Below are 1,153,433 nucleotides of genomic sequence, written 5' to 3' on the forward strand. Positions count from 1 at the left end.
CTTTCCCCGACCGTTACTCAAGCCGGTCGGTGCGTAGTTTGCTCTTGGCGCGCAGAAGTCCGCTCTCCTGAGGTAAAAGGAGGCAGCGCGGAGCGGCTCCGGGGCGGCCGTGGTCTCCCGCGGCGGCAGCCGTTGGCCGCACTCGCGCCTCAGGCGGGAGCCGTTGGCCGCGGCCCCTCTCGGCCAGCGCTGAGTCAGCGACCTACCGGGCGGCAGCCTGAGGGGAACCCTTGCGACCGCCCCTGGGACAGGAAAATAGCATGGTGTTTTGGGGCTGTCTGGAAACACCTGAGAGGACTTAGGCATGAAATAAAGCCTGAGGCTGCCCCCCCCCCCCCCCCCCCCCGCGCCCAGTGCTCAGGCGGGGCCGCGGGCGCTGAGGCAGCGCCGCTACGCTGGACACAACAAACGGAAAAGTAATTTTGCTCCACGTATTCCAGGCACGCAGAAGCGATGGGCTGAATGGGAGACGCCAGAGCCGCGGCTGCTGCTGGCGGGTAAATCCACCAGGCACCTGAGGGAGAGAGCCGGGGGCGCTGGGCAAGCCTGACGCCGCGCTCGCTCGCCCGCCCGCCCTCCCTCCCCGCGCTTCGACCAGCTGAGCAGCATTTCGGAGGGTAAAACGGCCAGGAAAGAGAGTTTTGCGGGCGGCTGGCGAAGGAAGGAGCGCTCCGCGCCGGCAGCGCGGCAGGACGGGTCGCGCCCGGCTCTCCCGGGGCCCGACGGCGGGAGATCGCCGGCTGGACTGCGGCTGGCTGGGGACGGCGCCACCACAGCCCGGCGCGGCGCGGCGCGGCGGCCGCAGCCCCCTCCGCGCGCCGCCGGGGAGGGGCGGGGCGGGGCGGGCTGGCTCCGCCCCCTCCCCGCGCCGGCACCTGCCGCCAGGGCGCCGCGGCGGCACCTGGGGCGGGACGCGCCTCCCCTCCCCTCCGCTCCGTCCCGCAGGAGCCCGGCGCGGAGCGCGGTGCGAGGCCGGCGGGACGCCCCAACTTGTGGAGGGCACTCCGCGCTCCCCGGCCGGCGCGGGGGAGAGGAGCGGCGCGGCGCGCTGGAGCCATGAGCGGGTGCTCCAAGAGGTGCAAGCACGGGATTGTTAAATTCGCCCGGACCGTGTTTAAGCTCATCACGGGCACGCTCAGCAAAGGTAAGGGGGAGCGCCTGGGCTCGCGCGGCTGGGCAGGCTGCCTTGGCCGTGGGCTGCCAGCGGGGCCGGCCGCCCCGGTGCGTGGGGAGCCGGCGTGCGGGCTCGGCGCTCCTGCCCCGTGTCGCTTCGGTGTTGGCGCCTCTCGGAAGCGGCCTCGGAATCTGGGTCGCTGCCGCTTGCGCGCTCGCCGGCGCCTGTCACCGGCGCCTCGGGCCCCGCGCCGCGCGGGGGGAGCGGTGCCGAGCGCCTCCTCTCCGCCGCGCCTGAAGAAACAAACCCGCCGGCGACCTCGGCCCTCCCGCCCGGCTTTCCTGCGGCAGGGACACCTCTCCGCCTTCCCCGCGGCCGCTCCTGAGGAAAACGGAGGGTTTTCAGCTCGGCCGCCGGCTGCCGACACGTGGGCAACGTTTAGGTCAGGCTTCTCCAAGTTCTTGCTTTGTTTCCTTGGGTTTTTTTAGACGTGGTAATAAAATCTAGACCAAGTTATTGGAGGAGGGATTCTCATGAAGCTGAAGAGTCTCTGTTATGATGCATTTATTACGCGTAAATGTCTGAAGCTTTTTTGATGTTTTCGTGGTGGATCAACAAAAGGGAAGTGTGTGTTTTCCAGATAATTTTAGATCCCTCAGAGGTGTTGTATGGTTGCGTCGGCTGTCAGGAGCACATGTGCTCCTGTGTGAATTTTAATGTTTAAGTTGTTCTTAGGGTAAACTCAGTGCCCCCCGAGATGACTTTTGAAATGCCAACTGTGGAAGTGCCAAGAACTGAAACGCTGGTGTGGCTTCTCTGTGCAGAAACTGGGGGACTTCCTCGGTCTGTCCTGTCTATCTGGGAAACACATGCGCTTCTAAGGTGACTTCTTCATGTTAGTCTTACTGACTTTCAGAAGAAACCTGCACAGCAAAATGCTCTGTTCGAAACACAAATACTAGACATGTTTTAAAAGTCACAATTAGTTCAAATTTACATCTTGTTTTTAATTATTCTTTTGCCACTTACATTTGTTCTGTCATCTGTCAAAGACCAGCAGAAGAGAGAGACTAAGAACTTGCCTGACATTGGTTATAACTTGCAATTAATGCTGAGATCTCCCCTTTAAAACAAAGGAGAAATCCACCAAAGAAAGCATAGTGAAAGAAATTGCATACTTGCATGGCTAGAGCAGAGAAAGCAGTGGTATGATGCATCTGCAGGGGCTTGCCCTCTCCAGTGAATCCACATGTCAGCGCCTATGGTGTTTTTTCTAATTTGTGCTTTTTTGGGAGCTAATCGAACTTATGGTTTATACTTCTGTGAGGTGCTGGTAGTAGCTAGCCACAGCTGATGAACTTTGTGCTATTCGCATGTGCTCTCCCTAGGGCAGTGAGAAACCTGCGTCCTGGTCGTGTTTCCTTCTGTGGTCAGCTAGCGCAAGTCAGCTAATGGGGAATTCACAAGCAGCCCTTGCATCTCTGCTGCCAGGCTTGCTTTGGCAAAGCAATACATCAACGGTTCGGTTTGAAAATAGAACAGCACTGTGTGGGGGGCTAGAAATGACAGCCAAGTGTCCAAAATCTACCCCTCCCCTGAGGATGCCTGCCTTGTGCTTTCGTTGTCTTTCTACGTGGTAACCAGTGCCATGGTACCGTTCCGCTCTGCCATGGCAATGGCTCGTTTCGAGTTGCTTGGAGTAGATAAGAATGGCCTCCTAGGATGCAAAGAGCTTACACTTTTTTTCTTTCTCCCTGCTCAGCTGCTTGTTTTTGAACTGCAAGAACTAGATTCAGGAAGGGATAAAGCACGTGAATGAGCTTCTTGCATGGATATCAAAGACCTGTTTTAACTAAAATAAACGCTTTCATATCACTAGTTGTGAAACTCCAACTAGAAAGAAAATGATTAGAAATCTTACTCAAAAATGTTGATTTCTATTAAAAAAAAAAAAAAAAGCTGAAGTTTACTTATACATTTATTCCAGAATTTATTGTTTAGAATTTCTTCCAGTCAAATTTTTTGCATATAAAGCCAAGATGTGGGAACTATTTTATATTGCTATTATGTACATTTTAACTTACACCATCTACATGCTCTTGAATATTCAAGAACTATCTCGTGTTCTTCGCGTCACTCCTGCTGTTTCGTTACCTTCATACTACTTAATACTGTTTATTTTTACTTTAAACACGTCTTACAAGAAAATCCTTTGTGAGGCACAAGATTCACTATGTTCTTGTGCCTCCATCTCTTTGTGGTTTATTGGGGTGTGAGCTACTCCAGAGTTCAATGAGATGCAATTCCTAGCTGAATTGTATGGCTTCTGCTTTTCTTAATAGTAGGGTGTTTCCCCCCCCCCCCCTTAACTATTTGCAATAATAGAAGGAAACTGTTGGGGCTGCACTTGAAGTCGTTCCTTTTGCAGTGGGATGTGACGAGATGGCAGCATCGCTCTGTAGTGGGCAGTATGGGAGCAGGCACAGCTGGTGCTGCCGTGTGGTAGTCGGTTGGTACGGTCTGTGCGGATGTACATCGGCAGCAAGCCTTCAAGGCTGTAAGCCAAGAAATTCATAGCTAATATCTCTGCAGAGCTGGACTAGCGAATCTCACCTATTCGCCTATTAGTGCATTCTTATCTGGAAAACCTTGGTGATGGATCAGAGGTCCCTGCTGCCGTGTGAGAGAAGGTCTCTTCCACAGAGCTGGATGCGTTAAAGACTACATGTATAAAGAAGCACATCCCTCTTTAGCTGCTCAGAGCAGAACAGCTGTGTTCTCCTGACTGGTTTGGATAGAGGTCCAAAACTTGAAGGGGAGAGCTCAGACGAGACTCCTGGAAGCGAGTTGGTGTGTTTACAGCCCGAATGCGAGCAGCAGCACCTTAGCCACAGTTCCCTTGTTAAAACAGGTTTTTGCATGAGGATGTGGTGTTCTTTCACCTTATCCCTACTGCGGTATGGGAAATGGTAGCTGATCCTACGTGCCCTGGGAGCAAACAGGGTAACTGGTAAGACTGAGTTTGGGATTTCCCATAGGTCCAGATGACTAAAGAACAAACTTCCTGCTCAGTGTTGGGACCTCAGGCTGTGTGCGGAGATATTGCTGATATCATTAAAACGCTAATACAGGAAGGCCTTGCTGAGCAACCAGAAATCGAGCTGAATTGGGGCCTCTTGGATTTCTATTAATATGTTATCAGTGCAAGAAAAGCAAAATTATTTTAGGGAGCAAATCCTTCAAAATATTCCTTATGAAAAGTAGATAAGCTCCTGCAAGCCAACTGCCCTTTGTTCCTGGGTTGCCCCTCTTTTAGTTGTGCTGTTAAAACGCTTGCCAAAGGCTCTCATTTCTGTTTTCTTGCTTCTTCTGTCTCTGTTCTGCAATGCAATTCATCTGGAACTCGTAATTTGTCCATTTTTCATAGTTTTAATTGCCTAATTATCTGCTCCAGTGCAGTGATAAAGTCTTCAAACATCTTGCTCTCCCCACAGCCTCCCCAGCATGAAAGAAGAGTATTTTGAGTATATGACTGCAATGTGATTTGTTTTGCAGCTTCTTTGTGCCTCTAAATTGCAGCTAGTCTTCTGAGACCTTACGTGAGATGGTAAGGAAAGCGCATGGTTTCTTACAGTCATACATGGGCTCTGCCTTCTCTCAGTAGAGATTAATCTTGTTCTTTTGGTGCATGCTGGCACTGTATTAGATTTGGCTTTGTGGTCGCAGGCTCTGCAGTTGCGAGGGCAGGGTAAATGCTGCTAGATGCCCTAAAGACGCAGGGAGGTTCACTGCAGTTATTCAGGAGATGCCGGGGATCCTGCACCTGTGTGTCATACTGAAAGACGTTTTGATTCTCCTGTTGCTGTCTGGCTCACCTTCACCCCTTCGATTCTGGCTAACGCCCCCGGATCTAGGGAATCTGGGATTCACAGGGCTCTTAGAAGGAACTGATACAGCTTTTCCTTCTGAAACTTCCTGCATTTTGTAAATATTCTTTAAGTAAAGCAGTTACAGGAGCTGGATGAATGATACACTTTTACCGAGTTTAATACTGAGCAGTTATTAGGGTTTGTCTATGTGTTCCCATGGTCCTGAGAAACAGGAGAAGGTTTCTGTGCCTAAAGTGCTGGTATGAACCCTTGGTCGGAGAGGGGCTGCCAGGGCGAGGGGCAGAATACTTGTCTGCAGTGCGTGTCTTGTGGGGAAGAGTCTACGGCTAGTGACGCTTCACTGCTCAGCACCTGATCCTCGCTCCGCTCAGCGAGGCCCTCCAATTTCATTGTCTGCATGCTAGAAACGCTGATGTGTGTGTGTGTGTGTGTGTTTAGCCAGCAAACCTAGTGATGTTCTCTCCATGCTGATGAACCCTTGCGTCTGTATGAGTCACTAAGGAAAATGCACTTCCGATTGGCGTGTTACACGTTTGTAGGTGTATGAAAAATGAACTGCAAAGAAACGTATCAGTTCCACAAAGGCTGCACTAGTTAATCTGTATATATGTCTATGTGTACCATTTCCTTCTCCCCTCTGAAGCAAGGTGAGTTTTAAGAACTGAGAATGAGAGGAAGTGGAAATAGTCTGTTACTCCTTTTCAAACCGCTTATAAACCTGTGCTTGTGGAGACTAATACCTCTGGAAGTGGCCAAGTAGTTGCATATGTGCTAGAAATACGTTAAGAATGTCATTGTTTGCAATGATGTAGCCCCAAAAGTGAGTATGTAATGTCAGTTATGCAGAAAACAAGAAAACATGATCTTGTTGTCTGAGAAACAATACAGGATGCTTTTTTGTAATGCTGTTCCAGTAAGCATGTGTGGATGTGGTGTCTGATAGCTAGGACTGCTGTTAAACCCTGGGACTAGTCAGCTATCATGTCAGTGAGAAAATGAGGTTATCTTTCAGCATATGAACTAATGACAGTAGTCACAATAACCATGATGTTTCTAAACTGAACATACTTGGAAAGATGTTAAGAATATCAGTTTAAATGTCTTTTTTTTTTTCTCTTGTTATGTGAGTTCCCAGGACTATATTCATAAAGAGAAGATTGTTTTAAGTTAACTGATGGGTTATTCTGCAAATTCTGTAATAGAAAACAATGTAAAGGATAAAACAATAAGGTAATCCTACTGTTAGATTCTGTTGCATTGCCACAATCCATGAAAACTGAGTATCCTGGAGTGTGTGTGGGGGGGGGGGGGCAAGGGGGGTTCTGTGGCTTTTAACCTGTGAGCTACACTCGAAACGAGCTACTGGAGAATGGCTTAAGGAATTTATATCCATGCTGCTGCAGCTAAATGGATATACTAATTTACCTCATATGTATGGTCATTTAAAATGGAGCAAAATGAACATGCCACAACACATTTTGACCTAATTGACCATGTTAGGACCTACCTAATGAATAAGTGCAAGTAGATAGCTCTGGAACGTAATGTAAGTGGATAGCTGCATGACTGAATTTTGTTAGGAAAATGTATTACATCAAAATAAAATTAGCTTGAATCAGCATGTGAAGTATAATTTTGTGTGTATAGGTTTTTTTAATAACATTTACCTTTTCAATAGCATGATCATCCTCTAGGAAGCTTCAAGAAAAGACCACCTTAAAAACATTTGGCAGCAAGTAGCTGCGAAGTTATCTCCAGTGCTAAAGTTCTGTGGGTGACAATATGGCAAAGCTTGTCAATCTTTCCTATATTCACAAACTAATCTTGAAGCGCAAGTCAACTCTACTTGTTTTGGGGTAATATATTTTTATGCCTTTTTAGGAATTTCTCTTCTGTAGCGTTTTCAAATATTGACAACTTTGCAGCAGAATATGCGGTGTTTTTTCTGATCCAGGCTGTGTCCCTGGGAAAACTAACTAGTGCAAACTCAGCAGGAAACCTACTGTTAGGGATGCAGCTGAAATTCTGTTTTGGCTCTTCTTTATGGTGGTATTTGTGGGGTTCCTGTTCTTGGGTATTAGTTTTTGTTGTTCCAGTGTGATTACTGTTTATGACCCTGACTAGCGGAAAGCAGGCATGGAGAAGTTTTAACTATGGCTGCATTTAAACTCTTGATGTAATTGGAATGAATGTTCATGGCCAACTTCTTCCACACTTGTGTAGCTTTACTAAAAAACACTAGCATGCATACGTAATTTGACTTTCACTTCTCAGCTGGCTTTAAACTTTTAATTTTGTTATTTGTAATGACTGTTTCACAGCATTTGGCTTGCAGGGCAAATGGGTGGAGGACATCTAATGCTGATAACTAGGAGTTAAGTAGTCTGGGGTTTAAAATAAGAGTGATTAAGGCTTTCTTTTATAAATGGGAGACCTGGTGCAAGAGCCTTACAGCAGAGAGTGAAAGGGAGAAATTGCTTCTACAGGCTTGATGAGGTGCTAATCTTGTAAAGCCAAAATAGAGTTTTGAGAGTGTAAAAATAAAACCTTGTTATGTGATTTGCCTAACTGCATTTAGCAAAAGTTAATACTTTTTTAATCTACTGCAATCTGAAAATTGTCACTAGCATTAAAAATCTAGTAAAGAGCGAGTGTCTAGCTTGCCTGTCTGAGATTCTGAATGGCAGCTTCAGCTGCTGGGTAAACTCGTCCTTCAGACGTGCAATAATGGCCTGATATTTTCTAATGCTTTCTTTTTGTTATCTGGTATGATGTTTTTTTCTTTTGGTATTTGTAAATTCTTGGAGCTACAAGTTTGGACATTATTTCAGTAAGATTCGTGTTTAGATAGAGTAACAGAACAAGTAATGAACAACTGTATTCTTTGTGAGCAAGTTCAGTGTGTTGGACTCTGAGAAATAGCAGCCATCTCATGCGGGAAACTGCTTTCCTAACTGAGGCTATGAAGCATTCAGAAAGCTGAACGGGTATGGAAAATTGGGAGTTTGAGAGCTTCGGTGCCACCTAATCTGTCTGCTTCCTTCACCTTCTAGGTAGGCATAGATGTTCAGTGCCAAAGCTGCTGGTAAGCGTGAGGAAAACCACGTACGCTCTGAACAGAGATCCTTGGTGCCCTAGTTCGAATGTCAGTCCTTGGAAAGTTTTACCCCGGTGGGACTGCCTAAGTCACATCTGTAATTACACCAGATAAGGGTATCAAGGTTTGGGTGGCGCCACCTTGCTGAAGGTGTTCTAGTCTGTAGACCTTATTAGGTAGCTGTGGCGCAAATCAGGAGTGCGTGTGTCAGACCAGCGCGCTGCCTACTGGGACTTGCCTGCCTTTCTCTGACCTGGGTGGAGATTCCCTCTAATGAGGCCAGGCCATTCCCTCCTCAGGTTGTTGGCTTCTGCTAGTCACGCTTTGAAAGTACCAGCTGGATCACTTGGGACAGGGTGCCCAGCTCGAGTCCCAAGTGGACGTCAAGGTAAGGATTCTAGGAAGTGCAGAGCCTGTTTGTCTCTGTTCTAGCTGAACTTGCGTAGAGCCTAACCTAAATGCAGTGTAATTAATACAATACTTTGCCTGGCTGAAGTTGTTCTGTGACTTAGGTGTTAGTCTTTACCAAACAAATAAGGTTTTTTTTTCTTGTTTTCTTTTAATTGGCTCTATTTCCATATGATCTGCATTTGATATCATTGATGGTCGGCTTTTCTACTGTGTTCTGCCTGCCCCCTCCCTGTTTTGGTATAAATGCCATTTGTATGTTGTCTTATTTGTGAATTTTAGTACCATAAAGTTGTGTGCCTCAGATACTTGAAAGTGCTCCCTAGCGTTTTGCAATTAAAGCAACAATTCAAAGTAGTGTCACATACAGTACCCAAACTAAATTAGAAATGTAGGTTTGGTACAAATGAAATTATTAATAGGCATATGAGAAGCCATGTGACTGGGAATATCACTTTCTTTTCTGAGTATTTTTGTATATTCAATTGGAAAGGTAATAATGGAAGATGGTGCTGGGGTATCAGGGTTAAATAAGTGCTCCTAATATGTTTTCTCACTGTTTCCACTAGTTCAAACATAGACAGCAGTTTTCGTGATTTGTATGCATCAAAGCTGGGGGGCCTCAGAAAAGAGGATTGTGGGGGCTGCGGGATCTTGCATCAGAAGCCGCCTTGGGAAGTGTGGTGGAACCTTGTAAGCTTTACGTGTAGTTAGATAACAAATTCCTACTCTTTAATCACAAACATTACCGTGTGGTGTGGAGAACAAAATGAGAACTAATGGCGGTCTTGAGATTTGAATGGGTTATCTGTTGAAATATGCACATTTTAACAAAACTATTCATAAGCGTGAGTTGCCTTCATTTAGCAGTTTAAGATGGTAAGTCTCGCTTTAGTGTTAATAAACTCAGAGTAAATGATAAATGATCATCTAGTCTTCAAGTTTGCTGAAATCATTCATAGCAATGCAATGCTTAGGGAGGTGCAATCCAAGCTTTTAGCTTTTTACATCCACAGGTGGTGCTTACCCCTGAAAAAGCAGCGTACTATCGCGGAGTAATGCTGGTGACAATCTTCGTTGTCTGCCTTTGATGTTCTGTGAATATGCAAAGAGTTGCATGGAACCCCTGGAATAACTTGGGAATAAAAATCACTTGCACTGTTCCATTTACTTTTTTGTGGAAGGCATATTTGTTACTTTAGAGGAAGACGCCTGAGATGTTCTACATGCTTAGCCTAACGTTGTAAAATATGGCTGATGTCAATCCTCCCTTAAAAAGTAAAACTGCAGCAGGCAGTTGATAGAAATTGAATAAGAGTCATGGGGACTGAGCCTAAGAGTAGGCCAATGCAAATGAAAAACCCTAATCGTAAAACCAGGGAGAGTAAACAATTAGCTAACGAAGGTGTAAAAACTGAAATAGGCTTCTTGGATCCCTACTTAGTCTGTGGCTTGCTGTGATATATTGGTTGATTATCCCATAACTGTCACATCCTGGAGGAGTGGCGCTTCCTTAGGCTATGTGTTTTGAGGAGACACGCAATTGTCTGGGAGTTTTTGGCTTGGCTCCGAAAGTGTTTGCGAGCTCTTCGTTTGTTGAATTGTGTTTGCATTGATATTGTGAAAGGGAATTTATCTCTTATGTTTCATGAGAAGCAATTTGAGAATCGGTGAACAAAAGCATTTATAAAGGTAATCTGTACGGCAGCTGTGGTACCGGAGGGTGCTGCGGTGATTGCTGCTGGTGGTATGGTGAGCTGTGATAACTGAGGCCCTTTCAGTTTTCAGAAGGGCTGCTCGGGCTGTCCTGGTGATGCTAATTGTCCCTTCAGAAACGCGAGAAGCGCAGCTTGCGTGAAGGGCTGGCGTTGGACTTGATGGGTTAAAAGGATACCTCGAGCTGTGCCCTATATTCATCTTCTGTGGCAAACTTAAATTTAACAACCTATTGTATGCACATAAACTTTATAGAAGTAGGCAAAAGATTACTTTTAACTGCCTCTTCCTTATCGGAAGGTGGTGAATTAAGTGTGAACGTTTGTTGAATGTTATGCCTAAACTGTCATGCAGCTAATAGCACAAGCGAGGAAACAGCACTTAAATTTTTCTCCTTGGTACAGGAGCCATTTGAGATGGTGCAGCAAATCAGGCTGCAGGGGTGATGTGGGCCTGAGAGCCGAGATCCAAAGGGAGTCGCTCTGTATAGTGAGGACAGGGGATGGAGAGCAGGAGCCTGCTCTGAGTTTGTCCATCTGAAATATATGTGTATATATATATATTTCTTTCCTCAGAAGTGTGATGCCAGTCTTATACTATAATTCAGCCTGTTTTTTTTAATGCTTTTATTGGAACGTAATTGTTTTAATCCTTTTTCAGATTTACCGTGCTTTGCTATGCACTCCGAATGTGCCAAAGGTAAGCGTCTACGGTGTAGGCCTAAAAACTGAGCAGGGATGTGTGGAATGAGGGGGGACAGAACGATCTTGATGTCTTTTTGACATGATTTGGTTTTGTTTTTCTGTAGCGTGTTACCTGCATGTTTGATAACCTCATGTAAATGTAAAAATACCCAATTTTGTAGTAATCCTCCCTTTTAAGGGTGAGGCTCTAGGCTTGGCTTCTGTAGAGCAAAATCTTACGCAGAAGTTCTTCCTGTTTTCCTTTTGGTCTATAGTTTATGCACTAACTTTGAAAAGTGCCTCGTCGTGCACAGAACATGGAATGGTAAAGGTTATTTGAGAACATTCATGTCGAGAGTTGTTTTGACAGTGGCTTTATTAAATCCTATTGAATTTTACATATTGGGGGATAAATCTCTTTACAAGGAATTGAAAACAGAGGAAAGGAGACGTTATGAAAGACCATCTTTTTGTCAAAAAGACAGAAAGAAGTATTTGTCGTACTTGCTGCTTCAGTGTACTGGGGCATAAGCTTGATCTATATGAAGAAGTGAGCTGTGCACACACGTGTCCGTCTCCCCCCCGAATGATGACGAAATTTCAAGATAATTTTTTTTAGCCAAGCAGTTGTCCTAGACTCTGAAGGGAGTTTGACTGCTCAGAGTTTCCATGTGATAATGTTTCACTCTTATATTTCTGTGCAAATCTGCAAGCTTAATTCAGAATGTCAGTGTTTCAGCCAGTCAGGTTGGGTTTTTTGGTTTTTGTGTGTGATGATTTTTTTTTTTTTTTTTGAACAACTAATCCCTCAAGTGAGCTTGTTATCTTCAGAGGAGTTAGTCCAACAATGAATTTGATACGCAGTGTTTCTTTCCTGTGCTTTTCATCTGCTTTCCAAGAAAAATGCTCTGTGCACTTGCAATGTTTTACATCAATAATAAATAGCATTAAGAAATCTTGTAGTGTGACTGGTCGGTAACTATAGCTGCGAACCAGCCTAGTGACTGAGGCTGGCATTTCCAGCGTTCTCACAGTACGTCCTTGAACACAGTTAAAATTGGCCTCTGTCTAGTTGAAGCATAGCTATGTTCTAATAAGAGTAATTTTTGAGAGTCACCTGATGAGGAAACCTTTCTGTGTACAGCAGTATAATTTGAATGTAGGCTGTTAACAGCTTCTCTGAGAGCTACTGTAAGCGGGGTGTTTGGCAATTATGAACTTGGGCTATGTTTTTTGGTGTTGCCCCTCAAGACAACTTCACTTCAAGTTGGGTGCTGTACTGTGTTTTACTGAGGCTGTTCCAGCAAGAAATACTTGATACCATGGATCCACAGACACTGAGGTGCTTATTGGAGGCTCATGTTTCTTTTGTGTGGGAAGGACGTGAACACTGAAGCATTGATCTGTCATGCAGAGGGTTCTAAACTAAAGCTTCTGTGGCCGGATCTCCAGCACGTGGGAGGTGGCGCAGCTCTGTGGATCATTTGAAGATCTGACCCTATCATCGGTATGGTACTTGATATGCCTGATGGAAAAGAAGCACTACCGCTGGCAGAGTTAATTTACCGTTGCCAGTTGGTGAGGTTTCACAAATGCTAGCCCAGAAAGAGCATAATATGCTTGGCACTTGTGTGTGTGCATATGTATACTTTTTTCCAAGTATGAGAACTTTTCAAAACGGACACAATAATTTCTTTCAGTCTCTGTTCTTCAAAGGTGTTTCAGCACCCTTTGTTCACTGTGACGTGCCCTAAGGGATAGATGTCAGCTAATGTTTGAAAAACTGATCTCTCCTTAGTTACTTAATTCAACATATCTAAATTGCGGGTTATTTCTTAAATATCTCCATTTAGGAAGAGATGGAATAAGATATTTTAGAGGAGTTTCTAGATTATTGTGAATATGATGCTGATTCTTTCACACTTTTTAAACTGCAAAACTTCTGACCCTCTGCATGCACAAAGAAGCATATCAATCTCTAAAGTAGATAAACGTTTGCATGGTAATGTGAAAGTAATTCATGCATATAACGGCATGTCAAGAATCTGGTGAGTGCTATTACTGAAGAAAGTAAAATAAGACTTATCATTGTTTCAAAAATCTAATATTCTCTAGGCTTGTGTTCCATGCTACCATCCGAAGTACAGTGTTTCCTCAGATTAAATACACTGGTGAGCTAAAACTTAATTCAGTTTTCTTTGTAAATTCATGACAATTTGGATTGGTTCAGATGTTTCAAGTTAAAAGTAGCTGAAAAGTCCCCCAAGCCCTGTAAGGACGCAATGAGCGGTATTAATGTCGGGCAGGTTTGTTTGGTTGGGTGTGTGTGTGTGTGTGGGGGGGGGGTGTTAATTTTTATTTTTTAGCATTTCTTCTCAAGTTTAAAGGGTGGGGGGGAAAGGAGAAAACTCTGATACGCTTCAGGGAACATCATATTTCCTGCCATCTGGCTACAAGGCCTATAAGCGCTTACTTATTAAAGAATGACTTGACTATGTCCTGTAAGTGTCCTTTATCTTTTAAGAAATGAGTGGCATAGAGCTTGGCATGTGGTTCTCCTAGCTGTAGTATAAAATGAGTTTTAGAATTATGGTGCTTATTCTTGCTTGCCTGATAAAAACGGGAGGTAATCTAGTTAACAGATGTAGAGCGAATCTGCAAAGTAACACATGGAAGATGCTCACATTGAGCAGGACATACTTAGGTATCTGACTCCTTTGTCCTTGCTCTTGAACTTCAGCAATGTGACTTTCAAGGGCCACAGCTGGCAGAGCTTAAGAGCTTAGTCGCATCTTTATCCTTTGCCTTCTGGGCTGCAGGAAGTGGTGAACTGGCTGAAAGTCTTGACTGCCTGCCATTTATCACCACTTTCTGCTGTATGCAATAAATCCGATTTTCCTGTAAACGGGAATGCTTCCCTCAGCGATGCTGATGTACTGAAGTGTACCTCTTTTGTCTTTTACCCCTTTTTAACCTCTTTCTCCTCCTGTTGTTGAGCTATTGTTTAGCCCCATTTTATCACTTAACTGACAAAAAAATCAGATTAAAACCTGAGGAATGTCCCATGAAAAAGATGCGTTAATTTCCTTCCTTGTGTTACACAAAAGTGGCCTCATCTCTGCAGCTGAATTGCATGGGTTTTTCTGAGCTGAGCCCTTTCTGAGACTGAGATGAAAGCTGTTAGTCCTGAAAGTGAATGGAGTAGATCAGTCTATAAGTCACCAGACTGAAGTTTAGCTTTGATATCAGTCCTGTGGTTTCTGACAGGGCTACCTCTGGCTATGCTTCCATTTTTGTGGAGCATCTTTTTAGTTTCAGAGGTTCTCAGTATGCATGTCAGATTGGCATAGTAAGGAAAAACCACTAACATCCGTTTATGAACAGTTGTATGCCCTCTAAACATGATTCCTTTCAAGGAAGAGTATACTTCCGGCATCCTCATTAAGGTAGAACATCCCTTGTTTTCAAATAGTCTAGTTCTTTATGTCCTTATCGCATTCAACGCTTCTCAACTGCTCTAAGTCGTTCCCAACAACCTTGTGATACTGAACTGCTGGCGTGGTCCAGTTGTCTTTTTGTACTAAACAACTACTGACTCCTTGAAGTTTGGTCTGTGGATGGGAGTGAAATATCAATCAAAAGCTAATTTCTAAAGGAGACTGTGTAATGCTTAATGGTTGGGTCGTAAATGATTTATTTTTATAAATATTTACATTTTAAGTTTAATTCTGAAATGTTTCTTTATCAAATCAGACCATAACTTGAATTTTAACTCCCGAAACTTTAAGATACTTTTACTGGTGTTGTGTAGATTAAGTTCTCCACAGGTTTTCTTGCTTTTAGCTGTTGTCATGTTGTCTGTTCTCACTGATATTTCTCCATGAGGCTGCAGTAGTGCTGTAATGTCATCCACGTTTTCATCTTCTGTCAAAATAAGATGTACAAATGACTGAAATATTTCCTATTTTTAAAAAAGACTACTTCTAAAAGCGTTTTAATATGTATGCTCTATAGGGCAAATGTTGATAATAGCCTCTTGGCAGCGAATACCTGGCTATGGCGTTAGTGCCTATATGAAGCACTAATGTAGTTGACACTCACATAAACTGAAAGCAGACTAGTAGTTCTGTACATGCAAATAGCGCCTGCAAGCTGATCTGTTCCTTCAGGAATTAGCTCTCTAGGTAGAATTCAACTTGGTCACGGTGCTGTAGAAATGCCTGGTGGTGTGCAAACCGAGCCCCGAGCTGAGCTTGCTTGCAGCTCCTTTTTTGTTGCAAAAGGACACAAGGAAGTGACTGAAGGCACTTCTGAATGCTGCCGAAGACCTTCCGTCCTGGGACCTTATTTCTGAGCTCTGTGTCTTAAGTATAACGAACTAAAGAAGAGGTATGGACTTTTGGGTCCTTTGGCTGTTGAAACTCTTAAAAGTTGAAAAACATGACAATAAAGCGATTTACTCGTAATTCAGCTTACGTTAAAAACTTTCTACTTTCAAAGTGATCGGTGTTAATACAGAGCTCTAATTTTGAGGAATTAAATAGAATTCCACTGCTGTAATAATATAGCAGAATATAAAAATAGCTCTTGCTATGTAAACACTGGCTTTGTTAGCAGCCTTAAGCCTCTTGGGTAAGTCAGTGGGACTTGTTCTAAGTTCCAAAATAAGTTTTGAAGTTGTGTTTAAACATTTAAAAAAGCATGTTTTAGGCATGTTTTAAAGCTGTAGCTTCAACAAGACAGATACCGGCGTGTAGTCATGTCTACACAGTCTGTGGTTGCAAGGAGAGATAATGGTACAAGCATTGCTTGTACCAATGTCCTTTATGTGAAACTAGTTTTTACAAGATTACGTGCAGATCCCATTTCTCTGAACTTAGCAGGAAAAGTAATACTGGAGATTGAGGCTGGCATTTTCCAAGCCTTGTTTTCCCCTATGACTTCTAGATTTTCTACTTTTTCCAAAGCAGCTTCTAATAATTCTTTTGCTTCTAATGTAGATAAATACAGCCATCAACAGACTACTATTATATTTTGTGTGGTGTTTTTTTTGTTTTGTTTTGCTGTATCACGTCACACATGTCCAAATTGCTCTTTGTTTCAAACCATACAATACTTAGGATGCAGATTACCCACAGTGAGAAATGCGCTTGCTGGCAGTCTTTCTGTTTTCCACTGTACTTTCTAGCAGAACAGTATGCAGCTGGTGTATGGTTATACTGGTCAACCAAAGCGGAAGTTATAGGGCCCCTAAAAGATTAGGGGATGCTGTGATGATGTTACAAGAGCAGAAGTTAAAGAATGAAGCTGCACAAGGGACTCGGGCACAGGAATGGGTGCGAGCTTGAAAAGGGAAAGCAATGCTGGGCAAAGAAGTTTTCTGTGCAAGCAGAAGTTATGATGCAGCATTACTAACAAATCTTTGCTACAGTGGGAGCATCATTAATATTAAACGTTTGATTATAGAGATCAGTGGGACTCCTTGTAAAAAAGAGTCTGCCCAAGCCAAATAAAATTCTGTGCAGCAGCTCTTAAGTAGGATTTTTATCCCCTTGAAACTAGAAGCAATCTCTTTTGTTCCATGCTTAGGATGTGAATGCAGTTTCTATAGGGCAACAATCGTAAAAATTGTTTCTGCTGACTTAGCCCTAGTGAACTATACGGTGTTTCAGGTAAGCTACCTTTGCTCTTTCTTACTCTTTCTTCTGGAGTCCTTTGGGTAAAATTATTTTTCAGTGCCTTGAGTGACTAAATCGACTTGCCTTTATGCATGGAAGCACAATACAGCAGAGTTCTCAATTCTGTTTTCTGTGCAGGAGTTAAAGTTGGCATTTTTCTAATGAGAACGGCAATAGCCCTTTGGAAAGCATGGGATGGATGCTTTTTTGCTTACACAAGGAACTGCTGGTTCCAGGAAATCATCAGAAATGATTACGTTTTATTTGCTGTCCTGTTTGCTGCAGTGTGTTGTCACACTGAAAATACTAAATCATATCCTCATGGTTTTTCAGCCTGTGCAGTATTTAAGTTTTTCATTTTCATTATAAATGTTATAGTTGCTTGGAATATGTTCATGCTGTTAGAAACCAAAAAACAGATAGGTCAGTTTGAAGATATTGAAGAAAGGCCAGGGAAATTAAATAATTTGTGTCTCAATGCCTTTGTTTCAATGGAGAAGACCTTGTCATAACTGAAGAATGGCTTCAACTTATGGCTCCGTTTCATGTCTTCTGTGTACAAAATTGTCTCTGTTGCTATCTCCCTTCCAGGTAAAGCACATGCGGTAATTAACTTCCTCATTATTCTCTGTCCTTGGTTTTGAAATGGCAAAACCTCATCTTTCATCTGTAACTTAAAGTTCTTATCAACCTATGTGAGCGTTTTCTTCCTTCCTAAATTCATTAGTTCATTAATTTTTGTCTTGTTGAATTTCCTGTAATATAGTGTGAGGAAAGCCAAGAAAACTGTCTGCTGGAAATATTTGTTTCAGTGATTTTTGTGTTAGTACTACTGTGCCCTGCCTAGAATTAATTTCATGAGAAGGCTTTATAGGAAAACCTATGTCATGCCACTTGGCAGGGAGGACACAAGGCTTAATTGTAATGAATATCAATCACTTTTAGTTTGTATGCTGTACATGAAGAACCAACTTTGTAAAATTTTTTGAACTTGCCCATCTGTTCCACAGCAGATGTAAAAGACCAGCTCTATACTGGTCTACTCAGTAAGAAGTAGAGCTCGTGGGAAGGTCTGTCCTGTGATGCGTCTTTCCTCTGAGCTAAACACAGTTGTTGAGTGACCTCTGTTTCCTTTCTACCCCGGGCTCCTCTCACTGGAGCCACGCAGAGTATAAGACTACGGGATGACTCTTGGGCTGGGAGGTTAGTTAAAGGATCTGTTTGTTCATAACACCAAACTACAGCAGACTTGCTCAGACCACTTAGTGGGAACCTGCTCCCCACAAGCAGTAGTCTGAGAGGCAGAGAGAAGTTGAACTGGTGTTGGAGGAAAACATGGTACTGTCTGCCACCTCGCAGGGTCGCAGTGCTCTGAGCTCTGGCTCTGTGGTTAAATAACCCCTTTACAGTGATTGAGACCTAGCTGTGAGCAGACTGAGGGTTCAAGCAGTCAAAGCGCTTTCAACACTCATGCAAAATACAAAAAGTCACTTACTTAGCACAGTAATACAAAATTGCATATTATTTCCAGCTTTGTTTTGGAGCAGGCTTGGAAAGCTCTCTTGACAGCGTCTAATATAACGGGGGACATCTTGGTCTCTGCGTGGTGTTCCTAGGCTCTCTTCCAACAGGAAGAATTGAACAGCTAATGACATCAAGGCACAAAAAGTTAATGACTGCTTTAATCAAATTCATTAAACTTGGAGATAAACTTCTAGAGCGTGCCATCCTCGCTCATCCGAAATGAAGTGTCATGTGAATGCAAGTCTCTTAGTAACGTCCCGGTATCCTAAGCATTTTTTAATGAAAACCTATCTACTCATTCTGTGCTCAGGCCTGCTGGGAGGTGTTGGGTAGACAGCGTTACTGGCCGCGTTACTCTCAGCGTTGTATGTTGTTAAAAGACCCTACTTTTCTTCTCAACAGCTAGCTGCAGTGCTTGGGAAGTATTGTATGAGCGTGCCTATGGTCTGGCTTTCCTCTGGCATACTAATGGGAAATGGAAGAGAGGAGAAGCATACTTCTTCCCTGATACTCTAAGCCCTGGCCAGGACCCTCTGTTGTAGCTTAAGGTTTTGGGGATCTGCCTTTCACAGGAAATAAATTCCTTACTAGAAGAAGCAGATAGTATTTGATGCTTCTCTGACTGAATCCCTGAACATTCAAGATACGAGAACTTTTCATTCTGGACTTGACTTTGGGGTAGGCTGGAGCTGTGCCTATTGATGGATACTCATTGCTATTCCTGCCCTGTCCAGCAAGTGCAAAAGGGAGGCTGCAGTGTTTGATAGAGAAATACTGTTGTTTTCGTGTTATGCAAATGGCAAGCACTGCAAATTATACAGGTCAATGAAATTATTCTGATCTGCCTCTTAACACACTTTGTTCTTTATTTGGTGCTTTTGTGCTGTTATTTATATTCATAGTGCTTAAAGTCCTACTTCCATATGGTTCTGTTTTCAAAAAGCTTAAAATATTGTGAGAATACTTGTCTTCCACTCTAGTTCACAGCAGTTGTTTCTACTGTGCACCTTATGTCACAGTGAGACGAGATTGCAGTGTACGCTTCTAATGTACGCTGCAGAGACTCAGAGTTTTCAGAGCTGAAGACTTGCAAGTTTGTGCAGTCTGAACCTTGAAGACACTGATGGTGAGAAGTCTGATGTGTAGGTAGCAATTTAACAGCGCTTGTGCTGTGAAGAGCACCCCATAAATACATATTAGGATAGCTTATTACATGCTGCTTTTCAAAATAAATTAAGTAGTAGATCGTGTAAGATACCAGCCAGCAAGAGCTGGCTTGAGAAATAAAGGCTGATACCTACCTTCTTATTATTTAGCTTTGTGAAAAATCAATGTATTTATCTAACAGGTAACGTTCTGCTTGGGTGCAGCCATTGGTGAAGGGAGCTGACTAATGTCTGAATGAAATCTTTGTTCCAGTCATAAGAAGGGCTTAATTGATTACCTTTTCCTGGTCATCTATTTGATTAATAATAAATAAAGCATTCTGCTAATTTAAACTAATTGTGTTTTTGGCAATGCGTGCATATTGGGATGGAGCGATCTGGAGATCTTTACTTCCATAATCAACCTACCTTGGGATGAGAGCTGATGTTCTATCCGAATGCAGAAGAATCCAGACTTCTGTGAAAATATTAACCTCGTTTATAATGGCAGTAGATATTTAAAATTCACATAGAAATCTAGACTTTCATTTGTAGTAAGTTTGAGTGCTATGACACCCTTCTGTTAAATTCAGTGTAGACCCAGACTGAAATGGGAACACAGAATACTGAGACCTGATCATTGATTGAGTTCTTGGGACCTGCAGAGACCTTACACTACTTAGGGGTTAGACAGGGATTTCAGTTAGAGCAAGGCAACAACAACATCAAAGAACTCAGCAGATACTGTAGTGTGAAACTGCCTTTTTAGTGGCTGTACATAATCATGCCCCTGGATTCAATATTTCAAAAAGTCTGGCCAACCTTTTTGATGTTTTGAGTATGAGATGTTTGTCCTCTTTTCTGGAAATTTGAGTGCTATCATCGAGGGTTAGCTTTACCTGGTTACGGGAGGAGAAAGTAGATCTCTTAATTTGGGTGTCATGGCACTAGTTCAGAATTTTTGGAGAGGTAGATTCCATTTCTTCCTCTCCGTGCAAGATTTGAAGGTACCTCTCATGATGTGCCTTCCATCATGGGATCCCACTGTTCCTTGTCTGTATCTCTGGTAGTTTTCTGATCCTGCAGTGACGTGGCCTAAAACTAACTCAGTAAAGAAAAAAGCTGCTTTTCTGTGAGCCAGGTCCCCATGCTGAGGTGAGAGGATCAAACGGGAACATTGGGTATGGAGAAGGAAGGAGAAATGGGTCTGCCCCCTCAGCAAAGCTAACTGTTGGAGCAGATTAATTGTAGTATTGACTCTGCCATCAATGTACTCCAGCGATAAGCTGGAGTAGGATAAGGTTTTTTGGGTAGAGAGCTTTCAATCTGAGATGCTCCAGCGCTGTAAGGACTGTTTTAGATTTGGGAGTGATTGAGCAGCCCACCTGTTAGGGCACTCATTGGCTCTGTTCTTTGCACTGCTCAGGTGATTTTGAGGCCAAGGCATCATGATACCCAAAAGTACCCCTACGATCAAATGATAGTTGTTTTGGCAGCGTATAAGAAAACACAAATGAGAAAATTTTAAGGCAGCTGATTGTTCTTGGAGTAGCGATTTCTTGAGTAGTGGTCAGCAGGGTGTAGAATATCTGAGAGTTTTGTGATGTAAAAATAGCTGAAACATTATGGCTTGTGTTATGGAGGAAGACATTTATAAGACTTAATATATTTTAAGTCTTTGTTTAGAAATATATACTTCACAAAGGGTGGTGGGGCTTTTTTTATTCTTGCATGTTCCATACTGCCCCTCTGCCCTAAAGGGACTGCATAGGGTTTTCTTTGTTTCAATGATTTTTGCCTATAAAAGAAGGTTGGAAGATGTATTACGCTAAAATTTTTAACCCGAGCAAGCAATATTGTATTCCAAATGACACCGCAGCACTAATGCGAAAGAGTTTAGAAATGGAAGTTGAAATTAAACATGGAAATAGTTCTGATTAATGATAAGCATCAAGAGTTATTTAAGTGAAAAGTGGATTTTAATTGGATGAGTTGATTAATCTGATTATACACGGAGCTGGTGCAGTAGTTCTGTGTCTCCCTTTCTGGGGGAGAAGGAGCAAGGGAACTGATGGGGCTGCCAAAAGAGTAACAACGGTAATCGTAGGGCAGGAGGTTGCGTTGGTTGTCTGATGCGTATGGGTGACATGCAGGAATTCAGTAGTGCTGAACTGAAAAGTGAATTGAAGCAAGGTGGCTTCAGTGGTTAAAATGGTTAAATAGGTGGCTAATATCTGTAAAATTATGAACTATTATTTCTCAGTCTCCAAATTCAATGCGTAAGGATTCTTTTCTTGAGTTTGGGCTGGCTAATGCTTTTTCGTGACAGACTACTTGTTGACTGCTATCTCTTAAAACAGTCAGTTTTCTTGATCTTTTATTCCTCATTTAAAAAAAAAAAAAAAGAAGAGGCAAAATTGGAATGGATTTCATAGAAGTGGTAGTTTAAGTGTTAAATGAAAAGTCTTCATGAAGGACATCTGAAATTCAAGTTTCTCTTTTGGCAATTGCTTTTTGCATACACCCTCTTCTTAATTACCTTCTTTGCATACGGTTTAATGGTGCTGTGGATATCTTCCTTTGGCAGTCCTAGCCTGAATTTCCTTATGAAAGGATCTGCGCAGGAGGGAACTCACTGAAGTGTAAAAATAAGTCTCCGGTAAGTGGAGAGCAGGACAAAAAATCGATGGAAAGCAAACGAGCCTGCAAAAGAGAAAGGAAGACAAATTGGAGCAGAAAGAAGAAAATAAATGCAGAAAAACCATATACCCCAGTGCTGTGCTCCTGCATAGGAGAGACTCCCATTTGTTTCTGCCAAAGCTGCATGTAAACAGACAAAAATTCCAGCGCTTCCGTGATTAAAAAGAAATATTGATATACAGGCTAGACTCTCCGATCTCTAATGAAACTCAGCCTTAGTTCTCTTTATCTTTTCAACTATGTTCATAGTTTTAATGTCACTGGAGGGCAAATTAATACTATTTAGATCAAATGTGTGTTACATTGCACTTGTATCTCCTGCTGGAAATGCTCTCTCCCCCACTAGTTTGTAGGTGCATGATGAAAGGTGCAGAGAGCCTCGGGAGGGGTATGTGTGTGTGCGCTGCAGCTAATCGGTGCAACTATGCTGCAAAGGAATGCTACTGGCCACATTCAGCTGCTATCATACCAGTTCAAACACCAAATATTACATTTATTATTTCAGGTACAGATAAGGAAGTTAAATGTTGCAGTCTTAGCTGCACGCTGGAAAGATCTTCAGGATCTTGGATCGGTCAGCAGAGTAGTGCTGTGTCATTGGTTGAGCAGCCTATTGTTAAACTCTTCTGCTTGCGGAAGTAAAAATTGCTAAACACTGGTTTGTGGTGTTTATTCATCGAACTTTATTTTGCTACATTGCAAAATCTAGAGTTTTTCATCTTAGGAATATGTTTTTTGTTTTGACCTTATCAAATGTTGGTATATCAAATGTCAATATGTGTATTGGCCATAAACAAATTAAGGGCAACAATAACTCTTTATAGATAATATCAATCAGTTATGCAGTGCATTAAATATAATGGTATGCTGGATGATGCTAGATACAGGTCAAGTAAAGTTAAGGCATTTATTAATGCAACTGAGTTTTATTGTTTTGATCTTGGTTTAGAAGTGCATGATTTCAGGGTGGACTGAAGGCTCTGCTGGTAATCGGGTAAAGAATTTCATACACATGCCCATGAAGAAAAGGATACGACCTCGGGGGTCGAACATAGGGATTATCTTCTTGGCTAGCCTGTGGACTAGACGGGTTGTGACAGGCAGGGCCTGCTGGATGCCCGTGGGACGCGTGGGCTCGGAGGGCTCTGCCCTGCCGCGGGAGGGGGCGCTCCTGGCCCACACGAAACAGCAGAGTCCACGGTCCTAAATGAAAAAAGGAGAGCAGGGCGCAAATAATGGCCTTCAAAGCCAACTGATTTCAGCAGGCTTGGGAAGCTGACTTGGAGAGTCTCTTGGGAAGCTTTCTGTAAGAAAGCGGGTCACTGCTGCAGAGTCCCCTGTTAATGGGTGCCAGCAGCAACGATCCTGGTTGTAAAGCAAGATAAGTGCTTTCAGATGAACGCTGATGAAGTAGTGGCAGCATGTTGGGATAAAATGAAGGCCAAGGTGCAAAATGTGTTACTACAGCTGGTAATGGACTTAGAAGGTGGCAATAAGAGTCTAAAAATATGCTGGAAATGAGATGGACAACAGATAAGGATGGTAAATGCTGAGTGGCTCAGGGCTGGGGGTTTTGCTGATTCTCCCTTTAGTCTTCATAAACCAGTTAATTGTGACTAGTTGCTTCACAGAATTGCCACAAAGAAAGAGAAGCACAGATGGGAACAAGGAAATAATAGGCAAAAAAAACTTAAGCAAGTAAGACATGACTGAATCCGTATGGCCTGATGAAAAATTAGTGAGCGCTAACTCTGTGCGTTCTTGTTGCTGTTGCAGAATTTATTTCTGGGAACCAGTGGAGAGTGAAGGAAATTCAGGAAGAGCAAATATTATCTCTGTAACATGGAGCAGGGTAAAGAACTTTGAAAGCTGTAGACCAGCCAGCCTAACTTGCTTGTGTAGAAAGATTGTAGGATAAATTATTAAAAAAAAAAAAGACTGTTCATGAGAAGATCCAATTTTGAAATAACTTCCTTTTTGCCTCTTACTGCCCATCTAAAAAGGAAAAAGCTCAAAAGTTTGTCATCTTTATTTTGTCTAGAATCAAGCATTCAACAATGTTTTCTCTAGCAAACTGTTTTTCCTAGTGGAGAAGTTGGAAATGGTAAGTGCAATGCTGCTTTGATAGTGTGGTGTGTGCACCCCCCCCCCCCCTTGCTACCGTGTACTGTATCTGGCATTTCGTAAGCAAGGTAAAGAAATATTGGTGAAACTGCTATTAAAAGTCACTGTTTTTCTTCCCTCTAAATACCTTTTTTTGAATGAATACCTTAAAGGGGGAGAAGTCACTAGAAAAAAGTCACTAGCTAGCAGTGAAACTTGATCAGATTGCTCGATACACACAGTGAAGGCCTATTGGGATCGATTCGGTGTCCACTTCCTTAGTAACATGTATGACAGAAAGATCGCCTGTGGGTGATCCTAGCGAGGAGGAGCATAGGCATGCTGAAGGATAGGAGTAGAGTGCACTACATCGCCTAGATAACACCAAATATACGAGGTGCAGTTTGAACCAAGATAGCTGCAAGTAAGTTTGCTTAGGAAGCAGAAGTCAAATGGCCACACAGAAGATACAAGTAAATGGCAAAGAGCAGATCTGTGGTGGGATAGTGAATTTTAGTCACTTTGAGACCACAGGCGGTGCAACTCTATGACAAAGTTATATTTATGGAAACTTAACTTGGTCATATCTGAGACTTAGAACTTCTAAACTTTGGGTTCCCAGCAGAAATGCTATGTCTGCTTTGGGGCACTGCAGTTTTAAAACAGTAGATAGATAAAAGAGGGCTAAAAGAAAGGATGGCAGGCAGTCTAGAAAATGTGATCATGAAGAATGGTTGAAAGAACGGGGTATTTGTGGTCTCTGTGTCAATTTTTTTTTCTAGCATGTGATAAATGTTTCTGTGCTTAAAACTTTGTTATAAAGACAGCAGTCTGTAGTGATGGTAGGTCCAAAAGTAGTGAATTTGCAAGAAGTGTAGGCAGGTGGAAAAACGATGACAATTTGGAAGTTCAGGTTTATTTACAGTAGTATCAGATCCTACTGCACAGGAAGGAGGTTGTAGCAAATACTAAGAGCGTGGCTATGAGGAGCGAGTGGGGTTTGCTGAGCCTCGCTCAGGAGCAGCAGGGGAAGGTGAGCTGGGGAGCCCCGGGGAAGTTAGGTGACGTTTGCAGCCTGCGTGTGCGCTCTCCTATTACTGCAGGTGTGTCCCCGATTTTCTTCTGCGCCTTCACTTTGCACACAGAAAATGTGAACTATTGGTACGTGGGTTTGCTTGCCCTTTTTAAAATAACAGGTCCTCCAGCTCTCATGTTTGCTGGAGCTGGTGGTATTTTGCTGTGGTTGTGTATATGCAGCTGGAAACTCTTTTTATTGCTGGCAAGGTAAATTGACAGAAATTGTGGCTCTGGAGAACCTCATAGCACAAATGTCAGTGTTGTGCAGTATCGTACAAAATAATTGGCATGCCAGTAGAGGATTTAGGCTTTTTTGTGCTTCTTTTTTGGTGCTGTCTAGGCCCTTAAAAACACTCTGAAAAGTTAGTTGTATCCAGTTTGACTTGTGATAAATTTACAGTTTTCATCCCTTTCCTACAACCACTAGGTTGTCAGTGGTTGTATAAAACACCTGGTGAGTTTTTTTTGTTTGTGTGCGGCTCCCAGCAAAGTCAATCTCCCTTTTCTACTTATGAGCTGTTATTGTTCTGTTGCAAACTTACTTCTAAATGGTGTGAACGAGTATAGTCTCCCATGGGCAGGATTTGAAAGGAAAGTGCAATTGCTTTGTAATAGCAACTTGGATGGGTGTCAATTTTCGCTGCTATCTCTAGCTGCTTGGAGATATGAGCCACTGAAGGTAGCTGGCTCTTGGGCACTGGGATGTCTGGAGAAAGGTGAAAAAAATATTTTTTTTCATGCAAGTGTGGTGGGGTTGCAATGCACATGTTTTGTGGCTATTAAAGGTTTTTAGCTATTTTTCAATTTGGACTTATTTAGTCCTTTTTAAATAGATTTGAGCAAATTGAGTAACTGTTGTTCTGAAACCCAAATTCGTAATGTTTAGGCTCTTTCCAAGCAATATACGACTGAAGCGTATGACTAACTTTCTCTTTAGATTCAGTCATAGTTTACTACAGTCATATCAACTGGCAAAGCATCAGGTTTTTTGGTTTGATCTTGTCCTCCTTTTCTTCCCCTCTTACCGTAAACTTTACTTCTGAGGCTAATGCTGTGGTATTATCCCAACAGCGTCTTGACTGCCGTGCCGTCCTGTCGGCAGCTTTGCTCTGCCGCACCGGTTCCGTGTACCCTGCGAGAGCCCCCGTGCGTTTGCAGGCTTCCGTTTTGCTAGTTACATAGTGTGCGTTCAAATGCTTTGGAAAAGCACCTGGTGCTTCAGCTATTGAAAAGACCAGGTAGTTTCATGGTTTTGATAGCAAGTACGTGACTACTGGGAGGCAGATGTGACACTGACTGCAACCTGAGTCTGGATTTAGTGCTTCCTTGACCTAGGAGATGTCATTCGGCAGCCCTGTCCTGAAGCGGCCGCTGCGTGCAGCAGCTATGAGTCAATTAAATCCTTGATGCTTCTGCTGAAACAAGCACTAATGGCGTAGTTGACGCTTACTTCTCATTATTGCCTTGGAAAAAGGATGGCTTTTCCTGAGCTGGTGCTGCCGAGCACGGCAGACTGAGCCATAGCATCGAGCAACTTACGCATGTGTTTCACCTCTGAGCCAAAAATTCACTTAACGTCCTCACCTCCAGTGGCAGAACCAGGACTTCCTGTTAGAGTGAACCTTGTCCTGTTCTTGGTCGGTTAGCACCACCGCCACAGTCTTAATTCATTTGGCATGTAATTAACAAATTAAAAATAAATACATGGGTACTGTTTAGACTCGGCTTGAGACAGTGTTAAGTATCTGAGTTTGTTGTGTTGTGATCCAGTGAGGCTTTCCTACCTAGGGACTGTTTTACCTGCGTCTGCTGGATGTGTGGCATTTAATCATCTTCAGAAACCAAATGGATAAATATAAAATTTTCATAGGATATTTACAGTCCATAGACCTTTTTTAAAGGTCTCGCACCGAACTATGGTTCGTGAAGCTGATGCCTCCCTTTGCTCTGTGAGGAAATTGGAGACCCTGGTTTATTTTCTACTGTTCAGCTCCATTTATGCTTCTTACTGGTGGAAGTTTACGGTTGTATTGTAGCAAACTAAGTGGGGGTGAAGACAGCTGGAAAGTTTGAACTGAAGAGTTACTTGTGGGTAGGGAGTCAGGTATGGTGAGCCGTGAGCCAAGGTTTGAAAGAGGAGAGGAATTCATGGGGGAAGGATGGAGGCAGGGAGAGGGGACCGTGCAAGAGCAGTCAGGTATGTTGCAGCCCAGCACCCAGGGCTGCCGTTCACGTTGTGGCATCATGTACACAAGCTCCCGGAGATTTATAACAGCTTCGGAGCTTCTGTGCTGCAGCATTGAACAGGTTCCCCGTATAGAAGCACGTTCATTTATGTTCCCTTGGAAATAAGATCAAAATCCGTGTGGCTGATTAGCCTTTCGTAGCCTTTAAAATAAATCCTTTTTTCTTCAGATAGTGTTCTGGGTTTCTCTCCAAACGTGTTTTAGTCAACAAAATTACTCTTGAGCGACCAGCAGTTGCTGCTACAGTCAGTCAGTGTGCTTGGTCCTTCCACCCCCCTCTCACCCTGCTACATGGCAAGAAAATAAGCCGCTTTTGTAATACAGCTGTTTTAAAGCCTATTTTAATGCGCATCTTTAAGCGGCTGCCTCAGCAGTGTATTTTGAATGAGCTCCTTGATACAGATTTTTCCCATCCAAGTTTCAAAGCAATTATTCTAGTCCGTTTGTGGCTGATAAATGTACAGATGGGAAGGCTTAAACAACAAATCGCAGAACTACTCCTTTAAAGGTCTACTATCTCTTTAGTGTCAATTCCAAGAAAAGAAGTTTGGTGCAAAAGGTAGAAATAGCTTGAAGGCAGGAGAAGGAGGAATCCTTATCAGCTGCTGCTGTGATTTGGGTGTAGGTAGTGATTCGCCCTGACTCGAGCTCCCTCGGGGCCCAGTGAGGGAGGCTTGAGCTCGAGGTTTTGTAACTCCCTGTTTTTTTCCACACATCTACAGATACTGATAAAAGTGTGTTTCCCCTCCTGTTACTGGCTTCAGGATCACGGAAAAGAAATCAGATAGTTTAAAGGCAATGTAAACGCCCTGGTCACAAAACAGTGGAAGGGCACCTCTGCTTAACAAGTTCACTGCATTCTTTTTTTTAAAAAAAAAAAAAAAAAGAGAGAAAGTGCACTAAGGATGAAAATTGCAGTGCCACAACTCTAGAGCAGCTGGGTAATTTATTTGCTTGCATGTTTTCTATTATCTTTTTTGTCCTAGTTGTGTATTTCATAGGCTGCGCTAATCATGTGCTTAACATTATTCTGGTTTGTAAGGTCCAATTTTTTTTTAAGCAGCACTTTGTACAATTCAGAGGGTAATTCAGTCTCTAGGCCTGCCAAATCACTGTTTGTTCTATCAGCATAGCCCAGGAATAATTAAGTGGAGGCATCTGTCCAGTGCAACTATTTCGTGAGCCAAGACGGGTAATTACTTTCCATAGACTAGGCTTAAAGTTTGATCTTACGGTTTCAGGCTTCTGAGGCAGGTAGCCTTGTTGATTTAGGGGCCTATATGATTATCAGGATTAGCTTCCAAAAAAGGTCAAGTTTTTTTATTATTATGATTTTACAGATAGGCATATCCAATACTTTAGGAAAACATAAACCAGCAGATGCATCAGAAGTCTTGTCTTTTCTCTCAGCATTTATCTTTGAGCTTTTTCCTGAGACATCCCTTTAGTGCACTGTATAGTCTGATAAGGCTTCTAAAGCACATGAATGAAATTATTAGTTCAAGACTAACCATTCAAAGAGACTATATAAGAATGGCCTTGAGTTTGACTGGACTAAGCAGTCTATTTGATATGATTAATGTATTGAATAGATGGAGGTTTACAAGCAACTCTTATTTGCGAGAATCTGTAATATTTATCTTGTGTTTTCTTTTTGCCAAAGCTGAAGTATGTTCAGGTGCTCTGCTTCAGCTTGCTGTTAGTGCTGAACGCGGAATAAAGCCTTGTTCGGCATGGTGAGCCTTTCTGAAAACGTCTGGAACGGTAAGAAGGGGAAAGCGTCCTTAGTGTTCAGGTTTCTGCAAAAGGCAACGAGAGCAATACCTCTCTGGAAAAGTACTTATTTCTTTACTTTTGTGGAGGAGAGATTCTAATGTAATGCCAGATCTTTGGATTTATTGGAGATATGTGATAAAAGAGGGAAAAGAATACACCTGTTTCTGATTTGGGTATGGTGCTTTGTGAGTGATTTTGCCCATAAGGCAGCTTAATTTCTGCCCAATTGTTGTATGACACTTCTCGTGAAGGAAGTGCAGGCTATCATGTTGCTACTGGTATTTACTCAAGAGTAATTTTTTAGGAAACTGAGGAAGAACAGCTTGTCAGTCCTTGAACTGTGTTAGACTTTTTTTTTTTCCCATCTTCAACTGAATGTAACTTTTTTTATTATTCAAATAGAGCATAATATTAAACTGCTTTCTTTAATCTGTATTGCATTGACTATTTTACCCGGAAGTTGAGTACAGTCACCTCTTTACCTGCTATCATTTTTCTCTGTTAATGCTCCTGAGGGTGTGGGGAACTAGGATCAGCAAAGGGAAAAAACATGTAATATTGCAACTCCCCAATATAACATTCATCAAAACTGACTCTTAAGATTTACAGCAGCACAATAAAGTAAATTCCTCATTCCAGGACAACTAAACAGAAGAAAAAAAACCACCACCAACAAAAAACTCTGAATGCATTCTTCGTATTTGTATTGTTTACAGATACTGCAGGGGAAGCTATGTGTGTGGCTACTGTTGGCCACTTTCTTGTGAAGAAAGAGGATAACCACTCCAGAACCATGCTTCTAACTTTTTCTTTCCCTGTTATTAAAATCTTCTCCAACTTGAAGCCAGCTTGTAAATGTGGAGTCATCCACTTGACCCTAAATACCACTTTTCTGTTCCGGAAATTGTCAGAAGTAAAGCATTCTCTGAACTGTTTTGTATGCCTTCTGAGTGCTGAGGACTCCAGAGACCACAGCCTGGCTCCAGTAATGTTTTCCTTATCCTTATTTAAAAAAAAAAAAAAAAAAAAAAGGAAATCTTACTAAGAACAGAGTAGCAGGTACACCGTTGGAAGACACTTTGTTGCAATGTGCAGTGGGTTTATGCAATAAGTAATCTTTGGGGATGAGTGAGACTCCTCTGTGGTAGTTGCTCTGTCACTGCCTTGGGGCTGAGGTAGTTAAAGTAGCAGCAGTTGGCAGGATACTTAAAGTTAGCCAGACCTTATCTGCTATTATTTAACAGCTTTACCTAGACTAAAAGCAGACAGAGGGGCTTGCAGATGACTTCTTGGTGGACCAGTGTCCCTTCTGTAGGTTCCCTAAAGCTGCCATGGTTGCTGCCTCTTCCAAGCTGCAGAAAGGTAATCATATTAAAAGCAAATGAATGTTGCATTTACTTCATCAAAAAAAAATACCTGTCCAGTTATGGGATGAGCTTCATTTTAAAACCCTTGGCAATCCCCCCCTCTTCCCCCCCCCCCCCGATAGATGCCAGTTCCCTCAAGAACAGTACTGGGGCTTTTGCTTGTTTCTCCTTTTGCCAATAGCAGAATTGCCATGTACTGCCTTATTTGACAGCTGCAAGACAAATTATTCCCAAGACTATGCCTAGCACTTGAAAAGTAGGAGAATAGTTTCAGTTTTAATAGCTTCAGCAAAACAATGTTGTTCATGTAGATGTATAAAGAGTGAGAAAAGGATCTGCACTGCCAAGTATTCGTGGAGGTCGAAATACTATTCAGTTCTTTGGGAGCTTTCGTGCATGTTCCAGTCAGCCCCAGCACCGTTGTTGTGGTCTAAGCCTCTCTTCTGGTGAAGTCATTTTTGTGCCTTCTGTGTAATCAGACAGACTTTAAGTATGAATTTCATCTCCAGCTGCTTGCACTGTCACTACTTCTCCTGGTAGGAGTTTTAATGGTGTAATATATACCTTGATCATCCACTCTGCCTTGAGACAGTGAGTCGTGTGCGTTTAACTGGAACCAGTTCAGTAGTCACTTCTTGATCAGTCGTCCTCACGTGTTTCTCTGGACGCATCTTCTGTCTGCTGTTATTTTTTCCTTGTTTGTTCTCCTTACAGCTTTTTTTTAATCTTACTTCCCTACAGTTGGACGGAACAGCATCAAGCAGGCGAAGACACATGCGATGCACAGAGATCAAGCATCATTTTATTTCTGGTAGCTCTAATATAGTTTACTGGCTATTTTATTTTTACCTAGGTGACTGCTTTGTGATTATAAACAAGTAATTGCTCAACAAAGCTGTTTATAAGCAATTTTATGTTGAAGCCTTTTCAGGTTACTTTAAATCGGAAAGTTATGATCTATACTGGAAACTATAAATGTCTTTGCTCAGTATTGTTACTGTGGGTAAAATCCCATTCTTTGTTGTTCTTTAGTCTTTTGTTTGTGCTGTGGACTAGTTATTTGACTCTGTTGTAGATCATCAAGGCTGGGAGCAGTGAAGATTCAGGGGTCATGTAAACGGGTAGTAGAACAGACTAAAAGACGTTGAGCTGTGAAGTCTCAGCCTGAATCCATATGGGCCAGGTGTTTGCACTGTCTCTCTCCGTGTTTTCTTCTTCACTTCTATTTGTGGAGAATTTTAAATAGCAATGTTCTATTATCAAGTAGCAACATATTCTTGCACAGAACTGAGAAATGCAATTTTCTGAGGCCACAAACCTAGGTGAATGGAGGAAGAACCAGAACGGGCCATGCTAGTGCATGTCCAGCCTGGAAGGACTTTAGTGCTGAGATGTAGGAGACCGTGAAGTAGAGTACCTACGTGAATCCTCCTTCAGGCATGGCTTTCCATGAACCTCTTCTGGTTGTTGATGCCACTGATGCACATGAATGAGGGTGTGCTGCTGACGGGTCTCTACTTGCTCTGCCTGAACACCAGATCTGATCTGATACCTGAGTACTCTTGCTAGCTGCCCTCTCACTAGGATTTAACTGAAGTGAAGCCTTTGGAGCTCACTTTGGCCTAATGTGCAGGTGGAGCAAGCTTAGATCTGCCTGTTAATAGGATGGACAGGGGGATAGAGAAAATTTTTTTGAGCCTAGTCTGTTAAGGTATAGCTGGAAAAATTGGACAAGCCTTTCAAGCACATTAGTTGTTCTGCAGAATGTGGGCAGGTCTACAGGTTTGTAATGCCAAGCTATAAATTAGTTCAGATGGCGTATTTACAGGCATATTTTAAAATATGGGGAATAAGTAGATAGGCACCCTATATTTCTGTGCTTGACAGTATGTGGTAGCTCATAGAAACAGCGTGAACTTTCCATCTGGAAGGGCTGCAAATCCATGTGCAGAGCTGTAGGTTACTATTCTGTTTAGGTAGGTCTTGGTAAAGAGTGGATTTTACTATCCAAGATCAATCTGTATTAGTAGTAATGTGTATTAGTAATTCTAAAATCCTTACTAAATTTTTGTTTCCATCTTTGTGTTGGGGCTCTGTTAGTGAACAGGAGTCACTTGCTAGACAGCTGTTGGTGGCGGCTCTGAGACAGCAAGGTGATCTGTTTGGTAATGGCTCGGGGTAATGTTTGGAGAGGGGTGCTCCCATTCTGCAAACCAACTGTTTATAGCAAAAAGCTTTGGACCTTGAACCACAAAGGCAAATGCAGATAGTCCATATAGATAGTCTGTTAATAGTCAACAGGCACTTCTTCGAAACTGCTTATATTTCAGTATTAAAAATAGAATCTTTTCCTGACAGCAGTCCCCAAAACAGCAGTGCAAAGTAGTACCCATTGAGCTGAGGCTGAAAAGTCAAAGCTCATCCTCTGTGCGCAGGTTAGAACTGAGTGGGGACTGAGTCCTCCTAAACAGCTTCCCTAAAAATTTGTGCACAGGCTGTCAGGGTGTCAAATGAAGAATTTTTGTGCAACTGAGGCAGGAATTATTAACAGAAACTGCAACTTGATTAAAAACACACATTCTCTTACAAAAGATATTTTTTCATTCTTTTATAAGAAGCATTTTACACTGTTTACAAGCAGGATCAGTAAGCTATCTATAGCATTTTTACCCAAAAGATATGGATTAGAGAGAAAAGGAATAGACTTTTGAATGGGCTCTAATAATAAGGCAAGCTTTTGAGTTATTTTCTTTTCCTATTTGATTTGTTTTTGTGGATTTAAATGTTCTAAGTTTATCATGAAATGTTTTCCTCAAAGAGGGCGTTGCGTGGGGGGCCACATAGAATATGAGGAAAAAATCTGTTAATTTGGCTAATGAGGCTGGATTCTGGTAAAATTAGTCCAGGAAAATATTTCTGCAGTGAATACACTGACAGATGCTCTTGTTTTGCCCTAATATTTAGGGTAGCTTAAATGATTGAGGCTTCTTATAGTTTTAGTAACAACGCATAAAATGAAACAACAAAGTTTAGTTGTCCACATGGTAAAAATGCACTTGGTGTCACTTTGTTCTCCCTTAAGTTTATTTGGTCTATCATTGATGGTCTATCATTTAACAAAAAAAAAAAGACAACTGTGGCGGTTCACATATACTGTAAGTGTCCATTGTAAGCTAAATTATCCGTACGGAGGAGGTTAGCTAGTGTGCATCAAGGTTGCGGGAACGAAGCCGGAGGTGTTGACTTACAGACCAGGCAATGGTCACTGCTTGTTCTGAAGCACTTCTCGTAGGAATCATTTTGCTAAATCTCAGAAAAATAGCGTTTTATTTATCAGATTTATATTGGACTTGACAGTATAATCCACTAATAATGTTTTAAAAAGGCCGTAGCTTCTCTCTGCGTGCTGTTGTGGGAAGCATAGGGAGAACTATTAGAAGTTCACTCTCTAGCGAATTACAAATCTTGCAGATGGACGAAGACTAGAAGAGACGCTTGCAAAAGTTCAAGACTAATTCAGTAACCTACCACGCTGATGAAACACTTAGCTTCTGCTTTGGTAGACAGCAAGAGAGTCATTGAGCAAAGGGGAAAGAACGTCTGTGACTCTTCCTCGTTTAGCAGAACCGTCGGAAAATGCCCACCGCTGTATACGTGGGCAAAGCGTTATTTAAAAGTAGCAACAGATTTCTGCAGTGCCTACATGTAAACACATGTACACATGTGTCACACAAATATAGAAGATCAGAATCACACCCACCTACCACACTTCAGAAGGCATTTCACCAAAATATTGTACAAAGATAGAAATACTCCCCCCCCCCCCCCCCCGGGGAAATAACTCTCCCCCTATGTTCTGCTGCTTACAGCCCCCGTGCGCTGCCTGAATTTGAAGTAGACAGCAGGCTGCTTTCCCCCTTGGAGATACCGGATTGGTGACCGTCTGTATTCTCACATGTTGAATGAGAGTTGCTGATATTAATTACTGTTCTGTAGTATCCTGGTCTAATTGTGAATGGCTGATCATGGTGAAAAGCACGTGTGCCATTTCTGCCAGGAAACTCTGACGGTTCCATGAACAATGTTGGAAAATACTTGTAAGGGGCTAATGTTTGTGTGTGCCTCTTTGTGGTAAGCACTAGGGAACTGTACCACATTGGTTAGTCACCCCCCCCCCCCCCAAGCTACAGTTTGGATTTAAGTTTGTATCTGAGGTCTGAAATTTTCCTGTGAACAATAGCAACTGACTGGTTCACCAGCTGTGTGATGAAAAGGCTTGTATTAGTTGTGTCCCAGGTTCCTGTCAAATGCAGGATACAGGAAAAATCGTATGTTCTTCCTTTGTCAGGTGGCAGTCTGGAAGTTGACTGAGAGAAGAAAAGTCATTTTTAGAACAGCAAGCCTATCTATACATGCAGCATGTATTCCTGGGAGTCTTGGTGCTACAAACGCTTTCATAACATGAAAAATCTGTGTTGGGCATGCCAACTTCTGCAGTTACGTGATATTGCTGCATTTAGGATGTATTGTGTTTTTACTCTTTAATCATACTCTCTATATCTTATTTCCTTTGCTTAGCCATTTTAAAATATATGAAGATTGCAGGCAAATAGCATTCCTTGAATGGTACACCTTTCCTTGTTTCAAAGCAAAGCTGAGATTTGAGCTCAGTGTAAAAGCTTAATGCCTGTAAAAGCTTCTTTACCATATTCTGTACTTTTTGCACATATTTATCGTATACAATACAATTCACTTTAAATGTTTTGCATATAAACTTTCTAAGGCTTGACTTTTATTGATATATATATATATATCAATTTTTTTTTCCCCTAGAAAGCGGAGATCCATGATACCGAGTATTTGTTTGGACTTTTTTTTATCCCTGCAGCCAAGAGCAGTATGCCATGAACGCATATTGTAGCAATAATGATGCGCACAAATGGTGTGTAACACCAGTAGTTGGATTGGGTACCAACTGGTCTCAGCTGGATGGAAAACTAGCTCCCTGTCTAAAATACGGAGTGAGAATTTGGTAGTAAAAATTAACTATATCTCTGGGTCCTGTAAAGTAGCTGTACCCCAGTAGCCCAAGGAAATAACAGATGCTACCACAGTCTGCGTTCTTCTGAACGCAGGTATTTTGTGCAAACTTTGGGACTTCAGTTTTGTATTTTGTCCTCATCTAATTCGTTGCCAGCCACAGTAGATAAACTGGGAGATGTAATTCAGTTTTTCTAGAATGCTTACCCTTGGGTTGCCATCCAGTATAATTAAAAGTCAAAAATACAAATGATGACATATAGAAGAAAGGCACTTTAATATCTTGCAGCTGTCTATACTAGATATTTATTTTATATTGCCAAGCAGAAAGAACAGAAACATACTGACTGATTTTTACCAGGAGAATAATCAGACATCCACCGGTAAACAAGAGGGTAGGCCAGAGGAAAGCGAAGAGGAGGCCTTTGGGGGGATAAAGTCTGCTTAAAATGACATTTGTCTGGGTGCCTCCTGGGTCATAGTAGCATGGGAAGGTCTGATACCTTTTGAAATTGCTTGCAATTGTTTCTATTCGCGTTTTAACTTCTTTAGGGTTCTCCGAGTTGCCTGGGACGTAGGAGCACTGGAATACAAAAATGAAGGTGATTCATTAGAACAGATACTCTAATGCAGGATTTGTAGTGGACTGAGATTGTCAGTACCAGCATGTTAGTTTTACTCAGACTTTTGTATTTTGGATAGCATCTCTGGATGCACTTTTTTTTTTTTAATCTTGCATCTGTAACCCATTTACCACGTTCCCCTGTTGTCTGTCAAGGCATCTGTGCCCCAGTTCTGCAGACTAGCATGTTGGAATAATGTTGTTGGAAACCAGTAAAACATTACGTGCTCAAAACGTAACTATAGTCTATGGGACTGCGCCTTTATTGTTAGAGTGCCCAGTGACGATTCCTGACTGGGCTTCTAGGCGACTACCACGGCGGAAACGCATTGCTCAGGCAGAAACTCGCAGCTCGGCTATCCAGAAGATGACCGCTGGCAGCAGAGGAAGGGCTGCCTCTGTTGATCGTGCTTTCAAAGTTGATGCTTAGCCAGGCCGTTCACTGTAAATATCGAAACATGCTGAAGGTTGCTGAAGTAAGCTGACTTGGGAATAGTAGGTGTGTCAGATAACTAAGTCACTTCAGCGTGTGCCTCTAGTCGTAATAGGTGGAAAAACATGAGGAAGGCACGATAGTTGTGAGCTTCTTCCCTGTCCTCTTAACAAAGCAGTTCTTTTGGTGGCCTTTAGTAGTAATGCAAAATTAATTAGTCTTCAGTGGAAATACTAACTACTAGTAAGATTTTTGAAGCAACTCATTTTTCTTTTGTTTGTATCAGTTTTCTTCTACAATATTTCACATATGTAATAATGCCTCAATGTTTTAATGAAGCTAGAAACTGGCCAAGGCAAAAAGGGGGCAGTTCCTGACTTGAAGACTTGCAGTTGAGGTAATGCAAACAGTAGGTGGGAAGTGAAATCATTTTTCATCCCCTGTATTCCACTTCCCCTTTCCATGAACAGGGCTCTTGTTTGCATCTACAGTGGGTAATTTCTGTTATTTTATGCTATCAGAACTGTAGTGTGTGAAGTCCTGATGGTATATATACATATTTTTGAAAGGATGAGCACTGCTAATGCAAGCGTGTGCGCTGGTTTGGATTCTAAAGTGCTTCAGTCTTGGGCATCTGAGCTCTAAATATCACTTTATGCCCCCTTTAGAGTGCTTGGCTGAAATAAGGCCTCTGAAGTTTTGGCGTTTTAGGAACGGAGCTGGACCTGGACTTTGTTTAGACAATGTTCCTGTAGGAACTCTCTCTCCCTTAGAGATACAAGGGAACAGGCTTATACAAGGTTTAACTCTCTGTGCCCGTTCCCAAGCAGAAACACTGATAGCAATAAAAGAGTAACGTTGCAACCTCCTCCTCCCCAATTCTCTCATGTGTCCCAGTGAGCGCAGGGCATGCCACTGGACCAGCAAACCCTCTGCCCTTGGAGGTACTTGCCCACTCCTGGGAAGGGATTCCCAAAATAACAGACCAAGGGACCAGCGTTGTGATACTGAGTGCTTCCGCCTTCAGCACCCGTGCCTTCCTCTCCATGAATCCACTGCCATGCTGGCTAGAAACGACTGCAGACCAAACTAAGGACGAACCAGTTTTCTGAGTGATCATCTTCCAAAATCACTGGTTCATTTCTCCTTTTCTGTTCCAAACGTGTGTCATGTTTCGAAAGGTACCCTCATCTCTTCTTTCTCCCTGTTTTATCTCCTGCTTCACATCAAACACTTCTGAAAATGGAAGTGAATTTGGGATTTGTGGTGTTGCTTAGGACAGTTTTTAACTTCAGGCCTCTCCTCTAGTAATTCAGCAAGCTACTGAGCAAACCACAGATTATAAATGATTTCTCAGTATCATTTTTCAACTTGTAGAGACTTATGTCTATTTAAATGTTGGTAAATGTTTAATACTCATTTTCAGTTTGTAGAACTGCTTCACAAACATCACCTTAATGTTTGAGGTAATGTTTAAAATAAGTTCCAAAATGGCTTTATTTTTTTGAAATATTTTAGAACTACCTTGCTTTAAGCACAGTCATTAACACGTAGAAGATTAGTAGCTCCTTCTATTCTTACTCTACTACTTGGTTTAAAAACAGACATGCCTCCCCCCCTTTTCCCCTCCTTTTGAATCAAAGATGTTAGATACTAGCAGAGTACCTTAGGATCTCTTTCCAATGTATCTTCAGTCTGATACAGCATAACCTCTTGCCCTGAGGCTGTCAGGTTAACCCACACCTGTAGACAAGGATAATGAGAGACGTTCTCATCCTCCGAGTCTTCGCTTTGTGAGCAATGGACTTTGTCCTTGATGTTGGCTTTCAGCACCTTGCACACAGTTTCTGTTGTCCAAACACTGCAAAACAAAACGAAATGTATTGCTTTTGAGTGCTTTGGCAGCATTCGTGAGGGTTCACGTGCTGGAGATTCATTTATGCGCACCGGTTGTCGGTGGGAGCATGGAAAGGGTTCACGGCCACGCGGTGCTGGTGTGGGGAAATCTGCCCGCTCCAGATAGGCAGCTGTGCCTGGCGAAGGGCTGTCCTAAGCCATGAGTGCAGGAGAGGATTTATGGGTTGTGTGTGTTGTGCGTTCTGTGGTTTGAAAACTAGATTCTAACCTCACAGGTACTGTTTCAAGTGTTATTCAAGGAAGAAAAGTTGCTGTGGATTTTAATGTTTGGTAGTAAGTACTTGGAAGTGCAGTACACAAGTAAAACTTGACCTCTTGCATCAAAAGCTCAGCCAGGTTTCAGAAAATCTCAAACATTTTGGATAATTCTATTCAGTAAACTTCAAATTCTATAGTTACCACGTTTTTTCTTTTTTTTTTTCCTTTATTAAAAGGATTGCACAAATAAAAGCAAGATTTTGGCTGGCAAAAGTTGGTTTGTTGCTTCTTTGAAGACTTACTCTTTGGTTACTAATATCGTAGCACGCTTTTGCTTGCAGCTGTACATTTTGATGGCATAAAAAGCAGAGAAAGTCAGAGCACTCCCATTTTTAAGAAATAAATCTCTTTGCATGCAGATGTCATTTTGTAATGTAATCAGGAAGAGGGAAAATATCCTCTATCTTAAAAATAATGGTTTTCAGATCTTAGAGCAAGGCTTTCAACAGCTTTTTTAAAATGCATTAGTGAACTTTGTAAACGATGATACTGTCAGGAACTTTGTGGCTATCATGAGGCTGGAGACTGGCTGCTCAGATTTTCATGACATAAAAGATAACATTTATACATGTCAAAGTGTAAGCCTTCGGTGTTTGAGCTTAAAGATGTTCTTAGTCAGAAGAGTGAAGTGTGCGTACTTGCTTTCTCTATTGAGAGGAAAATTTCCAAGCCTGAAAAGAATGAGCCGCTGGAGTTGGAACTGAACTGCCACGGCCCGCTCGGTTTCATGACACTTTGCAAAAAGTTTTTGGTTCCTCGGAAACTGATTTTTGTGTATGGAGGGGGAACTTGCAAAATGAATTAAAATGTGGGTAATAATAGCTCTTCTTGCATTTAATGTATTCTGCCAGGTTTGCTGCGGTGGATTGGGCTGCTGAAGGCCCCAGTATCTCCTGAGGGTTGATTGGAGGCTTACCGTGAATTCTGTTGCTGAAGTCTTTCATACTTGATTTAAAAAAAAAAAAAAGCTGGAAAACTATTTTTTGCCTTTATGCTTTCATAAAAGCTTTAACTTTTTATTATTGGTCTTTAAGCTCCCCGCCCCGTAAATGCTTTGTTTCAGGCTGCTCTGGTCCAAGCCCTGGGAACGATGAGTGCCTTTCTTGTGCTTGCCTGTAAACACCTGACCTCTTCTTAGTTCGCCCTCTTCTGTCTCAAATTCTTGTGAGCTCTTCAAGAACGTCCTGTTTAGTTATTGTACAGTGTACATAACATCTTTTGGTGCCATTTCATAATCGTATTTTATGCTGACAGCAAAAAGAAACAGCTTTATATTTATGAAGAAATGACTGCCATTACCTTTTAGTGTAGGATGGCACAATCGTGATCCCAATAAAGAAGTACATCATCATCGAGCACGCAACCATTCCTAGTCCCAAGCACAGGGCTCTGGTCTCCCCTCGCTTCTGCGCAGTCACCAGCTTTTTCCCCAACATGATTTAGAGTTGTGAAAACTGAAATCTCTGATTCTGGGTTAAAATAGGAGGGGGGAAAAAAAAAAACAGGGGAGATATGACAAGTTTTTGAAATATAATATACCCCATTGAGGAACAATCCCGTTTCGGAACAAACCACAACTTAAATACCATTGTTTTTTTCTTTTCTTTATTTTCCTCCTAGAAACCTGTGTGTTTATTTCATGTTACTTATCATACACTATGGTTTAGTCTATTTTTCTCTATTTTTGTTTAGTTTATTTTGTATTACTGGTTGGCTGAAGTAAGAAATGTTGTGTTGGGTATTGGTAGAGGCTGCATGAGGGAAAAACCCTCCTATGGTGGAGTCCATATTATACAGTATATTCTCTTCGGGATTAGCTTAAAATGTAGTTTTTTTCTACAGAAGAGCTGCGATCGTTTAAAAATTTAACATCTAACAAGCTGCCCGTTTCTGAATTCTCCGCGATTGCTGTTTGGCCTTGGCCATTCTGGGATGTTTAAAACTTGTTGCACAACCAAGCAGTGGAGAAAAGCTGCGTTTTCTTGACACGATGTGTGTGATGCCACTGAGCATGGGTCATGGCCAAAGTGAGCAGGGTCAGAAAATGTGGCAGTTAAAACTGCTACTTTTTCCACCGCTAGTGTTTGATCCTGGCTGGCCCTAGCAGGAGGGAATAAGGCGCTGGGGAAGCTGCCGCCGCAACGGCGGGGAGCTCACGGGCGGCGCTGGCCGAACCGAGCTCCAGAGCTCCTGCCGCATCCCTCTGCTGCAGGGGATTTTAAATGATGATCTTGCTGACGCTGAAGTTAATAGCTTTATAGCTGTGACAAAGAGGATCTGAAAATAATTACCAGGGATCCATATGCCATTAAATCAGCATGATTGATGTGCAAGATTTCTAGAGAAAGGAAATGCAGACCAGTCACTGGAAGTTCAACCTGTCAGTGGTGCCTGTGCTCCACTGATAGCTGCACCTAAATGTCTTTTTAATGAAAATGTGGTGCCAGCCACATTTAGAGAAAGCACTGTCATCTGACTAGTGAGATTTGTCTGTTTGTTTGGGGATGGGGAGGGGGAGAAGAGAGGAAAGCACAGTGGAAGGAGAAGGGGAAGCTCCATTGCATATGCCCCATGGCGGGTTGCAGGCCTGTTTTCGCGCACAAGGCGATCAGGCAGAGCTTCACGCAGTAAATGAGGTGCGTGGTCGGGATTTTCGCTTCAGGCGTGTGCAACTGCTTAGTGTTTATTCTTACTACCTGGCCTTCAGTACTGCGTGCTACTTTTCCAAATCCACCTATCAGCCAAGCAACTGAGCAAATACCGAGGCTTTTAAGTTTAGATACAGTGTGAGATAAGCACATGCCTAAGTCAACAAATGTGCTCTTCCAGTAAAAACAAGCAGATCTTCTCCAGCTGTCCTAGCCTGGTAAAGCCGCAAAATATTACTTCCAGGAAAAACCAAGTAAACCCTCCAAACGCTTGTTAGAGAAGGCCTAAGCAGTCAGTTTGAAAGACTTTAAGGAAAAAAAAAATCAGTTCTGGAAAGAGAGAATGCAAGTGTAATTTGAACGTTGCTTTCCTCTCCCATTAGTTCTCAGTCTTTCAGTGGTGTAAGTGCCTTACTCTGTGTTAAACAGCCAAAAGAAAAAAACCACATTTGGGCAATGCTAATGTTCATAGACTGGTATTATCACACCAGAACGTATAAGTGTTTGTAACAGTAAAAATATATGGGCAGTAAATCAGCTTTGGCAGGTTAGCGCACCTAGGGGCTACTTACAGGCGTTCTTGTAGAAATATCTATTTAAAGTAGATAGAGCTGCAAATATAATATCAAAAAAGATGTTTTGAGGTCTCCCTAGGAATAGGAGGAGTTGCTGCTGTTGGAACAGTGAATTTCGTCCACTTCCACATTCAATTCCGGTTTAAATAAAACATCAAGATCCACTGTGAATTTTGCTTACAGCGGTTTGAAGGGAATTGCTTCTCTGATCATGTTTAATTCGCTGACGTTGCAGGAGGTATTTTCAACTGGCAGTTGCTGTATAATGAACCTTACCTGCTTATTGGCACTTGAGTTTTGTGCAAAAACTCCATGCAGCCATGTGAGCTAATGCCCTTCAGTAAGTCTATATTGTGTTTTTCCTGGTTGTGGGGCTATAAAAGGAACATCTGGCAGCAAGCACTGTCAGTGTTACCACTGTGTGCACGCATACTTGCGCACAGCTGTGCGTGGACGCGTGCACGCCCCGAGGAAACACTGCACACAAACATAAACAATTAGTGTTGCATGGGAGCGTCTATCCTTTCTTTTTCTTCTGTGTGGAAGAAGTGGAAATGCAGCATTTTTGAGAAACAAAGAATTCCAAAGTACTTAAAATACTGGACCATTGCACAACACAGCTTTTGAAGTCCAATTGGTATTGAACTGTCAGCAGTATATGACTCTTCAGCTCCTGTGCGGCTTGGTCAGGGTGGAAAATGGAATAAAGTAATAGAGAACGTCATCTGCCCTGGAGCGTGGGCCCAGGGACCATATGCTAGCTGAGTTAGTCCCTCATAACGCAGCGGGGATCTAATGATGAACACTTGAGACCCTGCTTTGTTTTCAGGAAAATCTTGCATAGAGTGATAGCAGTTCATCTGTAATCAGTTCCCTGGGAAAATGAAAGTGTCCATTGGTGCTGCCAACATGACTCAAGTTGGGAAGCTTCTCCCCGTGCTCTGGCACTGCTTATCTCTGTACTCTAGTAGAACTGCAGTGTTTCCATAGCTGCCCCGGTTACGCTGAGAAATACCTCGTTATATGGAAAACCGAGAACTGCGGGACCATGAACCAAAGAATTGTTAAGAATGGTAATTGCCCCCTCAGTCTGCTTGGAGGTCACCCACCCATGCAGCAGAGGCACCAGTAAGCTCATCCTACCTGATCATCTTAAACTGCCAGAGTACCTCTTTAAGAAAAGTAATCATTCACATGCAAAAACTGGAGTGGAAGATGGCCAGGTGGTTTTCCCAGAAGTATGTCTGACATTGTTTCCCATGCTGAGGCCAAACAGGCTGCCTGACCCTGGGTCGCTGTAGACTGCTGCGTGCTCCAGTTTCTCCCTATTCCCCCAGTTCATCAGATGTCTGCTCCGCCCCCGAGTGAATAAGGACATATGAATTATGCAGAGAATGTTAACAAGAAAGATTGGTCTAAAAATATCTCAGAGTGCTTCTATAAACACAAAAAATAACCGGCTAGGTCTGCAGGCAGGATAAATGAGAGATGCTCACGTCACTGTTATGCTGCTGCACCAGAGTAGCTGTAAATGTGGTCCCTAAAACTGAAATGCATGCGTTCTGAGGCAGTTTTGGTGCTTTTAAAATGAGTGAGAAGACTAGCAAAACCTGTAACGCTAATCGAGCTGTGAGCAGAATTGTCAGAGGAAACCCAGGGAATGTAATACAGGAAAGAAGTCAGTGAAGTAAACAGCTCTGTTTGGCTGTGTTTGTGTTGTGTGGTTTTTTATACTTCCTTTCATATGTGAATAATTCCATGTTCTTATATGCTGAAAGCCCTACGTTTTCTAGTTTGAAAGACACGTGAATGCTATGTGCATATAGAAAAATGTATTTCTATGGAACGTAATGATGACTTCCCCCCTATCTTCAAAAGGTTAATTTTTGTCAGATTATAAATTCTTCTCTTCTGTTTCCAGCCGCATGGAATGTATGTTAGGAGGAACGTTGAAAGAGCTCATTTAATGACTTGGTCAGAGGAGACGCTTGGTTTTTGATAAATGAGGCCTCACAGAGGAGTCGGTTGGCCCAGGAAGACTTAGAGTGTATCTGAATATGAAGATGTTAAAGTGAGTACTGTGGATTTTAGTCCTGCCTCAAGAGCAAATCTAAATGTATCTTTTGCACTGAAGATTGCAGGGTGCCTCCATAATTATTAGGAAAATATAAGTGCTAAATCTTTTCATAATGTCCCCTAATCTTTTTCCTCAGTCTAGTTAAATTATACAGTACATTAGCTGTGCAATTTCAATGTATAATCACTGCATTGACAGCTGCTGGTGATAATCCTAGGGCTGCCATCTGCTGTGGCTTGGAAGTGAGGACCCTGTTTTGATTAGGAGACATGTTTTATACTTGGTGGGAAGTCTCTGCCTGCCCCCCCATCTCTCGAGGAGCTTCCAGTGCTGTGACCTCTGCTAGCGCACAGAGGACCTGTCTCTGGCCACCGCCAGGATGCAGGAGCATGCAGGGGTACTGGTAGCACCCGTGAATGCTTCTCCCTCGAACAGAAGAGAGGGTGCTAAACCTAGTCTAACCCTGTCAAATCTAAGTTAGGAATAAATATCAATCGTAGGCTAGTCATTTTTTGAGCTGGTTTCTCCTATACCATACGGTGAATTGCCAGTGAGCATTTATCTATTACTCTCAGAAGAGCATCGAACACTAATATCGCACCGTGCCAAGGAGAGCTGTGCCAGTTGTCCTCAGCACTAAGGGGACGAGGAGCCTGTGAAAAGGCCCGGGCCTCTACTGCCTCTGATCACAAATACAAAACACTGAATACAAAATAGTTATTTGCTTTCTCATATCCAGTGTCAACTTATTAATCACCTCATTTTGTTCTTCCTGAAATGCCTTAGCGCAGGCACCGTAAGAAGCACCGTTTCTGCTGGGTGTGCGAGAAGGGCGTTGTGTTCGTTGCCGCTTTATTGGCCAGGTGCTTCTTGCAGGAACCGAGGGCAACTCTAAGTTTGAGATCCATAAGCGCGTGTTCTGTACGGGTTGCTCCACTGTGGCAGAGCTGCCCAGTTCAAACATTTACTAGAGTCTCTTAGTAAGTTAGTCTGACTGCTCACGTTTGCTTACTTCTTTCATGTGTCTTTTAACACCCTTTGGCTGCTTTTCCTGTTTCAGTCCTGTCTTTCCCCATTTTTCTTCTGCTGCCTATTTTTTTTAACTACATAACATGGCCCAATTTCATTTATTCTATGAAACATACTGTATCAATGTGCATTATTTAAGACCCGTTTACCTGATGTGGCACTAGCGCGTGGACTAGAGAAATTAGCTGTTATTTGATGTCTAAAGCCTATGCAGTTGTTTGAGTACTTCTAAGTTAGCTCTTAAACCTGATTACTTTTCTTTAAAAAAAAAAAAAAGAAAGAAAAAAAAAGAAAAAAAGCAGCAGCTACTTAGTATTTCTGAGGTATTTCTAGAGTGGTGCTTTTGGATTTTGTGCAGTATAAGACTGTGTGCAGTTAACCCATCAAAGAGCAGATTTCAAAGAAGCCTGAGAGCGCTGAAGCGCCTGGTTCCCACGTAACTGTGAGCGGAGACGGCCGAGCACGGTCCCCGAGACGGCTGAGCCCCCGGGGCTGCAGAACTCCACCAAGCGTAGGCACGTTTGCCGTTAACATAACAGCTCTGCTGCTCTGGGGGCTGCAAATTCCTCAGATTCTCTTGTCTGTGAAAGTATTACCCTAATGTGCGCTTAATAATTATGGGAAATTACCAGATTGCATCCCAGTTTACCAGCTACAGAGACGAGAACAATTCAACCTCTTTTCCCTAGCAAAAAAGCTCTCGGGGTTTCCAGCACAGTGCTGCACGTTTAAGAAGCCTGTGGCTTCTAGAAACGCAGTACTTCTCAAAAACCAAAGCTGTTGCCTGTTCCCGAGGAAAAACATTTGCTCAGAATGGTACTTACAGTTTCTGATGGAAAGCTGCTTTCTCAGAGACTTTGCTGATGAAAGAACTTCTGTTACTTGGCTGACTTGGGGTAAAAATCGTTCTGTCGAAGATGAAGCAGTGGAACTCGGAGCTCAAAGTGTTTCGTCTTGTTTTCCGCTTTCCGCTACTTCCCTGGATTTGCTTTGCTGGGGCTGAACTCCTAACTTAGTTCTGTTATGAAGTTTTCTGTAACCATAAATGGTAAGGTATGAAAGAGCACTGTCCTTTTTGAGATTAATTACTGAAAACCAGGAAGCCACAATACTAAGACTTCTTTTTTTTTTTTTCTAAATACACTAGAATCCCTTTACCACATTTCTCATATCCCAGTGGAGTAGCTGTAAGTTGCTGCCCTGCTCCTCTGGCACAGCTTTAGCTTAATGCTTTAGGCCTTCTGGGTAAGGTTTAAGGAAGTAACTATACCAATGACAGAAGTATGTGTGTGATGGTGTGCCCCCCCCCCCCCCCCAACCCTTTCATTCATGGAAGAAGGTGATGGGGGTGCTACAGGAAAGATGTGTTGTGGCTTGCAGGGTATCGGGTCGAAGGGATGCAGCGCTGGGCAAACTAGAGAGAGGATGTGAATAGTAGAGTGCACTGGAGAAGATGTGGCAGAATAGATTGGGAAACATCGAGCAAGAGGACAGGAAAGGAAAATAAGGGATTTAAGAATTAAAAAATATATTGTGTGAATGTGTGCATGATTATATGTGTGTATATATACATATCTGTGTATATATGTATGTCTACATATGTATTTTTTTTTCCTTTTCATAAACCTTACCTTGCAGCTTGATGTGAGGCTGCAGTGGAATGAGCACAGGTCCTTGGGGAGCTTCAGGACTTTGCTTGCTTGTTCCCACAGGGCCAAGAGAGCTCACACCGTCAGGCCGTTCCTATTCCCAAGGATCCAGTTTGCTTCCTGGAAGTGCTGGCGTTTGGCAAGCGAGGAGAGTAGGGAGCCCACGCTGGTGGAGGGATGTGGCAGGGAAGCACTGTGCGCTGTGTGTGCATCCCCCTCGCCAGGCCGCGGGCGCCTCTGCGCAGGCAGCTTGGCACCACAGGAGGGTGGTTTCCAGTGTAGTGTAGCTGCAGCAGTGTCAGCTCAACACAGCTGCAAAGCACAGCTGTGAAGTTTGACTGAATAGTAAATTTTGTGCTGCTGTGGCTAAACTAGTGTCGATACCCAAGGCAGCTCATCTAAAATGAGCTCCAGTATATCTTTGTCTTCCTTTGGCTCCTACAGTGGAGACATCATGGTTTACATATAGAAGTAAAGGAGCCTTCTCCTCCTGACTTCCTCCTCCGCTGGTAACAATGATTCTGAGCAATGTGCTACGCAAATAATAAGTGTAGGTCACCAGTAAGCTCTGTGTGACATATTGGGTATTAGTGGTCGATGCCTCGTAGCAGTACAGGATGCCCAACGCTGTTGGCTTTCTTGCAGAAGAGTAAGTTGTGTGATGCTCTTGTGCTGATGAATTGAAAACCAGATGCTTTAGTCCGAAGGGAAGCAACAAACTGAGGTAATGAAATCTGTACTACGCAAAATAAATAGTAGGGGCAACAGTGAACCTTGCTTCCTGTCTGAGCTTTTCAGATACTCCTCAGCTTTCAGCTGGGAAGACAGTCAGGGAAAGCTCTTTGATGGCAAGAATGGAAGGCATTTTTCTTTTCAGAACCTGAGCAATTGCTCATTAAACACTTGACCAATGATGTTATTTCTTAATGTTTTAAGAAATATGAGTTTCAAGCGAACAGGTAATGGGAATGTGACTGTGCATGTCAGAGCTCTATAGATGAAAGCAGAGAATTTATCATACTCGAATTCATCATACACAGTCCAGCATTTGCCTTTGGAAAAAACGAATGTGATTCTGGGACGTATGAACAGATGAAGCCTCGTGGGGAGGTTCAGAGAGGAGCTAAAATATTTTTGTTTACTTTTTGATTTTATTTTTTATTTTTTGAGAGAAAAAGGAAGACTCTCTTGTTAGGAGACTGAAGGAACTGACATGAGTTTATCCAGTAAAAGCCTCTTAAGAATGGTCTGCTTATCGAAAGCAAGGGTAGGATTCTTTCTACTGTGCTTTAGATATCTTAATAATTACCTATCTCAGCTTATGCTGATCTTCCAGGCTTTCTTTGGAGTGAAACATTAGAAGTTGGCGTATTTGGAAAGTACGTGCTGTCTGAGGATAACAGATGAATCTCCTCTGAAAGTCCCTTTTCTATTATTATTGATGCAGAAGAGAGCACATAAAGCTAACTTGGATTTAAATAACTGTCTGTTAGACACTTAACTTTAAGTAAGATGAAGCCTGCTGCTATCACCTAGATAGGAAAGATTTATGATTGTAGTCACTTTTTAATATTTGAGAAGGGATGCAGCAAAGCTGTAGGAGTGAAAGTTGAAGTTGGAAAAACTGCCTGATGGACAAAAGTTATTCCCAGCTAAAACCTGCACCAGTCTGATGAAGTTTTCCGTCATCATTTGGTATTTAGAAAATAAGACTGGATATTTCAAAGATGTATGCTCTTGTTCAAGCAGAAGTTGTGCCTTTATGGAAGAATATATTAGTTTTTTTTTTTTATTGTGCGATTCTGGAGTAAGAGTCGAAAACATGGTAACCCCTGCTGACTGTGACATTCATGAGTCTGCGACTCTAGTTGTCTCTGCTGCCTGCTCTCCTTAGTTCCAGTGATGACCGCTCTACCCCGAGAGCGGTCTGATGTGACCCTGCTGCTCTGAGAGTCTTTTGGAAATACGGGTTTCTAACTGAGATTTTGCAGGGGCCTTTCCAGGCTTTGCGTGGTGGGTTGCATTTGATCACTGGCTAGAATTGTAAAGTGCAAAGGGAGGAAAAGCAATGTCATAGGTGGGCTTTCCTGAACTGCAAATACTCATTTTTGAATCTGAGCAAGCTTCTTGCCGTTGTCTTGCTTCCCTCTTATGTTATTCCAGTGTATTAAACCCTTTGGCTCAGGCTAAAAAGCAAAAGGAAATTTGAGGGGTGATTTCCTGTGATTCTTTCTGAAAACAGGGCTTCAACTTGAAAAAACTTCTATGACTAAGTAAAGCATCTATGCTTAGAATTAACAGGCCCCAGAGCTGCAGGAAGTTATCAGTCAAGGAGAAATAAGATAAATGTTTCTGAGGAATTATTTTCTCTGCACCGATATGCTTAAATATTTTAAGTGTTAGTGGAAGAAAAAGGGTGGATACTCAATAGTATATGAGTTTAGGGCTGTGAAGGAAGGCAAATTGAGCATACTTTAGCACACGAGGATTGCAATATGTTTTGTAAATAAAGATATGAAGGGACTGTAAACATTACAGAAGTAGTAGGGAAAATCACTTCTAGTGCAAATTTTTTCTTCCTTTTTTTTTTTTTCCCTGCCTCTGAAGTGAGTATTCAGATTTTTGTCCTTTGTGCACTCTCTGTATTTGACTAAGGCATAGTGGCAAAGGAATCTGCTGGAAAAAGGCTTGCAAGACTTGATCCTTCATGTTGCTGAACATCTCCAACTACTGTTGATGTTTTCATGTCAGAACAGCATTTTTAGTACGTAGCCTAATTAGGCTGAGAGTTCGCTGGGAGGTTGGGCCCTTCACAGCCATCTCTCATAAGGCCTAAAACAGTAAAGGCTGCAGTTTAATCAGTGGCATTTGAGGAGTGAAACCTTACCATACTGTATTAATTCAGTAATTATTTGTCCTTTCCATTATACTTGATGTATAAGTTGCACCTTTCTCGTATGTAAGTAAATCATGCTCGTCAGCTCTAACCTGGCTGCAGCAGTACTGGCTAATGTGTCCTCTTGAGGGAGGAAAAGGTAAACTTTAATTGGCAGTGAAGTGCAGGAGAAATTGTGGGCCTTGTCATCACAAGGGCGCATTTTGGTTTAGAGGACTCTTAAACCCCCGGAGAAATCAGGCTGGCTTGGCTGTGATTCTGAAGCGTCGAGGAAGCTCAGGAGAGCCTGGTTCAGCCCTGCATGTTACCCAATAGTTTCTTGCTGGGACATCACATGAATGAAATTTGTGTTGTGTTTTATCAGCTAACTTGTTATATGGTAGCTGGTCATAGATAGCGGGTAGTTTTGGTTAGAAGCCCTAGCGGGGCTATAAAAATAATGTCGAGCATAGGTGATGTTCTGGAGTTTGTGGACCGTTAGAGCCACCTTTTGCTCTAACATGAAGAGCAGTTTGGGAGTTAAAATAAGTGTTTTAAATTTTGTCAGAACTGTGCATTTCATTCTTCTAAACTGATCATCCACAAGGGTCATTTTCATATTGAAACATAAGGAAAATCTAATTGCTGTGATAATAAGCATTGCGGTTTTATTTCCAGGACTTTCTGTTGCATCTGAAGAGTCAGTGAGCTGTGAAATGAGAACAGTTGTTTGGATCTTCAGAAAGCCTGACAAAGTTATTAGTTTCCCCCTTCCTAACTGAAACATGTTCATAGCATTGTACATCGTCATTTTTAACAGGCAGCCTAAAGACACGTTATGGCTCTTGAGCAAGGAACAGTCACACTTTGAAAATGATGCGAATGAGAAGGGGGGGAGATGTCTTAAGTGTTGGTACATCTAAACCAGATGCTGGCCAACTTGAGAAACTCAGATGCTTCCTGTTAAGTAACTAAATTAACAAATTGGTTGTCGGATTTGCTGATAACCCCTCATTTTTACGAGGGCTGAGGAAATACTCAGAACTTGTCACTTAGGTACCTCAGTGGGGATTTTGAATCCAACTTCACAGCCTTTTGGCTACGCGCTTGTGATGAATCACTGAGTGAAGGGTAGCTGTGCTGCGATGGGCCTCCCTGGGAAACATTATACTCAGTAAGGCATAATAGTGTGATAGCACTTCATTTCTCTCTGAAGTTCTGGAGACAGCTTTTACTACTGTGAATTGAAGCTGAAGCTGGAGAAAATGCTTAACCGTCTGCTGGATCCAGCCCATGGTGGATGCCTCCTAACCGGTGTCAGTGAAGAGGAGCATGCTTGTTTCTTTATTTGGATCTTGCACTGATGTAATCAGTCCTTACTAATGTTATTCCAAACGGAGGAGCCCTCAATATTTAAAAATAAATAAAAATAATGAAAAGGCGTCATCTTCTCTAGCAATATGTGGCATCTTCAACTGCAAAATTAAAAGTACTTTACAAAGGAGGTCATTATTACTTATGTGTGTTTCTTAGATGGGAGCAAGGAGGTAACAGCCTTTGCCTGGCGAATGAGAGATAGCTGAAGAGGATACCCAGCACCCTGGTAGGGACAGCGAGGCGCTTTGGTGTGCCGAGTTTCTGCTCGGTGCTCTGTCTGGTTTGCAGTTAGTGCAGGTGAGGCACGAAAATTGCTCTCCAAGACAACGGACTCTTCCACCTTTGTGCTTTTCACAGTCAAAGTTACGCAGTAGCTCTTGGCACCTTATATATTTTCTAATCGGAGTCTGGCAGAGGTTTCTTGTCCTTCTTGCTGTAACATGTTTATCTGTACTGACAGTAGCTTGCAAACCCAAGTAACATTTTCAGCATAAAATCAGGAATCCGTATGGTCTAGTTTAGTTTGAAAGTGCATCTCAAGCACGTAACACGTGTTTCCTGTGCTGCCCACGCAGGCGTAGACAGCAAAGTGAGCAAAGATCACGTGCCGAGCGGCTCTGGATGCTGACGGGAGCAAAGACGGAGAGCAGAGCCTGGTTTCAAGGAAACAGAAGCTCCCGGGAACGCAGCATGCACGGTCAACGTCCCACGCTCAGGTTAAATAGAAGACGAAGCAAATATAAGGCCTTTTCTGAACTTGCAGATGTAGTGAAGCGACTTGCTGATGTAATATGGTATAAAATACAGCATATAGGTACCACGCGTTCATGCCAGGAGACGTGAGGGTTGCCACCCTCCAGGAGGGTGGGCAGAGGTAGGGTCAGCACTGACAGTCTTCGCCGTTGTCTGTGGGGCAGGTTTCTGACGTAAAAGTGGATAAGTTGCTATAACTTCCCCTGTTCAGTGCTTGTACTGTATCTAATAGGAGGTCTTCATCTCCTCATCCATAAAATGGGAATGGTGTTTCCTTTCTTACTATCATAAGGCCAAATCCATTAATTAAATGTAATTCCTTAATGGAAGGCACTCAGTATATTAGCAGAGTATAACTGAGAACATAGCCTGGCCACTGAGTGGAAAATTGCTCCCTGTCCCCCACTGTATTGGATAGTTCACCAAGCTTACAAAATGCCAGCAGAAAAGAGGAGAAATGTAAAGAAGCTTTCACAAAATATGATATCTAGACATGGTAGTGTGTGTGAGGTTAAGTAACCCTATGGAAATGTTATTCTTGAGCAGCTAAGTAGAATTACATAGTCCTGTGTAGCAAAAAAGATTGGAGAGTTACAATGACACTTTTTTTAAAATCTTTTTGAAACAAACTAGAGCTCCTAAATTTCTATCCAAAAAAGAAAACGGATACAAGTACGGCTACTTGCAATCTAATGGATTCCAGTAGGAACCTTTTGTCTTCCTATGCTCCTAAAGCGGACAATGCTGACAGTATATCACAGCCTTGCTACAGCGAATTTGAACTCACCAGAAAAATAGGCAGGGATCTGCTGGTAGAAAGGATGACGTTCCTTCCTTTTCCAGAATTAAATTGCTTTGAGGAAGGATTAAAAAAAAAAAAAAATCACAAGAAATATAAGATGCTCTTCATTTCTACTCCTCACCTTTTCTATATGGAAAAGTTCACAATTTGTTTTTTCTTTCTTTCGTCGAAGGTCAGATTGATATAAAGAATTAAAAGGAAATTTCCTTTTCCTTAATATTATTCTTTTGTTGCAGAAGGTTACTGTAAAGGAGATTGTCATCTATAAATAATAGCATTGATCTGGTGTTTCCTGAAGCAGTTAAATTTTCTTTTGGAGTGCAGTCCCAATATCTAGGCGTTTTATGCCCTTTACTATGCACTTTTCATGAAAGTAGCAAAATTACTTTGAGCTCTTTACCTTTGGGGATTTAAACCGTTTCAAAGTAGCGTTGCCCCAAATAGTTAACTGCAGATATGTTTTAGACTTACGGAACAATTTCCGATGTGATTAACAACTCAAATGAGCTTGTGGTGCGAAGGGGAAATGAACGGCTTCTGCCAAGAGCGGAGGTCGGCGGGCTGCCAGCAAAGCAGCTGGGCTTTGGGCGTCTCCGTCGCAGGTGCTGGGGCTTGGTTGAAGGGTGCCTAAGATCTCTGGTAAAGCAGGGGAACGTAGTTGCAGTTTATATTTTTTCAGATTCACTGGTTCGGGCTTGCTGCACATTGAGAACTAAAGGCATTGGGTGCTTGGCAAGTGGGATATGGGAGGAGAGCGGTGGTGGGAGGAGTGTGGCAAGAGCTTGGGGAGAACCGCGAGCAAGTTGGCTTTTAAAAGGATCAGAAGCCCTAATGTGCTCTTTTGCATCCTGGTAGAATAGAAGTGACTTTCTGGCTTTGCCACCTTCTCCTCCTCATTATGCATTTGGCTAGGCTGCATTTTTATCCTGAAATTGTGGTATTTGTGCTTACGGTATTTTTTTTTTTTTTTCCCCCCCCACTTGCTTTCTTTAATAAACTAAAGATTGAAATAGCAGGTCTTAAGGCACTGGGAAGGAGCAGTTCTTTAGTCAGCTAGACAATGTTTTGTATAATGCTTGGACGCTTCAGTGTCCTTTCTGCGTCTGGTTTTACTGCTGTTTACGCGCTGTCTTCCCTCGGTGCGGTGTCTGCACAGGGAGGTCCTGGTTGCCATAACGTGTGGTCAAGCAAATAGTTCTTACGCCCCTTAGATGTGTCGGCATCACGAACAAGGGAAAAAAGACCAGGTGGAAATACCAAACTTGCCTTCTCTACCCGTAACTGAACCTACACTGCATGGACTTCTCTTTCACTAATAGCAATGTGCTTCAGCATGTAAATTATTTCTCCTCTGCATGGTTATATTTAAATGTGTACGAGGGAGGACGAAAGGTGCCTGGAGAAACCTGTATGAAATTTGAGTTAGTTTTGCCAGCCGTCTCGGGCTGAGCTTGTCAATAAGTCATCAAAGACGGGAGTAAAATCTGTGCTGTTAGCGAAACAGCATTAATTCCTTTTGGGGGCTGGGGGGAGAATCCAACAAAACAGGCTGAGTAACTGTCAGCTTTCCTGGCTTAACGGTGTGTTTCTCCAGTGGACCTTACTAGTATTATCGCTGTAGATATTTAGTTTCCTGGTTCCTGTGTCGTCGCTGCAGGTGTTGCACTGTTGAGAGAAGGACTTGGCCTAGTTAGCGATGCTAGAAACCCACGAACGTCAGGAGGAATTTGATATTTGTGCGTACCAGCCGCGGGAATCTGCCCTCGGAGAGGGAACGAGGCTCTGCAATACTGGGAGCCTTGCTAAAAGAGCAAGGGACGGGTGCTTGCTTGAGAAGGTACAGCTAGGCCTCCTGCTGATCTCCCAAAAGTGGGTGGCACGGCAGGATTACCAAACCATCGCGGCCTGAACACTTCAGCGCGTGCTTTGTTCCAGGAAGGGGTGTTGTGCTCTCCAGCGTGCTGCGTAGGTTTAACCCTCTCGGAGAGGAACGCCTGCCGCAGAACGAACTGGGCGTGAGTTGCTTTGCCCTGATGCACCTTGTTCTTAACTATGAATGTGAGTGTGGCTAAAATAAGGGTATTCTCTGTATTCCAGGAAATCCAGGTTGGGTATTCGCTTGGATCCCAAATGCACTGAGTGCTGGTGCCCATGTGGCTCGTAGCCCCATAGTACAGACTTGGTTTCTTCTGATGCGGGATTCTCCAGGGGAAGGCCTTTGTAGCCAAGCAGGACCTCCTTTAGAGTGAAATGTTGCTGTTGCACTTGAAAATGTGTGTGTGAAGAACTGGGTTCCCCTAGTCTGTACTTTGCTTTTGCTTGTAGAAGGAGCAAGCTGAACACTAAAAAGTTGCTTATCTTTCGCATCCTATTTTGTATCTTATGGTGCTGTGATTGGGGAGCAGTAAACAAGAATACAAGGAAACTGGTTTCAGATCATAGTCCTGGTTGCCTAAATAAGAAAAGATGCTGGGACCAAAAGCAAATTTTAGAGTTCCCTAACCTTTGGGCTACAGAGGATTCTGGAGTGTGTATTTTGTTTTGGTTTGGTTTTTTTAAGATGACTTACGAAAATACAAGCAACCTGAGTACCTTCCCTGGTATTCCTAGGGAAGCTTTTTTGTTGTAGGAAATAAAGATGCCTGGGAAAAGATGCTAGAAATCAGGCATCCTGTGTCCCAAGGCAGTGACCTGCTCATGGAACATGCATACTTTCCTCCCCCAGAGGAAGAAGTGTCTTGTTTTTGTTGTTTTTTGGGGTTTTTTTCCCCTTCCTCATATGTTTATTTGTCTGTGAAGCTGAAAAGCTTCAGCATGAATGAGAAACTAAGAAATGCTTACTCAATCCCATCCTCAAACTGAAGGGTATGAGCGGCAAAACTGCGAGACTGCTATTCAAAGCCTTGCTTTAAATTAAGAAAGAAAGAATTTAAACTCGGGCTTGCGAGATGAATCTAAAATAAACATGTTACTTTGGCCTCCAAAGTGAAATACCAATTGTTTTTATTCTCAGAGAGTTGCTTGTATTTTTGTAAGTCATCTTAAAAAAAAAAACAAACCAAAACAAAAAAAAACAAAAAAACCCTTCTTTTTTACTGCTTTCAACACACACTTTCTATCCAAAATGAACGTAGAAAACCCAGCCCTTCATTAGAAAGTTTCATTAATGGTGCAGTGGATGCTGTCAAGGCTTCTGAAATGGTTTATGAGATTTGGAAACCTCTTGATGAAATGCAGTGCCTCGTTACTTGAGGGCATAACGAGTGGCGATGCTTAATCTTTGTTATCTCTCTTCGTACGTGATCAGCAGTTCTGCGCTTCCCCCTGGGTTTCTTTGTTTTTAGCAAAATTATTTTATCCCCTCAGGCTCTCTCAGTCTGTTGCTTTTTTCATTCAGTTTCTAAGTGAAAGCTTAGAAAAGTCTCCCCCCCCCCCCCCCTTTTCAGGCAGAAAGAAAGATGACACTAAAGGGTGAAAACTGTTTCCTGGACTTGGGATATGTGTGACCAATTATGAAAAATGGCTGTGTTCTTGTCTTGAATGACAAGATTTTGGCTTTTTTATAATTATTTCTTTTTATGGTAATTGTAGGCATGTGTGAAGAATACTAGAGAAAAGTAGAGTGTTCTTCTCTCTTGCCTCTACTGGATGGGTTTTTCACAGCACGACTGGAGTGGCAAAGGGCTCTACGCTGACAGCCTGTGCAGACCTTCAGCGTTAATGGGACTTAGCGCAAGCAGCTAAAGCAGAATTTTGCCGAAAAAGGGGAATCTGTCAGTGCTTGGTTTGCTAAAAGTAACCAGAAGAAAAATTAAGTATTTGGGGGAAGGAGCCACAGATCACTGGGGAGGCAGATCCCCATGTGTAGTGTCTTTTCTCCAGTTGTTATGTTCGTGGATGTCTTTGACTGGCAGAGAGGCTAAAGAAACAGTGGATGGTGAAATAGGAGGGGGTAGGTCTGTGGTATATACCAGGTGAAATTCAGTATATACAAGTAGAATTTGGCCCAGAGTGCCCATTTCCTGACCCAAAGTATTCCTGTTAAACAATATGGTTACAGAGAACACGACTTTGGTTTCAACCTGGCAAAGTAAATGATGCCCGATGTCTGGGTTTCTTATGCTCTCGGTGGGTTTGCGGTGCGCTCTCAAAACGTCACGCTGTATTCCAAGCTTATTCCTTAGAACACAGATGAAAGTGCAAGTCAGCTGTGGCAGAACACGTTACTTAAACATACCCTCTCCTTGGGTGGTAATCGTGGTCTTCCCCTTAGATTCATGGTTTGCAGGTGTTAAGGTAAGAAGACAGTTGTTACCGCCAGGCAATACTCATTCGTATCACAAGCCGTGTGACTTCTTTCAGCGTTTCATGTATGAAGCGCGTACGGTCTGGCAGAACTGGGATATAATTTGAAAAACATTTAATTTAGATTTAAAGACTTTTCAAGCAGCATAGTCCACTACTTCCTTTTAGTTAGTTTTTGTATTTTGTCTAGTTAGACTAGCCTGACTTGTGGCCTCTGTCACTCTTTTGTGATACTTCTATTCTTTCTATTCTGCTTTGAGAAGAAAAGAAGAAAATTAACCTATGTAGATTCAAAAACTAAATGATTGAAATTAGTTGTTTTTAATAGATAACTATTTTTTTGAATCTAATTTATTATTAACAGGTTAGGTGCTTGTTAATATACTGAATTTCTACCGATATAACTAAATTGATTTAACCTGTTTAATGCAATTTTTCTATGGATTGCTTCAGTGTGAAGCTATGTTTCATATTTATTTAGAGCCAGGCTATGTGGTAACAGTGCCGCTAGAGTCTGGGTTAGAAAATTATTCTTTTAATATACTGGATATACTGCAAGAGATTGCAGCCTGTAGTTCATGAGCAAAGAGATGACAAGTACAAGATTTTCAACTTGAAAATAATCATCAGGTATTACAGCGTAAACTGTGTCTGAAGCCGGTCAGGCTCGTTGTGAAAACCAGAGCCAGCAATGTATTTGTGTTTCACTCCCTTCCGCCACGCTGCTTTTGATGCAAGTACTCCAAAAAGGTTACAGACTGCTGGCATTGACGTGGTGGGGGCACAAAGTGCGATAAGCCTCCGCAGATTCATTTATTTTGTGATGTATTAAATAGCTGTGTGTATAAAGTGCCCTTTATAAAAAGGGGTTTACTTCTTGCATTTAAATTTGCAGGATAAGATTCCTGCAAGGATAGTAGTCGTACATGGGAGCATCTCCATAGCTGCTTCAGCAAAGCACACTGGAAATAGCTAAGGACGTACTAGCTAAAAACTCCTCAAAATCTGCACAGATTGGCAGGCTTCTATCAGCAGGAAGAGGCAAGAGATTTTGTCAGGATTTTTGTAAGGTTTGCAAACTTGCTCTTGCAGAATTTTAGGGCAAAAATCAGAATATCAAAGTGCTCCACAACAGGTTAATATAGGAACTAAATTAAAGTGACAATTAGGACTTGGAGTCATGTTGTGTGTGCGCGATCCCCGATGTACAGCCTTGGCTTGCTGCCCTTCACCTGACAAGACCTCTTTGATGCCCAAACGAGAAGACAGCATGAATTCATCATGTGATGCTCCATAGATTTCTTTCACAGGCCAAAAAGCAAATACATCCAAACTTTTAAAAATCTGGACTTGGGCTGCGCTCATTGGATGGGTATTAGAGAGCTGCCATAGCACAGGGCTGAGAAGGCCACGCGTGCCAAGACTGTGTGATGACATGATGTCCAGCTGCTCTAACATATTGCCTCGTTTGCCTGTGTTATGCTCCCACGAGGTGGAAGCTCGCGCCTTCTGCTCTGCTTGTAGCTGGCTGCTGCGACACTCTTGTGGTCCCGCGGCAGGTGCTTTGAAAAAGGAATGTTTGCCAATTCTGCTGCTTTTTGTGGGTGTCCAGAAAGGAGGACTCCTTTGAAGTGCTGGCAGGCAGACTTGATGTCATTAACTGCTTTAGCTTCAAGTCCAATGGTATTAGGTTTGTGTGTGCAAGGAAGGGTCTCTGCCAGCCATTTTGCTGGGCAGAGCAGGTGGTGTGCTTTGCACTAACCCAGCTGGCTTCCCCTGTTCCTCCTCATTGCTTTAACATTGCAGCCTCCTGGGTAGCTCCTGATTCATGCTAAGCTTGTTGGATCGGTTCCCAGGCTGAAGTCATGCTCCTGAGACCTCCAGATAGAGCTTTCCCACTCTTCTCACCTCTCAGGAGTCCTGATTCTGCCTTTCATTATGGTGCTTCCCATCAGTGTATCAAAGTTCTGGCTTTTTTCAGTGTCTTTCGTGACCTACAGACCTTACCCGTGTGACGCTTCTAATGACTTTGGAGCGTTTTCCTTATGCTGCAGCTCTGAAGAGCAGCACGTTTTTGGAAAAGGAAGGGGGGGGAGAAAAGAGGGATGCTTTTTCTTAGTGATAGTGACCAAAGTGAAAATACACCAGATCTGATAATGCTTCTCTTTCTTGCAAGTAATTTAGACTGAGAAAAACCAAAGTTCTCAAGCATCACCTCTTTCAAAATAGCACTTATGTAGCATGCTGAAAACCCCCAAAATGGGCTTGTAAGAAAAAGCATGAATTTTTATTTTTGGTTGATCAGCAAATGTACCAAATGCCTCGTTGTTAGTAACACCTCATAGCAATAGGAAGAGAAAGTAGATACTTACGTTTTATATGCAGACAGTGATGTGTTGGTGTAGAGAGCTGCTGGTTTCTTGCTTGTCTTCGTCTTGTGTAAAATAGTTGTGGCCTAATAAGTTTTAGGGAACTCCTGGAAGTAGCTTTCTGGGTCCCTTTACTTTTGCAGACAAAAGATGCTAGCGTACGGAAGGCACTGTTGCTTTTAACACCATGATTGAACCAAAGACCGTGTGGTACAGTCCTAAAAGAGGTGAGGTCAGCCAGGCAGGACCGGGACACGTTGCCTGTCAATGGTCTTCAGTAAATGTCTTCAAGTAATTGTGCTGTGACAAGTATCACGTGTATTTAAACCTGGAGAGGATTAGTCCGCAGACCCCTAAGCCAAGTGGGGCAGGATCATTTCCCTAATGAAATGAAGCATGTCTCGGTACCTACCGTTCCATCCTCATCCGCTCTCTGACAACAGACTTCAAGTGGGAGAAGATGGTCTCTTCCCTTTTTCTACTGGCAGAAGGGTTTTTTTAGCCTTTGCTTATGGTAGAATACTGTGCCACGCTGAAGGTAATTGTTATGACTTGTTGCTAACCGGGAACTGGGGTGGCTTAAGCATGTTTTTTAATGGAAGCGTTTTCCTGGTATGCCATTAAGGCCGTTGTCTTTTCCACTGAGAAACAGAACGAAGAGCAAGGGAAAAGGGAAAGAAGAGAAATTACAAGAAAAGAGCTTACTTGAACAGGATAAGGAAGATCAGAAGAAATGGAGAACAATTTTCATCTTCCTTTTTCATGCCTGTGGTGGTTGCGGAGCTCAATAATCAAGACTCTGTGGGGCCGATACCCGACTAGGAAAAGATTAGTGACAGGAACCAAAATCTGTCATAAGACACTGTTGAGAGCTGATGTTGCCGTAAGTACGTGTTCAAATCACACCCCTCGCTGAGCTTTGCTTATCGCTAAGCCTGTGAATAGCTTTTGGAAACGGATGCTTTTTTGATTTTATTACCCAGTATACTGCAAAGAGGTAGATAAGAAGCTGAAATACTTAAAAATTTCCTTGTTTTTCGTCACTCCATCTGCTTTCAGGGCTTAGCAAACGTCACTGCTCTTTCCCTGCCTCTGTTGTGCTGTAAAACTAAACCATATGGGATGTGTTTGGTCTCTTATTTATTTAGAGTGAAGAACAGAGGAGCAGGGTGAATTCAGGAATTGTCTTGAGATCTGGTTAGCCTTTTTAATTTTGCTTCTCTCATTAACTCTTTGAAGTGTCAGGCAAATTGCCTACTACCCACCCTTGTGGAAAGTCTTTCTATTACAAATACAGGCTGCACATAGCTATTGCCAGGTACTGTCACTGAAAAAGGGAACCCAGTTCTGCCTGTGGGGATCTTAGTAAACTGGAGATAACGGCTTTGTCTGGGGTGTCTGGGAGCAGTCAGCTGTGCCGAGGTCTGTGAACAGCAAATCCTAACTAATGTTTAGATTTATACTGCTTGCTTTAAAGATCTACTTGCTTTTTGCGGAAATAATAAAGCTGCCTGTGGGGAAGAAACTTATAAAACCTATTTGGGAGAAGAATCTGAGTTTTGGGAATACTCAGAGCTGTTTGTTTTTTTTCTAACCTGCAATAGCAAAAATATTAGTCACCTTCCTTATTTATTTATTTATTTATTTTATTTTTCACACTTGCTGTTTCAAACTCTTCCCTGGAAAACTCCAGTCCTCGTTTTGACCTCCTCCCGTTCTGGAGTCATGGTCTTGATTTTGGGGCAAATTTCACCAAATGTAGCTGTTCTTTTGTGGAGATGGAGCAGGCAGAGGAAGACTCAAAATACCGAGCTCTGAGGGATGTCGACAGTATTTTAGCAATGACTAAGAAAGGCAAATCCTAAGTGGCTTAAAAACTAAAGGTAGGATGAAGAAAATACGCAGGGACTGGCAGTCAGCACGGGAAGGCAAGGACATCCGCTTACATCTGCTGTTTCGCGTCTAGAGCGGTACAGAATCTTTTGTATTTGGGGAAGCGTGGCGCCTACCTGTGAGCACTGCCAAGGCTCAACCGTGAAAAGTCACCAAGAAATAACTCTTTCTCCTTAGCTGCCTTAGTGATCAGCATGAATCCTCACCACTAGGATTATAAATTACTGTCACAGCCACTTTGGTTATGGGTTCTTAAACCTAGGTGGCTCCTATTAGCGAGCTGACAACGTTTGCCCTGATGTCTGGGATTAGCACCTCTGGCTCTTTGCTGTAAGAGTGGATTTACCTGAGGTAATGGACTCAAGCACTTGTGGAGACAACTTGCAATAGGGAAGATCAGAAAGTCCATTGTGTTTTCCTCCCTTTTTTATTGTTTTTAATCTTTAAAATTTATTACACGAAAGATATTACAGAAAAGAGCATACAAGAGGATGGATTACTCTGGCTGTAACTCTGAGACACCATGTAGTTCTGAGTGTCTCCTTGCTTGCCTTTGTTAAATACACTTCCTGGGAGGAAGGAAAGTGGTGTAAACGTGGTATAAGGATGATTTATGTGGAACAGGATCAGTCAGTGCCTGGGATGGGTTTTTCGTGCTGAGAAGGCTAAGGTTGGTCTAGCAGAGAAAATTCCCCAAAATGTTTACATAACAATATTAGCTGCTTCCCAGGCTGTCAGGATGCTTGAGGAACGTCTTGTGAGTTGGACGGCATGAGACTTCTTCATCTCATGCTGTTGTCCAGGATGGCATGGAGTTGAGAGGGCCCTTCTGCGACTCAGTGCCTTTGCAGCTGCAGCCTGCTAAAAGTCGTCTTCTGCCTCTCTTTCTACATCTCCTCACTGCTTGCTGGCCTTGAGCTCCTGTGTGGAGAGGGCTGCCTGCGCAGGTGGGCATCAGCCAGCATCTCCTTGTCCATGGGGGTAATGAAGGCAGCTGATCAGAGCTGCTGGGAGGGAGCAGGGCCTGTGAAATGGCTCCATAGCATCTGGGGAGGTTTCTCCAGCACTGTCTCTTACCCGTTTGCTGTGAATAAGTTATTCGCCTTGGTGCGAAGTAGTGGTGCTTCTAAAAGTCCTTTCTGCCAAAGTGCAGCAAGGAGGCATGTAGGTTGTTTTTACTCGCTCTTCAGGAGTCTGCCATTGCTCGCTTTGGGCATTAAGGCAAAAGGGATACTGAAAAAGTTTTTAAATCTAACCTAGCTTTGTAAAGGCTTTCAGTCCTCAAGAGCAAAATGGAGTCTGCAGAGATTTGGCCTGTAATTTGTGTTTAGCTGCTTCAAATTTCAGAAGGTCTTAAGAAATGATGTATATACCTTTTTTGGTTATTATTTCGAGAAGATGAATTTGCCTGTCATGTAAGGTCAAAAAGCTTGTTCAGGAAAGATGCCTGATTAATATTAATCTGAAGTCTTATTATTGTAGATATCTTTTCTGTAGGAAAGAAGTCTTGGCATCACTTCTGTTTATATTATCTCCACCCCCCCACCACCCGCCAACCTTCTGGCTTTTTTCCCCTACTCGTATCAGCAAACAAATCTTTGCTCTGTTGGTGGTTGTACCTTACTGTAATATCTTTCTCCAAGAGCACGATGCCTCTTCTTAATGGATACCAATGACAAAAAAAAAAAAAAAAAATCTGTCTTAGATGTGTAAACATCTGCGGCGCTCATTAGATCTCACGTTAGTTGAGTCTATCTTGTCCTTATTTTCCATATTGCACTATTCTTCCTTCCACATGAGAGAGTTTCTTTTGTCTCATTATTTTGAGACTGAGCCTTTCTAAGCAGGTTGCTCCATGTAACATTTATGTCAAATTCTCTTATCTCTTTAATCCCCAGAATCTGGACTTTTATGTGATGTTATTCTTTCAGGATAGATGAAACTGAGGAGAGAATTATACTGTGAAGACACTGGGTCAATTCAGGATAAATGAGAAGCAAAAATTGTTGCCCTATCAAGTCTTGGGAATCTTCTTATAGATTCTCTTATAAGATGTTGCAAAAGTTACAGTATAGTTCACTGATCCCCTAAACTTGCAAAGTTTACAGCTTCTGAACTTTGAAACTAGATTTGCCCCTGGATTTTGCAGCTGATACTTTATCATGTAACGTAATTGTTTGAAATATTGAGCCAGGGTGGCTTGCTTGTTTTTAAATTTTGAGGGTGACCTTTGTATGATTTGGTTCACACATTTTTTAATTGCTGTTAAGGAAGAGGGAGTGACAGGCTGCGGTGGATGCTGCCGTGCCCTGGGCTCCTGCTGCATGAGACTCCTGGGTGCGCTTTGCAGACGCTCAGTGGTGGCCCAGAAACAGCTGCTGAGCTGCGTGGTCCAGCTCTGTCTCCTTGCTTCTCCTTTTAAAGTTGAACGTTGCTTATGTGAAACAGGAACAGTAACGTTACTCCTATTCTATGCCAACATGTAGTTCGTCCTTTTTTTAAGGACAGTAGTATTTAATGTTTGTAAGCTAGAGATCCATAACTTTGCATTTTGTACAACAGGCAGTATGCAATGAGCAGCATTAGGCTTGGCCTAACCTGACCCTAAATTTTTTTTTTTTTTGAATTTCCTATGGCCATTAAAAATTTAGGAGTACATGGCAACGTACTGCCTGCAAGCTGGGAGGTGTTCCTGCTGACTCAAGATGTGCAGTGCTGCGTAGTGAAGCGGCTGCAGAAATCTCGGGCTCAGCTGTAGCCTTGCTTTGCTTTTCAGCCCGAAGCAGCCCAGCCGCATCAGCGCGGCACTGCGCCCACAGGCGTTAGCTCTGCTGAGAAGTGGTTATTAGAGCCAGGACACGCAAACGTGGCAGTGCTGCCTGCTGGTGAGCAGATCTCCCAAGGGGGCAGCACCGTTGGGTGGATACAGCAGCCTGTTCGTAGCCCTTGGCAGGACGTGGAGAGCTACGAGAAGCACAAATCCAAATTCCTTCAGTGGAGAGTGCGTGCTGGACCAAATGTTTTAAGAAAGTGCCATGTTTCATTATGGATTTGATTCTTTGAGAAACTCAGTCATCAGCTAAAAGCATTGAAGGTAATAACGCTGAATATTTATGAAAAGCAAAAATGAATGTCAGAATCAGTGAAAGAAAATGATGGATGAGTGTGTCTCTTCCTCATGCACTCAGAAAAGATAATACGGAGAGGATTACAAGCTTATTTGAGAGCTCCCCAAGACGCCTTCAAGCAAGGGCAGCCCTTCACAAAGAGATAATTAAAAAAAAGAAGTTTTATTTATTACTTTTTTCTAATATTAATATTCTGCCATGCACAAGGAAATCCAAGTATGTTTGTTTGATGTAGATTTATTTTATTATACGAGTACTTTCCCCTGAATCAAATTTAAATTCTATGTATACTGCAAAATTTAGCCACCTTAGGCAATATTAAAGTATCTACAGTTATTAGAGATGGAAGTTATGAAATAAAGACATTCAGAATCTACCTTCAAGTCACGAGTGGATGAGAGAATAATTCTGCTCTTGTCTCTTACCCTTTTTCTTATCATTTTTTGCGAAAGTTGATATAACTCACTGTGTGCTTATGGAAAACTTTTCCTGTTCTGAATCTGTGTTTAATTTCCATGCACGTCCTTCTCTGTTATGCAGGAAGAAAAGCTGAATCTTTGATCACTTGCATAAAGCAAGTTGGGCAAGAAAATCCTGGTATGCTCTTGGAATAGTTCATATGTGCCCTTTAACTAAAAGGAATTCTTTAGTGGAATTTTCTTGCGGTTTCAATGCTGTAGTGCTATTTGGGATTCAAAACACAACACACCGTAGCAAGTGATGTTACACAGAGAGTACTCCCAGATAGGATATTGTTCCTCAAAAGCTGGTGAGATCTGGGATTGCGCATTTGTTATTAAGAGCATGGACAATAACTGTCACGTTGGCTTTGACAACATGCTTGCGGGCTGCCAGGCGTGTGAGACCGTTTCTGCAGCCATGCGTGGCCTGGCTGGCATCTTCCCTCTGGGGAAGGAAATTCCCTAGAATTGCTGCTCAGGAAGCAAGTGATCTCTGCCCTGGGTGTGGAAGAGGCAAGTCATGAAAGGTCCCCCTGCCTCAGCTTTCTGGAGATGAAAGATGCTGTTAGTTGGCGGGGTGCAAGGAGGTACCACAGGACGGTAAGTTCTCCAAGCCCCAGTGCGGAGCTGGAAGACTGCACAGTTTGGCTTGAACGCTCTGCTGATGGCTCGGATGGAAAGGATGATGTAAAGGATGGCTACATCCACATTCAAGACGCATTGCACTGATCTGTCAGATATTATGCAGGCATATTTATGCTGTGCTGGGTGAGTGTTTCAGTTAGATATCAAAACTCCTCTCCTTGGCATCGCAGAATGGGTGCGTAGTATGCCTCATTCAAAGTCTAACGACATACAGCCCGTTCAGACCCCGCAGGTGCTAATCCAGTCCTTCTGCTCTGAAACCAAGCTTTCTGGCAGCATGGTTCATCTCTGTAAAAAGGAAAAGGCATATTATCCATGCTTTCACCTGCCTCTACGTGTTTGGATCAAAGAGAATCCTAAGCACAAAGCATTGCGCTGAAAATGGTCGTGCGTGTGTGTGTGTGTGGTGCGGGGGGGGATTGTGTTTTTTGTTCATTTGTTTTATGAGATTAAGGACAAACTAGCTGCATTGTCTGCAGGATTTCCTATTGATGTGGTTAGTGTATTGAATGCTCAAAGTTTGTGTGTGTGGTGGGGGGGGGGGTGTTTTTTTTGTTTCTGTGGGGTTTTTTTTTTTGGTGACGTGGGTAACAGACTGGCTAACAGGCAGAGGTGAAGAAAAAACTTGCCTGAGCTGCTGTGGATAGCGCCAGTCTGCTGCCGAACATCAGTGCTGCGTTCCCGGCACTGCGGGGAGGTGCCCTGAAAAGCTCCTTGCTTCTCCCTTGAACTCCTCTCTGGCAGCATGCTGGCATTTCATTAGCTTCTAGTTTCGTGTAACTTGGTGCCACCAACCCCCTTACACAAAGCGTTTCCTTGGAATATCATGAGTTATCCAGGTCCTTGCCCCCACCCCAGGTGGTGGACAACTGGTAGTGCTATTGGTGGGTGTAATACGAAGCCAGACATGTATCCGTGAATACCAGGAGCCTAAAGTGGCAGCCCCCTCTCTCTCCTTTCCCATCCTCTCCCTTCCCTTCTACGCTTTCTTTGCGCCCTGGGGCCCCTGCTCGTGGCCGCCACGCTCAGACGTCGTGCTTGCTGCACCCCTGACAGCTGCCCAAACTGCCCGTCTCCCCAGCAGCCTCGTGCTCTTGCTGGCTGGTTCTCCCATGTAACCTCACCATATAAAACCAGACATGCAGAAGGACCCAAACTGTAGGTGCTAAAGCACTTAGCAGTTAATTTGCTGTTAAGCATCCATAGGGATGGCTCTGGATGGATTAATTGATTTAAAAAAAAAAAAAAAAAAAAAAGTGAATGGAGAAAACCTCTTCGTATCTGAAGCACTTTGTTCCTAACTGGTCACACAGACTTTTATCAGTTTCCTCCTTAGCCCAATTAGCAAACAACCCCAGGGCTTCTGCTGTAGGAACTATCTGCTGGTGGGATGTGCTGGAAGTCCACCAGGAAGGCATACGGGAGCTAGGAGGGTAGGAACTGGAGTTGCATGTCTTCACCTGCAAGTCAGAAACCCTCTTGTAGGTTGGTACGAGCGCCTGCTGCTTGTTGAAAAGCTGGGGTCAGGCTCACTGTTTTGCACCCGTTTCAGGTGGTCTGCCTTATTCAGGGACTGGAGTTAAGCCATGGAGACGCAGGCTAATGCAACCCACACAAAATGCTTAAATAAAGCACTACTTGCAGAGGTATAAAAAATACTCATCTGCTCTAGAAAACTGAAAGCAAAGAGCCTACTTGTCCGCGGCGGACGGCGTGCACCTGAGGCTGCCCTGGCCTTGCCTGCGCTGATTTAAGACGGTGCAAAGGGTGACGCTGCAGTTAGACACCCGTGTCGATTAGGGTGTTTGCCCGCGATGGGGGTGAATCAAATGGCAGTAGGCCACGACTTCAAAAGGAAGGAATTTGATTTTAATTTCAGCGAGTTGGCTAGCCTTCCCCCGATGCTCTGGGTTCTTCGCCCGTTCAAAAGAACTGAGAAGGAGAAAAAGGCGCACTATCTCCTGTTCCCGTGCTGAGCGATGAGCAGTCTTGAATTTATGCTTTCATGCCTAATACAATTTTTATAGCGATTACTTTTTGTGTATGAATTTTTAATATTAACAAAATGCATTTTGCATTGGTGCAAGGAAATAGGAAGCCAAATGTAAAATATATAAATTGACTCTGCTCCTAAAAAATAACTGCTGAGGTAAAAATTTATTCAAGGACTGAGCTTGTTTTCTGCTGATCGTTCTTACACTGGGGAAAAAATCAGTGGTATGTGATCTTTGTGCGTGTGTGTAGATGCGCTTTCCTGAAGCACTGTCCGTTTCTGAGGACAAACACGCGTTAAGGCAGCTTTCTCTGAAGTACGTGATCGATGAGTGACGTGTCTCGTAACTGTTATCTCTTAAGGATTTACTCAATTGCAACTTACTCTTATTAGGGTGCACAGCTACATGTTTTAGTTCCTTTTACAGCAGGATGTGCTCTCTGAAAAGGAAATATTTAACAGTACGCCACTGTAGCTATACAGCATAGACTAGTTTAAGTCTCTTGGCGTTTCAGTACTTTAAAACTTTGTCTCCACTCAAATGCGCGCAGAGTAATTGCTGGTCAGATGCATAGAATAAAAACTGGAGGGGGTGAACGGCAACGTGGTCGTGGCCGGCTGACTTCAATATTTGAACTGCGCCGAACTAAATTCTCTCATTTCAAGCACTCCTGTTGAATTCTTGATATGATGGCACCAAGCTGCACGTGACAACTGGAAAGTAAAGCTAAGTATAAACAGAAGGGATAATTTAATAAACCAGTGGAATTTGCTGCTTGGATGGAAGAAAATGGGGGGGGAGGGGGCACAAGTTTTAGATTAGATGCATTTTTTTGGTGCAGTAGGTACAAATTTCCAGTCTCGGATCGTGGCAAGTTTGGCTCCCATCCTGAGAGTCCATTACTTAGACACAAAGCTTCTGTTGAGATTTCGTTTTGAATGCTTTAAATTGACTTCTTATGTGATGTTAAACTAAGTAGCTATTGAACAGCAAATGCAATTGCAAGTGCAGAGCTTGTGCGTGTTAAGAGTTATGTGCAGAAGAGCGTGCAAATCTGGAGGCTGCAGTAAACGACTTCTTTGCTTTTGCTTAATGAAAATGTATTTACCCATTGAAACGCAACCATTTTTTTTTCTCCCTCTTAGTGAAGCCATTACAAAACTTTTCATGCTCCTGCTTGCGTACTTCAGAAGCTTGGCCTTAATACGTGGCAATACATCGAGTAGTAACTCTCAATAGTAAATCTCAAACGGTATCTGAAAGAGACCCCTGCTTTTTCTTTTGTTTATTACAGAAATAAGCCACGCTAATGCTCAGTTACTTGTGTAAGTCAGTGCCATAAGACATTATTTGCAAATGTTATCACTGCTTATTTACTTTTGTATCTACTCATATTTAAGGCATGCAAATATAACGTTTGTTTTGCATTTCACATATTTTGCTTTTAAAATATCATCAAATCACATGCCTCTGCATGCAGCAGTACATGTATACTAAAAGCAAGCAGATCAGCGCCTCTGAGCTGATAAATCAAAAGGGGATCACGCAGTGTTTTTCATGTTTAAGTTTTCTAGCCTATTCTATTAAATTACCTCAGCAACCTCCACTGCAGAAGCAACCTGGTACCGGCCTGTGTAACTGTATTTGTAGTGGAAGGCGCAAACCTAGCCGGATAGGCACCCCAGCCGGGATGCCGCGCAGGGCAAGCGCTGTTATGTGGGCTTCAGTGTCCCCAGAGCCCCTGGGGCCTCGGCAGGGCCGTTCCCACGCGGCCATCTCCAGCTGTCGCCTGGCTTTCGTTACGTGGGCTACCCCGCGGCAGAGCTCACTTCCGCGAGCCTGCTCCCGCTGCCTTCGTAACCCCCGTGGAGGGGACACCTTTGGTGTCCGTCTCGGTGCTGTCCTGGGGTGCTGTTTATGTTCAGGGCACGGAAACGACTGACCCGGAACGGGTCATCACGTGGGGCCTGGAGAAGGGTTGGTGGGAAGGTAAGCTCAGGTGCAGGCTTATTTTCTCCCAGCTCTGTGAGAAGGTCCGATAAACCTAATGACCGCTCCACCGGCAGCGCTGCTGTGTTTTGTTAGCCGTGTTCGCCCGTGTTCTCCGCGCCAGCGTCCTCGGAGGTGGCGTTTCCAGTGGCAGTTGTGCCTCGCCGCGAGCCGAGCTCCGAGAAGCGCTGCCCGGCGTGAGCCGGGTCTGGCCGCTGGGGGCAGCCGCCAGCGAGGACCGCGGGGTGCCGCCGCGGCCCGGCGGGCAACCTGAGCGGGAGCTGCCTGTTGGGTGCAGTCCCCAGGAAGACAGCGTGCCCTGCTCGCCTAAGGAACGTTTGGTAAAAGAGTAACGGGGCAAAACGCTTGCTTCCGTAACAGGGGCTGTAAACGGAAGAGCTGGTTGTGGCGGGGCATCCCGTGGCAGGAGCCGCCGCGGGGGGCTGGCCGCGCTCCCCCTGCGCTCCTGCCCGCTGAGCGGGCAGGGGGAGGCCCCAGTCGCCGGAGCTGGGTGGTGGCACAGCCTGGCCTGCCGCTGTCTGCTCTTGCCTTAGTACGATGACGGCCTGGGCGCAGGGATCTCTGACCCGGCTCTAGCAGAAGCGGGGTGCGGGTGGAAGCCCGTGGAAAGCTCCGTTACCTTTGGTTACGGTGGGCTCTCTGAGTACGTTTGTAGCGCGGAGTGGCGGCGGCTGATTTGCGGCAACGACTCCTTGGCAGACCACTCAGCCAGCAGCTTCTGGGTGCTGTCAGAGGAGGTGACGGCGATGTCCCCGTTTCTGCAGCGGGGGTCAGAAGTAAGGAAGCAGCCGGCTGACTGAGGCCACAAGCAGACCAGCAGCAAGGGGGTCTGCGCGCGCGCACGTGCGTGCTGGAAGAGGACCCAAGGCTTCCAAGAGCAGGCGTTTCTGCCACCCTGATTTTTTTGCACTGAGAGACGGTGCCATACAAGATGTGTTGTGTATCTGCCGGGAAATAGAAATTTTCTTCCTTTTCTAAGTAGCTGGGCAAAGCCTGTTTATTGCAGGTCTGGGTAGATAGATGTGAGAGAAAAGAACGTCTGTTTGTGGCAGAGCAACAGCAGGGAAGCCTTTGGGTATTAAATGAGTAACTTGCACCTGGCTGAATAGCAGTTGTAAGCGAGGAAATAGGCAGCTTTATGGTGGTGTTTCGGGGTTGCAGCAGGCCTGTTAGTAAATTAGGCGCTGCTTATCCACATTCATGCTCTTTTCTGTTCTCCTTGAAAGGCTGCAGTAAAAGCAGCACGCAGCGCTACAGCCGCTAGCGTGGAGGTAGGTACGAGGCGGTGCCGCTCCTGGGGAGACGAGCGGTGCAGCGGCGTGTTTGCACTGACAGCTGCGCACGCCGAGACGCCGCCAGCGCGGTCTGGATGCAGCGCTCCCCATGTTCCCGGGCTTCAGATTTAATCAAAGAAACCAAGATTTTTCCCTCAGGGTAGATTCCTCCTAGAAATCCAAGTTCACTCTGCAGCGATACTGCTGACAGTGGCTTTGCGCTGAGGAAAGCAGCGCCTTTTCCTCACCTGCTCCCCCTCCTGGCGTACACGGTGAGCAGGCAGTTTTAATATAACTTGTTTGCAAAACTGGACTGATGCTGCTGTGGAAAGGAAGGGCCAAAAGCAACAAGGAGCCGCTCTAACAAAACCAGCAAGTCTCAGCCTGTTCCAGGGGGGATGAATGTGTTGATTTTCGTGGTGCTGTTTGCAAAGCCATTTGTAACTGCGCGTGGAAGAAATAAATTTCCGGCTTGGAGCAGCTTTCTCGGAGAGCCCCGCTGGATGCTGGCCCGCGGCGTGTAGGAAGGCGAAAGGTGTAGAACTTAGTTTTTCAGTGCACTTGTTTCTCCCAGCCCTTGGCAAGAGCGTAACCTGGTGTGAGGACCGCGATGCACCGTGTAGTATGTGCTGTATCTGGACAACCAAAGGCAGGTTCAGGAGGCACAAGGACTTTCCTTCAGTGAGCTGTATGCATGCGGAAGGTCTGTTAGGAAAAATATGCTTAGGGTCTAGTCCAGTAATGCTTCAGTCTCTCCTGGGGCCTGGCCCAGCTGTGCACTGGGGGTCGGGACATCTCCCCTACCATGGGGAAACCCCTCTGCTTTCCAACGCACTCAGCAGCACAAGCTGTCCAACAGGGAGAGGCTTGCAGATAAGGCTGGAAGTCCATGGTGATAGTGAGGGGTTACAACCGGGCGGCTCTACTTGTACTGTAGGTTAGCTATAGATGCTTTCTCACCTGCAGAAATGGGCTAGCAGCTTCTCTGAACCACCATATTGCATTGCTAATGGCTCGTTTCATTACGAATGATACATCTTGGCTGAGGGAGGAGAGAGAAGATAAATCCCACCGAGGTGTTAGATGCCTTGTCCAAGTCTGTCCTGGGCCTGAGTATGAGCTCGGACTCGCTGCTCGTTCTCCTGTGCTCTCAGCAGCCCTTTCTTTCCTTCAGACAAGGATTTCTGTGTTGTGCTGGGTCAGACGCTGAGTTTTGTGGAGAACTTTTCGTTGAAGGCTGTAGAAGTCACTCGGTGTACGTACAGCTGATGCTAGCGCTTTCCTGGGTTATACTGGTTTTGGAACATGAAACAAATATTTTGAGTTTCTAGTTTTCTCCCAGGAGAAATAGTTTGGGCTGTAACGTGTTTATGAAAAAACGCTTTTAACCTTTGAATAAATATAATGTCCTTGACTAATCAGTATTAATTTTCATTAATATTGATAAGTATAGATGACATTTATGTCGATGGTACTGTTCCACTTCAAAGTGCAATATCACGTACATTTATTAAGCATTTTCTTTCCGGCATATTCAGTCACCATGTGATCGAGCATCGTTTTACAGTTAGCGCAGAAGTCCTCAGTTCTGAACATCTACGTTATCATAGCTGTAAAGCATCTCCACGTAGAACAATTGTCTTTCAAAAGTATAAGTCATCTTAAAATGTTTTCAGAGTTAAACTAATGTGGATAAGCCTGCAAAGTTCCTGCAGTGCGGCTATGACTTTTATACGTTGCTGTAAAATACTGTAGCGCTGAAAAGGACGGGTTTGTGGTCCCAGCGTGAAACGCTCGTGTAAACACCTGCCTGCTGGAGGCAACCGCTTCAGTCGCGTGCGTAAATCAGGGCAGGGACTAAGACCCGCTTTTGGTGCGCGTTCGGCTGGGTTGGCCGCCGAACCGTTTATTGAGGCTCCTAGAGCCGTGTTACGACGCTGTGGGGAGGGCTGCCGAGGCACGCTGCCCTGTGGGGAGGCCTCAGGCAGGCTGCGACGGCCTCGGGTCTTCCGGTGTGCCCAGGACCCTTTCAGGAGCTGTGGCTCTTCTTGCATTAGTTAATTAACCTGCTTCTCAGCTGCTACGTACCGCAGACGCACCGGATACACCACTCATGCAGGGTCTCAGTTTTTCACAGTAGCCTCACTATGGCAGATGACATACTGGATGTTGTATATTTTTCAGAAAGTGAATCTCAAAAGACAAGAAATGGGAGAGTGAAAGTATTGAATTTACTACAGGGGGCTGAAATGCGGAGAGCATAAATGACTTGCCAGCAGCAGGTCTGCGTATCGAACTCGGATCTCATGTCTGGCTTTCTTCGCTTCAGATCATTCCTAACAGTTCCTGGTTTTACACAGGCAAACTTTGTTGGAAATCTTTACTATCCTTGTTAAAGGACTAGGAGAGATACTATACGCTTTTCAGTAGATACCACGTTAAAAGCTGTTGCAAAACCAAGACAAGTGGTATATTGGATTGATTTATTTGCTTCCAGAGGTTTAAAAAAATCTTCTTTTTCTCTTGCAAGATATTTGAGGTAAGCTGTTGATAGAAATTTTAAATTAAATTCACAGGTGGTTAGACTTAAGTCATAAACTTTAAAAATGGTGCGTTTTCTGTTTTTAGATTAGTGTCAATTAATTATTTAGAAAGCAGATCAGCTTTGGTTGTGCTGGTTTTTTTTTTTAATTTTTTTTCAACCCCTCCCCAAAAACAAACAAACAAAACCCAAACCTCTTGGACTTGGCAGAAATCTTGAAGCTTGAAATTTAGGACTCATTTAACATTTTGTGTTCACAATTGACATATTTTTCAATTTAGATGATAAAACTTTCTATGGTTAGGTAAGGGTTATTCCAAAAAGAGAAACCAAATACTGCGTTTTCTGGATGACAAACTTAGCTATTGCGTCTTGTAAACATCCCTTTACATGTGTGGGTCAGAAATCAGTGGAATCAACAGCTGATTATATATTTTTCACATTGCCAAGTCTCTACTTTCCCCTGAGAATAACTATAGCATGGAAAATTTTTCTTAGTTGCACTTTGCTAGATAACTTAGCCTGCAGTTTAAATGAGAGAGGCTATTAGAGAGCAAAACTCTCCTGGGGAGTCACGGCTTGTGGGCTGAAGAACTGCTCTGTGCTTGAACTGGATGCATCTCCACTGCAGATGGAGATGCCTGCCGTTTCTATGGAGCTTTTTTGTCTGAAAGTGCAATATTGTCCTTGTTTTGCATGTTCTCATGTGCTCTCCGATACCAAGAGGTATAGGCTAGAGGAGAAATTTTCCTAGGTACCATCTTTCCCTTCCTGCAGCGGTGGTTGGTTTTTCAGCGCTGGGATTCAGCATGAGCTTTTCCAACCCGCTAAGTTCCAAGGCAGCCTGTGGTGTTGTCCTCTTTAGTTGGGTGAGGAAGACAAGGAAGGATGTGAGAAAATACAGAAAGACAACAAGCGTGGGGAGAGGCTGTACGCCCGGGTGGCCGCGGTAGTATGTGAAACATGCTCACGCTCCTTCAGGGAAGCTCCAAGTGTAACGAGCGTGTGAAGCTGTAAGCGGTATTTAGGCATAAGTTAATTAAAGAAATAGGTGGATCTGAAGCCAAGTGAGAGGAATAGACTTGGGGCTTGCTTAGTATATTGCTGGTTAGCTCTGAAGCCAGCTTCGGGTGCTACTCTGTTAATAACGATAACAAAAGGAGAAATTGCCCTCGCTATCTGTCCTGGAAATACCCAGTGAAGCCGTGTACCCTGGGGTTATGTCTTCGATCTAGTGCCAGATCCATGAAAGGACTGTAACAGGCTAAAAGCGATGCCCTCACCTGCAACCCTGAAAGCCCTCCTCGCCCCCTCCCCGGCCCCGGGCGTGTGCCGTGTCCAGAGGCAGCGTGCTGTCAGGTGTCCCGGCTCCCTGGAGCATCTAGCCCGGCGTCTCTGCGTTTCCCTCAAAGCTTTGATTTCCAGAGGGCTAAGCAGCTCAGTCCCAATGTGACCAGACGGGAGGAATCTCCTCCTGGGCTGAGGTACCTGACCTTGTAGATACTTGCCTGCCTCCTGCTTTTCTCTTAGCAAGTGCCTGTCGTGATTCTTGTCAGATACATAACGCATCTGTTATGGAAGGCAGCTTTCCAAGGAGAGAAAAATAAATATGAATGATGGAAATTACAACAATAAAATAGTATTTGGAGGGGTGAGCGTAAACCTCAAATATTGTATTAGTCGATCTGGGACTAGATACCAAGCTGGTGGAATCCAGTCCTCCAACGGTCTTGGTCTCCATAAAATCTTACCTGTTGCCTATTCAGAAGAGGAATTTGTCATATTTTTAAATTGTTAAGTCAGAGTAGAAATGCAGTGGAGCCACTTAACTGTATAAATATATATTCTAGATTCACGATAGTATAGCTCATGACTAGTCAATAAAAAGTTGACTTTGAAATTTCACTGCCCATAGGGTTCAGAAAAGAAGCTTGGGCTGTGCTGGTTTAAATAGATGCAATGAAGCCACTGCAATAAACTTTGATTTATATCAGTTGAATATCAGATCCAAAATTTATAAGTGGTTAATATTTAATTAGTTCAGTTGGAAGCTGGTCGTTGAAGAAATCCCAGCTACAAATCATGTCAGAAAGCATCTGAATGCAGGATTTCAATTTGGGTGCATGGGAAATGTCAGTGATCTTAGTCAATCACTTTTCATGCCTTTTATTCCTCGGCTAGTATTTCTTCTACTGCAAATTAGAGGAAACTCTGTTATTACAAATAGAATAAAACAAGTCATGCTCAAATATTTCAAGTGGAACAATTCTATATGCAGTTTAATTTCATGCACTAATACTTTTCTTTAGAGAGTGTCTTTAGTTTTCAGAACCCTTAAACCAGTGGGAATTTCACTTCACTGATGTTATTCCATAAAGGATATATATAAAAACAACGGAAAAGCCATCCTGAAAGCAGGATTTTAAAATTAAATATCCTAATTAAATTTTCTGTTGCTGCACCTTTTGCAAGTCAGAAAGCTTTGGTAGAAAACAATGCAAATCACCCTTATTTAAATATATATATTTGAATTCAGAAAACTGGACAGCATTTTCATTAATATTTTGGTGTAGTATGAGTACAAGATTGGTCCTCTAAGATGAATATTTTATCATGAACATTGGTAACCATGTCCTGTCTTTTTATGTTTTTGTTTTTAGTCTCTCCAGGTTTTATGTTTTTCCTTTTGGATTTTTTTTAGCAGTTCTACTTCTCCGTACCAAACACCTTGAAAGAGTTGAGGATACTGTGGTATTAAACGTGGACAAACTTGGCTTTATGGAACTAGATTAAACTGAGGCTTTGAGAATTTGAACAGTGAAAAGTCTGGGATCTTAAGAGGACCTAGTGACTTGGGAAAAACATCTTTGTACCCTCTGCATTTAACCTCTTTCAAAGTTCAGTCTTCAATCAGTTCTTTAAGCGGATGCAAGCTATATAAGCAGCTAAGTCATCAGTCCCAAAGAAACTTGCCATTTGTAATATTTGAATGTGTTGCGTATTTTCTGACATGTAATGTACACGCACACTTCACTGAATAAAAGACATGCATCTGCCTACAGCTTTTTATTTTTGCTACATCCTGACTATATTTTTGTTTCATTTTGGTTTGATTTTTGGATTAAATAAGGTCACTTTGGTACAGCAGGAGCTACTTAAAATCTTTAATATTGATTGCATGTAGAAGTTAAATAGTTCCTAGTGAATTCCCCAAGCGCACAGAAAACTGCCAATAACCAAGGTTCAGCAAATGACTGTTAGAATAGCTCTTGCCTCATAAAAGCGTCTGGAAAAGAGTATCAATTTCTGTAGTGTTCAACTCAGTGTGGCTGTCATCTAGGGTCAAAAGCCTCTTTTGTGTTAGTTTGATTGAGTAACTTCTACTGGAAATGTAGGAAAACGTTTTATAGAGAAAACTAAGCATGGAAAAAAACGCACATGTGGAAATGGCTGGAACTGAATTTCTTTGGCATCTAATCTTTAGGTTTCCTGGACCACCTCGTTGCTTCAGATTATACCCATCCTGACACCTGTCAGGCTCTGTTGCTTTCTGAGAGTCTCTTCTGTTGCCTCTCCAGATGTGAACATGCCTAGCTGCGTAGAGGCCAAAGACGTGAAGTAAGATCAGTATGTGGGCATGTTTCTGAGCTATTCCAGGGGATATAGGGGCTGGGAGATAGGACTGACTTTGGCAAAAGCCTTTGGAAGGCAATCACAGTTAAAGGCATCCTAGGATGAAAAACATAGTGATTTGAACAAATGATCTTCCGCTTTCATGTTTTCCACTACTGAAGCAGGGGAAGGAAAATGGCAGTGAGGGTGCGTGAAGATAAGATGAAACTTTAAAGCAGTCTCTGAAGAACGAAATAGTCTCCTATGTGATATTGGATGACTTCAAACAGGAATAGTTTGGAGATTAGTGAGGGTAATAAAGAAATAATAGTATACCTGTGAAGTGATAAGTGACCAATTCTTTGGAAGTAAAGCAAATCCTAGAAGTATTGTCAGAACAGCACAGCCTGTCCAACACAGGAACACTGGGTAAGAGTCCCAGTTTAGCCGGTATATATGTTAAATCTATGCATATATAAGGTTTGGGAGTGACGGTGACTGAGTTTCAGGCTGTGCTTTTTTAGGGGAGAGAAGGGCCTATTCTGGGTTTTGTTGAGGCATGGCAGTTGTTCTCCAGCTGCAAGTCATCAGTGTCGTTCTGGGGCACTTAAACAGTCACATCCCAACGTGAGAAAGTCATTGCGTATGCCTTTCCCTCCCTGCTTCTCTTGCAGCCACCTTTCATCATCTGCCTTGAAAGCTTTCTGTGGCTTGTACATCTGCTTGGTGCCTGCCTCCTTCACCCAACGCACAAATCAACATCTGTCTATACTTTGCACTTAAACTAAGGTGTGCCCACTAAAGCAAACATGTAAAATGGATCTGAAGAAACACTTTTTTTGGAGGAGGGGTAGCAATGAGCAGTATGTTCACTTGTAATTTGCTGGAAAGAGATATTGTTTTGTGGGCAGGTATATGAGGACCATTTTTTAGAAAACATTTCTTCCATAACGTTATTTTTGGAACTGTGTTTGGAAACTGTCTCCAGGTCCCTTTATTTCATTGACCTATCTTCTTCCAGTACCTCTTTTTCTTTATGATCTTTCTGAAGTAGCACCTGAGCTCTTTTTATTCTGACTTCATTCTCCCTCTGTATGCGTTTGTTACCGTGCTCTTCAGCGTCTGTCGTGATTATATTGCTTCCTCCTCCTTAACCTCCCCCTTGCCCTTTAGAGCTCCTACCTCTCATCTTCCTTCCTCTGGAGCCCTCACAAGTCCCTTCCCTCTCTGTCCTCCTCCCTTCTCAGGCTGGTCTATCTTCTCTTCCACCACTAACCCTCCATGGCTGTTGGGCAGGATGGTGCTTCTAGGTATATTTGTGCTTTTGTTCTCTTCTCGCTTGTTATTTGCACACAAATGTGCACATGCACACACCAAGTTGTGTGCGATGACTGCAGATAGACAAATGCTTCAGAGAAAGCGTAGAGAGTGAAAGAGTGACGAGATGGAAGAAGAGAGGGATGTAAATCTGCGGTCTGAAGAACGTGGGTGTGTGTGTTGTGTGTGGGTTTTTTCATCTGTTTAAATGCACTGAGGTTGCAGAGAGATGGGATGTGCATTCTTTCCTAGCGTTGAGTCTCAGAAAAATGGAGCATAAGGGTGTCTGCACATTGCTTGGGGTCACCTATCTCCCACAGGCAGTTAGTGTTTTCAGATCAATGTTGCTTTCTGTAGTGGCAAGGAAAGGAAAACCCAAGTGCCTGGAAATAAGCCTGGGTGCCTGGAAAAATGAATGCCGGTTTATTGTTGTTGCTAAGACTTAATGTTCTGTGGGACCTTTTTGTGTCCTTTCCAGCCTAGCCAGCAGTATAAGCATTCCTAGTTCTTTTCTGATGGTCTTCAGCAATTTTTAGGAATTCCCATTCCTGTATGTAACAGTGGTCCATCTAGTCTGATATCCTTCCGCACACAGCCTCGACTTCAGGATTTACGAATGCTTTTGACTTCTCAGAGCATCAGCAGATGTTGAGGAGGTACCAGTCTCCTGATGTTTCTCCCTCATCTGCAGCTGCATTTGCCAGATATGTTTTGGCTCCTAACAGAAGATTACTGAGGAATAAAAACAGCTGTGGTGGCCTTTTGTTATCAGCTTTCAGTTGAGAAGTTCAAGTCTTATAGCCCACATACCATACCTCTCCCATGCTCTGCATTACAGCCAACATTTCATATGGGAGAGGGAGATTAATTTGCTATTAGCCATCAGCTGTGTAAGTTGCTCCAGGGCCAGTGGACATTCAGCTTCTAATTGCAGCTTGTTTTGTTGTTCAGCTCAATTGTTTCTGCTGTTTTCAATAAAGTAAGCCTGCTGAAAGCAAATTCTCTCCTCATTAGGACTAATTAATAGTTGCCTTTTTCCAAAGAATTTCATATGGGGCTTTGTACAGAGCAGTAAACTGAAGTATTGTCCAGCTGCAGACCAAATGTCAGACCAAACTCTGAAAAGAGAGCCAGATGTTGTGCAGAAATAGTTCTGCAGACCCTGGAGTTTTCTCTGCGTTTTGTGTTCTTCCAAATGGCAGTCATTACTGGCGTTCTTTTTTCAGATTAGCACAATTTGTTGTTAAGTCTGGAGGGTCTGATCCTGCTGCCGTGGAAGTCATGGGAAGTAGGAGCTGAAAACGGTCATGTTCCAAAACTGATTTTCGTAACATATTTCCTGGGGAAATTCTGGTCCAGGGTTGCTTTGGCCTAAGGTGATAGGGCTTCAAATAATGTTTATCCGTCTGTACTGCTAGCTGCATTACCGTCATGGGGAAAGCCATCAAAATAGTTTCTAGATAGTGGGAGACAGTGAGGGATCAATTAGCTTTGCTCTGTTCTTTCAGGTCACGCAAGTTTATGCCTTTTCACCAGTATTCTATATTATATTTGTAGTTTGGTTAATGCAAGGCAGAGCAGGCTGGTCAGATGGTTCTGCAGCAATGAATCTCCCCAGGTGAGACCGGACAGTGGCTGCAGCCCTCCTTGTCTGGGCCTTGGTTAGCCCCTTCATCGTTCCTTTGGGCATCGTTGGAGTGCTGATCCTTCGGTTGGTGCTCGTGGCTGGCGTTTTGGGCTCCAAGAGCACCAGGAGGTGTGAAGCTGTGCACAAAACTGGTCTGTTCAGCTTGTAAAATACTGGTTTATCTTAATTTAGAAACATTTTTTTTTCTTAATCCTTTTATCTGATTCCACATCAAATCAGGTTTACCCATGTCCATCAGAAGGATATGCTGTGGGGATGGGGAGCTGCTCGCGCTCCAGGTGTTTCCCCCCCCCACACACACACTTTGCGCGGGCCGAGCGTGCAGCAGTCGTCACTCCAATAGCGCTCCAGCTCTTGCGTGCTGTGCTTCTCCCAGGAGCAGAAGAGGAACGGAGAGTGACCTTGTGGCTTTTATTGCCTTTTATTTCCTGGTGCAAGTGGGCATTTAACTTTGAACTTTGCAGTCTCCAGCTCAAGAGAAGCATGGTTCATAAGAGTTTATGACTCTCAAGGAAAAAGTATCAGGAAAAATGACAGATTTAAAAAAAAAAAAAAAGGGGGCAAAGTCTAGTTTTTTCTTCTTAGTCTGATGTCTTTTCCAGCTGAAGCACCCTCCCCGAAGCATTCACCCACATGGCTGAATGGTGCTCGAGCCAAATTTCCAACCTCCTTCCATCTTTCTAGGTGTTCCTGACAAGCGCATGATCCTGAATGAGTGAAAAGGGTATTGCGCTCGAGTTTGTATGCGTTACCAGAATTGCAGAATTATCCTAGAGAAGCAGAGTTTAGGTAAACAGAATGATTGTCGTTGCTTCTTTTTGGGTTAATTCTGGGATGTGCTTCTGGTTTTGGTCCCGACTCTGCCATGCTTTTGGCGATGCTGTGATGAGGGCCGGGGAAGGGTTTTTTCAATTTCACAGCTGTACCCAGTGTTGGCAAATTAAATGTATAATTTTTGTATTTTCCTTGCCAACCATAATGTCGGAAAATGTTGTTCATTTAAAATGAAGTCTTCCTTTGTTTCAGAGTAAAGAGTTTTACTGTGGGACACGTGTACAATAAGCAATAGAAATGGAAAAATTCAGGAAAGGAGGATACTAAAGATTGCAGGGGGGTGAGAGCATTCATTAGATCCAAGCACACTGAGATGCGCTTTTGAGTGCATCCGAACCCCTCTCTCTTAAATTTAAGAAACTCCAAGAAGAGTCAAAGTTTGGTAGCGAGGGAGATGGGAGGCCCCATTCTCTGTATGTCATGTAGTTACTAAATCTGCTTTCTTATAAAGAATTTAGCGTTATTTGGAACAGGAAAATGGGGCGGGGGGTAAAGGAGCAGGGCTTACACACCACCTAGACCTAGGCTTCTAGACCATGTCTTTTTCAGGAATGTGGCTGTTGCAGTTGAAGCTTTTGATTGAATTTGCCTTGAACTTGTGGATATTGAGGGGGGAAACTGAAGTTATGTTTTTGTGGTGAAGTTAATATTTGCAGGAAGAAAAATTGCTTGGCTATGACCTAGCTAACCACGTTATTACCCTGTGTACCTAAAATTAGACAACAGCAAGTGTCATTTCAAGTATAATCTCTTTGGGAGACACATCTGTGACTCTTAACGCATGCAAATCAGCAAATTTGGAATCTCTACTTTCCTAAGGTAATTATATTACCGTTTTATGATATGGAGAAATAGGTGGCATTTATTTTCAAGATGGGATAAAAGAAGTACTGCACATCTTATTAGCCTAATCTGGTAAATATTTGAAGACTATTTCCCAGTTGAAAGCTGTGCAGAGCAATCATCCGCTCTGCTCTGCGGTTGCCTTGCAGGCTATTTTGCTTGGGTTCCGACTTTTTTTCCCCCCCTCTCCCCTCTTATTTTAAATACCCTGTTAGGACAACATGAATAGCAATGTTATGAACAGAAAAAACCTGTAACAGCTGGTGTCCGGATTCTGGCACTCTTACTGGTGCGGTGTTTAAAAGCTGCCAGGCTTGAGCAGAGCAAGCGACCTGGCAGAGAGCAGCGCAGCGGTGGCCGGCGTGACCCGGGCTGCAGCGCCCCAGCCCCTGGCTGCGGAGAGGTTTTGCAGCGACGTGTTTACTGCTCCGCTGGTGGAAAGCCTGTATTAAGCCGATAGATGTAGGCTTTTGCTGTGAAGCCCCGTGCTTTAGCAGTGATTTAATCAGTCCAATGTGTATTCATTCAGTTCCTGCTTTATAACAGCACCTTATTTATGGATAGTAGAGACTCTCTGAGCAGAAGTTACTGGGATGTTAAAATTCAGTGTTTAATTCTGGTGGCTTGGCGCAGCTGGCACTTCAGCCTGCTGAGTTCAGTACAGCCTGACCCCATGGAGACCCTGTCACGATGTGAAACCAGGCAAGTAGTTCCTTGAGTAGCAGATGTAGCCTCGTTTCCCCATCTTTATAGCTCATTTTTAGGCTTGATAGTGTCTTCCTTGAAGGTCAAGTTTTTCCCCATGATTGCAGGACACTCCTACCTTTGTTCAGCTGTGTGGATTTTCTGACTCCTAAGAAGGACTAAACCTCACCCTGTATGGAGGCATTAAGATGATGTTTCCCCTCTGTCTGGTCGTCTATTTTCTTGATTTTGGAAGATGATTGTTTTGGGGGCCACTTGTCCCCTGTCAGATTTAGTTGAAGCTGGCCAACGGGTGAAAGAGTTATGGGGTGAGGTGGTGTGATTGTGTAGTACTTGTTTCCTTAAGAAGCTGGACCAAAAGTTACTGCAAAGGTTTGCTTCTCCTTCCAAGCAACTGCAAGCATAGTTCGTTACTAGTTTACCAGGGGCTCACCCTGCCTGGCCTTGCTCTAGTACAGGTTCCTCAAGCGGTTTAGGTAAGCAGTGCCAAAAGGTCGGAGGTCCCGGGGGACCTTGAAGAAGCCCCCCCCCCGCCCCCCCATGCCTCCTGTAACTGCAATACCAGGTCTACTGTGGAAGGTCAAAGGAGCTGCTTTTTCTTACCACTTTGGCTATGTGAATTCTCTCGGTTCATCTTGAGCTCCTACCGTGATTTCCTATAATAATCTGCGTTCCTGGCCAGTTTGTTTGACCCCCTTGAGAGGAGCTTGCTTTAATAGCAAGAGCTAGCTCTAGGTTTTAATGGAGATTAGAGCAGCAGGGCTCCTTAGGGATGATTGTTAGGTTTTTTGAAACTGTGCCTTAAGAGTTCCACCCTACTCCCACATCTGACATCTGGGGTTTTTTCTTCCCTTTGCTTGTGATAAACCCAGTTCGAGAAAGTAACCTGATCATTTAAATCAACAAATAGTCTCCACAGTTGAGCAAAGAAATAAGTTTGACAAGCAAAGCTTATACTCTAATGAAAAACAAAAAGTATGAGCAGCAGAGTTGTGTATCTGTCATGAAAGGGTGTCCGTATGCATAGTATTGCTTCCACAAATCTGAGGTAATGGGATGAATATTTTGGATAAGCTCCAAACACATTTTCTTATGGAAAATATTTGCAAGGTATTCATTGCTCGATACATATTCTTCCAATGCATATGCAGACCTGGGAGCTCTGGGTTTTAGCTCTGAGGTCCCTTCCCAGAAGGAGCCCTCCAGGGCGGGCTGGAATTCTTTGGAGCCGGGGACATCGCAATGTGTCAGAGTATTATTAGCAGTAGTGTGGAAATGTTATTTTAAGAGCATGAAAAAAATTAGGACCTTGGAGTCTCTGAGTGTGGTTAACAAATTGTTAACTTCGGAATGGTGTCTTTAATGTATTCTCTGACAAAATTCGCTCTCCTTAAGAGCAGAGACTATCTTAACATGAACACAGCTGTGAGCTGTTGCCAAGCACAGTCTGTAATAAAAAGTGTTCTGTTATAACAAATGGATATTATATTTAACCCAGCCTTGGGGAAATTCCCCCCCTCTGTGTGTTTCTAAAGCTTATAATAATATAGAATCACAGAAAGAAAATGGTAATTATTAATCTGCTAAAATAATGTCCCTAGGCACACTAGGCAGTTTTAATATTCAGTTTCAATATTTGCTTTGAGGGGGGAAAAAAGCGCTGAATTTGCAACATTTGGTTCTAGCTGAGCGTGCTACCCCCAGCTAGAGGAAGAAGCTGGAGCTCCAAACTGCAATCGGAGCAACTTCACCGTGGCTGCGTTTTGTGTGCTGCTGCTTGTCTGCACCCTTCCCCCTGCAAAGGAACTTGCATGATGGTTAATCAGCAGAGAGGACTAGAACTAGTAAACAGAAAATGAATATCATTTTACTTTCCGTCCAGCTCATCTGAGCTGTTACTTGCATTTGCCATCCATGTACCTGCCCCAAGCTTGGAGAGACTCGGAGCTACAGTGGCTTGAGCTTGTGGACGAGAAGACTCTTCCTGTGTCCTGCTTCATCCCCTTCGCTGCTGCTGTTAAAGCAACTCTTATAAAATGTGCTTTATTAGCAGCTACGTGTTCTGCTTGGGCTCAGACTGGTTGGGAAAACTGCAGGATTTTCAGAGGCCGAGTTTAGTGCTTTGTGCCCTGGTAGTTGGGGGCTGACATGGCAGGCGGATAATGCTCAGGTTATGATGCCCACACTGAAAGCGTGACAGGGTGAACAGGAGAACACTCTCTGGTATGCCATCGCAGTAGACCCCCTGCCCCATTTTCGGGTGATGCTGGGCGCTCAGCTCAAGATGGAGCAAACCTCGCTGGCCTTGGCCATTTGACAGATGGTAGCAGGGATTATCCAGCCTGGCCGTGTTATTAATTGCATGAAACAGCTCTGGCGCAGGCCCTGTGCTTGATGTCTCGGAGCTCAGGAACGGGCGGTAGGCTGCCCTGGACGATGAGTCCAGCCTGGCCAGATCACGGAGCTTCAGCCTGAGGCCAGATAGCTGTGAGCCATTCCCACTCCGGAAGCGCCCATGTCCTCCCCGGGAATGGCGCGGGAGCTGTCAGAGTGGGACCACCGTGCCGTCCTCCCGTTCCCCTCAGAGAACTGCTGCTTCCGGGGCTGTGCTGATTAATAGCTCCCTTCCAAAGAGCTCCTGCGTCTGCCTGGGGAGTGCGGCACGGCAGCGGAAAGGCTTGTACTCCACCTCTTCAGAGCCTTTTGGGACCCTCGGGAGATATGCATGAGCTAGAGCAGTGCTGGGAACTAAAGCAGCCCCTAGCCATCCGTACGGGCACAAAGATGGAAATTTAGCCTTTGTTCCCATGTGTTAGGGACCTGCTCCTGACCTCATCACCCTAGGCTTTCAGAGAGGAACGTATGGGGGACATCCTGATATAATCAAGAGAAACGTTTGCCTCTGTACGCTCCAGACTCTTAAGTAGGGCCATTTAGACACTTCTGTTTGTAGTTGCGATAGCTTTTGGCACAGCACTGTACTTAATGCCTTTTTTAATGTTTTATTGGATGGCAGCATTAGTTCACAGCGCGGCACCTAGGTTGCTGTAGTGAATAGAGACATAAAAATAAGAAAGCGTTATCATTATGACAGCAATAGCAGTTGTTGCCAGCCATTATTAGCCAGCTAACTTCATCTCCGAAACAAATTGTCCCCTCCTGTGGATTAGGGCAGTAGGCTGTGTTTTCATTATGCATGCATTATATATGGTGCAGCAAAACCTGATGTTTAAGTTCAGTTTGTTTTGGAGCCACGTGGCATGTTACTGGGTAATTTTATGGAAGAAGCTAAAGTCTTGTCATCTTTATTTGAGCTTATTCAGGTAAGGCTGAACAGCTCTTCCCAGGCTGATGGCTCTGACCCTCTCACCTAGTGCTTGGGAGGAGGGTGATGGGTCTCCTCCACTGGAGCGGCTGGAGCAGCCTTGGTGGCCTCCTTCTCCGGAGCAGAAGGTCTCCTGCTCTCCTGGGCCACAGACCTGGTTGTTAGTGGCACGTCGTGTCTGTCTCTTTGCTTGGGAGGACCAGCAAAGCTGCTGCTGTTTCAAAGTGCAGGTAGGGGCTCTGACGTGGTAGCATGGCTGTGGGAGCCTTGTTCATTCTCCCACTTGGGGCTGCGAGGTGAGCGGTCTTAAAAAGTGAGCATGGAATTGTTAAAAGTAGTAGATGCATGAAAATCAGAAGATACAGTGTCTTGTTGCAGGGTTTGGGTGAATTTATGTCTTGATCTTCTTTTGGGTTGCTGCTCCCCTTTATAATTTCTCTTTCAAAAACACATCCAGTGTTTTGTCTAAAACCTTGGGCTTGGTTGGACTGCTTTTCTTGCTCTTCCCATTTCTCATTTGAAATAAGTGAAGAGGAGAGCTCCTGCCCTACTAGACAGGGTATCTTTTCATTTATCCCTTGTTATGTAGTAATTTCCAACTGGAAACCTTTTGAGGCTTCATCCTTACTTTTCTTTGACATCCTGCCTCCTGCCGGAGCTGCTGGAAGCCTGAACCTGATCGCTTTCCTCTCAAGAGTCTCTTAAGAGGATGCTCTCCAGTCACAGGAGCAAAGTTTTGTAAGTTAATGACTCTGCAGTCCCTTCACCTTCTCATGCCTGCCAGGAATATGCCGACTTTATACCAATAATGGGTAAAAGAACGAGGAAGCTTGGTGAATGCCCTTGGATTATAGGATTTCTTCTTCACTTAAATGTAAATGCGTCCTTAAGTAATAACTCTGTTACTACAGAGAGCACTTCCCATTAATGTGTATTATAAAGAGAAAATAAAAGGTTCAGGTATCTGGATTTGGAGTTTACTCCTTTCCACTGATAGACTGTCTTCTGCATGAGTAGGCTCTGTAAATGTGGGTCCTAAGGGTCAAAGTCTCAATTGCTGTAAATTTGTGCTGAATCCATTGGTTCAGGAGTAACTTACAGTGGTGGAGGTTTGACTCTCGATATTTGATGTCAAAGGCAAAGTTACTCAAGGCCTTAACTTTTGCAATGGCATTGATCCCCCTCGCCCTGAAGGGAAGCAAGCTTGAGACCTCTCTGCGATCAAAGTAAATAGTCTGCCGTTGCACTGTCTTTGCTCTCTGCTTTAATTAACTTACCGAGTGGGTAACGAATGGAACTGCTGAAAGGCGCCAGGCACTGTAGGACAGATGCGGAGCTGATCGTGACTCCGCCTGTATGCCGGCAACTGATACTTGTATCACAAACAAATAGCACACTCCAGTGGAGCAAGGGTGCACTTCACCATGTGCACAGAAATCTGCAAAAATTTTCTGCTATTTTCTTTAACTTTTCTCCAGTCTGTCTCTTGTCAGCCTCAGGCAGTCTATATGTTTCTCTTTCAAATAATGTTTAAGTCTCTGAAATAAATTTAGCTGAACGGGATTCTGAGTGAGCATTTCTTTCTGCTCATTGCCATTTGTTTTAATTTATTTCTAAACTGGTGCAATTGCAGATGCTCCTGTGCCTTTTTTGTCATCTGCTATGTAAATACGGAGAGGGAGAGACTGGGCCAGGAAGAAGAAATCTGAGCTGAGTGGAGCCGGTTGCCTTTTTATTTATTTTGTTGTTTAGCAAAGTCTGAGCTGCTATATTTGAAATCTATCTTGCAGCTCTCGTTTTTATATTTTCCTTGATACAATTCCTAGATATGAGAGTGCTATCCTGCGCATATCCTCATGCTAATGGGAGATTGAGGCCTCTTAATCTGAAATAACAATTTAATTGTGAGTATGTTGGAAAATCACGGCAGAAGTGTCGTTTTTCCTTTACTCTAAAAAGATGATCGTGTCGTATAACTGCATGTCACCAGATGGCACTGTTGCAGATGTATCTTGCGTGGCGTCTCTGGGATGGACAGAAACTTCTCACTGTTGCCTGGGATGCAGACCCTTGCGCATGCTGCACATACATCATCTGCAAAGCGTGTTTTGAGTCTCAGAATTATTCTTCCTGGGTGCAGTAGGTGACGCTTTCACAAAGAGAGCAAATAGCGTGTGCTGCGAGACTGCTTTGATAGGAGGAAAGCATTGCAGTGAAGGTATCCAGAACTTAGCGTATGCAGAAGACCTGAGCAGCACTTGCACGTTGTCTCACTGTAAAAAGGCTTGCGCTCATGTATGCCCAAAGCTTTTCCCTTTGGGATGCGAAGTCGAGCCAGGAGCTGTTTGAACTTACTGCTCAAGAGCAGAAGTGCTAGGAACTTTTGTCTCAACAAACGCGAGACGTGCTGCGCTGTACTGCTCTTTGGGTAGCTGGCGTAGCGAACCTAAGGAAGAGTTTGGTCTTCAGGTCTGTTACCTAGAGGGTTAAGTACATTTTATAAGCTTTCAAAGAAAAATAAATAAAGGAGTGAGTGGATGATGCGGGAAAATAAGCAGGAAATAGGCATTTGCAGATGTTAAACACTGGTATAGTCTTGTCCAGTTAATTTAATCCCAAGTAATCAGCGTAATTACAACAAAAGTTGTAAAAAGAGCATACACAAAATATCTGAGTGGAAAACAGTAAAATATATTTGTCCCGGTTGGGATGAAATCTGGACACGCTACGACCTTGGTTGTGAGATACTGTTTTTTTGCCCCGCTTTCTCTCTCTGTCTGTGTTTTGGCTTTTCAAAGTTTTGTATTGCCTCTGGGCACACTAGTGGCTCTTATTCGTAGACGGTCTTTTTCTCAAAAGTCATATCTAGTTGACCAGGTCGTGCCGTGCCATGCTGTATACGTGTTTAATTGCCAGGGTAAAAATAAGTGTTTTCAGTGGCTTTTAACGAGTGTTAAGCGTCCCTGAAAAGTGCTGACTCGTAAACTGCCGGTTTTCATTTCGGTGAGGAGCACAGCGAAGTCTGATTAAATCAAGCTCTGTGGTGTGCAGCCACTTAAATAAATGTTTCATGTTGTCTGCATGGCGCTTTGAAAACAGAGCGGTTGCCTCTGCAACCGTTACGCAGGAAATTAATAATTGAAGGCGTTTATGGCAATCAAACAGGAATTTCTGCTTGCATTTTGATGATGGAGAATTTCATTTAGAAACAATGTTTCCCCAAATTTGCGCTCAGAAAAGAGCTCTAGGCCCCTGTGGAGTGAGAAATTCTCCGGTGTTAAGGATTTGTCCATGATAAGTGAATTCCCCGAAAAGGTCAGGCTGCTTGCAAATACTTAATGAATAGTTGTGAAACGCGTCCTGTGGGTGAATGTTGAGTTTCGCTTGTTTGGGTCGTCGTCTGCTTCTGTTTTGCATTTGCTGCTTGGTAGTAGTTTACTCTAATGAAGCAAATCTAGCTAATAGTAAATAAGGTTTTATTTATTTATTAAGGTTTAAACTATTTAGTTGTGTTGCAGAAACTGCACTAGTGTTGTCTTTGTGGTCTTAAACGGCAGTAATGACCTTAAGCAAAGAAACTATGAAACATAAATATTTCACAGTATCCAGCGATACAGGATTGGATGCTGCAGGAGTCCTTGTGTGTCATCCAGCGTCCTTCACTCGGGCAGTGCAGCCTTGTGACCCCGCGTGGGAATCTCTGCTGGAGAGGCCAGCTTTCTGGGCCGTTGGACGTGCTGTGCGCTGGCGGGGCAGTGAGCCTGCCGCGGGGCAGGCAGTGCTCATCTGCAGGGATCGCCCTGGCTGCGGTGCCTTTTGGCTCAGTCTGCAGAGGGCCCGCGTGCTGGCCCGCCTTGGAAAGGCGCTTGGAAAGGCATGAGCACAAAGCAGCATGTAGAGTTAGAGGGTCTGCTGAGGCGCTGCAGAGGCGCTTCCTTCTCTGGTTGCCTTAGAGAAGGCTTGGAGAGAAGAACGCTTTCTTGATTCTCAGCGAAGCCATTAAAAATGTTCCTCTGCCATCTGGAAAGAAATCCACAGTTGCAAAACGTGTAACTTAATTTTCAATTTAGATCTGGCCTCGCTCTGAAGTTTCTGGTCCTTGGCCATTTGTGCATGTGCTGCGCAATGGACTTCCTGTGGCTCTGAAGTTGTGCGAATGCCTCCAGGACTAGATCCAAAAGATTTCTTGCATGTTGACTCTCGACGTTCTTCCCTGTTATGGACCTGCGAATACAGGACCGAGGAATCCCAGTACTGAGCTCTCTTCTCCTGCCCAGCCTATAAGGAGAGGAATAGTTTAGCACTTAGGCCCAACGTTGGCTTTAACAGGCTAAGCAGTTTAGTCTCTTAAAACAAGGAGGTGCCAAGTGTTACAGAAGGGAGTTGTAGGCGACTTAGCTTCAGCTTAGCATAAGTCTGATTCTTGCTTAGCATAAGTGCCTAACGTAAGTGAAGGCTGCAGGCCGCGGGGCTGAACTGTAGCCTGAAGAACGTTGCTGATGGCCGACTGCAAAATCAGCTAGAACCAGCCCTCAAGGTTACAGCACAGAGCGACCAGAAGGAACAGAGGTAACGGCTGACCTTCGCATAAGATAAGGTACTGTGGAGCAGGAACACAGCAACCGTCTAGCGACTGTCCCGGGATGTAGACCTGAACCAATCAGAGGGAGAGAGTCCACTGACTCCAGTAAATAAGACTGGAAGAGACTTTCACTGGCAGGTGGGGAAATAAGACTGTAAAAAGTATAATTACTTAAGAATTTTTTTTGTTCTGGGTCCCTCCCTGGAGGCACCCAGCTCGAGCTGTTACTCTGTCGTACCACCATTTAAATAAATAATTAATTTAACTGTTGTACGTGCATGAGACTCTGCTCCTCAGAAACCTAGGGTCAAACTATTTCTACAACCGTTTGTCACCCCAGATGGGACACTAAGCAACCACCATCGGACTCTCCCGTCTCCAAACATCCAACTGCCGACAGCAGGTGAGTTCACCTGGGAACCTCTGGAGCGGGAGGCACCGAAGGGTGAGTGTTACATTTCCTTGAGCAGATCCAGTAGGACAGGTTCGAGTCCCGACGTCAGGGTGGGTTCGAGTCCCTCCCTTGTTGCAGCCTCGCAGCAGGGTGCACAGCCTGATTTCCACAACACAAGGAAGTGAGGGAAAAGAGAGCCTGTGTGTGGTGCCAGGCAAACGTCACGCCGGGGACGGTGCCTGGTGGATTGCACGAGAAGCAGCAACTCGTCGCTGTCACGCCGTAAGCTCTGAAGTACGTCGGGGAGGCCTTGGGCTGAGCCGCTTTATGTGACAGAGCGGCAGCAAGGCACAGCTCCAGGGAAAGGGATTTGGACTACGAAGCTGTTGGGTTTTGGCGGGGGAAAAGTGTTGATCTGAGGCACTTGGGACTGTAATCGCCAAGTGACCGCCTTTCCGCTTCACAATCGGGGGCAAGAGCTCAGTCAACAACAGGCGCATCCAAAAACCTCCTCCAAAAATCTCCCACTGCTTTTATTTTACTCCAGGAGCGATATCAAGGGCAATTTCACTCATCCTAAACTGCAGGTGGATCCAGCCTCAATTCTTATTCCCTCCAGCTCTATGGATGTTGCACTTTGAAGTACGCACAGTGCTGGTATCGCTCGAGCAGCCCGCGTCTCTGGAGTGAATTCAGTAAGAAAACTTAAAGCTGGGCAGACGGGTAGGATCTGTATGTGGTAGGGATCCACCTCCTTGGCCGCAATGCGGTGTGCAAAAAGGCTGTTGACAAATTTTGTGACAACTGTTTGATAATCTGCCAAAGCCCAAATTGTTAACAGGCTGTGCTAATAGTGCTCTGGATTCATCCGTAAGTTCAAATCGTCTGCAGCCCTCTCTGAATTTTTGCAAGTATTTAATGTAAAGCTGCCTGTACAAGATAAGGTGCGGAAGCTGAGGAAAGAGCAAAGGCAACGAGCCCGAGGCCAGAAAGCACATCTTCAGCAACGCTGAGCATGCCCTGGCCCTTGCCAAATCTCTGACAAAAAGACCCAGCTGGGGGCTGCCAGGTTGAAGAGCGTTCAGCACTCTTTGGGGCTGCATGGGCAAGGGAACAGAATGCTATGCTCAGGTGTATTTATCACAATATATGTTATTTATTACAGCAATTGTTTGAATAAATTCAAGGTCTGATTTTTAAGATGTCGAGCTTTGCAATAGAAGGTATTGCTCAGAAAAGTCTGCCTGCCTCTCCTCTTGTCTAATTTGCCTTCAGCGATGGATCAAGTGAGCAGGGGTGATTATTTATCTACGTGGGTTTAGTGTATTATCTTTTCACATTAATTGCTTTTCTTTCCTTCTTCCCCCAGTAATGAAACTTGAATGAAAAATAATCGAATTAGAAAGCACTCCCGTAGTCAGACTGAGCAATCATTCAGGGGCGTTATTAGGTTATGCCTCGCTCGTAAGCCGAAGCGTAGTGGCAGTGCCCGTGGTGTGCCGCGTCTTCAGACCCAGGGCCAGGCTCTGCCGCGTCCAACTCGAACTTGTTCTTTCTGAGCAGAGCTGGTGAAATCGAAACCTGCTGTTAAGGCAATCGGGCAATGTAAAGTCTGGACTGACTTCTCGGAGTTTCCAGTCTCGTACTAAAAGAGCAGAGCAGCCAAATAAGTAGCAGTTGCTCTAAGGGACGTATGCTTACATCTGCAAGGAAAATTACTATGCCAGGACGTACACTTCTGCCTTCTGGGTCCACGAATTGCCTGTCTGAAGAAGTCGTCCTCGAGTCTGAACAGTGTTCCTCAGCATCTTTCAGATGAGGATTCGCCGGCCAGCTCCCCAGAAGCTCCAAAAACGCCCTTTGATGTGCAGTAGATCTAACTTGGCTCTTTGTGATCTTTGTTGCCGTAACATTTGAGCTTCGCATAGTCTTTACAAAACTTATCTGTGCATAAAATCATTTCTGCGTGATAGGTGGGAAATGAAAGCAGTCACATGAGGACTGCGCTCCTGTGGAAGGAAGGCTGGTGCCCGGGCCCTCGCCCTGGCCCCTGGGAAATTCCCCGTTCAGCTGGCTGTATTTCTTCCCTTGCGACTCCGGGCTCTGAAGCAGCTGCTTTCCAGATTTTTGCCTCAGTTTCCTGTCCGAGGTCAGCTGTGTTTATGGCACTGTGGCCCAAAATGTAAATTTAACCTGTATTTATTACTGTGCATTAAATTCTAGAGTGAATACCGTTTCTCAAAATCCAGGTGCTCATTGTTTCTCCTCTTTACTTTACTTTCAAGATAAACTAAATCGAATGAAGTCTGTATTAATTTTGGCTAAAAGTTGTCTGGGTTTAATGCATGGTAAATAATCCATTTTTAAAAATAACTTCAACATAATTTCCTCAATTTTCCTGTGCAGCCTTCTTGCCTACTTTCACTGAATCCTTGCTGCCTAATTTTCTTAATTCTCTTTTTACTTAATAATCCTTGAAATTATTATTATTATTATTATTATTTTGGTCATAAGTGCAGCCACATTGGGACCAAATTTCCATTAAGCTCAGTATTCTCTGTTGGGTGGGGCAGATGGCAGATGCCAAGGGATGAGTATACATACTGCCCCAAAATATACTCGCAGTCCCTAGAGATCAGCAATTCCAAAAACCGAAACGGTGACTTTGTGAAAGGAGGTGCATTTGTGCCCTTGGTTCGAGGTGTTGATGTGCTTTGGAAAAGCTCCAAAGCTCCGTGGGTGTTGAATGGATCAAGGTGTTATTGCCCCGTCTGATCTCTTCTTTATAACACAGAAGCTGAAATTCTATTGATGTAATTAGAAGCACCTATAAATATGTCTTTTGATTAAACCAGCTCAGGATTGATCCCTCTTCTGCAATCTGGTTGCTTGGGTGGCTTGTGAGAAGCACAATCGGGGCGCTGAAATGGCACCTGTGCCATCCGTCTTTGTAATACTTCCTGACGAGTAAAAGTGAAAGCCTCGTGCCCCCTCCCATAACGTTGCCCTTCGCACTTCCCGTTCTTTTTTGCTGCCTTGGAAGATGCAGCATCAGCTGCATTTTCGGAGGGTTCCTGGGCTGAAATCCAGGTCTAAACCTGCTCCGTTTCACCTAGTTTTGAGCGAAGCTTGCGTGGAGTCTCCATGGCGCGCGAGCCGCAGTGGCTGCTGGGGCTGCCCTTTTCGGTGGGTTTCTCTTCCTCTGCCCTGTTCGTGCGCAGCCGCTGCAGGCGGCGTCGGGCAGGATCAGGTTCGTGGCTAAGCGCTCCTGGCAGCCCGCCTCAGGGTTCGTAAGCCAGGTAGCGCGCTCGGCTGCCCGCGCGTCGCGGAGGTGTGCTCTCCGCCGGCGGAGAGGGCCGGGAGGGCCCTGGCGCCCGCGCGGCGGGCCGCAGGCAGGGAGGGCCGACCCCGGCCTTCTAGCAATAAATGTCGGGTCCTTTCCTGATTTGACCAGGAAACTGAATGTGATGTGCAGAAGGGCTAATAAATATATAATATTTTATTAGAAATAATAAACAATATAAAGAAGGAAAAAAAAAACCCTAAGTGACTTTATTTCGTTATAGAGGTATTTAAAATATATAATTCAGTGTGCTCTAGAAAACAACTCCCCCCCAAACTTCTGATAACTCTGTATGCAAAACAAGGAGCAATGCCGCTGTGGCTGGAGCTAGCTGGGGATGCAGCAGTGGTGGCGAGCCCCGTTGAGAGCCGCTGCGCAGCAAAGGCAAAGCCGTGGGGCCCCGAGCGGCCGCTGCCGCCGGCCCCACGCTGCTCAGCCGCGTGAGCACCGGCACCCCGGGCCAGGAGGGAGACGTCCCTGCCGCGGCCGGCCGGCGGTGCTTCCCTGCAGCAGAGGGTGGTGGTACCTGGCTCTGCGGTGCTGGCAACCGACATGGTTTCCAAACGAGCCTGGTATTTAGCTTCCTTGTTTCATGCTGATGTGGAGCTGTAAACATTTCTAGCAGACGTCTGTACGCATCTTTGCCACCTCACTTGCAATATTTTCCAGTGAAGCAGATATAAGCGGTCAGCTCTCTAGCTGTGTACCACGGTGCTGAGATGTTGCGCCTGCAAAGCTTACAGGGCTACTGAGTTTACAGGCGCTGTTCAGGTATGGCTTATAATAAAATTGCAGCTTCTCCTAGGAGCGTTTTGTCTTACTGTGTTATCCTTGGTCTCCCTTTCAGATTTCACACCTTTTTACAAAAATGCGTATCCGCTGATGACCTTGTCTTCCAGATGCATAAGATCAAATACACGAGGTCCCTGCAGCAAAAGCTAATTAGAGCTGACTGTGTAATTACCCTTGCCAGCAGCTCAGCTCCACGGGCAGGCATTGCGCCGCCCTCCGTCCCGCTGCACAGCGCTGCACCGAGTCGTGCAGGTGGGCACCGCGCTGCTGCGGGTCGTCACAGGCGTCACCTGAAGTGGTGGGGAGGCCGTGCTGGCGGTCGCTGTTCGGAGAGGTGGCGATTGCTGCCGGGTGGGAGCTGGAGTCTGCGGGCAGGAGCACGTGCCGCATCCCCGGGGCCTCCTCCGCACCTTGCACGTGAGCCCTGGCCTGATTTTGGCTGCTAGAGGAACAAAAGTGCAACAAATGGTACATTTGGCAATGATTTGGCTGGATTTGTATTTCATTTTAAACTTCTCGAGTCGTCCTTAGACGTGCTTTGTGTTTGATCTCCGTAGCTGGGGGTTTGCTTAGAAGTGATGTTGTCTCAGGGTGTTGGGGAGGGAAGAGTTGGCACAGACCGCTCGTGGTTTCTGTGGGGTATTTTAGTGCTGTAACTAGGAAATCAGACAGGAGAAGGTGGAACATGATCTGGCTGGAGAGTTTGCTCCGCTGATTCCCGTGTTGTAGAGATCACCTCGGAGATCGGGGGGCCAAGCGAAGCTCCAGGGGTGGTTTCATGTTGCTCTTCCAAGGTTATGTGCAGAAGACTGGCTTGTAATGCAGAAGCTCCTAGAGCTGTTGTGGGGTTTCCCCCTTCATCTCAGTTTGTCAGAGCTGTGTATCAGAAGTGAGGAGTGGGGAAACCAAACGTCTTAATTTTTAAAACGTTGATTATATTTTGCTTCATTTACCTGCATCATAAACTATGATTTCAGATTTAAAAGCTATTTTGATTCCTCTTCTTCCTCTTCGTGTTCTGCTGGTTTTGATACTGTGGAAAAAGCAGTATTAAGTTACAGTTTCTATTATATTTTCTTATTTATTTTCTTTGTTATATTCTTACTTTCCCTTTCTTTTGCTACTTTCTCCTTTTTTAGTTATTTTTAAACTTTTTTGTCAAAAACGACTGCTTCATGAAACTGATTTGACTCTTGCTGAAGTTAGCATAGTACCGAGAATGTCTTAATTGCAGTTGATAGAATGTATTTTTAATATATGATTATGTCTCTCTTGGATAACACCTGATGATATTTTCTGTTTGAAAACTGAATTTTACCAATATGTCGCTTAAAGAGGAACAGAAATTAGTAGAAAAGAGTGAAATCCCCTTACAAAGATGAATTTGCAAATTTCATTTAAGATATTTGTACTTTGATAGATGCTTGAACTGTACGTGTGGGGTGTGATGTCAGCCTAACACTGAGTTAAGATGCCAGCTAGGTTGGTATAATATTTGGCTATACTGCTCCTGGTGCCTGAAATAACCTGTTCTTCGTGAGCTCCTTCCATCCTTGTCCCGCGCCGCTCGCCTGCCCGGCTCGGAGGCTGCTGCTGGTCGGTGCTGCTGGCAGGAGCGGGAGTCGTTTCTGTCCCTCCGTTGAGTAACTGGGGCTGCTGGCTCGGACGTGTCTCTCTGGAGGAGCTGCGGAGGAGCCTGCTCACCCCTCTTGGGGCAAACTGCTCAGCTCCTGAGTACAGTGTAGAAATGCAGTATATTGTTCTGCACTCTCCAAAATGGCGTTTTTCATGCACCTTTGATTTCCATCTTCATCCTTTGCTCCTTCACAGATCTCTGCGGGGACTGGTTCCAACCAGTGTGAATCTCTAAGCAACTTCCAACAGCTGCTTGTTTAGGGGGGAAAAAAAAAAAAAGCTACCTACCAGCAAATTGTTTTTATCACTTCCCCTAAGGGAAGCTTTTCCACACAGAAATAGCCTAATCTGGAATCCTGGGAGAGGGAATGTTTAGCGCTGAACGAAGACCGGATTTTCGGCCTGATTGTTTCGCTTTCCCAAAGCGAGCTCTGATGTACGAAGCTGGAACAGTTGGCACCGGTATTTCTTTCGGTGAAGACAGCGCTATCTCTTCTTTTTGTGTTTAATACATGTTAGGCTTGCTTATAATGACAAGTTTTTCGGTTTGGAATTTTTTTTAATTCTTCCGTGAAGGCTTCAACACCATGCATTTATGAGTTTAGCCCTAGAGAGCTGTCGGCATGTCCTTATCTTCTGCTGAACTTTTATGTATATATCTGTGTACTTAAAAATACGAAGGCACTATGAATTTTAGAATCACAGTTCAGACAATTATTTAAAACAAATCATGAAAATTCTTGTTTCTTCAGGTGATGCATCTCATTATGATGCCTTTTAATATCTAACCGCTGTTATTTTAAAATAAGTATCTGGGGATGATTTTCCAATCAAAGGTATCCTGAACATGCTAAGGTTCAAAAGGAGAAGACCTCTTCAGTAAGAATTTTGAGTTTGGGTTAATCTGGTTTAAGCTACTGGATGTGGAAAACTAAAACCTCTGTTTAAAAATGAATAGCTGTTGTTGTTTAAATGTTGCTATATTTAGCCAGTCTGGGATAACAGAAATGTACCTAGTGCTTCAAATATAGTATAGCTGCAGAGTCTCAGATATTAAGAGAGATTTTTTTTAAACCTTTTCTTAAATATCATATGGCAAGCATTGTGAATCGTTAGCATCAAGATACAATAACCTCCATATTTTGGTCCTACCACCAACTATCAAAAGACACTTTGTAAACTGTAGCATTACACCTGTTTTCTGTAAGAAATAAAACTGCAGCTGAAATGCCTTTGATTTGTTTGATATGGTAGCATGGTGATCACAGAGGGACTTCAAGTTCTTTATAATTCTGGAGAAAAAGGTAAATTTTGTTGACTGAGCATGAATTGGGAATTGAGAGAGTTCAAAGAACCCCCATAGGGAAATGAGAGCCTTTGTTTCCTAGGTCTGATGCACAGTAATAACTATCATTATAATTGCCAGAGCAGGACAGATATTTCATGAAGAATTCCTGTAGGGCTGAAGTACAGTGAATCTGTTGCTAACAACAGGGGAGACGAAACAATAGCTTACGCTCAAGAGCTCTGAATCTGGCCTTGGAGCTCACTGGCAGACTTAAGTTCAGAAGGACTTCAACAGGGCTTTGGGGCATGCATCTGCATGAATGTGAGATCACGGCAAAAGGAACAAGTCACAGGTCAAGTTTCCTTATTTTAAGTATATAATAAGTATTTATAGGTTTTATGCAATCAGATGTATCAATTTAACTCTTTGGGGTCACACTTAAACTGGTGGTTTTTTGAGGCTTGCTTGTAGGATTTGGTGTTGAGATTCAAGACCAATTTATATCACATGTTTTCTCAAGTACATATCTCTGTGAAGTTATCAAGGAGCATCCAGCCACAGGAGAGAAAATGAGGTGCAAATATACTATCATGTTCTTCTTTGGCAAAAATTAAGATTTAACGTGATCTCATGTAAACAACACGAAGGCAGCTGGGAACACTGTTAAGTTGTGAAGTGAACGTACGAAATGTCCAATACAGTCCTACAATGTCCACATCAGATGCACGTACCACTTTTATCATATAGGTGCATAGGGACACACAGATATACTGCAGTAGTTATTAAAATAAGTTGCAAAAAATAGCAAGACCTCTTCATGCAGTATGTTTGGCGATAGCAGTTTGTTCCTAGAGAGATCCGATTTCTGTTTGTGGCTGGAGGAAGCCTCCTTGTCCATGGCCTGTTACAGTCCTCAGAGGGAGAGGAGCAACGTGCCGGGGTGGTGCCTATGGCGTTGCCTTGACCCAGCAATTTAAACCTCTGTTGCCCTTGCTCAAGCCGCAGTTTGTGATAGGAGTTTTATTTGACTGTAGCTTGCAGGACTGAGGGGTCCCCTTTACCAGACTTCTGAGGATCTGCAGCGCTCTCAAACATCAGGGTCAAGATTACTTCCTGTAAAGGTTTTAAGACAAACTCCCAGATTTGAGTTTGGATGCGCCAGGAGCCCAGAGGCATTGGATCCAGGATCAGAGAAGCAAGTTTGAATCATTGCATCCAAGGGGAGGTTGGTTTTGGATATCCTCTTGTTCTGCGTGTCTGTGTACCCCTGCGCTTCTCTTTGCTCCTGCCAGACCAGGGAGACCTTTTTTTGTCTGCTGCTGTGACTCAGGGCCTGTAAGTGCTCCTGAGTAGAGTCTTAGGTGGGAGTTTTCTCCAAGTTCTTAATTTTTTTTTGTTGTTTTCTAATCTGTTCCATTGACACGTGGCATAAAAACATGTGCTTAATAACTGGTCATCTTGTGCTTTGATGCAAAGCCTCAAAGTTTGCTAAGTCTTTCAGTAGAAGTGTTTGTTTTATGAACGACAGCGACAAAACCATGCTGATTGTGCAAGAGGTCCTAGGTGCCAGAAATGAGATGACTGATGAACATAAATGCCAGCGATGCAGCAGTATATTAGACTGATTTGCTGGGGATTTCTTGGTTTCCTCAGCGATTACCTGGAAGTTGGAAATATTCCTGACCTTACAAATAGTAGCTGTCTGTAGCTAACACATAACCGTTCCTAGGTAAGTGGTCGTTTACCTAAAGTAAATACCTCAGTGAGCTCCATGTTTGGGAAGTTGAGCTGGGGACAGCTGTGCCGGCTCTGCGCGAGCCCTGGGTCTGCAGCTTCGGAGCCGCGCTGCCGCAGCTGGCGACAGCGCGAGGGCGGGCGGCCGGCGGCCAACACCAGGCATCCGGTGGAGCCGGGCAACCCCAGCGCTTCAAAACATTTCCAGAGCATAAACGTTGAGTGAACGTTCTCTGGAAAATTGCCGATGGGAAGTCTTCGTGATTCCCTTCTGCCACAACAGCAGATTGTCCTACTTGGATGTGAAAGTAGAGTTTTAAGTTTCTGTTGATCTGCAGCTGTGCTTTGCTCCTTGGGTGATTTGCTGCTTTTGTTGAATGTTTGCTCGCTGCCGACCCACGTAGGCCTGCTGCAAAGGACAGATTGCTCCGCTGCAAAGTGAGAAGCAAGCCTCTTGCCTGCAGTGCTGCTAATTGTTTCCAGGAGTACTCTGAAAGCTCACCCGAGCGGCTAAAACTGAGGTTTCCCAGAAGGCCTAGAGATACAGCGCGGCTGCTCCCGTCCCCGGGGAGGGCTGGGTGCTGTGCCGCGCACTTCTCTGAGCCGCTCCGGTCTCTCCCTGGTCGCCTTTCTGTGGTCTGGTGCTTAGCTGCCAGGCAAGATGTTTTATTTTTCTAGTTTGTCCCTTTGCACCTCACGAATGTATAACTTCTTCCATTTGGCTCCCGCCGTTGTCCTCTCTAGCTCTGCTGCGACGGGGAGGGGTGCTGAGTGCCACGCTTGCTGCGGCCCGCACCGTGCTTTCGTGGCAAAGCCATGAGCAAATGCAATGGAGGAGGAGGAGGGTGGTGGGCAGAGTCTCATCTCGGGCAGTGAGAAGGCACAGTTATGCCCTCATCTGCGCATCGTTTCAGCAGCCCCCTCCAATCTGGCATTTGGTGAAATTCAAGATACTTCCTTTGGAAGTAAATAGGCCTCGTGGCTGTGTTTGCCCACGATGTCGGTGCAGCTCAGAACCTGTATCGATAGTGAGGTTCCTGGAAACTCGTTAACTTTTCAACCAACTCTCAGAGCAATTTCCAGCTATTTTTGCTGACTCTGCATCCGCTCGGTAGGTCTGTCTTTGGCATGCAGAACTCATTAATTTCAGCAGATTTTTGTTTTGAAGTTTGGGCTCATTCACACCTGCGATGGAAAAAAAACAGAAGGTACAAAGCCAACAGCAATTAAAACCTCTGTGGTCTGGCAGCTACAAGAAACATCACTTCTTGGTGTAGTAACAGGGACATATTTGAAAGGATTACATCAGATTTTTTTCTTTGCATAAAAATTAGATTAACTATATCAAAGTCTCTGTTTTATATTCATTTGGATCTAACGATCTGGCCTGAGATTTCTAAAACTCGTGGATATAAGCATAATCTTAAAATTGCAAATGAGACTGTACAGTGACACGCTGTTATTCCTGAGTCTAGAAAAAGTGTACAGGCCATGAACTGACATATCTTCCTGGTAAATTTGACACATGCATATTTAGGCTGAGGAAATCATGACCTGAGATGCTCAAAACCGCTTCAAGGGTTTCGAGGCCACATTCAAGGCCTATTTTAAATGAATGCTGTCAGCTCTTAGCTTTAAGAATCTCAGTAGCACGTAAGCATTAATTATTACACCGTTATCACTCCTCTATGGTGTCTGTGTATAGCACCAATTAAAGGAGCTCCAGTCCGGGTTGGTAATATGGGCTTGTTTTGTAGTGCTTTTGTAGTCCTACTGGCTTTGATGAGTGTCTGCAGTGTTTCCTCTTTTTCCATGGCTCTGTAAATGTATTTCGCTTTGTTTTGAAGTGCTTCTTTGTTCCTCTACTGTGTATACTCGATCAAGCCCAAAGCTACGCATGCTTTTAATCCCCATATTTCTGGTAAGTGTAACAAACCTAACCTTATCATTGCTTGCATTCAGTCTTTTAGTAGGAACTGTCTCCTCTTCAGCTTTTCAGTTTCACCATATTTTAAGATTTTTTTTCACTCGAATTTCCACGACATTTTCAAATCCAACCTCCACATGAACACTGATTTATGTAATTCAAAGAGTTATTCCAAACAGAGTTGCATCATCTGATGCCAGTAGATCTCTCCAGCCCTTGGCTCCAGCTGCTGTGTTCGCAGTCTGTCGATGGCAATCCTTTGGTTGCAGTCTGTGTTGCCTTTCCAAAGTTACCCATGCACATGCTTGGTGTTTTCCTTCCATCTTCTCCTGTTGTAGTTTAGGCACAGCATTTTTGAAATGCTGGAGGTTATTTGGGGCTGTGCTCTTTCTATATCTTTTGTGCTTCATTCTTTTGCAATTTCTCGCCATTTGATCTATGAAATCTCTTCTGAATTTGTTGTATTATACCCTCTGTTTTTCAGTTCCTCCTCCCATGGCGAGTGTCTAGTGTAGCTCCACCTTGCTTCCATTCTGGCCTTTTCATTCAACCCACTGTGATTTTTCTGAAGGCAGAAGCAGCCCTGCTCATGTATCTTATTTGCCAGCAGTCTCCTCTTTAAGCACAGTCACTGTCTTATAAGGAAAGCTGCCAAGCCACCGTAGTTCTGTTTGGCTTATTAATTTAAGAACAGTCAAAAGTGCTTCTGAGGGCTCTCCTTCCTTCTGCGGCCTATGCAATATTCAGATCTCCTAGCAGATGTTTTGCTGAATGCCATAGCCTTCAGACGTGCAAACTGCAGGTTAATGACTTGTCCTCTCATCCTTGCTTAGTTGAATGATATTTAGGAGATCAGTATCTTCAGGGCTGGTGCTATTCAAGAAAAATCACTGTTTTCTATGTGTCTGCTTTGTGCTGCAGTCCAGCTCCTTCCTTGTGGATGCCAAAGCCTTGTTTAAATGTTCCATGATTATGAAATTTTGTCAGCGAGTGTTACGAATTTAGGAGCTTTAACTGTTCTAGTTCTTTTTCCTTTTCTTTCCTTCCGATCCTCGCTTCTTAAAACACCCACTCCTTTCTGAAACCTGTCTCCGGCACCAGGTGTTGTACGGCTTGCTCCAAGGGGAACGGCCGATGGCGTTTGTGGTAGTATGACAAAAGCACGATGCTGACTGTATTACAGTCGGACAGCAGAGCATGACCTGCACCTCTGGGGCTTCGCAAGTGCCTTTTGCTCCACGGAGTGAAACATTTCTGTTTGGAGCCTGCGCCATTCCCATAATGAAGCTTTGAGACTTTTTAGTGTTACTCATAAAGGAAAGCAGCAGGTTCTTCCTGCTTTGCTAGCTTCCCTGCTGTTCAGATTTGGTTAGCGCATGTGACAAAGAGCAGTATTTCATGTAAGTGGCTGGTATGCAGAAGGCAGCTGTGCATGCCGCCACTGCTAACCCCGTTAGGAGGATGTCGTGCCGCGTGCGCGTGTACTTGCGTGCGATCCAAGGTCTCGGGCTTTGCATAGAGGCCTCCTCTTCTTTTCCAGTGATGAGAGTGTGCTCCACCTTTGGAGAGTAACCAAGGAGGTGATGCCTCAGTGCGTGTGGATTTCTGTCCTCTCGGGCTTTGACAGTCTTTTAACTGCATCCAGTACTCATAAGCACCTCGGTCACGGGTAATTTAGCTAGTTATATGCCAAGAGAGCGGGGTATGAATTGAACGTTACGAAAAGAAATGAACCAAAGGGCCTGTTCCAGCCCAGTTTTCTTAGAATAAGGGTCTTAACTCCTTTTAAAGGAAGGGGGATTTTCACTCTCCACAAAGCTCCTAAATTATTTCTGAGGGGCAGCTGAAAGGCTGGGAATTAAAAATGGTGCTGAAGGACTGCTGCCTGCTGGGATTTCATAGGGTGACGGTTGCCTGCGGCAGGCAATACTGACTGACGTTTGCTGTCCACGAGGGAGATCTTATTTGCTTCAGAATTCACCTGAGAAAAGAAAATCACAGGTTCCTATGTTCTGCAAAGATGAAAAGCTTTCTCCAGCTCGTGTGTGTGTATGTATGTATGCATTAGGAAAACTGGTTTCTGTAGGTACAAACCTGCTTTTCTCTATGCTAGGTAACCAGTTATTTCTGTTCTGCTCCCCCAAGGCCGAGTGCTCTGGATGTTTGTCCGTTTTTTGCTCTGCCCTTCACTAGCAACACTGCTCGGGGAGGTCCTGTCCGCGCCCGGGCCCTCTCTGGCACGGCTGAGCCTAAAGGAGCTCTGAGCCTCCACCGTACAACCAGCGAGGACTCCAAGCAAATGAGAGCCGAACGGAATAATTGCATCCTTAATAGCGCAATACAGTTTGAGCAGCACAGCAGGAGCTGTCTTCTCTGCACTTGTTCTACTGCTGTTTGGATTCCTTTAACATTAGGGCTCGTTTTGAGATTTTCTTCATTCGACAAGGATGCTACTAGAGGCATATTTTCTAAGAAATCAAGAAATTCTGTTTCTTTTTCACTCGTCTGTGGTCTGAGTTCATCAATGTTAATTGCAGAAAAATTCAGGGGGGTCTCAGGCCACTCTGTAGGCCAGTTAGGTTTTGCTTGATTTGGCTTTCAGTGATATGGCTAGGACCCTTTTGCATCCTAAAGCTTATTTCTGCCAGGGGTCTTACCTGACCCTGGGTGATGGAGGGAAGGAGCATCTTTGGCAACCCCCATTCCTGAAAAGGGGTACTAACCCCCCCCCTTTCGTGCTTTAGTTATGCCCAAGCTCTGTTGTAGCTTTAACTGATACTAGATTTGATGCTGATGTGAATTTCTCATCCCTTCCGCTCCAGAAATAGTCATGGTGTTCAAGGCAGCTTTTGTTCTATAAACTGATCTTTCTGATTGCAAATAATTTGCTTACTAGTCAGAAAACGTGAGGCTTGGGCTTTGTAAACTTACAAACTAGATCCTGGCAGACGTGTTGCAGGTAGTCACCTTGTTTGCACCCTCTTACTCATGTGAGCTGACGTAGTGGTTGGTGCAAGTTCGTAATGTTTTGGAAGTGTGCCATAATCAGCACTGGTCCGAGGTCACACAGCGGCTGGCTGCATCGTGTGGTGTGCTCTTAAGAAACTCTGTTAACGTGGGTTATATGAGAAAGTTCTCGGGAGTCTGGCATATAGAGTAGCTCCACAAGGATCCTTTTGATGATGGCAGCATGGACACTGCAAAGGTGGTACCTGCCCCTCACGCTGCTGAGGTGAGGCCCAAAAGCAGTGGAGCTGTTGCTGTGGCCCCCTTTACTTTCCCGTACCATACCTAACGGGCAGATGGGAACACTGGGAGAGCAGAAGCAGCAGCACATACCAAAGACAAGGTAGGAAGGCTGTACGAGAGGAGAGGATTTTTTTCCCCCCTTCAATTCTGACATACACTGATTTAGTCCCAAATTATTTACTTCTCAAATAACATCCCTTGGTTCTCGTACAACACTAGTCTGATTAGATATGTGATTATATCCTCCTGGATAGTGCGTTACATCCCTACGGCTTATGCACACAGCAGAGAGACTGGCTGGTAGGGCTGAAGAGACGAGCGATCTGGGAGGAGGTGCTTATTTTGGGACATTCTCTGAGAAACAAGGAGGCCAGTAACTACCAGCAGATGAGCAGGGCTCACACGGAGATGCAGCATGGACTAAAGGAACATACCCAAGGCAGGGTGTGACATGAAGCGCTCTGCATCCCTCGGAGATCATCCTCCCTTTGGAGAGGGCAGGGAGTGATGCCTCCCTCTCCTCCGGAGGAGGCAGGAGATCTCTTCTGCTGGGGCAGGTGCTGGTGGTGTCCAGGGGCCTGCAGTGGCCAAGGTGCTTGCGCAAGCCCTGCTACTTGCCATCGCTGCCTCTGAAGCCGTGTGGAGGGCTCTTACCTGGCATACAGCACGGAACGTGGCTTTTGGGGCCACCTTTGCAGAGGACATGGCTGCTTCAGGTACAGCTGGGGCCTATTTTCAGATTTTACCTTGTGTCGATGAAAGATAGAAGATATTAAAAATGAATTCTTAGCATCATGTCTCTCTAGAAACTGTAATAATTGCATTTTAAATGGCCTTTCTTTGGATGACACTGGATATTGTTTTTCTTGATTTTTTGGCATCTGCAGAAGAATATAGATGCTTTAAATTAGCTGTCCTAAATAAGAATGTAGATGTTTAAATCGGAGTGTCTGAATTTGAAAGATAGATCTGTTTTAATGCCTGAAGAAGTTTCAGTAATGATGTCAACCTCAGGACATTGTATATAATGCTATTTTACTGTTGATTAAATGAATAACTCAATCCTTATGTCTTTCGACCATATTTACTGGGATTTTATTACACATTCCACCTACCACCCAAGTGTGGGTAGGGAGGTAAAGACCCTGCAAGGGGTTTTCAGCTAAATATGTTTTTCTTTACCACGGTTCACTCTGCTCCTAGTGGATAGGCTTGAAGCAAAGAATTCATTTCTAGTTTTGAAAAATAAAGCCAGAACATTTACCCTCTAATTTGAAAAAATAAATCTTTTTGGTTTGAATATGCTTTAATAATACTGAAGAACATTTTGAAATAAAATGCTGTTCCGAATGGAAACAATGAAAGTGTTTTGTTTCAGAAAGGTAGTATAGGAAATGTACTGGCTTTCTAAAATATTGGTTTTTGGTTTTTTTTTTTTTCTTTTCCTGACTCTCATATTTTGGAAGAAACAAACAAATTATGATTTATTTTGATATAGTCCAATTCTGTACTTTTCATTAAAATATTTCAGCAATTTGTTTTTTGTATCCTTCATGACTATGTAGATATTTCCAGTTTCTCTTAAAACTGCTATTTTGAATTTTGCAGCAGCATGGACGGTCTCACTCCTCTTCCTCCTAGTGGCCTAGCTAGGACCACAGGATGTTTATTTTATTTATTTATTTTGGAGATTATAGCCATCTCCTAAAAACAGTTAATGATGTGAAATACTGGCAACAGTAAAGCTTAAAATTTTCCATCACTTGTGGGTCTTGCTTTACCTCCTGCTCCTCTTGGGATATGCCGCATGATCTCCCTAAACTGAGTTAGGGAAAGGCCCTCTCGGTGTGAAAGAAGGGAGGTTATGCCCCGAGAGGCAGAGTAATGGTTTGGGGCACCCTCTGCCTCCGGCTATGCCTTCTCCATGTGGAGCGTGTTGGTAGATACGCTGAATCACTTCTTGTGGTCACTGATGATATCGGAGGTAACTCTTAGGCGCCGTTACAGTTGATGTGCACAAAATTAGTCTAAGTATGAGCAGTAAGCCTGGATATGGGAGTTTTAGAGCTGAAGTCCCACATACGTACATGAAAACAATAAGCCCGAAACGCGTTTGTTATAATTACGATCTCTTAGGGGCTAACACGTGAGCAAGAGCTAAAATTGGCAGGCACCAAATAGGTGACCACCCCCAGCTGGAAGGCAGCTGAGCTTTTGGAGCTGCGCGCGTCCGAGGTGGGTGTTGAGGAGCCAGGGTGTTCGGCCTGCTGCGGAGAGGCTGTCCTCAAAGGACTTTCTGCCTGGAGACCTCTCTTGCGGAGGCTTGGAAAGCGCCGGGCGCAGCTGGCGTTCGGCAAGGGCTGGATCTCGCCTCCGTTGCGGTGATGGGAGATGGGCGCGCTCGCGCCGGGGGAGGTTGCACGAAGCTCTAAACCCTGCATATTTAAAAAAAACAAAAAACAAAAAACTTTTTCCCCATAAATACTCTTCTTCCTCCTTCTGATACGCCCAAGCGTGGGAAGATCCCCTGCTGGGTCCCCTGTCTGCCGAACGGGGGCGATCTGCGTAGCTGTGTCACAAGGCTGGGAGAAAGTAGCTGGTCTGAATTTAAAGGTGAAAGGCAAAGCTTCAGAGGTGGCTGCAAGCAGAGGTACGCAAGGAACCTGCAAAATGGCCTTGTTGCACCACATTCTTCTCTCTGTAATAATCCTTGGCTATTTTCAATATGTATTTTCATAAATAATCCTTTTGTTCTCTGACATAGATTGGAATTTTCCCCAGGAAAATTGTAAAACACTGACTGTCTGACAGGTCAGTCTTCTGCTCCACTTGACCTTTACGTACTATCCAAGTTTAGTTGCTATTCACTTTTATCAGGAGCGTTTTTAAGGCTTAATGTAAATCCTGGTGAATGCTGTTTCAGCTGTGAAATGTTAGCTTAATTTTCCTGTGGAATATGCAGAAGACAAATGCCAAAGTGATTTCTTGCTTTCAGGTGCAGGCAGATCTAAACACAAGTAAGAGGCATAGCTAATGGTGCCTTGCTGGAATTTTCACGTAAATTCTGTTGTAGAAAAGTTGGGTGTTTGGAGGTGATAGAAAACCATCTAGTGAAAGCCCACTTGGGTCTACATTTTGGTTACGCTCCCTGAGCTGGTTTATCTGAGCCTGTCAGCATTATTTATTTGTTGTTCAGAGTAGTATGAAGCTTTGCCAAACTGCCAGTGGTGTCCAGTCTGTATAAGGAACTTGCCAAATAGTCCTGTTTGGGCGTGCTTGATTAGCTCACCAAGCCATCTGGTGTAGAAAAATATATAAACCTATGAATTCATTAACTGGAGCTAGTCTCCATTGAGTATGTGCAAGTTGAGATTTTTTCAGAGGTTTATAACTTGGGCAAAAGCTACCTGGTAGCCAATTTCTAATTCCCTTTAACAAAGCACAGAACTGCGAGAGCCTCTCAGCTAAGCAGAAGTAAGGAATTACTTACCATTGTCAAAATGATGCAGTCTTTCCCTACCTCATTCCTCAGCAGTTGCTGATGGGCTTCTGCTAGCAGTTTCCAAAAAATGTGAGACAGATGCCTGACATGGTAATTTACACCTCAAATTTCATAACAAAATGGAATTTTATAACAGAAGTATTGAAAATCCTTCCTTATCTGCCTGTAATTGCATATTTGTAAGGCAAGATGGAATAAAACATTGCTTATTTATATCAGATGCATAATATTCTCTTATTATATTTGATACAGAGATATTTGTTAGCTAAAAATAAGGAAATACATTTGTCCATGTGTAGCAATGTATGCATCGCGCCTTCAGAGATTGTACCTTTTCGTTTGCATCTTGCTGCTGTTCAGCAGCATGGCAGCTATGAACAGAAATGTCACAGTGTGTAATTTGGTACCTCGGGGTAGTCAGCTGTCCTGCGGTAAAACCGGGAAAGGCGTCCTCGGAAGAGGAGGGCATGGCGGTGTTAAAATACGAACACTCTAAGTTGCTGCCTCTTTGCGAAGGGCCTCTTTTCTTTTAGGAGATGTGTCCGGGGAAGGAGGAGATCTGATGAGTATTTGCAGCAGTGGGAAACTGAGGTGGTAACTCTCAGCAACGTTCTGGGTGAAATGCAATGACGAGATTCCCTTTGACTTTGACGTCTGAAGAACTTAAAGGCAAAGGGGTTTTGATAATTTTATGTCTTCTGTAAGTTGCTGGCTTAGTCTTGCTTTTCCTTAAGCTTTGACACTGGAGATAAGCTATCATCTTTGACTAGAGAACAAACATCACGTTGCAAATTTTGCGCTTTAACACTGGCAGGAAAATGTTTGCTGAGGATGCTTTCTTACTGGAATTCAAACAAAGCTGTCATCAAGGAAACACCTTGGGTTTTCAGAAAGCTGAGCCTAAAATTTGCTTTGTTCTATGCCTAAGGTGTGTTAATGTTTGTGTATTGTAATTGTGTGCCCATATAACTTCTGGGGAGCTATTGCACCTTGGGACTGCGTTATGCACAGAGCGAACTGGCTAGGCTTGTCCACGAGGGCTCTGGGTTAACGGAGCTGCTGTAGTATGCTGTGGTATGCACTAGGCTCTCTCTGGACCTGGACTACAGTGAGTGTAATCATTCACTTGAAATTTGCCCTTTTCAGTTTCTATAATCCAGTTTGAAGTAGTCCGCTCTGAGGTCCCTAGTGCAGGCAGGCAATCCCTACTATGTTTGACCCAATCCTTATAAAAGCTACTTTGAGCAATGTTGTAACAAAGGGGTCTGAAAAGCCTACAGTGACTGACAAATGTCACTGCTTCTGGTGGAGCTGGATGGGAAAAGGGTACAGTTCTCGGGGCATCTCCTCAGTGGAAATGCAAAATCTTGGAAGCTCATTCTTCCTTTTTCTCATATCTGGTAGACTGTTTCACACTGAAGTGCCTGTTCCTTCTCTAGAGAAACATGGAACATCAGGAGGTCAGGTTCATCCTGCTCCAGCAGCCCCTTCAAGGATGTGCTCGCAAAGGATTACCTGCATCATTAACATGTTTTGCTGAACTGGAGCTGAAACATCGCCCTTGTCGCTCCAGCACAGGGGACGCGCCTGATGTCTGTAGCTCCTCCAGCAGCCTTGGCAGAGCTGGGCGCAGGGCTGGTCTCATGTTGAAGTTGGATATGGGAATGGCATTGAAGGAAGTGGAGTGGAATAGGTTCATGAGCTGGATCATGAGTAGGTTGCAACTGGTTTTACCTCCAGAAGGTCACTCCCTGACTTCAGTTATTGAGCAATTCCTGTCTGTTAATTTAATTCACTTTGTCTTTTGTAGCCTGTAATAGACTAATTTATTTGAAATTGAGGATAGGATGGATAGGGCAGTTTCCTGCTGGATTCTTTTCAGTGTTTTCCCCAAGAACTAAGGGACCTTGAGGGACTCAGATTTTGAGAGAGGGTATAGATATGTTTGAATAAGGTGCTTGAATGCGCAGCTTTGCTACAGCTTACCTAAAATGAAAGGAGCAATGAGCCAGACTATTTTTCAATGACTAAACTATTAATAGTAAATATTTACTGTATTGAAAAGAAAAGCTCCATCAGTGACTGATGGAGGATATATGCGTGTATTTTGTCCGTCTGATAAAAATGTGAGATCTCCATCTCTGGAAAGATCTCCTGTTGGAATGATCAATCTCAGCTTGCAGTGATTTTTCTGTCTTCCATAAAGGACAGTGTAAGGTTTCATCATGGCAAATGGCAGGTATGTTAGAGAGTATGTACTGAGACGCATTCTTGGCATGTCATAAGGACTGGGATGGGCCCGAGAACAGGCTTTCTGAGTTTTTTCGTCTGCATTGTGCAGCATGTTATACCACTGCTGAGCAGCTTCTGCAGCCACTTTTGGTCCTGTTTGATGTTTTGACATCTTGTCTTGTGTTCTGATAATTAATCTCAAAAATCCTACATTTCCTTTTAGCAACCTAGGCCTCCTCATTGCAAAGAAAAGGGAATGCAAGAGAAAAGGCTATAGTGAGCACTAAAGACAGTTCTGGAGATGCTTCTGGGTCATTTCTGTTCTTTTGTAGCTGTGATGGGACTATTCATATGCATAAGTATTCACTATGTTGGGCCTATTGGCAAACAGACCTAAAAGCCTCCAAACTTTATGATTTGAGACTAATTCTGAATAATTTTTGCCTGCAGGCTTTATTATACACATCTTTTAAAACAGATAATCCAAAGTTTCAAATTAAAATATATGTGCACGTGTATGTAAGTACAAATTGAAATCTGTTTTTATAGTTCAAGAACATTTCTTTATACCTTGTGAGAGCACATCTTTGACTGTCCCAAAGTTTCTTAGATGACAGATAATCATCCTTTTAAAATCTTTTTGTTGTACGTTACATTGCAATGCTTCACTGCATCTCTACCAGCACTAGCTACAGTGTTGTACCAATGTACGTTTTAAATGATTTTTGTGTCTGGTAAAATTGTGAGGAAAACCAATATATTTGCAAAGAAACATAAGCAACATTGTATTTTGATGTTCTAGTTAACTTTGTAAAAGCTGGCAAAGAAAGAGAGCTGCTCCTTTTGCCTCTCACTAAATTACCAGCTGAACTTCATCAATTAAAGGGAAATTAAATACTTTGTTCTAGCTTGGGGCAAACTGTAGAGGTGGCTTTTTCTGTTGAAGTGGCTTTTAGGAAATGATGGAATATCTAGTATTCGGTTAAGTAAGTAACCTTATCTTCCTTTCCAAGTCAAAAAAAAAAAAAAAAAAAGGGAAGTACTGGAGATTGAAATATATCTTCTTAACACGTAAATTAGAGTCAGGGTTCATACCGGTATCTCTGAAACCTACCTTGTGCCTCTTCTGCTACCTAGCTATGCTGTTTCAGGAAACTGAAGAGCTTGCATGTGTTGAGCCTGACTACTTCTCCAAATCTCTGCACTGGGTCTAGTATTGATGCCAGTGAGTTGTTGATTTTGTTGATGTTTGTTTGTTTGTTTGAATTAAAAACAAAAACAAGAGCAAGAGAGAGCATCAGTCCTTGAGGCCATCTTTGGAGCTGCTTTGGAGTCATATGGAGCTTCCTGACTCTGGCTTGCTTCTAGTGTCCCCCAAGGTAGCCCTCGTACAAGGATGAGGGAGTTCAGTCAAGAGGGGAAACTTTCTCCCTCCATACTGTATAGGTGTCATGTCCGTATGTTCAAGGCAGAAAAAATCCAAGGTCAGCCAGATGACTTTGGCTTTGCTCCTGTTCTCCCAGCTCAATCCTGAGTTGCTCTGGTTTAACCTGAATGATCCTTGCTTGGGCTTGGAGATGTGCTTTTGGTAACGCTGCTGTGAGTATGCCTCTTCACTCCTTGACACGACATGCTTTCCGTCAGGCACTTGCGTGGCTGCCTGGGTCGTTCAGGAGTTCAGGGCATTCGTTCGCCTGCACCCGAGTGGGTGAGGAGCGTGGGAGCACTGCCAGCACAGCCGCGGGTTCGGGCTGCATGGAGAGGAGGAGGAAAGTGCTGTGGTGGCTCAGGGACTGGCTTAAATAACTGTAGGTATTGCCTACATGTATTCCTTTTTGCATGTGGCCTAGCATATAATATATAGCGTTTTTAGAAATAGTGTTTTCTGGAGCGAGAGACAAGACTGATATGAATAATTCTTAAGGGAGTGCTTCTAGGTAGAGGGGAATAATTTATGTAATTATGTAATTTCCAGGTTCGTGCTTCTACAACCAGATTTCAATGCTAGGATCATGCCAAACACACTAGAATCATGCAAAAGTATAATCCCATTTGCTGAAGACACGTAGCTTCATAGAAGTGGATGTGGCATACTGAGAAATGCGATTTTTTTGACTATAGGAAGACAGGAAATTAAAGCAGAAGGCAATGCCGGAGGCTCCTGGCAGATGCGAAGGATGTGCTTATTTACATGTGTGCCAGGCATGGTAGCAGAAAGGGAGATATACTTCTAATGCTGTAGCTTCACAGAGTGGAAGCAACGTTGAAGGTGAAAACACAGGAATGGTCCAGAAGCAGCACAGTAGCACAGCTTCATTACTGAGGAATATACTTGCACAGTCCAGAACAGTATTTTTGGTGCTGCTTATCCAGCCCCCTGAATTTCCACACTGCCAGTGAGAAGTCAGCTGAGGAAAAAGGAACCATGCCAAATTATAAATGAAAGGGATATAGGTGAATCCTCTACCTTATTCCAATAGGATACTTCTTAAATAGACTTTTAGTCAGAGAAAATATTATGCCACATACAAATGTTTGGTTATTCTCCTCTTTGTGAGCCTAAGTTTTTCCTGCCTAGGAAATGACTGCCACCAGGGTTCCTGTTCTGTGGTGCAAGGTGTGTTGTGTGGGAGTTAGACCTGTTATAGCAATTTTAAGTATAATCCGCTGTTAGCAATATTTGGGGCCTAAATGACAAATGGGCAATTTTAAATAATAGCTCTTTGAATTCTAGGTGGAATTACGGAAACCACAGTGAATTTCTTGACTCTGCTGTCTGATTCACGTATTCATGTTCTTAAGGCAGTTGTGCTGGACCTGGAGTTCAAGAGGGTTTTAAACCTATTTGGTGGTTTACAGGCTTCATGTACGTCTAAACGTGCGCTTTTTGTGAACTAACAACTGAGCGTAAAAACTTGCACATGAACTAGTGTTGGTTCAGGCTGTTCATATGAATGCGTAGTCTTTCAGTGAAACACCTTTAATTTATATGACTGGACCAAAAATATTTTCATGAAAATAAGCCTACAAATAAGAATAGTTCCTTCTTCTATGGGTCCTCTTATAATCAATTCAGTTTTGAAAACTACCCTGTGCATTTTGAATACTTTCACTGAAATTTCAGACCAAGAAACCAACCAATGTGTTGTATTTGTATGCTTTTATCTTGTCGTTGGATACAGAAGACTTAACTTGTCTGGCAGGCTTGGATAGTCATGTGTATAAAAAGAGCTACTTCTCTGACTGGATCCTCGTTTTGATATCTTGATGTCAGATTTGGTATTGCATTTGAAACTAGTTTAATACAGTTAGTCTCTCAAAATGTGTCCTTTTATATCTGGAGGCCCGCTAGCAGGCCAAGTGAGCTGGTTATTTAAATTGTCCCTGGCATCTGAGATTTTCGGAACGCTTATCCACCTCCTGGGATTTAAATACACCCTGTAGATGAAGGTGCTCTGTTTCTGCCATAGGTGATGAAAATGCAGAATGAAAAAGATCCCTGAGAAATAAGAAAAACATGAACAGTTACCATCTGGTACCCATGAGTACTGTTTTTATCTCCTTTTGGTAAAAGATTTTTCTTCCAATCAAGTTGGACTGAGTGCCAATAGGGTGTCAGGATCTGGGTCAGCCTGGCCAGAGAGGAGAGGGATAGGAAAGGATTGGTGAGAAATTCGGTTCTAATCATACAAGTTAATCTTGGGCAAGGCACTAGCAGTGGGCAACTCCACCATCCAGGAGCAGACCTCAGGGTGTTCGTCTCTGACGCATGGATGCGTCCGTTTCCTGCTGGTTTGGGGGTATCCCCTCTGCTGCCAGCCAGTTGTCGCAGCAGTAAGCTGGTGGAATAGAGGTTGAATTCCTTATTTCTTGTCCTTCCCTATGCACGTGCTTGCTGTGGGTGGGAGCTGGTGGTCAGCAGCCATGAGCGGAACCGCAAGGATGAACGGTGTCAGAGCTGCTGCTGCTGCTGCTGCCGGTGAGAACCGCAAGGCTCCAACCCTTTGAGAGCTAGACTGGTTTGTGGAGTTGAAAATAAGATCGAAGTTGCTGAGATGTGTTTGAATAGACAGCTGATGTTTCCTCCAAAGATGCAATGGCAAAGCATTTCACTCTGCCTCCAATGGGTTGGTTAATTATTGTTCAAAAATGGCTTAGGCTGCATTTGCTCAGTAAGTTTTAACCTACTTTTGCTGTGAGTTCTAGCTCTTCATATACGTGGTGGGTCTGGCTCTTCCAAATTCTTGCTGCACCTCTTTAAACTCTGCCAACTTGAGTTATTTGAAAGTTTGTGTATCACTAGCTGTCTGTTCATCCATACCTTTTCTTACCAGGGATTTGGATATTACAAAGGCTTGGTTTTAAATTCTAGAATTTGTGCAGAAGTCTTCCAAGATTTTGTATATAGCTTCCGATTTTGGCTCTATGTAAAATCTTAGAAGGTGGGTGCGTTCATTATTTTGAAGAGTGAGAAACTGGATGATTTTTGTGGTTTCAACACAATGCAGTTTAGACTAATTTCCTTTGGTCTTTGGAATGCAGTCTGACCCTGTGTGTCTGAAGCCGTGGAAAAATTGGAGCAAATCGCAGATGATTATTCATTAGTTACTGTTATTCTAGTGCATGTATATTATCTAGATGCCTAGGCATGTATTTAAAAGAGCATTAATCTCCGAGGAGAAGAATTAAACTCTCTTGTTCTTGAGTTTAAAACTAATTGCTTCTGAGAAATTAAATCTAGGGTGGTTGCTTAGAAGTGCGACACTTCCTCACCTTTTCAGAAATGAAAGCTTTGGATTGCATTGAGTTTATAGGAGATAATTGCGTCCATGTGTGTGAAGTCCTTCCTACTCCTGACATGGAGAGAATAGCCTGAAGTTTGGGACTGGTGGGATTTTACACTATTCCTCTCACAAGGAAATGGATAATTAGATGAGAGAGATTTGACCTCTCCGAGGCATACCTTCCAACAAAACTGACACAAGTATTTGTTAAATTTACCATTCCTCTGGTGAAAATCTAGACCAAGTGGTTTGATGCCAGTGGACTTGCTTATATTTGCAAGCACATCATTAAGATCAGGGTTTGGCTTTCTATCCGTAGCCAAGTTTTGAAAATGGTCTCAATCTACGAATTGCGTTTTAGCATACAATTTCAGTACAAAAGCCCTAAAGCAGGAAGGGATTTTTTAAAAAAAATTATTAACTTGGTAAGTTCCTTTACAGTTGCATGATTAAATGTTTATTTTTGATGTCTCTTGACTTGCTAGAGAGAAATCGCTTTCCTTCTATTGTGCCGGTGTTCTGGGGATGTGAAAATGTAATTCATGTGCACAAATAGCATTTTTATGTTCTGACCACAGGAAGGACATCAATTTACCCAAGTTTTATGTGTAAATTAGTTGTGGGGGATATGGACCAGAAACCCCCAAAATTAAAATCAGCAGGTTGAAACAGGAGATCGTTATCTCGGAGGTATAACAAGTACTTGACCTGTTTGTCTCATTTTACCTTTTTCAGTTGATAGCGTGCTCTGTGGCATTTACTCGTGCTCTAGAACGAGGCTTTCCCTCTTTAAATGTTCGATTTGCTGTGCGGGTCACACCGAGTCTGTTCAGGTCCTCTCTCGATGGAGTTGCTTTGAGGCGGGGGGAACAGGGTGTGTGATCTCTGCCCACTCATGAAAGGCCCTGGGATGCTAAATACATTAGAAATGCTTAAAAAGCATCTGTTGAGGCTTGCAGCAAGCCTTTTGGAGGGTACTGCAGAAGCTGGCCTTTTATCTTGGGATCCCACGAGAGTCCTGAAGTAGACGAGGTGTGGGACACAGCCAGACTGAAAAGCCTTACAAGCAAGATCAAAGCTGCCACGACCGTGTCCTTCAGCAGGACAGGCAGTTTCTGACTTACAGCACAGTGGAATTTCACTATTGTTCTTGTCATCACGAGAAGAAAATACAGCAAAAAGAACCAAAAAAAGTCCATTGCAAATGTTTCCTTCCATGCAAATACAGAGAGGTTGCTGTCAAGGTGACCCTTCAGGTGGATAGTCAGGCCCCGAAGCTGTACCTCTCCTGGCACGCACGTTGCCGTTCCAAGTCTATGGCGTTTATTCCTCTTGCTCTGTAGTATTTTGGTAGCCATTCCCAAGTCTTAATTGGAAATTGAAATGCTTGTTTAATGTCATTCCCACCTCACGATCCTTTTGCAGTGGTGCCTTTGGTCCTGCTCCAGTTGGGAAGGTTGCTTGTGTTGCATGGGTGTCATCAGACAGCGGAAAAAAGCATGTAGCACTTCAGTGGCTGCTGTTGCTTCTTCCTCTGTGGATGCAGAAAGCTTTGATAGCTGAAGATGCGCTCCATATTTTTGCAATAACTTGTGTTTGTTTTTTTTTACTTTTATTTTTCAGAAAGTAAAGGAACCATTATGCATTCAGTTGTTTATCTGAGCAATTTTGTGAAGAAACTGCAAATATAATTGAAATTTTTTGGGAACCCATGAATTGAAATGAGGCAACAATAAAGGGAACAGGGTGATTAAGGAGTTGGGATTCATTTGCTGTACATCATTACAGCAGACGCTCTGTTGCTGGATTCCTTGCAGATGGAGTCACTGAACTATGATTATATTTCAGAAAAATGAAAGCGGACAAAAATAAAAAGGCAATAAAACAAATTAGTAGATGTCTTGAGGGACACAATTATTACTGACTATGTTTTGTATCATAAATGATCCGGAACTCTGGCAGTTTAAATTATACACCCATGAAAACAAAACTCTTCCTGGTATCAGAATCTTTGTTTCGCTGTTGTTATATTCTCTTTGAAGTTCCCGATTGGCAATAAAAAAAACTGAAATTGCCCTTTAATGATCTTTCCAACTGTAAAACTGTTGAAATTGCATCTCTTTAAAAAAACCACGACCAACAACAACAAAGAAGATATCATCTACGCATTTAAAACCTTTAAACCTCTTTATTTACCTTAATGTCACTGTTGTTTAGTATGATGAGTGATATGCTCGTATCATATCCTCAATATGATAATTGCGTTGCATTTTGTAATCAGGTTTGAATCGGAATGGATAATTAGATTAAATTAGTGTAGATCACCTGACAAACAGTGACGGACAGTTAGTGGAAGATGTTTCTAAGCAGTGTTTTTCCATGTGGGCGAACCAAGGCAGCGCTGGTAAAAGGCTGCAGAAAATGTATCAGAAAATGTTGGGCTGTGCAGTAGGTATGAGGGATCCTCACGCACTGCCAAGATCTGGAGGCATTTGGACCCGTCTGTGAAGCCAGCCGATGTGTTGCCTCACTTTGTGGGCATGATTTGCCCGTTCATCAGTGCTGGAACCAAATGTTCCTTTTCCTGTTTCCCAAGAAGTGTTAAAAACTCATTTTTCTATTACCAAAATGGTATGGGTGTGCCGTTAAAATTTTGCATTTTGCTATATTTGCGTTAGGTGCTTGTTTTGCTTGAGATGGCCATCGTTGTGCTAAAATAGTTTCTTAGGTAAACGTTTGCTGCAAGGCATCTTTGACAAGGTATTGGGTCTGCCAGAAGCCTTAAAAGTATTCACAAAAATATAAATGTCCTGACCACAGCATTCTCAGCTGAGGATTGCCTAAGGTCATAATTACTTCTGGCAGAAAAAGGCAAGTTTACCGGAAAGTGAGTTAGGGCAGAGCTCATCATATAGCAGAAGCTTTACTTCACGCTTTCTCTTCCATTTAATGTAGCTTAAACACAAAGTTAGTAAGACCCACCCATTTCTACCATAAGTTACATTGAGGAATTAAGCATTTTGAAGTTAATGCTTCTGTTAAGCAAAACAACTGAGGCAGAAATACCTGGTTAGTATTTTTGGTCCTAAAAGATACAGTCTTGACCTAAGGAGGAAGCTCCAGGAGTCGCGGTGCGCAGTGCTGCCGCGTTGCGCAGAGTGGGCGCTCCAGTTGAGGAGTACGCAGGCTGCACCGCACCGCGGGTAAATGCACACAGCTCTGTTGACTCGGAGGCTGTGAGCAGAGGGTTTTTTCTGAAGCTGGTTCAAAGCGTTATTTTGCAGATATCACCACCAGAGATTCACCAAGTCGGGGTGACTGTTGCTGCTGGAAGAAGAGCCCCTGTCTGTGCTCATTTTCATAAACTGCTTGAGTGGTGTCGTCTTCAACCACCACCACCGCTGCTGGTCAAATCAATGCCTGGCCACAACTCGTATGAGACCTCGAAGCGAGTAGAGCTGCGCTGGTTTACAGTAGCTGAGTGTACTGAAAATGCATCTTCTAGATTTGAAGCCTCAGTTGTACTGAGAATACTTTTATACAAAAAATATAATAATTAAAAGATTGCAGCGTGAGCGCAGCTGCAAACACAGCATCGTCAGGAGCAGGAAAGCCCCGAAGGGTGTCCATTAAGGAAGTTTAGAGAAAGCCTTAGGGTGATACATAGCAATCCTGAAAGGAGCTGATGGAAAAAAATGAGTTGAAGAGTTGAACATAGGTTCTGTAACTCCGTTTTTCCATAACAAAGGGACTCACTCATCCCTTGTCTTTTCTGTGTGTTGTCTCAGAGACCTAATGGGACTTCGTGGTTAGTCGAATCAAAAGGGTAATGTATAGGAGCATCAAACTCGCCTCTTTTCTCCTGCAGAAGGCTGTTGTGCCTTCTGTCTCGGAAAGAGCAAAGAGCGTAGCCAGCCCTGCAGAGCGGTGCGCTGCGAGTGTAATTCCTTCCTGACCCTGCTAACGGGTGCCTTGAAGCACCATACTTTGTTGGCCCTGTTACTTCATCTTGCAGAACTAGTTCTGCTGGCAATTAGGCAATTATCTGACCCTTCTGAAACTCTGTCTCTTCAGGATTTGTTTCAATAGCCGTTATAATGATTTTTATAATCCTTTAGTGAACGGCAAGGTTAGGAGATTAATGCAGAATTTGGTAGTGAGCTATTCTAAATAACTCAGTAAATTACCTTAATGAGGACATAGGACTGAAACCAAGCAGCACTCAGCTGTCTTGATTTCTCTTTTTTTTCCTTTTTTCTTTTTTCCTTTTTCTTTTTTTTCCCCTTTTAAGTGATGCTTATTTCCTGGCTCCGTCCTGTCCTTTTTACTCTAACTTTCTAACAGCAATAAGATTATTCTGTAACTTGCTTTTTTATCCTCTGAAAATAAAGACGGGCCCAGTGTTTTCATAGAGATGTTGCTGTGGTGGAGCTACACAACCCACTGTAAGGGTCGGCACCCTGCCCCTTACGGTCAACCTCTAGCTGACCCCGGCTAAGTAAAGCAGTCTTCACCCAGGTCTGCCCCATGTGCCACTAACACCTCGTGCAGTCAGGCAAGCTAATTTGCGTGAGGGAATTGAAAGCTGACCAATCGCTGACCATTACGTGGTCTCTTTTGACCCTGCCCACAATTCAACTGTGGCTATGTGAGACCACGTTTTCTCCCACTACTTGGGATCCTGGAGGTGAGAGAAGAAGGAAGGGGGATTGTGCTGGAGCAGGAGAAGCTGAGCGGCCTTTATCAAGGCTGGGAGAAGCTTGGTGGCCTTTTCAAGGCCAATTGCTTCAGCTCAACACGCTGAACTGCCGAAACCGTCTGTGGCTGAAGGGAACCCGGTCTGGGGCAGCTGGCCGCTGCCTTCGAAGGGGGACTCGCTCCGCCTCTTCCCCCTCGACTCGGGATGCTGATTTGAGCCTTCGTATGATCCTGACCTCGCCCGACAGCGGCGAGTGATCCCAGCTCACCGGACGTGTGAGTTGGGTGGGTGCGCCATTTCGAGGGTGCTGGTGGGCAGTTCGCCCCCTCCAGCTCTCGTAAATCCGCTGGTCCTCAGACTGCCCGGGAAGGTGTGCCCTGGCGCTGCCCCCCTCCCTAGGGAGGTGCGCCCCGAGGCACTGCCGCCCCCCTCCTCTCAGGTTCGTGTACCTTGTCCTCGCTGACTTGTTTCCCTGCGTACATTGTAAATAGTTGTACGTAGAATCATAGTTTCAACTGTTACTCTTACTCGTTAAGCTTTTCATTCATTTTGTGTTATACCCTGAGTCACTGTAATTCTGTGCGGCATTAGTGTTGTTCCTTCTTGCGCAGCGTCCTAGAACCTGTTTGGTACGGTTGAGGTGGTTTATTAATTAATAACGTTACCATGCCTTTCAATTGGTTTGGATGATCTTCCTCTGCTGCGGACCGCAGCACCCACCGCTGCCCAAGACGCAAAGCCTTCACCCGCCTGTGCACGCGGTAAAGCTCAGGTAGCACGCTAGATAGATTTAGACAAAGATACCGTGAAAATCAGTGCCCTGTTACAAAATAAAATGTCATGGATTCATGAAGGAACAAGTTTGGTGGGATAACACGTACAAGTCGAAAAGTTTTCATTTTATCATCAACTAAGTGTAAGGGGCAAGGTATTCAGGGCAATAATCCAGCTGTATTATCCAAAGCAAACTTTTTAGAAATACTTGATAACTGTGTAAATTAAAATGTAAATGATTTACTGCGCTTAACTGTGCAGAAGCAGGCTTCAGTGAGCACTGGCAAAAAAATTTCTGGTGCATAAAAAAGTCATAAATTCATGCATAAAATACAAATTCTGTTTTTCTCAAATAAATGTCCTAAGTGGCCTTACTCCATGTACCAGCGGACACGTGTTCTCCTCACTAAAATCACCTCCCAAACCACAACATCTGTGTCACTCTGGGTATCAGAGTTAGTGGTCCATGGAGGTGGTGTACGAGTAGTAAGTCCCCTGGTTTAGGGTTGAAGTAGGATTTAGGAAGCACTGGAAGTTGTGACCCCTTATCTGGTTGAGAAGTAGATTCTCAGGCTCTTTGGGAAACCATCAGGTCTGAAAGCACCGAAAGCCCAGGGGAAGAAGGCGCCATTAGCAGTGGCTGTGACTTGTTCCCGGTCAGTTGCCGACCCAAGGTGGAGACCCGGCTTAGCACGCAACCTGCCTGTCTGGCAAGGGGCATCGAGGGAGATGTGTCTGAATTCGCGTTACGGCATATTGGCGTACTCTAGCCCATTCATGCTACTATACCAAGTGAAAAATACTGCTATTTTGAGTATATTTACATGTGGAAGTGCAAAAATTAAGCAGATGGCTGAAAGTCATAATTCTCAGATCATACGGTCATATTCTTAGCTAGAAGAGACCAGCGTTGAAATTGGTGGTGTTATACCAATTTACAACAGCCAGGAGAACTGACTAATACAAAGTCACACACTGAAAACTATTTCCTTTTTTTTAATTTATTTTTTTTATTTCCCTATGCTAAATCTATAACCTCTGATGACACAGCTTTCCAACTTGCTGGATATGATATGCATGACAGCTAAAATACAAAACATTGAGGCGGTCATTTGTAGGCAGTTTATCTTTTTTCAGTCAAGCTAAATGTAACATGTTCTTATAAGCACGACTTCTTACTGCGCTTCCTTTGATTCTCCGAGGACTCCTGTGATAAACAAATGCAAGGAATAAACTCTGCGTGCCTCGTGCAAGACAGCTTTCTCGGGATCAGGGTTATGGGAATAACTGATTTTCTGATTTACTGGCCCTCTTGATAGGGGAGAAATAAGTTGAAAACAGTAAGGAAAATCTTTTTTTCCCTTTTTTTTCTTTTTTCCTTTTTTTCTTTTTTCTCTTTTTTCTTTTTTCCTTTTTTTCTTTTTTCCTTTTTTCTTTTTTCTTTTTTCCTTTTTTTCTTTTTTCCTTTTTTCTTTTTTCCTTTTTTCTTTTTTCCTTTTTTTTCTTTTTTCCTTTTTTTTCTTTTTTCCTTTTTTCCTTTTTCCTTTTTTCCTTTTTCCTTTTTTCCTTTTTTCTTTTTTCCTTTTTTTCTTTTTTCCTTTTTTTTCTTTTTTCCTTTTTTTTCTTTTTTCCTTTTTTTCTTTTTTCCTTTTTTTTCTTTTTTCCTTTTTTTCTTTTTTCCTTTTTTTTCTTTTTTCCTTTTTTTTCTTTTTTCCTTTTCCACTACTTTTGATCAAATGCATGCTTTAATTAAAATGGAAGAAAACATGAAACAGCATTTGCCGGGGGAAAGGTGTGGATATTTCTCCAAAATACATTGAATCAATCTTTAGATTTTAGAAATATTTTTCATGCAAAATATTTTGTCACACTAGGAGGAATTTGTAAAATGTCTTAGTTTTTCTGAATTTACATTTTTCGCCTGAATGTGTTTTGTCAGTTGTATCATGCCTCCTTCAGACTCTGCAGACTGATCACTCATTGCATGTATTTAAGTGCTAATGTTCTCCTGCCTCCTTTCTTGTTAAAGCAGGTATTAACTGGCTTGCGTGCTGGTTTCTTGTGCAGCTATGATGAGATATTTTCTGAGCTTCACCTCTATTTTAGTATATTGTTAGACTTCCTAGAGGAAAGTTGCACCGTTTCAGATCAGTGATATCACTGGGCAAATTGTGCATGTTGCGTCTTGTAATTTCTTCTGTTTCTGAGCCCTTTTGGAGAGATCTACCCCACTACGTATTCCTCAGAAGGAAAGAAAGAAAACAAAAGGAATGGTGATGTGCAAATAGCCAAGGGCTGCTAGCGTAGCCTGGTTATGGCTGAAGAAAAGTCAAGAACGGCACCTGAGCACGGTGCTCGTGCGCAGCCCAAGAACAGGCATGGGTCAGACTGTGCTACTGCTGGCAGGGCCAGCCAAGCCGACGCTGCCCATCCACTGGCTGGAGAAAGCCCTTAGCAATCTCTCTGCAGTTTTGTAGAGTGTAGTGTTAGGCAAAAGGCTGTAACAGTGAAATATTTCTTCGTTGTCCCTCGTTCTACTTGGGCATGAGCAAGTAGGCGAAAGAGGAGCGTGCATGGGATGGTAGGTGTGAGAAAGGTGGTGGTGCTAACTTTTTGTTGCATGCACGTGGTGGGAAAATGCAGCTCGAGGGCATGGTATACCTGAAAGAAATGTGGATTGCCTTATAGCTACTGCCAAAAAGAGTTTGAGTTGTTGTGTGTTTTTAAGTGGTCAAGACCTCTATGCGAAAAGCTACTGAATCAGAAAGACAGCTTAATAGGTGTACGTGGTGGTGCGTAGTGAGAGGCAATAGAGGGTGGCCCAAGAAGAGGACCTTCGTGAGTGGGCTGCTGAGTCTACAGAGTAGGTAAAAATTTCTCCAGTTTGCCTTTAAGGTTTAAGAACCTGCTTGTCTGGCCATAGTGCTGTAAGAACTGGTTGAAGACTTCTTGTCCAAGCGTCTGCTCTGGTCAGTCTGGGCAGCAAGGAGGCCCAGAAAAACGTGCCATCCTGTTGGATCGAGTCCAGCAAACGACACGGTTTGCTTTGCTGTCACTGCTGTGCCTAGCTCTGTGCTGTGGGGCTGGAAATGTCAGCTTAGGGTTGCCACCGTTTCTCTGTAAATATGCATGATGGCAGTAGCTCCACCTGGACAATTAACTTTGCTTCCATAAATCTTCTTGGATCTGTTTCCTTCACCTCATAGCAGAAAATGAAAATCTACGTCATGTTAAATTTTTTTCAGTTCAGAAGTGGTTGGTGGCAGGGCCAGATGAAGTCCTACCACCAAAGGAGGTGTTTTGGGGATTGCCAGCTAGTGACCAGTGTTTGTGTGGATGTTTAAAAGGCTACTGATACTGCTGAAGATATCAGTTATCTTCCGTGCATCCTCTTCCGTGCATCAGAACTTCAGTTCTTCTGGCATAATTTAAGACAGCGTAATACCTTCCCTGTGGGTACAAATGTATCAGTTTAGCCGTTCTGTGTAAAGTATGTCTGTTCCCATGCAAGAAGGGATTGAAATAAGCTGTTCTAAATCTCACGCTAGGGTAGTTGCACTCTCGTTGCAACTGTTTTCATTAAAAAAAAAAAAGAAAGGAAAAAGATGAGTTTCTTGCATAATCTTGATCAGATTTTTTTTTTAAACATAGAAAGAGCCTGAATAATCTGTCCTTTGGGATGGAAAATGGTATCAGTATAATGGCAAGCTGTTTTTAGAGGGTCATCTAGCTTGTTTCAAGCCTAATATAAAGACTGAGATACAATTTCTCAAATATACTTTTTAGATTTGTATAGCACATTGTAGCACACGTTGGTTTGTTGATTCCTGCCTTCTCATTTGCTTTTTAATCTCTCTGGTAGCCTCTTGTCTCTTTCTCCCATCTTGGTTCCATGGCTGAGCAAGGAAGCAATTCCCAGGCCACCAGGGCATTGTCTGGCAGGGACACATCTGAGAAGATGACCAGTTTCTGTGTTCAGCTTGCTCACTGCCCCGTCAGTCAGGCCCTGCAGCAATGCAGCGGGTGAAGTAGCTCATGCACATGCTCTTAGGCACGTGACAAGGAGGACAGGTGTCGGAAGTGGTGAGTATCAGAACATATCCAAAAGCTACAGTGTAGGAAGAGTTTCCTCTAGCAAGTACAGTGAGACCTTGGATCTAGTGCAAAACCGGCTGTTCTTGGTGGCAATGGGGCCTGTTGCCCCCAGAATACTTGTGGCTTCTTAAGCCACTAAGTGTTAACTTGGGAATTAATCTGAATTTCCAAAGCAAGCTTAGCTGAAACTGGTGAATTGAAACTGTTCGGTGTAAATTGCAAACTTAATGTGGTTTAGATTCAAAAACGTGCTGATCTCCCACTATTGTTGAAACTTGGGAGTTCGCTTACCTGGGGAATCGTCTCTGAAGCTTGGCTGGATAAGCTGGTAAATGCAAGCTTCTGTTAGAGAAGCTAACAGATCTTCAGTTTCATCTAGACAATGGAGAGCAGGTTCAGAAAATACATTAGTAGCTTGTTTCTTGACAAGACAGAAGCAGCACCAGCATTTTATCTTTGTCAAATGACTAAGTATGCTCCACATTTGATAAATAATAGAAATCTGTCGTTTTCCAGCATGTTGCTAAATATGCTTCATCCAGCGTGTTCAGCAGTAACTCATGAGCTAGCAATGCCTCGGCAGTGATCACGCTGGGCTCACAAGTGGAAGGCATGCTCGGGGCGGATAGCCCCAGGCTTCTGCCCAGGGAAGCAGTGTCTTGGCAGCGCCTGACATGTAATGTTCTGGTGGGTATTTGTTTTCTTTATCCTGGTAATACTGTGACAAAAGCTTTTCCAACGTTACTTCAGCATTTCTGCTCTGAGCTTTTTGGAGCTGGGCTTTCACTTAACTTTTTTCCCCCTCTGTCTTTTTTGCTTTTAGTGGAACATCGTTTGTCCTTGTAGTATCTTTTCCCTAGGAGGAACACAAAAAATAATTTCTATTATGTCATAGACCTAGAAAGATGCCTTGGCTCAGTGAATCTAGGCTCACATCGCTTGCTCGCACTTCTTGCAGTAACAGTATGGTATTCTTTTTCATTAATTCACAAATAAGTGATTGGCGAAGTGGGAAGCCCCAGGACCTGCTGGTGTAGGTCCAGAGATAAAGCTGCAGAGCTATCAGAGACTCCTGAGCAAGGAGGAGCAAATTGCTTTTTCTACAAGCAGACAGCAGTGAGGGACGTCTCAAAAACACGAGCTGACGTGACCTTACGTGGGTGCTTCTTTCCACGGAGTTCTTCCGCCTGGCAAGGAGAATACTGACCCACGGACGGGGAGGGAGTTAACGCCTTGCCTCTCCTTTGCACGTGCCTCCAGAGCGCTGAGCACACGTCCAGGCCATGGCTGCTTATTTTGGGGGAAAAGTGAAACTTTTGGGAGACTTTCAGGCAGCATCATTTCAGTGCTTCTTAGAAGAGGGTAGAGTAGGACTCTTATTCCTGTACCAGGGTCAAAACTCTTATATTGCATTTTGCCTATTTGAGTGCTTTTTGGGTACTTAGGATGGTGCGAATGGATGATGCAAGCTGACAGGTGGAAAATGGTACTGAATTGCCGGGAGAGATGGTATTACAGATGTTACGCCAGGTGATCAAACTGTAAGTGTGTGCCATTAAGTAATCTGTGACTTTGTATGGACACCCAGTTACAAATATTTATAGAGCTTTCTTCCTTCTTGTTTTGTAAATAAAGGAGAGAAAAAACACACCTCCTTTAAGAGATGGCTGCATTTCAGCAACAGACTTTTTATGTATTCTAGCATTCACCTATTAGAAACATTGTCATTAAGACCACAGATATATATGGGCATAGTAGTTCGGATTTTTGAGGACTGTGTGCATGCTAACATGTTTATTTTGCACATGAAGTTATATAAAATATTTCATTGCAACTATTTGCACGTGCAAAATGAATAAATAGCCAGCTAAGTTAGTGCTTGGGCTGAAGCATTAGTTTCAGAGATGCTTGAACTTTTACATGAACACTGGGGCATGGGATGTTCTGAAGTGTTTTTTCTTACTTTGTAAAGTCACTTTGGTTACTCAGTGGATTATATAAATCTGAACTCTTATTATTACAATCCTTTGTTCATAGCGCCGGCAAAACTTTGGAATAGTCTTTTTCAAAAGTGACTCGTGAGAAGGACGTAGTAATTGAGGTCAGATGGAGCTTACATGTGATGAATAGTATGCCGTTAAGTGGTCAACATCCATCTGGAGATGAGTTTTTAGGATGTTTTTATCTTGAGCCTTTGTTGCTGAGTACTTAGCTATGCAATTGCCTTTGGTCATTATTTCAGGGTAGTGTCTCCTGCCTTCTCAATAGACTTAAGCAATTTTTCCCTCTAAAATAAAGATTGTGATGAGCTGCTTTTATGTTTCGTGAAGACTTCCCCCCCCCCCCTTTTTGGCAGCAAGCTAGCTTGGGGGAAGGGACGTGTTTTGATAAAACCTCGGTGAGTGCACGTTGCAGAAAGAGTGTTGGCTTCCTGAGAGCCAGTGCCTCTGATAAACCAACTGGGGCAGCTGACAGAGAGGATAAGCTACCTGATTTTTCATCATATTCTTCTCTGAGAGAAACAGGTTTGTGGTTAGTAGGTAAGGCAAGACCCGTTTGTTCTTTGACTGCAGTCGGACCGTGCTGGGGGGCACAAGACGACGCCTGTTTGCCTGTGTCTTGGGGCGACCTGTCACGTGTACGTGTGTTCCGCAGCACATCCCGTGAGAAGTCTTTGTGCTCCTGCAGAAGTGTATTTTTTCCATTTGTGTGTGTGTGTGCATGCATGCAGAGACAGAAAAATTTAGAAGACTTTGCTACTTTGTTGTTGTGGGAATTGCAAGAGAAGAAACCAGGAGAAAATATGTTGTATGCATGAGATGGCAATGTTAGAAATCTTTCATCTGTGAGTAGACTTGGAAGTGTTCCTACCTAGTCTGATAAAACATGTATAGTTGCATATTGTACCTTTTTGTGCGCAAGCATAGTTTGTGTCCTGTTACCTTGGTGTTTTCTTTATCTGTTAGCTGCTTGTTCTCTTCTCAGTCTTGACTCTCCTTAATTTTCTCGGTAGTAAGATGCTGAGTTTTCAAATTGCTTAGGGGGCTTCATGTGCTAGCATTAATTTTTGCTGTGCTTTGTATTTGGTAAACAGGAAATGTGTCCGTTTTACCTGTGAGAAAGCCTTGATCTCGGAAGATTAGGGTCTCAGAAAAAACCCTCCTGAATGAAAGAGCTGGGCAACTGCTGACGTGAAGTTCAGGACAGAAACAAACCAGTTAGGTGTACGCAGTCATAACTGAGGTGAGTTATGCCTTGCGATGGTATGTCAAGGAATAATCCCTCTCCCTAATCGTAGTAGTTACGATAATAATATGAGTAAATGCAGTGAGATTCAGGATAGATCTGAGCAGTTTCTTGCAGTGACAGATTGAATTGTGCTAGAAAATCCCAAAAGGTAATTTTTACATCCGTTGTTTACTCATATGATAACCATCACAAATGAATTTAAAGCAGCAAGAGCAAATTCCTTTCCTGTTTTCTCACCCAGTCTATCTTTCCTTATGCTTGTCAGTCTTCTAGCTCTGGTAACTAATGCTTTGAGGGGGGCTCGGAATAACCAGCTCGGCTATCGTGTGGTGTTCTCTTTGCCCTTTCTTTTCTGAGGCAAGCCAGGCCTAAGTGAGGGAGATTTAATGTTGTCATAATTTGTGTTGGTCGCAGTGGCTGTTTATATCTCAAAGTAACAGAAAAACTCAAAGAATCATACCTGCCGGGGAGCAGATCATCGTATAGACTCGAGGGTGCTATGCAGCAAGGCGACGAGGAAGGGAGTTACTTGGGCTTTGCAAAGCTGCAGACCCAGAGTCTCGTGTAGCACTTCCTCTCAGCTTCACTTGTCCAAAACTGCTAGAAGCTAGAACCCTGCGGAAAGCATTTGGGTAAAGGTTATGTATTGGATTATTTCCTACCGAAGCTAAGTTAAACAGCCTTTTAGCTGTTTGTTAGATATTCATGACTCACTCGATTTACATAGGCATGGTGCTACTTCATAGTCATTTCATTTTTTTGATTTAAGTAATGCTTTTTCTTTCATTGAAAAATGCAAGGTATGTTTGGATTGTTCCGTCAGTGTCCTTTAGGCAGTTAAAATACTTAAGCCTGTGTGGAAAACCTCAGACCAGTGATAAAGCATCACCCACTGGAAATTCTCACGCCCGTTCTCTTCAGAAATACCACCAAATGGTCATCTGGTGGTGGTAATTTTAGTGTTTCCAGTGGGATCTGCAAGGAGAGAGGATGATGATAAACATGGCAAGCCCCAAACCGCAGAAACCTACCCACTTCTAAAAGATAGTAAGTGGAACCTCTCACCGTGTTTAAACATTTGTCTTTGGGGTGGCTGCTGAGCGGTAAGGAAGTGACTTTTTTTTTTTTTTTTTGTCATTGGAGCCCTGTTGCATACTGGATGTGCCACATAACGAACCATACTTTTTTTGACGTGTAATATAGTCCTAGAGTACTTGTGTTTCAGATAGAGATTCTGCTCTCTGTAGTGATACCTCTTTGAATTTTTGGCAGCTTGTGGTGTGGCAAGCCCAGAGGATACTTAACAGCTCGTGCTGTACAGAGAAAGGCATTTTGATCTCTGTGACTTGTTTGGGGCCGTACAAATGAGTCAACTTTTACTGACTTTCCTAAGGGTGAGGATTGCATTTTGTAGCTTTCACTTCCAGAAGAAAGTCTTCAGCTTGCCTGAAAGGAACAGCTTAAACCACTGGGTCTCTCTTGCAAAAGGCTGAAGTTCCTGTTGTCCTCTTGTAAACCCAGGTTTAATGCTAAGCTTTTCGGTACTGCATGGCTAACTGGGAGGGGAGGGGGGCAGCAAAGAGGAGAAAATTAGACTGCCAGTCACACTTAAGTAAAGATTATAACAAACATGTGAATGCAAAGTGCATTAATTGGAGGAGAAACCAGGCAGTCAAACTTTTAATTTGCTGAACAGAGCTAACCTAGCACAAACGCTCTCTGCGCACAGCTGTTCCCGTTGCTTTTTCATTAGTCACTACAGTGTGCTGAACAAGAAGGCAGTTTCTGTGGCCTTAGATTTTCTTTGAGAGAGAAATAATTAAAATCTCTGTTTCTGATCTCTGGAGGCCTTCATGGTAAGAACACGACCCTTTCGTGTTTTCATGCAATTTGCAAGTAGGCAAGCTCCGACTTGGAAAGCGATGCAAGCAGCGTTGTGTTTAAGACAACAGTTTTCCTTGTCAAAAACCTTTGTAGCGGAGACCAGAAGTATTTTCGTCAAGAAGAGACTAACCGATGTGCTGCGCGCTGAGAACAGATGAGACTGAGGTGCTGCCTGTATCCGAGGGTGCTGCCGTAGCAAGGAACCGCTGAGATGAGCTACGACCGAGTGACTCTCCTGGCTGAGGAGATGAGTAAACCCATGTTCCCTGCCAACATGATACAATGCAAAAACTCCCTGCTGGCAGCAAACGTGGTGATGGGCCTGAGGCTGTGCCGCTTAGATACAGGAAGGCATTCGCAAAGGCTAATTTCAGCCTGGTGAGGCTAATCTCTCGGGGGGCTTTGTGTAAAGAGAGCGGGGGCAGAGCGGCCGCTGGAGAGGGATTGAGAACGGGAGCCGAATTTAGCTGCTCTGCATCACCCGCGACTGCAGAGGGGAGTCTGCAGAGAGTTTCCTTGTTAGGCTAAAGATAACCTGCGAGAATAGCCTTCTGCCTCACAGGAATAAATCCACTGTGCCTGGATACTCGTCTCTACCCTGTGTAAAATGGAGCTATTCAAACACATTCAGCCTGCTATTATATTATCTTCATAGCAGCCGGTCCACAGAGGAGAACTACCTGCCTTTCATGTCGGCTTCTGCAGTTTGACCTGCCGCCGAAGTGGCAGAGTTTTGTGCTGCGGTGCTGAAGACCAAGCGTTCAAATCCTCCTCGGGTTAGGCAGAGCGCGTTTTCTTTTAACATTCCTCCTTTTCCTTTTTTTTTTTTTTTTTTTTTTTTTTAAGAGGAGGAAATTTTATGCAATACCTTGTGATTGGTCACATTTTTTTAACCGCTCGCGTTCTTTTAACTGTGTCAAGCACTGAAGTGAAGGACAGAGTTAATGTTTTTTGTGCAATTTTATTTCACTCCCTTGTGAGTTTGCATTAGGACACAGCCTTCAGTTACATGATTACATACTATTTTTTTTCTGCGGGGTGCCTTTGAGTGAATAGCAGCTTGAGCTTGTTCGATATTTCTTTTTGTGCTTATCTCTTAATGCGTGTGCCCCCCACCTGGTGTCTGCACATACCTGCTCTGTATGCTGCATGCAGTTATTAACCTCCTGAGAGGCCTTGCTGCGTGTGCCAGGCTCTGAGAAGTGCAGCACACGCTCAGGCTCTGCCTGTAAGGTAGTCAGAAGTCAGAAAAATAGTGGACGATGTCATAAATTGGTGAACTTGTGTTATGTAATCGATAAAAGCTGGATGCATCTTTGGGAGCAGAAAAGGAACTCTGCCAACAGTGATGTGCTTCTGCAGTAGCTTATTTTCACTGTAAAATTCATTGTACATTTAGATGTTAATTGAAAATGGTACTTAGTCTAGTATTGAGGATGTCATTGAATTTCAGGTACAGTTAACTTGTTTAGACAACTCTGGGCCTTTTAACGTTCTGCCATGTGAAATACAAAATGCCCTTGGTCCTGTGCAAAGTCAACGCTTGCCTCCTCGCCGCTTGCCCCTGCCTCGGGCTGGCTGAGCCACCTCCCCTTGCTCCGGCTCCTAGCGAACGCGAGGCCCATGCAGCAGCCGGAGCTGCTGATTGCTGCTTCCTCTCCCTTCCAGTTGTAATGTCAGGAAAATCTGACATCTGAGCTATTTTGAGTCTCAAAGTCCCAGCCAAGAATTCAGCTTGGCTGATTCTGAAGTCAAAGGCAGGATTAGAAGCTTGAATGGATTTGACAGCCTGAAGGTATGATCTTTTTTGTATACCAAAGTGAGTGTATTTTTTACTGTCCTTACTTCTACTGCCTTCACCAAACCTGATAGCCAAAAAAGAGGAATTTTGCAGGCCCATCACTTGCTACCCCTGTATACGATGCCCTTTGCTTCTGCTTATCCAAACTGCTACTCTGAATTCAAGTTCCTCCCGTCTTCCCTGGAGTTGTTAAAAAATCTCTTCCTCTAGGTTTCCATATATGTCCTATGAGCTCTACCTCTTATTCTCCAGAATGGGGAAGAATTTGGCATATTGCCTAACAACTTGAACATAGACTGCACGGAGAACGTACTCTGTTTTGCTGGGTTGCAGTCGCTGCATGTGTTTGTATGTGCTGTCCACCTACAGAGCGTAGCTGGACCGTTGGCAGGCAGGCGCCTACTTGGCTTGTTCTGGCCACTGCCCTTGGTGTCAGTGTCGTTGCTAACCCTGATTACTCGGGTTGCCCGCCTTTGTTTCTAATTGCTAACAAACCTGCAATGCCACATTTTACTTATCAGTAAAGCAGTAGTTCCTGTTTACTTATGGAAAAGAGTTAATTGAATATATTGGCAAGTAATTTTTCAGACGGAGAGGGGGGACCCCTAATCTCGTTTGTACAGTCTGGATTTGGCAGGCTAATTGGGAGAAGTGGCGCACTGGAAGCAGCTCCATGAGGATGTGCCGCTGCAAAAATCAGCAGCTCTTGGCTCAGCGTGCTCTGCTTTCTGACTCTGCCTTCATCGAATATCAGGATAATTTCAACAGGGTGTCTCCTGCAAGGGTAAAGAATAACAGTGCAAACACCGATAGAATTTTGGTACCTCTTATTTTTCTCTCATGTTATTTTCCAATTTGTATCGCAAGGAGAAAACTCAATGGGCAACTGCATAGTGATTTGTGGAATTGAGAATTCTGATGCCGTAGTCTCTGCCCTGGGGAGTATTTCTAGGGTAGAGAAGGCAGAGCAATCTCAGCGCTCAGTGTCTTCCATCCTGCATAGTAATGTAGACATTCATCCTCTATATTTTTTGACAGCAAGTGGGCTCCCCAGCGCTCAGGAGGACTAGCAGGCTTCCCATATGATACGCAGAGGGGGATGAGTAAGAGGAATCTTCAGTAGTAACTCCTTCAGCAGGAATCGCTTGGCTAGCTAGGGACGAAACCCTGGGGGGAGAGATGGAGAGTAGGCAGATGGCTTCAGAGGGCGAAGCTGAGAATTGCTCTCTTGGAGGAAGGCCTCAAGTCAAGCCCTCTAAGTTTTCCCATCCTACAAAACAGAAAGAAATACAGAACCTAGAAAATAACATTAGTGCGTGGGAGGGGGGTCTACAATGAATCGTATTGCCTCTCTGTTTGGTATGGACCCAAGTGTCTCGCTCTGGGTGCCCTAAACCTGTGGGATACATACTTGTGGCTACCCTAGCTGCTGTGGATATTGTATCTGATAGAAGCAGGCTCAGAGCCCGCTGACGTTGGGCGCCGCTGGAGACGCAGTCGGAGGAACTATGCTTTCTTGTAAGCAGAAGTTGGTATCTCTTGGACCTTTGGTCCTTTTCAGGACATCAAATGTTGCAAGGTGGCAGTGGGATGCACTAAGTGGGTCTGGGTGGCTTTGCATGCATAGAGAGCTCATGGAGACTTGGAGGCTTGCTGGGTCTGAGTGGTAGCTTGACTGATGGTTTTGAGGTTGTCAGTAGTGGCAGCAAGGAAGAGAGAGACCTCTCCCTTAGACACTGTACTGTTGCCTGTGGTGGTGAACCTGGGAGCAGAATAATCTCTCCTCCAGGACAGATGCAGGATGCAAACTGGGACATATGAAGGAGGAAAAATGCTGCCCTTGGCAGGAGCTGTGGAAGAAGTATGCAATGCTCGGCTCATCTTTCCTACCCAGAGGCAAGCAGCGCTGCCTGGCTGTGCTTGGGCGGGAAGGATGGGAAGGCGAAGGGAAGAAACCCTCAGAAGGTGCTGCAGGCGACTTGCCTCCCTTCTCCTAAGGCACCGCACAAGACTGGTCCTTCCTTGAGCGGTTCCCTTGTTAGTGAGGCATTTGTATTCTATAACCGCAGAAACTACTACTTTCTTTTTTAGTTTAAGTACCCATTAAGTATATTGAGGTTTTTGTGATCATAACATTTCACCCAAACAGTATGAATTTCACTTACAAAAAATAGGAAAAAAAAAAGTAGGTCAATCTGAGTTTTCTCCCTTAACATTAGTAAAGGCTGTAACCTCTCATTGCTCCACTCAATGAAAAACCATCAACATCTTTAAGAGAATTTAAACAGATGGGAAACTGTTAGTATCCAGTAAAACGTATCTTTTTTTTTTTTGTTTAGATATTAAATCTTCTGTTTGTTTTAAAATGAATAGTAATAATTTAGGGTCATCTATACAGTGTAGCATGATTAAACCAAGAAACACACTTTCATGCCTAACCTTCACAAAAAACGTAGTATGGAATTTAATCTTACACAGTCACATCACCTGGATTCTGCAATAGTGTAAAGGCTTGAGGGCGGCGTTCTCAAGCCGTCCTGTGCTCAGAAGCCCTTGGGGAATGTCACACTTCCATCAGGGTTGTTCTTCCTCTATTCAGTCTTGTGACTCCCAGCAACCCAACAAGCTACTGCCTAGTAGCACTGCTGCAGGATGAGCGCTCTAGGCAGGGCTCAGCAGCCTCTAACCAGCAGGAGCAGGACTCACTTTTGTGCATCTCTGGTAGCTTCCCTCGCACCATCTTGGAGTCTCCTCACCCTGGGTGGGAAGATCAGAAGCTTCTCTGAGGCCTGTCCCCATTTATCTCACTCCATCACAGCACCAAAAATCATGGAAAGGAAAGGCAGCGCCCGCAGCGAGCACTCCATGCGCTGCATGGCAGTCAGGTTAGCATTCGTGTCCCTTTTGGGCCAACTTGGTCACTGGCAGCTGTTGCATGTCCATGGTGTGAGTTATGTGCTCACAAGCAATCCCTGTGTTTCTCTGGGTTTTTAATAGAGCGAGCGCAGGTTGGAGAAAAGGAAAGACGTTTGCACTGGACAGGGTTATTGGCTAGAAGATTTATTCTGCCTGCAGAAGCAAAGCATTTCTAGGTTGGGACCAAACAGAGAAATAGTTCAGAGACAAGGATTGCGTGCTGAGATGGTTACAATGAGCAAGGCAGCAGAGTGGCAAGAAAAGAGGCAAAAGCCAACGGTAAATTCTTGAGAAACTCAGTTTAACGTACCTACTGAGACTGCAATTTCTAATTGATCCTACAGTGTTTAGCGGAGGATTAAAATCAAAGCCCCTTGTGTTGTTCCCTCCTCTTTCTTTTATACACGTGTGTGCATATGTGTACCTAAATATATGCTTTCGGTCCCCCACTGCCCCCATAAATTAGGTAAAGAAAATACATATCCACATGAAAAGGGACTTAGTTTCCATAAACAGTGATTTGATTTTTTTTTTTCCCTTCTGAGAGGGATGTTGCTTCGGTGCCATGGTTGACTGTGTTTTCTAACTCGAGAAGTGTAAATTGGTGTTGTCCTTCTCTAAACATTCAGTCTAGTAGAATTTTTACTTACGTGTCCAGATACTTAACCTCTGTGTGATGTGGTGTTAATCTGAATTAGGAAATGCTTGTTTGGCTAGTGGTACTTTTTTGCTGTCCTATATAAAATAATACATAAGAGAAAATCATGTTACTCTGATGTAGTTGGAAAGAGTCTAAATATGACTTCAAAGGGTGAAGTCTATCCATTGTTGACAAAAAGTACACCAGAAACCTAGAAGTTTTGATTTTGTTGCACCAAACTGCTATTTTTAGACCCTTAACTGGCTAAGTATTTTTCAGAGCTGTTCCTTATGTTTTGCGTACCCCTTTTTGCAGGGGATGTGATGACATTGTTTCTGAGCGCCCCTGGGATTGTAAGCACATCCCAAATTGAGAAGAATCAGTTTTGGTTTTTCACGGTTGCTCCGGAGAGAGGCTGCAGCGGGCTGCTCCTGGGTGCCGGTGTGGGGCGAGGCGGTCACGAGATCAGGACAGCCAGCCAGCGTTGGAGGAAGGTGGTGGAAGGTCTTTGGGATTCCCCCCCCCCCCCCCCCCCCCCCACTTCCTAAATAAATGTGTTCATATTAGAAACAAAATCTGAAAATACAGACAGAGGAGCAGTTTAACTGCGCTAAGTTTTAAGTCTGTCCTGCCATCTGGTGTCTTGCTCACAGAAACAGGGTGTGAGGTCAGGCCCATGGGAGCCGTTGCGCGTTCTTCCAAACCAGAGTCTTTTAACTTGAAGCTATTCCTTGTTTCTCTCTTCCTACCGTTTTCTCATAATTCCTATCTCTCCTCTCGCTTGCCTTTCCTTGCCCTTTTCAATACTTACTGGATCCGAATAATATCGACAAGCGCGAAGGTTACACGACGGCTGCGGGGGCTTGTCCATCCTGTAGCGGGCTGCAGCAAGCCTGAGCCGAGCAGGAGGCAGAGGAGGAGTTGTGTCGTCAAACCACCGATCCTGTAATCTCCCCGCTTTAAAGCAAAGTGAGAGGAGCGAGTCTGCTCTTTGAAGTAAGAACAGAAAAAAATTATATACAGATCTTAACAAACTAGAGAAAATGCTTGTGAGAAAAAAGTCTTAGCTTTTTGTTTTTATTTTTTTAGCCGCCATTGTTGTTGCAAATATAACTTCTGCAGAAAAATGGACTACAAGCCAGCCCATTTGTATAATTAGTCCAAATTTCTTAGATAAGTAATTGATAGGAAGGAGATGAGACCTAGAAATGCCTGAACCAATGACTCTCCTGCAGAGAAAGGATATACTAGGCAAGTGCATTATATGCCAACTCAGAAGCTCAGTAACGTGCATCTCATGGGTATGTGTTTCCATGGAAATTTTTTATTTCTGGGGAGACTGAAAGTCTTTATAAGAAATGGAAGAAGTCATCTGAAAACTATGATTCAAGAATGCTGCTTTGGCATAATAAGATAAATACCCTAGAGCTGCACAGAGCCTGCTTTGGCGTGGGAGCCAAGTGACATCTCCTGTGCAGATCTGAAGTGTTTAATTAGAGAAAAGGAAAACCAGCTAGAACGGTACGTGTTCAGCTGGCCCTCCATTGCCTGCCTATAAAATGAAGCAACTCTTTGTAGTTGAATCACATGCCTAGATTTTGGTTTAGGGAAAAGAATTTTCCCATGTTAATTTTTTGATTTTTCAGATGTGTGGTGGCTTTTGGGAAGAAATATTGATAATTTTCCAAACCTCTGCCTTATACACATCGTTATGGTGTTGAGGTGTGCACATCTGAAAAGCATCCATGTGCAGCGTGTTACAGCTTCCTGCTACTTTCTGAAGCTTTTGTGGTGCACTTCTTAAATGACCGTTGGATTTTATATGTGCTTTGCATTCAATGCCTTTATCCCTGGAGCAGTGCAAAAAGTGATGTCACCTGAACAACTTTAGAGTACCAGCCTCTTTCTGCTTTAGATTAGCAGTAGTTAGAACAAACCAACATGTAAGATGTACCATCTCAGCCTTTTTTATTAACATTTAAGAAACCCTTGACTGGGATAGCAGAGCAGGGAAGGACAGGGAGAGGTGGGTGCTGAATGGCTCTAGAAGTGGATAGCTGGTGGCCAGGAACTGGCTTGGTACTTTGAGGCAACTGTATGCCCTTGGTTTAGGATGACGCTAGGGCCATGAGAAGCACAGTTTAGAAGTCATCTCACCTAAAGTGGGCATGGCACATGCCTAATGTTAGGACTGAGGCACGCTTAAAAATATGAACAGGTTAAATGCCATGTAACCTTTCATATTGTTACTATATGCAGTCCATGGTTAGGTTAATAGATGGTGTGAGGCTGAGTTAGAGATGAAGTGAATTGGGTTTAATATTGATTAGTTCCGTTAAGAGGCTGTAAGAGTTGTGCTGCAAAGAGAAAGAGGTTATAATCAAGAGGCAGATGAGCTATGCTCTGTGTTAAAGAGCTGCTGTGCTGCACAGAGCTCCTGTATGAAGCCGGTGATGTGCCCACTGAGGCTCCCTGAGTCAAGCTCTGAGAAGGAAGAGCGGCCTAGGAATGCCCTGGGGGCTTTCTGCAAACTGTGTTCAGAAATCTCCTGCTCGCAGGCCCTCATCCGTGAGCAGATTTCAACCATCCAGACATCTGTGAGGAGGGCAGCTTGGCGCTGCGCCAGCAGTCCCAGCAGCTCCATTACTGTGTTGACAACAACTTCCTGATGTGAATGCCAGAGGGGCCAACCAAGGGAAGGGCTCTCCTCCACCTGCTGCTCACAAACAGGGCAGAAGTGGTGGCAAATGGCTGTAGATGACAACTTGGTCTTCAACGACCATGAGACAACTGAGTTTAGGATGCAGAGGAAGGCTGGGAAAATAAACAGCAGAATTAGGACATTGGACTTAAGGGAGCGGGTTTTGACTTCTTCGGAGAATTATGGCGGAACCGTGTGAGAAGCGGTGATGAAAGGATAGGATGCCTGGGGAGCTGGGTGGCTTTTAAATAAAACTTATTGGGAGTCAGAAAAATGAACCATCCTGGTGTGCAGGAAAACAGGTGATCTCAGCAGAAGATTCATTTGACTAATCAGAGAGCTTCTTAATGATCTAAAACATTAAAAAAAAAAAAAAAGGAGCATACAAGAAGTGGAAACAAGGACAGGCAGCAAAGGAAGACACAGGATCAGGTACTTAGGGCCAAATTCAGGCAAGCCAAATTCCACCTGCAGTTAAATCCAGTGAGAGACCGTAAAGGTAACAAGGAAGGATTATAGAGGCAGCTTCAAAAGGAAGTTCAGGACAAAAATAGGTCTGCTGACAGCTGGAGGAGACTCCCAGGAACAAATGATATTGGAAAGGCTGAAGTTCCCAGTGCCTTTTTTGCCTCAGGCTTCACAGGCAAAGGCTTCTCCCAGGCCTCTGGGTGTACCACTGCTGTTTGGGAAGGAGAAAGGTGGCAGAAGGAGCAGGAGCTGGCGGGGACTGTGTAGGTAAAGCTGGATGTATTCAGGTCCAGTGGGATTTGCTGGGTGCTGAAAAAGTTGGTCAAAGTGATTGCGAGGCTGCTGTCTCTCATCTATTAAAAAAAAACCCAAAAAACAAAAACTCAGCTTGGCAACTAGGGATGGTTGTGGATGACTGAGGAAAGGCTGACATCACATTGATCTTTCAGAAAGGCAAGAGGAGGTTGTGGGGACCGATAGGCCAAGAAGCCCCACCTCAGTCCCCAGAAGGATCGTGGAGTGTGTCCACTAGCAATCTGTTCCCAAACGTTTGAAGGACAAGAAGATAGTCAGGAACAGTCAGCCCAGACCAACTGTGGCATACAGCTTCCTATGATGAAAGACTAGCTGTATGATTAAGGAGTGAACAGTAGATGTACTGTACCTTGGCTTTATTAGTTTACTACCTACACCAATGTCAGCACCTATATTCCTGTCAGCTTGCTTATTAGTGCTGGGCTTTTTTTTCAAGCTAGGGTACAATCTGAGTTATTTGGATACTTTCTTAAAATCTTTAATTGATGCCTTTAATTTGATGGTAAATTTATATAGAATGTATATTTTAAATTTTATAGAATGTAATGCGAGTGTTGGAAAGGGTAATGTTATTACTGGCTTCCGTTACCCAATTTAGTCCAGCCAGAGACTCCTGCAAGGTTAACTGTTTAGCTATCATAGCTGACTGTGATTCCAGTACTCAGAAGAGGAAGACAGAGAACAAGGAAGACTCTAAATTCAGAAAAACAGGATACAACTATAAATAGGGAACAAGTCCATATGAGGTGTCAGCAGGAGAGGAAGTGAAGGCAACAGTAAGAGAGAGGAAGTTCGCAGTAGGTGAGGTCTAGGGGAAAGAGATTTAGATGGGGAAGTTAAGAAAGAAAGTTAACTGAAAGTGAAACAAAAATTCAAAAAGACTGTAGGAAGGACTAGGAGGTGGAAAAAACAAGTATGAAAATAGAGCAAATGTGCTGTGGTGAGATCCTGCAAGTCATTTTGCAAGGCGGTGGGTGCCAAACAGTGAGTGTGTGTCTAAAAGCACCATGTTTGATTTTTGCAATTAGGAAAAGCAATTCTGAATGAGGTGAATCTGAGAGTCTGCTTTGGGATGGAGAGAAAGGCAGGATAAAGAGGAAGGGGTATCATACTGGTTCTTTGTGCTCCTGATATACCAGTCTGCCTACTCCAGACCCATATGGAGTGGTACAGTGACACCAGCAGCAGGGACTGCTTTGTAGAAAAGTTAGTGCAGTGTAACACACCTCCGGTAACTCTGGCTAAAAGATCCTGTGTGACTTGGGCAGGGAATAGATATGAGATGTCTAGAGCCTTGACACGGGAGTTGATGCTCGCTGTACAGTAATAAATCTTAATGCATCTTATTGGGTGACATTTGTCACGCTGAAGCAGGCTCACAGAAAGACCCGTGAACCATTTGCGTTCTGCATCCAGTGCAAGCCGTGAGAAGCCCGTGCAGCCTCTCTGCATGAGGAGTGGATTGCGCCTACCTAGAATTCAGGGAAAATGGCAGTTGGCCCAGAGGGCGTTTTTCATTCTTGATTTGAAACGCCTTAAAATTTTCATCACGGATTTGAAATGACTCTCCTGGGGCATTAGTTATCCCCACTTTACTTTTGTGTCTCTATAGAAACGGTCTCTGAGCTTCTTTGTGGGCAGTTATGAGTCTAATGCAGGTCTCTGAGCTACTCCCCAGAGACCACGAGCTTCTTACTGAGGGACTTCCCAGCTGAAACCTGCTTCTGTGAAAGTGTCTTGGCTTGCTTACTTTCAGAGCAGCCATCAAAACCCATTTGTTCTTCCAGGGTGAGACTCGTAGGGAAAGGCAAATTGCAAAGGGCTGAAATACATTTGTAGCTCTTGGGTTAAGAGGAGAGCAAGTCCTTTGTGCAGCTACATGCTTTTCCGCATGTAGGTCCATGGCAGCAATGAGTGCAAAGGCGAAGGGTGTCCATCATGGCACGTGCCATACATGAACAGCAATGCAGTAACGCTTCCTGGGAGCATCATTCTAACACTCGCGTGGGGGAAACCACCCATTCCTGCTTCCCCGGCTGGCGCTGCGCAGCGCGTTCACGCGAACGTGCGTTCTCTGCGTTCACGGGAGAAAAAGGCACTGCCACCCTGGCAGCGCAACAGCAGTGCTGTCATTTTACTGGCACTTGAACACACAGCGTGTTACACGCTTTAGCCTTGTATTTTTAATACTCATCTGAGCAGGAGAACACGAAGCCTGTCTAACAGGCATTGCTCAAGCTGTCTGTACCCGAGTACTGCACTTCAAAGAGGAACCGTCTTAAGCACGGTCGTTTCCCATAATCTTTTCAGTGCTGCAAGGCAATATATGTCAAAAGATTTCCTTGTATTAATCTAAATAGAATTCTTAATTATTAAGACAACCTAGTCAAGTCAAAATAAATCTAATGGCTCATGTTTAATATTCTTGTTAGAGTCCTTATGAATCAGGCAGAAATGCTAGGAAAAATTCAACTAAGCATATGTCAGTAGTAAATAATAGAGGCCTGGGTTGCACCCAAGTCAGGTCCTAAACTGATTAACACAAGCCACTGGCTGTAAGTCTTCTCTGAAGCCTGACGGTTTTAAGACTTTTTGCTGATACCAGTGAAGGATGTGATGTATTTCCAAAACTTAACACCGGTTTCTGAGAGAGCTGATGCAAAAATCAGGATTTGTTAGCATCTCTTGACAGTCAGAACAGCCTGGGTACTCCCCAGCTTTAGGTATTGTTTGATAATTAGTATTCAGTGCTTCTAGTGTTGCCTTTAATGAGGTGGCTCTGGCTGAAAGCAGCCCAAGCTTAGAGTGAGATGTATTTTTTCACTGCTGAAGAATACGCACAGAGGTGTAAAATAACAGTGTTTATTAAGAACTTGTTGCAGAATGGAGACCACGAGGAACCTGAAGGAATTCAGGTTGGCTCTCTGAATGGGGCAAAAGTAGATTTTCCTTTGCCGTGTCGTTTAGCGGTGAGCCATGCAAAACTGCCTGTTTGTTGTTTTGAATTTGTGTTCTGGGATTTCCCACATCCTGGAAAAGTCCTGTTAAATATTTCAAGGGGTTTATGAAACGTGGATAAGCAATCATAAGAAGTCAGTATGAGTCTCTTCAGACTTGGCGTCATATTGCACTTCTCAGAAATCAATCGCAGCATTATGTGAATGTGTAGAGCGAGCTGTAACTAGAGCGTTGGAGCTAATGAGGCTTCCCAGACCTGTGCTTTCTCCTCTGATTGCCTCTGTGCTGTGTTCTTTCCGGGTTCCCGGTTCCAGGAATGCAGCTCCGATACCAGAACTGCCTCCAAATGTTCCTGGCAGAAACAGTGCTTTTGAGCAATGGTGCTGTGTGAACGCTGCTGAACTGTTTCCAGACCACTTCAGATTGGTGTATTCGCACCAGGCTCTTAAGTTGGTTTTGCACAATGCTCACGTACCTGCCTGGTTAGCTCACAGCCTAGGTACCTTGTACAGGTAAACTGCATTATTAAGTATCACAACTGGTAACATATCATTAAGCAGATGGGGTACAAACAAGCCCTGAAGAAATTAAATTAAGTGTTCTGAGTCAAACAACGATTTTCTAGACAATGACAAACGGCCCCAAATGTTTTTTTTTTAACCTACATATAATGAGTCTGGAGGATGACTTCATCTTTCTACCTAGGATTTCTACCATTAGAGCCAGTCACACAGCTTCTTTTACCTTCTAGGAAGTATTTAGCTATTATTTTCCTTGGCCAGCGAGCCTCTCTGTTCCCCTACTCCATCCTCCCTCAATCTCCTCCTCCCTGCAAACTGGATCTATTGAGCTACAATGGAAGGAAACAGTTAGAAAGTTTCTTCCTCTAGGTGACTTTTCTGTAGTTGCAAACCTGGATGTTAGCTTCTGAACTGTGAGGCAGTGCAGGGACCGTGAGGCTACCTTTGTCCTCTCCAAGTCCCGAAGCCACCATGTTGGTCCCCTGACATAGAGGAAGCATCACCAACAGGCTATTAAAGCAGCCAGTAGTAACAGGGACATAAATATGGTTTTGCTTCATACTTCTTTCCCAGTGATGTTCCTTTTGATGGATTGGAGGATCAGAATAGTGACTACAGCAGCTGTTTGGCTCTTGATTGTCACCTTGGGCTAAGGCAGTTCCACAGGGTCATTTTTATCCAATCAGATTTAGGGGGGACACTAAGGAATTTCTTCTCAGACCTTTTCAGTTGCCTAGTTTCATCTTTTATTCACTTGTATTCTTCCTGTGGCCAATTTGTATGGATGCTCTTCTGGACCTCCCTCTTCATCCCTGTTCTTCTGAGCACTCGAGCCACAGCAGGGCGAGATGCGGTTGACGTGCGCACAGTTTCAACCAGAAACCAGAGGAATGCTACCTCAAAATCCATCTTGGATGTTTATGTAGCAATCTAATGATATTTGTTCCTTGTAGGGATGTGTATTTCTAAGCTGTAATTAGTCTAGCATGTCTGAGATGTGATTGCCATTACAGTAGTTTAGTTGGATCCCACTGCACTTTTAAAAATATTTCCTCTCTTCAGATACTTTCTTTAACTGCTCCCTAGTATCCTGTTTTGAGGTTTTGTCTATAAATGATCTTGACCAATTTACTTTCGTTTACTTATTGCCATAATTGTTTCAGTGGATTAAAAGAATGCAACTAATGTGATATATTTGGATTTTAATAATGTGTATGATATTTTCTCATTCAGTTTTACATTAAAATGAAAAATCCCAGTCGGTTTGAATAGGACCACTGCCACGTGGATTGACAGCTGGCTGAAAGATTTTTAAATGGAAGGTATTACTTTGAATTGGGGAAGTTTTCTCATAGAGAGCTGCCAGAATCAATTGTAGGACTTCATTCAACTTCATAGTTGATTGGGAAGATGTGCTGAGCAGGACGCTAATGAAATTTGCAGATACTAAATTGGAAGATTTTGCAAACACCAATGAAGAGAGAGAAATTTAAAAGGGATCAATGATCATTAGAAAAGTGAGTGGAATGTGTAGTAAAAAACTGATTAATTGTAGAAAAAGATGAACTTATTTCTCAAGTAAGATTCCTACAAGTAACACTGAAGAGGGAGGAGAAAGCTTGGAAGTAGAGATTCTGTCATTAGATGTCTGAAAGCAGATCAAATGTTCTTTTTCCGTGTGTTATGGCCATAAAAAAGCCACTATAATTTCGGGATCCATGCCTGAAAACTTTCTTCTCTGGGCAGGGCATTGCTCTTTGTAAACAGCTTTGGTGCAACTCCCGCGACCTGTTACCCACGTAGAGCCACGGGAAAGAAAGGCATAAGCAATGTGGGAAAGGAAGAGCACAAAAACTGGCTGCCTCATGGGGAAGGGGTGGAAGGAAAAGGGCCGTCAGACCACAGGACAGGCGAGCTGCCCTGCACGAGTGTGGCCAGCACATCTGGGGGCTTGCTGTGCCCCTCCATCTGGCTCTAAGGGGGAGGGCCTAGTTTTGAGCTCCCCGTTATAAGAACTATCCTCACACCCGGGAGCAATAGGGCTGGAGGCCAGGTGGTGGTGCATAGAGCAGCTGAGGGAGCGGGCTTTGCTCGGCTGGGAGGAGAAGAGGCCGAAGGAGACTTCACTTGTGCTGTCTTTATTGCTCCATCTTCTCTGCATGCTCTACCTATTGGGAGCGTGTGGAGAAGATGGAACCTGACTCTTCTCAGGGGACAAGGGACAGCAGACTCAGGCTGTACCTAGGGAAATTCCAGCTAGATATTGGGACCAAATTTTCCCCCCCAAGAGTGGTCAGACTGGACCACGGCCTGGAAAGGCTGTGGGACCTGCACCTTTGGTGATATCTGGAGCTCAGCTGGGCAAGGCCCTGAGCAGCCTAATCTACTGGGACCTGCCCCAAGTGGTGTGAACCAGAGGTCCCTTCCAGCCTAAATCATGCTGTGATTCTGTTTCAGATTAATGATTACGTTTGCAATTTAGATAACGTGTTGAACAAGAACGTCCAAAGTATCAGTGATGCAGTTTCATTCTGTCCCGTTTGCTGCCTGTAAAATGGAAGTGATCCTTAACCAGGTTGAAAACTGTGGCATTTTGGCATTCGTGTTTAATGCGAGGTCACGTGCAAAGTTTGTGGCTCCTGGTTTGTCACTAGGCAACACTGGCTAAGTAGTTTATTGCAGAGAGTACTGTCAGTTATCGATGTTTCCTTCATTAGGAAATTATTTTTGAATAAATACTTTCTGGCAGCTCTGCGGAAAGATCATCCTTTACCTCCACAGCTAAAGGGCAAATTCAGATTTAATTAATATTAAGTTCTGTGTATGCATATTATATCCCTGTAACATTGAGCTAAGGCTACAGAATTGCAGGAGATAGTCTTCATAAGCAAGATCTTTTGTTAAGACTTTGTAATGCCTGTAAGTAATAAGAGCTATGCTCAGAATGGCCCTTTTTTTTGTTCTTAAAGCTATTAAGTGCATTTTTCTTATTTCCAGTCCTTTCTCCCCCTTCCTCAAGATGAGCTGGAGTCAATAGCAGAGTACGTTTTACTGCACGCTATCAATAATCACTACATAATAACTGTATTTATTAAAACATTGATTCATTTTATTAATATGAAGAACAACAGCGTTACAGCTGTCTAGAGATATCTAGCACAACTGTGGCCCTAATAAGTGTTTTCCTCTGCTGCTGGTGTCCATCAGAATCCAAATTTCTGTTTGTGATCTCTTTGAGGTTGCTTTTCATATTGGTTTGTTAGCCTATATTCACTGAAGTGCCTGCAAATGTATTCTGATCTGATGTATACTAGTATAATGAGGAAGTAGCTGTTAAAGCTTGCATGACAGCTTTAAAGCTGTTAAAGCATGATCCTAGTCTGGGACTAGGATCATGCTTTGTTGAAATGTTTTAACTAAAGATGCTACTGCTTTGAAAATAGAGGTCTCTGATTAAAAAATGCAGTGATTTTTTTTAAGTGAATATAAGCAGCAAGTTAAAAGAAGTTTGGTGGTTTTTAGAAAGAACATGCCGATTCTGAAATTACCGAATGTAAAACCTTCTGTGTGTGAACAGATGTAACTGTGTTTGAAAACTAAGGTCTTTTTGGTTTCTCATTCAGTCATCTTCAGTCATTCAAGATGTGAATCTGAAAACTCGTGTTCTCTCCTTAGTGACTCTCAGAGATTGCAAGGTAGCGCTCGCATCTGGGAGCTCATGCAAAAATTGGACAGAAAGAAATGAAGTCTCTGTTTGCATAGCGATTGGATGATAAAATCTGACACAATTTTGACTTCCGTTTCCTGCATGTGCTACGTGCACAATTTGCTTTTCACTTTATCGAGCTTGGACGTACAATAAGTAGATGACTAGATGTTTTGTGGATTTTAATTTTTTTTTTTAAGCAGGGAAAGAGCATAATGAATCTATTTAGAGAAAATATAGGATGTGAAGCTTCTATATGGTTTGAAAACATTGTTTTGAGCACAGAAACTTGAGTGACAAGAAATTCTGTAGAAATTCATGAGTAAATCTTTGAAGCTAATAATACCTCATTCCTTGAGCCCCCTATGGTGTACCTCCAGGTAGATGATGATATCTCCATACACTTACAGCAGTAAAAAGTAACCTGTAAAAATACAGACACGATTGCATCTGGAGCTTGTTATACTTGCTGGAGGCTGTTTGGTTGTTTTCCGGATGGCGTTGGTGGGGGTATTAGCTGTTTCCTTCCCTGGCTGCTGGGGATTAAACTTTTAATCAACCACAGTGTTCCTGGAAAGATTTTAATTACGTTTGCTCTTTCTAAGCTGTTTTGATATCGAGTGAACTTTTAAAAACGCCACAATCATCTTTCACTGCACCGAAAACGAATTGAAATTCTGCCGTGCGATTTTGAGCTGACGTTTTTGTAATTACAGACAAGAAGCCACATAAAAATAACGTTCACGCTGAGCTCTGCAGCCCCTGGCTGTTGCTGTGCAGTGGCCTCGTGAGCGAGGCAGCGCTACAGAAAGCCACGGTACAGAAATACCTGTGGCCAGAAATGACAGGTCTTCACCAGGGCTGCAGCCCATGTTCATGGCAGGGCCTGGGGGAATACCGTAGGGAGGGCTGCCTCCGCTGCTGCATTGTTTCCCAAGCAAGTACTGGTCAACGCGCATAAAAATAACCTTCACAAGGACAGGGGAACACAAGTAGAGAAGAATTTGCGTGCGCAATAAATAGTGGATCGTGTGACTTTCCCTGTGGAGTTTTCACACGGAGTCGTCTTGCCAGGACCAGAGGTATACGATGCTGAAGCTGATGGTGCAGCGGTTCTGGTTCTTATGGGTTCTGATTTTCTATTGAAAGATATTTAGAGGTAAATATTTATGTTTCTGTGACAGCCTATCCTTTGCCAGTATTTCTGGAGGAGAGTACAAACTGCGTGTGTGCAGCACTTCTGCACCTTGTACCAGCACAGAGTAAAGTTTGTAAATAAAAGAAGATAGCTGTGCAAGGAAATTTATTAATAAGATGTCAGTGGGAGCGTATCAAAGTAACTTGGGTCACATCTTTGTTAATTCTAAATAAACATTAATTCTAAAGCTCATTTATGCTGAATTGACAAATATTGCCAACCTGGAAAACAGTCCTAGAATTAGCTGCATGCAAGTGGTACTTTTTATGGAAGAACTCTGCTCTTCTGAGGAGGTTGGGATCTGATGAGTTCAGTGAGGAAGATACAGCCGGCGTTGGTGTGGCTTCTTGCCTGAGGCCGAGCAGTGACTTGGTGGCTGCTGGCAGCTCAGCTGCCATCTGCTCTGCACTCCAGCCCGTGGTGGTGCTGTTCAAGGTCTCTGATGGGAATAGGTGTTTGATTTGGGATTGCCAGCCAGAGACCTATGAGAACAAGTGAATGTTAGGGTTTCTTTACTTAGGCATGCACTCACCACCCTTTCCTCTGAAACGTGATCTTTTTCTTAGTGGTAAGAGGATATTTCTTTGCTAGTCCTATCTTGTTAGCTTTGGGCAGTTTGCTTCTGTCTTCTGTTTCACAGGCCCCAAAGGTGCCGGTTAGAAATGTAGTTATTAGATTAGAAGAAACTTGCTGTAGGTCTGACCGTTTATTTAAGGGATAACTTCAAAATTGTGTGGGTGTATACACAGCCACCCTTGTTTCTGAGGCTACCAAGAGGCCATAGTTGCACTGCACCAGTGTTAGGCTTGCTTAATGCTCACCTGCAGCAAAATCTCAATAAATATTTGCCAGTGTTTCATAGGATCAAAAGTCTTCAAAACTCCTTTTAAAAGAATTTTCAGCTGGTTTTCAGAACCAAGCCTCGTGGTCTTCAGACCGCTAGCTTCGTGGTCTGTCAGTTCAAAAAGCAGGTCTGGGCTGCTGTCTAATAACGCTTAATGAGATGTCAGCGTGACCCGATAAGCCCGGGGCAGCTGGTCAGTGCGATCTTAGCATGCGTGTTTGTGCTCCGTCCTTGTGCCGACGGCACGAGCGTTTCTGTCTGTATTCCCCACGCGTAGCGGGCACCTTCTCCTGTCTTGCTTTGATGTGTCTTGTCTGCAGCAAGATGCATTTACTATGCAGAAAAGGCCCTCAAGTGACAGATCCGGGGACTGTCATTAGCCCGTTATCCTCTGAAGAAACACGCCATGGGTTAAAAGTAAGCTTACGTCCAAAACCCTCTCCTAAGCATCCCATTTTAAAATGAACTTTTTGCAAAATGTTCCCACAAGACTGAACACACAGTGGAGCATGATCCGTCCCCAGCTGTTTGAGAGTTACAGAAAACAGAGGGGCAACAGGACTGATTTCTTTAGGCAGGTGTCTCGATCATATTGATTAAGTGCTCTCAGCTCCCCTTGCCTCGCTCCAGATGCAAGTGGTGCCACAGGAAACTGTCCTGAGCCATTGAGCTTTTCTACATGCATTACTATAGCAAGCTAAAAATAATGTTACTCAGCTAAAAACTGGTGCCATAAAGACAAAGGGATAGAAGAGACAGCCTGGCTAAGGTAGCAGACTTGGTGGTTTTGGAGCTGAAATCAAGTGATTTTTACTTTGTGACAGATCATCATAGAGATAAATGCTGTTTTTAAATTTCATAAACATGGTTGGCTTTGCTGTTTTTTTTTCATTTGTGCATTAAAGCAAACAAGATCAGGTCTGTTTTTTACTTACTGACGCTTTCAACCCTGGCCTGGATAGATGAGGGAAGAAGTGACCTAGCATATGTCTGCTGTATTAAAAGAGGATTTATTTCTTTCAGAAAAATTGAATAGATTTTTGCTTTGGGAAAAAGCAGGTGGCATCTTTATACTCTGAAAAACATGTGAGCATTGTTTGCAGCCCTTATACAGTAGTAATCTTGCCCTGTTTGATATGTTGATCACAGCGTTCCTGGAGCTAGAGCTGTCTAACTCAGGAAAGTCCAGAAATTTTGCAATTAGTTCCGCAGTAAGCTTTAATATTATAGAAAAGACCAGTTAAGTTTGTCAGTTTTACTGGCCTGTTCAACAGCCATGAGCGTTGGAAAAAATGCAGGCTATAGCATGAACTAGATTGTAATAAAATTAGATGAATGGCAAAAAATAAAAGGGAGGCACTAATTGCAGGGAATAATTGTGGTACATCTGAGGTTGCATTTTTAGCTACCTCGAAGTAGTGCTAAAGCCGTGCTGCTATATCTAGTTAAAAGTCTTTCCGCCTCCCAAAGGAAACAATTAGAAAAACGTTACAATAAAAATAACTCTCTGAACTCTTTGGAGTCACCATCATTAAACAGAAAATGATAGGGAGTCGCTGATGATATGTGCAATGAGGAGGAACCAGGGCCTGTTCTGGTATTTCTGGGGGTCAGAACAGTGTTCCCTGGACAGGGCAGTGCTTTTTGTGGTGGGCGGCCCTTGGGTAGAGACCTGGTGTGCCAGCTGGAGGCCGCTCTGAGGGCTTCGGCCCTTCTCTGCCAGACAAGTGGATGTTCCTTCCTTTCCTGAAAGGAAGAGCAGACACATCCCCTGAGCTTCTCGGCAGTGCTTCCAGGGCCGGGGCGTCCTTTCCCTTGGCGAAGAAGTCCTATATGTCAAGACCCGCTCACCTACCCATGAAGAAGAGTTTATTCATTTCCTTTCCTGAGGCATGTTCATGAAAAAAATTACCCTGTGGGCTATATTTTCACTACAGAGTTAACCTGAGCCATCCCCGCTTGTATTCGTTACTGTGGAATAAATATAGCTCATGCGAGAGCTGCTATGCCACGAATGAGCGTTTGAGTCGTGCAGTGAAAATATATTGGCAGCTGATAAGTTGCGTTACCTTGAGCTCCACTTTGCAATTCCCAGCATGGCGAGAAAACCGTGTTTAAGGAAACGCCACGTGGAAGTTAAGGTGGAGTTTCGGTGTGGAATTGTAATAAGCATGCAAAGCATAATGCTTCTTGATACTGAATATATTTATGTTTCTACCAAAAAATTGCTCTGTGCCTTTGAATTAGGTAACCGCACATCCAAAAGGATCGCGTTCTGATCTGTCTATTTTTTTCAAACCATCAAGAAAATTCAAAACCCAGAAACAGCCTCAGAAAGGTCTAGGTGAGTGGAGACATCAGATGTAATTGCACAAGAACGGGCAGAAGATTAAAGAAGCCTGTCAAGCACGTTGTGGGAAAAAGCTGCAAAGCACGGCTGAAGTAAGAAAAGACGACCGAGCAAGAAGTCAAAATAAATAACTAGAATTTTTTCAGGTGCAAAAGGAGCAAGAGGTCACTGAAAAATTCAGCAGGGCTTCAAGAAGCAATTTATTGACAAGAGCGAGAGACGTTCGTCAGAAGAACGTGATGAATTCTTGACCTCCACGCTCCCCTGGCGAGGTGGAGGACAGATGCCAGGAAGAAACAGAAATTTCCCATGAGGACAGAGGGAAGAGCTAGAGGAAATCGAGCTCAGCCACAATGGGCCAAAAAGGGATGAGGCTGCAAAGCTCGACAGCGATCCAGGCAGGCAGCCTGCAGAGCAGGCGGCTGGATTCGTGGTTCCTCCCTCTGCTCGTCAAGCCGTGCTTAAGCAACTTCAAGGGAGCCGAAGGATCAAATCAGTTCAAAAAAGGAAGTATTTTTAATCCTTCTCTCCCATTCTTTCTTTCATTCCCTGCTCTGTCTCGCTCTCGCATTCTCCCACAGCATCAATAGTTAATGTGCTTTTACCCTTTGTGGGCATACCTGAGCGTGAAAGACGAAAGGCAAACTTGGCTTTAACAAATCTGAGGGGTATTTGGTTTATCTAGCTCATTTTCCCAGGTGCTGCCATACAGCTCAGCCCTGCGTTCCTTCTTCTAGCTGCCTTTGGTACATTTTGAACTCCAGTTTTATTGCTGTCTCGCTGTGGACATTGGACATGGAGTACAACTGAGGCCTAGGAAACACCAGGAACGTGGACCTGAGGTGGCAGCAGGCTGGTCTTGTAGGTTGAGCACAAGATAAAGAGCCAAGTACCAGGTATTTGGATGTCGATTATGAAAAGAAGGAAAGATTTGGTATTGGTACAGGTGAAATGAGGAGGAAACGTAAGGAGAATTTATCTGTCTCAAGTGGTTCTAAGTTTGCTGTTTGTAGTGGCTTGTTCACTGACCAGAGTTTGCTCTCTAGAGCTGGGCTCCTCCTTTCCCCTGTTGCTGAGCTGTTGTCAGCATCTTGCAGGGATAACTTAACTCTTTGTGGAAAATAGCATTTCTCAGCAACAATTTAAGACTGGTTTCACTGCGCCTGAATTTCTGCAACTTTATCCAATGGAGAGATCTTTCCCCTCATCCCCAAAGCAGCCGTGAGCCCACTTTCAGATGTCTTTATGGCTTGGCATGGCACAGCACTTTTTATATCTGACAGCCCTTTCTCAATTTTATTAATGCTGGATTACTTGTACTGAGGGAATCGCATCAAATGCGTGTGCTGCTGCTGGACGTTTTTGCATCTTGCGTCTGGACCAGTCATTTCATACTTACCAGTCATTGCAGTACTTACGGTATGCAAATCCGTGTGTTGTTAATATTTTTAATACCAATTAAAATAAGCAAGGTTGTTGAACGCCATAATTTAAATGCTTGGAATAGGTATTTTGCCTGTGACAGGACGGTAGGAAAAATAATTTTCACAAATATTTGTAATCAAGAAACAGCAGAGAGATTTCTTTTGGATAGATATATAACAACCAGAATACGAGTCCTACATTTTAGGCTTACAGCATTATCACTGCTGTAACTAGCATGGAGTGGAAGCCAAAAAGGTTTGCGTATTTTCCAAAATGAAATGAAATAAAATTATGAGGAATTCTTTTCATTATGCATTTTTTTCTTCTGCCATAACATTTCTAAAGCTGCAGCTTTATAACCTCTATCACATTGAGCTGACCTACAGGCTGGAGATGAGCAGGATTTTCCTATTGACGCCCTCTGCGGACTTGGTTCTTCTCTCAGATGCAGAAGGTCAAGACTAGGTCGAGCTCAGCAGGTTCTGCACTGGGTACAAGACTGATGCCCATAAATCAGACAGAGGAGCTGAGGCTGTTAGGACAATCGCGTGGAGCTTGCAACTTCAGGGTGAATCCAGGAGAGCTTTGTTTTAGACTGCAGAGATTCAGTTTAACAGAAACCTAGGAGTATGAATTCCACGCAGGTAGGAAAGATTTGAAATCAGCTTCACAGGCAGGAGCACGTGCAGAGTAGCTGGCTCGTGCAGGAGGCACACGCCTGCGCTGAGCCGAACGAGAAGAAGGCATGGTTGAGAAAAAGGATGAAAGACCGTGTCTGAGATCTCATAGAAAAGAAGATGCAAGTAGCTCAGTGGTGAAAGAACGTTTGGAGGATCCATGTATCCTGCAGATTGCCAGTGTAGCTAGAAGGTTAAACTTTAAATTCAACTGGAAGTTACAGACTTCAGACTCCTTCAGACTTTCTGGACTAGGGACTAACTGCGTGTAGCTATGTTTGTGGCGCTCTGGATGTCTAAACCTGTAAACAAAGCTGGATGTTCAATATCTGGTGTTATGAGCAGTCATGCGGATATTCGGTAATGCCTGCAGGTGTGCACATGCATGTATTTTTCTACATGCAGTTTCTAGAACAACGTTCCTACATGTAGTAATGTACATCTGAGGTGTTTGGCAAAGTGCATCTGAATTTCGGTTTGGGATCCAAGTCCTTATTGTCATGCAAATGATAAGCTTGTGCTTGACTTTTGGTAGTACTTGCTCAAATTTCAGTGATTTATGATACTGTCTTTGGGACCTTCACCCAAATTTATTCCAGTAAAATTGGGCCAATCCTGGTGCAGCAGGGATCTCTTCAATTTATAAAGCTTTTTTTTTTTTTTTAATTGCCTATGTCACTGGAAATAATTCCTAGTTATTACAAGGCACTTCTCTGTTTAGATTGTCAGCCACATATTAGAAGGATAGGAAAGGTCGGTGTATTTTGGTGGATGTTTTATTGTAAGCGGTTATTGTTAGGTGAGTCTCAGATTTATGTTCCTGGAGTGCTCTGATACCCAGACCAGGCACAAAGAATGACTTAAATATTTGAGTATTTCTTGCAGCAGCCAAGCTGGTGACTCCACTAAGATAAAAGGTTGGGAACGCAGGTACTCAGAAGCAGTAGAGCTTTATTCCACCCCCCCACCCCCCCTTTCTTTTTTTCCTCCTAAGTGCTGTTAGGTGAATTTGGACATTTCTTGATCTTTCCGTGTGGAAGGAGAGGAGGCTATTAGACCCTGGGTATCTAGGCCTGTCAAAGAGGGAAGATAAGGTATTTCAGTTGTTAAAATAGTATTGTAGTTGGAAATTCAATGGGAGAATGGTATTGACATCATCAGTATTTTTGTGTGTTTGTCCAGTTAGGGCTTGAGTATTCAATTTAAAGCTGATATTGTCTTTCTCTCTCTCTCCATCCATACGCACATTTACTTGCAGTATGTAGTAACTGGTTGTTCCCGTTCACTGCAGTGGTCTCTTCGCTAACAGCAAAGAGCAACACAGAAGATGAGAGGAGTGGGCTGGGCTCAGGACGGGCTCCTGGGACCCTGCAGATCCAACAGCCCGTGCTGGGAACGTAGCCTCGGAGCTGGGAATCTGTCGACCTCGCTGAGATTTCTGATGGCTGCTTAGTGACAGGGCTCTTTCCCCTAGATTAATGATTCCCTAGATTAATGTCCTGATGGCAGTCTTTCACAAAAAGAGATTGCTAAAGATTTGTTTCCTATAAGTTTGAGATAGATAGAGATAGATAGAGAGAGAGATATATAAATAAAATATATTTCAAAAGTCATATTGAAGGGACCTAAAAAGAAAACCAAGAGCTGTCTGGAATTTTGTGATTGGTACCCTAGCAATAATTCATCAACTTCATCAGAAAATTGCCAGTGCCACAGTGGTCCAACATTTTAATGCCCACCTCATGTTATGACGGAGTTTTGTGGACCTTTTCCTCTGCTGAGAGGCAGTCGCAGTTACCTGTTGCTGCTCTGCAGAGATGCAGGAATTCCTGCACTTTAAGGATTTGCAGCAGGGATTTTACTGAAAAGGGAACCTATAAGAAAATTAATCATTTATCCATTGTCCAGCATCGAGCTAAAACACTGTCTTGCTTACCAGAGCGCTAAACAGCTCAGACAACAAATTACTAATGCTCTCTTTGCTGTGGGGCAGATAGCTGATTTGCCTGAAGACCATTAGCAACTACTCTTGATGTATGTGCAGTCAGTTTGTGCACGGGAATGAGCCTACCTTAACAAATAGCAGAATTTTACATACAACTTGCACTAACCCAGTGTGAACAAACCTCCCAGGCTACTCCTAAGCATGGAAGGTATGCTCTGGGCACTATGAGAGCAATAAAGCCAAAAATAACAAAGTCCTTTTGTGCGTGTGTGAAAGAGATGCATCCAACGGACAAGAGAGTAATTTCAATTTCTGTTGGAAAATTTGGTCTCCAAACAGAAAACTGTCTTTTGTCCGTATCTCCTTTAGGAGTATGTGTGAGGTGTGAACACGTAGCTCAGTGTTCTGTGTATGTGTGAAACCTCACAACTTCTTACGCCTGAACGACACATGAGTAATATTTTTCCGGCTGAGGATTTGGCCTTTGGCCCTGGTAATGCAACAAGGAAAAAGCTCAACGTTCAGCCCTTCTGTGGCTGAGGATCGTGCTTCACGTGCGAGAAATCACATTCCGCACGGTGTGGCTTGTTCAGAGTAGACTTTGGATGTATTGTGACAGTACCCACGTGTGTTGATACTTAGTTCTGAAGATGCACTCAACTGGCTAAATTAAAAAAAAAAAATCTAAAAAAACCTCAATAGCTGCATTTGAATTTTGGCCTGGTTTCATTTAGCTGGGGTCGTTGCCCACATCAGTGTACTACCAGCAGCGGAAGTAGTACAGCATTTTACCTGGGTGCTGTCTCCACCCTAGCACTGATGCATCTTGGAACGGGATATTTTTAATTAGTTAACAAGTCCAGAGAGTATCCAGATTGGTGTATTGGGCAGAATTTGAAAATAGCCATCATTGATTATGCTTATACATAAGTTGGGGAGCACTGCAGTGTTCAAGATGAAAGTTATTATACAATTTTAATAATAATAATTCAGTCCTGCAGCTAGCACTGTATGAATGGCATATATGCCTTTTATTGGAATCATTCTTCATCTGCTGTGATCTTAATGGAAATTCCCTCACATAAACTAAGTTAAGATGGAGTTACGGATGAGGACGCACATTGATACTGTAGAGAGAAATGCTCCGCAGGCACATTGCAGCGTATTATTCCCCAGGATAGGTGGCACTATGCCATCTATAGGACAACTCCAAATTTGTCAAGATTGTTCAAGTATCTTAATTCTGTGCGGTGGGTGGAGGTCAGTGGGTGCCCGAGGGTACGTGGCAGCTGTGCTCATGGCGCTCCTCTTGCTGGAGACTTCGCTTAGGGGGATCAAAGACGAATTCTGAGAATGGGGGTTAGCTTTCGTTACGATCTCGGGATTTCATCAATCTGGAAAACATGTATTGATAGGTAGCATAAAACATAAAATACCAGTGATTTTTAACTCCTTGGGAACTAATGGAAAGAATCTAAATCATTCTGAGAAAACTACTAGAGACCAGATGGTTTTGTTGCATGGCTCCCATGGTGAGGAGGTTCCAGTTTCAAGATCATACTGTTACACCACTTCACCACTCACCCAGAATCCCACTGTATTTGTGAATATAAGTTGGAATATGATCCTTCTGGTGCAATGTAGTCTTCATTTTCATTTGGTGAGTGACTCTGGTATATAAACTCCTGGTAACAATCATGATATGTGTCACCGAGCTTGAGGTTCCCATAGGGGTGATGTGATACTCCAGGATTGCTTGCACAGATCCTGGTGAACCACTGGCCTGTTTACATCTAAAATTTGTTACTAAGCTTGCTCTTATCTGGAATTGCTGTAGCAGGGTGTTGGACGTTATCTGGCTTTGCTTGGGTGTTCAAGGCAGATGCCAAATCTTAACTTCAAATCCTGTTTGGTGCACGGCAAAGTCTGCTTCATCTTGCACAAAACTGGAGAGTAGTTTAATGCACCTCATCAATGAATCAAAATATTCTGAGGCCCTGTTCTAGACTGATGCTAGTGTACTGGGAGACAGCTTTGTTTCAGAAATGAAATACTATTTTACTGCGAGCAGATTTCAAGGGCAACGCATCAGAACATGTGCATTAACAGGCTGAAAATTAACAGAGACATAAACCTGGCCATTCAGAGCACAGAATATTATGAGTATGGAAGGATCGGTGCTCACTTTTTCTTAACGAAACTTGCAAAGCTAATCTCCATTTTAATGCGTTGTTTTATCTAGCTTCAAACCGCAAACATTTTAGCAGAATAATACTATCACTTTTTCAAGTAGGAAAGATTATGACATAGAACATAAAATTACGATTCTTCACTATGGAAGTCACGCTTAGTTTGAAAGTTATGAAATGATGCAGTGGATTTTGTATGCTATGTTGTTTAAAGTGTGATGCAATTAATGGTTAGAAAATTAAAAATTCTGACTTCTCTGGAGCATCTTTTGGCAGGCCCTAGCCAAGTGAATGCTTAGGCCTGTGGTCCATTCTTAGCACAATCAGAATGAAACAGTACAAACGTCCAAACAGAACAGAGGTTTTATTTAGCATATATTTCACCTGATGTGATTTAACTTGACACAAGCTGCACCTACCTTCGGGTGTCTAATGGCTGCCCTTGTTCTCTTTTACAAGACCCTCTGGTGATGAGTGAAATGTGAAACAAAAATAGCTGGTTAACTCTCCGCGTTACTTACACTGGTATGTGCATCTGTTCAGTGACCTGAATTAGATGTGGTTAGTTTGGCACGTTTCTTTCAAGTGGACTAAAGCAAGAGTTAAAGAAAAGGAGAGCGCCAAGATCATTTGAATGTCTTCTCTACCCTCTTTCTCTTCCTAAAGCCAACCCACTGACTACGCAATTGCTTGGATTCAGTTTTATCAGTCATCCATGGAAGAAATAATGAAAAATTGCCTTTTCAACCAGGCCTCTTTGGCCATTATCATGAAATGTAAGTGAAAGTGGCTTTTAACCCTGACTGACATTTATTGTTCACATTCTTTATGTAGTTTTGACATACTCTCTTTAATGCTGCTGAGAACAAAACACTATTGAATTCTTGCCTGTCAGTCAACTTGCTTGTTTGGTAAGTTCAAATAGTGCAGGGTGTGTGTGTGTGAACGGGGAAGCGAGGAAGCGCGCACATGCCCAACTCCAGCATTGCATGTTGCGTGTCCCAGCTGCTTGGAGAAATGTCCTTGTCACAATGAACAAGACTAGGACACGTTTCCTCAGCATCTTTTCCTGTGTTTGACAAAAAGGTACATTGCTTTGAGCCTGGTAATTTAGCTCTGTGCCTCCCTCTGTGATATTCATGGAAGCTGCGGATGCTATGGAAATGCTTATAAATTAGGATAAAAAGATCATTTCAGCTCTGGTTTTGTACCATATCCCTGATACTTGGCGTTGGCTGCTTGATGTTCCTTGTAGAGTTCTTAACAGCCGAGCTTATTCTCTGAATACCGCTAACACAACTGTCAGGGTTAGCACAGACACTAGTGACTAAATGTGTCCCTGGAGGCCGGACTATCGTTTTCCTCTTACAGCGGCTGGTCTCAATCAGGTTTGGTGACACGCCATGAGGTTCAGCTCACAGAGGCTCTGCCCCTGCTCCGCTCCTGGAAAGGAAAACAAATTTTAAGATCTTTTGTTGTCTCCCAGCTCCAAAATTCCTTTAAAACCCCCTAATCTCATTCTCTATGTGACAGATGCCTTAACCCCTTACATTTATATCAATATACTACTTTTCATATGACAGTAAGGGTTTCTTGGTGCTGTTGCCACCATGTATGGTGGTCTTGGTACAGAGTCATCTGCATAGGGTTGTGGTTCCAGCTAATACTCCAGATGGTTTCCTACTTCAGATTATATTGACTGTGTGTATGTGTCTGTTTCTCATCTATCTATTTCATAATTTTGAAAGGCAAGACTCCACTTGTCTCTGCACAATTTTCAAATAGATTTCATGGGGAAACAGATGGTTTTCATTACTGAAATGTGAGTTCTTTAGTCCTCGGGCATTGCTGTAGTGGCATCTGGAGAACAAAAGGTTGCAGCTCTCACCTCAAAGTGCTCATCCACATGCAGCCTCCTCCCGATTGCCCTTGGCTTTGTCAGATCCACCTCCTCATTTGAGCACGCTGGCTCCACAACCTTGTTTCAGGACTGACCCCGCTTCTTTTTCCCCTCCCAGATGAATGCTTTTATAAAATCCTGTCAGTATTTTCTGTTTGCCTCTCATGAAAGCCCCTCTTTTACTGACCGTTCCCTGCCGAGGCCTTGTGTTGTCTGAAGTAGCACGGCTTTTTCGTATTCCTGCTTCCTGGCCTCTGCTTGACTTTGTGCCCTTCGCCAGATGCGCTCACGTTGCTATTGTGTGTCACCTTTCCGCTTGGACGTACCAATCACGCCATCCTTTTCTGATCATCTTTTGGCTCCCTCACCTTCTACCTAGTCTTCACAATTTCAGTACTGCCCATCTGTCTGCTTTTGTTCCCTCCTCCTCACTCTCCTGCTGCTAAAGATCTGCCAGTATCACCCTTCTGACTGTTCCCGGCACAGTCTCCTTCCTCTCTTCTCTTGGTTTCTTTCTCCATATTGCCCTTCAGCTCAGTGCTTTGCCTTATAGTTCATCTCCCTCCTATTCTTTTTTTTTTTTTTTCCCCTGGAAATGTAGTCCTTTGTGCAGAAGAAATGCTCCAACCAGAGAGAGAAAACCATATCTTCCTAGTGTTTTGTTGAAGTTGTCACTAGCAATCTGAAGTATTCCCTTTCTGAACTCCATCAGCTATCTAATTTAGGATGTAAGGTCCTTAGGGCAAGCATTAGGTCTGCTCTGTGTACTTCTGTTTTGTTTTATTACTAAAACAAATACAAACCAGCAGACAATAATTTGGTTTTATTTTCAGCTCTTGCTATGCTGCCTCAAATACTCAGAACAAAACATCAATCCTTTTTCTTTTGTATTGAGTACACAAATGCGTACACTCAGGCACACCTGCGTGCAAAGGCAGTGGTGGTCAGCTTCACTGTGTTGAAGAAGGAAGGCCAGAGCAGAGCGATGAGAGCTTAGCCCATTGCGGGAGACCAGCGCGCGGTTACTTGAATGAGCAGGAACACCCCTTATTGCTTCGGGCTAAGGATACCTGACTTTCGTTTGCTGCTGGTGGCATTAAGTGAACGTTGCATGTGGTTCATCTGTTTCTGACTAGCTGTGTTTGCTACAGACTGAATTAAGCAAGTGGCTTTCCAACACTTCAGTATTGGCTCTGCCTTATTTACGTGAAATTCGAGATGACCTCAAACCTTTCAGTCTCATCTATTCCGTCTTATTTCTCAGCATTATTATTCACTAACTCTCAGCATTGTTATTCACTGGCTTTGATGTCATGAAAAATGTATTTCCATCAAAATGGAAGGGAGGCCCTCTAGCTTTTGAAATTTGGCAAAGCTAACTAGTATGAGAATTTGCTTTGGGCCTGTAGAGGTGCAGTAATGAATCTTTTAATAGATACTCTTCTGCTACTGTGCCCTTACCAAGAGCAAAAAGTTTTCTTTGAAAAAATTCCCATTTATTATAATGGCTCATAAGGGGAGAAAAAGCGGATGAAATTAGGCACTTGAGTATTGTTGCTTTTTTGGAAGAAATATTTCCAAAAAGTAGGTGCTAGAAGAAAAAAAAACATACATATTAAATTCCAACTTTGTGAAAATCTAAAGTAGGAAATCTCTAGAGTTGATTGACAATTTACACTACTATAAATGAGAGCACAATCAGTAACTACGTGTTCAGTAAAGCAAACAACTCTTACCTGGCTTGAGGATCTCTTGAGAGTGATGCTGACTTCCTAGAGCAGCTGGCATGTTACTACCCACCTAGTTAGAAAGTGAAGCAATTTGCTATCACGTACGAGTACGTAAGAATGAAGGCCATAAAATGTTCCTTTTGGTATATAGCAAGCTATCAGTGGTAGTAAAGCCTGACACTGCGGTGTCTGACCTGCTTGCCTCCTAAAACAGTTGTTGCGTCTTTTCGTTCACAGGAGATGGTGAAATCTTGAGGAGCTCGGTCATGGCTTTGATCTTGCATGCGATGGCATACTGGCAGAGAGCAGTGGCACCCTGATAGGTGCCAACGAGGTGTCGCAGCCCACCTTGGCATCTTTCAGACCATCTATACACTCCGCAGCACAGTGTGGCAATGACGAAAGGTCCGTAGATGCTCTTTAAAAAAAATCTTGGGAGGGACTCAGTGCAGGTCATGGCTAGATAAAGGTGTGAAAACGCTCACTGAAGTTCTCAGGCCGGCCCTCAGGAACATTTGAAAGCTTCTGACGATTTTATGTTGGTAAAAAGACAAATGATGGAGCTACAGAAATCTCCAAACACTTTTTATGGATATAGACTATCAAAAAACAACTGCCTCATTTTGCTCTGTCATCAGGTAGGTTTCCCAGTGGCAGAGCAGGTCACCCTGTGCTACTTCAATTTATCCTTACAGGTCTTTGAGGTGGTTTTATTTATTTATTGTTTGTTTGGCAGCTGGATTTTTATTAGCTAGTATTCAAGCTGTATATCTCCATGCTTCAAATTGGGACATTTTCAAGTTAATGATCTATTTCCAGAACAAAGTAGCACACCTTACCTGTAAAGGTAAGATTTTGTCAGTGTAAATTGAAACCTTAACTTTCTAATCAAAGAATTATTTTAATCCAGCTTTAATAATTGCAGAAAAATAAAGCAAAAGAAAATAAAGAACACTATTACAGGAAAAGACTCAATACAGTTAAAATTATGATACTTGCCAGGATTTCTCTCTGGTGGTAGATGCCCCTTTCCTCTGCCCCTCTGGGTCCTCAGGCTGCTTTAGGGAGAGCTGTCAGCATCCCCCGTTCTCTGCCTGCGATGTTGATGGTGGTGATTTCTTCCTCTTCTCTACAGAATCTCCGTAGAACTATTCTTCATTTCCTAATGTGCTTTTACATCTTGGTCTTTCTTGGTCGGTCTGTGACCATGTGGAGCATTTCTGCTAGGAACCTCGGCGCGGAAGGGACCTGAGCGATGGGCTTAGGGTGCCACGGTGCGGGGGTAAAGACAGGAGCGCTGCGGCGCGGTGGGAGAGGTGTGCTCCTCGCACCTCTTCGCCAACGCAGGTGCTGAATCCAGCAGTCGTGCGGGTTACAGTGCAGAGGGGCCCCTGCGGGTCTCCTGCCGAGCCCTGGGCGGCCAGTCATCCACCGCGCTTGGCAAGGGGCTGTTCTGGCACAGAGAGCTGGGGACAGCAACTGGTTAAAAATTTGCTAAGCAACAGAAACTCTCGTTTCATTCTCTTAGAAAAAGGAACATTTTCCTTCTTGCTTTTGATTTTTCCAGAGAGCCGATTCTCTGTGCCTCACGAGCTGTTTTGAAAATCAGAAAGAGCTGGAAGAGAGGGCAGAAGCCTGTGAACAGCCCTCGTGGCTCATTGGCAGCCTCTGCAAGAGGCTCTGCCATAGCAGTGTCTGCGCAGCCGATGCAAAACTCCTGTCTCCCGGTCTTCCCCGTGGCTGCTGTCCCTCGTGAGGGAGTCCACAGCCAGCCGATAGCAGGAGCAACTGCATCTGTGCTGCTGGGGGGACCCGGATTGCTGCGGTGACTGGAGGCCGGTGTTGTGCCAGAGCACTGAGTGGTAGTTGGACTAGTGTTGACGGGTCCTAATTATGAACATCTGGCCGAGATACAGTTCAGCAGACGCAACCGAAAGCCGCGTTCCTGCCATCTCCGCAACCATGCTAACGTGACTCCCCGCTTCACCGTCTACTACTGGTGTGCTCCCAGCTGCCTGTCGGTAGGACTTCTATTCACTTCTAGGACTAAAGAAAAACGGTAGCTGTCCAGATGAACAGAGAACGTCGTCTCTGCTTTAAAGCGAAGCGCTCCTTATCGGTTAAAAGTGAAGTGTTTCCCTGAAACAATTCCTGGAATATGAAAAGTGAAAGTCCTTTAATCTAACACAAATGGAAAAAAATCTGGTCGATGCTGCTTGGCTCTTATGCCTAAAATACCCAGCAGGGAAAAAGGAGTTAGTCACTCCCATCTTTATTTAGGCTTTTCTGAAGTGTAGAGCCCACCTGGAATCCCTCCACGCTGATACAGAGTGAATGACAAGGCCTTGCCATAGCTGGGACAGCTTTCAGGTTTTATTTGTGTTCCTATTATGTAAATACTCATTTCTGTCCTTTGGGGACAGAAAATAATTTAGAATGAATTTCCCTAACGCCATTGTTCTTAAACACTGGATATTTCTGAGGCATTCCTTGGCTCTTTAGGGCTCTGAAGGTTGAAGTGGCCATCTTCGGCTTATAGGAGATGGCTGATAACGCAGAGGTTACCTCCCTAGATGTCGTGCTGAGGGAGGGCTGTTTTCTCTTGGCCAAGGTCTAAAATTCTGCAGGATGAAAAGCGCCGCCCTCCCCTTCCCTATAGATACCAGCCAAAGTACCAGGAAATTGTAGTTCATAATAGGTATGACACAAGCAGTCTTGCTCCAGATAGCACCACTTATCTTTAGCGGGAAAAGGATCTGATGCTGCAATGGGGAGCAGAGGTGTGACTTTTGACTTAATTCCTTTGACTTTGCCCGGAGCAATTTTCCACAGCGTACCACTATCAGCTAGCTGTTGATTTGACTCCCCAACTGAAAATAGTATATTTGCATTTATTAAAAGTAACAAACCGCTTATTGTAACCAAGCCTTCTGGCTACATCCAACAAACTAGCAACGACTTTGCTGCCAGTGTCCGTCTGTTGACTTTGCTCTGATGTTTGGAAGTCTCAGAGACTACATACTAAAAGCAATAAAACAGAGTTGAGGTGTACTGAAATCAGAGAAAGGATTGGTATTAAAGGATTGGAAAGAATAGTATTAAGTCATGAATTTGTTAGTCAGTAGACAGAATTTATTATTATTATAAAGTATGAGATATATATATATAGTAACGGTAAAATGGTAGCATGAGGTTTGTTTGCTGGCAGACAGTTGTGATAGATGAGTAATGACCTTTGGGAATATGCCTACCATGCAGTTTTAGCCTGGGTGATTAGCACCCAGGCTTGAGTGCGAGGTTCCATAAATACAGAGACCTTTGTTGGAGTAGGGGCAAACTTAGATCAGCTTTTGCATGCTGTTGTGTCCCCGCCGTTCCCGCCCCTGTCCATGCGTGCCTTGCGGGTATCCTCTTGCTCGGTGAAATGCTCATGGGCTCTTTCCCCACGGCGGGACTCTTCTGTTTGCAGCAGTGCCTGGCAGGAAGGGATAGGGACTATATGCATGAAAGTCACCTGGCCAGTAACTTCTGCTGGAAACGCAGGTGGCTTGCAGCATGGCTCAGGCATTAAACGATACATATTTTCAGCTGTGCAAACAAATGCTTGACAGCTTGCGTGAATCGCGCTGTGAGGGGCCAAAACACATGTAGCCTGGGCTTAACCCCATGATGAAAAGCGAGCGGCTGCGGAGATCTGGAGCCCTGCTTATGAATCAGAGCGCTGTAAATAAATTAGCATGACTGCAGTCACATTCAGTGCAATATATTGTCTTCGCTCCCCAAAGTACTTTTGATCCTATGACAGCAGCTCTTAGCCTGGATGTTAACATAGATACCCATGCAGCTAGAACTGTGAGTTTCACCATCCCAGTCAAAGCTCGATCTTCATCTTATCTCTAATGAAAATGCTGTGCAAAACATTCAACAACTGATGTAGAGGTGACTATCAGCATTTCTGGGTCCGATATCGTCCAACTTACTTACTCATCAGTGACCTTGATGAAGGGGCAGTGCACCCTCATGCAAAACTGGGAGGAGTGGCTGATACCCCAGAAGGCAGTGCTGCCATTCGGAGGCACCTCGACATCCTGGAGAGATGGGCTGAGAGGAATTGATCAAGTTCAACCAGGGCAAGTGCAGGGTCCTGCACCTGGGGAGGAATAACCCCAGGCACCAGTACAGGCTGGGGGCTGGCCTGCTGGAAAGCAGCTCTGCAGAGAGGGACCTGGGAGTGCTGGTGTGGACAAGTTGACCATGAGCAAGGAATGTGGCCTTGTGGCCAAGAAGGCCAACGGTATCCTGGGGCTGCATATGGAAGAGTATTTGCCAGTAGGTTGATGGAGGTAATCCTTCCCCTCTACCCAGCCCTGGTGAGGCCTCACCTAGAGTACCGTGTCCACTTCTGGGCTGCCCAGTACGAGAGAGACATGGAGCTCCAGGAAAGGGCTACAAAGATGATGAAGGGATGGAGCATCTCTCCTATGAAGAAAGGCTGCGAGAGCTGGGCCTGTTCAGCTTGGAGAAGAGAAGGCAGAGGGTGAATCTGATCAATGTGTACAAGTATCTGAAGGGAAGGTGTCAAGAGGATGGGGCCAGACTCTTCTCCGTGGTGCCCCGTGACAGGACAAGAGGCAATGGGCACAAACTGAAACACAGGAAGGTCTATCTAAACATGAGGAAAAGCTTTCTTACGGTGAGGGTGACAGAGCACTTGGAGCAGGTTGCCCAGAGAGGTAGTGGAGTCTCTTTCCCTGGAGATATTCAAAAGCCAGGATGTGATCCTGAGCAATGTGCTCTAGAGGACCCTGCCTGAGCAGGGGGGTTGGACTAGATGATCTCCAGAGTTCCCTTCCGACCTCAGCCATTCTGTGATTTTTTCCATCTCCAGCAAGGTATTATCTTTTAGGCTGATATATTTGGATGCTACCCTCTCGGGAAGAAATTTTCTGCCTGCTGTATCAAATATACTATTTCATTAGTATTTAAGATGCTTGTGTTCCTCAGAGATCCTGATTTTAGGCTGTTTTTGAACTAGTAAGCTGGGATTCCGTACCCGTTTGCCCAGGCACAGGTATGGTCCTTCCTCTTGTCCTCGTTCTTGCACGCTCTAGTCATGACAACAAAAAAATGCATGTAATCATTTATCCCTAAGATTTCACAGAGTTCTTTCAGTATCGGTTTCTAGCCAAGAAGAATCTTTTCTCTTCAAAGTCTCAAAGAAAACTGAATATTCACGCTTGCCCTCCGCCTGCATTTACCATGTTATTTCAAGTAGGTAACAGCGTGGCATCAGGGTTGCAACTTTATCTCCCTAACTTACTTTTATCTAGGTATCTCGCCATATGGGTAAGCTAAGCTGTCACTCCCAGTCCAAATTGTTTTGTCATGGCCAGGATCCAAGGGATGTCAGGGAACATTCTCAAGCCAGTTAATTTCTGTTTGGTTTTTTATATCTTTCTAATCAATTTAGTTCTTTGTGATCGTTGACTTTAGAGCTTCTACATGTATAACGGTTTTTTCCTAGTGCATGGCTTAGAGTCAAGTGACGTGGTTTTGTGAGTGGGTGATTTGACCGGAGCTGTTGCTCATTGACTTCTGCTAGCGACAGATTTACCCTGATGGAGAAGGCTTTCATTTGGTTTCTATGTCTTGGAGACATCGTGCCCGACAGGAGAGGGTTGAGGGGAGCAGAGCATCCCGGTGGCAACTGTTGCTCCTGGTGGTAGCAAATGAATACTTTGTTTTCCGCTGACTTGACTGCCACCAATACTTGTTTGTTTGTTTGTTTTTTAACTTTGGTCACACAATTTCCTAACAGCATCCGTTGTGCCGCTGAGTGTGTCTGTCCTGTCCGTGGGCTATGCTCCTCTACTCTTCCCAGGTGGGTTCTCTTCATGCCTGACCCTGCAGCTTCGGGGGGTGGCCGGGCTCCCCCCTTCCCTCCGCAGGGTGCTGGGGGCGATCACGGAGCGCTGGCGTGAGGCCGCGGAGCCTCCCGACGCCTTTGCTGTATGCAGAAATACTGAGAGCGGTAGCTTGTGTTTGCTTGCTGTAGCCTATGCAGTATTTTAAGGTGTAAACCCAAATCAAATAGTCATAAAACAGGTAACAGAAATATGTAAACAAAAAGACCTTAATCTCACACCACTTTTCAGTGCCTCGTAGAGATTCGCGGGGTGGAAACACAAAGGTAGATGCTGCCCATCCGGATCAGGGCAGCAGCCTGTCCAACGAGGGACGGGTCTGGCTCCGGGGCAGCGTGCCAGAGGGATGTGGGGTGCGCCCGTGCCTCCGCACACCAGCCACGCTTCCCCCACGCTAGCAGAGGCAGCAATGTGTCCCCAAGTCCTGAGCGCTCTGCACGTGCCTAGAAAGAGATACGTGTCTCTTCAGCACTTTGGCATCTAAACGTTATCCTACTGCTAACATCCCTCCCAAAAAGTCCAATTGCTCTATTTTAAGTTGTAAAACAAGAAAAAAAAAAAAGCATTTTGCTCAATGCCATATGGTTTTGCAACTAGAAACTGCTTGAAAGCTGTTTGCTGGTAGACACAAGGGTTGCGAATACATGTGTGCGCACAGAGGAAGCGTCGTTGGTGCTGCGCGGGCAGGAGCTGATGGACGGCTTTATCTTTGGGGGGAAAAGGGTGATTTGGGACTTCTGTTTTTCTGAGGCTCTGGGATGTGTAGTTGATGAAATCTTTACTCCAAAGTTCAAGAAAAGCTGAGGAAACCTGTTGAGACAAGGTGCTTTGGTCTCTGGTGTAGGAATGAATTTCTTCAAACAAATGGAGTATTTGCACAGATGCTGCCTTGATCTAAGTCACCATGTGCAAAGAGCAAATTAATTCTGCTTCTGACAGCTATCTCATTCTGTTTAACCCTTTCTGTGGCCGAGCGCTTTGTATTGCCCACGTTCTGAAAAGAGAGCACAAGGGATACGGCTGATTTTTTTGAAATATCAAAGTACTGAATAAAATACAGGGAGCTGTCCTACCTCCTCGGAGCGATCTGACACTTGCAGAATTTCATTTCAGCAATTTACTGTTTTAATATCCAAAAAGGGATGTGCACATACATACTCTGCAGAGAAATAAGTTATTATCAGGCGTCTTGCACGTGCTTCTGGTGGGCGAGAAAGCATGCAGAGAAAAGCATAATGGTGAAATTTTTCTATCTTGTTTTCCCGGCTGCACTTATTCTTTTCATCCCCGACTTTTATGCTTGCGAAGAATTTCAGCGAATGCCGTCTCCTACCTTTTTGCGAGACTCCTAATTAGCAGGCGCATGCAGTCCAGGCAGCTGTGGCTTTGACGGCTAGTTGGCTATCAGAAGGTTTTCATTCATTCAGAATTGGTGCTGAGCCCAAACCCCCCTCGCCCCTCGCCACGTCTACACAACTCCGCTTTAGTATGCGCTGGGAGAGCGGCACTGATGCTCTCCCCGTAGACCTACAGGCTGCTGGTTGGAGCCATAAGGGAACGAGAGGAAGAATTAGCCTGTGTGTTTCTGTGGCTCTGCTCCAGTAAATATTTTGATGCATCTGCTGCCAGCTCTGGTCTGAGGGAATCTACCTAGCATTTAAATTTTGATGGGGAGCTGTTTTGAATAATAACAGTGCAGCCGGCTGTGAGTCAGTGCATGTGTGTTGACTTAAAAAAAAAAAAAAAAAAACCCTCAAAGCTTAACGCTTGCTGAACGCCGAGCTGCAGTGCTTTGCTTTTTCCCTCCTCCTTTCTTCTTTTCTTTCTTCTCTTGACTTCCTCTTTTTTTGTTTTGTTCTAGTGGGCATTTCAAATAGATTTGCTCACTGGTGGTGGGGGGGTGGGGGGGTGCGAGAAGAATCAAAGACAACAACAACAAAAAAGCCAAAATAAATCCTCCCCCAAAAACTCGCAAGTAGCTTTTGCAATGGGTGCTGTAATGGGTACGTTCTCTTCTCTACAAACGAAACAAAGACGACCATCAAAAGGTAAGATCTCCTATTTTGCTTTTCCTGTCCCTTCTGTATGTTTGCTGGGAGAAAAAAAAATTGTATTAGGCAGGGAGGAGAAAATGAGCATGTGGCACTTGCAAGTACCCCATCGATGTTTATATGAGGTGTAATTTACAGAGGAGAGTGGTAGGCAAGGTGGTGGAGGAAATGTGTGGGCATGAGGCAATCGCTGTGGAGGGGCTTTGGGGGTGAAAGCCATGTGAAAGCTTGTAATCCTTCGTACAGGCATGTACGAGCAGGAGAAACTCGATGGCTCCATATGCAGAACCTGTTTATTCCCAAATCCCATGCTTTGTAAATCCATTGTGGAGGGAGTCAAATGTAGATATACAGCATATTCTTCCAAATGCCTTGTGGCTTCTTTCTCAGAAAGTATCCTAAGAGGCAACGTACATTCAGTAATCCAGCACCGAGCATGCAGCACTAGTGATGTATGTTTTATAGAGCTTATCAAGAGGAAAAAATTGTTACGGTGCTTTCATAAAGAAGGGGAGGAGGAGAAACTCTCAAAAAACCGAGAAAGCAAGCAGCAATCCCAAGGATTTTTAATCCTTAAATTCATACATTTTGGCTGCAAAATGCTGTTTTTTCAGGAAGTCTGTTTTGTGTAGTATTTGCTTGAGCTATGCTCCATTTTTTTCAGGGTTAATTCAGAAATGCCAGGGTGCTGCTGAGCAGAAAGTTGAAAGCACTGTCGGGGACATGACCACAAGATACATGATGTGTATTTTTTTTTAAAAAAAACAACAACAGAAAAGGCCCCGTAACTTTGACAAGTCTTTCTGCTACTGGAAAACATTCTTTGCCAGGAGCTCTATATTTAACAATCTCTCAGTATTTCTAGAGTAGGTCTCCCTTTCCCCTGGATCTGTAGCTCAGCTCATTTAAATGCTTTTGAATGGAAAGTTGGTATGGATTTTCTAGCAGTTTTAAAAGCAAAAAACGTCTTAGGAAAAATCAAACATCAAGTAATCATTCTAAAGAGAAACGGGGAAGGGCTATGCAAAGGATTTGATCATAGTAAGTCTTGAGCAAGTGTAAATTTTTCTGTTCCTGATATCTGTTCCTGAATCGATAACCCAGTAGGGTAAGATTTTACATTAAAAGATGTATGCATGGTTTATAGCTCACCTTTTTGCGTTATTTATACTGCAACCACGACTATATAGCTGTCTAGGCACTGAGTAAGTTGTGAAGCCTGGAGAGCCAGGCGCTTAGACGTTGCAAGGTACAGAAGCACCAAGCATGGTGTGGTAGGCATGTCGACTGCCGTGGCACCAAAGAGTGTCTTATCCACCTGCCAGAAAGCTGACAGCTGTATCTGATTTACACTAAATGTAGATAAGTTTTGGCTGGATGTATCTGTTTCCTACTACTTAGTTGTCCTGTGATTGGCTCTACTCTTGAGTGGATGGAAGAAATTGCTTATTGTTGGAGTTTACAAGCGGTAAAAATCCAGCATCTGGTCACACATTTTAACATTTACAGTGGAATTCAATTTTGCTGATGCCTGCTGGCAGTGGTTGTTCAGCTATATTTATCAGAACTTGTGTTCCCAGAGTTATCTCCTGTTGCCTGTAATGTGTTATCCATGTATTGTTGCTGATTAGTAGGGCAATCAGCTGGAGAGAGCAAGTGGGAAGAAATTCCTTTGATTTTCTTGGATGTTTTCAAAGCCAGGATAGAATTTCATTCCTTTTCGTATTATTTATCTGCCAGGAAGAACACCAGCACTGCCAGTTTTGGGCAACTTCAGCCACTTGCAGATGTTCGTCTAGACCGGTATCCAGAGGATCCCCTAGGTCACCAAATAGGAGTGGCAGAGGCATGTTTGCCACGTCTGCCTGTGGACTACTTGGTGTGTTTTACGCTGACTGTGAATTCTTCAGCTCTTCAACAGTGGAAACCTTAATATGTCCTGGTTTTGAATGCAATCTCAAATTGTTCCTTGTCTCGGGACCAGATAATTCGTAGAGGTTGATTGCCACTACCCTATTAGTTTCACTGTAGCTCTTAACAGGATGGACCCCTTAACACTGTCTTCTTTAGAAGATCCTCTTGAGGAAGAGCAAACCCTTCCCCTATCTAGATTGGCAATTCTGATTAAAACATGATCAGAGTGAACTCATATGCTGGCTTTTCCAGCAACGCTAGATCTCTGAAGACCACAAGGAATCAAAGAATCAATCAGATTGGAAGGGACCTCTGGAGGTCTCAGGCTAACCTCCTACTTAAAGCAGGTCCCACTAGATGATGTTGCTCACGGCCTTGGCCAGCCGAGCTCTGAGTAATTTCCAAAGATGCAGGTTCTACAGTCTCTCTGTGCCCTGTTCTGGTGTTTGATCACCCTCAGGGGGAAAATTTTGTCGTAATACTTACCTGGAATTTCCCTAGTAGTAGCTTGAGCTTTTGTTTCTTATTCTATCACTGTGCACCTCTGAGAAGAGTCTGGCTCTGTCTTCTCTGCAGGTAGTTGAAGACAAGACTAAGATCACCCCAAGCCTTTTCTTAAGGCTGAATAAACCCATTTCCCTGAGCACCTGCTCGCATGTCTTGTGCTGCACTCCCCCACCATCCTGGTGGCCTCAGCTGGACCATCATGCTTCAGTATGCCCATGCCTGTCTTGTACTGGGGAGCCCCAAACTGATGCGATCGCACAAGCACTAAACAGAGGGGGGAGAATCGCTTCCCTCCGTACTCGCTGCGCGTTTGCTAATGCATCCCCGGGGGATGGTTCGCCGCCTTTGCCACGGGCCACCTTGCTAATGATGCCAAGGTGCAACTGCTCTGATCAGCATCACTGCGTCTGTCTTTATGACATATGTGTCCTTACCTATGTGTTTATCTGAATAACTGGGGATTTATGTAGGAGCTAAATGCTACTGCTAAAACAAGGGCTTAATGAAATAGTCGTAACAGGACTAAATCTGCACCTATGCAAATACACTGTAATCTTGGTAAATGTATGCTCGTCCAAATGGTTTGAAGATAATTTGAACAGCCTTTGCTAGCGAAGCAGCTCACATATGTATCTTAAGTAATAATGTAGAAGCAAAAAACGTGTACGTGTATTAAGAACAGGCAGAACAAACAGGCCTTGTCAACGGTGAAAAGTCTTTTGAAAACGGTTACTATCAGCAGCTCCGTAGCATGGCGGCTCCTAACAGCGTGGGGTAAGCTGGCACGTGCTTTCCCCAGCTGGCTGCTGCACAGAGAGGCTCCGCTTGTGCGACTCCTCGCTCCCTCCCAGTTCACGGGCCCGGGCCGGGGCAGGCAGAGCGCTGCGTGGTGGCTAGTTCGGTTATTCCAGTGGCAAATGGCAGTGATAGTCATAGTGTTGCTTAAGAATAACAGATTTAGTTCCTTGCTGTAATGAAAGTGGAGGGCCTGAACCAGTAAAGGCAGTAGTAGCACAGAAATTGCCTTAAAGGCGAGGCTAGCAGTCTATCAAGTGCAAGACCTTTCCTTTGAGAGAGGACGATGTTGTGGATTCGTACAGGAGAAGGTGGTGCTTTTGGCTTGAGTGTGAAAGCCTAATGCAACAGAACTGGGCCTTTTGTCTAGGCAGGTTATCAGCCACTAGCCTGTCTCGCAGGATAAGGATTTCTACTTCTTAGATTTGCATTCCCCTCAGAAAAGCCGCAGAAGCTTTCCCTGCTCATTGGCGTGGCTCTGGATAGTTTGTGAAGCTTGTGCTGTTGCTTCAGCAGTGTCTTGGGCAGCGTTCCACGGGTTACCAGCACGTTTCCTTGGAAATTATTTCCTCTGAACTCCTGAGTTGATGGCATTTTAATTTCATTCACTATTGGGATTCTTCTTTTCTGCGTTTTCTGGCTTTGAAACTTGGTCTAATAACAGATAATACCTCTTTCTATGAAGTTTGCTTCTCTTGCATCCTTAGATCAGCAAAGCTGGACAGCATTGCTGAGGCCCTGGTTGGGGTCCTGGTGGACAACGAGTTCACTGAGAGCCAGCAATGCAAAGATGGCAAAGAAGGCCAGTGGCCTCCTGGACTGCTTTAGGAAGAGTGGAAATGGAAATGAAATTCTGTTTACACTCCCCCCCCCCCCGGTGACAGTGGTCAAACGGGTCGCCCCGACAGGTTGTGGTGTCTCCATTCCTGGAGATATTCAAAACTCAACTGGACATGGTCCTGGGCAGCCTACTCTAGCTGCCCCCTCTTGGAGTGGAGGGTGTGGAGTAGACCATCTCCGGAGGTGCCTTCCAACCTCAACCTAACCCCAAGTTGGGGGTAACTGCTGCTGTAAAAGCCCTAAAGATTTAAGAGTTTGTGTATATCACAGTGTTTGCGGGGGTATTGGGAGCAGTAATAAACATTGAGAGCTCAGTAAGCACTAAACACCAACGAGGGCAAGCATTTGGCCCTCTGTTAGTAAGTTAGCCCTTATCTCTAGATACAAGATTTAGATGGACTTGCGAGTTTCTAGTTGCTTGTATATCCTCCAGCAAACATGAGCAATAAAACAGTAAATGAGTTAGGGGGAGAAAACACGGAAAGACAGAGGGCCAGCCCTGCAGGTGACGCACCACAGAGGTACAGCTCTGTTTCGGACTGGCTGCAAAATAGAATTTTTCATGTTTTCAGAGTCTGCAGCAAATCATGACCAAATTTGTGTGGCTAGACTCAACCTTCTCCCCATTTGCCAGGGTAATATTCAGATTCGCGGACTGCTAAAGCAGAGTGGTGTTTGTGCTTTGACTCCTCTCCCTGTTCTCAGTGCACGCCGTGCAGCGAGGATGTTTCCCCTCCCAGTTGTGGGCAAGCTCAAGTCCAGTAGAAGAGGAGAATCCAGGGATAAGGGAGTAGCTGTGTTTGCTCTCGTTTTTTCTCCTCCGCCCCCTTTGTGGAAGTGAAATGCAGCTCAAGTCTTTCTCTTTTTCGATAACAGAATCTTGCTGGCCTTACTTAGAGCTATTGGCTCTGCTTGTTCTCCTGCTCATAAAGGTAGGGAGCAGCACCACTGCAGGTCGCCACCCTTGACTGGGGCTCTGAGCCTGTCGAATGTGAGTAACCGGTATTTTGGTCCAAAGTCACCGAAATCTAAATTATCAAGAAGGGTCTGGGATAGTTGTTTTATTTTGCGAGAGCAAGTAACATAAATTCGCGTTGCATAAAATGTCAATTGAATACGCATGCTTTTTTTATAGCAACTAACTTCTAGATTTTCCAGTTGTTTTGAAGGAAAACTTGCTTAGAAATGTTCTATTGTCCCAAGCCATCGCTAGCTTTTGTGCCTCAGCAGCTCTATTTTGAAGTGGTTTACTCACCAGGGAACCATTAAACATCGCTTGACTAGTCAGTCTTGATAAGAATATCTGACTCTGAAGTAGCTCCTAGGACTTCTAGCCGTGGATGGGCTTTCTCACTTCCCTGCGTAAGAACAATCTGGTTCTTCCTGCTGAAAAGGGGAAAAATTGGTTTTGTAGCACTTCAGGGAGTCAGCACCATTGAACCCGAGACCTGCAGCTGCGCAAAGAAGGGCAGCTGCCTTGATGCTTACTTTGGCTAGTACTTCCCGTTACAGAATAACTTTTTGGAAGCTGTTTGCAGCAGCTTTACTCACAGCAGCCTTTGCGATCCATCAGGGAGGTGTGCCAGGCTTGCCTTTATCCCAGGAAATTGTGGGATAATTGTGGCAGAAAGAGGAGCTTTGAACGTTGTCCTTCTCTTGCTTCACGACAACCAGCCACTGCTGGAAGTGAATGTGGGTGACCTCCAGGCTTGGACCCCACCGCCACGTGTCCCGAGTGTTTTGTTAGTAAAGGGGGAAGCTCTCGATTTCCTGCCCGTTTACCCGGCAGACCAAGCCCAGCATCCCTTCCCCGCACGTGGAGGCCCCGAAAATGCAGGCACTTAGGGCCCCGCACATGCAGGCACTTAACGAACGGGAGGAACGGCTGGTTAGGTTCATCTTGGCCGTGCCCGAGAGCCAATAAACTGCGCTACCGTCTCGTTTCCTCGCACTTGTCTTTTCTGATCCTCGTTGGCTCCGGTCCGTTCTGCAGGTCGTCTATGTGATGAGCTGGCTGCACTGAAAGCTGAGGGTTTGACAGAGGTTTCCATGGGATTTTCTTTGTAAAGGGCATATAAAATAGCATTCCATATCTAAACTGTTTAATGTAAGCGCTCAGTCAGAAACGACTTGGAAGAATTGCGACGACGGTTATTTTTTCCTCGGAACGCGGCACATTGGGTGAAACGTTTTGATTTCAGCAAGGTGCTGATGGGGGCTCGGATGCTGCTGGGGACCTTCTCAGTGGGGCAGGCAGCAGGGAGGCTCCCGACGCCCTGTTGCTTCCCCCTGCATCCTCAACGCCCAGGGCGAGAGCGGGCCTGGCAGTGTGGTTTGCTCAGTGGCCATGGATAGGGACTTCCCAACTTCTGACTGGTTTTTTTTGGATCTTTCAGCCAGAAGGTCTCCGGCTTCTGTGTCTTGCTTGCTCTTCCCTTGCCTGTTGCTTTGTTTCCTGCTTGCTTCCCGATAAATTCAGCTCGCTTTCACGAGTGGATAGTACCGATTAAATTAAAATAAGCTACGTGATTGCTTCTCGCACGTGTACACTGCCTGCCTGGGATGCCGTAGTCAGACCCGGGACGGGGGTTTGGTAGAAAGAAGATGGGTGAAGAAAAGTGCATTATATAGCGCGTTATATAGTGTATTGCATTAGCATACAACGTGCCTCTGTGCTCCCTGCCTGCGGGTACGGTTGTAACGTGCTGCCCAAGTGCAGCAGATCCACGCGAAGCCAGGAAATCCCACCACAAAAGACCTGATTAGAGACTTTGGCTTTGCATGGCAGCAGACTGCACCTCTTTGAAGTTTCTTTTTGTTCCAGAATAAGCCAAAAGGGTAAAAGAGAAAATATTCTCTGGAGTAAACTTCCAATTTTTATCAGCATCAGCTTCTTACAGTGTGACTTTCTGGATATTTGATATTGAGTACATGGAAAACTTTGATTTTTGCATCTTAAAATATTTCATATTGTAGAAGTGAAAGGGTTGAAACTAAATATTTAGCAGACGTTTTGGCTAAATCTCAGCTTTACAGCAGTTACTGTCAGCAAGTTTCTAAAAAGAAGTCTGTTAGGATTTTTTAAGGAAAACATTATCTATAAAGAAGCAGATCTAGGTCAACCCAAGAAAGTTATAAATTCCTGCTGATTTTGGTAGAATGCGAGGAGGAAAAAAAAAAATGTTTTCTTTCTCCATGTATAAGCCTAACATTCTTTTACAGACAAAATGTTGTCTATTTTGATGTGTATTTAAGCTTTATTACAAAACCTGAAGATTTACAAATTTTTCAAAACGGAAGTGAAATACTTCTGAGCTGAAATATTTAGTGAATATTTATTATGCTTACTCACCAAAACTTTCAAACCCTTTTACTGGCTTTTTATTGGCTTGTACTGGCTTTACAGATGCAAACAGAAAAGTACGAGTAACTGCTGAAGTTCGTCCTCTATCGTGGTGGCAGAAAGAGCTCAGTGTTTATGTGCAGTAACATGCTCCTCATCAAAAAGCGTGAGGCTGAGGAAACGTAACGGCACAGCGGTGCGGGAAGTTTGGGTATGTGTTCAGGGGCTCTTTTTTTTAAAGCTTTCTTGGATCTTTTCTTGGGTCAACATCAAGAGATGCTACCCCAGCCGGGAAGGTATGGTTGTAGCAGTGGGGTACCACAGCAGCCTTTTGAATAAAGATATATTTGAGATTCTAAGGAAGTTATTTAATTTTTCCCCTTTTTTCATTCTGAAAGGCCAACATTTTTTCGAGGGAAGGGGGGTAACAGCTGTGGTTAGAACCTGGATTATACTTAAATCAAAAATGATCACAAGCATAAACCGTTTTCAAAGCAGGTGAGTCAAAAACAAAGGATGCCGTGCCTAGATATTGCAAATCTCTGTTTGTGGCCGTTAACGTGGAGTGGTGTCTTTGGTCTGTATTGAAAACAAGGCGGAAATTTGTCAAACAATTAATTTCTATCTGCATTCGCGACAGCGGGAGTGTGATTCACGATGCAGCTGATCAGGATAAGGGAGGGTATGATAGAGCTATTGGGAAAAATGTAACCAAATCTCAGTAAAAAGGAGAGGACTTTTGCCCAGGGGTGCGTGTGGCCAGGCAGGTAGGTGCTGGCCGCGACACTTCCCGTGTTGCCGAGTGTGCCGGGCAAGCGGCCTTGGAGGCGGCAGGGCCCTCGAAAGGGAGCGGAGCGGGACCAGCCAGCCCTCAGGTGTGACGACGTTTTAAGGAAGACGTTCCCTGGATAACAGGCCGGTCCCTAACAGAGGTGAGTTCTGGCATAGCTCCTACATCCGTTTGGATTTCCTCAATTTCAACATTACTCTTTGGACCTGTTCGGCAACCGCGTTTCTTCACGCGCATCCGCGTTCGCGTTTTACTCGCCTCACAAAAGCTCACTTCCCCTAAAGCTTGCTCTTTTGGGAGCTCATTGAAAATTGCCCTGAATTTCTGCAGATGGACGTGTGTGTAGCCAGAGCCGGGGTTTATAACGGCCAAAATGTAGGCATAGGACATTTTATCCTGTGGTTGAAAACAGCTAATGGAGAACATGATTGTGATGATGCACGTTGTACTATTGAAGGTAGGTTTCTAGGAAACCGGAAAGATGCCTGCATAATTCTGCTGAAAGGTCCTTAGTGGGAATAGACAGAATTGCACCTCTGGAAAGAGTGAAATAAAATTACAGGAAGAGAGAGATCAGGAGTGAATGTCAGTGGCTTTTAGTGCTCTGACAAAATAAATGTTTCTGCCTGTCAATTTTATATGCAGCAAAATATGGATGAAATAAACTGCGTTCACTAAATTTAGCCAGTTAGATTTAACAGAGTTTCAGAAGCCGAACTTGAAGGTTTTGACAACAAATCCAGCGTCACCTGCCTTCAGCTTGGGGCCAAGCTCGGAGCCGCTTCCTCAGGCCACCGGTTCTTTCTTGCTCGTGGGCGACGCTGTAGATTGGCCCCGCAGACTTTTGATTATCAGCTGAAACCCCGAGCAAGCCCCCGATTTAGTGCATCACATCGAAGGTTTTGGGGCTCCTTTTTGGTCAGATAAACACGCAGCCCAGTGAAGGCGGCACCGGTCGCTACCAGTGCGGGGAGCCTGCACGGCACTGGGCGAAGGACAGGTCGGCAGCCCTTTGCCTCCTTCCTCTTTGCGGTTCAAGGACTTAAGCGTTGCTGCCTGGATCTGGGAGCGGCATGTGAAAAGAGAAAAAAATTGAAGGAAGAAAGTTTGAGGTCGATGCCGAAAGGATTGCTGTCTGCTGATCCTAATAAGCTGCTTGGCACCCTGGTTGATGTGCTTTGCTGGGAGTCTCGGCCGTGCCCCCCCGCCCGTGGGTCGAGCGCCCCAGGAATCGCGAGCGTGTCCTTGGGCGGCTCTGAATCCCTTCAACGCACAGTTTGTTTTTGTCCAATATTTTACTGCGTGACCTGACAGAGGCTCCGGTGTGCTGGACCATGCCTGCGTAATCAGCCAGACTGCGTGCAAACCGCTGCATTTGTGCACGAGGAAAATCCAGCCTGGGTATATGTTTGTATGTGTCGAAGGACGGGCAAAGTCACGCGTAGGTAGTTTTGCAAAAGGAAACCTGCTTCCGAACGCGCAGCTCCCGTTTGTGGAGCCAGCAGTCTGACCTGCACGCAGAGCGGTGCTGGGGCCCGTTTCCATGGCTTTAAGGCATCAACGGGGGCTGTTTCCAGTAGGATGTTAAACAATCTGGAGTCCTCTGCTTGGCACGAATGAGAAAATTATAGCTCAACTACTTTACCATCATTTCTAACCGCGTCCGCTGTGGAGCCCTGTGCTGCCCATGGCTCGCCGTAGCCCACCAGGAGAGCAAGCTGACAAACAAAGCCGATTTTCCCATGCAGTGTTTTCTGGGAGATGCCGTCGGCTGGAATGGGCTGCGTTATTTTTAGCTGAGGTTGCCTTTTCTCCTCCCTCTGGCCTGACTGTTGATGGAGGTAATGCACCCGCAGTTCAGGAGTCCACACGCTGCAGGCAACGGCAGAGCGAGGCTCCTTCCTCCCCTTCCTCCGCTGCTGGTTGTTGTCGCTGTTCAGCAGCGTGCAAGAGATGCAGCAATGTGAAATTTTAAATGTCACGCACACCCTTGTTCATGCCTAGTTGAATAGCCTGTAGGTTAAGAAGTGCTACGGTATCTCCTGGCAAAGATGCACTCTCATGCTCTTTGTGCTGCTGTTTTATAAAATATACAAATCAAGTTAGTTGTTAGACTAAAATTTTGCTCCAAACTTGAAACTCTCCTTTGCCATGGAGCTTGTGGGATGTTTTGGAAACGCTGGAAATGCTCGCTCTCAAACGTGAGTTTTGTCACGTGTCCCCCTGCATTGTTTGCTTTTAGCAAAGCTGTAGGGCTGCTACACAGAAACTACTGGTGTTGAGGAATTACCGTTACACCAAGGGTCTTAATCTCTGTCGGGATCAAAACCAGCCAAATGATTCTTGCTTGCCCCAGGGATATGGATTAACAACTCGACTATACGTTCCCCACGCGGACTATGATATTCAGGTTCTGGTCGCTCAAAACGGTGGTTCCCAAGCAGCTCAGAGCGCACCTCGGCGCCTGCCTGCGCCTTCCCGCTGCCGGGCTGCCCGCCCTTGCCCGCGGCGCTGCCGCTTGCGCCCCCGCTGCGCCGCCAGCAGCGCCCGCGCCGAGGCCGGGCGGCGCAGGTGCAGCTTCGCGTCTCTGCTCTTCTCTGATAGTAGCATGTGCCGTCGCTGAAGTGCGAGTTCCCGCTTGGAGACCAGTGCCGTCAAATGCTCTGCGGGGCTTATGATCAGGCGCTGTATTTTCAGTTAGTGTGCCTGAAATCTGTGTGTAAAAATAGCTAAATAAGTAAGCAAATATTAGACGCGTTTGCATATCTGGTAATATTTTCGGCAAGAATGTTTCAAACTCTCTTGAATTCGTGAAAGAAAGAATAAAAGAAAGGCTAAGAGCGAGCCTTTGGGCCTCCTCCTGTGTTTGGATGAAGAGGTGCTTCTCTGCCGAAAATGAACAAATCATCCTCCTTTACCTAACGGGTGTGTTTCTGTGCTATTAGCGGTGAATGTAAAGCAGTCCGTTTGAAGAGCGTCATTTCCGCGTGACTCAAACCTCGAGGCAGAACGGGCCGGGGCCCATGCTGCCGGGAAGTTGGCCCTGTGCTTTCCCGTGATCTGGCGCGGGTCCCCTGGTCCGCACCTCCCCGGGGCCTGGGGCGCTGAGTCTGCCACCCGCTCCGAAGTTGAGTGCAGCTGCGCTGCCGAGCCGAGGTGCTGTTGATCATCCTCACTAGGTTGCTGTCCTTTTTCTTTTGTGCCATAGTTGTAACATCCGTACAGTCTACTTGTCACTGGGCTCTTTGTTGTATTTTATTAAAATACAACATACGAGATATGAGATAGCTCCCAAACAGCATGAAATGTAGGAGAGTAGGAGGTCACAGCTAAGGCATCTATATTCCTTTTGTGGTTGCCATTTCCCAGAAGTTGTCAGGTTGTATGGAGAAAGGTGAGGATGAATGTAAGCAGCTCGTTTGACAGGGCGTTTAGCTGGAAAAGCTTTACGTCGTGGTGCAGTGTTTCTCACCTTAGTCACCTACAAGTCACCAAGGTCACGTGTTAGCGATACAGAACTAGGATGAGTCTGCAAGAGCAAAGGCCCCGTTTTAGGAGTTTGTTCCAGACATGTTGCCATTGTCTTCTGTGGTCTTCCTACTTGCTCACTTCCCGTTGGGAGCTAGCAGATTGAATGGTGCTGGTTGTTTCTGGGCTGTGCTTAGAGAGGCCAACAGTGCTGTGGGCAGGCTACGTGAAGCTGAGATAGCTACAAACATAGGTCTCTTCACAAAGTGGGCAAGAAAAAAATTTTTATCCTATCTGTTTGGGAAAGTTAATTTTCCCAACACCTCTTTGGTTTAGGAAACCTTTTTCTGGTTACGTGGGCAAGAGAGAATGAACCATTTTGACCCTGCGCGGTTGCCGAAGGTCAGGGCAGCGTCACTCTGGTAATACTGGTAGATTAAATAACATTGCAGTGAAAAAAAGATTAAACGTCTGCCATCAGTATATGACAGATGTGGTACGGGCCTGCTCTGTTTTGTATCGAGTCGGGAGGAGTAAGTGAGACATCTTGAAGGATGAATGAAAGAGACTTTCTCAGCATGCCACATAGCTGGAGAAGGTGCTTCTGCCAATCGGTACGGGATTTCATGCACTGCCACTTTGAGAGCAGGAAGTAGTTGTGGATGATGGATGTGGGGCAACAAGGAAAATGTTTCTCATCACCAAGAAGTGGGAGTATTTGTATGTGTCCTTCAACTGGGGCAGGAACAGAAAAAGAAGGCTGGGGAGCTTGAGGAGTAGAAGGAATAGAGCAAAGCCAGGCCACGTATGGATGCGGAAGTCCAGCGTTACCTTCCTGAGGCACTCTCTGTGTAGATTAACATAAGTGCTCTACAGAGTTAACACAGCTCTGCAGTTAACAGAACTCTGCAGCTCCGGCCCCTAAAATGTTTCAAAATCTCTGTGTATTTTGAAATGTCTCCTTAGTCTGATTTGGGGCCTTGGCCTTCAGTTAAGCTGAGGTTGCCTGAAGCTAAATGGCAGCCAGAACTAATGTACGTTTTCTGTTCTCCTCTTTCCTTGTGCACTGATGCTCTGAGTCTTGACCATTCTAGAAACAATGTATTTTGGATTTTACCTCTTTGCTGCTGTGGAAAGTGGTGTGAAGGAACCTGGAGCATGGGAGAGAACAGCTTAGACTGAGAGAAACGGAGGTGTTAGTGCTAGTGCTGGAAAAGATGACAGAGGATGGCTTCGATCACTGCTAACAAAGTTAACGTTAAGGTGGTTTCTGGGTCTCATTCCCGGAGTAAAATACATCTGTTAACTGAATATTTATTGTGCTAGTAAGAGAGCCTCAAATTGATTTGCATTTCATGGTCCACATAGATGTGGAGAAGCTGCCAAAATTGTCTCTTTCGCTCCCATGTTTTCATTGTAGGCTTTCCAGAAAACTGAGCAAAATGTTTTTACCCTGCTGCTTGGTTTTTAGTTTCATGCATATGCATTTCTGGGACGCACACTTGTGAAGCAGGCAGGCAGAGCGCCCATGCCTATGTTCTTCTGCAGGCTTACGTATCCAACATTGAAACCATAATGAGGATATTTGCAGAATTAAAGAGAATTTAGAGGAACAGCAGTAGAGATCGTTAAATTCCTGAAAGTAAGGTCGATCCCAAAATCAGAGATGAGTTTTCACTTGCTTTCTCCTTCCATCCTAGTTATAAAGATGCTTGTTGGACTGAAATAGGAAAGGAGATATGTACCTTGTGAAAAAGCTCCCAAAGGGGAGGAAAATCTCTGTGTTACTGATTTCCATTCATGTTCACCGTAACGCAGGTTACTATTGACGTTATCACGTTATAGGAGCAGGGATGTGTTCGTACACAGTCGTGGGTGCTAAACCTGCTGAAACGTGGCAGTGAAGAGGGACCCTGTAATAAAAGTTAGATAACTCTATTTTTGCAATGCTCTAATTTGTCACCCTTATCACCTCCAGAAAAGAGAAAGGCAGATCAGTAAAACCTGTCCCTGAAATTCTGCTTGCTTCACAGCTGGGACATAGGGAGGATTCTCAATTTGAACAGCTCAGTCTGGCATGGGTGTTGTTTTCCTTACGGCTCAGCTTCTGGGCTTGAGCAAGTATATGAAAAGCGTTAGCCTTCCTTTTAGGAAGTCTTCTAAGTCTAGAAGAAAAGTTTGAAGGCACGAACTAATTACCTGGGAAGTTCTCAAATCTTGAGGGGCTTCGCTTGCACTCTGGCAAGTCCGGGGAAGGCGGTGCTGCGAGTGCTGCTCTCTTCAGTGAGCCTCTTTGCTGTTCCCATTTCTTCTGGAGTTTTGCACTCTGCTCTTGCAGGCAAGCAGAGAGAAGATTAACGTGCAGGTTAATTTACTAATTTACAAGGCTCTCGCTCCCCTTGGTGCTAATAACCTACTTAGAGGATGGAAAGTAAGTCAGTCTGCAGCTTCCTCCAAATCTTTGTGAGGGTAGAGAAAGGATTTTCCCTTTCCCGAGAGGGCTGTGCGGTGCGGCTGCAGGGGTGACCCCAGCCCACGCCGGCCCGGCCCTGCTGTCTCCGTCGCTTTGGTGACGGAGGTGAGAAACTGCGGTGGTGAGAAAGCTGCCCTGGCGCTGCTGAGGGACATTCACCAGTAGGTACCTGGTGGCAAACCCTCTGTGGCTGGAGGGGGACGAAGGGGACGCGAAGCATTTCAGTGCCACGCCGCTATTTTTTCTGGGAGGTTGTAGCGACACTGGCTGGAAAGCGAGGAAGGGGCTTGGGTGATGTCCGGTGGTGTGGTCCTTGCTGCTGGGTAGCAGCCCGGTGCGAGAGCTTCCCTGCGGCCGCCTGCCGAGGCCTGGGGCTCTCTGAACAGCAAGCAGAGCATCCTCCTTTCTGTGCAAAGGGGAAGTGGGACAGGGTTTTGCCCTTTTGAACTATTAATGCAGATGACAAAAACGTATCAAAAGATAGGGAAACTTTCAGAAATATGGTGATACTTTGCAGAGATTTTTTTTTTTTAATTTCAACTCAGTTTGTGTTTGTGAAACACAAAGCGTGTTTTGGTGTGTTCCTTCCTTGGTAGAAAAGAGAGCAGAAAGGAGAATCTGAATTTTCTTTTGATTAAGGCTTTCTTGCATCTGTAAGATTTTTTTTTCTTGAAAGGTACTGTTCAAAAATACAATTTTCATTTCTAAAGCCTAAACAAAAAAGGCAATGTGGCCAGCCCTACTGAGCACACACTAATACTGGCTTCTAAAAGGAATTTTAGCAAGTGTGTAGGATGATAAATCGCCCAACATCAGCCTTGGCACCTGTACAGAGCTGAAGAAGAATACAGTTCCCAGCTGATATATCCATTTTCTCCCACGTGAGGCAGAAATCATCATATCAGCTATTTTAAAAGAGCTGCTGCATGTACAATGTCTATATGATTTACAGAGTGATTTAAATATCTGGAGATAACAGCTCTCGGAGGAATTTTGTCTATCATGACTCACATTTTCTATTGTAAATTTATCTATTATAATTGTCTTTTACTGAATGTTCCACTAAACTTAAAATATTTTCAGTAATTAATTGTAAATATTAGCTCTATTGTCAGCTGCAACAGTTTGGACTTTTTTTATTGTAGGGAAGTGGGAGGGAGCCGCTGTTTTGGCAAGTGACAAACAGATAATATATCATTAAAAGCCAAGTGTTGGATTGAAGTCCTTAAATCCAGTAGTAATAGATAGTGAGAAGCGAGCTCTGCGATGAGTTACTAGCTGTTAAAAATCTGCTGTCCTGCATGCATGCATGAAATGCAGGCTAATATTCCTCTGAAGAAGCCTAGAATTAGACTGCACAGATTCACCAAGATCTAGGTAAAGCCTGAGGGTTTTGCTGCTGCCTGCCTTCCCCAGCATCTTGCAGCTGTTTTTGGAGGGTGGATTTTTCAGTTGACCGCCTGCATCATCCTGTATAAGTTTAGCCATTGCCTGCACAAGTTGCGTTGAAGAAAAAAGTCATTAACCCACGAAACAGAACCTATTTCAAGCTTATTCAGCATCTGACCATCTTCTGCATGAGGGCACCGCGTGTGCTCCTGCTGGGCCGTTGTGTGCCCGCCAGCCTTTCTTCTCCCTGCTCGCAGCCCAGCTGTTTTCTCACTTGTCCTTCCCAGGAATTGTGCCACTTTATTATTTCTTATGCCCTTGGATCCTGTAATTCCTAGCTTTGGCACATTGTCTTTGCAGTTTATTATAAATAACATACTGGAAGCTGTGATGAAAGCCCAGAGACTTTTAGGCATGTGCTGGGACCTCACAACTTAACAACCATTTTGTTGCTTTCATGTACGGTTTTTACTGAATGCAGTCATTGCCTGTGCTTAGTAACTAATTTTGGTGTAAGCTGCAGGCTGTCTCTCTAAACAGATTATAACTCAGTAGTCCTAAGGACTTAGCAGCTCCGTGATCCTCGTTATATAGGGAAAGCCTCAGGAATGACAGGATGCATCGGCACAAGGTCTACCTTGCTGCTTGCCAAACTGCGAGGTGTCACCGCAGTTTCACCTTCAGCAAAGGGAGCCGCGTTGCCGTAGCTATGTAAATGCCTGGCTTTTAGCCTCCCTACAGTACTGGCATGAGGTGAGCTAACATCAAGGACCGGCACAGTTGGCAAGATTGTTGTGCATATATCTCAGAAAGCTGTTTACATGCTTATTAGAAACTGCACAAAATTTCTACCAAAAAAAAGTTTGTTAAAGTAAGGTCATAAATTTACAATTCAAAAGTAAAAATTTGTTCTTTAGAAAAACCTTCCGCCTTTATCCAAAGACCTTGTGTATTTACAGTATAGACTTTGTGGATAGTTAACCAAGGTGACATCTATGCCCTGGTTTGTAGCCTTTTTGCCTTTTCTTTTTTTTTTTTTTTCCTTTTTATCAGGTATGACAGGAGTAGGAGTACTTGGGATACTGAGAAAAATTCCTAGGTACTAAATCCTGCAACTGCACATGCCATCTCTGACTAGTCCACTTCTTTGTTTCTTCCTTTCAAATAAGCAAATTAGATTTTTCCTGAAGTCAAGCCATTAAGCCTTTGGAAGGTGAAGGCTGACTTCATTTAAGATCTTAAAACAAGTGCCAGGTCCAGTCCCACCTCAGTTAAGTTTAGTCTAATCTTACAAGAAGCAGCCTAAGTTACAGTCCGCTGTATCCTTTGGATGGGCTGGCTCCCTCTTAGACGGCATGACGAGAGACCAGGACACCAAGGATCAATAAGGGGGGGTCATCATTCGTTGAGAGAAGGAACTGCATCTCTGTGACCACACGTTGCTGTCACCAGTTTCCAAGATAATGTTAGGCCTGGGTGTTTCGGTTTTGGATGTATGAGATTGGTCTCTTGCTGGTACAGTCAGCAATGATGAACCAGTGTTTATGCGTGTTTGAAAGTTAAAATACAGTATAACAAAAAAGTGCCACACAAAGCTTGACTTGGTGTTCTTGCAAAATGGCTACAAGGAAGAAGCAAGAAGTTTTATCTATAAAAAGATGGTAAGAGTTGCTGGTACCAACCAGATCTTTTCTGCATCTTTGCTGATCTTAGTCAAGGAGAGGACTAGTTGCTCTTAATCTATAAAAGGAAAATTAAAAAGAAAAAAAAAAAAGCTGGTCTTATTGTTGTCAAGATCACAATGGAAACTGTCGGGTCCATCTGGCTCGGCCCTTTGTTCCCAGTCGTGGCCAGCAGCAGGTGGGGAAAGGCGATCACTTCTGCTGGAGCCAGGCTCTTGGTCAACAAAGCCTATAACCATGAAATCTTCCAGAGCGATCAGAGAGAGTTTTTGGATCAGGCCATAACAAACTGTGTGTTGAAAAGCCACTCTGAGGTTATGAATTTAGCTGGAGAAGGAAGTGACCCCTTGATAGGTATTTTGCGTATTCTTGCTGCTCGTTTAGTGTTATTCTTAGAGCTTTATCTCATGTACCAGAAGTGAGAAACTCTCTGGAAAAACAGTGGCTGATGTAGACTGAACTATCGTATTACCGCGTTCAAAGAGACGGGTCATGTGTCCAAGCCTTGCCGTCTATTATTGTCACAAGCCATGTGCAGTGACAGCAGGTGGGGAGAACTGCTGCTGCCAGGGAGGAGCTCGGCTTACGGAGCAGCTGTCTGGACACTGGCATGGCCTGCCCTTCTGCTGGACACTAATCCATATTCCACAGCTTGGTAATTAACTGTAGCTATTATAGACAGGGGAAAAATTAACACAGGTTATATAGCCCATCCTCAGGGCAGTGGAAAAAAATTACTCCCTGTAATCCAAATTCCTCAGCTATGGATCATTGGTAGCCTGTGGAGCGTGATTCCTGCCTCTTACTTGCAGTAGTCAAATTGCCTTAACAAACTGATGAAATATATCAATTCCTGTAATGTTGACCGGAGGAGGGGAGGAGATGATCTCTGAAAGCATGGACAGGAAGAAAAGCCGTCCGAGGGAGAGGCCTGCGCGCTCAGTGCGTTCCTGCGTGCTTTGAGCAGTCTCGCCAAGTGCTCAGGGAAGGCTGAAGAGCAGCAGCAGGTTGCACGGCGTAGCCAGGGCTGCGAGCCTTCGATGGGGAACGTCACCATCGGATGTTTTCCTGCCTCATCTGTGTGTAAACACCTGCAGATGATCAGAGTCGGAGCTCTTGCATGCTTGGCAGCGCCAAGGTGTGAACTGTAACACTCTCAGACAGGAGTAGCTCTGTGTTTCCCTTCAGGTGCATCTTTTTCTCCCCTCCATTCCTTCTCGTGCAAAGTCTCCAGTGAGACACATCAGCACGAAACTGGTGCCTTGCTGTGGGGTTGCAGTGCGGAGCTTCCCGCCCTCCCCTGCTGATTCTTACCGTTTTGGCTGGTTTCTTCCCTTCCTGCAGAAGAGCTGGTCTGTGCACCATGGTCATTGCGTGATTTATTTAAAAATGTTACCTTTTGGAGACTCTTACTAAAAAATTGTTACTTACGTAGCTTTTTGTGCCAGTGTATGCACTACTTCTTCCTTTCCCTTAATGCACTACTTCTTCCTTCCCCTTACCTTCCCTTGCCTGAACAGAGAAGAAGCAAAAACCAAGAAACTCAGTTCCTATCTTCTCAGCAGCTGAAACTGAGGCTAATATTTCAGTAACTAAAGCTTGCAATTTTTTTAAGAAATCAAAAAACTGAAGGAAGAATTCTCTCTGGATGTTTCAGAGGGTGACAGTGTTATGCTGCTCTCCAAGAAGAAAAGGGAAATAGGTCATGGCTGGTAAAAGAGCATTTCAGGTAGTGGGCTCTTCCCCTTGCTATGGTAAATGCTTAGTGTCACCGCTCAAGTAGGTTTTCCTAGCTTTTAAAAAATCCCTGCTCCCCAAGCTTGTGTCTGCATGAGACTTCTCAGGAGGCCTTTGACAGGGGCATATAAATACTTTTTACTCTTTGTTACCCAGCTTCAAAACTGCTGTATGCTGTAGTTTGACAAATGAAAAGGCCCCGGTGAAGAAGTGGTTCCTCATCCGGATCCTCCCATTGTGCTGTCCTGCTGCCAAATCTCTGGGCTGGCCTCCAGGCATTTTGGCACTGATTATTTTAATTACTTCTTGATTTCAGCATCCTGTTCTTGTCTAACCTTTGTTTTTCATTTCCCACTTTTTTCCTGCCTGGTGATTCTTCTCCATCTCTTCCCTTTTGTATTCCCAGTCCTCACTTTACCTGGCTATTTTGCCTTGTCCTTTTTGCCTCTTTCCATCTATCTGTCCCTGCTGCGGGAGCTCATCTTGTGCCATCTTGCGATTGCTTCGATTCTGTGCATTTGCTCAGGGGAGCAGGGATTTCTTTTGGGGTTGGCTGCTTGGGAGGAAAGGGGTTTGCTTCCACCTGAGAAGGCAAGCGAGAGTCCCAGCATCCCTTTCCTCAGCAACTGTTGCCTTCCTGCCTTTGGTGTTTGTTTCCCTCAAAACTGCAATCATCAAAAATGTTCCTGCAAAATCTTTCTGACCCCAGTTGCCTTTGCAGGTTCCTCCATGGGCTGGTATGGAGTGGCTCGTGGGTCAGAGGTGCTCTAAACCTGTCAGATGCATTACAAATGTCTACTATAACTACTACCGCACTTTGCTTCCACACCAGGCTTCCCCTTAGTGCTACTTACGTTTTTGTCCTTGTTTTCTTCTGCACTTCTTTGCTTTTACTGCGCTCAGAAGTCTTCTCGCTTCACCTTTATGCAGATCTGGTTTCTTCTGCGCTGCAGGAACTCTGTGTTTTTAATGGGATTTTAATCATCTAACAAAACAAAGCCAGTGATGAATTCAAATTCTAGGCTAAAATTAATTCCTTCTGCAAAAAAGCCTCTGTGCTGACCTGCTGGAAAGCAATATTTGCACTGCTTGAGTTTTAAGCACTGCGCCATCCATGAGGGAATCAGCTGGATGCCAAGAAAAAAGTATTTGTATCATTTAAACATCAGAAAGGGGCTTATATGGTCTGTGCTTGGAATAAAAGCTGGGGGTTTCTCACTGGGCTGGATTTTACCCCCAATGAGCTGTTTCTGAACGTGCCTTTCCAACTTAGTCTGAAACTTCAGTGCAGGAGCTTGTTGTTCCTGGCTGGTACAGTGCTGGGGAAATTAATTCTCCATACATAAAACATAATCACTAATACTATTGATATTTCTCATACTAATGATTAACTCCTTAATTTTACAGTTTCTTAGGTGCTTAATAAAGCCTTGCAAGCACAAGGGCACTTTTTCATTTTGACTCGTCTTATCAAATTGGCTTGCGATGTCCAAAAAACAACAGATAGCCTGAGACCTGTTCTGTTTTCGTTGTGTCTGTTTCATGCAACGTGCTGACACGGATGAGTGACAGCAGATGAGAGCTTCAAGGACGCGTGACATGACACCGCTCGTCTTACTGCTTTCCACATAAAACGTCAGCTGCTTCCGTAGGTGAACATCTTCTACAGTAGAATGAAACTGCATGTAAGCTACATGTTTGGATAGTCTTTCTCTAAATATAAAGATAGTGACTTCTAGATTAAGAAGTCCTTGAGCTGGAGCCTGGGAGGGCATAGGTTTATATATTTCCCTCGTTCTTATATTGTTCCCGAAACATTTGCTCTTGTCATTTTGGTCTGATCTAGTCCATACGTTCTTATGTCACTTTTCTTCTTCTGAACAGGGTTTCAGTGTTTCCTGCTAGTATTTTGGCTTATTCCAAATGTCAGGGAACAAAAAGTTGGACTGGTATCAGGAGCAGTTTGGAGAACACACCTGCACTTTGGAGTTCCTGAGCTTGCTTTGTAAATCATATGGGAACACTGAGACGGCTAAGGTTGAATTGACTAATGCCCAGTTGCACTGATGAATGCACTTAGCAAACTTTGAGGCACATACAGGTGGATTTAGTCTTCTGGAAGATGCCGTTTTTGAAGAGGGGCTGTTATATTGCTACCTACGCTGGAAGGAAACAAGCCTTCTGCAGCTGAGATTCTGTTGGTCATCCGGTGAAAAAGATCGGCTGCTAAAATATAGACTCAAACTATGCTCTGTGGAACAGTGCTCTGAGCTTGGAGGGAATCTTCTGATTTCTTCCTTCAGAGGAAGGCCTGTACCATGGAAGAAATAATCCTGAAATATAAGGCTAGGTGGGTGTAGGAACAGTACTGCAATGAATTTGAATTCTTCTGCTAAGAACTGAAGTCATTCATAGACTTCAGTGCTGACAGAGTTCACAGCTAATAGTGCCAGTGAAGGGTCTTTGCAATTATTCACTGCTTTGGAGATGTAAAAAAGCACCCCCTACCTTCCTTTTTTTTTTTTTTTGATTAATTATAATTTGTGTTATACAGAGACCCTGCTGCTTCTTCCTGCCTCTTGGAATCCCCTCAAGAAAAACATAGCCTCTAATAGTATACTTCCATTTATTTTTTTCATAAAGTAATTGCAATTACAGATCTCTATGTGAGAATCAAAGGTTGCTCTTGTCAGAGTTAAGATAAACTCAGACTCCTGAAACTCAGTTGCCAGAAATTCCATGAAAATTTTCAATCATAATATACATGGATATTGGAGTTTGTAGGAAGTATCATATGCAGGTTTTGTGTCAGGAGACTATCGGTTACCTAAAAACTTTTGGCATTTATAGCAATAAGTTTTTTAACAATGAAATGGAATCACTCAGAATTCCTTCCAAGTATGTTTTCAGTTGCTTGTTTCAAAATCGTGGCCTTTTAATATAGTAAAGGGTACTCTTCAGTGATAAAAGTTTCAAGGATGCATCTCAGGAGCTTTGAATCAAGCTTGTAGTGGAGAAGTCTGCTAATACAAAGTTCTTTCCTGCTTATGAGCTCCCCACGTCTGGCACCTGTGGATTGGGGCATGACTTTACAGAGAAGCTTACTGGGAAGCTTGGGACTTCTCACAACCTCTACTCACCCTGAAGGCTGGGGGCATCAGCACAGAGGAGACTCTTTGGGAATTTGGCCAGTAACAGTACAAGTTCATGAAGAGCTGCATTAAAACTAATATTTTGACCCACAGATACAAAATAGACAGATTTGGGTCTTCAGGGGTTTGTCCATCCTGACTGGAGGTCTTCACCTATGAGACTCCCATAGCCTCAGCTGCAGGATGTTGCTTGTGAAAAAGGGCATGAAGAACTTATGTGGGAAGAGAGAAGAAAGGCAAGGTAGTGACGGAGAGAGATTTAGGAAGACAGGAGCCTCGGGAGAAGGTGATGGCATCACGGATGGTCCGAGCACCTGGATGCTTTTCCCCTCGCGGAGTGTGGCTGCGACAGGCTGCTGCCGGTGTTCGAGGATCCAGACGGCGCTGAGGGGACTGACAGGGAATGCCAGTTTTATCTGTACCTGTTGTACTATTTGAGCTCATCTAATTTAATCTGCGTTGGGGTTTCAAACCTAGGGTTTGATTCAGCAGAGCCGCCTCCTTCTTAGTCCAGCAGTAGCTTTGCACTCCCGGATAGTCCAGAGACTGTGATACGCGTGCCAGCATGCTGGGCAGGAGGCAGGCTAAGTGCCGGGAGCCTCTTGGGCACTCTTGTACTCAAATTCCATCAAAAAGGGACATGAAATGTCAAAATGATTTTTTTTGATTTATTAATACATATTTCTTGCCTAGTCTGTGGGAAAGCGTGAAATCCATTTTTTCAAACACAGTAAGTAGGCTGCTCTTCTCCTGTTATGTATCAGCCTTTAATCCTGCAGCTTGAGAGCATCTGGCTTGCTATTATGTGCTCAAGTCAAGGGTTGCTTCGTTTTGGGGTGAGAGGGAGAGGATGCAGAAGTCAGTGAATAGCTCTTTGCTTTGGGTGAGCTCCCGGGCACCGTATGGCGGGCAGGGCTACATTTTATCTATGGTGGGCTGCTCTTAAGACTTTGCTTAGCCCTGTGTCACTTTTTACTGGCTTCCTTGTATCCTGTAAGTCTCCATACATGGACCATCTAATCTTCAAAAGCTGTAAACCAGAAGAGGTTGGTAGGAAGTTTGTTCAGCCACACTACAGGACTTGAGAATATTGCAGTTTTTTCTTTCGTTCCACATAAAAGTGAAACTGAGACAAACCAGGTTTTATGGGTGAGAAGGGTGAGGGTATCGGACAACCAGAGTCAGCAGTCTGGCAGTCTCTTGGGGCTAAGAGCTCAGTTGGGAGCCGTTGGGGTAGGGACCTGTACCTGCATCTTCTCTTTTCCAAGGGACAATTTCACCTTCCAGCTGTTGGCTGCTCTGGTTAGGCTCCTCCTGTTATGCCGTGGATTGAAATTGTAATTTGCACCTTAATCTCAGAAAGCTTTTCTCAAAAAAATAAAAAAAAATAAAAAAATCTATTGATTTGAGCCTAAAATTGATAAGCAACTCTCTTGCCAAAAGCATATTTCAACCAGCTCTAAAAAGAACTGCTAACTATGCTTTCATATCCAAATTGGTTTTATAACCACTGTGTCACTGAGTGGCTTGCATTGCAAAAAGGTAAGGATTATTCATAGATGGAGCATCCACTTTATACAAATCCAGCTTGCAGTGAAAAGAATCGCATCTCTTTACACAGTGGGACAGCGATGCTCTAAGGCATGCTAAACTGTTTCACCGGAGTTTCCTAAAACAATCATTGATTTACACTGCAGCAGCCTTTCTACCCTTAACATTGAAATTCCATGCAAGGTGCCATGACAACAGTGCAATCTCAGGTGGTCACTGTGACTTTGATAAAATGTATGATATTTATTGTAGCTTTATTTGAAGTAGAGGAGCAACGCAAAGAACTGGAAAAATTATGGGAAACTTTTCAGACACTGGGAAGGGTGTTGCTGCTCTCTGAATTTGGAACGAGCTCTATTTACTGTTCGTGTCTGAGAAACATGCCTGAAGGATAGAAGCGTATTCCAAAAGTCCTTAGCTGCTTCTGTATGGAAACAAAAATAGAGTTGTTGGTACAGGCTAAAAGGAACTTCATTATTCTGCAAAATCTAGTAAATGTGATGGTGAAATGCTTTGTGACACATCTTAAATGAAGGGAGCAGGGCTGCGTTGGCCTACGTTACCACCCCCAGCTGTGCCTCACGCTTCGTAGCTTCCCTCTGCAGATACTTTCTCCAAGGACCTACGGGCAGGTTTCCATCCAAGGGCACGTGGAGGAGAAAGAGAGCAACTGGTGGGGCACTGCATGTGCTCCTCCTCTTCCCAAACCTCACCGCCTAGCATAACAGCTTATTATGTATCAGAAACACGGATAACCCTCTTTGGTTCAGTTCCTCCGTTGCATAATTTCCTCTGACTCTTGTAGAAACGTATCCCAGCTACATTGTCCAGCAAGAATCTATGATTTTCTTCATTATAGGGAGCACATATTTGAGTCAGGATATGATGGCATATAGATCCCTCTGTATGTGAAAAGGTACTTTCTCATGCTTTGTTTTTTATCCGGTGAAGGTAAAACTCCTCTCTACATACCCTGTGTAAGGGAAGGCAGTATTTGAAATGAATGCTATGTATTTTGGCAGTGCATAATGCACTCTGTGTTGTGAAAGGAGGCCACAGAGATTTCTCTCTCCCAGCGTGTTACACTGTTTGCGCTGCCCAGTCCTTTTGGGGCGGTTGCAAGGCTGTAACACTGTCGTGGTTAAAAGGAGGCTGGAAGGTTGTTCTGAGTTTTATTCTAACGGGCTGTAATGTGTGTGTCAGCATACAGCTGAGACAGCTTGTCTGAGCGTGGTGTTTCTTGCTACCTGCAGCAAGCTAGCCAGCCAAGAGTTAACCTGGAACAGGCCCCAGATATCGCGTGATATTGATTCTTGTAGATCAGCAGAATTCCTGGGAAAGGTTTGTTCGCGATATACTGGGCAATGTTTGGAGGTATCTTGTGCGGAGATAAAAATCCATGGTACGTATAACGTATGTATCTGTAGCCCAGGGCATCCGTAGCACAACCTCCAATGCAGATGCTCAGTGTTGGCATGAGGACTCACAAATGCTATGGGGAAACATATAAGTAGGTAATTTATCAACGTGCTTTCCCGAGCTGTCTGTTGCAGTAGCTTTATAGACGTGAGGATGCTGACGCTGACAGTGCTCAGGTGTGACAGGGCTGCGATCCCACTCCAGCAGGCGCCGTGCACAGCGCCCCAGCTCTGGTTGTGCAGTTAGCGTCCAGGCACTCGCTATTTTGTAATGCTTTACAGGATCAAAGACAGTTCGCATCGACTTCAGCCGAAGCTGTTGAGTACGCGGCATTTTACAAATCAAGCCTTAGCCTCTCGTGCTGAGCACAAAATGACAAGCGTGCAATTAGTGACCGTTTCTGCAATTAATTATTTAACAAGAGCCGTGTAGCAGAGGTAGAGGTGTGTAGCCATGTCTCCCGAAGAGTAACCAGTTGCCCGCGTTTCAAGACCATGCGTTCCTCTCCCTGCAGTTCCTTGCCTCATTCACTCTACGACATTCAGTCTGGTCCTGGAGGAGAAGCCGGAGTCCCTGCAGGCAGCAGCCTCATTAGTTACAGCCCTGCGGTTTATTCCCAAAACTATTCCCTTCCCCGTGGGATGGAAACCGGCTCCTGTGTAAGAACAATGCCTGATTGCCCTCTGAGGCACAGGCAGAGTCCAAATTACTTTTGCATAGCCACCTTGCTTCTGACATTTCTGAAATTCTGAGGAAATGACCTTGTAATAATTACTTTTTTTTTCTTAATCATACCGTTTTGTCTAAGTTATCCTAGATTGCCAAAAATCAAGCTGAAAGGACAAATTCTGGCATTACATTGTCGTTACGTGCCACGGGGCATCAGCACACATTTAAAATCACAACCTTGGCCTCTGCAAAATGACCAGGCTATCAGGGTAACTGATATGAAGAACAGCTTTTTCGCTGGGCAGATCAAGCCAGTTGAAGAAATGAGGAACATCTCTGTCTTTGGATTTTGCGTGTTTTCTGAACCGGGGAAATGTTGGGTCACCACTGCCGGATTTGGACAGGAATATCCCCCCGGAGTCCCCCCCGGAAGTAGATACGTCTTTCTCCATTTCACCTGTATCTCCACGTTTCCTCACTTGTTGGATAGTTCTAGCTTTTCTCTGTGCGATGTTCCCAGGTTTCAGAGGGACAGGGTGATCCTGGTTCCCGGCGTTGGTGAGCGGCCTTCCCAGGCCGCGTGACATCTCTAGAGAATGAAGCTGCTGAAGGTCTATCCCAGAGCACGTGGTACTTGTGGCTCAGGAGCTGTAATGACCAAATTTGGGTGGGTTTTCCGAAGGACAGCAGAAGCACGTCCGCTGCGAGCGTGACCCCCTCTGTTAAATTTCAAGTCCCCGCTTTAAAGCATAAGGACAGTAATGTGGTAGGGTTTTTGTTTTATCAACGTAAGTAGGCAAGATATTTTTCCTTTACCTTGTAAGAGTACCAGACTACTGTTTCAACTGTGTCTACAGAGGAATAATAACCCCTTGAGGTATATGCATGGCATGGAAAGCTTCATCCCAAGCTATGGAAACTTAAACCATCTATAAACCACAGAAAAAAGTCTTGTGAAAAATTCTGATATCTTTAACTAATGGCCTTAGGCTGACATAGGACACGAGGAATCCTTTCTCTCCTGTTACTGCCTGCTAAGTTACATCATCAGTATTTTACCCAGTGGCACCCAGGCATTTGCCAAATGCCTCTTACCTAAACTCCCCCCTGCGTAGCTGGCAAGCTGCGAGAGGTGCGGAGGTGTGATCTCAAAGCAGAAACTGTTGCTGAGCTCCTAGCAGCTGATGCTTTTGTCAGAAAGATCTTCTTCCCTACCAAGGAGCTGATCCTACCTGGAAAACGCAGTGATAAGCAAAACCGTCTTCATTTAGCACTTCCTTGGTGAGGACTTCTCACTTTTGTGAAAGTGTACCTTGCAAGTGTTGCTGTTGAACTATAGGGATGTGGATGTGCGGTAAAGACTTTGTGAGCTGTATACCAGTATATTTAACTTTACATTGAAACATAGTACTTGGAAGCCATTAACCCTTTCCAAGTCCCTCTTTGGCTGAGCTGATTGTGGGAACGTCGAAGCCTTGGTCTCTGAAGGCAGGCTGAAAGAGATTTATGGCCCTATCTGGGGCAATAAAACTGTCCAGTGGCATTTAAGTTGTCAGTTTTTAGGGCTCTGATACATCTGTAAAATACTACACGGGGGAATCTATTAATGAAATCTTGATCATGTCAAGTCATGAGCAGAAAGCAAGGTAGGAGTGCAGCCTCGCGGTAACGTGCAATACAGCCTTGCTCTCACATAACTACTTGCTATCTCTGCATCTTCTGCCCCGCTCCCTTTTTTGTGGGTCACCTCTAACATTAGGGAGGACCGAGAAAATTGCCTAACAGCGGTAAGCTGTGCTAACCAGTTATTTCAGGTTCTGTTGCACCCATCTGAATTAGAGTTAATCCAATAAACGTCCATTCCTGTAGTTTTCAGTTTGCGTTTGTGTGTTGTAAGAAGAATTTGCTCCGGTTACAGTAGTGTCTAAGGTCAGATGTACGCGTTGCGGCTCTGGGACCGCAGCGATGCTGAGCCGCTCGCCCGCAGGGAGAGCCGGGCGGCCTTCCCAGCTGGCCACTGCCTGTGTCGGAGGGTCTCGGTTGGGGGCTTTCGCAGAGGTCTGGAGGGGAAGAGGCTGGGGACGTGCCCCTCATCTTCCTCGAGCGTCCCAGGAGGCTAGGAGACCCCGGGGTGAGCGGGAAAGGCGGTTGCCCTGCCCCAGCCCCACACCGGGCAAGCCTCCTCCTCCAGTTTAGCTCTGCTGAACTTTACTGGCTAAGCTGGAAATAAAAGTAGAGATAGGCTTTTCTGTACCTTCAAGTTTATCTCAGTTATGCTCAAATAAACGTAGCACCATTTGCCACAGTGCAGCGTGGCACCGGCCGCCTGCGATAGGTCAAGACTGGTCTATTGACATTGACGTCTGCTCCAGGAATTCAGATGCCGTCAAACTTTCTGTAGGCAAAGAGCAACCTGAAAGCTTTTTGAATTGTCCTTGCTCTGTGAACCACAATTGGGTCTGCCAGGAGCATAAAGATGTAATTCAGAGCAATGCAGTGGTTATAATCACACCTCTGTCCCAAGCTGGGGAACGTTTTACAGTCTGATTAGGTGGCAGAAACCTTTTGAAAAGAAATCAGAGGCTGCTGCTAATAGGTGTACAAAACAAGCAAAGAAATCCTCACGATCAAAAAAAAAAAGCAAGCATCCAGTCCCCCGCTACTCTATAAAAAGTCATCTGGTTGCTTTATTTTTTGAATGAAATTTAGTTTAATCATATTGCAGGCAGTCTGTTTCACACTCTTGTGTGTTGTTTTTTGATTCCATCATTATTAAAATGGTGCTGCTGCATGTTCATCTAGGAGCTGCAGCCCATCCCACTGAAGCCGAAGCAAGCCCTTCTCTCAGCCTCCGTGGCTTGCTCCTTCCCCACTCTGCTGAGCCAGCATCTTTTCCAAGGTGATACCAGAGTCCTAAATCAGGCTTTTGAAAGAATTCACACTTTCTATAAAAACATACCTACTTTTTATGGCTGTTTTTGATGCTAAAATGGTGTATCTCTCTCTAAAACTTCCTAGAGGCTCTAACAGGGTCAAGATCAACCATGTGGTTTGTCCTTAGCGCTGCTCCTCCAAGTGCTGCCCTGCCTGGCAGTGAAGTGGTGCTATAAAGCAGGTACGGTTGGGTAAATATCTCTCTTGTTGCGCTGCTGATGAGGTCTGAGTTCATATGGTGTCCTGGGAAATAACAAAAGTTTTTGAGATGTTTTGAGATGCACCTTACACAGCTCACATCTTGATTTGCTTTTATTTGCTCTTTGCTTTTTTTTCCCCTCCCATCTTTCTGAAGTTCAGGGCGTGTTCTAGCATGTGTCATTAAATGTCTTTGCTTGTATCCCAGGTTTTGCTCCAATGCAAGCGTACAGAGTAGAAGTTGAATTTGGGTCCAAACTGGTAAAGAATAGTTAATAGAATCAGAGTAGAGAGCAGAACCAACTCAAGAGATTTCAAGCGATTTCCAAGCGGTGAAATCCCCACGGTATTTTGTTTTCAGCCTACATGTTAGTTTGAGGAGATGCGCTTCAAATAGTTGTCTTGTCTCTGCCCTGACTTGCTGGTATCTTGAGTGGCTCTTTCGGTTCCTGTTCACTCGGTTGTAAAGTGGATTCGATTCTTTTGTAACTTGTCCAACCCCTATCGTGTGTGTAATATATGAATACGTGGAATCCAGAATTGCGATTTAAAACTAATGCCTAGTGCGTTCCAAGAACCAGTGCCGAGCAACACCCTGTGCTTCCGGTTTGTCCTACTGTAGGTTTTCTCACCCGGCATAATAGAGTGACTCTATTTGAATCATGGTTGGATTAAAAATACAGGACCACTCTTTTCAAGTTTTCCTTCAGTACTAGGGAGACAATTAACTCCTCATAGCCCAATCATTTTGCAATAGCATTTGAGATTCGATCTTTTTTTTTTCCTGGATACGTGCAGAGAGAGACCCACTGGAGGGCATGGTGTGGTGCTCCGCTTGTGCCCGTGCCGCCACCAGGAGCAGGGGATGCAGGTGGCACCATGTTCTCTTTGTCTTCAGAAACATTATCCTCCCCAAGCCCGCAGTCACCTGCAGTGACTTACTCTACGGAGAAGATAAACTCGTTAACTTATTTTGGATACTTTTGCAGAACCTCATCTCCAGAAGAGAGATGTCCCCAAATAAGGCATCTTTAAAAAAAAAAACAAAAAAAACCACTAGTGCAACTGGCCTGTTGTCCATCGCTTGATTTATAACACATTAATCCGAGAGTGACAATTGTGACTGATGGTGGCTCCAGCCTAGCAGCGCCGCGGGTTAGGAGGAGGCGACGTTGTTAGAGGTTGCCAGTGAAAGCTGCTGCTGGTCTTCTGGGGCCGCGGTCTGGAAGAGGCAGGTAGCTTCCCGCGGCAGAGGGCACTAATTAATCTTTCTGCGCCAGCATTTCCTCTGGCTTTAGCCCCAAAGTCCTACTGTGTACGGCTGTTGCCATGGCAATCATAAAAGTGTACTTCAGCTGTCTTTCTTTTTCCTCTTTGCCTTTTTCTCAAGAAAAATACAAACTGAGACGTATCTTAGAGCAATCGGCTGCTCGTGCAATCTGTGATGGTGCTTTCCGGCAGCCCCGAGGAAGGGTCCATCTGCCTGTCCCCAGCTCCCTCTGCTCCCGGAGGCGATTCCCCCGCTTCAGACAGCCCCACGCTGCGGCGTTGTGGCACGGACCTGCCTCACCTGCTCTGGCACATCTTAAAATCTGAGCAGGTGCCTATCTGCATTTCCAGGTGCCTAAACATATCTAAAAATTTGGCCCGTAGTCCACTCTGCTTTATTTCTTATCTATAAAATAGAATGAGGTGGTTCAGTAAGGACTGGAAATAAAAAAAAGGTATCATGTGTATAAATTTCCCCTAAGTGTTTTACCTGAATAAGGAGTTCAGCAATGACCGCTGTAGGCCTCTTTCTATCGCCTGTTATTCCGTTATTGAAATAGCCTGGGACTGCTGGTTAGGGAAGAATAACTGGTGTTAGAGGATGCCTTTATACCATGCAGTTCAGTAGCAATGGAAAGAAGATGATTGACATATAGAAGTAAGGAGTCAAGGCATAGTGATTTGCAGAATAAAATCCTAGAGATTCTGGTATAATCTCAGCTCTCATTTAACTCCTGCCTTTTCCTACAGTGGCATCAAAGCTTAAGCTTTGCAAAAATATCTCCTAATATTTCCTTGAAGCTGTTCAGACACTCTCTCACCCTCAGCTCCTCAAGAGAGTACACAGATTTTGTCCAAAAATGAGCATTATTACAAGCTATTTGCTAGGCTTCTTGTTTAACATCTTTCCTGCCCCTTTTGCCCTGATGAAAACAGAAGGGTTTAATGGGATTTTTCAAATTCTTTTAGCCACGAGACAGAGATAAAAGCTGTAAAGCTCTCTCTGGTTCTGCAGAACGGGTGCCTAACAAAAGCAGTGAACCAGGTCTTTCCCTACAGCTACGTTACCCATGTGTCGCCCCGCGGCTATCTCTTTCCCGAATGCGTTCCTCAAAAGCCAGCAGGCGCTCTTTTGCTTTCATAGCTGCAAATAAGGCAAAACTAAAACTATTAAGTAGGATCATTTATGACTTGGATGTTGGTATTTTGTATGTGAACATAAAGCCACAGGATTTTATAGTATCTTTGGGCTCAGTTTGAAATTATGATAAAAGCCATAGGCTCCTCGACAGTCCACAGCTTGAGGGTATAAGCACCTTCTGAATTTCTTTATCTGCCGAAAGATAGTCCTTCCATTCGTGGATCTCGAAACACTTTCCTAGTTCAGATGGAAAGCAGTCTAGTCTCTAGAGAGCTGTGTCCGTGTACTGTGCCACGTGCGCTCAGGGACGCTCGGAAAAGCTACGTCAAACCGCTCACTCAAGGGTTGCCAGAGTTGCACATCTGAGGTGGACGTGTGTTCAGGGTGAGTTTCTATAATCTGGTCCTGGCTTGGAGTGCCAGGCTGGACCGGGAGAGGGGAGAAGGTTTTTCTGTCCTACAAAGTGAAAGACACAAGCAGTTAAGGACTTGGGGTGATTTCTGTGTGGATGTGACCACATAAGTGATCCTGCCAGTAGTCTAGAGACAGTTTAAGCAAATATTTTACAGTATTCCCAAGAACGTTTTTAATCCCTGAAGGCTACTGTCTACAAAACTGAATCAAGGAAGCCATTTCCTGCATCCTATGCTGCAGATCAAAATAGCTTCAATGTTTTGTGTTAAAGAGTAGCTGCGTACTAAAATACCCAAAGATCAATTGCAACATTTCATAAAAATTGTTCAGTTCACGGGGAGGCTCTGAACATCAGAGTTTGCAGGTACTTACCACATCTAAATGGGTTAATACATGTGACAGACGGCCACCTGCAATATCTTAAAATACCATAATCCATATTAGCAAAAGCTGATGTGGAATTTTCATTATGTAAAAGTTATAAACTAGTGTGTTTAGCTGCTCATTGTCCTTATCTTAAATTCTTGATTTGTGATGTTCAGGCATTTGGGCACAGAGCTGCATAGACCACTTTGCTTCTCCATGGTCAGGCGGGATGTCTGCTTTGGGGCATATTTGTAATAACAAAGGTGGTAAAGGTGATATCATCTGGCCATGGCTTGCAAAGTTGTTTCCTTTAAATGACTGGTGGGTATGTTTTAGAAGTGAGCTACAGGTGAAACCCTGCCATACCTTGCTTCTAAAACTAGAGTGTCCTTTTTCTGAATTACATTACTCTCATTAGTGCATCAGAGTGAAAAGAAGGTGAGGTGGTAATAAAACTTAATGTCTAACAGGTATGTCAACAAGGAGAATCAGGTCAGTTCTGAATGTCCCTTATTTTGCGTGCTGTCAATCAGTAAAATACCCTGGGAATGCTGGAGTGAGCTTATCGTGCGTGCAGAACAGACAGGCGAATCTTGTTTAAGTCTATCTGACTTCTCATTTTAATGACTTGGGTTTGGGGGCGAGCTGCTGCATAGGAGTCCAAGAGATGCTGTTGCTTTTAAATTCCTGTAGCTTCATGTGCTGTGTAGTTGATAAACGAGCTGTAGTCTGCGGAGCTGGCTCACTGTGAATTCTCTAGTTAGGCACCTCCTGTGCTGGAGTTTCCAGTCATATCACTGCAGAACTCCAAAGCAACCAAAGTGGGTAAGGAATTGAAAGGACCTCATCAAAAACAGATTTAGGTTTAGTCAAGATTCTCACCCATTCGAAAGGGTTTTGCATCCAGCGTTTCTTGAGAGTCAAGTGAGTTGGGGACAAGTGAATCTTTCCTGCCAAATTTATTATTACTTAGATGCTGTTTGAACCCCTAAATTATGGATCCTCTTAGCCACCTAGATTGACGGCAATAAGATGTAGCTTTTCTCCTGTGCTTGCTATCAGTTGTCAGCTGCCTTCTGCTTTATCCTGCCAAGCTGTCATTCTCGTCATGAAGGAAGGTTTGGTTCCATAGTTGACTTTAAGGATAACCATGAGAAGTCCTTATCTTTCTGCTTTTGACAATCTGGAAAAGCAGCAGGAGAAGGACTGGATTAAAACTGGAGATTATATGGCTTTTCGTGACGCTCCCGTGATGAAAGATCCTCAGTTGTGAATACAAGCGCTAAACAAGGTTAGCTGCGAGAGCCTTTGCTCTGGACTTTATTTTGTTTTCTAGTAAAAAACAAAGCTCCATTTTTATCAGTCCTCCTAAGCGTGGAGCTAGTACAGGAGAAAGAGACTGGGGAGCAGAGAAGGAGCTGCTCTCTGCTTTCGTGGCCCTCTTTCAATGGCTGAAACTCGAGCACTTAACAGAGGAGAGCCTCTGTGGTGAAGCAGAGGTTATTGGTCTTTGGGGCAGATATTCAGAGTTGTATTTTAGCATATTAATTCTAAGAATCCTAATGGGTTTCTGTTATTCCTTTTCTATTATTTTGCCTGCTAACTGGGCCTAATTTCCCCTGCTCAAGCAGTGGTTAATTTGATTCAATGTTACTGGAGTTTGTAGTCTCTTTAGTGTGTACTAATTTTGTTTACCTCCCTTTCATACCTCTTTTTGTAAACTTGTCATTACATATTAGGATGGTACAATATGCGTAAATGACGCTTTTCTGGTGCTGAGCTCCCAGCTGTGCCTGCCCTCCTATAGCCCGACTCCCGTATGAGCCGTGGGGAGCCCTTCAGGGTGTAAGTCAGCGTACGCTGCCCAGCCCTGCTCCCTCCAACGCAGGGCTTACCCCTCACGTGTACTTCCTAAGACAGCCTATTTAAACGTTTATGTGCTAGCAAACCTGCGAATCGAGCGCCCTTAGAAAACACAAAGTGGCATTGCAGCTGACTGCACCCCATCCTATCCCCATCTTGTGTAGCGGGCGTCCTTTAAACGTTCGTCTTTTAAACGTTCGTCTTTAGATCCAGCGGGCTGCTGGATCTCCTGGCCCTGTTTGAACAGGGCTTTCGAGAAGAATTACCCTTCCGGTCCAGACTCATTCCGTCTCTAGCATCTGGTAGGTAGATGTATATTTGAATGCTAGGTACTAATTTCAGACAAGTGCTTATCGCTTGAACATAAAGTGTGCAGCTGCAGCGGCCCCAAAATGATTATTACCTTTAAGTGGCAGCCATTTGGTTCTTTTTCTTTTTTAATCTCTGCAGTATTTGTATGAGTACCCACGGTATGATTCATTTCCCCTACCTCCAGCTGTCTGGAAGGTAGATGTTTAGACTCAGCTTATCCTCTAGGGCCCGGTTATAGTCGATGGGGAGTGATGCATCTCTCCGAAGGACGATCTGTCCATCTAGGAGCAAAGGGATGAGTTGCTGATCCCTTTTCACTGACTGTTCGTTAGACTCAGTGCCTAAAGTTTTGATGGGCAAAATAGGTAAAATGAATCCCAAACAACAAATTTAAGCGATAGAGGATGTCCGTAGCCCCACTCTGTGCTACCAGTGATTACTAAATATGGAAAGCGTCTCCCTGCAGGCAAGGTAGCTGCTACACTTGTTACCAAAATGTGACCATAACTTTTATTTCCGTTTTAACGCAGTGTCTAACATTACGCTTCCTTTTGTGGCCATTACAGAAGTGATCTATTTTAGAGCTCCTGAGGAAAGAGTCATTCAAATCAAAACGGTTTCTGCTTGTCATTAGAAATATGAGATAGGATCCCTGGTTTGATAGCTGGCAGCTGCTGCTGGAAGTCCGGGGAGATGTGTTGGGCTGGCAGGCAGTTCTCCTACGTAGGCGTGGGAGACTGGAGCGTGTTTAGTCTGAATTATTTGTTCAACCGGTGGTTGCTTGCTTACCCACTCACAATTTGACATTATTCAGTTGTGTTGTATATTCAGGTTGTAACTCAAACCACGGACTTCATTTTCAGAGCAAACTGAGTTGCAAAGCAATATGACGGTATATGAGCTTTGAGATGCTTTGGGGGAAAAAAAAATCACAGCTTGACCTGGGTATCTGCTGAAGAAATGGTAATCTTTAAAAATAAAATCTGAGTTGAGCATGTAACTTTCGCGCAGGGTAGTTTTTCTTCTGTTTGTAGTGAACACTTTCCTAATGGTTTAATTAGCTTGGTCTCCTGCAGCTTTCACTGGGTGCCAGGCTGTTACTCAGCGCTGCGTTAGCCTGCAGCTGCTCGGGCTGTTGAGTCTTTTGCATGCAATTCCATGTTTATCAGCTAGTTTTCCAGGTTAGACAACATGGAGTATAAAAGTGCATGAGAAACATCCCTTTCTAAGCAGAAAAATTTCATATATCTGAAGCGTTAGGCTCCGAGAAGGGATTTTTCCTGGCGATCTGCATGTAAATTCTCAAACTGATGCCAGTTCTTAAAACTGAAAAAGGGATGTTTCATTTGGTCTAAACTTTAAGAAGCATCTCGTTTGAGACAAAAAGCTGCATTTGCCCCAAAGACCCTGTAATCCCTGATTTAGGGACGTTCCCCAGGTTTAATCTGTTTTACTAACAGCCTTGTTGTAGTTAATGCATTCCTGTAAGCGTGAGGCAAGAAAATCCCGTGACGCATATGCCCCGGTAAGGAGTATTGCTGTGAGCTGACTGGAGACCAAACTGCAGTGCTAAATAGCTTTAAAAGCAAAGACCAAAATATTTCCAGTCATAGCTTTTGAATCTTGCGTGTGCCTCAGTCTTAGAAGGAGCATACTAAAAAACACGTCATACATTGTAAAGACAACCCTTATATTTATATGAAGGCAATTTTAAAATCCCAGCTCCTAGCATAGTACCGAACTGATTTTTTTTAAACGTTACTTTGACTTGCCGCTGACGTGTTATGAGAGATCCCTCCTTTTGGCTCACCTTGCATCATCTTCCCCTGCCTTATGGCTAGACACACGTGCCAGATGCCTGTGCGCAGAAGTTAGCTTTGTAAGCAGCGGTGACAAAAGACCGAGGAAGAAGAGCTTCGTTTTCGTGGGCCGTAACTCTGCAGCACGTCCTCACGGCTCTCGGTTTTTGCTTTCAACCCAGATCTCCCATTTGTCTTCAGTGTCTGTAACCTTATTATCCTAGGTGATGATCTTCACCTTCTCTTTAAAGTACATCCCAGGCATCTTTTCCTTCTGCCTTGACTGCAGTCATTTCTTTTCGGGCCTCCAGATCTCAATTTCCTGGATGTCTGCAGACAGTGAATGCTGCTGATGCTTCTTCCAGGCTCACGTTCAGCACTTTTTTTCCGGTCGTTTAGTAGGTCTTCAGCTAGCCAAAGGGATGCCCTTACAGCCTAATTAGGAAGAGCTGACAGCTATTCTCTGTTTTGCAAAACATATCCCTAACCTTACATTACTGGTAACTAATCTTGGATTCCCTGAGATCAGGATGTATTAGAGTACAAAATACATACAAATGCGTGCAGAGAGACGTCAGGTAGCCAGCTTTTTTCCCAAGTGTGAAAGTGCAAAGTGTTTCTGTTTAGATGGGGTTTTTCCTCCAATTATTTCATTTTGTCAGAAACGTAGCGGCGCTTATTCATGTAGCTGTAATTCTAGTGAAACGAGTTGAACTGTACTAATGACTAATTTGCCCTACGATGATTTGGACAGATCTTTCAGGGAAATATATATGGAATTAGAATTTGTCTTGTATCCATACAGCATGCGAAGGATGAGGCTTTTGCGGGGAGAAAATTGACTATATTGTGCGCTTGCTTTTATTTTCGTTGAAAAATGAATGAAAAGCCTGCTCTTCTGAGCAGTGCCTTGCCTTATTCCCGTCTCGATCAATGATGCTTACATTATTCCTTCATAGCATCTGTGAGAGCAGGCCACAACGTTTTTTTCCTGCAGGGACTGGATTGATTTCGTTGTTGTTGTTACTGTTTTTGAACTATCTCATAATGTCAGTTTATCAGGGGGGAAGCCTTGGGACAAAGTGCCTCCTTCCCACGACACACACACAGCTGGGGAGAGGTGAGTATTTTTGTTCGTTGAGGGCTAACTCCTGAGCGTGATGAAGATCTGTAGGATAGTGATACGTCTTGCTCACCTCGCGCGGTACCTTCGGCTGAGGAGCTTTTGGACGTGGTGCGCTGGTGGTGATGCCCGGTGGTGCCCGATGGCACCCGGCTGCTCTCCTGCTGGGTGAAGCTGTCCCCATTCCTGCTCTGGGACCCGCTTGTGTCCTGCAAGCTGAGAGCCAAAGGAGATGGGGGAGAGCTGCCACGTTGTCCTCAAGGGGAGAAAAACTTCCTGATAATAATTGAATGTAGGTATAGGAGAACACCTAATTACACAATGTGGAGACAAAATTGCCTGCTGTCGTTGCTGACACTGACAGGCAAGCTGTAGAGGCACCGTCTGTCAGGCAGCTTAACGATGCTTTTTTCCCCATTAAATCAGATTGCCTTGAGAGTAGGCTTAATGCAGTGTGTGGGTGAAACATTTCCAGTGGTGTAACCCCACCTGGTATGAGAATGTGTCCTTCTGAGATTATGTGTTCTCCACAAATAAATCATTTTCCTATGTTTTTCTTCACACTTAAAACCTTTATTTTCTGTGCTCGCTACCTGAAGGCCTGTGGAACGGCAGCCGTGGCCCGAGAGCACATGTCAGGAAGCTCCAGAAGATGCACAGCCTTGTGCAGGGCTTCCCAAACTTTCCCAGGGTTTTCTGGATAATTTCATTGACTCTCCTTTTTTTTCCCTCAAGACACTGTAGATAGTGCTCCAAGACCCGGGCAAGGTGCGCACATCCGCCTTCAGGCCACCGCCTTGATACCCGCTAGCTCCGCGCAGAGGGGGGACTTTTGCAGTTGGCCCCCACCAGGCTAGAATGTTATTATAAAGCATTTACCACCTGCAAAAATGAGAGCAACATCCCAGGGCTGAAGCGCTGGCAAAAATCTGCCTGAGTCCAGCTGGGAAGCAGCTCTCTGAGCAGTCCTGGACTCTGAACCAAAAGCCTCTAGGCGTAATGCCCGCTTAGGGTGATTTTAATGTTTGACATTTATACAGAGGGCTTTCCACCATCACTTGAAGTGGCGTAACGTGGAGTTTGAAAGCTGATTTTGGGATTAAGACGCAGATTAGAAATTTCCTAAGATGTGGTGTGCTTGCTTGCTCGCTCGTGCTTTCTATTCCACTGCTTTCATTTTGCTGCTCTCGCGCCTTCATCTTCCTGCAGTTGTGAACGCGGCTCTTCAGTGACCACTTTCACCCTGATTATCTGTAGTTAGGGTTAGAACTGACTGTCCTACTAGTGGCTCTTCCTCTAGAAACGTGTTGCAGTTTTCTTAAGGTGTTTTGGAAACCTAGGCAGCAAAATAATTTTTTATGTGCAGAGTATTTGGAGAAAAAGGGGTGGAAAAAATGAAAAAGCAGCCCTGTTTGAAGAGTGATAATTTTTATTATGCAGTCCCAATTACAGCGCGTGTTCTTGGCAGTTAATCATATTGGAAAACGTTAGCTAGGTAGCAGCCGTTATTTGTTAACCTGCAGCAGAGTTTACGGTAACGTCACTGTGCACGTTTCATACGTGAAGTAAACGTCCGTGTATCGGTGTCCTGCTGCCAGAGGAGAGCAAGCGTAGCAGCTTTACAGAGGGCTGTTTTGGCCTGATTTGGTGTAACTCTTTTTCAACTGTTAGGCTTTTCTGTCGAGCTCCAGGCAGCCGTCTTTGTCTCCAGCGGTGCTTTCTGCCGCCGTTAGGGGCCCTTCCGGGAACTGCCGGCTTTGCCAAGCGATTACCTTTGTGAGTTTGGTGGACGGTCTGCTTTTTTGTTCCTGCGATCACTATTTTTATTCAGATGCCGTCACTCCATCATCTCCTCTGGATAATGGACTCCTGGGTGACAATTTTCCTCCAGGTTATTTGCCGCTTTCAGACAGTTCCTTTCCTTAGAATAAAATCGAAAACAGCCACCCCATGGTAGCGCTGGCTCTCCAGATAAGAAAAAAATCTCCTGCACTTTCTAAGCATGTCTTCATGGCATAGACCTGAAGGGAAGGAATGGGTTATATAGGTTTCTGTTATTCACTGCAACCCAATCAAGTCCTTTGTTTTAAGGAATTACAGAGAGAGTCAAGCCCTTCGAACTGCATCCTTGTCCTTCAGTCTAATTTTTACCTTTGTGACTAAATGACACGTCTGACCTCAAACTCTTGTTTGCTCCCTTCCTTTACCCTCCTTCCCTAACATCTGCATGCGTTTATTAATCCTTTGGTTGTCTTGCAGAAGCCAGGAATTATGCTTTTGACTAAGAGATGCACTTTCCCATTTTCATGCAGCTCTTCTAAAGATTACAAAGAGATTTTGCGGTAGCCGTTAATGCTTCTTAGCCCATCTTCCATGTTTTCAGAGTGATTTCTGAGAGATAAATGTGCTTCGGTTCAGTGCTGATGCAACCTTTTACTGTTTTCTGGGCTGAAATATAGGCTACTGTATCAGATAACGGCTTCCCCCTTCCAGCAATTTGCTCCCTAGCAATTTGGCTAGGCAGGCAATTGCTTTATGAACCTTAGTTGCTTACACTGTTTTTAAGACTAGAAAGTAAGTTATAGTAATCATTTTTTGCAAATAGTTTCAAAGTTATAAACCATTGATCAGTAAAGGTGAGAGGAAAGACTTGAGCCTTCAGGGACAAAGTAATACATTCGTTACTCTGAACAAATTCAGTACAAGGAATGAATCAACGTCCTAACTTGCTAGGAACGTGTTACAAATTGTCCCACGTAATCGAGTGCAGACCAGACCGACATTTCTTTCAAGTGGTGTCTGAAAATTGATTGTCCTTCCTCAAGCAGATCGCTGTTTGGTATTACCCGTGGAGAGCACAGGAAGCAGTAGCAAGAGGGTCAAATGCTGTCTTCCCCGGCGTGTGTCCGGCTCGCTCGAGCCCGCAGCTGCCTGCCGCCGTCTTGCTGCCTCCCCGCTCCGTGGGTTCGTGGTATGGCAGCCCGGAGCTGGGGACACCCATAGCAAGTTTGGTGCTCTGCTCGTCATAGAAAGGATAAGGTAAAAAAGAAATATCCGGCAGTTATTTAAAAAGGAAAGAAGCTGTATAGGGGGACATGTAGAAGGCCGCACGTAAACCACTGCCCATGCAATGATACAATTTCTATAAATCAGTATATGACACCCATGCTTCAGGTGGGAATAATTTTGTGTGGACCTTTTTCTTCTACTCTCCCCTCCTTAAAGCCAGCACACCGTGTTTTGGAAACACTGGCAAAGTGGGTACGTTGGGCCACGCTGTCCTCATGGCAAGCAAACAGCAAAAGCACATTAAATTACTTAAGCAGCAAAAGGCTGCGTATTCTGGAAACTCTTCCTACCGGTTTTCCGATGGCTTTTTTGGGTGCCTTCTGTCAGAACAGCACAGCAAAAACCCAACCCGCGACACTGTCTAGATTAAATTTTGAGTCTGCCATTACATTACTAAATATCTTCATCAGCCTCAGCTTCATTGTTTTTTCCATAATGATAGGAAAGTCATTTCAAGTTTGTTGGAGAAAATATCCTGGGGAGGATTCTAGAGCAAGAGCAATCTGAGCTCTGTGTAATACTGAATGCAATCGAGTTAAAAAAGAAGAAAAGAAAAATTGCTTTCAGGTTGCCTGGTATGAAAACCTGTAAAAACAGTCACCATGTATGAAATTAAGTGTTTAGTTCAGCCTGCCTTGTATTGCTGTTAGTCTCTGGATTTTTTTTCCTTCCCTTCAAAACGTTAACTAACGTTAGCTTCAAGGTGTTATTATAGAAGGAAATGCAGATATGGTGCATGTGTGGAAGGTTAAAGTGAAAATTTTGCTTTTTTCAGCTGAAAGAAACTATTCACAGACTGTCATCAAAGCAATAAAAACAATTTCCTCATCCTATCCCAGCATTTTTGGTCAGACAAGCTGTCTAACACATGCTCCCCAGCTCCACAGGGGAGAGCTTTCATGTTTCCCCTTCTCCCTGGTGAAAGTGTTCCTCCACTGGTGCTAATCTTTCACCATCTCTTACCTGTGGATGCATTCAGACTCTTAATCATGATTGATTAAAACACTTCAAAACCTAATCAATATAAATGAGAAATGTGGTTAAAGTTAGGAAGTGTGGGGCAGTGGAATACGGTAGTAAAAAAAATGCAAACCCATATTTACTATTGGTGGTAAACAGATTAATGCGTTCATTAAGCTGCAAAGCCAAACGGTGAAGCAGCAAGTGAAAACAAAAATCATTGAATGTGCGTAAGAAACGCATGAACAAGAGAGGAATAAAATCCTTCCTCAGCTAAAAGTTGAGTGTCTTCCGTACTGACTTTTCATTATTATGACTGATATACTTGCAATTAGAACGCTAATAAAAATAACCAAATGTCAAAGAGTAACGCAGGACTTTAAAGCATTTTACACAAACCCAGCTCTTACTCATGTTCTGCAAGTACCCTATGGTTGTACTTCTTCGGTTTATTTGGATTTTTCCTACTTCTTTGTTCTTGCGTATCTTGGGACCCACAGGGGGAAATGATATTGTTAAGGTTTGCTCTCTTTTCAGTCATTTTACCGGAAAAAGGCAAAGGGAATCAGCTTTTTTTTGTGAATCAGCTCGGGAAGGCCGAAGTTGCTGTGTGAGCAACTCACTGCGGGTGAGATGGCACGGCTGTGCAGCCAGCTGTTTAAAAAGGGGGCTTCTTGCAGCTTAAGGTGGTAGTTTTATTTATAAGAAGACCGATGTTCACTTTTAAGTCTTTATAGCCTATCTTGTAACTTTTTACGTGCTGTTAGCCATAATCAGCTCCGATACCAGGAACTGCATGAGCTTCGATATCCACATTTTTGCGGATAAATTCTCAGTATTTCAACATCTGTCATTAAACCAAATTGGGAAACAAATATTAAACAAAAAAATCTTACAGGTTGTCTTCAAAAATGCTTTGAAGCGCATCACGTAGCTGTTAGTCGTTATGCTGATTTCTCTTAACCTCTGGCAATGTTTTCCGTTGTTATGTGTAGATAGTGGCCGTCTGGGTGTCTTGTTGGGTAGCATAAGAAAAGCCAGGATTTGCTTTTCGTAGAACCTAATTTTAACATTTTCCTATTGCTCTAGCAGGGCCCAAGCCTCTCAATGAAATATAATAACCATTTTAAATAATAAAGCTTCCAACACTGTCCTTATCCTCACCCCTCCCAGCCGACAGAAACTATAAGAAGCATCAAGGAAATAATCAAGCCAAAATGATTTTGTAGTAAAGAAACTGTCAATAACCTTCATAACTGTGACTTGTGCAAGTTGAAGATTCCTCTAGAAATGCTAAATGCCTTTTTTCCGTTTTCCTGGAGAGGCTCTGAGCCAAGTGGGTGGCGCATGGCCCGTCCCCACACGCTCCTGCGGACCCGGCAGCTGACGGACGAGCACAGCTCTGTGGCCGGAGGTGGTGGGGCGGTGCCGCTGCCTGCAGTCCCTGGGGCGCGTATGTCCTTGTGAGCTCCAACCCTCGCTTAGGCCCAACAGGTAATTCAGGATAAAATAAATATTAGGGAAATGTCAAACACAAGCATTTGAAAGAAAAAAAAAAGTGCTGTTCTGATCCAGAGGTGTTACAGTTGAGAAGATCGGTGTTTACCCAGCGGTACCACACTGAGTGGCACAAGGCAACGTTGTGCTGCTCCATGCCTGGTCTGGGAAGGAGCAGGACTGCAAATCTCCTTGGCAGCCAGGGCTGACTGGGTCTTGCTGTAAGGAAGGGAGCCAGCTTCAGCTCTCTGAATGGCTTGGAGATGTCCAGGGGTGCTGCAGGCAAGTCCAAGGCAAGGCGGCCCTGTGGCTTTGTGGTAAGAGTGCAGGACTTTCAGCTTTGGGGTTGGCAGTGGGAGCTGAGCTGCTTCAGGAGGGGATCAGCAGGGTGAACTTCTGCCCAGGCCACCCTTGTGGCTCTTCCTCCCTTCCAGGAAGTCTTCTTTCAGCAGATTGCTTTTGTGCCACCTCACACATGACTCTAACCTCCTAAAACCATATTTGAGTGGTTTCCAGCACTGGCCAAAGGAATGAAATGCTTTTTTCTGTTTATTAGCCTGAGCGACAACAGACAAGGAAGGCAACAAATCAGTGACCATGACTAATAACAGCAAAAGGGATCAAGTGGACAGTGACCATCAAGTACGATTTGTAAATGCCGTTAGATAGCAATTAATTGTAGCTGGGATTCTGTTGAGGTTTTCTTTCCTTGTGTAATCACTGAGATAAAGATAGGATTAATGAACAGCAGTGTGGTCTCTCCATGAGATAAGCAATGGGTTATTTCTCTTGGATGATATCCAAAAGCAGCTGAATAATGTCGAGCTGGGTTTCCTATGCCTTGTGTCAGTCCTACGCTAGCTATGTTAGTACGGGAGAGTATCACATACAATCTGTCAGCGCTGTCGCCCGAGCTGGCAGGGGATGCTTCTCACTAGAAGCAGATCCAGAAAAATTTCCTGCCTCTGCCCACCTCGCAAGCAGGCGGCATACTGTCCGAGACGTCTGCAGCACGATATGCAACTCTGCTGCATATAGCATAGCTTTAGACATGTTCTTCTCGTCATCTTTAAATATTTTCCCTATGTTTCAATTCTCCGTGATATAATAGCAACATAATTTAGTTGCTATTTGCTATCCTTTGCTTTATGAGGGGCTGTCATCATATGAGGGAGTTGAATAAGGAATAGGCAGATTAAATTAGGTGAAGTGGAAACTCTGTGTTATAGGAAGGAAGATTTAAATGGGAGGAGATGTCAGAACATGCCGACAGTTTAATATTTAGAAGAGAGGTGTGGGGTAAGGCCTAAGTACCCAATCTGAAACGCTGTCAGTATGTCTGCATGGCAAATAAAGGTGCTACTGTGGCATGAGCAGGCACAGTCGTGTTAGCAATAGGGGAGAAAATGTGGTGTGGGCGAGCAGGAGTCCCTGGAAGGCTTATTCAGCATGCGCTGAAATCTCCACCACCACTATCCTTATCCTCACTGTTGCTGTTATCGTTATCTGCGCTCGCTGGACTAAAGCTAAGTCAGGAAGGCCTCCCCTGGCACGAGTTGCACCTTGGTTTGCTGTGCAGGCATGCCTGCGGCTCCCTGCAAAGGGGCACTCGTGTCCCAGCTTTCCCTTCCTGAACCAGCCGGTGATTTCTACTGCGTGTGAACGGAGACCCAGCCAGCCAAGCTGGTGTGCGACCCGGATTTGCTGAGGTTGTAGGTGGCAAGACCTCCTGTGAAGTAGCTGTTTCTGAGCTAGCATATCTTCTCTGACCCGGACCTCTCTGTTGCTTGTTCTTCCCTATGTGTGCGACCTTTAGGCCATCAAATGGCTGTAGCGGAGAATATATCCTCAGGGAAGCAGCAATTCACTACATTTTGAGAGTTTAATAACCCCTTGATCCATTTCCTCTTCTAATTCTTACCATTAATACAACCCAAGAAGGGTCAATTGAAAATCAGATGAGGAGTGGCGGTTGGCCTCTTTCTCCTTTGGGTCCACAGTGTGACTGGGGCCACAGAAGCTCCATAGCCCACATGTGGTGACAGGTGGCTGCCCCTGGAAGGACACTTGGCCTGCCACGTGTTCCTCGAGCTCTACTGACTGTTGATCATAAGCCTCTCTAGTGGTGTACTTTTGGCACTGCCGTTCAGGTGGTTATTTTTATGTTGGCTGCTGCACTGCAGTTGGGGTTTCAGTATTCAGAGCGGAGGCTGAAAAGGGAAGAAAAGTAATCACTCCTGCCGGCACACATGCTTTGAATGACCGCTCTGAAGTGATGAATTTAAGCTTTTGACATGTTCTTCACGGTAATATTTATAGTGGAGATTACAGCAGATGACAGCAAATTAGATAAGGCAGGGTCCCCCAATGCTTACTGCCTGCCACTGAATTAGTTTTGCCTTTAATATTTCACTTGATTGAAGAGTGGTACGTAAAATCTGTACAGGACCCAATATTTTTAACTTTCTCCAAGAAACAGAAGCAGTAGGCTTCCGAGACAAACAGCGTCGGCACTCTTGTCTGTGCAATGCTTGCCTTGGAAAAAATTGATAGAATTGCACCAAGGAGGCAAACTACGGAAGATTTACCACTGTAGCAAATCCTGTGCAGGCTGGAGCTCGGTAAAAGTCACAACTGATCTCTGGATTTATGAAATGAAGCCTCATTTGTAAACATTTATGCCAATGGGGCTCTGTGCGACAGCGCTCACCGAAGGGAGGAGGTAAGCTGAAAATAGAGTTCATAAACTCCTTTTCCATGAAATTCCAGATATGGGCCTTAATGTTACTGGTGGTAGGGTTTGGTGTTCTTTTTTTAATTTCTGGTTTTGTTTTCTTGGTTTGGCAGGGGGGAGCAAGGGACCTCTTTTTTGGAGTAGATTCAGTGTGAATTTTTATCCAAAAAAATACTTGTTCCAATTTTTTTGGAAGCTGGGGTAACAATAGAATTTCTTCCTTAAAAGCTAAGTTGACAAAAGGCGTATAATAAGCACTTTTAAGTGGTTAATAAGAAGGTGCAGCGGAATCAGAAACTTAAGGAATTCTCTTTTTCGTGAAGCTATTGGCTCAGTGAAGGAGGAGCTTGGTGAAATTCTTGCTATGTAGTACCGAATGCTGTTGACAGGGATGGTTGTGGCCCCTTGGCTTTCGGTCTGCCTGGGCGGATGTCCCCGCAGAAGGGCTGCCTGCCTCCCCGCCTTTCGGAAACCTCGGTTCTGCAGTAATTTCAGGACGACCTCTAAGTTTTGCAATAATCCCCAAGTGTGATTTCACGCGAAACCTACTCGCTTTCCTTACAAGCCATTAGCTATTCATTATATTACACACAGCAGTGATGGCCTAGGAAAACTGCAGTTGAATTCTTCCCTGAAAAATCTTAAGGACAACTTGCCCACCCGTCTCAGATCAAAGAGGAAGCATCTTTCAGAAGCTTTTTAAAAACAGATTAGCAATTTCGTATAGTTTCAATTAACTCGTATTTTTATTTAAACAACCAAGCTAAGCTAGAACTGAGTATTTATTTACCACTAAAAGACCATCCGTCAAACAGGAGGAGCACGGGCGCAGTTCTCGGGGGTGAGCGTGTGTTCAGCTAAAGTTAATAGCATTTCTGCCAAGTGCCTTACTTCACGCAGCCTGGCGTGAAGGTATCCAAAATTATTTTAAGCAGATGCGTAAGCTGCAGTGCTACATTGTGGGGCAATCGTGGGTTCGCATGACCCTGTATCTGAGCGACGAAGTGTCAGTTCTCAGCGCACTTAATCAACTTGGCAGTAGTTGCCATGCTCGTGTGACTGATTTGCCCCTGGGTCCCGAGCTAGTTCTGTCACGTTTGCATTTGTTCCGTGGTCTGCACACTGTGCCGTGCTGTACGTATACCTCTAACCTGCCGGTGTGAGGGTAGGTGGAATTAGAGGGTAGGTGGTTTGTGCTCATTACTTACAGAGCACAAGAGTGATACTAGAGCTGTCTTGCTAGACAGTCTCGGCTTTTTTTCTTGAATGCCGTGGATCAGATGCAGGCCAGTGCATCCCGCTATCCCAGCTGTAGCATACCCTGTAAATTTGATGGAAATTTCATCTTAAAACTTCTTCTTCTCACGGTAATTAGCTGACAACAGTATAACTACAGGAAGTACCTTATTTAGAGGTAGTCGGTCCTTGCAGCAGGGAGAGGTGAACATGGTGGGGGCAGATGGTCCTTCAGGGCTGCTGCTGTTGTAGAGACATTGGCTGAAGGCAGGAAAAAGTTTATAGTTATTAAGTGGGCATCCCCTTCTGGCTTCACCTTTCTCCCTTCCTCCTTTCCTCCTTCTCCTCTTTCTCCTTTCCACCCTTCCTCCCTTCCCCTTTCCCTTCCTGTTTTCTTTTGCTGATGCTTTGCTTTAGATGAAGGTTTTAAATAATTGATTGTTGTTTGAATGTAGAAAAGTCAGCGCTGTTAACTAGAAACAGGCAGCGTATGATCTTGGACCAAAACAAAGCACTTGGCTTTGCTGTACATTATTTATGTTGGACTGACCCACAGGCAGACACTGACCTTTCTGCTGATTCAACACTCAAAAAAAGGCAGAGAACGGCTCAGCTAAAGGACATATATTGGCTTTCTTTGTGTTTTTTTCCTGTAGAAAATACCCTCCCGTTAAGGCTCGAAAAAGCACCAAAAGTACAGATATTAGTAGGAAACGTTGCTTTGAATTATTACTGTTTTTTGAGAGATGTTATTGTTGCCCTCAGTCAACATCTGGTTGTTACAAATTGCTGTGATTCAGCATGAACCGCTGTTAGTGTCAGACAAGAAATCATCAGGAGTCGCTCTGGTGCACGGTGATTACTGTGGCATATGAAAGAGCTTCTTCTGTCTGTCATGACAAAACGCAGAAATGGGTAATCTGTACCATTTTTTTTGCATAGTCTTCACTGGGCTGATTACTTAGTGAAACTGATTAGGTCATAAAAAGAGATATCAATACCATTGTTTGATATTTCAGTGTTCTGAGAACGGGGAAGATCATATTTGTGACTTTCATTCTTCCTTTTTTTTTCCCCCTCTTAACTGTTTGAATGATTAATTTGTTCACTCGTTTCCATAAATGTGGGAAAAAAATTACAAAGGCTTTTTTGGATTCATAGAGGACTGGTAGATCCTTCTCTATTATGAACAGTATGCTTTTTTTTTTTTTTTTTTTTTTTTTTACAGCTAACGTGATATTTTTGGGTGAACAGGCTTTATGCCTCTCTCCGGGCTGCCATTAGCTGCAGGCAGCACAAGTTGTCTCTTACCAGTTCAGCCAGAACAGTAGGATACCCGGGTTCAGGTTAGTGCAGCCTCCTGAAATGTCCCCAAAGTCCCAAGCCCTGTGGCATCCAGGGACCAGCAGTGGGGGCTCAGGCAGCAGCTGGGGCTCTGCACATAGTTGTGGTTACTCATATACGACTTCAAGGTTTGGCTTGGCCGTGTGGGGGAGCATCAGGCTGCTGCTAATTTGAGGTAGGTGTATCTTTGGTAGAAAACAAGCTGCTTTGTTAAAGGTTCAGCACATGCAGCCCTCCTTGGGAAGGCTGGGGCAGGTCCGAGACCACACCGAGGCCCCCTGGAAAACTGAGTTCGACCCTGACTGTGTTCCTTAAAAAATGCGTATAACTAAGGAGCAAAAAGCAGCAGCTAATTCCTTCTTAAAATTATTTTGAGGTTGAACGGTGGCGTGCACCTGCCTGCACCGTGGGAGGCAGGAGGTGGTCGAGATGCCTGGTGGTTTGCATTGTAAGAAAAGCTACTCGCTGAGTGCAGAGATGGAGGATGTTCGGGAGGCTGACCCCGTCTCCGGCGTGGGGTGATGCTGAGGGTCCCGCTGTGAACCGGGGCATGGCTCAAAGCATCCCTGCCTTCCAAATGGCCCGTTATAACACAAGAAAAGTAGACGTCAAATAAAATTAGTAGTTACGGCGTCCATAAACCTGCCAGGAACTGCTGTTCTCTGTGGGAGTGACAGCCCAGAGAGACTCTCCGCTGATTTTTGCTAGCGTATTGTTAAGCGCAGTACAATTTTAAATCATGTATCATTTATGAGCACAGTGCCCTCCGCAAAGCTTTCTGGTATTTAGCTTCCACCGTCTATGAATAGGCTGTAGCTGAGGAGATGGGATGGTCTTTATTGAATGCTGGTTTATCGGCATTCAATAGCTCCTTTTTGATTGCAAGCCAGTTTGTCTTACTCTCACTTAGAATAAGTTTTGAAAGATCTGAAATCTGAGTTAAAAGAAATGCATATAAATGCCATTAATGTATTTTCCTCAAGGCTGCCTTTTTTTTTTCTTTTTTAACTCGGTACTTTTATGTTGCACTGTTTGTCCTGGCTTAGGGAGACTTGGCTGTTTTTCCTGCTTGATGTGGTTACAGACAAACATATGAAAATGATTTCAGAGAACCTTTGACCTCATGTTATTTTAATATTTCAGAGTCATTTTAGCTTATCCATAAATTTACACTGTAAGTTCAAGTCTCATTGATTTCTATGACAGATGCATGAGTGCACCTGGGAAGTGAATCAGAAATATAGGGATTTAGCTATTGACAGAAAGGAGTTGCCCTCATTTCCCTGATGGCTTTGATTTGCTTCTGCTTTTTCATTCTTCCAAATGGAAGAAAAAAAAAAACCCTCCTGTTTATTACATGAGTATATTCAACATTATAACTCAACATCCTATTCCGGATAGGACATCTCAGCTAAGGCTTGAGCCCTGGAAATTTGCCTTTCTGGCAAAATGAACACCTGCCTTTACCATACTTCATAAAGCGCTCCCTCCCGAAGGGGCTTTGGAGTAGCTGGGAGCAAAGGGATTTTTTTGCCTCATTTATTTCACTGTCTGCAGGTGTGCCCAAAGCTTGGTTATGTAATGTCGTGAAAATATGGCTTTTGAAACTGGCACGAGTGTGGAAAATGTTTAATTCCATCTCTCCTCTGGGAGCTGGATTTCCCCATCGGAGGCCAAGTGTTAATCTTGCTGCATCTGTCTCAGAGCCTTAGGAGTAGCATTAACACATTCACAGCAATGATTAGTGCTCCCTTTCCAGAGATACAGATCAGCATGTCTAGAGCATAACCTTCTCCTCATCCAAAAGTAGGTTTTATTTTACTGAGCAAATTGCCTTCAAAACTGAGGGAACTTCTATGACATTGCTCTTTGTTTAAATTCTTACTGTAGGAGTAATCAGATCAATATGCGTGGCTTTTAACTAACTCGTGGCTTTGCGCTAGGCTATGTTCTTCAGCAGAAAACGAGATTTTAGTGCGATAGTTCTTAAAAATGATCTGTCTTAATTGTGGTAGTTATCTCTTGCTGTCAGTGATTGCACTGTTGGATCCTTAAATTCCTTTGCCTCTGGTCTCTTGCTGGGACTTCCGGGGAAAATATAATTTTTCACTAGGCTTTCTAGAGACAACGATTTGCAGCAACTTCTTTAGGAAGATCCCTGCAGTCAGAAGATTTATGAAGCTTTTGCGATGTACCAGGTGAAGATATACTCCAAACCTGTCAAGTAAATAAATAATTATTAGGTTATATTGGAGGAGCCACAAGGACACTTTGGTGACACTGAGTGCAGTGAAGGGGTTGGTTCTTCCTGAGCCTGAGATGGACCAACGGAAAGAAGAGATGTGGCCACTACAGAGTCAGAGGTGAACAAATACTAATTTGCTTAACATTGGGTATTTACAGTCCAGGACTTGCTGTGCAAGGAGTTGAATGTGCATGAAGTGACTGTTACACCTTAAAACGAACAGGACGAACCAAGAGGGGAAAGGAGCAAAGCCGTGGAGCTGTGTCACATCGCTGGTCAATGAGAGCAGTTGCAAATGGAAAGCCAAGGTTTGAGTAAACCATCAAGCTGAACTGAGATTTGCTATTTTATTTGCTCTCACTCATTCCTTTTCTAATAGAATAGCTAAAAGAACCTTTACCTGAAATATTAAGCCCTAAAGATCTGTTGCCACAGTAAATATTACACTTGAATTGATTAGGTGCACTTCAGAAATCAAGCCCTATTCTTATTAGGGGAGCAGTACATATTTTCAATGTTTATCATACTGTATTAGGTGTTTAATTAAAAGGAGGTTCCCAGCGGATTAGCCAGCTTCGTGTTGATGGCAGAAGCAGATCTGTTAGCAATTTTTGGCAGGTAATTATAATGTGGAACTGAGTGGCTTGAACTGAATATTTTATGAAAGCAGCTCTGGTTTGAATGAATAAAAATATAATCACCCTTCTTGCTAGGGGGAAAAAAAATCAAACAAGCACATACACCTGTTTGCTCCTGCAGACTTACCAGCCTGGTAAACGAGGAAAGAATTAGCGTCGCTATTACCGAGGTTCGTGGGCTGAGCGGCACAGCGTGAAGCGTGGGAGCCGGCTGCTTGCTCCCTTGCTGTTTGCTCTCCTTTGGCAGACCCCGGCGGCTCGTAGGACACGACGCGCCACGGTTTGGTTTGCATCGTCTTGTGATATGTTGGATTAAGCGGGATCAGCGGGACGCAGCGTAACCCTGCACGCGAGAGGTGGAGAAAGCCTGGAAAAGGAAAGTGTCTTCCCCTCCTCGGGCAACATGCCGGCTTTCTAGCAGGGATTTTCAAAATCTTTCTGAGATCAGAACCGAGGTGAGGCCAGTTAAACCAAAAGCAGCCACCGTACCCTGGACACTGACATCCCTTTGGCTGAGCAAACTTGTGCCTTACAGAAGTTGGTTAATTTTAATACCACGTGGGGCAGCAGGTGGGGGGGGAGGGGGGAGGGGGGGGTGAAAGCTGCAATTTGGAGAGCGGAGCAGGCATGTGGCGGGCTCGTTTTTGAGAAAGCTTCAGCCCGGCTATCTCGCCACGAAGCTGCTCCCGTACGGGGGTGCCGGCGGCAGAGCTTGCAGGGCGGTCGAGGTGTCCGTGCCGCCTCCGTTGCCTGATGCAGCTCCTGGAGCGCAAAGGGCTGCAAACGCCTTGGCGGATCAGCTCGTTAATCCTTTTAGTCCAGCAGCGATGCCCGGCCTCTGGCTAATGCCGGAGGTCTCACAGGAGAGCAAACACGAACCTGCTCTGCTGGGCTGCTGGGGATTGTTCTTATGTTATTAGTCTTCAAAACGCAGTATTAAATCTAATGACTTCCTCCCAGGAGTAGGCTTCCGCGTGGCATTTGTGAATGGGGCGTTTAGTTAACGCGGCTTTATCGCTCGATAACTCTCACTCAGGAGTGCCTTGGAAATCAGGGGTCTTAAAGGAAAGGTGGGAGAACCGAACCCTCTCGTGACATTTATGTTGACGTTAGGGTCTGTGCTAACTGTACAGTCTCGTCTGCCTCGGCCGTTGAGGCTGCCCGCGTACTTAACGGAGCGAGGACAGGAGAGTTTAGAGAAGGCTTGAAACATTGGCCTCAGCATTTTATGGGCATTAGGTTGAATGAGATGATATAAGGAGAGGGAGAAAACAGATGGGAGAAAGCATTTATGAAGCAGCTGCCTGTTAACCAATAATTTGGTACATTTCCTTCAGTTCTTTTCATTAAGCCACAATATGTGGATGTCTCATTTTCCGAGAGATGCATTGACTGTTCAAAAGACTTGGCTATAATTACACAAATGCTGAAAGAGCAAAGACATGCACTGTGTCAGGAATAGTCCTCTGGCTCTGTGTTTTGGAGTACAGCACCCAGATACATCATCCTTCTTTTAGTTACTACCTCTCCTCTCTGAACTCTTGTCAACAGTTAAGAAGGGACTGAGGTGAACTGGTGGTTTGCTGTTTAAATACTATTTGAAACTCGGAACTCCATAGGGAAGGTTTAGTTTCAGATCTTGAACTCGCTGGTGCCAACTCGGTAGAGTAACTCTAGATTTATCGATGTTAATAGAACAAAACTTGGTTAATTGTCTGTGATCTCTATTATGAGAGGGAATTTGAGCTGTAACTCTTTGACAGTAACTGGATATGGTCAGTTTTTCTTCGCAATGATTTGAGACCGCTTGAGCCTGCAGTTTTGAAAAACAGGATGGTATTTTCAGAAGGAGAATTAAAAATGTGAACAAAAAGATGCATTTTCCTTGCTCTGCTGGCTGATACATTGTTGCACAGTTTGTTAACAGCCTTATGTTAATACCTCACATTTTTGTTGTTGCCTGCCTGTCTAGAGTTCCTCACCAAAACGCCGGCCAGCTCCGCTGTGGATCTCTGCCACTGCTTTAGTCGCTGGGACGCGTGCCGTGCGAGGACCTCCAGCCCCGGCAGCATGCCCGGGTTTGTGCAGAGGGAGCTCCCTGGAGCCAGAAGCACGAAGGGAGCACTATGAAACTCCCAATTTTCATTTCTAGTCCTCTAAAGCCATCTGTAGGATATTTGGCTTACATGTGTCCCAGGCAGCAGAAGGGCACATCAGTCCCAGTGTTTGTAGTTAACATAACCAGTTCCCTTAGTGACCATCCTTACGGATGCTCCCGGGTGCCAGGCTAAATGAGAACACGTGGTTCTGAGCACAGGGTTAAATTGGCCTGAAATTATAGTGGACTGCAGTCAGGAAAAGGTTTTGTATAAAGAAAATCAGTAAACTGTCTTTTGATACCCAGGGATGGTGGGCAAGCTTCTTTGTTACTGATGTTTTTAGGGTGGAAATTACGGACTTGGTTGCCAAGTGTACCTGCAGGAAGCTTGCATGCTTTCTCAGTTAAGGTGGAAAGGAAACCAAATCTTCGATACATAGTGTAGGTGCTGCTCAGTGCAGTGGCTCACCAGGCACCCTGCCTTTTTGGATGCCCTGAGATTGACTGTAAAGGAAGACTTCTGTTTTTTGTAATCTGTGCCCACTTGCTCCTCCAGCAAAATTTCCAGAGCCTTTGGTTCCTTTTGCACTTATTGATTTAGGAGTCAAGGGGGGAAATCCTCCACTGGTGTCACTTGTCAGAGCTGGTAAGATCAGTAGAGTCCCATGAAGCTATGACAACTTCTACCATGGAGTGAGTATCTTTTGGCTGCACGTTGAGAATCTCTTTAACCTGCTGGCACAGTGTACTTAGAGATTGATTCAGTTATTTTTGGAAGCTTTACAGGTATTAATGTCAGAGGATAGTAACTTTCTCATGAGCTTCAAGGGCCGTTCTGTGCAGACGTGGGAGTGCAGAGGCGTGCATCAAGTGTGTTAGCCTGTGTCCACCTGGCTCAGTGGACGGGCTATTTGGTCTTCGTGGTGTGAAGCTCCTTCCTTGCATTGCTGGTGACTCAGATTAATTATTAGCATCTTACTAGTCTTAGTCATTAGTCTTTGGAGATCATTGGGGAGTCTGAGACTATCTGCGTATGCTATTGCGTTTTGTGGCAGCCAACTCCCTTGTTTATACGGCACCCAGAGAGCGGAGGATGGATCCAGCCCGCGAGACCCCCCCTGCTACCCAGCAGCACAGAGGAGTGGCTCACACTGCTCGGGTTGCCCTCACCCCCAACCGCGCTCCGTTTCAGCTCCTCTGTCGCTGTCGTGTGGCCTGCGCCCTGTTTCGCGCTCCCGCGCTGAGCTGGGGAGCCAGGTCCCGCCGTGCCTTCCCCGGCCTGCGGGGGGAGCGGCGGGAGGCTCGCGTGCTGGGGAAGGCTCTGGCTGCTGGAGACCACAATTAGCATTGAGCCGGCAGGAACAGAAATGTGTGTTTTGAGTTTAGCTTTTCATGCAGGTATTGTTATTTGCTGAATACATTAACTCTGCAGTGCAACTCGGAGTGCTTTAAAAATTTTAATGGGATTTTGACAGAAAACCAAAACCTAAGTGCATATGAGTGTTATTTACCCTCTAGTACTTGCTGTAATTCTTAGTCTGGAGCTTATGCAGCAGCCATAGTTTTCCCGCCTCTTCTGGATGACTGTTGTCTGCATTAAAACTCAGTTCTGTGACTGCATTTGCAGACCCTCAAACCGGGTCTGGAACGAGAGATTGCCTCAATCTGTAGTTACGCTCCAGGTTGCTGGGTCAGTAACAGCTCTGCAGCTCCTGGTACAGCACGACACAGCGTGAGCAGGTACACAGCGAGCTCATGAAACCCGGGTCCTTCGACTTCACGTCCTGGAGACGGTGGACTGTAGGGTCTAACACTGCTGTTTAGGGAGAACTTCCGCCAGCGTTTTGGCCGCAAAAAAGCTTTTCTGCCTTCTCCTTGTCCTCGTCCCTGGGTGCCTCCCTCCTTTGGGCTGGTTTGAACTGTCATACAGCCACACGGTGAGGCAGCTGAAGCGGCCAGGGAGACTGCTTCCTGCTTAGGCAGCTACGCCAGCTTGCACCAAGGCAAAGCACTTATCAGCCTGTGTCCCTGCAAGGGGCTGGTCTGAACAGAGCTTTTCTTTTGGCTGGAACATCGTTCTCCCAGAAAGTCCCCAATGGGTTCTGAGGCTAGGGCTGCTCTTGCCGTGGCGATACTTGCAGGAAGTCTTTCCTCTGGCCGCTGCCCACATATTACCTGTTTTTGTGAGACCTCCAGGAATTTAACTGTCCTTGGGACCCTTGTGTTTTCCCCACCAGCAGATCAAGTCTGTTGGGTTGAGCTCAAAAGTGCAAAGGTTATTATGGAGGAACGATGGGGAAGCACACACAGAGAGGTTATCTCACAGAAGCCTTGTTTCTGGAGGAAATTGCCCATTTTCCTTTTTGTTGTTGGTCTTTTGCAATGTCAAAAGAGTGAAAAGGTAGACGTTTCCCAGCTGGGAATATCCAGCCAGCGAACAAGGGTTCTCACGGGTTCAAAGACGTACTTCCCCCATGCTGATGTGGCAACCCAGCCGGGAGACGTACTGCGTTCTGCTGGGTTTCGGCCGCTGCTTTGGCCTCCTGGAGGGAAACATCACAGCTGAAAAGCAGTGACTAAGAGCTGGTTGGATGGGTGAATGAGGAAATGTGAACGCACTAGTACGAAAAAGGTGTAAAAATCCATTATTCTGCTCTTTGACATCATTTATATGCCCAAAGGCGCTTAGGCAGAGCAGAGTCATGTCCAGTGTTCACAGCCCGACCCTTCCCCAAATATTCAAAGATTTCTAAGCCAGCAACCTGGTGCCCTCACACTGACAAGCCCTTCTGTTCCCCTCTGCTCACCGCGCTCGTATCGCCCGAACGGTCCTGATTGTGCAGAATCTGGAACAACAGATACATAACTGGATTAATAGAGACAACATATTGTGCAATCAATATTTTTTCTTCCCATCCCTGCAGACAGAAATAAACACAATTCAACCAGGAACAAGATACTGGTCCTCTAGCTCCAATACTGGTGCAACCAAGATGCCGCCAATGGTTTTTTGTTCGATAAAAAGCATAATATAATTGCTTGTCAGTTCCTGCATCGGGTAGCTTTACTGTATTCATCGGATAGGGTATTTAGAATTTGTTTCGGTCACCTTCTATCTTGTCAGGATAGAAGGAAAAAAAATAAGTGATATTTGAAGAGAATACAGGGTTTGAGATATTTACAGTCAGATTGTTAATAGTTCTAAAAGCTGTTGGCAGGAGTCGGGCGCTGTTGGCTTCAGCAGAGAGTAAATGCTCCCCACATACGACACTTGAGCGCCTATAATGCTAGTTAGTTCTTCTCTTTAACGGTTATATAAAACGTTATGTTATAATATTAAAATTATAGTAGAAATTCTGCGGTTGATGTAATTAAATATCACATTTGTCTAACTGAAACTGGCTCCATAAGAGTAAAAAAGTTTTATTACCAGCTTAACGTTATGCCTCTGCATCACTGTCTTACTGTCTGAATGCACAGGGTTATTACAAAATCCAGTTTTATGTAAGCTAGTTACATGCCTGTGAAATTAGGGCGTACCACGGCGTTTCTGTGCAGTATATAGCATCTGAGGAAGATGTATGCAGCCAATACAGGAATTGGCTGGCAGCTTTCTTATTTTTGATGTATGCTAATATTAAAGTAAACAGGATCTCAAAAAATTGCAAAATGAAGAGAAATAAAAGCTTGCTTATCAAGCCATGTTAATCTTGAATTAGTTAGTCCTGAATTAGTCCTGAAATAAACAAACAAAGGAAAATTGTCATTTGGCCTTTCTTAAAAGCGTTGGTCTTTTCTTTCTTCTTTTTGAACAAGAATTTCTGATGTCATTCAAAGGCATTCACTCTAAAAGGCGAGAAATTTCCATTAGCCGCCGGCGGTTCAGTGCCAGCTCCAGCAGGATCACAACAAATGAAATCGCCAACGATCAAGTGTTTCCGCGTGTCGTAGCAGGACCCTTGTTAGATGGAGAGTTATGTTCTGGACCCACAAAAAAGGCTTTATTTGCAATCTGTGTGTTACGTCGATCGCGTTGTCCCTTCCGTGACCGTCGGTTGGCGAAGGGTTTCTAAACTGCAGGGCTCCCGGCCGTCCCGTTGGAAAACCACGGGTGGGAGCGAGCGGCCCGGCGTGGCCTGCTAGGGATACCGGTCTGCGGAGGTGGCGGCGGCGCTCCGCGCGCCCCCCGCCCCGGCCTGACCCCCGGCGTCTCACCCCGTAACGGCAGCGTCCCCTCCACGGTGTCGCCTCGCGACGTCCTACCCGGCAGGGGAACGCGTGTGTATTTGTTCGCCCTCCCCCCAGCTCGTGTGCCTACCTATCTATAAACATCGGATCGTTTCTCTTTCGCACCACGTTTATTTTAGGATCGACGCTTCGAGCTCGCAATTGTAAATAAGTTAGTGCCTTGCCATTGTTGTATATCGTTATCCATGTGTTGTTGCCGTTACAGGTTGCTAACGCGTTCAACTTTGTGATTTTATCCGTCAGTCGACGTCGCTGCGAACTCGTCTGTAAGGGGCAGGGCCTCCCGCGCTGCCGCCCGGACCCTTCTAGCGAGCGGGGCCGGCCGGCTGGCCGAACCGAGCCGAAACGCCCCTCAGCCCCTGCGCGCGCGCGCTCGCCGGGTGCCTCCCGGCGCCCCGTAGCCTGCCTTTACTGTTGGGGTGCCGAGCGTAAGTAGGTTATCCCTGTGTGAGGAGTCCACGCGGCCCTGCTAGAAGGCAGTGTGGGGAAGTCCGTGTCTCAAACTGCCGTTTAAGAGCAAACGCCTCCCGGTGAAAAGAAACGAGAGTGTTAATTAGCGTTAAGAAAATTAGCGTGGAGAAAATGAGGCTGACCTAGGAGGATAAACGATGCTGTTCTTAACAGAGGCGTCTCTGAGTCTTACTGAGCTTATCTATCGGCTCCGACAAGGGCCCGCTTCCGGCGGGGTTTGTGTCGCGGGGCCGAGCGGGGCCGGCCCGCGTCCCTCGCCCGGCGGCTCGGCGCTCGCACGGGGCAGCGCGCGCGGTCCTGGCTCCTTCCTTACAGGCACGGGCCCCTTTAATCTCCTTTTCAGTACTTCTCTGCACCAAGGCGTTAGCGAGAGAAGCATGAACGATTACCCGCAAGGCGTAAGAGCATCCTGCAGCCGGGGACATCTTCAGCTCCCACCGCGCTAGCTGTTTCTGTGCTAACCTGAACGCCGCTTTGAAATGTAATGCAAGTGTGATAGAAAGCCAGCTAAGAGCGAAAAGCAGCAGTGACAGTATCGAGGGCTCACCTGCCGCATCGGCCCTAATCTGTACAAAAATAAATCCCCAGTAACGTGGTCGACGTTAAGGCCCCGCTCCTGTTATCGCAGCTCCTGCGGTTGTTGGGACTGAGCGCGATGTTTGCTGCAGAGCCGCTTTGTCCTCTGAACCCCCAGGGCAGGAAGCTGCGTGCGCGCTCCCGGGTGGGGGCAGCCCGTTCCCTCCTCCCTCCCGCCTTGGTCCTCGAAGGCCCAGGAGCGCCTGTCCCCACCGGCGCCGCCGGCGAGCGACCCTGCTCAGAGTGGGCACGCGGTGCGGGGGCCTTGATTGCCCTCAGCATCACCTGCAGCACCGCCCGAAGCAGTGCCCTCTCCTGTCGCCCTGCGAGCGTGGCAGAGCTGGCTGGCTAGCCTGCGTGGGCCCAAGGACCAGGGCAGGAAGGAGGTAGGACAGTTTCTTGTGCGGCTCAGGTTAAAAAAACCCAAGAGCACCAGGCAGGCCACCTGCAGGAGCGCTGAGTACTGCGCAGGGGGTGCTGACGGGGCGTCGTAGGTGGCCTCGTAGCAGAGACCAACGTGGCCCAGCGTAGCCTTCCTTGTAGGATGTAGCCACAGGAAAGCCGGAACGTAGAAAGCCAGTGATGTGTATGCATGGATTACCTAAGTCTTTGGGGCATTTCTGCTCAATGATATCCGCTGTAATCATTAAGATCACAGCTTAATTATCTGCTTGGGCGCAGGTACAAACTAATAATCCTGCCCCTCTTGTCAGAACTGAAACGATGGCTGACGGCAGTAGTGTGATTTTCTCTGCCCCAGCCGCAAATGTCATTAAATCTATCAACGGGACAGCTGCCAAGTCCTGCTATTGACAGAAACTCCCTCTTAAATTTGCTACGTTTCTTGGCTTGAGCCAGAGAATTTGCTTGATGTGCTGATACTCAGCTGTGTGCTACAGTGCGAGGATATTTTAACATAATGCAAAATGAATCCCAAGAGCCGTGCTTCTTGCCAAATGATCTCTACCATAAAAGCTATGCCATAACTTCGTGATCCTATATGATATGTAGCAATAAGTCATTCAGTTCTTGGAGGGACCAGAAAATGCATTGAATTCACATTACCGGTGATGCGTAGGTCAGTGTTCATCATGAAATGATCATTTATCAGTGACAATACTATAGGCAGTGTTTAAAATCAGCGCCTCTGCCGTTTCTGAGATGAGCAGAGCGTGTCGCAGAGAACTGTCAGCTACGTAATACCGAATCGTTTGCTACTTCTTTGAAGTTCTTAATATTAGTTCAACCCTTTCTCAAACAAGTCTAGCTTACTTCTTTAATCACTATGTAATCTTCACGTAGGCCCACTCATCCAATAATACATGCATATAGCTCTTGTTAATTTGAAAGGAGTTACAGTTACATAGATGTGAAGATTAGGAAGATTAGATCTCTTAATTATATTCTATATTTCCATTATTTTTTGTACTCCTAGGCTTGGGCAGGAAATCCAGCTTGCTTTCTCTGATAATAATCTAATCTCTGGCATTTGTCACCATATTTTTAATGAAAGACTGTAGACCTCCTGGTGGTGAATGCAAGCCTCAGACTGGAAACCAAGCATAACCAAGGCAGCCACGTCTGCCCAAAGAGGCAGCAAGCTCCCCAAACATACACAAATGATGGGAAATAAGGAAATCTGTTTGGTGTCACGTCGGCTGCGCGAGGGAAACTTGTGTCCGGGCTGGCTACTGATCTTTGTGTATCTTCTTGAGTTTGCTTCTCTCCTGTCGTCTCTTATTTGTCAAGCCAAAGAGACATAGAGGAAGGAGTAAGATTATTATCTGGGTGCTAACCACTGATGTGGAAGGTATCGGAAGCTAATTGCAATCATGCACATCTGCTGAATATAATTGTCCCTCTGCTTTCTTGCCTGTTACCCCTAGCCTTTCTGCAAGGGATGAGTTTGCAGGGATAAGTGCTGAGCAGACTACCCTTTCCAGAAGGGATTCCCCATCTCCCACACAAGTGACTGGAGTGCTGACTGTAGCCAGGGGATAGAGCTGCATTTCCACATGAGCTCAAGAAATTAGTATTTTCAGCCACCTGTTATGGCAGTGAAACTCTGAGTAATGAAAATGAAAATCAGTAATTTGACACACTCCGTTTACTCTCAGAAATAATGACTGTGCAATACTAACGGCTATTAACAAACATTACCAAATATAGCGTGTATGACTGAAGCTGAGAAAAAACTTCTTCACTGTGAGGGTGACAGAGCATTGGAACAGGTTGCCCAGAGAGGTGGTGGAGTCTCCTTCGCTGGAGATATTCAAAAGCCGTCTGGACGTGATCCTGGGCAATATGCTCTAGGTGACCCTGCTTGAGCAGGGAGGTTGGACTAGATGATCTCCAGAGGTCCCTTCCAACCTAAACGATTCTGTGATTCTGTGATTCTGTGACTGTTACTGTGATCCACCATCTAGCAGCCATGACAAGCTCTCTGTGGATGGGTCCCATCAAATGGGAACGTCAAATATTATTCTGAATCTATCGTTATTCACTTGGCAGCTTTGGCACTTTTACTGCTGTTATCAACTCTTAACTTTAGCCTATTTTTGCAGCTTTGAAAGACATATTGTTGGATTTGCCCAACTTGTTCCTGTTCTACTTTTTAAAGACCGTATAGGACTGCAGTGTATTTATTTAGTTCAGAGAGGTTATTGCCAAAGCCTTTGTGCATGGCTATACAAGGCTAGCGGATCATTTTAGTTAAACTGAGGTTGTAAATGGAGTAGCAACGCTGATGGTGTTCTAGGTAAATATGTGTTTATGGACAATGAGTTAATACTCTTTCTTAAGATGAAGAGAGCAGGTTCTCACCTGTTTTTAGTTAAGTCTCGGCGTTAGCATCGTGGAAAGTTCAGCTTTAACTTCCTTCAGCAGACTAAGAGTTAAGGTGATTTTGTGTGGGGTTTTAATGTAACTCTGAGAATAGGAATTTTTCTGAAAGAATTAATTCATTATCCTTGCAATAATTTTTCTCATAAACTTCATGTGATCTACTAGAGACGTGTTTGGGTTTGTGTTCATGCAAATGAATCAGGTGAGCCTTGGTTACACACTTCATTTATAGTTGCCTTTCCAGGTACCAAAAGCCATCAATGTTTAATGCGGTTGATTATTAGGAGGCTTTTGGTGTGTTCATGCTTCTCCTGGGCTAAACAATGAAATGCCCATAACATTTAGCATAGTAGTTTGACATTTAAATGTCAGTTAAAAGCATTTTCTTGAGCTGGTAGCTATCCCCAGAGGGACATGTTGTTTTATGATTTGATGGCCTCACAAATACCTAGATGTTGCCATTGGGACTTCAGGTCCTTACCACAGTTTTGTTCTACAGAGATGGAATTTAAAGTTAATTATTCCCAGGACCTAGGCAGCTTAAGGAAATGGTAGTGATTTGGGCAGCAGCCGCTGTGCAGGTAGGCTGTGGGAAGGAGGCACGTGGCAGGTTCAACAGACTACTCCAGAGAAACACGACCCTGTTATGAAATAAACCCTGGCATACTTGCGAAAGGGACATTTATTGTTCAAACACTGAAATTACTATTGAACATCCACAAACATCTGCTTGGCGCATTCTTCTTGGGAAAAAAACTACGAACTGCAGCAGCTTATCCTGTGCTCAAGCCATAAATGTCCTCCTGTACACTGGTGGCCCCACCTTATCTTTAGAAGAGAGTGCACCAAATGCAGGGCAGAAGAGAAACGGTAGAGGAGGAACCTCTGCAGGCCACAGAACAACATGGAGCGTCTTTAACCTGCCCTACATCCTCGTACTTGAGCGTAGAGGACTGCATAGCTGTGGGTCTGCCAGTACAGCCTGACAAGTCCTTTGCCCCCTGGTTTCTCTTTGGGCAGTAGCAACCTCAGTGGCTCAGAGCAACTGTCAGCCACACAGGCAGTGCAGTACAACCTGCCAGGCAAATCCTTATTCCTCTTTCTCTTATTATGCAATAAAACTATACCAGCACCACTGAGGGGGAACAGCAGTAGAGCAAAGAGCGGAGTTTGCCCTTCTAGCTTTCTGTTCAGCAGCATTTGCTTTAATTTTTGATGATTACAGATTACCCTATTCATGAGGCTTCTGAATAATCAATAATGCATGTACATTGGGGGGGTGACAAATGGTGTCATCTGTTTTTTTCTAGTCTGATATTATAATGTTAGATGTGGTACTGCCAGTTTGAAATCCCTCATAAATTAATTAAATTGCTTCGTAACATCGAAAAAGAATAGTCTGTACTTAGTCAAATCTGTTTGTTTTTGAAGTAAGAAAAAGAGTAATAGTAGGATTATCAGTTTCATTGTTTATGGTTTGGAATCAAATTTAGGAAGAAAAAATTGAACATAGGTATGAGCTAACGTTTCTAATAGCTGTTTTATCTCAGGAGGATCGTAGGCTCCCGTTCCATAGGAGAGGAGTAGTGTTGCGTTGAGAACAAGCCTGATATACTGCTGAGGGCACCTCTGAGATCTTCCTGGATACAAAATGCAAGCTAAAATAGTCGAACCAAACAAAATAATCCATCGACCTTCCTAAAACTAATCTGAAGATAAAATAGTATCAGCCCAACTGTGCGCTTGCCTAGACCCTATGCCCCTATGTCCTCTGCTGGGGTGGCTTTGCTGTCACACCACATTAGCTGCGCATTGGCTGCGGGGCAGTCGCTCGTGACAGGTTGGTGTCTGGAAGCTCTCACTGGGGCATCTCGGTAGTGGGAGTACAACGTGAGTGAATTAAGGTATTAAAAGCACATTTCTCAAGGTTGCTTCTTTTCTGCCGTTCCACTTGCTGAGAGATGCTCAAGAAATAGAGGAGAAGGTTCTTTGCAGTTTCAATCTCTCCTTTTATAAATCTGCGCTCACATGGTAACCAAGAACTCTCCAGGCATTTGTTTTTGTCTTGAAGGGCAGATATCATCTGTACTTCTTTTATAAATGTCTCTGTAAAGAAATTTGTGCCAAGTCATAGAGTAACTTATTGGCAGACGACGGAGAGTTAGAGGGGTCGACGTTAACGGTGACTGAAGAGTGTCAAATGCCCTGTTCGTGTTTGCAACGTGAATGCACTACGCTTCGGTCTTTGCATATTCAGTTCCTCAGATAAAATTCCAAACAAATTGAGGTAATTGGAAAATAAGATTGATTTACCGTTATTCACCTGCAAAAATAATGCTTCACTCTCTTTTTTAGAGATCCTCAGAAAGATTTATTTTTCCCTTCAGCTTTTCCCTGTCTAGTCTTCTCTTTTAACCTCACTCATCTCAGTGTCTGTCATCTTGAACACCTCCTTAAACGCCGAGTCTTCATTTCTCAGGCTTGCCAGGGAAGTTCTGGTGATCTTGCCTAGACGAGCCTAGCAACTGCGGTGCAGCAACGCTTCCTGACAAGTAAAGCGTTCCCTGGTGCTTTTTGACTAGCAAATGCCATTATGTTTTCCACCTCAGTCATTAACAGTGACATTATGTTTTCCACCTCAATATTATGCATTTATAGAGTTTATAATACTTATTTAATTGTCATGTAGTCCAGGCCTATATCCTAAGAGAAACTGATGAAATTCTGAACTTCACCAAAAGCGAGTCTGATGTTTGCCTGCATCTTGCCTACATTTTTGCTTGAGTTACATGACTCTTGACAGCTTACGGGCTGACTGCAGCCCACGAAGTTCTCACCATAACTCCCTCAAAGTTTTTATTCGGCCAACTAAGGGGAGACCGTTTACTTGAGAAAAAAGTTTTGCATCTTAGCTTCCACCAAATACAGTCCTTTTGTGCTACTTCTCCACCTGAGATTTCAAAATAGATACTTCGCCTTGCTCATGCTGTTATTTTGCCTTTCTTATAGCTTCCTTCACTGAGTTATCATCACAAAGAAGCGATGGCAAAGCATGGATCAGTTTGCTTCTTTTCAAGCTGTGACAGTTACTAGCTTTCCCCTGTTTATCAAACTATGTGAATTGTTATATAGCTGTTCAGATGATTCCTACTTATGATTCATCTGAGTTTTAGGAAACTAAACTGCGTTGATTTTCTCTCCTGTCTTATCTGTATCTCTGTGCAGCGATGCGTACTCCCAGACTTCCTGTACCCAGAGATTATTTCTTTAACTTCGTCTTTGTGGAAGTTCATAGGAATGTTTCAAAGGTTTTATTTTGTACAAATATAGATACCTTTTCATGCTACTGCTGCCATTCCCGTATTCCGCCGGTGAGACAAGCTCTTTGACAGCATTTTCCTACGCTTCTCTGTCTGATCCTTGTAACAAGATAACAGGTTCAATGGAATCTGAAGTTTTCTTCTTTTGAGACAGAAACTAAAGGGCACAGTTAAGAAGAAATAAACCCCATGGTTTATTAGAGTTTTGGGTTTGGGTTTTTTTTTTCTTTTGGTTTAGCTTTTTCAGTGTCTTTTCAAATAGAACCTACTGCTTTGTATTGTATCCTAGTCCTTAAGAATGATCACAGAAGGCGATGGGGATCTCTCCTTTCATCTTTCCTTACATATGACAGTATAAACTCAATGTTATACGACGATCCACCGAATAAAATTGCCTTAAAATGTAAGCGATTGGTTTACAGGGAAGAGATTGAACCCAAGCCTGGGAAAGTGAGAGCTTGAATTTCTCTTGAAGTTGTATTTATTTCCGTGTACTCCACCAGTGCATAAATTTTTAACGCTTCCCCAGCTCTGGTTGACTATGATCAGTCTGCACTCAGCGACATTACGATAAGGGCTGCACACCATTCTTTTCCCATATTGTATTTTAGGTAAACACTATTGAAATATAACTGTTCACTCTGGTGCCATCTATGCTAAACAGCAGTGCAAACCATTATCCTGAATGCAGGTCATAGGAACACTGAGTGCTGCGTACTTTTTAATTTTCTTCTTGTAACTTTTGATACCCAGGCAGCAAGTGCATGTGGTTTTAATTAGGCGATGTCTAGTGCTGTGGTTGAAAGGGTAAGGTCGCAATATTTAGAAATACGGGAAGGACTGTATGAAAAGAGAGGAATGAGGTTTTAGCAACTGAAAGAATTTTATATTGGGATGAAATGGAGACCTCTTAATATTTGTCAGAAGGGATAGATTTAATAACTACAGAGCAGGCCTGTGGGGAGAGCAAGCACCTGCGGTGTGGAAGATGAGTGCAAATTTGGTTCTGCTTGATTTGCACCAGGACTTGCACCCGGACTCCTAGATCCTGGTTAAGGGCCCAGGCCAGCTGTCACATTGGTGAGCAATGGCCTGGAGATGTAATTCAGGAGCGGATCCAGTAATGTAGAGCCAGCAATTAATCCTGCTGCCTTCCGGTATTTACCAGAGGAGAGCAAGGAACAAGAAAGGGTTTTGGTGCAAATACTCTGCTGTGTTATGGAAGTGGGGGACATGCACACGATTCTCAGCTCTGGGCCATCCCTAAATTAACCTTGGTTCTGAACCTGTTCCTCCTCATGAAATAGCTTATTTTTCATATTGAGCTCTACTGAAGCTCAAGGTTTGATCTCTTCTACCTGATTTTGCTCGGAAACAGTCAAAATAGCAAGTGCTTCAGCAACAGATGCTGTCAAAAATAAGACTTTTGACTGTCGGGCTTTCGGCTGGCACCCATGGCTTGCAGATGCAGAGTGATGTTCTGTATTAAACTTTTTCCAGTTCCCCTTTAAAGCATAGGTGGATTTTTAATTGCCTTGTTCTTTGTTAATTGGTTTATTCCTGATTCCCCGTGCTGTTCAGTAATAATTTGCAAAGGCTAGGGTTAGCTGTATTAATTCATTCTGCATAATTAATCTCGCTTAAATTTAGCCATGTAAAAGTTATGTGCGGTGATTGGGCTAGTCAGGCAGGTTCCTGTGGTACTCCTTGGAAAAGAGAGGCAGCTCCACGGAAGTCTCCATCCCACCTCTCTCGGGCACCTATTTTAATATGAGATGAATCACAATCTGAGCGTGCTTTTCCTCCTCTTTGAGTATAAAAAGAGCCAGGATGACTCATAAACACTAGCAAAGTGCCTAAATGTTAGATGTCCTGGTTAAACTCATCTCCCTGAGCTTCTTCAGAAACAACAGAGGAAAATAGGTATTTTCGGATGCCAACTCATTGGTTTATTTTAGAGGTGTTATAATGAATGTGATGAATAACCCTTTGGAGATGCCTGATCTTTCCATTGAAAGAACCATGGGGAAGTATTTTGGGTCAGGGCAGCTGGTTCTAGATGTCTGAGTTATGCTCTTCACTCGAATATGACCACCCGGCCAGACTCTCAGCATGGCGTAAAGTCTAGCTGAGGTTGCCATAAAGTTGTTGTTGATGCGTGTGCACAGTTGTAGCCCTGCTTCAGCAAACGCACTTAAAAATATTTGAACCTCCCTGATGGTGCAGCTCTAAACCATGTGTTTGAGTGCTTTGTGGAGGGGCAACAATGGGAGATCCTGCCAGGCACTGCGGTGGCCTGGCACAGGCCCTGGTCCTGGAGGTGTTGGCCCGCGTGGCTGCTTGCTGCTGTTAAGGGCTTAGCTTGGTCCTAAAGCATTTCTCAAAGCGTGGTTTGGGATTGTGTTTTCATCAGGATGTTTTTCATGGATACCTCAAACTTGGTGATACCCCAAAATCTACCAAGTCATCAGTTCTTGTTGCTTATGGCGTTTTAGGTTTAGGTATAGTCTACTAAAACTACCTGCTCTTTTGTGTGATTTCTGCTCCAGGGCTTCTCCTCATAGTCGATTCCTTTCTCTTATAAATACGGTTAAGATGCTTGCTGCTTTTTCAGCCCACAGTTACCTTAAAGTTTTTAGTTAAGAGCTCTGAAGGAGCATTTCAACACCCAAAGCAACGGGAGCATTCAACTCAGGCAGGGGGCCTGAGCCCTCCCGCAGTAGGAGCTGGGGAAGAGGGTTTGCTAATTAGCTTCCTGAGAATAGCTTTTGTTAGATTCCTGGGATTACCCTATGAAAAGCACTTCTTCCTATGCCTGAGATAAAAATTCATCATGTAAACAGCACAGGCAAAGCGTTATACTTCCAAACAGCCATGTGATTTGATAAGTAAATTGATATTTACCATGGAAGGGTACACACTCTGTGTTTTTCTGCTTCATACTCTTCATTACTTTTCCTCCATTTGTTTTTCTAATGGTTGTCATTCTGCTTGATTAGCTCTCAGCTGATGGAAAAAGCACTGAACTGTTTCTAATACAAACACAGTAGTTTGTGCCTGGAAGTGAGTTGTTGGAAGTGAGTTAAAATATAACAAATGAATTTAGGAAATGCAAGATATGATTTACATTTCAATATAAAGATGGTCCCCTTTAAGCTTTGCAGAGAACCGTACCAAGGTGTTATTGAATAATGGCATATTTGGGAGAACAGATTGAGAATTTCCCATTCAAGCAATTTTTGCAGAGAAAATGCAGTTCCCAGAAAATGAAAGGACTTCCCAGAAGCTCATTTTTATTATGAGGAATAAAAATGAAATATTTTTGCAGTCACTTGGACCTAAATCTTAACAGTAAGTTTTGCCAAAGTGGCCCAAAGCTTTTAATATTGACTTGGTACTGGATGAACTCCCTTACTGCTACGCATGGGCCCCTGGAGTGAGGTTCAGGAAAGAAAGACTCCCTGCAGTTTGCTTCTTGAAGGATGATATTTTCCTGATGCAATGCACATTGCTTTGTGACCAATGTCTGTAATTTGTGACATGGCACCTGCAGGACGATCGGAAGAGAGGGGCCCTGGTTTATGGCCCTGTCTCGTGCAGCGTTCCCGTGTGTAAGCTGCGGAAGGGTCGCCTGGAGGGTTGCACTGTTGGATGGATGGAAAATTGGCACGACCAGCGAGCTCAGAGCATGCAAAGCAGAGTACCGAGGGGTCCGCACTGGGCTGGGTATTGCTCAGTATCTTCTGCAGTCAGGAGGCAGAATGAGCCCTCAGCAAACTGGCAGAAAATACCAGCTTGGGTTGGAGGGCTGACGTGTCAAATGGACCCGGGAGTTGGGTCGAGCTAGCAAAGTGAGACAGGGCTTTTGGCTGTCACAATAGTCTTTCTTTGAACACTGTATAAAAATAGAGATTTCTGTCTTTGGTGCTTAAAACATAAAAAATGTTCCTCTTGGAAAGTTTTTAATACATAACCTAAGACAAGAAACCAGCACTGAATTTCCTGCATAGTAGAAATGTGATATACGTTTACTTCTGGACCTCCAGAGAAATTAAAACCCAGCATCATTATTACCTTTTCTTTAAGTCAGGGCAGTAGGATATATGTTGGATTGGCTGTGGTTTAATGATTTGAAAGGGAAACTGTCAGAGCACTCCATGGTAATACTGATGGCTCCTGCTTTTTAAATTTGAAACCCCACCTCTGTGTGTGCCCATATAGGTGCTTGAAAATATTAACGTTTGGCGTCTAAAATGCTGCGTGACATGTTCTTCCTCACATCTTTATGCTTAGCCAAATTGATCAGATATTTAAACTTTACCACCGTGTCACGTTACGAATATTTTCATTTGCTCCAAGCAATGCCTTTGGAGTCTGTAATCACTGCTGCACTAAATTTGTTGCCCTAGATTAGCAGGATCATTTTGAGAGCGTGCCGGCTTTCAAGAGGCCGGCCTTTCTGGGCGGGGGGAGCTGGAAAGCAAGCAATCTACAGCCCCTCGGGAAAACGCAGTTAATTCATTTCAGCTTGTAAAAAAAAATATTGAATTTCAATTCCCAAGGTGTTTGGCTTATTTTATCTTGGACTCCGCACTAGGTTTGTCTCTGTGTTCCAGCTTACGATTTGCTGTCTGCGATTTCGCTGTCCGAATGATTGCATTGATTTACACCAGCGCTGCTCAAGTCCAGTCCATCTCCCGTGTGACTAGCGAGGCAGTTTCTCTTTTGACGTTGTGACTTTTTTACGTTTGGGATTTATCTTAGGAGCGTGGCTGCGGTTCAGAGCGTGCTCACCTCCTCTCCGAAACACGAAGCGTGTTGGGTCTGTAGCTACAAACCGCTTGCGGAGAAAGCCAGCTTTCGCGCTGGCCTGGGGAGCTGACATCGCATGCAAAGCTCCTGATGCTGCAGAAATACCGACTTTGTGACTGTCTTTGAAACTCTGTTTCCACTACATTAATAGAGTTTAAGAAGGCAAACGTGAAGAAGGCGGCGTTTTTCTTATCATGATAGATCAGTTCAGGATGTTGCTTCCAACTTTGTAATGCTCTAGATGCTATTTCTAACAAAAACGTTTTAATCTCAGAGGCGAGCTCAATGCACCTGATAGACTATCTACTGTCGCCGGCTTGTGTAGATAAAATAATTCTGGTGTTATCATCAACAATGCTCTCAGTTTCCACTAAGGGCTATTCGGCATTATTCATGGGAATTGAAGCAGAGATCCAGACCTGCACAAATTACCATGAGCAGAAGCAGACGCTGCACGAGGCAGCTGAACTCCCCTCGTTTTCGGGTCCCGAGGGGAGCGCGAGCTGCCCCCAGGGACACCGCCTGCGAGACCCGCGGGCCGAGGGTCTCATCTTGCTAAAGGAGTCAGTCTGCTGCAGAGGCAGCGGAGCTGCCTGCAGGGATGGAAAAGCCGCAGCTAGGAGAAAATGTACCAGGTAAGAGCTAAAAGGCTCCTGCCACTGCAAAATGTTTCCAAGTTACTCAGGCATTACTTCTTCCTTTTTTTTGGGGGGGGGGGGGGGGTGGGGTGGGGTACTTTACCATCTTAAAAGCACAGAGCAATTGGTGAGGTTTTGAAGTGAGAAGGGTGCCCCTTACCTTTCGCAGTGAGAGGTTTAGTCAAGTCTGAAAAGGCAGCCGGTGAGCTCATGGAAGAACAGATGTAGAAGGGCAAGAGAGCACCCTACGCCGAGGCCCGGTGCCTTGCACCTCTGCTGGGGTACACAGTTACCTGGCTGCAGCTTTTGGTAGATCCAACCCTTCAAAAATCTGCCATGCAGCCTCATTTTCGGAAGGGCATTAAGGCTTTAGGAGGTTGGGTCTCATGACAGGTTGTGGGGTTAGCTCTTATATGCCTTAGGACTTGCGAAAAGGAGGTGTGAGGCCTTGCAAACGCCTTGCCTTTGCTTCGACTTTTCTCCTCCTTGTGTTTAATTAGAGAGCATCCAACGCGAGGCACAGGGCAGGGGTCTAGAGAAACTCGACTTTTAGTTTTCCAGCACCCAGATGCCCCAGGCATTACAGCCGGGCTGTGAATGTTGAGGTAGGAAGGATCTAACCGCGCTGTCGCTTCAAGGCCACCTTCTCCAAAGAGGCGAAGGCGAACAGCACGCGGGAACGCTCCGCTCCTCGGCACCCCACGGTGCCAAAAAATCAGTGTACCCTGCCCTGCAGAAATCACTGTTATTTCATTTTAAAAGTGGAATTAGAAGAAGATTCAAGATACCAAACCTGAACGCTGAAAATGTCAGCAGAGGTGGAGCTTTCTGGCAGCCTGCGCACCCCTTCCCTGGTCCTTGGTGGACGCAGGGTGCTGGGCACGCCATGGCACCGGCTGCAGCTGGCGGCTAAATGCAGTATCCTCTGGGCTGGATGCTTTTTTCCTTTTCTTTGGGAGGGAGGGTTGTCGGTACACGTTCCTGTACGAGACTTTGCTCTTAAATGGCAAGCTCTGCAAAGCGTGCGTTAGTCTCTGGGGCTGCCAAAATCAGTTACAAAGGGTAAAAAAGAACACCCAAAAGGAGAAGTCCTCGATAAAAACCAAAAAGTGATTGGGAAGGGGGAAAACTGAATAAAAAGAGAAGCATATGCTAGCTAATTATTGCAAAGTGTCTGATTTTGAAAAAGGTTAGTCTCTGATGGAAAAAAGGCGTTGTTTGATATCTTTTATTCACTGCAATTCCAAAACGATCCTTAACACGCAGGAACGGGACAGTGTACCTCATAACTTACCTACACCTTTAATTTCTGTGTTTCACCGTCAGACTGCTTTGTCTGAATTAGCTTGTTTAGCTCAAGAGCTTGCGCACCTCCTTGTAACTGTCTGCTGGGCCTTGTTAGGCCTCCTCCCCGTAGTGATCGCTTCACAACTAATAATGGCTTGTAGTTTTAGGTCTGTGGCTATTCCCTGATCTAAAGCGATGATCATTTTCTATGCAGAAAGAAATTTGCTCTCCGTTTCATTTACGCTTGCCGGTTTCGTTCTGTGGGTAATACGAGTTTGAGCATGGCCCATTTCTTTCCAAACAGCTTGACTTATTACAAAGATGTTTGGGAAGAGCCGTGAACTTTATTTTTAATCTGAAGTGAAATGTGAGCATATGGGATAATATCCTCCTCAGAAGTTCTGCTTTATTTTTCTGCCATGTGAACACACCGGCTGTCCTGGATTTCTACCTGGAGCTGGGATGTCTGAAGGCACTTGAATATGGAAGTGCTTTCCCTAAAGGCCTCCCAGTGCAAAGCCTTGCTTTGAAGTGATCGACCAAACAGTAACGTTTCTATGGAAGGAATATTTCATATACTGTAGGCTCTCAGCTCCTGTCGTTGAACTGGAACCTGCTAATGCAAGTGGCCGCAGGGCCGGGACTCGGTGGGATTCAGGGTGCAGGTGCTTGCACTGCCAGAGCCCCAGAAAGGCTTTGCTCATCCACATGAGTTGGATGGGGAGACCTTGTGGAGGACGGGACTTTGCTGAGCACTCTGGGAAGTTACTGCTGGCAAGCTCAGCAGAGGATTAGTGCAATATAAGATCGTGTTCCTTGGAGGAATATGCAAACACGGAACAGATTTTGCATGAGGAATGAACCTAAACATACCAAATCCGGCGGACGCCAAGTGAATCAGTGTGTCTTTTGGTAAGCGTACAAAAGAACAAAAAGCGAAACGTGAAGCAAACAATGCTTGCGCTGGCGCGAGGGGGCTGTGTCTGTCTCCCTGGGTTTTCTGTGCGTATCTCCGCGCTGCGGTCTGAACATCTGTTATTGAATTCAAGACTTCTGTTGCCTGGATACATTCAGTCAAAAGTTGGATCCGACAAGAGAAATCCATGTGTTTGTATGCCGCAATGGCTGTCATGGCTCCTCTCCCTTGTTTGCCTTCGTTCCAGGTTTGTCTTTCAAGGACAAAGCCTCGCCTTTCGGGGTGCCGCTTGAGCTGGCGGGCGTTTCTGGCCCTCTCGGCGGAGGGTGCTGGTGGAGCTGTCTAATGCTCACAGTCAGATGCTCAGGAGCTGGGCGCTCTGGTCTCTCGTACTCTCCTTTAGAAGTTAAAATAGGGTGACCTCCCCACTTCCCATGTTTAAGTTTCATAGGTGAAATTAAAGTTTTGGATTGAAGGCTTCCCAGTCTCCGAGGAGGGTGCTGGTGGGGCCAGTTGTGCCATCCAAGGTGCCCCCCCCCCCCATGAGCTGGACATGCGTCCACGCTTGCTGGCGTCCGGTGCCTGATGGCTTCCCCATGCGCTCTCAGCTACTGGCTGATTGTACAGTGAACATGATTCTGTTGTTCTCTTCTGATTGTACAGTACACAACATGACAGTGAAATGCATTTTAATGCCTTTGCTGCCATACGCTCCATATATCTCAAACACCTTTAGAAGTTGAAAGCAGTATTACCAAGTTGCAGAAGGACAAAGTGCTTACCATTGTTTCCTCTCAGGGATTTAATGTTTCTCTGAGGTATTTCAATTCCTGCGGAGTAAAACATCACCCTCTCTTCCTCCAGTTTGCTATTGTTCCCCTCCAAGAATGAGCCAATAATTCAGTTTTTGAACAATAAGTGCCCCATTTCCTGAGAAAATGAAACTTATTTGTGGCTTTGCCCCTCGGAGGAGGACACGAGGAGCCACTGACAACCAGACACCTAGTTGTGTCCAATTTCATGCTAGGGAAGGAGCGTCTTGACCTGCTTCAGCACGACCCAAAGTGGCGCACGCGGTGCTGGGGTCCGGGGATGGCGAGGGAGAGAGTCCGATGCCACTTGCGGGCTTGGCACTGCTGGCTTCGACTACGAGCCACGCTGCCCGCCGCGGGCTCCTGCCACGGCGTCCTGCATGAGTGCTTGTGGGAGAGGCCTTGGCCGCTTCTCGTCAGCACATGGGCTGAAGGGCGATTTGGAAATCTGAGGGGTTTTGGCTCTCTGGCTGAGCTCTCACTGGAGAGCATCTTGACGGTGGCAGCAGTGGTGGAGCCGGGGCGTCCTGCTGGAGGACGCAGGTGCTCTTGGGCTGCTGGAGCAGCCAGGGTTTGATGGGGCCAGAGCTTGGTGTCAGCGTTGTGCACCAGGGAGCAAGTACATTTTATGTCCACTCTGTGCCGAAAATCAGGGTCACAGCAAAGATCTGATCTATTTTATAGAGCATTAGAATAACTCACTAGTAGTCCGTAGATGTCTTCCTTCGGGGACACCAGAAATAAGTAGGGTAATTACTGGAAATGGTCCAAGTGGGAAGCCAGGACAAGAATGCAGCAGCATATGCTGAGCACTGCAGTGAGATTGAACTGTTCTGGAGAAAGACTGCCAGCAAGAAGAGTGGCAATTGCCAATTATTTTAGCTTGCAATGATTTCTCCTTAGCCAGTACGGACAAGTATAAAAGCAGTTCTCCACTAAAGTCCTCTCTTGCTAAGCAACGCATGGGAACAAAGAAAATACTGCTATCAGAGGGTGAATGGGTAGATGGCTTCAGTCTCTGTGTCCCTTGGGAAAAGAATTACCCATTTAATGAAGACTTTACCAGGGACTTTAGTAGAGTCAATACTTAAATATGTGGATGGGCAAGAACGTATGTGTTAGATTCTGCTTCTCTGGCATGATGTGCTGAAAGGAGACACTGACGTTAGTGGAACCCACCCCTCCTCTGTGAGAGTCCGACGGTCCGTGACTGGGGTTTCCCATTGACATGGTACAAAATACATTAACTTCTAACCCTTTACAGAAGAAATCATACTCCTAGGTTGTGTTGCTTCTACTTTCACCTACCACTCAATGAAGAGAATAAAGAATAAAGAATACCTGTTTCTTCTCTTTTAATGCTTTTAAGGCATAAATTATGAACTTGGAATGAGTAGGGTCCATTGTAAATAAGTGCTGGACATTGAGTCTGTATTTGGAGTTAATACGAACATGCTAATAGTGTCATAGTTATAGTAATAATAAGCACAGTTCATCACCTGTTGTTACAGTTTTACATCCTTGAGGTCTTTTTCTGAATTTTCACAAATTTCTGTAAATTCAAAATTGAATATAAAACAAGTTTGGTGGTTCTTGCCTTGGCTTTGTAAAAAGCCAGCTTAAAAGCAAGATGCTTTACCATGGGTTTAGTTCAAAAGCAATCAGCTAGTCGTGAGTATTCTGCAGCTGTGCCAGAACGTCCAGAGGAAGAGAAAATGCCAGGAGAGAAATCTCTCTTTAAAAATCCAGCTATCAGAGTTTAGTGTTCTGTATTTTGCTGAAAAACTTGCAATTATGAGTATTCATGTTGGCACTGTGCTTCCATATGTTCAGAGCTGTAGCAAGTCCATCATATCCCCTCTGATGGCAGGGCCACGCTCAGTTCATGGAAATCTGGTCCGAGGTCTGCGGTATACATTTGAAGTGGGAGCCGCTCTTGAGACACAGTGTAGTTTCTTCTCTGTGTTGTTCTCTCCTTGTGTAAATGGAACATGTATATGAGAAGAGAGTATCACTGGATATATCATGTCCTTTATGTAACGTCCCAGCTCTAAATAACATATTCAGAAGCTTGACCCCTTTGTACCAAGCTAAAGCTCAGCCTGTGGCTTTGGTGTCTATTGCCTGCCTGTGAGCAACGACGATGAAGTGGTGAAGAGCGTCTTGCAGCCGTGCAGAGCAGTTTCCTGTACTTGACTCTGAATGCGAAACTGTTGTGCTTATACCAACACCAAGACCTTATGGTTTTTGCAGCTGGCCCCACTGCATTTAGCGGGGGCTATCTGCTCAAAAGAGACAGATGGACAGAGCAGTGAATTTTATGTGGATCTATGCCTAGACTAGAGCATATCTGAAATAAAAAGATGCAAATAGCTAAGAAGTTTTGCAGATCCCTGCATTGCTAGGTGAGATTGCCATGTAATTACCATGCTACAGCTTGTGGGTGGTTATGAAATTAGTAGTTTCAGCATTACCTGTAGGAAACAGGTGTTCGGTTCAGAACTGATAATTTGTGTTCAAAAACAGAAAGGTTTTAAAAGGCTGAGTCATGCTTATATAGCAGATTATTTCAAGAGCCCTTAAAAAAATCAGGGGCTAGGTCCTTGTGTCTGATGTTTTCTTTTGGCTGGCTCTGGAGTTTCAAAAGTAGCTAGCCAATGGGAAGGGGAGAGTGGAATTTCGTGCTTGAATGGTGTAGGGCTTTAATACTGCTGGCCTCCTGTTGGAAAGAACAGTGAAACTGTCACTCCGTTGCATGTTTTTACTTTTTGGCATATAGAAGATTTCTTATTTCTCCTAACAAGTAGATGATGATACTCTGAGATTGTGTAGTGCATGAATGACTGCATTATCCATCTTCTTCCTGTCTGAAAGGTGCCTACAGAGAAGTAAAGGAAGAGAGGGAAAGAAAATTTGATTGAAATTGGTTCCCCCCCCAAATTAAAGGCAGGTTACTTTAACTCTGCTGGAGATACAGTCTAATTTTCTTAAAAAGATAGTTATAATCTCTTTCTCTGGCCTCATAGGATCATATGAGATTCTGAATTCTGAATTAGCCATACTAAGGGGGGTAGAAAGACATTATTTCCATTGTGCTAACTTTTGTGTATGCCAAGCGTTAGTCACCCAGCTGTCTGCCTGCCCCCTTCAGTGCGAGAGCAGCGAGGGTGGCACACCAGGCACCCTCGCACTGGGCTGCCTCTGACGCCTGCGAAATGGAGCGAGAGAGATTTTAAGAACAGGCTCCTTCAAGTTGCTTTGGCTCCTGCAAAGAGCAGCTTCATTCATGAGCGCTAGTCCTGCTTATGCAAACACAGTCATTAGCGAAGTCCTTTAGACGCTCATGGGTTTCGTTAGCATTAGGGGGAAAATTTGATGGTAGAGCATCATCCCACCTAACTCAAGTGCTTCTAAGCACAGTTTCTGGGTTAGTGTGCAATTGCATGTGGTTTCCCAAAAAAACTGGGACTAGCATCCTCCATGTCTCAGTCAGTTTCACCATGGGAATTCTTTTTCTTGTCCAAATCTAAGACGTTCTATTGCCATAACAACATTATGATTAGTATAAAATGTTTTTCATGATGTAAGAGGCACAGAAATCCCTGTGAACTGATTTGAAGTTACCTTGGTGAGACGTTATTTAACTTGATTAAGCGTTTCAGGGGATCAGGAGAGGAAGCTGGACGAGAGTGTTCAGTGTCTCTTAAGCTGGCCTCCTGATGCTCTTATAGAATAATATAAACGCAGGTGTTGAACATCTTATTAAAACAGCACCCCACAAAGCAATCTAATAACAAAGACATGCAAACAACAGCATGGTAGCAATAAATGCAATTATCAGTAAACTGAGTTACCCAGAACAGGCTGAGATCACTCCTTTGCCATTTCTTTGGACTATAAATGAAATGCCTGCTGAGCGTCGGGAGATCTGGAGAGCAAAAGCTTTGCTTGGCGCAGGAGCGTTCGGCTCCATCAGAGCCTGCTTCGGCTCCCAGAGATGCAGCGTGCGGCCGAGCAACCGTGGCAGCTTGCTGCAACTCCGAGCACCCTACTTCCAACTCCTCCTTATTTCCGCGATCATAGGCCTGTCTTAATTGTCCTCTCGTCGTAACGTCCAGTGGGGATGCGTGGATGTGGCTAGGACAGGAGGCAGCGCTGCAGTTTTCAGAGCAGGTCGTCAGCTTTTCCAGGCTGCTTCACGCAGCCTGGCCATCCAAGGTGTGCCTTGAAGGATTTGAGTTGAGCTCTCACAAATACCAGTATTGCTGCTGAGCTGGTACCTCTTGTTCCTTGGAATACCTCCCTGCGCGACCGATGCAGAGTAAACGGCACCGATACCTTGTGGCAGCGAGTCCCGCAGGGTAATTCTGCATTATAACGCTGACTGTCATGGCATAACAACTGCCTGCTTTATAAAAGGGCACCTCTGAGACAGGCTAGTGAAGGCCCGTCCCAACTCAGCTGAGGGACAGCTTGATGCCGCCGGCGCTGCGGGGCGACGCCACTGACTGCGGTGCTGCCGGAGAAGGAGAGACCTGGGCGGCCTGCTGGCCCCTGGGCGCACACGTGGGTGCCCTCGTACCAGAAGGTGCTGGAGAGATCGGCAGTCCTGGCTGAAGGAGAAGGCAGGCTGCGGTGGAGGGATGAGCTATGTTTCTCATTTCCTTCCCTGCAGCACAGTCTTTCATTGTGAGAACAGGGAAACGGGAGAAGTGGCTTTGTCTTCTCCATAAGTGAATGCGGTTAATAAATCATGCTCCTCTGCTCGCTGCCCAAAGTAGCTCTGATAGTCTAAATACTAACAGGGAAAAACACTTTTTAGACAAGAATGTGCAGACAATTATTTTCTCTTTTTAGCATCATTTTACTTTTAAATTAAAGTAATCAGAAAGGACTCAGTACAGGTAATATCAGAGAGAAGACTCTGCACGGTGACAGGCTGCAGCGGCTCTGCAAGAAGATCTTACAAATTTATAGGTGTAATATCTAAAGGAATCGCAGCTACACACAACAAAATTAGTTTCTCACCTCTGAAGACAAATGAGACATTTGTGAGCAAATGCAGAAAGGCGTCTTCCTACTGCCTCTTTCCTGGGAACCAAAAAACCTGCTTACTGGCACTAGCTGATAGACTGTATTAGACAGTGGGGCAATTGAGATGAAAGATTATCTGACATTTTAAATATCTGTAAGTTTAATGTAACAGGTAAAGCCTGTCTCGCAGGGATATTATATCTACGGAGTCACAGTTTTACGAGGTGATTATAACGCGAGCGATTGCCTGCCATGTGGAGTATGTGCTAAATGGTATCTTGAGCGATAACGGCAGTTCGCTTGGCAGCCTGACAGGTCTGCGATGCATATAGTGGCGCGGAGATGGGGATGCGCCCGCTCCTCCCAGATGGCACTGGCAATACGGTGGGATGGAGTGGCAAAACTTGGCGCCGGGTGGCGGCTCGCCTGCCATTTGGTGGCCAGCAGGTGCGTGGCATGGCCAACAGCGGCGGGAGCCTGAAGTGCTCCTCCCAAAATCCCCAGGGGATTGTCCTGAAGGCGCCAATGCCAAGCTTGCAGAAAGTCATTTGAGTCTTTGGCTGTTGACGGAAGAGGCTGCTTTCTGAAGCCGGGCACTCAGGGCTTTCCGATCATGAGAAGATGCTTTGGCTTGTGAGGAACCGACTCAGATTTGGACCCAGGTTCTACGTTTCAAGTTTGACGTTGTTCCACTGTAGCTTTTGGGTCAGATCACTCCATAAAATTTGCATGGAAACTGCAAATTGGACATGAGAAAAACCAATCTGATAGTTCTTCTTAGCAAGTTGTTGTAACCTTGTCACCTCATTCAAAATCATAATATATTTGAGAACATTAATGCTACTCAATCGCATACATCTCGTTGTTTAAAGAACGTCTACTCTTTCATCTACAGTTTTGTTACTCTCTTCTGCCATGAACTGTTGATTTTGCCATTTTTTTTTCAGTAAATACCAATTTCAACTTTGTCGCAATCTTGTTAACCATGAATAAGAAAACAAACAAGCACATGCACCTGGAGCAAATGATCTCATTTATTTCTCTCTGTTTATTGCCAAGGTTGCTGGAATTTCAAACTGTGCGTTCAGCAAACAACGCTCACCATCGCCTTGGAGATGATAATTAGGAATGTTCCTCTTGCGCAAGGCAAAGCCCTGCGTCACGGCAGTCATCAACGTTATAAAGCCAGCTAATAACGTCACCCCTTTAGCACCGCAGGCGCGTGCCCCAGGGAGCGCTGGCGCGGGGCTGCAGTTCCCTGTGCCCAGGTAGGCGGCTGCCGCGTGCACAAGGAGGGGGCTGCGTCCAGCCAAGCCGGGCAGCCAGCCTGGTGGGCAGCCTGCTCCGGCCAGCTCGGGCCCAATTATGGTGCCTTTCCTGGGAATTAGGTGGAGGGTTACAGGTGGAGGAGAGTTTCTGGCGGGCCATGGCACACGGAAGGTGAGCGCTCTGCTCTGGCAGAACGGGGAGGCTGGATGGCGCTGGGCTTGCGGGAGCAGGGAGAATAGGTGAAATTCTCACTCAAAAAAAAAATCCCTTGCAATCAAGCACTGTGGTTACTGCAGTGGCAGCAGTTTTACTAGCGAAGGAGGTGGCCTCTCTGAGCTTTGCAAACAACTACATAGCAAGCTCAATGCCTGCAATCATTCAGGTCAGGCCATGCCATGCCCTCTTCCAGATGAATAACTGCCCACAAAGGTTTGAGCAGAAAGCCCCCAGCGAAGACGGTGGTGGCGCATCGGTAGCACTCTGCTACGCTGCACTCTCAGGGATCCACAAGCTGCTGTCTGCCATTTCCATGCTCATCCCTCGGTCTGACACACTTGGTCCTGCCAGTTTGCTCGTGACTGGGAGCTCTGCTAAAAACAATGCCCCAAGACAGATAAAAGCCTGATGAATTAGAGTGCCTAAATCCTGAATACAATGATTTATTCTGCAAAGAAAAAGAGCAGGATGCCATTTCAGAGCCTTTTATGGTGATTCATCTGAGAAATTATCTGGGAGCAGCTAATTTAATGCTAATGACTTTCTTTGTCCAGCATCATTGTGCGGCGATATTCCAGCATCATCTCTTCATGCAAAATGGGCTCTATTTTTTGCCTTTTAATTCATAAGCTATGCAGCCAGTGAGATGCAGAAGTAACGAGTGAGCAAGACCAGGAAATATTTTTTCTTAGGGTTAAGGGATCTCCCAGGCCCTGGAGTTTTTGCTAAATCTGTTTGGTATGGGGAAAAATTTAGTTGAGGAACTAAATTCTCAGTGGGTCTAAGCTGGGTTAACTGCAGCGACTTTAAGGAATTGCACCTAACAGGAGTTTGAGACCACAGTAAAGGAAACTTATAGAAGAACCGAGGAAAGCACTTGAGAGTCAGGGAGGCAGAGGATGGGCAGAGCAGGGAAATTATTTTTGTCACTTAGTTTGTTGAAGTTAGTATGCTGAAATAGTTTATTTGTCGTGTAAACAATGTTACATTTTCAAATGCTTATAATAAATCCAGTGTAACAAAGAATGAGGTGCTTTGGTAGCATGCGGTGGCCATAACCTCTCTCCCCAACTCTTTGGCCAAGGGATTAGAGCACTTGCAGCACATGGGAGACTCTGACTCAGGTCTCGTCTCTGATCCACACCGCTCCAGGAGCATCTCCATGCTGCAGTATCCTGGGGGTTGTTTGCCCTTATCTACTCCTCTTGACCCTTCGCTTTTGCAAGAAGAGCCTGCATGAACCGGAAAGCCCGACTAGTCAGGCAGTCTCCTGGAGACAGGGGAGATCTGCCTTCAGGTCCCCATGAGTCCTCACTCCAAACTGGTTTGGCAATGAATGATTTTTCATACATGTGCAGGATTTCTTTCTTTCTTTTTTTTCCTGAAAGTTTCTAAAATGTTCATAGAGGAAATTTAAACAACGAAAAAAAAAACCCTTTCCACTCAGTTCTACAAAAAAGTAGTGGGAGAAGTGGATGAGTTCCCCAGTGTGCCCTCTCGCAAAGCCCCAAACAGGAGTAGCTCACTCCCAAGGGCAAATGGCTTCTCACTGAAAGCAGAAGAGATCTACTGAAGTAAACATTGAGGCTAAGGGTTTTTTTTTTTCTCTTTGAAGCCAACCCCAGTTTTTGCAGGGCCATCACCTTCAGCATGCCCTTCTTTGCCTTTATTGCCTCCTCGGGCTGCCTGAATACACGTGGCTTCAGGGAATGGGAAGCTGCTACTTGCTTTTCCCCAGTGCAGCTCAAAGCCATGATTTGGCTCAGCTGGTCTCCTACGACCTACGGCTGCTCTTCATTTTACCCATTCGCCACTGTTGCTGAAGAGCTCGTGATTTCTTATATTCACACTTTAAAAAAAATGCCTTTTGGTCTAGAGAGTTCAAACTGAACATTTTGAACTTTAGTACACCATCTCCAATACCCATTCTCACCAGCTCCAGCTCTTTTCTGGATGATAATTGAACCCAATGGTATTTAGAGACTTGGCATATAATAGCAAATAGAGTGAAACAAATTAGAAGAAAATGTATTTATGATCAAAATTACCCCAAGGCGTAACATGTACTCTTTCCTCCGTGCCCCAGGGTGAGTGGTGATACAAAGCACGCAGCTGCGATGTTGAGACCACGCTAACAAACTGTTTCCTTCCTGTCAAAAAGCAGCGCTGAATCATTGCTGTTATTTTCATGCCAGGTGGTCCAAAAAGTCTCTAGGAGGAAAACTGGATCTATATAATAGAGGAAACACTATATCCAGCTAAATACATATTCTGCAAGATCATGACTTCCTTCTGTAAGTGGGAGTTAAAGGAAAATCGTTTCATTAATTTGAATTTTACATACGTTTTAATACACGTACCGATCTTTCATTTCCTGCTTAATGCTTTCTTAGGCAAGCAGACCTCTGTACAGAGAACTTTATAATTTTGTAACTCCTGATTTTAACATAATATTTTGTGTTCTTAGAAAACCTTCGAAACTCTTTTCCGTCTTTATTCTCCTGAGATACAAAGGAAAAGTCAACATGATTGTTTCAGAGCAGAAAAGTAAATTATTTGATAATGAAATTCAGGGAAATATCTTTTTCATTCTGTTCTTTTCTTTTGGTGAATGTTACTTGTAGTGTTTAAACGTATGCTAGGGATCAAGGGCGAAATGGGAAAATGCATAGGCCCTGTCATTTAGTCAAGGCTTGACTCCACGAGCAATGTTGGAGATAGCATATGGGATCAGTTTCATGTTGACGCCTTCCTGTCTCTTTTATGGCTCCTCAATCTTAAATATAAATAAAATTTTAAATTTAAAATTACAGATGTCAGCGCTTGCAGAATAATTGTCATCAGAGTAAAAAGCTGGTAACGGATTTGGTGCTTATCCTGGGTTTTTTCTGTAGGCGGTTTTGCAAGCCTGACTGACATTTTACATCCACTTTTCCTGATTTTTGGATGGCCTCATAGACATTGGCAGAGAGAGGCAGGAGCAGGAAAGGCCTCCGTGCCGGGCTGTGTTGGTTGCTTCTCCAACATCACGTCGGGGACCAACTGCGCGCTGTGCTCTCGTCGCCCCGTCGCTGTTTGCCCTTCCCCAGCAGTTTCGCTCCTTTCCCGTTGGTGCTTTGCAATAAAAAAGAAGTTCTTTTCTTCCTTGTGGTTACAATGAAAGGGATATCTTTTGTTCCATCAAATCTTTAACGCCGTAAAGCTCAGGATCTAAAGTTCTGAAGTGTAAAAATAATAATGTTGCGGAGGTGAGCAGTAAACAGGACTGCACTGCCAAGTTGCGTACCGTTTCTGGCTGGTCCCAAAGCTAAAACAACCCAGGACCCATGACTGATTCAGGTCGCTGTCAAATTTTCCTCAATCCCTTTGCTTTGTATCTCACTTCATTACGATGCAGCTGGAGACTGCCACTGGGTTTAACAGTGTTAAGTGCCGTGCGCCTTAGGAGGCTCAGGAGTTGTGCGAAACGCGGCGTGCACGCCGCTCTCTCTGCTCCCACGTCTCCGCAAGCCCCAGGCTCCGCGCTCAGGGCAGGAGCAGTCATGGACAAATGCGTGGTGCCTCTCTGGACTTTGCGGGCCTTTCAGGACCATCACCGACCATCATCCTGTTGTCTTGCAATAGGATGTCAACCACATTTGGTGAAATTATGCAAGTAAGTAGTAAGTTCTGGCTCAGTTTGTGCAAATTCCCTGGTGGTTTTCCTTTGTTTTGCTTTGCACTATTCTCTTCTACGGTCACTTGGCAGCACCCAAGGCCACAGCAAACACTAAGAATTAATTGTATTAATAACGGTAAGTTATCAGTTATTTTATGTTAGCCTGTGTGGCAACGTTTGAGGCGAGGGAAGCATGGGCTGCGTGAGCAAGAGCTCGGCTGGGCGCTGGGCAGGAGCCGAGCCAGTGAGAAGGGATGTCCGCTTGGCCACGCTGGCATCCACCGGTTTGGCGAGAAATATGGCCAAAGACTCAGACTTTCTTGGAGCCAGGCTTTGCCGTTCGCAGTGCGGAGGACCCGTTTCTGAACTTCCCAGTGAAAAGACCTGACTAGCTTTCCATGCTCTCCTGGTTACATCATGTGCCTTTTCCGCTGCACTTCATTAAGTGAGATTTTTGTGTTAAGATTTAAAATATTTCATCTGTTTTGGCAAGCAGTTTGTTTGTCCCCTTCAATTAAAGCTTTGCTTTTGATAAATAATTCAGGCTCCCCACGAATGGCTTTTTGCAATGACTGAAATCGCGTTTGTGCCATTGAATTAACGATGCTGAGGACAGTACGGCACAGCCATAAATCTCGTGAGCGGTTCTGCAACGTGTTGTTTGGCAGCCAGCAGAACGAGGCAGGTCGCGCTTCTTCCAGTCCCCTTTACTTACCGTTTCTTTGCTAACGGGTTTGGCCACGCTGGAGAATCGCCGGGCGACGTCGGTGGGAAGGGGCGGCCGGCAGGCGCCCGCTGCAGCCCCGCGCTGGGCACCTCTCCGCTTTGCTGCGGGGCCCGGCGTGGCGCTCGGAGGGCCAGACGCGCTGCAGCTCCGGGGTTGCTCACCGGCAGGCTCGACTGCTGCTCGGCCCCGTGGGGAGGGGATGAAATTTCCGCCTTTTCCCTAGCGCTGTACTGCCGTTTATCTAGCTTACTAGGGATGGAAGTGGTGCGTATTTATTTATTCATTATACTACGAGCTTGCCTTCTGTAAAGGAAGGGGTATAAGGCTGGCTTAATGGAGAACACTTTGGGAGGGTTTGAAAACGTGGAAGACGTGACAGCTGCAGGTCAGTATTCACATCGGTTTTCCCAAAGAGGCTGGCAGTAGCTCTACAGCGATTCCAGTGCCGTTTCCACTGCCCTGATCTGCAGCGTGTAACGCTCAGGCTTGATTGACTTATTGCAGTTTATTTGGAGTAAGGAATAGTCCGTGTGTGTACTACTAGCAGCTGATTCAGCAGCCTTTCAGCCCTTGCTTATCTTTGGTTTTATTGGGAGAGTGCTCTTCCTTTAGTCTCGGGAGCAGCGCTGTGGCTGTGGGAGCTAAATAAAAAGTGTGATTTATGTTTCCTGTCTTATATGACAGTTCCTATAGCAGGGACACTAGTTTCAGGCTAGTCTTACACGCTGTGTAAAAAAACCTGCCCACCAACACAGTGACCTGAACGTTGCGAAGTGAAGCACCCAAAAGACAGTAATGCCAGGAAGAAAATTTCCTATGGAAAATTAACCTGTGGTCTTGCTGTATGTGAACGAAAAGGCAGTACGTAATTACAGAAGCTCCTTGCAGCAGGACTCGGTAGCAAGCCTTCATAGACTTGGGACGGGCTCCCTTTTAAACATGTGCCCTAGACTTCGCTTGCCGCAATGCCGTGATTTGTGAGTGAACGTATTCATGTCTCAGTGGTCCTTTCTGAGGTTAGAGAAAGATATATCACCGTAGCGGGGTACTTCAGGCCCTGGCCTCCACCGTGTGCCTGCCAGCCCGCCTGGGGCCGGAGGAGGAGGAGGAGGAGAAGGAGGAGGAGGGTGGCCCCAGGGCTGGGCTGCAGATGCTCCGAGCGCAAGCCTAGCACCGAGACGTGGCCAGGCGTCCAGGGGAAGGGGCGCCACGTGTTTTAATAGAAGAAAAAGTGTGTGATTTTTCTATAACTTCACTTGCAGAAAAGGCTGAGTTGCTATGGCTGAATTTCCCAAAGAAAAAAAATAAAATTTTAGGCTGGCACAGATTTCCAATTATATAGAGTTTTAGCTTAAAATAGTGAGCAGAGGCTCTTGTAATGGGAAGTGTCAAGCAACTGTGCTAACCGAGTGCTCCCAGCCCCGCATACGTTGTGGAAATAAGGGTATTACACAGAATTACCTAGAGTGGAGTGGAGTGTCTGTGTGATTTAGGTCCGATATTTATATTTGCATGCTATTATAGCCTCTTGTATCTACTGTTTTTATACTTACTGATCCTATACTTAATTCTACGGACCTTATTTTGATGTTTGATTGGCAAATAGACTAGCTATTACCAGGTAAAGCTATTGAGAGAGGCTTTTCAGAATTGCTTTTCCAGGAGCAAAACATTAAATAATAAAATGACAGCGCACAGCCTATTTTAAGGAAAGCCTTGCTGGTTTTCTCTGCTGTGGCATCTTCAGTTGGTTTGACAAAGTTGATCATGTTTTAAAGGATGGGACCATCAGTCATGTTCCTCCGACTGTTTTATAAGCAGGCTTGTGTTGTGACAATCTGAACGAATACAAATGCCTTGCCAAAACATCCATCCCTGGCCGCGATGTTGCAAGAGCTGAAATGAAGAATATTGTTTGTTCTACCCGGCGTTGGTTTCAGATCAGTGAAAGTGTGCTGTCTAGAAGAAAACAACAGAGAGATGAAGGCGTATCTTTTACATCTAGCCGGAAACTGTTAATTGATAGTTAATAATTATCAAATAAATCTAATAATTTATCAACCAACCACAAAAGCAAAGCAGTGACAAACTGGTAGCAAATGTCTGTTGATATCCACTGGGGGATTAAATATTGTCTTTTCCAAAACTGGAAGGAGTGCAAAGGCAGTGCTTCCTCTGGTCTTATTTTCTTTCCTTCTTTTCACTGGCATTATTTGTTTCTCTTTCCTGCAGAGAATTAATAACTGTTAGCTTTTTTTGTTTGCAGTTCTTTAAATAATTAACTGTAATTAAACTTTTGTTTCCATTTCTGTAACAAATCATTTAGAAAGGATGATAACATGATAACTCAGGTGGTTGCCTTTAGAAAAATATGAAAGGAATCTCGCAACCCAAACAGATTTGATTTTTGTCCGTCTTCTCAGTTTTGGACACATCTAGTCATCATGAGAAATAGTAATAAAAGAAAGCATTGCCCTGCAGCCTGCGGCGCTCGCTGAGCGTGGTGGTCTCCGTTCTGCTCGCTCTCGCTCCACCGCGGGGATCTCTTTTGCAGGGAGATTGTAGCTTAGAGCTTTGATTTTTGACGTCACCCTTCACATTAGCTACCACGTGAGGTTCAAGAGGAGCTAAGAGCCGAACCCGTTGCAGTAAATGCCTCTGGAAACGAGCGGTGTGCTTGACTGGTTGCTCCACCCCAGCGGCAGTGTGGTGGTCTACGCGAGCATCTTCTGGCTTCCCCAAAGCGGGAGCTTGGCTAGCGTGGGCTGGTAGCAGCCTCTGGTTTCCCCCTTGTTTTGCCTCCATCTTTTCGAGGGGGGGAAAAAAAAAGAAAGAGAAAAGCAAGCAAGCCAGAAAGCACCACTTATTTTCAACAGGACCAGTAGCAAAATCTCTTCCCCACAGTGCTAAAAAATCAGTGGCGGTGGCTTTTGCATGAAGTGGCTGCTGACAAGCTGTAGCTGGGGTGCCCGTGCAAGCTCTGGTGTTTCTCTCTTGAGCTGGGCCGACGTGGTCGCTCGGAGCTGGCAGAAGACAGCAGGTTGGTAGGAGCTCCCCGACGCTGTCGGGGCGAGATTTAGACTTGCTGCCTTGTTCTGTGTTGAACCTAATGGTTAGAGGCGTTAATCCCTCCGGGCCAGCTTGTGCCCTTTCCCTGAGACGAAAGTCCCAGTGGTTTATCTTTCCCTATAAAAGAGAGGGATGAGGTGAGCTAACAGTTGGCACGTTGTATTATAATATATAGCCGTTTAGGGATTTGCCAGCAAATAAATGCCCAGCAATTACAGCTGTACCTTGCTTAGACTGCCTCCCTTCTCTCCTGAATGCTGCCTTCCCCTTAAACCAGGTGAATTTTGTAAGGGACATGCATCCAAAGTCCCCGGCGGAGCCGGGCTTGGGATATAATTATAACCCCTGGGAATAACCAGGAGAGCTCAGAGGAGCCGAACTGCCTGCCCCGAGCACACAGCCCCCGAGCGGGGCAGCCTGCTCTGCTGCAGGTAGGGAAGAGCCGAAACCATTTGTCAGGCAGTTGCGCAGGAACCCCTGATAGGGCAGACCTACCCCATCTCTTTTGCTAGATTTACTCAAGCATTTAGAAACTACTCTAACTGAAAAATCTCTTTAGCTGAGGATTACATTTGCTGGGAGGAAATGGCGAAAAGTATTGGTAAACACAGAGGATTATTATACGGTGTACTCGCAACAGTGGATTTGTGTTTCTTTTGAGGGGGAGGGACACTAGCAATATTGTCATATTCCAGTCTGCAACCCGAAGCGCAGCGTGTGCAGGAGACGGGCGCGTGTTTCCGGTCGTAGAGACCGTCATGTCTGGCCTTTCCAATGGCTGCAGCAGTCAGTATTGTACGTGTAATGTGAGAAGTCCCTGGCCAGTTCGGACGTTGTGGTTGTCACAGTGCAGGACTCTGGAGATGCTCAGAATTCGGTACCCAGAGGGTGACAGAGTCCAATCTTTCCAGCTCATCGGCGTACCCAAACCTCCCCCAGCCTCTGGGATTGCGCACGGTCCCACTCAGTTATTCACCACTGTTTCATCTATGTCAAGGCTATGGCCGAGACAGGACTATCTCATTCGTTGTGGGTTTTATGCACATGAAGGCACTGGGAGCAGCCTACGCCTTCCATTCCCATCTTGGCAGGATTTATTCCCCCAAGCAGAATTTTATGTGAAACACAAAGATAAACATTTGCATAGAAATTTGCATAACTTCCTAAATAATTTACTTATTTCAGATGCACAGTTTTAATCCAGATCTGACTTTTCAGAATGTAAAGAAAATAAGGGCAAACATTTAGCACTAAATAAATTAGGTGCACGATGAGCTAACTGAGTTTCATCTGCCAGAATTGCTCAGCAGTAGCATTTCATTAACGTTAAATTCTCATCAATAGGTTTACAAAGTAAAGCGCTCTAACATCTTTGCAGTGACTTCAGGCAACTGCCAAATGGCAAGGAGGGCAGTCAGCATCTACTGGGTCAACATGTTGCACGTTGCAGCAGCGACGACTATGGCGTGTTTTTTGCTGACACAGTGCACTTGCTGTTGACCAGCAATCACCCCCAAGGACGGCTGGATTTTTTTCTTTTTATAAAATTAATCTATTCATCCAGCTCTGTCTCTCACCTTTTTGAAAGGGAAACCCAAATAAAACTCCAGTATTTAATTGATACAATTTCCTCATTCCTGGCACAGTGGAATAAAATCACCAAGAATACGGTTGGACAGGTGAGCAGCCACGTTGGTTTTGGTAACCTGCTGCCCAAATCTTCTTCCAAAGGGAACAAAGCGACGGTGCAGGAATTTGCCCTGATGCGGAGCGAGGACACTGCCAAGGTGCGTCTTCGGGGACTGAGCGTGGTGGGCACGAGGCTCGCCTCTGCCACACAGTGTAATTGCAGCCTCTCTTGTTTTTCCTATCTGAACATGAAGACAGCAAAGCCCAACGCTTGCCTGGTGCCACCTAACAAGGTGGCAGTAAGGACAGAAGCTAAAGTGAGAACTTCTTAATCATTACTTCTCGCTCCTGGACAAAATCATTTTTCAGGCTCATGTGATCCAGAGAATACATATATGTGTATGCATGTGTGTATACAGGAATATATGCCTATATGTAAAGAATACATAGATATTCAGTCAAGATGACTAGACTGAAGAACCCCCTTGATAAATCTGAAGGACGGTCAGGTCACTCATCCTGTGAATAGCTTCTCCAGCAATTTAACTCAGTGTATGAGGCTTTTGTTTCCATACAGAGGGTGAAATCATGCTCTCAGATATACCACTCTTAGCATCACTCTTAAAATACATTTTCCATGTTCTGATGGTATCCACATATTGGCAAAATACTTAAATGCAAAAAAATAGGGTGTGAACTAAAAAGGGTAGAACTACTTGTGTAATATTATGCCCACCCGCAGTCTCTCAGGAAGAGCCAATGTAGTGCGAGATTGAATTGTGGTTTACACCATGATCGTGTGTTCACGTACCCGTGTTATCAAACTCTCTGTTCAACACCATCTTGAGCCTAGCTACCCAAAAGCCTTTGTAGAGCAAGCCCCTTATATTTGTCATCAAATATACAGATTCAAGTATACAAATATATTCCAGATACAAATTTGGTGTATCCTCAGGCATAGAGCATCTATAAACTTTCCTTTTCAAAGATTTACCTGGAAAACATCCAGATAGCAACTCGTTTCAATATTAATGCCGTTTGTGTAGTAAGGTTCCCCAGCATTAATCTAATAGGCCAAGGGACTTAAGGGTGCCTCGGGAAGAATATGGCTTCATGAAAGCAACATTTGGAGCTAATTTGAGGACCAACAGGTTAGGAAAACACTAAGCTATCAAAAATCCCTAGATACTGAATTATTCATAGTGAAATAAAATCCAGTGATTGAGTGGGGAAGTGTGGCCATAATAGAAAATGTGCCTAGAATATTCATAGATAAATTTATCAAGCAGAGTTATGTTGAAGATACAGTATTAACATTTATGGATCTTGAATATGTCCTTTAGGACACTCTTCTGATTTCACTTTGAGCCACATCATCTTCATGTAGCAATAAGTTTTAATTCAGCAAACCATGTTCATTGGAAAAAATAGCTGCTTAAATAGAAATGTATTTAATGAAGTCTCAGGCTGGACAGGGACAACTACGCGAAGCAATATGAACCATGTGTTCAGAAGTGTGGGAATGCTTTAAAATTGTTCGTATTTATTGGTATGCGTTCAGTGGTAGTCTTTGCTGCCCTACTGTCACACCACAAGAGTTTGGTTCTTTCCTGCAATTGCAGAGTTTACAGAGGGAAACTTTGCTGCTGCGCAAAGATTTAAGCATCTTGCCTCCTCCAGCAGGACTGAGTTGTGTATCCCTTTTATAGCTTGTACGAACATGAGTTACTCTAGGAGACTATATTTATATTCTGTTTTGTTCCTGTCGTTTTTTTCTTTTTTTATAGAAGCCGTTGGCCCTGAGCCACGTTAGATAGTGCTGATGAAACTGCAGTAGTGAATGCAATGGGATTAGTTCTCTAATTTCCTCTGTATAAAGCAAAAGGAGACAGAGTATGTTTTAGAGCAATAGGTGCCAGGCATGGTGCTTTGTATTCTGCACCTGCGCAATGGTGGATTCCCAGACTTGCCGTGAAGAACTCGTTCCCAGCCAGGACAGTGAGGTCTGGTTTAGTGCTGTGGTTTCAGAGCTGGAAAAAATGATTAAATGAAATGATAATTTCTGAAAAAAATTGTTCCATGAGCAGAGGAGCCAGGCAGACTGCTGTCCTGCGGGTCACTGTCCTCTGCTCCCGGCCGTCCTCCCACACCTCACCATCGTGTGGAGCATCCCCAGGTCCCTGCCTGTCCTCGGGTCCCGCTGGTTGGTTGGAGCCGCGCATGTGCTGATCACTCATCTCGAGTGGTGGAGGATCTCAGCTGAAACTGCCCCTCCATCGGCAGGAGCGCAGCAGGGCGCCACTAGGTTGCAGACAATTTTCAGAAAACTTGGAAGGAACGTAATTAACTGAAGACCTTCATCTCTTGATAAAATAAGATTGCTAATGGCCACATCGAAAAGTTGGGAGGGAGGGAAGAAGGGATAGGACTGAAAGACACGATAAAGGGGCAACAGTGTGAATATGAATCCTGTTTGTAGTCTCATTTCCCCAAAAAAACCAGTAAATGGAAGAAATGAGCAGCTGAAAATGGTGAATATAAAGCAGCTGAAATCCTTCCCATTCTAGGGCTAACAAAGGCAGATATTCAACTCAAGATACGAAATCTGAAATTTTTGCAGCAGAAAGTCCAGATAATTAAAATTTGTACCCAAGTACTTGAAAAGAGCGGGCCAAGAAGTTTTCTGTTTGACAGGGTTTTGGCACAGCAGGAACGTGCCCGCAGATGGCAGATGCCGTCTGGGAAGGCCCCAGCCTCAGGCAGGAGCTCGCTCAGGAAAGTTTGCTGAGGTGGTGCCTGGCTGGACAAGACAGCTAGCAGCTCGCTCCGAGTCCCTGCAGCCCAAGTAGAGCAAAGTACAACAATTGTGGTGCCTTTCTGCAGGATGTTTGCAAAGACCAAAGTAGAAATGAAATGAAATAAAAGAAAACAGATTATTTATACTAGTAATGGCTAGAGGCATCGGCAGTCCTTAGCCACGGTGTTTAAGGTGAAACTTCTGCTTGGGGAGTACTTGGGAATAGTTCCCAAGCAGGGAAAGTAGAGAGGGAAAAGATCTCTCTCTCTTGGTCGCGTTTGTAAGGCACTAAGTCTTAAGTGCTCACTGCTTTTTGCTGCTGGAGACAGGAGGTCTCAGGTACGGCCCCTTGGTGTGATGACCGGAGTTCAGGCTTGCTCCCACGTGCTGTCTCCGAGGGAGCTTTATCACTGAACTGGAAATAGTTGACTTCCTAGTGCAAGCTTAGGACGAGAAATAGTTGGAAAATGTTTCTGAACGTTTTTCCCATCCGGAAAATCTCTTTCTGGTGTAGACAGCAAAGCAAAGAGAAATCCTCATCAGCTCACCTGAAAACTGGTGATCTTGTGTTTTGCTAGTGACTACAAGGAGTTATAAAAGATGGAGCCATGCCAGGAAAATTTTCACTTACTTAACAAAAACATTTTTTCCTGACACGTGAAAAACCCACCTTCAGTTCCACTGTGACGTGTTGTCCGCGGAGGTGGTGCAGCTCCCGGGCACCTCTGAGCTGAATCTGGGACAAGGCTTCAGATGTCGGCATTCCCCATCAGCATCCACGGAGCTCAGGTCCGCCGCCGCTCCCGTTACCCCGCTCCTCGTAATGGTTTCATCCTGTCCCCCAACACGTGCCGGTGCGGCCCCCAAAACCTGGCGTCGGGCATGCCGCTCTGCGGGCTGAATTGCCTCTCTCTGCTTTCACCGCTTGCCTCGCTCCCTTCTGCGCCTGCGGTCGGGTGTCCCGCGTGCAGCCGCAGGGGCTCCGCCGCCGGGATGCCTCGGGGCGCTGCTCTGGGTGCAGGAGTAAATGGGAGAGGGGCACGCTGCCCGCGGGCTCATCCAGTGCGAGCAGCCAAACGGCAGGCTGCGGGCCGAAAGGAAGGGAAACAAAGCCTGATTATCCGCGTGGCGCTCGTCAGACCCACAAACAGCGAGGGGAGCAAAAATATCATGTTTTCTACTGCCCGTATAGCTACGTGCTTCAGGCTTTATTGCTAGCACTGACGACGCACCCGGTGGCTTCTGCAAGGTAACTATATCTTGTCCAAGGTATGCCAACTTCTTCATGATTTAAGCCTCTTTTCCTGTAGCATAAGTAACGGTGGTGTTTCCTCCCTGCTCCAAGTGACCCAAGTTGCTGGCTGTTGTTTGGCTGTGGTTGCACACCTGCACTGCCAGCTCGGCACGTGGCGAAGGCGAGGGAGAAGCGAGTCTGTCCGGTAAAACATGTCCCTGTGCTCCATCTGCACCGCTTTAACTGCAGTCCAGTGAAAAGTTGAATCCGTTGAATAAATAAAGCATTGTTATTACTCCTTTTAAAATTGGGAGAGAACAGAGTTTAACATCTGGGACGATCTTGGCACTGAAGAGTAGAAGAGTGGCTGCGTTACCTAAGATGATCCAGGATGGCAGGTTACCGATGCAACTTGCAAAAGAAACCAAAAAAATCGGGGTGTTCAAGCACTTCCAGTGCCCTGTGTGCTTTATTCTGGCTGTTTCAGTTAGTGTAGTCAAAGATACAACCTTTTTTCTGCAAATCTTATTGCCTTTAGTACTGCTAACAGCTTGTTATTTTCACCTCCTGGAAAAGCTATTTAAAGCACAACTTGTTTCCGTAAAACTATTCTTCAGCTTTCTGAAGACTTCTCCTTCAACCTGCTCATCCCTGCGGCTGTTCCTGAACGTCTGTGGCCGTGTAATTCAGCATTCAGCCCTCCTGGCAGTACTGCGTCTCCTTGCTCTATAGGGAAAGCCTCTTCTTTAATGATGTAGTAATAGAGAAGTTTAATTTTAATGGTCCATGTAGGGGCTACTTTGGAGTTTTTAGTCTTCGCTTAACCCTGATAAACCTCAATTTGTGCTGCTGTTCGCTGAGCACATACTAAGAGGAAGGCTTTAAAATCAGGCTGTGATACCCATACCGGGAGTAGGGGTAGGGCTCTTGCGGGCGCTGTCCTGCCGGAGGGAGTGGGGGCAGCAGATGAGCCGCACGCGCGGCACCAGCCACCGCGGGTGCCGACGCCGTGGGCCTGGGCTTGGCGAGGCAGAGGAGGACGTCGCAGCCTGCGGCCTCCAGCCGGAGCGGCTGGATGTCTGGAGGACTCCGCTGCATCTCGCGCTGCAAAGCTGGGACCTTCTCACAGCATTGAATTGAATTTAGAAATAAGGTAAACCAAACGATAGGCAACACCCACCTGCAATCTGTGTGCAAAGCAAAGAGTTTATCATTAACATGAAGTGGAAAAAGAAGCACTTTCGAATCTAATCTGCCCCGGTCTATAGCTACGTTACCCTTTATACGGGAATTCAGAGTGAACGTGCTAATACCGGTTATGGTTTTATTTTTGCAAAAAAGCCCTCTGCCTGGGGCATGCCCCTACGAAACCTTTGCTGTTTCATTTTCCTGCTTGACAGCCGTCTGCTACTACCAGCTGCAGGCTGCAGCACGTGTGTTAGGTTCGTGGGCTCTTTCCATTAGCCGGTGCAGACTATCTCTTTTCTAGGAAACCTCTCACCCTTCGCTTCGGTACACAAGCATCGCTATCGTTTTTTGCAGGGCATAAACTGTGTTCTGTTATTATGAAAATGAAGATACATTCAACACGTAGAGTATCTCAAAGCACTTTCGTTTTGTTTTCTTTTTGCCTCTTCGAGTATTTTTTCATTTTCATCTCTGTTCCCCCCCCCCCAAAAAAAAAAAAGGAGGACTAAAGCTTCTCGCCTCACCTGCAGCTGCCATTAATGAAAATGTTTGGATTTGAAGCAAAAGAGAAAGCCAAGTATTTACTTGGCTTTTGGTTGTAATAGTGCTCTGTATCAATGATGGAGAACACTATTGCAATCTAAGTAATTGTGGTAAGGTGGAGCTGGGTCAATTTTTCCTTTCAAATCTAGCCCCTTCTTTTTGTTTTCGTGCTATTTTGTGAACTAATTCTGATTTCAATGAAATTTATTGTTAGTTATTACGTGTTTGCAGGAGAGAGATTCTTGGTCTATGAATGTTTTCTTCTGACTGTTGGCTGCTCTGGTGGGTCATCCGATTCCTTAATGGTGTCTGTGCTTGGTGCGGGGGTCTCTAAAATCTCAAAGTACAATAATGAAGGGGTAATCGTAAAGCACTGAAATTTGTGAATATTTTTCCAAATACGCCGCAGAACATGCAAGGAGTGAATAACGTTCCTGTGAATAAGAACGTTTCTGTATTATGGAGGGATTTTCAAAATCTGACATCATGAGCTTCTAACTTGGAAACCTAGTCAAAAGGTTGCACATTTTAACGAGGCCTTTTCCTCTCCGCCACAGTATTCTCCGGTACTTTTCTCCAGCTGGAAGCCCTCCTTCCAGTAGGATTTCAGCAGCTCCGCGTGCAATGCCGTGTGCCTGAGAGCTTTCAGCAGGCAACTGCTCAGTACTGTGTTCTGTTGCTTTTACTTAAAACCTCAAGCAGTGTTTCTTTACTTAAAACCTCAAGCAGGGTCCTTGATGTTCAGACCTTCACTTCTGTATTTGCTAGCAGCTAAATCTTCTGTTTGTAGAAGGCAGGATTTTTTCAAAGAGAATTACGTGCCTTTATAGCCTTAAAATTAAGGAAATGGGCATATAACTCCCTGAGGTACTGTGCACAGGAAGATTCAGGTCTTCGCACATGGGGCTTCTGGTGATAACCGCTATATTGCTGTGGGGAATGAATGAGCCACTTTATCTGCAGGTATGTCCGTGCCTCATACCAATTTTCTTATAAATTTTTTGGGCGATACTGAGAATATAAATATCCAACCTAAGCTAAAATCTTAATGACGATGACTTATATATCGAGCTGCAGTTAGACTGGAAGGGACCAAATTAGCATAGATAAGAACGTGCTGGGATGAGCCACGACAGAGGTCTCTATAAAAAGAGACATGAGAGTCTCCCTTGGCCGAACGCACCTCAGTGAGTAGGAGATGTGAGACTTCTCCTGGGGTGGTGGTGACTTATGAATTAAGAGAGCCCCTCGCAGGCTCTGCTGTGAGGGGAGGCAATGGCTAGCTGGGAACCGAAAATATGCATCACAAGAGCCTTCTGCTGCGGGGTCTCGGGAGTCTGTGGCTGCGGGTGCTTAAAGGAAATACGGAGATTTATGGAGTGAACAGGCACTGGGGAAACTCAGCAATACGTTTGTGCGTGGGGGCAACCAGCGGCGAGGGGAAGCTGTCCCTTTTAGTAACGCTGGGGTGCTGTAAGAGCTGGGCCACTGGCTTTTCAATGAGGTAATGAATATTCGATGTGAAAGCATCTTCACATTATACGACAGCTACGACTGTATGCAAAGCCAGACCAGATTAGTGGCACTTCTGCTTTCTCTGTATAGACCGGAGATAATAGGAAGCACAGATAGTTTTACAAAGGAAGACATACATTTTTGCGTCGGAAATGAAATATTGGTGCGTTTCGGTCACAAAATGTATCCTAAGATATACTAAAAGTATAGCAATTGCCTGTATTGTATTGCTTGCATGCAGTTTCTTGCGCTACGTTCTATTTTAAAACTTGGCAAACTGTTGCAGCGATAGCGCTGTGTCAACAGGCAGCTGATTCCCATTCCTCGGTAACAATGCCGGGGACAACATCTACGTCAGAGCAGATGGGGAAAAAAGATGTCCCACCATTTTGTGATAAATCATGCAGCTCTTCTGCGAGCTGCAGGAGGGCTAAATATAATCCCCTGAGTCTGTGAAGCCCAAGGAGAAATCAAAACAAAACAAGAGAGTGCTTCTTGCTGGACGCTTAGGCCATGTCGCCTATCCGGCAGCGCGGTGCTGGCGTGCAGCAGCCCTGTGCTGCTGGTCGGCACCGGCTTGGGGATTTTGCCTGCTGTTTTGGGTGTCATGCCGCGAGGCAGCTTTCTAGCCAGAGCGCTCGAATCTTTGGGTCTCTTTTAAGCGGTGAGCCCCGGTCGGAGGTCTGAGACGCGGAATGACACAGAGACCCTAACGCCCGTCACTGTGCACAAGATGGGCTTCACGCATCTTATTCAAGCCTCGATGTCTTTACCACCTGCATATGCATCGCTGCACGTAGCTCTCGCAGCGGGGAGCTGGGCGTTCCTGGCTAATACCCGTACTGCGAGCAGGGAGCACGTTTAGATGGGCACCGTTTCACGTTGGCTCCCCAAAGAGTTTGCTCTGGTTTGGATGTTATCTCCCAGAGGCTGCCTCGTTTGTTTTGTTCGTTTGCTGTCATTTTTCCGTGGCAACTTAGGTTTTTCATGGTGGCTCATTCAAGCCTTCGGCTGCTTTCCTCAGGCCACATCCTCGTCAGGGAGTTTGCAGATCTTTTGTAGGTCTCCTGAGCGGGGCCACTTTTGAAAAGCGAGTTGATATGAAATGACACCAGCAGGGAATTTTTAGCTCATGCAGAGCCTTTGGAAGCAGAATATATAATATAAAGCTACAACTGTTGACATACAACCCCTGAGACCATAAAGCTTTAGGTGGTTAGCTGCTTTTTTTGCTTTTGCTTTCTAAAGGGTACGCTTAAACAAAGACTTCTACCCAAAATACAACAGCATGAAGGAAAGAAATCTAAAAAATATATTAATGCCTTTTAAAATAATTTAGTGTCTTCTTATGGCTTTTACTTCTAATATCACAAACGTTAGTCAAGATTATTTCATGCCATTGACGTTTCCCTAAAGCTGTGGGAAGTAAACTGCGTGGGATGTTGTTACATGGAAGTGATGTAGCTTGAGCAAAAAAAAAAAAAAAAAAAAAAAGCATATCTTTTTCTATTTCAGTTCCTAAAACAGCAAATTGCGTTTTTTTTCCTGGTATGCTGGTGTTCTTTACCCTCTTCTAGTGTGTGAGTGTGTTCCCGAGAAGGTCACACGAGCAAGTTGGCAGTGGTACCTTGGAGAGGCAGGCTCCCTCAGCAGGGACGCCCAGCTAAAGATACCAATTTGTACTTTATGAGCAAATGTTTCAATTACGCAGTTTCTACCGATTTTTCAGAATGTAGCTTTCCATGGAAGCACTCCAGAAGCTATGGGTCTTCAGGAACTCCCCAAGTATTTGTCCTTCAGTGACACTGATTGTTTTAGGCTCAACCTTAGCCTAAAGGTTTTTTGGGCTTGATCCTGAGCATCTAGCTCACTAAGTCTAAGCCACGCAAGCCAGCTATCCCTTTACTTTATATTCTGTGTGCAAACTACCTTTACTGAGGCCTCTTCTTCCTGAAGGAAAACCTTTCTAGGAAAAAGTATAGCTGAGAGCACGGCACTACCTGGAGTTATGAGAGATCCTTGCTCCTGCTCCGGACCAGGACATCGACATCTCTCAGTCCCTTCCTGGAACGGTGAAACAATTCATATAGAGGAAAAATCATAATTGAAATTATCTTTGGGGTCAAATTGTTCAGCAGTACTTGCCCTCTGCCTTTTGAGGAACACATGGCCATGTTTCGTGTGCAGCAGCCCAGGGCTTTAATTTTAGCCTACTTGTTCTTTGGTGCTTTTTCTTATTCCGTACTTAGAGATAGATGTGCTGATTTGCACTAATAGGCCTTTTTGATAGAGGGGCTCTGCAGTCTGCCTCCCTGGAGCCTGCGGAGGGAAGAGGACAAAAGTAAAAAGCAACACAAATGCTCTCAAATGAGAGCTGGCTTTTCCTCTTTGTACAATTTTTTTAGGTTTTGTTTCCCTCCCACTTGTGCAGACTGGTTTTACTTCTGGCTACTTTTCACTTACATCTAGGACTCATCTCACTGTTAACAGTTTTCTTAATCCATATATAGTTTTCCGTTTCTCAGGCAGACCAATGTTCTACGATAATGCAACAGGATCATCACTGTATTTATGTTAAATAACATAGAATAACCTGGTGCCTGTCTTTCAGAAGAGTTAAAAAAAAAAGATTTGACCTAGCACTGATAGATGTATGATTACAGGAGGGTGTAATCAGGCTTGTCATTTGTCTGAATCCCATTTATGTAAATTTTGTAGGGAAACTCAGGGAAATTTGGAAGGGAAAAGCCCCCCTGAACTTGGATGCCCTGGTTACTGCAGTGGACAGGTAGCTGTCACCGTATTTGACATGTCCGAGTCGCCTCTGCAGTGCAGGGGAGGCAAGGACTGAGCAAGGCAGGGCGTGGGGCGGCTGGGGCACCCTGCCCTTGGACATTGCACGGTTGAAACCTGCCAAGAAGAGGGAACTAAAGCCAGAGCATTAAAAATATCCTTTCTTTAATATGGAGCCCTACGGGAAGTGCGAGAAGGAATTGAAATTCTGTTGGCAGATGCTGGATGTTTTAGCTCCCAGCTACATTAAAAATCCCCAGTGCCAGAATAAATCTTTCGAATGAGAGATCTGAGGTTGGTATTAAACCTTGGTCTAAGCAGTCTTAAGATTAGAACGGTCACCTCTTCTGGTCAGACGACTTATTAATTTTATTCTTGGGCTAAATTTCCTAAATTGGACCAAGTCTGTAGCTAAATTGAGCTCTTTTTGAAGCTGACAGTGGCTTAGCTGCTATCCTATGGGGCTATGACCTGTCACCACTTACCATTAAATTGGTTGACTGTCTGGCTGAGGATGTTGCAACTTTTTCTTAGAGCAAAACTATCTGCAGTCTTCAGAAAGTGAACTCAGTGAGACAAACCGAGCTCTTAGTGCCTGCTGCAATCATTTCTACCTTTCCTTTTTATTGTTCTGACCTAGAAAGACTTAAAAATCCTATTTAAACCTGTACTAGCAATCTATCCTCTTGGGTTTTCTCCCTCAAATGAGGGACCGTTGCGTCATAGAGAAATAGTCTTGATATGGGACTAGCACCTTGAATAAGGTCATTTAATATTTCTTTTAAGCTTAATATTTCTCTTAAGTGGTCAAATAGATCAACATATCTGTTGTTGAACTCATAAACTATTAAAACATATACTCCGTGGCAAGTAAAGGTAAATGTGGTTTAACCTGAAGGACAGTAGAGAGCTGTGACTCATCCCTCAGGGAAGGTTTTTCTTTTGAATCATGAATTGATGCACTGTAGGTCAAATAGAAAGGTAATTCAGAGAGGCACATGGCAGAAGGACTCTCAGCGTAGAAGAAAGTTCTTGTATTGACAGCACAAATTATATAAAAGTAATTTGTTTGAAATTAGTGCTTTCTCTTTAAAGCAATTTGTGGCTCAGAAAATCCTCTCTGGTTAGAAGTTTTCCTATTTTATGAGCAGATCTACTTCTGTTAGCCAGTGAGTCATGCTGCTCCCTCCAGCTAATGCAGAATGATGCCTGTGATTATGGGAACTATCAACTCCTTAATGATAAGGATTTTAATTTGGCTGCTTCCAAGACATGCCATGAATAGAAATCACAAGGGCCTCAATTCCTGCTGCACAAATCTTAATTGCAAGTGAAACTTCAGTAACCGGTTCAGAGGATAACTCTTTTTTGAGGGTGTTCCTGGGATGGATGCATTGGCAGCCTCAGGCCATCTGGGCCGTTCTCTGGTACCCTGGAACCCAGTTTCCTGGGCGCTCCGCCACCACTGCCATCACGGGGAGACCTGCAAGAAAATAAATAGCAGAAAGAGGCTTCCCGTGGCAGGAAGCTTGAAAATAAGCTATTCTGCCTAAAGCCGAGGGAAAGCTGCGCTTCGGAAACGGCTGGATTTGTGGCACAGCCTGCGAGAGGGAGCTGGGTGCTGCTCTGGGTACCCCCAAGGTAGACTGAGGTCTGAGCTGGGCACGCTGGGGAGCAGCGCCGGGTCCTGGCATCCCGGCGCGGGCGTTGTGCGTCCTGCCCATCGGCTTTCTGTGGCCGAGCCGCTTTCCAAAGCGCGTCGTGGCAGGCTCTGCTCGCAGAACTCCTCTCTGGCATTTAGAATCATTTGGTTGTGATGAAAAGACACAAAAAAAGAAATAAAAACCTCAATCAAAAGACGATTTAGAACTGAAATCTGCATGTCAGAAACGGTGCATTGTGGTTCTTGTCTTATTGCTTTCACATTTTCCATCCTAGTCTGATTAATCCTGTGGCTGCTTACCTAGAAATACAGGCTTTTTTAAGGACCATAGCTTTTTTCTTTCTACAGCAGGACCAAAGCTGCATCACAACACTGCTAGACTGCCGGAGACCTCTACGTTACTACACGCAATAAATATTTTTTAATATAGTTCCATCTCTTCTGCCCTCTCTGAAATGTTTATGAGCCCTATCTGGATTCCAGGTCACGCTTACGAGATGGTATTAATGCCCGTTTCTTCCTGAAAACGGTTTTCCCACCTCGGGGCGGAGGAATAAATGACATTTCCCCTTACAGGGACATTATTTTGAAAAGCTGTTGAAAGCAGCAACCTGTATCAAGAGCTTGGTTTTGCGCGTGGCTGAAGGCTTTCCCGTCCTGCCGGCACTTCCAGGAACGGCAGTGAATCACGCGGCCCTGCCGGCTGCCGCGATTCATCGGGAGAGCCTGCTGCCTTCCCCTGATTCTTGGGCACCGAACAGGAGTGTGCAACGATCCTTTGGCACAGAGGTGTCGTGCTGCCACAATCCTTTCTGCCTGTGTCCTCGAGTTTAGCGAAATGGGGACATGTTTCCATAAATAATTTAGAAGCCAAGGTTTTCTTTCTTTCTTTTTTTTTTTTATATTTTCAGTCTGTTTTTGCAACTGGTTTCAGACTGGCCGCATCAGATTTCTGATAGCTACAGCTAGTGTTGACTGAGAGGCAGGTTCTTCCAGTTCAGAGCAGATTCTTTGGGTCTTTTTTTTGTTTCTTGACTGGTATGGGTTGAGATGGACTGAACCTCACATGTTCACAAATCTGAAAGCCTCCGGACATGCTTGGCGAGAATATCGGTTTCAGGGAGAGCTGCAGAGCTCTCCCAGCGTCCCAGACGCCAGGGCTGCCATCAGCAGCAGGTCTGGGGGCTGGATAAACTGGCATTTATTGTAATCAGAGATTTCCTACCAGCCCTAATTCTAGCTGCAAGCTAATTCTCTGTGTACAGTTGCATATGGTGTTTTCCTTATCGAGAAAAAAGTAGTACCTGTGGTCACTGCCTTGAGTATTTGGCACTATGTGCTCTCGGCCTGCATTGCTAGGAGGACCTTCCCTCTGATTAGTCATTAGTGATTTATGAAAAATTAGCTGGCAGTGTAAATCCCATGTCTGTTGGAAAATACGTGTCCCCCTCATGCTTGGCATCCTTCTTGGTGGAGGCGGCGCTGACAGCAGGGGGAAGAATTCGCCTTCTCCCGGGATTGAGGTTTTTGTACACATCGGTGGGGACCTGGCAGGAGGCTGGTGCATTGGATGGCTGGGAGAAGAACATGTCTCAGAGCCATCAGCCGTCCAGATTTTAGTAGCACAGCATTGATTTCTTCATCTCCAGGTTTCAGATGCAGAATCCACAGTTCGATTTCTGAACGCGAGCGGCTCCTGCCGAAAGCTATTTATTTAGAGAAGTGCGTTAAAAAGCATTGTGCTGACTTATGTTGCTACGTGAGCTTTTCTCCTGGGAGGGGTGGTATCGGTGGCCTAAGGGCTGGAGCAGGACTCTGAAAGGAAGGGGAAGAGGAAGACCTTGGCTCCCTGGTGCGCCCCTGTGGGAACCGGGGGCTGTACGGCACGCTACGCCTGTCGGAGAGGCCCGGAGCCGGTTCTGCAGCCAGGACACTTGAATCCTCCCGGTCCTTTGTTGTCGGTGTGGCAGCAGCTTCCCATAGCTGTGACTCCAACCAGTACTTACCTACTCCAGGGGTGAACATGGAGGGGGCTCTTCTGCTGGTCTTTCGTTTCACGCAGGCACGAACTCCTGACAGAGCCATCTCTAACCACCCCTTACCTGCCTGTGGCTCATGAGAGCGTTGGATCCACATCCAAACTTTGCGAGACGAAGGGCTTGCAGCAGTCCAGGCGGGCCCAGAGACTGCAGAGCCAGCTATCATCCACACTCCAAGCTGGACTTTCAATGGCTGCGTCTTACGGAAAAGGGCACCTGCAATAAAAGCATAGCAGCCTGCCTGCTGCTGTCCTGGGCAGGGCAGAGATCGTCGCAGAGGCTTGGAGTCAGTGGTGGTCGGTGCGTGATGCACTGCACTAATCAAAGTTACTGAGCAATCAAAGTGGCTGAGCTGCTCCCTTGCTCGAGGTGGAAGCTGCCCACGTTAGGCAGACAGACCTTAGCTCAGCTCTCTCCCACATCTGGCAGACTCCGGGGGTTTTGTTGGCATGATCCAGTCCAGTTCTGCTCTTAGTGAGACGCCGGCTTTGCTTGCACCCGTGGCACTACTGACTCTGGCGTAGTTCTGCTTCTTCGCATCACCTTAGTAGAGTACCCCGGGCACAGTGACAGCCTCTCACCGCTTGTGATCTAGTATTTGCTATTAACTTGGTGTAGGGGGCAGAAATACCAGGTATCTAGACACACACACACAAAAACGCGGAAGTGGGGACCGTTGCTTCTTCTATGAAGATATTTTGTTGGTGTGCAAGTTAAATTAAGTGCTCCAAGCCAGTACGTGCTTCAGCTGTTCATCCGGGGGGGGAAAAAGCTCGATGCCGTGCTGCAAACAGGTCCCTTGTGTTACGCTAAATCAGACTTTCGCACCCCATCGAGCACCTCCCTCGAAATTCTTGTCAACTTTCCAAAAAAAACAGCCTGCCAGAAGAAAAGTCGTCCTCCAAAAGGGCAGAATTTGTTCTCTGTCTCTGTTCTACCAGGAGCCAATTGACCATAACTGTTGGTCGTGGCCGAAGATTAGCAGAAGAGAGTCTCATGCTATCATTCTTGTATGCAGGAAAGGCTGGGAGAAAAGGGCAGGTCTCAAAGCAGGAAATGCAGGGAACCAAGCTGAAACGTTAGCCCGCCCCGTCCCAGCCAGCTCCAGCTGCAGGACCGGACCCTGCTCCCCGGCCATATGGTGCAAACACATTTGTTGTTTATGACCCCCTTAAGCTTTACACAGGATGCGCTCTCAAAAATCGGGGGGTTAAATCGGCGGTGATTGCTGGGGACGCAGCCCGGGGCCGCGCTCCTCGCGCAGGCGGCCGCAGGCCCGCCGCAGTGTTGAATCCCCTGCGCCGCCCAGCGGCGTGCAAAGCCGGGGCCGGGCGCCCGCACCTCGGGCCACCGCGCTCACCCATGGCTCTTCAGGTCGGCCTTTGCTACGAGCCACAGGCACCCAAAAACACCCGGGGCTTTACCAAGAGAAAACCAAATAAAAGGCATTCTGCCCTTTCGAAATATGAGAGAAGTAATGTTTCAGCGTTCGCTCCTTTTGTCAGAAGAGTTGCACCGACTCGTTAGTCAAAGCCTCCTGAAAGCCCTTTTTCTCCGTGAGGCTCACAAGCGCTAATCTGCGTACGTCACGTCGTTACCTTTGCAGCTTACGAGGAAAGGGATTTACCTCCGGCTCCTAGACCTCCTCCTGCATGGGTGTCCCCTCCGGTTATTATTTTTGTCACTCTTAGCGTGTAAAGTAGGGGAGGCAGAGAGAGGTCGGGGTCTCTTTTGCGGCACCAGCCGCATTGTCAGCATGGTAGAGCAAATCACACAGTAGGCCAAACCCTTCCTGTTTTACTGTTGCAGCGATCCCCCACAAGCTGCACACCACTTCTTCTAGGTTTCCACTCGCTTTTCAATAGCCCAGTCCGGATTTTGCTGTTTAATCCTTCGGCTGTTGCTTGGAAAGGAGATTCTCAAGATTACACCTCCCAGCAGAAGCGGCAGTTTCTGGCATCCTGTGCTCGGTGCCCATAGTGTTGATATTTCCTGTGTTATTTGGCCTGACGAGCAGAAAACAGTACCCTTCAAAAGCAGCCACTTGCCTCTAACAAGGTTAAATCTATGGCTTTGTGCAGTGGAAAAACCTACTACAAAAAACAGTTTTTATTACCGGCAGGGACATAAGCAAAGAGTACAGCTTTAGGGAGCAATGAGGAGCTTTGGCCTAATTACTAGAAATTTGTGTTTCAGAGTGAGATAAAAGCCTCAGCAGTGTGGGGTATGGTGCAAGGTTGAGTGAAGGATGGAAGTTAATGTGATGAACGGTACATGACAGCGGAGCCGTTCTCTTTGCCCCTCTCAGATTTCCCCACACAAGCGCTGCTGATGCATTTGTCCGTGACTGACGAGCCTGTACAGCCAGGAGGGTCTTTTGCGGCTTGAGGGTAGCAAGTGCCATGTGGGGCACGTGTCGGACGGAGACTCTCCCCTCGGAGGTGATGCCCACCATGCAAGATCTTAGTCAACAATTTGGAAAGCATTCAAAGGCGTTAGGAGCCTACGTTCTCATGGTAGCTGTGACTTACTCTTCCAGGTCACTCCTGGTCTTCCTACATGTCCAGCCCTGTATAAAACCTTATTTAAGCCTATGCAGAAGCGGTCTGATTTTCAAAAGCACCGAGCAGCTCCTCTTGTATTCGGAGGTGACGCTGTGCTGGCGTGCGTTCGGAGACTTGGAAAACCAGCCGGCCATCCCACTGCTGGCTTTGGACTCAGGCGTCCAAGTGCGGACACTTGGTTTGGCTGTTTTTGGCTTACAAGTGGGTAATTACAACTGCGTTTTGAGAAGATGGACACTGGGACTCGGAGCTGTAGCGTTCTCTGTCCAAGGTGAGGCGTTATTTTATGGCAAATGGTGTTTATTCTTTTCATCGATTTCTTGTGGACTGTATAGGCAGAAAAGGCCAATGTTCATTGTCTTCTGTAATTAATTTAGACTGTTTGAAATGCTTGTGTGTGTAGGTATACGTTGGTACTTACATATATTTTATATCTATTAAAAAAAAGCTGAAAGCTCAGGAGCCGTGAAGACAGGTTAAAAACTAAATAACTCAACAGACAATTCTTGAAGCGATTGTGTTCCTTATAACGAGCTATCCTTTAATTGCAGCAGCAGGATAGGGAGCTGTAATTTGCATTTTATACCTTAATCAATATCATTTAAAAGCCATATTAATACTTTTTCATATAAACAGTGAGCTGCTCGGCTGTACTTACCATTTATCGAAATAGCTGGCCTGAGAGACAATCTGCAAATGGCTCCAGTCTGAGCACTTGCTCAGGACATCAGAGATGGAGGGTCAGACCCGCCTCGACGGCAGTGACTGAAATAGCGCTTTTGGCATGTCCCTCTCTTCCTGCAGTTTTGTGAAGCTTCAAGCCACTGTCAGGTGTCTCCGATGCTCAAAGAGCGCGTGTCTGCCTGCCCGCGTGCAAGGGGGCAGAGCTGAGGGATCCCACTACAGAAACAGTTGGGCAGCACCATCCCAGAGCTGCGCCAAACAGCGTTGCCCTGTGTCAGTGGTGGCCTTGCAGTCAGCTGTCTCGGCTCCATGCCCCAAGGAAAATCCAGCAATTTCAGTGAAAAAGGTCTATGAAAAGGGAAGACTGGAGAAGAACTGGAGCCTAGCTGGTTAGTACTCAGAAGATCAAGGTAGACAAGATTGTCCCTGTGCGTTGTGCAGGGGTGGCACAACGGTACTGGGATTTAGTAAGTCTAGTAGTTGCAGTGGCCTTAAAGGTTTTGTTTCATGGAAAATATTTGGAAAAGAGAACTGCTGTTTTAAAATTGTAGAAATAAGCATACTGAGTGAGCGCTCGCCAGGTGAAGTGACAAAAAAGCGCTAGAAGGTTTGCTGACAGGAGGAACGGTAGGTGGTAAACGGCAAAGGCTTTTAGGACTATCCCTGGTGGTGTAAACTAATCAGATTTGTAAGGCCCAAAGCAAACTGCTCTTTAAACGTGCTCGACGGTTGAAACGGGAACGCACTTGGGAATAATCACAGCAGCTCTGACCTGCTTTGCCTCTGCGACACCTGCGTGCTTCCTCTTAATGAGAGCTCTGGGCTTGTCCGGGGTGGGAAAGGAGTAAACCAACACTGTGGCAGAGTCAGAACCACTCAAAGTGATTCTGAATAAAATACAAGGTTTTCTTAAGCATGCTTAAATGTATGAAAATTGCTGCCCTTTAATGTGGTCCATGCCACAAGCTAGAGTGCAAAAACGGGCGTCCTGGCAACATTAGACTGAGCAGTCTGGCTAACATGAAGCACTACAACACTTAATGAAGAAAGGAGTGAAAAAGGAGCTTAACATTTGCGTGGATGTGATTTGTGCCGCTACGCGGGGCTGCTGGCTAGAGGCTCCGGCGTAGCTGGGTGCTGCTGACCCCGTCTGGCAAAACGCAGGCAGACGCTCTGGGCAGGCGGCCCCCGCGCTGCCCCGGCTGCCGGAGGACGGCAGGGTTTATCTCGCCGTGGGAATGAACGTCTAGAATTCATGGACCGGCCACTCTTGGGTGATAATGGGAATGTAAGGGTACTCCCGGGCCCAGGGCTTTTCCTGCTGCTGTCGAGAACGTCGGCACCAATGCTGCAAGGTGCCAGGTCTGCTCCTTCTCCAGGGAGGGCAATTTTATAAAAGGGTGAGGTTTCCCCGCACGCAAATGAGGCCAGTCTCATTTTTCACAGAGTTTTAAGTGGAACGACAGGATTTCTGGCTCTTTCTTAAGTTATTTAAGTCTATTATTTAACCTTTCCCAGGAAGGGCTATGTTTCATCAGCATTCATATATTCTTATAACAAAAAAGGTCAAGGCTGAATTATCAGAACGTCTTCATACAATAACACTTTTCCTTTGCTCAAAATATTTCTGTGCCTTTCTGCTGCAGAAAGATATTTGCACAATCAGTCCCATGCTGCTCTTTTTTTCGTGGGACCCGGGTTATTTGGGCAGGCACCCTCCGAATGCCGCAGGGGAGGTGTTGCGCTGACCCCTCTCCCATGCTGCCTGCAGAGGGGCTGCCCTCATTTCCTGTGGCTTAACTTTGCAGCGGAGACAGAGTCTTGTCCCATCGCTCAGCTTCTAAGCAAATGGTCCTTGTCCAACGTGTGTTGCCTTTACATCCACCTATAGAGTTAAAACTCATGACGGTATAGCGTCCAGGATCTCTGGAGCACAGATTTTCGATCCCATGGAGGGGTAATCTCCAGAGAAAGACAAAAGGGGTTTTCACTGTTCTTGTATGACTTTTAGAGGTTTTTTTACAAAAAAAAAATTATTTTGCTTCAGAGGGGTGTGTGAGGTCTCAGCTTGCAGCTGACAGTGAAAGTGGCCAGGTTATTTGGCTTAGGCTTTGCATTCTTTGCTACTAATGTGTGTAGGAGATTCTGCAGAGAATGCGTTTCCCATCAAATTAGATATCCCAATGTGTCAGTAATTTCTCTGAATATTTTTCGGTACCGTTACACTGCAACGTATAAGGGAAAGGGAGCCGAGAGATTAATTTCCTGGATATTTTAGTCTCCTATCTCAGACTCAAAATACAGACAAGGTAAAAGGATTGATCGTGTAGGAACCTAGTAATTCATTTGCAGGCATCTCATATCTAGAGTTAAAGCTAACAGTCATTAAAAATGAAAAAAACGTGGTAAAAGTAAATACAGAGGCCATTAACTAACCTCCTCAACAAATAAGTCTCACTGGAATTTCTGTTTCTTTAATGCAAACACGCTATAGTCCATCATCAATAACTCTGCAGTCGTTTTAATGGCTCAGATTCAGTCAGCCCTACGCGCCCTGTTTTCCATAAGTTTCTGCCATAATGCAGCTCGTAATTTCATATTTAAAAGAATGACCTTTTAGCTCATGGGTAATGACTTTAAAATAACAGCAGAGCCATAATAGGATCAAAGGGCATAAAACACCCAACTTGCTCTGATATACTGTGGGTGGTACTGTACTGGGGATAGCTAACCCTCCCGGCCTTTGGAGATGCTTTCCGGATTTTTCATGCGATGCTGAGCACCACCCGCTCTGCAAACTCAGCTGCTTTGTATCTCCCCCACACCGTGTGCACTGTGCACGTGTGACCACTTTGGGACCCCCAGCCAGGTGCCGCGGCACGGCCAGGTCGAAGGACCGCCAAGCTGTGCAGCATGGCGAGAGCGTGGAGAAGGAGGTGTTTGGGGAGGGAGCTTGGTGGCTGGGCCTCCTGCAGGACCTCCTTGGCTCTACTGTCCGCAACCCAGCAGCAGCCCGTGCCCTGTAGTGTGACCTCCTGTGTTTTTGTTAGATTAAAGAATAAGAGAAGGCTATTCAAAAATGAATCACTCCCTGCTCCCGAGAACTAACAGCCAGGTTTTTGGGTGACAGAGGAATATGGCTTACTTGGAAGTTCAGCCGTAGTAAAAAAGGAAATAAAGATGAAATACTTGCATGATTTGGGGATTAGATCATTAAAATACTTCTTATTATATGTTCCTGCGTCACCCTACCTAGAAAGCAGACTTAACTGTGAAAATCATCATTAAAATCCTTAAGATATTTACTGTGCTTGTTGCAATGAAATGGTGGAAGTTAGACTGAAAACAGATCTAAGCAACGTATGATGCCAGTAGGTTTACAGAAACTTACTTCTTCTGTTGAAAGCGTTTCACAGTAAGATTACCAGCTACTTCTTCAACACAAACTTGTGTATTCAAGACTTTTTACTATTGCCTTCTGCCGAGAGCTCCTGTGCAGCCAGAATGGTCTTTGGTACAGTTTCGGGTGGGCAAGGCTAAAATCCAGGGTGCCAAGTGCAGGTAAGTGGAGTCTCTGTTTAATAGATTCAGTGGGCACCTTAAGAGGAAAGAGTTTGCATATGAGGAATTAATGCTGATGGTTCATTTAAACCACAGTTATTGCAAAATGACGTTTCTTTTTCACTAGATTTAGATCGTAGGATAATGAGAAGAACTAATCCTTCACGACTCTCCACAAAGCTCTCCAGATCCGAGTGCAGGGATGTCACAGCAGTACTGGCTGTGTGCGATTTGCCCTTTTGCACCTATCTGTCTGCACAGATTTGGGGCAAAGCTAGTGGCCCTTCTGAACTGGAGGGCCTTTGCGCTCGCTTGGGCTACTGGGTTGAGCCGAGTCATCCCAGAGCATGCCGGTTGAATGACAGCATGTGAGAGCTTGGGTACACCTTCTGTGCTTCAGGTTGCTCTTAGCTTGTTAATTTTAGTGTGTAATTGCCACCTCTACGATAAACAGCCCAGGCTAGATGTTTGTATATGAATCCTCATTTGCACAAATGTCCTTTCTGGGCAGAAGCAAGTCAATTTGGTCCTCTTGAAATAGCGAAGCCCTCAGTCAGTATCACAAACACAATAGAGCAGTTTAAGTGCTTACTCTTAAGAAATGTTTTCCAGTGATGCCATCGGAACATCTGAGCTATTTTCTGGGTGTGATGTGTTTTAAGGCAGTTCAATGACTTCTGCAGGATAATTGGCTAAGCTTTTTTGAAATTCCCTGCAAGTTATGCAGTAGGAGGGTTGCATTTATTCATTGAACATAAAACAATGCAAAGAAAGCCTGAAATAGCAGAGAGTCGTTCCATTGCATTGTCCAAACTTACAAGGCATTCTCAGATTGCAGGAGCTCAGTATAACGTGTCGGGCTCATTAATTGGGTGTCGGACCTGGCGTTGTAAGGACGCACAATATTTTCTCGTAATCTAGACTGCTGTGGTTTCAAACACAGGACCCTGGGCCTCAGCGCTTTTATTTTTAGTCAAGTGAAGGTAAGGTATTTCTGAGCAAAGTGAGCGTCCCTATTTACACAGCTGCTTTTTTTGCATCCAGCTGCGCAAAGCTGGCTGTTTAAGTTTCACATATCTCAACTAAGGGGCAGTGGAAGAATCTCACTTCAAAGAGTAATTGTTGAAAGCGCAAAGAATGAGTCCAGCAACATATTTTGTAGTCACTAGATAACAGTTTTAAGAAGTACGGTGTTAAGCAAAGTCTTTAAAAATAGATCTTCCCAGGCCCAGAACTGTACGGTCACATTTGCAGGGGTGAACTGTTCCTTTACAGACCTCTCAGCGGACGTTTCTGTGCCCCTTATTCCTAGCAGGTCTCCGGGCGCGTTATTTCTGAACCAGCGCCGTGCATACAGCGAGTGCCTGCCAGCTGCAGCGTGGTGAGCAGCGTGGTTGGGCTCTTCAGCCTCTCTGCTCAAACTCTGCTCTTGGCTGGCCTCTGCCTCTCGCGGGCAGGGAGACCGAGGTGGGATTTTGACTGGCCAAGCCTCTGTGTGATCCCATAGGCTTTTAGTCTGGGCTCAGTTTATGTGCTGAGTTTGAGGGTGAAGTTCAGAGGGGAAATATTTGTCTTTGTGCAGGGGTGTCAGACTAGCCGATTTCCAGAGGTCCCTCCCAACCTCAGCTGATTCTATGAAGCACTGAAATTGCTCATCACAACACTCACCCCAGTCCAATACTGTCTTTTCAGCCTTACAGCCATAAGGCTCACGTTCACCTACTCACAACCTGAAGCCGATGCACATCCCTCACTCTGACCTTGAACTGCAACCTGACCCAAGATCCACATTTCCAAACTGACCAGGTGGTGATGGCAGAACGGACATGGATCTGGGAGGAATTGGCTGTGTTAGACTCCTTTGGGCTTGTCCTATCTCTTGAGCAGCAGATCTTTGCAGCCCTGGACGTTGATTCACCTTATGAAATGACAAGCTGTGTTGGGACAATTTTAAAAGAGGGACAGTGATTTTTAATTGTGAATCTGCCATGTCTGAATGATTCCAGTGCAAATTGCGTAGATTAGCTCCTTCCCCCAAGTATCAGCAAGACTTATGGCAGTATGCAATGATATTTGTCAAATGGCTTGAATCCTTATTAGAGCTGCCTCAGTTAAGGAAACGTTGGTAGCGCTGCCAAAAATATGGTGCAGGTCATAGCTGTGACTGAGATAAGCTCGTTTGTGGTTCAGCTGGCCTTTTGGAAACGTTTTGAAGGTGTCCTCCTAATCTCTGCGAGCCAGGTATCCTCCTCCTGCATCCATTAGTTTTAGTTCTTCCTGCCTGGCATCATACCAGCTGTTGTGATGGAAACCCTCTTTCCATCAAAGCAAAGGCTGTTCTTCTTGTGTTAGTGGTATAAATACAGTGCAATTGTACAGAGTCACAACAAATTGAGTTAAGAGACTATTTTCCTGTTCCTATTCATTCTTGAAAGAATTTGCTATGAGAAGGTTCATTCTTAAAAAATCCCATTTATTAGCACTGGTTAAGTACACACAGTAATGCTTATCCATGGTGGCAGCTGCTCATTTAGTACTATCAGGGAATAATGCTGTTCTACTCGAGCCTATATTATTAATCACCCTGCCTATAAAAATTCACTTCAGAAAGGAGCTATTATATGGAAAACAGATCTGCTGCCAGAAGACAGATCTATCTTCTCCTATGCAGGGAAAAGACTTGACATGCTATGACTGTTTTCTTTCTGTTAGCACTTTGCAGATTGTTTCTGGAGAGGGGTTGTCACTTGTCATCTGTATATGGCCTTAGCAGGGGTGACTCCTCGAGACTCTGCAAGAAGTGCAGGAGAGTGGCCTCTTTCCACAGAGGGAAGGCCTGGATATCTGTTCTCAGATCACCTGAGGAAACAGTCTGCTCCTCATTTAATCCTCTCTTTGTAAGGCAGAGTTTCCCTTTAATAAGCTGGGATGATCTTCTCAAGCAAACCCTTTACGTAGATAGCTGCTAATTCAGGTCTTTATTCTAGTTTCTGCTGACTTGCCTGGGGTAGACATCAGGCTTGCAGACCTGCATTTTCCCAGATCTCCCAAAACCTCTAAAAAAAAAATTGGCATGGCATTTACCCTACCTCAAATTCTCAGGTAGTTTTAAGTGAAAGACTATTGGCTATCCACAGTGATTCACGTGCTTCCTCTCTGAATTCCTTTAATCCCTTGTATTGACACCACCTGCTCCTTTCTCCCAACATCCTAAGACATCCTATGTAATCTGGCCCATGTATTTTAGCAACGTATTTGTTTTTGTGAAGAGTGCCAAGACAGTGGTATTATTCAGAGGGATGTGGGTTTGCTGTAACACTGGCCTGGCATCTTCAAGGCTAGAGTAAAATGTCTTGTAAGGTCCTATACATTGCTTAGGGAGGTGACTTACTGAAAGCGAGAAAAGGTGACAGGATGACACTGCCCAAGTGACACGTACTCTACCAAATGCCTAAGAAGCAATACTGGCTTTAGGCCATGCTGTGGGAGCATCCCATGTTTTAGGGAGCAAGGGTTCATGTTTTGGGGGCACGTACACGTAACGGGCTTAGGAAGTCACAGGGACAGTGACTGAGTCCCCGGGATGACCCAAACCACGAGCCAGTGCTGTCCTTGCTACCCAGCTGGCCGCGTGCTGGGACGCTCTCTCACCACAGTGGGACGCCTCCAGCCTGAGCCTTAGGGCTAAGACTCTGTTTGGCCTCGGCTGCTGCTCCAGGTCCCTGCGTGGGACCAGGAATCAGAGAGGGGAGCTCAGTGCCAGGATGAGGAGCACTTTCTCTGCCTCTTCCTTACTAGCAAGACCAATGTGTTACCTCTCAGGGGTTGGGGCTCCTTTCCCCAAGGCCCAGCGTTTGCTAAAATTAGCCCTGTGGTAGGTTCTACTTCTGGCTGGAGACCTGGGACCCGGGTTTTGGAAGGACTGTTGGAGTTCTCAACCAGCCCGTTCGCTGTCAGCAGCACCTGGCAGCACGACTGGAATTACATTGCTGGTACAGGACAAAGTCATTGCTTTTCTTTGGGACTGAGCACATTTCTCTGCCTGACCTTAATTGCTGTTGAGGCAATGATTCTTCTTGCTCGAACACTTGTCACATTCCTCACATTAAAATTTTAAATTATAATTAAGATGAAATAAAGAAATCACATGCTGCCTCTCACAGCCTCATTATTTCAGGCTGATGAATGTTGCTGCAAACGTCTCTCTGAAGCTGGTGAGTTGAGAGGAGCTGAGGTTACGTCTTAACCTTTAAAAGGCCTGTAGAATTGAATCAGGAACAGCAGCTTTTCAGTAGGATTTTTTAGACCAATCTGTATTGTTTGTAGCAGGATATAGCTCTGTGTTTAATTGCATAGGAAGGTTTAAAAAGCCTGCAGAGTGGAAGCAACTTACTGTCAGGTTCTTTAATTTTTAAAAAGCAGTTTGAGAACACATCTGTTGGGTTACAGGGTTGTTTTCCCACTGTATATGCTACTCATCAAATTGCCATGTATAAAACCATCAGGTTCAGGGTAATGAAAAGTATTTCATAAGCTCGGTGCAGATTCGTTTTGACGTTCAAATAATTTAGAGAATGTTGTATAAAATATTATAACCCATGAGTCATCCTTGTGGTTGCTATGCAGTTTGTCAGGTAATGCAAACATAAAGGTCATTTAATAGCCCGTGAAGGCAATATTGTTCATAGTGACCATTCCTCTGTGCCGCGAATAAATTGTTATACCCTGCTGCATTTCCGCACAAGTCCTTTCTACAAGTTATGCAGTGCTAAGCCGAAATGCCGTGGTTAAAAAAATCTTGTTTAAAAACAGATTTTAAACTCTTATGCTTCTGGGTGAGTTTAATCCTCAGAGAACGCCAAAGCTCTTCCAGCTTCCAATGCCTGCTTATTTATTGCATGCACTTTTCAGAAGTTAAACTGATGAAGTAATTTTGTAGAGTTTCCCAAAGCAGGCTTATAAAAATCCTTTATCTGTTATAGTTCATCTAATAAGAGCTTGGAACAAGAGGGAGTTAGCTGAGGTACCTGAAGACAAAACATTTCTGTTGTGTATCAGCTGTCAAAGTTTTGATGCTTAGCACCCTATACGAAGCTAAAAGAGAACATTTCTGAGGAAAAGAGAACATTTATTTCATTTTGGAAAGAGGTGACTGTACATCAGAAATCTGAGGCCAACAGCACTTATGTAGGAGACTTAGCTAAATTTCCCTGCTCTTCCTCGTTACATACAGATATTTTCGTCTTTGATCACTTTGATTCAGACAGAAAAAAGACCTGAAGGTAAATTAATATTTTCCCCCTTCTTCACTGGACTCAAACAAAATCATAGTTATTGCTCGTCTTTGAGCTATGTGACTGCAGTTGATACTGCTCACATCAATACTAGACGAGATGGCTTTAGCCAGATACACCAAACCTGCATTGGACTGCTGCAACTTGTAAAGGCAGTCATGTCCTGAAAGAAACATTTTCTTAAATTGCTCTATAGATTTGAAATTAATCTGAAGGTCATGCAGATGCTGGTGAAAGCTAAGCCATTTGTTGGTGGCTTCATGTTCTCCACAAATGAGTTTGCAGCCTAAGAGGTCACTTGATCAGTGCCCCAGTCACCCATTTTTGGAGTGAGAAGTTTACTGTGCAAATGCCCTGGATTCCTGGAGTTGTGCAGTGCTAAGCTAGAGCAAAACTCTTCAGATCAGTAGGAGTAAGAAGATGCACTCTTAAAAGCAGGCAGGGACACCTACTGGAAACCCCTCTGCTTTCCAGCTAGGAGAAGTGTTTTCTTCCTTTGTCCTTTCAACACGAACATTGTGATAAATTACGATAGGGCTGTTTCAGGTGGGTAGGTGGTACCTGAAAGTAGGCAAGTAGCTCCCATGTTAAACCTTGTGCCACAAGCACCAGCAGTTTACATTTTCAGAGCTGTAGAGACGTTCTTGCAAGTCACACACCGGTAATTCCTCAAATGGCCTGAGGGACAATTTTACAGTTGGACACCTGTGAAATACACCCCGCTTTTCTGGCTGAGAATATAGCCATCCTCTGCACTCTTGGTACTGTCCTGATAATCTTCCTCAAATGAGAAGAACTGTTTTCTGCAAGGATTTCGTCTGATTAACTCTCTGGGAATCTGTTCTCAGTATAGCTTTGGTTGCCAGTAATAAAGACAATTTGATTCTTCCCATTGCCTCATCTGCCTGTAAAATTCACTTTGTGACAGGTAACACCACCGTTTTGCAAAGACATGTTAAAAAAATGTAAATGTTATTTCCCACAAAGAGATTAAACTGCTGAACTTCTTCAGGCTTTAGATTTGAGACACCCATTAGAGGACCCTAAGAGCTGGTTTAATGCAGATGGGCGCAACAATTTTGTTTTGTTCTGATTTTGCATACAGCGTCAGAATCACTTCCAAGCAGGATGGATTTGCTAAACTCGTAATGCATGCAGTCCCCCAAGGCACCCAGCTCTGTCCTCCAACAGGGCGGCATGTTAAGCCATCCACAAAATGCTTAGACTCTCCACTATGTTATGCTGACAGCAACGGCTTTGACCTTTTATATTAATGAGTTGTTGCAGTATTTGGTAGGGCTGGAGATATTGATGTGTTCATCAAACAGATCTGTATTCCTCTTGTCTCAAGCACAATATTGAGAGATAATGCTGGGAAAGAGCTACTGCATTCCAAGGTTTGGAAGCAGAATTTAAGATTTGATATCTCGTTTGAATTACTTAGCTCCTATTGCGTATCTTGAGTTGAGTAAATGATGTGTTTACTTCGGAGCAGGCCGCTGTGGTTCCATCACTAGGCAGTGAAGGCAGTTGCAGATTAAGGGGTGAACGCAGAAACACCATGATGCAACTTCAAGTGTGGTTACTACTTTGTATTTATGTGACAAATACAAAAATTGAATTCTGTAGTGCAGTTGTGAGAGATTCCAAATCTTAACCGTTACGTATGCTCATTTGGTAGCGCTGCCTGCTGAAGGCCGACATGCCACTAAAGGAGCAGGGACTAACGGGGGTCTAACATCAGCCCAAGGAAATGCTATGATCCTGTGTATTGCGGCAGATTTAAGAGAGCGAACACAGCACGTTGGATCTGGCGATGTCTATTTTGCGCTGGTTGTGTTTTCCTCCCTATTAAATAAAGTAGCTCTGCTGTGTAGCAGAATTTAGCAGGAATTGCCTGAAACATTCTTGAAAAGTAATACGCACGCACACTCTGAAGCTTTAGTTCACAAAGTTGAGCATATGATGCGTTGAAATCATTACTGTCCTTTTTATCAGAAAAGAATTTGAGAACGTTCCCAGCTGAAAATTCAAATCAATGGCACATCAAGGACCCTAGGGGCGAAGACCATTTCGGTGGTTGCTAACGCAGTGGTGATTTCCTCCTGTCTAATGGCAAAAAGAATCAATAATTCCAGTTAGAGGAAACTCTTCAGGGGAAAAAAACGTGTTGTCAGAGGAGCTCACTGGGTTGTTTAAGTAACACTATTTTACAGATCCAACAAACAAGCTATTCCCAACCCAGTAAGCAACGTTCCTCAGCTGCAGGTCAGTTACAGCAGAAATTAATTGAGCTCAGTAACGCTTGTAGCTAGTCGCACCATCAGCAGCGCTACGGAATTAGTTTGGCAACGCTTCCCCTTTGTGCCTGGCTCTCAGTGAGATGGTTTGCGGACGGTGATCTAAAGACTTACTCCCAACTGCATGTGATGCTTTGGAAAATGAACTGTATAATTCATCCAGCGTGACCGTGTCGGTATTTCCCCTCTGCACCAACGGTAATAGGAAGATTTTATCCATCCAAATAGATCAATGCCTGCCTGAAATATAGTCACAAATGAGTACTGGCTCTGCCTGGTTAAAACAGGACAGAGAGTACCTCCTCTAACAGGTCTTCAGAATAACTCCAACGGGGAAAACGTTTACTGCTCAGGCTGTGTCTTGTGCATTCACAAATGCAAAAGGACCTGATGATGGTCCGTTCAGATCCATTCCCTTCCAGAGTGGCTGATTGCCATTGTCTGTTCTCAATCAAGAGCTAACGATGAGCTGCATCTATTAAATGCCAGCTACAGCTTCAATTTGCATGTTGATGCAAAGTATAAATTCAGAGTGTGAGAAGGGTTTCTGTGGACACTTGCATGTTGCCTTGTGCAAGGGGGAAAGCAGTGCTGTCCTTGGCTGTAAGACTTTACTCAGAGGTGGTAGCTCCTGTGCTTGAGGACTGTCTGCCAAAGGGATGGTCTTATTTCTGAAGAAGTGAGGCTAGCCCTCGTGGAGGGAGGAGCGTTGAAAATGCTTTGCGCTTCAGCGCAGGCCTGGGAAGCTTTGGGACGTTTGGATGGGAGCTCGGGCAAGCCCTGATGAGGGGTTGGGCCTGGAAGCTGGGGCAAGGTAAGTGCCTGCAGCTTCTTGGCTGATGCATGAGAGAGAAGCAGGTTTCTGAGTGTGGCTCTGTGGAGTAGCTGAAATGTTATTTTTCTGTTGTTTTTACCACCTGTGTGTCTGTGCTGTTTTTGGATGATATAAATACCTATTTTTAAGCTAAATGGCTTGAGTGAAGGGTGGTTTTGAAGTAACAGGAAAGCTCAGTTGTGAAGGCTGGATTGATCCTTTTAACTGGCATGTTTGACTGTCATGCAGAGCGCAGCACTCTGCTACGTTTCTTCCAGATACCCAAAAGGCAGTAGGATAGGTGCCTGCTTGACCACACAGACTGCTTCAGGAGCCAGTAATGTGAGAGTCTGAGAGGGGAAAAAATACCTTCTGGTGCCCAGCTAGGGCAGCTCCCTGGCGTTTGGAAAGTGAGGGGGCACCCCTTTGGTCAAGGGCAGCTCATGGCAGAGGTGTGCGGCTGGAAGACTTGGATTTGGCAGTGCTCCTACACGTGCTTCTGAGCGCTAGTCTGCCCGAAGTGGAGGTACTCAGCATTTAGCTGCATCTTAGACTGCCTCTGGGAACGATTCTCTCTAATTTGCTCTAACCTTGCAAAAATGGCTAGTCTCAGAACAGCCTTTTCTCTTTTATCATCAAATCTTTTCTTGCCTTCCAAATATTGATCTGGAGTCACAGACTCGCAGAAGGGTTGAGGTTGGCAGGGACCTCTGGAGCTCATCTACTCCAACCCTTCCTGCTCAGAGAGGGTCACTGTAGGCTTGGCTCTACTCCCGTTGACCTTGAAGAATAGCTTAGAAGGACTGGAGTTAAACTAACAAGAGTGCTTTTTTTCTTAAGATGAGGTGACAGCTCTTCTTAATGTGTGATATGAAGTCATCAGTGTTGCATGGACTATCTTAGCCCATGGAGGGACATGATTTTATGCTTAGCACCCGAAATAGGACTTCAAGTTTAAACACTGTGTCCGGATCTTTGTTTAGCTATTCTTGTTTCAGGGGTATTCAACTTCAAAATCCCCATGCTTCTATTTTATGTAAATCCTATTTCAGATATTTGCACTTAAAACTTGGCTGGGCTTACACAAAAGGCTCTGCATAGCATAAGGCAGCTTGTTTTAGAGGCAGAGAAATAGAACACATCCCAGCGAAAAGTAATGCCCAGGAGTTCAATGTATAGTCTTCAAAATGGGACGAAGATGGTCGTATCTGATAGTGCAATTATTCCCCCCCCCCCCCCCCCCCCCGGGCAATACTACCTTTCGGGCTGCAGAGCCCCTGCCTGTGCCAGTACAAAACACTAACTCATGCGTGGAGCTATACCCGCAGCTATGCATACGAAGAGCACTTAGCAGTCTATGATTCAGTTCAGCAGACTAAGAAAATGCATGTTATACATAAAAGAAAAATTTGGTTTTGGTTTACTAATAATCTTTTTTTTTTTTCCCCCTGAAAGGAATTATCTGAGCAGGGTGCTCCTCTTCTGCAAAAGCAGCAGTGCTGCAGAGAGGAAAATGACCGTCTGTGTATAGCCAGTCCTCAGGGTAAATGTACCTGAGAAAAGAGAGCTCTGGTCTTTGCACCTACACGCACCACTGTGGCCTCAGCTAAGCTATACAGTGCTCACCTATTCTCCTTCATCTCATGCACTAATTTCTTTTGCAAGCATGGGCTGTTTGCCATTTCTGATCGGATCCGACTGATGGAACGTTTCTAGCCTTGTTGGGAAGAAGGGAGACATTGGCACACTCCAGTGTAGAGGGAAGCTGAAGAGGCAGCTGCAAGAGATGAGGCTCTCAGGTGGAAGTTACTGATCACTGGTTACAAGCCATGTAATCAGCTCCTTCCCTGAAGAGAGAAATGGATTTTTCTGGAGCAAAAACCCAAAGAGAGCCTGAGGTACTTCATAGCTCTATACTTTATGGAAACCAGCACATAAAGAACAGCTTAGCAGGCTCTGGGAATGTATATTTTTGTAAAGAAGGCCTTGTGACGGGACTGAATACGCCGAGGGACTAGGAGCGAGAAAAATGTGGCATCTAATGCCAGCTGGTCCTGGAGAAGGAAGGAAACCAGCATCTGTCCTTCTGACGATTTGGAGTAAGAGGAGGCTGTTTGCTCAGTTTGCAGGGGCAGCTCTGCTGGCATTTTGAAGATACTCCAGTGCTGTCTTGAAGAGTTAGAGCAGCAGCAGCATCTAGCCTTCTCAGTCAGGGGCCATGAGACAGTCTAGTGGTAGACTTATCCCCTTCCTCCTCTTTCTAAGGGCCTTTCAGAGATGGACAAGGAGAGAGGGGTAGGAGGAGGAGAGTCCACTGGATATGCTGGGTTGGCAGCCCTGCTTTTGGGTCGTGTGACAACTTCCTGGGGGCGTCTCAGGAAAAAAGGTGGTTGAAGTGGGCTGTGGTGCTGGTGGATCACACTGGCAAAATGCAGGCTGGGCGCTAGTGGAAGAGGTCTCACTTCACTAGGCTGGAATTGTTTGATCAAGCCATGCTGTGGCTTGATGGGTGGTTTCTGAATTAGTGTGAAATCAGCAGGCTTTGATAAGGGTAACTTGTCGCCTGTGTATCCCGTGGTCTATATTGAGGGGCAAAATAATGTCCAAACAAAAAGAAGCAGAAATATGTACAAAACGTGCAAGAGTATCATTTGTGGATCACTTTTAATGTTGGAGTAACAGCTGCTCCTCTCGGGGTCTGGTCATTTTGTGCTGCTTTGGTGCATTTGAATATGTAATAAACCTTGTGCAGGAGCAACAGATGCTTCACTAACTTCTCCCATTTCAGGAAATCATACTGGTGTACAGAAAAGGGCAGGTAAGGGCAAACCAGGCAGAAAGCCAGCGCCAAGTCATGAAAGGCTGTAGCTGGAAGGAACTGTGGTTTTTGTTATTAGCCTGTCCTTAGGACCCCAGGAAGGATTGACTCTGCTTCAGCTCTTTAGCAAGTATTTGTCTGACTTACTAGGAATCTCAGGGGTGGAAATTGCGGTGATCTAGAACAGGGATTCTCCTAATGCTACAGACAGGTTTTCCTGCTGTTCAGTCCCTGAGTCTCCCTCTTTGTTCTGACTGTATTCACCGTGGCCGATACGATGAAGATCTTGCCTTCAGCCTTTCCACAAATTAGACTAATAGAGTTCTCATGCTCTGCCGGAGCTACATGAGAGGTTTCCGTCCTACTTGATATGGCCTTTCAAAGCAGCCATGAAAAATAAAGTCAAAGTATTATATATTGCAAATGCCAGCGGAATCAGGGCTGTAGGACATAAGGTTGGAGCTCTGTCTCTAAAAAACATACTGCGTGGCTCTTCCTTAAATACACCAAGGCATCACAAAATGCTGTTAGTGGACTGTAAGCTTATGCACCTTGTTGTTTGGACATATACTGAGATGTACATGGCTGTGAAAATACCAGCTTTGTGGAGCTGATATCACGGTATCTAATCACAGATGCAAACTTTACTAGCTAACAGAAACCAATAAATAAGATTTTTGGTTTGATCAAAACTTCCCTGAAGGGTTGGGGTAGGGGAATCCCTGTCTTTGGGGGAGAGCGTTAAAATACAAAGCTAAATGCCAGCAAATTTGTCTTTAAACATCATTCCTGACTAGAAGACAGAGCACTGGAACACTTTGCATTTTAATTTTCTTTGTCTTTTTAAGTTGGGATTAGTTACTGAATTTGGTACCTGTCAGGAATCATTCAGATTGACACCAAGTTATTAAACAGAAGTGTTCTTTTTATTTGTCAAAAATCTTGAATGTGTGTTTTTTTTCTTCCAGTTGCTTTGGAAATGTGGGTAATTTATATGTGCGTGTCTATATACACATATACATATATACACACATGAATACTGTCCCCCCCCCCCCCCTTCCTACACGGCAGAGAACGGCTTAAATTTTTTGTTTTTAGGCTAATGGGAGTAGCGAGTCCTTTCCCTCCAGATTTGGCTTTGTGGGTGGACTGCTGTAATGTGCTGGAAGGATATCCAAATTACTCCCCTTTTATTGTGCACTTTGTCACTCTGAAAACCGTATTTCATTCTTGTTGTGAGCTGTGATTTCCACTGCAGCAGAGAGGAAGAGACTCTTTTTGGCTTCTGATTTGTACCCAGAACTTAAAGGAAGGTGCTCCAGGCCAGCTGTTTTGCTGGTTCGGTTAGCCAGCTGCCCCTGCTCTCCATAGCTGTTGGCACTCTAGCTTTTTCCTCATTTCCTTCCTGCAGCAGTTGCTAGTGTAAATCCTCGGGATCTATTAGCTCGTTTTGTGAGATAGAGTTTTTTCCATATTTCTTCACATCCAGTTGTCTTTTACTCATTGCATTTAGCCCTCCATAGGGTTGCAATTGCCTCTTAGGTCAAAAAGGCTGTGCTAAGTTTCCAGCCCCTGACGCAGTGATATTGCGTCCGAGGCAAAGCATGGGGAAGGAGCCAGTGCACCCCCTCCTAATGCTCCTAGCTGGGGTGGTCAGCGCCGTTACACCCTGGAGACAGAGGCCTTTCTTCTGCTGGGGCAATGCAAGGTTCATGTGATTTATTGAAGCTTATCATTCTTTTGCCTGTGGAGCTGGAGGCCCACACCTGTGGGCAGATGCTGTTGTGTATCAAGTGCCATCCCCTCTCCCGTGCGGACGGCTGCTTCTTCTGTCACTCTCTAATGTGTAACCCTGCTGACGCGGCCCATTAATCAAGCCGAGCTGAATGTTCCAGTTCTATATTGCAAAATAACTTTATCTTCATTTTATTTTTTGTGTCCTTGGATTCTGCAGCAAGAGATTACATCTGTTCTCTCCCCCTGACAAGCTTATTGATCTTTCACTGGAGCAGTGGTTTCTGATAACCGCCTACCTGAACTAGCTGTGGTGGAAATCAAAGGACTATCCTTTGTGTACAGCGCCTCTGTCATCCCAGCTGCCAATATTAGCAAGTGTGACCTTAGATATTATTAATTGAGCACTTTCTGTGTGTTTGATGCTATGTGGATGTGGTCTGTGCCCCCGAGGGACTTAAGGATTTGGTTATGATCTTTTTTTAATGCAGTCAGTTCTTAAGTGAAAACTAAGCTATTTAATACACATAAAGACAGTGGCAGTAAAATTTTTGCTCTGACAAAGCTGATATCCCTAGGAGGTATACAGAACTGGTACTCTTTCCCTCTTTCATCGCTGTGAGAGCTTCATCGTACAACATAGCATAAGGATTGAAGAGCATAAGAGAACATATCAGATACACATCTAGCCAGGTTCAACATCGCAGTTCTGGGGCAAACTACAGACAACGTCATGCGATGACAAAATCGGAACAGGAGATGAGGTCTCCAGGGAATTCAGTTAGGCTGTTCCTCTGCTCAAGAGGTGGTCTATAACCATTATTATGGGCATGCAGCTAACTAGTCTGCAAGGGACGCTAGAGCATTATTTAAGTGACACAGCAGTAACATATAAGATAGCTATTAGCAGCACTTTTTATTGTATTAAGTAAATACGATCTGGGGGAAGAGAACATGTTGAAATATTAAACTGTTCACTGAGGGCATCAGTGCTTTGGAGTGCAGACTTGAAATTTAGCAAGCCTTTTGTATCAGAGAAGGTGATCTGCTTCTTTACTCTTGCGTTAGAAAATCTGCCCAGTTTTGGTTATGTGCCTTTGAAAAATCATTTTGTGTGTACTACATGAAGACTTCCTGGAGTTTCCGTCCTAACTTCTCTCTGTGCTGACCCTGCTATACTGGGATGAGCAGGAGTGTCCTAGTAGAAGGACTTCTGAATCCTGGGCAGGAGTTTGGTGCCCAAGCTGAGCAAGAAGAATGTCTCAAGTGTCCACTCAATGGACCAGGGAGTATAAATGTCTTGTTCAAGTGTATGAGGGACAATAATTGAAGCCCTGAGGGGGAGGGGAGGGGGACAGTGAGGGAAATAACTTAAATTGACTTCTCCCATGTGAGACTGCCTAGCTCCGAGTTCAAACTCGGACGTATGTCTGCATTTTCAGAAACTACTTTACTCTTCTCTACTGACTTGCCTTATTGTTAGTAAGTCCTAATATGTGTGCTTATTTATTGTTAAGTGGTTCCAGGTGAGCCAGAATAACTTTATTTTCTTATCTAGACAACCATAAACTTTCAGTTCTGAAATTGCCAACGTACAGGCTGGGAGCAGGCCCTATTTGCATCTTAGCAGTATCTGGATTCCTTTGGCACTTAGGCGGAAATTAAACGTCCATTGAATATTACAAATCTTAGGTCGTGATGCCACTATGATGGGTGAAGCTCTATCTGTAACATGAGGATGTCAGATAAAAAGTATCTTGTCACTGCTCACAATTGCTTCAGTGTTGGGACTAGGCTCAGTTCTGGTGCTAGCAAAACACCCTCCTTGGTGAGGGCCTTATTCCAGAGCTGGGTTTGTTCTATACAATATCAAGATCAGTGCAGCTTCTGCTTCTGGGGAGTGTGGCCTTCGGTCTGCACGTGTCCAAAGGTGTGATGTGCCAAATGCATGTGGTTTTTCTTTGCTGGAACTTGGGAGCTGCCTCTGCGGCTGAAGATTGTTGGTCTCTGAGAAGAGAGGGTGAGTGTACGTAAGGGGGTTGTCTGGAAGTAAAAGCAGGGTCAAAACACGTTAGCTCTTCCCTTCCATCTCCCTGCTTCTGCTGCTTCTTCCTCTTGACTGCTGCAATGCAAACATGAAGGTTAGAAAGCTTCTGTGCTTCTCACATCCATTGAGAATTTGAACTGTAATGAAGTTGCTGATGTGCTTTGCTAGTTCATGAAGAAAACTGTGTGCAATGTGCGCACGCGCAGCCGCGGGTGTGCGATGGGCCTCCTTGTCAGGAATCAAGGCTGAAGGCAGGACTCCCCTGTGCAGGGGATTAGAAGAAACTGCAGGATTCTCAGGACTGTTTTTGGCTTTTTCATTTACATTTTCATTTCTGCACTGGCCCTGCCTTCCTGAGGCTATGGGGGTATTGTGATGGCAGTGTCTTAAGGATTCGTATTTCTGAGTCTTATAATGTTTTTGTTATCTCAGTGAAAGCTGAGATACGAAAAGCTTATTTTGTATTACTAATGCTGATGGTCAGATTTTTAAGCTAAATCTATTCAAATTTCAACTTTTCTTCCCTTCGTGTCAGATTCATAAGGCATCTCCTAGCATGATTACTTGTCAGGGTCTTTTGCATTCTCTGTGCTGTCATACTGTAAATTCCTGTTCCCCAAATGTAGTGTTTATTAAGTCAATTTTAGTCTTGGATATTGCAGCTGTTTGAACTGGCCACTTCTCTGGCCCATAACCCTCAGAGTAAACAAACTTGTGCGTTATTATCAGCAATACATGGATTTAGGCTGTAAGAAGTGCTTTTTAGGCTGTAAGAGGTTCTTAAATGCATTTCCCTGATTTGGGTTCCTTTAATTTTCTTTCTTAATGTCCTATGGTGATGAATGGGAATTCTCTAAGGACTCTGGGACTTCTTCCCTCCTCTGCAAGCCTTTTCCAAAAAGTTTCTTTCTGCAACCAATCTACTTTGGTTCCTTTTCTTTTTGTGGTCCGTAACAAATATCTCTTTAACTATCTGTCTTTGTTTGATAATCCCCATATCAGTTGTCTTGCAATTTGTCCCCAGTCTGGTGGCTGTTACTTAGGGATGGCCTCTCTTCTTTCCTTGGAGCTCTTCCTGAGAAGAAGTTCCTTGCCTTTGGCAGCAGTTAACCCCTTCTCCAGGGGAGATCTGTGGTGCTCAAGGATCACCAAAGTTAACGCAAGATGCTAAACTTGTCATTTCCATGTAATGTGAAAAGGCAATAAGGAGGGCAGGGAAATCTTGGCACAGACATCAGAGTCTCGATATCCAGTAAGACTAGTGGACTGATTGCGGATTCCTTAAACTGACGTTTCCAAATGGGGAAAATTCTTGCTAGTTGGCATGAAAACCAATTTGTCTGTCAACCAGCAAGCACCAGTGTGTTCAACATCTGTAAAACTTAGTGCCAAATGCAAATTCTTTTCTCAGCTTTTCACCCCAAGGGATCAGAAGGGGCTTTGTGAGGCCTATACATATACTTTTAGGTGGTCACCTCTGGCTTGGGAAGCATCAGCCGACTGATATGCAGCGTAGAAGCCTCAAGGAGAAAACTTGGCCCAGAATGCAGCAGCAAGATCCTCCTACAAAAGGGAGCTTTTAATGTCTGAAATTAACTGAAATGGTTATGAGCAATTTTATTTTATCATCTGAAAAGCCCCCACCTAATAAACTGCATGTTATTTCATTTCTGCATTAGAAATCTGAGAAGCTGCCTTGCTCAGGATTTGCACCAATGCTGTCAGACATTGGGAGTATCTGAAAGAGCTCAGTAAACCATTCATTTAAGAAGTGTAATTACAAGTAAGCAGAGCATGGACTATAATATTCAAGAGGTGTCAGACTGCTGTTTCTCGTTTGTTATTTGTGTAAAGTACAGAAACAGTGAGTTTAATGATGCATGAAAGCAGTGCTATTCAGTATGTAAACTGTCTGCAACTCCAGCAAGTAACTGGTTCACTGCTCCAGCTAAACATGTAATTATACTTACAGGGGAAAAGATTCCTTCAGATTTGTGAAGTTACAAAGGCACTATGTAAATGATCTGAATCTGTGCTCTTAATTAAAAAAACAATGTTAACCCCAGCTGGTCCTGTTTCCTAACAAAAATAAGAGTAAAATAGCTAGTATATTTTTGTCCTTTCATTTTTTCTTTTGCATCGCTCACTCTTTCGTATTTCCAAATGCTTGAAAAACTGATGAGCCCAGAAGTTAGGCGCATCAGCTCATTCCAGACTGGCTTGCGGCAATCCAGCCTGCCGGGCTTCTGTAGAAAATGCCTCTTAAAATGCAAACAAGTTTTTTTTTGAGACTTTTTTTGTGCTGGATCAAATGTAAGGTATTGTGTTATAGGTAGAGGGTCAAATGAACAGCTGGAGAGGCCACAGCAGCCTCAAGAGGTGCGTTTTGTTGTTTTCAAAAAACTGTAGCAGAGGTATTATGAAAATGAAGACTCTTAGCTCCCCTGGTGACTGCACCCAGACACACCGTTGTCCACCCCCTTTTCAGTTGAGTTCAGTAGCTACTGCATACTGGCCTGATCTACTGCTTTTAATAAATCAATGGTTGATTCTCCGTGGGTGTTCTCCTGGTACTGTTTGCACCGTGCTTGTAAGTAAAGCTCTGGTCGTTGTGACTGATGTTTGTACGGTGGCCTTTCTCCATCCGTGTTGTGGGGAGTAAGTGGAAGTGTCTGGTGCACTTACGCTCATATCTCTTCTCAGACAGGACTAACAGACATCCAGACTTTCCAGGACGTGTTCCCTTCCTTTACCTGGACACTTGTAAGTTGATAGTTTCTGTGTTTTGTCCTGGATTTCCTGGTCCTGAGCATCCTGAGCATGGATTGAGTGTAGTACGTCTGTGTGACTACGTTGCATGAAGCAGGAATGTGCTGTGCAAGGCAACATAACAGGAAGGAAGTGTGGCCCATAAACTCCTTTAGCACCTGGATAAGTCTGTGCCTACCTGTGGCAGGCTGGTCAGAGCAGCTATGCTCCAGGTGCTCCAATGCTTGAGGCTTACCCTCACAGCATCAGAATTGCCCTCCATGTAGCACACTGCGTTTGTGCATATAGCTCTGTCCAGAAGCTCCAGGGAAGAGGGGGGAAAAAAAACCCAATCCTGTGCTCATGCCAGTGCTGAAGCGTAATAACCTTGATCTTGCCATGGTCCAACTTGCAAGGTATCTCAGGAAAGGACAGTTAATGTTCATTCCTTCACTTCTGTGAGAAGTGCAGTGCCTTTCCAGGCATACAAAGTAGCAGTGCATTCAGAAGGGAAAGAGCTGCCTGTGTTTAGATCCTGGTCTCTAAGGTCATATCTGGATCATTCTGTATAGTAGCTATCTACTTACTGTGCTATAGGCAGGTGTAGTGTGAATTCCCGGTCAACGAAGAGATGTGAAAATGCCAGGTAGTTGGAACAAAGTTAAAGGAATTGTTACCAGACTTTCCTATGGGTCTGATAAATTGTGGTCAGGATGGGGAGAAAAGGACGACTGTGTAATTTAAGTGAAAGAAAAAAATTGTTTGTATTTTAACACCAAGAGCTGTGCTTTGTGACGGTGGTGAGAATAAATACACAGGATCACAGTGTAAAGTTTGCTTTAGGGGAGTGTAGGACCTGGAAAGTATTATTTGCTCTAGCAAACCCTTCCTTGGGGGGAGGCCCAAACCCACAAGTATGTGAGTTGAAAAATGGTTTGCAAGCATAATCCTAATTATTTTTTTTTTCTAGTGATGTGAAAGGTTTGAAAAACAACAGCTATGAAAGTTAGGAGGTTTGCCCTGATGAGACCGAGAAAGTAAGCAAGCATTCACTGCTGTTGAAAACTGCCTACCCTAATAAGGTTCAGTAATTATATTATAAAACTGATGCCAGCATTTTAAACACTTGGGCAAAGAGTGAAGGAGATTCATATTCAAAGGGAAGAACCGCAATATGAGTTGCAGAGATAATTTTAAACAAATATTTCAGAAGTACTTCAATTCAGTTTTCCAAGTCAATTTAATGATGTCCCTGAGCCTACTAACACATATTCTGGTACAGTGGAGATCATTGGGTGCAAGTGGAGTCATTGCCCTGTACAGGGATGGACCGGGTGTTGCAGGAAGACATGCTCAGTCTCTGCGTGTGCTCTGGACGAAAGCTGCACAGCCAGGATTAATCAAGTAGTAAGCCTGAGCTGTGCTAAGAGGCGAGTATGTTACCCCAAGCACACTATCTTGAAAGAAGAGTCTAGTTATTGGCCATCTCCAAGTAAAACTGTGCCTGACAGCAAGCAAAAACACTGTAAGGACATACTGATAGGTACTATTTGTTATTTTTCTGCCTTGGTAGTCTTTATACTCTGTCTCTCTTCTTTTGTACTTAAACCATGTTTGATAATGGTATTTCTACATCTGTACTAGCATGGTACCATCATGCTGTATAACAGCACTGACTGGGATGGCAGCTGAACAGGTAGGTTGGAAAACCCATTACCAGCGTGGGAAGCTGAGCCAGTTTTCCCCACTCTGGTGGCGAGTGCTGACTGCCTGGTGACTGCTTTGCCAAAAGGTTGCCACATGCCAGTCTCTCCACGCTTTCTGTGCGTGCATGATCTGACGGCTGGGTCTCATACTAGCTCTCAGCTTGTATTACATCTTCACCATCTTGTTCTGATGCACTTGAGCTCTCCAAGTGCTGATACTGCAGAGCCATGCTGGAAACACGAGCTTGTGCTCTAGGAAAAAGCAATTATGCGCTAAACACCAGTTTCTCTTCTCGGGAGAGCACCTTGAATGAAAGCCAGGCTTGAAAACAGAAGTGGACCTGACTAGCAGTGGCTGCAATGAGTAACGAAGCTCAGTTTCTCTGCGAGTTGGGTCTTTTGTCCCTCTCTGCAAAGGCCCAGCCTTGCTGGCTAGGAGGTGTTTGGAGAGTGGCAACACATGTTTTCTGGAGTGATGTCCAGGAATTGGATCATGAAATACTCCTATCTGCTAGAAAAGTATGCGCACTCCAGGTTTAGAGGTAGGTCTAAATCTTTCTTGAACTCCTTCATGCTGAAGAAGAGAATGCTTTAATAACAAAATAAAAAAAAAAATGCAAAATCAGCTGCAGCTATTTTGCTACACCAGCAGTCATTCAATACAATTGAAAGCATGGTGGGTTCTGAGTATGAATAAATATTGAATTAAGTCTTATGACACTTTTATCCATCACTGAGTTCAGTTTTAAATAGCACTTATGCAATGATCTTTCAGACAGACTGCCTTGAATTGCATGCCTTCAGATGATGTATTAGTAATTTTTTTTTTAGGTTAAGCCTTCTGGAAGCTTGACCAGACAACTACTAAATGTTAAAGTTTGGGCCATCTGTGGAGACCTGGACAGGTACCCAGTTTTCTACATGACTAGACACAATGAAATAAAATACCCAGGAGGGCAGGTGGTAAAGACAACAGAAACTGATAAATTGGAAAATGTGGCCAACCCAAGCAAAATTTAAAAAAGCCTGGGCAGTGAGCCAAAACAGCCATTATTCATAGTGCTGTAGTTGAGATTAATAATGTGTCGTGTAATGTTTGTTCCTGTTTAGTTATCCCCTATGTAGCTGTTATTAGCTGTTTCCAAAGAGTGTCCAAAAGTGTGCCACCCTTTCAATATCCGGTGTTGCCGTATGCAGCTCGTGGCAGCTGCGTTGCTTTGTGCCGAAGGCAGAATGATGCAGGCTGTGAAAGGGGCAACATCTGTGTGTGCCATTTATCTGTTTCCTTCTGATAATTAATGTCAGCACGAAGAAGTCCATTGTTTCTTCTGAAATAAGAACTTCCCACTCTTTACATATAACATTTGAATTCTCTCTAACTTAAGCCACATCTTGTCTTCTACATGAGAATATATTTATTGGTGTGAACCTCTCAGATTGCCTAGGTGGAAAAGCATGTGGGTTGCTTTTCTTTGTGATTTTTTTTTTTATGATTTAATAAACCATAAATTATGCTGCCTTGGAGTAGGGTGGACAGGATGAGGTGTCTTGCGGCTTTTTCTTTCTATAGCTTCAAGGTAATTATTATCATACTCTGTTTTACAGTAGCACCTGGAAGCACCAAGCAACACTCTGCAGACGAGCTGATAAAACACAGGGAAGACACCCTGTTCCAAGTAATACTGAGCTGACCTAAGTGAAGAATGAGGAGGACGATGTTGTCTCTAGCTCATGGTTGGGCACCTGAGGCACTGTGTTAGAGTGACATTAAGGCTGTGCAGGAGGCCTTTGCAGAGCAGAGAAGCAAATTTGGATTTTCAGTGTTGGAGCTGAGTGGCTTGGAGAGGGGGCATTGCATCTCAGTTATGTCCAGGTTAAAGAAAGAGGTGATGGTTAAGAATAAAATCAGGGTCTGCGTTTGGATTCTAGTTTCTAGAGCATGTAGTTCTGGGTTTTTGCCTTGGACCCCATTTTTATTCATCAAAAACATTTATAGTGTGCCTCAGAGCTGCAAGGTTTTTGTGTTCTGGAGTTTTCTCTGCTGATTCTGCTGGTGCCAGTTTGGTTCTTAATCCTCATCCACTGTGAAATGTGGAAATATATATGCAAATATACTTCAGTAGCTTTTCACTGCTGTTGATCCATTTAAAATCCCCTGACCTTCCACAGCAGCGCTATGGCTATTCACTGTGAGCACATAGACTCTGTCAGCATAAGGGCCTGAAGAGCATCCAGCACTGCTCAGATCTCTTACTGACATTTCTCACCTCTATGCTGACAGCAAGAGGGGCAGATTTAGCCTGTCGCAGCTGGAGCCTTCACTCTGTGCAGAGCTGACGCTGGCCTGACAGCAAAGAGCTCTGCACAGATGTCACCCCCCCAGGTGCCACCACGTGGGGCTGGTGCAGGTGCACGGTGCTAATCCTCAAAGGGCTTCCCGCTTGACACCTGAAACTGCAGAAACCATTGCTTCATATTCCTCTTTGCTGAAATAACGGGCAGGCTCGCAGAAGGCATGTTTTTGTGACGCACGTTCCAGTTGTGCCCGCTGTCCTGGTGCAGCCCGGAGCGCTGCACAGCCCGGCGAGCCTTGCGCTTTGGCTTGCCGCCTGCGTGACGGTGGCACCCAGCTGTGCTCTGGTGTACTGAGAGATGCTTAACAGGAAACCAGTATTTCTTCATCCACTTTTCTGCTCAAAATGCAGCGCTCGCAGTTAGCAGTGAGATCTTTTGCTGGAAAAGGACTCCAAGGTGGCAGGCACAGTTCGGTCCCTCTTAAGGCATTCTGGCCTGCAATTAAGCGGAAAATACAGTGAACACTTTTCTAGTCATCATCAGACACCTATTTGCTCCACCTGCGAGTAGGTCCAGGCGCTTTGTCCCGAGACTCGGCGCTGCTGCTGCCCGCTTTGCCCTGCGCGTTCGGAGCGCGGACCTCTGCCCTTCTCCGCAGCGCCAGACGCGGCCTCCTAAAGCTCGCTCAGCCGGTGCGGCTGCTCTCTGTCGTCGTGTAATTCAAACTTGGATGATGATTTCCCTCCTTTTCCTCTTGTTCCCATCTCCCTAGATGGCAGCGAGCGTGCATGTCTGGCTGGCGCAGCGGCGTCCCCTCGTCTGAGCGGGAGCAGCCTCTCCTGAAGTTTCCCAGATGTTGCCCACCCGCCGTCACCCCGGCAGCTGTTTCGGGGGACGCTTTCTGACTCGTTCGCTTTCCTCTGTGCGGGCCTCTCATCTAGAAGGCCCCCGCGCTGCTTCAGGCCGTGTGGCTGCCGGCCGCCCCCGGACACGGCCGGGCCCGTGCTAAGCGCCGGCGGCAGCCGCGTCCGTTCGGCGAGGTGTTCAGCGCCGTGTCCGCCCGGAGGAGAAGCAGCCCGTGAGGAAGTTTCTGGTTGCCATCTAGTGTTCAGCCGGGTTTCAGCCCGGCCGTGTCCATAGTGGGAAGAAGGGGCCACCCCGCGCACCCGTTTCTCCCCTCGGGCATCGCCGGAGCGCAGGCTTGTCCTCCGGGCTCCGCCTAAAGAAGCTGAGAGGGAAGACTAAAAGCAGGAGGAGAAGGGGAGGAGGCAGAAAGTGAGAGAGGACTGGAAAAGGGGGCGAGAGGGCATCCCCGAGATGTCACCACTCGGCGGGGGTTGGAGCCATGCCCTGTCAGGCGTATGAAGAAACCGGTAGTTACACATGTGGTGGTAATGCTTTTACGTTTCTGGTGACGTTTTCAGTTACGGCCGGGTTTCAGTTGCTCTTAACTTCCCTGAGCTTCGGTGGAAACGAGCTGTGGCGTGCATCCGCGTCAGGCCGCTTTCCTTCCCCTTGTGGGGGAAGGGGAAAAACTGCAGCTGTTAATAGTTCAGACAAAAATGCATCGCCCTCACTGCCGAGGTACCCTCAGAGGGCTTGGGTTTTGCTTTTTTGCAACGTTTGCTGTTGAACTGTCCCGTGGGCTTTCCGAGAGGGACGTGCCCTTGGCCATGCTCCCGGGCACAGCCCGGCCAGGTGCGCGGGCGTTTGCAGTCCTGCAGCTGAAGCTACTTTCTGCTGAGCAGGTTTCTAAAGTCTCTGGGGAGCAAAGCTAGGCTTGAGCATGCTCAGGCCTTTCCCGTTTCCTGGTGCTGTCCTGGCTTTCCGTGTACCACTCTGGCAGGGAAATAAGGCTGGGGGGTTTCTAAGATAAGAACCTGAGTTCCCCCCACCCCACAACCTTGTCGGTTATGTTAAGGCTTGCAAATAAAAGCAAGCGCCGTTGCTGCTGGCTGGGGCTCTGCCTCGCTGGTGTCGGGGGTGCAGAAGCCGCAGGATTCACGGGTGACTGCAACAAGAGGGTCCCTACGCTGTCTAGGGGTGTCAGGTCGCAGAAACACCGGCACGGCCCCGGGCCGTGGTCCAGCATCGCGTCCGCCGTACATCACCGAGCACCCTGACCAAAGTGAGCTTGTAACAAACCCTGGAAAGCTGGGGAACGGTTTAGCTGCTACGCGGTAGCTTTAACCTGTGCTTCCCCCCCCCCCCCCCCCCAAACTCTTGAGCGTTAAACATCGGCGAGGAGGTTTAATACTTTTTCTCATTTTGATGCTATTGTCCCAGAACGCTTTTCCCATTGTCTGAGCCGCGCGGGAGCGTGAAGCGAGGCCGGCCTTTGAGATTATAGCAAACTGGAAGTGGAAACGAATTCACTGGAGATAAGCTAGTTCCCATGAGTCTTTTTACAGAAACGTTTCTCTCGGTCTGTTAAGATTATCAGCTGCCGCGCCAGCTGCCTGCGATAACACAGGAAATAAGGACATCGTGGTAAGAAATCTCAGGCTGCTTATGAAGCCTTTTCTGACAGCCCTACAAAAATCAAGGGAGCGATGTACTCCAAGGAAGACCGCCTAGTCTCCGCGCAGCGCGGCCATCGCTCCGTCGAGTGTGCTGCACGAAAGGGTGTTTTGTTCTCCCCTCTCCTTTCCTTCCTCCCCCCCCCCACCATGTTCCTTATCAAAAAGGCTTTTTAAAAACAACATGAAAATTGTCAGTTAAATAGTTTTCACTCCCAGTCTCTGTAACTGGAGTCCCCTCCGGGGCCTCTTGGCAAAAGTAATGCTTGAGAAGAATTAGACGAAATGAAACTTTAACTTTTTGTCACATCTCTAATAGTCATATTGCTTAGGTCCTCTGCGGAAGCAGTTTTTGCCAGATAACGTGCTGTGAAAGAAGGGCCAGAGGAACAAATAGAAAAAAGCAGAGGTTTTAGCTTTGGCCTTGCTATCTGTTCTTCGGTACAGCCAAAGCGGTGCAGGACTCCATCCCTGGAGCTCCCTAGACACGTCTGCCTGCTTTATGGAAAAGTTTCGTAATGTTATGTTAGAGATGTTGTTACAGAAATGCTGTCAGAGGCACCCCTGAAGAACAGGGATTTTTCAGAAGGCTTGTAGGGAACTTCCTTAGGTGCAGGCCCCCCTCCTTTACCCCCGTCTGCCATCTGAGTATGATGAGAAGTTTTCTTGGAGTTTAGGATGAGAAGAAAATTTTTCCAGGAATGCAACCTCCAATTATTTGTTTCTTTCCTGGTTGTAAATTATTGGCTGATAATGAAAAGACTTGGATTGTGTGTTGGATTAGTTGAAGAAAAGCAACCCTAAGGCCTTCAGTGCCACAAAACTGTGAGCTGTGTGGCTTTGTTTGAAATGTGTTAACTTGTGGGTGGTCTGCAAAACATGCCGATCTAGAAGTTGCAAGGGGTGAAACTCATCCATTTATCCACTCACTTTTCAGATTTCGCTTTCACTTGGGTTTTTCATTTGTTTGTTTACAGTATCCATCGCTGTGATATCCCCAGACCTTTATCAAATCAGTAATTAGGCACATGCCTAAGGCCTATTGGCTAGAAAACTAAGTCTATCCTTAACCCCTTGGATAGAGAGGGAATACCCATATTCCTGAATGCTTTTCTAAATGGGATTAACTGCATGGGATATAAACCATCCTGTAGTGTCTGTGCTAAGACAATTTGTCTTTGATGCAATGGACTGTTGATAATACTAAGAACTGGATGTTCGTGACCCTATCTGTGCCCTTTGAATCTAGGTTCCAGGAGTTTGGTTTTTTTCTCCATTCCTGTTGCCCGGAGAGGGCTCCTAAAATTAAAGATGTTTAACTCGTGGGTTGTGTTAGAGGTCAGCCATAAAGGACAAAATATGCCTGATTACCTTCAAATTGGGCATAGTTAATTCTAAAGGAGTCAGGGCAAGGAAAAAGCTGCTCTGCAGTGCTTGCATAAAAATTAGGCTTAGTTGGGGGTGACTCTTGGTACCTTAGTCTTAGCTTACAACAGACTGTCAGAGGGTAAATGGCAGCTCTCGATCATTAACTTGATCATGCAGCCGTGACCCTTAAAGAGGACTGCAAGGGAAACCTGTCAGAGATGGATTGTAGATCGCTAGGTCTCCATGTCCCAAAAGCATCAAGATGCTGGGTGGCTGAGACGGATCTGCTCCTCCGCATGGGATCTGCTTCCCTCTGCAAATAGCAGGCCGGCAGACACCCCTTCCCCTTGAATTCTTGTGGCTGTGCCTGAACACAGTTTACATGTAGCAGGTGCTAAAATATCACATTACCATGTGTATCTAAATCTGAGGTATCAGTTCTGTATCCTTAGGAGATGTGAAAGGAAATGATCACAGGATAACAAGTTTTCTTGGAAATGCAGAGAAATTGAAAGTGGCAATAAAAAGGCAGTGGCGAAGCATTTCGTGTGTTTACAGCCGATCAGCTATTTACTGTTTCCGTGATGTGGAGCTCTGGCACCTGTTCACACCACTGGCGAATGTTTGGTAGGTTGAGTTAATTTACTCTGAACGGTCTCTTACATTGGTACAGTTTTTCATAAAACAACCCTGAGAATGTAAAGTTGCTTTAGCTTCAGGGTTATGATATCTTTCAAGGGGCTGTTGAATTGATCATAAATGGAGAGAAGCTTTTAAGAAAGCATCTGCCAAGAGGGGGATTATGCTGTTTTTAAAAAAAAATCTTTTTAAGTTTTTTCCAAACGCTTTAGGGAAATGCATGCTATCTTTGTACATGGAAGAAAATGTCTTAACAGTCTGCACAGCAAACTTTCTAGTAATGAGGAGTTTTTGCCTTTCCTGCTTTCATGCTAAAGACCGCTGTGAAATGCAGCGTGTGTATATCCAGGTGCTACTTCCAGAATAAGCCCGTTACACGGGACCTGGTCCCTTGAAGATAGGCCTTCACTGCTCGGCTGGAGAAGTATGTACCTTAGTAAGTGCTTTGTTTTTTGAGTTACTCTTAAACAAAGACGTAAAAACAGAAGGAAGGTTGCAGTGCTAAGGGTGCAATTTTACAAATAGGCAGTATTAAGAAATGCAGGGGCTATAATTTTGGCAGTTATTAGGGAGTCCCTGCTGATTTTAAGTATATGCTTTCTGCTTCTATAAGAAGGCAAGATCAAGACATCTGCAGCAGCTGGTTTCAGCCAGAGTGCCATAATACGGTAGCATCCTTTAACTTCTAGTTCAGTGGTCTATTTCTTCTCCAGCAATTGGTCTGCAGGTAATTGTGGTGTTAAGCACCTTGTATTACCTCACATAACCTTGTATTATCCCTTAATATCGGCTTGAATGCTGTTTAGGACACTCATTAGTATGGGACCAACAAATATTAATAGCCCTGACTTGGATATCATTCCAGTGCTATTTGTGACAAAAAAGGACCAGGAGTGAAAACCTTGGAGGACTTCTGTAGACAGTGAAGCTGTTGACACACTGGTGCTCTTACTTGGTATATTCTTTGTTTTCAGTCTGGCCTTCCTATCTTTGTCGTCTTCCTATATTCTCATTTTTGAGAGCTCTTCTCTTCCCTCCTCACAGCCTGATCTAGTACACATCCAGTACTCAATGAGAGAAGAGTCAAACCAACGTTTCTTACATTTCATAGCACACTCCATCACACATCTTTTACCCTAGTCCATTTTTCTCCATTACCTTCAATACTCACTGGAAGAGGCTCTCTGACTTACACTGCTGCAAGCGTGGCCCAAGAGAGTTTCTTTGGTTGGGACAGGCTCTCTGAAGCTCTTAGCACCTGAAGGGTAGTTACTGTACAATTTAAGGGCAAGAATTCAATAATGCAAGAAAGATGGAATGCCTGTGACTGTATTTGCATGTGTTAACATGCAATTAACTTAATTTGAAAGTTGCAAACACCGTGACTTCGAGCCTGACAAGGCTGTGGTATGAAAAAAGCCTTAAAGGCTGGAGCTAGCGTGTCCCTGGGCTGCAGGCCAGAGCGTCTTGGCTACTCCAGCTCAGCTGCACCCGGAGCCACACTGGGGTTGAGCTGTCTGCCTTTTAACTGTTTTCTGCCGTTACCTGGGGTTGCTTTAGCTGGAGTTTGGGGAGGGAAAATGAAATAAAGGAGCTGGGCTCTGGCTGCTCCTGCCTGCTGCTTTCTTGCCTCTTGCTTCCAAGTTCCCATCTCTGACGTCGACCTGCTTGTGCCGCGTGGAGCCCGCTGCTGCCCAGCTCTGAGCGCTGGCAGTGTGCCCCTCTCGCGGGGCTCTGCTGGACGCTGCCAGCTGATGCCACCCTTGCGTTGGGCTGCAGCGGGCAACCTCTGCTCCTCCTGCAGGAGGTGCAGCACCCGCGCGAGCGCCAGAAACCTCTCTTGGTTTTGTTTGCTACAATGCACTGAGGTGTATTTGCTGTTGTGTGTGTATTGCCACAAGTGCAGATTACTGTAGGAAGGAGTGTCGTGTTTTCCAAAGACTTCACATGCAGACCTCAGAGTTCGTGTGTACAGAGACATGAGGTGGTTGTATGTCCACCCAAGTGGTCCCTTTGAAAATCTGAACATTAATGTGCGAAGCTAGTAAAGCGCAAAGTAGAATCGCTTATTCACCAGGAAAAGAGGAGAATTCTCCATAGGGATAAACCCGTGCTTGCATCAATATCACCATTTTTCTGTTTCCTCATGCAGAATTCATTATTCTTCTTCCTGGAAGACAGTCCCACAGGAATGTGGGTATGAAGTGGAGGGTTTCTGTTTATGTGAAATAGAGACAGCAGAGGGCAGCAGTATACTGTTATCTTCCAGGATTAAATCAAGTCCACAAACAGTACAAGGGAAGTGGTTGGGAACTTCAGCGGTATGCGAGAAGTGTAGGTTTCACAAGGAAAGCGACAACTGAATTTTTCGGTTCAAAAGACTGAGAAGTCTTTGAGCTTCTCAAACTTTAAGTTCGGTACCTGCCATTAACTATCAGTGTTTGATTAAATGCTAAATTGTGTACTTCCATTATAATAAGATTGAAATGCAATTTGGGGAAAATGGTAATGCCAGGTTAAGGCTGACTATTGAATCTTTGCTTTTGTGTCTTAGAAATTATGTCAAAGCCACCAGGTGGTGATAAGATCCCTTGCAGTCTTAAATTGGATTTTCCTACCTGGTTACCTTTTGGGGGGGGGTGCTCATAGCAGTGAGCCATCTTTTCCACTATTTGATGCATTTGTTTGCTGCTTTCATAACAGAAGAATGGGGGGTGGGGGGGAATATAGCCGGATATCAACATTGGTCAGATCGGCTCAAATTTCCATAGACTCAGAGCATAGTCTTATATTTTTTGACCAAAAATCCTTGATAAGAGATGATTTCATTGCCATGTCGTGTTAGCTGAGCTAACCTTTCTGTAGCCAGCTAGATGTGGTTTTAGGAGGCTCTCTGCAAAGTTATTAAAGTAAAAGTAGAAAATGTTTTAGCCCAGTAACTTCAGCAGCTCAGGTATACGCAAAATGAGGATGCCCATGTGTTTGGTTTGCAAATGATTCGGGCTAAGATCCTTAACTTTAAATTGTCCGCTTTAGGTGAAAAGTTTAGACCAACTTTTTGAAATGCTTTATTGGCTACAGTGCAACAAGGAAATCCCATATAATGTGAAGGTTCCCGGAGGTTTGTCTTGCCCCTCCTCTCTTTGCTTTTTGCAGTAAGTTATGTGATGGAGGAGTCTGACATAGCACTGTGATGTGAAATATATTTTTTCCCCATGTCCCTAGGGTGTACCGTGCCTCTGGGTCCTGCGAATAGAGATCCCAGAAATGCATGTTTCCATTCTGTGTGGAAAGCAGCTGTAGCAGAAGTAGATCCTCCTTTTCAGACTTTCCTTGGGGAAGCATCGTTACTGCTGCTTTCTGAATGTTGTAGATCAGGCATATAAATGTACAAGAAAGCCCGAATAAATGATTATCTTACACCAGTTTTCACGAAAACTGGAGATGTTTAGCTGTGGCAGCTGAGGAGTGTTTCTTAAACTACCTGTCACTCCTGTCTCGCTGTCCTCTGCATGGTGGCTCCTGGCAGATCGCGGCGGTAACGCACCTGTCCCCGGGCAGAGACCTGTGCTGGGCCCCGGCCTCTCCGCACTAAGCCTGAGCTGGAGAACGGTGGTCTCTTCCCGTGCAGGAGAGGAGGAGGAAGGAGCCCAGGCATGCCCATCTGCCGTGGGGAGATGGCGTGCTCTGCGCCAGCTGCAACCAGAGCATGTGTGTGTCCCTGTGCCGTGGGCACGGGAGTCACGTTTCTGGCTGCCAACTGTTGTCACCGCCCTGAGAGGGAACAGGGCCAAACGCTGCAGTAAAACAAAAGCCCCCAACTTAGGCTTTATTTTAATTATTTGTAAGTACTCCTTAATTGGCCAGCCTCCTTATTTTGCCTTGAGGTGGTTGATAAACGTTCTGTGAGCAAAGAGTTTGCACTTTGCTGCCTCCTTCCTTTGCTAAATGACAAATGATAAGAGGCAGTGCTACATGCTTCAAGGAGAAACCCAAAAAAGAGGAGGAGGCTCAGGCCAAGCTTTCCTTCTGTTCATTACTCGGGACTGACCATGCAGTGAGCATCGAGGAGGACGACAAGTATGGTCAGGTCCTGTGCACTGGTAGAAACATGGTAGGAAAATGTCCATCTGGGGTTAGCAAAATGTCTCTGCAGTCAGATTTTGCTGTGGAAAAGTTACACAGGCAACAGTGTCTCCAGGGGCATGTAGTGGCGGGTGCTGCTGGGTGGGAGTTGCCTGGTGGCCACGATGTCCCATGGCCTGGAGAACACCCACGGCGTCTCCTAGTGCTGCAGCGTCAAAGGGGGCGCAGACCTCCCGCATTGATCCCACTTTATGTAGTTATGTAGTCCTGCAATTTACAACGGAGCGTACTGTGGGTCGGGGTCTAGCTCGTGTTGACATGTTGGGCAGCCAGTTCTACTGGAGACCTGTGAACCCCCCTGGTTGGTATATGCTGCGTGGAGCACTTCTGCTTGGGAGTGGCAGCCTGCTGCCCATCAGCAGAGAATCTCTGCTCGGGGTGCTTATTAAACCACCCTTAATGAATTTACTATGCTTTGGAGCAGCAGAAAATGTTTCTCTAAAACATTTTCCACCCAAGTCTCCTCCTGTAAAGAAAACTGCTGGGAGACTGACGCAAGGATATTGCTGTAGGAGCTCAGCTGACTCCAGTCCATAGTTTTGTGATCGAAACCTTCACTTCCATCTTAGGACTGGAGGTTTGCTGAGTGGCGGGTGGCTCGTTACCTTTCTTCAGCTTGAAAGCTCAATTAGTAGTGAACAAAACATCTCTGTTAATCTGCTGGTCCTTGCACCCAGTCACCTTGTTTTAGGCAGTGCTAAAATACTCTCTTGCACTGCGAAGCAGCAGGGGGAGAGAAAACTAGGGGGAAGGAGCAAGACTACATGAACAGACAAAACAGTACTTTGTAGTAGGAGGAATCAAGAGAGGAGAAGAAAGTTAACAGATCCTTTTATAATTAAATTATCAGGATAAAAAAGGCTAACTTAATTATTTAAGGGCTGGAAAAAAGTACAGTCCAATAAATAATTCATTATACTGCAAAAAGTTATTTTAACTCTAAGCGCTGTGAAATTTCTCAGGGATACATTATTTATTTTCAGTTCTAAGTGACAGATTTTTGAATCTGTTACGTTTGAAGCGGTAACCCCAAATTTGTATTCTCTTTTCTTGCAGGTAAGTCTGGAATGGTCTGTTTGAACTCTGCAGTTTGGGAATGTAAGCGAACAAAGTAAGCCTTCTTCCAGCTGTCTCAGCCTGTTAACAAGGTCAGAGTGTTGTCCTAATTTTTGAGCTGTAATACTGTGAATAAAAGTGGAACTGGAATGGATAACAGAATTGCAGACTGATAGAGCTGTGCACACATAGTGTGATCTTTCTGTTATGTCAGACATGAATGCCACATAACAAATATTTATTATTGAGAAGTATTTATGCTACTATTTCTCCACTTCATCCTTAAATAAAAAGTGAGTGGAGATAATATGAAAAATTCATGTTACTGATATTATAAAGGGTCATACAGCTTTTTCTGCTATTTTCAATGATCATTTAAATGGGTTGTCTAATTATGATAGATTCCCAGATCTAAAAATTCCAGCGTCTCCACTCGAATAGAGCCCAGTTAACAGGTCACACGCTGAAAAGCTTACTTTGGATCATTCAGAACTGATTATCTTTGATTAATCAACTGGCAAATATTGCTGTATGTCAGTAGCATACTGCTGTTGACTGGCATGCTTTGCTTCCTACCTAACCCGTGCTGTGTGGCAACTCCTGCTAGCAGCAAGAAAGCCTCTTAACCTTGCAAGCTTCCTTGCATCGGAATGAGCAGGCTCCGTTGAGATGGATGTCATGTTTCTCGCGTCTGAGTTGAAAATGATTTTCTTTGAATTCTTCTTCCTCTCTTTTCTCCTCCCATTACCTCCAGAAACAGTTAAATTCACCTCTCGTCGAATTCTGGTGTTGGCTTTCTTTTGAAGTGTCATTTGGGTAAATCGACCTGTGGCTTCTTTAGAAGTTGATACTATGAAGGACTCCGATGTCCTAATCTCTGATTCCTATTCATGTACCAGTAACAAAAGCCTTTTTACAATAGTTCTGTGTTCCCAGGCTGTAATGTCTTCAAATCAGTTCTATTCTAATACTGGTTGACAGGACAGTTACTGATGGTCAATATACAGAAAATGGTACGCAGTGGACAGTCACTTGCAGTCAGTTGTGAGGCTTAAAACGAATTACTTTCCAAATAAGGATTTTTATGGATTTATAAGGATGCTTTTAAAAGCTACTCACTATCCTCATATTCATCGATTAGTTCTGCACCACTGTATTTTATGCATTTGCTTATCTTGTCTCACTTACTATTCAGATCAGCCAGCAAAATTATATATGAATGACGAGGAACTTTTTACGCTTGACTTTTTTCCTTTCCTTTCTGCTTCCGCTGACTGATGTTAGGGTATTTCATATCAACAAAGAAAAGGGGCCATATGTTCTTTACAGCTACATCACCCACACCATTTTGAGGATGAAATAAAAAGGGAATGTTCACCCATGCTAGTGAGTGCTTCACTTCTGGAGTGAAGCTGTGATTTGAGGTGGCAGCAAAACATGGTACTAGAGTCACACATGTTGTGTCTCTCTCTCCAGATGACCTGATCTCAATCTCTTTGTAATAGCTGCTAAATTGTATCTTTTGAAAGATTACAATTTTGGTCTTGCTCATCTATCCCCTTGGGCATGCCTCCTCAATATGCACTCAAATTCACTGTGACCTATTTCTGGGTGCCAGCTTTGTGCTTTAGCTTTCATCCTGCCCTTGGAATGGTATAACTGATTCATCGCAAGAGTTACGCTTTGAGTCTTTTCGAGCCTTTTGATTGTGACTTTCATTTTTGGACTTTTGAAATTTGTTTGGTTTCCAAAACCTGGGTTAGCAAATTATCTTCCTCTGCACCGGCTGACCAGCCTCTGATGCACGTGTGCACCACTGGCTCTGTTGTGGCATGCGGAAACTTCTGTACCTTTTCATACGCAATGTACTGGACTCATACCTTAGGTACCCGTCTGTGCTCTGGCTCCATGTTCCTCAGCTGCTCTCACCAACCGGTGCTTGGAGAGCACTGCTCAGGGAGCAGACTCCACATCCGTTAAACAACTTATCCGTTGCCTCCAAGAGCAGTAAGCATTACCTAAGACCAGGTGTGTTGCACGTTATCAATGGAAAAAATATGCTGTAGTGTAATAAGGCTGTGTAATGCTGCTTATATTTTAAGGAGCTGTCAAACTATTAATGGAAGAGGGGTTAGCTGTGAAAGCAGCATCTGTCAGGCCTCGTTGCAGTAAAAGGCAGGCTTGTACTTCAGCATTTCTGTTTGAAATGTATAAATGCCTCTTTCAAGGCTTTTTAGAAGTAAGCAGATAAAAAGTTATTAGATGTGAATAAGAATACTGACAAATAAAAAATAAAGCCTTAAAAATAAACCTCTGATGTCGTCTAGGTTATAAGTGATATTTTGGAGCAGAAGCTCAGATTTAAAGAAATATTAAAAAAAAAAACCTTCTGTAGATCTGCTGAAGTCAGAATTAATATCATATTTAAGTTGTAGGATGCAGCACGGTCCTTCCATTGACTGCAGAAACAGTGCTGAGTGTTTTAGGAGTTAATCAGCAATTGATGCTTTTGCATCAATGCCGTCTATATATAGCCATTATTTTAGCCAGTGTATCTCAGAAATCAGCACTATGGTGGATGTTATCAGATTTCAGAATTTTGTTTTCAAAAATGCACCTTTTTCAGTAAGCCTCATATGAAGAATATTATTACTTTATTATGCTCCAGTTAACTATAATTCCCACAGAAAACATTTTTCCTCAAAATAAAATGAATCGTAAAAAAACAGAATAAAAACAGAGCTGAGTTGGTTTAGAAAGGTTTTTTTCCTCCCCTTCCGAGAAAGAAATTCCAGAGGATTGGCAGTCATCTTCAGCAATAATTTGTTTGTGTGCTGTCTGCAGACAGCAGCGCTGTTGATTTAGACCTTGGTAGGTGGTGAAACAAGGAGCCTTGGCCAGCAGGTATATGCAGCACTCCTCGCTATGCCAGGGAATTGATACGGGAAGCGTCTGCCTCCTGTTCACCTGGTAGGCTGAGCTCTGAGGATCAATTGTGGTATTGCACTCTGAGGACTATTGCGGCAGCCTTTAGTTTGTGTTTTATTCCTTTATGTTGATTCATAAAGAGAATTCTGCTTGCTAGGAGTCCTTGTGCCGTTATTGGAGGAATTGAGTGCAGAGCTGTAACACATTTAAAATATGTTATTAAATGCATTTTTTAGACATATTTGCCTGGGGTCCTGGGGTTTATCAAAGGAGCCTTGCAGAGGGTATCTTCAACTGAAGTCTTGCCTGTCTGGTTAGGGGTTGTACAATGCAGGCATGTCTAGGTTTTGCAAGACATTTCATTTGACCTAAAAGGAATTATTAATATCAGTAGGTCAGTAGAGCTTGCTAGGTACTTTTTTTTTTAAAAGAAATTGTTAATGTGGTTGGGAGGCTAAGAAAAATAAAGCTTGTAAGATCAAAAGGATACAATTCTGCAGCTCTAGAACCCAAGTGGTATTCATTAGCCATAGTTTAGAGAAAGCAGCAGTGGTACTGCAATAGTCCTGTTTTCTGCAAGTGTTGACTGCTTCCCTCCCCCATGTTTTCCAAGTATCTGTGGGCTAGGGAACTAATTTGTGCCCATATTCATGTATACAAACTTCTGATTTTGAATGAAATGACACATGACTTCTGTGTTTAACTGGCAGTACTGTTGGCTCTGCTTTAGCCATAGAGCCAGAACTTCCTGCTTTACCTGTTATGGGTTCTCTGGCAGACACGGGCTTCAAAGCACCAGTATGGTTCAAAGTGCTGAAAAACAGTTCTTGAAACGTATTCTGAGCAGGCTCAGCCAGCCTGGCCTGGCCCTTAGAATGCTGGTCACCTCCTGGAGACCTGTCCTCCTGGAGGAGGTGGACAGCAATACCGATACCCGCGCTCGGTATTGCTCGGCACGGGCAAATGTTTTGCCTGTAACCTTCAGGTGGAATATAACAAAACCAACTTCAGTAAAAACCCAAGGGAAGCCTGAGCTGCTCTCTTTTTCGGCTACTGAATTGCAGCTGAAAACAGAACTTGCTCTCCCTGCTGTTTGGAACCAGCTGACTTTCCACCTGAAGGAGGTGTCTAGTGCTTTGAAGCAAAATGACTTGAATAAATTTGTTACTGAACAGACCATGGAAGTGAAAAACTGGAGGGCTGTTTGTTTTTTGGAGTTTTACTTTATTTCACTCTGTTTTAAATTATTTCTCAATGTTCCTTTTCCCGTAAGTGTCCCTTGTGTCAGAAAAAATCCTGACGTAAGAATTTTTCCTGAATTTCTTTCTTCTCTGTATTGTTTGTGTTGATGATGGAAAGTGGAAGGTACATCCGGGTGTCCGCAATAGAGACTCTCCTCGCCCTTTTCCACCATTGGAAAATGGGGACTGGCAGGGACGAGATGTCATCCGGTGGCTGGTTGGAGGCATTCGGCATCCCCATGGCTGTTACCTGCCCGTCGCCCCCAGAGAGCACCGAGTGCCCAAACCCCGGCTGGCGGGGCTGCAGGCGGCTCCAGCAGTCAGCCTCGAGCCAAAGGGTCTGCATGGTTTCACAGGTCATAAAAGAGATGGGCTCCTGAAGCAGATGGCATCTCCAGCATTGCCGTCACTGTGCGCTAGGCTTGGCAGCTCAGACGTGTGCACGCGTCTGTGCCGTATAGCTGGACTGAGGGCGTACAGATATATCGTGTGGGAGTCTTGGCAAGCGCATTCGTGCATCTGAATTTGGATGGAGTGAGTGATCTGGGAAAGATGATGAGCAGCAGGCTAAAATATGTGGCGAGAGGGTCCCGAGTCAGACTACTACAAACGGGGAAATGCTGATGAACAGGAGGGAGGAGAACAGAGGATGGGGGGATAAGAGAGAGAGCAAGGGATTTCCAGGTGTGACTTGGGAAAAAGGATAATGACGTATCTGGTGAGCGCTGAGGAGAGGAGAAGATATGGCAGTTACAGAGATATTAAGGATGAAGCCTTGGTAATGCCATGACCTCCTTTGCAGAGGAAAAAGCCAAAAGAAACCAATAGAAGAGGATTGGTGTCCCTGACTGTGCTCAGGGTTTGAGGCAAAGCTTAGGACTGATGGCTCTGACAAGCTGAGTGTGAAGGCGTAATGAGACAAGGAGAAACGGTGCTGCTGGGTACAACAAACTCATGAAGGAGAAAAATGGCCAAAAGGAAGGAAATGCCAAAACTGAGGAATGCCACATCGTGCTGGGTGTGCTGAGATTTGGAGGCGTGAATAAGGGAGCTGCTTCCTTGACTGAACGCAAAGGACTTGGCTGAGAGGGCAGCGGGGCTTCGACTCACCCAGCTCTCGGCACAGCATGGGTGCCAAGGCTGTTCTTGGGAAACAGCAGTTATTTAGGGTGAGGGATCTTAAGAGTTTATTCCTGAGATCAGTAGTCCTAGTTCCTGGTATATACGAGTAAGGCAGAAGTCTTGGGGAGGGGTCATATTTTTGATAACTGATGAAACTGGGGAAAAAATGGACAAAATTCCGGGCCCTTTAGGTCTGAACTATCATGCACCTAGGAAAAAGGAGTTGTACAAAGGCTTCAAACCAAGGTAGTTAGATTGCAGTCAGTATTATTTAATGTTAGGAAGCTCAGTGGATTAGAAATGCAGGTTGATTTATTTCTACTTTCTAACAAGCTCTTAAATATTCTGCAAAGACTCGCAAGCATATAAGTCATACTAAATAGTCTGAAAAAGTCTTTAGATTTAAGGAATCTTTTCTGAGATTTCTAGTAGCTGCATTGTCCTGTACTCTAAATTATGGATCTTTAAGCCCTAATTCCTCAGAAATCCAGGAATGTTTGGTATTCTGGACTGGGCTAACAGTAAATTGCAAGAAATGAGTGATACTGCATGTGCGCCCTGGCCAGCTTTAAGCGTTTATAAATGGCAGTTTTTAAATGTGAAACACAAGCATTTAGGTTGAGTGATGGAGCATTTTGCATTATGCGAAAGGTGAGTTTTTCTGTCTCGTAGCCCAGATTGTCCCGCTGGGTGGTAGGCTCAGACTGGTCAGGCTGTCAACAATGCCGCCTGGGGACAGCAAGCTCTGTTGCTCCACGAAGCTGATGGTAGGATGCAATTATCAGCTATGGCCACCATTAAATGACATACCAAAGCATCTGCTTAGTATTCAGCATCTACTATACGTCATACTGGCTAGGCACGTGTGTAAGCATATCTTACGTTTGAAGTTAAAGGCATGCACTAGTACCTGGTGGAATCTATTTCTATATTATCTGCTGGTGGTTAATAGAATAACCACAAATAAATGAGTGGTTTGGGGTTGAAAGAATTTGTAAAGCAGGGAGGAAACTTACTTTGCATTTTCTAGCTTCTGATGCACCTGAAGTTACCTTCTGCAGCAAACACAAAGAATAATCAGAAATGTCTGAACATTTCAATATGCCACAGGAGGAGTTTCAATATGCAAACAAAAGAGGTTATTTGGATCGTAAACTGTGCGTGGTTGGCTGAGTGGTGGAAAGGAAAGCAATGAATTAGGTACCACCGGACTGTTGTTTATCCCCAAGTCACATTTCCAGCTAGAGTATTTCTCGCAACGTTTTCATTGATCTTTCTTTGAATCAATAATTCGGTTTCAGTAAAGGAAAGAAAATAAGGTTCAGTGCATGAGTTAAGCACTAAGGACTGGGGTTTTTGGTGTAGAGAAAGTAACAAAATCCTGTTCACTTCTAAGTGAAGTCTGAAATAGTTTAGATTCAAAACAAAACCTCACGTGGGCCCATGATTCCTTGTCTAAACTTTTATAGCTTCTCAGGTTAAACTTGGAAAAGAAAAACAGAGGAGAATGAAGTATCTGCACCCTTCACAAGCATAGCTTATCTGTTAGGTAACTTTAGTCCCGTGCACAAGGAGACTAGTGTTACACCAACGTCTCTGAGGAGAGAAAGGCTTCCTGTGTCAGGATAACACGCATTTAGTTCACAACGTCAGTTCTAGTCTTTGAGGAGGAGGAAGCTGGCCTCTTACACTTCTGGTGCTGCTTTCTGTCATCCTCTCGAGACATAATAAGGATGCAGCTTGGCCAGACATCTTGTGCTAGAGCTCTTCTTTCTGACAGAGAAAGTAAATTTCCCCCTAGTAATAGAAAATCAGGTAGTCTCTGATTTTGTTGAACTTGCTCATCAGCTAGCTTGGTTTTATCTTCAGTGAGGTTCCTGTAGTTCAGATCTCCTTCTGTCACCTTCGCTGTCTGGAATTATCACTCTTGTAAGAAGAAGAAAATAGTGTGCTTCAGGAAAAAAATAGGTTTTCCTGTGTTGCTGTCTCAGGCATGCCAAGGCAATGGCAAATCCTCGCAACAAGCAGATAAGCATCTGTGCTGTTTGAAAACTATCAGATTACTGTCCATCTGCTTTACGGTTCAGTCATAATGTTATTTGCTGTAAAAATGGAAAAACATTGTCACTCCTGCCACTCGAGCTGTTCTGAGCGTTTGGATCACCACCGCTTTGCTTCCGACCGATGCTATGTTTTGCTGTTGGGAAGATGTGTAACGGTGACAAGGCACACGCTCTGCACCAAGCAGAGTGGTGTGTCTTGTGGCTGGAAAGTGTGGCTGCAAGGCAGCCTGGCTGTGAAACTTCACGCTACAGTTTAAACTCTGCTCTTCTTGTGCAGAAGGACTTTAAAAGAGGCTGCAGCTCTTCTGTTTCGTGTCTGGAGCATATTGCGTTTTGTGCGTTCACGTATCTCATCAGCAACATGTTTCTTGCCGTAACCATCTCCCTCTTACGGCAGTCTGTGGCTCTTCATACTTTTTTTCTTTACAGGTCTGTGATACTTCATCTTTTCTCATTTGTTAGAGCCATACAACCATTTAACAAGTGAATAAATTTCCACTTTGATGACACAGCAGGATTTCCTAATTCCTTGTAGTTCCTCTGGATCTTCTGGATGTCTGTCACTGTATCTCTCAAAGATGGAGCTGAGGGTCAGTTGCCTCAGAGTGATTCTTTATTGTCGTGTTTCATCTCAGCTGAGAAATGTCAATGAGCCCGATGCGTTTGTCCTGTCTACGTGCTTCAAGAAAGCCTACTTGTAACGTATATTAAATATAAGCACCCTTATAGGAAGCACTAAGCTTTACTTTGCCAAATTCAAGACTATTTTTCACTGTGAGTATTAACAGCTTGGTAACGGTTTCATCAGACCAGGAAATGGCACTTGGCCTACCAGACAAACATTAGCACCTCTAAAGAGGTGAGGCCAACTGATGCTTTCAGAAGAGAAAGTGGGATTTTTCTGCTGAATTAGCTAAAAATTAATTAAGCCATGAGGGAGCAGAGAAACTTGAAGGCAAATGTGTCACCAGGAAAAATCTAAACAATTGTGTGGCATAAGAGCAAAACTGGCGAATCCCGGTGATGGCTTCTCCTGTGTCTAGCTGAGTGTTGTTGGCTTACAAAAGGGGTTGGAAGTTAGCCAGCTCTCTGAAGCCTTTTGATTTTGATCTTGGAGATGAGAAAATTCATTTTGTCTCTCCTTCCTTCCTTCCCCTTCGCCTTTGTCCTTAAAAACCTTGCTTATGTTGTTGTATATTTTTGAATTGAATAAATACTTTTGGTTGGCTTTAGATTGACCACTTTGGGGTTATAAATGAGTTGCAGGAAGCCATAGTTTTGCTTGGTAGCGTTCCCCTGTGCAGCTGAAGCGAGCCTGGCAGCAGGGTCCTGCAGCATCCCTGGGGTCCTGATGTGCCCCCGCTTTTCTGGGCGTGCAGAGGACAGGAGTGCGCCTTGCTGCTGAACTGTGCAAGCTGGTCCAGGGAGGTAGCAGAGCAGGGGGCTGCAGGGAAGAAATACGTTTTAGTAACAGAGGAAGCTGTTCTAACCCCTCAGGATCTTGTGTGCGTGACAAGGAGCACCTCAGTGATGCCTCATGTCTCTGTGTTCATATCTGAGAGCTACTTCCAAGCAGTAAATCCAGCTTTTCATTTAGAATAACCCCTAGGTAGACTGTGAGAGTGGGGAAACCGGAAATGATTTGCCTCTCGCATGCCCTTAACTATATAGTCAATTCCCTGTCAACTTCTAAACTGTCACAATGTAACTTGCCTTCTGGCTGTTAGGAAATTTGACAGCTCTCATTTAGGAAAAATAAAAGCATTGTTATTGTAAGTGGCTATTCAGTGCAGAAAATCTTAGTTATTTCCAGTCCTTCAGGTTCCCAAAATAACGTAGCTGAGTTGCCAAGTCTGTCTGGGAAAGGGATAGTCTCTCTTCTCCCTGCTCCCCCTTATCGGAGCTGGCATGGCAAGCTATGGTCCACTCCCACTGTCTTCTGCAAAATGTACTATTTCAGCTTTCTTTTAAGATATTATCACTGGCACTTTTTTGCTGTTACTGGGAAGCTTTGAGAAAGAGACAGATCTCTCTGTGTTTCTGACTGGATGACAAGATAGAGATAACAAGAGAAAGCTCATTCTTGCAAGTTTTCAAGACTCATATCTCACTTTTGTAAACTAAAAGCATGCTCTGAAGGTATCTCCAAATAAAATGCGTTGGTCTTCTAGAGCAAGCACATGGCCAATGCCAATGATACCTATTTTGTCAATGCCTAAAAGTAATCAAGTGAGCTAGAAAGATGGGGATAGATAACTTCCACAGTAGAAAATACACGTGCTTATAGTGTTAGACCCGCTGTTCCTTGGTTGCTAAGTAGGTTGAGGACATTACATTTAAGCTTATACTTTTCCAATTGCTAGGTGTAAAATATGGTTGCTGGCAACGTGTACAAAATTTTAATTTGATGCTCGTAGCAAATAGGCATCAGTGTTCATGGGCCCCATTATTATCCACTAATCCTTATTAAAAAAGATTTAGCAACATACTCAGATTTCCCGCACACTGTAAGGATGGGTGTTGACATATATTGCATGGAATGGGGTCTTTCATTTCTTTGGTTTTCTCTTCAGGCACCTGCACGAGAGGGAACATCTCCATTGTGCAGTTTCATGTTTCAAAGTGCGCATAGCACAGACTGGAACAAGATAAGAAGAGATGAGTCACCTCTTTGAAAATGTTCTCAGATGGGAAATGATCTCAGTGAAATGTATTTTTGATGTCCTTCACCAGTGAATGGAGATTTCAAGAAATACTTCAGGAAATCTTTATTAACTCAGATACAGAACACTCCATCAGTGAATTTTCTGTGGGTCTAAGTGGAAATTTTGCCTGTATGTGAAAATTAGGATCAGACCTGCTCTTTCTTTTGGCTCTGCTTCATCCCATTATTTTTAGACGTGCCCTGTAAACCTCGGCAACAGCTGATATTTATGCCCTTTTAAATATAAATGGACAGTTACCACCTTTTCCTAAGTTATATTTTGTTAATCTATCTCCATAGCTCATCTTTAGCAGCTTTGTGGACACAATCTTGTCGTGCCCGCTAATGCACAGGATCGGCAGCTCAACTTGGTCCTTGCTCTGAGCAGTTGGAAACTGCCCAGGGCCATGGTGGTGCAATTACGGTGTAGCTTGTGGGCCCGAGATGTGAATTTCTGTGACCTGCCAAGCTGCAAAGGGCATGCTTTAATATCTTCTGCATAGCTCAATTTACAGCTCATGTTTTCTGAAAAGAGAAAGGGAGAAAGTGGAAGGTCACCACAGATTAACTTAGAAAAGGCTTTCTTAGTAACCAAGTCTAATAAGAAGTGCTGTAAGAGAAATGAGCTCCTCCATATGTAAGACAAACTAGGTAACTTTCTGCAGAGTCGACTTGCCAAGCAGCATGTTGCATCTTCGTGTCTCATATGCTCAGCTTTGAGCTGTGGTAACAAGCTACTTTCAACTGTGAGATATGTCCCTCAAACTGCTGCTTCAAAACAAATACAGTATTTTCTTCTGTTAATAGATAACTTTTCTTCAGCTCTTAATGCACTGTGTCTGCCATGAAATCAGCTTGCTATTTTAGAGAGCAGTGATTAGTTTTCCCTCTAAAAGGAAGTGGTGTTTTGGATTCCCTGATGACATTGAGTCACCAGGGACTTGTAGTAGATCTGGAAGCAAAACCAGGCTGGCAATTGTAAGGCTATTTCTGTAGTCCTGCCTCTGGTACCAGTTTAAAATTACACCAAAACCAATATATTTTTGTGAGACTTCTAATGACCTAGAAGATTTGAAATAATCTCAGTGGTTTATCCCATCACTAAGTTCCCCATCACCGGTGTGTCCAGCATGCCAGTCTCACTGGGCACATTAGTCTTCCCAGATGCTCTTGGCTAGGGTAGGACCTCCAGATACTTTGTACTGCTTCCAGCAGTCTTTGGACCTCTGCCATGAGGTGGACAAACTTGAATCAAAGCCAGAGTGCTTTGAGCCACTGATTATCACCTTTGAGGAATCTTCCATCAAGATCTACCTGTAGGCAATTTTGAATGCTTGATGTTGTTTCTTTTGCATTACAATTCAGCCTAGCTGTTTGAAGCGTGAACTTGTGCAATTTAAATAACAATATCTCCCAGGCATGGGTAAATGGAGAACTATCTTCACTTCTAGACCTGTTTGTTTTTATGCCCTAGAAAGAGAGCGCTTTTGAAACTAAAGCTATTACTTTGTACATTGCTGTGAAATGCTTTATTTCATGGGCTGGTTTCTTGCAGTGTTTTCTCAAATGGGAAAGTTGAAGTTATGTCTGTTTCCAAGCTCTAGATTGAATATATAGATACTGGTTGGGTATATATTTTTATATATGGGTTGAATATGAAGTAAAACAGCTGATTAGGTGATAGCAGAATGCTTTCACTGGCTCATAGCAGTGTTGGTGGGTCGGTTCCGTCCTGTGAATGTACAGCACCAGCACCTGCAGGTACCTAGTGAGTCAGTGTCGTGTAGAAAAGGCTTTTAAATGCACTCTTGTAGTTCCAAAGCTTTCTAAATGATGTATAGAGAGTTGGATATGACTCTAAAGTAAGCACGGTCCTCCATGCAAAAAACCCATGATACTCCAGGATATCTCTGTCTTTGAAGGTGTTTATATGCAATACTTGGGCTGCATTTTTAACCTGAGAGCCTTAGGTTCAAGCCCTCATTCCACTTCTCTTCATGGCGACATCATAAACGTAACCTTGAGTCTCATCAACCCTTTAGATGGGGTAAGTGTGAACAGAGGCCTGTATCTGGGGTAGGCATTCCTCCTGGGAATGGAGGAGAACGTGGAAAGTAACTGGAGATCTAAGTAGAAGTGGCGTCCCTCACATGACCAAGATCTGCTCAGCAGGGATGGTTTTGGAGGGAAGGAGCTCTTCCTCCCCTGCGCCAGTGCCAGTCGCTTCCGGACAGGGAGGCCAGGAGAAGTTGTCATGTAGTGGGCAGAGCTTGCAGGTACTGTTTGCTGTCACTTCCCCAGGGGCTGCAGACCTGAAAACGGCCGACAAGTAGGTTCACCAAGGTGATGCGCAGGGTTTAAAGCCATGGCTGAAAAGATAAGTAAACATGGCCGATGACCAGAATGAACTCATGTCTTTATGTGATAAGACAGCTACTCTGTTAGTTTGAAAGAAGCTTTTTGCTGGAATAAACTCTTCTGTCATATGTAAAGTACTTTGTTTTGAAGTATAGCTCTCATTTTTTTCCTTTTGAACATGACCAAGTTTTTGAGGGTTTTTTCGTGTTATGCTCTAGGATTCAGAAAGTGAAGGCAACTGGTTTACTAATGCTGCCAAGCATTTTTAAAAGCTAATGGCAATAGTTGCTGGTCAAGCATCACATCCTAGCTGTAATTCTTCCGTGGAATGAGAATGTGGCAATGTCCCAAAAGATATCAACTGGTATATTGCTTCAGTGGTCACGCAGCCGCTGCACAGCGCAGCTGAGGTCCAAGGATTGGATTTAACTGCCGGGTTGGTCATTTGCTAAAGCAAGGGCAGGCAGGTGAAAGCTTTACATGTTGAAGTTAAAGATTAAATATAGATCCTGATTCTTCGGCACATCTGTAAGTTGTGCTAAGACACTGTGTGTTTTTTTTTTTTTTTTGCTTCAACAAATCTTCTTGAAATGGGCTCCGGTATCTGTTTTTCTTTCCTCAAATAATCGCAAATTGGAACGGCAGCGTAAGAAGGGAAAACCCTCCCTTTCCTGGGTAGGGCGCGCTGCTTGTTGCAGCAGGCTTGGCTCATTGCTGTTTGGACGGAAGCTCCTGGTTCACCCCGTCTGTCCCCTAACAAGTTCCTGTTGCACGTTCAGGACGGTTATGACAGTAGTCACTTTCAGACTTTTAAAATGGCCTAAAATTTAGTGAAGCCAAGAAAACTGAGTTGCATATCTCCTCTTCTGCTTTCCTAGTCCAGTTCCTTCACTGAAGGGACTTGTTTCCTTCCCACAGATTTTGGCACGCTATTTGTGTAACAAGAGTAACAGATTTGATCTCTCCCGGGGGTCAGGGTAGCGTTGTGCAGCGTACGCAGGACAGGATTTTGACTTCTCCGATGTGTCAGGTACTGCAGGTTTTCCTGCTGGCAGAGCCTTTCACTAAGCCTTGTCCTCAGCTGGGAAGATGGCTCTGAGGACCTGTTCTTCAAACTAAAATTTCACCTAAATTCTAAAACTTCCTTTATTTTTTCCCTGCTCTGCTGTGAACCCTGTGTTTTTCCTCCTACCCTTACCGCTCCATCTCCTTTCTTTTTTTAGCAGGGAAAAGATAATGGAGGTGTTTGCGAGGCTGGGTGTTGGGAAGCGCTCTCCTTTGTCATTCAGCCAGGGGAAAGTGAGCCTTTTCTAAAGCCTCATCACTACAGATGTGTCCGATATGAATAATACCTCGAAAAGGAAATGAGAATCTAACAGCGCTTTGCAAACAGCCCGTGTGCTTGGCAGCTATGCAAACCTGTAGCAGCTGCCTTTCTTAACCCCAATTTCATGCTTCATCTGAAACCACAACAGGTTTTTATCTGAGGAAGCATTAAGTTCACCTTTACACACTAATTCATTTTAATGCAGTAGGTTCAGCTGCTTGCTTGCCAGGCCCAGTGTCACCCATCCTCCTCGCTAAATCTGCGAGTGCAGAGCAGCCTCGTACAGCTAGCAGGGCGCTGAAGGGGCTTGAGAGCCCCGTCTCCTGCTCCTGGCTCTGCCGTAGCCAGGTAGCTGCATCGCTTTGTGCAGCAGGCTCTCCCCCGTAGCCTGGGCGTGAGACGCAGTGGGGACCCTTGGAAACGTTCACGAAACCGGCATCCCTGGTGCTGTTGCGGCTGCCGCCGCTCAGCGCCTTGCCCCGCGCTGGATCCGCATGCCAGTGTGATCACAGCTGATGTTGCGCTCCCTTGCTGCCGGTGCAAGCGTTCAGCAGGCGTGCATGGGGAGCGGTGGCTTTTGCTTCTGAGTCGGCTTTAAGCAGCCTCTTTAAAAAATGGACCGTGCTGTAACTAGAAGCTTGAGTAGTGACGTTAACTATTATTTTGGAAGCAAACGTGAGCCCTGTAGTTGCTCCGCAGATCACTGGTATCACTGAACCGTAATCAAAGAGCCATTTGTTTACTGAGCCAAGCTGGAATTTCTTCTCTACCTGAGATGTCTTTATTTAATATTTTAACATTTATTTCAAGTGAGAAAGCCCTACAGAGCTTCTGCAATCCGAAGGGTAAAAATGAAGAGGAACGGTCTGAGCCGCTTTGCGGACACTGGGGGCTGTGAAGACTGCAACAGGCTTGGCAAGCGCTTAGCGCTGTCTTTTCTAGGCTGGAGTAGCAAACAGAAACGTGGCAGTTGCTTGTGTAAAAAGTATCATTCAGCATTCATTGTTCCTGGGTTAGAATAATAAACACTGCTGATAGCGTCTATTTTAAGGACATGGTTAGGAATCTTTAAAAAAAAAAAAAAATTAGAGCGGCAAAGTTTATCTGTGAAATGGCGAAGGGGGAAGATGTTGCCCTGGCTGCCTAACCGATAGTACCCTACTGTTTCATTATACAGCATATAAAGAAGAAAAATGGCAACTCTCTTCTTCCAAGGCTTAATTCACATTTGCATTAAATTCTCACTGCCTCTTTTTGTATGACTGCTTTAAAAAGGAAATTATATTATTGGATGTGGATCTTATTCACTGAATAAATTGGCCTGGAACTTAACATTATTAGCGTTTGAGAAAATAGTGGAAGCATTAAAGGAAATATTGAAAAGGCTGGAACTGGCACATTTGCCGTAAGTTTAACAGAGCTGTATTAAAAGAAGATCTGCGTGCAAAGATACTGAGGCATAATGAAGCCTCCTACACATACCACAGAATGAAATATTTATACTGTGATCATACTATTAATAAACTGATGGATCAGCCAGCACCTGCCGCAACAAGACTCTGCTGCGAGGCTGGTTACTGTCTGGAGGAGCTAAGCAATGTTAGAGCTGCAAAGCAGAGGCATATGGGGTAGCTTGGGAATCCCTGTCCTGAATTAGCCGTGTAACTGCGTAATACGAGAGACTCTCGGTTTGTAGCTGGTACCATTCGCTTCTCTATCCCCTGCTTGCAGTGAGGGGCAGGGGAAGTGAGGAAGTGGGGCAGGAGCCTGCGGTTCTGCTTCTGCTGCTACCGCCCTTGGATGGGTCCCCCATGATCGCTGCGGGGGCTTTCTGTAGTGATCTGCCTCTTTTTTGGCTGCGTGCAGACGTAAATCTGAGGCCATGAGGACAGGTAGGTCTTGGGATCAAAGCAGGGCCATCTCGGGGGCTTTGCTCTCAGTCCCAGCCACAGGGCTACTGCGAGGCTGAGCAAGTCATCCCTTCTCTTTGGCCCAGTTTTGTAGTTTTTAAAAAAGAAAAAGGGAAAAAAAGGTGTGTGCAGGAAGAGGAATGACAGATGGAAGTGAGAGGAGTGACTTAGCAGGACTGTGAACTGGCCCAGTGGGGTGCGATCTTGGATGTGCCCTTAAGGGTAGTTGCACAGGAGAAATGAACTAACCAAGCAGGTACTGCCGTGGTGCCCTCCTGGGTGCTGTGCCCATTCCTGCGGAGTGGTGCATGTGAGAGGTAGCTTACGGTCCTCTCCTTATTCGCTGGCAGCTGAAAGGTGCTGTTTCTCTGACTGCCACCCCGACAGGCCTTGCGGGACACTCGCACTAGCAGCAGCTATCCCTAGCCTCAGTCTCTTGCATCTCAGGCAGCATCCGCTCACCTGTTCTGCCCCCAGCCTTGCACCCATCGTTTTAAATGTCAAAGCTCTCTGGATCCCCGGTTCTGCATCGGTTCAGATGTTTTCCAATATCAGAGCACTGAATGCAAGACTTTCCAAGAAAGTCTGGCTAGAGAGAAGCTTTTGCAATTTGTTTTAACCATCTCTCTCTTCTCTTTCTGTCTCTCCTCCTTTTTGTCCCATCCTTCATGCACCTTTATTTGTATCTTGCGCTGTGAAAACTATCTGCAAAGTACATGCTAATTAAGCAGTTACTTAGGGCTAGCATCATACATAATGAGCTCCTAGAATATTGGATTATGCCTGCATATTTTGCTGATAAACAGAGTTCATCAGAGGCACGATAGGGAATTAGGTGCTGCAATGAGCACTGAGCAGGTACTTTCCTCCTAGGGCGCTCTCCTGTGCGCTCTCCTGTGTTTCTCAGTTGACCGGAGTGTTTTCTTTCATAGTGAATTCCTGAGACAAAAAAAAAAAAAAAAAAAAAAAGGAAAGAAAATTATATGGGGAGTTTGTTGTGCTGTGAGGTGTGTATGTATAGTATGAAAAGCACAGCTTGCTGCTTTGTTCTGTCAGCTCTTCCAAGCTAAGTAAGTTTTCATGGTAGCAAATGGGAGTAGGTTCCTCTTCTTTGCCCCCAAGAGACTATTACTGGTGGCTTGGGCTGGCCAGAAAACAACTGGGAACAACGCTGAGGTTTCAAAACTGCTCAGTATCTGGAAAAAGAAGAAACATCTCATATAGCTTCCGTTGAAATGGAGTGGGAAGGCATATTCCCCAGAATAACCAGTAATTCAGTACTGAAAGTTTCACAGTAGGAAGGAAGAGTCCGTGGAAGTCCCTTCGCTGAGCTTTTGGGGGCGGGAGAGGCTGGAGCCCTGGCGCGGAGGAAGGACGAGCCCCAGCAAGCTGTGGGCGCCCCAGCGGCGATTCCCTGCGCTGTTCTGGGGAAAGCAGAGTTTGGACTTGGACGCTTGAACCCAGACAGGGAGGGAGAGCGGTTGCCTCAAATTCGTGCGTTGAACAGCTGGGCTGCTTTGGGATTGCAGCTTTTGTCAAAAAGATCCGTTTCTGTTGGGGCTTCGTATTTTCTACAAAATGAATTTTTTGACGAGAAGCGGCAGTCGAACACTCGTTGATTGGTTATGTTGGCGGCTGAGCTGACAGCGGCAGCAAACCAGAGCGTCGGAGCAGGTGAACTGGACTGTGAGAGATCCTCCCCAAACTTAGCTAAAATTAAGCTTAAGTCGTTTTATTCTTTTTACCCTCCACCCTGGTCCATTTCCTTTGAGTAGCTTATTCTTCTTTTAGCTTTCTGTGCGAAACCACTGTTCTACACTGTCACACCTTATGTGTGGGCTGGCTCAAAGGTGGTTTCTTGTCCATGGAAATTGGATCTGATACTTCAGTAACTTCTTAACCTCCCTGCAGGGCTGTCTAGGCTCAGGGAGAAATTTGGTAAGGGGAGCTGTAAGATCCTCCAGTGAAATTTGATACTGAAGAGAAAAATATGACTTAATTTTGAATGGGGATGCCTGAGAAAAGCAGTAGTTGCTGACAATGTTAAACATATTGATAATGAAGGAATATCTGTAAAATATTAATGCATTGGAATACTCACATGGGAAGCAGAACTCTGCTCAGGCCTTTCACAAAGGAACAACTCACCATTCTTCCCTGCAGCACAGCAAAGCAGTGGGGAATGGACTAAGAGGAACGTTTATCAACTTCCTAAAGAGCCTCTGGGACTGATTCTGCCATGTATAGCAACACCGTAACTTATTACAAGAGTGCCCTGGGAGATATGCACTGAAGACATCAGTAAAAGATGGGCGCGCACAAATGACTAGCATTCAATAACTGAAAATAGTTTGTCAGATTTCAGTCATTCAGATGAATACAATACGGTAGTAATCGCTATTAATCTAAATTTAGACACTTTTTTATTTTAACTAGCTTGCTTTCATAGTCAGATTATCCGCAGATGAGTTAAAATAGCAATTGGGGCAGAAGGTAACCTTGTACACGAAAGTGGCAGCCATTGCAGGCCAAATAAGCAGAAGCCACTGGAAGAAGCAGCCAGATTTTCCAAAGGGTTTTGTGGCTGCGATTCTGTGCTTGTCTGCAACAGGCTACAGGTACGGGCTGTTGAGGGAGCATAAGTTGGAAAGACTGCATTCAAGTCTGTTATTAAGGTGCTTAGGTGAGAATAGGGTCCTCCAGAAAACTCGTTCGCAATCCGTAGGTCCAAGGACTTGGAAACAGTCCCAGTTTTTATGAAGGCTTTGAGAGGTGCTTCCTGGCGCTGAGCAGGAGGTTGCCCACAGAGCTGGCGCTGGTCACGCGGTGGCCTTGGTGACTTTGCTGGCCCGTCCTCGTCCAGAAGCGGCCCTGAGATCAGCAGCTCGGCCACGCCGAGGTCACTTGTTCACCACCTGCACCCAGGCACATCGGTGGTAGCAGCGAACGGCACGGTATTCCTCACGCATCCCTCGAGCTTTGAAACAGATTTGTCTCTGACAAGTCTCTTCTTACCATATCTACTGTTGCATTAGAGTCCTGTATTTGGTGTAAAATGTGTACATGGTGGGGGGAAAAGAAGGCACTAAAACATGTTGCTAACAATCCGTAATTGAATACAGACGGATTCCACTTGATATGGAAATACAGTAGTAAGTCCTTTTGTAAATTAATTTTGCTTTGCGTTTTCTTGAGTTCACTTCAGTATCAAGCAAAGAATGTGTTTGGACTTCTCCTGTATGTTACATTATGGGATCTCTCTAAGCCTGTAATTCAGTGCTGAAAGAACTGCCTCAGATTTAAGTAGATATCAGACAGATTTGGTGAATTTTGGCTGTGACTGAGAGGAAATGCTAAACAAAGTGGTTACTGTATATTCTGTTGCCTTAGAGACTGAAACATCTGTATCCATGCAGGCAAGTGATGCAGACATGGTAAGATTTGACTTCCTTACATTCCTCTGTTCATCTTGCTGTCAATAGAAATGTTTTATGGTGGCAATATGCTGGAGTTCTTTAGCATTGTATTTATCTGCCTGTGTTGCATGTTTTGGACTAGGAGGGCTTTTTAATTAAAGTCTAACTCTGAAGTCAGGGCGCTCCCTCAGAAAGATGCTTTTACATGAATAATTTTTCAAGATGAACTTGGAGGGACTTGAAATGATTGTTGTACTGGTGATAATTGTTGCATTTGTGAAGGCACTTGAGCATCTGGGTCTCCTAGAAGGCAATTATGAAGGTAGGATGTTAAGAAATAGAAAATATTTGATTCTGCAAGCCTTTTGCTGCAGAGCGTTATACTTTAATCTGTACGTGCATGTGCAGTGTCTCAGTAACGGAGGAGCTGAACAGTAGCTCAGATAACTTTAAGATGCTTTCTTTAGAGAAATGAAATGTGCTTTATATGTCAATACAGTATTATAGCTCTCATTGCAGCTCTGAAAGTAAATATGACATAAAGATAATCTTAAAATAACGTCTGTCTATGTTTAAGATTGTTTTAAGAACTTCAGTGCAGATCTGTATGCTTTTGTAAACTGCATCATACTGAGGCTGTGAATGAAAGAAGGGTTTACATTTCAGCAAGTTTATCGCTGTAACTTCTCGATTTGTTCTAATTGCTGGAAACGCCAGGGATTATTCTTAGGCATTGGCTATTATTAACAGAAAATCCCAAAACCTTACTGAGCTTATTCGGATGAATGTTTCTATCATAATTAATTTAGCCCGCTTTCAGAATATTCATCATTAACAAGCCTCCCTGGTCTTGCTATCTAGTCTCATGAATGTTTTAGGAAAACACTACTGATTGAAATGTAAATATACTTCATTGAAGCTAGTTTGAGAGAGCTAACTGTCAAAGATGCTTTAATTCCTGTTACTTCTCTCAGTTTTGGCAAGCAATGTAACGCATGTAGAAAGAAGGAAATATTAAACAGGGAGAGGGAGAAGGGATGAATTTAAATGGTGGTCTGTATAAGTCACAACACATCTGTGCAGATAGCCTTACTGTTTAATAGGAAGAACAGATTTACAACGTAGTCTAAATGTTCCCGAATATGATATACATTGAACAGCTGCTTTTTATGGAAACTTGAGGGTCATTTTTCATGGTGAACTAGAAGTACGCAGGTATTAAAATAACCTTCAGCTACCCACAGATACTGAACAATTACTCCTTTCTGCTTCAGAGCTCATGACAGCCTGCAAAAGGCAAGGTTACTGGTCTCATATTAATTACTTGACAAAATTTATTATCGCGTTCAAAGAACCTTGGAGACTAGCAGCGAATGTCTTAGTGGAGAAAAGTTATAAAACTTTTCGTTCATTGGTTGTTTGCTTTACTTCTTAGTTCTAGCACAGGTACGTGTTTCTCATACTTGCTGCTGCTTTGGCTATTGTTCCTTACCTCGGAGAAGTTTAGGATAATGAAGAGGTAACTGGAAATAGCGTTTGGAAGCTAGAGCAGTAATGCAGATTGCTTAGTAATTGCTTTACTTTTCAGCTCCAGCTTTGCAAGGACTATTGGAAAGATTGTGCAGGCAAGATAGAGTGCCTACAGAAAAAAAGGCATTTATTCTGGCTTTCAGGAGCCTTCAGAATCACAGAAACGCGTTACATAGTACCTGATGTATAGTTAATTTGCTGTCTCTAGCCCTGGCAAAGTCCATAATGAATTGTTCAATCCAAGAACCTGCTTTTGGAATCCTTTTGCTGTCTGCCTGAATGCATGCAAAGAGCAGATGCTATTTAGCATCTTGATTTAAAAAAAAAAAGTGCATTGTAGAAAAAAGCTTTAAAGGAGACTGCTTTGGGGGAGGTTGGGTAGCTGCATCTTCCCAGTGTCCAGTCTCTTCACATGTTTGCAAGGTGTACTCGTGGTATGAGAGACCAACTCCCCATTTGGTACTGTTAACCTTTAAGGAGAGGGAAGGGATGGGATATTTAAATAATTCAGAGGGAAACATAACCGCATATAGCTGTCTTCTGATGAAGTTTAAATTAAAATTCTGAGCAGCAGATGGGGGTTACTTTGTGGATTATGCTGAGAAGGGAATAGGGAAAATTTTATCTGGAGATGTTAGAACTTCAGGCGAAGTTGGTATATTTAGTCCCCTGTAGAGTGAACACGTCCACAATTGTGGCTTCATTCCAGTTGCTTCGGAGGGTGTTTATTCTCACATCCAGCCTTGCGTAAGAACGTACAGCATATACGTACTTTAATGCAGCATTTGTCATTGTGGAATCTGGTGCTTGCTTTGTTTTATTGTTAGGATGGGTTCAATGAGTTTGTCACGCATCATTTTCCAGCAGAGAGTATTGAATTTTTGTTAAAATAGATTAGTTCTTCAAGCTTACGTGCTGGTTGGTATTGCAAAGAAATTATACTTAATACTCTAGTGGGAAAAAGTTTTAACTTCCGTTAGTATTAGTAAACTGGCCTGACTCTGTAGGACTTGCAGAGGATGCTTAATTTGACTACGCAGGAGTCTCTCTAACAAGTTTGAGGTACAGTACAGTATAAATTCTTCAAGTCCAGGTTATCCCAGGAAAAAAAATTTCTGTGGCTACACTTCATTGCACAAAGACAAAATATATCAGATGCATACAGCAATACTGTACACAGTGGTGAGTACTAAATCTCAGGTATAGCATACAGGCTGCTAGCAAACAGCTGAGAATAGCTGGAAGGTGCCTTTGGCCTAAATAATTCATAGCTGCAGTTCCAACTTCTTGGAGTAGTCGTGGAGCTTTAATTTATACTGAATGGCTTACAGTGTTAACGTACTCTTACCTTACTGTCTGTATGCTGAAGTCATCGTAAATATTATTTAATATTCATCAGGACTGTCTATATAGGGATTTTCAAAGTGACTTCTACAGATACAGAATCTAAAACCTATAAATTTGTAGGTGGAGGAAGACGACCAGAATGACAAGGCATATAAACAGGTTGAGCTTCATGAAACTCTGCACCTTTCCAGCCAGTAATGAATATGCTTTTCTGAAGGTCAGCTTTCCTGAGAGGGGATGCTGACATTGGGGGATCATGGCTGTTCTGCTCTTAAGCTAAAACTTCTGACCGTCTATGGCTTAAGAGCATGACGGCAAAGACATCTGTGAGGACTTTGTGCCTCTTTCAAGGCATCGTGTGGAGCGCTCAGACTTATAAACTGCTTTGCGAAAGCATGAGCCCAAACAGCCTATGCCATTAGTGGAACAAAGGGGAGGACTTTAATGTTTTCCTAAACAAGCTTTTTCTCACAGCTCTTGACTTCATACATCTTGCTGAAAGAGAGCTAAAACCTGTAACTTACTTGACCTACTCAGCCCCACCCACCGTGTTGAAAACTTCCTTAGCAATCAGGAGTTGACACACTGGATTTGGACAACAGAATAATGAAAGAAGTACAACAATTTTCAAGTTTTAAAAACTCTTTTTAAAACAATATAATAAATAATTACAAAAAAAGATAAATTCAGCTGCTCCAGTTGTGTTAAAAAGTAGTGGAGAACAGTTTTTGTAGCAGGTGCTCAACAAGTAGGTGTTCCTGGGAAAATCTGTTGTCTTTCAACTTCAGCCTGTGGGTTTGGGGGTGCCAGAATTTGTTGTGGGGTAACGGGAAGGAGTGAGATTTCCCCCTGCAGACCAGAGGCAGCCTGCTAGCTTCTCTGAGAAATCTGAGGTTCTCTGTCTCTCAGTGAAGCATAGGAGCTACAGTTCCTGTTCAAAGACTTTTGTACTCCGGCCAGTCTGTGTCGATCTGGAGCAAATGTGAATAATTTGCACCCAAAACCAGCATGGTGCATGAATTGGCAGGTCTGAAATACCACGCAGTGTTCTCCCAGAATTTGTCTTGCACCCTGCATTTTTAGCATATCCTATCAGCCTTACCAACACTGGAGAAATTATTTGCCGTAATTATTTAATACATAAAGTCTTAGCCCTTGGCAAGGAGTCATCTTTGCTGACAGCCGTCCCTGCGTGCTGATTTCAAGTAGCTGCTTCAGCCTGGGCCAGGCTCGTGTTGAGCCGTGAGACTGCGCAGTCGTGAGCAGCCGCAGCAGCCTCATAACCAGCAACGAATCTCATGGGTCAACAGTACCGACATGGTGAGCTGAGAGGACTTAACGTGCTGGAGTCTGAGTATCTTGGAAACTGTTCCCCGCAGGGTGTAACAGTATGTTAAATATCTCTACCTGGTGAAAGGCAGAGGGTTTAGTTGTTCCCCTGTGTGGTGATGACTGATGTTATGGAAGTAGCATCCTTGTCAATACCGAGTACAAGTGACTATATGGGTCCTGCTGCCTGGTCAAAGGCATGAAAATGTACAATGCACAGCAGAGATGTGAGGGGAAAGGGAGGGTTTATTAAAGGTCTCTGGAGACAGGGCGACAGCAGAGATGATTCTCTTGACAAATGAAGTTCAAACCTCCATGGGGACCTGATAGTTTGAGTTGGGTTTGAATAGCTGTAAATTAATTTCCACCTTTTGGGGACCTGGTAGCACCTGAACTGTTAACTGGCTGTTCCTTAAATCTCTTAGTTCCTTTTAGTTTTTCTCCTCTAATTTCTTGAAGAAAATTCCTTTTGAAGTCTAGGCCCTCACCTTTGTGAGTGCTGCTTCGCTCGGGCCTGGTTACTGAGCAGCTGTGGGCTGGTGGACACGTGTTCTTCATACAGCAGCTGCAGGGCTCTTGACACTTGATCAGCTCTTGATCAGCTGCAGTGCAATGACACTGCTGCAGTACGTACAACTAGCAAGCCCGGGTAACGGGAGTGTATGAACATGAGCAGGACATCTCAACTTGGGCTAGCAATTTTATGCAACAAATAGCACGAGCATCGCTAGAAATACGCAGTCGCAGAATACGTTGAAAAGCTTGGTTTTGTTGTTTTGGGTGCCCGCACTCGTGTTTGACTCTCCTCTAATCACCTTTCAGGGCCACCTGTAATTGCTTCTCCTCTTAAATGAAACCTCATTGTCCCAATGCGCCTGAATGAGCTCGGAGGGCTGGCCTCAAGTGCCTGCTAGAACAGGACTGGCTGTGGTTAGACTGGGTCAAAACAGCATCTTCCCGAACAACAAACAGGAAAACTCAGTGTACGTGTTTGCCTTTGCAAATGGGGAGATACATGCTGCACTTGCAAAAGGTGATAGAGCTGACCAGCCATCTCATGCTAGCTGTTTGAAAGGAAATCATTATCGGGAGTTGTAACGGTTTCCCTGTGCTTGCCCTAAGAGTTACAGCACAGTTGTTCGCTGCCGCGCTTCTCCTGTGCTTTGGTACTTGGGAGATGCCTGCACCGAATCCTTGGCCGTCAGTACGCCACAAAAACCTGCCTTCAGGAGAGCGTCCGGCTTTTGGTCATCTGCCTCTGCTAAGGCCTACACAAAGTTATTGCAGATAATTTATTTGAAAATGAAGGGTGTGAGTGGTGTTGCTTGGTGTCATTACTGACCAGATTTCCAGGGTACACGCTTGAGTTGTGGGTTCAGTACGAGCTGTTTCTAACAAGCACTTAATTTTCTGTTCCAGTTTTGTGGTTTTTACTTCCTGCATGTTCTAGTTTCATTATAAGGAGCGGCTGGCTTTCTCACTGCCTGATCTAATTTTTAAAAAGATTATCCTTGGGGAGCGGAGCTCTGGCCTGCAAATCACTGGTGAGCACCCACAGAAGCTGAACAGAGCTGCGCCACTGTTAGTGGGCAAAGAATAACGAATGGGCAAAAACTTCCCGAACAGCAGTGAGCTTGTTTGCTACCATCTGTCGCAGTTTTCTGCTTCCTACCCCCGACAGGAGTGTGTCAGAGACTCTCCTCGCTTCTCCAAGGTGATGCCCCGGTACAGGCGGAATGTCTTTTTCTCTCCATGCTCAATTTAGCCATAGGTGAAATGGAGTTAGAAGTAATGTCCTGACTCAGGTTCCTACAAGCTTAACCTTGGCCATAGAACGCTTGGAGCTTTGAAATGAAAAGGTACCAAATTAGTAGATTTTAAACCCAAGGAAGGTGTTTACTGTTATGTTCCGCTGTGCACCCAGTAGACGTTTGCCTTTACTCTGCCACCGCTGACGGACTCTTCATGCGGATCATCTGATTCGCTTCTTAGAGCTTTCACCTCGCACCCCAATTTCCTGTAAACGTGCAGCCTTTCTTGGTCTTTCCCTGACTCCTGCCACCAGGACTTCTAAAAAGGTTACAGAAATTCCGTCTTGTGAATGCATTTTTCAGCGTTGTCTTGTGTCATAGTGACTGAAGGGAATTGATTTCCCTCATGGGCACAGTGCTGTCATTCTTGGACTTCTCTATATCAAGCAAAAAGGTAATTTTTATTCTGGCAGGCTGCCTGTTAAATTGAAATAGCAGCTGATATAAAAACAAACAGCCCAGAAACAGGATGTCAGCAAGGAAGGTGAGAGGATCTGATGGGAATGGACTTGGCTTCTTGGTGAGAGATAAGAGTCCATCGGTCACACATCACGTAGATGTATTCCTGTCAGACAGCTGAGGGCATGGATGGAGAACAGATGCAAGTGGGGTTAACCTGTTTCACGTATCAGAGGAGACCAAGTGCTGGGGACTTCATAGAGGAAGGCCAAATGTGGTAACGAGGAAGAACCTGGTGCATCTTAGCAGCACAAATGACAAGCCAGCATTAAAACCGGAACTGAACATTCTTTCCTTTTTTTCCTTCTTTTTTCTTCCAAAAAGCAACAGTGCAAGCACCTTGTGCTTCAGCTTGGAAGTGCGTGCGCGCTGTGACTCTCGTGTGTCCACGCTCCTCACATGCTCTGTCAGAAATTGCAATGTGCTGCTTAAACCCGCAGCAGGCATGGGGGCGCAGGCGCAGCGTAGGTCTTTGGGGACTAGACTGCTGGCTGCTGGCACCTGCCTTTGGCTCCTCTAGTTGGGAGTTCTGTTCAGTTCCTTAAGGGAGTCTCTGCCACTGAGGGAATTTGTAAATAGAAATGTCGGTTGTGACACAGCTGAGTCTCTTGGAAATAAAGTATATACCTACAGCATATGTCAATTAAGGATACGGGTTAATGAACAACGTGGGCTGATGTGGCTGCCTCCCACCAAATGCTCTAGCTTCTCCCTGCAAGTTAAGTAGCCCAGTGTAGCCCAAGGCATCGCCGGCATTGAGCTACGAGGCTGAGCCTGCAGACCCCCCAGCTCAAGGCCCCTTTTCTTCCTGTTCATCCAGACTCCTTTTTAGGCAGGAGTCCAAGTGCTTTGCCTCGCTTGTCAAACCTCCCTCGTGCCAAGCTCAGGGCTTCAGCTCAGAGGGGCCCCCGTGTCGGCGATGTTCTGGGTGCTCGAGTTCAATTCGTAAGAGTGATGCAGAATTCTCCCATTGTTCTTCACACAGGTTTCCCCGAGGTCTGAAAAAGCCATATTACGGCCCTCATTTTTGTGAGCAGATCAGCGCAGCTTCCTGAGACAGTGCGCACACATCCCTTTCTTCACTTTGATTTAAGGATCTCTCCTCTCATTTCAAGAGTTGTTTGATCAATTTTTTGTCAGGAAAATAATCTGTGTGCATGTGCAAGGAGGCTGCGTATAAAGTCCAGTTGTTTGGCAGGGTTTTATCAGCACAACTGTTTTCTCAAAGGCAGAGGTAGCTTTTGGGCAATGTAAGATTAACTAATTGCACCTTAAAAATAATATTTTATAAAATATTAAAAAGTTCCCACCTAATATAGGTACAATTAAACCACTCTATACTCTTATCTCATGAGTTAATGAAACAGTTTGAATAATTTATTTCAGCTTGCCTTGTTCAGTTGTAGGTAGACGGTAGTGGCGGTTGTACGTGCATAGCTGTGATGCCCATTCTGGTGGTGGTTGTTGAACAATTTCTGTGCTTGGAAACTTTGTCACTAGGTGGTGATGAGGAGTCATTTTGCTGTGGGCTACTGTAATGCATTATTTTACGAGGTTTGAAATGTGCTTGCTCAATCACAAAGTTGGTCATTATCATGATTTGAATTAAAACTCTTGTAAAGAAAAAAGTATTTCTTTTTTTTTTTTTAGTTTCTTTGTTGTTTGCATTGAGGGAAGACTTGAGATATTGATAGGTTCCTCTTAGTTATTACACTATTTCCAATATTCACTGAAATTATAAACTATGAAAATAATTACAGTTTCTGCATGGAAAATAAAAGCTCTGAAAGATTCCCTCAGCCATGCTGAAAGACGGCTTGAATGTTCATTGTGTCTGACAAGTTAGGAGCATATATAATCTATTGTTATGCTATTTCTGTTTATTGCTTTTGTTTCTCATGAATACGAGCAATTGGTATCACTGTCACTTCTAGCGGATACTGGGCAGTTTCTTTGCTTGCCCAAACACCAAAGGAGTCAAAAATATAACAATAATAATACAAAAGCCTCACAAATAGAACAAAAATTCATGTTCCAGACAGTGTACAGTTGTAGAAACTAATTCTGCCCCAGAGACCAAAAAGGTCCTTGAGCGTGGGGGGGATAAAGAGTGGATTTGTGCTGTTGACCTGCAGCTAATATGTAGTGAGAACAGCCCCGCTCAGTGCTGCAGATACTTAGGCTCACCAGTGATCCATACTTTTATGCTAATTAGATTAAGTTATTTGTATTTAACTGGTGATGGAGGAATGCACGTAGCGTAAGAGCAGGCCTCCTTGGAGACAGTGCTTTGGGAGGCTCTGGAGGAACGTTTCAAAGCTCAAGAGAAGCTGGGGAGACTTTGAAGAAGCTTACTACTGGAGTAGCATGGTTTTTATCTTCCTGATCTGTCTCCGACATATTATGAGACTATTCTTTTCTCAGGGAGGAACCGTTAATATATGTATGTCCCCAGGGGAGAGTAGATCAGCACTGGAAGTGTGATGAATCCTGAGCGTCACTGTGGAGCTGTCGCATTAGCAAAGCTGCCATTAACGTGTTGGTAAAGGTGCATGGCTCCATGTTAATGTTTTGCTTCCATTGACAAGGCTACATACGTACCACTAAAAAATCCTACCGTAGGACAAGTCAGGTGGAAGTTGTATGTGAAATATTGTAAAATATAGTGAGCCCTTCCGAAAGCCTTTCTCTATTTATAACTTCATCAGTTTAGACATTTATGAAAGATTAGGGTAGCCTCTGCAGCTGCACGCTTCCCTCAGAAAGTGCAAGGACAGAGTCCACCATCGTGGGTGTTATCTCACTGGGGCACTCTCAAGCCACTACTTACCAACTAATACAGAGTTCACATTGACAGAATGTCAACTTTATTTTTATATTTCAAAAAACTCTAGTTCTGGGCTTGTTATTTAATCCAAGTTTGCTGTTCTATGAAGTGGAAAAAAACTTTTTGCTTTAGTCTGTGCTTTTCCATTAAACAGCTGACCCACTTTTGTCCTAACTGGATATTTCTGTGCTTAAAATTGCTTCATAGTTCAGTTCTCTGGATTCAAAGGATTTTACTAGTTGTTGAAATTTTCCCTTTTTTTTTGCCTTTTGTCCTGACCTCTGAATCGTTACTATTCTGAAAGAATTTCTTCTATTGTATCATTTGGTGAGGTGGAAAAATATGAATTCAATAAACACACCAACAAAGTTGAGATGACCTAATTCTGACATCTCCAGAAAGTTTTTCTTCTCCAGGTGATTCTCGTGAAAATTTCACTGTACAGCACGTGTATTTTAAGAGGGGAAAAAGAAAGGTAGTCCATAAAACTGTGATGCATCTTAGTTTTTATTTATCATATAGTTCAAAGATGATGCTTTCTATAATAAACTTTTCAATGCTGTGAGTTTCCATGGTCTCTCATATAGTCACTAATCTGTAGTGCCTTGGATAATATGCATTGAAATAACATATTTCTTGGAAAACGTAGGTAAGTAATTTTCTTCCACCTGGGAGGTGATATACTGTAGTTGTATGAGATGTCACAGCATAATACACTGTATGAGAGTAAGAGTTATCTTTCAAGAGTGGAAAATCATTGCCTTAAATGAGCCAAAAATGTAGGGTGAAGTGGCAGCCCAGAGCTTTAGAGGAAGGCCTCTAGGATCCACTTCGGGAAATATCCTCTCACACTGGAAAAAAAAAGAGAAGACAACCCCAAGGATATGAAATAGCCTGAGGAGAAAGCACTGCTATGAAGTTTTGAGAGGTTAAATACAGCCTGGAGGGTGGACAGGTCAAAGTGGACCAAAGAGGAGAAGCTTTGGACCAAAGATGATCAGGAGGTTCCTTCAGGGCTCTGGCACGGCGAGTGGAGCTCGGCACGTTGCAACTCAGGTGGCATCAGATCTAGGAGAGCAAGTGAGCTGCTCAGCCAGTCTGATATAACTTGAAGACTTCCTAGGATGATAAAAACAGGCCATTACATAATACTGGAACTTGGGAGACCTGAATCTGTTGCCCAGACTATCGCTCATTTGCTTCCTTTAAGACACTGATGATTTTTTTTCCTTTGTAAGTAAGAATAGCTCTAGTTGCCTTCTCCGTTTTCTTTCCCAGGAACATGATCGTTTCAGCTGCTTCTCGCTCACCTCAGGTTATTTTCTAGCTGGACTAAGTACTGGCCTTACTGTTTGTCCTATCTAGCTGTGGTTCCTGTGAGCAGTACTTTCTGTTACTGTCCATTTTCTGTTCCTTACCTACTGCCATGCGCTCACCTTGCTTACTTTTTCTCTTCCTATTTCCAAAAACTAGACAAAGATCATTGGTGATTCCTGTCCTGAGATGGCCAAGCTCTGAGCGGGGACGTGCGGATGGCCCTCCCTGAGCGGGACCCCAGCGCATCGATGAGAGCATGAGGGGGCTGGTAGTGCTCTAGGGAGCTCAAAACCACAGCTTTGGTGAAGAGTGAGAACGCAGTGAGGAACAAGTCCGTACTAGAAGCTAGTCCCCCAAAAACCGGCGAGGAGTAACCCGTAGTCCGTCTGGATCAGAACAAGCTGGTCTAGATGACAGTGCAGAAGCCAGCCCCTGCCGCCAGCTTGGCCTCCTGCCTGAGTAAGCCGGGAGTCGGCAGGCGGTACAGGAGCATTTATGCTCCTTTTCCACCTTCTGAAGGTTTCAGTAGCACTGCCTGCAGCTGTTTGCACTTTTATTTCTTAATTTTAAAAGCACCTTTTTGAGCTCAGCTGCTTAAAACTCCCAGCTGAGCCTTTTATATACAAAAGGATAAGGTTGAAAGCAGCTACTATGACTACTTAGTACAAGCGACAACATGCATGTATTGAGGGGAGAAGAAGAAAGAAAACAAATGAGCTGGGACTTGTCACACACTCTTGAGGACTGTCAGTGTAAGCATCAGAGGCAGAAATTAAAAAGTGTGCCCTCTGTGTTTTCCTGAAGCCAGGTCTTTTAACCCATCATTTGCAGCTCTGCCTCTCCCACTTGTATTCAACAGGAAAGTAAACTGGTTCCCAGGTAAAGAACTGCCTAATATACTATTAAAGCTGGCAGAAGCAAAAAGCCTGCTTGCTTAGTTATGAGATGGCAGTCCCTCCGTTCCCATAATAGTCTAAGGCTTTTTCTTAGTAGATCTCAAAATGCTTGCAAAGGAGATGCCTTTACAGACAAAGAAATCGTGATGAGGTTTAGGATGTCATACAGCTCTGATCTTCTCCCAGCTTTTGTTTTATGCAATCCTAGAGCAGTTCTGTGGCTCTGCGTTCCTTGGGACGTTGGCTCTGCCCCTGCAGAAGGATATGAAGCTGTCCCCAACGCCGTATCTTCAGATTTCTCACTTTGCTTTCAGTGGGGTGGCCAGTTTGGCCTGTGAGTGCAAAAGTGATTGTATGAAGGTTTCCTTTCTTCCATCCTACTAGGCTTGAGAGCAGTTCCTGGGAGCAAAGTCACACTTCCTGGTCTTGCACAGATACCTGAGGGCTGGCCCACTATAAATCTGCTAAACTCTTGTGCATCTAACCAAAGAGCAGGTTAATACTGGTACACTGCACGCTCACAGCTACTGTTGTGCGGTCTCATTCTCGGGTATACTGAAAAGCTTTTGCATAATGTACTGTGCAAGCTGTATTAATTTGTACATTGAAACCTTATGCCAAAAGGACTTTAAATTGCCTAAAAACTAACATGCCATTGTAGATTTCAGCAAAAGCTTTAATAGTCGCCAGCTAAAAAAGCAGCATTTATCATAGGTCATAAAGTAAACACAAATGCAGCAAATCCAATTACTGTGGGAATTCAAACATCTGAGCGTGAGATGAAGGAAGTCGTACATGAATGCCTGACAAGAAATCTATTGAACATATTAAATTATACACCTCTCCCAGAATAGCTGGAGTTTTAAAAGGAATATAGTGCAGCAGTACTCAATCAAGAACAAAAATACAAGGCTGGTGCACATCAGACTTAGGACAACTTACACGCAAGGACTACTTTGAAAGTGAGAAAACAGCTTTGAACTCCGCAGCATGCCATTATGCAAATGAGCACGCATACAAATTATAAAGAAATCTCTCAGAGAAGTGAACCAATATGACAGCCACCCTCGCCATAAACCAGGACGCAGGAGAGGAGATGGGGTGGGAGGAATACACAGGCATCAAGTCAGCACCCGGGGGCTCTGCCAGCCAGCCCAGCCTTAGCTGGGGGCACAGCTAAAGGGACCCGAGAAGGGACGGTGCTGACGTCAGGTCCAGTCCGTTTACACAGGCAATCAGGCGCGTACTTCTCAAAGGTTCAGAGAGCGTTTACTTCACAGGATACTTGCAGGGCTCTGTAGCAAATACAAGTAAACTACCAAAAGCCAGGAAAGCAGGAAAAATCTCCAGCTGCCAGTGTCCTGCGTCCCTGCAGTAGCAGCGTGGTTGTTAAATAAATCAAGCTTTTGAGAGATGAAGCAGGCCACAGCCCAGGCTATATAGAAGAGGGGAGTCACCTCCAAGCATGACCTCAGAGTGTGTCCCAGGGGGCACCAGCAGAGACATAACAGCCTGACAAATAGTAGAATTCGCTGCCTTTACCCCCAGTCACCGGTCTCTAGTGCGTAGAAAGGCAGCAGAAAGAAAAATGTCTCAATTTGAATTGAAGAGCTAAGCACTTCTGGTTGTTTGCTGCGCAGCCCTGTGCTAGAGTCCCTTTCCTCGTAGCGGGGATGTATGTCTGCGCCTCAGCCACCGCGGGTCTCAGGCCAGTGTACTGCCATCTCAGTTCATTGCGGAGGGTGGTTTTGTGCTAAGAAATCTTGCAGTGAACTGGGCCCACGGAAGTGCAAACAAGTGTGTCTTTCTGTCGCCTGTGGTGGGGAGTGAGTGAGTGCTAACGCCAGCAGATTGGAGTTGCAACAGATGCGGCTCAAGCCATGGCAACTAGATGTGACAGCTCTCCTAAGTCTGTAACAGCGAGCACTAACTGTTGCCTGAACTCTGATAATTAACAATTTACTGACCAGAAAATTAAATTGATTTGAAATTTATGCATGGGAACGAGCTATCAATAATTTTTGGAGCAGCTCAGGAACGGGGACTTGAATTTCAGCTTTCTGGTCTGGCGAGAAAGGTACATTAATGAATGTTGTACTGCCATACTAAAATAGTTCAGGGGCGAGCAAGCAACTGGCTACAGCTGGGGTTCCTGAGCCAGATGAAGCAGCGTTCCTCGCTCTGCCACTGACGTTCTCTGTGACCTTGCATGGTCTTGCTGGGAATTTTATCTATCAGATTTCCCGATGTCTCTTAATACTTCTATGTATGTATAGCGAGAGTGCTTTAGAGCTTAAGGCTGTATAGAAGGGCAAAGGATTATGGTGTGGAAGGACATCAGTAGGAAAAGGGAAGATACGCTTTTTGGGGTAAAGTTTCCATGCCAGATAGAGAATATCTCTTAGCTTTGAACTACCTGGCCGCAGCTCCTGGGAAAGTGAGCTGGCAGGCTGCAACGTAGGCATAAGGCAGTAGAGGCATGGCAATGGCGTAGACTCCTACGGCCCCGATCTGCTCCATGTGACTGCCCCATGGCGGCTTCCTGGCAGCTGTTTTTCTGACTTATTCATAAAACCCTCCAAATATGGAGGCTCCACAGTCCCTCTAGGCAATTTATTTCAGTGCTTTGTTACCGTCTGCAGTGGCAAGCTTTTCCCTCGTACCAAATTGATTCTTCTTTGCTGAAGTTGAAGCTTGTTACTTGTCCTATCCACCAAGGACGTGTAGACTAGATTGACCTCTTCGTCTGCACTGGTCCTTTATGTAGCTGTCATCTCTTCTTGGTCTCTCCTTTCCTAAGCAACCTCAATTTGTTTAGGTCTTGTTTATTAGGCCATTGATCATTCTTACTGCTCTGGACTTTCTTTAATTGGCTCATATCTTTCTGGGTGTGCATGACCCAAAATTGGATATTATACTCCAGCTGAGGTCCTAACAATGTGGAAAAGAATCAGCGGGCTATTTAATTTATCTTGCAAGCTATCTATCTCCTTCTTTATACTTCTAGAATAGTGTTTGCCTGGTTTAGGAACATACGATTTACTAATCTCCTATTGCTCCCGAATTTTTATGGAGACCTAATAACAGAAAAACTCTTTCCCACCCTATATTTGTGAAGATGATTATTCCAGAATAGCTGTAGATTATTCCAACATAAATGTAGATTATTCCAGCATAGATGTAGATTTTTTGATTTATTCTTACTGAACAGAATCCTGTTTGTTTGTTTTTATAATTCATCTCCAACTTTTAAGATCATTTTTAAATCTACATTTGACTTTACCCTGTTTTCTATCGTTTCCAGTTTGGTATTATCTGCAAATTTAGTACGCACACCGTTTAATCCACCATTAAAAATGATTGATACCAGACCTAAGATGGACCCCATCTTTTTTTTTTTTTTTTTTACATCTTTTTTGAGAATGAACCCTTGACACTACTCTGAGTAGTTTTTGAAGTAGTTCTGCATCCACCCTCTGGTATTTTCATCCAAACCAGGTTTTCTTAGCTTGTGTGCAAGAAAGTGACGTGAAACACTGTGAAAAGCCTTAGTGAAATTGAGATGTGTCACACAATCTATTGTCTTACTATTGAAGGAAATGAAATTGGTTTGACACCAATTACTCTGAACAGATCCAGTCTGGCAGCCACTCATTTTCTTGTGCTATTCTCTCTGCTTACCAATTGTTTGTTTTTATTTTTTTTCTTGGAACCGAAGTTAAGCTGATAGGTATCTAATACCCCATCTCCTCATCCTCTGCTTTTTGTAAAGACAGGAAGTGTATTTATCTTCTTTCAGCCTTCTGCACTTCATCCCTAATCTTCACCGTTGGGTTGCCAGTTACTGCTAACAGCCCTGAGATTTCATCAGCGGAGGATGGATCTTATCAGGCCGAGCCAATTTCAAAACCTCTGGCTTATCTAAGTGTCTTCTAACCTGTTCCTTCCCTATTAAAACATCTAGTCTGGTGTCACTGACTTTATCAGTTCTGTATTGGTTAGACTGCAGTCTGGATGGCCCCTCTTTGTAGTTGTTTTTTCCATATCCTATGTGGGGGGAAAAAAAAAATTCCATGACCTTGCAGTCTGTGTTTTGCTTTTTCCAGAGATGTCTGCATGTTGCCACCTCTAGTTACTGCTCTCTTTGTTGCTCAAGGTGACTCTTTCAGCTGCTCACAAAAAAGCTGCATTCCCCTGATTTTCTTAATTTAGCAGGCTGTATTATTAAACCCTCTACTTTGATAGGAGCCTTATTCGCTTTTTTCCCAGGTCGCACCTCCTCCTGCAGTCTACATTTCAGGAAATGTGCATCCTGGCACATACTTCCTGTATCTTCTGTTTGTCCTTCCATAAAGATATTATGGGCAACACCTACAAGTTTGCTGGCATGCATTATCCAGAAAGTCTCTGATATAGCAGTTATATTGCAGTTTTGTGTTGGTGTTAAGATTCCAACTCTTCCTGTTGATTTCAGAAACCAAGTCATTCCCTGCCCTGTAACTCTTGTGGCAGTTGGCTGGAGTTCCTGACTCTAAGGGCTCTGGCATCCGCTAGGCAGGTTGGTTCTGTTTTTTGTGGATTTACCCATGAGAAGGAAATTTCTCATCTTAAAAATAGCCATTGGAAGTAAATGAACAGGAACAAAGAGAAGGAAAGGGAGACTTCATACATTTCTTTTTTCTGAAGTGCTAGGATTGTCCTAGAGAAGCTAACTAAAAATAAATAAATAAAACTCATTAATGAACTTAATGAACTAATACTCCGTCAGCTGGCATAGCCTCACTGTGACACACTGTCCTGCTAACACACAGGCAGCAGATGGAGCGAGCTAGACCCAAGCCTCCAAGCAATGCGTCCTGGTAGCTGGCATCCCATGGTAGGACTAGTATTGCGATGGCGTTACTGTCACCCAGAGAAACCAGGAGCAGCAGCTGCTAATCTGCTGCCTGTTGGCCTCTGCTGGAGGTGCTTGGTGGCATTTTCCATGTTGACTGCCATAGAGGCAGGAGCAGGAAATGTCAGTGGGAGAGAAGCAGTAGGGTTAGAAAGAACAGTATAAAATCCTCCTCGACAGTTGTGAATTCATATTCTCAGCTGGGAGGTACTTTTCTAACCCTGCACAGCTTACTGTTAATTAACAGCCTAAAGCAGGTTTGACTCCACGAACGTATTTGAACAAACATAATGTCATGATAGAGCTTCTCATTGGTTGCATCCTTATCCAGTACCAGGTGGGGTGACAGAGGGGGAAGGCATGCTGCGTTTATCTGGAGCGCAAGCGTGTTTGGCAGGGTTGCACGCGCCCTCTCTCCGTTGTAAATGACCTGCCTTTGCGTTTCAGTGGCTCTCCACTCGCAGCTTTCTGTTATATTGTGATGAAGAGTGAAGAGGCAGTGGCAAATTGCGTTCTGGTTGCTTATGTATCTTCTCCCATATGTTTATTCTCTTTTAACTCGCTCTCGTCCATCTGATCTCTCCTCTTGTGGAAATCTTGCCGTGCCTCAGTTGTTTCTATTGACAGCGTTTGGACCTTTCTAGTTTCCTTTTGTGACCTTGATGTTAGGACCAGGTTTCTAAGCCTTGCTAAGGGTTAAGTATTAAATACCTTTAAAAAATTGTACGTTAATTCTCTGTACAATATTTTATTCATTGATAGAACAAGGATGATGATAGAACAAGGATGATAACAGATACCTCAAGTAGTTGCTGAAGATTAATGCAATATGTTTGAAAAGCACTTTAAAAGCTTTGCATGATGTGGTACTTCTTGAAGTGCAGATTACTGAACACTGTTTAAAGAAATGACTAACAAACCGAATGCTGCCATATGCAGTATTAATTGCATATGCAAATAAAGCAGTCTTCATTATAGGATTCACTGACATTTACTCTGAACTCTATGCCACCTTCCTATAACAGCAGGCTTTTCTTTGAAGGAAAAGAAAATAAATGAATCCAAAATTACTCTTGGGATAGCCTTAGCAAATCTTTCCTTTCCTTTGAAATAGTCATTTAGCCACCATTCAAATTTTATATCTATCAGACCTATCATCCTGCCACCAGAAAATGCTAAATGCTAATAGGTGCTTCTGGCTGAAAAGATGTTTCTGGCAAAACCTCCTGCCCTGAAAGGTGGTACTAAACTGAGACAGATAGGAAACATCACTTGCATGAAACATGTGCAGCGTGAAAAGCATAAGAGAAAGAAAACCTCCGTCAAGGCCGACAGAAACCAGGAAAGAAGAGACATAAGTTAGGACAGAATTGCATATGACTGGAAATGTGAAAAGACTGAAAGGGCTTTTGAGGCGGCTGGAAGGGAAATGAGACCTAGCGGGGACTGGAAATACCATGATGTTCTGGGAAGTGCCAAGGGAAAGCGGCTAAGTGCTGCTGAAGGAGAAAATGAAGAGACCTTGAGTTAAGCTGGGAAGGTTAATTCAAAAGTGCAGCTGTGATGTTTTAGTTGGGAAAGGGATAGTCTGGGACAGTGGCTGGGATTAGTGCTGTGATGACAAATTTCTGCTGCAAAGAAAACCTTTCTATATAGAGAAGGTCACATCAAAGAGCATTGAGCAATTGCTCAACTTCCCTCCTTAGTCTCATCTCTACTGGAATCAAGCTGCAGCACTTCCAGGACTAACTTGCTGGCCGAAAGGGAAAATGAATATGGCAGGTCATATTTTAAGCTTTTTAGGAGCTTGTAGCGGTTGTAGCTTTTTCAGTTCTACAACTTTATGAGAGAGGATGAGATGCAGATTCAGTAGCAGCTGATGGCAGCTCTTTGGTTGGAATCTGTTTGCTACTAAGCAACCTCATGAAGTTAAATAGAAGGAGAAACAGCATATCTGATTTAGAGCTGTATGTTATTTACATCAACCTTTCTGGGTTTTTTTTCTTTACATTGCAACTGAAAATGTGCTTTCTGCTTTGGGACTATTGGTCCTCCCAAAGTATCAAAGTGTAATTGCTTCTGCAAACTGTAAAGCAGTATTTCAGAGCTTGCATTCTTTGTAAAACCTACCAGTCACTTCACTCACTGAGACATGACTGTAATACTTTGGGGTAGTGTATGAGAAATGAAGTTAGGTAACAAGCCCTGTTTGAAAAAAACTTGCACCATTTATGTCTTTTAAAGGTAAAGAGCCATAAAGGCACTTGCAGGTAAAGGCAGTAACTTTGAAAGTGTTTTTTGCAGGGGAAAGGGAGTATCTGACTTGAGACGCTTCAGACTTGTGTTTCAGAGGCACTGAGGGAACCCAAAGGCACTCGTTTAGCAAGCTGAAACGGGCTGAAGGCTTTTGTTAACAGCGCTGCTCCGGTCTTATGGTGAAGATGGTTAGTAGAGCTCTGAATGTGAATCACTACACCTTGCTCCTTATTATGTGAGGCTCAGCATTGCCGTGATCGCAGCCAGCTTGGGCTCCAGGCAGAACTTCAGCTTTGGCTGCAAAACGTGTAGATGTAGCCTAGCAGGGCTGGGACTGGGGAGAAGGAGAGCCAGCGTGATGGGCAAGAGAAAAGGGGAGGTTCCTGGCTTTGGGGGCTCTTAGGGTTGGGAGGGTGAGGGGAGAGCGGAGGAGGTACATTAAGGCTTTTAAATGGGTAAAATCTAGCCGGCAGTAAAGAAGCTAAACTGGAGGCAAGATCAAAGTAAAAATCTGGAAAAAGAAACCCACCGAGGGGGGAGACGTGCTAGAGGGAAGTCTGGTCTGGGAGCCAGAAGGCCGGAGGTTGTGCAGAAAAGCCCCACCGTGGGAGGGAAGGCAGGGACCGGGCAGGGGGAGGTCTCGGTCATCTGCAGGGAAAGGCTGCGTAGGAACGAGCCAGCAGTATTAAGGTCACGAAGCCCCCGTAGGAGTGCAGCAGACTACTTGACTTCTGAACCTTTGTAATGAGCGCAGGTGACATTGGTGTGAACGTGTGCTGTGCGAGACACGGTGCAAAAGTCACAAAAGCTGAAAGCAGGCTCTCAGAAAGGCAGAAAATATTGGAAGTAAAATTACCAGCACAGCTTTAATTTAGAGCCCTGAGCAAACATATCATAAGCAAACTCATCCTCTCTTCCCTGTGCAGTCCTGTTTCTTTTATTGCACAGAAAGATATTGCTTCCTTAATTTGCTGGGATTTCAAACAGAGAAACCGATGCATTGTACCCCTACCCATGATCATAGGAACAGGAGCCATCCTGATGCAGACACGTATCCTGAAACACCGCTACAAGCAATTAAGAGCTCATTCTAACAAGGGAGAGTGTCAGATAAATTGAAGGCTGTGGGGAATGCATATGTAACATGGCCCTCTTCTAAAATACTATTGATTGTCCGAGATTACTGGGAAAGAACTACGATTTTGCAGCTGCAGGTCTCTGCTTTGTATCCAATTCAAATCATAGGGATTACAAGCTACACCATTTAATAGGTGTTTGACAGTCTAAGATGAGTTTGAGCCTCATTTCCAATTCCATTGCTAAATCATTAAGTCCACGTCTTTCAATAGTGAAGAGCTTATTTAAGTAAAAAAAATTCCCCCAAATATAAGTTGCATGCAAGTATGAAAATCAATTAATGAATTTTGTTTGTCGCTCAAGCAAGAAGTTGTGCATAGCGTAATAAATTAGTCTCATGAAAGTCTTGAATTTTTTTCTTTAAATATCATTTCGAACAAATTATTACCAAAAACTGTGCTTGACATTTGGGCTTGCACATTCCCTTGATGGATAAGCCAATATAGGTCTCTTGCAGATATTGCTGAAATAAATTGTCAGCTTTTATATATATATTTTATATATATATATATGTACACACACACACGTTTTTTGAGACTCAAGTAGGATTTAGTGGAGTTTTAAACTGACCTTGAGATGCTATAAATTGGGTAATTGTATTTAGGAAAAATCCCTCAAGTTGGTTCACAACTTTTGGTGTGATTTAATCAGGCCTACACATGTAGGTCGGGATGTGAGCCTCCCATTTCCACTGTTGCTTTCAAATCGTCTAGATTAGTTCTTCTACGAGGCCTTGCTAAAGGTACTATTTAAATTAATGCTCTTTATCAAGCTAATTAGCTATTTACTTGCGGACTAATGAAATGTTTGGAGCCTTTGACATTTTCGGAGTTTAATTTTCTTGTGCATTTTACCAAACTTGTGGGTGATTAGCGTCATGTGCCAGAGGCAGGTTTTTTAGTGCGGTCTGGAGACCGGTATTAAGACCATTTCCAGTAGTTCCCCCCACCCCCCCACCCCTTTTATGAAATTTCCCAGGCAAAACATTTCTCTTGGAGTCAACTGCTTTCAGTCCTGGGAAAAAGTCAGGCTCTTGGTAGGCTGAAATCAGAGGGTGGAAGAGTGAAACCGAACCTCACTGCGCACGGAGGAGCTACCGCAACCCTGCCTGGGGCCACCCTGGGGCCAGGCGGATCGGAGGGGCCCTGAAGGACAAGATGCCCCAGCCTAGGGCAAGGCTCTGAAAATGCAGAGGAGAAATGCATTGATCTAGAAGAAGGAAACTGAAGAGGTTTGCAGTTGTTTCTGGATAGCAAAGGCTTTTTTATTTTAAAGATGGTATAAAGGCTTTGTAGGGTGACATGTCTGTGGTCGTCAGAACCTTATATGCAGAGGCAAAAGATAAAATAATGCTACTCTAGCCTAGCTAGTAGCTACACTAGGCTACTAGTGATGCCATATTGGAAAGAAATTTCATTTTCAGTTTATTCCAAAATGCATTGCTAAGATTACAGCCTGAACTGTTCACAGCAGTTTTCCTCAAGGGCAGTGGTTTTCAAAATATCTGTTTTAGCTTTTAACCAAAGGCAGTTTTGCTTGAAAAAAATTGTAAGAGAGTATCCATTGTATTGTAAAATTTATAAATGAGCAATTTATGATTGCACATAAACAAATTCCTAGAACCATGTTCCTATCTTTGAGTTGAGAAAGGCTGTAAGGATTCAGAGATTCTTAGGTGATGGGATTCAGCTTGTAGGGAAGCAGCTTAATACCCAATTTATAAAACAAATCAACATAAAGCCAGTATGGGAAAGGGATTCTCCGCAACAGCAGGCTACCAGACTTTCTCTCGTTATCATTTTTCAGTGAAAATACTTGCTCTTCTAACATAAACTAACAGAAGGTTATGCCATTCATGAACTGTGTTGTCTTTAAAATACATGGTATAGACAATATAATTCAATTCCGTTGTCCTTATCTCAGAAAATTAGTACTGATTTGAGGAAGCACATACTCCCATTATAAACCTGTAAAATCTAAGGGACCCTCTTAATATATTTCAGTGCTTGCTCATTATGGGTCTTCACCTAGATATACCAGGCTTACATTTTCTCCAATAATGTGAATAAAACATCTGTTTTCTTTTTTTCTTTAATGATGATTTGCTCCTGCAAGGTCTGGTGCCTGGCATCCATTCTAATGGTAAACTAAACTACTCATTACTCCAAAAATTAATTCAAACGAAGCAGTGGATCTTAAAATAAAATTGATTCCAACTACTCATCTTGATGTGATATGTGATACATATGGTACTGGTGACAAAATCTGATCCTATGTGGGAAAAAAAAAAGTCTAAGAACTTGGATTCCTGGATGTTTGTTGAGCAATGCGTAAAAGTTGTGTGGCACAAATATCAAAGCTGGGATTTTGAAAGCAGACAAGGAAATTCATCCGTGTCAACACCACGCGTTTTAATGAGGTAGGAACTAAACCCCAGCACATGTTGGCTTTAATCTCTGTGTGTGTGGATTACTCAGAGGATTTGGTAGGCACTGCTGTAAGCACCGTAAATTAACACTTGTTGGAAGCTTGCTCCTTAACTGGATTTAATGCAAGACCTCAGTTATTTGGCGAGATCCTTTTTTTATGTTTGTGAGTTTGGTTTTTCTTTGTTGCTCTGGCAAGTACTTCCAAAACTGCAGTTCCGCTTGTAAGACCACGGCGGGGAATAACTACTACATGCCTCTGTTACTGTTTTCGGCAAGTTGGAGATAGGGAGTATGATCCTTAAATCTGAAGTAGGAATGATCCATATTAGATATGCTAAGGCCTATGCCAGTGTGGGAACTGTGCAGAACAGCGTGCTTTCGCCTCCTGCTCTGGTTTCCCCAACTGGGGAGTCTGGTGAGGGTTTGTGGTTTGACCCAGTGATATTTGCACGGTTTAGAAGCAGAACTCATTATGTGTAATCGGCCATGCTCTTTTGTTCGATATAAGAACGTAAGAAAACCTCATTCTAAATTAATATTGCCCAGTACCCAGAGAAACAAGTAGTTTTAGGCAACGCAACATGCATATTTGTAATGCGGAGAATACACAGATGCCTCTTTTTGCATCGAAGCTTTGTAACAACCTAATTTGTAAATGAGTTTTCTATGTATTCACAACACCCCTAGTAATTTGGCTCACACACCTAAGCAAATGCAGTCGTCAAGCTGTGAATGGTTTCTAGCACTTTCATGCTTCATTTCCAGGGAGAGGATCACGTCTGAGTGACTTGAGGGAAAAGAGCGGCTGAGCCGTATAAATATGTCTGTACTAAACACTGCTTCTTAGAAGAGGACCTGTGTCTTGGGGAAATTTTGCTGTGAGGCCTGGGTGTTTCTGTGGAAGGGAAATTGGAACAAGCGGTACCAAGGAGCAAAACCTGCTGTGTAGGAGCGAAGGTTACACATGAGCAGAGCTTTGGTAAACGTGTATGCTTACCTAGTGGGATCTAAAATAATAAATCCTAATCTGAGTTTACGTCTATAGGATATGGAAACGCCATCTAAAAGTACCCGTATCTGAAACTGTGCCCTCCGTGTATTACTGGATACGCAGATTTAGGTGTTGGTTAATAATCGTACCATTGGTTAGCTGTGGAGCTGTTAATATAATGATACATCGATGTGCCATTATCTGCTGTCATGATTCATTAAGGCTAAGTTGGCCTGTCCCCCTTGCGCGCTCTGTGCAGCTAACTTTGTTTCGTGGGTGAACAGTGATGGAGAGGAAAGCGTTGCATTCACGGTGGACGGGCGGTGATGGATTCAGCTGTGGAGCTGGTGTCAGGTTTTTTTCTGTTGAAACACTTGTGCAGCAAAATGGTCAAAACCTTTCATAAGTTTGGCAGCTTTCACTAACCAGTTATATCCAGGAAGCAACAACCAAAGTTTCACATACGTGACACATTTCATTTCAGTGTATTTTAGAACAGTTAAAGTAGTTCATAGAATAGCAGGAGCTGAGTCTAGGCAGGTGTGAGGAGCCTAAAAGCTGGATTTGCCGAGGCTGAGGAGGGAGGTCCCCTCTCGGGAGGCCGGAGCACTGGCCTAGCTTCGGCTTGAGATTCCTTCTGTATGAAATGAGATTTGAGTCTATGTCTTGCCCCTGCCCAGGAGAACGCGTCTCCTCTGAGAGCTGCTCTGGTCCGGATCACTTCCAGCCTCTTTAGATAAGTGTTTTGCCCCGCGACTTGTCTGGACACTGAGCCAGAGCAACCCACCACCAGAGGATACCTTGGTTTTGAAAACCGCAGGCACGGGAAAGAGGTAGGAACTTCAATCTTGCGCAGTTTCCACGCGCACCAAACTACTGGGCCCCAAACTTGGAAACCAAATTGCAGGACAGACTTCTTGGCAGTGAATTCCCCCATTTCCCTGCGGGATGTGATCGCAGTCCCCTTGGCTTTTCCTACTGCTTCCCAGCGGAGCGCCGCTGCTCAGGACACCCCCGCGGGAGCCTGTCGCCCTGCGCAGCGGAAAGGGCGGTCCGAGCTTCGGGCTGGGAGCTCCACGAGCCAGCGGCATCCTGCTCGCTGCACTGGCTACGCTGGTATTTAAACATGCTTTGCATTGGGATTTTGCGGCCATTTCAGCTATTTCGTGTGAAAAGCTGTGATTACAGAACGGTAATGTTTTGACACAGCGATAAACGCCAGGAAATGCACCATTAGCGGTGGTGTTTCTCTCCCTTGCCTCCTCTGCGTGACAACGTTAGTGTAGGCAATAATTGACTAGACAGGACAATAGCTATTAACCTGTAACCTTCCGCTTCAGTACGCATTTTAGCATTCGTTTGAGGAAGAATGCCCATTAAGTAAGTAAATATTTATATGCGAGTGATCGGTGATAAAAATTCATACAGCTTGCAAAATCTGCTGTGAATACAACACTGCTGTATGTTAGAATAATTGCTAGTGAATTTTCAGTTTCACTTACAGGTTTGATATCAAAAGCCCCTTCCCTTTTCTCTTTTACTTTCATACCTTCCCCGTTTAGATGCTCCTCTTTGCACGATTACTGTCGATTGGTTAAATTAGCCATTTTAGCTGTGATTTTTTTTTTTTTTGCACGGAGCCATTAAATATTTTGTCCGTGGTTCATTAGTCTTTGTGATTAGCTAGGTGGGAAAATAAATGGAAAAAGGTAATTTGTGTTTCTTGAATGACAGCTTCCTGTTTCTAGTTGCTTCTTATTTGCGTGGTTTAGAGCCTTGCTTATTAATTAATAAGTAGCATTTCTCTGCATCTTTGATCATTGATACTATCGCACAGAATACTGAATATTTAAAAGTTGTTTCCACTTAATCTCTAGCACATGTGCTGTACTGCAAGGCAGACCATCACCTTGCAAGAACTATGCTCGGTGACTACATGTATGAAACGTTCCCTTTCCAATTTGGAGTGAATGATGTGCTGGTGAAAGTGCTTTAACACTGATTTGAGTTGATCAAGTGCAAAGATGGGCCGTGAAACATTTCCTAAACTAGCAGCTGAAGAAACTCAAACAAGCTTATTTTTAAAACGTATCTATGTTTACGGCTAGGCCTGCAAAGGAATAACCTGATTTTCTAAATTCTGAACGTTTCAGAAATTGTATGGGCTTCAGTACTCCTGAAAGTCAAGTTGCTTCATTACAAGGAACTGATTTTGACCTCCAATTAGGAAAAAACAAAAACAGCCTCCAATCCCAGGCAGCACCAGCTTCTTCTAGTTTATTGGTGATCTGTGAGAACCTGAGTAACATGAAAACACTTGATGTAGGCGTTGGACTCGCAAGTCTGTCACAGGTCAGCACTTTCTAGCAGTGAATTTTTTCAGAGGAACCTGCGCAGGTGTGTGATAACGTGCAGAGCTTGTTAGCTGCCCAGCGCTCTCCTCTGCTGGACCTGCGCGTGCGCCGCGGGAAGCTCTCGACGCCGAGCAACCTGCTTCGCCCTGTGATACGGCAGGAAGCCCCACGAAGAGGAAAAGGTGCTGCGTGTGCATGTTGGTGGCAGACCTGAGGTCAAGCAGTCCATTGCTTCCAGGTGGAGAGAGAGCAACCAAGAAGAGAGGCAACAAGCAGCTCTTCTGCTCTTCGCTGCCGACTGCCGTGGAGGGACGGAGCACGTGGTGCCGGCAAAACGGCCAACCTGCCGCACCTGCCTGCCTTTGCGCTCGCTTTCCCCCGCTCCTTCTCATGGGTTTGCTGCCTAAGACCAAGCCCTGTAGCGTGTGGGTCAAACCCAGTCAATAGAGATAGTCTATCCTTGCAAGGACAGTAACTGCATGAAGAACTGGGCCATTTGGGACACGCACACTGCGAGCGGGTGCCTGTTCCCTGGCTGCCCCGGCTCCCTACTGCCAACCCTGGGCTCTGGTCAGCTCCAGCCTGGCTGCTGCAAGCAGAGGGTCTTGTTGCAGTGAAGGATCATTTGCCAGCAAGCAAACCTCCCGTAACTCTGCCCACCTGCTTTTATTTGCAGCTGTTTCCATTAAACCTGTGATTGCAGGTTAATAGATGTCTGTGTCACAAGGTGTCTCAGTGTGAGTGGATCCTGGTGGTGCACGTGCTCCTCTGCTAATTGCTAGGTATATGCTTACTGATATCAGCTCTTGATATTAACTTTGTTATTGAGGTTTGTTTGGCTTGTGACATCCCCACCTAGGGGAGGGGGAGGAGAAAAAAAAAAATGTTTGTGCAGAACATGGCCTCTTGTTAGGAGCAGCTCTTTCTGCTAGGCGAGTCCCTGAGCTCAGTGCTGATGGAAGGAAGGCTGCATACCAAGCAAGAAGAGAAAAGTCTGTAGGAGGTAAGTGCAACATCTGTCTACCCTAGCACCCTTGAATGGCTTGGAGGCATGTTCAGTTGTGGCAGGACTATTTCAGGTATGTTTGTCTTATTTCTTCTCTAGTAAGACCATGGATTTAGTAGTCTATTGATTTCTCCAGATGCTTTCAAGTCAAAGCTTTTCATGTGTGAGTTTCAAAAGTTTGGTTGTTTAAGTGTCTTGAGTACTTCTGAAACCTCTTTTGTGTATTGCTTTCTCTTTACTTTGTCACTTAATTATAAGTTGGTTTTTCAGTTGTTTTGGTCTAGCAGAAACTTTGTGCTGCTTGCTAGAGAGGTTTGTAGCTGCACAGAGGGAGCAGGCTAGCAAGGAACAGGAGTGCTCTGAAGCTCAACTAGGTGTACAGCTTAGGGCTGATTCTCTGCTGAACTTCATTTCAGCCCTAAATCCTGGTGGACTGTGGACATTATTTTAGGATAGAGTTTAATTGTCTAAATCTATGGAGCTGTCTCAGACTTGTGTGCTTAAATGCTAGGCCGTTGATCCAGCCTCTTCCCAATCCCTCAAGGTAGCCAAGAGTGCTCTGAACAACAGCTTGCATACATATTGGTAAGAAGATATTTGTGATTTTATTTTATTTATTTATTAGTGGAAGCTGTTGTGGTGTGTCAAAGATCTAAGCGAAGCTTATGAGCCGAAGGCCTGGAAGCTTGCAGGGAAGAGGAGCATGGCATGGCCCCAAGGTGGGCTCAGCAGAGGTTATGGGAAGCAACGATTTCTGAGCGAGGGTACAATTTTCTGCTAGGTTTCACTACTCTTTGGCTTGCCTAGCGTGTTTATTCCCAGTGGGTGGAAAACCAGGTGGAAAGTGGGGCAATCAGGTTCAAGAAACCAGGCTTGGCCGAAAGCTACTTCTTAGTGTTGTGGGTGACGCTGAATTTTGTCAGCGTGAAAGTATCATGTTTAGTGAATTGGCTTCTGTGGGGTGAATGTAAGCTGGAAAGGAGGTGGCTTGGGGAGGGGGCAGTGGGGGTTTGGCAGGACAGAAGCGCTGTGGTGGGAGGTGATATTGGTAGGGAGGCTTTCACCTTGGTCTTGCCTGTGCTGGGTTACAGGACTTGCATGCGCCCTTGTCAGTCCCACGTAGCCCCTGATGTCCAAAGAAACATGCTCCTCTTCTTTCTCCTGCAAAATCTGTCAGCTAAAGAAATAAAGGTGCTATTTGCACCCACAGAGGAGCAAACACCTCTATGGAGCAAATGCTGATGGCCAGCTGGTCCAGAGGTGCTCTTTCACCCTGTCCTTCCCCTAGGATAGCCCTAGTCGCTCATCTTGTCTTGTGAGCGGCTGAGGAGGAGAAGAGGAGATGCTGCCGAGAGCAGGAGTGGGGTGGAAAAGGGGCAAAGCTGGCACTGGGGGGCAAGGTGCCTCTCCCTACGGCTCCCGGGAAGCAGAGAGAGGACGGTGGCTGCTGGGAAGGGAGCAGTTGTCTCTCACCCAGCATGGCTGCCCCTGTCCTTGCTGCCTGGTGGCTGGGGCCCTGCTGAGGACGGGCAGGGAAGAGCTCTGCGGCGGGGGCGAGCCCGCTGCCTCCTTTGGCGCAGCAAAGCAGCCGCAGTGCAGCTCCCGGCCGGGGATCGGGCCGGGCAGCCCGGCTGGGATGGGCACCAGCACCCAGGGCCTGCCTGGGTCGGCGAGGTGCGATGTAGCAGCTCTTTCCCCGTTAGTTTAGGGCACACAATTAAAAATGCCGTATCTTGCAGAAAAAATGTTTGGGGAATGTAAATGGGCAGAAAGCAATTATGCGTTTGGCGCGTCACCAAGGTGCCAGCTGCCTATGGGAGAAGTCAGCCGTCCTCAAGAATGAGAAGCAATTCAACGATATTCAACTTTTCTGCTCAGACAGAAAAGAAATTATTGTTTTTCTGCTCGGTTAATGAGGTGAATTGGCTCTCCCAGAGATCAGACAAGCCCCGCGGCTGGCGCGATGCGGGGGGCAGGAGAGCGGGGCAGCGCTGGAGAAAAGAAAAAAAAAAAAAGGGGACTGTCCTTTTTGGCAGCATTTGTTAGTATATCTGCGAGTGCTGCCCAAGTACTGACTGGAATTGAATGGCTTAAAAGCAGGATGTAATCAAAACCACAGCGTGAAGCGTAGCAGCGCCCGCGCTCGCGGAGAAAAGCCTTTCTGGTTCTCTAGAGCAGCGGCACAGCGAGACGTGGATATATTGCCCACCTCTGAGTCTACATCAGCAACTCACTTGTCAAAGAGCAAGGGAGAAACCGAGGAATGCAAGTTTATGGGGTGTGTTTGCTTCTCAACGTGCCATTAGCGTTAATGGGAAACGCACTCGGAGAGAAGGGACCGTGGCCCCTCGTGTGCTTAACGATCGCGTTCCCAGGTCACTGCTAAATCTCGCGCGTTTTATGTACTCCTCTGTGCAATGTTTCCACACTGTAATCGAAAAAGGGGTAAATTATATTGCTGACCTTAGTTAATTGCTGGCGGTGAAGCAATAGCATAGCCAAGAGAAGACTGCATCAAAACGACCTGGGATCGAACTCTCCGTCTCTAAAAACAGAGCCACAGGATATTCCTCGTGCTGTTAAAATTACAGTTGCCCAGGATGCTGCATTTTGAAAGTAGCTGTTAGTTGGTCAGATGACCCAGAACTAGCTTTAGTAGCACTTTCTCCTGCAGGTGTGATATTTGGCTGCTGCTCCGGGGGTTTAGCAGGAGCAGGACACCAGCTCTGCTGGGGTGGTTGGTCCCAGGCCGTGGGCGGCGCTTCTCCTTTGGTGTGTCTGTAAATGGAAGGAGGAAGGGGGAAGTGAAGACTGGGTGGGGATGCGCTGCTTGAACGTAGCTGAAATTTGGGAGAGCTATCGAATCTTAAATGTGCATTAGTCCTTTCTGGATCCTACTCGAGATTCACAGTTTGTGCTGCTGAAGTGCAGGTGGGCTGCTGTGAATTAAAGCAGCAGTGGCATCCCCCCTGCTAGCTTTCGGCATGAGCCCTCTTAATTCACGTCTAGGGTGATGACATCACTGCTGTCTAACAGGTGGGTTTGGTGACTTAGGACAGAGTCTTTGTGCTAACTTTTCTAAGCTTCTCTAGCCAAGAGAGGGTCTGGCTCACTTGCAGAGACCTGACGAGGCTGCCTGGAGCGGGTGGACATGCTAACAGAGCTTGCCAGTTGCTCGAGGGCCTGGGAGATGAGCTGGGGGTGTCTGTTGAAATGAATAAAGTGGAGAGTGATGGAAGTCAACCCAAAGTTGCAGTTCTTGGCTTGGCATGTACAAGACTCGCGGGAGCCCTTGAGGTGCCTGCCTGAGAGGGGCTGTCCAGTCCTGCCGCCTCTGCTGCAGGAAGGCCGAGTTATTCTCATCTCAGTAAGTGAGCCGTTGCCCTCTTCTGATGTTTGTGATGGAAGATACAGGAGACCTTGAAGTAGAAACCTGGGGTGCTGTGACATTCGGTGACGGGCTCTCGGGAGGCTGACCAGCCCAGCAGGCACAGTGTTGGAAGCCCCCTTGCCCTGCTGCAGCTTCGCTGCGTAACCATTGAGGGAGGTGAAATGCAGTGCAGGTCTGCAAGCGTTTCAGAGCTTTGCCCTGGTCTCTGGGGCGCTGTTTTCAGGGGGTTGCAAACACAAGCAGGGAGAGTGCAGAAGACTTTGCTGTTTTACTGTGGGGGCAGAGCCAAGCCTCTCTCTTTTTAATAGAGAGCATCAACGTTTGCATCCTTCTCCAGCAGAGCGCGAGGACCTCGCTCTGCACTCCCAACCCTCATGAATACTGGATGGGTTTCCTATTATAATGCAGTGCGTTCAGAATGAATTAGTAATGATTAGCAATAAACGTTGAGATGAATGTAGTTGAGTGTATTTTAAAGTGATAATTGCTTTTTATGCATACTGTATTTGTAGAGAGCTGGCTTCCCCCCCCCCCCCCCCCCACCAAGTACCGAGGAAGGACCTTGCTATGGTAGCTCTGGGCAGGCCAGGACTGATGTCGCGTGGGAGGGCTGCTGGGGCCCTAGAGTTCACATGATGCAGACGGCGAGTGCAAGCAGGTGCATCGCGTTGGTTAGGCCAGATGGCACGGGGCCTGCGGGCTTACGCTGGTAATAAAACTCATCTGTAACGTACAGTAGGCTCCTCTCGGTTATGCACATCCTGTGATCTTGATCAGCTATTAGATGCTCCTTTAATCGTAGGCAGGAGTAGGAGAGTCTTTCCAAACTGCCACAGGCAAACCCTTGCATACCCCTGACAGTGTGCTGTGGAGCAGGAGGCTGGTGAGGAGCTGGGTGGACGGGAGAAGTTTCACTAAGCCACTTCACAGGAGCGGCGGTAAGTGGTCTCCGCTTTCCCGAAAGTGCAGCCGGAAGAGTTCATCTTTCTGTACCGCCACCACCAGCTCCTATGGCTGCATCTTCTCGAAAGAGATGGCATCTTGTCATAGTAATAAACATTTTAAAAAGACAAAAGCAGAGGACGGCTCTCAAATTAACACCTGTTAAATCCCTGTTGAATCTTTATAATTGAAGCATTAGTGAAATTTCAGAATTTTGGGAAATGTGATTCTTCCACTCACACCAGCTGCTAAAACGGTGGGTGTCCAGATGCATGTCTGTGTTTCTCTCCTCCACTTTGAGGCAAACCTGAAGCAAGAAGAACAAAGTTTGTTGTTTTCATATAATTAAGCCTAGAATCTTGTATCCTGATGAACTTTGGGTAAACTTGATACTTTACATCATATGAATCTGCCACAATTACTGGCTTAGACAAGCTGCAACAACCTCCTTTCATACTTGCATAAATCTCTCCTTCAGACTTTCCAGATACCTTGATTTATTGCAGATGTGCTACAGGAAAACCAGCTTGTAAATGGGAAAAGGTCTGGCCTAACCTTACTGTGATTTGCAATTCCTAATCTAATCCTCCCTTTTGTTAAACCTCTGAGATGCTGTCAGGTAAGACAGACCTCTCCACCCTGAACTCCTAAATCATCTTTGTATGACCATGGTTCTGCAATGAGCCAGATAACTTACTGGGTGGAGTCAGGACTAGACGTCTCTCTCGAGGCCTCAGTGCTGCTGTTCACAGCTTGTCCTTCAGGGCCTGGTCTTGGGTCAGAGAACGAGGCTGTGGCTTTGTGGCTCTCCAAAAATCATGGCGAACTCAGAGGTGTCTGTTCTTAAATTGCCGTGAGGTTGCAGACAGGTTAAAATATTCTGTGATTATAGCAGAAGCAACACAATGCTGTAGAGCAGATGTGTTTTGAGTAAACTGGGTGACTTAGAGCATCATTTGAAACTTTTTTTTTGTGAGATTTCCCATCTGGTCTACAGGTTTAATGATTCTGTAAACCTCTGGGCCCTTTTTGTAAATCGGAAAGTAAACTCTGAACATCCAGAAAGCTGCTAATTGGAATCATTTTCAGTTACCTTGCCTCTACTGAATAACAGAAATTTTAATAAGATAGTTCCTGTGAACCGGTAATATGGAAAATAGCTTAGTAGCTGGCACTGAATACAAAAGAGATCGTGCTTGAAATCTAGAAATGGACCTTGATTGCAATTTTTTCCTTGAGCTACTGGCAGCAGAGGAGCCCTCAGCTGCCTAGGAAGATGGGACCAGAGGAGGGTGCTCACATCCCCTTTGCAGGGACGGGCAGCAAAGGGCCCACCAAAGCTGTTGGGGTCCATCCTCATGCTGGAGGGAGCGTGGAGGACTCATGTCGTATGGGCTGATGCTGCCACGCAGTCGGATACTGCCTTGCAGCAGAGCTGGTGCTAATTGTCGTAGCTGTTGGTTCAGGCCACGTGTTTACGCCAAGGCAGACCCCGAATGCAGAGCAGCCCTCGGAGGGGCAACCCAATCTGACGCTTTCCAAGTGTTGGAACCTCCAGTGCTGTTTTAACTTCCTACGAGTGATAGTAAATGAGAGGCTTCCTCATTTTGAATTTACTTGCAAGTAGGTCTCTGTTCAACCGATGAAAAGAAACGTTTCTAGGGAAACTTGAGCACGCACACAGATTTCAGAGCCCCAAACTGGGAGGTGCAAAGGATGATAAGGGAACTGCTCTGCCACAAAAAAAAAAAAAATCCACAAGGCTAAATGTTGTCTACTAGAGTCCCTCTCTGAAGCAGGAGGAGAAGAGTACCATTCTTGGAGAAACCAGGGAGAAGGGAAGACTGAAAATCCAGGAATGGTTGTTGACATGGTTCCTTACAACTTCTGTTTTCCTGGAAGACTGCCATTTTCTTGGTTAGGAAGATGTTTGTGCCTTGTGAAAGGGAATAAATGTTCTTAAAAAGTAAAGAAGCTTCACACGTGCCTGCATGTGCCTGTGCCCATGCGTGTACTCAGGATGTGTAAAAACTGCTTGTATGCAGGTAACTGGTGGAAATACTGTGTACCGGGTAGGTTAATACACAGAAAGTACAGAATAGTACAGGTTAATACAATAAGTACAGAAATAGGTTTTATAGATGAAAACAGAAAAGGCGTGTGACTTTTGGTGTCCGGTTGGTGTGCTAAACTAATCGAGAGCATAAAACAGAAGTGGACTGAAAACAGGCTGAAGCTGGCTAGTTATGGTAAGCAGGACAAGCCTTTTCAGCTGGCCCAAGGGATGAGATTAAAGGGTCAACATGCCTTTGTAGATGACTTTAATGCCTAAAGAATAGGGCATTATTCTTGGAGCCGGAAGTTTTGAGTCACACTGCAGAAATAACCTGTGTCCTGCGTGACCCCTTGCCCAGAAGTATGACTAGAGCAGAACTGTGTTTTCTTCCTTGGCGTTGCCAGGGGTCATCTTAAGTCCTTGGGCTTGAGATGGGTGTAAGTCAAGCTTGGCCTCAGCCCGTGCCACAGGCACCGTTCAGGTCGGAAGCAGCCCACAGAGAGCTTGAAGGCTGGTCAACGCTGAAACCTGCTGGGCAGGAGCTGGACTCTGTAGTGATGTCCTTGTTTCTGAATTAAATTTCCTCCCCCCAAAAATCAGCGTTCTCATCTTCAGTGCCTTTTTATAAACCTAACTTCTGTTAGCATTATCTCTTAAAACACCAAAGAAAACAGTATTTTAGCACTGTCTATTGCTAACCAGGAGCCCAATGAGAAGCAATTCTCAATAATGTGTATTTATCTCTGAATTAGCTAAGGTTCATGTAGCAGCTGATGAAAAGCAGTTTTCAATAATAATGTTTTTTATCTTTTTATAGTAGTTAAAGTTCTTGTAACAGCTTTAAAAAAGAGAAAATGTTAATCATCTTTGTGGCACTTTCCAGTAAAAATGCTCTGGATTACTCCTTCCCCCCGACCCCGTTTTTTAACTTTGTGTATGTTTTGCTGTGTTTTATTGCTTGTTTCATTATGACTTTGGTCTGGAGTTATATTTTACACGACTTATTTTAATAGAGAAGCTAGAAATTTTATTCACTCAGCAAGGTGCTTCAGTTATTAGAGCCCCTGGCAAGTTTAAACAAAACGCGCACGTAGATAAGAGTATCTGCCACTTCTTGTCTTCAAAGTGCTTTACCATCGCTAACCAATTATTCATGGTGTATTCTGTGCGAACCAGATGGATCTCAGAGTTGTTTGTTTTAAATTGCACTTCCAGGATCATGCAAATTGAGAGGCACCACATTATTTCACTCATAAGGAAATTAATGATTTCTTAATTAACTATTTAATTGAAATGGAGAATCTGGCTGTTGCAGAGGACAGCTGATTGGAAGACCTCTCCTTAATGCAAGAGCCTTTACAAAAAGCTAGATTGTACCAGGGACAGGGAACGCTGCTGCAAAAGCCCCTACGTAAGTCAGCGGGCTACCCTGAGCAAGAATATTGAAAGTCTCTCTGCTTATTCCATTCACAAAGAATATAGCAGGGATACAAAAGCATGGGAGCAAACCAATATAAACGAGTCTCATAACCTCAGTTACAAAGCCTTCTGCTGCGAAAGTAAACGCTACTTAGATTGGAAAAAATTGGAAGAGGTACCAGGTAAAAATTAAATGTTTTCTTAATTAACCAGAAATGATTACTTTTGTTGAAACTGGTGTTTTGTAAAAAAAAAAAAAAAAAAAAAATGTAACCACTGCCCTAGAGAAAGGGAGAAATAAAAATCTGATCAGCAGCCCACCACCAAAAGAACTTTTGCTCTACATCCATGTTGTTGCAACCCAGTTTAATCCTTATTTTGTGTGACCCTGGAAGAAGCGGGCTCTCAATCATATAGTGCAGCTCAGGAAATCTGGTCCGTGAGATGCCTCACTGAGTGGGGCTTGTTTCCAGCCTCCTCCTCTTTGTTATATAGCTAACTGGGTCTCTTAAAACATCACAGCTCTTTGTACGGTGCGCAGAATAAACTAATTTTCATATAGAGGGACAGGAAAAAAAAAAAGCTCATTTAGTCTCTAAGACTGAATGAGGAATTTGAGTAGAATAAAAAAGTTCTTGCTGTATTTCTGCTCTGTCTAAAATCTTCCTTTGTCTCCTGTTTAGAATATACAGGCCTTGTCTTTTGTTATATTTCCCGACAGGTAGAGAGGTGATATTCCTTATGATGTCTGCCTTTCAGGGAGCCATTTAACCCTGTTGCACCGCAGCCAAAATGGTAATGCCTCTGATAAATGCAGTACAAGAAAGAAAAGAGGCTCTTAATTAAGTGTCCAAACTGAACTGGTTAATTTAGATGGAAATAGCAGCGAAGACAGGATGAGTTGGATTTTCACTGGATTTAGCAACTTAAACATCTGTCTTGAACCTGAGTTTCTGTCCCTAGGTAATTTCCCCCCCCGACCCCGCGGTCCCTGCTGCGTGCAGGAGGCGCAGGCCTGACCCCCCCTCGCTGTCCGTGCGCGCCCCCGGAAAGCTCTGCTTTCCTCTCCTGTGCAACGCTCCGAAACGGTTAACAGCAAACCGTACACACTTCGTTCAGCCCAACAGGCTGGAGGTTCGAAAGATAAGAAGTGCTTCTCAGCATGAATGAACCGTGAAATGTATTTGAGAATGAAGCTTCTGATGAGAATTTACATCAGAAGGAGGGAGGGGGGAAAAAAAAAACCTACCAACTTTCCTTTCAAATATATTGTGCTGTCTATTCCTGCAGAGAGGTAAGACTTTTTTCAGCACGACAGGCTGAAATTCAAAAGTTTTTAAAGAAGTTTTGATGGTAAATGGTGTTTGAACCCTCCCCCGAGCTGTGGGGAGGAAAAAAATCCTCTACTTTATTCTTGGATGTTCCTTCCTGCAGGTGTTACGACTCTGGAATATTTGGGGCCAAACTCCCTTCTAGAATTATACAAGCAGAGTTTTTGACTCTTAGATGGCTGGTCTGAGCAAAATAAGCAGGGTTGTCCAGTAAATATCATTGCAAACGTTGCAGCAGAATTATCACATCCAAGCAAATATCTTTCTTGCTTACTTAAAGAATGGGAACGATTCCTCTGAACATGCAGAGATGTGTAGTATCACTTTTTTGGCTAAATATGTATACAAAATAAACACTGTATGTAGAGAGCATGCTACTGACTGTGTATTTGCGTGAGTTCCTGAAAATGGCTTAGTCTGCAAAGTATGTAGAATAACTTACATCCAGGAAATTGGGTCAAATTCTTATGTGGTATAAGCAAAGGCAGCGTCATTGAGAAGAGTTGCCGTGATGCACTTGTTTCCTGTTCTTAGATGACAATTTTAGCATTTAAGGAGTCGGAGTGACAAAATGTAGTTGAAGTCAGGCTGAAAGCATAATGTGTCAAGTCTAATACCTTTCACAAGCACTAATGCCCTTTAAATGTAATAGAAGATTAAATAATTCAACTTTCATAAACATGCAGTAGAAGTCTTCTGATTCTGCTGTAGTCCATGTGCGTTTTCAGGAATCCTTCAAAAATGAGTATTATTCCACTTTGCATCTGTCTGCATGCATGCAAGACTGTACTGGAGCTTTCCTCATGACACCTCTTGCAAGTGCACAGAGGGTAGATATAAGCACTGCTTTTTTTGTTGCACTAAAGATCTATCAAGCAAGTTACGGATTTATTCCAGCTGTTACATAGCCAGAATAGCAGAGGCAACCTTAGGAGGAAGCCACATTTCAAGCACATGCAACAAGAGATGTTTTGCAGAGTCCTGATCCCATGAGGCTACGCTCTCATCTCTCAAACCTTACTGTGGCCATAGCATACACCATCGCTCTCCTGTGATGGGTATCTTAAAGCCACGCTCCATCCTGCTTCAGTCCACTTTTGGAAAACTATCATTTCTAATTGATACAGTATATTTGTGACAAACAGCTGAAATTAGAGCTGCTTAGCTGTGTTAATGTTAAAAAGAGGGACAAAGTTTATAAGGAAAAGGGCTTTCTTTGTTAGATGACCTGGTATCGTTGGGAAAACGTGGGATAAACTTTTTGCACTTGATTGTATCCATCCCTCACCTAATCTTCGAGGAGAGGTACAGGCAGCATGGACCGGCAGCGGGCAGCAGATGCTGCTGCTGCTCAAAGCCAGCAGAGACCAGGTCTAGGTCATCTTCAGGTCCAATGCATGGAGCCTTGGAGATGTGAATAACGTACTGACTGAGGCTTACTGCCAACACTCCTCTCGAGTTGCCACATAACAGTGTTGGAGGACTTGGCACTCTGGGCATCTCCTGGCTTGCAGACCAGTCTCCCCGCATGGCAGTACCTGCGTGGCACGCAGCCCAGCCGCTGGCAGGAGAGCGACCCCCACCACAAGATGGTGACTAGTAGTGATGGGACTGTGCTAAAAATAAATTTGTGTTAAATTTGTGTAAACTTTTAAAGATGGTGATTTCTCAAGAGTTGATGGAGTTTGAGAGGTTAGGAAGGCTGTTGAGGAGTGAAATGTTGAGCAGCTCTAGAAATTCTGCTGTGCAAGGGGATTGCATTGAAAATGGCTTTATAGATTTCTGGTGGGGAGGAAGGGAAGAAGAGGAGGCAAAGGATGGGTGCTTTATTTCTACCTTTTCATGCCAAGATATGGAAAACAGAGGCTTCTTGGAAGCCCAGGCAAGCTAGTTTCCGCTGCTGGAACGTGATGGGCAGGAGCTGGGCCAGGCTAGGCCAGGTTGGTTGGGACCCTGGCGCTTGCCATGAGGGAGGGTGAACCAGACCGGGGTGAGTGGAGCTGAGGCTTGGGACCATGGCTGTTCTTTGTCTCTTCTAATAGAGTTAATGCGAACACTAGTCATCTCCAGTAACGTGCAGGCGGTAAGTTGTAATTAGTGCCATTTACAAATGATGATAATCACCTGCCTTTGTTTTAGTACAGTATCCTTAATTTTTGCATATAAAATAAAAAATCACCAGGGAAATTAAGGAACCAGCATCATTCCTCCATCTAACATATCTCCACAGCTGAGAGGCCAGGAAGTTACTTGTTTCATGTCCTTATGAAGATCAGTGGGAAAGATTGGCCTAAACATGGGTGTCCTGGCTCCTACCCGAGCTTCTTGCCAGCCTGGCTTTCCCGTTCCCATGGAGGAGGGATGGTACTGGAGGAACATGGTAGATCTTATCTCCCGTAATCATTGCCAAGATGCAGACAAAGGCCATCTATGACTAGCTAGTATGTATGTTTGCAGGAAGATAATTTGTAAAAAATGAATGTTTAGTGTGACTTAATATGTAGACAGTAAAGGTCACTTACTAATCCTTATCACTGCATAAAGCAGTAGTGCCAGTACCAAGCAGCAGCTTCAGCAGAGAGCGACTTCAGAGTTGCAGAGAAGAGCTGTATTTGGTTCCAAAGACATGATCGTAAAACAAATGGTAAGCTCAGTGCTTCTCTGTTTTGAACTGAAAAGTAAATGCTTGTCAAGCTTCGTAATGGATTAGGGAAGGGCAATCACAGACCGTTTTCTAAGGCATTAGCAGAAATTGCTTTAAGCTTGGAAGCATGGTTAGTATTCACCGAAGGATGTTAGTTATCACTGTCTACCAAATAACATTTTTGTAAAGGGCTGTGATGAACATGCGTGCGGCGTGCCGAGTTCATAAGCTGCTCAGTGTTAGCTGACCGGCAGGCAGTGGTCCGTGCGAACTGCAATTTTCCTGCTGGTAGAGCAGTTGGGAAGAACCCTGGGATGTAGCTATGGGTGGAGAAAAGCCTCCAGTTTGCCTCACAGAGGCTGTGAAGGAAACTCTCACTCTGACTTTTCAACAAATGCAGTTGGAGAGAGGGGAGAAGTGGCTTCATCTCATATACATTCTGCACAGCGGGGCGGGGGGAAGGGGGAATATTAGCTCTACCTATTAACTCTACAGATTTAGTGAACATGGATGGTTTTTGTGAATGGGCTGCACCAGGATAAAGGCAGCTAAAGCCTCTTCCCCGTGTTGTGTAACAGGCTGGGAGCAGCAGATCCATCAGTCTCTTCATGGGCCCTGCAGGGCAAGGCTACACAGGTGGATGGAGGCGCAGCACAGACAATAAATAAAAGACCTTTAGTCTCTATCGCTTTCTCTTCAGTCTTCTCTTAGCTGCTCATCTGCTTTCTCTGTGCCCTCCAAAGATGTGCGGGCAAGTTCCTTTTGCTCAGCCTATGTATTTTCTGCAAAATTTGGTAGGAAAGCAACTCAAAGCTTATTCTGTTTGTAGCAATTGATGGGAACAGCCTCTAATTCTGAAATTGCAATTCAGCTGTCACCAGAAGTACCATAAAACCCAGTCATTTAAACTCTGGCATTTTCAGTTCCATCAGATAATTCTTTATTCAGATTAATCGTAGACCTTGAGGAAAATCAATAATACAATTATGCATGAACTAAAGCATGGCTTCAGTACAGCTGTGCCTCTTGTCAGTTATTACTGCATTTCTGAGATATTCTGATGCAGCAGATCTTTAACATGCAATCAGCCTGCTGATAATAGGTATTTATTCCCATTTGGCTGGAACAATAGCTCAGCAACCTGATACTGGGGTACAGGATTTTGTCTCCAAATCCTTTAGTTCAGGTATGTCTCAGACTGTTTCTCTCCCACAGCTGTTGGATATTAGTTCCGTTCTCAAAAGATGTGAAAATAGGTGCTAACTCCTAATGCTACAGTTTGGGCTAGCTGGAACTTGGCTTTGGGTTGGCGCAGGTTATCCTCCACTTGAACAGAGCAGTTCAAGCTAAAAATGTATTCCAAGGTGGAACTCAGAATGCTTTTGAAGCATAAGGATTAAATTAAAGACCCTGTGTTTCTTTTTAAATTTTTTGCAGTGTCAATCTTTCACCTTTACAACAGGAGGCTAATTCATTGCCCAGGGATCTTCAGTTTGTTCACAGCAATGCACCAAAGGCAAAGGTCCTCACAGATGGACAGATGTCCTCTTGCTATGTCCTTGCTAGGCTTTTTGTTCTTTTGTGTGGGTGATAAAGAATTAAGGTAAAAAAGCCTTGCTCTAAGAAAAAATGCTATGAGAGATGGACAAAAGCCTCTTAATATTAACTTCCTTCCAGCAGCAGCTTAATACCTTGCAGGAGAGATGAACAGTTTAAATTTTAGAGAGAGCTGAAAGCTTCCTCATAATCCAACAGATTTAAAAAATGCAGTCATTTGTACCTGTGTTTATGACTATCCATCCAAGGATTTACGAATAGTTTCTCCAGCTCTATCCCAGATGTCTGCTTTTTTTCCCCTTCTGTTATCCAAGACTTAAAGATAATGTATTAAATGCATTTCTACAATCCAGCAAGCTTAGTTGAAGTTATTATGTACCAAAACATGGACTATAAATCAGAAATACTGCAAACAGTGAAAAAGCGAGGAGGAAAAAAAATCCAACAATAATAGAAAAAAGTCCCAGCAACAGTATTCAGAACTTAAATATATTTTACTTCTTTAAAAAAAAAAAAAAAAAAAGCAACACATGGGCTGTATTGGACAACCATACTAGTCCAGTACCTTAATGTAGGACTGAGGGTCTGGGAAGTCCTTTAAAGGACAACGTGACATATTTGGGTCACTAGGAGGGCTGGCTTGGCATTTCTGGATTGCTCCTTTGATTGTTTGGCATGGAAAAACTTCCAAGGGCAAGAAGCAATTGTTTTAAACTTAATTATGCCTCGAATTAGAGAGGAAATATCCTAACAGAACAGGCAAACCAAGCTGCAGATTCTGGTTTTACGTTGATGTAAATCAGACTTTTGCAAACCCGATTCTCGAGTTATGTCAGCGTAGCAGCAGCAGACAGCCGTGCTCGGATCTCGGAGTCTGGGAGTAAGTTGTGCCCGGCACAGTCCCAAACCAGTTCTTGAAGGGGAGGCCTTCTTTATGGAGACTGCTGCAGCAGGAATGCTTTATAACAGGCAGAACTTAAACTAGAGCAGTCTGCCAGGTTGGACCAGTAACACCGCCCTGTGCCATCCCGTATGCCTTGCAGGGCCTTGAGTCCTTCAAAATCCTGTGCTTTTCTGAAGGGGGTAACTCGGGCGCCCAGAAAACGCACGTTCCCGATGGCAACAGCAGCCTTCAGCTGCAGGCCTGCAGCTCTGAGGTGAGCGACTGAGAGCTGGCGTCTGCTGATGGGAACGACGAGTTCTGCTCCGTTAACTTTGGGCTGGAGCTGTGCGCGTTTAGCCCTGAAAGACGCGGTGGAGATCAGCCTTGTGTTGTGTTGGAGAAGGGATGTCTCTCAAAGGGATCTCCTTTGTCACAGTTTCGTTGTAGCTGCTGTAATCATAGTAGCTAGTCTTTGTTATGTTAAACCAGAAGCTGGCTTTTATGGTATCTGTGTCTTTGTGCCTGCTGGGCGGCATTATTGCATCCTGGCTCATTTGGGGTTTTGTGGCTTTTTTTTTTTTTGCGGGAAGTTGAAGCTCTGTTTTAGATAGTGAAAGTGTTGGTGAAAATTCTGTAGGGTGTGAAGATCAGTCCTGGAGTGATGTTTGGCATCGTGAAGGGTTGTCCGAATCTGGGCTTGTTTAAGCTGCTTTGGGACGTTGGGCTCAGGTGGCTTGTCCGATGGTTCTCGGGAGGCGACCAGGCAAACCGGGAGTAAAACCTACCTGCTGTTCTAATATCTAGCTGTTGAGATTAGTCTCTTCTCACTTTGTCTCCCTTCTTTTTCCCTTAGCAAAAAGAGAACTGAGCCCTTTCAGTCCAATCCAATTAAGAAATCCAATTAGCACTAGAACATGCAGGGCACCGTTATCCTGTCGACTTGTAATGATGCTACTGTGAGCGTGTGTTGCGTGTGGTGTTTTGTTTTTGTTTTTTTTTTTTGAAAAAGGCACTTAATGTTGTGTATTTGTTAGCTGCTCTTTATGTGATATATGAAGAACAAAAGACAAAATGGCTATCCATACTCCAAGGACGAGCTTGATATCGACCTCTCTGTAGTTGTCCTCCCAAAGTGAAATAGTTTGCCTTGCATAAGGAAATACATGTTGACTAATAAAATTAGCTGATGGGCTCCAAGCTCAAGAGTCTCCTGGCTATAGGGACTGACCACAACCCAGCCATCTCTGAAGGGCGCGGGGTAAATAGCACTTTCCCTTAGTCTGCAATTAGGGACTAAGAACCCATGCGATACGCTGCCATACGCTGTGTGAACCGGCTGTCAAATCTTGCCGTTGTGCCTTTGTCACCTCCCCCTTACCCCTTGTTTTTACATACAGGTTACGTCTATGTTGTAGTTTTTTTATTGGTGAGATCTGTTAACTCTGCTGTGATAGAGAAAACTTTCTGCATGTTTTTTCCGTTTTAAAAGTCTCCCTGTAAAATAGGTGTTGGAGGGAATATAATGCATTTAAAAAAAAAAAAAAACTAAAAAAAAAACAGGTCTGCAAAGTCTTTTCTTCAGCACGGCTGGGATTGCCTTGCAGACCATGGCAAGCACAAGGAAGAAAAGCACACTGTGTCCTGCTCTGCTGCCTGCTACATCCAGAATGACACTTGATGCATAGGCAGCTTTGCCAAGCCTGACAAAAAGGAATCCAGCTTGTAGTTACTGCAATAGAGATTTCTCTTTCCCGTTTTGAACATTTTGAGTAACTTTTTGCCCCACAACAGTTGTTTCCAACTAGAGGTGCTAGTGATTGTTCCCTGCTTGAAGCGCAGGGAGCTGAATGAGTATTTCAGATAAGCAGGAGCTTGAGACAGATTTGCTTTTAGGCTCGTGGTATCATTGGCCAGATTGGGGCTAACGTAAGCCCGTGCTCGTCCTGAGTTTGACGATACAGGCGAAAGGACGCAGTGTCATCTCCTCCCTTACACAATTAACTTCTGTCCCTGTCTGAGCCTCCAGGATATTTAGCAACAAAATTTTAGCTTTTATGTCTGATTCAACTGATGCATTGATCAATGTGAGCTAGGACAACTCACAAAAACAGACATCCTTTAATTAGGGCATGCCTTTTATAGACTCGGCTATCTAAACGTAGAGTGATGGGATGAGAAAACCCTGGTGTTTGGTCGAAACTTGTTTGCTCTTAATAATTAATTCTTTGCTTTTTTTCCTCTCTCTCTCTCTCTCTCTCTCTCTCTCTCTCTCTCTCTCTCTCTCTCTCTCTCTCTCTTCTGTCCTTCCCAAGGAAGCTGCGGCTTCCTAAACAGCAATACTGTCCTCTAGGCTTCAGTTCTAGATAATGAAAAGTTGGTGGGGTTTTTTAAGAGTTAGTTGAAACAGCACTGTTTCAGTTTCCTGAAAATATTTTTTCAGGATACGATTGTATAGATTGTGTAGCCTTCCTGCTAAATTTTTTTTAATTTGATTCAGTTAGTGAATTCCTGCCAATGGATGAAGTCTTTTAAGAGTAGGTCTTAAGGCGAGGTCTTTTTATTTGATGTTATTACAAGTCCTTAAAGCCAAGGAGCACTGAGCACTGGAACAAGTTGCCCAGAGAGGCTGTAGAGTCTCCTTCGCTGGAGATATTCAAAACCCGCCTGGACGTGATCTTGGGAAATAGGCTCTAGAGGACTCTGCTTGAGCAGGGGGGTTGGACAAGATGATCTCCAGAGGTCCCTTCCAACCTCAACCATTCTGTGATTCTGTGAAGGTATTGATTTAAATTTGGTACAAGACAGAAAACCCTTTTAATTGTGAATTTTGAAAGCCTATGTGAGAGATTTACATTGGTTTCGGTCTTCAGTGAGACATGGTGAATTAATAAATAAGCAAATATCAAGCTCTTTGGCTCCAGCTTGTGCTGAATGATTAACGTACTGTTCACATACCACTGAATCAAGCTGTCTTGGAAAGAAATATGTTGATGTTTATCGAGTAGGCTGCAAGAGCACTTGACTGCAGAAGGGCTTCATGGTCTTTCTAGAGTATTTATGGGCCTAAATAATGAATGATTATGCAAGTTTACTAGACACTTATTGAAGTCAGTAGAAGGTTACTTGTTGACTCTGTTAGGTTTTGGGTCACAGTGTTTGGCATACCACATGCTATGCTCTGCTAGTGATCCAGCAGGAACATTGACTAGCCTAAGTATCTATGCAAATAAATGAAAACGTGCAGAAACGCAGGTACAGCAGTACTGCAAAACCAATTCCAGAGTGAGTTTTATATGTATATTTTTTATATATAAAATATATATATTATTTGTTTTCAGACCCCTCACAGTAATCCTCTTGGGTCTCTGTGCAGATGCTCCAGCAAGGTATGCTTCTATTCTGGAAAAGTAGACTCTGAGACCTGAAGCTGTCTTTTCATGCTCTCATGAGGGTACCTTCCACTACTTCAAAATACGTTTCATGCTCTATCACCGTGCAGACTGCAGCCATACAAATCAAGGCATATGCTTTTAAGGTATTATGGAATCTTTCAAAAAAAACATTTCCTGTACTTGGTTTGTACCTGTGGGACTTCTGGATGTGTCCATGGTGTTTGGTCAGGATATATTGCTGTAAGGGCATAGTTCAGTGGTACTGAAGCGTTTAAGCTTCTTGAAGAAAAACTTAGCGTTATGAGCTCATGTAAGACTGGCTGTGCAGTGTGTGCAAACAGCAAGAATTCCCCTGTGTGCCATTTCCTTTTCTGTCTAGAAAACTCAGCCTCTAAAATATAATCTCCTATCATCTCTGAGCACCTAAATCCTATTCTTGTGTACTTGTGTAGTACACAAGTACAAATATTTATAATTAAACCTTCTAGCAATCATGAGTTAATCTCTTCACGTACCATTTTGTTTGACTATGATTGTCATGATATTATTGTCCATATGAATTTGTTTCATGTGATTTGTTTGTCTTTTATGATCTTTGGCAGTTTGAGATCCATCCAGGTGCGACAGCAAAATCAGTAGGATGACTATGTAAAACTGTGCAAGAGTTTCTTGTGTCAGTCTTCTGGTTTCCTGCTGTAGGTCCACATGCCATCATTTTTCGTCTGAAAGCATCCCAGTCCTGGCAGGTCTTTTTTTTTGTTTTTGTTTGCTTTCTTTGTTTCTGCGTGTATTTTCCAAGTACCTGGTTGCTTTAAAACCTGTTGGTTTCAAACACTGTGCCGGCATTCTGGTTTCGAGCTCTTTGCTGTGCAAAATCTCAGTAGGCTCATTGCTCTTTTGTTGTGCTTATGGCATATAGCAAATTTAAAAAGTTTTCCGAAAAGTTTCTTTTGGACCTTCTAGCAGACTCCTCCAAGTGTACTGTTCCATTTTTTTCATATTGCAGACTTCATTAGACTCCAGAATTACAAGGCTAATGCTTTAGCCTCAGAAAATCAAAAAGTTTTCTATAAATTTACTTTTCTTCCTGACTAGATGCATATTTATTCTGTGTATGTGGAAGCTGTACCCATCAAGCCTCTGTACTACAGTCAGCTAAAACATGAAATTCTTAGAATAGATTCTTTTTGGCCAAACGTATTCTCCGACGTGATTCGGGAAACAGGATGTAAAAAAGCTTGACTTACCAAAAAAACAGAAGTATTTTATTTTAAATGTGAATGAAAGCAGTTAGAAGTCCCTCACCCTCCACCCCCCAGTCAGTAGAAAGATGGTCAAAGTATATAATGGAAAACTGTTGAACCTCCTTCTCAAGGGTCCGTTCTTGTCAAGCTCTCTGTTCAACTCTTCTTATGAAGAGAACTTAGTATTTCTGCAGGAACTTTTCATCCCAAGAGAATGCTTGATGTAGCTAAACTAGATAAGTGGGCAGTGAGGTGGACTGAAAGCTGGCTCAGTTGTCAGGCTCAACAGGTTGTAATCAGTGGCACAAAGTCCAGCTGGCGGTCAGTCACTAGTGGTGTTCCCCTGGGACTGATCCTGGGGCCAGTACTGTTTAACATCTTCATCAATAACCTTGATGAAGGGAGAGAGTGTGCCCTCAGCAACCCTGCTGATGCTACAAAACTGGGAGGAGTGGCTGATACACCAGAGAGGGACCTTGACAGGCTGGAGAAACGGGCAGAGTGGGATCTCCTGAGGTTCAGCAAAGGGCAGCCCAAAGTCATACACCTGGGGAGGAATAACCCTATCCACCAAGACAGGCTGGGGGCTGATGGGCTGGAAAGCAGCTTGGCGGAGGAGGGCCTGGGGATCCTGGTGGATAAGTTCACCGTGAGCCAGCAGTGTGCCCTTCTGGCAAAGAAGGCCAAATGATATCCCGAACTGCATCAGGAAGAAGGTCGCCATCAGGTTGAGGGAGGTGATCCTTCCCCTCTGTTCAGCCCTGGTGAGACAATATGGAGTGCTGGGTCCAGTGCTGGGCTCCCCAGGACAAAGCAGACATGGAAATATTGGAGCAAATCAGCGAAGGGGCTACTAAGATGATTTAAGGGACTGCAGTATCTGTCATGTAAGGAGAGGCTGAGAGAGCTGGGACTGTTCAGTCTGAAAAAGAGAGGGCTCGGGGAGAGCGTATCATGGTGTATAAATACTTGATGGGGGAGCAAAGAAGGTGGATGCAATTTCTTCTCAGTGGTATGCAGTGACAAGAGGCAACAGGCACAAACTGAAAAACAGGAAATTGCACTTAAACATATGAAAAAAATACTATAAGGGTGGTTGAACCCTGGAACAGGTTGTCTAGGGAAGGTGTGAAGTCTCCATCCTTAGAGATGTTCAAAACCCAACTAGACAAGGTTCTGAGCAACCTGCTCTAGTTGACCCTGCTTTGAGCAGGGAGATCAGACTAGATGATCTCCGTAGGTGCCTTCCAACCTCAGCTATTCAGTGATTCTGTATAAGGAAAAGAAGGGGGGGGGGCAGTTAAGGAGGGAGGCTCTCAGAATCTTACATTAGAAGAATGAGGAGACGAATTATTGCCCAATGAAATAGCTAATAGAGGAGAGAAAAGAACTTGACTCTTTTCATATATTCACCTGCAATGAATGAGACCTACCTGTTTGTCTTATTCCAATGAAGTGAAAGGGTAGAAATGACTTAAGGATCATTTCAGCAGAGGATAAAGAAAGCTTATAAACTCCTATTATACTGTGCTGCATATAATGGGGAGTGAAATTTGCCATCTCTGCGTGTAATTATGGTTTGCATTGGACGCATGGTAGAGACACATCCTGGTTTTGATTGTCCTTTTAGGCAGTAGATCAAACGTTGGCTCTGTCATTACTAGATAATAACTGTTGGATTCACCATCTGTGAAATAAGGCAGTCCTACTCCAGTTGTCACTGGCCAGGGGAGCTCTGCTCTGTCTGCTTCCACAGCTGGATATAATCTCAGCAAAGTTATTGAGCATGGAAATATCGAGGCCCAAACTTTGCAAGGTATTTCAGCTAGGATCTTTGAAGGGGCTTACTGGTACCATGTTCAACAGCATGGAAGATTTATGTTCAGTGCCATAAACTTAGTAAAGTCAGACTGGAAGTTGAAGTGTACATGTGGTTTATGGTCTCCTCAGAGTATTTCCATGAGATATGAAAAGTTTGGAAAAAAATACTGTATCAGAGGAAAAATACTTCCTCCCTTGAAGGTGAAATTGTATGTTATAGCTGCTCTCCAGAAAGAAAAAGAATTGCTTGTGTTTCAGTAGCAGGTTGATGGCAATCTCTGAAAGAATGGGCAATTAGACTTGTAATAGTGAATTGTCAAATTGTCAAGGACAGTGGGAGAACTGTGTCATTCAGTGACCGCTCAGAGCCCAGGAGTCTTGCAGAGGTTTACTTCTCAGCATCATGTCAGAATAGCCTGCGTACACAGCAGCTGCTTCAATATGCTCTGAAGGTGCAGCTCCTCCCGATTTCCTTTCCCAGCTATTATTATAATTACAATTGCCATTGTTAACACAATCCAGAATTTCAAATGCATACAGAATTTTCTAATCTAAATCCAATCATGTTCAATTAGAGCAGGGCATGTCAAAGACTGTTACATGGGTGTGCAGAAATCAACAGCGTTGTCTTCATTTGTGGTAAGTCCCTGAATGCTCATTTGTGCCTTGTCTTATGCTTTGGTCTTCCCATCCTGATGGCGGCGGCTGTTTTCTCTGCTATAATGTGATCATGAGTAAGTCTTTATCCTCCTTTTTTGGGAACTGAGACCATGCTGTCCATTCCTTCATAAGAAGTATCTAGTTGTTGTTCCTACATGGGATGTCCTTGCTGCACCTTTGGTGCACCTCTGTGACCCCACACCTTATTCTAAAATTGCTTCGCTCTGTAGAAGCTTTGAGCGCTGCTTCACAAGTAGTGTTGGCTCTTTGGCCTCCCTGTCCAACAGGGGCGCTTGCTTTGCTTTGTGTCTTCCAAGTCTGCAGCAACTCCGGCATCGGTTTTGAACCGTTCCTGAGGCCCTGCTGTCGTCAGTCTCAGCAGAGTGTCGTCGCGCCCGCTTTGGAAACCCCGCAGGGGCTATCAGGCACGCAGGGGAAAGCGTGGCGAGTGCAGTTCGCGCGGGGGAGCGCAGCACGCTGCCAGGCAGAGTGCAGCTCTGCTAGCTAGGTACAAGGGCGCTACTAGCGCCTTTGTCGGTAGCGGAGCGTTTGCTCTAATGCCAGGCTGCGGGAGGATGCTGGGAGAGGTGTTACCTTCTCCGGCATTAGGTGGGACTTCTTGACTCTGAAGCGTGTACCTGGCTTGCTAGGACAGGTCTGTAACTGAAAGCAGTGTGGAGTGTTTCTCCTGTGCTGTGTTGTAGAGAGCAGCCCAGCTCGCTGGGAAGCGTTCACTTCTCCTGTGTTTCCTCTCCCTTCCGTTCGGGTGAGTTTGAACTCTTATCCAGCAGGAAAACCTAAGTAATGTCTTTTCTGCCACTTCTAATGCTGGCAGACAGTGTCCTAATATTCTGCAAAAATGAGATAGAAATCCAGAACTAGTAGAGAGATGCAGTTAGGACATTGTCGCATGAGTCGGTGGTAGGCCTGTTTCGGTTGGGCTGGTCAGCCTTTTCAGGGAAGGTTAAGCGAGTGCTTCTTCTGATCTTTTATTATAAAAACAGTGTGATATCAGAAGCACTTGTTTTATTGCCTTTTGAACTGCCCAGTACAGCGGTCCTGTCGAAGCGTACGAGACTGGTGTGCCTCGGCGTGTCCGTGGCCAGCCTCAGGCTCCACCGCACTAGGAAGGGTAGGTGTCCAGCCACCAAACCCTTTCTGAATCGGAGGACTTGTAACAAAGTTTAACTGAGAGGAGATCGTTGTTTGCTGTTCATAAATGTTGTTGAATCCCAGAGATGGGATCTCGAACCTAGCACACAAACTGTACTAAACTAACTTAGCAAGGAGGTTTGCTGTTCTGAAGCTTTAGTTTCTGTTAGATACTGAGGCTCCCAAATGCAAAAACTGACCACCAGCTGCAGAATTTTGCACCGAGTTGCTCAGGTGGGTCTCGGACACATGTACCGTGCAGCTCCTGCTGAGTCCAGGCATCCCACCAGCATCTTGGTCCTCGCAGAGACCTCTGGGTGCAGTGGGCTGAGTGGGCAGGTAAAAGTAACCTGCAGAGTAGCTGCCACGAAGGCCTCTTCTCCGATTTTGTGCAGCTCCGGTTGATTACTCATGAAGAAGTATATATATTTTGAATAGTTCTCCTTTGTTACTTCCTGATATCATAACAGAAGACCAAGGTGTTTTCCCAGAGTGAGCCTATGTTTCCCTCCTCCCACATGAAAGGTGATACCCATCTGTGCTTAAATTTGCGCAGGTTTAGAGAAGTTAGCTGCTCAGAGGTGAGCAGCCCGATTTCTACACCAGCCAAACTGTATTTCCTAAAGTATTGATTTTTTTTTTCTTTTTTTTGGACAGAGATTTCCCCGTTTCCCCCCCCCCCCCTTCCATCATGACATGGGCAAATTAGTCCTTCAGAGAATAATTTGGAAACGGGGGCTTATATGTGACAAGAACACGCCATGTGAAATGTACGGTACTTCTGTTTGCAGTTAATTAGAAACTTGAGATCTCTCATTACTAATAAAGCTTCAGGTTTCTGTTCTTTGAAGCAGGCAATTTTCCAATCAGACATAATTACTGAGCAAAGTTCTTTGGCTGGATCCATTAAGCCCCCACCTTCCCCCCCCCCACCCTTTTTCCTCATGTCTTGGCCTGGAGACAGTAAAAGATATGGCAAACCTCCAATAATTACCTGAATGGCAGACATTTAATAGCTTTATAATGTATCTGAGTGAAGGTTATTAGATCTGCTGTACTGGGCTTTCCAGCTGCAGCTATTTTCTTCTCTCCCTCTCCGCATAGAGGAGATTTTCAGTGCAAAAGGGAGTGTTGCTTTCCAAATGCATGTTAATTAATTGTCCATTTAAATTGATGCTGGACATAATTCATGAAATATTCTTATAAAGTGCCTGCCTCTGAAAAGCTTTCAGGATAGACCCCTAAACGTAAATGCTCTTTATCACTATAGATTGCGTGCCTCTGTGTCGATTTAAAATTATTGCTTTCTCCTGAGCAGTTAGAAATGACGTGTTTCACGTGCCTTCCTTGGAGCTTGTCGCTTCGGCAGCATCAGCACGCTTGTCGGTTTGTAAGCAGCCTCTTTCGGGTCTTGGCTATAACTCGGCGTCCAGAATGAAGTTCCTGGTTTCCTGGCTGGTGTAACGCTGCTGGAGTCAAATACAGGTGCCTGAGGATTGGGCCTGGGATGTCCTCGAGAAAGAAATGCTTCTTGGAACAAGCTGCAGGGTTTTTTCCTTCTAGTGTTTTCCTCTACCAATCTAGAGGCAAAGAAAAGAAAAATGTCTTGTGTTAAGACCCGAAATGAGAACTGCCACGTGCGCTCTTGCCACCGCAGGCAGTGATTACAAACAGCCTTAGAAACGTGGTCCAGCGTAACCTTGAGAACCAAGAGGCAAAAATCTTTGTCTGGCTTAGGCATTACTGAGTGAATCCTGATGGCATCATGTCCAGGTGTCTTTTATGTGGCTCTGCAAGGCCTTTATTCTGATCCTGGCTACAAATGTTGTTAGAAAGAGACTTAAAAATCTCTTTGTGCATCCACCGGGAACGCACAGCCAGTGGTGGGCAAGGGCCCTGCTTGTTGTACAACTGGGCTTAAAATTTCTGTGACTCAAACAGTATTTAGTTTGCGTTTTAAAATAAATTAATTGAAAATATGTAATCTCATAGCATGCTTTTAAAGCTCCTAGTTGAAATTTGATGCTGAAGAATACCGGACTGTGGAACAGATCTCTCTGAAATAGCCGGCGAGATTAGGTGCCTTGAATTTTGAGTGTTTACTGGAAGACGTCTGGGGAGCTTTGGAAAGTAGGTTGGACTCGCTTTAAGAAAATATGTGCATCCGCTATATCCTAGACTAAACACTGAAAATGATTAGTCCTTTCTAAAAATCATAACTTTGAATTTGTTTATTTGTGAGTGCCTCCAAAAAAAAGTAGTATGTTTCCAGGCAGGCTCAGCCACGAAGGCGAGGGAGTAGTCCCTTTTGCCCCGAAGGGGACTTGTCCCGTTCCGAGCGCGGTACTGAGCGGTTGCGTTGCAGGGATGTAAGCGCTGTTGGAGAGAGGGTTCAGGCCCGGGGCGTGGGGATGGTTTGGGGGGCAGCAAGTTCTGAAACGGTCCGCATGAAGTGACTGCCTGTTGGATGCTGTTATGATGCCTCTACGGTTTTCCTCCCCCCCCCCCTTCTGCTTTGCTGGAATTCAAAGCTGCCTTTTCCAACCCCGCAGAGGCCACAGGTCCAGACCGCCCGGCACAAAGCCCGGCAGCTCTTCTAAACACTGGCCGTCAACTAGAGCCCTGCTCTGCCCGGCGTCCCCACTCCTTGTCCCACACCTGGAGCGAGGGCCCCTTCTCCAGCCCCGTGCCACCTGCACTCGGGCAGGGTTTGTTCCTGTCTTTTTCCTCCTCCTTTGCCCCAGCTCGGTGTGACAGGGCCTGGACAGGCACCAGCAAATCCATTTATTGCTGTGTGCTTACTGAGTTCGGACTCTGATCACTTTTGCTACTGCTTCCTGGGGGAGAAAAAATGCGTGTATTCAGTAGAGTGCATGCAAAACGTCGTCTTCAAGACAGCCCTTTCATTCTGCCGAGTGGCCTACTGGCTGTCGCGGTCTTCCTCTGAAGTGAAGTGAGCTTGCTTTTCACGCTCTCGGTGACCTGTGTTGGGACAGTTCTTCACACAAATACAGCATGTGCTTGCCCTGAAAGCTAAGGGAGACGTTATTGCTAATCCACTTATCCTGCGCTTTTCCTGTCTGATGCCCGTGTCCTCTCCCAAGGAGTCTTTGGAAGAACGAGCAGAGTTTGCAAATTCTGTTTACTTTTTTTCATTTGGAAGCTGCTCATTGGAGTGAAGCTCAGCCCTTTTATTGTTCAGAGGGAGAATCTGTGGGGTTTGCGTTAGCTCCGCAAATAAAACGCTCAGCCGTGAGATCCAAGTGTAATACCACTTTCCCCTTTGGTGTTTATTTTCCTTTTGGTGATCTTCAGCCTTAGTGCTTCCGGGGGTTTTTTCCATGAAGCGCTAAGGGTTTTTTTTCCCATGTCTTTCTGTTGTTTGGTTTTTTGTGTTTTGTTTTTCTTTTGTCTTTCCATCTCCGAAGTCAGAATGACTTCTTTGCTATTTGGTTGAGGAAGAGCAAAGGGCTTCGAGAACTGGCCAGAAAGCTTTAGTGAGCTCCTGTGTGCCTGCCTTGCTCGCAGTTTGGAGTCTGAGAGCAGGCTCTGTTCAACAGGATGTCAAATGAGATAATGAAATCTAGACCTCGCAGTGATATCCCCCCCAGGAGTACCAGGTACTGGCCTCTGTTTTATCACTGTCTATCCATAATACCGTCTGTGGAGGTAACGGAATTGTTCTTGTCGGGTAATTATGGGTTTAAACTAGGGATAACTGACACGGGATAAGGTTCCCTCGTTCCCCGCAGAAGTATTTGCACGTAGATAAAGGCATCTGTCCTGTTCTTCTCGGCTGCTGGTTGAGGCTTTGGTAGGCCATCTCCTTGTTTTTACTTTGTGACTTTGAAATGCATTTTCTCCTCAAGAGTGATCCAGTAGAATGGCATGTTTTTCCTCCCAGAGGTAAGCATCTCTATTTAGGGTTAGAAGAATAATCAAAATTGGCTGAGATAGAAGGTGTGAATAAACTGGCTTTTATCTGACGTTTCTCCTCTTTCCTCCTTAGTCTTGGTTTATCATTCATTTTCCCTGTTTCCTCCTATCTTTTGTTTTCACTGCCTGTTGTTCTGTTTTTTTCGGTTTTGAAGCTTTCCAAAGGATAAGATAATACAACAGCAGTCAAGGAATAGTGAAGGCTTTACATCTGTGGTTTTGAAGGGATTTAGTGGGGGGAAAAAAAGAAAAATGCACTTTAGTGAATGAGTCATTCAAAACAGCATTCAAACAACCGCTCTGAGGGGCGAACCACAGGAAGGGAGGTCCGTGGGTAAATCGGAGCCTGCACAATTTCATGTAAGGGTTCAGGCAAGATGGCTTGCTGTGCAGACAGCCGGAGCGCGCCCAGGTAAACGGCTGCGGACCTCGGGGAGCCTGACTGCTCGCACTGGCTTCCCTTCAGTGATCTAGGCAACGCTTGCTTTCTTCCTCTCAATTTCCCTATTAGGATTTTCTCTGTAAAATATTCCAAAAGCTATATGTGAAAGATCTATGATAATAGGAGTAGTAATTATCTCTTGATTGACCTTTAAAGTTAAGTGTGTGTTTTCTTAACTAAAGAGTTTGCCTGCTTCTTAGGTGCATAGGCTTAACAACAACAAAAAAGTGCAAGTATTATATAGCTTGCATGGACCCTTTTTCTCCCATTTCTTAGCATGTTGATAAATTTTTATGCCCTGTAGAAATGTAAAGCCCATTTATGCAACATCTACAAACTGTATCACTTATCAGCAAGAAAAAAATGTTCACAGATTCGTCAGGAGGGGAGAGAAGGTTCTTGGGACTTATTTCCATTTCATTGTAGCTGGGAAGTGGAGACCTTGGTGTCAGCTTTACTTCTTTGAGAAACAATCCTCCACTTAAAAAAAAAAAAAAAAAAGGCAGAATTGAAGTGCCTGTTCAGGATATAGCCAGTGAATGCTTTCCTAGCTCATAGGTAGAGGTTAAGACAGATTTTGATGGCTTACATTATAAGCAAAAATGGCACCTTGCCTTTTCCTTTCCCTTTAGTGAAAGGAAAGAGAAAGGAGGCAGAGCTGATAACTCAAAAAACAAAAGAACAGTTAGCCATGAAGGGGAATTCAGCACCCCTCCTGGCCATCAGTAGTTTTAAGGAGGAGCTGGAACATTGTTCTCCGTATTTTTGAAAACCTCAGGCTTTAATGTTTGAGCCTGGATTGAGTGACACAAGGCTAAGAAGGCGTGACTAGGGTCTTCCTGTACCCGTCCCTTCCTCTGCTGATTTTTGGCAAGTAGTGACCATATGTCACACTGGCAGAGCAGGCCCCTGGAGGAGCTCCTTAAGGCACCTCGGGATATTGCATCCTGGATGTAGGGATACCCAAGTGGGTTTCCTTGTTCAGAGGCTTGTGCTGCTGGGCGACAGCTTGATCCAGGCCAGTTAATCTATACTTGAGTATTGTGTTCTGGCCACTACTTAAAATTCATCGCCGTTTTGAATGAAATGAGAACTTGCAACTTTGATTAGATTCAAGATAATTAATTGGCCAATTGCAGGGACTTGTTTATTCCCTGGTACTGGAACTACCTTTCCCCCAGTGGCATCTTTCATAGAAGATTTCTTTATTAAAGTGGAAACATTGGACTGTGCCTCCCCTAAAGTGACAGCAAATGCCTATCAGAGCATGTCCGGCAACTGATGCCTTGCTGAGCACTGCTACGTCAATGGGACCCCAGTTCGGGCAGTCTCTGAAATGGGAGAACTGAAAACGTATTTCCATCCTGGTGGTAGAACTATGGAAAGTGAGTGTGCAAGGGTGAAACTGTTTTTTCAGGCAAACTTTTTGAAACTTATGCCAAGGCGACCTCTGGATGAGATCGAGTCTTATCTCAAATGGCTTCCGGAAAGACAAGTGTCCTTGGCTGTTTGGGAAGAAATTGGCAGTAATTCACCAAGTACCGAGATGCTTAAATGTGTGCAAAGAGGTTATTAATTCCTTGTGACATACAGTTGTTTTTTTAGACTAGGGCCAGGTTGATAGCAATGTATGTTTAGTGGCTTCAGTTTATTGTATTGCATGTGTTTCTCTTTGACTTTTCTTCTGCTAGCATGTTACCTTACTAGCCCTGGTTTAAGACTAAATGCACCCATATTGTAACTTGCTGGAGTTTCACAGCCTTTAGCGTGTTTATTTTCCTAAGAGCCCTCTGAGGAAGCACCATTAGCCCACTTGCAGAACAGGATGGATGCTCAGAGGTCTGTGTGGGTGTGTACCTCCTTTCTGGGCCCCAGAACACCTTGGAGGATCTTGGTCTCTTGTGACTTGGCCATGGTTGCACAGCTTCTCCCCAAGAGAGCAAGCAGGTTTCCAAAGTCCCAGGTTAGCATCCCACCTCGGGCTATTTTTTCTGTCTTTCTGTCACTCTGTTGCCTGTCAGAAGAAAGCAAAGCAGAGCATACACCGACCAGTTAAACGTGGCTGATGGCCTGGAGCAAGGAGTGATAACCCAGCAATAACAGAGTAGAAGCCAAAACGTGAGTGGCCCAGAACAACACTTCAGCCAAGCAAGATTTCCTTATTGGGGAGGAAAAAATGTCCACGTCAGTATCAAAGAGCTGCTGACTTAGATGTGCCCAAGAAGAAAGAGGGGTTAGAAGTATGGCACTACCCCCAAAGCCAGACTACCTGTGTAGGTATTTTTGTGGCTCTTCAGGCAGAATACAGCTGTGCAGAAAAGGATGTCGGGCACCTCCCGCCTAGTTCGTATCACTGGTTCTGGTGCATCTGCCACCAGCCCCCACCAAGTCCGGCTGGGGGACCTCTGATATTCTGGGGATTCATTTGTTTCTGTCAGTAGTACTGAGCCTGAAGAGTTTATCCTGCTCCGCAGGCGCATGGGTATGCTGGTGGGGGTCAGCATCCTTTCCTTAAACTCTGCTGAACGAATGAGATATTAAAGAAACTGCTCCTGTGAGGGCTTGAGCTTAGCTTTGACAATTTGCAAAGCAAGCTGCGGTCTTTCACCTCTGTATGGCAGGGTTTTCTTTTCAAGTAAGCCCCCTGTTTAAGTTTTTGTAGGTTCAGTTTTGGTAGTACAGTTAATTCCCCTGTCTCTGTGCTTCTGTGTGCTTTGCAGCTCTAGCAGAGAGACCAAAACCAAAGCCTAGTCTTTATCTGGCCTAAAATGACATTGTGCCGTTAAAGCTGATAGTGTGTATGCAGTTAGCGTTACCGTAAACAAGCGCTAACCAGAATCCTCAGCTGACAGTTAAACTTTAAGGCTGTTATAGGGGATTTCCAAGTCTGTGCACTGTCTAATACCCCCTTTGAGCACAATAATTGCATAAACTGAACTGAATGTATTGAATAAATACGCTACCTTCACTGTCACTTTCTGGAGTAATAAGAGGGTTGTTTTTTGTTTAGTAGATTTGAGACGACGTACAGAGGAGATGCTGTTGCTCTTTTAACTGACTCCCAAGGTACTGTTCTGTTGTTCAGGAAGATATATTTTCCCCCACTGGAAAATAGTTTATGCCCAGATCTGAAGAAACCTAAATATTAATACTTACTGGTGCTTGGATGTGTGTGTGAGGTTTATACCCTAACAGCTAGAGACTACCTACTTGGTATTCAGGGAAGATGTGCAAGAAGTTAGCACAAAAGATTTTAGCTTTGCAATCTGGGCAGCAAACTAAACACTAGAAAACTCTTTCCTGTTCAGATCAATTATTTAGCAGAATCCATGCCAGTTTGCCTATGTGCTTATGTGTGAAATAAAGTGTTTTTCCACTCTTTCTTGTCTCGATGATACTGGAGCAAGCAACTGAATAGGGATTAGTGCACTTTCTGGAACAGGATGATTTGCAAATCTTGCAAACAGTTTTGGGGCTCAAAGGTAGTTTAGATTCCAGGATTTGTTCCTCCTCACCAAAGTAATCATGGCGTATGGGTTTTTTCCATGGTGTATGGGTGATTAATCTAGAAACAATCCTTCTTATAACAAGCCTATATAGCTAAAATGGCAAAGCTATGCAGGAAGATCCTAGTCTTGCCAGCTGAGCCTTTGTTCCGGTTCAGTTGTGGGCTGTGCTCAGCCTGTAAAAGCTACAGTGTTTTTTTTGTTTTTTTTTTTACAGTAGGTGAATATTTTGCAAAAGAAAGGGGATGAAGAAGAAGGGAAAAAAAACAAAGCTTTTTCAGTGTAGATCACCCCAGTTCCCTCAGGCAAACTAAACCTTTCCATAGCTGCTTTCAAGAAGAAACCTAACTTGCATCATGAATTTTTCTCCCAAATGGGAGAAGACCCTATAATGTCTCTCACGCTCTCTGTAGAATAGCAATGATACAGCAGAAAGCTCACAGTGTTTGAGGCAGGTGGTAACCTCACATAAGCATACAGACAACTTGTCACCTTCCTGTCCTTGAAGCCTTGTAGACCACTCTGAGAAGCCTGAACTGGCAGAATGATTTCATGACCTGCCAGACCTGGAAGAACTTCTATCTTCCTTTACTTCCCCAAGGTTTTCCTTGCATGCTTGTATTTTTCCGCAAACAGAGAAGCAGCCTTGAATTTGAAGGCTAACTGTAAAGGGGTTCAGTATTTGCTGAGTAAAGAGCTAAGTGCTTGGATGTTTTGCCATCTTTCTCCTCTTTGGAAATGGTGGAAGATTGGGATGCAACTCTAGAACTTAGGTGAGTGCTTTCATTTAAATTTTCTAAGCTCTAACTGGAGGATAAATCTTGTATCAAAATGAATTTATTGTAGTACATGTGTTTCTGGTGATTAGCAAAAATCATTATTAGCTCCTCCTTGTGAATGTAAAAAGCTTAAGGATAGAGAAAGCACCAGACGAGGATTTTTCAATGCACTGAGGAGTGGTTTGTGTTTTAGATAAACGAAATGATCATCTCCAATACCTCCGGACATAATTTAGCATCATTGCTAGATTTTGAGCTTGTTCCTTGCCTGAAAGAGCTCTGAACTGAATAAGCACTGACAACTGAAGTTCCTTTTCATTTCATCTAAAAATATTTCCCTCCAGGCCTGAACTATGATACAGTTGAGCAGCAGCGAAGCATCCATGGATTTATCCAAACTGATATTTAGTTTAATAATGGAAATCAGGCATTGTACTTTTTTCACAAGAACGTGCTTTGCAGTTAATAAGCTGAAGCTTAATTAAAATAGGGAATGGGACGGGATAATGTCCTCCAATGTACTATTTTGCTTTAATATGAACATGTTCCCCTCAGCAAACTGACAGGAATATTTAAGTAGAAGCAGATATTTATTAAGATTTCCAGTGAATCCTAGGGATCACCATGGAAATATCTAGTGAATTGATACAGATGTATTTCCTAAATTCCTACTTATAGGTATCTTTGGATATTTGGTAGTGATGTTCTGAAGTGTAATGAACTTCTTATGCTTCAACTGGCCAAATTTAAATCCACTCTGGTAGTGGACCAGCATAATCCAAAATGGGATCTTGCCTTTCCTCTTAATACCTTGCATGTTGTGTATTTGATGTTTCTTAAGAAATGGCATAGTACAAATGATGGATGTAAACTACAGTGTGATAAATTGGTTTTATAATGGGGGGGGGGGGGGGGGGGAAATAAGCCCAGGAGGCAAACTGGGTGGCTCGCAGTATGATGTTAGCATTGGAGCCGTCTCTAATGAATGCTGCTGGTAGGAAGTCAAAGCGGTTGTCCTTGTCCTGCAGGCAGCAGGAGATGGGTTCCTGGCCAAGGCCAGCACCTCCAAAATGCCCTCTGCTCTGCCTTCCTCTACTGGAGCCTGTGTTTCTGCTCGGCCTGGCCGATGCCAGGGGTGGCCCCAGAGACAGGATGCACGGTTGCTTCTGAGGATGGGTGCCTCTGTGATAAGACCAGGCAAACCCTTCCATGGAGTTGAACGTTTCTTTTATCAAGAGATGCTTTGCGAGTGTCGTGTACTTTCTTGGAAGCCAGTGAGCGCGCACTGAGCTGTGCTTGTGCGGGTGTAGGGTTGTTGGGGAGCGTTTGGACCACCGTGATGCCTGTGGTACGCAATGCACTCCTGCGCCTTGATGCTTAGAAAGCCGGGGTGAGCTCTGCACAAATCTTGTTCACCTGTGTTGCCCATGCCCATATGTGACTTTATAGTCGTACATCTCCTTTAGTTTGCTTTTGCCCTTGCATTTCAGCTTAACTGCTGAATGTAAATCTGCTTGCAGAAACCGCTGGGATCTTAGTTCTGCTTACTGCGCTTTCCCATGCATCTCTTGTCTTTTGATGTACTCGGAGCATTTTGCCTTTCTTTCTGATTCCCTGATTTTCTTGAGGGGGCGCTCTCTGTTATCTCTGAGCTTTTTTTTAATTAATTTAATTATCCTGACTATAGTTTCTGTCAAGGACACCTGTGTTAAAGCTCGTCTGCGAGCCCTTTGTCAGTCAGACCTTTGTGCCTTCATGAACGCCAGTCAGCCTAACAGTGCTGTGCTAGGAAGCAGAGCTTAACCAGTGGTGCCTCAGGAGGAGCAGTTAGACGGGCCATGGCTTGTAAATCAGAGGCAGTCTGGAAAGCACATAAGCCTGACCCCTATACTGATTGTAACTTTTATGAAACTGCCGTCATACTCCTAGGAGAATAGTTGGAGCCCTTCTGGAGGGTGCAAAGCTCTCCCGCTTCTTAGGGTCCTCCAAACGTTCTCCTGGTCCTCTACGTATGTAGAGATACAGCATACAATTCTGGCTGCTTTTTAAGTCTTTGTTGTCCACAATGTACTTTAGCAACTTGAGTGTTTCTTTAGAAAGCTTAACTTTTGACAGTGGCTTAATAAATTTACTTTTTTTCTTTTTTAACTGGTTTCCACTTCATCATGAAGCATTAATTGATGAGAATTTTGGTACTTGGCCCAGGCTTCCGAATATCTTGGGGAAGATATAGTTTGAGACTATGATGGATCTAAAATACAGTTAATTTTGTACTGTTTCATAATTCCTTCGTGAGTATATCACTCTGATCTCCTAGAAGTGGTCTTATTTTTGTGGCACTTTTTCAGAATAATTATGCAAATATCCAATTAAATCAAACCTTCTTTCAGGCTGGGGGGAAAAAACAGTAATACAAATTGCTGAGGATAAAATAAAAAACTTAAGTGGAACAAAATGATACATAGGCAGTACAATGAAGATGAAATGTCAGTAAAGAGCCAATGACCGAAATGTATAGGCATTTCTTCTTATGACAGATCAAAAGGTGAAAGAAATGTAGCAAGATTGAGGAAGCCATGTGCATGTGTTCATTGCTTGAGTCCATTTAAAAATAAGAAATCCAGAGCAGCTCAAAAAGTGCTGAGAAGATGTGATTTTAATATACGAGGCAAAGGAACGATATTCTGTTAATGGAGAGTTTTCCATGCTGAAGTCAGTAACACGTGTATATTGTAACTAAGAAAAACGTGTAACTGCGCAATATTTTGCATAGTTCTCATGCAAAAAAAGATAAAACTAGCCCAAAGTGTAATATTCTGCTAGAGACTGAGGAAAATAGCCTTTCATAGGAATGTACCATACAGACTTTTTTTTTTTCAGTTCACTGCTTAAAAATAAAGGGGAACAGGTAAGACATGGAGTGAGAATCCAGTGTCCCGAGAGCCTTAGATGAGGCGGTGAAGAGAAACCTCTCAACTTGGAGAGTAGTGCAGCACTGGAGCAGCTCACCTAGAGAGGTGGGGGGGCCCCCATCCTTGGAGGCCTTCAAGGCTTGGCCAGTCTGGCAAGCGTTGTGTTGGCAGCAAGGTAGCTCTTGCTGCAAGCAGGAGGCTGGAGCAGATGACATCCAGGGTTCCTTCCAGCTGCTGTTTCTATAGAGTTATGATGTGCCTAGAGATGCTAAGAGAGCAACATAATTTTAGTGAAAACCCCAAATGACTGGCTGATGTCAAGATCCTGAGGGATCTTCTGGATGGAAGAAGAGTGTGAGGGTAAAGCATATGTGGTGCTGGATTGTTTCACTAGTTTCATCCCTCAGGGATTTTTCCTTTACCTGTAAGGTAAAGGACTGGAATGAGCAAAAAGCTTACTCGGAAGGAGTATCTTACCAGTTGTCAGTAAATTGTGGCATGTGTTGGAAAGGTAAGATGCCTGCCAATGCAGAAACTGTAAATAAGAGATGCAGTTATGTTGAATAACTGGGTATAATTGATGTTAAGCAAGTCTCTCTCTTTTTTTTTTTTTTTTTTTTACTTTTCAACCTGTGATTTGTCCTGTGTCTGTTTGCCCTTGCTGTGAACTTCCAATCTTCTAAGTCTTTGGAAAAACTACCTGTTCATTTCCACACGCATACACCTAATTCAATATGAATCTGGAAAAACAATCTACTAGGGGGAAAAAAGTCTGAGAGCAGAGGTTCTATGTTGTTAATCACTTTTTTTATTAAAATATAGAATGAAGCAGTGATAGTCTGATGCCCATGGGAAATATATAATATGAGGAAAAATCCACCTGTAATGAGAAAATTGCTGCAGCCAGACTTGATGGCTCTTAGCCTCATGCCTCAGCTGTTTCGTGACCCTCAACAGTAACCACCGGAGCCACAAGCAGGAGGTCATGTCACCTCTTGCTTGTGGCAGAAATCCAGTAAGCATGAAACTGCAATTGCAAAGCCTGTCTATCTTCTGTGGAGCGTTTTTTAACAGCTTATTTTGGCTGCTGCTAACTGCATCCGGTTGTACTTACTTGATGCTGAGAAGAGTGCTCGTCACCTCGTGCAGGTTCGCCTAGGAAACGTTCAGCTGGGATATGGAGCCCGGCAGCAGGTCGGCTGGATTGGGCAGTGTGGTGGCATTTTCCCTGTGTGGCATAAGCACCTAGTCCAAACAAAATGTCAGGTTTTTCCATTTTTGTGTACAGTTTCAGACTGCACACAGCCCTTTCCCAGTCCCTCCTAGATCTGTTCTTACATCACCTTACTCATTGTTCTTTATTTCACACTTATATACCTTGTCACGCTATTTCTCCTTTTAACTTTTCTCCCTTCCTCTCCTCTGCTTGTCTTTTCCTCACGGCATGCCTCCTCCACAACTTTCACTGTCAAAAAGCAGGACAAAGAAAAGTCCTGAAGCCTTTTCCTGTCTCACCTCCTGGCCTAGCAGAGGTTATTAACCAGTTGTTAGCAGTTCACCCATCCTAAGCTAACAGCACTGAAAAGAAAGTTTGGTGCTGGAGAACTTCCTTAGGCCATTCCTGAGGGCACCAGCTGCCCTCCTGCAAGGAAGAAGCTAGCTGTGATCTTGGGGAGCCAGCTGGTTTTGGCTTTGCTGCTGTGGTTCATGCAACTATGTTTATAAATAAAAACTTAGGAAGTTTTCTTATGAACTTTATGAACTTTCTTATGAACTTTATGAACGTAGTAGGTGGAGGGGAAAAGTATAATGGAGCCTGGCTGAATTCTTGTCAGTGATGTTTTAATAATTGGAAGAGGTTCTTATTACTCTTACATTAATTATATATTACCTTTGACCCAATCTCAGACAGCCTGTGAATTGTGGTTCGAGTTAATCCTCCACGATTACATGATTTCTTCATCAATTGCTTGTCTTCTCGCAATTTGTAACTTCATAGGAGGCTTGCTATAACTTTGACATCGCTAACATCCCCTCCGACCGGCAGCTTTTGCCATTAGGTGGTGCAGAGTAAAGCCAAATCTTCTATTTGGCTGTACATGGTAACTTCAAGGTAGGACTTAGTTGTTTGTGCTTCAGGTTTTCTGTGGCCTTGAAAAAGTCAATAATAACATGCTGGGTTTCTGGAATCTTTCTTTCAAAGATATTCTGCATGTTTTCCAAAGTTGGCCAGCCCTCATTGCTAATTGTGTTAACAGAAGGCTGGAAATTGCCACCTCAAGACTAGGCTTAGGGGAAGGAAGCGTGGGCTCTTCCTGTTCCTCTGCAGAAACTGTCTGTGCTTCCTCAGACCTGTTAGCTTCGTGCCATTGCCAGGAAGCAGGGAGACATCGATAGAAGCACAGCATGGGCTCCTTCGCGTGAATTGCAAGAACTGAACTAAGGGGGAAATTTTTGATGGAATTATAGCCTTTTTTGTTTTGTTGGGGTTCTTTTGTTGTTGTGTTTTTTTTTTTTACAGCAGAACAGTTAAATAATGTCAGGACGAGGGTTCATCTGCAGGTTGCTTTCGGGTGATCACGCAGCAAGGAAATGGTAGACTGAGGAACTGAACTCCTTTGTCCCAGCTCCCTGTGCAGCACTGCTAGAAAGCATTTGAATTTCTGCATTAGCCGAACCAAACTAACGAGACCTTCGTGGTTCACCTATCATTATGCAGAATGTATCTCTAGCGACAAAAATAATAAAGGGTAATTAGCCAGGACTTGCAAAAAGACTGCAGGCTGGTGAATAAGTGCTGGAAAACACAAGCGTGATATGAAGCCAAATTAATTTGCAAGCAGAAGGGTCAGGGTGGAATTCTAGCAGTGCGAATGGGGATGGAGCTGAGCCTGTTTGCACCAAATGGCCATTAGTTTAATGGGAGATGGCCTGTACTTTAGACAGGGGCCCTAAACAGTCAATTACTTAGAAGAAACCAGATTTGCTAATTTACTCATAGTGTAATTTTTTTTCAAAATTGTAGTCAGGAGTTATTAATCAATGGCTTTCTTGGCACACCATTTGCAGATGGCACAAATTATTTAGGGCTAGTCAGAGCCAGAGAAATCTGAGAAACACAAAAGGGGTTTAACCACATGTGGTGAATGGGGCAGATGAATGACTGCTGGCCAAGGCAGGCTGATAAAAAGCTGAAATTTGAGCAGTTAGTATCATTGAGTGGGTCCAGATCAGTTAAAATCACTCATGAGAAAGGACCAGTTTCACTTTGGTTTGCTACATTTAAAATCAAAGCAACAAGAAAAACCCTAACTTGTATTTATCCAATATGATTTTTTGTGTGTACATAAACGAATGGAATAGTAATTTCATTTTTTTGATATAGCTACCTGCAATACTGTGAATGATCTCATTATGCCATTTTCAAAATGCAACAGAAATGAAAGGGCTTCAGAGATCTGTAATGAAAATGGTTAGATTTATGGACGATAGCCATGTGAAAAGACTTGTAGGATTGTTAAGTATTAAAAAAAAAAAAGTACAAACAGATGTTCTAGAGATGTAGAAAATAACAAACTGTACAAGAAGAATCAGTCAGATGGTCTTGTTTATCCTTTACCATAATACAAGAGCAAAAGAATATTCAATCAAAATGACAAAAACTTAATATTGAGGGGTTTTATACCAGGCTAATAATAGACTATCACTGGAGGTTTTCTTACAGATGAGGATAATGAGAACATGTCACGCTACATTTGCTTTAAAACAAAGTGAGGAAAGGAGTCCTCCTCCCTGAAAACACGAATGTTTTCCAAGTAGCTTGGACACTGAGGGAGACTTCTGCTACAGGACGATTGTTCTGTATTTTGCTCTAATTCTTGCACCTTTATAGGATGTATTTTTACCCAACCAATTATAAGGGGGAGATTATAGATTACATTAATCATCAGTCTGATTCTTCATAGCCATGCTTTTATTGCCACAGAATCCTCTTCACTATATGTTATTTTGGTTGATCTTTCTGAAGTTCTTCCTTATGTTCCCAAAGGGCCCGCGTTGTGCAAACCCAGCATAAACCTTTTTTGCGGTTAATTGAGGCATTCATCCCTCCTCTTGCATGCAAGAGGCATCTACGCTCGGCATCAGCAAGAGCATCTATCTTTATTATCAAGGCATCTGGTATTTTAAACATTTGTGGGTTTACATTCTTTTTTTTTTTTTTTTAGTATTTGGCAAACGTAAAGCTTTTATTATTGCCTCACTGGGGAACTGAACATTGTTTGTACATAACTAGAAAAGCCTGTGTTCTTCCAGTTGCTGTTTTACAAAAATTACTGTTCTGTGGCTACGGGAGAACACGAGGCCTTCTTCAGTTCTACTCTTTGCTATTTATTTAGTGTATAGTTCCAGATAAAACCCCCTGAGTTACCCTCTCTGAGGATAGCAGTATGTATGCTACAGCAGAATTACTGACTGACTGGGAAACAGCATTGACCCATGCTGTAGATCTGCAAAATGTTTTTTGGGCTGCCGAACATTTATTCCTAAGAACTCAGAACATTTTGAATCTGTTTATTTGGCATTGACTTAGTTCAGGGCTTCGTCTTTGGTCCAGGAGTGGTTCAGATAAAACACCTAATAACTCCTGATTAGTATTTCTGCTTTCTCAAGAGATGTGTATTTCTGTGCAGATTTATTTTCCATTTATTTTCCTTCTCTGTTCCCCCGCGTGCCTGTTCAAAAACTCTGGAGTGGCCTCACAAAAATCACGGTTAGGCTTTGACAGTGTTAGATACGCTGCCGAATGGATTCTGAGCTTGCGGCACGAGCGAGGGTCGCAGCTCCAAGGTCTTCGTGCAGCCAGGACCGTGAGAATGAAACCCAATATTCTTTCAGTTGCTTATTTCAGGAACAGGGGTTCCACCTAAAGCATCAAAATGTTGGACTTGGTACAAGTTACAGTAACAGCAAGGATGGAATTGCGAGTTTTTCATGCTCTCAGCTGTGCCTCTTTGCTGAGGATGCTGCTACAGGGCTTCAGACAATATAGAAACGGGGCGTTTTACTGGGGTCTGGAGAACTGCAAAGCACGTCTGCAGGAAACCAGGCCTTTTGAATTTCACTGCTCATCATATATCACTTTTGGGTTTTTTGAGGCAATTAGTAGATTGAGGGTTTTTGTGCATTGCTGGGAAGAAGCTTTCTCCGTCTGCAAAAGACTAATACAATGTACTCTAGATGACCCTGCTTGAGCAGGGAGGTTGGACTAGATGTCTTCTCCAGAGAAGACAGCCTCCCAGCCTTGGCCATTCTGTGATTCTATAATATGAGCCTCGTGACGTGGGTAAGTGTTTGTGCAAATAAGCCGTGTATTTGGGAATAAGAGGGTAAGTGCACAGCAGGGAACTACCCACCTCACTCTTGGGTATCAGTTAACACAGGGAATCGGAAGAAACAGTGCAAAGTCCACTAGGCAGCCGAAAAATCTGGCACATCTCCCTTCCTCCGACAGGAAGGAGCCCGGCTATCTTTGTGGTCAATGTCCCTGGCCAAATATAATGATATAATGTGCGTTTTTCATGCAAGCGGGACATGATAAAACTTAGAAATGAACTAAATCTTTTTAGGCCTCTATCACATGCGTTTCTCTTCCCAAATTCTCCTCTCTGTATTTGGGAGAGGTTTGACACTGCAGTGATTTGAGTTGCTCTGCAGTTTTGAAGTTGAGTGTGTTCACCTGGGGAATAGGAACCATAACATGACATCATGGCCAGATATGCAGGCACGACAATAAAAGCCTGGAGTGGCAGATGCTGCAGAGTACAACCCCCCCCCCCCCCCAGCAAACAGTTTGGCCTAAAGCATTCATCAATAGAGATGGCTTTGATACCATGCCATTGAGCTCTGGCTAGGCAGGTACCAGAGACACAACCCTTATGAATAACACATTTGCAGGTGTGACCTGTTCCTTGGCCACATGCATACAGCAACAAAGCTCAAATTCAATTAAAGCGGTCATTACTTGCGACTTGATCGCTCCAGTAGGTACGAATACTCTGCAATTCCAACTTGGCTTCAGTATACTGATCTCAGAGTGCTTCCAGCATGTTACTTGGTGAACGTGACATACAAAATCCCTTGGTGGTTCTGCACCTGGTGGTATTATGCAGCAGTAGTCGAAGGCATCGGCAGTGTTGGAAGTGGCGATGGGAGCCGTGTGGAGGGGCAAAAGCCAGCCCGCTCTGTGTGTCGAGGGCTGAGGAGCAAAGTGGTGGTGCTTGCCCAAGGACTGTGCAGGAACAGGACGCCCACCAAGTCCTGGGAGGTGGGAGTTCAAGTACGCCGCTCTTACTGTAAAGAGGAAGGGATTGGCCATCTCTGTTCTTCTCAACCAGCACCTTCCACTAGGAGCACACTTGAAAAGTCTGGCCTTTACTGGCGTTGCAGCCTTGCGCCCGTCGTCCTGACGAAGCACCCAGCCTGCCAGGTGTTTACTCATCCATGGTGACAGTGAAGAAATACTTAATCATGTCTCTTCACTGCATAATCTCCTTCTCACGTTAGCACATGAGACCAGCCCACGTAGTTACCCCGTGCAAGGAGCCCCGTGAAATGCTGCAACGATGAGCAGTGGGAACCGCATCTGTGCGTCTGCCTCCAGTGGAAGCTTGTTTTGGGCCAGAAGCGGTCCACCCTGAAATCCATGTACGTGTTAAATCACTGTGTGTTGTCAGGCAGCTCACCCAGAGACACAGTGTTTGGGGCTGTTGCTTGCCAGCACAATCGCTGTGTAGTTGATGGTGCTGGGCTGTATGCTGGTACGTGCATGGGGCTAGGAAGTGCCTTTCGGTGTATCCCAGCGTGTCAGGGTGGTACTAGGCATGCTTCCTCCTCGGTGGCTTGACAAGCCATGGAGAAAGGGGGGGATTAAGAGGGGAAGATCTTTCGCTCTCTCCCCTACCACATGCCATGTCCTCTGGTGCAGGGCAGAAAAGGTATTGCCAGAAAGCATCTGTGTTGGCAGGATCGCTGGAAAAAATAGCAGCTGCAAAAATTGAATGGTACCAGAGATATTTTAAAAAAAAGAAAAAAGAGGAGAGGAAAAAAAAAGTGCGATGTTGCTGAGGTTAGCAGCACAGTGTCAAGTTGTTCGGGAGCAGAGTAAACTCTTAGGAGAATTACCCTGAAGTGAAAGAAAATAAAACCGTAGATTACTCTTAAATGCATAAATTGCTTGCATGCTTTTAAAAAAAAAAAAAAAAAAAGGAAAGGAGAGAGAGCAAGAGCCTGAGAGGGGGAAGAGGAGAAGCAGAAGTAGGGGGAGAGCTTGGGAGACGGAGGGAGTGAGAGAACGAGCAAGAGGGGGAGAGGGAAGAGTGCCGTACGCTGAGCAGAGCAGCAGGAAGGAGGGCTTCAAACAGACGGTTTCTCGGCTTTCGATGCCTGCCAGTGGTTTTGCTCGCGCACCAGTAGGTATCCGTGCGGTGCCTTAAAGGATGTGGACGAAAGGCGAGTCGGAGGGACTCCAGACGCTAGGGATTGTGGTGGTGGTGTGCTCCTCTCTGAAACTTTTGCACTACCTCGGGCTAATTGACTTGTCAGATGGTAAGAAACTTCCCAGTTTTCCAGCTCCTGTTTACTTTTGTTTCTGTAAAGCCACTGTAAGATAGGCTGTGGGAAGTATTTTCCTTGTAGTGCACTGATTTCTCAGTATCGTCTTCATCTTTTAGTACGAATCATACAGGCTGCAAGGGTGCAATTGTGCTTTATGCTTTATTGAGGACTTTTGCCTTTGGTATATTACTATAGCTGGAGAGACTCTTATGCTGTGATTTTTATTTTTATTTTTTTGGCCACATGGATTTTATCTCATTTTATTAGTTGTAATTAATTTTATCTGGTTTATTAATGCTTTTGCTTTCTTGAAAATAAATTCGTCCCAACCTAGAAAAAGAGAAGTCTCTCGTGGGATAATCGCAACACAGCTGATAATTAGATCTATGGTTTCACGTGGTTACCTAAAACAGCATTGTTGTGACATTTGCAGATTAAAGACACTATGGAAATAAAGCTTTTGAATGTGAATAAAACAAAGCAAACTTTTCTGTATTTGTTATTCCAGACACTTTAGCAAAGTAACCAGAAGCAAAATAACACGGGGAGAAATGTTTCTGCTTTCAAGGACTGAGCTGGAGGATTTGATCTCTCTCTCTCTCTCTCTCTCTCTCTGTTTTCCAATATAATGAACTTTTTTTCCCCTAAAGGTTTTTCTGGGGAAGTAAGACATATATATTTTAACAGTGAAGTCAGCTTTGGCAATAGCGTTATCTATTTATAAAGGGACGCATGGATCACTGTGAATTTCAGAAGAAAAGAACTTCTGGATGAAACGAATGAGAGATTTTTTTGAAACAAAGGGACCCACAAGACGCTGAGTTTATTCTTGCTTGGGTCACTAACTGTACCACGTTTACCTAGCAAGGGAATAACAGTGATAAAATGTGAGCATAAACACCCGTGTTACTTTACTTGGAGATTATCTTTAAGATATGGTAAAGCTGACAAAAGATTGAGTAAAAGTAGAAGAAATAGATATAGAACACCAGGTTTTACTGGGTAGTGTTAAAAGCAAGGAAAGCAGATGGAGTTGTAGCCTTGCCACTGTAAAATCTGTGCTCTCACAAAATCCTAGAAATTCTTCCTTCCGGGTTAGGACCAAGTGTGAAAACTGTGGCCTGAATAAGAATGTATTTGTTTAGACTTGGAGAAGATGCGAATTTGTCGTTACGTGCATGTTGGTATTCCCTATCGTGAAATGAATCTCATGGGAGCTTTTAGTGTACTCTTACATAATTGAACTCCAGTGACAGTCTAATTACAAATAAATTAAGATATCTGACAATGACAACTAATTTCAAATCATGGCAACGGAAGCACTTGCCTTAAAAATGAGCTGCCAAATCAAATGCTGAGGCAATTACATTGCTACCTGTTTAGCTTCAGGAACTTTATTTTTAATCGTCTTTTGCAGAACAATTACTGTAATTCCAACATCTGTGCTTTTCAGAGAGAAGAGTCTCCACAGTGTTTCTCTAGCCAAGTCAAATAGTGACAGGTGAGAAGGTTGTTTATTCGCAGACAAAACGAGCAGAAGTAGCAAAGTCCTAAATTATGTTTACTGAACAACTCTGGATGCATTCATCTGCAGGCAGCGGTCCATAATCATTAAATCCATTCAAGTGTAGCGCGTAACGGTGTTATCTCTCAAATCCTTGTGGGTGAACGCCGCAGGAATTACTGATCTGCATAATTCCTGATTGCTGATGGATTGGCTGACAGTGCATAGGAGCATGGTGCTATAAACCTTCTTGGCTTTGATTAATTTTTGCTGGAATTCTTTTTTCTGCCTGCAAAATTGTTCGCTTGGAGACCAAGACATATTTCTCTGGTATTCATTAAATTATATAAGCTTGTGGTTTTTTCTCTTGTGACTCTACTTGTGCTGGATATTACTTACATGTATAAGTTGTTATATTAATATAACGCAAGTGATAGAAATCTGCTTTGCACTACGTTAACAATCACTCGGAAATCTTTAAAGGCAGCATTAAACTTTTTCTTCAACCTGGTAGGTGGCAGCGATGGGAAGGGTACATGGAGTGTTTATATTGCACCATAAATATTTTCAATATCTCTGTATGCATTAGAAATGATTGCTGCTTTTATTTATAAAGATCTAGAGATTCTTATGCTTTCTCGTGGCTCTGTGTAATGACACTAACATTAGATACTGAAATTGGCTATATGTTTACTCCTTTTTAGAATTAGTATTATTCTATCTCCTATAGACAAAACAGGCTTACTTAAAAAGTGTTTAAGTTGTAGAAGTTGTATTACTTAACAGCCTTTTTTTTTTTTTTTGAGTGTTGATTTCTCATTAGTCTAATATAAGAAGCAAGATTTATGGAGAGGGAAATCACGTAGATGGTAGTTCAGTAAACGTGGAATTGGAGAAGTTGCTCCAGCTGAAAGCATGCTTCCGAAACCCCACCTTCTTACCTGGCTGTGCTCCAGAGGGGAGGTCCTGTGCTCACAATTAATTTATTCAGGTGATTGACTGGAGAAGACTGAAACCAGAGACATTAGTAGCAGTTCTAGGATTACAGCCTGGTAATAGAAATTAATCTCGGAGCATGACCTGAAACTGTGGGCATTCTTTTTGTTTGTTTTGTGTTGTGTTTTGGGGTTCCTTGGTTCCCCCTGAAAAGCAAGCGGACCAATTCTGTGACAAACGAATGATCCTTAAAACTCCTCCGAAGAGAAGAGCTCTGGTGAGATGAGATCTTTCCCAGCTGCGCAGTTTGTATTTTCCAGAGTTCTTTATTAAAGTGTTCCCATTTGCTTAAAGCAAAGCGCTCTTAGTGAGGAAATCCAGATAGGGCAAAGAGAAACCTCGCTTAACTAGAGAGAGAGCAAGTTCTGCAAAACATGGGTCAATTTGAACTTAACAGGAAGAGAAAAGTTGAAGATTTGTTGTTTTATGCTCCTCTCTTGTTGCCTGATCTTCTGGGGGTTTGTTTTGTCTTCGTTGCGCCCGTGCTGCCCTCCTGTGCTTTAACAGGGAGCTGGTGCGGTCTCACCGTATCGGGCCCCAGCTCTGGTGGCTGTTCCTGAGGAACTGCACCCAACTGCGTCCCAAGCAGCGGGCTAAGAGTCGAGGATAATTTCAAGTGCAGCGCCGCAATCTATATATAATTGTATGTATTTAATGACGTTCAGAGAGACGTGCGATGAGATTTTGTGCTGATCTAGGGTTGAAGACGACAAAGCTTCTCCATAAGGCAACATGAAATTCTGGCTGTCCTAGAACTGGTTGAGGAGTCTGGCTTTAACTCAGCTCCTTTATTGAATATCCATCCATCCTCCAGGTACCCTTGACATATTTATAAATCATATGGGTCCACCACACTTTGTATGTAAATATGTGATAGATACAACTCACTGCCACATCAAGTAATCTTTAAGGTAGTACTGAACTCGGACCAGGAGACTCGTTTCTTGCAGTGCCTTTATTTCTCAGCTCTGAGCTGTACATCATTGCATGTGGTACTGTTGCAAGTGCTGGGACTGGGAAGAGCCCAAGACAAAACATACCTTTTTAGTGACTTGATTCATGAGGAACTGCATGGTTTTAGCTAAGAGCACATAAAGGTTAAAGCCTTTGAGGAGGAGACCAGTTCTACCAAAAGAAAAAAAAAAAAAACTGTTGAAAAATTATGTGGCAGAACCAACATGTTTTGCAGGAATAGAACTATGAATGTTAACAAATTTGGAAATTCTGGACAAAATCAGAGACTTTGAAACGGAGGGAGGGAGGGAGTTACCTGGTATGGCATAGCCATGAGTCCAGCGACAGGCGCACTCAGGGCGCTTGTGGGAGACCAGGGCTCTCACTACTGCCCTTTGGGCCCAGCTCTGCAGAGGTTTCGGTTGCCGAACTGCTGTAGGTACTAGCTGTCCTGCACGGAGATGTGTATTCTTGTTCTCATCCTTTCCTAAGGTCTTGTTTAATCCTGATGTGGAATAGGGATGGTTCTAACCTCTTGTGAGAACATATTCTTTCCGCTAGCTTCAGACGGGAACTTCAGACCCACTTTAGAGAGAGGGAAAGAGGAGAGAGTTGAGTGGATTAAAAACTGGAATGCCTTTCTTTAAGGTAGCCGCTTACGAAGGAATCGGGTAATAGATACCAAAAATGCTGTGTGCATCCCATTAATGCTGCATGGTGCGAAGGCGCTTTCACAGCTGAATCGGCACGTTTCCTAACCTCCTTCAAGCCAGAGCAAACCTCACCGGTCGGCCAGGGATGATAAATTCAGCTGCCGTGAAGCAGAGGGGCAGCCCGGCTAGGAGACTCTGCTGGGCAGCACTTTGGAAACGGGCTGGTAGTGCTTGGAGCAGGAGGCTGATAAATGACTCGCGTTCTGTTCCCCTCCCAGGCTGTTATCTCTGTTTGTTATATCCATGCAATTATTTTTAACTCATATGGAAGGTAAGAATAATTACTGTTAGTAAAACTCTGTTGTAACAGGCCATGGATGCTGGAGCCTGTGCGCGGCCTCCCCTGGGCCCCGGTCTCTTTGCTTTAGGTGCTGTTTCTGCTGGGTTCCTTGATGCTGTTCCTCTCCTCCTTCTCCTCCTCTTTCTCTTTCTGTCTTCCACTATTGACATTCATTGCTGCTTCCTGTTCAATAAGCAGTGTACCTGATGACGTCTGCTGGCTGGATCATGCTGCTTGCATTTTTTTTGCCGTTTTTTGAGTTTTTCTGCACTGTTCTAGTATTGCACTTTCCTACCTTGACATACCCCCTGCCCCTGCCTTGGTCCTGTTCACTCCTGTGAGCAGAGAAGTACAAGGCAAATTAAACACTTGAGTACAAAGCAGAGAAAATAAATGAAATTTGTGGAAATTCCTGAAAAATGGCTTATTTCATGCAGGAAGCACCTATCTTGATGATCTGCTGTTGCCCACATGCACAAAATAGCTCAGTATTTCACTATATGAGAAAGGCAGGAGCCTATAAAATTTGAGTCTAAGGCTGCTTATATTTTAAAGAATTTAAAAAAAAAAGTTGTTGTTAGACTAAGGATTGCTCCATCACACTTTTGAATACCCCAGTTAGTCATATAATAGAACATAATATATTTCAATATGTCATTTAAGTGAGAACATATATGTACCTAATCTGGTATAGTTAGCTTGGTAGTGGCCCTGCTGCTTTGAGTGGAACATTAGTATTTTAAGGACTGTTTTTTGCATGGAAAGGTGGCCGGCCATTTTATGCATGGTTTGGTACAGACTGATAGAAAATGCATGGTCTAATTGGGGATGGAGGTTCTGGTTTTGTTGTTCCATGATAAATTTTCCTCTCGCTCTTATGTGCGTGGGCATATGCATACCAGGTACATCTCTCTTGTCTCATACGCAAGGTCTTGCAGAAAAACTGTTGTGGATATCCATGTTTTTGTGATGGGCCTTTTCTTAGCAAGGCCATCTCAGATCACTTCCAATCTATAAGAGTACTGAAGGTGCACTAAGCTCCCCCCTGCCCCATACCCCTCTCCCAACTGCACTACTTCTAGGTCCTGTAGCAGTGGGAATTTGAATGCTCTAGCACCGAGAAGCTGGGCATGAGCTGCGGTGGTGTGCTTGCACAGGTCCTTGCCTTTGTGATTCAGAGCAAAATTAAATGCTTTTTTTTTTTTTTTGGTGTTGATGAGAGTCTGGGGAAATGAATCACTTTGGTAGATCAGAATTTTGGGCTTCAGCTTTTACTGCAACTATTAAATCCCAGCATCTCTGCGGTATCTCAGGTTTTTCATGGTGTGTTGGTCTGAGTGACCTAATGCAATTATTTACTCTTCAACTGGATATGGTGAGAACCTGGCTCTGAGACAGGTCTGTCAGTTATAAATTGTGGTGAATTTTCATTCTCAGAACTTCACTGTTTTTGTGGCTAGGCATATATCTCGACAGCACTGTGTTCATATGTCCAAGTTTGCTTAGGTGTACCACATTTTCAAATGCTCAGCTCATTTAGACACTTGGTAACTGGCAAGTCTACGTCCCACGTGCTGAAGGGAAGCCATCAGAAGATAAACAAATGCCTAAATTATTGCTGCCTGCGGGGTCTTCAGTCCTCCTGGGCGTGGTCTTGTTTCAGGATAGTGTCATGCATGTCCGTAACATAAAACAACATCATATAGTATATATCCATGAGGGGACAGAACTAGGGCTGTGCAACCAGCGTTGACTTGGATGGTACCTGGTTATTGATGTCTTTGGCATGCTCTCCTCTCTCAAGGTTTTGCCTGTGTAAACTGGGGAATTGCATATATGCATTTATAATCTATTTCTATTTAGCTTTCTTAAAATGATTTCAACTAATCACTGCAGGTTTCCTGTAATGAAATCTCTGCATTTATGCAGCACTTTCTGCTTTCAAGGGTTTCCTTCCTCACCTAATTAGATGGCTCCCAGACTTCATTCCACAGTCAGTGGCAGTAGATACTAAAGCCTGGTAGCTTTACAGACACCCTGAGTCGTTGGCTGGCCGTCAGGGAGGGAGTGAATTGTTTGCTGTACGTTGTCTTCTGACTTCCCAGGCCTGGTGGCCTTTGGTAGTGCTTAAGGAATCTCTCCAGATGAGCTTCTGACGGTTGCTCCAAACACCTAGTGGCTTTTCTTTTGGCTTCAGCCCTACTAAGGAGAGGGAAAGGGTTTGACATTGTGGATTAATTGCAGTCATTCCACACCCTGGGAGCTTTGAGTCGTTCGTGCCATTGCTGTCTTAATAACACTGAAGCATTTAGCGTCCAGCCCTCTTCCAGACAGACAATTTGAGCCTTTTCACCCGAGGGGGTTTGTTTTGGCAGCAGAGATCCTGCCTCTTCCCTCCAGATCTGCAGAGCTTCAGTCAGCAGCTCTGACTGCTCACCGCTCTGGGTTTACCTGAGCGGATTGCGCTACAGCCTTTGTTATGTTTTGATGTTTATCATAGTTGACCTACTGTTAACCTTTCTATTGAAATAGTAATTTCTCATTTATTTTCATGTTGTAGTAAAGTGTCCCGTGTTTCCCAGCTCCCCCGCCTCTGTGCATGTTTGTGTGGGCATGCCTGTGCCCTTGTTTTCGTTGTTTCTCGGTTTCCCTCTGCTTTTCATATGACACTTTGTCTTCTAGATGTAATCAAGGCACGTGCACTGTTCCCATTGCAGTTGCTATTGCAATTGCCATTTTGTCTTCTTTCTAGCCCTTGCATACTCTGGGTTTTGTGGCTCTGTGCTCTCGCGCTGTGACTGGAGATCTGGAGTTGCTCCTTTGCCCCGACAGCCCGATGGCAGGCCACGGCGTTGTCCGTCGCAGAGCAAAGCGGTATTGGCTGGCTCTGTGTTCCTGAAATGTGACTTTGCCTTGCAAAAGCCCATCTTTTGCACCTATTCATGCTAGTATCTCCCTGCCTTTTATCAAAAGGTTATAAACTTTACTTCTTCATGCAGTCCCGCAAGCAGGATTTTGCTGTCGTTAGTCTCTCTCCCCTAGGACAAGTCCACCCTTCTTGGCTAGTGCAAAAATCTACCTTTTTTGCTTAGCTGGATTTTTATGTTCAAGCAAGACTAGTGCAAACTAAATGCACCGAGTGGGTGACAGTGAAGTCTCACAGGAGTGGTCTTTCTTGCATTGAATGTCTTTAAGATTTCCTTCATCTTTAGCACATGGTCACATGGTCTTGTCCATTAACTGCCCTGCATGTGTTTACTGATTAGCATGTTTTTGGCTTCGGCAGTCAGGAACTTCTTTTTCTTTGTTCATTTGTTATTAAGAGGTAGAATTAATACAATATCCCTTTTATAGTTCTTTTAAGAGCCTCTCTAGAGGGGAGCGTTAAGTACTCAGAACTGGAAAATTGGAGTGTGTCGCGCCTCCTAAACTAAAAGTAGTAGACCCTGATCTTTGTCAAAAAGATTCTCAAAGCTGTTGCCAACAATTGTAATACTTCCAGAGATGAAATCATATTTTTCCAATTACTGAGTAACAGTATTGAATTTTTTTTTTACCTTTTTTTTGGGTGGAGTAGGGGGAAGCAAAGGTATGAACTGCAGTGCTGGTTCTGAGCTAGAGACTAGCGTCTTCTTTCTACTTAGTTCTTTGCATAAGTTAACACAGAAACAGCCGTAAGCGGTGCAACGATTTGGTAAAAGCATCTCTATTGAGGGTTATTTAATAGTGCTGAAACAGTGAAACTGTTATGATTGTTGTCTAATAAGTTCATGGAGTGAGACACAACAATTAATTCAGTTACTTAGAAGCATTTACTTTCCAAATTGAAGGTTAGGATCAGTAGGTACAAATATTCTGCAAGCACCCTAGAAATCGCACAGGCACCAAACTGCAACTCTGCCCGAGGTACCATGCTTACCTCGTCATAACCGGGTTTTCGCTGTTGTTCGGGGCAGGGGGTGGGAGGAAGATGTGATGAGAAAAGTACCGAAATGCTTCATAAGGGTACAGGAAAGTGAGCGTGGGAGGTGAAGAGGCCTCCTAGTCCATCCTCCTGCCTCAAGGCAAGATCTGTTGTACCTGTTGTGGCAAACCTGTGTCAGCATCACAAGCATCACTTTGTCTTTGGTCTGCTCTGGACATGGAGAACAGACAGTTTCTTGTAACTTTGTGCAAGCCTTGTTGAAGCGTGTTCTGTTCTGTCAGCTTCCTCATCCCTAAACTAAATAACCCTAATTCTTTCAGTCTTTCCTAGTATGTTATGTGGTTTAACCTCTAATTATTCTCATTGCTCTTGCCTGAACTGCTTGTTATTAAGCACATCTTTCTTGAAGCTGTGGTCAAACTGCCACTGAGCACAGCAAAGCATGTTTCATGTGCTTCACAAAGCGTAATCCTGTTTGTAGTTCTGGTGAAGTTTCAGTAATCTTTGCAGCGACATGAGCGTATTCATTTATGTTTGGCTGCTGACGCGTGGTAACCTGCAGATCTTCAGCCCGGCCAGCCTTCCCCGTCCTGCACTCGTGTGGTTTATTTTGCCTAGCTTGTAGCTCAGTGCATTTGTCTTTGAGTTCCCGTTGTGTTCAGACCTCTTCCAAATTTGTGAAGACCTTTTGAATTCTAGCCCTGTCCTGCAGTATTCCTGCCGTCCGTTCCTTGATAAAAGCTGTCAGTCCCATGCAGACGTTCTGTCCGATCATCCAGTTTGTTCATTGATGTCTTGAACAGAACTACACCCAGGAAAGACCTCAGTGGAATCGTGCTCTATCTGTCTCTTCCTTTTGGTGGTGAACCACTGAGAACTGCCCTCTGAAGAGCTATCCAGCTGGTTTGCACCTACCTGACAACAGTTTCGTAGACCAGTTTTTTTCCCCCAGCTTCCAGAGGAGGACGCATTGTGAGACAAGGTTGAATGTCTTGGATCCAGACGTAAGGCATTTACAGCTTCTCTCCTCTGCACGAGGATACAATAGAGAGAAATAAAATTGAATTGATATAATACAGTTTTGGCGGGCCAATGACATCTGCTTGTAAACGTGTCATCAGCTGTTCCACTGTTTCCTGAGAACTGATGTAAAAGAAGAAAAAAAAATGATATGTTCCTATAATTCTTCCCTCTCCTTTAGCTATTTGTCCCTTCCAGAGCAAAACAGAAATTCCTGCCCTTGGTTTCCAGCTTCCCCGAATGTAGGGAAAATGGAACGATTAATGATTCTGGGATGTTAGGAAGGGAAACCGGACGAGAATTTGACTGGAGACAATCTTACACAGCCCCATGTTTTAGACTGCCTTTTAGAGACTCTTGAAGAGATGCTGTTCTCCTCTCCCCGTCCTCTTCCCTGCGCAGTGCCTCACGGTGGTGCGCAGTCGCCTCCCCTCGGACCTCGCCAGGCAGTGGATGAACAGCTGGTCTGGATTCCCTGTTTGGTGTCGATTCCAGCAAGACTCTGCTGCTGGTTAAGAAGTCGAGAAGCAAGGTTTGCTGGCTTACTCAGTCTGTTTTATTGGTTTGTTCCCCCCCCCCCCCCCCCCAAGTCATGTTCTTACTTTAATTGCTGGTATAGCTCTCAAAGAGCTACATCACTCTGTGGTTTCTTAGTTCTACTCCATGCGTTCTTGATATGGGACTGTGTTTGGGGGTCCACATTGTCTGTCTTAAATTACTAACAGGTAATTCCAGGACAACTGTAATACCAAGAAGGTTGGAAATGCCTTTCCTCCTCTGCTATATGAGAAAACCACCCCGCTTGCGTTCCGAAGTTCCTGCCCAAGTAATCAGCTGCACCGCCAGCTGATGTTCAGTCCACCATCCATATAATTTTGTGGACCTGTCGTAGGGGTGTGATTCATCCCTTGTAACTCAAGGATGCGTTCTGTGTTTGTGTTACCTTTCTCCTCCAGGTTCAAGAGTTCTGACTGAATAGGTACGGATTTTATTCCTAGCGCGCTTACACTCTCAGTGGGATCTTGGGGCAGCTGACCCCATCTGTGACGTGGGAGGCCTTCTCTTGTAAAAGCCTCTTGGAATCAAGAGACCCTTCTTCAGCAGAAAGTGGCATTTGCTTAATACTTAGATATGGCAGCGCAGAAGCTCACTGAGGCCATTTTAATTTTTGTTTATATTCTGGTGAAGCGGACGCATCAGTGCGTAGTGGTCAAACGTACAGGGGTGAGCTAGGACTGTAGAAAAATAGAGCAACAAACTACCTCCTTTTTGAAAGCCCAAATCACGTGTTTTGACAAATGCAACGCATGGGCCATCAACAAAAAACCCAAGAACAGCAGACTGCACGTGGCAGCACGTCTAACTGAAGGTGTAGAAGCGACCTCCATGCAACCCTGTGGCAAGTGGGCAGAGAAGAAAGGCTTCCAGTTTTGGTGAGGTAGGCAAGGTGCTGGAGGGGAAGGTAAAAACTGAATTACTCCATGAAATAGAAGTGCTTACTGAGCCGTATGCATTAGTATTTGAAGAACGTAGGTGTTGAGCTAACTTAGAAGTTTGTTAGTGGTTTGAAAAACGCAGACTGTTTTGTGACTTAGTGATGAATCAGCTGACTGTCCTAATGAGTTATTTCACTAAGCATAACTTCAGATGGGACTACTTGAACCTTTTAGAAAACAACAAAAAATCCTGTGGTAGGCATGCAAACAGAACATACCAATATGCCACAGTGAAACTGTTTGGGTCTCTCGCACCGCAATTCTGTGATTTCTGTGCTTCTGTTAATTCCCTGGGTATATACAAATACAATAGCACATGAGTTTTGCAGTCTCTCTTTCCTTTCTTCATCCGCACTCCCTCCCTAAATCCATTACTCTACCTGCTGGGTAGAAGGACAGGAGAAGAGATTAATATTCTGTAGCCTGTTTAAAAAGAAATTCAATAGACTTGCACGAAACTTGATGGATATCCTCAGTTGCGTTACTAGGATTTTTGTTTGGCTTCCTTTTTTGTAGATAAAAATGTGTAGATGTTAACAAAAGCTGTTATAGCAAATTTTTGAAGAGGAGGATCTTTTGCTTTACTTGTTTTCTAGAGCCGGGAGAGAGATTTCGGACTGTAACGTGCTGTGTCAAACCCACCTTGCAAAACAGGTACCACATAACAAACCCCCCCAGCTTTGGAAACACAGCACAGCAAGATTTGATGTTGTGCAATGCACTCGTGCACGTGGACCAACATCCTGCCAAATTGCAGTGTGGGGGTAGATACTCATAGTGCAGAGGGAGATGGAGAGTGCGCTTTTGCAGCTGCAGAAATGGCAAAGGAAGTGCTTGCTTTAAAATGAAGCTAATATGAATTAATAAAAAAAAAAAATGCATAGCACTTTCTAAACAGAATGGCAACATCATTGAAAGAGAGTTTGTCCTTCTGCAAAACCTGTTTTGGAAAGGCTGCTGCAACTGATCTAATTTATCATCTGTAAGTGCTGTAAGTTAAAGATTTCCCCAGTGTTACTGAACCAGTGATCAGACCGCTTGTCAGACACGTAGTGTCTGTGAGTAATCGCTACAGATCAAATTGGGTACATCTGCTAAGCTTGGCCTTCTGTTTTCTCATTGTTTATTGTCCCCTCCCCTTTGAGACCTCTCTCTAGCGTATTTTGGGATAAGCAGCTCTAGTGGACGATGGGTGGTTCAGGCTGGGCTGTGCATCGGTCCCACGCAGGCCACTCAGTGCTGCAGGGAGTGTGCTTTCAAAGCAATGCACTTGAAAAAAGCCGGCCTCTAGGTTAAAGCAGAGATAGGAAGTGTAGCCAGGAGGGATTTTGTTTTCTCAGGAATTTTTTCTTTTCTGATTTATCAGAACAGCGACGTTGCATACTGTCAACAGACATGCGGGACTGTGCTTCCATCCAAACTCTAATTGCACTTATCTCCCAATCCTCAGAGGCATGAATACAGTCTTCTGTGAAGCACATCTTTGCTGATGAATTTAATTAAAATGAATCTGCAAATTAGAGACACAAGTTTAAGATGTTCTAACAAGAGCTAAGTCTAACTGGATGCCCGCAGGTCTCTTTTTTTTTTGCTGTAAGATAGCTTGTCCTATTGCAGGGGCCAGAAATGGATGTTTGAGGTTTGAGCTACTCCTAAATCCAGCTGTCCCTTGGCTGGTGGAGCTCAGCAGGAAGGTGGCGGGCGCTACGGGAGTGGAGCAGAGAGCACCAGGGTGAGGACAGGCTTTCTGGGAGGCATCTTGTGACACTAAATCTCTCTAAATGTCTCATCTCAAAACTTTTTAAGGCAGAACTGGTGTTGGAGAAGATTTCAGAATGTTTTCCTGAGGGATTCAGATGCTAGCTAGTGCTGTTTGGAAGGACTTTCAGATACTTTTGATCCTTCTGGCTCTCTCAGCTACTTAAGATATCTTCAGATTTTGCAATACATGAAGTCAGTTTCATCTGTGAGATCTGGGCAATGAAGATGAATGAGTTTCTAATGCAACTTCTTTACCTGCTGAAAGTGTTCATGGAGGTACTTGTCTGAAGTGAGAATGAAACTTGTCTTTATTTCTCTTTTCATCCTATTCTGGATGTACAATGTTTAGATAATATCAGTTTGATTATTTTATTTGACAGTGGTTAGTTTTTCTCTTTTCAAAATGCTATTTACACGGATGTTTCTTTGCCTTATGTCACAGCTTTACAGAAGCAATAGTAAATATAAAATAGATACCTTATCTGGGCAAGGCCTGCAGTATAGAATCCTTTGCAGACAGAAGCTCTTAAATTCTGCTGCTCTCAAGTATGTCTCCAAGTTTATACTGAATGGCAAGACACAAATCCAGGCTTTCCCCGTGGAATTGAAATCCCATAGAATTTGGGGGAGGCACGAGCGCCATGCAGATTGAGTATAAAGTACAAAAAGAGCTAGTGTTGTAGGCTAATGAAAATGTTATTTCCATAATCTGTAGTAGGATGACACTGAAATGACACTAAAATAAGCTACATGGGACCACACACACACACATCTGATCTTCTAGACTCCTCCCTAATTTTTTAGTCTACTCTTGCCGAAAACTTAATTTGTATCCATATAATTCCATAGTCATTCAAATAACTTATATATACACCAATTAACTGTCTAGAAGATGCCAAAAGCCGTTCATTTCACCATCCCTGAAATCATGGGATACAGAGGAAGCTGCAGGAAAAGCTCTGAGCTATATGGCAGATTAAATGCAAATATTTAATATTAATTAAGAATTAGGAGAGGCAATGCAGCCCGACTTGGACAACGGTAGGATCCAGGCTGGTCTTGGTGATGGGGGAATGTCACGGCAGCAATAATCAGAATACAGTGCTGCTCGCACGTAATAGCGTTGTGCTGTAGTATCGTGCCCCAGGTTTCATCACAACGTAGTAACTCTTTTTTTTCAAGCCTGCTGTACTTTGTACCACCAGCACTGGCTTTATCACGGAGGGACTGCTGAAATTCATATGCAGGATGCATACTTCATTTCTGATGTATCTGCTGTGCACCTGAGCAGTCTTCCATGGGGAAAGAGTGAAGGGGAAACAAAAAGTACTTTGGGAGCAAAAAGGCAAAAACACAGAGATTCTCTCTAGTGAGTCTTTGTTATTAATTTATAACTCAGCTGCGTGGATTTACTTCAGCATGATGCTTGGCAGCCTCTCTTTCCCTCTCGGAGGGCGCTCCTCCATACGAGTTCAATGCAGCAAAACTCCGCTTCGCCGCTCCGGAGCGGCCAAACCAGAACTTAGCCGTTTGCCCGGTCTTCCAGAGCCACGTCCTCTACTAGTAGTATATTTTGGCTTTTATAATGCCCGAGGACCGTAGGGATCCGAGTTCAGCACCTGTGTGATGATCCGCAACAGCCTCCAGGCTGGGAATAAAACTCTGCCGGTCTAGCAGGAGTCCCCCTTGGAAAGGCTGCCCGCAGACTCGCCGCCGCTTCGAGGCGCGCTGCAGCGTAGCTGGGGAGCAAAACGCCCCGTTTCGCTCTCCCGCCGTACGCCTTAAACGCACGGGTGAGAAGACAAGTTGCCTTTTGTCTTCATAGTAGAAACTAAGCGGAAAGAAGAGATGGTAACTTGTGATTTTCAAAAAATACTTTCCTTTTTCCTGCTGCCTTTGCCCCCTTCTTTTTGGTGTTTTTAAAGTGATGTTATGAGGCTCTTGAAAGCCGGTTGCATTACAGTTAATTCCTGCTCTGCTCAGGCAGCTTCAGCTTTATCTAGCAAATACTTCTTATACCCAGAAGCTTTCTGCCTGCTAATAAATAATGGTGGTAACTTTCTGTGAAATAAATGTGGTCTCTCATTGCAGCAGGAAGGAAAATAAGTCTGAGGGCTTTTTTTTCCCCCTCTCCATGCAACTTTAAAGTATTTTTTTTTTTAATCCTTTAAAGGATAAAAATTAAATATCTGTTTCAAATGAATACAGTTTTTTATGCTATGGGCCCGATTAAAAAGTTAAAAAAAATTAATTCCTTGACTTGTGTTATTAAAAAACAATTTAGATCATCATCGCACAAAAGGTGTTTGTAATCCTGTTTGTTTTGAACCTTGTAAACATTTTTTTGGTAGTTCTTAATATGGTGCTTTTTAAAATAAAAAATAAAAAAAATAAAAGGCAGCCGGTTCTGCTCCCCGTTGGGGGTCTGGCTCCGGGAGCGAGTGGCGCTCCTCACCCGGCTGCGCTCTCCTTGTTCTCGCCGTCTCGCAAGGAGCGCGCGCCAGCGCTCTTCTGAACGAACAGCCCCTGTCTTCGCAACGCGGCGTGGTTTTACTTGGCCTGAATAAATTTACAGTTGTAGGGGGAAACGTTTCTTGGAGGGTGAGGCTGCTTTTCTCGAGCAAATTGAGTTAGGGAGGCTCATAATTGGAAATGGATCGCTATTTAGATAGTCCATATAAATGGAAAATAATTAACATTTCCTTAATCCCTCTCCTATGGTTCTTAAATCCACACATGGGAACCCTGAATTGAGGATGCATGTCCAAACGTATCTTAATTAAGTCTTAATTAATTTAACCACTTGAACAGTTAATCCTTTCCTTTTCGAAATGAGATTTTTGCACTGTGCGGAAAGTTTTGCCGCGTCGGTTGGCTCCAGCAGGCTCTGCGGCAGGGTGCGCTCGCGCCCCGGGATGGCGCAGGGCGAGGAGCCCCGCGGCCAGCGCACCGTCCCCGTGGGATGCCTGCGGGGAGGGGGCTGCGGCAGCACCTGCGCGCCTTGGCCCCTCGTCCTCGCGCAGAGCGAGGGCAGCTGCCCTGGCCAGGCACCGCGGCCGCCCCCGTCGCACGGTGGCCGTCTCCCTGACGGCCCTTTGTGCGGAGGGCAAACATGCTTTGAAAGGCTCTGACTCCCGCTTTCCCTGTTATCGTGGGATCAGGCCAGAGATCCTGGGCAACCTACTCTAGGGGACCTAGCTGGAGCAAGGGGGTTGGACTAGATGCTCTCCAAAGGTCCCTGCCAACCTCAACCCGTCTGTGATATGTTAAATTTCTTGTAGGTGATTAAAAGGTGACCTGAAATTGTAAAGTCAAGTCTGGAGCATTCAGAAAGAGGAAAGGGAAAATTTCTTCTGTTTTGTTTTTGTTTTAATCCTCACTCCTGTCCTGCCTTCTATTAAAATATTTCAAGCTAGATGTTTCCTCCTTCGAAGAAGCATGAGTAAGCACTTGCATAGACAAGTCCAACCTCCCCAGCTAGGTCCTTGGCACGTGGTTGCCGGTAGCCCTCGTGTTAGGAGTTTGGGTGCCCCTTGCCTTGACCGTGGTCCCCAGCACCCCGAAGTCAGAGCTCAGAGGGAAATGCGAAGAGCTGGAGGGCACATGTGCATGAGGAGCGCCGTATCCGAGCTGCACTAGGGATCATGCTGTGATGAGCTTGGCCATGGTGGCGCATCCATTTAAAAACAGAATTGACCGTTTTGCTTCTTGATCTGTTGCACAGTTTTCCTAACACAGAGTTGATCAGAGTTGCTCAGTATATGTTGTTGACTTCTCAGACAAAATATCCCATTTTAATCGTGATCACGTGTGGGATGAGTCTCTTTTTTGGCTTTTTTTTAAACTGTTCTTAGCTTATACTCTCCTATGGCTGTTTTTCACTTCTCACTTGTGAACTGATATGTGACTTCCTTAAAACGGAATGGAAGAAATAAAATCACAAAATCTAATAAATGACAATAGTGTCACGAATTCTTTAAAACCAAGTCACTGGTAAGAGCTGATAAGTGCAAACGTGAGCTGCATTTGCTCTGCGTGAGTGGCTTCCAAATGTTGCTCATAGTGCTAGCCATTGCCCACTGCTCATGGGCACTATCTTTCCTAATCCTGGTTCCACATCTGTGTTGCTAAATGAAAGTAATCAGAACAGGCATGAAAATTTAATAAGACGCATTTTGGTATTGGTCACGTCCTCGACTGCGTATTTGTTTTCTGCCTACACAAGTCCTCAGACAACGTCAACTGGAATAGCTCTGGTGTTGACAAGCTTTGATATTTCAGCCTCAAATCATCTCTGCTGGCAACTTTCTGAACACAGACCGGATCTCTGATTTTTGCCAGTGTTTGTAGGGGGTCTTGATTGAAGGCCAGTCTCCAACTAGAGGAGCCATCCTGTTGTCTCAGCTGCTCCACAGACCCTGTGGCCTTCCCTTCCTGCCTGCAGGCTCCCATCCTGTGTTTCAGGAGCAGGTGGCTCCTCAGATAAGTTAGTGGGATGAAGAGTTCCTAACTTGCTTTAGCAGGGTGAAGTTTAAGTAATTACTCATTTTGACTTCATAGTAATTCATCAAGTTTATCAGTGGCTATAGTTACATCCTAAGCAGGGTACGTGTTGAGAAATCGTGTCGTACAACCTTGGGCCTGGTGGCAGCCCCCAGTGCTCTCCCAGGAGAAGCAGAGTGAAGAAATCAAAAGGTAGGCTGGGTTGTGTGCTGGCCCCAATAGCCTGTTGCTGGCACTGTGTGTGTGCATGCGTTTCCATTTTCTCACTTAAAAGACGCTCTTTTGGCTAAGGGCCCTTCTGGAAGGGATCCCCGAACTGTGTTGAGCGGCTCAGTGGGTAGCTATGGGGTTGTGACTCACTCCCGTAGCCTGACCAAACAACGGGAAAGATCAGAAGCACTGGCCAGTTGCTTCCTTCAGCCCTTCCATGCAGCCTCCTCTTAATCAAAAGAAATCACTTTTTAGTACTCCTAGAAAAACTTCCAGCTCAATCTTAGGGGAGAGGTCTAATGGTCTTTTAGTCATTCTCCAAACGCTTAAAACTGGATGAGAAGGTTCCAGTGAGCTTTGTTCTGGCCCCCATATAAAATTTTAAAGTGTACTTGGCTGTGGATTGAGTAGCTTTTGCCTAACAATCCGCTGTTGGGTAGCGGTTCCCTGGGGGAGGCTTTGCATTAGGGTCATTCATCTGGATCGTTTCCTTTCCTTACCTTTAGAGCGGCTCAACACTGAGTAAAAGGGGGAACGGGCTTCCCTGAGCACCGGGGGAAGGCAAAGGGCTTAGCGGCTGAGCTCAGCAGGTGAAATAACTGGTCCTGAGGATGCTGCAGCAGGCAAGAGAAAAATGATTCTGTGAAAGGAAATAAAATCTGTTAGATGTTTGGGAACAAATTATTGCTTTCAGGCTGGAATCTTACCAGCTGACCAGAACCACTGGCAACATAGCAGTGTTTTAGGTGCAGTCCGCTTAGGCTAGCGCTCTGGAAACCCACTTCTTGCTGATCTTGGCTAATCAGAAATTAGGGCACTGCCATTTTCTATGGACAAGCAGCCTATGCAGTATCGATCGCTTTCCTGCGTTACTTGACGTTACTCCTACTTTAACGCGTGTGATGGTAGGTCTTGCTCTCTAACAGCACACCTACAAAAGCGTAACCCATGCCCACTGCTGGTTCTCAGTACCTCGAACTGGAACAGCAAGCTATTGACTCTTCTGCAGTTAAGTACTGTATTTTTGTGCAAACAGCCTTTTTACATGAGCAAATGCATTCTAGGGAAATTCCTCCTGTCCTTTTGAAAAATCTGCATGTATATTGGAACAGTATTTTTGAGCAGTTTCTGCTGTGCAAATAGGCGATAATTGGTGCTTATGTTCTGCTTAATTATGCTTCACATTTTGGAGCAATCTGCTTAGCTTAAACACCAGCTTTGTGAAATGGAAAGAAGGAATCTTTTAGGTGATGCTGTCTCATTTGAACGTGATCTATTTAATGGCAGTGTTTTCACACCTAAATTCTCCCTCCTTCTGATTCGATGGAGCCATACAGAGATGCGAGTGCTTCAGCAGCACGTTTCCCTTGGGTCCTTACAGAACACCATCTGCAGGACCCCAGCCTTGTGCAGCAGCATCTAGACAGGCTCCCTTTGATCTTCTGCCCTGGATCTATGAAACGGAGCAGGAGATGATATGGTTTATGTAATACTGACCATCAAGGTATTGATCTCCTGGGAGGCTCCAGGACCAACTTCCTAAGGAGCTGAGGGCAGGAGCTGGGGTTAACAAGGTGCTCTGGAGTCGCACCTCTCCAGTCCCCCAGCACTTCTGGTTGCTTCTAGCCAGCAAAAAAGCCCCAGCCCAGATGCTTCTGGAAGCAGCCAGTGATCAGCAGGGGCTTGTGATCCAACTGATAACCAGATAGGGAGGAAAGGGTTGTTGCTTTGCAGCTTTATGTCTTCTCCTTTGGCACGCGCAGAGCTGCGGTCTCCATGTGTGCTCACAGTGCCCTTCCAGGATAGTTGCTCATTTGCTTTTAAACCAACTGCCAGGTTTGATGTAAAAAATTGGAAAAACATTTGAGGGTAACAGCCCTAATTAACATCTGTATTTTCATCAACGATTTCTTCTAATCTGGAACATAAACTCTGTGAAAAGGGACACCTTCCATTAAGTAGTCTGAAATCCAAGTAGCTTCAGTGTCACATCTGGGGAGTGGGTCCCATTCCCCACCCGCTGTCGGCAGGCATAGGCTCGTAAACCAGCTTCTCTGGGCCCTTCCTGCAATGTCTGGGCCGTGGAGGTGCTCGCCGGCAGAGCATGGGCCTGTCATAGGGCTGGTGCTAGGAGGAGCAGAGGAGGCAAGCGTACCTCAGCTTTCCTCACGTAGAGGCTGTTGCAGGGCCCTCTGCGTTTCTGGCTGCATGTAGACATTCCCGTTGGCAGACAGCAGTAAGTGAGCCTGCTGCAGAGGTGACAGAGTTGAGCTGCAAAGGCTGGACCCTGTGCAGAGGCAGGTGTTCCCACAGACAACGTGTGGAAGGTGTCGACCTGCAAAGGAGCTGGGGGCAGCTTGTGAGGTGCATGTCTGTATTTCTTGCCAGTTCTGTTCAGGAAGCTCTTTAGGTGAAAATGTGGTTCATGCTTATTGTTCTTTCTGTTCTGCCTTTGGTCACGTTTGCCGCTGTGCTTCCTGTGCCTTCTCGTTTTTCATTCAGCAAGATAAACGTTGCTGTGCTGGCCACGTTTTACAGACTAGCTGCCGAAAAAAGTCTTTGCAGAACCTGTGGATTACAATGCTTCGGCTGTCTGCGGTGAAGACTTTTGTCAGGGAATTTGATTCCCTGAAGCCAAGGATGGCTAACTGCAGCTTGCAGGCTGCTCTACATGGGGATTTTGGAAACAGTGCGGTGTGGCAGTCAGGGAGAAGATAGCAGGGGAGCAAACTCTGCAGGTGAAGGGACCTAGTCAAGAACAAAGACTCTTCCGGAGAGGCTGCAGCTTTGTGATTCCCTGAGGTAGCAACCTGGAGTGATGGTAGAGATGTGATTGAGAGCATCTGCTGTAAGGGTTTTGGATAGTTTAGCTTACGTGTTTGACCTTGCACCGCTGTCGATTCACCTTCGTCATCTTGAACGTTGGTTTAGTTCTCCTCTTGCATACCGCGTGCAAGCGATGTCCCGTGTATGCAACCTTACTGTTCAAAGCACTGAGGCCTGAGAGGGAAAATCACTTGGTCTCTAGACTGCAGTTAAAACCTGTCTGAAAGCACAAATACAACGTTATATTCTTCCCAGAATTACCCAGAGATAACAGGTCCTTGAATTAGGTACTGCACTAATTGTAACTTCTGATTGCTTGCTTCTCCCCCATTGTATGTTCATTGATTATCGTTCTTCTAAAAGCTTTTGTCTAACTGGGAGCTAAAGCAGACCAACGTTCATGGAAATCAGTGCAGCAATAAATCAGGAACTTGAAGTATCTGATTTGCTTTTCAGTGAGGAAAAACTTTTGGCAGCAATAATTCTTCTCGGAGAGAATAAGTCCATTTGTATTGCATTGTCTTGGCTCATCAAAGGTTTTTGATGAATAGCTCATTCCAAGAAAGAAGAGGAATTAAGTTCAGTTATTTCATTTATAATTCAGAGCTCTTCTATAACTATTTCATTTTTTTCAGTGCCCTGTGAAGAGTTCCTGATATTCTGTCTGAAAAGCATCACAGTTTGATGGCTTGATGTATTATTGCTATTTTTCTTCTCATCTGCTGCTTTAGAAACCAAATCTTGACTCGATCCTAATTTACCTTATATTTGCTAAGCTGAACGGCTTCTGCCAGAAGACCCTGGTTAAGGCCAGTTGCTTAGTATCGCTTTTTGAGGAGATTGCTTCCGTTATTTCTTTTCATCCCCATCGCTGCACCTTACCTGCAGGAAGAGTGCCACAGCTTAATTTTTAAAGCTGTGATTACTGACCTGAACTGTATTGCAACAGAAATACGGTAATATGTTTAAGCTACTAGACGACCACTATGACTAGCTCTGGTAGGAGTTTTCTGCCAAGCTAATTAATACATAAAAAATAGGTCTTCTGCAAAATTGGAAAAATTTGATCCTGCTGGGAAAAGACATAAAATGTTGATGGTAAAAAGTGGTGAGGCACAAGTCATGCCTCGGGAGTGATGGGCGGGGGAAGTCCACAAGAGTTTGCTAAGCAAACTTGGAAGAGACTCTCTGTCTGCGAGTATCGGCCGGTGTGGCCCATGCTACTCGAACGAGGGTGGTGCAACCAGGTAGTCCTTCCCTGCAGGCTGGGGCCGAGCCTGGGCTGATACCTGCCACATCTCCAGTCCAGTGATTGTCCGGGGAAAGCCACGTTTCATTTCAGTTATCCACGTGATAATTTTTCAGGAAATAGATTTATGCTTTTTCCATTTTCTATTTTTCGTCTTCATCCAGGACCAATTTTGGAAAAAAAAAAAAAGCCATCGCTTGTAATTTTTTTAACGGCTGACTTTCTTTTACCTCGTCGGTTGTGAGAGAGGATATCTCCGTGTCACCTCACGTCTGCTCCAGGTCCTTGGTGTGGCTATGAGCACATGTCCTGTTCAGAGGGAGCAAGTAAAGCACGTTCGTGTGAGCTAGGTGCGCCCCAGTGTGCGGCACCCACGGCATGCCAGGAGAGCGCCACTTGCCCCCACTGAACACTGCTTCTTGACAGGCAAAACAGAAAGAAAACTCTTAATGCTTTATTTCCTGCTGAGATAATAAGCTTTTGGCACAGGAACTGTCCTCGCTATATACGTGCGCAGGGGTAGGGTGCCCGTTCCAGCGTCGCTGCTGTCGTTGACGTGGAGCAGGATCGTTCCAAGCTTCAGAAGGGAATTGCTCTCTGCAAGCCCAGCTTGGTGCTGCAGAAGCCTCCTGTGACTGTTCTTCCCTGTGACAATGCCAAGAGCTATCCTGATTACTTTTGATTAAACAAAGACTAAAATCTGTGGAGAAGAATCTTGCTACAAAACACTTTCTGTGAGAATGAGAAGTGCGTAATTTTTGCTTTTTATAATCTGCTTATTTGACTTGGGCAGTAGGAACAACGAACAGAAGTGCTTTGCAGAGCAGATAAGCTTGTCGTACTACACTTGTGGAGGCTGAGGAGGCACGTGGCTCAAAAATTCCCGGAAGAGCTGTCTGTGCCTCAAGTACAAAGCTGTGGATCAGGAAGTCCAGCTGAGATTGCTGAGCACCAGGATAGGGCTCCCAGGAGCATCATTCTGTTCATCTTGCTCTTATTCTTTTCCCTGAGTTAAATGAATTTTTGATTTTGCTCAAGATAGCCGTTCTTATGTCTATCCTCTTTTCAAAGAGGAAAATGCCACTAAGCGTGGCTTGACAGAAAAGAGGAACGCTGATTAGCTGAGAATAATGCTGGAAAGCTGTTCCCAGGGCACAGTGCGGTAGATTGTGAAGTGCCCAGAACTGCAGCTTCCTGGAATACTGGGGTTTTGGGTTTTTTTCCCCCCCTCTCCTCCACTTCTGTCTGTGGACAGTGCTTGGCTTTAGTTCTGCTGTGAGTTTGCACAGGAAAGGATTTTTGCTTACTGGAGTTAAGCACCTGCAGGATATCTAGAGAAAGCTCGACTTCTGCAGCACTGAAACAACTCTTACAGAGCTATCTTTAGAGCTCCCGAGCAGATGGAAAGTCCTTGAAAAGCAGCCTAGTCACAGAATAAACGTGCCATGATCAGGAATGCTCGTCTTGCTTTTGAAAAATCTCCCTGGGTTACTCAGCTTGCCCTGTGAAGTACTTCACACAGCTCGGGACAAGTTGGTGGTGTTACGTTTGGATAGAAGATGAGTGACTACCTTACATGTTGTTTTGTAACTGTTTCTTGGGGTTTCCTATCCTTTTTTGTAGTAGATGCTGGTAAGGTCGACTGTGAAAGAGCACTACCAGCTGGTGGGTGCTGCAGGTAGCTCTACAAAGATAGCAAAAGAACCTGGTGCGCCTCCTTCAGTAGGTGGCTGTGTTCTCCTTTATTTCATCAAATTCATGCTTGCCTTCAGCTCTTCCGTGTTGGTCATCTTTTGGCCTTGTCACTGCTACTCTTGGCTGTGTTCCTTAGATTGCTCTTTGTGGTACTTTGAGTCATTTAGAAGGTACTACTGCGTACTTTAAGCACTAGGTAAATTTTAATCTAGAAAAAATTCAAGTCTTGGGAGAGTCCCTGCTGTAACTGGAGCGGAGGTTTGTCTTGTGAAACAATATGGGACCCAAGTGCAAAAGTCAGACCCATTTGTAACGAAGAGATGCATTAACTGAGAGCAAATGAAGTTCTGGGGACTTGCATGGAGTGCGGGGAGCGTGCGTCTGCATGCATAACCCTTATTATTCCCATTTTACTGATAAAGCTTTACAAATGGCCTTAGTACTGCCTGTTCTTCCAGAGTGCTGCTGAGGCGTAATTCACTTCTCCAGCAGTACTGGAGATAGATGCCTAAGCATCTGAATGCTGGGAAGTGGCACTGCCTGGTTGTAATGTATTACTGTGAGCAGTAACACTGCCGATGCTACTGATGACCATGACTACTAGGTTGAAAGAAGCAATCGGTGCTATCAAGCAAGCTGGCTTTTAGGTTGCATCGCAATTCAAGCATTAGACATTCCTCTTTTCAAATACCAAGGCTCTACAGTTCAAGTCCTGCTAAGGATGTGAACTGAAATTGTGTTTTCACATAAGACCTGATTTGCATAAACTGTTTTGTGTTTGCAGTGAAATACTGCAAGTTGTGTAAAACGTCTTGAGAGGAGCAGCATATGCTAATGTTGGTTTCTTTGACTCCCCTAAAGAGAATTGATTTGCTGTGAATTTTGCTGCTAGGCCATTAACGCACTGTGAAGATTTTCTTGCTGGGCTTAAGGTTTCTTCCTGGAGGCTGTATGAGAAACAGAGAGCAGAGTAAGATGACCTTCCCCTCCCCCCCCCCCCCCAGGGGGAAGAGGGATGTCTTTATCCTCTCTCCTTCTGCAGTTCCTTCAGTTTAATTAGAACCATGACTTATTAAGTGCCACTTACAGTCTTTGAAAGGATGTGATTGTGGGTGCTTGTCCTTGGAGTAATTCCTCAGACTGAGGTTTTCTCAGGGCCTCTATGGAAATCAGAGTAAGGGATCTCCTCTTCAGTGAAGTTCATTACTGGTGGCTGGGGAAAAATGCTACGAGTTAAAGGCTGGATAGTTTTGGGAGTGTTTAAAGAGGTTCTTGAAAACGGCAGAAAACTTTGCCAACTATACAAATGGTGTTGGTAGGGGTTTGGACAGAGCATCTTTTGGAGGTGAGCAGGGGTGTCCCCGTCCCCATGTTAGGGAGCGGGGCTCAATTAGTGCTCAAGATCAGAGGGTCTCTGAGCTGGGATAGCGCTGGAGCCTGTCCCAGTTAGTGTCACGCTTTTACCTGATCTGGGTTTATTTTATGATACACAAGCTCTGCAGCATAGGCTGCTGTTTTCCTGAACTGCTGAGCGTGTACATACCGTCTTGCACATAGTGTACATGCCCCTTTTCATATACCAATTTGGCCACCCGCAGGAGGAAGGTGTTTAAGAAAACGTTCAAAGGTTTTTGCTGGGGGAACAAGTACTTTTCTTAACAGCCACCGAGGCTGAAAACTATATACCCTTGTATTGAACTGAAATTGTACGTACTTGGGGGAAATAGCCTTCAATACCCCAACAAAACACACAAGATGCAATTATTTTCTGAACGTGACGGTCTGTCAGCCTGAGCTGTCTCTTGTGGCAAGAGATGTTCTAAGTTGTCTTAAAGAAGTGGTGTTGAATGAGTAAATCTGAAAGTGTTGCTAGGCTCCGTGGCCTGTAAAATATATGCATTGCAGGAAATGCATTTGTTTAATAAACCATACACAAATTACTCAACTCTATGAAAAATTGGTATGTAAATATTTTCCCCTTATTTCTTTTCTGTGGGGATTTGGGGTGTTATGTAGCGCGCTATGCTCTGTACAAAGCAGCAAAACAACCAAGAGCGCGCTTCTCGTTTTACACTGTTGGTAGTGTAAAACGAGGCTTTATTTGTGCTGTAAATTGCTGTGTTGTGGCAATGCAGGAAGATGTGACTTTTAATACGGAGTAATGGCGAGAAGCAGACTGTGTTGATGCTCTGCTGCTCTCCGTAGCAGACACGGAGCTGGGGTCGCGAGTGGGAGAGCCGGCGGTGAGCCGCGCGGGGCAGGTGGGCTGGGGTCGAGCGCGCTCGGGCAGGCAGCTCCTGAGGTCTTTTTTCCCCCAGCTACTCAGCGAAGCAGCAAATCATGTCATCTGAGGAAGTTTTTCACCTCCTCCTTGCCTAACCAGAGCCCACCAAGGGGAAAGCTCTGGCCATAGGACTTTACGTCCCTCCTTCGTGACGGGTGTGACACAACCGCGGGGTTTTGAGCTTCCGCTGTCAGCATCGTGTTTATGAAACAAACATGTTTCTTGCTAAAATTAATCCAGTCCCTGAGTCTCGCCTCGGACACCAGCCCTAGGGCTACTAGACTAGATGCCTGCAGAATAAGTGAACTTTCTAGCTTGTTATCACCAAGGGTGAGATTTTTATTCTTATCCTTGACCCAGTTTTTTCTGATAGGTCAAAATTGGTACACTAGGAGTAAAAGGAAAAAAAAAACCTTTACTTGAAGTATCAAAGTAGGTAGTCTGCTTGGGTCCAGGAGAGGTGAGGGAACAAGTACAAAACAGATGGGAGAAAGCCAAAACAGGAGCAACTAGCTGCTCTTAGGCTAGCCTTGAACGCGACCCGGTGAGCAGAGGCCCCCCCCTCTCCCAGGCCAACGAGGATTTGGACATAAAAGTATTTTGGGCTTTTAAGTTCAGTAGATCCACACTAGGTCAGGCATGGACTTGAACCTTCATGGTGTGAATACCAGCCGATGGGTTCAAACACCAGGCTCCTGGAGGAAACAGATCTTTTCACAAAACCACTCAGACTCCTCCTCTCCCTGTGGCTAGCTGGTCACGATGGGATGCTGTTTGCTGGGTGGGGACCTGCTGCCATGCCAGGGAGGAGGGTTTTCGGACACGGGGACTTGGAGGCAGCTGTGTAACCAGGGAGCATTGAAATCCAGGAAGGAGGTAAAGGACACGTTGGATCAGTCTCATAACTAACCACTCTGAACTTGTGCTATTTTATGCGATCCCCGAACACGGAAGCAAACGTACCTTAGCACAGCTGGTGCCTGGTTTGGGTGACAGACACCATGCTCCCTGCTAGAAGCCATTACAGCAGCCTGGTGTTGCGGGCAGCAGTAGACATGGACTTTCAGAGCTGCCCATGAGATCTGAATGCCCAGATCTGTACAATCTTTGGGGGAATTTAGCAACCTGAAGCGTCTGACAGCCTGCTGAGCCTGGGATACATCTGTGCGGTGGTGTCCAGCGAGTGCCTCAACACCGACTCCTCCGGCAGCAGCACGCCGTGGTGTCGGGGGGAGACAGGGTGTCACCAGGAATCAGTTTTGTCCCTCTATGGTTTATGTTCATTTGAGGTCATATCCTCACATGTACGGCTGCTGTCTACAAGTACAACCTGCACTATGAAACATGCCACATCTTTTCTGACAAAAATGAGTGTGCTGTTTAGATATCACTGACTCAAGAGCGGCTATCCTGGAGGAAATAACTTTTTTTTTTTTTAATCTTTTTTCAAATAAACAGGCCAAGCTAGGGTCTAGAGAGGGCTTGGCTGTAGCTTGTCGCATCTGAGGAAACAACTGAGGCAGCCCAAAAAAAAAGCCTGGAGGGATGGACCCATCCCCCGAGGTATGTTTGGCAGCGGGAGATTTGTTCAGAAACCGTTTTATGTTCTGCTGAGTTCCTTTGAGTTCTCAAAGCTGATTATTCTTGTCTACCCTGTAATAAAACTGCCCTCTGAACTTGAGAGCTCGTGATAAAGCAGAGATCTAGGCAGATCCCCTTCTGGCCAGCTCACTCTCTCATTGTATGCTATAGTGCTCTAATGCTCTACTTTCCTAAAAGCCAGACAAAAGGATAAATATCCTGTTTTTCCCATGTGTCGGAGCTCTGTTGTACAATAAGCTTGGCAGTTGCAATGAAATAAATGCTATATGCTGTGTTTGTTTGCTTAGAGAATAGGGTCAAAGTCAAGCATTGACATTTGGGTGCGTAAGACCTTCCCAGCCAGCACAACCAGAACGGCATAAAATCCCAGTGGGGTTCAGAGGATTCCTTCTGAAGTGGGGTTCCTTCTTTCAGAGGAGCAGGTATGAGCGCGAGTGGAAAATGTTGCCCGTGGGATGGTCACGGGGGAAACGTAGCCGCCGTCTTAGCGTGTTAGCTAGCTGAAATAGGATTGCATGCCTGCAAATTCAATCGTTCTCTTTTTTTCCCCCCTCTCTTTTTAATCTCTGTCTCCCTCGTCTTATTTCAGTACCTGGAAGGTTCGCGTTTGTTTTTCTCCAGCTTTCTTTAGGCTGCAAGGGCAAGAAATGTTTTCAAGACAAATTACGCCTAAAAAAAATGCAACTAGATTTAAAATAGTTAATATGTAGTCTTGCGTTGGCCCCAGTTAGCCTTGTGTAATCTCCAGGTGGACAGTCCTGCTCCACGAGCGTGGCTCTGGTAGCTCGATTATGGTACGGAGGGTATGGTATTACCTGCTGTTTGCAAGCAAACCACCAGCATGGTGTTTAATAATAATCTTCAAAAATGATAAACTGAACTTCTACCAGTGTTTAACTTTTGATCTATAATTGGCCAGAGCTGATGCCATTGCTCAGTTTTGAATGTCCAGGGATAATCCATGGTGCCACGGGTGCCGTTTTAGGAAAAAAGTCATGGTGCCGTTTTAGGGGGGGAAAAAAAAAAGAGACTCTTTTTGGAAGAAATGGCAAATACTTAAGTCCTCAGAAAGTGCTTTGGCCCCTTTTAAGAAGAGCTTTTGGAAGTGTTGATAGCAACATTCTGGTTGGTTTCTTTCATTATCCTATTTAATTCGCTAAGTAGACATAAGCGCATGAACATGAATGATTAAGATGTTTTCTGTATAGCCTACTGGAAAAGTTCAGGTTTTCAAAGAGCAGCAAATCAGTGTTAAGTAAAAACAAAAAATATAGTTTCTGAACAAAAAACTCTTTAATTCTAATTTTAATATTCAGGAAGGGAATTAATTTTCAGTTCAGTCATTGAAAGCTGACTTTTGAGTTTTTCAGCTGATGAAGAAAAATGTATTGTTAAATGAGGGTTTTTAATCTCCTGTGAGCTTTTTTCCTATCTCTGTAAATAAAGAAAGAAAATATTTGTTATATCCAGAATGTATTATCTACATTCTAAAGTTTCGATAACCCACAAAGCTTCCCAATACAGAAAGCAGATTGTCCTTTCCTTTTTTTTATAGCGCTACTATTGTCTTTCTGCTATCTGTTGATCATCTCAGATGAGTCTTCATCTTTTCCGATCCAATATTTACAGTGGGACCTTTCCATACGCACTAGCTCTTCTTTTATTCATTGATTTCACCCTTACTAAATCAAGACGCTATTATCATGCTTTCTCTAATGAATGGCTGCATTTACATTTCTTTGTTCTCAGGGAGGGAAATTAGTTTACAGCTAATGTTAGAATGCAAATTTAGAACTGTGCTTATTAGATTTTGTATGGGAGACTTCTCTCCCTTCCCTCCTCTCCTTGGACTATCATGCAAAGCACGTTTTCCCAGACAGCGGCTGATGTAATTGCTGACGCTTAACGTTGACTCCCAAAGACTTTTTCATTTAGTCCGGCAATGCCTCCGTCAAGAGCAAGCTAAATTTCCAACAGTAACAGCTCAGGGTGAGAGTAACAAAAGAGAGGAACGAAATCTTGCTGCTGCAAGGCTCACCCGGGAGAGTGAAGTCTCGGGATTCTCCATCTACCCAGAGAAAAGCAAGGATTGGTACAGCGGTGTGAGCCCAAACTCTCCTTACGCACCTCTTTTGCTTTAACCCCAACCTGCAGAGGAACGTGTGCAGCAAGGAGAATGGCACAATTTTGGAGGCCTCAGAGCCTTTTTAGCACTCGGAGGAGCAATGACGTTTCCTGCCCGTTGGGGCCATGTTAATGCAGCAGCTGCTGGCCAAACACGTGTGCTCACGTGTGGGAGTGAAGTAGGTGAGCTCACGGTACTTCGCCGCTGCTGGTGGGGAGGGGTAAGATACTGAAGGAGAGGGGGAGTGCTGAGAGAGAGGAAGGCTTTGGGGTATCTGGTGGCACTGACAACATGGAAAGTAAGGAAATAGTTGAAGCTGGACTGTCCAAAGGCAGGAGCTGCACAGGGGCAGAGGTAGGGCCAGGAGAGCTGCAGGTAGCAGTGGACCGACCAACGCTCTTATGCCTTTCACGGATGATGGCAGATCAAATTGTGCGCCGAATTCTCCGGTAAAAAGAAACCGATGCCAAGACAAACCACATACATACCTTTAAAATTCAATTAATTCAGTTATTTTTAACCTAATTTGCTAATGAAAATTTCTCCCGGGGTTGTGAGGATAGTGTGAAATCACCGTGTTGCAAGTGAAGTGCCTCCAAAGAGCAGAGGTTGCACAGGCTTCCAGACCACCTGAGACTTCTTCATCCGTACTAACTGTTTTTTTATTTCTACAGCTGCTGAAGAGCTAAGCTATGGTGAGGAAGCAGGAGGCTGCAGGCCTCTTCTGCTGTCAGAGGAAGGTCTCTGCTCAGGCTTCCAAAACTGCATGCCAAGTGCTCCTTATCCGAGCTTCTGGGGTGACTGCTGCACCGCTGTCTTGCCGTACGCATGGGCGACTGCATGGGTGCATGGCTGCGTGCACGCTCCCCTTCACACGGTGCCCCGACTTTCACAGTCGTGCAGGGGAAAGGGAGCGCTGGCTTCCTTTCCTGCTGTCTGGAGCAAGGGAAAGAGGCAGTTCAGCAAAGAAACACATGTAAAACACACCTGGAAGCAATCCTACCGTCACTGGGAAAGGAGACCCTGGGGCACTTGCAGATCCCATCCACTGTCACCTCAAAATTGAAGGGGGAAAAAAAAAGAAAAAAGAAAAAGTTGTATATGGCTGTCACTTTGTTTTTGTTAAATTTTTTTCTTACTTTTTCCTAGACCCCGCCCGATGGTTTTACGTGTATCAGAGAGGTAAAATTGAAACCAGTTTGGCTGCGTTGGTCATATAATTTCTGTAGCGAAAGTTTCTGGGGTTTTTTTTGGTTTGGGGTTTGGTTTTGTTTTGTTTTAAGGACAAAAAACGGGTCCTCCCAGCTGAGTTTATTCTCGCTTTCCATGCTGGCAGGAAACAAAATAAAAGGTGGTTGAAAACTGCCCAGGTCCCAGGGTAAGTGTTCAGCCTGGGGAAGGGCTGAGCCCTCTTGCTGGGTAAGCAGTAACGTGCTTGGGATGGAGGTCGTTCCCGCTCTCGCTCAACCTGCAAGTCGTTCTGGGTGCAGTGCTTTATCGCCTGATGGTGCTAAGTGTTTGGCGGTTCAGGTACTCAATATCAGTGGGAACTTCTTGAAAATCATCAGGAGTGGAAGCAGTTTTGTAGCCTTTTCAGTGAGATGTATTTGCGAGTGAAAGTTTCGCCTCTGGACAGCTGCTTGGAGGAAAGTGCTTGTCCCAAAAGAACATTTTCTGCAGCCTCCCGATGGCAACGCAGCCAAGCACGCAGCCAGCAATCAGCAGATTTCCGGCCGCTTTGACAGTGAACCCATCAAAATTTCTCTTACGCTCATTGCTACAGAAAGGTGGGGATATGCAAGGCAAGCAAAGAAGAAACTGCTGTCCCGAATAAGGTCTGCTGGAATGATGCCTCTTACCTTGGGAATGGCCAAAATAATGCTATTTCTGATAATCGTTAGAGTTAATACGGTGCCTGCAAAGTCATTTAAAGTCATATTTGACATTGGAGGAAAAGGACTATTCAAATTATTCTAGCTAGTGCTAGCCTTGTGCCAGAAAGAGCTTTGGGAGGTATCTGTGGCCTCAGACTACTCTGGCACTTCCTTTCTCACAGCTGAACCCTGTGCTAGCTTCCCCGTGCTCAGAAGAGTGAAATCAAGTAAAGGAGTAAAGAGGCAGAAGGAGATAGTTGTACATAACTGTTTGCACAGGTGATTGCAAGGAGTAGCTAAGAAACCTTAAAATTCTGCTCCTTTTAATCTCAGAGTTTTGTTCAGTATCAGGTTTTAATGGAGCTTTTCTGCACGGCTGGTGCCGCTCTAGGCTCGCGCAGGCATATCGCATAGCCCTGGTTACGCATGGCTGTTTGTGTAATTAATTTGGCGTGGCTGATTTAGTGGGGGAAAGCGTTGCTGAAAGAGTCAAAGGATAATCTCAAGAAAAGGGAGTGGATGTGGAGAGACATCAATTCCTTTTTGTTTGCTATCGGCTGGAGAGTCCCTTTGGTATGGAAATTGATCTCTCTCCAGCAGGCAATAGTAGCAATAATAATTTATTAATAAAGGGCTGTTCAAGTTTTAATTAAATGTGTTTAATATTTAATATTTCGCTCCTTATTTCAGTGCCCTTCTTTTATTAACGATTGCCATGAGTGGGTTTTACTTAACCCTTTTTTTAGGCTTCATAGAGGTGCAAATATATGTTTCTAAGTTATATCTGAGCTGCTATTCTGGGAGTGTTGGTGGGACCAAGCGCCCAGTTTTCTCATTGTCTGCCATGCTAGCCTTGGTGGTTTGTACGAGTTTGCAGGATTAGGCTGCATAAAGGCTAACGCTTAGCTTTTTGTCTTGGCGACAAGACAAAAGGCTGCACAGAAATTTCGTTAGTGGGTGAGCTCTCTTCATCTGAAAGGGGCTATTTGAGTTAGTGGAGTCGTACTTTCTAATCAGCCTTTTCCCCAGGGATCTCGAACCACGGGCCTCAAATGACTTTACCGAAGCGCGTGTGTCCTATTTATGCCAACGAGGGAGAAAATTGAAGACAGCGTCCAGGGTTTGCATCCGTAAGGCAGCGGGAAACGCAACTCTTCCTAACTCTCACTTCCACATCTTGCTGCTGTAATGGACGTTTATGGACTCAGGCCCTTAGTTATTTCTCTTTACGAAATTTTCAAAAATTTGCAATTTGTTTCCCACCGGCAGGATGCGTTTCCTGTGAGCTCTGGCCAAGCAAGCGTTCTGCCTGGAGATTAATTTTGAGGATGCCATGGATAAACTAGAGTTAAGTTTTTCTTCAGGCCCTTACTCCTAAAATATAGCTAATGTATTTTTAATAAAAATAAGATGCAGCCTAATAACTCTTGCCTATAATTTAATCCCCTTCTGCTGCACTTGTAAAATTACCCATTTCGTCTAATACTTGTCAGTTTCACAATTAACATTGGGCACGTTAGCCATATTTTACATCTTGATTTTTCTTCCTTTAACAAAAAGTGAATTTGTTATAAGGAAAATGTTTTTTAAACCCCTCCCCAGTTAATTGTGCGGCCTGGCCTGGCAGTGCTTCATCTCGCAGCCTTCACAAGCGGGGTCCGGAGGGGCGTTTGCGTTTCTATTAGCTCATCGCTTACGCCCTCCTGTTAAACTGCGTTTTGGGCCCGAGATCGTCCTTGGCCAGCCCTGGTCATGTAACGAAGCATCTCTGTTGCTAGCCTGTGAAGGCACGCGGGTTCAGAAGGCCGGAAACGCTGGGTGTGTTTTCAGGTGGACGCCGTGGGAAAGGGGCTTGGCGGCTCTTAGAGTTTGGCCCAGCAAGGAGAACCTGTGCTTTTGGGCAAGGCCGTGTATTTTGCAGCACGGCGTCGGCACCGTCTGTGATCGGTTTGATCCGCTGGCTTGCGAAGAAAGGATTGTTGCGTCTGTAAAACATGGATCAGGCGTTTTTGTGTGGAGTGATGGAGGTAAAGCAGATCCTAGAAGACTTACTGTCCGCAGGGGATTTGAGAAGCGCTTTGCTTGCGCGTCGCCAGCAGCCCGTTGTCTGCCCTCGGCCGATCGGGATGGGTCTGTGGTGGATGTTGCGGGTTCAGTAACTCGGCGTTAGGCTGGGCGTCCGTTTGGGTAGCTGACTTATGCTAATACACTCGTAGCTAATACACATTACCTGTGTATTTTTAAGACAAATCGACGAGGTCTTTGTGCATAGCAGGGCAGAAGAACGTGTCTGTGTCCCAAAGGAGCGGAAAGATTTGGAAAAGTGAAATATTGGAGCAGGTCGTTTGTCTTTAAAAAGCAGTCTAGTTACTGTCTGTAACGTGGGGAAGAGAAGGGGTGAATTCCTCTGCCCAGCTCCGAGGTGGACAGCAGTATTCAGCAGCAGCTGAAAAACTGTTTTCCTCCATGATGAAACAATTTTGTCTGTAGGCATGTAGCGGTACAAGCCAGCTTTTACGTGAGTAGTCCTAAATTACTCTGTTTTATCACTTGGAGAAATGTGAATTCTTTTCAGCGTTGTTTACTACGCTGAAACACGAGGCCATTTGCAGGCAGTCCAAGTATGGAAATCTTCAAGTTGTAAAGATAACAAAAGATAAAATTAGAACACATATGAAGGGATGTATAAATTGAGCCTTGTCAAGTAATTTCCAAAGTGTGTGTTCAGTTAAAATATTGATCTGCTCCAATGAAAATTTGTTCTCCGCTCTCAAGCAAGCAAGAGAGAAATGAAATACAATATCCTTCATTAGCAGCGATCCATGAAATATGCATGTGCATACAAGTGCGTTCGGCTTATTATTCTTTGTAAAGCGAAGCCACTATTTTGTTTGTTTTACAAAACGTGCACATCCTATGGGCTAAGCAAATAGAGATGATCTTTTGCACAAAAATGTAAAATTAAATAATTATTTCAACCTGGACAGACTTTGGGAAAAGATCATCGCAGCTGCTTCTGTCAGCCCCAAGGATTCATACCCTGTTGAAAAAGCAGCTATAAAAATGTGACCAGGGGCAAATTCGGAGCTGGGGAGCAGTGTTTGCTGATCCTCCGGTTTAGAGCAGATTTCAAGAACAACAGCCAAGGAAGGCACGAGCCTGTTGGGCACCTGCTGAAAGGGACATCGACAGCCTCGGACAGAACTCGCTGCCACCATCCGCTGCGGAAGAGACCAAACCACGGGTGATTTCAACAAGTGCTGGAGGGCCTCCCACCCCCCCCCCAAAAAAAAAAATCAAGTATCATTTATCAATACGTGGAAGCAGGAGAAACCTCCTACTGTAGATACTGAGTCCATGTAATCAGTAAGCACAGATAAGCCAACAGAGTCCTGCTCTGAGATTCGTAATAATAAATGTAGATGTATTTGCGAAGGTGCAGGGCTCGCTAAGCTAGCGGTGCAGCGCGCAGACCCTGAGCTTGGCATCTCTGCGCGGCAATGCAGAGCTTGGACCTAGGGCAAATTAGCTGCTGAAAGCAAAGGCTGTATGTGATCGTTGCGGCTGCTGGTCGCACCCTGTTGCCTGAGTCATGGAAGTGACTGTCCGCATCCGTTGCATCATCTCCAAGCAGACTTCCTTAAACCAGTGGCGTGCCTGTTTCCCAGATCCAAATCTCTTAGGGGAGAGGTAGGCTGTAAACTAGGCAATAACTACAGAGACCGTGACATTAGATAAAATATCTTAAGACCGTGCTTTCCTAATTAAAAAAAAAAAAAAGAATGCAGTGTTTATAAGTGCGAGGGCCAGTATTGCATGCACAGACATCCTTAAGAGCTGGGAGAGACTGAGCCAGTGTGTGATAATGAAAAAGTAGATAAGAAGAAATACAACGTGCATGAGAAAAGTCAATGTTAGACAAGGAAGCAGCGCTCTCTTCTTGTGCCATTGAGCCTAGTGTGGTTAATTCAGAGTGTGTCAGAGAATGGAAGGAAGGGTTTAAAAAAAGAGATGATTTAAGAGAAAACAGGAGGAGGAAACAAATAATGACAAAGAAATCTGTTGGCAGGAAAAGACTTATGACATTGTACATGATAGATGTGCACCAAAGACCTAATCCTTAGGTATCCCTGTACAGGTTTCGCTGGCTGCTCCTGTCGGACTGTGCTATGCCCGCTGTAGGCTTTTTCTGGAAGGGGAGAAGGGATGAAAAGAGATGTTGCTGAAGGAAAATCTTTGACTACTGGGTGGCAACTAAGAAAAGTTTAGACTGGCTCTGTAGGACGCAAGGGAGGGAATGTTTGAACAACAAGGCCTATTAACGTGAAATAGTCCTAAATAACAGTTTTCTCTTTTAAAACAGACAAAAGTGATCATGAAACACCATGGAAAATAGCTCTTTGTTGGGAAGTGATAGACAAAATGAGCTAGTAAGTCTTCCTTGCATTTATTTTGCGCAGTGAGGCTCCGAGAAGTGCGCGGGACTGCTGCGTCACGCCGGTGGCGCCAGGACTGTCCCGCTGCTCGCGCCTGGGGATGCTGCGGTTGCGATTTCCCCCGGGTATGTCCTTCTCCAGGAACGGTCACGCTCTGAAAACATGGAGAAATCCACATTTTCGGAGTGTGCTTATTTGAAAAGTTTTGGTCTGGTTTTGGTTTGAGTGCTCTGTTGGCCAGATCTAAAGCTTCAGAAGTTTTTGTAAAGTTTCAAAACATTGCTGATGGGGAAAGGAAGCGGAAGGGTTAACTTGCCGAGGACCTTCAGATCTGCTTCAGAGGCAGCAGAGAGATCAATACTGGCTCTGGAATAGTGAATAGAAGGAAAAAATAGAGAGTTCTTTTGAAAGGGATGGATTTTTCCCAATTTCCATTCTGCAGTCTGTTATAAAGGAATGGGGTACATTTCTCAGCATGGGGAATGGAAGGGAATCTACAACAATAATCTGGCTTATTTTTAACGTGAAAAAATGTTAAATCTGCCCTGTGGGACCAAAGCTCACGAACTGTCTGTTGGAAAAAACCTATTCTTGCAGGACAAGCTGAAGAAGATGAATCACACTTTTGAAATAATGATACACTGGGTGGGGCAGCGTTATCAAAGGGCAATGTATCATTACTGAATCACGTTGTTTCACTAAATAATGTTTTGTTCAAGAGTATTTAGAAAAAAATAATTCCAAGACGCTAATTTTGCATCTGTTCACGTAAAGGACATCTGGATAAACAAAAGAAACAAGACTCTTGAACTGTAGTTCTGTAGATGTTTAAAACTACCAGGGAGAGTTACGGAGCAAGTTTTCCACGAGTGAGAGCTTTACTTGTTTTTAGAATACGGACACGAAATTCCACTGAGTCTTATAGAAAACTGGTTGCATAAGAGCAGGTTGCTTGTGTTTGTGGGGATTTATATGCCGAATAAACCGTCCACAAAGAAAAATGGTTATCCCGAACTCAGCGAGCTAATGCAAGGAGTGAGACTCTCTTCAGCTCGTCTTCCCCTGCCTCTACAAGAACAAGGCGAACAGGCGCTTCGAGGTGCGTAAACGAAAGCCAGGTTCGAGGGTAACCCGACGGCCTCGCGCCGCTGGACGCGGGATTGCGTAGGTTGCAATCTCTCTCCTTGTTCAATTGTTTTATAGGATATCGAAACTAGGTAGCCAGTGTTTTGTGCTTATACGTTACATTGCCTGAAGCTGCAAATACTTTTGGAGTAGCTCAGTCAATAGGAAACATCAGACAGAAGCCGAGGACGTTAGCTGGTTGCAGACCCGAGGAAGGCTCGGAGCCTGACTTGTGTGTATGCTGCACAGCCCAAAAGGCATGACTTTCTTTAGTGAGGGGGAGAAAAACTGGCAAGATCATGTATAAACTGTTTATTGTACTGGGGGACGGCAGGGAAACATGGAAGAAGGCGTTTGGATTTGCGTGCGTTTTGTAAGAGTTTCAGGTAACTTCTGGTTAACCAAAAGTAAACAAAAAGGTGCTGCTTATACAACGTACGGGTTAGTGATGAGTCTCCCTTACCTGGCTCCCTTGAAAACTGATTTCCTCCCTACTTGTTTCCACCACTCGTTCGCCTTCTTTTCAAGGAGTTTCTTCCCCCCTTTGTTTCTCTCTTCACAGCTTTTTCCACATTCCCTCACGTGGTGACTTCTATACTCTTTCAAAGAAAGCAGCTTTTTCCCCTTCCTTCACGTTATCTGTTCTTTTTTCTCTAACAGACATCCTTTTCCATCGCCTCCCTTCTAGCAGGATCTATAATGCCTAGCCTCTCAATGCTCCCTTTGGGTGGTGAAGGAGGTCGGGCCTCTTCCAGCCATTTGCCAATTTTCAGCTGTTTTTCTACGTCGTACATGAGTTTTGATGCTCTCATTCTATCCCACGCTGTTACAAAGTCCCTCACCTTTATTCCCTTCCACTTTCCGTCACCCCCACCCACCCAAAAGGCATTTCTCCTGGCAGATAGGTATTTTCTATTTTGGTATATATATCTTAAAACTCTCAAAAGCTGATCCCCATAAATTTCCATGAGGTACCTTTGGAGTCACCCTAACATTAACCTTTCCGTTGCCGTAGGAAAGCGTGCGAAACGACAGTGATGACTAGCTTTGAAAGCATAGAGTGCTAACGGGCAGCCCCAGCGCCAAACGGGGGAGACAGCTCTACTCGTCTGGCTTTTACTTTGCTTTCAAGGGATTAAAAATGTTATGCTGATCAGTTCCATCATGGTTTTTTTTTTCCTCTATTGCTCTTGAAATCCAGTTTGTGCTATCCGTCGTATTAACAGAGCAGAGGTAACAAGCAAAATAAATGTTTTTATATCTTCTCTTCCAGATAAAATTGAAGATGAATTAGAAATGACTACAGTGTGCCATAGACCTGAAGGACTGGAACAGCTTGAAGCACAGACAAATTTTACTAAAAGAGAACTCCAAGTGCTTTACAGAGGATTTAAAAATGTAAGAACACTACCGCAGTGAAACGACTAGCGCGGACGTCCCCACCAGCCTCTCCTGCCTAGATGAGAGCTGCTCAGCTGCATTTCATCTCATTCCCCTGCTAAACACTAGGAGTGGGGGTAGTTTGTGCTAGATCTCCTCCTGCCACAACTAAATGAGCTCCAACCTCTCTCTCTCCATCTAATATTTATGACACCGTAATCTGCCCAAAATTGGGTTTGGATGAATATTCAGCACATAGTATTCTCATCAAGCTTGCTCCCTAAATGTTGTAAATACACTGCAGTTTCCTCAACTTTGCCTATAGGTCAAGATAACCTGAAAAGGTTTTTTACATGTGTGTTTTGGGGGTTTTTTTTGGTTTGTTTGTTTTTTGACTCTTGCTGTCAGTTTGCCGTATTCAAATCCGAGCTGTGTTGTTTGCTTGTTATTAGCTGCCCAGGATGTTTTTCCCCCTCCTCTTTCTGTAGCAGGAGGAGTCTTGCTCTTGTAGGAGGTTGTTAGAGCCCATTTGGAACGTGAAACCCAGCGTTAAATAGAGAGTAAAGCTGGAATGGCAGAAGCCAAAAAAAAAAAAAAATCAGAAATAAATGGGTATCAAGACTGAGGAGGCAGATGAGGGACTCCAGCTGTAGGTGAAAGCAAGGAATGGCCAGTTGGCGTGACTGCAGGCCAAGGACAGCACCGGGCTGGTCTTCATGAGTGTCTGCTGTAGCCAAGCAGGTCCCTGGCAGCATCTCTGCAGCAACCTGAGCCTCCGCTTCTAGGTCACCTGCTGCTGCCTTGTAGGGAGTCGTCATAAATAGAAACAGATAGGGAATGTTAAGGCTACGTGGAGCAGATGTTTTATGGGCACAGAAGAATGAATACTCATTACGTGGTTGCCTGAGGGTCTGGATTTAGTGACCCAGGTGGTTTGTGCCAGCTGATGCTTTTATGATGATTAATAGATCAGTACTGAGCTAGCCCAATAAACACAATGTGATTTTTAAGCTCCCTTGCAGGACAGTCCCAACGTTCAGCACTTCAGATACCGTCACAACGAAATGGTGAGATTTCTTTGAAAGAGCAAGTCAAGTGTATTGGGCAAAACATTGCCAAAAGAAAGCTGAGCTTTATGTTTTACGAGCATTAAAAATAGTCAGGGTAGAGGGAAACCTGTTGCACGTTGAAAAGGGCCTTTCTATTTAACAGGTTCTTGCATTTGACTGAATCATGGCTCCGATATATGCTCGCCTGAGGAGTCCAGTGGTCTGACCCTTTCTTTTGCTGCTTGGCTAAGCAGACCAAGGCACAGCTCAGCTTTCAGGATTTTTCTGTTCAGTGCACTTGTTGCACTTGTATGGCCTTTGGCCATAGGAGGTCATTTCATCTGTGAAGTTTTGTGACTGCTAAAGACTGATATTCCGAAATAAATTTATGCTTTGGGCAGGCAGAGCAAGAAAATGAATGGCTTTTGAGATCGAGCTTGGTAGGTTAATAAAAGGTATTACGTGATATGGCTGTCTACAACGAGAGACTGAACTTGATGAGGTTTTAACAGCTGTATTTGCCGGGATCTCTGAAATGCTCTCTGTAGCACGCTGGCACTTGGTGGAGGCGTGCACGAGAGCGCTGCTCCTTGCAGAGAGGAGGGACCGGCAATGCCAGCAGCTGGGGCGCACAACGGAGAGGCAGCGTCAGACTTCTCCTTGCACTTTGCTCGTTGGGTATGACACCTACCCCTTCCCCCTCCTAATTTTGCTATTGCTTTGCGTTACCTTGCAGGGCAAGAATAACGATAGGCAAGTTCGTTTAACTTGTGGCCTAAACCCTTCCGTAAGACCTCGCTGAAGGTCTTGGGATTAATTTACAGTGCTGAGGCAAGTTTGTTTAACTTGTGGCCTAAACCCTTCCGTAAGACCTCGCTGAAGGTCTTGGGATTAATTTACAGTGCTGTCAAGGTCTTGTCTTACGTCAGATTGTTAGGACAAAACAGTGTGTTTTTCTTCAGCTGCTACGCATGCAGTATGTGTAAGGCTTTAATATTTAAGATTTAAATTGAAATGAAAGGGCAGCTTTAGCATTTATAGCCTGCAAATGGTGGTTTCAATGGGATGAGTAATTACACGCAGCAGGCAGGCTGACTCAGCTGTTACCACGCTTGCTATTGTACCGAACCGTCTGCTTTTCGGGGCGATGTTACAGTGCCATCTGGAGATTCAAAATCCCCCTGGGAACAGAGTCATTTTCCTCACGCTGGCTCGTGCTTTCTGCTTGCTCTCAAATGATCGCGCAGGTTCTGCTTAATTACGAGGCACCGCTTAGATTACTGCAAGGGACGTTTACCAGCGCTTGATGCGACGGTAACGAGGCCCCGCTCGTCGTGGGTGCCGTACGCGGGAGCTGGGAGGTATCCAGGGCTCAGCTGCAGCATCTGCTGTGGTTGGCCAAAGGCCAGTTGAGCACAGGCCAGAGGAGCCTCCGAGGGGGCCCAGCTGGCCGGGGGGGCAAGGTGTGTTGGCGCTCGGAGGTGTTCGCACACGCAAAGCAAGCGCGTGCTCCGCTGGAGCGGTGTAAAGCAAGTGAGGGAGATTCTGGTCTGAAGCTACCAGCAAAACAGATTGAGCTGGTCACAGTGAAAATGATCAGTTGCTCAGGCAGAAGCCAGTTCTAAAGATCTGTGACTTCGGGGACAGAACAGTTAGTTGCGGATCTAGAGTTTTGGAGAAATTCAGTCTTTGATCAAGTTATCCTCGTCATTCAAAGTTACTGATAGACTTTTATGCTGTCAGTTGGGTTTCCGTAGCCAGTAAAGCTGCTCTGGCAAAGAGCTGAAAAGTTACAACCCTGTTTGTTAGCTTTTCTTTCTTTGTGTCAATGAAGACCATTCACATTGCTCTGAGAGACCAAATTTTGCGATCCAAAACAATTCCTGGGATAAATCACGGCGGTTTGGCTGGTTCACGAGGGAGTCCAGGCTGAGAGTAAGGGCTGCTGCAGGAAGGTGGCAGGAACGTGCGGATGGGGACAGAGGAGGGCAAAATCTCCTCCTTGAACGACGGCCAGCACTTCAGCTTCAAGAAGCCACGGCCTCATTCTCTTCCCAGTGTGTCACTGGTCAGGCCTCACGTTTCTGCACTGGGCCGTTAGAGGCTCCCACCGAATTCAGATCCGTTGCGCTGCGGGGAAGCAGAGCCGGCTAACCAGCCTTGCTGGCTGCCGAAACGTCCTCTCTCTGCCTTGAGCCTTTTTTCCAGTTGTGAAAGAGTGCTGTCCTCTGATGTCTTCGCCAGATGCCAGGACAAAAGGCTTCATTTATTTCCGCAGTTATCTCTGCCCCCAAGGTGCAGTCTGCACTATGCACAATAGTCTATTTTGCACCTTCAGTCAGCTGGCTGGCAGCATGGCAGCCAGATTAAACTCGAGGCGTTTGGCCTGCTTACTTTGGCTGTGGTTCCGTAAGAGCAAGATAACGGCGACTGCAAAGACCAGCAGAGCCTCTAGTAGATCTTGCCTTGGTTTAGCTTGACGAAATGAAATGTGACGCTTTCTGTCTATAAATATAGCAGAAGAGGACCGCTTGAGCTAAAAGGCAGTATTGGCACAGGAACACAGTGGCCGTGAACAAAAACGTGGACTGGAATTAGAGGTTTCTACCCCACAGAGGAGTGAAGTTTGGGGAACGGCTTTGGAATGGAAGGGAGGAGAGTGAGAAACTAGCCGTTTTTAACGTGAAATTTGGTAAACTGATGACTAATGAAATGACTAACACTGACAGAGGTTTGAGCTCAGTCATCCGATGCACTCCTTTTAGACCATGTTTCTAATGACCTGTTTTCTTTGGAGTCCATTGCATGGATTTAAAAGAATTGGGATTCATATGGGGCTTTTTGCCCATTTCCGGGGGGCCCTGTGCTGTTAGGGGAAACAGCTGTTGGCTGCAAAGGATACTCCTCCCATACTAAATAGGAGAACAACACAGCGGAAGGACTGAGAGGGGTTGGAAACACTGTGACCCTGGTTTAGTGGGGATGTTTTAGCAAATCTTGGAGTGACAGTGGGTGAACGAGTGTAGGATGTGAAGTGGTCATCTGAGCCAAAGCAGGCTTTGGGAGACTAAAACACCCTGAGCAAGGTGGGAATGTTCTGATACTTTTACAATCCCCCAAACGTACCTGTGTGTCTGGGAGAGCACAGGAAGGGCTACAGAGCGTGCGGTGTGCGTGGGTGCTTAGAGATTCGAGTCCGGATTGCAGAGCTGGGCTGAGAGAATACACTGGAGGCCATCTGTGCTCGGACGGCTAAGACAGCAGATAGAAAACGCTCCCAATTTAGCAAAATGCAAGCCCCGAGGACTCCTTTCCATGTGCTGGCCGACTGATTTGAGAGTAGTCAGATGGGAAAGTAGCTCTACATTTAGTCCCACTTCAGCTCCACGGATAATCCCTGTGTGTGCGCTTCGTGCTTCTTTAAAGTAATCAATAAAGCTGATTCCTGATTCCAGCTGAAGGAAAGCACAGCGAGGTCAATTTTTGTTTGCTTTTATGTGGATTCAGCTCCTTTGTGGTTTGGTATTTTAAAAGAAGCCTGAGAAGGCAGACTCGTGTACACAGCTCGTGTTGTCAATGCCAATGCTCGATAGGCGGTTTTTGAAAACGAGGGATTGTTTGAGTGCTTGACAACAATTCTCCCAAAAACGCTCACTTTTCTTGTTTGACGTTTAAGATGATTTCAGAGGTTAAAGAAATGAACGCTATGGGCCTAAGATCTAGCCTACTGCCTTGTAACGGATATGGAGAAGGACCGTGCTTTCACACTGGTAACACGTTTGTGTTGAATGAGTAAAGCTTTGCTGTCTTTGGTGGAATTTAACCTGACGCTAAGCTTACCTGCTCTGTTTCAAAAGAGAGATTTCTTTTGTCAGCTGTATTAAGTCATGCTGTAGCACTAATGAGGCCTCCTGAGCATTATTTGACTCTTATGAAACAAAATTGTGATCAATTAAGTGCAAATGAATTGGTACTAGCATATGTGTCTGAAAGCAGTCCAGTTATAGCAGGCTAAACAGGGTGATCAATGTCAGTACTGCCTTTCCGCAGCACTCCTGGAGGCTTGATGCAAAGTTTCATTTGGCTTCCAGATGGAGCATCAGAAGCAATAAGGATCACGTGGAAATTCAGGAAATTTAATCAGGCACGGTGGCTGGAACTGTTAGGGAAGGCGTCGCCTTGCAAGGAAAGTGCAGCAGCAGCGGTCTCTCCTCTACGCCTGCCCTTCTCAGACCTTTCCTTCAGTCTTAGCATCACAAGGGTCGCTGGTGGTGTGTTGGGGCTCTTAACAACCGTGGGTTATTAATGTGGCACGGAGAGATTAGAGGGGACATGGCAATTGTGGAAAGCATGGAGAAAATAATGATGAATCCTTACATTTATAAACCATCTTTAAGTATGGGGAATGATGGTTCTCAGTGAGTTTAATAGTTGTATATGTTAAGACAAGGAAAAGAAATGCATCTTCACGTAGCGTGGTCAGCCAGTGGAACTATACAGGAAAATATGGTTAGGAGTTGTGCTATGCTTGAATTTTCAAAAGAATGACCAACTTGCTGGGTTAAAGCTCTGCTTTCCTTAACGCAGAACAGAGCAACACGAACAGGATGGAGGCTTCCCCCAGTAATTGTGTGCTTAAGTTACTTTAAATGGCGTCTAGACTATTAGAAGTGACAAAAACTTATGAAAAAGTAATAATTTTTCTTCCAACAAAGAAGCCAGTAGGTGGCTGTTTTATTAGGAGCTTTGGAGCATTTTGAGGGTTTTGGGAATTCTTCCATAAAATATATTTTGAAAGAACTGTTAGCTTTCTGTATTTAAAAAAAAAAAAAAAAAAAAAAAAAAAAAGGTCTGGTCCTGTGGGCACAGTTATTAGATATTCTAGTTGATCTTGTCATCCCCTTGCTGTGGACCAAGTCCTGAATACTGATGCTGGAGAAGGAGTGGTCCCTGGTGAGGCTAGCACCACAGTGCCAGGTTTGGCTGTTAAATAGGACACTGAGACCAAATTAGTGGAAGGACAGTTGTCAGGACATGAAGTCACTGACTGAAGGATAATTTCAGGACTCTTCAAGTAACAAATTATCCTTTATTTCGTTCAAACTTGTCAAGTCGTTGATGGTTTTCTACCCAGCTAGTGGGTAAAAGACATAAGGATTTCTTCTGGGTTGGCGGAAGGAACTCGGATCTAATTGTGCTCATTTCAATAGAGAATGGGTATTAACTTGTAGGGGGTTAACAAGCTGGCCACTAGTGTCACCTGCAGTATCTCCTCCTTACTCTCCTTCCGTGATTTGGAGTGATTTGCTCTCGTTCATTCTGTCTACTTCCCTGGTTGGTGAGTTCACATGAGCAGCAGGTGATGCTGGCAGATCAGAGGTTTGAAGAGGAGAGGGGAAAAAAAAAAAAAGGCTTTTTTCCTTTACAGCCTTTTCATGGTGGAAGAATTTCTTGACAAAGTCCTTTTTGTTCTTAAAACATATCTGAAGAACTCATCCATAAATAAGTCATAGACTTGAGTCGTCTTCCAGCTTTTTGTGTCACCAGTTCAAAGGGATGTTTTTAGACTTCAGGTTTACTCATCCCAAATTCAGCAAGCTGTAATGCTCCTAGGCTAAGCATTTGTCTGTCTTTGGACCTATTCACAATGCTGAGCGGGGTGTGACACGCAGCCAGCGATCGTACGTATCTACGCTCACTCAGTCCGCCAACGTGTGAGTAACATTGGCAGCAGAGGCTTCTGCGCCGGCCCGCGAACCACCCCAGGACCTTGCCACACTCTCCAAAGGCTACTCTTCATTGAAGTCTGGGCCAAGCCCAGAATTATTGGGAGATTCTGGGCGTCTCCATCCTCGGGAACATCAGCTGATGTAGCAGGCGGGTCCAGGTTGCATGGAGTGGTAGTCATGCATTTAAATGCGAGGGCTGTGCAGCTCTCTGCTCTTTCCAGCCCATTTCTCTCCATCAACACTAAGTATAAAAACGTGATTTCCTTCAGAAAGGAAAGAATTGTTAACCAGGTTGGTTAGTTAAGAGTATAAAGATCTGTGTGGTTGAATTCAGGCACGCTTTAGTGAGTCACAAGACAGATGGGCCCTTACACAAATGTCTTTTAAGCAAATGGAGCTATAACGGCCTGAAACGGGCTTTGGAGCTCGAGAGTCCAATAATATGAAAGGGAAAGATGTACTTTTGCAGAGGAGGCAGGGTGATGGGGCACCAAGTGCGGCCGCAGCAGGTTCGCGCTGTGGTTCAGCAGGCCAGACACGCTGCCCCACTGGCGGACGGGGCCCCTGGCCGCAGCCGGGACGGGAGCGGGCAGCAGGGCTCGCGGCTGGAGCTGAGGTCTCATCCTTCAGCTCACTATTGGCTTCACTTCATTTTTTGAGGGTTTGGGTCACAGAAGACGCGGGGAGCTGGGTTCAAATATCACCTCCTGGGAGCCCAGCCCCTCTTTGACTGCTGCATCCCCTTTGCGTGGGTGCAACGGAGCAAGCGACCTCTGCAAACGTGCCGAGGGAGCACCTCCGGCCCCAAATTACCCTCGTGGCTTTAGCTTTTCCTCGGCTGTGGCAGAGCCAGCGCAATCTCACGGAAGCGCGCTACGTTTTAGTACCAGAGTTGAAAAATCAAATAAACCCCGCAGGTTTCGAGGCAGAACGCTTGTATGGGCACCGTCCAGCTTCGCGGACGCCTGCGGAAGGCTGCGACCAGCTGAACAAGTTGAAAACGAGCTTGCCTTTTTGAGCCGAACACTGATGCTTGTTTGTGATGACTTGCTAGTACGTCCTGTGAGCCTGCGTGGAGCTGGGATCGGTTATCTAGCTACGGTCTGCTGCTGAGGATTAATGAGTTAATATATGTGGAGGCAAGAAAAGGGGACGTGTTAGCTGGCAGTAGGATTATTAGTAATTGTTAGATAACAACTCCGTATGACAGAAGATGAGCTGCCTTTCCAGCCCAGCCTATAAAACAGGGATTAAACACTACTGAAAACACCATAATGGTGAACGAAGCCTATGAGATGCTTAATGTGAAATTCCAGTCTGAATTATTTAATTTCTTCAGTGCATCCAGCGCTCTGTGTGAACAGGAACGTGACTTGTGTAATTGCTCTCTTTGGGCTTGTAGTGTTTCGCAAATGAACCTTAACAGAGCTCTGGGTTTTTTTCTTGATTTTTTTTTTTTCCTTTCAATTTTTTCCAACAGGAATGTCCTAGTGGGGTTGTTAATGAAGAGACGTTCAAACAGATCTATGCACAGTTTTTTCCACATGGAGGTAAGCAGAGTACTTTGCGTCTGTCAGGTTTGTTGAGGCATGTCTTAACATTCGTTATTGCCAGCTGGCTGCAAAACTGCTTTGGATAATCTGTGCTAGAAATGTGAATTGCACTTAGGCTTTGCAAAATCTGAACCAAAAATGCAGAGGGCAAGGTAAGGAAATTAATTTAGGCCCTTGGAATAGTTATTTCACAAGAATACAGACAAACCCGCAGTGAAGGTTACTACTAGCTGTCAGCCCTTTTTTCCCCACAGTAAACGGTGCAAGTCTAGAATAGAAATGGGGGATTGATTCTCTTTTCTGCTACTGACTTGCTGGATGGCAGAGAATTCAATCGTTTCCCCTCCGTGCATTTTCAGTTCCCCTGCTGTTGGACTGCAGTGCTTATAGTATCTAGCACGGAAGGGTCCCAGACCTATTTTTGTCCTACAAATAAATCAAAACGTTCCAAAAATTCATGGAGTAGTTCTCAGTAGGCCTATGAACACCTAGGCAGCTGAAATAATAATTCCTGGTGTTTGAGTGACTAATTAAGACAGGGTCACTTCATGCACTGGAATATTAAAGTACTGTATTTAATCTCTCAAATAGCATACGTTGTTGCCTTCTAAAAATATCCAGAATCTATATGGTCTTGTAACTGGACATGTTCTGTAGGGATATATATACACACACACACACATATATATACATATACATGAAAGAAACAAATCATGGTTTTAAGCTTTTTTAAATAAAAGATTCAAAGTTGGAGGCTTCCCAAATATACCCTATTCTGTAATAGCTGCAGAATGCCATCATTGTGGGAAGGTGATTGAAGTTTCTGCAAGCGTGTGTATGTGCATTTAGTTTAAGGAGGTCATTAATAAGTGGTTTCTGAATTAAATATCAAGATAATCATGCTATGCTTATCTGTGTCTTACAATGTGTGTGACCTCAAAGATGTACACCTGCGAAATGTTCACGTTAAATTTCAGTACGGATGTGCTGATTTTTATTGTTGCTTCTGTTCTGTTTTTAAAAAGCAACGAGGCCATTCTTGTTTTTTAGCAGATATGCAGAATATTAAGCATTTATAATAGTAATGTAATTCTGGATGTATTTCATGGTTCCAGTAACCCCGAGGACCTCCAGGTACCCCGAGTAACTGCACTAACTGCTCTTGTTAGTGACACACACTTCGGGTGACTCTTTCCTATGTGGGGAAAAACAATTGGGCACAGAAACCTCCGCTTTTCGTGGGTAGATTCCTTTTTTCCCCCCTCTACTGAGGTTGACAAAGATTTGCTGCTATTTTGGTTTGTGTCCCATTCCCTTGAAATACAGTTCTGCTGTGGTAATGATGCTGGTAGTGCAACCGTGCCTAGCAATAAGTCAGTTTAACAGCAGAAGTATTTTCAGGTTCTCCACTGTTTTCTTTCCAAACTATTTGTATAACCTTACCGTGTCATAAATTGTGGGATTTCAGATTCCTCAGAGATTTTTCTCACTTTTATGGCTCTCCGTACAGATACACTTGTATGTCCCAGATGTAGTGACGTACCTCCGAATTACAAATCTTTGTGCAGCGTCATCGCAGGCTGTGTTGCACAAGGCTTATATCCATGACAGGTTTTCGTTTTTGCTAAATTGCCATCAAACGTTACTAGTGATCTAGTGTGTCTTTATGTATACTATCTGCTATTGAAATAAAACATTTAGTTTGATATTTTAAATAATCTTTTACTTTAGCTTAGTAAGGCTTTTTTTAGGGGTGTGTTGCTAATAATTCCATGTTTTTCTTGTGGAGAAATTTTCTTTCTGAATCTTAAAAATGTAGCAGCCAATTATTTTTTTTTTCCTGCGGTCTAGCATATTCTGGGGCTATGAAGGAAGTAACCTGAGCATTTGATTTTTCTGCACGTTGCTACTCTTCCCTGGATTTGAATAATGTGAAAATACTTCATCGTTTCATAAGGTTCAGACCAAAGAGATGCTGAGGTCATTCCATGTGAATGCCTTCGTAGCACAGGTCATTAAGTGTCACCAGATGCCCAAACACTGAGTGTGAAGACTCAAGCTAAACTAACTCTGTGTGCCAGAGGCAAAGAGCAGAGGAGAAAAAAAAGTGCATGGCTCCTTGAATAGCAAGGAAATAATTAGGTGATATTAATGCCAGTTGCTTCCATTTTCTAAAAGTTGGCTCTAGTAACCTGGAAAAAAGTGTGTATTGCCTCCAGAGCAGAGAAGAGGCCAATGAAGGACTTGAGGTCAAACATTTATTTGATTTTTTTTTTTTTCCTGTGTACTGCTGTTACTGTTTTTCCCTGATAACAACTGTCCTTTACATGGCTGAAGCTCAGGCCATTGAAATCCTCCTGTTCAAACTGCTTCCGTCTGCCCCAGCCGTTCCCCAGCATCCCGCTGCCATGGAGGTTCCCACCGAGATGTTACCGGCACGTCCAGCTTTCCTTGGTTGCTTTCCATAAACCTCATATAGCTAATGCTGAAGGACTTAGCCTGGCAAAGCTGGAGTTTGGAGGCCCTCGTCTAATTTGGCAGAGACGATCTTGGGTGCTCCCTTGCTTTTTAAGTACAGTCCCATAATCCAGATCATTACCACTGCAATAAAAGCTTTTGCATTTCCAGGCTGTTCTTCAGAGGAGGGGGAAGGATCCTACGTAATTCCACAATAATTTCTATTAGTTCCTAGAATACCTGAGGAAACTACAAAGTTGCTTTTTATAATGGAAGAAAATGTGGTCATGAATGTTGTTTAGAGCCATTAGCGTACAATGAACTGCTGTATCAATTAGTGCCTTTTGTGTCTTTCAGATGCTAGCATGTATGCACATTATCTCTTTAATGCATTTGACACTGCACAGAATGGCTCAGTGAAGTTTGAGGTAATTGTTTTGCATCTTATTTTGATGCCTTTTTCTCAGTTTTGTGTTTTGAAGCTTCTCCATCCATCATCCATTATAAACAGGTAGGATTTGCTGGATTACAGTTTAGAGGTTTTAGACTGCAAAGGGTAGATATTTTAAAATTTCATTCATTTTGGTTAAGGCTTTTTGTGCAGATGGAGTTGCACATTTTCTTTGACTAGAGAAACATATGGTTCACATTAGACAATACCACAGGCAATGTTAATCTTGGAGGGCGAAACTACGGCGAGTGTTGCAGCAGAGAGGAGAGGCTGAGGTCAGAGCTGTATGAGAAGAGACCAGCGAGTGGCACAGATGGTTTGGAGGTCAGAGGAAGGCAGTGCATCTTATGCCTTCTGCAGTCATCCCAAAATGCATAGCAGGATAACACTTGTATGTTTTTGGAATTTTTTAAAGCTTATTTATTTAATATATTGAACAAGCATCTCAGATACTTGGCTCCTAAGAGAAAGCAACCTACCTGTTAACTAAAAAGGCCTGTTGCTGTGGCCAAAAATAGCCACCCTTAAAGCTCACACACACAGTAATAGAGGTGCAGGTAACAGCAAAGGGAGATGTTAAGTAGGACACCTGAAGAGGATGAACTTAATCATTTAGAAGACAGTTTAGTGGCTGATCATAAAACCAGAAATAATACGCAGTCCGTCCTTTGCCATCACACGGCCAAGAATCCCAATAAGTCTCAGGTTGGACTGAGAAATCATATTTATCCAATGTGGAAGGGAGATGTTAGCATACGTATATGTGTCTCCCTTTAGTGGCAGCTGCAGTGGGAGCCATGCATATGGCAAGTACTCAGTAGAACGTTAGAGGTTTCCAGAAACCTAAATAGACCAAAACAAAGCAAAATGCTTAGATAAGTACTTAAGAAAAAAAAAAAAGCGCTGAGCTTTCCTTCCTGGCAAACCTGTCTCTTTAGTACTTGTCAAACATAAGCATTTTGTCCCCTTTTTTTGTATTGTTCAGCAAATGCAAATTCCTCTGAGCCCTAGAAAGAAGGAGCAACAGTTTCTAAGATGTGGTGCGCTGCCCCATGCAGTGCTGGTGGAGATAACACAGGAAGGACTAAGTAAATTAAATCAGGTACCAGGAACAGTAGAGCTGCATTAGCTTGAAGCTCTGCCTCTGCTAATAAATCCCTGTAGTGATGCTGCTCTCAGTACCTGAGCCGTTATGCAGTATAAACAATAAATCAAAGTTAGTGGAAGCAATAACTTAATTGTAAACAGAAAACGATTAAAAAGCGATATCCCAGACTGGGGAATTAGTGGCGAGGGTTATATCTGACAAATGTGTCAGAGGTCTTGCCCGAAGAGGAAGGCTGAGGCTCTCTGTGTTAGAATATACTGTGGCGTGAAGAGGCTGGGCTCTCCCTGTCCCTCTCCAAAGAGGGCGCAGAGACCTTTGTGGACACAGTTTTGGAAAGCAGGGGGGGCAGAGAGGTTGGCTCCATGCTGTATCCTAAAAAGAAAAGCTTTTTGAGTGGCTTTATGAAGGCAGTGACTCGGAAAAGCATGGTATTAAAATTCACGTCTGTCTCTCTCTCTGCCTTAAACCAGGATTTTGTGATGGCATTGTCAATTCTGTTGCGAGGAACAGTCCATGAAAAGCTAAGATGGACGTTTAACCTGTACGACATAAATAAGGATGGCTATATAAACAAGGAGGTAAGACTGTTTCTGACACGTCTGGTTATTTTTGAAGAGAGCTGACGGGTTTCTGTTGCAGAGCATAATTAATTTTGCAGGCAGCTAATTAAATGCAAATCAGACTGGACACGAGCATTTATCTGTGTCTAAATAAAGTGCGTGGTGATCTTGTATTGCATGTTTTTGTAGCCATGTTTTGCTATGTTACAGTGCCTGTAATGGATTGCTTTAGCCAGAAGCCAAATCCTAGTTATAGGTATCCACAGAAATAACCTCTGCGAAGGGGAGGGTATTGGGGACGTCAGGTATGCGGTGACTGAGGTTCAGGGATCATGCTGACATCTGTGTGCAGGATCATCCAGGTAGCTCAGGTACATCTGGCTGCATTGGGATGATGGTGTGGGCTTACCCAAGGTGCTGCAAGCCCACAGCACCACTCACAAGGCGGTGGTGTTATGTAAGGTTATTTTATTACCTACCATTTCTTGTTTTCTCAGTGGGAAGCTTTAGTTTTGAGCACGGTAACCTGATCATTTCCAGAATTTTACATGAGGGCACACATGGGAGTAGGCCTGCTCTGACCAGTCCCACATAGGACATGGTCTATCGCCTTGAAACTACTGTGGGCAGCTGGTGTGCTTGTTCCGCGTGGTCCCTGAGCCGCGCAGTAGCTTGTACAAGGCACGGAGAGGGGCCCTGTGTGGTCTCCCAGGACAGGTGTGGAGCTCCTGGCCCTGGTGGAGGTCTGGAGATGTGGGCTGCAGCAGCAGCCCTGCCCGCAGCGGTGGTCTTGACCAGGCTGGCCGTTTCGGCACTGCGGGAGCTGCAGCGCTGCACGGCCAGGTCCCGAAATGGGATTGCAGGAGCCTTGCAAGGGGCCGCTGCCAAGTCACGGCAGCGTGAGAAAGATGCACTTGGTTCTCTAGATTAACTCAAAGCTGGTAAGACACCTGTCTCTGTGCGTGTGTCTAGGCTTTCTCTGGAGTTGACAGCAGGTATGAGCCCAAGGTCTGCACTGTTCTGTAAGAGAAAGCGAGTGAAGAAAAGGGCAATAAAAGAAATAAACGTGCCATCGTTTTATTAACTTTCCTGTTGTGTTTTTGATGTCATGTCACTACTGCAGGAAATGATGGATATAGTAAAGGCAATTTATGATATGATGGGAAAGTACACATATCCAGTGCTCAAGGAAGATGCTCCGAGGCAGCACGTAGAAGTATTCTTCCAGGTACTTATTTGATTTCTGATGCGTTTTTCTTAGCGTTTGAGCTATGCATTGATATTCTTTACTGTAAGGTTAGTCCTAAGGTCATTGTTACTCTGTGCTACACGTCCCAGAAAAAACCCTAGCAGCCATCCGTCCGTGTCCAGCAAGCCTAGAGATGTCCCATCTCCCAGCTGGGGAGGTGCTTCTCCTCCCAACCGCTTGTAAAAATAGAGACAGGAATATGGGTGTCTGTTAGTGAGGTCCTGAAGAAATAAATGATGTAAGATGGGTTGAGGTTGCTGTGTACACCCGGGAGGAATAGTTGGAGATGACCTCAAAAGTGCTCCAAGCATCAGAGTAAACAAGTCCTTAGCTGCCAGCAAATTTAATCTATGGCACTCAGTCTGCAGTCTAAGCTTGTAAAGTGCCCTAGATTTATTCAGGCTGCCACAAATATGATACTGTACTACACCTGCAGAGTTACATATGAAAACCAAAATTGTTTACTTTTATTTTGCAGAAAATGGATAAAAACAAGGATGGTGTTGTAACCTTAGATGAGTTTATTGAATCATGTCAGGAGGTAAGGCCAAAATTACAACCGCGATGAAAGGACTAGCTCGTGCCGCAGTGTGTGTACTCGCTTGGAGCGAACTCTGTTTGAAACGAGCTGCAGGTTTCTTTGCGCTGTGTAAAAAGCAGCCACAGGATTCAGTTTGCGGTTGGGATCTGAGAAGCCCGCTACCGATCAGGGAGCGCAGGGTCGGGCCGAGCGCTGGGGAGAGCCTCTTCGTTCCCAGTGCTCGTGGCCAGTGCTTGTATTTGCCTGAGTGAATTGCAATACCTGATTCTGTGACAAGTACATAACTCTTGAGAAAGCTAATAAAGCCATTAACCTTCCTCAGTATTTTTCTTTAAGAGGCTGACAGCATCTCTCCGAGCTGTCCCTGACTGTCATTAACAGGTACCACATTGCTGAAACAGTCCAGAGCCAAAGGTCTCTTTATGACCTTTGTAATTACAGCACGGTCTTGTAAAACCTGCTGATGGTTTCAAGGTCACACATTAAAATAAATTGCTGTAATCACCACAATGCTGGTTTTCTCTTTTGAAAATGAACTCCCTCTCGCAAATCCCATACGTTAAATTAGTTGTAATACATATTTGCCGCTATTTTTAGCGCTGGCACAAAGGCAAGCATCTGCAGGGATATGAAATCAGCCAAATGTCTATTGTCCGAGACTGTAATTAACTGTGTGACTTTGGCCAGAGGTGTAAATAGTTGTATACCAGCCATCCTGTGCTTTTCACTTTCCCTGGGAAATCTGTCCCGTACTGCGGTCAGACAGCCTGAGCCCGTACTTGAGCGATGGCAAGACGCTCACCCTGGAGGGGCTGGGCTACCGTCCTACCCCTTGCGCATAAAGTCTGGATCTGGTAAGATGTGGGACTTTCTCGCACAGGGATTTGGGGGGAAAAGCGCCTGGTGAGCAGATACTTAATGGAAGGCTACTTTATTTCCGTTACTACGTTTTTGATATCTCCTGATTATTGGTTTATTTCTGGCCCCTTCTTTAATTTGAGTGTTTGTCTCCAGGTTGTATTTCATTTTTTGCATTCGTAATTTGTCCTCAAGCTGGATGTATGTGATAAGTGCTGTGAATAGTGGTTGCAGTGTTGAAGCAGCTTCACTTTACTTGAAAAACATTATAGTTTCTTTAATGCTCTGCCATAGTTTTGGTTTGGTTGGTTGCCCTTGACCTACTTGTGTTAGGAGCCGTGCAGGTTGATATGCTGTAATGCATGCTTCCCTTGCAGATAGGAGCCCTGCAACACCAAGATAGGTTTTTTTTTCTTTATGCAAAACAAGCAAATGTGCATTATAATGCATACCTCTGCCCTTTTGGAGGATATGGCTCATGGACAAAGAACTCCAAGCATTGCTTTGGAGAGGGTGGTTGGTTCGCCATGCAAGGTGCTGCCTGGTACTAGTACCTGCAAAGCCGTGTTAGAGGTGAGGTGGGTGGATGTTGCTTTGCTTGGCGGATGTAAGGATGACCATGTTTTCAATGCCTCTAAAAAAGAGAGGGAAAAGAGATGCCATAAATCTCTAAGTTGGCGTTACAGCCAAACAGCTATTCTGACTTTTGGAATAACTAAGCTCCTAGGGGGAAAAAAATGTATCTCCTGTTTTTTGAATATTACTCTGGTGGTTACCTACCTCAAAGTAACATTGCAAGTCACTTCATAAGAAACAGTCTTGTATTTCCCTTGTGTGTCTCCAACTTTCTCAGCTGGATCTAAGAACCTCAGAGAGGTTGGGATTTCATATATTTGAATTTTGAGCTGGTTGTGTTTCTAGAATCAAGCGTTCCTTCAGGGTAGCTTGCTTTTCAGTTCAAAGCCTGCAATTTTATTTAGACTGTTCAAGCATATTAAGTTAAGTGCACGCTTTTGTGTTTAGGATCAATGGGATTCTGTCTGGGCACTGAGGTCCAAGGGCTCAGTGCAGTCACCAGCTCAGGAAAGAGTTTAAACGCTGATGTCAGGTATTTAGTAAAGCACAGCACATGCTGAACAGGAGAAAATCCTGTGCTTGCATGCTTCAATCTGACTAAGGTGCTAAAGTACAAGGGGATGGCTTTGCAAGACGCAGGTGCTGAATCCGTTCAAGCTTGTCAGGGATCAAGTGATGCAAAAGCAAGGCCACTGCATGTTGTAGCACTGCGGAGCACCTCCTGGGCCAAACGAGGTTATGAACAGGGCTTTGTCAGTACTGGTTTTGTGACAATGTCTTCTCATTGCTTCCAGGATGACAATATCATGCGATCCTTACAGCTCTTTGAGAACGTCATGTAGCCACCTCAGGAGAGCACTGTAGGAGTCAGAGACTTTGTGTGTAACGAAGACCTCCTTTCTGGGTGAAAGCTTTTTACAATTCGGCCATGTCCAGGGTGTGAGGATTTTGTATGACATCTCCAACCAAATGGTAACCGAACGCGACCAATCTCATCTCTCCTTCTCAAGAGACACTGGTGGAACTTTATTTCTTTTTGGAAGCATGCGAATATGTTAATGAAACCTGACGAGAGAGAGCTGCTGCTTGGAGTTCAATGAGTAATATACAACGTTCTGTTTGCTAGGCACAAGTCCTGCTTTTAATCTAGCAAGCTTGATTACATATGATAGCACATGTCAATAGCTTACTCGGCCATCTATTGTGAGTGAAAAGCTCAGTCCATAGCACCACGCGGCAAAATGCTTTATGAATGCCTTGCCGTTTTTTTGCGTTGACAAAAGTCTAATCTACCGGGGCGACCTGTGAGGTTGTACAAACGAATGCTTGAATGTACCTAGTATGTTAAGCAGACAGCCCACATAGCCAGTATCCCCATTTCTGCCGAGATCCTGCTTTTCCTCTCACATGCACTGGTGCCACCACCCTGAGTTGGGTGGAGTTGTCCCTGAACACATTAACTAGAGGAGTTTCAAGCCAGTGTGAGCCAGAAAGGAGCAAAGCAAGTGTTGCACGTGCAAATTCTAAACTACAGAACAAATCCTATTGAATGCTGGTAAGGTCTCAGAAGACCCGACAGGATGATGAGGGCTGGCACATGAAGATGTGTACCGACGGTATTCCCAGCATGTGGTGGGACACCAGGTGATTCTCCAGAGAATAGGGTGCCTCTCTGCAGCACTGTGGCCATAGGCCATGGTCCTTTCGTTGTAATTGGGCACACGCTGCATGGATGCATCATTTGAATGTTTATATTTTTCCAGTGGATGTTAAAGCAAAGCATTTCCCTCTTTATGAATTTATTTAAGCTTTCTGGTTTTGCTTAGTTGCTTAGGGTCCAGGTGAGGCAGCTGTGTTTCTTCATACAGACCTTAGTGCCTCCAGAGCATCCTGTAGGCTTAACTGGGGGCTAGTTGGTTGCCCTTAGGCTCAGAGCTTCCAAGCCTAAATGTTACTTTGTATAATTCAACATGTCATACTGCAAAATCTTTCTCCCACAAGGCAGTTTCCTGGGGACATCCATGACTTCAACTAGTCCCACTTCCTTACTAATGTCAGGCAGAGCATTGGTTTGGGGGTTTGCTTTTTTAAGTAGTAAAACAGAAAGAATCGTGTAGTGAAGTTGGATTTTTGCCCAGTAATCGTCAGCTAAGGCGTATTTCCTAGCCTGCTTTGCAGAGGACACCAGGAAAGCTAACATCAGAGCACCGTTGTAATCTCCTGGCAGCTAATGGCTGAGAAACCAAGGAAAGGAGAGAAGGACCAGCTTTTCCAGCTGCTTGAACCACACACAATAATACATAGTCCCCTGCCATAGTGCAAGATCGCTGCCATCCAGTACGCATATATTTTTATTGTATCAGATAATGTATTACAAATATACTGTTGGCACTGAAAATATATTTTAAGTATTATGTAAGCGGAAGCTTTTTATAGCACAAAATATATAAATGCCTCATTTCTGTAGCCCTATATTTTATAAAAAATTGATCTATTGAAGTATTCCTGATTATAGAAATAGGTCTGATCAGTAGTAGTGTGATGCTGTGCTTATTCCTCAAGATGGCAAGTTTCCCCTTTTACTGTGCTCTTGCACACACTGCTGCACAGTCAACTTTATTCCCTTGAGTTGCCTCTTTGTCATCAAAAGCGCTATTCAAGGGAGGGAAGTTACGTGTGGGCAGGAATGATACTTTAGTCTATTCTATTTATTACCTTTCAAACAAACGCTATCAATTAATTGCTTCCTAGCAATGATATGGAGCATAACAACTCCAGTAGTCTGCTGTGATTCACGAAAGCAGTGTGATACTATGAGAGTAGCCTTGTCCTCTAGTTATCCCACCTATTGTCCGTTTAATTTTTATCTGATAGGCACTTGATAAAGGCATTGCTGCTTACTGCTGAAATGGTGCAGAATGTTTATTCTGTTCCTTCCTAATTCTTGCAACCAGTTTAGTGAACAACAGAATTTAATGTAATGCGCAAACTTGCTTTTTTGTTCTGTACTGAAAGAGCATCTGGCCGTTGTCAGTCTGAGCAATCAGCTTCAGCTGAGGGAAAAGTGGTCAAAGAAAAGTGGGGAGCAAGCATTTTCACTGAGCTAGCGTAGTGCCTTTCTCCTCGAACAGTGTTGCCCCAAACGTGCTCATGAGATGGCACCTACAGCCTGAAAAGTTCTCAAAACTTGAAGGTGCCCTTTTCAAAAAGGACAAAAACACTATCAGTTGCGTTATTCCATGGTCCCTGAGGCCAAATTAATTTCTAGACTAACTTTGGTGAATTTAGCCTCTGCTGTATTTTCTGTGTTTTGACCCCTGGATGGGGGGGACGCTGGTTGCCTGTGTTGTAGGGCCTGTAGCTGCTCTCCGTTGAGCGTGGCCCTGGCTTGGTAACACGCGTTAAACGTTTGAATGTTGCTCTCAGTATATGCTGAAGTGTAACGCTGAATTCAGGCTACCATTGGTGACTCTGCAGTTCCAGCATCTGCTTCGCAGCTCCACAGGTGCACAGCTGATCTCCGCTCTCGGTAGCATCAGGGTGCGTGTGGTGGGGACAGAGGTAGACGCTGAGAGCGTCGCTGGTCCCGGTTCTGCTCTCAAGGGAGCCAGAGGCATAACCAACCCCAGTGACAGTCTTGCAGGAGTCCAGACCCCGTCTGAGCGTAGCTGTGGTGGTCAGCCCTGGGTCGCTGCCTCTCTGCATGGACGTGTCTTTTGGGTTTGTTCTTCACGTTCTCGGTGAATGTTAGCTTGCAAACTTGTGAAGCCTCCCGTCGCTCGTAAATGGGGCAGGCAACGTTTACGGCAAATATTGCTGCAGCTTTCTAGGTAAAACATAGTAGGCTAGTCTAATCTCCTGCCCTCCTAAATCCTGCCACCCGTATGTGTGAGGTGGCTACTGTGCTGGCTTCTAAGTTACAGTTAGACTGTCAGTGCTATCAGCTGTGCAGACTTTCTCAAAAGTTGTGAATGCTTAAATATTATGTCTGAATTATTAGTCCGTTTCATTAGTTACAATCATTAATCTGCATATTCACACCAGCAATTAAAAAGAAAAAGAAAAAAAGCTTTTCTAACATGCATTCTGGGCAACAATCTGTTGAAAAATTGTGATTAACAGTAATGCAAAAAAAAAAATTGTAGCGTGTCTGTTACTGTTGCTGTTTGTTTTCCTGTTACTTGGAAAGCATTGCAATGTTGTGAGTAATCGCGAGTCAAGCTATAAACCGGGAGGGATGGATGTCATAGGGTCCCAGCACCGTAGGCAGACCTTTGACATTGCTGGGTTGTGACACATACGGAACCCAAACACCTCTGTGTCAGCGCGTGCTCTCTGAAAAGACGGTAGCAGCAGTGTAACGACTTTTTTTTTTCTTTTTTCCTCCTTCTTCATGGAAGTGCCATGAAAGACTTAAGGAAACGTGCAAATAATACAACTTGTGATAACTAAAGCCATGTTAATGGAGCAGCAGTGCATAGCTTCACTCTCACAAATGCTATTATCCAATGGCAATTTGTCTTAAATTTTGTCAAATGGTTTTAAAAATGTTGGTTTTAATACTAAAAAGCAAATATCTGTATGTGTGTGTGGGGGGGTGTCCTTTCATAAGCCCAGTATGTTTTTGTTTTTTTTTTTAAGGGACACTGTCAGGTTAAAAAATGTACAGCCAGATTTTGAAAAACAGGGTTCTGCTGTAAACACGCATTTATCCACGTAGAGGCTGTTAAACCGATAAACTGTGCTGTGAGTGTAACATTGACATACTAATGTTTTATTTGCATCGCTGATAGAGGGATGCTCTTGTATCTGGTGCGGTGACATACCCAACTGATAGCCTGGCCCTTGTGTAAACAGAGCTCAAAAATGTTCTACCCGCATCACTGATAATATCTTGGAATAGTAAAAACTCAAAGATTATGGACATCTTTTTTTCTGTTCAGCGTTTGTGCTGGTTTTGCTTAAGCACATCCAAGAGAACAGCTGACTAGGTTGTAGAAAAAGGCAAGCGCTGTTCTGTGTTAGAGCTAAGAAAAACAAAACGAAACCTATCAGTGTCCCTTCCTCTGTGGTTTGTTGCAAACATTCATTCTGACACATGAAGAAATGCAGAAGAAATTTTGCGAGACTATACCTCTCTCTACATAAATATATATATACGTGTATATATATAAAGATAAATATAATTTGCTAAGCTCCATTCGGTAGGATATATCTACCAGCACATCCCAAGAAAAAGAGCATTCTCTCGCGTACATGCAGAAACGTGAAAATAAAGGTGTCTGTGTGCAACGTGGTGTGGGTGTCACACGCTCGAGGGCTCTGGGGACGGGGCAGCGCTGCCCGAGCAGCCGCTCTCGCCGGCCGGGCCTCGGCCGCGCAGGAGGCGGCGGCGGCGGCCAACGTCACGGCCGACGGCTGTGGAGGAGCCCGTACGGTTGGTGTCGGGGAGTCGCTTTTCCTCGTCGTGAGATGCGTCCTGCAATCCTCGCTTCTCCACGCAGGCCCCGCGGAGCTGGAGGAGGAGAGGCCTGGACGTGCCGGCGCCTCAGGAGCCGCTTCTCCGCGCGAGTCGAAGCCGTCGGCCGCCCTGGGCCTGCGGCGTTTTGGGCCGGAAGACGCGTCCGAGATGGAGACGCCCAGGCGGCACGGCGCGGGGAGCGAGACTGGCCTCCCGCTTGAGCGGGGCTTGCCCGGGAGCGCCGTGGGCCGCCAGGTACCTGAAGTCTGCTTCCTAGGTCTGTTTTTTAACGAGTGCTTTCAGGACCGCGATCCCAGATGGTCGTCATCGCTGGAGCTGGGTAGTTGGGGTCAACTCTGAGAGGCGGGGAGGCGAGCGCCCCGCTCGAGCGAGGGTGGCTCGTTACCTTTCTGCCTAAGGGCCTGCACTACCTCCTCAGCCCCGCTCTGGAGGCGCGGGGGGGTCTCGGCGCTCGGGCTGCTGCGGGCCGCTCCGCCGTTGGGAAGCGAACGCAGCCTGGTGACGGGCACCGGGGTAGGGACCCGCGCGGGGAGCAGCGCCGGCGGGAGGCCTGGCACCCGGCGAGGGCTCCAGGCGCCCAGGCCGCCTTGCTGGGTGAAGGGGGGGCACCCGAAACGCTTTTAACAAGCGTTAATGGAAAAGAATAAACAGGCTTGACCGTGCACGTTGCCCGCCGCAGCTGCCTGCCGGAGCGCGGGATCTCGCCCGGCTCCGGGGGAGCCCGCCGCGAGCCGGCGGGGTGCGAGGCCGCGCTCCAGCTCGGCGCTACGCGTCAGCGAAGCCCCTCCGAGGGGCAGGCGGCGGCGGCGGGCTCGCTGCGCGCCGAGGGGGCGCCTCCCTGCCTAGGCGCGTTCGGCAGCTGGCGCAGGCAAGCAAGGAAAAAGAGGAGCGGGTCCGGGTGGTGCGCGTAAACGCATAAACGCGATCGCAAAATTTTGCGTCGCTCTGTCTCGTCAGGCGCGCGCCGTCGGGGATCCGGCACGGAGCTGCGGCAGCAGAAATCCCAGTTCGTTAACGGGGGAGGCTGGTGCTGGACCTGCCCTCCGGTTCGGCTGCCGGAGTCGGGCCCTCTGCAAGCGCAGCCTCCGGAGACCTGTCCCGCCGCGTCCGGCGTCCTCCCGCTCTCCGGAGGCAGCTCTGGCTCGCAGCGACGGCGTGCAAGCCGGGAGCGAGCCCAGAGGTTGTTCTGGCTTCGTGCCGCCGGGCCGCAGGCGGAGGGTTGTTGCGCTGCCTTTGGCAGGTGTCTTTCTCCTGGGTGCGCGCGAGCCTGGGGACAGGGAGGCGTTTGAATAGCAGCGTCAGGGAGCGAAGCAGTTTTCCTTTTTCGTTGGCTTTGGAGGAGGTCAGAGTGCGGTTCAGCCGCCCTTGTGGCCCTTTCCCAAGGTGTAACGGCCCAGGAATAAAACCAGCGGAGCAGCTGGACTCGGTGTCTCTGGGTCCCCCGAACTAGGCGTTTCTTCTCCATCCCCCTGGGAGCCCGGATGCCGTGGCACGGATGCTGCTCTGGCTCTGCATGGCGCAGACCAGCAGCTTTCCAGGTGAGAGTCTCAGCGACGGCGCGGGAGCGTCGTTCTCACTCCTCTTCCTTTGGTCTTACCTAGTGAAGCTCAAATTACGTTATGCAAAGCGACAGAAGTTTAATAGAGAGATTCAGGACTGCTTTCCTTCCCTGGGCTGACCCTGAGCTCGCGGGCAGGGCATCTCCCAGAAGGGGGAAATTGGTTGAGGAGGAACATGAGCTGAGGTTCCCCATATATTCAGAGGGTGCGCTTATTCCAGGCTTTTCTATTTAAAGGCTCATTTTTGTCTTGTAGAAGAAAAGCATATCCTATTCCCTCTGTAAGTGCGGGTATTGCTGGAGCTCTGCCTGGCAATCCTGACCGGGGAAAGCTGCCTCCTGGGTGCCGGACTGGGGCAAGTCACCTTCTGGACGGGGGTTTCCACTGTGGGTCTGGGAATGAGACATTGCCCTGATTGCAACTGCAGTCTTTGAAGGGGGACAGGAACTTTCCTTTAAACAGCTGGGGCACTTTTAATTGTGGATTTGCACGCACAGCTGGCTGCTGTGAAATGGGAGACCACGGATGGTCGCCGTAGACCAAGGGAGCGTTTCACTCCTAGGAATCGACTGCTCTGGAGTTCATCTGCGAAAGAAAATGAGCCCAGATGTTTCCTACCCTCCCCCAGGGCCAGGAATCCGGATCAGAAATGTAAGAATGAGGCTATTCTGGTCAGCCCAAACACTCCTCGCCAAACCCCGCGGCCTCCCTTGCCCGCGTCACAGGCTTTATGGTGACCGTGTCCTCCTGTCGGCTTTTGTCCTCTCCTTGGAGCAGTCTTCCTGGGGCAGCTACAGCTCGGGTACCTCTGGGGGCCATAAGAATTGATAAAACCAAATTTCTGCTTTGTTGTTTTCTTAGGGTACGTGTGTAGTCTTTATACTCGTGGAGAAAACCAAGGGCCAATGTACACTGATGTTGTGAATGAGGAAGGTGAAAGTACCCATGGTAGTAATGTACAGTTCTGTTAAAAATTTTTGTGAAAAGTCAGAGCTGACCCCAAACTTTCCAGAGGGATAGTCAGTTATTGGAAAGTGTTGATTAAAAAAAAAAAAATTGATTTTTTTTTTTACAGTCCTAGGGTTTGATCGATTTTTGTTGACATTTTCATGGAAGTTTATCCAACCTTTTTGTTCTAATTATCATATTGATTTACTTATAAACCAATATAAATTGAAACTGTATAACAGTGTGAGTAGAGAGAAAAGTCAATGTAGTGTCCTCTGTCTGGACAGTTATTCTGGATTTTAGAGAACTCAGAATGTCAAGAGCCGTACAAGAAATTCATGTTTCCTTTACAAGACGCTAGCTGTCATCGGGCATCACCATTACGTTACCAAGCAGCTGTATGTAAGAAAAGCAATGCGAATTTTAGCAGGTGGGAAACATAATTTATCATGCTGTAATTGATGATTAGGAAAGGTGATTGGAAAAAACATATGTATTTCCATGATAAACTGAAGTGCAAAAACATTGGACTGAGGTCCAATAAACTGTTCTGAATTTTTGTTTCAGAATTTTGAAATTTTATCTTTGAGTAGTTAATTTGCCTATTTTATTTGTTTTATTTTGTGTTAACTTGTGACATTATAATTATTAAAAAACTTTTAGGATACCTGCTGCAAACTAGTAATCGCATTTTTTTTCTAGATCAGTCTCATATTAACAGGAAGCAGCTGGGCACAAGCAAATAAGAGGCACTTTGTAATGAAAAGAAGGTAAGATGTTTCAATCAGAGCAATACCCTGCGGTGATTTTAGCAGTAAAATAAAATCAACAGAATACTTCACCTTTTAGTTTAGGTCTCACTCTAGCATAGCTGTAAGAGTGGATATTTTGTGCACGCTATAAAGTAGCGTTAAACCGCTAAACCAGGAAAACACGGGCTAGACTTTGAAAGCCTCAAAGTCCAAAAGCAGAACTTCAGAACTTGAAAATGATCATTTCTGAGAACAGTATTTGCCTTAATGCCTGTTTGGAACAGAAATCTCATTACAACCTGTGAAGAGGCTCTTCTAGGGCTTGAGCAGCCCACCTTAGCAGGACAAAAAAAGATCATTGCAGAAACTGGTGTGACATTGCAGAGACCTGTAGGTGCTTTTAAGTAAAAGCTGCATTTAAAAGTTCAGTAGACAAGGAGAGATGTACTGTTCCCTTACGGTAGCTTTATAATGGGTTTGGTAGGGTATTTGTAATACTTTTAGGACCTCTGTGATGACCATATCTGAACACCTTGCTGTCTCCTGTATCTTTACAGGAGCCTATGAGGCTGGGAAGCACTGCCCAGTGCCCGTGCTTGTGTGGCGGCTGAGGGAAGGCACAGATTACGGAGGACGTTTTGGCAGAGCTGTCTTTCACATGCGGAATGCGTGAGTTGTTCCTTCCCTTCAGGGACAAGTCCGTGGAGTAAGAGACGTCCAGTCCAGCTGAAAGTGTTTGGAGAAAGTTCACAGCAGTGGGACAGAGGTCACTTGGGGAAGGGGCTGGAGGCTGGGCTTGGGTATCAGACACCCCAGGGTGCGGGGGAAGTCGGGGCAGGACAGACAAAACCCTGTGTGGGTCTATGTGTCAGAGAGCAAGAGCAAGCACAAAAATGTGACAAAGCAGGTCAAACCTGTTTCCATGCTAGGGTTTTTCTCCCTTGGCTTTTTTTAGTACTTGGCAAAGAAAGGGGAGAAGTAGATCTTGTCTGGCTGATCTTCTGTAGTTTCGCTCTTGAGGTATTTTTAGTGCAATGATTGATGGGCACCTGGGCCATGGTTCTTCAAGCTCCTTCCTTGTTTTCAATGAGAGGCAACTTTGCGGCACTTCCACCTGCAGTCTTTGCGGAGCCAGGAGTTAACCTGCGAGACGCGTTGCATGCAGCCATTGGGGCATGGCTTTCTCGGGTCTGAAAGAAGCAAGTAGTGCAAGGCCCACGCAAGACCTCCATGGGAAGAGCCTGCCTCCGTCCTGTGACTGGAGGTGCCTCCAGAGGGCCTCCCGCTCCAGCCTTCAAGCCAGGATCTCCTGCCTGCTATGCTGGTCCTTCAGGCTGGGCCACAGCTGGTCTCAGAGGAGGAAATACAGTTTCTGAGGTGTCACCTGGGGTCCATGATCAGGCCTGAGGTCCATGCACCAGGCCTGCTCCAACCGCAGTGACCAGCATCATCCCAGGGCCAGCGTCTCTGTCCTCTCTGGAAGCCAGCCAGGTGCTGCAGTCCAAGCCTATGTCCCCTCGTCAGGCATGAGACCTGCTGTGAAGTGGCGACAGGAGGCAAAAGTCAGTCATTGAAAGACTTTCTCCCTTTTTTCCTCTGTCTGTTCCCTAGTTAAGCAACAGTTCTGGACAGCCAGGAGGCCCTGCCCCACCGCTGCCCTCCTGAAGGCCAGGACTGAGGCAATAAGCTTAGCACAGATGATGATGGACAATGTAGAGGTAAGCTAGGCAAGGGAAGGAGATTTACCTGTTTAAGAGGCCATTTCATCAGGGAGATAGTCTGATGTAAGCGGTGCTGTACACGTGTCGGTGCACCCAGTAACACATGGAGCAGCCAGTATTTCAGACTTAACATGGAAGGAGAGGAAGGAAGGAAACAACTGGAATTCCTAAATGGTGCTGAGTCCCATATGCCAAATTCATGCTGCCATTGAGAGAGTAGAAACCTTGGTGGGATACTGTGCAACGTCGCTGTGTAGCTGCACTGGATGATATGATGGTGTGTAAGCAAACAGTAGGCTGCGTATCTGCCTCTGGCTGGGTCTATTCAGCCCATACACGTTCAAGGTGGATTTCCACCATGGAGAAAGTGAAAAGCAATCAATGGATGTGAAAGCAGACACTGCAAAATTTAAATAAGTCTTGCTGTACGTGTTACTGTTCTGTCCTGAATCCCATATTTAGCTCACTAGGTTGTACTCAGCCTAGAAGTCACGAAACGTTATAAAGGCCAAAACAGTCGGGAAAGAGCAAGTGATCCATCTTTCCCAGCAGCTTAAGTGACTGATAAGAATCATGCAGTCCATTATAGATGACATATTAGGTTGCAGCCAACTCAGGTGAAAGGAAAAGCAGCCAACTGAAACTCTAGGGGTTATTGCAGAATGCAGTCACCCAGGGAGGCAGGAATCTGGGCAAAACACCCAGCATTGGCACTTCCTGATGGTGCTATAGATTCAGTAGTAACCACACATTGTCCAGAGAGTATTATCACACATACCTGTATAGCCTGAATTTCCCAGTACAGTTTTTCTTAACACCAAATGTCAATCATTAAATTAAAATATTCCACTAAAATATTTTATAGGAAGCTATTCTGCTCCAAGCATATTTTAAGTGTTCAATTTGCAGACTTCATGGGGGATTTTCTCACTTGTAGCCATGACTTGTTGTTCCAAAACGGCATGCAAAGGCTTCTCTGCTTGTGCCGTTCAGGTTGAATTTACAGGAGCGGGAATCTGGTATCCACAGTTGAATTATCCAACCTGTGGGGATATTTTGGAGCGTTGTTTGGTGCTCAATAGTCAGATGAAGGAACAGAGACATGGTACAATGGTGTCTTTGGCCATGATGAGGCTCTTGAGCAGTTATGAAAATGAATTTTAGCTTTCAGAGCGGTGGATAAAGGAGGATCTAGGGAACAACAACAAACCTGTGGAGAGAAGAAATGGAAGGCCTTTTGCTGTAAAGTAGTAGGGGACTAATTTTCAGAACGTGAGAATCAGACGTCGTTCTGTGTGGCCTGGTCTTTGAGGAGATCCTTCCTTTTTGCCTCTGGTGGTAAGTTCACAGGACGGGAAAAAAGTATTTTGCTGTTTGCATTTTCTGCTTCTCCTTTGTTGTAGGGCAGGAGAACAGGCCTCGCTCTGGTCTCTCTGGCCCTAGAGTCGGGGTAATTCAGCTGTTTCAATGCGCCTGTGAAACTCTAAACAGAATCATGACTGATCTTCTGAACTGTGCAATCCTTCTAGAGTTTGATATTCAGTATACTAGGAAGGAATTGGCTTGAACACAGGATTTCCTCCATCTCCTTCTCGCTGTTCCCCAGCAGCCACAAATGAAATCCCCGGCAGGTTTTCGGAAGAGCTGCTAAAGGCTCAAGGTGATTGCTGATGAAATCCTGGGTCTTGCTCAAATCTACAAACCCTGTGACACCTTAGGTGATTTTACAGAATGAATTTTATCGTTTCAGGTCGTTTTCCACATAAATTCAGGAACCTGCATAGCTGTAGCTTGGTGGTCCTGACATGGTATTCGTTAGAGTTGTGTGCCCCTTGCTAGATTTAATGTAACTGGTAAGGAAACGGGGAGGCAGGGCTCCTTTGCGAAGTCTTGGCCTCTTTGGGAATTTCCCTTCTTTCACAGCTTACAGTTTTCCCGTCCTGAGTATTTAACCTGTAAATACTGCAGCTGGGACCATCCCTGGCCCTGTGCTTGCGCATAGGCTGAGCATTCATTTTAGTAACAGCCTTGTGATGGATTATGTGCGCCAGAGGAACTCTCCTGTGCAGGTTCTCCAGCAAGATTGGGTCTAAATCACCCTAAACCTAAGCAGAGGAGCTCTGTTTACCTGTTTTTTCCTGCTACAGTGCAAGTAGTATGCATCTTACAGGGCACAAGTCCAAAACAGGTTACCGAGGGGTCTGTGCCCTGCCGAGAGGTGGCTGGACAGCCAAAGGAGAAGCTGCTGGTGGAGAAGGAGCTGCCTAAGTGGGGCACTGAGGGACAGAGCTGAGGAGCAACGCTGCCCCGTGAGGACTGCGGGAGTGGGTGCGTAGAAGGGAAAGGATTTTTTTTGTCTGGTTGATTCACTTGGGGAATGTCAAACAATGGCCAAGGCATTGTTCCACCTTTGCAAAGCAAATTTTCCCTCCAGGCAGGCCATTAGGGGACATTTCGGGATCAAAGAGCTCAGAGTATCTCAGTATATGGGTTTAGGAGCAAAACGTTTTACCGTGCACAGCAAGCACTGGCTATGCTTTTTACGGTACCTGTTTGGCAAACAGAAAAACAAAAGGCTGTGTTGTTTGCTCGCACTTGCTGAGAAAGTTAATGAAAGTCAATTAGAAAAAATGTGATGGCTAGTCCCCATGTACTAATCTTAGAGTTAATTTTTTCCTTGCAAATCTGACGTGACATTAAGTTCCTCTCAAGAGGATGCCTTGTGAAATGTCGCAGGGAAGAGTGCACAGGTTTGCAGAGCCACCCTCAACTTCCCCAGAGGGCTTTTAGCACGCAAGATTTGCACGGCCCGGCCGCAGCCAGCGGAGATGTGCCTTTTGGAGTCACCATGAGGCCATCTCGCAACAGGCACTGGAGCGGCCGTTTCTGCCGAGACCTTCTGCAAGACTCCCCTCAAGAGCAAGAAAGAAAAGGATGAACCCGTCATCCCGTAAGTGTTTTGGTCCGCTCATCTCTCTGCTGCACCAAAGTCCAAACACTGAAGCAAAACTTCAGTATTCAGGCTGTCTGCAAAAGAGCCAAGATTTGTCTTGCCCCAATTGGAAAGTACAGAGTTGAGGTTCCAAACCGAATTGCAAACAGCCTCTGACGGAGTGACTCAACAGAGAAAGGTAGCGTTTGCATGGCTTCATGCACTGAAACACCCAAGATAGGTGGCTCGAGTATCAGTGTTTCCTTGTCTTGAAGCATGTTGTGTTAGAGAAAGTGTTTCCTAGTTCCTCTTTCTTCTCTTTCAAGTATTCCAGACAGACTTTTTTTTTAATAGTTGGGCCTTTAACCTTACCCGTATTTATAGCTGAAAAAGCAGCAGTAATGACGGGGTGCCTTTGGGGCTAGCCTGCAGTTCACCCCTGCAGTGCATCCTTTTACGTGATAGCCGGGGCGTGTTACGCCGTTTTGTTTTCCCCGGGGCACGTCTCCCCTGGGGCCGCAGACACCCCAAACCGGCTCTCCCCGTGCTGCCGGGGAGAGGAAGTGAGGGCGCACGCGGCCAAGAGGCACTCGAGCGAGCTGCGTGACGCCAGCGTGGGTCTGCAGGAACGTCGCCCTACGGACAGCCACGTGTGCTTGTGCCGACGGGCCTGCCCACATCCCAGCCAGAGAGTTTGCACGGCCTCGCTGCACCCATGCGCTCGTCTTCGGGGTCTCCGGGGGCTCGCTGCAGTGAGCCCGCTGGCTGGCGGGGGGGCTCTAAAGGGGGGTCTCAGATACTTACTCTTACCAGGGACGCTAGTGCCCAGTTGCTTAAAATTTGATGCGCAAAGCAATAGGCTCAGATCGCTCTGTCATCTATAAGAGGGGTGATTCCATTCAGAGCAAATTTTTGGCCGTAAGTCTTTATTTTATTGGTTTTGTAAGGATAAAAAGATATTGCTCAAGCATGCCATAGTAATTTTTTTTTCAGCTGTACCAGCAACTGTGCTATCTGTTGTGAAACAAAGATAGAATATTGTTAATGATATTCTGACAAGCAATTTCTTTGGATAATGATGCAGGGGCTCTGTTAGGGCACCTCGGTGCTGGTGGTCCCATGGGGACATACTGGTCTGTACCTTTTCACATGTCACGTAACTTCGGGCATGTGTGATGATCTGATGTGCCTCGAGATGCAGCAGTAAATATGCTATAGCTCCTTTAAGGACCCCAGACGTTTTCTCTCTGCCTGATAGTTATCAGTGGCGTACAAACATTCCCGTTCTCCCTCAGCTGACAACTGTTTCCATGAGTTTTGTTAACAGCAGCTTGCCTTTTATTTATTGTTCAAGCAAATAATGCCAGGACTGGAGTTACCTTACTGTAGTAGCAAAAGTAAATTGGAAATAATCGTTATGAGTGACGATGTCAGCTTTCTTCCTGCTCTTAGCAGTGTCCCTGTGTGCACGTGTAGTGCCTGCATTCGCTGGCAGACAGGTCTACAGCCACGACACGTTTCAAAGATCAAGAAGTTCCCCAGTCGTGACCCTGAGGAGGAGGAGACGAAGCCTGCTTTATCCTGGAGCATCGATCCGGCGCGAACCTGCCGTCCGTCGGGAGCCGATGCCAGAGCTTTCATCCCAAAGGAGCGGTAGGAAACCTGGCATGTGGCAGAGACCGAGTTATGTAACTGGATCTTTTCTTAGCCTTTCCGAATGCAAAAGTGAAGGAAAGCCTGCAATTATTTTTGGCCCTTTAAGAAACATTTTAGTCGTCCTTTGAGAAGCCTCACTCATAGACAATTTCTCCCCTTTTCCTTATTTCCAGAGCACTCGAATTCGTCAGCTCCAGCAGTAAACGTTTCAATGTGCTTTTCAAATGAAATGGAAGGTCTGTGCCGAGGTACCACTCCAACGCAGTTTTGGAGACCTCTGAGTTTATCCCCTCTAAAGAAAGCCCTGTGATGTTTTGTTCAAGCTATTTTACATCCCATCATAATTCAAAGCTAAGTTAATGTTTTATCTCTGGCTGCGGTAAATTAGGTAAAGCAGCCTTTCTTCAGTCAGAGTTTAATAACAGTAATCCTTTGCACATTGTCCGTACTGCTATGCTGTGCGCTGATAAATGCAAGAAACATTGCTTAGTGCCTTCTAACAACAGTGGAGACTTTTTTTTAAACACGAAATGTATTTCTGCACTGTCTACTGTTGAGGTATTTCTGAGACTGCTGCACCTCACCTATTGCGGGTAATAAGACAGCTGTGCTTCTCATGACAAACTAACCACAGCTGTTTTATAAGCTAAATATAAAGCTAAACCCACATGAACCCCAAGGTGATTTTGCCACTTAATTTGGTTTCTGCAAGAAGCAGAAAATGCTTGTTCCTTGGAAATTTAATCTTGGAAATTGTTTTAAATGCTCTGTAATTAAAGTTTTGGAAGGATTTCTTCCCCGTGGCGAGGCTGAGCACGCGTGCGCTTGGGCCCGACAAGGGGGCACACAAATGAGCAGCGCTCGCGCTGGCTGCACCGGAGCTCCTCAGGCGGCAGCGTCCGCGAGACTGCGGCTCCCCGCGTAACCGAGGGAGGAGGTTCAGGTGAGACACCTTGCACGTCTGCACTGTTTTACTCGTCTGCCGATGAGTAAAATTCACCTTTACTCATCTGCACGCTCTGCTACTCGCATGTCCCACAAGGCCGATGCAGATCTAATGTCTTCTGCTGTCTTGGACTCGTCAGTTCAAAAATAACACAGCAACAAGAATGACTGATCTTGAATAGTGAAAGTAACGCTACACAGTGTCGTCTTACGGTCTGGAGTCTGTGTTCTTCGTGACTGTTGGGACAAAATGAACAACTGCAAGATTTTGAATCGGCTACAGCGCTGCAACGTTTCCTGAGAACCACAGAGGCGCGGGGGCCTGGTGCGTCGTCAGCTCCCGCTGGGCATTACGGCTCCATCAGCGGGGAGACCGCTGCGCCCCAGAAGTGGCGTAGGCCCCCCGGTAAGTGTAACCTCACTTGGAGAGAGGAAGCATAAAGCATTTATGCAGTGATTTAATGTGTTAGTCCAAATATTTTGATATTTAACTTTTTTCTTAAAAATATTCTTTCCCTTTTGGAAGAAAAGAATATACCAGTATAGGCCTAAATCCCTTTTTGGGAAAAAAAGACAGTTCTTTGTGAAAAAAATTGAGCACCTTTGCATGCTCTGATGTGTTTTGGTGTTCAAAACAGTTCCCAAAAATCTGCACTACCAGTAGAGATGACCTTCTTTCTTGTGAACACGCCGTCCAGAAACTACTGCTTGCTTGAGCTTGTCTATATGTACGTCTGGATCTGATCTACTGTCTCGGAGTGTATTTCATCTTATCAACATGAAAATATGCAATGCTTTCCAACAGTAACAAGGCAGATACACTTGCTAGTGTCAGTTAAAACATCCTCCCTCCGCCCCAGCTTCTGACGGGTGCAGGCGTTTATATGGATGAGATGCCTATTTGCTAAGTTAGGGAATAGAAGGGAAGGACATCATCATCATATCTAGAAGTTTTGGGCAAAGATTACACCACAACTGTGCACTAATCAGTTAATAACAAAATATTGTGCACCTGAAACTGAGCGTCCAGTTAATTGCCTGTTCCAAAACTCATTCGTGCGTCTGACAAGAGGTTACAGTGACCTTTCTTACTTTTCAAGTGTATTCTTTATCTATAAAGAGCAGTTAGAAAAACGTATGAGAATCTAGGCATGAACAGTGGGTGCTGATGTGTGCACAGATAAAATGATGCTTTCAGGTTGTAAAGGGCAACATCATAATGGAAATAATTAAACAGGGTTTTGGACTGGAAAAATGAAACGTGCCTGGTACCAGTCCAGAACTTTTGTTCCTGCTTCAGATGTTTGTTTGGCGCACCCATCAGAAGGATTAGCCCTTTAGACCAGCTTAGATATTGGTGCCTGTGAATTTGTTATTAGCACTGATTATTTTTTAAAAGAGCAGCTGGACCCTGAAATGTATTTTACAACAAACAGCTCAGCCATGAATAATTTACAGCGCCGGGAAAGATCTGGGAAAGGGCTTCGTGCCGGGCTGCCGCGGGTTGTGGGCGGTCGGCTTGCAGCCGCCCCGGGGCGTTTTGCCGCCCTCGCGGCCGTGCTGGCCGGGGAGCCGTCACTTCTGGGATGCATAAATCTGATTGCTGATGAGCGTGCCCTGCTGCCGGGGCAACTTCCAAGGGTCAGTCTGGATTCATTTCCAAGGCTGGATGGACGCCTGAATTTAACTGACCCTTCAGTTTGCCGGAAAAAAAAGAACAATACAACCCAGGGACTGAAAGTCAGAAGAAGAGAAAAGCAAGAGGGAAGCATGTTTCCATTTATCTTGGTCTTTAAACATCCCGGGGAGATGGGGCGAATAGCTATTATCTCCGTTTTTCGTATGGGTAACTAAGACGGGGAGAGATCAAGGAATTTTTCAAAGTGACATAGCCGCGTGATCCCCTAACCTGGGTTTTTCGTGTTTTTCCCGGGAGGGAGGGATGCCCGAGTCGCGTGGCGCCGGGGCACCAGCCTGCGCCGCCGCCGCTCCTCAGCCAGGCGCCGGGGCGCAATCCAGCGCGGGCTCGCGGCCCGTCCTGAGAAACCAGCACAGATTTGTGATATACGGGGTTTTCTTCTTCTTCTCCTCCTGTTTAGGAAGCCGCTCCGCGGAGGTTGGTCTGCCGCCTGCAGCTTTGCCGGGTGAGCCCGCCTGGCCGCTCGTAGCGGCGGCCCGAGGGGAGGGGGGTCGCGCTGGCGGCGCGGGGTGGCGAGAGGCGTCCCTCTGCTTTCCGGTTAACTGATGAAGAACGCTTTAAAGGGTGGGGAAAGCAAAAAAAAAAAAATCGCTAGGTTGGAGCAGCCTTGTAACTGACAGGGGGGAAAAAAACGTAGCCAGCACCAATTGCATCTCCCAGGCCTTTGTTTTTCTGATTTATGGTAGGTACCTGGTCTGCTGAAGCGGCTTGCCTGGGGCGGGGGGACAGCTCCAGCCCGGAGGTGCTGCAGGGACGGGGGCGGGAAGGGAAGGGAACGGGGAGAGCGCGCTGCCCGCCGTCACCCGTACCCACCGTTGCCTGCGCTCTGTGGGCGCTGGTCGCGACGCCCTGTTTCCCTCCCAGCCTGGCGGCAGGGGCGCGCGGTCGCCCAGCCGGGGAGCTAGCGGCGGGTAAGCCTTGCCGCCCGGCCCGGCTTCTCGCCGCTGGCCGCTTTTCCGCCTCCGTTGCAGCGCGTGGCGTAGCTCCGGCAAGCCAAGGGGGTACCCAGCGCCTTGATTTATCTGCCTGCTCCGGCCCGGCAATTAATCCTGCTTTTGCGAGGCGGGAGGGAAGCAGCAGGCATGCAGCGCCGCCAGATCGCCGCTGATAACGCCCGCCCGCCCGCCTGCCTTTCGCCGCCCCGCGCTAGCACGGCAGCCGGCCCGCCGGCCTATTAAGGAATAAAGAAACCTGCCGAGCGGGAGCCGGCGGCCGGAGGGCAAAAGCGCTGCTCTGGCCTCCGTTCTTCTCCGGGTTGCTCGCAAACGGGTGCGTGTCGGGCTAACGGGGGAGCGCAGGCGGTTGCGCTGGGGCGGCGAGGGTCCGGCCGCCGGCGGGTCGCGGCCCTCCGCTCGGCCTCTGGTCTGCGTTAGCCGGGCCCGCGTTCGCCCCGCGCCTCGAGGGCACCCCGAAGCAGACGGCCGCCGCGGGTGCAGGTAGGAGGTTTTTGCAAGAGGGAAGGCGGGGGGCCTGGTGTTTCCGTCCCGATCTGCGTCTTCTGCGTGCGTCTTGCAGCTAGGGAGCGGGGTTTTGCCTCGTATTTTATTACGCACCGGTTTAAAAAGCAGGAGCCGAGCGCGGCCGCGTCCAGTTTTGCGGGAGGCTCCGACCCGGAGGAGCGGCCGGGGGAGCTGCGGACGCGGCAAACGGGGCTCCCGGCGTGGCAGCGCGAAGCCTCGTCCAGGCGAGGCCGGCGCGGAGGGAGGGCAGCGCCGCCGTCACCGTCACCGCCGCCCGCTCGGAGGGCTCCCGCTGACTGTCGCCCGCTGAAGTTGCAAGCGCCCGCGCGGCCTGCGGCGGCGGCGGCCGCCCTGTGAGCTGCCGGGCGTTTTACGCGTCGGCGGGGAGGAGACGGGGGGTTGCCGCAGGCCGAGAGGCTCCGACGGGGTTCGCCGGGATGGCGTCGCGGTTTCTGTCGGCGACCCGAGGCCGGGCGGGAAAGCAGCGGCGCGCCGGTGGGAGTCGGGAACGCGTCCTTGGCGCCGAGAGTAGGCGCGCTGGGCCTGACCCACCTGAATAACGAGCTGTGTACAGCCTAAAAGCAGTTTGGCGGGTTTGGAGGACTGTTGGCGCAGGCTGCGCCCCCGCGGCCGGCCGGGGCCTCACGTGAGCCTGGGCAGCGCCGCCGGCGGGACCCCTGCGGCAGGCCGGGGACCGGGACCCCTGCGGCGGGCCGGGAGCCCTCGCAGCGGGCCGGGGGCCGGGACCCCTGCGGCGGGCCGGGAGCCCTCGTGGCAGGCCGGGGGCCAGGAGCCCTCGCGGCGGCCCCCGCAGCGTGTGTCCGCATCGCTCTGCGGAGCTGAAAGCTTGCAGCGCCGCGGCAGGAAACGTTGACGACTTGGTTTTGCGAAGGCTTCCCCCCCCCCCCCGCCCCCCTTCCAAACGGGAGGCCTTGGGTCTTTTTAAAAAAAAAAAAAGAAAAAAAGGTCCATTTAAAACAAAAGACCAATGTGCATGGTGGCCCTTTCTCTTTTGCAAGTTAAACGCCTCATCTTTCCTTAGAGAGCAGCTCTAAATCATTTTATTTGCAAGCCCTAAGCAGGAATTTGTATTCATGGTTAAGACATTTATTGAGTTAATTTATTTAAGGCTGGGGCATAATTTCTAATAATGGAAGAGTCTCTAGGCCCAGCGAAATTGTCTCCCTGATAGGGCATTAATATTTTAAGGGATTATAATACTCTGTCAATGGATCCGTGTCTTTTGGGGAGTAGGTTAGCAGTTATTGATGCTCGCTCATATGAAGGATTGTCTTAAACAAAGCCAGCGCTCCGCAGCACGATGCCCGCCATAGGGCTGCGTCTCGGCTCCGGCCGGGAGGGTGTTTTGGCCGCTGGGCAAAGAGACACGAATGAAACGAGGAGGAGATAAGAGCACGAGCCCGCAGGGTGGCTGCTGCTGCTGCTCCCCGCTCCTGGGCCCGCGATTACCTGCCGTGCCTACGAAGCTCTGGTGGCTGGGCAGACTTGCCCGAAGATCTTCAGGTGAAAGCAGGAACTGATCTGAGCAAGGAGATGCTGGCCCGTCTTCTGAAGGAGGTTTGTTCGCCCTGGCAGACGCTCCCGTCTTTATTAATTAAAATTAAAGGACAAAGAAGTCGACACCTCGATACCTTGGTTTCTCTGTGGTAGGACGTGGTGGGCTGCCTGCGGGTAGACAGCCGGATAGAAACATCCATCTCTGCTTTATAGTGTTTTATCCACTGGAGTTTATCTGCGTGAGCTCATCCTGCCGGGATGTCTCAGCTTACGTGAAAAGCAGCACGGAGGAGAGGAGGGGAGGACTCTGGGGGAGCAAAGTGCTGGCGGCAGTGTGACATCTCGGGCAATAAGGGAGTTAAAACCAGGCTACTTCTGCAACAGGTTATTTTTCCTAGGCTAAATGCAGGGCACCTTAACCCCCCTGAGCCCGGTGGTGGCTACTGGAGCAGGGGGAGGACTTCGGTTCGAATCCCGTTTTCTTGGAGCCAGCTACTGTGGGCATAAGCCATGGTCTGTTTTCAAGTACCGTGTCTGCTTCTAATTACCGTCTGGAGGGCGAGTCTTTCCCCTATGACGAGCTCTTGGCATCTGCGAGGTCGCACAGTACAGAGTGGCGTGGGGACCAGCCTGCCCCTCGTTCCCAGCCGGACAGCCCTGCCACGCGGAAGCGCCGCGGCAGCTATAGAAGTGGCGTGAAGACGGCTAAACGCACACGGAGCTGCGGTGCTCTGCTGCGGGTGTGCTCCCCGGCTTCGAGTAAAAGCTTTTATGTATTCCTGTATGAATTATTCCTCTTAACGCAATAAGTAGCGTGAAAGAATACATCTGCTAGAAGCTGAATTCTGCTGCGAGTCGAACGCTAGCGCTTGGTGGCTCTGTGCACGAGGCTTCGCTGTGGGTGTTGAATGTTTATTGAGAAGAATGAACGTGGCGTGGAAGGCCGTGCAGTCATGGCGCAGTCTGGGCTGTGCTGGCTGCACCAGCAAAACGTGGGTAAAGAGTGGTCTGTGGAGACGTTCGAGACGTTACGGGGCCCGTTTCTCCTTAACGCTTGCTGCGGAGAGCAACGTTGCACTACCCTGCAGAAATTCAGGCTAATATATATATGCGAGATGAGTGTGTCTGCACTGTGCTCCTCGGGGCACCGTCGGAGATTTTTTCCTACGTACTCATTTGTCAGTGCCTCGTCAAGCCTTTGATGGACGAGGTACTGGCGTCTCTCTTTGTCCTTATTCCCTTCTTCAGGCCGCTTTGTGTCCTTTCCCCCTTCTCGGGAAGCTGTTGCCGAGCCTGGCGGGCCAGGACAGCGTCCTGGCAGAGGAGGACGATGTTCAGTGAGAAGCAGCATTTCCCATTTACCTCTTTAGCACTTTCAAATCTTTGGAAGCTTCTAAGAAAAACTTCCACGCGTTTACCGTGGACTTTCTGGCTAGGAATATTTATTTTTGTGCATGTCTGCTGTAGAAGAGCTGCCTTTCAGTCTATCCACGGCACCCTTGGGCTGATATAGCATGAGACTAATTAGAAGCAAAACACCTCATGTTTTCTCCATATATTTATTTTTTTTTTTTTCTTCTGTGCCCCTCAAATTCCTTCCTGTATGAATGACACAATCTCATTCTTTCCAAATGCTGCTCACTTGGGAATCTTTCAATTACAATTACCTTTTTTTGCCTCCGTTTCCTCCGTTAGCTCACCCAGAACTGAGCAGAGAACTATCTGTTGTTGATGCAGCACGTTCATACGATCTCTGCCCAGTTCTTTGTGGGCAGAGTTTGGAAGGGTCTCAAGGTGCGTGTCACGTCCCAAGAGGGAGTTAAATGGTGCGTGCTCATCTCAGCTGATAGGAGCAAGAATAATCATGTCTCGCATTAAATGCCTGCGCATACCCAAGGGAGGAGACTCGGCGAAGCCATCGGGCGAGGTGGGCGGGACCGCGTGTGCAGGGTTACACGTGCAGGGCTGGCGAGTCCAGAGCGAAATCGCAGAAGGCAACGTTGCCGCGCTCGTGAGCTCGGGCCCGCGAGAGGAGGGGAGGTGAAGGTTTTGCAGCGGGGGGGCGAGGGGCAGGTTTGCGGCGCGAATGCAGCCCGTGCTCTGAAATAACTGCACATCGCACCTGAGGGTGGGCAGCCGTGCGTGCGCCAGGGCTGCAGCTGCACGGTCTGACAGTCGCAGGCAAATGAAGATTAGAGCTGGAGGCAAGATATCTAGTATTGGAGTAAAGCGGGTGGAACAGCTGCCCAGAGAAGTATGATAAATTTCTGTATAAAACTGTAATTATTTGCAAGTTTTCTATACGTGTATTTGCTCCGACAGAGTAAGTGAATTGACCAAACAGAAACCAAACTTGACGCTTTGGAAGAAGAATTCGTTTCATGTGAGTAAATTTTGAACACCTTCATTTTGATATAATTTAAGACTTTCTGCGTATATTGCAAAAACTCGCTCCTGCAAGCTGCAGGCGGGCGGGCATACCCATGCCCAGTGGGCCACTGCGAGCATGAGCTGCTGCTTCCCACGGTAGCTTGAAGGGCCAGAGCTTAACATCTTGGAAACATAAGTGCATTACTCAGGCATGGCTTTAACATTCCTCATAAGAGGACGGAATATAAATTCTACCCTTCTTGTATGTTGGAGTTTCTTCTGACTTTCTTGGGAATGAATGGGACAAGAATCAGGCGTGCAATTTTTTGAGGTGTCGTATAAGCGATAGGCCTGGTGCTCCTCTTTCCTGGGCCGATGCGAACTAATAGCGCTGCCACCTGGCTAATAGGGCCACCACTCCTGAATGCAATGCACCTTTTGCTCTTCCAGGAAAAAAAGCTGAGCCAAAAATAACCTTCTAGATTTGGGCCAAGTTATTAAGCAAGCTGGTTGAATTTGCATTTTTTCAAGCAGCAAAATCAGCAGGGCGGGGGGGGGGGAACCAGGTTCAGTTCCAAGCAAAATAGAAGCTTTCTGAGGCTCTGACAAAATAGGAAAACGTGAAAGGCTTAAGTCAGTATGAGCTGATCCTTTTAGCCCAAAATGATGTGCTTTGTTTCACTTTGTGCTATTTAACACTTATTAAGTCTTTTCTCAATGTCCTTTTTTTATTCAGCAAATACAAGAAGCAAAAAAAATTTTTTTGAAGGTAAAAATCAAAAACGTTTTCTTTCAATGGTATCACCTTGGTGGTACTTGCAAAGTAAGCATTAGATTGAGAGAGAGAGAGATCTTAATATAATTAATAGATATGTATATTAGTACTTTCAAATTTCTGCCTGTCCTATTTTTTTCTGCCAAAATAATTTGCCACAGCTGGTCCATAGTTACAAACCATTTGGGTCCCTTTCCCTCCCACTCTCTCCAGGTGTATTTTCAGCAATGTAATGAGTCACCGAAAAGCCTGTGCCCGCTCCCCTCCAGCGCTCTTCCCCGCTTCAGCACGCGGGTGCAGCCTCTACCTTCTCCCACCCCCTTTGGCCTCCACCTACCCCAACCCCCTTTTTTGTCCTGACCAGCCAAAGAGTGAACTCTTGTACCAGTTGACACACGGTAGGATCCTGCTAGCTCTTCAGTTCTGTCCTAATGCAATTAGTTATGTATAGATTGATTTTAGTGTCAGCTAGCTAAGGCTTCCAGTAAGACTGGCTTGCATCCAAGTGTTGCATACGCATAAACGTGCCTCTGCTCTAACTCCGTTCCTTTCCTTGTAGTTGCTCCAGATTTTTTCCTGGCTCCAGTTGCTCCTGGCCTGCCAAAATAGGTTTTCAGCATTAAAAAATTTAAAAGATAAAAATTAAACAGTCATTCTGGCAAGAACAAGCTTTAAAGTTAAGAAATTTTTTCGAGTTAAAGTTGAGGAAGCAGGGAGAAAACTGGTTTCGGATCAACCGTGAAAATGAAAGCTTTTCATGATCCCTTGGTTTGGCCATTAGGTTAAGATGTGAACAGCTTCCACAATAAATGGTCTCTCTTGTGTCAGCTGTGAGGAAAGTCACTCCATGAACCTCTCCTTGCAACCCCTGCCCACCCACAGCCCCATGGCAGGCTGCTTTTGAGATCATTTGAAAAAAAAAATACAGGAAGATAGATCATATCGGTGCACTGGTCCTGTTGGCCAAGGATAACTTTTGCTATCCTTGTGCAAGATGAGCATGCTTGAGGTGAAGATCGGCTTCCTCAGGTGACCCTGCCGGATCTTGTCCTGGGAACAAAAGCACCTGGGAAAACCCTGCAGTGAAACTGGTTGCCCTAAAACGCTGACATGGCCTCTTTCTTGTGTTTGGCTTGGGAAGGGGGATTTTGCTTTGGGTGCAAGTGAAAGCGGATGGATCAGATTATGCCTGGGTTCCTAGGGAAAGTCTTTGCTTTGTGTAACGGGGCAATGCTTAAATGGGCAAATTACATGTAACCTCTTTTATTTCAGCATTTATTTTGTTATCTCCATCCTTCTCTAGCTAAGTTATTTTCTCTTACATATGGGTGCCTGGGTGGAATATTGTGCAGTCGTAGGTCTTGGGCTCCAGCAAAATTTGATTTGCGAGTTATTACCTGAACATTAGTAAGCTTGCCGTATGGCTTTTAGTTTTCTAGGTGTTTTATTTTATTTTCATATTATTTTTATTTTTAGACCTCCACAAAAGCGCTCCCATTGCCAGGTGTGGGGATGCGATTAGCTGCTAGAAAATCAAAGAATATGCTAATTTTCTTCTCTGCGCAGTGAAACCCAGGCAGTGATTTTGGATGTTAAGTGGGAGGTAATGCAGGGCTGCAGTGGTTTCAGTCAGTTTCCCTCAGTGTTAATTACTGCTTGCCACTATTGGTTGCACTTCCAATAGTGTCGAGGAGCCTGGATACCATTGCAGGCCTCACAGGGTGAGTGTACGTTTTTATATCATCTCTCACCTTGTTCCCTGTAAACTATAGTATTGCAACTGCCGACTATTTTCCTCCGTTTGTGTTTTCACTTTTCCTACCCTTTCAAAGAGGAATATAGCAGGATGAAGGCAGCGTGGACTGAGCTGTAGTGGAGAAACACACTGCTGTTGCGTGCTGTTGTTGGCTGGTGTAAATAAGCATCATTTCATTAACTTCTCTGGAAGCAAACACAGGCTTAACCAGTTAGGATTCTAGCTGGATCGTTTTTTTTCTGTATTACTTGCATCTTTATAGTTTTCACAGTCAATAGGAAGAATATGGAGCTGAATGAGCGAGCTATTAGATTCTCACAGTTTTCATTCATTGTGTAGACTCAAACAATAATTTTTATATACTTTTACACTTGGAAGCTCTCTCTCCATCAGTTGCATTAGTATTGCATTTTTGACTTCTGTTGTTCTAATATTGCCTCTCCTGTGCTTTCACTGACCATAGGAAAAAAAAGTCCTGATTAAACAGTGCCTAAGTTTTTTTTCTATTAAAGTCAAAGAAAATCCTTTACTGAATAGAGAAATGTAAATATACAGTCCTACAATCGTATCTTCGCACCACACTGAACTAATGAGGTTCATAATCTCTGATGGAGGCTCCTGGGCTGTAAAAGCAGGATGGCGATCGCGTTAAGTGACGCACTGGAATTCCTGGGTTTCGACAAGCCCAGCGCCTTTGGTGCTCTTCTGTCTTGATGTAGTTCAAGAAGGAGTAAGGAAATGCAATGTTGTGTTCAGTTCTGGGCACTGATGTCACCTTTTTCGTGCCCATAAGTAAACTCGTATGCTAAGTTTCTAGCTATCTTAGGTGCTTACAGATCATCCTTTCGCTGCCTCTCGGTCCTTGATGTATTTATCTTCACAGCAGTCCTCTGAAGGAGGAAAATAAGACTTTCCTTGTTTGGAAGAGGATTAACAGAGGCACACAGAAATTGAGACTGTGTAGTTGTGCAGTTCTTTGAGGTCTGTGGCAGCAGCAGCTATAAATTTGTCCAAGTTGGTTTGTTTCCAGCTGTCTCTGCTAGATACTGTTAGCACACGTTTCAGGGCACGTTTCACTATGGTTAACTGAAGACATAACAGGGTCCCAAGAAGGCTTTTTACCTCATAAGATGTTTCCATCCATTATTCAGCTGTCAAAATAAATAGAAATTTGGCTTGCTTTCTTCAAAATAAGGCCTTTGTAACTAAGATCAGATAGCATCAAACAGTGAGAACCTTGTTTTGACACACCGGAACGCTAGCGCTTCATGCTCCCAGCCACAGCTCCTGAGCAAAATTGATGCGTGTGAATTTTCTACTTAATTTTTGACTTGTGAACAGTAAGATAAGAACCGAAGAATCCGAAAACATTGTCGTTCCTGTAGTAACCTTTGGCCTTTGTAGGCCTTTAATTATGCCACCCTGCGTTGGGCACTCTCAGCTTTTTCTCAGCTGAGACTGGCTGTTTTGGGCCGCAACTCTGACGTTGCCTGTTCGTGCCCCAGAAGATGAGGGTGCTGATTCAGTAAGTAAGGCCTCCTCTACTACCACTTACGAGCACTGTTTTATCTGAAAATAACGTGTCTCAAACCACGAGAAAAGGACATCTCAACACTAACGTGGGCTTTTAAAGGTTTTGTGAGGTGAATTTCATCAGTCCTCATACTGTAACCAAATGCTAATTTGTAGAATTATCCCACCTTTCTAGAAGTTCTTCTTTGACTTCAAAAGGACTGGTTTTTCTTCTTTCTCACCAAAATTGTAGTCTAACGTTGCTGTGAGCAGGTAAATGATTTCTCACTCTAATCCTTTATGATCTCATTTTAGCGAGGAGCACTTAGTAAAGTCTGGAAACATCTGAACACCATGTTCACGGAAAGGTGCTAGAAGTGCAAAGCTTCGTTAGGAATTCAGATTTTAGAAAGATATCAGAGTGTATTTTATTTTTGAAAAACATTGTCTTTCTCCAGTGGGATTCTCATTACATGGCTCTGCTTCTTTGGCGCTCGAACGTTTGGTTACTTTTACTGGCTCTGTATCAGCAAAGACCTTTCTCTTGCCTCGAGAACTGCTGTCCTATTGCACCCCCCCAGAGCCATGTGATTAGCTGAGAAGATAGCGTATCCTCTGGGCTGTGGTGACCTACCACAGGAGGGATCAAACCGAGCAGAAAATTTGCCATATTTAGGTTACTATGGAACAGCTAGTTTTGAAGTTGAGGCCTTAATTGCAGTGCAGAAAGTGAAACACACTGAATCAGAATATGTGATCTTGCTTTCACCAGTGACTAAAGATTTGCATAGTTATTCCCGATTTATAACAGTATAATAAAGAAAAAAGCTTGTTTCCATCCAAGAATGGTGTTGTCTTGCCAATACCTGTCTGAAGGCTCTGACACACGTGGGGGTGTACTTTAAATAGTCTAGTAGAGTAGGTAGGACAGTATCGTGCTTCCAGCTCAAGCTAACGATGGCCGAGTAATGCGGTCGCTTTGGCTTCTGCAGTGCCGTTGTTCTGATCAGCCCGTTCCTGTAGTGGCTCCCTGGCACAACATGTTAGAATTGTAGCTGTGACCATCCATACACTTAAGGAAGGGTGTTTAATTGATCCGCCATTGCACGCAGAGAACATGATTTCAGTGCTGGGGTTAGGGCACCGTTACAGTCGATCCTCATGTCACCCGCTTTCATGCAAGCCCAGACCTGTGGAAGTCTTGGGCTAAAAGCCAAGATTCAGTTCCACTCCCAGAAAAGTCAACGAAACCCATTTAAAGTGGGATGTTTTCACCCTGTACTGAATGCTGAGTGACTTGCCAATGTTGCTATTAATAGTACAGGTTTCTCCCAGGCGTGAGCTAACAGAGCGTGGAGCTACAGCAGGTCTGTGTTGTTTTTTAGCCCAGGGCTGAAAGATGCCGACCGTCTTCTGTGGGAAGAGTCTCGCATTACTTCGGGTCCGATTACCTTTAGCAACTTTCTGAACGTTTTTCTGCTTAATAAATCCTTTCCCCATGGTGTCATTCTCAGCATCAGGTAACCACCATCCCATGCTGAAAGAAGAGATGCCCTACCTAAAACAAAGTAGTAGCTAAAATCTGATGACGTAAAGGACCTCAGGAACCAAATTGTCACTAGTCTTTTGTGTGGAAAGTGTTACGTTTCGCACTGCTGAAAAACAGCATAAACTAGAAAGAAAGGGCAGCAGTTACTGTGTGTTGGGGGTGTTAAACATCATACAGTATGTGGTTCTGACTCTGCACAATTTCTTCTCCCTGTCCCCTTCCCTCAAAATATTTTCTCTTAAACCACATAATTTTACTCTTCTTTTCTGCTTTACAGAATAGTAGTGTAAATACTGCAATAATCTCCAGAGATGTTCTGCCGATCTTTTTGCCTCTTCGGTCTGTGTCTTTTCCTTCCAACTGAAAGGTAAGTGGAGAGTTTGTTTTGTTTTATGGGTGAACATCTGAGCTGTGCTTGGTACAAAGAATGGGAGCTGAAAGGAAGTTATGCCTCCAGCTTTCCAGCCCTTTGAAAGCAAGCTAGGTGCAGTAAGGGATGAGACAAGGACGAGCATCCTGCCTAGTTCCCCAGAGCACAAGGTGTGTGACGGCAGTGCAACCCCTTACCTCCTTTCGGGCCTCTGGCGAGCCTGTGGTTTTCACTGGGAAATCCAAGCCCTCGCGACTCTCAACATCCCTGAGCTTTGTTGGTGATGGAGTCCTAATGACTTGCAAGCAGCTTATGTTTCTGCTGAGCTCTAACGGGCTTAGCAGAAGTGAGGTTCTTTCTGGTGGACAACCTGCAGCGAAGCTCTGGGGGCTATTAGCCCGGCTTTAAAGAGAATAGGAGAAAGCAACTCTACCAGAGCTTTGAGTAACTGAATTGCTGAGTTTCTTACTGCACCCTCCAGCTGTCCTGAGACTCTAGGAGAGGTAAAGACACTGCCCTCCACCTCCTTCATCCCTTCGCAGAGCAATAGCAAACTCTAACGAGCCCCTTGTTTACATTTTCAGCGAGTGAGTACATGACCACATAGGGAATAGCACTATAAAACTTATCTTTTTACAGTGCCCAAACCTAACTCTCTAGCTATTTTATGTGACGGTACAGCTTCGAGAGCCTCGCAGTGCCAGGTATTAGCTTTATTGCCTATCCATAAGATACTAATTTTGACGTTGTAATAGTAGACTGGCGTCAAATCCTCTGTATGGACAGCAGGTAGGTGCAGTCCAGGTCGCAAAGCTTTGTGGCTGGCTGTGAAGCGCTCATGGCTCTCAGAGGTCTTACCCCGACGTTGGCTGTGGGGAGCCTGTCTGACACTAACAAATGAGGAAGAAAGCTTGTTTAGGGAATTAGTGCTCTGAGAGGAGGAGCTGTTAGTGAGATCTGCCCCAGGCTATCATAAGCTTGAGGGGAAAAAAATGTATTTTCCTTATACAGATTGCATGTGGGGAGTCAGAAGGGGGAGAAGACTGCAGGTTATTATTAAGACTTGTGGTATATAGACCTTGCCTGATTTGCTGGGACATTTTAAGAATATCCTTATGACATCGTGTAGCAAACCTGTGGGTGATGCTTGAGGTCCTTTGCAATTTTCCCACCTCTTCACAGCGCTGATTGTTCAGCCAAGTTAAGCAATGAGAGTTGAATGCTAGCAATTTCAACAATTTACTTATTTTTAATAAGCATTTGATGCAGTTTGTTTGCTTGTCCGGGCACCTGCTGGAAGCACTACTGCAGCTGCCCCCCAGATGTGCCCAGCGTGCCCGGCCACGGGTGACATTTCGTGCTTGCGCTCCTAGGAGGGCCTCCTTGGCTCACCTGCCCGACATGCACAGTGGTGACACGACATCCCTCCCTGGATTTGAGAACCTCACCATGGGATACAACAAATACCTCCGGCCCTACTTTGGTGGTATGTCGGCTATGTGCGTTTGGTTGTGTGACGAAAAGTCTGGGAGACTTGCATGAAAAAGAGAGTATGTTTTAAGCCTTATTTAATGTGCCCCGGTTTAAAAGGTTACGCCCCTTCTAAGTAGCCAAAGCCTGTATGCATCCGGTGTTTTCTTGCATAGTTGTGCGCGTGTGTGTGGAATATTAGAGCACATCCATCTGTGAAGCTAAGAACGGGGAGTTTATGGAAATTCAACACATCCACGAAAGATCTGGCAGAGACCGAAACTCTGCTCTACTTGCGTGCGCTTCTGTTTAGAGTCTGGTGGTTTTCTTGTTTATTTTTGTTCATGTATCTCTATTTAATAGATTGTGGCCGTTCTCCTTGTCTGGTTGAACAGTTTGATCCAAGCGTCAGGGATCTTATGGCCACTACAGGGGGCTACAGCTTTGTAGACAGCCTGTCTCTAGGTTTTACTTGATGCACTTGGTGAGGTGCAGAGGGTGAATTCATAGACAGAGTATCTCGCTGCGTCCAGAGCTCTCCCAAGACCCAGGTTGTGAGTCCATGCTGGTCTGAGGACCAAGGCTGTCTGGAAATCCTACCTGCCTGTGTGGCTGACAACAGCGACCTTCTAAGGAAGACCAAAAATGGTCATATTGCAGGGGAATCGTGAATAGTCACTTGCTCAATGCCAAGCACGGGATGCATGAATGTGGCCTGGGCCATTCACGCCCAGGTGGAGAAGCTCTGGAAGGTGCTCAAAACCTAAGGCTCTGCCTCTGCCCCAGGGTACCGTCTTGGCTGCCCCAAGCATTCTTGCAGATAAATCAGCAAATTTAGTCATGAAGATGCCCTTAAAATACAGTGTTAAGGAAGGGCAAGCTCAAAACCAGGAATTATTTCTATGAAAAATATTGACTTTTGGCACGTGCTTTCATTCAGTGCTGGGACACAAACTAAACTTGCTTTAATCTCTTGTGACCCTTCAGGGAGAGAGCACCCTGACAGACAGTCAGTTATTTAGAAACTCCCCTAGGGCTACTGTCAGGCATCTCCCACCTCCCACGTGAGTGCTGTGAGCGCTTGGAGGAATGGGTTTCTCAGAATTACATTCAGCACCTGAAAAATAGTGATGAAAGTTCAATAAAAGCAATGTTACGAAAATTTTGATAAATTTTGCTTTTCTGCCAGAATCTGTAACTGAAACAATGCTTGGTAGAAAAATTCTTCATCAGCTGTAGCTGGGACTTGCATGTTTCCTACTGTAGCTCCTGCAGACTGGCCTTGTACTTTTGTGAGTTGTTAGCTTCTTCCTCTTTTTCACTGTGATGATAAAACTTCTGGGTCAATAAGGAATTTAACAGATTGTTATATCCAGAATATCTCATCTCACGCAGGAATATAAAAGCTTCACTGAAACCTGTCACATAAATTAACAGATGCTTCTGATTTACGCAATAGAGATTTAAATGCATCTACACCAGTCTATGCCTAGCATAGCCATAAATGTTTAAAAAAAAAAAAAAAAAAAAAAACAGGACTCAGGTTTGGCCTATTCCAGAAGCCTAAGTCCTCAAAGATCTACCCACTGGTCACTGATTTCAGTGGATTTCAAGTGCCTAAATATGTGGGAGGACCTTGAAAACAAGATGGAAGGAGCTAAATGAGAATTACTTTAAAACCCCATATCTTTTGCAAATGAATATATTTTGAATTTTGGAACCGTTTAAAAAAAAAAAAAAAGCAAAAAACAGATCTAATCTAGAAGAAGCTTTAGAAATCAGGTTTCTCTGAATTTTCCTAAATGCTATTTAAAAACCTTGAAGAAGAGTTTCAGCAAGTCTCCTGAGGAGAGGCACTACTGCGCTGATCACTTAGGCAGAGAGGGCTGAGTCTTGGAAGGTGCCAAGGCCTGGCAAGTCCTACTAACAATAAAGGATTTGTGTGCATTAGTGCAACAGTCCCTGCGGTACAGAGGGCAGCCTCGGTTCTTTGAGTCCCAAATTCATACTGAAGCCATCTGGAGTTGGGTCTGTTTGCATCTTTCTGTTTTCATAATTATTACCCTGTCTTTGAAAGATAATTAGTACTATCTTGCTGGACATGGTGAGCTTTCTCTAGCTACCAGCAGTGACATTTCCTGGGGAGGAGCTGCCCTCTTGTGGTAAATTTTAAGAGTTAATGTTAGAAAAGAGCAGACCGCTAAGATTTAGGATGTTTAAAAAAAAAAAAAAGAAAAAGCTGTTGCACTTCTGTTTTGCAAGCTGTTTTCACGACTGATAATCTTGACTGCACATCTGCCTTTTTGACTTAGAGGTTCCCCATGCCTCTTGATTTAATTGGAGAAGGTCCTTTAAGACTTCCTTCAGTTACACTGGGGAGCAGTGTTACCAGTTGTGCATCGAATGCCATCGCCTAGAAGCGCAGTAAACTTGTATCAAAGAGGGCTGTATTCAGCTGAGTGTAACAGAAGTTGGAAGGGACCTGAGGAGGGGTCTCCTGCTCAAAGCAAGGTTAGCTTTGAGATCAGACTGGGCTGCTCAGGGCTTTCTCCAGTCAGGTCTTGGAAAACTCCAAAAATGGAGACTGCATAACCTCTCTGGGCAACCTGCTCCACTGCTGGACTGTCCTTATGAGGAAAAACGCTTTCCTTTTCCTTATATCCACTTGGAATATCTCGTTTCCACTTATCCCTGTTGTCTGATTCTTCTGCCATGCGCTACATGGCTCTGTTGTCTCGATGACCTCCCTGGCAGCAGAGGCAGGCTGCTGTTGGGTCCCCTGAGGGCCATCTCTGCTCCAGGCTGAACAAGCCTGGCTCTCTCAGCATCTCCTCAGGGGGAGTGCTCCAGCCCCAACCGTCCCGGTGGCCCTCAGCTGAACTCACTCTCGCTTATCTCTCTTTCCTGTATCGGATGTCCCAAAACTGGACACAGGAGCTCAACAACAAGGGCTGAGCAGAGGGGGAGAATCACTTCTCCCCGTTTCCTGGCTGTGGTCGTCTTCATCCAGCCCATGTTGCTGGCCTCCTTAGCTGCCAGGGCACGCTGCTGGCTCATCTTCAGCTTGCTGCCTGCTGTGACACCCAGGGCCTTTTTGGCAAAGCTGCTCCGCAGACTGTGTTGCTGCAATCTTCCCTTTCACTGTATAATCTCATGTGATTTACCATCAGGCCTACAGAAATGATAGTCCTCCCACACCCATCCTTGGGACTACATCTGCTGCCACTGAAGCAATGGCTGCAGATGGTACCTCCAAGCTCAAGGATAGTCGGCGCCACGTTCCCACGCATAGGGCCAAGACACAGTGACCCAGAGGTGGGCTGTCTTGCAGCCCAGGCCAGCACTGGCCAGCGAGACCATGTGATGGGGCTTCTGATGTGCCTGGGCAAAGACCAAAAGCTTGGTAACTCCTGTAAAGCTGTGGGCCACGGCAGTTTCTGCAGGTGTCCTCCCAAGGACTCTAGGTACCAAATCCCACTCTCTCAGATTCATTGACCAGCTGAAAGGTGCAGGAGAGCCTTTCTGTAGCTCCTTAGCAGCTACTGCTTCAGCCTGTACAAGAGAGAAGCCAAAGCAGCAACAAGGATGAGGGCTGTAGGTAACTAGAGAGGCCACCAGGCAGGATCCTGGGTCTGTTTCTGCCTCTATCCCAGTGCTTGGTCACAGGAATCACCAAATTTCTCTGCCTCTTAGATTTCCTCCCTGAGAAACAGGAATGCTGATTGGTACCTGCTGGTGGAGAGTGCTCTGAGAGCTACATATGAGAAATACTCTGTACAAACTTAACGTTCTTGCCATTGTATGGATGTTGTACACTGGGTGACAAGGGATAAAATGGCCCTTGTTTCCTCTGGGCAAATGCCACTGAAATGCTGCTTTTCTACCTGCTGATCTTCATAGCTAGTGGTGATGAGTATCTGCTCTCTGCTACCACCACCAAATAAAGAAGCCTAGCCCCACCAACAACATAGCAAGTGAAAACTTTATTTTGTGTTATGAAGCCATCTAGCTCCCTGACATGTAGTCTAGCGCTTTGGGCTGCTGCAGTTTTAGAAATGGCATAATCGAGTACAGGGAGGCAGAGAGCTGTGACGGTGCTACACAGGGTCCTCAGTGGTTTTAGTGTTCCTTTTCCTCTTTCCTTCTCTCCACTTAAGCATTTCTTTCCCTCCTCAGGAGAACCTGTTCAAATTGCAATGAGTCTGGACGTCGCAAGTATTTCCAGTATATCTGAGAGTGACATGGTAGGTGGCTTCATTTTCATTTTATAAGAGAGGAGAATAGGATCTGCCTGAGACACCTGTCATATGTTCTTGTGTGTCCAGCACAGAAACTACCAACTCAGCTATAGCCTTCTTGTGGGGTGACAGCCAAGCCAGCTGTGTGTGAGCAGTCCCCATCTGTTTTCTTGCCTGCAAAACGGACAGAAAAAATACCAATTACAATACTTTCTCATGTCAGTTTTAAATCTAAGTGTTAGTGGGGAAACGTCATTTACTATAGTAAATAAAGTTGTAGTGAAAATCTGTTAGCCTTACTGTGTGCATTTGAAGTCTTTCTGATGTGTTATTGAAATCCAGTGTATTAAATATATGTTTTGCCTCTCGTGGCACATGACATACCCAAGGCTAATGCCATGTGGGTCTTCTGGATATGCGTTTTCACAGGTTTTCCTCTCTCCCCCAGGATTACACAGCCACCATCTATCTGCGGCAGCGCTGGACGGACCCCCGGTTGGTCTTCCATGGCAACAAGAGCTTCACGCTGGATGCTCGCCTGGTGGAATTGCTCTGGGTGCCCGACACGTACATTGTAGAGTCCAAAAGGTCCTTCCTGCATGACGTGACAGTGGGGAATCGCCTCATCAGACTATTCTCTAATGGGACCATCCTGTACGCCTTAAGGTAACTCCACTTCTGGGCTCTGCTGATGATGACGGTTCAGAAAACTATTGATGGTTTCCAGAAATATGCTGGACTAGAGCAGATACGAAGTGTTGTGGGTAAGGAGTTTGGGGTCAACCATGCAGCTCTGACAGTGCTCTTCTGATCCATTACCCACAGTCCTGGGTGCTTAGAAACGCCAACAAGGATCAGGATTCCCCATCATGGTCTGTGCCAGACAAGCTATGTATGTAGGACAGTGCCTGCTCAGAAAGCTCTCAAGTTTCAGTGCTGCAGGGGACAAGATGGGTAGAGTCAGGTAGATTGGGGGAGGGAACAGTAACAGCTTAACAGATGGTAGGAAACCATTTGCTTAACCAGTGCCACATAGCGATGATGTCTGCTCTTTAGCAAAAGGCCTATTTTGTAAATGTCACTGCCGAAATGTGCGGTGTGATTGTGTTAGCATGCCTGGGGACAATACCTCTTTTCAGCTCAGCGTAACTATGTGTGTCCTAGTTACCTCAAGCGCAAAGTAAGGTTGCTATAAGCTATCTCATTTACCCTCCAAGTTGGAGCAGGCCACAGTTTGTGTGCGGAGAGTTACTCTGCCCCTGTGGTAACTTCTTCAGAGGTGTAAACTCTAGCAGTTGAAAATGTGAATCTGTATTAAATCACCCAGCAATTCCCAGGTTCAATTCTCAGGTTGAATTTTCATCAGTGTGGCTGCTGAGAGTATGTTCTCCCAAAGAGAGGTCTCTCTGATTATATCAGTCCATTCATTTCATAAGTCAAAATGATCTGAATGAGAGAGCAGAATCCTTGTGGGTTAGTTTGCTATGAAAAATAGAGATATTCCATTACATGGTTTTATTGCAACCTTTGGCGTTCTTTCTCCTCGTACAGAATTACTACTACCGTTGCTTGTAACATGGACCTGTCAAAATATCCCATGGACACACAAACGTGCAGACTGCAACTCGAAAGCTGTAAGTATAATATTCTAAAGAAACCTGACTTTGCTTGAAATTTGTTTATTCCTATGTAAATGTGCGTCTGGAATATTTGGACTGACCGCAAGGGCCTCCGAAATAGCCTTCTGTTCCTGCAAATACTAATTTCCAAAAGAAAAGAACTTTCCCTCATCGTTCTTGAAACACTTATGCTCTAACCCAGGGCTTAGAGGAGTCCTGTCGCTGTGCAATTTATATAGAAGTAGGGTGGTAATAAGTCATACCTTTATTGAAGAGTGGGTAGATCAGCCTTGCACATAAAGGGTTAAATAAGGCTGCTCTTTTTCCCAGTTCACTCCCTTTTGCACATACCACTTAATCAAAACCAGCCTGTGGGATCAGTGCATGGGGTGGAGTACAGTAGCGAACAACTTTTCACATTTTTACATGCATTAACACCTGTTGCAGCTACAGTACCCAGCCACTGGCTGTACGAGCATGAACAAGGTAGCGTGAAGGATTATTCTTACTAGAAGAGGAATTGAATACGCCTGTGAAACCAGTGAACTGAAACTAAGGCCAAAGTTAGCTCTGCAGTATAAGTTTTTCTATGAGGGCTCTGTTACAGTAACGCAGATGATGGGACGCTCATCAACAGAAATTCATGAGAAGCCTTAGCCTTAGAAATCTCAAGAAAAGGAATAGTCAGTGAGGTCTGCTCTCAGTTGAACTAAAAGTTCAACCATGGCAAAACTCGCTAAGAAGCGATAACAGGTAAATAAATGCAAAGACTCCAGGAAAACGTAGGAAACCAAAGCGATTTTACACAGGAGCTCAGCAAGAACACCGCTGCTGTTCTTGTGAGCTCATCTGTGAAGCTCTGAAATGAGGAAGCAACCATCTCCCATTTCATGTCACAAAAGGAAACATCTAAAATTCAATTCTGAAATGACCAGATTTTAACTTCTGCGGTTGCAGCACGAAGCACCTGTGGAAGCACATGCTATTTGCACATTAAAATTGTATTAGTTCACCATGATTAACTTTATGACAAAGAATAGCTCCTGAAACGATGATGATTGGCCTCTTCTGCCGAAGTGTAGCTTGTGTTGTTTTAAAAGTGATTGGGTCTTGCATCATGTGCAGTTGTTGTATAATTCCAATGAAATTATATGCACATTGCTCACTGCAGGTTTCATTAGGATAAGTGCCCAGAAATAATGCTATTTGAATATATGCCAGATGAATTAACAACAATCTATCATTTATTATAAAAATTTCCTGAGTAACCACAATTTATAAAACTGTCTAGAAGCTTTGAAAAGTCACTTACTTTGGATTCTAGGCAGAGATTCAGACCCTGGACACCTAACTGAAGAGTTCATCAAACTCAAGCTCTGGTAATTTGTGTCTAATAAGAAAACACCAATTAGATCAAAACAGAGCAACTGTGTCCTATGCCTTCTACCAGGATGAATAGGTTATCAGCATAAACGCGTCCCTACTCATTTTCTCAAAGAAAGGCACTTAATAAAAGAATCAAATTAGGGAGATTGATGGGCTAGCTTCCTAAATTAAGTGAATGGCTTACTGGTGTCTGAATACAAGCTTTAGGGTATCCCTCAGTCTAACCTGAGGTCATATTCTGTCATTATTTGCATTCTGGGAGGCAATTACTCAGCCACCAGAAATGGGACTTACTGATACTGCTGGAACGCTTGATCTCATCTGTCCCAATATTTGGGGCAGTTATCTAAACATGGGATGCATGTTATTTGTCCTCAGTAACTAAAGCCTTCAGGAATAGGAGGAACGATTTGTGGAGGAAGCTGCTTTTAGGCGATCCATGCGCTCTGGGCAATCCCATGTTCAGGCAGAATAGCCCAGATTGTACCTGCAGAGAGGTCTCAGTGCCAAGCTGTTCCCCAGCTGAACACAAAAATGCCTTTTCTGGTATTTTAGGACGTTTGCATAGGTGGTCCAGTGAAATGTGCTGCTTCTCTGTGGTAAGGGGCTAACAGGGATCTGGATTCTTCTTTTTAACCACTGTTCTTCCTGTTCTTCCTCTCGTGGCTGAAGAAACTATGCTCCAGGATTGTTCCTCTCAGTAGTTTTCTTTTGCTACTGCATGTAATCAAACTGAGGATGACAAGAATTTTATCTCTGAAGGTGTTAAAATATTTTTAAATTGAAATGACCAGTGTAAATAATTGGAACAGATTCTCCGCAGAGTTGCATGTTGTCCACTGTTCACAGTGGTGCATGTTTCTATTCAAGTGATTAAACAAAAAATGCAGACACAGAAGAATAGCCAACTTCCACCAGCAGCCCAAAGGAGTAAAAGGGGCTTTGTTGAGCCTACGATGACTATATCGCATTTCTGCATCCACACAGAAGGGAGGGCAGGGCAGCAGCTGGGCATTTACGGGGCCACCACAGTAATACGGTTCTTTATGTTCTCCCTAGGGGGGTACGATGAAAATGATGTAGTGTTCACGTGGCTGAGAGGAAATGACTCGGTCCATGGCATAGAAAAGTTGCGCCTCTCTCAGTACACGGTGGAGCGTTACTACACCTTCGTCTCCAAGTCCCAGCAGGAAACAGGTGAAGCAGTGACAGAGAGTCGCGAGAAAAGCGCTTTGCAGCGTCCCCCCTCCCCTTCCACAGAGCTGCACTTTTGGACTCGAGAACCCCCAAAGTCTTTAGCGAATCTTAATCTTAGCAAAAGAGATAACTAGATGGTGAAACCTAATCAGTTGTAATCAAGATATTATGGAAGATGGAAATCTATGGAAAGATTTTTAATCAGGTTTTAATACACTGCATTCACTTGATATATTTTTTAAAAATATTTTTTAATGCTTTCCTTCTCCACACATACTTTAATAAACCCTCTCTCTTCCTCCCAGGTCTGCAAACTATAAACACTGCAGGGAGCCAGCCCAGCCGAATTTACAATAAATGGGCGCAAAACTAACTTTTTTAAATGTACTCTTGTTTCTAAATGACAATTCTGCCACGTTTTGATGGAATAAGATCCCTTTGTACATCAAGAGTTCAATGTCTTTTTCATCATCAGTGTAAAAATTCTTCTGTGCTATCACGGACACTATATAAGAGGACAAAACTTTCTTAGAATGACCAGGTTTTAAAAATAACAACATCTTGTTGTTTATTGTAGTATGCACAGCACAAGAACAACATGGGTTTTGTTGTTACATTTCAAAGGGAACTATTGTTTAAACACCACAAACGTCTCCTGAAAATACTTGCAATCGAACCCCAGAACTCCTATGTCAGTATCATGACAAACCAATCTAAAATATAGATTAATCTGACTTAATGTTTTTAAGCACAGTATGAAAGATCACAAATTACTAATTGAATACATTGGGTCACAAATTGCTAATGAATACAGGATGCTTTGGGATGTGAGTCAGAGGCTGCTGAAGTCACGAGAAAATCTTTTGTTTATCTCAGCCATCACATAGGACTGTATTTGGCAATGCTCCTTCAAAGTGCTTCTTGGGAAAAATATGCTGTGCTGAATATCTGAGAACAGATGAAGGTATCAGCCCTTCGGCACTGTGAGCTAAGATCCCGGAATAATATATTTCCGCTGTGGAGTAAGTTCAGGAGCCTCTTGAAAGCCACATATTGTTATAGGTATCTTCTGCCTAATTGAATCCCCTTGCCTACCAGCACTGTGCATATTTGGCCTCTTATCTAGGCTGTGTTAGATAAGTAAGACCGCTCAGGCAAGAAGTCAAGCTTGTGTATGTAATGCATCTCCCACGATGTCAGTGAAGCTTGCTGATACACATCAGCTGGAAGGTTTGGTTTTAGGGTGTCTGAATTTCAGTTAGAAGGTCCTTGGAAATCCCATATTCACTGCGTTTCTTCCTTTCATGAATAGGCAGTTACCCACGACTGATCCTGCAGTTTGAGCTGAGAAGGAATGTCCTTTACTTCATTTTGGAGACCTACGTTCCCTCTACTCTGCTCGTCATGTTGTCCTGGGTTTCTTTTTGGATCACGCTGGATTCAGTCCCTGCGAGAACCTGCATTGGTGAGTTATCGCCTACGAAGGGAGAAGGTTTAAGAAGGCAGGGGAGCCTCTGATGGTTGCGTAAATGGTAGTTTTCTTAAGCTCTCTGCTCTGTAGCGGTACATAAAATGGTCTGCTCACGTTCTGCTTTTACTTGAGGCAAAGAGCTGGACTGGAAGTACGAAGAGTGGACGAAATGCTGTGATTGGCACATCTCCCCACCTGTAGAGCTGCATATGGTCAAGGGCCTTGGCAGATTCACAGCAGAGGACAGAGCCCCCATTCTCTATAACAAGCTTGGGGAGGATTGGGCTTCCTTACTGAAGGCAAAAAAAGGAGCCCAGTGCCTTTTGGAGCTAAGCTGCAAAAGGAGGAGAAAGCCCGTGTCAAGGCCCAGCTTCCTACAGTCCTGTGTCTCTGCGGTTGCTCTTCTCAGTAGAATCCCATTTGTGCCAACAGGGTAGCTAGTGCTACAAGAGCAGTTTAGTTGATGGACAGTGAGGATTTGATAGAAGTTGTTGCGCTCTTTTTGGTTAGCAATAGAGGGTGGCACCGTGTGCAAAAGGGTCGGCCAAGCCTTTTCCAAAGTGTCCTCAAGCGAAAGACTTTCCTTTTCTGCTTTCCAAGGAGTAACGACAGTGCTTTCCATGACAACTCTGATGATCGGCTCACGAAGTTCGCTTTCAAAAACCAACTGTTTTATTAAGGCCATTGATGTTTACCTCGGCATCTGCTTCAGCTTCATCTTTGGTGCCCTTGTGGAATATGCAGTGGCTCACTACAGCTCATCACAAAAATGTGCAGCTAAAGCACCTCAAGAGGTAAGGCCTGGTTTACCTTAATAAGCATAGCTATCTTGGATCAACAACAATTAGCCCTCCATTAGGTGAATAAGATGGCCCTCCTGTTATGGGTACTGTAAGAGCTGCTTCCCTTAATTGTCCGTAAATCTAAAGCTTTGTGTGTAACAAGCATAGGATTGTTAGTCATGAATAATGCTAGACCTCTGGGTCTCTGAGCCACCAAAGGAGTAACAGCCTTAGCTGTTAGTCATGCCAGCTTCTTAAGACCACATTGAGGAAGGGACTTTAGCTGACCAATAGAATAGGGTCTGTAGCACTGAGCTGAGCTCCTGTCTGATGTGTGAGAGCATGAAGCACCTTGGAACATGAATTCACAGTAGGCCACATGTCCTGCAGGACCAGCCTTGGCCACCCCCATCAGTGAACATGCAGGGGAGCACAAGAATGACTCTCCAAGTTCTGGGCTACAGGAAAGGAAACTGTTGCTCCGCATGGGGTTTCGAGTAGTTAGGTGGTTCTCTCTATCTTTCCCAAAACGAGGCGTGGACCGCTGTTCCTCTCAAAATGCAACCAAAGGAAGAGCCAGTATAACACACATTTCTCTTTTATGCAGTAAATCTGTGATTAGGACATATGACCAGAAAGTAATTACCTCTGCCAGAGGAGGGCTCAACCCTTATTTTTCCCTTCCCAGAAGTTGGTGCCAATGGCCAGTTCATATGGTGTTCTCAGGGGGTTGTCAAAGAGGGTGAATTGCTGAAACTACTCTCCTTCAGTGGGAGCAAGTAACTATTCAAGCATGTCTATAGCCTAGTGGTCACAGAGGGTCCAAAACCTGTCAGAGAGGAAAGAGGTTTCCACATCATCTGCGAGTTCCCTAGGCATTAGGTTGCTAGCCATTAGGTGCAGAAGGTCCCCCTGTGCTGATGTTTAGCAGTGGCAATGTGTTGCAGCTCTAAGAGCAGGCTTGTCCGACCAGTAAAAAGGGGGAATGTCTTGCAGGAGATAGATGTTGGGTTGCTCAGCAACTTCAACAGTGAGACTTGCTCAAAGAACTTGAGATCCCACTAGAAATACAGTGGAAACATAGGCCTATCTGGAACTTGTAGAAATAGGGAGCAGTTGAAAATCAGATTTAAATACTGAAGTTTTCAATGGAAGGGATGAAGCTGTGTGCTTGTATCCTTATCCTTATGGTCTCTCTGTGCACCAAGCCCTTTTCCTCTACGGTAGAAGCCAAGCCCCAAGTTAACTGCATACTACTGTTTCCTAGGGGCCTGCCAATGAACTTACTAAAGAAATGGAAGAAGTCAACATCACCAACATCCTCAACAGCTCCATCACCAGCTATAAGCGGAAAATCAGCTTCACAAGCATTGAGATTTCTAGCGATAATGTCAACTGCAGTGACCTGACCATGAAAACTCATGAGAAAATCAAATTTGTCTTGAGAAACAAAATGCACAGGATTATCAATTATTTCACTATTCAGAACCCCAGCAATGTAGACCATTACTCTAAATTGCTTTTCCCTTTGTTCTTCATGTTGGTCAATGTGTTTTACTGGGCTTATTACCTCTATTTTTAGAAGTGGGTTGTTTGGTTCTCCCGCTTCAGCAGAACAGGAATCCTGCCAGGGGGCATCTTGGTATCTAACCTCAGTGAATCCAACGTGAACAAAATGCTCTGTTGTATTTCCTGGGATGTGAAGCAGAAGAACGTGGGTATGTGAGATGCAAAACCCTGGTGTTTCAGCAGCAGTGACATTGACCCTGGGCTCTTGCCTGCTCAGCTGAGTCTCTGTGCTGGGCGCCTATGCTTGTACCTGCCTTTCATTTCAGCGTCCAGCCTCTCATCTGCACTGGAGATGGGTGTGTAGGACCACATGCGGCAGGTTACTAAGCACCAGAGTTAGCAAAATTACCCTGGTTACCTGAAACAGGTTGCAACCTTCTAGTTTAGATCTCCATGACGATGTAGGATTATCAATGTTATTCTGTGTTTGCAAGAGATAACAGTGACAGAGGGACCGTGCTGTCTTGATGGCTCCTCTGTTCAAGCAGCTGAGGCCAAAGGCGGCAGGATGCGGTGCGTAGAGAGGAACGGTTCCCCTGCCCAATGGCACTTCCCTGTCCCAGGGTAGTGTAGGGCCAGAGCAAAAATTTTGGGGGTGCTGGGATCAGCGCAGTCATATGCTTGCCTGGAGCGAGTGGCAGGCTTACTGGGGTAATCCGTGCTCACTGAAGGATCCAGCTCTGACACAGACGGAGGGCTGTTCATAGCTATTTGCAGAGCTCGGGGTTTTTTCCAGCTATTTGGGAGCAGGAAATAGGGGCAGCAGCACTGTCTCGTAACCCAGCTCTCGTACTCTGCCTGTTTTGCTGGTTACTGTTGTGCCGCAGTCAAGCAGATTCAGCCACCTTCCACGTTTTCATAGGTCACCTTTCACACTGGAGAGCATCTCCTCCTGCTCTCGCTGCTCCTGTTTCTTGCTAGCCATATGCAAGAGCAGCCAGCTTGTCCTCCCGTCTTTTCTGTGGTGGAGCATCAGCAGTACTGCTGGGTGCAGACCAACGTACGATGATCCAAATCGGCCTTTCGCTCTAGCCTCTTGGCGTAGCTGATGCGGTAAGTACCTGCCCCAGATTCCTGCTCAAAAAAATTGCACTCCTGGTATCGCCGCATGTACTAGTTTTCTGGCAAACCTGGTTCATATGTACAGGCTCCTTTTGACACGCAGGTGGGTGACAAGTAGCGCATGCCAAAAACACTTTGGGGCACAGCACGCGTTTCTCAGTAAAGTGTGAGAGACACTGAGTGGTAAGGGTGCCGTGGGAACGGAAAGGAGTGATTTTAGATTCCAGCCCTTTTGCGAATTGTATGTTTGATTCCTCCAGTGAAAAATGGGAAAGGCAAAAACCTGACATGCAAGGGATTAATTTGGCTTGAAACAGACAGTTTGTTGTCTTTACACAGTACCTTTGCAAAGCTTTTCTATAAAGGGTAATGGTCTGCTCAAGTGAAAAGTCGCGCCAACTCCATGCATACCTCAAACACCTCGACCAAGCCAAGAGGAAGAAGCTATAAACTAAACAGAGTTGTGCATTAAAATATTATACTAGAAGGTCAGTCCAACTGTTGACCACGCCTTCTTGTTGAGCAAGATTTGCCTGGTGTGCTCTGCTTGGGAAAGAAGGCCTATTGTCAAGGTAGTTCAGTCTGTAAACCAGACGCACTACTGCTTTAAATGAGACCTTTGCAGGCCTTGGCTCAAAGTGCTTTCTGTTCCTGTCTCAGGAACACCTTGAGAAAACTGTTGTGACAATGTTTTTGTGTTCCTGCTGAAAGCAAATGACGCTCTAAAAATACTGAGTATGCTTTTAAGGTATCTAAATATTTTTAATACCCTGGGTTTAAGTTTCGGTTGGAAGGGTTTTTTGGTTGTTGTATGAAAAAAGATTTAGGTTTAATGCTTATCTTACTTGTGCTAAATTGTTAATGTTTTGCCTAGGTCTGCTAACCCCATCTTCCAGCCGTGCCTAAGCAAAGGGAATTTCGGATTTAGCTGAACCACATCCTGTCAATTCACCCAGTCTTGTCTCATGCTCAGAACAGGTCTATGCCACGTGGGAAGCAAGCAGCGTCCTGTAGCAAAAGTAATAGGCGGTTCTCTGGCTTGACTGCCGCCCTGCCAGAGGTCCCTGTCCCTGCCTTGGGCTGGCAACCCCTTCTGCATCTCACCAGCGGGGCTCAGACATGCCAGTCTTGCTTGCAGCTTCTCTGACCTCTTCCTTGCTCTGCTTTTATTTTAGGCTAAAAGCGTGTTATTTCTGCAGAAATTCATTGTCTAAGTGGGTCCTGGGAACTGCCAGTCTGCTTTGCTTAGTCTGCAATCAGCAGGACTGATGGCCTCATTCTAGAAATGAGTTAAATACGTGGCGCGCGCCCTTCGAACGCTTGGGAACCCAACGCCACTTGGTACCGTGTATCTTTAGGCTACTGGAAAAGTCCTAATTGCCTGATTTAAAATGAACTTTTCATGGTAGACTCTTTTCCTTCCTCTTTTTGGTCTATGCAACTTTCATAACTTTGCTGAGGGCATAATCCTGCAGTTCTTGTGAAAGCAAAATTGCAATTGGCAGCAGTGGCTGCTGTTCAGCAGGAGTTTTGGCTGAGCAAAGCCTCTCAGCGTGTATTTTATATTATGCAGTCATGCACACGGCGTTTGCTTAGTAGAGGAGTCTCTGACTGGGGTTTGCTGTAGAAAGTGGGCAAAGCATGGGAAACTGTATAGATTTTTTTTTTTTTTAACTTTAATAACTTTTTATCGAACCACTTCACCACACTGTATTGTGAAGGATCTAAGTCACATATTCATAAATCATAGATTTTATAAAGAGCAGCACCAGAAGACAAAGGCGAACAGACTGACAATGGCAAGTGAATAAACACAAATTCCAATAATGAAATGTTGGCTTGTATATACTGGCATTTAAACTCTGTTCCATAAAATGTAATAAAGTGAATGTTTGTGATATGAACACAAGCCCCCCAGAGAGATCCTCTATTAAAAAAGAAAAATCATTGCCTCTTTCTGTGTCAGTTTTTTTCTTTAAAACCCAACTAAAATGCCCTTGCGTGTTCCAGCCCGGCCGTCAAATATTAACGATAACAAAAGGAACTGTGCTGTAGACTGTAGTGGAAGGGGTATGGGCTGCCAGGGTCAAGGCTTGCTAGTATCTTGTGCAGCTTTTGCTATAACTTCTGCCTTGAAGTTGCTCCTGACTTGGTCGAAGAAACCCTCTGTCCACTGAAATGGTCTGCACTGACCCCACTTGGTGAGCAGCACGTTGTCCTGAAAGGCTTCAGCTCCTTCTGTCCTGGTTTTTTGCTGATTTTGGTAACTGCGAGGAGGGTGGGAGGGAGAAAAAAGGGTAGGGTTTTTCAGACACCTTATGGGGGGAATATTATTAAAAAGCTGTTGGGTTGGCCAGGGAAACATCTAACTTAAATAAATAAATAAGTAAAATCGGGAGAGCGTGGAATCATGCTTCGTTTGCTCCCACATCCCATTTTTCATTTCAGTGATGGCCTTCACTGCTTCCTAAATAACACGTCTCCCAGGTGCCCGTCTGCCCAGGTGGTCCTGCTGTAACACACGACGTGGGGTCCCGAGGCGTTTCAATGCTCCTCAGCAAGCACCAGGTTCGGAGAGTAAGAGACAAAGTGCCCTGGGCTCCATCCTGCTGCAGGTACCTCAAGCATGTCAGAGGGGCTGAAACCGAGCTTTGCAGGTCCGTGGAGCAGTTTGTTGCCCTGGGCCCACTGTGAGGCTTGGCAGGCGGCAGCGAGAGGTTCACGAGCCACTGCAGCCTCCTCGACGTGGTCCCATTGACGCCGTGTGCTGTCCTGAGCCTGTCCTGTCCCACTCGGGGGTTCTCCAGCGTGATCTAGAAGCGCCACTGAGTTCAAGCGCCCTCATGTCCGGTCGGGAGTGCAGCGTGGCTTCCCTGTTGCTCGTGTGAGAAGAGGAGCTGTTGAGAGACACCAGCTGAAAAGCAGCTTTTTCCACAGAGAAATGGTGTGTATCGCGTAGGCTGCACGCGCGAGCAAAGCTCCAGGTAAGGCCTGCACAGGAAGGGCTGACGGGCCCAGCCTCGCGCGTGACACAAGGTGTTTTGAGTAGCAGCCGCTCACGGGGAGAGCCCTGGCCTCGGGGTCGAGGGGCCCCGACCTGGGAGCTGTTTCCCATCCCACTGACCGCGTCCCTCCCGTGGACCTGAGGGAGCTTAGCATCACAGATCTGGACAAACCACAGGACCGAGACAACCCAACATTGCTCCTGACTGTCCCCCGTGGGGCCGGTTTGTTTTGCAGAAGGGGAATGTATGGAGGGAGAGAATGACTTTTTTTTTAATTTTCTTTTTTTTTTTTGGAAGAGAATTCTTCTGCTTTGCAGCGATGTTCTCACCTGCTGTAACGTTTCCTTACACCGCATGACTCCTAAAGCCCCAACTTCTAGAATCTCTTTCCTTTTCCTTTCGTTTCCGTTCTGTTCCTTCGCTCGCCTCTCCTTCGCTCCTTTTTATAGTGGCAAAGCAGTAACGGGTACGTTGAGTAGCTTTCAAGGTAGTGCTGCGACCTTGTGATGCTTGCATCTCCTGCAACGCAGAGGAATATAAAGCCTCCTAGCGCGCTACACAGAGTTATCCCAGCTAGTACAGGTACCAAAAGTGGCCGAGCTAGAGCAGCAGAAAGCATTTTGGGGATTCATTCATCCATTTTAAAATATGAAGCAGCTGCACCGCAGAGGGCTGTGCTGCCACAGCAGCCTCCGGTCTGAACTTGGAGGAGTCACAGTTTTCATTTACAGGAGGACAAGGGATTCAGCTCAGGAGTCCCATTGTTTCAAGGCATGTGGTTTACATTATCATTTCCAAAAGGTATTTGTATATGCAAGCGCTACCATCTGCTGCAAGGAATACGCTGCATTTTTTAAAAGGTTAACTCCACCTCAAACCTACTTGTTGCACTGGTAGCAGAAATCACTCTCGTTTGCCTACTGAGTTTATTTTCACAGCGAACAGACAGCTAGAAAGCTGCGTCTTTATGAAGAAAGACTCTTTAGTGGTAGCAATTGGCCCAGGTTGTCTCCGAAGTTTCTCACTGAAATAACTGCTCTAGTCACTGAAGAATAAAAGCTGTTCTAAATTATGATCTGTTGCTACACTTGGGATCAGACAATGGCTTACTGTTAATCTGAGGTGAGCGTTAAGTCTGTAATGAATAATTTGATGCATTTTATTTCTTTCTCCCTCCCCTTTTGAGATCTGTGTGGTTTTCCTGAAAGTTCCTGTGGTTCGGGACTCATCTTAAGTGCGTCTTATTTGCTAGCAACTCACCGAGGGAATCGTGTACTGACTTGAAATGCTGTATCGAAACGCAAAGCTGCTTTCGCTAGGACACACAAGGCAGTGTAATGTCTTATTTTTTTGGCTGGATTAGCGCAGATACTAATGACTGCAATCCAGAAATTGATATTTTGGGAGCGTTCACACAGAGGTAATGTTTGGGTGAGCGTGTCTGCTAGTAAGCTAAATTAACAACAGAGTGATGAATTGTGACCGGAGAAGGGAAAGGAAACGCAGGCAAAGCAAATTCAATACATGGCTGCAGGAATGGATTTTTTTTTTTTTTTTTTTCAGGAAGGCTTTTGTGTAATGTCAATGTCCTTCATAGAGATCCCAGACCCTCAGCAAAGACGCGTGTACGAGGGCACAGTTGTGAAACCAAAGTGATTTTCAGAGTCAGGCAGAGCATCGGCATGGGGAGGGCCTGCATCCTGCCTTGCAGGGGACAGAGCTGTCGCTGGCTCGGCTGGGCAGCTCTGTCCGCTGAGCACCGAGCTGCGCGGGGACCCAGCCCCACAACGTGCCCCTTGGCAAGTCCAGGAATCCAAAAGTCAGCTCTGATTTTGGTTTTTTTCCAGTCTAGTGTGTGCTTTTTATTTTTCAGTCGCCCTGTAGAGTCGCTCCGTTGTTTACCCAAAGCTCTACTAGAAGAGAAATTTGGATGGAAATAGCATATCTTTGTTTGGATTTTTGTTTTTTTTCAGTTCCACTACATTACAAAACATGTTGCTTTTTAATAATCTGGCACTCTGCTTGTTTTTGTTGGACCCGGAGGCCCGCGAGACGATTCACCAAACTTTGAATGACATGGAATGAAAACCCTGAAGGTCGGGCCAGCCTGTGCAGGCGGCTCTGACCATTGCTGCAGACCCAAGTCCTCCCACCACGCCAGGATTTTAAGGCTTGTTCAGCCCTTACTTTTTCTGGTTTAAAAAAAAAAAAATGCCCACCTGCAGGGCCTTGCTTTAGAAATGGAAATTTTTTTTTTCCTGGAAAAAAGATAATACATCTTGGTTTTGTACTGTCTGTTCAGATTTTTCCAGAGATGTTTTGCTACTTTTAGTTGTCTTTTGCTACAGTCCACCAGCTCTAGCTCAAAAGCTGCAACAGGAGCGGCTCTGCCCTGGCCACGTGCCGTGGCAGGAGAGGAGTCGGTCACTGCTCGGCTGCCGCGTGCTCCAAGGCAGCAGCATCCCTTTCGCTCAGCCCAGACAGCGAAAGCAACGCGCCTCTGCAGCACGAAGGGCTGCTCTTCAGCTAGGACTTTGTATAAACCGAGGCAGTCACATAGGGGGAAAGCCTCTAATGCAAATTTAGACTCCCGTGATCTGATGAGGATTTGACCAGCTCAGCTCTTCCGGACGGAGCTTGTACTTTCAGCCATCTACGTTAGCACAAGTAGATCAGCATTTTACGCAAAAACACCGCGACCTGCAGTGTATGTGAGATGTCTGTGTTCGGCACCTCCAGCTATGCTGCAGCTGGAGCAGACCGAGACTCCTAAGTGTGTCTCCTCGGCAGAAAAGCAATCTGCAGTAGGCCCTCCTGGCCCGAGGAGCAATCTCTGGGAGAAGTGAGACCTGGACATGCATCAGTCCTCCTCATCTCTGCAGTATTTTCAAGGAAGTTGCTGTCATGCTGGCACTCCTCAGCAAAAGATGCCCCTTGAGCGGTTGCACGTGGGAGGGCTGAGCTCAGGCCCTCATCCCATCTCCTCCGCAGAAAGTAAAGCTGGCACGAGGCCGCTTTGCTTTTCGATAGGAGTAGCAAGTTTCCCTAGACAAGCCTTATCCTCGCGCAGGCACGACGTGGCATTTGTGATACCGGTGCACCACTTATTTTATTGTTTTTAAACGCTCCAAGTGTTTAGATGAATGATCTTGCCAGGATATTAGTCCTTCTGACCAAAGGCACGAGCCCGAGAGCCAAGGGGGGGCCATCCGAGGCGCTCTTGGATGCGGTCCTGTTTGTTTACAGACGACGCACAGAGCCCTGAACGCAGCATGACTCGCGCAGCAAGAGGCAACGGCTGCGCTCCAGCTCCCAGCCCCTCTTCCAGGCTGAGGGCTGTCCCCCAGCCCCGCTCAGGCTGCGCTTGCTCGCCCCAACGCTTCCTCCCGTCTTCTCGCAGCTGCTTAACTCCCAGATGCACAAACCTTCCCACATCAAAGCCAGCACAACATCCTCTCCCGCAGGCAACCTGCACGTCGCCTCCGCCTGGGTGGCACAGCGCATCTCTCATTTCAGCTCTCGGGTCGCAGGTGAACGTCAACGTTTGTTAGAAGTGTTAAATTTGGGAACAGTTCCAGCCAAACCACCAGCGGGCTCAGGAAGGGTTAACCTAACCCATGACTGTAGTGGTGGGAAGGCAGATAGCTGCTGTCTTCTCCAGCATCTCTACTGGGTCATTTTGAGCTTGTCCAAGCGATAGGCTTTTTGGAAGAATCAGCTGGAAGAATTAGTTGCTTCAAAAATATGGCCTCGGAAGTGTCAATGGAGGGGGGGGTATTAGTGCCTGCTGCTCAGGCCTTCCCTTGCATAGCTCGCAGAAAAATGCTGGCCCGGGTGCAGGATCTGGCGTTGGAGGTGAATCCTATCTGTCTCCCTCAGGAGACGAGTGTTTTATGCAAGATCCACGTGCAGTGGGGACAAGCAGGGAGCATTTTGCTTTATAACAGAAATTGGTTGCTGGTTGTTTTCCTAGAGAAGGACCTCTGCAATCTATCTGTATGCTCCCTGCAACAGAAACAGTGCTTTTTCCAGTATTGCTATGTGATAGAAACCAGGTGAAACTGGAGGAAAATCCATAAAGTTTCCTCTCTGTGCCTGATCTGCTGATTTTCTGGCTGCTTTTAGGGATAGGTAGTTTTTGCTAATAAGACTTTCCGTTATAAAGTTTCCATTGCTTTGGAAAATATTAACTTTGCTGGGTAGATCAAGCAGGCCCTGCAGTTATAGTTAGAATATCCTAAAGATTTAGTTCCCAGTAATAACAGGACTAAACCATAGCACCGCCAGAGGCTAAAACTATATTATTTGAAATGAAACTTCTCATAAATATCCAACAATAAAGTCATTTTATATCAGCTGCTCTTATATAAACTGGACAAGGCAAACTGTCCTATCCGTCAACATCAGCGCTGCCAAGAAGAACGGCTCTGTATTCACTGTCTGCAAATTTCAGAGTTGTCTCTCTCCCTTTGGCTTCCCCAGGAAACACTGCGCTTTCGTCCTTTTAAGAACTTTGCTGGCACAGGCAACTGCTAGAGGCACCAGGGTCCTTTGGACTCAAACAGTGCCTCGTCTCCTCTCACTGTCTCTCCGGGGGGGAGCCAATGGACAGATACCCACAAACATGCCTGACTTTTGGTGGCCGCTGGCCAGAACTAACATTATTTTTTTTTCAGCCATCATCAAAACATTGGCCAGAGCCAACATCATCTTTTTTCTTTCTTTCTTTCTTTCTTCCTCTCCAATCTTCAGGCCCCTCTCCAAACGCTTAGGAGGTGTTCGCTGCAGGTCAGCGATGACTAGGCCAGCCTTCAAACCTACTGCTGAAGGTGTGAGTCACACCCGGGAGTCGCATCCTAGGTACACCCGGACACCTCTAGCCACTGGCACGCCTGCCATCAGCCCATCACCCCATTTCTCTCCTGCTGCTTGTAGCTGCTGGAACATGCAAGACGTGCCTTGCTGCTTCTTTTCCCTTTTGCCTGTTTTTAGAGGGTTGGTATGTTTTCCCTGAGCTGTGATGGCTTTGAAGGTCTGTAGTACCTGCTAGCGTTAGTGTGTCACTGTCAATGGAGAAAACAACTGCATTTGACACACAAATTGTTTCACCCTGCATTAAACTGGACCTTTCTGCAATGACGCAAGGCAGCATCTTTAGCAAGGGCATCTTAGCAAGAGGCAACATTTGCTCACCTGGCCTCTGCTATGGTAAAACATGCCACCTGGAAACCTTGGCGTCTCGGCAAAACCCTGTTTCTGTTATCCCTGTCTACAATTAAGGCAAAAGGCAGGAGACCCTTCATGCCCCCCTCCCTTACAAGGAGGAGGGCTGGAGGCACCTCTCACCTCTTAAAAGAACGGCTTCAGGGAAACACTTGACTCCCTAGTGCTAACTATCCAAATGTTTTCAGTATCACTTTCCTGTTTATCCTGTTAGATAAAAGGCTAACGTGTTTCCAGTAAAACTATAAAGCTTTCAGAAATTTGGTTTTCTTAAAGTATAGCACAGAAGTGAAGCAGATGTGGAAAGAACCCTTGAGCTATCTGGCCCCTTGGAAGCCAAGGTTAGCTAGTGAAAAAGGGACTTACAGGTTCGTTAGTGTGAAATGGAATCGGTAAGCCTCCATAAATCGAACCCAACCATTCAGGGCTAGAACAGTGCTAGCAGCCCCTTCTCTTGTCTTTCCACATTAAAATTCGAACATCTACAGTCACCACTGACAATGCTGAGGTGTGAAAGAGCAAAAATCTACAGTCAGCTGCTGCTAGAAATAGGTCTCAGCTGAGTCACCAAAAGCCTAGCTGAAGCCATACAAGGTAACAGTCAGCTTTCAGGTGACAGACAGCCATTATTGCTTTTTTTCCCCTGCATGTTAGATGTAAAAGCTTAAAAAGAAAAAAAAAGCCAAATAATGATTCTTCATTTTAAGCTTATGAAGAAAACAATTTAAATACATATGTTATATGATTAAAATATGTAAAATTTATAATTTAATTATACAATTACAGAGCCTTATGATCTAATAGCCCCACTGTATTTTGCACATAAGTGAACAATTGCTTTCCTAAAGCACGCAGTAGAACTCATTTACTTGATGCTGGAGAATAAGTTAATTACGGATCTCCTGCCTTTGATTAATGGATTTAATAATCACGTTACAGTAGAATTAACTTATACTTCATGTGCTTACAGCACTAGTGATGAGAGTCATGAAAGCTATGTGTCATTATATAGGAGTGGCACCAAAAAAGGACACTTGGAGAGATCCCAGGACTGCCTGTGCCTGCGTGGCTGCGGGTCAGCAGTTCTGCTGGGAACCCGCAAATGGCATCCTAGCACTGTTGCCGCATCTGTCGTTAATCTCCACCATTTGCTGCCATCCACTCGCTTCTACAAAACAAATTATCCTTTTCAGGTGGCCACATGCTTTCTGCTTTAAGGACTAAGTTCCAGGAAAGTGGTAAAGAGACATGAGAAACCATTTCTCCAATACGATTTTGCTACCATAAGCAAAGGCTACATCCACTTTGAAGCCAGATTCTGCACTGCGTTACATCAGTAACGTCAGCGGAGAGAGAGACCCATATAAAACCAGCAGGGCACAGTCTCAGGCACTGCGCATCCCCAGCAGGACCTGCCAAACCCTTGTAAGGTGCAAGGCGGGTGACTCGCAACAGCCTTTTAACAAAAAAGCGTGTCTCATTTTCTGGGTGCTGCTCTGAGACACCTCTGTCGCGTTTGCACAAGTAGCCACTGCAGCCAGCGAAATACGGAAGGTTCTCTGAACATCTCAAATGAAGTTCAATGCCAGATGCCACGGAGAAAAAAATATCCTACGGGGTTGGCACAGTAGCACATAATGCATTATACAGCATATACCCAACAGCAACAGCCACCTGCAGTCTGCCATTACCCAGTGTAACAGACTAAACATTGATGGAAACGAGTGGAGTCAGCTGAGATGTAGTGTCTCCAAACGAACCTCAAGAACAGGTAGTAAATACAACCTAAACAACAGAGCATTACAGTTTTCAAACTCCACTTTGCCTGTTCAACCAGGGGAACCAGTGAGGGACAGAGAAGGTAGAACAGAAAGTTCAAAACTTTTTGCGCTTTGCCTTTACTCTTTGCAGGGGCTCCTGGCATGTCTGTATAAGAACTGGCCTATGAGCCTGAAACCTATCTGCTGAGCGCTTACAGAGGTCAGGAGCCAGACTCAGAGACCTTTATGTAAGTAAAACTCCCGCTGATGCAAATAAAAACAGAATAAAGATGTTAGGAATAAGCCCACAGTCTTAGTCACCTGAACAGCGTTTTGCCTGAAAGAACGGCATCTCAGGCATCACTAGCAACAGGATTTCAAATTGCATCAGCCACGTACCTCTTATTACCATGCAACGTAGAATAATGCAATACAACTCAGCAGCTTAGCATAACACCGGGCCATGAGAAGAAGGCAGGAAATGAATAGGAATACAATTTCCTAAACTATTCACTTAAAGAAATTATTTTGCAAGATTTTGCCGATGTCCTGGTGGAAGAAAGAGTCTGAGTGAACTGGAAGAGCAGGGCAGTTTTGCTGTTTTCACTCGCTGCCCGTTGCCTGACTCACATACTGCCCCTTGTACAGAAACCTGGCAGAACTCCTCGTTCTGCTCGTGCCACATGGAAACAGCCTGAAAAAGTGAGATAAAGTGAGCTCCATGTCCTGTGCTACTCCCACCTGCTGAGACCGCAGAGATACTAATGCTCTTCAGCTTGCCGGTTAAAGAAATTACTCACTGAGCTGTTCTTATTTTGTAGCTGATGGTAGAAGAATCCCCACTTGCACTGCAGCTGCCTACCTCCAGGGACATCCAGCTCATGGTGGTGCAAGCGCATATGAGTTTTGGGTCTCCTGAGGACAGCATGGCAACGCATGAGTGCACTGTCCTGCTTGCTGGGCTCCTGCTGCCCATCAGCAGCACCTGTGCAAGCTCAGGGCCTGATCCTGGCAGCATGAGCACCACTCAAGAGCGTTGTCTGAGGGGAGCAGCTTCTGGAGTTTCAGCTGAGGGGCTCATTTGACCTGGCTTTTAGTTTTCCTGGCAACGTGTTGGGGGATGATGTCTGAAAAAGAGTTGGTGTGTTTTGCTGCTCGTTTTGCTGCTCCAACAGCAACGCTAATCCACTGCTAGGGGCTATTGCTTGTGTTTCATTCCGGGGCCAGGCTACTAGGTCAGTTACAGAGAAATCTAGGTAGTTTGGGACTCGTGATGAAAATCAATGCTTTTTTTCAGCCATACCCACAAAGCAAGCTCCAGAGATTAGAGGCACACTGAAATAATGCATATTTTATTACTGAACCAGATAGGACTGTGCCTTCATACATTACGCTTCACAGACCAAATGCAACACTCATTCCTTGTGCTTGCTCCCTCCCTTTCCCAGCCCTTACTACAAACCTCTGAACGCATCTGCCCTGTGTTTGCATTGCTCCATGTTGCTCCTCACCCCCTGCCAGCTTGTCACAGGTGAGGTCGAGAACCTCTGGACAAAACAACATTCAGCTGTAGACGGTCATGGGGCACCTGGTCAAATGAGACCACAGGCTTGCCCACTTTTTAATTTACAGGTTAAGCCCGTCAAGAGCTCAGATTGTATCAGTCAGATCAATGCAAAAAATGCTTACCACAATATTTATGACAAGTTTCCTCAGTGCCAGCAATGAAGTCTTAGTTGATGTTGTTTTACCACGGACTTTTTGGTGCCGACCACTATATGACAGGGACAGGACACACGACCCTGTATATTTATGTTTTCCAGTTCTCAAATCACATGTTGCCTGGAAGGAGGCATGCAAAGTTCAGTCTTACCCTGGGCAGTGCTGGCCTTCAGTCCTTGCCTGCCTAGGCGCCACTTTGCATATGTGGGGTCACTGCTACAAACACATGCAGTTTGTATGTCGCATAAGGCTCAGCAAATCCTTGTCCTTTAAATATTCATCCCCTACAGCTGTAGGCACAAATAATAAAATAGACAGTGATGACTAGACCCTATAATGCAAAACTAAAATATCCAATTAGAATTTGATGAGGAAGTGTGAAATAAAATACATTAAGCAGAATAAGAAGGTAGGACATGAAATCAATTTCCCATTAAATTCATTGGTTACTTTTTTTCTGACTCGCAATGTTAAAAGCATCGATTACACACATAATTTACTCCTCTACATCTGATTCTGTGTTCAAAGCCGGACAATGGTACAGAAGATGAATGTGCCCAGCCATCACGTAAGCAGTAAGAAGGGCCCTGTGGGTTTCTCCTGGGAGGTTTGAAGAAGGGCTCCACCAAGGCAGGCAAGAGGGATGTTGCACCACACGCAGTGGTTGGGAGAGGGAAGCGATCTCAGAACAATCTCCTACTCCTATGGAGGCGTGAGGTAAGCTCAGGTGATGCAGAAGGTATGAAGCTGGAGCCAGGAAAAAGGCAACAGATATGTTTGAAAAGGAAAGTAAATATACGTTCCCCATAAGCTATGCCCTAACAGACAGGACCAGAGGAGGTAAGGCTGGTACAATAAAATGCCTCCTTACCTGTGCTTAAGTAAGCAGCTAAGCGAAACAGGTTTAAAAAAAAAGGTAGGAAAAAGTCACTTGTGTATGATTTTGGGACAATTACATACAAGAATGATTCCTCTTTTATTTCATTTGTCTTTTTAACAATGTCTTAGCCTTATAGTTGTAAATTAATTTTTTAAACCTTTACCTTGAAAGGTAAAAGTATTAGTCTCAGTATGCACAAAGAGCGATTTTAAGCTAACTAACACACAAAGATGTTTCATTTGTAGGGAGTGGCGATCCTTGACCCTTGATACTGAGTGATGCCTGCAGGGTAAATGAACCCAGTATGCTTCACCTCTGCCTCCAATAGACAGTGAGATGCATCTCCATTGAGCTGCAGTGGTAACACAGTAGATGAGACATCTTCCACTTTGCACTGTGAGGGAGGGAAGCTTTCTATGAGGTAGGAATAGCAAGGAGCATGCCTAATTCCTCAGCTCTACAAAGCAAAGTATAACACAGGGCCAGCAATGACTCTGCAAGCCCATCTCCCTAAATCAGTGGAAGTTCATGTACAGAAAAGGAGAGAGTAAATCACAATCACCTCCTTCATCTTTCTCACCTCCTTCATCTTTCTTCATAATTCCCAGAGTAAGTACATCTTGGGAAACAGAAGCAGAAAAGCATTCTGGAGAGATGAGTGACACATCTAACTGCAGCACAGCCTGCTTCTGGCGTGCTCTGAAGATGCTGCGGCAGCTCGCTTGGGTTGGCCCACGCTCTGAACTGCTCGCACTTTGTTTTGAGAGCCAAACATGTGGACTGCATTATTTTAGGTTGCAAACCAGGGACACCCATATACACAGAAAAGAAGCTAACTGGAGCGAGAACAATGGGTTCTTTAGTGGGTCTAAGCACCCGTCAGCTTAAATTCAAGAGTTCAAAGCCAATTCCAGCTGTCCTGGATTGTCCCTCGCTTGTAAAGAGCCTATAAGCAAACTGTTAATTTAGAAACACCTAGCTGAGATCATTAATGGATGAAATCTGGTGTTAAACCTTGCTCCACTCTCCAGAGCAGTGCTTCAGCCCTAGGGCATCTCCTGATACCTGGGGTGCTACTATCTACCCACATTTGTCTTTTTGTGACCTTCTCTTTTAATCGATGAGCAAAAAAACCCAGAGGAATACGTCACTTCACTTCTTCATTTTCTCCTGATTTACTCTGTTCCCCTTTCTGTAATAGCTACAACATGAAGTAGTTTTGATAGAGTAATGCTTTGCAAATTTGGCTCAAGGAGACACTGAGCAAACAGCTTTTCAGCAAGCTTCAGCTCAGCTGTCAGAAGGGGCAGTTTGGTCTCCGGGCAAGTAATACTCACATTCCAACTTGCATTAGAGGAAAGCTGGTGGGTCTGTATGCCTTTTTATTATCAGTTCCAGATTAGGAATCTGATGCTAATTTCTTCTTAAAGCCTGTGTTTGCAGTAGAATTGGTATTCGAAAACAAAAAAGGATTGTGACGTTTTTCTCTCTCTCACTCGCTTGCCTTTTTTTTTTCCCCCTGGCTTTACTCCAAGGACCTTTCCTGCTTGTTTGTTGCATTCTCAAGATGAAGCCCCCGGTGGTTATAGCGGTGCTGGTAGTACTGGTGCAGGTTTCTCAGAGTTTCCCTGCCTTGTACCACAGAGGTTGGTGGAGACTGCTAAGGGAAGGAGATAGTTGTGGAAAATGTGATTTGGCACTTTGCTCTGAGCCTACACACTGTCCAGCGGGGACTGTACTGGATCGCTGTGGCTGCTGTCCTGAATGTGGAAACGTGGAAGGTCAGATCTGCGACTTGGACCAGGGTAATCATTTTTACGGGCAGTGCGGAGACAACCTGGAGTGCAGGTTGGATGCTGATGAAGCAAGGTTTGGGGAGGTGCCTGAACCCCAGTGCGTGTGCAAGTCTCAAGAGAGCGTCTGCGGACCTGAAGGGAAAACCTATGAGAACATCTGTCAATTCAACAAGGCTTATGCCACCAGAGGAAATATCAGCGTGAAACATAAAGGACCATGTGAATCAGGTAACACATACTGAGATGCTTTCAAACTAAAGAAAGAGCTAAATCTGATTTTCAGGTGTGTTACTAAGTTCTTTGGTTCAACAAACTAATACTGCATTTTTGTTATAATTTCATTATTTCACTACAATATTACTTTGTGCTTAAACATGCAGTTCAGCAGTTGATGCTTAATCTTGTATGTTATAAACCTCTATATTAGCCTAGTGGATTTTACATCATGTGGCCACTAATAAGCCACAGCCCTACAGACTAGCTCTGCTCTCAATAAGCAGAGTGTGTAACTGTTTTTACAAAAATTTTATGTGTATTTGGGACTAGATGGGATAGTTAAATGATGAGGTGAGGGAGGACTGGACAAATAACTATTATTATATGAAGACTGACCTGATATTAATGGGGTGACAGCAAGACAGACCTCGCACACATATGTCTACCTGTGTGTATATAGCGTAATCGGTGAAGCAGAGGAACGAGACTAAGATAGGGCTTAATTAAACAGGTCTGTTCTTGTTACCAAAAAAAAGAAAAAAATCAGAATAATCAAATTTAGCAATCTTTACAAAATCCAAGTACCCATGGTTTGGAAATCCAAATATTAGGGCAAAATCAAACCAAAAGGTTTTCCCTAAAGACATTTACAATCATGCTGAATACATGAACAGCAGTCTGAGAAGAAGACTGTTAGTGGAAGGATTCTTAGCCAGCTCGCACACGAGAATCTGTCTCCCGCTCGTAGGCTGTACCCATTCTTTGCAATGACTATAAGTCGTTACTCCTGGACACGTTTCATGAACACCTACGTCACATGAATATAAAATGAAAAGGTAAAAGTGAACAGAGCTCTTTTCTGCATAAGACTTTTTTTTTAAGTTAATGAAGTATTTTCTCAAATTAAATTAGTAGATGATGTCTTTTGAGTCACAAATGGGTCACAGTTCTGGGAAAACTGCATCCAGAAGTGCATCTCTGGCAAAGGTCCCTCTATGAGAGTAGCTTGGGTACCTTTTACCCACTCCTTGCTGGCAGTCTATTGCCTCCAATTTAGACTGTTTGCAGTGTTTTTATATTGAATGAATGCTGGATATTGAGTACTTAAAAGGAGAAGTGATGAACAGCTAGTACCAGACTTCTTTCTGCTTTCTCTAGTTGCAAGAGACACATCCATTAAAGAATCCCTTATTTGCCATTACAGCATTAAACTGGGAAGCGAGGCTCGTCAGTAAAGAGACATTCAGAAAACTCAATGCAAATCAGCTAACAGTGTGATTGAAAGCCTGTTAGGTCCTGCGGAGATGCTCTTATTTGGGATTAAAAGAGCCTTAATTCTTGCAGCACAACCCTTCCAGGAAGATTTCAGTTTGAAGTGCCACTCAAATGACAACTGATCTTAACTTTGCAGTAGAGGCAGCTGTTGAGGCATACAGGCTCAAAGCAATGGTTAACTCTGAATAATTTAACAGACCTGGCCATGTACAAAAAGCTTTAATTTGGAAGTGCTAGCATTTTTAACCGGTGATGTTGTCAGCCACCTGGAGCTGTGCAGCCCCCTCTGAGGTGCTTAATACGACTCAGCAAGCAGTAAGGACAAGCTGAACTGCTCTGCGTGCAGCCATCATCGCCAGGACTTCCCCTGTCTCCACCGAAAGGCCAGATCGTCCTTCCAGGAACATGCAGAAATTTCCTAGAATAGCTCAGCCTGAACTGCATAGGAGCCTGGGGAAAAAGTTCATAGACTTCTCACTGCTGCACAGAGTTTAGGCAAAATGGTGACTCTTGCAGAGAAAAGTGCCCAGCTGGTGTATGGACCTGGCAGAGCAATTGCGGGTGCTCACCTTCCCAGCATGGGGGGAATGGAAGGGCTCCTCTGCTCACCTCTTCCCAGCTGGGGGTTGACCAGGCTGGTTTTGTAGATTGTTTTGGAGCCTGTCAGTCAAGGCAGCGGGCAGCAGCAGGGCATGGAGGTGCTACCACGGTGGCACCCTGCCTCCGTCCCCCTTAGGGGGGTCTAGCAGAAAGTCCCTTCTTCGCCACGGCAGGTATTTGAAGCAGCGCAGTGGGCATGTGAAAGGGCACAGTGACTCGCACTGATTTTACAGGGCTGCAGCTGATGACAAAAGGCAACAGGGAGCCAGGCTGCACGAGGAGCAACCTAGCTGTGGCACTGCCTTTGCGCTGGCTCCGATTTGCATGAGAAACAAACACTGAACACTGTGGGGTTTTGGTACCGTTCTATAAATATAACCTTCGCTCAACTCCAAGTACTTTGTTTTGTTATTTCCCCTTCAAAGCATCTGCTGTGTCCTATTGATGCCAAATGGATTAATTGTATACAGCAACCAATGCATAAATAAATAACAATAAACCCCTTTCATCAGAAGAGTATAGCCTTTTATCTTTTGTCTATCAGCAGAAAAAGAAAAAGCAAGGGGGGGGAAAAAAAAGGCCAAGCTCCCTAAAGTAACAGTGTGAAAAAAGCCCTTGTTTTCCTCAAAGACTAGTTTTGATCAGTTTCTCTAATAATTTACCAAGGTTACTAAGTACGTTGATTATATACAGATTCTCCACACTTAATCCATCCCCAGTCAAATCTCTCTTGCTGATGATTTAGCAAAGCAACAGAACAATCTAGCAGTGATTTTCTGTATAAGTAGTTGTGCCACATAATAGTTTATTGTAAATGTAAATTTTGGAGTAAAAACCAGACTAACCCACCAAATTTTCTGCCATTTTCATCAAGTCAGACCTGGAATAGAATGAATCTCAGTTAAGGAGAAAAAAATTTTTGGATATTATCTAATTCTTTACTCTGGAGAGATATTGGGTGACAGTCCATTAGAAGTGAAGTAACATTTTCATTCTGTCTAGCTTCTGGTTTACGTATGTCCTCTGTAACATAGGAGGGTAACTCATGGCTGGAACTGTAAGAAGCAAGGCGCAACTACTGCACATTCACCTTAGGACAATGAGGTATTAGGACATAGTCTATAGCTATCAAGAAAAATTTACTTACTCCTGGAATTAAAATGATTGGTTATCGTAACAGCAAAGCTCTGTTTTTCAAAGACACAGTAATATAAAAAGTGCGCACAGACACGCATGGGTGAAGTTGGCTGAACACAAAATACAAAACCCTCAAAAACAAAGTTTGGAAATTTCTCTTAAAATACTACACCGTGACTTTACCTTTCTGCTGTAACACTTACGTCATTTCTGAAGGCACTTTGAGTTTGATTAAATAATGTGAATATTTAGTGAGCGTTCAGATTCAGAAAGGCAGTTTGGTCTGATCAAAACGGTGGTCTTTCCTACGTGCTGTGAGTTTGATCTCACATGATGTCGAGCTGGTCTGCCTTTGTCCAGCAGAGCCCTAAAGTACATACTTGAATGTACTCAGCTGGGTGAGACCCGCACTGCATCTAGACATTTCCAGCTGAGCTATCATCTAGATCCTCTTCGCATTTAATGGAGAAACAGGTAAGTCTAGTGTGGAATTCACCTTAGTGTATGGTAGGCAGTGCTAAACAAATTTCTCGTACGTGAACAACTATAAAGTAGATTTGTAAATGAGAACTTTACGTCCCTCAAGCTAAGCATGTGTTTCCATGGCACAGGGAAGCCAGTGCACGCAGCCATGCACGGCTGAGCCCTGCCTGTGGACAGGCACATAAGCAGGATTCTGGACTTGGGAGTATCTTGGTGAGGCCAGTATTTCAGTAGGGTACCTGTGTTAGTACAGAAACAAAAGCTTCCCAAAATTAAGCCAGAGTACTAACCAGTCAACATTTGCCTATTTAAAAAGTTTGCTCACCCTATCTCTATATAGGAATAATTTAAATAACTAATGTGAGTCAACATACACATGTTGGCTTCTTCTTGCATATTAAGCTTAAACTACAGCGGATAGTACCATTAAAAGCAGTGCAGTTGCACCGAACTTTAATGTTTCAACGTGTGTTTTAACATCAGATCCTACATGATAAGTTCATAGGCAATGCTGATTTGAATAAGAGATTCTGGAAACGGTAGACAGGTTGTGACTATCCAGTTCTCATGAAAGAATAAGAATTTAAAGGTTTAAGAATCTTAATAAGTTTGACAATCTTATTTTTGAAGAGTACCAGGACTGTTTAATAAGGAAGTCATAAACGGGAAAATAGACACTCTTCTCGATAATTTGTTTGTGATTAATTTTGATCAGTATGCATTTGATACTTTCTGTACGGAAATCAGCTATTGAAACATGTATTAGAAACATTGTTTGGGAACCTGGAACAGGCTGCTATAATTTCAGATGCTGGCACATAAATGCTGTATCTACATATTGATTCAAACCCTGCAAGTAAAAATATTTTTACTAGTTACCAGAAGTTTCCATTTCCAAAAAATAGTCATATAAGTCTAATAAGTAATAAGTCTAATGGCCTAGAAAATGTATTCATTTTTTAAATCTGGCAAGGAAATAAAAAGAGAAGGAAAACATACTTTTGAATGAAAAACATTTCTTGCTGAGGACAAAGTTGTGATAACAGCAGATAATGTTATTTTCTTCTCTGCTGCTACGGAACATGTCTTCTACTGTTAATATTAAGTTTGTTCATACATATTTATAGAGGGTTATGTATTTAAATCATGTAAGAATACATCAGGAGATGTTTATTTTCTTAATGTCTTCAAAGCCCTGGATTGGCTCCCTCTACCGGTTTACATCAGCTTTTTCTTTGGGATAAAGTGGGAGAGGATAATTCAGAGAGGAAATAGGTAAGTGGAGAAGAACAAGGGTAAGAGGGTGATAGGAAACAAGTAAGTAGAAAGCTAATAACTGTAATAAACATACTGTATAGAAGTAACTGGATTTCAAGTACTTTTATTAGCTCATGTCTCATACTCATGCCTCAGATGAAATTGAAAGATAAGTGTAAAAACCTATTAAAAATATTGCTGTTACTCTGTTAACTTGCTGCAGTGAGTTCCACGGATTGTTGAGGAGACAAGCTTTTAGTAAGTTCAAAGCAATGATGTACACAGAAAATCAATTTTGATGACCTAGCAGTTTCAGTATTTTAGATTTTAAGCTAACCCAAATGTAACAGAATTTAAGAAGAACTGTCTTCTATAATCATGTTATTCTACGACTGACTACTACAGAATTTCTCGCGCTTTCCTCCAAAGGTCTAGCCTAGTACTCGCTGCTAGACTGGTGAGTCGAGTCTGTAATGACAGTTCTTGGGACGCAAACTAGACCTTTAATTTCAGTTTAGGTTTCATGACTGTTCGCATGGAGAAAGGACAGGCAGGCCCTTTGGAATATATAGGAATAATGTATCTTTAAATCGTCTGCTCACCCTTTAATGGGACACGTGCTCTGAGCTTTAAAAGCCACAGCTGTCTGCGTTGTTAGACTGTTTACGTTCCTACACAGCACTGGGAATCATGGGGCTCTTGATACTGTTCTTGAAGTGAGATGGCAAAAGGCAAACTGTTTTTGTCATATAAAATAGGAATTTATGTTATAAGCGCTAGTATTTTGTGTTGTTTGGGGTTTTTTTGCTCACTCTCTTCTAAAGAAGTACTCTCTGTCGGTTCTTTGCAGCTCCTGTGATTTCTATGCCACCGCAGGACGCCCAGAATTTCACCGGCAATGATATCATTTTTGGCTGTGAGGTGTCAGCCTATCCTATGCCACACCTTGAATGGAAAAAAAAGGGGAATAAAATGTTTCTGCCAGGAGATGACGCCCATATCTCAGTACAGGTAGAACATGGGTTCTCAATAGGTCTTATGTTTGGGGATAAGGAATAGGGGGATTAACAAATTAATTTATCCTGTATTTGGTACGCAGACTAGGTTATCTGAAGGTAAGTAACGGGATACGATACTGTTGCAATAAACAGATTCCCAGTCAGGGCCCTGTGATTATGTAAAGAATTCTGATTTCAGCCAGTGCAGTGAGCATTGCTTTGGCAGTCCAAGAAGAAGAAACCACAGAGAGGGTACAAACCAAAGAAAAGATGGAAGCTTCTGCTTATGTATGGCTCTGGAAGAATGAGTCAGTACAGAAATGGAAATGTTTAGCCTACTACCTAAAAGAAAGTTCATGCTGGGAAAGATGATTGTGGGCAACTTCTTTTTTTTTCTACTTTTGATGCAGGTGCATAATTCTCGCAGACGTCCCCAGAAAACCAGAGCAGTTGTTCATCATCTGCTTTGTGAGATGCTGGTTCTGGAGACCTGCCATTTGGGTTGTGTTCAGCCCCTGAGCGTTCAAAAGGAAAGCAAAGAAACTTTATAATTGTATGGAGGACACTGTTTTAATCTGAGAGAAAAGAGCAGAATAGCATTAGTAGGGACTTCAAGCAAACTGAGAAATAACCGTGAAGTCTGGGCTAAAATTAAAGTAACTCAAACCATAAATTCTTTTTAATGGAAGTAACATTCCTGGAAAAAAGAGTTAACAAAGCCAGAGGTACAGGTAAACTGCAGTAAACCTGCAGCTAGCACCAGAATGCCTTCCCCAATGGACAAAGCAGAAGATAAAGAAAGACTGTGCAGGGACATGCATGTCACTTTTAGCTTCCTGGATACACAGCCCAAAAGTGAGAAGATGCAACAGACATGGGACACAACCTGAACAGAGGTCAACAGAAAAAACTAATTAAAGAGTCTCCTGGAGTACTAAGAGTATAAGTTACTTAGAAATGTAGCATGAGGCAGCATGAACACAATTAGAATTAGCAGACTTAAAGTTGCTCAGAAACAATGGTATAAGGAGCCACTTCCATCAACTCAGAGGCTAGACTGAACATTGTTAACGTCTAATATAGCGAGCATGAGAACGCGGCTGTTAACATTTGTTAATTGTTATATGTGACTAGTTTGAAAAGAAAGCTCATCCCTTTAAGAGGCTTTAGTGTGATTCAGTTGAAGCTGGATGTCGCAAAGATTGAGAGCTTGTATTACGTCATCCCAATACATTAAAAACTGGATGCTAAGTGTTAACTTGGTCAAGCCCCTTGGCCCTGAACAACCCACCCAGATTCATATACTGTTCCCACTCTGAAGAAATTCATGAGATTGAGAAAAGTGCCTTTGAAGCAGCAGAGAAGTGGAGCCCAGGTGAGACAGGAGGAGTGCTGGGAAGCAGAAGCATCAAGAGGCTCAAGAATTAGAGCACCGGGGTAGTGAAGTTTAAAAAGCTGCACAGGGGAAGCATGAACTTAGGGCCACAGAGACAAGAGGGGCAGAATCAAATAGTTTGAGAATCAAAGCATGATAGCAGTACAGGGCAAGCAAAAGCAAACGTTGGAACGTTTAATTCAGACACAATTATTTTGAAAAATATCATAGTGTCTTACAGTTACTCAATCTCAACTCATTTCTTTGTCTTCTCAAAGGCAAGAGGTGGGCCTCAGAAGTATGGTGTGACTGGCTGGCTGCAGATTCAAGGCCTCAAAAAATCAGATGAGGGTGTCTACATCTGCCATACCAAAAATAAGTACGGTGCAACATATGCCTCTGCAAGATTGAAAGTCATTGATGGTACTTTTGTTTGTTATTTGGATGCAAAGAATATAAAAATGCATAAGTAAGGCAAGCAGCCAGCAAAGGGCATGGGTTTGTCGTAAATGGGTATGAGAGGGATATGAGAAATGACCCAGAAGATTTCCATGTTTAGACTTTCTTTGTGTGTTTTTCTTACTTTATCCCTTCAAAAAGGTACAGTTCTAGGTATTTTTAGTCAGAGGTGCATATGAATTCTGGAAAAAAAAATACTGACATGTTAATTTTATAGTATTTTGCTACAAATTATACCATCTTCCAGTACAACAGAAAGATGTAGCTTATAGCCACAGAGCTGAGACAAGTAGTACTCCCCTATTCTTGTCCTACACAAGCCCTTTGATGTTAGCAGGGGCTCTGCACCCAGAACAACAGCTGTTGGAGCCAAGGCAGTATTTGAACCATGGCGCTTCTGCTCATCTGTTTACTTTTCAAAAGTTAGAAAGGAAACAGTTGTTGCTTTTAACAATAGTGTTTGGAAAGATAAATGAAATAGCTTTGCTGTTGTTTTGCATTGGAGCCAGTCCTGCAGGATAACGTCCTTCTGTCTCCATCCTTCTGACTTTTGCTGGCAAATGCAGGATAAAGACACATTGTCTGTATCTGCCTCCTGATGTAGGGCTTTTCTACTCATCAGCAAGCTTGCTTCTGCAAGCGGTTTTCAAAGCATTATTGCCTTTGGCTGTATCTTTAGGTGCAGAGAATTTTCATAGTTTACTAGTATTTGGAATTAAATGTGTTTTCAACATGTTAACTGTGAGTGATACAGAAATTTGGGGCTCATCTGTCATGAGCTTTAGTGGTATGAGCTCGAGCCATTGGATAGATCCACTTTTTTTTTTTTTAAATATGACGTCTCTGACTAACAAGGATTGAGGAACGTTGGCTTTCCTGTACAAATCCAAAATCTTACCTTCCTCTTCGTTCCTCTTTACAGCTAATTTAATCTGGAATCAATTATGTCTTGGTGTGCAGGTTCACCTTCCACATTTGCATTTACTGCTGGCAGTAGAAGTGCAAGCTACAACACTGATTATGACGCCTATTATGACCATTCTGAAGAGGAAGATGAGGAAGAATATGAATCTGGGGACTATGAAAATTGAAATGGCTGATAATAATTTTTATATATCTGTTGTCCAGTACCTTTCACATTCAGTTATATTTACTAGTATAACCTGTGCTGTAAATGGCTGCTCTGGTAACACTGTTATTCACCTGTGAACTCCACCTTCCTCAAGGAATTCAACTTGGGCTGAAGTATATCATGCTACTTACCACAAATAAGAACAGATATAAGTTCATACATTTAGACTGTTAAATAAAATTCCTGAACATGTACCTGCCTATTAATTATCCTGAAAGGATCAACGTTTTATATTAATTTTTTTAATGGTAAATTATTGTATAATTTCTTTAAAATATTCTAATTTGTTTACCAAAAAATGTCCATAGTTAAACCAAAATTTACCTTGCATCAATTTCTTGTTTCCTGTAATGTACTAAGAAATATCAAGAGATTGTTCACATAGCAACAAGCATAAGTAAGAAGGCTGCAAACAGTCTTTAATCTCCTTAGTTCATGTTTTCTTTTACATTCCAGGAAGATTTTTCTTTTCTTGAAATTTTCCATCAAGGGTGAATTATCTGCAATTTGATGTTTTATTTAAATAGATACATGAAGCAATCACCGTCTTAAGCAAGTTAGCGTTGTTTTGCCAGCAACACTCAGAAAAACACGGGAAGCATTTCTTGTGCATCCACACTGACGAGCACATCACGAGTTCTTTCTATACCATTTTCCAAGCTGGTCCTAGCAGCGTCTACTCCTTCCCGTTAGCCTAGACAATGGTTCAAGATTTGGGATCGTTACTTATGCCTTCATCAGCATTATGTTTGGTGGGAATTACTGCAGTTTAAGGAAGATGGCTGTTCCATAGCTCTGCACATGCCCTTCAAACACATGGAGAGCTTCATAACGGATCCAGTGTTTGCCCCTTCTGGACTGTCCAACAGTATCTGTCCCACCTACACTATTTCCAACCTGCATGCATTCAGGGTTCCCACATCCAACCGTGTTTCTGGAAATGCCAGACAGAAAAGCAGGCATTATTTTCTTTCCTAAAACCACACCATAAACGTATTTTTCAAATTGTGTCAATCACTTCCAGATCAGCATGAACCAGAAAGCAAATCAAATGCAACTCAAAAACACAAGACTTTGGAATGTAAAATGACCAGCCTGGAAAACTTCTCCAATTGCTTTTTCTAACCTATTACATGAGGTCAGGCTCTGCATTAGTGGGTGCTGGAACTTTCTCCAAGCTTCAGACACCAGACTAAAAACCACTTTTGGGAGGCCTTTTCACCCATTAGTTCCTATCGGCTGAGTAGGACGAAAATCAGTAAATTACTCAAATGTTTCACTTATGACTAAGGAAGCAAAAGTTCAGCCACCTGAGTTTAAAGCCTCATTATCTGCAATCTTCTTTATCCAATGCACAAAACCATATAGTGACTACTATACACACTGAGATAACTCAAAGTTGAATGAATCATACGAGGGAAGTTTTAAGGGCAATCTTATTGTATGCATATATACACTTTGTAGGTTTTTTGAATGTATATACAGCACATCACGAACTCCTCTTTTAATGTATATACAGCACAACACAAACGTGTTGTTTTGTGCTTCTTTTGCCGTTAGACAGATATTTTTTCATTCAGCTTGAATTACATTAATAGATTGGCTATAGATTGTGTTTGCCCTGAGGTATTATTGATCTTTGTCCAGGTAGCAAACAAGCAAAGGATAATTTGTTTTGTTTTAGACTTCCTGGAATATTGTCAACTTACGAGTAGAAATCATGCCATTCTGTCATTGAAAAGATCATTTCAATTAGGAATATCAAATGATTTCAGATATAACTACTGGTTTTGTTGTTACGGGCTCTTCCTGGTCTTGTTAGTGATATGTCTTAAGAGTTTTTTTGCTTATTAACTGCATATTAATTTGAATAGAAAATTGTCCAGTAGAAATAACTAATTAAAAAAATGGGTATTTTGTAATGGAATTATTTAATCTGCAGATACCCATTGAAGATCAGTTGTGACCTACATTACAAATGAATGAATTTAGATTACTAAACCAGCCACTAAATTGTGGCATAGACTAAAATATGGCAGAGAAAATAATATTAAAAACATTAGCCATAGAAATGAGCTGTAATTCTTCATGGTCTGCTATTGTTGCTAATGTAAAATGAGAAATAGAAAAAAAAAGCAATAGTTGAAGGAGAAAACATGTAGCAGAACCATATGAAATACTGGACTGAGGCTGTTTGACCTGATGGACTATGTCGATTTAAAAAAGCAAGCCGTTCTAAAACAAAGGGCTTTAAATTAAATGCATTGTATTTGTGTATGTGTGTATTTTTAATATATTTAATCATTCATTTTGCTGTCAATTATTGTAATTCCTCTTCCTTTCAGTAAGAAAACTGCATGATTGGAAAAATCCCAAAGTAATGGAGAAAAAAAGAAGGAACATTGCTACCATAATCCTTTCCTAACTCTTCTTCGAGGGGACAGAAAAGAGTTGGTTTTGTTTATATGCTTTAATCAAGTCACTGAAAATTAAATACAAAGAGGGAGAAGATTCAATCCTCTCTAAGGAGCATTGCAATGAATGGATCTAATTGTGAATGCAATGCCTGTAGCAACAGATCTATTCACATAATCCAAAGTAACAGCAAATTCAGGAAGTTGCTGTTATTCCACCTAGCAGAAAATGAGAGACAGCCTTGAGCTGGAAACAGAATAGTAATACTGCAGGGAGGTCTCAGTACTGTTTCTTGTGAGGCAGATTTACAACCTTTCTTTAATTCAGCTTCCATGGAGCGCAGCAAGAATTCTGGTGTTATCTTCCATGCAAGCAAGTTTGAATTTTATGGCACGACCTCCTCCCTGGCAATGCCTGTCACACAAGCATCTTGTCTGTGTTATTTCCACCTCCCCACGCAAAGATGAGGGAATTATATAAAATGTTTCTGAATAAATTACACCCTTTAACACAGGTTTGTCCTTTGGGCTAGGACTCTGACATACTCGGAGCTAGTTTTACAATTTAACATTCTTATTTGCTATGTTAAATCTCAGGAGTTTGTTAGGTATTAGTCTGGGAATCCATTAATTCTTTAGCTAGACCAATTTTTTTTTTTTCCTCAGAATAATCAGGCTACAGTTGACAGAAATTGGATACAGAAATGCAATTGCCCGTGTCTGAGAAAGATTAAATTGATGAATAAAAAAAAGGAACAAACAGTTATATGGCCACACTGTGCAGCTGAGTACCCAGTGAAGTAAGTGCTCCTTGCCTACCTCCTGTTACAAGCACTGAGATCGTAACTTCTGCATGTGCTCATCTGTCAACACAGAAAGACCAAGACCAAGGCCAGAAGGGAACGGGTGTTTCTGCATAAAAAGAAACACAAGCTCGCAGTTGGCTCAGTATCGCAGAAGCCACAAACTCTCTCTCTCACACTTAGCTACCTATGCTGTCCCTACATTATGCTAAGCTTTTAACTTCTTGACCTTGTTTCTGCATGTCTTTGCACAGCTTAGCTGCATAGCCTAGGCAATGGTCCCTCACTGAGAGCAAAATTCATAAGAGTTATTGCTGAAGCTGAAACCCTGCTCACAGGGTCAAGGTCTTTAAAGGACATGCAAGACCTTTTCAACCTGCATTGGCAAGCAGGTTCTGACTCTTTGGCTAGTTTATGACTATACTGCATCGGAAATTATCCCACAGTATCTGTATTATAATATATACTTAACTTTTCTCAGCCCCGAGTCACTGTTTCGTTCCACATTTCCCTGGTCTTGGGAATTCCTGTTTTGATCTGGCCCCTCTGGTCTCCTTTTACAATGTTTTGTTCTCCTTCCTCTGTGTGTATCTCCAGCCCTTTTTTTTTTGGTACCTTTTGGCACATTTTGTGACATTGCCTTTCTTATAGGCTATGACTATACATAAATGACTCTGTTTCTACACAGAGTAAGGGATGTAAAATGGTGTTAAGGCATATGCCACATCTGAGGCACAGTAATTAGGGGACTGAGTAATCTGAGACAGCTTTTGAAGAGCGATCCACCTGATTTTCAGAAGTACTGGCCATCAGATTCAGTTGCGAGGGCAAGAGAACCAGAAACCGTTCAAAACCACTTTCCACTTTGCTGTCACTTCTCCAATACTTAACGAAGGAATTTTGTACAAAAGCATAGGATTCAGCTATGATATTTCATGTTACAAGAAATTATTCCTGCCCCATTTAGAGTGTCGTAACTGCTTCTTGACCTCATTGAGAGAAGGTGAATCCAACTAGGAATATCTCAGATTCATTTCTTCATTCTTATTATAAAGAGGCTTTCATTTCCAGAGGATTTCTATCAGGTTGGCCCTCTCATTTGCGACTATTAGGCTTTGTATGAATTTTTTTTTTTTTAATGCGGAAGATGGAGCAGCAGGGAAACACAAATAATTCTACACAACCTGTAAGGTCCCATATCAGCTGCCAACCAGAATAAAAATGTCAGGGAACATTGATCACCGTAGAGTTCAGAGAAGGGATGATCAAGGCAAAAATGCGTCTTAATATATTAGAACATCAAACAGCAAAGTGCCCAATAAGAATTTCAAGCTTTTTCTTCTAGCATTCATAAAAGCTGTCAGTCGGCGAGAGCAATAGTCCTTAGACTTCCTGTGGCTGGGCTTCGCTGTCGCTAAATTCTTGGTATCTTCTTCGCCAGTCTGTGCTGTTATCACTTCAGTCATTGTGCATTGAACATTTGCTGCTGCCTCCCTACCACCACATCATCTGTTCATGGCATCACTTCACCTGCTGTTATTCATCCTCCTCGCTCCCCATGCTACGGACTCCAGCAGCATCTGTATGAAAGCTAAACTAATACTAGCTGAATTTTACCCTGGGCTCTGTTTGGCTTCATGTTGCAAACTACCACCACTCCCCTTTATTGGGACAGGGAATGCAGAAATGCTTCTCTTGGTTTGGCCTGTCCTACGTTTCTTCGTTAGTGACAAACGCTCGTTGCTCCTCCATCGCATACGACACGGTGTCGGTACGTACATTCTGATCACGTAGGCTGTGACAGCCTGCATAACCCAGGCCACAAAAACTTCACCAGCTTCTGCTCCGAGATAGCAGCTCACGCACCTCCAGCATCACCTTTTAGGAAACTCATCTCTGTTTAGCGACTGGCAATACACCAGCTTTTGGTGCGAGTCATTCCAGTGGACAACTGCCAGAACTACTTACTTCCGTTCTGAATTTGCCTAGTTTATAATAATTAGATGCAATTATGCATTTTTCTCCTAAGTTAAGAAGGTAGCTGCATCCAAACACCTTTTTTCCCCCCTAGATCCTTGTACATGTTGTTCAAGGCACTTCCTATCCATATCTTTGGTAATCTAAATATTGATTCCTTCAACCTTTCATTACATGGAGTGTTTTCCTAATTGACTTTGAATTATTCCTTCAAAAATACAATGTCTTGGATCAGGATCTGCCTTTGCAATGCTTGAATTTAAGACGCGAAATATCTGTGTTAGTTTTACAGACTGTTTGTTGATGATGACGTACTGGAAGACTCCACCTCTTATCTGACGGGATTCATCTCATCTAATTTGAGACTGAGATAACTGTAGTCTGTAAACTTAATTGCTTCCCACCTTTTATACACCCTGGAGAAAGACAGGCAGGTGTAGAGAGAACCTCACCACTCCCCCCCCACCCCCGGCAAGATAACCCAGTAAACCGTCCCTTGAGACGTAGCTGTAACCATCCGAGTCCCTTCTCTTTTGCCTTCTGGATTTAAGGAGCTTTCCTGGGTTTTTCTGTTCTCCCCAGCGCCCTCGCTCTTTCACCTCTCCACACGCGTTCTCCCCTCCCGACCGTCCCAGTCCTTTCCAAAGCGGAGTGGACTTCCCTGCTGCCGGCACGGTCTGAAAACTGCCTGGGCACCACTCGCTCTGGGCTGCCTTTCGTTGGAAGTCCAGAAAAAGCAGTAGCGACTGGCTTGGCCCGTGTTTACAGACTTAAGTTGGCTCATAAATAGAGGAAATTAATGCTATGTCGAGTTGCATTCATGTATCTCGTGAACTGCAGGCGTTATAATGATTTTTGCCATCTCCCAAGCACGGTGAGCTGAAGCTCTGAGACATCGAGCACTGAAGCGCCCACGCTCCCTACAGAAGGCTCTTCATTTGCCATCGTTGTGTTACTAAGTGCTTACTAAATGGTCTGATAATAAATTCTTTGGAAGAGGTGTCTTATTCTTCATTTTGAAAAGCAAGGAATTGAGGTTTTTAGCAACACTTCAGTGCGACAACCCCTGAAAACTACGGCCTTCCCCGTCAGCCTGGAAAACCCGGTTCCCTGTCTTGCCGCCGGCCCTGGGAGGCGAAGGACAGGACAGACGGCGAGCAGCTAGCACCCACAGCAACGCGCCACCCCGCCGCACGGACAAAATGGCGCTTCCCCAGCCCGGCGGCGCCCCGGCCCCGGCCCCGCCCACCTAGGCCGGTCCCCACCGCCCCAGCGCGGCCCGCCCCCTCCCCCCGCCTTTGTGCTCGGCCCCTCCCAGCCGCCGCGCGCGCTCCCCAACGGCCGCCCGGCCCCGCCCCAACGGCCGCCCGGCCCCGCCCCGCCCCAGCGCGGCCCGGCTCCGCCCCGCCCCGCGCAGCCGGCCGGCTCGGCTCGGCTCGGCGCGGCTCGGCACTGCCCCCTAGCCCCGGCCAGCCCCGCGGCCCCTCCCCGCGCCCCGCTCGGGAAGATGGCGCTGCGCGTCCAGGTCAGTGCGCCCGGCGCGGCATGGCAGCGGGCGGCGCGGCGGGGGCGGGGGGAGCCGTTAGGACCTGGCCTGGCCGTGGGGGCGCGCTGGCGGGCGGGGGAGTTGGGGGGCGGGAGGGAGGCCGCGGCGGGGGCGGGTGAGGCGGAGGGCGCGCAGGTGAGGGCGATGCCGAGCAGCCCTTGGGGGCGCGGCGCGGCGGGTGGCGGAGGTCCGGCTGGCAGGGGAGCCAGCGGGGCGCGGGAGCTGCGAGGGGCGCGGCTGGGCGGGCGGACGGGGCCGCCGGGGAGCGGGGAGGGCCGAGCGGGGGGCTGCGGCGGGGCGGTGGGAGGCAGCGCCAAGGTCACGGTGCCGGCTGGGCGGCTGTCGGGAGGCAGCGCCGGGAGGAGCGGGCGGCGGGACGCGGGAGTTGGGTCACAGAACGGGTACGCAGGTGGCGTTTGGCTCGCTGTAGAAGTTGGAGCGGCAAAACGTCCGCGGGACGAAGCGCGGGTGTAGTATAGGTGCCTATGTACATGTAAGGAGCCGGACCGTATAATGGTGATGACAGGCTGGCCTGCTGTGGGCGGTTATTCGTGCTTCCCCTGGCATTAGTAGTTCAGGTGGAACCGCTTTTCAGCTTATGGCTATTCCATACCTCTGCGAGGTAGCAGCACCTGCTGTCCCCCTGCTGCCGCCTCCTCCTGTAGGCGTTGGTGGGCTGAGCCGTCGAGGACTTCTCTGGAAACCGGGCCCAGCCCCGCTCCAGGACCTGTCTGAGATGAGCATTGAAATCATGTCTCAAACTACAGAGGAAGAAAGAAAGAAAGAAAGAAAGAAAGGAAAAAAAAAAAAGGCGCTCACAAGACTCTTGTTGAGGTGTTAGGCATCCGTCCCGAACCCCGTGCAGTGCCAGGGGATTGATAGCAGCAGGCTTTGGAAGTGTCAGAGAGGCTATCTTAGGCATTTATTTAAATACCTGGGCACCTGACTTGTTATATAAAAGGAGCTCTGATATGTATCTTCTTATCACGTTGTACCTGAATGGCTGTTTTGACAATGGCATTTCAGCAGTTATGCCCATCCTGTTGCTTTTACACGGAGCTGATGGAACTTTCTTAATAGAGTGTTTTAGTCAGAAAATGCTGATTAAAATCAAAATGTCTGTGGGCATTTGTCAGCGTCAGCAAAACTTTAATCAGAAACCTACCTGGTTTCCTGCCAGTTTCTGTGGCTCTTTGGCTGCCTGCCTGGTGGGTTGCTGTGGAGCCGGGCCCCCAGCACTCGGGGCCCTTGGCTCTTTCTCAGGTTAGCGGGAGAGCTGCCAGTGCGTCCTGAGAGCTGGAGAGGTGCGACCTGAAGTATTTGGAGAATTTTGTTTAGCTTATTGTGGAATATTTTGCATTTGTGACTACTAGGAAAAAAAAAATCACATTATTTAACCTTTTTCATTAGGGTGAGGTCTGTTTCTTGGAAAATGTGATGCTTTTTTGTGAGGAGAAAATGCTACTTCTTGTACAGGAATATATATCTACTTCTGACTGACTTGAACTGGCCAGCACCTAATTGCTGGATCCTCTTCATTGACAGTATTGCCATTTTCTTGGGAGTCATCTTTCAGCTACAGATAAAGATTTGAGTAATTGAGGCATCCAGAGGCATCAGTTTCACGTGTTTTGTGTCACAGTACAAAAGGGGTTGCGTTACTGTTCTGTTTTCTTGAAGGACAGTGTGTGTAGAGCTAGCCTAGGCTATTTTTTGACCATCTCTTGTCTTTTCATCGGTTTCTCCAAGTGTTTTTTCTTAATTAATTTAAAGTGGAATAATACCTATGTTACTTGGCAGAGTTTCCATCATCCACAAGATTGTGCCTCTCATGTTGTATTTGTTGATTTCACTATTTGAGTCATGAGAATCAGCATGTTTCCTCAGTACTATGCAAAAACTGTAATCTGTAGAACATCGACAAGTTCTTCAGCAGTCTGAAATGAGCAATTTGTCACCATACCTCTGGCCTGCCAATAGGAAACTTCATGATAATGTTCTCCTAAGACAAAGCATGTCCAGACAGAGCATTTCAGAGGGCTGAAGACTTATCAATCTCAATGTCTGATGAGCCAACTTTTCTTTGAAGATCACTGTCTAAGTTTTGTTCAGGCTTACTGTAAAAATTTCATGGTGGGCTTCCCCAGTTGTCCTTTGGACAAATTGTGGCTCTTCATAGCCTAACGTGTTAGCAAGAAGTTATTGACGATTCTCAGCCTAAATTTCTTAATTTCAATGTAATCTTAACCATATTAGCATGGTTTGTTAAAGTGTATGTAATTAATTCCTCTTTATTCTCAACATTCGCTTGTCTGTTCTTTGTGTATAAACTATTGCTTAGCCAGCTTGTAAGTCTTTGCTTATTTTAATGCAAGTTAGCAAACTGATGGTTTAGTAAACCCTGATGGTTGGGCTTAAATCCTAATTTTCTTCTGGGCTTTCCTAAACTTGTTGCTAAGTTATCTTTGTCCAAACCTGCAAGTCAAACTTCAGATGAGATTTAGGAGGGTCTGTAACTTTTGGTGGTAATTACATGATAATTTGATTGATGCTTCCCAAAATTGTATTGATGTTGTTCCATCCTTGCTTGATGTCCTTTTATTCTCATTATTTACCCCAGTTGTGTATTTTTGTGTTGTAATATTTCTTCCCTAATGTGTGTGCTTGCATTTGTTGAGTCTTAATTTTCACTTTGATTGGCATGGAACTTGCTTCATTTAAAATTGAAAATGTGAAAATTGTAGTACTGGGATTGTTACCTGCTCTTCATTTTCCCTCCGCTCTCCCTCAACTTGGGGGGAAAAAAGCAAAAATGAAGGACAAATCCGTTGAGCTCAGTCTCTGAGGCATTTCTTCTGTTCATGCTAGAAACAAATGTGCTGTTTCCTCTCCTTTCACGAAAATGAATAAGTACATGGCTACTTTTTAACTGAAAATCAGAGCCTTTTAAAATGTGGTTATTACAGAATCACAGAATGGTTGAGGTCGGAAGGGACCTCTGGAGATCATCTAGTCCAATCCCCTTGCTCGAGCAGGGTCAGCTAGAGCAGGCTGCCCAGGAAGTTGTCTAGGTGGCTTCTGGATATCTCTAAGGATGGACACTCCACAACCTCTCTGTGCAAATTGTTCCAGTGCTCAGTCACCCTCAGAAGAAAAAAGTTTTTTCCTGTGTTCAGACAGAATTGCCTGTGTTGCAGTTTGTGCCTGTTGCCTCTCATCCCATCACTGGGCACCACTGAGAAGAGTCTGGCTCCGTCTTCTTCTCACCCTTCCATCAGGCATTTATACACATTGATCAGATCCCCCTGAGCCTTCTCTTCTCCAGGCTGAACAGTCTCAGCTCTCTCAACGTCTCCTTATGTGACAGATGCTCCAATCCCTTAACCATATTAGAGACCGTTCACTGGACTCACTCCAATAACTCCATAGGTAGGGGGAAGCCTGGCACTGAACCCAGCGCTCCAGGTGTGTCTCACCAGTGCTGAGTAGAGCAGGAGGATCAGTCCCCTTGACCTGCTGGCAACGCTCTTCTTAATATAGCCCAGGAGGCCGTTGGCCGCCTTTGCTGTGAGGGCACAGAGTTGGCTCATGTCCAGCTGGTTGTCCAGCAGGACCCTCAGATCCTTTTCTACAAAGCTACTTTCCAGCTGGTCAGCCCACAGCATGTACTGGTGCTATACTAGTGCTGCTACTAAAATGCCAAAAAAAGCTGCTTTGAGTAATTGCGGTTTTTAGAATGAAATTTGCCAGAGAGAGGTTTTCGAAATAGCATAACTCCAACTGTTGATTGTTTTCCGTCTTTTTTTTTTTTTTTTTCCTCCCCTCTTCGGAAAAGGTATAAACGACCACTCTGAAGACTAACAAATGGATTGAACCATACTGAAAGTACTTTGGTAGCTGAGAGAGTTAGATACTAACAGCTTAATTTTTAGAGTAATTTATGGCTTCTTGCCACAGAAAGCCTGTTTTTTGTAATTAAAATATTGTATTTGTATATACTGCTTAACTCTGTGTACTGCAGTAATGGTTCTATGCCAAAGGCTTGTTTTGTTTTCAGAAAAACGGCATCTATCTCTTGCACATACATTTTACATGAGTTTGTGAGGTACTTATAAATTCCTCACTGAATTATTGCAGTATGAAATACAGTGTGGGGAAAAATTGCTGCTGTGACTCAACTGTAAAGCTTAGCATAGGTAACATTTCATATTACTGGTATTGTAGCTAGACTTACAAACAGTTGAAAAGAATCTTCTGTAGTTGAAAGGTCCCTGTGGAAATTTCGATTGTATTTTTTCCTAACAGAGTCTGGCAGAACTAGAAGTACTATGCAACCACCTATATGAAGGAACTAATCTAGCACAGCGAATACAAGCCGAGAAGGTACTCTTGGAGCTTATTGATAGCCCGGAATGCCTTAGCCAATGCCAACTTTTATTAGAACAAGGAACGGTAAGTATCTGAAAAATGTGTTACCATAAGTGCGATCATGCCAGTGGAAGCCCACATAGCTTGGCCAATCGTGGGCCATTATTATATCAGTGCGATAATGTCAAAATGCTTTTTCCTTTTTTTATACATACTCTCTTTCATAAACGATTCTAGTAAATTTGGCATTAGGCGGTAGTCTTTGTATGATTGACAATACCTTGCGTTAGAGATGAAGTGGGCAAAAAGGGAAAGTATCGTAGCTTTTAGTTACAGTAATTTCAAAAAGTAGTAATCAGGGCTTGTGTCGTCTATACAGCAGTGTTGTAACACCGTGTGGTATAACCTTGTGTTTGAATATCATCGTGCTCTTGTTTCTAGCTATCAGCTACAATAAAAAAATTGTATTAAATAAAGCCTTTAAGTTGTTTAACTTGTCATCAACTAACTTATCATTATTCATTTTATTTTGTAGTGTTTAATTTTATGGTTGACTCTGGTACTTGCTTGATAAAGTGATAGGGCAGTTAGTTCTGATTTGCTAGTCCAAGCTGAGTCTGGTATACTTCTTACTGTGTTTTTAAATGATTCAACGAAAGCATTAAAGACACTCTGAATGTTTAAGAGATGATGATGATACCTTGGAAGAACGTGTGAAAGCTATTAGTCTAACGCTTGCTGGAGTAGTTCATTCAGCTACCATTTCTGTGACGTAATTTAATTTTTACAAAAGCTGATATTTCTACAAAATCTATTATAGGAAAGTAATTAAATATTTGAGGTCGTTAGAGTGTATTGTGCCTGATCCTGTAATTCGGGTGTCTACAAGAAAAATTATGTTTCTGAGGAATCCAGGCTGGGTCAGTAATTGACCTCGGATTTGGTCTCATGAACTGGGTAGTGGAATAAGACCATGAAAGCTGTGCCCAGGTTGTGGGAGACAGGAATGTGATCCAGCTGCCATACGCGAACGTGCTGCCATGCCATGGTCTGATTCCTTGTGAAGCAAGCACCACTGCATGGCATAGCTGTGCTACACCTGCTGGATTCCTGATCTGGATGCTGGAGACAGCATCGTGAGAAATTCTGTAGTACCCAGTGAGTACGCGGTTTAGATTCGGTCTCTGTTTTCATTTCTCCTTCTCTATGTGATGTTCAGGTGACATTTAGCAGTCACTTAAATTTTCTGTCCTTCTCTTACGTTCTGTGTAAGAGATTACAATGTTGTTCACCATTTTTCTATTTTTTAAGTTCTTTTTGATCCTAGAATAAAAGATGCTCAAGAAGCTTTTATTTTTGGAAAGAAACCTTTTTTGTCATGAATAAAGATGATTTTGGGGTATATTGACTCAAGTCAGAAGGGGTATCGTGCTGTTATTCTTATCAATTGTCTGTGCATAGTATTTGCGTTATCTTTGCTAGGTTTCACAATGCAGTACCAAGTGAAATAAACACAGTCTGTGATCACAGAAAACGTAAGCACCGAATTATCTTTAGGAAATTGTGTAGGGAATTGAATTATTACATTTGAGTTAAAAATTAAACATCTAGGAAACTTTCTTTTGGGGTATGTTTGAAATCAAGTTCTGATTGATTATCCGATCAACGAATAAGCAAATTCTATGAAATAATAGAACTTTTCTGTCTACGATAGTGCCGCTTTAAAATGTTTGCAAAACAGGTCGTTTGTTAGGGTTCAGATTCTATTTCTGTGGAAGCATATTAATGACTTAAGAACAAAATTCTGTTCAGTATGTATACAAATAATATATTTCCTTCCAAAAATTGTATGATCTGTTCTGTAGAAGTGAATTTGTGAAGATTTTAAAGTAAATGTAATGGACTTGGAACACATTTAAAGCAATACAAATAAATATTTTAAAACTAACCTATTTTATTTGCACTACTGAGCAGACTCTGAATGTTAAAAAATATTACATGGCTTTATTCAAAAGTTTATATCATTTAAAATTACTTAAGCAATAATTACCATTTTGTAGAGCGTTGTCTGACGTTTTGAACTCCTAGCCCCATGTATAGACGCAAGGCTTTTAATGAAACAAAAGTAACTTTGTACCGTGGTTTAGAAATCCTCAAATTCTGAATGTGTTGTGCTTTTTTTTCTTTAAAAAAAGAGAGAAGTAAAGGAAAAGAGGAAAAGTATTTAAAAACATCTTTAAACCTAGGCGGTACCAATGGTAATCATCGCAGTTCTGAATTATCAAGTGATTTAAAAGCAGAGGTTTCAAACCTAATGAACTGCCCTGAGTAATAAAGTGACTTTTAGATAAATGGTTTTAGTCAGAAAGAATAATTTTTTTAGGTCTTTACCTCTGCTGTTGTTGTATTAATCTTTTATAATTTATGGTTTTATATATAATGAAATAAAGATATTACTAAAATACATTTTTTTAAAATAAATTTTTGGTAAACTTAAACATAACCAGAACCTCCGTAACACCTAATCTAGCATGACTGTCTCTGCTTTTAATTAGCCTGTTTTTCAGTAACATCTTATGATATGTTTTTGCAGACATCCTATGCTCAGCTTCTAGCAGCAACATGCCTGTCTAAACTTGTAAGCAGGGCATCTCCGTTACCTATCGAACAAAGGATCGACATCCGTAAGTAATGTTTGTGGTTAAAATTTTATTATATTAAGTGGATCTAAAACTTCATATTACTGTGCGTTACCACAGTAACTGTTCAGTGGATAGCCTGTTTTTTCTCTAGTTCCATCCATTTACCATTTACCTGTTATTCACAAGGTAGTCATTGCGAGAGAGTGAACATAAAAGTAACTGTGAGATCCTTCATCAGTTCTCTGCGATTAACTTCCAAATAACATTTCATAGTTTCACAATTAAAATAAATACATAGCTGCACTTTCTAACTGAAAAAAATACTGACATCTTGCTGGGACTGTGCAATATTAAGTCCTCCTTATGTTTTGAAATTGATAGGAGAGAGAATTTTTCATATTGCTTCATATTTTTAAAAAATACTCATTTTTGAAGACTTATTTTATATTCATCCCACAAGGCCTTAATGAGATTTAGTTCATATTTGTAAAGGATGAAAGTTGCAGGTGCTGCTAGTACACTTACCAATCACTTGTATTTATCTGTAATAATGTTTTTCCTCGTGGTTAGCTCTTACCATTTTTGAAGGGCATGTCAGGGCAGCTTTTAAGGTCCTGCCAGAATTTATTTACTTGTAAGAGTCTACGCTAATGTCATTGCCATATCCCAAAAGGGTAAGCAAGCATGTGGTAGGTGTTGAACACTGAGGCTTTGCATGAGAAACACAGGATTCGATTTGGATTTTTAGATCAACCACTGTTTTATCAGTTCTATGGATCGTAGTGCTCTAAAATGCAGGGCCAAGAATTCACTTCTTCTGTTAACATATTTCAGTGTTCTTTTAAATCAACTTTAATTGTATACATTTTAACATCTATTGGAAGAGGGAAACTTCCTACTAATTTGAAAGGAATTTCCACAGTGAAATAGGTATTACTCTAGGAAAAAGTCTAGATTAAGTTGAGGACAATGAGTAGAGACTCTTGTCTGAGAAAACTTTAGTGTATCTTAAGCTGACTGTGAGGACTGCTGTTACGTAGTGAAATAATCGGTGCCCGGTACATGGGGCAGTTACAGGATACGGGACAATTATGACAATAGCTTGCCAAATATTCCATAGGTATGCTGTAACGAGGATTGTGTAGGTAACGTGCATTGTGTTACTGAAAATTCAGATGTATTTAATATTTTCACATAACTTACAGTTAATGTACTAAGCATAAGAAATTAAGCTTTTACAAATTTCGTGCCTTCGGTTTCTGTTGGGATCACTTAAGCACGTTTTTTTTTACAGAAGACTTTTGTTGCTGATTTAAAAATGCTTCGTTACAGGGAATTACATTCTGAACTACATAGCTTCTCAACCCAAACTGGCTCCTTTTGTCATCCAAGCTCTTGTTCAAGTCATTGCTAAAATTACAAAATTAGGATGGTTTGAAGTGCTAAAAGACCAGCTCATCTTCAGAGACATTATTGCTGATGTAAAAAAATTTTTGCAGGTAGGAAACAATCATTCACTTCAGCAATTTTTTTTTGTGTTCGGATCCCTTCATTTTTAGTCATTGGCATGTTTTGGGACTTAGTCATTTTACACATGAGCAGAAAAATGTGAAGAGCTTTGTCTAAAACAGAAGATTGCCCTACGATGAAGAACCAGGTTTTGACACGTATTCGTGAGTACGTGGGTATTGTTGTCACACAATTTTCATAGTGCTGTCATGCTTTATGCTTGTTTTCTTTTTCCAAAACACTCTTTTCACAGCGCGGCTGTAAAACCTCAAGTCTCTGTTGCCATGCCATTCTATTTAATATCTTCATTTTTTCAACTGATGTGGAGATATGTTTCTAATACAGTGTTAGCTCCTGTCATATGAATAGAAACACTGGTACTTGTATCATCTGAAGGTCAAGACTCTCAGATGTGTTAAAGTGTTAATCTGAATGTTAATCTGAATGTGATTCAACAGTGACTGCTGAAATTGTCCCAAACTACTCAGTTTTAGAACCACTTCAAATGTATTTTCTCAAATGCCTGTTGTGGAGGGTTGATCAAAAAGATACCTTTTTAACTATTTGTTGGAGAGTTTACTGTTATGATTTTATAATGCTGCTTTTCTGCAGTGAGACTGCATCTGCACATCCGTTTTTAGCAGAGCTCCCTGGAGATACCACTGTTTCTGAGGTTACTGACAAAAGCTTGTGTAATGATAGACCTGTGGTACACAGAACTGCAAGCCACTATATGTATTTCCCACGTTTCCTTTTCTCTCCATGAGAAATTGGTAATTCATATTTCTGTGCATATGTACTTAGATACCTGCATATGCATGTTCTCTCTCCATACAGGTGTAACAGTGTGAAGAGAAGAGGAGTGAAAGAAAAAGACATTCTCTCTCTCTCCTAGGATTACAGTATACAATATGGGGAGAGAGATAATCCATTGGGAGTGTTTTTGTAACCTTACCTATTTCAGCATATGGATTTAGATCTAACTTTTCACAGAAATTATCCAATCTACGTAGAATGGATAAGGGGAAATTTGGGACAAAAGATCAGAAATCTTCCCTCTCTAGTAATTGGATGGGGCAGGAATGTCCTCGTTTTACGTTGCCTTTGACGTTATGTCCTATTCCCCCACTGCTCTGATCGCTGGTGTAAAGAAGATGAATTGCAGGTTAGCATGCAGGTGATCTTTGCTGTTCATAGTATTCAAAAACTGGAAAAAGAATTTTTCCTAACGTCAGAGTGCAGTCGTTCACTGTGGACTGTTCACTGCACAAATTTTACAAGTCAAATCCAGAGTGAGTGCTGTCAGACACAGTAGCTAAAGAAATAGGATATACAGCATCTTCTGTGAAATAATTTCAGAGAAAGTGATTGGATGTCATGGCTTATTATCTGAAGTTAATTAAGGTTAATTAAAATAAGAACACTTATTGTACAAAAACGTTCTTAAAGAGTTTTAGGAGGGTTCACTTAGAAATCTGATTAGGAAGTTGTTTCTGGTTAATCTTTCTGAATGTCTGTTCATTCAGAACCCTAACCATTCAATGAACCCTAATACTTCTTCTGAGAAATAAGAATCAAAAATTTAAGCTATTTGGAGATTTACTTCCAAAATGATCCTGTTGATGTGTTGGAAGTCCTGGCAATTCAGTAAGAAAATACAGTGTTACTGTTTCTGTTCTGTTTCTTGCCTTTGAGTTTCACTTTTGTGTCTCATTTGTTTTTCACTCTGATTTTATTTCTAATATTGTTCAAGTTAATGTACTTTCTGAGTTACATTGGGAATGTCTAATAAAAGATAGGCTGCAATATCTTGTTTATTAAAAACAAACTCACGTATACTACTTCACCGTTTTGCAGTTACTTTTATGAATGTACTGTAATTGGATTTTGCATTTATTATTAAAATGATTGCAGTGTGACTCTTCAGTGTGTAGTTCATTAAAAATGGAGATTTAAATACAAAATTTAACTTCTTAAGAGATTTCTTTAGTTAAATTAAGAAATCCTGGAGAAAAGAAAATTAAGCCATATATCTACTAGTGAGTTAAATTTTATGCAAAAATTGAAATAATAATCCCTAAACAATACTCATATATGTTAATAATTAGCAAATGGTGGTTTCAAGTATGTATACATTAGTATTGCAGCTTGAACTTCATCCAGTTTGTATTAAGTGTGATTTAGTGGGAGAAAACGGGATTAGCAGCTAGGACTGTAATTCTGTTCCAAATTCATTTGTAAGTCGCCATCCAGCTTTCCACTTCTGTGAAGAGGGGAGGTTACATTTTCCAGTTTTGCAGGAGCTTTTGGGGGATTCAAGGAACCATCATGGACTATTTTAAATTTTTGAAATATAAGAGAACTTGAGTGTTCAAGTTGCAGTTCAAGATATTTAATCTTATGGAATGCAAAAAAAGGCGACAACACAAAATTTGCCTCGGGATACTCTGAACTTTTTACTTTAGGTGATAGTACAAAATAAATGACAGTGAAAAGTCAGGCCCCTTGAGTAAGTAGTGAAGTTCTTCAGTAGCTGAAGCTTTGAGTGATCTTTGGAGTTGCCGAAATAATGAGTGAGTTTGTGACAAATGTCAGGAAAAATTTGACAGGGGGATCAGCATTCTGGGGAGATTTGCACAGCGTTTTGGACACCAAGGGAGCTGAGATTGCAGAGTGTGGTTATGAAAGCCAGCACAGAGCTGTGCCTCTTGGCTCAGTTGCAAGGCCTAATTGCAGTTGATTTTAATTATTTTTTAACAAAGCACGTTTAATTTTTTTATAAATGCTTTGTAGTAGCTTAGGGGAGACAGCTTATTTCGTTAATATCTGAATTTCAAAAAAGTCCAAGGAACTTTACTGCTGTGGATCAGATCACACCCTCAGATGCAAACATTTGACACCTACTACTTCACTTCATAGACACAAGTTCTTATAGATGGAATGTATTGTTTAATTCAAACCAATGCAGTTTATGTTACTGTGAAGAGAAAAGAATGAGGGGCTGGATAGATAGAATTTCAAAACTATTTTTTTCTGAGTATGCCCTGTGATCTTTTTCATCCACGCATGGCTTAATTTTATAAAGGGTTTGAATTTCATTTGGCTTGTCGTATCAATGCTAGAAGATGGAACAAACCTTTGAGAAACATGTACTGTAGAATTTCTAGATTGTGGTTGTTTAAAATCTATTTTCAGATAGATTTTTGTTATCATACAATTCTTAAGATGTATTACAAGTTTTTTTTTTTAAAAGCTAGTCAGGGAATTTGAAGGTCTAGTTCTATTGACATGGATAGAAATTGGCATGGAAGTCTTCTAAACAGCTTGGGAAATCTCAACCTAAAAATCCTCTTGATTCTAGAAATGTTGAAAAATATTAAATACAAGCTGTGGTGTTTTAGCAATCATGTCTGTTTTCTTCTGTAGGGTACTGTGGACCACTATATAATAGGAGTAATGATTCTCTCAGAACTGACTCAGGAAATGAATCTAGTAAGCATGCTTGTTCGTTTGTTTGTTTTATTCCTTCTGCAAGGGATGTATGTATTGCCAATAAAGCAATGTGTTGAATGCTTCTGCCTTTCATAAAAATGGTAGAAGAAGCATTACTTAGACATAAAGTGATGATCACCCCCTAACCCACCCACCCCCAAGATATAGGAAGACCAGAAATTCCCAGTGCAGAAACTGTACGCATACTAGATATGCACCATATTTTCTAAAGGGGAAAATGTTTCTAAACACAGTCACTAGAAGTGGTGAAGACAAACAAATGATCATCTCTTTCAGTTGTATTTCTATTAATGATTTTCTTTTGCCTACATCTTAACCTGAGGAAGTTCCTCAGACCTTTTCATCCAGAGAGGTAACATTGATGGGGAAGTAGGAGGCACTTCAGCAAGCTGTCAAGATTTATATTTAGTGCTGGATCATAATTTTCATTTGTAATGTCTAATAATGAACCTGCCAGTTAATCATCCAGTTTTAGCAAAGAAGAGAGCATTGTTTATTGTGTCCTAACTTTTTTTAGGTTGATTATTCGAGACCTTCAGCAAAACATCGTAAAATAGCTACCTCATTCCGTGACACCTCTTTAAAGGACATACTGATGCTTGCATGCTCTCTTTTAAAAGAGGTGAGACTCTTTTATTATTGAACTTAAGTTGTTAACATTATAATCTTTCCTATTTTGAACCCCTGATATTTTCTGTGTCAGTGAATTCCGTACTTAAATGGATTACATGACACCTGATTAAGCTCAAGTGACCAAAAAATGTTCAAAAAATTTTTTGTCAGTCTTCTTCTCTCCATCCTTCTCTATCTTGCTCTCACTCTCTCAATCTTTTCCTCCATGTCTCCTCCCCCTCTCTTTTCATACCTTGCCTTCAGGGATGGACTATCTAAATTCTGAGCTTGTCTTCTTTTTCAGTGTGTTTTCCTGATTTAATTTTATCTCAGTTTTGCTAGGCATACCATCTCAATAATTTTTAAAGAATTATTCAGCTAAGAGAGACCAAGGAGAAAGACAAATTCTGTACCTTGTAGTATGCGCTAAATTTTGGCCAAGGTTCAAGGGTTTTTTTTTTTTCCTTTACTAGTTCTCTTATCCTCTCTGTAACACTTTGGGGTAATTCAGGCTCCATCCTCTCCAGAGCCTTGACAGGAGGTGGTGAAGAACAACATGCTGTAAGCTAAGTCTATCAGGACAGGTAGGTTGAGATGAGATCAAAACTGGAATTTGCATTTTGCATTTTGTGCTGCCTAGGGCCCATAGGAGTGAAAGTGGCACCGTGATGTATCGTTTTACTTCTCTTTTGCTTAGGCTGAAGCAACTCAGCTTTTGAGAGCAACTTATTTTTCAAAAGATTCCTGATTTTGAGTTTTTCACTCCTTTGGGAGTGCTGGTTCATTCCATCATTTTTATTCTGAAAATCAAGCCAATTGGATGCTGAAATTTGGGCACAGGAGTTTAAGCTAAGAATTTAAACACAGATGCCCTCACGGTGGGTCAGTAGATAAGGCTAGCAATTACTTTTTAGTTAACGATGTAATTCTCAAGGCTCAGACACATGACTTAAGGTAGTGCTGTAAAAACATGATAAATTGCGTTAGCTGAAATGTCCTTCATCAGTATGTTTTTAAACTAACTAGCATGTTTTACATCACATTTACAATCGGTTTAAAGGGCACACACGGTCAGCTACCAGTGCTCAGATGACAGGCAGTAATTTCTTTATATGTACCAATTAAATAATGTCTGCACCCTCACTTCTAAAGAAAGAATATTCTGCTAATTTACATGGGATATTTTAAATCGGTGTTCGAATTGCATATTAATGGAGAAATTCTGTATCATTTCAAAAAGAATTAGATATTTTTGAAAGAATGTGCTATTTTCTTAGATATAGTAAAATCTACTATGCATGAAAACAATAGGACGTGTTTGTGCGAACCTGTATACTGTGGCAGCCACTCCCTAGCTTTCCTCAAGGTCAGCTGGTCTAAAGACTTTTTTTTTTTTTTTTAGTATTTTATATGTTGATAGGTTTGTCTGAGTGACGTTATATACATTTCCAGACAGAAATATATGAAAATTCTGATTAGCGTCTTTATAATGCCAACTTGAATATAGGAAGCTGTTCTGAGAAATATTTATCAGCCTCTGTAATACACTGAGCATGTGCACTGGCCTAACAGACATTGAATCACTAAAATAATTCCTGTCTGTTACATGCAGGAGTCTAAAAGTTATGTGAAAGATTGGTAGCCAAACAGGTTATATTTATCCAAGACATAAAAATCAGATGTGAGTTTCAAAACTAAGTTTGTAATTTAATGTCCATTCTAATGTGTTACAACGGTTGCAATCAAATTAATGAGTCCTCTAATGACAGACAGTTGATTTTCATTCCCCTCACCTAACCTGAAAAAACATTTTTGTTGATGAACTTGAGATGTGACTTTGAATCTAAATAAGGAGCAAATGCACTAGATAAAAAGATTGTTTTTCTAGTCAAAATGATGTCAGTTTTCTTTTTCGTATCCAAGAGCAGCATCAGTGACTGACGAAATTGCGGTTTGTTTTGAGTGCGTTTATATTATGTTTGTAATCTTTGGGAGTTATTTAACTTGAGATAGCAGCTTTATGATAAAGTGTTATTTAAATTGTTATAATTACATAAGGGGACCTGTAAAAATGTGTTCTTACAATCTGTTGAGTGTTAGCTTTCAATACCCAACTGCTTGCTTTGCTTGCAAAGTAACTTTCTGTTCTGACTCTACAGGGGTTAGAATGCAGTAGAGACACTAACAGCTGTATTTATACAGATATTGTAAATAGCTACTTTCAGATTGCGGACTGTTCATTTCATTGTTTTCTTATGCCAGTTTTTCTAGACATACCAAAGGAACATTCTTTGAGTGTGTAAAGTGAACTCATACCATTTACAAAGCCTGGACAATCCTAGGTATCAAAGTAACAAACAACCAGTCGCTGAGATAATTCTTACCCGTACAGTGTACTCCACACTGGTCTGGAGTAAGTGAAAGAGAAAATTATGAAACGTTACAGTTTAATTTTTGCACTGTTCTTCCAACTTTAACACAATTTTAACAGACTGTATCAATGACATGCCTGGTTTTACCTGTTCTTTATGCAAAAGACTTATTTCACCAGCCTTTTACAAAATTATTTTTAAGAGTGGGAGCTTTAGCTTGATATGGAAAATATCTCATAGGTGGTAGTATTATTTTTTTTCCCTTGCCCTTAAGAAAGGCTATGCCTTTTATAGTTGAAGGGTTTATATTTCTCTTAGTATGTATTCTGTTGCTCTGAACTCTGCAGTTTTATATACAAACATTTTCCTTTTCAAAATTGTTTTAAAAACGTGTTCTGTGCAGGTGACCTAACAAAATGTTTTTTCCTTCTTAGCTCTTGGCAAAATCTTTAAACCTTCAGGACCAACGGCAACAAAGTCTAGCAATGCATCTTTTGAAGCTTGTACTAAACTGTCTTAATTTTGATTTCATTGGAAATTCAGCTGATGAATCTGCAGATGATCTATGCACTGTGCAGATTCCAACAAACTGGAGAACAAGTAAGAAAGGATCACAACTGTTAGTCTGAAGTATTCTATACCTAGTGGATTGTATAACCTGCTTTGTCACAATAATTGCAAATATAAAATTATTTTTTTTATATGGGGTAGTGCTTTTTCTGGTGAGTTATTGGGAAACCTCTTCTGGCTATTTAACCTCTCACTTTTCTTATTGTTCTTCTTGCAGACAGAAATAATTAATGTAATCTATAACATAGGCATTCGCGGTAATTCAAATTAATCTAATTAGATGCTGAACACTATTTTCGTCGCTAACATATGAACACCTTGAAGAGGACGAGCATCTGTAGCATGTCTGTTTCCTCTCCTCCTCTTCCTGATGAGTAAATTACGTGAAAGCTCTTTTAGTGCAGTTGTTTGCTCCACTATGTGAGTTTTGTTAATGAAGGCAGCAGAAGGCTTGTATCTTGGCTCTTAGACTCTAGAGAATTGATTTCCTGGACATCTACAGCGCTGATGCAGTATAGTACAAAGAAGTCCAAGCTAGCTTTAACAAAATTATCTTGGATAGCAGAAGCAGTTTTGCAGCAGTATGGAGCTCCAGTATGGAGCTGCTTTTTGGCAAAAATAAATTAGTCTGCCTAGAAGTCTGTTACTTCCGACTAAAGCAGCTAGACTGTTTCCTATACCCAAGAACGGAAGGTTTAAATTTGGCTTGCTTATACAATATGAAACTTTGCAGTATTTGATACTCCTCCTGATTTCAACAGCTCTACTCTTCATCAGCTTCCAGGCATAATTCTGTTCCTTTTGCCCTGAAGCACGGTGCCTCTAATCACAGTTTGAGGAACAAAGAGTAATAATATATGGCAAATAGGGGAATGTTTATGAAAGGCTGACTTTGGCCAGGTGACAGCAGTCTTCCAAGACAACCTAGGAAGGTGGAGGGGAGAGTTTTTCCCAAGATTTTAATTTAGATACTTTAAATTTTCCTTGGGGGAGAGTTTTTCCCAAGATTTTAATTTAGATACTTTAAATTTTCCTTGGAGGAGTCTGCCTTTTTCCTTCCACATGGAGACTGCTTAAGGAGATTAACTTTTGCTGTAGACCACCTTGCACAAGTCTTCACGTAAAATAATGCTTATTAAATTGAACACCTTGGTAATACTGTCTAATTTGTGAGGTACTTAATTATGAATTATCAGTGAATTTTCTACCCTGTTTCTACCCTTGCTACTTCCCAGCAAAAGAGGGTAGTATTGTAGTCCACTTGATGTGCTTCCACAGTGAATTGGTAACGCGGTCTTTAAAATAGTATTTTCTGTTTATCTACCTAAAGCAGTTTGTGTATCTTTAGTTAAAGACTTGCCTTTGCTAGCTAACTGATTTCTTCAGGTTATTGCAGTAATACACTAAGGCATGTCTCAGATTAAAAAAAGGAATGGTAAAGTGCATATGTACTTCTATTATAGAGCAGCATTCTCTAGTTATTGCATGATTTGCAGTTCAAAGGAAGTTTTCTGTATGAGATACCGGATAGAGTAAATGTGATAGAGAACAGCGCGTTGCTTAATATCGTGCAATGAGCTAATTAATACATCTGTCCTTAGTTTATTCTTGACTACAGTGAACTCATTCTTAATTTTTCTATTAAAAAGAAGAAAATTCTTTTCATGAAGATACTTAATTATTGCTGGTGGAGAGTGATAAAACCAACTTATCTTTTTCCCTAGTCTTCCTGGAGCCAGAGACCTTGGACCTGTTTTTTGATTTGTATCATTCCCTTCCACCAATGCTGTCTCAGTTAGTAAGTGAAGCATAGTGATTTACGCTTAAATAATTTCAGAAAATACTCCTTTTACATCTGTACTTTGTCCAAAAGACCCTGATTTATTCTGTGCGTTAGCATAGTATGAGTCCTGCGATTATTAACTGCTTGGCTCAGTGCCCAGTCATCATATCTTTTCTTTGAACTTCAGCCCCAGTTTCCATTTCTGAGCCTGAAAGCATTCAGAAACCGCCCCAAATTCAGCATCACTCAGCCGCATAGAAAGCATCCACCTAATTTAGTCTGATAAAATCGTAAGCCATTGTAAAAGGGAATTTTGAAACTGAGCCATGTTTATATTCAGTGATCCTAGAGATATTGCAGCAAAAGTAGTCTTCAGCCTTGAATGTACTACAGGCTTCAGTGGATTGGAATCCTCCAAAAGATAAGAGATGATTATTCTGACAGTTTATTATTTTTTTTTGTCTTACAATTGTTTTATTCTTTAGGCACTTTCTTGTTTAGTTCAGTTTGCTTCTACAAGGAGATCTTTATTCAGCAATCCAGAACGTGCCAAGTATCTTGGTAATCTAATCAAAGGAGTGAAACAAATACTTGAAAATCCACAGGTATCTTTTTATTTTTAATTTTATTTCTTTAAATTGCTAAGGCAGGTGTGGATTTGTTTTTCCAGTCACAGTCTTCCTTCATTTACTAAATCTGTCAAAACCACTTTCACCCAGCCATCTGGTCACTTTGATTTCCTATTCAAAACAAAGCAAAAAACCCATGCAAATAAAATTGTCGCCTGACCAGCAGTAGTACTCATAACACTTCTATTAGCCTAAGCTGTTAACTTTTAAAAATTTGCTTCTTCAAATGTAGGGTTTGTCTGATCCGGGTAATTACCACGAATTCTGTCGTTTTTTGGCTCGACTAAAGACAAACTACCAGCTAGGAGAGCTAGTAATGGTGAAGGATTACCCAGAAGTTATCCGACTTATAGCAAATTTTACTATTACTAGCCTACAGGTAAGAACATGTACGGAAATGTTATGCTTTCTTCAACTCTTGAAAGACAAATGAGGATTGGGGTTGCTTCTCTTTGTTGTTTTGGGGGTCTTTGTGTTTGAGGAGGTGGTGAGGCTTGCATTCACCTAAAAATATTTTAATTTGTCAGTGTTGTAAGGCAGACCTAGAAATTCTTTACAACTGGTTCCTGCTCTTGTAGAGTTGTGTTGTGGGCAGATATAAAGAAGAAATAGGACATAGATGGATTGGAGTCCTCCACTCTTAGTCCTCACCCTCCAAAAAAAAAAAAACCCACAAAAAACTCAAACCCTCTGTCCAACCCTGAAATACCTATACCTGTGCTCTCATGTAAGTTTTGAAGTGCTTAAACTGACTAGATGCCTGGAGTTCTGCTTTTGCACGTATGTGCAGTTGTCTGTATGCTGAGCAGCTGAATGCAAAGCTTCTGCCTGAGTCTGATTCAGAAGCTAGGGACCCAAATCTGCATCAAAATCACGCAGATCACAGGATCAAGATTCTCACAGGGTTAAAAGCTTTCTGGGTTTCTTTTTCCTCCTTCCAAGAGGAGGATGTGCACACCGTTTAAGTAATAGTGTTATTTGTCGTTTCCCCTAGTGTCTTTTTGTGGTCTTCAGAGTAACGGTTCAAGATACCAACCTTCAGGAAAGGATTTTGGCCTTTAAATTCTGGAGTGACCCTTGGCAGCTCCATAAGCTTTGGAGAGAAAAGAGAGTTGAGACGCGCTTCTGTGCTTTACTTTTCCTATTGGGTGGCTGTAGACAGCTCCTCCCTCCACATTTAGGATTTTTGAATGGCCCTTTTATAGCATTTAAATCTTGCCATGTGACACAGTGTAAGAGTCTAGGCTTAACTCTTGAGTTTCGGGCTGTGGATCCCACTTGGGGGAAGTGGGCATCCCTTCAGGTTACGTATTGCAGTGACCATGGATCAAGTCTGTAATGTGTTCCGTAGTATATCTTAATCCTGACTGGGTCCTTCTGTAATTATTGTGGATGAGTAAAACTACTTAAGAAAAAAGCATCATGTTTCACAACTAAAATTTCACACTGGGATTCTTTAACAGAAACATGTTTTTGTTTTCTTATAGCACTGGGACTTTGCTCCAAATAGTGTTCATTATTTGCTAACTCTGTGGCAAAGAATGGTAGCATCTGTACCCTTTGTGAAAACAGCAGAACCCCACCTCTTAGATACCTATGCACCTGAGATAACAAAAGCCTATATTACTTCTAGACTGGAATCTGTTCCTGTAGTTATAAGGTAAACTTCTAATTGCAACTTTAAAGCTGTAATATAGAACATTTAATTTTCTGATTTACTGGCATGTTATGTTTAAAATCAAAGTACACTGGTTCTGCTTACTCTGGCAATTTCATTAGATTATCTTAATTGGCTGATATAATTTTACTCCTTTTGCTTATTGAATTCAGCCCAAAATCTTGCCTGTTATGTTTAAAATGAGCTACTAAACAGAAATTAAATTTAAATTCTAGTTGTTTTTCCTCTCACATCCTCATATTTTGGAAAGACTTTTTTTCTGAAAAGCTATGTGGATTAACTCTGTTTTTCAATTCCGACCTGTTTATCTATGCTGCTAGATGAGTCACTTCTCAGGCCCAGGAGGACAGATTAATGGGGGAAAGCAGAAAAGAACCCCACTCCTAAGTAAGACTGAGACAGAGTAGAACAAGCTGAAGTGGCAAGATTGAAACTGGCTGACTTAGAACTTCTTAGCTCAAATCTTTTTTGATGCCTTAAGTAGACATTCCATAAGTCCACAGTGTAATCAAACAACAACAACAACAACAACAAAAGCGTTTAGAGTGCTGAGAGGATTGAATTTTCTAGGAAAGTTTTTATGAATTCCTGCTGGTGGGATCTAGTGTCAGACTGTGGGACTGAATAACAAGGTCACATGCGCTTTCCGTTGTCAGTTCTCCATTGCTGCAATGATGTCATGTGTTCTGTTTGTGTGAGGGAGTGCATCCAACCTCATCACTGTTGTCCATGTCTCTGCTTAGCTAAAATTTCCTGTGTCTGCAAATTATGTAACCTGTCATCGATCTGCTTAGTGATTAAGCTACGTTCGCAGTAGTTATTTGCCTTAAGTTGTCACCATGGGTATGTTGAAGCCTGACTGCCTAATGGTTCAAAAAAAGTGAACTTCTCTGGTAGTTGTCTCAGCAGCAAGAATTAGTAGTCCCTACAGGAGCTTTCAGTGTTCAGAGCTATGACAGGGAAGGACAAGCAGCTGATTGCCGGTGCAGTTAATTTTCTTGGGCCTTCTCTCAACCTGCCTACGCTTCTTCTGGCGTTTTAAATTATCTTCTCTGTTCTGCTTTTCTGTAATAGAATCTCAGGGTGCACCTTCCTGTCTCAGCTTTCTCCTGTACTGAATGGTATGCTCCAGATCAGCTTCTTGACGTGAAGACTCAGTAGGGTTGAGCTTCTGAGTGGCACCATCTGGCACAACCAGCTCCATCAAAATGTGCTGTCATCGTCACCAGCATCACTATCAGCATGGAAAATCCAGTTTATTTATGGTTGACATTGATGAGGGATTCTTCTGGATGTCCTTGTTACTTTGTTCTGTGGAAGAGTAAGCATTCTACTCTGAAAATAGCCTATGGGGAAAAGAAAAGGAAAGTACTGATCTTCTTTTTACCGGTCTGTATCTTTCTTAAGACTTAATCTTGATAATGCTGTCAGTGTGTATCTGTTCCCATCTGACAGCTTCAGTTTTAAGTGATTTTTATACCTCTCTGGTATTGTCATATTCTCTTCCGTGATGCAGACCCTTTGTTGTAACTTTTCTGTAGACAGCAATATTAAATGCAGACTTTAATATCAAATGTTCAGGCCATTCTTGAGAAACCTGAGATATCTGGGAACTGATTTCACAGAACTTATTCGGCTTGCTCCAAGGAGATTAATTGGTACTTTTGCAAAAAAACATCAGTTTTCTGGAGTTATAGTTTTCCTTTTAAAAAAAAAAAAAAAGTCACCCTTCAGACAAAGAAATAACAGTGGAAGAAAAGTCAATTTTGCTCCTTTGGGGTGGGGGGGGGGTTGAGTAGCTATTAGCTCTTCTGAGTATGTATGAACGAGGAACTAAGGATTCTTCTACAGAAGGGTCGACAAGAGAAGGCTTTTCTACAGGCTAAAAGAAGCTCTTTTATTTCAGGTATTTCTGAATACCTGAGGACGGGTCTGGTTCAGATCATCTTGGATGTTAGTATTCTCAGCTGATTTACGTCTTTCAAAGTCTAGGTGATAGCAAGAGGGCGCATTCATCCAACTCTACCCAAAGGGATTCTAGGACAGTCGTGATAAGCCTGATTGGCTCTAGATCAGCGAAAAGTATTTTTCATCCTTACTGTGATTCAGCCTTCTCATATCAAGGAGATTCATTTTTCTCTGGAAAAAAGTCATTTCCAGTTTTATATGAAGTATTCCAGGGTCAGTGAGTTCACTGATTTGATGGCCTTTCTACCTGTAGAGTAGTACCTAAGTACTGAGATTTCAGTCTGTTACTTGTTTAAAGGTCAGATTTAGATTTTTATTTTCACGGCCTGTTTCACTCTGATTCTCTCTTGAGCCCCGTTTTCACCCTACAAAGTCATGCTTACATACATAAGGAAAGGATGCTGTTGTCTGTACCCTGTGGAGCCTTTCTGAAAACTCTACAGATTGTTCATTGCCTAGACAATAACAGCGTAATCTTCTGACAAATAAACCATTCCTACTGGATTTATGTAATGAGAATGATTATACTTTGAGGCAAGAGCTAATGGTCTCTTTGTCGTAGGCATCCTGCAGGATCACAGCTTGTTTATAGCGGATCCTGTAATAAAGATTTATAGAGCAGCTGCACGGAATTTTACTGAAGTTTGGTTGTCAGATTTGCTATCATGGTCTTGTGCTTAATTTGATGAGTGTGCAAAGTCCGTTTCTGTTAAGTTTTCCATGCCATTCTTTCTCCCCATCCACTGAGACAGGTGCTCCTTGTTAGTCTTCTATTTGAGGTCCACTGTGCATTTACCTTAACGGAAGAAAGGAGGTACTAATAAACATGGTCCTTCAGCGTTTACCTTTCTGTGTTTTGTACTGCCTGTCTCTTCTCTCTGCCTTGGAGTTCTTTGCATTTTAAACTACATGTTAAGATGAAGGCATGGATAGAATGTTATTGTGTTTATATGGGTGTGTATAGACACGTATGTAAATAAAACAAGAGCTCAGTGATAGTCATGCTAGATTGGGGGTGGGGAGGGGAGGGGAGGGGAAGCAGAGAATCAGCTTCCAAAAATAGTGGTTAAGTGGCTACTTTTTATCTGTATTCCAGAGATGGCTTGGAAGATCCACTGGATGATACAGCTACAGTTTTTCAACAGCTGGAGCAACTGTGCACAGTTAGCAGGTGTGAATATGAAAAGACCTGTGCACTTCTTGTACAGTTGTTTGACCAAAATGCACAAAACTACCAAAAACTATTACACTCTTCTGTTAGGAATCCATTAGAAGTCACAGTCCAGGAAGGTTAGTATTTAATTTAATCTTTAGACTACGTTTTATGTGTCAGTAAACATGTACTTGCTTTTGAAGGGCTGGTCATCTTATGGCAGCTGTTGATACTTCTTTTCTGGAACTAGGAGTTTGTGTTGCGAAGTCACCCGGCACCACGTTTTCACCAGTGGTCTATATGTTAAATATGCATATTGGCAGTTGATGCATTTGTTTTAACATCTTGTTATATTTTTAGAGTATAGGCTCTGACATGTTATATGCCACTTAAGAGAGTGGGAGCTGTTAAAGCTTGTAATTTCTAAAATCAACCTTTTAATGTGTCAGGTTGGGAACCCACTGAAACTTGAATATTTTTTGAAAATGAAGACCTAAACTTCTGTTCTTTCTGCATTTATCTGTCTGCACAATGAATATAACATTAAAAACCTTCTGTTATGAGTTTTTGGAAAACTAGAGAGTTAATCTTAAGACTATTAATTGTAGTGTAAGATGTAAAAATAAGAAGTACTTTTACGTATTTTATCATATACCTGTTTCGGTCATCTCTGTCTCTGATTTAAATTGTCTTTATAACTACTGGCTTTTTCCTAATATAGTTATCTCATGGCTGTTGCAGCTTTACATGGGTAAATGGTCTTGTTTTGAAAAGGTGAGGCAGGTTACTGTACAATACAGCTGTTTCTTTGCATGCTATTCAACGTTGGTGATTTATTTTGTCGTTCTTCTGTTGACAATTTGAATTTGCCAATTTTCTTCTTGGCAGGAGCCACTTTCTCACTAATTTATATAATACCTGCTCCTGCTCATCTTTTTCACTTATTCCACTTTCTCCCATACCCCGTCAACTTTTCTTTGGGAGCACTTCCACTGAATGACCTGATTTCATTTGACCAGCTGCAGGCTGAATTGGTACTGCATTCTCTAATCTGAAGGGCCAAAAGGAAACATTCAGCTGGAATCTTTCAGACTAAGTGCTCTGGGGGTTACTCCTTTATGCATTAGAAAACATTTGATGCAGTTTAAATAGTATGTTTCTTTTCCGCAAACTAAAACATTTGTGCTCATGTTGAACAATAACTGTTATATCCCCTAGTTGTACATACTTAAATTGAGATGTTTAATGGCTTTTAATGTTACCAAATAAGTTAATATGATATTAAGATCTCATTTTATTATACTATCTTGCTCTCTGCAACAGTGGTGATGCGGTCATGGTTTACTAAAACAATAATCCCCAAGAAATGGGTCATTAACAGTAGTTAATGATTACTTGTGATCTACAGTAATGACTGATTTCTTTGGGATTATTGCTGTTATAAACAATAATTACAGATTATTACAGCAATAATTATTTGGTAAAAGAAAAGGTGTCATCTGCCTAAGTAGCTGCAAAAGCAAATGAACCGAAAATAGTGAAGGTATAAAGGAGAGGGGGGAAAGTAATACCTATTAGTTAGTATTATGCTAAAAAAAAAAGAGGAGTGTCATCAGAAAAACAGCCATGTTCTTAAATTTGAGTTACTGCGATTTGTAGAAAGGAAGACCTTTTTTTAATTTTTTTTTTAAATTATTGCTAAGATGTTGATCAAAGTGGTGGCTGTGCTGCTCAAACCAGCCAGACTACTTTGCAGCTGCTTTTTCATACCATCTTTGAATAGGAATTCTTTAGGAGCTATTAAACCTCAATTTATTTGCGCATCGACTGTTCTCTTAGACACTTCAGCTCCTCAGTGTTTTGCTAGTGATGTTACTGATCTCTCAGTGTCTTAAATTGACTGCTGTTTGTACTGTGATTGTAGTGTGCTGATGGGGTTTTGCTTGACAATTTTGCGCTTTTTGTGAAGAACCACAGGTCTAGTTACAAATAGGCAAAGATGCTAACAGTTAGTACTGTCTTTCTAGATTATTGGTATTTGGGAGTGGTACAGCAGCAGTATTTGAAGATACTGTTCTTGTCAGAGTATTTAGTTGGAAGTTCACCTTTACGGTGTGAGAGTAGAGATGTTTTAACTCTGTAGTACCAGCACCCCAATACTTCAGAAAACCTATGCAATCTCCAGGATATCCTCGTGGAACTGTGCACCGAAAATGAGGAGATCTTGTGCAGTGTCCTCTCCATGGAAAAGCATGAGAGGGACAAGGACAGTGCTTCCAACCAGACCACCATATTTTTCTGTAGACTATGAAGAAAATTACCACCTTGTTTTTCTCAGCCAAGGAAAAGAGGCACATCCCTGTTACACTCAAGAATTTCAGTAGGACAGTGAAAGAGGGAGATCTGAGGTTACTTAGAAGTAACAGAGCGGGGAGAGAATATGCAGAAATGCATTTGCGTGATTCATTTTTAGGTTGACGGCTGCCATGCATTCAAGGATATAGAACTCTGAGTCATTTGGGATTCTTTTGGACAGAAAATGATGATTTATTGAATTGAAATTTCAGAAAAAGGAATAGATTCTTTTTCCCCCAGAGAGCCATATTTTAAAATCTTCCCCATAAGTCTTGTCTCATAAGTCAACGCTTGTTACCTGTCGCTAAGTCTTTTCTGTTACTGATTTCAGATTGTATTGCATATTTCTGTGGTAGATTTCTTAAATAAGATTGAGATTTAAGATAAATCTGAATGCTTTCCTATACTTGTATTGAAATCATCTGCATGCTATTCCGTGTTTTGCATTATCTTTTAGTGTATATGTGATCATATAATTGATTCTTAAGTGATTTTTTTTTTTTTTTCCTACGGGGCTTAAATGTAGAGAATACACCATACTATACACCTCTAACTGAAGTAGGATCGCTTCTGATGTGTAGTTCTGTGTTAGATTCAGGCCATAAGGATACCGAGATACCTTAGAATAATTAATAGTTCCTAGCTGAAGCTTAAGAAGTAGAAAATTCATTGCTATCTCAATTGTGAGTTTTCAAAACCTAACAGTGCCAAGCATGAGGAAGTTTAAATGAAGTTTAGTATTATGTGAATGAAGAGTAGTTTATCAGAGAACGTGAAACAAACGTGAAGTAAAGCCTAGAAGGCAGCTACTGTGCATATAGCAGTGCCAATATATACCCAGAAATATTGTACAAAAACATTTTTTAAGTGGCCTCGTTTGTTTATCTGTAGGCTTTCCTTTGTATCACATTTGAAAATGTGTTCTGAACATATTTTATTCATTGGGGTATTGTCTTCACTTACAGAAGTTACGTTGTCATCACTTGATAAAATCATAATAATGAAGGCAAGATCTCTTCCAGCTTGTGTAAATCTCAACCTTATTGAGAACCTTATATGTAACTTGATTTAATTTACCTGGAAACTGTTCCAACATATTCATCTTCAGTGTGTTGTTATTTTCAGGTGATTCATTTGAACGTATAGCAAAACACATTTGCTAAATGAAGACACAGTCAAAGTGTAGCTTTACTCTTCTACAGTCTCAGTGCGTTTTAGCTGAGAAAAAACCTTTAGGGGCAACTGGAAGTTTTAACAGGTCTATATGTTACTTTACCATTCAGGTCTTAGTTTTGATTCCACTTTAGGGAAAAATATGCATCCTTGCCAAGAGAGGACAGCACTGGTTACTGGGTTCACAACTTTAAACAAACAAACAAGAACCATGAGGCAAGAATCTACGTGGCCTCAGTAGGTCAAAGTTTAAAGATCAAAGCGTTTAAAATAATCCATGTTTCTGCAATGTGACGCTAGGTTTCTAGCAGACGTAGACCAAAGTAATTCTCTTGAATTCTTAAGAGAGTTCCGTATTCATACTACTGGAGTCCACTGTTGCATAGTTGGTGTATTTTGTAGAGACTTTGCAAACTCAGGGAGTTACTTATGGAGTGTTAGCTGTGCAGATACTGTACTTGTTATTGTGCTTACAGAGCTTGTAAGGACCTACCTTTGCCAGCGGATCCTATAGGTGCTGTGGTAGAAACAGTTGACAACGAGATAACTGATGAGATTAGAAAAAATGGATGAAATGGATGAGCTGTGTCTTTCAAACTTTGTTACAAAACAGTCCACAGAGACTTTAAAAATATCTGGTGGTACACAAATGCTTTGCTTGAAGAAGATGCTTGTCTCCTATGACACATGACTTTTGTCTTATGTGCAAATAATGTAACTTTCACAGTTACAGTATTGAGATATTAGTTTGATATTACACATAATTTTTGTTTGAAATAAAATGAAGAAAGAAAGCAGGCTGTAAACAGTCTCTCCATTACTTCCTAATGCTATGAGGGGTAGATGTAATTGTCCCATCTTTTGAAGTAATTTTTAGCAGGCAAGTGAGGATACGAGATCAGTTGTACATCTCGATCTTTATCGGGCTGAGTTTGCTAAGTTTGTATTTGAGGTTAATTTTTGTTCTGTTTTTAAGCGTGTCTAGCTTAGTAGGCTGTTTTAGTTCATCTGTCTATTCTACTTAAAATTATTCTTTGATTGGTTTGTGTGGGTATGTTTTACATCAGTTGAAGGGAGAAACCTAACCATTCTCTTGACAGAAATCCACAGTCTGATACCTTGTAGAAGTGTATTGTGCTAGCATATTATCATCATTAACTGTTGTTTTTTCTTTCTAATACTAGGACGTCTGGCGTGGCTTGTCTATTTTGTGGGTACTGTTGTGGGGGGACGATTAACATACACTAGTACTGATGAACATGATGCCATGGATGGAGAATTATCCTGTCGGTAAGTAGTGCTTGTTTTGGATTTTTTATTGTGAGTTTAGGTTTTTTAGTGATGTTTAGTATCAGCAGATTTTTTGAGCTTGAATGTCTCAGTTTTTCTCCGGTTTTTGGATGGCAGGTGCTCAAGGGCTATACTGGCTTTCTGTGGATTAAGGTCATTTCGGTGGCCTTGATCTCTCCTATGTTATCATCTAGACAGGAGTGGCGAGGGAGTCATTAAGGCTATCATTGCAAATTGATCATTTGGGGAAGGGCAGAGGATCGAAAGCAAAGTTATCTTTATAACCAGTGTTGGGATATGCTGAGGTAGCTATCTATTTTCTTTTGTACTTTATGCTTGGATGTAAATCTTAATTTTATTAGTTATGAGTTATTGATCACTTTCTGCACTACTTTCTTGATGTTAATCAGAAGTCTTGTGAGTGAAAAGTCCAGAGGCATTGCTGGGCCAACCATTGAAAATTTGAACTCCTTTCTGCAAATCTTTGAGGCAAGGAGGAGACTGGGGATTATTGTGAATGGCACCAATTCCGTGTGGCAAACGCAAGGAATGTGTCAAACACCTCTTTGGTCTGTGTGTTTATGCCTACGAGCATGTGAAAAAGGGCATGCATCTTAGATCTTTGTGTTTACATCTGCTAGCTAGCACATTAAACAGAGCGTACGACCTGGAATCGGATAACAAGCTTTACATTTTCTCCTGTTTCTTGCCTTCCTAATCTACCCTGGGGCTGCGTGGTGTTAGCAATCTTCCGCTATGTTTTTTATTAAAAGTGAGAGGTTTTAATATACAGGCTTACAGATAAAGTAGCTACTGACTTCTGTTCCAGTTACTGCGTATTTCAGTGCTCAGGAAAGGTGAGAATAAATTTTAAAATTGTTAGGAAATTAGGAGTTCAAGAGATCGATAGCAAAAGAAGGTGGAAAATGAAACAAGGGAATATTGCTTTTTAAAAGGACTAAATACTCTTTGCTGAAATAAGCTGAAATTATTTCTTTGAAATCAGTACAGGTTAAGGAGATATGTTCCAACTAAGATTTAGACTAGAATCAAAACGTTTGCTCAGATGTCGTAGGGAGGAAGAAGTGAGACAGACAGTGTATTGTATACTGCATATACAAATTTATTTCTAATGACAGTAGTTTGAATTTTCAGGGAACCTGAACAGCTCTTGTTTTGCATTTGTAGTTTGAGTCCTGTGCTGCTTAGTTTTGTTTCTTTCATTATGGAATTGGTGGTCTAAGAAAGAAAATATTTTCAAGCTCACTGTGGTATAAAATATGTATCTGAGAGAATTTCAAGTGACAAGGAGATTGGAAAAGCATTATGTTGATGTTTATGCTTGATAGTGGTCAATTAGCATAATGAGCATCTAAACAAAAGAAAGTCATTGCAAATACTTAGGCAAACAAAAAATGGCTGATGGATTCCTAAAGAAATTAGCTGTGACAATGTCATTTAATTTGAGAATTCTTCCTGAGATTTTTTTTTTTTCTTTTTTGTCATTAAGAGTTTTTCAGCTGATATCTTTGATGGATGCTCAGTTACCACAGTCTAGTAATGAAAAAGTAGAACTGGCAATTCTGTGGTTCTTGGATCAGTTCCGTAAAACATATGTGGGGGACCAGCTTCAGCGCACCTCAAAGGTAACTGTTTGCTGTAAAGCATGAAATGAAAACAGAAAAGCCTGTCTAGAAAATGACTTAGTAGTATACCGTACGTCTGAGATGTACATCTGTACATCTGAGAAGACTAACTATGATGTTTACTTTGAGTTTTGGCATGGAAAGAGTTAATATTTTAACAGCTATGTTCATTAAACAATTTTAGGTTACTTTGCGTTTCAATTTTTTATTTCAAACATTTAGCTGGGTTCTGCTATATTGTGTTATATTTCACAGCTGGGTACACAAGATTTATTCTTTTAATAGTTCTGTTCTTTTGACAGTTACTCATTTATGTGGTTTCCACTGTATTTCTCACAGTACTTGGCTTTTCTGCATTTTAAATAGGAAAGAGGGAAAAGTAAGATGCATTTTTGAAGACACGGCAGTTAATTCACCTTAACTGTAGGGGACAGTCATAATATAGATGTTATAAAGAGAATGTCGGGAAGATGAGATCAATTGATCTTGAGAAAGACTGAAAGAATTCTGTTGGCGCCCCAAGCAAATCTTTAGCAAGGATTGTGACAGTGAGCGAGATTTTGGGTTTACTTCTGTGGTACTCCATCCACGCGTTCTGGTGAATGGTCCCAGTCTCAAGAATTCTTTTGTCCCTTCAGGTTTGAACCGTGCTTTAACTTTATTGGATGGTTCCTCACTTAGTATTAAAAAGTTTTACACTATACTGGTTTGCTTTTTCATGAAAGAAAACAATGTGTCTCTTCCGGTTGTCAAAGCTGATTTGTTGCTTTTAAATATGGTGCACTGCTCTAATGTTAAGTAACAGAAGGTAAAGAGTAAAAGTCTACTCATGCTCCTGGTATTTTCAGTAGCAAAACTCCTTGATTACAACTTTCTGGCAATTCAAAGGTGATGTGGCTGTACAGTAGTTGTTACTCTGATCTGTAATTCCCCTAATGTTCTGTCTTTCTGTCAAATTTTCACAAGTTTTGAGGAGGTGATGTCACCTTTTATACATTCTGCCCACCTAGGCTGGAACTGTGCAGAGAAGCCCTGTTAATGTATAATGTGCGGTAACGGATTGTTAGAGGAGATCATGTAGCCCAGCCTACTGCGCCCATCATTAGGGAAGCTTGGAAGAAGCACTTGTGTGTGGGTGAAGTGGTGTGCAAAAGTAGTGCGTTATTTATACTTAATCACCTAGAGCTCCCCTGTCAATAGAAAAAAAAAGCAGAACTTGAATTTCTGCTAGCCTCACTAAGAGTTCAATGCATGTAAACTTGTGTGGCTCAGTAATGTGTTTTGAATAAGCATAAGACTGCCTCCACAACTGCATTGTATGTGGAAGATTAAACAGTTAATTGTTGAGTAAAATGTTGGCAAATATTTCCATTTGATTTATTGAAGAGCACTTTGAACAGAAAGCCAAACTTTTTTACTGAACAGAAATAGGGGAAAACTGTGGGCTAAAATCAAGAAAGTTGTTTTTTTCCAGATAGGTGTACATGAATCGGACTGGTAATGTATTATATCCTGTATTCTGCCTTTTATTATGACATATGTCCTATATGTGATCAGACTGGGAAAACTGCTGAGGAAATTTTGCAAGGCTTTATTGGTACGTAACAGTACACGGGGCAGTTTCCAATTTTAGCTGCAGTCTAGCAAGAACTGATAGTCCATATTTGATTGCAAATGCATTTTAATATTGTGCCTTTTTTTATGGTTTAATTAAAATGTCTACCAAAATAATTTAGTTTGCAGTCAAATTATATTCAGTTTTTCCTTTTTCTTTGTTTTATTTTATTTTAGTAGACCTGCTACAACAGCTTTTCATTAATAGAATCCCGTGGCTTATATCACACTATATCTGTGTCAAAAGCTGGCAGAGTGAGAATTCTTTGGGTTCCTCTTAGATCTTCCCCTTGCAGAGAGTATATCTTAACGTACATAGGGACCAGCCCAAAGTATGCCTGGTGGTAATACAAATCTAGAAACTCTATGCCTTTGGCAGGTATTTTACCTGATCTTGTAACAAAACCTCGGCGTAAAGGCTTCTGGACTCCCAGCTGTATTACAGTTTTTATTTAAAAAAAAAAAAAGAGACCTAAAAACAAAAATGAGTGAGGTTTGCATACGTTTCACAGAAAGAGAAAAACAGAAGGTGGCACTTGTGTGATTTTTCTTCTGTTTAATCCTGCTGTAGCAGCAAGTGTGGCAGCAGATGGCATTCTACCCTCACGGTTGTACATCCTACGCTACTGTGTGCTGCTGGCAGGTATCTACAAATATGCAATAAAAAGACTCACGCTTGGAAGCAGAGAAAACCGATATATATCAAATGACTATATTAATATGTTTTTATATAAATAATCAGGATTGCTCAAGTTGTTTTATTTACAGAATGGATGATGGAAATTCTGTATGCTCCAGCCGTATTGAAATCATTTTCAGGAATATTTTTCTATTTGGTCATGTGTTTCCAATTAGAAAAACAGACAATGGTTAGAGAGGCTGAGTAGTCTAATGTAATTGTAGAATGCATCTCATATATAGAAATTTTGTTCCTTCCTTAACTCATATTCTTAAATACGTGTATATTTTAACAGCAAACTCATTATTGGAGGAAAATCAACTAGGTAAATGAATGCATTCCTATTAAACAATCCACTGGGGCTTGCTTTCTAAAGAAAAATAGAAAAGCCTTGGGGATCTCTTCCATGATCCCATAATATACTTTTAGTACCACAGTATTTCCAATACAAAAATCATACGTCAAGATACTGTTTTTGATTAAGACAGACCTGTGCATGAACATATGTATTATATTTCTTTTTGAAACTAAACTGGATTCTCTGATGCTGTACAGCATTATTGATAGCTGTTTGTCTGTCTGTCAGTCAATATATATTTTGTTCTAACACTGATGTAACTTAGCCTTCGTAGAGTGATCTTTTGTGACATGTTGCTGACATAGATACTAGTAGGATAGTAGAAAATAAGTTGTCTGGAAAAGCACTGTTCCATGCTTAACCGAAACTGTAGTTTCCGAGTAGATTAACAGTAGCTCTAACGTTATTGCAATGGTGTTTTTTAAGTCATGTGTGCCTCTGTTAGCCACTACTGTAAGCAGTGTAATAATGCATTGAAGTCTGGTCCCTGACATCAAACACCTGTTATTTATTAGAGAACATATGCTTTATTATTTTAAAGGGCTCCTTTCCTTTGCAATATTCTTAGCATGTGAGCAACTGTACAGTTATTTAAGTTTGCAAATGACACTGAGCTGGGAGGAAATGTAATCGCAGCAGACAGGATTGGAATTCAGAAAGATCTCAATAAGCGGGAGAAATAATCTGAAAGTTGAAAATGCTGGCAAAACACTGTGCTTAGGAAGGAAAATTCAAACTCACAAATACAAATGGGGAATCTCTAAGTTGGCAGCATTATTTCAGAGAATACTGTAGACGTTGGTGAATCACAAGCAGAGTAACTCAACAGTTTGTTGGTCTTGCACCCGAAAAAAAAGGACCGACACAACACCTTTCTGGATTCAAGAGTAGGAATGTTATTTCAGACACTGGAGGTTCTTATTCTACTCTATTTGATTCTGATGGCACTTCAGCTGGAATAATATATCCAGTTTTGGGCACCACACCTTTGAGAAAAGTGTAGACAAATGGGAGCGTGGGGCAACACAAATAAGATATTAAAGATAATACTTTGGTTTAGTCTACCATAGGGAATACTGGGGTAGGGCAAAAATCAAAGATGTGTAAAGGGTTGTTTTAGAGAAGCTAATGATCAATTTTCAGCGTTCTCCAAGGGGAAGGCAGGACATAATTAGCTTAATTTGGATCAAAGAAGACTTAGGAAAAGCTTTTAACTATACCAGAAATGGAGCGCTGGTGCAGGTGACCTAAGATCTTATGAGGTCTTTTGGTCTAGGTATAGTTAATTAATTCTTCTTTGAAGTACAGAATAAACCAGAAGTCCTGTTGCTCTACTTTCTAGTCTTACATTTCTATGATAAAGCTATTATAAATGGTCATGATTGTTTGCTATGGCTTAGCCAAAGAAAAGCATGCTTATTGTGCATTATGTTGATCAACCACTCTGATGACAATTTTTTCTGTTATTTCAGGATTTTATTTTAGCCTGACACATTTCAAGTAACTCTTTACTCCCTATATGAAAGGAAAAAGATTATGAGATAGGAAGAGTGACAGGAATTACTGTATCTTTGAACGTGGATAGGTGGCAGAGAAGACTGCCTTCTTTTCTATCTCAGAAATGAGTTCACACCTTGTTTAACCATGCTGAGGAAGGACTGTTATCCGGCCACAGGTGTTACGAGTCACCAGTGTAAATGCATTTTCTGGGCTGTTTAGATCAACAGTGGGCAAACAAATTCTTCCTGCTCATTCTTGGTTCTATACGGCTTGTGATTCTTTACACGTGTAGATGTGATCTAAGAGGTTAGGTTTGTCCTAAGTAGGCCTTTTGAGACTTTCTTCACTATAAAGCCTTCAATTTAGAGAAATTATTTGTTGACCTCTCTTCTGAATTGCATAACTTTTGCCATGGGAAGTACAAGAAATAAGTTGGAGGAGAATGTATTTTAGCTGCCTTTCTAATGTGGTTTGGAACAGAAAGTAAGTAGTCACTTGGTAACTAGCAGATGCCTCATGAGTTACATGTAAGCTCCTACCTTGCTGTGGCCAGTAGACCAGCGCTTGAGGTCTGCTTCTTGGGGATGCTTCACATTGCTACCTGTGATGTTGCCAGTGTGTGTTTAACACAGGTGTAAATATAGGTCAACCTTTTAGGTGCTTGGGGCACTGATTTGTGCTAAACAGCTATTCCAAGGCATGACCTGTTGGCCAGGATCTGTTCCTGCTTCCAAATACACGAGCTTGGTCTTCAGAGAAAAAAAGCAACAGGAGGGGCTTGTCACCTTCCAGAGAGTGGTTCAAACAGCATCTGTTCCATAATCCTTTCGCAGGAGGGACTGGACTGGTACAGTTCGTGGCACAGGTGGGCACATCTGGGTCTCTGGGTGTCTCATGGGTAGTGTAAGGTTACCATGAGTTAATCAAGCTGTATCTTCTTGGATAAGTTTTTGCCAATTAATATATGATAGAAAATATAACTTAAATTTACTAAGTTTACTTCCGATTGTAACCGTGATTGGAAACAGCTGCAATGGGTCTGCATAATTAGGAATCCTGCTAGTGGGAATCGTGACTCCTAACAGTGTGCGCTGTTCAGTTTTTTTCATATCTTCACAGCTGATTAATAAGGGTATGAAAAGATGGCTTGATTAAAGGCTTTCCTTCAGAGTTTTCTTTACAGTCAAAGTTCTAACAGTGTGCTCTCAAAAAACGGCCACGTACAGAAATGAAGTATTGCTTTGAATTGTCAGTTCCTTTGCATCTTTAGTTTTGGGGAGAATGATTTCAGTTGGTGAACAAAATATTTTGTCGTTGAAAACAGAACTTTGGAAGACTATTTCAGTGGTTTTATGTGTGAGAAAAATTACATTAGAAATGTTAAGGCGTTAATAGAGTTTACAATTAGGATATAGAACTGTCAGTCGTGTTAGTTTTACACTCCATTTTTTTCTTTGCATTCTGACAGACGTTAAAGATTTTGTCTTCCTTAATTTTGAACCTGTCATGTTTGCTTTGTACAGCGTGTGGCGCTATGTACCTACAGTTTTCCCTCCGTTTAGTTTTGCCGTTCCTGAAGCAGAGAGGTCAAAACTGGAACCTGTCACATGTCAGATGAGGACAGCACTGTGAAAACAACATTAGTAATAGCCAGTGTTTTAGGCTGAGCTGTGGTCTTTAACAGAGCCTAATTGCAGATCGCTTCTGGAGTTCTCTTTCCGGCTTTTACAAGCAGAGCAATTTTTAGAAGATTCCACCCATAATCTTAATCAGAGTAGTTATGTAGCAGTAATTTTGTTTGTTTGTTTTAGTATAATATAATTAATTTATTGGTGTTTATCTAATAGTTTAAAATTCTGAAATTAAAATGCACTTAGGTAAACTTTTTTGCTCCGCCATGGAGCAATAAATGGTTCCCTGGTTTGCAGTTTCTAATCAAACAGTAGCCCTAATTGTGTTTTGAAGAGTCTGGAGGTAATTTTAATCTGTACCAGATGGCAGTTGTTTGAGGGATGCCTCCAGAAGGGAAGATTGCTGGCCGTAGAGTATTGCAGCGAGCCATACTTTTCCGTGGCTCCACAGCCAGGGTGAAAGAGTACGAGCTGTAATTCTGACTCTTGTTTCTGGGAAACAACCCCATGTCCAGATGGGGAGACACAGGAGTTTGCTTCCTTAGGTGCACCAGTTGAGCAATCTGGGGAATGAGGTCTGTTTTTCACTCTTGGGCAGGTCAGAGTTAAGAAGGAAGTAAAAATGCAGGTGAATGCTTCATAAGGACCCTTTACAAATACCAGTTGGAGCATGATTGTAAGGTGAGGGGTGGGCAGAGGAAGCAAATGGGGATTTTTTTTTTTTTTTACTGTACTTTGTATTTAGAGGGGAAGAAAAGTTATCGTTTCCTTGCTCTGTTATTTGCTGTAGTTAAAAGCAAAAACTGAGTGTGACCAGGTGTTATCTCAACACTGAACTTCGCAGGCTTATTTTCTAATGTGTGCCATCAGTGTTCTGTTGACTTATGTTATTTTGATATTCATTTAGTATGTATACATTTCTTTGATTTCCCTGCCTGCAGGCACCGTAGCAGGAACTAGGAAAAAGAGAAAAATAACGATTTTACAGAACTTGACTACTTGCACACTTACCCTGCACATGTTAAGACCCGGAGATCTGCAGCAATCCCGTTAACTTTAGTGCAGATCTCTGCAGGTAAAGATGTTGGTGTGTGTGCATCTCATAAAGATTCTGGGTCCTAGTGTCTTCATGATTAATGGTATGTTAACACTTACGATTATCTTTTTCTGAGCTGTAAAATATATATATACTGTTTTATTTCATTACAGTGAGGTGAAGATCACAACACTGACAGGTGGTGAAAATTAGCAGGCAGTTTTGAAATTGTTCTGTGCACTAGAAATTAGATCTCATTTTAATTCAGCTTTTCCAAACTAGTAAATGAGGTTAATGCCATACATATTCAGCTGATATGGATGAAGAAATTGATATAAAGTAGATCAACATAGCTACAGGGCTACTTTAATTTATAGGTAAAGAGGCAGTGATAAATGAAAGCAATGTAGTAGTGGTCACTAAACTCCTCAGCCATCAGGGATTCAATAGTGTTAGCTGCTCATTAATGGCATTGTTGGGGTACATCAAATAGGAATTTGAAAAGAAATAGCCAACTAACCCTTAATTATCAAAACAGAGAAAATACTAATTATACCTTAATTAGCTTTTCTTTTAATGTACTGAAATTGTTACTTTTTGTGTAGCACAAATGGATAGTTATATCAACAATAAATAGGTTGTTTTAATAACTTTCTTTTACCTCTGGGAAAACCACACTCCAATTTTTAATATGCAATAATGCTTCTCTCTAGCCTGTAGGAGATGAAAATTATTAAGTAGCTTTATTTTTTGAAGATTTTTACAGCAGCTTTGGGAAGAATTATTTCACCATGCATCAATTATTTTTAATTGAACTGAATATTTTTCAGATTGCATGAAATGCCTCTCATTTAAGTTTAACATTTAGGGTTTGTTAAGGAAGCATCATAATGAGAACTGGGTACAACTTATTTCTGTGGCATATAGTAGAAAAAGTAAAGAATGGTTGTTTCAGAAGAAAAATACCATCACTGATATTTTGTTGTGCCTTTTCACGTGTATAAACCTTAAAATGGCTTTAACATCAGTGATTTACTGTACTTTACCAATACAGATACTACAGTTGATAAGGGATCAAGTCCTGCTACATTAGCACCATAGGAAATGAAGTTACAAACTAAATAATCAGAAGGTCATTTGTAAATAGTTGGGAGTAACATGGAGGAAATTATATTGAAAAGAGATATTTTTTACTTCACTGTGCCAAATCTCATTTTTACTCTGTTCCATAGCTACCACACTGTTCTCAGTGGCAACTTGATCCTCCTCTAACGTTGAATCCAATCTCCTTGGAGTTCATGTGGAAAAAGAGAGTGAGGATTGACCTCAGTGGGGCTCAGATTCATCCAGTACTGAGCCAAAGCTTCAAGAGCTGTTACAAAATCTTTTTCCTTTTTGAGAGAGGATATAGCCTTCCCTCTGTGGCTGTATGTGCAGGAAAAAGTGTCGCAAGCAGAACTGGGCTTGGTGTATGAAACGAAACAGATATGTTTTTTCCAGATGAATGATGGGAGGGAAACACTTCATGGTGCAGGTCATAAATGCTTCCAAATTCAGGTAATACCCCATGTAGAATTAAACAGAATATAATTGCTAGCACAGGAATCCAAATATGTAGATGTCATGACTGTGGGTGATCAAAGCATTGCAGGTTTTTTTCCAAATTTGTAGAAGTGATGCAGACATCCAGTCTAATAAATCTTATCTGTGACTTTTTTCTGTGAACGCTTTCTTCTAAACAGTTTTAGCTATAAAAATGAGCAAGCAAGATATTACACTTAGGTACAGAACTTAAGCGGGTTCAACGTATCAAATTACAAAGATGTTCCAGGAGTACATACGCTCCTCTTTCAGTGTGATCAATGTACTGCTGAAAGATAAGGTTGAAATGGACAAATACAATTGTATTATTTCACAAGTAATTTCCATCTGATTTTAGTGATACCTTTAAGGAAAAGTCTTATTTCCAAAGTTTTAAAGAGTAGAAGTGACATGGGAACTTTCAATGTTTCTTCACCTAAATATCTGTCTTCCTGCATGGAGACATCCTGAAATAATCAAACCTGCTCAGACTTTTAAGTGTAGGAGCTTTTTGTGCGATTGAAATTGCTAGTTTGGCTTTCAGGAGCTCAGTGTTCACAATTTATCAGTTTCTTGGGCAAAGGGATTGGCAATATGTTATTTTATTATACATATGAGGAAGAACATTCCTTCATATGAATATGAATTACCCTGGTTGTGTCCTCTTTGAAGAGACTGATTTACCATTTTTTAAAAAGTTGGAAGTTAGAGAAAATTAACTCAGGTATATTAAATGAATTCAGAGAGATCTTCTTTCATATTTTCTATCATGATGCCTATCCTGCCACAAGTAGAAAGAACTTTGAATGAGTTTTCCTGAAATAATATGAACTTACTTAAATCCCCAAAGAAGGGACGAGTTAAGTTAATTGTGTCACTGCTTATAAAACTTTATAGTTGTTTTGAATTTTGGCTTATGGCTTGCACTGACAACCATCTTGCTTCACAAGAGAAGTAATTGGATTTCCTTTGGAGAAAGTTAATACTTTGGCAGATTTCTTGAGCTTCTTAGGGCAGAATGTTCTGCTTTTCTGTTTAAAAAAAAAAAAAAAAAAAAGAGCCACAATCTGACATTTTTAATCTGCAGGACTAATCAGCCAGTCTTAGTGATAATGCCTTGACGAACTTTACTTCACAACATATTGTGCCTATTCCTTAACTGCTGTTAGAATCTTCTTTATTGAATTTCTCCATTATTTGGAAATTCTACACAGCTTTGCAGAAGAGTAAATTTTCTTCAGGAGACCCATCAGGACATAAACACAAACAGTAAGAACTTTGCATAGTCATAAATGTTGATTTCTTCATCAAGTTGAGTTGCAAACTTTTTCTTTCTTTCTTTCTTTGCTCAGTTCTGACTTTTTTTACTTGGTTGTTATGTGTGGGAATCGGTAAGTTTTTCTTATTATACTACACCGTGTTTTCTATGTTTTCTTTGGAGAGTTTTTGTTTTGTTTTTTTTCCCGTAAATTCTATATTGTGTATTCCTAGTCTTCCTCCTTGTCTTACAATCCTATTTAATTTTTAAATCATAAAAAAAAAAAAAGAAGGATTTAAAGTGCAATGTACTTGCTGTTAGTTACCTATGCCTTTATCTTGTTGACCTGTTAGCATTTGGCTCATAGCTCACAACTATAACTTGCATGAACATTTATGTAATTATTATTTAATCACATGTTTGCAATGAAAACCTTAGTTTCAGTAAAAAGCTGTGTTATTTTGTTTCAGAACTTTATGAAACAAATCAGGCAATCTTAAGAATAAATAATTAGCATAGTTCAGTTCTGCAGTTAGCTGTAACCGAGCTTTATTTTGTAGCTGCTAATAAAGGCACATTATCATGTTCAGGCATTGCAATTATCATTGAAATGTGTATGTCCATTAACAGCAACATTAGACTGAGGATATAATTACTGTCTAGAGCCAATATCTTTGGGAAGTTACATCTATGATGCTATTAAGCTATAAGCAATATTTGTAAACTAATATTTAAATGATTCAGAATTGATACCATCACTTGCAGACTTAAAAACTAATCCTACTAGCATTTAAATGATTTACTTCTTAAGCATTTGGCAAGTACATTAGCAGGTTCATTGAATGTGGTTGTAATTTGTGACTTGAGAGAGACTTCTATTTTTCTAATAGGGCCTAGAACAAATTAAACTTATGGCAGGAGGAGAAGGAGGTTGTGGTAACAGTAAAATGATGATGAAACGGTGGTACAGTTTGTCACAAAAGGCTGCAAATATGATTTGTTGTAGTAGAGTTGAATTTCAGGCAATTCAACTCTTTGAGAAAAGTGTTTCATACTAAGAAAAGAGTAAGGAAAAGAAGACTCTTCTAATAATGTTGCAAGTATGTTTTAAAGAGGGGTAGGAATGAGTCTGTTCCTTGATTTACTTTGTTTGTTAACTGACATACTTACTTGGCTTCTGGTTTGCATCCGGACAGAAAATTTCTAGTGTTTTTACTGACAAAAGGATCTGAAATTCCCTGTAAACTTAGGCGGATGGTTTATTTGCAAAACTAGGCTGAGCTGCTTGTAAGGAATTCTACGTATATGGTGGTGTTTGTATCCATGAAGTTAAGGGGGGGTGGGGGGGCGGGGAGAAGAGAAAGAAAACACAGAAAAAGCAACCAAGCAGAAACTTTCCTGATTCTCCTCCTTAAATATTTTGTTTTTTATACGCAAAATATGCATGGCAATAATTAACTCTAAAATTTGAGAATTGAGCAAAATGCATGAATTAATGTTCTATTCTGTCCCGTTGGTATATGATAGCCATTAGTTTGCTTACATACCTCTGAAGCTGAGATTTAAGGAAGATGGTGAGGGAATATGCCTTAAACAGAATCCGTCTTACAGCATTTATCTTATTCTGAATGCGTTTGAAGTATTTCTAACATACAGGAACTATTTTGGTGATTTTTACCTGATGTAGCCTAATATCATTCCTTTTTCTATTTTACAAAAGTAGTTTCAAATTTTACTTTTACAAACATCTACTTTTGTATTTCTTTTCTTTGCTGACTGGACTCGGACTTGTACACAATTGTAATGACCCTGCCTGTGTTTTCTCTCCATTTCACTGGATGCTTTTCTGTATCTGATACTTCAATAAACCCTTCACCTCAAGCAGACTCTTTTCTCTGAGTAACTTCTAACTGCTGAACCTTTTCATTTGTGTTGTATGTCCCATATGGAGCAAGAAGGCAAAAGTCAATAGAGCAGACAGGGCATCTTGAAAAAAGTAGATTATGTTGTGACCTACTCATCCAAAATCTATTTATTTTGTTGCTGTATCTTAGCTTCATATCAGTTGTATTCTTTACATAGTGTAAAGTTCAAAGTATCTCTAATGGCTAAAGCATCCTTATTGTAAAGTAGCTTAATGAATTAATTTCCCAAATCTTGCTGTAAATAAATAAACCAGTGTAGTTAAGGGTGGAATGAATCATCCTTTAATATTAGACTATAGGAATTTTTATCACCCAAGTTAAACTTAATTATGAAGTTGCGTATTGCATGTTTGTGTAATTCATAGAAGAAAGAATGCGAAATAACGTATTGGAAATACATCTGTCAAAAAACCTAAACCAAAACAGTAAAATACTAGGAGATTACTCTTGCTGATACTGGTGAATTATAGTTCATTTAGTTTAGGTGCTTTGTTTCTAATCTGCACTGGTCAGCAATGATGAAAGGTTTTTTGGTTTTGTTTTGTTTTTTAGCTAAGCAGCTGTTTAGGATCTGCTTAAGCTGAGTTAAGAATTTAATTTAGTTACCAGCGGACAATATTTTGGGGAGAACAAAGTATACTGTTAAAATGATCAGTAATTTGCATTCCTCTCCAACAGTATTGTCATTTAATTTTTACATGGTAAATATATATTTGTGTAGCAGTGTTCTTAAACAGGAGTTGTTCTAGAACACTAATTTAAATTCATTTTAAAGATTTTGGGGACGGAGGGGAATATTTTACCGAAATAACAATCTAGCTTTCTGCACTGACCTTTTGTATTCTTGAACGTGAAACAAACGTGACAAGAGAGGGGGGTAAAGTACAAAACTCCATTCTTTGACTTCAAGTTCATTAGTTTTTGACCTTACAAAAAATGCGATTTCTGACTGCATTGAACATTGCACAGGAACTGTCAGTCTCTAGAAGTATTTTCTGCTCATTTTGTTAGGCACAAGTTCTAGTATCATCCAGAATTGCTAAGAACATTCTATTTCCCCTTTACCTTATCCTCTCTCATGTCACCATTTTTTTCTTCTTAAACAGGTTTGTATTGCTTGCATTCCTACTGTCATGGTTTATTCATAGATTTTATTCATGCTTTTTAAACTTATTTACAAGTATTTGTGTTGCAAGACAAATGCTGACCTGATCCTTTAAAAAAAAAAAAAAAAAAGGAGGACAGACAAGTATTGCAGAGAAGCACTCTGTCTCTTTTCATCAAGCTGTTGTCACCTAACCATCCAGTCAAACCAGCAGTACATCCCATCTAGTGTAAAAATGGTGAAATCGGTAGAGCTAATCTGTTTCCTGCAGAGTGTCAGCAGGCGTATCTAGGATATGGTAGAAGAAATCCTTTTGGGGTGTGAGATATAGATGAGGCTTCAGCTACTTCCTCTATTTTGCAGCTCCTTTGATCTGGAAACTTTCCAGCTTGCTGAAGTCATCAGAGTTCTGAATCAAATTTTTTATTTGGTCTGCCCTTGGCTTCGCATACCTTATGTAAATATAAATGGCCTGACATGCTGTCTGATATTAATATGGTAAAGAAAAGACCTATGTCATTGCAAAGTGCTTCACAGTGTATTATGTGAAGGGCTCTCCTCTAAGACGGCTGAGATGTCATTATTTTGCTCATTCAGTGGAAGGATTTGCAGCTTTCACACCTCTTCCTGCCTTTGTGGTAATTCGTGGCTCATCCAAGCATTTTGCTAATACCTGCACTCTCCTTTCCCTATGCTTTCAGCAAATTATAGATATTCTCTAGTGAGTTGAGAAGTTCTAGGCAAAACTGGACTTAGTGAAAGTTACTTGCAAAAAAAAAAAAAAAAAAAGTTGAACCATAAGGTGTCCCATGATATGTCTCTCCTTCATTGGAGGAGTTTTTAGCTAGCTTCTGCCATGTTCTATTCATGTAAATATAGACAGTCCAATCTCTTTTTTTTTTTACGTTTATCATCTACCTAGATTGTATATACTGTTACTAAATCAAAATAAATCAAACTTCAGACATGAGGTCCAGAATTTACATTTATAGCTCGAAACGTTTTCAGCAGACGTTGCTTTCTCATGTCTATCGGGTCAGTGACGTCCTTTCAGCCTTGAGGACGTACTAGTAATCAACTGAGAAAAGGGTATTTGCTAGACATCTGAGTGTTATTTAGTACTCTTTTATTTCAGCTCTTTAAATATCTCCCAGGGTGCTGGAAATGGTTTTGTACAGCTACAATAGCTAGACAGTCTTAAGCTTATGCTAATTTTTGATTTTGTTTCAGGTTAATTGAAGGGATCTGAGGACACTGAGGAAAATAGAGTAGGCAGTAAATAAAATTGTTTGGTAGTCGGTGATCAGATGATGAGCAGTTCTGTGCAAGGGAGCTCCCCTTTCTTATTGAGGTTTAAAGAGTCAATCCATAATTAGAGAATTTCTCTGACAGAAAGGTTTAATTTAGTTTTTCTAATGTGTAATGTTTTCACTATGTAAAGTGAACTCAGCAGTCCATCTATTCCTGGATAAGATGCCAGTAACGGTATGGGCTGCCAGAATGCCATGAACATCTCATCAGGAGTTTGACAGATCATTTTCTCGCAATTGCATGTAGTTCCTCTACTGATCATGTGGTGGACACATTTTAAATCCCTGAGACACCCTTTTCCTGGAGAATGGATGTTTTTGCCTAAGAACACACAAAACCAGCAGTTCAAAATACCTGTCCAAACTTCAATTAAGTACAACTTCCTTCAATACACTAGTGAGACCTTTCATTTAAGTCAGTTGCTTTGGTCAGTTTCTTCTCAGGTACTATTGTAAGCTTTATTTTCTTTAGTAGTCCTAGGGAGTTCAGAAACTAGATTTCTTTTGTTCCTGTCATGAAAAATAATTGATGAAATGATGGTGAAAAGAAAACAAGAAAGTGCTATGGAGAAGTTGGTATATGAGTGATTTTAGTGAACATCTGGATTTTAACCGAATATTGTAAATACCTGTTTTTCATCGTTTTAGTCTTGTTTTTGCTACAGGGCTCATTAGAAATATTCATTGGCATTCCACAGCGGAGTCATTCACCAAAAAATTGATAGTTTTTTTTTTTTTTTTTGTAGAGGCCTAACCCTCATAAAAGTGGGTTTGAAAGGAAAATATTAATTCGTTCTTGAGTCAGATTTTTAAACAAAATTTTTGCTGAGATGGTTTTGAGTGTAGAAAGCTTGTATAGAATGGTTATTCATTAGGATGGGACTTTTTTTGTGGAAGATAGTTAAACTGTGTTTTCAGAAATGATTTTTCCTTCTGAAAATGTATTCCTTTGCAAATAGATTGGAAGAATTTTACCAGTTTTGAGAAATTTGGTCAACTTTCCGTGAGTTACTGTTTAAAGCCTTATTTTCTATTCAGTAGACCTAGTGAGTTCAGAAAGTAAGCTAGCCAATGTCATCTGGGGTTTCTGTACCACGGTTGTTCATGTGGAGATTTGAGAGAGGTGTTTTCAATATCCTTGAAAAGTGGGGATTAAAAATTACATGCAAAAACGTACATAACAGAGACTGTGAAAGCCCGGGGCAATAAATGGAATTGATGTGAGAATTTTTTTTTTTTTTTTTAATCCAGCAGCATTCTGAAACTATTTAGGAATAGGTTGGTGAAGGTAGGCAGGCTGATCAGGTGATAAAATCTTTTTTTTTTTTTGCCCTCCCTTTATGCTAAGTAATTGGATCATTTACCCTTCATCCCATTTTGTTGGTTATTATTGTGCAATTAGGAAAAGCAACAAAGTTTTCTCAAACTAGATCTCTTCGTTGTCTTAAAATTTAAGAAATTCCAAGTTCACCTGGGAAAATAGAACTTAAAAAGGAATGGATATGGAGACTTTTTTTTCTTTGAGGTAATTGGCTTTGGTGGCTGTGGTGATCTTCAAAAGAGAATATAGTATTAAAGGCTATCCATATATGATTTTCCTCTCCAAGAAGAGGAGGACGCACCCATGGCCAATGTATTATTTTCTTTTTCGTGTTGCACAGAAGACTGTCATTTTCCTGGGAGGTCTTCTGGCAAACCAATCTACCTTGGGTCTTTCTCCACCTTGAGGAAGATTTGATTCGTCCCCTTCTGATCCAGGGACCACTCGTAAAGTTCCAGGTGACTAGTCTGTGTCTTTAAGGGTGCTTTCCATTTCCAGCAAGGTAAGCCAGTGAGGCACAGCTTCAGTTTAGACATCTTTATTGATTAGTAGGGTAATACAAATATTTTTAAAAAGCCCATGTCCTCAAAGGTATCTCACGGCTTTTACATGACCTTATTTTTGCAAGGCCAAACTCTTCAGGTTGGAAGCCCTTTCACGTGTATTTTGTAGATTGTTTTGAATATATTTACAGTATAAACAAGTTGAAGTTTAGGAATTCTCAAAATAACAGCATCTTCCTTCAATACACAATGTTTTTGCTCTTGGGTCGAACAGCATATTGGGTTCTGTAACTTTGAATAATGAGTCTTCTGAAAGTGTTCATAGCATACTATGAAATCAATGATTTCAGCTGAGATTAGGAGGGAGAGTGATTCGGCTGCTTTTTCTGGCTATGCTGTCTGGCTAGGCAGGACACTGGATTATTTCTCAAGTAGAATCTATGACAATATATAATTCTCTTTTAGAAAGTGAGTTTATCATTAAGTTATGATGAACTAGACATTGCAGCACTTTTAATAGTTGCAATGCATAAACATTGTTCTTTTTCATGTACATTGTTGCCCATGCTCAGCTACGTCTCCAAATGAGGCTCTCCAAAGACTTCTTGAGAATCATTCCAGATCTGCTGTTCCTTTTGAGTGAGGATAAGATACACTTATTATTATTATGAAAATGCTGTCTTATTGTAGAGAACTAAGGTCTAGATGCACATTTTTTAATGACCTAATACAGACCTGAAGAGCTCATATACCTTTGTCCCATCCCTTAGATTTCCTTATTTTCTTAAAAGTTAGCATAAGAAAATTTCAAACTCATTGTATACTTAAATAAACACACACATCCTTTGATTTGTCAGAGAATACTAATTTAACGTATAATTATCTAAAATACTCATCTAACAACTCATTAAAGACAATTAGTTGTTCCTAGGTCAAGGGAGGGATTTCTGATTTTAGAATTTTGGCTAATCAGCAACTACAGAGGAGAAAATTCATTGCCAGTTGTGCTTCCTTCCACCTGTCTATCTTGTAGCTATGGGTATCTCTCTCTCTCCATGCAGGTGCCTATGCTAGTATATTCTTGTATGCAGCTTTTTGATTCTGAGAAAGATTTATAAGCTCACCGTCCTTCAAATTATTGTAAGTGGTTTTCATTGAAAATTCAAATGCAGTGAAGTGAGAATGGCTGGTTATATCTCTGGGGTTTTGCTTTTCTAATACTGAGGACTTCATTCTTTTCATGCTCATCAGGAATTTCTGAACTTTGTAAACTCATTTACGATGTTTTAATCAGTTTTGAAATTCCCTGATAGGGAAATAAGCAGCATTTATCATCTAACATCATCATCTACTTTAGAGAAGTTGCTTGCTTCTTGAGTGTTTATACCGAAAGCATAGTGTTTATACCGAAATCTTTGTCCATGTGAGAGAATTTTTCTAACTACACAGGTTTAACAACTGACTTCAATTCATAATACTCTCCTGTATGAGAGGTTTTTGTTTGAGCGTCGTATTGTTATTGTAGCTGAAATTAGTATAGGATCAGGACTGCTCCTTAAAGCTGCCAATACGCTTTGAAGCTAACTAAGAAGAGGTGTTCTGATAAACAGCCAGGATTAAAATGAAGTTCATATTTTGCAAAGTAAATATTCTGAATCAGAGAGAAACCTTGATTTGTGTTTATTAGTGCTGTAGTAACCATTTTAAAAGTTGGGAATTTTCATTGTATGTTTCAGGAAATCCACCATTTTCTTTATGAATAAATAAATAAATAAATTGCATCTATTGGGAAAGATAATAGTATGTCTTACAGCTAGAGTCAGCAGAGGGAGCACGAGTTAACAAACAGAATTCTGGTTAATGTGATAGAGTGGTGGTGTTAATGGTTCTGGTGGACAAGCAGTGAATAATCAATCCTGTTGGTATTCTGTAAAGATTTAATCACAGTGGCACTTTCATACTAGTGTCTTTCAGCTTGAATACTCTTAGATAGTATAGCATATCATGTTGTTTCTAGAGGAATATAGACCTGTCAAGTAGAACCGAGCTATGATATTTAGGTGTGTTTGCTTTCTACCATGAACGTTGGATACGGCATTGTGCATAGTCGCATTAGTCTCAGCCATTGCTTGCAAGGCAGTTTGACTTTGTAATAATTTGCCTTTTGCATTGTTCATTGCGCAATAAAGAAGTCCCTCGTGCAAATATGTATCTTCCGTTCACCTTTAGGGGGGCCACGGGGAGGGTAAGCAGTCCTGTGGAGGCCTGCTCACTCTTACATGTCATTCCCTCCAGGGGCTAGAGGTAGATTAAGTATCCTTCTTTTGTTGACACTGCTTTGGCCCCATACAAGTGAGAAAGTACTTGTGAGAAAGCGTGTTTCATTTTTAAGCATGTTTAATCTTAATAGTAACAACAGATTTTTAAAAATCTGTGCATTTGAGACAGCATTAATAATTCATGTGTGTTTCATTAAAAAAAGAACACTCTACCTGTATGGTCATTAAATTCTCACTTGGATAAGATCATTAAAGTTTAGATTACGTAAAATGTAAAATGGTACATTGTTGGGGTGGTAATATGCTACTCTTTTTAACAAAAAAAAAAAACACCTCTCTCTCTCTCTCTCTCTCTCTCTCTCTCTCTCTCTCTCTCTCTCTCTCTCTCTCTCTCTCTCTCTCTCTCTCTCTCTCTCTCTCTCTCTCTCTCTCTCTCTCTCTCTCTCTCTCACACACACACACACACACACACACACACACACACACACACACACACACACACAAAAAACAAAACAAAAAAACCTCCCATGATTTAGTTTTGATTCTGACAATACTCAAAAGGATTTGTTATGTCTTACAGACCTTTCTGCAAACTACTAATGGGATGAACACAATATATCACTTTTATAATAGTGAGCTATTAAAGGCAAACATAAAGCAGTCTGAAGCCCATAAGTGCTGCCAACAGCTCCTGCTTTAATGAATTCCCTTTTAGATGTCCATTAAATGCTCATGGCAAATGTACTCATAATGGAAATGGCAAATCTAAATGGGTAGATATGAATAATCCATGGAGTTTAAATTCTGTTTATGATCATCTTCACATTTAGTTTTCAAGACAACGCAGTTTAGTTTTCATTACAGTTTGGAATAAAGAGGACAGGGAGTAATTGATTGCTTCAAGCAGATTAAAATCAATGGGTTGCTTTTCAAAGAACCCGTTCAATGCAGTAATTTCAACTTTAAACATTGATTTAGGAAACTCAACACAAAATGTTTTGTGCGTGTGAACTTTTATGTGGAAAGACTAATATTAATTTTATTTCTATATATCTGTATATAGAAATATATAGAGGTTGTTATCAGTATGTGCATGAGTAAATAGTGATCTATATTAAGTCATTTTGATATTATTGCACTCATATAATGAATCAATGAGATTCCCGTCATCATTGTAATACTGTTTGTAACCCATTAGCACACAGAAATTACAGCCCATCATACATCATTACTGTGATTGAGGCTTTATTACCATATTCTCAAATTGCTTGCTTGCTATAAAACTAAATAGACACCAGACAACTATAGGTAGACAATAGACTGTGCATTATTATCCTGGAATAATGAAGGATTATTGTAGCATAATGGGGCACAACTTATGAGGAAAATAAACTTGGCAGCAAAGGAGAACTTGAGTGTTTTTGATGTTTGTTGTTACTATTTTAAAGGTCAAATATATTTGTTATGATCAAGTTACTGTTTCCTTACTTCATGAATCATACCCTTTTCATATTTCAGATAGGCCTTATTTCATGTTTAAGCACTTAAAACCTGAGAACTGTGCTGCAGCATTCAACTTCAGAAACAGCTTGACAGCTCCCTGAGGTGCTGGCTTCGCCGTGAAGGTGCTGGGCTTGGGGAGGTGCTGCCTCCAGAGTAACACGAGGATTTGTATTGTGTTGCAACGAAACGGAGAAGAAAAACTGAATGGGCAAAATCAGCTAATAACAGGTGATTAAGTTTTCCAAACAGACAGAATATACATTAGGAATTTTAGGAACTGTAGGGAAAGACTTCATGATATCTTGATCTTAAAAGAGGGCAAAACGCACTGAGTCTAAACTTCCAGAACTTAATAATTTCTCCTGAGGGAACTGGAGCCTTTTACTATACAGCAGGATGGCTCACGTGGTACTCTAGGTGTTACTTCTCCAACTAGAAGAAAAATTAGTTTTACTATGTTTAATCTTCTAAACTTTGGAGTGAATTTAGGCCAGTAGGTCACCCAGTGTTGATTCCAAAGAGTCAATGGCGACAGAACAGCTTCAGAAGGTGTTTTTCAGTGATCCTCCGGACGTACCTCAGTCCCACTCGTTCTCATTCCCTCATTCTCTCTCTCTCTTTCCATCTCCCCCCTTAATTGCCTGCCCCGCTGTTTCTTTCACTGTGAATTCCTTCCGTGATAAATCTCTGTTGCATTTGAAGTGATGCTTGAGCTAATTCATTCATAACTCTAGAGCTTCGTTGTCTAGAATTTAAGGTATTCCATAACTGGATTTATTCGGACTGGGCCAGAGAGGCACTGTTTGACTGAGAAGTAATGGAAACGTTCAGCGTTTCTGAAATGCTTCTGAGGTATTACAATGATCAACTTTTTTTGTGTTTTAGTAGAGCATACAAACCTGAGTTCTGTTTGGAGTACCATTCTGTTAGTGTCCATGTATCTAGGCCTTATTTGAGAAAGTATGTAGAAACATGCTTAGATATTAGAGTGGACATTGCCAGCCACAGCGAAAATGTGGTCATTGTTTCTAAGAGCTTGTAGTGAAGTACGACAGAGAGACAGCAGGTCCTTACAACAAATAGGGAAGTCAAGAACGTGTCTGTTTACAGGTTTGTCTCTGTGGGATTGTTATTTTGTTTCAAGATCTTGAATGATTGGCTAAGGAGTAATAATAAAACTTGTAGGTTAGCCAACTGTATCTCAAGGCTTCAGTTGTGTGAAACATCAGTGACTCTTGCTTTTATCCTTAAAGGTTACAGTAGCTGTGTAGATTCCAGCAATTGTCATTAAAAGCAGACATCTAACGTACTTCTTTTGGAAGAATCATCTAAAGATAGGGGTAAAATTCACTTCACTGGACAGTACTAATACTGCCATTGTTATTATTTTTTTCCACATGAGATGCACAGAACTGAACAAGTTGGGAAACAAAGAGGATCTAGCGAAGTTTATTTTTTAAAACAGTATTCCTCATATAATACCACAAATGTACAAAGTGTGTGTGAATAGATATGTGTAGTTTTTTGGGGTTGGATGTTCTATTTGAAAAATATTCTAACTTTTCACTAAGCAGGGTTAGTTATAAGCAGATGTTGGAATTTTTTTCATACAGTTATCTTTGTATGCAAAATATAGGACAGAATGAGCAAGCGTATTTAAACGTCAATGTGATCTTTCATATAAATATTTAACCAAATCAAAATATCCTCTAATTAGCTTTGCCAAGACCGTAATCAAGTAGACAGGCAAAGGCAGATTATTACGTATAAGGAGTTTGAATCAAATATTGTATCTTTACTCAAAACACTCTTACTGTGCACAGCTCAACTGTATCTTCTTCTTGGCAAACACATGTCTAATTTTAGCATTGTCACTCCAACAAGTTTTCCAACTGTCAAGCTCAGATGGGTATGTTCTGAAGGTAAATGGGATTTCTTAAGGCTTTTAGCTAAGTTTCTTTAAACAAAACAAAACTTACTATCTTCCAAACTCTCTTATTATGACTCAATCCAATTTTTATTAAAATTCAGGTTTAGCAGTGTAAGTAATGCTTCGAGCGTATAAGCAAGTATATTATGGAAGTAGAGTTTCTTTTTCCCTGTTCCCTCCCAATAATGGGGAATTTCTTCATAGTTCTCATGAATTTATTGATCTGTAAGTGACGTAGTACTTAAAACAACACTTTCATTTTGAAAGTTTGTTGTTAAAGAAGGAAAATATAAATAGGCTTTTAACTTTTTGCATTTCTACATGTGTTGCTCTCTGGCAAAAAGGACAACTATATTCCCACCAGAATGATTATGGTAATATCTCTGCTGCTACAGTCAGATAAGTAGAACACAGAATCACAGAATCGTTTAGGTTGGAAGGGACCTCTGGAGATCATCTAGTCCAACCTCCCTGCTCAAGCAGGGTCACCTAGAGCATATTGCCCAGGATCACATCCAGACGGGTTTTGAATATCTCCAGGGAAGGAGACTCCACTGCCTCTCTGGGCAACCTGTTCCAATGCTCAGTCACCCTCACAGTGAAGAAGTTTTTCCTCATGTTCAGATGGAACTTCCTGTGGTTCAGTTTGTGCCCGTTGCCTCTTGTCCCGTTGCTGGGCACCACGGAGAAGAGGCTGGCCTCATCCTCTCGACACTCCCCCTTCAGATACTTGTACACGTTGATGAGATCGCCTCTCAATCTTCTCTTCTCCAGGCTGAACAGGCCCAGCTCTTGCAGCCTTTCTTCCTAGGAGAGGTGCTCCAGCCCTCTAATCATCTTGGTAGCCCTCCGCTGGACTCTCTCCGGGAGTGCCATGTCTCTCTTGTCCTGGGGAGCCCAGAACTGGACACAGTACTCCAGGTGAGGCCTCCCCAGGGCTGAGGAGAGGGGCAGGATCACCTCCCTCCACCTGCTGGCAACACTCTTCCTAAATGCACCCCAGGAGACCATTGGCCTTCTTGGCCACAAGGGCACACTGCTGGCTCATGTTTAACTTGTTGTCCACCAGCACTCCCAGGTCCTTCTCTGCAGAGCTACTTTGCAGCAGGTCAACCCCCAGCCTGTCCTGGTGCAGGGGATTATTCCTGCCTAGGTGCAGGACCTTGCACTTACCTTTGCTGAACTTCATGAGGTTCCTCTCCGCCCAGCTCTCCAGCCTGTCCAGGTCCCTCTGAATGGCAGCACAGTCTTCTGGTGTGTCAGCCACTCCCCCCAGTTTAGTATCGTCAGCAAACTTGCTGAGGGTGCCCTCTGTCCCTTCCTCCGGGTCATTGATGAATATATTGAACAAGACTGGACCCAGGACTGACCCCTGGGGGACACCGCTAGCCACAGGCCTCCAACTTGACTCTGCGCCATTCACCACAACCCTCTGCGCTCGGCCATCCAGCCAGTTCTCAAGCCACCTCACCATCCACTCGTCTAGCCCATACTTCCTGAGCTTACCTAGGAGGATGTGATGGGAGACAGTGTCCAAAGCCTTGCTGAAGTCCAGGGAGACAACATCCACTGCTCTGCCCTCATCTACCCAGCCAGTCATTCCGTCATAGAAGGCTATCAGATTGGTCAAGCACGATTTCCCTTTGGTGAATCCATGCTGACTACTCCTGATCACCTTCTTGTCCTCCAGATGCTTAGTGAGGACCTCCAGGAGGAGCTGTTCCATCACCTTTCCAGGGATGGAGGGGAGGCTGGCAGGCCTGTAGTTTCCTGGCTCCTCCTTCTTGCCCTTTTGGAAGACTGGCGTGACATTGGCTTTCTTCCAGTCCTCAGGCACCTCTCCTGATCTCCAGGACCTTTCCAAGATGATGGAGAGTGGCCTAGCGATAACATCCGCCAGCTCCCTCAGCACTCGCGGGTGCATCCCATCGGGGCCCATGGATTTATGGATGTCAAGTTTGGCCAAAAGATCTCTAACCTGATCCTCCTCCACCAAGGGAGAGTCTTCCTTTCTCCAGCCTTCCTCTCTTGTCCCCAGGGTCTGGAATTCCTGAGGACTGGCCTTAGCAGGAAAGACTGAAGCAAAGAAGGCATTCAGCAACTCTGCCTTCTCTGTATCCTTTGTCAGCAGGTCACCCACCCCATTCAGCAGCGGGCCCACGTTTTCCCTAGTCTTCCTTTTGCTATTGATGTGTTTGAAGAACCCCTTCTTGTTGTCCTTGACATCCCTTGCCAGATGTAATTCCAACTGGGCCTTAGCCTTCCTTGTCGCATCCCTGCACGCTCTGACAACGTCCCTGTATTCCTCCCAAGTGGCCTGTCCCCTTTTCCACATTCCGTGTACTTCCTTCTTCTGCTGGAGTTTTGCCAGGAGTTGAACACCTGTATACATGTTCTCACACTCCTTTCTCTGTTATTCCCACTGTATGAGTATGAGTGTCAAGGCAAAGCATGCTTAGCTCCATTTTAGTTCTTTTTTATAGCATAACTTTTGTTCATGTATTCTTTCTGTTTCCCCTCTACCCTTCCTTATCATTAAAGTGTTCCAGCTTGGTCACATTTTCTGAACCGACAACCCAAGTGAACACAGCGGTTCTTTTTTTTGGCCATCCTATGGGAGGCAAATTCTTTGAAATGTAAGTGCATTTTCTTTACCGCTTTAAGATCTATGTGTCCTTTAAGCCATCTGCTTGCTGGGAGCAGGAAAGAATCTTTGGGTTTTTCTTCTTAGGAAAGTGTTGGTATATGTTACCACAGATACATTAAAAAATTGAAATTAGTTCTGTACTCTCTGGTAAGCTCAAATGATTGTTGGTGGTCTTACACAGCAATGACTTGATCTCATACTGTGTTGAAAGACTTACTGTTTTCTCGAGCATCCTTTCCCATCATCGCTAAAACAAGGGTATCATATTCAGCACTGTACTAACTGTAACATGGATGCAATTTTCTGCTCTCAAAAATTTCTCTGCAATGGTATATCTGCTCATTTATAACACTTGAGGCACGGACATTTGGTTCTTGGACTTGTATTCCTTTTCTGGGTCGTTTGCTCAGATGACAGACGATGGCAAAGCAATTCTCTGTTCCATCTTTAAACAGAAATGTTTGGTAGTCTGAAACCTAAAGTTTGAAGTATCCTACTCTTTTTTTTTTTTTTCTTCCCTCTCCATCCCCCAAAACTCATATCAGGGATAGTAGATACTTAAGGCCCATCAATGCCAGTTTGGGCAATACTGATTACAATTGATATCCCAGAATTGAAAAGGTTGTACAGCCTCCTCTCTGGCTTTGTGTGATGAAGTCAAAAAGCAAGATGAATTTCAATCCCCATTATTTACTGGAGACCACTACTTAGGGCTTTCAGACATATGACATTCAGAGAGGGAAGATTCTCTTCGTACTCCTTGTTTATTACCATGAGATTTCAAAGATAGGTTCTGAAGGAGATAAAGATGTAACAGTCTGTTATGGTGACAAGAAGTTTTTCTTCAGGGAGGTTGCAACATCCTTTTTACTGGCCTCCTCAGAAGAATCCAGATCTCCACACACTTCTAAACTTGTACAATGTTCTATGCCATCTTTCGTCAACATTGAGTTCTTCTCTTCTGGACCTATTTAGAATATTGCAACAAAATGTGGTAACTATTTCTCTGCTCAGGTAGGTAGAAATATGTAGCTTCTGAAAATTCTGAATAGTTGAACTTTCACATGAGCAAGGGTTGTAAGCATTTGAATGCTGAGGGGTGTGGGGGGAAGACTTGCTAGGAGTTGGTTAACTCCATGCAGAGATTGTCAAAATGGGTAATGGTCTGTGTTAAAACTTCTCTGTGGCTGTCAAAATGAAGCCTTCTCCATTTATCCCAATGCTTTCTTCCAGAGATAAACCTACGTTTGTGCCCACGCTGAAAAGTGTCTTCATGTTCACATCTGCAGAGCAGCTACCTGGAGCTTTCTGTAACACAAATATGAATCTCTATGTTATTACTTGTTTTTTCTCACTGTATGAATATCCATCTGAATCATTATTCCAAAAAAAGAAGAATGAATTACCGGTAAAAGGAATCCTTAAGGGGTGTAGCCCAAATGCACCTTTGCTTCCTGTCTGTCTTCCCATTCTAAGCTCACTTATCTCTAGCATTCAGCGAAATGGTGCCGCACGTCCTTTGCATTTCTTGTGTCACGTATGCAATGGTCAAGGCATAAGCCTAGTCTTGTAGCTGCTGTATTTTTTACCAAAGGGAAACCCCTCTATTCTTAAGTAATAGAGTGTATTTACAATTGCAGTGGGACACAGAAGTGGACCTTATGTTGCACTGAATGTTGGGTGCTGGTAAGTGGTCTCATTTGACTAAAAAGAGCTGATTTTGTGCTTGAAATGCACATATGATGGAAATGGAATTCTTTGGAAGGGGAATTGGTGTAGAATTCATAGCTCTAACAATCACACTTAATGAAGTTTGGCAGTGTGGTTGCATAGTCCGTTTAAGTTGGTATGAAACCACTCTGCTGCTGAAAAGGTAATTCTGCCCTTTTTCTGTCTCACTTGCATTGTCACTAGAGTTTGCGTGGTCATGCAGTTGTTAATGTTTCTTCTTTTTAGGACTAGTTTTTGGTCATAGTTGCATAATTGCTAGGATTCATGCAAGAAAACAAGTGGGAGTTACGGTAGGTCTTCCTGTCTTCCTAACAAAGCAGGCTTGGAGGTCTATTGTGAAAAAGCACGTTGATAAGCTAGTCTTTGTTACTATTTCTGTTGTGCTACTGCTGTCAGACATGTGTCCAAACCTCAGAAAGGAGTTTTTTAAAAAAATATATTCACGATATATAACTTTCTTTAATTTTCCCTACTGGTTTCCAAATAAAGAAACAAACTTAATTTGGGACTTAGGGGGTTGTATTGAAAGAACTTACGAAGTTCTTCCTTTTGAATGCATCACACTTGAGTAACCGTTGCCACAAAAAATTCTTAAGACGCTGGTTTTCTGTAAACTGCGTTACAGCACTGCTGCATCAGGGCTTTTGTATTTATAGTGAACTAAAAGCTTTCAAGTGTATGAAGAGTCCTGCTGAATTCTGTAAAATAGTGCTGTTTATCTGGCAGATCAAGTTTTTAGTACCTAAAATAATGGTAGCATTCCATGTTTATGCATGATAACTGCTAGACTTCTTAATAATGATGGTGGTATTATTAGTGGTCAGCCAGCTATAAATGCACATATTTAAGTTATTGTTAATTAGGATATATACAATTAGAGCAGTACAGATTGAAAATTGGTCACAATATTTTGTGAATATTGACTCTACAAACAAAAACATATTTGCTGGTTATGAAGAGAATATTTCACCTGAAAAACCTAAAGAACAACTTGTCTGAGGTTCATGTGAACACCCTTCTTTTGTTCACTGTTAAGCATTTTTAACTGTTTGATTGCTGACAGACAATAAATGTGTGCTATGTTTTCATTATGTGGATGTTTAACTCGAATTTTCAGCTGCAGTACTTTCCTTTGCAGCTGTAAACCTCCTTACAGTCCCCCTCATTATAAAAGCAACTTCCTTGTCTCAGGCAAAAATACTTTGAAGTAATAATGATGTTCTAATATATTGATAGAAGTTTGCGTAATTCCATTATCTCTTTAATGGACATTAGTTTAGATAGAGCTTTTCCATTGTCCCCTGGTCCTTTCATCATGAATTGGTTAGCTCTGTTGTAAATGAGTCAGTATCTTATTTCTTCAAAGAGAAATGTCTGTCAGGAGGTTTGAATATTCTGGGAGTAATCTTTGTTAGGCAATATTCTTTTCTTGCATATAAGACAGCTGTAATTATAAACATCTCACAAATTGTTCTTTTAATAGGTGTGATCCCTAACAGCAAATATCTTCATATTAAGCTTGGAGAATCTATTTCTATTAACCTTTGGCCAATTCTTTCACACAGTTGCAGAAGGATTCTCTAAGTTTATGCTGAGGTACTATCCTTTTTACGTTTGTCCTATAGAGCAATACATAAGCCCATATGTTTTCATATACATTAAATCTCTCTCCATGTTTTCTGATGTTCTTACATCTGTGTTTTTCATTTAGACACCTGATTGAAGTCACATAACTTGTGTGCTTGCTTGTCAAATTCTGAGGTACCTTTGTTGTTTTTTTCTTTTTAATGGATTAAAATTATTTTGATTTAAAGTATATTTTTAAAACAGCTCATTTATGAAATATTACTCAGTTTTGCTATTCAGATTAGGCACATGATTGCATTTGATTTGCTCATCAAAAGCAGAGAACATTTCATATTTATTCATAACAAAAGTATTAGAGAAGCTGTCAATAAATTTTCTGTCATAATTGAATCATACGATATCTAAATTGTTGATAATATGATCTGCTCGTTAAACAAAAGTGTCTGGAGAAAATGATGGATTAATTGACTGATGGCTAAGGTTTCTCTCAAATATAATGGTTTACCCAGTTTGATTTGATTTGTGTAAAATAACTTTCTCTAATAAACAATTTGCTCAGAGGCAATAGAAGAAATGAATGGTTATCAAACCAAACTTAATTAGTCTATCCCAGATTGATATTACTTGGGGAGTCTTCGTTTTAATTGTGGAGGGCTGGATACAAAGAGTTTGGTTCATTATATTTTTCCTGTATAAACACTATTGTGTAACTACCTATGGAATATAACATGTGAATTCATTTTAATAAATGCTTGTAAAGTGAATTAGCTAATTATGCCAGGCTAAAAATGATTCCTTTAATTATTTTAGATATTTAACTAGTACTTCAATTTTATTATTGTTAGTCTGTAAATGTGATTTGTATTAGCTCTGCCAAACTAATTAGAATATATAACTTAAACAGTTTCAACAGTTTTGTATTGCTCATAATGGACTCTTCTCTGGAAAAAAAAACAAAAACAAAAACATTTCTATTTTCAAAAGTGTTAAGTGCTGAAGAAATTCTTTGCATAGAATGGCATTTGAAATATGAGGAAAAAATGCAAAAAAAGGAATTAGAAATACAATTTCAGAAAAGTTGAAACAGTTCGAAGTTTTTGAATTTGGTCAAGTGAAGGAAGAATCAATTTATTGCCCTCAGGAATGGGGCCAAACTAGGTATAAATCATTAAGTAACATAACTCTCTGAGGTTCTGATGCAATAGGTTATGCATGTATGATGTAAAACGCAAACACAGTTAAATTCTGCTGCTTTCAAAAGTTAAGCTCATGCGTAATTGCATTAGAAGTTGAAAATCTGTACATTCAGCCCCAAGAAAAATAGATCTTAAAGCCTTTCAGTAGTTTAATCCAAATAATTTCCTCTTTACATTAAAAACAGAAATTTCAGAACATCAGTAAGTTTATAAGATTTTAATGTAAAGTGTACTTGTGAAGGCTTTAGCTAGAAGCCGAATCAGTGTAGAAAGCAAAACATTATTAGTGAAGAGTAATTTAGGTGTTCGTTTTTTTTTTTATTTTATTTTCATGCGCGTGAAATATTAATTTTGACTGCCTCTTAGCTTTCTTTAAATACTGTAGGAAATTTTGTTTGATAGATATTTGAAAATCCAGTGAGAAAATTAAGGCCATCTTTTTTGTTTTGTCTGTGTATAGTGACTGAATGTAGGTTTGTGCTCTGACTTTGCAAAGTAAAAAATTTATGTGCATAAATTTCTGGTATGAAGATGACTGTCCTGCCTAATCTATTTGAGTGACAGAAAACTGCTACAAAATGGCAAGCTAGGCATATCTGTGGAGAGGAAACAATATCAGACAAAAACTTCAGTATTATCACTTAATGTATTTTCATGAATTCTTTCTGATATATGGCTAGTTTACATTTCTTTATCTTCTGATTATGCAGTCAACTAAAGAATAGCTCTTTAGCAGGTATATGTACACTCATCATTAATGTGTCTTACTCTCAGTTTCAAAGAGGTTTTTTAGAACAAGATGCTATCAAGAATATAGAATAGTCTTTGGTGTATTGTGGATTGAGAAAAAATAAACTTAAAAAGTAAAGTCTAGCAAGTTCCTGGCCACTACGTAAGTATCAAACTTTATCAGTCAAATCTCTCTGAAGTCAGTGAGAGTGCGATGACTATCTTGAGGTTGAACTAGCATTTTCACTCCCAGGATTTTGGGCTCAGTAATATGTTATTTGGAAATGTCTGTATGTGGAAACAAGAAGCTTTTACCTTATGATACTGCTACTGTAGACATAGGTTAGGAACTGCATATTTATCCTCTAAGCATTTCTACAAATTAAGACATTTGTATCTGCACTATACTGTAGACACAAACTTCATGGTCCCTAATGTAAGACAAAACCAATTTTTGTTGTCCTTTTTCGTTGTGTCATTCTAACAAAACCACAAAACCGCAGGTGAGTTAAGCGTATCACTAGGAAAATTTTAAATCATTAACTAGAAGTGAAACTATAGTATTTTTGTTTAGATGTGCTAGCTTACTTCTATATGGTAAATAATTTATCTGCTAGCTTCGTTTGATGAATGAGGCACTTCGATTTCTCTACTTCTTTCTTGATTCACGCTATAGTAGGTATAGGGAGAATCAGATGAAGATTAGCTTCTGATCTTTGCCTGTGAGATGAAATATCTGATTTATTTGAGAGGATGAATATAAAGGATCAAGCGAGGCTCTTGCTGTGTGGCCTTTCTTGTTCCTGATGTCATGCACCAGGAATTAAAGGGGTTCAGTGCTATTTGTGGAGGTTCAGAACTAAGCCTTGCTCATCTTCTCAGTTTAACAGGATTTCTACATATGATATTAGAAAAAATGGACAATTACATTTTTGAACTTTTCATTGGGTTGGATTTCATTATAATATTAACCTCAAGTTCTGTTAGTATCTGCTCATTAAAGAAGCACTGAACTTTGTGCTTCTACTCTCTGGTGAGCCTCTTTGAGACTGAACAATGCAGTATGGAGACCGTTTGGCTGTGGAATCAAGTCCAAAGGGCAGATTCCTGAATATGTGACTTACGCTTTCCTTTCACAAGCTGTTAAACATCTTTTTGCAAAAAATATGGCTCGAGTTGAACTGGCATGCTGAGCTGTTAAGTGTTCCGATAGAAAATTGCCTAGGAGTTTGAGTCTTCTCAAAAAGACTGGCGGTCTTCACAGCCTGCAACAGCATAAGACTTGTAAAACTCAAGAACTCTGAGAACCAGAAGAACAACACAAAAGAAATGGTGTGCCTTCTGGGGCAGCAGTTTGTATTCATAACGAGCATGTAGTATAAAAATCAAAGTTGAAATCTGGACTCCTTGATCAAGCGTTATTAATTTGCTGAACCTTTTCTTTTGCACAGAAGTCCTTGTAATACTGATTTCTTCCATGACCGTGCAGGGTGTTTGTTATCCTCCTCTTTTCTATATAATAGGTGAGCAGCAGTTAGAGTACTTCCCCCAGGAAGTGAAAGGCTGGTATTTAGCTTCTGTTAAACCTGGGGGGATTCAGATCTGCATCTCCTACTTGTGTGGTGAATGCCCTAACTGCTAGAATGGAAGTTACTCTCTGTTGAAGCGTCTTCCATTCTTCTTGTTCCGTCAATGCCATCATGCAAGCGAGAATAGCAGAAGACCGATGGATTACAGGGGGACCATGAAGGAACCTCTGTACGTAGTGACCAGAGTTATTGTTGGAGTGGAGGGAGGACATTCTCTTGCTGTGGATCATTTATGCATTTATATTTGGTGTTCATTGATTTAAAAAAAAAAAAAAAAAAAGGAAAAAAAAGGATTCTGAGATAGGGATCAGAATCAACACATTAGGCAGCCATGGGAGGCAAACAGTTAGGAAAAGAGAGTAGCAAATTTTACAGCAGTGCCAACTGACATTATTTTTAAAGTTCTTAGCGGTAACTTCTTTTATCTGGTAAATGATAACTTTTTCCTACATGAATCCTTATTTCATTAGGCACTTTTCTTCATTCTACTAAAGAAAACCTGTATACAAATTTGTGTCTCACAGCCAGAGAAGAAGCCTTTCAGAAGCTTCTTTGACTTTTTGGAAGACTTACGATTCAGGAGAGCTAGTGATTTTTTTAATAAAAAGAGAATGTAAATCATAGAAGACTTTCAGAACTTGTAATAGAGCAAAGCAAAGAGATGTATTTTTACCCTTAATTATGGATATGCTCTTTTCATTAAAATGTCCAATAGTCTGGATAAGCATGTTTCGCTTTGCTGACCGACAAGTTCGTAAGGTATGAGCTATGCTAAATATGCTTGATCTAGAGGTTTATACAAAGCTATTGTGTATAGCTAGACAACGATGCATGAATTTCATGTCATTTGGCGACCTGTGGTTGTAATGCCACATGCAATGTACAGCAAAAGTAATGATGATGTTTCTTGATTCAGCTAATTTCAGCTACAGAGTTTTAACACCCACTTAGGTAAGAGTTGTGGTATTCACTCTGCTTTCTTTGGATTCTGTGGGAATATATGTAATTCCCTGTTACATATATGGCAAAACTAACATCGATCTTACAAACTCTCTTCGTTCTCTATAATAGCACTACCAGAAGCAAAGTCATAAGCATAGCTAATGAACTGTCCCTTATTTGAGTCTCTCTAATAAATGAAGCGTATGAAATGAACAACTTGAATTAATACTATATTTTTATAGTCAAAGATTGTGACCCTTCACAGACTTTTGTTTTCACATCAGTGTCTTGCGGAAGCAAGGTAGAACTCGAGGAAAAAAAGAATTGGCGCATTGCAAATCGCGATTCCCTATGTAGTTATTTTGAATTTAAAAGCTAACCAGTTGGTTATTAATTAGAAGAGTAACAACTTTGGTTTTTCTATGCTTGGAGATTTTGTAATGATCTGCAGTGAAAAGTGATTGCATTTTATTAACATTCCTAGCTTGATATTAAAGCCTGTCACAGAACCATTTTTCTTTTTCTCTGCTATGACTTCCTATCATACTTCCTGTCATCTCGCAGGATAGCAAAACTTTTAGGTAAGCTACTGTTAGGTAGCTTATCGGTATAGAGACAGAGCTCTAACAGTAGCTGATTTAAATCACTTATTCCTGCTGATGCTAAGAATGAACTGATTCTTCTCAGTTATGCAACTTTATATTGCATATGCAACTTTATATTGCATATGCAACTTTATATTGCATATGCAAGTGCACATGCAAAACTCCTTTGGGGGATTTTGTTTTCATCAATTTCTAGATAGGACAACGAAATACATAGGTCGTCACATTGGTAGGAACGGTGCATAAGTGAATTGAGCTGTTGCTACTACAAACTGGGAATGCTCTGCAAGTACTTGGTAGATCAAGTCAAGACACAAATGAGCGGTCCATTACCACTTATGCACAACATTACAAAAACTTAAATGGATTGATTGATTTTTTTTTTTTCTCGTTTAGTACCCACTGAATACACATAGATTCTGTCCTCACACTAGCCTCTGTGAATGTCACATTTATGTCATTGGTATACTCTAAACTAGAACAATTTTTTGTAGTTAATTTGGAAAGCTGGGCCAAAACTTAAGTCACCTGCTTAAATAAACTCAGAGTTAGCAATACAAAACTAGTATTTTCGCCCGTGACCATCTTTGTACCTTACTTAAGCTTTACCTTCACGGTTTGCTGTACAGTTACTTGCAGGCTTCCAATCACCCTGGAAGTTTTGCTCTACACATGTTGGCTTCATGCTTTTCCACGGGATATTGAGTAACCACTTAATAGTTTGAAGGAAGTAATTAGTTTTAGGGTTGAACTTGGAAAGTTTATGAATGAAGTAATATTGTCTGCTACCTGAAGTAGCAGGGGCCTAGATGAAAAGCTAAAAAAGCTATTGGAAGCCTCTTTCAGTGCTGTGTTCGTTATCTTTCTGTTCATATTCGTATATATTTGAGCATACAGTGGTTGTTAGTTTTAAATATTATGTGGATAATTAGCATTGAATTTGTTTTTGTTTTAGGAGGTCATTCAGATGTTGTTGTATTTGTGCCCGTATACTGGCTTTGTATTCAACAGCAGCTATCAAAATAATACTTGCTTTCTGGATAAAGTTCAGAGTAAACAATCCTTGTAATATTTCAGCCATATAGTAAATGGCATTTGGGGGTAAATCAAGGAGACGACTGCAAGCTTTAATGGAAAAAGGATTTTTGAAAGGATTGTGTCAAACATAGTACAATAACTGTAAAACAAGAAAGGGGGTTAAAGATACAAAAGGGAAAGGGAATGTGCTCTTACCTGTTGCCAAATATTTTTTCATGTATGCATTATAGCTCTTTTTGGTAATGGTCAGTATTACCCTTATTGTGTACTGTTTACATGTCTGACTTCTTGTTTGGATTTTACTTGGTGATTTGGTATTAATTTTTAATGTGAAAGCACTTAGCATTAGGAGTTTGACATTTTGTCTGACCTTAATCACCAGGAGGATCATGAGAGGTTTATTCAGTGGGAAGAGAACTGTTACAGCTCTGACAGAAATGATGGGAAATAAGTAAACAGCCTTTTAAATCTTCACCAGGAATCAATAGAGTTTAAAGATGATGGACGTTGGTGTTTTTTGCTGCTTAAGGACTTCAACCTTTTACGGGAAAATATCTTCTGAAAGTGTCAGCGTTTTTTTCCCCTAGCCCAATGAATCACTGCTGCAAACAGAACACTCTGCATAGAGCACTTCGTCATTATCATCCGGCTGACGTTGTCTGTGCCTTTCGGTGATAACGCAGATGTTTTGTGTTTCTGTACGTAGAGGTGTGATGCTGCTTCCTCACGTTGCTAATTAATGTGTGAGGTAGGCAAGCTAAACTCATGTTTTTGTTCTGTCATCCGGGTGGCTGCTGTTTATAGGGTTTTTTTTTTTTTCCAGCTTTAGCCATCTTTTTCCTAAGTCAATAGAAATAGCTTTATTTAAGTGAGAGTTCTCAACTTCTTTTAATAACTGGGGATAAAAGCTACTCGAAAATCATTGAATCATGGCTGTTGCACAGAAAATTGTATAGTTTTGCTTTTCATGAATGATTTAGTAGACATTAGGATGGTACAGTATTTAGCAATATATCCACACAGTACTGTTCAGACCCAAGCATTCATACATTTGCATCAGCATCAATCATACGTAGTGCTGTTTGGTTTTTTTATTGTACAGTATTGGATTCCATTTTAAAACAACTAAGTATATAGTAAATTATATTCAAATATAGTAAAGTTGCTGTTAAATAGTAATTCGGAACTTGACTTTCAAGCTTTCAGTTAATTTGTTTGCATCCTTATGCAGCCATTTACTCTGAATAAAGCGAAGGGGATTTAATTTTGATTTGTAGACAACCTTTTACATTGAAAATAACTGTAGCGACTATGGTTTTATGCTAATATCTAAGCATGCCACATACACTGTTAGACAAAATTGTCCCTTAAGACCTCCTGATATGAAGTGATCTTTGATTTAAGGTTGCAGTACTTTGGCTACAACTGGGTTCAATGATTATTAAACTGGAGTTATTACATACAAGCTGATGGAATATTTTCAGTAGTTTATCTCAATTGATTAACCATATTGAGTACAGAGTGGTGGAAAACATTTAAAGCAGTTCCTCCTTGTTTCTGGTGAAGCAGCCCGTCTCTGCCTGTATTTCTTTTAGCTTTGTGCTTTTCCTTGCTCTGCATAGTGGTGGAGCTATAATATAGTTGAATCAGATTAGCGTGCGGTTTCTGCAAGGTGCTGGAAAATCTGGCCTCAGTCAGCAAATTGGTTAAGCATGTGCTTATTTTTAAGCACAGTTCTAGTCCTGCTAAAGTCTGTGGGATTGCTTATCTGCTTGAAGAGTGTACATATGTGGGCAATGCGTGTTTGTTTCGGCTCATGTTAGCCAGTGAACTCAATGTAGAGTGCTCAGATTTGATTCAGTGTATAGAAGATAAAGAAAACGTTCATTATAGGACAGGTATATAGACTTACGTTATGTTCTTATATGTGGATTTCAGTGGCAGTAGGTCATCTTGCTTTCATTTAACAAAAGGTAATCTCTACACAGACGAAAATGGCAGTGATATTTCAGGATTGGAATCTTACTTTCAGATGACTTTTATGTCCTTAAATTTAAATGCTCATTTTTAATAATTAATACTACACAGAAGAGAAGCACAGAAAATGGAAATATATAATATGCCAGCTCTTCAGCTCATGTTCAGTAGTTTAGCTGATCGTGTCCTAGATTTGCAGTTGTTAAGTAGATAATTTTGCTTACTTTGTAGTAGACCTTTTATGCGCTCTGGAAATTGTCATTCTGCGATGACAGGCTGAGATTTTGCCTTTAGTTCTTTTTCATCATTTTAAAAAGAAAGGCTTGACTTTGCTTTGTTATTGTTTCATATATGTTCTTCTAAGATAAGTAGCTGTTGCTGATACTTCATCATAATATTTTTATGTCTATTTTTGAAGATAATGGGCATTGGTTTAATTCCATTTCAGTTATATCAAGTACGTGGTGAAGATCACGCCTGTTTCCATATTTAGAAGATAAGATCGGTTAACATTTGCTTTTGGAAATTCCAGTCTTGATGTTCAGCGTACTTTATAACCATTTTAATCCACACAGTGTCCCAATTAAACGGCTTTATGATCCCTTTTACTTCCAGAAAGTAAGCTTTTATTTAGTCGTATGACATGACAGAGGGAGGTTAGAGCCAAGATTAATACAGTTTTACGATAGTAGATATATTTTGACCAGGCAGATGTTCCCAGATTTAGTTTAGTTGGTTCCACTATGGCAATAGCATAGTGGACTTTGTGTCCACTATGTGCTATGCGTCCATATGTGCTGAGCCGCTCATGCGCTCTGGAGGTATAGCTAAAGTTCCCTCCGGCCTCTCAAAGGCAGGCAGCAGTTACTCTAGATTCAGTCCAGGGCCATATAGCCACAAAAAGGAAGCATTTGCTATTTGGGCAATATTTCCTGTTTCCATTGAGAAATTGCCATTAGACTGACGTTTTTGGCGTATGCTTTTTGAGAGATTTTGAGGTAATTTGCATGAGTGAATGCGTAGTGCATTTTGGGAACGTCTGCATATAATATTTGCTTACATTTTCATTAGATTTTGTAACGTGCTACTAAGGAAGAAAATATAAGAAAGTATTTCAGTAGATGATCCCAAACCATATAGAACTTAATAGCAGCAATATTGGCTTAAAATATGATAAATACTTTTTTAGCATTATTTAAGGTCTGTATATTTAGTTTGGGGCCAGAAGTTTCGGCTTCCTTGGAGGTTCTTCCTGAAGAGCAACTCTCGGCCTTTCTCTTGATTTTTTTTTTTTTTTTTTTTTTTTTGTCCTTTCAACCTCATACAGTTTTCTTTTTATCTTTTTAGTATTGACAATGTATTTATGTTGGCTACTGATTTTCTTTACTAGCCTTTTCTGATGATTTCACGTAGTTTTACTTAAGATGAATAAGCTGTCTGTGAATCGATTAACCAGCCGTCTGGACGTGATCCTGGGCAATATGCTCTAGGTGACCCTGCTTGAGCAGGGAGGTTGGACTAGATGATCTCCAGAGGTCCCTTCCAACCTAAACGATTCTGTGATTCTGTGATCAAATGTTTCAATAGCAAGTTGCAGACTTACTATTTCTTAATTTTTGTTTCCTTTTTACATCCATTTATGAAGATGGCAGTATCTTAAAGTATTCACCTCCTCTGTCCTGGAGGCCCAGAATGCTTAATTGGCTTATCTGTAGAACAGTGGTATGGTGAGATGATGACAAAAGACTGCATTACAGTGGCTTAATGCTCGTCAGCTGAAGTGTAGCAATTCATTATCTGAAAATTTCTGTCGTATTGCAACTGTGAATTAAAAAAATGCCTTGATGTTAACCACCTTCGTAAGGGATGTCAGACATATTCTGTCATACTTGGAGTTTCATGTACTTGAGAGAGATTCGGTCAAAATAGAAGGAGCAGCAAGACAGGCCCTAAGCATGAAACGGAGAGCTTGTCTTGCTGCTTTGGCTAGCCCTGTAAATGAGGGCTGCGACAGGACAGGATTGATCCCCATAAATATGTATGGAGAAGGGAAAGGATGGGACTAAAAATGCTGGGGAGGTAGAAGAGCTTTTCAAATTCAGGATGTTATTGGCACAAGAGCAAATGGATATGGCTGTCAATAAACTTTGGCTAGAAATTCAAAAATGTTTTCTACTCGTCGAAAGGTAGAGATTCCAGAACGGCCTCCAGAGGGGGAATTGCGGGGGGAAAAATAGTAACTGATTTTAAAGTGAAGTTTGAGCGATTTATAAAAAGATTAAATGATGTGGCAAGCAACTGTACTCAGCATCCACAAGGTCCCTTCTTTATACTTTAGGTCTCTTTATATGCTTTAACCTTTGTTTAACATTATTTAATCCCATAGAAGTTAATTCTAGTATTTTCTTTTTAAAAACCTTATGTTAATGCTTGTGAAACTGTGGGTATAGACTGTAACTTCTAAGATTTTTTGTGTCCTTTGTCTATCTTAAACTTAAAACGGTCTCTAATTCAAAGATGTTCAGGTGAGAGCGAGAGAGGAGGCAGGGTTTCGTCAGAAGGTGGTCACGTATCCGCAGGTGGAACGTTCTCCTTGACTGAGCTGGAAAAATGTAACTGATTGGCGTTATTTTTTTCAGTGCCTATTTTATTTACTAAGCTACTGTCAAGGATTGCATTTTGCATAAGGATGCAGCACAGTAGGTCAGAAGAGGATTTTATTAAGCTGTGCTCTGTAATGTAACTCAAGTGAAGTGCGAAAGTACCGTTACTGTTCCCGGGTGCACCCCAGCAGGTTATTGTGGTGTTAAATGTCTCCATGAGATTACTGTGTTGCCTCATCTTCAGCTTGTGAGGAAAGAGTAAAATGTACACTATGCATCTGCAACTTTTTCTTTGGTTTTGTTTTTTGTTTTGAGCGCATGGAGATGTATGCGTGGTTAAAAGTATGAGAGTTTATTAACGGTTACTGCCACGCTAAGTGATGTGTTTGGTCCGTGTTTCTTCCACTCTGTCATCTTAGATGGTTTCTTAAATTGTAAGCACCCTTCGTCTGCAGTAGAAACTGTGTGTTACGTGAGGGGTATGTAAGAGAGTCCCGTTTTCAGCTGGTCTTCTGGATGAAATCATTTACCTTTTCATTTATAATGTAATTTTTGTTATACGTATCACTGCTTGCCTTGATAAATAATTTGTTATGGTAATATTCAGATGTCTTTGAAAATGTATATTTTATGTGTGTGTGTGTGTATCATTTGAAGACATTTGGGCTACATCGATGCATGATTCAATTCAGTGTTACCCAGGAAGGTGAAGAAGTAGCAGAGGGTTGTTCCTTCCTCTTGTTAAGTTTGTTGGATATTAATAGGTAACATATTTTGGATTGACACGCTGTTATTGATCCCTGGATTTAATAGAATAAAAACTGAAGCACAGGATATCTGAAAGGACCAACAGAGTAATATATGTTCTGAATTATAGAGTGGCACGGTTGTAAACTGTGACGTTGACAGTTAAACTGACAGAGTGAATGTTAATGCTTGTTACAGTGATGTTAGAGGTCCCCGTCGTTTGTCAGTGAGCTGCTGTAATACATGCCGTACATCTTCATTAAATAGGCGTACAGCAATCAGTCTCATGTTTCCGGGTGAGCTGTGGCCAGGCCATAATTAACCTTTTGAACCGGGATTTGTAACAGAATGTAAAATCAGCTTAGGTTATCAATTACAGTCACGCTCAATTGATAGTTGCCCAAAGAGGCTTTCTTGCGAAGTGATAGAGATTATAACGTACTCATTTCCGTAGAAAGTAACAAAAGTACTTGTGAGTCATTAAATAATAAATATAAGTAATATCTAATTCGTAGCTTTAATACCACCTTCCTTTGGTGCATTGTCCGCAGAAGGTCCCAGGCAGTACTCTGTGTCAAGGCAACGTGTATGTCATTAACAAGACTCACACGTGTATTTGTTGTTAAGAAACCTGAATTAGGGAATGCTTTATGTGGAGAAATCCACAATTTTTTTACATGGGAGAATTGTATCCATGTTTTGAGATTTAATATGTAGATTTTGTTTCATATTGGAAGTGCTTAACTCTTCAGCCTGTGGAAAACTAGTTTACGCACTTTAGGGACTTCAGAGTCCGTATATTTGTTGTAGCTTTTAAACAAAATACTGAATTGAAAAACAATATTTAATATTATGATCCTTCAAGTCTATTAATTTTCCTGAGATAGGTTGAATTTATATATTCATTCTGTTAGTACTCAGTGACAAGGCTCTGTAGCTACTTACTTCATATCCAAAGGTATTTAACAAATTAAGTGCAAGCAAATGATAATACCGCTTGATTTATTTTTTATTGTTATGCAATAATGCATGAATATACGTAGTATTTTTAAATTAATTTTTTACGTTTGTTTTCCCTTAAATATACTTTATGCATCATAAAAATGAATGAGACTGTCAGTCAAAGACTGACCACTTTTTCTTAGCTTGACTGCTGCTGTCACCAGTGTTTTACAGATCCGGAAGGATTTCCCTTAAAAAATAGTTTTTCATTATTATTTCATGAATATAGACAGTAATTTCTCTGTCCACCCCTGCAATATCTTATGATAGAGAAAAAAATCGTATTACATGTCCATAATATATAGAAGATTCTTAGCATGCACTCCAGTAATTCTTATTCACTCTTTTCTCTTGTTACTACTGAAAATTTGATTTTAAAGCCCACTTAAACAAATAAACACAGAATTACCAGAATATGTCATCCTTGAAAGGCAATAAATGTTCTTTCCTTGAGAAGACTTGTAACAACTCTCGGTCTTCCACATAATAACATGTGAGCATGTCTTTACCTATGAATAATACTCATATGCCATGCATGAGCAATCTTTTTTTTTTACACTTCACTTAATCTTTTCCCCTGCTCCGTTTTCTTTTAACCAGTTACAAATACATACTTAAAGGTAATTGTTTCCTATTTTTAATTAAGGCTCTCCATCAGCAAACAAGTAAGAGGCTTTCAGGAGACAATTTCTCCTCACAAATAAGAAACCTATATGCTTTTTTTTAATAAGTCCACAGTTTGAATGCACGTTATTTAGAAATTAATATGACTCCTGTGTGACAGTAGTGCATCCACGGTATATGAATTCAAAATGTTACATTTCCTTCTGTATTTCTTTCTTTTCCTTAGATATTGAACAGAATAACTGTATATAATTCTCGCTAGAAAAATTATTAATTTCTACCTAAAACCTAAGGAAAAAAACACCTGAAAAGTAAAATTCAAGTAACATAAGTTTTGAATTAAAAGAATAGAAGATGATTTCATTTTTGTTTTCAATCGGAATTTCATTCTGTAAATTTTCATACTCTGTTATCTGCACAGAAGTTCACTGCCCTCCTTGAGGCTGGTCTTTCCAGCTTCGGTTCCTTCCTCTTTGTCTTCTACAGGCAAGGACGTGGAAACGTGCATAATAACGGGAGGGGTGTATTGGAAATAAGGAGATAGTGGAAAATTCAGGGTTTCCTTTACAGTGATCACACCGGGCCCGTAACTACATGATTTATCTTTTACAGCTGTTGTTTTTAAAGTCAGTTAAGGGAAAGCGGTACTTCTTAGTTTAGATTTTATATGTCCAGCAAAAATCCGTGAGGGCTATGTGCAAGCATTCACAGAAAGTTACCATCACCAATTGCCAGTGCACAAAATGTCACCCAAATTAAATTCTAAATCTTTGAAACCAGTTCAAAAATCTTATAACCCAGAAGCATCAAATTCCTCTCTCCATTTTATTCCCTTCTCTTCTTCTCTCTTTCTGGGATAAGCCTGGGTGAATGAGTGACTTAATATCCTTTATTAAATAGATTATTAAGAGTTGCTTGAATAATAGTTTAAGATGCAGCGTTAAAATAATTATCTCTGTCAAACACATCTGCGCTTAGTTGATATCTGCATAACAGAAATAAAACTTTCCAGTTTCTTTTTTAGCCTGGGCCGGCACTAGCTCAAAATCGTGGGTGAATGGGATTCTTTACTGTGGTGCTTATTTCTCTTGTTTCCGTATCTTCATTAGGAAAGGGGAAGGGTTTTCCCTGCGAGGATAAATTTATAAAATGCAGACCAGCCTTCCATGTCTGAACAGTATTTTCTGTAGCACAATTCTGCTACGTTTAAGGTATCGGAATTGAAAAGCCTGTCGGCCTAATTATTTTGGAGGCAGTGAGCATTATTAATGCCATAGAAATCGGTAGGAATTGAACACATCTGAAAATCGGATCGTTGTCTCTTGCGTTTGGGTACGTAAAGTTTCTTCAGGTCATTTCAAGCTCTTAAAGTTCATTTCTTCCCTCATTCGAAGGGTGATTCGTGGTTGCTGTGTTATAGATCAATAGATCAAATAGCTTCATCTTTCAAACTTGCTGCACCTTCTCTAGCATTTCTATCCCTTACGGTTCTGGTTCTCAAAGTAAAGGCGAGATAAGATGAATGTGTATCAATATAAGGACTCTCGATTGGACCCACCCACAGGTACCCCAAACTTTCCAGTTCTGGAAGTTTAATGAATGCTTATTGTGCTCAGCTTAGCAAATCTAAAAGGTCAAATGAAAAACAGAAATGTTATTTCACTCCTTTTTACTGACTTTCATCACTATGCCACAACTGGTGTAAAAGAAAACTTTGCGTACAAAAATTTGTGACTGATACTGTGGTTTTGTGTTGTGTAAGCAATCTGAAGCAAGCTTTTTTCAAAAGCAGCTTCACTGATCTTAGTCCCACAGCGGCACTGTCTGCGCTTACAAACTTTTTCAGCACTGATTAAAAGAAAAAACAAACCTTAAAGTCAAGCATCTATACCGTGAACTAGAATTTCTTCAACACTTGTAACTCAGTACTGTCAGGAGGCTTTCTCCAGGATCCTTGTGGGTTTTTGCTAGGCTGAGAACTGTACAAACAGCTCTTGAGTGATGATCCCTACCACCTAAATGTTTATGCTTTGCCAAACGTGAGGGGGGATAGTTTTGTGCAGATTCTTTTAGGAGTGCTCTGGAGCTCTGTTTTTTGCTTATTTATTTGCTCCTTCACAATGGAATCTCCAATCCTGGGTCATAATTTTGAGGCAATGTGGAGTAGTATACTTCATAGCGTGGTTAAAATAATTGTGTTCTGTCACAGAAGGCAGAGGTAGAAAAATCGCAAGAGGCAGTGCTGTGATTGTGAATTGTCCCCTTCCAGTAGTACGGCTGACTTCAGGGGCAAATTTTAATTAGAGAAGCACAAACTTAGTACAACCTAGTATAACCTTAGTATAACCTTAGTATAAAGCTAAGTAATGTTTGTGAGGGTTCAGTTAGTTCCAGAGAGACTAGATAAAATGCCATCACGGAGAAGATTTTGACTGAGTATGCAAGTTTCTCTATTCACCAGGTCTACTTTCTGTTGGTTTGTGTTACAAATATGTCCTCAAAAGCTGTGTAGGGCTTAAAAATTCTTCCACTCTGCTTCTGGTGCTATCACAGATAGCAGATATTTGGTGCAAGATGGCCATAAGTTCTCTGCTTATTATCCTCTGTTCATGTACCCCGTAACTAGTGCCAAAGGTTTCAAAGGTATGATTTAGTGCCATGCTCATCATGCTTTCCGTACCAAATGATCGCCCTGCCAGTGAGTAAAATCATCTCTCGTAATCTGCAACACAGGCTCAAAATGTGTTATATTTGCCTGTCTCACTCGGAGTAAAAGAAAGGCAAATTCTAAAGCATTTTCTAACCTGCATAGGGTCAGGTATCACTAGGCCAAGGTACTGTTTATCTTCTCTTGGTCTGTTTTAAGAGGTTCTTTGGCTGTCCCTACCCTACATGATGGCTTCAGTGGACGTTTTGGATAATGAGAATTATGCATGTTCTTAATCGTCTTGCTGAATCTTAGACGTACCTATTAGTAAGCCAGCATTAAACGTTATGAGTAGAAATATGTGTGGCAGAAATAAATGCGTGCCTTTACGTTTCGTGGTTTCATCCTTTCCTTATATTTCCAGTGTATGTAGCGGAGGAAGAAATTTTGCAGGTAAATAGGCTTGCTGATTCCTGTATTTAGATAGCTGGTACATATGGGGAGCACGTGCAGGCAGAAGTAGCATTCTTGTGTGCTTAGGTGCTCAATTTTAGCTATTGTGAATTTGTTTCCTAACTTGTATATATTTTTTTAAAGATTTCAAGGTAATAGTATTTGCAAATAATGATTTTAATTTAAAAGAAGTGACTGTATAACAAGAAGAATGTTCCTCCATTATGGCTTGATGTTTTTAATTTGTTGTAAGCCGAAGTCAAGAATCTGTACTAAGATATTTTAGTCCGTTATTGTGAAATTGAGTCTAATGGCAAAGTTTTGGGGTAGACACTGTATGCTTTAGTATGTAGGCTCCTGTGTACAAGTGTTCTTGTTCTGTTAGGAAAGATGCTGAAAGCAGACATACGTTATAGTCTTATATGAGGGTGACTGTTTCTTTCCTCTCTGTCCTGAATTGTGCTGAGAAACATGTATAAGAAAGCTGTGATAATGAGCAGTACAGTAGAGAGAGGTGATTTATGATACCTGTTCCTGACAGCTATAGTGCTGAGATTCCCAGGGTATCTGATCACTGCATTAGCATGCTGACAGCTCAGCATTTAGGACATTATGGTAATTTATCCTGCATATGCTGTCACCTGCACTGTCAGAGTTTCTTTTTAATGATGGTATAACTATTTTGTTTGTTTGTACTGCATTCTTTTCATTTGGCTAATGCCTCCTCATTAGATTGCACCTAGTAAATGAGAGTAATTAAGTGTTTCCTATAGCTCAGATGCAATGATTAAGTTGCAGAGTTGGTGCTGATTATGTTTTGTCATTTATCTCTATTAATCTGAGAATAATCCAGATGATGAACACATGTAATTTTTTTTGCTAATGTTCAATAGATGAAATTTATAGCTTCTCAATGGAGCCAACCAGTAAGTGTGTGTTTATATATAAATAGCAAGTTACTGTGCTTGTATCTCTGTTAAATAAACATAGAATTATCTGCGCAACTAAGAAAAAAACCCAAAACATTTACTGAATATAGAGGCTTTTACTGAATATAGAGGCTTTCACCTTTTAAAATGCATTTTTGTTTTGGCAACTCCTATTCATAACTTATTTAGTTAAATGAGTATTTCTTTTTATTCTGCTTTCTCAAGTATCTACAGAGAATCCTGTAGAGAGATTTTTGAGGTTTTTACCTATAGTTGTTGTCTATATTTGTTCAATTCTAGAACACAAAACTCATGTCTAATAGCAGAATGTAGTTTCAGTGTAAACGCAGTGTAGAAAGACATTGAAGAAAAAAAACTCTTGAGCTTATTTCTAGATATGGAGTTCCAAAAAAAAAAAAAAAAAAAAAGAAAAAAAAAGAAAGTTGATGCAAATAATGATGGCAGCACTAAATTTCAGGAGTGCCCCAAGTTGTGTTTCTTAGTTTCCCTGGCTCTGTAAACTTCCTAGCATATTACTCTATTTTTTCTGAATATATAATTCAATGAAAATAGATGACATAGCCCCTAATTGGTTGCTTCTTATGTATCAAAGTCTGATTGGTTTCAAAAGTAGCAAGTTTTGTGTGTCCCCAATTAGTAAACTTGTTTCTAAAAATGTCACACTTTCAGTTGTAATTCATAGTGAAGGAAAGACCTAACTAGTGTGTGTGCTAAATATAATGATATATTTCAGTAAATGTGAAAGGAACGATTTGTAACATATGCGTGCTGCTTGATATTACTGCCTAATATGAGAATGTTGTCTTTATCATCTGAAATTATGTTATGTTTTGACAACTGTCATTTAATAATCTTGAGTTGCTGACAGGGGCTCTTAGTTTCAAGCTTTGTTGAGTTTTGTAGTTTAAAGCAGGATTTTTTTTTTTTTCCCCCAAACATATTAAATTTAGATTTGACTAGTACTTCCGGTAAGGACAGCTGCATCTTCTTTGTTGTTTCTCATTGAAATAATTACTGGCCTTTTCTGTGGAAATATTTCAGTCATCTGCAGTTGAAGTGTTGTGCTCTGTTTTCTGTTTTGTTTTGTTTTTTTCCCTGTTTGGTTACTTAAGCTGACAAACCGGTCCCCAGATCGCACTCGGTCTAATTCACATCCTACACACACTCCGAGGCGCTGCCTGGCCATCGCAATCGCGTTTCAGACCTAACCGCTTTTGATGTTGTAGAGCTAAATCCAAAAGAGTTGTTTTCTGTCCAGAATGACTCTTCTGAAGAGTATGGCGACTGGTCAATAAAATCATTCAGGTCTGTCGCTTGTCCTTGTTTGGCGGTGCGGCCTCCCTCACCAGCTGAAGAGTGGGGAGCGCTGGCTTTAGGGTGGGCATTGGAGGACAGCTAGAACGAGTTGGACCTAGAAAACTATGATGGCATAGAGCGTAGTTACAAACATATCTAAAAATGGGAGCTGGGGTGTGAGAGGTAAGGGATTGGTTGCGGGGATGTGAGGACAGTCCAGGATTAGTCCATAAATTTAACTTTTTTTTTTTTTTTTTTTAAAGTCTGTGCATATTTATTAGAAAGACTGGCTCAGTTTTTCGTATATGACCTTTGGTTAAGCACACAATTTATTCAGGCATTCCAGTTGCATCGTTTTTATATATAGAAACCTGTTACGAAGCCGAATAGACTACTAGTTTGAAATATACGTTAATCAGATCAAATTGCTGTCCATTAGCAATTGTTTGTTTTCTTTCTGTGAGCAGGAGCTGAAGTGCATCTGCGTTCTTTACGGAAAGCAAATACTCTGTGCTGTTTATGCGGGTCCGTTCTAGAGTAGCTGCTTAAAAGCCCGTGTACTGAGCGCTGTTATCTTTTCTCTTGGGTGGATCAGGGAAGCGGTTGAAGCAGCCAGTGATGGCTGCTGGGCTTTCATTTCTTTGTGACTGGTAAATGAAACACATGCAGCCTCACCAAACTACATGACTAATGACAACCTCCAGTGGCTCCTGCAATCAAAGATTAATTTGCTTTATCAAGTTTAAAGAATAGTAGGTGATAAATCATGTCAAAAAGAAATAATCGGTGGCAGGCTGATGTTCTTTTGCACAGTGGAGGACAGGTGCAATAGAGGATTCGTCTGCCATAGACTGTTAATTTTGTTCTCACACTGTTGTGTTAATCTTAATTTTTGCTTAGCTGATTTTTTGAGTCAGACAGCATGCGTTGTCAAGATCAACTAATATTTTTGTCTAAAATGTATTTAGCTCTAAAATTAAATTCTTGTTTAGACTGTCTCACTTGACATCAAAATATTTTCAGCTTAATTCCTGTAATAATTGATAGATAGATTTCAGTCCCTTTTTTGGTGTCTTAGAGGACAATTTAATGTAGGCAGGTATAAAAATGTGCTGCGCATATCTGTGAACAATAATGGTGATTTTATTTTCTTCCTGTTGATTCCTGTTTAGCTAGATCGCCTCTCTTATTCAGTCTGTGGGAAAAGTATGTTAGTCTTAAAGCTGCTGTGCTACTGCAGTTGTTCTGGGTGTTAAATAAACACTAAGAGCCTCTTAATTGGAAAACTAATGATGCTGGGCAGTTAAGGCCTGATACCATGGTACTTTATACCATCTACTCTTATTACAGAGGTGGGCAGTTAATATCACAGCACAGGAAGATATCAGCAAGTTGCAGGATGGAGTTCTTGACGGTTCTCACTTAATGGAGTGGTTCAGAGTGAGCACCTCTATCTCCTTTGCGCTTAGTCAATAGAATCATTCCAATAAAAGCTAGATTTAAAAAAAAAAAAAAATTAAGGCACCTTTAAATATGTAAGGCTATCTAGAATATATCATTATAATGCTACATTGTGTAGCATGACGCTGACTTTGACCTACATTTAATTACGATTTGTGTTCCACCTAAAGAAAAGATTGAAACTCTTTATTTTGTACGGAAAATACAGATGTCCTTTGCTACCTTAGCACTTTGACTACACAGTTGATTGCTGACCATTTTCAGTTTGTATTTTTAATTTAAAGCTTGGTCCAATAATCCATTTGGCAACAATGCTTTTTCTTTGCTTAGAATTCTGGCAAGGGAATAATGCAGATTCTGTAAAATTCAGTAATGCATAGAAGTGATGGGATATACTTACAATCATATGTGAGCCCTCTAGTGGCATTTTCCATGATCTAAGTTTAGATAGCTGCTAGGTAGTGTACAACAGTGAACGTGTTTAGGTAGAAGATCTAACAGGAAAAGAGAATTACCTCCTCTTTAAAAGAGTCTAAAGAAACGACTAGCCTGCCAAGCTCAGTACAGGGATGGCAGGAAACCAGGCTTCTGTTGCAGCTCTCAGGACAGTTGCCGTAGTCACGCTGAATATTTCACTACTTGTTGGAGTTGCATTTTCCGAGTGGAAAAATTACAAAACTTTTAACCAGCTCCAGTAGCTAGGCCTTGCCTTGGCAATAAACAGGCTTATTGGGACCCATGTGTCCCCATGTGATTGCATCATGTTTAGATTAAAAGATGCAATGCTTCCCATGCAGGTATTAAGTTATATTGTTTAAAGATTAAAAAAACTTATCATATAATTAAAAGAGCATTTTTTGCACATAGGCTAAGTTTAAAAAAAAATAAGTTTTAAGTAAGCTATTAGCAAGTTAATGGAACTTCTGGGCGTACATAGGCTGCAGGCAGTACTCTTAAATGTGACTTCATTAGAGTGTCAGAGTTAACTGCCTTCCCTTGGACTGAATTTGTATGCCGTTATTCCGTTAGTTGTAAAGACTCAGTAGTATGAAGGAGACTGGCTGCGTGCGATGTTGTATTAACAAGTCTGCCTTTCATCAGTGCCGCTTGAAGACCCGCTTTCTGTCTTGGGCTTTGGCACTCGGAAGACTCGCTGCACTGAGGCAGCAGTGCTGCAAGAATTAAAGCAGGGACACCGGGAGGCCCGAAAGCACAGCTATGGAAAAACTGGCTAACTGGGCTCCTCTCCTTTCATTTGATTTCATTTTGTTCTTAGTAGCACGGATTTCTGAAACGATACAGCAACACTCCTTCAATTCCTTTGTGCCATTCTGGTGATGTTAGGAAGCTGAAAATGCAGGTCAATCTGCCAGTAAACTCTTTCTACCTATCACATCAGTGATTTAACGTTAAAATATACAGAGGATAAAGCTACTTTAAAAGCAAGTATTATAAGAAAACATAGGGGTATCACAGAATCACAGGATGGTTGAGGTTGGAAAGGCTGTCTGGAGAATGCCTGCTTCACACCGTCTGCTCAAAACAGTGTCAATTGGGGAAGGTTGTCCAGGACGATGTCCAGTCGAGGTTTGAATATCTGCAAGGATGGAGATTCCCAAGCTCTCTGGGTATCCTGTTCCAGTGTTCAGTCACCCTCACAGTGTAAAAAAAAAAAAAAAAAAAAAAAAAAAAAAAAAAAAAAGTGTTTTAATATGTTTAAATGAAGTTTCTTCTATTTTTAATTTGTGCCTATTGCACCCTGTGTCTTTTCACTGGGTAACACTGAGAACGGTCTGGCTCCGTCTTCTTTACTCCCCCCATCAGGTATTTATACGCATGGATAAGATGCCCCTGAGCCTTCTCTGCTCAAGGCTGAACAGTCCCAGCTCGCGCTCTCCTCCTGTGTTGACTGCTCCAGTCCTTTAATCCTCTTCGTTGCCCTTTGCTGGATTCAGTCCAGTACGTCCATGTCTCTCTTGTCCTGGGGAGCCCGGCACGGGACCTAGCACTCTGGCTGTGTCGCAGAGGGGCAGGATCACCTCCCTCGGCCTGTTGGCAGTGCTGTCCCTAAGGAGGCCATCGGCTGCCTTTGCCACAGGGGCACATTGCTGGCCTGTGTATGCTGTGGTTTCATTCTGATGGCATTCAAATGTTACGGTTAAGAAGTGCCTGTGAGGCCGCCTTAAGTTGCGCGGTAACGTTGAAGGAGAAAAAAAGTGCTTAGAAATAAATATTGCCTAAAAAGCATAGTTTTCCCTTAGCTGAAATCACAGATACTACTATGCATTAGTTGTAACAGTACGGCATGATACTGCTCTTCGTTTGCATAGCTTGATATTGTGTAACTTGGTATCTTTTTTTTTACACTTTGGGATTTAGAGTGCAATGCAAGCTCTGAGTTTGAGTTCATAAGGCTGGAATTGAGTTTAATTATAGTTATCCCTGTGATGTTTTTGCTCTGCTGTTACCCATACGTAAGTCAAGTCCAGACTCCTTTTTAATATAATGGTGACTCTAGGAATAGATTGGGGAGAGGGGAGGAGCAAGAGGAGCAAAGAGGCTGCGTGCGTTTGTTTTGGGCCGAGTCAGCAAGGAGCGTTCCTTGCTTTCCGAGGTTGCAGCTCCTTTAGAGCAGAGCGCTCTAGGCCAGCTGGTTTAAAAAAACAAAACAAAACTCTCTTTTATTTTTAATCTGTACTACTGTAAATAAAATGGCAGAATTAAGACATTTTATAAATGTCTTTGAACAATTCTTGTGAATACATCCCATCATAGAAGCGCTTTCACCCAGGAAAATTTTTCTGGCTATCTTCAAGTTGGTAACAGATAAGTGAAAATAAATAATAGTATGGAATCTCTTCTTGTTTCTACCAAAATTCTTCTTGTTTACCAAGAGCACTGAAAATGGATTTGGGTGAGAGAAAGAAGAGGAGAAATCTTTTCTGAACATTACTGAATTATTTTGTGGCGAGTTAGTGGAGCACCTTACAGCCAACTAGGTTTTCTTTATTCAAAAATACCTGTCAGAGCTCTCGTTCTTTCATATAACAAAGTGAAGAGCTAAATCACTGTTGAAGCATTGAATGTGCCTTCTTACAGTATCTTGAATCTCCATGTGAACCACCTGGCTTCAATAGTTTGTGTATAATGTATTTAAAAAAAAAAAAAGAAGATAGGTTCTGACAACATTAATGTTTAAAGCGGTGTGACTTGGTTTTGTACGTGGAGTGTGTGAACTAGGAAGGGGGGAGTTGTTTGTTTTTTTTTTTTTTTTCCTACTCTTATGAAGACCTCTATTTCAGTTAAGGCAGAAATACAAATAAACAGTTTCTGCAGAATATCTAGTTCAGGCTTGTGTTTGACTCAGTATCTTGTGTACAGATAAGGTAATTTTCATACATAATTGGGTTAAAAGAATGGAGAACACCTATCTCATGTTCATGTACCGGACCAGAGAAAGAGCAACGATGTCACGGTCTCACGCAGACAGTGTAATAACTGCGTCGGTGGTAAGAGCAAGGTGTCTTGTATGCAAGCATTTTCCGTAGCTTGAAATCCAATTTGCAGAACTTATCATTTTGGCTCTATACTTTGTATTTTGTGAGAGATACAGATCTTCCCAAAACTGGTTTTGTCAGACTAGTCAGACCTCTTTCTGACTTCACACTTGTGTGTTTATAGAGCAAAAGAAAATAGATGGTAATGTTGTCCTGATGTAGATCGGTTTCACATATGGGGATCTGTCTCTAAAGCATTCTTCTTGGAGTTAAATGCACATTTGTTAAACATGATAGGAAGGCAAAGAGTTGTCTGTCTTCTGCCATTTAGTCTTCCAGAGCATGGAGAGAGAACGTTATTTCAGTTATCTGTTCCACATAGGTTTTATCTGTGTCGTCTTTGTTGGAACACTCTGTAGTTGGCATCAATTTGGATCAGAAGAGCTGCAGTCGGGAAGGCCATGAGGAAGGCTCCGTATTATTTCTCCAGTGTATTCTCACTTCTGACGAGTTGTTTCTTGAGGCATGTAGCTCTATTGAGAAGGAAGTCTTCCGGGAGCAAAACTTTTATTTCTGAAACGGGATTTTTTTGTATACCAATTTAAGTATTAAATGATTTGTACTGATAGTATATTAAGTACAAAAATAACATCGTTTTCTACAAGATGTTTAGAAAATCTTATGTAAGATGATTTTAAACCAAATTTTATTTATCATTTTAGGTTTTGTCTTTAATATTAAAATAATATGCCCAAGAACTGACTTTGTAAGTAGCGTTAATATAATAGTACATCCTTGAGTGCGCTCTCAGTGGTACGAGTACATTCCGGGTTATCCATTTTCTTTAATAACTGATTTCGTTCTAATTTGCTGAGTAACATTGATAACGTTTAGAATATCATTAATTTTACTTTTTAGATAATCATCTAAAGGTGTGTGCTGTTACAGCTAAAAATTAATTTTGCAGTATGCCTTCTTCAGATAAACATGAGTCCGCACCTCATAGCGCACCTTACTGGATTGCTTTGCTTCTAAAGTGTTTCAGGTTCTTCGATTATAGAGAGTAGCCGTATTTGGCAATGTTCTGTTATGTATCATGTTTGCATAGATTTGATTATCTTATTTGCTGAAGAGGTCAGCAAGACGTACCAAAATGTTGCTCTGTATGTTATTAAAGGCCATTACTGTCAGTCATACTGTAAAATGATTACATTACGTGAAGAACTGCATGCAGAATGTAGGTCATCTGGCCACTCTTCCAAATAGTACAGGACCTGAATGAGTGCAGGTATGAAATTTGGCTTTTCTAGGTGTTGCCTATTAGGTCCTCTGGTGTTGCCTTCTTGACTTACTCTGTAATGTATTCTTAACTGTGTGCACCCTTGAGTGGCTAAGTCAAACGTTGGATACGATGGCCTTTTTCAGTTTGTTCTGTGTTTTTCCCTCTTTGCCTGAGTCTGTGTTTCTCGAGCCAGAGCCAGGAAAGTGTAGGCTGTATGCTTATCTGTGCAAGACTGGAGAGTATGACCCTTTGTTTCAGAAGCCTTTAACAGAGAGGCTGAAGTCTGAAACTTCCCACATAGTACTGAAAATAGTTATCGATCAGGACTCTTGACCAGTTTTGGCTGAGCAGTTTTAGTAGTTTCTTGTTAGTTTTGTAAACTTTTAAGTAAATACTCGTGTGACTGTATTCAGCTTCCCTGCTGGTGATCAGAGTTGGATATATTTTCACACTTACCTGTACTATGTACTTGTGTTTGGAATTCCTTAACTTACAGTACATTATGTCCTGTTTTGGCTACATTTATATTCACTTAGTTTTAACACAAGCTTGATATTTGCAACTTGCTCTTCAAAATACCCATCTCAAATACCTTCTGTGCTTATGAGCACAGACCATGTCAATCCTTTCGCCTAAGCTCTTCCTTCTTCTTCAGTGCCCTGTGTTTCAACTTAAAAATGTTGAATTCATTAGCTGGGTACTACTTTTTTTTTTTTCTTTTTAATATCTCTAACTTTTCTTGAAGCAAACTATTATTTTAATGGTCCTGTTAATTTCCCTCTCCACCCCTTGCTGTGTTTTCTGGGACTCCTGTTATGCAAAGGATATCTCCTGGTATAGATACATTGGGCTTCATTCATTCTTTATTCTGTGCCGTCTTAAAATTACACCTATATTTAATCGTCACAAGTAGATAAGCTTACCTGAGTCAGGCAACTGCAGGCTTGGCTTTGGCTGCTTGGTTGGTTAAACCTCCTTTTTGTCTACTTTCAGTAATGAATGTCTTTGCCTTGATATACTTGAGCACTATTTACATGCGCAAAATATAAGAAAATGATGTATTACTATAGTAAACCTTCAGTTAACATAGGGAAAGGTGGCCCTAAGGTTGAGGGAGTAGAAAAGCGTCTGAAAACTATTTCCCCATCTCATTTTGCATCAAGCACTGCTCAGTGAGACTGCAAGATCTGCCCCACAGCATCTCCATTCAAAATGATTGATAGTCATGGTGGTGGTGTGCTTGGTGAGGAGCTCAGAGCCACGCGGCTTTTCCACTAACGTGTCCTGTGTTGTTGTCTTTACATTGAATAGCAGTATTTTAAATGCTGTATGTTTATATTTATTAGTAGGGAGTTATGGTTTGTTTTCATGCTCAATTAAAGAACTGAGATTTTGGAACTACAGCAGTGAAAACAAGTTGTGCGAGCAAAGCAATACCAAAGCAGCCACAAATGCTACAAAAATAACAGTAAGTGGAGGAAATTAATATTAGGATTATACCTCTTAAATTTAGATGCATGATGGTATAGAGACAATTAAAAAGAACGTAGTGCTTAGTCCAGTGATTTACGAGACAATCAAATTGTAAGGAACGAATGTATGAAAATAGTTCAGCACGTAAGCCTAAAAATAATGCAGTACAGTAGGAAAAGACAATGAAATGCACCTCAGCGTTCTGTGCAGATTAGCTATAATTGCTAGGCCAGCTGCAGTAAGAAAAATATTTAAGAGCAGTGTAATGAGTTTAGTAGGTGCATATAGATATTAAGCATTTCTTGGAGACATGCATGATGAAATAAGACTGCAGGGCTTTTTATTTCCAAAATCTGTTTTAACCAAAAACCACTTCCCCAAACCTCTGATGTTTAATTAAAAATACGAATCCTGTTTTTTGGGGTAGATGATAGAAAAATTATTGTTTTGTATTGCCATGATATGTTGCAGTTATTACTGAAAACCTTATGGAATGTTTAGGCTTAAGAGTAAGATTGTTATCATGCAGAAATTGAAAAACCGGTGATCTCTTTTTTTCCTCAAGGTAGTCTGAAGGGCATGCTTTAAAATATGTTTTATTTAAAATACTTTGCATCTGAACTGCTAAGCTCCATTTTCTGTTAAATGTTATGTTTGTTTGTATAAATCTATAGGAAAGCCTTTAAAAAGTTACCTCTTGTTTAATCTTAAATGTAGCCCCTGTTACGTACTTGACTGTTTAAAAAGGGGTCAGATTTTACTTATATGGTTAAATAGAACATAAGTATAGACATTTCACATGAGGTACCATGTAAATGTAAGCCTTTGTAGTTACAAGTTTTTGTAGCTGGAGAATTGTTTTAAAAGGCATGTAATTTATTAGCTATCAGTATCTGCTTTATTGCCTTGCCGCGCTGCAGTAATAAATAAAAGAAAGTGAGCTGATTTTACAAATGGCACACAAGGTGCACATTTTGTGAAAAAAAAGTCTTTTTTTAAAGAATTGGCATTAAATCCTTTTTTTGTGATGACAAAGAGGCTAAGAGTGCAAACTGTATTTTCTGTTTATCGAAAACAGAGTCTCTTTTTCTCGAGGGCATTTTTTCCTATGATCATCAAGGGATTTCAAAAGCAATAAAGTGTGGAATCATTGTTCGACTTGAACAGTATTAAAACTTAGGTTTTAATTTCAGTGAAGTAATAAGATTTGAACCTGTCTCACATTACAGCACTGTAAGGCATTTAGCAATTGTATTTTAAAGGAGGTTTTTAAAATGCAGCTCACTTGTAAGCTAACTGTCTGTCTAGTAATTAATAGTTTCTCTTCAGCAGAAGCTGTTGTGAATCATCCTAAGAAATCTCAGTTTTGTTAATAACAAATTATGATAATTGCAAGGATGTTAATTCCTAATTAGTTTAAACCTACAATCTTTTTTGCCCCTTTCTGCGATTGATTTTCAAACGAAGCTAAAAAAAAAGTAGAAGTTGAGGCTTTCAGCAGGGTTTTCGCCTTAAAATTAGAAAGAAATGGTTGCACGGTTGTATGTAAATTTCAAGACTCTTTACTGCCTGGTTAAGAGCAGCCTTTGGCTTCCTGCTAAGAACTGATGAAGCATCTAATCTGCAAACATACTTTAAGTCATTAATGCTAATTACTTTTACGAAATTACACGTGCGAGATAATTCTGCTAATTCTTTTCTGTACTCACGTGCTGAACTCTAGCACACTGGTACTTACTTTGCACCTCTTTGCAAAGATATCTAGAGAGTGAAAATGTAAATATTTCTTGAGGTGGTGGTGGTGGTTCTTGTTGGCTGATGAGACAGTAGTGACCAATGTAAATTGCAGTCGGAAATAATCACGGATGAGTCTGGAGGAGGGCAAGTGTATTCAAAGGTGCACGTTCAAGGCAGCCACCCGTGTTTAACATTTGAGTGGTGAGCTATGACCTTTCCTGATGATTTTGAACGGTAACTGTCTCCATTAGCCATAAGGTTTGTTTCTTTATTTTAGTAGATGGCCTAGACTGTAAATATTAGAGGATCTAAAATAAATCAACATATTATCCTAAGGATACAAAACGTAAGAGCTATTTGTGGTTAGGAACCTTTGACAGATAGTTTGGATGAGGCAGATGATTGCCCGCCTCTCGTATCTGGCTCCCATTGCTATGCCTGCAGGCGGTTTAGTGTTATAGTTGTATATTGATGTCAGGGTTACTACTGAGTGGCTAGCAATGACAGATGTCTATAATTACAGGCAATGCTTCCAGTATTTCAGAAGAGCCAGCCTATGTTGAACAATTATCTTATTTCTGGCTTGCCAAAGAGGGTTGTTCAAATTGCTAGTATTAGCTGTGGTGGCTGTAACACCTCTCCTTATGCCGTGGGATAAATGTGCAAAAAGCACCCTGATATACAACTGCAGTGCAAAACCTTTTTAAAAATATGGGATGTTGCTAAATTTCATACGCTTAAGGCTCGAGGCTGAGAGACGCTGAGCACCTGCAGCTATGCTGAAGTCAGTAGAAAATACAACGGGATAGTTTTAGGAATAGAAATTTTGGCAATATAATAAATAGCTATGATTTTTGTTACTTGTTTTTAAGTGCCAAACTAATGTTGATGTTAAAGGATATTAAATGCTTGCGCATAAGCATGCTGAGTGGGCCACTTACTTAGATACAATTAAGCAGGTGAGTAGAATTAAGCTGGACACTTTCAGTAGTTGCACTGGCAAGTAGGAGCGTTGATTACTACTGCTGAAGTACTTGCAGTGCTTGCTCTTTCAGAGTTTTCTGATTGGCATAAATCTAATCTTGTAATCTGTACAGTACCGCGTTGCTTCAATCATTAGAGGATTTTATGGCAGCGTTTTGGTTTCTTGTCAAAGACTGACTGCATATATGGCTTGAATCGCTGCAGTGCAATGCTTTGCTCTGGTTATCTGATAGAAAATACGGAGCAGAACTGGGCTTTGAAAACCTAAAAATCTTCCAGATGTTGATTTAAAAGTAATAGCTGTTAATGATATTTCTCAGTTTACACTGTAATATTTGTACTTTAACACCTGGAGGAAAGGAAAAGCGACAATATAATTAAAAAGCTCTAAGAGTGCTTTACAAAAATAGTAGGCTAACCAGACATTTAAAGCTAAGCACATGTTTAACAGTTGGCTGACTGAAGGCCGAGCAGATGAACTAATGTTTTTCAGAGAATGTTTCTTATGCTGCATCAGTAGTAACTGCAGTTAGTTCACAGTAAGTCTCGCATAACAAGTTCACCAGAATTGCAAATCTTTCTCTGAAGATTATCAGAAAACAGAGGAATCAAGAGAACAGAAGTAGTAAAAGAAAGCTGGAGAGAAAGTCGTTGGAATAAAAAGATCAATTTCCATTTAAGAAAAGGTTTATTGTTGGCGTTGCACAGGCACTTGATGGAGCGAGAGGTGGGGAGTTAATCACTGCAGCACCCCAGCCGCCTGCGAGATCTCCTCCTCCGTTGAGCTAGTGCAGGAGGGGCCGGGGAAGAGAGGCCTGGCAAGCAGCCTTCGAGGGAACAGTTAATTACTCTTACTAGCTGAACTTGTGATGACAGAATATTTCAACAGACTAGCAAGGAAATAGCCTCCGTGATAATGACTGTGAGCCACACAGCATGCTTACCCTTTCCCCTACGACATCACGCTTAACTGCAGTAACAATACCCTAATTATTAGCTTTCTGTAATTTTTAAACATTATTTTATAGGTCTCTTTCCACTGAGGATGATTTTCTGCAGTATTTTGATTAAACTAGATTTGAAGATGAAGCAGCAGATAGCATGTCATTTGTATAATTGGTATACTTCCTCCAGTTGCTTACAAACACATGTAGCAAAGAATGGGAGACTAGCCTGCTTTTTTTTTTGTACTGCAAAGCCCAACCTAATCTTCTTGTCAAGGATACTGCCTGAAAATATTTGAGGCAATTCTTTATGGCCTATTTTGAATTTAATTTTTTTTTTTTAAGGAGTTAAATATATAACAACAGATTAGCATATTCCTTTGACCTAGACTGTAAGGAGATTTTAAGATCTTACCTTTTTAAGACAGCTGGTGAGGAATGGAGATTTAAGGAATGACCAAGGTTTCCTCTGTTATGAAAAGGATAGAAAAATTAAGGCTTTTTAAGCCCTTAATTTGGTCCTGAAATAGAAGGTGATTGGTCTGGCACCTTAATCCACTAATTATAGGAATCTGTTCAGATATTCAGAAGTCGCATATGGGATTTGGCAGCTAAATTTCCCCTGCATGTAATGGAACTTTACCTGCTCAACATCAAAATACCTGATTTTTATTTCAAAATCAATGGAAATTACTAAATACCTCGTGGCGCTTGATCTCCAGAAGGAGACTCTTGATTAGTACAAGAGGGCTTTAGTGGGTAATGGACAGAGGTATTGGCTAGAGAGGTGGGTGGCAGCTGCAGAAACTTGCTGCAGTAGCCCCTGCACTGAGCGGAGTTCCCAAACCGACCGTCCGAGCATCTTCCAGACCAAGTCCTCCAGGCTCTTTTGTAGCGGCTGTCCCCGCTCAGCTTCTGTCAGTTTGGGGTAAATATGATTAAGGTCTGGTTTTGCCCTCAGTGTTCATGACAAAATACTTTAATGTTGTGTTCTCTGCAGCGAGGCCTGGAGAGCTTCAAGGAAGTTATAATATCTGAAACGTTTACGCTGTGCCTACGGGTAATAACTTCACTGTAATTTTCTGAAGATTCATTATCCCAAATCTTAATTCATTATAATAGCCCTTATGATATATATAGAAATCAACATTTTCTTGTGTTTTCTTATTTGCACAGTGTGAGAGATTCATTGCTCTGTTTTAATTTGTTTCATGGGGTGTGTTTGAGTACATTCCATACAGTGCCGTTATTGAATTTCTGTGGCTGTCATTATATAGCCGTGCAGCCTTTAGGAACTCATATTCTGAGCTTCCCAGTTCTATAATCTGCTTCACATTTAAGAATAGACATAATTAGCTTCTTCAGAGTTATAAAGATAGTACCAGAAAAAGAAGACCTTAAAAAAACCCAGCAAAGTTGAACGTGTCTAGGGCTACAGAGTGCAGGAAGTCAGGGGAATAAAGTTTTAACATGATTATTGTACTATTTCTCTGTTTTCTTAAACTATGTTCACATAGGAGTGATTTGCTTTATGAAGTGTTGCTCCCACAATTTTATTTTCTCTTTCTTCTGAATTGCAGCAGGTACAGTTCAAATAGTTGGGAAGTATAGTGGTGCGTGATTTGAATGCCCGATAAATCTGTCGGATCGCAGAAGATGCACTGGCCGCTGAGCTCGTGAACCTGCTGCGTTCCTTAAATGTCTTGATTCTGTCGAGGGAGCCGTGACGGTACGAATGGGGGGGGGCCAAGAAGGAACCCTGGATCTGTTGCCCTCACACTTGCTTTAATATCTTTGAAGTGGTTATTACTACTGAAGGTGCTTTGCTGGCCTCTCCTTTCTCTTCACTATCCTGACCGCTGCCGTCACCCTTGAATATTGCAATGTCACTTGCTTATTGGCTGAAGTAATGATATCAGTCAGAGCTTGCTGTAAGCACCTTGAGGACATGCTTGTACTGCTGAAGATCATCTAGTGTTGTTGACATAATATTATCACTTCTGCAGATTTTCACCGTCGTTTGTAACTGATGTAGGAATGAGATGGTGACGATGGTGATGTCGTATTTTATTGTTATGAAGCTAACGTTTTATGGTGATGTCATACCGTGATGGCGCAGCGTTATGTGTTGTTGCAGGGTTTGTATTGGAAGTTGTAAATCCTACTGTGGTAGGGATTTGGGAGTAATTGTGTAGAGGTTTTACAAAAGTCTTAATCTGCTTGTTTCCTACTGGAAGTTAATTATTCCGCTCCTCGGGTGAAGGCTGCAGAGGGAACGAAAGCCAGCAGCGTTGTTTGTCCTGGCTGCAGGGAGGGAGGGGGGAGGCCTGAAACGCAGGTGCCCCGGAAGGTGTGTGTCTGCGCAGTTCCCAGCCCACCCAAGGATCCTGTGCTGCTTTTACAGTCACGGCGCCGGGATGTGACCCAAACGTAAGATGAGATCACTTCCACGTGCCGTTCCACATCCTTTTATGACCCCTTTCAACAGTATTTTTCTCCACCTTTTGAATACGTAGCGCAGTCTCTGTTGCTGAAGTGGTTTTCATGATTATATATCCAAAAATGCCTTAGCATTAATTTTTTATAGTGCTTAAAAGTCTAAGGGCATATCGTTGTTATGGTTTGGGGTGGCAGTTGCTTTTCTTTTTTTATATACTGAATGTGTGTTTTGGTTTTGATAGTGATTTTGAAGAAGGCGTTTACAATATCCCATTTATTTTTGCTTACCGTGTCACTTCACAAAATAGGCAGTAGTTTTTAATACAGGCGCCGTATTCATGCTGACTTAAAATGACCCTGTCACATGTGAGAACAAATCAGATTGTTGCTGTTAATGAGCTTTTCAATTTACTATTCAGTGGATCAGATAAGTGGATTTAAGAGGTAATGATCCTGCTTAGCACTCAAGCTTGGCTGTCAGATCCTAGTAGTTGTGGGAAATCCCCAGGGACAAAAGCGTTGACACACTTCTTGATGGGATAATGGGAATCAAAGCTAATGGATGATAAAAGGAGTAGTAAGAGTTACAGGGATAATTGTGGATTAAAGCACTGCTCTTTGTCAACACTGACTGCTGTTTCAGTATTTTATTTGTTAAACTCTGATGCGGCGAGAGCCTAGTTTGACAACAGAACACAGTGCTGGTACAACATGTGCTCGCTCACGTCCGCTCCCTTTCTGCCACTGCTTTGCTGTTGCAGAAAGGAAATATCTAAAAGTCAACCTGCGTTTCCTGAATTTTTTTACGCTCCTCACTGTCTCTTTTTCTACTTTCCTCATGTCCCATACGGAGATTTTAAAAATTTGCTAGAATTGCAGCCAGTACAGCATTTCTGCAGTGCACTGTTTAGAAGTAAAATACCAGAGGATGTGTTTAATGTTTTAATGTTATTGTAAGTACGTTTAATTATTATAAAGGATGACTTCTCATATACAGTGTGAATATAATATTTTGCAAAGTTTGGATGATTGTATTATTCATTATTACAAAATTTTCCATATTTTCCTTGTGCTCTCACTGTGGATTTTATCGCAATATATTGCATTCATACAGTCATAAAAGGTGATATTCTTAGCTTGAATGTTAAGTAAGTTATCCTTATTGTGGTGCAAAATCTGGTTATAGTATTGATTTACTAATGCCTTTATTATACTCTGATTTAAAACTGAAGTCGTTCAGATATGAAAATGCAATTTTTATTGACTTTGCCACAGATAGAATACTGCCGGTTTGGTTTTTTTTAAAAAGTAATGGGATTGCATCACTACCCAAAAGGAAGTTAGTACAGTCAAGTTTAGATACAGTACAGTACTGAGTTATCTGAAGTTCATGGAAATTTGTGTGGAATATGTAAAGTTTATGAACAAAATTGACAGCTAGATGGCACCAGGCTTTCACCACTGGGTAACTTAGGTTAGGAGTGCTGTGATTTGTGCTCTCATTTCAGACCTTAGTGATACGTGGCTGGGTCACATAATATGGAAGAAATACATATAACCCACAATATTTGCTTTGGTGTCACTGAAGGTTGAAATGACTGAAATGAAATGCACTGGCTGGTGGAGCTGTGTTTAGGCCAGTCTTAAGCAAAGAGCAGAGTTACTTTAGCTGAGGATAAAATGAGTTGACAGAGCATTGTGAAGAAATTTTGCAGTGTTTCTCTCCCTTCTGTTCCTGAAACAAGTTGATTTTATCCAACTGCATGTGTTTATCCAAACTAAATGTTTGGCTACTAAAGCTATCAGAAAATTTTATGAAGACTACACAGCAAGTCGTAATTATATCTGATGTGTCCTGCCTATTTGTTACTGCTTCATAAAAGCATTTTGATCTGTTAGGTAGGGTACAGGGAAAACTTAACTAGTAATATATGCCTTGGATCTGAAATAAAGGAGGAAAGTTACAACAACAAATTACTTAGCTGTCGAAGGAAGGGAAAACAGAAAACTGAATGCATGACGAGTACTTAATTCACCAGATTTTATGATGGGGAGTGCAACAACTGGCAAATTAAAGAAAAATGTTGAAACACACTCCACTGAGGACAGGGAGCAAGAAAAGAAATATGTTTTCTCCAACCTTTTGCAACTTTTTATTAAAAATGTAGTGTTTTAAATAGATACTGTTTTGCTCTCTGAACCACAAAGTGAGTTTAATATGGACTATTTACAGCTCCTTTATGGGAAGTAATGTACGCGAAGGCGAGTAAAAATCTGTCAGCCCCAAATTCACAAAATGCTATCTTAAAGAATGGAAGTCATCTTTCACAAAAGCTCTAGCTACACTGGATGGGCAAGCATTTGTGCCTTTAGTCTTCTGCAAAATCAGAATAGGGAAGGTTTTAGAATAAATGAAAATGTTGGTGCTGGTAAATGTCTATAATATGTTACTGTTGAAATGTTTATTTCCAGGTGTATGCCCGAATGTCAGAAGTCTTAGGAATAACAGATGACAACCAGGTTCTAGAAACATTTATGACAAAAATGTGAGTTTGTGCTTGGGTTCTCTTCTGTCTGTAATTTGTTTTGTCTTTAATGTTTACACAAAGTCCAAGTTTTATTTTATGTCTTTAAGTTTGCCCTTAGCTAGAAAAAATGTTTTCTGTAAATTTGAAATATTTGAAGTTAGGGATAACCATTTCAAAAGTGCCCATATCTTATGTTCAGAAGTTACTGCAGGCTCCTAAGCGCTTGCAGCTGGGCATGGACTCCACAGTGCCTGGCTCACTTCTGGAAATGGCTTACGGGAGAATAGACCTGTGCTTTCACACGCTGTTTCCAGTGGCAGTCCTGGCATAAGCAGTTCTCACCCTTCCCTGGCTTCTTGTTCCTGCACCCTCAGATGCTAGTAGAATCGGCTGTGAAGCTTCGCGGTAGTTCATGAGGGAGAACTGATCCAAGTTAAACTAACCTTTCTTTGTTTTGAAGAGAGTTTTTTTTGGGGGGTTGTTTGGGGGGGGGGGGGGTTGAGAGAGTTAATTCTAACCCCGATCAGTTCTCCTCTCTGATTCTTTACAATGTTCCCTCAAACAGATATCTCAGCACAACTGTAGGTGTAGCCGAAGTATGAAAATGAATGAGCTGAGGTCAATGGGAACTGTGTAAGCCAACTAAGCTTCTAAGAGAAATGTCCTTGGAGCTACAAGTTAAATCGCATAGAGTAGAAATGGAGAGCACTTCTTGTCTTTGGTGGCTTAGGCTGGTAGGCCACATGGCTTTCTTCTCTTTTTGCACAAAAAAAGCAGTTGGGGGAAAAATAGCAAACCGAATTAGCATAACCTGTCTTCTCCTTGGTAACAGCTCTTTCCCATTATACCCACCGAAACACGTGTTAGAGCTTTCTGTTGTGAGCCTTTAATTTGGCAAAGGTGTGGCAGAATTGACGCTCTCAGAAACGGGGATTCACAAAGAGAGGAGCTTGTAAGGACTCAGACTGAAGAAGGCAAAGGGCGCTATAGTCCTCTCTCTCCTCATCTCTGACATCTGCCCGAATAAGACTAGTATCTGGCGTTTCAATACGTGGGTCTATTTTCTATGTTTCCTAAGAATAACCCTAGAAAATTATTCCAGACAATACTGCAGACCCTTTCCATGGGTGCCTGCAAAACTGCCAGAATTCTGTCTTTTATTACTTATGTCCTTAGTGAGATGTGATAGAATTCCTACCTAGTCAAAAAGGTTTCCTCTGAATGAGTTTTACTCCTGAAGCAGAACAGGATGGTGCCTCTGAAAAATTAAAAATCCACTGAAAAAATCAGAGGTTCTTCAGGAAACAGAGTTCTGTGTGTGCCTGGAGAAAGAGTAGCAAGGGAAAGTGCATTATCTCTTTAGTCTGCATGCTGTCATTAACTTTTCTCCCTCCAAATCTGACTTATAAGACCTTGAAATACTTTCAGTAGACTTTGTCCTACTAGGGAAACATCTCTGCTGTATTGCCAGGTTAACCGTGACCTGTTCACACAATATTAAACATAACTTGTCTTTTGCTACCATGACTACCAACCTTGAGAAGTCGTTAACAAACAAGACAAGGTCATTCTCTAATGTAACTTAACTTTCCTGGAGAAAACAAGGCATAAATGCTTTGCTTCCTGTAAACCAGAAGCCTAGTGTTATATCTTGCCTTAGGAAAACAATCATACCCATCAAACCATGCTATTTACCTGGGGCATGCTCTGTAGACAGATAAATAGAGGGAGACGAATGGAAAAACATTGATGGATCCTTGCTGTGTACCGTTTCTGGAAGCAGTCTATGTCATGGAATTAGGCAGCGAGGCTTCGTTTTGTTGTTCCAAAGTATGGTGAAACCTAAACAACTGAGGAGAAAAAGGGGGAAGAGGGCTGTTGTATGGAGACCAGATGCATCAGTTTGCTTCCTTTTCTCCACCTGTTGCTACCATTGAGAGGACATTCCTGTTGCCTTTGCTGATTGAGGAAATAGCAGGATATCATTTAACAAGTTGCGTGATACCTACTGCATGTGTTTAGTTTGGATATGGCTGTATTTGCACAAGTACTGTAAATTAAGAGCAAAACAGAGTTAGCGTTTGAATGTTACCTGGAAGATTTTTAAAGAAAGCCAGGTAAATAACCAGAAAAGATCAGTGCTGGTTTTTAGATTACGCGTGCCATCTCTTCTTTCCTCATGGTTTAATATATTTTTATAAAAACATACAGCATCTTTGTTTATGAATTGCTCATTGATGAGATTGAAGATGATGTTTGTGTTACAGACTGGATGTTACAACTTGAATTGGCAAGCAATATCTTTAGGAGTTGGCTGTGAAACTTGTCTAAACGCTCATGTTTGTCTCAGTTAAAATAAACTAGCATCTCACTGGTGATAACATGCTGATTGGAAAATCTGGATGTGAAACCATAACATACTGATACGTAATCCAAGAAATAGGGTCTGATGGGGCGAGTCATTCTGAAAGTATTTTGGTTGCTTTGTTGCTGAGACTAATCTTAGCGCATTCATAACAGTAGCAGTATGCAGTCAGTACTTTTAACTGCAGTGTTATTTTAGGAAGCTACTAGTCTACTCTTCTGGCTGATCCTAACAGTTCCCTTTTTTTCTGTGTTTAAGTAGGTGATATTTGTCATACATTATTCCTTAAGATTAGGTTGAAAAGAAATGCTAGGGAATTTTTAGTGCGCACCTTTGAAATGATGATGATCTCATATACTGCGCAACAGTATTTGAGACACTATAGCTTCTGTTTTGTTAATACACAGCATTATCCAAAATATATTATGTTTGAAATTGCCTGGCTAATGGCAACTAGTGTTTCGAAGCAGAAAGCATTGGAAGAAATACCTTACTATAATCTGCCATTTACACTGTCAAATAATCAAGAGATAGTGTCAGGTAATTTCCTTTTACTTTGCTATTAACCAAGATGATAAAGGATGCAGGGAGAAAACATTTCATACTTGCTTAGAGGAGTAAACAGAGCAACTGAATTTGTGGAAGTCAGACAAGTTGTAGTCTGGCAGGACATATTAGCCAGTTTTCTGTTCCACCGTTAGAGGACTTGATCTTTTTTTTTTTTGTGATAGCTTACTGATTGACACATGAAGTTTCTAGTTTCCTGAAGTCTGATGTGAGTTCAGTAACGTTTAGAGGTAAATGACATTTTTTTAATCTTAGATTCCGAACACATTGATTGAACATGTTATTAAGCAGTCTTTCCCCAGATCTCTGTGTTTTCAGTAGCTCATTTTCATGTTAGTTTCTTTAATCTGTTCTTTTGATTTCAGTAGTAGCAGCTTTGCAGTAGAGGATTGGTCATCAGTATAACTCCGTGAGTTTTTCATTAATATGAAATATTAATAATATTTGAAATATTTGTGTCATGGCTACTGGTAGCTGCAGTAGCCACTGTTCAGTTGATGGATTAAAGGTTGTGTCAGATGGATGTTCTTCAAAGTACAGAAATACCTTGAGAATTATCAGTGTAATTGTTGTCCTTTAGACCTTTTGACTGTAGTTTAAAGTACTACTGTCACATCAGAACTTAGACCGTCTATCTCTTTTCCATTGCAAGTTAATTAATATACCCTTTACTGAACTCCTGTTAAATAATTTTTGAAGGGATGGAGTTTTATGCAGTCGGAATGGATACATTAATGGCTGTATTTTCACAATAGCCTTACCAGAGATTTTACAGTGTAGCTCTTGCAGTCTCCGCTATCCTTGCTTGCTTTGACCATTATCTTAAAAGCTGAATGTGTGGCAGGAGAAATGTTAACTGAAGAAACATCTAGTCTCAAAATTTTCTGGTATGCAAGACATCTAGATGTCTTCTTATCGTGTTCAGGAAAAGTCAGTTTTGCAGCAACAGTAGAGTAGGTTTGAGGAGGGAGATGTTGAGAGGAGTTGCATGAGGGCGAAGATAGGCAAGAGTGGGCAGTAGGATTTTGAAGGAGCTAGGAGAACTGCAGGCAGATGATGATTCTGGAGAAGGACTGTGATTTAGGATGTCTCCCGGTCTCCTTAGACTTTCTTCTCATTAGCTTGTTGCTCTGGGGTACTGGTTTTCTAAGCCACAGGATGCTCTTCTGTCTGTAGTGAGTTCTCTATCCTTGTTACCCCTTCCTCCTCCAAACGCAGCCACTCCACCTATTCTTACGCTTCTTGGGCTACCGGGAAGTTGATGGAGGCCGGGACTTGAGGCAGGGGTTGAGGCACTGCACCGAAAAAGAATAGCAATCCTTTCCTTCCGCTGGAGCTAGAAGGTGTCCTTGTGAGCAGTAGCTACCTGCCTTGACCCTTCCCTGTAGAGGTAGAGGCAGGGAAACATTTAGACTGGACTAGTTTTAACTGCTTCCTTCTATCTGTTCCTTGAACCTGTCCTGGATGTTTGGCTGTAAGTTTTTTTTGTATTTATTTTGACTGCAAGCGCCTTTGCTTTGCTTATTCTTTGCGAACCTCTTCTGATCCCTTTCAGTTATTATCAAGTACATGTGAAAATTAGTTATCATATGTTTGCACGATATTTGCTTAAATATTTAGTATTTTTAGTCTTTGATTTAAAAAAAAAAAACTTGAAACATGAGTAAATGGAGCATATCTAAACATTATTGTTGGATTTTTTTTTTTTTTAAATACGATAATTATTTCACTCAGGTGGATACACATATGCATACTTACATAGAGAGCGAGAGAGGTTCCATGTCACAATGTTTGAATACTAGATATGTATGAAGAGTCTGGATCTGTGACTATTTTCCTGACCTCTCATACCAGTATGACTCCATGAAACGTAGCAAACTGAAACTTGGCACTTTTATTCATGAAGGTGTGTGCATTTTTTAACTATTCACCTTTGTCCAGCTCTAATGAAAAGTATATATCCAATCACTGTCATTGAGCCTCAGAGAGCTTTCACTGTAAATGATGATAATCTGCAAGAAATAATTAAAACATGACTGTACAGAGCCCTGTTGCCAACAAATTCCTATCTTTGTTATTACTGAAACATAAGTACCACATAAGGAAGAGGTTTTCAAAGTCTTTTTAGGGGATTTAGATGCCCATTTTTCTTACATTTTAATGGCACTTGAGTAACAGACACCTTAGGCAACTTTAAAAGTTCAGTTTAAAATGTATGATTTTTATCTTTATGATTTTAATACTGCAAGTATGTCTGTAATATCCTTAACTTGAGACCAAGACTAATCCTAAAATGGCATGGTTCAGGCTTTTCAGTTGTTTTAGATTTAATTCCTGTCATCCAAAACTGAGATTTTAAAGTGCATAAGTAAGTTTATCTGTCATATGTTCTCCCATAAGAGTAAGTGACACAACGCACACGTATACTGTCTTGCAAGTTCGTATTTGTTTTTTTTCATGTAAGTTGTCTAAGTTTATAAAGGTTTTCACTGTCTCTGCTCTAATTATTTAACAGAAAAATGCCAAAACTTGCTGTCTTACAGCAATGATGTCATCTCTTCTGTCTAGGTAGCAGCACATATTTTGCAGCAGCTCCTTTGTCATATTACCAAATCTACCACGCGTGAGAGGTATAGTAATCTCTGCATGTGCAGTAGGTGCTGTGTTCCTGAATTTCCTGAGATTTATTGTGACAGTGTACCTGACCATTACTTCTCAGAGAAAGGGTTCGAGGCCTGCCAGAAAGGGGATGGATGAATTCTCCATTTATCACTGTATGCCAACGTGCTCAGATATTGCTTACAGGCCATTCTTTGGTAAATGTCCAAAGAATTAATCAAAGGCACCCACCGTTCACGTGACCAAGTGGGTTTTCTCTCTTCCTACAGTACATCCTGATTCTTCAGTGCTCCCTTTTTTGTATTCATTCTACACTTTGCTGTTTCTTTTCCACGTTCTCTTCTCTTCTCCTCCAAAATTTTCTCTTCTAAACCACATTGGTCATCTTTCATTTTTCTCTTCCAAGTTGTGCATTCCACTCCTCTTCTCCTGCAATATAATTTTCAATCCACAACTGTCATCAAGTCTACATCTTGTGTGGAGGATAGGCTGTTAGTGTGCGCTGTCCATATCTTTAGCAGCTATATGATACAGGCCATGTGTCTTGAGAGATTTTTTTTCTCAAAATCATAAACTCAGGACAGAAAATTAGGGACAGTAAAATGAGATTTTTTTTTTTTTTTTAAAGTCATGAAATGGATTTCAGAGGTTGGAAGGGATATCTTTGCCTTGATTCTTTCCCCAGCTAAACATCATAATAATGCCTGGGAATATGCAAGCAAGGAATTTTCTGATTCTTCTATGGATGTTATGGTAACCTTTTTTCCACAGAATTGTAAGTTGGAGTATATAATCATTCTTCTCCTTCCCTTCCGTATTTTAGATTTAAAAAAAAAAAAAAAACAAGCAAGCAAAAATCCCCAAATCCTGTTAAAACAGTGCTTTTAAGTCACTGTGTTAAGGAAAGAGATGTTTGGTCTGCTGATGGGACTGCATTACTAAGCAGCTTTGACTTTACAATGAAGTCCTGCCACTAGAGGAAGTCTCATAGCAAGCTCGATGGTTTGAAGGGTAGAAAAAGCTGGGAAGCTTCACCTTCTGGTTTGAAGCTAGAGCAGAAGCTAGAATTTTATTTTGGTTCTCTTACTGAACTAAAAGTAAATATTTGGAAGTGTACTGCCTTCATGCCATTTGGTTTTCATTTTACAAATTCTCTTTCAACTTTCCAACATGGATAAATGCTATCGCTACTCTTTCACTTGTCTGCGTGTAGCTCAGTATCTTGCTACTGGTGGTGTTACCAAAACTGGAAATATTCTGCCATTTTTATTTCCACTTTTCTTATACTTGCTTTTAAAATGTACTCACTGCGTTTGTGAATTTAGTACTGCCATCGCTTTTGATGAAGCTCTTGTTTTCTGTGACTCATTTGAAACTTTATGATTGGTTGCTTTGACTGTTTCATTTAGTTAATTCTTTAAATCAATAAGCTACCTGAGAGAGAGAGAGAGAGGAGGACACTAGCATTTGGATGAAGTGCTGTCTTGCTACAATTTCTCTGAAGGCTGTGAATTTTCTCCTCTCTCATTGCTTGGCTTCTCTTCCTCATGTAATCAAACACTGCTTTTTGTATCTTTAGTTTCCTCTCTTGATCTTTACATATTTTTTCGGACACTAACAATATTTTGTAAATTGTTGCTTAAAATGTTGCATTTTATATCTGTCTTTCGTACAGCATGATACTAATAAGGCAAAAATAGAAATGGGAATTGCTAAGATTATAATTGAAATTTGTTAGCCTCTCTTTACTCACGAGTAATTCTCTAGTCTTTTATATTATTATTCCATCTTTCACTATCCAGATACAGCTGTGAACTGAAAGAAAAGATATATTAAAAAAAAAAGTGCTCTGAAGTGCTGGATGAAGACATTTTGTTATTCAGATTTAGTTTTCCCTATTTCCTGCTGTCACTGTGACTTCTTGTTTTTCTTTTAAGTGTCTAACATTTAGCTACTGAAGGACAAGGATTTTGCTCTTTTGCAAAATAGCCTTTTTATGATTTTGATATTGATGTCAAATCTGGATAGTCCAAATTCATTTTTATTGCCTTGTATGGTATATACTTGTTAAGGATTTAGTGCAACTATAAACATCTTCAGAACTCCCCGTAGTAGGGATAAGCTGTGAATTATGGACTCGCTAGAATGGGCTATTTCTTTAAGGCAATCTGAACCTTTGTGGCGCTTCATAGAGATTTTATAAAGTCAATCAATGTTTGTTTGGAGATCTAAATTGAGGAATACTGCTTTGGTAATTGCATTGTTATTTGCCTTTTCCTGAGCAAATAATACCAACCAGTTATCTGCACTAAACTGTGTTCTTGAGCTTACAGCTTCCTAAATAAGGGGTTTACTTTATCTGGCATAGAGCATGCCTTAGCCTGCGAATATGTAAAAGCTAGCAACAATCAGTGCTGCTTCTAAAGCATGTAATATCTCTTCTTCCGTTCTTTATTCCTAAAAATTGAAATCCTAGCTGGTACTCATGATACGTTTTACATAGTGGCCTTTCAGTAATAACTCTGACAGCATAAAGTCTGTATCATTATGCATATTCTGTAGACAAGTAAACTGAGGCATCCGAATGTGAAATTACTTACTCTTCATCACCTAGCAGTTTGAGGTGTATCCTAGCAGTTTCGTGCCAGGGCTGCTGAGCTGAGAAAGTCAAGCTGGTTTTTTATTCGAAAGGGATATGTTTCAGAAGGCTGAGATGGCCTGTGTTTGTTTCTCCAGATGAATCCAATACCGGAAAATCTGCTGTGAATCTCCTTCATACAACGTTATCTCCCAGGCTGGAAAGGGAGGGGCATTCAGCTTTCTTCTGGCAACTTAAGAGAGCATTCAAGAATAAGGCTTGATCAGAGTAGGCCCTGGGGTCCTTTAGCTGTTAGCTGGAAAAGAGGACGCAGGCAGGCAGGCAAGTTAACTGTAGTGTTTTGGGGACACCATTTTGTTTCAGAAATACATGGGGAGCAGTCAAAAAAGAAAAGTTGTTTTTTAAAAAAAAAAAAAAAAGTAACAAGGGACCCGGAAAAGACTGCATGCCGTGATTTATTAGGTAAAATCTCTTGAGAAATGAGATTAAGGAAAAAGCAACTTCAGAAGAAGAGGTAGTTGCAAGGGAGAGAGGTTAGGGGCAATGGCCAGCACCTTGGGGCAGTAGAGAGATAAGCAGAGTAAGAGAAGCGCAAGGCTTGTTGTGTCTAGAGTTCTTTAAAAACCTGAAGATCGTATTCATCAGTGGATCTGACTGTAGAGGAGGTTAGCATGCCATACCTTATTCTATTGGGGAGGAAACTGAGGTTTCTGAGTGCCTGAAAATCAAAAGGGAAACGTACGGGAAAATGGACACAGACCTGTGATCAGTGAGTGTGTAGGAATGTAGCACAGTCATGTGGGAAAAAATTTAGAAATTCTCAGGTGGTTGCAGCTAGGATAAAGGAAGTTGCAACTAGGATGCAGAAAAGGTAGGATTTGTTAGTATTTGAGGAAGCTCAAGGGAAAATACAGGCTAATTTAACAGGGACAAAAAAATGAGAAGCCTGAAGTATTTAATGTCATCTTTGCTTCCATCTTCACTAAAGGAAAAGATTGATTTTGGCCAGATACCTTAATTAAATTAATGTAAAGTATGAAATAAGAGCAAAGATCAGAATAAAGAAACATGAAGCAGATGTGTTATGAGGCCTAAGGAAATTCATCCTTAAATACTAAAGGAACTAGTGAAAGCACTTTTTGAAACATTTGTAATTATTTTTGAGCACTTACAGGTGATGGCAGATGTCGCAGAAGAGTAGGGCAAACATAGTACTTGCCTTCAGAAAAGGGAAACAGGAGAAGGACAGGTTGTTATAGGCCAATCAGCCCAACTTGGATTCTCAAAGGAACACTAGGAAAAAAAAAAAACTGGTAATCAGCTTTACCGCAACCTAGTGTGTAGTTGTTAAATGCATCTCAGCTGCTTCTGGGGTTTATTTTCTTCTGTGGACTCACTGGCTGGAGTTTACAGTGGAAGCAGTGAATATCAGACATTTGGGACTTCAGTAAAGACTGTTGGCACTGACCTGCATGACGTTCCCATAAGAAAGCTAGGACGTGACAGACTACAAGAGCAGTGCCTCTTAACTTATTATTGTAACCACCCCTCACCTGAGAAGAACGCTTTTCTTACAGTTTACTGGTTCCAGTTTACCCCCTTCGCCTGAAGGCTACCGCCACCTCTTTGCTTCTTAAAAAAAAAAATTCTGGTAGCTGAACGCAACCGATCCTGCCCCAAGTCGTTTAGGTGTCTTGGCGCCGCCCTGTACAAAGTACAGAATAAGCTTGTGGAGGGTCTCAGCGCTGTGCGCGGTGCCTCGCGCCTGGCCTGCTGCAAGCCCTTCGCCTAGAGCACATCACCCGTGCGTGGCGCTAGCTGCCTGACTTCACCGTAAGGCGGCTGACTGTAGCAGTTTGCTGGCAAACCTGGGAGGATGCTTTACACGGTGTTCCCCAAGGGCTGGGACTAAGGCTAGTGTTATTCCGAATCTTAATTTCTGACCCGGTTGATTAATCGGAGAATACACTTACAAAATGCGTGTGGCTGAGAGGGGTTGCGGTTAGGGAAATGCAGTAGCCCCTGTGTACCTTGGCTTTAGCTAAGCGTTGGTGTAGTGCCATGTAAGCGAAGAGATGAAATTAGGGATTAGTATGAGGTATGTATGTAAGGTACAATTTCACTGGGAGTTGGGTGCATCGCTGTCTTGGTGAATATGGTCCTTGGTTTTTCTGTGCCCCCTTTCTCCTATGCTTAAGGGAAATAACAACTGTTTTTCATCTCATGGAGAATAGGACAGATAAATACTACAGAAGTGGCCAGATATTGTGTTGGTAAGTAAGAAAGACAGATAAATGTATATAGGGATAAGCTTCAGTTAATTTATTTTATCATGGCATATGATGGAAGAGTATTGATTTTTTTTTTTTTTTAAGGGTTATATTTGTTACAGGATTATAAAATGCTTGAATTCCTTGTTGAGGCACAGATTATTTGGCATATTTTTAGTGCGTACCTCATAAATGAAAAAGTCCTAAAATGTATCACAGAAACATGTTCATAATATAATGCTCTACTACTTTGTGTTTTTGAATGCTGCTCTCCAAAAAAAAAAAAAAAGAAAAAGTGTTACAAATCTCTCTTTCTCTTTATTTATTCTAGTGTTACAAATCTTAAATACCGGGGAAGATGTGAGCCTGTGATTTCAAGAACTCTTCAGTTTCTAAATGATCTTTCTGTAGGATATCCTTTTTATTGTATACGACATATCGTATTTGAAAACAATAATGTGAAAATTGATACAAGTTGTTTTTGGGGGGGGGGGGGGGAGTATTTCATAAGCCACATTTTAAAACCAGTACGGATGTTGATATTTATCCACTTTGATTTATCTTTTCCTGTTCATAGTTACTGGGTTTAAAAAAAAAAAAAAAAAAAAAAAGGCTTGCTTCTTTCCACCTACTTGTTATCAGCAAAAGAAATCATATAACTAGTTGCTTACAGTCATCTATCCCATTCATAATCTTCTTGACATCGGTGGCATTGGTGAGTACAACAGCACTGAGAACAGGACTGATTTTATAGGCAGTAGAGAACAGCATTAGTTCTGCTTTGAAGATGAGGTCAGCAAAGATGAGGCATGGGTTAGATTTTAAACACAAGCCTTTTCATATGCTTTATCTTTGCCTGCTTGCAAGTTCCTCGCCGGGTTGGTGTCGTTATTACTGATAAAAACGAACGTGATTTTACGTGCAGATTCTTGCTTGGGTTCTAGGATTGTTGTGGAATTTTTACCCAAAGCATGGATATTAACTTATTGTCTGTTTCAAATTTTTTGTATCTTATTCTAATGTTATGTATCATAAGTTGGAGTAGAATGATGGCTCTTTGACTTTTCAATGAATTGAGCAATAAGATGATTTTTTAAAAGTGGTAGTTGTTTTTACTGTGACAGAATATTTGAAGGTATACAACAGAAAATAAAGCATTGTTATCTGCGCTTAGGGAAAACGTTCAATACTGAAATCCTTAGCTGTTTTAAAATAAACACAGCTCTTCAGTCATTTTGTAGAGGAGATTAATTGTTAGACAAGCAGAGGGGAAAGCAGCTTGAATGTGACAATTGGTATCATTTTATTCCTCCGTAGAACTCTAATCATATAATTTTAATAAATTTCCATGTGTTGAATGATGATTGTGGTTTTCTACATTCCATAAGTGAATTGTGTTTAATGAAAATCATACGATATGCACATTTATACGTTTTCTTGAAATACTATTAAACAACTAACTTGAGATATTTTAAATATGCATATGCTTGTGTTCTCGTGGCGTCAGAAAAATAGGACATATATGAAAGCAAAACATTACTAAAGAATTTGACAAAAACAGAAGGAGAGACATATTTCATTAATAAGATTTATGAAGAGACTAATGAGCTCTTTCCTCCTGTACAGGATGTGCTTATTGTTTCAGTAGGGTTCAAGACACAAAAATAACCAAGAAATGTAACATGATGTGCCTAAGTTAAAGTGCTTGATTATTTATTCATGTATGTATATATGCTGAAATAATCAGCCTCATGTTAGTACTAAAGCCGGCGAGCATCTAGCATTGCATATTGTGTTGTGGAGGCCTTCAAAGGCTTGTCTTCACGTGCCAGCTTTCGAAAATGAGGGTCAGCATAAACTACTGATGCCACTGATACTTTTTCAAGGCTGTGATACCTCAGTAATTTTAGTTTTCAAATTACTCGGATTATATTTGCAGTAAATGGGTTTCTGCTCATAAAATAAATATAACACTATCAGGACCTAGAAAGGATGAAAAAAGCAGATATTTAATAACCCAGGCTCTCCCAAAGAATAGAATTATTATGAAAATTAGGGTTTTTTTCTTTGCAAAAACTTACAGGCTGTTGCAAGAGCGGAGTTTCAGACCCCTATGCACAGCAAGCATATAAAAGCAGCAATGCCTTCATAAATATATATCTGAAACCTCAGTGTGAGATGTTTAATGACAAGCAAAAAGAGAGATTAGCTAAAAACATAAATACCAAAAATGTGGTCAATTACTTTTCAATGGCAATACTTCAAACAGCAATTCTGAGCGCATGGTAGCTTTGCTGCTTACATGGGTGGAGTTCTACAAAAAGAGCTTTAATGCTGGTTCGCTTCCCCGTGATGTTGTATTAGTTAAGTTCAAAATTGTGTTCCCTGGCAAACCATAAAAGATTTCAAAAGTATTAGACACCCACTTTTGTGCTGGAATTTAATATGCAACTTTTTATTGGAAAATAATCGTCCTTGTCTGGCAAAATCCACCATGCAATATTTCTGTTAGTAGGCATAATGCAATAAAGACAGGGAGGGCTATTTATCACTACAAATTTTGAGGATTTCAGGATTCTTTTTATTATTTTAATATATTTCTTTGGTATTAAATCAGAAAAATGATAAATTACACCTGTCGAGGCTGTTTTTCCTTTTTTCCAGAAAATGATGTACAACCCAATTTCACTGGTCATTTTGGCTTTTAAAGATATGTATTTTTTCCTATAAAAAACTCTACCACTAGTTTTTTTTTTTTTTTAATAATAATACTGAAGTACTTTTTATTTCTAACGTATGAAGTAGTTTATAACTACTTCCTGGCATTGCAAACTTTGACCTTTTCATATTATATTAGGATTTTTTTTTTTATTTTAAAAAAGCATTAACTATATATTGCTTTGAAAGAAACAGTCGCTTTTTAAGATGCTGGATCTAGTGGATCAATTTTCAGTATTTTTTATAGATTAAACTGGGGCAAACCTGAAAGGTTAAAACAATAATTTATTTAATTTCGATACTTATGCTATATATAAAGTCAGTCAGTCTCTAGACAGCCTTAGAAATTGGCGTTTTTCTTTTTTATGTGTATAAAAATCTTTTTTTTTTTTTTTTTTTCCTGAATGATAATCTAGAATTAAAACCATAATTCCAGTCTGTGGAACTGGTCTGTATAAGAGGGAAAAAAGGAAAAAAAAATTACGTTATTAACAACAAAGGCAACAAATGATTGGAGCTGGTGTCATGGTTTACATTACTTTCACAATTATTCCAGGTTTGCATATTTCGAAATATATTAGCCCAATTTGATTTCAAAGCTCAGTTATTTGAATTATAAATCATTATGTCCCTCCTAGCTGATCAGTCGTGAAAGATCTTTGAATTCATTTACATAATGGAATATGTTAGTCGTTCCTTTATGTCTTTGAAACCATAGTGCTCCCTCATGCATGTTTAGTTCTTTCTAATAATTAACTTTTCCACCGATTATTTTTGTAGCAAAATAACTACTATTTCATTGTTATTTTGTACAGTAACTGTGCATGAAGTGTTTTGTCTCTCAGAAATTCTTCATCCAAGTGCTTGTTACGCTTGCAGTGTTATGAAAGGCTCTGTCTCGCAACAGGAAAAACTATGTAGCTTTGCAATGTAAGAAATGGTAATGAAATGTCAAATGCTATAGATTGACAAAGGAACATCTTCTTAAAAATAGATCGGAAGATTTTCCAGTAGCAGCTATAAAACCTATTCATACACTTTTTTAACTGTTTAAAAAGAATTTAATCCATTTAAAACGAAAAGGGGAAATTGTTTATGTGTATAAAAGTAATCCACCTCTTCAGTCATTTATATGCAAAGGTGTCAGAGTGAGGCACACAAGTTTTTAAAAAAAAGGATTTATGGGTATTTGTGTGTAAAATCTTTCTTATGCGTTTGAGCATGAGTGCGTACACTAATGTACAGCCTAAAGTTACCCAATCACGTACTATTTTTTCCTCAAGAACTTCCTCCAATGCCAAGGATGAAGAGTGTTCAGTACACAAGAGAAATGAATCCTATTTTTAATACTTGCAGAATGTCGGCCCGCAACCTTGTTTTATTTATTTGATGCTTTCAATGCTTAGGAATATTTACTTTTTAAAAAAATTTTTTTCCGAGGCATTCCTGAAAAAGTGACTTAGTATACTTGGATATCACAAAGCTATTGATATTCCTATTTTACGGATTCACAGCTGAGTCGGAGAGGAATTGAATTGACTTGCTGAAAGTCATAGAGCAAATTTATGTCAAGTAAAGGAGAAGCAGAAGTCAGAAAATACAGGCCATTACTTTGACCACTCTTTTGTTCCTTGTTTGCCAGCATCTCCCACGGCAGTGCTTCCCTGTTGTACAAAAGTTCAAAAAGGTGTCAACGTGGCTCTTATTGGAGTACACAGTATTATCTCCTTCCCCCAACGCCAGAAGTTTAAATCATATGAGAAAGGGAATTAGTATGTCCTCTTACTATTAAAGATGTTGTTAATCCACATAGCTAGGAAGGGACTCGAGCTGTGAAACTAGCCTTGACTATCTGGTCTTTGAAGGCTTCAGTAACTGAGTTTTGCAAACTCAACTTCTGATCTAATACCATGTGCTTTTTTTTTTTTTTTTTTTTTTTAAGAAACCCTACAAAAATAATAAATTTCATTAGACTTAACTGTTCAGTAGCCCATGCTAGAACATATGAATGGATGCAGCCAAGGAAATGGGTTACTCTGGTGTCATTTGGTGTGCATCCTACCCTAAGCCTTTGTATACAAGTGGGGGCCGCGTGAAGCTCGTCGTGCTGGGCATGGGCCAGGCAGCTTCAGGCCACAAGTTACATGGCTCTGTTAGTGCAATGCATAGCCCAGGCTAATACGCCTTTCTGAAAGCACCTACGCTGAGAAGCAGAGCATGGTAGCTCGGGCACAACTCTGCATTGGTGTAGCTAGCTGGTGTTGGGACTGTCACTAGCTTGAGAAATGGGCGAAGTAAATTTCTGCTTAGCAGTAGTCAGATTGGCTTTGTCTTTCATAAAGTTGAAGAAATCAAGATTCCTGTGAAAGCGTCTGTAGATGCTTTCATGGATAACAGTTGAAAATTCCCTGCTATTCCACCTTGTTACATACTTTGCTCTGGTTTTGAGGCTTTGTATGTTCTTAAGAGATTTTCTTTCAGTTCTGTTATAAAAGTAATATGTTTTAGTGTTTAACATAGTTTAGTATGTGTGTGTATACATATTATATCAGGTGCATTTTTAATCCACTGTAACTCAAACAAATGAAATGTGATTTTCACCAGGCCTATAAGAGCTGAGCACCTCTGTGATTTTGAGGCTGTAGCTTCAGCGCTGCATAGGGCTGCTGCCAGTCCCATTGCCAAGTGAGTTTTTTTCAGCCTAGGCCATTGCAAAAACACTATTTTTTTTCCTACCATGCTGGTAACATGGGACTATCTGGAAAGAAAACCAGCACGCTGAGTTATCAGAAACTCTGAGTTTGATTGTAAAAGTTATTTAATTCATTTGTGACTAGAATATATGCCATGAAAAATAGTTGCTTTAGTTAGTAATAGATTATGATCTTTAATGTTCTAAAGACTATCTCTATGATATATATTTTTAGGTGAAATTCAAATTTTTTTTTAGTATATGTTTGTTCTTTCGATAAGGAATTCTCTCATACTAAAAAGTTCTGAAAGTTTGTACAACGTGATAACGTAATCATAATTTTGCAAAGCTGATATTTCCTTAGCAGCTTCTACCTATATTCTCCTAAAAAAACTTGTGAAAATAGAGGCTGTGAAATTCATGCTTCAGAATCATACAGTAAGTTTTCTTACTATGTTTAAAAAAATGTTAATTTTAGTAAAAAGAAATTTTGTAGAGCACTTAATTTTTATACCCTTGTGTTTCAACAGAGCAAGCACTTCCCTTTTTTGGGCATCAATGATAATTACAGTCTCAGTGACCTTAGGTGCCGGACAACATTCTACACCGCTCTCACTCGTCTTCTCATGGTAGATCTAGGTAAGGTCCTCCACAGATATCTGTGAGACACCTCGCTGTCTTTTGCACTGTTATAAATTTTAAATGTTATTTAACGTGTAAATATTAATTTATTACATTTAAAACAGCAGTTTAATTGTACAGTAAATCTGTTACGGGTGATTTTTAAATCACTGCCTATCAACCTTTGAGGCTTTGGGGGGATTGAGCAGTTAAAGTCTGTTTGTTTGCTGCCACCTGTCGGAGGAATAAGCCGGGTCAGTCAATTTTTTTACACAGAGATGCTCTTTGTATGAAGTATGAGGTATTTACAGCATAAGTGCCTGAATAAGTGCTTTGAGTTTCCAGATGACGTTACTGATTTTGTCAGTCTTCCAGCTTCTAGTAGAAGATTGTTTTTAATTTCACTTCTCCATGCAAGTTCCCAATACACAAAGAGCCTCAGAGATCTAATAAGAACATTGGCCAGAATGCTGCAGTTCTACCAGCAGTACTTAAACATGCACTTGGGGTTGCCTTTTGAGTTGTCGTTTTGAAATTGGTGATGTTACACATACGTATAAGGCTAAGTGCATACTTTAATAGCTAGATATAATAAACAACTAAGGCACTGTGTTTGACTGTTAGAATAAAATCCAGAATTCCAGTTGCGTGCGTAGCTCCCCATTGCTGAAGTGAGGAAGGCTGCACAGAAGCAAATCACACGTTAAACAAAAAGCTGATGTTGAAGAGCGTCTGAAATTGTGCCCCCGTTTTGATCAGAAGCCCCACTCAGAGTTGTGTCTTTGCATGAGGACAGATGCTGGTAGGTGTTCTGAACAGGGACCACTGGTGAGGGCTTTCAGAAAATAAGAAGAAAAGTGTTTGGCGTGGGAGCACAAGTACTGATTTTCAACCCTCATACAAAGACTTAACTATGGAACGTATGTGCAAAAGATTGACATAGAAAGGTATAAGCGAAGAGTACTTAAAATACCTTTTGCTGATAGTGGGTACCTGTACTGTCTGCTGCTGCACAGCACTGAGAACAGTTAAGTTGGAGACAAGACCAAATCGTATTCATCAGCTCTTTCTTAACGAATGGCAATTGTGGGCTGTACCTGCTTTTGCTTGCAGTTAAACCACTTTCCGTACTGGCTCAGTGTCATGTAATATAAGTAGTGGGTATATTTTTTAAAATGAAGTAGGTTACATTGCACAGTTTCAGTAACTTTTCCCATAGGAAAAAATAGATTTGGTTTAAAAAAAAAAATCACAAGTGTTTAAAAATTACATCTCAGAAGAGAGGTTGTGTAATTACAAATGGCATACAGGCTTATGACTGGCTACAAATTAATAGAGGTGGTTGTGATTCCTGTGGCTTGACAGCTCTAGAAGATCCGAAATAAGTATCTGGAAAAAACAAGCATTAATATTTTGGTGATTGTCCTTTATGTTGGTATTGGAATAAATTTTGGGGGGTTTGAGCTGATAGAAAAACACCTCTAGAGAAACAAGCAAGTAGAGGTCACGTTTTAAGATGTAAATAAAGTAAAGTACACATGAACTGTGCTCTCTATGTGTTTGTGCAAGTATTAAATGACAGTGTTGTTACTTTACTGCTCAAAAGATATTTTCAAACTGTGCAAATCAGCATTTTTAGACCAAAGAATATTATACCAATTTCCTTCCTCATTTTTTTTAATTAAATGAAGAAAAGCTTTATATGAAATCCTTTCATGTGAATCATATATATAAATAATTTACATGGAAATAAAGTGAAGATGAATTTTATAGGTAATTTGAGAGGGGATATTTTAAGAAATTGATGTAGAAAAATTGTTGGAGATTAGTTGAGTACAGTAAGTGCAGAATGTTTGCATTTTAAACAATATGCTTTTGGAGCAGCTGGTAAAATGAAACCTATGTAGGAAAACCAACAGTACGTTAGTAGGTATTTGCTTCAAAATGCACTTTGGTTTCTGTTCTATAATTTTAATGTTGTTTGAATAAAATTAGACTTTGAATTGTTTATATGCCCCTAGTTGCATTTTTAATGAAAATGCACTTTTTTGACATTTAGAATTGCACCATCTTGCCCGACTGGTCCGTAGTCCAAGAATTGTAAAGTAAACTGAATATTCATTTGTAAAAAGTATGTAGAAACCAAAACTAATACAGGAGTAGCAGTAAGTGTTTTCCTTAAAGACAAGCTATTATAGAGTTTCATATGTTTTCATATTTTTTTCTTTCTGTTCTGTACTACCACGAGCAGCAGACCTAAGCTGTAGAAAACACCTGCAGGAGGTATTCAGCCTGACTTGTCAGTGCCCTGTACTTACAGGTGTTTGCAGTTGTGCTCAGTACCAGATCTGCCCACGAGAAGCAGGTTTAAAACATTTCTGCTGTAAGCCACACGCAGATCTACCATAATGTACAAGCAAAGCTTCTCGATTCTTTCAAAAGTCATAGAGAGGATAGGTACGTGTAGTTCGAATTATGGCAAATGAAAAATTTACCATGGTAGGTTTGTGTAGGGTTTGTGTCTTCCTTTTCCTTTTCTCATTAATATGGCACCGTTTATGCAATGTGATTGTGTGTGTACTGATTTCTGTATTACTTTTTTTAAACTTTAAAAAAAAAAAAAATTTTGATGACTAATGCAATACTGTGTAGGGACCTAGTGGTCTGTCTGTCTTGACTGCCTACGCTGAATTTTAGAACAAAAATAAACAAATAAAAATAAGGCTATCCCCTCCGCCCACCCCATTTCCAGAGCTAGCCGGTTTATTGTTAAAGTGTTGGTGCGGGACGTTCTGGTAGTTCTTTTCTTCTCCTCGCCATTTTAACTAGATATGCTTGAGATTTTACCTTCAGCAAGGGTTCAACTTGAATTTGGATGCGTACATGTATCTTTGTGGAAGTTGTCTTCTAACGAGAAGCAGTATGCCAGATGAGATGCAGTATTGTTTTTAAAGACCTAATTTACGTTTCTCCTGAGCGCTGTGTAAATGGCAAGTGAGGCGGCCTGATCCTGCGCAGAGCAGTATGCAAGTAACTTCCATCACACTGTCCCCCAGCATGGGAAAATGCCACCACGGGGCTCTTTCTAAATGATTAGTCTTTTTTTTTTTTTCCCCCGCCAAAGAAAATCTGAAAGCCATTTAATTAAAAAAAAAAGAAGAAGAAGAAGAAGAAGAGCAGCTGGATAAATAGAAAATAATATTTCCTGAACAATAACTGTTTAACTCCTAGACAGGTCAGAGGAAGCTGCTGCTGCTTGGGCAATAGCTTTGAAATCGGACAAGAAGTGTCTCACCCTCTTCAGTTCTGCTGCACACAGGTGGTGAAAACGGCGGATTTTGTCCATTACTGTTCTGGTTTAAGAAAGTTCTTGAGCACAGATTATGGTTTGAATACCATACTGATACCGTCGACCAGCGTAGCAGCAGCAAGTTCAGAAGGTGTTTCGTTTGCTTTTAAACAAAATCTGGAAAATTGGGTGCAAAAGGCCCATATTAAAAGGAAGCAATTAAGTTCACAAAGCTAAGTACTGGGAATTCAGGAAACGCTGTCATTGGGATTGTCTGTAAGACTTTAATTTCCTCTCTATTGCAAATATTTACATTGTAATGAGGGAGTCTCTAATTCTAGGACCACAGTTGTTTCTTTCAGAGGATCTTTGCCTCTTTCACTGCAGAGATATGTCATCCTAATTTAATGAGTAGCTATGGAGCATTTTATTTCCACTCTGTTGTCATCCAGATTAATGTGTTAGTCCAAACTTTTTTTTTTTTTTATTGTGAAGGCAGAACTCTTCTTCCTGGCCTTTTCTGTCATTCTTATCATTGTTCTGGGGTGACTCAAAAATATCAGTGATTAGCTCTTTGCAGTATCCCTATGAGATAAGAGGCTGGAATTATGCCCATTTTACAGATGGGTATGAGAGGTGTAGAAACTAAATTGTAAAGCTTATGCTAACTTTGCACAACCAGCCACACACAAAGCTCCTACTAACTTCAGGTGCAACTCTAGCGTGCTCAGCAATTCTGTTTATCTAGCCAGAACATACCAAACCTATTACCCAGGAGATAACCATCCAGAACTAACAGAATCTTTGGGAATCAGAACATGGGAACGGTCGTGCTGCGTTGGATCCAAGAGCAGTCTAGTCCAGCGCTGTCTCCGACGCTGACCAGCTATAGATGCTCAGGAAAGAGAGCACAGAACTATTTCTCCGGTATGCTTTCCCAGACTTCAGTTGCCAGTGAAGACGGAAGGGAGAGAAGCCCTCTAACAAAGAGCTCTTTAAAGAACATAAATTAAGTTCTTGCTCTGAATTACTCTCTAGAGGAATCTGCATGTGAGAGGCTAGCTGCCCGGGCTAAGGGCCGAAGGATGAGTAGTATGAGCACCTATCCCCACATAATTGCCATTTGGAAAAAGTTGTGCCTTTTTTATTTATAATTATTTGTTCAGCATCATGTCAGGGCAAAGAAACGTTCCAGTCTTCCTGGTTAGCTTTCAATTGTTTTACCATGAAAATCTTTCTTTTTTATTTTTTTCTCCTTCTCCCCTGCGCCCAATATCTTGCTTCATTTACTCTAAATCCACTCCTCTGAAACAAGTGAGACAGTGATGTTATACAAATAACCCTTACATAGTCCTGGCTTATCTCTAGAGCGGCTTCATCCTGTGTCCTGAATAGATAGGAGGTAGGAAAAATAGGATGTGATCATAAAAGATTATGATTTGAATGCAAAGTACACGCATGAAAGGGTTTCATTTATTGTTGCAGTCTTAATTCTGGCATTTTCTAACTGTTGAGTCTTGATTTTTCTAACAAATCTTATCAGACTAGCAGAGAAAACAGAAATATGAAAAGGAGAAAGATGTGAAATGCAGAGACATTCCAGTCTCAGATAAAAAGTTGTCGGTGATCAACAATTTGTCGTAGTTTTTTATAGCGCAGTAAAAATATTTCAAACCTCATTTTTTTATTCCTGTAGGTCTTGGTAAAAGTTCCCATGATGTCAGTGAGATTTTGCTATAGAAACCTAAGAGACTGACCGTGCGGAGCAATAGTGTGAATCTGATGTGATGTTTTTGCTGGTTTGTGCTGGTCTGTTTTCCTGTAGGTGAAGATGAGGATGAGTTTGAGAATTTCATGCTCCCCCTCACAGTTTCGTTTGAAAGCGTGACTCGGATATTCAACAGTAGTTTTGAACAAGAAGAGGCAAAGGTAAGTTTATTTCAATTACGGGGAAATAATTTATTACTGATGGAAAACACTAATAGTGGGGCAAGCATTTAGCAACAGATTGCCGTTCTTCTTCTATCTGTCTATCCCTGTTGGCATATGTAAACCTGTGTATTTATATGTGTGTATACGTGTGTCAATGTAGGACTGTAGGTAGCAGAGGTACAGAGGCTGTGAATGACTCTTCCAAAATAAACCTCGTACAATTACCTGATGAAGGCCTTGGGATTTTTGCAGATCAGGTCAGCTCATTTGAGCCCCATCTGTAATGAAAGGGGCAAATTTTTCTTCCGTGATAGTTGGTCTGTTTTATATGTGATAGTCCTCTTTTCCGGGCAAGTATCCTGTTTGTATACATTAACATATTTATTTGGGGGGTAAGGAGGCACGTTGTAACACACTTGATAAAACACTGCTGCTTTAAAGTATTTTTTTCAAACAAGAATTTATTATATAAATCAAGACTTTATTAAATGGCTGGGCATATATGTATAAATAGGAACTGGTCTTGAAGTATTGCATCCTTAAACTGAACAAAGTGATTAGGATAACTGATAGCTAAATAAGGTTTTTATGTGCCTGTGGGAGCCATATTAGGATTGATTTGACAAGTCAGTTCAGCTGTGGCAACAGTCATAATATCTAACACAACATTATGTTTTATTAGTAAAATCCTTAAGTGTAGCAAGCTGTTTGTGTCAAAACAACAGTATATTTTAGGGAAGAAAAAGACTTGCTAGATAGAAGCTGCATCATCAGGAATGATAATACATTAGAGCAGCATTGCATTAAAGAGATCCCCTTCTGCCGTTACTGAATAAACAGTTAACGGTGCACGCTGGAGGACTCACTTCAGCTACACAAGGTAATTTGGAAGAAGCCCTAACAGTAGTTTTTAATTTGCTATTTTGAAATATGATGGGAACTTAAATATACTACATCATCATTTTTTTTTTACCCATTCCTATCCCTAAGAAAATAAACAGATACACTAGAAATATTTAATAAATAATTTATTTGCAGTGCATCTCTGGCGTTACCAGAAGATGCATAGTTCACAGTAATCACTGGAATTAAGTTAATATTTGAAAAAAAAAAATAGTACGTAGGGTTATTTGGACAATTGCTTACTTGGGTTTCTACATTTGTTGTTGCTTTATGTATTTAATTTTTGAATCTACTTTTCACTTACTAAGTAGGCATAGTTCATCTAGGTAGGGTTCATCTTTTATATTTTCTAGTTATAAATTCTAAAAAGGTCATTTGATAGAATTATCCTTCCAGTGGGAAATTATGTTTATGTCATGTGAGGGATCAGTTATATTAAAATTATTTTGTTGTTGTCCTGTCTGGTTTGCTCGAAACCATCGCAGTAGAGAAATTTTAATGGAGTGCCGGTGATATATTCCTAAACTAGCAAGTTCTTAACGACCCTGGAAAGTGACTGCTTGATTACACTTTAACGGTATTTGCAAATAAAATCACAAGTAATTAAGGGGAAATCTCCAGGCTTTTGAGCAAGTTTGATGCATGATAACTGCCTGATTCAGCTTCATCTAGAGTAATGCTGTGTAGACAAGAGCTACTGAGATCAATAGCAACATAATGATAGTGGCAGAATTAAGTGAGTAACCTGAGAACTGTGTCTTCAAAATGCATGCAGCTGCCACAAGCCAGGGCCACACAGTGCACTCCGTGCTTCCGTCCTAAATGTTCATCAAAAGACGCCCTGCAGGAAAATGGAGTTAGATGCTCTTTATTGCTGATCGTGTCTCTTGCCACATTTATCAGGGAAATTGGATTAGCAGTTGGCAGCTGCAGGTAGACAAGGTTCTGCAGTGATTAAATATGCAGCTTGGCTGCATTTGTTGTGACAGACCTTTAGTAAATTCTACTGTAAGCACCATCTGTCTAATTTGTATAAGGAGAACTTGGTGCTTTAAGCTACTGATAAAGAACTAAATCTGTTGCTTTATCATAAACAAAACTTTTGCTCTAAATTCTCTTAAACGTAATTTATTAGGTTAAAGCCATTTTTCTATCATGATGAATAAATAATACGTGCAAAAGTGCTTTCCGGTACTTCATTTTGCAAGAACCGAAAACAAAAACAGTTCAGTTCTTCAATAAAATGTTTAGTATTCCTATCCACAGGGAGATGACACTGTTAAAATATCACTGTGAAAATGGTCCAGGACTGCCAAATTCATTTAATTTGTGGGTTTTACTAGGACTTTCTAACTGGCTAGTTTTTTGGGTTCTGCTTTTTGTAATATTCCTGAAATAAACCCTTGGAAAACAGTCACAGCAAGGGAGCTCTTTCTTGTTTTAAACACATCTGTAATCCTCAAATCTGCCTATAAAACATACGTTTAGGTTTCTTTTTCCAGTGAGATCAAATATAACTGAAGTTGGCTTAAGTAGTTGTTGTGCGCTTTTCTTTTTTTGCTGCTTCCTTCCTCGCATTTTTATGTTAATAAGAAAAACGTCTAATATTAAAAAAGTGGCTAATTTTTCTCCTCACAATTGCTGGGTTTGTCCTGACAGTCCCGTTAAGTAACATATCGCCCGGCTAGCTGGAGTCGTAGGAGTACTTTGCTGCTAGTTATGACGTCGCCAGTCCTGATGAAAACGCCCAGAAAAAAGTATCGGAGGAGAAAGCCGTTAAATAGCAACGTGCTATCTTTAGCCGGTTTGTAGAAACTCCGTGCTGTTAAATTATTTAAAATCCGTGATTTTCAGCTTGCACACATTAAAAGTTTTCACACTAAGTGCCAAATGTTGCAAACAGCACTTTAACAGAATGATTTTGCTTTGATCCCTGTAGCAGTTCCTGAATAATTTATCACAGGTTATTGCCTTAATTCTGGAGAGGGATAGAGCAATAAAGGCAGATGAAAACACTCCAGTTGAAACACCTTGGGGCCTGCTCATTCCTCTGACACGGCTCTTTTGTTGGAACTATTTAGAGGTTATTAAGACGTGTCTCCAGAATTAAGAGTATGCTGTAAGGATGAAGACAGCCATCTTAATTCTAAAGACAAAGCGCAATGACCCCTCACCTTTTTTTTTCCTTTGTTGTTATTATATCGGAGAATTATGAGGGTAATATTATAGCTGCACCCAGTAGTGCCGCTATAGTTAAGGGTCTGTCAGCCTCTCTGTTGCGAGCCCCGTTTTGGGGGCGGGTGGCGTGAGGAGGCTCGTCTGTCTTGGACGGCGTTCGGCAGACGCTTGGCATGCGTTGGCAAGTCCCCGTGACTATTTACGTGTTCGGCTCTTGCCCGTTGCAAAACCCTTTGGAAAGTCTTTTTTGTCCAAAATGGCCGAATTTTTCACAGTCGCTTTATTTTAATTCACCTTGAGTAGGCCCGCCTCCCTGGCGCCCGGGGAAGGGTGTTCTGACGCGCAACGGAGTCGCTTCACTTGGAAGAAAACGGCTCTGTGAAGACGCGTACCCCTGACAAGCTCCTCCTGCTGCGTTTCTTGTATATACTGCTCTTCGCTTCGGCTCGTACTCGCCGCGGAGAGTCGCTGGTGCTGTCATCAGCTGTCGCTTTGCCCCAGAAGTGGCTGGTGTTAGTTGGGAATGGAGCAGTAGCTCAGTGTATTACTCAAATTACTCTGTTAGGTTTGCAGGGCAACTTTGAATCCCTCAGGATGGCAACCTAAAAGTAGACCTGTAAGTGTATAGTATTGTTTATCATTAATGATTTTAATGCACATAGGCGCTATTTGGAAACACGTAGCGGGCTAATGAGCTAGAGCGTCGCAGGAGTTGAGTATTTTTTTCTGCTGTCTCTTAGGAAATGCAGCTTAGGTGAGCATGGTGTCTGGGGTGATTTGGCTCCTATTGGAGTTTAATGTTTTGGGTTTTTTTGTTTTTTTTGTTTTTTTAACCAGCGACTGAAACGGAGCAGGATTTATCTGAGGGTTCTGTAGCGTTATATCAGCTGTTGTAGGCTGCGTTGTTCTATGAAGTTCAGTTTCGGTGGATAGCAGCCAGAGCGCTGAGCTCACTGGGATTTTACGGGGCAAGAGTATTGTGGTGCTTTACAGAGTGAGTTCACTTCTTAAGAACAGTGTCACTAATAGTAGGGATGTTCTCATAAAAGTATCAGATATTAAAGACTAGAAACTAAGAAATGTAGTTTATTTAGTAGATATTCTTTGTTCTTTAGACTTGATACTTAAGCGGTGTCTGAAATTAGCTGGTGTTTGTGTAGGTTCACACAGGACCTGGGACCGTGGTTTAAAGAAGGTTGCACGTCTGCTTTTATTAAATAGTTTTTAAGTCTCATAGCTCAACCATTTCCTGAATACGTTTGCAGAAGAGTGTTTTCGTACCACTCGTTGCTTCTTTGAAGCGAAGATAAGCACGTTAGAGGAACATGCATGCGTTTGGTTGGTCGTTCTAGAGGCCATAGTGAGATGGTGGGTTTCTTCTCTCTGAGCACGTCCTCCCGCAACGGCAAGTTCCTAACTTCCCAGGAGCTGCAGCTCCCCGGCTCCAGCCTTGTCTCCCTGCAGTCCCGCTTGTGTCCTTCGCTGTGCCTGGAACGGGCCAGAGAACCGCGAGCTGTCTAGAAGAGTTCCACTTTGTTTCCCTTGTGTGCGTGCGTGTGTAGATATATGTATATATGTATATACACACACACACATATATATACATATGTATATAGTGTTGCGTCTCAGCATCCCTTCCCAAAGAAGTATAAAATGTCATTGCCTAGCTCGTAATTTTTTTCCTTTTGGCTACCACGTCTGCAAAACAGTTATTTTCTGTGTGGACAAAATATATAAAGTGTGAAAGTAGAGGTGAATATAAAGTTGCAGTTGTATATCCCATCTTCTCTGTATTGAACACTTCCTCTCCAGTGATTTCAAAGTCCCATTAAAGTTAATGAGAGTTGAGACCTCTGAGCATCTTGCAAGTTCAGGCCATTTCACTGCATAACAGAAAGGAAATGCAAATATTAAAATACTCCTAGCAACCTCACCAGTTCAAAGCGCATCCAGTTTATTCTCCAATAAATCTATGTGCATGCCATTCAAGTCAATCGGACTAATGTGTCTGTGTGTGGAAAGTAAAAATGAGCCGTTGTTGCAAGGTTACGTTTAGTAGTTTAACAAGGAATCAGCCACAATATGCTTTTTATGTGATCGGTTAAAGTTAGTATGTGAATCTTGCCTTTTACATTCCTCAACTTACGAATATGAAATTATCACCAAATGCTATATGATTGAAAGTTTTCTGGATATATGCTCTGTTTTTAAAGAAAGAACTCCTTGCTGATTTTTTGCCATACTTTTATGTTTTGTTTTGGTTTTTTTTAATCAGACTGTGCAGTATGGTCTTTCATAATGAAAAAACAGCAAACCCCAGCTATGCCACATGGATAAAATTTATTTATGCTACTTAATTGTCCAAAAAATAATATTTAAGTCTAATTATATTGGGAAATTTGTGTATATTTTTTGAATATTTTTCCTTCACTAGGTTTTTTTTTTTTTAACTGATTTCTATTAATTTTCTTGAGAAGAGCTCTTAAGTAAGGGCTAATTATCTACATATAAAATATTGTCTGCTTTAGAGCTTGAAGGATTCTGAACGCATTTTTCAATCATTTAAGGAAAAAAGAGTTTTAATTTCAGAATTAATATTGATAAAGAGATTGGCATGGTCTTCTGTTAATTAAAAAAAGTAAAAGTCACTTTTTGAAGAAACCTACCTTGGAAAATGACTTTTAAAAAAAAAAAAAAAAGTGTATGAAAATAACAGTACAATAGGAATCTCAGTGTAGCCTTAATTGTAGTTTCTGTTATGAGTATCAATTAGTCTTACACCTCGTTTAAAATATTACAAACTTAAATTAACATTTTATTGTTATTGTTACTTTTGATATGCTAATACAGGAAGCATTTTTAAACTTTAATATGCAGTATTCATATATTATGTTTTAATTTGCATTATTCATTAGTATAGTATATTGAATAATCAAAAGCATTTTCAGAGCATTTTGCTAGTGTTATCACTGTAAAACTCGTGGAAATCTTGTTTGTTAAAAGGATCTCTGTGTTTTTCATAGAAGAGAATTTGAGCGAGACATTTAAACTAATGAATCAAAATCAGATATGTGGTCATTATTGGCTGATTATTACTCCATCTGCTCTGTGCTAACGTGAAAATCAATTACTGTGTCTCTTTCCCACTGACAGCGTATGTTGATCGGGCTGGCAAGAGATCTTCGAGGGATTGCCTTTGCACTAAACACAAAGACCAGCTACACCATGCTGTTTGACTGGATGTATCCTTATTACGCTATGACAATACCAGCTCTGTGCACAGAGGGATGCCAGGCCCCTTGCATTAGTTTAATAGTATGGCACAGTGGGGAAGAGGAAACAAAGCTAAATGAACTAATGTGTAATCAGCTAAAATTACAGCACAATGGCAACCATGCAGTTAACTGGGAAGGACCACGGAGAGGTCACTTTTTTGTTGTGTCACGCGAATAATCTAGAAAACATAGCTAAATGGTTCCCCCCCCTCCAACCCAAGTTCATAATGTTTTGATTTAGAAAAAAAAAAAAAAAAAGCTGTATCTTTAACTCAAAACACAATGTACCTACATTTGATTTAACATGAAACGTGCTTTAGAAAAAAAGTGCTATCTGGGGAGATTTCTCTCTCTGGTATGAATCATGTCTTTAATTTAGTCAGTTACTTTCTATTTATGTCAGCTGTATTAATATCGCAGCACCTGCAGTCGTCTTGATCAGCAGAAAATGGACATCCTCTGCAAACAAAATCAAAATCTTTAGATTGTAGTTTCCTTCAATAAGTACTGATAGTGGAACTGAATTTACTTTCAAATATTGTATACGTTTTGCCTGTTATGCCAGCCAATGTGATAATACTCATGAGTATTTTCTTAATACTGTAGAGAAACGTGTTATATTTTTGTAAGTACAGTAGCTATAATTCTCTCGTTTCAGGCTCAGAATTATATTAGTAACAAACTACTGAAACATGTAATGAAGCAAATATGAAAATACTGGTTTTATAATGTAGCTCTCCCAAAGCTATCAGTTAGTCATATTTGTTTGTTTTATGGGTAGAAAAGATAACATACAAGTTCAGTTGCATGCTTTATTAGAAATCAAGCTTTTAAAAATATTTTTATTTTAAGCCAATAGTGAAAATCAACTGTTCGCTAGTAATCTCTCTGCAGCAGAAAGAGGAATGCATCATTGTAGACCTGTGATTGGAAAATTATCCTGAGAGCACCGAAAGGTTGTACAGCAGAGGCTCATCTGAGCCGACAGGTGCCCTTGTGTGGTGGGACCATTCGGATAAGCCCATTTCAAGCTCTTTGCAAGCCTTCAAGGGGTTCAGTCCAAGTGCAGGCTCCGTTAGCATGACACGGCTTAGAGAAAGGAAGTCCAGAACAGAAAGCTGTATGAGCTTAAATGACCTTCGAATTAGTGGAAAGTATCACTTAATTTCAGCTTTAGAGCACTGGAGAAAAGAGGTACGGAAATCAGGCTGTGAATTAGGATCTCGTTTTCTAGTGGGCACCATTGGGGTACATCTAGCTTTATTACTACTGTCTGCTTGTGTTTCTCTAAAAATTAATAATAAAACCTGGAAGATGTGTAAAACTAGTTTATTTAATTTGGCCTAGATAGTGAAAATAGATCAGTATTGCTTACATTCCAAAGTCATTTTACTTTGTTTTTCCTACTAAGGCATGAGTATCATGCCTCATCTTCTGTGCAGAACTAAAAATCTCAGTTGCGGAAGGAAGAACAACACAGACTGACCTCTTCTACATTTCAAAGAAATGGATTCATCTGTGGAAGGTTTTTTTAGCCATGGGTCCGGGATATGTAATCCTCAGGGACCCTTTCCTGAATGAATTTTTTAAAAAAATCATTTTTTAATTCCATCTATTAGTTAATTTTATTAAAAAAAAAAAAAAAAACTAGCCAACTTTTGCATTTCATTATTCTATATAAACAGTAAAAATAGGTGAACGTGTATTTTTGTTTAGAATTAATCCACTCAAAGATCAGGCTTTCTCAGTTTCTTTTCCCTTGCACAGGTTCAAAAATTTCCTTACCACCTTTGGCTATAAAGAATAAGTGCATGCTTCTGCTCAGTGGATTTCACCTCATTTGACTGAGTCCGGTTTCATCCAGGTATTGATCCAAGGCATTACAGTAGAATAAGCTGCTGTTATCGCAGCGCGTATTTACTGCATGTAAAGACAGAAGGGTAAATGGGAGGGGAAGGGGTGGAAAAGGGAGAGTCAAATACTGCTTTATCGTATTGCTTAAATATCCTTGATTAACACATTTCTTTTTGTAGCCTCAAATACAGCGTCAGAAATTTAAAAACCGATTTTAATGCCGAGGAAAAGCTGTTTTTCAAACAAATTTTATTCTGCAATATTTGAAGCCCTACTATTTCAATACTGAGAATAGCAAATACAGGATATTAGCTAAAGCAAATCCAGTTTACCTATCTTGCATTTGCTGAAGGCATAAGCAATACAAAGGGGCAAGAGATAAAAAGCTGAGCTTTTAATACTATATAGTGTTGTTTATTCTGCAGTGAATATCGTTATTAGGGATAGTCACTTGTAAATCAGTGGTAGAGGAACACACTGATTAAACTTTTCAAATGATTGCAGGAAATATTTTGGGTCTAACCTCTGCCATAACAAAACAAATTGAGCTCTCTAATCTCTCAGGTGAGAGAGATTCCTCTCTGCTGACCGAAGTGTTTGGAATTTAAGTTTTGGCCAGTAGATGGCAAAAATGAGCAGAAATAATTTCTTTTAAGTCCTTTTGGTGATTTTTTTTTTTTTTTTTACTCCATTGTATCCCATATTTTACCATTATGAAAGAGATATTAGGATTGTGGTTTCGAGGTGAATTGTCAGGTATGCTGAAGCAATGTTAGATTGCCAAATAGGGCTGTTTTGTAGCAGGCTTGCTTATACTAATTGAGTTTCTCTAGCAAATCAGGCTCCTTGGAAAAAGGCCAAAGGCTTTTCATAATTGTATTGACAAGAAAATGAATATGATAAATGGTGTTCATTCAGCTGAGACAAGATTTATAGTTTTCCTCTGGCAAGGGATGAAAAGAAAATGCTTATAATAATAGTAAAATTTGTGTTAAAGTTGTGTTAGGTGATGTCTCAACAGACTTCATTAAAACGTTTCCAAATATTTTTAAGCAGTTTCAGATGTTAAGCATAGTATTTTCCCAAAGTATTCCACTAATGAAAGATGAAGAAGAGCATACAAACAAGACAAAACAAAAACAAAAAAAACCCCTTGGATATGAAAGTCATTTATTCTTCCTGAAATGTTGGTATGTCAAGCTGTCAATGATGATTCCACAGCTTTGGAAAGTTTATTCATCTTTTGTATTCGTAAAATGGGGTCTCTGTAATTTGTAGGTCAGTTGTGAACATGCAGGTGTGACCTCAAAAAAACTGTATGCCAGCCTGAGTAGAAGCAAAATCTGTTGTTACTAACAGTGATGATTCTAGCTATATTTCATTGGGCTGTTTACTCCAAGACCGCTTGGGTAAAATGTTGAATGTTTAATCTGTTTTCTTCCGTACTAATACCAGACTGAAGTCTAACGTCCTTGGTCTTGCAGTCAGGTATGTCCACGGAGATTCAGTTGCAAGTTCAGGGTAATATCCACCTTTCTGTTACTTAGATAGTAACTCATGAGCAATGATTGCTCTGTTCCGCCCAGTTAGCTCTCAATATTTAAAGACTTCTGTTGTCTGTGAAAGAGAAAGATTGCAATAAGAAAATGGACTGCGAGAATTAAATTACTAGCTTAACTCAGAAGTGCAGTCAGCCAGATACCACATGATGTATATGTGTGAGTGCATGAAATTGTTGAAATTGTGTGCCTGTATATAAATATCTGTACGTATAGATATATAGACGCAAAGTTGATAGAAAAGTGATTTGTCGTTGCGATGGTCTATCTAGTAGTCATTTAAAAGTGCCAATTGCCATTGATATTTGAATGTCTGAGCATATACTTCTTCAGGTATGGCTCACCCTAGAAAAAGCTAAACCATCTTTTCACCGAACTACCCTTGTTGCATATTTATCCAAAGTTGTATCCTGTTTCTTCACAAAACAAAACAATGTGCAGCAATAAGATGGCTTGTTCAAAATGATTTTGTTTTTGAAGAACTAAAATTCTAAGTTCACATGTTTTAAGTATTCAGAGTTAGGTGCAAACATGAAAGAACCCAGCAGACAACTGCAGAGATTGAAACTGCCTAGTCACAAGAGAAGAGGAGAACATGTTTTCCCATGAACAAGGCTATCTGATCGGTAATCTGCTTGTAATACCTGTTATTGTCAGTTGTATTGATGTAAACCTCAGCATCAGGCAGCTGCGTTCTTTTCAGCTTGAATGATAAAACTGACTTTCAGGGTTTAGTTCATGCATTAGCCAGATTCCCTGAAGCTTATGGTTAAAATCACTTCAAAATAATATTATGTTTTAAAACCAATTTAGTCCACTTTATTGGATTTTTACAAAATAATAAATTGTCAAAGCATTTCTGTTGACCCTAGCTTTTGTAAAACTATGGCTTCTCATCGCTGCTTGTTGATGAATGTGAACCCGATGCTTACATTTTTGAATTAAGACAGCCAATCGTATTGGAAAGGTTGGCAGCCTTCAGTACTGCTGACTGACCTTTTGGTTACAGGGAGATGCTGTCAAGTTACCCTCTCTTCTCTCCAAAGTTTGAAAAGGCAATTATGTCCTGCCCCATGCAATTCTACAAGAGGGCTTTACAGCATCCCGTCGTGTCCCCTTTGTGTACGTTAGGCTACTGAGAAGGCTAGGGAGGAGGCATGCCTTAAGAAAATTAATAGCACAGTTCTGTACCTTACAAGACGTATGCTGTGTTTTGAGCATCTTGATTGTCATCTGGTTGAGAGTGAGCCGGACTGGGAGTCCATTTCAGAAAAATGCAGCTGGCATTAGTGAGTTTATAAAGGCATAAGAGAGATGGCGTGGATCATGTACGCCCTGTGAGGGCATTTTAGGTAAGTGGGACTTGAATTTAAATCCCAGTTTATAACTGGATAGCTCTTCCTGGGGTATTTAACTCTGGTTTGTTCAATTTAAAATGTAAAGAAACCCCAAAAGGAGAAAGAGACAAGATCTAATAGTGTATTTCATGTCAAAAGTATACTTCTGCTATATATAATTTATGCCTCCAGTGTCTCTAGCAGCTGGCAGCAAAAACGCACAAATCGTTAGATGCCTCAGACAGACAGCAGTCGCCAAAACGCCTACCGACTACGCAGCGCCGTCATTCATCAGCTGTACCATGTCTGATGGCTTTAGCCTCCACCAGAAGAGCTATATCGGACTCGAGACGTAGCTATGTCTGCTCATCCTAGAAGTGGGTACACTCTTACATATTTCCGACTTTATTTGAAGCTGCTGTTGTAAGTGCTTGATCTATATTCCGCTTGGTAAGATTTCCACAGAGTTTCCTTTCTGGTCTGAATAGGCAATAGCATTTTCCTAAGAATGGCCGCTCTTTCTGGGGAGGTTATATACGGCAGAATTGTATGACAGCAAACAAAGGTCAAAATGAGAAGTAAGTGGAATATTGAGAGAAATCATTGGCTAGATTAGCTAGATGACGTTTTAATAGCAAACTGTATAGTTAAAACTTCTTGGCTCAATATGATAAAAACTCTTCAATTCGTTGCTGGTAAAGCTGCGCTAACTCTCTTCCCTTTACCAGTGTGCATTCTTATCCAGCCAAACTCTCTTTTTTTTTTTTCAGCATCTTGGGATAATTAGTCGTCAGCTTTGTGTCAAATCATTGCATCAAATATTTTGGTAGCCAGTCACTCACAGGGTTTTTTTTTTTTAATTTTGTTTTTTTTTTTTTCCAATTTCACTGTGGAATGTAATAAACTTATTACTTTTTCTTTACTGAATTGTTTTAAATTTTGCTTTAAAAGATCTGAAATTTCTTAGGCATTGATGAGCAAACAGCTCTCCTGAAAGAGACTTAGAAATGTACCTTTGCTATTCTCCCCCACCTAGTTTGTCTGAAATCTCCTCTTGAATATTCTGGAAACAGCTTCACACAACCAAATTATTTTTGACCATTTATGTAGCAAATCATTTCCTTTGCCTTCGTTACAGGTATGCTGTGTTAAGCATTTCCCACTTAGGCGTTAATATTTCCAAAGGTTTTAATGTTCTAGGAACGGACTTGCTTAAATTTGGGGTAGTTTTGTACCCGTTTTAGTACATGTCAGAATAAGCTGCCAAAGCTCAATATCTGGCCCACCCATACAACAGTGCAGTGCAGAATGAGGGGAAGTTGTTTCAGAAGACATTATTTTGTCACTATATTCTTTAACTAATTTTGTTGAAGATACCCTGCGTATCTTTCTGTTCTGCAAAGAGCTATTGAATTGTGGTATCGTGAACCTGCATGTACAACCCCTATCTTGAAGCTGATGGCAGAATTCATGCAAAATAGGTAAGAAAATTAGATAAATGATGCGTAGTGCAGCGGTGTACACTCTCTGCTCCCTCTTTTCATGCTTTGCTTATCATCATGATGTCTGACTTTCCAAACTTCAACAGCGCTATTTACTTTTGTATTTTGGAACAAAATTTACAAACCAAACTTAGCTTTCAGTGTCGTCATATTATTTTTACCAAAATGATAGACATTAAAAAAAATCAGCCATTAAGGATTTATTGCAAGAACACTTGAGAGACTGCTGTGATTTTATGATAAGAATTAGTGGAAATGTATGCTTTAGCTAGGGATAAATACTTACTTTATAGTTAAATATCTGAAGATAATCTGCTCTCAAGATTTGCTGCAGGCTCAAGTTTTGCCTTAAGCCAAGCAGCATGCATATGTGCCTGTAAAACTGCAACTCCCTTTACAGGTTTTTTTCTCAACTCTTCTCCTAGCCAAAATAGGAGAGAATGTTATCTAAGACAGCAGTATTTCTAATCAACTTGTAAGTAACTTTTCCCATATCTAAAAATCTTCTCTGCGGGATCACTAAAACGGCCTCAGAATGATTCTGTGAGGTGATGTCAATACTTTACATTGCAGGTGTTAGAATGAAATTTCTGTTTTACCACAAGTAAAAGAACAATTTATTTGGGGAAAATTATCGTTACGCTTGGAAATATTTAGTGTATTGCCCAAAGGAAAAAGAAGGAATTTGAAGTGAAAAATTGATAGTTGAAATGATCTCTCCGCTGGATATCTTCATGACCAAAGTAATTACGTTTTTCAGCAGAGAAGCATGTGTTTTCATCATTTTTCATTTTGCCTTGCAAATTGAACATACAAAGGAAAAAGTTTAAAATATTTGACATTTGGAAAAAAAAAAATGCTTAGTTAAACCCAGTAATAGCTTAATTGATGCAATAAAGTGTAGACCTGTCTCCCAGCCAAGAGCTAGCGTGTATAATGTGCGCTTAATCCCTGAATGGCTACACAGACCTTAAGGCAGAATTCCTCATTTTTGGTTTGTGTCAACTTGTTGGCTGCGAGTTCGTCTTTGGTTTGTGTCTTTTCATCCTGGTAGTAGTATAGCAAGTAACTGGAGAAGTTTAACTTATTTTTATGCGTGATGCAGCACACAAGCAGTATGCTCTAATAGTGCTGCAACTTATTTCGAGGAGGAGGTTGTTAAAACATAAACACAGAACTCTAATAACAGTAAATAGAAGCAAAGAGGATCTGGAATAATAAATCTTATGCAAAAGACGCCTCTTCAGGCTACTTTCTGTGTTCGTGTTATTCTTCTACCTATTGGTATTCAGAAAATCTGCTTTGTTCCCTTTAGAAAACATCATCTGGGATGGAGTTTTTTCATGAGTTGTGTACTGCATTAGCTTTTACAGGTTAGAATGCATTATACAATATACTTTGACATGGTTAAAATATGTTACAGAGTATCAGATTGTGCATTATGCCTCTCTGACACTGAAAAGATGTGCGCTTTTTTTTTTTTTTTTTTTTGCCTCTGCCAACCATTATCATTTTGTGCATATGGAATACACAAACGTTTTATACAGGGCACGTTTTATGCATTTGTAAACACCCAGATTTACTCCAGAGTTTACAGCAAAGGACCCTGCAAATAGGGATTCAGACAACAAAAAACTGGGATTGCAGCAAAGAAAAGGTACCTACTGCTCTCTCTATGCTAGGGGGGGTCATACAAGGACTCCGCATATGATCAGAAGTGCGGGACTACCAGATAAGTCAGCCAGGGGATACTCTGTTTTATATCACACAGTGGTGACTCCTTTGCCATTCATTCTAAGTAGAGATTAAGGGTAAGTTTTGCTAAAGTTACTTAGAAGTTTAAGACTTATGTTCAAAATTGACTTGTAAGTGCTTAATAATTTTCACTTAGGCCTAAACTAGGAGTTAGGCTTCTTCATCCCATGAACGCATTGGAAAGATGCAACAGGACTTTGGCAAGATCTCTGTTGTGTGCCCAGATGGGGAGTAAAATGGTTCTTTTGGGCTTTGCTAATACGTTTGCACCAGGTGAGAGAACACAGTGCAGTCTGATTCGGGTCTGAATGTTCGTAAAAAGCATATATTACAATTTACACTCGGGGAACTGGCTTATAATTACCACAGGTTTTATGTAGCAGAATAACCAGTGGGGTTTAGCTGATTTTAAAAGCAAGACAGATGCAGAAGCTTGCAAGGGTAAAAGTGTAGCCTAACTGCCTGGGTGATGGAAGCATCGTAGTAGTCTTCTGCACTGTATGCAGACCCAAGATGCTCACCACTCCCTACATGAGGCAGTATGCATTGCCTGAGTGACCGTTTCTGGTTAAAATTGTTTTGTCCTTTGTCATATGATTGTGTTTTGGCAATATATTTAGATTGCTGTAGTGTACATATAATTGGACTGAAAGCTACAACTAGTTTATCAAATAATTGTGCTTTGTAATCAGCAAATACGTTTTTTTGTTTTATTTTAGAAATGAATCCGTTGCAGCTTTTCTGCTTCGATGACCATCTGAATATTTTTGCTGTTATTTTTTAGATCGCAGCGTTTAAATTTTGATGTATCATCTCCAAATGGAATTCTTCTCTTCAGAGAAGCTAGTAAAATGATTTGTACGTATGGTAGGTATTCACTAACGTCTTTTCTGCAGTGTAATTCTTTGCCTGCCTTGTGATATAAAAATCCTGTTACTTATAAGTTATATTTCTGAGCACTGCTGGATTTGTGGAGTGTGTAGCAGGACTGTGACGTGTTACAGCGAGTATCATCCCTTTGTAAAGTATACAGCTTTTTTGGTCCAGACCTTTGGAGCTCGTTTACGTTCACAGTTCAGCTTTCATTCATGCATCGCTGTCGCTTGTATCATTTTTCTAACTTGTGCGCTTGTCTTCTAGCAACTGCAAATGTATGTCAGCAAAGAAACAAATACTCACGGGGTGTTTGATCTAGGCTCCTGATTGATAGGTGTGGGTTGATTTTATGTATTCAGATTATATTCCAGCAGTTCCAAAACATAATAGGACCATAACAGCTTTACCCTAGAGCGCTGTTAAAAGTGTTTATAATAAGTTGCTCCATTTTACTACTCCCACTCATGCGTACAGCTGCAACAGGTCTTGTTTATATTAGACTTCAAGTAATTTTATAGCTTGCAGTTTTGCATCCTAACTATTTTGAAAGGAACATTACCAAGTTTTTGTAGAGCAACCTCATTTGTAGTTTGCATAAACAGGAAGAATCATAAATCATAAATGAATTATAAGCATCCTGTTACTTTTGAAGAAAGAAAACTGGTGCATGAAATTTGTTATTACTGCATTCAAGTTGCATTTGGGAGCTGGAAATTGTATGTGTGACATGGCTACCTATATGAAAAACTTCAAATGTAATTTTGCATTTGATCTGTAGGGCAGACAAACAGTATATGCAGAATGCATAAAGTATTTCCTTATGGAGCAAGAAATTATACCCAAATAACTCTCACTTCTTACAAAATCGTTTCTTTTTCAAGTACCCCAAGGAGTATCGTGCCACATTTTTTTGCCAAATTTGTTAGAGTGATTAAACAAAATAAAAATCAGCTTTTCCGTGTAAGGAACTTTCCACGTAAGGTGAACTTCTAGATTTTAATATTAGTTGCTATCGGCTTTGTATTTAATTTGCACTTTATTGTTCTAAGTTTTCTTTTGATGATTAAAAAAAAAGAGAAATATAATTATGTTGTTGCTTAGAGTCCCCTTGCTTTATGGTTCTTAGTCCCACAGTAGTTATTTTTTCTTTTTCTTTTTTATTTCAATCCCCTTGCCATCCTTTCTGCCCTTATGAAAATGGTACCTTATCGTTGGGTCATCCATTCTTCTCGGTTGTCAGCATCTGGTTTCTAGACTTTGCTGAGTCAGCCGCAATAGTTGGCTTGAGCATGTTTCCTTCGTAACTCATGTCTACAAACCACTTTCTTAAAGAAACCTTCTGCTCTTAAGTGCAACTTTTATGGTGTGTAGGTGAGGTTCAGAAAATTCTCAGCCCTGAAGTACTGGCAGCTCATGCACATCAAGACCTGACATATTCAGGCTCATGCTAGAATTTAATTATGCGATCTACAAGGAAACCTTAAGACAGTGCAGATTTAAGATTTAAAACTAAGCGACAGTGTTTTAGAGCGTGTTGAAGCCTATATCCAAACACCTGTGATCCTCTTTGTTAAATGATGCTTTTCATGAAAGACGCTTAGGGATCTGTGGCATCTACTTGGAGATGTGGGTCGTAGAAAGAAGTGAAAGGACCACCAAAAGTGGAAGAAAGATTTGGAGGTAGAGGAGCCACTCCACTGAGCTCCACTCAGTGTTTGTGTATTTTCCATAGACGTATTTTTGGGAGAGATTTCTTTATTAAGAGTCATAAGTGATTCCTGTTTGCAGGGAAAGGCTGTTGGTGTTTTGGGGTTTTTTGCAGTTTACTTTTACAATGCATTCCTATTACTATCAGTTTCTGAAAGGGCTCTAGATCATAGAAGTGATCTTTGCACTACTTAGGTGCCACACGTGGAGAAATTTTTCGAGTTTTCTCTTTTGTGAGAGGTTTTACTGCCCATCGCAAGTTTTTCAAGATACTACAATTAATCAGCTTTGAGTAGCAGCTATTAAAAGTTTTTAGCCTTTATTGCCACTTTTATTACCACTTTTTGAGATTTCCATTCCAGAGTATAGAATAGATGTAACTCTTTTGGAAATGTTTTGTAAGGATTCGTTACTTTAGTTCTGTATGATCTTTTGTATATGCAGTTCCCTATAAAAATACTGATACTAAATGAATCTGTGCTATTTTCAAATGCTTTTCTGAAAATCTTAGTACCTAAATTGTGTTTTGAAGGTGTGAGGAAAACTTTAATCCATAGTGCTCTATGACCCTCTTAAAGTATTTTTGTCTTTTAAGCCTATGTAATATTGGCAGAGGTCTGGGGAAGGGTAAACAAGTAAACCAAATGGCGATCATAAAAGTCACTACTATGTTCTTAAGCAATATTTCCAGCCCCACAGTGTGAAAAATTGTGTGATTCAGTTAAAAGAACGAATACACGTCTGCGTTCCAGCCCTTCCGGGTTCGGTTTTCAAGTTTTGTGCTGTACCGTAAGAGCTAGGAACTTAAATTTTTTTTCAAGCAAAAGTTGAGGGTTCTCACATTAAATATGATTTTATGGCTGAAGCATTAGAGCAAAAATATGAACTGAAGATAGGTAGTAAATGTCAAGAGATGGCAACACAGCATACGCTCATTTGTTTTACTGAGTCAGCCAAGGCGTTTGTGTATGCCTGCTGCTCCTAGTGAGCTCCTTGAAGAAGCTCAGAAAAGCTTTTGAAGCTCTAAGCAGATTCGATCGGTGTCTAAACTATAAAGATTACCTTTGCAAACTAGCAAAACCTCGAAGTGACGACATGAGACAGAAGGGAGAAATAGAAGTGAACATCTCTTCCTTTCCTCGCGCTGTCCTGGCCGGGAAAGTCCTTCCTTTCAGTCGAGGTTTCACTTAATCCGCTGTCTTAATGGGTTACCGTAAGCTGTGCGCAACCCCTCTGGTCCCAGAGAAGTCTTTGTCCCCGTCCCGCGGGCGGCCTGGCTCTGTTTGCCCTTCTTGGCAGTCCCGGTGGGAAGACCAGGCTTGGAGCTCTGCCTGCTGCTCCGGCGCCTCTCCTGCGGGCCGGGCCTGGGCCTGCCGCCCGGAGCTCGGGGCTCTCCCCGCGAAAGACGGGTTCCCCCACCCAGCGGGTGCGCCGGCCTTCTCCTCGTAGAAGAACGTAATCCGCAAACAGAGCAAACGATTAACAGACGTGTGGCTTAATCGTACTGTGGTTTCCGTTGGTAAGTGAAGGTTACGTTTATGTTAGTACAGGATTTTTCCCTGCTTCTCTCGCATGTGTAATAGTGATGCACAGATCGTGTAAAGAAAAATACTTCATAATTGCTGTCGGAAATTTCACTGGCATGAATATGTGTGCATGTGAGTATGGATGCTGAATTCTCTTCTTTACTGCAGACTAAATATATACATTTTTTATTCCTCTAGGCTGGTAGGCAGTGATTTCTTATGCTCTGCGAAACAGGAAAAAAAATCCCAAATGCCTATTTTTAAGATGTGTTAAGCAGCTTCGGGTTGACAGTGAATAAAATTTAAAATGTATATTGTTTTCTGAAAATTAGCACCTCAATGAGTGCTTAATTCTGCTCAACAGATCCTGCCTTGTGTTCAGGGGAGTACCGGCACGTCCTGGCCCTGTCCTGATTTATTACTGGTGTTTATACAGCGCTGCAGACAAATTCTGGCTAAGGGGACTTTGTGTATGCTGCGTGTTCCAGAGTTGCACACCCTGGCACAGGATGCACAAAGCGCTTAGGTAGTCACTTACCCTCGTTGGGGCTGTGCAGCTGCTTGGCAAAAGGTGTTGTGGCTTGTCCGCTAGGGCTAGAGCCAGCCTGATGGAGTGATTTAAAATAAGCAACTGAGAGGAGAAAATTGAAAGGGTTTGGAATTGTAGAGCCCACCGTTCCTCATCGCCAGGATATTTCACTTGTAATTCGGTATGTACAACTCTCCTTGCTATGTGTCTTTGGACGCCCAGTTGTACAGGAATGATGTTTCGGTGCATCCTGGGACCATCTATTTCTTGTTCTGTGGTTTCTTTACATTTTAGTAAACCTCTTCCCTTTCATTATAGGAGACTGACATAAAAATAATATTTTCAATATGCTGTTTTTATTTATCTACATTCTGTCATGATATACTTTGATGTAAGTTTTTAATTTTGCTTCAGCTTTCAGCTGTTCGAGCAGTTACTGCTCAAGGTCAGCTGTGAGGTTAGCCACAGTAGCACAAAACAATTTCCTGTTCTCACAGCCCAGGTAGCATTTGGATGTGGATTAAATTTTACCACATTTTCCAGTAGCCAGACACAATTATTTCTAATGAGCTTTAAATTGCTTCTAGAACATGTATTTCAAAACTTAGTGTGGTAATCCATTCAGTGCTAGCAACTTAATAAGATAACAGTTCTTTTTCAAATTTTTGGTTAAATTGATTCTTGCTGTATAATGGGTATTTTTAATCAGCAGCTTAGCTTGAAAGTGGAGTGCTCACTTTTCTCAGTTACTGCTAGTCTCCTCTCCTCTCCTCTCCTCTCTTTCACGATTGTTGTTCCACAATATATTGCTCTTCATTACGGACTCAAATTTCATAACCTGGATTTTTGGCAAATTTATCTTGGCTCTGTGCATGCTCGTTGTGCTGATTTGAGAGATTTTACGCACGCTTTGTTGTTGTGGAAGCTTTAAAAAAGTACTTGTGAAGCCAGCTCCCATCTTTGTGATTCATGTTTTACTTTTGTTTTTTTTTACCTATGGCCACTTCCTTATACTGCCCTAACGTTTTAAGTGCCTGGAAAGCATATATTCAAAACAGTCTTTATGGGGCAGCAGTGAATAATAAAAAATATGAAAGAGGAAAAGGCACAACATAAATTTTTCTCGATAAATATGGTAAATTTTCACAAGCTTTGTTTAAGCTCACCAAAGTCCTCTTTTACCTTCCACCCAATTCACACATACCAAAACACGCTTTAGTCGTATTATTAGAAATACTGCTTCTTGGACTGAGATGTAGAACAAGCCCTGCTGAAATGAAGCTCAGCCGTAAGGTAGCGATATTTGTCTGATAGCTGCTACTGTAGGAGCAGTTAGGAGGGAAGGGGAAGGGCAGGTGCCCGCCCGGACATGCACCCACGTGCAAGAGGGAGGCGGGAATATGCTGTGCAGAGAGCTGTAAGAATCTGGTGTAAGGTGGATTATTTTGTTTTATTTTTAAAACTCAGTAGTGAGCCCAAAACTTCCCTGATTAGTCTCTACAGAGTTTTCATTTTGACAAGAGCTATGAATTTCACACACAATTTTTAAATTCTGCAGGCAAAAGATCATTATTACATTAATTTAATTTCTTTGAATTGTTTCTTTTAACAATAGAAGTGAATAAGAATGTATTTTGGTCCTCAGCTCCAAGGATTATAAATGTAAACCGACCCTCCGTGGCTGAAGAGCTGTTCTTGACCTGATTCCAAGTAGCTCAGTAAATTGGTTTATGTTTAGTAGTATCCATGGTGTGTAAAAATATTCCCCCGAAGCTCCTGCTAACTGTTGCAACTAGATCATTTTTTTTATCTAGTCAGGCATAGCACCATACTTCATATTTTTTTCCATAACTAATGCTAAAGCACTGGTCTTTGTTCTAGCGCTCTATCCACTGAATCATCGGTTGATGGCTTGGGGCATTGGTAATGGGGACCACAAGGTCTTTCTCCTCTGTTGCTAATTTGTAATCATCTGTTCCTACTTCTAGGCCCTTTTAAAATGAGTCCATGAACACAGAACAGTTCTCTGTGGACATTAGCTGCTTGCAAAAAGCAGCTTTTTACCTTGCACTGCTCCCAAATTCTTCTCCGGATTTTCATTAAAGGGCTGGGCCCTGATCTCCTCTTGTCGGTCCTGTCCAGGGTGAGGCAGTGTGAGAGAGCGGGGTTTGTACCTTCCACTCTTGAATGTGTGTTATGTTGATAAATGGATTTAAAGTTTTAATTATAGGGTAGAGAGGGTTTGGGTTTTTTTTTTTTTTCTCCTGGAAGTAATAAAAATGATGGAAGATCTGCCGTAACGTGCCACCTGCTAGAGTGTGTTCCCAGGCTAAAGTGTTCCTAGGTTCTTTCCACCTCTTTCCTCAACGTTCCGGTTTTTCCATTGACTTCCAAATAATTTCCATATTAAGTAGCTAATTGCCGTGTTGACAACTCCTGAGCTCTTTCCATCTGTTGTTGCATATTTCAGCAAGTGCTTCAAGGAGGTAAGACCCCGTGGTGCCATGCTGGGAGCGATAAACTCAAAGTCGCTCCTTTCCGTGGGTCTAGAACTTTGCCTTTCCTTATTTCTGAAGCCAGATACGTATTTGTATTATAAAAGTAGAGCTTTTCAACAGAGGATTTAATAGTGGAGAAAACCTAATAAGGTTAGCTTATGAAACACTGATCTTTTTGTCTTCTGTTGTAAGAATTGTACACCCCTGTTTATACAGTGGCTTTCAAAAAAAGAAGTGTGCACCTTCCCACTTTATCTCACAGGCAGAACTGAATTTTCTTTTTCTAGAATTTGAAATTCACTGATTTTCTCATTTACTAGAGTAAGTCTTGCCAAAAAGACTAAGGCTAATTCAGATCACATGGCTGGGATGTCGTAAGTGGAGTGCTGTCGGAGGCTAAAAGGGTTTTATCTTTTTTATTTTAATTTTTTTCAAATATAATCTCTAGAAAATATAAAGTATTACAGTAAGCGCAGTCCAGGTATACTAGAAGATGCTTCTCTTTCTCCGATGTGTTCTGCTTTTTAAAGAGGGTCTTTTGGGTAGAGGTCATTTTTAGGGTAACAGGTTTAACACCATTTGGAGTGAATTTCTGTCCAGTAGCAGTCACTGCAACGGTATCCTCTTCCCCAGTCGCACTGTATTCGTGACGCTCACTGTTCGGTGAGGTACATAGAGGTACTTACGTGACCATTTACAGTATCATCAACATTCTTTATTTTCATTCATAAACTTTAAAACGTTTCGTATCAAGAGAGCTCAAGTTTGATCGTAAATGACCATCTTTCCTAGCTAAATATTTGATTCTTCTCCTGTCTTCCATAATTCTAGTGATGCCATTCCCACTTCTTGCAGGCCTCAGTTACTACTTCTAAGTGATTCCCTGATTGGATGCCCGGTCTTTTTATTATACTCGTGTACTCTTCCTTTACAGTCTGCCAGATATGTTGCCTTGTATTAGGTAACGGCGATGAAGAACGTCGATATTTTAAACCGTAACTATCTTTATGATGTTGCATTAAACTATACCAAATGAGTGATGTTTTGATGTGTTGCGTGTTTAGAAGGAAGGTGTTCCGTCTCGTTTTTCAAAGCGTAAAATGTAAATTCTTCCATGTTGGTAACCAGTAACTTTAAGGAAAAGAATGAAAGTAAGGCAGGCATATGATCTGCCGGTGGGAATTTGCATGGGTGGAAAGGAGAGCTATGAGAAGACACAGTTTAGTATCAGACCATAATTTGTATTAGACAACATTATGTCCTTGTGCTTTTATTAGTTTAAACATTAGTTCTGAGTGGACACTAATAATAATTGCCAAGTTTGCCACACTACTATTTAATAGCCAACCATGTGGAGGAAAAAAAGTGATTCACTCTTTCAACTGTTATTCTGTGTCCTATGTGAGGCTCGGATTCGGTTCCCTAATTCTCTGCCGTGATTTCTAGGCGACCTTGGGCAAGATTTTTAGGGGCATATTTGAATAGCCTTTTGTAGAAGCAAAATTTGTCATAACTACCACTCGCAGCTGGCAGTGTTTGGAGTTTTAAGCAGTGAATGGTCCAATTCACTTGTGGATCCTTGATCCAAGATATCATAATAGTCATGACCACTAAGTTAGATACGGAAAGCAGGTGAGTTGAGCGTATGATCTGTAGACTGTTGTGCTTTTATTTATAAGAATACTTTTAAAAAGGCAAGGTTATGTGTTATTTTTGCCCAGTTATAGTTAACAAGCAAGGGCTACTGTTGAGTAATAACAGAGTGAAGAGCAGGCACTTGGCCAGGCTTGCGAAGGGCAGTGTCAGTTGAGGTTGACCTAATGAGGCTGCCTCCTGGTAGAACTTAAGTGCTTGAAGTGCTTGATCTTTGCTGTGTTCGTTTCCGCTATTCCAGCTCACTTTCATCGATTGCTTCAGGTTCTAAAAACACATTTTAGTCATGAAGGCAAACTAACTCTGGGGTGTTGTGAAGATGAGCATTAAATTATTACAAGATACTTAGAAAACTTGGTAATGAGGCCTTATGAATAGTTAGATTGGTATGGAGGATTGCGGAGGGACTTACTGTGCTGCTGCTCAGTGGAGCCAAAAGTCACTGTTGCCTGTTCATAGCAACAGAAAATATTTACAGTTAGCTGCTATTTTTACATTATAAACATGGAGTTTAATTAAAGTCATTCCCATCTGTGACTGGTAAAATAGAGACTTTTGTAATGGTCATATTTGTTTTCTGAGGGATGTATTAAGTGTGTGTACACATCAGCAACCATCCCAAGAGACCTTCATGGTAATGGATCAAAACCAGGCTATGCTACAGCATGTGAAACTGTAAGACCGTGTGTTGCAACTCTGTTCAGATTCAGGAATTCATGTTAACAGACCCAGTCATGGGTGTGACTCAAGGACGGGAATTGCATAGCTTATATTTTTATTTTTGCATTCTAATTCTTTGGTTGTTTTTAAGCTCTAGTCATGCCTGCTTAACCGATCTTTTACATCAATAGCAGAAACAAATTTTCTTGCAAATATTAATGAAAATAAAGACCAATAAAAATTAATTTAGATAGTGCCTTCAAAATATTTTAGATGTTCACCTGCTTATAAAAGTTTCTTTCTTTCTTTCTTTCTTTCTTTTTATGAAAACAGGTAATCAGATCCTCTCTCTTGGGACTTTGTCAAAAGATCAGGTTTATCCGTTGAAACTCAAGGGTATTTCCATCTGTTACTCTGCACTCAAATCTGCCTTATGTGGAAATTATGTCAGCTTTGGCGTCTTCAAGTTGTACGGGGACAACCACTTTGACAATGTACTTCAGGCCTTTGTCAAAATGCTGCTTTCAGTATCCCACAGTGACTTGCTAGTAAGCAATTACTCATCTTGGGAGTCTTTACGTGAAATATGAAATAGCACCACCACAGGCTTTGCATTGTTATAATGAGACAGAGGGATCTAGAACAGCTCAAACGCAGTTTTCAGTCCAATTACTTGAATTTATTTATATAGCGACATCTAAAATGCAGGTATGATAGGACTGCGTGTGAGACGGTAGCATATCCAGAATTTTTAATAAGTTTGTCCTGAAAAGAGAACAGCAAAATTCTGTCCCTTTTTATATTTGTATACCTATTGAAATTGCCTGGGCGCGCTGTATACCATCCCCAGAGATTCAGCCGCTCTACACTTAGTTTCGATCTGTAAATTGTAACTGTGTATTTTCCACAAGATTTTTAACTTTCTACAAGATTTTCTGCAAGATTAAAAACTACAGCACGCTATTTTGCCGTCTTCACCATATACGCCATGTTCCCACTCCCCTGCGGGAAGACAGCAAGTCTTGTGCAGTATCAGCCTTAATTTGAACTGTGACGCTTTCTTGATGACGTTTTTGTTCAGAACTGCCAATTTCTCGCGGTAAGGGGCAAACTAGATAGAGATGGTTAGTACCCACATTTGTGCCTGCCGCAAAAAAGACAGTCCTTAGAAGTGGAAAAGTTGCTCTCAGACAAAACTAGTTTATTGGCTATATAGTAAAATGTACACGTTTGGCACTTTCCAAGCAATTCCAAAAATAAATACCTTAAATAAGGGTCGTTAAGAGCAAGATGCTGATTGCGCCAGTGGGTTCGGGCAGGTGCCTTTGCCTGCGTAGAGCCTGTTGGAAGTCAGTGAGCTGAAGTACAAAAGTGTATCTCGGAGGTGCTTTTGGGAAATCTGTGATAAATCTCAAAAAGGATTCCTGCTAAGGATCCTACCGGCTGCAGTCCCGTCAAACTGACGCCCTGAACAAAACGGTATGCTGCTTTTACTAGGCTGATAGCTGTGTAGCGTGTGAAAGCATGATAGCATTATGGTATTACAAAGAGTTTATTTTAGACAAAGAGTGAGTTTATATTCTGTGGTGAATTTGAAAAGCAGGAATACACCATAAAACAGCAAATATGTTATCTATAAAAAGGGCCTGATTTAGTGGCTGAATTAACATTTATCACATAAAAATATGTAAAATAATTGTTCGATCAGCTGTTAATGTTGTTGCTAATGTATCAATCCACGTTACTATCCATATTTACTCTGCATGTGTACTTTCTTTTTCAGCAATATCGAAAACTAAGCCAGGCCTACTACCCGCTTTTGGAATGTCTGACCCAAGATCATATGAGTTTCATTACCGGTTTAGAACCCCATGTCCTAATCTATATTCTTACCTCAATATCTGAAGGACTTACTGCACTAGGTAAGATTTACTTAAACTCGGCTAGAGAAAGAATTCAAGGAGTACGTAGTTACGGTTCTTTTGTAACTCTGAACGTTAATGGAGAGGTTTTCAGCAAAGCTCAGGCAGAAGTAAAATGTGTTAGTGTGCTTACAGGAATCTGCAGGGTTTTGTTTTTATTTGATCAGCTTAGCTGTTGTGTAAATAGTGCTTCTTCTGCATCGCTATGATATGATTTGAGAAATTTAAAGATATCCCTATCAGGAGAAAAGAGAAACTTGATTTTCTAATTATTCGGTATTTCCTGAATGTGCTTCCACTGTAGAGTGGAATCAGTGTAACAGAAGCATACTTTGAATGATGATAAAAATGCAGCAGTCTGATTGCAGGTCATTTAATTCTCTTGCACTGTTTAATTTACTTTTTTTTTTTTTTAAAACCAGATTACTGTCTGAAAATTTTATTTGGGGAGAGGATAGTTAAAATTCATTTGGGATATGGAGAAGGAGACAGGGCATTTGGGGGAAGAAAAAATAAATTAGTTACATTCTGATCATGTAAGAGTATCATGCATTTATACATTTTTTGACTGGGAAGCTACTTAAAACCTTACAGTAGCATTCATTGACTAGGGCGGTGTATTAAGAGAAAAATGGGAATGTCTTAACAGTTGTGTGTATAGATGCTTCTCTGTAATAGCTAGTGTTTCTCATTACCGCCAAGTGTCAGTCAAGCCCCATAGGAATGCACGAATGCACCAAGACTCGCTGAGCGTTTGCTATGTTAAACACATTCAGCAGTTTCTGCTGGGAGAGGGAAACCATTCTTAGAGAGAAAATGGGAAGGGAATAGCTAAGCAACAGTAGTAAAGAAGTATTCAGGTCATTTTATTATATAATGCTGAAATCCATCTTCCCCCAAATATTTTGAGTGCTTTGTCATATATAATGATGGTACAGCAATTTCCGCCTGTAGGATGGTTCTGCTGTGAGTCTGCCCGTTTATTGTTTGCAAACGGATATATTGCGCTGAAGGTTGGCTTGATTGACAGCTACCAGTTTAGCAAGCTGCCTCCGTCATCTCTGTTACTATTCGGCATTACATCTCTTCCATTTGAGATAGAGGAAATATTCATTTTAATAATTCACTAGCATACCAACTTTTCTTCAGCAGTTTCTTTGAAACCCAATTTGAATTCATGCAAAAGAGAGAGAAGAAAATGTAAAACCTATATACTCCTCGGCATTTGTGTGTTGTGGTTTTTTTCCCTCAAAAACTGTTGCTCCTCTCACTCAAGGGGGAGGGGGGGTGAGTGGGTAACAAAAGTATGTATTTCAAATTGTAGTGTAAAACTTTTGTGTTTTAGGTGTTTGGGAGTTTCATCATGAAGAATTATCCATTTTTAGGAATGTAGTTTTTTTAAGAAAACTTTGATTTGAACTCCTGATGTTTTTCCCGATACAAGTATCAACAGAAATTTTAACAGCTTTTTTTTTTTCATATTCTGTAAACCACAGACTTTCTTGGCCAATGGACTCCTTCAATTCACTGTTGCTTAATATACTTACATAGCCAATGGACTCCTTCAATTCACTTTTGATTAATATGCTTACATCACCTAAAGCAAATACAAATGATGTAGGAGACTAAAACAAAGTATTTAGGATTTTTTTTTAACTTCACCTAACTTCACTGAAGGTTTGATGTATGTTATCCATGTAAGCCATTGAATTCATCTTTTGTGTTCAAGAAGTTTTATTTGTGTAGTGAAGTGAATAGTTTTCCACACTCATTATAATGACATGTCCAGATGAACTGCTCTTTGAGTTTTTAGCTCTTAATACAGGTTTTATCATCATCTTGGGAGTTAGTTACCTGCCACTGTATTTTCTTAAGATTCATGCTTCTAAAACTTTGATTCCTTTGAAAATCCTGGTATCTGGGGCATTTCCAACTGTTGGACAGTGCAATAAAAGTGTTTCTTAATTGGTCACGTGCATCCTTATGCCCTTGGTAAGTGGGCAAGCGTAACTCAGCATGGCTTTTTCACTGAATTTTATCAATGCCACAAAAACATCTCCCCCCAATAACAGGGTCAAGGCTCTAAGCCATCTGAGGCGGAATGGTGTTTTAAACTGATGAGAACATACAAGGCATTTTCAGAAATGCTTATAAAAATGAAATTTTTATTTTAGCTTTTTATTTTAGAAATTAAATACCAGGCGATCACTTCTGTTTCATGGAAAAAGGTATCTGACTTTCCCCTGTGCCCTTTATGAATGTGAAACCTTTGAGGCTGTCACTGTGCTCAGCTATAGGATAAACATTCCCCACATCGTTATTTCTAAGGAATGTGCGTTCTGAGTCTGAATAAATACCTTGCTTGATTCCACACTTTATGAAATCCTGTGAAATAATATGTATTCTTTAGGAAGCCCCTAGCTGTAAATCAGCTATAATGGAAGTCCTCATCTAAGCTTTTCTTGTGAGGATAAACACTCTGCTAGTTCTCTTTTACTTGAAGTGTTTACCTGGCTGTTTCACAGCTGACCCAGTGGATCAGAGCCTTTTAACGTAGTCTGCCCGGTGTGTTGTCAGTGATCTCTGCGAAGCTTTTCTAATTCTCGTATGATTAATAGTATGGTATGCTATTCATTGAGGAAAAAGCAAAACATTTTTTCTGTCTCGCTGCCTAATTTAGATGTTAAATTGCTAAATCCGTTTACTTTCCAGGTTTAGTCTCAAAGGCAAATAATGCTGGTATTGAACTGTAAGAAAATTGATGGACAGGGAAAATACCACTTAACTCTCTCTCCTTACCTTTATGTGCAAAACAGCACAAAATCTTTTAATTTGCAGCGATTCAGTAATATCATTAAACTGTTTAAAACCAATTCCCCTTCAGCATGCTGTTGTCATATCGCTAAGACCAAAAGGCATCCTCGAGTTGTTTGGGTTTTTGTTGACATATTTTTATGTTGGCATAACCCATGCTAGCTCAATTTTCGTGCTCAATTTTCGGTTACTTGAACTAGTGGCTGATTGGGATTGCCTACATAAGGCAAAAACACACAGATTAAGAAAAAAAAAAAAAAAAGCGCATGTTAATTCAGCCCTAGAAACATAAAATGAATGCATACTGGAGAAGAAGAAAACAAAAAGGGCCAATCGATGATGATGATGATGATGACTGCTGCCCAGAGTCATCAGCCTTGTCCCCTCCCCCCCGCCAGCACCTACCTAGCCAGCAGGTAGAGTCCATAGAGCCCAGTTTTGGATGAACAGAGTTGTACTGAACTATTTCTGGAGCTGGATTTGGCATCTCTGTGACCATAGTCTGCTTGCTTCAAAACCCCCCAAATTAGTTCCCAGGTAATGAGAGTTGACTGGAAGTGAGAAACTTGGTTTGACTGCTTTTTTTCCTGATTATCCAAGCTTTCCTCTCAGAGTTTTTATTACTGTCTCTGCTCTGTCTTTTCCATTCATTTCTTCTGTCTATGGCCCAGAACTGGTAGTTCCTTGTTTCACTTCTTTATTGTATTTATTTGGTTGCCTGGCTTGTCTCATTAAGATTTAGTGAGAGCACTATTCTGCTCCACCACAAGGTTCCACATGCCCAGAAGAGTCATTCAAGGGAGTTTGCTTGACGCTCCCTGTCTGTTATATCCTTGCCATCAAAAGGAAAAATGAGCATAGAGAAGCATATTTGATATATAGTTATGGGCAAATTTAAGTAGCTCTTAACACTCATATCAGATTCTCATGAGCAAATGATAGCCCAGACCTGTCTGCTGTCCTGCTAAAATCACTTACTGTCGAATGTAAAATATCTACTTGTACAGTATCAGCATGTTTAGAACTACTGCTGTTTTGTAAACTGATGATAGTGATTTACTTTGTATTATTCAATTTAAAAAGAAATAGAGTTAAGCGCTGGTTTAGAAATACAGCAGAGCCCTCCTATGAAATATGTATTTTCAAATACCTCACTTGTTGTTATTGATGGTGATTCAATTCCACCATGAATTGCATTTCTAGTTTATATGCAGGACTCTTAGTTGAGAACGCAATGATTCTGCCGTCTGCTCTGGCGACATCGTAACTTTGAACTCAGCCTTGCGCAGGCCACGTTTTTCTAAGAGCCTGCTCTGCTGACTTCGATCTTGGGATGTCTGTTGGTCCAGTGGAGACAGAGTGACGACATCCCAGCTCACTTCCGTGAGCTGTTAGATCACTTTAACCTCCTGCTGCAAGTCAGCCGGATGCTTTGGAGAGTCAAGCCTTAGGAGTCCATTTGTAGCTGGTTCGCCTGTAAATGGTTTCTCAGAATTTATTTGAAAATGCTCTTAGAAAAATACAATTAGTTTTTGGGAGGCGAAGAGTTAACAGTGTCAGCACAGAGCTTAAGGAGTTAAACAGACACGGATCAAAATACTTTGGTGTCTAGGGGGATGTGTTGAAATGAACACTGCAAGGTTGGCAGGCCTCCAAATTAGCATAGTTTAAAGAATTCAAGGTACATTTAATTGGATCCTTCTAATCCCTTTTCCCTGAAAATGAGCATTTTAACAGTTTAATTCCTTTTGCAACCCCCACACATCTCTTACTCTAGTGGCCCATCTAAAATAAATACTGTGAACTATAAAGGGCCTGGAAAAGTTCTAGCTGAAGTCAGTGGAAAAAAGAGAGAGTCCTAAATGCTCCACTCGTTTGGATACGATGTTTGCAATTGCAGAGAATATCAGTTATGGCTAAACCTTGCACCCAGCAAGGTAAAACACTGAATGTATGCATATTGCTTCGGCTGCTGCTGGTATCATGAGGAACCAGCAGTTCTTTAAAAACGTGTCTCTAACCAAAACTACAAAACTGGAGCTGGGAGAGATCACAGTTGCAAGTGTTGAAGTTGCAGCCACTGTTCATGGGGCCAAGAAATCTCTCAGGTGTCAGGCCAGAAGGAAGCAGCAGCTGGTAAGGGGGAAGGGCTGCACTACTGTTTTCAAGAGGAAGAGGAGAGGAGAGTGCATGAGCAACAAGGACCAGAACACTGTTATCCTCATCATGCTGATGCATATAAGTGAACAGAATCCTCTTTCACAGCAGCGGCACAGCAGGCAACACCTAGCAACAAAATAACTTACATAAATCAGGCAGACACATTTACTCTGCAAATAGGTTTAAGCTTTTAATCTCCCTTACTTATAGAAACAGTAAGTAAAGATATGAAGTGGCTTTTGCTTCTGCTTTCCAACAGTATCCTCCTTTGCTGCCATGAATTTCTGTTTTGGGGATATTTAAGAAATATTAGCCAGTGACTGTCGTTATGTTGCCAGCCTTATTTAATATATTTTAACTTACTTGAATTATTAGCTGTTAAACAAAGCAACCGTTGCCTGTTCTGCGATAACCTTCGTGTTACCTTTCACAGCCCTTATATATTGTGTTCTGTCTGACATGCTGATTGTAGGCTATGTGGGACAGGAAAGCATTGTGAAATACTACTTGAGGAAAAAGCTTGACAGTAACTCTTGTGATTTAACCTTGCCTCTTCAGTAGGGACATCAAAACAGAATTTTAGTTTTCAGGCATCTGGAGTCTTCTGGATGTGAAAGTGAATACCCATGCAGTCGCGCTATGCACTTGCCAGTGTGCAGAGGAGTGGCTGCATTCCTACAGGATCCCACTAAAATTCATAGGACGTTTAGCGCATGGAGGCATCCAGCCACTCGTGAAGTGAAGGAGTGATAGCACTGTGTGTAAAAGTAATCCTCAGAGCTGGCCACTGCATGCATGAGAAATAGTCTTGTTGAGGTATCGGTTAGCCTGAGGGCAAAAAGATTGCTAAAGTTAAGCCGAGTGTTACAAAATATCATTATTAATTCTTCTTTTATGGAAATAATTTCAAAACTTCTTTTTTTAAATGCAGATACAATTGTCTCCTCCAGCTGTTGCGCTAGTTTAGACTACATTGTTACCTACCTCTTCAAGCACATAGCTAAAGAAGGCAAGAAGACTCTAAGAGGTAGAGCGGCTTCACAGGGTGGACAAAGACTGCTTCATTTCATGCACCAGAACCCGGAGGTATTACAACAGGTGATTCTTTGAATTTCTGAATTTTTATGCTTTTCTAATCTTTAGGATTGAACACCAGGGTAACGTTGGCCATTTAGTAACGGAATTAACCTCCCTGACCAGCTTCAGCTGTGTTCTCATGACAACTAAAGGTGGAAAATGTTTTGTCAGGCTGAAGAGCATGGATACTGTACTTTGCTGTGCATTGCCACCTTAAAACTTATTTGTGTTTCATTTTTGTGCGTAAAATAAGGTATGCGAGATCACCAATATATTTCTATAGAAAAATGGCAGAGAAAGCTCTCAAATATTTTAGGAGGAGGAAGAAGAATTTATGGCATTGAACCACACATTTTGGTAGTTAGATGTGTAAGTTGAATGGCTGTGTGCTATTGAGTTTGAATATTTTATTTTGCAGTAGGTGACTCATAGTTGGATTTTTTTGGCTAAAGGTAAGTAGAATAGAAACTAAATTTCATGCTTCTGGAACAGGAAGTGGTCGCTGCAGTGCTTAGGAAAGATTTACCCTTCCCAGCTCATTCACGTTTCTTACAGCCCCAGTGCATTACAGTGAGATCAGTATAGTAATAGTTACGTATCTCCAAATTTACTTTATGCGACATTCTGTTAAAATTTCACTAAACTATTTCGGCATGCCTGTATGTACAAGAATCCCTGGATTCCTGATACAGTTTCAAAGACACCGTTTCAGGAGACATGTTTCACAAGTCTTGGATGCTTTAACAAAAACAGAAGTTATTATCAAAATGCAGATAGCTGTTGTGGTTATCTTTGTTTTTCTAATAGGTATGCTGTCGTTTGGAGAAAAACTCACATAGGGTTACAGTCGTCACACAGCTGTCATTGTCGTTTGTTTGCTATTCTAATTGAAAGTGAAAAGTAACTAATGGTAACTAATATATTCCTGACAGCGTATAGCATGTTGTGAGAAGATTAATAATGTTTATTATTGACATCCTTATCAGATGTGATGCGATTTCCTTGTCACGTTTCTCACGCTTTCCTTGTCGAATAGGGGTTTTGCAGAAACTAGGAAAGAAGTCAGCGTTTGGTTATGTCAAATGATTCAGTATTGTGCCGTGTGTGCAAGGATTTGAATGTAAAGGACAAAGTCCAGAGTCCAGGATGCTATTCTTGCATTTGCGGCACCCTTAATGTAATATTTTATCTGTTAATACGCAGTAATCTTTCAATTTAGAGTGTATGACTAAGCGGTGATCTGTCTTTATTAACTTCATATGCTGTAGAATATATTATATTTATTTTAAATGCAGGCTTTCGCATACTCTTTTAAATATTAATGGCTGGTCTCCAGTAGTCAGCATAAATATGATTTGCATTAGCACTAGTCATATCATATTGAGTGCCTGTGATGTCAACTACTCAGTGTACTAATATCTGACATCATCTCCCGAGGTCACTGACAACTTTGACCTTTATTCTCATGCACGGTTTCTGTAGTCTCAGAAGCTCTTTTGAATTGATTTGAAATTTTGACTCTTCCCTTTATGAGGCAGTAAAATTGATAATTATTCAGATGGGAACGGAGCACTGAGTGAAAAATCAATTCCACCCGCTCTCTGCTGCGTATAAAATTACTTCTGAGTCTGCTGGACTGAACGGATGGCCGAGGTAAAAGCAGCAGGCAGAAATCGTGGAGAGGATTAGCTGGACGAAACTAATAGCCTAAAGGGATGGCTTTTGAGAGGAGGGAGTGGGCCGGTTGGGGGTTATTATCAGCAATGATGGGACTCATTGATCATATGTTTACATCAGGTTTCCATTGGGTTATAAATCAGCCCTGAATGGAAACGCAACCCAAGGCCTCGCGCTTCACCAGCGGGACGAGGTATTAGATTATTCTCATTTTCACACTCGGATGAAAAGTGAGACATTGATTATTCATCGGCTGGCCATTAAACACTGTTTTTATAGATGATTTGACTATCATGGAAGCTAATGAACAAGGTTGCTGCTTCATAACCAGCGGTTTCAGTTTCAAGACATCTGTGTCGGTTAAGTAATGCATAACCCTATTAAAAGGAATGGGTTACAAATTGCTTAACAGTGCTGAAAAACTAGACCCTAATGACTAATTGTGCTTTGAGTTTAGCGAGGTTTGTCAGCTCTTTAAGCTAAACTGATGCAATGATAACTGCAATTATTTACTAGTGGGAACACTGCTTCCACTCGGATCCCTGGAAGTACAGTCCGGTAACGACAGTTGCCCGGGGCCCGCGAGGAGCAGCCCCCTCCGGCCGTGCCCGCGGCGGTGGAAGGGCACCGGGGCTCGCCGCCCTCGGTTTTTGGCTTTGAAGGGGCAGGGAGCCGACCTGGGCTCGCTCTGCTCGGCGCTGCGGCCCGTGGGTTTCCCGCCCGAGGCTGCCCCGCCGCCGCCGGCCCCAGGGGAGAGCGCCCGCGCCGCCGCCGCGCCGCGCCGCGCCACTCCGGGGGTAGGTGCTCATTTAGCTACGCCTTAGCGGGCAAAAAATCCCTCGGCGATAGGCGCTCGAGTCGGCGCGCCTGGAGGGAGAGCGGCCGGGCCGGGCCGGGCCGGGGGGAGCGCGGCGCTGCCCCGCGGCGGCGGCGCCCCCTGCCGGCGGGACGGCGGCAGCGCCGGGCCGGGCTGTGCGCGGCGCGGGCCGCGGCCGGGGGCCGGGGGGCCGCGGCGGTGCCCGCGGCGCCTGGCAAAGGGCGGGGGAGCAGCTGTGCCAGCAGCACGGGGGGCGCTGGGGCCGTGCTGGGTGCGGCGGGGCCCGGCGGGGCGCGGCTCCTCCCCCGCCTGCGGAGCCGGGCAGGGGCAGCGAGGCCTGTCCGCTCGTGTTTCCTTTGCTGCGGTGCACCCCGCAGTAGCTCAGGTTTTGAGTAGGTGGGTGTGACTGCACAAAACAGGAGCTGTAGGCAACCTAGAAGCAAAACAGCTTTGTAATACTTAGGTGCAAGTTCTGGCATCCTTTTAAAGCCTAACGATGGGTGTTGGCTTTGGCCCTCCTTTTTTTCGGTGCCACGGGCTTTGTTTTCCTGGGCAAGCTCCTTTAGCCTGCGCTTCATCTGCAAACACCCGCTTCCAGAAGATGTCTTACAGCGAAACTCGATTAACTTGCATAAAGTAATTTGAGCTATACGGTTAGAAAGCACTATTAAATTTATTAAATTCAACTGTTGCTGTTACGTTACGTTGCATTAGAAGAATTTTAATAAATAATTTTAAAAGGCTTCTACCTTCATATGCTGTTACTTTAGGAGTGATGTTTTGATGTCAAATGAAACAGGTGAAGCCCATATTTGGTCTGCTTTATAAAAGAAAGTGTAATTTTTTGCTTTCAAGGTGCTGCCTTTATCTTTTGTTACGCTCATCTCGCAGCGTTGTGCGGATTAGGCTGTTAGTCCCATTTTGGAATGGTAAAGTACTGCTCGCGTTAGTTCTTTCCAAAAATCAATCAGTTTCGTAGCATCTTCCACCCGCGGGTCTGACAAATGCTCCTAAGCGCCATGCGTGGTAGGTAAAGAATTCATTTGCTTATGCACCACTGAAATCAGTCCATGCTTGATGCAGAAGGGGATAATTGTTTGGTTGGCTGGTTCAATAGAAATAGCATTTCAGTGGCAGTTCAGTGCTCACTTCTCTTTCTGGGCTTTTCTTGGAGAGCTGCATTATGCGCCGGGGTGGCGAACGAGGAAGGTTATTGCATGATGATTACATTCTGCGTATCATTTTCAGGAAAGCCTTGTGGATAATGACATTGACTTTTTTTTTTTTTTTTGGAAGTTTGAACGTAGTACAAATGTTTAGGCGAGGTCTGCGCAGTGGCTGTGCCAAGAAACAGTATGGGGCCAAAGCAATCTCTGTGACTTGCTGGTGCCTGCGAGGGTTTGAGTGCTGTTCGGCCTGCCCAGAGGTGGGGAGGCACCGCATGCCTCCTCGGCGCGGCCAGCAGCGAACCAGAAGGCGCGTGCCTCCTGGCTCTGCGGCCCGGGCGGCTGGCTGCTGGCAGGTACGCTCCGCTCCTCAGCCCAGGTGGGCCCTCAGCAGGGCGCGCTTCTGCCGAAGAACTGCTTCTGGGCCTAGGTGGCCGCAGAGCGAGGCTGTGCCGGCGCTGAGCCCTTCCGACTGATCGGCGTTTCGGGGGGCAGTAGGCGAGGCGTGCTGCAGCAGGGAGAAACCGGCAGGGGATGTGGCATTTATTGTGGCGGGGGATACGGCGGAGCGCTGCCACGCGCAGGCCGGAGAGGGGCCTCTGGGAGAGGTGGGGGTATGGCGGAAGGCAGGGGAAAGGTGTGTGGGTGAGCAAAGAGATGGGGGGCTTTGGGGAAACGGGTAACGGTGAGCGTGGTAGTGCTGAGAAAGGGAGCGAGGGCGAGCTGGGCAGCGCTGCGGTAGTAGGAGGCTGTGTGGCTTAGCGTTCGTAGCTGAAATCATCAACAGCGTGCTCGTTTGAGCCGAGCCCTCGTGACTTAACGGGGTGACTAAGATGCACTAAATGAGGCAGCACAGCAACGCTGCATAGTGAACGTATAACAGAAAGTAAAGATGCCAGTTGCCATGAAAAAACAAGTGCTATTACTAACATAAAAATGTATTATAGATTGCCACTTTCCTTTTTTCCCTTTTATGTAGTAAAATCAGCAATGTTTCGTTTTTCAGATAAACCTCAGTGTCATATACAGCTAGTGTAGAGCTATGCACAGTAATTGACATAAAAACATCAGGAGGAGATGTCTTTATAACGTGTGCTGCTTGGTCCGTGCAGACTAATATGTGCAGAAGCGGTAGCATATAAGCACATTGTGAAAAAAAATCTGAATTGTACTGGCAGAGCCCAGTTGTGCAAGGTGTTGAGTACCTGAGCACCCCGAGTCACGCATTTGAGCGTATGCTTAATTTTAAGAGCAGATCGAAGCCACAGGTGAGATGGTTCCTGTGCTGCAAATTAAATGTGTGTTTAAATGCTCTGCTGAATCAGGACCAGAGTGCTCCGCTTTTGCAGGCTTGAGCCGTGAAAGGTGTGGTACAGCAGCGAGAGAGATTTTCACTGGGACATCTGTTTTCAACCTCTTAGCACAATTTAAAAATGTTATCCAATACTAGCATAACTTTCTTTATTAATTGAAAGGGAGGGAAATACAGCAGATGTAGCCCAAGCCAGCAGAGACTTGGGTGGCTAAGCAACGGAAAAGGCACCATATTGAGTGAGCCAAAATTCAGTCTCCAAGTCATTTATTTTAACTGGTGACAATACGTTTAGACGCCAGTGTTTCAATGTGATTGATGGTTTAATATCATATATAATTTTTTTAATGAAGGGAACCGATTTAAATGTGTTAACATTTGCACTAGTAGTCTCCCATGTACATAACTACATTTAATCATTACTCTGATTGTTTTTGTGGTTGTGTAATTTGTATCAGCAAAATAACTATGTCAAAACCATCTTATCTTAATGAAAAATATGGTTACTTTTCTTTCATACACACTACTTACTGCACATGTATAAAGGCAGCAGCAACCTAAGTCTCAAGTATGTTACTAAACATGTAGCTGTCACTACACAAGTGTTGTCAATTAAGAAATCGAAAAATATTTATGAGCTTAGTGTCTTTCCTGATGCTGCTTTGTTTAAAGCCATGTTGTGGTTCGTTGTCATGTGAATCGAGTAATTAGATTTTAAGACTTTTAGTGTTAAAATACATCATCATTAGGGATGTATCCCAAGATTTCATGCTCTTAATAATGGCGCTAAATCAAATTGGGAATCTCCCCTTAATAATCGAAGCCATGATACAGTTCCCGGGCTGGAGAGAAGTTTTTCGTTCCACGAAGTAACAAGTATTGTCCAGAACTGGCGTACGGAACAAAAAGCTGCGATTCGGCTCGCAGCGCAAACTGCTAGGGGTGTCAGTGTTGGATGTGCACCCTCGGGCTAGGCAGCTGGTGTATGTATGCTTTTGTTTATCAGTTACTGGTTTATGTAGCCTTTAGGCCAGCACATGAAACAATCGTTCCTACAGGGTCAGCTGCTGGTCAGAAGCAAAGTAAGAAAAGACTTTGCGTTAAAACGCGTCAGCCATAATTTTAGTGCAGCTGGCACCTGCTACTGGTGCACAGCGGGAGGGTTAGAGGTCAAAGAGGCAGTTGTTCTAAACTCAGTGATGGCTTAAAGGGACTTGTAGATTAATCTGCTTTATTAACTTCTGTATATTAGATAACTATTGCAGTGAATGACAGTCCGTCTTTCTGAATAAGTCCCTTCACCTCTTTCTCTTTTAAATTGGCTTTTGAGTAATGAATATTAAATAGAATGCGTTTCAGGGTAATTAAATGAAAGCATTAGGGTGATGTTGTTTTACAATCATATCTATAAGTTTCTTGTGTGTTTATCTTGCATTATTACTGTTCGTCGCTTTTTGCTAGCGGAACAAAAAGCATAAACGTTTCAATTAAAGAAGAAGAACTGGCTGTATTTCTCAATAACCTCGTGTCTTGTACGCTGCCTAAGTATTTTCAAAAAGCAAATAAGTTTAAGGAGAAGAATAAAAATGTTTTATTCCTTGTTTACTCACTACAATGTAATATTTTGCGTTACTTGGAAATGTTCAATTTCTGCTGTCCGTGGTTGCTTTCTATAAAACACTAAGAGGTGCTGGTGTGGGGAAGGGCAGGAAATATTGCCATTCAGTAGAATCTAACTAGCGATATGAATAGCCCCAATAATTTTGTAAAGTTCACATTATAATTCAAAATCCAGTTAGAAGTGATGCTTGCAGTCTGGAAAGAAAGCAATATCTTTACAAAATGGATAGGGAAAGGTGACAATCCATTCCACGATCATCTACTGGCAGATTTGCTGTGTGAGTAATGAAACTTGTTCTCAGTGAACAAGCACCCTCCCCTTCCCCCATCGGAAAAAAAATTAAATTTAAATTTCTAGAAGAGCGGTGACTTCCAGGGATGCTTAATTGCTAGTGGGTATCATAGCAAGGGCCCATCAAAGCTTATTGTGGTTGAGACGATGCTTGCGTGGAGATCCAGTGCGTGATGAGGCAATTGCTGCTGAGGTCTGACCTCGTCAGTGGTTGCTTTGCACACGCGAGGAGGTGTGCATCAGGTGCAAAAGGCTCTTGTGTTACGGAGAACTAGTTAGTAGCATAGGCTAAATACATTTTTTTATTCAACATTGCCCACTTTCCAATTTCTAAAACTCTACCTCAGAATCCACGTGATTTCCTAGGCTAATATATTGCACTTTAAACTTAGGGTTTTTTTTTTTCCTTGGTGGTTACTTGCTTGGATTTTGCAGTGAAAATTGAGGTTCTCGTGTATTTACATGTCTCCAGGAACCTGCACAGTAAAAATAAATAAATAAATAAATAAATAAATAAACCCTGAAGATACACAACAGATTGATAATATTTGGCTAGCCGTTAGTTTAGTTTAGTGTAGCTTTACCTTCCGGTTGTTTGCTGGACAGATCGGGGAGAAGAGCGAGTTTAGCTGCTGAAAGAACACTACAGACAAAGGATTACTACAGAGCACAACATTTGACCTTTCAGTATCCCTATGTTTCTGAATTCATGTTTTGTTTCCCTTTTAAAAAAAAAAAAAATTAAAAATGAAGTGTGTGCAGCCATCCTTTAAAATCTTTTTAGTGTGACAAGTAAAGTAATCTTCCATTGATACTTAAAAGTCCATCTGCAGAAATTCAGCGGGAATGTTGAGAGAGACGCAATATCTATTGAAATGTTGAGTGTCAAACTGCCAGGGTAATGTATTTAGTATGAAATATAATATTCAGTGCATTTTGTTTTGATGACTGCATGAAATAGCCTTGTGCTCTTATCCTTTGTTGTTGTTGTGAAAGATGATATTCACTAAGAAGTGTTGGTGACTATTCAAGACACAGTAGCAATATGCTTATTACCGTCTTTATCATCTGTCTTTTATGTTTATTTGCAATCGCTTCAGTTACAGTTCAGTTCATCGGAAATGGGAAAATACTTTTAATTATTACACCGTATAAATTAGAATTAATTTATGAGCAGTTTGAAAGCAGAAAGGGCTTGAAGTTGTTAGGCAATCCTTAATTAATACTTTGATTAGCCTTTTTAAGTTCTGTGCTAGTAGGCTGCCCTGCTGAAATTGAGTAGGTCAGTGCTTTATAGACGAGCTTCGAATAATGTTTCGAGTCAGGCTTCCGGGTTTCTCGCTCTGATTTCCTTCAAGGTGTGGTTTAAAAGCCCAGCCTGCCTCCCTGTCCCTGTTGATTATATTCACACCAGTGCTAAACTAAGGTAAATACCAGTAAAATAATTACCCTGGTTCTGATTTCCTCTGTACCACTGGTTACTGTTGCTGTGTGGGGGATGCCTCTGGGTCTGCTGCTGGCAGACATCCACACTGTTTGAGCCTACTTTCAAGCTGCCTGCAAAGCCCAGCTGCTTTGTGGCAAGCAACATCAGGGCACCAAATCTCCTGGTGCTGCTGCAAGGGCAGGTGGGTTATGTGATAGATGCCAGGCTGGGCTCGACTGCAGATGAGTGCAAGCTTGAGCCCAAGTGAACAGCTACTCCGCAGCATGCGAGGTTTGTGTCCCCGAGGGCTGCGCTGAGGCTTGTTTGCACGCAAACACGCGTCCGCTCAGCAGCAACGTGAGTCGAGTTCAGACTCGGGGATAAACCCATGCTCAGCCTGAGATACCTTCAAGTTCCTTGAACAACTATGAGTTTAGAGCTGACCTCTTGCTCTGCCTTTCCCTCCATAGGTAGGTAGCTTTTTCCATATCTAGAACGTTTCTGTAGATAAAGTTTGAGATTAACCTCCGACTGGTTTTAGACTGAATGAGTCTATTTTTCCAGTGATAGTCTCTGGTCTTGTCTTCCCTCCCCATGTGCGTAGTGTTTTGGAAGGCCTTCCTGTAATAGAGCGATCAGAAAAACTAATGATCCCACAAGTGAAATGCCCATTCCTATGCTGAAATCCTACTGCAACGTTGAAAATCCCCAGCTGTTTTTGTGCTCCCACTCCCAGCAATTGATGCAAGGGAAGACCCTAGTGCATTTGTCAGGAGCTGGAGAAGAGAAGGGTGACAGCTCATGTTCGAGGACTGTAAGCCCTAACATCAGTTGAGGGGAAGAATGGAAGATTTAGATACAGGAGCATATTCATTCGTGGAGATACTCTTGCCGAAGGTAATCGGTGGGAGTGAAATTGGTGTTTCCTCCTCCCAAGAGGATTAAGTAATCTGTGACCGGTTGGTTGTTCGGAGATGCTGGTAGTAGACACCGACTTCTCCCGTTGTCACCTCTCAGTGAAGAGTGCTGGTTCTGCAAGAAGGGAGAGCTTCTTACTGCGCAGGCTGGAAAAGCCTGCTATGGACCTGCCTCCGTGATGACACTGAGTTTCACAAAGGCCTAAACCGAGCTTTCTCTTTGTTTCTACTAAAAGCAGAGAGGAACGTGTGTTAATTATTTAATAAGGATTTTAAAGAACTCGGCCTTCTCCTGTACTAAACCTACATGAAGTTTATGTTGCAAATTGTGACAAGGGGTACGTTCCAAAAGTCCTGGTTAATCGGAGTTCTGCCGTGCTTACCACAGGCTCTCAAGCAGCCTCTTCCCAGCCGCCAGTTTAGAAATGGCTGAATCTGAAATACGCAGCTTGGTTAATTTGAAATGACCACTACACTGTCTGCAACTGCAAATCTCTGAATGCTACCAGCTTTAAAAAAAATCAGATTATGAGTTAATTTCACAATCGTAAGTTATTCCAGCCTGAGGTAGAATTAATTTCTTTTGGGGAGGCCAGATGGGTAGGCAAAAAGAAGCTGTGCAGATAACATGAGTTTGTAAACATCTGTCAGCTGCGCCAGCCACCCGAACACAACATCTAGCACTTCAGGCGGCATGCGAGTATGTGACAGTCAGCAGAGGGCTTACGTGAAATTCAGCACAGACAGAAGCGAGTGAGTACACCCTGGAAGGTAATAATTAATGAAACGTATCCCTGCTCCCTGCAGAGAGAAGGTATTTCATTCATCAGACGTCTTCTGTGTTGCTGGAGGTAAGCGTTCCACTCGCAGTCGTTAATGTAGCCCACCCTTACGCTAGGCACGACTGTCCATCCCACGAGACTTAACTGCTTTATTGTAGGTGAGTCTGCAGTGGCCAGCTGGCACCTCTTCCACCCCGATCCCTGAGTGATACCAGTTCCCCCAGGAGCACTGTCTCCCTTAGGACAGATGGACCCTGCTCTGATGGGAGAGCTTGGGCCAAGTAACGTAGTCCTTCACGTAAACAATTCAGATGCAAGCATGATCTAAAAGGCACGTATGCCATCATGTTAGAGGTATGCCCTCAGATTAGCAGAAAGAGATTAAATTTGCTATTTGAGAACAGGCTAGCGTAGGGCAAGTAGTTTCATTGCGACTAACTCCTGTGCAGAACGTAACTGCTTCCCTTGCTCCAGCGCTGCTGTAGTCGCTTTCTAGCGTAGCGCAAACATCTGCTTTACGATCCTGTCAGCTGTTTGAAAGGCAGCTCGCTACTGATGGAAGGTAGGAGATGATGGAAGTAAGCCTTAGTTCTGCAAAGCCCGCTTTGCCCTGCTGATCTACGTTACTGTGCCGTTAACATATGACAGTTTAACAGTGGGGAAAAAAGTGGAAAACTGTTTGCAGCAGATCTGGTATAGTAATTTTATTGGACACGTTGCAGGTGCTTGTCATTAGCGTTAAGCTATCACCCAAAATGTAGCTTTTTGCGTAAATGGTGAAGTATGTGCTCATATTTCTTTTTCAGATGCAGCGTCAGATTTGACATAATAAGCTAGCGCAATCTTACTTTATGATTGTTTCTGCTGGCTCATAGTTAGGACTGACTTTGAGTGAGCTTCCCCATACCTTTTCGTCCTTTGGCCAGTTCTAAAGACGTATCCAGCAAAATGCCAAGCCCTAGACTCTTTGTCACTGTTCCCTGTTAACATCTATGACCATCTTTCCCATCTCTTCTGAACCTTTCAAGAAGGACCCTTCTGGCAGGAAATACCATACGACTAATAGGAATACCCTGCGAATAAGTAACATTTTGGTCCACCAGCTGCAGGCATGTCCTAGTTCATAGTATGCAGTGTGTCACCCAGACACCCTGCCCTGATACCAGCACTGGGCTTTTGGCCAATAAGGTTTTTATACCTTAATTTTTCATAAAATGAAACAAAAAGGCCAGACTCAATTGAACTGTACCAAATTGAAATTCAGGAGTTTTAATGTTTTCTGCAGCTTCTTTGAGCTTCAGTTGTTGAATCATGAGATTTTTAGGTATTAGTGTTTATTTAAGTATATACTTGAGAGAGATGTGTAAATAGGGTGACATTTTAATTTTTTTTTTTTTTACAGAAATCTGTAGGATTCTAGCCTTCATAAATTGGAAGAAAAGCTTGGTCTAAGGGCAGTTTAACAGACTCAGGATCGAAAAGCTGCTGGAATGAACATGATGGTCTTGGTAGCATGGTTTCATGATTTGTCTGTTTTCTGTCCGAGGCCCTCTGCTCTTCCTTCCTCCCCAGCTCCTGCCCTCTTCCTATAAATTCTGTGAAAATTAGCAACAGGACAGGAGAGAGCGGAGAGGCTGTCCAGAAGAAAAACTGTAACAGCTCAGCCCACTGTTTGCTGCTAGAGGCCGGGACGTGCCGGCCGGTCAGCTTGTCTGAGGGTGGCACGCGCGGGTCCCCGTCAGCCGTGACGCTGGCCTTCGCCGCTTCTGCTGCCCTTGCAAACAACTAGGTTCAAGTTCTTTGCCAGCCTAAGGTGATTTCAGAATTTAGAGGACAGGACTTAGATTCTTAAACCCCTACGTACTGCAACCTGCAACTGACTTGCTGTTTCTGCCAATTAAAAAATAATTTTAGTGCAGGAATAATGTGCTGGTTCTTACTTTCATAAGGGCAGACTCTCCTTATTTGCTCTGGAAATTCTACCTTTGAACAGAGACCAAAAATGGAAAATATCAGTCTGAAAGTTAGGCTTTCTAGTAAAATAAATATTTTAAAACAACAGATGAAAATTTAAGGTGTTTAATAATCTTGGAGCATTTAGGTCTTGCTAATATTATTAGTAAATGATGATCCATTTATTGACATAGGAAAAATTGATGATGAAAGGACTGAGAACTCTGAAGGACGTTTAAATTAGTAATCACAGGTCCTAAATTAAGAGCTGACTGTCTAAAGGCAGAGCTGTAAAACCCTACCAAGCTCCATATGCCAAACAGCAACAATCTGAATGTTTTTCAGTTCTGAATGGAAAAAAGGAGTGTACTTACCATCCGAGTGTTTGGTTAAAAGCTCTTTATGTTTTTAGATCCTTCCACATCTTTTGTAAAGCATTACATAACGCTGTCTCTGGCATTATGTAATGTTCCCTATGTTCAAAACATGATTAGTTGCTGCAGAATAAAATATTCATACCAACATATGGGGGAGAGACATAAGTGATGGGACCCGCTATGATGCGAGTGCTATTCTGTTGGTAATATGCAGCAGCAAAAAGGCTTTTTAATGGAAAGGCATCTTCTTTCCCAGCTTCCTTTAGAGAACGTTTTCATAATGAGCGGTGTCTTGAACGATGTTTTCCTCCTCCACCCAAGAAAGAAAGAGGCTCTGAAGGGAGAGAGGCTGGGAAAAATTAATTTATTGGAAGAACAGTTCTTTACCCTTCCCTCTTCTGTCAATACTTTCTTTCATAAAGAATAAATGTGTCAGGAGAAACATTATTGAACCAAATAAAGTGATGCCCCATCTTTAGGCTAAGAGAACCAGAGGCAACGCTTCTGGTTCGAACCACGGAGAAAACAGATTATCTGCTCCCCCGCCCCTTTTCTTTTTTAATGTCTCTTTCCTCACCTTGAGACCGTGTTTTCTGCTGGAGTCCGAGTAGGCTACTGAGTCTTTCAGGTAGTAGCCGGCTGGCCTGACGACGGGTCCGTCGGCAGTGCTGAAAGGGGGTTGTGACCAGAAATGGCATGCGGGATCTGAGAAGTCATTTTACCGAAACAAAATGTTTTGCTTTCAACAAATAGGATATTTTCCACCTAGAAAAAGGATGATTTGTATGTTTCATGAATTCTACTTCTGTGCTTTGTTTTGCCATTGAGTTGATTTGTGATCTCCAATTAGATTATGAGACTTCTGGCAAAGGTGGCACAAGATGGTGCACCTTAGCATAGATGTCCCCCTCTCATGCCTGCGCACCAAGTATGGGCAAGGCCGTGCAAACCTCATCTGCTGCTGCTGCCTAGGGAGCCCTGGGGACTGCAGGTCTCCAGCAGCAGCGTGGCCAAGATTTGGTGGTGGCTGGAAGGAAGTTGAGAAGGTTGATGGCGTGCACCAGGTCATGCTGTGTCTCCATAGCTTCTGCATACAGCCTTTGATCCTGAGTCAATCGGTCCCTTTGCAAAATGCGATAGTGGCGCTGAGGTATCTCCGTAGCATGTTTTGAAGCTAAGTAACGTCTGGGAAATGCTTTGCGGTTCTCAAAAGAACTGAAATAAAAATGCAAATGCTGCTGCTGTTCTTTACTGCTGGACACTTGCACGTGAGGCGTGGTCCAGCTGCCAGCCTGGTAGTGTTAGCAGCAGCGGGGCACGGCGTTAGCTTGTCAAGTGTTTTCATCTGATTTCTGTATGTTACTGGGGAAGACTTCATTGTCATAAAATCGTGGTTAACGTTTCTGTACGTGTTGCCACCATAAACGCAAGTGTATGTAGATGTATGTTGACAAATAAAATATAAAGAGGGAGGCATATTATTTCAGTGCCTCCTTCAGAAGCTCACAGGATTTCAATTGCTTCATGATCCCAGTCAGGGGAGCTACAAGTGTATTCACAGATGTGGAGCTGTGTGTGAAGTATCCAGAAATTCTCTTCTGCATGGATCAGCCTGTTTCTCCTGGTTACGGTGGATAGCAGCAACAGAGCCAAGTCATTGGTCACGTGAAGTCTGAAGGAGAAAGCTGAGGATGTCACTTGTCGAAGAAGCTGTTCTACACTGTGTGAAACGATTAGCGAGAGGGGAGGGAGAGTTAGTGACATTAAGCAGAAGCCTGGCACCTCTCCCTGAGAAGGAGTTTAACTCGGGTGCATCATCCATAAACGTGCTGTTTGCTGAGACGAAGTTCCATTATAACGTAGCGTGAGCATAGACTAGACCTGCTCCTTGCCTTTCACGTGAACTTGTGCACACTGCACCACTTAGACGTGAGGTCTTTACAGCAGGTGTGTCTGTCTCCTGTTGCTTATTTCTGGGCACAGGCTTTTTTGGAGTGTGTCCGCAGTACTGTAAAACGCAGGAGGATCTGGGATGCGAACGGTTTGTTGTGCGCTTATGCAGCACAGGAAGCTAAACCTAAAGAGTGAAACAAAGCACCAGCAGTGGTTGCAATGGGGAAACATGGAAAATGGGAAAAGGAGGCTCAAGGCCGTTATCATGGGGTTTTGTGCCCTTCGTCTGGGTGGAATTAGGCTCAGTGATTGGCAGTTGGCTTTTGTTAATGATGTAAGACACTGTAGACTGCATCAGACAGAGGTCCTGATACGCTAGATAAGTTTGCCCCGATTTTATGCTTGCATCTCATGTTAAGCCATCTACCTGCTTGATTTTTCATCCCTGAAGGAGGAGGACTTCTGCAAAGACAACGTGGTTGGACTCCAAATCGTCTACCTCTGAAAGTAATGAAGTTATGTAACTTCATGAGCGGCGTTAATCACTGCTCCAGAGCGCTCATGGGCAGATTTTACAACTTCACCCTTATTAGTGCAATGGCACCGCTAGTACCCGCAGGTCTTTGGAGCAGAGACAACTTTGCATGGAAAATATCAGCACTTGGCAGTGTTGTAACTAATTTAATTGAAAGGAGTAGGCTGGTCCATGCAGAAAACCTATGTATGCATGCGTAGGTACATTATGTGTGCTCTAAGAGACCTGGCTAAATCTTGTTCCCTGCACTGATGATGGGTGCTGCACAGGCTCTCTTTTGCTAATGCTTAGAGTCAGAAGTGAAATTAAAAACATTTGGTGCTGGGTTTTGTCAGAGGGGATGCTCGCAGCTAGGAGGGAAAACTCTTGCCGCTTCTTGTCCTGTCGCTTTTATGCAGATTGCTTTTTATGTTGGCTTTGTGTTTATGAATTGTAAGATTTATTGTATTCCTTGCTGAATTTCAGTATTGTCTGAGCTACTTATGCACAGAGACAAATAAGTGTTTCCCTGGTGAATTGTGGAGGGGGGTGGATTTCCAGATTTAGGCCCAAAATTTTCCTAGAATGTTTTCTTTGCAGTTCATTTGCAATTTAGTAGCAATTCAGATCTAGAGACCTTAAAGGCATTCTCATGAGTTGTTTGATAAAGTTGGAGTTTGAAGAGATGGCACTGTTCCCCCAGGTCAGTTGTGTACTTGTCACTGAGCATACCATTTTTAGGTTAAGCATCACTTTGGAAGTCTTTCTACATGTATCGCACTTTTTGTAAGAAATATGAGCATGTCACTCTGGGTGCTCTAACTAAATTACAGCTTTAGGTGGTTTTATTTCATTGCTTAAGAAATGCCTCTGTCCTAACAGCTGGCTTTGTTGCAAGCCACCAAGGTGAAAAGCTGGAGATGAATTAAATTATAAGGATTGTAATTACTGCTCGTGAGTGCAAAGCAAGTCTCTCTTAGGGCTTACACAGAGGTTTTGAATTGTTTGCATGAATACCAAAGCAGTACAGAACTGTTTTAGTCCTGTAAGTAATGGAAAAATAGTTTGCCTGGCGTATAAACTGGGAAGTCAGGTGAAAGACTGGCCTTTCCCACCTCGGAACACGTGTTCCGAACTGGAAAGCTCAAATAACTTGTGGATATCTCTATTTTCTGTGTTGCAGGTGATTTGTACTGCTAGGATTCATCTTTTTCATTTAGTGAAACATGCTGTTTGACTTGGCCTTGGTCAGTTATTACAGGCTAGTTTGCAGTGTGGCAACTCTCTGGAGACCCTGCTCATTGGCCTAGAAGAAAGGATTTAATGACTTTCTCCTTCCTCTATGTTTGGTTTTAGGGTGTAGATATTTTATAAATGTGAGTCAAACTGTTTACTGGTGACATTTTACAAATTTTCAGTCTGTTTAATCTCTGAGTAATGTTTTTAGGTTCGTATGTGTTGTGGCTGTTGGCATTTTGGACTAAGGTGTCTCAAGGATGTGTCAGAGCATTTTATCTGTAAACAGATTCTGTAGTTATTTTGTTAGTTCTTTTTACAAAAGTTGTGCCAGCCCCTAAAATAAGTCTACCCTTCCTAGCTACACGCTGGCGGAGGTGCGGCAAGCCCAGAAAAGGCCTCAGAAGGCGCATACTCCTTGTGGACTGATCTGAAGGCTCTGGTTACATGCCAGCCAACACGCAAAGGGAACTCAGTATCTTTTATTGGAGTGCTTATAGTACTTAATTGTATGCGCTGATAGATCTCAGTGCTTTCAAAAGCTGATCGACTGGCTTTATCCCTGCCATAGAGCTCCATTCACTACGTCGCAGAAGTAAAATGTTGAAGATCACATGCTGGATTTGTAACTGAGGTGGAAGTGGTACGTGGATTTCTAGACTCTTCGCTGTATCAGGATTGCCCCCATCAAAATAGGGAGTGCTCTGTTCAAATGCCTTACAGTTTCATGCAAGAGGAAAGGTGGATTTGAGAAAACCAGAATCTTAAACAGCACCTAGGGATTAATCTGAAACTAACAATAGGTTACTGGTCACAAATGTGTTACTCTGCTGGAAGCGGTGTCACAAAGGGGCAGATCCCTGGAGCGAAATGAAAGTCTGTATCTTAAATTAACACAATTCTAAATCTCAATTCAGATTCGTTTCATCCTCTGTGATTAGAGTTTATCTGGAGCAGACCTTTGACATTCATTTTCTTCAGCTTTTTCCAGGTAGTAGTTTTGGTTATGGAAATATTTATTTTGAAGGATGACTTGTGTGATGTCAAGAGTCCTGTATGAGATTTCAGTGATTTCGGCATGGTTAGTCAAGGCATCATTAATTTTTCCCTCTCTCCAAATCATACAGTACAACAGCAGTATCCAAACGCATGTAAACCGTCTGAATTTTCTTTCAGATGATGTCAATCCTAATGAACACCATCATTTTTGAAGACTGCAGAAACCAATGGTCTGTGTCGAGACCACTCCTCGGACTTATACTCCTCAATGAGAAAGTGAGTATTTCAGAAATTCTGCCAGATTCACTCTTCATGTGCCCAAGTAGTTGAAATACATTATTCTATATTGTACAAAGCTGCCCGTTGCTTTTTCAAATCCTCCATCTCTTTCCTTCTTTTCCTCCTTTGCTCCCTTATGCCTGCAGTAAGAATAGAGAGTAGTATTCATTCAACTCATCTACTTTATAGGTTTACAGATTCATTCACAAAGGTCGAGTGGCTTAGCTTTGATGGAAAATCCTCTCAAACCTTTACCCCAACACTTATGTCCAGCCTTAGATCATGACAGTGCAGTTAACTTTTTATAATAAAATGTTGGATCTTTGCTTTTCCCGAATTGAGCAGAAATTGAAATTCTGCAAGCTCATGTGGCTTTTAGATAGAGATTTGAAACAAGAGCGCTATGGAAATCCCATCAGAAAAATTGCTTCCTAGAAAAATAGTTAACCAGTCTCTCTTTCTGGAGCATTTCACAAGAACAACGGGCTGGGGGTGGTCTATCTGAGCCTTTACACTTAAGCACTGATTGCAGTTTGGATTGTGTGCATCTGTGGCAGAGTCTGCAAAGCAGGAAATATGCTGCAATTTACCCTTTCAGAAAAATCTGAAACTATGAATTTGGATATACGCATCATGTTTCCCTCGTGCCTTAATAAAGACAATATTGTCTGAAATGGAAACCATCTGAGTGAATGAATATGAGCTGATCTAAATGCGTGCGTTTTTTGCGTGGCGAGGCGTTGTTTCTGAGGGTACTGACCTGTTGTATTCTCCATACTTCCGAGCTAGCTCTAACTTTATTCTGAATTGCTTTATCTCTTGGGCAGTCACAAGCCTCAGTGTATTACTGCTTTGGAGAATGAATTGTCTATACAATAAGAGGGTGCTGGAAAAAAATAAGACACTAAGATTAGCAGCAACCGCATACATTAAAATTCAAACTGAAATCCCAGCTATGGAAGGAAACTAATAGAAGAAGAAAATATATCAAGAAGAGAAGCGCTGTCTCATCATTCACCTGTGCTGAAGGATCCAATTTTAGCCATATCCAATAGCACTGTCATTCATCTTCTTGGTGTGTTATTGTGATTTAAATCCAAGCTCTATAAGAGAGAGCAGTTCTTTTAAAATGATTGAGAGGGAATAAGGGCAAATTCAGTGTTTAGGAAAACTTTATGACATCACAATATTATACTTTACAGATGGAAGCAATATTTCCTACTTTGGAAGGAAAACTAATCATTTTCTATCTGCTCTGAGTCACTGCATCATTATAAAAGTGGGAAATAAGTAGTTTTGTGCATTCCCAATCTTGTTCAAGACGACACTTTTGTTTATATAATGCTTCTGATTTATAGCACTTAAGTATTAGCCTGACTATATATTAATTATCTGTTTTTGATGTTAGCTGCTTCAGTATGAGAAGAAATTAAATATTTCACTTGAAGATAAAACCACGGAGTTGTAAATCATGTGGAATAAATTTGTGACTGGCAGAATATTCTTTTTACTGAAATTAGACTAGTTCTAATGATTTTGTGTTTTGTTTAGCAGGCATGGATGTGTACAAGCACCTTTACTTAGGAGCAAGTCTTGCTTTTCTTGTAGAAGGGTGGAGAGCAGGAAATGTAATTCACAATATTTGTATTGCCCCCTTTGCATCAAACATATTTATTTCTTGTTCTGTGGGGCCCCAGAAAAAGTAGGAAGCCTACTTACACGACGGTAAAACTTGTCTGTGCTTAGGTCATTTCAGAGCACTGCTGGTTTCATTATTTAAAACGGGTTTCCTTTTCTCAGATTCTCTACGGTTTCTGTGATAGCAGGCACTCACTGTGTTTTACTTTTACTGCTTGTTCCCCCCTCCTTTGTTTTAATGAGATCATCTTTGCTATAATTCATCTCAAAAGGAAGGGAGCGGGTTTACTCGGGGACTCAGAAGAAGTGGGAGAAGAGGTGCTTGTCCCAGTAGAGGTAGCTGTGCCAAAATGGGAATTGTACTCTGAGGTCCACCCTAAAACAATGCTGAATCTTTTGAGACAAGTGTCAGCTTGCTGTGCGGTGGGCTGGTTACAAGTGGCTCCTGCCATCGTCCCCTGACTTCTGTGCAGCGGCAGCAAGTTTAATTTAAATCCTAGTGGCAAGAGATTGGCAGAAAAACCCCTCTGTGTTCTGGTCTGGTAGCAACAATGTCCCTTTTTAGCTGTTGCCCTTCAACCAAAGGACAACACAGGCATTTGCACCTACTGGCAAAAGCAACGTTGCTGCAGAGAAGCCTTAGAAACCTCGGAGCTCAGGAGAGCTCCCTAAGGTCGGATCGCTGATGCTGGTGGAGGTGCTCTGGTCATTAACGTTAGGCCACGGGTAGAGGTGTTTTTCTTTGCCATTATTTGAGGGTGCTGTTCATACTTTTCTTTATGGGGATGACTTTAAAGAAATTCTTGGAATGGCTCAGTTCCAAAAACAACTCATGGACAAAACCTTGGTGTTGTGGCCTTCTCTAAATTTAACTACTCATTTGTCACCTTGAGACTAGGCTTCTGGAATGAATTTGTTGCAGGCAGATACTTTGTCGTTTACACTAGCTCCCAGGTGATTTTAAATTTTGAGTTCCTAAGTAGTTTGGGACCCAACTATTGGATCAGCTGCCGCCTTTGCTTGCAAGACTGCGCTAGTTGTGGACAGCAAAGACACACAATACAGGGTTTTTCTGGTTCAAGAGGAAGTGGATAGAGGGCAAGTAATTCTGCAAGGAGACATTGAAGAGATTTGCACTTCCTATAATTCTGTTGATTTGTCAGGGCGTAGCTTTAGCGTTTTAAGGTTTTACTACGGATTCTTTTGTTATCCTGTACTTTTTCATGTATACAGGAGAGCAGTACTTTTGATGGGAAACTTGTGTGTTTAATATGAGGTTTGTTTAACAAGTTTTACAGAAACCTGTCAAATCTCAGACTGCTGTGCATTTTAGCTGTACAGTACCATGCAACCTGATACATTGTTTTTAAGTTAAATTAACTTCAAAAGTCTACCACATTTTGAATACTAAAACCTGATTTTCAGCCCCCCATTAACAAGTTTTCTGGTTATGCACCTGAAATTTGGGCACGAATTTACCTTCTTCTACGTGTGCCAGTACGCCTTGGACAGAATCAGTTGAGCAGTTACAAGTAAAGTCATTTTTTTCTATGGTTATGAGTAACCATTCATAAGCCTAAAGACCGCATTCATCTTAGCGTGGCTTCTGCGTATCTCTGACTTTTGGTTACAGATGGTGCAGTTTGGACTGGTGCAACTTTGTAGTAGCAGTGTCTGGAGATAAAACCACTGTTCCTCCTGTCTCTTGAACGCTTAGACAGGGAGAAGATACTGTGAAATGGGGTATATAGTGCCAGCAGCGTTACTTCCTTCTTGATTGCAGTATCAGGCTGCCCCAACGTTTTGTCAGGTACTTGAACACGAATTCATGGGAGCGGATCATTCTCCTCTGAATAATTGTATCAGTGTTCATACCATGGATGTGCTTGTGTCCAAGGTCCTAAGAGTTAAACTGATACAGCCAATATAATAAGGACTGAACAGGATTATATGACTTGCTTGGCTGTAGTAGCATGGTAGTAGATACCTGTGGAGGTCCCCTCCCGTTCTGTATTTCTAGACTAAACCAAAATTTGTCCTCAGGTGGTAACAAGTTCCATTTTAACTAGTCTGTGGATCTGCCGGCATGTAATGGGGAGAGGAATATAGAAAATCATATAGATTATTTTAGTTTCTAAAGAAGTAAAGGCAAGTCAGTCTCATGGCAGCACTGAAGTGGATTAGATTCCACAGTGAAGCGCACAGATTCTCACCTTTCCCAAAAGGCTTAAAGAGCAGTCAGCTAGCGAAGGTTTCTGCCACCTGTCTTGCTTGTGTTTCCACATTTGAAACATGTGAGGTGGCCAGCCAGGGCATGTTGCGCACTGTTACAAAGCTTTAGTCGTTAGGTTGGTTGCTGGCGTTGGTGCGGTTCAGGAAGGCAGCATCTGGAACCCTCTTCAAATAGGCCTCTGCCCGGTGCTTGCCACACTCCCAAGAATGATTGTCTGCAGAAGACCCTGGACAAAGAAATGAAAGTTACTTGCTTGTAACTGCAGCTCCTTGAAGCGAGCCCGCATCTTGAGTTTCCCTGCTCACCATCTCCTCTTTCTGAGAGTAGAATTTGAATTTGAAGCCGAAAAAACAGAGAAGGGAAAAAGGCCCCTTCAAAGGTGGAGCGGTGCTTGGGTGTGCTGCTGAAATGATCCGCTAGGACAAGCTGTGCCATCAGTATCTCACAGAGAGCAACATGTGAAGCGTTTGCTCGAGAATGCTCCAGCCATAGGTGAGTAACTCTGTTTTTAAATTATCCAGCCCTCATTTATAAACGTTCTCTACTTTTTTTTTTTTTATCGTAGTACTTCAGTGAACTAAGGGCAACCTTGATAACCAGCCAGCCAGACAACAAACGCGAAGCCCTTGACCAGTGCTTTAGGAATCTTATGGACGGAGTTGAGCAAAACCTTTTGGTAAAGAACAGAGACAGGTAAGTTTGTAATGCAGAAGTGAGCTGAAAGAACAAAAGAGAAGCAGAACCTTTAACTAGAAAAAAAAATGTAGGAAATAATCTAGGTGGCTTTAAGCTACAATTCCTTTTAACTTCCTTTTAAAAGATAATATTCTATCAAAAAATTCATCCTTAGACTTAACAGTTAGAACCTGAACATTTAATAATTGTATTTTCTTGGTCAGAAATGTATTTCCTAGCTTAATCATAAAGTCTAGGTTTGCCGGGCCACATTTGCTGCTTTTTCTCTTGGGAAAAACTGCATCATTACAGCAGGTGAGGCCGAGAGCTCCCCTTTTTCAACCTTAAATCTCTCAGACAAAGCACTTCCTTCAGCCTCCAGTGGTGCTGCTGTTCTGACAGAGCCTTTTCTTGCTGGTGTTGGGCTTAGGCAACTGCTTTTGAGATGACAGCATGGGAAAGGATCCAGGAGGACCAATTACACATTGAAGATTAACACAGCAAGGATTTTTTTAAATATGAATCATAAATTCACCTAATCTTGCCCTTACTAGAAAAACAGTGGAAGTCGCCACAAAAGAAATGGAGAGTCTAGCTGCAGTTAATAGTCCCGCTAGCTGCTTGTTATTAGGTAGCTACTTTTTTCTACTGCACTTGCATTATTCAAACAAAACAAAATCTTCAAAGTTTAGACATGATCTTAGTCCAGACTGTAAAAGTTCCCGGCAAGCTTGAAACAAACTGGAAGAGGTCTTAGAGAGAAATGATGGCTAAAACCATTTGGTGATTTTATTTCTCTGACTTCTTGGGAGGAATTGCAGCTTGTCAAAATCCTAAAAGCCAGAAATCTCAGATGGGTCATAATCTTTCGTTGTTACTGCGAAAACTGTTGAGCTTGTTTGTTTCTTAAATAGTTTTGTGTTAAATATAGTCTTCACAATTTTGTTTCATTTTCCTATAAACTTCCACTATTAAGTGTGTAAATTCCCTATGGTCTCACTGTGGGTGATAGCCAGAGAAAGGAGGGTATGGATTTGGAAATGAACCCAGAAGAGTACAGACTTCACATCCATGACACTAAGTCTGACTTTGTGCGACTTCCTGTATGTTATGGAAAGGCAGACCTGGGGAAAAGGCAGAGAGCCACAAGAAAAGACAGTGCCTGTTAAGACAAAGGAACGCATAGCTGATAGTGGCAGGCTGTAGGACACAGTCTGACCTTACAGCTGTAAATACCGAGGGGGTTCATTTGACTGAGCAGTCCGTCAGGATTTAAAAAAAAGAAAAGAAAAATGAACAAATGAAAAACTGAGTAAAACTCACTCTTCTTAGCTAGGTGGTTTCTTAGTTCCAGATCTGTTGATATTTACTGAAGGCAAGAAGTCCTTAAGGTAACGTTCTTTTCTGAGGAAAACTTACCTTGATAGGCAATTTCTGTGAGCTGCCTCGTTCTGAGAACTGCAGATTTTAAGGCCGGAAAGGGGATCATTAAATGATCTAGTCTAAGCTCAGGGAAGGTGAACAGACAAGAGGCTGAACTCCCCTGTCACCTCCAGGCTGGCATCGAGGGACATTAGCCAGACGGCGTGGGGAAATCCTGCTCTCTACTGCCTGAGCCCTTCCTGTTCAGGGAATGGCCAGAGTCTTCAGTGACTTGGGCTGCCTGCAGATACTGCATTTAGCAGCCGCTAGATTCAAATATACGCAGATTTGAAGTGCGTTTTCCTCTCTAAGTTCTGTAGGGTATTCTAAAACAGGCAGCGGTGAGGAAGCTCTCGAGAGCTTTTGTGGAAGTGCAGGTGGGGCGGGACGGGGCGCAGGTGGAAAGGGGATATAGCTAGTTCAGTAGAACGAGCAGCTCTTCTGTCTCAGCAGCATCCGCCTGTCGAACTTAGGAAGACTTTTAAGCCACCGCTTCCCCAACGAGCAGCATGACTTAATACGATGGTTTTTCTCTTTTCAGTTCTTGATTTGTAATCACTCTCAGATTTATTCTGTGGAGCAGGAGGCTTCTTTTAACTGTGATTGTTTAAATTTGAGCAGAAATCAATTTCCATTAGTAAGGAAATAAACACAAAAGTAGAAAATTATGAATAGAATAGAGAATGAACTCATAATTGCATCCTGTATTTCCACACGCAAGCCCCAGTTTACCACATTGCTGCTACGCATATCCATAAAGTATTCTACAGTGAGGCCAGTCAGGAAGGATTATTAGCGCTGGTCCTGCAAAGAGACTGAGATGCCTCAGTTTTGTAAGCGCTCGGGCACACCGAGCCCTTTGCAGGCGGGAACCCAAAGGAGCTGCCCCAAAGAAGCGGAGAAACTTCATTACCGTCACTCTAGGGAGCCTGCGGCGTCGGACAGAGTTGAAGCAAAGAGCATTAAGGTTGCAAACAAAAGAGCCACTTAGAAGACCCTCAGTGGGGAGGGGGTGGGGGAGGACAAGAGATGTTTCTAACTTTTTAAAATGATTTTTAAATATATATATTTACACATATATATATATATTTACATACGTACGTACATACATACATACATATACATATACATATCTATATAATATAAGGTGTGATAAGTAGCAATTAAACAGTTCATTTCAAGCAGGGATAGACCAAAGGAGTAGATCATAAAGGCTAAGTCAGAGCTGTCACCGAGGTTCAGGTGTGATACCCCTGGATGGCCTTCCCCTCCTACACCTGCCAGTAGAGAGCTGTTGGGGAAAATTGTGGTGAATTCATTCTGTGCCAGATGGATAACGGTAGCATGTTTCACTGAGAGACAGGTTGTACTCTGACACCGCTCGTGAGAAAGGAAGGTAGGTCTGAGATAGCCGGGACTTGATGACCATCTGGACACGTCGCAGAGAGCTGCTGAGCAGAGTTTGGGGAGCATGAGGACGTGTTCTGAGCTGTGGGAGACAGAAAGGTTTCCCATTGCATTCATTTCCCCGCTGACTTTTGAAACGTTTCACGTTGTTGGTAGGCCGAGTTTATAATGCTGTCCGTATATGTTTATTTGTCCATTGTTATTTTATAGGACTGATTTTTGAGGGCACTTAGGGATTTTATTTGTAAGTTTTCCTCTGTATTTCTTTCAATTTAATTTATGTGGGAGTTACTCTTTCTGCCAATTATTTAAATAAATGTCTCCAGTAACAGGTTTCGTTTAACCAGGCGTTTGGGATTTCTTTTTCCCAGGTTCACTCAGAACATGTCAGTCTTTCGAAGAGACATGGCTGAAGCTCTGCGCAGTGAAGGGGCCTCAGATCCCAGCAATTTAGATATGATGAGTTGACAATGACTTTGGAAACCAGAGCACTGACTAATAAACCAACTTTGAAAGTTTTGGAACCCCACTATATTGTTAGATAGATTTTGGCCCTTGTGAAAACTATTTTTTTAAGATGATTTCTGCCTTTTTATAACTCTGGCCTAAATGTAAGGATTTGTAATAGTGAAAACAATGTAAAATCAGCCTTAGCTTGAAGAACAATTTCGGCCTTTCTTATCAAAAGTTATTATCCTGTTCTTTTATCTTTATGAAATGGTGTAGAAACAGTACTTAACCAAAGAACAAAATAAATATGCATTGCTTCTAAACTTGTATTAGTTAATGATTCTCAGTTCTATACATACTAGTAAGTGATATTTCTGATCACTGAAAAAAATCCACGCTCACTTTCCCTGAGGTCATATTTGTTTGAAAATGAGATGGAAAACGGTACACATTTTATATGACATCTTTTTGAAATAATAAAATAATTATTTTTCTACAAAACGTTATACATTTCTGTTCAGCACAGGAGGATTATGACAAGGTGGGCAACGAAGCAGAAGACTTGAAATAAGCTTTTCAGCCTATACGTACGACATGCAAGTCAAGAATGTTGCATATAGTGAAATAAGGGATAATGTAACAACCCTTAATAAAATACTGATAGTACTTTTAACTTGACAAGTACACGTTTTCTAGGTCCTTGGAAACTGAAAAGGCACAGAAGAAAATACAGTTGTTAAATGTTAAAACATTGCTGAAGAAGAATTAAATCCACCCACCGCTACAAAAAAGAAAGCAGAGTTACAGAGACTTACATCCCATATTTGGAAAGGTGTGTGGCACAATGAAGATGAAAGCCTGCATCTAAACCGGAAAATTTAGCAGATTCATCTTCACCTATCGGGAATCGTAAAGAGTTCAGCCTGTGCCAAAACAAAAATCCCTCGTACGCGCCAAGGCTCGTGCTTGTGCTAGCCCCTGATTTTGTGTGCAACAATTAATTTCATTCTGCGGTGGGTACGAATTATTGTGTGGGCTGCTGAAATACGGAAACGAATTGAAGCAAGATTTAACAAAAATTGGAACTATTTAAGCAAGAAGCCAATTAGCTTATCATGTCCAAAAGCTATTATGTGCAATTAGAAACTGCTGCTGTTGGTTTGAGTTGTGGGATTACTCCCCCCCCCCCCCAAAAAAAAGTCAATAATCTACTTGATGTGTTTTTTATGCCTTTCTTATATTTGCATATTGGTAATATTTCAGCACTTTTTAGATAAGAATGTGAACTTTTTATTGTGGTCAACAAGGAGCAAAAGTTCACATTGATATTTCTCATAGATTTTTTTTTTCTTTTCTTTTTTCTATGCAACTATTATTTTTCCACCTCTTCTTAAATTTCAGGACCTAAATCTGAAAGGACATTGTTTTGTTAAGTAATTTTCTGTTTTCATTTAAGCTTAGCTGAAGAAATTACTCACCCTACAGCCGAAGGGTCTAATTTCCAAGAGTGCTGAGTACCGAAGAAAAGGATCCAATTGAGGTTTCTAAAGAGTTGCAGATTTTTGGTATTTCTGAATGCGAATTGGGAGCCCAGTGCTATGTGTAGAGGTTTGAAAACGTCACGGAAAGTCCGATCGTTACCAGCATACCAAAACCATAAGGATTAGTACAGCCGTTCGTGGTCCATGTCAGTCTTTGACAAAATGCGAATTTTGGCTAAGTCAAATTTGAAAAGTTGCAAAACGGTGAGCGAATTCACTCGGTGTGTTTGGGGGGGGGGGGGGTGCGCACACATGAATATGTGGCACATACGTGTGTGTGTGTCTCTGAGCTGGAGGCTGGGGAGAGGTTTCCTCCAGTTCGCCCTTGGCCGCCTGGCTGCAGAGCTGCGTCGCTGAGCGGTGCCTGCTCCTTTTTCGGCGCTTTTGCTCTATAAACCCTTCCGTCGCCTTCCAGCTGTGTACGTTTGCGTCGGAAGGTTCAGATGAAAGCTAACGGGTTCTGGGACTCTGCTTTTCTTTGTCGTACGGCGCAGATAAGCAGCGGCGGCACGCGGTCGCCTGGCGCTCGCGAACCGCTCGGCGTACCCGCTCAGTTAGCTGCGCTGCTGAAGCGCGTTGCAGAGGAGAGCCCCGCGCGCCCTCCTGGCTCGGCACGCAGGCTTCAGGGCTCGCTTCAGCACGAGGCTGCCGGCTCCCTGGAGCGCTGCGGCGCCGTTGCGGGCTTCCCTGCTAACGCAGCCCGTGCTATGCCTCACGGTGGGAGTGGGAAGAACCTCTCGCCGGCCGGGCGAGCTGGCTAGCCCTGCCTGAGCAGCGTTTCGCCTTGGTTAACGATTGACGACAGGAACGCAGTCGGAGGAGATGGTCGTAGAGACGCGCTTGCTTTGAGGTTTGGCTCTGCATAGCAGGGCAAACGGAGGTTTTATGACTCCGCTGACTTTGTCAGGAGCCTTAGCTGACGGCTTTTAGAAGGGCACTGTCAAAGTGGGCACAGCCCAGAACTTCCTTGGATGTGGACACAGTGCATGCAATGCCTTGCCTGTTTTTTCACCCCCTAACTGCCTTGAGGAGGGTTTGAATTGTTCCCCTTAAAAAATGAAGGGTGGAAGCAAGGGAATGGGAAAACAGGAGAAAGGAGACTGTGCAGCCCTCCTGCGACTCCCCCCCAGGGCCCCCCCGAGAGTCTGTCCGCTTACGCAAACCAAGCGGCACTGTAAAATACGCCACGTTTTCCCCCAAACGTATCGTGTATAGTCACGGTGAAAAGAGCCGGCAACTGAATCGCAGGTAAGTGTTTTGCCTTTCTGAAAGATGGGGGGGGAATAAGCTATTCCCTAAAGCAGCCCTTTCGCGCGGCGCCTTCTGGCCGCTGAAGGGGGGGGAGAAGGCGCTCTCCCGGGCTCGCGCGAGGCGCCGCCGAAGGAACGCCGCCGCCCGTGCGGGCGCCCTTCGTAACATAGTTCCTTAGACTTGTTAATGTTTTATTGTAGTGGGAGCTTACGATGACAGCAAACCTCTCAAACTATAGAGGGATAACGCGCTTCCTTGCCCTATTAAAAAATAATGCTAGTGTAGGTTTTATGTACCTTGGTTTAGATTGCTGTTGAGAGCGCCGCTTTGACAACGGTCTTCTTGAGGTTTACAGAAAGCGTAATAAAATATGTAAGTTACATTTCTACAAACAAAAGCCATAACATCAGTTATTTATAAGTGTGAGATCCAAACGGTATCACGATAAATAAACCTTAATGGATACCTGCGGCATCCATCCTAATGCAATTTGCCCAACAAAAGTCATGTTTAGTAGAAAAAGCTGGCAGGAGCGGAGCGTGGGTGTAAAGGAGAAGACGACGGAGACGGGAGCCGCTTCGAAACCCCGGCTGCTGCTCCAGGTGGCGGCGCTGGCAGAGACGGCCGGTAGCGCCCGGCGCTCGCCCTCCGAACGCGACGGGCTCTGTGCTGGGGCACCAGGTGCCTCTGCGCCGTTCCCCATTTGTCCGGAAAGGACAACTTGTCCGGACTGTGACGTTCCCCCTTGGCGTCCCGAAACCCTGATTTTATTAGCGACGGTCGAAAGCCCCTGAGTCCCACCTGGCCCTCAACCTCGCTGTCCCCCTTCCTTGCAGCGGGGCTGCTGGGCCAGCGCTCCCTCTGCCCCCTCCGGCTCGCCCCTTGGCCGGCGGCTGCGTAGCTCCCCGCCGGGAGCGGTCTCGGGTTCTCTAGCGCAGGCGTCGAGGTTACCGACCTGATAAAGCCGTGCTTCGGAACGGGAATTGAAACCGCGGCGGGAGGCTGCGAGGCTCCGGGAGCCCTTTCCCTCCCCTCCGCCGGCGAGCCGAGGGCAGCGCCGGGCGCCCGCTCCGGCCGCGGGGCAGCGGGCGCCCGCAGGGCCGCGCCGCCGGCCCAACGGGGGGCGGCTGCGGAGCCTCGGCCGGGTCCTGCCGGCGGCCTTCACCCCAACCCGCTCGCGCCACCCGGCGCCCTCCCTGCGCGGCGGCGGGGAGCCGAGCAGCCGGCGCGGCCGCTCGGGGTGCCTCCTCCGGCCCCGCGGGGCAGGAGGGCCCCAGGCCACGTCCTCTGCTGCGCCTGGTGGGGCGGCGGCGGCGCGCTGAGAAGCCCGGCTTGCGTCCCTGCGGTAGCTTGGCGAAGTATGGCGCTCGCGCCGGAGGAGGCCTTGCTGCTGGCGCGGCCCCCAAGCCAGGAGCCGCAGCAGGACCGGCTCAGGCGCACGCGGGCGCCCACCCGTGCGGCCTGCGGCAGCGCCGCGGGGAGCAGGATGGCGCCCCGGAGGCCGCGGCGCCACCGAGGCAGCCGGTGCCAGAGCAAGGCGCGTCCGTCCCCGCTGCAGCAACGCGGGGGCGATCGACGGGTGCCGCCACCCTCCGGCGGCCGCGGGACGGGTCGTTGGGAGGGGCAGGTCACCAAACGCCGGGCTCGGCGTCGCGCGCCTGCCCGGCCAACCACCCGCGGGCAACCACCCGCTTGGATCCAGGCCCACCGGGGTCCGCCCGGCCTCGGTCGCCCCCGGCCTCCTGCGGGGCGCTGGCCCTCTGGCGAGCTCGGAGAGCCGGCGGGCGCGCTCCCGCGGCCCTGCGGGGTCAGGCCCGGCCGCCGCTCTCTGAACCGGGGCGAGCCGGACTCCTGGGCCCCCTCAGCCGGGCGCCCGCGGGTTGGCAGCGCAGGAGCTGGGAACCGCGGCTCCCGAAAGGCCCCGGCGGCTCGGGGCGGGCAGCGCGGCGGCGGCCGCTCCTCTAAAAGACGGAAACGTTTGGGATTGGGTCCGGGCGCGTTTCCCACCCGGTTTTATTCTCTCCTCACGCGTTTGGCGTTTTCAAGCTGCGCGGGTGCCCCGAGGGACGGACACCGGCCGGTCGGCGCCCGGGCGTCCCCACGGGCTGAAGGTGTCACCTCTCTTGGCACCGGCATCCCCAGCGCTGCTGCCGGCGGCGGCTCCTCTTTGGGGCGCTGTCGCGCGGAGCCGGCCCGGACGGCCGCCCGGGGAGGGAGCCGAAGCCGGAGGCGCCCGCGGGACGGGGCGTTTCCTGCAGCAGGCGCCCGGAGGGGCCGGGGCAGCGGGCGCGCGATGCGGGCGCAGGGGCGCGCGGGCCAACCTCAGCGGGCGGCCGAGCGCCCCCCCCGCTTCACGGCGGCACCCCGGCGCCCCTCGCCGCCTCGGGTGCCACGGGGAGGCCTGTGCGCGGGGCTGGGTGCCCCAGGCCGCCCCCGTTCCCCTGGGCACCCGGGGCCGCGCTAGGCTGGCCGGCCGGCGAGGACGCTGCGTGCCAGCAGCCGGGGAGGGCCCTGCCTTGTGCCGGGGCGAGCAGCTCTGCGGGTGCTCCTGCCGTGCCAGGCCAGGTGATGCACCGGTGGGCTGTGCCGGGCTGTGCCTTGCAACCCAACGCAAAGCCAGGCCGTGCCCTGCCATGGCATGCACCGGCGTGCCAGGCTGTGCCACGGCAGGCTGTGCCATGCAATGCAATACAAAGCCACGGCGTGCTGTGCCATGCCGTCCCAGGTCACGCAAGGTGATGCAACGGTGTGCCGGGCTGTGCCCTGCAATGCAAAGCCAGGCCAGGCCAGGCCAGGCTGTGCCATGCAAGGCGGTGCAATGACGTGTCGTGCAGTGCCAAGCCAGGCTGCACCGAGCAATGCAATGCCAGGCCATGCAAAACCAGGCCGTGCCCTGCCGTGCCCGGCACCTGGCCCACAGCGGGCCAGGGGGAGGGTTGGGACCCACCTGGAGCACAGCAGGGTGCAGGGCTGCTTCCACCCAGCTGCACCCCACAAACGGCGGCTGCCCCAGCACGAGGCCCCCGGCACCTGCCCGGAGTCACCCGAGCCGGGGGGGGGGACCCCCAGCTGCCTCCCCCTGCCCCAGCCGGGCTGCGTCCCGGCCCACCGGGGCGGCCGCGGTTTGGGCGGGAGACGTTGCCCCTCCGCGCGGCGCTCCCGCCCCGGCCCCCTCGGCCCGACGGGGGACGCGGCTCCGTGCCCAGCCGGGGCCGGGGCGAGCGCGGCCGGAGCGGTGCCCCCCGAGGGGGCGGCCCGCGGCAGCGCCGTGACATTTCAGCAGGGCGCAGGAGAAGCGGCGCCCGCGCTGCGCTGCGCGGGGCTGCGCGCTCCTCACGAGCCGCGGCGCAGGGCCGGGGGCGGCGGCGGGGGGACGAAACGAAACGACTGCGGGAGAACAGCATTTAAGGATACCATACGTCCTAGGTTATTAATTATAAAATATAATTAAAGTAAAACTGCAGAACGTCAACATATTAAATTTAAAAGCTAATATTAAAATAGTGTTAATATTTAATAAGGTAGCCGAGCGTTACAAAACTGTATGCTGATACTCTATATTTAACTGTGTAAAACCAGGAGAGTTTTCCCAAAGAAAAATGTATTGTTTAGCTGATTATCAAAGACTCTGTGATATATTATCCATTTCACAAAAATAATATAGATATCTTTTTAAATATAGTAATAAAAACATACTAGCGCCTTTTAAATATACTATTACTTACCACCCCTTTTCATATTGTACTATCACAGACACTTTGGAATTGGTTTAAAAGCACATCATTCATTATTCAAAGCTCATCTTTGCATATTATTCCAGCTCAAGTCTGCCAGGCTCCCTGTGAAATCGTTCACAAAATTGATAACAGCAGACACACATGCAATAAAAAGATAGCCTTGGGCATCCAGAGTTCCCATTATGCAGATCAAGCCGCAATTTTCTCTAACAAAGCCTGCCCTGATTCAGGACTGGGTGTCACTTTATTTATTTATTTACCCTTTTTTTCCCCTCCTTCTTCCCCTCCCCTTCTCTCGCTTTTTTTTTTTTCCTTTTCTCCCCCCTCCTCCTGTTTTGCTGCCTGCCCCCAGCCCCCGCCCCGTCCCGGCTCAGGCCGGCGGCCCCGGCTGCGCCCCGCCGCCCCCGCCCCAGGCGCTGAGCGCCGCTCCGCGGGGCTCCCGACGGCGCGGGCCCCGCGCTGCGCCGCAGCCGCGGAAACCACGCGGAAACCTCCCCCCCGCCCCGGGCAACCGGTATCTAATAGTCATCGTTGTGTCGTCGTTAAAGCATCGCGGCGGCCGGGCTGCCTGGTCGGGCCGGGGGGGGGGGGGGGGGCTTTTCCGCCCTTAATGTGATTAGCGGCGACGGGAAGCCCCCCGGCTCCGCGCCGGCCTCCTGCGGCGCCCGGCTGGGGAGGTGCGCCCCGTAACTGAGAAGTACTTTCGGTGTCAAACAACTGCTCAGCAATCTGCGCGTGTCAGGCGCCGTGAGGGATCCTCCCCCCCCCCCCCCCCCCCCGCTAATGGGGCCATTAAAATATTCAACGCTGCGGCGCAAACTTCAGCGGCGGCCGTCGGGGGGGTCGGGGCCGCCCGTGCGCGGCTGGGACGTCGCGGCCGGCGCTGCCCCGGCGGCGGCGGGGCCGGACGGGCGGCCGAGCGGCGCGGACGGGCGCGGACGGGCGCGGAGGAAGCGGAGCCGCTTTTCCGCGCTGGCTCCCGAGCGAGCGGCGCGGCCCCGCTCTTAATTTCGTTTCCCCTCGGCCGCCGGATTTCTTCCGCCATCAGCCCGGTAACTCCACAGGTCCGTGCGCATTTACTGCTGCCATTTAAATTATTCAGTGTGTTGCGGTAATTGAATCCTAAGCTTTAAAAACTAATAAACTCCCGCCTTGTCCCTGAAATCACGGAATCAGCCCTACCAGGTGCTGATCAAATACTATTACATTCTATTAAAAGGAAAATTCTATTCCCTGTTTTCATTTCCCTGTATAAAAGGGAAACTAAGTAAATGCATTTGAACGTTATTTAATTTTTAACGCCTTTAGTCCAATTTGGACGTTAAGGGAGCGTCTGCAAACTCACTTAGCGGGCGTGCCTGGCAGTAAGTTTGTTGACGCCAATTAATCCAAAACGGAATCTCTTTGTGCGCGCCCCGCCGCCGCCGCCGGGGCCCGGCCGAGCCCGGCCCGCGGGCGCGGGCAGCGCGGCGGCGGCTCCGCGGGCAGCGGGCGCGGCGGGGCGGCCGTCGGGGCCCGCGGGGCGCGGCGCTCCGCGCACCCCCCCCCCCCCGCCGCCGCCGCCGCCGCCGCCCGCGGGGCCGCCCCGTCCGTCCGTCCGTCCGTCCGTCCGTCCGTCCGTCCGCGCCCCCCCCGACGGCCGCCCCGCGCGCGCCCGCCCGCCCCATTGTTCGTGCGCCCCCAGTGATGTCACCGCGGCCCGGTCCCCGGGCCCCCGTTGCCGTGAACGAGGGCCGGTGCCGAGCGGCGGGAGCCAATGGGAGCGCAGAGGCTGGGCGGCGGCGGCCAATGGCGGCGGCGGGAGCGCACGCGGCGGCGGGGCGCGCGGCCGGGCCCCGAGGAGATGACGGGGCGGCTGCCGGGGCGGCGCGCGCGCTCGGCAAAGTTTGCGCGCGGCGTGCGCCGGGCGGGCCGGCGGGGGCCCGCGGAGCGCACCGCACCGCAGCGCAGCGCAGCGCAGCGCAGCCGAGCGGGGCGCGGCGCGCCGCGGCGCTTTATAGCGCGCCCCTAGGTGTGCCCGCCAACAGCCCTCCCCGCCGAGCATGGACCAGCCGACGGGCGCGCCGAGCCAGCCCCAGCCCCAGCCCCAGCCCCAGCCCCAGCACCAGCCCCAGCACGAGCCCATCAGCTTCGGCATCGACCAGATCCTGAACAGCCCCGAGCAGGACAGCGCGCCCCAGCCGCCCCCGCGGGGCCCCGACGGCGCGGCCTTCCTGGGCGGCCCCGCCGGCCGGCCCGGCGCCGCGTACCCGGCCCTCGCCGCCCCCTTCCCGGCCATCGCGGCGCCCTTCGAGGACTCTGGATCTTACAGTGTGAACCTGAGCCTGGCGCCGGCCGGCGTGATCCGGGTGCCGGCGCACAGGCCCATCCCCGGCGCCGTGCCGCCGCCGATCTCCAGCGCCATCCCGGCCATGCCCGCCGTGCCCGGCCTCGGCAGCCTCAACTTCCCCTGGATGGAGAGCAGCCGCCGCTTCGTCAAGGACAGATTCACAGGTAAGGCTGCCGTCTGGAGCCGGCGGCGGGGCGGCCGAGCCGCGCCGGAAAAATCCCGAGCAACGAACGCGGAGAGAGGGAAAAAATCCCCAACGAAAAAAGCAGGGGAAGCGGTCCCTGGAGCCCCCGCCCGCCGCTCTCGCGGCCTTTCGGCAAGCGTCTCCCCTCCCGGCCCCGAGAGGCGGCTGCGAGCCGCCGCCGGACCCCGAGCGGCTGCCGGCGCCGGCCGAGGTTGCGGCCTCGGGGCCGCGGAGGCTTTGGCGGGCACCTCACCGTGCGCCCGGGCCGTGCCGCGGCGGTGCGGGCGGCGGCGGGGCGCGGACGAGGGGGTCGGGGGCGGGGGTCGGGCCGGCGCGGTGCCTCACGCCTGTGCCTTGCCTCCCGGGCAGCGGCGGCGGCGCTGACGCCCTTCACCGTGACGCGGCGCATCGGGCACCCCTACCAGAACCGGACGCCGCCGAAGCGCAAGAAGCCGCGCACGTCCTTCTCGCGGGTGCAGATCTGCGAGCTGGAGAAGCGCTTCCACCGGCAGAAGTACCTGGCCTCGGCCGAGCGCGCCGCCCTCGCCAAGTCGCTCAAGATGACGGACGCGCAGGTGAAGACCTGGTTCCAGAACCGGCGCACCAAGTGGCGGTGAGTGCGCGCCCGCGGCCCCCGCCCGCCCCGCTCCTCTCCCTCCCTTAGAAAACGGGGGCTTTCGCGGCGTTGCGGAGCGCCGGGAGGGACCGGAGCGTGCGCCCGCCGCCCCGATTTGGGGCTGAAACGAAAAGCGGGGCGGCAGCGGCTTGCGCGCGCCTTCTCCCCGCGGGCAAGGAGCGCGGGGCTGGCGGCCGATTCCGCGCGGAGAGCGGCCGGGGGTGCCCGCCGGAGCGCGGGGCGGCGCGGCGCGGCGCTGAGCGGTGTGTGTGTGCCCAGGCGGCAGACGGCCGAGGAGCGGGAGGCCGAGCGGCAGCAGGCGAGCCGGCTGATGCTGCAGCTGCAGCACGACGCCTTCCAGAAGTCGCTGAACGAGTCCATCCAGCCGGACCCGCTGTGCCTGCACAACTCCTCGCTCTTCGCCCTGCAGAACCTGCAGCCCTGGGAGGAGGAGAGCGCCAAGATGCCGCCCGTCACCTCCCTCGTCTAGGTCCCCGCGGCGCCCGGACTCTGCCGCGGGGGGCCGCCCCCGGCCGGGCCGAGCGGGCCCGGGCCGCCGGGCTGCGGCCCGCAGGGGCCGCGGGGAGCCGCCGCCGCGAGCAGCGGGGCCCGAGCGCGGCCCGGCCGCGCCCTCCGCCCCGTTTGTATATTCGTGTCCATGTTCCACTAGGAAGGGAAATATGTCACTTTTTGTAAGAAGTGTTAATAATTTAATTTATTTATGCATCGAGATTTTGGGCACTATTAATATGGAATTATATGGAACCTCGATTATTTATATCGAAATCCGAACATAGGTATTTTGTGTTGGCTTTGGAACAAAAGGCTATTTTTTTTTCCTGTTCTGAGGATAGTCTAAAGAAGAAATACCTACCTATCGCTTAGCAGAGGGGACTAAGTGGAGCCGGTGACTCATTAGCTTAGGAAACCCTATTAAGCCGAAAAGCAGTAGCTTCCATCTGTCCCAGGTGAAGTTAACGTCATCTGTAATTTATTCACCGTAGTAATAAGGGCTCCTTCCAGGCACCACACACTTTTATTTTGTTCTACCCTTTCCAGCCGATGAGCTTAGCACACGGAAAACAGCACCTACGCCCTCACCTTTCGCCATCGACTCTAGAGAAAGCGCCTTATGTTTCATAATAAAGAAGATTTGGGGTTGACACAGACCATGTATAATACTTTGTACTTGCTGAGACGTGTAAATAAACGTTTTCTTTAAAAACGCCTCTTCGGTTACGTGCGTGCCTCCGCGGCCGGGCCGGAGACTGCGCCGAAACCGGCCCCGGCCCCGCAGGAGGCGGCGGCGGTGGCGGCGGACCGGGGCCGGGGCCGGGGCGGTGCGGTGCGGTGCGGTGCGCGGTGCTGCGCGGTGCTGCGCGGCCGCCCCTCGCCGGGCAGCAGGTGCCGACGGGCCCCGGGACGCGGCGGCGTGGGAACCGCGGCCGGGGAAAAGCCCCGACTTGCAGCAACTCCGGAAAAGCAGCGTGGAAAGGAGCCGGCCGCTGCGTGGGGCAGCGCCGCGTTTCGCCGCCGCGACCAACCGGCGGCTCCACCGGGTTTCGTTAACGTTTCTCTCCCAGGCCGGCAGCGGCACGCTTGCCGCCGCCGCCGGGGGCTCCGCGCTGGCCCGGCTGGGACGCGAGCGCGTCTCTGCGCAGCCTTCGTGCAGCCTGCCGGCTGCCGCAGCGCCGCTGCCTGCCCGGCGCTGCCCGGCGCTGCCCGGCGCTGCTCGGCGCTGCCCGGCGCTGCTCGGCGCTGCCCGGCGCTGCCCGGCGCTGCCGGCGCTCCGCACGCTCGCTCTCTCCGTGTATTTGCCGGGAGCACGAGTGGTTTAAACAACCCGGGCGCCGCTCTTCGAGAACAAGCTCCTGCAGTACTCCGAGTCCAGTTGTCCAGTCCTCTAGGGGAGAGGAAGACATCGAAATAACATTTTAGAAACCAGCAACAATCCAGAAAGGTTCCCCTAGACCTAAACAGGACACAGAGCATGTCGTGACTTTGCTGTGAACGCTTTACTCCTCCGGGAGGACGGATTTCTTGGCTTTTCAATGGCATACGAGCTCGTCTCCAGCCACCGTGAGTCTGCAGAAGTTTAAACGTATTCCCGGTCCGAGGCTCAGTGTTACCCCTTCCCCGCCGTGGGTCGGGGTCACTTGGGGGAAATCGGTCACTTAAGGTGAAGGACTAAGAAAATTTTTCTCTAGCTAGTCCTTTTTAAAGTGGTAGCGGGGCACAGGCTTGGTCTGTAGCAACGACTCCCGGGCGGGGGGGTGGTTTGGTAGGGGGAGGTTGTGATGGTCCAAAGGCAGGGTCAAATCCTGACACCCTGCAGGTGATGGTGATGCTGGGGCTCTGCACAGCCACTTGGCTGTCATTCATCGACCTGGAATACGTTGGCTGCACTAGAAAATCCTGATCCCGGGGAGGTGTCTGGAAGAAGAGGAAATAGCAATGAGGAAATCTATACCTGGCTAAAGACCCTGGATAAATGTTATTTATCTTGCAGTTCTGCAGCGTGTGGCCCTGTTACTGTCACCGTGCCTATTTTTGCTGCTACTGCATCGTTCAAAATCGGTGTCTGTTTGCTAGACTCGTCTCTGCACCCTGTTTCGATACAAAGCGATGTGCTTCCTGCTGTGCCCTGCTTGCTGCAAGGCTGCTCGTCTGGCCAGGAGCACGGGGGGGGGGTGGGGGGGGTGGCCGGGGGGCAGAAATTGCCCCAGCTCAGCCTCCTTGCAGGGTGTCAGCCAGGGGTCCTGCCGGAGGTATCTGCGCTGGGTTTGTAACCTGCTGTTGGTGGATCCTGAGTCACAGGTGCAATGGATGGGATTACATACGCTCTCTGCATAAGCAGATAAGAGAAATCCGTATGTGCGTTAAAATGTGGACGAGTCAAGCTGTGAATAACGTAAGGGTTTTGGAATAGATGGGTATCCGTATTCACGTGTTATGTATTTGATGTTATGTTTATCTGTACCCCCTAAAGCCTATGAACTCTTCCAGCTGTATTGTTTTTTAAGACAGCCTTGTTCTTTAGCTGTTCTCACGTCCCACGACCATGAACTTCTGCATTCCTGATTTCCCTGCAGTTTTCCTGAAACTGCGGTAAGCCAGAAGCTGTGTATTTGCAGAGAGCACAATAGTACTCGCGTACTACAGCCATCGGCTTTGTGGCAGGCGAAGATCTAGCTCAAAGCCGCGTAATGTTTGCAGCCCTATTATTCAAAGCAACATAAGCAGGCCTGGCTTGCGCGGCGGCGATGCCAGCAGGGCTGGGCGCCCTCCGCTCCATTTGCGGGAGGTGCCGCCGGCCGAGGCCTGCGCGAGCCGGCCTTCTGGCAGGCGGCTGCAGAGGAGGTCGCGGTTCGGGAGCTGCCGTTTCAGCCGCTGAACAGCCGCTCCGTCACTGCCAGAGCTGCGGAGGAGCTTGTGCACGGGGAAACTCGTGCGCTTCGGCGCGGCGTGGCTTTTGTTGAGATGTGTGCGCTTTGGGGCGGCTGCTGGCTAGCTCCTGGGACTTTCTTTTTTTTTTTTTTCTGAAGGCAAGAGGGAGAGTGGGGCTTTAAAGAGACAGGCTCGGGTGCAGTTCAGGCTCTCCCAGCGTGAGCCCGCCTGCCCTGAGGACGGGCGTCCGCAGGGCTGCAGGCTGGCGTGCCGGGAGGCGAGGGGGCCGCCGGGGCGCGGGGTGGCTGGCAGCTGCAACGCTGCTGTCCTCTCCCCATCCTGCACGCCGGGGCCGTGGGCGGCCCGTGCGCACGGGCAGCGATCCGACCTGCCCGTTTCTGCTACGAACCCTCATGCTGCGTGCGCCCGGGGTAGTTCCCCGTGAGCTCCGTTATCCTTCAGCCCCCCCCCCGCTCCCTGCTGAACGCTCCTTTGCCTCCTTGAGAGCGCTCTTAAAACAGCTCCAGAGCCCGGCAGCGCGGCGAGCGCGAAGGCAGCGGCCGCTCCTGCCTCTGTGTCGCAGCGCGGCCGGTCTCCTCCGTGTTTGGCTAATCCAGGGGTCCTCGTTTGAGGGCTGCATTTCTATACGTTGGTGTTTGATGCTGTTGTGAAACTGGTAATTCTTTGCATATGGATGTTCTTTCCTAAGCAGTCCTGAATCTGTAAACGGGATGTTAACGGTTTTGTGCACGTGCATGCTGGAAAGCCTATAATGTATACGTATGTTCGCTCCTGCTCAAAAACGTTAAGCACAGGAAAGCTCATACTTAAACACATTGCTGAACAGGGATAGAAAAAGGCAATGAGAGTTAAGTATTACTGAATTATCAGTGGGACTTACCTTTGGGCAGATCGCTTTCTTAAATTTGCCTAATCGTGTGTGTAAGTGATTTTCTGCATAGGGCCAAACAGCTGAGTGCATGAACGCACAACGCAGAACTGAGGATAACTAGAGCCGTGTGTAACATTTACTGTTTCCTGAGAGTCCCTCCTGACTTCGCTTTAAGCCAACACCAAAACCGGCCCCCGTACCACGCTCGCGTGCACAGGCACAACCCCTCTAAGCATAAAAATGGCTACATAATTTGCATCCCTCAGCATTATTTTGTGCCCAGGGTATTAGATGTTACAAAGTAATGCATGGTGATCAGATCTGTATGGGCAATTCTTTTCCTAAATGGGCCTTAAAATCAATGGGTTATTAGCTCTCCTCCTCCTCCCCGTGATGAAAGCAAAGTCCAGTTAAACATGCAAACTGCACAATATTCAGAAGCCTTGGTTTGCAAAAGTGTTTTGCTCAGCTAAACCATAATTTAATTTATTTATAGCTAGCATAAATAATATGGAGATTTACACCTCTCTTACGCGTATGATTTTTCCTTGAAGTGTGTATTTCTTCACCGCAGTCACCACCACCGATGAGGAATTATTTTAAGGGCATGACTCACCTCGGTGAGTGCTTGCTCATCTGGTTAGTCCTACCGAATTGGTAGAATTCATCCTAACGTGGTGCCTGAGCAAGCTGGACCGGACGGGTGGAAGTACGTGCAGGTGGGCTTTTGTGGGGGGTAAGCACATCATTTGCTTTAGGCTATTTTAGACTTTTTAATCTGATGCTCTGTTTCCCTTGCCCGTTCTCTCAAGTCTTTTAAGCTCCTTTTTCTTGTGCCTCACAGCAGCGTTAGGCACCTAACAATGGAATAAGTATTTCTGTTAGGTGCCTGCATGTGTCTGAGGATCTGAGTTCACCTCGTGTAGTGGACACCCAAATCACCGATGTGCTTTTGTCACTCTTGTTGGGGGACGGTCTTCATTTCTTGGCCTCTGAGTACTCTTAAACACCTGCTCTTAAGGTCAGAAATGTAATGGTGTTTAGATATTTTGCTCCTATGGATTTCACTTGAGGGTGAGAGCCAAAATACTCTCTCTAGGTCACTGTGCAAAATAGGAGGTAGGTACTTAAAGGCACATTTGCACCGTGATTTCAGAAACATCTATGCGTCCGCTCTAGGAACAGTGTCCAGGACTGGAGGTTCTGGGGAGCGTGGAGCAGAGACGCTCGAGATAGCTCTCGCTCTTGTTAGGTGGCACAGATGAACGTTTTGATATTTATAGAGCTAAAGTGTAATATATTTTCTGGGTTCTGCACTGATGCTGAGCAGAGAAGGCTCTAAACACCTTCGCAAATCTGGACCTTTGGTCCTGGGTTATTCAAAATACCTAAAAAAAAAAAAAAAAGAAAAGTGAAAGCTGCCTCTATACAGTAGACTGCCACAGCAGATCTTCCAGTAACTTTAAGAGAGTATCTACAATGTTGAATTCGAGCCTAGGTGAACTTTTAGACCTAAGCCTGCAGTACTTGCCTACTGGGAGTCCAAATGGATGTTGGTTTCACAAGGAAAAGTTTGTGGGCACAGGACCTTCGTTATTATCAGCTTGTGCTGCTTGCTATGTTCTCCATTACTGCTCTGCACAGTGGCAGGACTATTGTGGATTAGACCCAGAAGTTTTTCTTATTGGGTCAGCCAGGTGTGCAAAGTTATACCTGCCTTACCGGAAAGCCAGCACCTGAGACATGCCTGTGGAGTTGTGCTAATGCCTCAGCACCCAAGGGAGCTTCTTGGTCCTTTGGGCATGTTTGCCGGACTTTGGGAGTGGCGTGCTCTTGTGGGCAGAACGAGGAACGGAGATGTGGGAGATAAGCGTCCTGTCTCTAGCTCTGTCACTCATCTGAGTTGTTTGAACAGATCTCTCTCTATCACTTGAGCTAATTCTGCATGCTATAGGTCAGTAGTAAGACGAGTTTTCCTCTGTATTATGACCCGTGTGCCATTCTTTGGGAACCAATCCAGGTGGGAAGCAGACACTGTTGAAAAGCGTTGTGAACCTCCATGGCCCAGTTTAGATCTCCAAGCTCACCAAGAACGGCACACTGTGTAGGCAAAGCTGGAAGTATCCGGTCCGTTGTCTGTGGGCCTGGACCTCCAGCTCTCTCTTCAGGTGAAGATACTTTTTTAATTTATTTTATTTGCCTTAGTAGTACTAGGCTACCAGGCATGGAGTCGTTGTCTTAGTTTTATCTTCCTTCTTCTTGGTACTAAACAGTAGCTAGACAGATTGGACAACATTCATCGGCATGTTTTGCCTACAGTACTACTAGGCTTCTGCAGGCTTTCGAAAATGGAAGGTCATCAGCCCTTGCCAGGCTCCTTAGATGACTTAAGCTTGATGCCACAAGTGCTCCAGAATGCCCAAGTGATCCCATTAATTTGGCATCCAGTATATGCTGCATTATACATACTGACTTCCACTGGCACATGCCACATCCAATCCATTAGTTGTGCACAAATGCACTTAAGTTTTTTATTGCTCTTAGTTTTGTGTCATCAGCAAAGAAAGGTAAAGTTGATCTTCATCTAAATCACTGACATGGATTATTGCAATTGATTACAACAAAGAAAGAGAGCTCTTCGAGTTTCAAAGTTACGTTGTCTTTTATTTCCCCAAGTAGTAATCTGTACTGTTTAAGTTATTGCACAAGAGCTGTGTCTGTAAGAGCTGTCCATATTACATTCCTTGTTCAGAACATTTGTGTTAGTGGGCTGTTGTGATCTTTTTTTTTTTTTTTCCTTTCCTCGGTTCTGTACAGCTTGCCGCTTTTATTCCTTGTTCTGGTAGAAATACACTAAACGTTCTTTATTTAGTCCAGTTGCAGAAGGAAAGAAAACAACCAGGAGCTTGCCTGCTGAAGCTAACATACGCTGGTTCAGGAAGCTGTAAATTATGTACCTTTGGCTAAATAGTATTTTAATTGTAATGTAACCCAGCACCTATCACAAGCTTAGCTTCTTCTAGCATGTTTAAGACACCCGGGATCCAGAGACAGCAGCACGCAAGAAGGATGTGGCCCAGCATCACACCGTTTTTCTGCCCAATGATCATCAGTTACACAGAACTGAAGGGGGGAAAAAAGGGCAACCTTTAGTATATCCATGAAAATCACCCTGCTTTTGGTCTGCGACAAAAATGCTCTGACTGCTCCGCTGTGTATTCAGGCAGTAGTTGACAACTGAACGATCCCCTGGCATTTAAACTGTGGCCTTCTCCTGCAGATAATTACGCCCAGGCTTTCCACAACCCAATGGCCTTGTGAAAATCCAGGAGACCAGTAACGTAGTTACATTTGTCAGTTCTGAGTTTGCAAGAGAAATGCCTTGCCTTGAATTCACAACGCGTTGAGGCGCTTAACTCCCAGGTACTTTCACTGGGAGTTTAGGTGCTACCATGTTTCTGAAAAGACCCTGCGTGTCTATCTGCATCTTCAGGGGTCTAGTAGCCTGGCAGTCCGTCTCCTCAGCTTTGTTCCCACCACTAACTATGTTAAGTCTCTTCAAAATTCCCCATCTTACGTGAGGGCAGCAGTTGTTGAAATACAACAGTGGGAGCAGATGTGAAACTTAACTTGAAGAACTAATTATCAGTTAATAAAGCTTGTGGTTTACGAACTGAAGGGATAGGAAAGCCTGGCTAGAATAAGAAGCTGTTAAACACAAAGATTGTTGGACTGGCTTAGATGTTTTAATACAAGCAAGAGAGGGCCAGATCTTCATTTGGTGTAAATCAGCAGAGTTCCATTAACTTCAGTGGATCTCATCTACTTTACATCAGCTAAGGACATGACCCTGAGTACTTAATTGGTGCTATAATATAAAGACATTAGACTCTTCTCTCTCTTTCATCTGCACATGTTGTTTCCATTAATGGTAATGGGAGCAGCTTGTAAGGGAATATGCTATTGGGAAGCAGCTATGATTGGTACCTTTTTCATGGCCATCAGGACTGGCTCTCAGTTAAAGCTTTGCTCCTGCCTCGGAAGAGCTGGTGCTCTAAAGTGGAAGGGAAAACAAAGCAAATGCTTAATAATTAAAGAAGCCTTCAAGCCTTTTACTTGGACTGAAAGGGAAGGAAAGCTATGAGAGGCCGTCCACGTGGGAGCTTGGTGTGTGCGGCAGCCTGGGCTGGCCTTGTTGAGTTGCCCCCCTGCCCGTGGGGCGGATGCTGGAAAGTCCTCTGTGGGGGTATGTATGCCGTTTGGAGCATCTCCACAGCCCCACCACCAGTGGTGGCAGAATCCACAGCATGGAGCTCTTGTTTTCCTTGAGATCTGGAAAACATTGAATTTCACCACAACAAAAAGTGCTTCTCAGCCCATAAGACCTAGAGGTACTCTCAGGACCAGCAGCAACAACTTCTGAAAGCCCTTGTCTGCAGTCCATTAGACGAGGCTCCAGGTAGTGCTGTTGGTACGTGCAGGCTCTTCACTGGTCCATTCCAGATGTGAACCATGCCTCAGGCACTGGTTTTATGGCCTGGGTGGTGGGAGAGCAGAGGCAGCACAGCAGAGAGGACAGGCACACTTCAGCTTACTGATCAGAGATGCAAATCTAGGAGAAGGCAGCAGTGTTCCTTTAAGCCTTTTTGTGAAAACTTTGTCCTTGGTCTTCACTTAACGCCTCGTGCCCTTGAGGCTGAAGCTATCTACAAGGTAGATGTGTCTGAGTTGGGTGCCTTTATAGGTAGTGGAGACCTGTAGGTTAATTCATCTTGTTTTGGGAGTGGCACCTAAAAATAGTCGGGGGGGGGGGGGTTTGCATTCCTGCTGCCTGGTTCATAGTTTCTGCTAAATCTGTACTCCTAGGCAGAGCTTTAAAGAAATGCTCAATTATGTTTCTGCTGGAATTTCTTAAAAAAACTCTTGCTTCTTTTCCTTACAGCATCTGTGTCTTCTGAAGACTTCCTGTCTACGTGTTGCCTCTCTGCTCTCGATGCAGCAAATGTTGTCTTTGCTCTCAGGTTACAGACCGTGTCTTTCTGCTCTCCCGCAGTTACTCAGCATATATTCTCTCGTAGTCTTTTGCTAGTTGGTGAGCACACTGCTACCAGGTTTTCTGCCGACGCGGGCACACGTGTTTTCTCTCCCCATGGCGGAGTGCTCCTGTCCCTCGTCTTCTTTGTGGAAATATGGTATTCTGTGTTGCTATACTTTCCTTTTGTAGGCTTGTAGACAGAAGTAGGCTTTTGCGTCTTGCACAGAAGAGGCCGAGAGGTGTAATTGATTCTGAAAGCAGTTTGCACAGTTGGGGGACTCGGCTGGAGAAGCTGTCACGTTGCGCTGGGGAGCTTTGCCGTTTCATCGCTCCAGCGGAGCAGCTGTTGTAAACCAGCACTGGTTTCAGCCTGTCTTGTCATGAATGGTGGTGGTTCTCGTGTCCTTGGACTGTTCATCTGGAGTGCTTTGAACGTGAATTTGACCCCTTTATTCGGCAAGAGACCAACAGAGAGCATGGGGATGACGCACAAGGAGGCTGTTCAGTGCCAGACTGGGCACATCAGGGTTACTGGTTTCATTTTGAATAACTGTATCAGAGTCACCAAGCCTAGCGTGCACAGATCTCATGTGCTAAATCTCCACCCAGCAGGAGGAGGTAGCCTTTCTGAGAGTCGAAACAGGAAAAAAGCATTTCCCGCCCCTCCTGCAGTATTTTATGGTACCTGGAATAAGTGAGGTGTTCAGGAGAAAACCATATGCAGTGCCTTTTTGGAGGTGTATGCTTGATGAGCATAGTGGAAGGCTGTGTTACAGAAGTTGTAGAGTCTTAACTTATTTCTCTGCCTCATCATTTAGTGTCTTTCCTACACTGATCTTTATGTATTGCCCTTATCCATTTAGCTTGGCCATGTGTTTAGAAGAGAAGGGATGTAGTACTGCCATGTGGGATAAAAACTCCATGCTCTTTTCGCTGTCTTCCCTAGATACTGAATAAAGCAGGGGAAAGAAAGCAGCCTGCATCTCTTCCTCTCGTCAGGACTCACTCTGCTTCAACCACCGCTGACAGATGATTTTCCAAACCCTCCGGAGATGGAGCTTCCAAACTTCCCTCTGGGGCTAAGTCTTAAACTGCTCTTAGGGAAATAAAGCCTTTGTCTGACATAAACCTCCCTTTCCGCCGTTTAAGCTCATATCTTTTTGTGCTGCTCAAAATTAACTGGAAAGCCAATTTTCCCTGTTCTCTGTACTGTGCACCCTTACATATTTGAGAAAGCTGTTGCCTTCTTTATGCTATATAACACGGGTTTGTTCAGGCCTTCCTCACGTTGCGGTTCCCACACCTCAGCTGGGGCTTCTGTAAGTGTTAAGCCAGATGAAGCTGGTCAACGCGTACAACGCAAATCAATCTTCATCACTCGAGATGAAGAAAGAGAACTTGTCTCAGTTTGGTCCATCTCAGGTTACTTCTGCCTCCCCACCCATCTGTGATGCCAGCCTGCGCCGTTCCTGGCTCAGCTGCAAACTGAACGTCTTCTGATGCTGCGAGGCAGCATGAGCTGCAGGCCAAGGATACGAGCCAAGAGCGTTGTGTCTCTTGCCTGCCCCAACGTGAATCCTGAGCTGGAGGTGCCCAGCACGTTCGCAGTAGTAAGAAAGATGGGATGACTTTGTCCAGCTTGTTGAGGAAGGAGAAGCTACGTCTCAAGTGGTGGTTAAGGTCGAATGACTTTAAAAGCGCTGGCCAAAGGATGGTTTGTGTCCAGAGAGGAAATAAGCTTCCCTCTTTAAGGATGACTTTAGAAAGTCTCACGTCTCCTAATTTTCCAACACTAGCAAGCAGGGTGAGGACTGGTTTCCTGGGGGGGTGGGTTGGATATTTTAGGTCATGGCTGCAGGCTTTCCTGGTTTGTCACTTGGTTTTGTTTCTCTCGGTTTTGCATACTGTATCGCAAACCCATTTGCTCCCCTTTACAAGGGTGTCTCCTTGCTTTTTGTCATCTCGTCCAGCCATGACTCTTCTTTCTTATTACTTAAAATGAACTGTGGCCGTCACAGGGGCAGAGACAGAAATGCAGAAGTGAAGTGTGTGATTCAGGCTCCGACTGTGTTGGTGATGTGACTTCAAGGCTGAGTCGGAAAAGCTCTGATGGCTGGAGAGCGAACGAGAGCAGAAGGAGCAGGAGTGGAGGGAAGTCATGGAGGTGAAGCAAAAGTGAGAGATGCAGGGGAAGATCAAAAAGAGGATGGCTTTCTCCCAAGAAGCAGACGGATTTCCATGCACAGGAGACCTGGGCAGGAGGGAAGAGGCTCAGGAATGGGAATGAAGTGCAGAGCTGGAGGTGGGAGCAGTGTGAAAGATGCAGAGCCGTAAGAGTGGACAAAGGATCAACGCTGCTGGGAGCAGCTGTGGGTCGGTGCTGGACTTTTGGGTAGAAAACAAGACATTTTGTGTTTGAACAAAGTACGGCTGCATAGTGTTGCTGCATATGGGAAATGTGTGTATATGCTGCAGGAATCGGAGCATTTTGGTGCACATCCCTGCAGAGGGGCAGGAGGAAATGATTTTTGTGCGGGGTCACATTTGGATAAAAAGTGCTGTGATGGCGCAGTGATGAAACCACTGTATTACAGAGCAAGCCAGAAGCCAGCAAACTTACTAAAACAGTAAGAACGATTTAAAAAAAAAAAGTCTTAGTGAGCAGGAAAAGGAGCGGCTGCGTGAAGAGCAGAAGAAGGTGGCTGGAGAGCAGATCCGCAGCGCGGGAGGAAGCTCGGGCCAGCGCTCCTCGGGCTCCCGGCGCCCCGGAAAGCCGCTGGAGCGCAGGAGAGCGCAGCCGCCTGTGGGCCAGGGCTGCCCAGCCGACATCTGCGCTCGGTGACAAAAGCCCGGCCTGACAAGTCCATTGTGCGCTCGGCAGCAGGTGGAAGAGGCTGCGCGAGCGGCCACCTGCTCGGCCGCCCGCGGGCCCGTCCCCCGGGGCCGCGCCAGCCGCGGTAGATGCTCCGCCGCCTCACGTCGCCAAGGAGAGGTGCCGGCCCGTGGTCCCCCCAGGTAGGGGTAGGGACGGACGTGGAGTGGGGCTTAAACCTGCCAGCTCTTCCAGTAGCTGCGGAAGGGTTGCAATTTTTACCCTTGATGGATTTCACTTATGTTAGAGGGCATTATATTTTTTTTAAATTAAAAAACGATACATGTCAGCTGTATTAAGATAATTTTTTTTGCACCCTGATTGGATTTTTTTAGTGATGCTTCACAGAGTGCTCAAACGCGTATGAGGAGACTGTCTGTAGATCCGAGAACAAAATCAAGCGGCCGAGCCAAATCCTACACCTGTAGCTCTTCCTGACCGCAGCAGGCAGCGGGAGAGCTCAGCTGCACTGCTCGGCGCTTGGCTTGGGAAGTCTGACTGTCACTATTGTACAGCGGGGCTTGATCCCAACTGGCATCGTTATTACCGTGAAGTCAGCGGACTCGGAGTGATTGAAAGCAGCTGAGCATCCAGCCTCACATGTCTGCGCTAACTGAGCAGGGGCGCAACAGTCAGTTGTAGTTTAGAGGCCAGAGCCAGTTCAGAACAGCGGCAGCAAACGCTGGCGGCTCGCCTCAGACTGGTGCTGCCAGACTGGTAACTGGGAGAATCTGGAGCAACTACGCGGAATTATTTCTTCTCTCGATCTGTTTCAGCTACAAATGACAGAACCGGTCTGATCTGGGGTGGCTCCTTCCGCACAAGGAGCTTGGCGCGTTTCGGTGTTTGCTGCGCCCGTCTCTTTTCTGTGCACGTTGATAATTGCTTGTACGCCGGGACAGCGCCTTCACAGAGCCGTTCTGATTTACGGAAGATCGGGCTCGTGGGTGCAGTTTAACAATTGTGCTTGTTGCCAAATGCCTCAGTGCACGTTTCTGGTTTGAGTTTTAATCTTCATAACCGCAGGCGTTTAGTTTTTCTGATTGCATGTGCAAACGCACGTCTAGACTGACAGCTGTACGCCTGTAGCTCGCGAAGGGCGGCCGGATTCCAGTTGAAGCTTAAAGCTCGTGGTGATCCGTACGGGTTTCGCTGAGCGGGGTTGCACCTAGCAGCGCCCAGCGTGCCCGTGCTCTTTGCTGAGCTGGAAGGCCGTTCTGCAGATGCTGGGCCGTTTGCGCGGTGGATGATCCCTCCTGCTCGTGCTCCTCGCAGATGCAGTAAGTATGCGAAGAACAGAATAGAGAGGTACTTATTTTATAATTGCATTAAAATCGTATGCCTGCTTCTGGTGCAATAGTCCAAAACGCTTATTAACATGGGAGGAAAAAAAAAAAGTAGTTGGAAATGTTTCTATATTAGTGCAAAAGTGAAGCGGATGAAGTATTCAAAACTTCAGCTACCCTTTGCTCATGTTGGTGTCCGGTGTTTTAGGGCAGAGCTCATTTTGGCGGAGACGGCGCTGCGGGAGCTGCAGGGTGTGCAGATCCCCGGCTTTCGCGGGAACGGTGCAGGTCTCCGGAGAGCCTGGCAGCTTCCCGCAGTCTCGCTCCGCTCTGGGTTGTCACGCAGGAGCTCAGCCGGTTTTAGGAAGGGCTGCAGGACTCCTCCGCAGCCGAGCCTTCCCGGTGCGTGGAGCGCAGCACGCAAGTCCTCTAGCTAGAAACGTGTTGCCCGATTTCAATGAGTCTATGGATGTTGCATTTTTTTGGTACCTACCTCCTGTGTCGTAGGATGTCCACTTCAAATGGCAGTAAGATTTACCTGAACACTTAAAAAAATCAGCCTGAGGGATTTAGAGATCTGCTTTTTAATATGACGAGTAAATGAAAACACAGTTATTCCATGACAAATTTATCTTAGTTCGGCGTCTAATAACAGGCTTTACATTTCTCCTGAGTAAAGCCCTTTTGAACTGAAACATCATTTAAAAAGCGGTCCATTCTTGAGAGAAACATTCCTAACGATGGAGAATCCACCCTGAATTGAAGAGCACAGTAAAAATAGATATCTTGCTCCCATTTTTTTGCCTGAACTTGTCTAATTCCAGCTTCTAGCCTTGGGAACTGGTGGCACGCCTGTTGGCTTGACACTGTGATTTGGGCTTCCTGTGCAGGACCCTCGGATTTGCCTCGGCTCCTGCTTTTCCCTCTGTTCACCTTAACAAAAGGAGACACTCCAATCCTCTGTTTGCTTAAACAGAAACTTCTCGCATCTTCCTCTGGTAACGTGCTTAGCTGCAGGCTAAGGGACGAGGTCCCGGCCCAGAGGATGTTCTCGGGAGTCAGTGTGACACTTCCCTGTTCTTACGCGTTTTGTTGCACGGCTTCAGTTTTATGCTGAGGCTCTTATTCGAGTGGTTGACTTAATCTGTCTGACATGAACACAAAATTAGCACAAGCCTGTTACCAGCCTGGCTTGAATTTGTTTTCCTGGGAAATGATTGAACTGACTTTACTCTTGCTTTACCAAAAAACAAGTAGCTTCTTAATTTAACGTTAGGGATGGTGCATAACCACGTGCTAGAAATTGTTGGGGGGCAAACTGGAGAGTTAAGACTCGCAGCAGCTCTGAAAGCCTGGAGAAAGCGCTTTGACCATGTGGGATAAAGACTGTGGTTAGATCTTGATTAAGCTAAAGTGGTCAGGCGTGAAATAATTAAAATATAGAGATTTGCTTTCTCATGGGCATGTTTCAGAGTTAACAAACCATTCGGATAAGCAAGGCTACGTCGAGTATTGAGGACGTAGGATACTTCAGATGTGGGATGTCTCAAAATTATTTTTCTCCACTGTTTTACTCTTGAGTTATGACATTACTCTGAAAATGATTAAAATAAATTTTAATTCTGGAGCGTAGCGCGGTTGCAAGTCCTGTAAGCAGGAGTATAAGGAAGTTATGGCAAAGTCCATCTCATGCCTACTCTGCTTGCTGTCCACCGACATATAGACAGGTGAAGCGTTTGTCAGAAAAATATATCGCGCTCGGACACCGGAGGGGTCAGGTCGCTCTTCCCCAGCGATGAGGTTGGGCTGCTGCTCTCCCCCTTAGCGCAGCGGCGAGGAAGCGCCCAGCAGAATAATGGATGCATTGCTGTTCATTCAAAGAGGCCGTTGTCTCGTCCGACCAAAATTTATCGGTGCGAGGGCTCATAATTGATAGCTCTGAAAGATGCATTGTTGGATGTCCTGTCATTGGAAAGAAGAAGTGTTAATATAGTATCGCATGCACTGCTGAGATCCTTAGACGGTTTGTCAGTCATGAAAAGTTAGTAAGGAGAAGCCTTGTTCGTCCAGCAGCACCTCCTTAAAGATTTACTGCTGCTCCCCTTGGGTTCGGAAGTGCCGCGACATTCCCCCGTAAATAGGAATGTATGAACAATTTTCTCCCCCCTCGGCTCCCCCCCATCCGCTTTTCCCAAATATGTAAACTCTGAGAAAGCTTTATTCTTCTTAAACGATCATTCAATTGTCTCCAGACTGTATCTTTTGGTAAATTTATTGCTGGCTATTTTAAAAACTAAAATGCGTTTTGCATATTAGCACGTAACTCTTGTTCCTGTCTGCTCAGTTTGGAAATGGTTGGATTGCTTTTATAAAGAAAAAAATGGCTAATAAAATTGGCCTCAGCACCGTTGCTTTGCAATTCTTATGAACAGTAAAGTGCTACTTACAGTCATTGATGTTAAAAGCTATTTCTAAATTATGGTGCCATTTATTATCTCTAGTGTCCAAAGTAAGTTTAAATGATGCTTATAATTCATGTTTTACCAAATTTCCTTTTCCCCCTGAGGATACCTCTGATTAACTTATGCACATTTAAGCGCTTTTTAAATTCTTCTTTTATTGCCATTATGCTCTGAAAATCTCAGCGATTCTCAAAAATGGGTAATAAACTTGAGATAAAATGCTGCAGTTTTAGATCAATGCTGACATATCACTGTGGTGATTTCTTCAGAGCTAAAGTGATAATGCTTCATATTTACAGAATATATACTAGGTTATTACTACAGTATTACCATTTGTTCTAAGATGAAATGAGTAATTTACCAATTTATTAAACAGTTACATTTAAGTATTGCTTAGGACATTACCACACCAATCTGTTTACTTAGCTTGAAGAGTTACCATTAAGAAACCCTGTTTATTTAGGTAAAATTTGTAATGATCGTGCCCTCCATTAAGAAACTTATTTTTCTGCAAGCCTAATTGCCTGGAAATGAGTTTCTCCTTATTTACTATGGCGTGTTCTGCTAAGCCAGCTAAAAACGTCACCCTCAAAAGAAGTGCTGGAGAAATTAATAATACATATATGGAACAGTTTTAATTAGTGTAATACCGAATGTTAATAAAAGATTTATGATACAGTTAAAAGTTCTAATGATCACAACAGGAAAAGGTCTGCAGCGTAGCAGTAGCAATCTGTTAAAAATAAACAAACGCTCCCAGACTGTCGAAATCCAAGGGAGAAGAAACGTTTTTCTAAACCCGTCCTTACATGAGTGATCTCCAGTGATCTGTAAGGCCAAGTTCGGACCCCACCTAAACTGGAGTAAACCCAGGGGGTCAAAAGAATTACCGTGGGGATACATTAGGATTTTTAGTAGTAAGAGGTGGGCAAGTCCATTGCCTTTGGAAAAGGCTGCACGTAATTCTTACAGGGCGTGAGCAGGCAGCTCCTGACCGGGAAATGCAGCCAGAGCTGAACCAAGGTAGGTCTAGCAGGAACTTTTGCTATTCTGGACAAGACTGTAATCACAGCTCTCGGAAGAAGTTCTTGGTTTAAATAGCTCAGAAGGCCTACAGCGGAAGACGGAGACGGTACCAGTGCGACTCCAGCCAAAGGCAGAAGTAATGAGCAGTAGCTGAATTTCCAGAGGTTAAGCTCTCTGGGCTGGTTGATCTCAGTTGGCATGAAGGGCTCATGCAGCAGCCTTCCCTCTCCAGCGGGAACACATCAAACTACTCCAAATCACAGCTATCTCAGCTTCAGCTCGTGTGTTTCGCGGTTAGGCTCAGTTTAGCACCGCGACAGTCTCCGCTGACAGCCTGGCCTGCAGCTGACCAGAAGGAAAGACGAGCACGTCCTCATGGAGCTGGACTCAGGCTGTCGTTTGGGTGAGTATTGGCTGGGAAAGGCTAAGAAGGAGCCCGCTTCACTGGTGAGCCCTGCTCTGAAGGCCTTTAGTCGGGAGAGATAAAGATCCTGTCTTAAACTCTCTGGGAAGTACCTTGGCTAAGAGTCTTTGTGGCGTCTTCGAAACCAACCCCATAAGCAGCTTTCCAGTGCCATTTTGTTAGACCAGTGCTACTCTGCACCATTTCGGTAGGTCCTGGAAGGACTAAACCATGAGTAGGAGAAAGGGTGAAACCCTCTACCCCCACCCAGAAGTGCCATCATTCTTGCAAGTCCTAGCAGAAACGCATATTGCTTCCTTGGATGGTGGGGACTTTGGGGTGGGAACAAACTCTGAGGTTTTTTTCAGATGTCACTTGGATTTGGCTCCCAGTAATACCGATCAGATTGAGCTTCCCTCCTCTGGCATGGTATGGGGATAGGAAAGCAAGCATCAGAAACCGGTCTTCTCCCACGTCCTCATCAATGTGCTCAAGCACGGTTTGCACGTGCTGGCTACCCTTGCCAGTACATGTCCATCAGGAGCAAGGCGATGTGGTGGTGCATGGTGAAAAGACACCTGGTTATCCCGGGTGTGAGAAGCAGTTTCACCTTGCTGCCACCTTTCCGTATGAAATCTTGGCCTTGCCGATCGCCTTACCCAGGTTACTGCAGCATGACCTTCCCAGCAAGCACAGAGACCCCAGCCTCTGTGTTTAGCTCTGTGCTAAGTCAGCACAAGGACCTTGTTTCAGCCCCAAAGAATTTGCGGCCTGGCTGTAAAACCACAGCTGGTGAAGCGAATGGCCAGCTTGGACGCAGCGTAGCAGTGAGACTTTTTTTTTTTTTTTTTTTTTTGCCTGCCGAAAACCCTTACTCTAATTCTTACCCTGCATCCCATCAGCTATGTCGTGCCGCCTCCGGTCCCCGAGGAGATATCCGAAGCTCGGTGGCAGCGAGAGGTGCTGCGGGAGCGGACCTGAAGGGTTTCCCCAGCCAAATGGTCCTGCCGTGCCCTGCTGCGCCGTGGGACAGCTGGAGGCGTGTTGGGCTGTGCCGGGCTGCTTTGCAATAGATATTTTTCCAGCAGTGAATGGGTTTAGACATATTAAACTGGGAAAACTTTATTTTCCCTTTTGGTACGCTGCAGGGCTGCGTACAGGCCAGGGAAATGTGTTGTCTGCAGTAACACGTTGAGGGTGACGTGAGCTGTGGCCTGCTTATGTCCTTCGGGTAAAACTATTGGAAGCTCAGGGTGCTAAGCCCTTTATCCTGAGACTCAGGATGCCAGACTGAATGCTCTGTACTGGGGCCTGCTTTTTTAAAAAAATATTATTATTAATTTTATTATCGTTAATATTATTATTTTTTTTATTCCTCTTAGGGAGCCTTATTTGAAAAATTGGAACCCCCCAACCGTAAGTTCAGTATATTGGTGCAGCCTGTTGTCCAGCGCCCTGCCCAGGGAAGTAGTTGCTGTGCTCCGGAGAACAAATGAATGTCAGAGAATTACTGAATCGTCTGGGAAATGCGGTGATTTTATTCATTCCAAAAATTCATAATGTGACTTTCCTTATTTGTTCTTTCCAGGGCCAGAAAAGGAAACACCATATTTATTCTTGCTAATGTAGCAATATTGATTAAGTCATAAAGCACATATAAATACGTATTGACTCATATTACATTAAAGTATCTATCATTTACTTCTCATTCCTCAATAACACTACAGTTATGTTAAAAAAATGCATTAAAATTGGCATTGCCTCAAGGAAAGTAGGAGCTGCCATCATTATTAATATTACTTTTTGGCAAATCCAAGCTTTCAAAGCGGTACAAACGTTAAAAGTGGGAAACCACCTCCCTCGTCCCCTAACAGCAAAATATTTCTGGCTGGGGCGGTCATTCAGCCAGGCGCTCTGTCCCCTGCTCGCTTGGACGGCGCTTGGACGGCCCTTCGGTTTGGCTGGGTGACTTCCCTGCGAGCGCCCCGGCCACGTCCCGTCCGCGCACGGTCCGAGGGAGCACAGCCGGCTGCTGTCACTGTGCCTGGCAGCCAATTTCTGCCTCCAAGGTCCCTTCAGTGCCAGTTTTTTTGCAGGTTTCAAACTGCGTTTAGTGTCCCCCTTTCTCTGCAGACTGCACCCGGGGGGGCTGAATTTCTGCTGAAACACGGAGGAGGGATTTCAGTCTGGGCCCTCAACGTCCTGAGGATGGCATCGCTCCTCTGTTTTGAGTGAGCAAAGACTGATACAGTTTATACACCTAAAACTAGGAGGAGCATCCACAGCGGTCACCTCTGTTGGCTGGGTATGCTGGATTTTGTTTTTTGGTCTTGGAAGTCGAGCTTTTTTTCTAGACTGTAATTTGGGAGTGAAATGCAAAGCGTCAGGAAAGCCTCAAATGAGATTCAACAAACGTGCTGTTAAGTTTGTCTTGCAAATCTCGCGTTGCAGGGCTCGGGGACTGCGTGGCTGCTGGAGGAACGACGATACTCCACGGAGGCACTGGGGGCCACCAAGTGCATCGAGGAGACGGACACCCCGGAAGTTACTGTCCAACGTTTATAGCAGCGGCCGTGTAAGCCTTGCAGTGGTGTAAATCGGATGGAAATAATAGGAAGGGTGCTGAGCTTCTTGCTGTTAAAAAGCAAATGTCTTCAGACTTGCTTGAGCTTGGGCAAAGTGATTGTGGTGAACAGGTCAGAATCGGCCAGAAATGGAGTATGGAGTCTCAGAAAAACCTCACAAACTTCTGTGGCTGCTCAGTTGGTCTCGATGTGGGCAAAGCCGTGGCTGGCTGCGTCCAGACCCCTCTCTGCTCGGGGAGAGAAAGGAGCTGGGGGAGGAGGAGGAGAAGGAGGAGGAGGAGGAGGAAGAGGAGGAGAAAGAGGAGGAGGAGGAAGAGGAAGAGGAGGAGGAAGAGGAGGAGGAGGAGGTCTGCCATAGCAAGGGGGAGAGCAGGAGGTTTGCAGCATGGACCGTGCTGCCTTGCTCTTTCCTTTAGAGGTCAACGGCAAAGACTCCAAGGCTTGCCATTTTGCTGCAAGCTGATTAAGCAAAGATATAAGGACATCTGTTAGTTGTAAGAACTGTGTTCCCCCGTATCAGGATTTGGCCACTGCTTCACATGAACTGTAGGACTGTACGTGTGTGTGTATGTATATATATATATGTATATATACACACATATATTTTAAACGTTTGGTACTAAACAAATAAAACCCAGAGAGGAATTGCTTAATACTTAAATTTCTGTCTTGCAGAGTATCAGATAAGGAATATCTGTGCTTAGCCTTTCCCCATGCAAAGGAAAAAAATCCGGCAAAACAGTGTCCACATGGCTGTTTTATGCTTCTGCTTGTCTTTTCTTCTCGTTATAATTAGCCTAATGTGACATGCCATCCCTGCTCTTTTTAGTGGTTGTGTGCTGGTCTGACAGGACTAGCGCTGCTATTTCTTAGATAAGCTAATCACTTCTTAATGACTGGACGAGGTATCTTTATTTAACGACATAAAGAGATTTAACTTTTCCCGTGAAGATATGACCACTGGCTTATGTTTTGTTAACGACACTATACATTCACGGACGATTCGGCTGATGCATAGGCGTCCAAGCAGGCCCCGTTTTTAGGAACGCTGTGGAGGCGGCTGGGGCGGGGGAAATTTGCTCTCTGTTAATCAGAATTCATTAAAAAGCGCTTTTGCGGCCTGGCCGGCTGCTGCTGCTGCTCCAGAGCCACCAAAGCCGAGCTCTGAGGAGCCGTTTTAAAATCTGGCCGGGAAAAAAAATCCCTGCCGCAGCTGTGGGCTGCGGGGGCCGGAGGGACTCCGCGCCGGGAGGCCGGGAGGCCGCAGCCGCCGGGCGGACCGCCGCTCGCCCCGCTCTGCTCGAAACTCGACCGGCGCTCCCCCCGAAACGGGAGGCCGCGCACGGGCGAAGGGACGGCGCGGCGGCGGCGAGCCCCGGGCCCAGCGCGGCGCCCGCGGGCCAGCCGGGGCCTGGCCGCTGCCCGGCGCGGGTGGAGGTGCGCAGCCAAGGCAGAAGGCCTTGGCCCGCGGGGCGCCGCTGGCGCGTCCGAAGAGCTCCGCCGGCCCCGGGGAGCGCTCGGGGCGTCTCACGCCGTTTGGACGCCGTCCTCGTTAAAGAGCGTTGCCCACAGGCAGCGAAGCTGTGAGCGGGGCGAGGGCGGCCCGGCCGGAGCTCGCCGAGCCAGGCCACGTCCCCCCTTGGGGCCTGGGTGGCGCGAGCGTTCATATCCTCTTTTGCAGCCAAGAGAAAGGGGGTGGCAAGAGGTCAAGCGGCTTCACGAGGGCCGCAGGGGGTTTCCGCGCCGGAGCTGGAGTCGGAAGCGTGCCGCGGCGGCGAGGGCTCTGCCCCGTCCCGGCCTTCGGACGAGGCGCCCTGGGAAACGCTCGCGAGCTCCGCTCTCGCCCGTCGGCTTGCGGCTCGCTTTTTCCCCTTGCAGTTTGCCCTGGTGGCGCGAGAAGAGCTGGGGCTTCCTGAAGGGGGTGGCGGTGCCTGCAGGGCGACGTCGGCCCCGGCCGCCGCGGCGGGCAGGGGGCTCTTCCTGGGGAAGCACCACCACCCGTGGCTGGGTTCTGCTCCCTCCGAAATCCCCCGGGGGAGCGAGCGGCCAGAGACATCTCCAGGCGCTTCTGGCATCAACTGCAATAGTAATAGCAATTAGCAGTTACGAAGTTATAGGCCTTTGGTGCCCGTTAGAGGCATCAGCGAGGAGCTGTGCTTCTCTTTGCTACTTGCAGCTTGGCCTGGTGCTTGCGTTGCAACAGCAGCTGCTGTAAGACAGCGGCAGCCACTGCAGATACTACCGGTGGTTTGCTGCTGCGTGGCGGGGCCCGTCAACCGTCCTGGCCCATGAGCCGTACGCCAAGAGCTTCAGGTGGTTGGAAGTCTCAGGTCATGTAGCACGAGCCCTGGAGAAGGAGGGGAGAGGAAGCACCTGTGTGCCCGCGTGGGATGGGGCCACCGCTACCACCCGTGCAGGTAGAGCTGTCCCCAAGCGCAGCTGCCCTTGGCCCCAGCGGCAGGTGTGGGTGCTGCCAGCACCCCGCAGACCACTGGACCCCCGAACCCCCGCGTGGTTGCAGAGGGATGGGGCCACCCCCAGCTCGAGATGGGCCAGTGAGCCCGGATGGGCTGCTGGCCGCACAGCGAGGCTGCGTCTCACGGTGCTGAGCGATGCTCCCTGCTGCTGGGTGAGCCGGCTGCTGGGCTCTCCCGAAGCTGGGCTCGGCCCCACGGGGACCGGTTCTCACTCCTCCTTACCTGGTTTGCTCTCCGGAGTCGGAGATGCTAAAACTAACTTTGAAACGACGGCTCGGCTTCTGGGGAAACCGTAAAGGCTCCCGCCAGGCTCCTGGGTTGCTTTGCGCTTCCTCCCCGCTGGCACCGGGGAGCAAACACGCTTTTACCAAGGAGATGAAATGCAGCTCTGAGCTCCAGCTTCTCTTTGGTTCCTCCAATTCCCCAAGAAAAAAAAAAAAGCTTAATGTAATATTACATCAGATTGTACTCTGAGGAGCCGAAAGCCAATTTTGGGGGAATGTGAGCCAACCTACATTTAACTGGAATGCTAATATTTACTGTTGTGGCGATGCGGGCCTGTAGAATGGGTGAAGTCATTGGCTGGGGATTAGAAGTCCAATTAGGTAGTGCTAATAGAGGAGGCGGTGATGCTTCATTGAGAGAAATTACTAAAATTGTACTTTTAGGACAGTCAATTAGCTGTGTTTTGACAAAGCAACAAAAAGATGAAACTGAAGCCCTTGAAAAAAGAATGTGAGAATTCAGAGGGAACATGTCTGTTTGGGGAATCCTAATATTTTTCGTTGAAATCATTACATGAAATTAAATACTATTTTAAACCAAAGGGATAGAATATCTAATTAAGATAGAAAAAAGGTTTGGGGAAGGGTATTGTTGAGGGGATTAGAGAAATAGCTTGCAATTCATGTTGGCTGAGGTGGGGCCCCCAGAATATATTAGATATATTAGTAATGGGGATGGGAAAAAAAAAAATCTCTCGATAAGCCGATCTAAAGTTTAGCGAGGATTTATTCTGGGTGACTCCAAGGCTCCTGGACTTCAAAGTTTGGGATGGAAGCCAAGGAAATCATGGAGCGAAGCTAGTGGATGAGCGGCGTTTCGGAGTAGGAAGCCGCGCTGGGGTTCCCACGCTGCGGAGCACGTCCCCGTGCCAGCACACGAGCCCTTCCAGAGGGTGTACGTCACACCGGGCTGGAGCCCTCGCCAGCAGTGACGGCGCTGGCTGCTGCTGTCTACGCAGCCAGAAAAAATCTGAAAGGTTTGAGACTGTGCAGAAGGATGTAGAAGGATTTGGAGGGTCCAGGAGCTGCGAGCTTTGGCACTCGCTCGGAGCCAGCAGTGTTGGGGAAGGGTGGCAGTGGGAAGAGGTGTGTTAGACTGCACTAGACGGGTCCTGCTTTCCAAACCAGTGGGACCCACGGTGTGGGGACGTGGCCTGCTTGGAGCCCCCTGGAAGGAGGTCACCTGGGTGGCTGGAGCAGGTGAGGGTGACGGGGTGCTCCAGGCAGTCGAGGCTGAGCACGCCGGAGAAGGCAGCCCGGCGGTGGGCTGTGGCCATGCTTCGTCCTTACCAGCTGCGGGACCCTACAGCACGCTCCATCTCCCTCTCCGGGCTGCAGCAGTCCTCCTCCAGAACTGGGGATCTCGCCCACTTGCTGTCTGCCAGACGAGCTGCTGGGAGAGTCACCCCCGAAAAAACACGTGGTGGGACGCCCACGGAGATGCTCAGTTGTGGTCATTTTCTTGGTGTCGCTTTGGTTGCATCTCTCCCAAGAGCTAAGTGTCTGCTTTACAATTACGTATTGAGGCAGCGGGAATGCGCCTCAGATGCGTGTGTTCCTCGAGCACAGAGGCCACAGAGATGGGCTGATCCTTCCCGGCCCCTTTCCGTGAGTGTTTGCAAGGCCTGAGCCACGAGTGGTCCCTTGAGCAGAGCGCTGGCGCGTGGGAAGCGGTGGGCCTCCCTCAGGCGTGTGCGGGGCCGGGGGGGGGCGGCAGGTCGCTTTTGCAATTTGGACCTCTGATGATTTTCCAGTATGTTTTGCATCCAGGTTCCAGTGGCTCCCGCTCTCAGTAAACAGCTCCAGGAAAACTCTTCGGCTTAAAAGCCTTTCCTAAAATAACTTACTAAGTTTTTGACCTGTATCACCATGTTGTTAAGTTTGTTTGATATACTGAGACAGTTAGTGAAATATGCATACCGTATTATATTAAAGGGAAATGTAACCTTCAATTGGTATCTGATGTGCACTTTGCAATAACTGCTATTAGTTGTCTATCAAACTCCTAGACATCATCTGATTTCATTACCCTTAGATTATTTTACTTGGGAACGTATAGAAGGGGAGGTGATTGCAGGTCTTCGAGTGCTTACTGGGAAATATTTAATGCAGAATGTTTTATTTATTAGCGTAAAGAGACTCAATGGATTGTTGGTGATTAAAGTGATGATACTGCTGCCATACTTGTCAAAAATATAGACCTAATTCAATAGAAAGGCGACAGTCAGTCTCCATGTTGATCTATGCTGAAGCAAACTGCCTCTGAAAGCAGTACAAAGCCTGAATTGGCCTCTTAATTTTATGCTCTAGGGCATAGTATAAAAAAGGGAATTCTTTCTAAGTGCCTGTAATTGCATGTTACCAGAACCTAAAATATAAGCCAAATTTTTGAAATTATAAGTGTTAAGCTTTCCATTTCAATTCCTTTCCCTCCTCCAAAAAATCATCAAAACAAAAGAGAGCTTTAAAATGCCTCACAATCCCACATCATTAATAAAATATACAGCATACTTAGCCTTTAATTGCAAATGTACGTTTTGAAAGAATAAATCAGTTCTTAAAAATAAATCAGTTTCCTTCTCTCCTAGCCGGCCAGCGCAGGATCCGGGGCCCGGCTCGCCCCCTTTGGATGTTGCAGCTCTCTGGTTTGGAGTGGTGCGCTCCAAGTAGCAGCGATTCCCGTGAGTTTTAAATCTCCTCGTATAGGATGAAATATCCTTTGCCTCACTTAGACATGTCAGGCTTTGACTTAGGATAAGCAGAGCAAGCCGGTTGACCGACCCCAGCCCCGCTGCTGGGTGTCTGGGGTGGGAGGGCAAAGCTGTGGGTGAGGTGCTGGAGGCATCTCCCAGGGCACGCGAGGCCACAGGCGATGGCCACGTCTTAAACGGAGCTGCTGGCGATGCTGACGCCCGCCAATGTGAAAATGTGGCGCATTTACATCCTCGAGGTTGTGCCAGTGCGGTGACACCAGCGGTGCTGGTGAGCATCTCGTCAGCGGGAGCCCTGCGTGGGAAGGGCCTCGTGTCCTTCCCTTGCCCATCTTGCTGGGGTTAAAATGGAATTAGTTTGGCACAAACAGTCCGGAGCGTGTGCCTTGAAGAGAGGCAAGCTCTTCCCCCCTCCACGCTTGCGTGGACCGGTGTTTACAACTTTGCTCCTCTCAGAGGACAACAGAAAAAATATAAGATTAACCATTTTGTACACTCGATGGCTTCATTGGACAGGTAATAAATCAATACAATTGAATTGGAGGAGATAGTGTTCAAATGCTATTATCTGTCTCTCCGTTATTAAGCTGGGATCCTTGGACTGACTTAAAGAGGTCCTTGCACTTCCAGGATGCATGCGTGAGATTAGATCTGGTCCAGGGCTCTGCTGAACCCACTACTCTATCTCCTACCTTATTTTCGATTTCACCCTTTCTGGGTTTGTTTTGTGTTTTTGTTCAGGACCTCCTTTTTTTTGGTATTGCTTGGTTAGAGTGCAAGCAGATCATCTGAAATGCTCGTGCTGGTGAAAGATACTGTACTCGCAATGATACAGGGGAAATCTGTCCACAGAGCCGAGAGCGGCAATGCAAGCGTGCCCCGGCGGGGGGGGGTGTCTCTAAGGGCTGGAAGCACCAGATTTAGAGAGCTAATCTAGTGCCATGCATATTTGCCTTTGCTTTCCGGTGGCAAGACTGCCAGCAAAGGGCCAGTCGTGGCAGGTCCTGCAATCGTGGGCGTTTATTTATGCAGGGCTGCTTGGAGACCACAGAGCGTTTCACCCAAAGGAATTTTCTGACGTTTCCTGCCCGATGTGAGTGACTGTATTTTCATATCTGTCCAGGAAAGATGATGGCATTGTGAAGTTAGGTTTTTGCGGGAAGGTACAAGAAGAGTCGGTAGCAGTTTAAGAACTATAGAAGGCCAGGTTTAACGTTGATTAAATGGGTTTGATTCCAGGAAAGTTGCTGCTAAGTTGTACCTTCTTAAGTGAATGGTAAATCAAGCCAAAAGCATTAGACTTTGCAGTGATTGGTGCCGATTTTGAGACTTCAAAAAATGTTTTGTTAACAAAATATGCAGCTTCTCTAATACAATCTCTTATGTGCAGGTCTTAATATTTTAGTGTCATCCTCACATCGTAGCATTAAGGTTAAAATTATTTGCCTGTGGGTTAAAATCCCCAGGTCCTCCTGCTATCTAGATCTTCTTCTCCCAGCCCTGATAATTTAATAAATTTTCACTTTGACATATGTAATTTCACAGTGCCCCCTGGTGTACATATTTCTCTAATGCATCGAGTTTGTTCATAGTTCCTCTTAGCTCTGACAAACACACCTGATTTTAACAGCCTACGTTTTTTTGTCCCTGTTGTTTGCTATTTTCGATGAGGTGGCATCACATTCAAATGCAAGCCCTGATCCTGCAAACATGCTGTCATGAACTTACCTTGAGCCCTGTGAGAGCTCCTAGACTTCACGTTAGCTAACTAAGGATTCTGCCTCTTTTTTTTGGCAAAATCGGAGCCCAACACTTTGCCTAAAATGGTTTCATTTCACCACTTTCTAAAAAAGTATGTATTGGAGTGTAGGTCCTTACTGGCGTTGGAGTGAAGTGACTTGATTCAGCAGCGTTGCTCACCTCAGTGTCGTGCCACTGAAATCAGTGAGTCTCACTGCACGAATGTGGCTGCAAAATTGATCCAGGAGTTCCAATGTACTCATAAGAAATAAGTGAGCCAAAGTAATCCCACTGAGGTGGATTCCTCACGCGTGAGTGGACTTCTCCTGCCTGGAGGGTGATTCTCTGTGCCGCTGATTAATGACATTTATATCAGCTGAGAGCTGATCCCCTACTTCATTACACGAAGTAACTTTTTTTCTTTACAAAAATGCGCCAGTTTTGGAAACATAGGCCTGCAAGTATATGATGCTGTATCTTGTAAAACAAACTCCAGGGCCAAACAGTGGAGCCTCTGTTGGCCACAGGCTATGCAGCCTTCAGTGAGCTATAACTCACTGAAGCGAGGGAAAAGCATTCGGCAACTATGCTGGGGGGACCAAGAGAGGTACAGCAGGTCCGCGGTGGCCTCCGACACCTGGCTGTGAGTGGCCATAAGGCATATCAAGTCTGATGAGCGGGTGTCCGGGGCTTGCTCTGCCCCCCAGCACTCCCCATGGCCTGGGGATACGCCATAGGTTTGCCACAGAGCGCTGTGCCTTCCCTTTCGATTGCGCTGGTGCAATCCATTGGTAGGTGCCTTCATCATGGAGGGACACCACGGTGGACCTCATGGAGCTCCTACTCAAAGGGGCACTCCTCCTGCCTGGTGTCGTGCTCAGCTACAGCACAGCACCATGCCTCTTACCCGACCTGTGCTCAGGCACGTGAGAGGTGGCCCTGTCACCTGCCGAGCTTTTTTGCTAGACAGAAACATACAGGAGGGACAAACCATCCTCCAAGGGAGTGCGGTGCAATGACAGCACGCAGACGGTGCTCACGTTAGAAGTGCCAAGGGCTAATTGAGCTGTCAACAGCTTGCTATTAATGGCGTTCCTAGGACAGACCTTTCCACCTTGCAACCCTGCTGGCGAAGAAACTGGTGGGATTCGTGCCTCTTACTGAGGTGACAGAACAGGCAGATGATAAGTTAAGTGACTAAAGAGGGCTGCTTTGTAATTAAATGTTAAAAATCACAACGACAAAGAGCATAAATGAAATTGGTGGGACTAACCTGGTTGCAGACCTGCCAGCAACAGGAAGCTGCTCGTATGTTTGCAGTACATCTGGCTGTGTAAGAGCAGTTACTATTTTTATTCAAGGAAACCAAGCAAAGACGTTGGCAGGAGAGGCAAAGAGCTCAGCAGCAACTTGTTAGAGATTTGAAAATAAAGAGCAAAGACTGAAAAGTGCAGTGCAAGACAGGTGAGCGCTCTTGTTTTGAGGTTGCTATCTGCGTTCAGGCTTCCAGACTTTGGAAGACATGGAAGAGCTACTGAAAAATCCTCTCTTTCTTCCTGAGGAACCTGGAAATCCTATTTATTGTAAAGGAAATTCTAAGCTCTTTTGAGAGCTAACCTCTTATGGGGCCCTAACCATCGCAAAACCTCTCATCATCATTTAAAGGGCTGCACTGCATGGGAATGTACTACTCCTGACGAGAGTTTCCATCAGGCGTGGGAAATGCTGAGAACCACACGAGAGGTCCACATGGTTTTCTTTCCTCATTTAGGAGTCAAAGGACTTGTGGGGCAACTTTACCATTGTATGCAATTGCTCTGAGGATTAGTTTTCCCCAGTAGGAGATGGAGCTGTGAGATGAGCTTTAAGATGATTGGATAGTTTGTCATCTTTTCTCTTGACCTACTATCTGCTGCAAATTGTCACTAGCAGTAAAACTTAGACACTTCCTACGACGTAGGCCTCCCATTTAGGTGATTCTACAAGAATGTAGGCTTCCTTGCCGTAAAGGAAAGAAAACAAAACTGAACAGTCTTCCGTATGTGGGACTGTTGGACATGGCTGGGCCTAAACAGAAATGGCCGGTCAGAATACCCTACACCTTCATTGCTAGACCTGAAACCACACTAAAAGACTTTAGCATCTGATCACCCTTGAGACTGAACCTGATTCCCGACCCAGTTCTTGTAAACAGCACTGCACTGAGTACTGCCCTGGAGGACAACCTGGACTGAAGGGCTGCTGAGGTCCAAGTTTCCTTGGAATATCTGGAATTCCAGGCTGGAGAGTCCCTTGCCTCCTTGCTCACTTGGATCAAATGAAATAGTCAGCTAGCCCCGGTGCTGGTTGCCAACAGTAAGTGAGAGGAATCCATGAGAGCAGGTCAAGCTTATAGTGGTCTTTCCTCAGAACATCTTCCCAAGCAGTTCAAGGACTTTCTGAGCCAGAGAACAGTGTCTTTTGTTTACCATTCCTTGACTGCTTTTTCTTCTCTTATGAGTGTGTCCAACATATATAAAATTCTGGTGTCCACAACATCCTGTGGGAGGGACTTCCAGAGTGTAGCTATGTGTTGAGACAAGAACTACCTCCTTTGGTTTTTGAATCTGCCACCTACAAGTTCTATTTCATGCCCTCTATTGCTTGCATTAGAAGAGACAACAAACAATTGTTTCTCATTCTCCATGCTTCTTGTGATTTTATAGACCTTTATTATATCCCTTTTCACATGACAGGATTATTGCTGTCTCTAGCAGTCAAGACTGGCATGTACCCTGTGTTCATACAATGTCATAATGATATTTTCTTCTAGCACAGTCTGGGAATAGGGAGCCCTTTTGACCTAGTGAGCAAATAGAAATATAAGAGCTCACCACATGTTTCATATAGTATGGTTTACATGGCTACGACCGGGATGCTGGAGGAGCTGCTGGGGGCATGAGTATTCCCTGCCATCAGTAGCTTAGTAGCCAGCATTGGCATGCTTTTGCGTACTTCCCTGTAGCATCCTTTGGCTATTAGGTACATTGGTGAAGAGTCAAAGAATTTCGAAAATGTGGTATTGAAACCAAGCAGCACATTGGCTTACTTCCAGGCCTCAAAAAAGAAGCAAGAAATGATACTGCCATCCACAAGAGGTCATTCTGTCTTTACACCCAGCACAGAGATCCTGGAGACTGTTGCAGAGAGGGTGAAATGCAGCTGTGCGGGAGCTGGGGGTAGTAAGGAAGCATGGGCTGCTCCAGGTTTATGTATGGATCCTGCAGGGTTGGCGTTTTTGGTGGGGACTTTTTTTGCAGGGGGAGGGGGTAGGGAAAGGGCAAGGAACAGAAAGGCTCGTTATGTACTGGAAATGGGGAGCTGCCTGTCTGCTTATTGCTCTAAGTTGAGAGACTAGAAAATGATGCTGGCCACGGTTTTGGCTCTCTTGACATCTGTGTCATCAGCTACATATGCCAGTGGAAACTTGGGGAGAAAAATATCTGATGTGCTTGACGTCCTTGCTTCACGTGGCTTAAACAACATGTGAGCAAGGTGAAACACGGTAGAGAACTGGGGGGAAAGGGGAAGAGAGGATTATGTCTGTTCCTCGAGCAAATCTACTTTGAACGGGGAAGCTCTGATAGGTGCCCAGTAAGGCTGAAAAGACTCTCACTGACTGAGCCCAATAGGCTCTGGCGCACAGGTCAGTGACATTTCTCGGCCTGAAAGTTAATTTTGATCATCCCATCCGGGCAGGTCAGAGGTCTGGGGTTGGGGCTGAATGCCCTCAACCTCCACCACTCGAAACCTCCTAGGAAGTGATCCTCTAGCATTTAAGCTGTAGATAGGAACAGACTCACCAACCGGATTTGGGAGACGTGGAAGACTGTTGTGAAACGTGTGAGGCAAGGCAGACAGGTATCTAGGAAGCTGACTTGTGGGTCGCTAGATGGTGCTGTTGATCTTGAAATGAGAATAGAGAGCTCTGACACCAGGAAATCTCTCTCCTGGACCTTGCACCCAGAACATCGGTCCAAAGTGATGGCTGATGGAAGTGCCTTTCATGCTTCCAGAACGTCATATGAACCTAAACATCAGGCTCTGCAAGGGAGGCTGTATTGGCCAAAGGGGTACAACAAACAGAGGAAAATCAGAAATTTGGCAAGCACGTGCCAAGTGGCCACACCTGACGGCCTTAGCTCTGCCCTTCCCAGAGCTGGCGGGAGCCACAGGGCGTGCGGGAAGAATATTTTAAAGCTTAGGCTGCTTAAGAAGTAGATGTGACGAGTGACCACCACAGCAGGCCGGTTTATGTGGAGCGTTGCGTTTTCTCTTCCATCTCTGCAGCCTTCCCTGCTGCCCGAGGCCAGGATTGCCTGTCGGTGGTCAGCACCGCTCGGGCCCGTCTGCCCTGCTGCAGAACACCATTTCTGACCGAGTTCAGAGGGTTTAAGAAGCGGAGGAGTGCAGGGCGCTGTTTCTGCTGGGGGCTGGCAGCCGACTTGAAAGCAGGGCATATTCCTGTGGGAAGTGTTTCAGAAAAGCCCACGGGGCAGGGACGTCTGGCGTCATTGGGGCAGAGGAGCTGAAACGGCTACGCCCAGGGCTGCCTTGCCGCCTTCACGTGCACGGGGCCGGCTGAGCTCTTTCGTGCGGCGTTGTTTCCTGAGACATCTCAGCCCCATCAAACCCAGCCTTTCGCCACTCCTTCCACTCCAGCCCTGTGGCTCAAGCAGCAGGGCGCAGAAAGCTTCAAAGTACGCCGATTTTAAGAGCATGTTGAAATAACACCTGTGGGACAGAGAGGGCCATTTTTTTCCAGGCAAAAGTTTCAAGAAAAAAGTGCAGGCAGAGAGTAACCTGTGCATAAGACGTTCCCTGGATTCAGGGTTCCTGCAGAGGAAACGGTGCCTGGGAACGCTGAGAAGATGCTTGATCCAAAATGTTGCTGGAAATGGCATGCAGTGCGCATACCACGGAAGCTGCTAGAAATCAGGATATCTTCTGATTACATCCAGCTTGAGGAGCTAGAGATCCTCATTTGATAAGGACTGACCTGAATACCAGAAAGATCTGGTGAAAATGTTCAGGATACTGTTTCCTGTGATTTTTATGTGGGACACAGATTCTCCCTGTTTTTCAAGATGTGGCCCTAAGCCATGTCCAGCATAAAGGCAGGCAAGCAAAGAGACAGCTCTTGCCCTTCGTCCTTACTTTAGGTCGTATAACTCAATGGAAGAAGCATCTCTCCTGCACCCTGTCTTCTTTCCTCCCTCCCTCCCCAAAATGTGTCCATGCTAAGCCAGATGCTCCTAATATCTGACTCCTGTGACACCCAGAGCCCAGATCCTAGTACGTATGTTGGTCTGAGCCTTGTTGATGTGGTCCAAGTCACTACAAAAACCCAACTTTCGCTCGTCACTATTGCGAACGACTAGCTGAGATCATGGGCAGGATGGTGCATTTGGGGATGAGTAGAGCCACGTTTGAAACTCAGCTGTGTGCAAAAATAGTAGCTGTCAATTTTGATGTCACTTTTTTAAAGGGACCTTAACTCAGATACCCTTTGCTGTATTAGTTCTAAATGAGAGCTAATTATTCCATACTCAAGGCTTGATCATTCATACCAAACACGTAAATTCTTTGTCTGTTCTTATGACCTTTACAATGTTTAAGGGGAGGAAAAAAAAAATTACCCAACAAACTTCAAGCTGTCTCAAGTTTTACTGTTGCAGTGCTAACACCTGGTGTAAATTGTATGTATAATTCAGTTTCCTATCACTATACAATCCCGAGTGCCTTCCTTTGTGGACATCCTGGGTTGTCTATCATTCCTCCTGCTTAGGGATGAAACTCTGAAATAGGGTCTTAACATGATGAGAAGGATGCCTTAAAAGCTATACACATGACTACAGAAGAGATGGAGCAGTATCAGCGTGCTCTGTCATTGGCATGTAGATCTAGTCATCAGCCTCCCTTGGCTTTCCTCCCAGTACGCAACTTCCTCCAATGCCGAAGGATCTTCTGGTGCAGGCCGTCACACCGCTCTGTACATCTGATGTTTTACAGGCAAGGCAGGAGATGGAGCAGTATAGTAAATGGCCATCATACGAACGGTGTATTAAAGAACGGACAGTATATTAAACAAGGACGATGAAGAGAACTTCCAGTGGCCACTCATAGCAGGATCAGAGGTGAAAAGAAGACTGCAGGTAAGAAAGCCATCAGATAAGGATGGTCTTCCGTCTGATTTATTTGCCCCAAACCGGCTGCAAAACCACCTGCAAGTAGAGGGAAATTATAACCCTGAGGCATAAGTCTTCCCAGAGCAACCCTGCGGGGCAAGGCAGCTCCCGCTTGTAGCACACGTCAGTGTTTAAGGCACGGTTTGGGCTGATGCCCTGACATGCTCCGACAGCTTAGAGGATACTGCTCTTGCCGATACTGCTTCCAGCGGGCAACGCTCCAGTCCTGCTGCCAGGTACCGTGTTTCCTTCCACGCCGGGTACAGGGCAAGGTGAGCTGCTCAATAACTGACTGCGACAGCAAGCACTCTACGTGGAGAATTTGCTTCTGATCGCTTACTGTCATCCTAGGAGGGTTGGTGCGCTACTCATGAGAGGGAGAAGATTGGTAGTCGCGGAATACACTGGTTTACCTGTTACTGAAGGTAAGGAGAATCTGATTTTTAAAAAACAAAGCAGTGCAACCATTGTACTCTTTCAAAAACACAACAAAATGCTTCATCAGCCTTAATTTTAGCTTGTTTTTACAGAACCTGTATTTTATGCAAAATTTTAGTTTTAGTGCTCTTTAACGCAAGTTGCAGAGTGTCTGCAAAAGAACTTGTAGCGCTCCAAAATTAAATGAAGAGGATGCCGAGGTGCTGGCAGTAGTAACAATCATTTAAAGCAAACTAAAAATACTGTCATACTAACGATAACTATCTTGGGCTTTCCTTGTGCAACCCCTTTTTGCCCCAACCTGATTATTATAACTAGCCGGTAGTTGTTTCAGGTTAAGTTGAAAGATTTGGATTTTCAAGTTTCAAAGTGCATTCTGCTTCTTGATTTCAAGGAAGGGCAAGGGCTTTGATGCCTTTTAGAAATTTGGCCCTGAGTTTTCCAGGGGCAGAAATTACTAGCTACTGAAAGGAGGAAGCATCCTGTGAAGGGAGTATGTGGCAATATAGCTGAAGGTTGTATCGTTATGTCAGGGTGTCAGTTAAGGCTGCATAAGAAATCTTAATTCTGCCTGTAACTTCTGACTGCTTGGCTGTGCAACTGTCCTGTGGCTGTAACACGGTTTACAATGCCATTTCCTAAAAGGTTACTAAAAAGAGGATTTTATTAAGGGTAACTACGTTGACTCCGATTTCTGCCTCAGTCCTCCCTGTACAGCTATTTCTAAATCACTTTTCAGCTACGCTGAGTATCACATAGTGCAGACTCAAGCAGAGTGAAATGATCGATATTGTAATGGACTTCTCGTCGTAGTACATGACAGAAATAATAAATGTCATGATATATGACAATCCTTGTAAAGCCCTATGGAGCCAAACGGGACGCAGAAAGCATCTATCTTCCACTTCCTACCCTTGTTTTGCCTCTCTGTGTCTGTTCTTTGTTTCCTCCCACATTTATTTCCTTGGTAATGGAAAACTGTAATTGAATTAAAAGCGACTCTGTCCGCGCAAGGGCTGCCGTGGCTGCGCCGTTCGCCTTCGACAGGACGGGGTGGAGGCCTGCGAGCGCGGGCTGCCCTGCGAGCTGCCGAGTGCTGCGCCCAGCAGGTTTCCAGCTGGTTTGCACAAGCAGTCGGGTACCGCCGTTGGCACTACATCAGGTAAGCGCACGTGCAAACGGCTGCAGCCTCTTTTGCTGTCGCTGTGCGTTATTCACCCGTCCACTCCAGTCTGTTTGCCATTGAGATCGGGCCAAAACTACGTTTTAAATTTTGATACCGGTTCCGATTTTCAAGCCAAATCAAACAAACGTCTTATCTGTGTCAGTACAGCTCCTCTTGGCTGAAACAGCTGATCAAATAGTGATGCCTGTGCTCTGCCAGTGATACCAGCTGCCACACTCGATGAGCTTTTCTGCCTCTGCTGCTTCGCAGATGCCTGCACCTTCCCTATCCGGGACTGCCAAACTGCCACTCTTCCTACGTTAAAGTCCACCCTTAGAATTAATTGCTTCTAAAAGATAATAAGAAATGAACCAAACTAAAGGTCAGAAAATGAAATAAGCACTGTTCCCTCTCTCGTTTCCTAAGGAGATTTTAAGAGGAGTAAATTGGAAGGATTGTCCGTGATGCTTTTGTGATCGCTCTGTTCTTATCCCGAAAACTGACTCGGGTGTGCTGTTTGAGCCACGTTCAGCTGAATGCCAGAGGTCTCAGATTCCTGCAAGTTCCATACAAACGGCTGGCTGAGCACAGGTGAGGGAAACGGTCTTTTTTTGGACCTGCAGAAAAAAGTGAGTTCATCTCTAGACACTAGAGAAACCACACAGTACAGAGTGGTTTGAAGTGCCCTAATCAGGAAGTTTCTGGGGGAGATGCCACCTTATCAGACACCAGCTGGGAAACACAAGTCCCTAGGAAAGCAACCTGCATCAGTTCTTCTGTCCACAGACAGCTTGTTCTGTTTATCTTTTGATACTTGGGCCCTTTTTAAGATTAGAGTTTTTCCGTACCGTCGTGAGGGCTGTCTCTCTGTTTGGAATTCACCTCCTGGCTTTAATCTCAGGATGCTGATAATGGGAGCTTTACGCCCAAAATTATTACTCCTAGTAAAAACTCAAGAGTGGCAACACTGCATCTTCGGCGTGGCAGTTCTTCAGTCTGCTGTGCCATGGTAGCAGAGGCCACGAAGAAGGCTACTTCCTTCTAATACCAAGCCACGAACTTAGAAATGACAGGGAAAAGACTGTATTGTCCTTGAAATCTTTCTCCACCTCCCTGAGGATTTATGCTCCTTCAACACCTTTTCTTTGGCTTTGTTACCAATTTAAAGAAACTGTGCCTCCTCGTGGAGAACCTTCCCTGTTTTCATTCACCATCTATCTCCTAATGAACGCTTAAACAAAATTATAAGATTAGACACAACTGTGGACTGCCCTTATCTTACATTCATACAGAGCAAAGCATCTCCCTGGTGTTTATGTTTTCAAACACTTGTCTTCATCCTTTCCCTCCTGATGTTAAAAATGTCTCTCAAGCTCTTAAATTTGGCATTGTAATAGAAAACAGATGCAAACCTAACTAATTAAGTCTTACTTGTACCAAACTTAACTAATTAAGTCTTACTTGTACCAGATCAGTGATATGTTAGATAATTCTGCATTTCCATGTCCGTGTAATGAGATATGTTGATCGGGCGCACTTACGTTCTCTTAACTGTTACCTGCAGTTGCCTCAGGAGCGTTCATGGTGTGTCCCGTGGCACATTCAGAGGCGAACACTGTTGCACGTGGCAAACGCGACTGTAGGGTACAATGAGCTGCGTGGGCCAGTGAACTCTTAGGAAACAAAGATGCAGCAGGGAAGGAAAAACTACTTGTGAAAAAGAATACATCAAGAGGAACGCAGAATATGGGCCGAAGCAAAATGCAGTGCCCCACACCTGTTATAGAAGTGTCCATGCTCCTGTCACCTCTTCCCTGTTCCCAGCATGAGTTCCCCATTAACAGATGCATCTGGCTTAAAGTCTTTGCCCTGATACAGTTCTTTTTTTTCTGACACGAACTTAGTGTCTGGAGAGATGATTCTGGTCCCATACCCACAATATCCACATACATGTTCCACTGGAACAATAAACCTGTTATGCAACTCAGGAATGCTCACAGAGCTTTCGTAGGAGCTGAAACCAGGCTCAAAACAGGGCAAAACTTTGTTTTGACTTGACATCCACCAGTGTGTTATTTCTCTGTCTATATATGATGCACAGTTTGCAAATTAACCAATGTTTCTACTGTAGGATGCAAAAGAAGAAAGAGAAATAAAAATGACTGTTAGTTTCTCTGGTTTTGCTTAAAAGCCCTTAATTGTCACATCCTACAACTGTGCCACCATGTATTTAAATAAAGAGTAAGAGCTGGTAGGAAATTGAGAAGAGAAACAGAAAAAAAACCCCATAATTTTTACTTGTATCAGCATTTCCAAATCAGCTGTAGCTAGCATTTGTTAGTTACTGCACCGTAGCAAACTAGCCCTCCCTTAACGTGACTTGGGGGTGCTGCGTTGAGCAGGGTGTTGGACCAGATGATGCCAGAGGTCTCTTCCCAACTAAACCATTCTGATTCTAGAAGAGGGTGCTCACAGTGACCTCCCAGGGCCCAAATCTCCCATCCTCAGTCACAGGGTAAAAAGCACGACTATCTACGCTTGTACCTTTTTTTTTTTTCCACACAGAAGCTGATTTCATTCTTACTGTTATTTTAGTTATCCTGTGGCAATCCACCTGACAAAACCTTAGTTTCCCCAAGCAGTTTTAATGTTAACGTGACTGTCGGGGCCTTTATCCTGGGAAGCCTGTGGCTTAAGTAACCTCACATTTGGAAAACAAATTGTATTCTGCACCAGAATATGAGACCTTGCATCCCAAAATAAGCTGACTGCGTACGTGCTGTAGATATATACCGTTTTTCAAAGAGGGGGCGAGCTTTGCGGGAGGCTAAGGAAGAAGGTGAACGCCACATTTTGGCATGTAAGCGCCGCTGTAAAATAACCATGTCGATTCTTCGTTGTTTCGTTTTCTGCCTTTATGAATACTGCTGTTATGTATTACACGTTTCAGTCACTGCAGACACCCGGGCGATGTGAGGCTATATGCTTTTATCCCATCAAATGCCGGCCCCGGCGGAGCTCCCCGCACACTGCCGCCGCCGCCTGGCCCCGGCTGCGCGGCCGGCGCGCGGCAGCCCCCGCCTACGCGGGTACGAAGGCCGGCAGGGAGCTACGCGAGCCACCGCGCGGCTGCCTCGTTGGCGACGGCAGGTTTCGTTCGCAGGCCAACGCCTCACCCGCCGGCCGCCTCGGCCCCGCCACCATTTTGTGACCGCCGCAGCCCCCCGCCCAGCCCGCCCGCCGGCCGCGCGCGCGGGCGCCCGCCCCCCCCTCCCCCCAACGCCGCGCGGCGCCTGCGCAGTGGGGCGGCGGCGGCGGCGGGGAGGGGCGGGGCGCGGCGCGGCGCTCTCGCGAGAGCGCGCGGGCTATATCTGGGAGTGGGCGGGCGCGCGGCTTCCTTTAGTGCGCGTCCGCCCGCAGCACCGCATCCCGCCCCCGCGCCTCCCGCCCGAGCAGGCCCGAGAAGATGGAGGACAGCGCCATGGACATGGAGAGCATGGGCCCCCTGCGCCCGCAGACCTTTCTCTTCGGTAACGGCCCCCGCGGCGCCCCGCTCTCCCCTCCTCGCCCGGCCCCGGCCCCTGACGGCCGCCATCCGCTCCCTTAGGCCTCCGCTCCCCGCCTGGGCCGGGTGGGCGGCGGCGGCGGGGGGAGGGGGGGCGGGCTGGCAGCGGCGGCGAGGCCCGATGGGAGCCGCGGGCCTGCTGCGGCCCTCGGCGGTCGCCGCGGGGGGGGGGGGGAAACACCGTGGGGGGGGCGCCGGCCTCGGTGGGCCGCGCGCCGGCGTCCGTTGGCCGCGCGTCCGTTAGCCGCGCGCCGGCGTCCGTTAGCCGCGCGTTCGGCCGGCGCGCGCGCCCCACGTGGCGGGCCGCTGGCACGTGGCGGCGGCGGCCTGGCGGGGGCTGGCTTTTGTTGGCCCGCGCCCCCGCCGCCCGGCCCGGTCGCCGCTCGCCCGGCCGCTCGTCCCTTTCGGGACGCGGGCACGTTGCGTTGCGGGCGGCGCGGAGCCGGCGGGCGGCCCGAGCACATGGCGGCGCGGCGGGAGGTGGAGCACGTGGAGGGCGGCGGGCCGCCTTGCCCGCTGCCGGCCCGAGGGGAAGCCGGCCGACCCGCCCGCCCCACGCCTCGCCTCGCCGGGGGTGGCACATGGCCGGCGGCAGCGCGGGCAGTGCGCAGCGGCGCTGGAAGCCGCTGGTTTTGTAGCGGCTGGTCTTGGACGAAGTGTAATGGCTGACGCTGCGGGTAGGAGCTGCGTGGTAGGCCATGGGCCGGGACTCGCCTGGGGTTTTCCCCTCCCTACGCGTTTCTCTTGAGTTTCTTTGCACGCATGCAGTGGGGTTGGTTTTCTATGCAAATGCAGCACCATAAAGCAGAAAGCATTACACTTCTAAGTAACAAGTGGCTAGCAAGTACCTGTTCCTGAAAACAATAGTTTGCTTGCAACTTAATGATTTTTTTTTTTTACAGGCTGTGAGCTTAAAGCAGACAAGGAGTATCAGTTCAAGGTAGATGATGAAGAAAATGAGCATCAGTTATCTTTGAGAACGGCAAGTATTATCTACTTTTTAAGGTGCAAGCTTGAATTTTGTTTTTTGAGTAATAATATGCTACGTTATGAAAAGTGAGCTTTTGTAACATGTAAATTTGTTCCTTAAACATCTGTTCTGTCTGGCATTTGCAAGTGTTTTGAGTCAGTTTGCTAGATAACCTCTTATTAGGAACTGAACATCCCGTTTTACCTTGAAAATTCTCTATTGTTGTTTCATGGCTTATAGCAAGTGACACCAGGTTTTAAAAAAAAAGTTCTTTAAAAAAAATGAGTTCACAATAGGTCAGTAAATTTGCTAAAAGGGATGAGGGCAGGCCTATGTCTTCTGGTATCTCTGGTGCAACGGTTTAGATGCTGCAGGAGCAAAAGCAGGGATTGGATTTATATTTTTCACAGATGGGTGCGGACTGGGGAAACTTTACTTTGAAAACTTTTTCTTTGTGTTCCCCAAGCATTATAATACCAGTGCCTTTTTCCCCCAATCAGCAGCTAATGTTGCATCTAATTTGGAGGGGAAAAGGCTTTTATGTTCTGATACGTTTTTTGGTAGTGTTGTCCTCTTTTTAAGGATGTTATGGGAAACACTGTCTTTGATTCATACATTTAATCAGACAGAGCAGCTGCTCACTGAACAGGATACTCCTTGAAATCAAGGTGTGCATATTGAGAGTTCTTAAATATGTCCTTAGTTCTTTCTGCTGTCCCAGCAAGAAGGACACTGCACTTCTCTACTCTGGGCTAAGCATGCGACTTCTGTTTTGGTTAGCACAAACGTGACACAACTTCACAGGGAAGGGATTTAAACGTTGTCACATCTGTGTACTTTAGTCCAGCATTTAATAGCATGTGTATTTAATCACATTACATTGCAGTCGCATTTAATGTAGAGAGATGTCTTGATGACACTTCTAAATAAGTGAATTTTAGGATTCTAGAGTGCTTCCTACAGGAGTCCAGGATAACAATGGCTGCCTGAGTTAAAACTCATTCAAAGTAATACATAACACTTATGATGTTAATTTGAATATTGTAGTATTGTGTGAACTATGTTTATAGAGTCCTTGCAGTTTATGAAAAACACAATCTGGACTTGACGGTGACCACTTTGTACTTAATGGCCTTTTAGAATCTCTCTTGAGGGAAGAATACTGTAAAGTATGGGTAGGGCAAGTCGATGTGGATTGTTCTCATGCCTGCCTGTTTGTAGCACACATGAAATGAGCCACTGAATGATAACCTCAGTTGTGTGGGCTTATCCAAAGTTCCTAGTTTTGAAAATTACCGTCTCTTCCGGTTGCTGTGACCTCTTCATGGAGGATGAGGCAAATTGATGGACTTACAGCATCAGTACTTAGTTTTTGAGGTTGTGAGAGAAAAGGTCTAATTCAGAAAACTGCCTTTTAAAGTCAAAGGGAGGTAACCTGTCGGAGAGACAAGAAAGTTGAAATAACATGTGACAAACTGGGAATTTCTGAAAGGATTGGACATAGCTAGAAACAAAGAAAAATTGACATGGTAAGCAGAGCAAGGAGTTTTTGGAAGCTCAGGTATGAAGCTAGTGAATACTTGGTGACTGTGCTCTATGAACTTGATAAAACTAGATGAATAAAGATGCATACCTGTCAGTTACGCAAGTGTGGCAGGGGGCTTGGTATGAGATAGAAAAAAGGATAAAAGTGAAAGAGGAGGAGGATTGATGTATGTGGAGGTAGAAAGTGGCATGTGATGGTTTTCTTAAATGCCTGGTCTTAATGACAGCTGTGAACATGAAATGGTGACCATCCACTCTATTACCTCTTTATTGCTAGCATGGTGTTCGCTGTTATAAAAGTTCAAGCACGTGAATGGATACTTGCTAGACATGCTGCATTGGTCATTGCTAAATAAATGAATAGTACATATTGCTCGAGATCTTGTGCAAGTGATAGGAGTAATGGAGGGGGCAGAGGCAGTTTGGGCAAGTGTTCTTAGCTCCTGGGACTACCCACCAGGACAAGAAGTCGAAGTGGTGCAGCGTATGGTTGCTGACCCGTTTGAGAGAGGAGAGTAGCAATTTCACCTCTTACTCTTTCAATTCACGGTGACAAAACTTGCCAAGAGTAGGGAATCCCATCTCTTTCCCAGTATGCAGTTGAATGTGCCTTGTCCGGATCACTGAAGCTTGCCTAAAACATAGCTCTTGGGCAGAGAATGGGAACTTGATATCTCTGCTGCTGTCTCCCTGAAGTGTTCACACCCACATCTCCCACGGAGGGTGGGAAGCTTTCTTTTCAGGGACATTTGAAAAGGAAGCAGTGAACCTTCTTCACTTTTCAGGAATAACTGTAGTACTTGAAAAAGGGAATTCTTGGTCTTCACATCTCTCTTGTGTAACCCTGACTCAGATGCCGGAGCTTTAGAGAACTGGAATTTCAGGCCTGCCTCATGTCTGACACTCTTTCCTCCCTGCAGCTAGGATTTTTGAATCTCATGAAGTGCCTAACTTGTCACTTACCACAGAAGGCTCAGGCGTAAATTATGGCACTGAAGGCTTAAATTATGACACTGAACTCGGGAGCAGTAAGACTCAACTGCTCATTAAAGATCAGTTCAAGTGAACAAAGTTTGTAGTGTGAGTGATGTTGAAGCCATTTGGAGATGAAACATGGCAGGAAGGGGAAAGATGAAGGTGGTGATTCTGTAGTAGTGATGGCAGTTGTTTCCCTTCCTCTAGCCATGTATCTGTGCTTCTTCCCTTGGGGTGGCTCTGGTGCTGACTGGACTTGTCACTGACTCACTTGAATGCAATAAGGCAGTAGCAAAATGTCTACTTTGTTTTGATGGAGTAGTGCAGTGAAATCGCCAAGCCGATCTTTTAAATACCAGTGTTGTAGGCTCGGGTGGGGAGGGGTGTAGGTGAACCATTAGCAGCCAGAAATACAGAGTTCAGCCTTAAGAGGCGCAGAGCAATGAATGTTTTTTAAAAGACTTCAGAATGTTTGAAGAGTCTCAAAACGTGCTCTGTTGCTTACTTTACAGGTTACTTTGGGGGCTGGAGCCAAAGATGAGTTACATGTCGTAGAAGCAGAAGCACTGGACTATGAAGGCAACCCTATTAAAGTAATACTGGCATCGCTGAAAATGTCAGTGCAGCCTACGGTAAGGACATGTGCTTGCAAAAAATCTAGCACAGATTGGATCTCGGGTCAGAAAGGCAGATTAGAAAAGCTTGTGGTTGACTAAACAGGTCAACGTTGGCAGGGGTGCAAATGCAAAGAAGAGCTAGGTACAGATACATTTTTTGCACCTGGTAGACCTATTAGTAGTCATTGGAGGCAATTTGGAACTTGAATTCAAATGCATGTATGCATTTGCAAGCAGATGCATCTGTAGCCTGTGTTGCCTCCTTTGAGCCTGGTATGAGAAAATCTAGTTCCATTCTCAGATCCCAAGCTCTCAAGAGACTGTAAAGATGACTGCCACCTTCTCTTGAATTTAAGGTCACGCTAGTGTTCGTTCCTGCCATCAGGAGTGTAACTAAAGAGTTTGACTCAGTGTACCCCACAAAGCTGTGCGAGTGGAAGTGTAAGGTCCAGTGGATATTGTTCAAATCTGCATTGCTACAGGGATATGTAGAAACATGGGTTGGTCTGGCCTATTACCATATGCCATGAGTGTAGTAGACCACTATTGTGGCTCTTTGATAACCCTGAATGGACTCCACGAATGTTTCTGGAATACTCTGTTAGACTGAGGCTTGTTACAAGTTGCGTTAGCCCTGAAATCTCCAAATGTTGGAGCTCTTGGTTTCATTTGAATGCATTGTCTGTTAAGCACACTTTGCCCTTAATATTTGAATAAATTAAAATGCTTTTTTCTTCAGGTTTCATTAGGTGGCTTTGAGATTACACCACCAGTCGTCTTGAGGTTGAAATGTGGTTCAGGGCCTGTTTATGTCAGTGGTCAACATCTTGTAGGTATGTATTTATCTGCTGATTTTTTTCCAAACTGAAGTTCATTGATTTACAAGGTAAAACACCTTTTCGATATGCCTAGAATAAATATGCATATTACAGCTGATAAAACTATTTGGCATGCTTAAGGTGTGAGTGTTGGAAACTGTCCTGCACTAGTGTCTGGAATGCTGTGAGGTAGAGCCTTATGGTCTCACCACCTGTCGGCATGAACGGAACTTCTTAAATGATGTATCCAGTGACAGGAGCGATGCTTTTTCTAATATTGGTCTTCTGAATCTTTACTTCCCTGTCATCAGAGACGTGAGATACCTGGAGGACAAGGGAGTTCAGAGAAATGCTTGCATACCCTTTCTTGTCTCTTGTTTTATGGGAGGAAGGGGACTTTGTCAGCCTTCTAATTTCTAGTTGTAATTTTTCTCCTTAAAAATGAGTGTTAATCCCCCCCCCGCCACGAGCTTTTTACTTCATCTGTTGGATTTTGAGAAGACTGCCTGTGAAATATGTTTTCTGTACACAGAGTTGCTTTTGAAGTGAATTTTTTTTTCCTGTTGAGAGGTTCTTTAACATATATCCTTTAAAATGGAGAAAGCTTGGTTCTCATCTTTCCAGGGCTGCTTTTCTGAGAGGGATGTTACACGTAGCATGTGGGTGGCTATTTGTCCATTGTGGATTTAGGTTTTGTAGCATCTGCATAAAGTCAATTGGAAAACCACCTGACCTCCATGGTTAAATTGCTAATAGGAGACTTTCTCATACTTGAATTCCAGTAACTCAAGGGAACCTTACCTTTTTAGCTCTGGGTGATGCTCTTCTCTTGTCTGTCCCTTGCTAGTATCTTATTTTCACTACTGTTAAGGAAACTTTTGGTACGTTCTCTTATTTTACCAGCCTTAGAGGAAGAACCAGAATCAGATGATGAGGAAGATGATACAAAAATTGTAAACACTTCAACAAAGAGACCAGCAAGTGGAGGGGGAGCTAAAACGCCACAGGTATACTTTTTTAACATCAACTTGTCTGCCTTTTTCTTTCGGGTTTGGTATTAATGCCGCTTGGGCATAAGCGGTTACATGGCTTGCAGTGATTTAGATAAAAGAGGGTTTACTGACCTCTGGGGAAAGATTATTCTGTACTTAGGTCTTGGCAAGTGCTTAATTATGCAGATGTAGTTCCTGAGTGCAGATAGCTTCCAGAGCTTTCCTAAAGGCACTGATACAAAAATGGAAGCCTGCTTTTATTGTGGGAAACTGTCTCATAACAGCAGTGGTGGTAGAGTGCGTGCAGTGACTGCACGTGTGCGGATTTTGATACAGTTACATGCGAGAGTCTGAGTGCAGACGAGCACTGCTGTGGAAGGAAGGGTTTGATTGCTTAGATACCATCCACTGTGTGAATGGATTGGCAGCTGTTGACTTGGTGGCTGTTGGTGGAGCGCACAGATGATAACATGAGGTGGATCCCAGCGCTCTCTGTTTCAGGCTCGTATTTTGGAAAACAGTGGAACATTTGTATAGAGTCTGATGTGTTAAATTAGTGTCTCTTCAGCGTTAGCCTTAGTTGTAGAAGCAGATAAATGTGGCTTTTCTACACCAGGTGAAATCTTAGTTTTGGCAAACTTGGTTTTTTAGGCTTCTGTGCATACGCAGAGGTGGTATTATCTGTCTTACCTGACTTAACCTGTAACTTCAGATATGCCAGGCCACAGTCAGTTCTTGTGTATTTGTCAGTGTTAATTGATGAAGTGTTAATTTGGCCTTTGTTCAAAAGGCAGAGGAAATTGGGCAAACTCACACCAAAATGGTGACCAGTGAATTGTGTGTGTAATATTTGATTTTTTTTAGCTATATGGGTGGAAGGCCATCTTGTATGCATGCTACAAACTATTTTGGGTCGAGGTTGCTGTATATGAACAAATGAAGTGATATTGACACTTACCAGACTCTTTTTGTTAGAAAAAAGCAAAATTGTCAGAAGATGATGACGATGATGATGAAGATGAGGATGATGATGATGAGTATGTATTTTCGTTTTGATAGTGTGTTTTGAAATACCATTATAAGGATAATTGTTTCAGAACATGAATTATGTATGACATAACTGGATATCATGCCAGGAAATTCCTTAGCTGCAAAAGTGCAGAATTAGCTCAAGCTTATCCCCACGCTGTAAGCTAAATTGTAACTCTAAGAAATGAGTGGTTTTTTATGTATCTTACATGGAGTGGGATTTAACTTCATGTAGTTCAGTAACTTTAAATAGATTTAGAATTTCTTCTTTAGGGGTAGTTGGGGTTGTGTCAAGCTAAAGTTTCCAAATGCAGTTCTTAAGTCCTAAGATACATGCTTTCAGCCTTAAAATGGAAGGGGTTAGTTACATTTTACTACTTTGCTAGTAAGTGAGGGGATTTGACCTATAATTAGCTTGCTGTCTGTTAAAACAGTCTAGGAGGCAGAGCTGGAAAGCTTACTTGCCTTCCTTCACTAATAAAATTTTATTGCAAAAGCAAGATGAATTTTTAGTGAATAAGGGGATTGGCTATGCCAAGAGTGAGCTGTGGTGAGTGACTGCCTTTTACTTGTAGTGATGAGGATGACTTGGATGAAGATGAGGAAGAAATGAAAACTCCAATAAAGAAAGTAAGTGGCCTATATATTTAACATTTGAACTTAGACACCCTTCATTTGACCCGTGAAGAATTAAAAAGCCTGTTTGATGACCTTGAAAGGTAGTGAGTGATAACACTGGTTAGACATGCTACCTGGGGCTCAGTTTATCCAGGCAGGAAGAGTAAGTGCTAGCACCTCCAATTCTTTAATTGCTTGAGTGATCTTTCTAAGGTAAGACCCCTGGTTGGGGGCGAAGAGGTGCTGGGTTTGCAACAGTGAGATACAGGTCTAGGTTTGACCTCCTGACTCCATCACTGTGCAGGAACTAGTTGAAGTTTCCTGCTCTTTGTGCAGAGTTTTGTTTTCTAGTGGGCTGGATATCTTGAGATTGTGTAAGGGGAGACAGTAATCAGGCAGATAGTTCTTTGATAATGATAATGGCTTTGAGCACTGCTATTTGGAATCTGTGAATGGGATGCTTCTGATTTAGCTTAGTTTTATATGAAGAAAATTGTAATAGGACATTAGAACACTTCAGCATGTATACACATTTAGATCATATTTACTTCAGTAGAAAGGTGAGGGGTGGCTGGGTGCTCTTTTACTACCTGGGTATATGCATGTGCAATAGTCAGATTCACGTATAGGTGCTGGAGAGCAAACAAAGCCTGCTCAGATAAGTAAGATATGTTGATTGTGTTTTTCCATGTTGATGATTCTGTGTGCTGGTGAAGGTCTTCAGCAATGTAATTTTGAGTCCTTGAGTGCCATCTAGTGGCAAAATAAACTGAAGACAATTTGGCAACTGTAGTAGAGATAGAGGAGGCTGGGAGTAATCTCTTAGTTGCTTACGTTGTCTTGAGTTTATATTTACGTGTCTGCTGTCTAGAAATGAATACTTAATATTGTACTCCACTAAAGGCTATTGTGTCCTAATGCATTTCCGTAGGTCGAAAGTGCACAATAGTTTAAGACCTGTTAAAGCTATTAGCCCCAAGTGCAGATGTCTCACCATGTATTCAAATGTAGTGGGGTTGAATGAAATGCTCTTTTTGATTTATATAGGAATACACGAATCAGTTCTTGAATCTGCATATGGCATTGTCCACGCATTTGCCAGACAGTGCTTCTGCAGGAAATGCTAAAGACCAAGGTTATGATGTTTCAAATAGCTAGCACTGAATTGGATCTTGAACTTGCAGTGTCAACTAGAATTAAAAAGTCATTTGAGTTCTTGTAGCATACATGCTTTTTACTTAAATAGACACATTGATTTACGCTGCTTTGTTCCAGATTAAATAATATGTATTTGTCACCAAGTCTTCATTATTATGTTAATGAACTTCTCATTGGTAACAGTTTTTTTTATGGCAAATGAACTTAAGTGCTTTATTTTCAGCCTGCCCGTGAATCTTCTGGAAAAAATATGCAGAAAGCGAAGCAAAATGGAAAAGATTCTAAGCCGTCCACACCCGCATCTAAATCAAAAGTGAGTGAATGCAAATGAGGTAAAGCTAATGTTAATTCCAGTGTGGACTGTCTTGCATAGTAGTTAGTACATTATTTAAAGTTACTATTAAGTTTTTTGAATGTGTGTAGAAAGCATGATAGGGAGAAGCATGAATGAGTGTCATGTCGTTGCTTAATGTTCTGCTGTGAAGCTCTTTGGTAGTACTCCTCCCTCTATCAAATTTTGGCTGTTCCCAGGCTGTCCCTGGTGATCACTAGCGTCTTTATAATTTTTGCATAGTTGATACATACTCTCACTGTAGTAAAACAGAAGACTCAAGACTGACAAGGGAGTCTGATCCTTGCTGAGGATCAGATCTGAGTTATGTTTCCTGCTACCTGCCTTGTCGCAGCACTGCTAGTTTTGTGCCTTTATGACGACGCAGATCCAGGAGTGTGATCCTTCTGAGAACTTAACAATTTTCATGTTGAACTCCTTTGCAGTTGGGCCAAGCTTCCTTATGCAGCTTTCCCTTGCACGTAGATTAACATATATGCGTGGAAGGTTGCATACAGAAATTAGTGTGGGATGGATGGGAGGATAGCCTCTCAAAAGCAATGTAGAGTTATACCTTGTTTTTTTAAAGCATGACTGGCCTACATGGCAGCAGCTGTGGAACACTGGATTAGACTGATTTGTTTGGGCTATTTTCAGTTTCATTTCTGTTTGGGAAAGAGCTGGGGAAACATCTACCCAGAAGCATCAGATACTTGCTATGCTAACTGTAGTTACGAATTCCAAACTTGGACAAGGTCAAGAACAGAATATTTTTCATAAGTTCTGTGTTGGGAGCACAACTTTTAACTTTTATGACTTTGAAAAGTACCCGATGTATCTGCATAATAGCCTGTTCCTTTATCAGGTGTAAATTCTACTAGGTTTTAAGGTTCTTGTTTCTAGAAAACTTAAATCCTGCAAACCGAGCAGCTTTGTGTATATGCAAGTTTCTAACAAAACATATAATTGTTTCAGACTCCAGATTCCAAGAAAGAAAAATCCCTAACTCCAAAAACACCAAAAGTCCCTCTGTCATTAGAGGAGATTAAAGCAAAAATGCAAGCGTCCATAGATAAGGTGAGTTTTTTTGAAACTGCAGTTTGGTCAGTTTTGATATTTTTTACTTTTGCAGATCAGAAGGATTGGATGTTATTAAGAAATAGTTACACGTCACTGTCCAATTGTCAGACTATATCAGTGTTGAAACTTTGAGAAATACAAACTCTGGGACAAACGGAAACCTCTTTGTTCATGAGATGCCAGCCAAAGGGTCAAGAGAACACCCACCTCAGTGGGGGCTGCTGTGCTGATGTTCTTGGGTATATGTGGCCTTCAAGTTGCACACCTTTCTGCAATGAATTTTCTCTTAAGATTTTTGTTTCTCCAGTAGTGATGGTTACTGATATATTAAGCTAACCGTTTCTACTGAGTTTAAACAAAAAAGCAACAATAAAGCCAGCAAACGTGGGTATAGTGTTTATTCTAGAGGTATCTAAATAGTATACGTGCTTAGGCAGCCAGACTAAAGCAGGCGACTCTTCTTGCCTGGAGTTGGTTGGTCTAAAAGGAGCAACTTTGGGAACTTGTAAGGCTCTGTAACTTCCAGCAGGGGGAGATAAGTGCTTGTGATATCCTTTGTGAATCAATGAAATCCTAAAAGCAGTTGCTTTCTGGATTGGAGATTTGAGGTCAATTCAGTCTCCCTTTGGGTGTTTCGTCTTTTGAAGGTCAAATAATGACCTCTTGGCTTTTGACTGCTGTCAGCTTTAACTGGCATTTCAAGGTTATGTATTATTCTCCTTAGCTACTGCTTAAGTGTCAAAAATTGCATTTTAGTGAAATGCTCTGCATGTGGGCTGGTTGGGTGAAGGTATAGAGGTGGTAGTATTTTTTCTCCCATTAGCCAAGTTTTTGGGTACGTGCATGCTAACTAGGGGTGCAGTTCAATAGATGCACACCTGTACTACAGAACAGCTGGTAATGAGAAGCTGACATTGACACTACATATGTTCTAGAATTTTTTTTACTAATTCAAGACTGCTTGTAGATCAGGTGCCTTTTGGTGATTCAGAGGAGTTTTGGTGACTGAATTGATTCTTTTCTGGAGACTTATTTTTGGATAAACGTAAAGCCTATGTCGATGGCAATTTTATGAGGAGCTCTGGGTTTTTGAATTCAGCCTCAGGTGGCTGTTTCCCCCTTACACCGGCAATTAAGTCTCCTAAAGAGTTAGGATTATCTTGTGCTCTGCTGCTTAATGTTTCAAGACAGTTCTAGCCTATGAAGGCAAAATATGACAGAATGGCTCTAAGGATGTGTAGTGAACCTGTGGTATACTTCACCAGGATCAAATTATGTATCCCTGAATTGTGGACCTGACAGCGATGGATGGTAGCATTCTACCTAGGTCAGACTAACCTCTTGGAACAAGTGGATGCTAGGGATGGTTTTGCATGACTCATAAAGGAGCAGTGATTAGCGTTGCCTCTGCGTTGTAAGCAAAAGTGACTTAGTTGTTCACAGTAGGCAGAGATGTCCCTGTGGAGGGAAGAATGCAGCATGCAGATGGATAATGAGAATTGGCAAGTGGCTTCAGTAGGATACACTTTCTAGTTGCTGGAAACGGTTTTAACTGGGAAATGCTGTGTAAGCAGAAATATGTAGAAGCAGTGGCAGACAGCTTAATTTAGTGTTTCTGATCGTGCTAGACCGTATCTGGTTGAGGCAAAATGTTTGTGCATTGCCATATACAATAGCTCTTTTAGCTGACAGCCGGCAAGTTAACAGCTTAAAAATTGTGTGAATTGCCAGAGAAAGTGTGATAATATTAAAATGGAACCCCTGTGTTAGGGAGTGAACTTAAGTTGGTGTCAAAAAGCTAATGGAAAAGCATCCATGCTTGTCAGATTCAGGAAGGACGTATACCAAAATGAGCCTTAAAATAGGGCACCGTGAGTGGGAGATTAGTTAAATTTTTCTTTAGAGAGCTGTAGTAGAAAACTTGCTGAAAGACGATGTCTGAAGCGACATACCATGGTAGGAAAGCCATAAATATGGATTTAGTGCTAATTTAACCGAATAGCATATGGGGGGTGACTACAAACAAGGTTAAGCGATGAATGCATGCTATTATGTTTTTTGAGCATGAGCAGAGTTGCTTGTAAAGCCATTTCAGTATGGAGGCCCTCGCTGGTGTGGTAAATATCTGCACACTTGTAGAGAGATGTTTAAAATGGTTTGGTAGCAGACTGGATGTGGCAAGGTGAGTTCAGTAAAATTCCACTTATGTTGCAAAGAATTTAAGCTTCATAAGCTTTTTTATTGGAGTCATTTAATGGCCTGCATACACTAAAGTTTGCTTTTTTCAAAATAGGGTTCTTCCCTTCCTAAGCTGGAACCCAAATTTGCCAACTATGTTAAGAATTGTTTCAGGACGGAGGACCAGAAGGTAACTGAATTTATTGGAGCTTGATAAAATCCAAAAAAACGTTTCTAACCTAACACAGGGATTCTTTTCCACTTCTTAATCTTTACAAGCTTTAGACTGTTTCAAAGGGTTGCAAACCACAAACAATACTTCAAATTAAATAAATGGGAACGGTTTTAAGGGTTTAGTTGGCTAAGATGAGAAAGCTAATATTTTATTACATTTTTCCAGCTTTTATATGGTTGGTAAATTATCTCTTGCTTACTAAACCCACAGAATTTTCCTTTTGGCACCATATTGGCTAAGGAAATGAGCTGTGGTTTTCCTTGCTGCTGAATTTGGCCACCTAGGCTAGTCTGCTGGTTCAGCCTTCTTTTGTTGGGGAGGGTGTCTGGGAGGGGGAACTGTTTTGCAAGTGAAATTACGGCTTTCTTGCCGCTCTTTCTCCCAAAGTCAACTGAACTCTTGTAAGAGGGCAAGCCAAAAGGTGGTATCAGGAAGCAAGTTTCTGAATTAGTTATTACTCAACATGTACTAGGTTAAAATATGTCTTAGATTTCCCTATCAAAATTCCTGTAAGTTAAAGCTTTCTTCCAGTGACAGAATTCCTTATGCTTTCCTGCTTCCTTCAGTGGTTCAGAGTAAACTTGTCTGATAGACAAATTGATAGGTTCTTGAAAGAATGTTTAAAAGCAGCTAGCCTCAGCTACTGGAGTTAGTCTGACATTAGTCAGGGTAGGCAGAGTTCAGCCAATATTTGCCTAGCTGGTCCACACCCATCCTCTCACTTACCTTCACTGAATTCTTATTATTGTGACTTACTGTGAATAACAGTCTTATAACAGAAGGACCTAACGTTGCTTTAAACCTCATTTTCTCTGAAAAAGAATGTATTTTTTTTATTGTGACTTAATGCCAGAGTATTTTGTGGAGTAAATGGAGATAGTAAACTGAAAATAATTGGAAAACTAGATTTCAATTTCTAACTCTTTGTGTACACTTCCAGGTCATTCAAGCTCTCTGGCAGTGGAGACAGACTCTGTAAGAAAAGAAAACAGTTTAAACAGTTCATTAAAATCTGCCGTCTTATTTCTGTAACCATTATTTGGCTGTCCTTTTTACAAATGCTGAAAGAGCTTTCCCTACAGTGTCTGATAAATGTCATCCAGATTACCTTGCCAAGAATGTGTTGTCCAAAATGCCTGTTTAGTTTTTAAAGATGGGACTCCACCCTCAGCTTCATTTTAAGTATGTATGGAATGTTTTGATAAGGCATGGTGGTGGTGGTGGTCAGACAAATGGAAATGGTGGGGAGACTAAATGTACGTGGAAGAAATAAAATTTAGTATTTTAATAAAGTACTATCGTTTCTTTTTTTATGGGTTGGGGTAGTCTGCATACTGAATACAGAAGATAACAGGGCTTGAAAGTTCTCGTAGGAACTACTGCTAAGTATTTTAGCTACTTCTCTTTACCAAGCGCACATTGGATAAAGTCTCATTTATGTTGTCAGCTTTGAAGACAACTTTCCTCCGATTGCATGAGCTTAACAGCTACTGAACAGACGGTTTAGTGAGAAGACTAAGTGGTAAGCTGGGCTGTGTTCTTGTCTGGAAGTGACCACTAATTATGTAATTGCCTAAAACAGCCTTTCCTGCATCGCTGTTTCTGACCCTGCCTAATTGCACTTGGTTTATGGTTTCTTTCTAACAATTGAATCTGTAGGGCTTGTGACTCCACTTGTAAAATGTAATACTTCTGATTTGGGAAATGCTGGCTGTGCTGTTCCTATAAAGGGCTACTGTCTCTGAGGTTGTCTCACTTAATGAATCTTGTAAGGGTTTTGTGGAGAAGAGTGTTAAGCTCTTTGAATGCTGTAGGGTGTGTCTGGAGTGCTCTTAGGCTGAGTGAGATCAATGCCAGTGGATACATTCCTGGGAATGATGGGAAGCTAGTCTCCAGCCTTTCAGGATCGCAAATCCCAAAAGCTCAAGTGGGCAGGTAGCCCGTATTAGTTCCTCAGATCATGTTCAGAGGCACTCCTGGTAATGGTTGCGCATGTTCAACTTATTCCTATAGTTCTTAACTGGGAGCAAAGCATGTGGAAAAAGTGGCTTTCTGTGGGAGATAATTCTTTGATCAAGTTTGACTTGTGGTGACTTGCTAAGTCGGAAGCCTCCTTTAAAGTGTGACTAAGATGACAAAGTGGAGTCAGTAGTGGATTTTTTTTTTATTATTGCCTACCAAGGTCATTAAAAGGTTGAGTTAAAACAATCTGCTGGTCCAGTCTCGGTCCTATAAAATAGAAATGCCAAAGTGTAAGGGCATTCTCACGTTGAAAGGAGGAAAGCCTGAATGACATACCTGACATTGCAGACTTTTCCTCGAAGCTCTTACCCAAATGCTGTAGCACTTCAAATGTTTGAATGCTATGGAATGCATAGTAACTGCAGTAATGGTGTGAAGGCAGGAACAATACTTAAAGCATTTAAACCGTATTATAGCAACTATGAGACCCTGATTTAGCCCTCACTGCAGAGTTCAGAATTAATGAACTGACTTCCTTTTTTCACAGCAGAAAATGTTGTTAATGCGGAGGAACCTGAAGGGCTCACATCAATTGGAGTAGTGGTTCAGTGGATGAAAGCGCTGCTCTTTCTGCTCTCTGTTGCCTTCACAACACATTCGCAAAAATCTTTGTGATGCTGCCCTTGCAGCAAGCAAGCTGGGTATTGGGTGTCCTATTTACTGATTTTTCTCTTGGAAGTTGTTTTAGAAGCAAAATGTAATTTGGTTACTGAAACTATATTTTTAGGGTTTCTTATTGTAAAACCTGCAGCGTCTACAGTCAAGATTACAGGCATGATGAAAACGAGTAAAACTCTCCAGAAGCACACCGTTCTTTTGTTGGGGGGGGGGGGGGAAGTTAAGCGTTGCAAATTGTAGAGAAGCAAAATACCGTGCAAGTCTAGTGTCAAAAGATTCATTTAAGCTTGACTATAATTGCAGCATGTGAAATGGCAGGGTATGAGGGTTTGAAATGCCTATTTTGGTGGGGTTATGTCAATAGATGAAGTCATATGCACAAGTGAGAGCAAGTTTCCCTAGTGAAATAGAGCTAATGGCATAGACAGGCTCATTTAAGCAAAATTGCCCTCAATTTTGACCAAAACAAGTGAAAATTGTACAGTAATTTCAGTAAGAGGCTATCCAGCCAATAAAATATTCAGCTTATTAAGCTTTGAAGAAAAGCTGGGAACTCCTCTCTATAGGTCACTGACTGAACCAGGTCCACGGGGCACAGCCGGGCTTGACACGAGGACTGGAGGTGGAAGGCAGCCTGTAGGGGCAGTTCCAATGGGAAATTTACTCCTTTGTTGTAGCCAAGGTACAGTGTAATGTCAAAGCTTCATCATCAGGCTCCTGTTAAGTGTCACGAGGCATCTTTGTGGCACCTGCTTCATGGTGTGAAGATAACTTGTCTCCTATGTAGTTGCCTACTGTTAGCTGCCTGTTTATGTTCTTGCAGCTTTAGCTGTGAAAAGTGCTTAGCGTGGCTCTCTGCTGCACTGTTCTGTATCTGGCTCATTGCTGCATGGCAGTCTGCCTGATCCCTCCCGAAAACATAATACTTCACCCATTTCTGCTAGTCATGTCTCCAAAGACTTCTGTCTTGTTTGGATGGGCCATCTGATGACTCCTGTGAGGCTGTGCAGTGGTATTCTTTAGGATATTCATGTGCTGCTGCCAGGTCTTTCACTTCATGGAATGTTTTAAGTTCTTTGAACAGAACCTAAGAGGTTGAATTGTAAAAATGTCTATTTAAGCTCAAATGTGCAAGTACTTCATAAAAAAAAAGGTATCAAATACCAGCTGTAGATTATTGAAGTGCTGTTTTTGACTTTCCACAGAGCAGCTGCCTTAAGTAACCTTCTATGGTATTAATAATGACATAATTGCAACAAAACCAATCTTTTGATAGAAATACCTATACTCTTTGAGGGCTCTATGCTCTCAGTCCTTTTAGAGAGTGCAGAGGTACAGGCATGGTAGAAGAGCATTAATGCCAATAAAGGCTTTCTCTCTACCTCAGGCATACTGCTCACTTTCGCTTTACAGAGTACTGAAACATCTCTCTCCAGGCAGGTGTCTCATGACCTCGCCTGTATTTGCTTTCTCCACTCATTTCTCACCCTACTCCCCTCCCTGATGCAGGACCCCTCTGTTCCTTACTTTTTCCATGCTTTATGTCCTGCAAGTGTTTCCTTCTTGTAAGATGAAACGGTTTCCTGTAGCCCTTTGAAATAAATAGACATTGGGAGTTGTTGCCCTCTCCAGGACAAGGGTGGACAGCTGAGCAGAGCTGCCTTGCACTAGCACCAGGGCCCATGCAGCGGAAGGTAGCTGCACCGTTCTCTGCCACAGGGCATTGGCTGCAGCTACAACTGCTCCTACAGGTCTGTTTTGTCTCTGGGTTTCTGGACATCTGATTTCAGAGAAGGGAACAGTATAAGGATACTGTCCTGCAGTACAACAGCCTCATTCCACCTAGGGGATCTTGATCTGCATCTTATGTTGTTTGTGCTGCTTCAAGAACAAAGTGCTTGCAGTTACTTTAGATCTCTTATTTGAGGTCCTATTCGGTGCTTTCGCAAATCAAGCTACTTTGCCGGATGAAGCATGGTTCTCTGAAACCCAGCAGTTCCTGTGCTGCAAAGAGCATCAGGCTCTTCTGTGCTTTGTTGGTGCTCAGCTGTTCCAGCCTTTGGAGAGGAACAGCTCCTCAAGCGTGGCTGGCAGCGGGCGGAAGGGACTGTGTGTGGGCTGAGGTAATGGAAAACAGGGCCAGGATGGGTGGTGGTTCCGGGCTTCTTGCCACCCAGACAGCCCCTCAGGGCCTAAGTTCATGCTGGAACATGCTCTCTGTCCTCTCCTCATAATTTTACTCAGATACCTCAGGCTATGTCCTGTCTCCTTCCAAAGTGCCATTACTGAGTAGCAGCCAAACTCTTCCCAGCTTTTCTTCCGCTCTTTCCCTGTGGAACGAGCAGATAGATCTCTATTCCTCTTGCTGTTTTCCCAAAGGGGAGTTAAAGACGACAGCCCGTTTATGAAACGCCGTATACAAATTGCAAATGAATTAAGTGGTTTTGGAGCTAAAGTGTTAGATGGAGCGCCTTTGTTTGCCTGGTTTTGTCTAATGGGCAGTAGGTCCTGGCAAGCAGCAGTGAGCCCAACTGGTTGTGTTGAGTGAGGTTTGGAGGTTTTGCGATCTGATATTTATTAAGAGTTGCTTTGTCTGAGTACCGACTCTAATGATCTGATTGAAAGAGGAGAGTTGAGCTTGTGCGATTTGACACAGGAGAATTGGTAAAGAACTGAGGTGTGTCTTAAGGGCCTTACATTTCTTTCCTTTCTCAGGTGGTACAGGGAATTTGCCTCTTTTTTTTTTAAACCTACATTTACAGTTTTGGGATGAATTCCACGTTGGAGGTCCATTGCATTGGATCGGCTCTTCGGTGGTTGCCTAGTACGCAAGTGTCTCTTTTAGGAGTGTTTTAAACCATGTTTTATTTGGACACAATAAGTCAATCAAAAAAGTAATGAGCGTTAATTGAGATGTTATAAAATTCTGCTGCAGAGACAACTTCTAATTGCGTCTGTGGGCTGTGGTCAGTTGAAATGGTGTGATTTGCCATGTGTTTACTTGCTCTGCTTCTTACATTCTTCAGAAACTGGCTCTTCTTCCCTTCCACCACTTTTCCTATTAGCTGTCCTTAACAGAGCTGCGTAGGAAAAGGATCCTGGGAGAAAACAAAGACTGAGAAAGGTCAACAATAACTCAAAGAGAAATGGGGATGAGGGTCAAAAGTGAGGACAGGAAGACTAGAGACACTGAGGGGGTGGTCAGCAGAGGACCCCTAAGGGAAAGGGAATTCCTCTTGAGTTAGGATGTAAATTTTCAAGGTAGCTTTGAGATTAAGCCTGTTTCACTTTTTTTTTTGTGAAAAATAACTGCTGGGAGAGTTGAAGGCAGTTTGTAGGTTGTAGAGTTACTTGGCCTCTCCCTCCAGAAGCCACCTTTATCCATGCTGTACTCTTTACTTCTTTTCTGTTACTCCTTACGTTTGTCCCAAGGCTTGCAATTGTGATGTTTTCCCAAGGATGTCCTTGCTGAGAAACCTCTAGTAATGCAAGTCATGCTATACAGAGGCGGTGATAGTATATATCACACTGGTGTTGCTTTAACTGAGTGTCACCTCCCCATGTACCTGCAGATTTGGAAGCGGGCTGTATGCAGAATGTTCTTGGTAGCACAAACTATTAATGGAACTTCTTGATTTGAGATCAGGCAACAAAAACCACGTGCATCTGAAAATGGAGGAGCAGAGCAATTGCGTGTCCATACATCCTGGGACATAAGATGACGACAGTGCCCTTTCAGTTCCTTTGCTTTCTAAACTGAGCTGCGCTCTGAGAAGAGCCCAAGCTGATAGACCTACTAACAGTAGACAGATGTGCCTGAAAAGAATGATCATAACTGAAAAAGGAAGAGAAACATGCAAGTGTGTGTGTGTTGGGGGGGGGGAGTTTCGTTAAAAGCCATTTTCATGTTGAAAACTTGAAGGAAATGCTTAAAAGTATGGGTGAGGGTGAGTTAAGGAGCAGGGAGAGGGGTCCTGAATGCTGGAGGTTACCTTATTACTAAATGGGAAGCTTTCCCTATTAGTCACTTGATTGTAATTGTCCACTATCTCATAAATCTGTTTGAGAGATACACCACTTAGAAAATTAAATACAGCCTAAAAAAAGAAGTCACTAGCCTCAGTAAGTGCACTAGAGTTATTAGGTTCCTTTAAAGCTGTGATATGAAAAAGGAGTAGCAGAGATCTGTATTGGTGACAGAGTCGAGAGGTAATATTTTGCCTGGGTGCAGTACAGCTCACTACAGCTGCTCAACTTTCAGAGCAGCTTTGTGCATTTCTCTTTTGTCTAAATGATTTATTGGTCCTGATTTAAAAAAAAATAGAGGTCACTTTTTTCCTGCTGTGAATTTGTTAGTATGTGGAATAAAGTTTGCCTGCTCAGCCCCCTTGCCAGTGGAGTAGCTAAGGACAGCAACATGTCATGGGATCACCATGATGAAGATAAAAGAAGGGAACTGAGCCCTTGTGACTCTCTGATTTTGCAGAAAAAAGTCATGTTTAGGTGTATTTTTGTGGGAATGATAAAGAGAAACGCCCACCCATCTGTCATATTTTTCCAAGTTCTTGTTCTGAGGCCAGGTATGGGCTACAGTTGCTCTTCAGAATGATTATTAGAAACTTTTTCCTCCTGCCTTGTTTTTAGGAGCAACTGAGCTCGTTTGCTTTATTTTTTTGGTAAGTATCAGTCTGAGGCAGGCGCGTGTCAAGGAAAATACCAACCTGCACAACCACATTTGTCAAAGCTAAGAGAAAGTTCCAGTGGGAAGTGCTAAGTGTCATCTGCTTTGTCTTTAATGACAATGCAAAGTCTGAGGTTGGAGTTATTGGTGTATGCCTTAGTCCTATTATGCTTAATACTTCTGGGAGATCCAGCAGAGGTTGTGTACCAGAGCCCAGGGGTTATACATGGCCCATCTGCTCCTTTGTATGTACCCACAAAGGGAATTTGACTTGTCTATCTCAAAGCCACCAGACTTGCTCCAAGATCTTGTTCAGTTGTGTCCGGGCTGAGGACAGTGACTGGGTGCTGAGAGGTCCAAGATGTCACCAGTTGCTCAGCGCTGGAAGTTGCCTGCAGCTCTGACGCATCGCAACCCCAAGCTGCTCCTGAGATGCTCAGTGCTTTGCACTGGCACGTGGAAGCTGCCGCAGGGACACAGCGTTGCAGCGATGTGCTTTGGTATGCAGCCCCTGGTGTCATGTCCTGCCCACTTCATAGTGTGCCTGGAGCCCTGCAGGGCAGGTGATGAGGAGCCTGTGACAGCTGGGTGGGGAGGGACCAATCCTCCCAGAAAGAGCGAGGCTCAGGCAGGGCCTGAGATGGTGACTTGCTGGAGACAGCTTAATTCAGGAGACTTCAATTAAAGAGGTTTATATTTAAGAGCTGTCAAGCTGAAAAGCTCTGAGTTAAGGAAATATTAAGTTTTGAAGCTTAACAGCTTGGAATTTTTTTTAGGGGAAAAATGAAACCATGGAGGAATATAAATCCGAGAAGCCAAGCCCTAGGATTTAATGCACTGTGAAGGCGGGGAAGTGGAATTTCTCGCTGGCTTGTGTAGGGTTGCCTGCAGAGGTTGTCTATTCTTGCTTTCCTTCAGAAGCATTCAAGACAGCTGCTGTGTGCTTTCCTGGATAAACTGTGATGCTCCTTCTGGGCCATGCTGCCAAGCAAAGCCCATAGGAAGCCCCTTCCCAAGGTGCTTCCAAGAGGCTTATTGGGCTACTGAGCTGGAAGGACGTGGGGAAGGGGGATTTAGTGATGGAGGGGCTTTGCTTGCCTGAGGTCAGCTGCCCAGGAGAACGGCATATTGAACTACTGTATTTGTGTCGTCTTTAGCTTGAGATGTCCGTTTCAGTCCGTTTTCCTTTCCCCCTCTTCCTCCAGTGATAAAGCACTGAGATTTATTTAATGAGCGTACTGGAACTTTCAAAGGAATCTGAGGTTTCAGTTCCCAAATCCTATTGAAATCGAGGAGGTGTTTCAGTGGAAAAAAATTCTTTGAAAACCCTGACTGCTGAATAAGAGGCTTTGTTTTTTTTTTTAAAGTAATGATATACTTTAGAGTAAAGGCGTGTAACTTGCTGGGTTCTCCCTATGGATGGAGCCATGAGATGTGGGTATGGTGTATGGTTTGAAGAGACGCTATCGTTGCGTTCATTCACAAGAAATTCGGAAAGGGCAGTTGATTCCAGCAGAACCAAACCTTGCTCTCTCTGGATTTGCGTGCCAGCAGCACTGGGCAGGCTGACGGCTGCTTTGGGTTTTTCCTGGTCTTGTCTGTTCCCCCGAGCCCTCTACGACTCGTGGTACTCTGCACCTTCCTGGCCTGGCTCCGTTTCCTGTGACACGCTGCGGAAGTCCGTCCAAGTCCGTTGTGCCTTAGGAGGCACCTCATGCTGGAGGTAGTTTTCACTCTCCCTCCTTTTTAATAACAAAGTGAAAGCTGCCAAGGTTGATGATATTCCATTGTTTGTATTTGCTGTTTATATTATTTTATTCCGTTATTTTATTCTATTTTATTTTTTTAATATCCATTATGTGCTTTTTAAATCTTCATTCTCCAAAGCAGGAGTTACTGGTCACCAAAAGGACTACGCTGTTCGTTGCAGTGAACGCTCCTATGCAGCTTGCCTGTTAAGTCTCTGTGGGCTGTTGTTGACCGTCAAGGGAGAAGGACCACAGATCATCCTCTGCAGCTATTCCCTCCTTACTGAAGGATCCCGTCCGTGTGCGTGCCCGGCAGGATCGAACATCTTTGCTGCGCTTTGGTGGCAAGGACCCGGTGTGAGGAAAATATCCCCCCGCTGCAGATGCATGCAGCCTTATGCAAAAGTGAGACTGGTGTGTGTCAGCAGTGGAGCTGGGGCAAGGAGGTTCCTAGGGCACTTGCTCACTCACCCAGATTCTCAGGCGCTCAGTAACACTGCACCCTTGGGTTATCCAGGTGCCTATTTTAAAGCAATGTATAACAGTCTTTGAAGCTTTCACCTTTCTGACAAATCTGGTTGATATTGGCTGAAGTGTTCAAAATCTTGGTGCGTTAGGAAATGCGAGTAAAAATCTGGGCAGAAGGGAGCGTGACACGCCAGGAACAGCGAGAGCATTCAGGCTTGCAGGCCAGGGATGGGCGTTTGTATGCATGAGTTGCCTTCTCCACAGAGGCAGTCAGCATCCGCCCTGCTCCTGCAAGGGCTAACTGGCACCAATGGGCCACATGAGCAGCGGCTGCTGGAAATCCGGGAGGAGCCCACATGAGTGTGTTTGGCCAGAGCGGACAGCTAACAGTGAGATCCACACTACTTTGGAGCTGTGACTGGTTGTGGAAGAGCAGAGCCAGGTAGCTAAGAGCATAGGTCGGAGGGCATGAGGTATGTTGAGTATCTACCAAACTCTTCTGCCTAACGATAGCTAAATTGTCGTGATTGTGGAGTAACAGCTACAACATAGCATGGCTTTTGTTCCCTGGACTTGAGGGGATTAAACCTTTGTCTTTCTGTAGAAAGACAGAATAATTCTGAGTTTAAATCCACCTGTCAGCAGACCAGCATGAGCGCTTCCAGTGCACAAGGGGCCAAAACAAACGTCTCGGTGGCTTTGTGCACGGGAGGAGATGGGAGCACGGAGCAGTAGTCCTGCAGTCTCCTGCTTTGGAGAGCTCTGCCCTGCTGGAGGAGCCCAGGGCGGCTGGCTGGGGGCTCCCGCGCTTGGGCCCTGGCAGGACATGGCTGTGAATCCATTTACACTTAGCCCTGCTTGCATCATGAGATTTAGGGCTATGCCTTTGCGAGGTGAATTTGTCTTTGAACCTTGTGAACCCTGCCTGCAGCTGCCGCTTCCCTCGAGTGAGACTCTGGTGCTTCTGCGTCACTGCGCTTGTAGCTTGGCATAGCTAGCGAGCATAAGGCGTCCTAATGCAAGAGAACTGGTGGTTTTGGTTGTTTGGGTGTTTTTTAGGTAGTTAAGGAAAGCTCTGTTATGCATGCTCTGATTTACGGTTTCAAGGGCGTGGTGTGGGAATTCAGCGTTGCTGTTTTGACTGTATTTATACCTTTGTTCAGCGTTTCAGTTCGTTTCCTATGCCTGCGTGCGTTTCCAAAGTCTGGGCAACTGGCAGAAGGGCTGCAGGCCCGCGTTCGCTCCGTGCTGCACTCAGCGGCCAGCTCTTGGTCGGCCTCCAGCCTCGGTACAATTCCAGTGCAGAGAAGCTAAAGGCGTTCGCTTTGGGTTGGTTTGGTTCCTCCCCATGGTGCATGGTTCGTTTGTTACCAGCAAGAAATTTCAGCAGGCTGAAACTTAAATCCCGTCTTGGGTTAACTGATAAGTAAGCCTTCCCTTCTCATTGTGGCATGCAGTGAAACGGGGGAATTGCAGAGGCCAAGCACTAATACCCAGCAGGTAACCAGCCTCTGAGCCTGCTAGCTCGGCAGAGCACTGCTGACCCCAGGGCGGGCAGGGGGCCGCAAAGCACCAAAATTGCTAACCAGCCAAGTCATCACAGGCTCTTCTGACGGTCGAACCGCCATGACACAGAGCCGTGTGGCTGCTCTTCTGCAGCGCGGAGGGCTGGAGAGCGCTCAAAGATGAGCAGCGCCGCGCATCTCTGCTGCTCGCTGCTCTGCGTCCCGGGGGAGGTACTGCGTTTAGAAATTACGGCTTTGCTTGTTAATCTTGTGTGGCCTATTGGCCTCGTTTCTCTTATGTGAGCACCAATCCGGCTGCTGAACCTGCTGCCAGCATCCCTGCTGATTTGCAAAACTGCTGTTCTTTGTCTTTTGCAGGATTTTCGTGGATATTGTTTAAGGAGGAAAAAAAAAAGCAAATGAGGCTCGGTGCTTTGGGTTTCCAAAGCTCCATGTCAGGGCTTTGTGTCAGGACTCAAGTTCAGCCCGACTATTTGTTCTTCCCTGTGCTTCTGCAAGGCTGCAACTGAATGTCGCCATGCGGAGGCTGAAGTCCTCTCCTCCCGCCTACTGATTCAGAGCTGTTTTGAGGTGGCTCTTCTGTTGAATGGAGGTGGTTGCAAAACATCCCCTCCCTGTCTAGTCTACGTGGCAAAAGCGTTTCTAAAATCTCTTATAATGGGATGAAGCTGCCTTTTTGTGCGAAAACTGGGTAAAGCCAGGGAATGCACCACATCCCTTCTAAAAGTTGCCTATTTCTTTACCTGTGAATTTAAATTGTAAAAATCCTGCTTAGAAACAAGTTGAATTTCAGTAAAAATCACTGACAGAAGCGGTCCGAGGCCAGAGAGTCAGGACGCGACGGGAGCAAAACATGCACAAATTCACTGGTATGCAGCGGGTTTGAGATGCGTGGCTAAACTTCGTCTTTGTAAAATAGGAGCCTGGGCTTTTTCTTTGCCTTTAAACCTGGGAGCTGAGGGAGCGAAGGGCCGCGGCCGCGCGGGTGCCAGCGTGGCGGGGCTGGAGCTGGGGCGTTGCAGTGCTCTGACGCGGCGGGGCGGCTGGCGAGGTTCCTGCTCAAGGGTGCTGCTCGATCCTCGGCCCCGCTGGAGCCTCCTCGCACCTTGCGAAACGTCTGCTGGGCTGGCGATACGGACCACTGGAGCAGAGAACGGAAAGCTCGTTTCACGGGGAGGACCGTCGCAGTGATTTGAGCTGGTTGAAGAGCAGTGACTAAGCCAATAAGCCACCGTGCGCCCTGCAGGACATGGTCTTAATTCAAGTATTTGCACGTGCGACTGAAAAGCATTAACCCGAGGAGATCATAGGGGGCATGCGGCAGTGTATAAATCCTACCTGGCCGGCACGGCGGTTAAGAACATTTGGTGAATATCAAGCTCTTGGAAGCACACTGCGCTGGCCTTTGCGCCATGACTATCTCTATGAAAATAAACGGTTTAAAAGACATGCATTTGCCAGGGGGCATTTGCTGTGCTGGCTGGTTTCGCTTTGGGAATCAAGTCTGACAGCAGCCTTCAACGGTGAAGGAATTGGCATGGCAGCAAAGCTCTTATTTTTATATATGTACGCACTTGCATATAGGCATGCCTTGTAACAAAATGCAACATTTCCATATATTTCCATTTCCATATGCAAGTAACATTTCCATTTTTTCACAGATACCTGAGAAAAGAGCTGCCCCTTCTGCTTTCTGCCCTCTACCGCGTTCTTCAAGGCTGGCAGCCCGAGATTCACTTAGTATTAGCATCAGTCTCCAGATGACTGTTGGGATTTTAAAAATTGAAGGGCTTTACCAGACTGCTGAAGCACAAAATGGAGATCTGCTTTAAATAAAACCAATTGCGTGATTGAAAATTGAAGGGAAATGTTCTTGTAATGAAAAAATAAAAATCCTGTGTGAACTCTTAAAAAATATATATATATATATATTTTTTCCCCCGTGGCAGTTTTAGCTACTTGAGGCATCCAGGCTTGTGCTGTGTCCAGTTTAGGTGACTTGCTCCTGCAGGTCTGTTCCATTAGGGCAGTTGAAAATGAAATCAGGAGCATGGCTCGCGGTCAGAGGCAGCTGCTGCTTCAGCGAGCCTGCCAGGCTGGGTCCCAAAGGCCGGGACCAAGATTGTCTGCTGCAAGTTTTTCTATGCAGAGCTCTCAGATCTACCCTATCTGCTGTGATTTTCCCCTACTTCTGGGACTGAAATTACAAGCTTTAGCATCAAGTTTTTATGATTTTTTTTTTGCCCTACTGCTTCCATTTCTGCACAGTAGCCCTGGGCTGGCTCGAATATTAGGCAAAGACATCGGAAGTCACTCTATAAAGGACCTTCTCTCGGAAGTGGGTGATGAGACTGCACCCAGATGCTGTCAAAGGGCTGCAACAGCTCCCCAGGCTGCAAGGGTGATGTTCAGGTGGCTTCGCCGTGTCACCGGGGCCTATGTGGATGGCAGCAGGTCCCCACCAGAGATGGGCATTGCCGAAGGCCCTCATCTCTGCATCGAGTCCTGCTGACATCAAACAGAGCGTTCCCCCTTCACAGCCTGCTGCAGAGTCCCAAGGGTGAGGTCTTGGTGGTCTTTCTTTGGTTTGGTTGCATACCCTGGGGGTCCCCAAAACCCTCTGCAAGCCTCTGAAGTGCTGCAGAGTCAGCCAAGTCTCAGCTCACTTCAGCGCTTTAAGAACGAATATGGGCCATACAAAGCAGAGAGCTGTTGTAGCATCTCCGTTTCAGATGCGGATGCAAGGTTACTGCCAGCAGCCAGCCCACCCTTCGATACTTTGGGCTGTTTGGAATGGGGACTTTCATCATGTCCAGGAGGGGTCACTAATGGCATTTCTAGCACTTCTACAGCAGACCAATCTTAACGATAGCAAGGAGTACGGAAGTATTAACGTTCCTGCAGGTACTGGGATGTTTGTGGCTCTTCGGGACACCCTGGGGTTTCGTGTGGAAGATGGAGCTGCTCAGCATCTACCCTCAGCCCCAGCCACTCTCCAGCCCCCCGAGAGGTGCCGAAACGAGGCAGGTGCTGCAGGGAGTGCACTTTGCTAAGGGCTCTGCTTTAATCCTGCCTGTCGTTCGGGGAGGAGATTCAAACTCTCGTTCCAGAGGTTGTATGAAGTTGTAAGAAAGCAGGCTGGTCTCCTGAGAGTGAAAAAATGTGGCTTCTCCAGAGTACGAGGCATGTTTACTGCATTGCTGATGGTGTACGTCCACTTGCTTCAGTGAGCACACGGTTCCTCCCGCAGGCCTGATAAATCCCCTCCATCCACGTACCCGCTGCTCAACCGTTCCTTCACGGGCAGGCTGGGTAAAGAGCGAGAGACCTCGCGCGATGAGCTCCACGTGAGCAACTTGGGATCCTTTTAGACTGGCAGAAGGCACGAATTTCACGTTTTGCAGCCTCTTTCAGCCTGAAGGAAGGGTCATCCTGGTTTGGTCTCTCAGCCGAGCCTCCAACATTGAAGCCTTCACAGCTCAAGCTCAGCTTTGTGTCTTGGGCCCAGAGGTGCTTTAGCACAGCATCTGGAGAACAGGGTAACGTGTAGGCAGCAGGAGCTCCGCTAAGCCTTCTTTCTTATCTAACCTCCCTCGATGACTGTCAGAGGCCTCTGTGTGTTTCTAAAGCCTGTTTGCATCAGTGGGATTTGCAAGTGTGAATAATTTTCTTCCTTAAATACCCTTTCTGAGGACCACATGAGTTAATGCAGGCAGCCAATGTACTCTTTGTGTGTTGAACGTTATTATACCTTTATGAGAGAGGTAAAAGGTAAGCAGAGATGTAGGTAGTTTAAGTGAGATACTTTGGATTTGCAAATGGAATTGAAATATCCTGATTTCCCTGTTGCCCTTGCTCAGTATTTTCTATCTTTTTCATCCATGGAAATTGGATATTTTCAACTGGCACAAAAATTTGCCTATATTAAAGTTTGGACTTTGGGGCTTGTCAGGGCAAATCCGTAAGCTTAATGGTAACAGCTTAATGGCAATAGCTTGCTGCGATCGCTGCAAGGACAAGGGGCTGAATGGCAGGTTCTGATTTTCTGCTTGTATCCTATTTCTTCAAAGATAACTTTGAAGTTAGGAGGGGGGAAAGGGGAAGAGGGCCCTTCATGAAAAGGGAGAAATCGGATTTCCCCCAAGAAAGCACAGAGCGAGCTGGTAGCCGAGGGCTTGTCGAATGGGGTCTGTGGCAAGCTGGGTGGACTACAGCACTCCCTATTCGTCAAGTGAGTCCACGGCCAAACTCGCTTGAACCAGTTTGAGACAGATTGTGCGCGTGTGCAGGCCCAGGGAGCCTCTGCTACCGGACTTGCACCTCCCGCTGCGGCTTCCCTGTGTCCAGCCGTGGGCAGCAAAAGGAACAGACCAGGCCCCAAATCATAGCCTGTGTCTATTTTTTAGAAAGCTGTGAATAATTCTGTGATTGCTATTAGTTTTGTTGGTCAGGAAAGCTGAGAAGGAGTAATCAAATCTCACGCTTTTGGCTGACGACGGGTGGCTGGAAGTGTTATGGAGGAATTATTCCTTTGTGCCCTCCAGTGTCCTGGTGGCTTTGCAGAACCCTTACGCGTGCTATGCAAAAATCTCCTGCACCATCGGATACCGGCCGTGGTCAGACTTAGTAGGGTGATGGTCTGATGCACACAGAAAATCCTGGGCTTTACCACTCAGAAGAGTGTACCTTTGTGGGAGGGGGCTGCGTGATGGCCCAGCCAGGACCAGGTGGGCCTTCCTCCTCAAAAGCCCATTACCGACTCAGGTCTACTCCAAGTGAGAGAGGCGTCAATGACAGTTAGGGGAATATATGGAATATTTTTGTCTCCAAGCTAAAATGTTCAAATCGCGTCTCATCCTGCAAGCCCGTGGGTTCTGTGTGTACTGTTTCCGTGCTGGCATTTCAGTGAGCTCAACCTCCAAACCGTACAAAAGCAGCTCCGAGGACCTTCCCCTGGGCCAGCCCCAGAAACAACCTGCAGCTGTGGCGGGGGTGCTGCGGGGCTCACGAGGCTGGCTGAGATGTGCTGCCGCTTGCATGTGCTGCACCCACTGGTGTTGGGGGCACCGTTCGTTCCCAAAGTCGTTTGGGCTGTTTTAACTTGCGGATCTGTAAACCCTGTGCAACAGGAGTGCAGAGTCCGTTAGATATGTCATATATTTACATACGTATATGTTGCTGCAGGGCTTCCAAGAACTTGCTTTGGTTACTGTTTTCAGAGCTAATGTTTTCTGTGGCTCTTGGGGTGTGTAAACTGCGGGCTGAAAAACGCTGCCTTTCGGGGTCCGAAAGGTCCGTGGGGATGGAGCTCCAGAGATGAAGGATGCTGCCTGATTCGTGGCTGAAAACACAGAGGGAGCGAGAGCTTTGATTCGCGTAGATGCGGAAGCGAGAAGGCCCAGCACGCCGGAGTGATGCGCACTGTTATTGGAGCGGAGAATTTAAAAAGCTGAGAGTTATGAGCTATGGTTACGTTCTCGCCTTAATACGGTGTTAGCTGATGTTACGCTTCCCTGCTGAGCGGTAGAATATGCGCGGAGGTTAACGGGTCCTGGCGCTTTGTCTCCTAGAAATGAGCTTGCGGAGAAGGCGACGAGCGTTGCGTTGCGCGCGCTCCCGCAGCGAACGCGGGCGGGTTTTGTTCGTTTGTTATAGGGGGGAAGGAGGAGGGCAAAGAAAGAAAAGGGAGGAGGAAGGGAGCCCCGAGCGGCAGCGAAGCGCCGGGGCCGAGCGAGGGCTGCGCGGGCCGGTGCGCTGCGCGCTGCGCGCTGCTGCGGTTGCGCGCTGCCGCCGCTGGATGGCAAGCGAAGCGTGCCGAAGCGGGCGGCCGGGCGCCGCGCAGGCTGAACGCCGACAACCTGACCCCGGTGTAAATATCCCAGCGTGGGAGATGTGGCAACGGTAATAAATAAGGGCCTGGCAGGGCGCTGCCGGCGGCGGCCGCCGGGCCGGGCCGGGCGCGGCGGGGCCGTGGGGCTGCCCCGGCCCGGGGGCAGCGCGCGGGGGCGGCGGGGGCCGCGGCCGAGCCCGGCGCTGGCCCCGCCCGGGCGCAGGTAAGGGCGGCGGGGCGCCCGGGGCCGGGGCCGCTCTGGGCGCTGCGCGGTGCGCGGTGCGGGCGCTCCCCGCCGGCGCGGCGCGGCCCGGCCCGGCCGCCCCCTGGCGCTGCGCGGTGCTGCGCGGAGCGCGGCCGGCAGCCGCCCCTCTCCGCGCTCCCAGCGCCGCGCCGACCCGGTGCGCCGCTCTCCCGCCTCCTTCCTTCCTTCCCTCCTTCCCCCCCACCTTTTTTTTTTGGTCCCCCCCCTCCCCCCGGGGTTTTGGGGCAGGACCGCGCGCCCCGCGGCCGGGCAGGGGCAGGGGGCGGTGGAGGCGCGCGTCGCCGCCGGCCTCCGCGGGGCACCGCGGGCTGCCCCTGCTGCCGCTACGAGTGGTTTTAGCCGGGAGGGGAGGGTGCCCGCAGCGGCTCTTTACACCCACGGCGCAGCCCCGGCTGCCTTTCTTTTTCTTTTTCTTTTTCTTTTTCTTTTTCTTTTTCTTTTTCTTTTTCTTTTTCTTTTTCTTTTTCTTTTTCTTTTTCTTTTTCTTTTTCTCTCTTTTTTTTTTAGTGCTGCCCTGCGCTGGCTCTGCCCTGCCCTCCGCGGACGGGCCGTGCCCTGCCCTCGTAAGCCGGAGCGCCCCGCGCGCCGCCGGGGCTCGGCGGGGGCTGCGCGGCCGCGCCCCGCTCCGCTCCCCTCCGCTCCGCTCCGCGGGCCGGCGGCGGCCGCGATGCCGCGGGGCAGCGGCCGCGGGGCGTGCGCGGCGGCGCGCAGGAGGCTTTATCCGCCCGGCGGGGCTGGCCCGGGGGGGCGGCGGGGGGGCACTTGCTGATGATCGGAAGTTACTGACAATAAGCACCTTCATCCCCCCCAAAGGCGGAGAGAGAGAGAGAGAGGGAGAGGAGGAGGAGGAGGAGAGACAGGGGGAGCGGAGAGCTGATGCCTAAGCGAGTCACTCGGAGGAGGCAAGGCGGGCGGTACCACAACTTCTCGGCGGCGCGGAGCGGCGCGGAGCGGCGCGGAGCTTGCCGGCCGGATCGCTCCCATGTCAGGGCGGCGGTGGGGGACTGCACTCCGCTAGCGTGAAGCCACTGACCTCCCCCCTCTCCTCGCTCAGCGATGTATTCACTGCTCTCAGCCTGCACTTGCTTGTAAGGATTATGGCATATTTTTTTTCTCTCTTTTTTTTTCTTTTTTTTCCTTTTTTTTTTTTTTTTTTTTTAAAAGGAAAACTTTCGTTTTGGAGGCTCCGGTTGCATTTTCTGTGCAATCAGGTAGTAATTGGGACCCGAGCCTTTTTATAAGCAGAACAGCGATCTGTGTTGTTTAAAAAATTGCAAACAAAAACAAAGCAAAAAAAAAACTTTAACCATTTTACCGCATCATTTGATCTTTTGTTGCTTTTTTTTTTCTCCTCTCCAGATGTTTACATTTCCTGCTGCTGTGCTTTCAGGTACAGGTACGTGTCCTTTCTGTCCTCTTTCGCTTTTGGTTGTAAAAAAAAAAAAAAAAAAAAAGAAAAAAAAAGAAACAAAGGAGGCGTGCTGACCTTTGAGTGCCAGGCAGTTTTGGATAGGGGTTTCACTTTTTCCTCTAGTTTTTATAGTCGTGTTAAAATGATCCCCACGCCAGATGCTGGAGCGTCGCTCGCCCTGGAGCCGGGCTGCCCCTTGCGCTAAGCTGCTTTGCAGTGACCGCTTGCGCTAATCCGCGGCGGAGCGAAGGCTGCGCGGTGCCTCGTCCCCCCTTCGCCGCCTCCGCGCCGCTCCGATGGCTACGGCGGAGCCGGGTGCGCCAGTAGCCTGCATTAGAGGGATCCTCTGGAGTGCATTAGCCTGGCTAATGATGTGAGAGGGAGTGCTGGACTCTCCTACTTGCACAATGTTGATTGATGCACTTGCCTTGGAATAGCAGCCGCTCTCCTGCTCGCCCTCCTTTTTTTTTTCCTTCTTCTTTTTTTTTTTTTTTTTTTTACTCCCAAAAACCTGAGACTTTGAAAAACACGAGTTGCCCTCGCCAGGAGCAGGAGGCTCCGCGCTTCCCTCCCCATTATTCACTAGCAAGCCGTCCAAGGCAGCTCCTGCCTTTGATCCTGCCCCGGCAGGAACGCCGCCGCCGGAGCAGCGCGGCGAGCAGCCGCGAGGCCGTGCGGCGCGGACGCCTGGCGCGATGCTGCCGGCCGGCGTGGGGAGCCCGCGCCCCGGGCAGAGGCTGGGCGAGCGAGGGGCTTGCGCTGCCTCCCCGCCGGCGCCGTGGCTCTGCAGGCGTAAGGGCGCACGGGGGTGCGAGCGGCGCGGACGTGGGCGCCGGGGGCGCGGGTTGAGCCGGGAGCCGTGGAGGATGGCGAGGGTTTCGGCACCGCCAGAGCAGGTGCTGCGGCCCTGGCGGCCCGGCATCCCACCCGCGGCGCCCGGGGCCGGCTGCTGCCCACCCGCGAGCCCCAGCCTTGCACCCCTGTGCCCAGCGGCGCCCGCGCGCTCGGCCACCCGCGCACCTGCTGCTCCCCGCGGGTACCGGCGTCGGCGAGGAGCGATGCTGCGCGAGCCCCTCCGGTTAGGGCTCCGTCTCGCAGGCCGAATTAAAAACCAGAGCAACCCGCTCCCCTGCCCCCCGAAAAACCCGGGGGCGGCTTGCTTTTTTTTTCGCTCGGCCCCTCTGCAAGCGTGCAGCTTGACTCTAGTACCGCGGAGCCTGCCGTCGGCGGAGCGGGCTCCCCGGCGGGAGAGGAGCTACGGCTGTAAATTACTCTGTGGTCGCGAGGCGTTTGCTGTATTGCTCCAGCGCATTTTTTCGAACCCGAGGAATAACAGGCTGTACAGGGCTCGCAGCGATGGCACCCGGTTGCAGCGGGGAGACATTTTTTTGAGATTGTGTGGTAACTGAAGTTAATCAGCCCTGCAGCCCCCTCCCTCTCCCCCTCCCTTTGGTGCTTTTAGTGAATCAGAAAGAGTTTGGCTCGCTGCCTGGAAAGCACTTGCTAAAATCTGATCTCTTACTTCAGCAGCCTTAAAACTTGGGAAGTTATTGGCATTTATACAGTTGGAGCTTGCAGGCTTCCAAAGCAATAAAATAATAATAATAATAAAAAAAGAAAGAAACTCTGCGCTCTCTTACTATTAGAACCATACTTCCTCGATTTAGTGCTGATTTTGCAGCGTTTTGCAGGATTTGACGTTCGGACTCGCTCCGAATGGGAGCTCTGGAGGTATCTTCTCTCAGCCCTCGGAGGGGTGGTGGATCTAGCCGGGTGTTGTAACGAGAGGCACGCTATTACGGCTATTAGTGTTGGGAGCCAAAACATTAGATTAGTCATACTCAAGGGCCTTCAAGTGAGTGTTTACAGTATTAATGGTAGATGAAAAGATGTGAATGCTGTAAGTTTTTATTGCCCATTTTGTTACACTTTCTTTCTGGATTTATTCACGGGATTACATGTTTTGAGCCTGAATGGGGGAGAGGGATTATAGGATTTCTTTTACAATGATCAGTTTGGGTAGGAGTTAGCCTTTGGTGAACTAGAGTAAATTAATGCATCGCTTAGATTTAATATTTATTTAGGCTAAAGGAAATTGTTTAGTTTTGCTTAAAGAGCTCTGTGTTGTATTGGGGAGATTTAAGAATGCCTAAAATGGATTATATCATAAGGCCGACTTTCTCCCTCCTGTGGAAGTCACGATCAGTGCCTTAGTCTGCGTATTGTTGTTAGAACGATGCCCCTTTGCTTCTGCATCTTACTTTGTGGTTTTGCCTGCAACGGCAAAAATACCTCTAGCCCTCTTCAGAGCATGGTTTGGATAATTTGTATCTTATATTAGTTATTCGTATGTTAAGAGTTTTGCCAGGGTGCGATGTACTGACACGTCAGGCGTGTGCAGTTAGATGATAGTTTAGCTCACCTGCTGGCTAAACTCTTTCTCGTGGCCTCTCCGAATATTGCAGCCACCTGTAAATTAACTCCGTTTGTCCCGTCTGATCCATTTGTCCCACCACCACGTCGTCACGGCCCTTCCGGTCGTTCAGCTTCACGCCGTGGGTCGGTTGTTGCGCTGAGATGGGTGTTGGCCATCGGGGGCGACGTGGAGGTCAGAGGAAGCCAAACCAGCGTGGGGATTTGCAGGACCAGTTTTCGGACTCCTCAGGAGCTCTGGTAGCGTGTGGGAGCTCCGACAAGGGACGCCCCAAGGAGGAGCGTGCGGCGGGTTAGAGGAACGGCGGGCGCTGTGGCTGGCAGGAGCCTCTGGAGGAGGGAGTTGAGCTTTGGGCCTGGGCGGCCTGCGCTGGTGGCAGCGTGCCGGCGTGCTGCAGCGCAGACCAGCGCTCTGGCTCCGCCGAGCCGGCCTGCAAGGAGGGCAGCTCGTTTTCCAGTTTCTTACCCCAGCGGCAGTAACGTCCCCAGCTGGCTTCCTCCTCTTGCATCTCGGGAGCTTCCTCGGCTGCTTGGGGCTGTTGCAGTCCCACAGGCAGAGGCCAAGTAGACGTCCTTGGCAATGCTGCAGGTACTCCAGGTTGTTCGTAGGGATGCCCTTTTTCTCTCCGTTCCCCGTGTCTTGTGTCTTTCCGGGCCTCTTGGGTGCTGGGCCGTGCCTGCTGCCGGGCAGGAGCAGCCCCGCGGCTGGGCTTCGGGCCAGCCCTGCTGGCGGGCCGTGTCGCTTCCCTCCGGGAGCGTTGGTAGGTTGGGCCCTGGAGTCCCGCCGCTTCTCCTCGTGCAGGCGCGAAAGCCCAGATGCACCTCGCGCTTCAGCGTGCACGTCTGGGCGCCGCGCGGACGCTCGCCTGGCCTCTTCCCCACCCCGACGAACGCGCCCGCGTTCTTGGACGGGCAGCGCATCCTCGGAGCGGCTCAGCGAGCAAATGCCGGGGGCGCCAAGGACGCCAAGCCAAGGACGGCCAAAGCGCGGTCTGACTTTGCCTGCCGCGAGGAGGGAGGGCAGAGACGGCCGAGCCGAGAGCTCGGCGATGCGCTGTTATCGCCCGGCCAGGGCAGGGCCCGGCTCGGCGTTTCCGTTTAATGAGCGTTTTGCCCTCCTTATGGCAGGCGCCGTGGCGGGGAGCAGGGGAGGGAAGGGGCGCAGCGGAGCCGGGCTCGGCGATGCAGCCCGCTGCTCGGGCTGTTCGGCAGCGCACGTCTCCTCCGCTTCCCCAGGCCGCCCGGTTTATTTTCGGCAGCGCGGGGGCGCTGGGGGGGCCGGGGGGGGGGGGTGACGGGGAATGGGTTGCGTTGGTTGTGACCCGAAAGCGCCGAGCTGCTTCTCCTGCGGCCGTGGCCTCGGGCCGGCAAGTGGTTTGAGCGGAGGGAGGGCAGCTCCGCGCGGGTTGGAGAGCTGCTGCCTGCCGCGGCGTCCCTCCCGGCCTCCGCAGCCCGCGCTACTTCTGCAGAAACGACGCAGCTCGGTGGCGGTGCGCGCCGGGCCCAGCAGCGTTGTGCGTCGGTCGGCCGGTGGAAGCGGGCACCTCCGTGGCGCCTTGGCTTTCTCTGCAGCGCGAGCGGGAGCGCGCAGGGGAGGAGCGGCCCGTTTGCCTGCCTCGTCCCGGGGACAGAGCGCGGGAGCGCCAGGCGGTTCCAACATCTCCTTAACTGAAAGCTCGGGGCAGAAGGCGGACTGAGCTGGCAGACAGGAGCCCCCCGAGACGCTTCCAGCAGTACAAGTCTGCAGCAAAGTAGGATCGTGCTTTGCTCTGCTGCTGAAACCGGTGGGGCTTTTACGTACTAACCTGCCCCCAACAGGTCTGTGTCCCTTTTTTCCTTCGCTGGGCTTTTATGTTTTGATCACCCGTGGGCTGTAACAGCAGGTAGAGCCAGAAATTAAGCAGGTCTGTGTGTTGCGCTGTCTACCTGGTATGTGCCTTCTGTTTACGGGCATCCTTGCAAATGTCTGTTGAGGATTAGCTGTCCAAAGAAGTAGCTGCAGGGAAAGTTTTCTCCTTTTAAAAAAAGAAAAAAAGAGACTGCCTGACTCTGCCAAAGTATTTTCTTATTGGCATTCAGCAGCATCGCCATAGCATGAAGAGAGAACTAAAGGAGAACAGCGAGAGGGACGAGCAGGCTTAGGCTGTCATGGTCTGCGTGTTTCCCTTTGTGCTAGCGCCGTGCAGCGCTCGGGGGCTGCGGTGGGTGGGAGCAGACGTGCCGATCTTCCTGCGCGGCGAAGGCCGTCCTCCGCTTTGTGGCCGCCGGCAGCCCTCTCGCCAGCTTGCCTTCGATGCGAGCCTTTCTGCAGCTTGGCATGGGGCTGCCTGCGCCGTCGAGCAGAGCTCGGCTCGCGTGAGCAGCGCTTAGACAACTACCTGTCTATTTTGCCCACGCAAACAGTTTGGACTGTAAGCTAAAATACACAGCAGCGTTTTCCGCTTAGCAGAAGCACATCCTTCCTAGGCACAGCGCTGTGCTGTTTGGCCTGCTTAGCAATTACACCCCGCTCGCTGCACAGATTTTCTTTTCCGTGAGGGTATCTGCTGTACCCTGTGGCAGCCGCTGGAAAACGGGCCGTGCTGACTACAGTGAAATAAGAAATGCGTCGTTCTCCCTTAATATATTGGCCCATTTCCTTAAGGTGTGATATCTAACAACGTCCTTCTGCGAATAGCTCCTGTCTCGGGCTGGTGGTGGACCCGCCTGGTTCATCGCCGTCACTGAGCGTGTGCCCCGTCCAGCCTGCTGCTGGTCCCTGGGAAGGTAAAATTGCCTTTCGAGGCAAGCTGGAAGTAGACAAGGAAGACTGGAGGCTGCACAGCGTTGGGTAATCGCGGTCCTGCACTGGCAGGGCGGTGGGGCAGCAGGTCCTGCTCACGCTGCCCCACCATCAAGGAAAATGGGGCAGAGCGCAGCCCTCGGGCTCACCTCACGCGGAGGTTAAAGGTGAGGGAAGTGGGTTTGCTGGGTTGTTTGGGAGAGATTTTCTGGACAACGAGGCTTGCGTCTGCGCGCATCTGCGTTTCTCCGGGCAGAGCCTGGGGAGAAGGATCTGCACCGTGGTTTGGGTGGGAGGTTGGGAGCCTGGTGCGTCCCCGGCCCCACGTTTCGGGAGGCCTGGAGCAGCCCCAAGAGGATACAGGGCACAGGAAAGAAGTCAGGCAGGTGGACATGTCTCCTCGTCCTTCATTTTTGGCTGGACGTGTGATTGAGAGACATCCAGCTGGAGGCACAGTTTAAACCAAAGTTCATGCATAATGCCCCTGACAGGATAAATTGTAACAAACGGTAACTGAGGCAAAACATGCTTAGAAATTAATGCCACGAAGCAAGTTTGGCACAGAAGGTGTTGTCTCTGCCCAGGGTGGCTGTGGGGGCTGGTGGCACCAAGCGACTGGGTCAGGGTGCTGAAGGGATGCAGCCTCTAACGGGAAAGGACCTGGATGTCCTGTGACTCCTCTGGTGACGCTTGATAATAAAAAATCACACTGAGATTAATTAATGTTAAACCTTGGTGAAGTTCCCTGGGAACTGCATATTGCATCCACACAAATACCAGAATGTAGCAGTTGATTAATAACGGATTGCTCTTCCTACAAGGTATTTCCATCACTGCTTAGTCCTCCTACATCATTTTTCTTCTGATGCATGTTGCAAACCCCTTTCTTTCCTGCTAAAATACTGTCTTTGGCATCATTTTTAAGGACAGCTTGTTAAAAAGCTGTTGTATCTTTTGGAATACCCTGAGCTAGTCTTCTGCAAAAATACGGAATTAACACAAAAATACAGGAAAGAATGGAAAGCATATGAAATAACTAGGCTTATAGTGTGTGTGCTGCACGAGCATAGGCATGGCTAGCAGGGTGCGTTTCCCCACGCTCTAGGAACGTAAGTCAGAAAACTGGAGGAGAGGCGGTATTGGTAGAAGGGAATTTTACTACTTCTCTGTTCTGAATCCATCTGAAGAGTGGTGGTCTCCTGGTTGCTTGTGATCGTTTACTTGGAAGGGAAGGAAGGGTTTCTCAATTTGCTTCCTACCTGACAAGCGTCTGCGTCATCAACGTGCGGCACTGGTGCTACAAACGGCGCGCGCTCCCTTACCTAGATGTGGAGCGTCTGATGGACGCTGCGCGACTTATTGAGCTGGGATTCTCCGTTCTGAGTTGCTGGCTGTAGGCGTACCGTATTTTGTGTCCGTAAGCCCTTTTGACACTGGCCTTTTTTTGCTAGATGATCAGGCAAAAGGGGAGAAAAGAAAAAGACAATTCAGTTTTAAGTGAAGTTAGTCTATGCAGATAATTCAGTTATTTTGCGGGCGTTTGCCCAGGTGTAAGTGCGAGAGTTGATCTGCGCGGCTGCTCCGTTTGCCGCTCCGTGGATGGTGAGTACGGATATAAACCTTCAGCAATACGTTAGCCTTGATGCTTTTTGGGCTCGTTCTGTTGAATCGTCTCAAAGGCGGATGTGAAGCTAAAGCGATGCTAATACTCATTTTTCCTAGTTGGATTCAAACTCTAGGCAGAATTTTACTCAGTTATGCAGATGCACAAATTAATAGCTAATGGGGTTCCTACTCCATTTACAGCCGTGATTTACGACCGTAGAACGAAAGTGGATTTTGACCCCTTAAACTGCCAGGCCTGAAGGTTACAACACTGTATGAGACGCATTAGTCCTTAAATGTGACGCTGTACTGTAAAATTGCATGGTGCAGTTTGCTATTGATTATCTGTAAAATAAATTATGATGTATGTAGTGCAGGTTTCTGACCCCGTGGTCATGACCTTACTTTGATTGGTGAGACTTCCGACCAGCTGAGATCAGAATAGCAAACAGCCCCACAGCAATCGATAGCTGGATAGACCAGCGGTTCTCATTGTTGGGGCCTTTTCTAGGAGCACCGTTTTCTGCTGCGGTGCGCACGCAGCGCGCGTATCCCCGGGATCAGGCAGCGCTTTTGCAGACTTCACCTAGAGTTACGTGTAAAACTCCGCGCCTAATTTCCTGCGTGTGTGACAAGCCAGCATAACTCCCGGGAAATCACTGATGGAAAACTTTGCAAAGGACAAAACGGGGCATTCAGATTTTTACCTCCGCCTTTTCAGTTATCGGTGAAAAACCGTGGGTTTCAGGTTTTAAAGGGAAGAGCGAGCGCCGCTCTGGCCGGCAGCGCTGCCCGTGCCCCGCTGCGGTCTGGAGCGCAAACGCCAGGCAAGGCACCGAGGAGCCACTGTGGCTTTATCGTGTGCTTTGTGCATTTGAAATCACGTTATCTCGGGGCCTCCGAGAGAATTGTCCTGCCTAACTTGCCCGTCTTGCAGCAACATTTCTAGCGAGACGCCAGGGTGGGGTGACGGGGTGGCTCGGACACCGGTGGGGCGTCTAGGCAGCTGTTAGCCGGGCGCTGCGCCCGGGAGGGCAACGCTCGCCTCCGCGGCCGCCGGGGTCACGGCGGGAGGCTGCTCCTGGCCCTCCCTCGCCACCCGCTTCGCCCCGGGGCCGGCGGCTGCCGCCCTCCCGCCCGTCGCCCCCTCCCAGGACGGGGCAGAGCCCCGCGGAGCGGCCCCGGGCCCCGCTCCGAGGTGCTCTCGCCGCAAGCCCTGCGCTTCCCGGCTATTTTGAATGTAGATGCTACAGCACGTTCGGGGTTTCTTCTCTTCTTCTCGCTGCAGTTTCTCAGGTTTTGCTGCCTGCACGGGAACGGTATTAGAGATATTTGTTGCTTTAGCTGCTCAGCTCTGCTAGGGGCTGCGTTTTACATTTCCTTAACTGTTTATATTGCTTATGTAGTTCCCTAGCTACTGCCGACCAAGGAGGGGCTCGGGCGGTTTGACAGCGGCCAGCTTCCCTAAGCCGGCGCGTTTCTTCCTCCCCAAATTGCTTAGCGACGACAGGCGCTCCGTCCGTCCATCCGTATCCGCCTCCGCCGCTCTCGGCCCGCGGCGGGCGGACGCCGGCCCGTCCCGGCTTTTCCCCCGTCGCGCCGAACGCGTCGGCGCGAGGCTGCCGCTGCCCCCGGCGCCGCCGAGAGCGCCCTTCTGCATGCCAGCCCCGGGCGCCTCTCTAGCTCTTGGGTCAGCTGGAGTCCGTTGCTGTGATTTGCAGGGGACCTAAAGAGACGGCAGCAGTGGGGCCTGCTGTCCTGCGGTTTATGCTGAGCGAGCAGATAATAGGAGGGTGATCGCCGCTTGGATTTAGAAAACAAGGAAATGGAATTAGCTCGTGCAGGTGGCGTTTCTTTCTGGGAGTGGGGTTCCCCCAGCGCGCGCCAGAGCTGCGGGGTGCCAGGAAGCTGCCTAACGCCAGGCGAAGCGAGGGGTTTGCGCTGGAAGGAGCCAGCTCTGCGCCAGCTGTGACGCGGGGCCGCGACGGCTGAGCTGCCGCAGCAGCGCCGTGGCAAGCCCGGCGGTCCCCGCGTCCCCAGAGCCAACGGGCCACCGTTTGGCTTTGCCAACGCGCCCGCCGCCGTTTCCGTGCCGGGAGCGCTGCACGGGGTCTGCGGGGAGGCACCGCCTCGCCTTGCAGAGGGACGCTGGCGGGAGCCGCCGCTGCGGCGGTGCCGGGGCGCACGGCGTCCGGGGCGGCGGGCGCGAGCGCAGCTGTCGGGGCGGAAAGGATTGCCGAGGAATCGCCGGCCGCGCGTCGGAAGCGGCTGACGGTTCTAAAGTCTCCTCGTCTTTTCTTGTCCTGTTTGAAGCGTTTCAGAAAGGGTGCGCTTTCAGAAACCGCTCCCAAGCGTTCCCTGACAATGGGAAACCTGAAATAAGAACATAATTAAAAACAAACAAGCAAAACTTTTCCCCGGCTCAACAAAGCAGAAAGATAAGAAATCCTATTTGTCCTGCGTTTGCAGTGTAAAGATTTCCATGCAGGAGCACAGCTAATGGAGATCAGTACAAGTCTTGTATTAGAAAACAAACCATGCTTTTCATTTCTGGCCCTAGGCTCATATATTTGTTATATCTGATCCTGAAGGCAGATTGACAGTTGGGTTTGGATTAAATTCAACACATGGTTTATGCCATGCTTTTGATAAGGCTCCATATTAATCTGATTTTTTTCATGCGGTCTTCAGTACATCAGCAGCAGAATTGCCCATTCCTAGGAATATTTTTGCAGTGTAACCATTGAGGAATTTATTCCTGGAGGGAAGATGGCATTGCTGATTCCAAAAGTTTTCAAGATCCCATGTAAAATTGAAACCCCTTAGCTTCAGGGGAGGCAGTAAGCTCGACATGACTCGGTCAGGCTTAGAGCTATTTTATCAACTGATGATAGAGAGCGTTTTCTTTGAACATCTTTGGAAAGGCAACACCATGGATCGGCCTGGGCCACTGAGAGGTGCTGGAGCAGGTTTCTGTGCTTTTATCACCTGGTCATTAGTTCCTCGTCCTAGCGAGCAAGGGAACGAAGATCGTTACCATTTGCACCGGTAAGCGCTCGTGAGCTCGGTTTTCCTCGTGGAAGTTACTGGCGTTGCCACCGTGCAGGGATTGCCTGAATGATCTCCTGCAGTACGTCCTGCAGATGCCTTCTAGGTACGCTGGTGGGGCCAGGTGGAGGGACACAGGTTAGGTTTGTTCGGCTGATAAAGGGGCTTCCCTCTGTAAGTTGTAGCTTTTAAGGCCAGCGCCTTTCGTCACTGCTGAGTCCCTGGAAAGAAAGCGGGGGAAAAAGGTGCAAGGATTGGAGGTGGGGAACCAGAAGAGAAAAAAGCAACGGAGGAGTTGCTTTTTGCCTTTGAAATCTGCGGCTTGGCAGTTGTTTGGGAACGGAGCCGCGAAGCTTTGAGTTCTGTCCTCGCGTAGAAAATACGCTGCAGGAGGCAGCTATCTGTTGCGGCCAGTTTGGGGGTCCCATCCATCTCTCTGTTAAATGAGGTAACTTGCAAATGTGGTTGTTTTATCACGGATGAATTTAGTCCCAAAGCCTGTTGTTAGCCCCTGAAAATAGGTGGCCCTGGCAGGAAGTCTGTCAGTTGTTTGTACAGTGCTAGAATTGGACATTTGGATAGCTCTGACGTGACAGCAACGCTGAAAGCAATTGAGATCCTTATCCGAGCTACGTATTGACTTCACTGAAAATGAAATTAATGGAGATGGAGATCGGCGTTGCCCGCGTCTGCGTTAACGTGAAGCTGCCTGCAGCGGCGTGGCAGGGGGTTGGCCCCCGAGAGGTGCGCGGGGCAGCCCTGCCCGAGTGGTGGAGACCTCTCCAGGCGAGCGGCGTTAGGGGATGAGCTTCTGTCTTAGCAAGACAGCGCAAGTTACCTGTACCCGCGCAGGCTGAGCCAGAGAGCCGCAGCCCGAAACTGCAAACGTTGCACGGTGTTTGCACAATTAGCACGGCCCCTTCCTCCCCTGAAAGCAGAAGAGTTTATTGATTTCTTTGGCCCGCTCACCCCCACCTATTCAGAAATAATGACCCTTCCACCCCAACTCTAAATCATCGCAGCCTGACTCACCCGTAAGTAAGCCCTCTAATCTTTTTGGGTTGTTGTTGGTATTTATGCTCGTGGAGGTTTATGATCTGTCGGCACCGGCTGCTGAAATGCTTTATTTATCCATATGCTGGGCCACACAGGGAGCGTCCTTATTCTGGTATCATGTTCAGGATGCTGTAGTTAAGGTTTGTGTCAGCACTTCCATGTACAAACCGTGTTATTCAGGGGTTTTGCAACGCTGTGGAAAAGAAAACCAGCAACCTGGCACAGCAAATCACGGCTCAGAGGCGCGCTGCAAAACCTAACAACCCACTGCCCATTTAGGGATTATTAGATGGGCAACCTCTTTCCTCAAGGAAAAGAGCCAAACACATCCTCCTCCTTTGGTCTGATTTTAAAAAGAAAACCCTCTTTTGTGTCTGCGTATTTGTGTCAGATGGGGAAAACACAGTGAGGTAAGACACAGACTGGAAGTGTCTTCATATACTTAAAAATAAATGCCCAACCTATTCAGAACAAAACTGTCCTTTTACTCTGAACAAATCATCCGAGTTTTCTACAAAAGGTAGAGACGATTTGCAAGAATACAGACTTCCAGGCCAGAGACAGCACGTGACGGCTGTGTGTACCTACGCCGATCCAAAAGCTGCGGGATCGAGTTCAGCAGACAGAGCCACAGAGGTGCCGTTTTCAAGGCTGCAATTAGCTTCTTTAGCCTCAAGAAAAGAAGACGAAGGAAAAAAGAAAGCCTGTTCCTTCAGCGGAGCCGCTCTTTACAGCCCCTTGGATTCCTCCTACGTGCTTCAGAAAGCACCTCTGCACGGCGCCCCCCGCCCCAGACGTAGGATCTAGGGTTTTTTAAATGTTGCGTGTCGTTGGCAGGGGGCTGCGCGGGAGCGCGTGGCGGGGCACAAGCGGGGACAGCCCCGCACCGCTCCTGCCGCAGTTATTCCCACGCGCGGGACCGCATAGCACGGGGGCCGGCCGCGCTGCAGCCCTCTGAACAGTAGGCGACACGGTTTATAAATGTGATTTATTGTCATGTGAGCGCAGGAGCTTGTGGGCTTATAAATTACTTTGAGATTTCACGATACTAGGAGTGTGGTATGAACAGGAGAGATAATAGGGCTTGGGACTGTATTTCAAATAAGTTTTTTGGGGAAGGAAAACCTTCTTGGCTCTTTGCAGGTACGCAGTGATGGCTGGCTGTGGCGAAGAAAGAGCATTTAGAAACCAGCAAGTCAGGATATATATATATTTTTTATTGCTCGCTCTTAATGGCGGATGGGCTTTCTGGGCACTTCGTGGAACGGTAAGGGGTACAGTAGATACGTCAGAGTGAAAATGCTCGTGCGTCCCATTATCCCAAGGCAGCAGGCTTGCGTTTGCATCGGGGGATAATTTGTTTAAGCAGAATTTATCAGCCGCAGGCTCTGCCGCTTGTGTCTGCAAGCAGGAGCAGCGAGTGATAAAGTGCTCTCTGGCTCTTTGTCAGAAAGGGGACACGCTGTGCGGGCAGCAGTTTCTACAGGGAAGCGGGAAGGGCCAAATACATGCTCAATCCTTTTGTTATCAGGTGCGGAGGTAGTGAGACATGCAGTGCAAAGTTACTGCTCCAAAGCCGTTTTTCTTCTTTTCTGGGATGGCGCCGGCAGGTGCTGAGCACGCCGCTGGTGTTGCCAGCAGCAGTTGTCTCCTGGGACACCCGCGATGCTGCCGGGACCCCATCGGCGGTCTGTGTGGAGCCGGTCGCAGTTGCTCCCTGGGGTCTCTCGCCTGGACTGCCACGGTGTCCACGGTGGGTTTGCGCCGCAGCCATAGCAAAGAGCTGGCTGAGAGACGTGCAGTCCCGTAGCTTTTGAGAAGGAAGCAGTGGTGGGCAGAGGTCAGGAGCCACGTTCATCTGAGGGGAACCGCTGGCCGCTTGCGTGGGAGGTTAGTGCGCCATGGTCTGAAAGCATCAGTGATACTACAGGAGCAGCGTGTGGGGGCTGTGACTGGGGACTTGGGAAGCACCGGAGTATATCTCCTTCTGGGCTTGGTGGGAGCATCCCCCACGGTGCTCACCTCCATCTCCTTCCTTGCTTTGCAGGACAAGCAGGGAAGGGGTTGATGGGCTTTCACCAAGCTTTCAGTGTAGACTTTAGAATAACTGGCCAATGAGGAAAATCTTGGGTGCTGATGCTGAAACAGGTGTGTCACGTCTCTTCTGTTTTAACATGAAGCTTTTGGAACCGGTCATACATTTTGTTAGCAAGACAAGAACTTCTCAGACATTTTTTAAAATCTTGGGCTTATGTTAGTAACGTTTTCAGCGTGAAACCTTGCTCTGCACTGATTGCTCCTGGAAACTCTGCTGAGGGCCCTCGGGGGCTTCGTGCAGCACTGTCTAGTCTAACGTTACGTCATCTGTGGTGCTGCTCTACCAGAGTTTCAGGTAGGGCTGCACTGCAGAAATGATCTTAAACAGAAAAGGTTATTGTTAATGATCAGTTCAAGTGAGTTTAGCTAAATGAAAGTGGGTCTTCCCAGGTAAATTGATTTGAAGAGATCTATTTAAACTAAGTAATACATTCTCCAATGGAAATTGGCTCTATCCATCTTCTACTTCAATGAGGTTACCGTGGCGATATGTTGGGGTTCAGAAAGCAGTCCAAAGAGCACCGTTGCACATTAAATTTCATAGAACAGCTTATGCAAAGCATACAGAAAGATCAAAGGAAAATATCTCCAGAGATGGAGGAAATTTTGCATCTTATGTTTCAGATAAGTGAACTACTGATCAAAATCATCTCTGGAAAACGCTGTTCTAGAAATAGCTTGCAAGATGCTTGTAGATAAAGATGTTTCTCATGTATGCTGGCAGAGGACTACGCAGGACAGACATTTACGTTCTAGGTACTTGGTTGGGTTGACTTAGGGGAAAGGAAAGGGAAATTTGTCAGCAGACGAGTTGGCAGAGCGTGCGACTGAAAGGGTGGAAAGCTCTTTGAAGGGCACAGAGGTGCTCATCTCCCTGCCTGAGGGCTATCACCAAACGGCTACATAGTGTTGAGGACTGGTTTTCCTAAATTACAATTTATTTATTTTTTTTTAAAGTAAGTTGCTGGCCTGCTCCACTTTTCACCCTGCCTCCTCCTCTTTCAATCTGTGTCAGCACAGCACTTTGCCTTCTCTGAGTACTCGTGTCTTCAGAGCACTCCCAGGGCCTCGGTCCTTGGAGGTGATTTTCTGTCACGTTGTACTGTGGGAGGCTCCTCCTCTGGTGCCTCAGTTCCCTGCTGTCTCCTGCTCAGGAGCCTCCAAAGCTCTTTCCCCAAAAACCTGATTTTCCTAATTTTTTCTCAAACTAATTTTCTAATTTTCAAAAAAACCCAACTGTTTCCCAAACCTAAGCCTTTCTTGTTGCATACCAGTGCTGAGCATCTCTAGGCCACTGAATGGACAGGGCAGATCAATCTCATGTCACCTGCTGCATATTCTATTTTTCAGTACAGCTCTATACTTTGTTATTTGGAAACAACTTCTATATCCCTTCCTCTTCCAACAATATCCCAAGTCAGAACTTGTTCGATAGACTCTTTGGAGATGGTGGGAAAAGTCCAAGGGTAGGAAATATGTCCTAATATGTTGCCAGCATCACTGGCAGGTGAGACTTAGAAGGAGAAAAAGAAATGCTAGAATGTGATTGGTATTTTATTGGGTTTTTCAAGCTGCGTAGAAGTCACTGTCTCTGCGAATCATAGTTTGAGGTCTGCGGAAATCTTATTTGCAAACAACTCCTTTCCTTTCACTTTCCTGAGAGCTTTGCTCTGCCTTTCTTTTCGCTCAGTTGTTTAATGGTCTCAGATTTCTGAGTCTGAGTGAAAGCAACTGATTATACTGACTATACCAGCAATCAAAGGGAAACAGTCCTTGTAAGGACCAGGCCAAGGAGGAAACGACCGTGAGGAGGCAATGGGAAAGGGCACCTTTCACCATTATTCCTCACTGCTGGCGAAGTAAGAGGAACATATTTTGACACTAAAGCTTCATATTAGTCTGGCAATGGGAGAAGGCCGGCCCACGGCCACCTGTAGTGCTTCCACGTGTCAGCCAAGCACGGCCTTACAGAGCATATTGTAATAGGCTTTATTTAACTAGATCAGGAGGACGAAGGCACCTATAGCCTGCCGTGCAGCTGTACCCTCAGAAGTCTTGATCAGCCGAGTTGTAGGGATTTGGTTCTTTCTCAACTCTTGAACCCATGCTGGTGCTGACCGTTCTTGTTAGGGGGTGTGCGTGGTAACCGTGGGACACGCGGACGCGTGGCGTTCTCGCTGGTACCTACTGTTCCCCTTTGGGGTAGTGTTTACAGAGAGGTTTGCCACCACGCTGGGTGTCCCCTGCTGGATGCTCCGTGGAAGAGCTGTAATTCCTCCCTGAAAGAGAGAGCACAGCCCAGGAGGCAGCGGGCTTGTATTCAGGGAACACAGAGCCATTGAAGTTGCTGTGTATTTACCAGTTTCTGATAATGTTTTGTTAGTTATACAGACATAAAACAAATTTAATCCTTGGCCCAAACCTGCAAACATTTCCATTCGGAGTAAACAAAATGTTCACTTACAGGTGTCTGTAGGTCCCAAATGATGGAGAAGACGACCTTAAATGTGGAGAAGGAAAGCTGCAAGTGGGAAGGGTTTTGTGTCTCAAACAGCTGATGTCAGCCAGTCCTAAAAGTAGGCATGAAAAAAGTGGTGGCAGGCTTATGGGAATGAAGGGAAGGCACAAGTGAGGTATCAACAGCATAAATATGAATTAGCATCACAGTGAAATGACTCCTGAAACTTTAGAAAATCCCCTGAACTGCCTCCAGATTTTGTTAGAGGGATTAACCTTCCTGTCGTTGGTTACAACCATTTTCTTATTAATCCAACACTACGTAAATACTGGCAAATCATGGCATGGCTGAGCAGTGACACCTGAGGAGGTTCCTTTCCACCTGGAAGCTTTCCAATGTAGGGCCATAGTTTTGTTGTCTTGCCAGACTAAACAGGAGCAAAACTGGGCTGAGTTTAGTGAAAGGTTTCCACAGGGGAAGCTAGGTGGAGGAAAAGTGGCACAGGATAATTTGACAAGGTCTCCAGACATCTCTGCTAAATCAGCAGAGTAATGGGAGTAGTGTGCTTTTGGAGAAGCCACCTATCATGTGAGATTGCTGCTTGTGGCTAGTCTCCTTGGGCAGTAGCTCCTGTCTGTATTTTCTCTGCAGCTTCAATGGAAGAAGGTGTTCTGAAAATCCTGCCCAAAACTGCTGTGCGCTGCTCAGCAGTTGCCATGATTTACCCTAGAGGGAGTTGCTTTTCTGCAATGGAAGCAAGGATTTCTGTGTGTTCCTTGGACGACGTCAAGGGACTGGGATGAAAGGAGCTACCTGTGTAAACATCAGACCATTGCTGTTGTGCTGCCCCTGCACATGTTTATTTCTTTTATGGGGAGATCAGTCTCTGCTGATCATCTGTCTCCTCTTGACTGTTGTGGCATTTTCCCGAGTATGTCTCAGATTTCCCAGGTCTTTTACTTTTGCTCCTGTCATTGCAGAGGTCTCGCCTGGGATGTTCCTTCACTGCTGGCTGAACGATGCTGCGTGAACTAGGGGGGCTTTGGCCGCTCGGCGTCATGAAGATGCCCTGAGCCACAGCTGGGTTTTGGAAGGGCAGGACTCCTTTCAGTCACATGCGTGCACTGGGATGAGGAAAAACAGTTCTACGCTTCGGGTTTTTTGCAGGTTGTCTGTGAGCCAGGAGAGGAACCATGGTTGCCCCTCCTCCCTAGCTGACGGCCCTGTGTGGCCATCGGGGGCTGGACATGGGGGACCTGTACTTCTGGGGAAGCATTGAGCAGAAGAGCCAAAGACATGACTTTGGATTTGATGGGCTAGTGCTTTACTACTGCATCGTAATTCCAAGGGGCAAATGATTCTGCCTATCCTTGTGGTGCAGGTGATGCGTGTTTAGACCCATGTTTTGCTATGCTGCTGCCTTTTCTGTTAGCAGACTTGTTCATTATGTGGGTTTTGGGCTGGGTAGGTTTTACATTTTCTTCTCAAGGTTTTGCTTTCAAATGCATGTTTTAACTGTTTAGAAGTACAGAAGTACTAGCAAAAGGCAGTCTGTTGAATAGTTCCCATTCCTTCATATCGAGGCAGTTTATTTCCGAGGGAATGTTTTCTCCCTAAAAGAAAGAAACAACTTTTTTTTCTTTTGTAAGAGTAATGAAGGCATTTGGTTTAGCCTCCCCACTCTGAACTTAACTGCTGATTTTAGTGGATATCACAGATGTTGATAGTGGCTGTTGTGCAACGACTTGTTGAAATCCTATGTGCAACAGTAGCGGTGTCGTGAGAACAGCTTTGCTGATGGTGGGAAGGGTCATGGGGATGAAACTGCTTTGGAAGAAGGTCTGCTTAAGTCCAGGTGTTAAGGGCAAGGAGTGGTGGCAGTAGCCTGCAGTGATGTAGAAATCCAGGGTAATGCATGGCCCACGCATGCAAAGACATAAGCGTATTGCGACCAATCAGATGTGAACCTCAGCTTGTCGAAATTACAGCGGGACTACGGGCCTCAGAGGGCCCTGGATGCTCTCAAGATGTGGTTGCCTGTGGCGAAGGGGCCTGAGCTGTGCATCGTCTCATGTCGGCGCTCGTGGCAGCCATGTGCAGAAAGGCTGTGAACTGCAGTTTTTTTAGGAAAGGGATTGTGCGTTGGAGGTGCCATGAAAGCTGAAACAGTTGATGTGAGTCGGGAATGCAGAGCATGTAGTGAATTAATGAATATTGAAGCTTCCTCCTAAATGGTGAGCGCACCCCTTGGAAGACATGGTGGGTCCAGGGTGGTATTTTGGGTTTTGTTTTGCCGCCATTGAACTTGCAGGTGTCAGAAATAGCTGTGGTGAAATAGCAACAATAGGAGCTTAGCTCTAACCTAACAAAACTATCTGGGGAGAAACCAAGGTAGGAGATTTCAGCCCTAAAGGGGAATGTTTTGGAAAGCTCAGTCTTGTGAAAACAGTGATTTTTCCAGATTGGGACTGTTGTGAAGCCTTCACTACTGTAATGTAACACATTCTCCATGATCATAATAAAAGATTCTGCCTTTTCCCCGTGGACTGTGTGTCACAGGCTAGATTTGATTTGCATCGTAGGAAGGGTCTAACCTGTGCCCAGAAGAGTGTAAGTGCCGTGAGGCCTTGGGTCCTAGGAGGCATGAGGGTTTGCAGGTGGCACTGGGCTTTGGATGGCCATGGTCATATGCTATCGAGATCCAGGCCTTCTAGGTACAAGGCAGGGTGTGTATGTCCACGCAGCCTGCACCTGGCCTTGGCACTGTGGCGGGGACATAGATGCAAAGGAAAAGATTAGGAGCAGCCCAATTTGGCGCTGACACCTCTTGTTCAGTCAACATTTGGCACCAAAGAAGACTAGGCTTGAGTGGGTGGCCAGACTGAGAGGTGGCAGACGGGGACAGTGCTCAGAGGGGGCATTGGGGCTTCCCCCTATCCCTGTGCTGCTCCGTTGTGGTCTCAGGTGAGCAGGAGAACTAAATAAGCAGCTGGATGATTCGAGTCCGGCTTATTCTTACGTTTCTTCCAGTAAAAAAAAAAAAAAAAAAAGGAAAAGAAATATTTAGTGCAGTAGTAAATAGGGACTTTGTGCATTTTGGAGAACTTAGTGCAGAACACTGGAGCGGACTTGGAGCCCTGAAAACTAGACTATTCAAAATCTGCCTGGCAAGTTTGACAGCTATGGCATTAACTCTTTACAGCTTCTTGCAGTCCAAGGTGCACAAACACACACCGTGGAAGCCTGAAGTGACCTTGTGAATCCCCAGGGAAATTTAATATACCTCAGTAAATAAGGGGGAATTTTGTTCACTGAGTTGTTTGTTTGTTTTTATTTTAATAGCCTTCTATTTTTTCCCTATCTTCTGGAAACACTTGTTCTTATTATTCTGGAACCGTCACTCTCTTTGCTATACAGTACTTCCTACTGAGCAAGCAGTGATTGGATTTTTTTTAAATGGAGAAACAGAATGGAATTTGTGGGACAGAGTTGCAGCACTCCAGTGAAGTTAAATTGCTTTGCACCTGTGCAGGCCCCAAGTCTCCCCTTTTCAGTATCTCTTGCCTGAGACAACACCACTTAAATAAAAGGCAAATTTGAGTTAAGATCGCATCTCCCATGTCCTCTGGAACCACAGGACTTAAAGTTTTAAAACTTGCTATTGCTCTTGTGTTGCAGCTTGGGAACCCCAGAACGGAGAACCAATTACTTGACAAATTTATGCTTCAGCCTATCCATCTGCAAAACGTAGGAGCTAATTTTTTCCCTTGAGACCTAATCTCTGTGAGCAATGGCCTGAGTTGCAGAAGTGAACACCTGCAAAAGTGTTTGAATACAGTGGGACTTGCAGTCACTCCATGTCTCAGAAATCAGGCCTGGCGCTTAACTCCTGTGCTAACTCGGGGCAGATGAGACTCCAAAGGGAGGGGCACAGGGGCAAAGGGAGGGCAGCATAGGGTGGCTTATTATTAACATCACTTGCTGAGAACTTACTTGTGCCCAAATTTCATAAAGTTGTCCAGCTGCCAGCACCGTCTGCAAATAAATACCTTAGTGCTTTGATCACACGAGCTTACCACAAGTCAGGACAGTAGGAGGAAGCAGAAGAAAAATATGTTTGTATCCTGCAATATGTTAGCATTTGCTAGAGGCAGTCAAAATAATATTGCCGAAGTTTCCTTAGAATTATTTTCATGTTGCTTCTGTAGTAGCAAAAATTCTCACTGGTGGCACGAGGCAGGATTAGGCTGTTTTGAGCCAAGGTGCTGAGTCCCTTTGGCAGCTTAGAGAGAAATGTGGGAACCGCACTGGGGGCAGCGGCACTGGGGGAAAACGAGGCCACCTGAGCGCGCAGCCAGTCAAATGCCACCTTTGGGCTTCAGAGGGGAAAATGTTTGCCAAAGTTTGTGCCGTGTCCAGTGGCTTCAGGTGAGATTGTTTGCTGCTGACCTAATTTCACTAGCCTGGGCTCTCTTGCAAATATTGGGCAAAGGCTGCTGGAAGGCAACTTTTTGCCAATAACAGTGGAAGTCAGAAGGACCACCCAGTTCTGATAATGGCAGTTTAGAAAGGAAGGAGAAGGTTGTGAAAAGAGGGGCAAAGGGGCATAAAGAAAAAAACAGAACAAAATGAAGATCAAGACTCTGCTGTTACTGCCTGTGAGGGAGGTCTCGACCGTGCCTTTTCTAATCTAGAGCCAGCAAGGATTGCATTAACAGCTTCAACGCAATGGAACAAATTAATCCCTGATGTAATTGAAATCGGTGAGGTCTCACAATAGGTGAGTTTGACCCAGTGGGATAGAAATAGAACAAGTATTGGAATGGAGTAGTGAAATGAAGTCACACTGTTAAGACATTGGTATTTCATTCCTAGAAACAAAGGCCCGACAAATGCAGAGAATACGTGGCTCTGTTGTGCATGGTTGAAAGCTACTCAATAATATCAAGCTTTGCAGGGGTATTTCTGTGGAGAGAGGAAGTATGTAGCAGAGATATAACAAGCATTAAGAAGAAAGAAAGAAAGAAAAAGAAAAGGCCCTGCTTGCTCATGGCCTGTCTGATAGCTGTGCTCTGAATTAAAAAAATCACAACTTGAGAAAAATAAGAAAAAGAATTAAGTTTTCAGTTGTATTTCCAGAGAATCAAATCTCTTTAAAGACCTAGCGGCAAGAGACAACATGTGCTGCAGCGAGCCGTGTATTTGTGGTGTCTTGTATGGCTTGGCTACCTGAACTGGTCCCACTGGGAAGGTTTATTTGGTGCTGGTAGTCCTGTGAGAGGGCAGCTCCGCCATCGTCCCATCGGTGCTCCAGCACAGGCTCCTGCGAGGGGCAAAGCCCATGGTGTGGGCTCACCCTTGCAGGTTGCTGAACTGCCGTTGCCCTTGGTAATTGTATTAATAATTTGATTTAGGTTCCAGCCAGTGACCTGGTTTTGGGTCAGTGAGAAAGGGAGACTGGCAGATACAGGTAAAGACTGAAGGATGGTGATCTTGATGCTGTTTTAAGAGGACTGCAATGCAGCACTTGAGCAAAATCCAAGCGCTGCTGTGCTTTGAAGCAGTGGGCAGAAGTAGTCAGCACTGGCTAGAGATGCCTGGTCCTCTAAGCCCTCTGGTACCTTCTAAGCTTTCTCTGTTTTCATGAGAATATGATTGATTTTTTTTTTGTTTTAAGCCATTAATTTAATCAAGACTAAAATCCTGCTCTTCCCCAGACGGAACCATTTCCCTTAGCGGAAAAAGTTTAAAATGTCACCATCAAACAAATGGTACATTTTCACAGTTCTGGCTAAGAGTCATTTCGTCATCAAAAGGAGAAATCTGGTTTTCTTGAAGTGGCCATCATCTTTCTGAGGAAAATGGCTTGTTTAGAGAGAGGGCCGTAAAACGTTGGTTTCTCAGACTCTCTCAAGTTCCAGCGTTTTGGCACTACCTCACACCTTCCTTGTGTTTTCGTACTACCCTCGATAATATTGTCCTGTGTCGTATGAGGGTTGAAGGATATTTTGGTCTAAAGACCTGGATATCAAGTAGTCCACGACTTGGAGAGTCCCGAGTGACCTCAGTGAAGGTGCTGGGCTGTTTGGTGGATGATAGCCATGTTTCTGTGGGGCTGTGTGGTTCAGAGAGGAGGATGAGACCTGAGGCTGATGCCGTCCATGGAGTTTTAATGTGCTTCTCCGCTTAACGTGGCAGGCAGCTCTCCTGAGAAAGCGAGGCTCCGCTTGCAAAGCCGCTTTAGGATCCAAGCCTATGTCACCTAGCTGAGCTGTTTGGCCCCTTTTCCGAACCCTAGAAAGTTCTTCTTTTTGGGTCTCGTTTAACGTTTCTGAAATCTAATGGGAAAGCCGGGCTTGACCCCCTCATCACTTTGTTTCCATCTCCTTTTCAACTCCACATCTCTAAACGCGTTTTGCTTGGGAAGCGTTAAACACAGAGGTTTCTTTAGTGAGCATCATCGACTCTCATATACTACAGCAACTTTAAAGCACTCGAGTCAAAGAAATTAGCTTGCAAGGGTGCTCGGTGTCGAAGCACGTCAACACGAGGGAGGCAGCCGGGCTGGGGAGGGCCCCGCTGCAGACCGAGGCGGGGGACAGCGCCGGGGCCTCTCTGGGGATGGGGCCCAGCCGCCCCCGCAGCCGCGGGAGCCACCTCCGCCCCGAGCTGCCCCTCTCGGCGCGGCCGGGCGCCGGCCCACGTGCGGGGGGCAGCTGAGGCCCCGGGTGTCGCCCGCGCTCGGGCGCCGGGGGCGGCCCTGAGGCGGCGCGGGGAGCCTGGCGCCGTGTGGGGCCAGCCGGGCCGAGGGGACGGCGGGCGGCCCCCGGGGCCCGGCTGGGACGCGGAGGCGCTTCGGAGGGGGGTTTCACGCCGGTGCGGGACGGGGGGAGAGCCCCGCGGGGACGCGTGGTGGGCGGCCAGCCCTGCGCCAGGGAGCGCGGCGCGCTGAGCTGGCTCCGCGGGGAGCAGGCCAACGTGAGTAGGCGAGCTCGGCTGTTAAAGCTTCTGATATTAGGGAAACGTGTCTCCAAAACAGCTTTTGAGGGAAGCAAGGCAAAAAAGATGATTCATAATTCCTAAAACGGGCGATAGAGCGGTGTAGCTCACGTGCAGCGAAGTCTTTTGGCATCTGGATTTTGAGCAGAACTTTCCCACTTCCACATGTTTTGTTTTTGTTTTGTTTTGTTCCGCCAAAAAAATGTCAAAACACAAAGCGTTTCAATTGAAATCGTTTGTAAACGCCGTTGCTGGAATCTTTTGTGGAATTTGGGTGTCTCGTGTCCGGCTTTGTGGGTTGAGTGACCTCTTCCGTGGTGCTTGGTGTTGCCCTTTTTTCACAGTGCATCCTGAAGGTCGTATAGCCGTCGTCCAAGGGGACGTCTCCCAAGACTGAGAGCCTGACTTGGCTTTGTGGATATTTATTTTTCAAGGGAAAAAATCATTTTTCTCTGGAGAGCGGGAAGAAATTGCTTGCTAAGACAAGAAAACAAAGTTGTGTTATTTTAAAAGGTTTCCTTAAATTTGTGCAGTGCCGGCAGCGCCACGGCACTGTGGATGCACAGCGCTCTTCCTCCTCTCGGCATTCCTGCTGTGCATCTGAATATGGCGCTGCTCTGTGTCAGGTTCATTTCCAAATTGGCTTTGCGGTTGAGATGCAGTGAAGAAGAAGAAGAAAAAGCAGCAAATAAGGTGTACACCATGTTTCACTCTATGTCTGAAAAATGACTGTAATGGTGAGCTAGCAAATCTTGTAATTGGCATAGAGGAATTTTGCCAAAATCATGGAAGCAAAGTGGTTTGTTACTCGCCTTGGCAGACTAGAGAGAGATCTGTCTTGGATATCCTCTTGTTGACCTTGTTAAGTTAAGTTTCCTGTGTTTAGAAGGTCATGGCGAAAATCGTTAATATTAGGTTGATGGCTGAAAGGTAATAAGTATTTTCTGCTTATCAGATTGAGTTTTGAAAGGGCTTTGAATTGCTCAATTTGTTTATCTTTGGAAATCAGGAAGGCCCTCGGTGAGAGGGATTTTGTATTTCTAGTTCGGTTTTGGGAATGACATATGGTTTGCTCTCTGATGAGACTTGGAGACTCGGTATGATAGAAAGCAAAAAATCAGGAAATTTTAAAGTCATGCTGTGGGCCTCGGATGTCTAAGGCTGTAACACTTTGTGACGTGAACAATAACATATTAACATTCCCTTTTACCGGAAAGCTAAAAACAGAAAATGAGACGTGTGTAGAGGTTGCTTGGATCGAAAGCCAGATGCTGTAGACGTGGTTTGGCGCTATCAGGATTTCATTGACCTTGGTGGGGCTTTAATTGCTTGCAGTTCAAAACAATGCATTGGTGTTTGCAGAGTTGTGGCATAAGCTTATGTAGGACCAACAGCGCAGTATTGCTGTCAGAGACTTCTGCAATTTCTGACCATTTCTTGGCTCACTTAATGCTGAAACCTTAGGCTGCATCAGCAAAATTCTCTTTCCCACCCTCCATCTGGGATTTGACAAATATGATAGTTATTCTTTAAATTGATGGATCATTGTAAAGCCATTTAAAATGAAACCCATTCATTATTTGAAAGTCATTCTGCAAAAAAGCTCTTGAAAATTTGCCATTGTGGGCTGTCTGAAGACAGATAAGATGTCGCTTCTAGTTGCTGTGATTGTGTGGAAAGGAGTTGGGGCTGAATGCACCCACCTTGAATGTCTGAGCAGGTAAAAAAGGAACTAGAGAGACGAGAGAGCATCCTACTGTCAGAAGTGCGCATACTTCTGAGGAGGCATTTCTGATACACCAGTTGCTTGAGGTGACGGTTGTTTCTAAAAGGAATGCTATTTTTTTCCCTTGAATAAATGTTTATATTGCCAACCATGCTTTTACTATGCCTTTGTACATCGCATGTTATTACTGGAAGATGTACTGATAAATAAATAATAAATGTACAAGGAGCGACTTGAAAAGAAAGGAGGAATAAAAATGCATCTGATATTCTCTGTTTTAATGGCCAAGATCTTCCAGGCTATAAGCTGTTGGCAGAGAATTAGGTGGAGTTATACGAAAGCGGTTATTGTGAGATGCTCAAGTCGCCCTTCATAGACAGTGGCAAATACCATTTGGGTAGGTTTGCACAATAGACCACAAAATACAGTGCCAAATCCCAATAAAACGCTGGAGGAGATAAAGTGATACGGGGAATCCTTTTCCTCTCTCTAGAGAGTGTCCCTTAGATCCAGCATGTTCCCCATCTGGAGCTGAAGGCAGAATCTGCAATCTCTTGCAGGCGCAGGTGCTTGATCCAGGGCCTGTTCCAAGGTCCGTTGGAGCGAACTGGAAAGGCAGCTGCGATTTCCGTGGGATTGGGTTGTATGCGTCTTGCAGGGTCGGTGGCTACAGGGCAGGTTGCCTGGATGCTCAGATGAAAAGTCAGAAGAACAGGTGGTCATTTCGTATGTAATGTTTTTATATGCAGTAGTAGCACCTAGTAATGATAAAAGGAAGATCTTATTTTGCGTTGGTGAACAGAAGTTAAAGCCCTAATTACGTTCTCAAGTGCGCCTGGGACTTGATAAAGACGTTTCTGTGTTTGTTCTTGTGTGATTGTGATTGTTACAGAAATATATTGGGGGGGGAGGGGGAATGGGCTTGGTTTTAGGTGACCTTCCTGAGAGAGTGTTGGCAATCAGTTACCGCAGGAGGCATATGTTACTCTTTTTCTTTTTTTTTTTTTTTGAGATTTATGAAAGAGAGCCTCTCTTATGGTATATATAAGTGCACCTTCTTATCTCAGTAAAGTTAGCTGCGTGAGGGAGTACACTCTTTAGGGCAAGGGTACTGTGAGAGTGGATTTCAGCAACGATCAAATAGGTTTTATCTTATGAAATCAACACTGCATGAAATTTTATTTTAGAATATTGATACTCTGTGCTGTGGGCCAGATGCAACCCAGGCTGGCACAGCTAATTCACTTTGGCCATGCTCCAGCAGAGCATCCTGTTTCAGCAGAGTGATTAAGCATGTACTTATCTTTAAGCACACAGCTAAATCCCGGTGATTTCAGTGCTTCTCTGGATCAGGGCTTCTTGTCCAGGGGACAGTTCAGCCGCAAGGAGAGCACTTGTAACTCTACCTTCCTCTTTCAGGATTTCTCCCCCTGCGAGAACCATTGTAGAGCCAGGTCTGTTGCTGGCAAGATGATGGAGAGATAGGTACTTGCTGCTGGTGCTCAGTGTCCCCTGCTGATCCCTGCCAGGCCACAGCTGATCTGGTCTAGTGACAAACCTCTCCCATTTCTCAGCTCTTAAGAAAGAGATTGCTTTAGCAAGCTGAAGACAAGAGCTGTCGTCCTTCAAAGTTACTGCATTTAATGGTGAATGCTAGGACTCGGTTGGACTGGCCACGTGGACGCAGCTCGGGAAGATGAGGGCGCAGGGAGGAAGCCTGTTAGTTACAGCCTGGGAGATCAGAGGGAGCCTAGGAGAAATCTGGGGAAGCCAATGCACCCCAAAGGTGTTTCTGTGCAAACAGACAATTAAAACGTGCTTTGGAAAATAGATTGCCTTTTCTATTTGAAGTTTCCAAGAAAGCAAAACAACCTTCCCTTCCCCCCACTTCCAATCCCACCTGTTTTGTTTTTTCCTAGAAAAATGTGAAACTCATTAACATGTGGTGAAAGCAATGTACCGACGTCATCTTGATTTAAAATCTGTTTTAAATCTTAAAATGATGGAGCCAGAATCTTTACTGCAAATAGCCTTGCTTTTGTGGCTGTGAGGCAGACTGTCAACATTATTTGAACATCTCTATTTTTAGTGCTTTCGCGTCCTTTGTAACAATGCTATTTGAAAAGAAAACAAGAAGAGATGTAGGAAGAAAAAAAAATTAATATTATTCATGTTAGAAGCCAAATCCTGCTTGTTTTGCTCAAACTGAGCTCCGGTGGCTTGGGGTGCAGTGAAGTAAGCAGAGCTGGGCTGCAGCGGAGGCCGGGAGCGCCGTTAACCTTGTGCGGTGTCCTCCTGGCAGGTGCGAGGGCTGCTTCTGCTCTTGCTTCCCGAGCTTTGAATCGCTGCTTCTTGCTGGGCTGTTTTCGGAGAGTGGGAAATATTGCTAGTATTAATTGCAGAGTCCTTGTCCTTCACTTCTGTCGTCACCTTGAATGTCTGTTTAGAGCCAGGAGCTCCCTGAATCTGCTTTTGTGCCACCTGTCTATTTAGCTCCTGCAGTCTCCTCTTGACTTCTGATAGTAAAAAAAAAAGAGACTTAAATCGGTTTCTCTCCTAGGACTTGGGATTCAAATAGCATAATCCCAGCATTTAATAAGGGCAGCAAAGACGATCCTGTAACATCCCTGTGAACCTCATTGCTGTTGCCACTGTGTTGAATATAATGTTTTTGTTTGGGTTGCTTAGTGAAGGGCTGGTGCTAAGCAGCGCTGCCTGCCTGAAGTTTTCCTCCTGCTGCTGATCGGAGTGTCTACTTGATAATTGGAAAAGCTAAGAAGTTCTTGTGAGGTTTTGACTTTCAGGGAGGATTTGACTGTTTGGCTTCGACCTGTTCCCCGGTATGAGATGGCAGATGCAGAAGGCTGAAGCAGGACTGTTTTGTACATTGCAGCCACTTGCTCCTGTGTGTTTCAGGTTGGCATGGGCCCGAGCGAGGATTTATCGACCCTTTTTCATTTGCACTGCCAGCTCCATCCCAGCACGAATATATCAGAACATTGTTACGTCCAAGCCTGAAGGACAAAAATGCCGTAGCTGGAATGTATTAAAAGTAGTAACTCTGCTAGGAGTAACTTTCGTTCCTTTGCCAGCCCCAAACCTAGGAATCATTAAATTCCCATGTGATTCTTATTTTGCAAGGAATTTCATCTCTCACTTGCAACTTGTACGCAGCATTAGAGCTCATCAACAATGAGTAGGCTTTGAACATTATTTGTCTCGGTCGAATTAAAAATCGCCTATTGTGAAGTAGTTTCGGGTGTGTGCCACTCGATAATCCTTTGCCGCTTTTGGTTTCTGAATGATTTATTGTCCGGTGAAAAGAGTCTGCCACCAACATATTGTTCATGCGTAGGATTTGTGTGGGCAGCACGGGCCCAGTGGGGCAAATGTTCTCAGGGACAGATCATGGAGTGATTTCTGTGCTTTTGTATTGAGCGTGAAGTGCTTTGGGTGTGTGCCGCAGAGCCTCCCGTTCAGACTGGCCTTCTCCGGCACTTCTTGATCGCCTGGTCCTCTCACCCTGGGTGAGCTGGGATGACTCTGGAGCGGAAGCAGGAATGCTGTTTCAGTGTTTTTTGGGAAACCATTAAGTTAAGGTTGGAAACAGTACCTCTAGAGAAGGGCAGATGTGTCAGAGAAAGTTTCTGGTAGTGTTTTAAAGCTGCAGTGAACTACGGTTAATTTAATCCGTAGGCCAGAAAAAACACGGGAAGTGGCTCAAGAGAGCAAAGCTCTGTTGCGAACGGCCCCTTTGCTCCGTGCGCTGGTGGTGCTCTCGCTGGCCCAAGCGATCGCTCCTCGAGCGGCGATCCCATTGGGGCAGACAGAGGTGCAGCAGTAGACTGTTAGCAGTGAGCTGGCCTCCCTTAAAAGCAGAGCTTGGCTAAAATGTTACACTGAAGAGTGCCCCATGTACGAATGACGCTTATCTTAGTACATTTTATGCCAGTGCGTAGTCAGAGTTGAGGATGCTAATGTCAGCATAAACAGATTTTTCCCTTGACTTCTTCCCTGCTGTTAGTCCCGTGGAAGCAATGTAGCTGCTGAAGGTGAAGCACAAATTCTCCTTGTGCCTTTTCTTTGGAGCTGAATTGTCAGCCCCCTCACTCCCATGCATGCCTCTCTGCCCTGGTAGAAGCATATGCAAATGAGAGCCTAATTTATGGACAGTGGGGCTGACCAAGATTAAATCAAAGCAGGACTGAGCAGAAGTTTTTACTCAAAACAAAAAAAAAAACCCACAGTTTGATTGTTAAAATCAAAGTTTGGTTTACTGTCTAGAGCCAGCTCCGGGTAGAATTACATTTTGAGTGCCTGATACTGTGGCCTCAACTGTCAAGTGAAGGCCAGCCAAATTCAAGTACTGTTGCGCCATGTGCCCTTTGGCAGGTTGATGTGTAATCTTTCTATCCAAGATGCTTATTTTGTTTCATAGCCTGTTCTCTCTCATCTCTCCCCTTACTGCTTTCAGATGTTTGTTGCCGAGGAGAATGTAGATTTTCGGATACACGTGGAGAACCAAACGCGAGCAAGGGACGATGTGAGCAGGAAGCAGCTTCGGCTCTATCAGCTGTACAGCAGGACAAGTGGGAAACACATCCAAGTGCTAGGCAGGAGGATCAGCGCCAAAGGAGAAGATGGAGATAAATATGGTAAGGATACTTACTGGGATCCCCAGACTCTAGTTCAAAAGCTTCAATTCACTATGTTGAGTTGAGAACTTTTTGGAAGAAAAACAAGATGAGCAATGAAAAACAGGATAAGTGGGGGAAAAAAAAACCCTTTTCAGATTAAGAACATGGGATCTGCTGTGTGAGAGCAGGCAATCAGGCAATTGTGTCAGCCCAATCTCTGAACTGTAGACAGTTCCCACAGTAATGTAATGCCCCAATTTATTACTGTATGATGGTGCTTGAAGAGAAAAATCTTTCTCTGCCCAACAGGTGGGCTTAGAGTGTGTCTCATGTAATTCACAAATGATCCAAGGTTGGTGGTTTGGGAAGTTCTTTCCACATGCACTCTGGCCTCATGCTTAGGGACTTGGGAACCTGCAAAAGTGAATTTGGCCTGAGTTGGGGTGAATCCCGTCTGATGCTTGAGTGAAGCAATCTCTTGTCTTCATTTCCAGAGGAGGGATATTTAGTCTGAGCAGAAATGAAGCAGACTTTGGAGCTTTAAGAGCTGAATTTCAGGGCATGTGGGTCCTGCTGGAACACAAACAACTGACCTGCTCGTAGGCTGGTAGTGGATTCAGCTCTTTTCACCTTGACTTGCACACCAGTAGCATGCTAAGTGCTTGCTGAGACACTGAATTATGAACAAACTCCATTATCCCGGTACATTTTGAGATGGTTTTGGCAGAGATACTTTTGCTCAGCTTGGTTTAGGCCTGAATGACCGTTGCTGGAAGGGTTTTAGGGCTGTTTTGAGTACTGTTCCTTTTTCGGTTATGGACGTACAGCCTTGTGCATTCATGTGTTGCTGCAGAAGTCTATGTGTATGCGTTGGCCAGAACGCATATCCACATGATGCTGATTTTGCATGCAGTGCTGGTGGAGGTGGAAATGGAGGTACAACGAAAGGCAGGTCAACATTTGTTTGAAAATGGTTATTCCCTGAGGTTACTTCAAGCAGGATGAGGTATCGTCCATGCCTACCGCAGAAGGGCAGCTGCTACCACTGTGAGCGTATGCAGAGAAGCAGGGTGAGTTGTGCCGTAGCAAGTGCCAGCGAGAAAGTGCCCGACTGGTGTGAAATGAACCCTCCGAGGCTGTTTGGTAAAGTGACCCTGCGGCTCAGAAAAAGCCCTGCCCTGAAGGCTCATTGATGTTGTCCTTTGTCATTCCAAAATTTTCCAATAAAACAGGAATGGAAAGTGCTACCATTTGGTTGCTAATTATGGTGTCATTTTATTGCATTCAATCTCTTCAGGTTTGATATGCAAACTAGTTACTGCACGTGAGCTGCTAGCTTCTCAGGAAACGCTCTTGCCCACAGTAAATGGCAGGTAACGTGATGTAGTTTTCTTCTCCGTAAAAGAAGGCAGCATTTACAGTGGGGTGCAGCAGGGAAGTGTGCCCGTGAGCAGCTGACAAGTGCTAATTTATGTGTCAAAGCCCATCTTGTCCCCTTCATACATATGCAATCGTGTCTGAACAACAAATCCTCGCGCAGAAGAGTGCTCGTGGCCAGTAGAAAAGCTGCACAATTGTAGAGCCTTAGATTTCCGATCTGAGGAGCAACCCAGTGCGTGCATTGCTACTTGCCACCAAACCCTGTCCGCTCCTGGTTGCTGGCATCCTTCTAACAACCCAAAGTGCTCTGACCATTGAGTCTATGTGCTAATGCCCCTGCCTACTCCCTCCCCCACTCCCACTAATAAAACTCCTTGATATGTCAAGCTGCAAAGCCTTCCCATTTCTAGCCATGCTGAAAGGTTATGGAAATCTGTTCATCATCTTGCTTGGCACAGGAACACTTAGAGCATGATAATCGGGGAGACAGTGAGGTGGGGCCTGGAGGTCCAGGATGTGACCATGCAGAGCTCCTAGCTGTGATAATGAAGGGGGGAGAGATGTCAGAGTTACTGAAGTGAGAACCATCTGTGTTACAGCCAAAACTGGATACAAAGGCAATGACACAGGATTCATTATGTGCTGGGAACCCCTCCCCCAGAGGCATTATTATGGAGTAACCTTTGATCAAGACCAGAGAGAGGCTTAAATCAGGTCTGGGGATCTGAACGGTTGCAAACTTCTGATCCAAATCTCAGCGTTGCTGGTCAGATCTGCCTCTGTAGCAGGACACCTTTCCTCTTATGCAGCAGATTGCTGTTTTTCCGACTGCCCTTTCTCTCTTTCTTCTTTTGCTGTCTCCAAGTTGGCACGGTGAGTCGGAGCTAGGCTTAGCGTTTGGGAGTGCCCAATTCCCGGTTCTTTTCTTGGCTAGGCTGCCCTTGCAGATGATGCTGTCTCCCACAGCTTCTCCACTCTCTTAACCCTGTCCCCACTGAAAGGAGGAATAATAGTGGAGGTGAATTGATGTTGTAAGGATTACAGAGACCACGTCTCAGTCCAGGGAGGAGTTGGGGAGGAGAAGCAAGAGCCAGTATCTGAGAAAAGGCAGGCAGGCAGGGCTGTCGCAGGGCGGTCGTGCTGGGCCCCAGCTCTGCGGTTCGGGGGGATAGCTGCAGCTGATCAGGCACGAGCGTGGGCAACACAAAAAGGTGACAAATTGGGAACGAGTGTTCCTGAGCATGCCGCCAGCAGCAGGGCTCATTGCTTCAGCACGGCAAGGCCGTGAGCAGGAGGCTCTGCAGAGCTTATGGCATGGACGGTGCATCGGCTCGTCAAAGTGGCACTGCGTCTGTGTAACGACTCAATCCCGTTAAGAGAAAGCAACGTTAGGCAAGGGCTGAACAGACTCAGTCTTCATGTAGGAAGCAGGGGAGTCTGTGCAGAGCTGTGTGGCCACATCTGTGTCCCACAGTGCTCACCATGAGCAACTAGCACTGGACAGTCCTAAGGATGGGCGAGCCAGTTCAGCGCCTTTCCCCCTCTCTGCCATCCATACCCAGCAGGTTAAAGAACAGAGTGTCCAAGTGAAGAGGTGACCTTTTCTTGTGCACGTACACAGCTTCCAAATGGCTGATGTGTGAGGGTTACCCTGCCTTTGAGGACCAGGAAAACTGTCTAGTTTTACTGGAAACTTTTATTGAGTTCTGTAAAACTTCTCACCTCTTGTTTGAAGAGAATGCCCAGGGAAGAGGGGAAGGGACAAATCTTAGGCAGTGAATTGCTGGTTTCCAGGCACCATCATGAGCACAGCAAAAAGACTAGCCAGCCATGGCTCAGCAAGTGAGCCGAGACGGCGCAGGGCCTGGAGCAATGCAGCTGGAGGAAGCCCCTTGAATGCTTCATCCGGCCCTGCAAATTCCATGTGCAAAGAAAAACACATGCTCTGAAGTACATAGTTTTACTGGCATAATAATTCTGGTATACGTTCTGGTGTGTAATTTTCGGTTTATGCCTTATTCACGGCCAAGATCTGGCCCGATGTGTCGAATTATTAAATGGCAAATTAAGTCGGTTAATAGAATTAATTGAGTCGATGTAATCCTTTTAATCAGATGGATTTGGTCCCTTCTCAGATGAACTAGAATCCATTAACAGATAAGTCAATTATTGGACTAAATTAAATCTAATAATAATGCCTCCTGCTCAGAGAAACACTAATTAATCTAAATACACTTACCTATCTCCCAAGGTTGTTTTTTTTTAAGGGTTAATTGATGTTCCTAAAGTGCTCTGAGATCTTTAGATAACAGGCGATCTATGTGAGCAAAATATTATCTCTTAACAGACTATAAACTAATTAGAGGACTGATCTATTTGACCGATTGCATTTTTACTTTAATGTCTTCAGCCTATTCAGGAAGAGTTTGCACTGGCCCAGAAAAACAATATTCCTGTTATAAGCTTGTTATTACTTTACAGGTTCCTAAGTGGTTCTTTCATTCAGAAAATGAAAGGGGGAAGGAGAAAAAACAACCATTAAAGTGCTTGACGGAAAAAAAAGAAAAGGACCTGGAACCTTTATATTCTACCTCCGATAAATGGTACAGATAGGGAAGAGAGGGATCAGTGACCTGAAACCTTAGATCCTTTCATTTATTTTCATTTCACAAAAGGCAGAAGACATTCTATCCTGTTTGTTCCCTATCTTTGTATCCGGTTCACTTGGTGAGACAGAGCTCTCTTGGTTGGGTGAAGGCATTTTTTGCCTCATTTGTATTTCACAGCCATGTGATTTTTGTTTTAAAGTGTCCCTGTCTACTGCTGTCCTGGGGGGCAGCGTGAAGCAGTAGCCACCAGGAGGGATGTAAGGGGAGTGTGAGGGGTGTTTTGTGCTGGCCCTCTCTACGGAGTTAAGTTTTGTCTGCAGTGAGGCGATTGCGTGGGAATCCTTAAGGATAGGATGTTTTTATTAACTGTTAGGTTATTAGGTATGTTATTAGCTGTTAGAGGTTATCACCGTTGGTGTTTTGTCCTGAAGTACAACATTGACCTAATCCATTTCGATTAAAAAAAAAAAAAAGTTTTTTCAGCCCAAACCTCCCAGTTTATAACGTAGGAGGCTTGTTTTAAGATACCCCATGCAAGGGACACGGCGCACGGGTAGGATAGCTCTCATTCACAGCCTCCCTTCAGCCGCCAGCATTTTCAGCCTCCCGGAGGACCCGGCCCTGGGCTGACCGAGGGTTTTCAAAAATTCCCACTGAATTCAGCGGGTTTTAGCTCAGGACTCAGCATGCGCTCCGAAGAGAGGAGGTTCGCAGAGGTTAGCAGAGCGTGTGTTTGCTGACAGAGTGTGAACAAATCTGGGCTCAGGTAGACCAAGGAGGGAAGCAAATTCAAGAGATGCTGCGCACGCGTGTTGCCAGCCTTTACCTTTGCTTTTCGTGAGGGCACATCCTGGCTGTTCGTCAACGCTGGCATTACAGCCGGCACAGAAGTGCTCTTCCAGGTGGGCAGATCTCTAGCTCTGAGGGTTGCACCTGGCACATGAATTCCTCCAGCAAACTTAGGGAGGAGGCGAAGAGCTCGGGGAGGCCGGGTCCTCCTTCCTCGGCCATCCCAAGCTGGGCAAGGTGCTCAGCAGCCTACTGTCCCTCCCTTCCCTGCTAGCTGGAGCGTCCCTTAGATGCCAGTGGACAGGCCCGGTGTCGGGCACATTACAGCTGTCTAGACATCAGCCACACACCATCCCGCCAGAGATTTCATTTGCGGCAGAAGTGGGCTCTGTTCCATGAGGAGGTGTAATACGTGTGGAAAATATTATTATAGCAAACTAGCCTCCTTTAATTGACTCTAAATTTTGCAAGATTCCTTCCTAGGTTTGGGTAATCCTGGGCTCTCCAGAATTAATGAGCTGACATAGCACTTCTTTGGGTTTGGCAGCCTGACAGCTAATTTAGAACTCCCTAAACTCATTTCACTAATGACTCCCATTTGTTCTATCTCAAAGCCTGGAAACAAATGCAAAATACCAGTGCCATTGTCCCATCTTTAGCAAGTCATTCTTTCCCCTCAGCATTTCTGGCACCTTAGCAGCAAGCTGCCTTGGGAAAACTCATTAACCCTTTCCCTTCCTAGAACAGTTAAAATCAATTTTGACCCCCTTGGGAAGAGCAAGAAGAAAAACTATCTCATTGTGGCTGGAAGGCACAGAATTAACGTGCGAGAAAGACAGGAGATACATCCCAAGTAGTGACTAGGGCTAGTTAAGTATTAGATGTATTTCCACAAGCGTGACGTTCGGAAATTGCTTTTCTTCCCAGGAACCAGGTATGCGCAAAAGAGCCTGTCTGGCCCAGTACAGATCAGCAAATACCCTGAATGAACTGTGATTGCCTTTGCAGTTTATTCAGCTGAAACATCGGGGTGGCTGTTTCCTATTTAAGCTACGTATTGCTGCCTCCAGTCTCTTCCCATTACAGTTTTGACATGACAACAAGACAAATAATTTTTTTAAAAGACCTTTTATCTTCTAAACCATTTATTTTCACTTACTTAGCCTGGGGGCAGAGCTGACCTCAGCGTAAGCGATGATCATTCACCATGGCAGCTGTACACTCATATGGGGCCGGTGATTGGCCTAAGCCAGGGAAGCCTTCGCTGTCCAGCTGCTGTGTTGTCTCGTTTTTTTTTTTTTCCTCTTGCCCAACATCCCCTGATTGCTTTATTATTATTTTTTTAATGTCTGCCCTTCTCATTTGGGTGGTACAATCAGCCAGTGGCAAACTTTCCCCCTGCGTGACGGGGCCGCGGCCGAACCAGGAGCGTTGCAAGGCGACTCGGTGCTTTGTTGAACCGCGAACTGCGAGGCTGGAGCTGGACCTCCCCGATTCCCCGCGCGGCGAGGAGGCTCCGTTACCGTCACCTTAGCATCGGCTCTGAAAGGTTCGGCAGCCATCTGAAATACGTTGTAATCGTCTTATATGAACCATCTGTATATTCAAGACTAATTTTTTTCCCTTTTTTTTTTTTTCCCCTGTGTTCAGCGTCTGTGCCAATGTAGGGGGAAGCTCTGCTCAGGCAAGAGCAGAAGTTTGGAAAAAAACAAATGAATGACAACAAACCTTTTGCTTTATGATTTATGAATAACCTACTTCAAACAATATAGCTTTGGCCCAAATTCCTAAACCTTTGTTTCTGATACCCGCTACTTCAAACTCCCACCAAGGCCAGTTTCATACGTGAAGTTCTGTTGTCTCTGCAGATCGTGCTTTGTATAAGTACCTGTAGTAGCCTTGACAGCAGAAGCAGTTGTTCATTTTTCCTCCTGACAGTAAAGTGATTTTTTGACTTCCCTGCTTCTGGACCTTGAGATGTCTTAAATAGTCTTGGCTCTTAGGGAAAAAAAAAAAAGGTCACCTTTTAGCTCTGTGTCCGAAATTAAGGTCCCCTAAATCACTGGTCACGGTTTGGAAAATGTAGGCCTACCTGTCAGTAAATATTAGGTACCCAGAAATAATGAGGAGAAGTAATTTAGAGGTCTGCTTGATAATTTGTCATTTTTAATTTCTGTGTGGAGTGGAAAGTGAGCTACAAAATGAAAAATCTTTATTTTCATGCAAGTCATAAAAGGGTTTTTGTTAACAGTTTGTGTGTGTATGTAATTCTGTGCTGTGATTTAAGTGTTCCCATTAGAAATGCAGAATAGGAAATAGGATCCCATCTGTGAGCAATTTAAGAGGAAGTGAGACAATGGAGTCGATTGCTGCTTCAGTTTAGATAATCAATACAAATATTATTAGTATAGTGATTTATCTTCCTAGGCACTTTATGAAAATGTGAATGCCAGACCCTGAAGACAGGTCAATATGATATTATCTGTTCCTGCCTTGCTGTGATTACGCTTTTTTCCCATGAAGCTTGAGCAGCTGCTTTGCTAAATGTTCTTCCCTGACTGTGATGAAATAACACAGACACAAAGTTGGGGGTTCCCTGTCTCTTCTGCGATTCTGGAAACACGCTGTGTACATTAGCACAAAAATTACTTTTATGCAGAATTTATACGTGGGAATTCCCTTGTGGTCACTGGGAGATTATGAAGTTCTACAAGAAGTTTGCATAATTTTGAATGTATTTCTAGGCTATGAGTAATTTTATGCGCAAGTGCTGAGAGAGCTTGTCTCAAGTTTATTCTAGTTGTTTTGTTTTCGTGTCGACTGTCAAACCTTGTATTGTGGTATCTGAGGTTTTCCCATATCTCGTCGTTTGGATAGTCATTAATTCAAGCTGGTTCTTGGGACACAATTAAAAGTATCCTGAGAATAGGTTAGCCAACATTTCTGAAAGGCTTTTTTAATTACTTTGGCGGGGGGTGGGGGGGGGCAGGAAAACATTTTAAACAAATTGACTTGTAGTAATTTGCTTCTTTGCCTTTTGCATGCATTAACACGTGTTAGCAAGTGGCCACTGAGGTTTGTCCTTCGTAGGAAATGCAGTCTGGAGGAAATGACAAATGTCAATAACTGCATTAAGAACACTGTAATTAATTTCTGTTACACGTTCTTTCCCTCCCCCTCTATTACTAAAAATTTCACAGGCAAAACGGATTTACTGCAAAAGAATTGAAGACAAGATGGAAATTCAGAATTTGATGTAAAAAAAAAAAAAAGCGCACTTCTGCTTGAAGGTAACACATATACTTTGCTAGGCTGCAGTCTGAGAGACCTAAACTCAGCAGCTTGCTTTACTGGAGACTTACGCCAGCGGTGGCAGCCCAAGCACTCAGCTGGAGCATCTCCCCTGCTTCACTTTCCCCAAATTAGACGATGAGACACTGAGGCTAGACTGTGCGGTGGCAAGCGAAGGACCCTTGCTCCTTACGTAGAGTGACACAGTAAGAATTTCTTCCTCCCGCTTCATGTCCCTGTGGGTCCGTTCCTCATCTCTAAAAGGAGAGTTGCACCATTACCTTATCTCGTAGGTGTGCTGTCAGGATAAAAACATTACAAACGAGGCAATGCTGAAGAGAAGGTGATAATGGAGACCGTGTCAGCAGCTTGTTCAGAACTAATTCTTTGGTGGTTTTAGATGCTGTGAGATCTTCCCTATTTTCAGGTTTGGGTTTCTCCAAGAAAGGTACTAGGCTTTATAAAAAGCAAGGCACTTTAATTGCATAAGGTTTTACCTTGGCTTTTTTAAAAAACAGATAGTTAGGAATTTCCGCAGCTGCGAGGTGGAGCACAGCAAATATTAACAAAGCCAGTAACATTGCGTGGCTGTCTGGAAGAGGAGGGAAGAGCCCAGTCCCAAACTAAAACTGCAGAGAGCCTTAGTCTGGGCGGAAAGGGGAAAAGTAAGAAGTTCTGAAGAGGAGAAATTGCTGACGCATGACGCTTGGAAATCTGGAAGAGTCCAAAAAGGGAGCTGAAAATACCCCCCAAAAACGACTATCTGTGGCTTGAACGAAATAGTGTCCGATCAGCATTCGGAAACCGCTGAATTCAGGCCGTTCCAATACTGGCATTTTCCAGACTGCCTGCCAGTCGGATGCTGAGGAGAACATGTGTAGAGCGTCTGCGGTCTCCTCAGCGTTCACAAGAAGGGGAAGGCAAGCTAGAAGAAAAGAGAATGAGAAGGCCCAGTAAAAAAACTCCATCTTGTTCCCACTGTGTGTGAGGAAGGAAAGGGGCATTGGGATGGGAGAGAAATGGTAGCATGGCTTGTACTGTGTGAGCATCCTTCTTAATGAACCGTGCCAGCAACAGTGCACGCTTTTCTGTAACGAATTTTCAGTATTTTTAGAATACCCAAAACAGACAAGTGATGTTTTTAGGTTGATATAGAAGCTGAGAGCTTCTAAATGGCTCTTGAGCTCTGTCTCCCTGACTTTTGTTGTAGTAGCTTTAGACATGCGCCTATCCTTTTCAAACTCCATCACTCCAGGTAGCGTAGCAAAGAAGAGGCTCTGGGCAGTGCTCTGATTTTTTTCTGTCCTTGTGTCTCAGAACTGAGATGGACGCATGCAAGGCCTTCTCTTCTTTTGCATCCACAAAGTGCCAAAAAGCGTGCCTTTCTAACCAAAGCAATAAGAAAAAATCCTGCCATTTGCTGAGACCCTGCCTTCGGCAACTGTAACGAGTTTGGGTCTTCTCCAACAAGCAGTTTCCCATAGATCACGACTGGATGGCAGCTGTGTTGGCTGGAAGGATCTGGTCCCAGGTAGTGCACTGTAGATGAGTCCTTACTCTCTCCTGCTCCTCAGCTGCTTCTCTTCTCAGTCAAAGAACTGGGCTCATGCAGTGGAGGAGGAGTGGATATTGTGCCTTGAACGATGATGAAGCGAGCCGAGATGTTTTCTGGTTGGTGTTTGAGCATCTGGCAGGCAAAGTACACTTGGGATTCAGGCTTCAAGTTGGCGTGGCTGGTACGGTTTGGTTTATACCCTTTGTTCTCAACCACTTTTCAAGAATAAGCGGGAGCAGAAACTGGCAATCAAGTGGGGAGGGGGCTCTAGCAGCAGGGGATAATCAGCCACAACCGTTGGAAGCGGTGAAGACCCCATGCTGTGGAGAAGCAGCAGGGGAGAGCTAAGAATACAACGGCATATACACTCCGGAGAAGTCTAAAAAGTGGAAAAAACGTGTACAAATGGCCTCAGCACTTGTCCAGGGACAGTCACGAGGCCCACGTTGTGACCATAGCTCCCACCATGTGGAACGGGCATGAGGGGAAACCTCACTGCAAACGCCATTATTACTGTTGCTGATTTTTGCAGCGGTGAATGACAAAGTGGTCCGAGGGATGCTTGGAGTTCCTAGTTTCAGCTGACATATTGTGTCGAGGCAGAAGGAAAGCTCCTCAACTGCGGCAGCCTGCTCTTGTCCTGTTAGGATCAGTGGTGATGTCCCAGATTTGACCAGCTAAGCACCTTGCCTCATGATAACTTTAGTATAAATCCAAAATAACGTTTCTACTACTTCCATGGAGCCGGAGGGATCACCGGGCTGCTTCTCTGCTACAACTGAGGCCTGATTTTCCTCTTGCCTGCCCTCTTGAAACTCCACTGACTTCCACAGAGCCCTTCCTGAGCCTCCTGTGTGAGACTGAAAGGAGATTAAGCGCCCAGCAGTGCCTCCCGTTCATCATGCGTCTTGCACCTTTGATAAGACCTTGCATTTCAAACCTTTTTAGCCAGTGGGAGGCAACTCAAAGCTGTTAAGTTTTAGCCTGTGATAATAGTCGGGTGCACCGTGGTTAGCCCGGCTTCCTAGTCTTTGTGTGACGTTTGATCAGCGGTGATTCTTACCTTTATTTAATTTGCTTCTGCATCTGCATTTTTAACAGCTTTTTTCAAGTTAAGTTTTTAACTGGTGACAAGTTAGGAGGCAAATAAGAAAAGGATATTGACTTTACACCTACTAATTTGGGGGTGCTAACAAGTAAACCTAAGAGCTTTGTAGTCACCGGGTAAATTGATCCAGCTGGGAGGGCTGGAGGAGGGGAGCTAAAAGGCATTGCAAAGAAACCACACTGTTGTTTCTAGCTGGAAGCCTTGGCTGTTCTTGCAACTATAATGAGTTTGGGTGAACACTTGGCTGCCACCATTGCTGTAACCTGTTTTGGGCTGTGCCAAGATTTTCTAGGGCTGTACCAAGCCCACAGTGCCAGTGCTATTAGACCTGAGTGGGCACATGAAGAAGATGAGATCCTAATTAGAAGATGCTAAATATGTTGCCTCCGAAATGAGGTGCCCTTTACGGTGGATGGTGGAACAAAGCCTTCTTCCTGCAGCATATGTGAGTGCAGTCGGATGGATGAGTCAGGATGCTCGTAGTTATCAGCTCTGGCACGCTAAGAGAGTGGGGTTTTTTGGTTTTTGTTTTTTTTTTTTTTTTAATACGATGTGTATGCTGCAGGCAGAAGGGCAGCTATAGAAGGTGCAGACATAGAGTAGCTGTAATGCAGCTGCTAGCGGTCCCCCAGCTGCAGTGCGGAGGCACGCAGAGAGTGGGGAGGTGAGTGCAAGGAATGGAGAGGAGGCTTCAGCCTGCAGAGCAAAATATTGGAGACAGTCATAAGAGTAACCGAAGGAAGGAGCTGTGTGGGGTGAGGGTTGCTGATGTGCAGTGCATATAAGTGGGCGCTGGGGAGGTACCTAGCAAATGTGAATCTGTATGGCTCCGTGGATGTTGGATGTGGGGACTGTGGAGGCCTGCTCTGGGCTGGGGCGTGTACGTGGACAGCAGGCTGCTGCTGCAGTCCACTCTGACTGGGCCGCTGCTGCTGGGGCCCAAGGCAGCTGCAGATGTGTCTGTCCCTCTCCAACTGTATCTCTGACACAGTGACAAGGCACCCTTGTATGTTCTTAAACCAAGACGAGGATGTCAGCTTTCCTGGAGGGAGAAACCCGTTACAGGAGAGCTGGAGCCCAGCTAAGGAATGATAGCTGTCTGACCCTGATGATCCCCCTTGAGCTGAGGGTTGAGCCAGATGACCTCTGGAGATCCTTTCCAACCTAAAGGACTTGGTGATTCTGTGGCTGTCTTTCAACACCAACTCTCAGGACAGACCTGGCAGATTAAGTTGTCAGTGACCTGTTGCTTTGAAAGCAGTGGGCGTCTTTTGGGGGAATTCAGTGGGACCCTGAGGAAGCATGTTCTGATGGTTGGCATCTCCCTGTCCTCCTTGTGGTTTTGTACTGAGATTTTAAGGAATTTATATTCTGTAAAAACGGAATGGAAGCAAAATTCTCCATACATATTTTTGGGGTGACCACTTACATCTGTAGAGATGATACCATTGTGTAGGATGGTATAATCTGTAGTTGATGTTAAAAGGCCTGCGCTGTGGAGTGGAGAGGCAAGCTTTGTGCACCAGTGCAATAACCAATACCTTTTCATCTTTACTCCTTTCAGGACATTAAACCAGGCTACTTTGTCCTTTGAGCGGGTGAGAAAGGCAGAGGTGAAAGAAATCTCTTGGTCTGAGCCTGTCTCTTTAGAGTGCTTCCCAAACTCCAGACTGTCTTACAGTCCTGTTGTATGTGTCGTCAGGTGTCCTTTCACAGAGTCCAATGTTGCGATTGTGACTTTCAGCCTCAGTCCTTCTCCTTGGTGCCTGACCTGGCTAAAACCAATATCTGTCTCTCAGCAGGAAGAATCTGAAGAAACGCAGCAAGTTTCAGCTCCTGGGGCTAAATTGTTGTTCTCTTTAATGGCAAACTGTGTTGAACTAACTGGCAACCAGCTTTCAATATACCCCTTGATCAAGCAAATACGTTGATTTATTTTTTCCTCTCTTACCCACTGTTAAGCAGCTTCCAGCTTGGTTTCCTCCCCAAGAACTGGATAACTCGTCTATTGTGTAGTAAAACTGATGGGCAGTTTTGACCTCTATACAATCTTTTCAGTATGTCAAGGGAGAAGGAGTTTCTTATACTTGTATGAATGTTTGACCACTTAAAACAAAACAAAACAAAACAAAAAAGCCCAACCCAAAACCACACACAACAACAAAAGATGATCCATTTTCTCTGGATGTCTTTGAAAGAAGCTTAGTTTAGAGACAGACTGGAGAGAAAGGCTATTGATTTTGTTTGACCTCCAAACAGACTGCGGTCAGTATATTTTCCCTGTTGGAAGCGATTCAGGACTCTGAATTTCGGTGTCAGCGTTTGTATTCTGAAGTGCGCTGGCGCTTTTGCTGCTTCCTCAATAAATAGCGAGCTGTAAGGAAAGGTAATGCTGGTATATATGTATTTCCCTCTGGATCTGCCCTTCCTTTCTTTTTCTTTCCTTTATAACTTGGTCACGTTGCTGATTAAGCATTTGCAAGTCCTGTTCACTGAGCTTTGGTGCAGGTTAGTGGCTTCAGCCGTGACTACGTGAACGGTTTTGTAATTCCCGTCTTGCTTTTTCCCAGTGCTGAGCCAGGTCCTTTTTCAGCCTGCTAATTTCTTTCCTGCCCTAGCCCCCATCATCATACCTGGCATTAGGAACGACGCTCTGGATTTTCTGATCAGTTAGGCACGTGCAGCGCTCGCTGCTGCAATCCTTGCTCCTTCGGCAGAGTGTTCCTGGTTTTGGCCGTACGTTAGATCTCATTTCTCTCTATCCTCCCTCTCCTTTTTTTTTCTTTTTAACCCCTTGTGGTACACAGTAATAAACCCTCTAAGATGTACCATCCCCATCTGATGCCCCTGATTACTCTCCTCTTTCTACGGGAAAGCCTTCTTAATTTGCGCTCGGTATCCTGCAGCTCAATGGAGTATTCCGTTCTGCGACTGCCGTAGCGCTCGTGGAAACACGGTTACTGCTCCGTTTGATACGGGATCGTTATCGTTTGTGGATGTTCTCGTAAAACATCTTGTGACAACTGATTTGCCCTTTTCCTGACAAATGCCTATCGAGGAGTGGTTAGAGGGATGGAAATACATCTAGGACTGCTGTTTAAAGAAATAGGCCATTAAATCAGGAAAGTCTGTGGTCAGCGAAGAGTCTAAAGCCACAGCAGATGCACTGTTAAGGCCACAGAGCTCTTAAATGTCAGGTTTCAAACGAGCTTCTCAGAACCCCTTCCGGATGAGCAATCTCAATCAGCATCTCTCCATGCCGAGGTGTCGACTGCGTTATCTCCTCCTAATTTGACAATAATGCTTTTGCACGGGGTGTTTTTGGTTTGTGGGTTTCCCCCTGCTTTGTGGTGAATTCAGCCCAGCGAGCTAGCGGCTTTCAGCACAGGATGCAGACCAAAGGGTAGCCAGATAAACCAGGAGCGATTTAATCAAGCTGCAGGCGGAGGATAGGTGATGGAGAGTTCCCCTGTTGGCCTCGGTAGAACATGCTTCATTTCAGCCTCAAAAGACAGACACTAACACTGACCCCTTCTTAGAAAAATCGCTGGGCTTCATTGCCACCGCCGCCGGCCTCGTATGTGCTTCCGAGCTATGTTTTAGGTCAGGGTGAAGGCTGCTGATGCAGATGCGTGACAGCCTGCCTGGTAGCTGCCTGCAGCGTACGTGGGCTGCTGACAATCATACAGCATCAGTTTCTAACTTAAGTGCTTAATTTCTCAGTGCCCATTGCATCCCTCAGAAGTAACCACTGATGGGACGGGTGTTTGCACAGCCCGTGCCAAGCCTGGCCGAGGCTGCAGCCTGTGTTGCGTGCAGCTCCAGCGACTCCCCAGAGCAGGAGAGTCCCCCAGAACCTTTTCTTGTTGTCCTCAACCCAAACCCCCCTCTCCCGACACCTGACTATTCAGCTGCATTAACCCTTTGCAAACGGCTCAGCCGACGCCTCTGGGAGCGGCGAGAAAGAGACAACGCGGGCTGACGGTAACTGTTAAACCCTTGCGCAAACACGAAGGAAAGCGGCCGACAGCCGGAGGTCATGAGAGGTGATTGACTCGCTCTTAAAAACGCCCTCCCCTCCAGCCCGAGCGCGAGCCTGCCCAAAGCAGCCCCTCTGCGCTGAACCCAGCAGCGTTTGCTGAGCGTCCAGCCGGCGCGGAGCCGAGTCCCGAGGCTGCTGCCCCCCAGCCTGCCCGGTTGCCCAGCCGCGCTTTATGCGTGTGGGTGCCAGCGTCGAAACCCCGAGTGCAGCAGTGCCAGTTACCCCTCAGCCCCGGCCTCCAGGGCCTGGGTGGCAAGTGGTGCCCCTCTGCTGCCCGCGGGCGGTCGGGCGGAGAGGGGAGCGCAGGCAGGCTGGCACAGGCTGCGCGCCTCAACGGCCGGTCTCTGCGGCCGCGGCAGCTTTGTTCGCCGTCCAGTTTCAAGTGGCTTCCTGGCAATAAGCAATAATAGTCATCTCCCTGCTCCTCGGCTTGGGAGCAGGTAGCCGTGGGCTTGCGCTGGGACCGCAGGCTCGTCTGGGTGGTTGCTATCCACCTCCAAGATACCATGAAGCTTTGTTCATTAATAAGTAGGAAGTTTTGGAAGACCCTTGAATGGCAGGTGATACATCAGTAAAACGTGTCATTGGAAACTTAGGAAACCACTAGGAAAGCTGCAGCACAGTATGTTACCATATTGCAACGGCTGTCGTCGGCATTTGCCTCTACATTGCAGTGCTGGAGTAGGACTATGACAGTTTCTCTGTAATGGTCTAAATCAAAAATTAAGCGTGTGTAGAAAAGCTAGGATGGCCTTGTGTTTTAAGTGCCTGTAATCTGTTTCTATGAGCTGGGTACCAAAATTTCCCTTTGATTCTCAGAGGTAATTGTACCTCTTAATTAGCTGGAGGGGAAAAAAAAACAGCACCCCACAGCCTGAGATCTTGCTATATAAATTATAATTAACCCCTTGGCACTGGAAGTTGAGATTTCCTGCCCCCAAGCACAAATGCAAAACGCATTAGCGGCACTTAACGTCAGGCGCTCCAGCCCACCGCAGCCGAGGGGTCAGCTCGCTACCCAATAAATACTGCCGCCCTCGGAAGTCCAGTCGGAAAATGGCAGGGAAGCTGCGGCAACGCGAGGGGAAGCACTCAATACGCCAGCTGAGGATGTTTGACCTGCTGGTTTTGAGAGCCCCGAATGCCACAGCGGGGAAGGCCAGCGCAGAAAAACCCTGGTGAGGGGGCGCGAGCGAGGAAGAGGGACGCTTCGCGGCGAGCGGTTTTGTTAGCTGCCATGGCTGGTTGCCCCGGCGTGAGAACGGCTCGCCGAGCGCCCCGTAATTGTCCGCCGCCAGACACACTTGGCTGTGCCTGTTGTGCGCCGAGCGCACCGGCCACGGGCCATCGGCCACCCACTGCCGGCATTCACCAGCATCCTGCTTTTTTGTCTCCTTTTCAGTCGTGCCCGGCGGGGGATGGATTTTAACCCTTCGCGCTGGAGGGAGACCTGAAGGAAAGCACCAGCAGCTTGGCGCTGGGCTGTAACGCATCGCAAAATAAGCTCTTGTTTCCCCAGGACCGGCTCCTGCTCCACGGGTTTTGTGGCATTCCCTGGCCTTGGGGGTGCTGCGGCTCGGACGGGCTCGCCCAGCGCCCGGGCGCCCGTCCCTGGCCAGGGCGCAGGCTCACCTGGCACCCGGGCGCTTGTCCCCGGCGAGGGCTCTGGGAAACGCGCCGCCGCGCTGGGAGAAACGCAGCCTGCGCCTGCTCCTGCTCCTGCGCCTGCTCCTGCTCCTGCTCCTGCTCCGGGAAGGGCCCTGCCGTTGGGAAGGGCCGTGTCTGGCTCCCACGGGGCTTTGAAGCTTTGCGATGGGATGATGTGAGTGATAAATCACGATAGAACTGGGGCTTTCCGTACAAGATCCTACGGGATCAGCTGAGCCTGAACTGAAACGTTTGGGCAACGCTGCGAAAGTTCACGTAAAAGTAAACATGGGAGTGAATCTGAGCTTTATGGATGGGGTGTACCCCTAGAGATATTGAAACTGGGCATATATTAACAAATAATATGATATAGCTCTTGCACTATCAATATTGGCTCTTTAAACCCAGATTGACAAAAAGAAGCTGTTGGAGATATCGCCCTTGTAGCCCCATAGAGGAGGACTGGCTTAAATTTGTACTTCATTTACTTTTTACATTGAGACTTAGCATGGGGTCTCTTTTCTAAATCCACACACTTGTGCTTCGAATACAGAATTATATTTGAGATTTTAAAAGTACATTTATTAAAACATAAAACTAATTTTACAGTTCTGACAGGTCTTATTTAAATATCCAGTGCCAGATGCCTTTTGTCCCAAATGATTCAAGTAATGAAGAAGAAGAAAAAAAAAAAAAAAAGCTTTTCAAACTTCCCATGCAATTAAAAAGCACTAAAAGGCAGGTAAACAGCCTTACCTCTGCTGTATACTGAGGGTAATAATTTAAGAAAACCCTTGGGACAAACACGTTTCCAAAAATAAATATTATCTGAAACCAAAGGTGCTAAAGGCAGAGTTAATGTGGTATCTGATTTTTGTTATTATTGCCGTTGCTGCCGCTCTGCGTTTGGCTGAAAGAAAATAGCCGGGGGGGGGGGGGGTAAAATAAATAGCTTTTCGACAGGGCTGATGCGGAGCCCTGTCCTCCAATGGACTTTCCTTGAGAGCACGTGATTCCCAAGCGTGTCCTCTGGCAGGAGGGACCAGGCACTATAGAATACCTGTTCTTGTTCTCCTATTTCAGCCTTTTCCCCAAAATAGTCACAGTGTAATGTTCTTACCTGAAAATGATGATTGCGTACGTCATTTAATAGTACATTATCTTTTACATGGCAAAGGTGAGCGCAAGCGGTGTGAACATTAACAATCAAGGTCAGACTTATTTGATACTGAGTTTGCATCCATTTGTCACAGCAGAGACTGTTTTCAATCTCAAAACATAGAATAATCTTCCCCATATTCAGCAGTTGTTCTGGCGGACTGCACTACTGCCCTTGCTTCTCTGACGTCCAGAGCCACAGGAACCCTACTGAAAATACCGTAGCTTCGTGCAACTTTGTTTTCAGTGTATTTCTTACTTCCTGGTGAAGTCATAGCGTGCCCCTTTAGGGGGAGAACGCACTGATAAACTTATTTTTCCATCCATAAAGTTAATTGTCATAATTTCAACTTTTACTGGAGGGCATAGAGTAATAAAGCCTGCACGCCGCACAGCGAAAACAACACCTCTTTGCGGGAGGCATAGCTGATAATTCAGTTAGCACTGCAAATGCGTTATGGCTTTCTCCTGATTAGCCCCAGGTTGGAGCACTCACAAGTACAACAGTGCCAGTGCAACCTGGATGGACTAACTTTTGGAGAATGTGAAGCCATCTTGGTGTTGGCATACAGAGGGGATTTATGTGTTTGGGACTTCTAGGTAAAAGGATATGGTGGTGCTCACATCACACCTACTTCACTGCTGAGGATGAGCAGCCAACCACCAGGCAGCCCAAGACGGATGGATGAAGTAGTTCAGAGTAAATATGGTCTGTCCTAAACTTCTGGCCGCAAATAAAGCGGCTTTGAAGAAGCGAGAGTATATGGGGTTCCCATGATTGTCATTCCCTGCTTATTATTTTCATGTACATCAGTATTTTTGTTGGGTTCAGCTGAGACTGGGAACAAGAGAGTCAAAATAACCTCAGCAAAGTTTGTTCTTGTGGTAATTCTAACCCTCTGCGGGACAGGAAAGGTTCGTGATATTTCCAGACCCAAGAGATTCCAATACTTTGGATGCATTTCAGCGAAACACTCAGGGCCAGGCTCTAAGGTCCTTGTCTGTTGGTCTTTACTGTGTCAGTAGGAGTTTATTCAAATGAGAATGATCAAAGACATCAGGGTTTGGCCCTTTATTTTTTCATTTTAGGTGCTTTTTCAAGCATAACAGAGCTTCTGAACTTCTTGAGGCTCATCCTTCACTAATTCCAGACTCTGAGCCTGGCAGCTTTTCAAGCAGTTTTCCTGCCTCTGTAGAAATACTGTCCACTTGAGCTGTGTTTGGAGACAGTAAGACACCCTGGTGAGATAGAGGAATTTCTGCGCTAACATTTTTAAGGTTTCTCTTTCCAGGCCTACTTCTTAGTCATTGCAAGTTTGCAGGTGGTAAAGTTCAGTTCAGAATGTGTTCGTTGCCACTCCCCACCCAGACAGTTTTTAAAGCACACAACCTATTGCCTCCAGTTTTACTGAATCTTGTCTAAATAAGCTTATTCAACATAATCAAAGCTACTGCCAAAATATTTTTAGTGCCTCTTAAGGTGAATTATGTATAAAACATCTGCAAGAGGCCAGGTCTGGTTCTCCACTGCTTAATCCTGTTTTATTTATATCTACAAATGGGTGCAAATGGCATCATGACAAAAAGACGATATTTTGCATTCATTTTTCACAGGGTAGATGATGAACGCACTCTGGATAGTGGAGTCTTGGGTTGGTAACACGATGCTTGTAATCTTAGCATTATCCTCAGATATTCTTTATTCTATGTTTTTGGGTTTTTTGGGGGCAAAATCTTTAAGATCTACCTTGAAATTTATTCTGGTCTTATGTGAGCTAAACTATCAAAGGCTTTTTATAGGCATGGACTGATTAAAGATCTCCAAGGTTAGCATATTTACATTTAAGCTTCTCCCAAACTGTGGTGACTAGAGTTGGTTGATAGGGACCGTGTGCGGAGAGCTTTGTTATCCTTTAGGCGTCAGAGTGGGCAATACTGAAAAGTACTTTGTTTCAGGATCTTATTTTTCCTAGCTGTTGCCATTCTGGCGTAAGCAATATGTCCCCTCCAGAGCTGTGAGGCAGCTTCGCCCCTGAGATGATCCCTGAGATGCTTGGGGAGATCAGCAGATCAAAATCATGCCATGTGGATGTTTTAGAGTCATGGCTGAACTGCTGGTGGGAATTTTTGGGTGGGCGCCCCGTACGGTTGACAGGCGGCAGTCACGGCGGACAGACTTGTGTAGCGGATGTTGGCGGTAGGGCGCAAGTGGTATTTTAGTACCCGAATATTCTGGTCTGTGCACACTGCAGGGTTAAGTGCCTGAGGCAGTGTGTCATGCTTGCACATCTGTATTGGGCTGGGTACTCAGGCTAGCGTGGTTGGCACAAGCAGGGATATTTCCGCATGTCTTGGCATCGTGTCATGTAGACGTGCCCAGTGAGCGCAGAACGGATAGCTCAGGATCCTGGAAGTGGGACAGGACGGCCTTTGGTCGTGAGATTGCTGTTTGCAAACGAGAGTGCCTGAAAGCCTTTCCCAGACGCTCGAGCGCTTATCAACTAGTTCAGAGGCAAAAACCTCTGGAAGGTAAAGCAGAGTGCATTAGGGAGGGGATGTGACCCCTTGTAGCGCTGTTAAAGTGCGGGGATTCTGCGCTTTTCTCCAGCTCTTCCCTTGTGCCAGTTGGAGGTAGGCAGAGCGCAGAGACACCCCGGCGGAGGGCCAGGAAGGCGAGAAGTGTGTCCTTCTGTCCCACACCTGTGCTCCTGGCACGTCTCGCCCCGTGGCACGTGGCAGGCCCCTGACGCTATGCAGGGGTCTTTTCCAGGACCTGCTATGGGTGTGAAGTCCTTTGTGTGAAAGCGTTTGCGGGATCAGGTGGCTGCGATGGAAGTGCCTTTGAGATCTTCGCAGCACTAGAGATTTTCCTGTGCTGTCTCCCATACAAATGCTCAACCATGTCCGATTCCTGAGACCTGCTCGAGCTGGCGGGTGCTGTCATGAGATGGATGGACTGTCTTTGCAGTCGATCCTTTGTTCGCGCTGAACCCTCCCTTCTGCTTCGCTTCAGTCCCCGAATCAGGCGTGGAGAAGCGCAACGAGGGGCTCTGCGCTGGAGGTGCGCTACTGTGTTGTTGCTGTAAGGGCTGTAGGTGCCTGAAATATTGTTTTTCCCTAACTTACATCAGTTGACCTAATAAAAGGTATTCATTGTCCCTTCAGACCTAGGTACTTTGGGATGTTAAAAAGACAGCCTCGGTTAGACAGACCGTATTTTAAAAAGGCCGATTTAAGATTATTTTAGTGCACTGTTCACTACATAGTCTCACTGATCTAAGACTGGATAGTTCCCAGTCTTGTACAAAGTGATGGCTTTAAAAAAAAAAAAAAAAGTACCTGGAGCCTGAATCTTGGAGCTGTTGGTACAGCACCCCGCTGGAGAGGTGGGATTAGTAGGGATCTCCCAATGACCATGCCTTTTTATAATTTGACATATATGTTCTGTGTTCACTAAAGACAAACTTGATGAGCTAATTGTAATAGTATGTGGGTCAGAGCTCGGCACTCCTGAGCACCGACTTTCTTGGTTTCTGTAGCTACTCCTGATTCGCACCTAATAATTGAGAAGGGAATTGGATTGTATGGGTTATAACTCTTTAAAATGATACGTTTTTGAGAAATATGCAAATGTGCAAATAAAACTTCCAGAAGCAGCATACATTCCCTCACTTGTTCATAGCCCGTAGGCTTTATTAGACCCTACAGACTTTACATAATTTTGGCATTTTTCCCTCTTCATTATGTCATAAATGCGAAGTGGAGACAGGGTTCTGTCCTATGTTGTGGTCATGTAAAGGATTCAAATACTTTTGGTAGGGGGCAGATTGTGTTTGAACAGGTTTCAACTATTTTAAGCGTGGATGTACAGAAGAATCCATCCTCGGCTATACAGGGCTTTTTCCTGGAAGACCCAGTCTTACAAGAAAAATAAATCTTACTCTCCCCAGCTCTCTGAGGGTGAGTTAGATATAGTATATGCTGAGAACTAGTGAAAGTACGCTCTGCTTCAGTTCATAGCGGTAGACTTAATAAATTGGAAAGCTGCTCCCTGTCACAGAAGCTGTGGTCCCAGCCTCGGCTTATCTGTACATCATTTCTCTTCATTAGCTGGAAATGGTTTCAAGCGCTAAGAACAGTTTCCCTGGCTTTGTAGTAGTATGAGATTGTAATGAGAAAAAGTGCAACAAAAGCTGGGATCTTGGTCCCCTCTGAGACCCTTTCCACAGAAAAATCTGTCTTGGCTGGCCTGCTTAAAGAGGACTGTGGGCAGCAAAAGTGGCAGTGTTTTCTTTGCCCCCGCGGTTCCTTTTGCAGGATTTGGACCTGCAGAAAGCGACTGCGGATTGACACAAGCCCGCATCGTGGTTAAATCTGCTCGACATAACCTTTCCTTGAGGACGGTTGCAGCCTGTCCTGTTCAGCCTTGGAGCTTTTAAAAATTGTGCTCAAGAGCTTGCTAGTCCAGAAACTGCAAATATAGCACAGGAGTACCTTGGTTTGGCTCCAGCGTCCATCATTAGCAAATAGACTCCTCCAACCTGTCTCATCCTTTTCCCCTTTAAGGCAGCAGCAGAATTGCTACTGCAAGACGGATCAGTCTGTCCACTGTGCTCATGGCCAGTGCTGCTTCGGAAACATTTATGAAGTGCCCAGTCCTTCTGCACCCTAACTGGGTTTTCCTCTATCGCTTAATTTACCTGAAACTGGCTGGAATTTAGGATTTTGCGATCGATACTGTGTAAGCCTTAAACTTCTCAGGTGCCCTATTTCTCCTGTCTTTCCCTATGCTTTTCTGGCTCCCATCCTCCCACTCCCAGGAAATATTTGAAAGATAATTTGGCATATTTTCTGCCACCTTCACATATCTCCCTGACTTCATGTTTTCTTAGCTGGAAGATAGCTTTTCAACATATATATGTAATCCTTTTCACCTAGACATGTGAGGAATTCCAATCGCTTCCAGTGGGAGTTTTCAGGAAGGTTTAGGTTAAATGGGCCAATAAGGCAAAAGCATGTAGCAGAAGATCTTACCCTCTAAAGACATCTTTTCTCTTTCCCTTTTTTCTTTCTTTCCTTTTTTTTTTTTTTTCTGGAAAATATATCAGAATATCTAGCTGTCAAAGAATTTAAACAATAATACCTGATCTGGAGGCTAGAGCACAGGGCTTTTGAAAATAAAGATTGTAATCTCCCTACAGTGTATCCAGGGACTGATGGGGTTTAAAGTAACATATCCTGCAGGGTGAGCTAGGTGTAAACTGCCACGGGGACGCTGCTCCAGCCTGGTGTCACTTATTTCCACTGAGCGCTCAGGTAAAATTCCCTTGAATTTTTCCTCGTGCTTTTTGGTGGCTGCAATGTTTTTATTGTAGAATCAAACAAGACAGCGATCCAAGGCCAATTTACGTTTATTGGGACCTTGTTGGTGGTGACTGAACTTTTTTTGCAGCCTCACGTGGTGGGGTCAGGATACCTCAGCACCAAGTTCTGGTGGGCGAGTATGCATGTCGCAGAAGCTCTTGTTGCAGCATTGGCGGGTCCGGGGCTGGGATTCATTCCAGATAATTTTAGCTATCTAGAAGTTAGGTGTGTTGTCCAAGCTTACTGTTGAGGCTCTTGAGAGAATTTAGGGAGAGAGAGGCAAATCCTCCCCGTTAGATGCCTGTTTTAAAGAGGAGAATCAGCTATAAGGGGAGACCTTTCGCAGGAAGCCAACTGGGTGGTGAGCCCTACCCCAGAGCCAAACTGATCTCTCGTAAGGAAAAAAAAAAAAAAAAGAGGACCAGGATCCCTAAAAATGAAAATATTTCCAGCAATTGAGGAAGCTTAAGACTCAGATTTTTGAAAAATAGGTGCCTGTGGTTTGGCTTTGTAGCCTGTGCCCTGGCAGCTAGCAAAGCCCAGCCTGATCCCACAGTGAGGAGCAGAGGCAGCATGCTGATCCGCCGTCCCTGAGCTCCTGGCTTCCGACCAGACGTTGGCGTAGGATGATCTCCAGGACTTGAGAACTGTGTCGGGGCGGAGGGGTGGGCTGGGGTATTTACCGGTGGAGGTGTCATGCGGGATGTTTGCCCATCCGCTGCTACTCAATCCGTGTTTTGGCGCTAGGCGGTGAGGGATTTAAGTGCAGGCATAACCTTTGCAGTCCACAGGAAAGGTGAGTCCCATTTAGTTCTAAATTATGACATTATTTTATTAGATCTTTAAACTTTATTTAAGTTCTTTATTTAAGGAAGGAGGAGGAAGGTATCGTATTTTAATTAGTAGCAGTGTCAAAGGAGACCTAGATTAATTATTTGAAATCACTCCATCCAGATGGTTTTAATTTTCACAGCAGGGAACCGGCATCTTTTTAAGGTGATATTTTTCAAATTAAAATCAGCTTGGATATTACTCATACAGGCTGCAGTGAGAGGGGGTGGGGAGCGCAGGATGGTGTGCCCTGTGGTTGTTAATCCAAGTACATGCTGCCCCAGCGAGCCCCTGCGTTACGAAGGTGTGGGTGGCTCACTGGCACACGGGCCTGCCGCTCAAGGCCCTAGCAGAGGCGTACTGCGTTTATGAGCATCAGGTTGGCCAGAGTTATTATCTGATATTCAACATTAATCTTAGCAGTTCTAGTAGCAGCGCCAAAACTTGAATGGACAGGGAACGCCTTGCAGCTTAGACACCGTGTTTCCGGAGCAGAGGTGAGCAGAAATTTGGCAGACGGCATGGAACACGCTTGCTGTGTCCTGTCTGCAAGCTGTCAAGCCAGGCCCTTTGGTGGACCTCGGTCCCTCTGCATCACCGGGTGGATCTGTGGACGACTCCTCGAAGCTCTCGGAGTTGACCGTGGTGCTCGGGCCGGTCTTTGGGATCTTTAGTGCTGGCCCGATGACCTGCACTCGGGCATGGGCTGCTGCAGTTGACCATTAGTCCTCTGGCCTTTGCTCGTGGTGGGGGGACGACTTTTCACAGTCAGTCACTTCCCTAAAGGTATCCATACCTTGGCTGTTCCCTGGTCCGTTTTTGCGGCTGGGAGAGCTCCTCTGAGCAGTCTCCCTGAACTCCTTGAAGCTGTTGGTATTTACCATTTTGCTCAGCCTCCCCTTGAACACCTCTCTTTGACCCACTGTCATCTCCCCCATCCTGGCTTTGCTCATCTTTATATCCTTACTATGATGCCATATTTCTGGTTCATGGAGTCCTTCCTCGCTTAAGTGCATGGGAGGTCACTGGTTTGATACCTCCTTGGCAACTGGGGAGAGGTCTGCAGCATGCAGTTATCATCAACGAGCTGGCCTCTATCCCAGAAACCCAAAAACATGGATACGTTTCTGAAAGACTCAGATAACTGCCCGTGTTTATGTATGTTTGTAAGTAATATACTGGTATAATACAGGCATTATCCCGTTTGCTGTTAGAAATAAGTTATTCTTTAAATATCCCTTGTGATAAAGGGATAACAGATATATCTAAATAAATGTAAACATCTAGTAACTGAAAAACCCTGAACTTGCATATGTGACAGAGCTGCAAAGGGAAAACTCCATTTAGGGCCTTTGCGAGTTAAAGGTTTGTGATATTTGCACTGCTGCAGAAGCCAAAAGCTGACTTTACAAGTGGGAAAAATATTAATGTGTTTAAATGAAACAAACTCCTATTTCTATCCCCCTGGTAAATCCTTACAGTGAACATATTTGCTCTTAGAGGGTTTTAAAGTTTGAAATATGAATGCCAAAAAGAATGTGACTTTTTGCAGCACAGATCAAACATTCTCCAGAGTTTGGCAAAAGCAGTGTTTCTACGGTAAGACTTAGTTCTTACAAATGTGAGAATTTCCAGAACAGGATTGTGGATTTGCACTTGCTGACACTTACACATTCTTGCATTGTGTTTCGACCATGTCTACTTTCTCCCCTGCATATCGGAGATGGATCTGAACCAAAATGTCCAGTCTGCATGTTCCTGACTCTCTAGGGAAATTTGTGGAATCTGAACCTCGAGCATGATTGGAATTCGTGTTCAGATCCTAATTCTGAAATGAGACAGAATGAAATGCTGAATTCAAATACGTCCAGGTTTTAGTGATGATGGCAGCGTGCTACAGATCCAGGTGGCGACTTGGCCCGCTTCTGCAGGTTAAATTGTGTCAAGGCAGGTGGCATGTTAGGTTGTAACAGAAATCTATCCTCTGCTATGGCTCCTGGAAATGCTGCAAAGAAGCACTGCGGCCCTTACAGATGGGCATTATGTCATTGGCCATGTTTCTCCCAGCCAGTGCAAGAGTCATAGACTCAGCTGAACTAGATTGCCACAGAGCAATCAGTGACCTTCTGGGAACACGTCTGGACACACAAAGGACTTCTAAAGTGCACGTGTTCATCATAAAGAGCAACTAGCACTGAATTTCTCCCTTCCTAGCTGTCTCAGCGATCTTTAGGAAGCCTGAAGAGCAGAATGTTGCTTTGCCTCTCTAGCGTGTGGCTGGGACGCTGCTGTGAAGTGTTTAAGGGCCGCTGACGGGGAGGGGGAGAAGGGAATTTCATTCTTGTCATGCTGATCTTTTTCCTTCCATGAGACTGTAATCCACAACCTCGGTGTGAAGGAGAACATCGAGCTATATATTACTGGTGATGTAGTGGTGACAGGCAGAGTGCACATGTGTATGCGCACATTTTCTGGTATTAAACCCAGAGTGGGTGCACAGGACTCGGTGAAGACCTTGATTTGCACCTGTGACCAAGTTCAGCCTATGGATGGGCTCTCTGGGTTTCCTTGTGGTGCCCACAGCGTCACGTGGTTCAGGTAGCTGTAGCGGGAGGACACACTGATGAGCCTTGCACACCCCATGACTTAATGTGACCCCACTGGTAAATGCTTTTTTTCTTCTTCTTCTTCTTTTACAAGCCCAGCTTCTAGTGGAAACAGACACTTTTGGCAGCCAAGTCCGGATCAAAGGCAAAGAGACAGACTTTTACCTTTGCATGAACAGGAAAGGCAAGCTAGTGGGGAAGGTAAGTGTTTCCTATTAATTCATTTGTAATATGAGTGTTACCTTTAGCAGCCTCCTCAAAGCCGTAATGATGTGTTCGAACTTTGCCTGTCAGCCTCAAATGAGAAGCAGGACTGGGGGAATGGGGCATTTCCAAGGCAGCCCCTACCTTTACCAAGCCCTCCCCCACGTCCATAAAACCAAGCGCTGTAGCCAGCCACCGGGGTTTTACGATGATGGTTTAGATACGCATGGCTTTACAGTTGCATAAATCGGCAAAAGATGTCATCTCCACCTCGCAGTGCTGAGGACATCGCCGCAGTAACTGCATTACTCGATAGAAATATATCGTTCTTTGGGGTGAAATTAAAAAAAAAAAAGGAAAAAACGTAGGAATGTGCTCGGTAGGATAGCAATGTAATGCTCATTTCAATAGTGAGGCAGGGTATAGTGTGGCAAAGCTAATACTGGAATCTGAACATCTTATTAGGGCTGGGCCTCACGGTTCTAACATTACAGGAATATTTTATTACTTTGGATCCCTGCACAATGGAAGCATGTAACAAATTACAGCATATTCGCCCGTGTAGCTTAACTTCTTTGCTGAAGTCATATTTTTTATGTATTAACTTGTTTTTGTAACTTAGGCAGTTTTTCTGTATTGTTGGCGAACCAAGAAGCTTAATCACTGGGCAGGAGGTTGTTCAAAGTTAAAATATCACCAAACACCCATAAAAGGCCCCTTCCCCCACTGCCCACACTTTGCACGCCAGGAATTAAAATCTGGCATCTCTGTGGCTGCGAAAAAAGGAAGCCGAGTTTTGTTTTGAGTCAACAAAGTCGGTGCAGTGAAAGCCACGCTCCCAAAGAGAAACCAGAAACCAATTGCTCTGATGAAACATTATTTACTTTTGTGGTCCCAAGAGTGACACTTGAGGGACAAGTGCCTTTCCCAGAGGATCCCTCCTGCCACTTTGGTTTTGCTCACAAGGAGTGCAGATGCTTCTTTTGTGACTTGGGCTAGATCTTCCAAACGCAGCCACTAATTGTGGCACCCTGCCTAAGCCACCGAGGATCTGCCTTCGCAAAGCGTTGAGTTTCCAGGACACTGCTTCAAATCAGTGGGGACTTGGAAATAACTCGGTGCGCTGGGAAAATTAGACCCGAACAGCCAGTTTGCTGCTTCCTGCACTTTTGTGGTTTATTACCTGCTCCGAACGAGACGTTGTTGTTCGATCTTGGACAAGCAAATTAATTTTTTAACTGGACTTAGATGGCTTAGGATAGGGATGGATGCTTTTGAAAATTGCGCTCAACACTCCTAAAATCTGACCCTTGATGTCTTTGCCTTAGTTTTCCATCCTTTAAATGTGATAACAGCAGTTCCCCTTCTCTTGGAAAAGTTATAAGGATAAATATGTTAATGTTTATGAGGTGCTGATAGCACAATAATGGAGACCTTAGCAGTATCATCTAAATTGGACGGGATGAAATGAGCATAAAACGTTACTGTTTTCTTTAATAGCATTTACCCTCGTGTGGATCGCTAAGGGTACACAGCAGCAACCCACATCCTTTCCTGCTCTGTGCCGTGTCCAGAAGCATCCTGGCAAAATCAGAGGCTGTTTTTCAAAATGTATAGTATATTTTGGCAAGATCCGCCCCTTCATTTGGCCCACTGGGCAACAAGGCAGGACGATTCTTTACCCCGTCACCTTCCATGCCGCGTAAAGCCTTTGTATTTTCTTGATGCGCTTTTTGTAACGTTAAGTTGGCAAACAGTTTGTTACTAAAACAAACAAACAAAAAAAACCCAGAACACCCCCCCCCAAAACTTTTCTTGTAAATATCCCATCTGAGCCTTCCCACCCCAGACTGCTGACAAGTTCATAAACCAGCCGACCTGAGCAGGAGGGGGTACTGAGCATTGCGCTTGGAAGGAAAATGTTCCAGACGCATTGCCCATATTAACAGCTTCTCATGAGCAAAAAAGAAAATAATAGCATGTCTTCTTGATACCAAAGAGTGTGGTTTTAATTAGTATCATAGTTTCAGCTCTTTTTGTGGCAAGCATTTGAGGGAATGCTTTTTAGACCGAATGCTCTAAACAGCTAGTAAACCCCAAGGAAAACATTAGATAAAAGTTACGCCTCGGCTTATACAAATATTTAAGTTCGGTCTGGGGGTGGAGGGGAATGAAACCCATAAACTGATTGTTTCACGGTTGCCCCGGTATGTTCATTTGGCAACGGAGGAGCCATGGGACAAAATTGGTTCTTTTTCTCTGCTCATTTCCTATTGCCTTACACTGCATAATCCCCAACAATACCAGCATATGCCATCTGGCTTTGTTCTCCTTCACAGTCAGCGTTTTTGGATCCCCCCCAGTTGAAAAAGCTGCTTTGAATTTAGTTCTTTTTTGTTTCCCATAATCACCTACAAAGGGTATTACAAACCCGAGCAGGTTGTTGTTGTTCTCAACTGGAACGCCTGACGAATGCGACTGCTCCAGAAACTGGGCTCCTTCCCCACGTTGGAGCTAGCTATGTTACAGGCAAATACACTAATCTGCAGGGTTCAAAAGAGCAGCCTTGTTTTCTTTTTTTCCTTTTCTTCTTCTTCTTCTTTTTTTTTTTTTTAATATCAGAGCTTGCACCCGTGCCAGCTTTTCTGAGTTGCAGCCATCTGATGGAGCTTTCTCAGGAGCCCAAAGCCTTGTGTTCTCTCGCGCTTGCTTGTTTCTATATGCAAGTTTGCAGCTCGCGTTGGCCAAGGGTCTCGGAGGTGTTATGGGCAGGCTTCTAACTTTATTTATTGTCACAGCATGCAACTTTTGAGGTCAGTTTGGTTCTATGTGGTGCTTATGAAAACCGGTGACAGGGCAGGTGTTGCACAGGGAATGACTTTTCTGCTAAAGACAACCTGTATCAAGGGAAAACAAACTGGATTGTGCTTCTTGGTTGATTTTTGGTGCTGTGGTAAAGAGGGCCCAAGAAAGATTTCCTTTTATTTTTCCCTTCTGACCATATTTTTTTTTTGCCTGTGGCTTTTTGGTGTCTCTATTTTAACACATGAAGAAATTGTAAGTCCCGAGTTTTCTCATTCTGCTTTTCTATGGACCACTGAACTTTATGGTGGCGTTATATTACAAGGAGAGAGATTAAAATATGAAGATTCAGAAGAGGAATAGTAGATGTTTTTGTTAAAAAGTCTTCTTTTTTTTATTACTGTTTATTTAACTTGGGCTTCCTATGAACACTAGGGAGAAGAGGACTCTGTGAAAGGTTCAGCCTCCCTTTGCTTTCATGTGAAAACGCTTCTGTTCCAGGTCTTTAGCATTCTTATGCCATCTCTGTAGTTATCTCACTTTAATAATTCCTCCTGATACTGTGATGTTCATATTGAATAGAACCTTTTACAGACAGATACATTTCACTTGGTGCTCACACGCGCGCTCCCTCTCTCAATCCCGTATCTGTAGCTTCTTATGTATAGACACGTGAGGGTGTTCATGGGAAGGGGTATAGTGTGACTTTTCACGTAGAACATAGGAACGCTGAATATTTGCAATAATTTAATGTTGGGGGGGGAGGGGGAGAGGGACGAATAGTCTCTTTGGAGGAGCTCTAGGTTTCTAACTGAGGTTTTCCTGGTGAGTCCCTTTGTGGCTTTTCTCTCTGCCTCAGCTTCCTTATCTCGTGCATTGAGATAATGATGTCAATAAAGCGAGGGACTTCATGTTTGTAAAAGACTGTCAAAGTCAAGTCTTTTAAATCACCACAGCAAGGAACAGCAGACGAGGATGTGAGCAGGTGGCTGTTGATTACTTTGGCCACCTCTAACTGTTCTTACTGCGCCTGCCCTTACAGCAAATTCATGCTATCTAGAGTAGCAGGGCGTTGCAGGGATTTCTTTTCCTTTTCCTTGCCCGTCTTCTGTCCCCATCACTATGAGAGTGTTTGGAAGAGGTCACTGATCCGTTTGAAGACTTAGACTGGATCTGTCGGCAGGACAGGATCCCCTAGCAGAGCCCTGCCCCTTCCCATAGGGAAGAGCATCCCGTGATCTGATTTTCCCGTCTGCCTCACATAACATGCAGGCTTTGAAGGCAGGTCCCTGGTAGTGTCTTCTGAAAGACGGCAGCTTAATTTCTCCCTTTTATTTCCATGCAAAGCAGAGATGCTACCCTGTGGTTTTCAGGGGATGAGAGCCACCCCACGCATTACAGATCTTTAGCAGAGGTGACTAATAAAGGGCTCTGTCCTTCCTTCCTTTTCCGTACCCTACGTCCCTTACTCTGTAAGGATATTTGAAATAGGAGCCAAAAGTGGCCCAATTTCACGTGAGGCTCTCCTAATGCTGCAGTGGTTGGTACTTGGTGATTAGAGTATCTTCAGTCCTCAGTACACTGTTGCTAGGGAATTTTCTGTGGTTCTCTAGCAACCACCCACCCATGGGATTATACAGTATAGTTGGCAGTAGCTCTCAGGTTATCAGCCGGTGTCCATAATAGGAATATTTCACACTTTGAACCATAAAGGAGAGGCAAGAATAGGCCTGTCCATATGGACTGACCAAGAACAGAGGAGGATGGACCTTGGCTTCCCTCAAAGCTGCGAAGTGGGAGGAGAGACTGTTTACTGCAGACCATGGGAAGGGAGACATCAGTTTTCAGAGTGAGATGCAGGAGCACTGAAGGTAAGTAATGACTAGCAGGAATCCAAAGGATTTGAGGTGAGTGGGGAAGGAGCTAAGCAAATCTTAAATTTGATCCAGAAGTTGCTTCAGAAGATATGCTCCAAGCAGTCCCACTAATGTTCTTCCATGGCTGGTCCACCTAATCTGGACTGTGTCTTCTCCAGATCCATAGGTAATATTGTTCCTTGCTCATTGTTGCTTTGGTTTTGAATACAAGCTCCTCCTCTCAGTAAGCTAAGTCACTTCTTGAACTCTTCCAGGAGGGAGAAGCAGGTGCTGGGTAATGGAGCTTTCTCCTCGTGGTGGCCAGGGTTCTTGGCGTGGAGGAGTCAGGACAACGTGGTGACAGTTGTTTGTCAGTTTTGTGCTGTGGTCCCACGTGATGCTGTTCCACATAGCGTGGATGAAGTCTTGATACTGCGAATCTTTAGGAAACTCCAACCCCACAGGAATTAGGGTGAGTTCTTGTTCTGACGTAGGGTGTGACTATAGAGAAACGTCGAGAAACAGGAGCAGAGTTTGATACGCAGCTGGCGGAATAGTGTGTCTATCTCATCTCAAGTGTCATCCCCTACCAGTTTGTTCTGATAAAGGGAAGGTGGAAAGTGAATGTGAAAAGTATGAGAAAAGCTGCAGTTACTTTTCCAAGGTGACTGCTCTGACCAGGCCTGAATCTTTCTGGTTGATGACTTGCTCAACTTTAAACCAGACACAACTGTCTGATTTAAAAAAAAAAAAAAAAGTGCACTGCATGTCAGATGTGAAATCAAATATGAGCAAGAATCCTGTTAGTCTAGATTTGTAGCTCTGCAGGCAGATTTGGCTTTGTCAAACTTCTCTTGACAAAAGCCTTGGGATTTAGCCCAGAGGGACTACTGTCGGTATAAGAAGTGCTTCTTACTCTGGGTTTTGTCTCCCTTTTAGGAGCATAGCCTAGGAGGGAGGGGAATACATTTTGAGCTCTACAGAAAGTGAGAGAAGTCAAGTCCCCAGAAATCTCTGCTCATTTGTATCCAGTTAAGCTCCTTCTAAAAATTCAATCCTAAGAGCATGTGAGACTGTAAAATACATGGTCACCCGTCAAATCTGCATGCTGACTTGCACCATGTCTCTTTTGAATTTCTTTAAAACACCCTGAGTGACCCCCTATACAAACACTCTCAGAAAATCATTATAATATATATGTGTTATTTTTTAAAAAGCTTTTTAATGGGTTTGTTTTTATTTCTCCCTTCTGTGTGTTTAATACGGATAGTGGGGAAAAAGCTGTTCATTAGAAGGTAGGAACAGCCCCGGCCATTCGGCATGGCTGGAGCATTGCTTCAGCTTCGCGTTAAGCCCAGGAGGACGCTAGGTATCTTGGGCGCTTTCTGGGGCCAGCTCTGCGGTAGCTGTGTCTGTAGCGCTGAAGCCCTCTCAGCGCGGGGAGAGATGAAGTCCAGCTTCTCTCTGCCCAGAAGAAAATAAGCTGTGCCAGCCAACGCATGGCTGTGCCAGTGGCACGTCGTCTGCAGCTGAAGGTGACGTGGCTCTGCTGACCACCGTCACCTCTCCTTGTTCCCCTGACCCGCGCCGCTCGGCTGATAACAGTTTACACCATTGACCTGCCTCAGAAACAGGGCTTTTTCTGGTGTGATAATTGCTTTCCAAGCCAATATATTTCTTAATGTTACCAGAAAGTTGCTAGTACCATATGGCAAGGCTCTCTGTATTTTTGCAGGACAACAAACAAATTGTTGCTAGATGCCAGACTGCTCTGGCAGAGCTTTATCACTGATTCCTGCCAGCAGTAGCCTTTAGGGGATAGTAATAATTTGGGGTTGTTTACATTACAGCTTTAAAATAGGGGTTTTCTTGAAGCATGTGTGTGTTTAGTCAGGAAAGTTGGCTAAAAAAACTCTGACAGCATCAAAGAGTGAAGGCGCTTGTTATGGCCCGTGCATGCAGTCTTGGCCCTTTATAATACCTCTGGCCTTACAGGAAAAGGAATGTCTTGGGTTACTCAAAATCCAGGTTGCTCAGTGGGAGCCGCCCTTTGGCTCAGGGAATCCCCAGTTGGACAAAGAGACTTGCCTAGGTAGGAAAAACCAGGTGGATTCTCCAAAGCCTTTATTTTTGGTGTATCTGGAGCAGCTGAGGACTTTCCTTTTTTTTTTTTTTTTTTTTTAAGTTGACTTTGGTGGTCAAGACTGAGGTTGAGCATTCTTGAAAAGCTACCTTTGAAATCCTGATGGTGTGAAACCAGAGTGTTTCTGTAAAGCTAGGGAGCTGTGGCAGCTGGAGGAGGAGGAGGAGAGCCAGAGATTAGAACATAATGCCCGTAGTTCGCCTGTGCACACCTGGACAGCGTCTGGACGCGCTCTTCCCCGGTGCCTTCCTGTACCGAAGCCTGGTCCCTGACACGGTGGTGGGAAGGCAAGTGAGAACCACTGGCCAAACACGTTGCAGAGATGCGGGGCGCGTAGACAAAGGCGCGCGCCTGGGGCAGGGGATGCTCTGCCAGCTGTGCTGTTACTCAGCAGTTTTGTGTAGCCAGAGGTTTGCAGTTTGAAACCCAGATGCAGTAGATGAAGTGTCTGCACTCCTCAGCTTGTATATTTAAAACCATGCCTAACTGCATCTTGGATTTGGGGCAAAACTCTGCATTTTACAGGGTTTTGATGCTTATCCAGATTTTTTTTTTTTTTCCTCCCGAGTTGCACAGTATTAGGGTTACTTGAAAAAGGCTTATAAAGTCTAACAATTTCTGGGCTGAATGGTGAACTTGCAACAAAATCAGGACCAGAACTTGGTGGAGTGTCAGGTTTAATAGCACACATTTTGCAGATCTGCTTGTGACATGTTGGATCGCAAACCATTCTGACTTGGCATCTCGCATGAAAACAAAACTTGACATGTTTTTTGCTGGATTTCACTCATCTCATTTTGAACTGAAGTTTGTTTCTTCACATATGGCAGAATTGGTTCTTTTTTAGTGAACTGTTGCTGAGCTTCCACTCCCTTTGAGTTTGTCTTCCATTTCAGTGGTCTAAATAAGCGCTCCAAAAAGAACCTGGATCCAAACAACCTCGAACCTTGTCATACTTTGAATATGGTCCTGATCTGAAACCAGTCTCAAGTATCCAAAAATCTTGACCCAGGGGCCCTAGGATTATAAGGGTCTTAAAAACAATGAGATAAGAGAAATGATTTTTTTCAGTGGAGTTGTCTTTTGCACTCCCCTCTTCAGGCTTTTCTCTGTAACCGGTGGAAAAAATTTGAATTTTTGTTCTGGAAATTCAGAAGCTGAGATTCTCGTGAAACTTAAAGTGGTTTCGTCCAGTCTGTTTCCTCCTCCAATCTGAGCCCCAAAATATCATGAGGCTTTGGTAAACACTGCAACTTTTTCACAGCTGCTCCTTTTCCATTGCTGGGCAAACTGAAACATCACATTCAAACTCCCGTGAATGTTGGTGGGATTTGTATGTGGCTCGTTCGTCGCAATTTCAGATCTTTACAGTGCTGGAAAAGTGTTAGAAAAACCTCTCCAAGGAGGAGTAGCTAGGCAATACAGCAGGGACATTATTGTCATACAGTCTCAGGGTACGTGGACCCATCGTAATTGCGTTGTCATATTACTTCTCTGTATGCGCAATGTGTTAAATACTTGCCTGACCCCGTCATGCACCTTCCCTGCTGGCTTGTGGTGATCCTCCCATCCTTTGCAAAATCGTACCAGGTCTAGGGGTGAAATGCTGCAGCCAGAGGGGTGGCACAGTGCGCGGCAGCAGTCAAATGCCGAGCATTACCTGGCTTTTCCTGGAAATTTTGCACTGAGCGGCACAACCCGTGTAATAATTCCCAAGAAGCCATTTATGGTGGAGTCCAGTGAAACTACTGTCCAGTGTTTACTACACGGAGGCGGCTTTGGCTCAGAAGTGAAGAAACATCGATGTTGCAGTGGCTCCTTCGAAGTGGTAGGAGTCTGTGTGAACTAACTGGACCTTTGCAGCATTAATATTTGCTATTAGCAATGGGCCTTGTCCTAATTCTGTATTTCTGACAGTTTGTTTACAGCAGTGTTTTGCATAGAGGTTCACTGGAGGTGGAAAGGAGAGGGGGAGAATGGCATAAAAGCAGGTAATAGCTTTTATGGAAAAAGTTTAGATTTTTTGTGTGATGTAGTGGGCTAGGAAAATGCTGGTCTTGGTGTTGCAGGGAGGTGAAACCTGAAGGTCATTTTGAAGCTTCATGTCTTCAGGAGAGGGGGAGCAGTTTTGTGGATACTGGTAAATATGGAAAAGAGCAGAGCTTGGGAAGGAGCTATGGGAAAGCTTGCACAGAGAACGGGGATAGCTAGGAGATACGGAGGTGCTTGAGCTGATACACTATACCCACTTCTGATGAGAGGATGAGGAGATGGAAGAAACTGGCTTTTATAGAGGAGGCCCCTTTATTTCATAAATGGCTAAAAATTAATTCTTAAGAGTCTGACCTTAGTTGTACGCATGTGTCTGTGCATTTTTGGATGCTAAGGCTCTGAAGGCTTTTTTAGTCAGAAGGCTGTAGATTCATGCCACTGAATGGAGAGAGAAAAAGAAGCTTATCACTACCTAGGCAATTTTTGAATATATTCCCTCACCAATCATTTGTTACTGAATGTTTAATCAATGATTTCAGAGGACTGGATACTGTGTTGTACATTTTGCCTGCTTGCTCTCATGGATTTAGATTACAGGTTTCATAAATGGAAATTATGAGGACCGTATAAACACACACAGTGTGGTTGTGGTTGGGTTTGGATTTAGCTACTTTGCCAGATAGAACGCTTACACTGTTGGACTGGCATCAGCTAACGTCTCATAACAATAATGGGACTATTTAAGGACTGTGCTAAGTTGTTGTAAGCCACCTTCAGTTTGTGCGGTCTTCCAAGCACCCCAGACTGATAGAGTTGCTCTTAGGCTCATCAAGGACTGAAGGTTTTCACTTCAACCAAGCTGTGGACAGAGGAGCTGTGCATGACATGAGCTGTGTATCCTGCAGGCAGGGCATCCTTGGATGGCAGCGGGAATGTCTGAGATGGGACTGTGCTCCACATGCCACTTCACAGGACAGCCAAAAGGTGGTCCAGAGGTGCTTGTACTCACACGTTAGGCATATATCAAAATCTCCAGTTATCTTAGGTTTCTTGGTACAGCCAGAGTACTTTAAGTTAAGGGTTTGCTCGAAGATAAAACAAAAGGTGCCTTTTGACAACCACTTATCCTGTTATCTTAAAAATAAATTTCTTCATGATTTGAATTTATTTTAGGAAGTCCCAGCTGCTCAGCTGAGGATGTGAACACTGGCTCTTTATCTCCAGGCTGTATCTGGTCACCAGAGACCTGCGTTAACAAGCATTTGGATTTCTTGAGATTCTTCTTTAGCAAACTTCACGTTTTCCTTTGGCTATTCTTAAGAAGCAACGATTACCTCTCTCAAATTGAAGTTTTGCAAAGTCTAGGTTCGTGTTGCGGACCAAGCTTGTAAGCTTGACCTCTGAAGTTTTATCTTACTCCATGGCTGGAAGTTGTATATCCCCTTTCAGAGAATAGGTGCCTTCTTTTTCAAAACTACACGAGAATTTAATTTAATCCTTTCTGTGCTCGAGGAACGAGTATGACCACAGGCCTGCTAACATGCTGTCCCCTGTGTTTTGCGGTGGTTGCAGCTGTGTGTTGTACTGGAGCTGCAACGGTGCGGATGAGAGGCTTCCTCTTCAGACCTCATCTCTTCCCAGTGCAGGTGCAGGATTCCTGTTCAATGCGAACATTATCTTTGCAGCGCTAGGAGAATGCTCCAGGAAAGACTATTTTGACCTTGTCAAATAGGAATAATTCAGTTCTCTAAGGTCAAATATTAATTAAAACTATTGGGAGAGAATGATCATCTCTGAGCGCTGGTCGTGTCCCATCCTGTTTGGATGGAGAGGGTGTATCTTGTACGGACTCTTGAATGAAGATGAATTGCATTGCTTTTTTCAGACCATCTTATCTCTCAAGAGCAATTTTTGTTGGTCTTGAGCCTCTCCAAGCTGGGGATGATGTTTCTTTTAGATGTCACTTTAGAAATATGCTGATTTTTTTAACTTGCAGCAAGGAACAAAGTAATGCACTGTTGTCTTCCTCAAGTGGACGTGACTGAGATAGGAATTCAGGTGAATCCTGCTGCTCAAGGACTGTTTCTGCTAGACTCCCAAGTACGTTTTGGATGTGAAGTGAGAATAGAGGCTAATTTTGAAGGGAACTATAAAACTTACGCTCCAACAGCTGCAGAAGATAATCCATTTGAGGTGGCCATTACAATAGAATTTTTAAGGTCAAAAAAAGTAGATCTTGTTACATATAATTTTGTCCTGGGCACTTTCTTACATTGTTTTTGGGGTACGTAAAGAACGGTGTTAGGTTTTCATGAAGGAGGAAAAATCTTGCAAGTTTTACATTTGTGGTATACAGAAGGAAGCTTGTCATTCCCAGGCTGGAGCAATCCTTGATGACCATTTTTTATGGATGACACTTGATTTCATCACGGGATTCTCTTTTTTCTTGTTAATATAATGTGGCACAAAGAGAACTAATGCTATCCTGCAGACAGTCAGTGGCCACCTTTCACAGTCTTAAATTCTACCCTGATTTAAACTTGCCCCATGGAAACTGAAGTCATTACAAGAATAACAGTTGAACGAGACTGCACTAGTTTAAAAAGATAACTTTAAAAGTCCGCGCATGTGTTTGTTTAGTGTGAATAAACATAGGATTTACCAGACCTGCTGCCAGAAAAAGCTTTTTTTTTAATTTTTTTATTTTTCTGTGGCGTCATAGGCCCCTATATAATGGACTTAAGCCTACTTACAATATGCTGAACTTCCTGGTTACCTTTTCCAGAAAGTTTAGGACTAGCGTGTAGAATCTCGGCGGAGGCTAAAAATGACTGCTTTAAAAGGAAACGCGACAAACCCCAGCAGGGTAGTTAACCAAACAGATAGTCCTTTGTGTGGATGGGTAAAAATGCCTACCCACCTCTAACCTTAACTGGCACCTAGAAATATATGCTTGGTTGGATCAGGTGGGTGCAGGTAATGGTAGGTGTCATGAAACGATGAAGCACGTCTGAAACGTGCTTGTGGTTTCAAATCTCCCCAAGCAGTAGCTCCATACTGCAGCAAGCCCAGAGTATGTATCTTCAATTCTCTTCAATTTTCTATTGGTCTCGCAAAGTTTATTTAGAAGTGACTGACATTCTCATCATCAGTAGTAAGTACACACAGTTCTCCGAGAGACAGTTTTGAATTTCTATTAATTAAACAAATTTACATTTTTCTAGATGAAGCTGTTCTAGTTTGCGCCAGTTGTGGATATATGCCCTCCTGCCGTACTGTTAACAGTAAACTTGCCTGGGACAGAGGCAGCAGGTGAGGAGGCAGCTCCTGGCATAGTCACAGCCTTGCTTGGTTGACCCTTACAAATGCTCGTTTGATACTGTGTGCTTCTGTATCTCTTACAGCGAAATGCTATTCCAGGGTAGTACGAGGGTTAGTGAACAGATATTAGTTTTTGAATGAAAGGTAGACGGAAAGAAAAATACAAAAAGTGCATCTACCTAGAACCCTCTTGCCCAGCCTTGGTTCTCGCCGTTTCCGCTGCGTCCTGCAGCGTGAGTGCAACAGACGCTGTAGATATGTGGCGGTCGGACAGGACGCAGTGCCACAAAGCCTGTAATTCCCATCCCACACATGCAAGAGATTGTGCCCGTGCTTGCAGGAGAGGGAAGCTACACCCAGCGCACATGGGCAAGCGTGAGCAAAAATGTGCAAAACTAACTGGCGACGGGGCCGCCACGTGTAGGTGCACCCTCTCTCCAAAGCATCGCCTCTTCACGGGCTTTGTCTTACTTCCCCCTGCTTTATGAATGCGCTTCGCCGTCCTGTGTACGTAATTACCCTCTCTGGTGCGCCGGCAGACGTTTTTATCGAACTGCCCCTCATGACTCCTGAGTATTTTCCTCGGAGGATCGTGCCGGTTCAGAGGCCAGCGAGCGGGAGGAAGCGGGCTGGGGGCCGAGTAGCTCTGGGCACTTTAGGGATGCAGCTTCCCTGATTTACAGCACTGTGTAGGAGCAGAGCGTGCATTTGGGTCAAGAGGTGTCTTTGTGGTCAGGATAAATGCTGTAAATGCAGGATGCTGAGCATCAGGATGCTTGTGACAGATCCGTCCTCTCGTTTCCTATAAAGTGCACGGGTCTGGCTGGGTCCAGTGTCCCAGCAGCCAGCGCGCTGAGGTTTGCCATGCTGCGAGGAGGGCGATTTCTCCCAAAGCATTACCGGAGTTGGAGCTGGCGGCTGCCTCCTCCACCTTACTCGTCACACCTTCTGACCTGCGTTTCGAAGGTGTATGTGTAAAGGGGGAGAAGCGGCAGCGGGTTTTAGAAGGGTATCAGTGACGCTGGGTGCCTCAGCCTTTGGCCCCCTCAGCTGGGGGTGATTCGGGACTGGCTTGTTGGACCTGCTGAGCTGCGCGTCTCCTGCAAACCCCAGCCTGCCGCGCCGGGGCTGCTCTGAAATTTCTAAAATGTAGGGCAGGGCTTCTTCTGTATAATGCAGTGTGCAAGCATAGCAGTGCCAGGGTTAGAGGGAAATTTTCAGCAGGCCTTTGAAAGGGTTGTTGAGCAACGTGGGGGAGCCTTGCACCTGGTGCAGCACTGTCCAGGAAACTGGGCCGTGGGGGCAGAGGGGTGACAAAGGGTCCTCTTTTCAGGAGTTTTCCTTAATGAAAAATAATAACGTGGTGTGAAAGATGCCTATGTTTCTTGGAAACCTTCTTTCAGCTGAGTGACAGTTTTCCCTGTTTGTGGACTTTTGGGAGGAGGGGGCTTGTAGAGAGGGAAGCGATGGCGCTTTGCGCGGAGGGCTCGATCTCCAGAACTGTACTTGGGGGGCTGCACTTGCCAAAAGGTGATAATTAGGCAGGAGAGTTGTCCCAGTCTCGCTTGAGAGGCTGCATCTCGCTGCGGCCTGTGCCAAGCCGGCGTTCCTGGGTCATACCAGCCGTGTTTCGTACGGTTTGTTGTTTGTTATTATTTGCAACACGTCGCTGGTGCATTCGGTCACACCAGCCTCACCCAGGCAGCTTCTAATTTCAACGTGGCTTGCCGGGGGGGGAAAGTGTGTTAACATAAGCTCAGCTAACAACAGCTTAACACAGCATTACTCGACAGGCTTAATTTGTGCCCTGATCTCTGCGAACAGAGAAACCTTTCAATTTTGGAGGCATCTCTCGCCGCAGCGCGTTGTTATCCGAGCCGCTTATGCGAGCTCATTGTTGCCATAAAAGCCAAGCGAAGTTTGGATTTGCCGATGCCCACTGAGCCAGATTTGTGAGGCATAAATGAGAAAACCTGCCCTGGCCTCCCTTTCCCATAAAAAGCTGCTCAGGTGGCTTAGTGTTGCAGGCTAATGGGGAGAAGGAGGAGGTGGCTGCTGCACCTGCTAATGCTTTGGCTCCGGCTGGTGGCACAGAGGCTCCCGAGATTTCCCTCTGAGCAGCAAGCTGTTAGTGGCAGCGTCGGCTTGCTCCGAGGAGCGCTCCTGCTCCAACAACAAAGAGCTCTTTGATCCTTTCCATTTGGAGAACTTAAAACACGAAAGCAAAACTACAATAAGACCAAGTTGGGTCATAAAAAAAAAAAAAAGGAGTGCAGGAGAGAAGGAGCACCAAAGAGCTCCAGCGTGTAATTGTAGAAGCAGCAAATGCTTTGGCACTTAATTCTGCTTTAGTGTCAGTTCAACATGTTTCATGTTTAATACTGGAGGGGCTGTCGCCAAATGCTCTGCGCAAACAATCCAGCGCTCCGTGTTGGTAAGTTCATGGCACTCGGAGACACCCTGGCTCGCCTGCAGCTCCTTTAAGTCCTCTGCCTGCAGTTACACATGGGATGAAATTGGCCCACGGCGTATAAACAGCTCTGTGTGAGAGACATCCCCTCCTGGAGTGGGAGCCTTGCACAGCTGGTGCTGCTCTAGCCCGGCTTGATGAAGAAACTGCAGCCATTTGAGTTTATTGCCTTATTACTGGGCAGCAGTTCTCCAAGTCCGGAGCCGATCTCTGGCTGTTATGCACTGGAGATACCCCGCTGAAAGGATGGTGCTTTATACTGCTTGGATCTCGTAGTCTGTCCATGTTTGCCCTCCGCTGCTGTCCTTTCTCGCACCTCTTTGCAGACCGGGGTGATACCTGGGAGTTTTCTGTGGAAGGTGGAATTTAGATCAGGCGTTTTACAAGAGTTTACAAGAAGTTTATCAAAAGCTAACAGCAACCACCTCTTCCCACGGGTACTAGGGATGTGTAAAAATAGGCTCTGAATTGCTTCTCTGGAAAGAATTGAGGTCACAGGAAAGCCATTTCTTCCCTTTCTCTCTGGAGATGGGTGTTGGTGTCCTCCTTGCGAGACCGCAGTTCCGTCCTGGTCCTGGAGCCCTTTCCGCCAGGGAGCTGTGGGCCAGGATTGCTCCCGCAGACCGCGGAGGGCGTTGGGAGCATGGCATCTGTGCAGCGCGGGTGCCTGCAGAGGAAGGCTTATGTGCCAGATGCGCATGAAATAGTCTGCTGCGAAGAGTGTCTGCTTTCAGAATGAAAAAAGGGAAGGAAACTGGGCCAAGCTGATACGCTGTATGGAGCTTTTCTCTTTAAAACTTCATTTACGTGCAAACCCCTCTGCAGACTGACCTCTTTCAGGTGGATGCTTGCCCATAGGTGGCAGAGGTAAAGGGGGCTGGATGTTAACGCCGTGCCAGGCTGGGGCATCTCCCATGGAGATGGCCCTGGTCCTTCCAGGGGCCACCCTGGCACTGCAGCTGGTGTTGATTGGGGCCGTGCCTTGCTGCTAACTGTGGATATGCTGCCTCCTGAAGGTGAAACTTTTACGTGTGATACCAAGACCTGACAGTCCCCCAGTGTGTGACATGCCACGGGCCGGGCCAGCTCAGGGTGCGTTTACAGCCTGCATCTGTTTTGCTCAGCTGGTGCTAGTCGGTGGTGTGTAGGTGCTGTTACCTGCTGTGCTTAACGATGAGGTGGGGAGGTGAGGGGCAGTTCTTGGAGCAACGGAGCAATGCAGATACCTCATTGCTCTCTTTGCTCTTTCCAGTGTGATGGCGATAGAGCTGGGCTGGCTCACACCAGCTGCTGCTCTGCCTCCAGCAAGGTGGAGGGCTTGCAGGCAAATCTGGGCTAGACCGGGAGAGAGCAAGCAAGATTTTTGACTAGGAGGGAGGGGAGATCGAAAAGCTCTTGGAAATTTATTTTTGCAAATCCTGGGAGCTTGGCGGTAGCCCGGGAAGGTTATGGACAGTAGCTTTTGAGATGTATACGTGAAGGAAGCCTGGAAGGAATGATAGCCATGATGCATCTGTGAAGAATTACTCTGAGCTGTGCTCAAAATGGGCAAAAAATACTATGTAGGGGAGGGACTTTGTTTGGCACGAGTAGGTGCTTCTCCAAGAGCAGTGTGACGCAGGTTGTCCCACCAGTGGGATCTTGCTTGCAGCCGGCAGTGACTTTCAGCTCTTGCTGGAGTTATAGGAGTTGATGAATTGAAGAGAGCTTGGAGCACGGCGGGGGTCTTGCTTCCTGAGTGCCACGGCGACCACATTGTCCTCCAGCTCTCCTTGCCTAGCACGTGCATGGAGGCGACAGCAGTGCTACTGCCCTGCCCACATTTGGACAGGGAGGATTGAAGTAGCCCTGGAGCCGTCTGATGGGAGGACACGTTATGGGGTACAGCACTTGCAAAAAGCTGACTATTTCTAATTCAGCTTGACTTGGGGCAAGATTTCAGCTGCAACTTTGCAGGCTGAGTTTCTCTCCCTGATTTTTACCTGTTCTGAGTCCTAGCACAGTTTGATGCCCTTGTGTCGCAAAGCCCATGCCGCAATCCTGTCCTGTGGAGCTAGTTGGGAATTGGAGCTATGGACAGTGCTCCTGCTTTGCTCGGCAGTGCCACCACGCTGGGGTCAGGCGGTTCCCACTGCCTCCTGTGTTTTCAAGTATTCTTGCTTATTTTAAAGCATCGTTTCAAACTGTAAAAGTCTACGTTTGGAAGGGAGCGTACTCTGCGAGGTGCATCCTGACAGCTAAGCGTATATGAAATGTAACTTGACAAGGTCCCACTGCTGATGTCCGCGTGAGAGGGTACCTGTATCGGCGGCAAATGTTAGCACTAAAAACTCTTGGGAAAAGGTGAGCAGGCGGCTGGAGCAGGGAGTATAGGTATTTTCTTTACGTTAGGAAAGCCAGCTCTGCCCTGGACCTGGGGAGGGTCATGTCCCTTTTCTCATCCATCCTGCCCTCTCTTTGAGGGCAAAGAGGGTGAGGAGACAGGCCCAAGGAGTTTTTTTTTTGCTGTTGCTTTTAAATAGGAACATGATTAGACCTTAAATGATTGGCACCCAGTGGAAACAAGGTGACACTTAGAAATTACTGATATAAATTGCATTTTTCCCCTAATAGACTGTCTGGAGTCCAGCTCTCCGTGGTGGAGGTAGTGTCTGTGAACGATTTATGTTCTACTGGGTTTTATAACAGATGCTCTAAAATCATATTGTAAGTATTTGAAAACCATTTGACTGTCTCTGACGTGTCTTAGCACATGCAGGAATGCTCTGTTTGGGGAAGAGCAAGGTCCTTATCCTGATTTATCTTGAAGTACTTGTGAATGTTACTGTAATTTCATGTTATCAAGTTGTTTAGCTCTTCCTCTTCCAGAACGATGTTATTTTATCTCATGCGCCTTGTTTACTTCAAATTAGCCCTGAGGTTGGCCTGGAGTTGCACCTTGTTATTCCTACACCTCCTGTCTCCGTCTTAGGCTCTGTCGGCAAATTTGAAGGTATAAGTAAATACTTTTTTGTTATTAATAGAATAACTTCCCCCTCCTACACACACATTTTCTTTTAATTCCAGTCTTCGTTTTCCATGAGAAACTGACATTGCAGTGCAAGCGGAAACCTCCCAAACTGCGTGAAAATGCCTAAATTCTCCTAGCAACAAAGTTGTGGCTCAAATCCAGGACCTTTCTGCAAGTACAAGGGAAATGACCGTTCCAATTACCTGCTACCCCTGCAGTACAAATTTGGTCGGTTCATCAGCACCTGGTTTTGGGTGGATTTGAAACCCAGCCATGGTATTGTTTAAAAATTCTCCATTTATTGGTGAAAGGTTTGTAGCGGGCTGAGGCCTGAGAAACCTGGGGCGGTTTTTATGGCCTCGCATTGAAACCTGGTGGAACCCTGTGGTGTCAACTGATTTCCCCCTTCTCCGCTCATGTGGCTTTGATCAAACCCAGGACTCGGAGAATGACCCCCCCAGGAACCGAGACCACTCAGCTTTGCCCAGTCCTGCCATTCATTAAAGCATTTGTGAGCTTCAGATTGTGGATGACAAAACTAGGACCTTTGTGCCTAAGCAGGGATGGAGGTTGTGCGGACGGTGGATTCGGCATGTTGGTTGAGAAAGGATGCAACCCTGCACCTTCTTTCAACTCTCTTGCCTGGTGCTACCACTCTGTCTTGTTTGCTGCCGCCTTCTTAATGAGACCTATGTGTAATAACAACCCCTTCTGACAGGGTAGTACGCTAATGATTGTAGGCTTAATGTCACACGTTATTGCATTGATTGAGTTGGAGGTCTGCTAAAGTATTAAACCAGGCAGGGGTGGCTGGTTTTGGAGGTTGAGGATGAGGGGAATCCGGCCTGGGTTATTGTGCCTGATGGTTCCTGTCTCGCGGCCGCTTTTATAGCTCATCCGTGGTTACTTGAGGACTGCAGGTGCCATGAGGCCGGAGCCAGCTCAGATGGCTCGGTGGTGTTCCTGACCGGCAATGTCCCGCTGTTCCCACGCTCGGGCTCTTGAGCCGTACCAAGCTCTGCTGTGATTTTGCAGGACTTTCTAAAAAGGTTTTTAGAAAAGAGCAAGAGTGCTAGCTTTGCTGTGGCTGGCCTAGCCTGGCTCAGAGCGCTGTCGCTCGTGGCAGAAAGGGCGGTAAAGCCGGGCAGTGGGCTCCCGCAGCCCCCATCAGCCGTGCCCGGAGCGGGCCCTGCGGGAGCCGCTGAAGCTTGCTGCTAACCACCGCTACAGTTTGCTGCGAATACGCTGCTGCTTAATTGTCTGTTCTTTTTCTGTTCCCCTCAGACATAGGATGGGTGCAAAAGCTGAGGATTGAAAGGGTCTGACGCCGTTTTGTTCACACAGGGAGGGCGTGCGTTTAATAGCAAAAGTAAATATAGGCCTGCAGTACATTAAAAACCTCGTGTTTGTCTTCAGTGAGAGTTGGATTGGACTGATACTACAGTGGAAATCCTTCCTTTGGCTTTGCTAAGCGTTAGATTAAATGCTGTATAATGTTCCACCTTGTGTTTATCGCTGTCCAGAATCTGTAAAGCGCCCAGAGCTGCGACAGTATCCGGGGGCTGAAATGAGCACGTGCCTCCTCCTTAATGTCTCTTGACTTGCACAGCCGAGGCCTGGTGCACAGGAGGCACTCAGCAAGCGATACGTTCTAGGTACGGGACCAGTAAGTCAGCAGTTAAAGTACAAAACATATTTTCTGGCAGAAGATTGTAGGCGAGAAGAATTTCCCCTGTGCCGAGCAACCTAAATGTGCTATTGTGTGATGCTGCGACTCCCTCCAGTGCTGCCTGTGCTGCATAAATGAGAGCCCAGTGTATTAAGTGAGAGCTATGTTCAAAATCCCCTTCTGTGTCTGATTAAAAGTCTACATCTTTCAGCTGAAGCCTTTTTGCTGAAATCTCCGAGCAGGGAGTGCTTGGCGAGCTGAGCGCTGCCGCTTCAGCGGTCCGTGGCGTTGGTACTAGCAGAGGAGATGGGTTTACATGAGACTGCTCCCTCTGTGAGGAGGAAAGTCATGTAGAGACGTGTTTTCCTAAGCCAGTTCCTCTGGGTGTCTGCTTGTAGGCCAGGACTGAAAGGTGGGGAAAGGGGAAGGATTATTTCTCCTCTGCCACCAGGAACGAAACCCCCTCCAAACAAAAAGCAGCCCTGAAAAAGCAGAGGCTTAAAGTCAGGATCTTCCGTGCTTGCGTTAGCACCTCTGGCTGCACGGCCACCACTCCTAAAGAGCTGGCTGTGTTTGGGGACCCTCCACGGTCCCAGGAACTCACCAGGAAATTTGAGGTCCTTAGCACCCGTGGATGCTTCGAGCACTCATCCATCGCTTGGACGAGTCTGCTTGTCCCGGCTCCTCGTGCAGTGTTAACTTGCCTGGCCCCTACGTGGCACCTTGGAAACTGAGGGAGAGTGTTTCCAAAGCACCCCAAAGGCTTAGACTAAGGCTTATAGTGATTTTGGTGGGATTTGGAGATATGCACAGAAGGCCAAAAGGTATTTTGGAAAATATCTCAAAAGTGAGCAGTAAAGTGGAAGTGCTGTTGTCTGGCCCATTTGGGATTCTGATTTTCTTCCGTTGTAAATATGATGCTTCCTTGGAACAAATTCACTTCGTCCTCCTTTCTAATGGAAAATGCAAAGCTAAACATCTTACTTTTCTTGCAACTGAAGGAGCTGGACACCTACCGGCGTTTGCCTTGGAAAAATCTTTCTGTCTTCCTTCGATAGGAGCGTATGAAAAAAGTTGAATGATGCTCTCACACTTATCATTTCTATTTCAGTTGATGTTTCCTTCTGCTCCTATTAAGATGTTTGAGCCAAAAGCCAGGTCCAGATGGGATGATTGTATTTATGCCAAGTTGGGTGTTGGTCGTTGGGTTTACATTTGGATAATGGATTTTCTTTTCCCTTTTTCAGCCTGATGGCACCAGTAAGGAGTGTGTCTTCATTGAAAAAGTCCTAGAAAACAACTATACGGCACTGATGTCAGCAAAATATTCAGGCTGGTATGTTGGATTCACCAAAAAAGGAAGGCCACGAAAAGGGCCCAAGACCCGGGAAAACCAGCAAGATGTACATTTTATGAAGAGGTACCCAAAGGGTCAAGTGGAGATACAGAAACCTTTCAAGTACACAACAGTCACCAAGAGGACTAAGAGAATACGACCCACCAACCCCAGTTAAAAATAGACAAAAACAGTGTCACAATAATAAACCACAAAAAAAAAAACTGCACCAGAGGAATATTTTTACATTAAAAATAAGGAAGAAGTTCTATTTTTGTACATTGTGTTTAAAAAAAAATAAAAATAAAAAAAATTAATAAAAGACTAGATGGCAAACGCTGGGGAAAAGCTGTTAGGGATTTATTGTGACTTGAAAAACAAAATGAACTGCTCTATTTAAATTGACTTCTTGTTGTTGATGACACACAGGTGCTTATTTCTCTTTTTGGAAAGGACAACTTTTCAAGCATATCCCCAGAGGAAAAAGTAATTATTAAAAATAAATAAATAAAACCAAAGAAAACCAAAGTTCTTTCCCAAAGTTACTGAGACCCTGCCCTGAAAATTGCCAGTTTTGCAGTAATCTATTTATTGTCTGCTGCAAGCTGGACCGAGACAAGATGGTGTGTGCCGCAGTGATTGAGTTTCCGTGGAGTTCTCAACGCATCGATCTTCTGTAACCTTTTTGACGACATAAGGTGTCACGGCTCTGTGATCCTGCATTATGCTCAGTTCTGGAGAATGCTGCTAAATACATTCAAGTGACTACGAAATGACCTAGTACACCAATGATAAGGGAATATTTTAAAACCAGCTATATTATATATATTATATATATATAAGCTATTTATTTCACCTCTCTGTATATTGCAGTTCCATGAACCAAGTATTACTGCCTCAACAATTAAAAAAATTATTTAAAACATATGTACATATTTTTGCTGTTCACACTTCTTTCCCCTCGCTGAATAGTATTTTTTAACGACCGTTTCTCTTTTAGGTGAGGGCAGCAGGCTATGTTTGGAGTAGTTTCCCTACGGCAAATTTCATTGCTAACTCTGTAATTCCTCCTTTTCCACAATGCCATCTTCTTTCTGCTCCCTAATTGTTCCCAAAAGAAACGAATCTTTTTATGTGGGGTGATGGGCTGAGAGTGGGGAAATACAGGCTGAAATGTTTCAAGAGCAGGAGTTAAATTTGACGCTTCTCAGTCCAACAAATATTTCCTAAAGCTTTGGCCGAGGAGAAGGTAAACTGGAAAATTAGCATATGACTCGATTAACGTGTACTTATACATGGCTTGTGTTTCCTTCACTGGAGTTTTTGGGAGGGGCTATTTGTTTCAGTGAAGGCAACGTGATTTAATATGGTATCTTTTAAAACTCACCCTGGACTGAAAGAACTCCCCAAACAAAATTCCTTCCCTCCTTGCCCTCAGTAATTCTCCTGGCTGTTCTCTGATTCGGTTTCCTCATCAGTACAGCCCATTTTCCTTGCACGTGTTTTGCATAGAATTGGGAGCATGTAAAGCCACATGTAAACACCGAGTGTAAATCCTTATTTACAAACAGCGCATATATTGACCTACTCGGTGGTAGGCTGCGTGAGACACACTTGAACGGAGAGTGGGAAAAAAGAAGAAAGATGCCACGTTAGAAGTCAGTTGAAATGATAATTGACCTCAAATTTTGGCTGAAATGACAACTGATCCCAAGAGAAGCTTTAAGAAGAAGTTCTAACTTTTTTATTTTTGCTGTTTGCACACATTGCTATGCTCCCTGATTCCAGCCAGGGCTAAAATTGCTCAAAGCCGCTAAGAAAGCTTTTTCTTGTTCATCAGAAGAAAGAGTCTCCCAAGAACAAGCTTTCTCAAGATAATTTTGAGAGCTCCAGCCAAATCCTGCAGATCAAAGCCGTTTGGGAGATGGTTGAGATAAGCATGCAAACTTGAGGATGCTTATCTGAACAGTATCGCCAAACCTCGCAAGCCTAGAGAAAAATGAGCAACACAAAGCAAGGTCACTCCATGTTGCTCGTAGAAATGCTTCACAGCCATACAGGAGATATCTCTCACCCTGCAGCTAAGCACGAGTGGTCACTTGAGAAGCCCATCTCACTGGGAACATACAGGCAGCTGCTCTTGGGCCAGCCCTTGAGATGAGGATCTCACGGCCTGATGGCGCAGCAGAGGACTTGGCTGGTGGGGGCTGGAGAGGCTTGCCAGGTCTGCCTTTGCGTTGATTCGTGTGGTAGAGAGTTGGGGGAAGTTCAGAGGAGCGCTGGGGCTGGGGAGTTGGGAGTGGCAGTAGTTCTGCCTGTGTTAGTAGCTCCAAGAGGAGAAACCCAGTTGATTTCCAGAGTAAGAAAGGATTTATGAATGCCTTCCCCCCCCCCCCCCACCTTGAAATATAGCCATGGCCCATGGCACTGGTGGTTTCATTGTCAGACCGATGGGACTGGTTTGCAGTAAGGGAAATCAGAGCGGGTGGAGGCGTTAACACTGCAGAAGGGCTGGGCAGAAGGGATCTCCCCAGGGGTGAGCGCAACTGGGGGCAAATTCCTCCCCATCCTGAAGGGCCCTTGGGCAAAGGGGCTTGGTGTCCTTCAGGTGAGAGTTACAGGAGGTGCAATTTGCAGGCAAGGCTCTCAGCTGGTGTTGGATGGTAGATGTCTCAGGCTGTAAAAAGTCAGTGCAGTGAGAAGATACAGTGCTCACCTGTGCTAGGTTTCTTCAGAGAGATTTGCTGGCTGAAGATGGTGTGTGCTGAGCAGTTGTGTGTGAACAACTGCTCCTCAAGCTTTGTTGAACGAAACGAAAATGGCAGAAAAGTTCAGAAGACTTCAGTCATCAGGTTCCCTGTGCAGAGTACCTTCATGTAGGGCCAGAGGGCACTCTGGGGAGGAGACATTCAAGAAATTAGCAGGTAATTAACAGGGAAAATTAATTGTGTGCCCAATGACCGACTCAGCCTTATGCTTCTGCCTGCTGGGCAATTGGTATTTCTGCTCATGGGCTACAGTCAGTGGTTAAACCAGAGGTTTGCAAGCAGTCTTCAGCAGTCTGATTGACCCCTTCTCTCTGTTGATCTCAGGATTGTAGAGAATTAGGTTGTCTATGTTTAGGTAAGATTAGGTAAGCCTTGTGTAGGCTATTACATTTGATTTACTTTATAATTGAAAATTGTTGATGAGGATTTAATTACTATTGTGGAAATAACCTCAATAGTGAGGGGTGTAACACTAAGTAATTGCTTGAAGCAACTGATGTTATTAATGTGTGCAGAGCTCTGGGTGGGCACACTTTAGCAAGTATACTACTTAATTGAATTTAATAATAGCACGTTGTAGCTACTGCTTCAGAAATACGGCTAGGTTTGTAGCAAGGTTTTTATAGCTGAGATCAGATAGCGGCATGCTCTGATAATGCTGCGGTTGGTTTTGTCATGAATCTGGGCACTGGTGCTTGAGGACCCTAGGGCGTTCTCGATCTGTGAGCCTGCCTCTGTGGGCAGCCTTTGTAGGCTTGGAGAAATTCCCACTCGATGCCTTGAGCGTCTTGAACAAACAGGGCCGCTGTTCAGCGAGACCTTTCAGCAGATGGGTATTACTCTCTCCGTGGCAGTGAAGGGGCAGCAGTAAAAGCTCACAGCCAGGCTCTGCATCTAATCCTTGCCACTGACCCATGTCTTCATGCTGAGCCAGGCCAGACCCTCCAGCTGAAACCCTGAAGTAGCTTTGCAAAAATATGGATCCTAGTCTAGATCTGCATTTTGCACTTAGACATGTAGTAGTACATAAAATAATCCGTCAGAGATGCAATGAAAGAAGAAAGCATGTGGATAAAAATATGCCTGGCAGTCTTGGGCTGCTGGCTAGGCAGATACAACCTAATCTGAAGGCTGTGGTGAACTGGATGTATACGTAGCACTAGGGTCAGCTTCTTCCATTTCAGCATCGTCACTGTCCATGGAGCTATTGGCAGAATTAAGCGAGGGAAGCCATTCACATCTTATCACCTCCTGGCTTAGATGCATCTCTCACTGCAAAGACAACGAGCATCTGGCTGGTGTGTGGTGTGCATTCCAGCTCACCTGAGGCCTTTCTTAGATTTGAGAGAGAGGGAAAAAAACCAAAAAAACCTGTCAGCCCACGGTGATCAGCCTGCCAGGTAAGTTCACATTCCCAAAGCTGGAATTCTCAGTTACCCAGACAAAAGCATGTGCAGTGTTTCCTGTTCAACAACAGAGTATTTTTGTTCTGCTTCTGTAGTGTTGATGCAAATGCAGCTGTCTTGCAGACTTATCTCTCCGAATCACCCGGGCTGCTGCACCTGGGCTGTGCTCTGGCTGTTTGAGTCTAATTTGCCACTACTGTTAACAGTTGGCTTTTAGCACCCTTCCCCTTGAGAATAAAAGATGTCCCTGCCTACACTAGGGCTTGATGATACTAAATTTTGTGCTTGTGTTCTTCTGCTGTACTTGCCGTCTTGTTTAGCTCAGTATCATTCACGTGATGCTGGCCTGCAGACTAACCTTTAATGATGAACTTTTTGCAGATTTGAAGCAATGAGAAAGTTTCTTCCAAGAACTCACAATTTTAGCTGTGCCATTCTACAAGCACAGGATTATCCTGTAACCTACCCATGCAGAGCAATCAGTCCCTTCCACTGAATCACCTCTTATAAGCCAGTGTGTGTGATATTTGCCCAGAATTAATGTTAGTTTCTGGGAGCGTAACTGATGCACTCCTCCAACAAATGGCACCTCAGTGACATAGGTTATACACACGGTGAAATGCTGCCTTAATGCTTTAGTGAGAGCCTGATCAGATCACATTTTTCGCATTCGTGACTTATAGAGTTGAGGCCGTAGCACAGATTAGCTGGATCTTCTCATGCCAGTGAACCTGGATGGCTGCAGGGAGCCACGTAGCAGCGGAGCAGGACTTTGGACACAACCTGGAAAGGCCTGAGCTCAGCTCAGCCCTGCCGCCTCTCCTGCCGGAATCATTGTGGTCTTTGCAGTGGCTTATTTACTTTGGCTCACAAAAACACTGCTAGATGTAAGCTTAGCTTTGGTTTACCCAGCCTACATGAGCTCTTTGACTAAGGCTTGACAGGCACACACCTGGAGGATTGTGGCAAGCTACAAGCAATGTTTCATTCCATGGATGTCCATGAGGTTTCCCAGATTCACAGAGCTGTTTTGGTGTCTCTTCTGGCACATGTACTTTCACAAAACTGCTGGAGCTAGATCTTCAGCTGGGAATTAAAACTTCAGCTTTAGAAGACAGTCAAGTAACTTCTCTTACCCAGGAGAGTTTGTCCACCAGTGAAGATCTGACTCTAAGCAGAGTCAGCTATAGGAAGGATAGCCTGGATAATTCAAAGCCTAATTCACGTATGCATTGTGAGTATGCTATGTTATCATACTTACCCTTGAAAAATAAGGTTGTAATATGTGAAAAAGCATTTGTGTGCATGGAGCAGGAGTGGTTGTTCTTTTTTAGGGTAGCAGAGTTGATCTGCAATCCAGCTATCTGACTCTGAAGAACCAGCAGGTGTGTGTGTATGGTCATGTAGCTGTGCGTAAATACACCCCGCAAAGCCCTTTATCCGCCTCGTCGTGGCCGAGACCCCTGCTTGCTCTCGCTTGACTGCCCCTTGGATGTAGCAGAAAGGGAAGGACTAAGGCTGGGTAACCCCCAAGGAAAAAGCATCACTCTCCCAGTCACTCTCAAGGTATTAAACCTTTTGGTTTTTGTCTACTGCAAGGGAAAGCAGGTATATTCCTATGCATAATTTCCTGATTTATTGCCAAAGGGTGGAAGTTCATACTTAAGATTCACAACAGCTGTTTAAAGTGCCTATGTCTCGTGCCAGCCATACCACCTGAATGGCCAAAGGATATATATAAAACTTCAATTATTTTTTTGAATGTTTGTTGTTATTCATTTGGAGACGGATGAGAGGAGATTCCTCACGAATGATGTAACTCGCGTAGACTCTGTTATTTCCAACAGTGTGAGCCGAAAAATCGGGGAGGAAAAAATCAGGTCAAACTGAAACTTTTCTTTTTTTAAGTGAGGCAGAGTACAGGGTGGAGAGGTTTGGGTTTACCCAAAACTTTGAATTCAACCTACTTAACAATTTATTTATTTTCTTTAAATTTAGGTAATTTTAAAGGAAAAATGAGAAATTCAAAGCCTCACTTTGAAAATAAAAAGAAGTATGCGATGTATAAAAAATCGCCCCACCTATTTCTCCATTGAAGCTGCTTTCTAAATGTTCAAATAGCTTTGATTTCCCTCTCTCAAACTCTGCTTTTGAGGCAATGTACCGTTAGTTTAGAAAATGCCACCTCACTCTACCTGCAAGTGTGTCTGATCAGGCCCTGGGTGAGGACTGCCACAGCCTTTTACTGGAGCCTGCTGAAAGGGGTCCAGAGCCCAAACCGTACCCAGGTTATCCGTATCTCACCTGTTTCTCCTGCTCTTCCTCTGTTGCTGTCCCTTTCTTTCTGGGGGATGGATCCCAACTGCACCGATGGGTACCGAAGTACCTGTGGCATTTTAAGTAGTCTGACTCTTGCAGCAGCCAACAGTTGTACGCAATACCCGTGTCAAGGTGTGTGACTCTAGTGAGTGCTGGCTTTCGGTAGCCGTTTTGGTGTTTCACCTGCAGGGACAGTCTGAGTGGGAGTTGCTGTCCTGCAACAGGGTTTGACAAAGATCATTGTCTCAACAGGAGTAAAGACTCCTAGGTTTAGTGGTTACCCACCGAGACAAGCCAACTGCTGAGCTCTGGACTGACGGAGACTTCAGCAATGCCTGGCCGTGTTTGTTGTGGGTGGGACCTCTTTCTAGTTGGAAAGTTATGGGAAGTTGTAGTCTGACCAGGGCAGCCCAAAGGTGGCTGACACCTCCTTGGGCAAGAGATTTAAAATTTCAGACCAGACAAAAGCGTAAGTGTCTGAACATCCCTTCTGTTTGCCAGGCTAGGAGACCCATGGCTGAGCCACAGGAAGCTTAACCGAATTACACTGGGTTTGGGAAACTATCAGTTGAGTTTCCCAAGCCACATCAAACCAATCTGAAGAGAGATGAATTGGTCTGCTCAGGCCTAAAGTATAGAAAACGCCGCCTTTGTTTTGAAAAAAACAACCCTAGGGGCCAGAAATAACAGCAGATGTAACCACATTGAAGCCTTTAATGATAGTTTCTTCCAAGGTTAAACAGCAGAAGTGTCATGAGGTTCCCTGTGCGTTCTGAGGGATGTCGCTGTTAAAAGGACAATGCGGACAGGCTGGGCAAAACGCTGCAGGTAAAGCGAGAAATTACCTCTTCCCAAACTGGAGCCAAGGAGCTGTTTTTCATTTTCACCTGTGTGTGCGGTCCCAGGCTTGGAGGTGCCATTTTTATATCAGAACAGGCAATTCCACCCTGAATAAAATAAAATCCACCTTGCTTCCACCCTGAATAAAATAGGAGCTGTGGAACTCTGGAGAGAAATATTTAATTCGGAGACTTCCAACCTAAACTTTCCAGCTAAGGGCTCTGGAGAAACAGACCTGTTTGGGAGCCCTCCATGAGGGACCTGCTCACCGCCATCCTCCTGCCCCGCTGTCAGTGGGCCGAGGAAATTGGCCATCAGAAACTTTGGCATGGGTCGAGAGGAAAGAAAGAAAAGTGGGGGTAAGTGTTTTATGCCTCACGGTAAGTCAGCTCGAAGCAGGCCTCGGCCGCTTTAGAGCCAGCTGTCTACTTGAGGGATGTTGTGTGCAGAGACAGGAGGAAGCAGTGTCAGTAACAATGGAGCAAAGCGATGGTGTAAGATAGGCCGTGGCCTGCGGCGCAGAGCTGATTAGTGCATTAGTTTCTGGGAGGTAGCACATGTTACTTTGATCATATGACCATATTTGCATGAATCAGAATGTAAAAATCTTGGCTGGGATTTACAAAGGAGCCTGAAGGAATTAGCTGCCTATCTATCTATGTATCTGACACAAGCGAAGAGTGAAAACCCTTCCACTCCTGCATGGTGCTATTTTCGAAGGAGAGACAGCTATGTGGAGCTTAAACGTTGTTTACAGCAATGGCAGGCTTTAGGGCTGTGATCATCTTTGCTCGAGAGTTTTCAAAAGGATAAAATGAGCCCCCTATTATAGGGGTTGAAAATGATCCTAAATGAATAACACACATGCCGCTTTCGCAGGCACACATTTCTGAGCCATTGGAAATGTTGGCACATGCAAACAAACAAAAACACATGTCTCGGGTCTCTGGTTTTCATGATTTCTACATGTCATGACATTCTGGAGGATGGCATTGCCAAGAACTAATGAGCCAGATTCCAGAGTATGGCTTGCCCAACTGGCTTGGTGACACCGGGGTGAAGTAGGGAGGCTGTTGGGCTGTGGGGATGCGCAGGCCCTGGGGAGAGCCCTTGCTGGGTGCCATTTGGGTGTCCAGGACATCACTGCTTCCCTTGGGAAGGCAGAGGCAGTCGGGTGGCTGGCCAGCTGGGGAGGGCTCCTCACGGAGCTCCACGGGAGCTGAGCATGGACCCTGCGACACGAGGAGTGCGCTTGGACGGGGATCTGCAACCCACCTTCCATTAAAACTGAAGAAATGATGGATTGAGATTGCCCTGGCGCAGTTCGGGAGCCTGCAGTGCCCCGGACAACCCCCAGAGCTTTAGGCAGAAAGTTTGGCTGAGTTGTGCAAGGGGAGCTCCAGCCAGCGGATCCGCCAGCCCCTGGGTTTTCCGGTGGGATCCTGGCAGCGCGCTAATAGCTATGCTGGTCATTCCCATCGGAGCCATCAGGAGCCTCCAGGGCTCCTTGTCCTCATGGACGCTGAGCAGCGCCCCCGAAAACGCTGGCACTTCTGCTGGGTGAGCGAGCACGTGGCTGACGGGGCTTACCCAGCCCGTGCGTACCGGCCCGCCGGCTGTCTGTCTGGGTCTGAGTTGCTTGGGAAAGGTAAAATAGCGTTTCCTCTGGGGTCAGATATTTTGGAGAGGGAAGAAAGCAATTTGTGGCTGTGTTGTCTGCCTGATCAAAAGTGTTACCGGGCTCTGCTACACAATGTGCACTCTTTAAACCAGTCCCAATTAGCCCTTCTTGCTAATGCTGTGTTTCATTCCTGGGAGACTGCACTCGGAGAGCTGTTATGACTTTGTGATTGTGCACATACCTTTATGTGCTTTCATTCTTAATCCCCTTTTTGCAGAAGCCAAAAGGTCTTCCAGCCAAAAAGGAAATCAAAACCTTTTGTTGGCTGCTTCATAAGAATTAAGGGTGGGATGAAGGTTGTAGCAGGATCTTAATTAGCCATTGTAAATAATGAGAGCGGCAGTGCCTGCAACCATATACCACCTTGGGTTGCGATATTGTCAGACCACACAAAGCTAGGTGAATGGGCAGCACAATGGCAGATGAAATTCTCCGCTGACAATTGCAAGGCAAGGCACAGCACACTGGAACGAATCATTTGAGCTATGCATGCATGCTGCCGGGCTCCAAATGAATTGTAATCATTTGTGCTTTCATTGAGCCGTCCGCATTGATCCCTGGGTCTCTTTTTTCCTTTTTGCTGTCAGAAAAGCAAAACGAAATATGAGGCGGGTTAAAGAGAGGGATGTAAAATGTTACTGAAAACCTGCCTGCTAAAATTGGAAATCAAGAGGAGACCCTTGCTCAAATGCTGAGTTCCCCTCTGGATGTCTGATCTCAAAAGAGGATATAGTGGAAATAATAAGTGTTCAGAAGCTGACAATGACAATGATTAGAGGCCTTGCAAAGGGATGCTTTATGAAGAGGTATTGAAAGGACTGGGCCTGCTTCGTTTGGAGACAGGAAAGTAATGAATAGTCTAGACTGGAGAGAAAGTAAATGGGGGGTCTCCTACTCACCTGCCCTCCTAGCACATAGATGGGGGAAGTTCAATGAAAGGCAGGAAACATCAAAACTGATAAAAGGGATTAGTTCTTGACTTGATGAAAATTAACATACGGAGTGGCGGTTAACCTTGGGCACTCGCTGCAAAAAGAGGTTAGGACATAAATGGGATGGGATATTTATCAGCCCTTCTCCCTTTGGGCCCTGGCTGTGTGAGCGTTCTCATACTGTTGATAGTGCTGGTCTGGAAAGTGAAACCGGTTCTCAGTATTCAGCTCTTAGCTAGTTTGCTGAAAGGCTAAGAAAGGAGGGGCGTAGTTAGGGAATGGTTATTGGGGAAGAGACTATGAAGTGAATTCAAGAACTGCTCTTTGGCAATGAAGAGTTCATGCTGCGAGAGCCAGAAGACGTCGGGAGCTGGAGACTAGCCTTGGAGGAGAGGAGCATTCAAGCAGTGCCGCTCCGTAAGGACAGGTGCTTCTCCCATTGCAGTAACAAAGGTGTGTGGGGGGTCTGTCCTTGTTTTGCATGTCCTTGGGTTAAACTGCACTGAAGAAAGTGCAAGATATCTCCAGTTCTACTTTGGTTTCTTTTCCATTTATAACACACAGGCCTGTCACTTCTCACCTCTCGCGCTGGCCGAAGGAGCAGCAAAGAAATGACATGCTGCACGAGTAGGGAGGGTTTCCTTTCCGTGTGACAGGGAATGTGTGAGGAGCACAGTATGGTTTTCCTCAGGAGCCGGGATGAGTGAGAGCCGCTATCCTACTCACACTGGCCGATGTGGCGCGTGCGTTGTCACTTGACATCGAGGTTGTGGACCCTGGAGCCAGCAGTGCTGTAGTCTCTTGGAGCCCTGACCCATGCCTCAAGTCCTCTCTCTCTCTCTCTCTCTCTCTCTCTCTTGCCTTTTCAGCCCTACAAGAAGCTCCCAGGGCATCTCTCCTCCAAAGAAAGCTTTGCCCAGGCTGCAGCCACGCTGCTTACAAACATGCCGTGTTTTTTCTTGGTGCCTCTTGTAACAAAGGATCCCAAAGTGCTTTCTACGTAGTCCAGGCACAAGCCCCTTTGCTCGCCTTTGAGAACCAGCCAGCTCAGGAGCATGGCAGCTGTATACTGTAGTCCTTGCCAGCCGTTTAGAGTTGGAGGGAAGAACAATCAGCCTTTGCATTTGCAGAGCCTCCCAGTTCTCCAGCTTTTGCTTAGTTTCACAAAAGCCATGCCAGGCAAGTAAGTGTAAAGGGTCCCATTCTGGGAGTGGAGAAGTTGAGATTATTCTACCCGTTTGATCTTGAGCATGGAAAGTTTTGATTTTGGTGTTTTGGAGCCTGATTCTACAAGCTCCCTGCAATACGTATGGGCTGAGATCTTTCATCGCCTGGAGGATTTCGGAGTTCAAATCCCATTCATTTAGCATGTTGCAGCCGGAGTTCTCACCCATTTCAGGAGGGCTTCCATGTGCACAGCAGGCACTCGCTAAGGAAATCCAAACAGCCACATGGCGTGATTTTTTTTTTTTTTTCCCCCCCTCTCTGGGAAGCACCCAAAATACCTGCTGGGTGGGAGGTGAATCTGACTCTGAAACCTCCAGGGCACTCCAGTGTAAATGGAAAATGGGTTTTCTGAATGTCCTCTGCCCTGGTTGTACAGGGAGCAGGGTTTGGCCTGGGCATCTGCACTACACGTTGCTGCCTTCAGACGTCGTAGTAGGTGGTCTGAACCCGACCTAAAGTGCTCTAATCTGCTATGGGATCTATGATCTGCTATGGGAGCCAAGTGATTCAGGGCTGAATGTTTGCTTCGTACTGGTTCAAGGTGTGAACTGGGATCATGTAATGCTCTAGGAACAAGGCAAAAAAAAAAAAAAACAAACAGCCCCTCACCCTTCTGCCCCAGCTTTCCAGGCAGCCCTGCTGTGGTGGGTGGGAGATGTGCTCCAAGAGTGCTGCTCCTCGAGTGTCCTGCTCAGAAACAAGCCTTGGAGAAGCCTTCCTCTTGCCCAGGGGCACCCCTCTCTTAAGGTACAGTGCAAGTCAGATGGCAGCTCACAACAGCCCTGGGCTGCGGGGATCACTTAGCTGTGAGGGTGGAATTCTCATAACATATATTGGAATAAATAAGGGATTCTGCATCAGTAAAGACCAAACACAATTAAAGGCTGTAGGATCTGGGCCTTTTCAAGAATATGACCTTGGTTTGCTTTGTTTTGGTTTCATTCCTTTGCAGGTTGCCTTGAAAGCAGATTGTGTATTCCAGCTATTCCGTAACCTCCCCTTTTAAATTTATAGGTGGCTCCTGCGCAGCCATGTATTGTGCGGGAGCCAGCAGTAGGACTTTGTGACTGGGTGCATACCTTTACGGTATGTGCTTCATTAAACACCTTTCCACCAAAGCCAAGTGGTTTGCACACCAGAACGGAAATCAAAGCCTTTTTTGGCTGCTTCACAACCAGACGAAAAAGGGCCACGCTGTCCTCTGATACACAGAGAAAAAGCTCTGGAAAACAGCTGGCAACAAGGGGAAGGGAGCGTCGGCTCAGCTCGGAGCACCTGGAACAACCCTGGTGGAAGAGGCGCTCCTGCACAAAGAGATTACCTGTTCTGGCAGACAACAAAAATGTTGCTCCGGTAGAAATTACCACAACCCATTGCAAATGGCAGCAACAGGAGCATGAAAAATGGATCAAAGGAGCACACAGAAGAGAGAGATTAGCAAGAGTTATTTGCTCTGGAAGTTTCCACAGAAGCAATCGTAGGTGAGAGAGCGAAACGTGGCTCTGGCTGTGTTTGGTGGTTAGAGAAGCAAGGGAGGGCTGAGCCCATGTCTTCTGGCCAAAGGCCTAATCTGAGTATTTTATTTCATCATATACTTTTTGTTTTGATATTGACTTCACATCTGTCCTGCAATTTCTCCTCAGTTGGTTGAAGAGCATTGCCGTTGGGTTCCCAACCAGAAATAGCCGCACGTTCCTGGAGGGCGAAGAGACGCCTGCTGAGGCAGGTGAGCCCTGTGATCCGATCGTGGGGAGAGGGGGCCAAATTCGGCTCCCAGACAGCGCTTATGAGCTCTCGTTTGCATGTTGCTGCTGGCCAGGTCTGCGCTGCTACGTGGGAGATCTCCGACTTTCTGTCAGTGTAAGTCGCTGTGCTATATTTCCGTCATTTAACCACCCTGGTGCCTTGCACCAATGTCAAGAGTTACACTTGGGGTAAATTCAGTCAATTATCTTCCACCATCTCTGTTGAAAGCGGTACTTAATCCTTTCCTCTAAACCTTTTATCTGATATTAAATGGTCATTAGTTTAAAAGGGGAAAAAAAAAAAAAAAGTTAAGCTGACTCTCTCCAGCTGGAAAAACCTTTATAATTGCAGTAAAATGCACTGAGGGCATGTATTGATAACATTGTTTTAGGGAACAAACAAAAAGCACCGTCAGCTTTGCATTAATTATTTTTCTGAGAAAACGAATTAAACAGGACCTTCCTGGAAACGTCCCGAGTCAGAAGAAACATTTAAACTATAACCAGTTACATGTTTCTGGGGGGGAATCGTTCCCAGTCATAAATGATAGTGTTTAGGGTGAGGAGAAGGAATATGGATTTCTCTCTCTGATATCTTCTGTCAAAAGCATGAATTCAAGACCCTGCAGTTTCATGCAGAAGCATTTGCTGTGGAGGGAGCGGCCGCCGGGGAGCTCGTGGGACGAGTATCATCGGGACCTGCAGGGATGTCTAGCAGGTGAGCGTGACAGGGGAGCTCGGTGCCCTGTCCTGCTCCTCTGGACTCAGCTATTTGCAGCTAATAATTTGCACCGTTAAGCAAACGAGGCACGAAGAGGGGCCTGTCCCTCAGCAGAGGTCTGCCCCAGCGTGCACTCCTGCTGGAGCAAACGCGCTCGTTGGGCACCGCAGCCTTGGAGAACCCTTCTTGGAGCTTTTTTTTCTGCTTTGTAGAAATTAATGGGTGTGCCTGGTTCTGCCAGGTCCTGAGCGGCCATGGCTCACGGCTTGCTCAGCCCCGCACCCGGCTGAGCATCTGCCAGGGGGCAACCTCCAGGAGCATCCGGGTGTCCAGGGTGCCTCCATGCAGGCTGTATCCTGATGCTTCTGTCCTTGGCGCGGGACCCTCCTGGCACATGGCTGGTGCTCCAGGGTGGCTGTCCTGTGGTCTGCGCTGAGGAATTTGGGGTCAAATGCGGAGATCGGCGCTAAGTGAGGTCTTCCCTGTGGCATTGCAGTTGGGCACCGTGGGCTGCCAGCCCTGCGCGAGGTGGCCCCTTGGATGGGGGACCCATGTGATGGGTTGAATAGTATTAGTGGCATCAATTCCTCAGCTTCCTCACCCTGCAAAGCTTGAAAACCCGTGGCGAAGTCTCTATATTAACGCTTTATGTGCCCGAGGCAGCTCTCTGCCACCTCCCAAGGTGTCCACCACAGCTCGCCTATGTGCCGAAAACAGCCCGGAGATCCTTCCGGCCGTCGAGACATCCCGGCCTTCCCCAAACACACCTGGTGTGCTTGTGGCAGGGGAGGGCTGGCAACCCTCCCCGCCTGTGCACACACCGCGCTCCGCCAAAGCGCTCTGCCGGCCTCGCTGAGGCTTGGCTGCCGAGCGGGGAGCGAGGGCCCGGCACGCACCGAGCGTAGCCCTCCCGCTCGGGCGCCCGCCCTTGCCACGGCCGTCCCACCCCGGCCCCCGGCTCTGCTGAGCCCTCTTCCAGGAGCAAATACCTGGAGAGCCGAGAAAGGGAAGACGCGGCGCTTGTGGCGAGCCGGCTTGGCAAGGGGCCTGCAGGGAGAGTGTCAACACTTCTTTTTTTAACGTGTCCTATGGTAAAGATTGTGCTACCCCCACTGTATAGAGATGAATCGGTTCATTCACAGGCATCTTCTTTATTACGTAATAGCAGTCATTCACACGCTTCCGCTGAATGGTGGTTTAAAAGTAAAAACCAAGGCAACATACTCTTGATTTGAAAGTGTTTATTAGCAGCGGCATTTGGACCTTGGCGCAGGGTGGTGTAAATCTGGAGTAATTCCATCGACCAGCACGGTTAACACCGTTGACGTCAAACTCAAAGGCAAGGCTACTGATTTTTGCTGGTGATTTTTGTGCATGTGTGTTTTGGGGGTTTTCTTGGTGCGAGCACATGTTGCAACTGAGACGAGAATCTGGCCCTAAGCTCTCTTTGACTTGAGATTTGTAAACCTAAGCTTTTTTCTTTCTTTCTTTTTTTTTTTTCCTGCTAGCCCAGAGTAAAATAATTGGGCAATTAAGGAGAACCGCAGGAGTGAATGAGCAAGCAGGTGGGATTTTGCGCGGAGAGAAAGGAATGGGGAGAGAACAAGAGTTACCGGGGGCTTTCCGTAAGAGTCGCTGCCTTCTGTATCCTTTGCTGCCGTTGTTCATTGTGTGACCTGGGACAAGGAATATGGGAGCCCGCGGTCCGCTCCCCCAGCCCGGCCTCTTGCCCCGCGGTGTACCCAATTACCGCACGGCCTCCAGGCGAGCTTAACAGTTCTGCTCCACATGGGCATGGGGGTCTGTTTTAAAATCCTTGCTTGATGTTTGACATTGCCAATGGCCTCAGAAGATGCCTTTATCAAGGCCAGGAGTTGAATCGGGGATTTGACTGAAGACGATTAAACTCTGACACCCCCCTTTCCCCCAAATTAGAATGAACACAGACTAAACCTTAAGTAAGGAATTAGGGAGGCATCCAATGAAATGTGACTGGGAATCTTTTCCTCTTTGGATTAAAAAGTACAGGAAAAAGGTTAACTTTGCATTTTTTTTTTAAATTGCATTTTTTCTTGGGAAGTTTTTTCAACCTAGAAACAAAGCCTGGAAATACTTAAGTGAGAAAACAACGCGTTTCAGTTCCTATTTTTCCCCCTACTTTTGACGACAATGAAGGTTTGGGTTTTGTTTTGTTTTTTTTTTAAATGTAAAATTTTTGCTTATCCGTAGATGTGCAGAAATTTTCGGCCAGCTCTAGGATAGATTCTGCACTTAGTTTGTAAATTTAGAAGTAAAAAGGCAGAATTTCCCCAGAGTCAAACGCTATTGAAGCAACTGCTGATGGAGAGAAAAAGAGACATTGCATCTTGTGGGGCAAAACCCCTCTTTCCACCAGCCGGTGTTGCTTCACCTGTGTCCAAGAGGAATGCAGATACGCGTGAGCCGAGGATCCGGCAGCACCACCAGCCCTAAGGCCATCCTCCTCTGCGAATATGATGAAACCTGTGAGGAGATATGCTCCTGTCAGCTTAATGCAGATGCATCCCTAGCAGGGTGTAAGTGGCAGGTTAAGCTTTTGAATGAAACCAGGACTGTGCTGACTTGATCACACCAACTGTTGACTTCTGCCTGTTCCAACCTAGAGAGCAGGGTGCACCGTGCTCCTCTTCCCCAGGAGCCTGCCCAGCTGCTGCACTGCCCAGCAGCATACTTCCTTGGGGTGTTTCCCTTCCCATCCATATTTAATTTACTAACATCATATTACAGACGGTGCGGTCCATTAGCCACTGTGCCAGTGCTGTTGGTGTTTGGGGTTGGTGTTGCTGCTTAGGTGGAAGGGGTAAAGTTTCTAAGGCAAAAGCCAGCAGTACATTCCCCCCAGATTAAAATCTTCTGTGGTCTCGGAGGATCGGCCGAGCTGCCCTTGGCCCGCTCGCTTCCAAGCCCGAGCTGAGATCCTGGTCCCCCCAATGTCAAGGGAAGGTTTGCCAATGAGTGAGTGGCTGGGAGTTGACCCCCAGCTGTTCAGGTTGCGCCCTGTGGTTAGACTCGCTGTATGCTGCTTGAGGACACTTTACTAATGTGACATGCAAACCAGTTGGGGTTGCCCCATTAATGCCAGGGCCTTTAGGCAGTTGAATTATTTGCTGCTGTTTTAGCATTTAGACCATTCTAGCAGCAAGCAGGTTCCTTCAGACTCCTCAGCTAGCTACGTGCTCTACAAACACAGCACAGAAACGTCTGCGTGCGCCGTTTGCTATAAAGGAGGAGCTGGCAGGACCAAACGCTCATTTTGCATAGTGTTTCATAGAATTAATTGGCAATAACAGCAATAAAATAGTCATGGTAAGAGACAAAGGCACAGGCAAGAACAGCCCAAGATCAGGTCTCGCTGCTGCTTGTGCGCTGGTGCACAGATCTCGTCTTTGGGCTTTGATCTGGGGGTTTATCGAGACTAAGCTTTTCGGGGCGCGGTAGTAGATTTGTGCAGCATTTAGTATGCCAGCGTGAGAAAAGTCATCAGAATGAAAGAGGAGGACAAAGCACGAAGAAAATGAGTTCGAGGACAAGTCCGCTCCCTGTGCGAGGCACAGCACTGCTCCGAGAGGCTCCTGCTTGCGCCGAGCAGCAGTGTGGCTCTTGCTGTCTACCTGACTCGTTTATGCTTTTCTGCAGTTACTAGACCAAGACGAGCCAGATTTGACATCAGGGGATGCCAACTGAATATCTGCACAAATGTTCACCAGTGCGCTTTTTCTGGTCGCTCCCTCCCTCAAGGTGGCAAGTGTGGGTACGGCACACGCGGCGGTGCGTGTTTGCGAGCATGTCCCTTTGAACTCCCAGGTGGGGAGGGTGAAAGAGAGGGGAAAAGGTTTCCCAAGCAAGGAAAGGAAAAAAAAAAAAAAATCGTCTGAACAGGTTCCAGCGTGTGTTATTTTGTTGTTAACCCAGAAACCTGTGGTTATTGGAATCTGGGAAAGGCGAGCAAGAATTGAAATGAACTTAGCAAGGAAGGAAATGTGAAGAGAAATAAACCAAGCCCGAAAAAGACCCTAATGATGACTTCAGTTTTGTTGATATGAAAATTAGACACATATAAATTAGCTAGGAAATATCCTGTTTCTTGGGGGGTGGTGGGGGTGGAGAAGGTATTAACCTTACAAAGGGAACTTGCTGGCCACCCCAGGGAGAGTGTGAAGTAAGTGTTGGGTGATGTGTTGACTTTAATGCAGGAAAGAAGTCTGCTGCTGAGAGCAATATTAATCCTGTGTCTGCATTTGGTCTGCAGTTGTTAGCATCCTCCCTTGTCTCCGAAATGTAAGCGCTAGATTTAAAGCGGTAGTCGGAGGATGCTGCTGACGCGGGGCCGCCCTGCTCCGGCCAGTCTCATCTTGGGGCTGGCCGGCCTCCCGCTGGTGGAGCGAGAGGGACAGTGCCGTCTCTGGGCAGGACGTCTAGCCTCCTCCTCCTGCCCCAGACTCCCCCCAGCACGAAGGTCATGACGGGCCTCGGGGCCCGTGAGGAGGAACTGGAAAGAAATGTCCGAGGAAGCATGAGTCTGTCTGGTAATGGGTGAGCCAGGGCAGAAATATCTCAGTGTCCCCAGTGAAGAGGGACATTTTGGACCAATCTAGGGCTGTGGTGGCTTGGGGTGACTTCTGTCTTGGGGAGCAGATGTCATCTGTGCTATTAGCATTTAGGTATAAAAGAAAGGTCGTCCTAGGTGGGCTGGAATAGAAATGTGCGTCCTGCCTTTCCCCTTTCGGTCTGCCCTTGCTTTGGGTCTGCCCACGTCTGTAGTCCTCATAGGAATTCCCAAAACAAGGAGCAGTTTTTAACTGCTGAGGCCCGTTATGCCAGGTAAGTGGCTCCGGCAGAGACTGTTTCCTTCAAAAACAAGCAGAAAAAAAAATATCTACGTATGCAGCATGGTTGAGACATCCCAAAGTGAGGTGTTCTGTCAGCAGGCAGTTTATCGCTGGCGTTTGCTGGGCTGAAGGGACCGGTTTCCGGTCCATCTTTTTGAGTAATATCTGGTGTCACCTTCCCCGAATGACTTCTCTGCTTTTCCCCAGGGCTGCCTCCCCTGCAAGCTGAGGGCATCAGTGCTCCATCTCCCCTGACGTTACTTCAGTATTTGTACATGAAAGATGTGTTACGAACAAAGCGTTATTGATTATTATTACCTCTAATTTCAAAGTAGGATACCATTTCATGTGTGCAATACAGTCCACGGATTTGCTGGAATAAATAACACATGCGAGCTTGTTCGTATGCCTAGTCAATAGGGAGCTGTCGGCTCACATGTGATTTCACACATTTTTTCAGCTAGCTCAGCAATCCAAATGCAAAATCCTGCAAACAGGGACATCATGTTTATTTCTGACAATCCCTGGAGAGGTCTGTATCCGTAAACCAATGAATGGATTACACTCATCCATAGATGATGGGTTTTTTTCCATCTGTGACAGATAGTATATGGAAAATCTCCATTTAATATGCGATCCAAGAATAATTCAATACAAGTGAGTAATATAAGTTAAAAATATTGTAAATTTTTCTTAACTCTTTCAGGGTAGTATGTGCAGGAGGAAAGTAAAAGCCAGTGGAAATCACTTGCAAACTGGGGGAGGGGGAATGAACACTTTGCAGTTTGTATCTCCACTCACCTACCTAACATTCATGCAACTCTTGAGAATACAAGTTGTGATGAATTGATCAGGTTTTGACCCTTCCGAGGGGCATCCTGCAAGTCTGACAGTGAAAAGAAAGAGAGGTCTGAAATACAGAGGTCACTAGTAGACCTCAATCAATATCTTCAAAGCTATATCTGGGGAAAGCTCAACTGCAAGGAAAAGAAAGATGCTTTTCTGCTCTAGTCCCTGGACTCACACCTGGATGAATCATCCAGGATTTGAGCCAGCAGCTTCAAAAAAGTGATTAGCCATTAATATGTGGTCATGACGATGTGGTGCGTGATAAGTGTTCCTGGGTGAATAACTGCAACATAGGTTGCAGATACCTGCTGGGGTATTTCATTAAAGCGTAGTTGTCAGCGAAGTGACAGCAATGCCATCTTGAAGACCAAAAAAGGGGTGACAAGACAGTTGTACGAGATTCCTGAGCTGCGTTAGCACTAAGGATAGAAGCACTCTGAGTAGAGGGAGGTAGGACTTCTAGCAAAAGCCTCAAAACATTTTGATGCTGGGTTCTGTGCACCAACTCTTGCCTTTTGGGCCTTCCAAAAGGCAGCTTCCAGGAATTACTAATCTAGGTTGGCCTGGATGAAATGGGCAGCCCACAAGTAAAAGACTCCATGGTCTCAGACCTTCTCCTGAACTAGCCAGTGCCTCCTACAATCAGTGAGCGCGGTCGAGGTATGAGCTGGGTACTGGACATGGGGAGGAAGAGGAAGAGCTCCTGCTTTCTGCTCTCCTAGCCCGGCATTTCAAAAAATTACTGTAGTCCTTCTGAATTTATACCAGAGTAAAGGAGCTCTGCTCATTAATGATCACGTATCAGTAGGTGATAACCGTGGGGTGTTTTTGGCTCATACAGACTTTGAAAGATAGTGGACCGATATGCTCTGGGGTTGGACAGAGGGGCATACCAGGATAGTTGTTAGCAAACACAGCTAAGAAGTCAGTAAAAAGTCACTCTGGGCTGAAAAGTCATAATACGAAATGTCTCTAATTGAAAAAAAACAAGTGTCAATACAGATCTCTGCAGGAGTGTGAGTTTGGGTGAAACACTGACTGGATGTGCCAGCAGGCTGGATCGGAGAACCCCACCCAGAGCCAGCTTCATCCACATTGGTCTGCCAAAGCAAATGGAGCAGGGTCCAGGGAGAGTCAGCTGCTCTTACAGGTCCAGTCGTGTAGTCTCAACTTGGGCAAAACCCACGTTAAAATACTTTTGCCCGTTCGAGGATTTCAGGACTGACTTTCTCAAGGCCCTGGGGTCAGGTTTTTTTGGCCTGCTCAGGACTCACCATGATGGCAACTTATTTTAACAGCTAAATGATACTTAGCTCTTGTGAGTAAGCTCTTTGTCCTCCCTGCGCAGAGTCTCAAAACTGCAATATAGAACTGTGTACAAAGTCCAGCACTTAACACACAACTGGCCTGCTTCCCTGCCGCTGCTCGCGGCAAGAGGAACAGTCAGCACAGGACAGTGTAGTCGCTCCTGTTCTTTCTGGCCCACCTTGTCCTCAGCACTAGGAACGCAGGCTGCTAGCTTCATGCTGAAAGAGATTTTGGTAGTTTTTTTCACAGTGAAAATTCAGAATATTGAATCTTCTAACCACACAAACTGCTTAGACAACTTCTGGTGTGGAAACATTATCTTGTGTTACGTCAGGTCACGCTGCCGTTACTCAGTGCATCTCTTCAGCTGTCCCAGGGTCTTGTAAGAGTTGTAGCTGCAGGTTCCCTCCTGCCCCCGGTCTCATTTAAGAGCCCTACTCTTCCAGCTGTCCTTTTTCTCCTAATATTCGCTATAATCCTGCTGCTGAGCTGCCCCATACGCTGCGGTAATGTCTGGCCATGGCACACCATGACGGCTCAGGCAGATATGGAATTTTTTATTGGTCTGGCGTGAAATGAAACACTTCAATTCTCCTGCTGGAAGAATCTGCTCAAATAGATCTCATTCTGCAGACATTTAGATATCGGCGAAGTCCCGTTTTCTAATGGGATTCTTTTTTTCCACCTAGCCAGGAGAAACAAGGCACTGATTGCCAAAAGCTGGACTCCACTGAATGTAAGGAAATATATATGTGTGTATGTATGCGCCTCTGTCTTTATAGCTATCATCACAGCATCCAGAAGCTTTTGTCATTGACCTGTGTTCTATGCAGTACCAAAGCTTTGAACCTAGGCATAAGACGAAAGACAGCAGATGGATGCAGACAGAAAGAGAGCACGGGAAGACAATGAGCCAATATTGCTCAGCATGATAGACAGTGGTCTTAGCACACCAGCAGCCTAATTCAATTTTCTGCTGTCATTTTTTGGTAGATATGCTGGCAAAGGACAGATTTAAGGAGGAATGCGTAGGAGATCAGCGGCAGGCCTCTGCAGGGTTTTGCAGAGATGGGCAGCCTGCGGGAAGTGCCCAGCGGGCCTGCGGGGCAGCCGACGCGGGTGAGGGAAGCAGCCTGTGTGGCATCTGGCTGTGTGTCCCCACATTTCTGGCTGGCCTCTGCAAAGAGACGCAAACATGCAGCCAAGGTGAAAGGTGTGAAAATGAGCAGGCGTGACATTTTGTGCTGGTCGATACTACGATGGCGCGGGTGAAGCTCCGACTGAATTCAGTGTGGATTTTACCTGCCCAGGGATTTGATGTCCTTCTGATAAACTGAGGGATGAGACCTGGAGTTGAGACTGAGGGAAAGCAAGAAGAGAGGGAAAAGTAGCAGACAATCAATGTTTCTTTTTAATGAGGGAATTTTGTGTGAGGTGATAGGCTTATTTTAGTCTTGAGAGGGTATGATCATGGCATCAATACATATACATATATTTACCATTATAAATATATTATTTCATGACATAGTTTAGCATTCAGAAAGCAGGACACAAGTGAACTTCCTCCCTGGCAATGTCATCTCTGTGCAGTGCTTCCCCCTGTACACGAGGGCAAGGAAAGACTGTAATGCGTCAGAAGGCTGAAGATGACCATGGAAGGAAGCCCAGCTCTCCAGGAAAAGGACATTGTACCCACAGCCAGGACAGAGAGGCAAGGATCTCCCCTCCTCTGAAGAGCTGATTCCAGGGTGGGTAAGCAGGGAGATGGGATCCCTCCATCTGAGAGATGAGAGAACCAGGAAACAAGGTGGAAAGCAAAGAAGGGCAGTAATGAGAGACCTCCTTTGGGAAGAGTGGAGAACAACCTATCTTTCCCTCCACAGGAAAAACAGTAGAGTCGTGGTAAGGCGTCATGGGGGAACCACTTGGTTCTGCTCTTCAGCCCTGCATGCAAGGAGCTTAGATGTTCAGTGTAGCCTCTCTACCCTTGGCCTATCAGTCGCCCCCTTCTTGACCTGGATGCTACATCCTAGAGTACCTCCTCCAGGAGGTCTTCTACCAAGCTCCAGGAGGTTCCCCTTCATCTCTGTGTGCCAGGTGCCTCACGCTTCTCACTCCACCTTGGTGTTATCCCATGAAGCTGATACCATCCTTTACCTCAGTTTTCAGCCCTTGAGACTTTTTGGCTCTTCACAGGTGTGTTTCCCCACTCTTACTCTCTGCGGCGGGAAACAAGCTCAGGATATGTGTTCCTGCTCGAGCTGGATATTAGCATGAAAATCTCTCTCTGAGGGGAAAGCTGCCAGGGAGCTCTCCATGTTCCCTTCCACCATCCTGCAGCTCATTACCTTAAATGCCTGCCTCTCTCAACTTGAGGATTTTAGACTCTTTCCCTGTGCTGCACTGGTTTCTGGTATAATTTTTCTCATCATAGGGCAGCCAGCCATGAGTCAGCCAGTTCTAAGCTGCAGGCTGATTTGAGGTCCTAAATACAAATGCTGCTATGAATGATGAATTCTGCATCCTTTTCTCTCCCCACCGCTATAGCCTGGGCCAATGCTTTTTCATCTCTTTCTGCATAATCAAGCACAATTCTTTGCGTGTTCTGATCTCCCTGGCACTTGGGTAGTTCCTAGGAATTTGGTGACATTTCACGTTTTCTCCCTGCGCCACTGCATTTTGATATTGTCAGTGTGCTGAAGTGTATCCTATCGTGTCCTTTCAGCCATGGACTCCAAATAACTACGCTGCATTCAGGAATATTTTTGAAAAAAACATCGCCCCACCTCTCCAGAGCCAAATCTTTCATTTTATTTTAAATGTCACGGAGGAAGCAATTGATTAATATGTTCATTACTCATTTCTGGTACAGCAGAATCTAGATGTGCTAACCATGCTCTTGGTGGTAAGCACAGTACAAACCTACTTACATTAGGAGACTGTAACTGCCTTTTCAGTGTAGCACTTGGTAGTTGAGAAATGAACCCAATTCCAGTTTTGCATTTCCTGGTGAGCAAAAATTACATCACTGCTACTGACATATAGATTTGGATAAACCGGCTGCAGTCTTGAAGATGTTTGTTTATGATTAGAGCCCTGCTAACTCTTGCAAGGCTCGTATCGTAGTTTATAGTGCAGTATAATATTTGCGTGTGTCCTTATACTTTTAGCATTCAATCAGTGAGAAAAGAAAAAGGAAATAAGATTTGTTAGCAATAAAGCAGTATACAATAGCTATTAAAATGGGGTAATTACATAATTAGCACGGTAGTGGTAACTCACCCAGCATGAACAACAGTAAAACTGGCCCCTGCTTCCCTCGGTCTGACTCTAGCAGGGACCCTAACAAAACCTCCAAAATGGTTATTTAGTTGAAACACACACGAAAAACTTAAAAGCCATCGTAAAACTGAGAAGGGAGGCCCAAGAAACCACAGGGAAGCCAAACACTTTCAAAGAAACAATAGTAAATTAGGTGTTAAAGATATAAAAGCCTGTTCCCTAACAATTTAATTAGGTAGCATGTCTGTTACAGACATTATGCTGCTAGTTTTGGAACCCATGGCAGGGCCTCACAGCTCTCAATTCACACTAGCCCCCAAGAGAGGAGTTTGTTATGAAGGACCGATGTTTTTCCTCTACAGAAAAGTGCGATGGTAATCAAGTGAAAATGGCAGGTAGCACAAGAAATTACTATTTTTCTTCCCCTTTGCAACTTTCCTTGACATATTTTTACAGTAATTAAAAGCCCAGTTTGAAGAACAGTCCTGTTTTTAATTAGCACCTGCTTCAGTTTCATCTGAGCTCATTCCCTTCTAAGAAAGAACCAAACAACAAAACTCTCCTGCAATGAGCTTGAGTTTGACAGGCATAAGATAAGCCTGCCTCCAACTTCTGTGCTGGATGCTGGAACAAGACTTAACAGCCAGATGCATGTCAGATGCAGCTCCCCTTTGCTGGATGTGCAGCCTGCAAGCGCTGGTTTTCTGCATGCTTGTTTTTACGTTTTCATTCTGTCGTTTAACTCCTCCTATAGCCAGTATTGCATCTCTTTTACTTAGCACTGAACAGCTTCTTGCCCCATCCGAAGTCTTTCTGGTGGGATTCTGGCCCCACCGAAGAAATGAACGTGCTGGTGACTTTACCTGGGCTGCGAGTCCACCATTAGTGACTTAAGATTAATCCTGTGATGTGGAACAGGGGGCAGGCACGCCTGTGGAAGGGGAATTCCTTGCTGAGAGTCTGTCACTGAGCTGAAGGGAGAGGTTGGGTGCCTCTCTGCATCTCAAAAAGCCACCCCACCTCCAGATACTGGAGCAAATCCTCTCTGGGAAGGATAGCTTTTACCTCAGCGGCTCTGAAGAGGCACCTTTTTCTCTTTTCAGCAAAGAAGGTCGCACTTAACGACAGCTATAGAAAGAAAAGGATCTTGTGGGAAGACTCTCCCTGACCCCTTCTCAAAGGCAGGATACTGAGCAGTACTCCTGCTGTGCTCAGGGTAATTTTCAGGGATAAAGTTTCCATTGGAGTGTTGCTTGATGGTTTGTTCTTCCATCACTTCTCAGCAATGTTTATACCCAGGAACTGAGAGTCCATGGTGAGCCAAGAGGTCACTTATTTTTAGTGGAATTTCGTTGTTTAAAAAACGATGGCACATCCCTGATGGAGTTAACCAAAGGGAGAGGAGAGGTCCTGAGGTAACCTTTCTGTTTGTCTTTGGACTTTGCCTGAACAGTCAGTCTGATTTTGTGTCATTTAACGGTAAATATGCCATGCATATGCAGCCTGTATGGCATGCTAGAGCCGTGTGCTACCCTCCAGCTAGCACATCACTTCAGTGCTGCCTTGGCCTGCTCTGAGTCATCACTTCCATTCAATGCTGCTTCTTATCCAGCAGATCTTGGACTGGTGACAAGCAGTCACCGTTCCAAACAAGCCCAGGTCCACTGGAGAACTGGCCCTGCTCCCTCCAGAAATGTAGACCTTCTCCTCCAGCTTAATGTTTGTTTAAGTCTCAGAATGCAGAGATGGACGTTCAAGTCCGCTCCAGCCTAGCCAGTTGGAGTAGAAACCAGAGCTTTGTACTCTGGGAGACTGAACACTGGGCCATGCATGCGAATTGCTTTGAGCCCTCCAATTGCACTCCAGATACGGGCAACAGCTCTTTTACGTGATTTTTGGAGGCTTCCAATCTTTACTTATGGCTTTACACCCACTTCCAGGCCTGTACTGCTGCGCTTAGCTGGCAAAAGGAGTAGCACTTACAAACAAAGAAGTGCTAGAAGCAGACCCAGCCCTGCTTTAAAGGACAGGGTGATGGGGAGGAGCGGCACCGCTCCCCTTACCCTGGGCCTACTCCCCATCTTGGAAGAGCATGCTCCCCCTCTCTCTGGGTTGCGTGCGGAGAAGGGGCCTGGGCTGCAGTGCCTCAGCTAGAGAGAGGCACGCATGCTCCCAGGCCTGATTACACCCCTACGGAGTTTTTGGAAACCGGCGCAGACAGAACTGGTTTTCAGTAGTACTGACTAGCCGGAGCGGACCGAGTGCTTCCTCAGACCCCACGTCAGCCGCTCAGCCAAACTGAGACGCTGCTGTGAGGCCTGCGGATAAGGAGTAAAGATCCAATGACTTTTCTTGCTCTGGTATCTGTGGCCAAAGTTTCCTCCCCAAGCCACCGAGATTCCACTTCTCCTCCCAAAGTAGCTGGCAGGAGCTCCCCTCCCCAGAGTGCAAAGGCTCCTGCATTTCCATGCTGTTGTATGTGTTGTTTGTGAAGGGCTTTGGAGTGAAATCTTTCTCACTAGGCCTTTTTTTTTTTTTTTTTTTTTTTATTAGCACTTCATTGTTTTTTCAGGGCTGGAAACATAAGCTCAGCCATCCTGATGCTATTTTGGACCTCACACCTCTTCTTGACCTAATAGAACTAAGGACAGCTGCAAAAATACAAACAAACAAATAACTTAGAGCACTGGATATGCTTTAAACCACTAATGAGCTAAGCCTAACAACCCCCCTAGGAGGCATATGTTAATTTATATGTTTTCATTAAGTCCTGTCTTCAGACTCTTGATTTGTCTGTGTAGCGTGCAGCGTTGCAGGCAAGACGGAGTCCTCGGGAAGCGGAGGAGACAAAGGTGATGCTGAAGCTTTGGCAAGGTTTGTCTGGTGAGCATTTCAGCCCCGAGCGTCTTCTTTCGTTAAGCGTTTCCTGCTTAAAACGGACAGAGGTTGCGCGTGTTACGGCAGGGTGGCGAGACGCTGTGGTCACTGCATGCGCCGCTGCGGCAAATGAGGCTCCCGCCAGCTGAAGTAAACGTCCTGGTGTGAAGCAACAGGGGAAGGCGATGGCACGGCTCCTCGGTGCGCCGGCGCGACTTGCGCAGCAGCCTCCCCCGGCTCCTCGCAGATCGTCCCGCAGCAGGGCTCTCGGCGAGGGGCTCCGTTCCGGCGAAGCCGTGTGCTCCTTCCTGCCCATCTCGCTCCGTCCTAGTCCAGCTGAGCTCAGACTTTTCACGCCCGGGCGCGCGGAGGGGGGGAAAGAAACCGTTCAAAGACGGGACTATAATAATATTCCCCGCTCTTGCTCCTGGGTGTTACTGTATGTCAAGCGATTCTGGCGTAAACAGCATGTTCCCCCCTCGTAACTCTGCCTTCCAGCTCCTTCCCGCGAAGCTGCAGCTATTTGTGACTTCATTCCAGCTCTATTGCTCTGGGACTGGGGAAGCGCCGCCACTCCCTCGGCCCGCAGCGCCGCGGTGGGGGCGCGGAGCGGCCGGGCCCGGGGCCACGCCGAGTGCACAGGGCCGTCGCCTTGTGCCGAGACGGGGACGGAGCCTGCCTCTGCCGTCCCGCCCGGCTGCCGTCCCTGGGCCCTGCCGTCCTTCCCCTGCCTGCGCCCAGGGCCTGCGGGGCCCAGAGGGGCTCTAGGAAACCGTCGCCCCGGCGTACACATGAGAGACCCGCGCAGCGGCTGCGGTAGGGAACCAGTGGCTACGTCCACGGGCTGCAGCCCTTCCCTGCAGTTTCTTGCACCCAGTGCCTTCATCCCCAACGTGCGCTGGGTCACGCGTGTTAGGAGCAGGTAGCGGACGCCAGCCAGCGGGTCAGCTGCTGGCGAGGCAACGCAGCAGGCTCCGTCCCACACCTCGCTGCCCCGTTGCGCGCGCTTGTTCTGGCGAGTGGCGTCCTTGACCCACAGGGAGAGCGGTGGGAGCTCCTTCACGACCCCGGTGGGAGCTCCTTCACGACCCATCTCGCTCCTCGAAGAGCTACGCAGGGCAGATTTGTCCACTGGGATTTTTGGCTTGGGTTTACCGCTACGTTGAGTCAATACTGGTCGATGAGAGCGCTGTGCTGTCGATAAAGAAGAAAGCGAGGCCCTGTCCTCTACTCGGTGGGGAGAGCTCCTTGCGTAGCTCCACAGAAAGGGGCACCTCTGGATTTTGGTGCTGGACTGATTCAGAGCAGATCCCACTGACTTTAAAGTGTCTCTTCGGTTAGAAAAACGAAATGTGTAAAAATAGCAGCTTACTGTTCAGGAAAACTGCTTCCTGTCTGGGCCTTATTTCATCACCCAAGGCTAGAGCTGTGCAGAGCTGTGCAGCTGTGAAATCATGTTCTGGACTCGGCCCTGTTTGCTCCCTACCAGGACATGGTCAGCACAGTTCTAACCAGACAGCTTGTGAGGTAGCCTCTAGTCCTCTGAGCTCTGTCTGAGGGTAGCCAGCCTGAAAGATTAGGGGCGCCAGATCAGTCAAATTCGAAGAATATTATTATTTGTTTATTTGCACTGAAATTGCCTTAAGAGGCTTCAACTGAGGCTCGGCTAGGAAGTTCCCACCCTGTTATACTTATGATCTAACCTCGTGGTTCGTAACCTTTTGGCTGGGGGTGGGCACATGTGGTCTGAGTAGCTGAGTGCCCTTGGTCTTGCGATGGGAGCTCATTTTGTTTCTATGCTGAATTTGTCTCTAGTTGGATGACAAGTGGAAAGGGCCAAAGGGCCCCCCCAGAAGAGTGGACAGAGGAGCAGGTCACAGAGTCAATAAATTATTCTTGGATCTGATCCAGAGGTTGTAGCCTAGCCGCAACTAAATATTAGTGGGTATAGGAACAAAGGTTGAAGAAATTGAAACAATTTGGCCAAGATAAACCTGCATTTACCTAATCTTCTAAGTTCTCTTACCAGTGGTGAGCAAGGTTCTTCAACTGCTAGGATTACAAGACCATCCGTGGTTTGCCTTGCAGAGGTGAAGTCATTTTGTAGGTCATCTTAGAAACAGCAACAACCCTGAAAACAGGTCCAACATTTTTTTCAAAAGCAAATGGCCTTTGGGTACTACTGGAATTCTGAGACGATTGCTCTAACGAAATGTAGAAGGACAAGGACGACAAGGAAATAAAGGAAAGTAAAGGGGAAAAAGGTGGTTGATGTGCCAATATCGTTTTGCAACTCGGAAACAAAGTGGAAGCACTGAAGGGATCAGATCTCATCCTGGCAAACTGACGCTTCCTCTCCTTCTGCAGATGAGTCCCCCTCAGTGTTGCACCAGCCTGTGTGGCCACTTCCCCTCTCCTTCCTTGCCTTGCCACTTGATCCCCAAATAAATAGGAGGGAGCTATATCACCTGAAACCAGTAAACTCTAGCAAGTGATGGACGAGTTCCAGCAATCAAGGAAGTAGGTTCAGAAAGAAAGGAGTAACTCTGTCCAGAGGAATGTATCTCTGTCTGAAGGCGTTTCAGACAAAAGAGGAGGGATTGGCTGAATTTCAACTGGGATGTGCCACTCTGCACTCAGAGTGGTCTCCCGTGCCACAAACACTCATACCATAACTCACTCGGGGAAGGGATTCCTCCGCTTGTGGTGGGATCTGGCGTGGATTCCAAAAGCTCCTCAGCCAAAGCCTGTGGGGAGGAGGGATGTCCAACATCACATGGTGTTATTACTTCAATGGCCTGAACTTAGAGCCTCGCATTCCTGTCTCGCTCTCATTTTCAGTGAAGGTACATTCAGAAAAAAGTTTTGCCTGTCTTAGGAGTAAAATAACTCCGAGGATTTGTTCCACTACAATTCGTCTTCCCAGAACAGTAGATAAATATTTCAAGCTGCATCTGATTTAAGATATTATTTCTGTTGCTGAGGTACATTTTCCTCACAAGAAGGGCAGACTGCATCAAAGCTGTGATGATTCACTGAGTTTCGCAAATGGGTGATTTGCCAGTTGTGTTCTCTCAGACTGTTGCTAGGCTTGTGAATCAGATTTACCTTAGACATTCCCACAGAGCCAAGGCTTTCAGTTGCAGCCATGTCTGGGTGAGCACTGAGCAGTAGAGTCGGTCAGAAAGTGGAATTTCCGTTCTAGGAGAAGTTCTGACACTCCCCGTTTCTTTTTGTGATGAATCAAGATGAAAAGGTGAAATTTTGGAATTTCCCATAAAATGTAAATGTAGAAAATATTCAGAAAGCAAGTTTAATTTACATGATATTTTTTGTTTCTACTTTCCCGTTATGTAAAAAATGGAAAAACTAAGGCATTAAGCAGTGCAAAATATAAAATATGTGTAATGTTTAAGTCAATATTCATGTATGTCCAGAAGTGGAAGTGAAATGAATCTAGTGAAAGGGAACACGTCAATATCATTGAAAAGAACCATTGTGGTGGTGATGAAACAACATGTTTTGACATTTTCCTGTTGTAAAATTTCATTGAAATTGACAAACTGCTGAGAAATATTTTGATTTTGAATACACTGTACTGGATGAGAAATTGCTCTGTTGAAAAATTTTCAGCTGGCTCTGTTGCGAACTGAGTAAAGAGCTGATGAGCAGTCCATCATCACTGCTACAGAGGGCCTGGAGACAGTGACACAAACATGTTGGGGGGGGGGTGTCAAATCCTGAGCGTTTTAGCAGTCAGTCAATCAAAATATCATTTGACTTGAGCAAGAAACTGGCCTAATAAGAACTACAGCATTTGGCACTTTGTGGGTGTCCAGATGGTCTAACATTAGGCACTGGCTTCTACCAGTGGATACCTCCCAAATTAGTGTCAAGGCTACCCGCAGCAGCCATTGGAGAGACTGACAAGTCAGAAAGCCTTCATTAGGAGCCAAAGTCAGGTCTGCTAAATCATCCTCTAAATTTCAAGCACAAGGAAGATGAAAGTAGGTGGAAGAATGCAGGAAGAGCTGTTCCACTGGAATAAATGCACTAGAGTGTTCTCTCGCCGTCTTCTGCTGGATGGGCCTTTGCCAAAGGAGAACCTCAGTTCTGAAGAGTTGTTGGTTCCAATTGCCATTAATCCCTCCAAAAGAGTGTTCATGTATAAACACAGCACACAGTTCTTAACTGCCTGGTAAGTCTGAAAGTCCACATTGTTCTATTGTGAGCTTCGGGTAAGGCAAAACAGAAACGCTGAAGTCCACAATTGCCTCACTTAAAGTAATTCCTTTTAAACAAGTTAAAGTATTTATTTGAAGTGCTAAAAAAAAATTGTCATTTAAAACTTCAGAAGAGCTGTCAGTTAGAAAAATGCATGCCCTGTTTTTGAAAACATAATAATACGCTGCTTTGTTTTATGTGCAAAACTCAGCTGAGCTCAACCTGAGGGGCTGAAGTTGCCAGATACACTGTAAAATCGGACCAGGGCCGGGCTGAAGAAATGTGCCAAGGCAACAGATGCAGAATAATGCATAATGCTATGGTTTCCTCAACTGTTGTACATTAGGACTGTTCCATGACAGGAGGATTTGTCTTAGGAGTTTTATAGTTGGAAGATGTGACTGATAAATTTGTGGTAGTAGATAAGACCTTTTTTGGATGCGTTAAAAAGGGGAAGATGTAGCGATCTGAAATTACACAAGCCATGTTGTTTTGTAAAATCCAAATGATCGGTAATGCTGTCACCCCAAGGAAGGTGTGTGTTTAAACTGGAGTTTTGACATGCCTCATTTTGTTGATAGTACACAGGAGCTCTGCAGATCGAGACTAGGAGACGGAAGTTGCTTCGTGCCAATATGCAGCATGGCTGCTGCTTTCACAGTGCTAAGACGAGGGAGACTTCCTAGAGTTCACTGTGAGGGCTGTGTTTGTTTTCTGTTATGACTCTGGCATTGACAGGGAACAACAGGATGCTAGTAAATGTGGCAGACACTGCTTGCAAATAACCTACATTTCAAGGGGGAAACCCTATAAAGCATCGCTCTGTTTTGCAGTAAAGTTCTAGTGCTTTGCTTCCACTGATTGATCTTCTGGCATCTCTCAAAAAATAGAAGTTTTATCTCCTGTTTTGACACTATCTACTCTTTCTTTCTGTTTATGGCACAGTGATGGGCGCTTGTTGAATGGCTTCTTATAATTGCCTCTTGGTGTGGATTGAAGGTTAGAGGTGGTCAGGTAAATCACTCTCTTGGGTAAAACAGTTATTTTTGATGCACAACAATGTGTTGTAGGCCTGCCAAAAAAAAAAAAAAAGTCACCGTAAGACTGTAAAATGTGCTCAGGGATACCCTGGGACAGTGATACAAACTGAAAGAGGAAAAACAAAACTACCCAGGAAGTAAGCTCCTTGGAGCAGGCAATGTCTGTTATGTACGTTGCACAGCATGGTGGGTTCCCTCTGCCATTTCTGAAATAATGAGTCACAAACATTCATTGCCTAAACCCTCAGCTCCTTGAAGAGAGCCTGAATTTACTCATTTTCTCCCTACTCATCTATGTATAAACATGCAGGCATACAAACGCATCATTTAACACTGGACATCTTCCAGTTTCTGCTGTGGCTTCAGGAACACTCTATACATTCCCCATAAGGCCCTCCAGAGGCTGCAGATCAGTACCGTTATCTCACAGTTCTCTCAGTGGAAGCTGCTATACAAGTGAGATTCACCGACTGGGCAGAGATGATGCCCCCGACCCATGAAGGCACCTTCGTTTCCAGGTCTACATAGACCCCATCTGTTGCCGCTCTGCGGCCTTCCTAATCACACAGAAATGGTGCGCTGTTGGTGAGACACTTCTCCATGAACGTGTGACAACACTTTTAGTTACTCACCAAAGACCTCCGTGCAATTTGTGCCATTTTTGTTTTTATTGTTTAATTTCAGTTATACCTGTTTGCCCCCCTGCAGAAGAAAAGCTCTAGAGAAGCTTTAATGATGCCCAAGTTGTCAGTGTAGACATTTGCTGCTGGGTTTGGTGGAAAAATTAGAATTTGAATAGCAAAAGATGGACTTGATGGTTTTATTAATGTTGCAAAATAGCTACCTTCTGCCATCAGCAGGGAGTGGATCTAGCCCCTTTCCCAGCCACAGGTGCTCTCACTTGTCAAACACTTCACTTGGCAGCACAACACAAGTGTGAGAGCCGTGCCTTCTCCTGCCAATGTTATCACATTTCTCAGTGATCCCCAACAAACTGCCCGGCCTGGCTTAGCTGAAAAGGCAAGATGCCTCTCCACCATAGCCAGCCCTGCTTACTCAGGTGTGCTTCCAGGTGGGTGAGGGCAAGAGAGGGCAGATTAGCATCCTGACAGCAAATTAGATCCCACTGTGCCCCCTGCAGATGGGGGCCTCTGAACTTAGTCTCATTGAAAGTCATTCATTTGGCTGGAGTGATCTTTCTTCTCTATCTGAAGTGACTCTGAGTTTGTTTTTTCACAGTTCCAGGTAGAGGAAAAGCTCAACTGGCTACAAGAACCGGGTGAGTAATTTGTAATGAATAATTTATGTGAGTAGTGTTGCCTTTTTTTCCGATATGGGAGTTGTCTGTACGAAAAGGCTGGATTTTTCCCTGAGAAACTTGCTTTTTGGAAGTGTTTATTGAATAATCTCTGAAAAAAGAAAGTCTTGGTCTGCAGCTTACTAGTGAGTTGTTGCAAGTGTTTGATAATCCAAATCCAGACTGTCTTGCATGCACGCACACAGCTCACACGGGCTTGATTAAAGCCCATCTAAAGTCAGAGGGAGGCTTCCAGTTGGCATCACCAGGCCCTGCCATGGCCCATACAGTGTGTCTATTGATCTGAAGGGTGTAAGCAGTTCTCAGAAACAGGTTTCTCCCAGGCTTGCACTTGGATGTGAGAGCCCATTGTCTTTGCTGAGAATCTTCAATTTTGGCTCAAAATTTTCAATTGAGGGAACAAATCTGCTCATGAACTCAGTCACCAGAATCCTCTGATAATAAACACAAGTGAGCTTTGGGGAGCATCCTTGTAAACTCAGAATTTAACAAGGGACTTTCTACCAGGTTTTGCAAAAGCAACCTCTTTTTGGGCAGAGAAGACAATCTCGCACGTACAGGTTTAAAATTATGTGGGATAAAGTGTTTGAAAGCGCTTTTGGAGCCCAATTTCCACTTTCTTTTCACCATCCTAAGTCAGTTCTGCCCGTAAGATAATTTCAGCCTTTGTTATAGTAGCTGTTGGCTTTATTCTCGATTCCAAATCTTTAAAAGTATCGGCATCTTATATCTAAACATCTTATACCAGCTCCTACTGAGAGGAGAGCATGACTGCACAAGGAATACAGATATACTCCGTGTTAATGCACCATAGGCTCATGTATGTGGTAAATCACAGAGGGGAGAGGGTTGCCTTGAGCTCACGTGCCATATAGCATACACTACCCTTCTGGAGAGTAGATCATGTTTGGACAAAACAAGAGCAGTGTATTTTTGAGAGTAGCTGTACGTGGATGTTGAGAGCCAGCCTCGAGATTGCTCTCATCCAGCCTGAGTCTTCCAGGGCCTTGGCCTACCCTTGTTAAAGTGAGGCCACCAAGAGACTCCGGATTTCCAAACCAATGTGTTCTTAGAGCATTGAAATACTGAACTAGGGTGAGGCAGTTCCTTTAAAAGGAGAATGCTCAAAACTGCTTCTTGAAACACTGTAAGCACTGAAAAAACAAACTTATCTCTGGGGGAGGAGAGGAGCTCCTTCCTGCCAGTCTGCCTTTGCAATCCAAGAACTTCCAGGGGCTTCCTGTTGCACAAATGCCATACAGTCCCCTCAGGTTCCTGAGAAAGCCTCTATCTTTCCATCGCCTCTGAGGCTTGGTTGCGTCTGATACTACAAGCAGACTGCCTGCTTCTTGCAGGAGTCTCCCAGTTTGCTCTTCATGTTGCAAACTCTGCAGGGGCTTCTCACCACAACCTTCTCCTAGATGAACCCGGAAAGCTGCAATCTCCCTTTGTTCAAAATGGTTCCAGCTGGCCTACAGCAAGGGAGGCAGGACAAGGCCTGCTACCCAGTCACAGCCTTTTAAATGTAAAGGACAGTGGACTGTACCTATGAATTAGATGGGAACATGCAGGAGAAAGGTATCCAGCCTTTGCCTTGAAGTGGACTGAGGGTTTGCGCCCCCTCCTGCAGCACATCTGAGAGCTTAGGCCCAAGCCCATCCACACTGTATCACTTAGCTGAAGCACTTCTAGCACTCGGGCTTTTGTCTCTGTCCAGGCTTGTCCGTAAGCAGAGGAAAGAAGAAGTATGCAAAGGAGGCAGAATGAGTAATGTCTCTAAAAACAGAAAGAGGTGATAATTTTTTGGTGGAATTAGCATATGCATACCCAAGGAGGGACTGAGAAAGAGTCAGATGGGGAAAGAGCCCTTCCTGCACCACTGCGTGGATAGCCGCGGCTTAGCCCGTGTATTCCCGGCCGGGCAACGAGAGAACGAAGCAATGACAGGCAACTGGAGCGGTGTCATCTCAGATTATTAGTGTCTCCTCTTTTATAAGCTAAATTCTGGGGGAGGAAATATGTAGTGAAGTGAAACTGGTGATTGCACAGGCACGCCGGCGATTAAGGTTGAAGTGGGTGGGCAGTCTGTGGGGGCTGGTGTGTTAACTCAAGCCAAGGAGAGGCACATGCTTTCCAATCTATGCTATCTCAGTTTCAGTGCTGCAGACAACCCATCAGGGTGTCATTAACAAGCAGTTCCTTTGCTCTTGTTGCTGCACTTTAAAGAAATATGTCAAAGGCATGTCTGGTGAGCGAGGGCTCTGCACGATCAGATTGCTCGAGTCTTCTCACAGCATTCCATTCGGATTATAATACACAATAGTTCAGACCCTGCTGTGTCCCATTACTCAATTATGAAATTGCTTTAGAAGTTGGGAGCTTACTGATTGGCTCTGAATGATTTCATACCCATCATATTTCTGCGTATGTTTGTGCTCTTGGGCTGATTGCTCTGTCTAGTTGGTTAAAGCCATTTTGCCCTTCTGTGTCAGGCACTAGAATATAGTTTATACGTCTCTACAGCACTGGCAAAATATCCCTCAATGTCCTTTGCAACTTCCAACTGTATGGTGGAGGCACAAATTACTTTTGAGGTCGGTTGTTACGGTTTTGGACCCTTAATGTAATTGCACAAGAGCTAGCAGAAACGCTAAGGTATAGTGAACTGAATTACACTCATATTGTGCAGAAAGCTTCTGCTTTACCCATCTGGTGGGCTAGGAATATACAGACTCCTGTGACAGAGCCGTGTACAGAAGGGAAAGAGAACGTGGGAACTGCAATTGGATTTATTTGTGCAGTATCTGCCGCTCCGACTGAATCCTAAAGCATTTACGTTAGTCCATGAGCATCATAATGAGTCCATTTAAAAATCAACTTTGTTCATGAATGATATGAAAGAGGCAAGAAAAAAGTTACATTTATAGTTTGTGCAGATACAACCTAATTTTCTGTGTATCAGAACTTTACCTATCTGTCTGCCTTCCTGCCTTTTCTGTTGTGCGGTAAACATTTCTCAGCGATGGACGACGTAGTGGAGAGAGGCACCACTGCTTCAAGCGTCGTGGAGATTTTACACCTGTTTGAAATAAAAACCACGAAACCTGAATAGATGTGGTTTGGCCCTGTTGAACGGCCCCGTTTAGCCGTATCCTCTCTAAAACTGGAGTGCACTGAATGACTGAAGTCGACCGGTCTCAGTTTGTGCGTCTCTAAGATGTTCAATGCTGTTCGCCTCAATCCATTCAGGAACTGAAGCAAGGTCCTTTTCTAAATTAAGGGAGTGTTACATGTTCTAGTCTGGAGAGCTAAAACAAACTCAGTGTCTGAACTTTTCTGAAATTTGCTGCAAGTGATTGCTTTGGGCACCTATTGTTAATAGCAGTGTCAATTTTAGGGAACGTTTTGTCCTACCCAAAGCAAATGAAAGCGGAGACTGATAATCTGATAGCGAGATTCATTGCCAGAGGCTATTAAAATCAAGCCATTGCCATTTTCTAGGGAGACGTTGAGCTTATTAAAAATTTCTGAGTAATAAAGGCCTTGATATGCAATTAAAAGTTTTCTCCCTTCTCCACCAACAAAGCAATGTCATTTAAAGCCAGGGCAAACTGTTCAGGGGGTTGGATGTGTTTAGAAGCCTGTGGATGTGGCCAAGCAACTGAATGTTGTTGACCTTGTACTCAAGCCCTAAATCTGCTGTTCAAAGGGGTGAATTTTCTTAATTTCTTAATGAAAAGTAGAAACTGGTGGTCCCTGAAGAGTTTCTCTTGGGCTAAATCCTGAAATCCTCGTTAGGTTAAGTTCGCAGACTTTTAGACGTGCACAGGTGAAAATGAAATGAGGATATTGGATCGAGCTTGTTTTTACAGAATAGTTTCTTTCCCAGAATTAGCGTTCAGGAATTTTCTTCCTTCATGTTCAGATTAGACCACCAGCAGGCTTCTTTCACCCTCTAGGTGTTATCAGCGAATTACTGGAAAGCAGCATGACTTTCTCTACCTTTGATGCCGTTAAAATAATAGTCCTTTTTGCCTGCACAGGGATGTAGCTAGAAGCTCTGTGGAAGGTTTCAGCTTATATTTCCGAGAAGAACCACTGATTTTTCTGATGAGTTAAGGCTTTGGCAACTGCAACTGGATCCTCTCACCTGCCAGCAGATAAGGATCATTGTAAATGTTCATTATTCTGGGCTGTGCTATTCAGCCAATTGAAAACTCAAAAAAAAAAAAAAAAAATTTCCAGTATTGTGCCATCAAAATGTTCCCCTTTCAGAATTTCCATTGGATGTGATTGTTCTGACAATCTGCCATGCCACGAGCAAAGAGAGGTGCTTATCTTGCAAAGTTATTTCATGTATTTATTAACTCATTGTGTTTACTTATTTAAATATTCTCTGCAGATGAGACATATGGCAAATGCTGGCTAGCTTACTCTCAGCTGCTGCTTAGATCCAGATGCTAATATCATTTCATAACTTGGCTTGTGCAGTTCAGATCTGTACCAAAAGATTCTGTTTTGAATTACCATTATATTTGATATTAATACTAAGCATACTCACAGCTGTCCTACATTGCTATTTCCACCCTCCCTGGGATTCAGCTCTCAGACAGAGGACATAACACTCTTGTATGTCTGCCTCTCAGGCTTTCAGATCTGTCCTGGACTCACAGTGTATTGTCTGCAGCTGAGAAGATGTTGCTAATTGCCTCTGCATTATTCTTGACCTCTAAGCTGGGTGACTTTTTCAAGGCCAGGCCTAACCTGAAAAGATTTTCCAACATCATAACAGTGACCTTTAACTGGGCAGCCCAGAAAAGACTTACGTGGGGATCGTCCAAAGTCTCTGAGGGCGTTCGGGACTGGATTTCGGAAGTATTTAGTCACCTAAAGATGAGGAATGGTATCTAATGGGATTTTCCAAACCATATTGGGCCCGGATCTGCAGCGGCGTTATATTTATATGTCTTCGTCTCAGTGAAGTCAATGGAAGTTAAGCACTTAAACATGCTGAGGGTGGAGGTCTCAAGGCCCACGTCTCTTGGAATTTGTCTGGACGGCTAGCGGCATGTTTAGGAGCGTAAATACCTTTATAAGCCTGGTGACAGCTAGCCAAAACCAGGCAGCTGAGTGCACGACTTCTTCAGACTCCTTGGGGAACGGCCTCCCCTCTGGACCTCTATCTTGTAGACACGCTGAAGTGAAATTTTTTCAGCCTGTGGGAATTTGGCTGCTCTGTATGGAGTCCATGCCCACCCCTAAGCCACAGCACTTGCAAAGGGTGTGGAGGGTGCAAAAGAATAAAATTTCCAGCCTGCTAAGGGTAGTGCTCTACCAGCTGAGACTCTGTAAACATCTCCCGTCAGCAGGAATGACACTTTGGTCGGTTCCATGACTCAAGTATTTTCTTTTTCCCACAGAGCCGGGGTTGTTAGGGAGAAGGAAAACATCAAACAATTTGATGCTTTGTGTCCTCTGAACACGCAGAGTCACCTTTTTGTACGTGGCCACTGAGGTGTCCTGGGCACTATCTCTTTACCGCGAGAGCAGAATATAGTCTTCTGTTAAGGAGCAGGTCAGCAGTTCCTCTTTCCAGGGAGAGGGATCTTGTGCCCATCCTTGCTTGCTAAAAGATAAATATTTCTGTTAGTGACAGACTAACTTATCACCTTTTGTCGGAAAAAAAACAGGGGAAAAAAAGCTGTAAATCCAACGTAAACCCTAAGCAAGCCCTTCGGGATTCAGTGCAGAGATGTTAGGACAAAGGCTGGAGAATATCTTGGGTCATTTTCAGATTTTGAGCAGGTTGGCATCCTTGGCACAAACCCATTAAAATCAACAGCACGGCACCAGGCATAAATCTGGCCTCAGCGGTGAAATGTTCTGGCCAGACGTGGGTTAGAGGTGCACCTCGCCTGGGTGTTTTCCAAGGTACACCAACATGCACGCTGTGCAGCAGAGAGTCAGCTCCTCTCCCTCCATCTTCTGCTTTCTCCTCAGAGAGGATTCAAGTTTATTTAATCTCAGATTTCTTGCTGAAAAACGCTCAGTGAGCATGAAATGCCTTTGAACTCTGGGAGTATTGCTACTGCCTGTAATAAGGCTGGGTAGCAGTAGACAGCCGCTTCCGTAGCTATTACAAACACATCTGCACGATGCGATTCAGGAAGCATCTAAATGCCCCTATAGCCTTGGCCACTTTCTTAAGTGCATCAGGAAACACGAAGGACACAATTTGTGACCTTGCGCACCCCGCTCGTGGGCCCTCGCACTGTATGCAATGGCAGCAAATTGTTGAGCTTAATATGAAAGTATTTCCAGCCCAGACAACAATCAGTTGCAAGGGACTTGGAATACATTAGAAAGTGGATAGCCAGGAAACCCTTTCCATGAAGTGCAGTGAGGATTTAGTTGCTGAGTGCTGCAAAGATGCATACATTTTCCTAAAAAAACATTCTTGGTGCCAACATGAAGATTCAGTGCATTGTCAAAACAAGCCAAGATTCTTATTAAAACCAATTGCTTTGGTTTGTTAGGCTACTTTACTTATGGTGCCTCTAAGCCAACATGTGTATTTGGGTTTAGAAGAGCTGTTTCAGCCAAACCTTAGGTGGCTAGAAATGAATGTGATCTGAACAGATGCAGGGTATCATTTGCTCACTGTTGTCCTTTTGAGGCCGCTTCATAGTGCGTGGTACATGGCATGTCAGCTATTGACTTTCTCTTCCGTGAGCAGTAGGTGGCTTTGGGACGAAACTGTACAATATAACCCTGTAAGAGGCACAAGCAACGCTGTGAGAACCCCAGAGGCACTGAGTTTGTATACATGGTAATTTAACAGAAGAAAATAAGATAAAATATACACTTGCTGTGTCTCGTAATCCAGATTTCATTTGGCTGAAGGTCATGAGTATGAAAGGCCATTTTGGAGAGAGAGGTAATCTCTTTTCTTAGACTGTTATAATTTCAAAAATACAGACAAGCTTTTAGGCATGTGAAGAGGAAGGCCTTGTGCGCCTGAAAGCTGATCTGTTTTTTCCAGCTACATTGGTCTAATAAAAGATATTACCTCTCTGCAAACCTTACCTCACTTGTATCTGTTGCCTGTTGTGGCCTCAGCCATACTGCTTCCTAGAATAAGAAATAGCTGGTGTGTGCTTCTGAAGCAAGTATTCTGTTGGTAAGGGTATCAGAGCAGAGGAAGAGTTGTTCCACCTGTGTCAGTGAAGCCAGGCTGGGGTAAATGAAACTGGAATCGGGCCTGATGTGGCTGTGATGGATGTGCTAATAAAAGTTTTATATTAGTATCTAAGCAAACTTTAAAAATAAAACCCTTTGAAAATCTCTTGAATGTTTATTTGGAGCCAGAGTTATTCATTTTTATTTTATTCTGAATACGGTTCCAGAAGGTTGGCTCCGCTTTAATAATGCGAGGCAAAAAAAGTTTACGTCTTTAAGGCTGATGGGTAGAGATGCCAATTCCACATATTAAAATGCACCAAAATTCATGAAGCTGAAAAATAAACACAAGGGAATTTTTCTCTCTGCTAGTTATTTTTGAGCCCTTTAGATCCTCTCTGCTCAACTCAATATTGTATCGTGCTAGTGTGTTCCTCTGAACACAACTCCTCTGGCACAGCTGTTGCTGCTTTCGTGATGGCAGACACAGAGCAAAGGAAGAAAACCTAAAAGAACTTGTTTGGGGAAGAGATTGCTGAAAGCAGAAGGCTCTTTAATTTCGCAGAAAACAACACAACGAGAGTGAGAAACTGTGGTTAAAAAATATTCAGACTTAGCTTGCACAGGCCTGGGATCTTGGCAGGCCCCATGCCTGAGTTTGGTTCCTAACTCTTCCATTAACATATTTTGTGACCCTGATCAGATCACTTAGTGCTGTTTGTGTCATGGATTATTTATTTCCTAAAAACATTCAACAAACCAATGATATTGTAATGAGCTGGCTAATGAGGCGATCGTCTGTACTGTACGTTGGGTACTGGAAAGAACAGCTCTGCTGTGACCCGCAGACTGGTGGCTAACAATTTGGGAACACATCATTTTTAGGTGTACTGAAATAGAATTAAAAATCACACGGCGAGAGCTGTTTTTCAGTAGTGAAGCCCTGTGTGTTAGCAAGCTGCACAGCAGTAACTCTGTGCTCCGCGTCCTCCGAGCATCTGCATTTTCTACAGTGCTACCTTCTCGGCAGCCAGCTTAAGAGTGGCCCTGTGGAAAAATGAAGACCTAATTTTCTCTGATCCCACCATCCCCTGGAAGCTCTGGAGCGTTATCACCTGCTGTTAACATGGGTTGGGGGGAACACTCAGTACAGTCGGAGCTTTTTAAGCGAAGGAAGGACATGCACCAAGTCCCAGGTTCCCATTATCCGAGCAAAACTCAAACTCAATCCGCCTTCAGAGAGCTTTATTCGCACATCTGAGCCTCAAGGCAAGCTCCCAGTCTATCAGACTCTTGGCAGTAATTTCCACATGGGTTTGTTGTATTTGGACTCAAGATTCCCCCTTGACCCCAAAAGTCACAGTAAAACTCTAAAAGTATTTTCTTTACTTGCTAAAGAAAACACAGAGGACTTTATTTAGTTATTCAGAACTCCTCAGCCATTCTTCAGTCACTTCATGATTTCCAGAGATTATATCTGTGCTGTTGTCTCCTAGCTAGGGTCACTCTGTGCAGCACTGAGGGGAAGAAAAGCTGTTACATTTCATTGTCCTCAAAAGAGGGGAGAAAAATTCTACTCGTGCTCCCAATCCAAACAACTCTATTGCCTCGTGCATTCTTGACAGCTAGCAAGGCTTCACTGAAAAGCATTTGTAGCATTCAACTCCCTTCTAACAAGCTGGCCATTTCTATAGAGAAGATTTTTTCTCAACTGATTTATGAGCCTTAATTTATATGCAATCCTGGAATACTTGCTTTGGGAAGAGTTCTACCACAAGCCAAGCTAGCGCTGAGATATATAGCAATTTGCATGGTATGTTCTGTATTTTCATGGTCCAATTTGTAGCAGGCCAAAAAATCTCAAGTTAGGAACAAATGTGATAGTAAGTGGTGCTGAGCCTTCTCCCTTCCCAGCGGTTCTGCCTGGTTGGGCCAAAAAGGTGCGTTACTTAATCTACTGAATTTAACAGGTTTGGAAAGCCTCCACATGACCCAGGCAGATGCAGTTTGAAAGTGTTAAAGTTCTGCTGTTGCCTGGGCTCCTGTGTAGCCTATCACATGATCACGTAGCATGGCTGTGAAATTGTTTAACTGTGTCTCAATGGGTGGTAATGGGATTTTCCAATCCTGAGCTGACTCGATTGAGTCCCGGTGTAGGTAGGATTGTGCTGACTCTGCCGTTTCCTTTGGAAGGAATTGAGAGCATTTGGCACTTTTCTGCATCAGGTCAGGGGCTCCTGACTTCTTGCTTCTTGGCTGAAGTACGGCAATTGGCGATGTGCACCCTGATCTATGGTGGTTATCCTATTTTGCTTTGCATTTGTACCTGATAGGAGCATGCAAATTGCAGTTAATGTGTCTCAGATGCGGGTTGGTGCCTTCTAGCTGAAAGGTGGTAAATTTTTAGTATGCTTTGCTAACATCATAGCTTGCAGTGTAGGAAGAACGTACTTTGCCTCCCTCCCCTTTCTCCATAGGTTCTGACTATTTGTTGCATTGTATTATATGTATAAATGAACGCATTGGCTTCTGTACACTTTAAATCTAAGGACTTGTGTTAAAATCATGCGTTCAATGGAGCAAGGAAACACACTCTTCAAACTCATCCCTTCCTGCCCTTTCAAAGAGAAGATTTAATGCCCGGGAAATGTGCCCTGTGGGCGTTCCCTTCACCTGAGGTCACACTCCACAAGAGGAGAGGTGTTTCATGCTTGTCCAGAGGAGTGGGTCATTCCAGTACTCTGCTGAGGTGGCTGAGACCACCATGGGGAGCAGACATCTCAGAGTTGATGAGGAGGGACTGGCTGATTGCGCTTTGCCAAAGAGAAATTGTCAGATAGTAACGTCTTTCAGGAGTGCCTTACCTCAGCCAGGTGTGCAGGGTGAGCAATGGCACGTGGTTGTGCTCCCGTGGCTGCTCAGCCATGTACCTGTGGTTTGGGAAGTGACCCTCCTACCAGCACTTGTGACTGTCCACTCAGATGAATCACGCCAGCCTGGGGAGGTGGCTTATGATCTGCATCGCGGTGGCCCAGGAGCGTGCACGCAGTTAGCAAGCACGCTCACTCGCCTTCGGAGCAGAGATGCACCACCGAGTTAGCGGGGTGCAGCAGGTTACGACATGCTGGCTGAGCCATGCTAGTCTTGTACTTGCGCCTGGAGCCCGTGGCAAGTATGAAGTACAGTGCGTCAGCTTAGACCTCAGGGGAAGCGATTAGAGCTGATGAGTTTGGGTTTGCCTTTGTGAGAGGCGAAGAGGGTAAGTGCAGGCACTTACTGCGGTGCAATGAACTTGTTAGCTGTGGTAACAAGATCGTGTCTGAGCTCCCAAGGGTTTGGTCCAACAGCACAGCCAGAAGCAGTGCGGAAAAGCACTTAACTGTCTGGGTAAGTCCCTCTATGCAGGAAAACACCAACATGCTGACAGTGAGGCGCATTGAAATGTTTTTCTGAACACTATGGCCTTAGGCCACTGTCTTCAAGGATATTTACCTCTCTGACTCCTGTCGATTGCGCTAAATACCTTCAAAGGCCTGGGCCTCAGTATTTGAAACCTGATTGTAGAGGAAAGATTAATGTTGGCTTCACTGGATGTTAATGAAGCCCCGTAGACTGAATTCATTGAATTGGCAGTGGGCCTTGAGGCTTCCACATCCTAGAGCTAGGGAGACCTGCTGGCCCAGTGGATCACCTACTCAGAGCTGTGAGCTAGTGGCAGCAGTGTGTTCACACAGTCCTGGTTGTCTAATCTTTACTGTTATTATTAACGTACATAACTCTTTTGCAAGCCTCAAAATGCTTTATCTAAAGCATTGATACTGGGACCTTGTTACCGACTGCAAAGGTGCTTCAACCTTCATACAGGAATAAAGAGTGCTTTAACATACGCTCTGCTTTAAGTAAAGCCTTCAAAGAGGGTCTGGGGAGACAGGGAGAGAGACGATTGTCTTCACAGGTGAAATTGCGAGGAGCTCAAGCCACATATCCTTCAGCCTATGGTTCTTTGCAGCAGGTTTGTTCTGCCCAGTGCCTAGCCAACAGAGACGCTGGTGAGCGGCTGGGCCACTTCTGCCTCGTGGCGATACAATTAATAATGAACCATTAACTGCATCTGAAGTTTGGAAGGATCCTACTACCCTTGAAACTCATGTTTCACCTGACAGATGACTTCTCTGACTACGCAGTTCACTGAAGCCCACTGGATTACCACTGGCTCTGCAGGAAGACTCACTGAAGAGCACCTAGAAGGTCTCCTTTGGAAAATGGCATGGGACTTCTGGAACAACCAAGTGCGTGGTGCATTCAGGTCCTGAAGATGGATGTAGCTCTGTATGGGATAGCGTGATAGACATCCCAGGAGGCTGGGCGTGTGACATTTGGATCCAAGCGCCAAGGCTCACTCACACCCTTATGATAGAAGGCTTGGGGGAGAGGCTTAGGGTTATTTATCCATTTGTTTGGCTGTAGACCAGGCAATAAAAGGTGATCTTTTAAACTGCTAAAAACAAGGAAACCTGAGTCAGAGACAGCCTCAGCCTCCTTAGCTGTTATCTGTGTAATGCTAAACAGAATAATTCATAACTCTCTCTGACTTATTTAAAAACTGCACTCTTGGATTTGGACTCCCTCCTGGGACTCACTCCACCCACCACTACCTCTCTGACCTCATCTCCCCTCTCCCTTCTCCACCCGGAGACTTGTTCCTGCAGTTTTGGCCTCCTCGTTGTCCCCTGCAGGCAGCTCCTCGCAGCTGGGGGCCGCATGCTCACTGGGCTGCTGATCTTGCTTTTCCTCTTGCTTGGTTTTTCAGCTAAGCTTGGGAGTCACCTCCCCGTGCCGGCTCTCACCTTAAACCTGCCTTTCTGATTTCCCCCTAGACAGCTTCCTGATCCTCCCTCTAAAAATAGGCTCTGTGGTTTGGTAGTTTTGAAACAAACAAACAAAACCCAGCGGGAGGTTGTGGTTTCCGCTTACCTACAGAGATAAATCACCTTTCATACAAAGGCATCACCACACACCACACAGAATTCGGCCTTATGAAGTTGGCTTCAGCCGAAGCATCTTGGCAGGAAAGTATTTGTGCATGTGGCCTTGCAACCTCTCCATGCCCATGGGCATGTGCCCTGGGAGATGGTCCTCACGGACAAGGGAATCCCGACCCCTTAATGCCTCTCTCCATCCCCACGAGAGGCTCTTCTGAGCTACAGTGATATGTGAGCCCCGTTTTGCTGCAAAGAAAAGAAGACACGGAGGTGGTCATTGAAACAGCTTGCTCATCATATGAGGTTCTCCACTAAGTAAGGCAATGTGAGATGACAACGCTGGTGTATTTGCTGTTGTGAAGCAGATAAAACGTTCCCTGCAATGCCCAGGAACCAAAACTATCTTTAGATATATCTACGCTGTTTGATCAACAGCTGTATAACGGGGGGAAGGTCTCACGCGCAATGAAAAAATCTCAACTATTTTATATCTCAGGAATACAATTTGTTTGATTAGTTGGATTAGCAAAATCCCATAGTCTGGCTCCTGGCACTTGTCTTGCTCCCTGCTTCCAGAGGTGGGCATCTGTTTGAGTCGCAGTGACTCTGTTGACACGACAAGGTACGTGAGTGCTACTGCTGTGGGTTTCGCGGTAGAAGCAGGCAGTGATGGCCTTACAGGACAGATCAAATACTGCTCGCCTTATCCACACTAGTCTTGAGTCAAGAAAACTTTGGCTCAATATATTACTTTGAAGTTACTGTCCAATTATGATTCACTGCCTGGCTGCCCCAGTTATTAGGTTGCTTCTGCCATTTCTTGCTTTATTTTTTCCTTTCTTTCTTTCTTTCTTTTTTTTTTTCTTTTTTTTTTTTTTTGTTACAAGTTCTAGAGCACTTTAATTTCCTCCTTCTTTTAGTCTTTCACTATAGGTCAGTGTCTGGCAGGGATGGATTCAGCTAGGTAATGGTTATTGCTGAGTTTCCTTGGTCAGGTCCTTAAATCTCCACAGGCATTTCTGCCTGAAATGCGAAGCCATTTTATGCTAGTTCGAATGCTTTCAGCTAGGAATCTGAGGCCCTGTGTGTGCTAGAAAATTAGATCAGTATTAAGAGGGTTGTGTCTGTGTACAGAAATAGTTATTCCGGTGCAACACTCCGTGTGGCTTCAGTTAGACCGGTGTTCTTGTGCCGCCTTCCAGCGCTGTGTGTTCCCTTCCCCAACCTGGGAGCATATCTGTAGCAATAAAACTGAGTCCACGCTATTCCACCACTGTAGCTAGCCCAGCATTGCTCATGGTGCAACATTTCCACCTGGATTAGAAAGATTTCAGGCATAAACCGGACTACAGGTCCTTAGAGAAAATACATGCTTTGGGCTGCCTCCCTTGCAGACTATGCTTTGCTTATTATTTTGTTATTATTTTACAAGAAAAAACATTTGACCTGGAAATACCTGTTTGCTTCTTGTGTGAGGGAAAGGGAGAAGAAAAAAAAATCTTGTCCTAAAGCATTAGCGTTGGTAGCTGTGTTATCATCACAATGGTCTGAGGGAGTAAAAGAGAAAGTTTTCGGAGAGAAGTAGTGTCTTACGTGTTCATCTTGTAGGCCTAAAGGCGTCTCAGGCTTTTTTTTCATTTACGTCAGTTTGTCTGATAAAATATCCTACCTCTCTCTCTTCAAGCCTTCCTTTCCAGAAAGGTATGCTGCAAAATTCCCACAATTCCCAGGGATTATGAGATTAATGAAACAATCGCTAACCTTTGATGTGTGGGAAACGAGCACAAATTTGCAGCATCTTTTGTCACGTGCTTCAAGTTCCACAGATGGACGCTGCTATATAAACTGCCTAGCATCCTCATTATATTTATTCCTTCTTTATAGCTCCTGAATTCCCGAAGCTGCAGATCTTGGATTTCTTTGCATTTAGTAGAGTTAAAAAAAGAAAAAGGACTCCGTTCCATAATCCTGCTTCAGTCCTCGCCCTCCACTTGTGCTTCAGAGATCTGTTTTTTACACACTCTCACAGGAGCTGAATTCTGTCAGCAACTGAAGTAACTCTACGCTCCAGTAGTTACTGGCAACAATTATTTATGGTGCACTTTCACAGTGGAATGCCAAAAGAAAGGAATTAGAGAAAGATATAGGAATGATGAGGAGCCAGGTCAGGGGGTTTTTGTTCCTCATACCTAGCATAGTCTTGCCCTTAGCTAGAAAAGCCTTTTAATAAATAAGTAAAGTCACTTACGTTGAGATGGGGAAAATACAGGCCAGGCTGGTCCCTAGTTGTGAGTCTCTGGGCTGAATTTTGCCTGTGAGACTTAAATAATCTCAGACTAGTTTGCCAGTGTCCAATAAAGGTCTGAACGATATTGGGTTTACTTCCTTGCTCTGAAGCTTCCCTCAGATGAAATCTAGAAATCAATTAATCATTTTACACCAAACAGAAACATACCTGAGCATCCCAGCTATGTTGGCAGCCACGTCCGTAACGTCCCTCTCTTTCATGAGTTTGAGGCGTTTATTTGCCTACCTGCTTGCAGCAAATCTGTTTTATTTTCCATGGTAAGTTATTAATGGTGTGCCTGTTGGATATGCTGCTCTGTTTCAGAGTGGACAGCAGTGATAGCTCTATGGCCATTACAGTATAAAGTGCAGTACCTGGGAAAACTCAGGCGGTTGAAACATAAAATGAAAATGCAAAGAGAACTGGGAAAGAAAAGGGTTAACCGTTTAAGTGGTTGAGTTAAACAAAACATATCTGTGCAAGAGCCTCCCCAAGGAAGTGGCTGAGACCACATCGCTTGGATCATTTAAAATTGGACTGTACAAAGTAATAGAAAAAATTCTGCGGGGAACAATCCTTCACTGGCAGGTGGGATGGACTCAATGACCTAATAAGTCTTTTCCATCTCTAAGTCTGTGAGATGAGTCTATAACTAGTGCAATATGGTTTTGCCCAGAGTTCCCATGTGTTGGTTATGAACGGAGCCAAGCTACACCAAAGCGTGTCTTGTTCAAGTTAACTATTTACGTGGGTCTCTCTTGCCCCAGACTGGTTTCTTTTTAGCAGGTTACTTCCCCAAACAGACGATTCTTTTGTACTCACTGCTTTTTTCAGTATGTAAAACAAGTAAATTAGATGCTGTGTCTTATCCTTTCCTTAAAGTAGAATAAGAGTGCAGGAAACAGTCCCCTTTCTCCTCCATTTCTGCAGACGACTACCTAACTCTAGTCTCAGGCAGGATCTGAACTGCCAGGCTCCATGGCTTAGTTGTCCATCAGGCAGGCACTGGCATCTCTTCAACCACTTGGCAGAGGAAACTTCCCATTTTCCTACATGCGCGATGGGACACCAGACAGAGCCCTCCAACTCTCATGTGACCATTTCTCATGTGAGCGTTTCCCATGCTTACCCTGCCCGAGCAGCGATACTCTTCGGTCTCAGAGCTCAAAGCCTATTACTACGTTTGCTTTTTCTCTCAAGTGACAGATTAGGCATGAACGAGGCCAGCCGGCTGAACTCAGTCCGTGTAGACCGTGCTTTGCACCCAAACTCAAGTCCACAAGGGGTAAGGCACTGAGGAAGCACAGCTGGCAAATGTTGGACCTGTCAGCACATCTGCAGGTGGGTACCCAGAAGGGAATGTTAAGAGCTCTCTGCCTCCTTGGGATCTTCTGACGAAGCCTATGGCCCTGGCTAGTCCTGCCTGGCAGAGGGCCTGTTCCTACTCCCACAGGAGACCAAGCGCTACAGATATTGTATTTGGCTCCAGATGGTTTTTTTCCTTTCCACCTCAGAAATGTATTGGCAGAACCCAGGCAATGAATTTGGATTGACTGCTAGATGATGGGACTGACAGAAATGATCAAAGTGTTGCTGCTGCAGAACCTGCGGCTGTGTTTAGCTTTCTGCCTGCTCTGTGTGTCGACTCAGGCTGTAGGAGGTTTGGGCAGAGGCGGCCAAGTGTGTGACTCTTATGTTCTTCCCTGGCCTCAAGACCTTCCACGAGAGCAATCTAGAAACTAGCATTAAGCAGAGAAATTTTGTTCTATGACAGGATTTGGTGGCTTCCTAGTTACTCACTGGAAGGAGAGGTAGGTGACCCTCACCACATTACACCCCTTTTTCCTGGAAATCTCTGTTTCCTGCTGTGAAGCCTAACATAGTCCCACTGAAATAAAAAGAAACGTTCCTGTTGACCTAAGTGACAGGAAGTAGAGAGTCCTTTGGGAAGAGGGAACAGGACTTGATCTGCCTCTCTATGCACCTGAGCCTACTATGGAGCACCACACTGTCTGTGAAGTGCTTTCCATCGAAACAAACGGTTACTGAACTGAGCTGCTGATGAGACTAATGCTTGTGTGCACACCACATGCAGTGTCCACATCCCTTCCCTGGAAGCAGCGGCCCTTCCATGCAGCAGGACTGGAGTGCTGCTACAAACCAAGATGGTGGATTAACATCTTCCTGGATGATCCTAGAAAACGTTATTGACAAAGTCCAAGTTGTTCTTTGCCCAGCTGTCTAAATGGGAGGACTTTTCTCAAAGGCAAAAGGTCTTTGCCATGTTTTAATACCCGAACACCTTGCAGTGTCTGCACAGGTGCATGCCTTGCCATGAGCCCGCTGTTCCTGTCATGCCAAAGGATTATTCCAGTTACTTCACAAAGCTGAGAGTTGAAGAAGATAAGGGCTACTTTGCTAGTTTTTTAAAGTAATCAGGAATTGAAGTCCTCCTCATTTCAGTGAGAGCTGGGGCCCAGAGTTGCATGGCTTAGATTCCACCTGAGATCTCGTGTGTCATGTTGGGTAAGGTTCTCCGAAAGTTCAGAGCCAGCCAAAAGGAAATACTTTACTAAGCAAAATGAAGTGACTTGCAGCATAGGTGCCTAAACATGTTTAAAAAGTTAGCTCTAACTTGTGGGCGTGAAAACATCCAAAGACTCTCTGATCAAGGAAAGGATGAACATCCTTTTTTTCCTGGCTTGGGTTAGGATCAACTACGCTGTGTCTGCGAGCTGCGGCACACAGCCCTGAGGGAGCAGCACTGAAATGCAGCACCCCAGCACAGCTCCTAGGGGCGCTGCTCCAGTGTAAACCTTCAGTCCTTCCTTCTCCTCCTTGCCCTGAGGTGAGACTAGCTGGGTTAGATCAACAGCAAAGTATGACATGCTTGCTCATGACAGCTCAGCCGCAGCAGGAAATGGAAGCAGGAGATAAACTAAAACCTCCCCAAATTCCCCACTCCTACTCACCCATCTGACTTGAAGAAGAAGTAAATCAGGACGTAACATGCAGTTGCTTCTCGCCTAGACCTAAAGTCCAAATAGCTTGTACAGGGCTTTGAGTGTGTGTGTGGTAATTCGGTATGCTTGCACAGACACGTAATCTAAGTACCCTTCTCATCTGCTGAGTTCAGTGAGGTCGCGTGAGTGTAACCGAGGGGAGGAATTTGCCCCGGGACGATACACCGTACAGGAGCCCACTCACTCCTTTCCAGAGGCCTGGCTTTTCTTCTGTCCCACAGAGGGCCCCCACAAGGATCTTCCTGTGGACGCAGTGGTCACTGGAAGAGGCCTGCAATGAGACACTGGATATTCCCTGACTGACTACACTGACCTCATGGCTCACACTACTTATTTCTTAGTTCTGTTTGCTCAGATATGGAGCTATTTTAATTTGTATCATCCCAGGCTAGTAAACATCACTTCTCCTTGCCAAGGCAGCCTGGCTTTCTACTTGGACTTTCAATTGTTTGCTAAGTGTTTCCATGTCTGCTTTGGGTAGGAGATTGGAAAGCAATCCTTTTACTGCTGAGTTCAAGCAGTTCAAAGAGCGGCTGTTACTAGAGCTCAGTCCTTGCTGCTCTGTTGCCTGCTCTGACGTCACATCGCGCTGGAAACATCTCTGTTCCAACGGGCCTTCCCAGGCTGCTTTCCACGGAAGTGGGATGGACGGGAGGATGCAGAAATCAAGCAACGAATCAGGATGACTCAGGTTCATTGCCTGATGTTCCCCACGCAAGGGCACCTCTCCCTACTCTCTGCTAACTCATGAACCTAGGTAGGATTTGGCAGAACGTGGCCTGTGGCTCTCCGACGAAGAAAAAAGTACCCTTGAACGCAGTAACCAAGCCAGCATGGGCCTTGGCATCCAGCCAGTACAGTAATGTTGGTTGCTAGCCCTTTGCAAAGGAGAATGATACATTGGGAAGCAGTGGCGTGGCTGTGAATAATATCTGAGAGCAAGCTAGCATGAAGATGTGTAACCAATGGGAAAGGTGACAAAGACGAGTTCAAGTCTTTGGGAATCTTGGTACAGAACCTCTCTGGCATCACTCATTTGGGGTGCTCTCAGTTCATGTGCTGGGGCAGTGCCATAACCCATATCACCTGAGTCCTCATAAACCCCCTGGGAGCCTTCTTCCCTCCAGAGATACCTTCCCTGGACTGAGGCTTTTAAGGATCCTGAGGCTGTTGTCTGTCGTGCCTGTCCCTAGGAGAATCAGTTATTCTGACTGTTTTACAGCAAGATGAACATACATAAATGCTGCACACACGTGCGCGCGCGCACACACACACACACATATATGCACACCACCCCCATGGAAATCTGATAAGAATAAATGGAATTGTTTCACTGGCTAAGAATCTTTGTCCTCTGTCTGATCCGGCTTGCCTGGGGGACAGTGAGCTGCAGAGGGCTTCCCCTCCTGGCTTGTCCAAAGTCTGGGTGCAGAGCTTGCTTGACCACATGGTATTTGCTGATGTCTTCTCAGGAGCCCCTTGCGTCGGTGTGACCGAGCGGGTGGCAGGGCTGCTCTCGGTCTCCGATTTCGGCTGCTGGTGAAACAAGGCCGTGCTCAGTGAATGTGGCTGGAGAGCTAAAGCCAGGTCTACTGCTAACGTGCTATGCATGTAAGCAAATACCACGGACCTCTCTCCCCTTCTCGCTGTTGTCTCTCGTGGGGAGAGATTTGAGGTAGGGATTGTCCTCATTATCCTCGTCTAACAGAAAGATTTCACCAAAACAGCTATGAAAATACTGTTAATTAAGGCTATGTAATAATCCTTGCATATCCTATTCTGCTGCTTGAGGTTCTTTGTTCTGGCAAGTCAAAATAAAGAAGCTATCCAGAAATGGGGTCGTAGTCACCATGTTAACTCGAGGAAGGATTGCTGTGCTCAGCAGCTTTGAGCTCCTGCACACAGCAGTCCATCATCGCCTTCACCTAGACTTCGTAGCTTTCATGGCTTTGTGTCTGTGGCAAAGAGCACGGGCCTGGGTGGTAGCAACCCTTCTATCCTCTGCTTGTTGTTGCTATTTTTTAAGGTTTCATCTTACTGGGAAAAAAATTCTTCTTCCATTTGGAGGCAGAGCGAAGGGCAAGATTACAGTGAGCACCAACAGACAGCGCGTCTAGAAATGGGCCGGTGGTTGGAAAGGGCACAGATACAGGCCAAGGAAACGCTGATTGCTACCAGAATCTCTTACCTCCATACTCCAGCTCACTGCATGATTACAAAAATAGGCAGTTGTGTGAAGTTTCTCCAAAGTGAGTCATTTATGGCAGAACCTCTGTTGTACACGGAGTGTGCGAGGCACGGGTCGCTCTCTGAGGAAAGCAAATTTCCCTTCATGGCTTTTTAGACCTTTTAAATATTTGTTGTGATTGTGGTACTAATTAAATTCAGCTGTTGCAGGTAATATAACTCCTAACAGCTTTTTTTTAAAATTTTGTCTCCCTTTTAGGGGGCAAGTGAGCAGCACTTAAAGGTATACAGCCTGTCCGTGGGGATGGCCGCTGGCAGAAATGCAGAGCTTTGATTGAACTCTGAAATCATTGCTTTTAACTGTGCCAGTTTGACTTAGCCCTGCACGGACAGAAAGGGAGGCCTGCTTCTCTGACGGGAAGGCGTAGATCATTACCTGCCTTTATTGTCCCTTGATTCTTGCTGGCTTAAATGGCTGGTGCCCAAGATCGGAAGCCCACTGTCCAAGCACTTTTCCTAGCTTTCTCTGGGTCTTTCTGAACCTCAGCTCCATCACTTCAGCTTGGTGAAGTGGACTGTGCCAAATAGAGGCTTCTCTGTCGGCTCCACTGCTTTATAAGGGCTATCCACACCTAAACCTTTGAGCAATGTGGTTCTGACTGGTGGGCAAAGTGCGTAGGAGAAAAGTCTGTGTCTTTCTTACAAGAAAACTGCATTTTTGTGGTCTTGTTCTGATTCTGCGCTGAGCCTGATGTGTGGTTCAGGGCTTCCTTGTGCTGCTGACCTTTCAGGTTGTCAAGGAGAATTTTTGCCTGTCGAAAATGATTCAAAACACCCTCTATGTGTGTCCTCCAATGTTTTGCATTTTAAAGAGTAGCCCTAGGGCAGTATATTTAAAACATGATCTCAGGGAAACTGGTTCATTGCATTTGTGAGCCTAAAGAGAGAGCTCAGAATGACAACAGTAAGCAGACATTATGGATTGTAAAGTCACCCGGAGGTCAGGTGCTCCCCCACCCCCTGCACCTCACCTCACAATTTGTGAGTGATTTGCTCACAGTATTGCATTTCCTAATTCAATAACCCCCATGTTTCTTAGTGATTTACAAGCGCTCGTCCTGTGAGTCCTCCTGACATGGGTATGGTGGCCTTCAAACACGGGTACTCCTGGCGCTTGTCTCACAGAGGTTAGTGCCCGAGTTTTGAAACCTGGATACCCCAAATTGGGCACAGAGCTGTATTTAGACAACTGCACAAAGTGCCTCGATCTTCAGAAAGCTGAGGCACCTGCAAGCCCCATTAGTGCCAATGGGACCTGCAAGTACTCAGAGCCTTTTAAAAAAATCAAACCGCTGAGGCAGAGAATAGAGATTGGGATGATAGTGAGTGATTGAGTTATTGCAACTTAATGAGTTACTGCTCATCTGCCAAGCCACAGTAACTCTGTGTGTGTGTGTGTGTGTGTGTGTGTGTGTGTGTGCATGCACGCGCACTCCTATTCATCTAAGCTGCAGGATTTAAACTAAAATAGTTCCTGTGGATTGCACTGGTTTGGCAACACTCCTGAGGCCAGTTACCAGGCGCTGCTGATAAGTCTTAACCAGTGGAATTAAGAGCGCGTAAGTTTGAACAGCCCCTTTCAAAGCACGTTGTGATGGGCTGTGCTCCCAAGAGCAGAGCAGAAGTCAGGTCTGGAGCATATGCGGTGGGTGCAGCTCTTACACATGTCAGCTACGCAGCCCCTGCCTTATTCTGAGTTTTGGAAAAGTAATGAGTTAGGAGAGAGAGTTTTGGTGGAAATATGAGTGATGTTACATTTGCCTTTACTGAAGTGCCAAGCTGTCCTAGAAAATGCCGTAGTGTAGCTAAGCCTATGAGCTGGGATCTCAGAGCTGGTTTCAGGTGCTCCCAAAGCTTACGTTTGGCCTCTGGGTTTTGACTATGCTAATAAAGAGTGAGAGGCCTTTTGTGAGAGTTGGTCCTGGCTTGTCATTAGAATTTTCCTTCAATACGGCTCTGAGCTTTTGGTTCAAGTCCATCCACTAGTGAAATGGGCAGAAAAAGAGCGTCTTCTGGTGTTCCCGTCAGGTCCCTGCGGTGCTTACCTTTCCAGTACTAGCCTCCTTATTTAACCACCTCGCAGAGAGTCAGGGGAAAGAGGACCCATAAGGATAAGCCATCATTTTGTCCCATGCTCAAAAGAAGCTTTCTGTGGTTTGAACAGGCCAAATAACGTTTTCCCCCATAATATTTCAACTTTGGGCACCTTTGCAAATCACTCTCCTGGCCGGGATTGAAACCAGGAGTGCCAGAACATCATGGGAAGAGACTGCTCTGTGATACTGCCAACCTGAGAAGAAGAAGGAAATGCTGGAAATCCCCTAAGCATGCCTGTTTTCTTGAGATTCCCAGCTCAATTTTGCAAACTCAGAAGATTTTATATAATTTGGTTTAGTTAGTTCAGAGATTTAAGGCACTTGGCTATGCATCTGGATTGCATCTTTGGGGCGGTTTATCCAAAAAAGACCTCAGACAGCACAGTTTGAAATTCATCCATTGCTAGGAAAAAATGAAGGCCAAAAAACGAATATGGGAAGGGAGTTTCTGCTTGGTTAGTTGGTGTTCTGGACTCTCAGTTGAAACCTGTGCTCTGTTTCTGCACCTCTCTCAGCTGTCAGGTGGCAGAGGGAGATGCAGGGAGCACTGGCCTGATGTGCCGTAAGCCAAAGGCAAGGCAGAACTTCGGGCCACTGGTGCTACCTGCGTGACTGGCCACTTGCCCACCAGACTGGGGCCCCAAGTATGCTCCGTGCACAGAATAGCTCATACATAAGTTTACATACATATGCTCATATATATGTTTATACGATTGCTGCGGAGGCTTTAGGTTCAGCAATGCCGCGTTACGCGGTGTGACCAGCATGGAGAGGACAGCTTTTATTCTACCAGGATGACGAGCTCTGTGGAGATACGCACAGAACTGCTTGCTAAGAGCATTAATGCTCGGTGTCCCAAATGACGATAGGATTTGCCCTGTCCTGCGACAGACACCACTCACTGGCTCTGCAGCTGAACGGAGGTGAAGATGCATGTGAAATTTGTGCTGCCAAACCCCAGATAAGCCCCAGAGATTTTTGAAGGCCCTTTATTTTAGATGGCCATGTAATCTGATATCCTCTTTAGTGCCAGGAAAGGAAACTTGAGACTCACGCTCTAATCACCTGCTTTTGCCACCTGAAGGTCTTAGGGGAAGAAAAGAAAAAAAATGAGATAAAATTTCTAAATGTGCAACGAAACCTCTCATCAGGCATGCAGGTGGAACAATCCCAGCTCTCTGACACAACGGTTTCTGCGCACGAGCCAAAGGTCTTTATTTAGGCTTCCTAGTCTGAAGATGTTGGCCTTGAAAAGCCCCTAAATGAAATGTTTTAAGTTGAAAAGTCCAAGTCAATTCAAAATAGAAACAAAGAAAGTTAATTTCAAGATCCCTTTAATTTTTTGAAAGTAGAAGCCAAGAAAGCTGAGTATTGATGGGACACTGCCTCAAGACAAATGAAAGCTGCTGCTCAGCACCTTGTTGCTGGTGTTGACTATCCTGAGGTCTCATTGTCTTTGGGAAGACCTGATAGAGATCAGCAGCACGTAGGGCTGAACCTTTACCGTTTGCCATGTTTTGCCCCACAGGCAGCTGCATTTCAGTGGGTGAAATGAGTCCTGTTTGTCTTAAATGGCAAATTCTTCCCTTTAGATGTTTGTGCTCACCTCCCATTAACTTTGGTATGAGCTGAGCTCACGCTTCCAAGAGCAAAATTTGGCTTACGATTTCTGCATGCTTTGGGATCCTTTGGGTACCATATAAATGTAAGATACTGTGATTCAGTGCTAAAGAGCAGAGAGAATGCAAAGCCCCAGGAGACACGCTGTAAGAGAAAACCATATAGAGCCTTTGTTTTAAAAAAAAAAAAAAAAAAAAGATTAAGAATAACAATTGAGATTCTTTCCAAAGCTGATTTCACTGCAAATAAAGGACCTGAGTGCACATCTCTTACTTATAGGAGAGTTTCTTTGACTTCGGTGAGTTACGGGCCATTGGATCAGGCCCCAGTTTTGAAGGCATTATTGAAAACGTCTTACCTCCTATATTTCCTGGTTTTTAATCAAACTCACTGCACTGCCAGAGGTGTTTCATTTACCATGAGAGGGGTCAGCAAGGCAGCCATGAGCAACAGGAAATAGAAAATACAGAACAGTTCCTCCATATTTGGAAGCTCTCTGAGGGCAAATAGCGCTTGGATGCTCATTATCATCTAACTTTGCTGCACCCTTCACAAATTTGTGGTATCCTGCTGTCTCTCCAGGGATGCAAGTGGTGAATGGGGGGGGGGGGGGAACCAGAGGCTGCTGGGTTTTGGATTTTTTATTGTCTTCTGATTTCACTGATCAGCTCTGTGCCAGTGAAAAGAGCTAACAATGCACACATTTTTTTACAATTTTATTTTCTATCTGCTGCCTTTTTATAGTTTCTTGGCTTGCTACAACTGTCATAAAATTACTTTATTATATTTTCCCATCTGTTACATTTTTGCCTCTTTACAGGGGGACATTGCACGATGCACATCATAGGCTAATTTAGATTTAACATTGTTGTATGACTGTTGTTTGTGGAAAATGAGTAGTGTATTTGTGGAATAACATGTGGCTTTTCTGAAGCGCCGAAAAGAACATATGAAGTCAGCAAACACAAATGACAGCAGACGGACATGGCTGCCCCCTCCTCTCCTACCCCAGCTCCTTTTCTTTGAGTTGCAGTCTTGTCTAATTAGAGTTATAATTGCTCACTGCTTAGTTATCACTCTATGTTCGGAAACAGTTGTTCCCATTGCCCAGTTCAATACCTGTCTCTGCGAAAGAGGTGCGCTGCTTTCACTAGCACTGATGCCATTCAAGCTTTGTCTGCAAAGCAGGTCTTACAAGAATCAGTTCCACAAAAAAAAAAAAAAAAAAAAAAAAAGTGGATTGAGGAACAACCAGGTGGATCTTCTCTTCCTGCCTTGCTTTCTTTCTACTTTCAATTTTCTTTGCTTCTTCTGTTCGTTATTTCCCTCCCGGTTTGGCTAGTCTTGCTCATATGATGTGTCTCTATTAAGAGTGAGCGGTCACCTGCTACCCTGCTCCCACCACGAAAGCTGAGCCAATGCAACAGTCTAGATAGAGAGACGGCCCAGGGAAGCTCTGAGCCTGTACTGGGACTTTAACAAGGATTTCTGAAGGTCTTCCTCTTTTATTTATTTTTGTATTTTTTTATTTTTGCACGTCATTGCTTTGCTCTCAAAAAGGAGATGGTTCTCCAGTCTGTACTGCTGATGGCACCAGTGGCCCAAGGGTGCAGGAAAAATGGAAATGGTCAAGGCTAGTAATGCTTGGACCTCACTGAAATGAATGGGCTCCTGGAGAGCAGATTTCTTTATCTGCTGAGAGGAAAACATTATTAGACCTTAATATGGGGGGGGGGGGAACCTTTTCTCCAGGAACAGGAGAGGGGCTTTTGGAGAAAAGGTAACAAAAGTAGTCTTGTGTCTCCAGATGAACACCAGTTACCTCTTTCCTTTGTTTCTAGGAGGGCAATAAAAAATCCAAGGCTGTAGTTCTCCAAATGAAGATTTTTTTTTTTTAAATCTGTATGAGATAGATGTATATTAAAGACTTGGTGCTCTTAAACTATTCAGATTATTGAGTATTGAAATTTAGTATTTACTCTGGCGTTTTGCTGATGGCAATGGATTTCTGAATGCATAAAATCCTCTTTTAAGAGAAAAATAGAGAGAAAAGTTTTAGAGTCCTATTTATGTAAAATCCCCTGCCCCTTCCTCTCACCTCCTGCCCAAAGTTGCGATATATTTTACTTTTCAAATATAATTTTTTCTTCAAGAGAGGAAGCAATAATTACTCTTAGCTATGGGCCAGGTCCCGTTCCTACCAGAAAAACCTACATAATATGTAGGACATGGGGCAAGAAATACTGTGCACCTGTAATGACTAATGACTTCAATAGAAGTGTAAGATATGAGAGCATATATGGGAGGAGCTAAACGAGCTGGAAGATTTCAAGCAGTGATGTGAGTATGCAGCCTTTATTAGGATTGGTGAACAAGAAGAAATACATCTTCTGTGTGATTTCAAAATGCAGTTCTGAAATGTATGGCTATAGATGATTAGCTTTTTTTTTTATTATAGCCGTCTAACTGGAAAGTCTTGGTGAATTTTCCTTCTCTATAAATGTCCAACTATTATTTGTCAAAATTAAAAAAAAAAAAAAAAGGGAATCCAGGTTTCCTGTTTAAAATGATTTTTCATTTCAGCTGATTGCAGTAAAAAATGGTAAAGAAAAAAAATCAGAGAAGGCATGGAAATATTACAGCTGACCACATTAGTGCACAATCATTTCTGTGTTGCTGCTCTTTCGTGACTTTTATTTCTTCGGCGGTAGGTGCTTCTCTGGTGGATGCTGTCCTTCCAGATTAAAAAAGGGAATAAACAAAATTCTACATAAAATCCTGACTTATACTGGAATTTAGATTGATGAAGACCTCAGAATGAACCGGCAAGTAGGTTTTGTTTGAACTCTGCAGCCCCTATGTTCAATGCTTTATTAACTTTTTCAATATGTTCTATTACAGTCAGGCAACAATATGGGAGCTATCTTGCAGCTAATTTAACACCTGTAAATTCCCATGGCTGGTAATGAAACATTGTATAGGCTAGTGGATGAAGCATTTGCTTCATATATCAAAGGTCATTAGTTCAGTATTTGTTAACACTGTAGTTTTTATTAAATTTTTTCATCTTTTTTGCATCAGTGTACTTATAGCCTGATTAATTCTTCTACTTCCCAAAGCTAAACACAAAAAAGTGAATATCTGACCCAGAATATTGAGGCTAAATTCTTTGTTGAAATCTCACAGTAACCTGCTTGAAATTATCTGGTTGCCCAGAGAGGTTGTGGTGTCTCCTTCTCTGGAGATATTCAAAAGCCATCTGGACACAATCCTGTGCAACGTGCTCTAGGTGACCTTGGCTGAGCGGGGTGCAGGGGGTTGGATTAGATGATCCCAGAATCCCAGAATCACAGAACGGCCAAGGTTGAAAGGGACCTCTGGAGATCTTCTAGTTCAACCCCCTCCCCCTCCCCCGCCCCCACCCCCCAAGCAGGGTCCTCTAGAGCACATATTGCCCAGGAGCGCGTCCAGGCAGATTTTGAATATCTCCGGAGAAGGAGGCCCCACAACCTCTCTGGGCAACCTGTTCCAGTGCTCTATCACCCTCACAGAAAATAAGTTTTTCCACATATTCAGATGGAACCTCCTGTGTTTCAGTTTGTGCCTGTTGCCTCGTCCTGTCACTGGGCACCACGGAGAAGAGACTGGCCCCATCCTCTTGACAGCTTCCCTTCAGATATTCATACACCTTGATGAGATTCCCCTCTCAGTTTTCTCCAGGCTAAACAGGCCCAGCTCTCGCAGCCTTTCTTCATAGGAGAGGTGCTCCAGTCCCCTCATCATCTTTGTAGCCCTCCGCTGGACTCTCTCCAGTAGCGCCATGTCTCTCTTGTCCTGGGGAGCCCAGAATTGGACCCAGTACTCCAGGTGTGGCCTCCCCAGGGCTGAGCAGAGGGGCAGGATCACCTCCCTCCACCTGCTGGCCACACTCTGCCTAATGCACCCCAGGAGACCATGGGCCTTCTTGGCCGCAAGGGCACACTGCTGGTTCATGCTTAACTTGTTGTCCACCAGCACTCCCAGGTCCTTCTCTGCAGAGCTGCTTTCCAGCAGGTCAACCCCCAGCCTGTACTGGGGCATGGGATTATTCCTCCCTAGGTGCAGGACCTTGCACTTGCCTTTGCTGAACTTCAGGAGATTCCTCTGTGCCCATCTCTCCAGCCTGTCCAGGCCCCTCTGAATGGCAGCACAGCCTCCTGGTGTGTCAGCCACTCCCCCCAGTTTAGTATCATCAGCAAACTTGCTGAGGGGGCACTCTCCCTTCACCGAGGTCATTGATGAAGATGCTGAACAAGACTGGACCCAGGGCTGACCCCTGGGGGACACCACTAGCCACAGGCCTCCAACTAGACTCTGTGCCACTGACCACAACCCTCTGAGCTCAGCCATCCAGCCAGTTCTCACTCAATCCACCTCACCGTCCACTCATCTAGCCCACACTTCCTGAGCTTACCTAGGAGGATGTGATGGGAGACAGTGTCAAAAGCCTTGCTGAAGTCAACAGTCAACACCCACTGCTCTCCCCTCATCTACCCAGGCAGTCATTCCAACAGAGAAGGCTATCATCAGATGGTCAAGCATGATTTCCCTTTGGTGAATCCATGCTGACTACTCCTGATCACCTTCTTGTCCTCCAGATGCTTAGTGAGGACCTCCAGGAGGAGCTGTTCCATCACCTTTCCAGGGATGGAGGGGAGGCTGACAGGCCTGCAGTTTCCTGGCTCCTCCTTCTTGCCCTTTGGGAAGACTGGCGTGACACTGGCTTTCTTCCAGTCCTCAGGCACCTCTCCTGTTCTCCAGGACCTTTCCAAGATGATGGAGAGTGGCCTAGCGATAACATCCGCCAGCTCCCTCAGCACTCGTAGGTGCATCCCATCAGGACCCATGGATTTGTGGATGTCAGGTTTGCCCAAATGATCTCCTCCGATCCTCCTCAACCAAGGGAAAGTCTTCCTTTCTCCAGACTTCCTCTCTTGTCCCCAGGGTCTGGAATTCCTGAGGGTTGGCCTTAGCAGTAAAAACTGAAGCAAAGGAGGCACTCAGCAACTCTGCCTTCTCTGTATCCTTTGTCAGCAGGTCACCCGCCCCATTCAGCAGCGGACCCACGTTTTCCCTAGTCTTCCTTTTGCTAGTGATGTATTTGAAGAAGGCCTTCTTGTTGTCCTTGACATCCCTTGCCAGATTTAATTCCAAATGGGCCTCAGCCTTCCTCGTCACATCCCTGCATACTTCCTCCCAAGTGGCCTGTCCCCTTTTCCACATTCTGTAGACTTCCTTCTTCTGTTGGAGTTTGGCCAGGAGTTCCTTGCTCGTCCATGCAGATCTCCTGCCCATTTTGCTGGACTTCTTCCTCAGAGGGATGCACTGATCTTGAGCTTGGAGGAAGTGATGCTTGAATATTAACCAGCTCTCTTGGACCCCCGTTCTTTCTAGGGCCCTAACCCATGGGATTCCTCCAAGTAGGTCCCTGAAGAGGCCAAAGTTTGCTCTCCTAAAGTCCAGGGTTGCAATCCTACTCCTTGCCCTGCTCCCTCCTTGCAGGATCCTGAACTCTACCATCTCATGGTCACTGCAGCCAAAGCTGCCCCCAACCTTCAGATCTTCAGCCAGACCTTCTTTGTTTTTTTTAGTACAAGGTCCAGCAGCACACCACCTCTCCTTGTTGGCTTCTCCACCACCTGTGTCAAACAGTTATCCTCAGTGCTCTGCAGGAACCTCCTGGACTGGTTGTGCCTAGCTGTGCTCTCTTGCTAGCAGATGTCAGGGTGGTTGAAGTCCCCCAAGAGAACCAGGGCCTGTGATCGTGAGGCTACTTCCAGCTGTCTGTAGAAGGCCTCATTGACTTCCTCTTCCTGATCAGGTGGCCTGCAGTAAACCCCCACAACAGTGTCACCCGTGTTAGCCTGCCCTTTAATCCTTACCCATAAGCTCTCAAGTTGCTCTGCATCCACCCCTAGGCAGAGCTCCATACATTCTAGTTGCTCCCTCACATAAAGACCACCACCACCACCTCACCTTCCTGGCCTCTCTTTCCACATAGCCATCCATGACAGCATCCCAGTCATGAGAGCTAGCCCACCATGTCTCGGTAACTGCAGGAGATCATGGTCCTGCAACTGCACACAGACTTCTAATTCTTCCTGCTTATTCCCCATGCTGTGTGCATTGGTGTACAGGCATTTCAGAGAGCCAATCGAGCATGCAGGTTTCTCAGGAGGGATGCAAGAGGATCCTCCATAGCCATGTCCCATGCGCACTCCCCTGGCTGCATGCACCCGCTGGAGGCATCCCGACTTGAGTGGCGTTTTACTGACTACCTTGTCACTATAACTCTCCCCTTCCCCCATCTTTCCTAGTTTAAAGCCCTCCTTACCAGGCTGGCCAACCTGTTGGCAAAGACATGTGTGCCCGGCTTAGTGAGGTGGATCCCATCTCGCGCCACCAGCTGTTGATCTTCACACAGGGTCCCATGGTCATAGAAACCAAAAGCCTGTTGCCAACATCATCAGTGGCGCAGCCAGTCGTTAACCTGGAAAATCCATCTACTCCTCCTCCTGTCCTTCCCCCTCACTGGCAGGATCGAGGAGAAAATGACCTGGGCTCCCAGACCCTTGACCACCATCCTCAGAGCTCTGAAATCCTGTTTGATGGTATCCAGTTTGCCCTTTGCCCATTAGTGCCCACATGGAAGAGCAGCAGAGAGTAATAGTCCGATGCATGGACAAGCCTTGGCAGTCTTTCCATGACATCTCATATGCAAGCCCCTGGCAGGCACAGACGAGAGGTCAGGTCGGCACATAGGTGCCTCTGTCCCCTGCAGCAGGGAATCACTCACAACAGTCACTTGCTGATGATCTCCAGAGGTCCCATCCAACCTCAACCGTTCTGCGATTCTGTGATCCTTCCAAAGCTCCTCTCCTCTCCGATTTAGCCACATGCAGGTTGGGAGGCAGTCCGATAGAGAAAACGGGGAGGTTAGCATCACCCTCACTATCCTGGCTATCCTACAAGAACGGTGGGTAGCTGCTGTACTTAGCTTGGTGATTCCGATTGACTCCAAGCTTGGCTCTCTGTATCTGCAGAAGAAGTCTCCATTCTGATCAATACTGTTCCCTGCGTGCTCAGTGTTCAGTGTATAACTTCCACGTTTTGCTGGCTGAGGTCATGGCAGGTACCACTATTGTGGTAAGGAGCTAGGGCCAGTACCTTCAGACATTTAAATTGCTTGCCCTCTGTGTTGCGTTTGATGACTAGACAGCTCTCAAGCACCACGTATATTTTCTGTTTCCTTGCTTTCCTCTTTTCGCCTGGTTTTGGTTATGCTAGCTTACAGTTTTTGACTATTTGGAGGCAACAGACTATCTGTTAACCATGGGAAGACTTGGTAAAGAAGAGACAAAATCCACCCCAACCCAAGCAAATCATCTACCAGTGAGTGATGTCCTCACCAATGTCCTCGGCCACATTGCATGGCCACCACTTGGTGGTGCTAGATAGAGGCATGAAACCCATGATTTGAAGATGGTGGCCACTAGCAACTTCCAGCTGTCAGGGATATGGTTACTCATGCAACACCACTGCTTTATCCTGGACTGCTGACGAAAGCATTTCCCTCTAGCTAAGTGTGCTGGGTCATCACTACTGCACCATTAGTGCTAAAAAGTCCTGACACAGTCAGCTCTGAGCCCTGCAGCTGGTTCCTTCTGGATGTTTTATATTAGGCTTATGGGGAGGGTTTCACAGGATGTGCTGCTAATCTGACCCTTTCTCAACCTTGTCATGGGCTGGGTCCACCACAGTAGCCAACTTTTCAAAACACAGCCAGCACAAAGCAACAGTATAATGAAACTCAGCAGCTCCTGAAGATTAAATCACATGAGCTGTGCATCTAAATGTGATGCTGCAGCTTCTGGGAAATGCTGAGTGTGCGCTTCTGCACCTTTAAAAGCTCTTGGCATATATGCTGTTTATCAAAATAACAAGTCATTGAAATACAGCTGAAAGTATTGCCAGAAATATTGAATGAACCACTGTTGTTTCCAGTGTACCATGGTCTCTACTGGTTTTTCCAGACGAGGGAAATCAGTGGGCTCAAAGAATGAACCCCACATACAGATCTCATCTAATTTTAGCGCTCTCTAACCTGCAATGATTGCTGCACCATAAATATCAGCAGGCCTTGAACAGAGCACAGATGCATGGAGCTCACTGCAATAGTGGGGCCTTCATCCTCATTTATCTTAACAGTGTTTCAAGACATAATTTTTAATATTAGGTGACACTTGTCAAGACTCTCCCCCGAGCATATTTAATGAGTCTGGCTGTCAAGAGGAAAAGAAATTCTGCATGTATTCCTGAGACTCGCTATTAACTTAGTCTGTAAAGAAGCTATGCTTTTATTAACATCTTTATATGGTAGCATTTTATAGAATGTTTGGTTCATCACTGGACACAGGTACTGTTTCATATGGACATCTAAGTCTGCCTTATAGTTAGTTGGCTTTATGTGAAGCAATTCATTAACTCAAGACTGAAGCATTTTTCTCATTCGGTGACATTTAGATGCCGGACATTTTGTATCAAGCTGATCAAGACTCAGTTTTGTACTTCACTGTTCACAGCACTACTAAATAGTCACACCAATGCATCCCGTTGCTTATATAGTTCACTGGAAAAGGTCTTATTCAGGTTGCAGAGTAAGAAAAATTAACTACAAGGGGCACAACTTTTTAGACAACGGAAAAAATAATTGTTGACTATCAGAGGTGTTGCAAAATTAATAGCCGCTTCTGGCCATATTCTGAATAATACAAATACAATTTGTAATAGCATATATATATACATATATATATATATATATATATACATACACACACACACACACACACACACACACACACACACACACACACACACACGGATAACATCGAACAGGCCAGCTCTTCTTGAGCAGTAAAAGTGTCATTCTAGATGCACAACCACTAAAACCATTTTCATGCTGAATAGCAGCAAAGGCTGTTCATGGCATGGGCTCATCTTTCTAGTGGCATGGGCTTCTAAGTCTTCAGCAAGGACAGAGTCGAGATTCCCCCCTGCTAGTGACACCTCTCGCCAGGGTCAGCCATGTTTGTGGTTGTACTGACAGCTTTAGCAGTCTTGATAGTATTGTCTGGACATTTGTGCTCCCGCCCTCTCCTGCTGCACCTTGTCGGCACCTTTGGACCACCTCTTGCAAAGCTGGTGTCCTCCAGGGCCCAGGAGCAGTAAAGTGGGGCAGTGACTTGGCCACCTCTGCCGTAGCCGAGCACGGAGAAGCCCTTTAGTACAGAGGAGGAGAAGGAGGCCGTGGGCAGGAGCAATCCTGCTGTGGCTAGGCATGGCAGGACTGAAGGGGCATGTGCTGCTGCCAAACTCTGCGGTGCCAGCCTTCCTGCAAGAACATCCACGGGGTGCGCATGGTACTTAGCTACAAAAGGTGCCCTAAAGAAATGAGGTCCAGCAGCAGCTTTTGCATCTGTGCAGATCAAGACTATAACTGAATGAAGTTTCTGCAGTCCGTAAGGCCGACACATCTCCGGACCAGCACAGGACCACTAGGCGACAACAGCACTTTGAGATGGGACTGTTGTTCAATGTGCTGCCATGTGAACTGCGCCTCTGTCCACGCTGACCAGGTGACACCACAAGCTGTAGATGTCACAACAGTGGCACTGGCAAGGGACTGAGCTACTACTGAGCACGCCTTCAGTGCTTGCTTGCTTCAGAAATGCTGTCGCCGTCTGCTCCTCCTCCTTCATTTCCTGACGTGTGAGTCACATGCGAATGCCCGATATCACGATCCAAACTCTTGGCAGTTGCAGAAGAGGAAAAGTGTCAGTGATCAGGCGCTTCCCGTGCAGCCAGATGTGCTCGGTGCTAGCGTGACTTGGGGGGGTGAGGCTCCCCCAGCTGCTGCTATTGGTGTAGAAAGAGTAGCATAGGGATATTGCTGTCCCGCACCACAGAGGTAGGTAAGGTCTCCTTGGTGGGAGAAACAGCTCAGCAGATGATGTTAGGGAGGATGGACCACGAGCTGCATTTGGCCCTGCTGAACTCAAGAAGCTTTTTGCCCCACTGAGCCTTCAGTAAAGGCCTCCGTTTCTTAGCTGTCTCCTGCTTGCTCCCGCTGCTCTGCAGATTTCGCTCAGCTCTCATGCCACACTGGTTATCTCCAGCCGTGCCACAGCAGTCCTGGCGGGCAGGGAGCTTGCTCGACACTTCTCAGGGGTCACGTTACAGGCAGGAGCGCTCGGAGGCTTGCACGCGGCTCAGCAGCCAAGGGGAGGAACGCTGAATCACCGCAAAGGAACTTGCTGATGGAAAGACCCTGTGGGGAAAAGAAAGAGTGAGGAAAAGTGAGAGGTGTGCGTGTGCGTGTGCGTGTGTGTGTCTGAGGGTGAGCAGAAAGCTGAGGGCTGTTTTGCTTCTAGCAGATAAAACTGAGGCCCTGTCCTTCAAATTACCCAGAGGTCACAGCACGCCTGGCTGTGGGTCACCAAAATCCCCTGTGCCAGCAAACGCTAGCGGAGAGCAGGTAACTGGAGCACACGAAGCTGCTGTGAATGCTCCGTCGTTCACACGGGAACCCTGGTCCTCGTCCTGTGCCGACAGCCAGCATGAAGCCAGCATACTGGCTTGCTCGTGCCTCCTGCATGCTCAGAAAAAAGTGATGGACTCAAGGTACTGAGCAAGCTTCATTCTACCTAGGGAAATATCTGCATTTTCCCAGCCTTTCCTACTGCTGCGACCTGAAGAGGTGTTGCTGGGTCCCCGTTACCTGTGAACAGAGGAACTGTCTGGAAACCAAATAGGTTGCTCTTAAACTGTGATAGCTCTCAGCTTCATTTAGTATGAAGTTGTTAGCTAGCAGGTACACATTACCTTCACAAAGATAATTTAATATAAAAACGAATTGAAATAACGAGGTCACGCCTTTCATCCAGCCAAGCGGTTCGGCTCCTAAATGGGGTTTCTTTAGGTCCGATGCACCTCTCGGACAGAGCAGCAGAACCAGGCTCTTAGGACTACGCTTGAAATGAATGGTGGTTTGAGGTTCTCTTTTACTGAGTTAATCTTGTTTTTGTTGTAATTTCCCCATATGTGTTATAAAAAGGCCTGAAACAATATAGGCCAGACCTGCTGACTTTTGATTGGCAAAACCAAGCCCGTGCCAGGGTTGGCCCATGTATCCTGTCTGAATTCAGATGGTGCTTTCCCCTGTGAAGCTTTGATGTGTGTTTTTGAAAGCATTTAAACTGAGATAGAAAATTCGTATTTGACAATGTTTCTGTATGTTTGATTGAACTTCTCAAATCTCTCCATTTCTCTTTAGACATACAGAGACCGTTAGCTAAAAGCCAAGCTTTTTCCACAGCTTATGTTCTTGTAAAAACAGCTCCAAGTACACACATTCTGCTCTTCACTCCAGTCAGGGCTCTGCATGCCAAGTCAAGTATTTATTTTCATTACTTTTGAGACCACCAAAATTAATGTATCTTTCAGACAGGAAGAATTTTATTTATTATGGTGGATTTGAATCCAAGAGATGAAAGAAGAGCAGTGTGCATCTTGAAACCGAATGAGGCTGGGAGCAGAAAAAGCCCGCCTGATCTGAGCCACCGCACCCCCCTTCCTCGGCAGACACCAGCAGCAGCAGCCTGCCCCGATGCAGTTACAGGCAGACTGACCACAACACCACAAATCCATACACAAAACACCGCTATAAATGCTTATAGCTTGTGATTACAATTACGGTAGCAAGGGCAAGTTACAAGGTTTTAATGAGTTCCTTACTTCCCCGAGTCCCCAGTGTATTTGCCGCTCCATAGTATACTTGGGTGGGGCTGCGGGAAAGGAAGCTGGTTGTCCTTGGGGAATTGCACCCAGAAGATGATAAAAAAAGATTTTTTTCCCCCTCTTTTGTGTGCTGAGCCCTGAACTCTAAACTACGAACACTTCCCCTGAGAGACACGTAAATGTTCGAGCCAAGAGTCATCCCTTAAGCGACTGCCACAGCTCCCCCCGTCCAACCGTCTCCTTTGATAAGCTTCAGTCAAACTGCTTGAGTTGGCATCTCAGCATTAGCTTGTGTCCTCCAGCCAAATTCTGCTTTCCCTGGAGGGATCCCAGCAGGGTCATTACCGTGACTGGTGTGCATCCACCAAGCGGCAGCTCATCTTCAACTTGCTGCCTGAGGCTGACACGGAGAGACGTGGTTCCACCTGGGCTCAGCGACCAGCGTGAATTTAGATTCCCATTACCTCCACGGACCTTAAACTCGTGTTTCACATCGTTTCTGCCCTAGCCTGCTTCAGGTGAGTCAGGCCTGCACTGGCATGTGTGTGGTGCACTCCAGGGCTGGCTGCATGTATTTGAGATATTTCATCTGTGTTATGCTTTGGTTACATGATGAACACATCGCTGTTTATTCACTTTGCATTGCCGTGTTTTAAAAGGATATAAATAAATTATAAAAACTATATTCAAAATTTGGACTCATTTCAACCAAGAGTTTGGAGGCAAAGTAGGCTTTAGTTATTTTGAGAGAGTTCTTAAATCCTGCTACCCATCTCATACAAACAAGCCAAATAAACTGAGGATCCTGGTTATAGGGAATGACCTTTCGTTTGCACATCCCCTTTATCCCAGCGTTTTGCTCTTGGTATTTTCTGAAAATGAGATCCCAGCTCTTACAGAGCCAAAGGACGTTACCAAGAGCTCTTTGCTGAATACTTCATCGGCATTAAATAGCTGTGTCATTGTATTGTTTTATTTGTTTAACCAGTGAATAAAATGCAATTCAAAATAACTGAAAAGTCAAGCTGTTTGTGTAAAGTACATTCTTGTTAGCTTTCATTTATCATTATGACTGCTGTCTGAGCTTAGTTCTTCAAGAAAGCCGACTCGGGAAGTGGAATTACACACCTGCCGTTTTATCCAGACCCATAACCCTTCATTTAAAAACTTCACCATGAAGTCAAGTGGAACGTGATACACATTTTATGCATTCATTGCATTTGCTTTTCAATACACTTGCAAAACAGGCTCCAGTACTTTACATGCACCAGCAGATAAAGGCGCTTTTGGAGTTTCACTTGACTAGATTATTCACAGGTTAGTGGGGTTTGAAGGGGTTTACTCGTTTCTCTGCAGGAAGAAGGAGGAGTTTTGACCCAGCAAAGATACATACGATGGGAATGAGAATCACTCATGTCCCCGTAGCTAGTTAGTACTTACTGCAAATCTATGCCTAACGGTTTACCTAACGGTAAGCAAATACATCAAACCATAGTGCCCCGATATTTTCCTCCTGTGGCTCAGAGTCAGCCGTCGCCAGCAGCGGGGTGCAGCAGCGTGGGAAGGGCAGAGGGCCCCCGTCCCGCCTCCGCGGGGGGGACGGGGCACGGCCGAGGCTCGCGGCTGCCGACGGGGATCCGGTGGGAGCCCTGCCACCGCCGGAAAGCAGCTGAGGGGTAAGGAAGAGAGAGGTCCGGCGGCCAGGGATGAGGTTGGGTCTCTGTGTGATTAATAAGCTGATTTAAGAAAGCTCTTAATCACTTGTGCAGTAAGTACCAGCTCCCATTTAAGCGTGTGACCAGGCCCTGTGGATGCCCTTATGAGACAGCTCTTAAATCTAAGATTAAATACACTAAACTAAGGATATGCTGAACTTTTGCAGCACTCTCCAGATGAATCATTTTTCCTCTCGAGCTCAATTAAGGCACCTCAGGCCACCAAGTGAGACCATGAGAAAGAGCAGCTGTGTCCTCAAACCTGACTAATACTGCTCACCAGTGGCTTTCCATCTGGGGAAATCCAGATCCAGCACTGGGTAGGATTTTCCCTATGCTACTTAATTGTCCTGCTACAGATCCCAGAACAACCTTCTTTAAAAGTGTAAAAATGAAATTCCTGCTCATAAAAGGAAGGAAAAAAAAAAGTTGCTGTTGATTTCAATGGTGTCCACAATTCCACAAAACACTGCTGAAGTCATCCTGCCTTTTTTGGGGGGGGGAAGGAAAAGAAAAGAGATGATGTTTCTATAAGAATGTTTTAGGAAACATAATTTCACTTTTAGACCAGCTCCAGTGCAAAGATGGTTTGGATTTGTCATTGGCATGGTCATTTTTAGGTAGAAAACACCCCACTAAGAAGCCTCATACAGGCACTTAATGTCAGCACAGGGAGGAAGCCAACGGGCTGATAAAGTGTGGAGAGAGAGAGAGACCAAAAGAAACCCCCAAACCATAAGAAACTAGGCTTCATAGCTCAACACCTCGTAAAACAACTTGTTCTTTCTTAAAATTTCTACCTTGAACTACATCCTCTCCAGTTCAAGAAGAATGATTAGACGGACAAGAGGCAGTGGCAGCTGCTGAGGCGACTATCCTGCAACGATGACCAGGCGTGTGCTTTTTTCCACAAAGCTCCCTGAAGCTTCAGATAGCTTGAAAAGCAGTAATGGGGCTCCTGCCCGCCTGACGTGCTTGTCTGAATTGAATGTGACTTCTGCACGTCCCGAGCTGCTGGATCACCGGGCAGCGTCAGGCTCTTTCCGCGCTGGATTTGATATTGTTTCTCATCACAAAACTCTACGCGGAACTACAAGTTTTAGTTGCTTTCATCATCTCTGATACTGTCTCAAGCCTAGGTTTGAGTTCTTTTGAGTTAAAAGTGCAAAGAAAAAAGCTATGTATTGGACACCCAATAAAAGAGAATTTGTGCTATCCACAGTGAGTTTGAATTCAGCTTAATTGTTTATTACTCTGAGGTCTCTGAAGGATAAAGAATATGGAATAAAACATTTCTACCACCTCAGCCTTTGTAAAAACATTCACAACCTGTTAAACGCTAGGGTCACTAACTTTGAAATGATCTCACAATTTGATTTCATTATATTTTAATTGTAAATGATATATTCCAGGGCTCATGGAGGGTGAGAGGCTGGGACCAAGGGAAAACTAAACCCCGGCTTTTTTTAATTCTCAAGCCAGATGTATTGCAGGCAGGTGCAACACAAACTCCCAAATACCCTACTAACATAACTAAACCCTGACCTAGAGGGACCAATCTGAACGGGCTTTTGAGCCTGCATGCTTATTCAATTCGTTCTGAGGAAAGGCTGCCAACTGGGAGACACGGTGCCAGAAGTGTGGTGGTTTTTTTAATGCAAAGTTGCAAAACCACAAAACTCATTTTTACTAGTGACCTTTTTACCACTAATTGTCGGGGTACTTAAAAAAAAAAAAAAAGAGCTACTTTGGTCAGAGCTGAAATGACATCTCAGAAACGAGCATCCAAAAGCTACTCCCTGCTCCTGCTCTGTTTTCCCAGTGTTTGTATCCAAACGAGACTGGGTCCTGCTTGCATGAGTCAGACTTTTCTTTCTTTCTGGTTTTTTTTTTTTTTTGAAAAGTAGCTTTTGGTTATGAAATAGATCACCGAAAATGGCCAGACTGCTAGAAAGAGGCAGCAAGAAGTATGGCTGCAGGGACAGAAAAGACTGTGTGTATGTGTGCGTGTGTTGTGTGTGCGTGTTGTGTGCCTGTGTACACACCCACCCACCCACCCACCCACACTTAATTCCATATGAGAGTTTGACCAAATTTTGATCTCCTTTACGCAGGCTTTTCTACTGATTCATTCCTTTAATTTCATTAGAACTGGCGACGTGTAAGCGGTGTATCTATCTGTGAGCAGAGTTTGACCTACTTTTTCCATCCCCTCTGCCGAGCATTTTATGAAGAGCTTTATAGGAGGTTCTGCGGGTGGCAGCAGGAGCCATCATTCGGGCTCTCCCAGTTGTGTGCTCTTCCTACTCCACAGCGGAGAACCTCAATTTCAAGCAGAAAAGGAGGCCAGTCTACTTTAAAGAATTCCAATAAGCTGAAATAACTCTACGATGTTTGTTGGCTACTTTATTTATTTTTGCTGCGTTGTCATTTCAGCTAAAACAGTGCAAAAGTTGCTCTTTGCACAATGTTTCCACGAACTGACATACTTCTATGAATGGTATCATAAGACGCTGGAAATGCCTTAGAATAGGGACACCATTTACAAAAAAATACATAGGAGGAAGCTGAGAAGCAGCATCCCAGCCTGCTGGCTCGTACTTACAGGAAGAGTGTACTTTTTCCTCAAACAAAAATCCCAAATGAAAAAAAAATAAAGCCGTAGTAGTCCTGCTGGGGCAGAAAGATCCCCACGCAGCCCCAGGGTGGGCGCCGCGGAGCGCGACGACGCCTTTCACCCGTGTGAAAACCCTGGTGCAAAGCGGAGTCATGGGCAAAATCTTCGGCCTGTTGAACTTTATGGCAAAACTCCCACTGATTTCAGTGGGGCCAGATATTCACCACTGTTCGTTGTTGTTGTTTTTGCAGCCAGCAAATTGAAAAGTTTGCAGTCGAAATGCGAAAGAACCACAATTTGAAATGAGGCAGCTGATGACAAGCAGCTTCGGGGCCGCATTCAGAGACAGTCCTTTCACCAGGGAAATTAATTACTTGGCGGGTTGGGATTGCTGTTTTTAGCCTCTGTCTCCCGAAATTTTAATGCGGTCCAAAAGTGCTCAGGTGATTTCCCCTCCCATTCCCAAGACAGGTCTTCACGAAGCACAGCAACTGCACGCTTGCATCTTCACTAAGCTAAAATCCACTTCCCAGCAATATGGGCCAGGTCACCACATCTGCCACTACTTGTTTTTCCTTTGGTTTTGCCGGAAGGGATCTCGGGCCATGGCGATGAGCAGAGAAGGCCACCGGTGATATGTTGCATTCTTCTCTCCTAATAACGTTGAAATATAGCACAGCGAGCAGAAAAAACTAAATTTCTTCCAGTGGCCGCATACATTTATTTTCGAAAGCTCTTTGCTTTTGGAAACATCATTTTACCACTAAACGACCTACCGAGTTATTTACAGCTCAATTTACCAAGCATCCTACCGTAACAATAAAGAAATGTGGCAGTCTACTTTGTCTATCAAGAACTGTTAGTAGGGGAGAAATACTTTCTGACATTTTTAATGCATTTTGAACTCTTTTTTTTTCCACTCCATCATCATTTAACCAGTTATGATGCAAATCTATATACACAGAAGGAAAATTGAATGAAGAAAATGACAGGAACCCAGAGAAGCAATCAAAGAGGAGCCCAAAACGGGCAACCTATAATTTTCATTTTTTTTCTTAATTTACTTATCCCAAAGGGCCTATGTTTGAGCTCGGTAAGAAGTCTGGGTAGATGGGCAATTTGGCAGGGAAAAAAGCAACGTGCTGCCAGCAGAGCGTTCAAAGGGAGAGGCGACGAGCACGGGCCCCTCATTCCACACTAACGCCTGCTAGGTTTCACTGGGAATGGCTCTTGAATTTGACTTTTATTGCCTTTGAGCCTGAGATTTTTCTAAAGTGTTGAAAATCTTTCAAATTTTTCTCTCATTTGAAGTCAGGGAAAGTTGTACCCTCAATTTAAGTGATTACCGAGACAAAACAGCCCAAGGCAGTTTGGATTCGGGTAGGTGAGCCGGCCTCCTATGATCTCCATCACAGGCCAGGGCTGCTTAACATTTTCCTGACAACTCTGTGAATCTGAGGCTTAATTCATTTACATGTATTAACTGTGCTCCTTAACTGAAAGCATCTACAGAAGTGCAGATGGACTCTGTCTCAAGAAAAGAGCAGTTAAATCAGAACTAAAGCAAGGTGGAGACTGCTTTCTGGGGCGCTGCTTGAGCTCTGCACACCAGCAGAAGCAAGGGGGTCTCATTTCTGGCTTGGGGCTCCTCTAGGATGCGGTGCCTTCAGACACACAGGAGTGACGGTATTTCCCTACACCCCCAAAAAGGGGACTATTAGCCCCGCGAAGCGCGGAGGCCGAGCGCTGCTGTTCCGCATCACTGCTGCGACGTCCCAGCCCTTAGATGTGAACTCAGATTTCCTCAGCCTGCACTGGGTGCCTTAAGCAAATAAGAAATGTTGTCTCCTCAGACTCTTACATAAACAGACTACGTAGCTGCTCAGAGATGGCTGTCCTGTAAGCTCAAGGGCTTCACTCTGAAAGAGGACCCTTAAGGGCTCCGGTTTTTGCTTGGCTGGCTTGTATTGGCCTCCCTCTTCCCTTTGCAGGCTTCACAGTTCACATCGCCTTCCTCTGCCTCGGAGGATTTGGTCTCCTCTGGAGGTGTGCACTTAGTTACGCGTGGGGAAGGTCTCTGGTGGGGGAGGGTCTGCGTAACCCCTTGTCCCCTCTCAGCTCACCGCCCGCTCAGCTAACCTGGGGGCCAGGGATGAGCCTTGACCCACCATGTTACCAGACGCCTGGTGGGAGTGAGCAGAGCGGGGCAACGTCCGTCGTGAGCTGGTGGGACGGGCACCCCAGCTCGCGTGCCGGGCAGGGGCGGCCAGGCCGGGTGAGTTTGCAAAGCCTGGTCCTCTCGGGAAGGTGGGAGCAAGCGCAGCGTCAGCTGCAGGGTGGCGCGGCAGCTCCCGGGTGCTCCGCGCACTAAGCACAGCCCGAAGCTGCGAGCGAGCCTGCAGCTCGGGGATGGCAAACGCACGAGGCGCTGGCACAGCAGCCGACGAGTAGGAACCGCGGCCAAATGTATGAGGTCTTCAGCCGCACTGCAGCTGCAAGCGTCCAGGCTCTGCCTGCTCTTCCTGTCTTGGGAGGGGATGTGGTTGCGCTCAGCGTCTCTGCCGGCTGCCCGTCGGTCGGCTCTGCGCAGGCAACTCCTGACTCTCGAGTCCCTCTAAAGCCCATCTCGCTGCTCAGTTCTGCGAGCGTGTTGCTCTGCCTAGCGCTTTCTGGACAGTGTTTCCTCCCAACGTAAGAGTGAGACCGTGAAACTCTGGCGCCCGGGCGGCAGAGGCAGGCTGTCACAGCTGCGCCGTCGGCGTTTCTTCCCTGTAACGCTTTCTGCAGATGAGTGCTTTCTAACACGCTCCAGGGCAAGCGCCCTGGCATTACACAACGCTGTAGAAACACCAGACCACCTCCTCGGCTGGTTTAGGACCGCGGAGCTCACTGACATTAGTGGAGTTGCATCAGATTTTGCCAGCCGAGGGTATCGCCCACAGCTGTTGCGTGTGACCTCTCGTCTGCTGTTTTACACCGTCTGAGTTTTCCGGGCTTCAAGAAAGCAAGTACTGCTATAAACAAAACCAGACTCAGAAGGCAAAGGACCTGCTTAAGATGCGAGATGACAATTCTGCCCTCGGTTACACCTTCCTGAACAAGAGCAGATTTGCTTAGCAACAAAATACAGACGTGGTTCTGACTGTTTTGTACACCAGCAAAGCCAGTGGCTCCGTGAGAATGAGGAAGGTTTTACACTGGCACCAGCGCAACATCAACCACAGTGAGTGCTTAGTGCCCTGGACATTTTCTATGCAATATGGTTTCACATGTTTGGGAGAGATGAAGACAAAAGAAATGAAATACCAGACTTGGGCGGACTTTCGAAACGAAAAATGAAATGTCCAGGAAATCCCTGCAAGGTTTTGGACTGAACAGGAAGATACATTATAGAACTTTTTCGACTTTTTTTTCAACTTCCAAACTGCAGAATGCCAAGATGCTAACAGGCAGGGCAAATTGAGCAAAAATAAAATATTCTGTGGACTGGGTTAGAAATTAAGTCAATGTTTATTTTTTTTATGCTTTACACTTTGGCCAGCATTTATCCCGAATGAAGGCAGCAAATGTTATTAGATTTCACGGAATGTAAATAAACAGTTATTGGTAAATACATTTTGGTGGTCTGCTTGTTACGCTGCATGTCAGGAAAACTATAGGGAACTGGCAGGAGTTCAGACGTCTTCAAGGAACACAGAAAACAGACATATTTTACTAATTATAGCTAACAAAAACACTCTGAGATTACAGTTAAATTACATTAAAACATAACTTGTTGGCAAAGGCTGTGAGCATAATGCTTTGCCTATATCTTTCTGTATAATGTTTCATCGGAGTATAGCAGGAACATCGGAAACCTTGGCAGAGACGGCACCTCCGCAGCCCGCCCCGCTTCGGCCAGTCGGTCCCTTTGAGCTGGAGCTCCTGTCGTGGCACGGACCCGGGTGGACGCCTCGCCCCCGCGGCCCCCCGCGGCTCCGACGCCTGCCCATCCCCAGCCCCGCGCGAGGGCAAGGCACCTTCGGCCAGGGGACGTGGACAAACGGGGACCTCTGGACCGAAAGCAGGAGACGCGCCGGGAACGGGGTGGTTGGACTTCGAGCCCTGGCGCGCGGGGAGGCGGGAAGCCGGGAGCCACCTGCCAAATCTGCCGTCTGCTCCCAGCAAGGGGGAGCCCAAAACAGAAGGCTCGGGAAACAGCTGTTATTTCCATGCTTACCTGACCGGACCAAGCCATCTCCAGCCGCTTCCTCGCCGAGACGGGCGCCCGGGGCTGTGGCTACGCCACGGCACGGCACCTACACTTCTTTTCCTGTTCTCTAGCTCTTCTCTGAAGCGCTTCTACGAGGCAAAGAGAGAAAAAGCAATGATGCATCTAGTTTGCTTTAGACTGTTTTTTTTGTTGCTCGCAAAAAGCATGTTTCTCCTGCGTGATGATACAAAGGCCTCCAGGCTCCGGTTGCGTTGCTAAAATCAGACACGTGCCTCGACCTAAGTCAGGAATTCCCTTATGTAATTCCAACTAACCTATGGCTATAGTTACGTAAAGGGAGTCATCACTAGAGGCGGGTGCAGAATTCTGCAGAACCTCTCCGGGGACGGACCGACAGAAAAAGCGCCCATAGGATTGCAGCTAAGGTACGTCGCGTCCTCCTTCGCTCGCCTGGGTCAGCCTCTGCCCCGGACCACACTGTCCTGCACCCCCAGGTGCCCCCCAGCCCTGGGCCCTGCACGGTGGCTGTGACACAGGCCCCATCCCACGTCATGGCACATGCCAAGCAAATCACGCACCCCAAACCATCTTCTGTAAGATCACACCCATCTCAGCTTTACAGCCATATTTAAAAAAAAAAAGGATTTTCCACAGAAATTGTTCTGTTTCGATGAGATCCTGAACTGTCGTGACAACCAGGAGTTCTCCTGAATGCTTTGTTCTCCCCTTAGTGAACGATGTACTATGTAACTCCTGGGCAAATACACAAGTGATCCGCAACAGCATCAAACTACAATCCAGTAACTTCTCAAGAAGTACAGTTTGCATTAAGTAACTCAGACACTCAGAAACGTCACATGTGAGCAGCGTTCGGATTACCAAAAAACTGGGTGCAAGGTGTAGCTCTCTTCTCGCATGCTTGTAAACCAGGCGCCCACAAGGGTGTTATTTGGCAGGAAGTCTCGGGCCCAAACTAGAACGGCAGCTCTCCTTCTGCTTGTGGCATAGTAGCAATAAACCATCCCAGGTCCGGACCGTTGGGTTGGCGCGGCGGGGTTGGCTCTGTTGGGCTGTACTGCCTGATCCATTTTAAGACCAGGTAAATCAGTGGTCGTTCAAGCTCACCACCAACTGCCACCTTCCGTAATTTGGAATAACACCCTCAATTGCCACTTTCCGTAATGTGGAATAAAGGAAAGGCATGTATTATTTTGTCTGCCTGGTAAACGGAAGGGCAAGAGACAGGCATATCTCCCCAAAATATGAATACTCGGCTGCATGCCTGGTTCCTGCCCGCTATGCTACTCTTCAGAAACACACGCTTCCTATGGCTCTGTTTAGTTTTATGTCCATGCTTATACGCAAAGCAAGCCTCTAATGCAATCGGGCCTCCCATTTACACTCTTCATGGTAATCTCTCCACTTAAGACTGTCTTTGTGTCACATTTATTGCCCGTTCTTTGCTGGGAAGATTTTTATGCTGGATCTGAAGTTTAAAAGAAGACAGATGACAAGCTGTGATCATGAGGAGGAGAGTCTCACCATATGGAAAGAGAAAGCCCTCCTCCCCTCCTCCTCCTCCCTCCCCTTCCCCTGCCGAGCTTCTCTGCTTCACATGGTGCATTTGGGATTTGAAGATCAGAATACAAATTAAATTATTAAATGAGGGACAACAAAAAGAAAAAAAAACCCCAAAACGCAGGCCTTTCCTCTCCATCCTCCCATGCGATCAGTAATTACAAATCAAAGTAGGGAAAACAATCCAGCGGGAAGCTGGCATTCGGGATATAGCCCAGTTTCCTACGAAAGGGTGCAACACTCGGGCGCCACGGATGGATCTTCGCATGCGGGGTACGGGGTCACGTGGGAACTGGTTCTGGAGAGAAGGAATTGTTTTAATATCCAAGACCTACTCATGGGCTTACCTTTATAACATAATTTATTGTTCGTTTATAGAAGCCTCCCAGAAGAGCAGAAGCATCGTGCCACAACACGCTACATTCCTCCAAAATCCAACTCCCCAGGCACCAAACACTTTTAACTGTGGTTGGGTATCACCAGCAGGCGTCCCCCAAGCCAGTGCAGACAAACCTTCATTTGAGGCTTTTGCGTACTGTAACCTTAATGTGTGGTAGTAATCACTGAAAGCCTAAGCACTCCGGCCGGAATGAATTACTCCATTTACGCAGCACAGAACTTGAGATGTGCTAGGTTTTTGGTTTTGTTTCATGATTTTTTTTTTTGGTGTGTGCCCAGTTTTAACATGTCGGTGATGTGGCCGGTTCCTAGTATACGAGGTGAGGGTGACCACATGAGATAACCACAGCTGGTGCAAACTGGCTCCCCTGTAGGCAGTCTCTGGACAACCATCAAGGTCCGAATGCGTCACGGGGAAGGAAATGTGCTGTTATCCCAGAGGGGACTCTCTGCTTGCGGTTTGGGTACACTGGGCTAGACTGCTCGCGGCCTTTCACACCTGTACCGTGCTGCTGCTGTGACGTGGCTTTCAGTGGAAGCTAAAGCATATTGTGCGCTTTTGAAAAACCAGAAGACTTCTTCAGGTGCCAAAGCATGCATTGCAGGCACCTATTTTTGAAAAGAACTGACAATGGGTTTCAACATTGGTTTCGCACGGCTCGAGCTCAGTTGCTGACCTCAGTAGCCAGATGTACTTACAAAATAAGGACTTAGTCCCCTTAATGCAGATTTGGGCCACGGACATCCCATTAAGGCACCTATGTTTCAAAACTGGCCTCCTGTAGCCAAAATAAATAGCTGAATCAATGCTACACAGAGTTTAATCTAAACACATAATGAAGTCTAACTCAGATATGCACTGTATTCCATCTACAGGTCCTGGAGATGGCAAACTGAAGCCTGCTTTTATAGTGTGCCAACTCAGGGACCTGTTCCCAATTTGCAGATTTGGCCTGTTGCATTCTAAAAGATGTTTAATATACTCGATGCCTGTTTGTGTTAATGTTTACCATTGAAGTTTTTCATTATTTGATGTTATATTTGGCCATAGCATTAAGATTCCATTGGACCGACTGAAATCTAGTGTCAAATCAAAGCCAAAGAAGCGTCTTAGTGATAGACTTTCAGTTCCCATCCAGTTACTTTAAAAAATAAAAAAATAAAGAAACAACCCTATTGTAGGTGTTTTCTTTGTAGCTTTTCTTCCTTTTGCCAAAGAAACAGCCAACACTTTATTTATTAGCTGTTGTTTTTATACACCCAGTTCTGGAATTGCTGAACTCTTCTGGAACCGATGGCAAAGCTGCAGGCTACCGGGGAGCTGGCAAAGCGGGCTGCCAGGTGGGCACCCATCAGCTCGGGGCTGGCCCAAAGGCACGGCGGGGATGGGGCAGACCTCCCTCTAAGCCCTTCGGCAGCGCTTGTCATGCTGCATATGCTGTCGTGCTTGCAAATTGTTACTCCTTTGGGGACACCACAAAGGCTGAAATTATTTTTCTGCTGCTTACAAATTGTTTATTGTTATTTGTATCATGATCAGACTTTGAAGCCCAGATTAAAACCAATCTCCCACAGTGCTAAGACTCTTGGTAGGCTTTCACAGCATGGGGAGCGACAGTCCTTGCCCTGAGCAGCTTCCAGCCTGAAGCCTCAGTTCAGAAAACTACTTCAGCCCATGCCTAAAATGAGTTTGCCTGGAGGTCTAATTCTCTGTGTTGCATTTCCCTGTCTCAGCACGTCTGGCTCTATCCTCGGGTTTCATCACAGTCCTAGGTAGGACCGTTTTCGTGGAAAGCCTGTGATGCAAGATCAGGAGGTGCTGTGGGGAACCACCAGTCTTCTGGGGCAGGTGGAGACCCTCAGCGCTTGCAGACTCAGGCCCCGCAGAGCACGCACACCCTCACAAAAAAGCGCGGGAATGGCTTGGCGAGGCCACAGTGAAAATAAATGAAGGAGAGCCCTGCCTAAGTCCAGATGTGTCTGAATTTAGAGGGACTTGGCAAATATGATGGCCTGAACAAAAAACTGGACAACACCGTTTAAACATAAAGACATGAGGACAGATTTGAAAAACAGTCAACAGATATTTTCCCAGCTAGTTAAAAAAAGAGGAGCTCTGTGAATAGCTGACTTTTCAGTTCACCAAAGAACCACCAAAGCAGACAATGATTGTTGCAAACCAGGTCCCCCCGCCAAGCAGCATATTTTCTTCAAGTTTTCTCATCAAAACTACGATCCGATATTTCTTATTTTAGTGAAATATATTTTTTTTTCAGGATGGTCTTTTTCATTGTTAAAGATTATAAATTAAATTATGTAAGTGTCATCTCAATACATAAAAGCATTCATTTTGACAGTATTAAAATGAAATGTTTCGACTAAAGAGTTCCCAGATACTCAGCTCCAAGCTGGCTTTCTGAAAAGAAGGAAAAAAAAAAAACCCTCCGCCCGCAAAGCTTTGTTCGACTACAGTTAAATGCTATGAGACACTAAGAAAAAGATCTGCAGCATTATACCGAAGTAAACATTATATACTTAATACATAGCAGCAGTTCTTAAAGCACGCACAACCCTGGGATCGTCCATATGAAAATTTCCTCTGTAAGAGGTATGCCAGCGGTTTGACATTTTGGGGAGAATGAAGTTACATTCCTCAGAAGTCCTGGCGGTCAGAGGCCACGAAGACGATCTCTGTCAGGGCCAGAATGAGACTCTAGTATTTAGCCCACTTGCACAGCTTACTGGACTGTGTATTAATTTCTGCATTCTGCATGTATTTCTGTACATAACTCTGATAATCCTGAATGGAGTCACCCTCACGTATCACTCCTGAAGGGCCTGGTTTACGAAAAGCCTTTGAGATCCTTTGTTATCGGCTGAGAACTGTTAAACATTGCTGGTTAAAAAGGGAAGGAGAACAACTTTCTCCCAGTTTTACTATGATTTGATTGTACTGATCAATTTAGAAGAGCTTACAAGCCTCCTCCCAAATCAGCCTCCAGTCTTGCACAGTTTCTGTTAAGCTGACAGAACAGCTAAGGTTGATTTTACGGCTTGTTCCTGTTGGGTGGGCTGCGTGCGCCAAAAATACCTCTTTGGCACTTGAACGAATTGCCCGTGCTGGATCAGATTCTTGGTCCACAAAGTTTGGTCATTTGCTCCCCGTAGAAAAAGATCTTTGACAACGTTCTTGGTGAAGTGTGCAAAGCTGCCACTGCCGGTGCAGGCCCTTACCCTCCCAGTTGTGTCTCCCTCACCGTTTATCTCATTTATGGTACACACCTTGCCTGGAGCTGGAATTTCTGCTTCTAGACTCATCCACCTTTTTTTTTTTTTTTTTTTTTGAAGTTATCCCTGTGTTTAGCTTGGGACTTCTTGCTATTGGCACTGGTTTCAAGAAAGGACAACTTGCCTGCTACTGGAGAGCCTGAAATAAGGCACTGCCCAGTTTCCATGAGACTTCATAAAAATATAATGCTGGGAACGCAGTTTGCAGTAATGAGATGTCCCAAGGCTGCCCAGACACTTGGTTAATGGAAAGCTACTTCCCACCCTGCTGGTGCATGGGCCACACCACACGCAACGGGAGCAGCAGCCTCCCTGAGGTCCAGCCAAGAGCCCCTGTCTCCAACGACTGTTTCACCTTTTCTACGATCTGGCACCTCCTCTTGAGCTGAAAAACTACGCTCTCCTTCAGGTCAGACTACGCAGGAGGCTGCTCCTTGCTGGTCTCAGGCGAGAAGAGAAGGATACGTATTTCTTTACAGGTAGCAGATACTACTTTCTCCTTCTAGCAAAACACCTACTGTCCTTAGACAGAAGGGACTTGACTCGTTTCCAGCTAAAGTCAATCGAAAGACTCTTATTGACTTGGACCTGGCCATTATACAGCAACAGAATAATATCTGGACCAGGCCTGTAGGAGCAAGCTGGACTGCTCTACTGGCTTCATTGACTTCAACAGAGCAATTCCATTTTTTATTAGCAGAGGAATCCACTCCACATGGTAACAGACCTCAGTGCATCTATCTTGATGCCTATCAGCTATGAATTTGGCCTCCAGACGTAGCTGTCACATCTGCCACTTTCAAATAAAATGGGTTCCTCGTATCAATGAAATGGCATCACAGAAAGCTTATAGCGAATGTAGTATGTTAAACATTAACCACAACGCTCACAGTCCTAGAAAGGTCTGATAAGCCACGATTAAACTTAATTATGGATTATTTTATATTACCCACCTCCAAGCACTGTGGAAAATTGCTTCCTTTTAACTGCCTTGGCTGGCTTTCTCTGACCACACACATACTGGGGGATATTTTCCCATGATTGATGTATTTGTTTACTGAGCTCCTTGCTCAGATACAGGCCGATTCTCTCTTTAATCAGAGGTGTGAATACCTTAATTGTTGTCAGAGCCCACGTTAACCTCTTGATTAAAAGACATCCGCACAGTTACCATTAAAGAAATACACGGAACAAAGCAATTCATATTCTGGGTGTAAAAGCCACGAGGGGCCAAATACTTCTCTTGTTTTATGTGAGTGAGGTCTGCTTGGCCCACTGGCATTTCATCAAGATACATCTTAAAACAAAAATGCCTTTTCTGTTTTTCTTCTTTTTTTTTTTTCCTTTTTCACAAAGACTAGCTGGAAGGGCTTTCTCTCTTGCCTTTGGGCAAAAAGCTCCATGAACATCAGTTTTCACTTGACTTCTTTTGACTGCTTACCTACACTGGCTCTTACGCTCTTTTGCCATAGCAATATTAACAATCAAAAAAGATGTCAAAATTCAGAAGCACCAACAAGTTCATCCGTGACACTAATTTTGCCTGGCAAATAATTCTCCTTGTTTCTGCGAGGGCTTCACTTTCTTGTGGACTCAAAGCAAATTCATCTTTAATTTGATGCCTCCGTCTTATTTTTCTTTCCCAATCTCATTAGAGTAAAAATAGCAAGGATATCCATATGATTAAAGACTTCATGTGCAAGAAAGCAATCTGGTCATAGTGCTCCTTAGCTTTATGTACTTCTTTCTATTTGACAACATTAATTTGCCATCTGTCAGCTCAGTTACATAGTTTACTTGCTGCTTGCTTGGTGTTCACCTCCCCCTTTTTTGTTGTCAGCTGTTTTTAATAGTTGGGCCTCCTTGAGTGGGCCATTTATGCAGATTTGAAACAGGAGAAATCCTAAAAACTGACCATATGGGAACCCACTTTGTACTCCCCAGACTGACATAGCCATGCACACTCCTCCTCCTCTTTTCCTCCCCTCCCAGCACTTTAAAAGAAATAGAATTTTTTCGTATCTTTTTAGTACCCTTCCTCCCCAGGGACTCCAAAGCACTGAACAACAAATGCAAGGAGCCCCACTTTGCTCTCCCGGGCAGTTCTGCTGAAGTCAACAGAACTGTACAAGATTTACTGCGCGTTAAATTTAGCCCTAGATACGCAATCAAACGGAAAAGAATTGAAGAGATATTGTTAAGCTCATACAAGCAAGTCTGCAAATGACAAAATAAGCATGAGCTGGCAACTCCTAACGCTGTCTTCTATCGCAGAGAGTATCCTACACGGCCATGTGTTTTACTGCACAGTCACACGTGCGACACAGGTGCAGCACACCGCTGATATATATCTTCCATAGGCATCTGCATCTGCAATGGGGCTTATGAGTTGAAAATATTCTGTAATTGGTTTTTCAGTGAAATATTTTGTGATACCTGAATTCCTCAAAGTGGCTCCTTTTAATCCAAAAACCTCAATTCCGGAAAATGAAAAAAGTGGGGGATGGAGAGGATCGGTCGGCCAGCAAAACATGGAGTGTCTGCCCAGGCAGGAAGATGCCTCCAGGCCCTGTGCTTCTCTGCAGACAGAAAATTCATCTTCCCAGCCACCTTGCCGGCATGGGACTGCCAGGGTGCGCTGCCTTCCCTCCTAGCGACGAGAGCAGACGTTGCAGCACCGGAGACGTGGCTCACCCCCGAACGCAGCCCACGGAGAGGAACAGGAGCATCTCGTACCCAACTCCCACCAGGCACCCTGTGGAGCGACAGAAGAAAAACAGGCTTTCATCTGGAAAACCTGTTTTTCTTAAGCTGTCCTTGAAACTCTGAGGCTTTCTGAATTTTCTGTCAACTCCAGCAAAGTTGGTCTGAAACTGTTATTTCTTCATCATTATGGTTGTTGTCCATTTAGTATGTTCTGTTACTGAAAATTCTTCCTCTGTGTAATATTTAAACAGTGACCTTGCAAATACTTAAGTGTGTCTGTAGGAGTCCTTTTATAATTAATATCTTCTGCCTTCCAAAAGACCACGGATAGTGGAGTCTAGTGGGCAACGGTTCAGGCTTCGTGTGAACAATCAACCATATTTCCTAGCTGATGCAGCTGAGAGGTAAAAATCGAATGTGCTTTCTTTTCTTGGAAACGGCCACAGTTTTCTGGCACAGAAGACTTTTAGAACAGTTTCTCTACGGCGCTGGGGACGGGGCACTGAACTGGGAGGCGAGCCTGGCTCTCAGACTGACAGGACTCCCCGAGTAGTGGCTTTTTTTTTTTTTTTTCCAGATCCCCCATACTTTCTCAATCCTCCAAAACTCACCTCTTATGCTAAGAAGTATGCTTAAAAAAGGAGACATGCTAGCTCAAATAATATGAAACTATACTAATGTATCTGAATACAGAGCAAAAACATTCTGTCTATTTTTTCTTTTTCCCCACGTCTTTTTCTGCCCATTTAAGAGTTTCTGGAGATAAGGGGGCACTGAAGTGAGAGGGTGAACTTTCCCCCTCAGCAGAAAGCCAGCATAAAAGCTTAATCCATAAAGTAGAGCTGCGCACACCCAGCGCTCTGGCCGACGGCTTCCTTCGTCATTAGTGAAAGGTAAGTACCCAGGCTGCTAAAGACCATCTTTTGCCAATCAGATTCACTCATGTTCTTCTTTCTCCACCTAAATTGCGTGTGGGGAAGTGTACTAAAAAGGGTTTTAATGCTCAGGAGTTCAGGGTGGCTCCATTACCTGCAGGTAAGTGAATTAAGTGGTTCATACCAACACAAAAATTCAACCATTACATTCCAGAGCAACCACCCGCTCTGCTTATGCCCCGTTTCAGAAAAAAAGTGGCATTATAATGGCCTCTGCCCAGTGTGCACTTGTTTTTTTTTTTTTTTTTTTTTCGCCTTTTCAGAAAATCATTTTCAAGTGACCAGAAAGAAAAATGAAAAGCTTAAAATCTTTTAACTTAAAAAACAGTAGTAGTTGTAGGAAAGCATCTCAGGCCTGGAGTAGTTTAAATATTAGGGGCCTTGATCTCCTCTTCTCACTGCCACGTAGGGAAGGCACGAGGGAAATGCAAACCGACATTCCCCCGGGGGTTTGCACCCACCCCCAAGTCACCATACTAAAAGCCCAGCAATCCAGCACCAAGGTTTTACAGCAGCAGCACAGGGCACCTGAACTCGGACTGTTACCTGGACCGTAACCCAACGCGGTTTGGTCGTGTTTGATCCACACTGCACGTCAGAAAAGGAAGCAGTGTTGTGGCAGGTTCTCCTCCAGGGCTCCGGATGCGCGGGCTGATCCTCCCTCAGCCAGGGTGGTGGCACAGTGCCGGGGACGAAGGCAGGCACACGGGCTAAAGACACTTCAGCTTGTTACTCTAAAAAATTCCCAGAAAAGCAACGATGGAAATGACTTCACAGCTCGGATAGCAGAACAGCCCTAATCCTGGAATAAGCAGCCCTGAGAAGATCACCCCAGTAAAGGGAAGTCCAACTGTGAGACAGAGTCAAACTAATACCTCCAACACCGCTCCCCTGATGGGAGTGTGGCCAGATGTGTGCCTGCCTCTGGGGCTAGAGCACTTTTGTAATTTATAACAGTCTCCAGGTTGCTCTAATTTATGTCGGGGGCCAAAGCACAGCTCACTTCAGACAGAGTTCAAAGCCGGCCGTGCCAGAGGCAGCCCCTGAGCTGCTGCGTGCGCCGCCGCTCCCGGACCTGAGCTGAGCTCCCACTGCATTCGGCCTCGAACCTCAGGCCTGGCTGCCTGGCACAACCTACTTGGCTACTCCAACCGGTGCCAAATGGTCCTCGGAGCTTCCCCGCTCCTGAAATGTCCTGCTTGGCTTCCCTTATCCAGAAGGTACAAATACTGCCTGATTCGCAGAGGTTGTGCAAAAACGTAAAGGGACAAAGCTGTGTGCCTGTGTTTTCAGGTTGATGGAGCTCATCAAATCGCTGTGCAGCAAAGATGCTAGCTTCACTCGGTGCCAAAGGCAGCACTGTGTGATTTTGAAACATAACCACCATTCTAAGCGTTCCCCAGTATTGAGAAGCACTTGTCGGATTCAGACTTCCAAATATTTAACAGCATGTCTTGGAGCTCTAAGTTCTGATCCACTGGCGCACTCTGCCTTGTGTAGGAGACGTACTGATGTAGATGAGAGAAGCTATAATGGCAAAACAAATCCATCCACACTTTACCAAAATAGAAATAGTGGGGAAAAAAGAACGCCAACAGGATGTTGTTGGCAAAATTTTCCAGCGCTGACTTTCCCCCGGACATCTGTGCTGGGATCAAGGTTGCCGTGCTGCTGATGTCTAACAATTACTCAGTTTAACAAAGCTGAGTCATTTCCATTCGCAGGAAGGTCTGGCTGCTTTGGGGACACACTGCCTTCAAAGAGGACAGATTCGTTTCAGGAGCTCATCCGTTTGCACGGAGGCTTGGTTAAATGACGGGTCCTCCTACTTTCTGGGAAGACTCATTAGCTACAGGGAAACTCAGTGTGAACGGAAGGTGTGTGTGGGGTATGGGTAATTACCCAGTCACCTCAGAAATAAATCATGATCCTACTGTTGATATGATTGGAAACCTGGAACTGATCCTAATTTTAGCCTGTGAGAAGTTCTTCAGCCACACTCTATAAACTACAAAGAAAAGAAAAGGAAATTGACTTTAAAAGCAACATTTTAATAATACTAAGGTGTTGACAAAAATCTCAGAAAGCACAGGAGCTTAGTCACCACGGGATGGAATTAATACATGAGAGCGGCTACTGGCATCTGCACATGGCTTTGTCTGGGCAAACGTTTTGTTGCTTCAGTGATCATTGCTATTTTGATGTGTCTGGATATGTGGAAAACATGGTGGAAAATAGATTACAGAATTATATAAGCTGATACTGCCTTTCACGATGACAATCTTCAAATGTTGCTCCCCAGTTAAGAGCAATGGCAGGCAGAAGTAGCAACAGCCCATAGCCAACGGGGAAGCAGCAGAGCCACGTTGCTCCCCAGCACCGTGTGACGCCCAAGGGGAATTTAGAGCTGCCGTATTTCTGAACAGGGCATCCCAGCAGGCACGTGTGCAGTTAGCCGCCCATGCCCGAGACGTAAACTCGATTGCAAACTGCAAATCTGCTGTCTAGCGCATGTACTTTGAGTCTGTAATATCCCAGATGCACTGCTGCACATGCAATGTGCTGTTAAATGCATGCATGCAGCGACCATTTACTCTGGAACTGTGTAAGCCAGGCTCTTGGCCAAACCACGTATCCCAAAATGCACCTAAAGTCTCCCGCTGTGTTTTGGCAGAGCCACCTGACATCCAGACATTTTATACAGACGCAGCGGCAGTGCTAATAAGGACCGAGAGATGTTAGTGAAAAGGACGGACGTACAAAAAAACCCTGGTTCCAGCAGAAAAATTCAAATCTGAGAGGTTCTGGGGGCTCTTCTGAAAGCCTTGTTAGGTTAACTCAACGCCTACAGGGCATCTGTGCTGGCCACAAACGCGGGAGCTATCGAAAAATCTCACCTCAGACATTTCTAGGGCTCTGTTGTCTTCCCTCAAATTGGGATAATAGTTTAGACTGCTTTTTGGGGAAGGACTGTCTTCTATACTGAATACCTACAATGTCTCAGGCAGCAGATCTGTAATCTTCACTGAAGCCAAACTGATAGTACCGTAACAAAAATTATATTGATTCTGTGTTAGGCTACGGCACAGAGCGCTTGCATCGGTAATCTGTTCTCTACAACAGTGCATGCTGTTAGATGTAAAACCTCAAGCTAGAGACGTTAGATTCCTTAAGTGAAAAATTATGTAATCCAATGAAAAAAAAGGTACAGAGAAACTAGGAGGACTGTAGTGGCCCAGATCGTCCGATGAGGTACCCTGCCACCTCTTGATTGCTTTTGATACAATTATGCCATTTCCAGTGAGCCAAGAATCTCACTCAAATCTGTGGTTAGGCAAAGGCATAAGAAAAACACACTAACACCAGTCATTTTAAAAAGAAGAGCTGCTGAGCTCAACACATGGAGCAGAGGAGACAGTCATTAATGGTTCCAGGTAGCCACTTCATGATTTGTCATGTCAGTCATGCTTCGGTGGCTTGAAGGAATTATTTTTCCATTTGATTTGGGAAATTTTCCCAGAAAGTCTTGACTCTTGAACACGAATAGGGTTGCTTAGAAAATATTTCATCACACTCGGCTACCTTTTGGCACAACACTGAATTAAACGAGTAACTCCTTCTGGACAGACTGGCCTGGTTTATTGATGCTGAGGACACTTTTCTGCATTTACTCACAGCCAGTCAAAAGTTAAGACTACAAGGAGCTCAACTGGCTAGAGGTCTTTTGCAGGTAGCTGCTAATTAGTATTAAGTTTCTTAATTCCTACGCATTTTCTGGTCTTCGTGCTCTTTGAACATGGGATAAAAGGTACTTAAAAGACAGCACTGGTCTGATCCAAACAAGAAATGCTACACACACAACCATTACAACCTAAACACATCTCATCGCAACCCTACTGTTGTTCATCTAACAGTGTGTAGTGCAAATTTTGTCACTAACTGAAATCTGACTTCAGATCTTACAGCATCATAGAATAAATTATAAACTAGCAGTTGAGGTAATGCTGAAATCCAGTCCCTGGAGTCATTGGATTTGCAGCCCATGGCGATGCCATAATGCTATTTATTTAATTGCAATTTATTGCAAATAAACCAGGCCATGCAATGGATGGAGTTTATTGGCAATGAAGTATCTCACGTGGGTGACTATTATGCAGGTGCTGTTGCAGTCTTTCCTGCTTGTAGCTATACTGCTTTAGGGCAGCTAAACAACCCCTTCAGCCTCTTAGGCAGGGACCAGTCAATGCACCATCAGTGTTCCACTTTTTAGCTTAGATAGATGTCCTATCACCAGTAATCCCAGGCTATATTCTACATAGCCCAGACAATACTGAAGGCCCCTCCATTCAGCTTTCTCCAGCAACAACACAGCCCACCAGGTACAGCAAAAGCTGGCATCTTCTAGTCCCTGGAGCCCACCTCTTCCCACTGATCGCCTTGCAACACCCACAACACGAGAACTCACTCGATCCGGAAGAGTTTTGCTGGTTCTCCAGACAGGCAACAGGCAGCACCACTACTGGTAGGCTTGATATTTCACTGAAAGGGTAATGCAGATGTAACAAGGAAAAACAATAAATCCATCTTCTACATGGCTTAAAGCAATACAAAGATTTAAGGGAGGCCCTCTGGCAGCTGATTACATCTCATCCACAATACTATCATCTTCTAGGCTACACTGAACACCCTAGAGGATGAAAATTGCCTTCTTGCCTCCAGCGACCAGAAGGGCAACGGAGCTACACTTACACACGTCTGGGTCATGCCCTGCTGTTCCAAGCTGATATAAGGGAACTAAGAAACTACAATAACATGGTTAAAAGACTTCCCCCCAGCCTTTGAATGCATGCTATCTCACTGGGTCACCTTCGCAGCAAGGTCCTGGCTGTGGCTTGCAGGAGACTGGGGTGAAGGCATGCACTAAACCCATGCCCTGCTCCCCATGCTCTGCTTCTTGCTTTCTGTCTTCCCTCCACACTTACTGCTCTCAGCTTTGCTTTCATTAAAAATTCTGAAGTTTCTTTTGCATTATGGTTGCTTTTCAGATGCACCATAAAATACCATGTGCTGGGAATACTGTGGTTAAGACATGGGAATGCAAACATTGCGGAAAGAGCTTGGGTTTTGTTTTTCTTTTCCTTCCCCTTTTTTCCCTTCTATAAACTTCTTCAGTATGTTGGCACTTGGAGTTTGTTTGGCCTGCTAACAGAAACGAGGACTGAAGAGGTCACGTCAATAGTTTGTTTTGAAAAACATGCGGCAGTCTGTTGCAAGCTCCCTGTCAGGATCCAAGCAGGTAATTGCTAGTGCAAGGGCTTGTGCATCGAAGCATTCAGCCACTGGAAATTCATGGGGTCTGGATGCAGCGTGGCAGCCACTCGTAAGTCTCCGCACTGCCGTCTAGCTGCTGCCGCCTCTGGGTCCTGCTTGTCCCCACAGCCCCTGCCTCCCTATCCCAGCCACCCACAACACGCCCTTTTCTCTTCTCTCACCTACGCCTTTTTGCTGCCTCCTGTCCAAGGGCCTTCTCCATGGCCCTCCCATGCCATTTCCTTCTCCCAGCTTTAAGACAGCCATTTGCTCTTCTTATCAGCCCCAATTTTATCTTCCAGACCCTTGCTGCTATCTCCCTTCTCCACTCCAAACTTAAAAGAACCTACTGCTGCGACAGTACGATGCCCCACTTAAATAATCAGGGCTGGACTCACTGGCTCTGGGGCTGGTAGTCCCTACTCAGAGCTGCACAGGTCTGGCAGTGCTAATGCCTGTGCATCCTTCTGCCTCCAAGACTGGCAGCATGTTGTGATGACCGCCAAAGACCCACAGCTACTGTAGGCTGCTACACTGAGACACCACGCAGCACCATCATACTAAGCTGCCACCACCCCAAACATAACATGGAAGACTTAGGGCAGAACAAGTTGACCGTACTGCATCCATAGTAGCTAAACTTCCAATATCAGCATACTCAATGCTCTTTCTTTAAAAAAAAAACAAATATGCATAGGGTTTGGGGTTTTTTTCCTCACGGTTTTTAAAGGACTGTTCTAGATCAGAGATCAATCATCACATATAAATTTTTTCTTGAAATGAACAAATTGTTTGCATGCATTAAAGATTTTCCTAGGAATTTCTTAGGATATTTTCTAGGAATTTTCTTAGGAGTGCCTTTTTCTGTCAACGGCTCCCGTTACCACAGTATCAACCATTCCACAATCTTCACATCACCACAGCCTGCCTTTATCTTCACACATGCTCAGGTGTAAGGGACAAAAGTGCCAGTACGCCCCACTCTAATAACCTCGGGAACTAAGAAATACCCAGAGCCTCAGAGGGGTCTTGTGGGAACGCACATCACTGCTTAGGGCCAAGCGAGCCCCTTAGCCACTCAGCTTCTCTGAAAGTCTAATTCCACTTCTTAGGAAGGACAGCGTTTTGGAAAACGGTACTTTGGTTTTTGTCTTTTTTTGATAGAAAAGAACATTTCCATAGCTTTTCAAAAATGTTCATGTGTATTTTCCGTTTTTTTTTTTTTTTCATGGTACAAACGCAACGTAGAGCATTTTGTTCGACAGAGCTCAGTTACGTCATGGATTTTACAATGGTTGGTTGCACCAGATTCTTAAGTTCTGCTACAGAAAAAAGGTTACATTTCTAGCTCTTCTGGATGTGGACGAACTTAAAAAGCCTCAACTGAGTCAAGTTCAGATGTGAGATGTCAGAGTTCGCTCATGTCAAGATGTGATACAGTTAGAAAAGATCATTAAAAAAAAATCTTACAGTTTTTATGATCTTGACCCGCACCTCTTGAATGTTTTAGTTTGGCTGTACTATGCTGCTCTTCCTTTCCCATTCTTCCTCAGTCTTTTGGAGACAGCTGCATATAGCATGCTTCTAAAGGACACCGGACACTGATGTCCATTCCAAAAACACTTCTAGCAAATGGAATAACACAAGGCTAATTTGAGCTCCCTAGCCTCTGGCATATCTGCAAAGTGCTTGGTGAAGTGCTGTTGTAGGCAGATCATAATTAATAATTAGCATTATTTATAGTGGGGCCTGCAGAATAGAATTGAAAGTGTCATCAGATTTTACATCCAAAATATTGTCTAAGTTAGTGCTTTCTAATTCCCAGGCATTGCTGTGGGAAGATACAATTGCACATGTAAATACTTTCCCATGCCTCTTCACCATGCGCATATTCCGCATGTGTAAAGCATATGGGAATGTACGTAGGCCCTCGTTGGAAATGTAGTGTGTGTGTAAATTGTTGCTTGTCTACATCTGTGTATCTAATTGCATGTGAAAATCACTACTTTAGTTGCATCAATGAAATACAACTTTTTGAAAATACAGCCTGCATGTGTTTCTCATTCATTTTAGTGAGGCACAGGATGATCCAGTTGAAAAACAGTAGCTAGGACCAGATGTTCTTCTATTCCTTCAGCGTGAGAGAAGCTGCTCAGCCTTAAGGAACCCAAAGTCGCCCAGCTTAGGACACTTGCAGTATCATGGAAGAGAAAGATCATCTGCCTTAGTGGTCTCCCTTTCCAAGGACTCCCAAGTGATTTACATGGCAGAAATTAATCTTTGCTTCCCATAACCTAGAACCAAGTCCCAAGTCCTTCTCACGTGTTGACGATGAGCAATCACCGGAAATGCTATTGTGTGATCAATTCGGTGGATTCTGAGGCAATCATGGGACACTCTTGGACACTGGCCAGATGAGACTGGACATACGGCAGAGGTTTAATGTAACATATGATGGGAAGGGCAAGTTACCCAGCTTTGCCAAAACGTCATTTTTAAGCTACGTGCCTAATTTCTCAACAATTGAGTTTTAAAGAAAGATTTCAATAACTCCTCGACTTTTTCCAGCGCTCTGCTGCTGCTGTTGTAATATTTCCAAATTCAATGTACCTCTTACTCCTCCACTTAAAACATTCACTTTTCATTTAAACCTGCAGGAAAAACAAAATCTGGATTACTTTCAAGTTATTGGCCAAACTCAAAGAGACATCCTAGGCCTTTATGGGGTGCAGATAAAAGAGCTTACAGTCCCTACTCTGCCAGGAAAAACTTTCACTTTCTGTGAAAAACATTAAGAAATCAAATGAAGAGCTCATTAAACTTTTAGATGCAAGAATTTGCAAATTGGACAACGATGCATGTATATGTCAGACCCCTGAGATGAGATGGTGCCCGTCATAAACTGCTGCTGGATGCGTAAATAAGACTCACTGTTCTATTCCACAGCCGTAGTGTATTAAAGTAGGAGCTCGGACTGAAAGCACTCTTTGTGAGGATCAGATCCAGAGATTTATGTGGAAGAATCTTTTCTTTATTTACCAGCTCGCTGAGACTGACAAAGTATTTGATAGCTCGGAGCCTCCAGCCTGAGAGCCTTGCTTGTGAGCGTGTTCAGTAGTGACTCTATCTGCTTTGCTACTTATTTCTTAGCTCCCCAAGCTGCAAGTGTCCTCATATTCCACTGAAAAAAGATTAAAAATGAAAGTAATCATCTGCCTCATGGTTTCTTCCCTTCCACCTCTCCCGAAGGCCCCAAACAAAACCTGCTGTGGATGGGTTTGACCCTTTGGGTGCTTTACTCTAGGACATAGGAGCCTAACTGCCAACTTTTCCAGGAAGTATTAGTTATTCTAAAAGTTATTCTACCGTATTAGTTATTCTTCTAAAGAGAGGTGTTTTAGCTGGCAGAAGTGCTCATTGGCTATTGCAGGTGTTAGAAGTGTAGCTGTGCCCAAGGGAGTGATGACTATTAAAAAATGCTTCTTCTTACCCATTAGATCTGTGATATTACTTTCATGACTAATTGTAGACTCTACATGGAAGACAAGAAGTTGCTATGTTTATCAGCCTGATGGGCCTTGATTGCCAGTACGAATAAATACACAAGAAGCTTGCAGAGACCCACTTGGAGTTTGCAGAGTTGGCAGCTAGGAAAAGCTTTTTACTAGTAAAACTTAATGCAATTGATTTGTAAATTGAGACATGCAACCCAGAGAATGTAAACTTCTCAGGGCAGGATCCCTCTTTTCATCTACGTGTATGCAACACCTAGCATAAATGGACTTGAAGGTACTACAATAACATCAACCATGACATCACATTGCTTTATAAACACAACGCAGGGCTGCTGCAAGTAAGGGTGTGCACGACTCCAAATTTATGTCCGAAGATGCTGCAGACGTATGCAAAGTTATACTGGGAGTTGGGGGAGAAACAGAGTTTGCATTTTCGCCTTGATCAGGCAAATACAATACATGCACAGCCAGGGGCTATTCAAAATAAGAAACCTATTTGCAGACCTTCGTAAATGACCGTACTGAACTGAGATCGGGGCTAAAGATTGGCACGACGGTTCATATTATTTGTCCTCAAAGGTAGACCCATGGGTAAGACTTCCTTTGTGACACTGAGAGACCACATGTTTAGGAATACGCTGCTAATAATATTTAATGCTTTATTTTTCCTTTCTCCTAGCAAGGTCATATCCAGCTTCTTGATAAATTCTGTTCTTAATACAATCGCTACAGAGCACTTGGAAACTGCATCTGGCTTTTTTGTGCATGCATTTTTGCTCCTCTGTTGAATTTTACCTAGCATGCAGGCAGTGAGAGCATGAACAGCTAAGACATTCAAATGTTGGAGCCAGACCAAAAGGGGTCTCCAACACTCCATGACCACATGAGGTAAACCCTAAACCATCACAGAGCAGACTGCCCCATTCACATCTAACTCATCAATTTGTAGATTTAGACAGGCTTCTCTGGGCCTGTTTGGCCCTGTGGCACGACTGATCGGACTTTGAGCTGTACAGACTCCTTGGAGCAAGCTGCTGCCTTCCTCATCTTGAAGGTATCATGATCAGTGCTCCCACCCAGCGTAGCCTTGCTTTACAAGATGACCAGGGACCAGAGGCTCGTCTTTGCTCAAGGACATTCCTTCTGACACATTCCTTGAGGTTCTTCCAAGTCTTGAATTCAGCAGCCTTCAACTTTCATGCTAGATTAGAAAGCAGAATCCTAGTGAGCAGAGAGCTTGGGCCATTAATTTGCTGGAAAGCAAAGGTGGGGAAGGCGTTTTTAGTATCACTGTCTGACCTATTAAGGTACCTCTAAGTATCCTCTGATAGCACAGAAAAGATCTCAAAGCAGCAAGCTTCCTAATTCCTGGGAAACATATTTTAGGGTGATCTCTGGTTAGTCCCCCTCCTTTCTTTTACAAGAAGAGGGGTACCTTGATCCAAAAGAAGAGTTTGGATGAAGGACAGCGTCCGTAAGAACGTTCCCTATCAGGCCTCCATGTTTCTACATCCCATCTGAGCGGAAGAGAGACCTGCTTTGCTATGTATTTCCTTTCCCAGTTTTAAGCGGCAATCCACGTGACACGAAATCGTCTTTCCGTCTCCTCTGACTTTTTCCATTAGAGTGTGTGACTCAGTAATATCACAAAGAATCTGGTGAGAAAAACAAACAATCTAGAGTCAGCATTGTTCAGATGACCACCTGGCTGACTCATCTTCTCTCCCTCGTGCTCCGAGTGACAGAGCACAAACTTGACAATGCCACGTGCCTCGAAACTGCACATTAATTTATTTCAGAGTGATTTACTCAGACTCAGCAGCCTTCAACCACGCATCAAGTAAGCTCTGGCAGAATGGTGGTCGGAGTCTTCCTACACTCATTCAGAACATGTTATTGCTGGTGTGGGAAGCAAACACAGCCGACCAGTAATGCCTGCGTCCAAGCAAAACATTAACTTTACTGTATCTGGTGTTTTGAAATGTACAAAAATAAATTATTTATTATCATGACTTTTGGGCTGAACCTATTTATATGGGCTTGCATCTGTCTGATCTGAAGACTGAGTCACTGACTGACAGACACCCTGTTGGCTGGTCCAGTTACTTACATTATGTCCATACTGTTCCAGCAGCTTAAATAAAAATAGCAAGCTTGAAACTTCTCCTCTGTTGGCATTTCTTCATAGAGACGGGGTGTTGCTTAAAGAAACATCAAATCACTCTTAAAGAGGTCAGATCTGCAGGACGAAATGGTAGAATTAATGATGAGACTCATTGGCTGCTGATTTCCAGAACAGTTTTAGACCCCTAAGCAGCTGTGCTGGATGCCGGCAGAATGGGCAAAGAGGTCTGGACGACGTGTGAACTGCTTCAGTACTTCCTTCAAAGTGTCAGTCAGTGAGAATTAAAAAACTGCTTCAGTTCAAAGCTTGCAGCCCTTCTCCCACTGCCATCCACTGCCAGGTCAGTTCTGGCAGACAAGGGAAAATACAAGGATAGTATTGCCATAGAAACGCCATAAATGCTTTTTTTCCTCCTTTTCGCTTTGTGTCCCCTCAGACCCAGTAAAGACTGAAACAAGAGCTGCAAATACAACCCTCGGAGTGGGAGCACGATGGAGGTGTGGGATCGTAGCAGAGCTTCCCAGCCCTGTGACAAAGGGCTTCTGTCATTTAGCACTGAATTGTAGAACTGGGACTCTTAGAAGAGAAACTTCATTTTCTTCGCTATCCCATCTATAAGCATACAAATGCCTCACCTCTAAATGCAGAAGTGGACAGACTTGAGGCTAAATTTGAGTAGTTCCAGACTTTCAGACATTTAGGGCTTCCTACGGTCGGTGCAATTTTCTTATTTTCTGACTTTCTATTATATTGTGATCTTTAAATCCAGATTTCTTGAATTTTTCTTTAATCAACACATCGGCACCGTTACTTGAAATAACCTCTGTAGATCCTCAGACGTGAGCTAAAGAAAGGCTACCCAGAGTACGGATGGGCAAAGAAGGATAAAAAGGCCTGGGGCAACAGGCAAAGTGTTGGCTTTCCTCCTCACTTGCTGGATTAGGTAGGAACAGGAGGAGGCTGATGAGGGGCTTGTATCCTGTAAACAAGCACGGGGTCCTAGCAAAACCAGTAGGTAGCGTTCCCGCTGTGGGCTGTGCCCTGAAATGGCGTCTCTGTGATTCACTGTAGCTGTAAATGCTACACAATCCTGCTGGTGCTAGGAGGAGGTATGAATGAAGAACCTCAGACATTCTGAAGGTCAGAGGAAAACCTGCCATTGCAGTGCGGAGCTGCGGCCAAGAGTGTTGTCCATCTCCTGTGAGAAGAGGCATTCTCCCTCTCATAGCCTCTCCCTGGAGACTTTCATATAGATCCCTATGGTAAGATGACAAGAAAGGGACAGTCCTAGGGCTCCAGTTAGCCTTCTACCTCTCTCAACGCTGTGAATGGTACAATTCCTTAGCTGGCATGCCCTAGTGATAACTGCTTTGCGGTATCCTCGAGACCCAGAAGAGTTAACCATATAAATGAATGCTGTAATCAAAACCTGAGGAACTGAGTCGTGCCTCACTAGCATTAGTCTGAATTGTTGAGTATGTTCGTTCAAATCACTCTGACCAGGATTTGGAGCCCACTGTTCTGGGCAGAGAGAGGTATAGATTCTCCCCGACAAGTTTTAGAGGCACTGATACATTCTCAACTTCATCAGACATGTTAGATGATCTGTAGCAAATACCGAGGAACTCCTAATTCAGTGAAATGTGAGCACATTCACTTTGGGGTTAGATCTATAGGTGATCTAGCAGGTCTTTTCCACGTGAAAGTAATAATACTTCTCATTTTTTGTACTTGCAACAGGCACCTCATCACCGCTTCTCCCTTTATTTCACAAATTACTTTCTTTTTAAGAAAGAAGAAGCAATTCCGTATAGGCTGGACTTCTGTAACCAAGCAGAATAGGCAAAGACAAAGAGGATCTCCCTCTCAATACAACAGCCAACATCTAAGTGAAGTGTAATGTTCTCTTCTTGGTCTGTGCTCGTAAGCATGGAAGACTATGAGTAGGATGTGTGTTTGTGGTTCGAGAGGTATGCAAGTTATGTTCTGTGGGGATGGAGTATGCCTGGTGCTGAAAGCTGTGGGATGGAAGAATGAATGCAGTTGTATTGGGAGAAGGAGGAATGCTTACAGTATTTTGTGTCCTCAAATGTGGATTAGCTTGGACAGGGATGTAAGGTGGGAAAGACATATCCTGAACACCTGTTTCTACATCTGTATTTTTTTCCTCAGTTTGGAGACAGCAAGCCTTGCTTCACACTCTCTGTCCTCATTCTGCACTCAGGTCCTTTCCATATCATGCAAAAATAGTTTCGCCTCTCATGAAAGTTAGTTGTGTTTCTAAGTGGGGAGAATCCGAGAGGGGAACGGTGTTTGTGTGCACGCATTACCGCTGAAGGAGACTGCACAGATTCGGCTATGGAAAAAGTGGGGAACTAGAGCAGCAGAGAGTCAAATGGGATGTAAAATGGGATCTGCTGCAGTGGTGAGTGCACCCCACCTGGAAACTTTTTTCATGCATGGTGTTCGCTCTTGCTTTCCTTATGCGACTCAAGCTGCCACTGGGGTCGGTGAGAATTTGCTCAAGTCAAGGTAGTCGGGACAGACTCCTCGGGGAGCGTGATTAAGGCAGACGCATTTTCAAAGTCCTATGCAAAATGTGCACGCAATGAGCTGGTCAATAGTGCTACTCTCGCTTTTGTCAGCAAAAGGAAACGCAATCGATTTATCAATAAGCTAAGCCTAAAAATCTCTCCAGAGGAAATGGAGATATATGCACTTCTACTGATCTCTAAAAATACATGTTTTTTGGGGAATGGCCACTTACTCACCCAAATGCCCACAAACTGACCTAAGAAATTATCCCTTGACCTGCGACGGCAAGGAATGCAACAAAGGTAAAGCCACTAAAGGAGAAATACATAAAAAACAGAATCTAAAGAAAATATATTTAAAATGAGAAATACATTGAAGGGATAGAAAATAATTTGCGCTAAGTAGTGTAACAGAATATCACTTGGCAATGCTGTCAGGCTGTGGATGGACAGAGAGACTTAGGGCTTCAAACTAGTTTGGTTTGGCTGTTGGTAATTAGGAACTTGAAAGGAAATTTGAAAACGTAGTAAGAATAATTTCAACTAGGAAATGCTAAAATTCCATAGACCTATAGCCACATGCCTGACCTGTGTTCAAAGGGAACCTCCACATTCACCCTTCCACAGAGCTTCTTGGCTTGATGAAGTCACACTTCACTTAGGAAATTACATTTTTACAGGATGGCTACCACCCTCCAATGCTATGCTGTTTGGTTGCCAATACGTTCTGATGGATCCCAGAAACGTTAAGACTGCAGACTCTAAGACAAACCCCTTCATGAAAAGCACTATGTTCTCTTAGAGTATAGCTCTACAAAGGAGACAGGACCTTGTCTCTTAAGACGCCCTCCAAAATAATTTAATGTAGTAAACTGCCCAGTACGTAGTGGCTCTGTTTTGGAAAGACAAAGAGTTTTGTTCTCTCTGTTAGGATTTGAATCTGAGATTCAGCGGGTGCAAATGAGGTGCACAGGCCCGCTTATCAGCCCCCAGAGTGAGTACTTGTTTCTTAAATTTTATCTTAATAAAAAAGGCTTGATGAAATTCAATCTTCTTCCTTGCATTCCCAGGACAGCCAGCTCCTCTGAATGCAGTCAACAGATATGAGGAAAAACAGCTATTTCAGATGTCAGACCCAAAATGCAATCTGCTCTACATGTAAGAAACCATTGAGGTGGGCCAACATCAGTTTTGGTGTGCAATGCCTGAATTGATCTAGGACCTTGTATGGATTTGGGAACCGCGGAAATGAAAAGTAAAACCACCTAAGTCATTGCAAGTAGCTCAAATCAGAAAAAAAAAAAAAACCCCTATAAACTCTTCTGTCTAGAGTGAAAAGTTGGTTAGGTCATATTCCATGGTGGCTCTGAACCAGGACTTGATGTTCTGTCATGCCTCAGAGGTCTAATTTGAACTTATTCTTTCATCTCCTTACAGTATTTTAAGTGAAGAAGTCATAGAGACCATCAGAATCAGACCTTGAGAGCTCAAAGCCAGATTTGGATCTGGACTCTGTGGGTTTGGCTCATTTCTAGGCATAAGTGAAAATGCGTTTGGTGGTCTGATTCAAGTCTCCAGCAAACAGGTGAGTTGGCTTTGTTCAAAACCACCGTATAATTCTGCATGATTGGCACCTTTCACTTAAAAGAAGCCTGAGCTGCATTAGCCAGCAATGAATTAAATTGGCAAAGGCTTTGGGGAGATTTGTATAGCAGTTGGCTCGGTCCAAGGCTTATATTCTCTCATTTTCATTAATCTAAATCCACGCTGGAATAGAAAACAACAGAATAAACTACCTACCCACCATCTGATAGAAAGAAGAATGCCATTCTTAAAACAAACAAAAAAAAAATCCCTCTTAATGTGATAATCTTACAATAACCGATTATTTCAGTGAATAAATGACACCAAAACAAGAAGTATCCTGGAGTAAGAGGCATGAACTTTAGCTGGTAGGTCAATGGTAACAAATCTTGTTTGAACAAGGCTGACAAAGATCTGCTGAGCAATATCCATTGGGGCCAACAGTGCTTGGCTGTCTGCATTGTGGTGGAGAGATAGACTTGGATAACAGTGTCACTCACTTCTTTGCTGACACCGGCCAAGCACAATGAAGCCTGGCCAAAGCCTTCTTCAGCATGATGGCAAGAGTGAAATGCTGAAACGACCTAAAAAGGGTTGATATGGATGAATTAGAATGAAATGGCTGTAGCAATAATGATATGAGACAGCGTGTCCAGTATCGAAGCCAACACAACCCAGTTCCAATCCCCTCCTTCCTAACAGCCTACTTGCTGCATTTTCATGTAGGCTGCAAAAAATTACGCAAGTGCATCCAGCCCACAGTGGTGTCAAGGGATGTCTACACCGCAAACTACAGCATAACGCAGAGGTATCTGGATTAGCTGACAATGAGCTAATTTTGAGTACCTCTGGCCATGTAACTCCAGCCATACAAGTCTCAATGCTGCCTGCTTTATCTGGCTGAGGCAGAGGGGACGAGCACAGCGCGAAGCGCTGTGCAGCTGCAAGTGGTCTGTGATGTCTGGTACCTAGCTTAGCTCCTCCAAGTTAGCTAGGCTGTCTCCAGACTGCGCTGCAGTCTTCTCTACACATATTTCCTGATCATCATCCCTGAATCTTACAGAAATGAAGGAATTGGGGATTTGTGGCACTTAAGTTGCAGTCCCACTTGGAATCTTCTCGTAAAGAAGAATGGGATCCCGACAGCAACTGATGGGATTATTTAAATCAACCGACTTAGCCGGGTTCGTTTTCTGCTAGCAAATTTTCTGCCAGCAATTAACGCTTCTCACAAATTAATACCTTTATAGTGATTTACTGATAATTTCTGCCAACAATTATTGGTCTAAGCTACCATCAAGTCATCTGATGGTGAAGGAGATGGCATCTAGAGAATCTGCTATTTGGCCTCCAGAATGGGTGAATGGGATATCCTGCTTCCTGGCTGCATGAATGTAACCACTAGAACTGGGATTCCTGCAGTCTCAGAATTTGCTTTGCATTACTGTTGCTATTATTAATTCTAATGACAGCATTAGTATTGCAGTGGAGTCCAGCTGTCTAAGGCCAGGGACCTGTTGATTTAAGCCCTGTACACGTTTGCCCCAAGATCTTCCGAAGTAAGACGGAATACACCCAGTAGATACGCAGAGACAAACAGGCTGAGCACAAAGAAACCTGCTGAAGACCTGCACAAGGCTAGCTCTCTCAGGAAATCCTTGCTGCTAATAAATTCAAATATTAGCTCAAGATGAAGACAAAAGGGAGAAGATAAAATCAGATCATTTTTTCTCTTTTCTTTTGAGGGAGAGCTTTGCCTGGCTCTCTTCCTAAAACTGAGAATGAGAGTTTTACTAGAGGCATCCAGCATATGAACTGCTTGGCAGCCAGAGAGAGATCTAGGATACGGCTCAGAACTTCCTAAAGGGACAGGCCATAGAGGCACACCATGGTGAGGCTCCGCGTTGCCTTGCTTCAATTCTATTAGAGTAAGTGGCCATGGTCTTTGTGCTTCTCCTATATTAAAGTACATTTCTTAATTAATTCCCCAAATTGTTAGGGCCATTCAGTAATATCTAAGGCACCCCCCCCCCCCCGCCCAGTTCTAGTACTGACATTTACAGACATCTTTCGGGCAGATTTCAAAGGCACTGCTTTCCATTTTCAGACAAAGGTCAGATCACCAGGTCAGTACAAGATTTCTGGGACTAGACTCTGCTGGATTTTATTCTTCCTGAAAATCTATTAATGACAAAGTTGTGTGAGGCAACAAATTGCATTGGATTTGGCTCATGTTTGTGAGCAAGGTCAGCCTTAGGCAAAGGCAGTCCAGCCCAAAATGAGCTCCATGTTGAAACTGGAAGCTTAGATGCATCCAAAAAATATCTGCTTCACCCATATACCACTGGATATCTTTTAAACCAGTTAAAGACATCACTTTCTCAATCATGAGAGAAAAAGACCGGCAAAAAAGGGGGGGGGGGGCGAGCAAACTGAGTAAATGCAAGACCATAAATATCACAGTCTAGCACAAGGAGACGAGATGGCCAGCAGGGACTTCCAAATGTAACTACAAAAGAGGAGAAGTAAAGGTATACTGCGTGGCACAGCTCTGTGATGGCAACAAGTTAGTGCAGATTAACACGCTTTCGGGATCCTAGGTGTTGGTTTGGCATTATGAACGACCCAAGAAAGAAGTCTTAACATGTCAGGCACATGCAGTGCACCGAGAGGATGAAAAATAGACTGATATTGCACTTTTGTAACATTGGCTGATGAGTGTTTCCAGTCTTTCTCACTCTCCAATGCATCTCAGCTTTTCAATTCATCTGATCTTGGACATGCAGCGTGGGTAACGTTCCAGCAAGTAGCCGTTTATTTTATAAGGGGATTTAAATATTGTAAAATGGAATAAAATACAGGTGCTTGCGTTACAGACAAGTGAACCTTGTGTAAGCTATACAAAGACGTGGCTTCCAGATTAAAATGGCTTTGCGCAGCTTCTGCTGCCTCAATGAGAGGAGGTGGATTTTTGCATCGGCTAGTACAGCATCTTCCTTTGGATTACAAGGTCCCTGATCCAAATCGCTGCTATGTTTGCACGCCAGGGAAACGCGCATAGGAGGAGAGATGACGGCCGTTTTCGCATCTGCACAATTTTATTAACCTTGAAATTTGGCTGAATGAGTTCAACCACCAGATTCCCCCAAACTGGAATAATTGCCATCTAGTGCCTGGAGCTGCCATATAGTCCCATAAGGATGGACTCTTAACTCTGGAATCCCAATACTGTGCCACCATTCAGATTATACAGCCCAGGTTGCTACCGAGGTAGCTGGGATTAACCAAAAAAAAAGAACATAAATACCTATGAAGAACAGACCCACTGATTTTCTCACTGGATTTCAGTAGCAAGGAAAGAATTACAGCTACCTCTTGGAAAGCTTTGTCAATGATCAAACCCAAGCCTTCTGGCCCATCCATGATCAGTCTCCTCAAGAAGACAGATTATATGGAAAACCTTACAATAAGGTTTAAAGGTAAGGAGAGTCTACTGCTGTCAGTGCTTTTACCCTTGATTTACACTAGTAAAAGTGAACAGATAGTCAAGGTAATACTAGTTAATTATTAAATATATAATCAGTGTAACCATGCCCTCTAGAGGACTAAGTTTACCTTCATAGAGTCAAAAATAGTCCCTGGGTCTGAACATTAAAATTTTGGGGAAAGGCACTTGGGATGTTTGTATTTTCCTTCCACATCTGAATCTAGACGTGAATTATAATTTCCTCATTGGCACTATATCCCGCAGCGGGTTGAATCAAACCCCCAAGATGGCAGTTTTAAGTTTTGGACCCATCTGGTGTTTCTACCAAACAACTATTTCAGCTAATCCCCCCCCACCCATATACTAATGGGCTGCACAGGACTTAGGAGTCACTGAAATTAGAGATCTTACCAAAAAAAGCACAGATCGCTTCCGCAGACCTTTGACAGCTTTGCAAAGCCTGACCTAAATCAACACGTTGAATATTATAAAACAGCGTTCATTTTTGTACCTTGTGCTTTCCACATCTTCCTTCCTATTCTTATTTCTGCATTCGCTGGCAATTTCCCCAACTTTGCTTGGTCAGTGCGGTTTACATTCCCAGTTGGCCTGAGTTGAAAAAATCAGAGTAAAATCAATCTGCGTGCAGTTTGTTTGCCATGGCTGAGATTGCATGAGTTTTGCAGATTTGAATCGGGTAGTAGCCTAGCTGTGTTCAGCGGGGAACTCTGCGCAGACTGCAAAACCGCCCTGAGACAGAGAAGAAACGCTTATGTAGCTGGCCTGCTCCAAACCCTGGACATCTGGGGCCTGACCTTGCCAGAACTGCCAGAAACAAAAAGGAAATTTTCCCTCATCTCTTCAGTAGATTTTTGATCATTCCTTTGACATTCCCGTAGACTAGTCTGGGTAGGTAGGTCTGGGGCGGCAGCTTCCTTTCAGGCTCTTGAGGGAAAAGCAGACAAAAGAAAGGGAACTCAATTTCCTTCTGCCGGAGAATATCCTGATATCCTTTTCCCAGCACCTTAGCCTGGGTCTCAAATGAGACTGTTCCCTCCATAATTCAAGTGACAACGATGAACAAGTAGAGGACAACTATATTTTAGTAGTTCTGTTGAGTAAATTGCAAACACCTTGGACATGGGCTTTTCAAAGCCCTTAGCATTAGTCTTGCTTTTCTCCCTGAAGCCACTGGGATGCTTGACACTGAATACAGCCATCAGATACCAGTTATGAAATAATCCACACCGTGGATTTTTTCCTTTGTTTTCTTTCTTTTTTTAACTCCAAAACTTCTCTGTATTCTTTTTCTCAGATTTTTCTCCCAGTACAAAAATATGCGGGTTATTTTGTGGTTACTGCCACACTGCTGCCCTGGTTGCTTTCCTTCCTCTGGAAGCCGTTGGCTGTTTCAGGAACAGAGAGGATGAATCAGTGAAGGGACCTGGGAATTCCCCAGGAGATGGGAACTTCCACACCGTGTGGGGAGCAGTGAGGAGCACGGAGCCTTTGGAAACAGCTCTGCAAGTAAGGGTGCACTCCCATTCCTATGCTGGCATTGCTGCTTTTGGCTTACACTGCAGTTACTCTTTGCTTGGGTCAGATTTAGAAGACAAAACTCAAACCATTTTAGCGGCAACTGACAAAGATGCACTGTTCCGCAAATTTTCCCGTGGAATGTAGGTTTCGACATGCCTGAAACCGAAGGATTGCTTGTTGGGAAGGCACAGATCTCCTCCTGATAGACAGCTACGCACGGAGACTCTTACTCAGGTTTTAATGCAGCCTCTGGAAAAACCACCAACTATCTCATCTCAGGACCATACCTCCACAGTTTGCTGCTGCTTGTTCACAGCCTACTGGTGATATTATCATTTGGTTAATTAGCAATAAACACATCTGAGAAACAGGCAGCAATTTTTAGATAGTTCATTAACAGAAAAATAGGCCACTTGGCACAAATGACACTGAAAATCTGACACAAAGATATAGAGTAAATGCAGAAGGGTCTAACATGGTGATCTAAGCACTGAATTACTTTATTTCAAAATTGAGATGCAATTTTACAACACCCTGCCTCCAAGAGAGCAAAAGGAGTGTTCCATTCGTTATTCTTTCTAAAGAGCCTTCTAGAGAGAAGAGTGAATGAAGTACAACTGAGGCAAAAAACGTTCCTCCAGCTTTAAATGTCCTTTATCTTGGCCCTGGGGCAGGGAGGCACATCATTTTAAGCATTTTGAGTCATCCCCTCGATTTCAGCCAGATTACTCATATGCTCAGTGTAAGCACAACCCTAAGCACCACGTGGGATAAGGCTTTCTATTTCCAAGAAAAAAGAATAGATTGTTCGCGTTCAGATTTACAAAAGTTCTCTCCAGTAAGACAACAGCATGTGCCCGTACCCTCAGCATCTGAAAACCAGTTAATAAAAATTGCTTTTAGACTCATTGAAAACAAATATTTTTTTCACCTAGAATCTGCTGAATCTGAATCAAATGAATGGGTGTGTTGAAATGAACACTGAAAAACAAGAGTGAGTTGCGTAAACTGATAATACTACTATTAGGAATGAGTAACGCACTAGACCTTTTTATGAAAGCGGTAAATATTTTTTGAGTTCTGAATGTTCAATACGGCTACAGTGAATGACATTCGGGTTCACAGCATGACTAAATCAGACCATAAATGAAATTTAAAGCTAGTCAACAAAATAATCTTTATGTCAAAGGATGAAATGTGGGTTTACCACTTGAAAACGTCATTCTTCGGTTTTGTATTGTCCCTTAAAGGCTAATCTGAAAGAAAACTGAATTAATCTCATGCTCACCACCTTTAAATTGCAGAAATTAAAACCTTTTAGGACTTGCCAATTACTAAGGAAACTTCATAGCTGGATTATTCCCAAATTGCACACCCTTTATTTTAACCACTAAAGGCAAACACATGGTTTTGATGGGTCGTAAAAGAACAGGTTGCTTTTTCAGTACTGAAAGAAGCTATAATTACTTCCCTTGTTCTGTGACTTCCTGATTTACTTAGGTTGTTATGAGTGATACTATTCTGCTAAGGTAATTGGAGCTGCTTGAGCGAAGCTGATGACCTGAGGCAATGATCAGTGGCTTTTGAGTCTAGATGACTTGTATCTAATGAGTAGAGTCATGCTTTCCCACAAAAAGAGGACACTATAACTGCCTTAAGTCCTTGATGTATGCACTTTAAAGATTTATGTTTCGCAGGTCAAGCAAATCACGTGTCCGTGTGATATTCAGACACCCAACTAAGCCAGTTCCAGATACAGATGAGATAAATGAACTTTCTTCAGTCAGAAATAAGAAAAACGTATCAGCCCAATGAAGGCAAGCTTCAAACTTTTCTCTAGAAAACTAAATACCAAAATTATAACCTACGGAGCTAACCGAGAGTTCCTGAAATCAGTTCCTGTTCATAGCAGCGTGCTGATGCTTTGCACACTGCAAAATATGGTTGCAATGAGTTGCCAAAAATAATCCAGGACGAATTAAACTACTTAAGAGTTTAAAAATGAGACCACTGAAGTTTTTTTCAAAGGCTAGCTTTGACCTAGGGAGAGTATTCTCCCTGAGCCATCACTGGAGGAGAGAGAGAGGTGCTCTTGAGGTGAGTGGCCACCTCCCCGATGGAGGTCCCTTCCTTCCCCCAGCCGATGAGAGAGGCAAATATCAAAGATCTTCTTCCTTTGACCAAGTTAACCACATATCTCAAGTTACGTATTCTGGTCTCTTAGGAGAACAAAAGGAGAAAGGAGCTTGAGATGTGCGGATAAAGGAGAAGGAGGTTTTCTCCTAAGAGAATACAGCAATATCAAGAGAGCGTGTTTCCGTGGCCCAGTCATACGACAAAGAAGAAAATGCTATACTTCCAGCAGTTAAGCTGTAAATCATCAGCAGAAAACACTTGGTGCTCTGTGACCTTCTAGGCTATTAAAAAATACTTTACCTTCTGAAGACAAAGAGCAGGTAACCCTACATTTTAGCAGTGCTACCCAGAAAAGCCATTTTTCTCAGATAGCGAAGGGAGCGTCTATGTTTAGCTGTAACCGTCACTCATTTATTTTTTGCACATTTTTCCAGGTGTGTGTTTTAGTACCTTCCTATTCAGAAGGGCAAATTTTGATTTGCTGCACATCTAAAGTCAAGACAGATTATTCAAACCTGTGGTTCCTGGCTGAAATTATCTCCGATCTCAGATGTGTTTTGAAACTAGTGCCAGCTTGGCTCATTAGGCAACAGGCTAGCTGCAAAGAGCGGCTCCGAGTAACGTGTCAGGGAGAAGTTACATCAGAAAACCCTGTTTAGGCCCATTTCTTGTGATCTGTTTGGTCACAAGCAGCAGTTTTGGGCCGAACGATGACACTGCTAAGCCTGCGTGTCCCTTGTTTCCTAGTCTCCAGCACACACCTGCTGGAGGGTTGGAAGGACGCTGGCAGCGCAGAACCCATTGAATGAGTGCGTTCTTTGCGTCACCCCCCCTCTCTTGTCACACAGGAAAGCTGTGGATGCCACCAGTGATCCTGCAAATGCAGGTGGCACCTAGGTCAACACTCAGAGCAGGAGAAGGGGCCACTAACTGTGGTCACCTGGGGTCTGAGGCCAGAGCCACGTGTATGGCTTAACTGGGGAGAGAGTGGCGGCTGTGGGGAAAGGACTCGTGGAAGGGGTGGAGCAGCGTGAGTTCAGACCAGTGCCCACAGATCGATTTGTATCGCGTGGTAACTGCACCCTTCCACAGTTATTCTCTAACCTAGGCTATCTGGAGGTTTCTTTCTGCGTATGTCCTCCAGAGCATGAAAGCGGGCTGCCATGCTAGTAGTGGTAGTTTGCAGGGTGAAACCCTGTGTGCTTTCAGTTGCCCTCATACCACAAACTCTACAGACAAGACTGCCTCTCTAGCCTTGTGCAGCTCATGGGAGGAAAATTTTTTCCTCACTATTCACAGAAGAGCTAGATTTTATTTTAAAGCACATTTGCAAGTCATTCTTTACTAATCCAACTGTTTTTCTTTAGTGTAACCTTTGTTTTTACTTTGAATTTACACCACAAAAATCACTGCTGGTCCTCAACTTAACAGTCTCAGCAGTTTTCCCCTTCTATTGACGAAAAAGGGATGCTTTAAGTGCGGAATAATAGGGAGGCAGAACAATGAGTTTTCTTACCACAGTCCACAAGTATCCCCAATGTGGGTAAGCAACAATTGCTATCCATTAAAATTGCCAATTAGCATGCAAGTCCTGTATCATGAATCCTACATGGCTTTCCCCTTCTTCTCCCCTGTCTAATCCAGTGGATCCATCCATGAATGCAATCTTGCAGGGCACGTGGGCACATAAGAAGTTACTGCGAGATAAATGCAATCTACAGAACTGTGTAAATTGAATTTACACCATCTCGTAACTGCCTGTTTCTGTATGAACAAAAGTGATGTATATTTTCCCCAGGACAAAAGCATGCATGGGGCAAATACTGAGGAGTAGTGAGATGCTGATGGTTAACACTGGAGGTAACCTCACCGTAATTCAGTCACGTCCACAGATTCACGGCCTCTGCTAGAAGACAACGGATAAAGATGCAAGTGTGCAAAGACAGCCCAAAACCTAGGTCTCTAAGATAATCTGCATCTATGAACTGATGTTAAAACACACGGCAGGAAAGAAGTTGGCTATAGGACCTCTTAACAGGGGCTAGAATACACTAACACTTAAACTACCCAAATTGTACTGCATCTTAGTTTCACAAGCTATTTCAAGAGGCATCTTGTTCCTCAATGCAAGAGTCTGCAGACAAGTACATTTACAGCTAAGATCCTCCAGCACCTGCAGGCACCAACAGAAAGTGCAACATACGGTATCCAGATGTCCTGTACGGCTGGAAAAGGCATCAAGACCACAGGATCCTACAGAAGCCATCACAGAGGGCACTCCTTACAGAGGCAGGTGGCGAGTTAATCTTTGGGACAGCTCACTCCCCCATCTTTTCTTTTCTGAAGTTCCACTGAAAATCTATTCAGACTATAAGAAAACCTGGCCATTTCTATAAAGAATCTTAACAGTTTAAGCCTTCCTTGTGAAGTATGACCAAATTACATTTCCAGTGGCTGGTATACAAGCTTTACACCAGAACAGTCATACATAGTGTTCTCCTGAACCCCAGATCAAAATCAGTGACTGAAGAGAGGCATTATAATTTAGGGAGTCTTTGTTAAGCTAATCAATTTAATAACATCATCCGCAAGGACTTGAAGATGATCTGAAGAACACATTATCTAAATTCATTATGGATTCTGAAATAGGAGAATCAAAGCTACTGCTGAGGACATTGAAATAACATGTATGGAGGGTAGGAGTTACAGAAAATGTGAGCAAAAGCTGGAAATCTGAGATTGAGCTTGGGAGAACACAAAGTGCCCCAGAACGCAAGCATGTGAATGAGAGCGGAGACTAGAAATCAGATAATGCAGAAAGAGACAGGTAATAAATTATACTTTGAAATACTGTACGTCAGTAAAAAAAGTTCCAGACTATCATTGGAAAAGGGAGATCATCCTTCCCGCGTGAAGCAAAAAGGGCTGTGCAGGTACCCTGCCTGCTTGGGACTGTTGGCACAGCCAGGGGTAACGCAACACCCTGAGCTACAGCGTGCGTTGACAAGCAGAGGTGAGTCTATGCAACCGTGAGGTAAGATGCCATTCACGTTCTCTAGTTTTTTTAAAAACTGTGACCTTCACTGCCTCACATTGCCTGAAATTCTCCCAGCCCCTTCTCACCAAAGCCCCCAGCCTAGCCAAGGATGGGGGAAGCAGGCCCAGACTGGTCTTCAGGATGGACGGAATGACAGCAGAGCCGTGTGTCACAGTGTCCCATCATCCAGTTACTCTACAAGTTAACAGCTGACTTTATAAACTCACGCTGTCATCCATGTCAAAAGCTACTGAAAAATTGTACTAGATAAGCAGTTACATGGGATCTTTGTTGTTTTCCAAGAGGTAACGGGTAACGAGGCAAGCCAGATTTGATGGCTGAGTTCAGATCATGTATGTCACCGGCCAGGACCAAAGTGGTTCGAGCCCTCCGAGATACCTCGGATTTTGTCACTCTGCCCTTCTTCCTTTTGCTAACCTCCGCAAAAGAAAAGGTTATGATCTGTGGTATCCACAGGGGAGTTTCTGAGTGAGGGAAACAGATACTCTCTGCTTCCCTGCCCACCTTCCTTCCAAAATCATCCGCTGTGCCCAGAAAATGAGAGTATGGGAGAAGATGATTAATGGCTTCGTTTACTTTTTTCCTGATACGTTTGTTGAAAACAGATCTGTCAAAAAAATAAGCAACCAAAAATACAAGTAAAACAAAACAGTCTTTAAGTCTTAATTTTCCAGATATAAGTTTCTGAGTTCCCACCTGGCTTATTATTATTATTATTATTATTATTATTATTATTATTATTATTATTATTATTATTACTACGACGACTATGACTACGACTATGACTACGACTACGACTACTACTACTACTACTACTACTACTACTACTACTATTATCGTAAGAATAGCATTCCCAGTCATGGAATGGAACCAGAAAATATATAAAAATGTAAGAACGGGGACAAGAGGTGAGTACAGACAGCCAGGGGAGCAGACTTTGCTCGGCCTGTTTTTTTCGACGTGCCGAGCATTCACATGCAGCATCTCCACTGGGGAGTCTCAGCATCACTAAAAATCAGGTCCTTGTTAATCCCAGTCGTCACCCCAAACCACAGATATTTAAAATTACTAAATGATTTGGAACAGTTAGAGCTTAGTGTCGTCTAGCAGCTCTGAGATGCAGCACACAGGTGCCGGGTGCTCTCACCGCACAAATCCGGAGAAAGCCCAACCTCGCAGCAGCGGCGCCGCACATCCCTTAAGCAGATGGCAAGAGGCAAGCTGTTAAGAGGCCTCACCTAAGGGTAAGGGTCTCCATAGCCTTTTATATTGATAGATAGGGAAAATATCAGGCACAGTTGTTAGAAAGGAGGAAGTTCAGGAACAATTTCACGCTTTAATAAATGGCCCGTACCTCTATTCCTTTCCCTTTAAATATGGGTTTAAACTGCAAAGTCAGCAGTCAGGCTCAGCTCAAACTTTCCCCCAAATCCTGCGGTCAGTTCGAATGCAGGGATTTGCAGGGTCAGTTTGTCAAGGAGACAAGGGCTAGCTGCACCCTTTGGATCGAAATTCAACCTTTTCCAAACGTACTTGGGAATGCTCGGACCCATCTCTATTTGTCTTGGGTAGGGGAGCTCACCGGGATGCTATCTGCAATGGAACTTTCCATTAGAAAACACCACCAGAGACAAAGAACGAGAGACTCTGAGCTTTGCAAAACTGTTCCTTAACAAAATTTACTAAAGTAAAGAATCCACAGTCCTCTTTGGTTTTGCTCATTTAACTGATAGGGACATAAAATATTTTGCGTTGTTTTAATAATAGTTTGGTTTTCTGCTATTTAAAAAAAAAAAAAAAAGAAGTCCATTTCTCTGAACGTATTTTTAGCAAAAATATTTTGCTTGAACTTTTTTCCTCTGCCTTCAAAGGCTGCTGCGCAGTTCTGGGGTGCTAAATACTAAATTCACATTCTACCACTCCATCTCCTCCCATTTGGATGGTAATCACAGGATCTTGATGCCAAACTCTGGAAAGATATTTTTTCCAGCAGCAGCATCTGGCTTCTTGGCAGCCGGTGCGAGCAGTTGTGTTGGCAGCACGGGGAGCTGCTTGAGCCTGTCATGTGTTTAGGCTGCTGTAGAGCTGTCTGAACTGCGTTGTTGCCTTAGACACTATGTTCTCCTGACTTCCATTTCATTTTGATAAATTTGTACTTTGTGTTGTGTGCCTGCTAACGCAACGCCGGAGATCCTGGAAGGTCTATATATAGTCTCCTTCATCCAGAATAATAACGGATGTTTGCGGAGCACTTTTCGTCCCGGCAGACCCCTGCCACCGCTCCGCAGGCTGAAGCCGTTTTGCGGACGCTATGGAGGGATCGTTTTGCATACCGCTGAAACGCGGCCACCGCGAGAACGGATGTGGGGGCCATCCAACTCGCAGGAGACCCTCGAGGGTCAGGCGCTCTCTCCCCTGCCCTGCCCCATGCCAGGAACACTCTGACTAATGCTCGTCACGAGCGGCTCGAGCTCCAGCTCGCAAACTGACTCATCTGGCTCCACGGAGAAGCCCCCTCCTGCCTCTTGAGTACCTTAAATTATGTATTGTGGTGAGGGCAGACCAGGAGGGATCTGCTGCTCCTGCTTTACAGATCGCCAAGGGAATAACTCCGAGCAGCATTTCCCTTAGTGCCAGCCTCAATGAAGACAGAAGGAAAGAATGGATTTATTTGCTGCGATGTAAATATATAGTCTCCGGTTCGGGAGGTAGATGCATAGAAAAAAAGAAAACTATGCTTAGTTACATATTCCCTAGTTTAGCTCAAGGAATTTCTGTCTCCGCTTCTTCCACTGAAAAACCCACTAGGGTGCTTGTACAGCTCTCCTGGCTGTGATTCAGTGCAAGCTTTTACTCGCCTCTTCCCACTGACGGGAATCACTATCGGAAGAGACATGTATCTTTACATATGTATTTTTCTTCCTGAGGTTTCACATCGACTCAAAATCTTCCCCAACAGACTGCTGTGATTCAAAAGACTTTGTTGAGATAGTACATTTTAACCCTGATGGCTCGCTCTCCTTGCTTAGCTCTAGAATGAGAGATGTCTTTTGGGTATGCCAAGGTAAGACCCTCTCACGGTCAGAAAGTAAGGAGACTTTGCAACTGGAAGGTCGCGATGAACTGGAAATTGCGGGGGGAGGGGGAATGCAGACGCCAGCGCATCGCTTTTCATTTCCTGAATACTGCAGTCCATCCAAAGATATAAACCGACAAGTCACATTTTACATAAACATGCAAAAATAATAATGCACGCAGTTTATTACGCCAGCTCTTGAACAAGGCTAAGCCAAGCGGATAAGCAAGCAGCAACAACGACCTAGTAAATCTGGGGCGAAACCTACCCTCAGCGTTGAGGAGTAACACCACTCAATGGTACAACAGAAGGCTGTTTGGATAGGACGTGAAGAGTGCTGTATGCTGTTGAAATGCAACTGGAAGCTGTAGTTTAGACATTTTACCTTGATAATGTTATTTCTCCAAGATATCCAAGCTACCACCTGCAATCTCTAGAAAATTCTCATGAATCTTTAATGTAGCCAAGAGAAACTTGGCTTTATGTTGAAAGCAGCATTTCTGAGAGCCAGGGGTCCCTCTGAAATTCTCCCAGTAAAGGAGTGCATCACAAAAGTTGTGTACAGCCCTCAGTTATACCTATCAAACTTGAACCCTCTAGCTGCCTTGAGGATTAAGGGCCAGAATCATGGAATATCCAAGCATATCCAAAGAGCTCTTCCCTGTGTCTACCCTCACAACATCCTGGGGAGGTACAAAATGGCTCTCATCCTCATTTTACAAGTGGCAGATTTGTAAAATGGCAACGTACTTGACTCAGGTTTCCCAGGGTATCCATGACAGCAAAAAGACACGTTCTAGGTCCTCTGGTTCCTAAATGGGGGCCTTCATCCCTAAGCCACCCTGTTTGCATGTGCTCACGGCACCCAGGACACCTGCCTGGTGAGGATTTAGCCTCCTCTCCTGCTTCAACTGCCAAGTCTGATGGCTTCTTCCCAACAACAGGGTTCTGCAAGCACCACAGTGTATCACCCGGGCATCTGCATGAGAAAACGCAGATTAAAGACGAGCTAGCATTTTAGGATTTTATAGCCGCAACAAATTTGAATCAAGATCCTTTTAGGAACTTGCTGGAAGTAGCATAAAAAATGGATCCAACTGTACATGGCGACACTCAGAGTAACAGCCACCCAAGAACCACAGAACCGTTGGTGTCAGGGGTGACCAAAGACTTCTGGAAATCAAGTAGCCTGTTCTCCTAAGCCAGGATAAAACTGATCCTGATAGGAAACTCATTAAGCTGAGGCTTAGTTGTACGCAGGATTATAACCGCAGATATCCTTGTGGGGTATCTCAAAGATTTATTTTTCTGACTGGATTTAGCAACATCAGACATAGCTATTTCTTAAGTCTGAAATGGGAACTAATTTTGTTTCCCCTACTTTCCTATTCCTTCTGTAGCTTTGGCATGATTGTGGGATTTGCGTGACTATCTCAGAAAGATCACATTCAACTGAAACTGAGGAACAAGTTTGTTCTTGTTTATTCACTAATTTAATTCACCACCCCTAATTTCTTTACCACTTACCGAGGCACCACTATATCCAGCCTTATAAATCTGAATATTTAAGAAGTAAATCTGAGGGAGAATCCTGACTCAGACTTACTTCCAGGCAGTTTTGCTGACACATGGATTCTAAGGGATCTGATCAGGTTTCAAACCTTCTCAGTTCTTTTTCTAAGATGAACATTCATGCCAGACATTTTGTGATTCACAGTCATTTTACCATTGCAAAACCTCATTCAGCTGCTTACTTTGCTTACTTCAGTGGCTTACTTTCAATTCATATCAGAAATACTGCATTAATAAACCCAATTCATGCGTTTCTTCTGAATTCACAGCAGTTACCCCAGGGAGATGATTTCGGACCAATGTGTTCAATTTGTTGTCTTGTGGGACAGAGGATCACTTCTTCCTCACATATGTGATGCTTGCTTCTGTTTATGCATTTTGCAAAGGAGAAAATAAGTCATTTAAAGAGCTAGGTTAGGGAACGTAAGGAACAACACGAACAATTTAGGGAAACTGAGTATTTGAAGGGGCTCCTTTAAGCCCTAACACAACCTATTCTGTTGAAAATATTATGAAGATCTTCCCTATGCAGCATCTCAATGTATTTCCATAAATTCTGGAAATGTTTAATCAGATATTTAGAACAGCCAGTATTAACCAGATGTGCTACCAGTGGAAGGCTGGACTTCCAGCAACGAGATTTTGTCTTATTAAGTAAGGCAGGTTTGCTTGTGGTTATAACGTGACATTTCCCAGAATTTTATTATGGAAGGCATAGGGAAGTAATGGTTGATGGCAGATGCGTATGTTATGGATGCTGAGTAGATGCAGGGAAATCCCAGGAGTTTCAGTTTGTTCTTACTTAATAATAGGAAAGTACAGAGATAAGATTCGGAAAGGAACCAATGCACTTGAAGCCTGTCACTCTCATCGAGCCCGGACATTGCTGATAACTGCCGCTCCTAACATCTTTTGAAAATCCCAGTTTAAATGTCTACATTTCAGATGTGTTCAGTAAAGTAACTGGGTCCAGTCTGATCAACTTGCTAAGAGGTATAAAGTGCTGAACGCTTCCAACTGTCTTGTTTTCATGTGGGCGTAAAGCAAGGCCAGCACCCCCTCCAGAGTTGCTTACCAACTTGCACGATCAGGTGTTCAGGCACCGGATTCCCACAGCTTTTGCAATACGGGTCTGATCTAGACAGTGGAAGGGGAAAGAGCCCAACTGAAATCCTCACTCCACTGACACTAATCAACAAACTCCCATGCCTTCAATAGGACCAAGATTTTGTACGAGTATCAATGTATTTCATAACCTCAGAAATTGCCTGAGTTCATTTCAAGCAATTGGCACAGTTTCGAGGTTGATATTTTCTTAATTAGCCTGCCAGGTTCACTCATTCCTATTTGGTCAGGCCTTGGGGTCACCTACTCTTACCAGTGTCCTTGCTGCACTCTCTTCGCCGCCGAGTCTGATAAGGGCCTTATTACCAGAGTTGGTTACATATGCTCCTTGCAAATTGAATTGATGAAAATGATTAGCAAACCTTTGCTTCCACATGTATTCAGTAGAAAAAGTTTTTCTGGATCCTTTTCTAAGAATCCTATTGTCTTTTAAAGTGGACCTGAGCTGCTCTGACAATGCAGCTTTCCAGATGCATGGTCAGAAAAGGCTCAGAGAAATAAATCGAGCATGAACATAGAGTACACCAGGCATTTACTACCTAAGTACAGGCAATGTAAATGATCTCTCTCTTTCCTATCTGGACTGTAGTCAGGTGGTATTAGAGCTTTGCCATGGGAACTTACTGAGATAGAAAATTAGTCCATGACCGACGGATGAGATACAAAACGAAAAGGATCCTGGAAAAGCAGAAGGGCACAGCATGCTCTGAAGCAGACAAAACAGAGCCCTTTGGAAATGTCATCACCATCATCATGTACATTTTTTATACTGCTGTTTTCATTTGATGATCCCTGAGTGATTAGATCTTTCCACAGTATAAATCAATATAGCTTCATGGAATCCTTATTGATCCACCTCCGGGACCTGACCCTTTCCATTTTTCTTTTCTCTTTTTCACCATTCCTCATTTTTAGCTCTGTCCTCTCCCCAGAGATAGAAGTATCCAAGACTGTCACCACATCTGAAAACACTTCTCTGGCTGAACATCTCTCCTAAGCCCTGGCACAGCTACAGCTGTCGCAACAGCAGAGTGGAGGGTGGCTGAGATACCCCCCCTCCTGACCCTCTCCCAGCAACATCAGCACTGGCCACAAGAGCCAGCCTGGCCTCACATACAGGCTGACTGCACCTTGCAGCTTCAGAAAGAGCAACAGGAGGAAGAGAAAAGTGCTTTGCTCCCAGTTTTTGCTAGAAATCCCACCCGTGCCAGGAATGCAAACAAAAATGATGTGTACAAACGGATGCATGTCATAGAATTAATATACTGGTCAGAGTTAATATTGGGAATGACTATTTCTGATGTCCTGGCGTTCCATAACGGCCTTTGATTTCGCACGACAGTATAACACAACCAAGTAATGTCTGATACAACTCCACACCCCTCAGTCAAACTACAGCTAAGGGTGAACTAGTCTCAGTCTCTACAAGTTCAACTGCAAAGAAGAATAAATTCTGTTCACAGGAATATATGAAATGGAAGATCTTCTCACACTCCTGTTTCGAACAGACCAGTTATCTCTACTCATCTTTGCTCTCACATCACAGATTATAAAAGAAACGTTGCTCCTGGAGGTCCCACCTACCTGTCCATGTCAGGAACTTTTTCTCTTACTTCTCTTTGCTAAGGTAATGGCTTTTCCCCCTTACTTGGTGTGTAGTCTGGGATTACGTCTTGGGCTGTCTGAGTTCCAGCCTTTCATTGGGCTTTCCTGGCAAGAAGGTGGCATGATACGTGAACCTTCTTTGTGAGCACCCGTTTTGCCTTTTTGGTTCATTATTTTCTGGCTACAACAAGAAGCCCTGTTTAAAATGTTTGTATGTTCTGACCTGTTCTCTCCGGAGTTGTTCCAACGGCGTAAATGTCTCTTTGCAAACAGTGTGCTTAACCAGAACATGTATCTGATTGGATTTGGACACGTCTTGCTATTATTAGATATTCACAAACATCCCCATGTGACCCTGGGTTTGGAGGAATGCTTTCAAGAAACAAAGCTTGGGTGAGGGCATTCGAGGGCAGGCAACGTGTGAAACCAATTAGTACCTCTCTCGCATGCTTTTGTGTGCATCCTGTGGACAGAGAGTTTGGAGCAGACTTTTCATTAGCTTTGCAGAAAACAGTGAGCTGCCCCAAAGCGCAGCTAGCTTGCTTCAGCCAGACAGTATCAAAACAATGGTCTTAAAATAAAGTCTCTGGTCACAGCGAGAGACCTGTGATTGATAAGAGCAGTCAGTTAACAGGAGTTTTGACGTCTCTTGCCCAGGGCATGGCCTGTTGACTCTCAAGCTCCACTCCCTCCTGAGATATGAGGCGAGAGATACCTCTAAAAGGCCAACCCTAAACTCTATGTTCCCATCCACCTCACACTGCTTTCCCTTCCTAACCTGGGCAGCCTGTCTTGAAACCCTTGGAAATCAATAGTTCCTACAGGCATTACTACAACTGGACTGTCCCGGTAGTTTCCACAGAGGATAATTTGGAAGTTCAGAGACTCAGTTACAACGAAAGTCTTCTTCACCAGCTATGTTATAGGCTATGAACATCTCAGCTGTGACTGCTTTAAGCACGAATCTAACCTCCTTTTGTAATTAAAGTTTATCTGAGGTGAATCACCTGCCAATCAAAGCTGACATCATCTAACCAAGAAAGATCAAGAGAACCAGAGCAGTACATTTGTCTATCACGTTAAGTAGTCCCCATCGACTCACACACCTGAGCAGGCTACAAGCAATGAGCTTATGTCCACAGTGTTGTATGTGGCTGGAGAGGCAAGAGTGTGGGTAACGTGTGCAGAGTCACCCGACGAGGCGTCTCTGGGTAGAAATAAGAGAGTTCAGTCCTGATCTGGAGCAGTGAGGAAATTGCCAGTCTGCATGAATCTGGCTCACTTAGAAGCATTTAGTGGTAAAATCAGTGCTGTAGACAGCAAGTGCGATAAAAAGCACGTATGGCTCACAAGAATTGGAGAGTCAAGATAGGGTGTGTGAACAAATCTGCATACGGGTAAAAAATGCTGGATGTCAATAAATGCCAACAAAATCACACCACTTTTATTTGTCTTTGATTAATGGATCTCGTTCTCTAGCAGAGACTGGGACAACTTCTTGGGAGTTCTGCAGTATTATGAAAGCCTGAAACCGATTCAGTGATTAACTGACTTCGCTGATTGACTAGAGAATGAAGGCCAAAATGTGAAGGAATCACTGCTACATTTGGTGCAGCAGATTTTCATGGGATACGCAAATATGCTGCAGTTGTAGCTATACATATGGGTGATATGGACAAGTGATCCTAAATGGAGGGTAGCTGTGCTTTCAGCTGGGCAGCAGCACAACCTGAGTCAAATAGTTCCCTGGTGTTTTCTCTGGCCTCTCCCTAATGTCATTAGAAGAGTCAGGCTCTGTGGCCACCAGGCTCTGAATGACGGAGCCACTTTACACATACATACGTAAACAGTTTGTCCTCCTAGCAATGGAGACCATGTACAAGTGCTTCACAGAAGTCCTTGTTTCCCAGCTTACCCGCAAACGTAGTTTCTCTGTTTTGTATTTTAGTGTTTTACAGTGCCTTCCTCTTCTTTGGCTCTGGAGTGTCACTAGAAGTGACTGCTGAGATTAATGTACACTCAGACTGCAGAGCGGAGATGCTTTAGTTAAAAGATCAAGCATGGCATCTGGGCAGCTCTTGTACAAGCTGGTATATCTCCATGCTACATTACAAAGACATCTTTAGAGGTGTGAGGTCTGGAGTTCTATGTTTACTACAAAGGGCTGAGTTAGTCCATAGCATCTTATAGACAAGTCACACGTTTAGTCAAAGACCTTATAGAAAAGCCATGCATTTAGTCACAAAGCCCCTGGCTATGAATCCTTTATGGCACTTTAGTTATTCCTCACTATTCTCCAATATTCTGCCCAGTCAAGGTTGGTCCAGTTTCAGGTAATGCATCTTCAATTATTCTCTCGGGAATCTGTACTGGAAGTCATTATGACGAGCCACTATCTACACAGCTCTGCTCTGGGTGATTAGGTCTAAGAGCAATAGCCTAAGCTAACCTCAGTGCTGGCATGAGGTACGTGGCTGTATCTGGCTGGAACAGGAACTCATTAAAACCTTGCCATGCTGAAATTTGAAATCTTCATTAAATACAGGATTGGGGGAGATTTGGTTAGTTCATGATTTGACTCAAGACCCAGATGATTTGGATAAAAAACAAAAAGCATTACAAAGTGTTTCTGTAGTTTTACTAACTAAAGCTTCCATTGCTAGTGGCTGAGAACCTTGCTAAGGGCAAGACAGGAGCAACTGGCTAGTAATACCTTCAAATTATTCTTTGATAAAATGACGTGCTTTGGGCCTCCTAATACACTGTTCTTAGCAATTACTTTTTTCCTGCACCTATTGCTGTGCATAGTCTATTTATCCAGAAAGGGGACAATAACTTGGTGCTTGCCTTCAAACACTGCAGAGGAAGATACAGAGCCATTTTGCTGATTTACCTCTCAGGTAAACCTTTAAGTCTCCAGACCTCCAAATTACAGACAAGAAAAGCTGTCTGATACGAGGCATGCTAGAGACAGGGATGGGATGCCGGCTCCAGTATTTGGGAGGGCAATATTCTCCAAAGTCTTCCTTAAGAAAGGAGGCATATTTGGCCAATATATGGCAATGCATATCTGAAAGAGATGTGGCCTCTCGAAAGCCAACGTGCTGCTCATCTGAGCAAGAGCTGGAGCAGTCTGTTTGAGAGCTGATGTCAGCTCTCCTTTCAGTTTGGTCACAATCCTCCTGTATTTGCCATCCGCTTTTGGCCATCCCCAGATACCAGATCGAAACAAGCAGCTCTTCAGTGTGGTACCACAGTGGCAAACCTGCATCAAAAGGGACCATATGGCACTGAAGCACTACAGGAACTCACTCCCTGGGGGTGAAAAAGATCTGCAGCTTTTGCAAAGGGACATGGACACAGATGTAGAAATGAAGATTTCTCTTTTTTTTTTTCCAAATAATTTAGTTGAAAGTAGGAAAAAAATATTCTCGCAGTAACCTGTTCATAGGCACCGGTTAATTTAGCATTAAATCACATACTCTCCCTGGCACTGGTGTAGAGGAAGGTATTTCCTGAGCAGCTTGTTTCAAGTTTCATTCATAGGTACCGTCTAAAATTAGATCCACCACTTTCATTCAGGTCCAACTCCTTTGCCTAGTGTAATATTTTTCAGAAACAGAAACTCAGTGAAATGCGCTCCATCGTCTGTGCTATTCCCTGGTGTTTGCTGAGTGCTGTAAGTTGCACCAAACTAAGCAGGAGAGCTAGGCTGGCAGGGGAGGACTCATAAACCTGTGGCTAAATGTAAAGTATCTGCTTTTATGGATGATTACAAACCCAAAAAAGAAACAAATGCTCCCTTTGACTCTGGACAAAGCACATCCTGTGCCACAAATATAAATAAACCAGCAGTGGCCAAAGTCTCACCTGTGAGCCAGACTCTGACTGTGGAGTCCTGAAATGCAGCCAGTGGGGATGCTCCTGCCCTCTCCACATGGAGCTGCGAGTCTTGGGAAGCGCTGAACCGTGTATCGCGAAACCTCTTACTACACATACGAAAGGTTGAAACAATCAGCAAAATCCATTAGATGGAAAGGCCTCGCCAACAAAACGCTTCAAAACCAATGCAATGCGCCAACAAAGTGGCTTCAACTATTTTTGACCCCAGCCTTTGTGCTTGCAGCTGATTTCTGAGAGTCCATGATTTCTGTGTGACACTGTCATACATACACTTTCCTCTCTCCAAACTAACGCAGACCAATATTTATAACCGATATAACTACCAATTGGTATCCTTTGGACTGCCACAGCAAAGAAGCAAAGGGCTAGAATCCGAGTCCTTTAGTTTTTGGTACTCTCACAGAACTAAGCAACTAAACCTCTTTGGCGACTGGGCCTCAGTGGTTGCTGCTTTGATTATACAGTGTGAATGCGGGACAGTCAAATCCAGCAACCAAAGGCAGGGTGAGAAAGCAGCGTGAAGCATACACCTATCATCCCAAATTACAGTAATAATATCAGCAACGCAAAAATACTATCAGCAAGTTTCATCCCTTTCCGAACAGTGCTTTGTTGTGCATGGAAAATCCCTTGCTTATGATACTTTCATCCTGATGCACTGCAACATAAGTACAATAAGAGAGAAACATAGCCTGAGGCCCAGATAACGCAAAAACCTCCGACGACTGAAGCGAGCAGGAGGCCTCTGCTGCACCCTCAGCATAAATCGCTGGCATGCGAACAGCAAACAGACATTTTTTGGCAAAATCCACGAGAGAGAGCGAGCTGCCTATTTTTAGCACTTGTTAATTGTTTTAAAATCCATCTGGCAACGGCTGCTAAATAATTTTGCATTTTGACCCATATGTCTGAAGCAATAACTAACATAATCCACCGCAAGAGCTGACTTCTGAGAGGTATGGAGGTGTTGCCAGCACTTCGGTGAGCACGCTGTAGCCACGCCGGGCTCCACGGGCGAAGGGAAAGGCTGCTCCTGTAAACCCAGAGCTGGATTTGTCTCACCTAACCTCTATCATCTCAGAGCTGGCATTTGGTCGAGCCAGTCGTTTAGGCTCTCTTTAAAGCGCATGGAGAGAGGCAGGTACCTCCAGGGACCAGCTCATGCTCTCTCCTGTAAACACCTGTCCAAGGATGCACGTTAGCCCACTTTCTCCACAGATGAGCGACGGAGCCAAAATTATTAGCTCAGATCACAAGTCTAAATTTTAGCTGGTCCAAGTTAGTTGAGTTTTGTAGGTCAAACCCCCTCAGGATCAGATCTACAGCACAGACTGACCAGCAAGTTACGGGGGAAGTCCCGGGGCCACAGCGGACACTGCATACTGTGACAATATGTAACACACTGCATCTATGCACGCACTTAACTTCTTCCAAACTACTAATTTCGGAAAGGTCCTCTCTGCAGTGTGGCTAGCCTTTGGGAGCTAGCAGTGTATCGCACCAGGATTGCTGCCCTGGCTTTGTTTTGGTATTCATATACCAATTGGACACACTCAAGTGTCTGCTTTTTTGGGAATGTGTTTCTCTCACATTTAACTTGAGATTTGAAAAGAATTCTCCTCCCTCCTCCCTTCCTCCTGGAGGCTCATGAATCACAGAGCCGCCAGACGAATGAGTCACCCAGCCAGTTTTTGGTCAAGCATGCCAGTCTGGGAGTCTCTTCTGTGATCAAATGTGAACGGGGCTGGCTTTGTTGGTGACTGGCCATGTGTTGAGTGGTATAAATCTCTCTTTGGGGGTCATCTCCACTCTCTTTGTAAGTGGTCTCCCTAAGGTTGTAATTGCTCTTTTGTCAGTAAAATTGGTGAACGTATTAAGAGAGGGAGGCAGAGGAGAAAGTGGGGGGTTTCCTAGGAAGAAGGGCTTCGGGAGGCTTCTTAGGAAAGAGGCGGCAGCGGTAGGAATTGTTCTTCAAAGTCTCAGTTCATTGAGCTTGAACTTCCAAGCCAACCCCGTTCATTCCTAGTCCCTGTGAACCAAACTGGGGGGTTCACAGACCCTTTGAGGATTGCACTCGGCCCTATCAAAGGCTTCCGGACCAGCTCCCTGGCAAGCGACACTTTATTACAGATTCCCCAGGTCAAATATGCCACAGTCAGTTCTCTATTGAAGCTAGAGGCTCTGCAGCGGTGATGAATCTATGTGACTGGTATAAATCACACAGATTTTGTTAACTGGAAATATGGCACACTAAAAAGCAGTGGCCTCAATTTATCCCGAGTCGGAAACTGGAAATCTGCTGCTGGCTTGTCAAAAGCTCTGTTTTTAAAAACGATACAGAAAATCGCTGATGTTCCAGCCCTCCTCTGTTAAAAGGCATAGGAGGTCCTCTTCTGACATTCAAAGCGAGTTTGAGCTCCCTAGATATTTTATACGTAGGTATCGCCCTATGTATTTTATTCTTACTAAATCAGGCCCAGCTTGTGCTCCCCTGGGAAGTCAGCTTGGAAGTCAGCTTTACCCTCTATCACCCCTCTGGAATCTGGCTCCTGCTCCAGTGCAAACAGCGGCAGGCAGATATCCAGTCCGAGGGGTGCGACTTTTTTTTTTTCTTTTTCTTTTTAGTTTGGTCACATAGGTCTGGCAGTGACTGTGGAGAAGGAAACTGGGAATCAGTTAAACTGACGAGGATTGGCACCTCTCACTGTCTCCTCTAGACTGGAAAAAGGATGGCACGCTTAATATTAGCTCTGGATAAAGTGAATGAATGCACAGTAGTAGTTTGCTTTTCACAGAATGGGAGCGACGCAGAGAGGGACCTGGTAGATGGAAGGAGGTGATGGATCTAGATCCCTGTGGCATCACACCTCAAGTGATTTCTCCAGCAGTAAATGAGCAGCATTGCTTTCTTGTTTTGGGGGTCTGCAAAATGTCAGGACATCAGGATAGGTTTCAGTGGGACGCTGTGTTTGTCTAAGGCTTCCTATACAGAAAACAATCAGCAGCTTTCCCGGAAAGCAGAGCTGTGGTAAAGGCTGGGGTTTAATGTAGACCTCCCCAGTTTTACTCCCTAAACTGTGAACTCTTCTTCTCTAGTGGTGCTTCAAATCACACTTCTGGGTAATATCTCTGCCCTCACGAAGCCTGTGGAGCCAACTACTTCAAATTTATAATGTTAACGTGGTGCCAGGCACGCAACATCTACTGTGAAAAGCAGCTGAGGGAACACGCGCCTCCTTGGTCTGAAGCGGACCACGGATGTAGCAGAGATTTCTACTGTGGCTCAAAAAAGTCATCTGCAGCCAAGTTTCCAGACGTTGCCAGTAATTCAAGCTCTAGCCTAGAACAATTTGGGATACCTGTAAGTACAGCTAGTCTCTGGTCCTTCCTCCGTGACAGACGGAAGCTGGCTGGGAGCCAGCGCTTGGGACATCAGCTCTCAAACAGACTGCTCCAGCTCTGCAGGGAACAGCACAGCTCCTGCCTGAGATTTCCAGCCCTCACCTTCTCCAGTGCTTTCAGGGAAACACGAGGCACATGGATATTTGAGTATTACTGAGTTAGCTTCGCCCAAGTGTCCTTTGAAATGCTAAAAATGCTGAGGGTGAGAAACAACGAGAGTTTATCCTAGCAAGGGCAAAAATTGCACTCTTGGGTGAAAACTTGAAAATACCCCAACAAAAGCAGCGAATAGCTAAATAACACAGTCTTAATGGCCACACGGGACTTCTTTTCTAGCTACGTCTGGGATCTTGTAGATACCACTCAGTTAGAGGAGCCAAGGGTACACTCAGCATCTCGTCACATCCTGACATTTCAGGCTGTACCTCAAAGCTTAGTCCGCAGACACGCTCCCCTGCCCATCTTTTCTCCTCATGGAGAGCCCTCTCTGAGCTTTCTTGAGCTCCTTGTTGCTCCCCTTGTTCAACACAGTTCCTCTTCCCTCTCCTCTTTTGATACTTAACTCGACTCAACGCAGGCACTCATGGGCTTTCTCCTTCCTCCTCTCCAAGGAGGGTTCCTGTGAGTTTTTGTTTCTTAGCACATTCCTCCTAGCCTAAATAGCCTTCTTTTTCATTGCAACATTTTAAAGACTTTATAAATCAGATGTCCTAACAGACAATCCCTCTGTATACACCTTATCTAAGCCAGAATCTCTAATTTGCCTTTAGCACTTCCCAGGGACCGCACACAACACATTACTCATCTAGATAGGAGACCTGATACCAAGCAGTGCTTTGTCTAAATCCTCTTGCCCTTTTGTCTCTTCCTGCCACCTTTTGTTAGCTTTACAGGCTTTGGCCATCACCTAGCCCTGAAATAACTTGGAGTGAATTTTCAAAACTGTTCAAACGTTGATTATCTGTGTTCCCGTCTGCTCCAAAAATGTGGATGTTGTGATCCTGTGTTTCCTGATGGAAAGCAGATGAAAGAGTTCTTGCAACCAAGTCTGCTCTTCCCTCTACCCACCTTTATATCCTTGTCTTCTTTCTATCTGCTAGATATGCTCATTTATTCAAGACTGAAATATATATACGTTTACATATATATATGCACACATATATAAAACCAGAATTAATAAATATACCTTGATCTGAATATTCTACACTGCCAGACTTGGGACCTGGCAGAGCTGGTAAGAGTGCACTGAAAGTATTTTTCACAGCAACCCAAAAGACCGGGACCCTTTCCTTTAGCATGCAACAGTCGGCAAGGCCAAGAGGTTAGACGTGACCCCACATTCAGGTCGTTCAGAACTTTCTCTTATCTTCAGGGGAAACTGAGAATCAGTGTAGAATACACAGATGACGTACGTTTTATTTGCTTATTCTGCTTTCCGTACTGACTGAAATATCCAAGCTTTTGTAACCCTTGAATCAGTTTTTAAAGGAAACATCATAGAGAACTGGCATGGGGATAATAGAGGCCTAGATACCTGCTGAACACTGTATCAGAGTGGACAAAGATAAAAGGGAGTCTGGCTCCGAATTAGTGAATATAAATCCAGAAGCCCATTAGGCAAAGAAGAACCTGTAGCTGTGACACGATGGCATGGGATTCTATCTAGAAAGAACAGTCATAGTTTCATCAGTTTCTTAATCTGCTTTTTTTTTTTGTTTCACAGATGGATTTTCTGCATCTTAATGTTTTATCTAAAATAACTTGATTCAGTCTGGGAAGTACTGAAGGTACAAGTTGTAACGTCCAAAGTAAGACGTGGCAGAGCGCACTTTCAGTAACATCTAGGTGGTGCTGCCCTCATAAAAATCTGTCTTCCTTCCAGACCTTCTGCAGAGTATCTCCAGTGAAATGATCTCTTCCCTGCTCTTTTGTACCAAGCAAACACAAGCTCATTATCAGCCTGTCAATCTATCTAGCCAAGGCTGCTATTGAACACAGGGATAGTATCCTCCATACAAGATTAACAGCACTAGTAAAGCGCCTAAGGGACTCATGAAGACTCTAGATCTCATCCGCGTTTCATTTATGATAGAATGAAATACTGAAAAGTCTGATCAAAACTAAATGTCTGAACGTTGTTCATTGCTCAGACAAGATTCACAATCCAGGATGAAGTAAAGCTGGTCTAGTAATGTCAAAGTACATATCCACAAATAGTCATTTTACACGATAGATCAATTTATTTAAACCCTTTTTGCATTTGTTTTCTGCCAACATTAAAGCGATTTGATTTTTACTGGCAAAAATACATGCAAAAAGTTTATTTCAAAATCATACACAGGAGTATTCGTGGAAAATGAATTTTAAATTGCATACACAAGATTCATGTGATAAGTACCCGTACACGCTAACTATGCCAAAGAAAGGACATCTTGTGACTAACTTGGCCAATCACCTCAAAACAACAGAGCAAAGATATTAATGAATAATCCACCTGGACTAATTCGAGAGGGTATCTGCCAAATAGCTTATGGAAATCAAAAGATATTTGCAGACATTTCGTGAACAACAACAATAAAAGAGACCACACTCTCCAAATAGACTACTTTTGCATGTTACCCCCTCTCTTCTGAGAGCTGGTGGTGTCTCCCTGTGTTACACGTGCCAGAAGTCCACTGATTACTGCTCCAGGAAGTTCAAAGCGTTGTTCCCTGCTTCCGCAACTTTCCTGGTAAGATGTTTTACCACCTGCTCTGTGGCAGTTAGCAAAATGGTAAGCTGAGGCAAGGGTAGTATCACTTAAACGGTTCCCTGAGCAAAAATCTAACCTCTGACTCTTAGAAATTAGAATAAACAAATGATGGGGTTGGTTTTGTTTTTTGTTTTTGTTTTTGTTTTGCAATGGGTTCTGCTAATATGTCTCATCAGCAACCAACCCCTGGTATTTGCAGGGACTTTATCTATACCTAGGAGACAAGTGCACTAGCTGGCACTTTCAAAAGAAACAAAAGAGGGTTTATTTGTTTGCAAACATAATTAAACTGTGGCCTTACCAGAAAACTGTATGAAGGCCAAAAAATATAAATAGATTTAAAAAGTAACATTGACATATCTACTGATGGCTATTAAATAAATATAATGGTCCATAGGCAGTCTCTCACTTAAGGAATCTATAAACAGCTAGGATGTCACAGCTATACTTAACTTTGGACTTTTACATTGCAGTTAGCCACACGTAAGCTAGCAGATGAGACCCTCTTCACAGTTTAGGCAGTGCAATAGGTGTTTCCAGAGTACACTTCATCTCAAAATTAGGCCTCTGAAACAGGTCAGATGAATTGGGTGAATGAATTGAACAGTGCCTATTTTTTGCCATCGACCATAGGGTCCAAACAAGTAGCTCAAAAGCAGAGAGCTACGCAACGGACATCCAAAGTTAGCCGAGATGAATCCCCGCCCCAGCAGGCTACGATAAGGAAAGATCACTGCACTTGTCTGGTCCTTGGAGTATGCCTTTAAGCACGTGTTAGCGGCCAGTGTCTGAGACAGTGTCCTGGGCTAGAAGAACTCTTGAACTCGCACACACATCCACAGACACCCAAACACGCACACACACACATATGTTTATATATATATTTATATATGTATATGTTTTGTGAGGTCAGTGAAAGCAGATGGGGCACATGGCTCTGCTTCTTGGCAGCTTCCATGCCACACTTACCAACATGTCAAGGATCTCGCTAGGAGGCCCCTCAAAAGCATGCAGAGATCCGTGGCTGCTCAGGTCTCAGCTGTCTGAGGGTACCCAAAGGATAAGGCTTTGGCCACTACTAGTCATAAGGAGCATGGCTAACATATCTAAGTCAACCCGTTGAATTAAAAGTGCTTTAAGCTACCTTGCATTGTCACGTAAAAGATTTCCCACCCTTTACACCTTGAATCTTGTCCTCCATGAATACTGGGACAACACTTGAGACCGCAGTCCTACAATTCATTTCACACCGTTGGCAATTTCTGTCTGTTGCTGCGTAACATCCACTGATAATTATTTTCCCCTCACCCACTTATTCACAATACAACTTCAAAATGCAAAGGCTAGTCATCTCCCAAACCAGAGAGAGACTCGGAAGATCTCTGAGGACTAACAGCACATTGCTTCTCATTCTCATTATAATAAAATATTAAGTACCCTCAGAACCTTACCTAATACTCTCTCTGCTAATGCCTTCAGTGCATACCCTGACATCTGTATTCCTCCAGCCATCTGCAAAGAAGCCATATAGGAAATAATTAACGTTTTTATTATAGAGTGGCATTTATGTGCATTTAGACAAGTTTGGAGCTGAGTGCTTGAGGAGGTTTGCTGACAGATGGAGCATAGTAACCAGAGAGCTTTTTCCTGCTGCTTAGCAGAGATGACAGTGGTAAGCAGGGCTTAATACAGCTATACGCATGTTAAACACATGCAAAGTTGCTGTTAACACTGGAAAAATCACCTGATTTGTAATCAACACTAACGCTTAATGAATGCACGGTAGGAATGGAAACTTGGGGTGCTTGAGAACCGTGAGTGAGTGTGGGAGTAGCACAGCAAGTCCATGTAGATATAGACATAGTGTGGGAAATACAGTGACGGGACAAGGATGGAAGACCAGTCCAGACCTGTTTCACTGCCTCCTCACACTACAGCAACTCTCCTTAAATTACTGTAATGTGCAACGTATGAGGTTAAAAAAAAAAAAAAAAAAACGGAATCAACTGGTTTGAAGCATTGTTGTGTGTTGAACGTGACCTACGCTGCTCACCTGTGTGATGAGCTTTATACTGCTGTGCCATGCTTTTCTATGGAGGAAGAGCATCTTACTCATTTTTTTCTGAATTTACTGTGAAAGTCTAGGTCTAAGGAGGCTTGACAGCTTTGAGATTAAAAGTTTAGCAAGACAAGAGCTCTGCACACAAGCAAATACAATTTCCTTTTAAGTAAGAAATGCTACCTACATGAGGGAAACTTTTTTTTCGTGGTGCTTGCTAGTGATTAACTGCTTTTTTCAACGTACGTGGCTGTTTTATCATCATCCACACACACAAAACCATGGCAACAATGAAATATTATTATTGCTGTATTCTAACGTTTTAATATGAATTTCTGCCTTCTTTACGTTGACCCTTTTTCTTTTGGGAAAAGGAAATGATCACAGATTCAATTGTGAGTTTAAAAAAAAAAAAAAAGAAACTTAACAGTGTCTAACAGAATCTCTGGCCTGAAACATCTTCCAGCATTTACTGAGAAATATTTAAGGATGCTCACTGATCATAGCTGTGCATTCCTAGTATCTTCCTCTGACCAAAACCCTAGAAATATCAATACTGCAGAATTACAAAAATGCACAATCTTTTTCAAGGGATCACAATGCAATTCAACCTGTAACATCTTTTCTGGGCTGAAATTTGGTAGCAAATATCTCAGCCTCTGATCAGTGATCCATACTGCTATGAACAAGGAAGACTATATGAGGTATCAAATGATGTCAGCTCAGTTGATGATCCAAAATCTTAGGCAATTCAAAAAAAAACCCTGTCTTTAGACAACAATCTGAATGATGCTCAGCATCTGTAGCTCCTACTGAATGCAAAATTGAGCTTCCAACTCTATGAGGAGAAAGGTCTTTATTTCTTTTTACCAAATGAGCTCGCATCGTTAGTTGGACAAGAATAGTTTGCTTAATTTTCCGTTTATAGTCATCTTTCGGCTGAATAGCTCTCATACAGGGCTGTTTTTTGTACTCCAGGACAGAAAACTTAGAAGAAAACAACACCAACCATATTTTCTAATAGACAAATTTAAAAATTTGAAAACAATCATTTCTTCATCTTCTGAGTAGAAAATAGAGAATGTAAAAGACCTTGAATATGAGAGTATCCAAGGGATCAGGTATCTTTTTTTATTTTACTACTGAGCTCAGGGTTGGCAAAGCATCTCAAGAGCTCTGGACATGAAAATAAAGCAGAATGTTCTGGGGAAAGAGACGATAGCAAATATTTAGCAATTGTTAACTGATCTCCTTACTGCAACTGTTAACTGATCCACTGAAATTCTTAACTGATAGGAGATGCAGATATGTCTTTAGGAGATAAAGTACTGCTGAATCTCCTTAGGAGGTAACATAAACACTGCCAGAATATATCAAGGTAAAATACAGGCTTTTGACTGCTTATGTGACTTTTCTTGCCCATTACTGAACCAACTGGACGAACACATGCCAGCTGGTTTTTGCTGACATACATTTTTAGTCCGGTCACCAAAAATTCAGCTGCACCCAGACCTCCAAGGTTCTCATGACACAAACTTCTTCTTCCAACAGATGAACACGAAAGGCGTTTCTAGTGATTCATTTGCAAATCTTTGGTCTACGTCCTTCTTTTAAGTCATTGTGGGACATGACTGCAATATCTGAGCTAACAGCAAGGTAAAGCCTAAAGCTCTCAACTTATTTATTCAGCAGCTGTTTCAATAAAAATAGAGGTATTTCTGTAGCTTTGCTGCTGGAAGGCTGCTCGTGACGCTGCATAAACTCTACCCCCCTTCTTCTTGCCTCCCACTCAGGCTGGAGAGGGGTTTTAGATACGAAATGATTCCGGAGCAGGGGTTGCAATCCAGCATGGACTGTAATTTGATATGGCAAAAGAATTTCAGCAAGAAGGTGCCAGAAGAGGTCTTAACAGAAATGGATGTATTGTCCTTGGTAGTTTTAATGCTTAAGCCAAACCCTTATAAAGCTGATTGGCAGAATTCTTTAAAATGTGTGTTCCTTTTCTGTTCTATTTTTAGAGTAAAAAAAGGTAGGGGGTTGGATTATTTTAATAGGATCTTCTTAACATTAAATACTGCAATTAAATTATCTCTTCTTTCTAGTCTCAATACACAAAGCATAAAATCTTGGCTTCAGGGGAATTATGCCTTTGATTTTGGTAAGATCAGTTTTTTCTTTAGCCTTTATAATCTCTCCTCACAGGGTATATAATCTTAAGTTACTTTCTCTCCGCTGTCTTTAGCTCCTTTCCTCCCTCCTCTTGTCACCCGGTTACATCTTCAGCGACATCTCTTATGAGTAAGCCCATCCTCTCTTCTCCGTCATTACTCTCAAAGTCCTTTACATATTTCTTCTTTATTCCTGCCAATTACTTCTCTTTGGTCTCCCTATATCCTTTCCTCTTTAGTCCATAGAAAAAACACTGTGAAGATTAAAGCCAGGCTCGTCCACGGCATCAGACGGTCCATCCATCTGACCATCTACCAGACGGTTATTGCTGTGCTTTCCCCTTGGACCTACATCATGACTCCGTTGCCGAAATGAACGCTTTTCCCAACAGCTTTTACTGTCCGTGGTGTAGTTTGGATGCCAGACAGCTGCTCATGGGACCTCCATCCACAGAATTATTGGGTGCACATGTAATGAATGTCCTTGCAGCAAACAGTACACTAAAATAAATGATCACCTAAATGAGAAAATGACACGACCTATCTTCACTGTGAGGTGGGTCAGGTGGAATTGCCAGGGCTGGACTGGATCTCTCTTTCAGCAGGAGTACCTATGCTGAAATCTGACACTTTTAACTTGTGCAGAACTAGGTGAATGAAATCAAGTTGAGACCCAGCATGTCCCTACTTGCAAAAGCATAGGAAGTCACATCAGAAGTATTGCACGTCTTTACATAATTTGGAGCTTATGTCCCCCATCCTCCTATCTGCTAAGTAGATAACTGCACTGATGATTGAAAGAGGATTAGTTCCTCAAAACTGACATTGCTGTCAGAACATCCACATCAGTCTTCCAGTGTAAGATAAATAGATCTCAATATCACTGTTCTTGTCAGTACACAATAAAAAGGATATTTTACCCATGTTTTCTACAATGATTAATTACGAGTAGCATTTTTTTCCCCAAATTAAGTTCTTCCAGTTTGTCTAGGTACCAGGTTTTGGTGACAGCAATCCCACAGGGGTATTCATTCAGAAAAATTCACAAAATAGAAAATGTGAATTCCAACTGTACTAAAGACTAAAAAAACTATTGTGAAAAAGGGTAAATTACAGAGAGCTTTTATGTTGGAAAATGCACTTTTCAACAATTAGCACATCTTTTTTACAAAATACAAAGGAGAGAAAACAAATAAGGTGGCAACTACTTCTTCATCATAAAATAGCAATGCCTGTAGGTAAGTTTTCATGTCTATTTTTGCTCTCCTCTCACACACTATGAACCTACCACCTACATTTTAATGTACACGGAAATGGCCAATCTAAGAATTCTGGGGCTTTGCGTATGTAGATTAGGGACATATATTTGTTTTCAACTAAAGCTCCCTTCACTTGGAACACAGGTGAGGCCAAAGTACAGCATAACCTCTGAAGAAATGCCAATTGGTGCAAAGTCTTGGGCAGTGCTTGGCAAGCAAAGGCAAATCAGCTTGTATAGGAAACCCCCTAGACAGTTATCTAAAACACACTCACAATACAGCAGATATTACGAGAGCGGAAAATTTCCACTTGCCTTTTCCCTCTGGGAAGGTTTTACGGCCAGACAGGTGACCTAGGAGACAAAAGTTCAGTTTTAGGTAGGCCTTTCAGTAGGCAAGGAGACCAGCGAGTCCCCTGCAGAAGGTGATCTATCCCACCTATCTTCAGAGAGGCTGAATCACCACCTCAAGGTGCCAGCTCTGGTGCGAAGCCAAACAGCTAGTTCAGACTAGCTTCTTATCTTCCACATTTCTAAAGCTAGGGGAGGCGAATCCCACCCCTTTTCTCGCTCTGCACTGAGACTAGTAACGCATACAAACAACAAAACGTGCCCGGGGAGGGACGGGGGTGAGTGCAGGAGTGGCGTGCAAGGCACAGCACCTGGCACTTGCTTCTGGCTCTGCCGCAGCCTCCTTTCAACAAACCGCACTCCCGTCGTGTCTAACCATTAGGTACAAGGCATAAAGAGCTGTTTCTCAGAATTGTCTTGTCTATTTGGATTATAAGGTCTTCCCTGCAAGGATCTTTTTGGATGTGCAACACCTTGGGGGGGTCTCGAGTCGGACCATAAGACAAAAAAAGCAAATGGCAGAAAATGGTTTCGTGCCTGGGGGAATCACAGGGCTAGAACGTGTCTGGAACAAAAGGTGCTTAAAGAAAAACGACAGTCAAGGTCTTGTCCTAAATCGGCAGTTTACAAGCAGCTGGCCAAAGGGAAAGACATGAAACCAGTAACTATTCCACCCTTCACCCACGTAAGCTTGGTACACAGCCCAACATTTGCTAGCTGTACAGTAACACTCAGCTGTTTCTTTAAGGTCCACAATCTCATTTGAGGCTAATAATTTCTTTTTAATTAAGACCCCTGTTGCCTTTGACTTCACCACTCCACTTCTGACAAGGCACTACGAGCAAAAAAGAAGTGGGGCGAGTACGTGTGAGAAGGGTAGAAACGAGATACTCGGCACCTGGGAAGAACCGAGACGATCGCCTGACCTGCACGCGCACTACAGGCAGCGACGGACCACGTGTCTGTGCTACACCAGTACTTCCACCAGGTAACCGGGATTTAAAAGGTCTTGTGAAACGAGAGGTTTTTTTGCTTGCAAAAGCTGTTGTAATGGGCAAATGGTTTAAATTAGAAAGCGAGCCAATCCAAATTTCTCCTTCAGCAAAAGGAAAGGGATGAAACCCAGCTATCTGAGAGCATGGTTTGGGATTACTGGACCAAAAACAAAGCACTTGCAGGTGCCTGAGTGAAGGATATTATGCACTGTGCTGACTTATCATACCGCATGAATTACAGGGATGTGGCTCAGACACTTCTTGAACCATCTCAAGTTTAACTGGGTTGAGCCCATCCCTTTTATCTTCTAAACAAACTCTTAACTCAGAGTTTCATTCCTTACCAGACACGACTTACACCCTGTGGAAAAAAGAAAGGAACCTGTCTGTTCCATTTAAGCTTGCTCATAATTATAACTTTAGTCAACCGGATGCCTCTGCTTATGCTGGGTTACGGTCTGGTACAGGAAGAGGTGTGGGGAAGCAAGGACTAGGAGTGAAAAAAGAGACTGGAAATGTGGAAAGAGAGGAGGATCCAAGGCAGAAGGTCAACCTCCGTGAATCACAGACCCCAGAAAGTTAGCCAGGGAAGATGCACGCATGCCCTAAAAGGAATCTGTTGATGTGGCAAGATATCCCAAGATTCGAGTAACCTAGTAATATTTTGCAATTTTATTAGGATCAATGCTTCCCAAACAAATTTTCCACATTCTGAAAACACAAGCCTTTTTTCGACATCGATCAGAAGAGTTGTGTTGCCTGCTAGGGCGACTCTTCTGAGACGACTAGGAGCACCCACGGCTTTCTTCTTTGTTATTGTCCCAGCTGCTGCAGCGTAAATTGTCCAACTGATAATGGTGTATACAGTTTTGTCTAATTACTTGTGTTCCTAATACAGCCCGGGATCTCAAGGCCAGGCTTTTTGTTTGTTCGTTATTCTCCCCTACTCTCACGCAACCAAAACCTAAGGCTGCCTCATGTTTAACTATGCCCTCTCAGCTCTCACCGCACAAATGAGAAGCATTTCAATTTTGCGGTTTTATTGAGTTTGACGGGATAAAAGGAAAATCAGTCAACGCTCATTTTTGTCAATAGGCTCGTGGATAGGAACTAAATTATATAAAAACACAGCACATATCGAGGAAATTGTTCTCCACTGTCATTCTGCTGACTGCAGCCGTACTTCAAGCAAACATTTAGTAGGGACAACCCAAAGATAATTCAACTTTCCACTTTTCTCCTGTACCTCAGGCCTACACCCATATTGGTATACCACTGTACTTTTCACACGTTGCTTGCCTTGATCTGCACTCTCTGCTACTGAATTCATGTCAGATGACCTCTGGTTGCCCTCCACTGAGTCATCACCATGGTCTCTATGCTGCTCAGAAACCAGATAGGACATTGTTTGAGTCGAAACTAAATAACACACCATTACATACAGAGAAATTGGGCTGTATTCATTTCTACTTCTCTAAGTGGACTTTCACAGGAGCTCAAATGGATTTATAACGGTTAATTTTTATAGCTAGCATGAATTCTGCCCTGGGTTTCCATAACCCATGGACCAACGGTTGCACGTACTCTCTTTCTGTGCAGCTGACAGAGCACAATGGTCTGTTACAGCCCATCACTAGAGAGCCTAACCTTTCAGCTCCAAATTCCCAGGTTTGATCTTCACTGAGTCAGTTAAAAAGCCAGCCTATGTGGGAACTGCCACAAAATTCAACACGCTAGAGGCCTCAGACGTTTGGACTAACCCAATGGGAACAACCTTATGCTGGCCTGAAAGCTGCCATCTAGCCTGCTACTTAATGAACTACGTTATTTGATTTCCTTAGTTATTTTACTGATTTACTGAAAATGGAAAAAGGTTTTGAGTGCAATTTTGTGTTATTCAGTGATGGTCACTATTGTCTTGTAACTCACCCCATTTTCCATGCTGTTGCTATTCTACAGCAGTGAAGGAGAATGGTTTGTAACAACAGATGCATCTTGATGCATAAGGTGGCATCACAGTTTGACTCTTTTCAGGAAAATTATTAATTATGATCCAGGGACTTTATCTGTGATATCGCCAAAGTATAGGCTTATTGGGGAGGGTGTTTCCATTTTGACTTCTCTCTAGCAAATACGGAGTCAAAATCACTGCCTTTATCAAAAGCTGTATCTTTCAAAGGTGATGCCTCTACTAGTAAACTAAACAGTACAAGGACATGTGCTTGGCAATGGGCACGCAAGAGCCCATGCTGTTTATCTGTGAGCTGGGACCTGGTGGGATCCATGAAGTACTAGTGGTCAAGTGGATATATATCGTGTGTCTAAAAGAGAGTCAGTGTGAGCAAACCCTTCACAAAAAATCACTGCTTAAAATCTGTTTTCGTTTTCTCCTCTTTGCTGATCAAGCTCCTGGCAGTTGTGGTAGCTTTTGCTGCAAGTTTTGTGGAATTTCTTAAAGATACGGGGCTGACGAGATTGCCCGCTGCTTACACCAAGACTAAAACATTTTGAAAACAGACCAGCACCTACTAGAAGAGATTAAAAACACAAGAAAGAGGAATTCCCTGAGTTCAAGAAACTGCGAGCAGAACTGCAGGGTAAAGCTCACCTGTGCAATGGCTTTGTGTCGTTCTAATAAAAGGTCTTCAGCAGGAAGGACTTTCCAGATACCAGCAGTTTCACCGCCAGCAAAATGAACTTTCTGACTGAAATCATCATCTACTCACATGCAAAATAATCTGACTTGCATTGCTCAGTTTATTATTGTAGTAAGAGGCTACTTCCTGGTTCAAGTACTCCTAATGAAAGGTACTTCTACCTGTTACAAAATCCTTACGGTAAATCTGAATCTTCTTGTTATCTCCCTAACTTAGCGCAGCCAAGATTTCACTCACTAATTCTCCAGAAATACTGTCTATTTAGGACAATACACTTTTCTGTAGAGTGGAATTTTTAAAAACGTGCTTTTTTTTTTTTTTTTAAATCTTTTGAAGGACAAAAAAGTCAAAGTTTAAATCAGTTAAACTGGTAAATACCTGTATCAATGCTTTTAATGCCACTGGGGAGAAAGGGAGAGTATCGTACATGTTTGGCAGTAATAAGAACAGAAACAAAACTTTGCTTCAAAGAGTAATTTTATATACTGTGACTAATTGAACATCATGGCAAAAGCAGGACAGATGCGCCAAAATCATAAGCTGTCTCAGTGTGATCTGAATGTTAGCAGGGGAGTTTGGTAACTCCTAGCCGAACAATCATAGTTTCACCTAGTAGATGGCATTTGTCTATTTAAACTATCTGCTAGAAATTCATCACAATATTTAGACTGGAATCTCAAACACAATAGAAATTCTCACAAAATACTGTATTACTTAGAATAACACTCCCCGGGCCAGTCAAAAAATAATCCTACGCTATAAATATGTATTATTCAAATCACCTAGCAGCACAGTCTAAGCACAAACACAGGGATTTCCATTAAGGAAAAATAAGGTTATATTCTGCTAGGGAGGATCAATCTGTAACGAGTATCCTGATTTTTTTTAATCTCAACTTTTTTCCACTCTTTATTTCATTCTCTTTGAATGAAACAAAGTTGACAAATTGGGCTGCTCATATCCAAACCACATGCTGCTTGACTTCATGGCACTTGTGGTTTTAGGGGATTCATTGTTTGCAAAGAGAATATCTTTTGCCGGGAAGATCAGACTTCTGATGCAATCCCATGAAACCCACAAACCACCTCCCTATTCAAAACTTCAGGGTTGGGGTATTTTTCCTCTTTCTGCTGAATTCTTGGCAAATGTTTCAGATCACAGGCCATGACTAGAATCATAAAGAAATCTGAAAAATTTGTTTGGCAAAACCTCTGGAGATTGTTCTGCTTAATCTGCAGAACGCTCGTTTCAGATCCTTTGCTACTGTGGAAAATGGCTTTCTTGTTAATTGATGTCCCCACCCCTCTCACCAGGGATACGTTTAGGAGGAATGAAAATACGTGTGTGCCCAGAATATCCGAGGAGTCCAAGAATAATTCCTGCCACCTGTATCAAATACGTTTCTCTTCAGATCATTTAGAAGTCAAAGAGGTACCTAATTCCCATTCCGACATGCCAAACTGAGATTAAAATTCAACAAGGTCTCAAATTTATATCCTCCTGAAGCGCTGGTTGGAGCTGCTCAGTCATGACCACCACGTTACACCTAGACTAAGTGGGCTAAGGACGCACTGACTGCAAAGGACATCACGTTTACTGTGCAAGGCAGCAGAAATGGAACAACTTTAGATCCTGAAATTGTTTAACATCCCTACAGCATCCCTTGTCTTTGGATGGCAATTCACTCCAGAGTGTAAATTTGCAATATAGAAGAGAGCTTTGCTTTTAATTGGTGCCTTCATTTACAATCAGCACCTAACAATGTGCAGACACATAACAGCAGTGATTTTCATAACGTAAGATGTGCCCCAAAGAAAAACATGTGTTGTTCAGGTACATTTTGGGGAAGGTTCGTTTTTCATCCAGATACTGGTGAGTACAGTGATCATCTAGGGGAAATTTGTATATGAATCGGGTTATTTTTCTGCACAAACAAGGTGGTTTTATGTTAATTCCTCTTTTGTTATTCTGGTATTGACGGAGTTCATTTATCTAGCCAGGTAGCAGAAATGAATCCTGCACGGTTTAAGAAATCAGTCACACGCAGAAGACAAGAAATAACAAATGTCAGAGTGCACGCTTAATGAACTACTCATTGCATGAAGTTCATTTGCATACACTCTCCTGTTAAATGAGACTGGAGCAGTAAAAATGAAAATCTGTTCACAAATGATTCACGACACAGAAACAAGAGATGGGAAATTTGCATCTATGGAGTTTTCAGAAATCATCTGACACTACGTAAAACCTCTAAAAGCCCCTATTCTCACCACAAAATTTCAAATTCCCAAGCCTTAGCTGACGTGTATTGTAATAAATAACATCGAAATGTGGGTGAACGAACAAAAACAGAATAGTGGCACATGAGAAAAATCTTCCTCATACCATGGCATGGTTCCAAAACTACATATGGAAATTAATATCCTAATTAATAAGGGTTCATGAAGCACAAAATATTAAGGGCAGTCAGAAATAGCTGAAGTACTTCTGTGTCATGACACGCTTGGGGCACACAAATTGGCACAAATGTGTTAGATTTACAAAAATATTTGGAAAATTTTCCAGTCTTTTCCAGTCCAGTCCCCTGTGTGAGGATTATATTTAAGTATCTCTGTACTCAAAGCCAATTTACAATGATGTGATAAACCAGCTACCAAATCCACTGTGTTTCTCCAGCATTCTTAGACACTGATGAAGCAAAGAGAAAAAACCCGATATGCATGCCAGAAGGTATTTGAGGGCCCATAACTTTGAGCTAGCGAAAAAATTATTTTTCATCCTTGCCTGTTTTCTAGTTTCTACCAAGAGCTACAATACTGAACAGGTTTGAAGCCAATTCTGTAACTTCTGAGCTAGGCATATGTTATATCCTTCCATTGGGAACTCATAGAACAGATTATTGCAACTTTTGGTTTCTTATGTACATCCTTTACTGCTGTTTTTCCACTTGCTTAGAAGGAAAAATGCCAATTTTTACCCCCTGAGGATTTAGCCCAGACAACTCCAAAATGACAGCTACAGCTACACTATTTGTTTGTTTGCTTGTTTGCTTATTCTAGTACTGAACTTACAGACCGACTGTGGAAAAGGTTTGTTTGAGAAAGCTATGCATAGCTGTAATGAAGAAATTCTAACTGAGATGATTGTATTTCAGTCTTACACTGGCTGCTCCCAATAGTTAAACCAAAGAACCAGAACCATCATTCAACAGCAGCTCTGGTATCCACCCAACAAAAATTGTATTAGACAAGCCAAAATCATGACTTACAAGAAGCTGAAATCGCAAATATGTCATAAATAAATAAATATGTCACAAATATTAATCCCACGGCATGATCTGTCTTCCAAACTAAGTTACGCTTTGACAAAGTCCCCTGGGGCAGGAAAGGCTTTGGAGCAATATCCCATCAGAGCTTTCTACCCAGCACTTCGAGCACTGCAAAGACGACATATGACCACGGTCAGAGAAAACGGTAATAGGAAATCTGAGGTAAATCTATTTTGAAAAACTGCATGAGGGAAGAAGAGCTGTGAATAACAAGGATAAACCAGTAAATAATAACTAAAAGGCAAAGGAATCAAAACTATAATTGACCAGCAGTTTTTTAATCTTTGGCACCAAATCTGAAAGAAGGAAACATCCTTAGAAGACAGGGCAGAAAACTGGAAGCCAGAAATCTTGAGTTCTGCACCTTGCCATCACTGACTCACTCTGAGTGCGAGGGTGAAGCTATCCCACTGATGCCTTGATTTTCAAAAATCATCAGAGAACAGAAACAAGATCCCATGAAAGCTGTGTAACAGGCAAGCATCAAAATGTAGATTTTTTTGTCAGCTGGACATGCCCAGCGATGCCAACTCTGGGTGAGCTGGAAGTGCTACCTTCAGCAGGCTAAATGACACAGGTTCGCTACAGGGGTTATCAAATCTAGTAGAACTTGGTTCCCGTAAGTGACACCAACTAGGCCTTGTTTTGTTTAAGCAACTTTCTAGTTTCTTTGGAAGCTTAGCTTCCTCCTACACAGATTCCACAACCAAAGTCTTCTTGTACCTGTATTCATCCTGTCTACTTCACGCTCATTGATCTTGAGATCTCTATAGCATCAGCTGCATCTTCAATATCTTTACTTTCAGAAATCTACATGCATCTACTGTGACAGGAGACACTAAGCATACAGAAGAGAAATCCATGGAGGGCCAGCGAATATGTAGAAATCACATGCTGTTCAGGAAGCGGCTGCAGTCGAGGACTGAAGACCACTAGGAGGAAGTAATGGGTCTGCTCACCCTGTTTCGATACTCCTCTTCGAGCCTTCCTTATGGCCACTGTTGGAGAAGGGATACAAGGCACGAGGACCTTGGTCTGATGCAGAATGGGCTGAAAAAATACGTTCTTGGGTTAAAGCTTGCATTATGTGTATAGCTAGGCTTCTTCCTGTGTTACTTAAGACACCATGGCTATGCACAGACAGTAGTCGTTCACCTACCAGCCATCTCATCTGGTAAAGGAGCCATCAAGTCATCAAGAAACGGTACCAACAGGCTTCCCAGAGAGGACAACAGGGGAGCTGTTGGGAGAGGAAGGAAACACCTAGGTAGAAGAACAACGAGTGACTGGCACTGGAGCTACTTCAGCCCTTGAAAGCCAACTGGCTGCTGGCTAGCAGGCAGTGCCGGTACGCGAGCCCACCTTGCTTAGAGCTGGGCCTGGGTGCTAGCCAGGCTATCGGCACAGCCTTGGCTGGCAAGACGCATTCAGCTGAAGGGAAGGGGCGATAATGTAAAAATAGAATGGTAAACCAAAATAGAAAGAAAAAAATTGTCAAATACCGCTATAAACAAAGCAAGCCGCTGCCGCAATAAAGCGTGTCAGATTATACTGCCTCTGCTCCAGGACTTATATTTTCTTTTTAAACTGCTAATTTTCAGAAAATAGCTTAAAAAAGCTCACATAATATCATGCTGTAAAATGTCCCATTCACCTGTAACAGTCTTATAATATTATTTTATGCTGGGAGAAAATCTGGCTTAAACTTTACTTGAAGCATCTCATTACAATACATTGTACGCTGGATACTTGAGCTAGTGATGAACTGCTGGAGATCTGAAGTTATGTGATGCTTTTTACTCCAGGAATCGGGCTAAAACCACAGGAGTGTCAGATTCATGAGACTTCCGGTACTTCCTGCTTCTGGTAGGGAACAGCCTTTTCTATGGCACTCTAGGATTTCTATTCTCAGTTTCGTGAATGGTGGTGAAAAAGGGATCTTGAATGTGTGTTTCTGTAATTGCACCTTTCCGGCTGACAACGAAAGCCTGATGGGAATGCTATGGGACAGGGTGAACCCCACTGGGAAGCCACAAGAATAGCCTACTGGAAACCACCTACTGAATAGTTTAAACAAATCAGGGAGATCTGACAAAATGTAAAGGAGGTGAAATCAGAAGCAAGCAACTGTAATATTTCCATCACCAAATCTAAGTCTTACTATCAAAGTACAACTCCAATCACTACGTAAACAATAATCTGGAGAGACATTGTTTTGAGCATTTAATGAGGAGAGAACTTGGGTGGGTTTCAGAGCAGACTGGATTTGGTATTGCAAACACTTCCAGGGCAAAACTCTGATCACTGCCGAAATAATACAGACTGAAATAATACGACCACCACTGTGTAATCACAGGCTAGTGCAGGGAGAAGAACAAATCATCAGGTTCTACAAATCAGTACAACTCCATCTTAGTTGTACTTTCTTATTTCAGCTAAGGATATGGCTTACTCACCCCAGTGGAGATACACTGAATTGTATCAGCTGAGAAGTTCACCCTGTGAGCCCTGATTCAAAGCAGTTTCAACCAAGAACCACCTTGTATTTAAGGCCCACGGTGCCGTTAGTGTGGCCAGCACATATTCCTCAGTAACAATCATAAATAATAGATTAAAATAATAGATTAATAATAACAATGTAGAAAGTATTTAGGATCAGAGCATCACACTAATTATTGAATAAAGCTTGGCTGAATGAGCTTCTACAGTCGACGATGGAGGAAGTTATTAAAACTTTTCCAAAGCTATCTGCAAGCCCAGTTCAGATTTTTCAGGCTTAAACTAAGTTGAGGAGGATGGAGGATTGTTTTTTAAACCTAAATCAGTTAAAATTTTTAAATCTAAATCTAAATCAGTTTCTTCATGTCCTTCCCAGTACAAAATTTTGCAAAATGGTTATTTGCTTAGCAATGCTAACCTAGATGCACCAAGTGCTTCATTGCGTTTAAACTACTGTACGTGGCTGTGTAACGCTGTGGATTTAACTGAGTTTCAGGCTAGCTATTACAGTGTCAAGTCAAATTCAAATACTTTCATTCATGGGCTACACACCAATTTACAAAGACTCTTAAATAATGCCTGCAACTCTGGAACTTCACCCATACGAAATGCTGTAATGCGTTTGCATTTGAAAGACATTTTCCTTCTTCTAGAGCTCAAAACTGGCCAGAGCTGGGACCAGCGTGTTGAGTCCAATTTCCCGACCCACTCATCCCTAATTATTCTGATGGCCCCCATAGCTAAGTAGACTACAGCATTTTTGTAAGCAAATGTGCTTAGCAGACTCATGCTTCTTCCTCAGCAGCTGCAAAACTTTTACTCCAGTGGTAAAACTCAACAGGTCTGACTTCTGTGGATCAAAAATTCAAATGAACTCAATGCAGCAGAGAGCGCCAAATATTCTACCAGCTTCTTAGATCAGAACAGGAGATAGCAATGAAGGGGGGGGAGAGGTACCATTTTCTTGGCCAAAGAACCCAGTTTTTCTTCCTCTGCCCCCAGAATAGACACTAATAACAGCCACTGTGCAACAGAAACATCTCAAAAAACAACTTGTTGTAACAGACAGTGAAAAGCGTTACTATCCGAACTGCTTTCCAGTTTGGGGCTGGACGTTTCTTGCTGCGAGCAAGATACTTTCTTGTTTTCCAACTGACTGGTGTGATGCATCTCAAAATAGACTGAAAATGAGATGTGACACTTGTTTACTTCTGTCCTTTAAGGAAAAAAAAAAAACTTTTGTTCCTATGCATTTTTTGTTTAAAAATAAATATTTGTTTGACGCTTAAAAGTCAAAGTGTATTCTCAACTTATCTGGAAAAGTTTTTTTCTCCCTCTATTCCTACTCCATTGAGAAGATGGGATTTAATAAGGAAAGTAATAGCTGAAGAGAAAGGGGGAGTGAAGGCAAAGAAGAAACTAAATGGAAAAAAAGGAATCTTTCCAAGACTTCTGAGGTGCTCCACTTCTCTTATTTCATTCTCTCATGTTCCCTTCCCTCTACACAAGCAGCTCTATTCCCATGTTTACTTGTTTACTTAACATGCCACCAGCCAGATCATGTATTTATTCACCAGAAATAAAACAGGCTGTCATTCCTCCTCGTCAAGGACTCTACTGGGCAGGGAAAGTGGTGAGATGGAGCAAACTATGGCTATTGTGCCGGAAACCACGTGCTTCTATCTCCACAATGCTTGCCAACTCCTCGTGTCAATATATTTTTCAATATCATCAGATGTTAGCAAGGGTATATGACATAAGACACAAAAATCTCACCTCTTCCTGAAATATTTTAAGGTCTAACGTTACATAAAAAGCTTCAGGTCACAGAACCTACTTCTGCTCCCCTTGACACAACCCACGGAGATCCGGCATATGTTCCAGGATATTAGCCTAAATGTTTCCTAGCTGAATGAAAAATAAGTTCTTGGGGTTTTTTTTTTCCTTGATTTGGTTTTTACATTTTTTTTTGGGGGTGCTATGCAAAACTGCCAGAGGAGACATAGAAAGCAGCTATTGAGAAAGAAAGAAACACTGGCAGCCAAGACGTGAACATTGTGCGAGAGAATCTATAGTTGGAGAGGGTTTGTAACACAGACACCAAGCACCCCGTAAAATGTTTCAGATCTCCCGAGCACAGCTCCAATAGGCTTTGAAGTGTTGACATCACATAAAATAAAATGCATCACAGTCCAAATTATCGCATTGGTTTTTCCCCCCTCTCCTCACTTTGATGGCTTCTACAAAGCATTTTATATGGTTGAATAAATTTGAGTAACTCTTTACAAGTAAATCAAACCAAAATGCTTTTAAGAAAATATTGGACGCTTGCTACTAGGCTCCTTTGAAAAAATAAAGTATGTTTCCAAATACACTGCGTACAAGATGGTGTGATGCAGTTTGATTGGTAAACAGCAAAGAAAATGAATACCTCTCAAATGCACTGCAATTTTTCATCTTCAGACAATCGCTGTTTCCCAAATTAACGACCAGTTTGGTGATTAATTGACAGACTGTACCTAAAATCAATTGTTCTTTCCCTGATTAGGCTCCCCCTTTTTGTGCAAGTGTCTGTGCGAGGTCTGCAAAAACACAATTTGCAAATTAAGATTAATTTTTAATGGGATCCTTGGCCAGATCTCCCTCTATGTTGCAGCAGATGGACTTTTGTGTGAAATATTTTTCCTTAGTTGCTATAGAAACATGCCAACATATTTCTGCTTAAGTGATTTGCTGGAGAGCTGTTTGTTGTGTTGCCCAGTGCTGACAGGAGTGAATCATTTTTAGTCTTCAGTCAAGGCTGATTAAAACCTGGTCTCTGGGTGTCTTACCACTGCTAACTGCTACTTACATGAGGGACATACACACTGTTAAAGTCATTATGTCTGGGACATTTTAAGCATGCCTTGAAGTAAACCAGGCAGGTGGAAGGTTAAAGTTACCAGAATTATTAAAAGCTGAAAAAAAACCCAAACGGACACACGAGAAAAGGCAGAAAAGTTATGATGACCTTAAAAAAGAGGTTTTATAAGATATTTGGTTCTGAAAAGTAATTACGATGGAAATAACTTCAAAACATTAGGCTAAATGAGGGGTTGCGTGCTCTTTCAAAAGCCAGTTTGCCCGTGTCAGCTGCTGGCATGGATTTTGCCAGCAGCACATGGAGCACCTCTGGTCTCACCCAAGTCCCACATCACATCACACATACACTTCTAGGCCATGGTGCAGCTCAGGAGAATCCTACCAGTTTCCTTTTTTTTTTTTTTTTTTTAAACATTTCCTATTAAATCAGGGCTGAAATCCCCTGCTCTTCAGAATTCATCGAACTCGAATAGAGCAGTATCAGGCTTAAGATGCTGGAGCCAGCTGGCTCAGGCTATCCGTGCCTGTGTTGCTCGCGGGGGCAGAGCACGGGTGGGAGCAAGTCCCGCCCTGTGTCCGGGTTCCTCTGCCAGGAGGGTCGCTTGTAGCCACAGCTATTGTGTCGAAATTAGCAGTTGTGCTTTGTGCTACGGTCGCATTGTCCCTAAACGCCCCGAGGAAAAGTGAGGCCTGCGGGACAGAGTGTGCTGAGGTCGGGGTGAGTCATTAAGGGTATGGCCTCCATATGCGCCTAACGCTGGGAGCGGGGAAGCTAAGGCGAAGTGTAGGTACTGTGAATGCCCAGAGAATACGAGTTTCTACGAATCTGTGCTCCAAGGTAAGGTGGCAGAACAGAACTAGCCCCAGAAACTGAAATTACTAAATTATGCTAGAGAGCTGACAAAATCCCCCATTTGTAAGGAGCTGATACCAAAGACTAGCTTCCAACCACACGGCCTGTCCTTCCCTATCCCTGCTCTCTGCCTCAGTTCTTCCACCGGTCCAGCTCAGCAAAAGACACACTGGTGTTTTGGGGTCTACTGATGAAAGTTTTCTCTCAGAAGCAGATCTACTCATAAGGCAATCGGAGGCTTACTTGCAGTGATTTCAGCAGCTGTACAAAAAGAAGGAAACCTTGAGATGAAACTGAGGAAGGAATTCCCAATTCCCACAGAAGCAACCCTACTGAGATGTCCATGTTATTGCTTGTTAAACCTAGAGCTAAATTTCTCTGTTTTGGAAACAATATGGTGTAAATGAATGTTAAAAAGCACATTTCTTAATAAACTTTTACCTAGACCTGGCTGAGAAGCCTCCCTCCTTTTGTTAGCTAGCCATGAGATGTGCTGCGCAGTCTTAGCACTTGAGATTTACATTAGCGAGCCTTCAGAGGTGTTTATAACAGGCTCTTTAACTGGCACTTTCTCTCCATTTTAACATTTTCCTAATTTCTGTCCCTATTTTTCAAGTATACTCCCACAGTGGCAGCTTTCCAACTCCTCTTACCTCCAAATGAAGGACAGGCTACCAGCTACCTTTATAGCTAAAGCCAATTTTTCTGCTTGGCCAGCTTGCAGGAGATTTTAGTCCGTGGAATAGTTGATTTCCTGCCCGTGGCAAGCATATGACTCATGCCTCTAAAAAGTATAACCTTTGCTGTCCCTCACAGAGATGTCTAGGAGGCAGGAAGGGCCAAAAAGCCTCTCTAGATATGTTTGATGCTATTTCAGAATGCCCGGAGCCATATGATTTAAAGGTAAGTTGCAACAGCTGGAGGATCAGAGAAGTTGACCTTGAAAGTAGTCTAGTTCTTGTTCCCATGACTGTAATCCAGATTAAGCCTATGAAGTTATTCTATATGTAATGCAAAGAAGAATCCTGCTTTGGCCACCCAGAAACAGGCCCAAGTACATTTACGGCACCACTGTAGACTCAGTGCCAGTGCAGCCAGGCCTTTAGGCGCAGTGCAACTGCCAGGGAGGTCCATGCGGAGCTTGAGTCTACGGAGGAATCTGTTAGCATGTGAAACACAAGCTGAAGCATTACGGTCATCCAGGTTCCTTCACTCAGAGGCTTTGACAAATTACTCGGATTTTCATCATCCTGGCATTTGCTAGCTCCACGTCTCTCACTGCAAACTTATTTTGCAACGTCCCACACTGCTGTTGCTGGGCACCAAGTTTGTTGGAATGCCTCCCCTCTTACAACAGATGCACACTCAGCCCTCCACCTTTTGTATTAATGGGGAAAGCGTATTTTTATGTCTTAGGCTAATATGGCATTATAAAACAATCTCTTTGGTTGATCCTCCCTATCTACTCGGCACTGGTGAGGCCACTTCTGAAGTACTGGGTCCAGCTCTGGGCTTGCCAGCACAAGACAGACACGGACATACTGGAGCGAGTCCAGTGAAGGGCCATGAAGATGATTAAAGGATTGCAGTGTCTCACATACAAGGAATGGCTGAGAGAGCTGCGATTGTTCAGCCTGGAGAAGAGGACGCTCAGGGGGAATCTTATCAATATGTACAGATACCCGAGGGAAGGATGTAAAGAAGATGGAGCCAGACCCTTCTCGGTGGTATCCAGTAAATGGACAAGAGGCAACAGGCACCAACCGAAATACAAGAAATTCCATTTAATTATGAGAAAAACCTTCTTTATGGTGAGGGTGGTCAAGCACTGGAACACGTTGCCCTGAGAGGTTGAACAGTCTCCATCCTTGGAGATATTCAAACGTTGCGTTGCCTGCAGAAGGTCCTGGGCAACGTGCTCCAGATGACCCTGCTTCAGCAGGGGGGGTTAGACCAGACAATCTCCAGAGGTCCCTTTCAATCTCAACTATTCTGCAATTCTGTGGTACTAAACAAATACAATGACCTGATTTCATGTCCAGCAAACGGAATGACAGAAGAGTTTCTTTGCATAGAAATTTTGTGCTTGTTATATGTTTCTAGCAACTGTGTTCACTTCCCCAGGAGGAATGGGAAAATGAGGGCACCAGAATTACGATTCATTTTACAACGAGCCTGACTCCCTCCCCATGCTTTTACTCCCATTCACTGCTCCTCTAGCTCACACAGGAGGAGTTAGAGGAGTCAGTAGCCAGTCTAGAATCACCGTCAATTGCTTGGTTTCATGTTGCCCATCCCATACTAGCTGGAAGGGATGACTGCAGGTGGGTGTGAAGTTAGTTTAAATGTAATCAAGATTTGAGGTTTCAGTCACACCTCCAAGGAGAGAAAGGAACTTAAAATATTTTAATTGACATTAATTTAGGATGTAGACATATACTGAGCAGTAATATCTTGCACTTAGGTAGTTACTGCAAAGTTACAGCTTGTGGCAGCATGTCTGTATGTCTGTAAGCTCATAAAATGAGAGGCCAAAAGAGAGAAATAATAGGAAAAGCAACTACAGAAAGCCAAAAAAAGATATTAAGTAAGCTCTAAACACATTCTTTACCTTGCACTTCCTTCCAGGCCCTGCAGGACATTAGTTACAATAGCTTAGCCTCCTTTAGACTCCTCCACATCTATTTTGAAATGGCTAACTCAAAGCTACCAGAGGAACAAAATCCTGCTTCTGCGCAAGGCTCTTTGCTTGCAGAATTAACTTTTCTTCTTTATGGAAGAAAAATGGAAGAAAATGAGTCCACATGGACAGTGTGATGAAATACAAAACATGTTTCTACAGTAAAACGGCACAGAGAGAAATAAGCCCATCACTGCGCCTTGCTAAGACCACATGTCTAGAAGAGGACATATTCCTGTTAACAGTAACTTCATCTGATAGCAGAGTTTGTAGATTTAGAACTGGGCTAGAAACTTGGAGATTGCAGTTCTCTTTGTCTCTGGGAAGAGGCAAGCTCTGGGACATTCCATGTTTACTAAATCTATTCTCCACGTACTTCTGAAATAGTGAAAATAGAGAAGGCAAAATTCCCTTTCAGCCATGATCTCTGTAGTTGCAGAGCATGAGCTCTTCTGGAGGCTCCAGTTCTGGAAATGGTTATGCCTACAAATTTGGACAGGTAGACGCTACCACTCGGAGAGGGACGGAAAACACTGCTGTGTTTTTTTAGGATTGGGCAACAGTGTAGAAAGATTCCTCACGAATTAAAACAACAGTAAGTTGGCTGAATGTCCTGTTTTTGAAAAGAAAAGAGGTGTCAATGTTCTTCCTCTTCAAAGATTCCCCCTCTGTTAGAGAGAGGGACTAGTGCTAGACAGACCTCTGGACTGATCCCGGATAGTGTTCTGCTGTTTCTGGGTTCTTATGCTTGCTACAAATCAATGCCCCTCCTCCATGAGTTTCAGGGAGCACTTGCATTAAGTGCAATCCTTTTTCATATTATTTGTTGTTTGGCGATGATTCAGACATGGATGTCTAAAGACAGATAAGAGATGGGTACAAAGTGACCAGCTCCAGCTTTCTTACATACTTAGCGTGGATCGTTTAGACGGGTAACAACAGTCCTATCTAAGAACCCCATAACATGGAGCAGGTTTCACTTAAATCACCATAAAACTCAGCTGAGGTTTTTCCCTTTGCCAAAGGTTACAGAAAATCCTTTGAAGTCAAGCTTTTCTTGATCTTTTTACTTGTGCTGCCAGCCTTTTGGACTTTATCTGTCTTAGCTGCAAGCTGTGATTAAGTTTCAGGAAAGTACTAACAACTAACGTTTCTGCTTCCTAGGTATATTAATTGTTCCTAGCCAGTTTTAGGAGAAAGGCAAAATGGTGTTCCCTCCATCTCCTTTATCCTTTCTCCTGCTAATTCCTTCCTGACTCTCCAAAAATATGGCTGATCAGACCCTACATCATCATAAAAACACATCACCTACGATCCAATTACTAGGCACTCACCCCCAATAAAAAGGCACTCACCCCCAATAAGAACATTGCTTCCCACAACAGGAAGCATGCTTCTAGACTGACTCAGCTTTCTTCCATGAACACACAAGTTAGGATTTTTCAAGACAAAAGAATATCACCTTCTTCCATATTTGTGTCTATCACGGTAGAGCTTCACTGTGAAAATAGCAGTGGAAATTTAATTTGAGAGAAATCCATAAACGATAACGATTGAGCTGGGGGCAGTGACTCTCTACGCCTGCAACTTCTTTGCAGCAGTATGCGAGAAAGGTCAGTGATGGGTGCCAGGAACGCTGCTCCTCCACAACAGAGCCCACCCGAGAAGTGGTCTCCTTAGTTTACGTATCAGACGTCTACAGTACCCAGCAGAAGGGAATCCTCACCTTAATTTGGGTGAGAGGCTCTGCTATAAATACAAATACTAAGAGTTACAGTTTCCATGACACAAACTTACACTGATGGAGAGGAACAGCGTTATCAGGGATAACGGAGGTTGGCAAAAGGGACCCTGGGTTATACTAGCTGAGCTGGGAATTGTCTGCAGAGCCAGTGTGACCTGCCTCCAGTAGGTCACTGATGGTGCTGCCAAACTTTTATCCTTTCCACAGCAATGAGACTACACTATGGAATAATAACAAATTCCAGCAATTGCAGAGATGCTTTACCTAGAGGTTTGAGCTGGCCTTTTGGAAACAGAAGCAGTTATGAAATGCATATAAAACTCACAGTAAAATTATTTCATTTTTTAAATCGCTGCTGAAAACGGATAATACACTTTAAAATGACAGCTCGCTTAGAGTCAAGTAAACCATCGTATGGGCTGCCACATACCAAAGTAAGTGATGCACAGGCAGGTAGATTATTAGGAATAAAATGTAGCGCTCCAATGACAATGGCCCAGGTATGTCACAACCTTGGAAATGAAGGTCAGCTGTCCATCTGTGGAGTTGGCAGCCTCTCCTCAGTTCTGCTCAGAGCACGCTTCAAGACAGATGTGCAGACTGGTGTTTTTGTCATCAAGCAGTGCATGGCACTTAGCCATGTCTCGCCAACTCATTTTGATGCGTTTAGATACAGGTTGCCACTACGTTTCACATATGTCATCAAAATGAACATCTGACAGTCATGGCAAGAACTGCAGCTATTAGTTCTTCCCCCTCCTCCTCCCCTTTCCTGATTTACAGAATCATTTTGACCGTGCTTATGCTTCTATTGGGCTTACGTTTATATCCACGCAAATGCTCATTAAAAGCATATTTTAGCTTCATGTGCTAATATTCACATGAAAAATGTCACATGAGACGCAACATCACGTTTCACAAAACGTATTGCCAGACCTCTGACAAAGAGACAATCCAGAGAGGGATTCGGGCAGCCTTTTCTCAACAAGAACCATGTACACACATGTAATTACACTGCGTGAAAGCAAAAAAAGACAACGTTTCTTTTAATGCTTGCCCCAGCCAACACCCTTTTTATTATCAGCCTACTTTTTCTGGGTTGGATCCCTCTGGGGAAGATAGCTTACCTTTTACCTAGTGTCTTCTTCCAGTTCACCCGCTTATCCAGTCTGGGAGCAATGACCCATCACCACAACCAACCAACATATTCAAAATTTCAAACACGTAATACGAATCCAAGCAGCTATTATCTCAGATAAATATTTCCCAATGAGATAAATAAAAAGTTTTTTTCAAGGAAAGACCAGTGGTCAGTATGTGCTTGTATAGCCTTAGCAGAATATTCAGGTTATAGGATCCAATCACTTGAACGCTGGGGCAGAGCCTGCGCTGGGCTGTGCAGATGAGGCCATAAGTATTGCTTACTGTTGATTACTGATTGATTGCTTATTGCTGACTCAATAGGTGAGCCTTTCCTTCTCAATACGCACTGAACAACTATTCCCAGCCTGGCAAGGGGAGCCCATGAGCCTGATGGCGACTAGGGGAAAATAAATCAGAACCTGATCAATTGTGGTAATTAAAAACACCTGTAACAACAAAACCTTAAGCGTCTTGCTGAGTTATCTTGGCTGAAGTTCTATCTTCAGTACCTCGGGAAACTGTACAAGGTTTAGCTGTACCTTCACGGTGAGTCCTGTTCCAGCTGTAATTCTTCCCAGCCCAAACTGGTGGGAACCACTTTTGTGTCCTGCTAAAAGGTGGTGCTCCTACTTTCATATTTTTACAAGCTAACGTGACCTGTAGTTCAGGTAGGCATGCAGTTGAACTGCTTCTACTTTAACTAGCTGGAGACCAGTCGCAATATAGGGGATATGATACAGGCTTCAGTGCAAGACACACAAATCCTGAGCAGGAACTGGTGGCTGAATGCTGTGCTGCGGGGCATGCTCCCAGCAGTACTCAAGATAATTTTACTACACACAGCTCAACGGCACCTGTAATGCTGCAACTCCTCTTTTGCATAGAAATGCCCTCAAATGAAGAATAATCTTGAGACAGACAGTCGTTCCCAGTGTACTTGGATTCGCTTTAGGTTGAAAGGTTTCGCTTTAATAAAAGCTAGATTATATTATATATATTATATAAAAGCTATATTCACGCTAGATAATAAAAGGAAACAGAAAATACTCCCCCTGCCTTGTACTTCCGTTCAGACCCCCTTCCCTTCGTATTTGTTTAACTTCTTGACCGCTGCTGCAAGGAGGTTAGAATTGAGACACTGAACTTACATGTGCCTCAGTTTACCATATGCTTCACACCAGACAGCTTGGTGCCAACAGTGCGCACGGCTACATGGTCAACACTTTAAAGTTCAGTCACGACAAGCCAGAAACAATCTTTAGAAACCTGAACACTCGAGCAATTGATTTTCCTATTTTTAAACTGAGACAACACCGTCCTGTTGTGGGCACTGTGTTTAAAAAAATAATGTAGCTTGACACTCACTACTGCCCACTGGTATGTACAAATACCCATTATTAAAGCACTACGACTGAGATGAAGATACTTGTAAAAGGCTCAAGGGGAAAAAATAAAGTAAGAAAAGCGCCTTTTGGGGGGAGGTAAATTGAGTGAGTTAATGGTGGTGCTCCCTCTAGAAAGAGAAGAGAAACCACGGAAGGAAGGATAATGTAAACTCCCTCTTATCTAATGGGCCTCAACCCTGCTCAAAGAACCAGCTCCAAGAGCGAGACTGGTCTCTCCACAGACACTGCTAATCAAGTTTTTACATTACGATACTAGTTTATGTAGAGTGGGTCCTAGTGAGCTAGCAAATAGGCCCGAGATTCTCCCCACATGACCCACAAGCACTGCAGAAATCTAATTGCAGAGTTAAGTCCCCGGCCCCCTTGGCGGTGCCCTGGGGACAGTCCCACAACTCTAATTTCCTTCCTGGGCCAAGAACCTCAAAGTCACTCGAATATCAAGTTGGGCTCTCTCCAAACTAGTCATGTTTTCTTTATTCTCATCAGAATGTTGTCTGAGCTTCTCAAACGTGCTGAAGAGAATTATTTAATTGGAATGCATAAGTCCTGTTGACTTTCCATGTCTCATTCACCAAGGTACCTCAATCTTACACATTCACAGTCTTGTACCACGGCTTCTCTCTGGCCTGTGGCAGATCTCAGAGTAGGTGACACCACCGTACCACAAGATGAAGTCACGTTCTTATGGGATGAAAGATGCAATAACAAAGTTTTTTACCAATCGGAACTGGAGTTATGCTAATGTGGTTTAAATTAAGCAGGGAAAATGAGCTTGGGTCAAATCCTCAGCTTGTGTGAAAGATCATGACTCTCCTGATTTCATTTGAATTACCCCCCTTTTTCCAGCTGAAGAGCTACTCCCTTCAGTTCAGGAAAGTACAGCAGCCTAAGCTGCTGTCATTTACACTCAGGAAGCCAGACAGTCAGTTGGTGTAAACCAGTCTTGCACTACAATAATTTCTAAGGGCAGAGGAACCTCTCTTTGCCTCTCCTATCCGTAAGTGTTACATACATTACTAAAAATTGAACCTTCAGTGTCCCAAGGTGTTAGAGGTAAGTTTACAGCTACAGTAATATATAAAATGTGGGTCTTTAAACATATACCCGTCTGATATGCTATATTTATTAGAAGTCCCAGAACCCACAATCTTCTCCTACTAATGTACAATGAGAACTGAATCAAAGACAGGGATAATATAAATTTGCTTCCTTCCGTCTAGTCCTCAAAATTCCCCATTTTGTCTTTGGAAATCTTATATGAAATACTATTTATGAGGTTCTGTAGTAAAAACATAGTCCTGGTGCAATAAACTACTAGCAGCAAGCTAATGTTTTTTTTTTTTTTTTCCAAATAGAGACTTCACTCCCTCCTATTAACTCCCTTGCCTCTACAGCTTTGTCAGAGAGGGCCGTCGGCAGGAGCATTTGATTTCATCAGCTTCCTCTGGCTGCCAGCTGAAGATGCCAACAGCCATGAATAGATGAGTCACATCCTCAGGGGAGAACCTCTTGTAAGAATATTAGGAAAACTACTTCATAGCCTGAGGTGTCATAGAGCAGCAGGCAGTGGGAAGGAGGAGAGATAGCATCCTTGCTTGGAAAAACTTTCTCATACGATGGCTCAATACATTTCTGAATGTGACATACAGGCAAAATTCAAAGGTTATAAACATAGCTATGGAGCAGATTTTGGTGGGCATGGCTAGTCTAACAGCTGAAGAAATCAGGCCTCATAAAAGCGGCTTGTACTTCCCATCATCAGTTTATATAATACGAACAAGTCAAGTGCCTGGATCAGTAAGTGCCAACACAAATCAGCATCTCTTCACTGTCACCAAAGACGTTACCCCAGTTTATATTCACTGGGGATCTAGATAGCATTTCAAAACCAGCGTTAGTATTCAAAATATTCTGCAATCAATACGTGTATGAAGATCTTGTTTGAAAAGCAATCCAGGGCATAAATAGCTATGTGTACATCACTGCAAGAGCATCCATACTTCTCCAGCAAAGTTCCCACCGCAAAGAGCAAAGTCTTAGCACAAGATGAAAACGGAAGCTAATATTGTTTATTTTAGAATGACTGCAGAAAGAACAGAGGATGTTCAAAATTCAAGATTACTGCCATCTTTGAACTCTTCCCGAGTCTCATTTTTCTGCCTCTCATAAACTATAAGTTTCATTTGCTCTGGGGCTGAGTCATGATTTTTTTGCGTAACTAGAAAGGGGTCACTCATTGATAATACATACAGTTTTCATATTCAATTTTAGTGTTCTAATATGCTTCTTACCTTCCATGTTTATAAACTAGGAAGTCAGGTAAGAAGACCAGAAAACTTCCCAAACGTATTTAATTTATTCAGTGTGGTTATAAAGTGGGATTCAGTGGAAACTATATGGGAGCAGAAATGGGAACACATATTTTTCACTGATGCAATCGAGTATATGTAGGATCGGACAAACAAAATCAGACCAAGGATGTTTACATGTTCTCTTAATATAACTTTGCACAGAGACTATAGAGTTGCACAGTTGAGTTCTCAAGAAGGCAGCTTAAATTCATTAAGCTCATTAAAACTTTCCTGGGTATAAGATGCGTTATAACACAGGCTGTATTATCTAAAATACCATCCTCCTCTTCCCGACAACTGTGAGAGAGACAACTGTGAGACTCAAGTAACAAACGCATGATAATTGAATAATATGTAAATGGCATAACTTTCAGCATCAAAAGAACCAGTTTCTGTCACTTGAATTGTGCAAGAATTTTACTAGCTACAGATACAACTGGTAGCGGAAGATACGGATGTATCGTGTCTCATGTGGGACAAGATGTATTGAGGCAGGACAGCTTATATGTTTTAAATATCTGCTCTCGTTGAACCTGTTTCTTCTCGCACTGGAGTCAATGGCTGTAATGTTGGGCTGGTACTAGTATGAAAGTCAGGGGAAAGGAATCAAATCCCTCTGCTACTGCAGAGCTAAAGAAATGACCTTTTCCTTCAGAGAAAAAAATATTTTCCTAGATGGTTCCCCCTCACTCAGATGTTGCCACAAACCCACTGCAGTGAGTAAAAAGCTAAAGACATCATTTCTTCTATGAGTACTTTGGTTTAGCAGCCACGGGGGAAAAAGAAAAAGCTAAAGATAGGAGCTACATGACTCTTGCTTTTGCACAATTTGAAAAAAAAATCAGAAAACAAGACATTACTAATAATAGCTAAAAGGTGAATGGGAGCTGTAGGATTCAGTTCGGCAATGAACCAAGCTCTCTAGCTTAGCCTAAGAAACAGGTCACGGCTCCTCTACAGGAAATATCTTCTTTTTTCCCCTTGAAAAGGTTGCTGAGCAAAGAGCTCCAGCCACTCTGCAGAAAGCCACTCTGGCGCCTCCTAAGGATAAAAGGAACCAGCTCCCAGAAGGCAAAGACACAGCCCTGCCCTCTTATTTTAGCACTATGGAAAACAGCACTAAGCATCTTCCAACAGATTGATACGTCCTATTCACAGGAAAGGAACTGACTCTTTCAAGCCTTACTAGAAGACAACTTCTTGTCCTTGACTGCACTGTCAAGAGAATCCCTAGCTCAGAGCCAGACAGTGCCAACTGCTTGTCTCTAGGCATCCTCACTAGAAATGTCTGTTCTCTGCCACGTCACCTTCTTGGCATAATACAGTCTTCCACAAGAAGTCAAGAGGCCACAGACGCATGCCTTAGTCTAGAGTCAGAAGCCTCTCTCCCCACCCCACCTCACCCCCCCCCCGATATTCTCACACATAGTTACATATCTCATATCCAATTGCTGCCAAAATAGCTTTGACCACCCAGGACAAAATCCTTGCTTCAAGGGAACCAGTTTGTTCTTGGAGACCAAGAGCTTTCCTGGGAAGTATTCTTTTCCCTTACATTGACTGGGAATGACTGCATAGGCTCTCGAAACATGAAGTACCATGCACCTGAAAACCACACTGTAAGGCGTTAAGGTATCTCCACGTAACAACAGTTGTTCAGGAAGCGTGCTGGGTTATTTACGATCTTGGACATAGAGTCCTTCACGCTGCCACAAAAGAGATGCAACATGAGCAGTGGCAATTCAAGTCTTCCGCAATACGCTTTCCTAACATGGCTCGTTCTTGTCCTGGTGGGCTTGGTAGAGGGTGGAAATTAATTCAAACTTTTTATTAGACTGCTTGTTGCCATACAGTACGCTCATCCATTGGAAACAGGAACACTGTAGCTCCTCTTATCCCCTTCCAGACACATTTCAAATAGGTGGAGGTTTAAATACCACGAGTGAAAGCTACAGGCATAAATTACATATTTGTTTGTGTGAATCTGCACATGGCTAACCCTATAGAATGTAAACCAAACCCGAATAATGGGACCCAGACCGAAATGGAAACCAGCTCTCCACAATGAGATACAGATTCTCGTGTCTGAAAAGTCTGCAGTCAGCTACAATAAAAATCATGAGCTAGAGCCCGGCCAGCCCCCACGTCTCCATAAATATCAATTTTCCCTTTTTTATTGTTAGCAGAAGAAGCTTGGCAGTGGCATGCCACCACACTATTAGTAAACACACGTTATTATAAACACAAAACAGAGATCACAATAACCATCAAGAAAAAAGGAGGAAGAAATTATACAACTAACCAGCTCTGAAGAAAATGGTTCCAGGAATACAAGGTAGTTCCAGCTGGATATGCCGTTGTCGCAGCCGGCACCGCTGGTTTTACAGTACTCCTGGCTCTCTCTGCCACCTTTCTCTGAACTGAGAAGCCAGAAAAGAAGCTGCGAAAACGACCTTGTGGGCTTTCTGCATTCTCTGATAATGATCGAGAGATGATTTCTTCATTGCCAGCCTGGCAGATACTGTCAGGTTTACAAGAATCAAGCTGTGATCCTTCTGCTCTTTAACTGTCACTGATGATAACAAGATGCACTATGAGAATTACGGTCAGATTGTGCTTATATGGGATTTGTTCATGTAGGGGACCAGAAATTTCAGTTCAGGACACCAGTGAAGCGATGAGTGACACCAGTTACCACAACAGGCTTGCTTATGGTGCAGTAATAGAGCAAACATCTGTAAGCATCATAAGTAAAAGCCCCTTCTCAGAGGGTCACAGAGAAGGCTAATACACTAAGGACTGCGCAGGAAGAGAGAACTTCACCATCTGCAAAGTTAACAAGTGGACAATGGAGCTGTCACATGCTTGGAGACTGAAAGGGAAATCTCAGCAGTGAACAGAAGAAGACATGCAAGCCATAAGGGGCTTTAGTGCTTGTTTGATGCAATAGCTGAGGGAAAAACAAGGAGGACTGCTCCTTTCAGAGTGGCGTGCTGCAAACAGTCTCTGCAGCTGCAGTTGGAGCAGGCAGGAGAGCTTGAAGTGTCTTTGTCTAGAGACAAAGAGAAAACTTTACAGTAATCACAGTATGGAGGGGATGAAAGCTCCAGTTGTGTAGACGATGGGAACATCCACACCAAGAAATCGCATGATTTAAACAAATGTAAATACAGAAACCTAGAGTGAAATTATAGAAAAAGAGAGCAAGGACGAAATCTAATGGTAGATCACAAAAGATAATGACGGATCTCTGAGTCTGACTTTTGGCTAGAAAGTGACCCCTAAGGATGGTAAGACTGTACAGCAAGGAGCTGGAAACGACTGCACAACGCCCAGGTTGGAAAGGAACTCAACAAATGTAAGGAGCATAATCAAATCATTTTGAGATGGAAGGGCCATTGCTTGCATTTCTTAGTCTTCCACTGAATAAAGACTCAGAAAAAAAATGAGAGGTAGAGAAAAAAAGCACAGAAGACAGTGATCTCTCGCGTTATCCAAAGGAGACGAAGAAATAAGAGTATTACAGACGGATACTCTTCCTTCCTTCCAGAAAGGAAGACTTGGGGAAAGGCAATAAATGGGAACTTCTGTGTCTGAGAGGGGAAAGAAGCAGAAGAGACTTTCTGTATAGGAACGAAAGATACACCAAAGAGAGGGAGAGATCATATCGCAATGTTCCAGTCTTCTTGGAATAAATCAGTAAGTTCACGGATAAGAACGGGAGGGTAAAAGGAGCAAATAGGAAAGACCTAAAAAGTGGCTGGGATGATAGAGATGGAAGACGTGGAATAGCACGCTTTGGGGAAAAATCTGCAATGATTGAGAGGACAGGTGGAGTTAAATGTTGATTCTACATTCTCAGTATGGCAATTAGAATTTTTCTTGATAAATGTCAGTTAATTATAACGCATATATAGGTGGTACAGTAACTTGCTCTGATTTGGCACCTGTGCAGCAAGCAAAACAAGTGCATTTTACATAATAAGACAGTGCTGAATGGGAATATACGAGAAAAAAGGGTACGCGATCTGTATTTGCGGCATAGCTTAGGAAAGTTTATTCTTACCTACACTTCGCAGAGCCCTTTTAGATCTGCTTTATATAGGTGGCCCTGCAGAAATCTAAGTCAATATTTTTCTTTATTTCTAGAGAAAAAGAGAGGAAAATAAGTCTGAAAATCATCTCCTCTTTCCGCCTGAGGGAAAAAAAAAAATTCCACGACTTGCTGAAGTTCTCAGTATTGGATGCAGATGAGCAAAATTGCTCAGCAATTTTAGCAACATCCCTATGGAATCTGGAAAAGCGGTTAGAAGTGGTAGTTCACTCAAGGAATTGCTGGAGACAGATTATAAAGCCGGCATCTGCAGTTCAAAAAGAATAGCACTACCGGACTCAGCTGTACTGGCCCGGTGTCTTACCTCTGTCCCGTTGCTGGACCATGCAGCTAACAGCAATTTCCTCTGGAATGCCCACTCGAGCGCAAGGAACATCTGGTATGTCCATATGGGGTTGGACAACAAGTGCATTTGTTGGACATACTGTAGCAGCAGAGGTTAACACTAAGCCTTTAAGTGGTCACAAGCAGACTTTGAAGTTAACAGTCTATTAAGATGAATGGGGAAAATTCACACCTCTTGGTGCTATTGTTTTAGTTGGTCTCCAGACTCAGTAAGACAGCAGTGGATTGATTTACATTAAGAAGCCTACAGTAATGTTGGCAACCAAATGAGCTATGGAACTTGAAGGGAAAAAAAAAAAAAAGTTTAGAATCTGGAAAATACAGCAAGAACTGCAGAAACATGCTAAATCCACAGGATCCATAACCTTTCCAGCACGGCAGAGCTGGATGTCCTTAGTCTCTATTAAAAATAAAGCACGCAGTTGCTCAATACTTGCCTTAAATTTAAAATAATACATACAATAAAGTGGCTTTTGCTGTGTCTAGAGGAGTGGGGTAAAGTAATGAAGACAGATGGCGACAGATTAGCAAACGGTTTTTTACTACTTAGCAAATGGTATATACTTCTCTGACCAACTCCAGAAAACCCAACATTTTTTCAGTTTCACTTCATTTTCTCCTTTCATTCACTCTGACGACAAAAAAATTGTATTGCTGGGGATCAGGTACATTAGTAGTGCAATGCCTACTTTGACATTTTGTCAAAAAGTCTCTGCCAGACCGTGAATTGACTGAAACTGATAAGCTGCACTAAACCACACCTAACTGAGCTGGGATTAACTGTTTGTTGTTTCTGGGCACATTTACGGTTGTTTTTAATATGCTACTGACTGTGCAGTCGGACGTTTTACATTACTTTTGGATTCCAAAACCCCAAATTTTCACATTGTTTGCATGGATTTAGCTACAACTGTTTGCAACGGAGTCACAACAGAATTAGAGTGATAGTGGGAATAGGGAACAAATTCAGATCTGATTTCTTATAAAGATGGATGCATAAGACGGAAGAGAGACACAGCCATGCAACTAGCCCCTTACACACTTAGGGAGGAGGCCAAAAGAACAACAAATAGGAGAATGCTGAGGCCATTAATGATGAAGAAAACGCAACAGTGATTTAAGAAGAAGCTTTACCCTAGTTCTGTTTGTGTTCTTGGTGAGCCATCCAAAATACTACAGCCAAGACGTCATCAGATGATAGTAGGCAGCACGGAAAGATAATTTAGAACTCTGTCAACTCAGATACAGAGTTAAGTTGAATCTGTCTGTATTACACTGAATTACGTCAACATATCCATTTTCACAATAATTTGTGATTCAAAATGTACATTCTGTGCACAGTTCCTGTTCAAGAGAAAAAATATGGTCTCGACTTTGAATACCTTTGCCTAGTCTAAAGATTCTTTCCCAATATTTTCTTTTGGCTTCTACAAATAATATCAAGAGCTGGAAAAATTATTTCTAGAACATGAACGTCTTGTCTCTTTCCAGTAGCATCCTGATTTCCCAAACATAGTCTTTTACGGAAGCTTCAGTATTTGAGAATTATGAGAAACGTTGGCATCTGCAGCTCCCACTGGTTTTCACTGGCGAGAAGGTTGCTGCCACTCAGAACTGCATGCCCAAGGAAGAGAGTTTCGGATAGAAGAGATCAGGGTAGCTTCATTTACACAAATGGTGCTATGTTGAATTAAGCAGAGAACAGAGCCAGCCAAAATTGCTCCGTTATCCTACCTTGCCCTTTCCTTTCCTGAAGTTCATTTCAAACCATGAACTAAAATACTGACAGCTTCAGAACTGCAAAAACTTCATATTGAACAGTTACACACAGTTCATTACTGGAGTCCACTCTACCAAAAGGGTAGAGCAATGAGGATCTGCTTCCTACTTCCCAGACAACGTTTTAGAAATTTTCAAAACAATTTTGCAGTGGGAGCACTTAAGGACCCGTTCAGGTGTCTAGAACCAAACATCAAGTGGCATTTCAGATGCCCTGGAATATCCTCCGGCTGCTACTCCAGAAGCGCAGGTCTGCCCGATGTTCTCTGCCCTAGCTGTCAGCCCCATGGGGACAGCGTGGTATCCTAAACATCTAAAGTGGTGCTAGATGCCCAAGCCTAGGCACTCAGGACAGACTATCAATCAGTCTCGGTATTCAATAAAAAAAGGTTAAGTGTGCTCATGACTATGTGCTAACAGTAAATGCAGTAACAGGATTATCAAGACTTTATTCACTGGCACCAATGTATTATTCATTTTTTCTACTAAAGATGTTACAATACCAGTAGAAAGTTACGCCTCTCTCCAGAGAACAGGAAAAAGAGAGAGGATGTTTGTGAATGTGGCGTTAAGAAAAGTCTGGCAGAGGCGGATAGCATCTCTAATGTCATAACGAAGATAAGCACTTGAAAAGGGCTACTGTGGACTGCCACTGGCTCATAGTTAAGCAGTGGGTTTGTAAAGTAATTCCTTCTGATTCATTTTCTGGTTCCATTATGGTTCTTCAGTCAATTATGCATTACCGCACAGCGTTTTAAATCAGATTCCTGAGTAAACAGTTAACAGTCAACAAATTAGTTTAAAAAAAACAAGTAATGTTATTTATCACAAAAGTTTGATGAGTATTTTGATTTCCCACCAGCCTCTATCAGATAATTACTGTGTTTTTTACTAGTGTGCTCAAGCCCTTAAGAGTTACAAATACTTTGCGTGCACAGAGCCCAGTTAGGATTTTTTGCAAGTATTCCCAAACGGCTTATGAATTCCCAGCTGCACAAACCCAAAAATAAGTAAGACTACGATGTTTTTATTGTTATGAAACTTGGGGTGTGCAGGAAAAGGGACACACACAACTGCCAGTGCTTACAAATGTCTGCTTTGAAGGACCTGGGCACGAGGGCTTGAACTTTCACATCAAGTTCCACGCCCACAGTAGGGCCAAAGGACCTCTCCTGTCCGAGAGAAGCCTGAAAATGGGCTGTGGCTCTCACCCTTTCCCTTGAATCCAGGTTTCTGCACTGCGAATGCTCCTTGCCGGCCTTTGTGAACTTCCTGGCAAATGAACTTTCTCAGAAGGACAAATGATCTCATTGTAATTCACTTTGTTTGAAGACATTTATCTGCACCACAATTAGGACATGACCTGTGAAGGCTTGTTCTGGGTAGAGCCAGGGCTGCCTGCCTGAACAAGTCAGAAGTAGCAGGCAAGACGAGGATCGCAGATGAAGTAAGTGCTGTCAAGCTACTGTGGTTTACCGTTAGGCCTAGGAACAAAGATGACTTTTCACAGCTGGGCACCTCCGCATGTGCTAATGCATCACCTTTAAGCTTTGAGCTCCCACATCATTTTGGGGTTAAGCCAGTAGGCTACATCTCCTATGATGCACTACAGCATCCCATCTAGATCAAGGGTGCCTCATGGGACATGAAGCTTGCACTCCCAAGTCTAGTCCATAGAGAAGGAGGCAAGCATGAGGCAGCTAACCTAGAGCTCCCACACGACGTACCAGCAGCAATTACAAATCAAAGGGTTCACGGCTTGCACTGAAATGCAACTGAAAAAATGAGAAGTTCATGGATGTTTGTTTTAAAAAAAAAAAAAAAAGCAAACTCTAAGAAGTTGCTCACCATATTATTCCATCCTCTATCAACCCTTCCCCCCAAATTTACTAATGAACATCTACCTGGAGCTGCTACTTCTTGTAAAGCTTTTGGTAGAGGTATAGGGCCACAGTTTTTGCTCAGGATATCTTCTTTGTAATCAGACCTGTAAGCTGAAGCCAGGCAAACTGGCACACCCAAGTTGTACTCCTTTGGGGCACAGGGCGTGAACGGTTGACAGAGGGCATTGCAAACACATCCTTCAGGCACTGCAACACTGTGAGAGCACCTTGTGCCATACTGAGCCATTTGCCTCTTCCCCACATTGGGACTTGGTGGGTGCTATTTCATTCTGTGCTTTCTGGGGAACTGCTTCAGGACCTTGTTGGAATCTGCTGAGAGTTTTTTAGGTAGAGATTTTGCGGGGGGCAGACGGGGGCATATTTTTCTTCTTTTTTGCAGATAACATCATTGTCGTTAGGAAAGCACTGGACTCCAGTGGGTCATAATTGTACAAATCCAGGCCCAACTCCCAGTGACATCTGGTGTACAACCTCATCCTGGAAGGACGCACTAGCAGCCTGTCAAGTGCGTGGCAGCTCCATGTACATGTACATAGGCTTTTTAAGCAGAAAGGATGCTAAGCGTAGCTGCGCTCCCTACTCTTTTTGCAGACAAGGGAATTAATTGCAGGAGTAGGTTTTCCAGAATTTGACCCAACACCTTCTTCAGCAGACTGCTTGTAATTTGAGTTCACATGCAATAAAATCATTTGAGGAATCAAGTTTACCTCCTCCCAGCAGACAGGGAGAAATTTAGCTACATGCTACAGCACAACGAGGCACATGTGGTTACGTCCTGATACCTCGACCTGTAGCGGTGTTAACTTTGGAAATCGCAGCTCTTCCTTTTTATTTCCTTGTGAAGAGCAAGACTGGGCTCTAAAATACGTGCCATAAACTGAAGTGGCTGATAAACCTACAGGGCTCTTTTACTTGCAGTGCTAGACCATTGAAAGTAATGCTAAGGATATACTACCGATCATCCAAGGGATGCTGAAACACCTTATTTTCCAAAATACAGAGGTTCCAGTCCCTAATAGAATTCTCCAATATAAAAAAATCTGGAATACAATCACAGAATGAACTACACCTTTAGTGTACTACTAGTAGTAGTACACTAGTAGGGCTACTAGTACTAGTATTACTAGTGTACTAAAGCTACTCCTTTATCCTCACATTCTGACTCACACTGTCCACCAAAATACTTCTTTGTCCTCAAAACTTTGCAGAACTATGTGCAAAGGGCAAATCACTAAATTCTAAGGAGAGCAAAAAAAAAAAAAAATCTGTCTTTTATTTGGTGCATTCAATAAGCAGGATGTGAAAACCTAAGCAGCCGCCATCCCCACTGATGAACGAGTTTACACAACGTAGCACAAAAGAGAATTGGGCCAATATAACCAACCTGGATAGAGCCACATCCTCGCTTGGTTTATTGCATATGTGTATGCACTAGCTGATTTTAAGAAACGCAGTGCTTCCACTCCCCTCTCCCCTTTACAATGATGCCACATGGCTTTTTGGTCCATGGAGATGACAGCAGCACCTAAAAAGCAGATGAGCTTTTCAAAGAGCAGAGATGATTGCGTAAAAGATCTGGTGCAATGTCATGTTCTCTTGAAAAAGAGCAAGATTTGCTTCAGAAAGTCTTGCTTGGACATTTAAAGACTGCTAGAGGGGAAAATATGACCTCAGATGGTGCCATGAACTCAAAGCAGCAGATGTCTGCCTATACTCTGGGACAGGGGCTGTGGCCATCAGCATTCCCTGCCACAGACAGGGGTGGAATCCAGTCCTTGTGGTAGCCGGGAAGGCTATGGGTGACTTCCTGAAAACAGAAGTTTTGCCATTGCCTTCAGTTTTGCCAGGGTTTCACCCTCTGTATCAGAAAACAGTGAAATGATGTCTCAGAAACAAGCTCTCTGAAGAAAAGGCACCATGAGCTGGTACAGCCGTGTCACCAAGGTTTCCCGCAGAGTTTTAAGGAACGTGTGTTCTGCTCTGATAATTTATTTCCCTAGGAAAAATAAAATAAAAAAATGCAGAATCAGCACTTTTCTTGGAAAAGCAAACATTTCTGCTCTTGGGTTGACCCTCTTCCTCTGCATGCAAGCGGCTACCTCTCCATCAGTCACCCAAGGACTGAGGGCTCAGAGGAGGGCAAAGGCTCTGGAAAGAGGGTCTCCTCTGGCTCTACTGCACAAGCCATATCCATGGGGAAACAAAACAGGGAGAAAGACACGCTTTCCAGAAATATTTGAGCAACAAGGGGAATGAAGATCACAGACGACGTATATGGGTTCTGAGGTCATACGCTTACGCTTTTGGCAGGGGATATTCATTCAAGCCCTTTAGCAGTGGTACTGCAGGCAGGAGCGCAAAGGACCTCACTAAAATTTGATCCCTGACCAATACTGGAGAAGTGTGTTGTAAGACACCACTGCTGCTCAAGACAGACACTAGCTGAGTGGATAAAACAGACATGAGAGCGGAGAGAGTGAAGAACGAGGGTGGTAGTATCCTGCCTAAAACCACAAAGCACATGGAGGAATCAATCTGTTCACCTGCTAGCAGCTCATATGCTATCCAACATCCACCGTACGCAGTGTTTTTCTCCCCAAGACGTCCAGCACAGTGGAGCAGTTCTGCTCACGGTGCACTGAAGACCTGTGGCCCTTGGCCTCTATGTCTGAAAAACAAAGGTAAAAAGTATCTTTCCTCCTGTATTCTTCACAGTTTTCAAGATGCTTTTACAATCAACAACAAACACTTCAGGTCACTTGACTGACAGCAGCACAGACCTGCAATACTAACTTCAGCTAGTATGAGAAAAAAACAGATATAAGTTCTAGATAAAAAAAAGATATAAGGATCCAGCCCTCCGATGGATTTCCATTAGGCAGAAACTTAGTCAGCACCTAAGTCAGTACCTAAGATACATGAGCTTGGAGACAAAATTTCTTAGGTCCCAGTTATCACAACCCGCTTGAGCTTGGAGGAGCCAGGGTACAGTAGGACCCAGTCATACTCTGTTGTGTGTACTGATGCAATCAGACTGTTCCCAAGTTAGCAGAAGAGACAGGCCACGATTTAATCTTCAGTCCCCGACAGCATTTTGCAGTCTGAGCTATCTGCACGCTCGGATCAGCTGTATTTTTAAAAGATCTTTGATAAATGACACATCTTCCCAACAAATCTTTTTCGGCTTTGAATGGTAGTAAAGAAATAAGAGATATGCGCATTCAGGTAAATTATTACCACTTTTCCCCCTTTGCAGCAATAACTCAAAATAACCTCCTAGCAAAACCAAGAATCTGTTTTTGTCATTTGCCTCAAGGAGAGACTGGTCATGTGGATTAAAAAAACTCTTAAAAACTCCATGATGCTGCTAGCTAACAGCTCAGACAAGGAGCCAGACATGGCTATTGCTCACGGCACTAAAATGTGCTCAGAATCAACTCCTGATTACGCACGTTGTACTGTGGATACATTTATATCTGAGCTGCCGTATCCACACAGCGCACTGCTTCATTGACTCACCGGTTCTGGCTGGCACCGAACTCTGGGACTGTTATGGTCCACAGACAAGTCTCCCACTGTCTTTCCCCTGTTCTTACAGCCTAATTTACATATGTTTTGCATTAACCTGGACGAAGCAAAGACACAGATATGTTCTCCAGCCTTTGCTCCTCACAGTCCAACACTGTCTACCTCTGATTAGAACGTCAGCCCTTTTCTGCCCTCCCAGGGGTCAAGTTCGTAGCGATGGAGCCAGAGCCTTTGGCGGTGGGAGTCCGGGCAGCTCTACCCAACTTACAGATCCACGTAGGCTTTGTGCCTTTTCACAGCCAGTCGCACGTGTTTCGCCTGGTGAGCCCTCGCAGGGGGGCCTTATCCTGTTATCGTGAAGGACTATGCCACTTCAGCCACATATGCACGCAGCATCACTGTATATCACATCACTGCTTGGAGAGGGAGCACGCAAACTGAGATCCTACTTTATCAGACATACGGATTTAAAGTATAAAGGAAAGGAGAGAAGGATTTATATTCCAACTTTCACTTCTTTAATGGTGTTTTCATATTTCAGGAACACTGAAGAAATAAAAAAATAAATAAATGAGAGGACTGCTTGGGGATTTTAATACAAGCTTGGTATGACTATACAAGCTTGGTATGACTCCAGCTCCCTTATTAACTTTTCCAATATCCCGGCAGAAATTGTTTTTTGTTGATACTTTTCTGGGCTGAATAGGAGGAAAAAGTGAATTCTAGGCAGCTGGTTGTCAGCAAAGTGGTGACTACACACTACAACCAAGCTCTCCGTGTCTGCCAAGGTACACAGATCCTCTGCGCAGTCACACAGGTTGCAAAAGCAGAGCATGATCACATGAAGAGGAAGCTATCAAAAGCAAAGCTCTGCACATCCACTGTGTATTTAGACTCCTGAAAGCTTTTTGCACACACACACACACACACTGAGAACACAGGAAATATAACCATCAGCCAAGAGTGTTTGAAAAGCACAAGGTGGAGACACAAACCATTTCTTCACAAAGTGAAAGTGTGAGCTGTGTACTCAAACTTTGTGCTCCCAAGACGGGCCCGTTCTGCCCGGCTGCAGCAGAGCCCACCACCCACCATCCCAGGTCATATGTCAGTAAGACAAGCTCACCTGTGTGATCCAAATGGGCTTTGTTTAGGAAAGAAACAAAAGTGATTGCAAGGCATGCCGGGGGAAAAAACAGATACAACACTGCTCTCTCCTGCCTCCCATCTCGGATCTTTGACTTTAGTGAATCAGCACAGATCCTTTGAAACAAGTATTTGAATCTACAACAAAAGTACGCTCCTATCCCCTGGAGAATACCTGCAATTCCGAGAAACTTCTCTTGCCCCAAACCAGCATTCAAGGTTCTGATCTCAAAAAATGAGCACAAACTGACAAGCCAAACAAAGGTGGGGCTGGTCATACCAATTTGTTTAGACAATCCTGGAACATTTGGATCTTATTCCAATCTACTTTATAAATCTTTCCTCATTGAAAAAGTAGATTTCAAAGGACTAAATCATTAAAAAACACTGAGCAAGGATACTCTGATAGTCTGAAAACTCTCTTTAAGTTAGAAGCCGAAGAAACTCTTCTTCTGCAAATAACTGTGCTCCCAATGGTCAGACTGACTCACCTCAACAGAGTGATACCTTTTACAAGCGCAGGAAGCGGCTTAGCGTTGACGATCGGGATTATTTACTGGGGAAATGCAGGATCCCAAGAAATCAACACTAAATCGTTATGGAGACTAAAATACTCGAGAGCATTTGGAAAACGTCTCCTTTACTTCTTCTTGCAGTTTCAGCAAGTTACCTGCATCTCTGTATCTTCCGCATGTCAGGCACCTCTGGTTTCCCCGAAACAACAATCCACCATCTCACCTACTTTTTTCCTCTCCTTTCAACCCCCTTACAAAAATGCTTCCTAGGTACCTTTGGCAGCTTTAAAACTCTTTGGTTGATCTAGTGTCACCTTTGAGATAATCAGAACTTCCGGGCAGCACCTAACGGATTTTCAGCTGCTCTACTCTTTGTCCCCAAAGTAGAGGCAGTCAGATTACTCACTGCACATTTTCCAAGTCAACGAACAGTTGCCCCGTGCCACTCCAGCCTGCACTGTAAAGTGCGCTGATTGTTTTCACTTTTGTTTTTCATCACAGTGACATATTCATACCCCAAAAAGAGAAAGAATTGAAAACCGAGAGTGGCTCATCCGCTTAGAGCAGTCATTAGCCAAATGTATGTCTCTTTTGGGCTTGCAGATCTAGCTAAGCACTAGAACAGAGGCAATTCTGATGAACTTTCTATACAACAACATTTAGAATCAGGTACGTTCAGCAGAAACACCGTAATACGAAAGCTGATAAAACATTTTTAGGAAGGTTAAATGGTAACTTGCTAACAACTTTTTTTTTTTTTTTTTAAAATTCCTGAGCTTGGTCATATGTTTTTAAAGATTCTTGCCTAGATTCCCTAATCTTTATATTACATGCTCAAAGTCTTTTGCTGATGATTGACTATTACTGGGGGGCTGGATAAGTAGCAGTATGCTCAGTCCACAGGTGGGAAAAGTCAAACAGAGATATTGTGAATAACTTTTCCTGTGTCTCATCTCCTACGTCTCTTGTACCCACTGAAATACTTGGGAATCAAAGAGACTTAGAATGAGAGCTATGAGCCCCTGGCATGATGATGTCTGAGAAACCACTCCATCCTGTGGAGTAATAAAGTTGGGGTTTTGTCTTCAATTAAATCATTGTGTCCATTTCAGCTATGTACCAACATTTGTTTACACCCCTCACCCAGAGAGAGGGGATGGAGGTTTTTCACCTTCTCAGAATGATACACGCAGCGTCCAGTACCTTAAATACCTTGTCTTTGCTGCTGGAGACAGCAGTCGGATTGTCACCGCAATCAACGTCAAATGAAACACAGAAGCGTATAAATATCCATGCTCTCAATGTACTTTCAACTTTGCTATTGCTTCTTCAAGCCTCCTGGAGATTTTGACTGATCTCTGTTAAATATCTGGAGGAACAATTGCAACAGTAAGGATGGTGGGTGACTCTTAGGACAGGACACTAAAGAAGTAAAGACTGGTGTATATCTCAATTTATTCTGCCACAGCATTGTGCCACTGCAAACAGCTAGATTAGACTTTTCTGATGTTTCTGTTGTTCGGTGAGTTGGAGGTGGTGATGGAACGGTATGTAAGAAAATTCAGTGGTCAGACTCTGTCTAAGTGGAAGTTTGTGCATAAATATTTAGGGGGATTCGGTTTTTAGGACTTTGAGACTATTTAGTGTTAAGGTGTCCAAGCACAAAATAATTGGTGCAGAGAATAACAGCAGACTCTTCTCATGGAATTAGATACTTCGGCATCCAGAATCCCAGCACCACAGATATGTTGCCAGCATTAGAGTAACACATATTCATGATCTCAACAAGTGAAATGATCCAAGTATTATTCTAATGGAGAAATGGTCACTGCAATCGGGCTGGCAAGCCAGCAGTGCATAGATTTATGGGTGAAAACGTATAGGTAGTTTGGACGGTCCAGTTGGCCTGAACTTATTGTTGGCTGTTGTTTGCACTTAGCACGTGTGTCAGGGGAGTTCTGACACCTGGTTGATCTAGCCATTTCATTTAAAAAAAAAAAAAAACACAACCCCTCCCCCCAAGGTTTATACGATTGGGCTAGTTAGAAATGAAAACCTGTTTCTCATAAAACACTGAAACGGCTCAACAATGTTTTTCTGACTGCTGGTGGCTTGTGATAGTCCTCCTCCGAGTGAAGGCAGCAGCACACGCAAGTAGATTGGGACTGACCCTAGGGACTCATTTGTCCTTGTTCTGGCCATGTCATGATTTTCTCGATGGTCTTGAGCACATCGCATCAAATTCCCTAAGCTTCTTTCAGGCAAGCAAACTCCAGGCAGCGTTTTTGTTAAACAAATATTTCTCTTCCTTTGTAAAGTCGATGTTCCTTTCTCGACTTGAGAATCTGTGACTTGTCTCTATTAGCTTTATTACTGAGCCAAAGCATTCTGTATCCTTAAGTTTGAATCTGAATCCTCAAACAACATTATATGTAATGACGTAAAGAAGGCAGGAATTGCAGAGTGCCTTCGTCATTACTAGTGTGGCAAAGTGACACTCAGAGATCCTTAACCAGCCCAGCCCTGCGCTTAGACATATAATCTAACCATCTGGAATAATTTGGCAACCTTACGCATACTTTTCTGTTATAAAATGTTTAGTGCAGAACTTGTCCCTACAAAGGGAATGTACACGACAGAGGAGATGTCTGCTCTCGGCTACAAACGGGAAAGGACACGTTGTAGCAGGATAATCTGAACTTCACTGAAATACTGGAGTCGCGGAGCTCAGGGGTTTGATGGGTTTTCGGACCCATTTCGGAGAAATGGGTTTGATGGGTTTTATCTCTTGTACCCACTCAAATAGTTGACAACTTTTCCTGTTTTTCAAGAGGCCAGTTTAAGCCAACAAGGGACAGGGAAGAAATGCGTTGTGATAATCAGATAGGAGCGAGACATTTTAATTGCTATTGGCTTTTGATAGATTTGAGTCATTCATATACACATAGTTTATTTTCCTATGGCCCATACTTTTCTGGTGAACTGGCTGATGCTGAGGGGAAGCTGGGATAGACGAGGCCAGGGATTCATTGGCTTTAACGCACAACTGAAAGATGCCTTCAGTCAGCCGCAGCCTGTGTGCCAGGTTTTATTTTCTCAGTGCTCTCACTTGGGGTGGAGAGGGCTGGCCCTCTCCTTCCTCGTGCTTCCTTTGCTCTCGCACAATCTTTGCGGAGCTGTAGAAAAGAATTTTCCCATAAATAAACAAAATATTGAGTTACACACGGCGTAAGCGACGACAGAAGAGAGCCCCAAGTCATCTTCTTCATTTCTATGCACAACATACGTGCCAACCCTCAGATAAAAGATGCATGAAAGAAAATCAGATTGCTTCCAAGTCCACATAGTTTTGAACTAAAATCAGCAAGTCGTCATTTTCCACGTATTCATGCGCACGTTAGGGTCCCAGGTTCAGCCGTCTGACTGCCGACCTCCACTGACATGTTCTGCGACCAGTTAAGAGTGCCTTCGCCTTTGCTCCCACACTAAACAAATGGTTTCAGTGTGCTCAGGAGCCTGTAAAGCTTGGTATTTTAACTGCTGTAGCCAAACAGGTGATTTTTTTAAGGGTCAGAACGTAAAGTGCCGACTTGAGACCTTCTGCAGGCAACATCCATATCCTGCTGAAATCAAACACGTAGCTTTCCTTGACTTAGCTGAAATTCAAGATTTGGCCCTAGAAGCCTTAACTGGTGCAAAGGTCTAGGTATGGCCCTTGGAAAGGAGGTGGTTTGTCCGCAGATATTACTGGGGAAAATGGACTTAAGCTTGCTGCCTGGCAGAACCTGGTTTGATCAGTCCAGATGGATTCGTTCTCAAGTTATTGGCACTTGACGATTTTATTTTTCCAGTTCTCTTCGTTTCAGATCATTGGATGGGCTTTAAAAGATAGTGGGCAGAGCTAGAAACGAGCTTCATTTATTAAACAATAAAACTCACAACTACATCCAGAAAGTTTCAGTTACAAAATTGCATTGGCTGCTCCACAGCAACGTAATCCTTATGCCATTACAGACGACTAATCGAATGATTGGATTTAATCTTCTCTACCATCACAGACGACCTAGAATTAGGCTGCTTTTTTTTCATTATTTCACATCAGAAACACTTTACTGAATATTTTAAGGCTTGCTGCAGATATTATTCATGAAAAAATGATTCAAGATATTCAAGACTGAAATATCAGATGACCCTGGCGGATTTAATTACCTACTTATAATTGCTCATATTAGCTGCTTTGCTTTTTGGTTCTCATGGGATGAGGGGCTCTCATATAATTGAGCTTCTAACGCTTGTGACCATGCTTACGGTCAACATTTTTCCTAGTGAATATTCTCTTCCGACATTTTCCCAGAGAACCTTCTTGCTAGTACAGCAATGTACTAGAAGAGCTGCAGAGTGCAACGGCGCTGCTGCTGAGAACGTACAACAATTGAATTCCCTAATGGGTTTTTGAGGCACAGGATTCAGTACACGAGAATACATCGCATTTTTAAAGATTTGCTTTGCTTTCATATACATACATTGACTGTGAATCTCCCAAAGTATGTTTTGGTCTTATAAATCCTTGTGGTGGGGGGGGCTCCAGGGTAAGGCTTCACTACAGCATTCACCAAATACCACAGGGATGCCTAGAGTTCAAAATACGCTGTGCGCTGTACAAACATACACAATGAGAAAGTGCCTACACTGAAACCGCAACAAGTCACATAGTCCAGCAGAAACCTAGTCTGAGAAAGAAAATGAACACGAGGGAAGTGAAATAGTTTTTCAAGTGTCCCCGGAGAGACGTTCAAAAGGCCGAGAACTGAACTCCTGTATCCTAAGGTCCAACACAGTATTTAAAACATCATCCCCTGCTTTCTGCCTAATTAAACCTCACTATATTATACCTAAAATTACACAGATAATGGTACTGTGAAGGCTTCATAAAGGCTACCCTCATTAGGAAACTCTCACATTACCCTTGAAATTTTAAATACCATTTTGCTCCATCTTCCACAGAAGATTAACCTCTGTCGATCACTTTGTCCCTGTCCTGAACGAACAACTGGGAAGATTTTGCTGCAGTTAGGCTCCACCAAATGCATGTGCACACTCAATGCATGTATGTTTTTACTAAGGAGGAAAAACACGCACACACGCAGACCAAGATATTTATCCAACCTAGTTCGGTTCCACTGCAGAACTTCTGAAGTATTTTATGTGCCCTGGCTCCACTGGAATTAGAGAAGCAGCGCAATGCAAAAGACTCAGTGCAAACAAAGACCAGCCCCATTCCGTACTTTTTTGACTGATTGCTCCTAACAACAAAGGGGGAATCTCTGGGTCTAGAGGGACAGATTCACAAGAAAAGTTTAAACAAAAAAGCAGTTGGGCCAAAATGGTGACTAAAGAGCTCAGTTCAACAAGCTAGAGCGACTTCAGTTGTGCAGCCACCAAGGATAGAGGTGGAATTGTTTAAGACGGTTCAAGGAATTAAAATTAGCAGCTACGGGTTTCAACTGAGTCTGAATTTCCTATCCAGGAGGTCCATTAGACTCTGACATAGTTTTCTATGTGAAAAGGTAGGAGAAGCACCACGGCTCGAATTATTTAAAACCAGACAGGATCAGGCTCGGGTGAGAGCATGGCACAGGGAATAATTCTGTCAAGAGCCAACAAAATGAATGACCTAATAGGTCTCTTTTCCATTTCTGATTTTTAGCACATGAAATGCAGTACCACGGCTTTGGCATCTCATAGCAATGCGAACATGTGTCCTAAGACTCAAAAGAGACCACCGTGAGCCTATTTTACAATATAAGCATTGTTTAGTAATGGTCCCCATCACTGCAGCAATGCTACAGCGAACTGCATAATTGTGGGTTATTATTATTTCTTTGTCTAGATTGTTTAATTGAGATCAAAGCTGCATTGTAATAAGCACCATGCAAGTGCATATTGAGATACTTCCTGCCCCAGGCAACTGGCAGAGATAAAAGAAAGAAAATGACTTCTCCTGTGACATATTAATTGTGGAGCTTGAGAGAGAGCTCAAGTCTCGTGAGATCCTGTCCTTCTCCTCAATCCCAACACCCCACCAAGCTGACTCTCACCCCTCTCTACATTAGCACTAGGAAGCGATCTGGGCCAAGCTCTCTAGAGTCCCCAGCAACTCTCAGCGCCACAAGCTTTAAGTATTCACATCTACACGTAAGTTCAAGTATGCTCACTATAAATATTGGCCTTTTTAAATTATAAAATATTTTCAAAAGCGTTTTCTTCTGAAATGTGGTCATCAGGACATTTCTCAACCGTTTTCCAGTGGGCCTTTCTTCCACATACAGGCATATAAGCAACGATAATTCAACATGCTGCATTTTATATGTTCCCGTAAGAAAACTGACTGCATAGGAGATACATAGTCGCAGCAAGACGGAGTTCATTTTTAGCCTGACAGCACCTCATGCACGTGCTCGGACAGTTCCCAGTTTCAGTTCCCTAGCGTGATGCCTGGGGCCTCCCCCACCCCTGCCCATGGGCCCAGGACCCCATCTTGGCTCAGCGTGGGGCCATCAGACCCTGCCTGAACTACGCCGCAGCAGGAATGCCCGTTTCCAGCTCCACCGCAGCTGTGGATCCAACTCCATGGATCCCGTCCCTGACCCCACAGACCGACTGCCCGCACGACCTGAGACTTGCCCAAAGATCGTTAGGCTTCATCTGACATGAGTTACCATCATCAGACCTGACCGACCCTGATGCACGTTCCTGGCAAGGCTTCGGAGCCGCCTTATCCCCATGGACTTGCCTGAGGACCTGGACTCCTTCTTGAATCTGGCTACCATCACAGCGCCCGGCCAGCGCCCACCACGGCAACTGCCATGAAATCTCATCTATCAGTAAACGCACGCCCAACTAAATCCGAAGCGGCAAACGGTAGTAAGATGTTTCTAGCTACAAATCAACCTCAACAGCCTCCCTATCTGAAAAGAGAGTTGTGACTACTTAAAACGAGCTGTGCAATAAGTCTGCTGTAAGAATTCATCAATTCTGGGAAGCCTTTAGTGCATTTGGAGTGCCTCATGGACATCCCCATTACCATCATCACCGCTCTTTGATCAGAGTCATGTAGACAACCAGGCTATTGCAGCCAGATAGACGTTCTTAAAAGGCTTATCAATATTCAGACCAACCTTTTGGATTTTTAATGAGGAAGACAGGGTTGGTGGGTCTTTCAGCAGAACACGGATATCTGTTGGACAAAAAAAGATAGGTAAATTCTTACACTTAAAAGAAAAGTGAAAACAAGATTAAACATACATAAGACGCATGCAATGTTTTTTCCACCCACTCTCGGACGAAAGCTAAAACTTTTCTAAAACTTCTTACCACATAAATATTCCACGTGTCAACACATAGGCAATCAACATCAAAGCACTGTAAAGATTTTAAACATCTCAGAACCTGTGCGTAATAACTACATACCAAAAGCATTCACCCACGTTTACAGATATGAAAATGAAGATACGTAGGACCATACACTTCCTCATTTGCTGTATCAAATGGGAATTACAGGAACAGCGAATCTGGCTGAGAGAAGTTCAACTGATTTGCTTACGGTCACAGAAGAAAGTCCAGGACTAAGCCAGAGTAAGAACTCAGGAGTTTACAGTCCTATTTTTAATCCACTTGGTCATACGGACTTCTTCATTTGTCAGAGAGATTAATGTTCTGTACTTCCGTTAGTACTAAGAAAAAACCTTCTGACATGTATTCCCTTTGAGACAGCTGATACTATGATAGATCAGATACCAGGCTCAGCAGACCCGTGAATCTCATCTGGTAGAGTAAATCTCATTCAGTATACTCTCTTTTAAACTAACACGGCTTCTTAATATGTTCATCAAGTCTTGGCAATCTCTTATTTAGACATACACCTTCTCCAAAATTATCTGCAGAAGAAGGTTACAATGGCAAAATGGTTCCTAATTATCAGTCCAGCAAAGCGACACTCAAAGATCCTTAACCAAATCAACCCCACACCTTGAAAATTACTGTACCCAGCCTGGACAGCTGTATTCCATGTCTGACGATGCCCTCGTTACAAATGCTGAATATTCAACCACTTTTTCCTGGCAATAAAACCTTGACACAAGCTTAGGAAATCTACTGTACTTGTGAGAAAAGTGAGGTAAGAATATGTTTCCATTTACTCTCTGAAAGAAAACAAAAACAAATGACCTGCTACTGAATGTCCTTTTTATTCAGAAAAATAAATCAGCAGCAGTCATTCTAATTTATGTTTCACTAACTTTTCCCTGAGATTATTTAAAAGAAAAAAATGGCTGTCTCCATGGTTAGCTGGGAGAACATGAAGGATTTTCTGGTCCTGTTTGTTCTTGTTAGGGGCCATAAAGTTCTGCTCCTTGCTGAGTTCCAGTCGCTGCAAGCCCGTCCAAATTTCAATGGCATTTCATAAATTAAATTAAAAAAGAATATAGTACAATATTAGTGGCAACTTCAAGGGAGAAAAGAAGGGACAGGGAGTTAGCTTCATCTGTGGTTCTGACTCCTACTAAATCAATAGACTTCAGTTTCTCTTTTCAGCTCAGCCAATGCCAGAATCACTTTTCCTCTCTCAGAAAGAGAAGACTGAAAGAGAGTATGGGGTCAGGAAAAGTATATATCCCCATGGAGCTGTTCATGTCCTAGGAAGAACAAATGGAAGATGAGACCACATTACTGGAACTTAAGTGCTTTTCTGGAAGAAACTTTGTGAAGGGCAAGCCATAGGGCTGCGATGCTGTTGCAGCATAGAGGATACAAGGACGGGAACTGGACCATCAGCAGCCAGACAAACAAGTAAGAGAGAGATAGTACTTGTCATAATAAAATTACAGCTTAAACATCCAAAATAGAAGAAACCCTGAAGTACAGAAAACTAAACTGCTCGAGCACAGAAAAAGAAGTAGCTTCTCCATCATGCTGCAGAAAGGTTGTCCAGTCAGTGACTCAGTCTGGCCCCACCCCTTGCAAGAAGCTCCCACCAGATGGAACAGAAAATGACCGCAGGCCCTGTGAAAGGTGTATCAAATACCAGTTGAACGATTCAAAGTGACCGAGGAAATCTTGACCCTACAAGTATTTCCTGGGAAAGCAGACAGATTAAGGAACTAGGTAGACAACAATTTCTTGCTGTGCACCAAAGTCATTTTTTTCTAGCAGAGGCAGCGTGGAGCATTAGTGTATAGTCTGAGGTGCGTGTGACCTACCAGACCGACAGATATACACCTCGGTGAATTTGGTGCTCATGCTGCTAACGGCAATTGTCTTTTTGCTTCGGGGCTCGGCATCTGTGTTTTATAGCAAGAACATGTGATTTCTATTGTTGGGATCATACGACACTCAGCAAACAGTAGGGTGGCTGCTTGCAGTCTAAAGTCTGAAATAGCACGACTGAGGTCAGGATTAAAGACTCATTAGGATATTGCAGTTTGAATAATAGCTTTGCCCTTGATGCCAGTATAATGGAAGACACATAGCATAAGGCTTTAATCAGAACAAATTACCGTTTTTCACGGTGAGAACGCTTTAAACATATTTTGTTGTCGTAAAATTATTATAAACGCATAACTGCTACACCTTCCGCATCACTGAATGCCTGATGCCTTAAAGACTTAGCTCAAGCCCTCCAGTCTATATTCTGTGCAATACCCTTTTTTTTCTGTACACTAGGGACGTGATCTAAAAATGGCTGGAGTCAGGAGAAATCTCTGTGACTAATTGTACTCCCTTCTTTTGGCATTTTTCTACTAATAAAGATTTATATAAATGAAATCTTTCAGTTGGAGAGCATTTTGGTAACAATAACTGAGAAAACAGAATTAGTTCATTTGCTACTCTATGCCTATTTGTCTATCAATCTCTGGGTTTCTTTTCTCTGTTTCTGTGCTGGGGTTTGGTGGCTTGTTTTGTTTTGCTTTGTTTTTTCCCAAAATCAGAAATTAATATATATGTAGTTACAGGACAATATATTCTGTGCTATGTAGTCTGCATATTTAAAATTCAATTGTATGAATACCACTTGCACCATGAAACTTCTGGTTTAAGGTGCGCGTTCCAAATGTTCTATATTGCTGCCTGATACTACATTTTGCTTTCTGGTGTCACAAACACGAACAGACCATCCGCAAATACTTTGCACTTGTATACGGCAGGACTGTATCAGACCACAGCTGAAATACAGCAAGGCAGAAAATGCAGCTGTATATGAATACTTTCACAAAGGAACTAGAGAACTGTGCTCTTGTGCTATACACTATTAGGCTAGGCTATTCAAGGGACAGTGGTTGTTGCAAATAGAAAAAAAGAATATTTCACTGAAAAATACCTCCCGGCTGCCATATCCAACCTTATCTTAAATATGCAGATGCAACCTTGACAATCCAGTGTTATTTTATTTTTTTTATGTGAAAACAATTTCTTCCAAATTATTCTGGCTTATGAGTTATTTTAATTTGTTATTTTTTTCATTTGAAAACGTCAACTAAATTAAAATGGGATGATTTCCTTTATTAAAAAAAGCCGTGACGTTAATGACTGAAAAAATATTGTCCCCATCTAAATTTTTCATAGAGACAAAAATCATTTCCTTATCAATTCTATGTACTGATTATAAAACAGGGTTTATTAGCTGGAAACATTCAGCAAAGAATGGGATTAACAGCTTCCATACTGATGGTGAATTCCGGCAGGCTGACTCAGTATTTCAGAAATACTTTGTTTCCTAGCCCAGTTTTCCGTCTCTTAGCCAGCTGGTAAGCCTCCTCCTTCTGGGACTTCCCACATGGCTTCTACTGAGCCCTAGCCTTCTGGGGGAGCCTAAAATTAGCTTTCACTCCTAGAAGAAATGGCCTACTTGCCTGGCAAGAGGATATTACACCATCACCAGACAGAGAAACAGAAATGGGCTGAGGTGCAAGAACCAGAACTTGGAGTCTCCTGGTCTCAAAAGTATACGTTGATCCTTGCGTCTACGGTTCCAGATGCCTGCTTTCCTCCTGGCTCTGCGATTCCTGCATTTCTGAATGCATGTAAACCTCTGCATGGAGGAGTATCATTTGCCTGAGAGTACACTCAAGCCTGGTGCTAAGGGCCTTCTCCTGCAACGTGGATTCAAACCCGCTCAGATGTCCTATCAAAGGGCATAGGACCAGGTGCCCAACTTAGCTTTACTTAACATAAAGTTGTGCAATATCTAGTTACAGTAACGCATGTAAAAGAGGTACGAATGAAAAACAAGCCATTAAAATGAAGCACATTCATTGAGTTTTAGATCCGCTGTTGGGTTTGTCTGACCTTATTAGAAAACCATATCTCCAGTAGCTCAACTTGGGCATTCATAAACTGAGACGCCCATGACAGCAAGTTCTGGAACAGCAACAGTATTTTTTCCCCCCCCAATATATGCACCATGCCTCATGTAGTGGAGATGAGATGGGCGAACTGCTGTAATTAGGAACGTGAGTTATTATCACTTATGTAAAGCACCGCTGCAGGTTGCATGTGAATTTGCAAACTTTCTATGACGTTTCTTTCCAAATCAGTTCTAGTTTCCTTTGAGCGGCATGATACGGTGCAACGCTTGACTCACAGAGTCACGCATGATTCATATAATATATAACCAAGCGTGCCCAAAGTACCCTTCCCACTGGATGTCAGCTGGCCTCCTGCCCCACTGCTGGCTTCTTCTAGGGGAAAGCATTGCAGGGAAATGGGAAGGCTGACTTCATTTGTTTTTCCACACGAGAACAGATGATTTTTGGGAAATGGCAGTTCAGAAATGTTTTGAGCAAACGTTAATGAGTCCACCGTGGTGATGTACAACGTGAGATGCAGACCCTTGATTGTACACGCAGTGCTGTTTATGATCTTACGGCATTTACCTCTCCTTTCTTTCTCCACCTTTGTTTTCAGCATATTTTAAAGTGCAATGCAAAGAAACATTCCATCCCCCAGGCCCCTGACCTTTAAATTGAGCTCTCAGCAGCATTCCACCATCACAGCTCTAAGGAACATTGCATTTCCGCTTTTAAGAGGCAGATTTAAATAACAGAAAATATATTAAATGGAAAACACAACTGGTCAGAAAAGCCATTCCATAAATTATGGGCCCGGGCAACAGAGATATTTTTCTCTGGGAATCAGTCACTCACGGTCTCCAGGCTACACGATGCGTAAGAAACAAAAAAACCAAACAAGGAGAAAAAGTGGAGGACTTTTAGGCTGGCGCAGGAAAGCAATTTTCTCAGAATCAGGGGAAGGAAACGTGAAACGCAAGTGAAAGACCAACAGCATTCAGGACAATCGCAGGACTGAGATACGGCAAGGAAAACGACAATGGCCTTGGTGTGGACGCAGCGGGGATCCTCCTTCCACTTCTACTGCTTTGGTAGAGCTTAGCCCTGTAACTGTAACCCAGCTAACTCTCCTCCTCTCCTCAAACTGTTCCTCTCTTGATACTGATGTAACCACTTCGCTGTGAAGGAGAGCACCTCCAGGCCTGAAAGCATTGCCTCTGCTTCAGGCAGGCCACGTCCATGCCTTGCAGTTTGCTGCAGAGCCCTCCGAGCTAGCAGAGACCAGTGCCTTTGAGTCCGTAACACCACGCATCTTCACACAGATGTTAACACCTTGGCTTCACAGCAAAACACCTCTTTTGCATAGTGTCCAAACTAACAAGCTCTGCCACCAGCAAAGCTTGTTCGCTCGTGTATGATCCTACGCGAATACTGCCAGACCACTCTGGTATGGCAGTGAACTCATGAGGAGCCTGCTTGGTGTCTCTATAACCATGGTGTAGACATATTCATAAAGAGAGTAGGACTGTGATTTTCAAATGACTTAAAGGGAGTCAGACGCTCACATTCCATTATATTTTGGTGTTATTAGGACATGCGGCCCCACCGGCTGCTCTGAAACACCTAACTTAGTATTTGGCTTTTGGAGGGCACCCGATCTTCTGAAGCAATTGGCAGATGTTTCAGAGCATCTCAAGATGCAAGCTGCTCCTCAGTCCTTCTGCAGGAATTTACTCATGCTACTTAAACCGACTCAATTTTTCATGTTTTCATGTTTTTAAAACTACAGAGTAATCTGCATTGTTCAATGGTGATTAAACTAGCACAGGAATGAAGATGAATCAAGCAGCAAAATAAACGCAGCTTGCCCTTGTGCATGGTTTCTAATGGGAACCAAAGCAGCTTTGAGTCCCTAAAACAGGAAACAGGAGCGTATCCCAGATCATTTACAGCTGCACACACGAGCTAGCAGCCGTTCTCCGTGAGCTAGTAATATCGTGCTCCTCCTCCGGAGTCCTCTCCTGTTGGTGTAAGTCACTCCACAAAGTCAGTGGCATCCGAAGGTCAGACACCTATATTAAAAAAGAACTCCTCACAGTACCATTTCCAGAACACTACCATGAACCTTGATTTATTATTATAAAAGATTTTACCCTGATGTGCACTGCTTTGGATGCCTTTTAATTAAAACTCAGTCCACAAAGGTAAGAATTACTGCTTGAGTTTTTTCTAGCTGGTCTTGAAAATGGAAGTGAATAAACCAAAAGCGTTTTCAACGCCACATACCTGTATCCACGTAACCATCATTCTCATCGTGCAGTAGTGAAAGTAAATGCTTGGGAAAAGCAAAGTTAAAAAGACTTTGAATTATTTAACTGCCCTGAAGTCACAAAGCAATTCAGCATTAGAATAAGAGGGAAAATCTGCATCTATTGATTTCCACTCCAGAAATTCCTCTACTGGACCACACAGCCTGACTCTATTGCATTTATAGCATCTACAGCACTTCACTTCTGAGCGGCAGGATGGCTTTGAAGCAAATCTTCCAATCATTTCCACTTACTGTGCATTTGATCAGTTGTGAGTGCAACTACGGTGCTTTTCGCAGAACATGAAGCTGGGAGCTCCATTCCAGATGCGCACCAAATGTGCTCCAACCTGCTACAGGACATAAGAGACCAACTCAATGCCTGGTCCTGCAGACAGCTTCAAGTCGCACACAAGATGGAGATATGCAGACCAGGAAGGCAGACTAAATCTAGTCTGACATTAACCCCCAAATGCATTTAGTGTAGATGTAGGAGCCTCAAAATCAACTGCTTTGATCTACTGATAAACTTCTATTCCACCAGATAACCTGCAGATGTAGCCACTGCTTCTTTCATTTGGGGTTGATGCCTTCTCCTGCCGAGATCTGCGATTTAAAATCGGTTCTCACTGACGGCAGTCACTATGGAATACACTTGGGAGTTCAGTTTCTGTGAATAACCATTCACTCCACACCTAGATTCCACACTGCACCTCTCACCAGGAATATCTCAACAGGTCCTTGTGACGGAGGAAACCTCTCATCCCAAAAGACTGAACATCCAGCTGATCAGGAGCAGCAGAGCAGCCGGGAGCAGACCTTCTCTCTGGTTCTTCCAAATGGTGGTGGTAAAGAATTTTACTTTGGAAATGCTCAACTGTTTAACTCAAGTTTTCTGATAAAACCAAAACAATTTGTTGACTTTTAACAAGCTGCTCACTGGAAAGCAGGATTACAGTGGATCTGCCCCAGGGTAAAACTTCAGTCTCCACCAAAACCACAGCTTCTGGTGGGGGAGAAATTTTTTTCTGAATAACTTTTTAATATTTTTAAAGTCATTTTGAGGAATTTTTTGACCAGACTTCATAAACCTCATCTCCATTTTATTGACAGACAAAAGGCAGACCAAACTGCTTTCTCATTTCCTGGATAACAAGATAATGATGGAGTTGAAAAAAGACTGAACCTCTTGACTTGAAAATCCTGTCTTTCACTAGGAGAGCAAGTCTCATTAGTAAAGCTTGCTTTGCTGCAAACACTGGAGTCCACAGCTAGCTAGAAGTAGCTACATTTTGTCATGTCAGGGACCTCAAGAAGATGCACACTTCAATTCCACTTGAAAGGTGGAATATTATTTTTACTCAATCAGCAATGCTACTATGACTATTTCCTTCTGTAGTCTCTCTTCTGAGACTGCAGTCTCACTGCATACATTCACAAACAGGGCATACAGAAAGAACTTAGACAGTAGACACTTTCGGCTGGGTTCTCCCCCCTAGGACGGACTAGCTCCTCAGAAATTAATGCTGCCATGAAACTAGAGTAACACAGCAAAGAAGGGGATCCCTTGAGTTGTATTCAGTGTCAGTTACCCCCATGGAACCTCATTAACTTCACTGAAGCTGCAGAAAAATAACGAATTGCAGAATTTGGTCTTATTTTATTTTTGCAAATGCATCTTTTAAAATTGCGCATCTGGAATTTAAGTTCTCTTCCAAATGCTGTGTGTGATTTGTTCTTGCCAGAGTAGCACACCTGGGACTAAGAAGGGGGTTTAGGTAAGTGCCTTTCCATATGGCTCACTGATAAATGATTCATTCTGCACAGCTTAACTTTGAAAATAAATTCTGGAACGTTAAGATATTAAGATACCAGCCTCATATTTTACCTCATAATTGCACTTCACATATCACAAAAAGAGCTATTCTGTTGTTGTTTTTGCTGCTGCTGTTTGTAGATGCAGCTAGAAGATCCGAAGCAGAGCTCCTGCAGCCCAACTTCTTTCCCTTGAATTCCAGCACATGTCTATCGCTCTTCTTCAGAGGGTAGTTTTTATGTGGCTTAATACCAAAAAAGTAAAAAAACTTTTCTTCTCATATACAAAGTTACAGATTCCATATCTCGAAGTGAAAAAGTTGATTAACATATACTATTTTTAAGATAGTGCTTAATTAAATATACTGATGTGAGAAAAGACGGCTTAGGGGAAAACAAGAGTGGACAAAAATAATGCTTCCTTGAGAGACACGGAGCATAGCACTCCTCAGGCCACCCTTTTGGTACTAATGGCAATAGCGACAAGCTTGTTCATCTGCTGGTCCCGCATTTGCTATTCTACGTTTAATGCAAGGTCATAATCTTCACTGTCATGGCTCTCGTTGCCTACGAACTTCCAGTGTCACCACTGGCACAATATAACCTCTGCTAGAGGAATGAAACTGGTCAGAAGATCTCCCAATCAAAATCCAAACGTCATTATGTTTTACACTTGACTCCTTAAACGCATGGCAATAGATACACCTAGCACTAACAGGCTTACAGTTGAGATCCACCTGGCAAAGCATGTGAGAACGCAGAGGGTGACATTCTTATTTCCACTTGAAGGGAACCACAAGAGGAACCAGTATCCAAAGAGAGAGACAGAGAGAGACACTAAGTGATTTCCTAAGGTCACCTAAAAGAGCTTGAGGAAACCTAAGGAAGGAACCCAAATCTCATCACTGTCTGCTGCCTTCACCACCACAACAGCCCACCTGAAGGACAGCTCATAGCACATTAAACTCCAGGAAAAATAATTCACCGTGAAAGACTTCACACATAGCAGGCAACAACGAGCATGCTGGCTGACGCACCTCTGGACCATATTTGAATACTATCACGACAAGCATGCTATAAATATCTGAGCGCTAGATTAGCATTAGATTAGCATTAGATTCAAAAATGCAGTGGCCTGTTAGTCTCAAGAAATCGCCAGGGTCCTTCCAAGCAGAATTGAACTACCTGTATGCATGGAAGGATCAGTAACAGATTCTTGACATATATGAGAGGACCTTAGTACAACTCGGTGCAGCTCAGCCGACCTTGGTGGACTTACAATGCTTTACATCCTGAGGATCTAGGTCCCTGCAGAACTGGAGACAAGGACATAAACCAGGAGAAGCAGTGAATGACTCCAATGCAGATAGGAGATTCCTGCTTTCTCACTGGATTAAGAGCCCAGACAAGTAGAGTTCTAGTAGAGGAAGAAAAGCTCCTCCATCAGGGAGATACCACCACCTTGGTAGCTGCCTTTCCGTTCTACTCTGAGAGGAAACACTTAAGTGCTTTCAAGTCTTAGGGACAGCAATACCTCCTGAGGCTTTTTTTTGATCTCCTTCAGGCATTAACGCTTTCAGAACTGGTGAAAATGTTTGCTTTGGCCCCACCAGTTTGTAAAGCTTTTGCCTAAATTCGTTCTACTTGAAATAAACGACAGTCAAAGCAACTGCATACAGCTAGGAGTAAAGAGAAGAAATTTAGCACCGGATATCTTAGGCTGCACATCTGGAAAATATTCCTAACGGTAAGGTCTGCGTGCATACGGAAGGGGGTTCCCCAGGGGAATGAGAGATGACCCACAGTTGGAGTCATTTTAGACTGGACAAGGCCAAACCCTGGAGGGAATCTAGGGAACCATGTAGCCATGGCAGAGGCATGAGCGATTTGATATACTAGGTGCTGTCTCCAGCTATGCTCGGGGATTAGAGAGCTGCCCACAGCATTTTTCTTACAAAGTACACAGGGACGTGTACAGTTACCCCACTAAGAAGGATGATTTGAAAGAAGTTCAGGAAACAAAAAGACATGTTCTGAACTTCAGAACCAGGTCTTCACTTGGGGTGCAAGGAAAATCTGTCGGGTCACAAATTCAGCTAGCATAAAACCGCATAACCCCAAGAACGCAGACCTTTGCTGATTGGTATCCACAGACAAAGTATTCCTGATTGTTACAAAAAAAGGGAGAAATCGGTATTTCTTGTGTATTCCAAGTGCTTACTATAAACAAAATTCTGAATGTTGTGCTATTTGTTAATCGAAGCCCAGAATTAAAAATACGTCAAGTCAAAGCTTGATCTTGAGAGCTCCTTTCAGAGACAGACAACTGAGAAATACGACTGGAGCAGAAATTCTATTTTCAATTCCAGGTGCAGTCTATAGACACTTAGGCACATTATACGTTTTTCTGTATAAACGCAGTCCCAGGTGAGAGTTCATAGATGATATATCTAGAAAAAAAAAAAAAACCCCAAAAAACCAAAAAAGCCTTGCTCTCAGTTCCAAAAATCTGTCTTCCTTCTTAATTCTATCCATTTAAATTTATTGCTGCTGAAATTCCCAAGGTCTGCCAAAACGTAAGGAAAGTTGCATATAGGCAAGTGTTACCAGTACAACAGAGAGCAGTGTTCGGAAAGAAGTAGGGAAAGAAATACTGACTAGGACAGATCAGTCATTTTCAGTGATTAGAGCAATGCTAGGGAAGCATGTTTTTAAATGTGTAAAGCAAAAACTAAAAACAAACTAGAACAATTCCTGCTCTGTGACAATGGATCAGGCCACTGGTCAATATAACCATTATTTTATGACAGCAGTCATCTGAAATTAGATGTTCAACCAGGCTCTGTAGAGGCGTAATGTAAAAAGATGTCTCTGTCCAGAAAAACTTACTCTCCATTTCAATATGCATTGAGAAACAACTTGAGAAAGGACATGGGGGTGAAGTGATATAAACCAGGTTGCTCGGAAAGTCAGTGGCAATATGAAGAATAGAGACTGTTTCTTTCTTAAGCCTAGTGCTGTGCCTGGCCATTACACAGCCCAGTCTTCTGCCTCCCACAGCTCTCACAGCCATGCCCTCCCTCCTGCTCCTTCTGCTCCTTCCCTCTCTCCGCAGGCTCTTTGGTGCCTAACTGAATTTGTCCTTTTAGCTGCAGCTTGCATTTTTGGCCAAAATACCCAACCTCAGAAGGCTTCTGCCCAGTCTCCAGCTACGACCTGTTTTGGTGAACCCGGCAGTTATCTCTACGACTTCTACTTTTCTGTCCAGTTTGGCTGGAATCAGCCAAACAGTTCAAACATTAGTGCAAGTAGGGTAAAATGACTGAAGATACTTTGAAATGGTTGATAATTTTCAAAAACAAGAGTGCTCTGGCAAGTCACCAGTTTTCATTTATCAAAAAATTCAGCTGAAATTCAGCTGAAAGGAAATTCTATTAAAAGGAAAGCACTTTAACCCTATTACTAGTTAAAAGAAAAGTTCAAAAACTCACACATGTTTTGCTAAAAGAGGAAAATTTACAACAGGGAGATTTCATAAGTACTTGAAGATCAGCATTTTTCAGAAAAGCTGTGTTAGAAACATTCCTACCAGCTCTGCTCTACAACAAGAAAACATGTCTGCTATCTGGCTTTTTTATATGAAAAGTAACAGTAGGCCACTCTGCAAAGCTCAGTCCCAAAGGACTGCATTTAGTAAAGGTACTCTAAAAGCAGTGAGCATCTCCACACAGTTACTTCTATAGTTAGCTTTGCATGGCTTCCCAACGACAAAATGTAGTGAGAGCTCTTTAAAATTGTATTTTCCTGATGCTGTAAATTCCAGGAATAAATGGGCACCCAAGCAGGTGAGAGAAAAACAGTATAGCCCCCATTGACTTCTTTAACGAGGATTCAATATCAATTTCTAGGAAACCCACACTAATAGGAAACGTGCAGATGGGGGGTTAGAAATAACACCTCTTGTAGAAGTCTTAGACGCTAATGCAGATGCATCTGTATTTTTCCACTTTATCAAGAGCTTTGCCCGTATTTACCGCTTGGGGATTGTTTTTCTCACTATTGTTCGGCCAGCAGTACAGACCTAAGAGCTCAAGTCTCCACGGCACATGGGCGCAGCAGTTCAAACCTTGACCTCACTCTGCTGCTGCACTTGGGCCCCACTCCATACTGTGCCTCACGTCATCTGCGGCGCTGGCTGGGAATTGGACGTTTGAGCCTGGACCTACACTGATGCTGATCTTACTTCCACTCAGCTCGGCAAGTGATTTTAGTGGGAATGGAGGAAGTCCCAGTTTGCAAGCCACAGCAGCAACAGCAAGGAGGATTGTGCTACCTTCCTCCACGCTACAGACCTGTAACGCAAAGACATTGACCACTTTGGCGGAGACCAGGTACACGTGAAATCCCTGTGCTCAAATGTCGGGGGGGGGGGGGGAAAGTAAAAAAGTCTAACTGAAAGAGAAATTTCCAGGCAAGTGTGACGCAGATTACATGCCCAAACAATATAGCCTTGCTGGCAGGACGGACAGGGAGACAAGAGTTAAAGGCTGGGTACCAGGACCAAGAGCTAGTGCTGCCCTGAGGTCATCTACTGCAGTCTTTTCCCAATCACTATTCAGGCAAACCAAGAGATGTTTTGCCTTAGCTGCAAGCACCGTAGTTTCTTCTCACACAAAATCTAAGAAATAGGCATCAAATCAGTTAATCCTTGGTTCAAGAATCACAAAGTGAAACGTCAGGAAAGGGTCACACTACAAGGCCAGTGGGCCCTTCTGGGGCCTAGAATGTGTGAATCGGGGAAAATGAGAAAAGTAGCATAGTACCAAAAAGTGACAGAAAAAGCTTTGAGACAAGGAAAGTTACCCAAGGGTGAAAGTCATTAGACTCTAGAAGAGCCTCCCCTCGGAAAGCAGCAGAAGTCCTATTACTTGAATCGTATTATAACTAGACTCATTAATATTTTAAAGAAGCTACTTTAGGAAAAGTCCTTCACTGGCAGGGAGGTGGGCACGATGACCTAACAGGTATTTTTCCATCTCTCAATTCAGTGAGTCTTCTTCATTTAGACCAAAGACGAACTTAGCTGTATGTCAAAGAAAATAAAATTCTGAAATTTTATTTTTTTAGTGTTGACCTCTGCATCCTTGTTGAAACGTCAGACTGACGCTTAGCACAACTAGCCTCCAGTGAAATCTTTCTTAATGCAATAATTTTGGAAATGAATTAGGGGCATGTCTAATACTAATGCTTCTCAGTTTTCAATGAAATCTCTCTATATAGACAGAAATACCGCAATCCAGAATCTAAATTGTCACAACTTGCAGTGATTCACGTTCATATACCCACACTTAGGGCAAGGAGTTACCTTGAGAGAAGAGAAATTACAGGGAGGCCACCAGGAGCTAAGTGTATACAATGAGGGTGCAGAGATCTAAATCTGGCCCCAACTGATCTGAAACATAAACTCGTTTGCCCTTTATATGGCATCTACCCAGCCTCCTCATAACCCTATCTGAAGCTCTCACCCATGTCAGCAGAGTGGACTTTAACCCCTTGACAGGCCCTATCAGAAAGTCCAGAAACCACACTACAGGCCAGGGAGGAATCTGGGAAATTAGAAGGATTCTGTACAAAGTTAAATGGAGGAGGTACTCATGCATACGCATGGAACAACTTGCCAGAGCTTTATATAAAAAAGAGATAAGGCCAGGCCAAAAGGCAAACCTCGGTCAGCACATTACGTGCAGCTCATATACAGGGTTGAAAAAAACAGACGTTCTGTACCTTAGCAGTGATGAAGTCAATGTTTCGAAGAGGAGCTACGCTAAGAGTTGCTCATACCACACTGCATCTCCCGCGTGTTTATCTTTCAGAGAGATCCATGAGCTTTAAAACCTGGGACTAGGTTTTCAGCATTATATTATTTTAAATACAATCAGAACAAGACTTTCTGGAAGAGTTATACAGGATGCAACCTCTCTGGGTAGCACTGTTTTTGTGAGATGCGTATTCTATGTCCTATGACTGTGCTGCTTTGTAGCCCCTTCATGTCATCAGTATGATTATATCTGACTACAATGAATACATTGTACCATTATACAATAGAAAACACTATGCTGCCATTGCTTGGTTCTATTATTGGCCATTATCTGTGCTCCAGCAGAGTCCAAGGTGCATCGTGATATCAGGGAGAATCACGTACTTGGCCGCATGCACCCACACAGTAGCGACGAGTTCCTGCCACAGACACCTTGCAGACTAAGCAGACAACACAGACAAAAGCAGCACTGACTTCCCGCTCACAAAGGGGAAGAACTGAGTCGGATTCAAAGCCCACTACAGCCAATATGAGTTCTTCCACCGATTTCCATAGGCTCTAGGACAAACTAACTCTTCTAAGCCCACAGAAAAACTGGGAACTCTTCACATGTAGCAGGGCCATAGCCACATGGCCATCTCTCCTTTCCAAAGCTCAGTATCTCTGAGGATGGCTATCAAGGGTGAAGTCCTAGCCTAGGAACTTTGCCACTCATTTCAGTAAGGCTGAGAAACCTGACTGTATCACTGGTAGCCTGCACCAGTAGGGTACAACCAGTACTGATGCAAGTTCATAGAATTTAAGGCCAGAAGAAGTGATGAGTCCTAAATCTCAGTATTGCAGTCCCTACCTCTGGGGCATCCTGACACCTAGTGGAATCAGGTGACTCAAGGCAAGCGCTGGAAGAGAATCAGAGACCTGGGCTGACTAGGGCTTTGGACTTGGGCGCTCAAGTCCCATGATGGAGCTAACCCTGGCTGGCCATCCAATCGACCTTCTGTGTCTCAGAGGCCTTTAAATGGTACTCAGTTAACCCCGGACAGAGACTACGGCTTTGTGGTTAGCCAAAGCACGCCTTCCAGAAGAGCATCTGGTCTTGATCTGACAACCTGACAGGACGGAGGATCCACTTCTCCCTTAGGTGAGTCTACTGAATCAGATGTTCTTGTTTACTTACTATATAAAGAAATGTGGAGTCGTCGTCTTCTTGACATCCGACTTGCACTTAGCAGTTTGCGTGGTTTGGCTCATATAAGGCCTCCAAATGTAGTGCTAATAATTTAACCTGACTGTTTTCCCTTCCCAGATGTGGCTATTTAATCCGAGCAAGAGGCTTGCACGAAGAGGACAGATACCGGGCAGGCTGATCTGTCAATGCTTTTACTGTCATATCATCTAACACTGCTGGCAGTACAGCATGAAATGGAGATCTTACCACAAAACTTAGAGAAGAACAACCAAAATATCATTTCACTCTTTCTCACTGTGTGTCATTTTTGCCATCTCTTCTGCATAACTTCAAAAAATATTTCTTGTGTCAATACTTAACATTGCTATCCACTATGCTCTGAAAGTATGAGTGGAATCTTTTAAGTCTCAATTTGTAGATTAACATAAAGCGTCCATGTCTTTTATGCTTGAAAACTAAATACACCAGCCACCTGGCTCTGTATCTTTCATTGAAAACAAATATGTTATCGCCCACCTCAATGACTCTGATAGGTTTGCATTTACTTCTGCAATTCTAAGGCGTTCACAATTACATTTTTATTGCCATTAGAAGAGAAAAAGAGAGTGGCAGCGCCAGAACACGACTGCTGCATTCAAAGCCGCTAACACAATAATTTGCTGACTAATGCAAATCCTTGCTTGAAGTTTACCAGAAAACACTGGAAAACTTCCGATTAGACTCCTTCGGGGACTTTTCTTCTACTAACGTAATCTACGAGAACACAAAGAGGGAATAACGTGTTTCAAGCAGAAAGAGGCGGTTTCCCCAAAATACCCAAAGAAAGCTATAAAGCCCTTAATTGGCCTGTGTTCTCCAGCACCAGAATCAAGGATGATTATCTTTCCTCTTTCTTTTCTGTTTTTAGAATAAGTTATGAAATAATCTTTTGGACACTTGATCTCTTTTGTAGTTTCCAGGTGAGCCCTCGGCTTCCTTTAACTAAATAACTTCTTTAGCAAGCATACTTTCTAGAAAGTTCTGGCTACGTAGAAAACAACACAGCGGGACCGGGACCTTGCACCACTTCACACTGAACTTCATGGTTTCTTCAAAGATGATATTATGTAACTGCCACCATTTGAACTGATCAAATGTCAGTTCACAGAGCTCTCCAGTGATTCAGATATTGCTACAAATCTTATTCCATGTAATTGGTATTATTCTCTTTTCTATTAGTATCCAAGGCCTCTGGTCACAGTCCACGGTTCCATTATCAAAACTACAGTACAGCCACAGAAGAAAACAGAGGCCATGCCCCAAAAGTGTAGTATCTGAGGACGGGACTCCCCCAAACACCACACAACAGTGCTATGCTAACAGTGGCTTTTCAGTATTTTACCATCCTCTTGATCCTGCTGGGGTCCAAATTAGCTGTGTATATGACAGCTGTATGTCTATATGCTGGGCAGGGCTGCTGCAGGGCACAGCTGGCTCTGCAGGAGCTGAGCGCCCTCCCTGCGGGGGAAGCCTTTTTAACCTAGTTTTAAGATCTCCATGCACCCTTAGCGCTGCAGAAACGGACAGTGTCAGGTCTAAAGCCCAGGTGCAACCAAAGCGGCTGTAATTCAGAATTCAGATGAGTCTTTCCAGAGGCAATAGCTAAGCAGGAGCCTTCTTCCCGCTCCTGCAGAAGGTGCTTGCAGAGTTAGTCCCAGCACAGGAATTGCAACTCAGCCGTCCCCAGCAGTGTTCAAAGGAGGACTGCAAGTGCTGTGCTATGACTGCTGCTAAGTCGACTTTACACTAAATTTCATTAGTATTGGCAACGTTGCTGTTTTTGTCTTTGCTCCCTTTGCTGGGTCACTGCCATCATGACTATTCGCCATACTGTAGGGAAGAGCAACAGAATGGCTTCTTCCTCACACTTCATTTTTACAAATAGGTCTAGCTGCTATCAGGTGGAACGATAACAACCTACAGCAGATCCAAGAGCTGAGATCAGTGGCCAGCCTGAATTCTGCCGTTTATCACCTGCAATCGTTCTCACCACAGGCTGCGTAGCAGCGCACAGGCTTCCCTTCCGCACCTGAGAGGGCAACCTCTCCAGGAGAAGCACAACAGCCTCCTTCCTTTGGGGCTGCTGTGCTTTAAATAGGCACCTAAAAAGTCTAATACCAAAACCGAGTAGAACTGTAAGAGCCAAGCAAAGAACTGCCACTCCCTTGGCAATTTTTCATAATGGCACAGAACGGGAGGAAAAAACAACAACGCACAATCTCCAAAGCCCAGGAGACACTGTCCTTGCAGCTCCACAGGCCTTGCTGAGTTACAGCACTACGTATCTGCAAGCAGGTGCAGCAAGCACGGAAGTATCCTCTCCCACTCAGTTTACTCTAGTAACAGCCCAGGTCTTCGTTTCAGTCTTAAGGAGCTGAAAAATACGCTTTTGTGCTTTTTTGTTAAAACTTTCCTAACGTTACAGTAGCACTCAGGCCTCCAAACAATTTACAGCTCAAGCAGGGGGAGTAAAATGACTCGTCCGGCTCACACAGAAATTAAATAGCAGAGCCGGCAATATAAAGGAGACATAACGCGTGCCATCCCATTGCTCAGTATGTTGTACCAACTCGATTCAACTAAGTATCGACACGAAGGAACTAGACTTTAAAAACCTCTTTCTTAGGGGGAAAAAAAGCTTCTTCCTACAGATAGGACTTGCCTGATCTATCAGTTTGCAAGCTGGTTCAGCCATACCAGCTATGAACATCTTCCTCTTAGCCATGCTTCCCACATATCTGTTTGGGGAAATGATAACAAGTAAACAAAAAGACCTTTGGATTTTTACCCCAGTTAATAAGGAACTTGGTTGGGTGACCTGCAAACATATTTCTGCTGCACTCCCTTTGCAGGAGCACTCTATAGCCAAGCATTTTCTTAAAACTGGAAGTTTTCCTGAGGTTTCCTGCAAGAAGTCACTGACTGCTTCTTGCTGTGTAACTGCATAGGGGATGCTTTTACGTTTGCAATAGTCTAACTTGTGTCCTGGACCATTCCCTCAACTGAGAGGTTAGTCCCACCGGAATTCCTTGAGCCAAGCTGATGCCTTAGAATCGGAAATTTATGTTTTGTCCTTCTTGCTTGTTTCGTATTCCTTACACTCAAGGATGCTGCCTTGCACTCGAGGGTGCTGTCACCTTTAAGCGCTACAGGCCAGATAACTGGTGGGCAGGAAGACGACTTGGATCATACTGCATTTGGATGATATTCTAAAGGCCAGGGGTGAATCATTAAGTGCTTTAAACTACCTGGCTCCTGCTGCTGACTTCTAATAAGGCTTGAAGATGGATAATTCCTCTCTCACATCTTGAAACAGTACAAGTCCTGCCATGCAAACTTTATCTGGATTAGGCCTATGTGCTAACCTCCTCTACCTAAGCGATCTGCTCTTTTCTGATTTTTTTTAGAATTGTGCTTAATCTTTCCCCTGCATGCCAAACTGTGCAGCAGCCATTTAGAAACAGCTATTTGCATGTTTTGTTGTTTATTAAAGTTCCTGAGTCATATACTTGTCCAGTCACTTCTAATCATTTCTATACTAAACATTCAGCGGCTTAAAAGAAAAATCCAACCCCGTGTGAAGCATTCACTGGCGAAGAGAGCCATAAATCACCTCGGCCGAGTTCTCAGAAGTGGCTGGGCAAAGAGAAGTTTCCTAGCTGTAAACGTCCCCCCACCCTCTTGCAGACTCTTGGACTTTTGATAAACATGAGCAATTAGCACCTTAGCAGACATCATTTTCCTTCCCCACTGATGGAATATTGGATACTCAGAAGGAAACTGTGTCTTGGAGAGAGATTCCAGGAAGGTCTTCAGGATTGGACATCAGATTATTAACACTGCTTCAACTCATTCAAAGAGTTATGTGCTAACACGCTCCTCTCACCCACACCTCCTCTCCCCTAGAGCGACATGTCCTGTGACAAGCCCATTTCTGTTTGATGGGAAGAAAAACAAACATTACAGTGGATAATCAAACAAATGTGGGTTCTTCAATTCTTGGATGGGAACTCACTCTTAGCTAATGTCATAAAACATGGGAAGAATGCTCTATAATTAAACCCTTCTCTGGAAATATTTGAGTAGGTTTGGGATGAGCTACAGGAACAACACTGAAGTCAGCAGCAGCAGGAAAGGTTGCATGAGACTGGGGCTGAGGCATTTTCATCAAAATACGTACTGGGGAGAGGCCTGAGTAAGACAGTAAGTTAAACAGGGGTATGTCGTGAGGGATTATAGATATACACATCCCAGCAAACCCAGACATAAGGCCACGTTTTCTTGTGTCTACCCTGCTGCACCTTCCCTTTGGGGAAGCGGTATCTGCAGTGAGGAGGGGACAAGTTTTCTCCTGAACAGTCAGTATCATACAATTTCCATCTTTCTTTCACATGCAGGATACAGGTTCAGCTCCTGCTTTCACGTTGTGTTTGTAGTCTAGTATTTTTCTAGATACAGTCCTGAGCTAGTTTCAAGAAAATCACAAACTCATTTAACAGATGCGTGATATGTTTACCGCACATGAAATGGTAACTCTGACATGTGAACTGCAGCAGCCATAAGAATGGGAGAAGGGCTTGGAGACCGACAAGTAGACCTTCAGGAGACCTTCGGGACCTATAGGAGAACTTCTTGTAGATGGACATTCACAGTGTTAACCATACCACCGCTCACTAAAGCATGCTAGCAAGAAGGAGGATGACTGTGCTGGGAAGACCTGCGTAATATACTGAAAACAGCTGAAGCAAGCGGCCAGCAGTCACTTCTGCCGCTCCCTTTCGCACGTGCACCCCATGAGCTGGAAGAAGCTGAGCAGGAGGCTGAAGTCACGACTCCCAGTGGGGCATACAGATACGGGAGGCCAAGCCCAAGGAACTGCCCAGGCTCTGCTTCCCAAAAAGACTTGAGCAATACCCTAGAAACACCGGGAGGTCACAGCCATAGCATGAATTTCTACACCATCTCCTCACAGTGTCTTATGTGGGTAGTGCTTGTTCTGTGTGCAGATCTTGGATTTGGACTGTGACCTGCCCATCTCCCCAGTCTGAATCCATTACAGATCTCCTCTCCTCTATTTACCAGTAATTCTCCTCCTCTCCGCATGACTGGGAAATGGGCAGTTTCCCACTTGTTGTCTGCATAAATCTTTCTGAACACGGATCCCATTTCACAACAGCCTCAAAAGTCCATGTTCAATATACAAAGCTCTGCATGTCCAGGGCAGATTGCTCTAGCTCCTTCCAGTCTGTCAGTCCCAGGGAGCCAGCACATGGTGACACACATATCCAGCTGTTATCAAACTACACTCCAGTGTATGTCAAATATGTAAGCACATTCAGCCAAGATTTGTAAAAACTGGAGGCTGAAAATATTGCTCTGAAAATCCACACTGGAGCAGCAGGGATAGTTTTTTAGACGGTCTTAAACAGCACAATACCCACCGAAAATCAGGGAGGCTTGTGAATGACAGTTCTTGAAAACCATTTCCCTTTTTAAATTTCTTCCTGTTTCAAAAACACTGAGCATTCATGCAACTGGCTAGAAACCCAAGTATGAACTTTACTTTTGGAAAACTTTTTCTTTCATTGAAAAGCAATATAAATAGGGGGAAAGAAAGGACAAACCAAAGACGTTCACAGAAAACTGGCAGTAAGCAGGATCCATTAGTAAAAAGGAGAAAATAGGAACGCTGAACCTCCCGTGCTCTGAATTCTGTTCTAGGTTACAGTTTCTACGACCTTGGATGAAATTTGTTACATGTTGAGATGGGTGAGCATGAACTAAATTTGCAAAATGCCTTTAAATCTTTCGAGTAAACACACAAAAGGCGGGAATTCTAAGTTTTAAACCATGAGCTCTGGAGTTAGTGATCTGCAAGAAATTCAAAGCCAGTGCAGAGTGGATGCTTTCAGTGAAGTACAGAACGTGGAGCCAGAACACGGAGAGTTCCAGCTTCCGTTGCCATTAAAACCAGCCAAAGTCATGAATCTCAAAAGTCCATTTCCAAAAAAAAAAGTAGAAAAACATAGAAGAACAGTCTCTTCTTGTTGGAGTGACCAGGTAAACACCCAAAGGAGGTCCTAGAAAGCAAGCTATTCGCACATGTCTGAACTCTGACCAACTCCGGCACAAAATTATGGGTTCATCAAAACAGAAAATACCAAACTTGGGCTATTGATATGATTTTCCAATAGTATGGTGAAGCAGGCAGAATAACAAAAAGAATAATAAAAAGTTGATGTGGCCATCAACTCCCGTTCTACTTCCTTCTTGTTTTTGAAATAAGAGTACAATTTGTAAACTAAGTGTCAAACACCACTGTCAAAAGATGTAACTTTTAACGTTGTCAGCATACATGAGAATGACTTGAGTACTTGATGAAGGAAGAATACAGTATGTATTGGCAATACTTCTCATTACATATTTCGAAGGCAAAAATTGAAACCACATTCTAGAGCACAGACTCCGACTAGCGGAAGGGCACCAGCGTACACAACGCTGCAGATGCCTCCGCCTCCCCACCTTTTCCTCCCGCTGCGCCTTCCCATGCAAGCCATCAAACACCCCTTAGTACTGCAGCAAAGCAAGACGGCTGGCGGCTGCACACGAGTTTGAGAGAGAGTATGCCCATGCCACAAAAGGGTTAAAGAGGACAATAAAACACAGCAGGTGCAAGCACACGAGAAAGAAATAAAGCAAAATGCTCTCCTTATGGGAGCAATAGAAATGATTGAGAGTGTGGACTCTGTAATCTGCAGAAACTGGGGCGACACTGTTGAGTCAAATTAAATGCACAGAGTGGAAAAATCCTAGCCCGACAATATATCTGTGTCATGTGTCTGTATGTAATTTACAGCCACAGTTGGAGTCTGCCTTGGACAGATTCGGGGGGAGAATTAATGCGTGGGGCTTGCTTCCTTGTGAAGTATGGACACGTGCATATGTCTATAACCACCACACTGCAGAGCGAAGAACAGGACAGTAACTGCTTTGCACTCCCCAATCCCCCCCATCCTTGGTAAGAGCTGTCTCCACTTTGTCACTCCAAGGGCTGCATTCGCTTATCAGAAGGTGGCGAGACCAATCTGTAGGGTGAAATCGTGCTGTTGCCCCTCTCAAAGGGAGGGATGGGTCAGGGCAGAGGCAACAAAGCCCCTACAGGAACGGACGGCCCTGGAGGGCCAGCTGAGCTCCAGCAGCCCTTCCCCGCGCCGCTGGCAGACTGCAGGGCCATCCATGAGCCGGCCAGCCCCCTCTGAAGCCCCTTCCCCAGCCCGCTCCCGCCCAGCGTCTCCTAAAGCAGCCTACAGGGGCAGTCAAACAAATAATTCTGACAAAAGCGTGTTCGGAAAATACGTACGCGGTAACGCCAGGAGAGTGGAGACACCGACAACCTGTAGCAAAGGTTCAGGAAGACAGAGAGCCTGCGATGATAACGTGTTAAGCCGGACCAGCTGCGGGAAGCGTGGCATACCATATCATGCACTAAAAACTATCTCAGTCAAAGGCGGAATAAATATGAATCCTCTCCTGGCTACAGCAGCTTAGCGAAACTCAAGAAAAGGAAATTCCCTCCCACAATAGGCACAAAGGATGGGATTGACTGAAGCACACAGAGTTTTGCATGTTCCTGGCTTTAACCGGCGTCTCCGCCAAAACCCTAGATGTAAATAATCCTACGAGACAGGTCCATATTACATACCAGCACACTTTCTAGTGGAATCCTTCTTCTCTACTGTTGATTTTTTCTGCCGCCCATTGGGCTGTACTTGCTGTCAGGGTTGGATTTCATCTCAGAGATCTGCACTGCAACTGCTGGCCTGGTTTAGCTCCTTATATTCAGCTGGAGCTCCAGGAAGCTTTCGGAATGAAACACAAAACTGTGTAGTTTTGGTGTATTACCAGCAATACTCTGGCATGGCTCTTTTCTGTTCGTTAACGTCCGGCCAGTTTCAAGTGTCCCAGAGCAAGTTTATCCTGCCGGAGAGTTAGGGAACAAGAATCGCAGTCTGGTTCCTTTGTTTCTTACATATGCACAAACCTAGATCACAAAGCTAAGCTTAAGGGGCTCGATTATCTACTTTCCTTCCCTGATATAAACTGCAAATAGCTTCAAGAAAGACCATGGAGCCACACGTGTGTGAGGGGAAAGGCTAAGCCACTGGAGCATGCAGCTCATTTTCAAACAGATAAAGACTCTCTTTAGAAGAAATCGCCCTGAAGCACGTGCAGCTCCATCCCCTCTGCGCCGCAGGGTGCCTTGTCCCCTTCCACACTGCTTGCCTCCCTCATCTCACCAGATTAGGTTACGTGCCCAAAACGGAGCGTTTCAAATTCCTCCAGCTTCCAAATCTTTCTTTCACTTCCCTTCAGAGAGCCTTGTTTTGTTGCGTTGTAATCAATTTGGAGAGCGAACGGCAGACATGCCTTTTTTTCCCTGGTAGCAATTATTGGATTTAGTTACCTGCCAGCAGCAATCCACGTAGCAGTGGGAGGGGTAAGTAAATATTCCCTGGCTCCTTTCCAGCACTGAAGCATTATTTCATACTCTAGTAATCATACAGAAGCTGATTAGATATCTAAAGAGGCTGGGATTATTTATTCTACAATTTAATGGCCTGACAGTTGTCACAGGACATTTGTTTGACACCGTTTATTTCATTTTACGGTCTTTTGACCGCAAACCGCTCTCTGCTGCTGCTGTCATTACTGGCCTATCTCAGGAGTCCCAAGAAGGCAGGTACGCTTTTCTACACCGTGCAGCCTCTGCACCGCACACGCCAGGGAAGAGTGAGAGTTTCCGCTCTGGAAACCAGGTTTCCAAAGCTCCCCGAACCATTCGATTCAGTCTTTCTCTGCGCAGGCCCGCAGGGGCAAGCGGCCAGGGCTCAGGGTGACTGCACTGAGGAAAGCTAGCTGAAATGGCCAGTCAGCCTATCTATCTGCTGCTGGAAAACCGCATTTTCAACACAGCACAAACGTGCTAACGTTGAAGGATCCCTGAAAAACGAGAGAATTGCTGGAGCTTTTCCTTATATCTCTCCAAGATAAACATTTGGAGGAGGAAATGCAAATTTCTCTCTCTTTTTCATAAGTAATAAGTATGGACGTATCACCATAAACAAAGTGGTGTTTGATTTTGATCACTGTTTGCTATAGCTAAAGAATGATCTCAGAATGAACGGAGACTTCATTAAGAAGTCCTAAAAGTTCAGAAACGTATTTTAAATGGGTAATTTCATTTAGCAAAATGCAATTTCAAAAATATGTATGCATAGAAACCTAACATAAGACAACGCTGAACTGGCTGACATTTAAGTAACAGTCATTCAGGAAGGGAAAAATGCTGTAAAACAATAATTTAAAGTATTTACAGGAATTCGGACAATCTGAACACACACAAAGTCATTTCTCCAGGCAGAAGCTACATCTCTTCAGAGACTACAGTAGCTTCTCTCCCCTCTCCCTGCCCAACAGCCCCATCACTATCCGTAAGCAGCCAGGGCAGACGCGGTGCTTCAGAGAGGTGTTTCTTAGTGCCAGAGCTCCTACATATTACTGACTGTCTTGAAAACCATAAACCTGAGCTCAGCAGCTCAGCCGAGTAAGGTACTTCTTAAGATAGATGATGTATGTACATTTCATAATATACTATGAATTTTCTACAACACATAAGATACATCACACACAGCCTGAATTCCACGTTGCTGTATTGATAAAACCACCCCACGGGTGATGGCGGCTGGCCCTCTGAAAGACGGACTTTTATCATATGCAAGAAGAGTCCAAACGCCCAGACTAGGGATGGCTTCTGTAGCTTCAGAACTGTGTTACAGAATACCACCACAGGCTATGACAGTCAATTAGGTTGTAATTAATGGCGGTACTGTGTCATTTGGGCTATAAAAGGAAAACAGTGGGGAGAAGGCCGTGACCCTAACCATAATAGAGAGACGTGGACTGTCCTACAAGATGAAGTGTGCACAAACCTTGGGACTGTATCAGTGAAAGAACTGATACCAGGATGAACAATGTTTGCTTGGACAAGAGTTCTTTGTTGTGAAATCCACTGAGAGGTTTTAGTTTCAAACTTAAATAGGTGTCTGATTACTCTCTCGCTTGGAGATAAGGTACCTGAATGTCTTGTGCAAACAAGTAGAGGCCAGAGGGAGAACAAAACTTAGCAGCAAAAAGCTCTCAGTTGCATGTTGTCAAAAGGAAGAATGTTCTAGGAAAAAACCGAACAATTCCCTCTGACTTTTGTTAGCACTGATGGAAAGTGGCAACGTATAAAAATGAGCTTTACGGCTTGCCAGAATGTTGCTGGGAGTGGAACAGATGGCCAATTCATCTCCACCGAACTTGGCACTTTTAACAAAAGAAACAATATGTGTTTTGCTACCCTAATTTTTCCCCCAGGTATCCCAGCAGGTGACTGGAATGTCTGATGACAAGAATGACTTGACTTGTGCTCCCCAAGAGCACAAGTTGCTTGTTGCTGTGGCCTTGCCATTGTTTTGCCCAATTACCTATGACTGTGCAGCACTCCAGTGAGGTTTCTGGAGATCCAAAAGACAACAGCAAACCTGGATGACGCACAAACTCAGTATAACCCCATCGCTTTGAGCGGGCTCATTTCTTCGTACGGAGATTCATTTCAGCATACGTAAGGCTATTCTGAAAATATCTATTTTCGTATACCGGAGTTGTACACAAAACGCTACAGAGATGTCTTTTAGAATATAATTCCAGCAGTATAAATGCCAAGACTAGACTGAAGGATCAACCGAATAGCTAGCTACCCAAATATGTTTTCACATTCAGTACAATTCCCAGGGATAATCTTGATCTCCCAATTTCTTTTCTTTCTTTTTTTTTTTTTTTTATAGAAAGGATAAGCAGCTTCCTTTTTCCATAGACAAAGAGCTTTTCGGGGTCCATGAGGATGTCTGTCATATTAGAACGAAGGCAATTAGAGAAAAGGAAAAGAAGTACCTGTCTCACATTCACATGGTGTGCAGGTCTCTGTGGGGCGTTAAGTACATATGCTTTAATGAGAGAGACACTATTGAAATGAATATGAAATGGCCCATGTCTCTGGATAAAATGCATCTTTCTCCCCAGCTCCTCCTTATTACAGCTGCTTTGCTGCAGCAGAACTGCGGCGCACTCCAATACACGCTGAGACGCTTAAAACGTCCAAGTCTCATGAAAGCGAGAAGGAGCTACGGATAACCAGTGTCTCTAATATTCTGAAGCACGGACAACGTATTTTCATTTGCTATCAACAGAGCAGTTTTTTGTAGCAATCACTAGATGAAATTACTAACCAGGTCAAAAAGGGATTAGAGATTGCCTGCACATTCAAGAGTAGAGGCTTGGTGTTGACAACTTCTCCGCAAGCCTAAATGTATTTGAAAAATCCATGCTACAGTTCTACAACTAGTCCATGCTCTGACTAGAATTTGTTTGGCCGCACGAGTGACGATCTATCACGTGTTATTGAGGTGGCCAGATCAGATGATTTAGTCGCAGTATCTCTGAATCCTAGATAACCCACGTAACGAGAACAAGAAAGAGCCTTTTAGCCAAACTTGTTCAAGTTCCCTTTGCAAAAGTGCAACGATGGAATTCCAGACATCTCGTGCTTCCTTGGAGAACTGCTTGACAAAGAATAGCAACTGGCATATAAAGTGATTTTAAAAAGACAGTGTTGAGGCCCAGAAACAAGGAGAGGTTTTCTCAGTTCAACAGTGAATATAGCAATGTGTCATAACAACAAAGAATCTAAAACGGAAGTCACTGAGCTGGCAGTAACGCTATTATTAGAAGTCCTCAATTTTACCTTTTATGGATCAGTCCTCCAAAGACATGAGCATTGCATCAGCTCAGTTTGTATGTTTATCTGAAGAGTTCTCTGAAAATAGAAATTTGTGAAAAATACTTCTCTCAATTGCTTGTATTTGCAGGAACTGTGTTTGCTTGTTTTGACCAGCTTCAGCAAATTATTTTGGACTGCATGTTTAAATATCCATTTACTGCAGTACCCAAAACCACAGGTGTCCAATTGGCTTTAGCAAAACAGTGGCACCGCCCAACATCTAGCATTTCCCATACCACCGTCCCACCTTCCAAATCTTCTTTTTAACAAGATGTGAAATGTGAACTACAAAGTCTCTACCTGTGATCATATTTTGCCGGGACAAAGATGAAGAAATTTTTCTTTAGAGTAGAAAAAGCTGAGGATAGACTGCGGTACTGAGATGATTAAAGTCAATAATATCTTTGACAAATTGGCCCTACCTAATTTAAGTCTCATTTCTCAGTTTGCAAAAAAAGTTCCGTTATTTGTCTACCTGAGAGGCCTATTATAGAGTTTGCTTACTATTGATAAAGCACTTAGAGATAGCCGGAAAACTTCTGGAGAAATATTACTGATATTAGACCAAATCTAAAATATACTTTAGGGAAACTGAACTTTGTTTTTATTAGTGACGCATTAGAAAAAATTCTAATGGCTTAACTAAACATTTTACCCATAAGCTATTGTATTAGGGTATGCAATGTTATATTCCCCGTAGAACAAAAGCTGTTTTGTCTTAACAGTAAATATTGACTAAAAACACTAATTAAATTAGTGTTCCAGTCCCGCTGACTCAACTACATCAGCATTTGTTCCCTTAAGAGAGCATTACATGCACTGAGCATACATATGAAGGAATCAATCACTAGACATATGTTTAGGATATTATCTTTCCAATAGAGAAAGCTAGGCTTTCCGTGAAAAACCCAAATGCAAGATGTCAGAATAGCTTATCCTACAGGAACACAGCAGAGCAGGCAGCACTCCGGCCTGAACAGAAGTGCGCTCTGCCTTATTCGCATATTAGAATTTGTAGAAAGAATTATCTCACTGTTTTTTCTTCTGATCTCATTATTTTGTTTTAGGGCCATCTATAGGAAAATAGAAGAGTCTTGCAGTTCAAATATGAGCCTGGGCCTACAGATCCTATGTGATGTTGGGTAAATTACCTACAGCCTGATTTTTCAAGATATGTAGGTACTGAAGACATAGAACAGTAAGTATCAAGTGGGATATTTCACAACATGCCTCAGTGCCTCACTGCCACTGCTTTCAAGGGAATTTAATCATCACCTGTCTAACTTAAGCCTTGCAATACTGAGTGGAACAAGGTCCAAACAGCTTTAAAATGCTTGACTTGGGCAGATTTTCAACACAGCTCAGCTCAGATTTCTCCTGATTCAGCGGGATACACGCGTATGAAGTCAGCAAGAGCGGTCACACGCTCACAGTTACACACAGGTTGGAGAACCTCAGTGAAGTAAGGCTGCTGAACCTTTCTTGGGAACCTAGCCCCTTTCTTATGTCCCTAAACGAAAGATGAACTGCTTTAAAAATCGAGCTTTCCTTTTGGTACAATAAGGATAGCAATACATTGCTTGGGAAAGCAACGACTGTAAAGAACTCAAGACATTTAAATCGTAGTTCAAAGATGAAAACAAAGTCACCAGTCTAGTTTCTCTTACACTTCCTATTTCACCAAGGCACAGTCTTTGCTATCTTTTCACATGTTGGCTGCTAAGACAAGGCAATTTAATTTAAAATTTTTTAAACTATTGAGAGAGAAAAGCCGCAGCAGACTTTCAAGTGACAGGGTAGGAACAATCAGGGAGGTCCTTTTTTGCAACCGTACAGTAAACTATTTCAGACTATTGCAAAAATAGTTTAATCTAAAAGTCCTCAGATCTAGTCTGACTTTTGAATAGTTTGTGGAACAACATTTACATGCATTCAGGCTGAATTTTTCTAGTCTAAAATTTCTCTGCCTGATCCTAATACTGTCTGTTCCAAGCAGGCTTTTGAGAAGGAAAAAACAGAAGTACTGAAAATGGACAGGAACTAAGAAATACATTCTTGGTTCTGAAAAATTTTATGGCCTTAATTTTTGAAGCTTGCCATGGGAGATGAATCAAACCCATACTTAAGAACAGAGGGCAGGTGCATTTTGATAAAAATGGATGGTCTGAAGGGTAGGTTATCAGGGCAACCACCAAACGTGTAGCAAAACAACAAATACGAGCACTATAATAGTCAAAAGAAAGAAACACTGCTTGCCCGTAAGACCTAGAGATGTGCAAGCAAGCTAAAATCATACTGAGTGAATCTAAGACCCACAAAATGTCTCAAGAAGACACTAGGAAAGTTGGACCTTATCACCAGGAGATACCCATGAAAATGGAGACAATAATGTCAGTTTGACATTAGTTATCGCTGAGTGACGAGACTTAATTTGGGTCTGCGAAATACTTTGAAAGCCCAAGGTAAGAGGGTGTGGGGTATTCTTCCCGTTGCTGAACACACAGACTTCCCCCCTCTGTCCATGAGGTAGACGTGCAACACGACCATGCAAGCTTCTTCCTGGCAGATGCAGCTGCTGAGGTGATCTCAGCAACGCTGCACAGCAGCCAGGCTTCAGGAGGGGAAGCAAAGCATGACCTCAAACAGTAGAGAAGGGTCACGCTTCAGTTCACAGGAACAATTGCCATATTAACTTTGGTTAGTAAAAGGCATTAGGTGGAGAAAAAGATGGAATTTCTCATTTACTGAGGCTCTGCAGAGTACTTCACTGGAGAATTCAATTTTAGGCACTGTATTTTATAAAAATGGCTCAGCAGAAAGCAGCAAGAATTGTAATAAGTTACAACATATGAAGGAAAATTATTCCAGACAGTTCCTATGCGTTCCCCTTGGACTTTTGCTATAGCACAGAGAGGAGGGACAACTGGTCAGCTCTTTGAACTATTTCAGTTCAAAAAGCTACTAGGGGAATACCCTGTGTCAGAAGGATCCCTTCATGTTTGAGACAGACATAGAGTGAGACTAAGACTAACGCAAGAAAGATGGACAGAGCGGAGCTCCTGCCCAATCCGAACAGCTCATGCATCAAGGAACAGCGAATTGTCAGACTGCATCAGACCAGTGGTCTACCTCGCTCAGTACTGCGTCTCATGAAGTTGCCAGTACGAGTCTCTAAGGCCATAAAAACTATACAGTGTATTCTGTTAGAATGATCGTTCTGTCATCACCCAGACATTGTTGTTATAGGTGCTCTACAGGGTAATAAATAAAATGAAATTAGACAGTGTCATGCATTGAAATAGGCAATCCACACTGGCAGCTGTCCCAGTCAGATTGTACCTGAGCTCATTAGATAGAGCACATATTATTTCACTGATGAAAACACAACTCCTCGCGTAAGTGCCTGTCTGCTCTGTTTGCTCAGCGGGAACTAGACATGGACCTGAACTATCCATCCCAGCTCCACACTTCTGATCCAGATCCAAGATGTTCATTTTCAGTTTGATTCCCTTCTCACTTACATTAGAGCAAGCAAGGACTGCGCTAACAGAGTCATACTGTTTCAAACACGGTATTTTAAGAGGAGCATAGGACCATAAAACCAGAGCGTTGCAGAACTGCTTCGGCAAACACCTTAACAGAAATTCAAGTACCAGGTACCACCTTTTAAAAAGTATCTAAACTGAAATCCCAGTGTCCGCAAAATACCTAAACCGCTTTCCAATGCTGCCCCTTTTAAATATTTCCCAACCTTCCACTGGTCAATAAGCAAATTCCAGCCTTTCACCTGCTCAGAGAACTATTTCCTGAATCCAGAACGCAAGCAAACCCTCTCAGTCCTGCTCTGCCTCTGCAAGCTCTAAAGCAGTGCCAAGACAAAACTGTTTTTTTTCCATGCAAAAACCCGTGGCTTGTGAGTCCCCTGTTTTGCACTGGAATAACACCAGGACTTTGAGAAGTTTTTCACTGCGGGAGCCACCCAAACGTGTATCCCCAGGCCAGCGGTAGGCTGCTCACCCATGGCAGGAAATGTGACGACCCAGGACAACAGACCACCCTCTTCAGGGGAAGGAAATGAAAAGTTGCAGTTTGTGCGCTCTTTTCGTGGCTGCTGCACTCAGAGGAAACTCTTGCGGGAGCAAGGATTAAGCCTCTCTCTTCCATTCTGCTCTACAGAATCATTCTTGGAGCAAACCTCACTGCTACACCCATAAACATCCAAAGGCTCAGTGCTTATGGCCCTCACCCAGGCTGCGGCTGATTCTGGCTGAAGTCTCTACTACTTATCCATCAAAAGAGGGTCTCCTGTACACCAGCTTACTATCCCAAACTCTCAATTAGTTTTCTTGCTTTTTTTCTTATAGGAATTTATGGGAGCTTGACTTACAATTTTGGAATCAGGGAGCTTTCAGGTCAGCAATTTTGGTCACTGTAAATACTTGAGTTCTGCTCACAGCAAAATAAGACATTTTTAAATTTAGGGTTTCTTTTCAATCCAATGAGGAAACGTTTAACTGAAAGTTTCATCAAAAACGGAAAATGACTTTTTGAAAAATGATGTTCAAAATATGATGAGCATTCTCCAGTGAAACTTATAAGCAATGCTACTTTTTAGAGTACCCGAGCACTGCTCAGTGGTCTCTCCACCACATATTCCCATGGTATCTTACGATTCCCCAGAGGAGTTGCTACTGGGACAGGCCTTGCTTAACTGCTTGTGAACAAGTTGTTTGCGTCCCTAAAACAAAATCGTAACAGAGCAGCTTTCCACTTAGCATTACCTACCACGAAAAGGAGAGATACTGAACAAACTGTGACACGGCGGCCTGTACAGCTAAACGCTGCTAGACCCACAGCCCCTGCTCTGCCTTGTGCCAGACAACACTGTCAGCATGGTATCAAATGTATGAGAGAGCGGCTGCCTGAATGTTCCCAATTTAGCTCACTGCTGCTTAAACGTGCTCGTTACTAACCTCATGCATAATTACAGGAACCCTGAATTACATGAAGGAAGTGACATGTACAATCCTCCGTAAAATATGTCCCAGCTGGAGCATGACATCATGGCAATAGATCAGCTTTTGAACTATCTGCAGTGCTGATCTATACTCTCATTAAGGCCGATCAGTAGAAGGAAAACAGTTCTGCACTGAGCTGCCATAGGGAAAAGACTTGCCAAGAATTTCTTCTAGATCTGGGAGATTATCAAGTCTCTCTAGAACTCTTATTTACAGAACAGTACAGCAGCGTCTCCGCAAGGATCCCGCAATGCTTTATGGCCATCAGTTTGTTAAACCTCATGACAAGCTCCTGAAGTAGTTAATTGGTAGTATACTTCTTTTACGGGTGGGTAAACTGAGGTACAGAATGGCTAAAGTGTGACACTTTTAAAACTATCATCAACTTACTAGATTGCCTTTCGGTATATAAACATTTGGATCAGATACGCTGATTTTTTTTCTAATTCAGTTTATGCAACCTATAGGCAGTATAAGCACCAAGACGAATAAACTCACATAATCAAACACGAAAGGGAGCAAATATATCATGGAAAGTCAATTATCAAAGTTATTCCACTACAGATCCAGAACAGAAAAAATGCCACTTGACTAACCAAAGCTAAGCTGCATAGCTTGAAAGTTTTGAATTTCAGACAGCAAGCTGTAAAGTAAATTAAATATACAAAAATTATGAAGTCTTTAGAAAGCAAATAAATTTCAGAACATGGAGATTTGTTCCTGAGCTAAAGTGAGGTTACCAAATATTGTAATGTGTCTGGCAGTGATTTAAAAAATTACAATACTTCATCGTTATTTTGAAATACTTCTTTTCTTTGCTATGTAAGAATATTAAAAGGAGGATCTGGAACTGCAGATTTTTTGCCACACCAAAATCACCCACAATACAAAGATGACCTCCCCCCAAATTCTCAGGCAATTTCTCCTCTTTCTCTTTTGCTCTTTTTCCTATACGATTTCTCCCTCTCCCAGGCAGAAGTTTGCATGTGTGCACACAACGGCATTTGTGCCCGCACAGAATGGACAGATGCACAACCGCCTCATTAACATCTTTCTTCGGATGAAAAAAAAAAAAAGTTTTGAGATCCTCCATTACATCCATTTTTGGATGGAAAACACTGCTTGCTTAATAAACTCTAATGGTTATTAGCAGCTTCACGTCCATGTTTTTACTGAAAGGCCGAGATAATCTAGGATCAGATCCTGGATACGTGCACGTACTGGACCAATGCCAAGTCTTCCCATCAGTGAGTTTTCCGCTCTGGGGTTTGCTTATCCAGAATTCATTCCAGTCATGCAAGGACCAAGTTTCTTGACCTTCAAGTATCAACTGAAAAGTGAGAGCCAGCTTTTTTGCAAGGTCCTCACTTCTGATCTACCTTAGTGGGAGAGCAGTCCAAGCGGGATTTGGGAGCAAAGAGTTAAGGCTCTTCGTTCAGTAAGTTTGTTGTTTAGGGTGCAACGCTGCAACGCATTGCAAGACATACAGAAGAGGATGGATGTACTATGAAAAGTATGTACAATAAAACTGTGAAAAGTTGCATGCCTTCTATTAAAAGTAAACATCTACACGTATGAAAGCTGGGATATAAAAATCTGTCACAAGTCATGGGCTCAGTTAAAGGCCTTTTACAAATCTGTCCCCTCACTTTAGCACATGTAGCCTCCTGCTGCATTCCAATCAATCAACATAAATTCCCATACTCCCCTACTAGATGTTATCCTTCCTATGCTGTATTAGTTACAAGCTCCGTGTACTATAGTAGGCACTGACAGACAGCAGTGGATGATGTAGAGGTGCAATCATATCAGACTATTGAGGGTACAAATCTATACAGCACAGTACGAGTCTCCCATTGCAAATATCAGAGCTTCGAAACGTTTTCTATTTAAATACATAGTTCAAAAACTTTGAGCATATATCAAATCATCGAAACAACAGACTTCCATTGTTCAAAGGGCATAAATCTATCATAGTCTCATAACAGCATATGATTTCTACTAGCTACAGGCTTATATATTGTAGCGCTAGTAGCTAAGGTTTTGTACATGGGAATTGACTTACACTGTAAGAACAAATTTTTCATTGTTCTGTACCCTAACGCCACACGTTTCCACAATGCACGATGAACTATAACACAGATTGCTGGTGAGGGTAAATTGCACTGAGACGTGTTTTGTCAATGGGGGCCTGCTAGAGCGATCCTCAGCTCAGGATTACTGCGGCAACAGTGCCACAGCGGAGCAGCCCCATGTGCTCCTTCTGCAGGACCTTACTGCATCTTACCGCACCAGAACTCTTCAAACTACATGTGCAGCGGAATGCCCTTGGGGATGCTTCCTATCCCACAGGCCCGTACTGCACAACTGGTAATAGCACTCGTGCTGTGTCACTCGCAGTCCCACTCCACATCACTTGAGAGGCTCTACCTGCCCGCACAGACCTTGACGTAGGCCGTTCCCCAAAATGGATCCACTGGTGTCCCCTTGCAACTCAGCCAGTCATACCAGGACACTCCTTCAGAGGGGTCGAGCATCATCTCCTGCAGCTTACGGCCCTGTGTCAGGATGAGCAGCAAGCAAAAGCAGGCATTTGGTGGCTTGCTGCCAGGTGGAAGGTATCTGTTGGTCTGGAAAACGTGTGTCATTTTTGTTAACTGGGACTCCAGAGCTGGCTGGGAGGACAGCTGGTGAACAGGGGATCCAGAAGAGAGCTGGTGTTGGGCTCTCACAAGGAATTGCCCCACTGCTAGGCAGTGGTCTCAGCTAGGCAGCCTGCTGCTCTACTGAATGAGTGGGCTTATCAAGGGTGTTCTTGAGGCTGAAGATCCCTGCATTTTCCGTCAAACAGATGAGGAGATGCATATCCCTGCTCTGCAATAAGAACATGACTCTGCATCACAACAGGCTAGCTGGAGGCGGCTTCCTTGTTGGCTTTTGGCTTCCTCGTCTATGCTAAACAGAAGTGTTTCTGTCCTAATGCAAGGCATGTTCCTCCTCAGCTGCGTACCTTAAATTTCTTCCCTGTCACTCAGCTTTGCTTCCGTTCGCATGCCTACCCTGCTCATATATCTCCGCAGCTGTCTTCTCACAACGATCACATTATGCTCTCCCAAAGTTTCGATAGTGTCTATACCGCCTCCAGATGAAGACAGGTCCAACTTTCTCCACCCTTCTTCAGATTATACCCACAGTGGCACACACGGTTGGAGCTCTCGTGCCACTTCAGCAAAGCATGCGAGAGACCCATTGCAGCGGCCGCTAAATCTGCTGGGAACATTTTGACAAGAGTGTCACACAAGAGCGTGCCTGCGCTGAGGCATACGCGAGGCTCAGGTGCTGCTAGTTGGCCCATTAGGACAGGTACTGATATCCTTGCCTGGAGTGCCCCCAAGAGCAGGTCTTGCATATCACACGCCGAGGTGCTCCAGAGGTCACGTTAAGGGCAGGATGCACTCATATTTCCCCCGAGGACGTAACAGATGGAGGGCTATCGTGACGCTCTCTGGGGCACTCCTGCAGCTAGACACTGCAAACAATTGACAAATTTGGCCTCAAAGGCATGCCCACAGACAAGGCGAATGAAGCCATAAAGTCTGATTCATAAGCAGCAGATAACATATGCTGTCAAAATATTACCTTCCAAAGCTGCTTGGAGAGGGGAGGTTTTCAAGTCTTTCTGCAATTGCTAGGCAATCATGCCTTTATATCTTAGTAACTATACGTAAGGAGTTTCCCATAATGCACAGAGCATAACTTTAAAGGACTGTAGGAAATGACTCACTTACTAGCATGCTGTCTGTGGACTACATCATAAAATATTGGCTGTGCTCTCATATCATACCACACAAGCAGGAGAATTCCTATCAGCACACAGAGGCTATAGAATTACGTTTCCTAATCAAACCCAAGACGTACACCGTAGATTACAGGCACTCTACTGGTAACACACTTGGCTGAAACAGGCTCACAACGCAAGCTCAGAATGAGACTGGCTTGCAACATACACTTCCTATGTCTTGCTGTCACGATGCCATACTTTCTGAAATTTGAAAACAAGAGGTCGTGAACTGAAGCCGAAGCAGGAGCCAGAATACAGTAATCCTCTTCCTGGCTCGTAAGTAGTTTGGGATAAAGAGGAAACTGCAAACACATCCAGCAATAGGAGGAGGACTGCATGTGTTGTTCTGCAATCGTCAGCAAATAACGCAGTGGCATCAAGTCAATGGTTTCCATGGCTTGTCATAATTAGCACCAGGATTGTTGTCTGGAAGCTGAATCTCTGCCTCTATTAGAACCGCATCAGTGCGGACAAGTTATTATTTAGACTGTGACAACGAAGCCCAAATAGGCCGTGTGTGTTACAGGTCTCATTCTGGGAACAATCTCCTGCAGATCTGGTTTACAGCAATGCCAGCTTGAGAGTTTGGGCTCTTCCAAGCAAGATGTAGCAGTACAATGCCTGAATAGCCCAAGGCAGTAGCCGTCACATTAATCATAGTTGGCCAGTAATTTTTTTCTTGAACCAAAACTTTGAAACCAAAACTTTTGTCTGGAAAACGTTGGGTAGCACAAATTTCATCCCTTTAAAAAGCTTTATACCATTAAATCACTTTGTTCTCTTTCAGACTTTTCAAGCATAAAAGCTCATTCTTTTTTTTTTTTTTTTTTGCTCACTATAATCATATAATCAGTAAATAAATGGTAAAAGTGCAAAAGTGTCAACGAAACAAATTTCTTGCCTAGATCAAACACGAGAAGATACCACATAAAGTCCTAAAGACACACTGAACAAGAGAGAATCACTACCCAGCAAGACTTCTGGTCTACATGAACAAGATGCAAAAGGGTAGAGGAGGAAGCACTCAAAACTGTTCCAGAAGACAGCAGCAATCTAGAAATACAATCTGGTACTCATTCCCTGAATCAAAATGCCTTAAGTCTGGCACAGAAAACTTGCACAGTTACAAGTCTTCTACTGCACTAGAATATTACACGTATGCTAGTTCGGTCACCTTAGCGGTCATCGCCACCGCCGACGTTTCAACCAGTCCTAAAAGTTGCTAATCCACACCACCATCTGTACTCCAGCAGCGAGTGCGTTCTTTAATGTGGCTTGCAACAAATTTTGTGAGCTACAGGAAAGCTACCTATTTACTGTTCTCTGACGTGTGTATCAAGGATGGTAATACAATTCTAGCACACAAAAAGGCTGCAAGATTAAATTCATTGTATTTGACAGTACACGGGGATCCTCAAGAGAACGTACTAGAGAGAGAAATTGCAAAACGCTATTACACACCAGTCGTCATATGATAAGGTCCGTAAATTATCAGCTAATAAAATGCAAACTTAATATATCCTCTCTTGGATATAGGACAGGCCGAACATCAGCACGTTTTATTAGAATGATGCTAATTTGAAAATCTAAGACTTTTAAGAGCTGATGGGCAGACAAAGCAACTCCATTGGTTTTTTTTTACTAATCTAAGAGGGATAATCTGTGCATTTAACATCACAGTTCCAGACACTGACATAACCATGCTAGGACAGCCTTCACACACTTAGTCACCTTTCTATTAATTAGTAGTAACTACAAATACACGCAAATTTTTAGGTAGTGTGGAAGGTAAATGTCTACTGGAAGTACTATAGGCATCAGAGTACGCCTATTTTCTGCTCCTCTGGGCACATGAAGCCCTGATTAGACTACCCCTACCCCATAAAGGACCCAAGGAAAGATCAGAAAAGGCCTGCAACAGAGGTTTTGACCCATGCTTCCAGAACAGACCCTATTGTGTCTTCCCTTGAATGAGAAAGAGAACTACACAAAAATTCAGATCTTTAATGCTAAAAGTAAATAAAGGTCTCTTAATCTTGAATCATTTGCTGTAGTTCAAACTCTCATTTACTTTCTATCTTGGTACTAGCTACCTGCTTCTTACTGCTGTTTTCCGTATGTTTGTGTTCTGTTTTTCACACTCGTTATCTCTGCAGCCTAACCCTCCCCAGCGGTTACCAGGAACTCTTTCATTATTCCCTCCAGCTACTGGCTAAATATCTCTTTTATTTACTCCCAGGTCACTCCTTTGATTTTGATGTAGTTTCTAGGTGTAACTGAAGGAAAGAAAAATTGAAAATATTCAAATATTTCTATCTTCATATGCCTTTCTTCTCTCTTTAATATCTGTTTGTCTCTTGCCCCTAATATCCCCTGACTTTGCTGCTTTCACTCTGTCCTGGGAACTAGAGACATGCATATTTTCATTAAAAACGCTGCAATCAAAGGTTGCTTTTCAGAATGTTTTCCCTTTGGACCAACATGGATATCAAAGAGCACTGTTTGTATACACACTACAAACCAAACACAAAAGACGGCCAGGCTTTTTACGACCCCGTTAGGTGACATCAATTACTGCAAGACTCCCTATGGCATATCTACTCAGCAATACCTTGATTCCAAGGGATACCAAGGTTCCAAGACCAAAACTCTCTTTCGAGAGGTCTACTTTTTCTCCACGGATAACAGAGGGAGCTTACGCAACACTACAAGACGATACAGATACTTAGGGATTTCACTGAAGTAGAAGACGTGCAAGCCTGAGTACTCGGCCCAGCAACAACTCTCTGTGGACAAAACACTCATTGAATCAGCTAGTCCCCTCACCTGGATCCACAAGAGCCCTCGTTTAGAAAGAAGGGGAGAACATCCAGATTAACTCAACACAGACGCACAGTAGTTTATCAAATAATTTTACAGCAAGCCTAAACTATATTTGAGCGAGTATGTATTTTTAGTTTTGATTCGAAGAATTCAAGTGGTGAGAGGCCTCCACTGCGGGAAAGGGAAAAACAACCTCCTTGTCAACCTGCACAGATTCCCTCATACAGTCATATCTGCCACAGAAGCTCGAACTGTGCCTTCTAGACAGCAACAGCAATCAACCCCCGAGGCACAAACCCACTGGAAACTGGGCTCTCTGAACTCCCGTTTTATGGAGCTACTTGTTAATATGCATCGGAACGGCACCACTCACGGCTGTAAGGCGGTCGGCAGCGAGGGACCACGGCCGCGTGACAGACGGGTATTCCTGAGGTCCCTGGCCGGGCCCCTGCCCCGATTCCTCGCGATCTGCGGAGAACGAACACGCACGTTACAGAATTCCAGCAGGATAAGTAATGAGATGGAAATGTATTCTTTCAGAGGTTGATCCAAAGCCCACTGAAGTCAATTATTATTAATGTAATTAGTACTGTATAAGCAGTTCAAGACTTAATTCAAGTCAGGTCCCCATTAAGCCAGGCTGTGTATATATGCATAGCTGAATTAAAGGATTTACAATCTAAAAAGCTGTGACAGACAAAAAGAAAAGCGGAAGGAGGTGTGAAATGATATAAAAAAAAGCCGATAATCTGGGACAGAAACCTAATCTTAATCCTGTGCTTTGTCTGTCTGTCCATCAAATCACGTAGCCTCCAATGGGAATTTTCAATAAACGTTAGATCAACGACGCGTTCATTAAACAGTATTTTAGATCTTTATCTGTAAAGAATTTTCTCTCTTCTTAAATTTTCATTAATTTTACCTTGCCTTTAGCAAACATAAGCACACTTCTTATTTCTATAGCAGTGGCTATACATTCAGGGTCATTCAAGCCAAGTCAATGGAATGACCCTGCAGTTACAAGAAATGAATGAAGAACCGAACAAAACACACCATGAGCTTGGCTTTATCCTGTATCGGTAATTAAAAATGACTGAGTCACATTGTGCACTTCCCGCACTCCTACACAGCCTCCTCCAAGGGAACTGGTTTGCTCCAGTGTCCCGGCCAGATGCCAAGCCCCACTAACGTTGCGGGCGTGCTGGCACAGGCCCAAGGTAATTTTGTCGGTACAGAAGGCAGAGTTTACACGGGCGGAGGGAGGGGCGAGGCGAACGCAGCGAGAAAGGGCAGGCGGCTCAGCTTGCGGCGGAGGAGCTGCCTCCCCGCAGTTGCTTTGCACAATACCCTCTCGCCAAGCTCCCCAGCCGCCGTGGCCCGCGCGGTGAGAGCACCCTCTGCTGCTTCAGTCCCTCCTGCCAAAAAGCCCGCACAAGGCCCCGGCAGCTCTCGCACGGCCCTATCCACGCATGCAGAGCAGGATACTCCTGGTACCTCAGCGTCCTCCCTCTGCTTAGGCTCCATTTCATCCCGCATCCCCTTTTCAACAAACGCGCAGGCCCAGTTTTAGGGGTTGCAGGGAACGTGGCCTGGGAATTGTTCACACCTGCGTGGTTAAACCTGCGAAGCTGCCAGTCTCTAAGCCGAATGACCGAAGGAAAAAAAAAAAAAAAACCCTTAATTCTTGTGTCAGGCTATTTTTATTGCGGCACACTGTGCAAGTGTAGCTGAGGATACAGACTGCATCCAAGCCATCAGTGGCGGTGCAGCGTTTCTGCGGAAATTTTTGCCATTGCTATTAGGCCATATGAATGCAATTATAATATTCCAATAGAAATCATTCAAGTATGCGGTAAACCAAAGGAACATATAAGGGAATATGTGTCAGATAATCTCTCTATCGCGCACGTGCAAGGACACCGGGATTTTGTCCAGAATCAAAATGTTCCCCACACCTCGCTGGTGCTCTAGCGGGAGGACAGCTGAAGGCCAGCTGAAGCTTCACTGATGGGGACGATGGACTACCAGACAGCTCCAGAAAGGCAAAGCAAGCCGGCCACACTGCTGTAGACTAGAAAAAGAAGTGGCAGGAAGGTACTTTGTAGCTGGAAAAGGCAAGTCAACATGTAAATCCTAGTTAAAATATCTTTATTAGCAGCATTTTAATCACTTAGAAAATTTGGAACCGGATCAAACCAAACATAAGGCAGCAGCTGCTGTAAACAGCCGTTGTTGAAATGGAAAAATGATTAGAGCTGAGGGAAGGATGTCAGGCGTAATGAATCTCACTTGAATGCTGCTGGAGCTGAAGCCCGGGCCCTAGCTGGCACCGCCGAGTCGCACCCGGTGCCCTAGGTGCCATCTAAGGCTCCCAGCGGCACACGACTCTCCCTTGTGCAGAGGTCCCAACGCTTAAAAACCTTCTGCGTATCGGGATAACAGGGCCGCGTATGCATTTACAGCACTAAAGGTGCACTTCAACCTCTGCTCAGAAAAGTGAAGGCTTATTATGTGACAGGACCCTCCTCTTTACGTCACCCCTGGACTGCGATACCAAAAGTCATCCGATTTGAGTCATTTATGGCTTTAACTTTGTATCAGCTCCTGTTTATTGCAATTTTTAATTTTTTCCACGAGCGGAACTTTTTCCCAAGCCACGTCGGCTGGCTTGGGATGACACTTGGGGAAATGAAACGACTAGTCAGGCCCAATCCTGAAAGCTGTCTTTGACTTGCAGCCCTCCAGTTCCTGATAGGGTTTTATTAGAGACTGTGCAAGCTTCTTATGTGCCTTCCCTTCATGGCACATGCTCTCAACAGACAGTTGGGAAGCCTACAACCACTTAAATAAATGATAGGTCAAAGGGAAAAGTGAAAAAAAAAAAAAAAAAAAGGATCAAACTACTGTAAAATTAGAGAAGAGTTTTTATCTGCCAAAACCTGAATCAAATCCCAGACATTCTTTTATTAGACTTATTTTGGCTCTAGCTATATCCATTATCTTCCCCTCCTCCAGGAAAAAGGGCGCTTCAGGGTGTTACCTGGTATAGCTGTACAAGTTGGGGATTTTTTTGTGCTTCTGACAAAAATAATCTAAAAAAGTAAGTTTCATTTAAGTTGGCCCAATACAAACAGACACACTTTAAACCTTCAGAAAACACAAAAGTAAAAAGCATACCACATTGACAGCAAAAAACCCCATTCTCAAAACCAATAAAAAGTTTTATAAATGTATTTATATTAATGCCACTAAATGAATTAAAATGGGAAAAGTACGCTCCCGAAACCATACAGTGTTCTGAATGTCAGGGATTTTCCCATCTCCCCGGCATGGAAAACAAGTGGCAAACCTTAAGCAAGTTTGTAAACGGGTCAGTGTCATAAAACCCTCAATTTTTTAATTAAAAAAATAATTAAAAATCACATAGATTAGACTGGGTCTTAGTTTCAGAAACCATTTACAAATGCTTTGTCCTCCTCTTACTCTCTTCCTACCTTTAACTGCAGATATTCAAGCGCTTGAAGGCTTAGCTGTCCTTTTGCTGAACCTCCAAATAACCAGATAGTACATAAATCCACGCATATCTTCCAGATAGCTAAGACAGATCCTACTCTTGTCCTTAATATCGCGGAAAGGATCAAAATTGTATTGTACTAACTTTAATACTTAATACTGCAAGCCAAAATGCTTTCGATGGCTTTGATTAGGCTCAGGTGAACATCGTGGACTTGTTGAGTTCTTACTCGTATGATCTCTGAACAGGCCGAGCTTCAACATTTGCTGCTGACTGAACCCTAACTGTGGTTTAATAAAACCACTTTGCCACTGCAATGGCACTGTTTTCACTCCCTAGTCCAAGGTATTTTCTGTAGAGTATACCAGCTGATCGCTTAGCAATGGGAAGACATTCACAGTGTGAATAGTCTCTTTTTTCCGGGACAGACAAGTCTGCATTGGAAGACATAGCAGTGGGATCAGATCTGAACGGAGCTGGTGCTCATTAGGAGGAAAATCACCATGACTATAAAGGAATGGGAAGCATATATTTTGGTGGATATTTTTTATGGTTGGTATTCGTACCTCTTTTGATGCTTGGCATTACTACCTCTTTTGATGCTTGGCAAGCAAAACACAGCTCAGGCAACGGGTGAGAAAGCTCGAATACAATGCAGCCACCTAGCATGAATGTGGCTGCTTCATTGCTTTAATAAAAGCACTCAATTTGTTTTCACTGTACATGCAGCTGGAGCCACAGGAAAAGCGAAAAACAAACTTTTAAATCTAATTTTTAGGTTGAACTATTTTATATATTACATATTCAGGTCACTGAAGAAAAGGTCAGGTGTATCAGCTGCTCTTCAATGTTACAGTCTCAGCAATGCCCGTCATACATTGGTAGTGCTTATTACGATGTCCTTGAGTTTCTCCTTGTGCTGATGCACTTTACTTACACCCTTAAAAAGAACTAGTCAAGCTCTTCCAGTCAGTCAAAATTACTGACTGTCATTCATGCCATTGCATAGCGTTTCGGCCATCTAGATTACCAGGACATGGACAAGAGCCAGAGAATACAGCAGTAAAAAGAGCCAAACAGCTCCTATACCCTGGTCACGTGTATTTCCTATTACCTTTGGTCCCACCTCCCCATAACCCTCAAGCTGTCCAAAAAGTCCATGAGCTGGGGAATGAGGAGCGCAACAGGCTATCTTCAGCTGTCTCAAACTACCACAAAGAAATCATCTCTTCTCAAGACTTCTCCAATACAGTTTTCCCCCTCCTTATCTTTAATACATTCTAAACATCTTTAATTCTATTAATACTAATAATGCTATTCAACACTACTCACACTATACTGTTAAAACTTTTTTAAATGAATTTGAAGAGTCTCTCTACTCAAACATCCCCTGAAAGAAAAGGTGACTGACTGGAGCCAGATCTTTGGGTCCAGTGTTAAATCTTGAGAGGTGCTGAGCATAGGCCATTTCCACTGATGCTAGTGGGCCAAGGGGACCATTCCACTGTTCCTCGAGCAGGATCCGTTTACATCGCTGAAACCAACTGGAAATTGGCTTTGCCAGAATGAGAACCATTCTAGTCTCTTCCGGTCAGGTTCTTGCGCCAGAACGATTCACACAAGTCATCGTCGTATTAGAACGAAGCACTTAGTGGCAGAATTAAACTGGTATGTGTCACCCAAAACTGTGGCGCTCTGTCACCAGGGAAGGTGCAGAAATCGCAAGAACAGTAAGAGGGAATCAGTGCAAAGGACCCTACAGCCTGTTGTGATTCCCTCATATTAATGGGGAGCATAAGAATGGGGTTAGCACAGAGTTATAATTATCCTCCTGCAGGTCTCACTCTTCAGTCTGGTAACCACTCTTTCCGCATTAAAATGACTATGTAAGAATATAAGGTTACCAATTGTATCTATTTAACCTTCTTGCTCACAGAGAGCAGGTCTCATCTGAACAACTTCTCACTGCTCATCAGCTAAGGGTGAAACTCCAGCATCCTCATGCACAGTGAGCAGTACCGCACTTCTTAAGGAGTGCCAGGTGAGCATCAGGATCCAACTCAAGATACACATCGTACGGTAACCTCAGAAACAAGTAAAATAAGGATTCCAAAACTGCATTATTCATTCCACATGATTAGCATTTTTTCCCTCACCACATAGAGAAGGCTACAGCTACAAACTTGCCCTGCTACATCTCCGTCTCTCTTACTATCCTCAGAGCTGGTCTCCCTCCCCTCCTTGGCGGGGCATCACAAGAAATTCCATCCCCAAAGGCAGGTCCAATCATATAAACACACATGTAGGGCATCACCATGCACATATGTCATGGGGAGCGTATGCCACTTAGTTAAATCATATGAATTCACAACGTAAAGTCTAAAAACAGTCCTGTAGGCTTGAGAAATTTCTCTGTACTAATAAGACATTAGTCCTTTCGGACTACTGAGAAAAAAAAAAGTATTGTTTAGTATTTTTCATTTCCATAAGGGGGAGCTTGTGCATAGAGGATTACTGGTTGGTGGCTCTCCAGCCCCAGAGAATTTAGACAACTTTAGCTTACTGAGACCTATGTGTCTGTAAATTATCTTGTTTGCGAGAGACAGCACACAAGTTCGGCAACATGAGGGTTTACACGCCATCCTTCCCCCCAGCACTGATACTGACAGCCCCAGGAACTGCAGCCTTGTAAGAGAAAGTATGGAAAACATTTTTGCTTTAACCAAAAAAATCCGACCCGTGATCAAGTGTGAGCTCTGTTCATACATTTGCGGAAGGGTAACATTTTTATTTAGCTAATGTATAATGAGTATCACCAATAATACAAATTACTTTCTGTGGTTTGGAGATGGACTCTGTCTAGTAAGTATTAGCACTTGTGGGATGAAAAATAATTACGAGGGTTATGCATCAAGACCTGTGCAAAGAATCTGTTATATGGTAACAGGCTGTGGACTGCTCACAGGCTTGAAATTATATACCTTGCTGCAATCAATCTTCAGGAAATACCACCCATGTTTGAAAAGGAAGCAATCATTTTTATGCATTATGGTAGGTTACATAAGCACACGGCTGGTAAAAAAGTCAAACGCTTCCTACTGGAGAGGTTGCAAAAATGTCATATGTAAGTTATCAGGAGTTATTTGTATTTTTATATGCAAATCAGGTAATAAGCTACCAACGCACTGAATTTCCCAAATACAACATATGAAGCTTTTCACTGAATAGTAAGTTAGGAATGAAAAATTCGACCTACAAAGAATAGTGAGGTATAATTTTAGAGCTCTATTTTAAGTTCTTTTTAAAAAATTGGCCTTCATGCTTAGAGTTGTGCTTTAAAAAAAAAAAAAAAAAGAAATAGCCATCAATCAACTTTGCCTAAAGTATATGCTGAAGTGCTGTTGACTTCATGATCTTCCATGATTTCTGAGGTAAACCCCAGCTTCAGCGCACAGCTCAAGACCTCCTGCTTCAATAACTTGAGCCAACTCTATGAACAGCCGTAAGCAGCTTTGCTTTCCAACTTTGCTTAAGCTCAGCTTTGAATTCTTGTTCTGTCATTCATATGAACAAGCAGAGCCATTAAAACAAAATTCCCCAGTTAATACGTGCATAGGGATACATGAGTTTGCATGTTCGAAACCTGCAATTCATAAAGGTTACTTTTGAAATGTGTGCTTTCACTCCCAGTATTCTGAAAATGATTGATTTAGAGATGCCTCATGAGTATCATTTCCTTGCAGGAACCGTTAGTTTCTTTGCAAAGATGGATTCAAAGACAGGGCAGGGCGTAGAAAACACAAGCTCCAGTTCCAGCTCCAATTTTTTTTCTGAAAAGAGTGGAGAATCTCTTTTGGAAGAGGCTACAATGATGCACTGAAGAAATGTGACGCATAATTTGTAACATATTTTCAAAGGAAGACTGGGTCTTAAGTTCTGTGCAGTCCGTGTAACCGAAATACACACTTGGATTTGGTCACTTACTATAGCTCACCTGTATGACATGATTTAAGTTTTCTTAGGCGTTAAACACACACATATTCTATTTGTATTGCCACAGGTATTATGTATTTTGCTGTCTACGTACAACAGAGACCAGAATTCAGCGAAACTACTACAATGAAGTCTACAGAAAAGTGAAACAGTACAGCTCATATGGATAAAAGCATTCAACATCACGTATCCTTGGCTATGCAGCATACGGGGGGGCCTTCCAGGGTGATGCATCACTACAATATTTCTATAGACAAGTATATAAATGATGAACACAGGGCCCATGATTTCACCTTTACTCATGCTGCCCAGCAGAACCGAGGGGGAACCTCTTTAGCTACTTTGCTGTGGGTTAAAAACGTAACCGGTGCCCTCCCGGACGAGATCCGGGGTCGGTCTGGCCCCAGATTCCCTCTTCGGCAACAGCAACATGCCCCAAGACAAGCCTGGCAGCTCTCTCCCATCCATTCTGCCGGCATCCGGAATTGCTGGGTTAGGGATGTTAGAGGGTACATCACTCACTAGCCTTTTCAGTATCAGTTTATTAATCTCTTGTTCATTAATTTATCTAATCCTTTCCTAACCTGCTGATATCATCTGCCACTACAATCTCCTTTGGCAGTAAGCTCCAGAAACTCACTGCCCCAAATTTTTTAGTCTCCCCTGCTAAGGCAGCTGCTTCATGCCTTGAACATTTTTTTCCCTTTCTAACTCTAGAATATCCTCTTGAGATACAGAAATTAGAAATGCATTCAGAACATAAGCTGTGGACATGCAAAGGCTAATAAAGATTTTATCCTTTGCACGGTGCTCCTCAAACTCTCTCTAGCCCCTGCTCATCTCCTTTTGACCTGTCTTATAGGCTTTCCTGTTCTCATTTAGGCAAGCTTTCCATTTTCTAAGTGCTGACCTGTTCCCCATGAGAGTCTGCTTAACTTTCGTATTGAGCCATGCAGTGGCTTTCTGGACCACTTATTTTTCTTTCGGCATTATGGCATATGTATTTACTTGGGCTTCTAATGAAGTATTTTCGTTGGCTTCTAGGTTGCCTGCAAGCTTCTTGCTCTCTACATGTCTCATTTTCATTTGCGGGGGGAGCTTTCTGGCTAATTACCTCCTTTTTATGCAGTTTTCTTGCATGATAGGGAATAGTTGGAAATATTGCTCACTCGTGTTCGCAAATCATAAACATCATCAGGCCAAGGTTTTGAGATTGCTAGTTTCTTATTCAATCTCAAAAATTACTCAACACAGCTTAAGAAGCGTTACACAACTTTCTTCTATAACCTGACGTGAGCTAGCCCCTTAAAACTAACACAGAAGGAATTCTACACGACAGTGGAGCTGTCTGGGCTGTGAGCGGCCACTGAAAAACCGATCAACTTATAACCCAATAAAAAGATGGCTTTCCAGAAATCCCAGGCATGCAAGGAGCCTATTTTAGAGAGACTCAGCACACCAGAAAATCAGGTCACTTATTCAGGAGCCTACAAATAGATTCGTCTGTATAATTTACCAGGTCAGTCAAAGGCTTTCCATGACATCCAGAACAAGCCAACCAAACTCCAGGTGTCTCATTGCCTCATACGCAAAACCACAATACTGCTATTTACTTCTTGCAATGGCTTTTGTGACTCACAGATCTATAGACCGTAAACAACTCGGGGAAGGAATATTCTCCAGTTTTAACTGTAGGACATGATTCAGCGTGCCAATTTCAGCTGAGGCCATTACACAAATAATGCTGAAAATTTCCATATAAAGTCAACCCAACTCCAGCGACGTGCACAAAGGAATTTAGTCGGAAGGAGTTAAGCAACGCGTTACATTAATTACTACAATAACTTTGAGGAACGGTAGACTTCATCTCCTGAAATCTTTCAGTTGAATCTTACTGAAGGATATGTTCTAGCTCCACAACGAACTACAGGCTTGATACAGGACTCCAAGTGAATCATATTGGTACCTCATGGCTTTAAACATTTCTGCATCTTGGGTGACTTTTTCAATTCAACAGGTTACCATGAAATAAAGACCCTTTTTAATTTAAAATAGAACACACATACATCTACAATCTGAGGAGAGAGATAACGAAGAGGTGCGGTATCAGATCACAGTAATGTTTCCTCTGGTACAAGATTAGGGGAAAATCAGTCCAAAGAAAACTACTTAGCAGATTGAAACGGCTGGAAAAAAAAGTACATTTACTTGTTAATGTCTAATAGTCTCAGATGTCTATGGTACAAAGGAAAGTATTTGAACAGCTTAAAAGTTTTATGGTTAGAATAACATTCAATAAAAATACATTTTTGCAAGACTGGTTAAGAAACCACACAGTCAAAGGCGGGAATTCCGGGAAAACCCCATGGGTAGCCACGTTTCTGCTACAGAGGAACAGGGTGGGGAAGAAGGAGAGGCCTTGCCATGCTGCCCTGGCACATCAGAGCAGGATGGAAGGAATTGATTGTTTTTTCCCTAAAAATACTGTAACTTGCTTTGATCAGGCAAGAGGCAGTCTGTACGAATGAACAGGTCTCTGAGCATGTAAGGAAGAGGAATGTAATAATTTTGGCCAACATTTCCCAAGCTACTAGTGATTTTGAAAGTCTCAATTTTGTGGGCTAGGTCTCAGAAATCTTAAATAGACCTGACATTCAAAGAGGGCTGGGCACTCACGATTTGTCAGCCAGATTACTTGTACCTCTCCCTTTACATGCTGCTATATCAAGTCTTAAGTCACATTATTGTGGAGTCTGTATCAACACAGAAAAGCAGCACAGCTGCTCCAGAAGGTCCATAATTTAAAAATATAAAAAAAAAACTGAGGATGGGAACCTGAATATACAAGCTAATGAATGTACCACTGACTGGGCACAAATTCCATAAACTAGTGGTCAAACCTCTTTGTTTTTTCAAACAAGTGTGAGTCTAGTACTTTGGGTATACTATTAGGTTGAGCTTTAACATTTAAGACGGTTGTAGCCATCGGTCAACTTTGCATGAATCAGAATTCACCTACACCAAAGCTGAATTTGTCAGGTGAAACTACGGTGCACGTTCAAATGCATGCACAAACACTGCCGAGTGCACGTAACTCTACAAACAATGGGCGAATAAGAAAGATTTGGGCTTCAGTATCTCAGTAGTCCATCTTTGCTGGAGCACACATTCAGCAGAAGACCGCTCAAACTATAAAGGAACGTGTAAAGGAAAAAGCGCTGGGTCATCGACTGCACTTCTGACCCGTGTGGTTGGGGTGGAAAGCAGATGCTCAGTTCAGAGCGCTTTCTTCCTCTCAATCTGTGTGGCTAAGATGGAGATGTTAATGTACTTGTCCATGATGGCTGAACAAGGACTTTCCTTTGGTACCTTGGAGGGAAGGGAAGCAATTCTCTCTACTGCCCCAGATGGGCTGCCTAGAGGTTATTAATTCTACTCCAAAGGAACAAGCACTGTGGATCTATTGTCATAAAGTCTATATAATATGAAGTGACTCTCAACTCATGTCAGCTTTATGCTAGGAAAATCCCTTATGACTAAAGTTGGGTGATATGCTTGCAGTCAACCCAGAAATCTGCCCTGTTACATGTTTCATTGAAACTCTACTTACAGGTAAATTTGTTAAAAAGACACGAACTTCCAGTGACACCGGACAAAGAGGTTCTGGGCCTAGCTTCAAATGCACTGAGGCCATGATTTACAGATCTATATCAAAACCAGGGCAGGAGGCTTACTGTTGCCCATGATTCAGAGAGCTGAAAAAACCAGGTGAGATTCAGTGGCTGTGACTAAGCTTGACTTAGAGCTTTAATGTCTTCTAATCCAAAATTCAAATTCAGGAGCAATTCAACAGCATATATGAATTAGCAACTGGTCTTGGACTGCTCACTGCGGTTGGATGTTGATACAATCAAATTACCTCTACGGATGCCATCGACTAGAGGTACTGGGGAAAGTAAAAGGCACTTCCAGATTTATTGCTGCACCTTCTAAGTCAGGACTGGCTTATATTCATGCTGTGCAATACAACTTCTGCATTATTGGTGATGTGAATAATTCATTTAAATTTTACAGTCTGCGTACATGAGCAACATTGGCAAATCCTGCAAGCTGCTACGGTACTGTTTGCTTGCTGGTACTGACTTGTACACTGGCTAAAACAGCCTGAAAACAGGCAAAAATCTTTCTGTGATTGTGATCAACGTCAACAAACTGGAATGACTTACTGTCAATGTGAAAAAAAGAAGAAGTAAGGAAAAGACGTGGATACAAACCCCGGAAAACTAGTGATTTACTTCATCAGTTACTGACATCGGTCCAGATTCTGTCAAGCCTTTCATTACGCGAAAATGAAAAAGCAGGCTGAGCTCTCCGTAACTGAAATGTGTACAGAGTCATTTTAGAAAACGTGTACAGCACAAAGGTGAAAAATCACGGTGCTGGCTGGCGTATAGGTATAACTAGATGATAAAAAAGAGTTTGCGTTCCAGTGAGTTTACAGTCTTGGGTTGACAATACGAGCAAAGGACAGGCTAGGAAACCAAAGCATGCAGAAACAAAAGCCTAGGGTCATACTCTGGTTGAGTGAATCTGGTTCAAATGCCCTGTCCAAGAGATGGTACAGAAATTTTTAGTATTTTATTACTTACAGGTGGAAATTATTGGAAGCCATCTGAAAAATTTTTTTGGTTTGTGGAAGTGCCAGCTTACACAAATGGAAAGCATATGGAGGAAGCTTCAAGAAATCTCTTCCCTTGAAAAAAATACTGGGAATTTTGGTTTCTGAGAAGTGATTTTTTAAAGAGAAGGTTCATTTTCTTACTCTGAACCACTTCTCACCTAAATTAGTTAATTTACCATTTTAAATGTTTCAAAATGTTAAGTCAAAATCAAGACAAATTTTTTCTTTTCCCCTTTTCCTTTAGATAAGTGGGAGAAAACACAGAAATTAGAAGCTTTTATTGCAAGCGAGAGAACATCAGGCTTAAAGAATGTGGATTCATCACTGGTATTAAGGAAATAAAACTACTGCTAATTAAGTTTTGTTCCATTTATATCTGCACAGAATTGGGTCTTTGGAAAGAAAAGTCAGCGGGCTTCAAGCAGCAGCTGTGACAGGGAGACACCACATGAAAATTGCTTTTATTCATGCTCCCAGGACTTCTATCCTAAACTAAAGGCTATAGGTGTTGACAAGCTTCAGCACTGGAGCTTAAACCAAGACAGGAAAAGTAATTGAGGGAGAAAAATAAACAAAGGAATATTTTAGTTATCTCGGGGATGAAAGGTTCTTTTGACTGGCTTTATTAGTCTTCTAACACAAACCTTTAGCTTTGCTTGGAAGAATACTAGATTCTCTATGGGATGCCAAGCCATGAATCCATCAGGAAAATCTATTTTTGAAATCTTTCTATCAAGCTACTAAAGGAAAAAGTCGTGTTGACAAAAGTGCCCATTGCGTCTGACATAGCCTTTCCATGTTCGTTGTTTTAAAAAACATGAAGGAGGTTGGGACTAAGGGATTTATAAATGCTAAGCAAACCCCGTCCCTTTAATCTGAAATCTGTCTTGCTTTGCCCTTAGGTTGACATTTATTGTTTAAAAACCTTGAGAAAATGTACGGAGGAATTGCCCATTCCCATCAGTTTAAGTATGAAATGTTTAAAGTGCACATATTTCATCTAGTGCCAGGTCCAGGATCACAGCCAGGTCTTGTTTGACAACCAGATGACTAACACAAAGGGGTTCCCCTTATGAAAACGTTTAGATATGTGAATTGGCACACACGAGCAGATCACAACATACCCTTTTGGAAGCCAGATCATAGTCATATGCGGGGCATATGGGCAGCCACATTAAAAGCGCATTGCCACACAGAGCTCAGAAAGACTGGACCGAATAATCAAGTCGGCCAATTTGGGGGTCATTTTAGATTTCACTATAATTCATAGAGCTGCTAAGGGGCGTTAAATGGAAACAATTTTTAGAGTGAAAATGAAAACTGACCGCGCCTTGCCTAGAGGTTAAGTAATACTGATGTGCAAGTTTGTGATTACTCAATACATATACATAGCCTATGCTTTCAGCAGGGGGGTAAATTTTTCCCATAAATCTGTGGATGTGGAGCACTAACAGAAGAGCAGAGGACTGGTATTTTTCTAGGGTCTTCCTTCTCCTAATGCTTCTTTTAAATCACAAGTTTCACCTGCACCTTTAAAATAATTTGTTCTAATTAAATTCAAACAGAAGTATTATTTTTACACTGTTATTGCCTTAGCCTCCCTGCGACAGAAATCTATTGAAATCAGAAATGGGAGAAAAATCCCAGTGAACTCCCAGATCAGGCTTACACGGTCAGCATCCCCCCCCCCCCACCCGCACCCCGGCAGCTAAGAAGGAAAAAAAAAATCCCCCAATAGATTCTGAAGTTAAGAGGTTGATATGAATACCTGGACATTTAAAAGAGCTTTGGGGCCTGGGAATTTTTATTTTCAAGCAATTCTTTGACAACTTTTTAAAAAATCAAATTTGTGATTTTGCAATTATCTGACTTTAGGAGATGAGTTTTTTTTTTTTTTTTTTTAAATAGCAGATGTTGTAAGACTGATGGTAAAATTACATGCCCAGCCAAGCATGCACTATTATCAAGGCTAAAGGCTCAGAAACACGGAGAAGTTATGCAAACAGTGTCATGTATAATTTTCAAATTTGGTAACTATTCATCATTCCATTACCAAAAAGGATAACATTCTGGTAATTTAGAAATCAATCCAGAGAAGCTAGCTGTACAGAATTACCATTAAGGTCTGCAAGCCATTTTGGCATTTTTTTTTTAGCTAGTATTCAAGCAACTGAGTACTCCCGAACCTGGATGACCGCGTCCCCTGAAGGGTGCGGAGCTACAGAAGCAGTGCTGGCCGCTGCTGCAGTTCCTCATTTGCTTTTGGAGGGTAAGGCTGACTATTCCTGCCTTCTAAACCAGTCTCTTTGCGGAAGCCCCTTCTCAATATCGAGCTCCTCTTTTCTGGGATAACAGAGGAAAACTCTGGCTATTATTATTACTGCTGATAGTTTCATATCCTGGCTCGGGGTGCTCCTTGGCTATGACTGTATGGCCATACAGTTAGATAAACTACTAGATAAACCATTATCTAGGATATCTGGCTACCATCTTCATTGTTGCTGTCCAGGAGAACTTGAAGAAACTCCAGACCACCTCATGGTACTGCACCGCTCACTGCTGGATCTCCACTCCCTGGCTCCCTGGGTTGAATTCCTCGCTCCACTGAAACCCCCACTTACCACGGATTTCGGTAATGGCAGAGTTCAACTCCTGGGCTTTAACCACAGATTAGCTGTTAAACCTCGGAAAAAAATCATGGATTTTGCAATGATATGGCCACTTTTTTTCCTGTTCACAGAGGAAACTTCTGGGGCGGTTAACAATGGCAAATATTTCCTAGGTACAGCAAACATCTCAAATTTAAAACTTATAGGGACTATGATGTACCTCTATTCAAACATTTTCATTACCATGAATTTCAAGTAATTTTAAAGAAAGTGACTAGAAATTCAGAACAGTTGCTAGTAACGATGGCACTGATCAAAAGAGAGCCTTTGTAAGGGTTAGATGATGTGGGAGGAGCTTCATTTAGACCTGTTTAACAGATTTTCAAGTACTGGTATTTTCAACTGAACTCAGAATTGTGACATTTCAGAACTGTAAACTTTCAAGTGAAATGTAGAGATATTTATAACAGTGAATCTGTTCTCTTGTTTCCCCTACTCCTTTTCGGCATTTTCCCTGACAGTACCCTTATACCTGTGCATTAGACGCTATGCCCAGTTCTCATTTCTGAAACAGAAATATGGATGTTATGCATCACCTGCTCTAATTCTGTAAGCTTTTCAGTACGGAAGTGGAGCTCTGGTAGATGAGCTCTTTTTCCACATCCTAGTTCAACGCTGGATGGTACGAGGGGCGCCAGCCTGTCACGTCACTCAGCTCTGCCACAGCCCAGGCCAAGCAGCGCTCCGTGTAAGACGGAAAGCAGATCCACAGACAGCGGTGACATGTGTTAACGGCCTCACTGTCACTTAGGCAACGCAACAACATTCCAGGAGGTTGCCGTGCAATTATATCCTCGATTGAAGTTATTGTATAATGACCGCATAGTTATGGTAAATTAAACTGTGGTATTTTACTCTAACTCAGTAAATATTTTGCATGAAGAGAAGGTAACATGATCACAAAGAATTTCTTGGCATGCGCCACTGTCCCAATTAATATCTACCAGTCATCTCCTTGTCATTCTACCAAATCGTTTCCAAAATTCTAACAGTTATGCACATATGGTTCTCCAAGGATATATTTCAGTTAAGAGGAATCTTCTTTTGCAGATCTTATGAGGTCCAGCTGTTTCTGCAGCACTAATAGTAGCTTTGAGTCCTTCCTTTCACCACCACTTGCAGATAATGTAGTGTATACAGGGATGAGTATAACACAGTACCTCAGAGCATGAAACATCCTTAACAGTACCAATCATCAATCTTGCTTTCAAATTTTTTGCAGTAAGATATTTCTAGGACGTTGCATAAGAACTGACAGGAGAAACAACACAACATTTTAGAAGAACAAACTGCAGGATCTGATCCAAGCCCACCAAAACATCTCTGACAAAGTACCTGCACTTTGGACCAAAGGATGTAAGTTGTGGCTTACATTCTAAGTATGGCCCGACCCATCAGAAATGAGCTTAGACATTCTCCATAAGACTCTCTGGCCATTATGCATTAGGCCCAACTATACCGAACATGAGCAGCGCATGAGTATGGTGGAATAGCAGCTTTTAGCCACCATTTCCAGAATTCATTGTATTCCTTGAGCAACTAGGAACCGATCTGAGATCTTCAGATTATTGTCCAAGATACTGCTGGAACCAAGAAGAAAGTTTTCTGTCAAGCTACACCAAAAATGTAAGTGGAAGCAAGCCGACTACGTTCATTACTCAGAAACTGATTTTCCTCCATTTAAGAGAAAGGAGATTTTTTTAAAGACAGTGAAATACTGATTGTGATGTCAACTCACTTTAAAAATCTTTTTAAACTAACTATTTTTTTTAGATAAATTTCTCAGTTTTTTTCTGCGTTCTTAAAAATTAAATTGATACCAAAATTATGGTCCCACCGGTGGTTTTTCAGCAGGTCTGCTGCCTTTCTTACAGATAGCATGTGCAGTTTTAGCAGCTGAACAGCACTTTGAAACAAAGCTAGTACAATCACAGCCACATGGAAGGAAGAAGGGAAGGTGGAGGCGCAGTTTCTCCTGCGGATGTTCATAGAAGGCAGGGCTGCAGCCACCATCTGCAAAGTGAGGGTTCTACCACTAGTAACTAAGGGTCTACTGCCTGTCAAGTACCTTCAAGCTAATATGAAGCCAATTGTGGGACCAGGTCAGAAGTGATACTGGCTTTTTATGTCATGAAAAAGACAGTTATGCGGCAAAAACCATTGTAGATATGAGTAACTTTAGAAATACCCTATAAATACAACTTCATTGGTATTGCTCTCTGCTCTTCCACTATTTACCGTTAATACACACTGAAGATGTTCAAAGGGTCTGTGATTGCAGAGGAGAAGGGATAAAATGGGCAATCACTCAGCATCTGCATTAGCCCTGTCAGTAATGAGTACTGCTCTAACACTTACCAACATCTGTATAGGCACCAGCATTTTACTGCTAATTTCCAGCTACCTGCTACCTCTTACAAGTAAAACTCTAGAAACATTTTCGTTCAGTGCACGCACAGTCATTTGAGAACTTGTGAAATGGCAGTTACGTGCTGCTGAGGTGGAGGACTGTGGCCTGTCCCAGTGTAAAAGCGCAAAGATTTTACAGTGAAAGAGCAAATTAACAGCAGTCACAGCTTAGAAAGCAGAGTGGCCTGAAGCAAGCAGACCTAAGCTATCTCTCTCTGCCACTGGGACTATACAATTGCCGTAGCATGGGAACCCAGTGTCCCTAAAAGAGCTGAGAATCCCAAGATGAGACTTCACCGCTTCAAATGCAAGGTAAATCAGGGTTCCCTCGGATATAACTCTAAAACACCCACAACATGGATGAATACCCAGGGTGAACTCCTCCGATTATGTCAGTGCATGTTAACATCCTGTTGACTTAAAGGAAACAGTTGGCTTCCCACAGCCCTCTTCCTAAACAACAGCAGTTCCACAAACAACAGAAATTCAGTCTGTTAACTCCTCTTCCGAAAAACCCATCCTCCTCAAGAATCAAGTCCACTCAGGAGATAACCACAGGCTGGAAAAGACCTCAGAAGGTCCTCTAGTCCAACCTCCTGCTCAAAGTAAAGTCAGCTCTGAGATCAGACCGGGTTGCTCGGGGCTTTATCCAGTCTGGTCTTGAAAATCTCCAAGGATGGAGACTGCATAGCCTCTCTAGGGAATCTGTTCCACTGCATGAATGTACTGAACTGGCATAAAACTAAGGCTGCCTCCTCTGTGTGGCCCTGGCAGAACATATCTGGAAACGTGCCAGATGCCTAAGGAGCCCTTGGTGCAGACGAATTTCCAGCACCTATCCTCCTTTACCCGCCTCCACTTGCGTCTCACCATAATACAGGCACGTGTGTTCAGAGCTGACAGTAAAACGTCTTTCTGCCTATATATGAAAACTACACTTTTTACTTCTCTATCAGATTACCTTTAATTGACCTCCTATTTCACAGTGAAACTATTATGACAGACATCAACACTACAATAATAGCTGACAGCAGCAAGTAATTTCTGAAGTTAAGGCTGCAAGCAACCTTCAGACAGCTTTGCCTTCTTACAACCTTCTGAAGTACCATGGGGACTGAAGTCTGATAAAACTGGTTCCAATGATAACAGCAAATAGAGAACACATATCCGAGATTTAATTTATGCACTTAGTCAAAGAAACTGGCGGCCTATTTCATACGCTTACAAATCAAAATGAACAAACTCAGTGTTCAATCCACTTATCTCCCCACCTTTTATTTAGTGCAGTGTAACGTATTTCTTCTCCTCTTCCATCATCATTCAGAACACGATCCTAAGCTAAACGCAACTGGGCTGCCGCATTTGCCTCCGTGACTTTAGCACAGAATCAAACAGATACACAAAGAATAAATATATTTTTACAAGTTCAAATGCTGTGGATGAAGGAATCTCTACTCATAGGGGGAGGGTACTCACTTCTCCCTCCTAACCATATAAATGCAAAGCATATACAAGCATATGTTTATTTCTTGGACACAGAACTAGACAGAATTTAATTTTAGAGATGTATTAGAAACACTGTAAATGAAATGCATCCACTTCATACATACGACTATACTCAATGCCATCTTTGTATGGTTGGGAGGATTTACTATTATTAACCATTGTTGTGCTTGCTAGAATAAAACTATAGAGATATCCTCACCTCTAATCCACCTCTGATAGGTAACCACTTACAAACGTTAGGATCTGCTTCTGGTTTTTGTCATTCTGGGATACTAATCAGTTGTTATCGTCTTATCTTCCTTTTAACGTGGCAGAGCCAGTAGTTCCATCTGTATGATTTAGGCTCACACAGAATGGGAAATGCTGAACATGGTAAAAGGGGTAGATTATCCCCCCTCGGCTCTTTTCTTAGCTCCAGGCTTTGCACCCTGCCGAGGAAAAGCTCCCTAAACATTCTTGCAAAGTACCTACCTCTAAGATTCCTGACAAACGCTGAACACTGGCAGAGCAACTGGACAACTGGGACCTACAAGTCTTACAGACATTAATATACACTAAAGAATCATCTTGCCTTCATGCGGCGAACCTGCTGCACACATACAAATAAATAAAAAGTTGGAATAATAATAGTAACAAATTGTACGACTAACTCATCACAGCAGAATCTGCCATTTGAGAATTTTACAATTTGGCTACGCAATTCAACTCTGACCCTCTTTTACCCTGCTCCTTGGCACACCTGGCTGGGGAACATAATTAAGAAATACTGTGACAAAGGAGCTGACTAAGCAGCACCGTATTTGAATAATGGACCCATTCTGTAGTCACGTCCAGAGTCAGGAAGTGTATTTTTGCCTTATTTAGGGTTAATTTTTCGTATTGCTGAGCTGACTACCACATAGATGTAGCAGTTAGTGAAGAGTGAGCTAGCCCGTTTTTAAATATCAAATACCAGTGCCTTTCTAGCTACTTAAGCTGTCCAAGGAAAGCTAGGAGAATCGATGTGTGAGGGTGAGGAGGAGGAAAAACAGAAAGTTGGTCTATCCTTAGAGATATTAGTAGTGAACGTGTTTCTAAGTGTTCCCTTTACCAGAAGTTTATACTACTAAAAACTGCAATGTGCCTGGAATTACACCAGCATGAATGCATCTTCTGACAGTAGAATTTCTTCTCATACGGGAATAACCATATTAGTCTCTAGCACTTTTACACTGATTTAAAAGCCTGCATTAGGCAGCTTGTACTGTTGTAATGACACCAGCATACTCAGAGCTGCGGAGGACTGGGAGGGACTTAAGATACTTAAAGGCAGGCATATTTCTTGATTTATAGTACAGCTAGCATTATGTTATTTCCAAATTCAATACATAATATCCTCATGGCAGCTGAGTCCAAATCTTCATGTTGAGATCAATGCATATGTTACTTGCTCATGAAAGCATTGAAATGGTTTGTTTCTATATAATGTTCCTTATCCCAAAGGATCGAAGAATATCTTACCAAGTGTCTGAACTGAACGATGGAACAGTCACCCTCTGAGCATCAGACAGCGATCCTTTATGACAGGTTAACAAAAAAAACCCTGTGCTTTGTTTAAGAAACTCTATTCTTTCTGTGAATTTTACGTAGCTACCTTTACATCCTAGCATTATTTCAGGAGATTACTAATGCAAAACAAATGTTTTGCTCATACATGATTGACATGTATCCCCCATTTTCCTTGAAAACCTGCCTTTATTAGGACTAATTTTAGGCCCAAATATTGTCACAAGGCGGGAATAACCTCACTTCTGTTTGCTTTTCTGCACTTAGTCTCAAAACTTGCACACAGTCTGTATGATTTCTTTGCTCACGGTATTATTTTTGAAAGCAATTAACTAAGACTTACACATGTGCCCGTAAGGAAACTGGCATCCGCGATGTTAAACGTCTGTACAGCACCGCAGAGTGCAGTTCATATTCGCAGGAGGATTCCACTAACTTGTTTGGACAAACTGAGCACATGTCAGTGGGAATTCTGACCCCGCGCATTACATTAATCTTCGTAACTACTAGTCCAGATGTGTACATGTTTCTAGGATGCTTTTTTTTTTCCCCTCTCCAAGTTAACCTTTGCAACCCGTTGCTATTTGGAACATGAAGCAGAGGCTCCTGGCATCCATAGCTACTCCTGTTCCTCTGCTCTGATGAGGGCAGAGGTAGCTCATCGAGAAAAATGCCCACCTCCACTTTGAAGGATAAGCAGCATAAACGGACCAGCGCGAGGAATGCGTGACAAGCAGTTAACAACCTACTGACTGAAGTCTGCACTGCCCTAATACTCTTCTGAGCAGCTACGCAGCCTTTGCTCTACAAGAAAAACTGGCTCTAGAATGCGAGATTTCTTCCTAACCCCCTGTGCTGCCTCCAGCTCACCTCCCTCCTGTCCCCCCCTCCATGTATACATGGAAATCCGGGGCAAACCTCTGCGCGCTGCAGGGAGCTGCAGGGCAGAAAGGCTTCCACCAGGCACCATTCCCTCCGTGTCACATCTGAGGTTGCCTGCCTTGAAGCATGCGCCACTTTCAACAGTGCCCAAGAGTGGCCGATTCACAAAAGTTTCACTCTGACGTTTCTTTGAATGATCCAGATCTAATAATGTCAGATGAACAGAGGAAGAGAGATTAATTTCCTATACTGTAAAGGCAGGAGAAGAAATATTCTGCTACTCTACAGTAGTGCCGCAAGTCAGTAGACAAGGGAGATTTCTATGCTCGTTTTTATAGTAGTCCGCGGGATGGAGGGAAGGGAGTGTTAGAGAGGCTCCTACCAATCTAGTGGCAGTGTAATTTAAAAAGGCTACAACTGCTATTATCGATCCAGGATTTCTAACAGATATAACGCCATAGATGAAGATATAGCCAAGTCCGCACAGCAAAATAAGGATATGACATTATGTATTGGCAAATAAGAGCATGATTGATGTAACGAGTATGAATAACAATTGGAAGGCAGATGCAAAATCAGATTTGTAACAGTCACTAGCAATCCAGCCTTCCAAAAACCCTGTTAACACATGCAAAAGCCTGTGCTACTGCACTGAAATTGCTGTGGCTGCTTTCCTCAGCTATATCACCCTATAGAAATTGTCATAGACTATAGTATCACTTTTATCACCTGGTGTACACACACAGAAAAGTTTAGGACTGAATTACAGATGTTTTGGTCTACCAAACAGCCTCCTAAACTTTTTAATCCTTTTTCTCTAAAAAAAGAGAGATGTGAGTTACTTTATATAACAAAGTGCAACACACACTTTCTTTGCCTAATAAAAACAGGCTCCTAGTGTTACCAAAGGGAAATATAATCAGGCAAAATAGAGAAGCTGAAGACAGTCAGGGAAGTTGGAGGGACCTAACCTTAGTCAGCCACAATCTTCTCCGTGCAATGCAAAGCCCACCTGACCCAGTCGGATGCCAGCAGGTATTTCTCAATTACTAAATGTCTCAGTAAACAGAAAGCCATTATATATGGATACTATCGATGTGAAAGCATGCGATGAGCGGGAGCATGACTGAGATGCTAAGCAACTTACATACGAAGTCTGATTCATTTCATTTCTTGCATTGAAATATACCCAACAAGTTGCAAACAAAAAAAATGGTACTGCAAATAAAAAGACACGGTATATCTATCGGATGAATTATTTCAGCAGAATAGAGCACTGTATGAAAATTGCTCATTATTATCAATACGCTTTTCATCCACATATCTCAAAGAGTCTAACTATTCATAATTACCCTCATTTAATTGATAGCTTGACTGCCATGCAGAGAGATAAGCGATTTGCCCAAGGTCATCCACCAAGCTATTAGCAGACTCACAGTGCACGACAGTAGTCCATTCAGATCTGTCTCATGCCAAAAAAAAAAAAAAAAAAGACGACGACCACTTCCAGAAGATAATTCACAAACTTCATAAATAGATGGCAACAGAAGGAAAACTGAAAAACTCTAAGTAGACAGATTTGACGTACGGCTTCAAATGTGAACGAATTCTCCAGTCTCTCAAAAATGGGGGGAATATGCGATATTTATAATTGGAAATAAGACTAGTAGTACAAGATCCAAACTGAGTCTGTGAAAAATAACGCACTGAAACTGCGAAATTACTGAGAACAAGACAACGAAAATTTTAAGTAAGTCTTTGTAGGATTTCGAAGCAATGCCCTAGTAGTCATTTTTGCAAAAACCTAACATTGCTGCGCTGCAAATACCTCCATCCTCATTAGACGGACAAGCGCCCATTTGTTCATTCACCTTACATCCCTAGAGATCAGCCAGAGCGGCACAAAAAGACTTACTACATCACTGTTTAACAATCCCTAATGAATGTAATGAATAAGCTCACTATGATACAATATCACGTGGTCACTATAAGGATGATATGACCCGCTCACAATTTGGCACTTTCATCCTGCAGAAATTTAGAAACTGAGAAAATTGTCTTCCCTGTGAGCCATCCCATACATTTAATGGGACTGTACAGAAGGTATGAGATTCACGTCACCCGCAACTATTTGAAGGATTTAAACCTAAATTTCCCAAACAACTGTGTCCCCCCAACAGCTGTTTGATTTTGTTTGCTTAGCAGCCGTATAAAGATGTATTACAAAACAGTATTAAACGCCTAGCTACACTGAAGATGACTTCTACTGCCACTGCACAGTAGAAACACTACCCCTACAGGGCAGGGCGTTAGACTGTGCTGACATCGTTCTCTCTCGACAAACCAGCGTCGACTGTTACTCGTTTCTTGTTGCCTTGCAATAACTGGCAAGTTGTTTATTACGCCACAGTAAAACTGATTAGCCTATAATTATCCCACTGCTCTCTTTTTCCTTTCAGATAGAGCACCACGCATTTTTTCTCCTTTTGGAGATTCCTCTGTCCTCCACAAACCCTTAAAGGGTCTGAAACAGCTTCAGCCACCTCTCTCTACATCCTAGGGTGAATTTCAGCAGGCTCAGCAGATCTGAAAACACGCAACTTATTCTCTGCCTTGCCTTTTTCCCCCCTCGTTCTGTCCCCCCTCTTGCTAGCTACATTAATAGTCCGATCACAGCTGATCCTTTTTACAGAGCTAGGAACACACACTCAGTAGCATTTGCTAGCATTTTTCCCTCTCTGTTGAGTCATTGACTCATTCTTCCATTAGTCTTTCTCTTAATAATTAAGCATTCACAAAATGATTCCTGATTATGTTTACATTGCTTGCTAATTCTATCCCAGACATGCTGTGGCTTTTCACAATTTTGTCTCGCTCTGTTTATGCTTGTTGTTTATGCACCTGGACTTGTTCTTTGCGATTGGACGGAAGCATAACTCTGCCTGCTTTTCCCTCCTCCTTGTTTCTGGAAGTCATTGAAGAATTAATGATTTAGAAAGAGAGAGTTTTTAATCATGCCTCCTAGCCTTCCTCTGGTCTCCAACAATTCTCACTTAAAGCCCTTAAAACAGCTGCTTTAAGGAACTGCCAACTCGTTCGTACTCCTCCTTCCCTTAGACCAGCTTCCCATGGAATTCTTTGCATTTGGTGAAATGTTTTCTTGAATTCCACTGTTCCCTTTCTGCCCTCCTTCTCTCCTTTTCCTAAGGACCAAGAATTACGCTGTTCCATGGACACTTACCCCAAAGATTATCTCTGGTTCCATAGCCCATTTAGCTGATCGCACCATTTACTGAAAGAGAGAGATTACCCCCCAAAATTTATCAGTCATCCTCATGCTCTCTGTACTCCTTTTCCAAGAGGTATTTGGATAGTTAAAAACTTCACTCACTACCAAGACCTTCACTTTAGACAATTTTACTAGTTTCTCGGGGGGGAAAAGGATCCAGAAAAGAAATACCACAAAATTCTCGTTCTTGTGATGCTCCTAGACTCGTGGGTGCGTACAAATATTTTTTGCTAATCCCTCAATGAAACCTACAATGATTTTCTGTGACAAGTGAATGCAACATGCAAATTTGCTTTCACGTAAGCTCTTTTTGACCAGGAGGACATTTACAAGTTGAATCTACATAGGAGTTCAGGATTTCAGTAAGATCAGGAATTCCAGCAATCCTGGAATTCATCTATTCCCATACGATCCTCTTTGTGGCTCGGAAGGGTCCTTCTGTATTGTTGCTGGTGTTACGTGCATATCCGTCTAAACGTGAAATTATTATGTGCATTGTGCACCACATCAGAAGCAATGTTCAAAGAATATTTAAAGTCACAGGTTTGTGATTTGTTTTGAATAGTTACTGTTAAAAAAATAACCTGATATACCACAAATACCAGCAACAAGTGCAAACTATGCAAAGTGTACAGACTAACTTACTAAAATCTGGAAAATGCAGAATAACGGAAAGCACGTTTCTTCTACTTAGTTTCTTGTCCGAAGTAGAGAACAACTAATAGTTAGAGGCTTGATGCAGAAATTTTGGTTAAGGTACTAGGACTTGTTTGTACTGGGGAACTGACTGCATGACCAGATATGGTCCCATAAAATATAATGTTCTACAGTCCTGTTTGAGTGTGCCTTAGTAACCTTTGTTGAGTTTTCCTGACAGCAGCGTCTATTAGGGCAAACAATAGCTTGGAAGTCAAGTCTGGTTTCTGCTGTTTGCTCCAGCATATAACTCTTTCAACTGGGAATATTATCATCAGTATGGGGCACTGAAGATTCATTGGCTGTTCTTACAGAAATACATAGGAAACTTTTACTACCTAGTCATCAAACAAGGTAATACAATCTTGGGCATGGAAGCTAATTAACACAATGCTTTCTTCCTATAGTCTAACTGTATTTTTTCAACGAAGCACTTCTATTTAAGTCTGAATTACATTACCATAATTAGATATTGCCCCTATAACTGGCACAATCAAGAGTCTGTTGGGCTGCAAGCATTTTATTCTTATTAGTTCAGTTGATATAAGGCTTGCCTAGGAGATAACAACCACCTTAAATTTTGCTGCTGCAAAGTAGAGTAGGTGCTCCGGCTAGATTCTGAGTAACAAGGCGGGCGGTTTGGCGGGGGGGGGGTGGGGGAGACTTGAGGGAAAATCTCGCTATAAAAACTGAGTCTTTATATAGGAAAAGCTGGGATCACTGATGGTTTTTCAGATATGACTTTAAATAGCTACTACCTAGTGAGAACATTCAATTGAATCTTGAATGGAAAAAATTCTTGGGACTCTATCCTTATATTATATTTATGGGAAATTGTAGCACTATTTCCCTGTATGAGTCTGCTTTCATCTGCCGTTGCCTAGTGTAGTTTTGCAGTTGAACTAGACTCAAGACACTGTTAAATTCCAAGGCTTCCTTCCATGAGCAATCAAACTAAGCGTATAAACGCTGGGGAGACGGTCCTAATTTCATCAGAACAATATGTTGAGCTTCTTCCGTTTCTGTTTTTTTATCTCAGAGTTCCCCTCTCAGCAAGTTTCGGTGACTAACTGAAGATACTGACATGAACTAACGTGCAAGAGTATCTGGAATCAATTGCCTTTCATTTCAACACGTGTCCTCCAAAGGGATGACACAAGCTCGTCATGCTGTTTCAAAGATAATATTATTTGTTAGCATAGTTATCAGTTTACCAAACAAAAAATGTAAGGCTCTTCCTCATCTCCTCCAGAAGATGAGAATAAGCAGTAACTTCTAGGCAGATTTTTTGCCAGATTTTTTGCCAGCTATTTTGAACAAGGCTTTCTCAAAGTCAGCCCATGTAAAAGATGCAAAACTTGCAGTTTGGCGTTTCAGCCATGCCTGTCAAATGCTGAGCGCGTTTATTAGACGACTGTCAGCCATTTTTACTTCTACTGTCAATACATCTTCCCCTCTTCTTGCGACTCAAGAGATCTTCAACTTGCAATTTCTGATTGATTAATGGGCAACTTTCCAGAAACTCTGGGCTCAGAAATGGGAATAAGTGATTAGATCATCCAACGTCTCTAACGAAACCAGGCTGTTTCTTATTATAGATTTCTTAGTTCTTCACGTGGTTGAGAATTGCATAACTTCACTGATTTCAATAGAGCTGTGTTACCTTACCAGCTTTCCCCACTCCACTCTCGTTTCGATGACCCAAAAGACTTCCTCTTTTCCCTAACAGCCTCCGTTCGAAACAGAGATGGTGCAGAGCCTCCTTTTGAGAGATGTGACGCAGAAGAGAACTGGAAGGAAAAAGAGAATATATAGACAACGTGCTCGGGGAGGTGGCCGTGGCAAAAGTTACGTTTACAAACGCTGGTCTGCTCTGGGGCCTTCTTGGAAACCCAAAGAAATGGAGCTGGAGTCAGCAATAACCTGTGTGTTATGACTACACTGCCATAGGAAAACCGGACCTGAGACGATACATGGAGATAAGTGACAGCGACACCTTGAAATAAAATAACTTTTACTACACTAACTGATTTTTAGTATACACAAGAATTACGAATTTTAATTACTAGATTCTTTGAAATTGTTGGTTGATGTCTTCTTTTGCGGGTTAAGACTGACATATTAGAGCTGGAAGGGGAAATGCTTCCCCCAGTAACTGCTGCTTGTTTTCTTCACTGATCATGTTAATTCACCCTGGTACGTGGTGATCATTTGCTTTCACAAAAATATTTGCCACGAGGGCATCTGGTACACAAGATGAAGCACAGTCCAATAGGAGATTTGCATGCAAGACTCTTGCATTTTGACAGCTGAATTGTAACAGGCAATTACTGCAGTAGCTGTAGAGATTTACTGACAGCTTTTACATTCATTGCTCTGATGTGGCCTAGTTCCAGTCGACGGGAAATCTGTACATGTTCATAAACGTGATGGACTTGCAGACTTAGTCACAGGCTAGGAGATGATCTGGCTCTATGAAAGAATTTCAGAGAAGAAACGTTTTTTCAATATTGTGTCCATTTATGATCTTCCATACCACTTGGGTTTTTTTGTTGCTGTTCTGGGAGGTTTTTTTGCAGATAGGTGACTCTCACAGGTGTGATGCAACCCTCCCTCACCAGCAACTCACTACGCTACACTTGCTAGCCACCTATTTCCAGCTGTATTCAGCCGGAGTTAATGAACCTGCCACCTCTTCTCCAGCTAATACACAGTTCTGCTCAACTGGGGCTTTTTACCTTTCTCCCTTAAATTGTTCATTCGATTAGTACACACAGGTTAGTCAAGAGCAACTGCTATCGACTTTCACTTTGCCTGATGCTTGCTAGACTTGTTTTAAACATGATGATGGACGTGCATGTTTGAAAGAGTGGCATTTTCCAATTATCAGTTGGACTACTATTATCAGTTGGATACCACTTTCTCCTGGAAAGTAGCCTGCACCTATGACTTCACAAAAAGATGCAGCCAAAAGCTGCATCTTTGCAACGAGACAGCTAATCTGCCCCCTTGCAACTTGTTAGATTGCTGCCCGATGGCAGTCTGAGCCACATTAAAAGCTTGTTGCCATATCCTACTTCTCCAGTCCCAACCCCAGCCTTGTATTTGTGTCCCCATCCTGGCGTCAGTGCCAGCACTCAGTGGAACCTGTGCTGAGTCACTGCAGGATGACAATGTAGGGGGAAAAAAAAACAGGCACATTTCCTTCTGTTTGATTAGTTTTTTCCTGCCAGCTAAACGCGGCAAAACCGCACAGCCCAGGGTCCAATCAATGATTCCATTAATTATGGCTCTGGCCCATTTTCTTTTTTCCAGAGCTGGTCAGACATGTGAAAATATAACTGGAAAAGATGAAGATAAGCATGGATTTAACACGCCTCAATGAAAGAAATGGAAATTACCCTGACAGAATCAATAGAGACTCGTTAACTGTACTGAAGATTAATGAGCTAAGAGAAGAGTTGGATATATAACCATTTATCTTTCCTGGGATACTGTATAACTAATGATCATTGTAAATTCCCTTCACTGGCAAATCTATAACATGCGACCTAATTTAAGATACATGGAAAGGCTCAGCCCAGTGCTTCAGTTTCTTCTTTTTTGTTTAACTAACTGCAGGAGGAATGCATAACTGGATCACCAAAAGAATACTGGTGCTCAAGATTTTCTCCAGACATGTATCTGCAAGACAACTCCTTGTTCTCTAGTAAAAAGAAAAAACAAACTATTTTCAGTGCACACACCACGGACTGTACATCTGGTTCTGTTCCTGTGTTGACCATCACGTTCTTGCACAAGCTCACAACAAGTGCAAGAACTCAGCGAGCACGTGTCCTTCCTATTTTTTTTAATCATTGCCGACGTAACCCTCAGTTCTCAGCAAAAGAGTTGCAAACTCCTTCCACAAGCGTAAGGCAGTGAAGAACTCTGATCAGGTAATGTTCTATATAGTCATAAACCGATCCAGAAGACACAACACACCACTCTTTCAGAGGAGTCAGCTACTTAAATACCTTGGAGGAAGCAGACCTTAAAACTTCCACTTTGAAGACGAATGTCTGTTAGAGACACAGTGAACCAGAGGGCAAAGCGCAGGAGGTAACAAAATGAAGCTAAGTGATATTCTTAGTTCTAGCACTCGTTTCTTGAACAGTTTCTGGAAGAACAACAGACCTCTCTGTGCCTCAGTCGCTCCATCCCCAAAAGATCACTCTATTCCCTTTCCTCAAAAAGGAGATCTCAACTTAGTCAATCTATCTTCCAAACTGTTTGAGTCCCTCAGTCCTTGCTTGCATCCTGCAGCAACAGACCGGGTCAATCTTTTTTTTTTTTTTTTTTTTTTTTTTAAATATAGAAATACTAAAGACGGCCAGGAAGCACTGGTTGCCTGTTCTCCAGGACCCCTGCTCCCAGGGCATCCTATGGGTCTTGTGCTTGGCACATCAGCAGGCACGGCAGCGAGTCGTCAGGTCCACTGAAGCCAACCACATCCATGTGCCTTCTGAGGAAGTTAGAGCTAATAAACACCAACAGCTCTTCAGTTCTGAGCAACCTCCAATTGCTGCAAGTGCTAAATGCAACTGCAAATAAAAACTGCTTTCAGATCCCAAGTTATTAACGGAGAAGGTGACCTAAGGATATGGGAAAAACTTCCACTCTCAGCTCTGCGCATTTGATTTGTACTGCATTACTAATAATCAGCAAGGGCTCGCTTAACCTGGCACAACCCTAAGGAAGGGAAGATACCTAAACTGTATCGCCTTGGAGCCACTCCAAAAAGCGTGTGGCTCTAAGACTCCTTTCTGAGAGACAATTTCTCGTCCTTGTTCTTCAGGTTAGCAATTTGCTTCTAACATTAGCAGCAGAAAATCGTCTCTCTCCCTCGCCCACCACTTACCGTAGCTTCTTTGGCCGCTCCAGCCTCTGCCTACCTTTACCCACCTGCCCCAGGGAAGGGTGGCTTCACATATGCATTCAAAACCACATTCAGGCACAGGCCTCCAACACAAACTGTTTATACCTCCACAGTATATACAATTGTGTACAGAACATTATAAAACAAAATGAGCTAGATCTCCTTTCCCGGATATATTCAGAAAAAGAAAAGGAGGCTACACAATTATAACTTCAAATGCTAAAGAAAATTATTTACTCTTGAAACCTAAAGGAAAAGTGCAGGTTATGTGTCCTTACCAACAAACAAAGAGGAGCTGAGTATTACTATTGCCAAGACCATATCTCTGCATACATTCAAAGGTTGAAAAGGATCTTGTAAGTGCTTAACACAGAATGATATCATCCGTAACACTATATGAGAAGCTTTAAAGGCAGATTCATATAGAAAATAATAAATCATCTGCTTAAATGGCCAGCAGCCAAAGTGACGTTACTCAAATACCATCTCCGCTGCGGCTATTGCAGCTGAACTGGGCATTCCCCAGAGGTGTGTTTGTGTTTTGGAAGAGATGCTGCTGCAGCGATACCATAATCACAGTCGGGCCCCAAGCCAAGCCCTGGCACTCAGCCCACGTAGCTGGAGCCCAGCACAGGGGAGATCAGATCTCTCCAGGGGATGGCAGAGGAAAGCTGGAGTTTTGCCACGCTGCTCCTAATGGGAGGGATAAATAACACTGAACTGGAAACACTCTTCCTTGAAGAGCTCATCAGGGGCATGAGGTAGAAACTGAACAATGTATAAACTGGAAATTTAGTATTTTAATTCTACTAAGAGTTTGGTTTACTCTCACCAGGTACGTGGGCAAAAACCAATTGCAAATCACCTTCCTAACGGGTGCGCCTCCAACTTCTGTGAAGGTGCCTGGATGAAGATGCTATGCTATTTTATGCAAAGAAAACAGAAGTCTGCTTCTCTGTAATATGACTATGCATCGCAGTTGATGCCTTACACTGTATACATTTACCTTTGTGTACCCAAAAGACAACTTCTTGTTTTGAATGACATTAAATGTGTCATAGTAACTCTTCATGTCCCTGTCTGGGGGAGAACAAATGGATACAGTTGCTTGGCTCGGCAGTAACATCCTCTGCTTTTCTAAAAACAGTTAATTCACAGACCCTCAGAACTTCTACGGTAGCAGCTAAAGTAATCCATTATTACAACACTATTTGGTTTAATTACCATTTTACTCCTTTTTACTCATTGTCCACGTTCTATTCTGCTGGTTTCCTGAAAAGGCTAGTTCTATCAAGATACTTATTTTTAGACTTGGGATTTGTATCTACAGAGACTTCTGCATACAGTACAACCTTTCACATTCAGAAATGTTAATTCCACAGATCCTCCAGCATCTTTCAGGGATTTTGCCACTTCTTCTATGGCCTAAGCTGTCCTCCCTGTACAGTTGTAAACTTTCATTGCCTGAACACCACTTAACCAAAACGCCCAGTCATCTGCAGGGCCCTGCGTTTTCCAGATTTCCCAGGGACTTGGTTATATGAAGGTCAGATGTGTTCCCCAAGGTTTTACTTCACACAGTTCTTTATGTGCTGAAGTCAGGCTTCGGTGCACAGAGATTTATGCATGAATCTATATGCCTGAAGTCAGACCTCAGTGCAAAAAACTCATGCGCTGAAGTCTTGCTGAGTTGGTCTGCCTTAGGGAAGCTGACAGGCTGAATGTTATTATGGGAACCAGCCACTGAGCTTTGAAGTCTCCATCTGAGGTCAAAAGATCCAGAATACCAATTGCAAGTAGAACTAGTTAAAAATTATCCAGCTAAGTATTTTTAACATAGTCAATGGCTACAACAACACAAATAGTCTGGTTCTGCTGAAAATTGTCTTGGTTATTATTAAAAAATCGAAATGACTCAAATCAAATCTTTTCCTATTTTCAAAAATCAGAGGCAGGGGTTGATTACAAAAAAACATTACAAGATTATTTTCAAGTTCTCAGACTTTCCTCAACTGCGTACGTCATCCTTAATCATGATAAAAATAAAATCCTTAATCGTGATAAAAAATCGTAACTTTTTAAATCAAAATGTAACAGCTGAGAAAAAAAAATTCCTCATCAGCTGTTCTGAAATTATTAAACTGTACTAATCCTCTTTCCCAAGAAGCAAATCCAGAAAATTACTGTGTTCCAACATCCTTTCTTAGAAGATCCCATAGTCTCACTCAAACTGGCTTTCAAGGGTAAATATTCAGAAGAGTCTAAGCTCTTTTTCTGCACATATGAATGAGCAGAAATGTGGTTTGAATCACTTCCTTTCAGTCCTTCAATTGGGACAAATAATTGCATAAGGAAACTTAAGTAAGAGACATTTATTAACTTGATTTGTAAGGTCACAAACACTTGATCTCAGGCTCAGAACTAGTTGTATGAGCTACACAGTTCCAGATACCTCACAAAAGGGATGATATCTATCCAGAAATACAATTTACATCACATATAGCTACAGTAAGCAGTTAAACAACAAAGGACATTACATTTTTGCGTCCTCAACTACTACAACTGCAGAGATATTCATAAATAAGATTCTACTTATGCAAACCACTTCCACTGAAGAGCTTTTGCCGTAATAGAAAATGGAATTCTACTTTAAATTTTTTCCTATGTGTTAACATTCCTTGAAAATCATTCTTTTGTGCTGGAAAATCAAAAACCTAAAAACTTTGGATGACTCACCTGAGATCCTTTAGAGGCATTTCTGAGAGAGCTATATGAGAAGATCAGCTGCTGGTTCCAAAGATCTCAGCCCTGTCTTTGCACCTCCACTCACCTCCTCTGAAACAGTGATGGACAGTACCTTCGCACATTATCTATCTAGTTAAACACTTACAGTGGGGGACCATTTTTCATTCCCTTACCATGACAGAGCTTTCAACCCCAGCTTGGACCTCTAGACATTACTTTGGTACTACAAAAAGTTATGTAGAAAGTTGGTAGAGGACTATTTTCAGCACCTACAAATTACAGTACCTACTACTTTTCTCACAGAAAGGGCGATTAAAGCAGCAGTGGGAAAAATATTGTGCTGAAACTAAGCATGCCTTTGTGACTAGAGCTCGCCAGTTAATTTCCACATTATGTTGCTCTACTTTGTGCACAGGCAGCACCCAGATAAAGGTCTAGCAATTTGCTATCACACTGGTCATGGGAAATGACTCTTTTGAGGATACAGAGACCTTCTAACAGCTTTCAGCTACAAAACGAGCTTCCACAGCAAATACTGCATAGATTTGATGACATAATTTCTGGTTCTCCATCTGTTTACAGGGCGGTGTGAGGAGCAAGCATGTGGCTCCTTGCGCACCACCTCCTAATGGCCTCCTCCTGGAATCACGAAACATTCCCTTCCCTGCCTCTGCAGGTGGCGGATGAGGCAATTACAGAATCGCTGACAGATTTGCCAAGTTCATGGGGATCATGTCATGAATCATTCACATTAAGACAATCTGACTAGGATATTCCAAGTACGGGTGAGTTCAGAGAGGGTGGCTGCAAGGCATGGAGAAATAGCACTTCAGATAACCTTTCAAATGCAAAATGACTGCGTAAGCTCATGCAGAGGAGAAATATGCAAAATAGAAATATTTTGATATAGAGGGCATGCAAAACAGAATTTTAAAGTAGCGCAATGTATGCATGCAAAGCAGGGAAATGCCACACTGACAACGAGAATCGCTGCTTCTCCAAGAAAACACAGAAGCTGCAATAGAATGGGCTGGTCTGAGTACAGTATGGCTGCAAATTAGTAGTCTGATCTCTAGAAGCACTGATCCTTTTCCTGAGTTTACAAAAATTCATTGAGAATGAAGGCAATGTGAGTTACAGCTCTACCAAGAACATGGAAAAAAGGCCACGGAAACCTGAAAATTAAGGTCACCGAATGACTTGGATCCTTCCCGCTGGCCAGTGTGCTTTGACCTCGTAAAGGATAAGCATACTAACAAAGATGCCGGTCCTCATGTAATGGGGTTAAAAGTCATAAATCTCACACTTGAAGCATTAGACTCACGGCTGAAACCTCATTTAAAACAAATAAACAAAGCTAAGAGAAAAAGAAAGAAGAAATGATCTTTATCATTCTTGGGTGGGGTTACGTCTCATCATTTGCAAAGTCCTCCTCTCTCCCAGAATACACTAGGACTCATCCATAACCTTCACATGGAACAAAAACATTGACTTCCTTTGAGTATACCTTTCGCGTGCTTAAGTTTGAGCAAGGCTTGCTCTCATAAAGAGGGCCAAGACGAGGCCTAGATATCATGGAAGTCCACCTCCAGCCTCCCGGCCGGAGTGTGGCTCGGCAGAGAGTTTTCTCTTTCTGGATCCCGTATGTTTCTTAATTCTCTCTTTGAATGAATTAATACCTTCAGTTCTGGGAACCTTTTAAGACCATTAGTGTAGGTACTCAACCGTATCAACATTTTACTATTCCAAACAGTAAGCACTTTGTTACTTCCTAAAAGTTTCCTTAGTGTGACGTGGTGTAGAGGTAGAAAGACTACATCTGCTTTTAGCAGTTTTTTTCCTGTTTTTCTGTCTGGAAGAAGATGCATCAGATGAAGTATTGCTATATGATTATTTTCAGATAAGCCCACGCGCAGCCCTCACATGTACTGTTGCTATCTGTAACAAGATGGGGGAAAAAATCATGCTTTTAAGTGAAAAGGCTACTGCTGAATATACTTTCTTGTGCACAAGTAGCGTCTGAACTGCATGGGTTTTTTTTCATTCTGAAAACTGGTCCTCATCCTCCGCCTTTCTGTCCCAGAGACCAACCAGCTTTACTGCTGTTCTCACTTCACACCAGCAGTTCTGACTGGCTCTTCCAACTACCTTTTCCCAAGTGTTTTAAGCCACTGTGTCCATCTTTTCCAAAAAATACTACTTCCTTAACACAAGATGGCACCGCTGACCATCTAAGAGGCAGAACGTGAGGACAGGTACACTGGAGAGGTTTTAGAGTTCATCTGACTAAATTGACGACTCCCATAGAATTTCTTCTTCCTACTTTCCTATGCATTTGTCACTTCACTTTACTGTAGATACAGTCCGTTTTTCTACTTTATTTGTCCTCGAAGAGACACTCGGTCAAAACAAACGAAAATCTTGCCAAAATCTAATTAAGCCTGGCAGTATGCCGTAAGAAAAAGTATGTGCTCCTCCCCACAAGTAGGTTGCTAAACAGAGCTGCAGAAACATGGAATAAATTTGTCCAAGGTCTTGTGAGATGTGCATGAAAATGGTGCTCTGCTATGCAGCGTGTACCACCTGGGCCGTGATTAGTCACATGCTATGACATCTTTATTGAATTATTTAGGGAGCTGACTGATCCTGAAAGGGACACACAAAATCCGTAACGCCCTGGAACACCACTACCTTGCTTCAGAGAAGAAGGTGCACGCCTGGATATAACTCTCAGACTTCACACATACACTGCCCGCTTTGCTTTTGTAAAAACTAAACTGGTTTGGGGTTTTGTTTGTTTGTTTTAAAGTAGTAGGTCTGTGAGGTACAGCCAGAACAGGGAACTTCCACAAGGCCTGCTCCGGGGCACGGATGCACCCTGTCCCCTGACAGGAACGTTTTACATCTATCTGCCACTTTTTCCAGAGAGCCACAAAATAGGCATTGAAGAAAAAGGCTTCAATGATGATCTTTTTGACAAGTTCTTCAAAACGCTCAGACATCACAGAAAATACACAGGCATTTTTGGTAACTGGCTATACAGCCTCAGCTTTTTCTGCTAACTTCTCTCATTATCAGGGAAAGTTTTTCGCTCTACCAACATATAAATATACAATGCAAAAGCTCCGGAGCCTAAATCAAAGACTAAGATTTGAAAGAAGGGAGCTTAATAAACTAGTAAGACCTGCACAGCGTAGCAATGCATCTCTACTTCTTTGTAAGTAGAACGTACCCCGGCAGCACCTGAGTTTGGCCTCAGAAGGAGGTGAACAATTTGCCACCTACCTGAGAACCACAGTGTCAACTTAAATTCACATCCCTGTTACGACTGTGAACAACCTGTGGGTTTGGGCTGGACGCTCAGTACAGACCCAGGCAGCACAAACTCCAGGGGCATCAACCAGCCATTTCAGGTACCTCCTGCAAAACTCCTCCGACGGGAACATGTTTCAGTCACTATCAGCACGGACTCCACTACTAAGGGAAAAAAAGGTTGACTTGATATTACTGTTTCTCTTCCAGTCCCTGGAAAGCAGAAAGACTGGGGGAAGGAGATTGTCTCCTTTATCTAATAGAGAATTACATCCTTTCTCTGCAATGTTTAAGCTAATTTAGAGAATAATTAACCAGATACTGCGTTCTTGCTGTGGAGTTCCACAGAGCAGTCTACAGTTCTGCACTCCAGTCCACAGTTTTAGATGACTTACTTGTGAAATCAAGTTAGCTTTATAGCACTGGTAAGTAGATTTCCCCAATCACTGTCTTTTCTGTGAAGTTCAGGGCATTTCTTAAAGTGTTTCATTCCTCCATAGGTCTGAATTCTATACTTCTTACTCCGGAATAAATTTGCATGGTTTCTCATTGCACATATACAGAGTCAGAACTTGTCCTGTATGTTGTTGCAAGGCTCACATTTTTTCCATTACTTTCCCCAGAAGTTTTGTTGCACTCTCACCTTAATGCTTCAAAGGATTCCTGCATAGTTATCAATCCCGTAGGTCACCCTTTGCTCTCACCAAGTTTCCACAGCTAAACAACCAACTCACTTTAATTGGTTTTAAATCCCACCATCAATTGCAGAATAATTCCCTGGATTTCAGTAGAGGTAATTCAAATATGGTCCAGCTTCGTTATCAGTTCAGCCCTCCCCTCTGCTACTGAAATCATTCAATAGCTAGCATCATCCAGCACCGTACCGCTAGTTCGGCTGAGGACAGTTTTTGGGGTCCTCATGTGAAGGGTCTTCCTTCCACAGCAACGCCCAGAGCTCTCAATAAAGAAGACTGAAACAAGCGTATGTATTTTAGGTACAGACAGACTACTGCATGCGGAAGGGCATTACCATTCAGGCATGTAAGAACAGCAGCTCTCATAGGCTCACACTGGATATTTCCAAGTCAGCACGTTACATCAGTTCTTTAAAAAGATCAAAACGTGTTCAAAATCATGCGGATTGCTGCACCATATGAAATCAATAGTCCATTTTGCAGTTATTCTTTCTCTGACAATATCACTATTCTCTGCTTTATAGGCTAGGGTACGTAACTCCACAGCTGATGCTAAGTATGTCTCTACAGCACCACACAGTGCACGAAGGTATCCTGGGCATCTTTGCCCAGGATATACTACAGCTGCTTTGATTTCAGTATAACTGTACTAACATAGAACTACACTCGCATTACTGTGTTAACTGAAGTGGCTGAACTATTTCTAGTACTTACAGTACTAGCTCATGCAGAGCTAGCTCAGCTATCTGCATATGGCACTTCACCATGCTATAGGGGCACACCCAGTTACTGAATGCTGGCACGCAGGGGGTCTCCGCAGATCGCCACTGGGCTTGGCCCTTGCCCAGTACCCCGTCAGCCCTCTGCTCCTGCACGCTCATTCAGGATTACTCTATAGACTGGGTTCTTCCAAGTAAATCCCAATTCCATGAAGGTCAATGGAGGACACTGAAGGGCTTTTAAGGTAAGAAGAGCTGGTCGTAGAGAAAGAGGGCTTACAACAGCGTAACCATCAAGCTGGTGTAGTTCTAGCCAAATGCCTAGTTCAATATGCAAAGGGCTCTTGGTTCAACGAAGTCATTCATCACCAGTGAAGATGACACCGCAGCCAGTACTAGCGCTGGAAAAGCGTAAGCCTGGATTGTGCAACCCCTATTTACCAGGGTCTGTACCTCCCTGCACTCCACAGAGGGTAGCTTTTTGCTACTACCTGCTCTTAGGAGGCTCAGGCTCTAATTCACAAGTGTACTTGAACGGAAACCCAAATACCAGAGAGGACGCGGTGCCTTAGGACTCCAGCTTAACTGGCCGAAGCCAGCACTATCAGTTTTTCAAAGCCTGCTGCACCCCCTACACTGGGCTGACAAGAAGCAAATGAAAATATTGTCTTTGCTTTCTAGCCTTGTCTCCTCTTCCCATTTATATTAGATGCTGTAGCTCACTGGTGATTTTACAGCTATTCTGCCCCTGTAAATACACAGAAAATACTGGGGGTCTGATTAGAACCTTCTAAAACCACAGCATGGAAAAGAGAGTATTAGTCAGCAGGCTTGTTTTTTCTGCTTGATCTTTGTTCCCTTAAGAGAAATAATCTTCCCGTTACGTAAACGTTCTCATTTTCTCCAACAAAATTCCCTTGCTGAGTATTTTTGCAGTTATTCTTAGCCTTTCTTATACCTCCAACTTTTTTATGTATAAATCTCTTTCTTTATTGCCTCTTCTGTATTTCTTTTGTTAATCTTTGTACCATTACTAACTCATGCACTGGATTACTAGCTCATATATCCCCTTTTCCACACTTCTTATGCTTTTCTACATATTTACACCTTTACCTTCCTCACCAGGACTCTTCAGTCCTGGCTAATCCAAACCTTAAACTTTTCGATTCAAGTTGAAAGACGCCTATCTTCTGTACTGAGCCTAAAACTAGTAACTGTAACTCATTTTCCTTGGTGAAAACATGCTACTATCAGAAATAATCATTATAAACTTTGAAACTAATTTTGTTTCAGGAGTATATGGGAACTCATTAAAATTGTAGCTCTGATACAGATTTGTGTTTTACAAATGCAAAACTAATCCAACATCAGCAGGTTTAATTCATTTTCTCTGGTACGCAACTGCCCGTTTTGATATTTACACAGTCCCAGAAGAGACACCTACAGTCCTAATTTCCAGTGTTGTTCATATACTGGCACTAAGGATCCAGGAAGTTCATGTACTCTTTTGGATCTGTGAATCACAGTACACAGTATCAGACGTCTAATACGTAGCTATATCCCTAAAAAAGTCGATTGACTTCCATCAGCAGCCAATTTGATCCTTGCTTTAGAAATAAACACTAATAGGCAAGAATTATCGTTATCATCATTGCCCTCGATCAACTTCCTTTCTGATACAGAAGATTCACCAGCACTCAATGACTTTGGTCAGGACTGTCTCCTTCTAAAAGGAACGCTAACAGACCCTTAAGACACCAGGAGGTTGGTGCAAAATCTCCAAAACTAGGTTCGCTAACCTTTTTCTGATGCATGAAGTTCAAGCACGTGATTTCCAACCTGCCAATATGTACCAAGAGAACATGGATCCTGCGGTGACTCTCTGATAGACATATTCTATTCCTCTGAAAATGAAGAAAGATATAATGAAGAAAGAAAATTGCCCGATACGGAATTTGACCGTGATATGAGTGAACTACTGTAACTGCGGCAATTTTCTAAACTATTGTTCATTCAGTATTCTGGGATCATACCTGAGATTAAATCTGGCATGTGAACTTCAATGCAACCTTACTGACTTCAGAATTAATTGGGAGTAAGTGAAAACTTTTACATCTGTGGAAGTCTTGTGTCAGAACACATATCTGGGTATAAAGGTTCATGGTTAAAATACTAGCAACGATCCTCTGAAATAGTGTATTTGGCCTCAAAATCAGACTTGATCTCTTTTTTACTTAGCATTTTCAGGATGCCTTCATCTGAACAGGAACCCCAAAGGAATCCAAAAGCTTTTTTCCTATTAAAAAAATTCAGGTGTAATCCTAAATCGCAAGTTTATCAAGAAAGCCCCACCCTCTTTGATTCCACTTGGTTCAACTTTTCTTCTTGCAGTAATAATTTTTCAGTTCACAGGCTACAGTATGAATGACCTGTTCTTTGGCAAAATAAGCTGTTATGTTTCCATCACAATATATAAGCTCGGTTTCATGATGGTGAGCAGGCAACGGGCCAGAAGTAGAATACCTCTGCTTTGCAGTCGTTTCTGAGCCAAAATATCATTTTTACTTTTCAAAAGCATGAGTGGTCAAAAAGCACTGCTTGGAAATTGAAACCATCCTCCATGCACCTCTGCTTCTCTCTTACTAAGCCTTAAAAGCACTATGGATTACATGACTCATACAGTGCGGGGACTGCACTTTACCGATCTATAATGGTCTCAGTTTATATTTCTCACTTGCACTTCAATGTTTTTCCTGTGCTTAGCTGAAGTGAAGATACGTGCCTGCAGATCACTGCAAAGAGTCACAATCTGTGTCAGAAAGAAGTTCACCAAACAGTACATCTTCATCGCGCTCATATATCTGGTTGATATCTGCCTTCCCTTGTGAAGTGTCCTTTGCAACCAAGCTGGAAACTTTGATGTAGTATTTGGAACTGCTTAAGCAGCCACAGCGTATCTTCCCTTACAACACACTGTGCCACACTTTGCTTCATCTGACAGTTATATAGCTATCTAGGGCTTGCTTTAATCTCAGTAGCAGGCTAAAAAAGTCTTCAAGATGCTTAGTATTTTTGTTTTATGACTGTCCAAACACTGCAACATTCCATTGGTATTACTAGAAAAATTCAGAGAAAGAAACTTCAGTTGGATTAATTCCAGGCAGATTGTGATTCTCCATGGGTTAACTTGATTCCTGGTGTTGACTCTACCAAGTCTGGCCGTTTCTGCCTGCAAACATTGGGTTAGAGCTACATTTTCAAGTACTATGGTATAATCTCTTTCAGGGTACTATACAAGTAGATGTTTTGTCTTGGGTTAACTCTCTGGTTTTGAAACTCTCCAGTTTTGAAAATTACTAGGTATTCAACACGCTTGGGAAAGACACACGTTGAATCAGCTCTGCAATACATTATTGACTGCAAAAACAAAGAATGCTTGGTGGTGGGCAAAAAATAGTCTCGTCAGGAAAAGCCACACCAGATTGCAACATATTTCATATACAGACTATAATGTCATGGGTTTGAAAACCTTCCTACTTTCGCACACACCAGCTTAGGAATGGAACCTGAATGGAAATTTAATTAAAACCGTAGTCTGATCTATAAGGGCTATGTGGGAAGTGAGCTGCAATTGCTCCTTCCGACTGAGCAGATACCACCTGTATGCTGTATGCTTTGGCAGCTCTCTCCCCTACTCTTACTCTCTTATCTAGGCACTTGCTCATTGCTTAGATTGCAAACCTTATGATCCACACCAAAGCATTTTCTTTTTATGTCTGCAGAGCGCCTTGTGTAGTTCTCATGCACTATGCGTAGCATTTGACATTGCTCATCCTAAAAACCAGAATAAAAACACGTGAAAGCTGATGTAGATACGAGTCAATATATGCTGTCTCAGCAGATATTGAAAAGGAAACTAAGCTAGAAGAGACCAGAAATTTCAAGGAATAAGAAGTGGCTATTTCTAGGCATTCTCAGAGCTGTTTCTGAAGCTTTATATAAAGTATTATCACAGGCAAGCTAACCTTGTAGGTTACACACCATTGCTCTCTGAAAACTAAGGGAATCAGAGCACATAAAAGTTAACGGTAAAACTAGCAATTCAAACAGGACAAAAAGATGTTTGCTGGGACAACTGAATCCTAAAACCTATCTCAACTGGAAAAAAGGATACGCACGTCTAACTAGCAACTTTGGGCCATCTGCTCTTAAACACACAGTTGAACATTGCTAACGGTGAAAAGAAACAGATCGAGAGTTTTCTGCCACATTCGGAGGTGAGTTTGGGACTATTCTGCGCTTTGCTGAGGCACTGCTTCTCCACCAAACTCCGGAGATTCCAGATGAAAGTCACATTAGCACAATACTCAAAAAATCAGCTCTGAAAGAAGGGGAGATACGTATCTAGGTTTATATACTATATGGAAGGTTAAATCTTATGTTTCAACTTCACAGCTTTCAAACTTCTAAGGAGTCTAACTACCATATATACTAAGCACTGTTAAAACAGACAGTAAGACAAAGGTAACGGCATTGAAGAATTTTATAGAAAGAGACAAAACAGTTAGACTAGTACCTAAAGACGAATAGGTAGAAATAAAGTGATGAAGCACACTTTCCAAATACACGGATATGGCAAACTGAAATAACACACTGGCGATCTAACACAACTACCCTCAAGTTTTAATTTAGTAGGAAAAGACTACAAAAATTTGAAAGGAACTGCTAGCAAATGGCTGATTTTAAGACTGAACTAGAAGGAAATTACGCTAGTTGTCAAGAGACTTGGACTTAGAAATGGCAGGCTACCATATATTGATCCCTACTATAAGAAGAGCAAAGAATCACAACCAGCAGGGTAGATAACCCAATCTATGAGGAAAAATCAGGAAGAACCAAACAAGGATAAGAGGAAATAACTAGGAATGAAGAATATTCTCTCCCAACTACGCAAGCATTAATTCCTTTATAGAGAAAAAATACAGAGTCCAGGGAAGGCATAAGTCACCAGCTGGGATCTGCCTCCACCAGTGGAAAAAGAGTATGTGTCTTTTGAATTTAAGAGAAACGATGTTCCTGTAGTCCTAATCAATTATCGAAGCTATGCTTCCCAGAGGCCACCACAAGAGAGGGTGCTCTGGTACAGAAGTCTTTTTATTCAGAAAGGAACGAGGCTGCGCATTCTTCTGATCAGAGTAAAGGATGCAACTGAAATGTATACTCCCTACAAAAGGTAAGGGAATACTTTCCCCTACTACTTTTGCTCCTTACCAATTTTGTCTTTCCATAAAGCCACATATAAAAGTGCACACACAAACTGCAATTAAAACAAGTCTTAAGAGTAGAAAATAGCCATAATCCATTGCCAGTCCTTTGAGATATTCAGTTCCTCAACTATAAAATACTGATTATTTGCCTTTCTGTAATAGCACATGAAATGAACCAGAAAGTCTGCTCTTACCACTCCAAATCTGTTATGAGTAGTTTTGTATTTGACAACTGGCTGTCTGATTATTCTTTTGGACTGTTCTTCTGATTAAACTTTTTTTTTTTTATACAAATATAGGACTGTCTGGTACAACTTCTACAGTAAGAGCTACTGCTACGTGATAGCATCAGCAGGCTGGACGAAGGCGTGAATGGGAAAAGTCTTCTCAACCTCAAGAACTGTAAACTACTATTAACACTGTCATTTACTTGTTGTCAGACCCTAAACCTTGCTATATTTAATACTAATTTGGACTCTTTTACTTTGAAAAAACAGTAACAAAGGAAGGACAGCTCATGGTTGGACAGACAGTAATATCAATGTGAATAATGGAAACGATTGTGCATGCACATAGTCTTTTTTCTTGTTTTCTACTATAAACTAACGAGGGTTGTCTTTTTAGGTAGTAAGACCGTAAATCAATCATCTTCTAAAACATGCTCTCCTATATTCCATTATATTATTTTTCTGATCCAAGTACTGAGTCTGTACTAATTGAAGGGTAATTTTCAGGTCCTAGAGGCTAGGAGGAATACGGCAAGCCAAACAAAGGAGCCAAAATAGAGCTAAGGGAAAAGCTCAGCTGAGGTGCTCTGTTCTCCCATTATGACAATGGTCCTTTTCATCTCCAAATCCTGCAAGCAGAACCCAAGCAGCGCAGGATAGCCCTGCACTGACCAGTAAGCTTGATAAAATCAAAGTATGAAGCTACAGCTAGAAAAACAAAATCAAGCAAAGAGTAGAACATGCGCCGTCAACTTCTATCACGTAACTGATACTGTAGGGTACTTGTCCACTCTCATTCCTAGTCCATGGCAATCTCTAGGTGAGGGAATTCAAAATAAGAAAGGTGAATTTAGCTTATCATGAGTGTTTGCACTGTCCAGTTTCGGTAAGGAGGTAAAACACAGACAGAAAGCCTCTTTTCACACGGCCCTTTTCACAGTACGCCCTCTAGATCAGAATTTAGAAACACAAAAAGGCATAGGAAATTCTAATCGTTTCTGCAGGCCAAAAAGCCAGAAAGAAGCAACTGTGAGGAACTGCGAAGAATTTGGGGAACGTGCTTGTATGCGCCACCTGAGCTGGGACAGGGGTCCCAAAGGATACAGCAGAATTCAGAAGATAAGACTTGATAGAGCTGGGAGGAAGACTTACTAAAATGTGCTTCTCTTCGGAAACCGCAGAAGGCATTAAGTTTGTTTTTTTAGCTTTCCCATTCCTCGTCTGCTTTAAAGCCTTATAGTAAAAATACTGCCACAAAACAAATTTCAATTCTGGGTCTGAAAATTATTAATTGCTTTGAACAATATCGCATCTTTCTGTTTTATGAAATAATCCAATAAAAATAGCCTTGATGCCATGTGATGCCCACAATGGCAAATCAAGACGTACTCTTTTACATTTAACAACTCTGCCATGTGCACTCTCTCAGGTTAACCACCAATATTCACTCTGACAGTTCCTACCCACTTCGTATTTAATTTCCCCCCCCCCCAGAGAATGGCAGGAAAGTTTACTTTAAAAAGTCAATAAAAATATACAGTTATAATGTCAAGTGCTTCAAAATAGTGTTAAGTGTTTCTAGGTCAGGTCATTAAACAATTTTTTCCATTGCACAGAAGCCTCTACTTAGAAAAGATAGGGTTGGAGGGACCACAACACAGGACATCACTTTCCTATGAACTCTACACAATTCCACAAGTTTCAGGGAACCTCTAGTAGCCGAAAGTTCCACTTTATTTTCAACAAAAAATGGTGACCAAAAACATTTTCAAGGCCAATTCTCAGGCTTAAGATTATCCGTCATCGTATCTTCCCTTACTGAAGAACGTTATATAGAACTATAGAGATGCTCTGCTTGGTAGTCAACTTTTTCAGGGGTCACTACTGTAAGATACTGGTGGAAACTGGGAACAGTCTGCTTAGAAAACATCAAAACACAATGCATTTTGCTCCAAATTACCAACGCACCTGTGAAGACGCATCCAATTCCTCATGTATGTGAGAACTCTGCATCCTCATCTTACACCTTTTCTGTTATACCGCTCAGCTCCCAGAGGTGTTCCCACCAGTGCGTTTAAGATTCACTAAACAGAAATGGAATTACATTATATAGGAAAGGATTCAAATGCTGCAAAGGACAATACACAGTGACTGCTATGGTCACCGTCCACCACTAGGTTGGCTATTCAGCTGTAGTCAATCAGAAGTACCATCCATTAAAATCACTGCAGTTACCCTGGTATAAAACCAGTGAGGGAATGAGGCTCAATATCCTTTTTCTCTCACCATATCAGCTTGACAGGGCTTTGCAAACGGCATTTTTATCAGCTTTTATAAAATAATTGAAGCACTTCATCCTCACCCACCTCAGTCCTCTTCCAGGCTGGGCATTCACAGGTTCACGTGCACGCTACTTCAATAATGCAGTAAAGGCTTCCCCCTGATATTTTCTGTAACTGTTTATTTGTGCTTCACCAGGACTGCGCGTCTCTTTTTTTCCTCCTTTCTAATCCCTAAAAAACCACCTCTTGCAATGAACCACGGCTGCATCACTCACTAGGAACTGTGGTCAGCTGCCAAAATTCACACGTGTTCCAGCAAAGCACACTCGCAGCCCTCGGCTCCACCAAGCGCACAGGACCCGGGCCGTGGAACTCATCGTACGTTACTACTGTCAGGCCTGGGGGGGTTGTTCTGCGTTTGACTCTGCAAGCTAAAAGCATAAACTCTTGGAACCGATGTAAAAAACTAGGCTGCCCAGGTGAAAACAACAGTGCCTTCCCTTAAAATACAGACGATCTGTGTTGATACACAACAGCTACAAATAGTCTAGAGACACTGTGCCAACAGATGGCACTCACGAAGAGCCAGGTGATTACAAGACCAGTAATACTTGACTTCATATTGCATTATAAATATATTTCCTTTGTGCAACACTGTGTCAAATCGTAAGGCTGCAGATACTGCACAAGAAATACCTACGTAACCTATCGTGACAAGTGGGTTCTATCAACACAGTCCGAGTTGCTGCAGCTCTCTCCATCCCTACAAGGCAGACTCATGTGTATGCCTAAGTCAAATACTGCTTATTCCATAAAGTACTGCACTTACTAAGTTATAGGCTACTCTATCACCATCATTTGAAATGGCACATGCACTTTTCCTGTCTTCCCCATCCCTCTCTTTATAAAAAACTGTAATTATGGAACACAGAATTATAAAGTTCACGTTTGACAGATACTGTGAAGAGCATCTGCCCTTTTACCACAGCAAAGCGAGCAGTATTGTAAAAACGTATAGCTTACCTTCTTAACTATCGTTTCTCCAATCATTTCTCATAAGAAGCTGACTGTTTAGAAATAAGCTTGAAACCCAGAAACGTGACCCACATTTCCTGATCAGTGTCATCATTATTGTGAAACACTGCTCTTACTGTTTTATAAAGTTAATGATCACAGTACAGAACTTTTTATTAAAAACTGAATCCCCTGCAAAAAAATTGGTTATTTTCTAGGTAAAAGGGTGTGAAGAAAGATGTACTTAGCTCAGTGGAAAGATCCCAGAAGTTACTCTGGAGCATTGAGCTATTCTGGCTTCTTTGTGTTACCTTTCTTGGCTGCTCAGCTGTTTCTGCTGCAAGCATGATCACTGCTGAAAAACGCGTGACATCTGGTACGACCTAACTGTGCCACTTGCTTGCAAACACACTCGCTCACTGGTCAAGCAGTGGCAAAGGAAAGGCCAAAATCGGATCTTATACGCAGGCACTTCATCAGCTTAAGGACGGCATTTACCGTGATCTGCCTGCGCTATGTCCTGTACCTGAGCCCTGTTTTAGGGCTTCACAGCGGTGACACAAGGGGCTTCACAGTTTCCACTGTCCAGCACAACTCGACGCATCTAAATTCTCCTCTTCGTGCATCCAGATTAATCTTTCACATGCACGTGCTCAAAAACACTATTTCGTATACCTCTTAGGAGAGATCTGGATGGTCTACCAGATTACGTTTAATCTACCTGATTATATTTAGGACAGAGTAGAAGCTATGCACTTCTGTAATCTGCATTTTGCTACTGCTCCGCTGCATGACTGCGGGTAGGTCTCAGTGCCTGTTTCTCCACTCTTGGCCTTGGCCATGCAGACCATAAGCAGACTGGGGTAGGTAGTACCCTTCACTACAGGCACATATTGGTAATTAGTACAATGGAGCACCAAATTTGACTGAGGCCTCCAAGAGCAGGTGCATAAGCAAAGAACATTTACATTTCAAAATCTTGTTTCCTTGACTATGCTGAATCACAACCAGGTTTCCTCTCGAGCAGACGGGATGTTATTCCCTGCACAGGAAGCCATCACTGAGAAGAGACAGCAAGATTCGAGCTCGCACCTCCCAAACCGAAAAGCGAGTTAAACTATCAACAGCAGCCCGCGTGAGAGAAAACTTCCGATGTTCAGAAGAGCTGGCAGCTGCTTTCCAAGACATGTAATCAGCCTTACATGCTACTACTAATGAAATAACCCGAGGTCAAACCAATATTTATACAAAACAACTCTGTTTATCTCTACACTTAGAGATAATACACACAAACATTTACCTTCCTTGAAATCTTTTCAAATAGTCCTAACTAATTGGAGAGTTTTGCTGAAATCTTATACAGTTGCTTTCTGGAGCACCCTACAACTTTTAATACAATTTACCTCTATTTAGAATATAATAAATCATTAGAGCAGGCCTCATTCCTTACCACAGAAGCACAATCCCTTTTCCAGTCTGCTTCAAGACAGGCTTTCTGCACATACTGTATTGTCATTACCAAAGATGCCAAGTCCACAGACCTGCTTTGAATTTAAGCTTCTCAACTGCAACATTACAAAGGTTTTCACTGGAACATCACTCTGATTTCCAGGCTTTGAAGATGTTTCAATAGCACAATAAAAGGCAGGTCCTTGCCACAACAAAAGACAAAATATCATGTTTGAATAAATGGAATTCTTTGGCCCAACGGAACATGTGTCATTGTGTATGTTTTTTCCACAGATTCAGATCTGTCTTGGAGCGGACTGTTGCTGCTGATCGGTATAGCATTCCCTCTCACGTATAAGATCACTACATGAACAAAGTTAAAAACTAGAGACCTTGTTACCCAACTGATGCATAAACTTAGCAAACGAAAAGCAGTAAACTCATGAGCAGCCACTACTAGTATTTGCCACAATTACCCATGTCAGCCAAAGAACATACATATTTTCCAAAAATGTCAAACTTCTTTTTTTCAAGTGGGTGTTATGCATTTGTTACGAAGCTACTATGAACACTCTGCCAGTATGAAGTTAGTATTCTGAAAATATATATGAAGCAAATTAGACCAGACTTGCCTTAAAGGAGTTCTTATTTCAATCCACATAAAATTGTTCCATGAATATGGGCAAGTATGTTTGCAATTGATTTTTATATATATATATATGTATGTGTGTATGTATATACAGTGCACGTACTATATATACACATCCCTATATACACATCCCTTAGTATAATCAGTGAGCTGATTCTTTCAGCTCACACATGCACAAATGTTTTTGATGACAAATGTTTAGAATAGGGAAATGTTTTCTCCATCAGCGATATAAGTATTACAGTAAATAGTAGCAGCCCCATTCAACAAGATCATGCTGCCAAAGACATGGCAGCTTCCTGATTTTCTTTCAGACCTTCTGAAGTTCCTAAAATGATCCATCATCTGTAAAAACTCATATAGGTGCCTCTTTTTGGAACTCCTTCTCTTTTTGCTAAAATTCCTGTCCATTCAAAATCTCACCTGCTCAAGGAAAAAGTCCTGCAAAGAATCTTGCCCCTGTGGGAGTCTGGGTGCTCAGCAAGGCTTGTTAAAGATGTCTGCTTGTTAAAGTGTCCATGTGGCTAGGAGAGCTTCCCAGTATTTCTATGGACAAAGTTTTCCGAGGCATACCCTTCCTCAGCAGCTTGCCTGAAAGTCTCTTTGGGGAAGACTTACCAGTCCAAGGGACTTTTAACGGCAAGGCTAAAATAAGTCTTGTCACAGAATGGAAATGAAGTATATGAATCTAAACGGAAAACAGTACTAGAAAAATAAGTTCATCTCCTGGGTACGCACTTGGTTAACAGAGCGGGACAACGTAGCAAAGAGATTTCTAGGAACAGCCATGGACTGGCAGAACTCCTGATGCTCAGATATTGTTCACAGTATCTTAACATTAAATACCTCCCCCAATAAACACTATAGCAGTGCATGAAAGAAAAGATTTTTTAAAACTCATGAAAAAGGCTCCTTGGAAAACAACAATTTTGCAAACATTTTCAAGGAAGAATGTTCTGTTCCTAGTTGCAGCTTCCTTCCAAGGGCAATGTTCCAAGCATCTGTGACACTGGGCCACATCAGCAAAGCCAAATCACACATATTTGTGCCACAGGGCCGCCGAAAAAGGCCCTATGTAAACATCTCTGGAGTAGCACAGGGAAGAAATAAATCCTGCGAGAGTGGCGGCGCTCGCTCTGCTCTACAAGCTGTGCATCCTGCTCTCCCCAGACGTGCTAGCTCAGCTGTGCTGGCTGCAGCGGCACTGGGGAAGGGGGAAGCCAAGGATCCACCCAGTCCCTGGCTGTGTCCGCTGGAGGGGGGAATTAGCACCTGCTTGTTCTTGCACATCCAGATCCACTTAGCCAGTCCAGGGGCTTCTCACCTACCTAATGCTTCAACAAAGGTCCATTACCCAGAGGATAAATTACCCTCTGCTTTGCAGAGTCTGCCAAGGAAAGGTGAGTCTGCAAACCTTTTCTTGCCATATTTTAATTCTATTATTTCCCCAGAAGGGAGAGTTACTTTAAAAAAAAAAAAAATCCAACTAAAGGCAACTAAATACATCTGGGATCAAAGAATTCTCAGTGCTTGGCTGGGATAGATGGGGAGTAGATAAACTGTATTCTGCTGGGTTCAGTTTGCTAAGAAAGGAGAAACATCATTCTGGGTACTGACAAATGACCTTCCAGGATGGATATGCTGGCCAGTAAGGGGAGGGGAAAGAAATCCCACGCGCGATGACCCTTTTCCCAAGAAGTGATCTGGCACTTGCATAACAAAGAGCAGAAAAAACCCTGAATGCAGATAAAATCATGTTTGTAAATCCATGAATACCTGAGAGGTTTGGCCTCACAGGATGCGTAGGGAAGCTACAGTGCCTGGGAAGGGAGTTGTAACACCAGGGAAACACCCTGCTAGCTGGCCCAGCCCAGCAAGGAGCTTGGAAACTTCCATTTGTCTTTGCAGATACTAGAACGTAGGGCTAAGACAGGCAATAGCCCTGGGCAATCCCACTCCTCAAATAAACTGTATTCCCTGCAGATCCACACTGAAAATGCTTTGGGGTTAACTGCAGCTGATGAAGCTTCTTCTCGTTGCTCCATGCACCTGAGGCACTACTCGGACTTACCAGGAGTAATGTCATTTAAGAGTTAGATTCTGAAGCGCTTTTGGTTCTCGACTCCAAGGCAGAGTATAGCTAGACTGCAAAACAGCCTTAGGAGATTTCATGTACCATAAGCCTGAGCAGCTGCATCATCCTAGTCTGTCATTGTTTCACCATGTACATTTTTATCTCTCTTTGAGCTCTTTATTTACAGTCTCTTTTGGAGCTACCAAATTGAAAAATTGTTTGCAGTTGTTCTGGATTATGGTTGTTGTCAGACACCAGCAATCAGCCATCATTACATTTAGACAAAAAAATATAGGCTCTTACTGGCTGAATAAGAAGAGAGACCTTTAGATATCAGCAAATACCAGGCTTCTGTGTCCCACTCGTACCACCATTCAGGTAGGAGGGGACCATTCTCGGTGGAAGACAAGACGTCTGTCTCTCCGGTGATCCCACACAGCATCTCTGATAAATTCAAAGATTAAAAGGCTCCTAAAGCTAAAGCACTTTGTATTCAGCAGTCGGCCTCTGGACTTTATTCTGCGCAACGTTCCAGTGTGTGATCTGTGCAGATTACCCAGATGATTCTACTTGTCGTCCTGACTGATGCCAATACGTCCTTGATTTAACTCTGCTTATTTAAAAAAAATCCCTTCAATAGCCATTCTGATATCATCATTTTTGGTACTGACAGACTGCTGTAAGCGCGGGTAATAGAGGGCTTTACAACACATGCAATAGATGAGGTCTTTGCTTCTAAGGTCCTGTAACGTAACCCAGACTTCTCTCTTACAACCGAAGCTGCTCTGCTGCTAGTCAATTATGGTAGACCATCCCTCATAAAGTAACGCCAGGAGACTCCCTGAACATGCTAAATGGAGTCGCCGGAGATCACCATTAAATAGCCGGGCATCGCTCCACAGGCTCCACTGGCCCCGCTCGGGAAGGACAGAGGGCAGGAATAGGGTGTTCCCGTGCCATCAGCCCGGGGACTTCCGCCACCTGAAAGCTGCGGAAGTTTGGCAAGTGCCAAGTCCCAGGTCTACTTGGGGAGGTCCCCAGGTGAACAGCTGGAGGGCCTGTTATATGGCTGGGACAGGTCAAACCCAGGAACAGTTCAGCACAAAGGCACAACTGGTGGTAGACATCAAACCACAGACAAAAAAAAAAAAAATACACAGAGAAATGGAATGAGAATGATCTGTGCCTGCAAGAAAGGAAGAGGGTCTGACTATTTACCAATGTCAAATTGTGTTAGTATCTATGTACTTTTGATTACTCAACCTGCTGTGAAGGGCTCATGCATTAAACACCAGCTTGCACATTCCACAAAGGGTTTTTTTTCTTTTCCTTTCCAGGCTGTCAGAAAGGATTTGGATGAGGTCAGTCTCTGAACACAGAACATTAAAGCTTAACTCCAGGAAGGACCTGAAAGTTAAAGTCTTCTACTGTACAGCATGATGGCATATTGCGCGTATCAGTCTGGCTTGTTTTATTACGAACAATTACTAGCTACAGCGGGGGTGACCTGCCGAACTAGCTTTCTGATGCAGTCATCAGTCACAGTTCGAGAGACGTTATGACACAGTGGGATTCTAAGGGTTCTGTAAAGTAATGGACAGTTATCAAACAGTTGAAAACCCATAGACTAAGCACAAGGAGAACTGTGGCTGCCAAGGGGGGGGAAGAAACCTCATGAAATCTGGAATGTGTTTCTACTTACTGTCCATCCTAGTAAAATAAAATGATCTCTCATTTGAGCATATGGTTCTGCTTAGACAAGAAACTGTATATATTGGTCTAAATCCAGAATAGCCTTTCTGACATATTATTCAGTATTAGAAAATCACTACAACCTGCTTGCTCTGTAGCAATTCCTAATGCTAAGTGCAACAAATCTACAATGATCCTTCTCCTCCCCCTCTCCTCCCCAGCCCTCTGTCCTAGCACCGCTTCTTTCTTCTTTTCCCAGCGTTATACCTTCTTCTATGTGGCCAGGTGCAAACAGTCTTTCCCCTCTTCTCTCCACACTGCTTCCATCTTGACAAACTATATCTCTTCAAAAAGAGATGGCACCTCTTCCCTTTCAGCAGTACCTTAGCAGTTCCCAGCCCGTATGGTAAGCTACCGATTGCAGAGAGGTTTAGCTTTCAAACTACAACTATCTCATGGATAATATGTATATGTATGTTAATATTGCACTTATTTATTTTTACAGATTGCTGAGCTTTTACCCATCTATTCTAAGAAGGACAGAGGAGCCTCCAAACCTTGGGGGCGGATCAGATGAGACAGCGGAGCCAGAGGCTTGGGCCCACAGCTCTTCCTTCTCATTCCCAAAAGAAGGTAACAATGGCTGGAGAATGCCCAGATCCTACTCGCATCCATGCAGCTGGCTGGCTAGGGATTAAAAGCAAGTTGCATAGCACAGCAATATCCAACTTCTCCTGTGAGTTCCTACGCAGTGTCAAAACACAGAAAAAGTAGTAAATGTATTCACGAAAGAACGAGGCTTTGCAGACCTGGGGATCAACGAACGGATCTCTCTGAGGAAGAGCTGGTTGACATTTTTCTAACTATATTTTCCAGTTGAAAGCGTAGTTTAGACACAATCCAAACTTTTCACGGGAACGTACTGATCGTCAGAAAACAGCATTGCGAAATAAATATTGAACTGAAACATTTGAATGAGATCAAAACATTTGAATAAGGAAATCTCACTTTATAAGAATGGATACGGATGGGAAAGGAGACTGCCAGAAAACCGCTCAGCCAACTGGGCCTGGGTTGAATCCAGATATGTCAAAGATAGATTCATTACTGCTCGGCTCTTCTTCAGTATACAGAGCATTACAACCACGGCAAGGACAGAGGAGTTCCCAGTAGCCCTTGCTGAAGACGAAACAAAGTTTGATCCCGCTGGGGTCTTCGAGGTTTATCTGTGCAGCACTAACTATGCTTTGCTGGAAGAAGCTTTGAGGGAACTGAAAACATCATCAAACACAACGTAGTAGAGAACGGCAGGTCAATTATCATAGTGGGAAAATCTAAGTTAGAGCAAGGCTATACAATCACTATCTGGAATAGAACTGCCTACTCATTTCACAATGTAGCTCCGAAAGACACTGTGACAGCGTGACTTAGACTGAGGTCTTAGAGAACGAAAACAACAGTAGCAAGGAGTTGTAGCGGCTGGTATGGTCCAAGTTTCTCCAAGAGGGCTCCTACTTCTATTAGGTGAGACTGGAAAGAAGAATCTTTCCATATAAAGGTCATTTCTGAGCTGAGTAAGAGAACATTTAAGCAAACTGAACAACAGTCAAACACAAGGGTCTCAAGGAAAACATAAAAATAATTTTTGGAAAGGAATTCTTTTTTTTTTTTTTGAAAAACAAAATTCTTTTAGTAAAATATTGGAAAGAATGGATAAAGTCCTTCTCACTGCTCTCAAGAAAATCATTCCTTTGGGACTATGTTCTTCACTGTGGACTAAAACGTTTCCTGAAGGTCATGCTGGTTGTTAGCTCATAGAATAAGCTCATTTGTCACCCTCCAATTCAAGCAAGGTTGTCTCAAGAAACGGACAATATAATCATCGTTAGAAGGCTAAAGGTTCTTTCCGTTTCAAGCCCTGGAAAACGCTGTTTTCTTAGATAAAGTTTCAAGGTTGGACAGGTACAAGCACTCCTGAAAGTGAAATAAAGACTTATCTGAGAAAACGCAAAGACTCATTATATCTGTCTTTAAGGAGATCAGATTGTTCCTTTACATCAAGAATACAGCAGCAACATCAGCTTGGGTAGGGAGAGTACACCGGCCATGAGCAAGATCCAGTGTGACGGCAAAAATTAATTCAAATGAGAGCAAGGAGAAGGGATAATCTCTTTCAAGAAGCAGACAAAATAGTGTCATGAAACGAGGTCAGCATTGTTTCGCACACCGGAGAATTTAGTCTGTGCCAGGAGAACAGATTTTTTCAGCCTGTAGGAGTCCAGTGCACCTTGGCCAAAATAAGGTTTTATGTTGGGGAAGACGAAGCCTCATTTACCTGCATAAAGGTAGTTCTAGAGGTATCTAGTCCTGCAGGGATGAGGCGGATGCTTTAGTTACTTGACGAGGCTTAGATGGGGCCTGAGCTTAGAGTGAGTAGCTTCATAACCCCCCAGAACTGGGGAAAAATGTCTTTTATTGAGCAGACATTTCCATCTAACTAGGGATGAAATATTAAAACTTCCTACAGGGTATATTATCTACAAACTACAGTGAGATACCAAGGTGGGATTAGGTAACTCCATCACTCCTGTACAGAGACAGCTGTAGGGATATGTTGTCAAAACTTTTCTTCTCCCTCAGGCCTGAGATAAATCTCTCTCTGAGGAACAGGGGAGGTAAGAATTATTTCAAGCAAGTGAACAGTCCCATGACAACAAGGCCAATAAAAGAGGGTTAATTGCAGGAGTATATATAAGGAGATAAGAAAACATTGGAAGAAAGTCAAAATCCTCTGCAGAAGTAGGCTGCATTTCATACAAGGGGGAAGAAGAGTGTCCTTAGAAGAAATGCATCACATCAGCTGCAGTGAGAAGTCATTTAATGCATTAACCTGTGAGATGCTGAGCTTGAATCAACAGTCTGTGATATAACGATGAGCTCCTTTCCACTCAGGAAAGGCACAACTTTTTTTTTTGTATTTAGAAGATTATGTAATTAGCTGTTTAGAGCAATACAGTACTAACCCCATGATTCTTTCATCAGATACTGAAATATATTTCTCAAAAGGAGCTTTACAATTCAGCTGTCTCCTCCAAGTGCACAAGGTTACCAAAAATATATGTATACATTAAAATGTTGAAATTAAGTAATGCAGACTTCTGTTTAGTTCTGGTGAAGAACTCTTGCTCCACAACACCCACCCTCACCTAAACCTTCCTCCCATAGAGCACGTCAAAGAATTTAAGACAGGGTTGACGCAATTTTAAAAGCAAAAGACTTGTTTCCTCCACTACTTCATTAACACTTGTGTTATTTGCAATGCCTAGGAACCAAGTTTGTAATAAAATTATACATTGCACTGAGCAAAACCAGGTTAGATGGAAATCTCTGCTATTGATTTTTTTTTTTTTTTTTTTTTGGTAAGTCAAAGATGCTTCTAACAAGGAAAAAGCTTCATGTACACTATGGATAAATTCAGCTTAAGGAAGGCCTCATTTGCACTCTGGACAGCTTAATGATAGAAACTCCGAGCAAGTGTCACTTTCAGAAAGCAAATAAGCTGCTCACACTCACAGGTGCCTTTCAGAGGTCAGTCAGACAGCTTCAGTCCTGAGCCAAGAATTTCATTTATAAGTTAAAATCATGGTTTAGCCAAGGATGTGGATCTTCTGGAGAAAAATGGATGAACTTATGTCAATGGAGGCAAAATCAGACCCAGTAATTTCGTTTACGGTTCTGAGCTAAATACCTTTTTGAAAAATAGATAACCTCATTGCACATCCTGCCAAAATAAAAAAAAAGTCTTAAAAAAGCACACTTACACTTTGACTGTGTTGTGAGACTCTTTTAAGAAAAAATGCTTTGTCCTAGTTAGCTGAAACAAGGGTTTCTTGGAAGGAATAAATGTAAAAATTACCAGAATGCTTAATTTGCAAGCTTCTTGGCAGCTTTGTGTTACGCTAACACAGCACCTGGCACAACCGGGCACTTCCTACGGCTTCTAAAGGGCTAACACCACTCAAATAGCTAAGCACGGGAGAGAAGGTGCCTCAGGAAGACCACTATATTCATACTACATGCCACCAGAACACCATCTGGGCAGGTACCTAGCAGAATACTTTGCAGTGGTAGCAACAGTCTTAGCCCCATCAAGTCAACTTCAAAGCCAATGCGGAGAGAGGACAGCTTTCATGAAGGAAAGCTAGTATTTTTATTAGTTGAATTTACTAAAATTGTTTGTTTTGTTTTGAGTGAGATGCAGGTGATTTATATAAACCATACAATAAATTAAGCACCTCTTCCGCAATGCAATATCTGCATCCACCAGAGCTGGCGTAAGCCCTTTTTTCCTGGTAAAGTAGTACAGGACAGAATCCAAAACGTGTTTCACTGGCCAGAGCACTTTGTTTTCGTCTTTCTTCTTACAGGAGTATGACGGGAGATACGATGCCACTGGTAAAAACTGCATATGGCTCTGAACTTGAGCACATGCTCCCAGATTAATTTTAGCCATGCCTAATCCTTGTGCAGAAATGCAACCTGCTCACCAGGCCCAGGGCACTTCAAAAACCTTCCCTGACACCTACTTCCATCGCTGATGTTTGTGTCCTGGCAGCCAGCCAAGCATAAGCTAACTTTTCGTAGCTGGACTCCTATATAACGCATCACAAATTTTGGCTACACTCTAGTGATGCTGCTGCAGAAGGCACCACACTCAGGGCATATGTTGGACCCTTTCAGACCCGCTCGTTGTGATCCACCAGCTATCATTTATGAGCAACAGAGGGCCAAACTGGAAGGAAAGAGCACAACGTGAACGAGCAGGGAACAAGAAGGAACGGCACGGTTTGAGAGAAAGTATAGCAGAGAGCAGTAAGGATGTCTTGGACAGGATGAGGTGGCAGAGCAATGGGACAGCTAAGGTTGAAAGAAGGTAGGCAGAGAAAAGGGCCTCCAGGGACCTCACGGCTGGGAAGATCAGATCAGAGGATCTTCGGAAGATCCTTCCTCCTTCCTTTTTGGAGGAAAGGAGCAGAACTGCAAGATTCAATAAGGAATGAAGGTAGGAGGAAAAGCAGTGGAGCTGGGGTTTAAGGTGTCAGGCCTGGGTAGGAGACAGGGGAATACCATCATTCCACATAAGTGCCTATGGACTCTGGGGCTGAGCATCTTCTGTCTTTCTCTGTGCAGAGCAAGGAGATTCAGAACGGACCAAAGAGGTCAGAGCACTGCTGTTTTCCATCCCAGCAGCTAAAGAGAAAGTTCTTCTCTCTCTCTCAATATATTATCCTACTGGTAACTCCTCTTCCTCACAAAAGGAGAGGAATTCAACCCTGGAAACGCAGGAGATGGATTTCCCTTGTCCTTCTTAGAAGAGAGAGGGAAAACGCGTCCCTTTAAAGAGGGAGACACATAAGGAGAATCTCACAGATTTATTCATCCTATAGAAATGTCTCGCACGGATACGCCCGTCTACAAGACTCGCAATGGATCAAATGTTCATATGACAATCGCCAAAGCTACCAGAGGTCAATAAGATGAAATAAGATGAAAAAATCCTGCAGAGATGACTTAGTGTTTCACAGTCAATTAAAGTTTACTGTCCACAGCAGTCATACTGTGGATGTTAAAACATCATTATCTTGTATCTTGCACACTACCATGATTGTAGCAGGTTCACTCACACAGTACCACATCATATGTGGTAATGCTGTCTTGAATCACAGATATCTGGCTAAAACAAACAAAACTATGCCAAGCTCAAGCCTAATTGGTATGTGTTCTCTGTACGCACCAAGCTGTTGTGCTCAAGGTGTTCTGCTAGAAACAATGGGGACAAAAATCTGACTGGCCTTTAAGGCAGAAGACTGATGAATTTAGGAAGAGCATGCTATTTGCGTGCTTGCCTCTCATAGCAAGGGACCAGACTCGATGAACTTGGGGATGTCACTCGGTCCTGTGATCTATGCTGCATATCACCTGAAAGGCAGCAGAGAAAATTACAAAAAGCAGAGGCAGTCGGCCCCAGGAAATGCTTGACCCAAGCCCTCAAATCCTCCCTTTCCGTGGGATTTCTATGCTCTGAGCAAGAAACAGACCCCACCTGTTCTAGATGTACAATAAATACATCATTCTAGAGATTTTGTGATACAAATCTATCTGAACAGTAAAAAGAGAGGCAGAGTAAAGAAAGGTGACTTGCCCAAAAGCAGGGAAGCAAAGGGTCCAGGAAAAGACCTTGTCTGTGACATACCCACTCACTTCTCACTCCACTAGACCCAGGATACTGTAACCCCAAAATAAAACTCTAGGTGACCTATGGCTGTATCAAGTCTCCGCCTTTGCTTCTGCTTCCATAATTTAACTTTATTTTGTCTTTCCACTTAACAGACAAACCCTACCATAAAGACAAAGGCAAAACGTAAACTATGGGTAGAGTACGTATGTAGGCAAATTAGCACAAATTCTTTCACTATGAGACAAAAAACATATGTGAGAACATACTGCCTGAATTGGAAGCACGCTGATTTTAATTTATATGCCAAAATGTTAGAAATTGAATTTTTACCATATTTCAGAATTTCCTGTTACATAACAAGAAACTTAAGCTGTGCGGGAAGCTCTGGGATGCCACATGAACCAGCAGGCACCTCAGACTTTATCCCTTGGCTTTATGCAAAGAAAAAGGAAAACAAATACCACAGAATGATAGGTTATCCCTTTCAATTTAATTTAAATAAAAGCAAGAAGATTCTGAATTACTGAAAATCACCAGGCCTGACCTTAAAAATCAGGGGAGCTACAGGATCTTATGTAGCATCCCTTGTCTTTAGCAACCAGAAAGAATAAATAGCAGAGGACTGAGTGATTCAGAGAGCTGGGAAAGAAATACAGACATACAAAGAGCATCAAGACAAATCCAGACTAGTCCAGACACTACTGGAAGTCTGAGCCTGGTCAGCTACCTGAATGCAATCAAAGCTACATCTACAGTGTTAATCGTTCAAATCAAACAGGGGATTTCTGGAACTAAAAATCCTAAGCGGCTGTTGCTTGAATTAAAAGACAGGACCTCAATCACTTAGAAACAAAAGCACATTCAAAACTTCTAAAGTCGTTCAACTTGTAGCCCGGGACAAAACGCTACTCTTTGCATTCACCTGCCTTGCAAGTATAAGCACAATAGGCTGTTTGCAAACCAGTTTCCCATCAAGGTTATTCATTGAAAATATGTCAACACTGAATATACTCAGAAAGGTCTCCACTCTTCCAAGTCAGAGAAAAAGAAATAAAAATAGATTTAAGTATATATCAGCTGAATTATTCACGCTTTATTTACAAGAATACTGTACTTTCCTACCAGAGCTATACAGCCAATGTAAATAATGTGACGGTGATCATTTTTGTTCTGTCATTGTACTCGTTCCAGGTTAGAAGACTGTGGGCTGGACAGAACAGAAGGGGGAGAAAATCCTAAAGATGTTCTCGGCTTAGAACATTTGCCTACATCATACGCTACAAAGACAACTTGGGGAGTCTGCCAGTACAGCCAACAAACTGCACTCTAATCAAGCTCAAAGGCAGGATAAAGACAGAAGAAGAGCCACAGTTGTGGCTTTACATAACACTTCCTTATATAACTTCCTCAAGTGCATACATCAATGCAATTGTAATGGAATAACCCCAGACTTTAAGAATCGGTATGTTAGAGAGAGTTGTTTCCATGCACATCAAAGCCAGTTCACAGCTGACAAAATAAGCAGCAGGGCAACGAGGAGTTGGAAGAATTTCGCTGCTGTAATCCTCAAACTCCAGCAAAGTTTGCTGCACTATAGCATCCTGGGTGCTGGGCACAGGTGTCTCAGAAAATGAGGCGAGGAGGAAGCACTACACATCGTATCAGCTAATTCCTTGAGGGCATCTTGTTTTAAATGTTTTTTTTAGAAAAAAGAAATTCCCATTCCATCCCTACTCTGAGTCAGCCTGATCTCACGTGTTAATCTAAGGTCTTGTTAAACTCAGCAGATACTGCAGAGCAGAAAAATAAAAGACAAATACACTTTATTAGCATACATTATTATATTAACTCGTTTAATTTTTATTATTACTGTTAATTCCAATGTATTTTCAGTTCTCTAGTACTATTGTTCAGCCAAGTATCTAGTAGACAGAGGTAGAGCTCCCTTATTCACGTTAGTGATTACAGAAATTGTATTTAGATCTTTGTCCATCCTTGCAACTTGCACAAAGCTCGAGACATCTCATCTACAGCGTGGCGATTCCCTTACCTCCAGATTCTTTCCTTCTGTGAATTCCCAACCATTCTTTGGGACAGTAATAATAACGATGATGATGATGAGAAATCTAGGACAATCTCTACCCGCAACAGAGGCTATCAAAGATAACGGTAGATTTCTCGGAGGTGGGATGGGAGAATCAAGTGAACGCTCTAAATTCTACAGTAATTAAAAGCTAAATTTTATAAATAGTATTACCCTCTACCCTCTGAAGCAGTAAGTAATAGCAACTAGTGCAATCAGCTTTCCACCTTTTCCCTCCCTCCCTCCCTGCTCACAGTACCCGTCTGCTGATGGCTAGGTTAATGCTCCATGGAGGGCATCTGTAGCTCCCTCACCGATACCCAAACAAGCTTTAACCCAGACACTAGTAACAACTGCCAAATTAAAACCTACTACCAAAAGGAGGAGAATCTTGCACATAATTTTAGCCCCACTTTGGGAGCCCCTCTCTTCAAGGGGCTAAGTTGGAGTCCCATGAAGTAGACAGGGTTGATGATGACTGGCACCCTGTAAGAGACTTTACCTTAATCAGGATCGTGCTACTAAACCCCTCATATTCAAGAGGGTTCAATGCGGCAGAACTCAGCCTTATTTTCTGTATTTATCCTTTCTTTCTGAAGCTAGCGTAAATTATGAACCACAGATTCAGCAGCTGCAAAAGTAGCTGGCTGAAGCTCTTCAACGAAGGGAGCAAACAGATCAAGCCCACCTGACTCTGCATAACTGAGCCAAACCAGCTAGCCAAGTGCAGATGAAGTTGGATATGCTTTGGGATTTAGCATTGTATCACAGAGTCATCACCAGAATGCTTTCTCAGAGAAAGCTACTGTGCTGTGTGGGTTACAACGACCTAACATGCTGAAAATATTGGAGTGGTTTACAGGCATTTGCCCTCTTTTCAATCTCTGTATATGTCCATTCCTATTTTGCACTGTTCACTTCTCTAAAATTGCATTTCATTTCTTGTATACAACTACTTTGGATGTAAATGATTCTGAAAGCATCTGTGAAGTAGAAATTACAAGACTGCCATAATACTCTTCACATGTATTTTGATTTTCATCCAGAGGCATTCAACATGCTTCACTCGAAAAATTTCAAGTACTCATTCCACCAAATTCCCACTGACAGCGTTCCCGTTTGCTTTTTCACATGTCAGGCAGTGGGTACTAACAGGTGCCCAAGGATCAGCTGGGTTCTAGCGAAACAAGAATGGGAATAAGATGAAACACAACTAACTTAAACCATAATTTACTCATTTCTGTCTCTTCTTGTACTTTAGAACTACTTTGTTTCCTCTTCCCTGCCCACACCTGCCCTGGGTTCCACAATCACTAACCACAGGTTCTCTTGGATACCTTAATCTACTCAGTGAAAAGAAACTTCGAGCGCCTGTTCACAACGTACATACAGTTTTGAAGCTTTTTTGGTCCGAAGGAAAACTTTTATGCTTCTACATTTGTCTATTTTTTGAACTGTTACTCTGATTAAAATTGTTACCTTTATTTATCTCTACATTATTTACTTTATTGTTTATCAACAATCCTTGCGGTTTTGAAAAGAAAGAAAGGATAGTCACTTTATTTCCGCTAATGCTGGGCTGCCGTTTTGTAATCCTCTATGCCTGTCAGTGACACTACGGCCACATTCATTATTTTTTCCATTTGAATGTCGCTTCTATAGTTTAATAAGCAAGCTCAGTGCTGAAATGTTTGGTTTGCAAATACTGTAGGAGACAGCCCTGTCATGGTTAATCAGTGTTTCCCGCTGGGATTTTTCAACATGGGAACGCTTCTTCACATGTTCTGCAAGGTTGATTATACAAAGCTTAGTTCAGGGTCAAAACCAGAACGGGAAAAATATTCTTTTATAAAAGATGCCACAAACTGGACCCCAGTACTAATGCCTGCAATAAACTGCTTTACTGAATTTCATACTTGGAGGTCTCAGCACTAACGAGTACTCTCTTCCCTGCATGTCAGCCAATATACAATCCATGCCATGGTGTTTTTATCTGCTTGCTATGTATCCAGTTTAATAGATTTTCATATGGCATGAAATCAACTGTACACTAAGACACAAGAATACAGTATCTATTGAACTTCCTTTATGTGCTAAATAAGTTATTAATTACACTGAAAACAGCTATTACATTTGTTCAGCACAAGCTAATTTTTTAACAGCTCATTCCTTGCCAAGCAGCTCTGCTCCCTTGAATGCATATATTGACTCTTTCACTATACATCTGACAAGTTTGTCAGAAAGATGCATCAGACCAACCACCACTGGTACCAACACAGGGCTGTATGTGTGGAGAGAACGGTTGTCCCTCTCTCTACCTTATGCTGCTAAAAGCAGGGGAAAAGGGGTTAAGGGGTGGCACGTGCTTTGGGGGGGGGAAAAAGTAATTGCCCTTTCCATTTCAATATCTCTTGTTACTTTTGTTAAAGGTAGTAAAAGTTTCTTAAAATAGAGGGTTTTCTTCTTGGCTCATTTTTCATTTCTACTCTGTGCTCACAAAAATTTTCCCTGGTGAGATGTCATCAGGATCAGCTCATGGCTCCCCATGTTCGGGTGGATCAGGCCCTGTCTTCCCCCACCAGGTTCAACACAGCTCTGAGAAATGCTTGTCACCGTGTACCTGCGCTGGCTGCAGGTATTTAAAGCTGACCTGCTCTGCAATGAAACGTTTGCACGTTTTTCCCGGTGAACATACTAAATAGATTCTTACAGCTTACTGCACAGATCGTGTCTTTTCTGCTCTGTCTAGATTATGTAACCGAGCTTCCACTCCCTGCTCCGATACTCCAAAAAATTATTGACCAGCAGTTAGCTACATTTTGAGGACTTAGCATGACACAAGCACTGAAGACTTCAAACAGCTTTCAAATGCTTACTTATGAAGCCCTTGCAGGGTCTGAAACAGGGTTAAACTTTCGAAACATAAATAAGGTTTGCTGTATCTGTATCCTCAATGAATAAGTTGCAACATGTGTTGTTTAGGGAGAAAAGCAGTTCCTAGGGCAGAGTATCAAATTCTGCCTCAGTCTCAGGTCAAGAAACTGCTCCAAAGTAACACGTGCAAGCAGGGGTAAAAAGAACACCACAAATCTGGGATCCTCATTTTAAGTCCCCTTCTGCAGTCACAAGAACACTTGCTACACTAGATGCATTTATTTATCAGAAAATGCTACTTTCATTTCCTATATGGTACTGCATTTTGCTAAAAGTCTGCTAGAATTTTTTCTTTCAGTCACGTGGTTTCTATTCCTTTCACAAAAGAGAAGAGAGTATGTGCAGCAACAAAAGGGCATGGAACGAAGTAAATAAGGCTGTGTACTCTCGCACTTAAATCCACTCTTGCTTTGTCTTAAGGGCACATTGGAGTTCCCTTCCTGATCCCAAATTCCTGAAATATTTTGAAGGAACAGAGTCTGTCAACTCAGGCAGCAATAACTGGTATAAAGCCTTTATCATAAAATACACTTTGTGTCCCTGAGGAGAGAAGCAAATGTTTTATGCATTTCAAAATGTTCAATGCCCCGGCCAGCCACGGAGAACGAGCAGACAGAAAGCCTGTAGTTCAGTGGCGAAGAATGTGTTTCTTAGCCACAGGCAGCCCCGCCAGGACACATCAGTCCTTATTTAAATCACCTCTCTCAAAAGTATTTCTAACTAAGGGATCAAGGGAAAAAAAAAAAATCCCAGTCAATGGATCCACGCAAAAATAATGCTTAAATCAATCATGGTCCAAATAAAGAAGAAATCAACTGACAGAGAAAAAGGGAGACCTGGCCAAAATCGCAGTTTAACAACTGTGCTGAACTTTACTGAGGGCTCACACAGATCTACGTGAGTAATACCTCCCACCAATGCTAACCAGATTTACAGGCCCTTTGCCCCACTATCTTTACTAATAAACACTTAGGCAAAACCTAGCATGGAGTCTTTCAGTAGGACCAATAATATTTGCTACATCAGACGCTGCTATCTGCAAATACCACATGTTCTGGAGTTTCTTTACAGTGAGCTGTAAGAATCCAGGACATAGTTACTGCACATTAAAACGCAAAGTGAGATTGCAATGTACTTCACTGTATGTATCTTTGTGGGATTGCTGTATCAACATCTAAAAGATCCTGGCTTAGTTTCTACAGAAAATGGGATTAGCACCTTAGAGAAGTCCTACCCTTAAAACCCAAGAGGCTGTTAAACTACGATGAATCACGTGTCAGATTCTGCTCTGTTAAACTGGTGTAAACCAGAGTAACTGCTGGTGAATTTATTCCAGATTTACCACCATGTTAAAAAGGTGTAAAAAAGGGGGGGGGGGGGGAGAAAAAACTTCTCTCATTATTGTTTAGCTAACTGTAATCGTATTTGCCCAGGCATTATTATTCCTATGATTTAAAGCAGGTTTGAGCTCTCAGAAATACGTTTCAGCTTCCTTCTAGACTAAAAGACATAATGACAGTATGTAAAGGACATTAAAAGACTAGAAGCCCAAAAAACATGATTATGGGTAAAATGAAAAATGTCACTTCTTGCTACTGCCGTAACTACAAGAAACAGGATGCAGTGCCAAATGCCAGCACACAGAACCGTATACCACGAAAGCTTTCAGCACCATCTAAGCAGGCAAATGACGACCACCATTCCCTATATACTCTTCTTCAAAGGGTAGCTACTCTGCCACTTATCAACATCTTCCCCGTGGGAGGAAGCAAACCGGACATACATGCTGATACCGTAACACACGCTCGCAAGCAGAGAAGGACCAGTCCTGCTTTTAAGGAGCTCAGAGAGCTACGGCGCAGTTGAAGGAAAGAGTTCGGCCAAAGCTGCTGTTACAGTACAAAGCTGGTGGGTGAACGAATATATACTGGCCCCTCTAATCACATCGAAAATTTTGGGGCCTGCTGTAAATGCATAAACCCCTACAGAGTCTAAGGAAAAGCATTGCTAGAGACCTCACTGCCCTCCATCTTGCACCCGCTGGAAGACAGCCTTCTGTTTCTTATCTTTCGCATTCCTTATTAGAGAAGTTAGCATGTAATCAGGAAAAAATGCAAAAAATCCCACTGCTATACCACCCTCGCCTCTATGCTACAGGGCCTTAGCAAGGCAGACGTCGTGCATTTTTTGGCACACCCCAGCTTTTTAACTACAGACACTATGCAGCCCCCCGTATCTCACAACTCCAAATCAGCACAGAAGTTACTCAGATATTGTTGGCTTTTGTATTTCCAGATTTTTCATGGCTCAGGCTTTAGGAAAAGGATGGTTCTTCTATGAAGTACTGCAGTATGTTTGGATTAGGCTGAAATTTACTGCAGAATTTCGGAGTTCAGCTCTACTTTCTACTCGTTGTTAACTGCTGAGGGAGGAAGGGTCTCCCATCAACTCTCTGAAAGGAGTAGTCCCCTCCACCAGTGAGCCAGTGTGTATATTCAAACTAAATTTGCACCTGAACTTTCACCTTCAAACACATTTTCAAGTACTAACAAGAAACATCTCTTATTCTCACTTTTCACTAAACTGAAAATTGGTGTTTCGAAATCTCATATCTGTCGCAGGAAAATAACTTCACTAGGGCAACATGGACAATTATTAATGGCAAAAATTAATTTCACGTCTTCTTCTCATGGTTATTATCTACTTAGCTTTATTCCAAATGAGTTTCAGTATGCAGTGAACAACGTTCTTCGTTGTGCCAATCCTACTATTTGAAGCAATTCAGAGGTTCCCCTAGTTATGAATTAACATATAGCGTAATCATTTTTTAATTTGCGTTTGTAATGAATAAATGGATACAATTGCACATAGCAGCATATTTACTTTTGTGCTCCCCACGGAAAGCAACAAGAAAAATTGCAATTAAAGGAAATCAGAGTATTCGGGCAAAATATGCAAGTGGTATCCACCATGTCTATAATTTTTCAAAAGAAAAAATGTTGACCAGAAAGGTTGTCACAGACTGTGCAAATGCTAGAATTGCCATGAAAACAGTAGTCCCCTCTCCAGATTTTAGACTATGATTAGTCCCTCCTGATCACTGAAAGGGAATGCTTTGGCCACTTTTATCACAGAAGGGTGTATGTGGGCAGGAAGTCGGGCTTAAATTTTACTTTTCAAAACCCGTGAGTCTTAAGCAAGGCATTATAATGTTTCCTTTCAGCAAGAAGAAAATTAGGCTCTGCTTCAGTGAGCCCAAACTTTATTGTAAGCATTGGAGAATCTCCATTCCCACTCAGCAAGAGGTGGGATGCTTCACTTTAAAACTGAACAGTTCCATTGAATTTCCAGAAAATTACCTATATACTAAAATTTAAATCCAAACTTAGCTGCTTGACAGCACTTAAAGTCTGTTTGATATCCTTTGGCTTCGTATAACCTAACATTTGGCACTATTTTCAGCATCAGTTCTATTTCCAGTTTTAAAAGAAAAAAGAATGAAACGCCATTATTTCAGTTAAACAAAGGCTCCTACAATATATTTTGGTCTGGGATATATCCTGCAAAACACATTATCTTGTTATGCGCTATTTCTTACTTCTTACTTGCTACTGAGTATGTATCCTACTCAATTATATAAAGGTTTCCATAGTGTTTAGATATTGTTGTGAAAGGCAGGAGCATATGAGATAATCCCAAATTTTTTTAATGGAATTTTGCATTCAAGGTTTCCATTAGTTTCAAAACAAAACACAAGAAACCAAAGAACACAAGAGGAAATCTTGACCGTTTCATACAGTGACTGTGAACCGAGACAGTTTTAAGCTATATATCAGTCATGCTCAACTGAAAATGAAGGAGAAACTCTCAGAAATTATCATCAAAACAAGACACACAAAAAAACCCGACATTTCCAGGGAAATGCTACTTTAAATGCTGTTATTGAAGGAAAAAAGGACTATGTACTTGAAGTCTGTCTGCTTTTTCAAAGTTGGTTCTAATAAATTAGCCCATCTTTCTTACTGTTACTCTTCTAACCAGGTAAGAGAGATCTTCGTTATCGTATACAACAGATTATACTTTACAAACTACAAATTTAGCCTTTTCAGTATTTCTTTTTGTCTACCTTCTTGGCACAAGGATTCGTAGATATCTGATGAAGGCACAGAGAGCGAAGTGCCAATGGCTCTGACTTAATTCTTTTTCTTATTGATTTTTGTCTCATAATTACCATGATCCATCAGCCTATTTGTGTGCTTGGGCTTGGATAAGGGCACGCCAGATCTCACAGTCTACTGCATAGTAATCCAGAGAAAACACCCATTCTGTCCATCTCTGTCACACTTCTGAAGTGTTTACTTAGTTTACTTACTCTGCCTTGCACTTCTGCAGTGTCTACATTATTTCCTGAGACACTTTTAAAATTAAATTTCCTAATTTTAATCATGTTTTTTTATTTATCTCATATATATATACTTGCATATGCATGTGCATATACACACACACACATATACATATATGTATACATGTAATACTTAATCACCAGGGGAGAACACAGGCATATGTGATAACTGGCTCACATCAGATCAATGCAAACTGAGTAAGAGAAAAACTCACTCATTTTACTGGGACTAGACCCTATAACAAAGGTTTATACCTTATACCGTTAAGTTTATACCCTGTGTGTTGCCTTGGAACCGGGGCTACTGAAAACGACATAGCGCCAGTAGCAGAAAGCTTATGAAACATCAGGTTATCATAGCAAGAGACTGAATTTACATCCTGATCCTACAGTATGCGAGTACAGGATATGTCTCATCTCTGCTGCAAGATTAACCAAGTGCCTAAATACCTGGGCAGATTACCCAAACGACGGGCTCAATTCTGCTCTTACTCTCATCCGTGCGGCTTCAGTGAAGGCACTTTTCTTCCCACAAAAAGCTGCACACATTCAACAGAGAAGTAACTGGATGTCACAGAAGTCGCAAAGACAAATCCTACAACACGTTCAATAAAACAGGAAAACTATTTGCTTCTTTGGTAATTTATACAGGGGTGCTCACAAATGGTCACTCCTGAGGAGCACCGTACCCCGCAAACGGCTTCGCCGCCCGTGGTGCAATGAACCGGCACACCCTTTCCCAGCAGGTAGCAGAAAACCTGCATTTAGGTTCTAGCTCTAATGAAGACTTGGGACAAGTCCCCTTATCTTTTTGTGCCTCTGTTTTATCCCTCTGATCTCAGGGACGGGATTTTTTAAAGCACTCCTGCGCTTTTCAGAGTACAAAACCTCTGTCACCCTAGGACTGGCCAGTGCTGGGACTCTCTCTCACAGTTTAGTTGTACAATATTTATCGTAATGGAGACACATGAGAAAGGATTTCTTTCTGATTTGGGAATAATTATAAAATATATATAGCAGAAGTAGCAAAAAAAATTGAACTTAAAGTATTATTTAACGATAGGAAAAATGGTGTCAAATAATACACTGATATTATAGTTCATTTCTACCTATATTTATTGAAAAATGTGCTACTGAAGACATATTTTCTTCCTGTTGATTTACCACCCTTTCCTCCTCCTAGAACCTCACTTCAGAAGTCTGTTTAATTTTTTTTTAATCTTTGCAAAGCTGTAGAAATTTAGCCAAAGCATAATTTAATTTCTGCCAGCTGAATTGCATTTTGCAGATCTGTATATTTGCAGCATACAGACAACCGAGGTGTCGTATCCCGTGGCAACAGCTTTGGAAATTATTAACAGCTACGCAAAGTTAATCATTCCATATTCTAATTACTCTAAGAAGAAAGAAGCTGTGAGTTTTGATGTGACGATGGTTCATTTTAAGACCTTCATCTCGGCAGTATTTTGCAAAATTGTCCTGGGAGACTTATGGATCTCATAAACCTGTTTCTCTTTAACATTCCTCCATTTACGCCCAAATTACAGTAGGATTGTATCGTGAAGACTCAACTCTGACATCCACAATAATCCATTTGATAGTAACACCACATGACCTGTTTATCCAATCCAGACTAATCCACATAGCCCAAATTTCAAAGATTAGGAGCTTGCAATACTTTTCAGAATTTTATACAGAAAATACACAGTAAGATTTTTTTTTTAATGCCAAAATGGAAGTCAATTGTGATCTTTTCTTGGATTTCTGGCACCAGTGTTTTTATATGAAGTTGTTATTATTTCTGTTATTTAGCTTGTCGTGCTAGACTGCGTGCAAGGCTTTTTATGGAAAAGACATTTTGTAATGCAAAGAGCTAATGATCAAATCAGTTACTTATTCTGCACTTGTCCTACAAACAAATGCTACGGCATTCCTTAAATAAATAGTTGGAAGTAGACATCTGTTAAGTTATAGAGAAGCATGAGGGAAAAACATAGCGCCAGCTCTAAGAATATCACACAGTCTGTCAGGACAGCCCAGTCCCTACAGCAAGGGGACCCGGAGCCCAATGCTGGGTCCTGCTCCCGGTGGCACTGACGCGCCGCAGGGGCAAAGCCGCCCTGCCGGGCCATACACAGGCATCGTAGGAAGTGCTCCTGCCCGCACCCACACCCACCACTGCACGGGGGCCATGTGTGGACACGGCGAGGAGGGCTTCAGCCACGAGGGCGGCGCTTATTGCCCAAAAAGGCATTCCCACTCGGCTTGGCAGGAGCATCCCACAGGCGAGATCTGTCGTGCTGGTTGCCAAGCCAACTCTGCTGATCCAGCATAGCCAACAAAGGGCACGTGTCATACGTTATACGAAAGGAACGCACTAGCAGAAAAAAGTTTCTGGAGGAAAAAGGAGATAAATTAGTTAGGCCCAGACCTTCAAACACAGGTGTTTATCAACTCTTTGGTAAGGAGGACACGGAGGTGCAGCTGTTAGAGCAGAACAGGACCAAGGTGGGAGAGAGCACTAGCAGCAACGATCACAAGGAAATACGGTGGCAACAGCATTAAAGAGAAACACGCAAAACCACTTGGATCTGGGTTACAAAGGAAGGCTGGTATCGCATCCCTCCAAGGCACAGGGACTGCTCTGTGGTCATGACTTTCAAAAGAACTGTGAGAGCTAGGTACTCAAACTGCCATTAATATTTCAGTGAATTTTGGGGCCTATACCAGTGGGAAAGGAAAAGAGAGCTCAATACGTATTCTAGTCACTAGCAGTACTGCCACCGAAAATCAAAACCCCCATACTGCTCTAAGTACAAAATAAGAGTGCAACAAAGTGAGTCTTAAATGGGGTAGCTAGGAGGAAAGGAAAATACTGAATACTGAATTGGAATCATTATCAAGGGGTTTTTCTAGTATAAGAAAGAAAAGCATTTAGGGGTGAGAAAAATCCCCATAAAATAAACGTACAAAGCCCTATGACTTGAAACAACACAGTGGACCAATAATTTCAGCGATTATTGCTATAAACCAACATTCAGAACAGATCTCTTCCAGAGGGAAATCACTGCCAATTCCTTACCATACATACTGGGTTTTTTAGTGTCATTTTATTTATGCATTTTGCAAACTGCCAAAATTAGCAACACACGTCAATAGTAGAGAAGAATAAATAATCTAAACTTCAGCTATATTTCGTAAGTACAATCAGTAAATACTCCTTTTCTGACATGGGGTCCTCTGACTTTTTTTTTTTTTTTAATTAGAAACACTTATTTTAGTGTTTTTTCAATTATCACAATGGTCTCTATCCAAGAGATCAGAAAATGGCGGAGGAGTGATCAAAGCAATACGCAGACATGTCTGTGAACAGACATCACTCCTAAGGTTTTAATACCTTGAGTCTTAATAGATTCACTTATCTCAAGTATAACCTCAGTTCTTTAATAATAAATTCTGCTGAGTAAAAGTAGCTATTTTCCCCATCAACAAATGGGGAAAACAGCTACTTCCTATCCACAGCAACATTCCTGACAATCCTACTAATAGATGAGCACATAAATACTTTTACCTCTAATGAAGACAAGGCTTGGGACGGATTAAGATATTACTGTTTGAGATGGCTGTGAACAGCCAAAGCAGTGCGGATGTGAGAAGGTAGATGCTACCCAGTGAGGCACCAGAAGAGCTATGTTCCACAGAGGCAGATATATTAATGCCATCATAAAACACGGCAGGGAGACCTTACCTAAAATAGCATGTAATTCAAGAAAGGCCTCCGAGAGGAACCCTCTCTGATGGGAAGAACAGAAGAACTTACGTTGCTTAGGCTCCCAAAGTGAAAGGCTGCAAAGACATACAACTGCTTCCTATAAACACTTCTTGCACCTAAATACCAGGAAGGTGACACCAGTAAATGCTGATACAGCGCAAATAAACATAAACTAGCCAGGAAAAAATCTGAGATGGAAATTAGGGAAAATATCCCAGTCACTAAAACTGTGACTTTCTAGAAATCCCTCCAATCAGCGATGGCTGGAAAAAAGCTTACTTTCCTTCAAGAAGAAAGTCAGTAATATTTACAACAACAGGACTATATTACGTGGTGCCTGGAAAAGCAAAGGTGTGGACACGACCCAGGAAGCTCCTGCTAACCCTGCATCTGCACGCTCCAAATGCTCCTGATGTCTGAGTTTGTACCTGCTGCTTATTTATTTTAGGTAGGACTTTTTTCTTGGTAACTGATCTTCTCTGCTGTCATTAGACAGATAATTAGATGTTTCATCTATTCCGTGAAGGATAATATTTCATTTTTGTTAAAATAAGCAGGACCACTATTGGAGGTTGCAACTGCAGATAGGATTCTACTGTAACACACCTGAATTACACCTGTGCTGCCCTCGAGAGAGCCTGGAAAGGCCAGCACGTTCCCTCGCTCAGCAAAACGAGCCAGGCCCCCCCAGCGTTGCACAGAGAACCCAGCTGTGCAGCTGGGCTACCAGCTACCTATGCACCCAGTCCTGCTTTTGAAACAAACCCAGTGGAGATCTTTCTGGAGCAAACGCCGCAGCCAGGTCACCGCGAGAGCTGTAACGAGCGCTCAAGCAAGGCACAGCGTTCCCAGGCTATGAAGCCCGGAAGGGGTAAGCCAAGGGACAGTGCAAGCCCGTGTTTCTCTTCCAGAGTGCTGCAAACTTGCTCAGTACTTTGCAGGACCTGACACCGAACGGTGTTGTCTAAATCCCCAGCATCTACGATAAGATGAATATTACCTCTGTTACCTAACCATAGCCCACCTAAGCCCCACGCTGCACAGCATCGTATTAACTGAAGACGCGAGAGAGAGAATAAAAGTTAAGCTCCTATCAAAGTTAAGTTGTAAAAGTGTAATGCTTGCGTGACTGAAACCGCCCCCCAATATGTATTCACATACAGCTCGCAGGCATGAGTGGTCAGTAGCTGTTACTGTTGTCATTATGTGCAAATAATAAATATTATCCTAACATTATGGTACATTACATAATGTATGCTAGTATATATGATGAATTTCTAATATATTCAATATGTAACATCGTAAGTATGTTTATATGATACATAAATATCACATATATCATCCTACTACATAATACGCTGTATGTGTATTATATCAAGGTATATCTCGATATACATTACTATGTAATTATAGCACATATATAACTATATACATTTCATTAGTTATACAAATATTATAATGATGTAATGATTGACAGTAATAACAATAAGCACAATAAGTAATTGAACATAGGCTTTTTACTATTCCTCATAAGAGCTACAGCACTCAGCGGTAGGTATGGCGTTAAATGGAACTAAAGTGGGTTTTTTTGGAGGGGGAGGCTGGGGGAGGGTTGTTTGTTTGTTTTAGCAAAGAATAAGTATCCTAAGAGTAGTCCCTCTGGTTCACTTGAAGTTTTTATTCACCGAAGTACTCTTTAGCTCCAACAGCCTTAACTACTTGTTCTCCATTTTCCTGCTCTGCTGTTCAAATCCTCCATTTGTATCACAGCTTTCTCCTTATAAATCCCTCTGACAACCCCATAGTCCACGGCTCCCTGTACGGTTTTTAGAGCTCTATTTTCACTCACAATTAACTTTAACAACTTATCACTCATCCACATTGGTTTTAAAGTTTTATGTTTAGTTTTATGTAAAGATATATTCATTCCCCCGAGCCAACTCCAACACCTCTTTCAAGTTTAGCCAATTTTCCTTCATAGGCCATTTGCTAATAAACATTGCCAGTCTGCTTCACTTAATATGTTCCTCATTTTATCTAATTGGAAACTTTTGAAGTTTAATTAACCTGTTTTTATATCAACCCCCCTACCATAGCTGAAACATTAAACTCTTTCTCACTACCTTGGATAGTTGCGTAACACCCTTCGAAGGTAGCAAATCTAAACATTATCTTGCCTATCGTTACCTATTGCTTCCAGGGTCACTATTCTAGCAAATCCTGACGCACTAAGTAACGTTAAAGCCTCATATGCTATGAAGTTACACGTAAACGGAGAGCAAAGTGTCTAAAGATGGCAAATTTATAGCTGCCTTTCTATTTACTTATAATTTAACAGCACTAGGGAAAATGCCAATCACATCCCACAATAAAGTTCTCCTTTCCACCACTGTCTCACATGATCTCTAAATGCCCAACAGATCTCTATTTTGGTGATAAAAATCCTAGAAGGTAACGTGCCACCATCAGTTAATTCTAACTTCTGCCACTATGCACCCTATGGATAGGTGAAGAAGGAGGTTCAGGCAAGACTTGTGGAGCCCCATCCTCTTTTCTAATACAGCAGCGAGGCGGGCCTTTCCTCCGCCATCCTGTCCTGCACCAGCAAGGCAGAGGGGGACAAGAGAGGACAGCAACCCCCCTTTGGGGCAATTCGTGATGACTGTGGCACTGTGAGCAGGGCCCACACAGCACACCTCAGCACAATACTTCCCATGTTTATGCCAGGCAGCAACTGTGCTGCTTCTCTGGCAAATCTGCCAATTAATACTGAAGTCCGACTCCTCCAACAGGGAGGAGACCTCGTCTCAGAAAAGACCTTCGTGTCTCTATGTGAGGTGCCACTACTAATCTTACCTTTGGGTGCATATATATGAACGCATATACACAAACATACAGCAGCGTTCTCCAGTGTAAGTAAAACTTAATGCCTGCGTCTGGACTGAGCTCCTGTAAACCAACAAAATATCTCACTCTTTTTATCACTCAGTGCATGAGTATCTCAGTCGGCCTGTGCCAGACTGAGATCTTTGGGTTCCTCTATCACCATAGCTACAAACTGTCTTCTCTCTGCGGGGAACGCTTCCAATCTGTTTTGAAATGGTAACTCCGCTTTATAGAGGGACCCATGAAAGACTCTCCAAAAGCAGGACCCACGCTGACAGGCAGGCTGATATTTACTCTTTCTTCTTATTGTACCTAAGGGATCTACTCCCAGCCAAAACAGTTTCATAACAGAACTAAATACACGAACCAGCTCAGTATCTAAGCAGCCAGAAGAGTTTAGTAAATAAATTATCCAGACTTCCCAATGAAATGCAGAGTTCTCCAACTTGTAAAATGAAGTAACTGGTAGATTGGGACTTTAAAAAAAAAAAAAGAAAAAAAAGAAAAAAAAAAAAAGGTCAAACTGTGCACTGTGCGCACCGCCTGCTTTTAAGACCATAACCTCACAAACTGACCAAGTGACTAGTTTAATCCAGGTAAAGACATGTCATGTTTTTGCGCGCTCGCCCAAAAAGTTGAGGACCATCTAATGCATGACTCAAAAATAGCTATAAAATATTAAATATTATTACTTTAGACAAAAATGTGTACCATTAACGGAAAGGTGAAGTAAGACTGGTGTCTAACTGCAGCACTGTATGACGATCACGCAGACTACCCAAAATGTGGTGCCTGTTTTAAGCACACACCAAGTTTCAAAAGCAACTGGGAGACAGCCCCCACTGGTGTTAATGGGGATGAGCATGCTCAGCAACTTGGGGAGGTTTTCCACAGTTACAGGTTTGTGTCTCTACTGCATTAACAAAGTTTCTTTCCAAGGGAAACCTACTTTCTGCTCCTTACCTAAAAGTATCAGTTACTTCTGACTTCTATTTTGAAATCAATCAATTTCCAAAGGCCCAAATCCCATTATATTAATTGACACTCACTGAGGAACTGCCCCTAAATACAGAACTCAGCACCGGAGCACAACTTTCAAAATCGGGAAACACTTTTGCTGTGACCAGGGAGAAAAAGCAATTCTACTACATGACTGTTTCTCCTCTGTAAATGCTCTAGAACAAATGAGTGTTCTAGAAACAGTGAATTTTATGTGAGAATATGAAGCGACTCACAAAACGTCAAATTTAAAAACATTCACCTGAACATTTACATTTTTATGATCAGAGAGAGAAAAGAAAATGCTTTAAACTTCTAATGAAAGCAATTTCTGTACCAAATACTGCAGCGAAGATTTTGCAGACAATCTCCAGGCTGAAAATTATTTAAAGCCATTACTCACTGAATAACAACCAACAATACATTGGAAAACTGTGATCCACATGCAGACAATTCAGAAACAAAGAGAGGAAATACATCAAATAAATGATACATTATGCATTACTCCCTCAGATCCAGTAGCACCATTACATCCGGCTTCTTCCTCTCGGCTACTAAGGGCTCTGCTGAACTTCCATAATGCTGCAGAGCATTGACTTAGCAATAGTAGGCATGAGATCAGTGAGTTACAGAGCACCCTTCAGCTAAGTAGGTACACAGAAGCTGATATTTCCAAGCATGCTATGGGGAACATCGAAGACTGATGGCAGCTTCTCTAGATGGTGATTCTCAGGGTCAGGGAATCATCATACTCCTTTCCCTCTGCCCTTAATCCAGTTCTGCCATGGGGCAGTCTTTGAGCGCCAAGAGGAGTTTTTTCCCCCAGGTCATGGAATAAAGAGGGAAGACAAGTCTCCCTCCTTACTTCACCTCTCCCTTGCACAACCAAGCTCATGCAGGTTCCTATCCTGCTTACGCTTTCTGTGGCAATAGGAAGCTATTTAGCATTGTGAAGAAAAACGAGGATTAAGCAAAAGAGCTTACGAAAAGGTTCAAAAAGATTCAGAAAAGTGAAAGATTACCCTCCTACCGCGTACGTATGCAAAGAGGACGCCAGTCCAAGATCAACGTCAGTGCAGCACACACATCGAGAAGAGGTAGGGAACAAGAAGGGTAGTTTGCAGTCGTGGAAAACAGAATCCTGGAGACCAAGACAAGCCACGAATGGCACGTAAGTGACCGTATAGCGAACTTCTACCATCTAATACATCTCGGCTCACGTTAACGTTCTACTTGGTGAGGCTCCAACTTGTAATTTTCATCCTGAATATATTTCCATATATGTCTGCTTAGGGTCATCGTAGCTAATTTACTGGTAATTCATTGATAGTGTCGTTTCATTCAGTGAACTAAATCCCTTTTTTTCTTGGATTAGCTACAGGATCATATGCTTTGCTCTCCTTTCAGCTGTTTCACATCATTCTCTCCATATTCTGCCCACAAAGATCTACATCACCACAAAGGCGTTTAACAACTATGAAAGCATATTCCCTATTCCCCTCTGAAGCAGCAGCACATATCTTTTATCAGCCTCACAGAATCTCATTTGCTCCAATATCATAATGAACATTGGCACAGGATGAGTCCAGACACCGAGGAGTCTTTTCCAGAGGGACTGGTCTTTTCTTCAAAGTAACAGCAATGGAACAATATATCCATTGGCCAGGTTTTCTCCTCTGGGCACAGGTAACAGGAGGCAGGAGATTTCTAGTGCAACCTGGGGGAAGGATACCGGACGGCAGTTTTCAGAATATATGGTATGACTAAGCTGTCTATGGGCACAGGCTTAACAGCCCTTCTCTCTGCTCTGTTTATCACGATGCTATTGCAGTGGCTCTCGCTTGAGCACATCAGTGGCTTGCAGTGTTTTCTGTCATATCACCTCCTTTCATTTCCATGTGGAAGTTCCTTGGGCAGCACGCACAGTCTTTGAGGGAAGCATGCCTTTTCATGTGCTCTCCTACTCACATTCAGCAGGAGAGCAGTCCCTTCCCACTTTAGCTACTCTGTGACTATGGGTCGGTGAAATAGCAAAAGCTGGCTTTACGGGAATTGGAGTCTTCTGACTCCTCCCTCTCCTGTGGACCGCAATTCCTAACCACCTACATATTCCATCACGCACCGTGATCCTTCCTCTCCCTTAAGCATAATATATCTCATGGGACATCAGGTCACCATGAGCCAGTGGGAATATAATCTGGCTGAAGAACCTAGCCCTCAGAAGAGAAGGGGACTTGAGGTATGAAAGCTGCAAATTTGGAGAACAGCGGCCATATTATTAGAAGCAATTTTCTGTTAAAAAGTTTTGACTTCCTTTTTTCTTCTACCAAACTTTGAGGAGCAGTCAGAATTTGCTTTTCTGTATGAAGCAAAAGTTCATCACTTGGTCTTTCTACAGGGAATTAAATCACATTTCACTGTTGAAAGGAGCTCAGTTATAAAATTATTGCTATCACATCTTTAATCTGTAACGCAATAAATGAAACGAATGATTTATAAAGTGATACAATGATAACTCATTTAGAAAAATAAGGAACACATTTTATGTCAGTTTGAAACTCTGGTCAAGGATTATTCCTTTATAGTACCAGTGAGAATCAGAAAGAGCGCACAGCTCATTCAGAGGATTCGGAGATGATTGGAGCGTGTCAAAACAAGTAATCCTTCAGTGACCTCCCAGTGCACCTGCTTTCTCAACATCGCACATGTAACACGTTTAGGCTGCTGCACTGCATTTCATCAGCTCTTGTCAGGGAGCTGGAGAAGGAAGATCCTACTAAAAGGCAGCACAGCATCCTATAATAGACAGCATCATGCAAGATCTCTGTCACAGAAAAAACGGTCGGGCAGAGGAGGCTGCAAAGGAACAGAATAAGAAAAGACTAGGAGAAAATCAGAGACATTACAAAGATGATGAAAATTTTAGAAAGACAGAGGATATGACGGGAAGTTTAAGAAAACTGGAATGTGTAATTTACAGTACCTGGCCATGATACTTTTATTAATATTCATCTTACCAAATACGAGACTGTCCATCTGACTAGTCATGAGACCCCCTTTTAGGTCAGCGAAAAGAAGTCAGTATGTTTTGGGAGCAATTCAACTCAACCACAAGCAGGTTTCTAAAATTAATTAGATGAATCATGTACTGAAAGCGTCATTTCTCCTTACCACCTATAAATAAACCTAAGGTGACTAGACAAGATGCAGACACTGAGTGACACCCAAGCATATACATAATTATCGATATGTTTTACTGAAAGAGAGAAAGAGAGTGAGAGCGCGTGCGTTGCTGTCATCCTTACCACTCATTGTGCTGCAAAGGCCACCAAGAGACTTTCCCTTGACTTCATTCAGAAATCAGCTCTTCAGAGGAGGGAGGTCTCCTCCTCCTAACTTCAGAACTAGAAATCTCTCACGCTGGAATAATTTATGCCACTTTTTCTTGTGAGATTCAATCCAACTTCTGCCACAGTCAATGGAAGTCTTTCCTACACACCATAAAAGGAACCAGTATCAGGTCTTGAGTCACTAGATGTACCCCTGTACCTTGAAACAGATGCTGTTTATTTTCCAGCTTACAGCAATAAATCGATGTGTATCTTTTCATTCTGAGCAACATTTAAAGACGTCTCGTGATGTCAGCGAAATACTGCATTTACTCACCTACCTCCCTTTAGAATAGTAGAGATTTATATCAACAGAGCTGAATACCAGGAGACGTGAATATTGTGACACTCTCTTCTGCCTTCAGACTGCAGTGCTCTAGCTGTCAATGATATAAACTGAAAAAGTTAACTTTCTGATTTTTCACTGGGCAAAACCTTTCCCCCAGACAAATATGAAAGTCCATAGTGCAACTGGGGATGAGAGAAACAATCTTAAACCCTAAAAATTACAGTTTGCCAAGGAAGCAAAGAAATGCCTTGTTAAGAGTTTAAATGAGATAAACACTAAATGTGCTTAAAATACATACACAGAGAAAAGGACCTAAACCCCTGTATTTGCGTGATAACCCATAATAGGTCCATAGGGGGGCATTAAAGTCTGGAAGGTAAATAACATTTCTTTAAAATATCCCTATGACACCTATTTCTTCTGCAGAACAGGCTGCAGTGGCTCAGCACCTGCTGTAATAGTCCACCGGGTAAATCCCGACATGGCTTACCTCTGAAGCAGACTTTCTGGGGAACCGTTGGATTATTGCAATGTGTGAGAGAAGCAGACAGAAATGTTACAATGTGTGACACGGTTACCGAGGTGTGATGTCCATTAGAAGCCACTTAGCTTTATGACACAATATGATTTGGCACTCGTGTGTGAGGATAGGCCATAAAAGCCAATACGAATTACATTACGATGTGAAGAGGGACTCGTTAAATTAGAAATCGGATCTCTCATAGAAGCCAAGAGGCATTAGACAGAGCTATGGAAAGAGTTCATTACATTAGAATATAAAAAGGTGGGCTGTTACATTTTGATTTGTTAAAAAAGCCAAAAGGCATCACATGAAAGGGGCCTATCATCGTGTTACAATGTGCAATAAAAGCCAATATAAATTGCATTATGATTTTAACAGGGTAGTCATTGAGTTACAACGCATAATTGAAGCCAGTAGGTCTTATGCAAGTATATGAAGGGGGATTTGTTTTCTTCATAACATGTACAAACCGCGAGGCTGCACATGATATGAAGTAGGACTTCTTGAAACTAAGATGAGAAGAGGATTCTTCATGTTCCTGTTATGTTACACAATAGAAGCCAAGAGAAAAGTGAATTATGATGTGTTGAGAGGGGAACTTCCTAACCTTATGCAATAGCAATGAAATAAAAACGCCTTTTAAATGGGACAGAATGGACATAAAATTAGCAGCACTACACAACCAGGCCTAACAGCACTATAAGAAGGGGGATTCACTTGGGCCATTTTTTCATCTGAAGCCAGCAAGCAATGCAGCGTGATATAGCATTAAAACCATAAGAACGTTTATTCTGAGGAAAGGTGACCAGAGGAGCAGCTGAAGATAATTTTTGTAAGAACTAGGTGCACTGTCCTGAATCAAAGGTAAAGAAATGCTACGTCAACCAGCAGAGAAACGCGCTCATTCCTTGCGCAGATATGAATTCCGGTAGTTTCATTATTTTAGCAGTGTTACGCCACAAGCACCTGCTAACAATGCTAATTTGACTGTACTCACTGTGCTGACAACTACCTCGTCCGCAGGAACCTGGGGTAGGGAGCAGATAAAAGCCAGATGTACTCCTTGGCTTGGCATCATGCATCTGTATTGCTATCTGTAAGAGACCTATGATCGCAACCTGTATTCTGCAACTTTACTGTCATTCTTTAGATCCCAGGGCCCTTGCAAGCACATGCATTGCAAGATGCTCCATACACCTAACCCTTAAACACAGCTGCTACACTCATATTTATGGCAGAGGAAGGGATGAGAGCAACAGGTAGAGTGGAAACTTGCGACATTTTGTTGACAAACGACTCCAGTTTTGCAGAAGGCAATGCAACAACGGGAAAGCAGGCTGTGGGATGGGCATACCGTGCTCAACCCAACACAAGACGAGCTGATGCAGATCTAGCAGGGCTCAGGATAACCAATGTCGACCGCAACCCTGTCAACACCATCAATGGTCATAATTTGGGCTTACAGCAAAGGGGTAACACAATCCTCAGTTTTCTACCCTTGAATATCTTCTTAACTGAGTGTAAGCTTGCATTCTTAAATGCAGACCGGATACGAACATGCATGGTGGCACGGACCAAGCCCACGTTCGGAGGCAGCCCTGAATCTCTAGGATTCTCCCAGAGGTGGACAAAAACTGCAGAGCAAACATCCTGAACTACACCGACTCCTAGCTGGCACAAAGAGTAGGGCTGTCATACAGCACAGGAAAATGAAAGACAAGTAGCAGATTTGGGAAAGGAGGAATGGGTCTCTCCTCCGTGCTGCACAGGGGAGCCTGGCAAAGCAGCAGCCAGTTTCTCTCCACACATCTGTAAAAGTCCTTGATTTGCTCCTGGACTTTCAAGACCCCATTACTAGAGCTCCACAATGCACAGGAAGACACAGTTTGGGTAACTACTGCAGGGGGTGAAGCATGCAGTAACCTAGCAATTATTTAAATCAATTAGCAAGCTACATTTCCATTTAGACATTCAGCCATGTCAAGAGCTTTCCAGAAGTCTGTTTCTTCTCATGGTCTTTTTCCCCCAGCATGTTTTTAATTATGGCCAATGCTAATTTTAACGAGTTGTCTACCTTCAGTTCTGCGTGACTATAATGTTCTCCAGCTGATTTTAAAAAAATCACAAAGTTTTAACTTTTCAAGCTGTCTTTTCAACAAAAACAGCCGACTGTTAAATGGCTTGGCAGCCAGCCGGGCCTGCAAGCTGCACTGCGCTGCATTCCATGCCGGCCTGATCTGTCTGCATCTCCTTGGACGGATCCGGGCATGGGCTTCAGGAGGCCATGGGCAAAATCAGCTGGCTCACATTTACCCCTTTGCTGCTGCTGCATTGCAGCATCAACACAAATATACTTCAGCTTTACATAGCTGAATTTTCACCTCCTTTTTCTTACTCGGATTCATTAAGTTTTGCAACACTTTGAAGATATAGGAAACCTTCATAGATTTTAAAGCCAAAAAGGACCCCTTCAATCATCTGCGTTGCCTCCTGCGTAACACAGCACACAGAATTTCACATATGATCCTTGTGTCGAGACAAATCCTTTTGGTTCAGGGTAAGATACATCCTTAGAGAGACGTTCAGTCTTGATTTGAAGCATCCAACTTACTGAGAAATGACTAAGCAGAGCAATTTTTCAGGTGAATTTAATCTAACAGAGAAATTAAATGCAAAGTCCCCATCCCTTCCAGGAATAGGGGATGGTGCTGATCTTGGGACTAATTTTGTTTAGAAAGGGAAAACGATTTGAGATGCTCATACTAAGAAGCTTCTACACACAGCTGTACTCACAGGTGCGGCGGTGTGGTCAGGGGACAGGCAAGACAGGGTACCCGGAATCCCCCACCATACCTTTCCTATAGAGTCGTTAAATAATAAGAATTTCAGTGTTGAAATGTGACCCAAATACTTGGCTTGTGGTCTCAGATCTTGATCTCAGGGTCATATTACAATTCAACAGCACTCAGAAATCAAACTGTGCAATACTGCACCAGTTTCGCTTGGTAGGTCGCCCATAGATCCAACCTGGCATCGCCCTCATTCTTTCGTTATTATATCACTCTTACATATCTCCTAAGGAAACTTGAAAGGAAAAAATGTAAATAGATTTTGTACTCAGTTAACATAAAACTCAGCAGGTCTGCAAAGTTCCTCTGTCACCATGAAAAAACAGGTTCTCCTGTTCTCTTGGAATCGATACTCCTGCTCTGAAATTGAAGTATATTTTGTCTTTGCTTATTTCCCTATACTTGGGCTCTCTAACTGAAGCTTTTCTCTTTTTTTTTTTCCACAGCATAAAGTGAAATTTAAGGTTTCAGAAGCAAATGTTATTTTCAGACTTTCCAGCTCTGTAGGAATTTCATAGTTCATTTGAACAGTTCTGAAAAACCTGTTTTGACAAATATCCATGTGTTTTTGCAATGAAGCAGATTAAAGCTCAACTATTATTGCACATATTTTAAAATTATATATGTTAAAACATTCTAACACGATGAATCACACCAAGTTGTGCTGAAATGGAGCTGCTGGCTGAAGGAGGTGCAGCTAGACTTTATCTGCGCACTTACCAATGCCAAAACTGTTAGTAAACTCTAAATTAAGTATAAACTTAAGAGAGTGAAGACATCCTTGCAAACTTTTTGGCTCCCAAGTTTTAGACCATCGACCTTAATCCTACACTGGTAATATGGAAAAACAACAATATTTTTATTATTGTATTAGAATAAATGGAATTTCTTTGTCAGACCCATTAGGTAATCTTCCATTAACCTGTTTTATTTTGTATTGAAATATCAGTCAGTACTGTTTTTCTTCCCAAATACGGTACAGTTTTGTATCAAAGTTCAGTGTTTTCAATATTTCTTCCAGATTGAAAGTTATTTCATAATGTAATGAAATTCTACCCTTCAAGCACCTTGACTAAGCCTGCCATATACAATTTATCAATGTGCTAAGACTCTAGAAAAAATCCATACATCATAAGGAACACCAGCAATGAAAAAGAAAACTTTCAAAAGCGTTACAGCTATTTGATTGTGAACCCAAACGATAAACAGAACAAACCAGTCAGATGGAGCCTCTCCAAAGTACTTACGGGGCTTAGGAGCACAAGAGCCATTGATTCAAAGAGAGAGCAAATCCCCAAAAATATTTTGAAAAAAATTCCCCTTGTTCCCCCCATCTGAGCTAACAGACTGCTGAGGTTTATGAAAAAAGAAATATGCAACCTAAGAGTCTTGGTTTTTTTTTTCTCTTTGTTAGCACACACATCAAATAAATTATTTTTTTTATGCCAAGATTCAGTAATGTTTTGGACGCAGTTACGACCCCATCCTTACTTAGCCATGAAATCTTCCCAAAACAAGGCTGTGTTTTGAGAATAGGAGCCCAGGCACAAATTTAATGGTAATTCCACAGAGCAACACACGAGGCCTGAATCAAAGCCCACTCAAGTGGGAACTCCACTGAATTTAACAGGAGTTGAAACAGATCCTATATAGGTAGACAACACACACGTCTATACATATATGAAGTATGGCCACATAACATATCCTTTCTGTGCCATTGCTGTCTCACCAGACATCCTGAGGGAAGCATCTAACATTACAAATTAATGAGTGATTTATATACTTGTCATTATTCATGGCTATAAAACACTATAATGCTCTAAATAAGTAAAAACGTTTTTGCAGCTGCTGCAAATGTTTCATTCCTAGATGTAAACTTGGCTGAGAGCGTAAGTGCCAAAATCACAGTGAAGTAATTAGCACTTTGAAAAGAATACACCTAATGTGGTACACTTAAAGTTTAGTCCATGTTTTAACGTGACCAACACTGATAATGAACCACAACTACAGCCATTTCTCAGACCGCTCTCCTCCAGACAGGCAACATTATCCCTTACCGTCAAACGTGCGGAAGAGCAAGGATGAAGTGTTACAGAATTGGAACGACATTCCATATTACAGATGTGTAAAACAGCTGGGTGAATGATGTCATTAAAAATACTCTGCCACCTCTGCTACTTGCTCTTGTTATTAAAAGCAGACGTTAACTTTCTTTACCTAATAACACGGTGTAAACCTGTTGTGTCAAATTCTCAAGTATGTTCTGTTCCTAATTAGCGAAGACAACCTACAGCTGCTTCCCATAAACTTCTTTGAGCGGCTTTGAACTTGCCGCGTTGCAATGCAGATGTGTTTTGCTTCTGAAATGTACATTTTTCTCTGGGTAACAGAGTCATCTTCTGAAAAATCCATACATGTTCTATTCCAAACCCAAGGCCCATAGAGCATGCACGGGCTGTAACGGAAAATGAGCTGGAAATAAAGCCATAACGCTTTCTCTCCTCTCCATCACAGACAGACAACTTCAACTCAAGTCTGCAGACTAGCTCCACCTCCCATACTGAACTCAATCAAAACTCCACTGAGCTTCCTGGAACCTAACCGGCGGGTCCAAATTCCCCTAAAAAACAGGGACACTCTCTCTGAGGCTTTCAAAGGTCCCAAAATGCAGCTTCTATTAACAAACAGGAAACGAGTATTTGCCTCAGACAACCAGGGCCTTAACAAACTTGAGTACTGTTCTATGTTCTGTTAGTGTCACCTAGCAGACGGAGCAAATCTAAATATTTCTGTGATCCTACCCAAACTAAGTTTTCACACTTACCGTGCTAATTCTGTGATTCCGTAACTGCAGGCACGGTTTCCAGATGTATTCAACACGATTCAAGCCATGCTCTCACTGAACTCACGTAACGTGCCTGAAGAGCAAAGTGAGGTCAGCACTGAGAATGAAGTCCCATCCCAAAGATACAGGCACAGCTATGGCATTACAAGCAAACGCTACAGTAATAAGGCATTCATTGAGATTGCCTAGAAACTACCAACGTCACTAGAATTCACCAGCATGAGAAAGGATTACACCACTCAGCCCTCTCTTAGAGCACTCCTATATCCTTCCAGGTTTAGAAGAAGATCAGGTCCATAGAAATAAGTGTCATATACTTTTTTTCCCCTATATTATTATGATGGTAGCCCCATGCGCCAGTATAATTGAGTTTGATTACTTGCTTACTTGTTCCCAAGGTACCCTCAAGAATAGCGCAGATGATAATCCAAACGGTGAAGAGTTTTCTGCTGTGCTCTGTGCACGTATGTTGAATATTTTTGTTCCAGTAACAGCATCATTCTCCTGGATTTTAGTTCAAATAACGAGGAAAAGATTTGACTTCATATTACTAAACATGGATAAAAGTAGGTACTTGATAATCCTATTAAATTTCAATAGGTTTTAAACTACTCCTGCTGACGGCATTGCAGCTGTTTTACTCCACTGTGCGGCAGGATACCAAGCCAAACAACTACTCAGTGTCTCTTTATACTGCTTGGCAGGAAAGCCCCAAACACATACTGCAGAAAAATCTCGTTAGCCTGCTTTGGGGGTACCAAAGAATAATCCAGTATGGAACTGTTAAAGGAGACACAAGTACATCTATTCCCTCTGCTTTAAAATTATGAGAGATTTTCAAAAATTCTTATGGGTTCTTAAAATGCAATGACATTTGTGCTTTCAGACCATAAATCTTTTTGGAAAATCACCTGCACTGTTAGCATCTCCTTCCAAATCCTTTCTTGTGTTGGATTTTTGAGCGTCCCATTAAAACTACACTTTTTTTTTTTTTTTTAAACTGTTTCAAGAAGTTATTAGGCTATCCAGTAGTCTCTGGGCACTTTGCAATACAATCAACAAAATCATAAAGGGTCACATCTTCTGCTGCAAAACCTCCACTGACTAGACTTCTGCTAAAAGATAATTCAGTTGCCGCTGAGATCTAAACAAACTAAGTTTTCTTCTGAGTAGGAAAACCATCACTCCCTGGTGTGCACGGTGATAGGAACTAACGGCATAAGTAACATGCATTTCTGACTAAACGTATTAACAGGACATTGACTTAGGAAGGTTACCAGGCCTGAATATTCAGCCACTCCTCCTATGCTTTTTATAAGCATGCAGAAAACAATCTTGTCTTGCCTCCTGACAGAATGTATAAAAATGCATATTTTGGATGGGTGGATCTTAGGCGACTGTTGCTTCTGAAGACCATCAGCAATGAATTCCACACATGAACAAACGCTAGCAGGCTGCATAGTGCTCAAATAACTCTCAGGAAATGTTTTTTGTGCCTTGTCTGACTTGGGAAACAGGCAGTTGAATGTTGTACCGAAGAAATTTTCTGAATGGTCTGTATCTGTAACCTGACAGAGGTTTGTTCATGTAATTTTTAAAAATTTAAATTGAAATAATTTGTATCCAGAAATTCATCTGCGGACAGCTCCACAAACAGTCTTTATGCAAATTTGAGAATTTTTCATTGTCTGATTCTCACAAAAGCTAAAAATTCAGCAACATACCTAATTTCTTGGGCAAGAATGCTGGAAAATTCACAGCTACATAGCACGTTTTCTTCGGTAGTTCCTGAATTGCAGCACCCTCTGTAGCCCAGAGAGAAAAGCTTTCTGTACAGTGGGATTCATCCTCCTCCTTTCTTGTCATAGTCAGTGAGAATCCAATAAACTCATTTAACAGTTCAGCTTCCCACCCTGCTTAGAGTCATGAACCGCCAAGGGTGTGTATAAAATTAACATCAGAGAAAAAAAAAATAATTGCCCAATTTTAAGATTTTCTTAAGCCTGGGATTTCAAGCCCAAAGAATGCCTTGAGGTGTTTTTTTCAAGCTCCAGTCCTACAAAAAAAAATTATCTTGCTCTTAATTTAATCACATGGACCTCAGAGAAGTAATTAACGTGTGCAGCACATGCATTAAGTGACTGCCATATCAGAATGTTTTTTAAGCCATTACTAGTCTAACGTTGCAACAAATACATTGAAAAAACCAACTGTACTGGTCTAAATTGACTCCAGCCCAGTTTTTTG

At 44.0% G+C, this 1,153,433-nt stretch overlaps 8 protein-coding genes and 1 long non-coding RNA gene across 22 annotated transcripts; 8 read left to right on the top strand and 1 right to left on the bottom strand.

Annotated features, from left to right (window-relative positions):
- Positions 1-907: 907 nt before the first annotated feature.
- Positions 908-455,180, top strand: KCNIP1 (potassium voltage-gated channel interacting protein 1). 9 transcript variants are annotated; one of them, XM_068959403.1, is made up of 9 exons: positions 908-1,144; positions 294,693-294,752; positions 433,651-433,775; positions 442,016-442,085; positions 444,903-444,973; positions 446,575-446,682; positions 447,788-447,892; positions 448,392-448,454; positions 450,683-455,180. In XM_068959403.1, exons 1-9 carry the CDS (start codon positions 1,057-1,059, stop codon positions 450,728-450,730), a joined length of 738 nt encoding a protein of 245 aa, XP_068815504.1. In that variant the 5' UTR covers positions 908-1,056; the 3' UTR covers positions 450,731-455,180. The 9 variants fall into 9 exon arrangements, with proteins under 9 accessions (XP_068815504.1, XP_068815506.1, XP_068815507.1 ...); XM_009690238.2 differs by lacking the exon at positions 908-1,144 and adding an exon at positions 163,113-167,903; XM_068959405.1 differs by lacking the exon at positions 294,693-294,752 and having other exon boundaries at positions 910-1,144.
- Positions 35,823-46,386, bottom strand: KCNMB1 (potassium calcium-activated channel subfamily M regulatory beta subunit 1). Its single transcript, XM_009690242.2, has 4 exons — positions 45,948-46,386; positions 40,094-40,263; positions 38,285-38,480; positions 35,823-36,147 (listed from the first exon to the last, which is right to left on the bottom strand). The coding sequence occupies exons 2-4, from the start codon at positions 40,228-40,230 to the stop codon at positions 35,863-35,865; spliced, it is 618 nt and encodes a 205-aa protein (XP_009688537.1). The 5' UTR covers positions 40,231-40,263; positions 45,948-46,386; the 3' UTR covers positions 35,823-35,862.
- A 3,006-nt stretch (positions 455,181-458,186) lies between the features above and the next one.
- Positions 458,187-459,365, top strand: LOC138069172 (uncharacterized). The gene is made up of 3 exons (XR_011143993.1): positions 458,187-458,307; positions 458,580-458,647; positions 459,187-459,365. It is a non-coding gene; the product is annotated as an uncharacterized lncRNA (long non-coding RNA).
- A 2,306-nt stretch (positions 459,366-461,671) lies between these two features.
- On the top strand, positions 461,672-495,640 carry GABRP (gamma-aminobutyric acid type A receptor subunit pi). Of its 3 annotated transcripts, XM_068959916.1 has the most exons (14): positions 461,672-461,688; positions 463,219-463,300; positions 464,738-465,881; positions 465,981-466,289; positions 472,883-472,943; positions 478,800-478,889; positions 480,266-480,378; positions 484,539-484,606; positions 485,049-485,266; positions 486,152-486,234; positions 488,665-488,802; positions 490,115-490,267; positions 490,874-491,067; positions 492,323-495,633. In XM_068959916.1, the coding sequence occupies exons 6-14, from the start codon at positions 478,834-478,836 to the stop codon at positions 492,635-492,637; spliced, it is 1,338 nt and encodes a 445-aa protein (XP_068816017.1). In that variant the 5' UTR covers positions 461,672-461,688; positions 463,219-463,300; positions 464,738-465,881; positions 465,981-466,289; positions 472,883-472,943; positions 478,800-478,833; the 3' UTR covers positions 492,638-495,633. The 3 variants fall into 3 exon arrangements, with proteins under 3 accessions (XP_068816017.1, XP_068816018.1, XP_068816015.1); XM_068959917.1 differs by lacking the exons at positions 461,672-461,688; positions 463,219-463,300; positions 464,738-465,881; positions 465,981-466,289 and adding an exon at positions 468,124-468,264; XM_068959914.1 differs by lacking the exons at positions 461,672-461,688; positions 463,219-463,300; positions 464,738-465,881; positions 465,981-466,289 and adding an exon at positions 468,759-469,018 and having other exon boundaries at positions 492,323-495,640.
- Positions 495,641-507,496: 11,856 nt separating this feature from the next.
- LOC104154043 (kazal-type serine protease inhibitor domain-containing protein 1) lies at positions 507,497-517,196 on the top strand. The gene is made up of 4 exons (XM_009690235.2): positions 507,497-508,300; positions 513,891-514,051; positions 515,692-515,836; positions 516,833-517,196. Exons 1-4 carry the CDS (start codon positions 507,844-507,846, stop codon positions 516,961-516,963), a joined length of 894 nt encoding a protein of 297 aa, XP_009688530.1. The 5' UTR covers positions 507,497-507,843; the 3' UTR covers positions 516,964-517,196.
- A 6,407-nt stretch (positions 517,197-523,603) lies between these two features.
- RANBP17 (RAN binding protein 17) lies at positions 523,604-694,111 on the top strand. Of its 3 annotated transcripts, none has more exons than XM_068959443.1 (28): positions 523,604-523,723; positions 528,050-528,196; positions 530,706-530,796; positions 532,087-532,253; positions 535,690-535,755; positions 536,294-536,398; positions 539,195-539,360; positions 541,055-541,128; positions 541,599-541,718; positions 541,975-542,121; positions 543,230-543,402; positions 546,485-546,678; positions 551,254-551,359; positions 552,870-553,005; positions 615,191-615,264; positions 625,998-626,078; positions 631,451-631,514; positions 631,607-631,715; positions 636,812-636,915; positions 643,153-643,241; positions 649,398-649,505; positions 652,066-652,148; positions 661,064-661,278; positions 662,514-662,652; positions 668,558-668,724; positions 685,862-685,960; positions 690,400-690,527; positions 693,710-694,111. In XM_068959443.1, exons 1-28 carry the CDS (start codon positions 523,706-523,708, stop codon positions 693,804-693,806), a joined length of 3,267 nt encoding a protein of 1,088 aa, XP_068815544.1. In that variant the 5' UTR covers positions 523,604-523,705; the 3' UTR covers positions 693,807-694,111. The 3 variants fall into 3 exon arrangements, with proteins under 3 accessions (XP_068815544.1, XP_068815545.1, XP_068815546.1); XM_068959444.1 differs by having other exon boundaries at positions 668,558-668,712; XM_068959445.1 differs by lacking the exons at positions 523,604-523,723; positions 528,050-528,196; positions 530,706-530,796; ... (1 more) ...; positions 535,690-535,755; positions 536,294-536,398 and adding an exon at positions 536,902-536,972.
- Positions 694,112-702,359: 8,248 nt separating this feature from the next.
- On the top strand, positions 702,360-703,936 carry TLX3 (T cell leukemia homeobox 3). Its single transcript, XM_068960109.1, has 3 exons — positions 702,360-702,810; positions 703,200-703,443; positions 703,726-703,936. Exons 1-3 carry the CDS (start codon positions 702,360-702,362, stop codon positions 703,934-703,936), a joined length of 906 nt encoding a protein of 301 aa, XP_068816210.1.
- A 37,807-nt stretch (positions 703,937-741,743) lies between these two features.
- Positions 741,744-755,842, top strand: NPM1 (nucleophosmin 1). Its single transcript, XM_068959184.1, has 11 exons — positions 741,744-741,966; positions 742,904-742,983; positions 746,004-746,123; positions 746,848-746,941; positions 747,830-747,933; positions 748,894-748,955; positions 749,523-749,577; positions 750,947-751,036; positions 752,030-752,131; positions 754,428-754,502; positions 755,488-755,842. The coding sequence occupies exons 1-11, from the start codon at positions 741,903-741,905 to the stop codon at positions 755,524-755,526; spliced, it is 885 nt and encodes a 294-aa protein (XP_068815285.1). The 5' UTR covers positions 741,744-741,902; the 3' UTR covers positions 755,527-755,842.
- Positions 755,843-772,513: 16,671 nt separating this feature from the next.
- Positions 772,514-850,027, top strand: FGF18 (fibroblast growth factor 18). Of its 2 annotated transcripts, XM_068959186.1 has the most exons (5): positions 772,514-772,793; positions 773,065-773,101; positions 801,795-801,975; positions 828,432-828,538; positions 849,052-850,027. In XM_068959186.1, exons 1-5 carry the CDS (start codon positions 772,762-772,764, stop codon positions 849,316-849,318), a joined length of 624 nt encoding a protein of 207 aa, XP_068815287.1. In that variant the 5' UTR covers positions 772,514-772,761; the 3' UTR covers positions 849,319-850,027. The 2 variants fall into 2 exon arrangements, with proteins under 2 accessions (XP_068815287.1, XP_068815286.1); XM_068959185.1 differs by lacking the exons at positions 772,514-772,793; positions 773,065-773,101 and adding an exon at positions 785,489-785,793.
- The last annotated feature ends 303,406 nt before the right edge of the window (positions 850,028-1,153,433 follow it).

This window comes from Struthio camelus, chromosome 13 (assembly GCF_040807025.1).
Source record: "Struthio camelus isolate bStrCam1 chromosome 13, bStrCam1.hap1, whole genome shotgun sequence".
In the NCBI taxonomy this organism is placed as follows: Eukaryota; Metazoa; Chordata; class Aves; order Struthioniformes; family Struthionidae; genus Struthio; species Struthio camelus.

Bases quoted from the DNA above. Each gene is read 5' to 3' on its own strand.
- LOC104154043 (XM_009690235.2), top strand. From the start codon at position 507,844: ATGAAGCCCCCGGTGGTTATAGCGGTGCTGGTAGTACTGGTGCAGGTT. The intron at 508,301-513,890 runs GTAACACATACT...GGTTCTTTGCAG, and splicing joins TAAAGGACCATGTGAATCAG to CTCCTGTGATTTCTATGCCA. The intron at 515,837-516,832 runs GTACTTTTGTTT...CTTGGTGTGCAG, and splicing joins AAGATTGAAAGTCATTGATG to GTTCACCTTCCACATTTGCA.
- FGF18 (XM_068959185.1), top strand. From the start codon at position 785,590: ATGCAGTGCAAAGTTACTGCTCCAAAGCCGTTTTTCTTCTTTTCTGGG. The intron at 801,976-828,431 runs GTAAGGATACTT...TTCTTTTACAAG, and splicing joins AGAAGATGGAGATAAATATG to CCCAGCTTCTAGTGGAAACA. The intron at 828,539-849,051 runs GTAAGTGTTTCC...TCCCTTTTTCAG, and splicing joins AAGGCAAGCTAGTGGGGAAG to CCTGATGGCACCAGTAAGGA.
- KCNMB1 (XM_009690242.2), bottom strand. From the start codon at position 40,230: ATGTTGGGGAAAAAGCTGGTGACTGCGCAGAAGCGAGGGGAGACCAGA. The intron at 38,481-40,093 runs GTAATGGCAGTC...TTTGTTTTGCAG, and splicing joins GTGCCATCCTACACTAAAAG to TGTTTGGACAACAGAAACTG. The intron at 36,148-38,284 runs GTACTCTGCTAG...TTTGTATTCCAG, and splicing joins CATTGGAAAGAGATCCTAAG to TGCTCCTACGTCCCAGGCAA.
- RANBP17 (XM_068959443.1), top strand. The intron at 541,129-541,598 runs GTAAGTGAAGCA...TTTATTCTTTAG, and splicing joins CACCAATGCTGTCTCAGTTA to GCACTTTCTTGTTTAGTTCA. The intron at 631,515-631,606 runs GTAAGTTTTCTT...GTGTTTCAACAG, and splicing joins TCATGCTTCAGAATCATACA to AGCAAGCACTTCCCTTTTTT.
- TLX3 (XM_068960109.1), top strand. From the start codon at position 702,360: ATGGACCAGCCGACGGGCGCGCCGAGCCAGCCCCAGCCCCAGCCCCAG. The intron at 702,811-703,199 runs GTAAGGCTGCCG...CCTCCCGGGCAG, and splicing joins CGTCAAGGACAGATTCACAG to CGGCGGCGGCGCTGACGCCC. The intron at 703,444-703,725 runs GTGAGTGCGCGC...GTGTGTGCCCAG, and splicing joins AACCGGCGCACCAAGTGGCG to GCGGCAGACGGCCGAGGAGC.
- NPM1 (XM_068959184.1), top strand. From the start codon at position 741,903: ATGGAGGACAGCGCCATGGACATGGAGAGCATGGGCCCCCTGCGCCCG. The intron at 742,984-746,003 runs GCAAGTATTATC...CTTACTTTACAG, and splicing joins ATCAGTTATCTTTGAGAACG to GTTACTTTGGGGGCTGGAGC. The intron at 752,132-754,427 runs GTGAGTTTTTTT...TTTTCAAAATAG, and splicing joins TGCAAGCGTCCATAGATAAG to GGTTCTTCCCTTCCTAAGCT.
- KCNIP1 (XM_068959403.1), top strand. From the start codon at position 1,057: ATGAGCGGGTGCTCCAAGAGGTGCAAGCACGGGATTGTTAAATTCGCC. The intron at 433,776-442,015 runs GTAAGAACACTA...TTTTTCCAACAG, and splicing joins TTTACAGAGGATTTAAAAAT to GAATGTCCTAGTGGGGTTGT. The intron at 448,455-450,682 runs GTAAGGCCAAAA...CATTGCTTCCAG, and splicing joins TTATTGAATCATGTCAGGAG to GATGACAATATCATGCGATC.
- GABRP (XM_068959916.1), top strand. From the start codon at position 478,834: ATGTTCTGCCGATCTTTTTGCCTCTTCGGTCTGTGTCTTTTCCTTCCA. The intron at 488,803-490,114 runs GTGAAGCAGTGA...TTTCATGAATAG, and splicing joins CAAGTCCCAGCAGGAAACAG to GCAGTTACCCACGACTGATC. The intron at 491,068-492,322 runs GTAAGGCCTGGT...ACTGTTTCCTAG, and splicing joins CAGCTAAAGCACCTCAAGAG to GGGCCTGCCAATGAACTTAC.